General features: G+C 39.6%; 6 protein-coding genes and 1 non-coding gene across 9 annotated transcripts; 2 read left to right on the top strand and 5 right to left on the bottom strand.

Moving 5' to 3' along the window:
* Positions 1 to 4,441: 4,441 nt before the first annotated feature.
* LOC142163878 (uncharacterized) lies at positions 4,442 to 8,379 on the bottom strand. The gene is made up of 2 exons (XM_075221029.1): positions 8,085 to 8,379; positions 4,442 to 4,467 (listed from the first exon to the last, which is right to left on the bottom strand). Exons 1-2 carry the CDS (start codon positions 8,377 to 8,379, stop codon positions 4,442 to 4,444), a joined length of 321 nt encoding a protein of 106 aa, XP_075077130.1.
* Positions 8,380 to 64,708: 56,329 nt separating this feature from the next.
* LOC142163877 (uncharacterized) lies at positions 64,709 to 66,063 on the bottom strand. Its single transcript, XM_075221028.1, has 4 exons — positions 65,971 to 66,063; positions 65,473 to 65,553; positions 64,992 to 65,379; positions 64,709 to 64,908 (listed from the first exon to the last, which is right to left on the bottom strand). The coding sequence occupies exons 1-4, from the start codon at positions 66,061 to 66,063 to the stop codon at positions 64,709 to 64,711; spliced, it is 762 nt and encodes a 253-aa protein (XP_075077129.1).
* An 81,296-nt stretch (positions 66,064 to 147,359) lies between these two features.
* LOC107795310 (GEM-like protein 1) lies at positions 147,360 to 159,320 on the bottom strand. Its single transcript, XM_016617920.2, has 4 exons — positions 158,799 to 159,320; positions 154,204 to 154,305; positions 153,636 to 153,907; positions 147,360 to 147,875 (listed from the first exon to the last, which is right to left on the bottom strand). The coding sequence occupies exons 1-4, from the start codon at positions 159,142 to 159,144 to the stop codon at positions 147,696 to 147,698; spliced, it is 900 nt and encodes a 299-aa protein (XP_016473406.1). The 5' UTR covers positions 159,145 to 159,320; the 3' UTR covers positions 147,360 to 147,695.
* A 514,092-nt stretch (positions 159,321 to 673,412) lies between these two features.
* Positions 673,413 to 673,519, bottom strand: LOC142164416 (small nucleolar RNA R71). The gene has a single exon (XR_012695187.1). It is a non-coding gene; the product is annotated as a small nucleolar RNA R71 (small nucleolar RNA).
* Positions 673,520 to 957,367: 283,848 nt separating this feature from the next.
* LOC142163876 (uncharacterized) lies at positions 957,368 to 961,212 on the top strand. Its single transcript, XM_075221027.1, has 3 exons — positions 957,368 to 957,755; positions 957,840 to 957,973; positions 960,898 to 961,212. Exons 1-3 carry the CDS (start codon positions 957,368 to 957,370, stop codon positions 961,210 to 961,212), a joined length of 837 nt encoding a protein of 278 aa, XP_075077128.1.
* An 89,325-nt stretch (positions 961,213 to 1,050,537) lies between these two features.
* LOC142163875 (uncharacterized) lies at positions 1,050,538 to 1,050,864 on the bottom strand. Its single transcript, XM_075221026.1, has one exon. It carries the CDS (start codon positions 1,050,862 to 1,050,864, stop codon positions 1,050,538 to 1,050,540), a length of 327 nt encoding a protein of 108 aa, XP_075077127.1.
* Positions 1,050,865 to 1,096,709: 45,845 nt separating this feature from the next.
* Positions 1,096,710 to 1,100,492, top strand: LOC107795850 (F-box protein At1g47056). 3 transcript variants are annotated; one of them, XM_075221656.1, is made up of 3 exons: positions 1,096,710 to 1,098,587; positions 1,099,428 to 1,099,476; positions 1,099,643 to 1,100,492. In XM_075221656.1, the coding sequence occupies exon 1, from the start codon at positions 1,096,920 to 1,096,922 to the stop codon at positions 1,098,534 to 1,098,536; it is 1,617 nt and encodes a 538-aa protein (XP_075077757.1). In that variant the 5' UTR covers positions 1,096,710 to 1,096,919; the 3' UTR covers positions 1,098,537 to 1,098,587; positions 1,099,428 to 1,099,476; positions 1,099,643 to 1,100,492. The 3 variants fall into 3 exon arrangements, with proteins under 3 accessions (XP_075077757.1, XP_075077758.1, XP_075077759.1); XM_075221657.1 differs by having other exon boundaries at positions 1,099,423 to 1,099,476; XM_075221658.1 differs by lacking the exon at positions 1,099,428 to 1,099,476 and having other exon boundaries at positions 1,099,643 to 1,100,228.
* The last annotated feature ends 52,941 nt before the right edge of the window (positions 1,100,493 to 1,153,433 follow it).

Raw genomic sequence — 1,153,433 nt, 5'->3', positions numbered from 1 at the left:
TAAACAGTCAATTAAAGCAAGAACAATAATAATATAGTAGAGGAAATTATATATAACGTGGTGGCTTTACTTAGCAAATAATTCACATTGGAAACCTTTTGTTGTCATTAAATACTAAACCCTTAAAGAGCTGAATGTGTCAATGAATTAAGAGCTAAGGAGGGAACCCCACTCAAGGTCGATGCTCCCTTTGGATCCCCCGACACTTCAAAATTCCCAAGGGACTCAAGGCCCAGGACAATGCTTGTGCCGGGGATGGAAGCCTAACCAAAAGTCGAACTCCACTCCCAAATACCCTTAGTTACTAACGACATGTTTTCCTTATGGGTTTAAGTGCCAATGAGGACCTTCCAATGCGAACTAAATACTAAAGTATTGCCTACCACAACATATATACTTTCTTCTTAGTAAAACATAATACCAGAGAATACATACTACTATGATACTAAATAGGGAAACTTATCAAGGAAAACTAAAGGGAGAGGGGCTAATTTTAGACTACACACAATTTCATAATCACACCATTACAGGAATGAATCACTAAGGTATAACATGTTCAAACATACATTGATAATATTACTTGGCAACTTAAAGACATCAAGGAAGAAGACTAGCAACATTCAGCCAACTGTTTATAGACAAGATGAACAAGATAGTAATCTCATATAGAGAGAAGCCACATTACAGAACCAAGTTGATTATGCAAATGAAGAAAGAAAATGGAAACAATGTATCAAACAAATTTAATTCAAACATGTCACGACCCAAAATCTACTATAGGTCGTGATAGCGCCTAACGCCGTCGTCAGGCAAGCCAATAGTGAATTACCGATTTAACTACTCATTTAGTATTTTGAAATCATAATTTTCCTCGATTGAACGATATAAAATAAAATTTACATAGTAAATGAAAATATTTGCACAATTACGAAAACAAACAACCCGTATAAACCCCCAAAACTCGGTGTCACAAGTGCATGAGCATTTTCTAAGGAATATAATAATAATACAGTATATGTCCCGAATGTAATACGACAGAATGAAATAAATAATACATTAGGGACTCGGTGCACTATGATGCAGGGCCTGGAATGTAGTTCACATAAAGTCTCCTCAACTGGTACGCTTACGCGCCAAGGTGATCATCAATGAACCTGTCAGATCCTGCACATTTAGTGCAGAAGTGCAGCATGAGTAAATTAACACGTACCCAGTAAGTATCTAGCTGAACCTCAGAGAAGTAGTGATGATGGATCGACATCGACACTTATTAGAAATCCAAATAATTAATATGATAATTCATAACAGTTATGAAGAGTACAATTGTAGTGAAGTAAATCTGAAATCTCATAATTTTTTCAATTTATTCCCTTTGAGGCATAAATTCTCTAAATCTTTTATTCTTCCTTAATGCCTCAGAACATGCCAAGTGTCAATACCAAATAAATCGAAAATACCATAATATGCCAGGCATCAGTGAAAAGATTAGCTTGTAAATATTCGGGCTACGAGACACGTATTTACAATACCGTAGCTGGGTACAAAATGAATATAGTCTTTACCGTTTCTCAAATAACTCACCCATAACCCAAAGTGTTAAGGCTGGGCCTAGTATACATATATGTATTTCTAAATCAAATTCAGTTATAACTTTTTTTAATTAAGCTACTAGAAAGAATTCAAATAATTCAATTATACATGATAAAGTCCTAAGTCTACCCAGACATAAACATGCTTTAGCTACACACGGACTCTCGTCACATCGTGCTTACGTAGCACCCACAACTAGTTGCACATAACAAATAATAACACCTAGGGGTGGTTTTCCCCTCACAAGGTTAAACAGAAGACTTACCTCGCTCTGAACTTCTAAAACCGGCTCCAAGGCCTCTCTAATGCCTCAAACCAAAGCCCGTCGATCCGAAACTATTCAAACAATGTGCAAACCAATCAAAAGATACTCTAATACCCGTAATTAATCAATTTAAACCATTCCCAACTCCTCTAGAAAAGTCTACAAAATCAACCCTCGGGCCTACATGCCCGGATTCTGAAAATTTATGAAGCTAATCATTACCAATAACACCAAGAGCTCAAATATATAATTTATTCCAAATTTCATGTCCAATTTTGTGGTAAAAATCCAAAAATACCAAATTTTAAGTTTTCTTCAAAATCCCACAATTTCCACCCATTTTCATGTTCAAATCCATATATAAACTATGTATTTAACTTACAATATGCGAGAATTACTTACCTTGCCATAGATGTTGAAAATCTCCCACTGAAGAGCTCCCCAAATCGCCCATGCCATGTGAGAAATGGAAGAAATGAACTAAAACCCGCAATAAAATAAGTCTGCCCAACAATTTCCTTCTTCGCGCTCGCGTAAAAGGCCTCGCGATCGCGAAGGCCAAATGCCACTGCCCCAAAAACTCCACTTCACGTTCGCATCACCTACGCCGCGTTCACGATGCCTCCAGGTCCTGACGCTTCGAATTCGCGGTCACTCAGCCGCGTTCGCGAAGGCTTAATGCTTCCAGGCCCCCCAACCCCTTCCTTCTTTGCGTTCGCGACCACCGTATCGCATTCGCGACCACCGTATCGTGTTTGCGTAAACTACCCCAGTCCTCTTCCGCGTTCGCGACCCCTATGTAGTGTACGCGTAGAACAAAAATCATCAACCCAAAATTCTTCATCGCGAACGCGTGAGACCCTTCGCATTCGCGAAGGACAACACCAGACACCCGTACCAGCAGTTGTAAAATAGGGAAAAATGGTCCGAAACCACCAACAAGTCCCAAAACATAACATGAACCTGATCAAGGCCTTAAATCACATCGAACAATGCTACAACCACGAATCGCACCACAATTCAAGCTTAGTGAACTTTTAAACTTCAAGCTTCAACATTTGACGCTGAAACCTATCAAATCAAGTCCGATTGACCTCAAATTTTGCACACAAGTCATAATTCACATAACGGACCTACTCCCACTTCTAGAATCAGAATCCAACCCCGATATCAAAAAGTCCACTCCCGATCAAACTTTTTCAAAAATCATCCAATTTCCAACTTTCGCCAATTGATGCCGAAACGACCTACAGACTTCCAAATCAACGTTCGGACACGCACCTAAGACCAAAATCACCATAAAAAACTATTCCTAGGATTAGAATCCCAAATAGACATCGATAACATCAAAATCCACTTCAACCCAAACTTAGGGAATTCTTAAACCTTCAAAATTCCAACCTTCCATAATAAGCGCCGAAATACTCCCGGGTGACGCGATACTCACCCGAACATACGCCCAAGTTTGAAATCATCATACAAACCTATTAAAACCTTCAAATCCCGATTCCGAGGTCGTTTACTCAAAAGTCAAACCTTAGTCGATTCTTCCAACTTAAAGCTTTCAAAATTAGAATCTTCCTCCCAATTCAACTCTGAACTTCCCGAAATTCGATTCCGACTAAAAGTACAAGTCATAATACCTGAAGTGAAGCTACTCAAGGCCTCATAACACCGAACGACATGATAGAGCTCAGAACGAACAGTCGGATCGTTATAAAACATGAGTCCAGTTTAGTATATAGGCATGAAGTAACCATGCTTCAATCCTTAAGACTATCAATTGGTTAGGGAAATATGTTTAAACCCTGTTTTATAGAGGCTAAGCTAATGATAAATGCATGTAGATTTTCACAGAAATTAAGCAGGGGTTCAAATAGATTAAAGACATAGGTGTATTGTACATATGTGTTAAGATCTCAAAGAGGTTATGGAACAAACATACTTGATTGTGCAAGAGTTATTAGTTGACCCTACACAAAAAAATTCATGACTCACACTTAAGAAGAGGAAAAACAGTTTGATCTTACAGAATAAATATGCTGTAATGATTTATTAGAAGAAAACATCTTGGTGCAGATAAGATAGTTCCTTATGCCCACAATAGTTGAACATGATCATAAGAAAAATTATAGTGATAACTTAGATATCATTCCCAGAGTTAACAGGTATCAAATGTAGAGGAGAAATCATCTAGACGTTCAGATCCTTTTAACTTAGTTAAGTGACATAGACATATGGTATATCAGTTAAGATGACCATATAATGAACCTAACTATAAACATATAGAATGCAGGGAAATGATATGCAGAGATGGACAATACCATTAATGAAAGGGAAACATGAGCATGATTGGTCTATCAATGATAATGATCAGACAGAATAAGGTCCATAGTGATAACTCAGAAGCAGTTTAACAAACACATGCATATAAAAAAAGTATTTTAACATTGTAAGTTCAAACTTAAGATTAAGGGACAAGACACAAGTCTTGAAAAAATTCTGGTTCCAATAACTACCAAGTAACACACTTAGCTTTTAAGACTCATAAAATTTCAAATGTGTGATAAAATAGAAATGGGTTCATTAAAAGTCAGTAAGAACTATGAAGCCTACATTGAACACAGACATGTAATGATTTAGGCATGGAGACTGTAAGAAAACTCAGAACAAAGGTCAACAATTATCTTTCAAATGATCGACTATCACTTAAGGAATCATAACAAAATATGTTAATCACAAAAAATCATTATACTAACAAACATAACTATCAAACATGTCCTACACATACAACATAACTATAATCTACAGAACTTAACATTGACATATCTAAACAATTTAGAGAAATGAACAAGGAAAAGGGAAATAAAGGTGTTGACCTTCTTAGGGGCAACAGACTGAACGAATTCCCTTTTGTTGCTCAAAGATCCTAGAAAACCTTCAAACTTGAACCAGCAAAGAACTCGGCAAAAGAGAAGAAAACAATAAGAGACCTAATTATCATAAAACCTAATTTCTCAGTGTTTTGGTTGCTCTAGTTTGTTGTGTTAGATTGTGTGTTGGTGTCTATTAGGTGAGAACATTGAAACCTCCTTTTATAGTGGCATTCAATGCCTCTAGAGTTTAAGATTTCTAACTAAAATAGTGGAGAGTCACGACGAGCTGATGATGTAAGTATAGTCGGGTAAGATCAGAAGACAGAGGGTGGAATCTAGTAATAATTTTACCTATGTACTGGAGTGGAGTGAATTGTTGAACATTGAGGTACAAGAGACCATCGGTGAGAACCCTAATACCCAGAGGTCATTGAATTTGACCTCTGGGTGTCGAATATTGATGATGAAGCCAACTAACACTCCCTGCTCGCTTTGATTTGAAATAACTAAGGAAGAAACACGCGAGTTTGAATTCTCACCTTTGAGGTCTAACTCTCTCGACTAGGGTTTTGAAATTGAACGGCAAAAATGGAAAGAACAACGGGACTAAGAGTGCATGAGAAAAAGGAATAGCTATGCATGCCATGGATTTGAATGATCAGTAACGATTAGAAATTTCATCTCTAAGGTTAGGGTTTCAAAATTTAGGCGGTTTGAATTTGTGATTGGAAATGGAATGTGAAGCGAGAATCGCGGATAAGGAAGACAGGATGGATGATTTCTTGATGGGTTCATGACCTTGCACAAATATGTGCAAGGATCAGGTGATTGACGAGTCTATATGATCGAGTGAGAAGAGAGAAGAAGAAGAAAATGGGAGATGAGGCAGCTGAGTAAGGTGAAAATGAATTAGTGTTTAAGGTGTGAGAACGGTTGGTCTCTGAGTTAAAATGGGGGGAATAGATCTGGGCCATTGGATCATGTGATCAACGGCCCTGATAAATCGAAGTGTTACATATTAAAAGATATCAAAATTTGAAAATATGGGGACCGTTGGATCTATGTGATCCAACAGTTGAAATAATTCTTATAGTGGGTTGAGATTTAAACGAATAATAGGGAATAATCTGTGACCGTTGATGGTTTGAATTAATGGTTCAGATCGCTTGTGTTTATTTTGTGTGTGGGATCAACGGGTGACGTGTCAGGTCATAATTGGATGAGAGGTAATGGCAAGGATTGTCAAGTTGGAAGGGGATGTAGTGTTTGGACTCGGTTGTTCTGATTTGGGCCTGGTATTTGGGCCAAAATTAATTTAAAGAATAGCCACTTCTTTTTTAATGGAGGAGTTGCAATTGTGGCCTTTCAGTTTTAACCCTTTTAAAATCAGTTTAAATACAACAACAACAACAACAACATATCCAGTATTATCTCACATCGTGGGGTTTGGGGAGGGTAGTGTGTACGCAAACCTTACCCCTACCTTGTAAGGATAGAGAGGTTGTTTCCAATAGACCCTCGGCTCAGGAAAGCATAAGCACCAAATTAATGAAAATATAGAAAAGAAGGGACAGTACCTAAAAGCCATATAAAAAAGAATAAAAACAACAAGACAATAAGGTGATCAACAATGAAAGAAAACAACGGTTAGTGATAACAACCTACTACCAACAGAAGTGAGACTGCGTGCCAATACTACTGTTATGGACACTCTAGACAACCTACTCTACTACCCTAATCCTTGACCTCCATACTTTCCTATCAAGGGTAATGTCCTCGGTCAGCTGAAGCTGCGTCATGCCTTGCCTAATCACCTCTCCCCACCTCTTCTTTGGCCTACATCTACCTCTCCGTAGGCCCTCCAACGTCAACCTCTCACACCTCCTCACCGGGGCGTCTGTGCTCCTCCTCCTCACATGACCAAACCACATAAGCCACGCTTCCCGCATCTTGTCCTCAATAGGGGCCATGCCCACCTTATCACAAATAAACCGGTGTGCCCGCACATTTATCTCAACATCTTCATCTCTACTACCTCCATCTTCTGGACATGAGCGATTTTGACTGGCCTACACTCGGCCCCATACAACATTGTTGGTCTAACCACCACTCTGTAGAACTTACCTTTAAGTTTCGATGGCACCTTTTTGTCATACAAAACACCGGAAGCGAGTCTCCATTTCATCCATCCCACCCCAATACGATGTGTGACATCTTCATCAATAACCCCATCTCCCTGAATAATAGACCCAAGGTAATTAAAACTCCCTCTCCTTGGGATGACCTGCGAGTCCAGCCTCACCTCCCCTTCCCCTCCTTGAGTCTCACCACTGAACTTACACTGCAAGTATTCTGTCTTGGTCCTGCTCAACTTAAAACCTTTAGATTCTAGGTTCTCCTTTCATACCTCTAATTTCACGTTCACACGGTCTCACATTTCGTCAATCAATACAATATAATCTACAAATAGTATGCACCACGGCACCTCCCCTTGGATGTGGCGCATCAGTATGTCCATCACCAGAGCAAACAAAAAAGGGCTGAGTGACGACCCCTGATGCAACCACATCAAAACCGAAAAATGGTCTGATTGCCCACCCATCGTCCTTACTCGGGTAGGCAACAGGTACACCTTTAGCCTCCAAATATATCCACAAAACCTCTCTCGGAACTTTATCATACATATTTTCTAGGTCGAGGAACACCATATACAAATCCTTCTTTCTTTCCCTATACTTCTCTATCAATCTCCTAACAAGGTGGGTGGCTTCTGTAGTCAAACGGCCAGGCATAAACCCAAACTTGTTCTTGGAAATAGTCACACTCTTCCTCACCCTTAGCTTTACCACTCTCTCTCAGACTTTTATAGTATGGCTAAGCAGCTTGATACCCCGATAGTTATTGCAATTTTGGATATCACACTTGTTCTTGTATATAGGAACCATCGTGCTCCACCTCCACTCTTCGCTCATCTTCTTCATCCTAAAAATGACATAAATAACCTAGTGAGGCACTCCAAGCTTGCATTGCCCGCACTCTTCCAAAACTCGGGATTTCATCATGCCCTGTCACTTTGCCTCTGCTCATCTTATGCATAGCTGCCTCAACTTCATCAACTCTAATCTGCCTACAATACCCAAAGTCACACCTACTCCCGGAGAGTTCCATATCACCTAGTACAATTGTCTTGTCCCCCTCCTCGTTCAAGAGACTATGGAAGTAGGTCTACCATCTCCAACGGATAAGCCCCTCATCCAACAAAACTCTACCTTCTTCGTCCTTTATGCACTTCACTTGGTCCAAGTCACGTGCCTTCCTTTCCTGTGCCTTGGATAACTGGAACAACCACTTACCCCCACCTCGGCCGTTGCGTTCCTCATACAAATGACTAAAAGTTGCAGTCTTGGCCTCCGTAACTGCTAGCTTTGCCTCTTTCTTAGCCAACTTATAATGTTCCCTATTCGCCATCTTCTCCTCCTCGTCTACACTTTCCACTAGCTTTCCATACACTACATTCTTGATTTTCACTTTTCCTTGCACCACTCCATTCCACCACCAGTCTCCCTTGTAACCACCAGAGTAACCCTTTGAGACCCCTAATACCTCTCTCGCGGCTTCCCTAATGCACTGCGCAGTCGTGGTCCACATAGCGATTACGTCCCTACTACTCTTCTAAGCCCTTATAGTCACCACCTTGACCCCAAATTCCTGCGCTATAGCTTCCATCAAGGCTCCTCACTTTATCCTATGTTGGCTATACATCGCCCTCTTCCTCCTCTTCCTCGTGATCTCAATGTCCATGACCAGGAGCCTATAAAGGGTCGAGAGGTTCTCACTCGGGATGACCTTGCAATCCGTGCAAAGACCTCTATCAGATTTACTGCAGAGTAAATAATCAATCTGAATCTCTGCCACCAAACTTCAAAAGGTGACCAAGTGCTCCCTCTTCTTTGGAAAACTCGAATTTGCTATCACCAAATCAAATGCTCTAGCAAAGTGTAGCAGAGACGTTCCTCCTCCATTTCTATCTCCAAATCCAAAGCCACCATGCACATCATCATACCCCACATACATCACTCTAATGTGGCCCTTGAAATTCCTTCCTATGAAAAGCTTCTCGGTATGCGGGATACCACGCACCATCTCATCCAAATCCTCCCAGAAATGCCTCTTGACTTCCTCATCCAAGCCTTCTTAGGGTGTGTACGCACTGATTATGTTCAAAGTAAAACCTCCAACAACTAGCTTTGTAGTCATCAACCTATCTTCATCCTCCTAACCTCCACCATTAGTTCACTGAGGTCTTTATCAACCAAGATACCTACCCCATTCCTACCCCCACCCTCCTAGAATACCAAAAATTGAAACTGCCCACATCCCGCGCCTTATCTCCTACCCACCTAGTAATCTTCCTTTTCTCGAGAATCTTCGCTAATTCTACAAATTTTCCAGTCAATGTTCTTATGTTCCAAGACCCCACTCTCAACCTAGTAGCTCCCTTAGCCCTCTTACCCTCCTTACCCCCCCTACCCCCTCTCCCTCGTGCTGACTCCCCCGAGAACAAAAGCTTAACCTACCATCGTTCACCAAAGCCACTATAATCTAGGAGTTACTACGCAAGCACTATCCCAAAAACAAGCAACAAAAATAAAATGAATTAATGTAATATAATCTACCACTAAAGGTCGCAAAATAGGTGAAGAAATAAAATAAAGAAACTAACGGGAACTATAATCTACAACTAAAGGTCAGAAAAGCAGGTGAAGAAATAAAACAAAGAAACTAAAGGAACTATAATCTACAACTATAGAATAGAAAAATAGGTGAAGAAATAAAACAAAGGAACTAAAGGAACTATACTCTACAAGGATAGAAAAACAGGTGAAGAAATACAATACAAGAGCTAAAGGAGGCTATAATCTACAACTAAAGATCACAAAGAAAATGTGCAAAACTAGAACTGAACTACTGGGGGGTATTTGAAATAAAGATTCAAAATAAAGAAGTAAGCAGGTAGATAGCAATATAAACAAGTTGACCGAGCTATCACTAATGCAATTAATTTGAGAATGCTAGGGCAAATACTAACTAAAGGTTCAAGAACAAAATAGGCAGGCAAGGAGATACAATTATGCTAAAATATCAAACTATTAAAATATCAAGACAAGAGAGGAACAATAGAACCTGGATTGCAGCCCTTGAAGTTAACAGAAATCTGGTCGTGGTGGATTGCGATGAGCTGGAGCAATACTCGATGTATTTCTCGTTCAAATAGGAAGAAGAAACTTCGAAGGTTTTTATGTTTTCTCTGAAATTTAGACCAACCAAGAAATCCGAAAATAGACCAAAATGAAAAGAAGAACCCTAAACTTTTTCTGCCTCTCTTCTCTGAAATCTGGAATTCGCCGCTGTATGAGGGATTTACCGGCAATAATTGACCTGAATCTTGAAAGAAAGGGAAGCTCAGACATTTTTGATGAGAAATAAATGAAAAAGTAATCGCTTCAACGCCGGAACAATTCTATGATGTCGGAGATTGAGAAATGATATGAAAACAGAGGTTTTGGGAGAAAGGAGAAGATGAATTGAAACTTCGAAGAACTGAGTTTAGAAATTCCGAACGAGAATTTATCGAATTCAGTTTTCAATCAATGCCAATATGTACCTTCAGCTTCAAAAAGCTTAAGAATCAAACCTATCGAATCAGTTTTCACTGATTCAATATCAGTTTTCACTGATTCAATTTGTTCAAACAATCCCCGAATCAAAAGACCTAATTTCTTCTTCGACTTAGATTCCAAAATTTTGAACCAAAACCCTATAAATTAAGCCCCAAATTCACTCAATCTTCTGATTCGAGTCCACAATCAAGTTGCCAATGAATTTAAGCACCACCCAATCGATTTTCTTGAACCCTAATTTCATATATAAAACCTAACTTCTCCGAGGTGCGAAATTGTCAGTTTTCTTGACAATGGAAATCCAAAAAATATTTATTAATGATGGGCTATAATGTCAGCAAATTGAATTCTGTCTTGATGAATTTGAACCGGAGAATGGATTTTTAAAATCAATTTAAATAAACATGGAAATTTAAATAATACGTGGTAAAAGTATAATTACTATATGTTACTAATTATTTTAAATATTTATAAATGACACATATTTCAAATTGTACCACTAATTTCAAAATATTAATAGAGTCGCCTAATTCTTTAGAAATTAAGGAATAATTTTGTCAAATTATAAATTCTATGTAATGTACATACAAAAGTTATTTTATAAAAGTAAATATATTTGCAATTCCACAATATTAGAACTATGTAATTAATTTTTAAACTAATACCTAAATAATTTATAAAAATAGATATTCATTACTAAGAAATACCTTTAAAGAATTTATTGTAAATTGTTAAGCGTGAATAAATTAATTTTAAAAGGGAGTGTCAAAATTGGCCGTCAACAACAGCTTCTGAGGGGGAGAAGCTCAGGATTGAGAGGTACAAAAAGTACCACCCTCCTACTTTCAGCGATTTGGCGTCAGAGGATGCCCAAGAGTTTCTTGAGGAGTGCCACTGTATCCTCTATACTATGGGTATTGTGGAGTCAAGTGGGGTTGCTTTCACTATGTTTCAGCTTAAGGGAGCGGCTTATCAGTGGTGGCGAGCATATAAATTGGGTATTCCTGTCGAGGCAACTTCACTCACTTGGGCTCAGTTCTCGTATATGTTCTTGAGGGATTTTGTTCCCCAGAGTCTCAGAGATACATGGCGCGCATAATTTGAGCAGTTACGCCAGGGTTCTATGACCGTATCGGAGTATGCGAACTGGTTCAATGATTTGTCAAGGCATGCACCAGCCTTGGTTGCTACTTTTAGAGAGCGAGTCCGTTGAGTTATTGAGGGGCTCAACCTTATCGGATTTAGCATGGCCAGAGAGCTAGAGATGGACATCACATACTAGCAGGCAGTGGATCACTAGGAGATTGGAGGGTATGTAGTCCCAGGAGAGAGAGGAGCGGGAGGCCAAGAGGCCTCGATATTCTTGCACATATAGTGGTGCCCGCGCCCAGTTGCATCTCGTCATGGTAGGGGCTATGTGAGTCACCCTGTTCATTTAACAATTTCAACTTCCAGTGGTATTCTAGACAATCATAATCTACGTGCTCCTTATTATACACCGCCATTGTCTAGTGCACCTCCTGTATGGGGTGGTTTCAGCGGTCAGTCCAGCCGATCAAGCCCGAGCCAGCCACAATAGCCTCCTCCGAGAGCTTGTTTTGAGTGTGGTAACACTCGTCACATGGTGAAGGATAGCCCCAGACTCAGGAGGGGTGCACCTCTACAGACCACTCAGGCTCTGCATATTTCACTCGGTCCTCAGGCCATGGTTACCGCACCAGTTGCCACTCCATCTGCACAGCTAGCTGGAGGTGGGGTCGGGAAGGTAGAGGTCGCCCTATAGGGGAGGCCAGGCCAGATATTATGCCCTTCCTGTTAGGATGGAGGCAGTTGCATCTGACTCAGTCATCACAAGTATTGTTCTAGTCTGTCATAAAGATGCATCGGTCTTATTTGATCCAGGCTCCACTTATTCCTATGTGTCATCTTACTTTGCTCAATCTTTGGGTGTATCCCGTGATTCTTTGAATTCTCCTATCCGTGTGTCCATACCTGTAGGCGATTCTATTTTTGTTGACCGTGTGTATCGGTCGTGTTTAGTTGTTCTTGGTGGTTTTGAGACCAGAGCTGATCTACTGTTGCTCAGTATGGTAGATCTTTATATTATTTTGGGCATGGATTGGTTGTCACCCTATCATGCTATTCTCGATTGTCACGCCAAGACCGTGACACTGGCTATGCCAGGGTTACCACGGGTAGAGTGGAAAGGGTCTTTAGATTATGTTCCTAGCAGTGTTATCTCATTTCTAAAGGCTCAACGTATGGTTAAGAAGGAATGTAATGCTTATCTAAACTTCGTGATGAATGTTAGTGTTGATACTCCTATTGTGGAATCAGTTCCGGTAGTGAGGGATTATTCGGATGTATTTCCGGTGGATTTTCTGGGCATGTCGCCCGACAGGGATGTCGATTTTGGCATTGATTTGTTACCGAACACTCAGCCCATTTCTATTCCACCATATCGTATGGCCCCAGCAGAGTTGAAAGAATTAAAGGAGAAGTTGCAAGAATTGCTTGATAAGGGCTTCATTTGGCCTAGTGTGTCACCTTAGGGTGCTCTAGTTTTGTTTTTAAAGAAGAAGGATGGTTCTATGCGCATGTGTATTGATTATCGCTAGTTGAACAAGGTTACAATGAAGAAAAGATATCCATTGCCACATATTGATGACCTATTTGATCAGCTACAGGGTGCTAGAGTATTCTCAATTATTGACTTACCTTCAGGCTATCATCAGTTGAAGATTCGGGAGCTAGATATCCCGAAGACTGCCTTCAGGACTCGGTATGGCCATTACGAGTACTTTGTGATGTCATTTGGGATGACCAATGCCCAATCAACATTCATGCACTTGATGAACAATGTATTCCAGCCCTATCTTGACTCATTCATTATTGTGTTTATTAACGACATTCTGGTTTACTCCCAGAGCTGGGAGGATCATGAGCAGCATTTGAGGACTGTGATCTGGACCTTGAGAGAAAAGAAGTTATGTGTAAAATTTTCAAAGTGTGAATTCCGGCTTGATTTGGTAGCATTTTTGGGCCATGTAGTGTCAAGTTAAGGGATCAAGGTATATCCAAAGAAGATTGACGCAGTGTAGAGTTGGCTCCGACCGTCTTCAACTATGAAGATCCTGAGTTTTCTTGGTTTGATGGGGTATTACCATCGATTTGTAAAGGGTTTCTCATCTATTGCTGCACCCAGAAGGGTGCTCCATTCAGGTGGACCGAGGAGTATGAGGAGAGCTTTCAAAAGCTCAAGACTGCTTTGACTACAGCCCCAGTGTTGGTGTTGCCTACAGGTTCGGGGTCTTATATACTGTGTATTGTGATGTGTCGCGTATTGGTCTCAGCGCGCTATTGATGTAGGACGGTAGGGTGATGGCCTACGCGTCTAGACAACTGAAGGTGCATGAGAAGAACTATCCTATCCACGACCTTAAGTTAGCAGCTACTGTTCATTCCTTGAAGATTTGGCGGCACTATTTGTGCGGTGTCCCTTGTGAGATCTACACCGACAATCGGAGTCTACATCATCTGTTCAAACAGAAGGTTCTTAACTTGCGCCAATGGAGGTGGTTGGAGTTGCGTAAGGACTATGATACCACCATTTTGTATCATCCTGGGAAGGCCAATATGGTGGCCGATGCCTTAAGTCGCAAGATGGAGAGTTTGGGAAGTTTAGCATATCTATCGGTAGTAGAGATGCCATTAGCATTGGATTTTTCAGACATTGGCCAACCAGTTTGTTAGACTGGATGTTTCTGAGCCGGGTCGAGTTTTGGCTTGTGTGGTTTCTCGGTCTTCTCTTCATGATCGTATTAGAGAGCGTCAATATGACGACCCCCATCTGCTTATCCTCAAGGATACGGTTCAGCAAGACGATGCCAAAAAGGTCACTATTGGGGAGGACAATGTATTACGGATGCAGGGCAGGCTATGTGTTCAAAATGTAGATGGTTTGCATGAGTTAATTCTCTAAGAGGCTCACAGTTCGGGGTACTCCATTCATCTAGGTGCCGCAAAGATGTATCAGGACTTGCGGCAACATTATTAGTAGAGGAGAATGAAGAAGGACATAGTGGAGTATATAGCTCGATGCCTAAACTATCAGCAGGTGAAGTATGAGCATCAATGGCCAGGTGAATTGCTTCAGAGGTTAGAGATTTCAGAGTGGAAATAGGAGCCGATTACTATGGATTTTGTTGTTGGACTCCCACAGACTCGGAGGAAGTTCGATGCAGTATGGGTAATTATGGATAGATTGAGCATGTCAGCTCATTTCATTCAAGTGGTGACTACTTATTCTGTAGAGCAGCTGGCTCGGGTCTATATTCGCGAGATTGTCAGGCTTCATAGCGTGCTGGTATCCATCATCTCTAACCGAGGTAGCAGTTTACATCACAATTCTGGAGGTTCGTGCAACATGAGTTAGGCACGCATGTGGAGTTGAGTACAACAATTTACCCTCAGACGGACGGACAATCCGAGCGCACTATTCAGTTATTGGAGGATATGCTTCATGCATGTGTGATGGAGTTTGGGGGTTCTTAGGATCAATTCTTGCCGGAGTTTGCCTACAACAATAGCTACCAGTCAAGCATTCAAATGGATCTGTATGAAGCTTTGTATGGTAGACGGTGTCGATCTATGGTGCGGTGGTTTGAGCCGGGTGAGGCTGGACTATTTGGTACAGACTTAGTTCAGGATGCTTTGTAGAAGGTTAAATTGATTCAAGATCGACTTTGCGACATTGCATTCATGGTTGGGGAGCGGGTTTTGCTCTAGGTTTCACCCATGAAGGGTTTTATGAGGTTCGGGAAGAAGGCAAGGCTGAGCAATAGGTATATCAGACCTTTTGACATTCTTGAGAGGATTGGAGAGGTGGCGTACAAGCTTGCACTACCACCTAGTCTAGCTACAGTTCATCATATATTCCATGTATCTATGCTCCAGAAGTATCACATCGATCCGTCTCATGTGTTAGACTTCAACTCAGTCCAGTTGGATAAGGATCTGTCTTATGTTGAGGAGCCAGTGGCCATTTTGGACATGCAGGTTCAAAAGTTGAGGTCGAAGAACATTGCTTCAGTAAAGGTTCAGTGGAGGGGTCAGCCAGCAAGGAGGCAACTTGGGAGACCGAGCATGATATGCGAAGTCGTTATCCTCATCTCTTCACCACTTTAGATATGTCTTTGTACTCGTTCAAGGACGAACATTTGTTTTAAGAGGGGAGGATGTAACGACCTGGCCAGTCGCTTTGAGTATTTTAGCCCTGATCCCCTAATTTATGCTTCCTCTATGTTATATTGTGATTTTGTGACTTTCCATGGTGTTTGGTTTTGATTTCGGGTGAGGTTCGAGGTGAAATGGGACACATAGTCCCTAAGTTGGAGGTTTAGGTTGTAAAAGTTGACTGTAGTTTGACTTGTGTGAAGATGACCGCCGAATGGATTTTTGACGGTTCCAATAGCTCTGTATGGTGATTTTGGTCTTAGGAGCGTGTCCGGATATTTATTTGGAGGTATGTATGTCGTTTCGACTCGAATTGGCGAAAGTTAGAAAATGAGAGATTTTGGAAAGTTTGACTGGGAGTTGACCTTATTGATATTAGGGTCAGATCCCAATTCCGTAAGTTGGAATAGGTCCGTAATGTCATTTATGACTTGTGTGTAAATTTGGAGTCAATCGGGTTTGTTTTGGTATGAATCGGCATTGGTTTCGGAATTTGGAAGTTCATAGTTCATAGGCTTGAATTTGGGTTGCGATTCATAGAATTTTTGTTCTTTGATGTGATTTTACGCTTCGAGCATGTTTGTATGATATTTTAAGACTTGTTGGTATTCTTGGTTGAGGTCCTGGGGTCCTCGAGTGATATTCGAACAATGTTCGATGCACGTCGGATCATTGAGGAATGGCTGAAGTGCTGGTTCTTCTCAGTTCTGGTTTCCTCTTATGCGATCGCGAAAGAGGGGCCACGATCGCGAAGCTCTAAGACTGACGGGCATGGATTGGTTCTATGAGATCGCGAGATGGCTCATGCGATCACAATCTTGGAAGTTCAGTGCATCACGAACACGTGAGTGGTATTGCATTCACAATGAAGGAAGGGGAGGCTTGGGAAGGTGGATGCATTGCTCTGTGTGGTCGCGAATGGGTGCACGTGATCACGTAGCTTTGGAAAGTTTCTCACCGCATTCACGACCATACTTCCGTGTTCGCGTATAATGTTTTGACCTAATGGAATTTTTGTTCTTCGCGATCGCAAAGGGAAGTCCGCGATCGCAATGTGTAAATCACTGGGTAGCAAAACTTAAGTTTGAATTCTAGGGTTTATTTCATATTTCACATTTTGGACTTAGAGTGCTCAGTTTGAGGCGAAATTTTGAAGGATTTTCTGAGAGATCATTGGGGGTAAGAATTCTTAACTCAATTTTTGTTAAATTACTCGAATATATCATTATTTTTATTATGTAATTAGGGATTGGAGTTGGAAGGGGAAAAGCAGTAGAACTTCTCAGACTAAATTTTTGAGTTTTGAAAGGCGAAATGAGGTCGGATTTGAATTATTCTTGTATGGTTGGACTCGATATCAAATGGGTGTTAGGATTTTATAATTTTGGTCAGGTTTTTAGATGCGGGCCCGCGTTTGACTTTGGATTGACTTTTTAATTCTTCACAAAAATCATAATTTTTATTGTTTGAATTAATTTCCTATAATTATATCTATTGAATGAAATTATTTTGGCTAGATTCGAACCGTTCAGAGTTGGAAAATCGAGGAAAAGACCTTCTATTGGATTGATTTAGCGTGGTTTGAGGTAAGTGGCTTGCCTAACTTTGTGTGGGAGAAATTTCCCTTAGGATTGGTGTTGCTTTTGATAATTGTGATGTGTAAGAACCGTGTACACAAGGTGACGAGTGTGTACACGGGCTAAATGTGGAAATTATCGGTTTTCAGCTATGTAATTTCCTTTCATGCATTAATTGAGTTACCTTAGCGTGTTATAGTCATCATTTTAGTCTAATTTCACATGTCTACTTGTCTTATCTCTTACTTGCTAATTGCTCTACATGTTTAGTTGAAATTCTTGTTTCTCTTATCCCATATTCATTATTTAACTGTTGAATTCTTTACTAGAAATTGCTATTTCTTGGAATATCTTATTGTTGAAATTGATATTGAGTTGCAAAGGCCGTAATTCCTATTGAGGCAAAGTGTTAAGTCGTTAAATATCATTCTATTGAGTTATTCTTTTGGTTGTTAATTATTAAGACTTTGTGTACATTGTGGTTGAGCCATGGGCTCCTTATCGTGAAATTCTATTATTGTTTAGTTTCTCTGGAAATTTGTGACTTGAGGTGTGATTTGTGATAAGTTGTGATATTGATATGCATGCGGTGGTATAAGGTCTGGGTGTTGAAACGCATGCGGTGAGATAAGGTGGTCTTGGTACGCGTGGCAGGTGGGGGAACTACTAGAAGCCATGTGGTATGATAAGGTGGGCTAAAACGTGGGATTTTATTTCGCGAAAATTATTTTCAAAACTAAATGTATAGGCTCCTGCGGTGATATAAGGAAATATTATGATTTATGTTGTGATTTGAGACTACAAAGCGGTATATCGGTAGTGACTCTTGTTGACATTTCCCCATTCTTTTATACTTGTCTTTGATCGTTATTCCCTTAGAAAATTATTAATTATCTTTCTCCGTGTTGCACTATTTTCTTAGTTATGTGTAGCTAATCTTGTTATGCTATTCGTCGTTTCAATTTCATTACTGTCTTTATTACACCGTCTACATTTGCTCAGTCTTTTTTTATTTTCAGTAGGGCCCTGACCTGACCTTATCACTACTCTACTGAGGTTAGGCTTGACACTTACTGGGTACCGTTGTGGTGTACTCATACTACTCTTTTGCACATATTTTTGTGTAGATCCAGGTGCTTCCTACCAGTCCGGGCGTCAGCTAGTAGATTCCGTGCGTGGAGACTTCAAGGTACACCTGCCAGCGTCCGCAGGCCTCGGAGTCCCCCTCCACCTGGATTATTTTATTTCCTTGTCCTTATTTAAAGACTATTGTATAGAGATATTCTGTATCACTTCATAGTCTTGTGGCTTATATTTCGCCGGGTTTTGGGAATTGTACATCTGTTGAGTGGCAGACATTATTTTATATAATTGTTGCATTTTTGAGACTTTTAATTTTTATTTCAGTCATTCTGCATGTTTGTTAGGCTTACCTAGTCTTAAAGATTAGGTGCCATCATGGCATCCTACAGAGGGAAATTTGGGGTCGTGACATGTTGATAGTTCATGAATTCAAAATCTGCATCGCCATCATCTCTTCCTTTTGACTAGTCGACAATATCAAACAACTTTTCAAACTTTTTATCAAAATATTCTATAAAACATTACTAACAATGATTATTCTGAATAAAAGAATAGCATAAGCAGGAAAAAAGACTTCTCTGTAAATAAGCCTACATTGAGTTTTTTCACAACCTCGTCCACAATAACAGATCGCTCATCCCGTCGAAACTCTTGAACAACTTTTTTCGCGATCATGCGCCTTTCTTCTGTTGTATGGTTTTTAACATCCATCATTACCCTCTAGTATAGAAATATAAACGTGACAACAATTTCAGAAAATAGAAACACATAACAAAACTTCAGCTCTAAGAATGCTGAAGTTCAGCAGATATAGAACAAAAATTTCAGCTAAAACATTGTCACGGCCCAAAATCCAACTAGATGTGATGGCACCTAAACCAACCTATTAGGTAAGCCAGTTATCAACTATCCAATGAAAATGAAATTTAACAAGACAATTAAGTAAAAGAAAATATCTAAATCTTAAACATTCCCCAAGGACCGGTAGTACAAATCACGAGCTTCTAAGATTAGAATTTACAAAGCTAGTATGAAATGAATACATCATCTGTTCGAAATGTACATAAACAGATCTTTATAAATCTAAGGCTACCATGAACAAGAGGCAGCTATAACCAGAACGGAGGTACATCTTCAAATCCAGTCCCCGTCGGTCTCCGTAATATCAGCATCCAACATCTGCAGGCAAGGTGCAGAAGTTAAGTATGGGTACAACCGACCCCATGTAATCAATAAGTAATAAACCTAACCTTAGGTTGAAAGTAGTGACGAGCTGGAACAAAGGTCGGGTCCAACACCAATAGCCAACGATAGTTCATAACAACGTAAAGCATGGAATAAAAGAAGTAACTCAGAGATAGAATGCTCAGCTTAATCATGATTTCTAAAAAAAATAGTTCTTCCTTTCAAGTATATCAATGAAAACCCAAGTCGTTTACCGAAGTTGCAAAAATATGAGAAAGTTTGAAAACAGTAATTTTTCTAAATCCTTTCAACAATAAATAAGATGTTTTATTTTCTTTCCAGATAGCCAGTGTAAAATGCATCGCTATGTCCATATGCCAATAAGTGTGAGAAGTCATGAATAACGTGATACCGTACATCATGAGGAAGATACATCTCTATGCTTGTATGTCATTTGTGCATGTCAATGCAATGTATCTCAGAGATGAACTCGTGTACTCACACTCTCAAAGTACTCAATCTCACTCTCATACTTTCCACTCATCATGCTCAATCACTCAGTACTGTATATGGCCAATCCGACCCAGGGAAGATCCATCCCGGAATATATACATCAACTGACCATCAGTCACTCAGTACTGAGTAGGGCCAATCCAGCCCGTGGGAAGATCCATCCCTATATATAAATGCTTTGGACAAGATCCATGTCCAGGGAAGATCCATCGCTCAATATATATCAACCGCGCTCACTGGGAGTGTGTGTAGACTCTGGAGGGGTTCCTTCAGCCAAAGCGCTAAAACTCTACACGGACAACTCACGTGACGCACGAACAACTCACATGCAGCACGAAAAACTCACGTGCTATAGTATCAGTGTCTCAAAATAAGGCCCTTAGCCTAACTCAGTCATCAACCTCTCCAGTCTCTCGGGCTCATAATGATATCAACTAGCCAAAAATGATGATATGATGTATCAATAAATAACAACAGAGACTGAGATATGATATGCAATGAATGAGTATGACATTGCAATGTAAGCAAATAACTCAACAGCTGTAATGACCTCAGTGGGTCCCAACAGAATAAGCATGTAGCCTAGACATGGTTTCTAAGATGAATCACAACTTGATAACTTTAGTACGTAGAGCTTTCATGATTTCAAATAAGTTCAAGTAACTACACTGTACCACAGAAGTAACGGAGTCACAGTTCACACGGTGCACGCCCATACGCCCGTCACCTAGCATGTGTGTCACCTAAACACCAAACACATAACACGTATAGTCATGGTTCATACCCTTAGCTCCAAGATTAGAAGGGTTACTTACCTCGAACAAGACGAATCCAATGTCGAGCAAGCTAAAGAATGCCCCAGAAATTCCATTATGCGCGTATCAACTTCTGAACGGCTTGAATCTAGTCACAATTAATTTGATTCGGTCAACACAAATTTTAGGTATTAATTCCATATCAAAATATTAATTCTTCAAACAAAAATCCAAAATTTCACTCAAAATCGCCAGTGGGGCCCACGACTCAGAACCTAATAAAAGTTACAAAATATGAACTCCCCTTTAACCACGAGTCCAACCATACCAAATTTACCAAATTCTGACAACAACTCGACCTTAAAATCCCTAAATCTCATTTTCAAATCCCTAGGCCCAAATCCTCTAATTTCACCTCAAAAACACGTAATCTAGTCGAAATACTCAATGATAATCCAATATTATTGACTAATAATGAACAACAAATGACTTACCACAAGTTTTCCCGTGAAATCCCCCTTAAAAATTTCCCCAAACCGTGTGTTTGAACTCCAAAATGACAAAAATGTCGAACCCTTATGTTTTCTTAGCATGTTCAGTGTTCTTGCTTCTGTGGGACATTTAACCGCATTTGCGGTTCTGCTTTTGAGGAGAATCTTTTCCAAGGCTCCACTCCCTCCCGCTTCTGCGATTGTGCTTCCGCTTCTGTGGACTCGCTTTTGCGAGAAGCAGCCCGCTTCTGCGGTCACCAGCGCACCTGGGACTTCCCGTCCGCATCTGTGATCATGCTGGTGCGGAATTCTCCCTCACACCTGCGGCCACTTCCCACTCTCGCTTTTTCGCTTTTGCGCTCCGAGGCTCGCTTCAGCGAGCTCGCACCTGCAGTCCCTCATGCGCAGGTGTGAAGACACCAGCAACAAAAACATTCCAGCATTTGCTTAAGTCCGAAATTGATCTATTAATCATCCGAATCTCACCCGAGGCCACCGGGACCTCAACCAAATATACCAACAATTCTTAAAACGTTATACGAAGTAAATCGAGGCCTCAAATCACATTAAACAACGCAACCATGAATCATACCCCAATTTAAGCTTAATGAAATTTGAACTTTTCAACTTCTACATTCGATGCCGAAACCTATCAAATATTGTCCGATTGACCTCAAATGTTGCACACAAATCATATACGACATAATGGACCTATTTAAATTTCCAGAATTGGATTCCGACCCCAATATAAGAAACCAACTCCTCGGTCAAACTTCCAAACTTACATTTCCATTTTAGCCAATTCAAGCCTAATTTAACTATGGACTTCCAAATAAATTTTCGGACATGCTCCTAAGACCAAAATCACAATACGGAGCTATTGGAATCATCAAAACTCTATTCCGGTGTCGTTTACACATAAGTCAACATCCGGTCAATCTTTTCAACTTAAGTTTTCATCTTGGAGACTAAGTGTCTCAATTAATTTCAAAACCTCACCGGACCCGAACCAATTACCCTGGCAAGTCATACAACAACTGTAAAGCATAAATTGAGCAGTAAATGGGGGAACGAGGCTGTAATACTCAAAATGACCGGTCGGGTCGTTACATTCTCCCCCAAGTGCGAGCGTGCGAAGATTTGTTTCCATGCCATCAAATCACTATTCCATCTTACCATGCACCTACCCGGGGGTGACACACGCCACCCTATACCATATAGTCCTGACAATACAACATAATTGAAGATCATTACTTTAACTTTAGTCCGTAAAACTTAGAACCCAAATTTCCAACATCCAGAATTCTTTTCAAGACACGAATCTCACATCTACACACTGTATGAGTCTGAACAAGCTGTATCAAGCCATTACCATAACCCCAGATATATTCACATAACATACTACACATCTCGCATGCTCGCAACACCATTCTCGATCACAGTAACAACTCCAACTAACTCGGTACTAGTATTGAACCCCATATCAAGCAAAACCTCATTCTAAAACCTTCATACACTACTGATAATAAAAGAAACCCGCGAAATCTCATAACCTCTCATCAGATCAACAAGTCATGGAGCTCTTTCACCACAACCAGAACCATAATCACTTTCTAAGCTGACTTTCAATGTCATCCTCCCAAATATTCTGTAATCAAACCTGATAGTACCCATTCTAGGTCCAATGACCATATATTATTAAACACAACTATCCCACAGACACGCCACACCAATATAACTCAAGCCACAACTGCGCAATCCGGGTACCCCAAAATGGAAAATTTCTCAAAGAAGAGAATCGTATTGCAAGTTCAACAAGCACCACCATAACTGCAATGTTATAAGCTCATCATATATAGTAGAACCAAGACACGCAAATCTAACAACGATAACCAGCTCTTCAAGAGCTCACTTTAACATCAACCGCATGGCATGGTCACTGGCCTCCAGTCCCAGCATATCATACAGGAGCAATTAAACAAGTACACATGTATATGATAATGAAATAAGATTCTCATGCTCCTGGACTGGTATAAATAATACGACATAGTGTAGGCATGTGCAAAGTCTGCTATCATAACTCAAATCGGCAAGTTAACGCAGAAATAGTAACTACCATGTTTTCTCAGGGAATTAGCCTCTTTATAACCTCAAGTATAGCCCAGATAGTTCTCCACAAAGGTACGAATACGAGAAACGTTATAACGTTATGCTTAACAGTCAACTCTAGGCATATCACAACTTAAGCATTCTTCCGAGAATGAATACTTGCCCCGATGCCCACACATGGGCTCACACCTTATCTATATGCACACTCATAGCGCGTAGCTATCACAAATAATTAACGCAACTAGTGCCTCCACCGAGTTTAAATAAAATACTCACCTCAAAGAGGTCGCAACCTTGAAACAATATGCTTCTGAGAACTCCCAGTTTCCAAATTCATAGGACACATGAATCATCATAACTGATCCCAATTCTAGCATTCGAATGACTAACACATCTTTCATGCACGATCATCCCACGAGGAATACTTCCATAATTCTTCCATGCCACATAGTAATAATTTGAATATCAGCAGTCTATCAATCATGTGAGTACTGCAATACCTATGAACATCCGTAAGTCAAAACACAATGCCCCTACTGAAATGCGCACCCTTCTCCGAAATTATCGAGCAATTATAACATTCGTCTAAATACCTAAAACTGACCATTCTGTCCAAACTTCGTGACCTTGCCTTCAAGACTGAACTGCCATCTTGTACATGTAAATCTTAACACTGCACAACACACCACCTCTATCATGTCAACATGTGAAAAGCACGAGAATCTCATTATCAACTCTGAGTTACCAACAAATTACATACCCAGTTAGTTAGAAACCTTTCTCTTACTTCCTTCCAGGAGGAAATCACAATACACAACATGTCCCACCCCCCACACCGGTAGAAAAATATATGGTTCGAGCCATGATAGAAACCATCAAGAACTCTTCATAACCCATTTGTACATAACCGAGCTATTAGAGCTGAATCTCCCTATCTCTACCAAGCCACGCAGGTCACCCAAACATCTGTAGAGCCTCACCACATCATAATTACCCAAAAGAACTGAGCATACCATTACCATACTAGTCTAGCCTACTACCCAGTTATCCTATTTTCTCCGAGTTTCTTCTTATTTACCCTCAAATTGATACTTTTCCTTGTCAGAATACTACGAACCTTACCCAAAGCTCACTACAAGACATCCTAACATAAAACTCGCATCGCCCTAAGGCCCATAAGTTATTATTTTCTTAAGCACCCCCATAAGTACCACAACTAAAACGCCCACTTTGAAAATACCTTATGTGAATTTAAAATTGTTCTTTTACCTTTCTTATACTAAAATGTAGAAACCATTGTCATACAAAATTACCGTAAGTCCAGACACCATCCAATGTAAATAACTGATTCTATCGATATATGAATCCGAAAAATTTTCAATTTCCACTTATACATTTTTGAATCCATTAGCACTTTCTCGAGAGTCACCCACTTTGCTCATATCTAAATTGCACCGCCCAAACGGGCTAAAAGACACGTGCCTCATTAGCATATAAACACTCAACGAGGTAACCCTGCCTTAACACCACCGATCAAATTCATACTCCATGCACACTACATCATTCACAAATAACAACTCACTCATCCCATGAGTTTCATATACTCCAATATAACCCGTATTTAGGAATTTCAGTACTCGAATCATCTTCGATCTCAACCTCTGAAATTCATAACTAATCCACAAGTATGCCTCAGACCAAAACTAAAATTTAATATATAACCATGAAATTAAGCCGTCCGTAGCAGGCTCCCCCACTTGGCTCAAAGCCATAGAACAAAATGTTTCATAACCCACAATACCCATACTCTATTACTGCCATAATACCGCAGTCAGTTTAACAAAAATTCTTCTCAATCTCATAGAACGTCAACCATAAAAATACCTCAATCATCCACTAAGCTCGCATTCATTCTCTTGACACTCAAGTCAATTTTCTCCACCAGCATCAAATTCAAATCCCAACACATACGCCTCGCTGGCAGAAAAGAAACTCTCTACTCATATTATAAGGAACACACCTACGTAGATTACTCCTCAGGGGGATAACCCACCTGCTTAGCCTAAAATTGGTATCTTGTTTTACCTTTTCGCCGTCATAATTACTATGCAGTCACTTAATCTTTCTGAGTCCAAACATGAGAATTTAATTTGTTCTAAAATTTAACAACGTGAAAGATCCTTCAAAACATTCATACTCAGGACTGTACGTCACATCAAAACGAAAATCAAGCACCCAATGGACCCTTCTTTACATTTCAAGGAAATACTTCTCATCATATTAAAATCGACTTAACATATCCCGCGATCACATCATACTCATCACAAAGACATTCCACGGCTCATCGAGCCACAAATTCCACTCGTAGGGACATTACCGAACTTATAAGTCCAAAAGCACATGCTCACATAACCGAAATCCCCATGCTTAAGCCACAGGAAAAACCTAGCCTCAAGTCCTCCAGACTGGCCCATCATCAGGACACAGAAATCATATCTTGCACCTCGTCCATGGAATATCAAGCCGTCGATGAACAACTGATACTGAGCGTTCACATGCGCATACGAATGCGTGGAAGGAATTTATAGAGTTACGTTTAAAGCTGAATCAATGTCGCACGATAAGGAAATAAATATGGAAAGTATATCCTAAATGTCTTGTAGGCTCTCGAAGATAGGTGTGGACGTCATCATACCGATCCGCAAAACTCTACTAGACACTTGCTCATGACTTGTAGAACCTATGAATCTAGAGCTCTGATACCACCTTATTACGACCCAAAATCCAACTAGTGCTGCATTTTAAGTATATTAGTGAAAACCCAAGTCGTTTACCGAAGTTGCCAAAAATATGAGTAAGTTTGAAAACATTAATTTTTCCAAAAATCCTTTCAACAATAATTAAGATGTTTCATTTTCTTTCCACATAGCCAGTGTAAACTGCATCACTATGTCCATATGCCAATAAATGTGAGAAGTCATGAATAACGTGATACGTACATCATGAGGAAGATATATCTCTATGCTTGTATGTCATGTGTGCATGTCAATGCAATGTATCTCAGAGATGAACTCGTGTACTCACACTCTCAGAGTACTCAATCTCACTGTCTCACACTTTCAACTCATCATGCTCAATCACTCAGTACTCTATATGGCCAATCCAACCCAGAGAAGATACATCCCAGAATATATACATCAACTGACCATCAGTCACTTAATACTGAGTAGGGCCAATCCAGCCTGTGGGGAAGATCCATCCCCAGGTATAAATGCTTCAAACAAGATCCATATCCAGGGAAGATCCATCCCTCAATATAAATCAACCGCGCTCACTAGGGGTGTGTGCAGACTCCAGAGGGGCTCCTTTAGCCCAAGCTCTAAAAACCTGCATGGACAACTCACGTGCCGCATAGATAACTCACGTGCTATAGTATCAGTATCTCAAAATCAGGCCCTCGGCCTCACTCAGTCATCAACCTCAACGGTCTCTCAGGCTCACAATGACATGAACTAGCCCAAAATGATGATATGATGTATTAATAAATAACAACAGAGACTGAGATATGGTATGCAATAAATGAATATGACTGAGTATGATATTGCAATGTAAGCAAATAAGTCAACAACAACATTGACCTCAATGGGTCCCAACGGAATAAGTATGTAGCCTAGACATGGTTTCTAACATGAATCACAACTCGATAACTTCAGTACGTAGAGATTTTATGATTTCAGATAAGTTCAGGTAACTACACAGTACCACAGAAGTAACGGAGTCACAGTTCACACGGTGCACGCCCATACGAAGGTCACCTAGCATGTGCATCACCTCAACACCAAACATATAACACGTATAGTCAGGGTTCATACCCTCAGCTGCAATATTAGAAGAGTTACTTACCTCGAACAAGACGAATCCAATGTCGAGCAAGCTAAACAATGCCCCAGAAATTCCATTCTGCGCGTATCAACTTCTAAACGGCTCGAATCTAGTAACAATTAATTTTATTCAGTCCACACAAATTATAGGAATTAATTCCATATCAAAATACTAATTCTTCCCACAAAAATCCGAAATTACACTCAAAATCTCCAGTGGGGACCATGAATCGAAACCCGAAAATAATTACAAAATATACAACCACGAGTCCAACCATACCAAATTTATCAAATTCTGACAACATCTCGACCTTAAAATCCCCAAATCTCATTTTCAAATCCCTAGACCCAAATCCTCTAATTTCACCTCAAAAAAACATAATCTAGTCAAAATAGTCAATGATAATCCAACATTATTGACTAACAATGATCACAAGTGACTTACCTCAAGTTTTCCCGTGAAATCCCTCTGAAAAATCGCCCCAAACCATGTGTTTGAACTCCAAAATGACAAAAATGTCGGACCCTTCTATTTTTGTAGTCTGTCTAGTGTTCTCGCTTCTGTGGGATATTTAACCGCATTTGCGGTTCTGCTTTTGCGGAGAATCTACCGCTTCTTCGATTTTCCAAGGCTCCACTTCCTCCCGCTTCTGCGATTGTGCTTCCGCTTTTGCGAGAAGTAGTCCGCTTTTGCGGTCACCAGCGCACCTGCGACTTCTCGTCCGCATCTGCGATCACGCAGGTGAGGAATTCTCCGTCACACCTACGGCCACTGCCCACTCTCCATTTTTCGCTTCTGTGCTCCGAGGCTCGCTTCTGCCAGCTCGCACCTGCGGTCCCTCATGCGCAGGTGCGAAGACACCAGCAGTAGAAAACTTCCAGCATTTCTTTAGGTCCAAATTTGATCCGTTAATCATCCTAAACTTATCCGAGACCCCCTGGACCTCAACCAAATATACCAACAGGTCCTAAAATGTTATACGAACTTAGTCGAGGCCTCAAATCACATCATACAACGCTAAAATCATGAATCATACCCCAATTCAAGCTTAATGAATTTTGAACTTTTTAACTTCTACTTACGATGCCGAAACCTATCAAATCATATCCGATTAACCTCAAATTTTGCACACAAGTCATATACGACATAACAGACCTATTAAAATTTTCAGAATCGGATTCCGACCCCGATATAAAAAAGTCAACTCCCTGGTCAAACTTCCAAACTTACATTTCCATTTTAGCCAATTCAAGTCTAATTTAACTACGAACTTCCAAATAATTTTCCGGACATGCTCCTAAGTCCAAAATAACCATACGGAGCTATTGGAATCATCCAAACTCTATTCCGGGGTCATTTACACGTAAGTCAACATCCGGTCAATATTTTCAACTTAAGTTTTCATCTTGGAGACTAAGTCTCTCAATTCATTTCAAAACCTCACCGGACCCGAACCAATTACCCCAGCAAGTCATACAACAAATTTAAAGAATAAATTGAGCAGTAAATGTGGGAACGGGGCTGTAATACTCAAAATGATCGGCCGAGGCGTTACAAACATGTTGTTATTTTACAAATACAGAACGCAACTTCAACTCCAAGAATGATGAAATTCATATTTTACTTTTACAAAACTTATACGACATTTTGTGTTAACTGCATACAAAACATACTTTACTTTTACAAAATACAAATCAAAACTTCAGCTCCTAGAATGCTGAAGTTCATCAAAAATAGAACAAAATCTGCAGACAAAACATGTTGCAGTTTTACAAACATAGAACAAGAACTTCATCTCAAAAAATAATGCTGAAGTTCAGAAAAATACAGAACAAAAATATCACATAAAATATCATATAATTAAGCAAAAAATAGTATGAAAAATTTCAGATTAAACACAAAAAAAAACAATTTACACGACATATTGTGTTAACTAATTCATCATCAAACGATGTTATAGAATGTTTAGAACGACTCTGGGTATAGGGTGATTCTCCAATTGCATGAGTTCGATTGGTTTCTTTTGATCAACTACAACTACGTGGTGATTCACCAGATGAAGGGAGAGGATTCAGTACCTTTGAACGACTGCGACTGCATGGTAATTGTCCAATTAAAGGCACTGAATTCAATTCCTCTTCGGTAGGAATTATCTCCAATACCCTAAATGTCTGATATTTCTGTTTAATACAAAAAAGTATATTAGAAAAAATAAAATAAAACTGATACGTCAACATATTAGCAAAACTACAGAAAAAAGGAAAAATAAAGAACATTAACTTAACCATGATTACTGAAGTAATCCGCATGAAGTTCTTTAAATTTAGGCTCTCCCAAAGATGGATAACATAACATCCTGGGAACCCGAGGGACATCAAGATAGTCGTCATCTTTTAAATACTTATCCTGAATATCTGGGAAGCGCTCATAGAACCAAACACATAATGGATATGGAAATCCGCCTACAGTATACTCAGTTGCACTGGTTTTTTCCTTGTTGTCCAAAGAATATTTCATTGATGTAATAAGCTTCTCATGAGACGCATTACCCCAAGGATAATTTAGACAAGCCTCATCGTCATCAACAATAAGTGCATACTCCTCCAACACTGTTTGATTCATGCTTTCTTCCGAACAAAATAGACTCCACAATAAGAATTTCCATACGCTTCACAACATCTTCATCACTCTCACATATGTGTTTAAAATTTACATCATCCTTTTTAATTTGATTCTGTATCATATTCTCTCAAATGTCCTTCAAAGTCACACCCTTAGACTTTCCAAAATAGCGCTTCAGAATCTTACTTTTTCATTTAACTAGTTTTTAAACATTATGTGTTGTTATCCTCAAACCGCACATAATGTGAATGTCTTCAAGGTTGAATGACACATCACGGCCAAAAATCTTGAAACTAATGGAATCTTGATCATTGGTGAATACGCGAGAAAGAATCAAACAATGAACCAACTTCATGCTGCAATGGAAATTCTCCATAGCCATGATATACTCAAATGTACCATTATTCAGCTTCTCCTATTGTGCAGGAGTCAATAAAGATGCAATTAAACCCTTCAAATCGTGGTTCCCTTTCCAAGAATCAAAATATATATATACTTTCAAAATAGCATTTTTTGAATCATTATTTAGTTTACAAATATATACAAGCATTTTCTATAATTTTCCATAAATTTTAAAGCTTTTAGATTAGTTTTCTTGCATTTAAATTATATAAATATTTAGTAATCATTCCTTTAAATTATTCTTGTGATGATCTAACCATCTAAAATTATTATTTACATCCATAATACATGTTTCAAATATTTTTACTTTATTTTTATATAATTTTATTCGTATTCTTAAGTTATTTGCACAATCTTGCAATGATAGCTTATATTTTGCATTTTTATTGCATTTGTCATTTTATTCAGGGTCAAAATGATATTTTTATATTTTTTATAATCTCCTACCATTTTTTAAGTATTAATTTGCATAAATAGTATTCTTTATATGTTTATTTAACTATTTTATAAAATTATTTTCTTTTTAATCTCTTATTTAAAAGTTGGCCCAATGTTTGAGTTATTTTTCGGACCAGACAGACCCAAATCCCTGGCCCAATCCTCAAGCCCAACCCCAAGCAACCCTGCCCAGTCCAAAATCTGACCCAGCTCATTTTTAATCTCAACCGTTGATCAAAAGCGATCAATGGCCCACAACACCTCTCTCTTTCCTTATACCCCCAAAACCTAACCTTAACCCCATTTCCTAAAGATAGCCGCCTCTATTCCCTCTGTCACTCATCTCCTCTTCAATAAACCCTAGCTGCCTCCCCTTAATCCCTCTCCTAATCCCACTGATAATGGGATTTGACTACTATTCTCTTGCCATATTTGAAACCTTTTGGTACTGGTTGTCCGTTTATGGTATTACCTAGGTGCTTGCCTAAACATGGCAAGCAATACTTTCTGAAATCGAATCAATGTGGTTCGAATCTTTGATTTTGAGCATTATTTTATCGACATACGTTCAATACCATATTATGTGAGTCCGGTTTCATTTAGATCTCTGTTGATTTACACTTTCCCTAAAAAACTAGGGTTTACCCGATTTCTCTCCTAAATTGATTTTGAACTAATTTCGCATGATTTCTTTCCTTATTTGTTGTTCGATTTACTCTGTTTCCTTGTGTGTTCGTCCAATTTGTACTGCTATATAAACCCCTCCCCATTCCCCTTTGAGACAGATTTTTGAATCGACATATTATACACTAAAATTGGGGGCTTTTGCTATTCTCTATATTCTGTCTTGGACGGCTGAAAGCCAAGGCCACTAAGACCTTGTTACTCAACCTCCTTTTGGTGCGAGCATTGCCCGGAGTTCTTTCAAAGCTCTTGGGAACTTTGACGCATTGAGATTCTGGATTCTTGTGGAATTTTTATTCTTTACTATTATTCGTTTAACTGGTGAGTTACTGTCTTTTGCAATTTCAATCCTTATACATCTGAAATTCGCATATGTTTTCTCTTTTGAGGTTCATAGCTTAATGTGTTGTCTGGGTTATTCTTGTTTGCTATACTTCAGTTTTAGGTCTCTTTAACCCTTTAACTTCATAATGTTGCTAGTCAAAATGTGCCTAAGCCTGATTCAAGTAATTTAGATTCTTCTAAGTCAATATGTTTTGAACCACTACTGTGTGTGACCTTTGCCCTAGTTAGCATCTTTTTAGTGTTTAGTTCTACTAAAAATGCCAATTCTGTTATTCGAACATGCTTCATCTGCATAATTTGTACTCCCTTTAGTTTAACTAGTCGATTGTGTTCAAAAACTGAGTGTTTGCATTTGCTATATGGCACGAGTTTCTCTTTCTATTTCTATTCTGAATTTGTGTAATGGTATCTTGCCTATGTAGCATGTTTTAATCCTGTATCAAGATCTTTTTTGTATCAACCATGACCCGTTCTCTGTTGATATGCCCTTTAGCATGTTTTTGGATCCATTGATTCACCAGTAATTGTCGTAACCTGCTTCCCAATCATGTTTAAATTAACACGACGATTTTGTAACACTAGGACCTATACTTAGCATAATTTGGACCTTTTAGGTTTTCACTTATTTGGTATTATGAATCTGTGTATGATAATTTTTGCCAATCTTGCAAACTTTTTCTTTCCTTAACTCTGCTAATATGTGACTGCCTATGTGCTAAGTGTTGAACTTGTTTCTAAATCTTTACTAAGTTTGTTCTTATCCTGTTACATGTTCGATTATCTACTTTATATGCTTAACTTGACTATGTACGCGTCCCTTAATTCTTGTCTCTCAACCTAGGTTCACTCTCCTTCACTTGTCACCTGTGCTCTCTTAACTTCTTATTCTTAGCTGGCTGAAAGCCAAGTCTAACAAGGCTTTTACTGCTGACCTCCTTAGTTTGAGCACTACTCGGGGTCTTTTTGAGGCCCTTGTGAACTCACACATACTAGGATTTGGGTCCCTAATCATTTCTTCTAATACTGGAACCTAAATTATCCCAGTTCCTTCTTTTTATTGTCTCATGAACATGTAAGCTGGTTGGTTTAAGTGATTCAATGGTTGGCAATATGACTGTGTGATTTGGCTTCGAGCTCTTCTATGGATTCTTGGTTGTGTTGATGAACATGGGTCTTTGTTGAAAGTCTAGGTATGCTGTTGAAGGTCCAGACAGTGCTGGGTATTTCATTCGGGCCTGCTGTAGGCCTATTGTCATTATTTGTATAACATTTTCTATCTTACTCATTATTGGGCCTGTAATAACTTTTGTATAAATGATTGGGGTATTAGTAAAAATGGGAAAGGGATAGATTCTTAATATTTGTGTAAAAAGTGGGTAGACAACATGCTTACAGGACTCATTGATTCACTTGCTATATGTGTCATTCAATTTATATGTGCATTGTCGAAACCATGTCATTAGGATAAACATACACACACACACACTGTCTGTTGGCAAACATAAATTCAAATGCTGTATTTATTCTTACTGCTACGTGTTACTAGAAAACCTGCCTATAGGAACAAATGTCAATGAACTTTCTTTCAATTCATTTCAGCATATTCATTAGAAATCATGCCTATAAGATTTTGATCACCTCATTTGCTATTATCTCGTACTGTTCACTAGAAACCATGCCTATAGGATTTTAATCATCTTATTCATATATAGGGTTGAGTGTAATGATAAAATCAGCTCCAAGTGCTAAATATTAAAGATCTTGTCTATAGGACAATACTATTTCATCTTAATAAGAGTCAATGTTGCACCTCTCAATATGGTTTATTATGCACTTCTAGGATCTTCCCAATGGTCCTTTCATTATTCCTTACTGCACGAGTCACCTAGACACAACAGGCTTAATAACCGAAAAACTGCAATTTCATTAATCAGCATGCAAATCGTATAATCCTGTCTGTGAGCAACGCTTGGCCTCTGAAACTGTTTGCAAGCCCTGATGCCTTGTCACATAGAAATCAATTCTATAGGGATTTAAGTTTCTTAATTCTAAATTACTTAACATGAAGTTTGTCTTACGTGCATTTGTTGCTGAAGTGTGGAGGCAAACTTGAACCTTAACTGCCTATACGTGAAGTCCAATGTGTTTTTGTATGTCGCCTAGTTTTGACATTTCTGAGAAACATAAGTAAGGTCTAGAACCACCCAAATAGAGGTCTAATACCTCCTGGACCATAGGTATGGGACGGGTAGTGCACGCATAGCGCACGACTTAGAATTGAATTAGAGCGCTTTAGGTAAACAACTCTAACATAGTAATCAGGTAGCAGGAGATGATAGTCTGTGCCCGCTGAATAGTATGAGTAACTCCCTACCCCCAAGGGAGTTGAAAAATATTATTTATGTTGCACGGGGTGATCCTTTAGGCTAAAAAACTAAGGACCCCCCCCCCCCCCCTTCCTTTCTGTGTTTGCTATTAGAATTGGAATAGTTGTATCTCTATATTCGTATTAAGATTTTTGTAATAAAATTCTTTGACCTTTATATTTTCTTTGCTTATTTGATCACTTAGCCTAATCCACATAATTTTAAGTACGACCGGGACCCACAGTTGTGGACCTCAAAGAGTGCCTAACACCTTCTCTTTGAGATACTTTGAGCCCTTACCCGATCTTTGGTGACACTGACTAGTCAAATAGAGTTATCTGCAAAATAAGTGCCCTAGCGTACCTTAAAATCGTTAGGTGGCGACTCTTCTTTTAACACTCTATGTCCTACTCAAAAAAAAAAGAGTTTTCACACGTCGAGGCCCGCTTTCGCGAGAAAATGGGCGCGACAAAACTAATCTCCAAACTCATAATATGTCTACCCTAGTTTTATAGGTAGAGCAACAGGGACTGAAGGAGCTTTACGTATTTTAGGTGCTTTAGGAACTTTAGGTGCTTTGGATTTCCTAGACGCCATCTGTTCAAAAAATATTACAGGTGGAAAAAATAACTTCAGAACATTATTAAAATAATCATTAAGAACATTAGCACAATTTGGCTCAAGTTATATTTTAAACCTCTAACTTCAGAGAAATATAGAACAAATCTTCAGCTCTAAGAATGTTGTTGTTCAGCAAATTCAGAACAAAACTTTAGCTATAAGAATACTGAAGTTCAAGAATTACAGATCAAAAATTTCAACCAAAACATGTTGTAGTTTTACAAATATAGAACACAACTTCAACTCCAATAATGCTGAAGTTCATAAAAAATAAAACAAAAACTGCAGACAAAACATATTTTACTTTTACAAAACACAAAACAAAACTTCAGCTCATAGAATTAAGTTATCCTTGAAGTATTATAAACTTAAGACTTTAATAGCATCATCTATTTGAGTCTCAAAAATTGTAAAAATTTCAGCGTCTCCAACAATCACTGAAGAACATATAGAATTTTCATCAAAAACACAAACACAGTTTCAAAAAACTTAAAAACACTAATCGTAAAAGTAAAACCTACAAAGCTAATGCACTGATCAAAGTAAAACCTATGAAATTATTGTAGCACAAATAAAAAAAGGAAAACGATTCAACCAAGATTACTATCAACAAAAAACCCAAAAATTAAATCATAAAACTAATCCTAAATTAAAACCCCAAACACTATTAATGCAATGTACAAAAGCAACCATTAAAATCGTACCTGTGATTATACTTAATATTGTTGGGGAAGAAATAGTTGCAAAATTAAGTAGAATGCAATGCCGAAAACCATTTGATTTTAGAGAAGAACAAATCAAAATCGCGAAGAAGGAGAGAGACACATAGACAAGAGACAATAGGCCGTATATTTGGAGAGAAAGTAGTCTTTTATTAAAGAAGGACAAAAATCATCTTTTTAAAATGCTTTTAACAAAAAAGAGGGTACAGATTTAAACAGAAAAACAAAACGGGTACAAGTTAAAAAGGGAAGACCATATAGAGCGCCCTATGCAATTTTTATTATATTCTATTAGATCTTGATTATAACTTTTTAGCTAAAAGACATAAATATTTAACAATAAAATAAAAGAAAGTGGAGATGAAGCAGCTTAAAAGGCCTGTTAAGAATTGCAAACTTGAATATATCTGGTAGGTCAAGGTATGAGAGTACAAGATCAATATAATCTTATTGTATATCATTAAGCTTGTGCTTTAATGACAAATAACTCAACCCATTAGATGGGTTAATGGAAGATGCATTAGCACCCATTTGGGAAAAAAAGGATACAAGAAATGTTCATCTTCGTAGTTCGTACTCTTGTAAGGTGCCTCTTCGATTTTTCATCCAAACTCTTCAAATTTATATGATCTTCTCTCACAAATCAATCACTGCTCTTCTCTGTGGGACCTATTTCTAATAAATAAATAAAAAAGTAAAAATAAAGAAATAATATAATTGGAGGAAATGGGTAGCAATTATGGGCATCAGCACAATTGCAAAACCAATTTACAAAATTGGTTTTATAGATGGTTTTTGCGAGTTAACAAAACTAGTTCTGGACAAAGGCAACTTACAGATCAAATTGCAACTGAATAAAATAATCTGATTGGTTTAATGTTTGGTGAGAACTTCTTTAAATAGGAGCTTTGTTCGCTCAGTTCAAGTACACCAAAGTCGAGAGAAGGAATAGACGGTGAGAGTAATTCACACACTATTTTCTGTAGTCTATGAAAAAATAGAGTGGAAGTAATATTGTAGTGAGATATTTAAAATAAAGAGTGTTATTTTTTTGAGTCGTAGTAGTCTTTTGACACTACAAAGTTGTAATATTATAGTGGTATTATATTGCTCCTCTCGGGTATTGTATTTTACCCCGTTAAAAGATTTGGTGTCATTATTACTCTCTTCTGTTATAATTATTACTGTGGAGATTATTCCTGGGCAGGATAATATTTTCCCATCAACGTGGTATCAAAGTCATGTCGAATACTTGTTTGTTGTCTTTTCAGCATCTCCGTCTCATAAAAGATAATTATGAGAAACGGTGTCTACGTATAAAAGCCATTCTTGGCTCTTAGGATGTGTGGGAAATCGTAGACAGAGGATATTTAAAACCCGATAATGAGGAATCTCTGCCTCAAAATAAAAAATATGCTTTGGCAAAGACAAGGAAGAAGGATCAACTAGCCCTCACGCTCATCCACCAATGCCTGGATGATACCATGTTTGAGAAGGTGGCCGACGCTACTACCTCAAAGGAAGCTTGGGAGATTTTACAAAATTCTCTCTAAGGAATTGGTAAAATGAGAAAGGTAAAATTTCAAACTCTAAGGGCCGATTTTGAACTTTTAAAAATGAAAGAATCCGAATGCATTTCAGATTATTGTTCAAAAGTGAAGGTTGTTGTAAATCAATTGAGAAGATACATGGAGGACATAGAAGATGTCCGTGTGGTAGAGAAGTTCTTTCGCACATTAACTCCAAAATTTAATTTTGTGGTGTGTGATATTGAGGAGTCTAAAGATTTAGACTCTATGACGGTGGAATAATTGGAGGGTTCTTTACAGGCCCATGAAGAAAGGATCAAGAGGAGACAAGAAGTGCCACTGGAGCAGCTTCTTAAAACTAAGGCATCCTTTAAGGATTATGGAGGTGAAAAAAGCTATCGAGGGAATGGACGAGGATGAGGTTGTGACAGTTTTGGAAGAGGAAGAAGTAATGGTAACAACTTCAACAATGAAGTTAAAATCCACCAAATATTCAGAGGTCGTGGTCGTGGACAAAGAGGTGGAAGAGGACATGGCTACTATAAAGAAAATAATGGACAAAGGTCTGACAAATCAAATATTGAGTGTTATAATTGTCATACATTTCGCCATTACTCTTGGAAATGTCGTTGCAATGTTGAAGAGAAAGCTAACCTTATTGACGATAAGAAAGAAGAAGATGAGTCAACATTGTTGTTGCCCCTCAAGGAAGAAGATATGGATGATTGTAGCTCGTGGTATTTGGACAATGGATCAAGCAATCATATGTGTGGATGCAAAGAAACGTTTGTGGAGATCAATAAAATGGTGAGAGGTAATGTGTCCTTTGGAGATATCCCAAAGATGCAAATCGAAGGGATAGGTACGATTCTGATCTCATGTAAAAATGGCGGCCACAAGTTAATTCAAGATGTTTATTTTGTGCCAAAATCAAAAAGTAATATTTTGAGTCTGGGCCAACTTCTTGAAAAGGGATATGACATCCACATGAAAAATATGCATCTTTGTCTTAGGGATTCAAGTGGAATTCTAATTTCTAAAATGCATATGGCAAAGAATAGATTATTTTCTCCGTATCTTAAGACAATAAATGCAAAGTGTCTGAAGTCCAATGTGCAAGATGAATAATTGTATTGGCACATGCGATTTGGGCACTTGAATTTTGAAGCACTGAAATCAATGGGAGAAAGAACATGGTGCATGGGATACCATTAATCAACCATTCCAACCAACTGTGTGACACTTGTCTTCTTGGAAAACATACAAGGAAAATTTTCCGAAGGAGTCCATATCAAGAGCAACCAAGTCACTCCAACTTGTTCACACTGATGTATATGGGATAATCAATCCACCTTCCTTTGGTAAATGTAAATACTTTCTGCTCTTTATTGATGACTTTAGTAGAAAGACTTTGGTTTATTTCTTAAATAAAAATTTTAGGCTCGAGAGGGAGCAACTTAAAATGTAAATACTTTCTGCATTTGCTGCTTTTAAAAATTTCAAAGCACTTCAGAGGGGGAGTAACTTAGGCTCTAGAGGTACAAGAAGAACCACCCTCCTACTTTCAGCTGTTTGGCTTCAGAGGATGCACAGGGTTTTCTTGAGAAGTGCCACCGTATCCTCCGTACTATGGATATTGTGGAGTCGAGTGGGGTTGCTTTCACTACTTTTCAGCTTAAGGAGTGGCTTATTAGTGGTGGCGAGCGTATGAGTTGGGTAGCCCAGTCGAGGAAACTTCACTCACCTAGGCTATGTTCTCAGAGATGTTCATGAGGGAGTTTGTTCCCCAGATCCTTCGTGATGCATGGCGCGCAGAGTTTGAGTAGTTGTGCCAAGGTACTATGACCGTATCAGAGTATGCTATCAGGTTCAACGAGTTGTCCCGACATGCACTAGTTGTAGTCTCCACAGTCAGAGAGCGAGTCCGTTGATTTATCGAGGGGCTCAACCACAATATTAAATTAAGCATGGCTCGGGAGTTGGAGATTGACATCCCATACCAGTAGGTAGTGGAGATCGCTAGAAGATTGGAGGGTATCTGGGACCGGAAGAGAGAGGAAAGGGAGGCCAAGAGGCCTTGATATTCTGGCACATATAGTAGTGCTCGTTCCCCAGTTGCAACCCGTCATGGTAGAGGCCATGTGAGCCGTCCTGTTCATTCAGCACTTCCAGGGGTATTTTGGCTACTTCCAGGCCTCAGGATGCCCATTATGCACCACCACTGTCTAGTGCACCTCCTGCGCAGGGTGCTTTCAACGGTCTATCCCGCCTACTAGGCCCGAGCCAATTCCAGCAGCCACGTCCTCTGAGAGATTATTTTGAGTGAGGTGACACTCGTCATATGGTGAGGGACTACCCAAACTCTGGAGGGGTGCACCTTCACAGACTACTCAAGCACCACGTATTCCACAGGTCCCTCAGGCTTCTCAGGCCTCGGTTATCACACCAGTTGCCACTCCACCTACACAGCCAGCTAGAGGTGGAGGACGGGCAAGTAGAGGTCGCTCTAGAGGGGGAGGCCAGGCTAGATGTTATGCTCTTCCTACTAGGACGGAGGCGGTTGCATCTGACTTAGTTATCACAGGTATTGTTCAGGTTTGTCATTGAGATGCATCAGTCTTATTAGATCCAGGCTCCACTTATTCCTATGTATCATCTTACTTTGATTCATATTTGGGTATATCCCGTGATTTCTTGAGTTATCCTATCTATGTTTCCACGCTAGTGAGAGATTCCATTGTTGTTGACCGTGTGTATCGGTCTTGTTTTTTGTTGTTCTTGGTGGTTTTGAGACGAGAGCCGATCTATTATTGCTCAATATGGTAGATTTTGATATTATTTAGGGAATGGACTAGTTGTCGTCCTATCATGTTATTCTTGATTGTCATGCCAAGACGATGACATTTGCTATGCCAGGTTTGCCACGGTTGGAGTAGAGGGTACCTTAGATTATGTTCCTAGCAGGGTGGTGTCTTTCCTTAAGGCACAACAGATGGTTGGGAAGGGGTGTGAGGCATATCAAGCCTTCGTGAGAGATGTTAGTGGTGATACTCCTACCGTTGAGTCAGTTCATGTAGTAAGAGGTTATCGAGATGTATTTTTGGTGGATCTTCTAGGCATGCCGCCCGACAGGGATATCGATTTTGGTATTGATTTATTACCGGGCACTCAGCCTATTTCTATTCCACCATATCGTATGGCCCCAGCAGAGTTGAAGGAGTTAAAGGAGCAGTTGCAAGAGTTGCTTGAGAATGGCTTCATTCGGCCTAGTATGTCACCTTGGAGTGCCCCAGTCTTGTTTGTAAAGAAGAAGGATGGATCTATGCGCATGGGTATTGATTATCGACAATTGAACATGATTATAGTGAAGAATAGGTATCCATTGCAATGCATTGATGATCTATTTGATCAGCTAGAGGGTGCCAGAGTGTTCTCAAAGATTAATTTGCGGTCAGGTTATCATCAGTTGAAGATTCAAGAGTCGAATATTCCGAACACTGCCTTTAAGACTCGGTGTGCTCATTACGAGTTCCTTGAGATGTCATTTGGGCTGACCAACACCCCAACAACATCCATGCTCTTAACGAATAGTGTATTCCAGCCCTATCTTGACTCATTCGCTATTGTGTTTATTGACGTCATCTTGGTATACTCTCGAATTCGGGAGGATCATGAGAAACATCTGAGGACCATTCTTCAGACCTTGTGAGAAAAGAAGTTGTATGCTAAATTTTCAAAGTGTGAGTTCAGGCTTGATTCGGTGACATTTTGGGGCTATGTAGTATCGAGCGAGGGGATCAAGGTAGATCCTAAGAAGATTGAAGCAGTGCAGAGTTGGCCCTGGCCGTCTTCAGCTACTGAGATCCAAAGTTTTCTTGGTTTGACAAGGTATTACTGTCGATTCGTAGAGGGTTTCTCATCTATTGCTGCACCTATGACCAGATTAACCCAGAAGGGTGCTTCGTTCAAGTGGACCGAGGTGTGTGAGGAGAGCTTTCAAAAACTTAAGACTGATTTGACTAAAGCCCTAGTATTGGTGTTACCTACGGGTTCGAGATCTTACACTATGTACTGTGATGCGTAAAACATTGGCCTCGACGCGGTGTTGATGCAAAACGATAAGGTGATTGCCTACGCATCTAGACAACTGAATGTGCATGAGAAGAATTATCATGTCCACAGCCTTGATTTAGCAGCTATTTTTCATGCTTTGAAGATTTTGTGGCACTATTTGTATGGTGTCCCTTGTGAGGTCTATACCGAGCATCGAAGTCAACAACATCTGTTCAAATAGAAGGATCTTAACTTGAGTCAACGAAGATGGTTAGAGTTTCTTAAGGACTATGATATCACCATTCCATATCATCCCGGGAAGGCCAATGTGGTGGCCGATGCCTTGAGTCGAAAGGCAGAGAGTTTGGGCAGTTTAGCATATCTATCGGCAACAGAAATGCCATTAGCATTGGATGCTCATGCTTTGGCCAACCAGTTTGTTAGATTAGATATTTCAGAGCCGAGTTGAGTTTTTGCTTGTGTGGTTTCTCGGTCTTCTCTATATGATCGTATCATAGAGCGTCAGTATGACGACCTAGATCTACTTGTTCTCAAGGACACGGTTCAGCACGGTGATGCCAAGGAGGTCACTATTCACGATGACAGTGTGTTACAGAAGCAGGTTAGGCTATGTTTGCCCAATGTAAATGGTTTGCATGAGTTGATTCTTCAGGAGGCCCACTGTTCACAGTATTCCATTAATCTGGGTGCCGCCAAGATATATTAGGACTTGAGGAGGCCCTATTGGTGGAAGCGAATGAAGAAAGACATAGTGGAGTATGTAGCTCGGTGCCTAAATTGTCAGCAGGTGAAGTATGAGCACCAGCGGCAAGGTGAGTTGCTTAAGAGGCTAGAGATTCTAGAGTGGAAGTGGGAGCGGGTTACTATGGATTTCATTGTTGGACTCCCACCGACTCAGAAGAAGTTCGATGCAGTATGGGTGATTGTGGATAGGTTGACCAAGTCGGCTTATTTCATTCCAGTGGGACTAATTATTCTTCAGAGCAGCTGGCTCAGGTTTATATTCACGAGATTGTCAGACTTCATGGCGCGCCGGTATCCATCATCTGTGACCAGGGTACACAGTTTACATCGTAGTTTTGGAGGGCCGTACAATGTGAGTTAGGAACGCGAGTTGAATTGAGTATAACATTTCACCCTCACACGGACGGACAGTCCAAGCGCACTATTCAGATATTGGAGGATATTCGTCGTGCATGTGTGATGGAGTTTAGGCGTTCTTGGGATTAGTTTTTACCACTTGCGGAGTTTGCATACAACAACAGTTACTAGTTGAGCATTCAGATGGCTCCATATGAGGCCTTGTATAGGAGGCGGTGTCGATCTCTTGTGGTTTGGTTGGAGCCAGGTGAGGCTAGGCTTTTGGGTACAGACTTGGTTCAGGATTCTTTGGAAAAGGTTAAATTGATTCAAGATCGGCTTCGCGCAGCCCAATATAGACAGAAGAGTTATGCGGATTTGAAGGTTCGCGACATTGCATTCATGGTTGGGGAGCGGGTCTTGCTTCGGGTTTCGCCCATGAAAGGTGTTATGAGGTTCGGGAAGAAGGGCAAGTTGAGCCCTAGGTATATCGGACCTTTTGAGATTCTTGACAAGATTGGAGAGGTGGCCTACAGGCTTGCACTACCACCCAATCTAGCTGTAGTTCATCTAGTATTTCATATTTTTATTCTCCGGAATTATCACGACGATCTGTCCCATGTGGTAGATTTTAGCTCAGCCCAGTTGGACAAGGATTTGTCTTATGTTGAGGAGCCGGTGGCCATTTTGGACAGGCAGGTCTGAAAGTTGAGGTCGAAGAACAATGCTTCAGTGAAGGTTCAGTGGCAGGGTCAACCAGTCGAGGAGGTGACTTGGGAGACCGAGCATGATATGCCTAGCCATTATCCGCATCTTTTCACCACTTCAGATATGTCTCCATACTCATTTGAGGATGGACGTTTATTTTGAGAGGAGGAGCATGTAACGACCCAGCCGATCGTTTTGAATATTTTAGGCCGATACCTTATTTATTGCCTCCTCTATGTTATATTGTGGTTGCGGGACTCGCCGGGGTGTTTGGTTTTGGTTTCGGGGGAGTTTTAGAGTGAAATGGGACATATAGTCCCTAAGTCGAAGCTTTAAGTTGAAAGGGTTAACCGTAGTTTGACTATTGTGTAGACGACTCCGGAATGGAGGTTTGATAGTTCAAATAGCTCTGTATGGTGATTTTAGACTTAGGAGCATGTCCGGAGGTTGATTTAGAGGTCCGAAGGTCATTTCGGTATGAATTGGCGAAAGAAAGTTGAAGGCTTAGAAGATTTAGAAAGTTTGACCGGGAGTTGACATTATTGATATCGCAGCCAGTTTCCGATTCCGGAAGTTGGAATAGGTCTGTGATGTCATTTATGACTTGTGTGCAAAATTTGGGGTCAATCAAAGTTGTTTTGGTATGAATCGGCTTTGGTTTCGGAATTCCGAAGGTCATATTTTCATAGGCTTGAATTGGTGTTGCGATTCATAGAATCAATGTTGTTTTATGTGATTTCTATTCTCGAGTAGCTCCGTTATATGTTTTGGAACTTGTTGATATATTCGGACGGGGTCTCGGGGGCCCCGAGTGTGATTTAGATTTAATCCGGATCAATTTTGGACTTAGCCTCATTGCAGAAGTCCGAAGCCTGCTAGTGTCATTGCACCTACGGAGAGATTGAACGCAGGTGCAGAATCGCGGGTACGAAAGGTGAAGCACAGAAGCGAAAAGGACAGCTCAGGGCTGGGCTCGCAGGTGCGGACACCAAGGCACAGGTGTGCCTCCGTAGGCGCGGGCATTTATTCTGCAGAAGCGGAATTTGGGAAGGGCGTTTGGGCAGGAACCGCAGAAGCAGGCTCGCAGGTGAGAGCCATGGTCCGCAGAAGCAGAAATCCCTGGAGTTAAGTGGGAACCGCACCTGCGATGGTTTTTCCACAGGTGCAACATCGTAGATGCGGCCCCTTGCTCGCAAAAGTGAGATCACTGGACATAAAAAGGCCTAAGTCGGGGGTTTGATTTCATAATCTATTTTTGGACTTAGAGAGCTTTGTTTGAGGCTATTGTTCGGGAGATTTTCAAGAAAAACATTGGGGGTAAGAAATCCTAACTCGATTTTGGTTAAATTACACGAATCTATTATTGTTTTTATCATTTAATTAGTGTTTTGAGTTGGAAATTTAGCGAAATATTTGTGAAACTTCTTAGGCTAAAATTTGGGGATTTGAAAGGCTATTTGAGGTCGGATTTGAGTAATTCTTGTATGGTTGGACTCGTTATCGAATACGTGTTCAAACTTTATAATTTTGGTCGCATTCCGAGACGCGAGCCCGGGTTGACTTTTTGAGTTAACTTATTATTTCTTTGCAAAGATCGTAATTTTGTTGTTCGAAATAGTTTTTTTATAGTTTATATTTATAGTATGAAGTTGTTTTGTCTAGATTCGAGCCGTTCGGAGTTGGATAATCGAGGGAAAGGCTTACTAGTGGATTGAGTAGCATGTTTTGAGGTAAGTGTCTTGCTTAAGTTTGTGTGGAGGAATTACCCCTTAGGATTGGTGTTGTTTTGTGATAGTTGTGATGTGTGAAAGCCGTGTACGCAAGGTGACGAGTGTGTACATGGGCTAAATATAGAAATTTAACGGTTTTAGCTATGTAGATTCCCTTCATGTCTTAATTGAGTTATCTTATCATTTTACATTTTTCATCATTAGCCTATTTTCACATGTTCTACTTGTCTTATCTCTTACTTATTAATTGCTCTACATGTTTAGTTGAGGTTCTTCTTTCCTTTATTCCATATTCATTATTTAACCATTGTATTCTTTACTTGAAGTTGTTATTCTTGGAATATCTTTTTGTTGAAACTGGTATTAAGTTATAAAGGTTGTGATTCATATTGAGGCAAAGTGTTACGTTGTGAAATGCTATTCTGTCGAGTTATTCACTTCCGGTTGTTATTGTTGAGACTCTTGTGGACATTGTGGTTGAGGTATGTGCTCTTTATTGTGAAAACTCTATTATTATTGATTTCTTTGGCAAGTTGTGATATCGGTCACTTGAGGTGAGATTTGTGATACATTGTGATATTGATACGCATGCGGTGGTATAAGGTTTTGGGGTTGAAACGCATGCGGTAAGATAAAGTGGGCTTGATACGCATTGCTAGTAGGGGAACTACAAGAAGTCATGCGGTGTGATAAGGTGGGATAAAACGTGGTATGCTATTTCGGGAAAATGATTTTTAAAACTAAATGCAAGGCTCCCGCAGTGATATAAGGAAAGATTGTGAATTATTCTTGTTATTTGAGATTACGAGGCAGTACCTCGGTAGCGACTCTTGTTGTATTTCTCTATTGCTGCACTTGACTTTGGTTGCGTTGTTTCCTTAGCATATCATTCCTTGTTTTTCTCCGTGTTGTATTATTTTCTTTAGTTCCATGTAGCTAACCTTGATATGCTATTTGTGGTTTCAATTTCATTACTACCATTACTACATTGACTTACACTTACAGTTTTTCTTATTTATTCCAGTAGGGCCTTGACCTGACCTCGTCACTACTCTACCGAGGTTAGTTTTGGCACTTACTGGGTATCGTTGTGGTGTACTCATGCTACGCTTCAGCATATCTTTTTGTACATATCCAGGTACCTTATATCAGCCCAGGTATTAGCGGGAGCTCAGCTGCGGAGACTTCAAGGTATACCTGCTGGCGTCTGCAGGCCTCAGAGTACCCCTCTGCCTAGATTATCTTATTTCATTATCCTTTATTAGACACTGATGTATAGAGATATTCAGTTTCACTTCATAAAGCCTGTGACTTTTATTTTGCCGGTTTTTAGGCAATTATATATATGCTGAGTTGAGGAGATTTTCTTATATTAGTTTTTGAGTTTTGAGACTTTAATTATTATTTCAGTTATTCTGCATGAATGTTAGGCTTACCTAGTCTTAGAGACTAGGTGCCATCACGACATCTTACGGAGGGAAATTGGGGTCGTGACATGTGTATACCTGGGTAGACCTATTTAATACTCTATTTATAGGGCTTTTGTTATTTTATCACATTTTGAGTTAGAGAGCTCGATTTTGGGCGGTTTTGAAAGGGATTTTCATGATTTTGATTGGGGTAAGTATTTTTTACTTGAATTTATTATTATTTCGTGATTTCAACCTCGATTTTTGTGTTTGATTGATAATTTTAATGGGAGAAATTAGGAATTTTAGTAAAAGCTTTTCTAAAACATAAAATGATGATTTGAAAGTCGATTTGAGGTCGGAATTGGATGATTTTGGTATGGTTGGACTTGCATCGAAATGGGTGTTGGAAATTTGTGAGTTTTGTCGGGTTTCGGGATGCATGCCTCGGGTTGACGTTTTGGGTTAACTTTTTCATTCTTGTTAAAGATTGAAACCTTATTATTCTGAATCGTTTCCTATGACTTTTATTTACGATATTAAGTTATTTTGGCCAATTTCGAGCCGTTCAGAGGTTGATTCACGTTGGAATGGATTATTAGTGGATTAATTTAGCTTATTTGAGGAAAGTATCTTGTCTAACTTTGTATGAGGGAAATTACATCTTAGGATTTGGCTTAATTGCTTATTTATGATATGTGTAAACGACATATACACGAGGTGACTAGTGTGTACACCATCGTATGTACAGTTTATGGCCGGATATGACCCGAGGTTGTTCTTATCGCTTTAATTTGATTAAGAGGTCTTTTCTTTACATGTTTTCACTTTGGTTGCTTATTTAAGTTTATGTTACATCATGTTTTAGGATTTTTAATTCCTTAATTTGCCAAATTGGGCGTTTGTGAGATTTGTTGCTAATTTGAGTTAGCTTTCATGCTAATATGTTGAACACGTGTCCGCATTTTATTTAATGAATTGTCACTATGCAATGTGTAGGCAGATTACAAATTTATGTATTGGTGGAAATTCTTGGTATATTTTGTTGTTCTGATTATGACACTTGTGGACTTTTTGAGCCAGTTGTTGGGGTCTTTGCTCGAGATTTCTGTTGTGCTATTATTATTGTTGATATTGTACATGCGGCGTGACAAGGCGGGCTATATATATATATATATATATATATATATATATATATATATATACATCTGGCTTACGCATGTGACGAGACAATATGGGATAATTATTAAAATGCGTGTGGCGAGACAAGACGAGCATTTACTTTACACATCGCATACGGTGAGATAAGGGTGGCTATGTGGGGATTATAAGTGTAATCTTGTTTGTGCTTATGATTTCCTTGTGTGTGTCATGCATTTTACGTGATTTGTTGTGTTGTTTCCAATGTGCTACTATGTGTCTCTGTTATTACATGATGACTTAGTTGCCAAGCTAGATTTACCTACGTGGAGTTGTCATCTCATATTCTACCGAGTTATTGGTAACATAATTGATTTAAATAAAAAGGAAGTTGTTATCGTGCATTACTATATTTGATTTCTTGATAATTTCCTCTTTAACAATTTATTGTAACTGACCCAGATACGATATATGTGGTAGCAAGAGGTCTTTGCCATGCAGTTGGGGTATTTGTTGAGGCACGAGGTCTTGCCGTCCGAGTGTGACTTATACTATGGCACGAGGTCTTTGCTGTATGAGTGTGACTTATTCTATGGTACAAGGTCTTTGTAATGCGAGTGTGACTTATGTTTTGGCACGAGGTTTTTACAGTGCGAAGGTGATTCATAATGTGGGCACGAGGTTCCTTGTGTATATGATTCGTGGTTTGTGGCTTGTGATTCGTGATTATGAGGTATGGTATCTCAGAGTGATTCTTGTTCTAGACCTTCTGTCAGTACGTCTTGTTGATTAGAACTGTCATTGTTCCCCTTAATTTCTTTCACTTATATTTTATCTCTGGTTTAATTATTTTGTTGTTTTATTACATGATTACACTTTGTTGACATTTATTTATTTGTTTTCCGTAGTTAGCTTCATATTGATATTCTACATAGGTTATTTGATTAGTAAGTGTCTTGACTTGAACCTCATCACTAGCCCACCGAGGTTAGTCTTGATACTTACTAGGTACCAATTGTGGTGTACTCATACTACACTTCTACAGATTTTTGTGTAGATCCAAGTGTTGGAGGCAGTGTGCTCAGGCAATATTAGCTTCTTTGATCGCGCAGATTCAAGATAAAGCTTCTCGATCGCCGCAGTCCCTTTGAGTCCTTTCCTTTTAATTGTACTACCAGCTCTATATTTGAATAGTATTGTATATTTTGTTTTCAGATAAATTCTATGTATTCAATTAGAGCTCGTAACATTGTACTACCTAGTTCTGAGATATGTAGTGATTATCGTCATGTTGTCTTGTATCACAGTTATTTCCTCATTTATGTTTAACTTTGTTCAGTACATCATGTCCTTAATGCTTTAAAAATTGATAAGTAAACGAATTACCCCATTCTAGAGACTAGGTGTTATCACGATTCTCAAGGTGAGATTTTGGATCGTGACAAGCTGGATTCAGAGATCTAGGTTCATAGGTTCTACGAGTCACGAGCAAGTTTAGCAGAGTCTTGTGGATCGGTACAGAGACGTCTGTACTTATCTTTGAGATGCTACGGAACTATTAGGAGATTTCACTTCTTTCAATGCTTATCGTGCGGATTCGTAGATTTTTGAGTTTGAGCTTTTGTATTTCTATTCTCTCGCAGAAGGTGAGAACACACACAACCGAATCAGCTGAGTAGACGCCCGCACCCCCTGATAGAGCCGGGAAAGGCCGATGCTGATGCCGAGGCCAAGGTAGAGGTAGATGAGGGGCACGTGCTATAGCTAGAGCACCTGCTAGGGCAGCAGCTGAAGAGCCACCAGTAGCTCTGGTTGGGGAACAGGCACTGGAGGGATCTATTACTACCCCTAAACTTCAGGAGACTTTAGCGCACTTCCTAAGCATGTTTGGTACATTAGCTCAAGCGGGTATGATCCTAGTTGCACCAGCTACTTCACATGCTGGGGAAGGAGCTTAGAATCCTACCACCCATACTCTAGAGCTGCGGGCTCATGTTTATCAGGTTTCAGGTGTTATGCCGGTACAACTAGTGGTTGAGATTTAGCCTAGCGTTAGGCCAACGACGTCAGAGGCAGAGCAAAAGAGGTTAGAGAGGTTCAAGAAGTATGATCCTCTTACTTTCAGTGGCGCAACTTCTAAGGATGCACAAGGTTTTCTGGATCAGCATCACCATTTTCTGCGCACTATAGGCATAGTTGAGGTGAGCAGGGTTGGCCTTCCTACTTTTCATCTGACGAGGTTGGCGTATAGATGGTGGCAGGCTTATGAGAAGAGTAGGCCAGTTAGTGCAGCGCCACTTACTTGGGCTCAGTTTTGTGATCTATTTTTGATAGAGTTCATCCCACACACCCTCAAGGATGCTTGACGAACAAATTTGAGCAGTTGCGCCAGGAGACTATGACCATATCTGAGTACGCTATGAGGTTCAGTGAGTTATCCCGTCACGCACCTACTTTGGTTTCTACAGTTAGAGAGTGTCTGCAAATTTATTGAGGGGCTCAGCTATGGTCTCATATTTGGGATGGTACAGGAGTTGGAGACTGATACTTCATTTTAGCAGGATGTAGAGATTGCAAGAGGTTGGAGCATTTCCGCGATTTGGAGAGGGAGGATAGGGAGGCTAAGAAGCCTCGTGAACCTGGAGGATCTACTAGTCCCTATTTCGGCGGCAGGGCATGTCGTGGTAGAGGTTTTGTTGGTCAGTCAGTTCAGTCTACACTTCAGGTTTCACATGGTGCTCCAGTTATCCATAGTCCTAGAGCACTCATTCTGGATAGCTCCCATAGCCTTGTCAACAGATAGGTTGTTTTGAGTGTGGGGATATCAGTCACATAGTGAGAGATTGTCCCAGACTCCGGACGGGTGTGCCCCTGCATGGTACTCGAGCTATGGGTTCCGCTCTAGTTGCTACTCCACCGGTACAACCAATTAGGGGTGGAGGACAGGCGGGTAGAGGACATCTTAGAGGGGAGGCCATGCCCATTTTTATGCTTTTCATGGTAGGACTGAGGCCACTGTACCAGATGATGTCATTACAGGTATGGTTCCGGGTTTGTCAAAGAAATGCATCAGTTTTATTTGATCCGGGACCTATTTATTGGTATGATTAATTCTATCTTGCTTCATATATGGATATTCTTCGTGATTCTTGTACTCTATTTATGTGTCTGCACCCGTTGGTGGATTCTGCTATGGTAGATCATGTCTATCATTTTGATTTGTTCACTATTGAGGGTTATGAAACTACGATGGACATTCTATTACTTGATACGGTGGGTTTTGATGTGATTTCTAGATGGTTTGGCCATGACTTGCGACTGTGGTTCTCTATAGGCATGGGGAGTCCATTATGTGTTGTGATTTTATTCCATGGGATTGAGTTAATGAAAGGTTTTCGGTTGATGGGATGTTGCTCCTACTTGTGATTCTGAGTTGAGGATGGTATCCTCCTGTTTCCATGTGGATAAGTATGATTGGACTGGGGTACGTGCCGTGGTGGAATTATGTTAGGATGAGATTCGTTGTGGTTGTTTCACGTGTTTTGCTTCTTCCTTGTGGGATGGATTCATAGTATGGTACTGATGGAGAGTGGTAATCATTGGACTGGTTGGATAGTTCTCTCACGTGTTTCTCTTTTCATCTTCAGTAATATTTGAGTTGCGCTTGTTGTGTTCGGATGGCGATGCGTGTGTCTTAGTGGTGTTTGGTGTGGTTTGTTGGTCGGGTAGATCATTATGAGTTTTCACATGTATCTTACATCATTATTAGTGTTGTGAAGGTTTGGAACAAGGTTCTATCTGATATGAGGCAACTTATCGGCACCGGGTTTGGTAATGGGCAACTATCAATGTCAGAAGTACTGCTATGTGCATAAGAGCGATAAGTTACGTCGTGTGGTTATACCTTGTGGGCATACTTATTATTTGTTGCAGCTGGTTGATGTTGATACAGTGTGTATATGTGAGAACGAGGTCTTTGGGGGAGTCTTAGATGTTTAAATTTGGTTCTAAGGCTTATTAGTTAAGATTGAAAGAAACAATCTTTAGTAAAGATGGTGTTGACAGGCTTATGTGCACTGGGGTGATGTGGGATCACCCATGTGTATGTGTATGGTAAGTTTATACAGTGATTTGATAACTTAGGAATGACTCTTGGTATGTTCGAGGATGAATATTCGATAAAGAGGGAGAGAATGTAACGAACCGACCGATCGTTTTAAGATTTAGCAGTCTGTTCGGTGGTTTGAGGTCTTGAGTAGCTTTGTATGATGTATTATGACTTGCGTGTATGATCGGTTTCGGTTTTTGGGTGATTCAGGACTGATTTGGAAGAATAATTCTCATTTTAGAAGCTTTAAGTTGGAAGAGTTGACCAAGTTTGACTTTTGCTTATTTGATCTTGGATCAAAGTTTTGATGGTTCCGTTAGGTCTGAATGGTGATTATTGACTTAGGCGTATGTCCGGATTTGGATTTGGAGTTTCTAGGTTATTTTGGATTGAATTGGAGAAAATTAGAAAGTTGAAGGATTAGAAGATTGATAGGTTTGACAGAAGTTGACTTTGATGATATCGGGTTCAGATTGTGGTTACAGGAGTTGGTATAGGTCCGATGTGTCATTTGGAACCTACATTCAAAATTTGAGGTTATTCCGAGTTGATTTGGCATGGTTAGGCATGAGTTTTCGAAGTGGAAAGTTCATTAGGCTTGAATTGAAGTGCGGTTCGTAGTTTTGATGTTGTTTGGTGTGATTTGAGCACTTGATTAGGTTCGAGCTATGTTTTGTGTTTGGGCTACGGTCAATTCCTCAAGTGTTGAACTACTAATATTTGTGTCTAGTTTCCTTCTTCGCGATCGCGAAAAGGTAGTCACAATTGCGTATGGTATTTTTGGTGGCAGGCATTTTATTCTTCGTGGTCGCAAAGAGACGACCACGTTCACAAAGCTTGGGAGGCTATGGCCTTTGTGATCACGAGATGGGTACCGCGATCGCGTAGAAGGATAGGCGGGAAGGGGCATCGAGCTTTTGGCCTTCACGTTCACTGGAGTCAGGATGTGTTCTCGTAGAGACTATGTAGATAGGCATCGCATACGCAAAGAAGGCTTTGGCAGCTGGATGAGTTTGTTCTTCTCAACCGCGAAGGTAATTCCGCTATCGCAATATGTATACCTGGGAAGACCTATTTAATACTCTATTTCGAGGACTTTTGTTATTTTATCACATTTTGAGTTAGAGAGCTCTGTTTTGGGCAATTTTGGAGAGGATTTTTACGATTTGGGTTGGGGTAAGTATTTTTGACTCGGATTTATTATTATTTCATGATTCCAACCTCGATTTTAGTGTTTGATTAATAAATTGAATTGGAAAAATTGGAGATTTTAGTAAAAACTTTTCTAAAATATAAAATGAGGATTTGAAGATAGATTTGAGGTCGGAATTGGATGATTTTGGTAAGGTTGGACTCGTATTGGAATGGGTGTTCGGAATTTATGAGTTTTTCCGGGTTCTGAGCTACGGTCCCGGGGTCGACTTTTTGATTCTTGTTCAATATCGAAGCTTTATTATTTGGAATCGTTTCCTATGGCTTTTATTTATGATATTAAGTTATTTTGGTCAGATTTGAGCCGTCCGAAGGTTGATTTACATGGGAAGGGCTTATTAGTAGATTGATTTAGCTTATTTTAGGTAAGTGTCTTGCCTAACTTTGTGTGGGAATAATTACCCCTTAGGATTTGGCTTAATTAATTTTTTTGGTATATGTAAACGACATGTACATGAGGTGACGTGTGTGTACACAGTCGTATGTATGGTTTATGGCCAGATTTAACCCGAGGTTGTTCTTATTGCTTTGTTTTGATTAAGAGGTGGCTGCTTTAAATGTTTTCACTTTGGTTGTTTACTTGAGTTTATGTAACATGCTAGAGATCATGTTTTAGGATTTTCAATTATTTAATTGGCCAAGTTGGGCATTTGTGAGATTTGTTGCTAATTTGAGTTAGCTTTCATGCTTATATGTTGAACACCCGTTCGTATTTTCTTTATGTGCACTGTGTTGGCAGATTGTAAATTTATGTCTTGGTGAAAATTATTAGTATGTTGTGTTGTTAAGATTATGGCAGTTGTAGACTTGTTGAGCGGATTATTGGGTGGTTGCAGGAGATTTCTGTCATGCTATTGTTATTGTTGATATTGCCCATGCGGCGAGACAAGCGGGTTTGCTCATGTGGAGAGACAAGGTAAGATGATTATTAAAGCGTGTGTGACAAGACAAGGCGGGTATTTACTTTACTGTTACGCACGCGGTGCGATAAGGGTGACTATGTGATGGCCTGGGGGCGTGTTGTTGATGAAAAAAGTGTGATCTTGCATGTGCTTATGATTTACTTTTGTGTCTCATGTATTCTACGTGATTTGTTATGTTATTTCCAATGTGCTACGCTGATTTACATGATCATTTGGTTGCCAAGCTGAATTTACCTACATGGAGTTGTCATCTCATATTCTATCGAGTTGTTGGTAACATAACAAATTTAAATAAAAAAAAGTTGTTATCATACATTACTTTATTTGATTTCTTGATAATTTCCTCTTGAACATTTTATTGGTAATTGACACGGATACTATATATTCGGTGGAACGAGGACTTTGTTATGCTTTGGTGGTATTGGTTGAGGAACGAGGTCTTGCAGTGCGAGTGCGACTTATATTGTGGTACGAGGTCTTTGTCATGCGAGTTTGACTTATAGTGTGGCACAATGTCTTTGCCGTGCGAAGGTGATTGATAATGTGGGCACGGGGTGACATATGTATATGATTCGTGATTTGTGACTTGTGATTCGTACTTATGAGGTGTGGTACGGGGTGATTCTTGTTGTAGAACTTTTGTCGGTACGTCTTATTGATTAGAACTGTCATTGTTCCCCTTAATTGATTTCAGGTGTATTTTATCTGTGCTTTAATTATGTTACTGTTTTATCACATGATTACTCTTTGCTGCGATTTATTTATTTGTTTTACGATGTTAGCTTTATATTGATATTCCGCACAGGTTATTTGATTAGTAAGTGTCTTAGCTTAAACCTTGTCACTACCCCACCGAAGTTAGTCTGGATACTTACTGGGTACTATACTATATTTATGCACATTTATTTACAGATCCAGGTATTGGAGGTAGTGGGACTAGGAAGTGTTAGCTTCTTTGATCGCGAGGATTCAAAGTAGAGTTGCTCGATCGCCGCAGTCCCATTGGAGTCCTTTCCCTTTAATTATATTGTCAACTCTCTATTCAAACAATATTGTATATTTTATTTTGGGATAAATTCTATGTATTCAATTAGAGTTCATGACTCTGTACTACCTAGTTCTGGGATGTGTAGTGATTATCACCGTGTTGGTTTGTATCACCTTTATTTCTGCATTTATGTTTAACTCTATTCAGTACATCATGTCCTTAATGCTTTAAAAAATGATAAGTAAACGACTTACCTAATTTTAGAGATTAGGTGTCATCATGATCCTCAAGGTGGTATTTTGGATTGTGACATTATGTCAGCTTTCCTGCTTTTAAGGGATTTAACTAAAGAGTAAAACAAGATTTTAAGAAAATCTATAATCTGGCCAAATAGGTAATACGAAGATTGTTAGGCTAACATTTAATATATTGGCATCCGACCTGTCATAGGACATAAAATTCTCGAATTCACTATTTTACGACTTGGTCTTTTGTCGATGGGGATTTTGAATAAACTAAAAAATTGGGAAATAATTCTTTCTTCTTTCCAAGAGGAGTAGGATCTTTGCTAATCATACCTTTATCCTCCAATCTTCGTAGATCATTATCTCTATAATACCTATACTAAAAGCTCAGTGTGTAATTTACATAACATGTATTTTTCAACCTTTTTACAACATAACGAAATGAAATCTCAAAAAATAGTGACACTAATTTATCAGATAACAAAATTTACTTACACTTATATTTACTAACTAGATGAGTCTTTCCCGTTCAAGCACAGTCACAATAATTTCTGTTTAACCTTGTATCCACGGAAGACGTGATTGAAATCTAAATAACAATAATTATTTTAGAATTACAATAATATCACACATACATAATGTCACGACCCAATTCCTACCCGAGGCCGTGATAGCGCTCAATGATATCGTTAGGCAAACCAACAATAAATTATCACAACGATCGATAGCTCATAACCCTTTATAAAAGCATAATTGTTCCATTATCGTATTAAAATACTAACATCATCTTCAAGGTTTGAAAATGATAAAAAAGAGTCATAACAGTAAAACAACCATGAACAAAGGTCTAAAATCCCGAAAACCCAGTGTAACAAGTGTATGAGTATCTACTAGAATATACAATACTACTACAATAATTGTCTAGAAGGAACAGTAGACAAGGAAGCAAACTCTGTGTGTTGCGGACCGGCATAGGACGTAGCTCATCACTAAGTCTCTTCAGCAAATGAGCCTACGCGCCTTTGTGACCCCCAGATGGACCTGCCACTGTACCTACACAATTATTGCATAAGTGTAGTATGAGTACGTAAATCTACGGGGTACCCAGTAAATATCTAGTCTAACCTCAAAGAAGTAGTGGCGAGGGGTCGATATCGATACTTACTAGTAGTCCAATAATTAATATACATAAGAAAGTAGACATGTATGAGGCATGACAAGTAGCAACAAAGCATAAAAATATGTACAACATGTTTTGAATAAAAGAACCAAGTACAAGTCCGTCAAGGTGCTCATATACACGCTGACTACCTATCGAAATATTTCACATAATTCTGCCTAGGCGAACAACCCAATTCCATAGAAATAGCGCTGAGGCTATCAGCTCGATCTCATAAGAATATCATTGAGGAATTTCATAAGTGTACTGCTGAGAAAAATGGCCCCATCCCATAAAAGTATTGAAACTTTTGAACATATAAATACCACATGAGTAAATTCATAAGTGAAAGTATAACCCCATCGCCAAACAAGTAATATACCAAGTCTTTTAGAATATCAAGGCTCGGTAAACTACGCAAGTATAGTCTCAGGCTAATTCATGGATTAAACCATTTAAAAAGACGAGATTAACTCAAGTAGTACAACTAAGCATGGTATAAGTCTTAGTCTACCCGGGCGTATAAAAATCTAGCATACGCACGTACTCTTGTCACCTCGCATATACGTAGCTCCTAAATCAAGCAACATATAGAAAATAGAATTCCTATAAGAATAAGTTCCCTCTTACAAGATCACACAAGAGACTTACTCTAGCTCTAAAATTTAATAACCGGCTCCAACACCACTCTAACACCTCAAACCAATGCTGAACAATCTAAAACTAGACAAAGAGTGCACAAACTAGTCTAAACATACTCAAGAACTCATAATTTATCAATAAGAAGCAATTACCAACCCCACACGAAAAGTTAGTAATAATTAACCTCAGGCCCACGCATTTCAAAAATTCTCGAAAATAAATATTATCCATAGCACCACGAACTCAAAAATATAATTTGTTCCCAATTTCATATCCAATTTCGTAGTCAAATCTCCTTTTAGCAAGCTTTAATTTCCAACAAAAATTCCAAAATAACGAACCATTTCTATGTTAAATTTCATATATAATCTATGTATTTAGCCCACAACAAGTTGGAACAACTTTCCATAGGTTATATGATGAAATTGGCTCTTTTAGAAGCACCCAAATCGCCCGAGCAAAGAGAGAATGAGAAAAAATGAGCTAAGTCCCAAAATTCCAACTTACAATCTGCCCATGTAACGACCAGATAGGTTATTTTGAGTTCTAAATTTCCGTTTTATGTGTTTAAGACTTTGAATAGCCTAATTTAATGATTTGTGACTTGCGTGCGTATTCCATTTTGATTTCCAGGAAGTTTAAAGCTGATTTGTTTAAAGAAAACGTGATTTTGAAATTAAAAAGTTGTTAGAGTTGACCACGGTCGACAATCTTGGTAAAATATATTGGATCAGTATTTTGACGATTTCGGTAGGTTAGTATGATAATTTTTGACTTGTACTCATATTTGATTGGGTTCCCGGGTCACTCAAGGCCTTTTCAACGTAAAAAGTTAAAAATTTAAACTTAAAAAAAGTTTGAAATTTTTGAGTTTTGATGTTTTATTCTTGACTGTAGATGCTATTTTGATGATTTGAGCTTACGAAGGAGTTCTTATGAAGTTTATATACTTGTGTCAATGTTTGAAATGGGGACTGAGGGGATTAGGTTAGTTTCAAATTAGTTTCAGAGTGATTTTATAGAGTTGGGCATTACTGGGGCTGCATACATCACAATTGCAATGGCATGTTCGCAAATACGAGTCTCGCATTTGCGAGTGCTAGCTCGCATTTGCAATAATAGGGGAGGATTGGGCAGCTTTGAATCTGCGAATCTTAGCTCGCTTTTGCAATGGTACCTTCTTTGCATTTGCGAGGTCCTTGTCGCATTTGTGACATTACCAATTGCGATATATAAGTTGCAATTGCGAAATAAGTGGATTAGGGGTTGCTTCACATTTGTGACTAGCTGTTCGCTTTTGCGGATATTGCAATTGTGGACAACAGCTCGCAATTGCAATATCTGCAACTAATTAAAAATAGGGGATTTCGTGATTTGCTTATTTTATTTTCTTTTTGAAACCCAGACTTCTTGCGAGGCTATTTTTGAAGAGAAGTTTCTTCCCAACTTCAAGGGTTAATAACTTTAACTTATTTCTGATTAATTTCTATCACTTTCCATTGATTTTTATCCATAAATCTAAGATTTCATAGAGTAAAAATAGGGGTTTTGGGTATAAATTAAGGATTTTAAATATAAGAGATTTAGACCTCGATTTGAGGCCGGATCTTGACATAAAACTCATATTTGGACTCGGGGATGAATGGGTAAATGGGAATTGGTTTAATTTTTTATTTCGACCATATGGGTAAATGAATAGTTTTAAAGTTTTTTTGTTTGACTTATTTGAGTATTAATTGGCTAGATTCATATGGTTTTGAGGTTTGTGGTAAAGTAAAGGTGATTTTGGAAGGGTGAATTATTTCGAAAAGAGGTAAGTATCTTGGTTAATCTTGATTTATAAAAATTAGGATGTAATTTGATTTATTTGCTATGTGCTATATGTATTGGTAGTGGCGTATATGTAAGGTAATGAGTGTATATATGTTTGATATGAGTCAAACATGAGGGTAGAACTATCCTTGTCTATGTCAAGTTCCTTTTATGTATTATGTCTTACTTGCTTTAAATAGTCATGAAATTTTTGATATTATTCATATCGATAGCTCTATTGGGATTGTTGAGATATTGGGCGATGGAAATTCTTAAAATGTTGGTTTGGATGTTGGTGCAAAAGTGATGGTTATCTCTCCTCTGGTATGTTATATTTAATCACTCTTTTTGATTTTGTTGTTGCTCCTAACCTTGTTTGGTAATAATTTTTATGTATTCTTGGTGAGCATAAGACATATTGCATGATGGGTGCTTCCGTGCTATGAGGTTGAGAGATATTGTATGACAAGTTCTTCCGTGATGTGAAGTTGAGAGATATTGCACGATAGGTGCTTCCGTGCTTTGAGGTTGAGAGATATTGTATGATAGGGTGGTTCCGTGAGTGAGGAAGACTGAATATACACGATGAGTATTTTTGTGCTATTTGATATGTTGTCCTTTTGTTACTTGCTTTTACTATGCGGATTGAGGATTTAGCTATGATGTTTCATGGTTGCCTTGTCAATCTCTTGGACTAGAGCTGTTGTGAAAGGCTTGTTTGGTGTTGTTGTGGAAGTAAAAATGGTTGTTTACATTCGTCGTTTCTTTCATTATTCCTCATTCTATTTCTCCATGCTATTACACGTTTTATCTCTCTTGTTACCTATTTGTCATCTTACTTGCTACTTTCTCTTGTCATTATATTTGTTATATCTCTCGTTATTTTTCTCGTTATTTAACTGCAAAGGCTTATATATAGGCATCTTATCTTAGCCTCATCACTACCTCGTCCAGGTTAGACTTGACACTTATGGAGTATATTGGGCTAGTTGTACTCATACTACACTAGTGTACTCATTGTGAAGATTTTGGTATCGAACCTAGTGGTACTCAGAGGATGAACTAGCTTGTGTAGAGACTTGAGATAGTGTTGCACTCTCGTCTGCATGCCTTGATTCACCCATCTTTTAGACTTTCTACTGTTCATTCGTATCAAACAATGTATTTATTATTTTAGATATTGTATTTAGTAATTCTGTCGAAGCTTATGTACCAAGTGACACCAATTTTGGGAAGTTTTAGACATGTGTTGGTTTTAGTCTTGTTATACATTACTGGGCTTTATCTTTTATTATTATATCATGTTGTTTTATGCTCATTATTGTTACGTTATTTCTATTCAGTGCTGGCTTGTCTAGCAAGCAGTGTTAGGTGCCATCACGACCCATTGGTTGGAAATTTGGATCACGATAAGTTGGTAACAGATCCCTAGATTGCATAGGTCCCACGAGTGATGAGCAAGCTTGGTAGAGTATTGATGATCGGTACGAGATGTTTGTACTTATCTTCAAGAGGCTATAAGGCTTTAGGAAATTTCCCTTTCTTTCTTTCTCTATCGTGCGATTTTGTTCTATCCTAAAGTTTGAATCTTTCTTCTCTTATTCTCTCAGAGATAGTGAGGACATGTGCTTTAGCCGCAACCGATTAGGACCCGAAGCCCCAGGTCATAGCCTCTACTAGGGTAGAGGCTGAGGTGGGGACAAGGGTAGGGGCAGGGGCAGGGTAGAGATAGGGGCAGGGGAAGAGCTAGAGCCTAGCCCAAGGCACGCACAACAACACCTATATCCACTCACGCCCATGCTAGGGTAGCGTCAATTGAGCTTCAGATGGATCCAAAGGATGAGATTCTGGTTCAGGTTGAGCCAGTAGGACCTGCACAGATTCTAAAGGGGTTTATTACTACTCTAGTGCTTCAGACGCCTAGGTTCATATGGTGGGCCATATATAGAGTATGGCTCAGGTTGGTGTGTTTCTTATGGAACCCACCACTTCTCAGGTCGGGAGAGGAGTTCAGACTCCCGCCACTCGTACCCATGAGCATATGGCTCAGGGATATCAGACCCTAGGAGTGTTACCAGTTGGGGTAGTTCAGCCAATTATTGCCGTACAACCTGATGTTAGGCTCGCGATGTCAGCTATTGAGCTGAAGAGGATGGATAAGTTCCATAAGTTGTCTCCTCCTCACTTTAGTGACGCGCCTTCAGTGGATGCTTAGGACTTCTTGGATAGATGTCATGAGATTCTGTGTAACATGGAACTAGTTGAGTCTAATGAGGTTGATTTCAGCGTCTTTCATATACATGGTTCAAGCAAGAGGTGGTGGCAGACTTATGAGATAGATAGACCAGCAGGGTAACCTCTTCTTACTTGGACTTGGTTTTCATAGCTTTTCTTGGAGAATTTTAGACCCTTCACTCAAAGAGATGATCTGAATAGTCATTTTGAGAGCCTTCAATAGGGTGGTATAACAGTCACCTAGTATGAGATGAGATTTGTTAATTTTCTCGCCATGTAGCTATCCTGATCCCTACGAAGAGGGAGAAGGTGCGGAGGTTCATAGAGGGTCTTATTTAAGGTATCATACTTCAAATGTCTAAAGAGGCCAAGACTGAGACTTCTTTCACTTGAGTGAAATAGATTCCTAGGAGGACTGAGCACATTTGAGGCCAGGGGAGAGAGGCGATATCTGATAAGAGGACTTATCATTTTGGTGGTTTTAGTGGTGCCTCGTCTAGAGACAAGGGTCACATTAGTACATGTCATGCTATCCAACCAGTTCAGTAAGCACTTCAGGCTTCTCATGGTACTCCATGCAGTTATAGTACCTATGGTTCCCGCCCAGGGCAGTCATCAGTCAATGTGCCTCTATCCCCTATCGACGAACCTCCGGTATAGAGTTTCTATGGTGGTCACTCTAGTCGTCAAGGATAGACTCGGATTTAGCAGCTATATCTAAATGTAGGTTGTTATGAGTATGGTGATACGGGGCACATCAAGAGGTTTTTTCCTAGGTTGCACAGTAGTATGTCATAGCAGGGTACTCGTACCATGATTTTGACAGCGATTGCTACGCCACCCTCTCAGCTAGCTAGAGATGGGGGTCAACCACCAGAGGTGGGGGTCAACCACCAGAGGTGGGGGCCAACTAACTAGAGGTAGAGGTCACCCAGGTAGAGGTCGTCCTAGAGGTGGATGACATTCCTTTGGGCCTAAGGAGGAGTTGTTTGATGGAGTTATTATGTGTTAATCTACCCTTGCATGCGTTATTTGACACTGTCAACACTTATTCTACCTCGTGCTTGTTATTTTACTTATATATACTTTAGTTGAAGTTATTACCTTCCTTATTGTCTTATTACTTCTTATATTTTTGAATTAATTTTATTTGAATTTATTATTTCGTGGAATATCTTCTTGTTGAGTTATTGGTGTTGAAGTGTAAAAGTCATTATCACATTGAGGTGAAGTTGTTAATTGTTGAGATATCTTTATTGTTGAGAAATTCACAATTCATTTTGTTATCATTGAGATTCTTGTACACATTGTGGTTGAGCCATGGGATTTGTTTTGTAGAAACATTGGTATTGTTGATTCTTTGGCAAGTTGTGGCATATGGGTACTTATTGTGCGAGTTGTGATTGTGTTGTGATATTGATACGGATACGGTGGTATAAGGCTAGGGGTTGATACGTATGCGATAAGATAAGGTAGGCTTGATACTCGTGTTGCTAGTATGGGAACTACTTGAAGCCACGCGGTGAGCTAAGGTAGGCTAAAATGCAGGTAGTTATTTAGGGAAAATGATTATTAAACTAAATTTATTTGGGGCCGATTGTGATTGAACTTGGGAAATGTGAATACGAGGAGTTATCTCAGTTGTGATTCCTTTTTTTAAGCAAATATGCCACTAGGCAGGCTGCCTAGTGATATATATATATATATATATATATATATATATATATATATATATATATATACATATAATAATCTCACGTACAAATTTCTTTTCTTATAAGGTGTCCAAACAAAGTAAAAAATGCATAGTACTCTCTAGCTAATACTATGAGTGAGAAAACTAATAGAATTGAACTAACTATTACAAAGTAGTAGGATGTATGCTTCCATATCCTTGTAGTGTAAGTGCATCCAAGTGCCAAGGGCAAATACCAAATAGCACATCTAATGCTCTCACCAGGCGCCAGGGTATGCATTCCATAGGACAAGATTCCAATGGACAAGGCAAGTGTAGATTCCAAACAATCACACCACTGTAAAGAAGCTATCCAGATCTGATAAGCACATGTGTTGCTCCATTTTGATCTCTTCAGTATTGATCTCCATTTCCAAACATAGTGATCCTCAGTAGTATTAGATGGTAGATTAGCTGGACAGTTCCAAGGATGTTCCTGTATAGTTTTGGACCATAGCTGACTGCTTAGAACATAATGTCATGTATTACCTTCTCATCTCCAGGTTGAGTGTGAGAATACACTAATACCACTGGATAATGATCAGACAATACACCACATGGTGATAAATAAAGCAGCAGCTGTCCATATGAATTATCAAAGACACTATCCAGTTCAAGAACACACTGTCTCTCCTCTTTAGCGGTATGAATCCAACCTATATGAGACACAACATGAAAATACTTGTACCAAACCTTAGAAATAGGAAGAATATCACCTTGTAAGCTTTTGGGGTAACCTATGTAATGCCTGCTTGCCTTACTAATTCTGTATACTGTTAAACCACCCTCAGGCTGAGCATGATGACATGCTAATACCACTGGGAAGTCTTCTACAACCACACAGAAGAGAACACCAAAGAAGTATGAGGCAAGCTCAGGCAGTGAATTAAAATTTATGCTCATCAATAAGGTGCTTTTCTTTTTACCCTAACCCTAAGATTAGGTATTTGAGCTTAGTCCAGATTGATTAATCTCCTCCCTACACTTGTCAATTTAGATAATGAGTGAAATGAGATTGTACCTGCAAAAGAGAAAATAAGGTTAGCTAAATAATCTACCACTGCATTTTCTTCCCTGAGCACATATTGAAAGAACACATTGAATTGGTCTGTCATCCCCTTTATCTTGTTTACTTTTGTACCAATGCACCAGGGAGGATCCCAGTCCCCTTCAATGATCCTCTTCATTGCCAAAGAGTTTGTCTCAATAATGAGAAGACGAAGTTGTTGCTCCATATAGTAAGCCAATCCTTCAACAATAACTTTTTCTTCAGCCACAATATTGGTTGTATCCCCTACCTCCTTTGCTTTAGCATACACCAAATTTCCATTACAATTACGCACATAAAAGCTATAGGAACTAGGTCCATAATTACCTTTAAAGGCCCCATCTGTGTTGCACTTAAACCAACCCTCATATGGAAACTGCCAGGCTACTCTCTTGGTCACCACATACGGTTTATAATCTTCAAAGTACTTAATCATATCTGGCCACAATAAAGGGATATTTGGCATATAAGAATTTCCCACTTTTGCTAGGTAGTGTAGGGTCTTATTTATCTCATGGATCACCCTGTTGAATGATACTAACCCGTCATGCTTCATTGTGTTTCTCCTCTTCCAAAGCTCCCATGTGATCACTGCTGGAACTACCTAAATCAGTGCCTTATGCTTGGGACAACATTGAGTATTCCAGCATGCTCTTATGACTTGATGTACCTACATCATGCTGAAAATTATACCTGTTGCCTGAAGAAATATTTTTCATAACTTAGCTGCAATATCACTTGTGAGGAATAGATATTGAAAAGAATCTTCTTTTGGTGGCAAGTAACACCAATACTTAGATACTACCATATATCCATTTCTCCTCCATAGATCATCTGTAGGAATCTTGCCTTTCCATAATCTCCATAGGAAGAATGAGATTTTGAAAGGCAGACCTTTGGTCCACAACATCTTGAATTCTAAATTTGTAGGAGCCCTATGCCTTAGAATTTGCCATGCACTACCCACTGTAAACCTGCCAGAAGCTGTTGGCATCTACCTAGGAGTATCCCAGTAATCATCACTGCCATTAAAATGCACCTCTTGCCTTATATGATCTGCAATATCACCTGGGAAAGATTGCTCCAATAACTGATCATTCCAACTGTCTTGATCTCTCAACTTAGCCACCTCCTGTAGTTCTTCATTGATGAAAAATTCTGGGGGCATAACATGATACAATGCACCTAATCCAGTCCAATTTGTATGCCATACATTGGTAGAACCCCTATTCATCTCCCATAATATCTCATGTTCCACCTCTTCCCTTGCCACCAACATCTTTCTCCACACATGGGAACCTTGTCTAAATTAAACAACTGTAGGTAGTTCCTTCTTATAGTACTTGTTCCACATAAAGTTTGACCATGTGGATTTTGATGTTATGAACTTCTACCATAACTTAGCAAATAGAGCCTTTGATACATCAAACAGTGATCTAAAATCTAGACCACCCTCCTTTTTTGGTAAGCATAAGTTAAGCCATTTTGTCTAGTGTTTACTCCTTCCTTCCTCTTTGTTACTCCAGAAAAACCTAGCAAATGTCTTGTGCAAATATTCCAGCACATTATTAGGAGGATCCAGTACTGATAATATGTGTGTAGGCATGCTTTGAAGTACACTAGTAATAAGTGTTGCCTTGCCCCATAAGATAATAGCTTTCCTTTCCAAGAGTGCGGTTTTTCTTTCACCTTCTTAATGACATCATTATAATAATCCTTCATTCTTCTTGTGTAGAAAATAGGGCAGCCTAGGTAAGTAAATGGAAACTCACCCTTTTGAAATCCAGTGATTGCACCTACTGAATAGAAAAGAGATCCTGCCACATTGGCATACATATAGTATGAACTTTTGGTCTTGTTGATCAATTGCCCAGAAGTCTGCTCATACAGTGTTAGCACCTCCATCACTTTTCTTAGTAAATAAAGATTAGTAGAGACATAGATGATTGTATCATCAGCATAAGCCAAATGGTTCAAAGGATCTGTCCATTTTGGCATTCTATAACCTTTGAACCTTTCGTCTCCAAAGAGCTTGTTCAAGGATCTTGATAATACCTCAGCAGATAGAACGGACAATGCTGGAGATAAGGGATCACCTTGTTTTACTTCTCTTGTAGATCTAAAGAAGCCTAAAGCTTGGCCATTTACTAATACTGAGTACTAGTTATTAGAGAGCAGATTCCATATCATGTTTATGAAGTTCTCAGCAAATCCCATCTTACTCAGCACATGTAGTAGATACTTCCAGGAAACCCTATCATAGGCCTTTGCCATATCCAACTTGATAACCATATTAGCAGGTTTCCCCCTTAACCTTATATTCATAACAATCTCCTGTGTAAGTAAGATATTCTCAAAGATACTTCTCCCTTTAACAAATCCAGATTGATTGGAAGATATCAGTGATAGTAGTATCTTCTCCAATCTATCATGAATCACCCTTGAGAATACCTAGTTTATGAAGGTGCTTAGGCTTATAGGCCTCAAATCTGAAAATGTATGAACCATTGGTTTCTTAGGCAGCAACACAAGATTAGTGTGAGTTATTGATTTTGGTAGAGAAGCTCCACTATAGAACACCTGTAGCATATTGAAAATGTCCTCCCCTATTATATCCCAGCATTCTTGATAGAAAATACCTGTGAAACCATCTGGTCCACCTGCACTATCACCACTCAATGAGAAGACAGCTCCCTTCGCCTCTTATTTGCATAGCAGTCTGCATAACTCCAGGTTTTGCTCTACTATAACCATAGCAGATACATTGTTCAGAAGATCAAGATTAGTAGGATCCCCTTCTTGAGTGAACTGTTTTAGAAAGAATTCAACAACTTCTTTGGCCATCAGCTCATGAGTTTCAATCCACACTCCATCTCCTTTTTGAATCCTTTTAAGTTACAGTTTCTGCCTCTTACCATTGACATGGTTATGAAAGAATCTTGTGTTCTTGTCTCCTTCTGAAAACCAATTCATCCCTGCCTTTTGTTTCCGGTATTGTTCTTCAATGCTAAGATCCCCAATAAAATCAGCCACCCAATTTTGCGTAACAACCTCCTTAAATGTGTCATGCTCTGCCCTGAAGTTGGGAAATCTGAAAGGCTTCACAAACTACATAGCATTATCTCCACAGCTCATCAGTAAAGGTGCATGATCTGATCCTGTTCTTATAAGGTGTTCTACCTCAATATCAGGAAAACTATTCTGGAAAGGTAAACTGACAAAAATCCAGTCCAGTCTCTTAAAAATCTATTCAGCATTAGGTCTCCCATTCCACCATGAAAACGGACTTCCTTTGTAGCCAAGATCAAATAACCCACATGAATTCACACAACATGCAAAGTCCTCATATTCTGGGGGGGATACCGGAAAACCACCTATCTTTTCTTCTTTGCTCATCAACACATTAAAGTCTCCTCCAACCACCCAAGGTAAATCCATGTCACTAGCAAGAGAGTACAAGTTGTCCCATTATTCCAGCCTTTCAAGTGAAGCACATTTGGCATAGACAAAAGTCATCATTGTATGCTTACCAATGTTTTGATGATATACCTTGATAGTCACTTCCTGTTCAGTATCAATCAACAATTCCCATTCCACAACACTATCAAAGAACAACCAAATTTTGCCATTAATGTTTGAATAAGCAGCATTCATTCCTATCCTTCTCTTGTATCTATGAATATGCCCAGCTTTTTGAAATGGTTCCATGAGAGCAACAATGAAAGAACCATACTCTCTATGCATATTAATCACCCTCTAAAAGGCCTGTTGAGTTCTCACAGGCCTTATATTCTAGATCAAAATTTTAATCATCATTTAGTGGTTGAGGCTGCCCTCTTAGGCAGAATTCTTTTAGGTTGTGGTGGCTCTTTATTATGCGGTTGTTTCTTACCACTCTTCTCATTAAATCTGGGTGATAAGTTAGCCTCCCTAGCCACATCTTTGAAATTACCTGAAGTTGATTCATTATCACCTTATTCTTCAAGCTGCCTTTGTTCCACCATTACATTCTAAATGTCAACTGGAATCACATTGTGTATGATTATATCATGTAGTATCTGGTTAGGAGATTGAAATGGTACATTTATTTGAATCTGCATTCGTTCCCTAGTACCTGAACCACATGCTATTGGCATTGCTTCAATAGCTCCAGAGTTCTTTAGCACTATCGCCTGTTCAATTCCATGTAGTCCATTCACTGTAATATTCATTAGTGCCTCAGAATTCTTCTCCATGACTCCCATATTCTCCTGCATCACCTTAAACTGAAGCTCATAAACAGAACCCAAGTTAGGGTTCACTGTAGTAGAAAGTGCAGAAATTACTATTCCATTAGGATCAACTAGCTTCCCATCAACTGTTTTATGATCTGACCTCACTGTATCATTTAAGACCTTAGTAGGAACATCCTCCACCTGATCATCACTTGAAACTTCCACCGGATCACCCTCAACAGTAGCCAAAACCTCAATAGTTCCCCTAGGGTTTACTATTGCATTGGTCTGTATCTTAGCTAGATCTTCTTCAGTTGAATTTCCACTTGAATCACGTTCCTTAGGTGCTCCTGAATCTCCTCCAGCTGGCAAATAACTTTGCTGCTTGTTTGGTTGTTGAGAATCATCAACCCTAGTTTCCAGTAAACTAGGGTTCACTGTAGCACTAGGGTTCTTTCCACTTGCTGCTTGTTCTTGTCTATTGCCTCTGCTTTCCTCCATTCCTAATGATGTTTTTATACCTTTTTGATCATCCATAATCTCTACCTCATCACTCCATAATGGTTTCTCTTTAATTGACTTCTTGAACCTCCCCATTCTTGTCCGATTTCTCAAATGTTTGAGATGGAATTTCTTGGCAGGAATGGTTCAAAGTAACATTGAGCTGTCTAATTTCTTCTTTTCTAGTCCCAAAACGTCTATGCACCCACTCTAATGTATACTCTCTCATATTAGCCTCCTCAATCCCAGAATCAGTAGGATTATGAGCCTTGTCCTTTGCCGCAATTTGAATCCCATTCCCCATAGGTTTGGCAATCCCAGTAAGCAAAGGATTCACATTCTTCTCCATATTTGACTTGTTTTTGTCATTGTCTAGTACTTTTTCAACTACTTCTCACACGACTTTGCTATTCAATTTCTCCTTGCTCCACCCTTGAAACTATTTTATTCTTTTGCACTGGACTTTGAGAATTCTCCAATTGATTTAACTTGTTTTTTTCAGTTGCAATTTCAATTTCCTTGCCATCAGTGATCCTCAAAATAGCCTAGTCTGATTCTTCAACTTCCAGTACATCAAAAGAGTTCTTGGTTGCTACTGCATCTTCCTTTGCCTTCCCTTTCAATTTTCCATCCTCCTTTTCATTGGAATCTTCAATAATATGCCCATTTTTATCTCTTTGATATCTATTCTTTCTCCTTTGCATCCACTCTTGTTTTGCCGGATTAGGAATAGGTTTTCCCAATACTCTGTCACTAGCCAACACTTTGGAAGTGTTAGCCGCAGTACCTACTATTTCTTTTCTAATGTTAACATCTTCAACATCCTCATCAAATCTCCTATGTAATTCTGGGTGAATTACCCAAAATCCCACCTCATTATGACCTTGTTTCTTGCAAATTTTCCAATATTTAGGCATGTAGTCATATTTTATTTTAATCCACTTAAACTCTTCTGGACCAGATTCATCCTTTTCTTTGACTATTTTAATACATTGTGGAAATTTAGATATCAAGTTAACTGTAACGACCCGGACGATCGTTTCGAGAGTTGTAGCCCCGTTTCCTCATTTACTACTCTATTTATGCTTTATAGCTATTATATGACTTATCGGGTTAGTTGGTTCAGGTCCGAAGTGAATTCAGTGTGAAATTAGACACTTAGTCTCTTAAATGGAAAGCTTAAGTTGAAAAAGTGGACCGGATGTTGATCTATGTGTAAACGACCCCGAATTCAAATTCGGATGATTCTAGTAGCTCTGTATGGTTATTTTGGACTTAGGAGCGTGTCCGAAAAATTATTTGGAGCTCTGTAGTGGGATTAGGCTTGAAATGGCGAAAGTCAAATTTTGGGAAGTTTGACCGGGGGGTTGACTTTTTGATATTGGAGTCGGATTCCGATTTTGGAAGTTGTAGTATGTTCGTAGGGTCATTTGTGACTTGTGTGCAAAATTTGAGGTCAATCGGACGTGATTTGATAGGTTTCGGCGTCGTTTATAGAATTTGGAAATTTTGAAATTGCTTAGGCTTGAATCCTTGTGTAATTTGTGTTTTCGATGTTGTTGGAGGTGATTTGAAGATTCAACTAAGTTCGTATGGTGTTATAATACTTATTGGTATGTTTGGTTGAGGCCCCGGGGGGCCTCGGGTTGATTTCGGGTGGTTAACTGTCACGCCCCGAACCTAGGAGCGAGACAAGCACCCCGTGCCTCACCTAACCTGGCGTACCAAATTGCGACTAAGGGACTCTGAACACATAATGTCATACTTTGGCCATGGGGCCACCTTGCAAGACAATTTGCGAAGCAAAATATAAAACTGAATGGAAACTAGCACTAACTAAATATCAATATAAAGCTAGGCCGACAAGGCCGTCATAGCTACTACAGCTGACAAACCACCAATTTATACAAACCCAACATACTGCACTAACCAACAGGATATGCCTACAAGCCTCTACTGATAGATGTACTGTGATCGGAACAGGGCCCCGACCTACCCATAACATATATACAGATATACATAAGATGTACACAAAACTCTAGTCCTGGCAACTCCGAAAGACGTGGAGCTTACCGATCAGGCGGAACTCGAAAAACACCTACTGAGGAGGTCTACCCGTCTGTCTGTCTGAACCTGCACGCATGAAATGCAGCGCCCCCAAAAAAGGGACGTCAGTACGAAATAATGTACCGAGTATGTAAGGCAATAAAATAACTGAAATCTGAAACTGAACTGATAATATGTTAACTGAAATTAACTGGGAGTCAAAGATGATCTGGAGATATACTTACCTGCTGATACTGACTCAACTCCTTCAATATAGTAAGTAAAATAATTGTACGGCCTTATAAGGCTCGGTATATATATAACTGCTCTGCCATAGTAGGCTCGCTCATAGGCGCTCGGCCATACTAGGCTATGTATCTCGGCCATGCTGGGCTCGCTCATAGGCGCTCGGCCACAGTAGGCTCGGTATATAACTTTCCATCTGATCAGAGGTTGCCCAATAGGGGCCTGCCCATCGATTATAGCTCGATGGTAATGAAAATACTGTAATACTGTATATATAGGCTTGGTGCTCTCTTGACTGGAAGAAGACAATACTAAAATTGAATATAGAGTCTCGATAAGGAATAATATTGTAACTTATGAGACTAGAATAGTGTGAATAAATTCATGAATATGAACTTCTCTTTTTGTCTCATTACTAACACATGTAGCTACGAGATCATGCCAAAATGAAGGAAGGCTTAGCCTTAACATACCTTATCACAATCTTTTCAATCACCAAGTTGAACTCACCTCTTCGCACCTTAATCTACAAGAATGATAATAATACTATCGTTAAGTTACGAAAGGTACAACTATCGCACAACGAACGACAAACCTATTTTGTATTAAAACGGGCAGCATCTCCCCTATAATATGCCCTTCCTCCAACTTCAAGATAACACCAACAATACAAGGACAGAACAATAACAACATATATACATCATTTTCCAGCCCTATATACACCATCAAATACTACAAAACAGCCCAACACACCCCAATCTCTTCGTACACAAAACGACCACCGTAGTAGTGTCAAACGACCCGAAAATGTTATGACGAACGACCAGCCAACCACCCTACATTTATATGGTGTTTATAAACCCCCTTCCTCCTCCAAAACTCCACAAAATAGTAATAAAACACGCAGCCCAACAGCAACACAAAACAGTCCACAAAACAGTCCGCTACAAGTGAATAACTCGAACTCACGGCTTCCGATCACCATCCCGTGAGTTCTTACAAGTATAGAACGACTTACCATGAATTTACAGCAGAAAAAATGGATGAAAGAGAGCAGTAAACTCACCTTATTTGTTGGATAACTCAGCTCCTATCTTGGTTCTTCAAACTCTAAGTTTTACCTCCAATTGGAACTTGAAAGGGAGAGAAAATCAATTAGGGTTTGTGGGAAATTTTTGGGAGGATTCTTTGCAGAGCTTATGTCTGGTTATTATGCTCTATTTTAAGTCTAATATATGAAGAAAATAGGCCCTTAAAAGGCCTCTTTGGACGACCCGAAATGGCCCAGTTTTGGGCTTTCATTTAAGCAAGTAGGTGACACACCTACTTGTCACCTAGCAGCTTGCGCAGTATCACAAAAATGCCCATATCTCATTACTCCGATGTCATATTGACAAACGGTTTAATGCATTGGAAACTAGACTCATAGATATTTAATTTGATGGGTGGAACACCCCATAACTCTAAGTATATTGGGAGAAAATTGCAGTTACATTTGACCCAAAGTTTCAGTAAAACTTATGAATGTAACTTGTGATGACTTTCATCGACTTTTGTTCCACAACTCTCTTGACTTCAAAACATAATACACGGATGTCATACGACTAATATAAATCATAACATAATCTTCTTATCATGTTAAGCACCCTAGTCTCACCCCAAAGGTATATGTTATAACATTCCCAACTTGTCGACTTTCGACGAAATATTATTTTCTTCAATTGCTTTAGCTTCTGAACTATCCAACCCTCTTTGTACTTGTTGTTCATGATCTTCAATATTTGTAACCTCAGAGGTAACATGATTAGCTTACTTTATATACTTTTAAATATTATCTCATTTTTTTGTCCTACATTAGTTTGCTTACGACGCATTTTTACATACGAAAATATAGGGTGTAACATCACTCCCCCTTGGGAACATTCGTCCTCGAATGTTTACTCTTGGAGACTTTGGAAACTTTTTCCAGAGTATCCTTCGTACACTAGGTTAAAACCAACCTGCACGTAGCCAGAAACATACTATGCATGCCACACATGGCCAATCTTTATAAATAGCAGCAATTTGCCTCACCGACCGTAAATCATAAATATTGAAAGTGAAAAATAAAAGCTTACCTGATGACCTGCTAGCCTACATAGAGCTATGTTGTAGCGTCCCATCTCGAACCATATCTTCATTTTGAAATAGGTGGGGGTATTTAGACTTCATTTCTTCCTCCGATTCCCACGTCATCTCTTCTACATTCTTGCTCCTCCATAAAACCTTTACGGAAGCTACCTCCTTATTTCGTAGATTGCGGATTTGTCGGTCTAGGATGGCAACTGGAATTTCCTCGTATGACAAGTCCTCTGTAATCTGTACATCATCCGTGGGCACCACTCGGGTAGGATCGCCAATGCACTTCCGTAGCATAGATACGTGAAAAACCGGATGGACAGACTCCAATTCTGAGGGCAACTCTAACTCATAAGCTAGTTGGCCCACTCTCCGAATGATCCTATAAGGCCCAATATACCGTGGGCTAAGCTTTCCTTTCTTGCCAAACCTCATCACGCCCTTCATAGGTGATACCTTTAAGAATACCCAGTCATTAATCCTGAACTCTAAGTCTCGTCGCCGCACGTCAAAATATGACTTCTGACGACTCTGAGCTGTCAACAGTCGCTCCCGGATAACCTTTACTTTCTCTATGGCCTGCTGAACCAGGTCTGGCCCATGTAACCCAGATTCTCCAACATCAAACCACCCTATAGGAGATCTGCACTTACGCCCATACAAAGCCTCGTACGGAGCCATCTGGATACTGGAGTGGTAACTGTTATTATATGCAAACTCGATAAGAGGTAGATGTTCATCCCAACTTCTTTTAAAATCCAACACACATACTCGTAACATATCCTCGAGCGTCTGAATTGTGCGCTCGGCTTGTCCATCAGTCTGTGGATGAAAAGCTGTGCTGAGATTCACCTGAGTCCCTAGACCTCTCTGAAATGACCTCCAAAAATGTGCTGTAAACTGAGCCCCACGGTCAGATATAATAGAAACTGGTACTCCGTGTAGCCGCACTATCTCCTTAATATATAACTTTGCATAATCTTCTGCTGTATATGTAGATCTGACCGGTAGGAAGTGAGCTGATTTCGTGAGCCTATCGACTATCACCCATATGGAATCGAACTTACGATTAGAACGAGGTAAACCCATGATAAAGTCCATGTTTATCGCCTCCCATTTCCATGTCGGGATCTCTATAGTCTGCATTAGCCCTCCGGGCTTCTGGTGTTCTACCTTCACTTGCTGGCAACTAGTACATTGGGCGACAAACTCAGCAATGTTCTTCTTCATATCATTCCACCAGTACATATCCTTAATGTCATGATACATCTTCGTCGATCCAGGGTGGATGGAATACCATGAATAATGTGCCTCTGACATAATCCTGTCTCGTAGCCCTGCTACATCTGGAACACACAAACGACCCTTGTATCTGAGAACCCCATCTCCCTTGAGCTCTAACAATGGCTTCTTCTGCTGCGGAACTCGCTCTCTCAACTCGACCAACTCTGGGTCCTCGTACTGCCTTTCCTTGACTTCAGCTATGAGGGATGATTTTGCAGTGTTTTGGATTACAACTCCACCATCCTCAGAATCTACTAACCGAACCCCCAACGAAGCCAATTGATGAATATCTCTAGCTAATTGTCTTCTCGGGCTCTACATGTGCTAAGCTACCCATAGATCGGCGACTTAAGGCATCTGCTACAACATTAGCTTTCCCTGGATGGTAGAGAATGTTAACATCGTAATCTTTCAATAACTCAAGCCATCGCCTCTGTCGCAAATTCAACTCTTTCTGCTTGAAAATATATTGTAGGCTTTTATGATCAGTAAATATATCAACATGAACACCATATAAATAATGCCGCCATATCTTAAGTGCATGGACAACCGCAGCTAACTCGAGGTCGTGGGTCGGATAATTCCTCTCGTGCTTCCTCAACTGCCTTGAAGCATATGCAATTACCTTCCCATGTTGCATCAGGACACAACCTAACCCGACACCTGATGCATCACAATACACGGCATAACCCTCTAGACCCTCTGGAAGTGTTAGAACTGGAGCTGAGGTCAACTTGTTCTTAAGCTCTTGGAAACTCTGCTCACAAGCCTCTGTCCATTGAAACTTAGTTTCTTTCTGTGTCAACTTCGTCAATGGTGCCGAAAGGGAAGAAAAACCCTCTACGAACCTCCGATAGTATCCTGCTAAGCCTAGAAAGCTACGAACCTCTGTCGGAGTGGTAGGTCTAGGCCAAGATTTCACGGCCTCAATCTTCTGAGTGTCCACCTTTATCCCTTCATCTGATACAATATGCCCCAAGAATGCTACAGACTTCAACCAGAACTCACATTTAGAAAACTTAGCATACAACTTACGATCACGGAGGGTTTGGAGTACCGCTCGCAGGTGGTCCGCATGCTCATCCTCTGAACGGGAATAAACCAGAATATCATCAATAAATACTATCACGAACAGATCTAAAAATGGCCGGAATAGGCTATTCATCAAGTCCATAAATACAGCGGGTGCATTAGTCAACCCGAAGGACATGACAAGGAACTCGAAGTGGCCATATCGGGTCCTAAAGGCTGTCTTCGGAATATCTTTTTCCCGAACTCTGACCTGGTGGTACCCCGACCTCAAATCAATCTTGGAAAAGCATCTAGCTCCCTGCAACTGATCAAACAAGTCATCGATCCTTGGAAGTGGATACTTATTCTTAATAGTTACCTTGTTCAACTGCCTATAATCGATACACATCCTCAGCGAGCCGTCTTTCTTCCGCACAAATAGTACCGGTGCACCCCAAGGTGAGGTACTGGGCCTAATGTAACCTTTCTCCAGCAAATCTTTTAACTGCTCCTTCAACTCCTTCAATTCGGCAGGTGCCATTCTATACGGAGGGACGGATATTGGTTGAGTTCCTGGAAGCAAATCGATGCTAAAATCAATCTCTCGCTCTGGAGGAATACCTGGAAGCTCATCTGGAAACACATCTGCATACTCTTTGACTATGGGAATAGACTGAAGTGTAGGTATCTCAGCATCTGCATCTCTAACTCGCACAATATGATAAATGCACCCTTTTGCAATCATTTTCCTCGCCTTCAGATAGGAAATAAACCTACCTCTGGGTGTTGGTGTATTACCTACCCATTCAAGGACTGGCTCACCCGGAAAATGAAATTTGGCTACCTTTGCTCGGCAATCAACTGTGGCATAGCAAGCTGCCAACCAGTCCATGCCCATGATAGCATCAAAGTCCATCATCTCTAGCTCAACTAGGTCAGCTGAGGTCTGACGACTACAAATTGTCACCGTACAACCTCGGTAAACCCGTCTAGCAATAATCGATTCTCCGACCGGTGTAGATACCGCAAAAGGATCACTTAGTATTTCAGGCACTATACCAAACTTCCTCGCGACAAATGGGGTAATATACGATAAAGTAGATCCTGGGTCTATCAAAGCATAAGCATCGTGAGAGAAAATGGTTAATATACCTGTCACAACGTCTGGTGAAGACTCCTGGTCCTGTCGACCCGCTAAAGCATAGATACGGTTCTGATTACCACTTGAACTGGAACCTCTACCTCTGCCTCGACCTCTACCAGCCGAAGACTGAGACTCACGCCTTGAAGGATGCACGGACATAGACGATCCTATTGCTGAACTCGCTGGTTGTGTCATTCCCCCAGAATCTCTATTTGGGCAATCTCGCATCATATGCCCCGGACGCCCACATGTATAACAAGCATCAGAACCTGCTCGGCATTGACCCAAGTGTCCTCTACCACAGATGTCACACCGCGGAGGAAATGACCATGTCTGCGCAGAACCTCGTTGTCGCTGCAAACCCGACGCCCGTGAGCTCTCACCTGGTCCTGACTGAGTATAGCGGTCATACCCGTAACCCTGTAACTGAGGTGGCGGAGGCCTAGGTGGCCGTCCGAAGTACTGGGTCCTATAACTACCCTGAGATTGCTCCTGAGACCTGGGAAATCTCATCCTCTTACGTTGCCCTTGCTCAGCCCTCTCTGTACCCTGCTGCCGACGCCTACCCCTTTCTATATTCTGGGCGAATGCCTGAATCCGAGAGATATCCAGACTATCCTGCAATGCAGCGGTGGCACATGCCTCGGTTAACTCTGGGGCTAACCCTGCTATAAACCTGTGAATCCTATCCCGCATAGTAGAAACTATGGATGGTGCATATCTGGCCAATGAGTCAAAACGGAGACTATACTCTCGAACACTCATATTACCCTGCTTGAGGGCTAGAAACTGATCGACTCGAGCCTGTCGGATCTCCCGCGGTAAGTACTGGTCAAGGAAAGCATCTGAAAAATTCTCCCAAATAGCTGGAGGTGTATCACGTCCCCTGGACCTCTCCCATCCCTCATACCAAAGGACGGCTATATCTCGGAGTCGAAAAGCTGCTAGCTCAACTGCCTCTTTCTCCGTGGCATGCATAACACGAAAGATCCTGTGAAGCTGATCTATGAAATCCTGCAGGTCCTCCCTCTGATCTGTCCCCGTGAACTCTGGGGGACTCAAAGCAATAAACTCTCGGACCCTTGAACTCCCAGACCCCTCAGAAGTTCCTGCACTAGCTGATGCCCTAGCATGTTGCTGGGTAGCTATCAACTGTGTTAACAAATGCACCGCACTCCTTAAGTCCTGATCTGATGGAAGTGGAGGGGGAACTGGATGTGCGATTTCCCTAGGAATCTCCGTAGTTGGTGGAGGAGCCGGTAATGGCTGAGTAGGGGTCTCAACTTGAGCCTCAGACTGGGCACCATCTACTGGGGGTACCCTGCTGGTCCCCTCACCTACTACTGTATCTCTCCTCTGGCTAGCCGTAGTCTTCCTAGTCACCGTCATCTGTGCATGCAAACACCAACACATAAGTTTAATTCAAATTTCCTATAACTCAGTTCTATAGCACGATTTAGATTTCAAAGAAGTGTAACCAACTCCTAAATGCCCTGTAGTTCCTTGCTTATATAATGTGGTGCACAACACATCTATAAACAAGACCCTACTAGACACAGCTTGTAGACTCCCTAGGACAGAACTGCTCTGATACGTGGTTAACTGTCACGCCCCGAACCTAGGAGCGAGACAAGCACCCCGTGCCTCACCTAACCTGGCGTACCAAATTGCGACTAAGGGACTCTGAACACATAATGTCATACTTTGGCCATGGGGCCACCTTGCAAGACAATTTGCGAAGCAAAATATAAAACTGAATGGAAACTAGCACTAACTAAATATCAATATAAAGCTAGGCCGACAAGGCCGTCATAGCTACTACAGCTGACAAACCACCAATTTATACAAACCCAACATACTGCACTAACCAACAGGATATGCCTACAAGCCTCTACTGATAGATGTACTGTGATCGGAACAGGGCCCCAACCTACCCATAACATATATACAGATATACATAAGATGTACACAAAACTCTAGTCCTGGCAACTCCGAAAGACGTGGAGCTTACCGATCAGGCGGAACTCGAAAAACACCTACTGAGGAGGTCTACCCGTCTGTCTGTCTGAACCTGCACGCATGAAATGCAGCGCCCCCAAAAAAGGGACGTCAGTACGAAATAATGTACCGAGTATGTAAGGCAATAAAATAACTGAAATCTGAAACTGAACTGATAATATGTTAACTGAAATTAACTGGGAGTCAAAGATGATCTGGAGATATACTTACCTGCTGATACTGACTCAACTCCTTCAATATAGTAAGTAAAATAATTGTACGGCCTTATAAGGCTCGGTATATATATAACTGCTCTGCCATAGTAGGCTCGCTCATAGGCGCTCGGCCATACTAGGCTATGTATCTCGGCCATGCTGGGCTCGCTCATAGGCGCTCGGCCACAGTAGGCTCGGTATATAACTTTCCATCTGATCAGAGGTTGCCCAATAGGGGCCTGCCCATCGATTATAGCTCGATGGTAATGAAAATACTGTAATACTGTATATATAGGCTTGGTGCTCTCTTGACTGGAAGAAGACAATACTAAAATTGAATATAGAGTCTCGATAAGGAATAATATTGTAACTTATGAGACTAGAATAGTGTGAATAAATTCATGAATATGAACTTCTCTTTTTGTCTCATTACTAACACATGTAGCTACGAGATCATGCCAAAATGAAGGAAGGCTTAGCCTTAACATACCTTATCACAATCTTTTCAATCACCAAGTTGAACTCACCTCTTCGCACCTTAATCTACAAGAATGATAATAATACTATCGTTAAGTTACGAAAGGTACAACTATCGCACAACGAACGACAAACCTATTTTGTATTAAAACGGGCAGCATCTCCCCTATAATATGCCCTTCCTCCAACTTCAAGATAACACCAACAATACAAGGACAGAACAATAACAACATATATACATCATTTTCCAGCCCTATATACACCATCAAATACTACAAAACAGCCCAACACACCCCAATCTCTTCGTACACAAAACGACCACCGTAGTAGTGTCAAACGACCCGAAAATGTTATGACGAACGACCAGCCAACCACCCTACATTTATATGGTGTTTATAAACCCCCTTCCTCCTCCAAAACTCCACAAAATAGTAATAAAACACGCAGCCCAACAGCAACACAAAACAGTCCACAAAACAGTCCGCTACAAGTGAATAACTCGAACTCACGGCTTCCGATCACCATCCCGTGAGTTCTTACAAGTATAGAACGACTTACCATGAATTTACAGCAGAAAAAATGGATGAAAGAGAGCAGTAAACTCACCTTATTTGTTGGATAACTCAGCTCCTATCTTGGTTCTTCAAACTCTAAGTTTTACCTCCAATTGGAACTTGAAAGGGAGAGAAAATCAATTAGGGTTTGTGGGAAATTTTTGGGAGGATTCTTTGCAGAGCTTATGTCTGGTTATTATGCTCTATTTTAAGTCTAATATATGAAGAAAATAGGCCCTTAAAAGGCCTCTTTGGACGACCCGAAATGGCCCAGTTTTGGGCTTTCATTTAAGCAAGTAGGTGACACACCTACTTGTCACCTAGCAGCTTGCGCAGTATCACAAAAATGCCCATATCTCATTACTCCGATGTCATATTGACAAACGGTTTAATGCATTGAAAACTAGACTCATAGATCTTTAATTTGATGGGTGGAACACCCCATAACTCTAAGTATATTGGGAGAAAATTGCAGTTACATTTGACCCAAAGTTTCAGTAAAACTTATGAATGTAACTTGTGATGACTTTCATCGACTTTTGTTCCACAACTCTCTTAACTTCAAAACATAATTCACGGATGTCATACGACTAATATAAATCATAACATAATCTCCTTATCATGTTAAGCACCCTAGTCTCACCCCAAAGGTATATGTTATAACATTCCCAACTTGTCGACTTTCGACGAAACATTATTTTCTTCAATTGCTTTAGCTTCTGAACTATCCAACCCTCTTTGTACTTGTTGTTCATGATCTTCAATATTTGTAACCTCAGAGGTAACATGATTAGCTTACTTTATATACTTTTAAATATTATCTCATTTTTTTGTCCTACATTAGTTTGCTTACGACGCATTTTTACATACGAAAATATAGGGTGTAACATTAACAGACTTGGAATATGATTTTAGAGGTTGCTGAAGTCTGAGAGCTGCTGGTGTGACCGCACATGTGGAGAGGGGACAACAGATGTGATACCACAGGTGCAGCTGGTTGAGCGCAGGTGAGGAAAGGGTGGAAACCAGCAGGGGTCATAGCTGCGATGGTTTCTCCGCACCTGCGATAGCGTAGATGCGGACCATGAGTCGTAAGAGCGGAGGCAGTTGGAGTTAGTATTTTTCACACCAGCAGGTACGCAGGAGCGAGCCCAGGCTCCGCAGGTGCCGAAATGCATGGGCAGGACATATATCAGCAGGGTCCGAGATTTTTGGCTTCATTTCATCATTTGTAACTCAGATTTTAGAGATTTTGAGAGGGTTGTTCAAGTGGAATTCTTGAGGTAAGTTTCTTTTATTCATTTTTCTTCAATAATTATGTTTCTCCACGGATTTCCCACCTAGATGTTGTGTTTTTGAGGTGTAAATGGGGGATTTGAGTCTAGGGATTTGGAGAGTTGGTTTTGAGGATTGGAACGGCCAATTGGTGTCGGATTTTGATGAATTTGGTATGGTTAGACTTGTGAGTGAATGAGCTTTCGGATTTTGTGACTTTTGTCGGATTTCGAGACGTGGGCCTGGGGGCCGGGTTTGGGCCGATTTCGGATTTTGACTATAATTTCATATTTTTCTTGTGGAATTAATTTCGTTAGCCTATATTGATTGTATTGAACTGCTTGTGGCTAGATTCGGGACGTTTGGAGATGGATTTAAGAGGCAAGGGCATTTTGGAATAGAATTTAGCCCGAATTGAGGTAAGTAACACTTTCAAACTTGGTTCTGAGGGTTCGAAATACTGAATTATGTGTTATGTGATTGGTATTGAGGTGACGCACATGCCAAGTGACGGGCGTGCAGGCGTGCACCGTGAGAATTATGACCTGGTTGACTCCATGGCACCGTATAGTGGTTTAATCTTGTTGATATCTGTGTTTCCATCATGTGATAAAGTAATTGAACTGTAACTCATGCTAGATATGATGTCTATGCTTTATGCCGGTACTGTTGGGAACCATATTGGTCGTTTCTTGTTGTTGTTTTACTAATTTCGTTGATATTTCATACTCAATCATATTTATTCATTTCATATCTCATCGCAGTGTCTGTTGTTATTTATTGATGCATCATATTATTATTTTCGGGCTAGTATCATGACATTGTGAGCTCGTGAGAGAGAGACTGGAGAGATTGATGACTGAGTGAGGCCGAGTGCCTGATTATGAGTGACATTTATGGGATCGGGGTGCACGCCGCAGTGGTGATACTGATTTATGATAGCGCTTGGGTTGAAGAAGCCCCTTCAGAGTCTGCACACACACCCAGTGATCGCAGTTAATATTATATAGAGATGGATCTTCTCAATAGGGCTGGATTTGCCTTCCTCGGTACTGGGTGACTTACATTTAGTGATATATATGTTCTGGGATGGATCTTTCCTAGGCCGTATGGGACATATACAGTACCGAGTGGTTGAGTATTTGAGAGTGTGAACCTGGAGATGGATCTTCTCCACAGGGCTGGATTGGCCTTCCTCGGTACGAGGTGAATTATAGTCAGTGATATATATGTTCTGGGATGGATCTTCCCTGGGCCGTATGGGCCATACACAGTAGCGAGTAGTCGAGCATTTGAGAGTGTGATCATATGAGGCTGACAGCATGGTGCATCACATACAACATGTGCATTGGCATGTAGAGATAGTAGAGTCATATTCTTTACACAGTTCGGATCTGCTGTACCTTACTATTTTGAGTTGCCCATTTAATTCGAAAGCATGCCTACGTCTCTGCACTGTTATTTTCTATATTGAATTGTGCCGGTTGAGTTCTTCACTACTTTCAGCCTATAGTTTGGGTATGTTACTTACTGAGTTGGTTGTACTCACGCTACACCCTGCACCTCATGTGCAGATCCAGGTTCTTCTGGTTACGGCGGCTGCTGATTGAGGAGATAGGATCTCGGAGACTATCGAGGTAGTTGCATGGCGTTCGGAGGCCTTGACTCTCCTTCATTATCTTTATTTGTACTTCCATTTGTATTCTTTACACATTGTAATAGACTGTATTCTGACATAGATGCTCATGTACTCGGTGACACCCCGGTTTTGGGATAGATTGTATTGTGTTGCGGGTTTATTTTGGGTTTTGAAATGGTTTTTTCTTAAATATTAAATTGTTTCTGCCTATATTTTAAAGCTTTTACTGTGTTGAGATAGTTGAGTAGAGGCTTGCCTAGTACCACGATAGGCGCCATGATGATGATTAGTTTTTTGGGCATTACAAGTTGGTATTAGAGCCTAGGTTACATAGGTCTCACGAGTCATGAGCAGGTTTAGTATAGTCTTGCGGATCAGTATGGAGACATCTATACTTATCTTCAAGAGGTTTCTGAAACCTTAGAAAAATTTCAATTTCTTGTACCCTATCATGGGAATTTGTTGATCCCGAAAACTGAATTTCTGTTGTTCTATTCTTTCATAGATGGTAAGGACACGTACTACTGGCATGATAGACAACCACCAGTACTATCAGCTAGGTCTACGAGAGGTCGAGGTCACGGTAGAGGCCACGGTAGGGGCAGAGGTACAGCTAGGGCAGCACTTGCAGTCCCACCAATTGCTCCAGCTCAGGCACCAGTTATGCCCATTGTGATTCCAGGCCTTCAGGAGACTTTGGCCTAGATCTTGACAGTTTGCACTAGCCTTGCTCAGGTGGTTTCGGCTCAGGCTGCACCTGCCACTTCTCAGGCCGGGGGAGGTACTCATACCCCTATTGTCCGTACTCCGGATCAGGTAGTACAGGGACTTCAGATACCGGAGGCATTACCAGCCCAGCCGGCTATAGCTGCTCAGCCCGCGATAGTCCCCGTTATGGCAGACGATGAGCAGAGGAGGCTTGAGATATTTTGGAGGCTTCGACCTCCATCATTTAGTGGTGCTGAGTCAGAGGATGCTCAGGTTTTTCTAGAGAGGTTTAAGCAGATGCTTCGAACGGCGGGTATTCTAGAGACCAGTGGGGTCTCGTTCACTACTTTTTAGTTTTTTAGGGCTGCGTTCAGATGGTGGGAGGCTTATCAGAGGCGCAGGCCGGTCGGTGCAGCACCACTTACATGGCCGGAGTTCTCCGTTCTCTTCTTTGAGAAGTTCGTGTTGCAATCTCGCAGAGAGGAGCTGCATAGGCAATTTGAGCAGCTTCGTCAATATGGAACATCTGTGACGTAGTACGATATATGGTTTTCTGAGTTGGCTCCTCATGCCGTTTGGCTAGTTCCCACTGATAGGGAGAGGATTCGGAGGTTCATCGATGGCCTCAGATATCAATTATGGTTGCTTATGACTAGGGAGAGGGTATCTGGTGCTACTTTTGATGAGGTTTTCGACATTGCTTGGCATATAGAGATGGTCCGCAGTTAGAAAAGGGGTGAGAGGGAAGCCAAAAGGCCTCGTGGATCGGGTGCTTTCAGTGGTGTTTCTTAAGGGGGCAAGTTTTATCGCGGAAGTGGTCGACCTTATAGTCACGCTCAGACGGGTCGTCCAGTTCACCGTGGTGCATCATCCAGCCATGGTTCATATAGTTATCATCAAGGCCAGTCATCTCTCAGTGCCCTACCTGCTCAGAGTTCATCCCATGCACCTTCAGTTCAGGGCTCATCGGCATCGGGTTCATCTAGCGGGTATTCTGGTGCTCGAGGCTCTCTCTAGTCCGCACCGCCATTCGTAGGGAGGGGTTGTTTCGAGTGTGGAGATATAGGACACATCAAGAGGTATTATCCCCGCCTTACGGGAGGTCTAACCCAGCAATGGAGTCAGCCTGCGACTTCAGCAAAGGAGTCAGCTTTACGGGTGGAGCTCAGTCAGTTAGGGGTTGCCTAGAGGGGGAGGCCGATCAGGTGGCGGTCAGGCTCGATTCTATGTTATTCCTGCCAGGCTAGATGTTGTTGCTTCGGATGTAGTAATTAGAGGTATTGTCTCAGTTTGCCACAGAGAGGCCTCTGTACTATTTGACCTTGGTTCTACTTATTCATATGTATCATCGTATTTCGCTCATTATTTGATATGCCCCGTGAGTCCTTAGTTTCATCTGTTCATGTCTCTACACCGGTGGGTGATACTATTATTATGGACCTTGTATATCGGTCGTGTGTAGTGACCATTGGGAGTCGAGATACTAGAGTTAATCTCTTATTTCTTAACATGATTAATTTTGACGTGATCTTGGGTATGGATTGGTTGTCTCTATTTCATGCTTTTCTAGATTGTCACACTAAGACTGTGATGTTGGTGATGCCGGGGTTACCAAGGATTGAGTGGAGAGGTTCTCCAGACTATGTTTCCAGTAGAGTGATTTCATATTTGAAGGCCCAGCGGATTGTTGGGAAGGGTTGTTTATCTTATTTGGCTTTTGTAAGAAATGTCAATACAGATACACCTACTATTGATTCAGTACCGGTAGTGAGAGACTTTTCGGATGTATTTCCTACAGACCTGCCAGGTATGCCGCCCGACAGGGATATTGACTTCGGTATTGACTTGGTACCGGGCACTCAGTCCATTTCTATTCCACCATATCGCATGGAACCAGCTGAGTTGAAGGAATTGAAGGAGATGCTTTAGGAACTCCTTGATAAGGGTTTTATTAGGCCTAGTGTGTCACATTGGGGTGCGCCGGTGTTGTTTGTGAAGAAGAAGGATGGTACCATGAGAATGTGCATTGATTATAGGTAGTTGAACAAAGTTACAATCAAGAACAAGTATCCTTTGTCACGTATTGATGATCTGTTTGACCAGCTTCAGGGAGCGAGGGTATTCACTAGGATTGATTTAAGGTCTGGGTATCACCAGTTGAAGATTCGGGACTCGGATATTCTAAAGACAGCATTCAGGACCCGTTATAGTCATTATGAGCTTCCTTGTGATGTCTTTTGGGCTGACCATTTCCCCATAGCATTCATGCATTTGATGAACAGTGTGTTCCAGCCTTACCTCGACTTATTTGTTATTGTATTCATTGATGACATCCTGGTGTACTCCCGTAGCCAGGAGGATCATGCCCAGCATTTGAGGATTGTGTTGCAACAGCTGAGGGAAGAGAAACTCTATGCCAAGTTCTCCAAGTGTGAATTTTGGCTCAGTTTAGTGGCATTCTTGGGACACATGGTGTCCAGTGAGGGTATTTGGGTGGATCAGAAGAAGATAGAGGCGGTTCAGAGTTGGCCCAGACTGTCCTCGACTATGGTGATTTGAAGCTTTCTCGGCTTGGCCGGTTATTATCGTCGCTTTGTGGAGGATTTCTCATTTATTGCATCACCCTTGACCAAACTGACCAAAAGGGTGCTCCTTTCAGGTGGTCGGATGAGTTTGAGGAGAGCTTTCAGAAGCTCAAGACTGCCTTGACCACAACTCCAGTTCTAGTTTTGCTGTCAACATCAGGCTCTTATATAATGTATTGTGATGCTTCTCAGATCGACATTGGCTGTGTGTTAATGCAGGAGGGTAGAGTGATTGCTTATGCCTTGCGCTAGTTGAAGCCTCATGAGAAGAACTGCCTTGTTCATGATTTGGAGTTGGCTTCCTTTGTTCATGCGTTGAAGATTTGGAGGCACTATCTCTATGGTGTGTCTTGTGAGGTATTTACTGATCATCGTAGTCTCCAGCACTTATTCAAACAAAAGGATCTAAATTTGAGACAGTGAAGATGTTTGGAGCTGCTAAACGACTATGATATCACCATTTTGTATCATCCGGGGAAGGCTAATATGGTCGTTGATGCCTTGAGTAGAAAGGCAGTGAGTATGGGTAGTCTTGCATTCATTCTCGTTGGGGAGAGACCTCTTGCAATTGATGTTCAGGCATTGGCCAGCCAGTTCGTGAGATTGGATATTTTGGAGCCCCGCCGAGTTCTAGCTTATGTGGTTTCTCGGTCTTCCTTATACGATCGCATTAGAGAGAGCCAGTATGATGATCCCCATTTCCTTGTCCTTAAGGACACGGTTCAGCATGGTGATGCCAGAGATGTGACTATTGGGGATTATGGGGTATTGAGGATGCAGGGTCGGATTTGTGTGCCCAATGTGGATGGGCTACGTGAGTTGATTCTTGAGGAGGACCACAGTTCGCGGTATTCCATTCATCCGGGTGCCACGAAGATGTATCAGGACTTGAGAAAGCACTATTGGTGGAGGAGAATGAAGAAGGATGTAGTGGGATTTGTAGCTCGGTGCCTTAACTATTAGCATGTGAAATATGAGCATCAGAGACCGGGTGCATTGCTTCAGAGGTTAGAGATTCCAGAGTGGAAATGGGACCGAATCACCATGGATTTTGTAGTTGGACACCCACATACTTTGAGGAAGTTCGATGGTAGCTGGGGGATTGTGGATCGGTTGACCAAGTCCGCGCACATCATTCTAGTTGGTACTACCTATTCTTTGGAGCAGTTGGCTGAGATTTACATCCGAGAGATTGTTCGCCTTCACGGTGTACCAGTTTCCATCATTTTAGATAGAGGCACGCAGTTTACATCATAGTTTTGGAGAGCCGTGCAGCCAGAGTTGGGCACCCAGGTTGAGTTGAGCATAACATTTCATCCTCAGATGGACGGACAGTCCGATCGCACTATTCAGATATTGGAGGACATGTTACGCGCTTGTGTCATTGATTTTGGGGGTTCTTGGGATCAGTTTCTTCCACTCGCGGAGTTTGTTTACAACAACAGTCATCAGTTGAGCATCCAGATGGCCCCATATGAGGCTTTGTATGGGAGGCGGTGTAGATCTCCGGTGGGTTGGTTTGAGCTCGGTGAGGCTAGATGTTTGGGTATAAACTTGGTTCAGGATGCATTGGATAAGGTTAAATTGATTCAAGAGTGGCTTCGCATGGCGCAGTCCAGATAGAAGAGCTATGCCGATAGGAAAGTTAGTGATGTGTCTTACATGGTTGGGGAGAAGGTTCTGCTGAAGGTTTCACCCATGAAGGGTGTTATGAGGTTCGAGAAGAAGGGAAAGTTGAGCCCTCGGTTCATTGGGCCTTTTGAGGTACTTCTGACTATTGGGGAGGTGGCTTACAAGCTTGCCTTTCCACCTAGCTTGTCGAGTGTGCATCCAATATTTCATGTTTATATGCTCCGAAAGTATATCAGCGATCCGTCTCTTGTTTGGTGATTTGACTTATGATGTAGAGCCGGTGGCCATTTTGGATCGACAGGTTCGGAAGCTAAGGTCAAAGGTTATAGCTTCAGTGAAGGTATAGTGGAGAGGTCAGCCCGTGGAGGAGGCTACTTGAGAGACCGAGCGGGAGATGTGGAGCAGTTATCCACACCTATTTGATACTCCAGGTATATTTCTAAACCCGTTCGCGGACGAACATTTGTTTAAGAGAGGGAGGATGTAACGACTCGGATGGTCATTTTGAGAGTTGTAGCATCGTTCCCCCATTTACTGCTCCATTTATGCTTTATAACTGTTATATGACTTATTGTGTTAGTTGGTTCGGGTCCGGAGTGAATTCAGTGTAAAATGAGACACTTAGTCTCTTAAATGGAAAGCTTAAGTTGGAAAATTCGACCGGACTTAGGAGCGTGTCCGAAAAATTATTTGGAGGTCCGTAGTGGGACTAGGTTTGAAATGGCGAAAGTCAAATTTTTGTATCGGGGTGGGATTCTGATTCTGGAAGTTGCAGTAGGTTCGTGGGGTCATTTGTGACTTGTGTGCAAATTTTGAGGTCAATCGGACGTGATTTGATAGGTTTCGGCGTCGTTTGTAGAATTTGGAAATTTCAAAGTTTCTTAGGCTTGAATCCGTGTGTAATTCATGTTTTCGATGTTGTTGAAGGTGATTTGAAGATTCGACTAAGTTCGTATGGTGTTATAAGATTTGTTGGTATATTTGGTTGAAGCCCCGGGGGGCCTCGGGTTGATTTTGGTGGTTAACGGACTTGGAATATTATTTGAGAAGTTGCTGAAGTTTGAGAGCTGCTGGTGTGACCGCACCTGCGGAGAGGGGACCGCAAATGCGATGCCGCAGGTGCGGCAGGTTGAGCGCAGGTGCAGAAAGGGTGGAGACGAGCAGGAGTCATAGGTGCGATGGTTTCTCCGCACCTGCGATAGCTCAGATGCGGACCATGAGTCGCAGGAGCGGAGGCAGCCGGAGTTAGTCATTTTCGTAGGTGCGCCCAGATTTTTCGCACCAGCGGGCTCGCAGGTGCGAGCCCAGGCTCCGCAGGTGCGGAAATACCTGGGAGAACCTATATCAGTGGGGTCCGAGATTTTTGGCTTCATTTCATCATTTTTTAACTCGGATTTTAGAGATTTTGAGAGGGCTTTTCAAGTGGAATTCTTGAGGTAAGTTCCTTGTGTTCATTTTTCTTCAATAATTATGTTTCTCCACTAATTTTCCACTTAGATGGTGTGTTTTTGAGGTGTAAATTGGGGATTTGAGGCTAGGAATTTGGAGAGTTGATTTTGAGGATTTGAACGACCAATTGGTGTCGAATTTTGATGAATTTGGTATAGTTAGACTCGTTAGTGGATGAGCTTTCGGATTTTGTGACTTTTGTCAGATTTCGAGACGTGGGCCCGGGGGCCGGGTTTGGGCTGATTTCAGATTTTGGCTATAATTTCATATTTTTCTTGTGGAATTAATTCCTTTAGCCTATATTGATTGTATTGAACTGCTTGTGGCTATATTCTGGACGTTTGGAGACGGATTTGAGAGGCAATGGCATTTTGGAGTAGAATTTAGCCCAGATTGAGGTAAGTAACACTTTCAAACTTGGTTCAAGGGTTTGAAACCCTGAATTATGTGTTATGTGATTGGTATTGAGGTGATGCACATGCCAAGTGATGGGTGTGCAGGCGTGCACCGTGAGAATTGTGTCCTGGTTGACTCCATGGAACCGTATAGTGGTTTTATCTTGTTGATATCCGTGTTTTTATCGTGTGATAAAGTAATTGAACTGTCACTCATGCTAGATATCATATCTAGGCTTTATGCCGGTAATGTTGGGACTGATAGTGGTCGTTTCTTGTTGTTGTCTTACTGATTTCATTGATATTTCATACTCAGTCATATTCATTTATTTCATATCTCATCACAGTGTTTGTTGTTATTTATTGATGCATCATATTATTGTTTTCGGGCTAGTATTATGGCATTGCGATCTCGTGAGAGAGAGACTGGAGAGATTGATGACTGAGTGAGGCCGAGTGCCTAATTATGAGTGACATTTATGGGATCGGGCTGCACGCCGCAGTGGTTATACTGATTTATGATAGCGCTTGGGCTGAAGGACCCCCTCCGGAGTTTGCACCCCCCCCCCCAGTGAGCGCGGTTGATATTATATAGAGATGGATCTTCTCCATAAGGCTGGATTAGCCTTCCTCGGTACTGGGTGACTTATAGTTAGTGATATATATGTTTTGGGATGGATCTTCCCTAGGCCATATGGGCCATATATAGTACCGAGTGGTTGAGTATTTAAGAGTGTGAACCTGGAGATGGATCTTCTCCACATGGCTGGATTGGCCTTCCTCGATACAGGGTGAATTATAGTCAGTGATATATATGTTTTGGGATGGATCTTCCCTGGGCCGTATGGGCCATACACAGTACCGAGTAGTCGAGCATTTGAGAGTGTGAGCACATGAGGCTGACAGCATGGTGCATCACATACAACATGTGCATTGGCATGTAGAGATAGTAGAGTCATATTCTTTACACTTTTCGGATATGCTGTACCTTACTATTTTGAGTTGCCCATTTCATTTGAAAGCATGCCTACGTCTCTGCACTGTTATTTTCTGTATTGAACTGTGCCGGTTGAGTTCGTCACTACTTTCAACCTATAGTTTGGGTATGTTACTTACTGAGTTGGTTGTACTCACGCTACACCCTGCACCTCATGTGCAGATCCAGGTTCTTCTGGTTACGGCGGCTGCTGATTGAGGAGATAGGATCTCGGAGACTATCGAGGTAGCTGCATGGCGTTCGGAGGCCTTGACTCTCCTTCATTATTTTTATCTGTACTTCCGTTTTTACTCTTACACATTGTAATAGACTGTATTCTGACATAGATGCTCATGTACTCGGTGACACCCCGATTTTGGGATAGATTGTATTGTGTTGCGGGTTTATTTTTGGTTTTAAAAAGGTTTTTTCTTAGATATTAAATTGTTTCTGCCTTTATTTTTAAGCTTTTACTATGTTGAGATAGTTGAGTAGTGGCTTGCCTAGTGCCACGATAGACGCCATCACGATGATTGATTTTTGGGTCGTGACATTAACCACCACCTTCACTTTTGCACAACTAGGTCTAGTGCCATTTTGTGTAGCAAGATCAACTTGTAATGGATTACCAATAGCACTTGCCAATGAAAATATACATTCCTTACCAAAAAGGTTAGGTGGCAACGCCGGAAAGCTAATCCAAGCTACTGCAATGGGAGTCTCCTCGTCAGGTTTCCACCATGAGTTCCACTTCGTGCATCTCATCTGCCACATCTCAACTTGAATTTTTAAATAAAAAATAGGCTTTGATAGAAGATGAACATAATCCTCCATTAAAGACAACCTTAACAATACATGATTGTCTTCTATTAAACCAATCGAACAAGCTCCTTTAATCTCACATTGAATGAGAATAAATTTGCATAATTCACTGATAACAGGCTTCCCATATGAAAATTTCCCAAGAACTGCCAATTGAAGACCTTATTGAACGATGGATTGTATGACCTCTTGCTTCTTCGACTTAATCACTGGCTCACCATGAAGAAACTCAACTGGTTTTATGGGTAGTTTAGCTAGGATTTGCATGGGCGCATTAATTGTCTTGGGTTGTAACAATTGTGCATAGTTATTGATTGGATTAGGGTTGTTAGATGTTGTTTGAGGCTGTGGGCATGGGAGGGACAACTGACCAACCTCAAAAGGAGATTGGACAGTGGCCGGAGATGCCATGAAAAGCCTGCTCGAGCTTCAACAATGTGTCATCATAAATCTCCTAAAGCCAGAGCTCTAGGGTTTTTTCGCATGCGCATTTTTGTCTTCGAGTGGCTCCTAGGTTGTGATTCTTGTTGTGTGTTTCATATTGAAAAGATTTATTGGCTGAATAATTTTTGTTGCTTTTATTCTTCCTTGTCTTACCAGTTTTGTCTGTATTTGACTATTTGTGGTTTTCATTATTGGCTTCCTTCTTGTTGTCTTTTTCTTACAATTATGTCATTAGCTTACGGTACTAAACTACTTTGTTACCATTCGTTTCTCCACTTTCCATTACTTTCCGTTGTCATATTTTGTTTCGTTTATCTTGTCCTAGTAGGTGTCTTGATCTGGCATCGTCACTACTCTACCGAGGTTAAGCTTGATACTTATTGGGTACCATTGTGGTGTACTCATATTATGCTTCTGCATATTTTTGTGCAGTTCCAAGTACATATGTCCCGTGCTAGTGCCAGTGATTGATTGACTAGCTGCTTTTGGAGACTTCAAGGTATTCCTGCTCGGCGTCCGCATGCCTCTAAGTAACCTTCTATTTTTAGACATTCTACTATTTATTTCTCATTCCAAAATAGTATTGTATTACGAGACTATTAGTACATTCTTGTAGAGCTTATGACTCTGTTCCACCAAGTTTTGGGGAGTTGTTGTCAGCTGTATCGTTGAGCTCTATAATGATGGTTTTATTATTATTATTTCTGCTATTTCTCTAAACATGTTAGGCTTACCTAGCCTTAGAGACTAGGTGTCATCACGACACCCTAAGGTGGGAAAGTGGGGTCGTGACAGTGTTCCTTTTAATTTAATTTGTTGAGATATTGTGAGTGGTTAAGGTTTGGTGAAATTTCACCTTAATTTGAAATTGTTGCCATTTTGACTTTGTTGCTAGTTTACTAGTTTACTTGCTTTCTTGCTTGAGAAAGAATATCTTGAGAGACTTTGATATATTAGTTGTCATTGAGGGTGTAATTTTGTAATTGAGTTATGAATATGTTAAAATCATATGGGTGTCATGTGAAGTATTTTTGAAAGACAAATTAACTCGCCCACATATATGGATTGCTTGAGCATCATTGCATTCTTGTTAGGATTTCGTCCCTCTTCTGATAGTGACTTTGCCATTTATATTGGCATGCCTTTTGTTTGGATCTTGACCCTTCTTGAATTTGGATTCACATTCCATGTTAATCATGGACCTTGTTCATTTTGAGTATGGATGGGAAAGCCACTTTCAATATAGCTCTTAATTCTCTAGATAATTGGTGATGACCCTACTTGATCTAGGACTTTGGTCATTCTTGTTACTTGATTATGCTTCGATGTAATTGCATGAGGTATGTGTTGGACGAAATTAACTAAATGATTGACTTGATGAAATAACTTTGTGAAGCATTCTTGACCTTGGGATATGAATATTAGATCTTGGACTACTTCTTGGTTTGATATTTATTTTCTTCAAATATTATATCCTCATTATGAACTTGATAATGATTTAACGAATACTTATGTATGAATTCTTTCTTGTATTCTTGTTGATACATAACTACTTGTTAACAAGAAGAAATAACTAGATTTATATTTTTTTTTAGTTTCATATGATCAATTTGTGTTAAAGTTGGAACTTGGAGAATTTCATAGATCAAAGCTAAAGTTTATATGCCAATAAGCGTTATGCTTAGTGATAGTTTATTTCTATAGTAGGTGATGCTACGGATGAGGTATGAGGATGGCATTTGAAGTAGACTCTTTGGATCATAGATGAATATCACATTTGCATGAGCATATGTCACGACCCCAACTTCCCCTCCGTAGGATGTCGTGATGCAACGTAGTCTCTAAGACTAGGTAAGCCTAACACTTACTGAATTAATGGCAACATTTAACCAACAGCTATGAAACATGAAACAGAAATTTCTATACAAAGCCAATAATCCCAACATGATATACAACATCCAAAAACCGGTAGTACAAGTCATAAAATCTACTGAATTCTCAAGGAAATTTCTAAGTACAACTGTTCCGGAATAGAAATAAACTGTACAAAATAAACTTTAGAAGGTGACTCCAAGGCCTACGGACGCGATGACAGGTATACCTTGAATCTCCACAGCAATGCCCGATTAACTAGCTAACGATCACCAAACTTCGAAGTACTTGGATCTACACAAACAATGTGCAGGAAGCATAGTATGAGTGCACGACGATGACACCCAGTAAGTATCAAGACTAACTTTGGTGGAGTAGTGACGAGGGACAGTCAAGACACCTACTAGACTTAATAACATGTACAAGTATGAATGTGAAACTAACAGGGAACAATATCAATATAAAGCTAAACATTGTAAAATAACAAAACAATACTTGCAATAGAAAACTAGAAGCAACAATGAGCAACAAGGCACAACATGTAATAACGCCGTACAGTAAGTTGAACACAGTTTAAGTTCGGTGAAACCAAGTAAAGGAAAACAAGTAACAACTCAATAAGAACAACTGCTTTCACACAACATTTATTCAAGAATTTTCCCGAGGTACCACACCTTATAATCACAAATCACGGGTCCTAATTCATGAACCCTAATCACATGGCATCTTGTGCACACATTACAAATCACAACCGCACTGACAACTCACGTCTGCACGGATAACTCACGTTCCCATACCATAAAGACCTTTTATTTGCATGGACAACTCACGTGTTAAGGGAGTGACAATACCTCATATCCGCAGAGACAATTCACGTGCCAGTAATTACAATAACTCATAACTGCACGAACAACTCACGTGTTACTAGTACAACTCTCACACAGAAGGAAGGTAAACGAGAATACATGTGAATGATCAATAAACATCAGAATTCATCTTTTTAACCGATATAAGTGATTAATTATGTGTATGCTTGTGCAAGTGTTCTATCACAACTTGAGTCAACAAGTAAGAGCAGAGACAATGAATGGCACATAGGAAACAACACAACAAAACGTAAAATGCATAACTCACACAATGCAGATACACCACTACACAAATATTATCAATAACAATGAGTTCAGGCCATCAAAAGTCATCACAAATCATCCCCACCTATCCCACCTTATCTCGCCACGTGCGCAACAATAAAGTAAATATCCACCTTGTCTTACAGCGCGTGCATAATAATATTTCCATCTTGTCTCGCCTTATGTGCAAACCTACATATATATGTTGCCCTACTTGTCACGTCGCATGTGCAATTATCAATAACAATAGCACGGACAACTCACGTGCGAACACCCCGACAATTCTCTCAACAATATTACGTGTGCCAAAAATATAACAACACTATATAATGACTTGCACCACATGTGCCCATATGCCACAACGTTTACTCAAAACAATTCTAATACCAAAACAATACATAGCTCTCGGCTCAACAACACTAAGTGCAACAATAACACGATAGTACGGGAAGTAAATCAACACAAGATTTTTAAAACACAAAGAAACGGAAGAACGAGCTCACAATGAAAGACATAACAAGTGATAATGGGTACAACAAGAATAAAACAACAATGAGATAGATAGTATGTTACAACGATATCAACTATGAGTAACTCAACAATACGAGAGATAACATGTAACAATGATTCCAAATAAGAATGACCCAACGATCAGAGAGATAGCATGTAACAACGATTTCAAATAAGGATAAGTCAACGATGGAAGAGATAATAATAACTTCAATTAAGGATAATCAACTACGGAAGAGATACATGGCACTAAAAGAGGTAACGACTTCAATTAAGGCTTATAATAGTATATTTGGCAATAAAGGTAGAACATGAACCAATCAACTTCAAATAAGACATGTAAGGGTAACTCTAGCAATAAGGGATATAACAAGATGAGACAACTTCATTTTTAATGTACATGCGAACCTAATAGTCTAAGTTGGTCAAATTTCCACATATAAGCTGTGTACACACTCGCCACCTCGTGTAAATGTCATTCACGTAGTTCAAATAGTGCAAACAAATCAATTTCTATGGGGTAGCTCCCCCACACAATGTTAGGCAAGATACTTACCTCAAAAGCCTTCAATCAATTCTCAAAAATAGCTTTTCTTTTACAATTCACCTCCACTCAGCACAAATCTAACCAAAATAAACTTAATAACATCAAATAATGCAAGATAAATCAATCCCAATAATTAAAGCTATGATATTTACACAATTTCTCAAAAGTCAATAAAAGCCAACCTGGGACGCGCCCGGTCAGAACGCGGGTCCAATGGTAGATTCCGACTACCCATGACCCCACGAGTTCATATATGTGATTATTTTCAAAATCTGAGTCCAAATCGACTCTCAAAACTCAAATTCTTATTTTTTAAAAACTTGACAAAGTTTCACAAATTTTCATTTTGAATCACATGATATTGATGTCAATATCTAAGATATATTGATGGAATATGATTAGAAATAGATTAGAATCACTTATTTAAAGTTTGTACATGAAAATTCCTCTTCAAAATCGCTTCCTGCCGAGTCTAGGGTTCCAAAATATGAAAATGAGACCAAAATTTTGTTCTAGTCACAGGTGTAGCAATTGTGAAACCCGCAAATGCGAAGAAACCATCACAAAAGCGAAGCCCTCCCATTCTCGCTATCATCGCAAATGCAATGAATAGTTTGCAATTGCGAACATAGGACCATCACAAATGCGACCAAAAAGATCGCAAATGCGAACCAGCTCCCCCCAGGCGCCCGTCGCAAATGCGATCACTGGGTTCGCAAATGCAAACCCAATAGACTTGTCCTAACATCGCAATTGCGATCCAAAACTCACAAATGCGAGACCTGGGGCACCTGTGCAAAAACCAACAGACTTAGACTCTATCAACACTCCGCTATGCATCTGAAACTCACCCGAGTCCTAGGGGCTCCAAACCAAACAACAATAAAAGTCTAAAAACATAACACAAACTCGCTCGCGTGATCAAATCCTCAAAATAACATCCAAAATCACGAATCGGACCTCAAAACACGAGAATTCAATATGAAATTCAAGATCTTCTAAAAAATAACCGCACGTCCAATTCCTATCAAATCAAGTCAGAATAATGCCAAACTTTGCGGACAAGTTCCAAATGACAAAACAGACTTATTCCAAGTCCCGAAACATAAATTCAAACATGATAGCTACGAAGTAAACTTTCGGCAAAACAACACAAATCAACCTACGGACCTCCGAAATTGATTCAGGGCATACGCTTAAGTCCAAAATCACTATACGAACCTATAGGGGCCATCAAAACACCACCACGAGGTCGTTTTTACAAAAGTCAAACATCGGTCAACATTTTCAACTTAAGCTTCTAAAGTGAGAAAGACTCATCTGAATTCATTATGAATCATCCGAGAATCAAATCCGAGAATGCACGCATGTCATAATACATAATAGGAAGCTACTTAATACCTCGAACTACTTAATAGAACCTTAAAGCTCAAAATAACCGATCGAATCGTTATATTCTCTCCCTCTTAAACAAGCGTTCGTCCTCGAACGTAAAAAGAGTCTATCCCAAGCCAACAAATCACTATATAAACTCACCATGCACATACTAATGGGTGATCCCACGTCACCCCAAACCACGTAAACCGATAACATCATCTCAACCGAAGATTATTCCTTTTAGTCATGCCGATAAGTCTTAGGATCGAAATCCCACATCTACCAAGGGCCCTATGATCACACAAACACACTACAAAATCCTCAACTAGCTACAACAGCTCATGCATACACCTATAAAGTATAACCACAAAACATAACACATCATCCATATATCCATAGCAACAACTCTGACCGCAATAGCCGCCCATTACCAAACTCGATACCGACAAACAGACTCATATCGACTAGAAACTTATTCCAAACCTTCATAATCCCGAAAATAATGCAAGAAACATGTGAAACTCATAACTACTCATCCGATCAATAGGCCACCTCAAGCGCCACCTGGGCACATACATCGCAATCCAAACCCAACAAGCACAACTCAAATATGACTGAATATGGAAAGAGGAACACATAGGAGAACCGTCAAACACACCAAACAGGGATATCTCCCCACAGATACCGTACTATGGATCCAATCATCAAGGAAGAAGCAAGATACACGCAACTACCACAATCAAATCTTATATTAATATGACCTCTCAGCGGCACATAGCCCGGCACCAACACACCTATTCAAAAAGAACACCAGGTTCCCATCCTCCACTCGGAAATCACAACTAAGGTTAACATCAGAGCAACTAAACCATCCTACTAACTCAAACTCATAGAACTAGAACCACAACACGTAACAACTTCCCTTACCTGTAGAGCACCCAAATCAGAAGTCGGGCCAAACCATCCGGAGATCACATCAAATCCTACCATATTTAACTAATAGAAAGTCCACCCAAGTCTCATGATATACAATAGCAACCAAACTAGAATGATAGACACGGTCTATCATAATAAAATTTTCAACTGGCGTGAACACATAAACGTAGTACAAAAATCACAAAACACAACCATATTTGAAGAAAGGTAGGATTAATCTTACCAATAAATGGGACCGGATCGAAGTAACATAATTGCATCTCTTTACTCAACTGAAACCATAACTACAACGACATCATCTGGTGCATCGGCCTCTGCCCAACAAGGAAAAGTGTAACAATGGGCCCGGCCTCCCCCTCTAGGGCGACCTATACCCGCCTGATCTCTACCCCTAGCTGGCGGTGTAGGTATAACAGCAATTAGAGCAGAACTCATGGCCTGAATACCCTATTGTGACACATCTGTCCGGAGTCTGGGATAATCTCTCACCATGTGGTTGGTATCTCCACACTCAAAGCAAAACCTTTAATCTACGAGTGATCTCTACCACCTGCTAAAACAGAATGTTTGTCTCCAACTCTCGAGCCATGGTGAATCGAATACCATAACTAAGCCCCTCAATGAACCTGCAGACTTGCTCTCTAACTGTAGAAACAAAAGCACGTGCATGTCTGGACAAATCACTGAATCTAACAGCATACTATTACACTGACATAGTACCCTGGTGCAGCTATTCGAACTCCGCGCGCCATGCATTACAAAGGGTCTGGGGGAACAAACTCTCTAAAGAACATCTCTGAAAATTGAGTCCATAAAAATGAAGCTGCATCGGTTGGGCTACTTTCCTTGTAAACTCGCCACCGCTGATATGCTTCTCCTAACAGCTGGAATATAGTAAAATCAACCCCACTCGTCTCCACAATACCCATGGTGCGGAGAATACAATGGCACTCCTCTAGAAAACTATGTGCATCCTCTGAAGCCAAACAGCTAAAAGTAGGAGGGTGATACTTTTTGAACCTCGCAAGTCTAAGCTGCTCCTCCTCGGATATTGCTGCCCTAAGTGCAGGCTAAACCGAAATAACAGGTTGTGCCGGCATGACACCTGGAATCTAACCAACGTGGACTCGCTGCTCTGGAGTATGGGCAGCGGGAGTCTGAGCTCCTCCCCTGGTCTGCAAAGTAGCTAGTGCTACCATAATCAATCACACCTGAGTCAATGTACCAAACATGCTCAGGAACTAGGCCAAAGTCTCCTGAATTTCCGGGGTAGCAACAGGCACCTCCAGTGCCTGTCCCCCAATCGGAGCTACTGATGTGTAAGGCCCCGTAAAAGTTTTCCAAAAAACCCGGATTCTGTGATGTCAAAGTAGACATAGAGGTTAATAATAGTAGAAATTCTTGGACAGAAGTGCGCATTGCTGCATCCCATTCTACGGCCGCAGAACCACTCTGCGGACTGTAGACTGGTCGCAGAGTGGGGCAGGTTTCTGGGCATTTTTTATGTCAATTTTGCGGCCATTATGCGACCGCATAACCATTTCGTGGGCCGCATTCTTGTCCAATATCCCGCCTTGGTATTTTTCGGAGGGAGGTTCTGCGGTGCACTATGCGACTGCAGAACCATTCTGCGGTGCATTATGCGACCACAGAACATGTCTGTGGGCCACAGTCACTGTAGACCAAATCGGTTCCTTTCCAGTTCTGTCCCCCATTTTCGCGGTCATTTCGCAGACCGCATAACCTCTATGCGATCGCATATGCGACCACATAACCTGTTTCGGAGCTTCAATTTTGGGGTTTTTAAACCCGACCCTATTCCATTAAAACACATCCCATGGACCATTTTGATCATATTTTCTGATATTTTTAGAATGACAGAGGGGGTCCTAGAGGGAGAAGTGATCTTCATCAAATTGTTCTTCCATTCTCACTTAAAACCTTGAAGATTATGAAGAGTGGCACCTAGGTCTTCTTCCTAAGAGGTAAGATTCTATCACCCAAACTCTTAATTTCAAAATGTATCTAGAATGGGCTATTAGTAAGGTAATTCATGGGGATGGGAGTTCTTACCTTGCATGCATGTGTTCCTATGGTATGTGGGGAGGTTGTGAGTTAAAGATAGAAAAGAATGGGGTGTGGGTTGGTGGAGTCTTTCACAAAAAGGACCTTAAAACATTTATGCACACATGGTGTTTGATAGAATGCTCAAGTGAGCTAGAATTATGATCGTTTTCCTAATTTTGGGTTCAAATTTGCTATATTGATAGAATTGATTGAAGTTGCTAATATTCCGGAACATCTTAGAGTTTTAAGAGGCTCAATTGAGGTATGTTGGCTAAACCCCCTTCTTCTTAGAATCGAACCCCACGGTGTTCATGTAATTTGAGTAAGCCCTTGATCATTATAGAATTGGCGATTTCTAATGTGTTTGTGTTGAGGGATGTAAGTTCAATATTTATTCTAAATGTTTCATCATGTTATCTTGTTATTTGAGGATGCGTTCCAAATGTGTAATATGTGCTAGCAATGTTAAGACTTCATATCTAGATCGAAATAAAGGTTGTTGTGCCAAATTGTATGAAAAGCCTCTATGTGCCTAAGACTCCCAAATTGCTCATATGTGAATTTAACGTCTTGAATGGGAAGCCTTATTGTTGTTGAAAATAATAATGTTAGAATGTGGAAAAGAACTTGAATTATGAAATACGTCCCAACGCCAAGAATAACTTTATAATTGGGGCCACTCGTGCCATTGTATTGAAAGTATGGGAAAGAAATATGAATTGAGATGACAGATTAAATATGGGTGATGTCTCAAATGAGATGGCCTAGACGATCGGGCTGAGATCGGACTCTGTGTAAGAACACGGTGGTATTATAGATAAAATCGTGAAAATGGTTGATGTCTCAAATAACATGGCCTAGCCGATCGGGCCGTGATCGGACGCCATGCCGCACACATGGTGGTACTGTACTAGAAATTATAATGAAATTGTGGTAATGTCTCAAATGAGATGGCCTAGCCGATCGGGCCGAGATCGGACTCCGTGTAAGAATACAGAGGTATTGTGAATTGTGGAATATCGGTACTAAAAGTCACCTAACCTAATAATATGAAAATTGTCTTGAAAACGTATACGATCCTTAACTTGTTGTTTTACTATAATTTGAAGCCCTTATTGAATTCTTGATTGTTCCTCTTGTATTATTATTCATTCTACTGAGTTGGTGTTTAGCTTTACATACTAGTGCTATTCGACGGTACTAACGTCCCTTTTTCCGGGGGCGCTGCATCTTTAAATGGATGCAGGTGATTACATAGCAGATAGTATTGATCACAGATAGTGTTGCATCCTCTTCTCAGCGAACTCGGTGAGCCCCATTTCATCCGAGGTCATGTATTGTACCTTTTGTTTATATTATGGTCACTTTTTGAGGTATAGCCGGGGCCTTGTTGCCGGCACCATCTTTACGCTCTTTTGTATCTTTAGACGCTCCGTAGACACTATATGGGTTGTATATGGGTGTTGGGAATGTTAAACAATTATATGTTGTGTTTGCTCACATGTTCCACTCAGACTATAAGAATGTGTATTTTGAGACTTAAAGGCGCAATGTCTAATGAAATGATTTAGGATTTTATGGATGAGCTTCCTACTGTATAAGTAATGAAATTATGTCTTGTCTTGATCATGGGTGAATTAGGTAGAAAGTATCTAACAGTGTTACTCGGCCGGGTTCACTCGGTTGAGCACTGGTCGCGCTTCCCAAGGTTGAGGCATGACATGGTGGCTCCTCAGCTGCTACTCTGGTAGGTGCTCTAGCTTTAGCACGTGCTCCTCCTCGGCCTCTGCCTCTGCCCGAGCACCTAGCAACACCGGCTCTTGTGGAAGCGTCATCAGTAACTGCAACTCGTGTTCTCACCATCTGTGAGGGAATAGAATGACAAAGACTAAAACTCTAAAATCAATAAACTCGGATGATAGGAATGAAAGAAGTGAAGTTTTGTAATAGTTTCGTAGCCTCTCGAAGATAAGTGTAGACGTCTCTATATCGATCCGCAAGAATCTATTAAACTCGCTTATTACTCGTAGCACCTATGAACCTAGAGCTCTGATACCAACTTGTCACGAACCCAATTTTTCCTTCGTAGGATGTCGTGATGGCACGTAGTCTCTTAGACTATGTAAGCCTAACACTTACTGAATTAATGGCAACATTTAACCAACAACTATTAAACATGAAACAAAAATTTCCATACAAAGCTAACAATCCCAGCATGATATACAACATCCCAAAACCGGTAGTATAAGTCATAAGCTATACTGAGTTCTATAGGAAATTTCTAAGTACAACTATTCCGAAATAGAAATAAATTGTACAAAATAAACTTTAGAAGGTGACTCCGAGGCCTGCAAACGCGATGGAAGGTATACCTTGAGTCTCCACAGCTATGCCCGATCAATTAGCTAACGATCACCAAAATTCGACGTACCTTGATCGGAACAAAAATGTGCAGGAAGTGTAGCATGAGTACACCACGACGGTACCCAGTAAGTATCAAGACTAAACTCGGTAGACTAGTGACGAGGGACAGTCAAGACACCCACTAGACTTAATAACCTGTACAAGTATGAATGTGAAACTAACAGGAAACAATATCAATATAAATCTAAACATGGTAAAATAACAAAACAATACTTGCAATAGAAAACTAGAAGCAATAATGAGTAACAAGGCACGACATTTAATAATGCCGTAGAGTAAGATGAACACAGTTTTAAGTCCGGTGAAACCAAGTAAAGGAAAATAAGTAACAACACAATAAGAACAACCGCTTTCTCACAAGATTTATTCAAGAATTTCCCCAAGATACCATACCTCATAATCACAAATCACGGGTCCTAATTCACAAACCCTAATCACTTGGCATCTTGTGTGCCCATTACAAATCACAACCGCACGGTCAACATACGTCTGCACGGACAACTCATCTACCCATACTATAAATACCTTTTATTTGCTCGAACAACTCACATTCTAAGGGAGTGACAATACCTCATATTTGCACGGACAATTCATGTGCCAGTAATTACAATAACTCATAACCGCACGGACAACTCACGTGCTACTAGTACAACTCTCACATAGAAGGAAGGTAAACGAGAATACATGTGAATGATCAATAAACATCAAGATTCATTTTCTTAAACCGATATGAGTGATTAATTATGTGTATGCTTGTGCAAGTGTTCTATCAGAACTCGAGTCAACAAGTAAGAGTAGAGACAGTGAATGTCACATAGAAAAAACCATAACAAAATGTAAAATGCATAATTCGCACAAGGTAGGTACAGCACTATACAAATATCATCAATAACAATGCCTCCAGGCCATCACTAGTCATCATAAATCATCCCCGACCAATCCCACTTTGTCTCGCCACGTGCGAAATAATAAAGTAAATGCCTGCCTTGTCTCGCCGCAAACGCATAATAATATTTCCATCTTGTCTCACCAAATGTGCAAACCCACATATATATGTAGCCCGCCTTGTCACGCCGCATGTGCAATTATCAATAACAATAGTACAGACAACTCACGTACGAACACCCCGACAATCCTCTCAACAATATCACGTGTTCCAAAAACATAACAGCACAATATAATGACTTGCACCGCATGTGCCCATATGCCACAACATTTCCCTAAAACAATTCCAATACCACAACCACACATAGCCCTCGATTCAATATCACTGAGTACAACAATAACAACAATAATAACACGAGATACCACACCTCATAATCACAAATCACAGGTCCCAATACATGAACTCTAATCATTTGGCATCTTGTACCCACATTACAAATCACAACCGCATGGACAACTCACATTTGCATGGACAACTCACGTTCCAATACCATAAATACCTCTTATCTGCACGGACAACTCACATGCTAAGGGAGTGACAATACCTCATAACCACACGGACAACTCACGTGCCTATAATTATAATAACTCATAACCGCACGGACAACTCATATGCCACTAGTACACCTCTCACACAGAAGGAAGGTAAACGAGAATACATGTGAATGATCAACAAACATTAGGATTCATCTTCTTATACCGATATGAGTGATTAATTACGTGTATGCGTATGCAAGTGATCTATCACAACTCGAGTCAACAAGTAAGAGTAGAGACAATGAATGGTACATAGGAAACAACACAACAAAAAGTAAAATGCATAACTCACGCAAGGTAGGCATATCACGACACTCATCAATAACAATGCCCCCCAGGCCATCACAAGTCATCACAAACTATCCCCGACATAGCCCACATTGTCTCGCCACATGCGCAACAATAAAGTAAATACCCGCCTTGTCTCGCCACACGCACATAATAATATTCCCGCCTTATCTCGCCACATGTGCAAACCTACATATATATAGCCCGCCTTATTACGCCACATGTGTAATTATCAATAACAATAGCATGGACAACTCACGTGCGAACACCCTGATAATCCTCTCAACAATCTAATTAGTTGCACCATATATGCTCATATGCCACGATATTTCCTCAATACAATTCCAATACCACAACCACACATATACCTCAGCTTAACAACACTGAGTACAACAATAACACGAGAGTACAGCAAGTAAATCAACAAGAGAATTATAAAACACAAAGAAAAGCCAGAACAAGCTCAATATGAAAGACATAACAAGTGATAATGGTATCAGCAAGAATAACTCAACAATTAGAGAGATAGTGTGTAACAACGATATCAACTAGGAGTAACTCAACAATAAGAGAGATAACATATAACAATGATTCCAAATAAGAATGACCCAATGATAAGAGAGATAACATGTGACAACGATTTCAAATAAGAATAAGTTAACAATGGAAGAGATAACAATAACTTCAATTAAGGATAATCAACTACGGAAGAGATACATGGCACTAAAAGAGGTAACTACTTCAATTAAAGCATAAAATAGTATATTTGGCAATAAAGGTAGAACATGAACAAATCGACTTCAAATAAGACATGTAAGGGTAACTCTAGCAATGAGGGATATAACATAATGAGACAACTTCATTTTTAATGTACATGAGAACCTAGGAGTTTAAGTCGGTCAAATTTCCACATATAAATCGTGTACACAATCGTCACCTCGTGTACACGTCTTTCACGTTGTTCAAATAGTGTAAACAAACCAATTCCTACGGGGTAGCTCCCCCACACAATGTTAGGTAAGATACTTACCTCAAAAGCCCTCAATCAATTCTCAAAAATAGATTTTCCTTTACAATTCACCTCCGCTCAGCACAAATCTAACCAAAATAAACTTAATAACATCAAATAATGCAAGAGAAATCAATCCCAATAATTAAAATTACGATCTTTACACAATTTCTCAAAAGTCAAGAAAAGTAAACCCGGGACATGCCCGGTCAGAACCCGGGTCCAATGGTAGATTTTGACTACCCATGACCCTACGAGTTCATATATATGATTAGTTTCACAATCCGAGTCCAAATCGACTCCCAAAACTCAAATTCTTATTTTTCAATAATTAGACAAAGTATCACAAATTTGTACATTGAATCACATGATTTTGATGTCAAAATGTAAGATATATTAATTGAATATGATTAGAAATAGATTGGAATCACTTACCCAAAGTTTGTAGATGAAACTCCCTCTTCAAAATCGCCTCCTACCGAGTCTAGGGTTCCAAAATGTGAAAATGAGACCAAAATTCCTGTCCTTCAGCTTTTTGTCCAGACGCAGGTGTCGCAATTGCGACCACTTGCGAACCCCGAAAATGCGAAGAAACCATCGCAAAAGCGAAGCCCTCCCATTCCTGTTGTCATCGCAAATGCAATGAATATTTCGCAATTACGAACATAGAACCTTCGCAAATGCGACCAGGAAGATCGCAAATGCGAACACTGGGTTCGCAAATTCAAGCCAAGGAAACTTAGCCTAACATCGCAATTGCGATCCAAAACTCGCAAATGCAAGACCTGAGGCACCTGTGCAAAAACCAACAGACTTAAACTGTATCAACACTCCGCTATGCGTCCGAAACTCATCCGAGCTACCGGGTATCCAAACCAAACATCAATACAAGTCTAAAAACATAACACAAACTCGATCGCGTGATCAAATCATCAAAATAACATCCGAAATAACGAATCGGACATCAAAACACAAGAATTCAACATGAAACTCAAGATCTTCTAAAAAACACAATCGCACGTTCGATTCCTATCAAATCAACTCGGAATGATGCCAAACTTTGTAGACAAGTTCCAAATGACAAAACGGACTTATTCCAAGGACTGAAATAGAAATCCAAACATGATAGCTATGAAGTCAATCTATGGTCAAAATTATCAAAATTCTAAATCTTTAAATTGCCAACTTTCAGTAAAACCACACAAATCAACCTACGGACCTCTAAAATCAATTTCGGACATACGCCCAAGTCCAAAATCATGAGACGAACCTATCGGAGCCATCAAAATACCGCCACGGGGTCGTTTTTATAAAAGTGAAACCTCAGTCAATATTTTTAACTTAAGCATCTAAAGTGAGAATCACTCATCCGAATTCATTTCAAGCATGCACGCAAGTCAGAATACACTATAGGAAGCTACTCAAGACCTCGAACTACTGAACGGAACCTTAAAGTTCAAAACGACCGGTCGGGTCGTTATAACGTATGTATTATTTTTATACTTTCGAGGACTTGTACATGACCTGTATGGCACACTTAGATATGTACTTTTGAATGTATGTTGGGTCTTGATGCTACTATTTTGTAACTTAATTTTGGTGAATGATTTGAATATTTTGGGGGTGTCGCCCATGTCCATGTCTTGTAAGATATTAAATTTAGTAATTGAATTGAACTTGGAAAATTTTTTGAAGACTTGACTAGCTTGTATTTGATTGAGAGTTTGACTTTATGCTTAGTTTCAGTCTTTAATGGTGTATGAAAAATGTATTCTTTTACTAAGTATTTTGTAAATTCTAAATTATTGATTTAATTTAAATAGGTGTTGCCATTTTCTTTTTTATAGTTGTATCTTGCACTTTTAAGGAGATTTTTATGAGATTTCTTTTCTACATTCAGATGTCGTATGTTGAATTATATTCATGTGCGTATTTTTTTGCTAATAAATTATATAATAACAATTTGCTAAACTAGTTTCATACGTCTTGTTAGAATATTTGAACTATTTTCCCAAATCTCATGGAATTATTGAAAATAGTTTTTCTTTTCTTTTCTTCTTGTTAGTTTATTTTATTAAAAGGTTGCTTAACTTTATAAGTATTACATTAGTATTTATAAGTGGCATCCTCCTAGGGGGTTGCTACAAGTTTTGGTAGTATTTGTTTATTATTTACCTTATTGAAAATGATTTTGGTAATATTATAAATCATACTTGTTAATATAATTTGTTGTATCCTTTGTGCATATGCATCGTGTATATGTCCCTAATGTAGTGTGATCTAGTATTTTAGAGGATTTTAATTTGACTTCCTCTTCTAATATAGCTATTGAATCCGTTGATGAAAGTTAGGCCCATTATAATGCTCCACCTTACCTCCAGGAAGGAGATGTGGAACCTTTGCCTAACCTAAATCATTCTCGTGTTAGTGGATCTAAAGTGGGAAATAATCCAAGAGCAATGGGTCATAGTACTACTATTATGACTCCTCCATTTCAGCAGATGGCTGAGTTCTTTCGTCACTTGGCTGGAACAATGTCTGACTCTAATTAAATGAATTTTGGAAAGATAAGGAATATGGGTGAAGTTGAATTTGAAAAAAGTCACTAACGATCCCATGGTTGTTGAATAATGGCCCGAGCGCATGGGAAAGGGACTTTGAACAACTGGAGTGTACTAATGCTACTAAATTTAAGTATGCTATCTATATTTTACAAAAAGATGCCTATGATTGGTGGGTAAATGTGCCAAACGCAAAAGCAAAACCTCTAGTGCTTACTTGGAATGACTTTGCGAAAGCATTCTATGCAAAATATGTCCCCCTAATCTTTTGTGATGCTAAGAAAAAAAAGTTTATGAATTTAAGGCAAGGGACTATGTCTATTGCAGAGTTTCAACAAAAAATATTTCAGGCTTTCTCGTTATGCTGGAGGTATTATTATGATGAAAGAGATAAGTGCAGAAGATTTGAAGAAGGTTTAAATGGTTCCATCAAAAAATCTGTGGCAATCTTGCAACTTGAGAATTTTTCCAAGTTGGTTTTATCAACTCTTTCTTGGGAAGGAATAGACAAGGAAGAAGCTAGTAGAAGAGAAAACAAGTTTAGGAAGGGTAATTCAGGTTATGGATATCCATCCAAGAAAGGAAAGTTTGACTATTCCAAGACTGGAAGTGTACAGAAGCCATCATATCATAAGCAGAATGAGCCAAATTTCTCTACTGCTTAGTACTTCTAGTTATCGCCAAGGCAAGACTTATATACCTACTTGTGCACAGTGCGGGAAGAATCACTATAGTATTTGTAGAAGAGCATCTAATGCTTGTTTTAATTGTGGAAGCCTTCATTATAAAGTGAAGTATTATCCTAACCCTAATCCTCTTTCTTTTACACAGAGGAAGGGCTCAATTCAAAAGCATGTTACTACTCATTCTCAAACTAATAGAGGTACAAGACTTAGACACATGCAAGCAGCGGGTTCGAGTGGAGCAAATTAGGCTAGTGGGTCAAAATCTATTGCACGAGTCTATGATATAAGAAAAAGGGATGAACAAGATGGCCCAGACGTGGTTGTCGGTAAATTTTACTTATTTGGCATATATGTTGTTACATTATTTGATCCTGCATCTACATACTCTTATGTTTGCTCATCATTTGCATTTCCTGATATTGTGAAATTTGTGAGGCTTGACTTTGATGTGCTTGTCACGAGTCCATTAGGTCATCAGGCTATTGTTAACATGATTTATCGAGATTGTCCATTCATGATTCAAAATCTAGTCTTCCCTGCAAACTTGCTTGAAATCCCCTTCCAAGACTATGATCTTATTGTTGGTATGGATTGGCTTTGTAGAAACCATGCATTGGTTGATTGTAGGTTGAAGCAAGTGACTTTTAAAACTCTTGTGTATTCACACATAGTGATTAAATGACAACGATTACTGACATCTAATATTATTTCTTCGATCTTGGCAAGGAAGATGATTTGCTGAGGTTGTGATGCCTATCATGCTCATATAGTCGATACACAATTGGAGAGTCCAAGTCTTAAGACATAGCAACTGTGTGTGACTTTCCTGATATATTTCCTGATGATCTTCCTAGGTTGCCTCCAGAAAGGGAGATCGATTTTCCTATAGATCTTGTTCCTGGAACTACTCCTATTTCTATCTCTCCTTATATAATAATGCACCAACTGAAATTAAATAGTTGAAGGCTCAGTTGCAAGAACTTATTGACAAAGGTTTTATCCATCCCAGTGTTTGTGAAAAATAAAGATGGTACTCTTAGGCTTTGCATTGATTACCGACAATTGAACAAGGTAACAAACAAGAATAGATACCCACTGCCCAGAATCGATGATTTGTTTGACCAACTGAAGGGTGCCAGCTTGTTCTTAAAAATTGACTTGAGGTCTAGGTATTATCAATTGTGAGGGGGGGCAAGAAGTTCCCAAACTGGCTTTTGGGACCAGTTTATAGCCATTATGAATTTTTGGTAATGCCATTTGGTTTGACAAATGCTCCTGCTGCATTTATGGATCTAATTAGTATTTAAGCCTTACCTTGATCAATTTGTGGTGGTCATTATTGATGACATTTTAGTCTATTCCAAGAATAGTGAAGATCATGATAAGCATCTCCGGACTGTCATGCAAATTTTGAAGGAGAGGCAACTATATTCCAAGTGTTTTAAATGTTAATTTTGGCTGAGTGGAGTATCGTTTTTGGGGCATATTGTGTCAGTGGAAGGTGTGAAGGTTGATCCTAGTAATATTCAAGCTATTGCTGAGATCAGAAGTTTCTTGGATTTAGCAGGATACTATATAAGGTTCGTGAAGGGCTTCTCTATTATAGACTCTCTTTTGACCAAAGTTTTGGAGAAATACTTCATATTTGTGTGGGATGACAAGTGTCAAGAGCGCTTTGAAAAGCTCAAATCTTTGTTGATACAAGCTCCAATACTTTCGTTGCCAGATGAAGGAAACGAATATGTGATATATAGTGATGCCTCTTACCATGACTTGGTGTGTATTTGGATGCTTCAAGGGAAAGTTATTTCTTATGCCTCTCAAAAATTGAAATCGCATGAGTTGATTTATCCCACTCAGGATCTTGAACTTGTTGTCATTGTTTTTGCCTTTAAAATTTGAAGGCATTACTTGTACGGGGAGAAGTGTCATATGTTTAATGATCACAAGAGTTTGAGGTACTTGAGTACACAAACAGAGTTAAACTTGAGACAACGTAGATGGCTTGAACTCATCAACGATTATGATTGCACGATAGATTATCATCCTGATAAAGCCAAGGTGGTTGCAGATGCATTGAGTCGCAATTCCCTTGCAAGTTTAACTCTAAGTTCTTTGCCTTTGCTTCTTGAATTTAGAGCCATGAATGCTTGTATTTCATTTTATTCTAATGGTTCTATTATTGGTAGTTTGCAAGTAAAACTATTCTTACTTGAGCCGGTTCTAGAAGCACAGAAGTTAGATGAGAAGCTTGTGAAATGGGTTGAAGAAGTCCAATATGGAAGAAAATCAGATTTTACATTAAAGGAAGATGGTACCCTATTTTATAAAAATAGGTTGTGTTTTTCTAATGATGAATAATTGAGGAAGGAGATCTTGATTGAAGCACATAGTTCACCTTATGCAATGCATCCTTGAGGTACTAAAATGTATCAAACAATCAAAGAGTACTACTGGTGGAGTGGTATGAAGAAAGACATTGCATAATTCATTTCTAAATGCTTGGTTTGTCAACAAATAAAAGTTGAACATCAAGTCCCAGCTGGTGTACTACAACCCTTGTCAATACCTAAGGGGAAATGAGAAATGATAACGATGGACTTTATTTCTGGACTTTCATGCACTCAAAGGAATCATGATGCAATTTGGGTAATTATAGATAGACTAACAAAGAGTTCTCATTTCTTGGCAATCAAAATGGATTACTCAGTGGAATGTTTGGCAGAACTATACATTAATGAGATTGTGAGGCTGTATGGAATCTCTGTTTCTATTGTGTTTGACAGAGATCCAAGGTTTACATCTAGATTTTGGTATCTTGCAAGAATCTTTGGGTACCAAGTTAAATTTTAGTGTTGCTTTCCATCCACAAACAGATGGCCAGCCCGAGAGAGCAATACAAGCCTTGGAAGATATGCTTCGAGCGTGTATTAGTAAATTTTAGTGTAGTTGGGACAAACATATGACCTTGATAGAATTTTCTTATAATAATAGCTACCAGACAAGTATAGTCATGACTCCTTATCAAGCTTTATATGGGAGAAAATATAGAATTCTACTTTGTTGGAGTCAAGTTCGTGAAAGAAAATTGTTCGGTCCTGCGATTGTACAACAAACTGAAGATAACGTAAAAATATTCAAGGATCATTTGGAAATTGCTTCAAACAAACAAAAGTCCTATGCTGATCTCCATGTAATTATATTATAATATTGGGCCAGAAGGGAAAACTCAGTCCTCGATTCATTGGACCTTATGAAAAACTTGAGAGATGTAACGACTCGGCCGGTTGTTTTGAGTGTAGTATCCATGTTCCCCCATTTACTACTCATTCCATGCTTAATTGTTATTATGTGACATGCCGGGGTAGTTAGTTCGGGTCCGGAGAGATGGAAACTAGTCTCAAGGATGAATTGAGACACTTAGTCTCAAGGATGGAAACTAAAGTTAAAATGGTTGACCGGATGTTGACTTGTATGTAAATGGCTTCGGAATAGAGTTTTGATGGTTTCGTTAGCTCCGTTGAGTGATTTTGGACTTAGGAGCGTGTCTGGATAGTGATTTGGAGGTCCGTAGTTGAATTAAGGTTGAAATAGCGAAAGTTGAAAATTTAATTGTTTGACCGAGAGGGGACTTTGTGGTTACCGGACTCGGATTGGGGTTTCGGGAATTGGACTAGGTCCGTGGTGTCAATTGTGACTTGTGTGGAAACTTTGAGGTCAATCGGACGTGATTTATAGGTTTCGGCATCGAATGTAGAAGTTAGAAGTTTGAAAGTTCATTATGCTTGAATCGATGCGTGATTCATGGTTTTAGCGTTGTTTGATGTGATTTGAAGGTCATCTAAGTGCGTATAGTTTTTTAGGACTTGTTGGTATAATTGGTTGAGGTTCTGAGGGCCTCGGGTTGGTTTCGGATGGTTAACGGATCGAGTTTGAAACTCAAAGAATTGCTTAAGTGCACCAGTTCTTGTGCAATTGCACCTGAGTAATTTTGATCGCAGGTGAGAGCTCGTAGAAGTGAGAATAGAAGTGCAAAAGTGACTTGGGTAGTGAAGTGCAGTAGTCGCAGGTGCGAGGGAATTTTTGTACTTGCGTGGTCGCAGAAGCGAAGTTGGCCAGTGCGGAAATGTGCGCAGGTGCGATGGAAATTCCGCACCTGCGAGAGCGCAGATGTGGAGGAAGGATGCAGAAGTAAGGGAGCCCTTTGAGGCATGTCTGCAGAAGCGGAGGAATTTCCGCAAAAGCGGAACCGCATGTGCGGTTAAGTTTTCCACATGAACGAAACGGCTCGGTAGTGTATTAAAAATCAAGGGTTCCGAGATTTTCATTATTTTGAACATTTCAAGCTCGGTATTAGGCCAATTTTGAAAGGTATTTTAAAGAGATTCTCGAGGTAAGTCACTTGTGGTAAAATTTATTCAATAATTATGTTTCCCCATTGAATTTTCCACCTATATTGTATGGTTTTAAGGTGTAATTTTGAGAGTTTGAGGCCAGGAATTTGGAGAGTTTAAATTAGGGATTTGGGTGTCGATTTCGTGTTGGATTTTGGTAAATTTGGTATGGTTGGATTCGTCGTTGAATGGGCTTACGGATTTTGTGACTTTTATTAGATTTTGAGACGTGGCCCAGGGGGCCACATTTTGAGTTGACTTTTTGACTTTGATTAAGAACTTAGTATTTTCTAATGGAATTAATCTTAAAACTTGGTTCTGAGGTATGAAACCCCGAATTTCGTGTTATGTCATTGGTGTTGAGGTGACGCATGTGCTAGGTGAGATGCATGTAGGTGTGCACCATAAGAATTGTGACTTGGTCGATTCTATGCAACTAAATAGTTGATTAATGTAACGACCCGGCCGGTCGTTTCGAGAGTTATAACCCTGTTTTCCCCGATTCTACTTCTTTTGTGCTTTACCATTGTATTATGTCTTACCGAGTTGGTTGGTTCGGGTCCGGAGTCGTTTTGGAGTGAATTGAGATACTTAGTCTCTTAATTGGAAGCTTAAGTTAAAAAAGTCGACCGAATGTCGACTTATGGGAAAACGACCTCAGATTTGAATTTGTATGGTTCTGTTAGCTCCGTTAGGTAATTTTGGACTTAGGAGCGCGCCCGAAATGTGATTTGGAGGTCCGTAGTAGAATTAGGCTTGAATTGGCGAAAGTTGAAATTTTGGCGATTTTGGCCGGCAGTGAAAATTTTGATATCAGGATCGGATTGGATTTTCGAAGTTGGAATAGGTTTGTAGTGTAATTTTTGACTTGTGTGTAAAATTTGAGATCAATCGGACGTGGTTTGGTAGGTTTCGACGTCGTTTGTGGAATTTGAATGTTTAGAAGTTCTTTAGGCTTGAATCCGAGTGTAATTGGTATTTTGATGTTGTCTTGAGTGATTCTGTAATGACCTGGCCGGTCGTTTTTAGAATGTAAGTCCCGTCCGTCAGCATAAGGCTCTGAGCATCTCCGTATTATGTGTATTGACTTGCGTGCGTGGTTGGTTTTAGTTATCGGATGATTCTAAGTGATTTAGGACACTTAGTCCCTAAAACGGAAGCCTAAGTCTTAGTATTTTGATCGTAGTTTGAACTATATGAAGACGACTCTGGAATGGAGTTCCGTCGGCTCTGTTGTATGATTTTGTGTTACGCACCGAGCCTGGGGGCGAGACCGGCACTCGGTGCCTTACCTGTCCTTGCGTACCACTTACGACTGAGAGGCTCTGAACATGTAATGTCATACTCTGGCCATGGGCCACATTACAAGATAATGTACAAAGCAAAATATAAAACCGAATAGAGGCTAATGCTGACTAAATATGAACATAAAGCTGGCCCGCCAAGGCCGTCATAACTACTATAACTGAGAAGCTAACAAAATATACATATAGGGCCTACAAGCCCAATATACTGCACTAACTGACAGGATATGTCTACAAGCCTCTACTGATGGATGTACTATGATCGGAACAGGGCCCCGAACTATCCATAACCTATCTACATATATACACAAGATGTACACAAAACTTCTAAACCCGATAACTCCAAAGGACGGGGAGCTTACCGATAAAGATGAACTCGGGCAACACCTACTGAGGAGGTCAACCCGTCTGTTTGTCTGAACCTGCACGCATGAAATGCAGCGCCCCCAAAAAAGGGACGTCAGTACGCAATAATGTACCGAGTATGTAAGGCAATATACTGAAAGTTGAAACTGAACTGAAAATATAATAACTGAACGCAACTAGGAGTCAAAGAAAATCTGAAGATATGCTCACCTGCTGATACTGACTTAACTCTCTCAATATAGTAAGTAAAATAGTTGTCCGACCTTATAAGGCTCGGTATATATATATATCTGCTCTACTATAGTAATAAGGCTCGGTATAAATATAACTGCTCTGCCATAGTAGGCTCGCTCATAGGCGCTCGGCCATACTAGGCCATGTATCTCGGCCATGCTGGGCTCGCTCATAGGCGCTCGGCCACAGTAGGCACGGTATATAACTTTCCATCTGATCAGAGGTTGCCCAATAGGGGCCTGTCCATCGATTATAGCTCGATGGTAATGAAAATACTATAATACTGTATATATAAATTCTCTGCTCTCTTGACTGGAAGAAGATAATACTACACACATTCGTACATAATCTTTGCATACTTCTCCATTTTTCTAAGAGGCATAAAGGCATTTTACGAAGATAAAACAAGTATTAATATATAGCACTTCCTTTGTCAATAATTCATGTTTTAAATTGCAAAAACTATCCAGAACCATATCCTACATTTAAAAATTACTAAGCTTCCATTTGTGATGGTTCATAAATGCTAATTATATACTTAAATACCTGCAACCTATAAAAGGAAATCTCCTTCATTTTCTTAATCTTGATAACTAGAGCATAAGATATTTACAACACACAATTATATTTTCACAAAACTATTGGAAGGATGAAAAGACTTGAAAAGATAAATCCTTAACTGCTAAGAGTAGAACTACTTATGGAATAGCATTACATTTACGTATCGTTACTTGGATCATGCCAAAATGAAGGAAGGCTTAGCCTTAACATACCTGGAGTAGGGAAAAATCCGTATGATATTCTTGGAAAAGGTTGCACCGTACTCCTTTTGAACCGCAAAATTTACGTTGTTAAGCTGCTAATAATTCTCGTTGGATTTTTGGTTGAAGAAAGTCTCGTTGTTAATGTAGTGTTGTAGGAATATTCGTACGAATTATGTTTCTAACGTACAAAAGCTCCATCTAATTGTAGTGTTGTTAGAATGAAGATACTAGACATGAAAAGTCTTGAAAATGAATCATGTTTTGTGGCAGTGTAGTTAGAAATGAACATATTGGACAAGAAATGTCTTGTAATAAATTTTGTTGGGTTGCCACCTAATGAAGATTTTCTAAGAGTCATAGTCTTAGAATGTGGGTAACTGCCACGTTTGTGGGGGTAGTTAGTCTTATCTCTTAATTTATTAATTTGTATCCACTTATTAGGTAATTAGGTAATGTCCTGTTACCTGGTAATTAACCAATTACCCGCATAATTAAGAATTATCTCAAATTACTTAAAATTCTATTCATTTTTAATATACTTTTTACATCATACTATCACAGTCGTATGGTACCTTGTATGGTACTAGTCCATAAATATCGGGTATTATAGCTCGGACCATATTTTATCCAAATCGACAACTTTCAACGAAATTTCTTTAATTCGTGTACCCTTTTATCCTTCATGGCACTTACTTATCGCTTGTTATAAATAGCATAAATATGCTAACCTCAAGATAATCGCATCCCCGAGTCTATGTCAATTAATTGAGGACGAAACTTTAACGTACGAGAAATGCGAGATGTAATATCCTTCCCCCCTTAGAAACATTCGTCCTCGAATGTTTACTCTTAGATACCTTGGAAAATACTTTTTTGCCAGAGTCTCCTCCGTACACTAAACTAAAACCACCCTGCGCGCAGCCAGAAAATATACTATACATGCCACACTTGGCCTCACTTAGCTGTCTATTATGAATTCAGAACATCAAAAACAAGAGCTTACCTGAGGACCTACTAGCATGAATAGGGTTGTGCTGAGGTATCCCATCTCGAGCCATATCCCGGTTTGAAATAGGTGGTGATATTTAGACCTCATTTCTTCCTCCACTTCCCAAGTCATCTCTTTCACATTCTTGCTTCTCTATAAGACCTTCACGGAGGCTACCTCCTTATTCCGTAGCTTGCAGATTTGTTGGTATAGGATGGAAACCGTAATTTTCTCGTATGACAAGCCCTCTGTAATCTGTACATCATCCGTGGGCACCACTCGGGTAGGATCGCCAATGCACTTTCGTAACATAGATACGTGAAAAACCGGATGGACAAACTCTTATTCTGAGGGCAATTCTAACTCATAAGCTACTTGGCCCACTCTCCGAATGATCCTATAAGGCCCAATATACCGTGGGCTAAGCTTGCCTTTCTTGCCAAACCTCATCACGCCCTTCATAGGTGACACCTTTAAGAATACCCAGTCATTAATCCTGAACTCTAAGTCTCGTCGCCGCACGTTAGAATATGACTTCTGACGACTCTGAGCTGTCAATAGTCTCTCCCGGATAAGCTTTACTTTTTCTATGGCCTGCTAAACCACGTCTGGCCCATGTAACCCAGATTCTCCAACATCAAACCACCCTATAGGAGACCTACACATGCGCCCATACAAAGCCTCGTACGGAGCCATCTGGATACTGGAGTGGTAACTGTTATTATATGCAAACTCGATAAGAGGTAGATGTTCGGCCTAGCTTTTTTTAAAATCCAGCACACATGCTCGTAACATATCCTCGAGCGTCTGAATTGTGCGCTCGGCTTGTCCATCAGTTTGTGGATGAAAAGTTGTGCTGAGATTCACCTGAGTCCCTAGACCTTTCTGAAATGATCTCCAAAAATGTGCTGTAAATTGGGCCCCACAGTCAGATATAATAGATATTGGAACACCGTGTAGTTGTACTATCTCCTTAATATATAATTTTGCATAATCTTCTACTGTATATATAGATCTGACCGGTAGGAAATGAGCTAATTTCGTGATCCTATCGACTATCACCCATATGGAATCGAACTTACCATGAGAACGAGGTAAACCCGTGATAAAGTCCACGTTTATCGCCTCCCATTTCCATGTCGGGATCTCTATAGTCTGCATTAGCCCTCCGGGCTTCTGGTGCTCTATCTTTACTTGCTGGCAACTAGGACACTGAGCGACATACTCAGCAATGTTCTTCTTCATATCGTTCCACCAATACACATCCTTAATGTCATGATGCATCTTCATCGACCCAGGGTGAATGGAGTACCACGAATAATGTGCCTCTGACATAATCCTGTCTCGTAGCCCTGCTACATCTGAAACACACAAATGACCCCTGTATCTGAGAACCCCATCTCCCTTGAGTTCTAACAACGGCTTCTTCTGCTGCGGAACTCACCCTCTCAACTCGACCAACTCTGGGTCCTCATATTGCCTTTCCTTTACTTTAGCTATGAGAGATGATTTTGCAGTATTTTGGAGTACAACTCCACCATTGCCAGAGTCTACTAACCGAGCCCCCAAACAAGCCAATTGATGAATTTCTCTAGTTAATTGTCTTTTTTCGGCCTCTACATGTGCCAAGCTACCCATAGATCGGCGACTTAAGGCATCTGCTACAACATTAGCTTTCCCTGGATTGTAGAGAATGTTAACATTGTAATCTTTCAATAACTCAAGCCATCGCCTCTATCTGGATGGTAGAGAATGTTAACATCGTAATTTTTCAATAAATCAAGCCATTGCCTCTGTCACAAATTCAACTCTTCTTGCTTGGAGATATATTGCAGGCTTTTATGATATGTGAATACATCAACATGAATACCATATAAATAATGCCGTCATACCTTAAGTGCATAGACAACCGCAGCTAACTCGAGGTCGTGGGTCGGATAATTCCACTCGTGCTTCCTTAATTGCCTTGAAGCATATGCAATTACTTTCCCATATTGTATCAGCACACATCCTAACCCGATACCTGAGGAATCACAATACATGGCATAACCATCTGGACCCTCTGGAAGTGCTAGAACTGGCGCTGAAGTCAATCTGTTCTTAAGCTCCTGGAAACTCTGCTCTCTTTTGAGTTAACTTACATGGGTATTCTATTTTTTTACAATTCATAAGATTCCCCCTTTCGAAGGCCCAAACTTTACCCTTCATCTATCACGATTACGCCCTTATTCCACTACCAGGGCAACATTCCATCTATTCTAAGTGCTACTAGTCTTAGACTCTTTTGAGTTTATTCAGTCTATACTGAGCCTTCTATAACTTAAAGAAACCATCAACTCTCTCCCAAATACATCCATTCTCGTCACCTTTTCACTCATCTTTTCTTATCCTTCCTCATGTCTTCCTAAAACCTTGTCGCTCTACCATACTTTAGCTTGTGACCTACACATATCTATTTATACTTATTCGCAACCTTTCTTCAACTTGCTTGCACCATAGATTTTCTTATGTTATTCTGGAACATCAAGCGATACATCACATACCACTCGAGCACTTTTGTCAAAGGTTCTAAAAGAGAAGAAAATTCCTTTACATGTTTTCTGTAATAACCTGCCAAACGGAGAAAGCTACGAACCTTCGTCGGTGTCATGGGTCTAGGTCAAGTCTTTATTGCCTCAGTCTTTTGTGTATTAACCGAATACCTTCACCTGAAATAATATACCCAAGGAAAGCGACAAAATTCAACAATAATTCACCTTTAGAGAATTTTGCATACAACTTCACTTTTTTGTAAAACTTTGAGCACAGTATGCAAATGATATGTGTTCTCAGTCTCTTAACGAGATTACACCAATATATCATCAAATAATGCAATCACGAATAAATCTAGAAAGGGTCTGAACACTTGGTTCATCAAGTCCATGAATACTACTGGGGCACTAGTTAAACCGAATGACATAACACGAAACTCGAAGTGCCCATATCTGGTCCTGAATGCTATCTTTGGGATATCTTCCTCCTTAACCCTTACCTGAGGGTACCCAGACCTCATGTCTACCTTCTAGAAATACTTGGCACCTTGCAACTGGCCAAATAAATCATCAATCCTCAGGAGGGGGGTACTTATTCTTAATTGTCACCTTATTCAACTGTCTATAATCAATACGCACCCGCAAAGAACCATCTTTCTTCCTCACAAATAACACAGGTGCTCCCCATAGTGATGTACTAGGTCTGATAAAGCCTTTTTCAAGCAAGTCCTTTAGTTATTCCTTCAACGCTTTTAGCTCTGCTGGTTCCATTCTATAGGGGGAAATAGATATTGGTTGAGTAGCTGGTAGTAGGTCAATAGCAAACTTAATTTCTCGCTCTGGCAGAAGACCTGGAAGCTTATTGGAAAAAAAAACATCGGGAAACTCATTAACTATAGGGATAGATTGAACGGTTGGTGACTCAACTTCCACAATCTTTACCCGAACTAAGTGATAACCATAACCTTTTCTGATCATCCTCCTTGCCTTAAGATAGGAAATAAATCTACCTCTCGGTGATGCCGTATTACCTTTTTACTCCAAAAACAGGCCGTCCTGGAAATTAGAATCGAACCACCTTTGATCTTCAATTAACGTTAGCATAACAAGAAGCCAACCAATCCATACCCATTATAACATCAAATTCTACCCAACCAAGCGCCACGTACCTTATCCTTATTTGTTATCAAACTTATCACGGGCCATTACGAACACATCTTTATATATATATACGTAACAATATTAGGACTTAACTCGCAGAACTCCTTCAAGAAAAAAGTTTATATGGATACATAAGGGCCGACAAGGCCGTAGATATGTCATACCAAAAACTATATATAGGATACTATCTGCAAAACCTCTAAGAAAACATAACCATGATATATATAAGTCGGGACAGGGCCCTCTACGTCCTCTTAAAACAACCTAACATATTCAGAACCCTGACTTGGTAATACGCCAAGAGTAGGTGGAGCACACCAACCAAAAGCTGACATCTGGAGGAAGTCTACAGTAGAGGGTCGTTGCCTCGTCCTATGTGATAACCTCGATCAGACACACATCAAAGCAGAATCTCCATATCCTTATCTGTTACCTTCCCCCTCTTGGCCCGACTACTATCCTCTTCCTCTGCATATCCCATAACATACACAGACGAACCTTGATTGACGGACTCCCAAGACTGTGGAATATCTAGAACCTCAGAAGATCTGGTGTCCGCAATTACCCTGACATAGTTTTGAGCCTGAGGGGAACCCGATTGTGCCAATTTGTGCACCACTCCCCTCATACCCTGATCAACGGGCTGTGATTATGAAACTAAGGGCCTTGGTGAGGTCAGAACTCCTCTCACCCCATCTGCTGCCGGAGTGATTGAAACAGCTTGAACGGATGACTCATATGGATCCTCGGATTGATCCTCTTCAATAGAACCCATGATCTTCGATGGGTCTGACTCCATAGTGTAACTTATATCTCCTTCTAATACTTCCGTAACCTTCTGACCTGTGCTAGCAGCTCGCGCCTGTCGTCTAGTAGTAATAGGCATCACTAAAACATAAATAAGGTAAAGATTAGGAGTGGGTACTTATGACTCAGTTCTATCGCATAATCTGGATTAGAAAGAAAAGTAACCATCCTAAATATCCGGTAGTCTCTTGTTTATAAGTGTGGTACACAACACACCCATAAATAAGAATCTACGAGATACGGCTTGTAGACTCCCTAGGAGAGAACTGCTCTGATACCACTTTTGTCACGCCCCGAGCCTGGGGGCGAGACCGGCACCCGGTGCCTTACCTATCCTTGCATACCACTTACAACTGATAGGCTCTGAACATGTAATGTCATACTCTGGCCATGGGCCATATTACAAAATAATGTACGAAGCAAAATATAAAACTAAATAGAGGCTAATGCTGACTAAATGTCAACATAAAGCTGGCCCGGCAATGCCGTCATAATTACTATAACTGACAAGCTAACAAAATATACATACAGGGCCTACAAGCCCAATATACTGCACTAAGTGACATGATATGTCTACAAGCCTCTACTGATGGATGTACTATGATCGGAACAGGGCTCCGACCTACCCATAACCTATATACATATATACACAAGATGTACACAAAACCTCTAAACCCGACAACTCCGAAGGACGGGGAGCTTACCGATAACGCTGAACTCGGGCAACACCTACTGAGGAGGTCTACCTGTCTGTCTGTCTGTCTGAACCTGCACGCATGAAATGCAGTGCCCCCAAAAAGGGACGTCAGTATGAAATAATGTACCGAGTATGTAAGGAAATATACTAAAAGCTAAAACCGAACTGATAATATAATAACTGAACGCAACTGGGAGTCAAAGAAAATCTGAAGATATGCTCACCTGCTGATACTGACTTAACTCTCACAATATAGTAAGTAAAATAGATGTCCGACCTTATAAGGATCGGCATATATATATATATATATATATATATATATATATCTGCTCTGCCGTAGTAGGCTCGCTCATAGGCGCTCGGTCATACTAGGCCTTGTATCTCGATCAACTGGGCTCGTTCATAGGCACTCGACCACAGTAGGCTCGGTATATAACTTACCATCTGATCAAAGGTTTCCCAATAGGGGCCTGCCCATCGATTATAGCTCGATAGTAATGAAAATACTATAATACTGTATATATATAGATTCTCTGCTCTCTTGACTGGAAAAAGATAATACTACACACATTCGTACATAATCTTTGCATACTTCTCCATTTTTCTAAGAGGCATAAAGGCATTTTACGAAGATAAAACAAGTATTAATATATAGCACTTCCTTTGTTAATAATTCATGTTTTAAATTGCCAACATTGTCCAGAATCATATCCTACATTTAAAAATTACTTAGCTTCCATTTGTGATGGTTCATAAATGCTAATTATATACTTAAATACCTGCAACCTATGAAAGGAAATCTCCATCATTTTATTAATTACCTCTTCTTGATAACTGGAGCATAAGATATTTACAACAGACAATTATATTTCCATAAAATTATTGGAAGGATGGAAAAACTTGAAAAGATAAATACTTAACTGCTAAGAGTAGAACCACTTATGGAATAGCATTACGTTTATGTATCGTTACTTGGATCATGCCAAAATGAAGGAAGGCTTAGCCTTAGCATACCTGGAGTAGGGAAAAAATCATATGATATTCTTGGAAAAGGTTGCACCGTACTCTTTTAGAACCGCAAAATTTACGTTGTTAAGCTGCCAATAATTCTCGTTGGATTTTTGGTTGAAGAAAGTCTCGTTGTTAATGTAGTGTTGTAGGAATTATGTTTCTAACGTGCAAAAGCTCTATCTGATTGTAGTTTTGTTAGAATGAAGATACTAGACATGAAAAGTCTTGAAAATGAATCATGTTTTGTGGCAGTGTAGTTAGAAATGAACATATTGGACAAGAAATGTCTTGTAATGAATTTTGTTGGGTTGCCACCTAATGAAGATTTTCTAAGAGTCATAGTCTTAAAATGTGGCTAGCTGCCACGTTTTTTTTAGGGGGGATTAGTCTTATCTCTAGGGGGGTTAGTCTTATCTCTTAATTTATTAATTTTTATTCACTTATTAGGTAATTAGGTAATGTCCTGTTACCCGGTAATTAACCAATTACCCACATAATTATGAATTGTCTCAAATTACTTAAAATTCTATTCATTTTTAATATACTTTATACATCATACTATCACGGTCATATGGTACCTTGTATGATACTAGTCCATAAATATCGGGTATTATAGCTCGGACTGTATTTTATCCCAAATCGACAACCTTCAATGAAATTCATTTTCTTTAATTCGTGTACCCTTTTATCCTTCATGGCACTTACTTATCGCTTGTTATAAATAGCATAAATATGCTAACCTCAAGATAATCGCATCCCCGAGTCTATGTCAATTAAATGAAGACAAAAATTTAACGAACGAGAAATGCGAGATGTAACATTTTGTACTTAGGAGCATGTTCGGACTGTGAATCTGAGGTCTGTAGCTGATTTAGGCTTGAATTGGCGAAAGTCGAATTTTTGGAGATTTGGACCGGAAGTGGATTTTTTGATATTGGGGACGGAATGTGATTCCGAGAGTTGGAACAACTCTGTTATGTTATTTGGGACTTGTCTGCAAAATTTGACGTTATTCCGGGTTGATTTGATAGGTTTCAGCGCGAGTTTAGAAGTTGGAAGATTTGAAAGTTCTTAAGTTCGATTCGTGGTGCGATTTGTATTTTTAGCCTTATTTGATGTGATTTGAGACCCCGAGCTATTCCGTGCTAGGTTATGGAACTTATTTGTGTATTTAGGCAGGGTCCCGAGGGCCTTGGGTGTGTTTCGGATAGGCTACAGGTCATTTCCTCCGATTTTGAACTGCTGTTATATGTCATCTGGTTTTCTTCATCGCGTTCGCGTCCTTTCCTTCGTATTCACATAGTGTTATTTTGGAGGGTGAAATATTTTCTCTTCGCGTTCGCAGTCACCCTCTTGCGTTCACGGTCACCCTCTCGCGTTTGCAAAGAGCAGTCGTTGGGCCATCATATTTTTACTCTCTGCGTTCACGAACATGTTGTCGCGTTCGCGAAGCACAACTGGGCAGTTTCCATTTTCCTTCTTCACGAACGCGATTGCTCTTCCGTGTTCACAATGCATAAACACCTGGGGAGAATATAAGTTCTCTATTCCGAGGGTTAGGTCATTTTTATCATATCTTGACTTGTGGAGCTCGGTTTTGAACGATTCTTTATGAGGTTTCCAAACAAATCGATTGGGTAAATGTTCTTCACCTAGAATTTTATATATTCCACGATTTTATCTTTTTTTTTATTATTTAATTTGTGTTTTGTGCTGAGAAAAATGGTGGTTTTTGAAGAAAATTTCAAAAATAAAAAACCATGATTTGAGGGACGAAATGGTATCGGAATTTGATAATATTTATATGGTTGGACTCATATTAGAATGGGTGTTCGGATTTTGTGAAATTTTTTGGTTCCAAGGTGCGGGCCCGGGGGTCGACTTTTGGACCGATTTTTTAGATTTTGATAAAAATTGAAGCTTTATGATCCAGAATAGTTTTTTATGAGTTTTATTGTGCTTTGAAGTTATTTTGATTAGATTTGAGCTGTCCGAAGGTCATTTCACCCGAGAAGTTTATTTTTGAGTATCGGTTTATCTTCTTTGAGGTAAGTATCTTGCCTAACCTTGTGTGGGGGATTTTTTCCTTAGGATTTGAGTCTTCTATGTTGATTGTAGTCCATATACGTGAGGTGACGAGTGCGTGCTCGGACTTATTTGTGAAAAGTTGGCCCTTTTAGGATTCTTAGATCCTTATATTCAGCGAGTATGAAGTTGTTCTTGATATGATTAAGTTCCTATTTACTAGTTTCACCTCTACATGCTTTAATTAGAATTAATTGCTTTCAGGAATCACTCTTATTGCCTATTTGACTCATATTTGACTTAACTGAAGATTTTACCTCCTCTATTGTCATGCTATCTTTTCATAACTGCTTATCTTTATTTGGAATTATTATTATCTCATCCTATGATTTGTTCAGTCTTAATTGAGGTTATGATTATCTTTCCGCTGCTTATCCTTAATTGAATTGTCTAATATCCTTTGAAATTCCTCAACCTTAAAAGAAGTTTTAGATATCCTATATCTTAGTCGACTTATTTTATTTGAAATTATTTGACTCATGTTAGATTTTCCGTTGTTGAAATATATATTGTGGGATCGTTGCTACATATTAATTTTCCCTTGTTGAATTGTTCTCTTTACGCCTAGCATTCTTTACTGTGGTTATTCATTGTGAATTGGTTCTACCGTTTCTTTGTGATTTAAAGCTCTTGAGTTGATTTACTTGTCGTACTTTGTATTATTGTCATTGTTGTTGTTGTTCTTGTTGTGGTAAAGCACGCGGTTTTTGCCGTGCGGTTGTTATTATTGTGATGCACGAGGTTTCTGCCGTGCGGTTGTTGTATGGGGTTGCACGAGGTTTTTGCTGTGCTATTGTTACTATTGATATTTGCACATTTAGAGGTCGTTTCGCAAGGCAAGGGCTTGTTAAAGTAGAGATTTTCACAACTTGAGGTATGTAACACTTCTAAACTTGGTTCTGAGGTATGAAACCCCAAATTTCATGTTATGTGATTGGTGTTGAGGTGACGCATGTGCTTGGTGAGATGCATGTAGGTGTGCACCATAAGAATTGTGACTTGGTCGATTCTATGCAACTAAATAGTTGATTAATGTAATGACCCGGCCGGTCATTTCGAGAGTTATAGCCATGTTTCCCCCGATTCTGCTTCTTTTGTGCTTTACAATTGTATTATGTCTTACCGAGCTGGTTGGTTCAGGTCCGGAGTGATTTTGGAGTGAATTGAGACACTTAGTCTCTTAATTGGAAGCTTAAGTTAGAAAAGTCGAGCGGATGTCGACTTATGGGAAAACGACCTCAGATTTAAATTTTTATGGTTCTGTTAGCTCCGTTAGGTGATTATGGACTTATGAGCACGCCCGGAATGTGATTTGGAGGACCGTAGTAGAATTAGGCTTGAATTGGCGAAACTTGGAATTTTGGCGATTTTGGCCGGCAGTGGAAATTTTGATATCAGGGTCGGATTGGATTTCCGGAAGTTGGAATAGGTTTGTGGTGTCATTTTTGACTTGTGTGTAAAATTTTAGATCAATCGGGCGTGGTTTGGTAGATTTCGGCGTCGTTTGTAGAATTTTAATGTTTAGAAGTTCTTTAGGCTTGAATCCGAGTGTAATTGGTATTTTGATGTTGTCTTTAGTGATTCTGTAATAACCCGGCCGGTTGTTTTTAGAATATAAGTCTCGTCCGTCGGCATAAGGCTCTGAGCATCTCCGTATTATGTGTATTGACTTGCGTGCGTTGTTGGTTTCAGTTACCGAATGATTCGGAGTGATATAGGACACTTAGTCCCTAAAACGGAAGCCTAAGTCTTAGTATTTTGACCGTAGTTGGAACTATGTGAAGACGACTCCAGAATGGAGTTCCGTCGGCTCCGTTGGGTGATTTTGTGTCACGCCCCGAGCCTGGGGGCGAGACCGGCACCCGGTGCCTTACCTATCCTTGCGTACCACTTACGACTGAGAGGCTCTGAACTTGTAATTTCATACTCTGGCCATGGGCCACATTACAAGATAATGTACGAGGAGGTCAACCCGTCTGTCCGTCTGAACCTACACGCATGAAATGCAGCGCCCCCAAAAAAGGGACGTCACTACGAAATAATGCACCGAGTATGTAAGGCAATATACTGAAAGCTGAAACTGAATTGATAATAGAATAACTGAATGCAACTGGGAGTCAAAACAAATCTGAAGATATGCTCACCTGCTGATACTGACTTAACTCTCAATATAGTAAGTAAAATAGTTGTCCGACCTTATAAGGTGTGTATATATATATATATATATATATATATATATATATATATATATATATATATATATATATATATATATATATATAACTGCTCTGCCGTAGTAGGCTCGCTCATAGGCGCTCGGCCATACTAGGCTCTGTATCTCGGCCAACTGGGCTCGCTCATAGGCGCTCGGCCACAGTAGGCTCGGTATATAACTTACCATCTGATCAGAGGTTGCCCAATAGGGGCCTGCCCGTCAATTATAGCTCGATGGTAATGAAAATACTATAATACTGTATGTATATAGATTCTCTGCTATCTTGACTGGAAGAAGATAATACTACACACATTCGTACATAATCTTTGCATACTTCTCCATTTTCCTAAGAGGCATAAAGGCATTTTACGAAGATAAAACAAGTATTAATATATAGCACTTCCTTTGTTAATAATTCATGTTTTAAATTGCCAACATTGTCCAGAACCATATCCTACATTTAAAAATTACTTAGCTTCCATTTGTGATGGTTCATAAATGATAATTATATACTTAAATACCTGCAACCTATGAAAGGAAATCTCCTTCATTTTATTAATTACCTCTTCTTGATAACTGGAGCATAAGATATTTACAACAGACAATTATATTTCCACAAAACTATTGGAAGGATGGAAAGACTTGAAAAGATAAATCCTTAACTGCTAAGAGTAGAATCACTTATGGAATAGCATTACGTTTACGTATCGTTACTTGGATCATGCTAAAATGAAGGAAGGCTTAGCCTTAACATACCTGGAGTAGAGAAAAATCCGTATGATATTCTTGGAAAAGGTTGCACCGTACTCCTTTAGAACCGCAAAATTTACGTTGTTAAGCTGCTAATAATTCTCGTTGGATTTTTGGTTGAAGAAAGTCTCGTTGTTAATGTAGTGTTGTAGGAATTATGTTTCTAACGCGCAAAAGCTCTACCAAATTGTAGTGTTGTTAGAATGAAGATACTAGACATGAAAAGTCTTGAACATGAATCATGTTTTGTGGCAGTGTAGTTAGAAATGAACATATTGGACAAGAAATGTCTTGTAATGAATTTTGTTGGGTTGCCACCTAATGACGATTTTCTAAGAGTCATAGTCTTAGAATTTGGCTAACTGCCACGTTTGGGAGGGGTTTAGTCTTATCTCTTAATTTATTAATTTTTATCCACTTATTAGGTAATTAGGTAATATCTTGTTACATGGTAATTAACCAATTACCCGCATAATTAAGAATTGTCTCAAATTATTTTAAATTCTATTCATTTTTAATATACTTTATACATCATACTATCACGATCATATGGTATCTTGTATGGTAAGTTGAGCATAGCCTTTCACCCTCAGACGGACAGGCAGTCTGAGCGCACTATCCAGATATTGGAGGACATGTTACGCGCTTGTGTCATTGATTTTGGGGGTTCATGGAACCAGTTTTTGTCGCTCGCTGAGTTTGCATATAACAACAGTTATCAGTCGAGCATTCAGATGGCACCATATGAGGCTCTGTATGGTAGGCGGTGTAGGTCTCCCGTGGGTTGGTTCGAGCCGGGCGAGGCTAGATTATTAGGTACATGCTTGGTCCATGATGCATTAGACAAGGTGAAATTGATTCAGGAGCGGCTTCACACGGTGCAGTCTAAGCAGAAGAGTTATGCTGACAGGAAAGTCTGTGATGTGTCTTTCATGGTCGGGGAGAAGGTTCTACTGAAGGTATCACCCATGAAGGGTGTTATGAGGTTTGGGAAGAGGGGCAAGTTGAGCCCTCGATTCATTGGGCCTTTTAAGGTACTTCAAAGGATCGGGGAGGTGGCTTACAAACTTGCCTTGCCACCTAGCTTGTCGAGTGTGCATCCAGTATTTCATGTTTCTATGCTCCAGAAGTATATCGGCGATCCGTCCCATGTTTTGGATTTCAGTACGGTTCAGTTGGATGGTGAAATGTCTTATGATGTGGAGCCGGTGGCCATTTTGGAGCGGCAGGTTCAGAAGTTGAGGTCAAAGGATATAGCTTTAGTGAAGGTGCAGTGGAGAGGTCAGCTTATGGAGGAGGCCACTTAGGTGATCGAGCGGGAGATGCGGAGCAGATATCCACACCTATTTGAGACTCCAGGTATGTTTCTAGACCCGTTCGAGGATGAACGTTTGTTTAAGAGGGGGAGGATATAACGACCCGGCCGATCGTTTCGAGAGTTATAGCCTTGTCTCCCCCATTTCTGCTTCTTTTGTTCTTTACAATTGTATTATATCTTACCGGGTTGGTTGGTTCGAGTTCGGAATGGTTTTGGAGTAAATTGAGATACTTAGTCTCTTAATCGGAAGCTTAAGTTGGAAAAGGTCGACCGTATGTCAACTTATGGGAAAATGACCTCGGATTTGAATTTTTATGGTTTCGTTGGCTCTGTTAGGTAATTTTGGACTTAGGAGCGCGTCCGGAATTTGATTTGGAGGTCCGTAGTAGAATTAGGCTTGAATTGGCGAAAGTTAAAATTTTGGCGATTTTGAACGGTAGTGAAAATTTTGATATTGGGGTTGGATTAAATTTCCGGAAGTTGGAATAGGTTTGTGGTGTCATTTTTGACTTGTGTGTAAAATTTGAGGTCAATCGGACGTGGTTTGGTAGGTTTCGGCGTCGTTGTGGAATTCGGAAGTTTAGAAGTTCTTTAGGCTTGAATCCGGGTGTAATTTAGTGTTTTGATGTGGTTTTGGGGGATTCAAAGGTTCGACTAAGTTCGTATCAGGTTATAGGACTTGTTAGTATAATTAATTGAGGTCCCGGAAGCCTCGGGGTGATTTCAGGTGGTTAACGGCTTGATGGGAGTTGAGAAATTGCAGCTGAAGTTGCTACTACTGGTGTAACTGCACCTGCGGAGTGGGAACCGCAGGTGCAAGCCTGCAGAATCAAGGAGGAGCCGCATATGTGGCTAAGGAGGATCTGGGTAGAAGACGCATGTGCAATGGAATTCCCGCACCTGTGATGGTCGCAGAAGCGGATTTAGGGGCGCAGGTGCGAGTTTGGACCGCAGGTGCAATGTAGTTCCCGCACCCGCGAAAAGCGTAGATGCGGTCACTTGATCGCAGGAGCGGAGGCAGTGTTTAGTGATTTTTCCGCAGAAGCGGGGCTTTTTCCACAAATGCGGCTCCATAGATACGGAAATGGAGCTGCAGGTGCGAGAAGTCTGGGCAGAACCTATAAATAGAACACTTCGAGATTTTTCACCATTTTCATCATTTTTGAGATCGGATTTTGGGGATTGTTAGAGAGATTTCAGAGTAATCACTGAGGTAAGTTCCTTGTGCCTATTTATCTTCAATAATGGTATTTCCCCACTGATTTTACACCTAGTTGGTGAGTGTTTGAGGTGAGTTTTGGGAAGTTAGGGCTTGGGAATTAGAGAGTGAATTTTGAGGATTTTGGAGGGACAATTGAGGTCAAATTTTGATAAATTTGGTATGGTTAGACTCGTAAGTGAATGGGTTTTCGGGTTTTGTGACTTTCGTCGGGTTTCAAGACTTGGTCCCGGGGGGGCGGGTTGAGCCGATTTCGGATTTTAGACTATATTTTAGTAGTTTTCTTGTGGAATTGATCCTTTTAGGCAATATTGATTATCTCGTACTGTTTGTGGCTAGCTTCGGGGTATTTGGAGGCCGATTCAAGAGGCAAAGGCATTTCGAAGTAGGATTTTTGTGCGGTTGAGGTAAGTAACAGTCTTAAGTCTGGTTTTGAGGGTATGAAACCCCGAGAATTGGTATGATGTGAATATTTGGAGGTGACGCACATGCTAGGTGAAGGGCATGTGAGCGTGCACCGTTAGGGGTTGTGACTTGGTCCGTCCCATGAGACTGTAAAGTCAAATAGCCATTGTTATTACTTGTGTTTCCTTGTCTTTGAGCAATTGACTGCCTTTCATGTTAGAAGTCATGCTTAGGCCATATGATATCATTGTTGGGACCCGCAACGATCGTATACTTTTTGAATTGACTGCTAATTGCTGTCTTGTACTCAGTCACAGTCTTACTTGTGGGTTATATCTCTGTTCCCTCTCATTTCTTGTTGATACTTGTTGTATTCTCTGTTTGGGATAATTATTATGATATTCTGTGAGCCCGAGGGGCTAGAGAGGTTAGTGACTGAGATAGGGCCTGAGTGTCAAGCTGCGAGCTGTGAGGTATATGGATTGGGTTGCACGCCGCAACAATATTGGATCTGGTTGCATGCCGCAATAATATTGGATCGAGTTGCACGCTGCAACAAGCCTTTGGGATATATATATATATTATTGGATCGGATTCCACACCGCAAAAATATTGGATCGGGTTGCACGCCGTAGCAATATAGAGCTTGTGTTGAAGGAGCCCCTCCGGGGTCTGTACAACCTTAGTGAGCGCAGGTACCTATTGAGAGTGTGTATTGAGGGCTGAGAGCCGAGAGTATGAGCTGTTGAGATGAGTTGAGCGATTGCTGCCTTGAGGCTGTACTTGCTGTTATTTATTGTTGCACTTAGTTATTATTTGTTATTGTTGTGAAATTTCTGGAAGATTTATATTTGTTTTACTTGAGCTCGAACTGATTTGACTTATACCACCGGATTTGAAAGCATGTTCACTCTTTATTGAAAACTTTTGAAATGATCTGTATTTTTATAGCTCGTCACTACTTCTCAGTTCCTTATTTAATTCTGTTACTTGCTGAGGTTGTTGTACTCATGCTACACCTTGCACTTCATGTACAGATCCAGGTGTGTACGGTTCTGGCGGTCGCTGAGTTCGTGCGCGAGCTGATTATCAGAGAATTGCGAGGTAGCTGCCGGAGTCCGCATTCCTTGTTTCTCCTTTCTTATTAACTTTTTTCTCTTGTATTGGAATTTGGCACAAACTGTAGTAGACTCTGTTTCTAGATTGGTTGTTAGATGCTCATGACTTAGTGACACCCCGATGTCGGGCTATCATTCTGCACTTGTGTTTTGGGTTTTTACCCCGTTATTATGTAAACCTTCATTTAGTTTAATTGCTTTAGCTCACTTCTGTTATATATTGAAAACATATTGATAATGTCGGCTTGCCTAGTTCCACGATAGGTGCCATCATGACCGGTTAGGTATTTGGGTCGTGACACCAGTTCACGGCGGATTTCCATTGCTTTTCTCATTTCCTCGAAGAACCAAATATATGCATCACTGTTTTCTGAATCTACTACACCAAAAGATAGAGGAAAGATTTGATTGTTTGCATCCTTTGATACAGCAACAAATAGAACACCACGATATTTTGATTTTAAAAACATTGCATCTACTGCAATCACAGGTCTACAGTAACGCCAACCAGCTATTGATGTCGCAAGAGCAAAGAACATGTAAGCAAACCTGTTGTCATGACCCAATTTCCCCTATAGGCTGTGATGGCACCCAACGTCGCCGCTAGGCAAGCCAATAGTGAACTAGTCATGTATTTATTCTTTTTTAATAATTTCAAAGTGGTTGATTCTTATTTATTGAATAGTCGAGGAGTGAAAAATTATAGTAAAGTAAAGCATAAGCTAATGAAAGAGTAAATACGGTGAAATAAATACTCAAAACCATAAATTGTCTACTAGAATATTCCCAAAACCAGGTGTCACAAGTGTACGAACAACTAGTAGAATATACAAATACCTAAGCTACTGTCTGAAATAAGATAGACAGAAAGTAAATACAAAAGAGAGACTGCGGGTGCTACAAAATGGCCTAAGAGAGCAACTCACCACTATGACTCGGGGTAACGGGGGTGCGCGCCTGAATGAACGCCAGATGCACCTGCCTCAGATCCTGCACAATTAGTGGGGATGAGTTCCCTCTTACAAGGTAAGGCAAGAAACTTACCTCGTTCTCAAGCTTACTTCCGATCCACAAATCTGCTCTAAAGCCTCAATTTGGTGCCAATCAATCCTAAACTAGCCAAATGTTATATAAATTAATCAATATACACTCACAAGTTCATAATTTATTTGTTGGAGTAATTACCCAATCTAAATTGGAAGATTCTTAAACTTTACCCCAAGGCCCACGTGCCCGGATTCCATAAATGTTTGAAGATAAATGTTACCCATAACCTCACTAACTTAAATATATAATTTCTACCCTATTTCATAATCACTTTCGTGGTAAAATCCCATTTTTATCAAAACCTAGATTTTTCAACTAATCCCATAATTTTCACAATTTTACATGTTACAATCTACCCACAATCTATGTATTAAACTTACATTGGGTAGGAATTACTTACCTTCAATAGCTAGGTAAAAGCCCCTCTTCGAAGAGCTCTAAAATCGTCCAATAAGTGAAAGAAATAAACCAAAATAGCCTAATCCCGACATTAAATGAACCTCACTGCCTTAAGTGGTTTTCGCACCTGCGATCACACTGTCACACCTGCGGCTCCACTTCTGCAGAAACATCATCGCAGTTGCGGACCATGTCCAGGTGTGTCATTCTCGCTTCTGCAGGCAGAGCATCGCTTCTGCGAGCCTGCTTCTACGGTGAATGTGTCGTACCTGCGAACCCAGGCTGGCTGGCACCCTTCCGCTTCTGCAATCAACTTCCTCGCACCTGCGTGTTCGCAGGTGCGGTTCCTACACCGCTTATGCGACCACTGGCCAGTCCATGCCAGGCTGCTTCTACGATCGTTGGCTTGCTTCTGCGAGCTCGCACCTGTGGCAGATTCTTCGCATGTGCGATTGCACCAGAACCCCTGCTGCTTCAGCCCTCCTTCCAAGTTCAACCATGTTCTGAATATCACCCGAGGACCCCGGGGCCTCGTCCAAACATACCAACAAGTTCGAAATCATAAGACGGACTCGTTCGATCGCTCAAAACACGTAAAACAGCATCAAAACTAAGTATTGCACCCCAAACCAAATCAAATCAACTTATGAACTTCAAGTTCTTCCAACTTACTCTGAGCACGCCGAATCATACTTAAACTACCCGGAACGACACCAAATTTTGCGTACAAGTCATAAATCACCATACGAAACTATTCCCAGGCTCGGAATTCCAAACGGACCTCGATAATACCAAAACCTACTTCAAACCAAATTTAAAGAACTTGAAAACCTTCAATGCGCCAACTTTCAACTTTATGCACCGAAATGCCCCCGGGTCATCCGAAACCCGATCCGAATATATTCCCTAGTCCAAATTCATTATACAAACCTATTGGAACCTTCAAATACCAATTCCGGGGTCGTTTACTCAAAATATTGACTCAAGTCAAACTTATCCATTTTAAGCCATTATTAAGGAACTAAGTGTTCTGATTTCAACCCGAACCCTTCCAAACCCAAACTTACCATCCCCGCAAGTCATAAAATAGTAAAAGCACATACGGGGAGTTTTAGGAGAACGGGGATCTAGAAAGAAAAATGACCGGTTGGGTCGTTACATTCTCCACCTCTTAACAAACATTCGTCCTCGAACTGGTCTAGAATCATACCTGGAGTGCCGAATAGGTGTGAGTATTTGCTCCGCATGTCCTCCTAGGTCTCTCAAGTTTCCTCCTCGACTGGTTGACCCCTCCACTGAAACTTTACCGCAGAAATATTCTTGGACCTCAACTGGCGAACCTGTTTGTCAACAATGGCAACTGGCTCCTCCACATAACCTAGGCTCTCATCTAGCAGAACCGTGTTGTAGTCTAACACATGCGACCTATCGGCATGATACTTCCGGATCATCAACATGTGGAAAATCGGATGAACTCCTGATAGACTGGGAGGCAAAGCAAGCTTATAAGCAATCTCCCCAACTCTCCTCAATACCTCAAATGGACCTATGAACCTTGGGCTCAACTTGCCCTTCTTCCCGAACCTTATGATCCCCTTCATCGGTGAGGGAGAACCTTCTCGCCCACCATAAATGATAAATCACGCACCTTATGATCCGCATAACTCTTCTGTCTGGACTGTGCTATGCGAAGTTGCTCCTGAATCAACTTTACATTTTTCAAGGCATCTCTCACCAAATCAGTACCATATAGCTTAGCCTCATCGAGCTTAAACCATCTGATGGGTGAACGACATCGTCAACCATACAAAGCCTCAAATGGAGCCATCTTGATGATGGACTGATAATTGTTGTTGTAAGAAAAATCGGCCAAGGTCAAGAATCTATCCCACTGACCTCCGAAGTCAATGACTCATGCACTGAGCATATCCTCTAGAATCTGAATTGTTCGCTCCGACTATCCGTTTGTCTGTGGATGAAAGGTTGTGCTGAGCTCTACCCGGGTACCCAACTCGCCCTGAACTGCTCTCCAGAAGTGCGAAGTGAACTGAGGGCCCCTATCTGAAATGATGGAAACAGGCACACCGTGCAATCGAACAATCTCCTGAATGTAAATCTGGGCCAATCTCTCTGAAGAATACGTAGTCACAATCAGAATGAAGTGTTCCAACTTGGTCAACCTATCGACAATGACCCAACTGCATCAAACTTCCTCAAGGTACGCGGCAACCCAACTATGAAGTCCATAGTAATGCACTCCCATTTCCACTCAAGTATAAGCATCTGCTGAAGTAGGCCACCTGGCCTCTGGTGCTCATACTTGCCCTGATGACAATTTAGACATCTCGCCACATACTCAACTATGTCCTTCTTTATCCACTGCCACCAATAATGTTGCCTTAGGTCGCGATACATCTTCATAGCCCTTGGATGAATAGAATACCGAGAACCGTGTGCCTCCTCTAGAATCTTCTCACTCAAGCCATCAACATTAGGAACACATATGCGACCCTATATCCGCAGAACACCATCCTCACCAATAACAACCTCCTTGGCACTACCCTGTATTACTGTCTCTATAATAATCAACAAGTGCGGATTGTCGAACTGACGAGCCTTGATCTGCTCGAATAATGAAGACTGAGCGATGACGTATGCAATAACTCGGGTGGGCTCTGAAATATCCAACCTCATAAGTCTGTTAGCCAAGGACTGAATGTCCCAAGCCAACGGCCTCTCCTCTGCCGAAATGAATGCCAAACTACCAATACTCTCAGCTTTTCTGACCAAGGCATCCGCAACTACATTCGCCTTGCCCGGATGATAAAGGATGGTAATATCATAATCCTTTAGTAACTCAAGCCACCTGCACTTCCTCAAGTTGAGGTCCCTCTGCTTGAACAAATGATGTAAGCTATGATGATCGGTGTAAACCTCACAGGACACCCCATAAAGATAATGGCTCCAGATCTTGAGAGCATGAACTATCGCGGCCAACTCCAAATCGTGTACGGGGTAATTTTTCTTGTGGGGCTTCAGCTGACGTGAAGCATATGAAATAACTTGCCCCTCCTGCATTAATACACAACCTAGGCCAACACACGAAGTGTTGTAATACACAGTATACATCCCTGAATCGGAAGGCAACACTAACACCGGTGTTGAAGTCAATGTTGTCTTGAGCTTCTGAAAGCTCACCTCGCAATCATCGGACCATCGGAACGGAGCACCCTTCTGGGCTAAATCTAGTCAAAGGTGTAGCAATAGATGAAAAGCCCTCCACAAATCGGTGATAATAACCTGCTAACCCCAAGAAGCTCCTAATCTCGGTCGATGTGGTAGGACGAGGCCAACTCTGAACTGCCTCGATCTTCCTCGGATCTACCTTAATATCCTCGCCTGATACAACATGCCCCAAGAATGCCATAGAATCTAACCAGAACTCTCCCTTGGAGAACTTAGCATATAGCTTCTGTTCCCGTAAGGTCTGAAGCACCACTCTCAAGTGTTGCTCGTGCTCCTCCATGCTACGCGAGTAGATCAATATGTCATCAATGAAGACAATGACAAATGAGTCAATATATGGCCGGAACACCCGGTTCATCAAATCCATAAATGTCACCGGGGCGTTAGTCAAGCCGAAGGACATCACTATAAACTCATAGTGGCCATATCTAGTCCGGAAAGTCGTCCTCGGTACATCCGAATCACGAATCATCAACTGATGAAACCCTGATCTCAAGTCAATCTTAGAGAATACCCAACTGGTAAAACAAGTCATCAATACGTGGCAATGGGTATTTGTTCTTAATGGTAACTTTGTTCAACTGGCAGTAGTCAATGCACATCCGCATAGTCCCATATTTCTTCTTCACGAACAACAACGGTGCACCCTAAGGCGGCACACTCCGTGTGACAAACCTCTTTGCTAGCAACTCCTCAAGTTGTTCTTTCAACTTCTTCAACCCTTTTGGAGCCATGCGGTACGGTGGAATAGAGATAGGCTGGGTACCTGGAGCCAAATCAATACAGAAATCGATATCACAATCTGGTGGCATGCCTGGTAGGTCATAAGGAAACACACCAGAGAACTCCCGAACCACGGGCATTGAATCAATCACTGGAGTCTCTGCAACCGTATTCCGAACATAAGCTAGATAAGTCAAATAACCCTTCGCGGCCATGCGTCGAGCCTTCAGGAAAGAGATAACCCAACTAGATGCACTGACAGATGAACCCTTCCACTCCAATCTAGGCAACTCTGGCATCGCCAAGGTAACAGTCTTGTCATGGCAATTAAGGATGGCATGATATGGAGACAACCAGTCCATGCCCAGGATGATCTCAAAGTCAGTCATATTGAGCAATAGAAGATCCGCTCTAGTCTCATAACCATAGAAAGTCACGATACATGACCGATAGATCTAATCCACAACAGCAGAATCGGCCACTGGCATGGACACATAAATAGGAGTACACAAGGAGTCCCGAGGAACACCCAGAAAATGAGTAAATAGAGATGAAACATATGAATACGTAGAACCTGGATCAAATAATACCGAAGCATCCCTACCGCAGATAGAAATAATACTTGTGATCACGGCATCTAAGGCTACTACATCTAGTCTGGATGGAAAAGCACAGAACTTAGCTGAAGCACTACCTGACTGGCCTCCACCTCTAGGATGGACCCTACCAACCTGCCTTCTACCTCTGGGTGGCCGGACGACTAGTGCGGTAATCATAGGCTGATAACCCTGCTGTACTGCCTTGCCCCAAAGTCTGGGGCAAAACTTCTTCATGTGGCCAAGATCCCCGCACTCGAAACAACCCCTCTGAATGGTGGACTGCTGACCTAATGTCTTATCCTGAAGGCCTAAATACCCATTGGAGGAACCCTGAATAACTAGTGGACGGTATGAGCTCTCTAGAATGGCGCTGAAATAGGGCCACACTGGAGCACCCCGAGAAGGCGGCAGTGCTGGATATATGGGCCTGCTAGACTGACCCCTCACAAACTGACTTTTCCCCTAGACGTGGAACCACTGAACCCTCCAAAATATCAAAACTTCTTATCCCGCGGTATCTTCTCTCGGCCCCGCTGACAAACACCTTTGATCCTCCAAGCGATCTCCACAACTAGCTCGTAAGAAGTCCCCATCTCAACCTCTCAAGCCTTAGTGGCTTGGATACCAGAGTGCAAACGTACAACAAACCTCTGCACTCTCTCTGCATCAGTGGGAAGTATCATAAGTGCATGGCGAGACAACTCAGAGAACCTTGCCTCATAGCCGGTCACCGACATCTGACCCTGTTGGAGCTGCTCGAACTGAAACCGCAACTCTTCCCTCTAAGAGGGTGGAATGTATCCATCCAAAAAGAGACGTGTGAAGTGGTCCCAAGTCAAGGGAGGGGAACCTTATGGTCTGCCGAGAAGATAGGACTGCCACCATCTACGGGCCCTACCCTCCAACTGAAAGGTGGTAAAGTCCACCCCGAGGGACTCTAATATCATCATGTTGTGCAGTCTATCCCTGCAATGATCAATAAATTCCCGGGGGTCCTCATGTCGCTCACCTCCATAATCAGGAGGATATAGCCTGGTCCATCTATCCAATAGCTTCTGCGGCTCGCCGGTCGTAGCTGGTCTGGGCTCTGGTATAGCTGTTGCAACTAGCTGAGCTTCGCCCATGGGTAGTGCGCCTGGGTTCTGATATACGGTAGCTGCATGCCCTGGAGCCTGAGCGGTAGGGGTCTGTGCTCCCCCTCCTGCCTGAGATGTGGCTGGGTCTACTGGAAATAAACCAGCTCGTATCATAGAATCCATGAACCACAGCATACGGCCCATGACCTCCTGGAATCCTGGTGTAGACATGAAATCCACTGGGGCCGACTCCGCTGCGGGCGCCTCGTCTTGCTCCTTAATAATAGTATCCTCCATTGGATCCACTGGTGGCACAACTAGAGCAACTCTAGGACGCCCTCGTCCTCTACCACGAGCTGGAGCCCTCTCCGGTCTCTGCCTCGGCCTCTAGAAACAAAGGGAGTAGCTCTTCCACGGTCAGGTATATCTGCTGCGTGCTTACTCACCATCTGTAAGAGAATAAGAGAAAGATACTTAGCACAACCTCAACCGCACGATGGGAGATGAAGAAAGAGAAGTTTCCTAACACCCTATAGCCTCTCGAAGATAAGTACGGACGTCTCCGCACCGATCTGCAAGACTCTATTAGGCCTGATCATAACATGTGAGACCTACGTGAACCTAATGCTTTAATACCATGTTGTCACGACCCAATTTCCCCTATAGGCCATGATGGCGCCCAACGTCGCCGCTAGGCAAGCCAACGGTGAACTAGTCATGCATTTATTCCTTTTTAATAATTTCAGAGTGGTTGATTCTTATTTATTAAATAGGTAAGGAGTGGAAAAATATAGTAAAGTAAAGTGTAATCTAATGAAAGAGTAAATACGGTGAAATAAATACTCAAAACCATAAAGTGTCTACTAGCATATTCCCAAAACCCGGTGTCACAAGTGTGCGAGCAACTAGTAGAATATACAAACACCTATACTATTGTATGAAATAAGATAGAATAAAAGTAAATACAAAAGAGAGACTACGGGTGCTGCAGAACGGCCTAAGAGAGCAGCTCACCACTATGCCTCGGGGTAACTAGGGTGCGCGCATGTATGAACGCTAGATGCACCTGCCTCAGATTCTGCACAATTAGTGCAAAGGTGTAGCGTGAGTACATAAACAACATGTACCCAGTAAGTATCCAGTCTAACCTCAAAGAAATAGTGACGAGAAGTCGGCATCGACACTTACTATGGGCCAACGAATTTAAAATACAGAAACTCCAAATAGGAATGGTATACATGAATAATAATAATAATAATAACACAATAGCAAGTAGTAAATAAATGATTCTTCAACTGATAATCAACTTAAAGGTCTCCAATTGACACCTACTAACTTCTACAATTTCGGCCATTAAATAAATTATAACCTCTCAAGCTATAAAATAATATCAAGTGTAATCGAACCCCGAGTATCATCACGCACGATTATGCCGAGGTCGTACGGCCCGATCCAAAATAATATGTGCACTGCTGAGGGTCAAATGGCATGAACCATAGATGCATCTATTATATTGCCGAGGTGAATGACACGCTCCCATGAGAGTAGAGAAGTTTATCTCGCTTGCGGAAGTACTTGAGATGCGAGAGGACATGGATTTCTTAGAGTTATTATGTATTCCTCAATTCTTCAAAAAAAAAAATAAGAAATCTAAATCGAAAATTTGCAACTTTAAAATCCCTAGTCTCAACTCTATCCAAGACAATTAATATGCATAACAAACACAATAGTATAATTAAAGGCATGATGTGGATCTAAGTCTACCGGACACCTCATGGAATGTAGTTACGCATGGACTCTCGTCACCTAGTACGCACGTAGCTCCCCACATACGTAATACACAATAAGATACACCTAAGGGGATGAGTTCCCTCTTACAATATTAGGCAAAAGACTTACCTCATTCTCAAGCTCACTTCCAATCCACAGATCCGCTCTAAAGCCTCAACTTGGTGCCAATCAATCCTAAACTAGCCAAATGTTATATAAATTAATCAATATACACTCACAAGTTCATACTTTAGCTATTAGAGTAACTACCCAATCTAAATTGATAGAATCTTAAAATTCACCCCCGGGCCCACGTGCCCGGATTCTGGAAATATTTGAAGATAAATGTTACACATAACCTCACTAACTCAAATATATAATTTCTACCCAATTCCATAATCATTTCCGTGGTTAAATCCCATTTTTATCAAAACCTCAGTTTTTCAACTAATCCCATAATTTTCATAATTTTACATGTTACAATCTACCCACAATCTATGTATTAAACTTACATTAGGTAGGAATTACTTACCTTCAATAGCTAGGTGAAAACCCCTCTTTAAAGAGCTCTAAAATCATCCAAGACGTGTAATAAATGAACCAAAATAGCCTAAGTCCCGACATTAAATGAACCTCACTGTCTTCGGTGGTTTTCTCACCTGCGATCACACTGTCACACCTGCGGCTCCGCTTCTGCGAAAAAATCATCGCAGGTGCGGACCATGTCCATGTCTGCCATTCTCTCTTCTACAGGCAGAGCGTCACTTCTGCGAGCCCGCTTCTGCGGCGAATGTGCCGCACCTGCGAACCCAGGTTGGTTGGCACCCTTCTGCTTCTGCGATCAACTTCCTCGTACCTGCGTGTTTGCAAGTGCGGTTCCTGCTCCATTTCTGCGACCACTGGCCAATCCATGACAGGCCACTTCTGCGGTTATTAGCTCGCTTCTGCGAGCTCATGCCTACGGCAGATTCTTCGCAGGTGCGATTACACCAGATCCCATGCTGCTCCAGCCCTCCTTCCAAGTTCAACCATGTTCCGCACATCATCCGAATAGCACCCGAGGCCCCCGGGGCCTCGTCCAAACATACCAATAAGTTTGAAATTATAAGACGGACTTTCTCGACCCCTATGAATATGTAAAACAACATCAAAACTAAGAATTGCACCCCAAACCAAATCAAATCAACCTGTGAACTTCAAGTTCTTTCAACTTACTCTGAACACGCAGAATCATACTTAAACTACCTGGAACGACACTAAATTTTGCGTATAAGTCATAAATCATCATACGGAACTATTCCTAGGCTCAGAATCCCAAACGGACCTCGATAACACCAAAACCTACTTCAAAACAAATTTAAAGAACTTGAAAACCTTCAATGCAACAACTTTTAACTTTATGCGTCGAAACGCTCCCGGGTCATCTGAAACCCGATCCGAACATATGCCCAAGTCCAAACTCATCATACGAACCTATTGAAACCTTTGAATCCTAATTCCGGGATCGTTTACTCAAAATATTGACTTAAATCAAACTTATCCATTTTAAGCCATTATTAAGGAACTAAGTGTTCTGATTTCAGCCCGAACCCTTCCAAACCCGAACTAACCATCCCCGAAAGTAATAAAATAGTAAAAGCGCATATAGAGAGTCTTATTTAGGGGAACGGGGATCTAGAAAAAAAATGATCGGTCGGGTCGTTACACCTGTACAGGTGAAACACAAAAAAATAAATCATAAGGTGTGAAGTTTTCAAATAGGAACAGTTGAAACTTCATACTGATGGTTATTATTTTTTTGCTTGCCGATTCTGCTGATCTCTTTTTATGCTAGTGTACGTCCCTGGATTTCCATGCACCATCATATGTAGGTATGAAGGAAGAATCTGGTAGTTCTCTTCTGATGTTTCTCTTATACAAGCAATAGCTTTTTGAATAGCGCGTCATGCTTTGTGATATCCAACGTCAATTCCAATTTTTTTTCATTTCACTTCCTGCAAAGGCTGGTGTAACCTCAATCGTTTTATCCCGAACATGTTCTAAAATTTGCTCACTTATAAAATTTGATGTAGTATGCTTCTGATCTGATTTTCTTGCATCAATTGAGCATTCATGGTTGTTATGAAATTTTATCACCCTGAAAAAATGTGGAATCTTTTATTCTGGTAGCATGTACATTCGAACCACATTTCTCCACGATGCATTCCATCTCGTATCTCTTTGAACATGATCTAACAGCAGTGAATTCAACTTTTTGGTTTATCTCCAAGCTGTAGAAAAATTTAGTCATGCTCTTCTTGTTCTCAAAAATTGATCCTACTTTTATTTCCTCAGGCAATGCATCGTGCCTAAGTATTTTACATGGTGGAGATTCTTTTAGCTTTCTTCTCACTCTTTTTTCTTGATTTCTTAGAAGCAGTAGAAGTTTCAGCAATTTCTTCAATTGTATCTGATGTTATCGGTATAATTTCTATATTTTATTGATCTTGGTTGTTGCTTATCATTGCAGGAGATAATAAAATATCTTTGTTGGATTGTGTGTTGGTTGTCTATTTGCATTATTAGATGTCATTCTTCTTGTTAGGCCTTACCAAACTGGTCTGAATTTATTGTAGCAGCGGGTAATTCTTGCAGCGTTCCATATTTTGAATCAGCTGTAATGTTAGAAGGTTGTCGCTCGTTATCTTTTTTCATTATTGGTTGTTCTACTTCATGTTGATAATCAGCAAGTTGTTCTCAATCTATTGTATGTGCAAGGGATGGTTTGAATGTTGCAGATTCTAGAGCAGCTATACTGTCAGAAAGTAGTTGTATTTTTTCGTCGATAAAATGGCAATTCTTAAAGGCTGAATCAGTTGTTAGCAAATGTATACAGGTTCTGAGTTATTCATCTGAAGTTACAAGTATCCCTTTGATTGTATTTAGTTTGATATCAAACCATATTTTTAATGCATATTTGGTTGAATCAAAATATGTGACTTCACTAATTTTCTTCAAGAAAATATTGAATGATACTTGTTTATTAACCAGATCAACTTTTGTATCATGATCCAAGTAGTTGTAATCAAAAGTCCGTCTCCCCTTGAAAGTAATAACAAAGCAAATCGAACTCATCCTGCAGTATGGAAACTTTAGCATGTTTAGTGTGAAGTGTTAGAAAATGAACAAAAATACTTTAGCATGTATAAGTATGAAGTTTAGCAAAAATTCATTAGAAAATTACATACTGCAGGACAAAAACTTAAGCATGTTTAGTCTGAAATTTTAGCAAATGAACTAAAACACTTCACCTTGTTTAGACTGAAATTTCAGATAAAACTCACGACAAAACTGTAGATTGCAGGACAAAATTTCAGCATGTTTTGGTATGAAATTTTAGCAAATGAACTAAATAACTTCAGCATGCATTAGCAAAAACTCATTAGAAAATTACATATTGCAAGACAAAAACTTAAGCATGTTTAGTCTGAAGTTTTAGCAAATGAACTAAAAAACATAAGCATGTTTAGTCTGAATATTTAGCAAATGAACTAAAAAACTTAAGCATGTTTAGTCTGAAGTTTTAGCAAATGAACTAAATAAATTCAGCATGCATTAGTAAAAATATTAGAAAATTACATACTGCAGGACAAAAACTTAAGCATATTTAGTCTGAAGTTTTAGCAAATGAACTAAAAAACTTCAGCATGTTTAGACTGAAGTTTCTGATAAAACTCATGACAAAACTGTAGACTGCAGGACAAAACTTCGGCATATTTTGGTATGAAGTTTTAGCAAATGAACTAAATAACTTTAGCATGCATTAGCATGAAGTTTTAGCTTCAATGTGAAATAAGTTCATGCTATATTAGCATGAAGTTTTAGCTTCAACGTGAAACAACTTCATGCTATATTAGCATGAAATTTTAGCTTCAACGTGAAACAATTTCATGCTACATTAGCATAAAATTTTAGCTTTAACGTGAAACAGCTTCATGCTACATTAGCATGAAGTTTTAGCTTGTATTTGATTAAAATTTCAGACTTCAACATGAAACAACTTTATTCTATATCCTTCACGCATTAAATTTGAAGTTTTGAAAAGTTTTTGAAGATCTATAAGTGAAAACTTCATGCTATATCCGTCAAATAACTTCATGGAAGTGTGATTTATAAATGACCATAAGTGAAAATATCTATAGGCGTTAATTGAATTTAAATTTTATTTTTTAAGTTCAAAACTTAAAAAACATGACGAATTACCAAAATAATTGCAGAAATATATATGATGAAGTTCAATCAGTTTGACAAACTAATGCGAATTGTGAAGATGAATTCCAATACTTACAATGTATTTTGTAATTTTGAATTCTGAAGATGAATCTGGTTCAAGTTTCTGATTTTTTGATAAAGTTGCTGAGAGGAGAGGAGATCGAAGGGCTGAAGGAGATCTTTTGAGGAGGGACGGAGTGATGGAGGAGATTTTTTTCACGAATGAGATTGCAGATCACGCGATTAATGCGTGATACAGGTTTTATATCTTTTGTCAGAATATAATTGTCATATTATTACGGATTTTTTGTCAATTGGCTACCAAATCAATAATTTTTAAAAATAGGGTACAGGTTAAAAGGTGGCAAAAATATATGGTACGACTGCAAATCCCCTAAAATATACAGTATTTTACGACTAGTTCCTTTCTTTTAGATTCACAATAGTTTCTTTTTTTAACTATGACGGGCTTTTAAAGGGGCTTTTGCATCTATACCCGATTTTTGGGTCACAATTGAACCTATACTCACTTTGCAAAAATATTTTCAAGCCTACCCACTTTACCGTCAATTACAGACTTATCGGGTTTGAAGTTAAAAAATAATTAGTCTGAAGTGAAAAAATTTTACTTCAGATGCACTTAAGGCCAAATAGGATCTAATACAAATGTAATATTTTTAGCTTTAATTGTGGTTTTGTTGTATGCTAGATTCCAGTTAAATAAGCCCTTGTTTACAATCACTTTGCAGCAAAAAAATTAAGGCATATATTATTGCATTTATGAAAAAAAAAAAAGCATCTTATATTGCATAAATAAGATTACACAAACTAACATTCCGTGAACAAGAAACCAATTGGCCAATAACTACATTCTCTAATTCTAGATTACACAAGTATGATCGAAGAGATTCAACTTTTTTATTACAAAATATTGGGTGTAATAAGAAGATTTAAATGGATGTTATTTCGATAATATTGGCAAAAAATAAAAAAAAGACTAAAACAAGAAAAAGAAAAACTAATTTTGGAGGAACAAGAGAGGTGAAAATTTTTCAGAGAAAATCTGTATGGAGAACTGAAGAGGAAAGGTGAAATAATAAGGAAGAAAGGTGAAAAAATAAAAAATAAAAAAAAGGTTAAAAATAAATAAGAAGAAAAGTGAAAAAATAAGGCAAATGAGGAGAAAATAAATAAGAGTAAATTGTAAGAAGTATAAGATTAATGAGCCATTACACATTGTCAGGTGAGCTATTTTAATGGTTTTTTTCAGCCTTCACACGTTCTTTGGCGAATTATTAAATATATTATATCAGGTAAGCAACAAGTGATTTTAATATAAAGAGGAAAATAATTCACAGGAATTTTAGAGACACCACATTATTTAAGTAGGTTAGGAGTAGGGTGTAGTTTGGTGGTGGAGTAGGCGGAGTAATTTTTGTGTAAAAGTAAAACTATTGCGTCCGTAGGGTGCCAAGAGAGCTTTTCCAGAATTTGTTGGCTAATTTGACTTTTGGCATAATTTGGATGTAAATTGTTACTTTCGACTGTACGTTTGAGTAAAGTTTTAACAATGCAAAAGGACAAAAGAGAGATCATCTTCTATGCAAATTCTTAGTTCAGATTTACAGGATTTGCAAATTTGTGTTACAAATTCATCTTTCAAGTTAGTAATACCTCCTTGTATAAAATAAAATTTCTAAGAATTGAACTGATGCTGAATGGACTAAAACAGCGACTGAAAACAACTATTCAGTCGAGGTAAATCTTACAGAAATATACCAAAAAAAGATACCATTTACCAACAACTAGCAATTCTAATCATGCTATTAAAAATAGCCAAAAAATACAAATGATATACAACATTCAAAAAATATAGGTAAAAAAAGATTATTTTTTTCAATGGATATTGTTGCGATTCATTGAAAACACATAAATGAGACAATATACAAAGTTTGAGAAAGTTTGAAGGTGATTTAGACTAATATGGAGTCAAAATTCATTATCAATGATACAATATTAAAAAACAATTAGGCGAAAAAAGAATGTCTCAATGGGTATGGTGGAATTCGTTGAAAATATATAGATATGAGGCAATATACAAGATTTGAGCAAGATTGGAGGTGATTTGGACTGGTTTGGTATCAAAATTCGTAGTTAAAATCGAGTTTAAAAATTTTCTACGACACATGTATCTAGCATGTATCACGCGTGTATCTCACACGCATGTATACATGGATATACATGTTATATATATATATATATATATATATATATATATATATAGTGTGTGTGTGTGTGTGTGTGTGTGTGTGTGTGTGTGTGATGCACAAATGATGCACATATCATCTTTTTCCATATTCATCAACTACTTCGAATTTTCAATTCAAACTACATCAAAACTCCACCAAATCATCCCAAAACTGATATTCAAACTCCTTAAGATGTACCAAATTTATTCAACAACACTCACTCAAAAGAAAACAAACATTTTGATTGGTAATATTTTATGAATTGACCAATTTTTGTCCAAAAATACTATTAGGACTACAAAGCTCCCTGTATCACTTAAGGGTCCAAAAATACTTCTTTTCACTAACTACCGTCTAACGTGAAAAAAGACTGACAGTTACTCACCTAATAAAACCAAAAAGGAAATAGGATAAGAAATTTAAAAAAAAAAAAAAAAAAAAAAAGAATTTCGAACAGTGGAAGTACTCCAAATTGAATTGTGGAGGGACAAAATTGCTTTAAATTAAACTGTAGAGGGACAATGATCCAACTGTGGAGAAAAAATAATTAAGATAGAAAAAAAAAATCACATGGCATGCCGTATGGCATCAATGTGGAAAAATTGTAATAGCTTCATTCTATGTTGGAAGGCCGTTAGTGGAGGGTATTTTTGTACCCTTAGATAACGACAAGGGTTCTTTTGTCCCGATAATATAATCTAGGGTAAAATTGAACTTTTAAATAGAATAATGGGCAAATTTGACCCTTTCCCCGCAGTAATATATGTTGCACTTTCAGCAAGTACGAGTACATCAAACAAACAAATCAATTCAACAAAGAATAACTTTATTCAGTCTCCTATGGAGTACATTTAAAAACAATACATATATGTTTACCAAATCCACTAATGTCTTTTCTGAATGATAAAAAACATCATAATTGGCAATCGAACCAACCAAAGTAATACTAAAAGATAATAAAAAATTCAGGAAACAGATGTACACAAGATACCAAACCGCTGATAAATTAGCATGTATGCAACAATCAATCACCCAGATGTGCATATTTTACAGAATTTTATCTACAACAAAAGCAAGCACCAGTGTCACGGACCTCATCTGAAATGACCAAGAAAATGACACGCTAGCTACGAATGATGACCCAGCAATGCACCTTGCAAATTCTTGACAGCACTGTCATAGTTAACAAAACCCATAAACCAAAACTCGTGATTGTCAACTGAGATAATCTGGATGTACTTTTCAGCTGGATTGATCTTACTAGTTGACGGAGTAATGGCTTTGAGTTGATCTACTGGGAGAACCACCTACAATAGAAAAAACTCTCGCTTAATTATCAAGCAGTTAACCAAATAGCAGGAATCTGTACAATCAGAAACGCAAGCAAACATAAAGTACGAAAGAGCCTTATAACAGAGAAGTAACAGGTCCGCATACCAATAGGTACAGTAAAGTTTAAGCAAAGCTAACAAAAGGTCTCGGCTTGACATCATAGAATCATGTGGCAGATAACGCATGTGCATGACCCCAGGATCTCTATTTGATGATCAGGAATTTGCAAAAGCAAAGAAATGAGAATCGGCATTGTGCAGCAACAAAGAAAACTATGAAGATTTTTTGCATTTAGATATGCATATGTCAAAAGCAGCATCGGAAAATTGAGCCCAAATAGGCACAGTTAACAAAAGATCCTAGTGTTATTTGGCAAAATGCTGAGCTCCGTTTAATATTAAACAGATTACAGACACGTCCATCCACATTAAGAATAAATGAAGTAACATTCTGAACGAGAGAATAGAAAATTATCTCCAACAACTATTGCACATTATTACTCCATTTATTAAAAATCTGTCAAAGATTTCCTGTTATGATATGTAACCTTGTTTAAGTATCTCTTGAAATTCTATAAATCCTGATGACGAGAAAAGATTTCAAGATCATAATAAATTTTGATCCAAAGGATTGCTTACTAAGATAGATTATGCACTTACACTTACTCTCTTCAATAGCAGACAAGACAAATTGTAAATGCAGTGAGATGTTCAGTTCCCTAAGGATATCAAGACAATCAAGAAGTGACCGGGAAGGACAGGAAACTGCGTGGGATGGAAAAAAAGGAATGACTTTACAACGAATCAGGAACCTATATTTCCATTCCCATTACTCAATCCTAATTCCAACGCAAGCAAAAAAAGATTACCACTTGGTCAAAATATCATTTAACAGTCGATTATGCTATCTCTATTCCCATTTTCACACAATGGCTACACCAAAGTTAATATGAATTCCATTTGCTATATCTAATCCTCTTCCTTCGCTGTCGTCCTCTGGCGGAAAAAAAAATTACCAAAACAAGGGTCGGACCACCCCCATCCTCATGATATTTCCACCATGCCTCCAGGGGTTAGCTCAAATATAAAAGGTTGAGGGTCAGGGACTTGTGTCTTGGGTCAAAGGTTTGGCCCCGGGCCAAGTGAACCAACTTTGGTATTTAATTGGAGAAGGGTAGAGGAGCGAGCCTATAATCCCTGAGTTTCAAAGATTGCATTGGCCCAAATGGTCGGCTCCCGATGGATTTCTCGGTCACCCCAAAAACAAACACCATCATTATTAACTGCTCAATATCACGCCACACCATGGGCCTCTACATTTGCATCACAACCATACTCCTCTTCCACACAACTTCTAACCAACTAAAAACGTTTTGCCCCAAGAGCATGTCTCGACATTTAACAACTAACAAAATAGAAACCATGGTGCACTTGAGATATGAGCATAAATATTAATCATTCACTTTAAATAAAGGTAGTTAATATATTAAAACAAAACTTGAAAAGAAAAATAGAAAAGGGATAACTATAAACTAAAAAATGAATGAATAATCTTTTCGAAAAAAAATATAAACAGAATTAAAAATATATATTAAAAGAAAAAGAAGACAACAGGATTAATTTTTTTTTTAAAAAAACTAAAGTGAAGACAAGACACTAATATGTTATACATCAAACTCGGCCCAAATAGATACAGGTAGGCATTACTTCAGACCTTGAGGAGAGACCAGAACAATTACTCTTAAACTTTTAGAATTTTAAAGTATATAGTAGATGAAGACCACCCACCACCAAGAAAACCACAATGTTCTCTCTCTTTTCCATCAATACCACAGACTCACGCCCTCTAACCAGCACTACCTCTCATAACTCAACTACCATAATTCTATTAGCCCAAGCCCACATAGATGAAAGGGCTAAAATTTCCATCTCTGGACTTGCAAGACAGAGGAATTGTCAACAAGCTTATAGACCCAAGGTGTACTTATATCTCACATTCAGTTCCCCAACCCACCCCCAAATTTTTAGTGCATTACAGACATGCAAAAAAGTTCAACAGATCTGTTGATTTTTTTACAAGAGTCCGCTGGTTCAAGATTAAGAGGTGGCCATAGTATGTATCTACTAATCTTAGGGTCAATTGGTATTCTGTTATCATATTTTTGGTGCTATGCACTATCAATAATACCCAATAGTTCAATCCCTTTGATTTTAGGAGTTATGGCCATTGCCAAAGTGCATCATTACAATGCTTCACTCACAAAAGTCAAAAACTAAGGCATGTGTTACATGAGTATTAATGCGACATTTTAGACATGTGAAGTCCTATCGGGATGATGGGCGGAAATAGTTGTTTTGGAATCAAGACGGAGAGTGGGTGCATAAGATTCTATATAATCGACTAACTTTATGGAAGGTCTGTCTTCCAACCTGATTTCATCAAAATCTGTTAGGAATTTGAGAAAACTTAAAACATGAAAGTTGTAGCCTTTTGAAATACCTTTCCAATGATACATTATGGAGCCAGAACGGATCTATGTGCAAAAAGTTATGTGCGTTTTACCGGACAATTTGCAGTCTGCGCGATCAGCTCTCACGTGCATGGCAGCGCACTCGAGGCAGTGTCACTGCCCTTGCTGCACAGTCAGGTGTGCGGTTGGGCCTTCAGCTGCGTGAACGCGCACCTGGAAAGTCGTTTTAAAAGCTCTACCTCGTTCCCTACACCCCAAACACGTAAATTTGCTCTAGAATGGGAAGCTCTTAAGAACCCAACTTCCTCCAAGGTGTCCCTCCATTGTCCAAGGTAAGTTTTAACGATGATTCTAAGTTAATTTCAATTCTCCAACACCTTTTTAACATAGGTAAACCTTTCAAATCATTAGATATTCGATTGAGACATTATTGTTGAGAAAAGAAACCCTAGAGCTAGAATTCAGGAGGATTGAACTTCAAAAAGGTAATGTTTCTGCTCCCTAATTATTTATAGTTGTGAATTGATGAGTTCTTGGGAGAATGGTAAATGGGTTTGATAAAGAGAATCATATGAACTATGCTAGAGTTTCGGGTGGTTGTTAAGATTGTTGTAATCATTTGGGTGATGAGAAATGGTGTTAGTTACATCTATTTGGAATTGGCCCTTCCCTTTATCTTCCCTAAGCCGAGGGTCTACCGGAAACAGCCTCCCTGCATTTTAAAGGTAGGGGTAAGGTCTGCGTACACACTACCCTCCCCATACCCCACTTGTGGGAATACACTGGGTTTGTTGTTGTTGTTGTAGAATCACCTAGAATTAGTAGAATGAGAATTGAGTGAAGAAAACACCATTAATAAGGGCTATGAGACTTTACGCCCATAAGGTACTTGATAAAATGCCTAAATGACTAAAACATGAGCATTAGTGCTAATATTGCCATAGATTAATCATTGAAAGAGGCGATGAACATTGTGATACGCTTAAAAAGGCCAGAGTTAAGGTATGTGAGGCTAACTCTTTATGTTTGGGAATGTTAATGATTCTCCCTACACTACGTTTCTTTTACAACGTTACTAATTGCCTCAGAAATATAGTTAAGCTTAGTTCCTTGAATAGTCGCAGAACTTCCATTCTCTAGCTTCATAATTAGTTTATGACTTTCATTCCGAGCGTTGTGAGCTCAGTGCGTAATCAACATAGACTTTGTGTTTGATGCCCATGAGTGTCATGTCATAAACAATTGAAGCCTCAATTATGACAAATCAGTTTATTATGAATACATGTCTCAGTCTAGTCCTATTTAGCTTTCCAGTATCATGTCAGTATCATGTAACTCAGTATGATTCAGTATTTCAGCATCATGTATTGCAGTATGATTCTCCGTTCCTAATTTTAAGTTGAACACCTGTATTTGGGCCCAAGGCCGCAGTTTATGCTTTATGCATCTTTGGGCCTGAGGCCGCAGTTTATGCTTTATACATTTTTGGGCCTGAGGCCGCAGTTATGTATACGTATACTTGGGCCCGAGGCCGCAACTTGTGCACATATATATTGGGCCTGAGGCTGCAGCTTACTTACTCAGATAAACATGTGGTTTCTTATTCAGAACAGGGAGTATTCATATCTTTACTCCTTTATTCAGTTCAGTTTCAGTATTTTTCGTTCTTTCTTTAAGTTGCCATGCACTATCAATAACAGATTTATAGCTACTAGATCGACTTTATTTCTTCTTAGTGTTCTTTTATTCAATAGAAGCAGATATATTTCAAAAAAAAAAGGAATAAAAAGACGAGATGAGAAAAGGAAAGGAAAGGAAAATCAGATTTTACCAGTTGATATATATAATAACCACAGCCTAAAAACATTGAACATCCAAAATATCATTTCAATGATAAATGTAAGACATGCTCCAACAATCAGTAGATCCAGCGGCTGATTGGCTCGAAACTGAAGAACCCGCCTCACAGAATTTTCAAAACCGAAACCGCTTTGATTTTTCAAACAAATGTTTGAACCCACCCCGTAGCGCACCGCCCCGCATTAATCTCCCCCCCCCCAAACCCCGCCGCACCCCACATGAGCTTAAACTCGCACCGCCCCATTGCCATTCCTAGTCCTATTGCACATCTACGTATCATATTGCACATAAAATTGCCTATATCTACCAAACCGAGTGAAAAACCAATATGATGAGCTCAGAGTCTCATCCAAGCTTGATGATGGGAGCAAGAATTTAATTCATCTATGCGAGATCCATCTAAAGTAAGTCTCTGATCCTATCCACCAATAGCATTTCTCATGTCACATAGGGCCTTGCTCCTTTTTCTCCATTTTTCTTCTATAGCAAATCTTTTTAATTTAATTTAAAACTCAAAACCTAACAATCAACAATGGATGGAAACACCAAACAAAAAGGCATAGCTGACGCCATCCAGTGTTATCAAAGACGAAAAGCGCAAAAAAGCTCTAAGGTCTGTTGGGGCTTTAAGCGCAAATAAACCATGGGCTTTAACGAAAATAGGCGCAACCGGAGAAAAGTAAAAATTATATATATGTAGTCCAAGACCAATAACTATAAGAATAAATAACACATATACAGGCAGAAAAATTGAAAAAGAATTACGATAAAATGAAATATCAATTATTTAGTGTCGCCTTTTCAAGATTACACTCATTGGCAAGAAAAAGTATGCCTTAGAGCCTTGATGCGACATTGAAGCGCCCCCAAAGCAAGGCGAAGCGCTCAACATGTTTTGAGTCTTGCTTCAAGGCTTAAGCGCGCCTTTGACAACACTAACGCCATCTATCTTATTGGGCTGAGGGAGATTTCAATAGAAAGAGCAGATCATGAAATGCCTCGTCTTACACACCAACAAACATGCTACAAATGTACAAAAGCTTGCACGAGGCACAGAAAAAATAAACAAAAATACACAGCCCTATGGCAACATCGAACCAAATAAAGTTTGGAAGGATAAACTCTTTATCTATAGCGGATTATGGTTCATTTAAAACAACTATTTACTTTCTCCCATTAATCAACCAAGAGATGAAGAGAATATAGACATCTAACAACATTGAATATCGAATTCATGTGCACAGGGACCAATTACATCGAAACTAGATTATTATCTATCCCCTAGCTAAAGACCTGGGAAATTTCAGAGACTAGATCACATCCGTCCTATTTTATTTGTTTCCTACCATGATCTTTTTCACCAACTCGTGTGCCCTGAAGTAATTGGAAAGAAAGAAAGGTGTACCTTGTAGTAGCTATATTCTGTCCGATCACCTACTTTGTAGGAAAGAGGATTATCACTACAAAATGCTAGTTTAGCAGTGGATAGATACAGAACTCCCATGACAGGACCAGCAGAAGTAGATAAGTAGCATGCATATGACTTGAAAAGCTTTTCCTCGGGGACAGTCTCAAATGTTTGTTGGAACACTTTCTCATAACCGCCCTCGGCCAAGACCTTTGTACCTTGAGCAATTCTTCCCATAGCGGCATCAGCCAAACTGGGGCTTGTTTTCACTGATTCAGATGAAGCAATGAGAACATCATCAGAAAATTGTACAATTAAGAGTGGAATATGATGAATCTTTCGACAAGTATAAAATACAGAAATAAAAGAACAGCAGTATGTTGGCAGAGAATCACACTCATTTAAACACATGACATGGCTATAAAGGGATACTTTGGTAACACCAGAGCCTCCTTAGTGCTGTTTTTTCTTGTCATTCTATAATATATTTTGTTTACTGATCAGAAAAGGGAAAAAAACACATAACATGGCAACAGAAAGATAAACATAAAACAATGTGACATACAGTGTTGCCACACATTTCCGGCAAGATCCTCAGCCTTCTTAGTCGCCTCTGCAGCCTTCTTTCCCCACTTTCCAAGAACATCCTTCACTGAATCCATTTTATCTGCAAAGTCAAAATTAAGAGGCTCATAATCCAAGCATAAAGAATACCTCAAAGCAAGCAGAGAGTAATAAATATGCATAAAAACAACACCCCAGGCTATTAATTGGCATTAGTTTAGAGGCGGATGTACATAAATGCACCAACTGTGGGCACAACTAGTGGTGACAAATGGGCGGGTTGGGTTAAACTTGGGCGATTAAAAACGGGTCAAGCAAAAATCGGTAATCACCCAACCCGCCCATATTTCATACAGGTAAAAATGGGTCGGGTGATTAATGGGCTGGGTTAAAAACGGGGTGACCCATTTTATATCTATGTCTGAAACCATCCTTTTGGCTCTGCTCTCTCTGCTCTATTTTTGCTTCAACGTCTCTCTTCTGTGTTCGTTGTTCACAGTTTCTTAGATGATAATCAAACTGTATCACTTCTCGTTATCCGTAAGAAAGGTTCCGGCTAAAGTAGAAAGCATGTAATTAAGGCCCTTTCACTTGCTTGAACTTTTCGGAAAGCACTACGTAAAATGGCAAGACAATTAGTTCTTTTAAACAACTTATTTATTGCTGAGAATTTCGTGATTCTTAGCTAAGAATGACAACTATTTTTTTCCAGTATTTTTATGGGTAAATGGTTTAATTACTCTAATTTTGGATTTCACTTACGGAAATTCTTAGTTTTTTTCCGAGGGATGTAGAAAATACCTAGTTTAATTGTGTTGAAAGTCAGGAAAGTTAATTTTTCTATTATTATTTTCATCAAAAAAGAAATTTGAATCATCAATCATCAATTTTATCCATATGTTGAAAGTCAGGAAAGTTAATTTTTTTTCTATTACTATATTTCAACAAAAAAAGAAATTTCAATCAAGAATCATCAATTTTATCTATATTTGGACGAAGGAATATCAAATGATAAAGAAGACTACTATTCTTGAAATTATTATTTGTTTGCATGTCAGTGTTTAATAACAAGTGGATAATACTTATCACAATTTGGATTCCAGCAGAAGTTTACTTAAATCTTTCCACCTGCATCTTTTTAAGCTCATTATATTTCCCTTTGAAGTGCAAAAAGCCGGAAACCATAACAAATTTAAAACCGCATGGAACCCGTATTCAACCCACTTTTGACTCATTTTATTGCAGGTTGAAGATGGGTTAACACATATTTACCCATATTTAAAATGGGCGGGTTGAAAACGGGTTTAGTACAAGCGGGTTGGGCGGGTCAACCAAAGATGTGATCAATATATAGGTCACGGGTTCGAGCCGTGGAAGCAGCCATTAATGCTTGCATTAGGGTAGGCTATCTACATCACACCGACCCTTTCCCAGACCTGTGTGAACGCGGGATGCCTTGTGCACCGGGCTGATATATATATATATGGGCAAACAATGCCTCAACTATGAAAATAGAGCAAATTTGCCCTTATTTTGAGTTTGGTTCCAAACATACCCTTATCATTAGTAAATTGGTTCATAGTACATCTCAACTATGGAAACAGAACAAATTTGCCCTTTGTTTGAATTCGGTCTCAATTATGCCTTTACCATGAGTGGACTAGCTTATATTTGCCCCTAAAAACTAACGGAATTCATTTTTCTTCGATCAACCCTTTTATTTTAGGTAAAAGAGTTAACTTTTATTTCTAGAACAACGAGAAGAAGAACAAAAAAGGAGAATAAAAGAAAAAGAAAAAGAACACAGTAGATGTTTTTCAAAAAAATACATCAAAAGCAGAGATTCACAAAACATTCCGTTTTGCTCAAAGGATAAACAATAAGTCTTCTCTCTTTTAGTTTCTGTCTTTGTGAAGATCAATACTCTCGTGTCCACTCAATTGCAATTATATGCATAAATTTGGCTCAAAAGAAATAAAAATAGTATTTTATGGATTTAGTTCTTTCTGCATGATAGCAATCGCAATTTCTTCAGCAAAATCAAAACTTGTTGTTAAGTGTACATAATAACTCCCTGCAATTTCTCCAATTACTTTTAATTTTTTTCACTGATTTAAGAATTTCAATTCATATTTGCGTACTTGGAGATTATTTATTTTCCCATGAAAAATAATTGATCTTCTAGAATTGTCGTTCTACTTAATCATTGTTAAAATTGAGAGTAAAAAAATAGGGAAAAGACATGAACATGTGGAGCAATTAGATATTTTCGTCTCTTTTAACCATTTTAAGTTTGTAATTTTTCGAGTTTAAAATTTTTTTCAAGAAATTTTTGAGGTTAAAATTATTGTCTCTCAAGGTGACACTCCATCTTAATAATAAAATATGTTTTAGATGGGTAAAAATAAGAATTTGGAAGTTTGTTAGATTTTTGGGGCAAGATGAGCCAGTTTACTCATGATAAGGGCATATTTGGTACTAAAGTCAAACGGAGTGTAAACTTGTTCTATTTCTCATAGTTGATGGGCAAATCTGAAAAACTATGACTAGGGTTGGGCGTTCGGTACTTAGATGCGGTACTTAAGAACTATGGTTCGATATTTCGGTATTCGGTATATCAATTATGCATACCAAATACTGTACCAAAACAGTTCGGTACGGTTCGGTATTTCTTGTTTGGTTCGGTATGGTTTCGGTACTAACCAAACTAATATGAGATGATAGTGCGGAACCGGTCGACTTCATGTCGCTTAACTCTTGGAAGCATGATAAAATTGTTACAATCAAATTTCTAGATTAGTCCTGCAATACATCGCCAGAATATGTTTACAGTGATTCCAGTAAGGAAGAGTCATCAATCATATGTTTATATTTTTTACTTTAAAATGGAAGCAGACCATAGGAAAATCACTTCCTTCTTTTAAATGTGGAAAGAATATCTATTGCATTCGAGAAGGTTAGCATCTAAGGCAATTGTTTCAAGAACATATGAATGTTGCACTACAAAATCTGAAAAAAGCTCACTAAAGAAATTGTTGCTCCAACGATACAAAAAAAGGCAACGGAATAAAGACCTATTGAGGTTGAAGTCTATAACACATGTAATAATGCATAAAAACGATTTCAACAATTAACAAATAGAACCACCATCACCACCTCAGCTAGAGTAGCCTAATACACCAATTGTTGCAATTTTTTAGAGAAATCTAGGGTTAGAAAATAGAAATAAGGGAAAGGGGAAAAGCAGAAGCTACTGCCGTAACTCTAAGTCTCTAAACCTCTAAGCCTAAGGGACTAATTAAGGGAATTAGGGAACTAGGGGGCTTGGGGTGTTGGACTTAGGCTTATTGGGCTGGAAAATAGAAATAGACGTGGGCTTAGACTTAAATATTTCAGTATTTCGGTATACCAACAACAACCCAGTAGAATCTCACTAATGGGGTCTGGGGAGGGTATACCGAAATATCAAAAACTCAATACCGAGTACCGTATCGAAATACAGAAATACAAAAAAATTTGTACCGAAGAATATTGAAATACCGAATAAACCGATACCGAAATACCAAATTAATTTGGTCCGGTTCGGAATTCAATTTTTCGGATTTAATACCCACCCTACTAATAACAAGGGTATGTTTGAGACCAAATTCAAAATAAGGACAAATTTGCTCTATTTCTCATAGTTAAGGTGCATTCTTTTCACACACATACCGAGGACATAACCCTAAATAGGAAGGTGTGGAGATTGAGAATTAAGGACTTGCTTGTTCCAGTAGTTTTAATGCATTCCTCAATGTTAGTCTTCTATTTTCTTATTATTAGATTTTTGTTATTACTTATTTTTTCTTTCACTTCGGTTTTCAATTTGGTTTGCTGGTGTTGTTGCTTGCTGTTACACCTTCCTCTCTATCTTTCCTGATCCGAGAGTCTTCCGGAAACAGCCTCTCTACCTTCTTAAGGTAGGGATAAGGTCTGCGTACACTCTCTACCCTCACCAGACACCACTACTGAGATTACACTAGATTTTTTGTTGTTGTTGTTGCTCAGAACTTTATATGTAGAACTCTCAATGCACACACACAAAGACACACATATGTATATGTGCGAACGTGTGCGCATATATTATCTGTATGTACACACATATAAACTGAGTTTACACCCATTTATTTTACAAAGACAAACAGACGCAGTAGTACTCTTGAGTCAGTTTACTTAAAATCCTCAATCAACCAATGCATACTCCATAAATTGCTTTCACAAGATGTTGCCTTTTTCCCCTTAAACCTAGCTCTCATTTAACATCAATAATCCGATCCTTTACTACACTTGTAAAGTACTATCCCCTTTGTTGTCATGGGTTTCATGAATTTGTCCAATTAAAAAATGCCTCACAAGGCAAAGAGATTCTCTATTTACTATTAATAGCCCCTCATTTTGGAACACTATTGGCCTCCGTCTCAATTGGGACACATGTTTTTAGTTCACACAACAAAACCATCCAAAAAAAAAAAAGCAATAACAATGTAACTAATATTGACTTAGTAAGAGGAAAATAGAAAAAACAATAATTGGAACGGGTAAAAAGAAGGCACATACTCTTGACAGAAGAACCAAGGGGTTGAGCAGGCTCGGGAGTAACATAGGGATTAGACTCAGCAGGCATAGTAGTCGCAACGCTGCTTGAGATAGGCGCAGGTCCTTCCGATGCAGAAGGTGACCTTGGTTGTTGTTGAGGCTGTGGTTGTGGTTGTGGTTGTGGTTGTGGCGGCTGCTGAGATGGAGGATTCGATCCAACAGGAAGCGAAGTCCACGTCTCAGATACAGGAGCGACGTCGTTCGGATCAAGCTTTGGGTACGGAGCGTACTCGGAAGAATGGGGATGATCTGACGGAAGATTAGGATAAGGGTTAGGGTTTGGGCTGGGGTTGGGGTTAGGGTTCATGGTGAAAACTTCAAATGGAGGAAGTATTGGATCGAACTTGGTGCGTGAAGATTGAAGCTGAGATGGAGAAGGCTCTATTGAATTTTTGAGAATTTTGGGGGAATCGTGATGACGATTGGCGTGTACGCGGAGGATGACAATTTGTTCAAATCGTCGACCGCTCGGAGAATATTTTGTACTTAATATCTTAATATTTGATTTGGCTTAATCTTATAATATATTTTTTTCCCTAAAATTGCTAAGTGGCCTTTTATTCCGTTATTTGCTTTAATATGATGTCTTTGTCGATTTTTTATTTTATGTATCGATAATATAATATATAATATAGATATCTCTTTTTATACAACATAGATAATATAGATTTCTTACTTCATCTAAAATATAATTTTTTATTTATTATTTTGTATAAATGTATCAATATTTTAATTATTTTTTTTCTACATTATATGGAATAAGCAATTAGACTTTTCTTCTATTTTATTTTCAATATAAAGTTTTGATTTGTACATTTTTTACTTCGTCCAAAATATATGTTCTTTTATTATTTTGCATAAAATGTATCAACATTTTTTGAATTTTTTTCCTACATTATATGGAATAAGCAATTAAACTTTTCTTCTATTTTATTTTCGACATAAAGTTTTGATTTTGGAGTTTTTAAATTATTTTAAAATAAAAAATGCTAATTTAAAATTTCTTTTTTTCAAATAATGTTTTTTTCATTTTTAAAAATAAAAAATATAAAAATTTAAATAAAGTAATATGCTAATAAAAGTTTTTACTAACAATGCAATAATACTAGATATTGGATATTATAATAAAGAAAAATACATAACAAAAAGTTGTTCGATGCCTATATAAGTCCCTTTAATTTAATAGAGATTTTAATCATTAAAATTCAGATAATATTATTAAGAACAACAGAATAAAATTCAAAATAAAAAATATTTCAAGAGTAATAAAATATGTATATTCTATTATATTACATAAAGAAAATAGTAGAGAAAAATATTAAATAAAGTAATATGCTAATAAAAGTTTCTATTAATAATATAATAATAGTAAACATTGGATAATATAATATAGAAAAATACATAACAAAAAAGTTATTCGATGACTATATGACTCCCTTTAATTTAATAGAGATTATATTCATTAAAATTCAGAAAATATTATTGAGAACAACATAATAAAATTTAAAATAAAATAATATTTCAAGAGTAATAAAATATATATCTTCTATTGTATTACAAAAAGAAAGTGAGGAGAAAAAAATATTAAATAAAATAATATGCTAATAAAAATTTATATTAACAATGTAATAATACTAAACATTGCATAATATAACAAAGAACATTACATAACAAAAAAGTTATCCGATGATTATATAACTCCATTTAATTTAATAGAGATTTTATTATTGGGTATATCGTATTGACAAATAAGATGACAATTGAAATTTATTAAAGCAATACGATCCAATATGTTCAAACAAACCCGATCATAATTTAATTTAATGAATATTTTTAAATATTGATCGCGCATCGCGCGGATACGACTACTAGTTGTATCTGACCTAACTAATTTTATCCTAAAATTGCCAAGTGGCTTTTTATTGTGTTGCCTCTTGGCATAGTATGATGTCTTTGCCTCTCCTATTATATATATATATAGATAGATAGAAGATAGATTATATGGAATAAGTAATTAGACGTTTCTTCTATTTTTTTTTTAATATAAATTTTTTTTTTTATTTTTTACTATGTTGCTTGTAATTATTTCAAATTCAAATTAGAATTTTCTTCTATATTTAAATTCAAACTCAGAAAGAGTAACTAATTATTAATAATAAATAATGCATATTATTTTTTTTATAAATTTAAATTCAAAAAGAGACTAATTATTACCTAACTTAACTAATTTTGTCCTACAATTGACAAGTAACTTTTTATTATGTTGCCACTTGGCATACTATGGTGTCTTTGCCTCGCCTATTATATAAAGATAGATAGATTATATGGAATAAGACATTAGACTTTTCTTCTATTTTTTATTTTCAATATAAATTTTTTATTTTTATACTTTTTACTATGTTGCTTGTAATTATTTCAAATTAAAATTAGACCTTTCTACTATAATAGATTCAAATTCAAAGGGAGTAACTAATTATTAATTATAAACAATGCATAATTTAATTTTATTATGTTGAATTTTTGTAATTTTTTACTATGTTGCTTGTAATTATTTCAAATCAAATTAGACTTTTATTCTATATTAAATTCAAATTCAAAAAGAGTAATTAACTATTAATAATAAATAATGCATAATTTAATTTTTTAAATTTAAATTTAAAAAGAAACTAATTATTGTATCTAACCTAACTAATTTTGTCCTAAAATTGCCAAGTGGCTTTTTATTGTGTTGCCTCTTGGCATAGTATGGTGTCTTTGCCTCTCCTATTATATATAGATAGATATTTTATATTTTTTACTATGTTGCTTGTAATTATTTCAAATTAAAATTAGACCTTTCTACTATAATAGATTCAAATTCAAAAGGAGTAACTAATTATTAATTATAAACAATGCATAATTTAATTTTATCGTGTTGAATTTTTGTAATTTTTTACTATGTTGCTTGTAATTATTTCAAAATCAAATTAGACTTTTATTCTATATTAAATTCAAATTCAAAAAGAGTAGTTAACTATTAATAATAAATAATGCATAATTTAATTTTTTTAAATTTAAATTCAAAAGGAAACTAATTATTGTATCTAACCTAACTAATTTTGTCCTAAAATTGCCAAGTGGCTTTTTATTGTGTTGCCTCTTGGCATAGTATGGTGTCTTTGCCTCTCCTATTATATATAGATAGATATATAGAAGATAGATTATATGGAATAAGTAATTAGACGTTTCTTCTATTTTATTTTCAGTATAAAATTTTGATTTTTATATTTTTTACTATGTTGCTTGTAATTATTTCAAATTCAAATTAGAATTTTCTTCTATATTTAAATTCAAACTCAAAAAGAGTAACTAATTATTAATAATAAATAATGCATATTATTTTTTTATAAATTTAAATTCAAAAAGAGACTAATTATTACCTAACTTAACTAACTTTGTCCTGCAATTGACAAGTAACTTTTTATTATGTTGCCACTTGGCATACTATGGTGTATTTGCCTCGCCTATTATATAAAGATACATAGATTATATGGAATAAGACATTAGACTTTTCTTCTATTTTTTATTTTCAATATAAATTTTTTATTTTTATACTTTTTACTATGTTTCTTGTAATTATTTCAAATTAAAATTAGACCTTTCTACTATAATAGATTTAAATTCAAAAGGAGTAACTAATTATTAATTATAAACAATGCATAATTTAATTTTATTATGTTGAATTTTTGTAATTTTTTACTATGTTACTTGTAATTATTTCAAAATCAAATTAGACTTTTATTCTATATTAAATTCAAATTCAAAAAGAGTAATTAACTATTAATAATAAATAATGCATAATTTAATTTTTAAAATTTAAATTCAAAAAGAAACTAATTATTGTATCTAACCTAACTAATTTTGTCCTAAAATTGCCAAGTGGCCTTTTATTGTGTTGCCTCTTGGCATAGTATGGTGTCTTTGCCTCTCCTATTATATATAGATTTTAATTTTTATACTTTTTACTATGTTGCTTGTAATTATTTCAAATTAAAATTAGACCTTTCTACTACAATAGATTTAAATTCAAAAGAAGTAACTAATTATTAATTATAAACAATGCATAATTTAATTTTATTATGTTGAATTTTTGTAATTTTTTACTATGTTGCTTGTAATTATTTCAAAATCAAATTAGACTTTTATTCTATATTAAATTCAAATTCAAAAAGAGTAGTTAACTATTAATAATAAATAATGCATAATTTAATTTTTTTAAATTTAAATTCAAAAGGAAACTAATTATTGTATCTAACCTAACTAATTTTGTCCTAAAATTGCCAAGTGGCTTTTTATTGTGTTGCCTTCTTGGCATAGTATGGTATCTTTGCCTCTCCTATTATGTATAGATAGATATATAGAAGATAGATTATATGGAATAAGTAATTAGACGTTTCTTCTATTTTATTTTCAATATAAAATTTTGATTTTTATATTTTTTACTATGTTGCTTGTAATTATTTCAAATTCAAATTAGAATTTTCTTCTATATTTAAATTCAAACTCAAAAAGAGTAACTAATTATTAATAATAAATAATGCATATTATTTTTTTATAAATTTAAATTCAAAAAGAGACTAATTATTACCTAACTTAACTAACTTTGTCCTGCAATTGATAAGTAACTTTTTATTATGTTGCCACTTGGCATACTATGGTATATTTGCCTCGCCTATTATATAAAGATAGATAGATTATATGGAATAAGACATTAGACTTTTCTTCTATTTTTTATTTTCAATATAAATTTTTTATTTTTATATTTTTTACTATGTTGCTTGTAATTATTTCAAATTAAAATTAGACCTTTCTACTATAATAGATTCAAATTCAAAAGGAGTAACTAATTATTAATTATAAATAATGCATAATTTAATTTTATTATGTTGAATTTTTGTAATTTTTTACTATGTTGCTTGTAATTATTTCAAAATCAAATTAGACTTTTATTCTATATTAAATTCAAATTCAAAAGAGTAATTAACTATTAATAATAAATAATGGATAATTTAATTTTTTAAATTTAAATTCAAAAAGAAACTAATTATTGTATCTAAAGTAAATAATTTTGTCCTAAAATTGCCAAGTGGCCTTTTATTTTGTTGCCTCTTGGCATAGTATGTTGTCTTTGCCTCTCCTATTATATATAGATAGATATATAGAAGATAGATTATATGGAATAAGTAATTAGACATTTCTTCTATTTTATTTTCAATATAAAATTTTGATTTTTATATTTTTTACTATGTTGCTTGTAATTATTTCAAATTCAAATTAGAATTTTCTTCTATATTTAAATTCAAACTCAGAAAGAGTAACTAATTATTAATAATAAATAATGCATATTATTTTTTTTATAAATTTAAATTCAAAAAAAGACTAATTATTACCTAACTTAACTAACTTTGTCCTAAAATTGACAAGTAACTTTTTATTATGTTGCCACTTGGCATACTATGGTGTCTTTGCCTCGCCTATTATATAAAGATAGATAGATTATATGGAATAAGACATTAGACTTTTCTTCTATTTTTTATTTTCAATATAAATTTTTGATTTTTATATTTTTTTCTATGTTGCTTGCAATTATTTCAAATTGAAATTAGACCTTTCTTGTCACGACCCGAAATTTTTACCGTCGGGACTGTGATGGCACCTAACATTCCACTTGCTAGTCAAACCGACGTTAGAGAATTTGTAAGCCAATCCTTATTCAATTCAGTAAATAACAGCAAATAAGCTAAAATGAAATACAGCGAGTGCGGAATAACATAAAAACTTCATTAATTACTACCACCCGGATCTGGAGTCACAATTCACGAACTTCTAGGATTTTGTCACGGCCCAGAATTCCCACCGTCGAGACCGTGATGGCGCCTAACATTTCACTTGCTAGGCAAGCCAACGTTAGAGAATCATCAAACCAATCCTTAGTCCATTCAGTAAATAACAACAATTAACTAAGATGAAATATAGTGAGTGCGGAATAATATACAAACTGCATTAATTACTACCACCCGGATCTGGAGTCACAATTTACGAGCATTCTAGAATTTACTACAAATGATAGTCTGAGAGAAATACAACTGTTTGAATGAAAGAAACAGTAAAACAGAAAAGATAGACGGGGACTTCAAGGTATGTGAACGCCGACAGATCTACCTTGAGTCTTCGGATAGCGGGTCCAACAGCAAAAATCTCGATCAACCCGAGCCGGTACCAAAATCTGCATAGAAAGTGCAGAGTGCAGTATCAGCACAACCGACCCCATGTACTGGTAAGTGTCGAGCCTAACCTCGACGAAGTAGTGACGAGGCTAAGGCAAGGCACCTACAAATTAACTTGTACAATTTAACAGTGTATATACAAATAATAGTAATGAAGAGCTAGACAGAAAATATCGGGAGGGGAGAAAAAGGCTGGGGAAAATACGAGATAAAGAACTACAGCACAATGATAGCTGGAACAACCAATATACTGTGAATCAACAGGAACGACGAATACAGTAAAGGAAAAATGCACGGCATCACCCTTCGTGCTTTTACTCTCAATCTCACCATAAAATCAATAGAAACGACACATCATCACCCTTCGTGCATTAACTCTCATATCATGGCACGGCATCACCCTTCGTGCATTAACACTCACAATATGGCACAGCATCACCCTTCGTGCATTTACACTCACAATATGGCACGACATCACTCTTCGTGCATTAACACTCTCCCTTACCATAATACAATGAATAAATAATAACAGAGAGATAGAATAACAAGTACAAGCCTTACTTCAATATTTGGTTCCACAATATCAATTTTAACTTCGAAATAAACACCCAATTATCATCAGAAGATCCGTAAACATGATAAGAACAATTAATTTAACAACATTAGTCTAAACACGTAGCAATTAGGCATGGGAAAGAGACAATATAAGAAAAATGGGAGAAACAGGGAAACAGGTAAATTGGCGGCGCATAAGTACTCGTCACCTCACATATACGCCGCTCACATGAATTTCATATAGCAAATAGTCTGAGGTTCCTAATTCTCTCAAGTCGGGGTTAACCACGACACTTACCTCGCTCCGAAGGCCACTTAATACTCAATCACAACTTTTTCTCTAGAATTCACCTCCAAACCACTCGTATCTATTCAAAAACGACTCAATAATATCAAATATTGCTAAACGAATCAATTACATTGCATAAATTTAGGTTTCCCAAATTTTTCTCAAAAAAGACAAAAATCGACCCCGGGCCCGCTTGGTCAAAACTCGAGGTTCGGACCAAAAGCCATTTACCCATTCACCCTGAGCCCGGATATATAATTGATTTTGGAATCCTACCTCAATTTGAGGTCTAAATTTTCAAATTTTTCCCTAGTTTCTATCCTAAACCCTCAATTCTACCATAAAAGCTCTAGATTTTAGGTTGATAATTCATGAAATGTAATCGGTAATTGAAAGAAAATGGTTTAGAATCAATTACCAACACTTTGGGGAAGAAAATATCTCTTAAAAATCGCCTCTATCCCGTTTGGTTCTTGAAAATGTGAAATAATGGCTAAATCCCGTTTTTGATTCCGTTTTAAGTGTTGGGCGACAGTGTTCATCGTGATCGCGTGAACACTATCGCATTCGCGAAGAGCAGTCTCCTAAGGACTTACGCAATCGTGGGAGGCTTTACGCGTTCGCGAAGGTTTAACCCGCCTTACCTTTGCGTTCACGAGATAGGGCTCACGTTCGCATAGAGTTTCCCAGGTCCCCTGCCCAACCTAGCTAAAGCTATGCGTTCGCATTTGATGGGTCGCATTCGACGGGTCACGTCCGCGTAGAGCAAATCCCCCCAATGCTCCGCGTTCGCGACCATGGTCTCGCGTTCGCGTAGAGTAAAATCCTCCCCAGCCGAGGTTCCCCTTCGCGATTGCGAGAGTGACTACGCGATCGCGAAGCACAACATATCAGATACCAGATACAAAATAGACACACCAGATTTTCTAAGTCTAAAACATCCCGTAGCCTATCCGAAACTCACCCGAGCCCTCGGGCTCCAAACCAAACATGCACACAAGTCTAAAAATATCATACGGACTTGCTCGCGTGATCAAATCGCCAAAATAATACCTAGAACTACGAATTTAGCTCTATCTTCACAACCGGATATCTGAATTACGTCAAACCAACTTCGTTTCTCACCAAATTTCATAGATAAGTCATAAATATTATATTGGACCTATACCGGGCTCCGGAACCAAAATACGGATCCGGTATCAACAAGGCCAAACATCAACCAATTCTTAAAATAATTAAATTTTCAGACTTTTAAATTTTATCAAAAATTCATAACTCGAGCTAGGGACCTCCGAATTCGATTCAGGGCATACGCCCAGGTCCCATAATTCGATACGGACCCATCGGGACCGTCAAAACACGGATCCGAACCCATTTACCAAAAATGTTGATCGAAGTCAACTCAACTGAAGTTTTAAGGCAAAACTTCTTATTTTTATCAATATTTAACATATAGGCCTTCCGGGCTAATACTCGGACTGTGCACGCAAATCGAGGAGGATAAAAAAATGAGATTTTAAAGGCTTAAGAGCATAGTATTGAGTTCAAAAATATAAGATGACCTTTTGGGTCATCACATTCTCCACCTCTAAAACAACCGTTCGTCCTCGAACGGACATAAAAAAGTACCTGAGCTGGTGAAAAGGTGGGGATATCTACTCCGCATATCGGACTCGGACTCCTAAGTAGCTGCCTTAACATGCTGACCTCTCCACTGCACTCGAACTGAAGGGTAACTCTTTGATCTCAACTGGCGAACTTGCCGGGCTAGAATAGTCACTGGCTCCTCCTCGTAAGTTAAATCCTTGTCCAACTGGACAGAGCTGAAGTCTAACATATGGGACGGATCGCCGTGATACTTTCGAAGCATGGATACATGGAACATCGGATGAACTGATGATAACTCTGGTGGCAATGCAAGCCTGTAAGCCACCTCTCTCACTCTCTCCAGAATCTCAAAAGGTCCGATATACCTAGGGCTCAACTTGCCCTTCTTTCCGAACCTCATTACACCCTTCATGGGTGATACCCGAAGCAACACTCTCTCCCCGACCATGAATGCAACATCACGAACTCTGCGATCGGCATAACTCTTCTGCCCGGACTGAGCTGTGCGAAGTCGATCTTGAATAACCTTGACCTTATCCAAGGCATCCTGTACTAAGTTTGTGCCCAACAACCGAGCCTCCCCCGACTCGAACCACCCAAATGGCGACCGACACCGCCTACCATATAATGCCTCATAGGGAGCCATCTGAATGCTCGACTGGTAGTTGTTGTTGTAGGCGAACTCTGCAAGGGACAAGAACTGATCCCACAATTCTCCGAAGTCTATAACACAAGCGCGGAGCATATCCTCCAAGATCTGAATAGTACGCTCGGACTGCCCATCCGTCTGAGGATGAAATGTTATGCTCAACTCAACCCGCGTGACCAACTCACGTCGTACTGCCCTCCAGAAGTGCGAGGTGAACTGCGTACCTCGATCAGAAATGATAGACATAGGCACACCGTGAAGATGGACGATCTCGCGGATGTAAATTTCTACCAACCGCTCCGAGGAATAGGTAACTGCCACAGGAATGAAGTGCGCTGACTTGGTCAGCCTGTCCACAATGACCCAAACGGTATCGAACTTCCTCTGAGTTCGTGGGAGTCCAACAACAAAATCCATAGTGATACGCTCCCATTTCCTCTCAGGGATCTCTAACCTCTGAAGTAAACCACCAGGTCTCTGATGCTCACACTTTACATGCTAGCAATTTAGACACCGAGCTACATATGCAACTATGTCTTTCTTCATTCGCCTCCACCAATAATGCTGCCGCAAGTCCTGATACATCTTGGCGGCGTCTAGATGAACAGAATACCAGGAACTATGGGCATCCTCAAGGATCAACTCACGAAGCCCATCAACATTAGGCACACAAATACGACCATATATCCTCAAAACCCCATCATCTCCAACAGTAACCTGCTTGGCACCACCGTGTCGCACTGTGTCTCTAAGGACAAGTAAATGAGGATCGTCATCCTGCCAATCTATAATGCGCTCAAACAAAGAAGATCGAGCAACTGTACAAGCTAGGACACGACTGGGCTCAGAAACATCCAACCTCACAAACTGGTTGGCCAAGGCTTGAACGTCCAATGCAAGCGGCCTCTCACCAACTGGAATATATGCAAGGCTACACATACTAGCTGACTTTCTACTCAAAGCATCGGCCACCATATTGGTCTTCCCGGGATGATACAATATGGTGATATCATAGTCTTTCAATAGCTCCAACCACCTCCTCTGCATCAAATTGAGCTCCTTCTGCTTGAACAAATATTGCAAGCTCCGATGATCCGTGAATACCTCACAGGGCACGCCGTAAAGATAGTGCCTCCAAATCTTCAGCACGTGAACAATGGCTGCCAACTCTAGATCATGAACAGGGTAATTTTTCTCGTGAACCTTCAGCTACCGTGAAGCATATGCAATAACCTTGCCACCCTACATCAATACCGCACCCAGACCAATACGATATGCATTACAATATATTGTATAAGATCCTAAACCTGAGGGTAACACCAATACCAGTGCCGTAGTCAAAGCTGTCTTGAGCTTCTGGAAGCTCGCCTCACACTCGTCTGACCACCTGAATGGGGCACCCTTTCTGGGTCAACCTGGTCAACGGGGCTGCTATGGATGAAAATCCCTCCACAAACCGACGGTAATAACTGCCAATCCCAAGAAACTACGGATCTTTGTAGCTGATGTGGATCTAGGCTAGTTTTGAACTGCCTCAATCTTCTTAGGATCCACCTGAATACCCTCTGCTGATATAACGTGACCCAAGAAAGCAACTAAACTCAACCAAAACTCGCATTTTGAGAATTTAGCATATAACTGGCTATCTCTCAGAGTTTGAAGAACAATCCGAAGGTGCTGCTCATACTCCTCTCGGCTGTGGGAGTAGATCAAGATATCATTAATAAACACAATCACAAGGGAATCCAAGTAGGGCTTGAACACCCGGTTCATCAAATCCATGAATGTTGCTGGGGCATTGGTCAGCCCAAATGACATCACTAGAAACTCATAATGCCCATACCGAGTCCGAAAAGCTGTCTTAGGAACATCGGATGCCCTAATCCTCAACTGATGGTAGCCAGATCTCAAATTAATCTTTGAAAACACCTTGGCACCCTGAAGCTGATCAAATAAATCATCAATCCTCGGCAATGGATACTTGTTCTTGATGGTGACTTTGTTTAACTGCCGATAATCTATACACATCCTCATCGATCCATCTTTCTTCTTCACAAACAACACAGTGCACCCCAGGACGAGACACTAGGTCTAATGAAGCCCTTATCAAGCAAATCTTGCAACTGTTCCTTCAATTATTTCAACTCTGGCGGGGCCATGCTGTATGGCGGAATGGAAATAGGCTGAGTGCTCGGGGCCAAATCAATACAGAAATCAATATCCCTGTCGGGTGGCATCCCCAGCAGGTCTGCAGGAAACACCACTGGAAACTCACGAACAACTGGCACTGAATCTATGGAAGGAACCTCCGCACTAGAATAGCGGACATAAGCTAAATAAGCTAGACACCCCTTCTCGACCATATGCTGAGCCTTCACATAAGAGATAAACCTGCTGGAAGAATGGCCAAGATTCCCTCTCCACTCTAATCGAGGCAACCCCTGCAAGGCTAAGGTCACCGTCTTGGCGTGACAATCTAATATAGCATGATAAGGTGATAGCCAATCCATACCCAGTATGACATCAAAATCAACCATGTCAAGAAGTAGAAGATATACACGAGTGTATTTAAGGAACTAGCAATGGTGACCACACACGAATGATAAACACGATCTACAAAAATAGCATCCCCCACTGGCGTGGACACATACACAGGAGCACTCAAAGAATCACGGGGCACAACCAAATATGAAGCAAAATAGTATGACACATATGAGTAAGTAGATCCCGGATCAAATAGAACTGAAGCATCTCTACCGCAAACTGAAACAGTACCTATGATAACAACGTCAGATGACTCAGCCTCAGACCTGGCTGGAAAAGCATAACACCGGGGCTGGGCCCCACCACTTTGAACTACGTCCCTAGGACGGCCTCTAACTGGCTAGTCTCCACCTCTAATGGCCTGACCTCCACCACTAACAGTCTGGCCTCTACCTCTAGTTGCCTGACCCCTGCCTCTGGCTGGCTGAGCAGGTGGTGCAGCAACTGGTGCCGGAACCATGGCACGAGAACTCTGATGCTGTGAGTTGCCCGTTACCCGAGGGCAAAATCCAGCAATGTGCCTCGGATCACCACAAGTATAACATAACCTCGGCTGCTGTAACTGCTAACCCTGAAACTGACCATGTCGACCAGAGTAACCACCCTGATAACTCTAGAGTGGAGGTGCACTAATAGGAGCTGGTGGTGCACTATAGGCTAGCTGGTCGGAATAATGCATCTGAGGGCCACGACCACCTGAGGCACCGTGGGATTCCTGGAGTGCTGAATTAAACGGCCTGGGAGGATGGCCTCTACCAAAAGTACCCCTGCCTCTAGATGAGGCACCGCTGAACTCACCGAAATGACGAGGTCTCTTGTTAGACTGATGTTTGGCATATTTCGATATGTGTTGATGTTACTTTGCCCATGCTTTAACCACTTTTTGATGTTATTTAATCTTTAAAACACCCAACATGGTGTAATTATTGGTTTGATGACTAATTAAGTTATGTGTGACGATTTAAGGTGTTCGGAGTGCAAAATATGAAGAAAAGGTGGTTTAGCTAGAGGAAGAAGGGTTGGATGCGTCGCATCCAACCTAGGAAAACATCATCATGCATGCAACCTTAGCAGTGAAGTTGGGCCATCGCGTCCACCATCGCATGCAAGCTGAGAAATAGAGGACAAGGTGGATGCGTCGCATCCACCTTCGCAGGCAAAAATTGAAATGGAGGACAAGGTGGATGCGTCGCATCCACCTTAGCATCAATCCCTGAAGCCGAATTGGACTAGGAATAGGAGAGCTTTGGCCCACGACTTTTGTACGCAATATATAAGCTAAAAACGCCTCTTTTAGGTTATCGAACATATTTGGGAAGGGGGAAAAAGCCACGACAAAGCTGTGGAGGCCGGAATTCATCAAGTTTCATCTTTCTCCCACCAAACTTAGTAATTTTTATGTTTCTTTGTATGATTTGTTGTTTGGCTACCATGTCTATGTGGAGCTAAACTTCACGTTCTAGGGTTGTGGTTCTTTCATGACTATTGTTATTCGGATATTGATTTTGACTTCTTGATTTATCATATTAGTTTATTTATTCAATCTTGCACTTAATTATTTAATTGCTTGATCACCAATTGAATATTATCTACGAATCTAGAATTGAACTCGAAAGTGGGAATTCTATATTGCATATAGGATTGAGTAGGGCAAGTTCTTGAACTCGGGCATCGGGGAACGGATTCGTGGTTAGGATAGACATATACCTAATTACCTTGCTTGGTTGATTTACAGGAATTATAAATGCGTTCTTGTTGATTCTAACTCCATAGACATATAGGCGTTAGGTTAGCTTGAATAGGCGAGTAAGAACTCGACAGATTCTTATGAGCAATATTAACCCTGTCAACCAATAAGCTAGATAAATTAGTCGGTCAATTCAATTGAAGAATACAATAGGATTGTTAGATAGACCATAACCCTAGATCGTTTTCATTACATTGATATCATTAAAATCTGCTCTTTCTCTGTTCAAAGTTTATTATTTATATTTTTCTTATTTAATTAGTTGGAATAAAATATTTTTAGATTTAATTCTTGTTTAGATAATTAAGATAGGCTAATTTAGTTAATAGCTAATCATAAGTCCTCGTGGGTTCGACATCCGACTTTGAGTCACTTTATTACTTGACGACCGCGTATACTTGCGTGAGTGTGTTTGGTCGCAACAAGTTTTTGGCGCCGTTGCCGGGGACTTAGAAATTAGCTACGTGACTAAGTTAAGCTTTTATTAGATATTTGTTTTCAAGTTTTAATTTTCAGTTTGCCTGGTTTGTGTCAACGCAGGGTTTACTCTCGAATGCAGAGGAGTAGAAGTGCAAACAACCTCATTCCTCTTGATCCAGAAATCGAACGAACATTACATAGAGTGAGAAGGGAACACGAAGCTAGAACGAGAATAGAAAGAGATTTGGACATCGCAATCCAACCACAGCCAATAGATATGGCAGGCAATGAAGAGCGTCCGGTAATCGAAGCCGCAAGGCCCAATCTTGCGAATATGACTCAGGCTATTGTGAAGCCTGATATCACTGGGCATTTTGAACTCAAACAGTACATGGTACAGCTGATTCAGTCCACAGGACAATATGTGGGTCTATCTCATGAGGACCCGCAGAGGCATATTCAGAACTTCTTGGAAATCACGGACACTTACAATTATCCGAACGTCTCCAAGGACTATGTCAGGCTGACACTATTCCCTTTTTCACTGTTGGGGGAAGCTAAAGAATGGTTGCAAAAGGAGCCCGCGAACTCTATCCACACTTGGGATGATCTAGCAAGGAAATTCCTGATCAAGTTTTTCCCAACTAAGAAGACAAAGTCGTTGAGGAGCCAAATTCTTGGGTTCCAACAACGGGATGGCGAGACACTTCGTCAAGCTTGGGAAAGATACAAGAAACTACTCAGAGACTGCCCGCATCATTGTCAAACTGATGAGGTATTGGGTCACACTTTTGTTGATGGGTTAGATGAAGCATCAAAGATGAATCTTGACTCAGCTTGTGGGGGTAGTTGCATGGCAAGACCGTATAGTGAAATACAACTCCTGCTAAATAATTTCACTGCTAATGACCATAATTGGCAAGGAGAGGGGGATTCACGAAGGGTAATTAAACAGAAGGCCGCCGGTTTGATTGAGCTTGATGACTTTTCCGCCATGAGAGCCGATATAGCAAAATTGGCAAATCAGATGAATAGAATGACAACACAACAAATGCAACATGTACAGCAGATGTCTATTTGTTGCGAACTATGCGGAGACAGTCATATGATTGACATGTGCCCCACGAATCCTGAATCTATATACTATGTGGGACAACAAAACAGAGGTCCTATGAATCAACATGCGCAATATGGGAACACTTACAACCCAAACTGGAGGAATCATCCTAACTTCTCATGGGGCGGGAGTCAACAGAATCAGTATAGGCCTCAAGGGAATTTTACTCAACCTCAGAAGCCACCCCAACAAATGGAAGAAAGTACGAATGACTTGCTGAAAAAGTTGTTACTAGACAATCAACAGCTCAGGACCGATTTCAGAAATCTTGAGAGGCAAATGGGGCAGTTAGCAGCAAACCAAAATACTAGACCTACAGGCTCACTCCCCAGTGATACAGAGAAGAACCCTCAAATTAATGCAGTTACACTTAGAAACGGGAGGGAACTAGAGGAAGCGCCAAGGAAGATAAAAGAAAAACCTATACCTGGGGGGAGTTGACACCTAAGGCAACACAAGAGTCAAAGGAAGATGATGCAAGTTCAGAGCGAATGGAGGTTACAAGGCCACCACCACCTTTCCCCCAAAGATTGCAGAAAAGGAATGACGATCGCATGTTCAACAAATTTCTCTCCATGTTGAGTCAGGTTCAATTAAATATTCCATTAGTGGATGTACTTCGTGAAATTCCAAAGTACGCTAATTACATAAAAGACATAGTGGCTCATAAGAGGAAATTGACTGAGTTCGAGACGGTTGCACTTACTGAGGAGTGCACATCAAGGGTCCAAAACAAGCTTCCCCAAAAGCTTAAGGACCCTGGCAGCTTCACTATTCCAGTACAAATCGGTAATATTAACGTGGGACGTGCTCTGTGTGATTTGGGTGCAAGCATAAATCTGATGTCGTTATCCTTGTTTAAGCAATTAGGTCTGGGAGCTCCGAGACCAACCACCGTGATGTTGCAATTAGCTGATAGGTCCATAGCCTACCCCGAAGGAGTGATTGAAGATGTGCTGCTGCAAATTGGAAAATTCATCTTCCCAGCTGACTTCATTATTCTAGACTTCGAGGCTGATGAACAAGTTCCAATCATATTGGGACGACCTCTCTTGGCTACTGGCGATGCAATAATTAAAGTGAGAGAAGGGAAAATGATTATGAGAGTGGACAACGAGGAGGCAGTCTTCAATGTCTACAAAGCAATCCAACTCCCCCGCCACTATGAGGAGCTCTCTATGATATCTGTGGTGGAGGTGGATGAGAAACTTCTTAACACGAGTGTATATCTAGGCGACTGTTTAGAAAAAGCAATCATGCTGTTTGATAGCTTGGAGATGGATGATGAGGTTGAGGAGATGAAGGGAATCCTAGATACATCATGTGGTTACATGCAAGGAATAATCCCGTTTGAGCCCCTGAATAGGCCAAGTGGCCCCCCACCAAAGCCGTCAATTGAAAAAGCTCCAAATTTGGAACTTAAACCCCTACCCCCTCACCTTCAATATGCTTATTTGGGAAGTTCTGACACCTTACCTGTTATTATTTCTGCTCACTTGTCTAAATTACAGGAAGAAAAGCTATTAAGGGTGCTACGTGAGCACAAGCGAGCAATTGGGTGGACAATGTCTGACATTAAAGGCATTAGTCCAGCTTTCTGCATGCACAAAATCCTCATGGAGGACGGACACAAGCCAAGTGTAGAACACCAACGCCGACTAAATCCAATCATGAAAGAAGTGGTAAGGAAAGAAGTGATTAAGTGGCTTGATGCAGGTATTGTATTTCCAATCTCTGATAGTAAATGGGTAAGCCCCGTTCAATGTGTGCCGAAGAAAGGGGGGATAACCGTAGTAGTTAATGAAAATAATGACTTAATTCCTACAAGAACTGTAACTGGATGGAGAATTTGCATAGATTACAGAAAACTAAACAATGCCACCCGGAAAGACCACTTTCCCCTGCCTTTTATTGACCAAATGCTTGATAGATTAGCTGGCCAGGAATACTACTGTTTCCTGGACGGTTATTCGGGGTATAATCAGATTGCTATAGCCCCAGAAGACCAAGAGAAAACTACATTTACATGTCCTTATGGCACGTATGCGTTCAAGAGAATGCCCTTCGGTCTTTGTAATGCACCTGCGACTTTTCAAAGGTGTATGATGACTATTTTCACTGACATGGTTGAAAGATATGTAGAAGTATTCATGGACGATTTTTCTGTGTTTGGATGTTCTTTTGATAGTTGTTTGATGAACCTTGATAAAGTGCTAGCTAGGTGTGAAGAGACGAACTTGGTGCTAAACTGGGAAAAGTGCCATTTCATGGTACGTGAAGGTATAGTTTTGGGGCACAAGGTTTCAAAAGATGGTCTACAGGTGGATAAAGCAAAGGTGGAGACGATCGAAAAATTGCCCCCGCCGACATCCATCAAAGGCATTCGCAGTTTCTTGGGTCATGCAGGTTTTTATCGTCGTTTCATTAAAGATTTTTCGAAAATTTCTTCCCCTTTGTGCAGGCTTCTAGAGAAAGACGTTACCTTCAAGTTTGATAATGCATGTCTGAAAGCATTTGAGGAGCTGAAGGGAAGATTGGTGACTGCACCAATTATCATTGGCCCCGATTGGGCACAACCATTTGAGTTGATGTGCGATGCAAGTGACATAGCAATTGGAGCGGTGTTGGGGCAAAGGAGGGATAAAATCTTTCACTCCATTTATTATGCAAGCAAAACTATGAATCCAGCTCAGATGAATTATACAGTGACTGAAAAGGAGTTGCTTGCAGTGGTGTGGGCGTTTGACAAGTTCAGATCCTATCTAGTGGGAACCAAAGTCATCGTCTACACAGATCATTCAGCTATCAGATACCTATTTGAAAAGAAAGACGCCAAGCCGAGGCTGATTCGTTGGGTCCTCCTCTTGCAAGAATTTGACTTAGAGATCCGAGATCGAAAAGGGACAGAAAATCAAGTGGCCGATCATTTGTCCAGATTAGAGAGCCGGAACCATGTAGCTGAAGGAGGGTCAATTAAAGAAACATTTCCGGATGAGCAAATATTGGCAATCACCTCAGGTGAAGCCCCATGGTATGCAGATTATGTGAATTTTATCGCAAGTGGGGTAACGCCACTAGAATGGACAGCTGACAATAGAAGAAGATTCCTACATGATGTAAGGTTCTACGTGTGGGATGAGCCATTCCTATATAGGCAGTGTGCAGATCAGTTGGTGAGAAGGTGTGTTCCTGAGGAAGAGATGAAGGCTATACTACATGACTGCCATGCGTCACCATATGGAGGTCATCACGGCGGGGATAGAACCGCCCAAAAAGTGCTACAATCAGGTTTTTATTGGCCAAAATTGTTTAAGGATGCACATGCCTTCGTTAAAAATTGTGATAGATGCCAAAGAACTGGAACTATCACGAGGAAGCACAAGATGCCCTTGCAAAATATACTGGCGGTAGAACTTTTTGATGTTTGGGGGATTGATTTTATGGGACCATTCCCATATTCTAACGGACACAGATACATCTTGGTGGCGGTCGACTATGTTTCTAAGTGGGTAGAGGCCATAGCTCTTCCTACTAACGACGCAAAAGTTGTGGTAGGCTTTGTAAAGAAGCACATCTTCACACGTTTTGGGACCCCAAGAGTGTTGATAAGCGACGGGGGAACTCACTTTTGTAACAAACTGCTGAATAATATTCTTGCAAAATACGGAGTCAAGCACAAAGTTTCCACTGCCTATCATCCCCAAACGAGTGGTCAAGTAGAAGTTTCCAACAGAGAGGTCAAGCAGATTTTGGAAAAGACAGTAAGTATGAATAGAAAGGACTGGGCCGGGAAGCTGGATGACGCATTATGGGCATATCGCACTGCGTACAAGACCCCAATAGGCACTTCTCCGTACAGGTTGGTTTATGGGAAGGCCTGCCATCTGCCCGTCGAGCTTGAACACAAAGCTTATTGGGCGATTAAAAAGCTAAATATGGAGATGGACTTGGCCGGTGAAAAGAGATTGCTACAACTCGACGAGCTTGATGAGTTTCGATTGCATGCGTATGAAAATGCCAAATTGTATAAAGAGAAGACCAAAAGATGGCATGATAAGCATATCCAACATCGTGAGTTTGAACCAGGTCAACAAATTCTACTGTTTAATTCAAGGCTAAAGCTTTTTCCAGGAAAGCTTAAATCTCGATGGTCGGGTCCGTTTGAAGTGGTTAGTGTGAAACCTCATGGTGCGATAGAATTGTGTGATAAGGGGTCCAATACGACATTCTTGGTAAATGGCCAAAGAGTAAAACACTATTGGGGTGGTGACATTGCACGTCACAAGACCACAATGGATTTAGTGGAGGCATGAAGAACATGTTGCGTCGTGCCGCGACGTTAAATCAGGCGCTTCTTGGGAGGCCACCCAAGTTAGTTAGTTTTTTTATTTTTATTTTAATTTTTTTTTCTCCCTTCTTTTCGTAGGACATAGATTTTATTCAAGAAAACGAGGCGGATGCGTCGCGTCCCCCTCAGCAAAAAAATTGACGGGCCAATTGCTCAAGGCAGTGAAGTCTGCCTATCGCGCCCGTATCGCGTCCGAAAATTTTTGAAGGAAGACAAGGGGATGCGTCGCGTCAAAGCTCGCACGCACAGGTAAGTAATATATATTTTAACACATCTTAAGATAACCTATTCGAACAAAAACGTTTCTTGCGACGCATCCACTCGTCTCGTTTTGGCGACGCCTACGAACGCAGAACAGAATTCTCTCATCGAAATTGTATCGCAATAAGATCAAACGCGACAGGTACGCATCATCCTCTTCGTTCTTCCGTTGGCTTCTCTCCAAATTCGTCTCTCCTCCCTCCTTCAATGGTAGCAACAAGTAGGTTTTGCAATTTCAAGATTTTTAGGGCTGTCGTTCTTGGTAGTTGTAATGGTTGAGAGATGATAAACTATAATTCCCTTCATCTCGTCCAACTTTGGGAGGGTAGTTGCACTGCTCAACTGATAGAATGAACTAGGCACACTTGTTGCATACCACATGTTCGACGAATTATCCCTGAGAAAAATTTAGGCGTCGGTGAAGTCTGAGTAACCGAGCAACATTGGTGTATGCTTGAGAATAAGTGTGGGGTCGAGTGAGGGGCTATGTGAAATTGAGTTTTTGAAGAAAGTTATCACATACTTGCTGAAAGTCATGAGCTACAATTCCATGAAGAGTGAATGGCATGACTTTACGAATAAATTGAAGTCTGCAAGCTGTCGCAATTGCTTTCAAGCTGAACTTCGCTGTTTCATCTGCTAATTGTTGAATTCTTTGCATTGCAGGTACTTAGATTCGTAAAATGACAGCAGCGAGTAAACCATCCAAGCAACAAGACAAAGATGGTAACAAACAACCGCCCAAAAAGCCTACCGGAAGGGCAGCGGGCGGTCCAAATCCACAGAAAAAGAGGAAGCGGATGGAGAAGGAAATGGAACTGCTGCCTAGGCAGTTAAGTGATGATTCAGAGCAAGAGGAGGAGGAAACATTGGTCCGGAGGACAGTGAAGAAGGGTATTACACCAAGCAAAGGAATAGAGATACGAGAGCCTGTGACATACCAAAGAAAAGCTTCGAGAATGAGTGCTCCAACTGATAAAGGGAAGGAGAAGATTACTACAGAATCTGAATCCGATTCCGATTCGGACAATGACCACCTACAGATCAACATGAGTGATGAAGACGAAGGTGAACCCATAGACCGAGTTGATTGGGAGAAATACTTTGTTAATGAGAAGGCATTCCGAGCCTATAAGAAGATATTGGTTTCAAAGAAGTACATTCCGGAAAAGTCGATAAACATCGGACCACTTAAGACAAAGTACTCAGAGTTTCTCAAGTCAATTCGAGAGGTGCAAAAATGGGGACCCATTCTGAAAGGTCATGGCAAAGCCAACCTCACCATTGTTAGAGAGCTCTACGCCAATTGGCATCACGCACGGGGAAACATTGTGCGAGTAAGAGGGGTAGATATTAATGTGTCAGCTGAAGCTCTGAATAACTTCTTAAGGGTGCCACACACACTCACTGACAGGTTTGACGCCATATGTAAAACACCAGATTATGCACACATTAAGTCTGTCCTATGCCCTACCAGGAAGGATGCAGAATGGAAGCATGGGAGTATGGAGTACCACTCTATAGCAAAGGAATTCATGAGTGCGTTGGCACGTGTGGCTCTAAATTTCATTTGTAACCGACTGCTGCCATGCCAACATAAAACTGATGTCCCTCGTTACCGCGCACTCGTATTATATGCTTTATTAGAGGGGATACCACTCAACTTCGGAGTCATCATGCATGATCAAATGCAGCGAACCAGGATGAATTACAAGTGGAGGCTGTTCTTTGCTAATACCCTAACGGCTTTTTTAACAGAGAGGGGAGTACTATGGGACAAGGAGAATGACGACATTGAGGCTAAAGCTCCAGGACCATATGATGTCACTCATGTTCTAGAGCCGAACAAGGGAAGGTCTTCTAAGCTCACCGTCCAACAATTATTTGAGCATATGCAAGCAGATATGCAAGAGAACAGGGCTGAGCTGATAGCGACTCGTGTCGAGTTGAGTGCCACCAGGGATGAGTTGAGACAGACTCGTGCGGATCTAAGCCGAGTTCAGACCGAGCAGGCCACGATGATGAAGGAGATATCATTACTCCTCAGAGCTCTGGTTCAATGTGCAGGTACAGACATCTCCCAGCTGATTGCATCATCCACTGCCGGACCATCCACTCCTGTTCCTCCCATAGTCACCGAGGCTCCACTCAACAGGCCTATTGAGGTCGCTGTAACACCTGATACAGAATCAGCACCAGTTGTTGATGATAGGAATGCTATGGATGCAGATGCTCCTCCACCTTGACTTAAGGGAGTCCTTCTCACCCTACTTTACCTTGTTTGTGTGCGTTGGGGACAACGCACAGTCCTAAGTGTGGGGTGGGGGTGATTTATGTTTGATGTATGGATGAATGTACTAATATATTCACTGGATTAATGGCATAAAATAGCAGTAAATTCATCTATATGGAGTAACTATCAGTTTATCTATTAGTTTATTTATTCAAAAAAAAAAAAAAAAGATATATATATATATATATATATATATATATATAGTATCTTTGTAGATAGTAATAATCCCCTGTGGTTTTTCTTTGTGCCTCGGTTCTTTTCCATGGGATGTAGTTTGAACCGGGTAATTTTGTTTTCTTTTTAGAGTAGAGTAGGAATGTAGGGAATAAAAGGAGGAAGAATGATGAACCTAGGTGACCTTGACTTGGTTGATACTGGCATATTTAAGCTTTTACATATGTAATATCTTCCCTTCTCACTCTGAAACTATTGATGATGCCTTGTTAAAACGGATAGCATGTTTTGTTGCAGCCTATTTCTCATTTTCTTGACTTGTGTTCACTTTGCGTTTAATGCTTAATATCTCGTTGCTCCGTGAATACTTGCATTGTTTGAGAGTCGGAATGTAACCGTCCTTAATGAGTCATGTGCCATGTGTGGTGAGGTTTTTGTGTAGTCCATGTAGTGTACTTGTGTCTAGAACTTGCCCGGTATGTGAATTGAAGCGAAATTTTAGGTGATGCTCGGTTTGAAAAATGATTTTAGGCTTTCTTTGATCTTTTTGAGCTTATTGCTTATCACAAATAAAATCTATCCCTAGTTAAACCTTTTGAGCCTGTAGACCTTTTATTTGGTACCCACATTACAAGCCTATACCCTTTTTATTCTTAATTGACATTGTTTTGATCCTTTTACCTCTTAAAGCACTTTAAGTGTTAGATGAGCGCTAAAAGAAGTAAGAAGGGACTAAGTGTGGGGTTACTTTTGAGTGGAACCAATGAAAGAAAGAAGGGTGCACTTATTTTGTAAAATAATACGCCACTAGCGAAAAAAAAAAAAAAGAAAGAAAAATATAGAGGAATAAATTATTGTCTTATTCTTGCTAGTGGGTATGAATTAAAGTAGTGCTTAAAGAAAGAGGAAATATTGTTGGGGTGATATTATTTGTGAAATTGAAGTGGTGTTGAAGAATTTGCGCTTAAGTTATTTGATGATGTGTTAAAGTGCTTAGGAGGGTGAATCACTATTCCTTAAATATATCCTACCCGTCCCTTAGCCCACATTACAACCATGAAAAAGTCCTAATTGATTTTAGATCGAGCGAGCTTACATTAGTAGAGATTTACATTAAGGGCAAGCCTATGGTACCAACTGCATGCATGCGACTTCTTTTGTGAGAGTGAGCGATTTTCTTTGTGAGCATGAGATTCGAATGTGTGGATTGATTTTACTCTCTTTGCTTTTGTTGTGAGGGCATATGGTTTCACGAGGGATAGGTAACGTTATTAGACTTCTCTATGATGTTGGTTGTTCAAGCCATGAGTGCATTGTGACATTGAGTCGGTTTTTGAGGTTAGGATTGTTGTGAGCATGTTGTCTTTGTTCGAATATGTTTAAAGAAGGGCATAAGAAAAGGGAAGTGTGTTGATGCATAGTCTAGAGCCTAATTGTAGCAAATAACCACGGTCATAGGTGCAGTGTGCTTTGAACGATAAGAGTTTAATTTTGTTTCGTCTACTATAGGATGGTTTATTCGAGGACGAACAAAGGTTTAAGTGTGGGGTAGTGATGTTTGGCATATTTCGATATGTGTTGATGTTACTTTGCCCATGCTTTAACCACTTTTTGATGTTATTTAATCTTTAAAACACCCAACATGGTGTAATTATTGGTTTGATGACTAATTAAGTTATGTGTGACGATTTAAGGTGTTCGGAGTGCAAAATATGAAGAAAAGGTGGTTTAGCTAGAGGAAGAAGGGTTGGATGCGTCGCATCCAACCTAGGAAAACATCATCATGCATGCAACCTTAGCAGTGAAGTTGGGCCATCGCGTCCACCATCGCATGCAAGCTGAGAAATAGAGGACAAGGTGGATGCGTCGCATCCACCTTCGCAGGCAAAAATTGAAATGGAGGACAAGGTGGATGCGTCGCATCCACCTTAGCATCAATCCCTGAAGCCGAATTGGACTAGGAATAGGAGAGCTTTGGCCCACGACTTTTGTACGCAATATATAAGCTAAAAATGCCTCTTTTAGGTTATCGAACATATTGGGAAGGGGGAAAAAGCCACGACAAAGCTGTGGAGGCCGGAATTCATCAAGTTTCATCTTTCTCCCACCAAACTTAGTAATTTTTATGTTTCTTTGTATGATTTGTTGTTTGGCTACCATGTCTATGTGGAGCTAAACTTCACGTTCTAGGGTTGTGGTTCTTTCATGACTATTGTTATTCGGATATTGATTTTGACTTCTTGATTTATCATATTAGTTTATTTATTCAATCTTGCACTTAATTATTTAATTGCTTGATCACCAATTGAATATTATCTACGAATCTAGAATTGAACTCGAAAGTGGGAATTCTATATTGCATATAGGATTGAGTAGGGCAAGTTCTTGAACTCGGGCATCGGGGAACGGATTCGTGGTTAGGATAGACATATACCTAATTACCTTGCTTGGTTGATTTACAGGAATTATAAATGCGTTCTTGTTGATTCTAACTCCATAGACATATAGGCGTTAGGTTAGCTTGAATAGGCGAGTAAGAACTCGACAGATTCTTATGAGCAATATTAACCCTGTCAACCAATAAGCTAGATAAATTAGTCGGTCAATTCAATTGAAGAATACAATAGGATTGTTAGATAGACCATAACCCTAGATCGTTTTCATTACATTGATATCATTAAAATCTGCTCTTTCTCTGTTCAAAGTTTATTATTTATATTTTTCTTATTTAATTAGTTGGAATAAAATATTTTTAGATTTAATTCTTGTTTAGATAATTAAGATAGGCTAATTTAGTTAATAGCTAATCATAAGTCCTCGTGGGTTCGACATCCGACTTTGAGTCACTTTATTACTTGACGACCGCGTATACTTGCGTGAGTGTGTTTGGTCGCAACAAGTTTTTGGCGCCGTTGCCAGAACCATCTTGACTCGTCTAGCGACATTAGCTGCCGCCTGAAAAGAAATCTCACTCCCAGTCTCCTTAGCCATCTGCAATCTGATAAGCTGAGCAAGTCCATCAATAAACCTCATCACCCTCTCTCTCTCGGTGGGAAGCAGAAGAATAGCATGACGGGCCAAATCCACAAACGGGTCTCATACTGAGTAACAGTCATACTGCCTTGCTGGAGACGCTCAAACTGACGGCGACGCTCCTCTCTCAATGTGATAGGCAAAAATTTCTCTAGGAAGAGCTGAGAGAACTGGTCCTAAGTAAGAGCAGGCGACCCGACTGGCCTGGTCAACAAATAATCTATTCACCATTTTTTGGCGGAACCAGTCATTTGGAATGCAGCAAAATCGACCCCATTGGTCTCCACTATACCCATGTTCCGTAGAACCTTGTGACAACTGTCAAGATACTCTTGGGGATCCTCTGAAGTAGCACTACTGAAGTGAACTAGGAAGAGCTTGGTAAGCCTGTCCAATCTCCACAAGGCCTCAGAGGACATAGCTAACCCATCACCGGTCTGTGGCGCAACTGTTACATCCCGTACTTTAATACAATGATGAGTCGTAGTAATCCATATGAGCTTGAAGGGATTAAGGCCATTCATGAGGTTATAGAGGATTTGTGACTATGTTATTGTAAGACTCCGTAAGTTTAACAACCTTGATACCGTTAGATACATTGTGATATGGTATTTATTTTGAGTGGAACATTTTTTGAAAAATATAATTTTATATAGTTATTAATATTACTACTTCCGAATATGCTTTAAATTATACACATAATATGAGAAAATTTATGAGATTTTCTTTATTGTAAAGATAGAAATTATTTTCCTACAAGAAAAGAAGGTTATCTTTTTACCGTTTTGAGAATTAAGCGCACAAAAATTTGTACTCTTTTTATGAGATTAGAAAAATTAGAAGTTAATAAAATATATGTGTATTTTTACATGGATGTTTTAATGAAGTATTAGTGTATGTATGATTGATTAATGGTGGAGATAATTATGATTAAGTGGATAAGGATCTTTGTTGGGGCTGCCACTTGGCATTAAGCTAAGCCAAAGTGGCACCAATATGAATGATGAGTCATAAGACACAACATGCCTTGTTTACACGTAAAATGTTCCTTGGAATTTGGTTTCTTTAGTGGTAATATAACTTGGAAAATTAGACTAGCCACATTATGGCATAACTTGGAGATTTAGTGGTAATGTAACTTGGTTTGGATGATGAGTTATGGCATGCTTGCCACTTTAGAATTAGACCAGCAAGTTGGATGCCAAGTTAGCTAATGGATGGAATTCTCATTCTTAAAGCTTCAGCAAAGCTAATGTTGCAATAGCAACGAAATTTATTCAAAAATTTCATACGAAGTCTACCTAATGTTATCGCAACGTGAGATTTTGATTCTAAGGGAGTACGGTATAATCTTTCTCAAGAATATCATACGGATTTCTCCATACTTTGATCCGTCGTTACATATTGTCGCAATTGATATGTGTTAGATGGATTGTCAAGAGAATCGGCTCAGGTATGTTAAGGCTAATCCTTCCTTATTTTGGCATGATCTTTTGACGGCCCATATGTATTCATGTTTTAAGAACGATGGTTCATTGATACAACGCTTGCCCACTTATAGTTATACATTATGAGTTGTGTTCATGTTGGCCCATGATAGTTACAAAATAAAAATAAGTTAAATAGTGGTTCGCTCGGGCCAGTACGGCACTGGGTGCCAACCACGCCTCCGTAAGTTTGGGGCGTGACAGCAACAACCGGCTGAACTACTCCGACTGGATGAGCTGCTGGAGCCTGGTACTGGGGAGCTATCTTCTCCGGAGCGGGAGTAGTGGGAGTCTGGACCCCTCCTCCAGCCTGAGAGACAGTTGGTTCCATGGGAAATGCGCCAGTCTGGGCCACACTCTCCATAAGGGCCACCAAACGGACTAAAGCGTCCTGAAGTACTGGGGTGGCAATGAACCCCTCCGGAACCTGAGCTGGTCCGGAAGGAACAGTCTGGGCTGGAACCTCCTCGTCAAGATATATCTGAGGCTCTACTGCTGGGGTTGCTGCTCGGGCTCTGGGCTGAGCCCTGCCCCTGCCTCGGCCTCTGGCACGATCTCGGCCTCTGTCCCTCATAGGAGCTGCCACTGGGGGCTCTGTCTACTGCTCAGCTGAGGAGGCAGTACGTGTTCTTGCCATCTGCGAGAGAATAAGAGTAGAAGAGTCCAATCAGTATTGAGGAAACAAAATCGCACGACAGAGAATAATATAAGTGAAATTTGTTCCTAAACATCATAGCCTCTTGAAGATAAGCACAAACATCTCTGTACCGATCCTCCAGATTCTACTAAGCTTGTTCGTGAATCATGAGACCTAGGCAACCTAGTGCTCTGATACCAACTTGTCACGACCCAAAATTCCCACCGTCGGGACTGTGATGGCGCCTAACATTTCACTTGCTAGGCAGGCCAATGTTAGAGAATCATTAAACTAATCCTTATTCCATTCAGTAAATAATAGTCTGAGAGAAATACAACTTTACTACAAGTAATAGTCTAAGAGAAATACAACTGTTTGAATGAAAGAAACAATAAAACAAAAAAGATAGACGGGGACTTCAAGGTCTGTGAATGCCGACATATCTACCTTGAGTCTCCAAATAGCAGGTCCAACAGCAAAAATCTCGATCAACCCGAGCCGGTACAAAAATCTGCACAGAAAGTGCAGAGTGCAGTACTAGTACAACCGACCCCATGTACTGGTAAGTGTCGAACCTAACCTCGACGAAGTAGTGACGAGGCTAAGGCAAGGCACCTACAAATCAACCTGTACAATTTAACAGTGTATATACAACAAACAACAACAACAGCAACAACAACAACAACCCAGTATAATCCCACTAGTGGGGTCTGGGGAGGGTAGTGTGTATGCAGACCTTACCCCTACCATGAGGTAGAGAGGCTGTTTACAATAGACCCTCGGCATCCTTCCCTCCAAGAACTTCCCACCTTGCTCTTGGGGTGAATCGAACTCACAACCTCTTGGTTGGAAGTGGAGGGTTCTTACCATCAGAGCAACCCTTGTACATACAGTGTTTATACAAATAACAATAATGAAGAGCTAGGCAGGAAATATCAGGAGGGGAGAACATGCCGGGGGAAATACGAGATAAAGAACTACAATAGAATGATAGCTGGAACAACCAATATACTGTGAATCAACAGGAACGGCGAATGCAGTAAAGGAAAAATGCACGGCATCACCCTTCATGCTTTTACTCTCAATCTCACCATAAAATCAATAGAAACGATACGGCATCACCTTTCGTGCATTAACTCTCATATCATGGCACGGCATCACCCTTCGTGCATTAACACTCACAATATGACACGACATCACCCTTCGTGCTTTTACACTCATAATATGGCACGGCATCACCCTTCGTGCATTATCACTCTCCCTTACCATAATGCAATGAATAAATAACAATAGGGAGATAGAATAATAAGTACAAGTCTTACTTCAACATTTGGTTCCACTATATTAATTTCAACTTCAAAATAAATACTCAATTATCACCAGAAGATCCGTAAACATGATAAGAACGATTAATTTAACAACATTAATCTAAACACGTAGCAATTAGGCATGGGAAAGAGACAATATAAGAAAAACAGGAGAAACAGGGAAAACAGGTAAATTAGCGGTGCATAAGTACTCGTCACCTCACATATACGCCGCTCACATGAATTTCACATAGCAAATAGTCTGAGGTTCCTAATTCCCTCAAGTAGCGGTTAACCATGACACTTACCTCGCTCCGAAGGCCACTTAATACTCAATCACAACTTTTCCTCTAGAATCCACCTCCAAACCACTCATATCTATTCAAAAACGACTCAATAATATCAAATATTGCTAAAGGAATCAATTACATTGCATAAATTTAGATTTCCCAAATTTTCCTCCAAAAAGTCAAAAATCGACCCCGGGCCCGCTTGGTCAAAACTCGAGGTTCGGACCAAAAGCCATTTACCCATTCACCCTCGAGCCCGAATATATAATTGGTTTTGGAATCCGGCCTCAATTTGAGGTCTAAATCCCCAAATTTTGAAATCCTTAGTTTTTACCATAAACCGTCAATTCTACCATAAAAACTCTAGATTTTAGGTTGATAATTCATGAAATGTAATGGGTAATTAAAGAAAATAGTTTAGAATATTTTACCAACACTTTGGGGAAGAAATTATCTCTTGAAAATCGCCTCTAGCCCGTTTGGTTCTTGAAAATGTGAAATAATGACTAAGTCCCGTTTTTGATTCTGTTTTAAGTGCTGGGCGAGAGTGTTCATCGCGATTGCGTGAACACTGTCGCGTTCGCGAAGAGTAGCCTCTTAAGGACTTACGCGATCACGGGAGGCTTTACGCGTTCGCAAAGGTTTAGCCCGCCTTACCTTTGCGTTCGCAAGACAGGGCTCGCGTTCGCATAGAGTTTCCCAGGTCCCCTGCCCAGCCTAGCTAAAGCTATGCGTTCGCGTTAGATGGGTCGCGTTTGCGTAGAGCAACTCCCCCCCAATGCTCTGCATTCGCGACCATGGTCTCGCGTTCGCGTAGAGTAAAATCCTCCCCAGCCCAGGTTCCCCTTCACGATCGCGAGAGTGACTACGCGATCGCAAAGCACAACATATCAGATACCAGATACAACATAGACACACCAGATTTTCTAAGTCTAAAACATCCCGTAGCCTATCCGAAACTCACCCGAGCCCTCGAGGCTCCAAACCAAACATGCACACAAGTCTAAAAATATCATACAGACTTGCTCGCCAGATCAAATCGCCAAAATAACACCTAGAACTATGAATTTAGCACCAAATCAAATAAAATTCTCAAGAAAGCTTTAAAATTTCTATCTTCACAACCGGATGTCCGAATCACGTCAAACCAACTCCGTTTCTCACCAAATTTCACAGATAAGTCATAAATATTATATTGGACATATACCGGGCTCCGAAACTAAAATACGGACCCGATATCAACAAGGCCAAACATCAACCAATTCTTAAAACAATTAAATTTTTAGACTTTTAATTTTCATCAAAAATTCATAACTCGAGCTAGGGACCTCCGAATTCGATTCCAGGCATACGCCCAGGTCCCATAATTTGATACGGACCCACCTGGACTGTCAAAATACGGATCCGGACCCGTTTACCAAAAATGTTGATCGAAGTCAACTCAACTGAAGTTTTAAGGCAAAAATTCTTATTTTTATCAGTTTTTAACATATAAGCCTTCCGGGCCAATACTCGGACTGCGCACGCAAATTGATAAGGGTAAAAAAAAAGAGATTTTTAAGGTTTAAGAGCGCAGTATCGAGTTCAAAATTATAAGATGACCTTTTGGGTCATCATAGATTTACTACAAGTAAAAGTCTGAAAGAAATGCAAATGTTTGAATGAAAGAAACAATAAAGAAAAAAAAATAGAAAAGATAGACGGGGACTTCAAGGTCTGCGAACGCCAACAGATCTACCTTGAGTCTCCGATGAACCAATCCGAGTTGCTATGCCTCTCGATCAGCTTGGACTAATACCAAAATCTGCACAGGAAGTGTAGAGTGCAGTATTAGTACAACCGACAACATGTACTGGTAAGTGTCGAGCCTAACCTCGACGAAGTAGTGACGAGGCTATGACAAGACACCTTCATAACAAACCTGTGCAATTTAACAGTATATGTACAAATAATAGCTAAACATGTACTATTGGGAGGGGGAACATGCTGAGGGGAATACGAGATATGGAACTACAACAGAATGGTAACTTGAACAGGCAATATACTATGAACTAATAAGAACAAGTAAACACAGTAAAGGAAAAATGCACGGCATCACCCTTCGTGCTTTTACCCTCAACCTGACCATAAAATCAATAGAAACGGCACGACATCACCCTTCGCGCATCAACTCTCATAACATGGCACGCCATCACCCTTCGTGTGTTAACACTCACAATATGGCACGAAATCACCCTTCGTGCATTAACACTCACAATATAGCACGACATCACCCTTCGTGCATTAACGCTCACAATATGGCACGACATCACCCTTCGTGCATTAACACTCACAATATAGCACGATATCCCCCTTCGTGCATTAACACTCTCCCTTACCATAATGCAATGAACAAATAATAACAGGGAGATAGAATAACAAGTACAAGCCCTACCTCAACATTTGGTTCCACAATATCAACCTCAACTTCGGAATTAATACTTAATTATCACCAGAAGATCCGTAAACATGATAAGAACGATCAATTTAATAATACTAGTCTAAACATGGATAATATGAACAAAGAAAGCTATAATTGCAAGAAACCAAGCCCTGCCCGCATGCTTTAACGCAACTACAATGCATAAGTACTCGTCACCTTACCTATACGTTGTTCCCCAACATTTAAACATGTAGCAAATAGACAAAACAAGTCCTATTCCCTCAAGTCAAGGTTAACCATGACACTTACCTCGCTCCGAAGACCAAACTCAAAGCTCGACCAAGACTTTTCCTTTCAAACAAGCCTTCGAACCAATAGAATCTAGCAATTTACCAACCAAACGATTCAAATTAAGCATTAGGAACAACCCACGATTGTAAAGAATTCAATTTAGGCCATTATTGAAAAAGTCAACAAAAGTCAACACCCGGGCTTGCTTGGTCCAAACCCGAAATTCGGATCAAAACCCGATTACCCATTCACCCCGAGCCCGGTTATGTGATTTATTTTGGTATCCGACCTCAATTTGAGGTCTAAATCCCCAATTTACCTAATCCCTAATTTCTACCCGAAAACCCCCAATTCCGCCATAAAAACTCTAGATTTTATGTTAAAAGCTTGTGAAATGTAATGAAATATTGAAAGGAAGTAGGTTAGAATCACTTACCAATGATTTGGGGAAGAAAGGGTCTTGGAAAAATCGCCTCTAGGGTTCTAGGTTTTGAAAATTTGATGAATGAGAGAAAAATCCCGTCTAACTTAAGTTTTACACAACTGCAGATGTCGCAAATGCGACCAGGGGTTCGCAATTGCGAACCCCGCAAATGCGAGAAATGCTTCGCAAATGCGAAGCTCCCCCATCTCTGCTGCTGCCTTCGCAAATGTGAACTGGATGTTCGCAAATGCGGACTCCGAGGATCGCAATTGCGACCCAAAACTTCTCAAATGCGAAGGTCCACCCCCCAGCCCACTGCTCGCAAATGCGAAGTCTGCAGATCTGATACACCAACTATGATTTTCTAAGTTCAAACCACTCCATAGCCTATCCGAAACTCACCCGAACCCTTGGAGCTCTAAACCAACTATGCGCACAAGTCTAAAAACATTATATGAACTTGCTCGCGCGATCAAATTATCAAAATAACACCTAGAACTATGAATCAGACACCAAAATCAAATAACATTTTCAAGAAACTTTAGAATTGCTATATTAACAATCGGACGTCCGTATCACGTCAAACCAACTCCGTTTCTCACCAAATTTGATAGATAAGTCATAAATATAGTATTGGACCTATATTGGGTTCCAGAACCAAAATACGGACCCGATATCCAAAAAGTCAAACATCGGTCAAACATTTCAAAATCATTAAGCCTTTAACTTTCAAATTTCAACAAAGTCCGATAACTCGGGCTAAGGACTTCCGAATTCGATTCCGGGCATACGCCAAAGTCCCAAATTACGATACGGACCCACCGGAACCGTCAAAATATAAATCCGGGTCCGTTTGCTCAAAACGTTGACCGAAGTCAACTCAAATGAATTTCGAAGGCAAACATTCTTATTTTTATCAGTTTTTAACATATAAGCCTTCCGGAAAAATACCCAGACTGTGCACGTAAATCTAGGAAGGCAAAAAAGGGTTTTGAGACCTCGAAACACAAAATTAGGTTCTGAAACCTAAGATGACCTATCGGGTCATCACATTTCTACTATAATAGATTCAAATTCAAAAGGAGTAATTAATTATAAATAATGCATAATTTAATTTTATTAAAATTTAAATTAAAAAAGAAACTAACTATTACATAACCTAACTAACTTTGTCCTAAAATTGCGAAGTGACTTTTTATTATATTGCCACTTGGCTTACTATGGTGTCTTTGCCTCTCCTATTATATATAGATAGATTGCCTCTACTATTATATATAGATTTTCAATATAAAGTTTGAATTTTTGTAATTTTTTACTATGTTGCTTGTAATTATTTCAAATTCTAATTAGACTTTTATTCTATATTAAATTCAAATTCAAAAAGAGTAATTAACTATTAATAATAAATAATGCATAATTTAATTTTATAAATTTAATTAAAAAAAGAGACTAATTATTACCTAACTTAACTAACTTTATCCTAAAATTGACAAGTAACTTTTTATTATGTTGCCACTTGGCATACTATGGTGTCTTTACCTCGCATATTATATAAAGATAGATAGATTATATGGAATAAGACATTAGACTTTTCTTCTAGTTTTTATTTTCAATATAAACTTTTGATTTTTATATTTTTTCCTTGATTGCTTGTAATTATTTCAAATTAAAATTAGACCTTTCTTCTATAATAGATTCAAATTCAAAAGGAGTAACTAATTATTAATTATAAATAATGCATAATTTAATTTTATTAAAATTTAAATTCAAAAAGAAACGAACTATTACCTAACCTAACTAACTTTGTTCGAAAATTGCGAAGTGTGCTTTTTATTATGTTGCCACTTGGCTTACTATGGTGTCTTTTCCTCTCCTATTATATATAGACAGATTTTTATTTTCAATATAAACTTTTGATTTTTATATTTTTTACTTTGTTGCTTGTTATTATTTCAAATTAAAATTAGACCTTTCTACTATAATAGATTCAAATTCAAAAGGAGTAACTGATTATTAATTATAAATAATGCATAATTTATTTTTATTAAAATTTAAATTCAAAAAGAAACTAACTATTACCTAACCTAACTAACTTTGTCCTAAAATTGCGAAATGACTTTTGATTATGTTGCCACTTGGCTTACTATGGTGTCATTGCCTCTCCTATTATATATAGATAGATTTTTATTTTCAATATAAACTTTTGATTTTTATATTTTTTTACTATGTTGCTTGTAATTATTTCAAATTAAAATTATACCTTTATTCTATAATAGATTCAAATTCAAAAGGAGTAACTAATTATTAATTATAAATAATGCATAATTTAATTTTATTAAAATTTAAATTCAAAAAGAAAACTAACTATTACCTTACCTAACTAACTTTGTCCTAAAATTGCGAAGTGACTTTTTATTATGTTGCCACTTGGCTTACTATGGTGTATTTTTCTCTCCTATTATATATAGATAGATTATATGGAATAAGCAATTAGACTTTTCTTCTATTTTATTTTTAATATAAAGTTTTACTTTTTATATATTTTTTACTATGTTGCTTGTAATTATTTCAAATTCAAATTAAACTTTTCATCTATATTAAATTTAAATTCAAAAAGAGTAACTAACTATTAATAATAAATAATGCATAATTTAATTTTATTAAAATTTAATTTCAAAAACAAACTAATTATTACCTAACTACTAGAAATTACGCCAGTCCCGGCCCAATTCCCACTATAGGCCATGATGGCGCCCAACGTCGCCGCTAGGCAAGCCAATGGTGAACTATCCATTTAATTGTTCATTTTAATAGTTTTAAATTCATTGATTTTATTTAATAACGAAACAAATAGTAGGTGATCGTAGTAATGTAAAGAATAAACTAAACATCAGAGTAAAGTAGTGAATTAAATAATCAAAAAATATGAACATCTACTAGAATTTTCCAAAATACGGTGTTACAAGTGCACAAGCATCTAGTAGAATATATAAAACTCCATACAACTACTGTCTGAAACAAGATAGACAGAAATAATAAATATAGTAAGAGGAGGCTCCGGGTGCTGCAGAATGGAGGATAGAAAGCAACTCACCACTAGACCTCCGGGTAATGCGGATGCACGTCTGGACGAACACCAGATGTACCTGCCTCAGAAACTACACAATTTGTGCAGAAGTGTAGCGTGAGTATGTAAATAACATGTACCCACTAAGTATCTAGTCTAACCTCGAAAAAGTACTGACGAGGGGTCGACATCGACACTTACTAGTGGTCAATATACATAATGTGCAAGAATTATAAATATGCATGAAATACAACAGCAATAATGGAATACGAGGCAATGATTAAATGATTCTTTAACAAAATAACAAATTAAAAGTCCCCAAATATCACATACTAATCTCAACAAGTAAGGGCCAACACGTACTTATAATTTCTCAAGTCATGAAGGATATATCGAGTATAATCGATCTACTAGCGACAGGACGCACGAGTTATGCCGAGGTTGTACGATGCGATCTATAACAATTGTGTACATACACTACCGGGTCGTACGACCCGATCCATGGATGCATCACATTATATATAAATATTGCCGAGGCGTTCGACCTGATTCACAAGAATAGAAAAACTCTTCGGACTACGAATTTTGTGTTTACAACCTAAGGTAAGCCCATAAAGGAATATGAATTTTCCATCAATAATCAATCATTCCGCTAAATCTCTAAGTAATGAAGTTTGGTCTAACATAATCTTTAATCATATTTTACTTATTAATACAAATAATTAAAATAACAAGTTGAGTTCAGGTCCCTTTCTTCTACGCGAATGCTAGAGGGCCTTCGCGAACGTGTAGGCCTCGAGCCTCAAATCTCCGTGAACGTGACTGCCTTATTGCAAATGCGAAGAACAAATCACTCCACTGCCCAAATCCTTCATCGCAAACGCGTGAGGACCTTCACGTTCGTGAAGAAGGAAACTAGAAGCAGCAATGCAACCGTTTTGGACTTAGCTCAAGGCAGTCCGAATAACACCTGGGCCACCCAGGACCCCATCCAACTGCACCAACAAGTCCATATACATAATATGGACCTGCTCAAACCCTTGGAATGTATAAAACAACATCGAAACCAAGAATCACACCCCAAAACCAAATTGAATCAACTTATGAACTTCATACTTTTCAACTAGCTCCGAACGCGTTGAATCATACTTTGACAACTAAGAATGGCACCAAATTTTGTCTACAAGTCATAAATTACCATACGGACCTATTCCCAGGCTGGAAATCCCAAACGGGCCTCGATAACACCAAAGTCTACTCCAAATCAAATTTAAAGAACTAAAAAACCTTCAATGTGCCAACTTTCAATATTAAGCGCTGAAACGCTCCCGCATCACCCGAAACCCGATCCGAATACATGCCCAAGTCCAAATTCATCATACAAATCTATTGGAACCATCAAATCCCAGTTTTGAAGTCGTTAACCAAAATTGTTGACTCAAGTCAAACTTGGCCATCTTAGGCCACTATTAAGAAATTAAGTGTACCGATTTCAACCCGAACCCTTCCAAACCTAAACTAACCATCCCCGCAAGTCATAAAATATTAAAAGCACATACAGGGAGTCTTAATTAGGAGAATAGGGATCTAGAAAGCAAAAAAAAAACCGGCCGGATCATTACAACGCCTATGGCAACCCTTCCAAAACCGTGGCAATAGATACACTAACCGTCCCTGTAGAGCTAATGGGATGGATTAGGACGCGTTCTAGGATTCAGCATTACAATAGGTCAATTAGAACGGTTTTTTGTAACGGTTTCAAAATCGTCTCCATATAGGGATATTGTAACAATTATGGAACTACTACCATTGTTCCATCTATGGGAACAATTTTCTGTTCTTATGGGACGGTTATAAACCGTTGTGGTACAAATATACTAGCAATTTTTTAAGTCTATTGCAATGGTTTTTATGATATATTGCAATGATTTTTGTGATATATTGGTACAATTATCAGTATCTTATTGCAACATATGTTGCAACATATTGGACCCTTTGATTCTTAGCTTAAAAGCCTAAGTTGTTTATATTGACCAATGGTTGAATTTTGTAAAAACAACCCCGAAATAGTATTTTGATGGCTCCGATAGCTTTCGTATCGTGATTTTAGACTTGTCCGCATGCCCGAAAACGAATTCGGAAGTCCGTAGGTTGATTTGTGTTGTTTTTCCAAAATTTGGCAATTTGAAGTTGAAAAGTTTAACCATAGGTTGACTTTTAGCTATTGCATTCGGAATTTGATTTTGGGACTTAGAATAGGCCCGTTATGATATTTAGAACTTGTCTGCAAAATTTGGTATCATTTGGAGTTGAATTTATAGGATTCAGACTCTTAGTTGCATTTCTAGAAGTTCTTGAAATTTTCTTTGAAATTCATGTGTTTTGGTGTCCAATTCATAGTTCTAGATGTTATTTTTGTGGTTTGATCACCCGAGTGAGTTCTTATGATGTTTGTAGACTTGTGTGGATTTTTGGTTTGGAGCCCCGAGAGCTCGGATGAGTTTCAGACACGATTCAGAATGGTTTGAACTGAAAATGGAATTGCTGGTGTGCTGATGCTCAGTTATCGCAATTGCGAGCATTAGGATCACAACTGTGAAGGTGACAGGGGGTGGTCAGATGTCATAAATATGACTTCCCCTTCGCATTTGCGAAGTCAGCAGGCGTGAGGGCTAGTTCGTAATTGCGATCACTTGGTCGCATTTGCGATATTGGCCAGCTTCGCAATTGCTAAGCCTTTGTCGCAATGGCAACTTTTGTTGAGGATGTAATGCGACCCTGATTCGCAATTGCGAGGGTTCATAAATGCAAATCCTGTGTCACAAATACGAACCTTGTGTCGCAAATACGACATCTGCAGCTGGTCATAAGGGCTGGGAAGTCAGGATTTCACCTCATTTCTCATATTTTAGAACCCTAGACTCGGTAGGAGGCGATTTAGAAAAGGAATTTTCATCTACAAACATTGGTAAGTAATTCTAATCAATTTCCAACTATATTTCATCAATATATCTTAGATTTAATATCAAAATCATGTGAATCAAAGTGAAACTTTGTCAAGTTTTTGAAAAATATGAATTTGAGTTTTGAGAGTCGATTTGGACTTGAATTTTGAAACTAATCACATATATGAACTGGTGGGGTTATGGTAGTCGGAATCTACCCTTGGACCCGAGATTTGACCGGACAGGCCCCAGATTGACTTTTGTTGACTTCTTGGGAAAAGTGTAAAGATCATAGCTTTATCTATTGTAATTATTTTCTCTTCCATTGTTTGATGATATTAATGCAATTTTGGTTAGATTTAAGCCGCGTGGAGGCGAATTTTAGGGGAAAGCAATTTTCGAGGGTTGAGTTGGCCTAGTTAAGATAAGTATCTTTCCTAACTTTGTGCGAGGGAACTACCCCTTTGGAATTGTTTTGGTTGTGCTAATTGTGTTATGTGAAAGCCGTGTACGCAAGGTGACGAGTGGGTACACGTGCTATATTTGGTATTTGACTAGTTTAGGCTATGTAGACTCTTATCATGCTTTAATTTGAATTGTCTTAACATGTTATATCTTTTATTGTAAATCCACCATTTCATGTGCTAATATACCCTTACATGCTTTATTGGACATTGTTAACACATTGTTTTACCTCTTACTTGCTAATTTGCTCTTTTATGCTTTAGTTGAAGTTATTGCCTTCCTGTGTTTTACTACATCTTTAAATTGTTGAAATACTTGTAATTGAAGTTGTTATTTCGTGAATTATCTTTTTGTTGAGTTATTGGTGTTGAAGTTGAGAAAGTCGTCATCCCTTTGAGGCGAAATTGTTAATTGTTGAGATATCTTTCTTGTTGAGCTATTCACTCTTATTGTGTTATTGTTGAGCTATTCACTCTTGTTTTTGTTATTGTTGAGATTCTTTTACACATTGCGGTTGAGCCTTGGGCTATTTATTATGGAAACATTGATATTGTTGATTCTTTTGGCAAGTTGTGGCATATGGGCACTTGTGATGCGAGTTGTGATTATGTTGTGATATTGATACGCATGCGGTGGTATAAGGCTTGGGGTTGATATGCATGCGGTGAGATAAGGTGGGCTTACGTGTGTTGCTAGTAGGGGAACTACTTGAAGCAACGCGATGTGATAATGTGGGCTAAAACGCGGGTAGCTATTTCGGGAAAAATGATTTTTAAAACTAAATGTAAGGCTCCCACATTGATATAAGGAAAGATTGTGATTAAAATTTTGAAAAGGGAATACGAGGCGGTACCTCGATTGTGATTCTTGTTGTATACGAGGCGGTACCTCATTTGTGATTTTTGTTGTTTATCTCATGTTGTAGAGAGTTAATGGCGGAACACTTCTTTTTACTTTTATTCTTCCTTGTCTTAGCAGTTTTGTCCACATTTGACTATTGTGGTTCTCTTTAATTGCTTTTGTTATGTTATCTCTATGCTTACAATTCGGTCATTAGTATATGTTATTAACTTGTTTCATATCATTCATTCCTCCGCCTTCTATTAATTCTCGTTATTATGTTTTCATTCTGTCTATTATGTCCTAGGTGTCTTGGCCTGGCCTCGTCACTACTCTACCGAGGTTAGGCTTGATACTTACTGGGTACAGCTGTGGTGCACTCATACTACACTTCTGCACATCTTTTTGTGCAGATCCAGGAACGTCTGCTCGTGCTGGACGTTAATGATTGACTGTTAGCTGCTTTTCGGAGACTTCAAGGTATACCTGCTCGGCGTCCGCATACCTCTGAGTCACCTTCCCTTATCTTTCATTTCTATTGTATTTCTCATTCAGACAATGTTGTAGTAAACATTCTAGATTATTCTGTAGAGCTTATGACTCAGTTCCACTGGTCTTGGGAGAATTATTGTTAAGATCTTATTTTGGGAGTTTATATGAGTTTATCAGCCTTGTTTTAGTATTCCTGTTGATTATTTCTGTTAAGTTATTATTAAATGTTAGGCTTACCTAGTCTTAGAGATTAGGTGCCATCAAGGCATCCTAAGGTAGGCAATTGGGGTCGTGACAGAAGCAGAGAAAGAAGAAAAAAAACAACAATGGCCAACAAAAACTGGAGGAAACATCTCGAGAAAGAAAGAAGGAGAAGAAGAAGAAGAAGAAGAAGAATAAGAACTTTAAGAAGAAGAAGAAGAAGAAGAAGAAGAAGAAGAAAGAAATATACATACCAGAGTTTTTTAGAGTTCCAATATTTAAGGAGTTCCTTAAACTGAGAAGCTGGAACATCTTCAGGGATATGGAGCATTCGAGTTTCATCATTGACATAAGCGTCAAAGTGATCTTTTTTCAATCTATTCTTGTGCTTTCTCCTGGCAACTTGGACTGTTTCCAAAGTCCATTTTTTTCCATCTTCAGGAATATCATATTTATCCTACAATTGGTGTTAAATCTGTTAATGCATAAATATGAAAGATTTTCAACCAAAAATTAAAAATTAAAAACTTCAAACCTTGGTATATTCCCATATATCCTCTTTCGTGTCAATCTTCCTCCAATCCAAAATATCAAGAGGACATATAGTCGCATTCCTTGCCAATGTGCTGAGGAAGCTTCCAAGCTCTAGCACAACTGCTTCACTAGGACCAACATGTTGATTGCAGTTGTTAAGTAAAATCAGTTTACGCTCCTGCCGTCCATGTACATTTTTCATCTTTGTTCTACCTCTTTTTCTTGTTTGAACAGAAGGTCCTACAGCTATATGAACCAAAGAAAATCACCAAATTACTATTGTTGATACATTATTTATAACTGAAATAGGATGTAAACTTTTTTAGATAAAATATATAGTTCTTACCTTGTTCATCACATTGTTCATTTGCGATAGGGGTTGTAGAATCCAATTAAACTTGTTCCTCTACTACTTGTTGTTGATACCCAATTTTGCTCTCATATTTTATAAAGTACTTCATATACTTCTAAAATATCATTTTGAACTATTACCCAATTTATAGGGGTCATATAAGTAATTTCTACAAATTTTCAAAGCTTTTAAATTGATTTCTTGCATTTTTAATTATTCAATATTTACTAATTATTTCTCAAATTATTTTGAGTAATTTAAATTGATTATTTATACCCACAAGAATATTTTATAATATTTTACTTCATTTTTATATAATTATATTTGCATTTTTATACTATTTACACAGTTTTGCAATAATAGACTATACTTTACAATTAATTGGATTTATTATTTTATTTAGGGCCAAACTAACCTTTTTATATTTTTACAATCTTCAACTATTATTTTAAAATATTTATTTGCTTAAATAAGATTTATTTATACTTATTTAGCTATTTTATTAAATATTTTCCTTAATTTCTTTTATTTAAAATCTGGCCCAAATTAGGCCAATTTCCGTACTAGCTTAATGGCCCAAACATCCCAAAACCCTTGGACCAATCCCCCAGCCCAAACCAAAAGACACCTCTATTTCTTACCCGGTCGGGACCCGACTGACCTGCCCCATCTCCCCCTTTAAAATCACAGTCGTTGATCTCTCAAGATCAATGGCTCACAATACTCACTCCTATTTCCTTATATCTCTATAACCCAAACCCCAACCCCATTTTTACTTGCTTAGTCGCCCTTATACACCCTCGCCCCTTCTCCTCCCTTGAGAAACCCTAGCCGCATCCTCCCCAATCTTCTCCGAATCCGATCAAATCAAGGATTCTTTCCATGATTTACTTGCCTTTTATGTGTTACCTCATTGTTACTTACACGACTATGGTGTTACTAAGTACTTTCCCAGTTTTGACAAGTACCAATCCTCTGAATCAAGAGAAATCATCCTAACTCTTCAAGATCCAGATGATTTTCCATCTATATACACTCACAACAAGGCTATATGGGTCCGATTCACTAAGATCTTCGGCCAATATTTGATATCTATCAAACTACGGTTTGTCTGGTTTTCTCCTAAACCAATTCAAAATCGTTTTTTCATGTGACTCTTTCCTTATTTCTGTGATTCGATTGATGTTTTCCTTTTCTGATTTTGGTTAATTCAACACTATATAAAATCCTCCCCCGATTCCTCTAAAACGGACCTTAATCACTATTACTCCCTCCCTCTCTCACTCCATATTATTCTGAGACTTTAGCTCTTGGCCGGCTGCAAGCCAAGGCAACCGGAATTTGATTAGCTGACCTTCTCAGTGCGAGCACTTCTCGGGGTTCATATGAAATCCTTGGGAACTCTGATGCACTGAGTTTTGGGTTCTGCTGCTCTATTTGATATTAACGCTTAAAGTATTGTTGGAGTTATTTTTCCTGTTTACTCATTTGTTAATTTGCAACTGGTAAGTATCTTTGGCTCTATCAATTTCATTCCTCCTTGTTGTGTTCATGTTTTGTGCACCTATGTCAATTAAGCTTTGTGAATCAATATGCTACTGTGTTACCCCTGTTGTCTTGTGACTCTGAACTTTTCCAACTTCTGACTTTGACGTATGCCTACCGTACGTGTTCATCATAAATGATTCTCGCTACTTTAAGCATGCCCAACCTAGTGTGTTATTGTGTGTTTGAATGTTTATACCTGCTACTAGTCCTGAGTTTATCTCCCTACTTTGTTCTACATCCTTGTGATAAATCAATTCATGTGTTATAATGTGCCTAATACTCTGCCAGAACTAATTTATAACTATGTTGTTACCCAAATGTGTTATGTTGCAAGTTGTGAGCTTTAATGTGTGTTCCATGCCTAGTTCAATCCTGTGTTGTTTAGTACTACCTATAGCTTATAAGGTAAAAATGCAATATCTAGCCTTTTCACTTATGTGTGGTCTGATAATCCAGTTTTGATATGTCCCTGCCTATTATGAATTCTGGCTCTCCTAAATCTGTTTAGTCTACTATGTTATGCTGATGCCTGTGGTTAATCCTGAGTCTGCCCCTCTGCCCTGCTTTGGATTGATATGACACCCAAACTCATGCTTAGGAAGTATTCTAATCCCTGCAAAGGCATTCATGCCTAACCTGCAACCCTACTCGGGTTCTGCTATTCATTATGACTTGTCCTCATGAAATTTATGATTCTATTGTGTGTGTGTGTGTGTGTTGACTTGATCAGTTTTGTATTCTTCAACACTAGTTAAAACCTATAGAATAGACCTTATAACCCGCCTTTCTCCTAGAGGTGGCCAGCTAGTACTAGATTTAATGCTTGCTTCCTGAAATTGACATGTCCCTAATGTTCAGCATGCTAAAGTTTTTCCCCTGCTAGGTATTTGCTTGATCAAGAACCTGTATTGTTATAGCTTCCATGTTAAACTTACCATGTTAAGACTGTGCTCTACTGATTCTCCTAACTTTCATGATCAAAACTCTTGTCTAAAATGCTTTAGGCCCGTTCTGGATGATATCTCATTTTGAACCTTTACTTGAAGTAGTCCGCTATCCCATGATAACCATTCCTGTTACTTCCACTTAGTTTCCTGAGAGTATAAGCATGTGTGTGCCTTGTGAATGCTTCATGTGATCTTATCTATACACCCGGGTGAGAATTCCTGTTACTTTCAACTTTAAGAGTTGAAGTGTATGTAGAGTTCATGTTTGCTTAATTAAATCCCTGGGTCGTCTGTTTTGTTTGTTAGTTTGGCATCTAATTAGGTAAGTAAGGTATTCATTTGGGTGTGGATTTGTTGGACCTAGATATGGAATTCATGGCATGCTCTGATTCTTTGGGTGAGACTGAGGTTTGAGTCTGCTGTTTGTGCGAAAAATGAGGCTGCTGAAGGCCCAGAAGTGTGACTGGATGTTTCTGTGGGCCTGTAATTATTTATTGTGTCTGTATCTATTTCAGCTTGTAATTCAAGCATATTATTTTGAGCATGTGTTATTTCATTTGGGCATGTAATAATTTGTAATAAACTACAGTTGGGGATTAGTGAAAGCTGGGGGGGCTCGGATACTCTATCTTCGCATGAATAGGTAGAAAGCATGTTTATAGGGCTCTAATTGTTTATTTGCTTTTCCATGTCCCACCTTTGGGAATTATCTGCACAACGTGTTGATTAACTAGTCTATTTACTTAGAAAGAATGACCTAGGGTTAATATTAATCCTTAACTTGCAAACGTTAGAAAGTATGCTTATAGTGTCTAAAATTGGACTTGTTTAGATATCATGCCCATATGAATTCAATGTAATGACTGGAAGTGCATGCTTTGTCGTATTTCTTCCAATCATGTGACACATCCAGATACTATGTCTATAGGATCTCAAGTTAATTAATTAAAACTGCTATTGTTGCTGCTCTATTCTTATTACACAGTTCGCCTAGAAATCATGCCTATAGGGACAAGAAGTGAGTAATTCTGCGCTTTCAATGGACTCACTGCCCAGACGCAAGTCGAGATTATGCCTATAGGGTGCTGTCACTCGCCTAGAAATCATGCCTATATGATCTTTAATAAAATCATATTTTAGATTAACCGCTTCATCAAGATAATCTGCCTATAAATACTGCCTATATAACTTTACGTCAATTCTCAAATCGTTCAATCACATAGAAATCATGCCTATAGGTCTTGAACAATTCAATACATCCTTGACTCCAGGCCTGCCCACCTACTGTTGCTTACCTAATAATATAGATGTCGCTTAAAACTGTCCGCCTACTTGCCTGCGTGCATCTGTGTCTATATGCGGAGGCCAATTTGAGCCTTTAAGTGTTGATTATGTGTAGTCTTGATTGTTTTGACTGTGCACCTAGTTTTATCATTTTGAGCAGCCTAAGAAAGTCTAGAATCACCAATGAAGTGGGTCCAAAGCCTCCTGGACCATAGGCATGGGAAGGCTAAAGCACTCATAGGACACGTTTTAGAATTGAATTAGAACGCCATTGGTAAACAACTTCAAGATAATATGAGCAACCCTTACACTTAAGGGAGTTGAAAAGTATTCTTTATATTGAACGGGGTGATATTTTAGGCTAAAAACCTTAGGACCCCCCTCCCCATAGTTACTATTTTTAAACCTATCTATGCAAACTTAGATCAAACTAGGGCATATCTTGTAATCTTCAAAGGTTGTAACCCATTTCTCTCTCTTTAATACTTGTTTCATCTTATAATGTGATGTTTTGGACTCCTTGTTACAATTTACAATAATCCCCACATAGCGTAAAATTCGGTCGGGATCCACAGTTGTGGACCTCGAAGAGTACCTAAACCCTTCTCTTTGAGGTAATTTGAGTCCTTACCCGATCTTTGGTGATGCTGACTAGTTAAATCAGAGTTATTTGCAAATAGGTGCCCTAATGCACCTTAAAATTATTAGGTGGCGACTCTTCTCTTTTAAAACCCGTTTAAAAGAGTTGTCACATGTTGAAACCCACTTTCGCAAGAAAATGGGGCGCGACAGCATAAAGACTCTACTTGGGATATACTTAGGCTCTTACCATAAAGATTTTTTGCTTGTGTGCATTGTTGGGTTGTTTGACTTCTTTTATGAACATCCTTCTTCCTACTGTTACACCCCTTATTTTCGTACATGGAAGTACGTCATAAGTAAATTGATATAAGCTCGGAAATGAGATGTTACATTTCGCATTTTCGTACGTTAAGGTTTCGTCGTAAAGTTAATCGACGCAAGCTCGGGAATGAGATTATTTTGAGATTACAAGTATTATACTATTTCAAACAAGGGATAAGTAAATTCGTGAAGGTGAGAGGGTAAGCAAATCGAAGAAAATGAGTTTCGTCGAAATTTGTCATTTTGGGATAAAATATGGCCCGAGCTAAAATACATGGTATTTATGGACTACTACCATACAAGGTACTACATGGCCATGATAGTAAGATGTAAAAAGTATATTAAAAATAAGTAGAATTTCGAGTAATTTGAGATAATTCTTAATTATGCGGGTAATTGATTAATTACCGGGTAACAGGACATTACCTAATTACCTAATAAGTGGATAAAGATTGAAATTTCCCACCCCCACCCCACGTGGCAGCAAGATTAGCTTCAAATTGTGACTCTTAAAGTCACATATCAAGGTGGCAAAAGTTGGGAAGATTTGTGGCCAAGTCATCTAACTGGTGGGACCTACTAACTAACCCTTTTAAAGGATTCATTTGAAATTGCTAAGCTTCATTATTTTGGATACAAAAAATGACGGATGAGACTAAAAAAAAAGGTTTTATCTTTATGCATTATATGGGTTATATGGAAGATAAGCCAAAGATTTCTTTGAAGGAACTAGGAATTCCCTATGTAGCTTGAAATACTTCAGTTTACAATGTCAACTTTCTATTACAGTGTAAAAAGCCTACATGCCATAAATATATTGTTGGATTCTGCGGCTCATGTCTCAATTGCTTAAGGGGTCCGGGTATGTTAAGGCTGTCCCTTCATTCTTTTGGCATGGTCCAAATGATACAAATGAAACGAGCAAAATACGCAACTTACATAAATGACTCTATTCATAGAAATACTAGGGGTGTCTATATTCTTGATTCCCCATGTGAATTATTATTATATCTTCTGTTCATGGGTCACAGAAAAATACTTATTGATAAAGTTTATCTGACAAGCATATTATTTTTATGACATTCCGAGAAATCTTATTAACGTATTTCTTATGCATTTATACATGTACATTGACCCATGACCAGATGGCATTATATACACGTATATATGTATATTATATGTATATGGGATATGGAAAAAGGTTATGGTGTTATATATGCACCACCACCTAATCAACTGGTATACGTTGATTATTTTTCCCACAGTGGCCGAGATGATATGATGGGATGCCCTCAGAGGCCTGCTGATGTTATGAAACATGTACCTATGCACGACATGATATTCATACTCATATGCATGACACTATAATTATTTCATGATTTACAGAGTTATCCAGACTTATACGTTGAGTCATTTACTCTATATTTCTTCCATGTCTATTATGTACTTATTTATGTGCCTTACATACTTGGTATATTATTCGTACTGACATCCCGCAGGTCCTGATAGATAGGTCGAGAGTCCTCCAAGTAGGCTATCAGCTCAGCGGAAGGTGTTGGTGCGCTCCATTGCTCCGGAGTTGCTTATGTGGTCAGTATGATTAGGACATGTACTGATTGGTATGACAGGGCCCTGTCCCGACCTTTATGACATTTATGTACTCTTAGAGGCTTGTAGACATATGTCATGTACGTGAAAGATTGTACGGCCTTGTTGGCCTATGTTTTGAGTTTATAAATGATCATGTTGGCCTATTAGGCCAGTATGTCACATGTATATGATGATGTAATAAGAAAGATACGTTACATTGGTACTCGGTTGAGTAAGGTACCGGGTGCCCGTCACGGCCCATTGGTTTGGGTCGTAACAAAAGTGGTATCAGAGCAGTTCTGTCCTAGGGAGTCTACAAACTGTGTCTAGTAGAGTCTTGTTTATGGGTGTGTTGTGCACCACACTTATAAGCAGGAGGCTACAGGGCATTTAGAACTGTCACTCTTTCTTCTTACTCTAGATCGTGTGGTAGAGCTCAGTTGTAAGAACTCAATTTCCTAAACTCTATCCTATTTGTAATACAACGATGCCTACATTCAGAAAGACGGCTGGTAAGAGATATAGCTGTAGAAGAGTTGAGTTAGAGGGACTCGATTTTTGCATCATGCTTATGATGGATAAACATGAGGTATTCAGCAGATCATGTCTGTACTAAGACGTGTAAGCCTCTTGATAAGGAGCCTTAAGGCAAGAATATTTATCCACCTTTATGGTGAAAGACAATGAGAGATCCAGAAGATAAATACAAGTTTCAAGGAGTAAAAGAAGCAAGATGAAGAAGGGTACGAGGTACCCAGTTAATAAAGATTATCATTATTCAGGAAGGGAGATATAAGCATTTTGAGTTACCTTCAACAGTGGCAGATGTATGTACAATCGGCCACACCGATCTCAGTTATGTCCTATGGGAGCTAACAGACATAGTTTAAGAGAAGGACAAGTTATCAGGATACGGCTGGGGATAGAGTAACCCAAAATAGTGGATGGATTGGTAAAGTTAGTTGACATTTCCGAAGGATAGTGCAAATGTGGTAATGGATCTCCTTGTGAGACACCTCGATGGTGCACCCTAAAATAGTACAGTTAGATATGAGTACTACAAAGATAAGCAATGGAAGCCTGGAAGGGATAAATATTACCTTAGTATGGCTCCCATCTCTGAAAGAAAGAGAATGTTAGGCAATTCGAGGAGCCAATGGATGGAGCAAGAGGGGCTAAAAGCAAAATAATGTTTTGTTCGAGTTTTTAGAATAAAGTGATAGACATAAATGTTAGTAGGAAAATAAGAAGAGAGTTAATAGAGCAGTATAAGTAAAATGTGGTACATGGATGACAATGGTAGATCAAAAAAATGATAGTATTACAGAGTCTATAGTCAAGTGAAGGGAAAAAATGAGAGGTGACAGGTCTTGGGACAACAAAAGAGTATAGGCCATAAAGTCATATCCTCACTTCAAAAAATACGTTCCTGACTCCGACGCAACTACCGAAAGGAAAAGTTAGACCCTAGAATAATAGAAATCAGTATGGGCTGGTGAACAAGATAAACTAAACATGAATCAGGGACTGAGTGACTTGATAATAGTCAGCATCATACGGATTTCAGATTTGCGTTGCGGCGATAATAAAATGGACAACAAAAGACGATTCATGAGAAATTCAGAGAATGGTCATTCAAGAAGACGCTTCCCTAAAAGCAAGCAATATGAACAAAGTTAAGCTTAAGGGATTGTATGTGCCAGTTGCACTAAGTGTCACCATTGCGAGTAAGGGAATTTGTTATCCTTAGTACTGAAGGATTACAGCAAGGCGTGAAAGGGTCATCGATGATGTGAAAGGATGCCAAAGATGGAGAGGTAAAACATCTATAGGTAGGTCATTGTAGCTCCAACTCTTAGTACTCCTCTAAAGGTGGGAATATGAAGTGATAATGGTATTAAGTCAGAGTTAAGCGGTTCTAGTAATTATGAAATGGTAAAAGGAGAATGTGATAAAAATGAGAAAGGGATGAGATTGCAGTTATTCAAAGCCTACAGATATGCTACGATTGCAGAACATTATGCAAACACGATGTCAAGGAAAAGAAGTAAGGGTTCCTGCCCGGGATATTATTGATAAATAAGGAGCCAGTGCGAAAGGTAAGTTAAGACAAAGGAAATAAACCATGAAAGATTACGCGGAACATTGATATGAGAATGGGCCAACGAGTAGTTGGTAGTTGATTCAGGAAAAGCCTAGTTATGGCTAAACAGGAGGTTATAGATGAGTCAGCAGATCGTGCAAGATAAACATGGTAAAACCCAATATAGTGAATTCAGCCTCGCATTAATGTCATTGTAATACTTGAGAAATATTCAGATATGAGTTGGGGTAGTTAAAGGTATCGTATGAATGTTATGGAAATAAAAGAGAGTGCCACTGGGAAGACAGTCAAAATATCAGTTCAGAAGCAACCCTACAAGCACAAGGGCATGGAGGTAAGAACTATGGATATTTATAGGCGAGTAAGAACATCGAAAACTTCTTCGGGTATACAATATAACAAGCTCGCAACTTTACAAGAATCAGAGGGTCCTCCCTAAGTACTATAATGAAAAACTAGCTAAGGAAATAAAGAAGAAGGCTTCAACCAAAGCACAATGACCTAAAGAGGAAATGGTTGTGTAACAACAGTCTCACTACAAAATTATATGCACTCCAAAAGAAAGTGGCACCTACTATGGCTAATGAGCGAGGAGTAAAACCAAAAGTAATATTCGAGACCACATGAGTTGCACAATAACTTCGGCATGCGTGAGAACTTAGATAAGCTAAGTATGCACGCAACAAGGGGGCAAACGTAAGCAATTGCTTATGTTTGAAGAAAGCTGAAATAAAACGAAATAAATTATTCGATTAATGATCAGCCGTAGAAGACTTCGGTATAAGTTAAAAGAAGGAATTAGGTCTAGGTCATAGACAAAGGATTGAATCATTAGAAGATTGTATCATGGTTTTCCATAGCGACCATAAAAGGCTAAAGTAATAACTAAATGCATGAGCCACATATCGAAAAATAGCTTAAGCCTACATAAAGGCTAATCAGAAGGAAGAGGAAACTAAAGAGTTACATCAACTAAGTAAATCAGGAGTTGGATTATTGAACCCAGAAAATTATGGACATAGTGATTGAGAACATTGCAGGATCATTCCTAATATCAGAGGTACAAGAGAGACAATATAGTAGCCATATTTTATAATGGATCTACGATAAAGCCAATTAGAAGTGTACCAGCCTCATAAGAAGTCAGTATGAAGCTCTCACCGAATCATGTAAAGAGGTGCAAGTATTATAATATAAGTTCAAGTTGTGGATGTGAATTATACCTATGTGGAAGAGAGGTCATGAAAGAGATAGAAGATGTGATGTGAGATTTTAAGGTAAGTAAGGTAAAGGTGAACAACGTACGAGATACTCAGGTGCAGAAGATCGTGAATAATCTATACTTCAGATAGAGGGCTAGAGGCACTGGGATTCAGTATCCAAGAATGATAGCGGCGTCGTAAGTGGCATATTTTCCAGCCTATGGTTTCTAGGTATCAAGAAGTCTGAATAAGAGAGTAAAGAAGAGTTAAAGATGATGTGATGTCTCGCTTGATATTCCAAAATCACATAAGGAAATCTGTGTGCAAGCGAGTTGAAGGAAGGTTGCGAGTAGTATAAATGAATATGTAGGTCGCAAGCTAAAGTATGGTAAAGCGACAAGGTTTTAGGAAGACAGGAGTAAGGATAAGAAAGGGCGAGTGAGAAGATGATGAGAATGGATAAAGTCCTTAGGATTAATCCCATGAAAACAAGAGAGTTGATGGTTTCTCTAATTTATACAAAGCTCAGTATAGCCTGAATCAACTCAAACGAGTCTAAGACTAATGGCATTTAGAAGAGATAGAATGCTGCCCTAATAGTACAATGAGGGTGTAATTGTGATAAAATAAAGGATGACGTTTGGGACTTCGATTAAATAATGATTTGAACAGGATTTCATGAATTGTACGGGATTAAAATACCCACATAAGTGAATTGCTTTGGGATGCTATAAGATACGATTATTGAAGTACAGTATCAGCTAAGTGGATCAGGAAAATCACTTCAAATATTCCTCGATGCAACGTAAGCCCTAGTGGCAAGGTATTACGTAAGAAGTTTCATGTTATCAGTGGTATATTGTACATCAACATTAAGGTGAATCAATAGTGGATGGACAAAATTCATAAAGTATGAGGTGAGATTAGGCCGTCATTCTTAAGATGAACAAGTAATGAGGAAGCATTAAAGGACTTAGATTTATCCATATGGGATGAGTAACGAAACTAACCTGGAGTTCAGTAGCAGACCTCAGTAAAGATAAATCAAAGTAAAAGTTATGGTATAGTATGACCTACCTAGATGCAGTAAAGTCATACGAATGGATAAGCGGATCTATGAAATAAGGTATAACAATATTCGTAAGTTCGACAAAGTACCGAGCGAAGAACTTCAGTATACCTACAGATGCCCAGAGGGACGTTTTATCAAGCTCTGTATATGTTTGCAAAGTGAAGCCTAGAGATTGACTAAAAGCTGGAGGAAAGAGGAGAGAAGAGTCGCATAGGCGCACATACAAGGAAAAAGTAATACAGGCTGCATGACAGACGGTAGCAAGAGTTACGAGATTGGAAGAATTCCGACCACATACCATGGTGCGAGAAAGAGGCCTAAAGGGGGGAATGCCCTTGCCTTTGGGTTTATTCAAAGAACAGTTGCCTAAATGGCAAAAAGAGTATTAAAGTATTCGCAAGAGATATGGGTTATGAGAATAATAAGTGCATCAGTCAACATTCGAGGACAAATGTTCCAAAGGGGGGAATGATGTTACACCCCATGTTTTCGTACATGGAAGTACGCCATAAGTAAATTGATATAAGCTTGGAAATGAGATGTTACATTTCGCATTTTCGTACGTTAAGGTTTCATCATAAAGTTAATCGACGCAAGCTCGGGAATGAGATTATTTTGAGGTTATAAGTATTATGCTATTTCAAACAAGGGATAAGTAAATTCGTGAAGGTGAGAGGTTAAGCAAATCGAAAAAATGAGTTTCGTCGAAATTTGTCATTTTGTGATAAAATACGGCCCGAGTTAAAATACCCGGTATTTATGGACTAGTACCATACAAGGTACCACATGGCCATGATAGTAAGATGTATAAAGTATATTAAAAATAAGTAGAATTTTGAGTAATTTGAGATAATTCTTAATTATGTGGGTAATTGGTTAATTACCGGGTAACGGGACATTACCTAATTACCTAATAAGTGGATAAAGATTGAAATTTCCCACCCCCACCCCACGTGGAAGCAAGATTAGCTTCAAATTGTGACTCTTAAAGTCACATATCAAGGTGGCAAAACTTGGGAAGATTTGTGGCCAAGTCATCTAACTAGTGGGACCTACTAACTAACCCTTTTTAAGGATTCACTTCATTTTTTTGGATACAAAAAATGACGGATGAGACTAAAAAAAAAGGTTTTATCTTTATGCATTATATGGGTTATATGGAAGATAAGCCAAAGATTCTTTGAAGGAACTAGGAATTCCCTATGTAGCTTGAAATACTTCAGTTTACAATGTCAGCTTTCTATTACAGCGTAAAAAGCCTACATGCCATAAATATATTGTTGGATTCTGCGGCTCAGGTCTCAATTGCTTAAGGGGTCTGGGTATATTAAGGCTATCCCTTCTTTCTTTTGGCATGGTCCAAATGATAAAAATGACATAGAATAAGGAGCATGAATCAACCATACTTGAAACTTACGGGAATATCATGGAATTCAAGTCTAAAAGAGTAGTTTAGCCAACATACCTCGCTTTGAGCTTTTCTTAAATTACTACAACATTTTGGAAATTCTAGCAATCCCAATCTATTTTGAGACATAACAAAATTGAACCATAATTAGGAAGATATTCATGGTCTTAGCTCATTTGAGCATTTTATCAAACACTAGGTGTGCAACTTTTTACAAGGTTCTTCTACAAGATTTCCTTTATTCCACAACCCAATCTTTACTTATTTGAGCTCAACAATCTTCTCACAAACCTTATTAGTATAAGCATGTATAAATAATACTCTTACACCCAAGAATCATACTCCCAATCACCCATCGTTTACCCCAAACTCAAAATTGAAGACTAGGGGTTTGAATCTTAGCTCTTAGATGAAGATTTTGTGATTGGCTTCCTTGATTCTTGAAGATTGGTGCAAGATTGGATGATTAGAATGTTAGGTTTTCTCCTTCTCTCTCTAAAATAACCTTACTTCTCTCTAAAACCCTCAGAAAAACACCCCAAAATAAGCCCCAAAGGCTATTTATCAAAATAGGGTCGGATTATGAAAATAGAAAAATTAACCCTAAAAAATCAGGTCTGCGGTCGCATAATGGACCGCACAATTGGTATGTGGGTCGCACAATGCACCACAAAACTGATGCGTAGAAATGTGCTTCACTGGACAGGTCTGCGACCAGTTTTGTGGTCACATAACCACTTCTGCGATCGCATAATTTTTCTGCGGTTGTAGAATTGGCCGCAGAATCGCATTCTGCTAGCCTTTAGTAATTTGGTCATAACCTCTTGTAGGAGTGTCCAAATGACGAACGGTTTCAAGTGTTAGAAACTAAACTCGAAGATCTTTAATTTTATAGGTAGATCATTATATAAATCCTTATATATATATATGCTCGTCCAAAGTTGGGTCTTGTGCATACTCATTTGGAACTTTAGTCCATCATGTAATTTCCAACTTGACTTGGACTTAGGGCTCTCCTTAGACTCAACATCACTTATAATATGCCTCGTACATTTATTATCATATCCAATCGATATCCATCATATTAATAGTCCTCGTCTGCACACAAAATATTATAATTAGCGCACATCAACTTTCTTAATAGCGCTTAAGTACTTCAAAATTTTTTGGGGTGTTACAAACATAATGAATAATCTGTATTTCCCTTCAGGTATCTGAATATTCTCTTCACAGCTTTCCAATGATCTGTTCTAAGATTGGATTGATACCTGCTAACCAGACCTATGACATAACAAATGTCTGGGCGAGTACACATCATAACTTACATCAAGCTCCCAACATCACTTGAATATGGAACTCGAGACATGGCTTCCTTTTTATTTTCAGTATTGGGACACATTTCAAGGCTTGATGTTTCAGCTGTCACTATAGGAGTATCCATGTATTTGCAACTATTCATGCCACAGCGATCCAAAAGCTTCTTTTTATAAGTTTCTTGAGATAGACTCAATAACTTTTTGGAACAGTCTCTTTGGATCATAACTCCAAGGATATAGTCTGCCTGACCTATATCTTTCATGTCAAATGAATTTGAAAGCCATGACTTATAGTGTTCAAATACTCTAAATTGTTTCCGGCCAATAAAATATCATCCATGTTAAGAGAAAGAATTACAAAAATCCTATTAGACTTCTTCACATAAATGCAATGGTCTTTATTGATCATGGTGAAATCATACGAGATCACCTCCTTGTGAAATCTCAAATACCATTGCCTTTAAGATTGTTGTAGTCCATAAATAGATCTTTTCAATTTACAGACCTTCTTTTCTTGGCATTTAACGATGAAGCCTACAGGTTGTTCCATGTAGATTTCTTTGTTTAGTTCGCCATTGAAAAAAGTTGTCTTCATGTCCATTTGTTGTAATTCCAAATCCAAACGTGTAACAATAGCCAAAAGTAAGCGAATTGAGGTAGATTTCACAACTGGTGAAAATATTTCCTCATAATCTATTCCAGCTTCTTCAGTAAAGCCTTTTGCCACCAATCGTACCTTGTATATTTCTATTGACCCATCCGCTTTGTGTTTAACTTTGAGAACCCATTTGTTCCTGATGGCTCTATGCCCAGGCGGAAGGTCAACTAATCTTCAATCTCATAAGTATGTTTTGGTATATTTTTCCTAGTGCTCTTTCGCAGTTTAAAGTCGGATTCGTCAGAAGGATTTTGGGATTTAGAACTCCCACTCCCACTCGGATCAAGAACAAGATCTTGATTGATTTGATTATCAATTGTGTCAGAAGACACTTGCTGACTATCTGGGTTCAACATTTCATAAAGAGGCTCTCCATTTTTTACCTCGCCTTCTTTGGAAAATTATTTTCCAGAAATGTGACATCTCGTGATTCAATCTCAGTAACACTTCTATCCCCTAATTCACCAATGAACACATGCCCTTTGGAGTGTTCTGAATATCTTATAAAGATACATTTCTTACATTTTGGACCTAATTTACCAAGCTTGCTAAAAGAATCTTTTACATATGCAACACAACCCTAACGTCGTAAATCTTTTAAGTTTGGTTTATGACCAGTCCAAAGCTCATAAGGAGTGGAAGAAACTAATTTAGAAAGAACTTTGTTCAATATGTAGGCTGCAGTCAACAACGCATCTCCCTAAAAGGATATAGGCAAATTTGCATGTGCTATCATGGACCTTATCATGTCCAGTAGTGTTATATTCCTCCTTTCTGCTACACCATTTTGTTGAGGTGTGTAAGGAATAGTTAACTGTCTGGTGATGCCCTTTTCATTATACAATTCTTCAAATTCTTTTGAAAAATATTCACGCCCTCTATCGGTTCTTAAGGTCTTAATCCTTTTGTCTAATTGATTTTCAACTTCATTCAAATATTTCTTAAAGCATTCAAGTGCATCAGATTTATGAGAAATCAAATAGACATAACCAAAGCGCGTGAAATCGTCAATGAACGTAATGAAATATAAAGCACCAGACCTAACCCTTACATTCATTGGAGCACAGATATTTGAATGGATTAATTTCAATGCAAAATCAGCTCTCTTAGCCTTTCCAAATGGTTTACATGTAATCTTTCCGGCAAGACAATTTTCACAAGTTGGCATTTCAATTTTAGAGAAAGAACCCACATGTCTTTCCTTAGCCAATCTATTCAGTCGATCCTGCCCTATGTGACCTAATCTTGCATGCCATGTAATAACATCAACATCAAAGTTACTAGAATAACATGCCATAACACAACGGTCAACATAATAGTTATACATAGAAGTATTACAATCTAACACAATAAAATCATCATAACGATGCTCAAAATCATAAACAACATTGTCTAGAGTAATTCTAAGACCATTGCGACTAAAGTTCAAATTGAAATTAAAATCTAGAAGAACAGACACAAACAATAAGTTTCATCGAATCTCTAGAACATATAGGACGTCATGCAACATCAAAGATTGGCCATCATGCGTGTCCATTCTTCAAGTTCCTATCCATTTGACTTCAAGCTTTGCATTATTTCCTACATATACATGCCTTGATCCACGTGGAACTCGACAAAACTCTATAAATGCTTCTCTATCACGGCTCACATGGTCGGTGGCCCTTGAGTCTACAATCCACACAGTATAAGATTCAGTTAGTAAAACAGTGCTAGAAACATATACAACACTTAGAGATGCATTTTGAAATGCTACCTTTTTCGGCTGAGTGCACTCACGAGCAAAATGCCATGGAACTTGACAATTGTAGCACTTCATCTTGCTCTTGTCTTTCTTCTTGTATAACCCTTTTCCTTTTTATGAATTTGGCTTGTTTTTTTTCTTAGAGGATCCTTCTTCGGTGTCCTTACCTTTTCCGTCATTTTTCCAGTTTCTCTTGCGCTTGAAGCATGATCTCTTTGTACCACTTGATTCTGCTACAAAGGCATTAGGTATAACTTTAGCAGTACCAAGCCGCTCGTCTTCAAGCTCCACATTGTCACGCCCCAAAACCGTGGAGCGCGACCGACACTCAACCGAGTAAACCCGACCGAGCAAGCCTGTTAGATTTCTTCTACCCAAACTCATTCATGAATAAAGAGAATATATGTTTTCCTTAATTAAACAATAAAGTGGTTGTGTCTGCCATTACCAATTTCTTACCATAAGTTTCACCATTTTTAAAGTCTCAAATGGACAAGTAATACAACCACAACATAGCATAGTTTGTATTTCCCAATACGAATACACAACCCACACTATGTCTAAGGAGCCTCTATAGATAAAGAAGAGTACAATGATAATGCCGACAATAAGGCCCCGACTATACCTCAACCATAATATATAAAGAACAAAAGATACATGACCCAGGGATGAAGTGGGGCTCAAAAAGTCAGCTGGAAAGAAGGTGTACTGCTATCACTAATCAATGTCTCCTACTGTGGAACCACCTGCATCCATTTAAAGATGCAGTGCCCCCAGCAAAAGGGACGTTAGTACCGTCGAATAGTACTAGTATGAAAACTAAACACCAATTTAAGAATTTAGAAATACAAGATAATTATGTTGAACTAGTGCGGCAATAGAATAATATAGATAATCGTCTCAACCGTAGAAAGCTTATTAAAAGCTATCAACAACATTTATAGGATTTAAGATGAGATCCTCTATAACCATCTTCACATAAAGTGGCCCCGCCGCCTCACCCGATGTATGCAGGTAGAGGTGTACGTACAATACCACAACTCAAATCAAGCGGCCCTGCTGCCTCACCTCAATGTATGCAGGTGGATGTATAACCACAGTACCAAGAGCCTACACAAAGCGGCTATGCCGTCTCACCCCAGTGTATGCAGGTGGAAATGCATCAACGATACCAATACCAACACAAATCAGCTATGCCGCCTCACCCCAATGTATGCAGGTGGTAATGCCACAACAATACCAAAACCATACACAAAGCGGTCGTACCGCCTTACCCCAATGTAAGCGGGTGAAGGTGCAGTCCCACAATATCATAATCCCCACACAAAGCGGTCATGCTGCCTCACCCCAATATATATATGCGGGTGGAGGTGTATCACAATCACAATATCTATACCATAATCCCCACACATAGTGGTTATGCCGCCTCACCCCAATGTATGCGGGTGGAGGTGTATCACAATCACAATCTCTACACAACTTGGCATAATGAATTTCACATAAATCACGATTAGAAATTATAACATGTGGATACATAATCCATAGTTTGGGACACATCCTCAATTTATAATGCAATATGATAAGAGCATTTGAAACACGAATTGAACATATATCTTCACCACAAAACTTATCGGAATACTCCATTTATAATCAACATCTCAGAACTTACAAGGATATTGGGAATTCCAATTCTTAAAGAAGTGTTTAGCCAACATACCTCAATTGAGCTTCCTTACACTCTAAATATTCCGGAATTCTTAGCAACTTCAATCTCTAGGATGAAGACCTAGTGAGTTTTCCCTTCTTAATCTTTCAAAACTTGGGAAAGAATTGAAGGACAAATATTGGAGCACACCTTCTCACTCTAGGGCACCCTCTGTCACTCTAAATGTCAGATAATAGCTCAAAAATGACCCAAAGAATGTATTTAACAAAATAGGGTCGGGTTTTAAAAACCCAAAAATGGAGCTCCGGAACAAGGTATGCGATCGCATAACCGATATGCGGACCGCATATCGATCGCATAGTTGGTTACAAAATAGCCAAAAGAACTATCTGTGTAAGCGGTCACTATGCGTTCCGCATAACTGTTATGCGGTCGCATAATGCACCACATAACAGTTATGCGGTCGTATAGTCGACCGTATAATTGCTTCCAATTGGCCCAATTAACTGCCTCACTCTGCGGCCATTATGCTGTCCGCAGAGTGATTCTGCGGTCGCATAATGGACCGCAGAAATGCACTTTTCCACCAAAATATTTTCTTTACTTTCCGGTGCATTGTTCAACCCAAAAAGTCCGAGTCGCGACTCACAAGCTTGCCGTGAAGAATTTCTACAATCCTCAAACACGTAAGCCTAGTCCGACACCATGAAATATCATTTTCTTTGCAAAATTTAATGGGCTTACCACTTAAGTACTTCGATATTTTTCGAGGTGTTACATTCTCCCCCGCTTAGGATCATTCGTCCTCAAATGAGGGTAAAAATCCGTCATTAGCATCTTATGCAACTTAGTTTGTTTTATACCACAAACTAGCAGCCCCAAAGTTGACTAACTCCCTAAATTTCCAAATATTTCGCCAGAGTTTCTCTTGTAATTAGGCCTATCAACCTGTCAGAGAGCCCCAGAAACACATCCTAACAGCATATACATAATCCAACAACGTAACATAATACAAAACAACACCAACTGTGGCCTTACAAGCAATTATATTACCAGAACGGAACACCCTTAACACCAAATGTACAAGTCATACATATTTCATAGGAATATCCCTTAGCATTTTCATAAGGCACAACTCATAATTACATGGTTATTCAAATAAATAAGGATACTTTTTCTTTATTTCTTCTTCGGCCTCTCAAGTAGCCTCTTCAATCTGTTGGTTTCACCATAGCATTTTCACGGATGCAATTTCTTTGTTTCTCAACTTTCGGACTTGCCGATTAATAATAGAAACTGGAATATCTTCATAAGTCAATTCTTCATTTACCTCAACAGTTTCAACCGGAACAATGACTGTCGAGTCTCCAACTACTTTATTTAACATAGACACATGAAACACCGGGTGTACTAATGACATCTCAGGTGGTAGCCCAAGCTTGTATGCTACCTCACCGATTCTCTGAATGATTTTGTACGGTCTGACATACTTCGGACTCAATTTCCCTTTATTACCAAATTGCATTACACCCTTCATGGGGGAAACTTTCAAAAATACCCAATTAGCTTCTTTGAATTCCTAATCTCTACGACGAACATCCGAATAGGATTTCTGACGACTCTGAGCAGTCTTCAACCGCTCCTTAATGATTTTAACTTTTTCCATAGCCTGATGCACGAGGTCCGGCCCTATCAACTCTGCTTCCCCAATTTCGAACCACCCAATGGGAGATCTACATCTCCTACCATATAAAGCCTCGAACGGTGCCATTTTAATGCTAAGATGATAGCTATTGTTATATGCAAATTCCAATAATCATCCCATCTACCTTTGAAGTCTATAACACAAGCGCGTAACATATCCTCAAGCGTCTAAATAGTCAGCTCTGCCTGCCCATCAGTCTGCGGGTGAAAGGCTGCACTAAGATTCACCTGAGTACCCAAACCTTGCTGAAATTTCTTCCATAAATTAGTAGTGAATTGTGCCCCCCGATCAGAAATGATGGAAACTAGGTTGCCATGCAACCTGACTATTTCTTTGATATACAACTGAGCATACTGCTCCACTGTGTCGGTAGACTTAACTGGCAAAAAGTGTGCTGATTTCGTGAGTCGATCCACAATTACCCAAATTGAGTCAAACTTGCGCGGAGTGCGCGGTAATCCTACCACAAAGTCCATATTAATCATTTCCCATTTCCACATTGGAATTTCTATTTTCTGTGCCAACCCACCGGGCCTTTGGTGTTCGGCCTTCACTTGCTGACAATTTGGACATCTTGCCACAAAATCCGCCACATTCCTCTTCATATCATTCCACCAATAAACTTCCTTAAGATCATGATACATTTTCATGGAACCTGGGTGCACGAAATACCTAGAAGTGTGAGCTTTAGTCATAATTCTTTCTCGGAGACCATCCACATTTTGAAACACAGAGTCGCCCTTGGTACCTTAGTGTACCATCATCCATGCCAAGAGAAAAGGCCATAGTCTTATGTTTATGAATCCCCTCTTTCAACTGTACCAACAATGGATTGTTGTATTGCTTCTCTTTGACTTCCACAACAAGTGATGATTCAGCCTTATTTTGCACAATTACCCCTGCTTCACTAGAGTCCGCAAGACGAACTCCCAAACTAGTCAATGGGTGAACTTCCTTGGCTAATGGCCTCTGATATGCCTCCAAGTGAGCGAAACTACCCATAGATTTCTGGCTAAGAGCATCAGCCACAACATTGGCCTTTCCCGGATGATATAGAATATCAATGTCATAGTCCTTGAGTAACTCAAGCCATCTTCTCTGCCTCAGATTCAATTCCTTCTGCTTGAAAATATATTGAAGGCTCTTATGGTCCGTGAATATATCAACATGGACCCCATATAAATAATGATGCCAAATTTTTAATGCAAATACCACTGCCGCAAGTTCTAAATCATGTGTTGGATAGTTCTTCTCATGATTCTTTAGTTGCCTAGAGGAATAAGCTATCACCTTCCCATGTTGCATTAATACACACCCAAGCCCGATTCTTGAAGCATCACAATATACCATAAATCCATCTATACCCTCTGGTAGAGTCAACACCGGCACCGTAGTCAATCTTCCTTTCAATTCTTGGAAACTCTTTTCATAAGCATCTGACCATTGGAACTTAATTGCCTTCTACGTCAATTTAGTCAATGGAGAGGCAAGAGTAGAAAACCCCTCCACAAACTTTCTGTAATATCCAACTAAGCCTAAGAAACTACGAATCTCTGTTGGAGTTATAGGCCTCGGCCAATTCTTCACAGCCAAAATTCTCTAAGGATCAACCTTAATCCCCTCACTAGAGACAATATGACCCAAGAATGTGACCGACTTGGGCCAAAATTCACATTTTGAAAATTTTGCATACAACTGGTGTTGATACAGAGTCTGCAACACTGCGCTGAGGTGACCGGCATGGTCCTCTCGATTTCATGAATATACAAGAATATCGTCAATAAACACTATCACAAAAGAATCGAGGAATGGCTTGAAAATGTGATTCATAAGATCCATGAAGGCTGCTGTGGCATTTGTTAGCCCAAAAGACATTACCAGAAATTCAAAATGTCCATACCGGGTTCTAAAAACTGTTTTCGGAATATCCCGCTCCCTGATCTTCAATTGGTGATACCCAGATCTTAAATCAATCTTGGAGAAGTACCTGGCACCTTGTAATTGATCAAACAAATCATCTATCCTTGGCAGTGGGTACTTATTCTTGATTGTGACCTTATTAAGTTGCCGATAGTCAATACACATTCTCAGTGACCCATCTTTCTTTATTACAAAGAGGACCGGTGCTCCCCAAGGCGACACACTTGGCTGGATAAAATCCTTTTCTAACAAATCTCTCAATTGTTCCTTTAGCTCCTTCAATTCTGCCGGTGCCATTCTGTAGGGTGGAATGGATATAGGATGTGTGTCTGGCATCACATCAATCCCAAAATCAATCTCCCTGTCTGGTGCGATCCCAGGGAGTTCATCCGGAAATACTCTCGAAAATTCATTCACAACAGGCACGGACTCAAGTGTAGGTGCCTCAGCATCGGTGTCATTAACCCTAACCAAATGGTAAATACATCCCTTGTTGATCATCTTTGTGGCCTTAAGGTAGGAAATAAACCTACCCTTTGGCACCACATCAACACCCTTCCACTCAATAACTGCCTCATTTGGAAATTCGAACCTAACAGTTCTGGTTCGGCAAAACATGAATAAAGCCAATCCATCCCCATTATCACATCAAAATCGACCATTCTCAATTCAATAAAATCGACCACGGTGTCTCGATCACGCAATGTGACAACACAATCCCTATAAACCCGTGCGGCCAAAATAGACTCACCAACCGGAGTAGATATAGAGAATGGCTCATGAAGCTGTTCTGGTTGTATCCCAAATTTTATAGCAATATAAGGAGTGATATATGACAAAGTGGAACCGAGATCAATAAGAGCATATACATCATGAGATTGGACAGTCAATATACCTGTGACAACATCTGGAGAAGCCTCTGATTCCCGACATCTCCGTATAGCATAAAATCTGTTGGGTCCTCCCAAATTTTGTGCACCACCTCTAGCTGCACCATGCCCTGCGGGTGCTGGGGTGCCTCGAGCTGGAGGTGTTGTGGATATAGTAGCTGCAGAATTAGCTGGTTGTGCCGTGCCTCTGCCCATATTTTGGCGGGATGAGCGGCAATCTCTCTGAATATGACTCCGCAAAACACACCCATAGCATACTGGTAGGTCCATGAAATAGGACCCAAAGTGCATCCTCCCACACTTAGGGCATGGAAGCCTCCGCTGCTGAAACCTTCTGTCGGGCCGACCCTGCTGGTGGGTTCCCTGCCTGACCCTGACTGGGTCCAGATAACTGTGCACCCATCAAAGACTAGGCGAATGATTGGGATGGTCTTGATGATGCTCCCCTGAATGCTGACCTACTACCACCACCACCGGAAGAACCACCAAAGTTGCCCGCGGACCGGGCCTTGCTGCTACCATGCTTTCAAACTCAGCGGCACGAGCTGCCTTAATTTCGGAACGCAAAAAATGATCCATAAAGGCATCTGTGAACTCACCCCACCTTGACGGAGGGCTTCCCTCCTCACGGGATTTCTCCCACAACTCAAACCAAGAATAGGCCACCCCTTTCAGGCAGTAAGAGGACAACTCTACTCCCTCCGTCTCTGTAGCATGCATAACCCGAAGAGTTTTGTGCATCTCATCAACAAAGTCCTGGGGGTCCTCCTCGGGATCAGTACCCGTAAACACTGGAGGATCTAACTGAAGAAACTTGTTCACCTTGGAACTAGCGGATTCTCCTGGATGAATGGAAGGAGTAGGCCCAACACTCGACCTCTGGGCCTGAGAAGCCACTATCTATGTCAACATTTGTATGGCTCCCCTAATATCAATATCAGACACACAGGAATCGGAAGCTGGAGCTGGAGGTGGAACTTGAATATCAGTTGGAGGAACCGTTGCACCTTCTGTAGGTGTAGGGACAGGTGCGGTCTGATCAGTTGTAGTAGAGTCAGGCAGTGTAGTAACTGGAGAAATATTCTCACTCCTCGGGTGCTCACCCGCATCATCAATTATACGATCAACTGTCACTCCTGGGGTGACATTGGCTCTTTGGCCAGTTCTTGCCTTCTTCTTAGTTGCCATGTACTGAAAATTAGAGCAATGCGGGAGTTAAAGGAGGAACAGTCTTACAACCAGCTTTATCGCACGATCGAGAACATGAAAGAAGGGTATTATTCCTAAATGCCCATGTAGCATCCTAATTATAGATGTGGTCAACAACACACCGATAATAATGACTCTACTAGACACGACTCCGAGACATCCTAGGACACATTAAAACCTTAGGCTCTGATACCAAGTTTGTCACGCCCAAAATCATGGAGCGCGACCGGCGCTCAACCGAGTGAACCCGACCGAGCAAGCATGTTAGATTTCTTCTACCCAAACTCATTCATGAATAAAGAGAATATATGTTTTCCTTAATTAAACAATAAAGTAGTTGTGTCTTCAATTACCAATTTCTTACCATAAGTTTCACCATTTTTAAAGTCTCAAATGGACAAGTAATACAACCACAACATAGCATAGTTTGTATTTCCCAATACCAATACACAACCCACACTATGTCTAAGGAGCCTCGATAGATAAAGAAGAGTACAATGATAATGCCAGCAATAAGGCCCCGACTATACCTCAACCATAATATATAAAGAACAAAAGATACATAACCCAAGGATGAAGTGGGGCTCAAAAAGTCAGCTGGGAAGAAGGTGTACTGCTATCACTAATCAATATCTCCTACTGTGGAACCACCTGTATCCATTTAAAGATGCAGTTCCCCCAGCAAAAAGGACGTTAGTATCGTCGAATAGTACTAGTATGAAAACTAAACACCAATTTAAGAATTTAGAAATACAAGATAATTATGTTGAACCAGTGCGGCAATAGAATAATATAGATAATCGTCTCAACCATAGAAAGCTTATTGAAAGCTATCAACAGCATTTATAGGATTTAAGATTAGATCCTCTATAACCATCTTCACACAAAGCGGCCCTGCCGCCTCACCCGAAGTGTGCAGGTGGAGGTGTACGTACAATACCACAACTCAAATCAAGCGGCCCTGCCGCCTCATCTCAATGTATGCGGGTGGATGTATAACCACAGTACCAAGAGCCTACACAAAGTGGCTATGCCGCCTCAACCCAGTGTATGCGGGTGGAAATGCATCAACGATACCAATACCAACACAAAGTGGCTATGCCGCCTCACCCCAATGTATGCGGGTGGTGGTGCCACAACAATACCAAAACCATACACAAAGCGGTCGTACCGCCTCACCCCAATGTAAGCGGGTGGAGGTGCAGTCCCACAATATCATAATCCCTACACAAAGCGGTCATGCCGCCTCACCCCAATATATATATGCGGGTGGAGGTGTATCACAATCACAATCTATATACCATAATCCCCACACAAAGCGGTCATGCCGCCTCACCCCAATGTATGCGGGTGGAGGTGTATCACAATCACAATCTCTACACCACTTGGCATAATAAATTTCACATAAATCACGACTAGAAATTATAACATGTGGATACATAATCCATAGTTTGGGACACATCCTCAATTTATAATGCAATATGATAAGAGCATTTGAAACATGAATTGAACATATATCTTCACCACAAAACTTATCGGAATACTCTATTTATAATCAACATCTCGGAACATACAAGGATATTGGAAATTCCAATTCTTAAAGAAGAGTTTAGCCAACATACCTCAATTGAGCTTCCTTACACTCTAAATGTTCCGGAATTCTTAGCAACTTCAATCTCTAGGATGAAGACCTAGTGAGTTTTCCCTTCTTAATCGTCCAAAACTTGGGCAAGAATTGAAGGACAAATATTGGAGAACACCTTCTCACTCTAGGGCACCCTCTCTCACTCTAAATGTCAGATAATAGCTCAAAAAAGACCCAAAGAGTGTATTTAACAAAATAGGGTCGGGTTTTAAAAATCCAAAAATGGAGAGCCGGAATAAGGTATGCGATCGCATAACCGATATGCGGACCGCATATCGATCGCATAGTTGGTTTCAAAATAGCCAAAAGAACTGTCTGTGTGTGCGGTCACTATGTGGTCCACAAAACCGTTATGCGGTCGCATAATGCACCGCATAACAGTTATGCGGTCGCATAGTCGACCGCATAATTGCTTCCAATTGGCCCAATTAACTGCCTCACTCTGCGGTATTATGCGGTCCGCAGAGTGATTCTGCGGTCGCATAATGGACCGCAGAAATGCAATATTCTGCCAAAAAGTTTTCTTTACTTTCCGCTACATTGTTCAACCCAAAATGGCCAGTACAAACCACCTTTTGGTTCAAATCCAATACCAAATGACTCGAATCTAGTGAAATACAACTCAATAATGTCAAAGAAAGTTATATGAATCAATTCTAAACAATATAGCTTCCAATTAACTCTCAACTTTCCAAAATACACCCTCTTAAGTTGTATATAAAAATTTCAAATTTCACTTTAAAATTCCAAACATTAGGTGTAGAAATCCATGGGAAAATAATATATAAAATCAAATTCAAGTGAAAAATCTTTAACTCTCAAATTTTCGAAATACACCCTTTTAAGTTTTGCGTATTTTAGCTCTGTTCCCCAACTTGATGTTCCCTATATGTGTATTTGATGTTAGGTGATTTGTGAGGATGGGTGAGATTGATTTCGGGAAGGTATTGGAGTATATTGAGACACTTAGTCTCATTTTGGAAGCTTAATGTAAGAATTGATCTATGTTTGTCTTTTAAGTTAATGACCTCGGATTCATATTTTGATGGTTCAAATAGGTTCGTATGGTGATTTTATACTTAAGCATATATTCAGATTAGGATTTGGCGGTTCCTAGGTTTACTTGGCTCTAATTATCGAAAGTTTGAAATTGGAAGGTTTGGAAAGTTCATAAGTTTGACCAGGAGTTGACTTTGAGGCTGTCGGGCTCAGATTATTGTTCCGAGAATTGGTATATGTCCATTTTATTATTTGGAACTACAGTGCAAAGTTTGGGTTCATTCTAAGATTACAATGGATGGGTTCTGTTGGTCACACTCCTAGTAAAGTGATTTCCCTTTTGAAGGCTCAACGGATAGTTGAGAAAGGGTGTTCGGTATATCTTCCATTTCTGAGAGATGTTAGTGCTGATACTCTTACTGTCGAGTCGGTTCAAGTAGTGAGCGAGTTTCCAGATGTGTTTCCTATAAACCTACCAAGCATGCCATCTCACATGGACATTGATTTTGGTATTAATTTAGTGCTGGGTACTCAGCTCATCTCTATTCCATCGTATCGCATGGCACTGGCGAAGTTGAAGAAATTGAAAGAACAATTGCAGGAGCTGTTAGATAAGGGATTCATCATACCTAGTATGTCACCTTGGGGTGCACCAGTGCTATTTGTGAAGAAGAAAGATGGTTCCATGAGGATGTGCATCGACTACAGGCAGTTAAAGCAGGTTACAATCAAGAACAAGTAACCACTACCGCACATTAATGATTTATTTGATCAGCTTCAGGGTGCTAGGATGTTCTCCAAGATTTACTTGAGATCATGTTATCATCAGTTGAAGATCAAGGTTTCATACATTCCTAAAAAGGCTTTCAGGACTCGTTATAGGAATTATGAGTTTTGGGTGATGTCTTTCTTTTACTAACGCCACAACAACTTTCACTAATTTTATGAATATTGTGTTTCAGCCTTATTTGGATTCCTTCATTATTGTGTTCATTGATAATATATTGGTGTATTCCCGCAGTAGGGAGGAGCACAAGCAGCATTTAAGGGTAGGGCTTTAGATTTTGAGGGAGACGAAGTTATATACCAAGTTCTCTAAGTGTGAGGTTTGGTTGGATTCAGTGGCATTCATGGGCCACGTGGTGTCTAGTGATGGGATCAAGCTCAAAGTGGGCATGGACCTTCTACCGCTACAGGGATCAGGGATTGTTTAGGTTTGGCTGGGTACTACCGTTGGTTTGTGGTGGAATTTTCACCTATAGCAGCTCCATTAAATAAATTGACCCAGAAATGTGCCTTATTCAAAAGGTCGGACGAGTGCGAAGAGAGCTTTCAGAAGCTCAAGACTGCTTTGACTACGGTGCCAGTTTTTGTACTACCTTTATTATTGGGGTTGTACACGGTCTATTGTGATGCATTGCGGGTTGGTCTTGGGTGTGTGCTGATGCAGGCCGGTAGGGTGATTGCCTATGCATCGTGCCAGTTGAAGCCCCATGAGAAGAACTAGCTGGTGCATGATTTAGAGTTGGTAGTGATTGTGCATGTGCTCAAGAGGTGGAGGCATTATCTTTACGGCATGTCTTGTGAGGTGTATATGGATCATCGAAGTCTCCAACATCTGTTTAAACAGAAAGTTTTGAATTTGAGGTAGCGGAGATGGTTAGAGTTGTTGGAGGGTTTTTATATCACCATTATATATCATCCGAGGAAGACTACTATGGTAGTACATGCTTTGAGCAGAAAGGCAGAGAGATTGGGAGATTAGAATTCATTCCAGCTGCGGAGAGGCCTTTAGCCATGGATGTTAAGGCATTGGACAATAGATTGGTGCGATTGGATATTTCGAAGCCAAGCAGAGTCCTTGCTTATTTTGTATCTCCACAGTCCTTGTTTGAGCGCAATAAGGTGCGTCAGTATGATGATTCCAACTTGCTTGTCCTTAAGGACAAGGTGCAACACGGTGATGCTAAGGAGATGACTATTGATGATGATGCGGTATTGAGGCTTTAGGGTTGGATCTGTGTTCCTTATGCTGATGGCTCGAGGGAATTGATTCTGGAGGAGACTAACAATTCCCAGTATTCTATTCATCCAAGTGCTATGAAGATGAATCATATTGTGAAATAGCATTATTTGGGGAGAAGGATGAAGAAGTACATTATTGGGCATGTTGCACGATGTTTGAACAGTCAGCAAGTTAATTACGAGCATTAGAGACAGAGATGTTTGCTTCAGAAGATTGATATACAGTCATCACTTCCTACACTTCAGAGCAGTTTGCTATGATCTACATCTGGGAGATTGTTCGCTTGGATGGTGTACTTATTTATGTCTTCTCGGATCGCGACACTCAATTTATATCGCACTTCTGGAAGGCTGTTCAGCGTAAGTTGGGAACTCATATTAAGTTGAGAACTCATGTTGGAGTTGAGTACAAAAGTTTATCCTCATATGGACGAGTAGTCTGAGCAGACCATTTAGATCTAGGAGGATATGTTGAGGGCCTATGTTGTATATTTCAGAGGCTAGTGAGATCAGTTTCTACTGTTATCAAAGTTTGCATACGACAACGGCTACCAGTCTAGTGTTGAGGTGGCTTTGTATGGGGCGATGTCATTATCAAGTCGGTTTGCTTGAGCACGGTGAGACCAAGCTATTGGGAATAGATTTGGTTAAAGATGCTTTGGAGAAAGTGAAACTGATTCAAGGGAGGCTTCATACAGCCTAGTTGGGGCAGAAGTGCTATGCTAATAGGAAGGTTCGTGATGTGGCATTCATGGTGGATGAGAAGGTTCTACTTAGAGTTTTGCAAATGAAGGGCGTGATCGGGTTTCAGAAGAAGGGCAAGTTGATTCCTTGATATATTGGTCCATTTGAGGTCTTGGAGAGAGTTGGTGAGATGGATTATAGGCTTGCTTTGCCTCCCAACTTGTCGGGAGTTTATCTGGTGTTCTATGTTTTCATGTTTCAAAAGTACTGTGAGGATCTGTCGTATGTGTTGGATTTTAGCTCGGTGCAGTCGAAAAAGGATTTGACTTATGATGAGGAGCCGGTGGGCATTTTGGATAGGCAGGTTCGGAAGTAGAGGTCGAAGGATATTGCATCGATAAAGGTTCAGTGAAGGGGTCAACCATTCGAGAATACGCCTTGGGATATTGAGCATGATATGTGGAGCAGATATCCTCACCATTTTGGCACTTCAGATACGACTCTAAACTTGTTCGAGGATGAATGTTTGTTTAAGATGCGGAGAATATAATGACTGGACTGGTTGTTTTGAATATTTTAGCCCTGTTCCCCTACTTGATGTTCCCCATATATGTATTGGATGTTGGGTTATTTGCGGGGATGGTTGGGATTTATATCGGGAAGGTGTTGGAGTATTTTTAGACACTTAGTCTCATTTTGGAAGCTTAAGTTATAATAGTTGACCAATATTTGACTTTGAATAAATGACCTCGGATTCGTATTTTGATGGTTCCAATAAGTCCGTATGGTCATTTTGGACTTAGTCATATTTTCGTATTAAAATTTGGATGTTCCTAGGTTGATCTGGCTCTAATTGTCAAAAGTTAGAAATTTAAAGGTTTGTGAAGTCAATAAGTATGACCCGGAGTTGACTTTGAGGCTATTGGGATCGAGTTGTTGTTCTAAGAATTTGGATAGGTCCTTTTTGTCATTTGGAACTTGTGTACAATGTTTGGGTTCATTCCGGATTAGTTAGACTCGAATAAGACACTTGGTTTGAAGTTTAAAGTTCATGAACTTAGGAGATTGATCTTTATTGACTATTCTTGGTTTTCAAGGTAATTACGGTGTTTTGAGACTTTGAATAGGTTTGGGTGAAGTATTTGGACTTATTGGTATGATTGGACTGGCTTTAGGAGGCTCGGGTGTGTTTCAGACCATTTTGAATCAGACACTGGTTCTACTATTTCGCACGTGTGGGGTTTGGTGCATAGGTGTGAGTCCGCAGAAGTGGACAGATGACAGCAAAAGAAGAGTTTGCCTGGGAGATGGGGGCCCTCAGGTGCGAAGGTTTTGGCGCATAAGTGATATCGCACCTACGATGTCTCTTGCGCACGGGAAATACTGCAGAAGCGTGAATTGGTTCGTAGAAGCGGATGGTTGGGGATTTTAGTGACTGTAACCCGGTTGGTTATTTTGAATATTGCAGCCCCCCTCCCCCCATTTATTGCTTATTCTATCCTCATTTATTTTTATGTGACTTGCTGGGATGGTTGGTTTGGTTCCGGGGATGTTTCAGAATGAATTGGGACACTTAGTCCCAATGTTTGAAGCCTAAGGTGAAAGAGTTGACCGGATGTTTACTTATGTGTAAATGACTCCCGAGAGTTTTGATGGTTCTGATAGTTCAGTATGGTGATTTTGGACTTAGGAGTGTATCCGGATATTAATTTGGATGTCTGTAGGTGATTTTGGCTAGAATTAGCGAAAGTTGGAAAAGTTGAGGTTTAGAGAGTTGAGAAGTTTGACCGAGAGTTGACTTTGTGGTTACCGGTCTCGGATTTTGATTTCGGAAGTTGGAATAGGTACGTTGTGTTATTTATGACTTATGTGCAAAATTTGAGGTCAATCGGTGTTGGTTTTATAGGTTTCGACATCGATTGTAAAAGTTGGAAATTTATTTGTTTCAATAGGCTTGAATTGGGTTGCAATTCGTGTTTTTGATGTTATATGATGTGATTTGAAGCCTGGACTACGTTCGTATGATGTCTAAGGATGTGTTGGTATGTTTGGATGGGGTCTCGGGGGCCTCGGGTGTGATTCAGACCATGTTCGGTTCATTTTTGGACTTTGAGGAACTGCTAATTTCTGTATCTAGTTTCCTCTTTCGCGATTGAGGCGATTCTTGGAGGAATGTTCAAGGGATTGATTCAGGTAAGCGATTCTAACTTGGATTTGGTTAATATACATGAATCTATCGTTGTTTTTACCATTTAATTAGTGTGTTGGGTTGGAAAAATTTTAGAAACTTCATAAACTATAATTTGAGGATTTGAAGGTCGAGTTGAGATGGGAATTGAGTAATTTTGCTATGGTTGGACTCGTTATTGATGGGTGATCAGATTTTGTTAATTTTGTCGGATTCCGAGACGTCGGCCCGAGGTTGACTTTTGTTAAAGAACCTAGCTTTATCATGTGTAATTGTTTCTTACAGCTTGTGTTGAATGTATTAAGTTGTTTGTGGGTAGATTCGAATCGTTCAGATGCCGATTTGTGAGGCAAGGGCTTGTTGGAGTAGGGATTTGCGCGTTTTGAGGTAAGTAACACTTCTAAACTTGGTTCTGATGGTATGAATTCTTGAAATACGTGTTATGTGGTTGGTGTTGAGGTGATGCACATGCTAGGTGACGGGCTTGTTGGGGCGCACCGTGGTAATTGTGACCCGATTGATTCCGTGGTACTTTGTAGTTATTAAACCTTGTTGCTATTAATCTGATCACTATGTGTTAGAGTAATTGAGCTGCAATCCATGTTAGGGATCATGTTTAGGTCATATGCTTCTTCTGTTGGGACCCACTTGGGTCATTTCTGTTATTGATTTATTGTGAGCCTGAGAGACTTGAAAGATTGGTGACTTAGTTGGGGTTTGAGAGTTGTGTTGTGAGTGAGGTTGTGGATCGGGCTGCACGCCGCAGCAGGCCTTCTTGGCTTAGTGATTGGGTGTGATGAGTGTGAGTTGAGACAGTCAGATTGACTACTCTGAGAGTGTGAGTACGTGAGGTTATCATTGTGATGTATTGCATGTGACATGGACATTTGACATGTTGATATAAAGATGTAACATTCCTCATATCGTCACACTTGGCATATTTTATCCGTGTTGAACTTAAACTTTTAAACTTGAAAGCATGTCTACATTTCTGTACTGTGTACCAACTGATTATGAGATTTCTCTGAGTTATTACTATCATTTTTCTTGTCATATCTGTACTGTTATAATCTGGATTTGGACTGTACCTATTTGAGCTCGTCATTGCTTTTAGCCCAAGGCTAGTCGTATTACTTATTGAGTACATTCGGTCGGTTGTACTCATACTACACTCTGCATTTCGTGTGCAGATCCATGTACTTCTGGGCATGGTGCTTGCTAGATTTGGAGTACTTCCAGCTTGAAGACTTTTGAGGTAGTTGCCTTGGCGTCCGCAGACCTAGACTCTCCTTTTTTCCTTTTATTTAGCATTGTTCAATCTTTCCAGACAATTGTATTAGAAGTTTTGACTATGTTGATATTTAGTAGCTCATGTACTCAGTGACACCCAAATTTTGGGGAATTTTGTATTTGAGTCGCAATATTTCTTATCGATTATTTATGTGAATTATTAATGTGAAACCTATTTCATCTTATCTTCAATTTAAAAATGCGTAGTTATTTGTGGTTGTCGGCGTGCCTAGTTCTGTGATAGGCGCCATCATGACATGTTTAGTTTTGAGTCGTGACAAGTTGGTAGCAGAGCCTAGGTTACATAGGTCTCATGAGTCATAAGCATATTTAGTAGAGTCTAGTAGATCGGTACAGAGACGTCTGTACTTATCTTCGAGAGGCTACCGAACCCTTAGGAAAACTTCACTTTCTTGTATTCTTGTCGTGCGGATTTGTTGATAACAAAAACTAAACTTCTGCTATTCTATTCTCTCTCAGGTGGTGAGGACACGTTCTACCGGATCGGGCGGACGGCCACCAGTTCTACCAGCTAGGGCCGCGAGAGGTCGAGGCTGTAGTAGAGGTCGAATTGCAGCTCGTACAGCAGCTAGGGTAGCACCTGTAGATCCACCAAATGCTCCAGCTCAGGAGCAGGCACCAGATGTGGTTGAGATGGTGGGATCAGCTCAGGCACCAGCTGTGCCCATTGTGATTCCAAGCCTTCAGGAGGCTTTGGTCCAGATATTGACTGTATGCTCTAGCGTTGCTCCGACAATTTCAGTTCCAGCCACGCCAGCCATTTCTCTGGCTGGGGGAGGTGCCCAGACTCCCTCCGCCTGTACTTCTGAGCAGGTAGTTCAGGGACTTCAGACACTGGGGGTACTACCAGCCCAGCTGATTGCAGTTGCTCAGGCCGTGGGTCCACCGATTAGTGATGAGGAGCATAAGAGGCTAGAGCGGTTTGGGTGGCTCAGGCCTCTATCATTCACTGGGGCTGAGTCAGATGATGCTCAGGATATCATATATCGATGCCATCGGATTCTTTGCACGGCGGGTATTCTGGAGACTAGTAGAGTCTCATTTACTACATTTTAGCTATCGGGGGTAGCCTTCAGATGGTGGGAGGCTTATCGGTTGAGCAGGCCAATCGACGCTGCACCGCTGATGTGGCATGAGTTCTCCGTTATCTTCTTGGAGAAGTTTGTTCCACAGACCCGCTAGGAGGAGTTGCATAGACAATTTGAGAATCTACGCAAGGAGGGTATGTCCGTGACCCAGTATGAGATGAGATTTTTAGAGTTGGCTCGTCATGCGATCTGGTTGGTTCCCACATAGTGGGAGAGGATTAGGAGGTTCATTGATGCCCTCAACTATGGACTGCACTTTGTCATGACATGGGATATTTCATCAGGTGCTAGGTTCGATGAGGTAGTTGATATTGTTAGGCGGCTAGAGCAGGTCGTAGTCAGGAGTGTGAAGAGAGGGAGGCCAAGAGGCCTCGTGGTTCGAGTGGTTTCAGTGGTGTTTCTTCTGGAGGACAGTCCTACCACAACATGGGTCATCCTTATAAACCCGCTCAGATGACTCATCCGGTTCATCATGGTGCATCAACTAGCCATAGTTCATACAGTGCTCATCCGTGTCAGTCATCTCTCAATGCCCTCCCAGCATAGAGTTCATCTCGTGCTCCATCAGTTCAGGGTTTATCTGTAGCAGGTTCTTCTAGTAGCTATTCTATTTCTCGGGTCTGATTCAGTCTCCACCACCATTGACGGATCAGAGTTGCTACGAGTGTTGGGAGTTTGGACTTGTGAGGAGGTATTGTTCCCATTTCCTGGGAGGTCCAAATCAGCAGAGTGGTCCGGTTATGACTTCCGCACCAGTTACTTCATCACCCGCTCAGCCAGCTCGGGGTGGGGCTCAAGCAGCTAGAGGTCGCCCTAGAGGGGAAGGTTGATCAGGTGGGGGTCAGGCTTGATGCTATGCTTTCCCTGCCAGCCCAGAGGTTGTTGCTTCAGACGCAGTGATCACAGGTGTTGTCTCAGTATGCCACAGGGATGCTTCTATATTATTTGACCCTAGTTCCACTTATTCGTATGTATTATCATATTTTTCTCATTATCTGGATATGCCCCGTGAGTCCTTAGTTTTGCTTGTTCATGTATCTATGCCCATGGGCGATTCTATTATTGTGGACCGTGTGTATCGGTCGTGTGTGGTGACTATTGGGGGATTGGAGACTAGAGTTGATCTCTTGTTGCTTAGTATAGTTGATTTCGACGTGATTTTGGGCATGGATTAGATGTACCCATGTCATGCCATTCTGGATTGTCATGCTAAGACTGTGACGTTGGTGATGCCAGGGTTACCTAGGATCAAGTAGAGGGTTTCTCCGGACTATGTTCCCAGCAGGGTGATTTCAAATCTGAAGGCCCAACGGATGGTTGGGAAGGGATGCTTGTCATATTTGGATTTTGTGAGAGATATTGGTGTTGATACTCCTACTATTGATTCTGCTCCGGTAGTGCGAGATGTTTTGAATGTATTTCCTGCAGACCTGCCGGGCATGCTACCCGACAGGGACATTGGTTTTGGTATTGATTTGGTGCCGGGCACTCAGCCCATTTTTATTCCTCCGTACTCTATGGCACCTGTAGAGTTGAGGGAATTGAAAAAACAACTTCAGGAGCTTCTTGATAAGGGGTTCATTAGGCCTAGTGTGTCGCCTTGGGGTGCACGAGTTATGTTTGTGAAGAAGAAGGATGATACTATGCGGATGTGCATTGACTATAGACAGTTGAAAAAAGTTACAATTAAGAACAAGTATCCTTTGTCGTGCATTGATGACTTATTTGACCAGCTTTAGGGAGCTACAGTGTTCTCTAAGATTGATTTGAGGTCTGGGTATCATCAGTTGAAGATTCGGGACTCGGATATTCTGAAGACGGCATTCAAGACCCACTGTGGTCACTATGAGTTCTTTGTGATGTCTTTTGGGCTGACCAGCACCCCAACAACATTCATGCATCTGATGAACATTGTATTCCAACCATATCTTGATTCGTTCGGCATAGTATTTATTGATGATATCCTAGTGTACTCACGTAGCCAGGAGGAGCATGCACAATATCTGAGGATTGTACTACAGAGGTTAAGGGAGAAGAAGCTTTATGCCAAGTTCTCCAAATGTGAATTTCGACTCAGTTCGGTGGCATTCTTAGGGCATGTGGTGTCCAGTGAGGGGATCAAGGTGGATCCAAAGAAGATAGAGGCGGTTTAGAGTTGGCCCATACCATCTTCAGCTACTGAGATTCGGCGTTTTCTCGACTTGGCCGGATATTATTGTCGCTTCGTGGAGGGTTTCTTGTCCATTGCAATGCCTTTGACCAGGTTGACCCAGAAGGGTGCTCCATTCCGGTGGTCGGATGAGTATGAGGAGAGATTTTAGAAGCTCAAGACTGCCTTGACCACAACTCTAGTTCTAGTTTTTCCTTCAGCATCGGGTTCTTATACAGTGTATTGCGATGCTTCTCAGATTGGTATATAGTGTGTCTTGATGCAGGAGGGTAGAGTGATTGCTTATGCTTCACGCCAGTTGAAGACTCATGAGAAGAACTACCCCATTCATGATTTAGAGTTGGCAGCCATTGTCCATGCATTGAAGATTTAGAGGCATTATCTCTATGACGTGTCATGTGAGGTATTTATGGATCATCGGAGTCTTCAGCACTTGTTCAAGCAAAAGGATCTAAATTTGAGGAAGCAGAGATGTTTGGAGCTGCTAAAGGACTATAATATTACCATTTTGTATCATCCCGGAAAGGCCAATGTGGTGGCCGATGCCTTGAGTAGAAAGGCAGTGAGTATGGGTAGCCTTGCATTTATTCCTGTTGGTGAGAGGCTGCTTGCATCAGATTTTTAGGCCTTGGCCAATCAATTCGTGAAGTTAGATGTTTCGAAGCCCAGTCGGGTTCTAGCTTGCATGGTTTCTCGGTCTTCTTTATATGATCGGACCAGAGAGCGTCAGTATGATGACCCCCATTTGCTTGTCCTTAAGGACACAATTCAGCATGGCGATGCCAAGGAGGTTTCTATTGGAGATGATGGGGTGTTGCAGATGCATGGTCGGATTTGTGTGCCCAATGTAGATAGATTGCGTGAGTTGATTCTTGAGAAGGCCCATAGTTTGCGGTATTCCATTTATCCGGGTGCCGCGAAGATGTATCAGGACTTGAGGAAGCAATATTGGTGGAGGAAAATAAATAAAGACATAGTGGAGTTTGTTTCTTGGTGCTTAAATTGTCAGTAGCTGAAGTACGAGCATCAGAGGCCGGGTGGTTTGCTTCAGAAGCTTGAGATTCCTGAGTGGAAATAGGAGTGTATCACCATCGACTTCATAGTTGGGCTCCCATGGACTTTGAAGAAGTTTGATGCTATTTGGGTGATTGTGGACAGGTTTACTAGGTTCGTGCATTTCATTCCAGTTGGGACTACCTATTCTTCGGAGTGGTTGGCTAAAATCTCTATCCGCGAGATTGTTCGCTTTCATGGTGTGTCTGTGCCCATTATTTCATATCGGGGCACACAGTTCACATTGCAGTTTTGGAGAGCAGTGCAGCGAGAGTTAGGCACACGAGTTGAGTTGAGTACAACATTCCACTCTCAGACGGACGGATAGTCCGAGCGCATTATTCATATCTTGGAGGATATGCTGCGTGCTTGCATCATGTATTTGGGGGGTTCTTGGGATCAGTTTCTGTCGCTTGCAGCTACCAATCAAGTATTAAGGTGGCTTCGTATGAGGCCTTATATAGGAGGCGGTGTCGGTCTCAGTTGGGTTGGTTTGAGCGAGGTGAGGCTAGGCTATTGGGTACTAACTTGGTTCAGGATGCTTTGGAAAAGGTTAAGTTGATTTAGGATTGGCTTCGCACGACATAGTCTAGACAGAAGTGTTACGCCGATCGGAAGGTTCGTGATGTTGCTTATAGGGTGGGAGAGAAGGTATTGCTCACTTCACCCATGAAGGGTGTTATGAGGTTCGGGAAGAAGGGTTTGGAGAGATGGCTTACAAGCTTGCATTGCCTCCTAGTCTATCGAGTGTTCATCCAGTGTTTCATGTTTCTATGCTCCGGAAGTATTTCAGCAATCCGTCTCCTGTTTTGGACTTCAACACGGTTCATTTAGATGTGGATTTAACTTATGATGTGGAGCCGGTGGCCATTTTGGATCGGCAGGTTCGGAAGTTGATGTCAAAGAATATAGCTTCAGTAAAGTTCAATGGAGAGGTCAGACAACCGAGGAGGCTACTTGGGAGACCGAGCGGGAGATGCAGAGCAGATATCCACGCCTATTTGATACCCAAGTATAATTATAGACCCATTCGAGGACGAACCTTTGTTTAAGAGGGGGAGAATGTAACGACCGGACCGGTCTTTTTGAGTATTGTAGACCCGTTCCCCCCATTTTATTGTTTATTCTATGCTCATTTGTTGTTATGTGACTTGCCGAGGTGGTTGGTTTGGTTCCGGGGATGTTTCTGAATGAATTGGGACACTTAGTCCCAATGTTGGAAGCCTAAGTTGAAAGAATTGACCAGATATTAACTTGTGTGTAAATGACTCTGAAATGGAGTTTTGATTATTCTGATAGCTCCGTATAGTGATTTTGGACTTAGGAGTGGGTCCGAATATTAATTTGGAGGTCGGTAGGTGATTTTGGCTCGAATTGGCGAAAGTTGAAAAAGTTGAAGTTTGGAGAGTTGAGAAGTTTGATCGAGAGTTGACTTTGTGGTTACCGGGTTTGGATTTTGGTTCCAGAAGTTGGAATAGGTCCGTTGTATCACTTATGACTTGTGTGCAAAATTTTAGGTCAATCGGAGTTGGTTTGATAGGTTTAGGCATCGGTTGTAGAAGTTTGAAATTCATTAGTTTCAATAAGCTTGAATTGGGGTGCGATTCGTGTTTTTGATGTTATGTGAAGTGATTTGAAGTCTCGACTAAGTTCGTATGATGTATTAGGATATGTTTGTATGTTTGGATGGGGTCCCGGGGGCCTCGGGTGTGATTCGGACCATGTTCGGTTCATTTTTTGACTTTGAGGAACTGCTGATTTCTGCATCTGATGTCCTCTTTTGCGATCGCGGAGAAGGGGACGCGATCGCGGAGCATCAGGTTTGGTGAGTATCGCGTTCACGACAGGGACTGCACAATCGCGTAAGTCATTTTGAGGGAAGCATCTTTTTGTTGTTCGCGATCGCGAGGGACTTTTCGCGATCGCGAAGAGGAGCATCTAGGCAGATTATGAAATTTCAAAAACGAGGGTTAGATTATTATTTCACATTTGGACTTTGGGAGCTCGGATTGAGGCGATTCTTTGAGGGATTTTCAAGGGATTGATTCGGGGTAAAAGATTCTAACTCGAATTTGATTAATATACATGAATCTATCATTGTTTTTACTATTTAATTAGTGTTTTGGGTTGGAAATATTGGATAAAATTGTAGAAACTTCATAAACTATAATTTGAGGATTTGAAGGTCGAGTTTAGATCGGAATTGAGTAATTTTGATATGATTGGACTCTTTGTTGAATAGTTGATCGGATTTTGTTAATTTTGTCAGATTCTGAGATGTGGGCCTGGGGTTGACTTTTTGACTTTTGTTAAAAAACCTAGCTTTATCATATGGAATTGATTCCTATAGCTTGTGTTGGTTGTATTAAGTTTTTTGTGGCTAGATTCGAGTTGTTCGGAGGCCGATTCACGAGGCAAGGTCTTGTTGGAGTAGGGATTTACGATGTTTGAGGTAAGTAACACTTCTACACTTGGTTCTGAGAGTATGAACCCCGGAAAATACGTGTTATATGGTTGGTGTTGAGGTGATGCACATGCTAGATGACGGACGTGTGTAAATGTCATATTTGTACTTTTGTTATTTGGATTTGGACTGTACCTATTTGAGCTCGTCACTGCTTTCAGCCCAAGGCTAATTGTAAGGCCCCGTAAAATTTCGCCAAGGAATTTAAGGGTTCATGGTGCCGAGGTAGGATTGTAGAAATTCTTCATGGCGAGCTTGCTCGCTGTGGTTCAGACTTTTTAAGTTGAAGAATGCACTGAGGAGTTGATGGAAATTTTTGGCAGAAGAAGGCAATTATGCGAACTGTTTCGCGACCGCATAACTGGTTTGTGGGCCGCATATCAATCGCATAGTTGAGCAGATAGTTGTTGAATTTTGAAAGTTGTTTTGCGCCCATTCTACGGTCTCATAATTCATTCTATCGGCCGCATAAGTGGTCTGCGGAATGCAAAACGGTCGCAGACCTGACCAGTCTAACTCATATTGTTTAGGACCATTTTGCGGACCGCAGACGTGATCTGCGGTGCAGTTTGTGACCGCAGACGTGATCTGCGGTGCATTCTACGACTGCAGAGTTAAGATCGGAGGGTCCATTTTCTAATTTTTATAACCCGACCCCATTTTGTTAAATAGCCTTTGGGGTTTATTTTTGGGCGATTATCTCATGATTTTAGATAGAGGTAAGAGCATTTTAGAGAGAGAATGAGGAAACCTAACATTCTAATCATCTAATCTTGCTCAAGCCTTGAAATTCAACAAGAAACCTCACAAGTTCATCTAAGAGGTAAGGTTCCATACCCTAGTTTTTAATTTCGAATTAGGGTAGAAAATGGTTGATTAGGAGTATGATTCTTGGGTGTAAGAGTATTATTTATACATGTATGTACCAATAAGGTTTGTGGGAAGATTGTTGAGCTCAAATAAGTAATGATTGGGTTGTGGAATGAAGGAAATCTTGTAGAAGAACCTTGTAGTCAAAGTTTTATACCTAATGTTTGATAAAATGCTCAAATGAGCTGAAACCATGAATATCTTCCTAATTTGTGTTCAATTTTGTTATGTCTCAAAATAGATTGGGATTGCTAGGATTTTCGGAATGTTGTAGTAATTTAAGAAAAGCTCAAAGCGAGGTATGTTGGCTAAACTACTCTCTTAGAATTGAATTCCATGATGTTCCCGTAAGTTTCAAGTATGGTTGGCTCAAGTTCCTTATTCCCATGTTCGGAGTTGTCCCCAATAAATTCAATTGTCCCAAGTAAGCAAAGTGTCAAGAATTATGTATTCAAAATGTGTTCCGAATATTCCTATCACATTATGTCATCCTTCGGGAATGAGTTCAAGAATGATATGTGTATTAAAATTTTATGGCTTTGAGTCGTGTTTCAAATGAGAGTCCATTATGCTTAACTTGGAAAGAATACTACGTGCATCTAAAAGTCCTATTGCTCATATGTGTACCTAAAGTCTTGATTTGAAATGCCCTATTGTTGATAATCTATAAAGATGCTGGAAAGTGAAAGAAGTGGATTGAAGATGTAATGTGTGGCCACCATGCCGATAATGAAAGTTATACCTATGGCTAATAGTGCCAATGAAATGAAATGATGTGAGAAAGGTTATGAAATTTTCCTTGGTTCAACTGTTCCAAATGGACCTCGAAAATAGATTTGCCTAAAAGCTTATGTCCTCAAGTTGTGCCCCAATGTGGCTATTTTAACTAATGCTATACTTTGTAAGTATTTCCAACGTGTTTTAAGCCTTTACATATTTGTGAGTTGAAATTGTGCACTGCCCTTTTGGAAAAAGTATTTCAAAAAAATAAATAGTGTATTGCTCGTTTATGATTTTAACGTGTGTATCTATTGCTGGTGAGACTTCCCCTTTCTTTTTGAAGAAACCTATTGTGTTTAAAGTTTCCATTACTAATGAACTTGAAGTTATGATTTCTTGAATATTCGATTTGTTGATATTTATGATAATGATACATGAAAGGAAAGAAATTAAAGTGTGAAATATGAAATACGGCCATTGTGCCATGAATGAAGATTCATATGTATGGCCAAGAGAGCCAATGAAATAATGATGTTGTAAGTGGTTAAAAGTACCAATGCGGTCATAAATGTGTGAAAGGTTATGAGGTAAACGCAATTATATTTTTGTTTCCCTTGTATAAAAATTAAAAATATTTTTAGGAGTATCGTTAGTCACCGAGGAAGGGTAGGTAACAACCTAACCCCGAAACTGCACGTGCCAGTGTAGGAGTGATTGAGGGGTAAATACCCGTATTGATATGATGAAATTATTCCCCTTATTTGGGATGAGATTGATGTGATAAAATTATTCCCATTAATTGAGATGAGATGATTAATAGAAAAGGATGATGTCGATCCACACGACATTGTGGTGAGATGGCCTAGCCGATCAGGTCGTGATCGGACGCCATGCCGCACACATGGTGGTGATTGTGTTGGAAGTTGTAATTGAAATTGTGATTGTGGTTGATGTCTCGGATGAGACGGCCTAGCTGATCGGGGCATGATCGGACTCCGTGCTAAAAGTACGGTGGTATTGGTATTGTGAACGGTGGTATTGTGAACAGTGGTATATTGGTACTAAAGATCTCCCAACTAAAAATAATATTATCTTCGTATTTTGGAAATTATTATGTTTTAACTTGGCATTTGGATATTATTGATTGTTGATTGTTGTTTCCATGGTTTTCCTTTTCTTACATTGGCATTCTATTTTGAAAGAGGATAGTTAACTTTACATACTAGTACTATTCCATATGTACAAACATCCCTTTTTGCCGGGGGCGCTGCATCTTCAATTGATGCAGGTGGTTCATCAGCGGGCAGCTTTGGTTCTCGTTAGCAGTTACTCCCTTTTCAGCAGGTTTTGGTGAGCCCTACTCTATTTCGCGCCTGATGTCATTTGATGTTGTATATTGTGTTTTGAGGTATAGCCGGAGCCTTGTTGCTGGCACTTTCATACTACTCTTCTGTTGTAGTTAGAGGCTCCGTAGACAGGTTGTGTTGGTTGTATTAGGTTTTTTGTGGATAGATTCGAGTCGTTCGGAGGCCGATTCACGTGGCAAGGGCTTGTTGGAGTAGGGATTTACGATGTTTGAGGTAAGTAACACTTCTAAACTTGGTTCTGAGGGTATGAACCCCAGAAAATATGTGTTATGTGGTTGGTGTTGAGGTGATGCACATGCTAGATGACGGACGTGTGGGCGTGCACCGTGGTAATTTTGACCTGGTCAATTATGTGGTACTGTGTAGTTATCAAACCTTGTTGCTATTCATGTGATCACTATGTGTTAGAGTAATTGAGCTGCAATCCATGTTAGAGATCATGTTTGGGCTATATGCTTCTTATGTTGGGACCCACTGGGTCATTTCTGTTGTTGATTTATTTGCTAAATGGTAATCATATACTCAGCCACATCCATCATTGCATATCATATCTCAGTCTCTATTCCTATTTATTGTTGCATAATGTATCATTGTTTGGGCTGATTGGTATGAGATTTGTGAGCCCGAGAGTGGAGAGATTGATGACTTAGTTGGGGTCTGAGAGCCGTGTTGTCAGTGAGGTTGCACGCCGCAACAGGCCTTCTTGGCTTTATATATATATATTATTATTATAGATCGGGCTGCATGCCACAACAAACCTTATAGGCTTCATATATTATTACTATAGGATCGGGCTGCACGGCGTAGTAGGCCATATTGGCTTTATGTTAGCGCTTGGGCAGGATCCGCCCCTCCGGAGTCTGACATACCAACGGTGAGTGTATGTATCGTACTGTGCTGAGTGATTGAGTGTGAGTTGAGACATTCAGATTGAGTACTCTGAGAGTGTGTGTACGTGAGGTTATCATTGTAATACATTACATGTGACATGCACATTTGACCTGTAGATATAAAGATGTAACATTCCTAATATCTGTCACACATGGCATATTTTATCCGTGTTGAACTTAAACTATTAAACTTGAAAGCATGTCTACATTTCTTTACTCTGTACCAACGGATTATTATATTTCTCTTAGTTATTACTGTCATTTTTCATGTCATATTTGTACTTTTGTTATTTGGATTTGGACTGTACCTATTTGAGCTCGTCACTGCTTTCAGCCCAAGGCTAATTATAAGGCCCCATAAAATTTCGCCAAGGAATTTAAGGGTTCATGGTGCCGAGGTAGGATTACGTGTTTGAGGATTGTAGAAATTCTTCATGGCGAGCTTGCTCGCTGTGGTTCGGACTTTTTAAGTTGAAGAATGCACTGAGGAGTTGATGAAAATTTTTGGCAGAAGAAGGCAATTATGCGAACTATTTTGCGACTGCATAACTGGTTTGGGGGCCGCATATCAATCACATAGTTGAGCAGATAGTTGTTGAATTTTGAAAGTTGTTTTGCGCCCATTCTACGGTCTCATAATTCATTCTATCGGCCACATAAGTGGTCTGCAGAATGCAAAACGGTCGCAGACCTAACCAGTCTAACCCAGAATGTTTAGAACCATTTTGCGGTCCAGTTTGCAGATTTACATATATGGCCAAGAGAGCCAATGAAATAATGATGTTGTAAGTGGTTGAAAGTACCAATGCGGCCATAAATGGTGTGAAAGGTTATGAGGTAAACGCAATTATATTTCTGTTTCCCTTGTATAAAAATTTAAAATATTTTTGGGAGTATCATTAGTCACCGAGGAAGGGTAGGTAACAACCTAACCCCGAAACTACACGTGCCGGTGTAGGAGTGATTGTGGGGTAAATACCCGTATTGATATTATGAAATTATTCCCCTTATTTGGGATGAGATTGATGTGATAAAATTATTCCCATTAATTGAGATGAGATGATTGATAGAAAAGGATGATGTCGATCCACACGGCATTGTGGTGAGATGGCCTAGCCGATTGGGTCGTGATCGGACGCCATGCTGCACACATGGTGGTGATTGTGCTGGAAGTTGTAATTTAAATTGTGATTGTGGTTGATGTCTCGGATGAGATGGCCTAGGCGATCGGGACGTGATCGGACTCCGTGCTAAAGGTACAGTGGTATTGGTATTGTGAACGGTGGTATATTGGTACTAAAGATCTCCCAACTAAAAATAATATTATCTTCGTATTTTGGAAATTATTATGTTTTAACTTGGCATTTGGATATTATTGATTGTTGATTATTGTTTCCATGGTTTTCCCTTTCTTACATTGTCATTCTATTTTGAAAGAGGATAGTTAACTTTACATTCTAGTACTATTTCATATGTGCTAACATCCCTTTTTGCCGAGGGCACTGCATCTTCAATGGATGCAGATTGTTCATCAGCAGGCAGCTTTGGTCCTCGTTAGCAGTTACTCCCTTTTCAACAGTTACTCCCTTTTTGCTGGAGCCTTGTTGCTGGTACTTCCATACTACTCTTCTATTGTAGTTAGAGGCTCCGTAGACAGGTTGTGGGTGGTGTTTGATATTGGGAACTGAACTAGATGAGTTGGAATTTTGGCAAACATGTTTTTCATTATATCTATAAACTTGTAATAATTTGGAAATTATTAAATGAAGTTGCTAATGGGAACGAAATGGGAGTTGTTACTGAAATCTTTTCAGTGTTTGATTAATGGAGTACATCTTCTCTTTATTCATGTATGAGTTTGGGTAGAAGAAAATCTAACATGCTTGCTCGGCCGGGTTCACTCGGTTGAGCGCCGTTCGTGCTCCCCGAGTTCGGGGCGTGACACTAATCCTGTTACTTATTGAGTACATTGGGTCGGTTGTACTCACACTACATTCTGCACTTCGTGTGCAGATCCATGTACTTCTTGGCATGGTGGTTGCTATATTTTGAGTACATCCGCTTTGGAGTTTTTTGAGGTAGCTTCCTTGGCATCCGCAGACCTCGACTCTCCTTCTTTTCCTTTTATTTAGCACAGTTCTATCTTTCCATACAGTTGTATTAGAAGTTTTGACTATGTGATATTTAGTAGCTCATGTACTCAGTGACACCCGGATTTTTAGGAATTTTGTATTTGAGTCGCAGTATTTCTTATCGACTATTTGTGAGGGTTATTACTATTAAACCTATTTCATATTGTTTTCAATTTAAAAATGCGTAGTTATTTATGGTTGTCGGCTTGACTAGTTCTGTGATAGGCGCCATCACGACATGTTGAGTTTTGGGTCGTGACAATGACTTTGTAAATGCAACGATTTATCTGTAGAAGCAAAGTCGCAGAAGCGACATATTTGTCTGCAGAAGCAGAAGTCGCTGGACAGTGATATAATTTGAGGGTTTTGCTAATTTTTCATTATTTGGAGCTCGTCTAGAGGCAATATTTGGAAAGATTATCACCAGAATTTGGAGGATATGTAATCTTTACTTGATTTTTATGTTAGATCTTGATTCCCCATTGTTTTGTGCACTTGGAACATGGACTTGAAGGAGAAAATTTGGGATTTTTGTACTAGATTTTGGAGAGTTATTATTTGGGTTTTAACCTTTATGTGAGTTTGGTCTGGTTTCGCGATGCGGGCCAGGTTAACCTTTTGGTTGACTTTGTGTATTTGCATAAATATCGAATCTTTATTGTTTGGGGTTATTTCATATGGGTTTATTTAACGTTATTGAGTCATTTTTTGCAAGATTCATGTCGTTCCGAGGTAGATTCACATGTGAAGGCGTTTTTGGAGTATTGACTTGGATTGTTTAAGGTAAGTATCTTGGATAAACTTGGTTGAAGCACTAGTTGCTTGAGTTATTGATATTGGATACGTGCTAAATGTGGCGTGCATGTGAGGGGTCGAACCCGTGCACACACCTTGTTTTATTCATGTTTAGGGTAGCTCTAGGCTATATTATGCATTGTTTTGAATATTTGTGATTCTTAAAATCATGATTTACATGTTGTACGATTACATGACTTCATGAATCATGTCAGAGATCATATGTTGGTTAATCTCCTATTCAAACATAATAATTGCTATTATGTGGCGTATCTGCCTACTTTGAGCCATAATCGTACACTTCGCACATGCATAAACCTTAGCATGCTATTTTATCAGTCTAGGAGTATTTGATTTAATTTACATTAACTTTTTATATGTATTCTTGTATATTCTTTCTGTGTTCTTGATTGGTTTGATAGCACGTGAGTTGTCCGTGCGAGCTGAGTTGATTATGGCACGTGAATTATTCGTGTGGTTATTATAGCGCGTGACGTGTCCTTGCAGCATGTGGATAAGGATCTGTCCCCTAGGGACATCCTCTCTTGTTTCTCCTTGATTACGTACATGCAATTTTTAAAAACTGATCAGTGTTGGGTTTTGTATATCTTCTCTATATGCAAATTCCTTGGGTGTATGCATGATTTTATTGCATATCTCCTCTATATGCTGGCTCCATATTTGTATATATGCCTTTTTATGCATATCTTCTCTATATACCGCTTCTCTTGATGAAATAATACACAATACACATCTTCTCTATGCCTCTCTCTCTATGTAATATGTCTTGCCTTTTTATGCGTATCTCCACTATAATCTGAATTGCTATCATGTCTAATGTCGTACATATCTTCTCTATGTGCATCATGAGCTTAACCTGTAGCTATGTATACATTCTAGTATTGTTACTATGTATTCGTGATATCACGCCCCGAACCTGGGCATGGACGTAACACAGTACCTGGTGCTTAACTACATATGACCGAGCGAACCAACTGGCTGACTGAATCAACATGTGATATCATAATATACTGATTTTGGAAGGTAAACTAACACATAATGATATACTGAAATTCTGAAAGATATAAATCAAGTGGGGAAACACTAATATAAGTCTGAAGCATATTTGTAGCCAACATACTGACTGTAAGGTAATGATAATGTCCCGAAAGAAATGAGGCTCACCCAATAGCTAGTACGAGAATCCTATCCCTCTGAATCGTCAAACTTTAAATCATTACCTGCATCATGAGATGTAGGCCCCAGTCGAAAGGGACGTCAGTACATTTGAATTGTACTGGTATGTAAAACAAGTGAAAGAAAGAACTGTAAATGCTGAAACTGAAACTAAACTGATAACTTATAACTAAGAACGGATAATTGATAACTGATAACTGGTAATTGAACTGATAACTGATAACTAATAACTAATTGATAACTGATATCTGAACTGAACAAAGGAAGTAAGGATATGAATACTCCCTTTTCTGAATGATGAACCACATGTTTATCAAAATAAATAAACTACGGCCTCAGGCCTATTATATATGTGCACAAGCTACGAACTCGGGCCCAAGTATACGTATACATAACTACGGCCTCAGGCCCAAATATAGGTGTTCTACATTTAGAGATTTAAAATTAGGAACTAAGAATCATATTGTAACACATGATACTGAAATACTGAACCATATTGAGTTATATGATACTAGAATGTTTAATAGAACTAGACAAAGACATGTATTCATGAACTGATTATGAAAACTGAAACTTCAACTGTTTATGATATGCTGAGTAGTCTAGACTGAGACTTTGGGCATCAAACACAAGTCTATATTGATTAAGCACTGAGCTCAAAATGTTCAGAATGAAAGTCACGAATGAATTACGAAGCTTGAGAATAGAAGTTCTGCAACTATTCAAGGAACTAAGCTTAACTATATTTCTGAGGCAATTAGTAACGTTGTAAATGAAACATAGTATAGGGTGAATTATTAACATTCCCAAACATAAATAGCTCTGGCCCTTTTTAAGAGTATCACGATGTTTGTCGCCTTTTTCAACGATAATCTATGGCAATATATATATATATATATATATATCAAAAGGAACCAATATTAGCACTGCGGCTCATGTTTTGGTTACTTAGGCATTATATCAAATACCTTATGGGTGTAAAGCCTTATATTCATCATTAATGGTGTTTCTACACCCTACAACCCATTCTCTTACTCCTAGATAAATTCTAAAATCTCAAATTGTTATAATCAATATCATTCTTCATTACCCATAAGATAAAAAACACCCTTAATCAATAATCAACAATCAACAACCCAAGCCTATAAGCATTCATGCTTTTCTATCAAATCCATCAACTCATAACTCATGAAGTTAAATTCTATAATCATTAATCCAATGCTATAATCAATTACAGGGTGAGGATATTACCTTTTTGACGTTCTATCCTCTTGAATTCGAGTTCTATAATTTCTTTTCTCAACAATGATATCTCAATCAAATACCTAATAATTTGAAGGGTTTACCCATGTTAGTATGGTGTTTGATAATTGAAATTAACATAGAATCATCATTAGAACTTACCTTGGATGATGGAGGGACCTTGGAGGAAGTTAGGTTTTTTAAGAGTTTTCCTTTCTAGAGTAAATTTTCATGTTTTGGGTTGTAGGGGATGAGGTAGGGCTTTTAAAATGACCCCCCAGGTGCACTTCCATGCAGCTGAAGGCCCAACCACATACTTGAACGTGCAGCAAGGGCAGTGGCACTGCCAATAGTGCGCTGCCGCACACGGGATAGCTGGGCACGCATACTGCGCATTGCTCAGTAAACCGCACAGAACTATTTGCACAGATATCCGTTCGGGATGCGAAATATATTATTGGAAAGGTATTATAATGGGCTATAGTTTTCATGTTTTAAGTTTTCTCAAATTCCTAACCTATTTTCATGAAACCAGTCTGGAAGAAAGACCTTCCATAAACTTAGTCGATTTTATCAAATCTTATGCACCTCACTCTCCGTCTTGATTTCAAAACAACTATTTTCACTCATACACATCCTGATAGGACTTCACATGTCTAATCTATCAATTTAATACTCATTTAATACATCCACACCTAATCTGGATATACAGAGTATTACATTATCTCCCCCTTGGGATCATTCATTCTCGAATGATTGTCCTAACCGTAACTACGACTAACTCTGGACTTTAAACGGGTCTGATGGAAATATGTGAACACTGAACTATCATGAACACATACATACTAAACTGAATGAATACATTATTACTGAACTGAACTGCTGAGACACTGAACTGAATGACTACTGAACTGACTAAATACTGAGCTGACTGAATACTGAATGACATTGAGATTATAATATAAGGTCTAAAAGAAATGGTTAATTACCTTCTACATTTTCTGTTTGCTCTTCAAAGAGATGGGGATATCTGGACTTCATGTCCTCTTCGGCTTCCCACGTCGCCTATTAAACCTTTTGGTTCCTCCAAAGCACTTTCACTGAAGCAATTTCCTTAATTCGGAGCTTGCAGATTTGACGATCAAGAATAGCCACTAGAATTTCTTCGTAAGTCAGGCTATCTTTAACCCCCTATAATCATTGTAGGAACCACAAGAGATGGGTCTCCTATGAAATTCTTCAGCATATACACATGAAATACTGGGTGTACAATAGTTAATTCTTGTAGCAATTCTAACTCAAAAGCCACCTACCCAATCTTTCGTAGGATTCTATATGGCCCAATATAGAAGGGACTATGCTTCCCCTTCATCCAAAATCTCATAATGCCTTTCATAGGTGGAACTTTCAGAAAAACCCAATCTACATAGCCTGATAGACGAAATTGGGTCCTAATAACTTCGCTTCGCCAACTTCGAAGCAACCAATTGGTGATCTACACCTTCACCCGTCTAGAGTTTCGTACGGTGCCATCTTGATATTAGAGTGGTAGCTGTTATTATAAGCAAACTCAGTGAGGGGTAGATGATCATCCCAATTATCTTTAAAATCAATAACATACGCCCTGAACATATCCTCAAGAGTCTGAATGGTGCGCTCTGCCTGGCCATTTTTCTAAGGATGAAAAGCTAGGTTGAGGTTCACCCTTGTGCCCAATCCTTTCTAAAAGGATTTCCAAAATTTCGGTATGAATTGATCACTACGATCTGAGATGATTGACAAAGGAGTCCCATGTAATCGGACAATTTCCTGGATATACAACTTGGCATAATCCTCTATTGAATTTGTAGTCTTCACTGAAAAAAAGTGAGCTGACTTGCTAAGTCAGTCTACAATCACCCAAATCGAATCATGCTTCTGAAACGAGCGAGGTAAACCTATTATGAATTCCATGTTTATCATCTCCCATTTCCAAACAAGATTTCTATACTCTGAGCCAACCCACCAGGCCTCTAGTGTTTGGCTTTCACCCGATGATAATTTGGACACTTAGCCACAAAATTTGCTACGTTCTTTTTCATGTCATTCCACCAATAAATCTTCTTAAGATCATGATACATCTTTGTGGAACCTATGTAAATAGAATACCTGAAATGTGGGCTTCTAACATAATCCGCTCTCTGAGCCCATGTGATGACTCAAAGGGTCATCTTGTGAATTAAGACTCTATTCTGAGCCCGTTAGCCTTAAAAACCTTATTTTTATTCACCTCGATTTACGTGCACAGTGCGGGCGTAAATCCGAAAACCCTTTATGTGGAAATTTATGAAGTAATAATTTTTTGGATTTAAAATTAATTTTTAGTTGAATTTGGTCAATGTTTTGAGTAAATGGACACAAATCCATGTTCTGACTGTCCTGGAATGTCTGGAGTAAAATATGGGACTTGGGCGTATGCGCGAAATCGAATTCCGAGGTCTCTAGCTCGAGAAATGAATTTTTGATGAAAATTGTAAGACTGAAATTCTATGGAGTTCAAGAAATTGATTAATGTTTGATCTGGTTGATATCGGGCCCGTATTTTGGTTCCGGAGCCCGGTACAGGTTTAATATAATATATAAGTCATGTCTGTGAAATTTGGTAAAAATCGGAGTTGATTTGACGTGATTCGGACATCCGGTTGAGAAGATAGTAGTTTTGAAATATTCTTGAGGAATTCATTAGTTTTGGTGCTAAATCCATAGTTTTAGGTGTTATTTTTGTGATTTGAGCACACGAGCAAGTTCGTATGATATTTTAGACTTGTGTGCATGTTTAGTTTGGAGCCCCGAGGGCTTGGGTGAGTTTTGTGTAGGCTACGGAGTGATTTTGGAACTTAGAAATTTGCTGGTGTAACTGGTGTCTGTAGCTAGCCTCTGATCTCGCAATTGCGAGATCAGGCTTCGCAAATGCGAACCAAGCAGGTATGGCTATTGCGAGGTTTTTATCGCAATTGCGAAGAAAGTCTAGGCCAGCAATTTTCGCAATTGCGAGTTTATCTTCGCAATTGCGAAGGGGGTCTAGGGAAGGGCATGTTCGCAAATGCGAACTTCTACCCGCAATTGCGATGTGGCCATTGTCACAAATGCAACATACTCTTCGCATTTGCGAATGCAGCGGAAATGTGAAGGTTCTCGCATTTGCGATGACTCCTTCGCATTGCGAGCTTCGCAATTGCGAAGCTCAGGTCGCAAATGCGACATCCGCAGCTGATAACTTTAGACTTAGACGGGAATGTTCATTCATTATTCAATTTTTCAAAACCTAAACCTCAAGAGGCGATTTTCCAAAGACCAAATCTTCCCCAAATCATAGGTAAGTGAATCCTAACTCTTTTCTTTCAATCTTGTACATCTTATAACAGGATTTCAACCTAGAATCTATAATTTTTATGGTGAAATTAGGATTTTTGGGTAGAACTTAGGAATTTTGAAATTTGGGGATTTAAAGCTCGAATTGAGGTCGGATTCCAAAACAAATTGTATATTCGGGCTCGGGGGAGAATGGGTAAACGGATTTTGGTCCGAACCTCGAGTTTGGACCAAGCGGGCCCAAGGTCGGTCTTTGAATTTTGTTGGGAAAACTTAGGAAAACTATAATTATGCATTAAAGTTGATTCCTTTAATTATAATTGATGATATTAAACTAATTATGATTAGATACGAGTGGGTTGGAGGTGAATTCTAAAGGGAAAGTGGTACTTTAGCAGTGAGTGGCTTGCGAAATTGAGGTAAGTGTTGTGTCTAACTTTGGCTTGAGGGAATAGGTATTGTTTGAGTATGTGCTACATGTTTTGTTGTTGAATACGATGTATAGCTGAGGTGACGGGCATCTATGCATTGTGGTCGAGTCATAGCATGCGAGTGAAATTCCTTTCTTGCAATTTGTAGTCTTAAATCTTATTATCCATACTTATTGTTGTTGTTGAAATGTTGGGAGACTTGTATCCGGTTCTACCAAGGTTGATAAAATTGTGAATATTGATTCGAGGTTGAGATGTTAAATTGTAAAAGTAATCATGGATGAAATATTGATTTCTTTGTGAAACTTCTCTCTATCTGCTGTTATTGATTCTGTGAATTGTGAGGAAGAGTGTAAAGCACGAAGGGTGATGCCATGCATGATTTATTTATATGGTGAGGAAGAGTGTAAAGCACGAAGGGTGATGCCGTCCATGAATTATTTATATTGTGAGGAAGAGAGTAAAAGCACGAAGGTTGATGCCGTGCAGTTTTCCTTGCTGTTTTAATTGCTCAATTCGTTTAAGAATTTCCTGTTTAATTCTGTTTTTTTTCAATTATTCTCACTCTTCATGTTGTATTCCCCCACTGTATGTTCCCCTCCCATTATTTCTGTGTTATTTATTTATTTACTGTTGTTGCCACTAGCATGATTATACTGTTCAGGTTATATGTGGGTGTCTTGTCCTAGCCTCATCACTACTTCGCCGATGTTAGGCTCGATACTTACCAGTACATGGGGTTGGTTGTACTGATACTACACTCTGCACTTTCTGTGCAGATTTTGATACCGGTTCGGTTTGATTGAGATTTTGCTATTGGTCCGCTATTTTGGAGATTCAAGGTAGATCTGTCGGCGTTCACAGACCTTGAAGTCCCCGTCTATCTTTTCTGTTCTACTGTTTCTTTCATTCAGACAGTTGTATTTCTTTCAGACTATTACTTGTAGTAAATTCTAGAATGTTCGTGAATTGTTACTCCAGATTTGGGTGGTAGTAATTAATACAGTTTTATGATATTCCGCACTTATTATATTTTATCTTAGTTAATTATTGTTAATTACTGAATGGAAATAAGGAATTGGTTAATGATTCTCTAATGTTGACTTGCCTAGCAAGTGAAATATTAGGTGCCATCACGGTCCCGTCGGTGGAAAATTTCGGGTCGTGACAGACCATCTACGTTTGTGATGTATAGTCTACCTCTATACCTCAAAGTACCATCATCTCCCCTATGTTCAAAATCCATAGTCTTGTGTTTGTGAATCCGTCCCTTCAGCTACAATAAGTAGGGATCACTGAACTGTTTTTCCTTCTCTTCAGCAACGAAGGAGGATTCAGCCTTGTTCTGAAAAACAACACCAACATCTTTGTAGTCCAGAAGTCAAACTCCTAGACTTGCTAAGCGGTGGACTTCCTTCGTCATAGTTCGCTTGTCAGCCTCAACATGAGCTAAGCTTCCCATAGAACGCCGACTAAGAGCATCGACTACAATATTTGCTTTCCACGGATAATAGAGGATATCAACATCATAATCCTTGAGCAATTCGAGCCACCTTCTCTGACGAAGATTTGATTCTCTTTGCTTGATGACGTATTGGAGACTCTTGTGATCTTTGAAATTATCAACATGCACCCCACACAAATAATGGTGCCAGATCTTTAGCGCAAATACCATAGCAACTAACTCAAGATCATGAGTTGGATAATTTTTCTCACGAGCCTTGAGCTTTCTGGATGCGTAGGCTATGACTTTACCATGCTGCATTAACACATACCCAAGACCAACCCCTGAAGTATCACAATAGACAATGAACCCTTCGGTTCCTTCTGATAGCATCAACAACTTCATTTTAATTCGATAAGATGACAGCCTAGCCCGCTAGTGATATTGTCCGCTTTGGATCTAGGCCCTCACGGCTTTAAAACATATCACTAGGGTCTATTGCTTGTTAACTTATATACCCAGCATCCCTCTTGTATTTTGCCGATGTGGGACTTTGTCTAATGTTTGGGGTGTTACATACACCTCCTCTTATGGATTCAGCGTCCTCATTGAGGTTTGGATATGTAACACCCCAAACTTTAGACACTTTAGACAGAGTCCCACATCAACAAAACACAAGAGGTATGCTGGGTATATAAATTAACAAGCCTTAGACCCTAGTGATGCATTTTAAAACTATGAGGGCCTAGGCCCAGAGCGGACAATATCACTAGCGGGCTGGGGTGTTATAGATAGTATCAGAGCCACTCTTGTATCAACCTTGCCGATAGTGGGTCAGAGTTCAACTGAGTTTAGGCAAATCTCGGTTAGGCGGGGCAAACCTCAGTGTTGAGTCTAGGCAAATCCCATACGGTGGGGCAAACCTCAGCGAGGATGCTGAGTCCATAAGAGGGGGTGTATGTAACACCCCAAATATTAGACAGAGTCCCACATCGATAAAACACACAATGGATACCGGGTATATAAGTTAAGAAGCCTTAGACCCTAGTGACACATTTTAAACCCATGAGGGCCTAGGCCCAGAGCGGACAATATCGCTAGCGGGCTGGATTGTTACATGACTTGTACAGATTTTATCATGTGAGTATCATTGATGATTATTGTGACTACCTCTCTGAGGTTAGTCATGATACTTACAAAGTACATGGGGTCGGTTGTACTCATACTACACCCTGCACTGAATTGTGCAGATCCAGGTATGGGACCTAGCTGAGAGTCGTATTTGATTATTGTTGAGTTTCTGAGAGACAAGATAGATCTGCATCCTATTTGCACATCATGGCGTCTCTTTCCATTTCAATTGCTGTTATTGTTTTTCAGACAATACTTTTATATTATCAGACTTGTACTCATATTATAGAGCTCATGACTCTGTAATACCAGTTATGGGGGATTTATTGTATCATTATAATATTTATTTATGATATTAGGGTTTTAGACTTGTATTACTTCGTATTTTGTTATCTTGATTCGTTATTGTTATGCTTGGCTTGCCTAGAAAGTGGATTAGGCACCATCACGACTAGGTGATGGTTTTGGGTCGTGACACTTATCCAAAATAATCTAATGGCTTGAAACACCACAAATAAAATCAAAACCAAGAATCGAATATCGAAATCCTTCTCTTAAATTTAAAACCTTCAAACTTCACTAAAAGCATCCGATTCACACTTATACATTTCAGAGTACAACAATAATTCGCACACAAATTTCAATCAACTAAATGAACCAATACAAAGTCTCAAAACTACAATAAGAGAAGATAATACCAAAGTTAATTGCGGATCGAACTTAAGAACACTCCAATTCTTCAACTTGTTAACTTTTGGCAAATAGAGTCAAAATCTTCTAGGAACCTCCGAATCTAAATCCGAACATACGCCCAAGTCCAAAATCACCCTAAGAATATATTGAAACCATTAAATCCCAATTACAAGGTCATTTACTCAAAAGCCAACCTTGGTTAACTCTTCCAATTTAAGGCATCGAAATTGAGAACCACCCTTCCAAATCAACTCCGAACATCTCAAAAATCTAAACCGACCATACACACAAGTTATAGTGCATAAAATGAAGCTAATTCGACTCTAAAATAACTGAATGGAATGCTAAATCTCAAAATAACTGGTCGGATCGTTATACTCCTTGGAAGAAGGTTGAGTGTCCAAAAATGCATATATGATGAAGGAGTTCACGGACATCAAAGAAAATAGGACAACTGATAACCGAAAGTTTGGTTCATCGTGTACTATATGGTAACATAACCTAGTATTAAAGTAATCATTACAAATTGTTCAAATTATTAGAATAAGTGAATGTAACGACAACATACTCAAAGAAACGGCAGCTCGGGCTCCTCACTGTAGAAGCTAACATTTCTTCATTTCAGATATACAATCTGTAATCGTCAACACCCTTAGATATACTACCTGCTCTATTATTCTTTCATTTTAGGCATCATTGCAAGGGTAATGTAATGAACCTTCAATTTATCAAGCTTCAAGAGGCCATCAAATGACATCTCTTTTTCTTTCTTCTCTACACTATATTAATTTTATTTTGCATTTTATTTTGTGTACAACAACAACCTAGTAGGATCCCCCAAGTGGGGTCTGGAGAGGATAGTGTACGCGGAGCTTACTCCTGTCCTAGGGAGGTAGAGAGGCTATTTCTGATAGACCCTCAGCTTAGGAAAGAAAAAATAAAGCATTAGCAACAAGAAATAACAATAGCAAGATACTGAGAAACCCTAAGCTAATGATAGTGAGAGAATAACTGAAAGGAAACAATAACAATAAGCAGTAACAACAGCATGATACAAAAAATCCAAAGCGAAAGATTGTAGGAAAACAGTAGGGAACAAAAGCAATCTAAAAACAAGAAAACTAACTGTCTAACCTTAATACCACCAGTATGAAAATGAAAAAAATGCTCGACTACCTACTAACCTTCTACCCTAATTCTCGACCTCCACACCTTCTTATCAAGGGCCATGTCCTCGGTAAACTATAGTCGTGCCATGTCCTGCCTGATCACCTCTCTCCAATACTTCTTTGGCATCCTTATACCTCTTCCCATACCCAGTAAGAGCAACCGCTCACACATCCTCACCGGGGCATCTATGCTTCTTCTTTCCACATGCCTGGTCAATCTTATCCTCGGTTCCTGCATCTTATCTTCCACGGGAGCCATTCCCACCTTCACCCGAATATCATCATTTCTAATGTTATCCAACCTAGTGTGCCCACACATCCTTCTCAATATCTCATCTCTGCTACTCTCATATTCTGAATATGAGAGTTTTTGACTGGCCAACACTCTGCCCCATACAACATAGTCAGTTTAACCACCACTCTATAGAACTTACCTTTAAGTCTCGGTGGCACATTCTTATCACACAAGACACCGGATGCTAGCCTCCATTTCATCTGCCCTGCTCCGATATGATGCGTGACATCCTCGTCAATCTCTTCATTCTCTTGGATAAAAGACCCTAGATACTTGAAACTTCCTCTCTTGAGAATGACTTGTGAATCAAGCCTCACGTCAATGTTCATTTCCTCGATCTCATTATTGAACATGCTGTCCAAGTATTATGTCTTAGTCCTACTAAACGAAAAACCTTTATACTCTAGAGTCTGTCTCCAAACTTCCAGCCTCTAATTGACCCCGCCTCACATCTCATCAATTAGTACTATATAGTCTGCGAATAACATACACCATTGTACCTCCCCTAGAATATGAAGCATCAGTGCGTCCATCATCAATGCAAACAAGAACGGGCTGAGCACAGATCCTTGCTGTAACCCCATCACAACTAAAAAATGGTCTGAGTCTCCTCGTGTCGTCCTCACCCGAGTTTTAGCTCCATCTTACATGTCCCTAATCACTATAATAGACGCTTCAGAAAAACCTTTAGTCTCCAAACATCTCCATAGAACCTCCCTAGGGACTTTGTCGTATGCTTTCTTTAGGTCAATGAACACCATTAGCAAATCATTCTTCCTCTCCCTATATTGTTCCACCAATCTCCTAACAAGATAAATGGCTTCTATAGTCGAATGACCCGGATGCGAATTGGTTCTCGAAAATATATACCATCCTCCTGCCTCTCAATTCAATCACTAACCACCACTTTGGTTAATTTTTGTTTTGAAACGGTTGCTTTTAGCAGCCCTAAAATATAAATTTAATTGCTTTATCTTAAAATTGATTTTTTGGTTAAATAGTTTGGTTCCCATCGCGGAACTTGAGAAATTCGGCTATCATCTAGATTTATTGACAGTCTTTTCTCTTTGTATTTGTTCCGACTTTAAACTGACCATATCGTCAAAGATATGCTGAATAATGCAAATGATAATAACCAAGTAGCAGATGATTCTGCTAACCAAAATTAGAATGGAGATACTCAATTGACAAGAGCTGATGGAGTGCCTTCACCAAGAAATTCTCCTCCATATCGTTCCAGGGGAACTTCACCTCAACGGGTTCCGGGAGGAACTTCTAGAACTGCACAATTGACAAAATTTACAAATACGTAGAGAACATAGAGACAACAAATTAGCGAGGCCTTAATTATCTTAACAGTGGCCGTGAGTGCCAGGGCTCCAGCATCGCCTAGGATCGACCTTACGAACACACCCAGAAATGGCGACACCGGGGGACTACCAACTGACCCAGGAATGGGAGACTCAGGTATGCCTAATAATTTAGATTTGCAAAATCTAGTTATGACTTTGTAGAAAAAGATTAAAGAATAGTGGGAATGCATAGAGAAAATTCCTAAAATCCTACCTGCAGTAACAGAAATTGATATTGACAAAAAATTACAACCACCTTGGAAAGCAAATGCTGCTCTGCTGCCGATTCTAAAGAAATTTACAATGCCAAACATTCCAATGTACGATGGGACCACAGACCCCCGATATCACATGATGGCCCAAACAACTATAATCAAAAGGAATAATTTGACAAAATCGGAGATTGAATCAGTACTCATGAAGAAATTCGGAGAGACACTTACAAAGGGAGTATTGACCTTGTATTCTATGTTACCCAGAAATTCAATGAACTCTTTTGCAGAAATTGCAGAAGCTTTAATTAAAGCGAACACCGGGACATAAAAGGTCAAAAACTGAAAGGTGTACCTCTTTAAAATTCAGCAAGAAGACTCCGAGATACTTCGTGAGTTCATCGACTAATTCTAGAGGGAAAGAATACTGCTACTACATGTTCCTGATAATTGTGAAGCAATAGAGTTTGCCAAAATCCTCAACAAGCAGAGTTATGTAGCCACAAGGAGATTGAAGGAGAGTTTAGGGGAATTCTTGCCGACCACCTGGAACGACTTATAAAACCAGTATAGCACCAAATTCTGAATAGAGGAATATGTTGGCCTAAGTGAAGGTTAGTTTTGAAGATTGACAAAGGAAGCTCAGGCATGAACCAGGTCCATCCCTTGTGTGCATAGACACAGGCAGATTTGAGCATGTGGGATGTACGTGAAGGAGATAAACTTAACTTGGTCTAATTAATATTTCCTGATCGAAAATGGGTTGCATAATTGATAAGGAGAAGGACTCCTCAATCAAAGAGAATACTATCCAAGATAAGGGAGGAGTTAGAGGTTGAGATCAACTAGAACTCTTCCACCAAGGAAAAGTAGCATTAGAACTCTAGTTATTTTCTACTCTACTAACTCTATAAATCGCAGGATGTTCTCATTCTATAGGTAATGCACAAAAGCAGAAGTTAAACGTGAATTGAAAGCAAATTAGCAAGGCATTTTGCAAGCAGTTCGTGTGTGATTCAAGTGTGCGAACCTGAAGCTACATGAAGCAGATAGAAGAACTAGTTCCAAGTGTCTGTCTTTTATTATAGTTCAATTGTAGTAGGTGCTTTCATATTGTACCTTTCAGCTTTATCTAGAGGCAAGTGTAATAGGTACTCAGAGTATTCAAGTTAGAGTTAACTTGAAGTTCAACAGTTAGAGTTTGTGTGCCACAACGGGATTAGAGTTAATCCTAGGTTTACAAAAAGTGTTTTGTAAATGCAGTTTTTGGCTCAGTGATTTAGTGAAGAGCATTGGGAAAATCCTACTGGGAAGTAGGTAGTGGTTTTTTCACCTTTTGAGCCAGGTGTTTTTCACGTAAAAATCCCTGTGTTCTTTAATTTCTGCATTTATTATTCCGTAACAGTAGTACAAGGAACACATAGAAGAACTAGGTCCTTCTATAATCTGTGCACGCGAAAAATTGGACACCATACAAATCACCCCTTCTTGTATGGTATTGAAGTTAAAACATCAGAATATATGGTAAGTCGTTATACCCATGATAACAGACTCCGAGGTCGATACATTGAATGTTAGGATAGCTCTTCATGGTGATTATGCTTTGCATAAGTGTAAGGAGTCGGTACAAACCTTATTTTGGACCCGCACAATGTGATAAAGAAAGAAGACGAGACCTAAATCTGGATAACCAAGGACTCAGGTAGAATAATAGCGTCGAATCCTCATGTACGAGACAAGAACCAGATATACTGAAAATTGGAGACTATAACATAAATATCTCCTGATTGGTGATTGTATTAGGAGAAACTAGAGACAAGGTAAGATGACCACGAGAAATAAGGTCAGATTCTAGCAAAAGAATCCAAGAGTTCTGTTGTGAGTTCAACAATTACTACAGTCATAATAAAACCATGGATTGTTGATTGCTACAAGTAGAGGTAGGCCGTCTCTTAATGGAAGAACATCTTATGGAATTGTTTATTAAAAAAATAAACTTACATGAAAATCAAAATAAAGATGGGCCTCTAAGAGCCCCTTCTCCAAAACAAATAGTCAATGTGATATCCGAAGCGAAGAAGTTAAGAGGGTGAAATTCATAGCAGCGAAACAAATTGTCAAAATATCAATTCAACACGAGAAATTCACCCGAGAGACATTAGCAGGAGAAAGCATCACCTTCGATGGTAAAGATGCAGACGATTTGACATATGCCCCACAATGATGCGTTGTTAATTATTTTACGTGTTTTAGACACTGATGTAATATGAGTTTTGATTGATCAATGTATATCCATAAACATCATCTAATTACGAGTTGTCGAAGATATGCAACTGATAGACCGGATCATTCAAAAATCTCGATCATGGTCTGGGTTCGATAATTCAAGTTTAATAACCCAAGGTGAGATTATCCTAATAAACTTTGTAGAAGGAGTAGTCACAGACACTCCATTTGAAGTGGTGGCTGCAGATATATCCTACAATATCATCCTGGGAAGATCATGGATTTATGATATGGGTGCAATACCGTCCACCCTACACCAAGTCAAAAAATTTCCATTCAAATGGGGAATCAGGCAGATCAAGGACATCAAAGGACGGCCAGAGAAATAATCTTTGAAGCTATTTCCAAAGGGTTCACCAAAGACGGGAATGACAAATAGCAATTACAGTATCCAGGATCTCGGGATACCCAGACCTCTTCAAATGGTACAAGTTTTAATATAGTTGAAAAACTAGAGGATGACATCTAGGATTATCAAATTCTAGACTCAATCATTGAACTTGAACAGACGCTACCAAATCAATTGCTGAAGAATTTGAGATAGTTATACTATACACCGACTTGCCAGAGACAAAATCTACAGTGGTTCAGGACCCGAACCTGAACTTAAAAGTAACTTAATTGCATTTTTAAAGGCTAATATGGACTACTTTGCTTGATACCATGCTGGCATGACATGCATCCCACCGGAAGTGGGTGACACTCAAGCTCAATGTCAATCCCACATACACCTCAGACAAATAAAAGAAAAGGATGCAAGGGCTATTAGGGAACCGAGTCATAGAAAAGGAGGTTTACAAACTCCTAAAAATTAGATCAATCTTGGAGGTAAAATACCCCAAATGGTTTGATAATACTATCATAGTCCCGAAAATAATGGAAAGTGGTGGGTATGCACTTTGCAAGTGGTGGGTAATCCACTGCTAAGGAAATCTGGGACACTTTGCAAGTGGCCCATGAAGGAACACCTCAAGTGAAGAGGTCCAGAGGAACACTACTATATTCTCAATATGAGAATTTCACCATGAAGGAAGGGGAAACCATCTAAGAGATGTATACAAGGTTCACCACACTGAAAAATGAACTTAAGTCTCTTGGAAGGATTATTTCTGAAGAAGACAGAGTTGAGAAGATTTTGACAAGGGTTCTGCCAGCTACTTGGGAGAGCAAAATCACTGCCATTCAGGAATCAAAGAATATTGCCACTCTTAGGGTGGATGAGTTAATTGAAAATCTCACCGCTTATGAACTTAGAAGGAAAACCATGAAGATGGATGTACCCAAGAAGGAAAGGAGCCTGGCACTCAGAATCACTGAAGGTTCTGATCTAGAGGAAGATGAAATGGCTATGATCACATAGGACTTCAAGAAGTACCTAATGAGAGGAAAGGGTTCTTCAAGAAATAGAGGCTACAACAAACCAAGGGTTACTAAAAAACAAACCAATGAGGGCTACTACAAGTGTGGAAAAACTGATCACCACATCAAAAACTGCCCTCAATGGGAAATTGAATGGAAGAAGGAAAGAGCTGAACAAAGAAACAGAAAGAAGGAACAGGTTCATCCCAAGAAGAACAAAGGATCAACAAAGGATACAGTTGCTGCTTGGGGAGAAAGTTCAGATGAGGACTCAGATGATGAAGATGGAGATGAACAAGCACTTATGGCAATTGGAGAATCCGCTGAGGAATCTGAAGTAAGTATAATCTATCTAAAAGATAAGATTAAGTTTTTGTCTAAAGAAAGGCTATCTGAGTTACTTCTAGATTTCATTTATGAATCTGAGGATATAAACAATGAAAAGGAACAACTATCTAAGGAATGTGTGATTTTAAAAGCAAAGTGTAAGAACCTGGAACTTAGAGTTAGTAAAACTATAAGTGAAAATAGTGCTCTAAAGAACCAAGTTTAAGCATTTGAATCAAATGTCCTAGAACTTAGATTTGAAAACCTAAAAATGAAATTAGGAACAAGTAAGAAGACAGTTGATTGCACACAACTCACTCTAGAAGAAAATGTAGGTAAACTAAAAGATGAGTTGTATAAGAAGGATGAGCAGGTAAGAATTCTGTCAGAGGATCTAGGCAAGGTCAAGCATGAACTAAATAGAACATGTAAATAGAACAGGTCCTCCGATGCACTGTCATGGCTACAGGAACATCATAGTAGCAATAGAAGAGGAATTGGCTTTGGGAATCTGCCACCTAAATGAGATCCCAAAATCAAGTATCTCACACTTCCTGAGAACAAAATTTGCACACACTGTGGTAAGACTGGTCACTATAAAAGTGAATGCAGTGCAAAAGAAAAGGCTAGTCAAAAGAATAAAAAGTTTGCTCAAGGGAAAAATAGGCTGACGGGTTAGGCTAAAAAGATTTTGATTCATCTTTTTGCCTATAGAAAGGGACCCAAACTAGTTTGGGTTCCTAAGACTAACCCCTGATTTCCTTTTGCAGGTCCAAATGAAGGGGAGCAGCCATATATGATACATGGATAGTGGTTGCTCAAAGCACATGACAGGAAGCAAGAACCAGTTCCTTTCACTTGAGGACCTCAAAGGAGGTAATGTCTCCTTTGGAAATGGGAAGAAAGGTGAGATCATTGGGGTTAGTAAGGTAGGTAAGACTGACTCTCACTCGATTGAGAATGTGTATTTGATAGACGACCTAAAATACCGTCTAATTAGTGTATCATAACTGTTTGATAGAGGTAACTTGGTAGCATTTACCTCTACTAAATGCTTTGTGATTAATCTTACTACTGACAAGATTGTTTTGTAGGGAAAAAGAGTGAATAATATATATATTGTAGATCTGTCCACACTGTCAGAAAATGAACTCACTTGCTTAAGTGTGTAGGACAATGATCCCCTCCTTTGGCACAAGAGACTTGGACATGCAAGTCTAAGTCAACTCAACAAGTTAGTCTCCAAGGACTTAGTGATAGGACTGCCTAACATCAAGTTCATGGAAGACAAAGTTTGTGAGGCTTGTGCAAGGGGGAAGCAGGTAAGATCCTCCTTTAAATGCAAGAAAGTGTTAAGTACCACCAGAACGATGGAACTGGTCCATATGGGTCTCTGTGGTCCAATGAGAACATTAAGCAGAGGTGGTAAAAGATACGTGATAGTGCTTGTTGATGATTACTCTAGGTTTACTTGGACATTGTTTTTAACATCTAAAGATGAAGCATTTGACATGTTCACTTCTTTTGTTAGAAAAACTCGGAAACAACTAGGTAATCAACTTGCATCAATAAGGTCTGATCATGGCACTGAATTTCAAAATCCTAAATTTACTGAATTTTTTGATGAGCATGGCATAGATCATAATTTTTCTGCTCCTAGGACTCCACAACAAAATGGAGTAGTTGAAAGAAAGAATACGACACTTGAAGATATGGCTAGTACTATGCTTATTTCTAGTAAACTGCCCCATAGCTTTTGGGCAGAAGCTGTAAATACTGCATGCTACATCATAAATAGATGCATGACTAGACCTCTTGTTGAGAAGACTCCCTATAAGTTACTTAAAGGGAAAAAACCAAATATATCCTATCTTAGGGCATTCGGATGCAAGTGCTTTGTGCACAATAATGGTAAAGACTCCCTAGGCAAGTTTGATCCCAGAAGTGATGAGGGAGTATTCTTGGGATATTATACACATAGCAAAGCTTATAAAGTCTATAATAAAAGAACTATGTGTGTTGAAGAAAGTGTTAATGTGGTTTTTGATGAAACTAACATTCTTTCTGAGAGACGGGAACATGATGATGAAGCAATTGGACTGGTAAGAAACATAAATGAAATCATAACCCAGACTGAAGCTGCACTGGAAGAAGGAACATGTGATGATCCCCAAACCTCAATGGAACCTGTCCATGAACTTGTTCCACAGCAACAAAACACTGAAGGAACATGAAGGGGAAACCAGTTGGTTGTGAAACCTTACAAGTATCAAAATTCTCATCCCATTGAGAACATAATTACTGATCCAACCTCTGGAATCAAAACTAGATCTTCATTAAAGAATCTTTATGCTTTTGATGCTTTCTTATCTCTTATTGAACCTAAAAATGTTGCTGAGGCTTTGCAGAATGCAGACTGGGTAAATGCAATGCAAGATGAACTCAACCAATTTGAAAGGAGTCAAGTTTGGTATCTGTTACCAAGACCCTTGGACAGATCAGTAATTGGCACAAAATGGTTCTTCAGAAACAAACTTGATGAAGATGGAACAGTTACAAGGAACAAGGCAAGATTGGTGGTTCAAGGATATAGCCAAGAGAAGGGCATAGACTACGATGAAACCTTTGCTCCAGTTGCAAGGTTGGAAGCAATAAGACTCCTTATAGCCTTTGCTGCTTACATGGAATTCACCCTCCACTAGATGGATGTCAAGAGTGCCTTCCTCAATGGCTATCTAAAGGAAGAAGTGTTTGTCAAGCAACCTCCGGTGTTTAAAAGCAAGGAGAATCCTGATCATGTGTACAAACTTGACAAAGCACTTTATGGGCTCAAGCAGGCGCCAAGAGCATGGTATGAAAGATTATCAAAGTTTTTTCTTGAGCATGACTACAAGAGAGGTAAAATTGATAATACTTTGTTCTTGAAAGAAAAAGGTAAATATCTCTCTTGGTAGTTCAGATATATGTTGATGATATAATCTTTGGAACAACTACTAATAAGTTAAGTAAAGCATTTGCTAAACTAATGGGGAGTGAATTTGAAATGAGCATAATGGGTGAGCTTAATTTCTTTTTAAGCTTAAAAATTAAACAAAATTCAAATGGAACTGTGATCCATCAGCAGAAGTATGTAAAAGAGTTGCTTAAAAGTTTTAAAATGGAAGACTCCAAAGAAATTGACACTCCTATTGCAACAGCTACAAAGTTGGATATAGATGAACCTGGTTCATCTGTTGATCAGAAGTTGTATAGGGGAATGATTGGCTCATTGTTGTATCTCACTGCTAGTAGACCTGACATTGTTTTCAGTGTAGGCCTTTGTGTAAGATTTCAGGCAAATCCGAAGGAGTCTCACTTGACGCCTGTCAAGAGAATTTTGAGATATCTAAAAGGCACCACTGATCTTTGTCTTTGGTATCCAAAAGGTAGTAATTTCAATCTTGTGGGATATGCTAATGCTGATTATGTAGGTTTTCTTATGGATTGAAAGAGCACCTCAGTTATGACACACTTTCTTGGCTCATGTCTTATGTCTTGGGCCACCAAAAAGCAAAATTCAGTGGCCTTATCTACAACTGAAGCTGAGTATGTTGTTGCTGCCTCATATTGTGCTCAATTGTTATGGATCAAACAATAATTAAAGGATTTTAGAATTGATGTTGGCTGTATCCCCATTTTTTGTGATAACACTAGTGAAATTAGTATGACCAAGAACCCGGTTCATCACAAAAAACTAAGCACATAGATGTTAGGCATCACTTTTTGAGGGATAACTATGAAAAGAAGTTAATCACTGTGGAATTTGGTGCTACTGACAAGCAAATAGCCGACATCTTCACAAAAGCCTTAAGTAGAGATCACTTTGAAATGGAACAGGTTAGAATTAGGGATGATTAAGATTACCTAACAGGACCAGTTCACAAATCACAACGAAAAAAAAATTTGTTAGAAAATCTGGAAACTGTGTAAATAACTAGATTAATTTTTGATCAGTCTCATACTGCAAATAGTATACTCTTGTGCCATGTGTTAAAATGACTCATTAATCTCTAATGATATTTTCTCTATTTTGGAAAATTTAGACATGCACAAGAGGATTTTCAGTGAAGAACCTGGTTCATCAATCAATGTTGGTTCATCTAGATAACATAATATGTTTTCTACACTCTACACAATTTGAAATAATAATATTTGGATCATGAGAAGAGTTCTACCTAAGTCCAAATATCTCTTAAACTTATCCAATTAAATTGAACCAGTTCCGTTTAAGAGAATCCTAACCAAATTAAAACACCTAGATTCTAGGGAAGACTTCAGCGTCTATTCAAAACTGATATTTCAGTTTGATTAGGCTTCTAATTACCCCCTTGGTTATGATGAGCCTACCACTACCCATTAATTACCCCTTTCTTTAAATTGATCATCATCTTCTCCGCCTTCTCTTCATAATTCTCAAACCGTCAAAAAAATTCTTTCCATCTTCTTTCATTCTCCAAATTTCAATCTACCTCTCTTCCTTCTTCCAGAACCAAGAACAAAATGACTAACCCTTCTGATAACCCTGGTACACCCCCACCATGCTCCTCATCTTCAACCACTCCTCAGCCTAAGAAAAGAAGAATAAAAATGCTTGCTCGCAAGATTGTGGCTGGAAGTGCGTTATCAAAGAAATTAAACGCACAACTAAAAGCTAGCCAAGACCAAGAACCCCATAACTTTGACGACTCTTTCAAGTCTGCGACTTCGGGGGAAGAAACTGGGTCTTCTGATACTTAGCAGGTAACCTCTAGCCCAAATACTACTACTGCGGTCATTTCTGAGTTGGCTGAAAATCTAGAGAATAGGTTTATTTTGGTCGGATCTATGGTGGATGTAGAAATTTCTAAGTCCAGAAGGAGAGGCGGTAAAAATAAAGAGGAAAAAGAAAAGGAGAGTGATGGTGCTCGTAGTGAAGAGAGGGGAATGGGTAAAAGAGTGGTTGATTTTTCACCCACTCTTGATACATGTAGAATGGCTATTTTTGGAGCAGATAATATGGAGGAAAGTGTCAAGATAACAGGGGAAAGTGTGTCTGGTGAAGCTACTGAAGGGCTGGTTAAACTTGGGTAAAATGTAGATGAACCTGGTTCATCAGCAGAATAAACCCTCGTAGAATTATTGAAGAAAGTAGGCGACAACTACAACCCCAAGAAGAAGAGAACTTCCAAGGCTAAGACCCTTGGCACTGCTAGGGCTAACAAGAAAAGGAAGGCTGCCCCTTCTGACATTGTTGAAAGTCATCCCTCACGAGGAAGAGCCACAAGAAGTCAGCTAAAGGAAAATGAGGCAGCGTTGCAAAGAGCCTTAGAAGAAAACAAATAGAAAATGGTGGACAAAGGGAAGAAGAAGGTAGGTGAGACTGGTAAAGCTGTTGATGTTGATAAGATGGACCTGGTCCATCAAGATGAAGATGTGATTGCAGAAGTGGAGGTTCAGACTCCCAAGCCAAAGAAAGCCAAGACTTCCACTAAGAAGTCTACTTCTATGTCAAAGTCTGCGGAACCATCCACTCTGGCAAACGGGACCAGGTCTGCGGTAAAAACCAAATAAGTAAAAATTGCTGAAGAAGTGGAATAGAGAGGAGAAGAGGAATACGAATCAAATAGTGAAAAGGACAAGATGGCCAAGTTTGGCAAAAGAACAATTCTGAAGGGTAGACTCCTCAGGGATTTGGAGGAGGAAGGGATGGTGCTGCTGTTGGATAAATCAGAAGTGCAAGGCTGGAAGGACATGGTCCTTCAGATGGATGACAGGTTGGCAAGGGGTGAAATTATTGAATTCATGTCAAATGCTGAAGTGAAGGATGGAAGGGTTACCAACCTGGTGAAAGGTGTGCAAATTTCTTTCGATAAAAAGGAGCTGGGTGAAATTCTAGGTGTACTTGCTGAGGGGTACAATGATTATACAAAGTTGAAATGGCCAAGTCTAGAAAACCATCCCACTGCTCTTGCCAACACCAGAAAATTCAGTGATAATGAGGAGGAACGTGAGCCCAAGGCTGTGTACAAGAGTGAAATGAAGCCACCCCAAAAGGTGCTATTTTAATTCATCAACAAGTGTGTTCTGCCTAGGCAGGAAAGGAGGCACATTGCCAACTTCATGGACTTTGTTTTGATGGAATGTTTGGATAGTGGGAGGCAAATTAACTGGCCCGGATTAATAATTCAACTTCTTGATAGGGTTATCAATGGCTCCAAGGCTCATGCCATTCCCTATGGCTTCATTCTCACAGTTGTGCTTGCACATTATAAGGTGCCCCTAAAGAATTGGGAGTTGGCTACAAGCAAAGATCACTTCGGGACTAACACTCTAATTGCTTGTGATTATGAGGTCCATGCCACTCCAAATGAACCCGGTTCATCCAAAAAGACACCAGTTAATAGCAAGGTCAGAGCCTTGGTGCAGGAGAGTGGGGCAAAGGAGGTTGAGATAGCAAGGCTGAAGAGACGGTTGGCTGAGGTAGAGTCTGAGAGAGATGCTCTTAGAACTGAACTAGCAAGGGAAAAGGAGAAGAATAATGGAATTCTTCAAGACATGCTGAAACTTCTCCAAGCCAAAAACCAAGCCCCCACTTCTTCCAAGCCTTAAATGTCTAGCCCAGTGTCGACATTTCAATGACCCAGTTTGGGATGTTTCTTGGTTGCTCATGTTTTCAGTATTTTTATTTCTTTTTGTGTTTTGTGGAAGAATCATATCAACTGTCAATGATATTTGTTGGTTTTTGCTCTAGTTGCCTGTTTATATTTTTTTGATATTTTAAATTCTTAGCTTGATTATTGATAATTAATCCATGAATGCATTTGAAGTAGCCCAGTGGCCATGATTAAGTTTACAAATTTGGGAATCACACCATTTTTATGCAACTTTTCGATGATTCCAAAGGGGGAAAAAGGTTGTGCTTTACACTTTGAACAGTGATATTTATAACCTAATGAACCTGGTCCTTGATGATAAGTGTTAAAAAGGAAAAAAATTTCTAACATTGTATTGATATTGAGCTAAGTTGAAATAGGGCCTAAGATTATGAAAAGCACAGAGTTTGTCAGCATCAAAAAGGGAGAATTTGTTGGCCTAAGTGAAGGTTAGTTTTGAAGATTGTCAAAGGAAGCTCAGGCATGAACCAGGTCCATCCCTTGTGTGCATAGACACGGGCAGATTTGAGCATGCGGGATGTACTTGAAGGAGATAAACTTAACTTGGTCTAATTAATATCTCCTGACCGAAAAGGGTTGCATAATTGATAAGGAGAAGGACTGCTCAATCAAAGAGAACACTATCCAAGATAAGGGAGGAGTTAGAGGTTGAGATCAACTAGAACTCTTCCACCAAGGAAGAGTAGCATTAGAATTCTAGTTATTTTCTATTCTACTAATTCTATAAATCGCAGGATGTTCTCATTCTACAGGTAATGCATAAAAGCAGAAGTTAAACGTGAATTGAAAGCAAATTAGCAAGGTATTTTGCAAGCAGTTCGTGTGTGATTCAAGTGTGCGAACCTGAAGCTACATGAAGTAGATAGAAGAACCAGTTCCAAGTGTCTGTCTTTTATTATAGTTCAATTGTAGTAGGTGCTTTCATATTGTACCTTTCAGCTTTATCTAGAGGCAAGTGTAATAGGTACTCAGAGTATTCAAGTTAGAGTTAACTTAAAGTTGTCGCAACAGTTAGAGTTTGTATGCCACAACAGGATTAGAGTTAATCCTAGGTTTACAAAAAATATTTTGTAAATACAGTTTTTGGCTCAGTGATTTAGTGAAGAGCATTGGGAAAATCCTACTGGGAAGTAGGTCGTGGTTTTTTCACCTTTTGAGCCAGGTATTTTTCCATGTAAAAATCCCTGTGTTCTTTAATTTCTGTATTTATTATTTCGCAACAGTAGTACAAGGAACACATAGAAGAACCAGGTCCTTCTATAATCTGTGCACGTGAAAAATTGGACATCACACAAATCACCCCCTCTTGTATGGTATTGAAGTTAAAACATCAGAATATATGGTAAGTCAATATACCCATGATAACAGACTCGGAGGTGGATACATTGAATGTTAGGATAGCTCTTCATGGTGATTATGCTTTGCATAAGTGTAAGGAGTCTGTACGAACCTTATTTTGGACCCGCACAATGTGATAAAGAAAGAAGACGAGACCTAAATCTGGATAACCAAGGACTCAAGCAGAATAATAGCGTCGAATCCTCATGTACGAGACAAGAACGAGATATACTGAAAATTGGAGACTATAACGTAAATTTCTCCTGATTGGTGATTGTATTAGGAGAAACTAGAGACAAGGTAAGATGACCACGAGAAATCAGGTCAGATTCTAGCAAAAGAAGCCAAGAGTTCTGTTGTGAGTTCAACAATTACTACGGTCATAATAACACCATGGATTGTTGATTGCTACAAGCAGAGGTAGGCCGTCTCTTAATGGAAGAACATCTTATGGAGTTTGTTTATTAAAAAAAATAATCTTACATGAAAAACAAAATAAAGATGGGCTTCTAAGATCCCCTTCTCCAAAACAAATAGTCAATGTGATATCCGAAGCAAAGAAGTTAAGAGGGTGAAATTCATAGCAGCGAAACAAATTGTCAAAATATCAATTCAACACGAGAAACTCACCCGAGAGACATTAGCAGGAGAAAGCATCACCTTCGATGGTAAAGAGGCAGACAATTTGACATATGCCCCACAATGATGCGTTGTTAATTATTTTACGTGTTTTAGACACCGATGTAATATGAGTTTTGATTGATCAATGTATATCCATAAACATCATCTAATTACGAGTTGTCGAAGATATGCAACTGATAGACCAGATCATTCAAAAATCTCGATCATGGGCTGGGTTCGATAATTCAAGTTTAATAACCCAAGGTGAGATTATCCTAATAAGCTTTGTAGAAGGAGTAGTCACAGACACTCCATTTGAAGTGGTGGCTGCAGATATATCCTACAATATCATCCTAGGAAGATCATGGATTTATGATATGGGTGTAATACTGTCCACCCTACACCAAGTCAAAAAATTTCCATTCAAATGGTGAATCAGGCAGATCAAGGACATCAAAGGGCGGCCAGAGAAATAATCTTTGAAGCTATTTCCAAAGGGTTCACCAAAGACGGGAATGACAAATAGCAATTACAATATCCAGGATCTCGGGATACCCAGACCTCTTCAAATGGTACAAGTTTTAATATAGTTGAACAACTAGAGGATGACATCTAGGATTATCAAATTCTAGACTCAATCATTGAACTTGAACAAACGCTACCAAATCAATTGCTGAAGAATTTGAGATAGTTATACTATACACCGACTTGCAAGAGACAAAATCTACAGTGGTTCAGGACCCGAACCTGAACTTAAAAGTAACTTAATTGCATTTTTAAAGGCTAATATGGACTACTTTGCTTGATACCATGCTGGCATGACATGCATCCCACCGGAAGTGGGTGACACTCAAGCTCAATGTCAATCCCACATACACCCCAGACAAATAAAAGAAAAGGATGCAAGGGCTATTAGGGAACCGAGTCATAGAAAAGGAGGTTTACAAACTCCTAAAAATTTGATCAATCTTGGAGGTAAAATACCCCAAATGGTTTGATAATACTATCATAGTCCCAAAAATAATGGAAAGTGGTGGGTATGCACTTTGCAAGTGGTGGGTAATCCACTGCTAAGGAAATCTGGGACACTTTGCAAGTGGCCCATGAAGGAACACCTCAAGTGAAGAGGTCCAGAGGAACACTACTATATTCTCAATATGAGAATTTCACCATGAAGGAAGGGAAACCATCTAAGAGATGTATACAAGGTTCACCACACTGAAAAATGAACTTAAGTCTCTTGGAAGGATTATTTCTGAAGAAGACAGAGTTGAGAAGATTTTGACAAGGGTTCTGCCAGCTACTTGGGAGAGCAAAATCACTGCCATTCAGGAATCAAAGAATATTTCCACTCTTAGGGTGGATGAGTTAATTGGAAATCTCACCGCTTATGAACTTAGAAGGAAAACCATGAAGATGGATGTACCCAAGAAGGAAAGGAGCCTGGCACTCAAAATCACTGAAGGTTCTGATCTAGAGGAAGATGAAATGGCTATGATCACATAGGACTTCAAGAAGTACCTAATGAGAGGAAAGAGTTCTTTAAGAAATAGAGGCTACAACAAACCAAGGGTTACTAAAAAACATACCAATGAGGGCTGCTACAAGTGTGGAAAAACTGATCACCACATCAAAAACTGCCCTCAATGGGAAATTGAATGGAAGAAGGAAAGAGCTGAACAAAGAAACAGAAAGAAGGAACAGGTTCATCCCAAGAAGAACAAAGGATCAACAAAGGATACAATTGCTGCTTGGGGAGAAAGTTCAGATGAGGACTCAGATGATGAAGATGGAGATGAACAAGCACTTATGGCAATTGGAGAATCCGATGAGGAATCTGAAGTAAGTATAATCTATCTAAAAGATAAGATTAAGTTTTTGTCTAAAGAAAGGCTATCTGAGTTACTTCTAGATTTCATTGATGAATCTGAGGATATAAACAATGAAAAGGAACAACTATCTAAGGAATGTGTGATTTTAAAAACAAAGTGTAAGAACCTGGAACTTAGAGTTAGTAAAACTATAAGTGAAAATAGTGCTCTAAAGAACCAAGTTTAAGCATTTGAATCAAATGTCCTAGAACTTAGATTTGAAAACCTAAAAATGAAATTAGGAACAAGTAAGAAGACAGTTGATTGCACACAACTCACTCTAGAAGAAAATGTAGGTAAACTAAAAGATGAGTTGTATAAGAAGGATGAGCATGTAAGAATTCTGTCAGAGGATCTAGGCAAGGTCAAGCATGAACTAGACAGAACTTGTAAATGGAACAGGTCCTCCGATGCACTGTCATGGCTACAGGAACATCATAGTAGCAATAGAAGAGGAATTGGCTTTGGGAATCTGCCACCTAAATGAGATCCCAAAATCAAGTATCTCACACTTCCTGAGAATAAAATTTGCACACACTGTGGTAAGACTGGTCACTATAAAAGTGAATGCAGTGCAAAAGAAAAGGCTAGTCAAAAGAATAAAATGTTTGCTCAAGGGAAAAATAGGCTGACGGGTTGGGCTAAAAAGATTTTGATTCATCTTTTTGCCTATAGAAAGGGACCCAAACTAGTTTGGGTTCCTAAGACTAACCCTTGATTTCCTTTTGCAGGTCCACGTGAAGGGGAGCAGCCATATATGGTGCATGGATAGTGGTTGCTCAAAGCACATGACAGGAAGCAAGAACCAGTTCCTTTCACTTGAGGACCTCAAAGGAGGTAATGCCTCCTTTGGAAATGGGAAGAAAGGTGAGATCATTGGGGTTAGTAAGGTAGGTAAGACTGAATCTCACTCGATTGAGAATGTGTATTTGATAGACGACCTAAAATACCGTCTAATTAGTGTATCATAACTGTTTGATAGAGGTAACTTGGTAGCATTTACCTCTACTAAATGCTTTGTGATTAATCTTACTACTGACAAGATTGTTTTGTAGGGAAAAAGAGTGAATAATATATATATTGTAGATCTGTCCACACTGTCAGAAAATGAACTCACTTGCTTAAGTGTGTAGGACAATGATCCCCTCCTTTGGCACAAGAGACTTGGACATGCAAGTCTAAGTCAACTCAACAAGTTAGTCTCCAAGGACTTGGTGATAGGACTGCCTAACATCAAGTTCAAGGAAGACAAAGTTTGTGAGGCTTGTGCAAGGGGGAAGCAGGTAAGATCCTCCTTTAAATGCAAGAAAGTGGTAAGTACCACCAGAACGATGGAACTAGTCCATATGGATCTCTGTGGTCCAATGAGAACATTAAGCAGAGGTGGTAAAAGATACATGATAGTGCTTGTTGATGATTACTCTAGGTTTACTTAGACATTGTTTTTAACATCTAAAGATGAAGCATTTTACATGTTCACTTCTTTTGTTAGAAAAACTCGAAAACAACTAGGTAATCAACTTGCATCAATAAGGTCTGATCATGGCACTGAATTTCAAAATCCTAAATTTACTGAATTTTGTGATGAGCATGGCATAGATCATAATTTTTCTGCTCCTAGGACTCCACAACAAAATGGAGTAGTTGAAAGAAAGAATACGACACTTGAAGATATGGCTAGTACTATGCTTATTTCTAGTAAACTGCCCCATAGCTTCTGGGCAGAAGCTGTAAATACTGCATGCTACATCATAAATAGATGCATGACTAGACCTCTTGTTGAGAAGACTCCCTATAAGTTACTTAAAGGGAAAAAATCAAATATATCCTATCTTAGGGCATTCGGATGCAAGTGCTTTGTGCACAATAATGGTAAAGACTCCCTAGGCAAGTTTGATCCCAGAAGTGATGAGGGAGTATTCTTGGGATATTATTCACATAGCAAAGCTTATAAAGTCTATAACAAAAGAACTATGTGTGTTGAAGAAAGTGTTAATGTGGTTTTTGATGAAACTAACATTCTTTCTGAGAGACGGGAACATGATGATGAAGCAATTGGACTGGTAAGAAACATAAATGAAACCACAACCTAGACTGAAGCTGCACTGGAAGAAGGAACATGTGATGATCCCCAAACCTCAATGGAACCTGTCCATGAACTTGTTCCACAGCAACAAAACACTGAAGGAACATGAAGGGGAAACCAGTTGGTTGTGAAACCTTACAAGTATCAAAATTCTCATCCCATTGAGAATATAATTACTGATCCAACCTCTGGAATCAAAACCAGATCTTCATTAAAGAATCTTTATGCTTTTGATGCTTTCTTATCTCTTATTGAACCTAAAAATGTTGTTGAGGCTTTGCAAAATATAAACTGGGTAAATGCAATGCAAGATGAACTCAACAAATTTGAAAGGAGTCAAGTTTGGCATCTGTTACCAAGACCCTTGGACAGATCAGTAATTGGCACAAAATGGTTCTTCAGAAACAAACTTGATGAAGATGGAACAGTTACAAGGAACAAGGCAAGATTGGTGGTTCAAGGATATAGCCAAGAGAAGGGCATAGACTACGATGAAACCTTTGCTCCAGTTGCAAGGTTGGAAGCAATAAGACTCCTTATAGCCTTTGCTGCTTACATGGAATTCACCCTCCACTAGATGGATGTCAAGAGTGCCTTCCTCAATGGCTATCTAAAGGAAGAAGTGTTTGTCAAGCAACCTCCGGTGTTTGAAAGCAAGGAGAATCCTGATCATGTGTACAAACTTGACAAAGCACTTTATGGGCTCAAGCAGGCGCCAAGAGCATGGTATGAAAGATTATCAAAGTTTTTTCTTGAGCATGACTACAAGAGAGGTAAAATTGATAATACTTTGTTCTTGAAAGAAAAAGGTAAATATCTCTTGGTAGTTCAGATATATGTTGATGATATAATCTTTGGAACAACTACTAATAAGTTAAGTAAAGCATTTGCTAAACTAATGGGGAGTGAATTTGAAATGAGCATGATGGGTGAGCTTAATTTCTTTTTAAGCTTAAAAATTAAACAAAATTCAAATGGAATTGTGATCCATCAGCAGAAGTATGTAAAAGAGTTGCTTAAAAGTTTTAAAATGGAAGACTCCAAAGAAATTGACACTCCTATTGCAACAACTACAAAGTTGGATATAGATGAACCTGGTTCATCTGTTGATCAGAAGTTGTATAGGGGAATGATTGGCTCATTGTTGTATCTCACTAATAGTAGACCTGACATTGTTTTCAGTGTAGGCCTTTGTGTAAGATTTCAGGCAAATCCGAAGGAGTCTCACTTGACGCCTGTCAAGAGAATTTTGAGATATCTAAAAGGCACCACTGATCTTTGTCTTTGGTATCCAAAAGGTAGTAATTTCAATCTTGTGGGATATGCTAATGCTAATTATGTAGGTTTTCTTATGGATAGAAAGAGCACCTCAGTTATGACACACTTTCTTGGCTCATGTCTTATGTCTTGGGCCACCAAAAAGCAAAATTCAGTGGCCTTATCTATAGCTGAAGCTGAGTATGTTGTTGCTGCCTCATATTGTGCTCAATTGTTATGGATCAAACAATAATTAAAGGATTTTAGAATTGATGTTGGCTGTATCCCCATTTTTTGTGATAACACTAGTGAAATTAGTATGACCAAGAACCCGGTTCATCACAAGAGAACTAAGCACATAGATGTTAGGCATCACTTTTTGAGGGATAACTATGAAAAGAAGTTAATCACTGTGGAATTTGGTGCTACTGACAAGCAAATAGCCGACATCTTCACAAAAGCCTTAAGTAGAGATCACTTTGAAATGAACAGGTTAGAATTAGGGATGATTAAGATTACCTAACAGGACCAGTTCACAAATCACAACGAAAAAAAAATTTGTTAGAAAATCTGGAAACTGTGTAAATAACTAGATTAATTTTTGATCAGTCTCATACTGCAAATAGTATACTCTTGTGCCATGTGTTAAAATGACTCATTAATCTCTAATGATATTTTCTCTATTTTGGAAAATTTAGACATGCACAAGAGGATTTTCAGTGAAGAACCTGGTTCATCAATCAATGTTGGTTCATCTAGATAACACAATATATTTTCTACACTCTACACAATTTGAAATAATAATATTTGGATCATGAGAAGAGTTCTACCTAAGTCCAAATTTCTCTTAAACTTATCCAATTAAATTGAACCAGTTCCGTTTAAGAGAATCCTAACCAAATTAAAACACCTAGATTCTAGGGAAGACTTCAGCGTCTATTCAAAACTGGTATTTCAGTTTGATTAGGCTTCTAATTACCCCCTTGGTTATGATGAGCCTACCACTACCCATTAATTACCCCTTTCTTTAAATTGATCATCATCTTCTCCGCCTTCTCTTCATAATTCTCAAACCGTCAAAAAAATTCTTTCTATCTTCTTTCATTCTCCAAATTTCAATCTACCTCTCTTCCTTCTTCCAGAACCAAGAACAAAATGACTAACCCTTCTGATAACCCTGGTATACCCCCACCATGCTCCTCATCTTCAACCACTCCTCAGCCTAAGAAAAGAAGAATAAAAATGCTTGCTCGCAAGATTGCGGCTGGAAGTGCGTTATCAAAGAAATTAAACGCACAACTAAAAGCTAGCCAAGACCAAGAACCCCAGAACTTTGATGACTCTTTCAAGTCTGCGACTTCGGGGGAAGAAACTGGGTCTTCTGATACTTAGCAGGTAACCTCTAGCCCAAATACTACTACTGCAGTCATTTCTGAGTTGGCTGAAAATCTAGAGAATAGGTTTATTTTGGTTGGATCTATGGTGGATGTAGAAACTTCTAAGTCCAGAAGGAGAGGCGGTAAAAATAAAGAGGAAAAAGAAAAGGAGAGTGATGGTGCTCGTAGTGAAGAGAGGGGAATGGGTAAAAGAGTGGTTGATTTTTCACCCACTCTTGATACATCTAGAATGGCTATTTTTGGAGCAGATAATATGGAGGAAAGTGTCAAGATAACAGGGGAAAGTGTGTCTGGTGAAGCTGCTGAAGGGCTGGTTAAACTTGGGTAAAATGTAGATGAACCTGGTTCATCAGCAGAATAAACCCTCGTAGAATTATTGAAGAAAGTAGGCGACAGCTACAACCCCAAGAAGAAGAGAACTTCCAAGGCTAAGACCCCTGGCACTGCTAGGGCTAACAAGAAAAGGAAGGCTGCCCCTTCTGACATTGTTGAAAGTCATCCCTCACGAGGAAGAGCCACAAGAAGTCAGCTAAAGGAAAATGAGGCAGCGTTGCAAAGAGCCTTAGAAGAAAACAAATAGAAAATGGTGGACAAAGGGAAGAAGAAGGTAGGTGAGCCTGGTAAAGCTGTTGATGTTGATAAGATGGACCTGGTCCATCAAGATGAAGATGTGATTGCAGAAGTGGAGGTTCAGACTGCCAAGCCAAAGAAAGCCAAGACTTCCACTAAGAAGTCTACTTCTATGTCAAAGTCTGCGGAACCATCCACTCTAGCAAACAGGACCAGGTCTGCGGTAAAAACCAAACAAGTAAAAATTGCTGAAGAAGTGGAATGGAGTGGAGAAGAGGAATACGAATCAAACAGTGAAAAGGACAAGATGGCCAAGTTTGGCAAAAGAACAATTCTGAAGGGTAGACTCCTCAGGGATTTGGAGGAGGAAGGGATGGTGCTGCTGTTGGATAAATCAGAAGTGCAAGGCTGGAAGGACATGGTCCTTCAGATGGATGACAGGTTGGCAAGGGGTGAAATTATTGAATTCATGTCAAATGCTGAAGTGAAGGATGGAAGGGTTACCAACCTGGTGAAAGGTGTGCAAATTTCTTTCGATAAAAAGGAGCTGGGTGAAATTCTAGGTGTACTTGCTGAGGGGTACAATGATTATACAAAGTTGAAATGGCCAAGTCTAGAAAACCATCCCACTGCTCTTGCCAACACCAGAAAATTCAGTGATAATGAGGAGGAACGTGAGCCCAAGGCTGTGTACAAGAGTGAAATGAAGCCACCCCAAAAGGTGCTATTTTAATTCATCAACAAGTGTGTTCTGCCTAGGCAGGAAAGGAGGCACATTGCCAACTTCATGGACTTGGTTTTGATGGAATGTTTGGATAGTGGGAGGCAAATTAACTGGCCCGGATTAATAATTCAACTTCTTGATAGGGTTATCAATGGCTCCAAGGCTCATGCCATTCCCTATGGCTTCATTCTCACAGTTGTGCTTGCACATTATAAGGTGCCCCTAAAGAATTGGGAGTTGGCTACAAGCAAAGATCACTTCGGGACTAACACTCTGATTGCTTGTGATTATGAGGTCCATGCCACTCCAAATGAACCCGGTTCATCCAAAAAGACACCAGTTAATAGCAAGGTCAGAGCCTTGATGCAGGAGAGTGGGGCAAAGGAGGCTGAGATAGCAAGGCTGAAGAGACGGTTGGCTGAGGTAGAGTTTGAGAGAGATGCTCTTAGAACTGAACTAGCAAGGGAAAAGGAGAAGAATAATGGAATTCTTCAAGATATGCTGAAACTTCTCCAAGCCAAAAACCAAGCCCCCACTTCTTCCAAGCCTTAAATGTCTAGCCCAGTGTCGACATTTCAGTGACCCAGTTTGGGATGTTTCTTGGTTGCTCATGTTTTCAGTATTTTTATTTCTTTTTGTGTTTTGTGGAAGAATCATATCAACTGTCAATGATATTTGCTGGTTTTTGCTCTAGTTGCTTGTTTATATTTATCTGATATTTTAAATTCTTAGCTTGATTATTGAAAATTAATCCATGAATTCATTTGAAGTAGCCCAGTGGCCATGATTAAATTTACAAATTTGGGAATCACACCATTTTTATGCAACTTTTTGATGATTCCAAAGGGGGAAAAAGGTTGTGCTTTACACTTTGAACAGTGATGTTTATAACCTAATGAACCTGGTCCTTGATGATAAGTGTTAAAAAGGAAAAAAATTTCTAACATTGTGTTGATATTGAGCTAAGTTGAAACAGGGCCTAAGATTATGAAAAGCACAGAGTTTGTCAGCATCAAAAAGGGAGAATTTGTTGGCCTAAGTGAAGGTTAGTTTTGAAGATTGTCAAAGGAAGCTCAGGCATGAACCAGGTCCATCCCTTGTGTGCATAGACACGGGCAGATTTGAGCATGCGGGATGTACTTGAAGGAGATAAACTTAACTTGGTCTAATTAATATCTCCTGACCGAAAAGGGTTGCATAATTGATAAGGAGAAGGACTGCTCAATCAAAGAGAACACTATCCAAGATAAGGGAGGAGTTAGAGGTTGAGATCAACTAGAACTCTTCCACCAAGGAAGAGTAGCATTAGAATTCTAGTTATTTTCTATTCTACTAATTCTATAAATCGCAGGATGTTCTCATTCTACAGGTAATGCATAAAAGCAGAAGTTAAACGTGAATTGAAAGCAAATTAGCAAGGTATTTTGCAAGCAGTTCGTGTGTGATTCAAGTGTGCGAACCTGAAGCTACATGAAGTAGATAGAAGAACCAGTTCCAAGTGTCTGTCTTTTATTATAGTTCAATTGTAGTAGGTGCTTTCATATTGTACCTTTCAGCTTTATCTAGAGGCAAGTGTAATAGGTACTCAGAGTATTCAAGTTAGAGTTAACTTAAAGTTGTCGCAACAGTTAGAGTTTGTATGCCACAACAGGATTAGAGTTAATCCTAGGTTTACAAAAAATATTTTGTAAATACAGTTTTTGGCTCAGTGATTTAGTGAAGAGCATTGGGAAAATCCTACTGGGAAGTAGGTCGTGGTTTTTTCACCTTTTGAGCCAGGTATTTTTCACGTAAAAATCCCTGTGTTCTTTAATTTCTGTATTTATTATTTCGCAACAGTAGTACAAGGAACACATAGAAGAACCAGGTCCTTCTATAATCTGTGCACGTGAAAAATTGGACACCACACAAATCACCCCCTCTTGTATGGTATTGAAGTTAAAACATCAGAATATATGGTAAGTCAATATACCCATGATAACAGACTCGGAGGTGGATACATTGAATGTTAGGATAACTCTTCATGGTGATTATGCTTTGCATAAGTGTAAGGAGTCTGTACGAACCTTATTTTGGACCCGCACAATGTGATAAAGAAAGAAGACGAGACCTAAATCTGGATAACCAAGGACTCAAGCAGAATAATAGCGTCGAATCCTCATGTACGAGACAAGAACGAGATATACTAAAAATTGGAGACTATAACGTAAATGTCTCCTAATTGGTGATTGTATTAGGAGAAACTAGAGACAAGGTAAGATGACCACGAGAAATCAGGTCAGATTCTAGCAAAAGAAGCCAAGAGTTCAGTTGTGAGTTCAGCAATTACTACGGTCATAATAAAACCATGGATTGTTGATTGCTAAAAGCAGAGGTAGGCCGTCTCTTAATGGAAGAACATCTTATGGAGTTTATTTATTAAAAAAATAATCTTACATGAAAATCAAAATAAAGATGGGCTTCTAAGATCCCCTTCTCCAAAACAAATAGTCAATGTGATATCCGAAGCGAAGAAGTTAAGAGGGTGAAATTCATAGCAGCGAAACAAATTGTCAAAATATCAATTCAACACGAGAAACTCACCCGAGAGACATTAGCAGGAGAAAGCATCACCTTCGATGGTAAAGAGGCAGACGATTTGACATATGCCCCACAATGATGCGTTGTTAATTATTTTACGTGTTTTCGACACCGATGTAATATGGGTTTTGATTGATCAATGTATATCCATAAACATCATCTAATTACGAGTTGTCGAAGATATGCAACTGATAGACCGGATCATTCAAAAATCTCGATCAAGGTCTGGGTTCGATAATTCAAGTTTAACAACCCAAGGTGAGATTATCCTAATAAACTTTGCAGAAGGAGTAGTCACAGACACTCCATTTGAAGTGGTGGCTGCAGATATATCCTACAATATCATCCTAGGAAGATCATGGATTTATGATATGGGTGCAATACCGTCCACCCTACACCAAGTCAAAAAATTTCCATTCAAATGGGGAATCAGGCAGATCAAGGACATCAAAGGACGGCCAGAGAAATAATCTTTGAAGCTATTTCCAAAGGGTTCACCAAAGACGGGAATGACAAATAGCAATTACAGTAGCCAGGATCTCGGGATACCCAAACCTCTTCAAATGGTACAAGTTTTAATATAGTTGAACAACTAGAGGATGACATCTAGGATTATCAAATTCTAGACTCAATCATTGAACTTGAACAAACGCTACCAAATCAATTGCTGAAGAATTTGAGATAGTTATACTATACACCGACTTGCCAGAGACAAAATCTACAGTGGTTCAGGACCCGAACCTGAACTTAAAAGTAACTTAATTGCATTTTTAAAGGCTAATATGGACTACTTTGCTTGATACCATGCTGGCATGACAGGCATCCCACCGGAAATGGGTGACACTTAAGCTCAATGTCAATCCCACATACACCCCAGACAAATAAAAGAAAAGGATGCAAGGGCTATTAGGGAACCGAGTCATAGAAAAGAAGGTTTACAAACTCCTAAAAATTAGATCAATCTTGGAGGTAAAATACCCCAAATGGTTTGATAATACTATCATAATCCCCAAATAAATGGAAAGTGGTGGGTATGTGTTGACTTTACCAACCTAAGTAAAGCATGTCCCATAGATTCTTTCCCTTTGCCAAATATTGATCAGCTAATAGATGCCAATGCTGGGCATGAACTCTAGAGCTTTCTAGATGCCCACTTCTAGTAAAATAAAATTAAGATAGAGTAGGAATATCAATAAAAGACTTCTTTCATTGCAGATAGGGAAACTTACTACTACAATGTAATGCTATTCGGCCTAAAGAATGCGGAGCTACATATTGGCGCCTGGTAACCCGAATGTTTAAAGATACTTCGGAAAGTCTATGGAGGTTTACATCGACGACATGCTGGTAAAAGTACTACAAGCAGCCGACCATTTAGCCCACTTACAAGAGACGTTCGCAACCCTCTAAAAACATAATATGAAACTGAACTCGAAAAACTGCGGTTTAAGCATTGGATCGGATAAGTTTTTGTGCTTTCTTATTTTCAACAGAGGAATTAAAGTAAATTCGGTGTAGATCAAAGCAATCAAAGTGATCCTGGATATCCTGACAAGCCAAAAAGATGTGCAAATATTTACCCGGCGGATAGTCACTTTGGGGAGGTTCATGTCAAGATCCTCTGAAAGAAGCTATAAATTCCTTTTGGTACTAAAGAAATGAAAAGATTTTGAATGGACACCAGAATATAACCAAGTTCTCAAAGACTTGAAGAGCTACTTGACAAATCTACCACTGCTCTTAAAGCCCCGCGAAGGAGAAATACTGTTGGTATATTTTGTAGTCTCTGAAATCTTAGTAAGTTCAGTCTAGTTCGAGAAAAAAAAGTATACAATCTTATGTCTATTATGTTAGTAAAATACTTTATACACATGAACTAGGTGCTCACATCTAGAAAAGATAGCTCTAGCGCTAATTATAGCTGCCAGAAAACTCAGACCTTATTTTCAGTGCTACCCGATTTTCATGGTCACAATCTTTCCATAATGGAATATACTCCAAGAACCCGAACTATCAGGAAGACTTGCCACGTGGGAAGTTGAACTCAACGAATATGACATTACTTTTCATCCCCGCATTTTCATGGTCACAATCTTTATGGCTTATTTCAGTACGGGAATACTTCTCGATGCCAAAAGGAATGTGATCCTTGCCTCAGGAACAATGCTCAAAACATAGACCTCATACACCGGATTGTTTGTCTAATGTTAAAGGGTCTAGATTAATAATATTAGTTATCAATCCTTTTGGGAAAACAATTATTCATTCTATTAAACGTCATTCCATCGCTAACAATGAAGATGAGCATAAAGTTGTGGTTGCAGAGCTCGAATTAGCTAAAAAGATAGGAGAAGAAAGTATTGAGCTCAAAAATGACTCCTAGCTTGTAATCAATAAAATACAAGGCACATATGCATCTCGAGAAAATAGATGCAACTTTACTTGGAAAATTTCAAATCACTCTTTGAACAATTCCAAGAGTGGAAAGTGATCTATATACCACGAGACAAGAACGCTGAGGCAGACAAATTTGTGAATCTTGGATAAGCTGCAAATATCACTTATTCCAGGAAAAAATCTATCATCTATCTGCTTTTATCATCCCTTAATCAAAATAAAGACGATGTAAATTCAACCAATTTAACTAGGGATTGGCGTCACAAATTTATCAATTATTTTCAGAACGAAGAGTTACCCGAAAATAAGAACACATCTTGGCATTTTTGAATACGAGCAGCCCGTTATTTCCTTGTCACACCCCGAATTTGGGCCTAGACGTAGCACGACACCCGGTTTCTCACTATATGTGACCGAAAGAACCAACTGGTTGACTGAATCAACATGTAATATCTTAACATATTGAATGCGGAAGATAAACTAACACATGCTGATATACTGAAAATCTGAATAATATAAATCAAGTGCGGAAACACTAATATAAGTCTGAAACATATATGTAGCAATATTGCTTAAGATGAAAAGCCTGTGACTCTGTCTAACTACCCGGACTTTATCATAGATAGTAGCTACGTACGAACTCTCGTCACCTCGTGTGTACGTATCCCCTACAGTTAGCAACAATTATTTATTTATTTCCCCCTTACAAGATTAGACAAGAGACTTACCTCAACTTGTTCCAATTTAATCCACTAGTAGGCTTTTTCCTCGATTATCCAACTCTATATGGCTCGAATCTATCCAAAATAATTTGATACATTCACTAACAATTATATGAATCAATTTCATAAGAAAATATTACATTTTTTAATAAAAATCTGAAATTAACTCAAAAATCATCCGTGGGGCCCATGTCTCACAATCTGGTGAAAGTTACGAAATATGAACACACACTCGACCACGAGTCTACCCATACCAAAATTAATAAATTCCGATAACAATTCGACCCTCAAATCCTCAAATCTATCCAAGAGGGTTTTCAAACTTTTCCAACTTAATTCACCAATTAAATAATAAAAACAGTAATGGATTCGGGTAATTTAACCAATATTGAGTTAAGAACACTTACCCCGTTGTTTTCTCTGAAAATTTCCCAAACATCGCCTCAATCCGAGCTCCAAATTGGTAAAAATGAAAAATGGGACGAAGTCCCATTTTCAGAACTTAAACTTTTCGCCTAGTGATTTCTTCTACGCGGTCGCAAACTTCCTCACGCGATCGCGAAGCACAATTTTAACATTGCCAAAATTAACTCTACGCGATCGCGGAAAGTCCCACGCGATCACGAAGCATTGACTCCGCAAACCTACACGATCGCAAACCTAAGCGCATGGCCCAGCTCCTCCCTCCGTTCTTCTTCGCGAACGCGGCCTTAGCCATGCGACCGCTCGCCCCAACCTACACGATCGCGGACTTGCCCACGCGATCGCATAGAATATATTTCCAGCTGCCCAATTAAGCCTACAATCACAACCCAATTCACGCGATCGCGTAGAACAAAGTCATCTCTTCCCAAATTACCCTATGCACTCGCAGACGAACTTACACGATCGCGTATAAGGAAATCAGAAGAAAAATACTAGCAACTATCAGCAATCTCCCAAAGGCCAAAAATGATCTGTTAGCCGTCCGAAACTCACTCGAGCCCCTTGGGACCTCAACCAAATATACCAACAAGTCCTAAAATATCATAGGAACTTAGTCTAAACCTCAAATCACATCAAACAATGCTAAAACCACGTATCATACTCCAATTCAAGCTTAATGAAACTTAAAATTTCCAACTTCTACATTCTGTGTTGAAACCTATCAAATCAAGTCTGATTGACCTCACATTTTGCACACAAGTCATAAATGACATAACGGAGCTATAAAAATTTTTGAAACTGGATTCCGACCCCGATATCAAAAAGTCAACTCCCCGGTCAAACTTCCAAGCTTAAATTCTTATTTTAGCCAGTTCAAGCCTAATTTAACTATGGACTTCCAAGTAAAATTTCGAAAACGCTCCTAAGTCCAAAATCACCATACAGAGCTATTGGAACCGTCAAATCCCGAGTCCGGGGTTGTTTTCTCAAAATGTTGACCGAAGTCAAACTTAGCATTTTAGGGACAACTTAAGGAACCAAGTGTTCTGATTTCAACCCGAACACTTCCAAATACCGAACCAACCATCCCCGCAAGTCATAAATTAATAAAAGCACATACGGCGAGTTTTATTTAGGCGAACGGGGTTCTAAAAGTCAAAGTAACCGGTTGGGTCATTACATTCTCCACCTCTTAAACAAACGTTCGTCCTCGAACGGGTTTAGAATTGTACCTGGAGTGCTGAATAAGTGTCGATATCTGCTCTGCATGTTTTCCTCGGTCTCCCAAGTCGCTTCCTTGACTGCAGAAATCCTCTTGGACCTCAACTGGCAAACATGTTTATCAACAATGGCAACTGGTTCTTCTTCAAAGCCCAAACTATTATCTAGTTGAACTGTGTTGAAGTCTAACACATGTGATAGGTCGGTATGATAATTCCGGAGCATAGATACATGAAAAACTGGATGAACTCCTGATAAACTGGGAGGCAAAGCAAGCTCGTAAGCAACATCCCCAACTCGTCTCAATACCTCAAATGGGCCTATAAACCTTAGGCTCAACTTCCCCTTTTTCCCGAATCTCATGATACCCTTCATCGGCGAAACTTTAAAGAGAACTTTTTCACATATCATAAAAGATAAGTCATGCGCTTTCTGATCCGCGTAACTCTTCTATCTGGACTGTGCTGTACGAAGTCGCTCCTGAATAAACTTTACCTTTTCCAAGGCATCCTTCACCAAATTAGTACCATATAACTTCGACTCACCAGGCTCAAACCATCTGATGGGCGAACGACATCGCTGACCATAAAGCCTCAAATGGAGTTATCTCGATGCTGGATTGGTAACTGTTATTATAAGCAAACTCGGCCAAGGGAAAGAAATGATCCCACTGACATACAAAGTCAATCACACATGCCCTGAGCATATCCTCCAAAATCTGAATTGTCCTCTCTGACTGCCCGTCAGTCTGCGGATGAAAGGTTGTGCTGAGCTCTATACGGGTCCCCAATTCATTCTTTACTGCTCTCCAGAAATGTGAAGTAAACAGAGGGCCTCTATCTGATAGGATAGAAATTGGCACATCATGCAACCGAACTATCTCCTGAATATAAATCTGGGCCAACCTCTCTGAAGTATACGTAGTCACAAACAGAATGAAATGTGCCGACTTGGTCAACCTGTCAACAATCACCCAAACTGTATCAAATTTCCGTAAGGTCCGTGGCAACCCATCTACAAAATCCATAGTAATGCATTCCCATTTCCACTCTTGTATAGTCATCGACTGAAGTAGGCCACCTGGCCTCTGGTGCTCATATTTAACTTGCTGGCAATTTAGACACCTAGCTACATGCTCAACGATGTCATTTTTCATTCTTCTCCACCAATAATGCTGCCTCTAGTCACGATACATCTTCATAGCACCTGGATGAATAGAATACCGAGAACTGTGTGCCTCCTCTATGATCTTTTTCCTCAGTCCATCCACATTAGGAACACATAGATGATCCTGGAGACGTAGAACACCATCCGCGCCAATAGGAACTTTTTTGGCACCACCCCATAGTACCGTTTCTCGAAGTAAGTGTGGATCATCATACTGGCGAGTCTTGATCTGCTCAAATAGTAAAGACTGAGCTTCGACACATGCAAGAACTCGACTGGGCTATGAAATGTCCAACCTCACAAGTCGGTTAGCCAAGGATTGAACATCCAAAGCTAATGGTCTCTCCTCTGCTGAAATGAATGCTAAACTACCCACACTTTCCTCCTTTCTACTCAAGGCATCTGCAACTATATTTGCTTTGCCCGAATGATACAGGATAGTAACATCATAATCTTTTAGTAACTCAAGCCATCTGCGTTGCCTCAAATTTAGATCCCTCTGCTTGAACAAATGCTGCAAACTACGATGATCCGTGTAAATCTCACAAGACACCCCATAAAGATAATGTCTCCAAATCTTAAGAGCATGAACAATCGCAGCTAACTCCAAATCATGCACTGGATAATTCTTCTCATGGGGCTTCGGCTGATGTGAAGCATACGCAATAACTCGCCCTTCCTGCATCAAAACACAACCCAAGCCAATGTGTGAAGCGTCACAATACACTGTGTACATCCCCCAACCGAAAAGCAATACTAATACTGGTGTTGTGGTCAATGCTGTCTCGAGCTTCTGAAAGCTCACCTCACAATCATCGGACCATCGGAACGGAGCACCCTTCTAGGTTAATTTGGTCAAAGGTGCTGTAATAGATGAAACACCTTCCACGAACCGACGATAATAACCTACTAAACCTAGAAAACTTCTGATCTTAGTCGCCAAAGTGGGGCGATGCCAATTCTCAACTGCCTCAATCGTTTTGGGATCAACTTTAATACCCTCGCCCGATACAATATACCCCAAAAATGCTACAGAATTTAGCCAAAACTCACATTTGGAGAACTTAGCATATAACTTTTGTTCCCGCAAGGTCTGAAGCACCACCCTCATATGTTGCTCGTGATATTCTTTAATGTGCGAGTAGATCAAAATAATATCAATGAAAACAATGAAAAATGAATCAATATATGGTCTGAATACCCTGTTCATCAAATCAATAAAATGTTGTCGGGGCGTTAGTTAAACCGAAGGACATCACCAGAAACTCATGATGACCATATCTAGTCCGGAAAGAAGTCTTCGAAACATCCGAATCCCGAATCTTCAACTGATGGTACCCCGATCTCAAGTCGATCTTAGAGAACACCCTAGCACCCTGCAACTGGTCAAATAGATCATCAATACGCGGCAACGGGTACTTGTTCTTAATAGTGACTTTGTTCAATTGACGATAATCAATACACATTTGGCTAGTAACTCCTCAAGCATACGCGATTGCAACCCAATTCACGCGATCACGCAGAACAAAGTCATCTCCGCCCAAATTACTCTACGCGATCGCAGACGAACTTACGCGATCGCGTATAAGGAAATCAGAAGAAAAATACCAGCAGCTATCAGCAATCTCCCAAAGGCCAAAAATGATCTGTTAGCCGTCCGAAACTTACCCGAGCCCTACGGGACCTCAACCAAATATACCAACAAGTCCTAAAATATCATACAAACTTAGTCGAAACCTCAAATCACATCAAATAATGCTAAAACCATGAATCATACTCCAATTCAAGCTTAATGAAACTTAAAATTTCCAACTTCTACATTCGGTGTCAAAACATATCAAATCAAGTTCGATTGACCTCAAATTTTGCACACAAGTCATAAATGATATAACAGAGCTATGAAAATTTTCGGAACTGGATTTTGACCCCGATATCAAAAAGTCAACTCCCCGGTCAAACTTCCAAACTTAAATTCTTATTTTAGTCATTGCAAGCCTAATTTAACTACGAACTTCCAAATAAAATTCTGAATACGCTCCTAATTCCAAAATTACCATATGGAGCTACTGGAACCGTCAAATCATGATTTCGGGGTCGTTTTCTCAAAATATTGACCGAAGTCAAACTTAGCATTTTAAGGCCAACTTAAGAAACTAAGTGTTCTGATTTCAGCCCGAACACTTCCAAATCTCGAAACAACCATCCCCGCAAGTCATAAATTAATAAAAGCACATACAGGAAGTTTTATTTATGGGAACGAAGTTCTAAAAGTCAAAATGACCGGTTGGGTTATTACACTAGAATACTGAATAGGAGTAGACTAAGACATGTATTTTTGAACTGATTATGAACACTGAAACTTCAATTGTTTATGACATGCTGAGTAGTCTAGATTTAGACTCATGGGCATCAAACCCGAGTCTATATTGATTACACACTGGGCTCACAATGTTCAGAATGAAAGTCATGAATGAGTTATGAAGCTAGAGAATAGATGTTCTACATCTATTTAAGGAACTAGGCTTAACTATATTTCCGAGGTAATTAGTAACGTCGTAAAAGAAATGTAGTGTAGGGAGAATCACTAACATTTCCAAACATAGAGAGTTAGCCTCACATACCTTGACGCTGGGCCTTTTAAGTGTATCACAATGTTCGTCGCCTCTTTCAACGGTAATCTGTGTCAATATATATCAAGGGGAACCAATATTAGCACTAATATTCATGTTTCAGTCACTTAGGCATTTTATCAAACACCTTATGGGCGTAAAGTCTCGTAGCCCTTAGTAATTGGTGTATTATTCACCAAGTTCTCATTCTACTACTTCTAGGTGATTCTACAATCCCAAATAGATGTAACTAATACCATTTCTCATCACCCAAATGTTTACAACAATCATAAGTCAACAATCCAAAACCCTAGCATAGTTCATATGGTTCTCTTTATCAAACTCATTTACTTTTCTCCCAAAACTCATCAATTCATAGTTATAAATGATTAGGGAGTAGAAGCATTACCTTTTTGAAGGTCAATCCTCATTAATTCGAGTTCTAGGGTTTCTTTTCTCAACAATGGTATCTCGATCGAATATCTAATGATTTAAAGGATTTTCCCATGTTAACTTAGAATCATCGTTAGAACTTACATTGGATGATGGAGGGACCTTGGGGAAGTTGGGTTCTTAAGATCTCCCCTTTCTAGAGTAAGTTTTTGTGTTTGGGGTGTGGGGGACGAGGTAGGGCTTTTAAATAAGTGAACACGTCCCAAAATTGAGGAGAAAATAAAAGTAGCTCGGATAAACAACGTCGACACGGGGCATCGTCAGGGGCGCCAAAATAACTGTGCAAGGCACCATCAGAGGCGCCAAAACTACAGTACCTTAAACTGTTAGGGATGTTGAGGTTAATGCTCTAGACAATGCCTTGCATTGTCTATGGCCGTGAATTTTCATGGCCATGTACTGTCTAAGGCTGTAAGATGGACCTCCCATAAATTTAGTTGATCCAATCGAATTTTATGTACCTCACTCTCGGTCTTGATTCTAAAATAACTGTTTCCACCCATACTCATCCCGATGGGACTTCACATGTCTAAAAGGTCACTTTAATACTCAATTAACAAAACCACAACTAATCTGAATTTATGGAGTGTTACATTCCTCATTGAAGATGAACTATATCGAAGAATATTTAATGTCCCCATAGCCAAATACTTAGGCTCAAGTAAAACATACTACGTGATGAGAGAAATTTATGAAGGAATCTGTGAAAATTATTCAAGGGATAGAGGCCTAGTTCAGAAATTCATCAGAGCTTAGATACCACCAGCCTCGAATGCAAGATGATGCGGCAGCTTTTGTTCAAAAAAGTGACAAGTGCCAATGGTAAGCTTATTTCCTACACTAGCCGGCAAACCCCTACATTTAGTGTTAGCCCCTTGGCCATTCATAAAATGAGGGATAGACATAGTCGAACCAATTCCTTAGGCCGCAGGACATGTAATGCGTTTGCTGGTTTTAATTGACTATTTTACTAAGTGGGTGGAGACATGTGCATTTGTAAGTATCCGAGAGAAATAAGTACTAGATTTCCTTCGGAAAAATATAATCTACCGATTCGGAGTGTGAAGGAAAATAGTTGCTGAAATAGACCATAGCTCGTTCCGGAAAAGAATTACCAAATTTCTCGAACAATGGAAAATCAAAAGGATTACATCGTCTCTTTACTAGCGCGAATGTCCAGACAGAATCTTTGAACAAAATAATAATCAAAATCTTGAAGAAACGACTAAAAACAAGTAAGGGATGATGGCCGGAAGAACTATCCGGGGTCCTATGGGCCTAATGTATGACAACAAAGACCAGCACGAGAGGGACCCCCTGCTCCCTAGTTTACGGATCGGAAGCATTGATTTCCATAGAAGTAGGAGAGCCCTGCTTAAGGTTCGAATGTGCAACCGAGGACTCCAATAATGACGCATTAACAACCAACTAAGACTTGGTAAAAGGACAAAGATAAATGGCATTAAACAAGATGGTTGCAAAAAGCAACGAATTGAGAAGTACTACACTTGGAAAGCAAACGTTCGATGCTTCAAAACTGAGGACTTCTTGCTTAGAAACGTTTTCCCATTGACACAAGAACTTGATACAAAAAAACTCTAGACTAATTGAGAAGGCTCGTACCGATTCAATGGGATAGCCGAAAAAAGATCTTACCAATTCGAAACCATGGGATGAAAATCTATTCAATCTAGGTGCAACATCGCTCACCTAAAGTGCTACTACTCTAACGTCATCACAATGATTTGGCACCCCTCTAGTGAATTTGTATATTCATTAATTCATTTAAACTAACCTTTTTAGATGATAGGAATTTAGCCAACCTCACCGTAATGATGACAACATCAACCCTCGGAAACAATTTAATACCTTCATAGTTCCTACCAAGGACAACAAATATCTGACCTAAAAGGCTGAGGCACCATCTTTGTTTAAACTTCCTTTTCAATAAATGGATTAAAGGGATATCAAGATGTCAAGACATGGAGGATAGTTGTCGGATCAAGGCATTAAACACAAGACAAATGTCCATGTTTCTATACTTAAAATTTGAACATTGGGGGAACTATTCATACAATATGCATGGATAAAGAAGATCGAGAACTATGAGATTTCCATGTCCGAGTCGAGAACTTCATATTCGATAAAGAACTCCATGATAGAGTCAAAATCCCACATCAATCAGAAAAATATTCATAACAGATCAATATAGGCGAACAATATAACCTTGGCACACATAAGTGCAACCGAGAGAAAGTCTATTCCAAACTCATATTGTACTCCATCCAATGGAGACCATTTAAATTGAATATGTAAGCCTTTCTTAATGGCCCATTTTATGATACTGATCTATTATCCCATCTCACTAGTCAAGTCTTATAGAACTACTTACTATTGTACTCAGATCGATCATTCTGAACGTATTAATAAAATACAGATTTCACTCTTACAATCGGAGCATGAATTCTATTCTTCCTACTCAAAAATATTTTAGTATAGGTTCAATACCCCCAACAAATTAAATGTCTATTCAGACCAAACCCACTAAGACATGTAATTATCTGGGATCAATGTTCCCTTAGACTCAAAGTTCTATTGGGAATAATGTCCTCTAGCCTCAATATCCCAATGGGATCAACACTCCCTTAGACTCAACATCCTATCAGGAGCAATACACCCTTAGATTCAATGTCCTATTGAGAACAATACTCCCTTAGACTCAATGTCCTATTGAGATCTATACCACATTAGGCTAAACTTTCTATTGGGATTAATACTCCCTTAGTCTTAAAGACATATCAAACAAACGTTTTTCAAGACTAAATAGTCATATCAACTAGATCTTATTTCAAGCCAAATTGAAGGAGAGACATCCTCTTCATGGCATTCAAACCATAAACGGGCCCTTACGCTTATACTTCTATCAATATCAAAAGTCAGACACTCAATGACTATGACCTTAAGGTATCATTTCAAATAAATCGAGCACTCAAAGAGTGCAACCTAAAATCCTCACTTTGAACACGATGCACCACAAAAAGAATTCAATATCTATAAGACTCAAACAAATAATACTCGGATAATTACCGAATATTCAAAATAAAGTACTTCAAAATTTGAAAAATTATCAAAATATGGAAGCAAAGATGCAAACCGTTATAAATATAAGGCGAAAAAACCTAAGGAAATCATACCTAACATAAATAAATAAAATCTTTGACATAAGAAGCTAATAACTACACAAATTATTGACCATTACCATGAGGTGGAGACTTCGATTCGACCACCTGAGAGATGAACAAAAGAGAAATAGTTGAAGGATTCATCGCTTGTTGGGCTTTTTTAGCTTCTTGTTTAACACTCTCAATTTCTTTCTCTATGTTAGGAATTAGAACCTAGACAACCTCTAATGTCCTCAATTTAGTCTCTAGAAATATAACATTCTAAGCAAGCGCTGATTAGAACCACAAACGATCTTTCTCCTCCCGTAACCTTTTCTCCTCAGCTTTGTATAATTCAAAAACCACTCTCCAAGATCCGAGAGCTTCCTAAAGAACTCTCTCCCTTTCACTGGCTCACTTAAGTTCGTGTATGAGCCCAACATGCTCTTAATCTAACTAGTTAATATGAACCCCCTTCTTCGCAAGCAATGTCTCAAGATGCCGCATTCTCTTAACATATTAGGGATTTTGCCTCTTCATCTCCGTCTTAACTTCCTTTAACTGCTCCATGGCTATCTTAGCCTGAAATTCAAATGCTACCTTCTCTGCATGGACCTTCCCAAATTCAAATTCCCCGTTCTTGAGGCTCTTTCAGCTTCGACACCACCTCTTTATAAGACATATACCTCTCCATAATTTGCGCCGAACCCAAATTTTCTCATGTAAGAAAAAATAAAGTTCAACATAAGGAGAAGGTTTCAGCAGAGGCTAAAAAAAATATACTCGAAGGGTGAAATGTAGCACATCGTTAATAAGATCTACACTAGATCGATCCTTCATCTATCTTCCTTCTAAATGGCTCACCAGATCTTTCAACCAAATAAGTTCTCCCCCGAGGTCCTAGAATATTAACTCTTTCAAGATTTGGACTATGATTCAACGCTTATCAATGTCGGTTGAAGGACCAGAATCCTGGACAGGTGAGAACTCTGATAGAGATACAAAATATAAACGAGAATCACCAGAATCAAACAATCAATCCAAATTGGACCTTATATCACCCACCCTGGGTCTCAAGACGAGGACTGAATCACCCACAGGTTCCTTAGGCTCTTCAGCCTGGGAATCGCCTTCATTAATATCCAAGATAATAGGTTTGCTTCTTTGAAGTCTAGCGGTCCAGGAATTCACTCAAGGATTGCTTTGAATATTCTCGGATTCTTTCTTAAAGCTAGATCTAGTCCTCTTCCTAAAGGAATTAACAAAATCACTTATCAGAACTGAATCAGATGAGCATTGTTTCTTCCACTTCAACATGGACAATTCGTGGATCCTGTCATGAAATGTCCCCAGACTCCAATGAATCCATTAGAACCCCAGGGATAGTCTTCCTCATAGCGATACCTATATCTAGTGAAGAAACATAAGATCATGAAATGTAATCATGAAAAATAATGAGATTGGAAACGAACCATGATTTTTGCCCCTCTATCCGAAAATCTCATAAATGTGTCGCCAAGATCTCTCAGGTATAGGAGGTGAGGATAGAACCTTTCAATTCATTCCTCGATATCGAGAACTTCAGCGAGAGGCACCCAGAATAGCCGAAATCTAGAGATTTCAAGATGGAAAGTCATAAAATGAACAGTTAACATAAACCTTAGTAAAGGGCAATGTTTCTACGCTTATCGTTCCACCTTTCCTGGAATGGTTGATTCCTAGACTGAATCAATAACTAGGATGGTATGATAAAGAATTTGTCATACCACCCTTTGTCACAGTCATCTTTAGTATACACCAAAGCTCGTCTTCCTCGATTAGAAGCTAAGAGAAGACCAAACCAGAAAAGCTTCGGAGAATAGAGGTGAAAAAGATGTTGAAGGGATAAGTCAACCTTGGCCAAATTCAGCTAGAACCAAAGACAAGACGCCAATCTCCAAATGTCGGGCCAACCTGGTGTAGGCAAACACTAAAATGGCAACAAACCATGATGACTAAGTCGATTGGAGGATTGAAGCCTAAGGTGAACGGGTAAGTGTATACGATGGAGAAACCAGCCTGATAACTGGTATTATGTTCTCATTCCAAGTCTATGCGAACATCGACATGATCACCAAGAGGCATTCCTACCGAAAAAAAGGAATATGCTCCAGTCGGATAAGAGAAGAAAACTTATCCACATGGGAATTCCTGTTTCCTAATTGCCAAAGAGTCTTATCCCACAAATTGTCGTCCGCACCAAAATCCAGCTGCCGAGGGAGGATATTTTGAATAGTTGGTTAACCTTCATACTTGATCGGAAAAAGGGACTAAAGGCTGTTGGGGGTTTCAACCACTACTGGTTAAGGTTTTTGGAATCCATGACCTGGGGAGAATTATATGACCAAACGAAAAGCTCAAAGGCATTTGCAAAGGTTGTAAGAAAATGAGTCGAAGAAGGGAAAAGGGAAATACTGCCATATATAGGCAGGTGACGGACCCCTCGAGCTCATCAATACGAAATCATCGATCTAGAATGACTCAATTAGGGATGCAATTGTCATTGTCTCAAAACCACTGACTATAACAATGCAAATTAGGGACTGCCACGTTATTCGAACCATAAAGGAAGGCGGCATGAATCACTTCAATCATAGTTTATGTCGCTTCTATTTCTGAATACGAGGATTAGATGATATCTCCCTTCCCGCCAATTATAGAAATTAATAAATGATCCTCCTCCTGCCAAAGAACATCAACTTCCCAAAAATTTCTCAGAAAATATCCGGCAAGTGAGGGGACAATCTCTATTGGTAAAAAAACAGACACAACATGTGCACCGTTTAAAAAAAGGACATATGGTAGGAACTATTCAACCAACTTGCGAAGTAGTTAGAATATAAACTGTAAGGTCATGAAATCGAAGATAGGCAGAAGACGCCTCTGAAGAAGGTTGTGTGTCCGGAAATTAATATACGATATAGTAGTTCACGGACAACAAATAAAATAGGTCAATAGATGATGGAAAGTCCGTGATTCATCATTTACTTGGTGATTACAAAATCCAGCATTAAAGCAACCGTTACAAATTGTTCAAATGACAAGAATAAATGAATGTAACAGCAGCTCAGGCTCCTCACTATAAAAGATAACTTTTCTTCATTTCAGACAGACAATCTGTAATCATCAACACCCTTGCTTCTACTTGAAGCTCCATTATTCTTTCATTTTAGGCAGCTTCACAAGGCCATTGTACTCAAGCTCGAAGCTTTCAAGGCCCAAGCGGCTATGAAATAACATCTCTTTCTCTTTCAACTCTATAATTTATTATTTTATTTCGTATTTCATTTCGTCTATCTAGCTAAATTTTGGTTTGAATCGGTTTCTTTTAGCCACTAAATATAAATTTAATTGCTGTATCCTAAAGTTGAATTTTGGGTTAAACAATATATAATCAAACAAACTCGTTATTTCTCTATTTGAACGATATTATTTTTCGGGTATCCAATTGAACCACATTATTAATTCCTAACTAGCTCCGCCATTGTGTTATGGTTGAGTTTATGTTTTGAGTAATTATTCGGGAAAAAATGATAAGATCTTCTCACAAGATAAGCTTTTTTTTAAGCAAAAAACTGTAATGTTAATATTTCCTAAATGGATAAAGTATCTCCAGGTGATAGAAGCCAATGAAAATGTTTGATATCAGTGTCCATCAAGGAACTGCATGTCCATGTATAGATCCTCGTGCTGGTTGAGTTACTGAGTAATATATGCATGCGCTATTACCTTGTAAGTGCTCCATGAACTTAGCATAAATATATACTTTCAAAATTATTTAATTATATACAATTTCAATATTAATTATATTTCGATCCCAAGCTAGTTGTCCTTTGTTGTTGTATATATAGTTGAAGCCGAGAGAAGTATCAAATACTACATCAGCCCTTCTTTCCTCACAAGCATGAGTGTTGCAGAATAAGTGTGAGTGTTGCAGAAAATTGGCGGGCAAGAAGCCAGTCAATAGTTTCTTTACTTGAAAACATATTTGGCCCCTTGGCTAGAGGGAGAGTTTGTTGGGCCATGCCCTGTTATCCAGCCAACGGTCCAATAGCCTAATTCTATTCTCTTTTGTTTTTCATTCCTGTTTGAAATTAGATTCAATTTTTATTCTCATTTGTAATTGGTCTTGGCTTTAAGAAAAAATACTACTCATTATCTATAAATAGAGTAACTTTGAAGAATGTTCTATGCTCATTATTATTAGTCTTTAAAATACTTAAAACATAAGAGCGATTTTTGAGAGATCTTCCATCAAGAGAGAAGAGAGAAGAAAAGGGATTCGTTTTGCTGCATATTTTATTTCGACCATCCAGCTTCAAATTATGTTTTCCGATTCTTCACCGTTGATCAGGCTGAAATAGTTGTTGAGTGTTCATAATATCTTAGTCTTTGATTTCAATGGTGGAGATCGGATTTGAAGGCCTGTAGCATTTCGAGCCTTAAATAGCAACTCCGTTTTTGTGATTTCTCCTCTTTCTTCAATTAATTTGTAGTTACTCTTTTTGTTATTTTTACTCCATGTTTGGCAATTATTGTGTAGCCAATTTTGAAAACTTTTGTAACACTCTTATTGTTATAGTGGAGCCTTTTGAATCTTTGTGATCTCGTAGTTTTTACCTTCAATTTGAAAGATTTTTCACATTAAAATTTGATATTTTTTATCTTCTCTATTTTCGGGTTTGCTTCTATTTCAACATAACAGTTGAAGCAGAGAAAAGTGGATGATATCAAATACTGCATCAACCCTTGTCCCCTAATTGTGTTGACATTTTTTTTAGTCGAGTCACGATTTAATTGCCACATTTGAATATAGTACATTTGAAGAAGGGGGATATAACCAAACCTTCTTTACAAGATGTAATAAAGACGAGTCAGGTTAGTGATATAGGGTCAACTAACATATTTTCAAAATAACAACAAAAAAACCCACTAAAAGTTGCCAATAAAGCTGATACTTCAAGGTGGCTCATAAGTAAGCAGACTTGATCTTCTCCTCTTGACTCGAAATGAATGAAGTTGCCATCTATCAGCATTTAATAAACCTCTAATTTGCCCTGGAAGAGTGTCAAATTTAGTGTATATGCACACTTCTTCAGTTGAGTGACTTATAATTGCTAGCTTATTTGCTTCTCTGAAGCAATGTCTGGTAATAATACAATAATTCTCCACCATAATCCTTAGCTCCCTAATGCAATCCGCTATTCTCCACAGTATTGACCAATTACCAGAAATGCAGTTGTGTAGAATTAAGGAGTCAATTTCTCCAATGATCAACCTATTTCCTCTTTGAATGCACCATTTAAGCCCAAATAGAAGGGCACAAGACTCAGCCCAGTTGCTGGTGCCAAGTCCTAAAGGCAGTATGTAAGCCATAAGCATCCTTCCCCTACTATCTCTAACAACACCCCCAGCACCACATATACCATCTATACACGAGCCATCATTATTGAGTTTTAAAAAGAGAATTAGGTGTTTGATCCATTTTACAAGGATAACAGAGACCTCATTGAGAGAGTGATTGCATCGATTGCAGACCTCTATCCAGTTGTCACCAATACTGATTCTTCCAAATTTAGCCTTCACCTTGTTGATAATGTTAAAGGTGATTAAAGAGATGGATCTAGCTACAGATGACCTTTCAGGTTCATACTCTGAGCTACATCTTGATCCCCATAATTCCCATAAGATAATGGGCGGCAAGCTTTTAAGCACATATGCAACAACTGTGTTTCTAGTCCTCTGAATTCAGCAATTAAATAACAGTGTCCTTAGATTTACATTTCTGTATGTAATACCCAATGAACGAGCAAAACATTTCCAAATAATTTGAGCATACTGGCCTTGACAGAATAGATGCTCTATTGTTTCTATACTAGAGATCATACCGGGGCCAATATAACAAGAACATCTTGTATCTATATTGATACCAAACATTGTAATCTTATCATCGGTAGGAAGTCGATCATGTACTGCCCTCCACATTATGAAATCCATCTTGAAGGGTATGTCTTTGTTCCATATTTTGGAGTCAAACTGGTTTATCTGTCTCTTCTGTCTGAGTAAGTCCAGCGTCGGGTATCCTCGGCTTCTTCATTGAAAGATAAGCGTTGTTGTGTTAGTTGTATCTTTACTGAATCTGGTACTTGGACCTGGAGGCAAGACCAGTCTCATTGACCTTCTTTAAAAACCTCATTGAGAATAATATTATCTTGGACTAAACCATCCTCAATCCTATTATATAAAGGGTCATGGCTGGACCAATTGTCAAACCAAAAACTAAGGTTTTCTTTGCCAATTTTCTATAGGATATAGGCTCCACCCTTTCCCTTATATCACACATAGCCTTCTAGCCATGAGATTGTCCGGTTAAGTTATGTATAATGAGAAAATGAGTGGTATTGCAGTATTTAGCTCTCATGAACCAAGACCACAATGAATTGGAGGTTCTAAAATTCCACCACTACTTAGTAGTGAAGGCTTTGCATGTGTCATATCTAATTTTTTGAAGTTGGATCCACCTTCATCATACGGAAAGCATAACTTGTGCCAAGAAATCCAGTAGTGTTTACCCCCTTCTTTCTGCCTAGGCCAGAAGAACCTAGCTATAAATTTCTCAATCATAGCAATGGTGCCTTTGGACGGGTGAACAGATGCTAGAGTGTGAATACTAAGGGCTAGAAGAACATGTCTTATAAGAACTGCTCTGCCCCCCCGATGAGAGAAACTTCAAATACCATCCTCTGATTCTGTTGATAACTTTACAAACCATTTCAGAAAAGAAAGAAAGTTTCATCCTTCCTGAGTAGAGTGGATAGCCTAAATATTTCATGGGCAGCTTGTCATATCTCATTCCCAGTATTCTTCTAACACTTCTGGTAGTGCTTTTGGGTTGTACCAGGAGCCATAGTAAAATAACTCTTGCTTTTATTGATCAACTGACTTAAAACTTTCTCATACATGGTTAAAGTGTTCAGGGTCTACTGTAGGGAGGTCTTCACACTACTGAAAAAAATTATAGTATCATCTACAAAAGCAAGGTGATTGATTTGAGGCCCCTGATTAATCATAGAGAAACCTTTGTACCTTCTGTTGGAATGTAGCTCATTGTGCATTTGAGATAATAATTCAGCACTCAAGATAAAGAGTGGGGGGGAGTGGGGGTCACCCTACCTAAGTCCTCTTCCGGATTTAAAAAAAGCATGCCTGCTACCATTCACTAAAATAAAGTACGAGTTTTTGGAGATATATCTATGAATGAGCTCAATCCAATCTTCTGCAAAACCCAGTTGTCTAAGCATAAAACAAAGAAAAGGCCATGAAACTCGGTCGTAGGCCTTTGTCATATCTAATTTGATAACCACATTGGCACCTTTTCTTGGTTTGCCAATGTTATTGATGATTTTTTATGATAAAATAATATTTTCAGTAATGGCTCTACCTTTAACAAAACCACTCTGATTTTGAGTGATTATCTTAGGAAAAATCTTGCACAGTCTGGAGTTAAGGACTTTAGCAATAATTTTGCTAGAAACATTACATGAACTGATGGGCCTAATGTCTTAAAAATGTTGAGGTGATTCAACTTTCGGCAACATGATTAGACAAGTCTGGCAGAAGAATCTTGATAGGTTAGCTCCTTGAAAAAAGGCAATTACAATACTTTGAATATATTCAGAAATATTATGCCAAGCAGTTTGATAGAATCGTCCAGTCAGACCATCTGGCCCTTGGAGCACTGTCAGGATCGATGGAGAAAACACTATCTTTAATCTCCTGCAGTGTAGGGATAGAGGTGATAGTTGCATTATCCTCCGTTGTTATAACTTTTTTAACCACGTTCAGGATCCTGCTGTCTTCCAATATATTATCTGCACTGAAAAGTTGTTCAAAATACTTAACAGTTGCTTCTGTTGCATCCTTCGTACGTTCCACCCAATTGTCATCGAGGTATTTGATCTTCTATATTTTCAACCTCTTTCATCTATTCTTAATATCTCCATGAAAGAACGTTGTGTTGGCATCTCCCTTATTTAGCCATTTGACCCTTGCCTTTTGTCGCAAAACATTGTCTTGCAACTTTAGAAAATTTCTGAATTCAGCTCTGGCTTTGGATAAGTTAGTTATATTCTCTTGATTGTTGTGGGTTAATGTAGCTTCTTCTAGGCTTCTTATAAGAATTTCCAGCTTCTTAGGCTCTTAATAGACTTCACCAAATGCTTCTCTAGACCACAAGCTAAGGGATTTGCATGTGTTCTTAATCTTTTGGTGTAGGGTTAACAAAGGATTGCCTGAGACATCAAGTGCCCAAGCTTGTTGGACTACTTCCAAGAAATTATCATGGTCAGCCCAAATGTTCAAGAACCTGAAGTATCTGATGTATTCTGTGTTATTAGGAGCACAAGTAATAAGTAAAGGGGCATGATCTGAGCATGATCTAGATAAGTGGTTTACACTGATCCCTCCAAACTGGTCAAACTTTTTCTCAGTTGTTCATCATACTTTGCATAAACAACAGATAGGTAGAGGGGGACAGGGCTCTAGGATTGGGTTATGTGAACTAGAACATGTTGTTCTTTATCCTGAATGATGTCCAGGACACAATCAGCAGACCAAAAAATCCAAATTTTATTTGTGCAGTTGTGAAAATAGGATTGATATCCTAGTTTCCTTTTGAATTTGTCAATCTTTCTTGCCCCTACCATAGGTTCCTATGGGAACATATAAGTAATTTTATATTCTTGTTTGATCAGACTGAGTCTTTCAGCAGCTCCTTGGGATCCTATGCTCCTTATATTCCATGAAATTATGAAAATCATGAAAAATATCGGGGGTAAGGTTAAGTTGTCCCATTTTGTTGTTGCTTGTCTCTTATATGACGAGAGGAACAAATTTGGCACTTGCCGAATCAAAACTTCCTCTTGGAGACAAGTTGTTGAAGTATGTAACATTTTGTTGATCATGGGTAGGGGTGGCGGCCACTACTTCCAAAGATATGGCATCCCTTGACCTTCTTATAACTTCATCATCAAACTTGGGTGAGTCAAAGTCTTTTGATGAACCTTTCATAACAATGTCAATCTCACAATCTTTATAGGCAGTGTCTTTATATATTGTATTATCTCCCTATCCATCTATGTTTACATTGCTCACACTGATGTCTGGATCTGAATTCAGCTTCTATGCACGTTCATGTTCCTTTTCTTTTGACTTTCTTCCTGCACGCCTTTCAGATAGCGTATGATCCTATGCCCCTTATATTCCATAAAATTATGAAAATCATGAAAAATATCGGGGGTAAAGTTATGTTGTCCCATTTTGTTGTTGCTTGTCTCTTCTATGACGAGAGGAACAAATTTGGCACTTGCTGAATCAAAACTTCCTCTTGGAGACAAGTTGTTGAAGCATGTAACATTTTGTTGATCATGGGTAGGGGTGGCGGCCACTACTTCCAAAGATATGGCATCCCTTGACCTTCTTATAACTTCATTATCAAACTTGGGTGAGTCAAAATCTTTTGATGAACCTTTCATAACAATGTCAATCTCACAATCTTTATAGGCAGTGTCTTTATATATTGTATTTTCTCCCTGTCCATCTATGTTTACATTGCTCACACTGATGTCTGGATCTGAATTCAGCTTCTATGCACGTTCATGTTCCTTTTCTTTTGACTTTCTTCCTGCACACCTTTCAGATAGCGTATGGTCCAGCTCTTGAGGTTAATTTCTCACCATAAGAGAGGTGGAAGAGTGCTGTAGTTGTTCTGACCCATTTGTTTTTCATTCTCCAAGGAAACATCAAGTGGAATGAAAGCTCTTGAGGTTAATTTCTTCTTCTTCCTGGGTAGCAGTTGGTTTTTACTTCCTTGTATCTGAATAGGGGTAGGGTCCAACTCAGAAATTTCTTCTTTTGCATCTGCGGACCACATGTCTTTGTCTTGTTTTATTTTTCCAATAGTCCTCGCAAGATCTTGGAAATTAGACTTCTTCTTCTTTTTGGACTTCTTTTCCTTGTCGAACCTGGTGTGCTTATGTTCTGTTTTTGAGAAGTTATAATTTTGTTGGGCATTGGCAGGGGCTAAAAGATCCATATTTTCAACCTGACCAGTTTCATTATGAGTTACCACCACAACTCTTTGGCCATTCTTAGTCTTTAACTTCTATGCGTTTCCTTTCTCAGATATAGAATTGTTTATTTTGTTGACCCTTTGATAATCAATCTTGCCATTGCCAACACTAGTAATGGTGTCATTTATTCCTTTCCTTTTTTTCCTTGTTGTCACTATCTGCCATCCATCATTAACTATTTCACCTCCCCTCGGCAATTGATTTGTCATTTCATGTATAGTATGATTTACCCTATTGATTGTCACTTGTTGGTTAGGAACAATGGTAGCAGTACCATTTACCTTAATAACTCCCTGAGGTTTACTCTGAACTTTGAAATTATTACTGATTGAGGTTCTTGTCTTCTGAGGAATAGTGTTTTGGACATGCTCTGTTCTCCCATGATCCTTCCTTAGTTCAGGGTGCAACACTCTACAAGAACTATAGTAAATTTTACGATTGGAGCAGAATGCAAGGATAGTTTCATACTCCATTCTCTGCATGAACATTTCCATATCACCCTCTGTATTACTAATCTCCACTATTACTTAAGTGAGATGAGGTTTTAGGAGATCAATCTCCACCCGAACTTTGGCAGTTGTAGGTCTTATTTTACATATAGTAGCCTTATCCATGGTGATAGGTATACTTATAGGATCGATAATTTGACAGATGCCATCCCATTCATATTAATGCCATCGAAGATGTAATCCAAACAGGGGCATTAGAGTTCTCTGCTTCAGGTTTGAACTTTGTCGTCCATTTGATAATTTTCATCACATTGTCTGAACCCATTGTCACGAAATTCCTGGAGCTGGCATTTAAATGATCCTCCATATTCCCAAAATCTATAAAAACATTGTGCATGTCATAAGCCCCAATTTTGATCTTCTCCTTTATCGGGATAATTTTTGCAAATTCACTGCGAATAATATCAATAGAGGGTCTGATCCACGTGAACCTACCTATAATCGTCCACTTGCATGTCTGAGCTAAGACATCATCTTATTCCTTAGTGAAAATGACAATGGGTTTGCCATTAATTACTTCATACGGTCTCAGAAGAAGCTTTATGCGATTCCTTTTAGTGATTGAATGTCGATTCCCTAAAGCACCCGAGTAATAGGCTTGTGGGTAATCTCCATTAGGACCTTTTTTCAATCCGAGCTGCATTAGCGGGTTGAGAAATAAGAGATGGAAAATCTTGTGGTAATTGCTGCTGAGGAATATTAAATTGAGAGTATAGAGGGTTGGGGGTTTGATATTCGGCTTAATGTATGCATATTTTGATATATATTGCCTTGCATTGTGCTCAAGTCTCATAGATTTAGGATGTATAATATAATGATTTATGCTAATTTGCGATATTTCTATGTGTAGGAATCATTCTGATACGAGTTGGGATGAAAGTGCGCGAATTGGAGCGAAAAGGGGAAGAAAAGGCAAAAGTGCCTAGTTGAGCGCCACAGGCAGCGCGGGGCGCTACCTTTGGCACACAAAACAGAATGTGAATAAGCCTAGCGCCCCACACTGTCCTGGGTGCTGGTGATGCGGATCTGTCCTATTTTGATCGGGACTTAGTTATTTCGACCCCAAAATGCCCCCAACTCATATAAAAGCCAACCTAAACCTATTTTGGGGGAGATGATGCTTCTTTGAGAGAGGAACAAAGTACGAAACACTCGGGAGCATGGATTTGATCAATTCTTCCATTATTCTTCTAGTGTTAATTGATTTTATGGTTGAAAATATTATTTTTGATGATTGTATGAACCTGAGTGGCTAAGAACCTTATTATTCTGGGGTCATGGGTGCTACATGAATGTTGACATTTGAAGTTTAAATTGACGAGTTTGATTTCATCATATTGAGTTATTTATTTAATTTTGTTCTTAATTATTTTACTGAGTAGCTAACAGTGAAATACTATCTATGAATCTAGAATTGAACTCGAAAGTGGTAATTCTAGATTGCACATAGGATTGAGTAGAGCAAGTTCTTGAACCCGGGCATCGGGGAACGGTTCATAATTAGGATAGAAATATACCTAATTGCCTTGCTTGGTTGAAATATAGGAAGTGTAAATGCATTCTTGTTAGTATTAATTCCATAGACATATAGGTATTAAGTTAGCTTGAATAGGCGAGTAAGAACTAGACAGATTGTTATGAGTAATATCAATCCTGTCAATCATCAATCCAGATAAATTAATTAGTCATTTTAAGCCAAGAACGCGACAAGATTGTTAGCTAGCCTATGACCCTGGAATATCCTCTCCTACTGATTTTTATCCGACAAGTGTTGTGGTTGATCTCTAGTTATTTCATTGATTGATAGTTTCTTAGGTAGTAAATTAGTTACTTACATATTTTGTGAGAAATCTCTTGCATCGATAAGTTGTGTGAGTTTGAATCAGTCAAAAGTTAATCATAAGTCTATGTGGGAATGATACTCTACTCACTACTCTATTACTTGATGACCACGTATATTTGCGTGAGTGTGTTTGGTCGCAACAAGTTTTTGGCGCCGTTGCCGGGGACTTAGAAATTAGCTACTTGTCTAAGTTAAGCTTTTATTAGTTATTTGTTCAAGTTTTAATTTTCAGTTTACCTTGTTTGTGTTAACGTAGGCTCTTCTGTTAAATGCGGAGGAGTAGAAGCGCAAACAACCTCCTTCCTCTTAATCCTAAAATTGAACGAACACTTCACAAGGTGAGGAGGGAAGTGGAAGCTAGAACTAGAATAGAAAGAGAGTTGGACATTGTAGTTCAACCACAACCACTAGAGATGGCAGGTAATGAAGAGCGTTTGGTGATAGAAGCTGCAAGGCCCAATCTTGCTAATATGACTCAGAATATTGTGAAGCCTGATATCACGGGCCACTTTGAACTCAAGTCGTACATGGTACAACTGATTCAGTCCACAGGGCAATATATGGGTCTATCTCATGAAGACCCACAGCGGCACATTTAGAACTTCTTGGAAATTATGGACACTTACAATTATCCGAATATTTCCAAGGACTACTTCAGGCTGACACTGTTTCCCTTTTCAATGCTGGGGAAAGCTAAAGAATAGTTGTAAAATGAGCCCGCGAACTCGATCCACACTTGGGATGATCTACCAAGAAAGTTCTTAATCAAGTTTTTTCCCACTAAAAAGACAAAGACGTTGAGGAGACAGATTCTTGGGTTCCAACAACGGCATGTCGAGACTCTTCGTCAAGCTTGGGAAAGATACAAGAAGCTACTTAGAGACTGCCCACATCACCGTCAGACTGATGAGGTGTTGTGGCACAATTTTGTTGATGGGATAGACGAGACATCAAAGATGAATCTTGACTCAGCTTGTGGGGGTAGTTGCATTGCGAGGCCGTATAGTGAAATCCAACTCCAGCAAAACAACTTCACTGCTAATGATCATAATTGGCAAGGAGATGGGGACTCAGGAAGAGCACTTAAACAGAAAGCAGCTGGTGTAATTGAGCTTGATGACTTCTCAGCCATGAGAGCAGATATAGCAAATTGGCAAATCAGATGAATAGAATGACAATGCACCAAACATAATAGATGCAACATGTACAATAGATGTCTACTTGCTATGAATTATATGGTGACAATCACACGAGTGGCATGTGCCCCACGAATCCTTAATTTATCTACTATGTGGGGCAACAAAGTAGAGGTCCGATAAATCAGCATGCACAATATGGGAACACTTATAATCCAAATTGAAAAAATCAACCTAACTTCTACTGGGGTGGAAATCGGACGACTCAGAATCATTATAGGCCCCAAGGAAATTTTAATCAATCTCAGAAGCCACCCCAGCAAGTAGAAGAGAGTACGAATGGCTTGTTGAAGAAGTTGTTGCTTGATAATCAACAACTCAGGACCAATTTAAGAAATCTTGAGAGACTAATGGGGAAGTAAGCGTGAAATCAAAATACTAGGCCTGCAGGCGCTCTTCCTAGTGATACAGAGAAGAACTCTCAAGTTAATGCAGTTACACTCACAAACAGGAGGGAATTAGAAGAAGTGCCAAAGAAGAGAAAGGATAAGCCTATACTTGAGGTGGAGTTGATTCCTAAAGCAACACATGAGTTAAAGAAAGATGATGCAATTCAGAGGCAATGAATGCTGCAAGGCCGCCACCACCTTTCCTCCATAGATTGCAGAAGAAAAATGATGACCGCATGTTCAACAAATTTATCTCTATGTTGAGCCAGGTTTAATTGAATTTTCCATTGGTAGATGTACTTCACGAATTCCAAAGTATGCTAAGTACATCAACGATATAATGGCTCACAAGAGGAGATTGACTGAATTCAAGACAGTTGCACTTACTGAGAGTGCACCTCGAGGGTCCAAAACAAGCTTCATCAAAAGCTTAAGGATCCTGGCAGCTTCACCATCCCTGTGCAGATTGGTAATATCGATATGGATCATTCTTTTTATAATTTGGGGGCAAGCATAAATCTGATGCCCTTGTCCGTTTTCAAGCAATTGGGTCTGGGAGCTCCAAGACCAACTACTGTGATGTTGCAACTAGCGGATAGATCCATAGCCTACCCTGAAGGAGTGATTGAAGATTTATTGCTGCAAATTGGGAAATTCATCTTCCTAGTGGACTTCATTATCCTAGATTATGAGGCTGATGAACAAGTTCCAATCATATTGGGACGACCTCTCTTGGCTACAAATGATGAAATTATTTAAGTAAGAGAGAGAAAATGATTATGAGGGTGGACAACGAGGAAGCAGTTTTTAATGTCTACAAGGTGATCCAACTCTCCCGTCATTATGAGGAGCTCACTATGATATCTGTTATGGAGATGGATGAGCAACTTACCGACACAAGTGTATATCTAGATGATTCTCTAGAAAAAGAACTCATGTTGTTCGATATCTTGGAGATTGATGACGAGGTTGAGGATATGATGCATATACTAGATGCATCATGTGCTTACATGCAGAGATAAAACCCCTTTGAGCCCCTAAATAGGCCAAGTGGGCCTCCTCCAAAGTCGTCGATTGAAGAAAAACAAAATTAGGACTTAAACCCTTCCCCCTTCAACTTTAATATGCTTATTTTGGTGGTTTTGACACTCTACCTGTTATTGTTTCTTCTGACTTGTCTAAATTGAAGGAAGAAAAGTTGTTAAGAGTGTTGCATGAGCACAAGCGAGCAATTGGGTGGAAGATATCTGACATTAGAGGCATTAGTCCAGCCTTCTACATACATAAAATCCTCATGGAGGAAGGGCACAAGCCAAGTGTAGAGCAACAACGGTGCCTAAATCCAATCATGAAAGAGGTGGTGAGAAAAGAAGTGATTAAGTGGCTTGATGCAAGTATTATATTTCCATTCTCTGATAGCAAATGGGTAAGCCCCATCCAATGTGTGCCTGGGGGGGGGGGATGACTGTAGTGGTTAATGAAATTAATAACCTGATTCCCTCAAGAACTGTGACTAGGTGGAGAATTTGCATAGAATATAGAAAATTAAACAATGCAACCCGAAAGGACCACTTTCCCCTCCCTATTATTGATCAAATTCTTGATAGATTAGCTGGACAGGAATACTACTGTTTCCTAGATGGCTATCCGGGGTATAATCAGATATCTATAGCCCTAGAGGACCAAGAGAAGACTACATTTATGTGTCCCTATGGCACGTATGCATTTAGGAGAATGCCCTTTGTAATGCACCTGCGACTTTTCAAAGGTGTATGATGGCTATTTTTACTGACATGGTTGAAAGATTTGTTGAAGTGTTCATGGATGACTTTTCGGTATTTGGGGTGTTCTTTTGATAATAATAGGAAATGACGTAGGCATTTCTTGCTTGACCATAGAGGTGTGAAGAGACAAACTTGGTGCTAGAATAGGAAATGACGTAGGCGTTTCTTGCTTGACCATAGAGGTACTTGTCACTCACAATTAAAAATTTTCCGTTGTTAGCCCTTTAGGCCTATAGACCTTTTCTTTGGCACCCACACTACAAGCTGTATCCCTGTTTTGTTCTTAATTTGAGCTTGTTGAACCTTTACCTCCTAAGGCACTTAGTCTCTAAAAGAAGTAAGGTGAGAAATTGGGGAGTGGCTTTCGAGTGGAACCATGGAATGGACCTTTAAGGTGCACTAAAGTTGTGAAACAAAAAGGTCACTATCCGATGAACCTTAATGTATGGAGTGTGAGAAAAGAAAAAAAAATAGAAAGAAAAAAGAGAAAAAGAAAAAAAAATTGCAAGGAAGAAAAAAACAATAATAGTTTAAATAATGTAGAAAAACAAACACCTCATTATCCTTCTAATTTGTACTAGTAGAAATATAGAGGTGCTTAATTGAAAAGAGGGATATGTGTTACACCCCATATTTTCGTACGTGAAAGAACGCCATAAATAAATTGATAAAAGCTCGAAAATGAGATATTACATCCAATATTTTTGTACGTTAAAGTTTCATCGTAAGTTAATCGACGTAAGCTCGGGAATGAGATTATTTTGGGATTATAAGTATGATGCTATTTCAAATAAGGGATAAGTAAATTCGTGAAGGTGAGAGGGTAAGCAAATCGAAGAAAATGAGTTTCGTCGAAGTTTGATAATTTGGGATAAAATACGGTCCGAGCTATAATACCTGGTATATATGGTCTAGTACCATACAAGGTACCATATAACCGTGATAGTAAGGTGTATAAAGTGTGTTAAAAGTAAGTAGTATTTTAAGCAATTTGAGATAATTATTAAATATGTGGGGTAGTTGGTTAATTATTGGTTAGTGGGAGATTAATAAATTAACAATTAATTAGAATTGGATAAGCTTGATGGATCATACCACCAGCGTGGCAGCCCATGAAGTGGTTAACAAAGCCACTAAGTGACTCATATAAGGTGTAGCAAGGTGTCACATTATTAGAGTACATAATCTGAACGTGAATTGCACAAATATATTCACTTTAGAAATGCAAGCTAATGTTTGCTTACCCCCCCCCCCCCTTAAGATTAGAAGAGACAGCATCATGTTTCAGAGAAATTGCATACGTGATTTACAATGGTCGGAGCTGTAACGTGAGATTTTGCGATTCTAACGAAGTACGGTGCAATCTTTCTCAAGAATATCATATGGATTTTCCCCTACTTTGATCCATTGTTACATGTTGTCACTTTTGACGTTTGTTGGAAGGATTGTCAAGAAAATCAGCTCAAGTATGTTAAGGCTAAGCCCATCCTTCATTTTGGCATGATCTCGTAATTACATGTGTTTGATAACGAGGCATAAAGAGAAGTTCATACTTCCGAATTTATATACATTATCCTAGTCTCATAAATTACAGTATTCTCCTCATCGGGACTTCATATTTAATTCAGTACTGTCTTATTCCAGTCAAGAGAGCAGAGAGCCTATATATACAGTATTATAGTATTTTCATTACAATCGAACTATAATCAATGGGCAGGCCCCTATTGGGCAACCGCTGATTAGATGGTAAGTTATATACCGAGCCTACTGTGGCTGAGTGCCTATGAGCGAGCCCAGAATGGTTGAGATACAGAGCCTAGTATGGCCGAGCGCCTATGGGCGAGCCTACTACAGTAGAGCAGTTATATATACTGAGCCCTATAAGGCCGGAAAGCTATTTTACTTACTATATTGAGAGAGGTGAGTCGGTATCAGCAGATAAGCATATCTTCAAATTATCTTTGACTCCCAGTTACTTTCAGTTATTATATTATCAGTTCAGTTTCAACTTTCAATAAATTGCCTTACATACTCGATACATTATTTCGCACTGACGTCCCTTTTGCTAGGGACGTTGCATTACATGCGTGCAGGTTCAGACAAATAGACGAGTAGACCTCCTCAGTAGGTGTTGCCCGAGTTCAGCTTGATCGGTAAGCTCCACATCCTTCGGAGCTGCCGGTTCTAGAGTTTTATGTACATCTTGTGCATATATGCATATATGTTATGGGTAGGTCTGGGCCCTGTTCCGATTACAGTATATCCATCAGTAGAGGGTTGTAGACATATCCTTTCAGTTAGTGCAGTATGTTAGGCTTCTAGGCCTTGTATGTATATTTTGTTGGTTTGCCAGCTGTAGTAGTTATGACGTTTTTGTCGGTCCAGCTTTATGTTGATGTTTAGTTAGCGTTAATTTCGATTCAGTTTTATATTTTTCTTCGTAACTGTCTTGCAATGTGGCCCCATGTCCAAAGTATGACATTATATGTTCAGAGTCCCCTAGTCGCAAGTTGGTACGCAAGGATAGGTGAGGCACCGGGTGCCGGTCTCGCCCTCCATGTTGGTATCAAAGCAGTTCTGTCCTAGGGAGTCTACAAGCCGTGTCTCGTAGAGTCTTATTTATGGGTGTGTTGTGCACCACACTTATAAGAAGGAGACTACAGGGCATTTAGGACTGTCACTCTTTCTTCTTATTCTAGATCGTGTGGTAGAGCTTAGTTGTAAGAACTCAATTTCCTAAACTCTATCTTATTCATAATACGACGATGCCTACATCTAGAAAGACGGTTGGTAAGGGATTGAATGTCGCTGTGGAAGAGTTGAGTAAGAGGAACTCGAGTTTGCATCATTCCTATGATTGATAAATGTAAGGTCTTCCGTAGATCATGTGTGTACTAAGACGTGTAAGCCTCTTGATAAGGAGACTTAAGGCAAGAATATTTATCCACCCCTATGGTGAAAGGCAATGAAAGATTCAGAAGATAGATACAAATTTCAACAGGTAAAAGAAGCAAGATGAAGAAGGGTACGAGGTACCCAGTTAGTGAAGATTATCATTATTTACCATTCCGGAAGAGAGATATAAGTATTATGAGTTACCTTCAACGGTAATAGAGGTATGTACAATTGGCCACACCGATCTAAGTTATGCCCTATGGGAGCTAACAAATATGGTTTAAGAGAAGGATGGAATATCAGGATCCGGTTGGGGTTAGAGTAACCCAAAATGATGGATGGATTGTTTGCGTTAGTTGACATTTTCGAAGGATATTGCAGACATGCTAATAGATCTCCTTGTGAGACACCCAGATGGTGCACTCTAAAATAGTACAGCTAGATATGAGTACTACAAAGATAGGTACTGGAATCCTGGAAGGGATAAATATTACCTTAGTATGTCTCCCGTCCCTAGTAGAGAAAGAATGTTAGGCAACCCGAAGAGCCAGTGGATGGAGCAAGGGGAGCCAAAAGTAAAAGAATATCTTGTTCAAGTTTTCAGAAAAAAGTGATAGACATAAATGTAGTAGGAAATAAGAAGAGAGTTAATGAAGCATTATGAGTAAGATGTGATACATGGATGACAATGGTAGAAAGAAAATGAAATGACAGTATTACATAGTCTATAGTCAAGGGAAGGAAAATATGAGAGGTGCCAGGCGTGGAGACAACAAAAGAGTATAGGCCATAAAGTCATAGTTTCATTTCGAGAAATAAGTTCGTGACTCCAACGCGACTACCAGAAGGAAAGGTTAGACCCCAAAATAATAGAAATCAGTATGGGCTGGTGAACAAGATAAACTAAACATGAATTAGGGACTGAGTGAGGTGATAATGGTTGATATCATGGGAATTTCAGATTTCATTCTGGCGATAATAGAATGGACAACAGAAGAAGAATCATGAGAAATTCAGAGAATGGTCTTTCAGGAAGACGCTTCCTTAAAGCAAGCAATGTGAGCAAAGTTAAGCTTAAGGGACTGTATATGCCAGTCATACTAAGTGTCACCCTTGCGAGTCAGGAAATTTGTTATCCTCGGTACAGAAGGATTACCGCAAGGCGAGTAAGGGTCATCGATGATGTGAAAAGACGCCAAAGATGAAGAGGCAAAATATCTATACATAGATCATCGTAGCATTAAATCTTAGTACTCCCCTGGGGGGGGGGGGAATATGGAGTAATGTGGAATTAAGTCGGAAGTGAGTGGTTCTAGTAACTATGGAACGGTAAAGGAAGAATGCGATAAAACAATGAGAAAGGAATGAGATTTCACTTATCCAAATCCTACAGATATGATACGACTCCAGAACATAATGCAAGTACAACGTCGAGGAGAGGAAGTAAGGGTTTCCCCCAGGATGTTATTGATAAATAAGTGTAAATGAACACTTGAGACATAAGGAGCTAGTGCAAGAGGTAAGTTAAGACAAAGAAAACAACCCAAGAGGGATTACGCAGAATATAGATATGAAAATGGGACAACGAGTAGTTAGTAGTTGATTCAGGAAGAGCCTAGCTATGGCTAGACAAGAGGATACAGATAAACTAACAGATCGTGCAAGATAAACATAGTAAACCCAATATAGTAAATTCAGCCTCGCAGTTATGACATCGTGATCCTTGAGAAATATTCAGATAGGAGTTGGGTGGTTAAAAAGGTGTAATATGAGTGTTACATAAATAAAAGAGAGTGCCACTGGGAAACATTCAAAATTTAAGTTCAGAAGCAACCCTACGAGCACAAAGGCATGGAGGTAAGTAAGTAAGGATAATTACAAGTAAGAAAGAACATAAAAAATTCTATCGGGTAAACAAGGTAGTAAGCTCGCAGCTTTGTAAGAATCAAGGGTTCCTCCCTAAGTACTACAATGAAAGACTAGCTGTGGAAATAAGAAAGAAGGCTTCAACCTAAGCATAGTAACTTAAAGAAGAAATGGTCATGTAAAAACAGTCTCACTACAACTTTGTATGCACTCCATGAGAAAGTGGCACCTGTCATGGCTAATCAACGGGAAGTAAAGTCAAAAGTAATATTCGAGATCATATGAGTTGCACGAAAATTCTGGCATGCGTGGAAACTAAGATAAGCTAGGTATGCATGCAACAAGGGGGGCAGAAAGACCAGGAAAAGTAATTGCTTACGTTTGAAGAAAGCTAAGAAGGAATGATGGTCAATAGTTAGTTATGTTATGAACGCACTTAAAAGTTTGGAGTATTATCCATGCAGCATATATGTTGACATTCATACAGCCGTAGAAGACTCCGGTATAAGTTAAAAGAAAGAATTGAGCCCATGGCATAGACAAAGGATTAAATTGTTAGAAGATTGTATCATGGATATTCCATAGCGCCCATGAAAGGCTAAAGTAATAACTAATACCAGAAGCCGCAGATCAGAAGATAGCTCAAGCCTACATGAAGGCCGATCAGAAGGAAAAGGAAACTAAAGAGTTACATCATCCAAAAGAAATCAGGAGTCTGATTATTGGACTTAGAAAATTATAGAAATCGTGATTAAGAACATAACAGAATCACTTTTAATATCAGAGGTACAAGAGATATAGTACAACAGCCATATTCTATAATGGCTCTATGATAAAGCCAGTTAGAAGAGTACCAGCCTCATAAGAATTCATTATGAAGCTCCCACCGGATTGTGTATGCGCCAGAGGTGCGAGTATTATAATAAGAGCTTCAAGTTGTGGATATGAAATATACCTATGTGGAAGGGAGGTCATGAAAAAAGATAGAAGATGTGATGCAAGAGTTTAAGGTAAGTAAGGTAAAGGTAAACAACGTTCGAGATACTCAAATGCAGAAGGTTGTGCATAGTCCATACTTTAGATAGAAGGCCAGAAGCGTTGAGATTCGGTATCCAGGAATGATAGTGGCGTCGACAGTGGCATATTTTCCAGCCTATGGTTTCTAGGTATCAAGATGCCTAGTAAAGAAAGTAAAAAAGAGTTAGAGACGATGCGATCCCTCGTTTGATGTTCCATAATAACATAAGTAAATCTATAGGGCAAGAAAGTTGAAGGAAGGTTGCGAGTAGTATAAATGGATATGTGTAAATCGCAAGCTAAAGTATGGCAGAGCGATAAGGTTTTAGGAAGACAGGAGTAAGGATAAGAAAGGTCGAGTGAGAAGGTAACGAGAATAGATAAGTCATCAAGATTAAGCCCATGGAAACAAGAGAGATGATGGTTTCTCTAAGTTTTAAAAAGCTCAATATAGCTTGAATGAACTCAAAGGAGTCTAAGACTAGTAGCATTAGAAGAGAAGGAATGCTGCCCTGGTAGTAGAATAAGGGTGTGATTGTGATTAGATAAAGGATGACGTTTGGGCCTTCGATTGAGTAATGATTTGAAGAAGAAAAAAGGGGATTTCATGAATTGTACAGAACTAAAATACCCACATAAGGAGAATCACATTAGGATGCTATGAAATACGATTATGGAAGTATAGTATCATATCGCCCCCAGGTGGATCAGGAAAATCACTTCAAATGTTCAATGATGCAACATGAGCCCTAGTGATTATGTAAGAGGTTTCAAATTATCAGTGGTGGATTGTAGATCAATATTGAGGTGAATCAACAAGGTATGGATAAAAGTTACAAAGTATAAGACGAGATTAGGCCATCAGTCTTAAGGATAAGCAACGAGAGTAACCTGGAGTTGGTAGCAGACTTCAATAACGATAAATCGAAGTAAGAGTTATGGTATAGTATGACCTATCTAGATGCAGTAAAGTCATACGAATGGATAAACGGATCTATGAAATAAGGTATAGCAATATTCGTAAGTTCGATAAAGTACCGAGCGAAGAACTTCAGTACACCTATAGATGACCATAGGGACATTGTCAAGTGCTGTATATGTTCCCAAAGTGAGGCTTAGAGATTAGCTAAAAGCTGAAGGGAAGAGTCGCATAAGCGCACATGCAAGGAAAAAAGAAAAAAAAAAGTTGTACAAGCTGCATGATAGAAGGTAGCAACAATTACGCGATTAGAAGGATTCCGACCACAAGTCGTGGTGTGAGAAAGAGGCCTAAAGGGGGGAATGCCCTGGCCTTTGGAATTATTCACAGAACAATTGCCTAGATGGCAAGGAGAGTACTAGAGTATTCAGAAGACATAGGTTATGAAAATGATAAGTGGATGAGTCAACATTCGAAGACGAATGTTTCAAAGGGGAGAATGATGTTATACCCCATAGTTTCGTACGTGAAAATACACCATAAATAAATTGATGAAAGCTCGAAAATGAGATGTTACATCCCGCATTTTTTTATGTTAAAGTTTCGTCGTAAGTTAATCGACGTAAGCTCGGGAATGAAATTATTTTGGGATTATAAGTATGATGCTATTTCAAATAAGGGATAAGTAAATTCGTGTAGGTGAGAGGGTAAGCAAATCGAAGAAAATGAGTTTCGTCGAAGTTTGACAATTTGGGATAAAATACGGTCCGAGCTACAATACCCAGTATTTTTGGACTAATACCATACAAGGTACCATATGACCATGATAGTAAGGTGTATAAAGTGTGTTAAAAGTAAGTAGTATTTTAAGTAATTTTAGATAATTCTTAAATATGTGGGGTAATTGATTAATTATTGGTTAGTGAGAGATTAATAAATTAATAATTAATTAGAATTGGATAAGCTTGATGGATCTTACCACCAACGTGGCAGCCCATGAAGTGGTTAAAAAAGCCACTAATTGACTCATATAAGGTGTAGCAAGGTGTCACATTATTAGAGTACATAACAAGGTTAACATTTTCTTTAGCCTTCTGAACGTGAATTGCACAAATATATTCACTTTAGCAATGCAAGCTAATGTTTGTTCACACCCCCCCCCCCCTTAAGATTAGAAGAGACAGTATCACATTTCAGAGAAATTGCATATGTGATTTACAATGGTCGGAGTGGTAACGTGAGATTTTGCGATTCTAAGGAAGTACGGTACAATCTTTCTCAATAATATCATATGAATTTTTCCCTACTTTTATCCGCCGTTACATGTTGTCGCTATTGACGTATGTTAGAAGGATTGTCAAGAAAATCGGCTCAGGTATGTTATGGCTAAGCCCTTCCTTCATTTTGGCATGATCTCGTAATTACATGTGTTTGATAACGAGGCATAAAGAGAAGTTCATACTCCCGAATTTATATATATATTATCCTAGTCTCATAAATTAAAGTATTCTCCTTATCGGGACTTCATATTTAATTGAGTATTGTCTTCTTCCAGTACATTATCCTAGTCTCATAAGTTGCACTATTCTCCCGTATTGGACCTCATAATCGGTGGGAAGGCCCCTATTGGACAACCTATGATCAGATGGTAAGTTATGTACCGAGCTACTGTGACCGAGCACCTATGAGCGAGTCCAAAATGACCGAGATACAGATCCTAGTATGGTCGAGCGCCTATGAGCGAGCCTACTACAGCAGAGCAGTTATATATACCGAGCCCTATAAGGTCGGACAACTATTTTACTTACTATATTGAGAGAGGTGAGTCAGTATCAGCAGGTAAGCATATCTTCAAATTATCTTTGACTCCCAGTTACTTTCAGTTATTATATTATCAATTCAGTTTCAGCTTTCAGTTATTTTATTGCCTTACATACTCGGTACATTATTTCGTACTGACGTCCCTTTTCTGGGGGCGCTGCATTTCATGCGTGCAGGTTCAGACAGACAGACGAGTAGACCTCCTCAGTAGGTGTTTCCCGAGTTCAGCCTGATCGGTAAGCTCCACGTCTTTCGGAGTTGCCGGGTCTTGAGTTTTATATACATCTTGTATATATATATATGTATATATTTTATGGGTAGGTCGGTGCCCTGTTGCAATTACAGTACATCCATCAATAGAGGCTTGTAGACATATCCTGTTAGTTAGTGCAGTATGTTAGGCTTGTAGGCCTTGCATGTATATTTTGTTGGTTGGCCAGCTGTAGTAGTTATGACGGTCTTGTCGGCCTAGGTTTATATTGATGTCTAGTCAGCGTTAGTTTCCGTTCAGTTTTATATTTTTCTTCGCAACTGTCTTGCAATGTGGTCCCACGGCCAAAGTATGACATTATATGTTCATAGTCCCTTAGTCGCAAGTTGGTACGCAAGGATAGGTGAGGCACCGGGTGCTGGTCTCGCCCCCCATGTTCGGGGCGTGACACTATGTTAGATATGGTGTATGACAAGTGAATTGGTTGAGAAGAAGATGTACTCGATTTGTGATTGTAGTGTATTAAAGTGCTTAGGAGGGTTAGTCACTATTCCTAAATGTATCCTACACATTCCTTAGTCTATATTACAACCTTAAAGTCCTAATTGAACCTAGATTTATCTAGCTTAGATTAATAGAGATGTACACTACAGGCAAGCTTGTGGTAAGACCATGGGACGCACACGAATTATTTGTAAGAGTGAGCGAAGTTTGTTCAATTGTGTGATGCCTTTAATTTATGTTCAATGACATATTTGAATGTGTGGGCTACTTCTATATTCACTCTTTTGCTTGTGGTGAGGGCAGTTGGTCTCATGATGAATTGGTGATGTTGTACACTTCTTTTGTTGGGTGAGTGTGTGAGTTAAGGATGCTTAGTGGTAACGAGTCGTCTCTTGAGGTAGGGTGGTTGTGGAGAAGTTGTTTGGGTTGGTTGAATAGCATTGTGTATACTTGGGTTAGTTTAAAAACGGGAAGAATGTGAAGTTCGTGTGTTCTTGCTTGATTGACGGTATCGACCATAGTCAAAAGGTAGAGTGTGCGATTGAGTTCAATGTGAATTGCTCTTTCATAGTGAGAGATACATTTTGGGGTGTTAATATAGTTCCAATGCTCGAGGACGAGCAAGACTCTAAGTGTGGGGTGTTGATATTCGGCTTAATGTATGCATATTTTGATGTATATTACCTCGTATTGTGCTCATATCTCGTAGTTTTCGGATGTATAATATACTAATTTGTGATATTTCTATGTATAGGAATTATTCGTATGCGTCAGGACGAAAGTGCGCGAATTGGAGCGAAAATGGGAAGAAAAGGCAAAAGTGCCCAGTTGAGCGCCACAGGCAGCATGGGGCGCTACCCGTGGCGCACAAAACAGAATGTGAAGAAGCCCAGCGCCAGGGCTAGCGCCCCACGCTGTCCTGGGCACTGGTGACACGGATATGTCCTATTTCGACCGTGACTCGGTTATTTCGATCCCAAGACGCCCCCAACTCATATAAAAGCCAACCTAAACCTATTTTGGAGGAGAGGACGCTACTTTGAGAGAGGAACAAAAATACGAAACACTCGGGAGCACGGATTTGATGAATTCTTCCATTCTTCTTCTAGTGATCATTGATTTTATGGTTGAAAAGATTATTTTTAATGATTGTATAAACATGAATGGCCAACAACCCTATTATTCTGGGGGTCATGCGTGCTACATGAATGTTGACGTTTGAATATACGAGTTTGATTTTATCATATTGGGTTATTTATTTAATTATATTCTTAATTATTTTGCTGAGTAGCTAACAGTGAAATACTATCTACGAATCTAGAATTGAACTCGAAAGTGAGAATTCTAGATTGCACATAGGATTGAGTAGAGCAAGTGCACTTAATTTGTAATTACTCTTTTTGTTATTCTTACTCCCTATTTGGCACTTGTTGCGTAACAAATTTGGAGAACTTTTGTAACCCTCTAATTATTATAGTCGAGCCTTTTGAATCTTTGTGATCCCGTTGTTTTTATCTTCGATTTGAAGGATTTTCCATGTTAAAATTTGATGTTTTTTATCTTTCTATTTTGGGGTTTGTCTCTATTTCAACATAACAGTTGAAGCGGAGAAAAGTGGATGGTATCCAATACTGCATCAGCCCTTGTCCCCTAATTGTATCGACATAAGAAAGGAGATAACAAGGGATTCTTTTTGGAGAATTTTATGTTTTTGTGGGGTGGGGTGGGGGAGGAGGGGAGGGGGTGCTGTTAGGGGATATGGATGTGAAGGGTCTGTTGAGCGCATAAATGAGAATTACTACTGGATATGATATACTCGGTTGTGGAAGTGCAATTCCAAAGATGCCCACTCTTGCTGAAAGGGATGATTTTGGTTGATATGGCCACTACGAGGAAAATAATAAGAGTAATTAACTTGATATAATTAATTAAATTACACTAACAGTGCAGAACATCTTTACTTTCGCACGGTAAATAATTTAGCTCCGTTTTAAACTCAATATTGTTTGAGAAAATTAACTGGAAATGCGTGAGCAAACTGGATATCATATCTCTATGCAATAACAGTTCCGATTAGTTTGAAATTAAGATTGGGCTATATCCATTGACATGGCAAAATCTAGTGGTGATTAAGGCTCTAAAAGATGGCCAAAGAACTTTATCTTTTTTGGGATGATGTTAAGTTCATGCTGCGTTAGGCCGCATCACACAACACCTTATTCTCTTCATCTTTTTTCTCTTTTTAATTTCCTTTTAGTAAAAGAAGGAATAGGGATTAGCTTTAGCAAAGTCAATCAGTAATGATACTTCTGGAATATAATGCTCCTACCATTTTAAATTTTTATTCCATAAAGGAGTTGGCAATTCTCCCTTAGTGAGTCATGATTAATATACACATTTACACGGACATAATTTAATTGTTTTTTTTTGGGCATTGAGTACGTTATACATCATGAAATCAAACTTAAGAGGGCATTTAGAAAAATAAAGATGAAATGTTTTAGTTGTTGAGGTCGTATGTTGTTGTTTTGGAGCTTGAATAACTTGATCATTGGCCATGATAGTGTTAGGAACATTTCATATATATATATATATATATATATATATATATATATATATATATACTAGTTTCTCAATACGTGCGTTGCACGTGTGTATCGAGTCACGTAGTACAGGATTGTGTAAAATTATATTAATATTACTAAAACAAAGCTTGAAATAAATAATTTTACTTGAAAGTATAAAACACAAGTTTTTGTGAATAGTCAATGTGGTATGCTGAAGTCAAAATAATTAGATATCATCAAGATGATTATTGTTCTCGGCACATGCATTTGATTTGTATGTTGAGTTACGTAGTGCACACTTTTGTAAAATAATAGTATTAATATTACTTAAACATAGATTTGAGTAAATAATTATTCTTGAAAAAATAAAGTACAACTTTTTGTAAATGATTAATGTGAATTGTTATATGATAATTTGTTTATGATAATTTGTTTATAATTTGTTTATCGAGGTTACGATGATTCAATACCATCTGAACCTACAATTAATGATGAGGAGTGTTGAAATATATCGACGTGATTATTAAAAAGTGTTGCTTGAATCTTTTCCTTATTAAGAATTTAACAACAGTCAATATTATTAATAAATGCAATTTTAATAAGAATATAACAAAAAAAATTGCATTACCTATTTGTCAATTAATGTTATAGGTCTTACAACCCTCTTGTCTTGAAAAATAAAAATCTTTCTAAACCTCTTCAAATTACTACTAATACTTTTATCACACAATTAGATAAATATTTTTGTAGTTCGTTAATAGAATATTTTGTAACCGGACATAAAATAATAGATTAAAGAACGTCTACGTAAATATAAGCTTTCAATTCAATCTTGAAAGCCCAAATATACTTAGTGATAGTTACCATATACTACTCTCTTATGTTTCCTAATTACCACATAGTATCATTTGACACAACTTCTTGATTCTGTATAATACACATAGACGAATTGAGCATGCATACTTCTCAATTACCTATGGCATGCATACTTCTCAATTACCTATCTTCTTAAAAGCAGCAATAGTTTTTGCTCTAAGTCACGCAATGTAACACTATTAATTACTCAAATTTATTCAATTTCACGATCATTGAAGTGTATTTTAATTTATATTACTTTCATGCAACACATTTCATCCCCATAATACCATGTGATATTTCTTCCTTCGCAAAACTTAGTGGTGCATTTAATTAAGATACAATATCTTGTATATGTTTTTATACATATAATTTCATTTTTTTGTAAACATTAATTACGTAGGAGACTTGCTTAGATTATAAAATGTCTGTCAATGAGCTCTATCTCATTTTTTATTAACTTCATTACATAAGAATATAAATTTACAAGGTACCAATAAATATTCAAACTCCAATTCAAAAAAATATTTTTTTTCTAAAAATAAACCTAGTTGCACCGGTTCTATCTTCTATAAAATAACATTTTTATTCATCTGTCAATTCCATGTATCATCTTCCTTCCTCAATGCGGTTCTTACAGTACAAAGAAGTGCAATAGTTATTTGTTTTTTAAGTATTCAATTGAATTTTTTTGTTGTTTGATGTAAATGATACAACACTCTATCCAAAAGATTATTATTTAATCGTCCACAAACACCTTTATAGATTTTCTACAATTATTTCTCTCCATTCTCAAGGAATATTTTGACACGACTGTTTATTTGTTGTAGTTTATTCCTTTGAAATAATTTAATTAGTAAAATATGTTCTACAGTCTATGATAAGTTGTATGCAACTTACTGCTTTTTACAAAATTAAGAAGCCAAAAGTTTGTAAATTTATTTGATATATCTATCATTATAAATGAAAAAGAGGTTACCTAAAGTACAACATACAACAATTATTGCAAAAATACATACTTAGTAATGAGCGCGATAAATAGCCCCAAAGTTTTATGAAGCCGTAAGATATTAGTTTCATGCAATAAGTGGTAAATACCTCCTATTGCAAGATGTAATTATACAACTTCATCGTCATAAAAGAATAGGGAAACATGCATAATATAAACTATCAAGTGATTAATATGAAAAAAGTAGGTTGTCATGATCAACTAACCCAAACATCTGGAAAAAGTATTGAACAAAGAGTTAAGCTGAAGTTTGTTGGAGCAACTTACACAAATGTATAGAAAATGAATTAAGCAAAGAATATTTGATATGCTCGTTATCTCTGATCTCTATACCTCATATTCATTATATTATCATGGGTATGCTTATCACTGAAATAGGAACTCACCAAAGAAACTCCAAGAAAGCATTAATTTCTCTCTTATTGAACTAACATCCTTGATCACTAATCCCAAATAAAGAAGGTTGCATGATATATACCTTCTTCATTAACTCTTGACGTTGAATTGAAATGACTTACTACGAAAAGATGCAAGCAATAAGAATAACTTTAATTTAGTAACTAATCTAATACACCCTTTCAAATAAAAATAACACCCCTTCGAATTAAAACTTATACCCCTTCAAATAAATTTAGTTTTAATTATTTATTTTTAATAAGTAGATATTTAGGTTATTTATAAGGGCAGTATGGTAATTTAATTTTAAACTTTTGAGGTTCCCACTTTTATAAAATATATATATATATATATATATATGATAGTGTAAGGAACATTTCATATATATCTACCTTTTATATCTTAAAATTTTTGAGAGTAATGCAAAGAAAACTCGGAATGTTATTAAATTTTAAACTGATGGTTTTCCAATGTTTCATGGAATTGTTTGGCGCTTATTATTGCAATCTGTAAATCAAAGTCTTAGCTTAGAAAATATATCTTCGTCTCGTTAACAAAGCAACAGAAGAGACATAAATGAAAGTTGAGCTCACGATTACATATTGTTGAGCTGAGTTTATATTGGTTTGATGACTAACAAACCGTTGGGAAAAAACTAGGTCCCTTGAAGTCCATAGATCAGAAGCTGAAAGTTGTTTCCTGGTAAAAGTTGGTTTGAGCTGAAAAAATCAATTTCTACTGAAAGTCGGTTTCTTTGAAGAAATTATTTTGTGCACTTCAAGTGTTGTACCAACTGAAGTAGTTCGTCTCCAAAAAGGATTTTAATTAGGGAAATACTTGCGTGAAAAGGAAAAGCATACGAAGGAGTCTTTTAAGAAAATAAATAGAATCCTTTTAAGATTTATATTTCTTATGAGGTAACTGTATTATTTTAAGGTTTGGAACTAAAATTAGAGAAGGATTTGGCAAACCTTACACATACATAAAGTATCATGTTGCTACTATTTAAGATTAACGCTTCCAATGCTATTTTGCATAATCACGCCAATTACCCTTGGCCTATAGCAATTCACAGTAAGAAGGTGTTTACAAGGATTCAAGGTGGTCAACTGAAGAATCTATTCGAGAAGATGAAGCTGTCACGATCCAACTCCCACCTGAGCCGCGACGGTGCCTAGCATTACTTGCCGGGCAAGCCAACAGTCACATAATAAATAAGCATTTGAATGAACTTGGCTTAATAAACTTAACAACGAAAATAACATAATTATCTAATAAAAGCAATAACAACACTGCTACAACCATCCTCAAAATGTGTTGTCAACGAGTACATGAGCACTATTGAGTATCAAAATACAAACCAAAGCCTTAGTACAACTGTCTGGACAATAGTACCATAATAAGAAAAAATAAAGAAAAGAGAGTCAAGGTCTGCGGACGTCATAGCAACTACCTCGAAGTCTCCAAATACTGGTACCAACACGGATCTAGTAATCACCACGTCCAGATGTACTTGGATTTGCATACGACATGTAGAGTATAGTATGAGTACAACCTACCCCATGTACCCAATAAGTAACAGAATTAACCTTGGGCTGAAAGCAGTGAACGAGCTCAGAAGAAGACAGTCAGAAACAATTATTAATGACAACACAAATATAATGACGACAGTAACAATAAGTAACTCAAAGTAATTATCGTAATCAACTCGTTCACATCACCGGAATTTAGACATGCTTTCAAGTGTAACAATTTAAGCCAAACACAGATAAGAACATTTTATTTATCACCTAGCATGAGGAATGATACATCTCTATGCCTACATGTCAAGTATGCATGTCAAATGAATGATTTCACGGTGGAATACCGAGGTGCTCTCACTCTCAACATACCCAAGTTGTCTGTCTCAAATGCCCACATTATCACACACATAATCACTCAGCATTGTACGGGTTTTCTAGCATCAATGCCCCTCAACAAAGCACGTGTATGTATAACGCTGTGCCTGTGCTCACTACTTGTATGTTAGACTCCAGAGGGGTGAATTCTGCTCAAGCGCTAATCAAAAGCCAATATGGCCTGCTGCAGCGTGCAGCCCGATCCAAATAATAACAAATATATAAACCAATATGGCATGTTGCTGCTTGCAGCCTGATCTAAATAACAATCTCTCCACACGGCTCTAAGGCCCACCTCAGTTATTAACCTCTCAGGTCTCAAGGCTCACAATCTCATATCACCCAGTCTAACAGCACCACATACGGAAAAATAATGAAAACATGCAATGAAACAATGAATGATGAGCAAAGACTGAGATATGATATGCAAATGAAGAATCTTGACTTAGTGTATAATTAAAGTTAAGTCAGATAATGCAAAACAACAGAAATATCCTTATCAAGTCTCAAACAAATAACCACATAACCTAAATATGATTTCTAACATGAATCATTGCTCAGCTTATCTAACAAGCAGGAAACATACAGATAAGATAAGACATGATAGCAACATAGTCCAAAAGTAAATTCGGATCATGATTATCCTGGTGCACGCCCACACACCCGTTACCTAGCATGTGCGTCACCCCAACACATCACCAATAACATGGTTTTCAGGGATAATCACCCTCAATTCCAAGATTAGAAATGTTACTTACCTCAAAACGAGCAAGTTAATACTCCAAAAAGACCTTCCCACGCGAATCGACCTCCGAATGACTCCAATCTAGTCACAAAAAACTTAATATCATCAACTAATATCGTAGGAAATAACTTCAAACAATAAAGGTTTGATCTTTATCAAAATAAAAAAGTCAACCCAAAAAGTCAATCATGGGCCCCGCGCCTTAGAACCCGATCAAACCTACAAAATCAAAATATCCATTCAATTACGAGTTCAACCATACCAATTTCATCCAATTTCGACCTCAATTCGACCTTCAAATCCACAATTGTCACTTAGGAAGTTTTTACTAAAATCTCCCATTTCTTCACTTTGATTCACCAATTAAATGCTAAAAATAAAGATGGAGTCATGCAATAATAATAAATCCGAGTCAAAAATACTTACCCCGATCCAAATCATGAAAATTCCATCCAAAATCGTCCAAAACCGAGCTCTCTAACTCACAATGTGATATAATAACTCTAACCCTCGAAATGGAGTTTTAAACAATCTACCCAGGCATTAACCTTTGCGATTGCAGACATCTCCTTGCGATCGCGATGAACAAACATCCAACTCCTCCAAAAGACTCTACATGGAGGCGAGGCAAGGGTCGCGAATGCGAAGCAAAACTCACCCTTACACTACGTGAACGAGAACTTCGCGATCGCGAAGACTTACAGCCATCCACCCCCAGCCGACCTCCCTACTACGCGAATGCGTTGGCCAACACGCGATCGCGAAATCCACAGCACCCTAAAGTATCGCGAACGCGATCATCACTTCTCGAATGCGGAGAAAAATCTACCAGCCTTCAACAATACTCTACGCGATCGCGATTCATTCTTCTTGATCGCAAAGAAGGAAACAAGAATTGAGAACCAGCAGTTCCAAAACATGGAGAAAAGGCCCAAGACCCATCCGAAACACACTCGGGGATTCCGGGACCCCGTCCAATACACACCAACCAATCCCAAAACACAACACGAACATACTCGAGGCCTCAAAAAGCGCATAACAATATCAAAATCAAGAATCGCACCCCAATCCAAGCCTAATGAACTAGTGAACTTCCAAATTCTAAAACTAATGCCGAACCATAACAAATCAACTCCGAATGACCTCAAAATTTTCACACTAATCCTAATTGACACAACGGACCCATTCCAACTCCCAGAACCAAAATCCAAACTCGATATCAACAAAATCAACTCTCCGCCAAACCTCTCAACCTTCAATTTTTCAACTTTTGCCAAAAAGCCTAAAACCAACCTGCAGACCTCCAAATAAATATTCGGACATTCTCCTAAGTCAAAAATCACCATACAAAGCTATTGGAACAATCAAAATTCCATTATAGCATCGTTTATACAGAAGTCAAACTTCGGTCAACTCTTTCAACTTAAGCCTTCAACCTTGGAACTAAATGTCCCATTTCACTCCGAAACTTCCCCGAAACCAATCCAACCCTCTCGAAAAGTCACATAGTCACGAATGAACATAAAAGAGGAAATAAATATTGGAATGGGGCTACAGTACACAATACGACCGGCCAAGTCATTACATTCTCCCCTCTTAAACAAATGTTCATCCTCGAACGGGTCTAGAATCATACCTTGAGTCTCAAATAGGTTTGGATATTTGCTCTAAATCTCTGGCTCGGTCTCCCATGTAGCCTCATTGACTGGCTGACCTCTGCATTGCACCTTCACTGACACTATATTCTTTGACCTCAACTTCCGAACCTGCCGGTCCAAAATAGCCACTGGCTCCACATCATAAGTGAAATACCCATCTTGTTGCACCGTGCTGAAGTCCAGAACATGCGACAAATCACCATAATACTTTCGGAGAATAGAAACATGAAATACCGGGTGAACACCTGATAGACTAGGTGGCAATGCAAGATTGTAGGCCACCTCCCCAAATCTTTCAAGCACCTCAAAGGGACCAATATACCGAGGTCTCAACTTGCCCTTCTCTCCGAACCCCATCACACCCTTCATGGATGAAACTCTTAGCAAAACATCCATACCCACCATATATTCAACATATGAACCTTCTTATCAGCATAACTCTTCTATTTGGACTGTGCCGTGCGGAGCTGCTACTGGATCAACTTCACCTTCTCCAAGGCATCACGGAATAAATCAATGCCCAGCAACCTAGCCTCCCCAGGCTCAAACCAGCCAACTGGAGAACGACATCTCCTTCCATATAAGGCCTCATAATGAGCCATCTTGATACTCGACTGAAAGTTTTGGTATGGGTGAACTTTGCTAATAGAAGAAACTGATCCCATGAACCTCCAAAATCCATAATACAAGCACGTAACATATCCTCCAAGATCTGAATAGTGCACTCAGACTTCTCATCCGTTTGAGGATGGAATATTGTACTAAAGTCAACCCGTATGCCCAACTCTTGTTCCACTTCTCTCGAAAACTGGAATGTGAACTGCGTGCCTTGATCATAAATGATAGATATGGGCACCCCATGCAAGCGGATAATCTCCCGGATATAAATCTGAGCCAACCGCTCTGATGAATAGGAAGTCACCACCAGAATGAAGTGTGTGGACTTAGTCAATCAGTCGATAATAACCCAGACTGTGTCATATTTCTTCAAGGTCCGTGGGAAGCCTACTACAAAATCCATAGTGATGTGATTCCACTTCCACTCCAGTATCTCCAATCTTTGAGTCAACCCTCCAGATTTCTGTTGTTCATACTTCATCTGTTGACAATTTAAACACTGAGAGACATAAGATCCATGAGCCTACTCAATGATAAAATCTCTCAACCCATCAACATTTGGAACACAAACCCGGCCTTGAAGCTGCATAACACCATCATCACCAATCACAACCTCCCTAGCACCACCCCGCTGAACCATGTCCCTCAACACCATCAAGTGAGGATCATCAAATTGGTGAGCCTTGATGCGCTCCAACAACGATGTCTGAGCCACAATGCATGCAAGAACTCGACTAGGCTCTGAAATATCTAATCTCACAAACTAGTTGGCCAAAGCCTGAACATCCATGGCTAGTGACCTCTCTGTTACCAGTAAATATACCCAACTTCCCATGCTCTCAGCGTTCCTAATCAACGCATCAACCACTACATTGGCCTTCTGCTGATGATATAATATAGTGATACCCTACTCTTTCAGCAATTCTAACCATTTCTGTTTCCACAAATTTACGTATTTCTGCTTGAACAGGTGCTGGAGACTCCGATGGTCAGTAAAGACCTCACTTGGAATGCTGTACAGATAATGCCTCCAAATCTTCAATATATGAACAATGGCTGCAAAACTCTAGATCGTGCACATGGTAATTCTTCTCATGAACCTTCAATTGCCAGGACGCGCAGGCAATCACCCTACCGTCTTGCATCAACACCACACCAAGCCCAATAAGCGACGCATCACAATACACGGTGTAACATCCCGAACCAACAGGCAGCACAAACACTGAGGTTGTAGTCAATGCAGTCTTGAACTTCTGAAAGCTCTACTCACACTCCTCAGACCATCTGAAAGGAGCACCCTTCTGGGTCAAACTAGTCAAAGGTGTAACAATGGGTGAGAAACCCTCCACAAAACGATGATAATAACCTGCCAAACCCAAGAAGCTTTAAATCTCTGCTAAAGACGGTCTAGGCCAACTCTTAGTTGCCTCAATCTTCTTTGGATCTACCTTGATCCCCTCACTAGACACCACGTGGCCCAAGAATGCAACCGAATCAAGCCAAAGCTCACACTTGGAGAATTTAGCATATAACTTCTTCCCCCTCAAAGTCTGTAGTATGATCCTCAAATACTGCTCATGATCGTCCCAGCTGCGTGAGTACAACAATATATCATCAATAAATACTATGACGAAAGAATCAAGATATGACTAGAACACACTGTTCATCGAGTGCATAAAGGCGTCTATGGTATTGGTCAACCCAAAACACATCACCAGAAACTCGTAGTAACCATAGGGGGTCCTGAAAACAGTCTTCAGAATATCTGAATCCCGAATCTTCAACTGATGATACCCAGATCTCAAATCAATCTTCGAGAACACTATAGTACTATACAGCTGATCAAACAAGTCATCAATGCACGACAGTGGGTACTTGTTCTTAATAGTAACCTTGTTCAGCTGCCGGTAGTCAATACACATCCTCATAGTACCATCCTTCTTCTTAACAAATAGAACATGTACACCCCAAGGCGACACACTAGGCTTGATGGGTCCCTTATTAAGTAATTCCTGTAATTGTTCCCTCAACTCCTTCAACTCGATAGGTTCCATGCGATACGATGAAATATAGATGGACTGAGTGCCCGGTAATAAGTCAGTACCAAAATCAATATGTTCCTATTGGGTGGCATGCCCAGTAAGTCTACAGGAAACACATCTGGGAAGTCCCTCACTATCAAAATTGACTCAACGGTAGGAGCATCGAACTAACATCCCTCACGAAGGCCAAATATGCCAAACATCACTTCTCAATTATCCGTTGAGCCTTCAAATGTGAAATCACTCTACTAGGAACATAATCCAGGGAGCCTTTCCACTCTAACCTCGGCACCCCCGGCATCACCAACATCATGGTCTTAGTGTGACAATCAAGGATAATGTGATATGACGACAACCAGTACATATCTAAAATCACATCAAAATCAACCATGCTAAGCTATAAAAGATCAACTCTCATCTCATAACCCTCAATAGTCACCACACACGACCGGTACACATGGTCCACAATAATAGAATCACACACTGGTGTTTATAGATGAACAAGCGTAACTAAAGAATCATGGGACATATCCAAATAACGAGCAAAGTATGATGACGCATATGAATAAGTGGAACCAGGGCCAAATAATACCGAAGCATCCCATTGGCACTTTGAAACGATACATGTGATCACAACATCGGAAGCAACTACCTCTGACCCGGCGGAAAAAGCATAGCATCGAGTCTGACCGCTACCTGATTGACCTCCCCCTCAAGGGCGACCTCAAACTGCTTGAGTCCCACCCCGAGTTGGCTGAGCGGTTGGTGTAGTAACTGCTGTGGAAGCCATCACCTGACCTCTCTACTGCATGGGAACTCCAATAAAATGGGGGCAAAACCTCCTCACATGCCCTAACTACCCACACTCGTAGCAACCTCGATCTAGGAATGACCCCGGTGACTGAACTGGACCTCGAGAACTAGAATAGCCACTAGAAGAACCCGATACTAATGAACCCTGAACTGATGGAGCACGGTACGAACTTTGAGCTAGGAGTGCACTGAATAATGCTAGGAGTGCACTGAATAATGACTGAACCAGACGAGTATTATATGAACCATGGCTAACTGATACACCACGATGAACCTGATGAGTCATCTGAGTGGGCCTATAAGTACGACCTCTACTGTGATGTGACTGACCTCTAGATGAGGTACCATTGAAACCACATGAACCACGGGGCCTTTTGTCCTCCTGCTCTTCGTGCTCAAGCCTGCGAACCTACTCTAAACGCCTAGAGATCTCGACCACGTGGTCAAACCTAACATATGTCTCGGCCTCTCCAGCCAAACATAAGCGTAAGCCATAGTTGAGGCCATCGATGAACCTCCTGATCCTCTCTCTCTCAGTAGGACCCAACCATACTGCATGACGAGCCAAATCTGCGAATCTCATCTCATACCGAGTCACAGTCATGCCTTCTGGTGTAGCTGTTCAAATTGCCTATGCAACTCCTCTCTGCGAGTCTGTGGTACAACCTTCTATAAGAAGAGAATTGAGAACTCATGCCACGTATGTGGTGTTGCGTCGGCTGTGTGTCTCAACTCATAAGTCTGCCACCTTCTGTAGGCTGCCATTGTTAGCTAAAATGTAGTAAATGCAACCCCACTAGTGTCGAAAAGACCTGCTGTGCGAAGCATCCACTAACACCTATCTAGAAAATTCTAAGCATCCTCTTACTCTACTTCACTGACCAATGAAGGCTTAAGCCTCCCAAACATCTCCAATCTTTTCTACTCCTCATCACTCATAGGTGGACCAACCTCGGCCCGAGTAGCAGCAACTAGCTGAACTGGTAGTACACCCGGTGTCTGATGGCCCAGAGCTAGCTTCTCTGGAGTACGGGTGCCAGGATTCTGGGAACCTCCCCCAGCCTATGAAGTGGCTGGTGCAGCTGGAATCAGAATCGCAAGAGCCAGGCTCGTGCACACAATCAAAATATGGGCCAAGGCCTCCTGAAGGCAACTGATAACAATGGCTCAACAACATCTGGTACCTACTCCTCAACTGGAGCAATTGCTGGCTCCACAGGTGTTGCTCAGGTTGTAGTGCGAGCCGCACCTTGGCCTCTACCGCGGCACCTACCTCTCGCGGCCTTGACTGGTGGTACTGGTGGACGGCCATGTGATCCTGTCGCACGTGTTCTCACCATATGTGAGAGAATAGAAGTGTCAAGTTTCAAACTTCGAAAATAACAAATTTGCAAGACAAGAATGCAAGAAAGTGAAGTTTTATAATAGTTCAGTAGCCTCTCGAAAATAAATACAAGTATCTTTGTACCGATGCTCAAGACTCTACTAAACCTACTCATGATTTGTGTGACCTAAGGAACCTTGTGCTCTGATACTAACTTGTCATGACCCAACTCCCATCGGAGCCGTAATAGCGCCTAACACTACTTGCCAGGCAAGCCAACAGTCATATAATAACTAAGTATTAGAATGAACATGGCTTAAGAAACTTAACAACGGAAATATCATAATTATCTAATAAAAGTAATAGCAATACTGCTACAACCATCCAAAAAATCTGGTGTCAGCAAGTACATGAGCACTGTTGTCTGGACAATAGTACAATAATAAGGGAAAATAAAGGAAACAGAGTTAAGGTCTACGAATGTCATAGCTGCTACACGAAGTGCAGAGTGTACCTGGATCTGCACACGAAGTGCAGAGTGTATTATGAGTACAACCGACCCCATGTACCCAATAAGTAACAGAACTAACCTTGGGCTGAAAGTAGTGAATGAGCTCAGAAGTAGACAGTCAAAAACAATTATTAATGACAACACAAATATAATGACGACAGTAAAAATAAGTAACTCAAAGTAATTATCATAATCAACTCGTTCACATTGCCAAAATTTAGATATGCTTTCAAGTGTAACAATTTAAGCCTAACACAAAAAAGAACATTTCATTTATCAGCTAGAATGAGGAATGCTACATCTCTATGCCTACATGTCAAGTATCCATGTAAAATGAATGATTATACGGTGAAATACCCAGGTGCTCTCACTCTTAACATACCCAAGATGTCTGTCTCGAATGCCCACTTCATCACACGCACACAATCAATCAGCATTGTACGGGTGCCTGGCATCAATGCCCCTCACCAAAGCACGTATATGTATAACACTGTGCTTGCGCTCACTGCTGGTATGTTAGACTGCGGAGGAGCGGATCCTTCCAATAGCTAATCTAAAGCTAATATGGCCTGGTGCGGCGTGCAACCCGGTCCAAAATAATAACAAATAAATAGGCCAATATGGCCTGTTGTGGCGTGCAGCCCAATCAGAATAACACGCTCTCAACAGGTCTTTAAGTCTCACCTCAGTCATCAACCTCTTAGGTCTGAAAGGCTCACAATCTCATACCACCCAGCCCAATATCACCACATATGGAAAAACAATGATAACATGCGATGTAAAAATTAATGATGATTAGATAATGAGATAACCCAAAACAACAGAAATAGCCTCATCAAGTCTCAATCAAATAACCACATCCCCTAAATATGATTTCTAACATGAATCATAGCATAGTTAATCTAACAAGTAGGAAAAACACGGATAAAATAAGACAGGATAGCAACATGGTCCAAAAGTCAATACGGATCATGATTACTCCGGTGCACGGCCACACGCCCGTCACCTAGTAGGTGCGTCACCCTAACACATCACGAATAATATTATTCTCAGGGATAATTACCCTTAATTCCAAGTTTAGAAATGTTACTTAACTAAAAACGCACAAGTCAGTACTCCAAAAATCCCTTCCCACACGAATCGGCCTCCGAACGACTCGAATCTAGTCACAAACAACTTAATATCATCAAATAACACCGTAGGAAATAACTTCAAATAATAAAGCTTCAATATTTATCAAAATCAAAAAGTCAACACCGGGCTCGTACCCCGGAACCTAGTCAAACTCACAAATTCTGAATACCCATTCAATTACGAGTTCAACCATACCAATTTCATTCCGACCTTCAAATCCTTAATTTTCAATGTAGAAAGTTTTTACTAAAATTTCCCCTTTCTTCATTTTAATTCACTAATTAAATGCTAAAAACAAAGATGGAATCATAAATAATAACAAATCCGAGTCAAAAATACTTACCTCGATCAAAACCGTGAAAATCACCTCCAAAATCATCCAAAATCGAGCTCTCAAACTCAAAATGTGATATAACAACTCTAACCCTCGAAGTGGAGTTTTAAAGGCATTACCCTTCACGATTGCGGACATCTCCTCGCGATCGTGAAGAAACAACATCCAGCTCCTCCAAAAGACTCTACGCGAATGCGAGGCAAGGGTCGCGAACGCGAAGAACAACTCACCCTAACACTACGCGAGCGCGGGCACAGCTTCGCGGTCACGAAGACTTACAGCTATCCGCCCCCAGCCGATCTCCCTACAACGTAAACACGTAGGCCAACATGTGATCGCGAAAGCCAAAGCACCCCAAAGCATCACAAACGCGATCACCACTTTGTGAACATGGATAACAATCCGCCAGCCTTCATCAATACACTACGCGATCAGGATTACTTCTTCATGATTGCGGAGAAGGAAACCAGAACTTCCAAATTCTAAAACTAATGTCGAACCATATTAAATCAACTCCGAATGACCTCAAACTTTGCTCAATAGTCCCAAATGACACAATGGACCAATTCCAACTCCCGGAACCAAAATTTCAAACCTGATATCAACAAAGTCAACTCTCGGTCAAACCTCTCAACCTTCCAAACCCTCTATTTTCCAACTTTCGCCAAAAATCCTCAAACAAACCTACAGACCTTTAAATCAATATCCGAACATATGCCTAAGTCCAAAATTACCATACGAAACTATTGGAACCATCAAAACTCCATTCCAAAGTCGTCTACACAAAAGACAAATCCTCGATCAACTCTTTCAACTTAAGCCTTCAACCTTGGAACTAAGTGTCTCATTTCACTTCAAAACTTCTCCGAAACCAATCCAACCATCCAAGCAAGTCAAATAGCCACAAATGAACATACAAAAGCCCAAAAATAGGGAAGTTGGGCTAAAATACACAATACGATTGGCCGGGTCGTTACAGAAGCTGCTTAAGTTATTTAGTTGTTTAGGCTGAGTCATTGTTATTTCAATATAACCTATTTTTTCTTTTGAGAAGTGTAATTGTAGATTGTAAAGTTGTGAAGAGTTTGTTTAGCTTTGTAGACAAGAGTTTATAGTCTTGAAAGGGGTAGTTACAATTGGGTTGATTGTAGGGGTTAAGGAACTAGAGTTAATTAATCCCTTTGGTTATTGAGTTGCAACGTAAAACCGTTCTTTGAAGTTAATAAAGGCTTGAGGCAAATCTTACGAGCTAGATTGCAGTTTTTACTCCGTTGAGCAATGAGATTTTTCACGTAAAATTGCTTGCGTACTTTAAATTTTGCACTTCACTTTTAATTTTGTGTCAGAATAGTTAAGTCAAAATATTAGGTTTTTTGACACGCAAAAATTAAGTAAGACATAATTTACCGCCATGTGTGCAGGTGCAATCTAAAATAACACATTCCCATTTACTGCAACCTAATATAAATCAGTGAGTGATCTAACGTTCAAATTTCCCGACCCTTGCCAAATGGGCTCTCTGTTTCTCCCGTATAGTGCACACATACGTATGTATATAGATATGCATATAGCGCGTGTTAATAGCATGCGAATACGAGTTTGCTATGTCAATAGCAAGTGATTATTTAGTAATTCTAGCTTACTAGTACTGGCCTGTGTTGGTAGTAAACAAATTAGAACTTGTTATAAGAAAAATCAAATTATGGTGGATGTATACTCTTCCTCCATGATCTTCTCAAATGCTTAATGACATATTTCTATGCTTAATGACATATTCAATGATATATTTTTCTTCACTTTTCATGCCTATATAAAGGCCTTGTAATAGATAAGAAAATACACACAATTGAAGAAGAAAATTTCTTCTTTCTCTCTATCTCCATTTCTTGTTCATGTTTTACTAAATTGCTTTTATTTCATAACAATATTTCTTATTCATGTTTTACTAAATTACTTTTATTTTATAACACGTTATCAGCACGAATTGCTCATTTATTGATCTTCTACGTCAAGACTATGTAAATTATAAGCAGACAATGAGATCAAGTATAATGAAAAATGTCTTGGATGATAATACAAAGATAAGTTTTACATCCATCTAAACTCATTCATACTTTCATATCTTTGCACTAACTTTATGTGCAGTGTTTAGTTAAAATAATTTTTTTTAATTGTATCTAGTGAAATAAAGAGCCGGAAAGGTATGTCTTTATTTGCTACATCTCTTATAGGACAAAATTAATATTCCAACGTATATATATGTTCTGACCGTTTATATACTATGTTAGATAATTATTAAGGTAATTTAGTAATAATATTTTTACCATCACATGATGTATTTCATTGAAAGCAAAATTATCAAATATGTAGGCGATTTTACGGTACCTTGCAAATTTGGCATTCGAATATACAATCAATATAAACTCATTATAGTTATAATTTATAATAGTCACGGTTATGCATTAAGCCTTAAATATTTTTGCTGGAAACATAAGGCTCATTCCTCCGTATTGAATTTTTTTTTGGTGAAGTTCTTATAGTCTTTGAAATATAAGTGGTTATAGGTTATCTGCACATTTCCCCTAATTAATTTATTAAAATATAAAAGTGATTGTATCATTTTAAAAAAAAGCATATATCCTAACTAACATTTTTGTTGCAGAGGAACTGTTTCAAGATTGAAATAGTTATATAAGTCTTCTTGAAAGTTAATTTACTTATGCCTATAATTATGAAGTAATAATATTTTAAAGGATCGAGTGCAAGTCCTAGTGAATTTTGGCATATTATGCCAAAGATTGAGGGTAAGACGATGTGTTCAAGTCCCAACGCACTATGTTGATGAAAAGACGTTGGATTCAAGTTCCAACGCATTATGGCCTAGCATGCCTTTATATGGGTAAGGCATTGGGTTTGAGTCCTAATGCATCATATTGATAATAATAATAATAACTAAAGAAAAGTAATGTATTTTTCATGAAAAAGCATGAAACTTGTCCCACTTGATTTGCTCCATTCTTGAAGTGAATGTGATAGCAGTGCATGATAAGTCTAAATAAAGACAAGTGGTTGACCAATGAATGTGAGCGAGCGAAAGGTCAAAATAATAATAGTTATCACTATGGTAATTATAAAAAGGGAGAAATTCTTTGAAGAGAATGTGACTTGTGATAAACATTGAGATTGCATACTCATTCCTGAAAGTGAATATGAAAATATATATGTGATAAAGATTATGCATAATAATATACTTGTGCATGGTTGGATAAATACTACAACTCACCTCTAAGGGAGGTTTGAGACAAAGAAAGATAATGAATATTACTGTGTAGTTATATGAATATATCATTGGTCGCATACATGTGATACGCCAAAAATATTTTGTCAAGCCTTATGAAAGTTATTAAAAGCAAAATTAAAGTAAGAAATTATTTTGCTTATGATGATTTTGAACATGACAATTATTATGATATGATTCTCTTTGTGAAGGAGACATTCATTATATGGATGGTGTGACAAAAGATCTTGTAGTACAAAAGCAGTTAAGAGTTCTAAGAGAACTAATTTATTACTATCCGGATGAAGGAAATTGTTCATGATATTAATATTGTAGTAAGTCTCAAAAGAAATATTCTGATTTACAAATATATTAGCCAAAGTGGTTGGCATATTGAGACTATAAATAAAAAGAAGATTGAATATCTTTATATTACTATAATCATACCGGGTAAATATGAAAGGTTACCTGACTTTTCTTCTATTTGTACTACACAAGTATAAGCATGATGATGCAATCACAAGCCACAAGTAAACTAGAGGTTTACTTAAATAAATATTAGTTGGCATGACCGGTTGACCATCTCGGTTCAATTATGATGCGAAAAAATTAATTGAGAATTACATTGGCATATATTGAAGAAATATAAGATTCTTCAAGAATTCTCTTGTACTGCTTATTCTCATGATATACCAGTTAAAGTTGGGATTGAATCCCTTGATTTCTGGAATAAATAAAAGGTGATAAATATATGGGCCCAGTCACCTTCCATGTGGACCGTTTACTATTATATGATTTTAATAGATGCATCTATTCTATGGTCACATGTGCATTTGTTATCAACTTGCAGTTTGACTTTTGCAAGATTGATTGCTCAAATTATTAGAGCACAGTTCCAGAATATAAATTATGATGATTTATCTTGATAATACTGGTTTTAATCCAAGTTGGTTTAGCAGAAATTGTATGCCTCCAATTATATCTAAACCATTGGTTATGAGAACAAAACTGCCAAAATAAAATTTGGTATGTGATGTATTATTTAATATACAACAATACTTGTATGCATCTAGCCAAGTTATGATAAGTTCTCCCTATCACAATCGGTTCGGGGTCAAGAACCAAATAACTTTCATCTAGAAATATGAATTTGCTATATGATTTAATTATTCTACCACAATGCACAAAGATGGATCCCCAAATAAGGCTAGGGATATGTGTTGGTGATCCCAACAATAGGGGGAGAAAATGGGCAGCTAAAAAAGTAATGCATGTAATGAATTATTATGAGTACATCTAGATCCTCATACAAGAAAATGTAAACTTGAAGTTCAAGTGATAATTCATTTGCAAAATATTACCAAGCATATTTGTTGACCCAAAGCTAAATGTCATATTCAACTGCTAATGCTCCAAATAAAATAAAGTTTATAATAAATAGAGTCTATGACATGCATGAAGTATAATAGACTAATCGGTTCCAAAGATAAAACTCTTCGAAGAAGGAGAGGAGCAAATGTTCAAGATGGTCATAATAAGGAGGCAAGTGCTCTAGAAGAGCACCACGACATAACACTTCATAAGACCTCATGGTAGAGGCTCAGGTACCTGAAAATAATAAGATAAAGAGATCTCAATAAGTTATGTCTTTATTGGGTAATAGTAGAACCGATAAAAAAAAATGATCGTCGACGATATTGTTAATATAATGTAGAGCTCAATATTATTAATATTGACGAGGATCTTGAGCTCAAATCTATCATGAAATTTGGACAGATAAATGATTGGCCAAATAAAAAATATGCAATGAAATTTGATTTCACCTGAAAAATATAAAGTTGGACGGATAGTCCTAACAACTGAAAGTATAAAGCCAGTGGAGGTATAAATGTGTTCTTGTGCAAAAAAAAAAAAGGTCAAGTCGATAGACATAAAGACGACTTGTGTTACAAGAAGATTTGTAAATATCCTGGCATTGATTATATAGAGACATGTTCTCCTGTGGTGGATGTCGCCATTTCAAGTTTTAATCTGGCAATACAAGAAAAATGTGATATGCGTATAATGGAAATCATTGAAGGATTTAAATTGTTCTGAAGCATATTAAGGTTTTCAATAAATTTATTAAATAAAGCATCAAAAATCCTTATACGGATTGAAACAATCAGGGCGCATGTGGTATAATCGCGTGAGTGAGTACCTGTTGAAAGAAGGGTACAAGAATGATTCAATTTGACCTTGTGTCTTTATAAAAAGATCTGAATCTAAATTTATTATAATCACCGTGTATGTTGATGATTTAAATATCATTGGAACTCCTAGAGAGCTTCCTAAAGCAGTAGAGGTTCCTAAAGAAGTAAACTATTTAAAGAAAAAATTTGAAATGAAAGATCTTGGAAAGACAAAATTTTGTGTTGGTCTACAAATTGAGTATATAAAAAATAGAATTTTTGTCCATCAATCAGCATACGTTAAAATGATTTTAAAGCGATTCTATATGGATAAAGCACATCCATTCCGACCTCATGAAAATAATGAAGAGCTTTTTGGTCCCGAAGTACCATATCTTAGTGTAATTGGTGCACTAATATATCTTTCTAACATTAGAAGGTCTGACATAACTTTTTCAGTTAATGTCTTAACAAGATATAGCTCTGCTCCTACAAGGAGACATTGAAATGGAATCAAACACATATTGCGGTATCTAAAAGGGACTACCGATATGGCATTATTTTATGGCAATGATTGCAGTCCCGATCTTGTTGGTTATGCCAATGCTGGGTATTTATATGATCCACACAAGGCTCGATCTCAAACAGGCTATTTGTTTACATATGGAGGCACTGCTATATCTTGGCGATCGACTAATCAATCAATCGTGGCTACTTCATCTAATCATGTTGAGATAATTGCTATTCATGAAGCAAGTCGAGAATGTGTATGGTTGAGGTCTATAATACACCTTATTCGAGACAAATATGGTTTGAAGTGTGACAAACTACCCACAATTTTGTATGAAGACAATGCAGCATGCATAGCCCAATTGAAGGGAGGATTTATAAAGGGGATAGGACAAAGCAAATTTCACCAAAATTATTTTTCACACATGATCTTCAAAAGAATGGTGATATCAATGTGCAACAGATCTGTTCAAGTGATAATATGGCTGATCTGTTCACCAAATCTCTACCGACGTCAACCTTCAAGAAACTAGTGTGCAAGATTGGGATGCGAAGGCTCAAGGATGTGAATTGATGCTCTCATCAGGGGGAGTTAATACGCGTTGTACTCTTTTTTTCTTACAAGGATTTGTCCCACTGGGTTTTTCTTGCAAGGTTTTTAACGAGGCAACCAAAAGGTGTATTTCTAAACATGTGTACTCTTTTTCCTTCACTAGAATTTTTTTCCCATAGGGTTTTTTCCTAATAAGGTTTTAACAAGGCACATTATCTATGGACATCCAAGGAGGAGTGTTATAAGAAAAATCAAATTATGGTGGATGTCTACTCTTCCTCCATGATCTTCTCAAATGCTTAATGATATATTCAATGACATATTTCTATGCTTAATGACATATTCAATGACATATTTTTCTTCACTTTTTATGCCTATATAAAGGCCTTGTAATAGATAAGAAAATACATACAATTGAAGAAGAAAATATCTTTCTTCTCTCTATCTCCATTTTTTGTTCATGTTTTACTAAATTGCTTTTATTTCATAACAACATTTCTTATTCATATTTTACTAAATTACTTTTATTTTATAACAGAACTATTATTTTGTATTAACTTAGTTTTGACATGAAATAAAACGACAGAGAGGAGAAATAAATGCGTGTAACTGACTATCAAATCAAGATCTCGGCAACACCGCATAACTTTTGTTTGGTGTAATGGAAGAGAAAAGAAATGGATGCATGTAAATAATTACACAATTTTAAACTATTGTATTATTTTCGAGAACCAAGATGTGAATGAGTACACACAAATCCACACAACACTCTTATTTACCCGCAAAAAAAGTATAATTGAATTTGTGAATCGTGATTTATAGACATGTGGATTAAATTGACCTGATTTAGTAAAGCAACAAAATACAAAGGAAAGAAAATAAGTATAATTAAAAAAAGAACAAGCCCGGACTTCAGATTGATCCCATAGGGACTGCGAATAATTGAAAAATCTCGACAATACCTGTATAAAGCTTAAAAGAATGAGAGAAAGAATATTATCTTTAGTAATTCCAGTATTTCGTGCCCCTCCAATGAGTACAAATATTGCTATTTATATTTAAATTTGAGGAGACAAGATCCTCAAATAATACTCTTCTTAAAGACAAATAAAAACCTCTTGATGACTGCATAACGTTTGAAAATAAATTGTAAGATTTTCTGTAAAGGCTGCTCTTTTAATTATGCTCTCTTCAACCGATAACTTATTTCAAATTTTCTTCCCTGACCTTTATGCCTTCAAAATTTTTATAATACCGGTACTAGCTATCTCTTGACTCACCTTCACTCTGTCATCACTGCCACGTATCTGCTTGAGAAACGTACTCCTATAAATTATAACTTTTACCTAATATAGATAGTCCCCCTATATTCCGATGAATCAACTTGACGTGACCAGAAAGTAGATAAGACCTTCTCTTTTTTTGGAGGGAAAGTTCTTGAACGATTTCTGACACTTGAAAGGACACATGTCTTTTTGTATTTAATGAGCCAAACACATGTTGTCCCATGATTCGATGAACAATTTCACCAATTTCTTAGGTAATGATGGCTTTACACTGAATCACCTATAAACTTCCCTCCGTTCCACCAATTTCCTCTCACTTTTTTAACACCTCTTCATCGAGTCTTCTGAGAACTTCTCTCCAATTCCCTTTTCTCAGCAAAACCTTCAAATACGAATATCAAATTTCACTTCCTTAATTATCATACTTTATGTTATTTTATTCTCCTTCAACTCATCTTCTGCCTCCAAACAACACAACCTTACTATGACTTCATCTCTATCTTCATCCACCGGCACCACGACTTGCATCTGTGGCAAACAATCCAAAAAAATAAGTCCAAGAATTCTGACGCTGAATCTCTCGCAACAAACACTATAATATCTTCTAATGGTCTTTCAGAAAGGACCTGCAGGTCAAAAATACCTTCTCTGACCTTGAGGAAGGCAGAAACATAAAAGTTGGTGAATATCCTTCGTCTATTAGCCCGGCCAGTATTCCTGTTGCAAAGGAGGATTGTGACTGGAAGAACATTGAGGTTTTAGCCACCCCCACCCCCCGTGATGTGGAGAGGGTAACTTTCAATAACCTACGGTATGTTTTCGTTTATACATACCCCTTTTACTTTAAGACTTGGCAAGGAAATTGACCCAATGATTTTAGAATTTTGCCGGAACTACAAAGTCTATCTGGCTTAAATGGGACCGGTAATATGGCGTACGGTAGTTTGCCTTGAGCTCAAACTCTTTTTATTAGTTCCACTGAGAAAGTCTTTTCTTATTTCGGTATTTGTGTTCCCGGACACACGAAAACCTCACTCTTGCACATTTGATCCACCTCTATGCTCCCAGATCTTTTGAGGAGGCCTGATCAAACTCAACAAATATGGTCACAATGCCATCAATGCTGGTGTATATGATGACAGTGACACATAGCAGGATGGAGAGGTTTATTGTTGTTGCTTCCAGAGATATTTTACCAGTATCAACATCACCAATTCTTGAATCATGAAACTATACTCGTAGTTTACTCAAATACTACTTTCCTTTTCACTTTGAAAGTGCCTTAACTCTTTCTTAAACTTTTCCTTCTTCTATTTTTTCCACTCTCTGGGTTCTCCCAGTAGTAGAAAACCTAACCCAATTGGTTTAAAAGAATTTGGATACTTCCATGCCGGAACTCTGCTTGTGGAAGAAAATTCAATAAAAAAAATTAGAAGGGCAAGAATCATGGTGAGAAATGCTTCATTTTTCCTTTTCGACATACACTTTCATACGATAACTGCTTGCTAACCATTTCACGCTACTACTTCAGGCCTTCCAAAAGGATTATCTATTTCCTCGGTTGTTAAGGTTTCACTAGTTCCAAAGGTATCCCAACAACGTCTTCAAGAAGTTCATAATCGGAATAGAGCTCGTGATGCATCTCTTGCTTCCGGTAAAGGTGCATCATCAATTACTGCCCAGCCCCAAGGGAAGAAACTGCATCACTTGCTTCCGGTAAAGGTGCATCATCGATTACTGCCCAGCCCCAAGGGAAGAAACCAATATGAGGGCATTCCTCTAAGAATCAGGCTACAATGAGTCCCCCGACAACAAAGGAGAATCCATAGGGACTAGACACTGTGGTCCTTGATGAAGAAGAAAACAAAGGCGACACCAAAATATTTTCTATTCAAATAAGATGAAGAAAAACGCCAACAGTTTAATTGGAGGACGTGGAGGGACTCTTTTGAGAGTATGAATTGGCTGAAATGGTTGATTCCCGTTCTTGAACTTTGGTTGTCCCTGTTGGTCAGAAGGGTTCTGCTTTAGATGCTTTCCCAACTTCTGATCCACCACCTACTTCTGTCTCGCCACCATTCTCCGTCGAACAAGAGCAATGTGTATGCTCCCCCTGATCAACAAAATCAAGGGACCATAGAAAATGCCTTTCCTTGAAACAAGGTAAATAAGTGTTACCTTTACAGTTTCAGATGAATTCTACTTACTCTCCAAACCAGTTGGGGTATACAATTACTTGAAACAGTTGGCTACGAATAAGGACTAAAGAAAAATGAATACTCTCTCTGCCGAGTGATTAATCAACAATAGTATGTATCCTTTTGCTCAGGTGCCATTCAGTTTCCTTTTTTCTTATTTTCACTTATTTTTCACCAACGTTGATATTTTTAAATTAACCTTACAGTGTAACCTTCTTGCCTCCAAGGGCTTGCAAATGATGATAATTATCAAGGAGCCGCTTCAAACTGAGCGGGATTAACTTGCTGAACGCCTTCCAGTCCTAGATGCCATGCTCAAATGGGCGAACTCAATGTCTAACTGGAGCAAATGGAGCAATAAAAAATAGATCATAGTTAAGAAGCCGCTCATCTACATGTCGAGCTTGATGAGCTGAAGATTAAGTGGGCAGAGTTGCAAGATACTGTTAATTCGGCGGCAGAGTGTGAATCTGCTTCCATGGAAAGAACCAAAAAATTGAAAGCTAGCTTATGTTCCAAGACCGAGGAAGCTACTGCGACCAAAGAGAAGAGATCCAAAATGGATGAAAAGCTCTGAAAGATCAGGGAATAAACCATGAATATTCCAAGACTAACACTGACTTGTCCAGGGCCTACAATATTTTAAAGGTTGACAATGAGTGGTTGCAGTCGAAGATCCAAAAAATCCAAGAAAGATTCGGAGCTCAAGAAGATTCTTTCTTGCTTGAGAAAACTCATGCAATTTACGGAATGAGAAGGAAGACTCTGGAAGATGCCAAAAATGGCATTTAAAATACAAATGGCTACATTTATGAAGCACTTTCTTTGAAGACAAGCTCTATTGAGAACATTACTGACCGGCCCACTGCTTCAAGATCTTCGTACACTTGCTCCGAGCCCTTGAAATTTGAAGAAGAAGACGAAGACGAAGGAAAAGAAGTTGAGCCCGAAAATGAACAACCTTCAAGCCCCAAAGATGCAGAAAAAACTTGTTAACCTTTAGCCTTTGCTAATCAAGCACATTGAAAGATTTTACAGAGTTATTTTATTTAACTACTCTTGTTAATATAATTTTTGCAACTATTCTGGCCTTAGTTTTGGTCCCGGAATATTGAAATGGGAAATATCCATCTTACATAACTTAGCAAAAGATATCTTATTGATCTATAATTTTCTACAGATAAAGTCTAGGAATTTTCACATTCGTTTAACTTTTAATATTGGGTATTTATGCTTTCGATAATTAACCTTTAACTAAAAAGATTTCATAAGAGAGAGCCCTTATGTTTATAGTGCTCTTGAAGAGGATGTCTCTTGTTCATTCCGGCACTTACATTTAAGTTTAAGCAACATTCAAATAAAGGATCACGCCATGTCTATGGGACAAGAAATAAGATATAAACAAAAGGACTTTCATTTGTTCATTCTATTTTTAAAAGTACATTTAAATAAGCAAAACATTTTGTACACTTTCAAAATAAATGAACTACCAATACCTGTGGCCAAGTTGCACTTCTTATTTCTACGGGGCTGGACATACACTCCCCGATCTTGACTTGAGGTGGATCATAACAATCAATCTTTTATGTTCAAAATATGCTCCCCGGTTTTTGCAGTCCTTGATATTGCTGCGTTACCAAAATACTTTACTTGCCTTTTGAAAGCTAGCATTGACACTTTTAGTGTTTTGGTAGGAGTAGTCCCCCCCTAATATTCGAGTGCAAAGTATGAGTATTCAAACACTATATTTCTTGTTTATTTTAGTAATTCATATTCGTAGTACATTTTACGTTGCTGCCTCAAAAAGAATCTTTCTAGAAACACCTACTTAGGACAACAACTGGACGACACAAAAAAGAGTGCAGCGCGTGCTTTTAGTCTAATCTGTGACCTTCAACAATAGTACTTTTTGAGATGCGTCACGTTCCAATTGCTTGGTAATTTAACTTCATCTTGATTTTCTAGTTGATATGAACATTTACCTATTATAGAGAAATCTGATAAGGTCCTTCCTAATTTGGTCTCAGCTTTCTAGCGTTGACTTTTCGCGTCTTATGAGTTACTTTTCGTAAGACCAAGTCTCTGACTTTAAAATAACAAAGATTTGCCCTATGATTATTATACCTTTTCATTCTTTGCTTCTGTGCTACCATCCTAACATCAGCCAAGTTCTGGTTTTCCTCAAGTAAATCCAGCTTAATCAATATTGCTTCATCATTTTCCTCGTCTGCCCTAGAGAACCTCATAATTGGTTCACTTATCTCCACTAAAATCAAAGCATCTACACCATATACTAGGGTAAAAGGTGTTTCTTCGGTTCTTTCCGTGGTTCGATATGCCTAAATACTCTCGGTAACTCCTCAAGTCACCTACCTTTTGTATCCTATAATTTCTTTTTGAGGTTTTGAATTATCACCTTGTTCATTCAATGTGCTTGAACCGTTGGAACTTGGATGATTCGGAGACGACGTGATCCTTTTAATCTTCAACCCCTCTAAGATATTTGTGGCTTTGGAGCCTATGAACTGTGGCCCATTATCACAAGCACTCTCTTCAGGCACTCCAAATTGACAATTAATTTGATCCCAAATGAAATCTATCACCTCTTATTCTCAAATCTTCTTGAAAGCACCTGCCTCAACCCATTTAGTAAAATAATTAGTTAAAATCAAAAGAATTTTACCTGTCAGGACCCTTGAGGCAAAGGACCAACAATATACATCCTTCATTTCATAAACGTCCACGACAATACAATTGAATGCAAAAGTTCAGCCAACTGATCTACTAACTGAGCATAACATTGACATTTATCACATTGTTACACAAATGTTTTAGCATCTTGGTCCATTCGGGGCCAATAGTAACCGGCTCTCATTCACTTGAGCACCAATGAAGCTGCTCTGGAGTGATTTCCACAAACTTCTTCATGATCTTCTCTCATTACTTACTTCTGCTTGTCCTAAGCATCAAGCCAATGGACCCTGAAAACATATTCGGTATAGTTTCCCATCAGCACGACAATACCTGGCAGCTTTTGTTTTGTGTGCCCGAGAGGTTTTGGAATTCTCGGGCAGTTTGCTATGTCTTAGATTTTCAATAAATTTATTTATCCAATCCCAAACTAAATTTGTTGAATTAATTTTGCATAACCATCCATATTTAAGACTAAATTCAACAATTGTATAACTGCATAGAAATCAACGCTTGTCATCTCGGTTGAAGAACCCACGTTAGCTAAATATAACGACATAGCCACTCATTTTCTATATTGTAGCTCCATTCCCTTATTTATTTCCTCTTCTATGTTCATTTATGATTATGTAACTTGCCGGGGTAGTTGGATTGATTTCGGGGAAGTTTCGAGGTGAATTGGGACACTTAGTCTCAAAGTTGGAATCTTAAGTTGAAAGAGTTGACCGGATTTTGACTTTTGCATAGACGACTACATAATGGAGTTTTGATGGCTTCAATATCTTTTTATAGTAATTTTGGACTTAGGCGTATGTCCGGATATTGATTCGGAGATCCGTAGGTTGATTTGGTACTTTTTGGCGAATGCTGGAAAGTTGAAGGTTTGGAAGGTTGATAGGTTTGACCTAGTATTGACTTTATTAATATCGGGCTCGTATTGTGATTCTAGGAGTTGGTATAGCTTAGTTGTGTCATTTGGGACTTGCATGCAAAATTTGAGGTCATCCGGAGTTGACTAGGTTTGTTTGGCACAACTTTTTGATTTTGGAAATCTTCATTAGTTCATTAAGCTTGAATTGGGGTGTGATTCATAGTTTTGATATTGTTTGGCGTGATTTAAGGACTCGAGTAGGTTCGTATTATGTTTTGAGATTGGTTGGTGTGATCGGACGAGGTCTGAGGGGCCACGACTATGTCTCGGATGGGTTTCAGACCATTTCTCTATGTTTTAGATTACTGTCAGTTGGTGTCTGGTTACCTTCTTCGCGATCGGGTAGAGGAAGTCACGATTGCGTAACTCTATTTTGTGGCAATACAAATTTGTGCATCGTGTTCGTGAATATAGTAACTCGTTCGCGGAGCTTGAGTGAGGTTGTTCATCGCTAACGCGGGCGGGGAGCCGAGTTCGTGTAGAAGGTAAGTAAGGATGAGGGGTGGCATGCATTTTTTCATCCTGGTTGCGAGGGATGGACCGCGATCTAGTAGCTTTGAGCGGATGGTCATCGCGTTTGCAAATGGAGTGTCGCATTCGCGTAAGAGGTTCTGGCAGCTGGGAAATTTTGTTCTTCGCGATCACAAATCTATTTCCGCGATCGCGATGTATAATACCTGGGTAGACTATATAATACTTTATTTCGAGGGTTTGGTTCATTTTAATATATTTTGAGTTGGAGATCTTGGTTTTGGGCGATGTTTTAGGGGATTTTAATGATTTGGATCGAGATAAGCGCTTTCGACTCGGATATGTCCATTATCCATGATTCCATATTTATTTTTATCATTAAATTAGTGATTTAAAATTGAGAAATTGAGGGTTTATTGTTGAAACATTCCTAAGTATAAAATGAGGATTTGAATGTCGAGTTGAGGTCGAAATTGGATGATTTTTGTATAGTTGGACTCGTATTGGAATGGGAGTTCGAAATTTGGGAGTTTGGAGGGGTTACTAGGTGCGGGATCGGGGTTGACTTTTTGAATTGAATAAAAGATTTAATCTTTATTATCCAGAATTGCTTCCTATAACTTTTATTTATGATATTAAGTTATTTTGGCTAGATTCGAGCCGTCAGAAGTAAGATTTTCCAGGGGTGGGCTTATTAGTGGATTGATTTAGCCTGTTTGAGGTAAGTAACCCGCTTAACTTTGTGTGGAGGAAACTACCCCTTAGGATTTGGGTTGTTTGTACTAATTGAATTATGTGAAAGACGTGTACATGAGGTGACGAGTTTGCGGGTTTATATGTGGTATTTGATTGGTTTAGACTCTTAGGTTTCTTATAAGTTTTTAATTGAAGATATTATTATTTGTTCTATCTTTCGTTGTCAAGTTTATTCTCTCATGCTTTATTTGATGTGGTATGTTCTAGTTTCCATTGTTAAGGTGTCCTTATGTGCATTTATTAGTAGTTGTTTTTACATGCTACTCTTTCCATTGTTGAGTTATTCTCATGCATTTAGCCATAGTTTCTATTTCACGCTATCTCTTTTATTGTTAAGCTTATGTTATACATTAGAATTGGAAGATGTCGTTTCATGAAAATACTTTCATTGTTGAGTATTAAAGTTGTAGTTGTTGAAATCTATTAACACAGTTGTGGTTGAAATTCTTGGTTAGTGGAATATCTTTCCTTGTTGAGTTATTTCCCATTCATTTGCTATTATTGAGGTTATTGTACACATTGTGATTGAGCTATGGGCTATGTGTTGGGTAACATTGGTATTGTTGATTTGGCAAATGTTGTGGCATATGGGCACGTGTGGTGTGAGTTGATTATTGTGATGTGATATCGATACACATGCGGTGGTATAAGGTGGGCATTGAAATGCCTGCGGTGATATGAGAGCGGCTGAAACACATTTAGCTATTTCAGAAAAATTAATTTAAAAAATAAATGCAAGGCTCACGCGGTGATATAAAGAAGATTGTGATTATGACTTGTGAAATTCAAAAAATGAGGTGTGGTGCCCCAGTTGTGATTCTTGTTGTACATTCTATGCTGAAATCGCATGTCGATGGAACAATTGTTGTCATTCCTTCAATTGTTTTACTTATATTTGACTGTATTTTATTACTTGTTGTCCTTAGCATATGCTCATTCTTGTTGTTCTTTATTGCTTTAATATTCGTTGTTAGCCTTACATCATTGTGCTATTTTTTTGTCATTTATTTCTTTGCTTTCCTGTTATTAGATTGTATTATATTCAGTTCAGGTTTCTTTTGTCTAGTAGGTGTATTGGGTAGCATTGTGGTGTACTCATGCTATGCTTCCGCACAGGTAAGTCAGCTCGTGTCAGACGCTAGTGATTGACCAAATATTTCAGAGAGTTCAAGGTATACATGCTTGACGCTCGCAGGCCTCGGGATCACCTTCTGTTGTTTCCTTTACTAGTGTTTACTTTCTTATCAAACTGTGTTGTATTGGAGATTCCTAGTATACTTCAGTACAGCTTATGACTCAATACCACCAGTTTTGGGGATGCTAGGGTTGCCGCAGTTGGAGTGGAGGGGTACATTGGATTATATTCCTAGAAGGGTTGTATCCTTTCTGAAGGCGTTGTTGATGGTTCAGAAGGGGTGTGAGGAATATCTAGCCTTTGTGAGGGATGCCAGTGTTGATACTCCTACCGTTGAGTCCGTTCTAGTAGTGAGTGATTTCCCAGATGTGTTCCCAGCAGACCTACCAAGCATTCCGCCCGATAGGGATATCAATTTTGGTATTTACCTGGTGCCAGGGACTCAACCCATTTCTATTCTACCATATCATATGGCCCATGTGGAGTTGAAGAAGTTAAAGGAAAAACTTCAGGAGTTGCTTGATAAGGGTTTCATCTGGCCGACTGTCTTGCCTTGGGGTGCTCCAGTTATGTTTGTGAAGAAGAAAAACGGCTCTATGAGGATGTGTATTGATTACACGCAGCTGAACAAAGTCATAATGAAGAACAAGTACCCACTACCATATATTGATGATCTGTTCGACCAGCTTCAAGGTGCTCGGGTATTCTCGAAGATTGATTTGAGGTCGGGGTACCATCAGTTGAAGACTCAGGATTCAGATATTTTGAAGACTGCTTTCATGACTCGATATGGTCACTATGAGTTTTTAGTGATGTCATTTAGGCTGACCAACGTCCCAGCAACATTTATGAACCTGATAAACAATGTGTTTTAGCCATATCTTGATTCTATCGTCATCATATTCATTTACGACATTTTGGTGTATTCTCGCAGCTGGCAAGATCATGAGCGACACTTGAGGATTGTGCTCCAGACCTTGAGGGAGAAGAAGTTATATGAAAAATTCTCCAAGTGACTTCTAGCTTGATTCGATGGCATGTTTTGGGTCATATAGTGTTTAGTGAGGGGATTAAGGTGGATCCGAAGAAGGTAGAGGCAGTTCAGAGTTGGCCCATACCCTCTTCAGCTACTTAGATCCGGAGTTTTCTAGGCTTGGCTGGTTATTTTTGCCGATTTTAATGGAGGGTTTTCATCCATCGTAGCTCCTTTGACCAGATTGACTCAGAAGTGTGTCCTATTCAGGTGGTCCGACGAGTGTGAGGAGAGCTTTCAGAAGCTCAAGACTACCTTGACCACAACTCCAGTTATGGTTTTTCCTTCAACACCATGTTCTTACACAATTTATTGTGATGCTTCGCGAATTGGCATCAGATGTGTATTGATATAGGAGGGTAGAGTGATGCTTATGATTCACGTCAGTTGAAGCCCCATGAAAAGAACTACCCCGTTCATGATTTAGAGTTGGCTGCCATTGTTCACACATTGAAGATTTAGAGGCACTTTCTCTACGGCGTGTCTTGTGAGGTATTCACAGATCATCAGAGTCTATAACACTTGTTTAAGCAAAAAGATCTAAACTTAAGGCAGTGGAGGTGTTGGCCGATACCTTGAGTAGAAAGTCTGAGAGTATGGGTAGCCCTGCATATATTCCAGTTGGAGAGAGACCGTTAGTATTGGATGTTCAGGCATTGGTCAATCGGTTTGTGAGGCTGGATGTTTTGGACCCTAGCCGTGTTCTGGCTTGCGTGGTTTGAATGTCTTCTTTGTATGAGTGCATTAGAGCACATCATTATGATGACCTTCGCTTGCATGTCCTTAAGTACACGGTGCAATACGGTAATGCCAAGCCGACTTCTATTGGAGATGATGGGGTGTTGCGAATGCATGGTCAGATTTGTGTGCCTAATGTGGATGGGTTACGTGAGTTAAATTTTGAGGAGTCCTACAGTTTGCGGTATTCCATTCATCCGGGTGCCACTACGATGTATCAGGATTTGAGGCAGCACTATTGGTGCAGAAAAATGAAGAGAGAGATATAGTGGAGTATGTGGCTCGATATTTAAACTGTCAATAGGTGAAGTACGAGCATCAGAGGTCGGGTGGTTTGCTTCAGAGACTTGAGATTCCAAAGTAGAAGTGGCTTGAAGAAATTTGATGGAGTGTGGGTTATTGTGGACAAACTGACCAAGTCTGCACCCTTCATTTCGGTTGTGACTACCTACTCTTCAGTGCAACTAGCTCAGATATATATCCGTGAGATTGTTCGTCTACGTGGTGTGCCGGTGACCATTATCTCTAATCGAGGCATGCAGTTCACATCGCATTTTTGGAGAGCTTTGTAGGACATTTCACCCCTAAATGGACACGTAGTCCGAGCGCACCATTTATATATTGGAGGATATGCTACGTGCATGTGTTATGGATTTCGGCGGTTCATGTGATCTGTTCATACTGCTTGAAGAGTTTTCCTACAACAACAACTAACAATCAAGTATTCAGATGGCTCCTTATGAGGCCTTATATGGGAGGCGGTGGCGTTCTCCAGTTGGTTGGTTTTAGCCGGGAGAGGCTAGGTTGTTGGGCACTTATTTGGTTCGAGATGCCTTAGAGAAATTCAAGTTGATTCACGATCGGCTTCGTACAACACAATCTAGGCAGAAGAGTTATGCTGATCGGAGGGCTCGTGATGTAGATTTATGGTGGGAGAGAGGGTTTTGCTTAGAGTTTCGCCTATGAAGGGCGTGATATAATTTAGGAAGAAGGGCAAGTTGAACCCTAGGTTTATTTGTCCTTTTGAGATCCTTGAGAGAGTTAGTGAGGTGGCCTACAAAATTGCATCTCCACCCAGCTTATTGGCAGTTCGCCCGGTGTTCCATGTTTCCATGCTTCAAAAGTATCATGGTGATCCGTCTTATGTATTATATTTCAGCGCAGTCCAGTTGGACAAGGATTTGACTTATGTTGAGGAGTTGGTGGCTATATTGGACAGGCAGGTCCGGAAGTTGAGGTCAAAAAACATTGCTTCATTGAAGGTTTAATGGAGAGGTCAACTAGTTGAGGAGGTGACTTGGGAGACCGATTATGACACGCAGAGTTAATATCCTCACCTTTTTAGCACTTCAGGTATGTCTCTATTCTCGTTTGAGGACGAACGTTTGTTTTTAGAGGGGGAAAATATAACGACCCGGTCGGTCGTTTTGTATATTGTATCACCATTCCCATAGTTATTGCCTCTTCTATGTTCATTTGTTGTTATGAGAATTTCCGGGGTTGTTGGATTGATTTCGGGGAAGTTTCAGGGTGAATTGGGACACTTAGTCTCAAAGTTGGATGATTAAGGTGAAAGAGTTCACAAGAATTTGCCTTTTGTGAAGACGACTTCGGAATGTAGTTTTGATGGTTCTGATAGCTTCGTATGGTAATTTTGGACTTAGGCGTATGTCTGAATGATGATTCGGAGGTCCGTAGGTTGATTTGGTTCTTTTTTGTGAAAGTTAGAAAGTTGAAGGTTTGGAAGGTTGATAGGTTGACCGAGGGTTGAATATATTGATATCATGCTCGGATTGTGATTCCGGGAGTTGGTATAGGTCCGTTGTGTCATTTTGGACTTGCTTCCAAAGTTTGAGGTGTTCGCGAGTTTTATAGGCTTGTTCGGCGCAAGTTTTGAATTTGGAAATGTTCGTTAGTTCATCAGGCTTGAATTGAGGGTGCGATTTGTAGTTTTGATGTTGTTTGGTGTGATATAAGGCCTCGAGTAGGTTCATGTTTTATTTTGAAATTGGTTGGTTGATTGGACGGGGTCCCGGGGGCCTCGGGTGTGTTTCAGATGGGTTTCAGACCATTTCTCTAAGTTTTTAATTGTTGTCACATGATGTATGGTTTCCTTCTTCGCTATCGCGCAGAGGAAGTCGCGAACACGTAGCTCTATTTTGTGGTAGGAGGGATGTGTGCATCGTGTTTGCGAATATAGGAATGCATTCACAGAGCTTGAGGGCGGTTGTTCATCGCGAACATGAGCGGGGATTCGCGTTCGCGTAGAAGGTAAGTAAGGCTAAGGGGTGGCACACGTTTGTTCATCGTGGTCGCGAGGGCTGGACCGCGGTTGCGTAGCTTTGAGCGAATGATCATCGCGTTTGCGACTGGAGTGTCGTGTTAGCGTAAGAGGTTCTGGCAGCTGGGCAATTTTGTTCTTTGCGATCGCGAATCTATTTCCACGATCGCGATGTATAACACTTGGGCAGAATATATAGTACTCTACTTAGAGTATTTGGTTCATTTCAATATATTTTGAGTTGTAGAGCTCGGTTTTGGGCGATTTTGGAGAGACTTTTCACGATTTGGATCGAGGTAAGTGTGTTTGACTTAGATTTGACCATTATCCATGATTCCATCTGTGTTTTTATCATTACATTAGTGATTTGAATCGGAGAAATTGGGGGTTTTTATAAAAACTTTCTTAAGTATAAAATGAGGATTTGATAGTCGATTTGAGGTCAGAATAGGATGATTTTGGTATGGTTGTACTCGTACAGGAATGGTTATTCGGAATTTGTGAGTTTGGCTGGGTTTCGATGTGCGAGCTCGGGGTTGACTTTTTTATTTCATTAATGATTGAATCTTTATTATCCAAAATTGCTTCCTATGTCTTTTATTTATGATATTAAGTTATTTTGGATAGATTCGTGCCGTCCGAATTTGGATTTGCGCTGGGAGGGCTTGTTAGCACATCGATTAATCTTGTTTGAGTTAAGTGTCTTGCCTAACTTTGTTTGAGGGAAACTACCATTTAGGATTTGGGTTGTTTGTACTATTTGAATTATGTGGAAGATATGTACATAAGGTGACGAGTGTGTATATGGGCTTATATATGGTATTTGTCTGGATTTGACTCTTAAGATACTTATAAGTACTTAATTAGGGATATTATTATCTGTTCTATCATTCGTTGTCAAATTTATTCTCACATGCTTTAATTGATATTTTTCTTACATGTTCTAGTTTCCCCTGTCAAGATTTCCTTATGTGCATTTATTAGTAGTTGTTGTTGCATGCTATTCTCCATTGTTGAGTTATTCTCATGCATTTAGTCATAGTTGCTATTTCATACTATCTCTTTTATTGTTAAGCTTATGTTATGTATTATAATTGGAAGATGTCGTTTCATGGAAATACTTTCACTATTGAGTATTGAATTTGTAGTTGTTGAAAGCTATTGACACGACTGTGGTTGAAATTGTTGGTTATTGGAATACCTTTTCTTGTTGAGTTATTTCCTGTTCATTTGCTATTATTTAAATTACTGTATACATTGTGGTTGAGTCGTGGGCTATGTGTTATAGTAACATTGTTATTGTTGATTTGGCAAATGTTGTGGCATATGGGCACGCGTGGCGAGAGTTGATTATTATTTTGTGATGTTGATACGCATATGGTGGTATAACGGTGGGAATTGAAACACATGCGTGAGATAAGGTGGAATTTAAATGTGTGTTGCTAGTAAGGGAATTACTTTAAGCCACACGGCGAGACAAGGGGGCTAAAACGCGTGTAGCTATTTCAGAAAAAATATTTTTAATATAAATGAAAGGTTCACGTGGTGATGTAAGGAAGATTGTGATTATGAAGGAAGATTGTGATTATGACTTGTGAAATATTAAAAATGAGGTGTTGTGCCTCGGTTGTGATTCTTATTGTACATTCTATGTTGAAATAGCTTGTAGATGGATCGGTTATTGTCATTCCTTCATTGGTTTTACTTGTATTTGGCTGTATTTTATTACTTGTTGTCCTTGTCATATGCTCATTCTTGTTTTCCTTTATGGCTTTGATATCCGTTGTTAGCCTTACATCATTGTGATGTTTTTCTGTCATTTATTTCTTTGCTTTCCCGTTATGAGATTATATTATATTCAGTTCAGGTTTCTTTTGTCCAGTAGGTATCTTGACCTTGCCTCGTCACTATTCTACCGAGGTTAGGCTTAGATACTTACTTGATACCATTGTGGTGTACTCATGCTATGCTTCTACACATTATTGTGTAGATCCCAACACTTCTGCTCGCGTCAGACGCTAGTGATTGACAAGATATTTCGTAGACTTCAAGGTATACTTGCTTGACGCTCGTAGGCCTCGGAGTCACCTTCTATTGTTGCCTTTACTAGTGTTTACTTTCTTATCAAACAGTATTGTATTATAGATTCTTAGTATACTTTAGTAGAGCTTATGACTTAGTTCCACCCGTTTTGGAGATATTGTGATTGTTGTATAGTTTGGGTTTTACTATGAAATTTATGAGTTTGAATTTAACATCTTAGCTGTTAATTCTACTAAATTCTAAATGTATGTTAGACTTACCTAGTTTTAGAGACTAGGTGCTATCACGATATCCTAAGGTGGGAATTTGGGGTCGTGTCACTAACGCATTGGCCTCCATGTTTTTTCATATTGGAATATGGATTACAGACCACTCCCTGAACCGGGAAAGTAAAACTTGGAGTTTTTTTAAATACTGTTGCACACACTCTTATTTAGTATCAAAAATCCCATATATCTGATTAACCATAAGTTGAGAATCTCACTCCACTTCAATAACCTCGGAGCCGAGTCCTTGGGCTAATTTGAGTCCTGCACCCATAGCCTCATACTCGGTTTCATTGTTAGTTAAAGGAATAGATCGCATGGACCGCCTTAGTATTTCTTTGGAAGGAGTAATTAATACTATCCCAATGCTAGAATCATTCATGTTGGATGCGCCATCCGTAAACAAGGTCCAAACTTCGAACACACTCCCTGACACCAAAACTACTTTTTCGCTGCTAAAGACATCATCCCCGGACTAAAGTCAGCCACAAAATCGGCCAAAACTTATGATTTCATTACAGTCTGAGGTTTATATTGAATATCAAATTCACTAATTTCAACCGCCCATTTAGCATATCAATCCGATAAATTAGGTTTATGAAGGACGCTCCTCAAGGGAAAAGTCATCACAACGGCTATAGAGTGACATTGAAAGTACGACTTAAGCTTTTGAGAGGAAACTACGATAGCTAAAGCCAACTTTTCCAGGTGCGGGTGTTGAGTTTATGCACCTGATAATATTTTACTAACATAATAAATAGGAAATTGTGTACCTTCATCTTCTCGGACCAGAACTTCACTTACAGTTACTTCTGACACAGCCAAACATACTAACAATTGCTCTCCATCATTCAGTTTGGACAACAAAAGTGGGCCAGATAAGTATTTCTTCAAATCCTTGAACGTTTGCTGACATTCTAGTGTCCATAAGAAGTCATTCTACTTTTTTAACAATGAAAAGAACCACTGAAACTTTTTTTGAGGATCTAGATATAAATCTACCGAGGACTGCCAATCTTCCTGTTAACCTTTTCACTTTTTTTTACGCTATTCAATTGAACAGGAATGTCTTCTATGGCTTTGATCTTGTCTAGATTTACCTCAACTCCTCGTTTTCAAACCAAGAAACCGAGAAATTTTCCGAACCCAACTCCAAAAGCACATTTCTATATATTAAGCTTCATGTTGTACTTCCTTAAAATGTCAATGTTTCTTGTAGGTGAGCCAAGTGATACCCTGCACTAAGATAATTAACCAACATATCATCAATATAAACTTTTATAGTTTTATCAATTTGACACTCGGACATCTTATTCATGAGCCTCTGGTAGGTGGCTCCAAATAGTTTTAGCCCAGAAGGCTTCACATAGTAGCAATAAATACCAAAATTAGTAATTAATGATATTTTAACTTGATCCTCCGGGTGTATCGTTATTTGATTATACCCAGAATACGCATCAATAAAACTCATCAACCCATGCCCATCCATGGCATCAATCATATGATCAATGTTTGGCAATAAGAAAGAATCTTTAGGGTAGTCCTTATTCAAGTCATTAAAAGAAATACACATCGTAAATTTGTTTCTCTTTTTTGGTACTACCACTACATTAGCTAGCCAATCAGAATATTTAACTTCATGTATTGAACCTATATTAAGTCACCTACTTACCTCATCCTTAACAAACCTGTTTTTGACCTCGGCTATTGATAGCTTTTTCCGCTTTACCAGAGGGAAATTGGGGTCCAAGCATAGCTTATGAAAGGCAACTTCAAGTGGGATATCTGTTATATCTAAACGTGACCATGCAAAATAATTAGCGTTAGCCTTAAGAAATTTGATATTTTTATGTCTTAGTTCAGGGATTAACCCCATTCCTAGGTAAACCTTACTTTCCGGGAACTCAACAAGCAAAATGACTTGTTTAAATTCTTCTGCGGTTAATTTTGTTGCATCTGTATCTTTTGGTACTTGGAATGATCGGAGTACCTGGTAAATATCCTGTGTCTCCTCTTCACTAATGTCTTACCTTGGTATTACCTCTGGGATTGGAACGGAAGTCATCACCAATACCTGTAATTACTATTTATTTACTGCATCTGCCTTACTGCTAGATAAAGTAACTGCAATCATTTCCCTGGAAGCGGGTTGATCACCTCTAATCTGCTTAATTCCATTCAGTGTTGGGAACTTTAGAGATTGTTGATAAGTTGATAGAACAACTTTCATATCATGGATCCATGGCCTTCAAAGAATAACGTTATATCCCATATCACCATCCACAACTTCAAATAATGTAGATTTGCAAGAGGTTGTGTGGTGTGTAATTTTTCATTTCTTTTGCAAGGTAGTTGACTAATTTTCTTTCTAGTTGACTACATTCTTGATGTGAGAGATATAAACAAAATACAGAAAAGTAAATAGTAGAAAGTAAGTGACACCGGATGTTTATATTGGTTCGGATTCAAAGTGAATCCTACGTCTAGTCCCCTTGGGTTGCAAGGGTGTTCTCTTTTAAGTGTTTGAAATTTCTTGATACAGGTATGTTGTTATTGTTATACACCAACAACTTCCTCATGATAATAGTTCTTTCCTTGCTTCTGGATATAATTCCTCACCAGTGATTTTTCTCTCTTCCTTCTCTCCCTTATTACACAGTAAATCTAGAATAGACTACAATACTTGTTTGGAGTAGAACAAAAAGATTGATCTTGGTTCGATCAAAGTATACCCATCCTTTGCATCTTTTGTTGTATATATATGATTTGTAAGCCAATTTCTAGGTGTGAAAGATCCATAGATTGTGGGAAACCCAAGGAAATTGATCCTCAGAATTGATCAAGATTGATTTCTTCCAAGAATAAGATAGAACTTCCTTTACTAGTCTGTTGCTTCCGAGATTCTCTTTATTTCATAAGCCGTTGTGATTGAATATTCTCCGTGATGTATATGATTGAATATTCTCCATAAATATTCCATACAAATTGATTTACGAGCCTTCCATAAATAACTGGATCCAAATATTTGTTTTCCATGAAGTTCGCAATCACAGCATAATTAATTCCTTGATTCTTGCTTCTAGATCTTCACTGGAATCTTGAATTTTATAATAAATTCCTTGATTCTTGCTTCTAGATCTTCACTGCAATCTTGACTTGCATAGTTGATTCCTTAATTCTTGCTTCTATATCTTCACTGGTACTCTTTCATTTTCTTTGACTTCCTTCTTTGGAATTATTTTCCTATAGAGAGAAGTAAGTTATTTTCAATCATTAAAACATATATCTAAAATAATTTCCTTTTTTTATGATGACAAAATAATTTATTTCATTTTACTTCCTTGTTTATCATGTCTTCAGTTGGCTCACCCTCAACTTAATGTCAGGTATTATGAGTCGGCTCCGCCTCATTCTGTTGCCCATTAGTCGACTCTTGTTCAGTCAATCGACTGACCCTTTAGCAGTTGATTCTTTATTTTCTACAAGTTAGTGGTATACCCTATTATCCTCATTTGGCATCAATCAAAAAGAGATCTAAGCAATTTTAACTACTAGCAGATAAGATTAGTAGATAGTAAGTTTAATTACAGTCATCCAGATAGTATCCAAAAGCATGCAAGCAAAATAAAATATCCAAAACATCAAAAGAAATTGTCTAAGCAGCCAACACAAATCATCAACGAAGTAAATAGGCAAAGGTGTTGCAGATAGCTTCTTTGAGATGATCAAAACTTGCTTTCATTGTGATTGAGATTCCATAAACACGATCATGAACCTCATCGAAAGCTTTTACTACCTTTTATGCGGTTTTATGAACCATGACTCTCAGTTTGGACACGTTAGAGCCTGTTTCCTTGGCAACTTCGTAGATATCTCCAACTGAGGACTGAGTGGTCAGGAGAAGATCTTTGATAGTAGTCCGCTTGTCATCATGTGCAACTATCTTTGCAAGTAATTCTTGATTGTTGACAGCAGCTTGAGAAGTATCATCATTAACCTTGGAGTTAGAGGTAATCACTTTGGCTTCAATTTCGTGCATCTTTACAGAAGTACCATCCACAGCAACATAACCCATGCTAACAAACGCTCTATTGTTATAACACTTAGAGACAGACACATAGGGTAGTTTGAGAGAGGGATATTGAAGGCTTCGAGGAGGTGAGTGATAACCATTCCGTAAGGGAGACTCAATGGATCTTCTACACATTCAATCATAAAGTTGATTACCCAGGAGGATAACTTCACTTTATTCTTGGTGAGAAGGCAATAGACCAAAAAGGTGTCTCTCTAAAATAAAGGAGTGTAAGATCCTGTTATAGGAAGAATAACGGTGGCAACGATGTGGGCAAGAATACATATTTTAAAATTGATGTCACTAGGTTCTAATTGATTTGGTAAAAGATCAAATAAGGAATCAACAAGACATTTTTTGGCTTGTTCAAGCGACACTTCAAAATCTACAGTCCAAGAATTCTTAAACAAAGCAAAGTAACTGCAACTTTTACACTTAAACAGAGAATCAAAGGTAGAACAGTATAGAATGATACGCTGACTCAGCATGAGTGATTCTATTTTGTTAGATCTTTGGGAATGAAGAGTACCATATAATGAACATACGAACAAGATCTTTATAGTGGGGGGTGTTTCCCTTTGCACCAGGTGTTTTTGTGAGTGGAGGAAGAAGGGTTTCCGAAGCTGTAGACATTTGGGAGTTAGGGAGTAGATTACAGAGTGAGGGATCAAGGAAGAGGAGCACTTATAGAGATGAAGAGAGGCATAAAAAGGCGGGACTGAACCGACGTGACTGATGGGTGCAGAGAAGATCTTTGATGGTAGTCCGCTTGTCATCAAGTGCAACTATCTTTGCAAGCAATTCTGGATTGTTGACAGTAGCCTTAGAAGTATCAACCTTTACCTTGGAGTTAGAGGTAATCACTTTGGCTTCAATTTCCTGCATCTTTACCCAAGTACTATCCACGACAATATAACCCATGCTAACAAATGCTATATTGTTATAACACTTAGAGACAGACACATAGGGGTAGTTTGAGAGAGGGGTATTGAAGGCTTCGAGGAGGTGAGTGATAACCATTCCATAAGGGAGACTCAATGGATCTTCAGCACATTCAATCATAAAGTTGATTACCCAGGAGGACAACTTCACTTTGTTCTTGGTGAGAAGGCAGTAGACCAAAAAAGTGTCTCTCTAAGATAAAGAAGTGTAGGATCCTGTTATGGGAAGAATGATGGTGGCAACAATGTGGGTAAGAATACCTGTTTTAAAAATGATGTCACTAGGTTCTAATTAATTTGGCAAAAGATCAAATAAGGAATCAACAAGACATTTTTTGGCTTGTTCAAACGACACTTCAAAATCTTCAGGCCAGGAACTCTTAAACAAAGCAGAGTAACCGCAATGTTTACACTTAAACAAAGAATCAAAGGTAGAACAGTATAGAATGATACGCTGACTCAGCATGAGTGATTCAATTTTGTTAGATCTTTTGGAATGAAGATTAGCAGAGAAAGAACATACGAACAAGATCTTCATAGTGGGGGGTGTTTGCCTTTGCACCTAGTGCTTTTGCGAGTGGAGGAAGAAGGGTTTCCGAAGCTTTAGACATTTGGGAGTTAGGGAGTAGATTACAGAGTGAGGGCTCAAGGAAGAAGAGGACTTATAGAGATGAAGAGAGGTGTGAAAAGGCGGGACTGAACCGACGTGACTGATGGGTGCAGAGAAAGGGAATAGACACGACTGATTGATTCAGTTTCCTTCTTGATTTACCAAAAAGGTCGTAAGAAGGGCTAAAAATGTAGGCGCCTAATTAATTTGAAAAAGGAATAATGACAAGTAAATCCCTAAGATTTTGAAATCTGTCCTCTAGAAGGGTCTTAGTAAAAATATCAGCTAATTCATTTTCAGTACTAACAAATGATAATTCAATGTCACCCTTAAGAACATGGTCTCTAATAAAATTATTCATGATATCTATATTTTTTTCCTAGAATGATGCACTAGATTTTTTGATAGACAGATAGCACTAGAATTATCATAGAAACTTTTAACGGGCTTAAAGGATAGATCATAGTCACTTAGTTTGTGAGTCATCCAAAGTAGTTGAGCACAACGTTGTCCATGGCAATGTATTTAGCCTCAGTTGTAGTTAATGTAACTGATCCCTCTTTCATACTATTCCAAGAGATGAGAGTTTTTCCAAGTAATTGACAAGTTCTATTTGTCCTTTTCCTATCATCTTTATCTCCTGCAAGATCTGCATCAAAAAAACCTTCAAGCTTAAAATTGTTAAGACGTGGATACCATAAACAATGTGATGTAGTTCCAATGAGACATCTAATAAGTCATTTCACTACTGTTAAGTGAGACTCCTTGGAAGCTGCTTGGAACCTAGCACTTCCGCACACACTAAACATTATGTCAGGATGACTGGAAGTTAAGTAAAGTAGGGAACTAATCATTTCACGATATTTTGATTCATGCACTAGTTTTTCTTCCTTATCTTTGTCAAGAGATGTAGCTGGGCTCATGGGAGTTCCAAGTGCCTTCGCATTGCTCATTCCAAATTTTTGTATCAGCTCCTTCATGTACTTTATCTGACATATAAAGATACCTTCATCTGATTGATGAATTATCAATCCATGAAAGAAAGAAATTCTTCCATCATGCTCATTTTGAACTCACTTTGCATGAGATGTGAGAATTCATTGCATAGAACAAGATTAGCACTTCCAAATATAATATCATCAATATAAATTTGAATAATGGGATTACCCGAAGATGGCCTTTTGATAAAAAGGGTAGTATCAATCTTATCTCTTGAGAAGCCATGACTAACCAAAAATGAGCTTAGTCTTTCATACCAAGCTCGAGGTGATTGTTTCATCCCATCGAGAGCATTAGTCAACTTAAACATATGGTAAGGAAATTGTGAGTTTTCAAATCCAGGGAATTTTTTAACATAGACCTCCTAATCAATAAAAACATTAAAAATGCCTTTTAACATCCATTTCCTTTAGACTGAGTCTTCTTTGGCTCTATTTTAGATACGAGTGCAATGTTAGCCTTTTCCTTTAGATCTACTATTATTTTCATTCCATCGGTTGGATTTTTTGTGATAAACTTTTGAGGATATTCATGTTCTCTTATCCATTCTTTTGGTACTGCTTCAGTATGTTGAGTAGTCGAGTCAGTCAGAGATTTAGCATGCTCGCTGATATTTTCATTAGTCGACTGTGGGATTTCATTTCCACTGTCAGCAGATTCTTTTGGGTTGATCTGTTCACTAATCGTGGGTTGATTTTGACTGATCTCTTCATCACCTTCCAGAACTCATTTCTCCACCATAGAGTTATTATCATCAAAGATAACATGAAATGATTCCTCAACACATAGAGTACGCTTATTATAAATTCTAAAAGATCTACTATTATTAAAGTAACCGAGAAATATACCTTCATCACTTCTTGGATCAAACTTACCAAGATTATCCTTACCATTATTGTGGAGAAAACATTTGCTTCCAAAGGGATAAAAGTATCTATTGTTAGGTCTCTTACCTTTACATAGTTCATATGGAGTCATCTTCAGTGTAGGTCGAATTAAGCACCTGTTAAGAATATGGCATGCGGTGATGACTGCTTCTACCCAGAAGTAGTTTGGTAGGGAGTGCTCCAGCATCATGGGTCTAGCCATATTCTGCAGGGTTCTATTTTTACGTTCAACCACTCCATTCTGAGGTGGTGACCATGGTGCTGAGAAAATATGAGTGTATACTTGGTCATTGCTGAATTACTCAAATGATATGCTTTCAAATTTTCCTCCATGATCACTATGAATAATTGAGATGAGGTACCCCTTTTCTCTTTATATCTTTTTGCAGAAGATCACGAAGTTCTCTAGAGCTTCATCATTGTGAGGAAGAAATACTACCCATGTAAAACATGAGTAGTCATCAACAATAACAAAAGCATACCTCTTTCCTCCTATGCTGGCAGTTCTAGCAGGTCCAATCAAATCCATATGCAATAGCTGAAGAGGTTTGATTGTGGAAACAATATCTTTGGGTTTGAATGAATTTCTAGTTTGCTTACCAAGCCGATATGCATCACATACATGATTTCTAGAGTAGTTGAGCTTAGGAAGACCAATGAATTATTCATGCTTGGACAGTTTTTCAATCAAATGCATGCTGGCATGACCAAGCTTTTTATGCCAAAGCCAAGGATCATCAGTGATGGATGCTAGACAGATATGACTTTCCAGATTATCAATGCAATCTAAAATGTAGACATTTCCATCCCCTTTTCCTAGAAGGATGATTTTACCTGATTCGTTTTCAATAGCACACCCAGTTTTCCTGTATTTCACTTCATATCCAGAATCGCATAGTTGACTAATGCTTAGAAGATTGTAGTTTAGCCCATCTACAAGAAAAAATTCAGCGATATCACAGGGATTGTTAAAAGGAACAATTTTAGTACGACAATGTTGCCTTTTCAGTCATTACTAAACATAACGTTTCCTCCATTGATTTCAGTAAATTCTTTGAAGAGATTTTTGTCACCCGTTATGTGACTGGAACACGCATTGTCGAGATACCATTTTCCTTTTCAACTTTTCTTGTGGTGTTCCTGCAATGAAAGATTATTACCTTCTTTTAGGTACCCAAGGTTACTTAGGTCCTTGTTGTTTTGTTCTACTAGGATCAGGGCTATTTTTTTATTTCCAAATCCATCTTGAAATATTAGATTTACGAAATCTACAAAATGAATATTTATGTCCAGCCTTGTTACAGTAATGAAACACATGGGTTGATCCAATTTTTGATATACCACTGGTATTATTAATTGTGGACTCAGTTTTAATAGGTCATTTTCCAGTTGACTTGTAAGTCGCTTGGTTAGACTTGATAGAATTGTGACTGGTGAATTTGCGCATGCCATTAAGTTGTATTTGCAATTCATGAACCTTCTCTTTAAGAACGTCTCTTTCGATTTCATCGACTTCAAGTTTGAGTTCCCGGTCCTTCTTTTACCTGTTGAGTCTCTTTAATTTATTTAGCATTTTGTGAGACTCTTTTAGGGTAATATCAAGAATATCTTGCAATTCGTTACATCTATCATAGTTATAGGGTCTTACCTCACTTTTTCACCTCTTACCATGAAGTAATTTTTAGTATCTTCTTTATAGTCATCGTCTGATACATCTTCATCAGTCCAACAACCAGAATATTTGTTCATATCATTTTCCAAAATAGTCATGAAACACAAGTTTGCTATTTTTTCATGTTCTGAGTTATCTTCATCACTCCAGCTTCCGAATGATTTATTTTTATTGAACCCTCTAGAGACTTTTCTTTTTAGATCAGGGCATTCGGCTTGAACATGGCCATACCTTCCACATTCAAAACAATTTCCATCATTTTTGTCTTGTTGATTATATTATCTGGTTCATCTAGATGACATCCTTCTGTTTTTGTGTGTTTATTTAACTTCTCATCAATCCATTCATATTTCTTGAAACCATGGCAATTTTATTTTCTAGAGCTTCTGTGTCGTCATCAATATCGTTCTCAGCGCCTTCAGTTGTAGTTTTGAAGGTAACTGTTTTCTTCTTACCTTCCTGACGCATTTTCGGAGATGTGTTTTCTCAGATGCTATGAGATCTCCTCGTAGTTCATCATATGATAGATTGTCTAAATCTCGATATTCATGTGCAACTACTTTTGTCTGCCATGTGGTATGTCAACTTCTTAGGATTTTTTGAACATGTTCACCAGTTGAGTAAGGTTTACCAAAGGTTTTCAGTTCGCCAATGATTTTGCTGAATCGTGCAAACATTACCTCAATGGATTCACCTTCTTTCATCTAAAAGATTTCATAGTCATGAACCAACAAATTTATCCGTGTTTCTTTCACTTTGCTAGTTCCTTCATAGGTGACTTCAAGTTTGTCCCACATTTCCTTGGCGGTATCACAACTTGAAATGTTCTCATATTCTTCTCCACTTATAGCGTTATAGAGCATGTTTCGTGCCTTAGCATTAACTTGAACTATAACCATTTGCTCTTCAGAGAAGTCGTCTATATCTTCAGGATCATCGGGTGGTTGTCCTACTGCTTGAAGTGGATATTTTCCCTTATTGTTAACACGCGATGCTTTTACAACATAGGACTTTGCATAAATTTCCATGCACACCTTCCAATGAGAGAATTGTTGTCCATTGAAATATGGTAGCCTTACTTGTGAGGTCCCTTCTTGAAGGAGTGCACCAGCAGTTACTTGAGTAGACATGATCTTTTCTAACATGCAGTTAAGCATATATGTGAGACCTGCTCCGATACCAATTGAAAGTGCGGGGGGGGGGGGGGGGAGAGGGGGAAGAATTACAATTTTTCTTTTCTTTTGTAGGGTAGCTGACTAATTTTCTTTCTAGTCGACTAGATTCTTGATGCGAGATATATAAAAAAATACATAAAGGTGAATAACATAAAGTAAATGACATCGGATGTTTATACTGGTTCTCTTTCAAGTATTTGAAATTTTTTGATGCAAGTATGTTGTTGTTGTTATACACCAAAAGCTTCATCACGATAGTAGTTCTTTTCTTACTTCTCGATACAATGTCTCACCAGTGATTTTTCTCTCTTTCTTCTTTTACTAGTTACACAATAAATCTAGAATAGACTACAATACTTGTTTGGAGTAGAATAAAAAGATTGATAGTGGTTCGATCAAAATATATCCATCCTTAGCATCTCTTGTTGTATATATATATGATTTGAATAACAATGTTCTAGGTGTGACAGATCCATAGATGGTGGGCAACTCAAGGGAGTTGATCTTCAGAATCAATCAAGATTGATTTCTTCCAAGAATGAGATAGACCTTCCTTTACTGGTCTGTTGCTTCCGAGATTTTCTTTCCTCCGTAAGCCGTTGTGATTGAATATTATCCGTGATGTATGTGACAGAATATTCTCCATAAATCTTCCATACATATTGGTTTACGAGCCTTCCATAAATAACTGGATCCAAATATTTGTTTTCCATAAAGTTTGCAATCACAGCATAATTAATTCCTTGATTCTTGCTTCTAGATCTTCACTGGAATCTTGACTTTTATAATAAATTCCTTGATTCTTGCTTCTAGATCTTCACTGCAATCTTGACTTGCATAGTTGATTCCATAATTCTTGCTTCTATATCTTCACTGGTACTCTTTCATTTTATTTGACTTCCTTCTTTGGAATTGTTTTCCTATAGAGAGAAGTAAGTTATTTTCAATCATTAAAACATATATCTAAAAAAATTTCCTTTTTTTATGATGACAAAATAATTTATTTCATTTTACTTCCTTGTTTATCATGTCTTCAGTTGGCTCACCCTCAACTTAATGTCAGGTATTATGAGTCGGCTCCCCCTCATTCTGTTGCCCATTAGTCGACTCTTGTTCAGTCAATCGACTGACCCTTTAGCAGTTGATTCTTTATTTTCTACAAGTTAGTGGTATACCCTATTATCCTCATTTGGCATCAATCAAAAAGAGATCTAAGCAATTTTAACTACTAGCAGATAAGATTAGTAGATAGTATGTTTAATTACAGTCATCCAGATAGTATCCAAAAGCATGCAAGCAAAATAAAATATCCAAAACATCAAAAGAAATTGTCTAAGCAGCCAACACAAATCATCAACGAAGTAAATAGGCAAAGGTGTTACAGATAGCTTCTTTGAGATGATCAAAACTTGCTTTCATTGTGATTGAGATTCCATAAACACGATCATGAACCTCATCGAAAGCTTTTACTACCTTTTCTGCGGTTTTATGAACCATGACTCTCAGTTTGGACACGTTTGAGCCTGTTTCCTTGGCAACTTCGTAGATATCTCCAACTGAGGACTGAGTGGTCAGGAGAAGATCTTTGATAGTAGTCCGCTTGTCATCATGTGCAACTATATTTGCAAGTAATTCTGGATTATTGACAGCAGCTTGAGAAGTATCAACATTAACCTTGGAGTTAGAGGTAATCACTTTGGCTTCAATTTCGTGCATCTTTACAGAAGTACCATCCACAGCAACATAACCCATGCTAACAAACGCTCTATTTTTATAACACTTAGAAACAGACACATAGGGTAGTTTGAGAGAGGGATATTGAAGGCTTCGAGGAGGTAAGTGATAACCATTCCGTAAGGGAGACTCAATGGATCTTCTACACATTCAATCATAAAGTTGATTACCCAGGAGGATAACTTCACTTTATTCTTGGTGAGAAGGCTGTAGACCAAAAAGGTGTCTCTCTAAAATAAAGGAGTGTAAGATCCTGTTATAGGAAGAATGACGGTGGCAACAATATGGGCAAGAATACATATTTTAAAGTTGATGTCACTAGGTTCTAATTGATTTGGTAAAAGATCAAATAAGGAATCAACAAGACATTTTTTGGCTTGTTCAAGCGACACTTCAAAATCTTCAGGCCAAGAATTCTTAAACAAAGCAAAGTAACCGCAACTTTTACACTTAAACAGAGAATCAAAGGTAGAACAGTATAGAATGATACGCTGACTCAGCATGAGTGATTCTATTTTGTTAGATCTTTGGGAATGAAGCGTACCATATAATGAACATACGAACAAGATCTTTATAGTGGGGGGTGTTTCCCTTTGCACCAGGTGTTTTTGCGAGTGGAGGAAGAAGGGTTTCCGAAGCTGTAGACATTTGGGAGTTAGGGAGTAGATTACAGAGTGAGGGCTCAAGGAAGAGGAGCACTTATAGAGATGAAGAGAGGCGTAAAAAGGCGGGACTGAACCGACGTGACTGATGGGTGCAGAGACGATCTTTGATGGTAGTCCGCTTGTCATCAAGTGCAACTATCTTTGCAAGCAATTCTGGATTGTTGACAGTAGCCTTAGAAGTATCAACCTTTACCTTGGAGTTAGAGGTAATCACTTTGGCTTCAATTTCCTGCATCTTTTCCCAAGTACTATCCACGACAATATAACCCATGCTAACAAACGCTATATTGTTATAACACTTAGAGACAGACACATAGGGATAGTTTGAGAGAGGGGTATTGAAGGCTTCGAGGAGGTGAGTGATAACCATTCCGTAAGGGAGACTCAATGGATCTTCAGCACATTAAATCATAAAGTTGATTACCCAGGAGGACAACTTCACTTTGTTCTTGGTGAGAAGGCAGTAGACCAAAAAAGTGTCTCTCTAAGATAAAGAAGTGTAGGATCCTGTTATGGGAAGAATGATGGTGGCAACAATGTGGGTAAGAATACCTGTTTTAAAAATGATGTCACTAGGTTCTAATTAATTTGGCAAAAGATCAAATAAGGAATCAACAAGACATTTTTTGGCTTGTTCAAACGACACTTCAAAATCTTCAGGCCAGGAACTCTTAAACAAAGCAGAGTAACCACAACGTTTACACTTAAACAAAGAATCAAAGGTAGAACAGTATAGAATGATACGCTGACTCAGCATGAGTGATTCAATTTTGTTAGATCTTTTGGAAAGAAGATTAGCAGAGAAAGAACATACGAACAAGATCTTCATAGTGGGGGGTGTTTGCCTTTGCACCTAGTGCTTTTGCGAGTGGAGGAAGAAGGGTTTTCGAAGCTTTAGACATTTGGGAGTTAGGGAGTAGATTACAGAGTGAGGGCTCAAGGAAGAAGAGGACTTATAGAGATGAAGAGAGGTATGAAAAGGCGGGACTGAACCGACGTGACTGATGGGTGCAGAGAAAGGGAATAGACACGACTGATTGATTCAGTTTCCTTCTTGATTTACCAAAAAGGTCGTAAGAAGGGCTAAAAATGTAGGCGCCTAATTAATTTGAAAAAGGAATAATGACAAGTAAATCCCTAAGATTTTGAAATCTGTCCTCTAGAAGGGTCTTAGTAAAAATATCAGCTAATTCATTTTCAGTACTAACAAATGATAATTCAATGTCACCCTTAAGAACATGGTCTCTAATAAAATTATTCATGATATCTATATTTTTTTCCCTAGAATGATGCACTAGATTTTTTGATAGACAGATAGCACTAGAATTATCATAGAAACGTTTAACGGGCTTAAAGGATAGATCATAGTCACTTAGTTTGTGAGTCATCCAAAGTAGTTGAGCACAACATTGTCCGACGGAAATGTATTCAACCTCAGTTGTAGATAATGCAACTGATCCTTGTTTCATACTATTCCAAGAGATGAGAGTTTTTCCAAGTAATTGACAAGTTCTATTTGTCCTTTTCCTATCATCTTTATCTCCTGCAAGATCTGCATCGAAAAAACCTTCAAGCTTAAAATTGTTAAGACGTGGATACCATAAACAATGTGATGTAGTTCCAATGAGACATCTAATAAGTCATTTCACTACTGTTAAGTGAGACTCCTTGGAAGCTGCTTGGAACCTAGCACTTCCGCACACACTAAACATTATGTCAGGATGACTGGAAGTTAAGTAAAGTAGGGAACTAATCATTTCACGATATTTTGATTCATGCACTGGTTTTTCTTCCTTATCTTTGTCAAGAGATATAGCTGAACTCATGGGAGTTCCAAGTGCCTTCGCATTGCTCATTCCAAATTTTTGTATCAGCTCCTTCATGTACTTTATCTGATATATAAAGATACCTTCATCTGATTGATGAATTATCAATCCATGAAAGAAAGAAATTCTCCCATCATGCTCATTTTGAACTCACTTTGCATGAGATATGAGAATTCATTGCATAGAACAGGATTAGCACTTCCAAATATAATATCATCAACATAAATTTAAATAATGAGATTACCCGAAGATGGCCTTTTGATAAAAAGGGTAGTATCAATCTTATCTCTTGAGAAGCCATGACTAACCAAAAATGAGCTTAGTCTTTCATACCAAGCTCGAGGTGATTGCTTCATCCCATATAGAGCCTTAGTCAACTTAAACATATGGTAAGGAAATTATGAGTTTTCAAATCCAGGATATTTTTTAACATAGACCTCCTAATCAATAAAAACATTTAAAATGCCTTTTAACATCCATTTCCTTTAGACTGAGTCTTCTTTGGCTCTATTTTAGATACGAGTGCAATGTTAGCCTTTTCCTTTAGATCTACTATTATTTTCATTCCATCGGTTGGATTTTTTGTGATAAACTTTAGAGGATATTCATGTTCTCTTATCCATTCTTTTGGTACTGCTTCAGTATGTTGAGTAGTCGACTCAGTCAAAGATTTAGCATGCTCGCTGATATTTTCATTAGTCGACTGTGGGATTTCATTTCCACTGTCAGCAGATTCTTTTGGGTTGATCTGTTCACTAATCGTGGGTTGATTTTGACTGATCTCTTCATCACCTTCCAGAACTCATTTCTCCACCATAGAGTTATTATCATCAAAGATAACATGAAATGATTCCTCAACACATAGAGTACGCTTATTATAAATTCTAAAAGATCTACTATTATTAAAGTAACCGAGAAATATACCTTCATCACTTCTTGGATCAAACTTACCAAGATTATCCTTACCATTATTGTGGAGAAAACATTTGCTTCCAAAGGGATAAAAGTATCCAATGTTAGGTCTCTTACTTTTACATAGTTCATATGGAGTCATCTTCAGTGTAGGTCGAATTAAGCACCTGTTAAGAATATGGCATGCGGTGATGACTGCTTCTACCCAGAAGTAGTTTGGTAGGGAGTGCTCCAGCATCATGGGTCTAGCCATATTCTGCAGGGTTCTATTTTTACGTTCAACCACTCCATTCTGAGGTGGTGACCATGGTGCTGAGAAAATATGAGTGTATACTTGGTCATTGCTGAATTACTCAAATGATATGCTTTCAAATTTTCCTCCATGATCACTATGAATAATTGAGATGAGGTACCCCTTTTCTCTTTATATCTTTTTGCAGAAGATCACGAAGTTCTCTAGAGCTTCATCATTGTGAGAAAGAAATACTACCCATGTAAAACATGAGTAGTCATCAACAATAACAAAAGCATACCTCTTTCCTCCTATGCTGGCAGTTCTAGCAGGTCCAATCAAATCCATATGCAATAGCTGAAGAGGTTTGATTGTGGAAACAATATCCTTGGGTTTGAATGAATTTCTAGTTTGCTTACCAAGCTGATATGAATCACATACATGATTTCTAGAGTAGTTGAGCTTAGGAAGACCAATGAATTATTCATGCTTGGATAGTTTTTCAATCAAATGCATGCTGGCATGACCAAGCTTTTTATGCCAAAGCCAAGGATCATCAGTGATGGATGCTAGACAGATATGACTTTCCAGATTATCAATGCAATCTAAAATGTAGACATTTCCATCCCCTTTTCCTAGAAGGATGATTTTACCTGATTCGTTTTCAATAGCACACCCAGTTTTCCTGTATTTCACTTCATATCCAGAATCGCATAGTTGACTAATGCTTAGAAGATTGTAGTTTAGCCCATCTACAAGATAAAATTCAGCGATATCACAGGGATTGTTAAAAGGAACAATTTCAGTACGACAATGTTGCCTTTTCAGTCATTACTAAACATAACATTTCCACCATTGATTTCAGTAAATTCTTTGAAGAGATTTTTGTCACCCGTTATGTGACTGGAACACGCAATGAAAGATTATTACCTTTTCAACTTTTCTTGTGGTGTTCCTGCAATGAAAGATTATTTCCTTTTCAACTTTTCTTGTGGTGTTCCTGCAATGAAAGATTATTACCTTCTTTTAGGTACCCAAGGTTACTTAGGTCCTTGTTGTTTTGTTCTACTAGGATCAGGGCTATTTTTTTATTTCCAAATCCATCCTGAAATATTAGATTTACGAAATCTACAAAATGAATATTTATGTCCAGCCTTGTTACAGTAATGAAACACATGGGTTGATCCAATTTTTGATATACCACTGGTATTATTAATTGTGGACTCAGTTTTAATAGGTCATTTTCCAGTTGACTTGTAAGTCGCTTGGTTAGACTTGATAGAATTGTGACTGGTGAATTTGCGCATGCCATTAAGTTGTATTTGCAATTCATGAACCTTCTCTTTAAGAACGTCTCTTTCGATTTCATCGACTTCAAGTTTGAGTTCCCGGTCCTTCTTTTACCTGTTGAGTCTCTTTAATTTATTTAGCATTTTGTGAGACTCTTTTAGGGTAATATCAAGAATATCTTGCAATTCGTTACATCTATCATAGTTATAGGGTCTTACCTCACTTTTTCACCTCTTACCATGAAGTAATTTTTAGTATCTTCTTTATTGTCATCGTCTGATACATCTTCATCAGTCCAACAACCAGAATATTTGTTCATATCATTTTCCAAAATAGTCATGAAACACAAGTTTGCTATTTTTTCATGTTCTGAGTTATCTTCATCACTCCAGCTTCCGAATGATTTATTTTTATTGAACCCTCTAGAGACTTTTCTTTTTAGATCAGGGCATTCGGCTTGAACATGGCCATACCTTCCACATTCAAAATAATTTCCATCATTTTTGTCTTGTTGATTATATTATCTGGTTCATCTAGATGACATCCTTCTGTTTTTGTGTGTTTATTTAACTTCTCATCAATCCATTCATATTTCTTGAAACCATGGCAATTTTATTTTCTAGAGCTTCTGTGTCGTCATCAATATCGTTCTCAGCGCCTTCAGTTGTAGTTTTGAAGGTAACTGTTTTCTTCTTACCTTCCTGACGCATTTTCGGAGATGTGTTTTCTCAGATGCTATGAGATCTCCTCGTAGTTCATCATATGATAGATTGTCTAAATCTCGATATTCATGTGCAACTACTTTTGTCTGCCATGTGGTATGTCAACTTCTTAGGATTTTTTGAACATGTTCACCAGTTGAGTAAGGTTTACCAAAGGCTTTCAGTTCGCCAATGATTTTGCTGAATCGTGCAAACATTACCTGAATGGATTCACCTTCTTTCATCTAAAAGAGTTCATAGTCATGAACCAACAAATTTATCCGTGTTTCTTTCACTTTGCTAGTTCCTTCATAGGTGACTTCCAGTTTGTCCCATATTTCCTTGGCGGTATCACAACTTGAAATGTTCTCATATTCTTCTCCACCTATAGCGTTATAGAGCAAGTTTCGTGCCTTAGCATTAACTTGAACTACAACCATTTGCTCTTCGGAGAAGTCGTCTATATCTTCAGGATCATCGGGTGGTTGTCCTACTGCTTGAAGTGGATATTTTCCCTTATTGTTAACACGCGATGCTTTTACAACATAGGACTTTGCATAAATTTCCATGCACACCTTCCAATGAGAGAATTGTTGTCCATTGAAATATGGTAGCCTTACTTGTGAGGTCCCTTCTTGAAGGAGTGCACCAGCAGTTACTTGAGTAGACATGATATTTTCTAACATGCAGTTAAGCATATATGTGAGACCTGCTCCGATACCAATTGAAAGTGCAAGAGGGGGGGGGAGGGGGAAGAATTACAATTTTTCTTTTCTTTTGCAGGGTAGCTGACTAATTTTCTTTCTAGTCGACTAGATTCTTGATGCGAGATATATAAAAAAAATACATGAAGGTGAATAACATAAAGTAAATGACATCGGATGTTTATACTGGTTCTCTTTCAAGTATTTAAAATTTTTTGATACAAGTATGTTGTTGTTGTTATACACCAAAAGCTTCATCACGATAGTAGTTCTTTTCTTACTTCTCGATACTATGTCTCACCAGTGATTTTTCTCTCTTTCTTCTTTTACTAGTTACACAATAAATCTAGAATAGACTACAATACTTGTTTGGAGTAGAATAAAAAGATTGATAGTGGTTCGATCAAAATATATCCATCCTTAGCATCTCTTGTTGTATATATATATGATTTGAATAACAATGTTCTAGGTGTGACAGATCCATAGATGGTGGGCAACTCAAGGGAGTTGATCTTCAGAATCAATCAAGATTGATTTCTTCCAAGAATGAGATAGACCTTCCTTTACTGGTCTGTTGCTTCCGAGATTTTCTTTCCTCCGTAAGCCGTTGTGATTGAATATTATCCGTGATGTATGTGACAGAATATTCTCCATAAATCTTCCATACATATTGGTTTATGAGCATTTCGTAGATATCTGGATCCAAATATTTGTTTTCCATGAAGTTCGTAATCATAGCATAATTGAGTCCTTAATTCTTGCTTCTAGATCTTCACAGGAATCTTGACTTGCATGATTGATTCCCTGATTCTAGCTTCTAGATCTTCACTGGGATCTTGAATTGCATAATTTTTTCCTTAATTAATACTTCTAGATCTTCACTGGTACTCTTTCATTTCTTCTAACTTCCTTTTTTGTAATTGTTTTCCTGCAAATAGAAGTAAGTTATTTTCCATCATTAAAACATATATCTAACAGATTTCATCACTCTTTAGCGTATGTTTGTAATAGGATCTCTCCTCGGGTTATCACACTTGTTAAGTTGAACCCAGCCAAAAGCTTTGTTGCCGGAGCTATGTTACCGATCAACTTTGCTTGTTCTATGAATCTCAACGGAATCATATTGGCTGAATTACCATGATCAACCAACACACGCTTAATTTTAAAATCTAAAATATTTAAAGATATTACCAGAACATCATTGTGTGGTAAAATAAGGCTATCCACATCTTAATTGTTGAAAGTAATTTCTCCATCCTCTTGTACTTCCTGAATCCTCTTTCCATGAGGACCGATATCTTTATCTTCCTTGCTGTTGAAAATGTTACCCCATTCACCTCAACTCCTTAAAACCCATATTTATTTTTAGACGAGGAGACCCTGCTCATTTAGCTGGTTCCATTGGTTCATGAACTATTTATTCTTAGCCCGGTCACTTAATAAATCCCTAAGATAACAATTTCTAAACAACATTGCTACCTCTTCACGAAGATGCCTATAGTCTGCACTCTTATAACTAACCGTACCATGAAATTCACACCATAAATTAGGATCTCTCTGACGTGGGTCCGATTGAATTGGTTTTGGGAACCTTGCTAGCTTTATGTTTTTCATGAATGAAACCAACTCTACCAAGATAATACTGAATATATAATTTGATAACCGGGGATAGCTTAAATCCCGAGACCCCGATGTCTCTATATCTTGCAAAATTCTACTGCTTCGCCGTCCTCTTGTCAAGTCTGTGTCCTTCCAACAATTGCTACTCCTAACCTTTTGTTTGACACATACGGTTGAAAACGGCCCATGTATGGCCTCTAGTTTGCAACAAGGTCACCCTTGAACCTTTCTTGTCCGATCATGATTTCGACCTTTGAAAGACACTGAAGAACCCACTGATCATCTTCAATCCTGATTTTTGATTTGTAGCTGTTATGGGCATCAACCCATGTGGTTGCTCGAAATTCCAACAAACTCTACTTCAAATTTCTTAAGGCATTAGAAAATAAGGGATTGAGACCCTTGGTAAATGCTTCTGTTGCACATTCATCTGGTACTACCAGTAATAATATTCTCTTATTTTGGAAACCTAATCATGAACTCTCGCAGCAACTCTAATACTCCTTGAGCGATTTTGAAAATATTTGCCTTCCTAGATTGAGCAGTCCTCGCTCCAGCGCGAGCTTTAATAATAGAATTTGCAAGAATTTCAAAAAAATCAATTGAGTGTTCCGGAAAAAGTGAATACCATGTTAAATCCCCTTTCGCTAGGGTTTCACCAAATTTCTATAGCTAGACTGATTCAATCTCATGTGGAGCCAAATAGTTTTCCTTCACGTATGTGGTGTAAGCTGTAATGTGTTCCTGTGGATCTAATATTCCATTATATTTTGGAATATCCGGCGTCTTGAATCCCTTTGAGATCAACTCTAATGGCATACTAGGTTTGAATGACAATTGAATATACTTCTTCGAGTTGGGGCCCTTTAGGATCGGAGGTGCTCCCGGGATTAGATCTATGCGAGAGTGAAATTCACCAGCATTTTGATCCATTCAAGCATTTATTTACCTCATATACCTCATGAGGTCGGCCTTGAAAGGATCGTCTAGGTTGTTTTAATTTCAAGATCCACTACCTGCTCTGACTGCTTGATTGTTGTATGATCTAAACTCCCATCTAGTAACGATGTTATGGTTCTTGGTGCTTTTTGATTTATAGGCACACCAGGAGGGGCTCAGACTCCACCATTCAAATTTTTTGATGCTACCGATAATTGTTGTTGAAGCTCAGTCATTATCCAGTCCTATAGTGAGAGATGATTCATAATTATTTTGTTGTTGTGCTCTCAAAATATTTACGGTATCGGCCATGGGCTCGTCATCAGGAGTTGGACTCCTTGCACGTCGAGTATTTCTTTCCACCCAGCTTGGATTCGATTCATTCCCATCAATATGGGTTTCACTCGTTGAATCATCTTGTTGAGCCCCTTCGTATAAATTTTCCACAGGTTTGTTGTTGTTGCCAATTCCAATTTTGAGTAAGTTTTTGACATTATTGTATGCCATAACTATAGTATGCTTAAAACAGAAAAAACTTTAAAGCACGTTAGTATAAGATGAACAGATCAAAATAACACCGCAGTTGTCTATGCTCCATTGTGGGTACCAAACTATTTATCTGAAAAAAGAATACAGTTAAATTTGTGAATCGTAGTTTATAGACACGTGGATTAGATTGACCTGATTTAGTAAAGCACCAAGATACAAAGGTAATAAAATAAGTATAATTAAAGAAAAACAATATTGGACATCAGATTGATCCCACCGGGACTACGAATAATTGAAGAATCTCGACAATACTTGTATAAAACTTAATAGAATGAGAGAAATAAAATTAGCCTTTGTAATTTCAGTATTTTGTACCCCTCCAATGAGTACAAATGTTGTTATTTATAGTTAAATTTGGGGAGACAAGGTCCTTAAATCAGACTCTTCTTAAAGACAAATAAAAACATCTCTTGATGACTACATAATGTATTAAAATAAATGCTAAGACTTTCTGTAATGACTTCTCTTTTAATGCTGCTCTCTCCTACCGGTACATTACTTCAAATTCCCTTCCCTCACCTTTATTTCTTTTGAATTTACATAATACCGGTCACATGTATGTTTCCAGTACCAGCTATCTGCTAACTCATCTTCGCCCTGCCATCACTGCCACGTTACCGCTTGAGAAACATACATTTGTAAATTGTAACTTTTACTTAATACAACTCATTTGAACAGTAAGATTATACATAAATTCCATTTAACTTTCACTCAGAATAAATTATAATGCTTTAGTCTGGCACATGTTAGGTGCAAACAAAGTTGCCAATGCCACAATAAAAATAGAACACCATAGTGAAAAAGAGTTTTCTGTACAAACCTGTGTAGTTCTTTCCTTTAAAAAGTGTCCAAAATAATGTCATAAGAACGATGTCCTTCCTATAAGAAAACAAGAACAACGGCTAATGTCGCGATCCAAAACTCACATGTCGTGATGGTGTCTATCGTAATACTAGGCAAGCCGAAAATTACCATAAATCACGCATCTTTAAATTTAAAAACATAACAAAATATGTTTAAGAATAAAATCTCATAAATACCGATAAGAACATACCGCGACTCAATACAATAATTTCTCAAAAATTCAGGTGTCACTGAATACATGAGCATCTATACAATAACATGGTCTGAAATACTGTCTAGGTCGGTAGAATAATGTAAGTAATACTAAAAGATAAAAGAAGAGAGTCAAGGACAACATACGCCAAAGCAGCTACCTCGAGAATATCCAAACTGATAAAGCTCCAAAATTAGTAACCACCGTACCTGGAAGTACCTGGATCTGCACACGAAGTGGATGGTGTAGTATGAGTATACCCAACTCAATGTACTCAATAAGTAACAAGACTAACTTTGGGCTTAAAGCAGTGGAGAGCTAAACAGGTACAGTCCAAATACATAAATAACACTACAGAAATGTAGACAGGCTTTCAAGTTCAAAATTTGAAGCTCAAAATAGATAAAATATGCCAAGTGTGACTAAAATTAGGAATGATACATCTCTATCTCTACATGTCAATTATACATGCCAATTGTAATACAAAGCAGTGATAGAATCAAATCATATACATACTCTTGGAGTATCAGTGCACCCAATCCTCCCATTCACTCAATCCTCACAGTCACTCAATCCTCACAGTCACTCAGTCCTCACCGTCACTCATTCTTCACAGTCACTCAGTCCTCACAATCACTCAACCTTCCCAATCGTTCGACACTCGCACTCCCACTCCCACTCACTAGGTACCTGCGCTCACTGCTGGTAAGTTAGACTCCGGAGGGGTAGATCTTGCTCATGCGTTATAATAGGCCAATCATGGTATGAATTAATAAAGCCTGTTGCGGCGTGCAACCTGATCCCATAAATATCCTCAAAATCAGGCCCTCGGCCTTACTCAGTCATCAATATCTCCAGTCTCTCCGGCTCACAAGTATCATGATAATCAACCCAAACAATGATTATATGATGTACAACCAAATGGCAACAGAGACTAAGATATGATACACAAATTATAGGTGTGACTGTGTACGTAATTTTAAATTAACCGAGTAATTCAACAGCAACACGACCTCTGTGGGTCCCAACAATACCAGCATATAGCCTAAGCATGATTTCTAACATGAGCCATAGCTTAGTTTCTCTAACACATGGAAAATACATAGATAATGACAAGATTATTGACTACACAATTCCACAGAATCAATTGAGTCACAATTTCTATGGTGCACGCCCACACGCCCGTGACCTAGCATGTTCTTCACCTCCACACCATCACACAACACCTAATTCAAGGATTTATATCCTCAGAACCAACTTTAGAAGTGTTACTTACGTCAAACCGTGCAAATCTCTACGCCAATAAGCCTTTGCCCCGCGAATCAGCCTCTGATCGCCTCGAATCTAGATACAAACAACTCGATACAATCAACACAAGGTATAGGAATCAATTTTATATGAAAATGCTAAGTTCTCAATCAAAAGTCAAAAAGTCAACTCAAAAAGTCAAACCCGGGCACATCTCTTGAAATCCAATAAAAGTAACAAAATCTAAATACCTATTCAACCGCGAGTCCAACCATACTAAAATTATACGAATCTGACACCAAATCGCCACTCAAATCCACTTATTACTCTCCAATCCCTAGCTCAAAGCTCCCAAACTTCCACCTTAAAAACACATAAACTAGGTGAGAAATTAAATAGGAAATCAATATTATTGAATAAAAATGATTAAAAGTGGCTTACCTCAAGAAATGACGTGAAACCCCCCTCAAACATCGCCTCCAACCGAGCTTGCAAAGTCCAAAAATGATAAACAATCTCGGAACCCTTCAATTTTAAACACTGCCCAGGCCTTTCGCTTCTGTGGCCCAAAATCCGCATCCGTGGAATCGCTTTTGCGATGAAAATTCTGCTTCTACAGAATTCACTTAAGTTCCCACGCTCTGCATCTGTGCCCCCATGTTCGCTTATGTGGAAGCGCTACTGTGAACTCTTTTCCGTTTCTGCGGAACAACTGGGCATCTCAGCTTCTCCCCCACAATCTGCTTCTGCGACCTAATTTCCGCAGGTGCGACTCTGCTTCTGCATATCACCTCTTCGCACCTGCGACCACTGCCCAGCTCTTTCTAGACCGCAACTGTGACCACTTCTTCGCTACTACGGTCACGCACCTATGGCCAAACCTCTGCAGGTGCAATGGCACTAGACATTAGCTAAAACAAAATCCTCCTAAGTCCAAATTCCAATCCGAATCATTCCCGAGGCTCCCGGGGCCCCGTCCAAACATACCAACAGGTCCTAAAACATGATACAAACTTAGTCAAGGCTTCAAATCACATCAAACAACATAAAAACATGAAAAGCACCCTAATTCAAGCCTAACTAAAAGTAATGAATTCCAACTTAGACGATCGATGCCAAAACCTATCAAATCAGTTTTGATTAATCTCAAATTTTGCACATAAGTCATAATTGACCCAACAGACCTATTCCAACTTCCGAAACCAAAATATGAGCCCAATATCTACAAAGTCAACTATCGGTCAAACTTATTAACTCTCCAAACTTCTAATTTTTCAACTTTCGCCATTTCAAGCAAAAATTACCTACGTACTTCCAAGCCAATATCCGGAAACACTCATCAGTCCAGAATCACCATATAGAGCTATAAGAACCATCAAAACTTCATTCCGGAGTTATTTATACATAAGTCAACATCCGGTCAACCTTTTCAACTTAAGCTTCCAACCTTGAGACTAAGTGTCTTAACTCATTCCGAAACATCCACGGACCCAAACCAACTACCTCAGTAAGCCACATAACAATAATTAAGCATAGAATAAGTAGTAAATGGGGGAACGTGTCTATAATACCCAAAACGATCGGCCAGGTCGTTACAAATACCTCCATTTAAGCCATGGTCGGAGTAAATAAATTTTTGCAAGTTTAGTCTCAAATAGGTGTGGATAGCTGCTCCGCATCTCCCGCTCGGTCTCCCAAGTAGCCTCCTCGACTGGCTGACCTCTCCGCTGCAACTTCACTGAAGCTTTGTTCTTTGACCTCAAATTTCGAACCTGCCGATCCAAAATGGCCACCGTCTCCACGTTATAAGTCAAATCACCATCCAACTAAACCGTGCTGAAATCCAAAACATGAGACAGATCCCCGACGTACTTCCCGAGCATGGAAACATGAAACACTAGATGAACACTCGATAGACTAGGCAGTAATACAAGCCTGTAAGCCACCTCTCCAATCCTCTCAAGCACCTCAAAAGGCCAAATATACTGAGGGCTTAACTTGCCCTTCTTCCCGAACCTCATAATACCCTTTATGGGTGAAACTTTTAGTAGTAACTTCTCCCCTACTATGTAAGCAACATCATGAACCTTCCTATATGCGTAGCTCTTTTGTCTGGACTGCGCCTTGCGAAGCCGATCCTGAATTAACTTAACCTTGTCCAAAGCATCCTGAACCAAGTCAGTACCCAATAGCCTAGCCTCACCAGGCTCGAGCCAACCAATCGGAGACCAACACCGTCTCCCATACTAAACCTCATACGGAGCCATTTGAATGCTCGATTGGTAGATGTTTATGTAGGCAAACTCTGCAAGCGGCAGAAACAGATCCCAAGAACCCCCAAAATCTATGACACAAGCACGAAAACATATCCTCCAATATCTAAATAGTGCGCTTGGACTGTCCGTCCATTTGAGAGTGAAATGTTGTACTCAACTCAACCCATTTGCCTAACTCTCACTGCACTGCTCTACAATACTGCGATGTAAACTATGTGCCCCGATCTGAAATGATGGACACTGGCACACCGTGAAGGCAAACAATCTCGCGGATGTAGATCTCGGCAAACTGCTTCAAAGAATAAGTACTCCCAACAGGAATGAAATGCGTGGATTTGGTGAACCGATCCACAATAACCCAAATAGCATCAAACTTCCTCGAAGTCCGTGGGAGCCCAACTACGAAGAGCATGTTGATACACTCCTATTTCCACTCCGGAATCTCAAACCTCTGAAGTAATCCGTCCGGTATCTGATGCTCATACTTCAACTGCGGATAATTTAGGCACTAAGCTATAAACCCCACTATATCTTTATTCATCCTCCTCCACCAATAGTGCCACCTCAAGTCCTGATACATCTTTGTGGCACCTGGATGAATGGAATACCACGAATTGTGGGCCTCCTCAAGAATCAACTCATGTAGCCCATCTATATTAGGTCCACAGATCCGACCCTACATCCTCAACACCCCATCATCCCTAATAGTAACTTCATTGGCATCACCGTACTGAACAAGAATAAGGGGTCATCATGCTGATGCGCTCTGATGCGATCATATAGGGAAGACCGAGAAACCACACAAGCTAGAACCCGACTGGGCTCCGAAACATCTAATCTCACGAATTGATTGGCCAGGGCATGAACATCTGATGCAAGCGGTCTCTCACCAACAAGAATAAGGCTACCCATACTCACCGCCTTTCTACTCAAGGTATCGGCCACCATATTGTCCTTCACGGGATGATACAAAATTGTAATATCATAGTCCTTTAGCAGCTCCAACCATCTCTACTGCATCAAATTTAGATCCTTTTGTTAGAACAAGTGATGGAGACTCTGATGATCCGTAAATACCTCACAAGACACCCCGTAGAAATAATGCCTCCAAATATTCAATGCATAAATGATGGCTGCTAACTCCAAATCATGAACATAGTAGTTCATCTCATGAGGCTTCAGTTGCTGCGAGTCATAAGCAATCACTCTACCCTCCTGCATCAGGACACACCAAATACCATTCCGAGAAGCATCACAATACACTATATAAGAGCCTGACGTTGAAGGCAAAACTAGAACTGGAGTTGTGGTCAATGCAGTATTGAGCTTTTCAAAGCTCTCCTCACACTCATTCGACCACCAGAATGGAGCACCCTTCTAGGTCAATCTAATCAAAGGCGCAACAATGAACGACAAACCCTCCACGAAGCGACGATAATATCCGGCCAAGCCGAGAAAACTCTGAATCTCAGAAGCTAAAGACGGTGTGGGCCAACTCTGAATCGGCTCTCTCATTTTTTGATCCATATTAATCCCCTCACTGGACACCACATGACCCAAGAACGCTACCGAACTGAGCCAAAACTCACACTTGGAGAACTTGGCATAAAACATTCTATCCCATAACCTCTGTAGTACAATCCTAAAATATTGGGCATGCTCCTCCTGGCTATGTGAGTACACCAAGATATCATCAATGAATACTATCACAAACGAATCAAGGTAGGGCTGGAATACAACACCAGTTATATGAAAAGTTTTCAAAGTGTGAATTTTGGCTTGAATCGGTTATATTCTTGGGTCATGTAGTTTCTAGTGAAGGAATTAAGGTTGATCCTCAGAAAATTTCAGCTGTGAAGAATTGGCCGAGGCCTACAACTCCAACAAAAATTCGCAGTTTCTTAGGCTTAGTTGGATATTACAGAAAGTTTGTTGAGGGGTTTTATACTCTTGCCTCTCCATTGACTAAATTGACGCAGAAGGCAATTAAATTCCAATGGTCAGATGCTTGTGAAAAGAGTTTCCAGGAATTGAAAGCAAGATTGACTACGGCGCAGGTTTTGACTCTACCAGAGGGTATAGATGGATTTGTAGTATATTGTGATGCTTCAAGAATCGAGCTTGGGTGTGTATTAATGCAACATGGGAAGGTGATAGCTTATACTTCTATGCAACTAAAGAATCATGAAAAGAACTATCCAACACATGATTTAGAACTTGCGGCAGTGGTATTTGCATTAAAATTTCGGCATCATTATTGATAAGGGGTCCATGTTGATATATTCACGGACCATAAGAGCCTTCAATATATTTTCAAGTAGAAGGAATTGAATCTGAGGCAGAGAAGATGGCTTGAGTTACTCAAGGACTACGACATTGATATTCTATATCATCCGGGAAAGGCCAATGTTGTGGATGATGCTCTTAGCCGGAAATCTATGGGTAGTTTGGCTCACTTAGAGGCATATCAGAGGCCATTAGCCAAGGAAGTTCACCGATTCGCTAGTTTGGGAGTTCGTCTTGTGGACTCTAGTGAAAGAGGGGTAATAGTGCAAAATAGGGCTGAATCATCACTTCTTGTGGAAGTCAAAGAGAAGCAATACAAGATCCATTGTTGGTGCAGTTGAAAGAGGGGATTCATAAACATAAGACCACGGCCTTTTCTATTGGCTTGGATGATGGTACACTAAGGTACCAAGGGCGACTCTGTGCTCCAAATGTGGATGGTCTCCGGGAAAGAATTATGACTGAAGCTCACACTTCTAGGTTTTCCGTGCACCTAGGTTCTACGAAAATGTATCATGATCTTAAGGAAGTCTATTGGTGGAATGATATGAAGAGGAATGTGGCGGATTTTGTGGCAAGATGTTCAAATTGTCAGCAAGTGAAGGCTGAACACCAAAGGCCCGTTGGGTTTGCACAGAACGTAGAAATTCCAATGTGGAAATGGGAAATGATTAATATGGACTTTGTGGTAGGATTACCACGCACTCCGTGCAAGTTTGACTCAATTTGGGTGATTGTGGATCGACTCACAAAATCATCACACTTTTTGCCGGTTAAGTCCACCGACACAGTAGAGCAGTATGCTTAGTTGTATATCAAAGAAATAGTCAGGTTGCATGCCACCCCAGTTTTCATCATTTCTCTTCGGGGGCACAATTCACTGCTAATTGTTGGAAGAAATTTCAGCAAGGTTTGGGTACTCAAGTAAATCTTAGTACATCCTTTCACCCGTAAACTGATGGGCAGGCAGAGTGGACTATTCAGACGCTTGAGGATATGTTGCATGCTTGTGTTCTAGACTTCAAAGTAGATAGGATGATCATCTACCACTCATAGAATTTGCATACAACAATAGCTATCATGCTAGCATTCAAATGGCACCGTTCGAGGCTTTATATGATAGGAGATGTAGATCTCCCATTGGGTGGTTCGAAATTAGATGCATAAACGTTGTTGTGGCGTTGATCAGCCCGAAAGACATCACAAGGAGCTCGTACTGACCATAGGGGTTCCTGAATGTCGTCTTCAGAATATCTGAGTCCCGAATCTTCAAATGGTGATACCTAGACCACAAATCAATCTTAGAGAACACCCTCGCTCCTTGAAGCTGGTAAAGTAGATCATCAATGCGCGGCAAAGGATATTTGTTCTTGATTGTAACTTTGTTCAACTGCCTATAGTCGATGCACATCCGCATAATACCATCCTTCTTCTTCACAAACTGAACCGGTGCACCTCAAGGGTACACACTAGGCCTAATAAACCCCTTATCAATAAGATCTTGAAGTTGCTTTTTTAATTCCTTCAACATTGCTGGTGCCATATGATACGGAGGAATAGAAATTGGTTGTGCCTGGCACCAAGTCAATACCAAAATAAATATCCCTGTCGGGTTGCATGCCAGGCAGGTCTACAGGAAACACATCCGCAAAGTCTCACACTACCGAGACATAATCAATAGTAGGAGTATCAGTACCAACATCTCTCACAAAAGCGAAATATGTCAAACACCCCTTCCGAACCATCCGTTGGGCCTTCAGATATGAAATCACCCTGCTGGGTACATAATCTAGAGATCCTCTCCATTCGATCCTTGGAAACCCCAGCATCGCCAACGTCATGGTCTTAGCGTGACAATCCAAAATAGCATGACACAGAGACAACCAGTCCATACCCAAAATCACGTCGAAATCAACCATACTAAGTAATAAGAGATTAACTCTAGTCTCCAATCCTCCAATGGTCACCACACATGATCGATAGACATGGTCCACAACAATAGTATCCCCCACCGGCGTAGATACATGAACATGTGAAAATAAGGGCTCACAGGACATATCTAAATAACGAGTAAAATAGGATGATACATAGGAATAAGTAGAACTAGGGTGAAATAATGTGGAAGCATCTCTGTGGCACACTAAAACAATATATGTGATAAATGTATCTAAAGCAACAACCTCTGGCATGGCAGGAATAGCATAAAATTAAGCCTAACCACCACATGATCGGTCTCCCCCTCTAGGGCAACCTCTAGATGCCTGAGCCTCACCTCGAGTTGGCTGGGCGGGTGGTAAAGTAACTGGTGCTGAAGTCATAGCCTGAACCCTCTGCTGAACTAGACCTCCCAAGCGACGGGGTCACTGTCTCCACACATGCTCAAAGTACTCGCACTCGAAGCAACTCCTTGTTTGTGGTGGGGACTGAATTAGGCCCCGAGTACGAGAATAACTGGTAGAAGGACCTGGCACAGATGAAACCTGAACCGATGGAGCACGAGATAAACTTTGAGCTAGGAGAGTGCTGAGAGATGACTGACCCAGATGAGCACTGTATGAACCATGGAAAGCTAAGGCACCACGATGAACCGATCCATCTGAGCGAGCCTATAAGGATGACCCCTACTGTGGTAGGATTGTCCCCCAGAAGGAACACCGTTAAAACCACCCGAACCACGAGGCCTCTTGGCCTCCCTCTCCAAACGCTCCTGACTACAGACTAACTCTAGCCGCCGAGCAATATCAACCACCTCGTCGAACCTAGCACCTGATGCATTATCCCGAGTCATAACAAAATGTCACTAATAGCTGAGGCCATAAATGAACCTCCTAATCATCTCCCTCTTTGTGGGAACCAACTAGATCGCATGACGAGCTAACTCTTAAAATCTCATCTCATGCTGGGTCACAGACATACCCTTATGGCGTAGCTATTCGAACTACATACGCAACTCCTCTCTGCGGGTCGGTGGCACAAACTTCTACAAGAAGAGAACGGAGAACATGTGCTATGTAAGTGGTGCAACATCGGCTGGCCTGCTCTGCTCATACGGCTCCCACCATCTAAACGCTGCTCCATACAGCTGAAAAGTAGTAAATGAGACCCAACTAGTCTCCAGAATACCCGTCATGCGAAGAATCTGCTGACACCTATCCAAGAAGTCCTGAGCATCCTCTGACTCAGCCCCACTGAATGTTGGAGGCTTGAGCCTCCCAAACCTCTCTAGTCTCTTCTGATCCTCTTTATTCATAATGGGACACACCTGGGCCTGAGCAACTGAAACCGGCTAGGATGGTAATACCTCCGATGTCTGAAGTCCATCCATTACCTGCTATGGAGTACGGGCGGCAGGAGTCTGAGCACCTCCCTCGACCTGAGAAGCGGCTGGCGCAGTCGGAACTGAAACCGTCTGAGCAAGGCTAGTGCAAACAGTCAATATATGGGCTAGAGCCTCCGAAAGGCTTGGAATCACTATGGGCACAACCGGTGCCTGGGCTGGTCCTACCGGCTCAACCACATCTAGAATTTATTCCTGAGCTGGAGAAATTGGTGGGTTTGCAGGTGCTGCTCTAGCTGTTATACGAGCTGCACCTCGGCCTTTATCGCGGCCTCAGCCTCTCGTGACCCTAGCTGGTGGTACTGGTGGCCGTCCGCCCGGTGCGGTAGCACGGGTCCTGGAATCAACAAACTCGCACGAAAAAAATATAAGAAAGTGAAGTTTTCCTAATGGTTTGGCAGCCTCTCGAAGAGAAGCACAGACATCTCCGTACCGATCCGCAAGACTCTACTAAACCTGCTCATTAATCAAGAGGCCTATGTAACATAGGCTCGGATGCCAACTTATCGCGACACATATTTCACATGTCGTTATGGTGCATATCGCAATACTAGGTGAGCCGACAATTACCGTAAATCACACATCTTTAAATTTAAAAACATAACAAAATAAGTTTAAGAGTAAAATGTCATAAATACTAATAAGAAAACACCGCGAAACAATACAATAATATCTCAAAAATCCGGATGTCACTGAGTACATGAGCATCTATACAATAACATGGTCTGAAACACTGTCTAGGAAGGTAGAATAGTATAAGTAATACTAAACGATAAAAGAGGAGAGTCAAGCACATCAGATGCCAAAGCAGCTACCTTGAGAATCTTCGAACTGAAAAAGCTCCAAAATCAGCAACAACTGTACCCTAAAGTACCTGGATCTACACACAAAGTGCGGAGTGTAGTATGTGTTCTACCGACCCAATTTACTCAATAAGTAACAAGACTAACCTTCGGCTAAAAGAAGTGATGAGCTCAACAGGTACAATCCAAATACAGAAATAACAGTAAAGAAATATAAGCATGCTTTCAAGTTCAACAATTTAAGCTCAAAACAAATAAAATATGCCAAGTGTGACTGAAATGAGGAATAATACATCTCTATCTCTACATGTCAATTATACATGCCAATAGAAATACAACTCAGTGATAGAATCAAATCATATGCATACTCTTGGAGTATCAGTGCACTCAGTCCTCCCATTCACTCAATCCTCACAGTCACTCACTCTTAGAATCACTCAGTCCTCACAGTCACTCAATCATCCTAATCGCTCCATACTCGCGCTCGAAACTCGCACCTGGCACATGCACTCGCACTCAGTAGGTACCTGCACTCACTACTGGTAAGTCAGACTCCGGAGGGGCGGAACCTGCCCAAGCGCTAAGATAAGCCAATTATGGCATGAATCAATAAAGCCTGTTACAACGTGCAGCCCGATCCCATAAATATCCTCACAATCAAGCCCTCGGCCTCACTCAGTCATCAATCTCTCCAGTCTCTCAAGCTCACAAGTATCATGATAATCAGTCCAAACAATGATGATATGATGTATCAATAAATGGCAACAAAGACTGAGATATGATATGCAAATGATAGGTGTGACTGAGTACGTACTTGCAAATTAAGCAAGTAATTCAACAGCAACACGACCTATGTGGGTCCCAACAATACCATCATATAGCCTAAGCATGATTTCTAACATGAGTCATAGCTCAGTTTTTCTAACACATGGAGAATACATGGATAATGACAAGATTATTGACTACACAACTCCATGGAATCGATTAAGTCACAATTTCTATGGTGCACACCCACACGCCTGTCACCTACCATGCGCGTCACCTCTACACCCCATAACATAAACGTAATTCAGGGATTTATATCCTCATAACCAAGTTTAGAAGTGTTACTTACGTCAAACCGTGCAAATCTCTACTCGTACAAGCCCTTACCTCGCAAATCGGATTCTGAACGCCTCGAATCTAGCCACAAATAACTCGATACCATCAACACAAGTTATAGGAATCAATTCCATATGAAAATGCTAAGTTCTCAATCAAAAGTCAAAAAGTCAACCCGGGCCCACGTCTTGAAATCCAACAAAAGTTACAAAATCCGAACACCCATTCAACCACGAGTCCAACCATACCAAAATTACTCAAATTTGAGTCAAATCCCCAATTCTTACTGTCCGATCCCTAGCTCAAAGCTCCCAAGATTCCACCTTAAAAACACATAAACTTGGTGAGAAATGCAATAGGTAATCAATATTATTGAATAAAAATGATTAAAATTGGCTTACCTCAAGAAATCATGTGAAACCTATCTCAAATATCGCCTCCAACCGAGCTTGCAAAGTCCAAAAATGATAAAAATCTCGGAACCCTTCAATTTTAAACACTGCCCAGTCCTTTCGCTTTTGTGGCCCAAAATCCTGCGGAATTGCTTTTGTGATGAAAACTCCGCTTCTGCGGAATTCACTTAAGTTCCCAAGCTCCACATCTGCGCCCCCAGGTTCGTTTCTACAGAAGCGCCTCTAGGACCTCCTTTCTGCTTCTGCGGAACACCTGGGCATCCCAGCTTCTCCTCCACAATCCGCTTTTGTGACCTCCTTTCCGCAGGTGCGACTCCGCATCTGCGTATCACATCTTCACACCTGCGACCACTACCCAACTCTTCCCAGACCTCACCTGTGACCATTTTTTCGCTTCTGCGGTCACGCACCTTCGACCAAACCTCCGAGGGTGCGATTCCCATCCGAATCATTCCCGAGGACCCCGGGACCCCGTCCAAACATACCAACAGGTCCTAAAATACGATATGAACTTAGTCGAGGCCTCAAATCACATCAAATAACATAAAATAAAACACGAATCACACCCTAATTCAAGCCTAATGAAAACTAATGAATTCCAACTTCTACGATCGATGCCAAAACCTATCAAATCAACTCCGATTAACCTCAAATTTTGCACACAAGTTATAATTGACACAACGGACCTATTCCAACTTTCGGAACAAAAATTCGATCCCGGTAACCACAAAGTCAACTCTCGGTCAAACTTCTCAACTATCCAAACTTCTAATTTTTCAACTTTTGCCATTTCAAGCCAAAATTACCTACGGGCCTCCAAGGCAATATCCTGACATACTCCTCAGTCCAGAATCATCATACGGAGCTATCAGAACCATCAAAACTCTATTCCGGAGTCGTTTACACATAATTCAATATCCGGTCAACTCTTTCAACTTAAGCTTCCAACATTGGGATTAAGTGTCCCAATTCATTCCGAAACAATCCCGGAACCAAACCATCTATCCCGACAAGTCACATAACAACAATTGAGCATAGAATAAATAGTAGTTGGGGGAACGGGGTTACTACACTCAAAACGATCGGCCGGATCGTTACAGCTGATGGATATTTTTCAGCTTGCTTCTTGATGTTGCAAGGGTGTATGTCCATAAAACAGAGAAAAATAAAGTAAAGATGTGTGTCCATAAAACATAAAAATTTTACAAAAACTAAATGAAGCTAAGACGAAATTGTTACCGTATTGTCACAAATGCTCACATACATATACAAGAGCAATTCACAGAAGAAGCATATATGCTAAAACAAATCTAGCAGCAGTTAGTTACTCCATAGTCAAAGTTGAAGTTACCATAATTGAGGATGTTATGAAATTTGACACCAAAGATTCAAAATAGAACATGAATGAGCAGAGTCAAATAATTTCTTCAAATTTAGTTGTTCTGCTTTGTAATTACTCACCATAAAGTTATTATTCCCACTGTAGCTTAAAATTATCTTATATCTCTCTGTTTTTCGTCCCTCATCTGGTGAATCCTATTGATCGAAGAAGCTGAAAGCTATTAATGGGAGTTAAATCAGAACGATTTTCTGACGGGAAAGAAGTAATGTACTCAAGTTAATAAAGTGAAAGATAAACATCTGTGCTTGTAATTCTCAGGTTATTATAGCTAGACTCATAATAGTTGTCAGCAACTTTTAGCTCTTTATGATATGTTGGATAAGGTAACTGATTTTAATTTCCCCTTCACAGATGACTTTTATGCTTACTAGTGCATTGGACATACAAAGATTATGAGAATGTAGTATTTGGTAATACCCTGAGTGAAAGTTCTGCTTTATTATGGAGTGAAAGAGTATTAGCCTACATTCTTTTCTGAAAATAACATATGTTATCACTGAACTCACATTGAGCTTTCTATATAGTCAAAACCGAGTTTTTTCCTTCGTATGATTAATCGAGATTGGAACACGATGGTCCAAGGTTCATCATTGTAATATCGAGCCATGGTGCAAAGTATATGTTGTCGAGCTCGAGACCCAGAGATCGATCAAGATCTAGGTCGGCAAAGATCGAGCTCGAAGACCTAGAGACAGATCAAGATCGAGATCTGCCAGGATTGAGATCGAGCTAAGAAACAAAAAAGCCGTTATAGCCGCAATTAGGGGGAGAATTTCGGCGGATATCACGACACATATCAAGAAGAGATCGATTAATTAGCCTATCATGAGAGTCCTTACTGTATTTAGAATTGTATCAAGAATAGGACTCCCCTACTATATAAAGGGGGCCTGATCATTTGTAAAGGGGGTCAGGCAGTAAAAAAAAACAATATACTATTCTTTTCTTTAAGTTCTCAATACTTTGTTACTCTGCTAATATTTCATTTGCTATTTCATTTGCTATTTCATTTGGTTCGAGGGCCAAAGCTGCACATCTCATTTGGTTTGCTTTTAAAATCACGTGTCTTTAAAACCATATATAAATTCAATTGTTATCCGTTTTTAGGGTAAACAAGCTTATTAAACTCTTAGCAAGTAAAGAAAAAAATAAAGGAAGAAATTTGTTCATGCTTGTTTAAACTAAAAAATAGAAAAAATGAGTACGTAAACATTAATCTTAAGAAATTTGTCATGCTTTTTAAAACCGTAATCCGAGAAAAAGAAAATCACAAGTATAGAATTAGTACTCTTTCTGTATCAACTCAAATAATATGTTAGGAAAAATAATAATATGATAAAAATGTAAATTTAAAAGAATTATTTATATATATATATATATATATATATATATATATATATATATATATATATATATATATAACTAATTTAAATGACCACAGCCTTTGAAGGGGAGAATAAAAAGGAGACTAACCAAAAAGATAAAGCAGAATTATTTACCAGCAAAAAAGTTACAGTTGAATTTGTAAACATGGTTTATAGACACGTGAATTAGGTTGATGCGATTAATAAGATAACTAAGGATAAAGGAAATAAAACAAAGATAATTAAAGAAAAAACTAGCCTGAATTTCAGATTGACCCAATGGACCATCTCATGAAAAACAAGCCTACTTTTTTCTCTATGACTTCGGTTACATCTCATGAAATTGCGTCTTCTAAGCCAGAACCAGGTTAGTCTAAATGGAAGTAGACCAAGTAGTTTCATAAGAAGAAATGTGAAAGTAGGGGCTGCAAAGCGCCCGGACGTAGAATTCAGTAAAAATGGAGTTCTTGGTACTAGTCAAGCAGAAATAATATGAATAGCAAGCAAATACTATATTTATAGATTGGAAAGAAGGCACTCTCGAAAGAGAGGCCCGAATAAAATAATGAGAGAAAGAACATTAGCCCTTGTAATTCAAGTATTTTGTGTCCTTACAATGAGTTTGAATGTTGTTATTTATAGTTAAATCTAAAGGAGACAAGATCCCAAAATCACGCCCTAATAAAGATAAATTAAAATCCCTCTTAATGACTGCATAATGTTGGGAGTAAATACTATGATATTTGGTAATGGTTGCTCCATTAAATGCTTCTCTTTCCAAATGCTATTTACTTCAGATATTGCAATGATTTTCCCGTTATTGAGATTATTTAGTCCCATTATTTTGATTATTGTTATTGTTTAATTATTAGCTTGCCTAACAAGTGGTGTTAGGCATCGTCACGGCTCCGATGGGAGTTTGGATAGTGACACGCAACCTAGATTCTACCAGGATTGTAATCACTTTGGGCACTTAACTGGTGAGTGCAAGATGAATAAGCAGTAGTGAAACAGACAAAAAGAAGAGCAACAAAAGAAAGATGGGAGTGGAAATCTAATATTATTATGACAGTAGTAGAAGAAGAACCTGGTAAAGGTACAAAAGATATAGCCAAAATTGTTCCTGAAAATGAGAAACAGAAGGCTGAGGAGGTTCAAATACAAGTAAATGAAAGAGTAAAACAGGTTGTGGGGTATCATGGAGGGAAAAAGAGAAAGAAACAACTCATTGATCGTGAGATGTCTCTAGTGCACCCTATGTTTCATGTATCCGTATTGAAGAAGGTGGTTGGAGACCCAACCCTCATTGTTCTGGTGGAGGCTATTGAGGTTAATGAAAAATTGACTTTGAGGAGATTTCGGTTGCCATTTTTGATAGGCAAGTACGAAATTTGAGGAATAAAAAGATTGCCTCCATAAAAGTGCTATGGCAAAATCAATAAGTTGAATAGGCCACCTGGGAGGCCGAGGAAGAGATGAAGAAGAAATACTCTCACTTGTTTGTGTAGCCATATTGTTGTTCTTTAAAAGAATGTTAGGAGTTTACTTTCTATGAGTTATGTTCAATCCTGTACACTTTATGCTTAAAGGCCCTTTTTGGTAATATAATGCTATGACATTATGGTTGATGTTGTTTTCCTTCTATGATACATTGTTGTGCTATGCATATGTTATTAGGACTAGTTTCTAGAGCTCTCTGATAGGTGGATAGGCCTAATTATAGAGGAAACTCTGCCGAAATTTCTGAAAATTTAGGGAATTAGCCAAATTTGAAAACCTTGGGGTGTGAGGGAAGAGCTAAGTCATGTTGGGTATTCGGGTAACCTCTTTTCCTCATTCGAGGAGGAATGATCCTAAGCGGGAGAGGATGTAAGATCCCGTGAATTTCACCAAGAATTTGAGGTCTCATGGTGCCGAGGTAAGCTCATGTGGTTGGGAGCCCACAATATGGACTTTTGAGGTGGTGCAATGCATTGTGGAGTTAGTGGAGGAAAATTTTCGGAACATGGCAGATTAGTTCAGCGTGCCGCATAATCGCATGGAGTTGAACATGAGAAGCTCAATTTTGGAGGTCATTTTGCTGTCCTTTATGCAGCCGCATAGATTTTTCGCGGACCGCACTTCTATCTCATATTCGACATAATAACTTCTGGGGGAAGAATTTGTGGTTCATTATTCGACCACATAATTGCTCTACGGACCGCAAATCGGCCGCAGACTTAAAAAAAACCAGCCTTGTTTTGGAGGTCAATTTTGCGGTCCCTTTCGCTGACCACAGACCTGTTCTGTGGTGCACTCTGCGATTGCATATTTGTGTTCGGAGGGTCCGTTTTGTGTATTTTATAACCCGGCCCCATTTTGATTAGAATTCAATAGGGTCATTTTGAAGGAAAATATCTGGCATGTTAGAGAGATGTGACAACTAGTTAGAGATAGAATGAAGCTCCATCACTCCAATAAATCCACTCCTTGATCAAGATTTAGGAATTTAAGGGAAGAACTCAAATGGTCTCCTTCAAAGAGGTAAGGTTCTACTCCCTAGCTCTCAATTTCGAAATTGGGTTGAATATGAATAATGAGAAGTATGATTCTTGAGGGTGAGAGTTGGTCTTTATACATGCTTGTACCAATAAAGGTGGTGTGGCGGTTATTGAACTAATGTTGGTGAACTATTGGGGTGGGGGATTGGTTGTGGGCTGAAGGAATTCCACCATAGAAACCTTATAGTCAAATTTGCACACTTAGGGTGTGTTTGGTATAACGGAAAATGTTTTTCGTGAAAAATATTTTTCAAGAAAATATTTTCTTGGAAAATAAGTAGTAATTTTATTCATTTTCTGGTGTTTGGTACGCACATTAAGAAAAATAACTTCTCAAGAGTATTCATAAATAATTTAGATACAATAAACATGAAGTCATAAACTTTCGAAACCAGCAACCTTTCGAACCCACAAATTTCATAAACTTCCGAACCGCTAAACTTTGGAAAGCGCAAAATTTTGAATTCGTAAACTTTATAATTTCTAAACTCGTAAACTTCCAAACATATAAACCTCCGAACTCATAACTTTGGAACTTGTAAAATTTCGAACATGTAAACCGAAAGATGAAAAAACTAAAACTGAAAATATAAAAAAAAAAATATGTTTTTTCCCGGGGGGAGGGGGGAGTGCACAAAAACGAAAAACCAGAAATTTAAAATTACACAAAAATAAGTAAAAAAATAAATAAACTTTTTTTGTGCGGGGTGGGGGCAGTGGGGTGGGGGGAGGGGGGTGGTGCAGAAAAAAAAACAGAAATTTGAAAATTACAAAAAAAAAAGCTTTTTTTTTGTGCGGGGTGGGGGTGGGTGGTGCAGAAAAACGAATAAACAGAAATTTGAAATTGCAAAAAAAAAAATTAAGGTAAAAAAAATATTTTTTTGCGGGGGTAGGGGGTGGGTGTGTAAGCTGGGTGGTGACAAAAAAAAACTAAAATTTGAAAAAAAAAGCCTTTTTGGAGAGAGGGGTGGGGTTAGGTGGGTGGTATGAGGGTAGAAGGTTGAGAATAAGTTTTGGAAAATATTTTCCCTTCTCTTCATAAGGAAAATATTTTTCTCCAATTGGAGGAAAATGAGTTCATAAGGAAAATATTTTCTAAAATATTTAAGCCAACCAAACATGGTAAAATTGGAAAATATTTTTCGAAAAATATTTTTCTTCATACCAAACACACCCTTAATGTTTGATGAAATGCCTAAGTAAGCTGAATACTATGAGCACCTTCCTAATAAGGGTCCAATTAAATCATCTTTCTATAGATTGAGGTTTTCAAGGGTAGTGGAACATTGTAGTAACTCTAACGAAAGCACAATCGAGGTATGTTGGCTAAACCCTTACCATAGAATCGAATTTCCATTAGTTCCTTATGAATTCCAAGTGCGGTTTGATGATGCTCCCATCCTTATCGTGCTAAATCATCATTAATATCTTGATTTATCAAAGGTCTAATTACTCAAATCATGTCTCAATTGTACTACATGTCTATCATGCTCTTCCTTGGAAAATAGCTGAAGTATGATCGATTTATCAAATGGGTATGAACTCAATCCATAGTTTCGATAAAATTACTATGCTCTTATTTGTAAATATTTCCAATGTGTTCTAAGCCCTTATGTATTCATGAACTGAAACTATGATTTTACGGATGATTTATGCTTTAAATGATTTATAGTCCATATCAAATGAAAGAACGAAAGTATGAATTATGAAATGCGGCCATCGTGCCAAGAATGATGATTTACATTTTGTGCTCAAGAGTGCCAATGAAGTGAAAGAAAGTATGAAAGGAAATGAAATGAATGTGATTCTTTTATATGATAAGTGTTTTTGGGAGTATCGTTAGGTTACCGAGGAAGGATGGGTTACAAATGCCAAAACCTGAAACTACACATGTCGATGTAGGGATTGATTGAGGGATGAGTTCCCCTTATATTGTATTTGAGATTATTATGCTCGATTGGTATGAGTTGATAGCTAGAAAGGACCATGTCGAACCATACGGCATTGTGGTGAGACGGCTTAGCCGATCGGGCGAGATCCGAGATCATGTCGAACACATGGTGGTGTTGTGTTTCATTGTCAACCCTCATACTTTGGGGTGAGATAGCTTAGTTGATCGGGCAGAGATCAGACTCCATGCCATATGCATGATGGTATATCGGTACTAAAGATCTCCCAACTTGAAATATTGGTATTTACTTGAGGAGTTACCTTGCCCTTAACTTCGGATTTTTAATATTATTTGAGTTTCTAATTGATTTCATATTCCTCTTCTTTTATGTTGTTACTCTGTTCCATGGGATGGTATTTAGCTTTACATACTAGTACTATTCCATATGTACTAACGTCCCTTTTGCCGGGGACGCTGCATCTTTAATTGATGCAGGTTGTTCCACAGCAGGCGGTATCAATCATTGATAGCGGTACACCTTCTTCTCAGCTAACTTGGTGAGCCCCACTTTCTATCGGGGTCTTATGTCTTTTGCTCCTTGTGCATTGTATTTTGAGGTATTACCGGGGCCTTGTCACTAGCACTTTCACACTACTCTTCTGTTCCATTTTGAGGCTCTGCAGACATAGTGTGGGTTGTATATTGATTTGGGAATAACAAACTAGAAATGCTATAGCTGTCAAATGTATTTCCACTTTTATGTTATGGACGTGTAACGTTTTGAAAATTGTAAATGAAGTTTGTACAAGTAATGGAATTAGTGTTGTACATGCTATCCCCTCGTTTCTCTAAATCTTTACATTTATCTTTACATTATTCACTGGTAAGGTTGGTTAGTAGGAATTAAGTAGGCTTGCTTGATCGGGACATCTCGGTATCAGAGCATAAGTTTTTATAAGTGTCCTAGGATGTCTAGGAGCCGTGTCTATTAGAGTCCTTATTATCGGTGTATTGTCGACCACATCTACAATTAGGATGCTACTTGGGTATTTAGGAATGTCACCCTTCTTTGATATTCTAGATCGTGCGATAGAGCTGATTGTAAGACTGATCTCCATTTTAACCCTTGCATTGTTCTAATTTTCAGTATATGGCGCCGCGCCTAAGAAGAAGGCAAGGAATGGCCAAAGGGCCAATGCCACCCCAGGAATGGCAGATAATGAGATACCTGATGTTACAGGTGAGAACCCGAGGGGTGAAGGCATTCCCCAAACCATAAAACCTCTTGATTCTACTACTCCTGCTGTGAATGCACCAATTCCATCTCTTGCTAAAAATGCAATGATTCCTCCTCCAGTCTCAACTCCGGATCCTAGTGTTTCTAATGGGGATCTTAGGGGAGCCACACATATGTTTACTCAGATAGTGGCTTCCCAGGCCCAGAGATGGAATGTCACGTCTACTTCCTCTAGCCAGCAAGTAGATTTAGCTAGTTCCAGGGTGAATCAATTTCTTCAGTAGGATCCTCCAGTATTCACGGGTACTAAGCTCGAGGCGGACCCTCGGGACTTTATTGATGAGATGCACAAGACTTTTCGCGTTATGCATGCTACAAAAATAGAAGCGGTGGAATTGGCATCCTATCATCTTAAGGAGGTGGAGTATTCATGGTTTGAGCTATGGACGGAGTCCTGTTAGGTAGGTAGCCCTACAGCAAAGTGGATGGAGTTTGTAGATGCCTTCATTGATTACCTATTGCCTGCTGAGGCTAGGGCAGCCTGTGCCACCGAGTTTGGGAACTTATGACAAGGTAGTATGAGTGTGTGGGATTACCATATGAGGTTCGCACATCTGTCCATGTATGTTGTTAACATGTTGCCCACTATGGAAGCTAGTCTGCGCTGGTTCGTGCAATGCCTTATCTCTTTGGTTATCAACGAGGCCGCTATAACTACCTTGACTTCTGACATGGACTATGGGAAGATGGTGGTATTTTCTCAAGCCATAGAGACCCAGATGAAGGCCAGGAAGGAGCGAGATGGTAACAAGAAGCCCCGGCTTACGGGCAACTTGGGTGGTTCTTCCAGTGGGGGTAGTGGTGGAAGGATAGTATTTAGGGGAGGGTCACCTGGACCGATCTAGTCATTTGCTAAGTCTTCAGTCGATGCACGACCATCAATTCTAGCTCAGCAGTAGTGGAATCACTTCAGGCCTAGTGAGGGCAACATGTGATCTTATCAGCAGGGTCAGTCGGGTGGGAGGTTCCAACCGCAGTAGAGGCCCACATGCCTTATGTGTGCAAAGATGCACTCAGGAGTCTGCTATATGGACCATCCTATATGCTATGAGTTTGGTCTTAGGTGTCATATTCAGAGGAATTGCCCTTCGTCCTATCAGAGCGATGGTAGGGGTATGGCGCAGCTAGACAGTTCAGCAGCCACCACTTCTACAACACCTCCTCTAGCCCGAGGTACTCCAGCACCCTCAGGGCGTGGTGCAGCTAGGGGTGGTGCACAGAGTTTGGGAGGACCCAACAGGTTCTATGCTATAAGGGGTCGCCAGAGTTCAGAGGCTTCTCCAGATGTTGTCACAACTATATTGACTGTCCAATCTCATGACGTATATGCTCTTATAGATCCTGATTCCACTTTGTCATATGTCACTCCTTATGTTGCTATGGAATTTGGGATAAAATCGGAATAGGTTCATGAGCCGTTCTCTGTATCTACTCCAGTTGGTGAGTCTATCGTGGTCATGCGGGTTTATAGGGATTGTGTTGTCACTGTGAAATGGTCGAGACACCATGGCCGATCTCATTGAATTGGGGTTGATTTTGATGTTATAATAGGGATAAACTGGCTTTATTCGTATTTCGCCAAGCTTGATAGACGAACTAGAATCGTCAGGTTTGAGTTTCCAGACGAACCAGCCATTGAGTGGAAGGGGGATGATGATATGCCAAATATTAGGTTTATTTCTTACCTTTAGGCCGCGAAGATGATCAGCAAGGGGTGCATCTACCATTTGGTCCGAGTCACGGAAAATGAGGCTGAGGCACTGACACTTGAGTTTGTGCCAGTTATGGAGGAATTTCCAGAGGTCTTTCCTGATGAACATCCTGGAATCCCACCAGATAGGGAGATTGATTTTGGGATCGATGTGTTGCCAGGCATGCAGCTTATATCAATTCCACCATACAGAATGGCCCCGGTAGAATTAAAGGAACTGAAGGAGCAGTTGAAAGATATGTTAGAAAAGTGTTTCATCCGACCGAGTGTGTCTCCTTGAGGCTCACCGGTTCTTTTTGTAAGGAAGAAAGTTGGGTCATTTAGAATGTGTATTGACCATCGGTAGCTCAATAAGGTCACAATCAAAAATAATTTTTCGTTTCCAAGGAAAGATGACTAGTTTGATCAGTCGCAAGGTGCTAGGTGCTTCTCCAAGATTGATCTAAGATCGAAGTATCACCAATTGAAGATCAGGGAGCAGAATATTCCAAAAGAAGCTTTTAGGACTCAGTGTGGGCACTTCGAGTTTCTGGTAATGTCTTTTGGGCTAAAGAATGCCCCGATAACTTTCATGGATCTTATGAATTAGGTCTTCAAGCCTTTCATCAACTCTTTCATAGTGTTCATTGACGATATCCTTGTGTATTCACAAAGTCCAGAGGACCACGCTGATCATCTTATGACGGTTCTACAGATTATATATCAGCACAAATTGTATGCAAAGTTCTCGAAATGTGAGTTTTGGCTAGAGTCAGACGCTTTCTTGGGTCATGTTGTCTCTAGTGAGGGAATCCAGGTCGATTGTCAGAAGATTACAACTATGAAGAATTGTCCTAGACCTACAACTCCGACTAAGATTCACAGTGTTTTGGGCCTAGTTGGGTACTATAGAAGATTTTTAGCGGGGTTCTATTCTCTTGCCTATCCATTGACCAAATTGATGCAAAAGGCAGCTACATTTCAGTGGTTAGATGCTTGTGAAAAGAGCTATCAAGATTTGAAGTCAATGCTGACTTCGACACCGGTGTTAACCCTACCGGAGGTTACAGATGGGTTTGTGGTATACTGTGATGCTTCAAGGGTTGGACTTGGGGGTGTGCTAATGCAACATGGCAAGCTGATCGCTTATGCTTCTAGGCAACTCAAGAACCATGAGAAGAATTATCCAATTTGTGACTTAGTGTAACACCCTGAAAAATTTCGAAGTACTTAAGTGTAAAGCAAGGTAAAATTTGCAAAGAAAATAATGTTTCATGGTGCCGGACTAGGCTTACATGTTATAGGATTGTAGAAATTCTTCGCAGCGAGCTTGCGAGCCGCGGCTCGGACTTTTTGGGTTGAAAAATGCACCGGAAAGTAAAGGAAAATTTTTGGCGGAAAAGTGCATTTCTGAGGTCTATTATGCGACCGCAGAACCACTCTGCGGACCGCATAATGGCCGCAAAGTGAGGCAATTAATTGGGTCGGTTAGAAGCAACTATGCGGTCGACTATGTGACCGCATAACTGTTATGCAGTGCACTATGCGACCGCATAGTGACCGCATACACAGACAGTTCTTTTGGCTATTTTGTAATCAATTATGCGACCGATATGCGGTCCGCATATCGGTTATGCGATCGCTTACCTTGTTCCAGAGCTCCATTTTTGGGTTTTTAAAACCCAACCCTATTTCGTTAAATACACCCTTCGGGCCATTTTTGAGACATAATCTGATATTTTAGAGTGAGAGAGAGTGCCCTAGAGTGAGAAGGTGTTCTTCAATAACTTTTCTTCAATTCTTGCTCAAGTTTTGGAAGATTAAGAAGGGAAGCTCACTAGGTCTTCATCCTAGAGGTAAGATTCTACACCCTAAACCCTAATTTCGAAATCTTCTAAAAATGGGTAACTAGCAAGATAATTTTTGGGCATGAGAGTTGTTTATTTTACATGCATGTGTTACCAAAGGGTGTAGGAAGATTATGGAGCTAAAAATGGTAAAGATTGGGTTGTGGGACGATGGAATCCTTCATAAAAAGGACATTGAAACCTTATGCACACCTAGTGTTTGATAAAATGCTCAAGTGAGCTAGAACCATGATCATCTTCCAAGTTTTGATTAAATTTGGTATATTTCTACAATATATTGAAGTTTCTAGGAATTCCGGAACGTTTTAGAGTTTAAGAAAGCTCAAGTGAGGTATCTTGGCTAAACTCTTCTCTTAGAATTGAATCCCACGATATTAATGTAAATAATGTAAGTCCCGAGTGATTCATTATGAAACTGGCTATTCCGAGTAAGATTGGGTTAAAAGATATATGTTCAAAAAGCATCCCAAATGCTTTATTCATGTTATGTTACCAATTGAGGATGTGTTAAAATATGGGTTGTGCATTAATAATGTTTAGACTTTAAGTCAAATTCAAATGAAGGCTATTATGCCAAATTTTTTGAAATATCTCTATGTGCCGTAGACTCTAAATTGCTCACATGTGTACTACACACCTTGATTTGAATTGTATTTGTTGTTGACGATGATAATGATATTTGAAATTGATAAGGTGAGCATGAAATACTGAATATGGCCAACGTGCCAAGAATGATCTTATAATTATGGCCATTAGTGCCAATGAAATAAAAAGATGTGAAAGTAATACAAAATACGATGATTGATATAAAAAGGTTGATGTCTCAAATAAGACAGCCTAACCGGTCGGGTCGTGATCGGACACCATGCCGCACACATGGTGGTGATTGTGCTGGAAATTATAATTGAAATGGCAATTGTGGTTGATGTACCTAATGGATATCTTTGCCGATCGGGTTGTGATCGGACTCCATGTTAAAGACGGTGGTATTGATATTGAGAGAAATTGTGGTTGATGTCTCTAATGAGATGGCCTAGCTGATCGGGTCATGATCAGACTCCGTGCTAAGCGTACGGTGGTACTGGTTTTGTAAATAATGGTATTGTGGACAATGGTATATCGATACTAAAAATCTCCCAATGTGAGACATGGGAATTAATTTGAACAGTATTTATCCTAAATTAAGGTTTGATGTTATCTAAGGCTTTCATTGATATTATGATAATCTTGTTTGTATTATTTGTCATTCTATTTTGAGACTTTTTAGTTATACATACTAGTGCTATTCGACGGTACAAACGTCCCTTTTGCCGAGGGCGCTGCATCTTTAAATGGATGCAGGTGGTTTCCCAACAGGAGATATTGATCAGCGATAGCAGTACACCTTCTTTCCAGCTGACTTGGTTAACCCCACTTCATTTTGCGGTCATGTATCTTTTGTACTTTGTGTATTCGGTTTTAGGTATAGTCGGGGCCTTGTTGGCGGCATTATCATTGTACTCTTCTTTATCTACAGAGGCTCCGTAGACATAGTGTGGGTTGTGTATTGGTGCTGGGGAAAGACAAAATATGTTATGTTGTTGTTGTATAACTTGTCCATTTGAGACTTTAAAAATAATGAAACTATTGGAAATGAATTGGTTTTGTAGATGTGAACACATTTTCGTCTGATTAATGATAATATGTATTATCTCTATTCGTGGGTGAGTTGGGTAGAATGAAATCTAACAGGCTTGCTCGGTCGGGTTCACTCGGTTGAGCGCCGGTCGCGCTCCTCGATTTTTGGGCGTGATATGTATGTGCATTAATAATGTTTAGACTTTAAGTCAAGTTCAAATGAAGGCTATTTTGCTAAATTTTGTGAAATATCTCTATGTGCCTTAGACTCTAAATTGCTCACATGTGTACTACACACCTTGATTTGAATTGTATTTGTTGTTGACGATGGTAATGATATTTGAAATTGATAAGGTGAGCATGAAATATTGAATATGGCCAACGTGCCAAGAATGCTCTTATAATTATGGCCATTAGTGCCAATGAAATAAAAAGATGTGAAAGTAATACGAAATGCGATGATTGATATAAAAAGGTTGATGTCTCAAATAAGACATCCTAACCGGTCGTGATCGGACACCATGCCGCACACATGGTGGTGATTGTGCTGGAAATTGTAATTGAAATGGTAATTGTGCTTGATGTACCTAATGGATAGCCTAGCCGATCGGGTCGTGATCGGACTCCGTGTTAAAGACGGTGGTATTGATATTGAGAGAAATTATGGTTGATGTCTCTAATGTGATGGCCTAGCTGATCGGGTCTTGATCGGACTCCGTTCTAAGAGTACAGTAGTATTGGTTTTGTGAATAATGTTATTGTGGACAATGGTATATCGATACTAAAAATCTCCCAATGTGAGATATGGGAATTAATTTGAACACTGTCTTGATCCTAAATTGAGGTTTGATGTTAATTAAGGCTTTCATTGATATTATGATAATCTTGTTTGTATTATTTGTCATTCTATTAAGAGACTGTTTAGTTATACATACTAGTGATATTTGACGGTACTAACGTCCCTTTTGCCGGGGGCACTGCATCTTTAAATGGATGCAGGTGGTTCCACAGTAGGAGATATTGATCAGTGATAGTAGTACACCTTCTTCCCAACTGACTTGGTGAGCCCCACTTCATTCCGGGGTCATGTATCTTTTTTACTTTGTGTATTCGGTTTGAGTATAGCCGGGGCCTTGTTGCCGGCACTATCATTGTACTATTCTTTATCTATAGAGGCTCCATAGACATAGTGTGGGTTGTGTATTGGTGCTAGGAAAAGACAAACTATGTTATGTTGTGGTTTATTACTTGTCCATTTGAGACTTTAAAAATGATGAAACTATTGGAAATGAATTGGTATTGTAGACGTGAACACATTTCTGTCTAATTAATGATAATATGTATTATCTATATTCGTGGATGAGTTGGGTAGAATGAAATCTAACAGGCTTGCTCAGTCGGGTTCACTCGGTTGAGCGCCGGTCGCGCTCCTCAGTTTTGGAGCGTGACAAACTTGGTATCAGAGCCTAAGGTTTTAAAGTGTCCTAGGATGTCTCGTAGCCATGTCTAGTTGAGTCCTTATTATCGGTGTGTTGTCGACCACATCTATAATTAGGATGCTATATGGACATTTAGAAATAATACCCTTCTTTCATGTTCTTGATCGTGCGATAAAGCTGGTTGTAAGATTGCTCCTCCTTTAACTCCTGCGTTGCTCTAATTTTCAGTACATGGCACCTAAGAAGAAGGCAAGAATTGGCCAAAGAGTCAATGTCATTCCAGGAGTGACAGTTGATCCTATAATTGATGATGCGGGTGAGCACCCGAGGAGTGAGAATATTCCTCCAGTTACTACACTGCCTCACTCTACTACAGCTGATCAGACCGCACCTATCCCAACAACTACTGAGGGTGCAATGGTCCCTCCAACTGATATACTAGTTCCACCTCCAGTTCTAGCTTCTGATTCTGGTGTTTATGATATTGATCTTAGAGGAGCCATACAGACGTTGGTTCAAATAGTGGCTTCCGAGACCCAGAGGTCAAATGTTGCACCCACTTCTTCCAGTCAGCTAGGGGATTCTACTGGTTCCAGGGTGAATAGGTTTTCCCAATTGGATCCTCCAGTGTTCACGGGTACTAACCCAGAGGAAGATCCCCAGGATTTCATTGATGAGATGCACAAGACTCTCAGAGTTATGCATGCTACTGAAACAGAGGCAGTGGAATTGGCCTCTTACCGCCTGAAAGAGGTGGCATATTCTTGGTTTGAACTATGAGAGGCGTCCCGTGAATAAGGGAGCTCTCCGGCGAGGTAGGGTGAGTTTGCCGATGCCTTCATTGATCATTTCTTGCCTGTAGAGACTAAGGCAGCCCGTGCTGCTGAGTTTGAGAACCTGAGGCAAGGTAGCCTGAGTGTGTGGGATTACCATATGATATTCACGTGCCTGTCTAAATATGCTATTTACATGTTCCCACTATGGAGGCTAGAGTTTGCCGATTTGTACAGGGCCTTAGTCCTTTGGTAATTAATGAGGCCGCTACAGTAGCCTTGAATTCTGATATGAACTACGAAAAGATGGTGGCATTCGCTCAAGACACAGAGACCCGTAAATTAAGGAACAGAATTGAGCGAAAGGGTAGTAATATGGCCCGGTCTACGGGCAACTTTGGTGGTTCTTCTGGTGGCGGCAGGTCATCCTTCAGAGGAGGGTCGTCAGGGCCATCACAGTCCTTTACTCAGTCTTCGGCGAGTGCACCGCCATCAGGGCCCAGTCAGCAGCAGCAGTGGAGCCGTTTCAGGCCCAGTTAGGGCAACGGGGGATCCAATCAGCAAGGTCGTCATGGTGGTAGATTCCAGCAGCAGAGGAAGCCCCCATGCCCTAGGTGTGGAAAGATGCACCTAGGAATATGCTACATGGACTTACCCATATGCTACAGATGCAGATTGAGGGGTCACATTCAGAGGGATTGTCGTTCGTCCTGCCAAGGTGCGGGCAGGGGCATGGCACATCCAGCCAGTTCTGCAGCTACTACATCCGCAGCACCTCCTCCAGCTCGAGGCACTCGAGCACCCGCAGGGCGTGGTGCAGCTAGGGGTGGAGCACAGTGTTTGGGAGGATCTGGCTGTTTCTATGCTATGAGGGGTCGCCAGAATTTAGAGGCTTCTCCAGATGTTGTCACAGGTATATTAACCGTCCAATCTCATGATGTATATGCTCTTATTGATCCCGGTTCAACTTTGTCATGTGTCACACCTTATGTTGCTATGGAATTTGGGATAGAACCAGAACAACTTTATGAGTCGTTCTCTGTAGTTACTCCGGTTGGTGAGTCTATTTTTGCCGCGCGGGTTTATAGGGATTGTGTTGTCACGTTGCGTGGTCGGGACACCGTGGCCCATCTTATTGAATTAAGAATGGTCGATTTTGATGTGATAATGGGGATGGATTGGCTTTATTCATGTTTTGCCAAGCTTGATTGCCGAACCAGAATTATTAGGTTCGAATTTCCAAATGAGCCAGTTATTGAGTGGAAGGGTGATGATGTAGTGCCGAAGGGTAGGTTTATTTCTTACCTTAAGGCCACAAAGATGATCAACAAGGGATGCATTTACTATTTGGTCCGGGTTACGGACACCAATGCCGAGGCACCTACACTTGAGTCTGTGCCTGTTGTGAATGAATTTCCGAGAGTTTTCCCGAATGATTCCCTGGGATCCCACCAGGCAAGGAGATTGATTTTGGGATTGATATGATGCCAGACACACATCCTATATCTATTCCACCCTACAGAATGGCACCTGCAGAATTGAAGGAGCTAAAGGAACAATTAAGAGATTTGTTAGAAAAGGGTTTCATCCGGCTGAGTGTGTCGCCTTGGGGCACATCGGTCCTTTTTGTAAGAAAGAAAGATGGATCACTGAGAATGTGTATTGACTATCGGCAGCTTAATAAGGTAACAATAAAAAATAAGTACCCACTGTCAAGGATAGATGATTTGTTTGACTAATTGCAAGGTGCTAGGTACTTCTCCAAAATTGATTTACGATCCGGGTATCACCAATTGAAGATTAGGGAGCAGGATATTCCGAAAACAGCTTTTAGGACCCGTTATGGGCATTTTGAATTTTTGGTGATGTCTTTTGGGCTAACAAATGCCCCAACAGCCTTCATAGATCTTATGAATCGAGGTTTTAAGCCATTCCTTGACTCTTTTGTGATAGTATTCATTGACGATATTCTGAATGACCATGTATTTATAAAATTGTGATCTACGGAAATTATAAAACTTACTTTTTGTGAATTTTGTATCATGTGAACAATTGGCATTAAGGGTGTTCCTTTCTGGATATATATTGCTTAGGAGACCACATTTGGTGTTGTTTTGTATTATGTTACATCGCTGGAGTACGTATATGTTGTTAGGATGTATTTCTGGGGCTCTCTGACAGGTGGATAAGCCTAGTTACAAGGGAAACCCTGGCGAAATGTTTGGAAATTTTGGGAGTTAGTCAAATTTGGGGCTGCTCGAAAGTTGTATGAAACAAACTGAGTTGCATACTAATGACACTTTTTTACCCTCATTCGAGGACGAATGATCCTAAGCGGGGGAGAATTTAACACCCCGGAAATTTTCGAAGTACTAAAGTGTAAAGCCTGGTAAAATTTGCAAAGAAAATAATGTTTCATGGTGCCGGACTAGGCTTACATGTTTGAGGATTGTAGAAATTCTTCGCAGCGAGCTTGCGAGCCGCGGCTCAGATATTTTGGGTTGAACAATGCACCGGAAAGTAAAAGAAAATTTTTGGCGGAAAAGTGCATTTCTGCGGCCCATTATGTGATCGCAGAACCACTCTACGGACCGCATAATGGCCACAAAGTGAGGCAGTTAATTGGGTCGGTTGGAAGCAACGTCGACCGCATACACAAACAGTTCTTTTGGCTATTTTGTAACCAATTATTCGACCGATATGCAGTCCGCATATCGGTTATGCGATCACATGCCTTGTTCCGGAGCTCCATTTTTGGATTTTTAAACCCGACCCTATTTCGTTAAATACATCCTTTGGGCCAATTTTGAGACATAATCTGATATTTTAGAGTGAGAGAGAGTGCTCTAGAGTGAGAAGGTGTTCTTCAATAATTTTGCTTCAATTCTTGCTCACATTTTGGAAGATTAAAGCTCACTAGGTCTTGATCCTAGAGGTAAGGTTCTACACCCTAAACCCTAATTTCGAAATCTTCTGAAAAAGGGTAACTAGCAAGATAATTTTTGGGCATGAGAGTTGTTCATTTTACATGCATGTGTTATCAAAGGGTGTAGAAAGATTGTTGAGCTAAAAATGGTGAAGATTGGGTTGTGCAATGATAGAATCCTTCATAAAAAGGACATTGAAACCTTATGCACACCTAGTGTTTGATAAAATGCTCAAGTGAGCTAGAACCATGATCATCTTCCAAATTTTGATTCAATTTGTTATATTTCAACAATACATTGAAGTTGCTAAGAATTCCGGAATGTTTTAGAGTTTAAGAAAGCTCAAGTGAGGTATGCTGGCTAAACTCTTCTCTTAGAATTGAATCCCACGATATTAATGTAAATTATGCAAGTCCCGAGTGATTCATTATGAAACTGGCTATTCCGAGTAAGATTGGGTTGAAAGATATATGTTCAACAAGCATCCCAAATGCTTTATTCAAGTTATGTTACCAATTGAGGATGTGTTATAATATGGGTTGTGCATTAATAATGTTTAGACTTTAAGTCAAGTTCAAATGAAGGCTATTATGCCAAATTTTTTGAAATATCTCTATGTGTGTTAGACTCTAAATTGCTCACATGTGTACTACACACCTTGATTTGAATTGTATTTGTTGTTGACGATGATAATGATATTTGAAATTGATAAGGTGAGCATGAAATACTGAATATGGCCAACGTGCCAAGAATGATCTTATAGTTATGTCCATTAGTGCCAATGAAATGAAAAGATGTGAAAGTAATACAAAATGCGATGATTGATATAAAAAGGTTGATGTCTCAAATAAGACAGCCTAACCGGTCGGGTCGTGATCGGACACCATGCCGCACACATGGTGGTGATTGTGCTGGAAATTATAATTGAAATGGTACTTGTGGTTGATGTACCTAATGGATATCCTAGCCGATTGGGTCGTGATCGGACTCCATATTAAAGACGGTGGTATTGATATTGAGAAAAATTGTGGTTGATGTCTCTAATGAGATGGCCTAGCTGATCGAGTTATGATCAGACTCCGTGCTAAGCGTACGGTGGTACTGGTTTTGTGAATAATGGTATTGTGGATAATGGTATTGTGGACAATGGTATATCGATACTAAACATCTCCCAATGTGAGATATGGGAATTAATTTGAACACTGACTTGATCCTAAATTGAGGTTTGATGTTAATTAAGGCTTTCATTAATATTATGATAATCTTGTTTGAATTATTTGTCATTCTATTGAGAGTCTGTTTAGTTTTACATACTAGTGCTATTCGACGGTACTAACGTCTCTTTTGCCGGGGCGCCGCATCTTTAAATGGATGCAGGCAGTTCCACAGCAGGAGATATTGATCAGTGATAGCTGTACACCTTCTTCCAAACTGACTTGGTGAGCCCCACTTTATTTCGGGGTCATGTATCTTTTGTACTTTGGGTATTCGGTTTGAGGTATAGCCGGGGCCTTGTTGCCGACATTATAATTGTACTCTTCTTTATCTATAGAGGCCCCGTAGACATAATGTGGGTTGTGTATTGGTACTGGAGAAAGATAAACTATGTTATGTTGTGGTTGTATTACTTGTCCATTTGAGACTTTAAAAATGATGAAACTATTGGAAATGAATAGGTATTGTAGACGTGAACACATTTTCGTCTAATTAATGATAATACGTATTAACTCTATTCATGGATGAGTTGGGTAGAATGAAATCTAAAAGTTTTGCTCAGTCGGGTTCACTCGGTTGAGCGCCGGTCGCGCTCCTCGGTTTTGGGGCGTGAAACTTAGAGCTTGCGGCGGTGGTGTTTGTTTTGAATATTTGGCGTAATTATTTGTATGGGGTCCATGTGGACATATTCACGGACTATAAAAGTCTTCAATATATCTTCAAGTAGAAGGAGTTGAATCTAAGGCAAAGGAGATGGCTTGAGTTACTCAAGGACTACGACATCGATATTCTGTATCATCCAAGAAGGCTAATATTGCGGCAAATGCTCTTAGCTGGAAATACATGGGTAGTTTGGCTCACTTGGGGGCATAAAAAATGTCGTTATATAAGGAAGTTCACCAGTTGACTAGTTTTGGAGTTCGGCTTACGGACTCTAGCAAAGGCGGGGTGATTGTGCAAAATAGGGTTGAATCATCACTTGTAGTGGAAGTCAAGGAGAAACAATATGATGTCCGTTTTTGGTATAACTGAAGGAGGGAATTCATAAACACAGAACCATGGCTTTTTATCTTAGCTTCTTATCTTAGCATGAATGATGTCATGCTAAGGTACCAAGGACGATTGCGTTTTCCAAATGTAGACAGCCTCGGGGAGAGAATCATGACCAAAGCTCCTAGTTCCAGGTATTCCGTACACCCAGGGTTTACGAAGATGTATCATAACCTCGAGGAGGTCTACAGGTGGAATGACATAAAAAAGGGATGTAGTAGACTTTGTGGCAAGATGTCAAAACTGTCAGCAAGTGAAGGCCGAGCACCAGAGGCCCGGTGGGTTTGCACAGAATATAGAAATTCCAATGTGAAAGTGGGAGATGATTAATATGGACTTCGTAATAGGTTTATCTCACACACCTCGTAAGTTTGACTCTATTTGGGTGATTGTGGATCAACTAACGAAATTCGGACACTTCTTACCTATTAAGACTATAGATACAGTAGAACACTATGCTCAGTTGTACATCATGGAGATCGTTAGGTTGCATGGCACTCCATTTTCTAGCATCTAAGATCGAGGGGCAGAGTTCGCTACTAACTTTTGGCAGAACTTTCATCAAGGTTTGGGTACATAGGTAAACTTGAGGATATGTTTCGTTCTTGAATTCAAGGGTAGCTAGGATGATCATTTGTGATTCATAGAATTTACCTTTAATAACAGTTATCATGCTAGCATTAAGATGGAATCGTTAAAAGCTTTATATGGTAGGAGATATAGATTTCCCGTGGGTTGGTTTGAAATTGGGGAAGCATAGTTAATTGGGCCAGATCTCATGCATCAGACTATGGAGAAGGCCAAGATCATAAAGGAACGATTGAAGACTGCCCAGAGTCACCAGAAGTCCTACTTAGATGTGCGTCACAGAGATTTAAAGTTCAAATATAAAGATTGCTTGTTCTTGAAGGTTTCTCCCATGAAGGGTATAATGCTATTTGGGAAGAAAGGGAAACTGAGTCCCAGGTACATTTAACCATACATAATCATTTAGAGGATTGGTCAGGTTACTTACAAGCTCGAGCTACCTCAAGAGATGTCTTTAGTGCACACGATGTTTCATGTATCTATGTTGAAAAAGGTTGTTAGAGACCCGATGCTCATTGTTCTGGTAGAGGCTATGAGGTCAATGAATAATTTACTTATAAGGAGACTCTAGTTTCTATTATTGATAGGTAAGTCCGAAAGTTGAGGAATAAAGAGATTGCCTCCATGAAAGTGCTATGGCGAAACCAACAAGTTGAAGAGGCCACCTGGGAGGCCGAGGAAGAGATGAAGAATAAGTACCCTCACTTTTTTGTGTAGCCATATTGTTGTGCATTAAAGAATGTTAGGATTTTACGTTCTATGAGTTATGTTCAATCTTGTACAGTTTATGCTTAAAGGTCCTTTTTGGTAATATAATGCATATGACGTTATGGTTGATGTTGTTTTCCTACTATGATACCCAGTTATGCTATGGATAAGTTGTTAGGACTCGTTTCCAGGGCTCTATGACTGGTGGATAGGCCCAATTACAGGGGAAACTCTACTGAAATTTCTAGAAATTTAGGGAGTTGCAAAATTTGGAACCCTTGGGGTGTGAGGGAAGAGATAAGTCATGTTGGGTATTCGGGAAACCTTTATTCCTCATTCGAGGACGAATGATCCTAAGCGGGGGTGGATGTAAGGTCTAGAGAAAGTTTTTCAAGAATCTTAGGTCTTATGGTGCCGAGGTAGGCTTGTGTGGTCGGGAGGCCACGGTATAGACTTTTTGGATTATGCAATGCATTATGAAGTTGGTGGGGGGAAATTTGCAGTATATGGCATTTCTACAGTCCTTTATGCGACCGCAAATCAGTTTCACGGGCCGTAGAATCGCCGCGGAGTTGAATAGGAGAAGCTCAATTTTGTAGGCATTTTGCTGACCATTAGGCAACCGCATAACCTTTTTCCTGGCCGCACTTCCATCGCAAATTCATTATGACAATTTTTGAAGGGAGGATTATCTGTCCATTATGCGATCGCATAATCGCTTTGCGGACCGCAGATCGGCTGCAGACTTTGTAAAGCCCCGTTAAAATTTTCTAATGATTTAAGATTTTAAAGTGTGCTAGCGGTATTTGGGAATAATGTATTCGAGTATTAAAGGAGAACTATGGGATAGTACCATGTCATTTTGAAATGAAAATATATGTTTAAGGTGTGTTGGAATATATTAAGGAGTTTTGTGAATGGGAAGAATTTGTGTGTAACAAGTTGGATACATTAAATGGAAAGGATGTTATTATGTAAATATGGTTTCATACTTATATGATGGTTTGGAAGTCAATTCGGGTCTATATCATAGCAAGGTATCAATTGAGGGTGAGTGGAAAAGCATGGAATGGAAAAGAAAATAATTGAGGGTCTGTGCAGCGCGCGGATTGTGGCATGCTAGCCCTCTCATCAACTTTGAAAAACCAGTGAAGTATAGGAATTTGGCTCTAGAACTGGCACGCTACCACCACTTGAAGCCTTTTTATGTACTCACCTTCGGGGTTCATTTCCTCCATTTCACTTGGACGGAATTTGAAGCTCTTCTGCACTCTCTCAAGACCACTAACTCTATCACGACCCAAATCAGAGGCCCACGACTGGCACCCGGTGCCTACTCAACCGAGCGTCACGTAGCTTATCCTTTTTTTTTTATAAGACTCGTCACGGGCCATGATAGGCCACATCTATATATGTAATTAACAATATTAGAACTTAACTCACATAACTAATTCAAAAAGATTTTATATAGATACATAGGGGCCGGCAAGGCCGTTGACATATCATACTTAAGGCTATACACATGACACTGTCTGCAAAGCCTGTAAGAAAACATGACCATAACATATAAGTCGGGACAGGGTCCCTGACATCCTAATAAAAAAAGTAACATATATAGAACGTGACTTGGCAATACTCCAGGAAGATGTGGAGCTCACCAATCAAAAGCTGATATCTAGAGGCAACCTTCAGTGGATGGTCCTCACCTCGCCTATCTACCCCTACATGGCATGAAACAAAGCGCCCCAGAAAAAGAGGCGTCAGTACGAAAAATGTACCGAGTATGTAAGACAACAATAAAACGTAATAATAATAAGATACTATCTCGGGGAGAGATAAGAGTCAACTTATAACTTCTGACTTGCCGCTGAGGGCCGTAACATATAGAGTAAAACCCATCTCGTATATATAAAAAAACTACAATATAATAGTTCTAGTTACCTCATTTTCATGACGTTAACTGCCCAACTGATCAGTGGTAACTGCCCGACCGGCCGTAGCTTGGTGGTAAATGCATAACTGCCCAACCGGTGATAAATAATAATACATAACTGCCCAACTAGTGGTAACTGCTCGACCGACCATAGCTCGGTGGTAGATGTATAACTTCCCAACCGGCAGTAGCTCGGTGATAAATGTGTAACTGCCCTACCTAAATTACAAGTATCCTTGCTTTGCACCGAAAACATTTATCGTGTAGAATTTACTGTTTGTACATTTCTTATTGCTGCATAATAGCTAAAGTACGCAGATAATGCATACCTTCCATATATTCTCACTTATTACTATCCAATATCATTAATATAAATGCTCTTTCATTCTGTTTGTTCGCAAAATCTAACAAAAATCATAAAGTTCGAGAAGTAGGATATGCAAAAAAAGAGTCATTCATGAGTTGCGTGGAATTGAAACAATTCCAAAACCCCAACTATCAACAACAAGAACCATAAAGGTTTTTGAGCATAACCTTTCAGAATCATCACAAATAAGACATCTTTAACTGTTAAGAGTAGAAACACTTATGAAATAGCATTACGTTTACGTATCGTTACTTGGATCATGCCAAAATGAAGGAAGGGCTTAGCTTTAACATACCTGGAGTAGGGAAAAATCTGTATGATATTCTTGGAAAAGGTTGCACCGTACTCCTTTGGAACCGCAAAATTTTACGTTGCTAAGGTGCTAATAATTCTCGCCAGAATTAATTTGGTCGCAAGAAATTTTGTTGGAAGCCTGTTGAATTGAGTTTTAGCAACTGTTTTTCTTTGAAATGCTTTGAAATTAGGAAGAAATATATATGATTTCTCACTTTATCATTCTCTGTCCAAATGAAAACCAAACTCGTATAAAAATGAAACCAAACTTGTATGACTTCTACTTTAATGGCTTATTACTTTAGATAGCCACCTAAGCTATTATGACTAAGAGTCATATGTCTTAGTTGTGGCTTGCTGCCATGTGGGGGTGGGGTTTTTAACTTTATCTTATAACCAATTAGTTAATTAGTAATATCCCGCTACCCGATAATTAACCAATTACCCACATAATTAAGAATTATCTCAAATTACTTAAAATTCTACTTGTCTTAATACACTTTATACATCGTATTATCACGTTCATAGGGTACCTTGTATGGTACTAGTCCATAACTATCGGGTATTATAGCTCAGACTGTATTTTATCCCAAAATAACAAACTTCGGCTATACTCAATTTATTCTATTCGTTACCCCTCTGACCTTTATAACACTTACTTATCACTTGTTACAAATAGCATAAATACTTATGATCTCAAAATAATCTCATTCCCGAGTCTACGTCGATTAATTTATGACGAACCTTTAACATACGAAATGCGGGATATAACAAACTCCTCTCCTCTTCAAGGTAAGCAATCCCCATTATCTTGGTGTGAAATCCTATCATTTCCACACTAGAACTAACTCAATCTACCATGAAATCTTTAGAGTTTCAACAAATTTCTTCAAGAACGCAAAAGGAGGGTTTGGCAAGATTTCTTCCAAAAGGTAATCCTACGCCCTTAGACTTACATGCATGGATATATTATGGGAATATGAGTATGAATTAAGTATTTGAACTCATGGGATGGTTGTTGGAAGCCATAATTTCCCAATTTAAATTCATAACCATTGTAAAAATTGAAAGGTGATTATTTGATGGAATTTTGTTGGTTGGATGTGGATGGATGGTCATGCATTGATGTTGGAAGTTATAAAATGTTTAAGAAGGATGGTGGGATAAATTGTTGGTAAATGGTGGTAGTTGGATGAACTAATTATATGGCTATGAGATGTAGAGATTTATGCCTACTAGATGTTTGATAAAGTGTCTAAATGGCCTAAACTATGGAATTTGTTACTAATGATGGTCCCATTGGATGTTGATATTGTACATTGAAGTTTCTTAGTGTAGTGGATCGTTGTAGTATCATTAAGGGGCAGATTTTACGTATGTTGGCTAAACTTCCCCTTTTGAATTTAATCCCACGATGTTCTTGTCAGTCCCCAGTTGTTCATTATAAATTAAATATTCAAAATAAGCTTTGTGCCGAAAGGTTCAATATGTGTTCCGAATGCTCTTATCATGTTATATTATCCTTCGGGAATGTGTTCACGAATGATATGTGTATTAAAATGTTATGGCTTTGAGCCATGTTTCAAATGAAAGTTATGATGCCAAATTGTGTGAGAAAAACTCGATGTGCTTAAGTCTCTTAATTGCTCATATGTGTACCTAAAGTCTAGATTAGAAATGCCTTGTTGCTGATAACCTATAAAGATGGTAGAAAGTGAAAGAAGTGGGTTGGTGATGTAAAGTGTGGCCACCGTGCCAATAATAAAAGTTATACTTGTGGATTATGGTGCCAATGAAATTAAATGATGTGAGAAAGGTTATGAAATGAGCGTTGATTCAACTGTTCCAACAAAACTTCGAAAATAGATTTGCCAAAAAGATTATGTACTCAAGTCATGCCCAAATGTCGTTGTTTTAACTATTGCTATGCTTTTTAAGTGTTTCCAAGGTGTTTTGAGTTTTTACATTTTCCTGAGTTGAAGTTGTGTATTGCCCTTTTTTGGGAAAAAGTATTTCAAGAATAAATGGTATGTCACTCGTTTATGATTTTAACTTTTGCTTCGATTGCTAATCTTCTTGCTCCATTTTTTTGGAAAGGAATCTATTGTGTTTAAAGCCTTCATTACAAATGAACTTAAAGTTGTGATTTCTATAGGTTGATGTTTATGAGGATGATCCTCGAAAGAAAAAAAATGAAAGTGTGGAATGTGAAATACGGCCATCATGCCATTAATGAAGAATCATATCTATGGCCAAGAGAGCTAGTGAAATAATGATATTGTAAGTGGTTAAAAGTACGAATGAAGTGATATATGGTGTGAAAGGTTATGAGATGAACGTAGTTGTATTTTTGTGTCACGACCTGAAATTCCCACCTATGGGACCGTGATGGAGCCTAACATTTCACTTGCTAGGCAAGCCAACGTTAGAGGATTCTTTAAACCATCTTTAGTCAATTCAATAACATAATCAGTTAAACTAAATAGAAGCTAAAACTCAAATTCGGAATAACATAAAGCCCATAATATCTGATACAATTCGGATCTGGAGTCACAACTCACGAGTTTCTAAGATTTTCTACAAACAAAGTCTGAAAGAAATACAATTGTTCTAAATGAAAATAAACAGTAAAATAGGGGAGATAGAAAGGGACTCCAAGGTCTGCGAACGCCAACAGATCTACCTTGAGTCTCCAATAAGCAAGCCCAAGCAGCTAAGCCTCACGATCAGCTAGGACTAGTACCAAAATCTGCAAAACAAGTGCAGAGTGTAGTATTAGTACAACCGACCCCATGTACTCGTAAGTGTTGAGCCCAACCTTAACAAAGTAGTGACGAGGCTATGACAAGACACCCACATAATAAACCTATGCAAAGAATGGTATATAGCAGAAATACAGGGAAAATGATAACTAGAACAGTCAATATGCCTTTAACCGGTGAAAACAATTAAACACAATAAAGAAAATTGCACGACATCACCCTTTGTGCTTTTACTCTCAACCTCACAATAAAACAATGATACTGCACGGCATCACCCTTCGTGCTTTTAGTCTCACTCTCAATATAAATCAATAAATACGGCACGACATCACCCTTCGTGCATTAACTCTCATAACATGGCATGGCATCACCCTTCGTGCTTTAACACTCACAATATGGCACGCCATCACCCTTCGTGCATTAGCACTCACAATATGGCACAACATCACCCTTTGTGCATTAACACTCACAATATGGCACGGCATCACCCTTCGTGCATTAACACTCTCCCTTACCACATAACAATGAACAAGTAATAGCAGGGAGATAGAATCAACAAGAACAAGCCTTACTTAAACAATGGTTCCACAATACCAATCTCAACTTTGGAATCAATACTCAATTATCACAAAAGCCTGTAAACACGATAAGAACGATCGATTCAGTAAGTAACTAGTCTAAGCATGGATAATAAGTACAAAGTACGCAATAAACTTGTTATAACCCAAATTCGCATACCATAGATTACGCCGTAAGTTAGTCAACATAAATCCAAGAAGATATTATCTTTGAGATGATAAGACATTAATCCTATTGGTCTTAAACGATACAAGGGTGTATAAGAGTGGTTAACAAGTATTAGAAGTTAAACGAATCAAGGATATTGTAACCCGTATTTTCGGGTAACACTAGAGGTTATTAACTGTCCCAAGAGGTCTTGTTTTAATGTATTTGAATCTTATAATATCCGCATCATAAGTCTTGAAGTCAAGCGAGTTATGAAACAATAGTCGATAAAAGTTGTCGCAACTTAGGTTTATAATTTTACTTAAACTTTAGGTCAAATGTTACTGCATTTTTCTCCCAATGTGCTTGGAATTATGGGGTGATCTACCTATAAAATTTAATATCTATGAGTCTAGTTTCCAACGCATTAAACCGTTCATCGATACGATCTCGGAATAGAGAGATATTCGCGTTTTCGCGAGAGTGCGCCAAGCTGCTCTCTATGGGGCCCACAAAGGCGGTTTAAGACATATGGACATATATAAGATACCTCAACCCCGTTTTAAGTCATTATTTTTCAGTATATTCAGACCTTATAACCCTAAAATCAGTCTCTCAAGGTTCTCTCATGATCCAAGAACCAAACAAAGGGCAAACAACACAAATCAAATGTCAGGAATCCCGTGGCGCTAGTAAGTTTCTTGTTCTTCTTGTTGTTGCTGATTTTTGTGTTGTTACAGCTCGTGTGGGAGGTTGTTTTAAGTGTTTTATGTTCTGTAAATACACCTTCAAGTTTTTAATATCAACCCTAGGTGATTTCAAGTCTTCTAAAGTAATTCTAGTGCCGAAAAACCCGAATTAATTGCTAGTTTCGCTTCCTTGTTCTTGTGGCAGAATTGAAGGGATATTTCGTGGAAAATTAAGGTCAAATTGGAGTTGTTATTTCTGTTTAAAGGTAAGGAACCTCTTACTCTATATATATTTAAGATTATCCAAGTTGCAGCTAAGTCGTTGAAGCTAGAACTTGTGAAATATATATCGAAAGGCTTGGTAGTAATGTTGTTGGTTGGTGGACTGTTTTGGAGGCTCAATATGATTATTAATGATGTTGTTTGGGCTGTTTGGTGATTTTATTGACTTGTGGAAAGTCATATAAATAGGGAAGGTGCTGTCCGTTTTATCGTAAAATAGGTTGCGGTCGATACATAATAGTTACGACGCTTAAACGGTAATGATAGTGTCATTCGTCTTATTGTAGACTAAGGAGTCGTGACATTTGCATAGCTTGAGGTTGGGCAGTATATACAAGGTATGTGAGGCTATCCCCTTCATTCTTTTGCATGACTCCGATTGTACATAATTTAATGAACGAGCTCCCAAAGATACTCTTCTCTTAGAAGCTAGCAGTACTTACATTGCTGCCCTTCTTATGAAACGATTGATATTGATGTTACTTCTCTTATTCTTATATTATCAATGTTGTTGGTAGTTCCTGATTCTTATAAGATTCTTGATGAAGAGTTAATCCTAATAACGTGTACGAAGGATACCGACCTTACGTCACTCCGAAAGGTTCAAAATGTGATTCCAATGAGTCCAGCATGCATCATATATATGTATCTATTTTACTCTACCGAGCCGCGCTATAGTTGGCCAGGTATGGCACCTATTGTGCAACCACTAATCAGTTGGGTTTTACCGAGCTCCACGTGGCCGGGTACGATTCTACCGAGCCCTATGATGGCCGGGTATGTTTTACCGAGCCTATTACGGCCGGGTACGATATGATGATGGTGATGCCCACAAAGGCGTATGTTTTAAAAGTTTATGTATATATATGTATGTATCATGTATTTCATGTAAGTAGCCCTCAGAGGTACCCAGATGTCACAGGTTGTATATTCTCTATCCCTGTTTACATTACTGTTCTCACTTATGCTTTCCTGCCTTACATACTCAGTACTTTATTCGTACTGACGTCCTTTTTATTTGTGGACGCTGCATGTCGTGCTGCAGGTCCTGATAGACGGGTAGACGCAGCTCCCCCATCACAGGTCCTGACGTCCTTTATGTTCTTTTAGAGGCTCATAGACAGGTGTCGACTCATGTATGGTTTGGAATGCCTTGTTGGCTGATTTTTGTTGTATAGTCTTTCATGGCAGCATGGTAGCTCATACCTTATATATAGTTTCTTGACAGTCTTGTCATCCCATATTATGTATGTTCATGACATTATCTTTTATTGTTGGATGTTCATGATCCATGTCTGCCATTTATATTGATCTTGTCGGCCCTTAAAGATAATAAGAAAGATTAGATAAAATGTACGTTGGTGCTCGGCAAGTATGGCCCGGGTGCTAGTCATGACCCTCCAGTTGGGTCGTGACAAACTTGGTATCAGAGCAAGTCTGTCCTAGGGGTTGTCTATGAGCCGTGTCTAGTAGAGTTTTGATTATGGATGTGTAGCACGCCACATTTATAATCAGGAGGCTACGTGACATCTAGGGTTGTTACCTTCTTCCTGAATCTAGATCGTGCGTATAGTTGAGTAGTAAGTGTTCATATCTAATATTCACCTTGTTTTCTTTCAGCGATGCCTTCGACTAGGAAGCAAGCGATTAGTAAACGGCTTGATACAGCTGTGGGAAAGGGTAACATTCAGGTGCCTCCAGCTAGAGCAGGCCAAAGTGAGGCTCAGAGTGAGATGCCATCTCATACCTCTCCGTCTCCTCTAGAGGATCTTAGGAGGCACCCAGTACATCCAGTTCCTCCGTCTGGCACTACAGACCACGATATGCGCAGTGCGGTGCAATTGTTGACTAGCTTGGTAGCTGCTCAGGCTCAGAAGCAGAATACCAGTGTTGCTGATAAATCGGTTAGTGCGAGAGTTCGTGATTTTATTAATCTAGACCCTCCAGTGTTTACCGGATTAGACCCCAAGGAGGACCCACAAACATTTATTGATCAGGTTCATCGTACAGTGCAGGTTATGCATGCTAGTGATACGGAGGCAGTAGAGTTGGCTTCTTATTGGTTACGAGATTTAGCGATTTTCTGGTATGATAGTTGGGAGAGATCTAGGGGTCCGAACGCTCCTCCAGCCGTGTGGAAGGAATTTTCTGAGGCCTTTCTTCGTCACTACTTGCCAGTTGAGATACGACGAGCTAGAGCTGATAAGTTCTTGAACCTTCGACAGGGTAATATGAGTGTACGAGAGTATAGTATACAGTTTGATTCTTTAGCAAGGTATGCTCCCCATATGGTGTCAGAGATGAGTGATAGGGTGCATCTGTTCGTGAACGGGTTGGGACCACATTTGATAAATGAGTGCACAACAGCCTCCTTGGTAGAGGGCATGGATATTTCCCGTATTTAGGCTTATGCCCAGACCCTAGAGGATCGTAAGCGCCAGCAAAGGGCAGATAGGGAGCAGGATAGGGGCCAGCATAAGAGGGCAATATTTGCAGGGTATTCTAATGAGTTTAGAGGCAGTATCGGGCCCCAATCTTCGAGGAGTTCGGCGCCACCTGTAGCTAGTGCTCCTCCACAGTTTCAGAGGCCTCGGTATGATCGATTTACCTATTCTGGTTCAGGTCAGAGTTCGAGGGCATCAGGCTCACAATTTCATAGAGATACTAGTCAGACGAGACCCCCAACACCTCGTTGTGATCAGTGCGGCAAGGCCCACTTTGGACTGTGCCATCGAGGTTCCGATGCGTGCTATTCTTGCGGACAGCCTGTCCATATGATGCGGGATTGTCCTAACAGAGGAGGTGGTGGTATGGCTCAGCCGACTGGATCTGTGTCTGGTTCTTCCTCATCAGTTCGACCTCCAGCACAAGGTTTTCAACAGTCGACAGGTCGTGGTAGAGGTAGAGGTTCAGTGCCGAGTTCGAGTGGTGCTCAAAATCGAACCTATGCTCTAGTAGGTCGACAAGATCTCGAGTCGTCTCCGGATGTTGTTACAGGTATATTGTCTGTGTTTTCTTATGATGTATATGCGCTAATTGATCCAGGATCTACCTTATCATATGTTACACCCTTTGTGGCTAATAAGTTTGGCATTGAACCTGAATTGATAAGTAAACCACTTGTGGTATCCACTCCGATAGGAGATTCTGTGATTGCTAGAAGGGTATATAAAGGTTGCACTGTGATGATTTGTAGTCGTCAAACCTCGGCAAATTTATTTGAGTTAGAAATGGTTGATTTCGATGTGATAATGGGAATGGACTGGTTGGCCTCATGCTATGCAAATGTTGACTGTCGTACGAAGATGGTTAGGTTTCAGTTTCCAGGTGAACCCGCCATTGAATGGAAGGGGAACATTGCTACGCCGAAAGGTAGGTTTATTTCCTATCTTAAGGCAAGGAAGATGATCTCAAAAGGTTACATTTATCATCTTGTTCGTGTTAGGGATGCAGAGGCGAAGCCGCCTACTCTACAATCAATCCCCGTGGTCAATGAATTTCCAGATGTTTTCCCAGATGAACTCCCAGGCGTTCCTCCTGAAAGGGAGATTGAGTTTAGCATTGATGCGTTGCCTGACACTCAACCGATCTCTATCCCTCCATACAGGATGGCCCCGATAGAGTTGCGAGAGTTGAAGGCGCAGTTGAAGGACTTGCTGGATAAGGGTTTCATTAGGCCTAGCACTTCACCTTGGGGTGCGCCAGTCTTGTTCGTGCGGAAGAAAGATGGGTCATTAAGGATGTGTATCGATTATCGACAGTTGAATAAGTTTACAATAAAGAACAAGTATCCACTTCCAAGAATTGATGACCTGTTTGACCAACTCCAGGGTGCCAAGTATTTCTCCAAGATTGACTTGCGTTCAGGGTATCATCAGGTAAGGGTTAAGGAGAAGGATATTCCAAAGACGGCCCTCCGGACAAGATATGGGCACTTTGAGTTCTTAGTGATGTCGTTCGGGCTAACAAATGCCCCAGCAGCTTTTATGGATCTCATGAATAGTGTATTCAGGCCCTATCTTGATGTGTTCATGATCGTATTCATTGATGACATTCTAGTGTATTATCGTTCGGAGGCGGAACATGCGGGCCACTTGCGGATAGTATTACAGACCCTTCAGGATCATAAGTTATATGCTAAGCTCTCTAAATGTGAATTCTGGCTGAACTCAATAGCATTCCTAGGCCATGTGATATCTGATGAGGGTACTAGTGTCGACACTCAGAAGATCGATGCAGTGAAGAATTGGCCGAGACCGACAACACCATCAGAAGTCCGTAGCTTCCTGGGGCTAGCAGGATACTATAGGCGGTTTGTAGAAGGGTTTTCCTCTATATCAGTACCATTGACTAAGTTAACACAGAAAGCTACCAAGTTCCAGTGGTCTGATGCTTGTGAACAAAGTTTTCAGGAGCTAAAGAATCGATTGACATCTGCGCCAGTGCTCACTCTCCCAGAAGGAACAGAAGGTTATGTGGTATATTGTGATGCCTCAGGTATAGGTTTGGGGTGCGTATTGATGCAACGTGGGAAGGTGATTGCTTATGCATCAAGACAATTGAAGAAGCATGAAAAGAATTACCCGACTCATGATTTGGAATTGGCTGCAGTAATATATGCTTTGAAAATATGGAGGCACTACTTATACGGCGTCCATGTTGACATCTACACAGATCACAAGAGTTTACAATACATCTTCAAGCAGAAGGAGTTGAATTTGAGGCAGCGTAGGTGGCTTGAATTACTGAAAGACTATGACGTCGAGATATTGTACCATCCCAGTAAATCCAATGTTGTGGTAGACGCTCTCAGCCGTAAGTCAATGGGAAGCTTAATACATATTGAGGCAGGTAGACAAGGGTTGACCAAAGAGCTTCACCAGCTGGCCAATATGAGACTCAGATTGTTGGACTCTGATGACGGAGGTGTTACTGTACAGAATACAGCAGAATCATCTTTGGTAGCCGAGGTAAAAGCACGGCAATATGAAGATCCTACCTTAGTAAGATTGAGAGAGGGAATTCAGCAGTGTAAGATTACAGCTTTCAAGATCAGAGGAGATGGGACACTGAGATACCAGGGCCGATTATGTGTGCCTAGTGTGGCAGGGTTGCGAGAGAAAATTATGATTGAGATTCATCAGTCCCGATATTCTATCCATCCTGGCTCGACAAAGATGTATCATGACGTTAAGGAGCAGTATTGGTGGGATAACATGAAGAAGTCTATTGCAGAATTTGTAGCCCAGTGTCCTAATTGTCAACAAGTAAAGATCGAGCATCAGAAACCCAGTGGATTGATTCAGAATATAGAGATTCCGACCTGGAAATGGGAGGTGATTAATATGGACTTCATTATTGGATTACCTTGCTCTTATCATAAGTTTGACTCCATCTGGGTGATAGTTGATCGACTTACAAAATCTGCCCATTTTCTACCAGTTAAGACAACTTACACGGCTGAAGATTATGCGAAGTTATATATCAAGGAGATTGTTAGGCTTCATGGTGTGCCAGTATCTATTATATCAGACCGAGGAGCTCAATTTACGGCTAACTTTTGGAGGTCTTTTCAGAAGGGTTTAGGTACACAAGTAAATCTCAGCACTGCATTCCATCCGCAGACTGACGGACAGGCTGAACGTACCATCCAGACGCTTGAAGATATGCTACGAGCATGTGTTCTAGATTTCAAGGGGAATTGGGATGACCATCTGGCACTTATAGAATTTGCCTACAATAATAGCTACCATTCCAGTATTAAAATGGCCCCGTATGAGGCACTGTACGGGAGGAGATGTAGATCACCAGTTGGATGGTTCGAAGTCGGTGAGACAGAATTATATGGGCCAGATTTGATTCACCAAGCCATTGAGAAGGTGAAAGTGATACAAGAGCGACTGAGGATGACACAAAGCAGGCAAAAGTCTTATACCGATGTCCGGCGTCGTGATCTGGAATTTGAGGTTGGTGATTGGGTTTTCCTGAAGATCTCGCCGATGAAGGGTGTTATGCGTTTTGGGAAGAAGGGTAAGTTGAGTCCGCGGTATATTGGGCCGTACAAAATTCTTTGACGAATTGGACAGGTTGCTTACGAGTTAGAATTGCCATTTGAATTGGAATTTGTCCACCCGATATTCCATGTATCTATGTTAAGGAAATGTATTGGAGACCCCTCTCGGGTCGTCCCTATCAAAGATGTACAAGTTACAAAGGATCTATCATATGATGAAGTGCCAGTGGCTATATAAGATCGACAAGTCCGCAAGCTGAGAACAAAGGATGTAGCTTCCGTGAAAGTATTATGGAGGAACAAGAATATAGAAGAAATGACATGGGAAGCAGAAGAGGAGATGAAGTCTAAATACCCTTACCTATTCCAGAGTAAAGATAACGAGGATGCCGGGGGAAAGAAGGACGCATTATAAGGTGAAACGGCTCTATGAGGTAAGCAATAGCTTGTGAATACTCTTTTTTAATACAAAATGGTGATATGCAGATAATGTACATATCCATAATGCTTTGTATAGTCTTGTAAGGCCATAGGTTGGGTTTAACTGCTTGCAAGTTTGGCTAGTGTCCATTTTATGGGGGAAACTCAGCCGGAAATCTCCGTCGGAATCCACGATGAGTTAGACACCCCATAAACCCTTACATTCGAGGACGAATGTTCCTAAGGGGGAGAGGGTGTTACAACCCAAATTCGCATACCATAGATCACGCCGTAAGTTAGTCGACGTAAATCCAAGAAGAGATTATCTTTGAGATGATAAGAAGTTAATCCTATTGGTCTTAAACGATACAAGGGTGTATAAGAGTGGTTAACAAATATTAGAAGTTAAATGAATCAAGGATGTTGTAACTCGTATTTTCGGGTAACACTAGAGGTGATTAACTGTCCCAAGAGGTCTTGTTTTAATGTATTTGAATCATATAATATCCGCATCATAAGTCTTGAAGTCAAGCGAGTTATAAAACAAAAGTCGATAAAAGTTTTCGCAACTTAGGTTTATAATTTTACTTAAACTTTAGGTCAAATGTTACTGCATTTTTCTCCCAATGTGCTTGGAATTATGGGGGATCTACCTATAAAATTAAAGATCTATGAGTCTAGTTTCCAACGCATTAAACCGTTTGTTGATACGATCTCGGAATAGAGAGATATTCGTGTTTTCGCGAGAGTGCGCCAAGCTGCTCTCCATGGGGCTCACAAAGGCGGTTTAAGACATATGGACATATATAAGATACCTCAACCCCGTTTTAAGTCATTATTTTTCAGTATATTCAGACCTTATAACCCTAAAATCAGTCTCTCGAGGTTCTCTCATGATCCAAGAGCCAAACAAAGGGCAAACAACACAAATCAAATGTCAGGAATCCCGTGGCGCTAGTAAGTTTCTTGTTCTTCTTGTTGTTGCTGATTTTTGTGTTGTTCCAGCTCGTGTGGGAGGTTGTTTTAAGTGTTTTATGTTCTGTAAATACACCTTCAAGTTTTTAATATCAACCCTAGGTGATTTCAAGTCTTCTAAAGTAATTCTAGTGCCGAAAAACCCGAATTAATTGCTAGTTTCGCTTCCTTGTTCTTGTGGCAGAATTGAAGGGATATTTCGTGGAAAATTAAGGTCAAATTGGAGTTGTTATTTCTGTTTAAAGGTAAGGAACCTCTTACTCTATATATATTTAAGATTATCCAAGTTGCAGCTAAGTCGTTGAAGCTAGAACTTGTGAAATATATATCGAAAGGCTTGGTAGTAATGTTGTTGGTTGGTGGACTGTTTTGGAGGCTCAATATGATTATTAATGATGTTGTTTGGGCTGTTTGGTGATTTTATTGACTTGTGGAAAGTCATATAAATAGGGAAGGTGCTGTCCGTTTTATCGTAAAATAGGTTGCGGTCGATACATAATAGTTACGACGCTTAAACGGTAATGATAGTGTCATTCGTCTTATTGTAGACTAAGGAGTCGTGACATTTGCATAGCTTGAGGTTGGGCAGTATATACAAGGTATGTGAGACTATCCCCTTCATTCTTTTGCATGACTCCGATTGTACATAATTTAATGAACGAGCTCCCAAAGATACTCTACTTTTAGAAGCTAGCAGTACTTACATTGCTGCCCTTCTTATGAAACGATTGATATTGATGTTACTTCTCTTATTCTTATATTATCAATGTTGTTGGTAGTTCCTGATTCTTATAAGATTCTTGATGAATAGTTAATCCTAATAACGTGTACGAAGGATACCGACCTTACATCACTCCGAAAGGTTCAAAATGTGATTCCAATGAGTCCAGCATGCATCATATATATGTATCTATTTTACTCTACCGAGCCGTGCTATAGTCGGCCGGGTATGGCACCTATTGTGCAACCACTGATCAGTTGGGTTTTACCGAGCTCCACGTGGCCGGGTACGATTCTACCGAGCCCTATGATGGCCGGGTATGTTTTACCGAGCCTATTACGGCCGGGTACGATATGATGATGGTGATGCCTCACAAAGGCGTATGTTTTAAAAGTTTATGTATATATATATGTATGTATCATGTATTTCATGTCAGTAGCCCTCAGAGGTACCCAGATGTCACAGGTTGTATATTCTCTATCCCTGTTTACATTACTGTTCTCACTTATGCTTTCCTGCCTTACATACTCAGTACTTTATTGGTACTGACGTCCTTTTTATTTGTGGACGCTGCATGTCATGCTGCAGGTCCTGATAGACGGGTAGACGCAGCTCCCCCATCACAGTAGGCTATCCAGTTCAGCGGTTATTGGCGAGATCCCTTCTCCGGACTTGTCGTGGTCTTGGTATGCATTTTTGTTATAGACATTATGGGTATGTCGGGGCCCTGTTCCGGCAATGTTGTAGTATTTATGTTCTTTTAGAGGCTCATAGACAGGTGTCGACTCATGTATGGTTTGGAATACCTTGTCGGCTGATTTTTGTTGTATAGTCTTTCATGGCAGCATGGTAGCTCGTACCTTATATATAGTTTCTTGACAGTCTTGTCATCCCATGCTATGTATGTTCATGACATTATCTTTCATTGTTGGATGTTCATGATCCATGTCTACCATTTATATTGATCTTGTCGGCCCTTAAAGATAATAAGAAAGATTAGATAAAATGTATGCTGGTGCTCGGCAAGTATGGCCCGGGTGCTAGTCATGACCCTCCAGTTGGGTCGTGACAAAACTACACGGAACAAGTCCCCACCCGCATGCTTTAACCCGACAACAATGCATAAGTACTCGTCACCTCACATATACATTGTACCCAATATCTAAACATGTAGAAAATAGACAACAAGTCCTAATCCATCAAGTCAAAGTTAACCACGACACTTACCTCGCTCCAAAAGTCCACTCAAAGCTCAATCACAGCTTTGCCTTTCAAACAGGTCTCCGAACCAAAAGAATCTAGAAAATTCCCAACCAAATTATTCAAATTAAGCGTTAGGAACTACCCACGATTGCAAATGATTCAATTTAGGTCATTATTGAAAAAGTCAACAAAAATCAACTCCCGGGCTCGCTCAGTCCAAACACGGAACTCGAACCAAAACCCGATTACCCATTCACCCCCGAGCCCGGATATCTAATTTATTTTGGAATCCGACCTCAATTTGAGGTCTAAATCCCCATCTTATAAAAATCCCTAATTCTACCCAAAACCCCCAATTTACACCATGAAAACACAAGAGTTTTGGTTGAATCTTAGGAAATGTAGTGAAAGATTGAAAGAAACTAGTTTAGAATCACTTACTAATGATTTGGGGAAGAAAGGTTCTTTGAAAAATCGCCTCTAGGGTTTCTTGTTTGAAAATTTGAGAGAATGAACCAAAATCCCGTCTTAGTCCCATTTTGATCAGCTGCAGATGTCGCATTTGCGACCTAGGGTTCGCAAATGCTAACCCCGCAAATGCGAAGAACTTCACATCTCTGCTTTCATCGCATTTGCGATGAATTGATTGCAGATGCTAACTCTAACCTTTCGTAAATGCGACCACCTAATCGCAAATGCGATCTAGTACCCCCTGACCCACTTCGCAAATGCGAACATAAGGTGGCCCATCTATTCTTTGCAAATGCAATGAGCTGCTCACAAATGCAAACCTATCAGAGGTCGCAAATGCAATGCCTAATCTCGCAAATGTGAGATCAGAGGCCTGCACCAGAACTGAAACACCAACTGAGTTTTTTCTAAGTCCAAATCAGTCCGTAGCCTATCTGAAACTAAGCCGAGCCCTCGAGGCTCTAAACCAACTATGCACACAAGTCTAAAAACATCATACGAACTTTCTCGCGCGATCAAAACACCAAAATAACACCTAGAACTACGAATTGAACACCAAATCAAATGAAATTTTCAAGAAACTTTAGTATTGCTATATTAACAACCTAACGTTCGAATCACGTCAAACCAACTCCGTTTCACACCAAAATTTGATAGATAAGTCATAAATATAGTATTGGACATATACCGGGATCCGAAACCAAAATACAGACCCAATATCGATAAAGTCAAACATTGGTCAAACATTCAAAGTCATTAAGCCTTTAACTTTCAAATTTCAACAAAGTGCGATAACTCGAGGTAGGGACTTCTGAATTCGATTCCGGGCATACGCCCAAGTCCCAAATCACGATACGGACCCACTTGGACCGTCAAGACACGAATCCGGATCCGTTTTCTCGAAACATTGACCGAAGTCAACTCAAATGGATTATAAGGCAAAATTTTCATTTTTTCTTAGTTTTTAACATTAAAACTTTCCGAAAAAATAGCACGTTTGTGCACGTAAATCGAGGAAGGCTAAAATGAGGTATTTAAGGTTTCAAAGCACAAAATTAGGTTCTAAAACATAAGGTGACCTATTGGGTAATCACATTCTCCATCTCTAAAATAACCGTTCGTCCTCGAACGGACATAGAAAAGTACCTGGGCTGGTCAAAAGGTAGGGATATCTACTCCGCATGTCCGACTCGGACTCCCATGTAGCTACCTCGATGGGCTGACCTCTCCACTACACTCGGACTGAAGGATAACTCTTCGACCTCAACTGACGAACTTGCCGGGCTAGAATAGCCACCGGATCCTCCTCATAAATCAAATCCTTGTCCAACTGAACAGAGCTGAAATCTAACATATGAGACAGATCGCTGTGATACTTCCAGAGCATGGATACATGGAACACCGGATGAACTGCTGATAAACCCGGTGGCAACGCAAGCCTGTAAGCCACCTCTCCCACTCTCTCAAGAATTTCAAAAGGCCCGATATACCTAGGGCACAACTTGGGTGATACCCAAAGCAACACTCTTCTGCCTGGACTAAGCTGTGCGAACTCGATCCTGAATAATCTTGACCTTATCCAAGGCATCCTGTAATAAATATGTACCCAACAACTGAGCCTCCCCCGGCTAGAACAATCCAACCGGCGATCAGTACCGCTTACCGTATATTGCCTCATAGGGAGCCATCTGAATGCTTGACTTGTAGCTGTTGTTGTAGGCAAACTCTGCAAGTGGCAAGAACTGATCCCAAGAACCCCTGAAGTCTATAACACAAGCGCGGAGCATATCCTCCAACATTTGAATAATGCGCTCGGACTGTTCGTCCGTCTGAGGATGAAATGCTATGCTCAGCTCTACCTGCGTGCCTGACTCACACTGTATTGCCCTCCGAAAGTGCGAGGTGAACTGTGTACCTCGATCAGAAATGAGAGACACGGGCACACCGTGAAGACGGACGATCTCGTAGATGTAAATCACTACCAACCACTCTGAAGTATAGGTAACTGCCACAGGAATGAAGTGTGCTAACTTGGACAACCTGTCCACAATGACCCAAATTGCATCGAACTTCCTCTGAGTCTGTGGGATTCCAACATCGAAATCCATAGTGATACGCTCCCACTTCCTCTCAAGAATCTCTAACTTCTGAAGCAAACCACCAGGTCTTTGACGCTCACACTTTACCTGCTGACAATTTAGACACCGAGCTACATATGCAACTATGTCCTTTTTCATTCTCCTCCGCCAATAATGCTGCCACAAGTCCTGATACATCTTGGCAGCACCCGGATGAATAGAATAGTTGAAACTGTGAGCCTCCTCAAGAATCAACTCACGAAGTCCATCCACATTAGGAACACAAACACGACCTTGCATACTCAAAACTATCATTTCCAACAGTAACCTGCTTGGCACCATCGTGCCGCACTTTATCCCTAAGGACAAGCAAATGAGGGTCATCTTACCTCCACTTCCTGATGCGCTCAAACAATGAAGACCGTGCGACTATACAAGCTAGGACACGGCTGGGCTCCAAAATATCCAGCCTCACAAACTGATTGGCCAAAGCCTGAACATCTGATGCAAGCGGTCTCTTACCGACTTGATTGTATGCAAGGCTACCCATACTTGATGCCTTTCTACTCAAAGCGTCGACAAACACATTGGCCTTCCTAGGATGATACAAGATGGCGATATCATAGTCTTTTAATATCTCCAACCACCTCATCTATCACAAATTGAGATCCTTTTTCTTGAACAACTACTGTAGGCTCCGATGATCCGTGAAAACCTCACACGACACGGTAAAGATAATGCCTCCAAATTTTCAGTGCATGAACAATGGCTGCCAACTCTAAGTCATGGACAGAGTAATTCTTCTTATGAACCTTCAACTACCGTGACGCATATGCAATCACCCTGCCATCCTGCATCAATACTGCACCGAGCCCAACACGGGATGCATCACAATATACCGTATAATATCTTAAACCTATGGGCAACACCAACACTCGCACCGTAGTCAAAGCAGTCTTGAGCTTCTGAAATCTCGCCTCACACTCATTTGACCATCTGAATGGGGCACCCTTCTAGGTCAACCTGGCCAATAGGGTTGCTATAGATGAGAACCTCTCTACAAACTGACGGTAATAACCCGCTTATCCCAAGAAACTCCAGATCTCCATGGCTGAAGTGGGTCTAGGCCAGTTCTGAACAGCCTCAATCTTCTTAGGGTCCACCTGAATGCCCTCTTCTGATACAAGGTGCCCCAAGAAGCGACCGAATCCAACCAAAACTCGCACTTTGAAAACATACCATATAACTAGCTGTCCCTCAGAGTCTGAAGTACAATCTGAAGATGCTGCTCGTGCTCCCCTCGACTGCGGGAGTATATCAAGATATCATCAATAAACACAATAAAAAAAGAGTCCAAGTAAATCTTGAACACTCGGTTCATCAAATCCATAAATGCTGTTGGGACATTTGTCAACCCAAAGGACATCACTAGAAACTCATAATGCCTGTACCGAGTCCGAAAAGCTGTCTTAGGGACATTGGATGCCCTAATCCTCAACTGATGGTAGCCAGACATCAAATCAATATGCGAGAATACTTTGGCAACCTGAAGCTCATCAAATAAGTCATCAATCCTCTGTAATGGATACTTGTTCTTAATGGTGACTTTGTTCAACTGTCGATAATCTATGCACATTCTCATCGATCCATCCTTCTTCTTCACAAAAAACATGGGCGCATCCCAGGGTGAGACACTAGGTCTAATGAAGCCCTTATCAAGCTAGTCCTGCAACTGCTCTTTCAATTCTTTCAACTTTGGCGGGGCCATACGGTATGGCGGAATAGAAATGGGCTGAGTGCCCGGAATCAAGTCAATACAGAAGTTGAAATCCCTGTTGGTGGCATCCCCAACAGGTCTGCTGGAAACATTTATGGAAACTCACGGACAACTGGTACTGTATCCGTGGAAGGAACCTCCGCACTAGAATCAAGGACATAAGATACATAAGCTAGATACCCCTTCTCGACCATATGTTGAGCCTTCATATAAGAGATAATCTTGCTGGTAGAATGGCCAAGAGTCCCTCTCCACTCTAATCGAGGCAACCCCGGCAAGGCTAAGGTCACTGTCTTGGCGAGATAATCAAATATAGTGTGATAAGGTGACAGCCAATCCATACCCTAGATAACATCAAAATCTACCATATCGAGAAGTAGAAGGTCTACACTAGTCTCAAGACTCCCAATGGTAACCACACACGAACAATAAACGCGGTCTACAAGAATATCATCTCCCACAGGATTGAAGCATCTCTACTGCAAACTGAAACAGTACATGTGATAATAGCGTCAGATGACTCAGCCTTAGGCTTGTCTGGAAAAGCATAGCATCGGGGCTGGGGCCCACCACTCTGAACTACATCTCTAGGATGGCCCCTAGCTGACTGGTCTCCACCTCTATCGGCTTGACCTCCACCTCTAACGGCCTGACCACCACCTCTGGCTGCCTGGCCCCTACCTCTAGCTGGCTGAGCGGGCGGTGAAGCACCTGATGCCGGGACCGTGGAACGAGAACCCTGATGATGTGAACTACTCAATGCATGAGGAAAAAATCTAGTAATGTGCCTCGGATCACCACAAGTATAACATGACCTCGTCTGCTGTGACTGCTGACCCTAAAACAGACCTTGTCAACCTGAGTAACCACCCTAAATACTCTGGAGCAAAAGTGCACTAATAGGAGCTGGCGGCGCACTGTAGGCTAGCTGGTCGGAATAAGGCATATAAGGGCCACATCCACCTAAAGCACCGTGGGATGTCTGGAGTGCTGAATGAAACAGCCTGGGAGGATGGCCTCTACTAAAAGTACCCTTGCCTCCAGTTGAGGCGCCGCTAAACCCACCAGAATGACGAGGCCTCTTTTCAGACCCCTGACTTCCACCCTGTGTAAGAACCATCTCAACTCGCTAGGCAACATTGGAAGTCATCTGAAAAGAAATCTCTCTCCCGGTCTCCTTAGCCATCTGCAACTTGATAGGCTGAGCCAGTCCCTCAAGAAACCTCCTCACCCTCTCTCTCTCGGTAGGAAGCAGAAGAATAGCATGACGGCCCAAATCCACAAAATGGGTCTCATACTAAGTGACAGTCATACTGCCCTGCTGGTGACGCTCGAACTTCCGACGATACTCCTCTCTCAATATGACAGGAAGGAACTTCTCAAGAAATATCTGAGAGAACTGGTCCCAAGTAAGAGCAGGCGACCCCACTGGTCTGGTCAATACAAAATCCTTCCACCATCTTTTACGGAACCCGTCATTCGAAATACAGCAAAATCGACCCCATTGGTCTCAACTATACCCATGTTTCGCAGAACCTCATGGCAGCGGTCAAGATAATCCTGTGGGTCCTCAGAAGGTGCACCAACGAAGTGAACTGGAAAGAGCTTGATGAACTTGTCCAATCTCAATAAGCCCTCAGAAGAAATAGCTGGCCCATCACTGGCCTATACCACAATAACCGACTGATCTACTCTGACTGGTTAAGTTGTTAGAGTCTGATACTGGGGAGACAGGAGTATCTGCTCCTCTTCCAGCCTGAGAGATGGCTTTTGCCATGGGAAATTTACCAGTCTAGGCCACACTCTCCATAAGGCCCACCAAACAGACCAAAGCATTCTGAAGCATTGGGGTGGCGATGAACCCCTCTGGAACCTGAGTTGGTCTAACAGTAACAGTATGGGCTGGAACCTCCTCGTCAAACTCTACCTGAGGCTCCACTGCTTGTGCTGCTACTCGAGCTCTGGGCTGAGCTCTGCCCCTGCCTCAGCCTCTGGCATGGCCGCGACCTCGACCTCTGCCCCTCGTAAGAGCTGCTGCTCAGCTTAAGATGCAGTACGTGTACTCTCCATCTATGAGAGAACAAGAGTACAAGAGTTCAATTAGCAATAAGAGAACAAAATCGCACGATAGAGAATAATAGAAGTGGAATTTATACCTAAACTTCATAGCCTCTGGAAGATAAGTACAGACGTCTCCGTACCGATCCTCCAGACTCTACTAATCTTGCTCGTGAATTGTGAGACCTAGGCAATCTAGTGCTCTGATACTAACTTGTCATGACCTGAAATTCCCACCTGCGGGACCGTGATGGCGGCTATCATTTCACTTGCTAGGCAAGCCAACGTTAGAGGATTCATTAAACAAATTTTAGTCAATTTCAATAACAAAATAATTAAACTAAATAGAAGCTAAAACTAAAATGCAGAATAACATAATGCCCATAATATCTGATACAATTCGGATTTGGAGTCACAACTCAAGAGCTTCTAAGATTTTCTACAAACAGAGTCTGAAAGAAATAAAACTATTTTGAATGAAAAGAAACAGTAAAATAGGGAAGATAGAAGGGGACTCCAAGGTCTGCGGACACTAGCAGATCTACCTTGAGTCTCCAATAAGCAAGCCCAAGCTGCTAAACCTCATGATCAGCTAGGACTGGTACCAAAATCTACACAAGAAGTGCAGAGTGTAGTATGAGTACAACCGACCCCATGTAATCGTAAGTGTCGAGCCTAACCTCGACGAAGTAGTGACGAGGCTATGACAAGACACCCACATAATAAACTTGTGCGGATAACAGTATATGTAGAAGATAACAACAAATAACAGCTAAACATGTACTATTTGGAGGGGGACATGCTAAAGGGAATGCAAGATACGAAAAATATAGAGGAAATGATAACCAGAACAGTCAATATGCCTTTAACCAGTGAAAACAATTAAACAAAATAAAGAAAATTGCATGGCATCACCCTTCGTGCTTTTACTCTCAACCTCACAATGAAACAATGATACTGCAGATATCACCCTTCGTGCTTTTACTCTCAGTCTCAATATAAATCAATAGATATGGCACGACATCACCCTTCGTGCATTAACTCTCATAACCTAGCACGGCATCACCATTCGTGCTTTAACACACACAATATGGCACAACATCATCCTTCGTGCATTAGCACTCACAATATGGCACAACATCACCCTTCACACATTAACACTCACAATATGGCACGGCATCACCCTTCATGCATTAACACTCTCCCTTACCACATAACAATGAACAGTAATAACAGGGAGAAAGAATCAACAAGAACAAGCCTTACTTCAACAATGGTTCCACAATACCAATCTCAACTTTGGAATCAATACTCAATTACCACAAAATCCCATAAACACGATAAGAACAATCAATTTAGTAAGTAACTTGTCTAAGCATGGATAATAAGATCAAAGTAAGAAATAAACTACAAGGAACAAGTCCCCACTTGCATGTTTTAACCCGACAACAACGCATAAGTATTCGTCACCATACATATACATTGTACCCAACATCTAAACATGTAGCAAATAGACAACAAGTCCTAATCCCTCAAGTCAAGGTTAACCACGACACTTACCACGTTCCAAAAGTCCACTCAAAGCTCAATCACATCTTTGCCTTTCAAACAAGCCTCCGAACCAATAGAATATAGCAAATTACAAACCAAATGATTCAAATTAAGCCTTAGGAACTGCCCATGATTGCAAAGTAATCAATTTAGGTCATTATTGAAAAAGTCAACAAAAGTCAACTCCCGGGCTCGCTCGGTCCAAACCTAAAATTTGGACCAGAACCCGATTACCCATTCACCCCCGAGCCTGGTTATGTAATTTGTTCTGGAATCCGACCTCAATTTGAGGTCTAAATCACCTTTTTACAAAAATACATAATTCTACGCAAAACCCCCCAATTTCCACCATGAAAACATAAGATTTTTGGTTGAAATCTTAGGAAATGTAGTGAAATATTGAAAGAACTTAGTTTAGAATCACTTACCAATGATTTGGGGAAGAAAGGTTCTTCGAAAAATCGCCTTTAGGGTTTCTTGTTTGAAAATTTGAGATAATGAACCAAAATCCTGTCTAAGTCCCATTTTGATTAGCTGCAGATGTCGCATTTGCGACCCGGGGTTCGCAAATGCGAACCCCGCAAATACGAAGAATCAATCGCAAATGCGAAGACCTTCGCATCTCTGCTTTCATCGCATTTGCGATGAATTGTTCGCAAATGCGAACTCTGACCTTCCGCAAATGCGACCACCTAATCGCAATTGCGATCATGTACCCCCTGACCCACTTTGCAAATGCGAACATAAGGTGGCCCAGCTACTCTTCACAAATGCGATGAGTTGCTCGCAAATACGAACCTATCCGAGGTCGCAAATGCGAGATCAGAGGCCTGAACCACAACTGAAACACCAACTAAGTTTTTTCTAAGTCCAAACCACTCTGTAGCCTATCTGAAACTCACCCGAGCCCTCGAGGCTCTAAACCAACTATTCACATAAGTCTAAAAACATCCTATGAACTTGGTCGCATGATCAAATCGCAAAAATAAAACCTAGAACTATGCATTTAACACCAAATCAAATGAAATTTGCAAGAAACTTTAGAATTGCTATTTTCAAACCAACTCCGTTTTACACCAAATTTGACAAATTAGTCATAAATATAGTATTGGACCTATACCGGGTTCCAGAACCAAAATACGGATCCTATATTGATAAAGTCAAACATTGGTCAAATTTTCAAAGTCATTAAGCCTTTAACTTTCAAATTACAATAAAGTACAATAACTCGTGCTAGGGACTTCCGAATTCGATTCCGGACAGATGTCCAAGTCTCAAATCACGATACGGACCCACCGAGACCGTCAAAACACGAATCCAGATATGTTTGCTCAAAATATTGACCGAAGTCAAATCAAATGGATTGTAAGCTAACAATTTAATATTTTCTCAGTTTTTAATATAAAAGCTTTCTGGAAAAACACTCGGTCTGTGCACGCAAATCGAGGAAGGCTAAAATAAGGTATTTAAGGAGTCAAAGCGCATAATTAGGTTCTAAAATATAAGATGACCTATCGGGTCATCACATTTTGTTTCCAAAGTTTTATAAGCTCCTACGTTCTCATGAGTAAAGGCTATGGTGGTCCTAAATGTTTTAAATGCTCTTATGTTCTATGTTCACCCATGGCAAGAAAAAGGAAGTGATAGTATGAACATGAAATGTAGCCGCTTGCAAAAATGAGAATTATGAGGCATTGTATGTTCCAATAGGTTTCAATCATAGTATGTATGCTTCAAAAATAATAAATGAAAATAACTTCGATGTTAAATCCCCAAGAATCAAAAACTTTGCTAATGACCTTAAGATGACAAGCTAGTGAATAACGAGATGAAAGGCAGATGTCCTATGCTAAATAATGATGAACCTTAAGAAACGAAATTGGGTACATGTGCCATTGAAATCGACTTATTGATTCACCATGAATGTGCTAATGTAAAGAGATGTGTTTCTCCATGATGAGCTTGAACATGAAGTATTCCAGTGATCCGGGAACTTACGACCTTGAATGTAATGTTAATCATGTCGCTTTGAGTTTATATATGGTCATGTGCATAATGAGGTGTTATGTGAATCCTATGGACGGTCTATGAAATGTATAGGTGTATTGTATATGTAATCTTATAGATGGTCTATGTAAGACATAGGTGTATTGTATATGTAATCCTATGGACGGTCTATGAAATACATATGTGTATTGTATATGTAATTTTATGGATGGTCTATGAAACGCATAGGTGTATTGTATATGTAATCCTATGGACGGTCTATGAAATGCATAGGTCTATTGTATATGTAATACAATGGGCGGTCTATAAAACACATAGGTGTATTCTTTATGTACTCCTGTCACGCCCCGAACCTAGGAGCGAGACAAGCACCCGGTGCCTCACCTAACCTGGCGTACCAAATTGCGACTAAGGGACTCTGAACATATAATGTCATACTTTGGCCATGGGGCCACCTTGCAAGACAATTTGTGAAGCAAAATATAAAACTGAATGGAAACTAGTGCTAACTAAACATCAATATAAAGCTAGGCCGACAAGGCCGTCATAGCTACTACAGCTGACAAACCATCAAATATACATACCAGGCCTACAAACCCAACATACTACACTAACCAACAGGATATGTCTACAAGCCTCTACTGATAGATATATTGTGATCGGAACAGGGCCCCGACCTACCCATATTATATATATAAATACATACATAAGATGCACACAAAAACCTAGACCCGATAACTCCGAAGGATATGGAGCTTACCGATCAGGCTAAACTCTGGAAACACCTACTGAGGAGGTCTACTCGTCTGTCTATCTGAACCTGCATGCATGAAATGCAGCGTCCCCAGAAAAGGGACATCAGTACGCAATAATGTACCGAGTATGTAAGGCAATAACATAACTGAAAATCGAAACTGAACTGATAATATAATAACTGGAAGTAACTGGGAGTCAAAGATGACCTGGAGATATACTTACCTGTTGATACTGACTCAACTCCTTCAATATAGTAAGTAAAATAATTGTACGGCCTTATAAGGCTCGGTATATATAACTGCTCTGCCGTAGTAGGCTCGCTCATAGGCGCTCGGCCATACTAGGCTATGTATCTCGACCATGCTGGGCTCGCTCATAGGCGCTCGGCCACAGTAGGCTCGGTATATAACTTTTCATCTGATCAGAGGTTGCCCAATAGGGGCCTGCCCATCGATTATAGCTCGATGGTAATGAAAATACTGTAATACTGTATATATAGGCTTGCTGCTCTCTTGACTAGAAGAAGACAATACTAAATTGAATATAGAATCTCGATAAGGAATAATATTGTAACTTATGAGACTAGAATAGTGTGAATAAATTCATGAATATGAACTTTTCTTTTTGTCTCATTACTAACACATGTAGCTACGAGATCATGCCAAAATGAAGGAAGGCTTAGCCTTAACATACCTTATCACAATCTTTCCAATCACCAAGTTGAACTCACCTCTTCGCACCTTAATCTACAAGAATGATAATAATACTATCGTTAAGTTACGAAAGTTACAACTATCGCACAACGAACGACAAACTTATTTTGTATTAAAACGGGCAGCATCTCCACTATAATCCTTACTTCCTCCAAATTCAAGATAACACCAACAATACAAGAACAGAACAATGACAACATATATACATCATTTCCAGCCCTATATACACCATCAAATACTACAAAACAGCCCAACACACCCCAATCTCTTCATACACAAAACGACCACCGTAGTAGTGTCAGACGACCCGAAAATGTTATGACGAACGACCAGCCAACCACCCTACATTTATATGGTGTTTCTATACCCCCTTCCTTCTCCAAAACGCCACAAAACAATAGTAAAACACGCAGCCCAACAGCAACACAAAACAGTCCATAAAACAGTCCGCTACAAGTGAATAACTCGAACTCACGGCTTCCGATCACCGTCCCGTGAGTTCTCACAAGTATAGAACGACTTACCATGAATTTATAGAAGAAAAACTGGATGAAAGAGAGCAGTAAACTCACCTTATTTGTTGGATAACTCAGCTCCTATCTTGGTTCTTCAAACTCTAGGTTTTACCTCCAATTAGAACTTGAAAGGGAGAGAAAATCAATTAGGGTTTGTGGGAAATTTTTGGGAGGATTCTTTGCAGAGCTTATGTCTAGTTATTATGCTCTATTTTAAGTCTAATATATGAAGAAAATAGGCCTTTAAAAGGCCTCTTTTGACGACCCGAAATGGCCCATTTTTGGGCTTTCATTTAAGCAAGTAGGTGACACACCTACTTGTCACCTAGCAGCTTGCGCAGTATCGCAAAAATGCCCATATCTCACTACTCCGATGTCGTATTGACAAACGGTTTAATGCATTGGAAAATAGACTCATAGATCTTTAATTTTATGGGTGGAACGCCCCATAACTCTAAGTATATTGGGAGAAAATTGCAGTTACATTTGACCCAAAGTTTCAGTAAAACTTATGAGTGTAACTTGTGATGACTTTCACCGACTTTTGTTCCACGACTCGCTTGACATTAAAACATAACACACGGATGTCATACAACTAATATAAATCATAACATAATCTCCTTATCATGTTAATCACCCTAGTCTCACCCCAAAGGTACATGTTATAACATTCCCAACTTGTCGACTTTCGACGAAACATTGTTTTATTCAATTGCTTTAGCTTCTAAACTATCCAACCCTCTTTGTACTTGTTGTTCATGATCTTCAATATTTGTAACCTCATAGGTAACATGATTAACTTACTTTATATACTTTTAAATATTATCTCATTTTTGGTCCTACATTAGTTTGCTTACGACGCATTTTTACGTACAAAAATATAGGGTGTAACATCACTCCCCCCTTGGGAACATTCGTCCTCGAATGTTTACTCTTAGAGACTTTGGAAAATATTTCCAGAGTATCCTTCATACACTAGGTTAAAACCAATCTACACGCAGCCAGAAAACATACTATGCATGCCACACATGGCCAATCTTTATAAATAGCAGCAATTTGCCTCACCGACCGTAAATCATAAATATTGAAATTGAAAAATATAAGCTTACCTGATGACCTGCTAGCCTGAATAGAGCTATGTTGTAGCATCCCATCTCGAGCCATATCTTCAGTTTGAAATAGGTGGGGTATTTAGACTTCATTTCTCCCTCCGATTCCCACGTCATCTCTTCTACATTCTTGCTCCTCCATAAAACCTTCACGGAAGCTACCTCCTTATTTCGTAGCTTGCGGATTTTTCGGTCTAGGATGGCAACTGGAATTTCCTCGTATGACAAGTCCTCTGTAATCTGTACATCATCCGTGGGCACCACTCGGGTAGGATCGCCAATGCACTTCCGTAGCATAGATACGTGAAAAACCGGATGGACAGACTCCAATTCTGAGGACAACTCTAACTCATAAGCTACTTGGCCCACTCTCCGAATGATCCTATAAGGCCCAATATACCGTGGGATAAGCTTGCCTTTCTTGCCAAACCTCATCACGCCCTTCATAGGTGATACCTTTAAGAATACCCAGTCGTTAATCCTGAACTTTAAGTCTCGTCGCCGCACGTCAGAATATGACTTCTGACGACTCTGAGCTGTCAACAGTCGCTCCCGGATAAGCTTTACTTTCTCTATGGTCTGTTGAACCAGGTCTGGCCCATATAACCCAGATTCCCCAACATCAAACCACCCTATAGGAGATCTGCACTTACGCCCATACAAAGCCTCGTACGGAGCCATCTGAATACTGGAGTGGTAACTGTTATTATATGCAAACTCGACAAGAGGTAGATGTTCATCCCAACTTCTTTTAAAATCTAACACACATACTCGTAACATATCCTCGAGCGTCTGAATTGTGCGCTCGGCTTGTCCATCAGTCTGTGGATGAAAAGCTGTGCTGAGATTCACCTGAGTCCCTAGACCTCTCTGAAATGACCTCCAAAAATGTGCTGTAAACTGAACCCCACGGTCAGATATAATAGAAACTGGTACTCCGTGTAGCCGCACTATCTCCTTAATATATAACTTTGCATAATCTTCTGCTGTATATGTAGATCTGACCGGTAGGAAGTGAGCTGATTTCGTGAGCCTATCGACTATCACCCATATGGAATCGAACTTACGATTAGAACGAGGTAAACCCGTGATAAAGTCCATGTTTATCGCCTCCCATTTCCATGTCGGGATCTCTATAGTCTGCATTAGCCCTCCAGGCTTCTGGTGCTCTACCTTCACTTGCTGGCAACTAGTACATTAGGCAACAAACTCAGCAATGTTCTTCTTTATATCGTTCCACCAGTACACATCCTTAATGTCATGATACATCTTCGTCGATCCAGGATGGATGGAATACCATGAATAATGTGCCTCTGACATAATCCTGTCTCGTAGCCCTGCTACATCTAGAACACACGAACGACCCCTGTATCTGAGAACCCCATCTCCCTTGAGCTCTAACAATGGCTTCTTCTGTTGCGGAACTCGCTCTCTCAACTCGACCAACTCTGGGTCCTCGTACTGCCTTTCCTTGACTTCCTCTATGAGGGATGATTTTGTAGTGTTTTGGAGTACAACTCCACCATCCTCAGAATCTACTAACCGAACCCCCAACGAAGACAATTGATGAATCTCTCTAGCTAATTGTCTTTTCTCGGGCTCTACATGTGCTAAGCTACCCATAGATCGGCGAATTAATGCATCTGCTACAACATTAGCTTTCCCTGGATGGTAGAGAATGTTAACATCGTAATCTTTCAATAACTCAAGCCATCGCCTCTGTTGCAAATTCAACTCTTTCTGCTTGAAGATATATTGTAGGCTTTTATGATCAGTAAATACATCAACATGAACACCGTATAAATAATGCCGCCATATCTTAAGTGCATGGACAACCGCAGCTAACTCGAGGTCGTGGGTCGGATAATTCCTCTCGTGCTTCCTCAACTGCCTTGAAGCATACACAATTACCTTCCCATGTTGCATCAGGACACATCCTAACCCGACACCTGATGCATCACAATACACGGCATAACCCTCTAGACCCTCTGGAAGTGTTAGAACTTGAGCTGAGGTCAACCTGTTCTTAAGCTCTTGGAAACACCGCTCACAAGCCTCTGTCCATTGAAACTTAGTTTCTTTCTGTGTCAACTTCGTCAATGGTGCCGAAAGGGAAGAAAAACCCTCTACGAACCTCCGATAGTATCCTGCTAAGCCTAGAAAGCTACGAACCTCTGTCGGAGTGGTAGGTCTAGGCCAAGATTTCACGGCCTCAATCTTCTGAGTGTCCACCTTTATCCCTTCATCTGATACAATATGCCCCAAGAATGCTACAGACTTCAACCAGAACTCACATTTAGAAAACATAGCATACAACTTACGATCACGGAGGGTTTGGAGTACCGCTCGCAGGTGGTCCAAATGCTCATCCTCTGAACGGGAATAAACCAGAATATCATCAATAAATACTATCACGAACAGATCTAAAAATGGCTGGAATAGGCTATTCATTAAGTCCATAAATACAGCGGGTGCATTAGTCAACCCGAAGGACATGACAAGGAACTCAAAGTGGCCATATCGGGTCCTGAAGGCTGTCTTTGGAATATCTTTTTCCCGAACTCTGACATGGTGGTACCCCAACCTCAAATCTATCTTTGAAAAGCATCTAGTCCCTGCAACTGATCAAACAAGTCATCGATCCTTGGAAGTGGATACTTATTCTTAATAGTTACCTTGTTCAGCTGCCTATAATCGATACACATCCTCAGCGAGCCATCTTTCTTCCGCACAAATAGTACCGGTGCACCCAAGGTGAGGTACTGGGCCTGATGTAACCTTTCTCCAGCAAATCTTTTAACTGCTCCTTCAACTCCTTCAATTCGGCAGGTGCTATTCTATACGGAGGGATGGATATTGGTTGAGTTCCTGGAAGCAAATCGATGCTAAAATCAATCTCTCGCTCTGGAGGAATACCTGGAAGCTCATCTGGAAACACATCTGCATACTCTTTGACTACGGGAATAGACTGAAGTGTAGGTATCTCAGCATCTGCATCTCTAACTCGCACAATATGATAAATGCACCCTTTTGCGATCATTTTCCTCGCCTTCAGATAGGAAATAAACCTACCTCTGGGTGTTGCTGTATTACCTACCCATTCAAGGACTGGCTCACCCGAAAAATGAAATCTGACTGCCTTTGCTCGGCAATCAACTATGGCATAGCAAGCTGCCAACCAGTCCATGCCCATGATAGCATCAAAATCCATCATCTCTAGCTCAACTAGGTCAGCTGAGGTCTGACGACTACAAATTGTCACTGTACAACCTCGGTAAACCCGTCTAGCAATAATCGATTCTCCGACCGGTGTAGATACCGCAAAAGGATCACTTAGTATTTCAGGTACTATACCAAACTTCCTCGCGACAAATGGGGTAATATACGATAAAGTAGATCCTGGGTCTATCAAAGCATAAGCATCGTGAGAGTAAATGGTTAATATACCTATCACAACGTCTGGTGAAGACTCCTGGTCCTGTCGACCCGCTAAAGCATAGATACGGTTCTGATTACCACGTGAACTGGAACCTCTACCTCTGCCTCGACCTCTACCAGCCGAAGACTGAGACTCGCACCCTGAAGGATGCACGGACATAGATGATCCTGTTGCTGAACTCGCTGGTTGTGCCATTCCCCCATAATCTCTATTTGGGCAATCTCGCATCATATGCCCCGGACGCCCACATGTATAACAAGCATCAGAACCTGCTCGGCATTGGCCCAAGTGTCCTCTACCACAGATGTCACACCATGGAGGAAATGACCATGTCTGCGCAGATCCTCGCTGTCGCTGCAAACCCGATGCCCGTGAGCTCTCACCTGGTCCTGACTGAGTATAGCGGTTATACCTGTAACCCTGTAACCGAGGTGGAGGAGGCCTAGGTGGCCGTCCGAAGTACTGGGTCCTATAACTACCCTGAGATTGCTCCTGAGACCTGGAAAATCTCATCCTCTTATGTTGCCCTTGCTCAGCCCTCTCTGTACCCTGCTGCCGACGCCTATCCCTTTCTATATTCTGGGCGAATGCCTGAATCCGGAGATATCCATACTATCCTGCAATGCAGCGGTGGCACATGCCTCGGTTAACTCTGGGGCTAACCCTGCTATAAACCTATGAATCCTGTCCCGCATAGTAGCAACTATGGATGGTGCATATCTGGCCAATGAGTCAAAACGGAGACTATACTCTCGAACACTCATATTACCCTGCTTGAGGGCTAGAAACTGATCGACTCGAGCCTGTCGGATCTCCCGTGGTAAGTACTGGTCAAGGAAGGCATCTGAAAAATTCTCCCAAATAGCTGGAGGTGCATCACGTCCCCTGGACCTCTCCCATCCCTCGTACCAAAGGATGGCTATATCTCGGAGTCGAAAAGCTGCTAGCTCAACTGCCTCTTTCTCCGTGGCATGCATAACACGAAAGATCCTGTGAAGCTGATCTATGAAATCCTGCGGGTCCTCCCTCTGATCTGTCCCCGTGAACTCTGGGGGACTCAAAGCAATAAACTCTCGGACCCTTGAACTCCCAAACCCCTCAGACGTTCCTGCACTAGCTGATGCCCTAGCCTGTTGCTGGGTAGCTACCAACTGTGTCAACAAATGCACCGCACTCCTCAAGTCCTGATCTGATGGAAGTAGAGGGGGAACTGGATGTGCGGTTTCCCTAGGAATCTCCGTAGTTGGTGGAGGAGCCGGTAATGGCTGAGTAGGGGTCTCGCCTTGAGCCTCAGACTGGGCCCCATCTACTGGGGGTACCCTGCTGGTCCCCTCACCTACTACTGTATCTCTCCTCTGGCTAGCCGTAGTCTTCCTAGTCACCGTCATCTGTGCATGCAAACACCAACACATAAGTTTAATTCAAATTTCCTATAACTCAGTTCTATAGCACGATTTAGATTTCAAAGAAGGGTAACCAACTCCTAAATGCCCTGTAGTTCCCTGCTTATATAATGTGGTGCACAACACATCTATAAACAAGACCCTACTAGACACGGCTTGTAGACTTCCTAGGACAGAACTGCTCTGATACCAAGTTTGTCACGCCCCGAACCTAGGAGCGAGACAAGCACCCGGTGCCTCACCTAACCTGGCGTACCAAATTGCGACTAAGGGACTCTGAACATATAATGTCATACTTTGGCCATGGGGCCACCTTGCAAGACAATTTGCGAAGCAAAATATAAAACTGAATGGAAACTAGTGCTAACTAAACATCAATATAAAGCTAGGCTGACAAGGCCGTCATAGCTACTACAGCTGACAAACCATCAAATATACATACCAGGCCTACAAACCCAACATACTGCACTAACCAACAGGATATGTCTACAAGCCTCTACTGATAGATATATAATGATCGGAACAGGGCCCCGACTTACCCATATTATATATATAAATACATACATAAGATGCACACAAAAACCTAGACCCGATAACACCGAAGGATGTGGAGCTTACCGATCAGGCTAAACTCTTGAAACACCTATTGAGGAGGTCTACTGGTCTGTCTATCTGAACCTGCATACATGAAATATAGCATCCCCGGAAAAGGGACGTCAGTACGAAATAATGTACCGAGTATGTAAGGCAATAACATAACTGAAAATCGAAACTGAACTGATAATATAATAACTGGAAGTAACTGGGAGTCAAAGATGACCTGGAGATATACTTACCTGTTGATACTGACTCAACTCCTTCAATATAGTAAGTAAAATAATTGTACGGCCTTATAAGGCTCGGTATATATAACTGCTCTGCCGTAGTAGGCTCGCTCATAGGCGCTCGGCCATACTAGGCTATGTATCTCGACCATGCTGGGCTCGCTCATAGGCGCTCGGCCACAGTAGGCTCGGTATATAACTTTCCATCTGATCAGAGGTTGCCCAATAGGGGCCTGCCCATCGATTATAGCTCGATGGTAATGAAAATACTGTAATACTGTATATATAGGCTTGCTGCTCTCTTGACTGGAAGAAGACAATACTAAATTGAATATAGAATCTTGATAAGGAATAATATTGTAACTTATGAGACTAGAATAGTGTGAATAAATTCATGAATATGAACTTTTCTTTTTGTCTCATTACTAACACATGTAGCTGCGAGATCATGCCAAAATGAAGGAAGGCTTAGCCTTAACATACCTTATCACAATCTTTCCAATCACCAAGTTGAACTCACCTCTTCGCACCTTAATCTACAAGAATGATAATAATACTATCGTTAAGTTACGAAAGTTACAACTATCGCACAACGAACGACAAACTTATTTTGTATTAAAACGGGCAGCATCTCCACTATAATCCTTACTTCCTCCAAATTCAAGATAACACCAACAATACAAGAACAGAACAATGACAACATATATACATCATTTCCAGCCCTATATACACCATCAAATACTATAAAACAACCCAACACACCCCAATCTCTTCATACACAAAACGACCACCGTAGTAGTGTCAAACGACCCGAAAATGTTATGACGAACGACCAGCCAACCACCCTACATTTATATGGTGTTTCTACACCCCCTTCCTTCTCCAAAACTCCACAAAATAGTAGTAAAACACGCAGCCCAACAGCAACACAAAACAGTCCACAAAACAGTCTGCTACAAGTGAATAACTCGAACTCACGGCTTCCGATCACCGTCCCGTGAGTTCTCACAAGTATAGAACGACTTACCATGAATTTATAGAAGAAAAACTGGATGAAAGAGAGCAGTAAACTCACCTTATTTGTTGGATAACTCAGCTCCTATCTTGGTTCTTCAAACTCTAGGTTTTACCTCCAATTAGAACTTGAAAGGGAGAGAAAATCAATTAGGGTTTGTGGGAAATTTTTGGGAGGATTCTTTGCAGAGCTTATGTCTGGTTATTATACTCTATTTTAAGTCTAATATATGAAAAAAATAGGCCTTTAAAAGGCCTCTTTGGACGACCCGAAATGGCCCATTTTTGGGCTTTCATTTAAGCAAGTAGGTGACACACCTACTTGTCACCTAGCAGCTTGCGCAGTATCGCAAAAATGCCCATATCTCACTACTCCGATGTCGTATTGACAAACGGTTTAATGAATTGGAAAATAGACTCATAGATATTTAATTTGATGGGTGGAACACCCCATAACTCTAAGTATATTGGGAGAAAAGTGCAGTTACATTTGACCCAAAGTTTCAGTAAAACTTATGAGTGTAACTTGTGATGACTTTCATCGACTTTTGTTCCACAACTCGCTTGACATTAAAACATAATACACGGATGTCATACGACTAATATAAATCATAACATAATCTCCTTATCATGTTAATCACCCTAGTCTCACCCCAAAGGTACATGTTATAACATTCCCAACTTGTCGACTTTCGACGAAATATTATTTTATTCAATTGCTTTAGCTTCTAAACTGTCCAACCCTCTTTGTACTTGTTGTTCATGATCTTCAATATTTGTAACCTCATAGGTAACATGATTAACTTACTTTATATACTTTTAAATATTATCTCATTTTTGGTCCTACATTAGTTTGCTTACGACGCATTTTTACGTACAAAAATATAGGGTGTAACAACTCCTTTGGACGGTCTATGAAATGCATCGATTTATTTTATATGTAATCCTATGGAAGGTCTATGAAACGCATATGTGTATTGTATATGTAATCCTATGGACAGTCTATGAAACACATAGGTGTATTGTATAGGTAATCCTATGGACGGTCTATGAAACGCATAGGCATATTGTATATGTAATCCTATAGACGGTCTATGAAAAGCATCGATGTATTGTGTATATAATCATATGGACGGTCTATGGAACGCATGGTGTACAGTATGATTAAACACTCTAGACGGTCTATGAATTGCATATGTGTATGGTATGAATGATCACATGCATAGTAAGAGAGGGTTGTGGATGGTTTGGTGAGACGCATAGCCAATATGAACAATAGATGCCACTTTCTTTGCCCTTATTTGTACATGCTATTACATTTACATTATATTTTGTATCCCACACATAGTTCATATGGCACACTTGATCCCAGAAGAAGTATAGAATGAACTATGTATAATAAGACTTGAAATGTGACTCTATGAGTCATTTGTAGTTTCTTGATGTGCTTTGTTTGCCTCTTATTTGAGTTACCGTATTTCCATATGTTGTTTTGTTTGCCTTACATACGAGTACTATTCCACATGTACTCACATCCTTTTTGCCGGGGGCACTGCATCTTTTAATGGATGCAGGTATACTTCTATAAGATGATATGGATCTTTGATAGGGATATTCTTCACTACTCAGCTTATAATGAGCTCACTACAGTTCTAGTGGGTGTTTGGGTCTAGTTCGTTTTATGCGTTTAGGTATCTATTGTCATAGAAGCTCCATGTCCAATGTGGGTCATGTAATTAATGTTTTGAGTTTTCTCATGTATTTATGTTCACAGTATTTATAGCTATTTATAATGTTGTCTACCCATCATGAGAAAGAATTTTAGGCCATTAAGCCAAATGTATTCAATTTAAAAGTCAAGATCTAATTATGTTATGGTAAATCATGCATGAGTAAATATGAGAGATTAATGTAAAGTAGGCTTGCTCGACTGGGTTTACTCGATTGAGCTCCAGCTGCGCTCCCCGAGGTTGGGGCATGACAAACTTGGTATCAGAGCACAATTTAAGAGTCCTAAGGTGTCATGGCACTGTGTCAGTAGAGTCCCTCTTATCGATGTGTTGCCGGCCACACTAATATATTAGGGAGGCAACAACGACATTTAGGAAATATTTCTCTTCTTCTATCCTGGATCATGCGTTAAGGTTTGGAGTTAGTATAGGAGTTCAGTTGTCAATATCAAGAAATATTTGCACGTCGTGCTACGAAATGAGAAAGGCATAAGGATTAAAGGAATGACGCACATAACATGGCATAATGTGTGAGGTGCCCAATTGTACTCGTAGTGGAGGAAGGAAAAGTCAAGGGTACGACCAAGGTAAGCAAGGTCATAGAGTTGGCTTCAAGAGTCATGGTTGTTGTTGTTTTCATATATATGGTGCAAGGTGGTCTTATCTATATGTTGATAGGATTGATTTCTGAGATTCTCTGACAGGTGGATAGACCTAGTTACAGGGGATACTCTGTCAAAATTTCTTGAAATTTTGAGAGTTAGCCAAATTTTGGAGCTTTTGGTGTGTGGATAAAGATTTAAATCACATTGGGTGTCTATGGCGAACTCTAACCCTCATTCGAGGGCGAATGATCCTAAGCGGGGGAGAATGTAAGACCCCTTAAAATTTCCTATTGATTTAAGATTTTAAAGTGCGCTAGCGGTATTTGGGAATAATGTATTGGAGTATGAAAGGAGACCTATGGGATAGAACCATGTCATTTTGAAATGAAAATATATGTTTAAGGTTTGTTGGAATATATTAAGGAGTTTTGTAAATGGGAATAATTTACGTGTAACAAGTTGGATACATTAAATGGATAGGATGTTATTATGTATACATGGTTTCATACTTATATGAAGGTTTGGAAGTCAATTCAGGTTTATATCATAGCAAAGTATCAATTGAAGGTGAGTGGAAATGCATGAAATGGAAAAGAAAATAACTGAGAGCATGCTAGGGTCCGTGCAATGCGCGGATTATGGCACGCTAGCCTTCTCAGCAACTTTGAAAAACCAATGAAGTATAGGAATTTGGCACTGGACCTGGCATGCTACCCCCACCTGAAACCTTTTTAAGTACTCACCTTGGGGATTTATTTCCCCGATTTCACTTGGACGGATTTTGGAGCTCTTCTCCACCCCCTCAGGACCACCAAATCCTCTCTTCTTCAAGGTAAGCAATCCTCATTATCTTGTTGTGAAAGCCTATCATTTCCACACTAGAACTAAATCAATCCACCATGAAATTCTTAGATTTTCAAGAAATTGCTTCAAGAACTCAAAATTAGGGCTTTACAAGATTTCTTCCAAAAGGTAATCCTTTACCCTTAGACTTACATGCATGGATTTATTATGGGAATATGAGTATGAATTAAGTATTTTATTTCATGGGATGGTGATTGGAAGCCATAATTTTCCAATTTAAAACCTAACCATTTGTAACGACCCGACCGGTCATTTTGAGAATTTAAGTCTCGGTCAGTGGCATAAGGCCTTGAACAGCTTTGAATTATGTGTATTGACTTGCGTGCATGATTGAATTCAGTTACCGGATGATTCTGAGTGATTTGGGACACTTAGTCCCTAAAACAGAAGCTTACGTCTTAGGATTTTGACCGTAGTTGGAACTGTGTGAAGACGACTCCGGAATGGTGTTCCGATGGTTCCATTAGCTCCGTTGGGTGATTTTGGACTTAGGAGCATGTCCGTACAGTGAATTAGAAGTCTGTAGCTGATTTAGGCTTGAAATGGCGAAAGTTGAATTTTTGGAGATTATGACCGGATGTGGACTTTTTGATATCGGGGTCGGAATGCGATTCTGGAAGTTGGAGCAACTCCGTTATATTATTTGGGACTTTCCTGCAAAATTTGACGTCATTCCGGGTTGATTTGATAGGTTTCGGCATGAGTTTTAGAAGTTGGAAGATTTGAAAGTTCATAAGTTTGATTCTTGGTGCGATTCGTAGTTTTGACGTTGTTTGACATGATTTGAGACCCCAAGCGAGTCCGTGTTAGGTTATGGAACTTGTTGGTATACTTGGGCGCGGTCCCGAGGGGCCCGGGTGTGTTTCAGACGAGTTTTAGATGATTTTTATAGTTTTGAACAGGTCTAGTTCTGGTGTTTTCGCACCTGCGATATTTTGGAGCGCAGGTGCGGCTCCGCTTCTGCATGAGTCTGGTCTCTTCGCGATCGTTAAGATCTGGGAGCTAGCCCACTTTTGCAGATGCTGGCACGCAGGTGCGAAGGCCACTTCTGCGGTCGAGTAATCACATCTATAAAGGAGTCCGCTTCTATGCTCCAGTCATCGCTTCTGCAGCGCCGCTGGTGCAGCTATGTTGTCCGCAGATGCGGACTCGGGCCTGGTAAGTTACGTTTGCAGATGCGAACGTCTTCCTGCAAATGCGATAGCGCAGATGCGCTTAGTGGTCTGCAGCTGCGGATGTCCTAGGCAGAGAGTTTATATTCGAGGGTTTTGCCATTTTCTCCATAATTTGAGTTTTAGACCTCGGTTTTGGGAGCTTCTTTGTGGGGTTTTCACGTAAATTGATTGGATATGCGTTCTTCACCTAGAATTTATTATATTCCATGATTGTATCTTTATTTTTATCATTTAATTTGTGTTTTGAGTTGAGGACAATGGGGATTTTTGAAGAAAACTTTGAAAATGAAAAAATCATGATTTGAGAGACGAAATGGTATCGTAATTTGATAAATTTAATATGGTTGAACTTGTATTGGAATGGGTGTTCGGGTTTTGTGAAATTCATCGAATTCTGAGGTGTGGGCCCCTGAGTCGACTTTTGGGTCGATTTTTAAATTTTGATAAAGATTGAAGCTTTATGATCCCGAATAGTTTCTTATGAGTTTTATTTGTGCTTTGAAGTTATTTTCATTAGATTTGAGCAGTCCGGAGGCCATTTCACCAAGAAGTTCTGGAATCTCTGAGTTGACCTATTTGTCGTACCCTTGTATTATTGTGATTGTTGCTGTTGTACTTGTTGTTGTGATGCATGAGGTGTCTGCCATGCGGTTTTTGTTATTGTGAAGCACGAGGTTTCTGCCATGCAGTTGTTGTTATTGTGATGAATGAGGTTTCTACCGTACGAGTGTTATTGGGTTGCATGAGGTTTCTGTCGTGCTATTATTACAATTGATATTACACATGCGGCATGACAAGGCGGGCTATGTATATGTAGGTTGCGCATGCGGCAAGACAAGGTGGGCTGTGTTAGGGATTGATCTGTGATGACTTGTGATGGACTGGGGGCATTCTTGTTGTTGATGTTTGTGTAGTGGTACACTTACCTATGTGAGTTTTATCTTGTGGAAAGTGGTAAGAAAACATTCTACGTGATGTCCATTTCCATTCCTATACTTATTAGCTGGCATGAACCACGTTAGGACACTTGCACAAGCATACACATAGTTGAGCACTCTTATCGGTTAAGGGGTTTTCTTGATATTGCTGAGTATAGATGCACACCCTTGTTACTTGTCTTCTATGTGAGAATGGTTCTTTTTGGAACATGAGTCGTTAGTGCGATTATGAAGTATAATGAGGGCACAGGATGCCCAGTGTTAGGGTTTAGGTATTGGGAACTGTGAGTTGTGAATAGTATGAGGTTCGGTACCTCGTGGAGTTTATTGACTAAAACCTGGTGTAAAAATGGTTGTTTTCATCTAGCTGCTTCCTGCCCTTCTTTTAATTGTGTTCATCGGATTTAGGCTGTGTTTCCATTCGTTCTTCTACGTCATTACTATGGTGTTCCGCTGATAGTTGTTGTTTTCCTTTCTTACTGAAATTACCGTATTATTTGCCATTTCGTGTAGTCTTTATGTAGAACTATACTCTGTTTTTCTTATACTTATACTTTGTTCAGGTTATTTAGTCCAGTAGGTGTCTTGACAGTTCCTCATCACTATTCTACTGAGGTTAGTCTTGATACTTACTGGGTACCGCCGTGGTGTACTCATACTACACTTCTGCACATTTTTGTGCAGATCCAGGTATTTCGAAGTCAGTTGATCATTAGCTAGCTATGCGGACTGTTGCTGTGGAGACTCAAGGTAAACTTGCTGCTGCATTTGCAGGATTCGGAGTCACCTTCTAATTTTATTAACAATGTTTACTTTATTTCATACAGTTGTAGTTAGTAAATTGTAGCAAACTCTATAGAGCTTATGATTTGTACTACCGGTTTTGGGAATTCTAAATTTTATAGAGATTTCTATTTCAAAAATTATTTGATGTTATTTTATTATTTTTGTTATTCAGTAAATATTAGGCTTTCCTAGTCCCTAAGATTATGTGCCATCACGATACCCAATGGAGGAAAAATTGGGTCGTGACAAGTTGGTATCAGAGCTCTAGTTTCATAGGTGCTACGAGTCATAAGCGAGTTTAGTAGAGTCTTGAGAATTGCTATAGAGATGTCTGTACTTATCTTCGAGAGGCTACAGAACTATTAGGACAGTTTCACTTCCTTCATTCCTATCATGCAAGTTCATTGGTCTCTAAGTTTGAACTTTTATCATTCCATTCCCTCACGGATGGTGAGGACATGAGTTGCAATTGCTGATGATGTTACCCCCGGAGCAGATGTCGGTAGAGGCAGAGGCAAAGGATGATGAGGATCACGTGTCATAACTAGGGCACCTACCAGAGCAGTAGTTGAGGAGCCGCCAGTAGTTCCAATTGGGGGGCAGGTACCGGAGGTTCCTGTTGTTACCCCCGGACTTCAGGAGACCTTAACACAGTTCGTGAGCATGTTTGGTATATTGGCTACAGCAGGGTTGATTCCGGTTGCACCAGCTATTTCACAGACTGAGGGAGGAGCTCAGTCTCCCGCCGCCCACACTCCAGAGCAGCAAGTTCATGTTGGTCAGGTTCCAGGTGTCAAGGTGACACAACCTATGGTCCCCGCTTAGCCCGTGGTTAGGGCAGCAACATCTGAGGAAGAACAGCTTAGACTTGAGAGGTATAAGAAGTACCACCCTCCTACCTTTAGTGGATTGGCGACAAATGATGCCCAGGGTTTCCTGGAGAAGTGTCACCACATTCTCCATACTGTGGGTATTGTGGAGATGAGCGGGGTTGATTTTACTATGTTCCAGCTCAGGGGAGCGACTTATCAGTGGTGGCGGGCATATGAGTTGGGTAGACCAGCCGAGTCAGCTTCACTTACATGGGTTCCGTTTTCAGAGATGTTCCTGAGAGAATTTGTACCTCAGTCCCTTCGAGATGCATGGCGCACAGAGTTTGGGGGCACTATGTCAGTGTCAGAGCATGCCGTTAGATTCAGTGATTTGGCTATACATGCACCTGCTTTGGTCGCTACAGTTAGAGAGTGTGTCCGTAGATTCATTGAAGGGCTCAAGCATGATATTCGGTTCAGCATGGCTAGGGAGTTGGAGTCGGATGTTTCATTTTAGCAGGTGGTAGGGATCGCTAGCCGAGTGGAGGGCATGTGGGATCAGGAGAGAGAGGACAGGCGGGGCCGTGAGAGAGAGGACAGGCGAGGACAGGCGAGGTTAGGAGAGAGAGGACAGGGAGGCGAGGAGGCCTCGTAGACCGAAGAGATCTACTGGTCCTTATATTGGAGGCAACGCATGACATAGTAGAGGTTTTGTGGGTCAGCCAGTTTAGTTTGCACTTCAGGCTTTGCACAGTGTTTCAGGTGCTCATGGGTCTCAAAGTGCCCGTACCGCACAGTTTCCACAGCCACATCAGCAGAGAGGTTTCTTCGAGTGTGGAGATACCAACCACAGGGTGAGAGATTATCCTAGACTCCGGACAGGTATGTCACAGCGGAGTATTTAGGCAAATAGAGGGCGCCCAAGAGGGGAAGGCCCGACTCGTTAATGCGTTTCATATAGTAGGCTTGAGGCTGTTGCGCCATATGATGCCATACAGGTATGATTTTGATTTGTTACAGACGGGTACCATTCATATTTTATTAAAGTTTTGCTTATCCGAGTGAGTCCCTTATTTGTTGCTCCACTTATGGGTGAGTTCATGACTTAGTATTTTGTATATGTGTTTGCCCCTGTTGAGCGATTCTATGGGTGATAGTCGTGTCAATCATTGTTTTAACTCATTATTGAAAGATGCGAGACTAGAAGTGAATTCATGTTGTCTATTATGGCAGGTTTGATGTGATTCCTGAGTAATTTGGTTACGATTTGTGATTTGATACTCTACCGGGGTGAGAGTTCAGTAAGTGTTGTGATTTTATTGGTAGAATTGAGTTAGTGAAAGATTTTAATTGGTATGATGTGTATTCGGCTTGTGATTCAGAGTTGAGGGTTAGACCCTCGCGATTCCATGTGATTTGATTTGTTTGAGTCGGGCTGCGTGCCACGGTGGAAGTTATATCTGCATGAGATCCTTGTGATTTGTTCATATACTTTAATTTTTCCCTTTAAATTGATTTGTAGGATGGTACTCATAGAGAGTTGTGCTTGTCGGGCTTGTTTGATGTTTCTCTTATGTGTTTCTCTTTACATATTCAGTCATTTTCTTTTTGTGCTTCTTGAGTTTTAGCTTGCGGGGTGTATGCCCGGTGGTGTTAGTTGTGACTTGTTGATTCGTGTGTATAGTTAAGAGGTCTTCATGTTTATTGCATCATTATCAGTGTTGTGGAGATTTGAAATAGGGTTTTAATGGAGATGAGGCTAATTGTCGGTGCTGATTTTGATTACGGGCAGCTATTGTGATCAGAAATGTTAGTATGGGCCTATGTGTGGCGTGTCATGTTATATGGTCATACCTTGTGGGTGTAGGCATGAGTTGCTGCAGCTGGTTAAGACTGATACCAGGTATGGATTTAGAATCGGGTCCTTTGGAGATGAACGGAAGGTGAGAATTTTAACTCTAAGGCTTATCGGTGTTGGTAGAAAGGATAAATTATAGTTGAGATGGTGTTGTCAGGCTTATGTGGATTAGGGTGACATGGGGTCACCCGCAGGTGTATGTTGGATATGTGCTTTCAGTGATTTGAAGATTTGAGGCGATTCTTGGCACGTTCGAGGACAAACATTTGTTTAAGAAGGGAAAAATGTAATGACCCGGCTGGTCATTTTGAGAATTTAAGTCCCATTCAGCGGCATAAGGCCCTGAGCAGCTTCGTATTATGTGCATTGACTTGCGTGCGTGGTTGAATTCAGTTACCGGATGACTCGGAGTGATTTGGGACACTTAATCCCTAAAACGGAAGCTTAAGTTTTAGGATTTTGACCATAGTTGGAACTGTGTGAAGACGACTCCTGAATGGAGTTTCGGCGCTTTCGTTAGCTCTGTTGGGTGATTTGGACTTGGGAGCGTGTCCAGACGGTGAATTTGAGGTCTGTAGCTGATTTAGGCTTGAAATAGCGAAAGTCCAATTTTCAGAGATTTTGACCGGAAGTGAACTTTTTGATATCGGGGTTGGAATGTGATTTCGAGAGTTGAAACAGCTTCGTTATGTTATGTGGGACTTGCCTGCAAAATTTGACATCATTCCGAGTTGATTTGATAGGTTTCGGCACAAGTTTTAGAAGTTGGAAGATTTGAAAGTTCATAAGTTTGATTCTTGGTGCGATTCGTAGTTTCGACATTGTTTGATGTGAGTTGAGACCCCGAGCGAGTCCATGTTAGGTTATGGAACTTGTTGGTATGCTTGGACGGGGTCCCGGGAGCCCCGTGTGTGTTTCGGACGAGTTTCAGATGACTTTTATAGTTTTGAACAAGTCTGGTTCTGGTGTTTTCGCACCTGCGACATTTTTGAGCGTAGGTGCGGCTCTGCTTCTCCGTGAGCCTGGTCGCTTCTGTGATCGTTGAGGTCTGGGAGCTAGCCCACTTTTGCGGATGCTGGCACGCAGGTGCTATGGCCACTTCTGCGGTCGAGTTATTACATCTGCGAAGGAGTCCGCTTCTGCGATCCTACTGCGGCTATTTTGTCGACAGATGCGGACCTGGGCCTGGTAAGTTAAGTTCACAGATGCAAACGTCTGCCTACAAATGCGATAGCACAGATGCGCTTAGTGGTCCACAGATGCGGATGTCCTGGGCAGAGAGTTTATATTCGAGGGTTTTGCCATTTACTCCAAAATTTTAGTTTTAGACCTTGGTTTTGGGAGCTTCTTTGTGGGGTTTTCAAGCAAATCGATTCGGTAAGCGTTCTTCACCTAGAATTTATTATATTCCATGATTTTATCTTTATTTTTATCATTTAATTTGTGTTTTGAGTTGAGGAAAATGGGGATTTTTTAAGAAAACTTTCAAAATCAAAAAATCATGATTTGATGGACGAAATGGTATCGGAATTTGATAAATTTAGTATGGTTGAACTTGTATCGGAATGGGTGTTCGGGTTTTTTAAAATTTGTCAGGTTTTGTGGTGCGGGCCCGGGAGTCGACTTTTGGGTCGATTTTTAAATTTTGATAAAGATTGAAGATTTATGATCTGGAATAGTTTCTTATAAGTTTTATTTGTGCTTTGAAGTTATTTTGATTGGATTTGTGCCGTCGGGGAGGCCATTTCACCGAGAAGTTCATTTTAGAGTATCGGTTTATCTTCTTTGAGGTAAGTATCTTGCCTAACCTTGTGTGTGGGAACTACCCCTTAGGATTTGAGTCTTCTATTCAAATTGTAGTCCGTGTACGCGAGGTGACGAGTACATTCTCGGACTTATTTGTAGAAAATTGGCCTTTTAGTTTTCTTAGGTCCTTGTATTCATTGAATATGTAGTTGTTCTCGTTTGATCACGTTTCTTAATTTCTAGTCCACCTCTACCTGCTTTCATTAGAATTAATTGCTTCATGATCCACTCTTGTTGCTTATTTGATCTATCCGTGCCTTAACTGAAATTGTTATCTCTTCTATTGCCATGTTTTCCTTTCCTAACTACTTATCTTCAATTGGAATTATGACTATCTCTTCTGTAATTGCTTAGGCTTAATTGAGGTTATGGTTATCTTTCCGTTGTTTCATCTTAGTTGAATTTGTTGTATCTCTTTCCTAATTGCCCAACCTTAAAAGAAGTTAGATATCCTATATTTTGGTTGACTTGTCCTTATTTGGAATTATTCGACTTGTGTTAGCTCCCTCGTTGTCGAACTGTATATTGTGGATCGTTGTTACATAGTATTTCCTTTCTTGTTGAGATGTTCGTATTATGACTAGCATTCCCGATTGTGGCTACTCCTTGTGAATTAGTTCCTCCGTTTCTTTAAGTTCTGGAATCTCTCGTTTGACTTATTTGTCTTACCCTTGTATTATTGTTATTGTTGATGTTGTACTTGTTGTTGTGATGCACAAGGTTTCTATCGTGCGGTGTTGTTATTGCGATGAATGAGGTTTATGCCATGCGGTTGTTGTTATTGTGATGCACGAGGTTTCTGCCGTGCAAGTGTTATTGGGTTGCACGAGGTTTCTGCCGTGCTATTATTACTATTGATATTGCATATGCGGTGTGACAAGGCGGGCTATATATATGTGGGTTGCACATGTGCCGAGATAAGATGAGAACATTATTATGCACGTGTGGCGAGAAAAGGCAGACATTTACTTTATTATTGCACACGTGGCGAGACAAGGTGGGTTGTGTCAGGGATTGATCTGTGATGACTTGCGATGGCCCGGGGGCATTCTTGTTGTTGATGTTTGTGTAGTGGTACACTTACCTGTGTGAGTTTTATCTTGTGGAAAGTTATGAGAAAACATTCTACGTGCTTTCCATTTTCGTTCCTATACTTATTAGCTGGCATGAACCATGTTTGGACACTTGCACAAGCATACACGTAGTTGAGCACTCTTATCGTTTAAGAGGTTTTATTGATATTGCTGAGTATAGATGCACACCCTTGTTACTTTCCTTCTATGTGAGAATGGCTCTTTTTGGCACGTGAGTCATCAGTGCAGTTATGAAGTGTAATGAGGGCACATGATGCCCAGTATTAGGGTTCAGGTATTGGGACCCGTGAGTTGTGAATAGTATGAGGTTCGGTACCTCGTGGAGTTTATTGACTAAAACCTAGTGTGAAAATGGTTGTTTTCATCTAGCTGCTTCCTGCCCTTCTTTTAATTGTGTTCATCGGATTTAGGTTGTGTTCCCATTCGTTCTTCTATGTCATTACTATGGTGTTCCGCTGATAGTTGTTGTTTTCCTTTCTTACTGAAATTACCGTATTATTTGCCATTTCGCGTAGTCTTTATGTAGAACTATACTCTGTTGTTCCTATACTTATACTTTGTTCAGGTTATTTAGTCCAGTAGGTGTCTTGACTGTTCCTCGTCACTACTCCACTGAGGTTAGTCTTGATACTTATTGGGTACCGCCGTGATGAACTCATACTACACTTCTGCACATTTTTGTGTAGATCCAAGTATTTCAAGGTCATTTGATCATTAGCTAGGTGTGCAGACTGTTGCTGTGGAGACTCAAGGTAAACCTGCTGCTGCATTTGCAGGCTTCCGAGTCACCTTCTGATTTGTATTCACACTATTTACTTTATTTCAAACAGTTGTATTTAGTAAATTATAGCAAACTTTGTAGAGCTTATGACTTGTACTACCGGTTTTGGGAATTGAAAATTTTATAGAGATTTCTATTTCAAAAATTGTTAGTTGTTATTTAATTATTGTTGTTATTCAGTAAATGTTAGGCTTACCTAGTACCTAAGACTAGGTGCCATCACGATACCCAACAGAGGAAAAATTGGGTCGTGACACCATTGTAGAAATTGAAAGGTGGTTATTTGGTGGAATTTTGTTGGTTGGGTATGGATGGATGGTCATGCATGTGATGTTGGAAGTTATAAAATGTTTAAGAATGACTGTGGGTTAAATTATTTGTAAATAGCGGTAGTTGGATCAACTAATTCTATGGCTATGAGATGTAAAGATTTTTGCCTACAAGATGTTTGCTAAAGTGTCTAAATGGCCTAAACTATTTAATTTGTTACTAATGATGGTCCCATTGGATGTTGATATTGTAGATTGAAGTTTCTTAGTGTAGTGGATCGTTGTAGTATCATTAAGGGAAGAATTTCAGGTATGTTGGCTAAACTTCCCCCTTAGAATTGAATCCCATGATGTTCTTGTAAGTCCCGAGTTGTTCATTATAAATTAACTATTCCGAATAAGCTTTGTGCCGAAAGGTTCAATATGTGTTTCGAATGCTCTTATCATGTTATGTTATCCTTCGGGAATGTGTTCAAGAATGATTTGTGTATTAAAATGTTATGGCTTTGAGTCGTGTTTCAAATGAAAGCTATGATGCCAAATTGTGTGAGAAAAACTCGATGTGATTAAGTCTCTTAATTGCTCATATGTGTACCTAAAGTCTTGATTATAAATGCCTTGTTGTTGATAACCTATAAAGATGATGGAAAGTGAAAGAAGTGGGTTGCAGTTGTCAAGTGTGGCCACCGTGCCAATAATGATAGTTATACTTGTGGTCAATGGTGTTAATGAAATAAAATGATGTGAGAAAGGTTATGAAATGAGCCTTGATTCAACAATTCCAAAATGACTACGAAAATAGATTTTTCTAAAAGCTTATGTACACAAGTCATTCCTAAATGTGGGTGTTTTATGTAATGATATGCTTTGTAAGTGTTTCCAAGGTGTTTTGAGCTTTTCCATATTCATGAGTTGGAGTTGTGTATTGCCCCTTTTTAGGAAAAAGTATTTCAAGAATAAATGGTATGTCACCCATTTATGATTTTAACTTGTGCTTCAATTGCTAATCATCTTGCTCCAATTTTTTGGAAAGGAATCTATTGTGTTTAAAGACTTCATTACTAATGAACTTAAAGTTGTGATTTTCGAAATATTCTATATGTTGATGTTTATGAGGATGATCCTTGAAAGTAAAGAAATAAAAGTGTGGAATATGAGATATGGCCATCGTACCATGAATGAAGAATCATATGTATGGGCAAGAGAGCCAGTGAAATAATAATGTTGTGAGTGGTTGAAAGTACGAATGAAGTGATATATGGTGTGAAAGGTTATGAGATGAACGTAGTTGTATTTTGGTTTCCAATGTTTTATAAGCTTCTACGTTCTCATGAGTAAAGACTATGGTGTTCCTAAATGTTTTAAATGCTCTCATGTTCTATGGTCACCCATGGCAAGAAAAAGGAAGTGATAGTATGAACATGAAATGTGGCCGCTTGCCAAAATGAGAATTATGAAGCATTGTATGTTCCAATAGGTTTCAATCATAGTATGCATGCTTCAAAAATAATAAATGCAAATGACTTCGATGTTAGGTCCCCAAGAATCATGAACGTAGCTGATGACCTTAAGACGGCAAGCGAGTGAATAACGAGATGAAAGGGAGATGTCCTATGCTAAATGATGATGAACGTTAAGAAAAGAAATTGGGCCCATGTGCCAATGAAATCAAATTATTGATTCACCATGCATGTGCTAATGTAATGAGATGTGTTTCTCCATGATGAGCATGAACATGAAGTATTACAGTGATCCGGGAACTTACAATCTTGAATGTAATGTTAATCATGTTGCTTTGAGTTTATATATGGTCATGTGCATAATGAGGTGTTATGCGAATCCTATGGACGGTCTATGAAACGTGTAGGTGTATTGTATATGTAATCGTATGGATTGTCTATGAAACGCATAGGTGTATTGTATATGTAATCCTATGGACGGTCTATGAAATGCATAGGTGAATTGTATATGTAATCGTATGGACGGTCTATGAAACACATAGGTGTATTGTATATGTAATCCTATGGACGGTCTATGAAACGCATAGGTGTATTGTGTATGGAATCCTATGGACGGTCTATGAAAACGCATCAGTGTATTGTATATGTGACCCTATGGATGGTCTATGAAATGCATAGGTGTACAGTATGAATAAACACTATAGACGGTCTATCAATTGCATATGTGTACGGTATGAATGAACACGTGTGTAGTAAGAGAGGGTTGTGGACGGTCTGGTGAGACGCGTAGCCAATATGAACAATAGATGCCACTTTCGTTGCCCTTATTTGTACATGTTGTTATATTTGCATTATATTTTGTATCCCACCCATCGTTCATTTGGCACATATGATCCCAAAAGAAGATTAGAATGAACTAAGTATAATAAGACTTGACATGTTACTCCATGGGTCGTTTGTTGTTTTTTTATGTGCTTTGTTTGCCTCTTGTTTGAGTTATCATATTTCCATAAGTTGTTTTGTTTCCTTACATGTGAGTACTATTCCACATGTACTCACGTCCCTTTTGCCGGGGGCGCTGAATCTTTAAATGCATGCAGGTATACTTCTACAGGATGATATGGATCTTTGATAGGGATCTTCTTCACTACTCATCGTATGGTGAGCCCGCTACAGTTCTAGTGGGTGTTTGGGTCTAGTTCTTTTTATGCATTTAGGTATCTATTGTCACAGAAGTTCCATGTACACTATGGGTCATGTAATTAAATTTTTGAGTTTTGTCATGTATTTATGTTCACAGTATTTACAGTTATTTATATAGTTGTGTACCGATCATGAGAAAGAATTTTAGGCCATTGAGCCAAATGTATTCAATTTAAAAGTCAAGATCTAATTATTTTATGGTCAATAATGCATGATTAAGTATGAGAGGTGGATGTAAAGTAGGCTTGCTCGACTTGGTTTACACGGTCGAGCACCAGCCGCGCTCCCCGACGTCAAGGCGTGACAGGCTTGAACAGGCGAGTCTACTTTTGGAGGTCGATTATACGGTCCCTTTCGCAAACCGAAGACCTGTTCTGCGGTGCACTCTGCGATTGCAGAGTTGGGTTCTTAGGGTCCATTTTGTGTATTTTATAACCCGACCCCATTTTGATTAAAACTCATCGGGGTCGTTTTGTTGCAAAAATCTGGCATATTAGAGAGAGAAGGAAGCTCCATCACTCCAACACTCCACTCCTTGATCAAGCTTTATGAATTCAAGGGAATAACTCAAAAGGTCTCCTTCAAAGAGGTAAGATTCTACTCCCTAGCTCTCAATTTAGGAACTGGGGTGAATATGGTTAATGCGTAGTATAATTCTTGAGGGTGGGAATTGGTCTATGTGCATGCATGTTCCAATAAAGGTGGTGCGGTGGTTGTTGAACTAATGTTGTTGAACTATCGGTGGGGGGATTGGTTGTGGGATGAAGGAATTCCACCATAGAAAACCTTGTAGTCAAATTTGCACATTTAATATTTGAGGAAATGTCTAAGTGAGCTGAATACTATGAGCACCTTCCTAATAATGGTCCAATTAGATCATGTTTCTATAGATTGAAATTGCCAAGGGTAGTGGAATATTGTAGTAACTCTGAAGAAAGCTCAATCGAGGTATGTTGGCAAAACTTTTACCATAAAATCGAATTTCCATGAGTTCCTTATTAATTTCAAGTGTTGTTTGAAAAAGATACCATACTTATCGTGCTAAATCATCACAAATGTCTTGACTTGTAGAATGTCTAATTACTCAAATCATGTCTCAATTGCACTACATGTCTATCATGTTCTTCCTTGGGAAATAGTCTAAGTATGATCGATTTATAAAATGGGTATGAACTCAATCCATATGATATTACTAAGCTCTTATTTGTAAATGTTTCCAATGTGTTCTAAGCCCTTATGTATTCATGAACTGAAACTATGAATTTTCGGATGATTTATAAGTGCCTTTAAATGATTTGTAGTCCATGTCAAATGAATGAATGAAAGTATGAATTATGAAATGTGGCCATCGTGCCAGGAATGATGATTTACATTTGTGGCCAAGAGTGCCAATTAAGTGAAAGCATGTTTGAAACGAAATGAAATGAATATGATTATTTTATATCATAAATGTTTCTGGGAGTATCGTTAGGTCACCGAGGAAGGCTGGGTTAAAAATGCCAAAGCCTGAAACTACACATGCCGGTGTAGGGATTGATTGAAGGACAAGTTCCCGTTATATTGTATTTGAGATTATTCCCCTCGATTGGTATACGTTGATAGCTAGCAAGGACCATGTCAAACCACACGACATTATGGTGAGACGTCTTAGCCGATTAGGCAGTGATCGGACGACATGTCGTGCACATGGTGGTGTTGTATTTCTTTGTCAACCCTCATACTTTGGGGTGAGATGGCTTAGCCGATGGGGAGGAGATCGGACTCCATGCCATATGCATTGTGGTATATCAGTACGGAAGATCTCACAATTTGAAATATTGATATTTACTTGAAGAGTTACCTTGCCCTTAACCTAGCATTTGTAATATTATTTGAGTTTCTCATTGATTTCATGTTCCTCTCCTTTTATGTTGTTACTCTCTTCCATGAGAGGACATTTAGCTTTACATCCTAGTACTATTCCATATTTACTAACGTCCTTTTTGTCGGGGATGCTGCATCTTTAATGGTTGTAGGTGGTTCTACGGTAGGCGGCATCGATCGTTTATAGAGGTATACCCTCTTCTCAACTGACTTGGTGTGCCCCACTTTCTATTGGAGTCCTGTGTCTTTTTCTCCTTGTGCATCGTATTTTGAGGTTTAGCCGGGGCCTTGTCACCAACACTTTCACACTACTCTTTTATTCCATTTCGAGGCTCCGCAGACATAGCGTGGGTTATATGTTGATTTGGGAAAAACAAACTAGAAATGTTGTAGCTGTCAAACATATTTCCACTTTTTTGAAGTTATGAATATGTAATATTTTGAAAATTTTAAATTATGTTTCTACAAGTAATGGAATTGGTGTTGTACATTCAATTCCCCCGCTTGTCTAACTCTTGACATTTATCTTTACATTTTTCATGTGTAAGTTGGGTAGTAGGCATTAAGTAGGCTTTCTGGACTAGGACATCTCAGTTGAGCACCAGTCGCGCTCACCAAGATAGGGGCATGACAATTGAGTCTTGTTGGGTCGAAAAACAAACCCAAATGAGCCTTGCCCCAATCTTTAAATCATCCACCGCTTAAGTGGGTCTAATAGGGGCTACCTGTAGAGTCTTGCAAAAATGTGAATATATCTCTACTCCGATATCGTATTAATAAATGGTTTAATGCGTTAGAAACTAGAATTGTAGATATTCCACTTCATGCATAGAACACCCCTTAAATAATTGTATATTGGGAGAAAAGATCAGTGATATTGGACCTAAATCTTAGTAGCATTATGAACGTAACTTGCGATACCTTTTGCTGACCTTTTCTTAACAACCTGTTTGATTTCAAAACATAAGACACGACTAAAATAACTCATAACATAAACTTCTTATAATGTTAAGTTGCCTAGTCTCACCCCAAAAATATGTGTTATAATGTTCCCAACTTTGTCGATTTTCGATGTAACGTATTTTCTTCAATTCGTTTAGCATCCAAGCCTTCCAGCCCTCTTGGTACTTGTTGTTCATGATCTTAAATATTTGTCACCTCCAAGGTAACATGATTAACTTACCTCATATATTTTCAAAGATGATCTCATTTCTAAGCTTACATCATTAGACTTAGACTTTCGACGTACTTTTACGTACGAAAACATGTGGTGTAATAACTTTATTTCAATTATTTCGGAGCCTAGTCCCTGGGCTAACTCAAGCCATTCAACCAAAGCCTCATACTCAACTTCATTGTTAGTCAAATGTATAGTTATAATGGCCTATCTCTAGATCTCTCCCAAAGTAGTGATTAAAACTATCCCAAGACCAGACCCTTTTACGTTAGAGGCTTCGTCCGTAAACAAGGTCCATACACTGGAGACAGTTCCCGATACCAGAACTGCTTCTTTAGCAGCTAAAGGCACCATTCCTGAAATAAAGTCAGCTACAAAGTCGGCCAAAACTTGTGACTTAATTACTGTCCGAGTTTATATTCTATATATCAAATTCACAAATTTATACTGCCCATATAGCCAACGGACCTGACAATTCAGGCTTATGAAGGATGTTCCTCAAACGAAAAGTCATCACAACAGCTATTGGGTGGCACTAAAAATAAGGTCTTATCTTTCAAGAGTAAACTACGAGAGCTAGAGACAACTTTTCCATGTGCGGATAATGCGTCTCTGCTCCCAATAAAATTTTATTAACATAGTAAACAGAAAATTGCGTACCTTCCTCCTCCCGAACGAAGACTGCACTCACTGCAACTTCCGAAACCGCTAATTAAATTAGTAATTGTTCACCTTCCTTTGGCATAGACATTAAATAAGGGCTTGACAAGTACCTTTTTAAGTTTTTCAATGCTTGCTGACATTCCGGAGTCCACACGAAATCATTCTTCTTTTTCAATAGTGAAAAGAAATGATGGCATTTCTCCGAAGACCTTGATATAAATCTACTAAGGGTACCGGCCAACCTTTGAACTTCCTTTACACTTGTCAATTGATCAGGGATATCCTCGATGGCCTTTATCTTGTCGGAATTTACTTCGAGTACTCTATGGGAAACCAAAACATCAAAACATTTTTCGGACCAAACTCCAAAAGCACTTTTTTCGGTTTAAGCTTCATGTTGTATTTCCTCAAAATGTCGAATGTCTCTTGTAGACGAGTCAAATGATTTCCTGCATTAAGAGACTTAAGTAACATATCATCAATATAAATCTCCATAGTTTTACCAATTTGTTGGTCGAACATTTTATTAACGAGGCTTTGATAAGTGGCTCAGACATTCTTAAGCCTGAAATGCATCACATTATAGCAATAAGTGCCAAAATTTGTGATGAAAAAGGTTATTTTAATCCTCTGGGTGCATCCTAATTTGATTATACCTGAGATAGGCATCAAGAAAACTCATTAATTCATGTCGGGCTGTATCATCAGTCATTTGGTCAATGTTTGGCAATTGGAGAAAGACTTTAGGGCATTCCTTATTAAAATCTTTAGGAACAATTACTTTTTTAGCTAGCCAGTCAGGATAATTTACCTCGCGAATTGAACCTATATTTAATAACTGGGTTACCTCCTCTTTATCAAACATGCTCCTGACCTCGGCTATTGGCCATTTCTTTTGCTTCACTGGCGGAAAATTGGAGTCCAAACTTAACTTATAAACAACCACATCTAGCGGGATCCCCGTCATATTAGAATGAGACCATGCAAAACAATCAATTAGCTTTTAAAACCTCAATAATTTAAGCTAGAGTTTAGGAGTTAATCCCGTTCCCAGGTAAGCCATTATCATCGAGAACTCTGTGAAATAAGCAATTTGCTCCAATTCCTTTGTGGTCAACTTTGTAGCATCCGCAGCCTCCGGTACCTAGAAAGATCTCGGCACCTGATAGAAATCATATGACTCCTCTTCCCCAACACCTTTAACCAGAATAGAAGAGGACATCGATTCCTGAAGTGTCCATTTACTCGTTCCTTTCACCTTGCTGCTAGATAAGGTTGCTGCATTCATTTTCCTTGCTGCTAGTTGATCACCTTTGATTTGCTTGATCAGTTACGATGTTGGCAACTTCAAAAACTGATGATAGCTTGATGGTACAGCCTTCATTTAATAAATCCAAGGCCTGCCAAGGATCACGTTCTACCTTATATCGTCATCCACTACATTGAACAAAGTTGTATTCATTACTCCTTAGGAATGAGTGGGCAATAAGATCTCTCCTCGGGTCGTTACAGTCATTGTGGTGACCCCGCTAGAAGCTTTATTGCAAGAACTATGTTTCCAGTTAACTTTGATTGTTCCAAAACTCTCAACTGAATGATATTGGCAACCTGGATAAACCAACACACGTTTATTTTTAAAATCAAATACATTATGTGAAATTACCACAACATCGTTGTGTGGTAAAAGAAGGCCATTATCATCTTCTTTTGTGAAGGTGATTTCATCATCTTCTTATGCTTCTCGGATTCTCTTTCCACGGGTTATTGATATCTTTATTTTCTTTGCTGCTGAAAATGTCACTCCATTTACTTCAACACCACCAAAGATCATGTTTATCATTAGACAAGGTGACCCTGCACCTGGTTTAGCTGGTTCCGCAGCATCTCGATTCGTCCCATAATTACCTTTGGCTAGATCACTTAGAAATTTCCTTAGGTGACTATTCTTAAATAACGCCGCAACCTCTTCCCAAAGGTGTGGGCAATTCCCAGTCCTGTAGCGATGTGCTCCATGAAATTCAGACCATAGATAAGGATTTATTTGACTAGTATCCGATCGAATTGGTCTCAGAAATCATGATACTCAGAGAAAATGAAGAAATTAAAGAAGAAACTAAGATAAAACTCATTATAGATGATTAGGGAAAGAAAATCTAATGTTAAAATGATAAACTATTACAAAGTTGCCCAAAACAGTCGAAACCAGTTATACCAAGCTAATATTGATGTTTAATTGAATAACCAGGGGTATGTTGAATCCAGGGACCCTGATGGTTCCTTCTCATGTGGAGATCTGCTATTCTTACCATGATCCGTCCTTCTATAGGAAGTAAACATGTCTGATGACTGAAATCCTTTACTTACATGCCCATCAACTCTTTCGTAAGACTGAAAACTACTCCTGGAAGAACTCCGGTTCGTATCGAAATCACTTTTGAATATTTCCTGATTCCAATCGCAATTGCAACCCTTGGATGACACCGGAGAGCTTAATCATCTTCAATTATGATTTTTGATTCATATTGATTGTGAACGTCTGCCCATGTGATTGCCTGAAATTCCAACAAGTTTTCCTTTAATTTTTTGGAGGCATCAGAGCTTAATGGATTGAGACCTTTGGTGAATGCATCAGCTTCCCATTCATCTGGTACTGCCAGCAACAACATCCTTTTCTTTTAAATCAGATTATGAACTCGCGTAATAACTCAAACTCTCCTCGAGTGATTCTGAATATGTTCTACGTTCCTTGCTTGGATTTTTCTTGCCTCAACATAAACTTTAATGAAAGAATCTGCAAGCATTTCAAAAGAGTCAATAGAATGCTCAGGTAAAAGAGAATACCATATTAAAGAACCCTTCGTTAGGTTTTCGCCAAATTTCTTCACTTAGATAGATTCGATCTCCTGCAGGGCCAAGTAATTTCCCTTCTCTATCATAGTATAATTTGTGATATTCTCTTGTGGATCTGAAGTCCTATCATACTTCAGAATATCGGGCATCTTGAATATTTTCAGAATCCATTCTGGGATGCACTTAGTTTGAATGGCAACTTTGTGTACTTCATTGAATCTGATCCCTTCAACACCGATGGTGCTCCCAGGATCTGATCCATCCGAGCATGAAATTTTTTAGCATTTTGGTCCATCTGTTCATTCATTTCCTTCACGAACCTCCTGAGCTCAGTTTGAAAGGGTCATTAGCGTTGTTGTCATTCCCGGATTTGCTACCTGCATCACCTGCTTCATTTTCATTAAAACCAAACTCCTCCCTTGGAGAGATGTTACCGCTTGTTTGAACTGTTTGATTTACAGGGATGCTGGGAAGAACTCGAACTCCTCCATTGAAGTTATTGGAAGCAACCGAAAGTGCCTGCTTCATCTCTGTCATTACCCGGTCTTGTCTTGAGAGATAATTCATAATTTCCTTCTGTTGAGATCTCAAAACTTTGAGCATTTCAACAACACGTTCATCGTCCATATTGTCAGGAGTTACACGTCCCATATTCCAAGGATTTCGCTCTTCGCGAACCAGAGTTGTTTCATCTACTTAGTGGCAAGTTTCACTAGTTGAATCATCACGCCCGGATACATCCTCACATTTGTTGTTTGTTCCAACATTGTATGATTTGTTCATATCATTAACTATCATATCTGATTTTTTTTTTTGCTAAAGAAAAGTGTCAAACTACATTAGTAACAGATGATAGATCAAAGTAATAACACAATTGTCTAGGCCTCACGGTGGGCGTCAAATATTTTACCCGTAAAACGGTACAGTTAAATTTGTAACATGATTTATAGACATGTGAATTAATTTGATGTAAAAGTATAAAATAATCAAGAATAGAAATAAGTGAATGAAAACAAATTAGAAGAAAATACAAGCCTGACTATAGGATGAACTTTCTCGAAAGCAATAACAAGAGCAGTATGAAGAACAAAATAAGGAATGTTGTATTATGGAATAAGAGCTAGTTTTTGCCTTCTTTTATACAGAATGTTTTGTATTTAGAATAAATATGAATTCTCCTGTTTATAGCTCACTTTACGGAGACAATATACCCAAATCAAGCCTTTCTTTAATACGAATAAAATCCCTCTTGATGGCTGAATAATGGCTGAGTATTAATGAAAAGATTCTTTGTACCGGCTACTCATTGAATAAAGTATTCCCCAACTGATAGCTTCCCTTTAAACCTTCGTCCTTGATTTCACTATCTTCGTAACATACCTAGTACTGGTTAAATATTCGTAATCAGTGCCAACTATTTGTTGAATCATATCTTACTTGTATTTGCTTCAACGTGTCAATTCGTCAAACATAAACTTGTCGTTTATAAATTTCACCCCATTCATCAAATCGTAAATATTTATGTTATTTATGACATTGATATAGCCTCCAATATCAGGTCGTAACTTTGTATATTTTAATGATAGATTGATCTTAGATGTCTATTTTCTTCATATCGTTATATATTCCTACTAGTTGATGGGCTAAAATAATTTTTTTCTTTGTTTGAAGGATGAATCATGCAGCAGCTCTAAAGCTTCTTAATTTTTAGTTTTTTTGGTTTGTATCTAAATCATTTTTGGAGTTCATCTTAACTTACAAGACCATATTTTTCTAAACTATTTGCACTTGATGGTTCTATTACATGATAATAGGAATTATTACTAATTAGATGGAAAATAAGTTTATTTTTTCATATTAACTGTGTTTTCATGTCTTGTTTAAGAGGTTACAAAGGATAACTCTATGATGCAGCATAAAGTGAAAACTTACAGTTTTCTCTCTTTGATATTTGGGATTGGGTTTTGCCGTTAAATTTCTTTTGTAGGAAAATACTATTTTAACTATCTATTTTTCACTTAGTAGAGTTATCCTAAAGCTACAGTTAAAGTGTTGCTGACATGAAATTACATAAGTTTGTATCCGCTAGCATTATGGCAGACTTTGGTTCATTTTCTCATCAAACAAGTTAAAAACTCATTATAAATTATGATACTGCTACTAACATTATCTAATTTGCAAGATTCTTTGCCGCTATTAGGACAAAATTCATCTTGTCTAGCTACTGCATTTTTACATTTGATCATTATCTAAAGTAAGAATCACAAGTTAATCTGCACATGGAAGTTTAGATAAGTGAACATGATTTTTAGGCAAAATGATGTTAATTCACATTTTTGCTTCTCCTTCGCTTCGCTTGTACCTCTTTTTGTGTTTGACTTAGTTATATTATAGTATTGAAATAAATCTCATTAATTCTTAGTAAGACAAATATTGATGTAACCAGTACATACTATATATAAGTTTCTTTCTTAGTTTTAATTTTATTTTGAATGTGCAGGAATGATGGTGATGCAGGACACAAGTCAGATTGATCTATTAAAGTTAATGGTGAAGACTTTTTGAATAATTGTGATATTTATTATTGTTGATGTTATATGTGTGTGTGTGTGTGTTTAATGTTTTAGAGTTCATTGCTAGTGAACTTCTTGAAACAGTACTTTATTAGTATGGACAATACACAAATTATGTCTCTTTGTTAAAGTTTATTTCAAGTACATGCATTTGAATTATTTTTATTGTGTTACTTATGATCTAATTTAATGCTTGAGATCATAACATATGTGCTTCAAATAAATGTGAATACAAAATTGAATGTAAACAAATATAATTTCTTAACCACAAAATTGTAGCTAATATAAATGTTTTAAAAATTATTTTATAGCGTAGACAAAATTGCCACGCTTAGAAAATGTGTCTAGAGGGACTCGAAATTTGGTGCTATACTTGATAATATTGGTTTAGAAGCCACACTTTAAAAGTGCGATCTTTAAGGTAACAAATATCATGCTTCAAAAGTGTAGCTTTATATTATAGAAGTGTGGCTATATGAGGTAATGCAAAGTGTGGCCTTTGTTCCATATCGGCCACACTTTCGAAGTGTGACTACTAAGACAACACGTACAAAGCATGGCTATAGGTCAAAGGTTATGGTACTATAGGCCACCACCACAAAAATGTTGATCAAATGCTACACTTCTAGGCATCTTAAGCGACACTTTTTGGGGGTGGCTAGAGGCCTACAATATTGTAGTGAGTTCAACATATAGTGAAAATATGCATTTAATTCTAGATAATCCGTCAATGTTGCATATAGAGGAGATTTGCATGAATCAACAAGTCAAGTTACACAAATTAACATATAGAGAAGATATGTACTGTGAATCATTTCATCAACTAAAGAAGCATATAGAGAATATATACATAAAAGGCATGCATACATTCCGGAGGTAGAATATAGAGAATATATGCGGTAAAATAATGTATAGATTCAAAGAATTTTCATATAGAGAAGATACACAAAGTTCCAACACTTATCGATTTTCCACAATCCGCGTGTACGACATCAATAGAGAAATATGAGAGGACGACCCTAGGAGGGTAGATCCTTGCCCACACACTGCACGGATAGCTCGCGTGTCATTATCATTACAACCACACAGACAAGTCATGTGCTATAATAACTCAACCGGAACGGACCGCTCACGTGTTGTCAAACTAGTCCATCTCATAGAAAGCATATATAGGAATACATGTATACAAACAATTGATATCAAATAATATACTCATGGACTGAGAAAGTCTCACGACTCAAAATCCAACTAGTCGTGATGCCACCTAACCCAACCCATTAGGAAAGCCAAATAATAGTCAACATAACTCTAAGGAAAATAATATGAAATAAATAAGTGAAATAACTGAATATTTTTAAAATAATACAAGGATTGGCAATACAAGTCATGAGCCACTATGATTTGAATTTGGAAAACTGGTAAATGAAATAAGTACAACATATCTTTGAAGACTATATAAACAAAATTGACGTTCTAATCTACCATGAAAAATGGTAACTCGAATCTGGAACGCAGCAACGACTTCAATGCCTGCCTTCGTTATTCACAACAGCTCAGCTCCAGGAATTTGTACACAAGGTGAAGAAGCGTAGTATGAGTACACCGCATTCGGTACCCAGCAAGTATCAAGACTAACCTCGATGAAGTAGTGACGAGGTTCAACTCATGTGATACTCACTAGTCAAATAACTTGTGCAGTATATCAAATATTGACAACAAAAAGTATAGCAGAAAACTAATAATTAAAATTTCATCATAACAAGTAAAAACAATTCAATGCTAGTATAGGCTCAGCTTTAGCAACGAGTTAACAATTAGAAATGCTCACACATGGCACCTCGTGCCCACATTATTAGTCGCACTTGCAAGATAAATACCTCGTACCAATATCAATTACTCTCGCATGGAAGAAACTTCGTAATCACATGAAAAAGACATCGTGGCAATATCAATCACACTCGCATGAAAATAAGCTCGTGCTCATACGACAAAGACCTCGTGCCAGTATAATCACACATGTACGGAAGAAACCTCGTTCTCACACGGCAAAGACCTCGTGCAAATATCAATCTCACTCGTAGGGCAATGACCTCGTGCTTGCATGACAAAGACCTCCTGCCAATATCAATATCACTCGCACGGAAAAAACCTCATGCCAATACCCAAACAATACGCTCAACATGTCCATATGTGTCACAAAATCACCGAAAATAATGTAAAAGTTTTTATCACGGATATGAGCTCATGCATGGATCAACAAGTACACAAGAACATGTAAAATAGTAAAGTGCAGATGGATATTTAACAAATAAGGTATTACTACAGCTAAAAACAAGTGTAGTGATCTTGTTCACATAGCCACGAAGAGATTAAGCATTGTTTATTTATAATACAAGTTCAAATTAAGGCATATTAATAGGCTAAGGTCTATTCCAGTCACAAACCATACATAGCACCCGTGTATACGCTTGTCACCTCGTGTACACGTCGCATTACACATAATACAAATAAGCAATTACGACCAAATCCTAAAGGGTATTCCCCCACTCAAGGATAGGCACTATACTTACCTCAAACAAGCCATAACAATATTCTAGAAGCGCCATCCTGCAAGAATAGACCTACGAATGACTCAAAACTAGCCAAAAGCAACTCAAAAATATCACATAATGCCATAGCAATCAAACCCAAATGATAAAGGTCGAATCTTTAATCCAACACTCAAAGTCAACCATTTCCTACACCTTGGAACCCGACAAAATCCACAAATTCTAACAACCCATTCGAATACAAGTCCAACCATACTAGTTTCATCTAAATTCGACTCTGAATCGATGTTCAAAATTCAATTATTCACTTTAGAAAAGTTTTGAAAAAAATTCAGAATTTCTCTTATAAATTATTCACCAAAATTCCAAAATCAAATATGGAATCATGAATAATAATCAAATCCGAGTTAAGAATACTTACCCCAATCCAAGTGGAAAAAATTATTACACCCCATATTTTCGTACGTAAAAGTACGTTGTAAGTCAATTGATATAAACTAAGTTAATCATGTTGCCTTGGATGTTAAAGATTTTTAATATCATGAACAACAAGTACCAAGAGGGTTGGACAGTTTAGAAGCAAAATAATTTGAAGAAATTAAGTTTCGTCAAAAGTCGACAAGTTGGGAATATAATAACCCATACTTTTGGGGTGAGACTAGGGTGCTTAATATGATAATAATTCTATTTTATGAGTTATTTAAGTCATATGATAGTATTTTATTAAGTTTTGAAGTCAAGCGATTTGTGAAACAATAGTCGATCTTATTCGTCACAAGTTGAGTTCATATGTTTTACTGAAATTTTGGTCTAATGTCACTAAGCGTTTCTCCAAATATACTTGGAGTTATGAGGTTATCCACTCATAAAATTGAATACCTATAAGTCCAGTTCCCAACACATTAAACCTTTCATCACTACAACATTAGAGTAGAGAGGCATTTGCGTGTTCACGAGACTGCGCGGGCAGCCCCTATGGGACCCACTTAGGCGGTGGATGATTCTCCAACCTTTGAAGATCAGGAAAGGTACATTTGGGTTCATTGTTTGACCCAACCAGATCCTATACTAACCAAAAACATTGTCAAAGCAGTGACCATGATTCTAGAGTGAAAACCAATGATAAAAATATGAATCTAATGCTAGAAATCTTGTGGTGCTTGCTAGATCGTAGTTCTTCATCTTGTGGCTCTTTTGGATAATTCTTCCAGGTGAATTAACTTCGGATTTGGACTGATTCTTGTATTATAGGATTAGATTATAGCTCTCACATATTTCTGGAGCAAAACCAAAGGGAAACTACATAAAACAAGTGTCGGAAATCTTGCATAACTAGTGAAACCAAGTCCTTCCTTGTTATTGATGATTTAATGGTTTCTTCGCTGTGAAGTAAGCTCAAGTTTAAGTTTGGTCGTATGTCATAAGGTATTTTTTATCCTCTTTTACTTAGTGTTGGACGAATTTAATCCCTCAGTAGCTCGTATGCTTGGACGAATTTAATCCCTCAGTAGCTCGTATGCTTGGACGAATTTAATCCCTCAGCAACTCATATGACAAGGAAACTTGCGATATAATGGTTGAAAGTTGTTGTTGATGTGCTAGAACATATTGGACTGTTTTGGAAGTTTTTTTGTTCTAGGTTTGGGCTGGTTCTTGATGTAGTAGCCTTGATATATTGTTGTCAATGTTTTTCTTGCTATTGTTTATGTTGGTTTGAATTGGAAGGAAGTGAAAGATATAGGTACTGCCTAATTTTTTTTAAGTATTGGTTTAACCTTAGCCCCATTGTTAATATTGTAGATTGAAGGACTACGGGAAGAGTATGTTGAGTCATTAAGTAAACGACAAAGGTATGTTAAGGCTAAACCTTTTTTTCAGTTTGGCATGATCCCGTAACTACATGCTTTTGATAATGAGACATAAAGAGAAGTTTGTGTTCCTGAATTTATGTACATTATCCTACTCTCATAAGTTATAATATTCTCTCTTATTGGAACTTTATATTTAGATAAGTATTGTCTTCTTTTAGTCAGTAGAGCAGAAGGTCATATATATATATAGTATTACAGTATTTTCACCATCACAGAGTTATAATCGATAGGCAGGCCTCTATTCGAGAACCTATTATGAGATGGTAAGTTATATACCGAGCCTACTATGGACGAGTGCCTATGAGCGAGCCTGGAATGGCCAAAATACTGAGCCTAGTATGGTCGAGCACCTATGAGCGAGCCTACTACGGCTGGGCAGTTATACCTACCAAGCCTTATAGGGACGAACAACAATTTTACTTACTATATTGAGAGAGTTGAGTCAGTATCAGTAGGTAAGCATAACTTCATATCTTCTTTGATTTCCAGTTATTTTCAGTTATTATATTTTCAGTTTAATTTCAGTTTTCAGTTATTCCATCACCTTAAATACTTAGTACATTAGTTCCTTCTGACATCCTTTTTGCGAGGGACGTTGCATTTCATGCCTACTATTCCTGATAGACAGTTGTATAGACCTTCCTAGTAGACAAAGCCAAACATCAGGTTGATTGGTAATCTCCACACCCCCGGATTTACCAAGTCTAGACTTTGGAGTCCATTTTGTATATACAAGTTTGATGAGTAGGTCAAGGCTCTGTCCCGACTATGATACAATTCTGTTATCTCTAGAGGCTCGTAGACGAGTCATGTATATCTTATATATTAGTATTATGGCCTTGCCAGCCTTGTGTGCATGTTCACTTTGGTATTTCTTGTGTGTAGATGTTCTTGGCAGCCTCGTCGGCCTGCACAGTTATGTATAAGAGATTTTGGTTATGTCTTCCCCTCATATAAGATAGATGTTATTTTCAGTTGATTTAGAATATGGGCCCGTCAGCCTTGATTGGTATTGGTTGCTCGCATTTAGGCCTCGTCGGCCTAAGCTGAGGCTACCCCTCCAGAGTTGACAGTTATAGAGTGGTACGCTCGGGCCGAGTATGGCACCGAGTGTCGGCCACGTCTCCCTAGCTTTGGAGCATGACAAACTTAGTATCTGAGAAGTTTTGTTCCAGGGAGTCTACAAGCCAAATCTATAGTCTTGTAAATAGATGTGTTGTGCACCACATTATAAAAATAGGAAGTTGCAAGGCGTTTAGGAGTTTGTTACCCTTCTTTCAAATCCAAATCGTACTATAGAGTTGAGTAATAAGAGTCTGAGTTAGGACTTATATTTGCTAATAATACAAAGATGCTTGCAATTAGAAAGCAAAATGCTAGCCAGAGAGCCAATACAACAGCATGTAAAGGCACTAGTAGAGACAAAGTTGTTAACGATGTTGCCCAATTTGAAACCCTATCAGATCTTGCATACCATATGTGAAAATTTCATACTTTAGACCCTAAGGTGGAAATATCTAACACACCCTGTGAATTATAGGCCATGGGAGTATCATATGGAAAAACTAACAGGTAAAAGAAGCAAGGTGAAGAAGGGTACGAGGTAACCAGTTAGTGAAGATTACTAATACTTACAATTCAGGTGGAGAAATATAAGCATTCTGAGTTTACTTTCAATACTAATATAGGTATATAAAATTGGCCACACCGATCTCAGTTATGTCATATGGTAGCTAACAGATATTGTTTAAGAGAAGTATGGGATATCAAGATCCAGCGGGGGTTACAGTAACCCAAAATGGTGGATAGATTGTTAGCATTAGCTGACATTTCTAAAGCATATTGAAAATGTGATAATAGTTCTCCTTGTGAGACATCTAGGTGTTGCACTCTAAAATAGTAAAGTCAGATTTGAATACTTAAATGTTCAGAAAATTTAGAAGATAGGCACTGGAACCCTAGAAGGGATAAATATTTACCTTGGTATGACTACCTTCCCTAGTAAGGAGAGAATGTTAGGCGACCTGAAGATCCAGTGAGATGGAGCAAGGGGAGCTAAAAGTGAAAGAATGTTTTGTTGATCTTTGCAAAATAAGATTATAGACAAAGATATTTGCATGATAATAAGAATAGAGTAAATGAAGCATTATGAGTAAGATCTGAAAAATGGATGATAACGGTATATCAAAATATGACAGGATGATAGAGTCTATAGTCAAGTGAAGGAAAAGACAAGAGGAGATAGGCCTTGAGACAATAAAAGAGTATAAGCCATAAAGTCATATCTTCATTTCAAGAAAAGAGTTGGTGACTCCAACGTGATTACCCAAAGGGCAAGTTAGACCTCCTGGAGTAATAGAAATTAGTATGGGCTAGTAAACAAGATAAAACTAAACATGAATTAGGGATCAGAAGATTCGATAATAGTCGAGATCGTGAGAATTTTAGAGATTGCATTCCGGCAATAATAGAATGTACAACAGAAGAATAACCTTTAAAGTTTATTCAGGAAGACGTTTCCTTTTAGCAAGCATTGTGAGCAAACTTAAGCTTAAGGGTCTAAGTGTGCAAGTCATACTAGGTGTCACCGAACATGCGTAAGAAATTCAGTAATCCCTGGTACAGAAGGGTTACCATAAGGAGAGTAAGGGTCATTGAAGATGTAAAAAGACACCAAAGATGAAGAGGTAAAACATCTATAGGTCAAACATCAGAGCATTAAATGTTACTACTCCCCTAAAAAGGGAAAAGTTGTAATATGGTATTAAGTCATAGCTAAGTGGTTCGGGTAACTATGGAATGGTAAATGAAGAATGCGGTAAAAAGGCGAAAGGGATAAGATGTAGTTATTCAAATTCTACATCTATGTTGCGACTCTAGAATATTATACAAGCACGATGCCAAGGGGAGGCAGTACGGGTTCTCTGCTAGGATGTTATTGATAAATAAGTGTGAAAAGACACTTGATACATAAGGAGCCAGTGCGAGAGGCAAGTTAAGATAAATGAAATAAACCAATAGAGATTACGCGGAATATAGATATGAGAATGGACCAACGGACAATTAGTAGTTTATTCAGGAAGAGCCTAGTTATGGCTAGACAAGAGGTCATCGATAAATCAGCAGATCGTGCAAGATAAACGTAATGAACCCCAGCATAGGGAATTCATTCTCGCAGATACGGGATCCTAGTCCTTGAGAAATATTCAGATAAGAGTTGGGGTAGTTAAATGTACCGTATAAGTATTACAAAAATAAAAGAGAGTACCACCGGGAGACAATAAAAATTTAAGTATAGAAGTAACCCTATGAGCACAAGGGTACAGAGGTAAGTAACTAAGGATTATTATGGGCAAGTAATAATATCAAAAATTCTATCGGGTATAAAATGTAATGAGCTTGCAGCATTACATGAGTCAGAGGGTCTCCCCTAAGTGCCACAACGAAAGATTAGCTGAGGAAATAAGGTATAAGGCTTATACCTAAGCATAGTAACATGAAGAAAAATGAACCTGCAACAACAGTCTCACTACAATATTGTATGCACTCCATAAGAAAGTAGCACCTATCATGACTAATTAACGAAAAGTAAAATCAAAAGTAATAGTCGAGATCATATGAGTTGCACGAAATTTCAATATGCGTAGGTCTTAAGATAAGACAAGTATTTATGCAACAAGTGGCAGAATGATCAGGAAAAGTAATTGCGTATGTTTAAAGAAAACTGAGAAGGCACGAAAGGAATCATTTGATCTATGGCACGGAGCTAGTTACGTAATGACCGCACTTAAGATTTCAGAGTATTATCCATGCAACATCTATGTTGACATTATTTTGGTTATATGATACTCTGATATAAGTTAAAAGAATGAATTGCGTCCACATCAAAAACAAAGGTTTGAATTGTTAGAAGATTATAACATGGATGTTCCATAGCGTGCATGAAAGGTTAATGTAATAACTCATACACTGAGCTGCAGATTGATGACAGCTTAAGCCTAGTAAAAGGCTAAGAGAGAAGAAGAAGCTCAAGATTTACATCAACAAAGTAAATCAGGAGTCCAATTATTAGACTCATATGATTAGATAAATGGTGAATCATAACATTGCAAAAGTACAAGAGACATAGTACATTTGTCAGATTCTATAACAGTTATACGATAAAGCCAGTTAGAAGCGTACCTGCCTTAGAGATAACAAAAGATGGAGTAGAAATGACAGGCTAAATATGTGCCCCCACTGTAGCGGGATTCCGAGACATTACCAAGGCAAGGGAACATCATTTTTTCATTCGAGCAAAGAACACATACGATAGCAGTGTCGGGATCTAAAATATAGCATAAATAAGAAGAGATGATCTAAGACGAGTGACACGATGACATGATCCGAGATGAGTGACACGATAAAATATCTCCTATTAAATAATAGATAGTTAAATAATTTGAAAAAAATAAATAATACAAGATAAAATAAGAAAAGAAAAGAAAGTAACAATAAAATAAAGAAGGAAGGCAACTAAGTGAGCATTAGCCCATCTGCTTCAAGTGACGAAGCTAGAAAAGCGTTTGAAAACAAAAAATCCCTTTAGCCAACAACATATCAAAGAGGAAAAAAAAATGTTTCGGGTGTTTCTTATCGGCACATATTCTAGAGCTTCAATAATAAACTCCAGGTAATTACATGTAATTCTTCTTCTTTTGAGATAATATTATTTTATATTCATGCTTCTTTATGGGACTGAGTGGATAAGATGTTAGGATTGGATTAAGAGTTTAAAAGATATAGTTAAGAGAATTGGGAAAAGGAGAAACGACACCCTTAAACTTCTGTAGAATCAATAGATGACTAAAAGCTCTAAAGAAAAAGGTTTGATTGGAGAAACAAAAGAAGCTTAAAGCTTCACCAATGTGAAAGAAAAAATTGACGAAATATAAAGCATTGATTACCAAAGCTTTGTTCAACAAGGTCCGGTGAAGTTTGTAGTTGCTCTCCTGAAAATACTCAATGGCTTGGAACAAAAAAGTCAATTTCCCCTTCTTTGAAATTTACTTGAGATATTTTCTATAGTGTATGCTTTTATTGAGTACAAAAAAAAATTAAACACCAATTAAGAAGGAATATCATGGACAATAATATTATCTGATTTTTGTAGTATTCACATGACTAAGGAGATCAAACAGTACAATGAATAGACTATATGAATGACCTTTGTTTAGAAGATTATGGACTCGCTTAAGTTAACTTTAGTATGGGTAGACAAAAAATATTGACGAATCGAGAATTAAACATGTGAGCCCGAGGGGCAGGTATTCAAATTTATTTATGAATTAGCCCGAACAATGAAAATAACACGAGATCAATATGATATGATCATAGATTGATTGAAGGAAGTCGTACGGATTGCTCGAGGTGACGAGTTTCTTATTTTGGCATGAGTACTGTGAGTGTTAACCTTACCGCAATTTTAATTTGCATGGTTTATACATATTTTTGAAAATAAAATATGTAAACGAATGTTTGAAATTGCATGTGAGAGAAGTCATTTACTTAATATGGTACTGAACAGTTTACTTGACATGTTTACAGTTATTTAAAATGTTCTCACTGTTACTAGTCATGTTTTACAGTTACTTGAGATATGATTACCGTTACCGGAATGGGATTACATGATTTAATAAGAATTGAAATACCTTGTACTATTTGAAAATGGTTCCACATGAATATTTATTGCATAAAAAGAAAAGTATAAATGGGAGGAGACTTTGAAGGATCCCGGAGCTAACAGCGGGTTCGTTAGACCTGCTGCACCTTGTATTTACAGATTACCGATTATAGTTATAGCCCTTGCTAGTGTGAAGGTAGAACTAGCATACAGATACAATTTTCCCTTAAGTAGGGACCTATAGTTATATTTGATTCTTTTTACGAAGGGGTCCACACAGTGATACGGATTATATGATCCTTTCTTGGATACCTCCCAAACATAAAGATTTGCTATGACACAGTGTTTACCGGGTTTATTACTGATTTAATAAATTGATTTCTGTTACAGGAAACATATGAATAGACTAATTTTATTTACCGTTTTGAGAGTACATTTTATTATTATGATAGTTTTTGATTATTATTATTATTATACACGCATGTTTTCTGACATGTCCCCAATTAAAAAATGACTGTGGTTAGGTGTTATTACTCACTGAGCTAGCAACTAACTCCCTGCTATTTTTTTTATAGAGACAACAGTTGAAGTGAGCAAGATTTCGTTAAATAGAGTACACGAGTTGCTAGTTCATAGCGAGCCCCACACTTGTTCGCGTGGGCGAAAAGTTTTTGTATTGTCATTGTCTTTTCTCTTGAACTCTTAGAGTTGTTCCATAGTTATTTCTTTTAGTTTCATGAGTATTCATTCGTTATATTGGACAAGTTACAAGTATTGCACTTTCTCTAAGTATTTTTGAGATGGGTTTAGTATTATTATATTGGTAAGATTGGTAATGTTCGTAATGTTGGTGAAAATTCGTTTTGGTTAGTTGATAAAGATTGTGACTGATTTTGGTGAATATTGATTAGTTGTTATTTATTTACGAGACAGAAAACATTTGGATAGTCCTAACGCATGAAAAACTCTGTCCGATTTTCTATAAAATACAGATGAGGCTTACATGGTGGCACTTTCTCCCAAGCACCGGGTATGATCCTAAAGTATATCGTGACAAAGTTGGCATCAAAGCCCTAGGTTATTCCTATAACTAATGGAGCACGCGTTATTAGTAGAATCGCAATTATGGTTATGTAGCTGGCCATTTACATAATCGTGATTCTGCCAGGGCGTGATAGGATGTGTCTTTTCTTTCGTTCTTGTTCCTCCGGATGCGTGTGACGATTATGGTTTCCTGGATATATCACCTTTCATTTTGTTCTTGTTTGGCTAGGACCAATGTAACGACCAGACTTGTCGTTTTAAGAATTTAAGCCCTGTCTGGCGGCATAAGGCCATGAGCAACTTCTTATTATGTGCATTGACTTGCGTGCGTGGTTGAATTCAGTTACCGGATGATTTGGAGTGATTTGGGACACTTAGTCCCCAAAACGGAAGCTTAAGTCTTAGGATTTTTACCGTAGTCGGAACTGTGTGAAGACGACTCCGGAATAGAATTTTGATGATGTCAATAGCTCCCTATGGTGATTTTGGACTTAGGATTTTGTTCGAAAATTTATTTAGAGGTCCGTAGTGGAATTAGGCTTAAAATGCCGAAAGTTGAATTTTTGGTAAGTTTGACTAGGGGGTTGACTTTGTGATATCGAGGTCGGAATTCGATTCTGGAAATTGGAATAGCTTTGTTATGTCATTTATGACTTATTTGCAAAATTTGAAGTCATTCCGAATTGATTTGATGTATTTCGGCACAAGATATAGAATTTGAAAGTTCAAAGTTCATTAGGCTTGAATTGAGGTGTGATTCGTTGTTTTAGCGTTGTTTGATGTGATTCCAGGCTTCGACTAATTTCGTATGATATTTTAGGACTTGTTGGTATATTTGGTTGAGCTCCTGAGGGGCTCGACTGAGTTTCGGGATGGTTTCGGACCATTTCTATGCCATTTTTAATTGTTGGTTTCTGCCTACAGAGCTGTGCATCGCGATCGCGAACTTTCGGTCGCGTTCGCGAAGAGCAAACAGCAATTTGGGCCCTTGTGAATCACAATCGCGGAAGCTCTTTCGCGATCGCGTAGAACAAATCTCTGTTGCACTAACCCGACTTTGAAAGCATATATCTCGCAATCTATAAGGAATTTGGAGATGATCCTAAAATGAAAGTTGTAGACCTTGATGTCTAGTATTCATAAAAGGAAACCATTTGTCATTTGGAGTTGTGTACAAAATGTTATGGTAAATATACTACAAGCTGTCTGGGAAGAGTTTGGAAATCTCTATTGCACAGGGCTGACTTTGGAAGCTTATATCTAGAAAACTATAAGGAACTGGGAGATAAGCAACAAATGAAAGTTATAGCCCTTGGTATATAGTTTTCATACAATTAAACCATTTCCAATTTGGAGCTTTGTACAAAACGTTATGACCATTATACTAGAGGCTGTCTGGAAGAGTTGGGGGAGTTTGTTCTTCGCGATCGCCATTGGTTTTCCGCGATCGCGAAGAGCAATTTTTGGAGCTGAAATTTTTTGTGCTTTGCGGTCGCGAAGAGTAAATACCTGGGCAATAGCTATATTTCGAGGTTTCAGCTATTTTTGACTTATTTGGAGCTATGGAGCTCTGATAAAATTGGTATGGTTGAACTCGTATCGGAATGGGTGTTCGGATTTGGTGAAAATTACCTCGGGTTTCGAGGGGCGGGTCCCGCGTTGACTTTTGTTGACTTTTTGGAATAAATTTTTAAGTCGACGTATTATTATCCGGAATTGTTTCCGATGAATTTTAATGAAGTTACACAATTAATTTGTATAGATTTGAGCTATCCGGAGGCCAATTCAAGCAAGAAGGCTATTTTGAAATATCGGCCTAACTTCAAAAAGATAAGTGTCTTGCTTAACCTCGAGTGGGGGAATTACCCCTTAGGCATTGAGTCTTATGTGCCATTTGTGAAATGTGAAAAACCATGTGTGCGAGGTGACGGGTACGTACTCGGGCTTATACGTGCAAAAAGTTCATTGAATTAAAGTCTTACGCATTATTGTGTAGTAAATTGGAAAATTGTGGACAATTATTAAATCATCTGTTTGCCATGTCTAAATCCTTATTGTTGAATTTATTTTTATATGATAATTTGATGTGATTGTTACTTGAAATATTTATGAAATTTCGTGAGTATTGTTGGTTTAATATTTCTTGGAAATTAAATTCCAATATGAATTTTCTTAAGCAAATAATTACTTTAAGCGAGCTTAAGAATAAGTGTTAATATAATTATCTAAATTTGCATTAATGAATGCTTTGCTTTAGGCTGAGTAATTTCTACCTCTATTGATTGTTTTTGGGTGTTATATATATTGTGTGGAGCCTTGGGCTATTTATTGTGAAATTAATTGATTTTGTCATATATTTGGAATTTGGTTGTGGCCATTGGCCAAATTGTGATATTAATTGATTTTATTATATTGCCGTGTTAATTTTTCGTGTAAATTATTGTGTTGTGTGAGTTATTGTTTTGGGGAGATAAGGGCGGCATTTCACCGTTGATATTATGTGGGTATAAGGGTGGCATTTCACTGTTGTTGTGTTTGTTGGAATATTGTCTGGGCGGAGCGATAAGGGTGGCTATTGATATTGTTTGGGCAGAGCGATAAGGGTGGCTATAGGAGTGATAAGGGTGACAATAGGAGCGATAAGGGTGGCTATTGTCAGGGACGATATGTGATGATGTTGAGTTGTGGTGTTGATAATTTTTATGTGATGTTGTGATTTTTCTTGTGTTTATTTTTATGCCTTGTGCAATTGGTCTTGTTGATAGTAAATTGATAACAATCTGTTTTATGTTGAAATTGAGAGCCTATGGCTATTGCCAGGTGGATTATAAAATAAAATGTGAGCACGAGGTGCCGTGAGTAAATAATGAGGATATTTGGCACGTGAATTGTCCGTACAGTTGTGATATGAAATGTGGGTACGAGGCATTGTGATGAAATGATAATGATAATTGGCACGTGAATTGTCCGTGCAGCTGTGATATGAAATGAGGACACGAGATGCCGGGGAGATATGATGATTTAATTATGGGCACGAGGTGCCGTGAAAATATGAAAATGGGCTGAGACCCGTGTTTAAGGAAAATATGAAAATTGGCTGCGACCCATATTTTTATGATTATGAAATGAGGTGTCACATGATGATTTTTTAATTGAAAGAATTATATTCAAAATATTTATTTGGAAGGATTTTTACTTAGAAAGTATTATATGAAAGAATTGTATTTGAAAGATATTTATTTGAGGAAATTATATTTGAAAAGATTTATTGAAAGAATTATATTTGAAAAATAATTATTTGAGAAAATTATATTTAAAAGAGAGTTATCTGGAATAATTATATGTGAAAGACATTTATTCGAAGGACTTGATTTAATTGGGTGTAATTGTGTTTATTAATTGTTGAGTGATATTAATGGTACTTGTTGTCTGTTGTGTATATAACTGGTTGTTTTATCCTGCCCTTATTATTATTGGTTTCCTATTATTTTGTATATTATATTGTACAGGTTATTAGACTATTGAGTGTCTTGAATGTACCTCGTCTCTACTCCATTGAGGTTAGTCTTGATACTTACTGGGTACCGACCGTGGTGTACTCATACTACACTTCTGCACATTTTTGTGCAGAGTCAGGTATTGGAGATATCGGACTTGAGCAGAGTTAAAGTGGGATCGTAAGGATTCAACGTGGAGTTGCTTGGTCGTCGTAGTCCCTTGGAGTCTTTTCATTTCATTGTACTGTTAATTTGTAATCAAACAGTATTGTATATTTGGTCCTTGTGATCATTTCGTGTATTCAGTTAGAGTTCGTGACTCAGTACTACCAATCTTAGGAGGTTGTATATCGTAATTATTTCCGCTGTTAGTTTTGATTACTTAAAAAAAATGGCTTCAAAATGTAATTGAAATTGGCTTACCTAGTCTTAGAGACTAGGTGCCATCACGACGCCTGTGGTGGGATTTTGGCTCGTGACAACCAATCACCCAATAACAGAATTTAGCTAGAGGTTCAAAGACACGAGTGTTGTCACTAGGCACGCAAATGTCTCCTAGAAAAGGAATGAAATAGAAGTTGTAGAAATGCCAATAAAAATTATTTTTGTACCATAATGACAGGATTTCATATAGCTAAAATGTGTAATAGAATCCTTTCGTGGAATTAGCACTAGTCCACCACTATTACTGTAACGACCTGACCGGTCGTTTTGAGTTTTATCATTCCATTCGGTTGTTTGAGACTTTGAATAGCTTCACATTATGTATTATGACTTACGTGTATGGTTGGTTTTGATTTTCTAGCAGTTCAGAATTGATTTGGAAGAATGATTCTCGTTTTAGGAGCTTTAAGTTGGAAGAGTTAACCAAGGTTTGACTTTTGGGTAAATGGACTCAGAATAGGGTTTAGATTGTTCTGATAGGTTCGTATAATAATTTTGGACTTGTACGTATGTTCGGATTTGGTTTCGGAGGTTCCTAGAAGAATTCGACACTATTTGTCGAAAGCTGACAATTTGAAGAACTTAAGAGGTCATAAGTTTGACCAAGAATTGATTTTGATATTATTGGACTCCAATTGGTGTTCTGACAATTTGAATAGGTCTATATGGTTGAATTGAACTTGTGTGAAAAGTTTGATAGTAATCCGAAATGTTTCAGTGTGATTCAGACACTCTTTTGAAAGAATGAAGATTTAACAACTTAAGAGAAATTTTATTCGGGTTGAGCCTCGATTCTTTGTTGTGATCTTCCCGTGGGTGTTTTGAAACTTTGGATAAGTTTGTATGATGTATTTGTACTTGTTGGTATGATTGGATGGGGTCCTGAGGGTTTCAGGTGTATTTTCGAATATTTGTTGAGAAACTATTTAAGGATTTGAAGTTTGACCATGGTCAATATCGGATCAAGATGACCACTTTTCAGTATTTAATGTGCACGAATAGGTTTGTAGCGTATCTTATTATTGAAATGCATATATAGTTTATGTTCGGGAGGTTCCTTATGAGTTTTGGGTGTTGAAACGAAGATATTCTTATTGCTGGGTTTTTGTTTTTTTTTGGGTGTAAATGATTACCAAAATGCCATTGAAATTTTCAGATTTCTTTTAAAACTTCAAAACATCATATCTCCCTCATTTATGGCAAAATTGGGTGATTCAAGAGGCTATCTTGGGTGTAATATTTCCAGGATCGTTTTGGGCTTATAAAATGTAAATTTCAGGATCATTTAGGACCTGAGTTGAGCCGAGACAACTGTTGCTTTTTTTTTTCTTGTTACTATATTTAGCTACTTTTTCTCACAAGGTTTTGGAGATCGGTTTTGGGTGATTTTGGAGATGATTTTTACTACTTGGATTGGGGTAAGTATTTTTGACTCGGATTTATTAGTATTTCCTGATTTCAACCTCAATTATAGTGTTTGATAAATAATTTGAATTGGAGAAATTGAGAATTTTAGTAAAAACTTTCTAAAACACAAATTTATGGTTTGAAGGTCGATCTGAGTTCAGCATGGAATGATTTTGGTATGTTGAGGGCTATTGACATGTTGTGGTTTTGCCGTAGGCTATGTGTTGTGGTAACATTGGTGCTGCTGACCTTTTGGCAAGTTGTGGTATATGACAAATTGTAGTGCGAGTTGTGAATGTGTTGTGATATTGATACACATGCATGGTATAAGGCTAGGGGTTGATACGCATGCAGTGAGATAAGGTGGGCTCCATACGCGTGTTTCTAGTAGGGGAACTACTTGTGGCCACCCGGTGAGATAAGGTGGCTAAACCGCGTTAAGCTATTTTGGGAAAAATAATTTTCAAAACTAAATATAAGGCTCACGTGGTGATATAAGAATATATTGTGATAATGACTTGTGAAATGTGGTTTTAAGGAGGTACCTCGGTTGTGATTCTTGTTGTACACCATATGCTGGGACAACATGTTAATTTCAACGGTTATTGTTCTTTCTTCAATCATTCATCCGTATTTTGATTGTTTTTGGTTATTCGTTATTATATTGGTGTTGGAACGATTGTGGCTTCTTGTGTGAGTCATGCATGCTACGTGATTAGTTTTATTGTTTTAACATGCCAATCAGTACCTCCGTTATAACTTGGTAAATTGATTGTCAATGTGAATTTAATTGCGTTGAATCGTTATATCATATTCTGTTGAGTTGTTGGTAACATAACGATTTAAATAATATAATTATTGATATGCTTTATTCTATGTGTCTCTTAAGATAGAACTCGTTATCTCACTCGGTGCCTTATTATTTTAAATGGCTATCGCCCTTTTACAATAATTCGGTTCTCAAATTCAACAACATGTTGATTGGTCACCTTACTTAAAATTGTTATCATGTTTTTCTTAACAAATTCTATATTTAATTCGTTAATCTAACTGATGTTTCGCTTTGTTTAAATATGACATTTTACTCAATTTTAATAATTTGTAAACTAAACCCATATGATACTCTATTTTGTATAAATTGTATTTTATTTTACTTTAATTAATTTTAAAATAAACTCATTATTTCATTTGACGCCTTACTTTATTCAAGATTTTTATTATGCTTTATGGTGTTTAAATATAACTCTCGATCATTTTAATTGATATTTTTTATGGTTGCAATGTACATGGTAGTACGTGGGCCTTGCCGTGTAAAGGTAATTGTTATTGCGGGCACGAGATGCCGTACGTGTAATATTTTGAAATTGTGGTCCATGATTTGTGATTTACGAGGTGTGGTATCTCGGGATAATTCTTGTTTTAGGCTCATGCGCTGGGTAGAATTTGATTATTTGAGCTGTCATTGGTTCCTCCTTATTTGAGTTCATTCATATCTCATCGATGATCTGATTATGTAGCTTCTTTGTTACCCATTTAATCCTTGCTGCCATTTGCGTTTCTATTATTTCGTTGTTGGTTGTAAATCAATAATCTTTCCGCCGTTAGCCTTACATTAATGTTATTTCCATTGTTAGCTTCATGCATATCTTGTACAGGTTTTTATGTCTAGTAGATGTCTTGACATAGCCTCTCACTACTCTATAGAGGTTAGGTTTGATACTTACTGGGTACCGTTGTGGTGTACTCATGCTACACTTCTGCACATTTTTGTGCAGATCCAGGTATTTCTGACCGTGATGTTGAGAGTTGTTTCTATGCGGCGGAGACTTCAAGGTATACCTTCTTAATGCTCGTAGGCCTCGGATTCACTATCTTACTTCCTTATGGTACCGTTAAATTGTGAATCGAAATAGTATAGTATTTAGAAATTCTAGTGTATTTCATCAGAGCTTGTGCTAGGTGAATTGGGTCATTCCGAGAGTCACCAGGATTTTGGGTATTGTAGATGCATCAAGGTTGAGGAGGTCGCAGGAGCTATACAAAATATGAGTATGGGCAGAGCAACCGGGCCAGGTGAAATTCCGGTAGAATTTTGGAGGAGTGTGGATAGAGAAGGCTTGGAATAGTTGACTGGGCTATTTAATGTGATTTTTAAGATGAAGAGGATACCAGACGAGTAGAGGTGGAGTATGGTGGTACCGTTGTACAAGAACAAAGGTGATATCTAGAGTTATAACAACTATAAGGGTATCAAATTGCTAAGTCATAACATGAAAGTTTGGGAGAGGGTGGTGGAAGTAAGGGTGAGGAGGACAATGTCTATATCCGATAACCCATTTGGGTTCATGACAGGTTGGTCGACAACGGAAGATCCAACTTATTAGGAGGTTGGTGGTACAGTACAGGGATAGGAAGAATTGCACATGGTGTTTATTAACCTTGAGAAAGCGTATGGCAAGGTGCCTAGGGAGGTTCATTGGAGATGCTTGGAGGCAAAAGATGTGTCGGTCGCTTACATTAAGGCGATTAAGGAAATATATGATAGAGCTAAGACTGGGGTTAGGACAGTAGGAGGATCTGGCGCTTAGCCTGTTTGTATTTTCCTTGGTGATGGACGCACATATTCAAGGGGAGATGCCATGGTATATGTTATTCGCTAATGATATAGTTCTGATTGACAAGAGGCGAGGTGGCCTTAACAAGAGGCTAGATGTTTGGAGATAGACACTTGAGTCTAAGGGTTTCAAGCTAAGTAGGACTAAGACAGAATACCTGGAGTGCAAGTTCAGCACCGAGTCGAGGGAAGCGGGCAAGGACGTGAGGCTTGAATCACATGTTATCTCAAGAGAGGTAGTTTCAAGTACCTAGGGTCGGTTATACAGGGGGATGTGGAGATGGACAAGGATGTCGCACACCGTATAGGTGTGGGGTGGATGAAATGGAAGTTAGCATCTGGAGTCTTGTGTGACAAGAAAGTGCCACTATTACTCAAAGGTATGTTTTATAGAGAGATAGTTAGACCAGCCATGTTGTACGGAGCAGAGTGTTGGCCAGTTAAGAACTCACATATCCAGAAGATGAAACTAACATAAATTAGGATGTTGAGGTGGATATGCAAGAACACTATGATGGATAATATTAGGAATGACGTTATTCAGGAGAATGTGGGCGTAGCTCATATGGATGATAAGATGCGAAAAGCGAGGCTCAGATGGTTCGGGCACGTGTAGAGGAAAAGCCCAGATGCCTTGGTAAGGAGGTGTGAGCGGTTGGCTTTGGTGGGTACGAGAAAAGGTAGAGGGCAGCCTAAGAAATATTGGGGAGAGGTGATCAGGCAAGACATGGCATGACTTCTAATTTCCAAGGACATGTCCCTTGATAGGAACGTGTGGAGGTCAAGCATTAGAGTTGTATGTTAGGAGGTAGTTCAGCAATTTCTACTTCGTATCAGGTTTGAAGCTAGCCTGATAGGGTTTCGTCTTAGATTGCTAGTGGTTAATGTTTTATTCACAGTATTCTTCCATTTTCCATAGCATATGGCCTTATTTACTTCTTATTGGTATTGGTTTTCATCTAATTTCTGGTTCTTTTGTCGTTGTTATTATTTCTGTATTTTCTGTTAATGGTACTGATGTATGTGTCTCTTTTCATCTTCTTGAGCCGAGGGTCTTTCAGAAATAGCCTCTCTACTCCCTCGGAGTAGGGGTAAGTTCTACATACTCACTATCCTCCCCAAACACCACTTGGGAATTTTACTGGGTTATTGTTGTTGTTGTTGACTCTGTACTACCTATTTTGAGAAATGTATAACTATTGGCCGTTGAAGTTATGTATCGCATTTACTAGTTTATGATTTAATAACTAAGTAGTTCAATTCAGTTATTAACTTAGCATGTGTTAGGCTTACCTAGTATAACAGACTAGGTGCCATCACGATATCCTAAGGTGGGAATTTGGGGTCGTGATAAGTTGGTATCAGAGCTCTAGGTTCATAGGTGCTATGAGTTATAAGCAGATTTAGTAGAGTCTTGCGGATCGGTACAGATATGCCTGTACTTATCTTCGAGAGGCTATAGAACTATTAGGAAATTCCACCCCATTCATTCCTTATCATGCGTCATTGATTCAGCTTGAAGCATACATCTTATATTCCTTTACATCCACTCGTATATGATGATGCGCACTCTGTATCAGCTATGCTCCGACAGTTCAGAATGCTGCGGATGGGCTACATGGGGTCCATGGATGCCTGATCATTATCTCGAGGTGTTGTCCAGACTAAGGACATGGATGAGTTAGTAGATCTTCAGTTGTTCAGGTGTGGGATGCAACGATTTCTTGTATTTGATTTGTGATGTACGAGCTTATGAATGTCGCTATTGTGGATCATCGGGTGTTGTGTCCTATGGCTTCGCGCCAAGTGGGGGAGTTTACTATCAACGATCATATTGTATTGGCAAGTGTTACATCAACTTTGGGTCTGAGGTATATATGTGGTATATTTGTATTACTGCTAAATCTATATTTTAGTATCAGAGAGGTTAGAGAAGCATCTTCAGATTCACAGAAGGTCTCTTCAGAGTGGGTATCTCGATTGTAGCATTGGTGGGTGCTTCATGGAATATATAGCGGTTTATGGGCCTTTGGATGATTTGGTTCGTGCTAGGATCTCCCGCACTGAGCTTTGATTAGAATCATTGTGTACAGACGAGGAAAAGTGTTAACTTCACGACAAGTCGAGGAAGATTCGAGGAAGTGGGTGAGCTTGGTGGTGTTGGGTCAGCATGGTAATAAAGGTAATTCGTTCTTTTGGTATGGTAATGCTTTACCAGCATTTTTGTGGCAGTACTTTTGGGTTTGACGGCTTGCGTGACTTGGTTGAGTTGGGGAAATTCTGTTCTGATGGCTTGGCGGTGGCGGATGGGTCTCGAAGAGTTATTGATAGTGTCGACCACGGCTTGAACTAGATGTTTGCTACCGGCATAAGGAACATGTTGTGTTTTATGATTTTCGCTATGATGGGGTCACAAGTTTTGGACAGCATGGATGATTTCAGATGATTAGAAGAATGCTAGAAACATTTGGTACCATCTGAGAAGGGTGCACACTCCAAAAGGCAAACTGTGCTTCAACTTGCGGATGATTGACCAGTATTACAATAATCGCTTGATTGATCGACCGTTGATGTACAAATTTGGATATATGGCACAAAGGAGTTATGAAAGTATTTATCATGGGTTGTTCGTGTATGTTGAAGGTTTAAGTTATTTGAGTAGTGCAGTTATGATCGGATATGGAAATTTTGGGATTCTAAGGATCACAAGACTAAGATGTTTCTCAGAGGCAGCTTATTCCATGGTTTCATATGACAATAGGTATGCTAAGAGGTTGGCGACTAATGATATTTCCTATATATATGCTATTGTGGGGGTTTTCGGAGGCTATCCACCTATTTTGGAAGGATCATAATTGATTTGGAGGCCACTGGTAGGCCTATTGAGAGTGTATATTCTACATCGGGTCAGACTTGTTTACTCCGCACAGTTATTGTAGCAGGTGATGTCATCGGTTAAGGTTGACCTTATTCGTGTTCTGATGTGTTCTATGTGTTACTCTTCTATGCCACGATAGATTGTGACACTGTTGACTATTTACATACGATGCAGTTATGTTTGGGTTTTGTAGCAAAATTGGAGCGAGATCGCTCTTGGGTTGTTTGATGGTTGATTATCCCTTGTTTATGGTCTTCCTTATTTCTGGTATATAGTGATATCCGCACCTCCATAGTTATGGTCACACGCTTTATATGTTTGTTGGTGTTATGTTTATGGTTGTTGATTGTCAGTATCATGGCTCGACGTATTCCGTGTGGACCGGTGTCAGATTAGGTCATGCATCACAACGGCGTTATGTTAGGAAATGATCATTTGTGCTTATTTCTTGTGTTATGTATCCCCCTATGTGGTGGATTTACAGCATTGTGCTTTGTGGTGGTATCGGATGAGCTCGCAAGATGGTTCCTTCACTTGCATTCTCTTTCCATCATTGGGTATATCTGAGTTATTTTTCATTAGTGCATAGATTCCATGGTATGTGGCTCTAAGTAGGATTTATATGACAGATCGGTCGAATAGCTTGTACTGGATGAGGTGAGGTTATTGGGCCTGAAATGAGTGTCATCGGATTTTATTAAGGTATGTTTGGAAAAATTATGTCACTAGTCGGATTAGATTTTGGCTATGGTGCTTATCGGGCAAGAGAGCTCTACGACTTGTTAATTTGATGGGTGGTTATAAAACTAAGTATGTTTATTTCATCATTGGCATTGTACGAAGGTTCAGAACAAGGTTTTAGTTGGTATGGGGTTTGTTACCAGTATCGGGTTTGTTATCGAGCAACTATTGCGGTCTAAAGTTATTACTATGAGTATTTGATTTATATGGTACGTCATGTGATTATGCCTTGAGATATGGTTATGGATTGATACAGCTTATTCCGAGTTATACGGTGCATAGATGCAAGAATGTGGTCATATAATGAGTTTTGGATGTTGGGGATTTGGGTTTTAAGGTTTATGGACTAAGGTAAGAATCCTCAGTTAGGTGGTGTTGTTGGGATTTTATGGATTGGAGTGACATGGGATCACCCATGGTTAGATGTATGGTGAGGTTATATGGCAATTTGATAGTTTTGGAACGACTATTGGCACATTCGAGGATGAGCATATGTTTAAGTGGGGGAGAATGTAATGACCCGGCCGGTCGTTTTGAGCTTTAGCATTCCGTTCGGTGGTCTAAAACTTTGAGTAGCTTCACATTATGTATTATGACTTGCGTGTATGGTTTGATTCGAATTTCGAGCGGTTCGGGATTGATTTGGAAGAGTGATTCTCGTTTCACAAGCTTTAAGTTGGAAGAGTTGACCAAGGTTTGACTTTTAGGTAAACGGACTCGGAATCGGATTTTGATTGTTCCCATAGGTTCATATGATGATTTTGGACTTGTACGTATGTTCAGATTTGGTTTTGGAGGTTCCTAGAAGAATTCAACACTATATATCGAAAGTTTGCAATTTGAAAAACTTAAGAATTCATAAGTTTGACTAAGCGTTGACCTTGAGGTTATTGGAGTCCAATTGGCATTCCGAGACTTTGGATAGGTCTATATAGTTGAATTGAACTTGTGTGCAATGATTTATAGTAATCTGAAGTGTTTAAGTGTAATTTAGACACTCTTTTGAAAGATTGAAGATTTAACAACTTAAGAGAAATTCTATTCGGTTTGAGCCTCGATTCTTTGTTGTGATATTCCCGTGAATGTTTTGAGACTTTGAAAAAGTTTGTATGATGTGTTTGTACTGGATAGGGTCCCGAGGGTCTCAGGTGTATTTTGGAACATTGGTTGAGAAACTAGATAAGGATTTGAAGTTTGACCATGGTCAATATTGGATCAAGATGACCTCTTTTCGGTATTTTGAGTCCGTGAACAGGTTCGTGATGTATTCTATGATTAAAATGCATATATGTTTTGTGTCCGGGAGGTTCAGAATGTCTTTTGGGTGCTAAAACGATAATTTTCTTATTGCTGATTTTTTCCTCGTGTAATTAATTACGAAAATGCCATTGAAATTTTCATATTTCTTTTAAAACTTCAAAACATCATATCTTCCTCATTCTAAAGCCAAATTGGGTGATTCAAGAGGCTATTCAGGGTTTAATTTCACAAGGATCCTGTTTAAATTATAAAATTTAAGTTTCGGGGATAATCTAGTACCTGAATCGAGCTGGGGCAGCAGTTGCATTTGTTTTTTGTTACGGAATTTAGTTACTTTTTCTCACAAGGTGTTGGAGTACGAAATTTAGTTACTTTTTCTCACATGGTGTTGGAGCTCGGTTTTGGGCGATTTTGGAGAAGATTTTTACTACTTGGATTAGGGTGTGTAATTTTAATTCGGATTTATTACTATTTCAAGATTCCAACCTCGATTTTAGTGTTTGATTAATAATTTGAATTGGAGAAATTGGAAATTTTAGTAAAAACTTTCTAAAACATAAATTGATGGTTTCAAGCTGATTTGAGGTTGAAATTTGAATGACTTTGGTATGGCTGGAATCATATCGGAATAGGTGTTCGAAATTTATGAGTTTTGTTCGGTTTCGAAGTGCGGGCCTGTGATTGACTTTTTGGGTTGATGTCACGCCCCGACCTAGGGGAGCGCGACCGACGCTCAACCAAAATATCCGGGTCAAGCAAGCCTAATAGATGCTTCCTACCCGACCTTACCCATGAATAAAGTGAAGATGTATTCCATCAATTGGACAATGTGAAGATTACACGAACAATATCAATTTCATTACCATTAAAACTTCATTCAAGATTTCCCAAAATATTTCATTACACATTAATAGTTTAGAGGTGGAAACATGTGATACAAATTATAACATTTCTAGTTTGACTTTCCCAACACCAATATACAACCCACACTATGTCTACAGAGCCTCTAATGGATATAAAAGAGTACTATGATGGTGTCGGCAACAAGGCCCCGGCTATACCTCAAATATTTATACATAAGGAACAAGAGATACAAGACCCCGAAATGAAGTGGGGCTCACCAAGTCAGTTGGGAAGAGGGTGTACCGCTATAACAGATCGATGTCGTCTGCTATGGAACCGCCTGTATCCATTAAAGATGCAGCGCCCTTGAAAAAGGGACGTTAGTACACATGGAATAGTACTAGTATGTAAGACTAAACACCCTCTCAATAGAACGAGTAACAGTACAATGTAAAAGAACATGGAATCAATGAGAGCCTCAAACAATATAACAATGACAATTTAAGAGAAAGATAAATTTCAAGTAAATAACAATGTTTTAGGTTGGGAGATCTTTAGTACCGATACACCACCGTATTTTTAGCACGGAGTTCGATCTTGGCTCGATTGGCTAAGTCGTCTCACCCAAAGACATTCAATCACAACACCACCATGTGCGAGGCAAGGCGTCTGATCTCAGCCCGATCGGCTAAGTTGTCTCACCACCACGCCATGTGGGTCGACATCACATTTCGCTAGAAATGATCTCATTCAAATTAAGGGGAATAATCTCATCACATCAATATCATCCCAATTAGGGGAACAACCTTATCACATCAATACGGGGATTTACCCCTCAATCACTCCTACAACGGCACGTGTAGTTTCGGGGTTAGGTTAACTGAGCCTACCCTTTCTCGATGACTAAACTATACTCCGAAAACATTTAATATAAAAAGTAATTAAAGCTCATTTCATAATATTTCACACATCTTTTCATTTCGTTGGCATTAGTGGCCACAAGTGTAATTTAATTCATGGTACGTCGGCCGTATTTCATATTCCATACTCCCTCCTTTCACTTTCAAACATCATTATGGATTATCAACAATAAGGGCATTTATAAGCACGACTTTAAGTTCATATATGGACAACAAGAGTCTTAAGCACATTGAGTTTTATTTAACTATTTGGCATAATAATTTGCAATTCAAACATGACTGAAATCATAATATTTTGACACATTAGTCACATTTGAATACATGCCCGAAGGAGAACATAATATGATAGGGGCATTTGGCACACATTTTTAGTATATATCTTTTAATACAAACTTATTCGGAATAGTCAAATTTATAAGGAAGAACTCCGAACATGAGAAATAAGAGCTTGGCCCTTCATACTTGAAACTTACGAGAACGCCAAGGGATTCGATCCTAGGAGAGAAGTTTAGCCAAGATACCTCGCTTTGATCTTTCCTTAAATTTCTACAATGTTACGGAAATCCTAGCAACTTCAATATAGTTAGAGACATAACAAAATTGAATCATAATTAGGAAGATATTCGTGGGTTCAGCTCATTTAAGCATTTCATCAAACACTAGGTGGGCATATTAGACTATAGGGTCCTATGGTGATATTCCTTCACGGCACAAGCAATCCCCATTTCAATATGTCACGACTCAAAATCCAATTAGTCGTGATGGCACCTAACCCATCCCGTTAGGTAAGCCAATTACTAACTATCTGATTCCAATGAAATTAATAAGGCAATTAATTAAAAGAAAATATCTAAAACAAATACTTTTCCCCAAGAACGGGTAGTACAAATCATGAGCTTCTAAGAATAGAGTATACAAAGCGAAAATGAAATAAATACATAGTCTGTTTGAATAATACATAAACAGAGCTTTTATAAATCTAAGGTTACCCTGAACAAGAGGCAGCTACAACAGGAACGCAGGTACATATTCGAGTCCCGCAACTATCGAGCACAGCAACAACAGCAACCAACATCTGCACGCAATGTGCAGAAGTGTAGTATCAGTACAACCGACCCCATGTACTGAGTAAGTAACAAACCTAGTCGTAGGTTGAAAGTAGTGACGAGCTTCCACCAAGGTTGGGTCCATAACCAACATTCCATAATAACATAAAGCAAATAATACCAGAAGTAACTCAGAGATAAAATGCTCAGCCAAATCATGATTTCAAAAATAATAGTTCTTCCTTTCAAATACATTAGTGAAAACCCAAATCGTTTGCCGAAGTTTCAAAAAATATGAATAGTTTGAAAACAATAAATTTCTCCCAAAATCTTTTCAATAATAAATAAGATGTTTTATTTTCCTTCCGGATAACCCGTGTAAAACAAATGCATCACTCTGTTCATCTGTCAAAATGTGTGAGAAACCATGAATGATGTGATGTTGTACAACATGAGGAAAATACATCTCTATGCCTGTATGTCATGTGGGCATGCCAATGCGATGCAACTCAGTGATAAAATCATGAACAGCCCCTCGAGCAGAACATCACTCATATACAGCCCCTCAAGCAAAACCTCACAGTTACTCGTGCCACTCGGGTATACCTCATAACCACTCTTGCCACTCGGGCATACCTCACAATCACTCTTGCCACTCAGGCATACCTCACAATCACTCATGCCTCCCATTCACTCAGCACTCGGCACTCATTAGGTACCTGCACCCACTGGGGGTGTGTACAGACTCCGGAGGGGCTCCTTCAGCCCAAGCACTATATCAAGACAAATCATGGCATAATCACTCAGGTCCTCGGCCTATATCAAACATGCTGCGGCGTGCATCCCGATCCCATAAATATGCATCATGCTGCTGCGTGTAGCCCGATCCCACAAATATGCAACAAGCTAAGGCGTGCAGCCAGATCCCATAAATATCCTTACAAATCAGGCCCTCGGCCTCACTAAGTCATCAATCTCTCCAGTCTCTCGGGCTCACAATGTCATGAAAATAGCCCAAAATGATGATATGATGTATCAATGAATAACAACAGAGACTGAGATATGATATGTAATGAAATGAATATGACTGAGTATGAATTTTCAATTTAAAACAAATAATTCACAACAATATGACCTCCGTGGGGCCCCAAATACTGGCACATAGCCTCAACATAATTTTTAATATGCTTTTCAGCTCAATTTCTTTAACACATAAAAATGCATGGAAAATGTCAAGATTATTTAACTATAAAATTCCACAGACACAATTATGTCACAATTTCTATAATGCATGCCCACACGCCCGTCACCTAGCATTTGCGTTACCTCCCAACAATTCACAAAATACATATATTCAGGGTTCATACCCTCAACTCCAAGATTAGAAGAGTTACTTACCTCGTACAAGCAAAATCCAATGTCGAGCAAGCTGAGCAATGCTCCAGAAATTCCATTATGCGCGTATCAACTCCCGAACGGCTCAAATCTACCACAATTAATTTGATTCAGTCCACACAATTTATAGGAATTAATTCCATATCAAAATGCAAATATTTTCCACAAAAATCGAAAGTACGTCCCAAAAATCACCTATGGGCCCCACTTCTCAAAATCTGATGAAACTCATAAAATACGACAACCCATCCAATTACAAGTTCAACCATACTAATTTCACTCAAATCCGACTCCAAATCGGTATTCAAACTTGAAAAATTCATTTTTGTGACATTACAGAAATTTCCTTCTATTTCTCTTGAAGATTCAATAATCTTATACCAAAAATGAAGATTAATTCATGGAATATAATTACAAGGGAGTTAAGAACACTTATCCCAAGTTGTGTGAAAAATTTTCTCTCCAAAATCGCCCAACCCGAGCTCCAAAATTCGAAAAATGGGTGAAAATGTCGAACCCTCGAATTTAAGGTTCCGCCCCAGCGATTTCTGCATCTGCGGACAAGATTTGCGCACCTACGCATCCGCTTGTGCGAGCAAAATGTCGCATTTGCGGACTCCACTCGCCTGTCCAGTTTCCGCTTCTACGCGCATCCGTCTGCCTCTGCGCTCACACAGGTGCGGAATTTTCCCTCGCACCTGCGACAAATGCCTCACATCCCTCTGCCCGCATCTGCACTCCTTCGCGCACAGGTGCGATTTCGCACATGCGAAGCACCTTCCACACCTACGCATATCGCTTCAGCGCACCAATGCTCGCACTTGCGAGCTCGCACCTGCGACTACTTTTCCGCAGGTGCGATTACACCAGAAGGCTTCAGTTCCTGCAGTCTTCCAAATTCAAAAATCAATCCGTTAACCATCCAAAACTCACCCGAGGCCCTCGGGTCCCCGTCTGAACATACCAACAAGTTCCATAACATAACACGGACCTACTTGAGGCATTAAATAATACCTAACAACCTCAAAAATTCGAACTACACATGGATTCTAGCCTAATAAATTTCCAAATTTCCAAATTCTACAAACGACGCCGAAACCTATCAAATCACCTCCGATTGACCTAAAATTTTGCACACAAGTCACATTTCACATTACAAACCTATTCAAATTTTTGGAATCGGATTCGGACCAGGATATCAAAAAGTCAAACCCCCGGTCAAACTTTCCAAAAATTCAACTTTCAGCAATTCAAGCCAAATTCCGCTACGGACCTCCAAATAATTTTCCGGACACACTCCTAAGTCCAAAATAACCATACGGAGCTATAGGAATCATCAAAATTCAAATCCGAGGTCGTTTACACATAAGTCCACATCCGGTCACTATTTTAACTTAAGCTTTAAACCTTGCAACTAAGTGTTCCAATTCCGTCCAAAATCTCACTGGACCCGAACCAATTATCCCGGCAATTTACATAACAACTGTAAAGTACAATTTGATAAGTAAATGGGGAAACAGGTTTGTAATACTCAAAACGACTGACCGGGTCATTACATAATAGGTCACCCATATATACTCCACAACCTCCCTACCACCTTCATTGTCAGATGCATGCATCATTAACCAACTCTTACCCTCAAAGCCATTTTCCCCCACTACCTATTCCCAAACCAAATTTCGAAATTGAAGGCTAGGGCTAGCATCTTGCCTTTTTAGTAGACAGTTTTGCAAGCTTTCTAGTGAATTATCGAAGGCTTGAGAAAGGAATTGAAGTGGAAGGTGTTGGAGCTCCTCATTCTCTCTCTAGTTCCTCCCCTCTCTTTTAAAATATCAGAATTCCCCTTCAAAAATGGTCCCTTAAGGCTATTTATCAAAATAGGGTCGGGTAAAATTTTCCTAAACATAGTCCTACGAAACCGGGTCTGCGATCGCAGACCGGACCGTAAAACGAGTAGGCGACCCCCAAAAGGACCACAAAAATTGTCCCAGAACTGGGCTTGGCCTGGTCAAGTCTGCGGCCGTTATGCGGCTCGCAAAGCAGTTATGTCGTCGTATAACGCGCCGTGAAGTCTCCCTTCGGAATTCTTCTTGCTGGATATGTGACGGATTTTGCGGCCAGCGACATGATTATGCGGCCGCATAATTGACTGCAAAATTCTCTTCAAAATTTGGCTTGTGCCCTATTGCTTTCTGCGGCGGATCTGCGGTCTGCAAAGTCATTCTGCGGCCGAATAGTGTCCGTACCGCGACGAGCTTGCTCAAACACATAAGCCTACTTCAGCACCATGAATCCCCTAGTTCTTGGTGAAATTTTATGGTGCCTTATATCATCCCCCCGCTTAGGATGATTCGTCCTCGAATGAGGGTCAAAATTCACCATCGGCGTCCAAAGCAACTCAGCTCTTAAATTACATACCAGTAGTTCATAAAGACTAACACCCCTAATTTCTAGAAATTTCGGCAAAGTTTTCCCTATAACTAGTCCTATCCACTTATCAAAGAATCCCATAAACCAGTCCGAACAGCATAACCACAAAACAATAATGTACCACATCATGAAAACAACATCGACCATGACGTCATAGACCTTATATTACCAAAAGGAACATCCTTAGCACAAACTGTACAAGTGAAACATAATTCATAGAAGGTAGAGTCTTAACATTTTAATAGAACACAACTTCGTAAATACATAGTTATTCGAACAATTGAGGATACTTCTTCTTCATCTCTTCCCCAGCCTCCCAGGCGGATTCTTTAACCTGTTGGTTTCGCCATGACACTTTCACAGAGGCAATCTCTTTATTTCTCAGCTTTCTGACTTGCCTATCAAGAATGGCAACTGGAATTTCTTCATAAGTAAATTCTTCACTAACCTCAATAGTCTCAACTAAAATAATGTGTGTCGGCTCTCCAACTACCTTCTTCAACATAGATACATGAAACCCTAGGTGCACCAATGACATCTCTGGTGGTACCTCAAGCACGTAAGTCACCTGACCAACGCTCTAAATAATTTTATAGGGTCCGGCATACCTCAGACTCAATTTCTCTTTCTTACCAAACTACATTATACCCTTTAAAGGGGAAACCTTCAAAAGTACCAATCATACTCTTGGAACTCCAAATCCCTGTGACGCATATTCGAGTAGGACTTCTGATGACTCTAAGCAGTTTTATGTTCCTTAATGACCTTAACCTTCTCCATAGACAGATGCACAAGGTCTGGCCCTATCGACTTTGCTTCCCCAATCTCGAACCACCGAATGGGAGATCTGCATCTCCTACCAAATAGAGCCTCGAATGGTGCCATTTCAATGCTAGCATGGTAACTGTTGTTGTAGGCAAATTCTTTGAATGGAAAATAATCACCGCAGCTACCTTTGAAGTCAAGAACACAAGCGCGCAACATATTCTTAAGTGTCTAAATTGTCCGATGTGCCTGCCCGTCTGTCTGTGGACTAAAGGTTGTACTAAGACTCGCTGAGTACCCAAACCTTACTAAGATGTGCCCCCCTAATCCGAGATAATGGTGCTTCTTGGTATTTGCCAATGACAATTAGATTCACATACACTGATAGAAGAAGGAACCACTCAACTTACTATGTTGTAATAGCCAGTTCATTAGATTTTAGCTTTTCTATCTTTTTAATAGCTAGTAGCTTCATGCAACTTCTATTTTGGTGTGGACATCTTGTAAGCCTTGGACCCATTTTGGGATTTTATTTATATATTATCCACTAGGCAAATGATGCCGAGTGGTATAGTTGATAAAACAAATCCGAGATAATAGAAGCTGGAGTGCCATGTAACCTGACTATTTCCTTGATATACAACTGAGAATACTGCTCTGCGGTGTCAGTAGCCTTAACAGGTAAGAAGTGTGCTGATTTTGTGAGTCGATCCACAGTCACCAAAATCGAGTAACTTACGAGGCGTGCGGGGTAGTCCTACCACAAAGTCCATATTGATCATCTCCCACTTCCATATTGGAATCTCTATATTTTATGCCAACCCACCGGGCCTTTGGTGTTCGGCTTTCACTTGTTGACAATTAGGACATCTTGCCTAAAATCCACTACATTCCTCTTCATATCAATCCACCAGTAGACTTCCTTAAGATCATGGTATTCCGGATGCACGGAATACCTAGAAGTGTGAGCCTCGATTATGATTCTTTCTGAGAGACCATCTACATTTAGAACACACAATCGCCCTTGGTACCTTAGCGTACCATCATCCACGCTAAGAGAAAAAACCATAGTCTTATGTTTATGAATTCCCTCCTTCAACTGTACCAACAACAGATTGTTGTATTGCTTCTCCTTGACTTCCACAACAAGCGATGATTCAGCCCTATTTTGCACAATCACCCTTCCTTCACTAGAGCTCGCAAGACGAACTACCAAACTAGCCAACCGATGAACCTCCTTGACCAACGACCTTTGATATGCCTCCAAATGAGTCAAATTACACATGGATTTCCGACTAAGAGCATCCCCCACAACATTAGCCTTCATCGGATGATATAGAATATTGATGTCGTAGTCTTTGAGTAACTCAAGCCATCTTCTTTGCCTTATATTCAATTCTTTCTGTTTGAAAATATATTGAAGGCTCTTATGGTCCATGAATATATCCATATGGACCCCATATAAATAATGACGCCAAATCTTCAACCCAAACACCACCGCCGCGAGTTATAAGTCATGTGTTGGATAGTTCTTCTCATGATTTTTGAGTTGTCTAGAAGCATAAGAGATCACCTTACCATGTTGCATCAATACACACCCAAGTCGCAATATACCACAAACCTATACGTGCCCTCCGGTAAGGTCAACACATGTGACGTAGTCAATCTTTATTTCAACTCTTGGAAATCCTTTTCACAAGCATCCGACCACTGGAACTTAACTGCCTTCTGCGTCAATTTGGTTAGGGGAGAGGCAAGAGTGGAGAACCCCTCCACAAATTTCCTGTAATACCCAGCTAACCCCAAGAAACTGTGAATCTCTATTGAAGTTGTAGGTCTAGGCCAATTCTTCACAGCTGCGATCTTCTGCGGATCAACCTTAATCCCTTCACTGGAGATAACATGGACCAAAAATGTGACAGATTAAAGCCAAAATTAACAATTCAAAAACTTCGCATACAACTTTCTCTGATATAGAGTCTGCAGAACTGCCCTGAGATGATCGACATGGTCCTCTCGACTTCGTGATTATACAAGAATGTCATCAATGAACACTATCACAAAGGAGTCAAGAAAAGTCTTGAAGACTTGATTCATAAGATCCATGAAAGCTGTCGGGGCATTTGTTAGCCCAAAAGACATCACCAGAAATTCGAAGTGCCCACATCAAGTTCGAAAAGTTATTTTCGGGATATCATGTTCCCTGATCTTCAACTGGTGATACCCCAACCTTAAGTCAATCTTGGAGAAATACTTAGCATCCTGCAACTGGTCAATCAAGTCATCTATCCCTGGCAGTGGGTACTTATTCTTGATCGTGACCTTGTTGAGCTGCCGATAGTCAATACACATCCTTAGTTACCCATCCTTCTTGCTTACAAATAGTACCAGTGCAGCCCAAGGCGACACACTCGGCTTGATAAAACCCTTCTCTAGCAAAACCTACAACTCGTATTTTAGTTCATTCAATTCTACTGGTGCTATCCCATAGGGTGGAATTGATATAGGATGCGTGCCTGGCATCACATCGATCGCAAAATCAATCTCCCTGTCTGGTGGTGTTACACCCTATATTTTCGTACATAAATATATGTCGTAAGAAAACTAATGTAGGACCAAAAATGAGATAATATTTAAAAGTATATAAAGTAAGTTAATCATGTTACCTCTGAGGTTACAAATATTGAAGATCATGAACAACAAGTACAAAGAGGGTTGGACAGTTCAGAAGCTAAAGCAATTAAATAAAACAATGTTTCATCGAAAGTTGACAAGTTGGAAATGTTATAACATGTACCTTTGGGGTGATACTAGGGTGATTAACATGATAAGGAGATTATGTTATGATTTATATTAGTCGTATGACATCCGTGTGTTATGTTTTGAAGTCAAGCGAGTTGTGGAACAAAAGTCGATGAAAGTCATCACAAGTTGCATTCATAAGTTTTACTGAAACTTTGCGTCAAATGTAACTGCGATTTTCTCCCAATACACTTAGAGTTATAAGGTGTTCCACCCATCAAATTAAAGATCTATGAGTCTATTTTCCAACGCATTAAACCGTTTTTCAATACGACATCGGAGTAGTGAGATATGGGCATTTTTGTGGACTGTTTGTGGGCTGTTTTGTGTTGCTGTTGGGCTGCGTGTTTTACTACTGTTTTGCGGAGTTTTGGAGAAGGAAGGGGGTGTAGAAACACCATATAAATGTAGGGTGGTTGGCTGGTCGTTCGTCATAACATTTCCGGGTCGTTTGACACTACTACGGTGGTCGTTTTGTGTATGAAGAGATTGGGGTGTGTTGGGCTGTTTTGTAGTATTTGATGGCGTATATAGGGCTGGAAAATGATGTATATATGTTGTTATTGTTCTGTTCTTGTATTGTTGGTGTTATCTTGAATTTGGAGGAAGTAAGGATTATAGGGGAGATGCTGCCCGTTTTAGTACAAAATAAGTTTGTCGTTCGTTGTGCGATAGTTGTACCTTTCGTAACTTAACGATAGTATTATAATCATTCTTGGAGATTAAGGTGAAAAGAGGTGAGTTCAACTTGGTGATTGGAAAGATTGTGATAAGGTATGTTAAGGCTAAGCCTTCTTTCATTTTGGCATGATCTCGTAGCTACATGTGTTTGTAATGAGACAAAAAGAGAAGTTCATATTCATGAATTTATTCACACTATTCTAGTCTCATAAGTTACAATATTATTCCTTATCGAGACTCTATATTCAATTTAGTATTGTCTTCTTCCAGTCAAGAGAGCAGCAAGCCTATATATACAGTATTACAGTATTTTCATTACCATCGAGCTATAATCGATGGGCAGGCCCCTATTGGGCAACCTCTGATCAGATGGAAAGTTATATACCGAGCCTACTGTGGCCGGGCGCCTATGAGCGAGCCCAGCATGGTCGAGATACATAGCCTAGTATGGCCGAGCACCTATGAGCGAGCCTACTACGGCAGAGCAGTTATATATACCGAGCCTTATAAGGCCGTACAATTATTTTACTTACTATATTGAAGGAGTTGAGTCAGTATCAACAGGTAAGTATATCTCCAGATCATCTTTGACTCCCAATTATTTTCAGTTATTATATTATCAGTTCAGTTTCAACTTTCAGTTATGTTATCGCCTTATATACTCGGTACATTATTTTGTACTGACGTCCCTTTTTCGGGGACGCTGTATTTCATGCATGCAGGTTCAGATAGACAGACGAGTAGACCTCCTTGGTAGGTGTTTCCAGAGTTTAGCCTGATCGGTAAGCTCCACATCCTTCGGAGTTATCGGGTCTAGGTTTTTGTATGCATCTTATGTATGTATTTATATATATAATATGGGTAGGTCGTGGCCCTGTTCCGACCATAATATATCTATCAGTAGAGGCTTGTAGACATATCATGTTGGTTAGTGCAGTATGTTGGGTTTGTAGGCCTGGTATGTATAATTTGGTGGTTTGTCAGCTGTAGTAGCTATGACGGCCTTTTCAGCCTAGCTTTATATTGATGTTTAGTTAGCGCTAGTTTCCATTCAGTTTTATATTTTGCTTCGCAAATTGTCTTGCAAGGTGGCCCCATTGCCAAAGTATGACATTATGTGTTCAGAGTCCCTTAGTCGCAATTTGGTATGCCAGGTTAGGTGAGGCACCGGGTGCTTGTCTCGCACCTAGGTTCGGGGCGTGACAAACTTGGTATCAGAGCAGTTCTGTCCTAGGGAGTCTACATGCCGTGTCTACTAGAGTCTTATTTATAGATGTGTTGTGCACTACATTATATAAGCAGGGCACTACAGGGCATTTAGGAGTTGGTTACCCTTCTTTGAAATCTAAATCGTGCTACAGAACTGAGTTATAGGAAATTTGAATTAAGCTTATGTGTTGGTGTTTGCATGCACAGATGACGGTGACTAGGAAGACTACAGCTAGCCAAAGGAGAGATACAGCAGTAGGTGAGGGGACCAGCAGGGTACCCCCAGTAGATGGGGCCTAGTCTGAGGCTCAAGGCGAGACCCCTACTTAGCCATTACCGGCTCCTCCACCAACTGCGGAGATTCCTAGGGAAACCGCACATCTAGTTCCCCCTCCACTTCCATCAGATCAGGACTTGAGAAGTGCGGTGCATTTGTTGACACAGTTGGTAGCTACCCAGCAACAGGCTAGGGCATCAGCTAGTGCAGGAACTTCTGAGGGGTCTGGGAGTTCAAGGGTCCGAGAGTTTATTGCTTTGAGTCCCCCAGAGTTCACGGGGACAGATCAGAGGGAGGACCCGCAGGATTTCATAGATTAACTTCACAGGATCTTTCGTGTTATGCATGCCACGGAGAAAGAGGCAGTTGAGCTAGCAGCTTTTCGACTCCGAGATATAGCCATCCTTTGGTATGAGGGATGGGAGAGGTCCAGGGGACGTGATGCACCTCCAGCTATTTGGGAGAATTTTTCAGATGCCTTCCTTGACCAGTACTTACCACGGGAGATCCGACAGGCTCGAGTCGATCAGTTTCTAGACCTCAAGCAGGGTAATATGAGTGTTCGAGAGTATAGTCTCCGTTTTGACTCATTGGCCAGATATGCACCATCCATAGTTGCTACTATGCGGGATAGGATTCACAGGTTTATAGCAGGGTTAGCCCCAGAGTTAACCGAGGCATGTGCCACCGCTGCATTGCAGGATAGTATGGATATCTCCCAGATTTAGGCATTCGCCCAGAATATAGAAAGGGGTAGGCGTCGGCAGCAGGGTACATAGAGGGCTAAGCAAGGGCAACATAAAAGGATGAGATTTCCCAGGTCTCAGGAGCAATCTCAGGGTAGTTATAGGACCCAGTACTTCAGACGGCCACCTAGGCCTCCGCCACCTCAGTTACAAGGTTACAGGTATGACCGCTATACTCAGTCAGGACCAGGTGAGAGCTCACGGGCGTCGGGTTTGCAGCGACAGTGAGGTTCTGCGCAGACATGGTCATTTCCTCCACGGTGTGACATCTGTGGTAGAGGACACTTGGGCCAATGCCGAGCAGGTTCTGATGCCTGTTATACATGTGGGCGTCCGGGGCATATGATGCGAGATTGCCCAAATAGAGATTCTGGGGGAATGGCACAACCAGCGAGTTCAGCAACAGGATCATCTATGTCCGTGCATCCTTCAGGGCGCGCATCTCAGTCTTTAGCTGGTTGAGGTCGAGGAAGAGGTAGAGGTTCCAGTTCAGGTGGTAATCAGAACCGTATCTATGCTTTAGCGGGTCGACAGGACCAGGAGTCTTCACCAGACGTTGTGACAGGTATATTAACCATTTGCTCTCATGATGCTTATGCTTTGATAGACCCAGGATCTACTTTATCGTATATTACCCCATTTGTCGCGAGGAAGTTTGGTATAGTGCCTGAAATACTAAGTGATCCTTTTGCGGTATCTACACCAGTCGAAGAATCGATTATTTCTAGACGGGTTTACCGAGGTTGTACGGTGATAATTTGTAGTCGTCAGACCTCAGCTGACCTAGTTGAGCTAGAGATGATGGATTTTGATGCTATCATGGGCATGGACTAGTTGGCAGCTTGCTATGCCACAGTTGATTGCCGAGCACAGGCAGCCAGATTTCATTTTCCGGGTGAGCCAGTCCTTGAATGGGTAGGTAATACACCAACACCCAGAGGTAGGTTTATTTCCTATCTGAAGGCGAGGAAAATTATCGCAAAAGGGTGCATTTATCATATTGTGCGAGTTAGAGATGCAGATGCTGAGATACCTACACTTCAGTCTATTCCCGTAGTCAAAGAGTATGCAGATGTGTTTCCAGATGAGCTTCCAGGTATTCCTCCAGAGCAAGAGATTGATTTTAGCATCGATTTGCTTCCAGGAACTCAACCAATATCCGTCCCTCCATATAGAATGGCACCTGGCGAATTGAAGGAGTTGAAGGAGCAGTTAAAAGATTTGCTGGAGAGGTTACATCAGGCCCAGTACCTCACCTTGGGGCGCACCAGTACTCTTTGTGCGGAAGAAAGACGGCTCGCTGAGGATGTGTATCAATTATAGGCAGCTGAACAAGGTAACTATTAAGAATAAGTATCCACTTCCAAGGATCGATGACTTGTTTGATCAGTTGCAGGGGGCTAGGTCTTTTCAAAGATAGATTTGAGGTCGGGTTACCACCAGGTCAGAGTTCGGGAAAAAGATATTCCGAAGACAGCCTTCAGGACCCGATATGGCCACTTCGAGTTCCTTGTCATGTCCTTCGGGTTGACTAATGCACCCGCTGTATTTATGGACTTGATGAATAGCCTATTCCGGCCATTTTTAGATCTGTTCGTGATAGTATTTATTGATGATATTCTGGTTTATTCCCGTTCAGAGGATGAGCATGTGGACCACCTGCGAGCGGTACTCCAAACCCTCCGTGATCGTAAGTTGTATGCTAAGTTTTCTAAATGTGAGTTTTGGTTGAAGTCTGTAGCATTCTTGGGGCATATTGTATCAGATGAAGGGATAAAGGTGGACACTCAGAAGATTGAGGCCGTGAAATCTTGGCCTAGACCTACCACTCCGATAGAGGTTCGTAGCTTTCTAGGCTTAGCAGGATACTATCGGAGGTTCGTAGAGGGTTTTTCTTCCCTTTCGGCACCATTGACGAAGTTGACACAGAAAGAAACTAAGTTTCAATGGACAGAGGCTTTCGAGCGGAGTTTCCAAGAGCTTAAGAACAGGTTGACCTCAGCTCCAGTTCTAACACTTCTAGAGGGTCTAGAGGGTTATGCCGTGTATTGTGATGCATCAGGTGTCGGGTTAGGATGTGTCCTGATGCAACATGGGAAGGTAATTGCGTATGCTTCAAGGCAGTTGAGGAAGCACGAGAGGAATTATCCGACCCACGACCTCGAGTTAGCTGCGGTTGTCCATGCACTTAAGATATGGCGGCATTATTTATATGGTGTTCATGTTGATGTATTTACTGATCATAAAAGCCTACAATATATCTTCAAGCAGAAAGAGTTGAATTTGTGACAGAGGCGATGGCTTGAGTTATTGAAAGATTACGATGTTAACATTCTCTACCATCCAGGGAAAGCTAATGTTGTAGCAGACGCCTTAAGTCGCCGATCTATGGGTAGCTTAGCACATGTAGAGCCGAAGAAAAGATAATTAGCTAGAGAGATTCATCAATTGGCTTCGTTGGGGGTTCGGTTAGTAGATTCTGAGGATGGTGGAGTTGTACTCCAAAACACTGCAAAATCATCCCTCATAGCTGAAGTCAAGGAAAGGCAATACGAGGACCCAGAGTTGGTCGAGTTGAGAGAGCGAGTTCCGCAACAGAAGAAGCCATTGTTAGAGCTCAAGGGAGATGGGGTTCTCAGATATAGGGGTCGTTTGTGTGTTCCAGATGTAGCAGGGCTACGAGACAAGATTATGTCAGAGGCACATTATTCATGGTATTCCATCCATCCTGGATCGACGAAGATGTATCATGACATTAAGGATATGTACTGGTGGAACGATATGAAGAAGAACATTGCTGAGATTGTCGCCCAATGTACTAGTTGCCAGCAAGTGAAGATAGAGCACCAGAAGCCCGGAGGGCTAATGCAGACTATAGAGATCCCGGCATAGAAATGGGAGGCGATAAACATGGACTTTATCATGGGTTTACCTCGTTCTAATCGTAAGTTCGATTCCATATGGGTGATAGTCGATAGGCTCACGAAATCAGCTCACTTCCTACCGGTCAGATCTACATATACAGCAGAAGATTATGCAAAGTTATATATTAAGGAAATAGTGCGGCTACACGGAGTACCGGTTTCTATTATATCTGACCGTGGGGCTCAGTTTACAGCATATTTTTGGAGGTCATTTCAGAGAGGTCTAGGGACTCAGGTGAATCTCAGCACAGCTTTTCATCCACAGACTAATGGACAAGCCGAGCGCACAATTCAGACGCTCGAGGATATGTTACGAGTATGTGTGTTGGATTTTAAAAGAAGTTGGGATGAACATCTACCTCTTGTCGAGTTTGCATATAATAACAGTTATCACTCCAGTATTCAGATGGCTCCGTACGAGGCTTTGTATGGGCGTAAGTGCAGATCTCCTATAGGGTGGTTTGATGTTGGGAATCTGGGTTATATGGGCCAGACCTGGTTCAACAGGCCATAGAGAAAGTAAAGCTTATCATGGAGCGACTATTGACAGCTCAGAGTTGTCAGAAGTCATATTCTGACATGCGGCGACGAGACTTAGAGTTCAGGATTAATGACTGGGTATTCTTAAAGGTATCACCTATGAAGGGCGTGATGAGGTTTGGCAAGAAAGGCAAGCATAGCCCACGGTATATTGGGCCTTATAGGATCATTCGGAGAGTGGGCCAAGTAGCTTATGAGTTAGAGTTGCCCTCATAATTGGAGTCTGTCCATTCGGTTTTTCACGTATCTATGCTACGGAAGTGCATTGGCGATCCTACCCGAGTGGTGCACACGGATGATGTACAGATTACAGAGGACTTGTCATACGAGGAAATTCCAGTTGCCATCCTAGACCGACAAATCCGCAAGCTACGAAATAAGGAGGTAGCTTCCGTGAAGGTTTTACGGAGGAGCAAGAATGTAGAAGAGATGACGTGGGAATCGGAGGAAGAAATGAAGTCTAAATACCCCCACCTATTTCAAACTGAAGATATGGATCGAGATGGGACTCTACAACATAGCTCTATGTAGGCTAGCAGGTCATCAGGTAAGCTTTTATTTTTCACTTTCAATATTTATGATTTACGGTCGGTGAGGCAAATTGCTGCTATTTATAAAGATTGGCCATGTGTGGCATGCATAGTATGTTTTCTGGCTACGTGCAGGTTGGTTTTAACCTAGTGTACGAAGGATACTTTGGCAAAATTTTCCAAAGTCTCTAAGAGTAAACATTCGAGGACGAATGTTCCCAAAGGGGGAGTGATGTTACACCCTATATTTTCGTACGTAAAAATGCGTCGTAAGCAAACTAATGTAGGACCAAAAATGAGATAATATTTAAAAGTATATAAAGTAAGTTAATCATGTTACCTCTGAGGTTACAAATATTGAAGATCATGAACAACAAGTACAAAGAGGGTTGGACAGTTCAGAAGCTGAAGCAATTAAATAAAACAATGTTCGTCGAAAGTCGACAAGTTGGAAATGTTATATCATGTACCTTTGGGGTGAGACTAGGGTAATTAACATGATAAGGAGATTATGTTATGATTTATATTAGTCGTATGACATCCGTGTGTTATGTTTTGAAGTCAAGCGAGTTGTGGAACAAAAGTTGATGAAAGTCATCACAAGTTTCATTCATAAGTTTTACTGAAACTTTAGGTCAAATGTAACTGCGATTTTCTCCCAATATACTTAGAGTTATAGGGTGTTCCACCCATCAAATTAAAGATCTATGAGTCTATTTTCTAACTCATTAAACCGTTTGTAAATACGACATTGGAGTAGAAAGATATGGGCATTTGTGCGATACTGCACAAGCTGCTAGGTGACAAGTAGGTGTGTCACCTACTTGCTTAAATGAAAGCCCAAAAATGGGCCATTTCGGGTCGTCCAAAGAGGCCTTTTAAAGGCCTATTTTCTTCATATATTAGACTTAAAATAGAGCATAATAACCAGACATAAGTTCTGCAAAGAATCCTCCTAAAAATTTCCCACAAACCCTAATTGATTTTCTCTCCCTTTCAAGTTCTAATTGGAGGTAAAACCTAGAGTTTGAAGAACCAAGATAGGAGCTGAGTTATCCAACAAATAAGGTGAGTTTACTGATCTCTTTCATCCATTTTTTCTACTGTAAATTCATGGTAAGTCGTTCTATACTTGTAAGAACTCAGGGGACGGTGATCGGAAGCCGTGAGTTCGAGTTATTCACTTGTAGCGGACTGTTTTGTGGACTGTTTTGTGTTGCTGTTGGGCTGCGTGTTTTACTATTGTTTTGTGGAGTTTTGGACGAGGAAGGGGGTGTAGAAACACCATATAAATGTAGGGTGGTTGGCTGGTCGTTCGTCATAACATTTCCGGGTCGTTTGACACTACTACGGTGGTCGTTTTGTGTATGAAGAGATTGGGGTGTGTTGGGCTGTTTTGTAGTATTTGATGGCGTATATAGGGCTGGAAAATGATGTATATATGTTGTTATTGTTCTGTTCTTGTATTGTTGGTGTTATCTTGAATTTGGAGGAAGTAAGGATTATAGGGGAGATGCTGCCCGTTTTAGTACAAAATAAGTTTGTCGTTCGTTGTGCGATAGTTGTACCTTTCGTAACTTAACGATAGTATTATAATCATTCTTGGAGATTAAGGTGAAAAGAGGTGAGTTCAACTTGGTGATTGGAAAGATTGTGATAAGGTATGTTAAGGCTAAGCCTTCTTTCATTTTGGCATGATCTCGTAGCTACATGTGTTTGTAATGAGACAAAAAGAGAAGTTCATATTCATGAATTTATTCACACTATTCTAGTCTCATAAGTTACAATATTATTCCTTATCGAGACTCTATATTCAATTTAGTATTGTCTTCTTCCAGTCAAGAGAGCAGCAAGCCTATATATACAGTATTACAGTATTTTCATTACCATCGAGCTATAATCGATGGGCAGGCCCCTATTGGGCAACCTCTGATCAGATGGAAAGTTATATACCGAGCCTACTGTGGCCGAGCGCCTATGAGCGAGCCCAGCATGGTCGAGATACATAGCCTAGTATGGCCGAGCGCCTATGAGCGAGCCTACTATGGCAGAGCAGTTATATATACCGAGCCTTATAAGGCCGTACAATTATTTTACTTACTATATTGAAGGAGTTGAGTCAGTATCAACAGGTAAGTATATCTCCAGATCATCTTTGACTCCCAATTATTTTCAGTTATTATATTATCAGTTCAGTTTCAACTTTCAGTTATGTTATCGCCTTATATACTCGGTACATTATTTTGTACTAACGTCCCTTTTCCGGGGACGCTGCATTTCATGCATGCAGGTTCAGATAGACAGACGAGTAGACCTCCTCGGTAGGTGTTTCCAGAGTTTAGCCTGATCGGTAAGCTCCACATCCTTCGGAGTTATCGGGTCTAGGTTTTTGTATGCATCTTATGTATGTATTTATATATATAATATGGGTAGGTCGGGGCCCTGTTCCGATCACAATATATCTATCAGTAGAGGCTTGTAGACATATCATGTTGGTTAGTGCAGTATGTTGGGTTTGTAGGCCTGGTATGTATAATTTGGTGGTTTGTCAGCTGTAGTAGCTATGACGGCCTTTTCAGCCTAGCTTTATATTGATGTTTAGTTAGCGCTAGTTTCCATTCAGTTTTATATTTTGCTTCGCAAATTGTCTTGCAAGGTGGCCCCATGGCCAAAGTATGACATTATGTGTTCAGAGTCCCTTAGTCGCAATTTGGTACGCTAGGTTAGGTGAGGCACCGGGTGCTTGTCTCACTCCTAGGTTCGGGGCGTGATAGGTGGGATTCCAGGGAGCTCATCTGGAAAGACCTTTGCAAATTCATTCATGACTGGCACAAAATCAAGTGTAGGCGCCTCAACATCAGTGTTCGTAACCCATACCAAATGGTAAATACACCCCTTGTTGATCATCTTTGAGGCCTTAAGGTAATAAATAAACCTACTTTTCGGCACTACGTCATCCCCCTTGCACTCAATAGCTAGATCATTTGGAAATTCAACCCTAACGGTTCTTGTTCAGCAATCAAGCTTTGATAAATGTGAATAAAGCCAGTCCATCCCTATTATTACATCAAAATCAACCATCCCCAATTTAATGAGATCGGCCATGGTGTTTGATTATGCACCGTGACAATACAATCCCTATAAACTCGTGTAGCCATAATAGACTCACCGACTAGAGTAGATACAGAGAATGGCTCATGAAGTTGTTTCGGTTCTCTCCCGAATTCCATAGAAACATAGGGAGTGACATATGACAAGTCAAACCGGGATCAATAAGAGCATACACATCATGAGATTGGTTAGTCAATATACCTATGATAATGTCTGGAGAAGCCTCTGAACTCTGGCGACCCCTCATAGCATAAGTGACATATGACAAGTGGTACCGGGATCAATAAGAGCATACACATCATGAGATTGGTTAGTCAATATTCCTGTGACAATGTCTGGAGAAGCCTCTGAACTCTGGCGGCCCCTCATAGCATAGAAACGGTTGTGTCCTCTCGAACTCTGTGCACTACCCCTAGCTGCACCACGTCTTGCGGGTGCTGGGGTGCCTCGAGCTGGAGGAGGGGCTGCGGATGTAGTAGCTGTAGAACTGGCTGGCTGTGCTGTACCCCTACCCATATTATGGCGGGACGAATGACAATCCCTCTAAATATGACCTTTAATACTGCACTTATAGCATATAGGTAGGTCCTTGTAGCAGACCCTTGAATGCATCTTACCACACCTAGGGCATGGGGGGCTCTGCTGCTGCTGGAATCTCCCTCCAAACTAACCCTGCTGGTAGGATACCCTGTTACCCTAACCGGGCCTAAAATGGCTCCACTACTGTAGACCGGGCCCCGATGGCTGTGCACTGACCGAAGACTGAACAAAGGACTGGGATGGCCCTGATGACCCTCCGCTAAATGTTGACCTGCAACCACCAACACTAGAAGAACCACCAAAGTTGCCCGCGGACCGGACCGGGCCATAGTTCATATCAGAATTCAAGGCAGCTATAGTGGCCTTAATAGTAACCAAGGGGCTATGACACTACACAAACCGGCACACTCTAGCCTCCATATTGGGCAACATGTAAATAGGAAATTTGGAAAGGCGATCAAATATCATATGGTACTGCCACACACTCATACTACCATGTCTCAGGCTCTTAAACGCAGCGGCACATGATGACTTATTATCGGCAGGCAAGAAATGATCAATGAAGGCGTCGTCAAACTCACTCCACCTTGTCGTTGGGTTCCCCTCCTCGCATGACTCCTCCCACAACTCAAACAAAGAATATGCCACCTTTTTCAGGCAGTAGGAGGCTAATTTCACTACCTCCGTCTCAGTAGCACGCATAACTCGGAGAGTCTTGTGCATCTCACCAATAAAGTCCTGGGGGTCCTCCTAGGATTAGTACTCGAGAACACTAGAGGATCTAACTGAAGAAACATGTTCACCCTTAAACTAGTAGAATCCCTTTGCTTGCTGGAGGAAGTAGGTGCCACATTCGATCTCTGGGCCTGGGAAGTCACTATCTGAGCCAACATCTGTACAGCTCCCCTAAGGTCCCCATTAGAAACACTGAGATAGAAACTGAGGCTGGAAGTCGGACTAGAGTATCAGTCGGGGATGGAATAGCTGCACCCTCAGTAGGAGTAGGGATTGGTGCAGCCTGAGTGGGAGTAGTAGAATCAGGTGGTGTAGTAGTTAGGGGAATATCCTAACCCCTCGGGTGCTCACCCACATCATTAATTATAGAATCAACTGCTACTCCTGGGTGGCATTGGCTCGCTCGCCTGTTCTTGCTTTCTTCCTGAGCACCATGTACTTAAAAGTAGAGCATTGCACGAGTTAAAGGAGGAATAGTCTGATAATCAACTCTATCGCATGATCTTGAACATTAAAGAAGGGCATTATTCCTAAATGCCCAAATAGCCTCCTAATTATAGATGTAGTCGATAACAGACCGATAAGAAAGACTCCCTAGACACGGCTCCGAGACATTCTAGGACGCTTTAAAACCTTCGGCTATGATACCACCCTTGTCACGCCCCGACCTCGCGGAGCGCGACTGGCACTCAACCAAGATACCCCGGTCAAGCAAGCCTACTAGATACTTCTTACCCGACTCTACCTATGAATAAAGTGAAGATGTATTCCATCAATTGGACAATGAGAAGATTACATGAACAATATCAATTCCATTACCATTAGAACTTCATTCAAGGTTTCCCAAAATATTTCATTACACATTCATAGTTTAGAGGTGGAAACATGTGATACAAATTACAACATTTCTAGTTTGACTTTCCCAAGAGCAATATACAACCCACACTATGTCTACGGAGCCTCTAACGAATACAAAAGAGTAATATGATGTTTTCGGCAACAAGGCCCCGGCTATACCTCAAAACCTTATACATAAGGAATAAAAGATACAAGACCCCGAAATGAAGTGGGGCTCACCAAATCTGTTGGGAAGAGAGTGTACTGCTATCATTGATCAATGCTGCATGTTGTGGAACCACCTTCATCGATTAAAGATGCAGCGCCCCTGGCAAAAGGGACGTTAGTACACATGGGATAGTACAAGTATGTAATACTAAACACCCTCTCAATAGTACAAGTAATAGTACAATGAGAAAGAACATGGAATCAATGAGAGCCTCAAACAATATAACAATGTCAAGGTAAGAGAAAGATAAATTTCAAGTAAATAACAATGTTTTAGGTTGGGAGATCTTTAATACCGATACACCACCATGTTTTTAGCACGGAGTTCGATCTCGGCTTGATCGGCTAAGCTGTCTCACCCAGAGACATCTAATCACAACACCACCATGTGCGAGGCAAGGTGTCCGATCTCAGCTCGATCGGCTAAGCCATCTCACCACCATGCCGTGTGGGTCGACATCACATTCTGCTAGCAATGATCTCATCTAAATTAAGGGGAATAATCTCACCACATCAATATCATCCCAATTAAGGGGAATAACCTCATCACATCAATACGGGGATTTACCAATATATCACTCATACAACGGCATGTGTAGTTTCGGGGTTAGGTTAATTCAGCATACCCTTCCTCGATGAATAAACTATACTCCCAAAACATTTCTTATAAAAAGTAATTAAAGCTTATTTAATAATATTTCACACATCTTTTCATTTCGTTGGCACTAGTGGCCACAAGTGTAATTTCGTTCTTGGCACGTCGGCCGTATTTCATATTTCATATTCCCTCCTTTCACTTTCAAACATCATTATGGATTATCAATAATAAGGGCATTTATAATCACGCATTTTAGTTCATATATGGACAACAAGAATCTTAAGCACATTGAGTTTTCTTTCATAGTTTAGCATAATAAATTGCAATTGAAACATGATTGAAATCATAAATTTCGACACATTGGTCACATTTGAATACATTCTCGAAGGAGAACATAATATGATAGGAGCATTTGGCACACATTTTTAGTATATATCTTTCAACACAAACTATTCAGAATAGTCAAATTTATAAGGAATAACTCGGAACATGAGAAATAAGAGGTTGGCCCTCGTACTTGAAACTTACATGAACACCGAGGGATTCGCTCTCTGGAGAGAAGTTTAGCCAACATACCTAGCTCTGAGCTTTCCTTAAATTACTACAATGTTCCGAAAATCCTAGCAACTTCAATTTATTTAGAGACATAAAAACATTGAACCTTAATTAGGAAGATATTCGTGGGTTCAGCTCATTTAAATATTTCATAAAACACTAGGTTGGCATATTCGACTATAGGGTCCTATGGTGTTATTCCTACACCACACAAGCAATCCCCACTTCAATAGGTCACCCATATATACTCTACAACCTCCCTACAACCTTCATTGGTACATGCATGCATCATTAACCAACTCTTACCCTCAAAACCATTTTCCTCACTACCTATTCCCAAACTAAATTTCGAAATTGAAGGCTAGCGCTAGAACCTTACCTATTTAGTAGACAATTTTGCAAGCTTTCTAGTCAATTATCCAAGGCTTGAGCAAAAACTGGAAGTGGAAGGTGTTGGAGCTCTTCCTTCTCTCTAGAGTTCCTCTGCTCTCTCTTAAAATATCAGAATTCCCCTTCAAAAATGGTCCCTTAAATCTATTCATAAAAATAGAGTCGGGTAAAATTTTCCCAAACTTAGGCCAATTAAGCCGGGTCTGCGATCGCAGACCAAAACACAAAACGGGTATGCGGCCTGCAAATGGTGGTGTTGTGATTAGATGGTCCCAGAACAGGTCTTGGCCTGGTCAAGTTTGCGACCATTATGTGTCCCGCAGAAAAGTTTTGCAGTCGCATAACGCGCCGCGAAGTCTCCCTTCGGAATTCTTCTTGCTGGATATGCGAGGGATTGTGCGGCTGCATAATCAACCGCAATATTCTCATCAAAATTTGGCTTGGGCCCTCTTGCATTCTGCGGCGGGTCTGCGGTCCGCAAAGTGATTCTGCGGCCGCATAGTGGACCACAGAAATGCCTTGTTCTGCAAAAATTTTCTTCCAACTCCCCGATGCACTGTACAACGCAAAAAGTCCATATCGTGGCGTGCAAGGTTGCCGTGAAGAATTTCTACAAACCTCTAACATATAATCCTACCTCGGTACCACGAAACCCCGGGTACTGGGTGAAATTTTATGAAGCCTTACAGTTGACATTTTGATTTTCATTGAATAGAAGCTTTATTATTCGAAATTAATTCCTATAGCTTTTATTTATGATATTAAGTTATTTTGGCTAGATTCGATCCGTTCGGAGATTATTTTACACAGGAAGGGCTTCTTAGACTTTTGATTTAGCTTCTTTGAGATAAGTATCTTGCCTAACATTGTATGGGGGAATACCCCTTAGGATTGGATTTGATTGTACTAATTAAATTATATGGAAGTCGTGTTCATGAGGTGACGAGTGTGTGCACGGTCTTATATGTAAAAATTGACCGGTTTAGAGTCTTAGGTTACTTATAAGCATTTAATTGAAGTGTTATTAATTGTTCTACCTTTCGTTGTCAAGTTTATTCTTACATGTTTTACATGAAGTAGTTATTACATGTTCTAATTTCCATTGTCGATGTTACTCTTATATGCATTTATTAGTAGTTGTTGTTATATGCTATTCTTTCCATTGTTGAGTTATTCTCATGCATTTAGTCGTAGTTGCTATTTCATGCTACGTCTCATATTGTTGAGCTTATGTTATGCATTTGAATTTGAAGTTTCCATTTCATGGAAATACCTTCATTGTTGAATTATGGAACTTGTACTTGTTGAGAACTATTGACACATTTGTGGTTGAAATTGTTGGTTATTGGAATACCTTTCCTTGTTGAGTTATTCCTCATTCATTTTGTTGTTATTGAAATTCTTGTACATGTTGTGGTTGAGCCGTGGGCTATGTGTTGTGGTAACATTGGTGTTGTTGCCGTTTTTGGTAGGTTGTGGCGTATGGGCACTTATGGTGCGAGTTGTGATATTGATATGTATACGGTGGTATAAGGCTAGGGGTTGATACCCATGTGGTGAGATAAGGTGGGCTTGATAGGTGTGTTGCTAATAGGGAACTACTTGAAGCCATGTGGTGAGATAAAGTGGGCTAAAACGCATGTATCTATTTCGGAAAAAAAATGATTTTCAAAACTAAATGTAAGGCTCACGCGGCGATATACGGAAATATTGTGATTATGACTTGTTAAATGTGGTTTTGAAGAGGTACCTCAGTTGTGATTCTTGTTGTATATCTTTTGTTGGGACAACATGTTGATTTGAATGGTTATTGTTCTTCCTTCAATCATTCATCCTTATTTTGCTTGTGTTTGGTTATTCGTTGTTGTCTTGGTATTGGAATGATTTTGGCTTCTTGTGTGAGTCATGTATTCTATGTGATTTTTTAAATTGCTTTAACATGCCAATCTGTGCCTCTGTTATAACTTGGTAAATTGATTGTCAATGTGAATTTAATTGCGTTGAGTCATTAAATCATATTCTGTTGAGTTGTTGGTAACATAACGATTTAAATAATAAAATTATTGACATCCTTTATTCTATGTGTCTATTAAGATAGAACTCTCTATCTCACTCGGTGCCTTATTATTTTAAATGGTTATCGCCCTTTTACTATAATTCAGTTCTAAAATTATACTCAACAACCTGTAGATTGTTCACCTTACTTAAAATTGTTATCACGTTTTTCTTTTAACAAATTCTATATTTAATTCGTTAATCTAACTAATGTTTTTCTTTGTTTGAATATGACATTATACTCAATTTTATAGAGTTCTAAAATAAACCCATATGATACTCTATTTTGTTTAAATTGTATTTTACTTTACTTTAATTCATTTTTAAAATAAACTCATTATTTCATTTGGCGCCTTACTTTATTCAAGATTGTTATTGTGCTTTATCGTGCTTAAATATAACTCTGGATCATTTTAATTGATATTTGTTATGGTTGCAATGTACATGGTAGCACGTGGGCCTTGTCGTGTACAGGGAATTGTTATTGTGGGCACGAGGTTCCATACGTGTAAGATTTGGATATTGTGGTCCATGATTTGAGATTTATGAGGTGTGGTTCCTTAGGGTAATTCATGTTTTAGGCCCATGCATTGTTAACGATTTGATTATTTGAGTTGTCATTGGTTCCTCTTTATTTGAGTTGCTCATATCTCATCAGTGTTCTGATGATATTACTTCTCTATTACCCATTTACTACTTGCTACCATTTGCATTTCTATTATTTCGTTGTTGGTTGTAAATCAATAATCTTTCTGCCGTTAGCCTTACATTGATGTTTTTTCCATTGTTAGCTTCATGCATATCTTGTACAGGTTTCTATGCCTAGTAGGTATCTTCATCTGGCCTCGTCACTAGTCTACCGAGATTAGGCTTGATACTTAGTGGGTACTGTTGTGGCGTACTCATGCTATGCTTCTGCACATTTTTGTGCAGATCTAGGTATTTTTTATTGTGATGTTTAGAGTTGCGTCTGCGCGGAAGTGATTTAAGATATACTTGCTTGACACTTGTAGGCCTCGGAGTCACTATCTTACTTCCTTATGGTACCGTATAACTATTGGCCATTGTAGTTATGTATGTCATTTATTGGTATTATGATTTAATAATTAAATAGTTTAATTATGTTATTAACTCATCATGTGTTAGGCTTACCAAATCATAGAGACTAGATGCCATCACGATATCCTAAAGTGGGAATTTAGGCTTGTGATAAATTGGTGTCAAGGCTCTAGGTTCATAGGTGCTATGAGTCATGCGCAGATTTAGTAGTGTCTTACGGATCGGTACAGAGACGTCTGTACTTATCTTCGAGAGGCTACGAAAATATTAGGAAATTCCACTCCTTTCATTCCTTCTCGTGCGACATTGATTCAGCTTGAAACATAGATCTTATATTCCTTTACATCCACTCAGTATCAGCTATGCTCTGACGGGTTGGAATACTGCAGATGGGGTACGAGGAGGCCATGGATTCTCGATCATTGTCTCAAGTATTTATACATACTGAGGACGCAGACGTGTTGGTTGATCTTCAGTTGTTCATGTGTGGGATGCAACGAGTTCTTATATATGATTTGTGTTGTACGAGCTTATGAAGGTTCGTATTGTGGATCATCGGATATTGTGTCCTATGGCTTCATGCCAAGTGGGGGAGTTTACTATCGTCGATCTGATTGCATGGGCAAGTGTTATATCAGCTTTGGGTCTGAGGTATATATGCGGTATATATGTATTACTGCTAAATCTACATTTCAGTATCAGAGAGGTTAGATGAGCATCTTTAGATTCATAGAAGGTCTCTTCAGAGTGGGTTCGTGCTAGGATCTCCCGCACCGAGCTTTGGTTAGAATCATTGTGTACCAACGAGGAGAAGTGTTAACTTGAAGACAAGTTGGCGAAGATTCGAGGAAGTGGGTGAGCATGGTGGTGTTGGGTCGGTATGCTAATAAAGGAAATTGGTTCTTTTGGTATGGTAATGACTTGCCGGCATTTTTGTGGCAGTAATCTTAGGTTTGACGGCTTGCGTGACTTTGTTAAATTGGGGAAGTTCAGTTCTGATAGCTTTGCGGTGGCAGACAGGTCTCGAAGAGTTCTTGATAGTGTCGACCACGGCTTGAACTAGATGTTTGCTACTGACATAAGGAACATGTTGCATGTTACGACTTTTGCATGGATGGGGTCACAAGTTTTAGACAGCATGGATGATTTCAGATGTTTAGAAGAATGCTGGCATCATTTGGTACCATCTGAAAAGGGTGCGCACTCCAAAAGGCATACTATGCTTCAACTTGTGGATGCCTTACCAGTATTACGATAATCTCCTGATTGATCGACCGTTTGATGTTCAGATATTTCTATATGGCACGAAGGAATTATAGAAGTAGTTATCATGGGATTATCGTGTATGAGTAAGGTGTCAGTCATTTGATTAGTTCAGTTGGGATCAGATATGGAGATTTTGGCATTCTAAGGATCAGAAGACTAAGATGTTTGTCAAAGGCAGCTTATTCCATGGTTGCTGACGGTAAAGGTATGCTAAGAGGTTGGCGATTGATTTTATGTGTTATAGATATGCTATTACGGGCTTTTCGGATGTTATTCACCTATTTTGGAAGGATCAGAATTGATTTGGAGGCCGCTGGTAGGCCTAATGAGAATGTATATTCCACACCGGGTAAGACTTGTTTAGTCAGCGGAGTTATTATAGCATGCTGTATCATCGGTTAGAGTTGACCTTTTCGTGTTCTGATGTGTTATATGTGTTACTCTTCTACACCATGATGGGTTGTGTGTCTGTCGACAATTTACATGGGATGCGATTATGTTTGGGCTTGGTAGCGAAATTCGAGCGAGACTACTCTTGGGGTGTTGAATGGTTTATTTTCCCTTGGTTATGGTCTTCCTATTTCTGGTATATAGTGATATCTGTACCTCCATGGTTACAGTCACTCGCTTCGTATGTTTGTTGTTGATATGCTTATTTTTGTTGATTGTGAGTATCATGGCTCGATGTTTTTCAGGTGGACCGGTGTCGGATTGGGTCATGCATCGCAACGGCGTTTTGTAAGGATATGATCCTTTGTGCTTATTTCGTTTCTTATGTTTCCCCTTATGTGGTGGATTGATAGAATTGTGCTTCGTGGTGGTATCTAATGAGCTGGCAGGATGGTTCTTTCATATCCATTCTCTTTTCATCATTGGATATATCTGAGTTATTGTTTGTTGGGGTCCAAATTGCATGGTATGTGGCTCTAAGTAAGATTTCTGTGATAGGTTGGTCGAGTAGCTTGTACTTGATGAAGTGAGGTTATTTGGCCTGCCATCAGATTTGATTAAGGTATGTTTTGAAGAATAGTGTCACTAGTCAGCTTAGATTTTGGGTATGGTGCTTATCGGGGAAGAGAGCTCCACGACTTGTTGATCTGGTGGGTGTTTATGAGTTTCTATATGTTTCTTTCATCATTGGCATTGTACGAAGTTTCAGAACAAGGTTTTAGTTGATATGAGGTTTGTTACCAATGTCGGGTTGGTTATCGAGAAGCTATTGTGGTCGAAAGTTATTGCTATGAGTATTTGAGTTATGTGGTATATCATGTAATTATGTCTTGAGATATGGTTATGGATTGATATAGCTTGTTCAGAGTTATACGGTGCATAGATGCAAGAATAGGGTCATATAATGAGTTCCGCATGTTGGGGATTTGGGTTTTAAGGTTTATGGACTAAGGTTGAAGTAAGGATCCTCTGTTAGGTGGTGTTGTCGGGCTTATCTGTATTGTGGTGATGTGGGATCTCCCATGGTTATGTGTATAGTGAGGTTATATGTCGATTTGATGGTTTTGGAACGACTATTGGCACGTTCGAGGACGAACGTATGTTTAAGTGGGGGAGAATATAACGACCCGGCCGATCGTTTTGAGCTTTAGGCTTCCATTCGGTGGTTTGAAACTTTGAGTAGCTTCATATTATGTATTATGAATTGCTTGTACGGTTGGTTTCGGTTTTCGACTGGTTCGGGATTGATTTGGAAGAATGATTCTCGTCTTAGAAACTTTAAGTTGGAAGAGTTGACCAAGGTTTGACTTTTGGGTAAACGGTCTCGGAATAAGGTTTTGATTGTCCCGATAGATTCGTATGATGATTTTGGACTTGTACGTATTTTCGGATTTGGTTTCAGAGGATCCTAGAAGAATTCGACACTATTTGTCGAAAGTTGACAATTTGAAGAACTTAAGAGTTCATAAGTTTTATCAAGAGTTGACTTTGATATTTTGGACTCCAATTGGTGTTCCGATACTTTGGATAGATCTATATAGTTGAATTGAACTTGTGTGCAATGTTTGAAAGTAATCCGAAGTGTTTAAGTGTGATTCAGACACTCTTTTAAAAGAATAAAGATTTAACAACTTAAGAGAAATTCTATTCGGTTTGAGCTTCGATTCTTTCTTTTGATATCCCCGTGTGTGTTTTGAGGCTTTGGATAAGTTTGTATGATGTATTTGTACTTTTTTGTATGATTGGATGGGGTCCCGAGGGTCTCGAGTGTATTTTGGAATATTGGTTGAGAAATTAGTTAAGGATTTGAAGTTTGACTATGGTCAATATCGAATGAATATGACCTCTTTTGGTATTTTAAGTGTGCGATCAGGTTCGTAGTGTGATTTATGATTGAAGTACATATATGGTTTGTGTCCGAGAGGTTCCGAATAAGTTTTGGGGGTGCTAAAACGAAGTTTTCTTATTGCTGGTTTTTTTCTGGTATAAATAATTACGCAACTGCCATTGAAGTTTTCAGATTTCTTTTAAAACTTCAAAACATCTTATCTCCCTAATTTGAAGGCCAAATTGGGTGATTCAAGAGGCTATCATGGGTGTAATCTCGCAAGGATCATTTTGGGCTTATCAAATGTAAGTTTTGAGATCATCTAGGACATGAATCAAGCTTGGAAAATTGCTTCTTTATTTTTCTTGTTTAAGAATTTAGTTACTTTTTCTCACAAGGCTTTGGAGCTCGGTCTTGGGCGATTTTGGAGGAGATTTTTACTACTTGGATTGGGGTAAGTATTTTTGACTTGGATTTATTCTTATTTCATAATTCCAACCTCGATTTTAATGTTTGGTTAATAATTTGAATTGGAGAAATTGAAAATTTTAGTAAACAGTTTCTAAAACATTAATTTAAGGTTAGAAGGCTGATCTGAGGTCGGAATTGAATGATTTTGGTATGATTGGACTCGTATCGGAATAGGCATTCGGAATTCGTGTATTTTTTCGGATTCTGAGGTGCGGACCGGAGGTTGACTTTTTGGGTTGACCTTTTGAGTTTCATTAAAGAACAAAGCTTTATTATCCAAAATTATTTTATATGACTTTTATTTATAATATTAAATTATTTTTTTCTAGATTCGAACCGTCCGAAGGTTGTTTCACAGGGGAAGGGATTCTTAGAGTATTGATTTAGATTCTTTGAAGTGTAACGACCCGATCGGTCGTTTTGTCTAATTGCACCCTGTTACCCCTCCGTTTATTGCTTCACACACGTGTGTTCATGAATTTATGATTTGCAGGGTTGGTTAATTTCGTTATGGGAAGCTCCGGGGTTGATTTGGACCCTTAATTCTTGACTTAGTAGTTTAAATTAGAAAATGTTGAGCAAACTTTAACTTTTGTGAAAACGACCCCGAAAATGTGTTTTTATGATTTCGGACATGGGCATATGTCAAGAACTGATTTTGGAAGTTCGTAGGTTGATTTATGTTGATTTTCCAAAATTTGGCAATTTGAAGTTGAAAAGTTTGTCCATAGGTTGAATTTTAGCTATCGAGATCGGAATTTGATTTTGGGACCTAGAATAGGTTTGTTATGGTACTTAGGAACTTGTATGCAAGATTTGGTGTCGTTTGGAGCTATTTTGATTAGGATTCAGATGTTTAATTGTAATTCGAGAAGTTCTTGATAATTTCCTTGAAATTCATGCATTTTAGAGTTCGATTTGTAGTTTTAGATGTTATTTTTGTGTTTTGATCGCGCAAGCGAGTTCATATGATGTTTTTAGACTTGTGTGGATATTTGGTTTGGAGGCCCGAGGGCTCGGATGAGTTTCAGACATGTTTCAGAAGGTTTTTGGATTGAAAATGAAAGTCTGGTGTCTAGGGCCCTCTGGTGTCGCAATTGCGAACACTAGGGTCGCATTTGTGACCATAGAAGCGAACTTCAGGTATCGCAAATGTGATGCATTGTTCGCATTTGTGAAGAATTTTTGGGTCGGGCTAGGTTCGCATTTGCGATGGTTTTTGTCGCAATTGCGAGGGCAGCAGGGTTCGCAATTGCGATCTAATACTCGAATTTGCGAAAAGCTTCCCAAGCCTTTAGTGCCACAATTGCGATATTTTAGTCGCATTTTTTAGGATTCGCATTTGCTAACCTAGATCACAATAGCAACAATTGCAGCTGAATACAAGGGCTGAAAGTCAGGATTTTATCTCTCATTCCTCGTTTTTGAATCCTTGACTCGGTAGGAGGCGATTTGGAGAGGGGATTTTCACTTTCAAAATTTGAGTACGTGATTCTAATCTATTTCTATTTTTTAACATCAAAATCATGTGAGTCAAAGTGAAAATTTGTGAAACTTTGTCCAGTTTTTGAAAAATAAGAAATTGAGTTTTGAGAGTCGATTTGGAATCGGATTTTGAAACTAATGACATATATGAACTCGTGGGGTCATGGGTAGACAAAATCTACTATTGGACCCAGGTTTTGACCGGGTGAGCCCCGGGTTGACTTTTTGGGAAAAGTATTAAAATCATAACTTTATCTATTGCAATTTAAGTTCCTAGCATTGTTTGATGATATTAGGTCAATTTTGGTTAGATCTGAGCCGAGTGGAGGCGAATTTTAAGGGGAAAGCTATTTCCGAGTGTTGAATTGGCTTAGTCTAGGTAAGTGTCTTGCCTAACTTTGTATGGGGGAACTACCCCTTAGGATTTGTATTGTTTGACTCAACTGTGCTAAGTGAAATCCTTGTGCGTAAGGTGACGAGTGGGTACACGTGTTGTACGTGGCATTTTACTGGTATAGGCTACTTAGACTATTTCCATGCTTTAATTGAGTGACATGTCATGTTCTAATTCTCTTAGTCAATCTATTCTTACTTGTGTTATTTTATCCTTACCTTAAATGACTTTGTTAATGCTTGTTCTACCTTTTAATTGATAATTTGCTCTCATGCTTTAGTTGAATTGTTGTCTCTTTTATTGTTACATGCTATCTTGTCATTGTTGATTATCATTATTTGAAGTCATTGTACATGTTATCTCTTTTATTATCTATTATCATTAATTGAAGTTATTGTTCATGTTACCTCTTTCGTTGTTGATTACTATTAATTGAAGTTATTGTTCATGTTATATCTTTCATTGTTCAATTCCATTATTTGAATTCATTGCTATATCATGGTTAAACCTTCTCTCTCATTGTTGAATTATTGGTGTTGAGGTAGTGAAAGCTGTTATCATGTTAAGACGAAATTGTTATTGTTGAAACATATTCCTTTTGAGCATTTTACATTCATTGTTGTTGTTGATATTCTTGTACCCGTTGTGGTGGAGCCGTGGGCCATTGTTGTTATTGTGAAAACATTGATATTGTTGATTGTTGGCAAATTGTGATACATGGACATATGTGGTGCGAGTTGTTATTGTAATGTGATATTGATGCGCATGATGCAGTATAAAGCTTGGGGTTGATGTGCATGCGGCGGTATAAGGTGGGACTTATGTGCGTGTCTCTTGTATGGGAACTACGTGAAGCCACACAATGTCATAAAGTGGGCTAAAGTGCGTGTAGCTATTTCGGCAAAACTGTTTTCAAAACCTATTTCAAATGTAAGGCTCACGCGGTATAAGGAAAGATTGTGATTGAAATTGAGAAATGTGAATACGAGGCGGTACCTCGGTTGTGATTCTTGATTATATGAGGCGGTACCTCGGTTGTGGTTTTATTATACACGAGGCGGTACCTCGTTGTGATTCTTGCGGTTTATTCATGTTTCAAAGCGTTTTGGAGGGAATACTTATTGTTGTTTCCTTCTTTATCATTCTAGCAGTTGTTGTCTGTACATGATCATTGTAGCCCTTTTAGTTGCTTATTTTGTGCTATTTCCATTTCTGATTTCCGGTACTAGTTCATTGTAAGGCCCCGTAAAATTTTAGCTAAGACCCGGGGTTTCGTGTTGCCGAAGTAGGCTTATATGTTGACGATTGTGGGGAGTTGAAGAAAATGATTGGGTATTCTTGAAAGATTCCCCTATGAAGGGTGTAATGCGGTTTGCTAAGAAAGAAAAATTGAGTTCGAGGTATGTCGGACCGTATAGGATCAGTTAGAGGATTGGCTAGGTAGCTTACAGGCTAGAACTACCTCCAAAGATGTCCTTAGTGCACCCGGTGTTTCATGTATCCATGTTGAAGAAGGTGGTCGGAGTTCTGTCACTTACTGTTCCGGTTGAGACTATTGAGGTTAACGGAGAATTGACATATGAAGAAATTCCAGTTTACATTCTTGATAGGCAAATTCGAAAGTTGAGGAACAAAGAAATTGCCTTCGTGAAAGTGTTATGGCGAAACCAACAGGTCAAAGAATCCACCTGGGAGGCCGAGGAAGAGATGAAGAAGAAGTATCCTAATTTATTTGAATAGTTATGTAATTGTGTCCATGATGTGGAGATCTAACTTTCTATAAATTATGTTTTCCCTGTACGGCTTATGTTGAGGTTGCTCCTCCTTGGTAATGTAATGATTAATGGCAGTCTGACCAGTGTTGTTTCCCTATTTTTAACATCATTGTTTTGTGGTTATGTTGTTAGGACTGATTTTGGGATTCTCTTGCAGGTGGATAGGCCCAATCACATGGGATACCCTGGCAAACGTTTTGGAAATTTGGGAAGTTAGTCGAAATTTGGGAACTGTTGGTGTGTGTCATAGTAGCTGAGCCACATTGGTTTCTAATGGCGGATTTTAGCCCTCATTGGTGCTGAGGGTATGAATCCCTGAACATATGTGTTATGTGTTTGGTGTTGGGGTGACACAAATGCTAGGTGACGGGCATGTGGGCATGCGCCGTGTGAATTATGACTCGGTTGATTCTATGACACTGTGTAATTACCTAATCTTATTAGGACAGAGGTTTATTATTCACTCTAGTGTATTTATCTCTGAACGTCGAAGATATACCATGATGTCAAAGGATTACATTGGTAGTACAACATGATGAAACCCATTGTAGGGTTCGTGACTTAATATTCCAGTTGCTAATCGGAAAAAATAGAATATCAGGAACCCAATGGATTGACACGGAATAATGTAACCCAATATGGAAATGACAAGTTATTGGAATAAGGTTCGTTACAAATATAGCAAGTTCGATTCCACATGGACAACTGTGGTTAGTTTGACAAAAATCAGTTTAGTTTTACTGGACAAATAAATAAAGATTATGTAAAACGGAATGGTTCAAAAAGGAGGATAGGGTACATAAAGTGTCTGCCTCGGTTACAGTTAATAGAGTTGCTTAATTACGTATAACTTCTAAAAGTCCTCTTAAGAAACTTAGGTACATAAGATAGTCCTAGAAAGTGAAGCGTACAATTCAAATTCTCAAAGCATTATTACAAGCTAAGATGACAAATTTTACGGAAAGACGGGATAATCAATTACCGACTATTGAGTAGCGCACAACAATAACTATAGTAGTATCTATACATGTGGGAGGATCATAAGGATACATTTTAAACTACAAGGAGTAGCTCCTTATAAAGCATGATGTGCAAGAAAATGTGGATTACCCATAAGATAGTTTGTAAGATAGAATTTTCGACCGGATTTAATGTATCATGTCATAGAAATATTAGCCTTATTAAAGAGTGTTTGTGCTTAGAACCGTCATATATTGAACCCAAACATGCGATGATGAGACTTAAGGAAATCTCGAGTTAATAATGAGGTCTTGTTGAAAATTTTGCTCACGAAGGGCATAATAACATATTGGGACAAGTTAATCAAGACATATATAAAGCCACGTCCAAACTACCCAGAGAAGGGACTTAATTGAATTTTCCCCTAGAATAAGGATTCGTTCATCCGGTTACCATGTTCCGATATTGAAGAAATGCATTAAATGATATAAAAATAACAAAGGATAGATCTTATGAGAATATTCTAGTAGCTATAAATGAATCAGGAATCTATGCCGCAGAAGCACATGAGGTTCAGATTACAGAGAACATGTCTTATGAAGAGATTCTAGTTTCTATTTTAGATCAGCACGCCCATAAGTTGTGGACCACGAAAGTAACTTTCGTAAAGATATGGTGGAGGAAGAAGAACATAGAAGGAAAAACATAGGAAACTGAAGAATAAATGAATTCTATGTACCCTCAGGTGTTTCTGATAGAAACTTCTTAACGGATGTAGCTCAATCATGTGTTTTCCTATCCCATGTTATGTGATTTTGATTAGCACTCATTCTATGATTAAATGATATTCTGAATTAAAGCGTTACAGTCAATTCAGGAGTAGAATTATTTGTACACAAGGTATGGGATAGTCCTGTTCGTCGAGGAGACTCTATAAAAATTTCATGAAATCCGTAAGGGCTAGTTTCTCCTCTAAGACTCTTTTACATTCGAGGACGAATGTAAAAGGGGGGAATGATATTACACCCCGTACTTTTATGTTAGAATTCGTCTTAAGTGGATCAATATGAGCCGGAGAGTTGAAGGAACTTTAAAAAGATAATGATGGGTTAAAATAAGCTTTAAGGAAGTATCATGATTGTCGGAAGGTTAATAAGGTAATCGAATCGAAGAAAATAAGTGTAGTCAAAAGTCGGCACGTTGGGAATGTTATAACCTGTAGCTGTATGGTGAAGCCAAGCGAGTTATGAAACAAAAGTCGACAAAAGTTATCGCAAGTTATGTTCATAATTTTACTAAAAATTTGGTCTAATGTTACCGAGTCTAGTGTTCAGTGCATTAAACCGTTAGTCAATACAAAGTCAGAGTAGAGAGATATTTGTAATTTTGCGAGACTGTACAAGCAGCTCCCTATGGGACCCACTTAGGCGGTTGAGATATCTTGATATATATGTGACCACTACAGACCATTTTCACTCATTATGTTTCACTCTATTCAGAACCTAAATACCTAAAAACCTTCTCTTAAAATTCTCTCATGATACAAGAACTAAACAAAGGATAAACAACACAAATCAAGTGTCGGGAATCCCGTGGCGCTAGTGATTTTCTTGTTCTTCTTGTGGTTGCTGATTTTTTTGTGGTTCCAGCTCGTGTGGGGTTTGTTTAAAGTGTTTAAAGTTCTTTAAAATACTCTCCCAAGGTTTTCATATCAACCCTGGGTGATTTCATGTCTTCCAAATTGATTCTAGTGCCGAGAAACCCGAAGTGCTTGCTTGTTTCGCTTCCTTGTTCGTGTGGCTATTTTGGATGGATACTTCGTGGTGAAGTAATCTCAAATTGGAGTTGTTCTAGCTGTTTAAAATTAATTAACCTCTTACTCTACATGTATTTAAGCTTATCCAAGTTGCGGCTAAGTCGTTGAATCTAGAACTTGTGATATATCTATCGAAAAGCTTGTTCGTAATGTTATTGATTGGTAGACTGTTTGGGAGGCTTAATATGATATTATTGATGCTTACTGGGCTGTATTGTGATTTTTTTAACGAGTGGGAAGTCATATAAATAGGGGAGGTTCTTCCCATTTTATCGTAAAATAGGTTGCAGTCGATATATAATAGTTACGACGCTTAAACGATAACAATAGTATCATTTCTCATATTGTAGACCAAGGAGTCGTGACATTCGCATAGCTTGAGGTTGGGTAGTATATACAAGGTATGTGAGGCTACCCCTTTACTTATTTTGCATGACTCCTATTGTACATAATGTAATGAATGAACATCCAAATATACTCCACTCTTAGAAGCTAGCAGTACTTACATTGTTTCCCTTCTTATGGAATGATTGATGTTGATGTTGCTTCTCTTATTCTTATGTTATCAATGTTATTGGCATTTCATTATTATTATAAGATTCATGATGATGAGTTAGCTCTAATAACGTGTGTGGAGATTACCAACCTTACGTCACTCCGAAAAGTTCAGAATATGATTCCCATGAGCCCCACATGCATTTTATATATATACCTATTTTACTCTATCGAGTCGCGCTATTGTAAGCCGGGTACGACACCAATCGTGCAACCACTGCTCAATTGGGTTTTACCGAGATCCACATGGCTGAGTACGATTCTACCGAGCCTTATGATGGTCGGGTACGTTTTTACCAACCCTATTACGGTCTGGTATGATATGATGATGATGATGCCCATAGAGGCGTAGTTTTTAATATTGTATGTATATATTCATTTATCACGCATTTCATGTCAGTAGCCCTCAGAGGTTACTGGTTGTATCTTCTCTATCTCTCTTTACATTACTATTCTTATTTATGCTTTCATGCTTTATATACTCAGTACGTTATTCGTACTGACATTTCTTTTCTTTGTGGATGCTGCATGTCGTGTTGCAGGTCTGGATAGACAGGTTGACGGTCCTCCCAGTAGGCTACTAGTTCAGCATGAAGTGTTGTTGCACTCCACTTGTCTTGGAGTTACCTTTCGAGTCAGTATACTTTTGTACATATATTTATGGTTATGGTGGGGCCATATCCCGACCTTATGTTATTTATGTACTCCTTAGAGATAGATGTCTTGTATATGGATACTTGAATGGCTTTGTCGGCCTATGTTTTGAGTGCACAAATGATCATGCCAACCTTATAGGCCCGTATATCTCATGTATAAGTTTGCATATCATATTGGGTCGTCTTATGTTAAGTATTTCCTTATGTTTTATTCTAGTTATCGCATGACGGCCCATCTGGCCCATTTATCCATGATAATATGATAAGAAAGATACATTATGTTTGTACTTGGTTGAGTAAGGTGCCGAGTGCCCATCGCGGCCGCATCCTTCGCCTCTGTACCACTGAAAGATGGAGGCTCGAGTCTCCCAAACCTCTCCAATCTTTGCTGCTCATCATCAAACATAACAGGAACTAGAGGGGCCTGAGCAGCTACAACCGGCTGGGCTGGTAGTACTCCCGCTATCTGGAGTCCATGTACTACCTAATCTAGAGTACGGGCAACAAGGGTATGAGTACCTCGCCCGACCTGAGAAGTGGCAGGTGTGGCCTGAGCCGAAACCGCCTGAGCAAGGCCCGTGCAAACTGTCAGAATCTCAGCTAGGGCCTCCTGAAAGCATGGAATTACAATGGGCACAGGTGGTGCCTGAGCTGGTCCCACAGGCTCATCCACAACTGGAACCTGCTCCTGAACTGGGGAAACTAGTGTATCTGCAGGTGCCGCACTAGCTGTTGTGTGAGCTGTACCTCTGCCCCTATCGCAGCCTCTACCATAACCTCGGCCTCTCACGGCCTTGAGTGGTGGTACTGGTGGTTGTCCACCCTGCAGTAGTATGTGTCCTCACCATCTGTGAGAGAATAGAACAACAGAAGTTTAGTTACCATAATCAATAGATTCGCATGACAAGAATTCAAGAATGTGAAGTTTCCTAAGGGTTTGGCAGCCTCTCGAAGATAAGTACAGACGTCTCCATATAGATCCGCAAGACCCTACTAAACCTGCTCATGACTCGTGAGACCTATGCAACCTAGTCTCTGATACCAACTTGTCACAATCCAAAAACCAACAGTCGTGATGGCACCTATCGTGGTACTAGGCAAGCCACTACTCAACTATCTTAACAGAGTAAAAGCTTTAAAAATTTTGATGGAAGAAATTAATATTTAAGAAAACCTTTTAGGAATAGAAATAAACCCGCTACACAATACAATCTATCCCAAAATAGGGGAGTCATTGAGTACATGATAATCTATACCAGGAACAGGCTAATACAAAGTCTAAGGAATAAGAACTGAAATGCGATAAAGATAATGAAGGAGAGCCAAGGCCTGCGAATGCTATCCAGCTACCTCGTTAGTCTCCGGGATCTGCAGCTTAAATATCAACACCCGCTATGACCGGGAACACCTGGATCTGCACACTAAGTACAGGGTGTAGCGTGAGTACAACCAACTCAGTAAGTAACAATAATAAATAAGGAAATATAAACAGCAGCTGCACCGATGACTCCAAGGTTCAGGCAAGCATTTGGGCCTGAGTTCATTAAGAACTCGGCAGACACAACTCAGACATATGAGTAAAAAAAAGGTTATTAGATATATGGACCAATACAACATTTAAACACAAGTAAGATCAATATAGGCCAAGAAAAAACTGTTATAATCATTAGTAGTAATTTTAGAATGAAAATTATGGTGAAGTCACACAGAGTAATACAATTTACAGTGAAACCTTTGTTTCCATTTAACATTAAACCTAAAGAGATTAGCAAATGTCAATAATTAAAGGCTTAAGGTAAAATTTTATTCATGGCCAAGATACCCTTTGGATCCCTGGCACTTCAAAGTTCACAAGGGTCTCAAGGACCCCGAGCAGTGCTTACATCAGGGAGAGTATCTCAACCAAGAACTAAATTCTACTCTAAATACCCTCAACTACTCACACTTACGCTTCACTACATGTTTAAATGCTAAAGAGGCACTCAATGTAAATTCCATTACAACAGTAATGACAACACACAAGGAGATGTACATTTCTTGTAGATAACTGTTCAGAACACTACAGATAACACCAAAATATCATAGTTCACACACAAGCATGTAATACACTATCATGTACTTTAATAGGATTGAGAGTACTCAACAAAACCAGTTACAGGTGCAGACAAGTAATGAGTAAACCAACATGCCAATACAAGAACTCAGAACAGATAAGTCATGTAGTCCAAAGGAGTAGAGGATATATCATGTGTATTAACCTCACTAATCCTATTGGCAGGTTCATACTTGTGAAGATTTTCAACCGCAGTCATGTATTTAGTCATGTATACACTTAATGAAAGTATACAAATAGATCAGCACTCCACTTCATACTAAGTATAGGGGTTAACAATCCATTTCAAAGTTCTTAAAAGACAGGGATAAGCAAATACATTTGTCTACACTTAACCTGTGATATGACATCTAAAGAGATCTTTCATTCCATGTAGGCAGATTAGAAGTTAAATACACAGTCTTACACTCAATAAAGCAGACAAACATCAAGTAGTTTCTCCTAAGTTTATAATAGGGCTCGGGTGCCATTCGGGCGATGCGCGAGTTGAGTTCAAACCTAAACAAGGATGCTGGTGCACCAAATTTGGTGTGCCCGCACCTGCGAGCCTTTGGTCACAGGTGCGAGCTCGCAGGTGCGAGCTCATAGGTGTGAGCGATAGCCCCGCATGTGCGACCCAGGCCTGGACTTCATTTATCCGTAGATGCAGATTTTTCTCCGCATGAGCGGAACCCTGTCCGCAGGTGCAGCCCCAGTTGGCCCAGTCCTTTTTTGTAGAAGTGCACATCCTGTCCGCACATACGGATGCGCAGGTGCGACCAAAGCACCTTAGGTGCGAAGGTCGCTGGGAAGTGAGTTCATTTAATTCGGACCCCGGCCATTTTTCTTCTCATTTTCAAAAGGATAGGAGGCCTAGGGCAATTTCTCAAAGACATTTTCTTCCCCAAATCATAGGTAAGTGTTCCCTAACTCATTTCTTTCAATCTTTTACTTCATTTTACTAGAATACAACCTAAAATCTAGAGTCATTTTTGAATACATACGAGTGGTTTAGAGATGAATTCCAAAGGAAAAGCTGTGATTGAGAATTAAGTGGCCTTCAGAGCGAGGTAAGTATTGTGTCTAACTTTGGCTTGAGGGAATAGATATTATGTGTTCATTTGCTACGTGATTAGTTGTTAAATATGATGTATAGGTGAGGTGACGAGCATCTTTGCGTCGTTGTCGAGTCATAGCATGTGAGTGAAATTCTATTCTTGTCTATTTTGTAGCCTTAAATTCTACTATCCATGCTAAGCGGGTTATTTGTAATATTGGGTGACTCATATTTGGTTTCACTGAGATTTGGTAACTTTCGAATATTGATTCGAGGTTGAGATTACATTATGCTATTGAATATGGGAAAAATACTGGTTTCCTTGTGATACTCTTATCTATACGTTGTTATTGATTATGTGATTTGTGAGGAGGAGTGTAATGCACGAAGGGTGATACCGTGCATGCATTATTTATATTGTGAGGAAAAGTGTAAAGCACAAAGGGTGATACCGTATATATTATAAGAGGTTTAAAAGCACGAAGGGTGATGCCGTGCCGTTTTATTTATTTATTTGGGTGAGGTTGAGAGTAAAAGCACGAAGGGTGATGTCGTGTCGTTCTATTTATTTATTTGTTTGGTGAGATTTAGAGTAAAAGCATGAAGGGTGATGCTGTGCAGTTTTCCTTTGCTGTTTTAATTGCTCAATTTGTTTACGGATTTTCTGTTTAATTCTATCTTTTCATTATTCTCACTCTTTATGTTGTATTCCCCCACTGTATGTCCCCTTCCTATTATTTCTGCGTTATTGCTTTACTTACTGTTGTTGCCACTAGCATGTTTATACAGGTTATATGTGGGAGTCTTGTCCTAGCCTCGTTACTACTTCGCCGAGGTTAGGCTCGACACTTACCAGTACATGGGGTCGGTTGTACTGATGCTGCACTTTGCACTTTTTGTGCAGATTTTGATATCAGCGCAGGTTGATCGAGATTTGCTACTGGTCCGCTGTCCGGAGACTCAAGGTAAATCTGTCGGCGTTCACAGACCTTGGAGTCCCCGTCTATCTTTTATGTCCTGTTGTTTTCTTTCATTCAAACAGTTGTATTTCTTTCAGACTATTACTTGTAGTAAATTCTAGAATGCTCGTGAATTGTGACTCAAGATCCGGGTAATAGTAATTAATACAGTTTTTATGATATTCTGCACTTATTATATTTCATCTTAGTTAATTATTATTATTTACTGAATGTAAATGAGGAATTGGTTTAGCAAATTTCTAACGTGGGCTTGACTAGCAAGTGAAATATTAGACGCCATCACGGTCCTGTCGGTGAAAAATTTCGAGTCATGACAATAATATTGTGGTGCTATGATATCTCGAGATGGGGATTATACATGCGATACAAAAAAATATATATCTGGAAGATTTCTAAAATTATTATATATTTAAAATTCTGACCGATTTCGGTCCGTATTTGAAAAATAAATAAATAAAATTAATTAATACCGACCGATTTCGGTCGGTATTTGAAAAATAAGAAATAAAAAATTTAATTAATACCGACTGATTTCGGTCGGTATATGTAGTTTGGTTGTCAGTCAACGCATTGAAATAACCGACTATTTTCGGTCAGAAAATTTTGACCGATTTTGGTCGCAACACCTTAGCGACCATTATTTTTCTGACTAATTATAAGCGGTCAGAAATCGGTCGCTTTTTCTCAAATTCCGACCGATTTCGGTCGATTTTCCTCGACGAAATTAGCCAATTTTTTAGTAGTGTTAATATAGATACAAGTTATTCATAATTAGAGTTGCATATCACGTACAAGTATGAAACGGAATAAAGGAAAAAGTTAAAACACAATATCTCATTAACTGTACTAAACTCATTTTATTCCAATCATGCCTAATTAGTCAAGTTATACCAAACCTAACAAATTAATCCGATTGTAAAAGTATGTCTAAAGGTTTACGTGTTAGTATGACTATATTACTTTAATTATTAACTACACATGCTATCTTAAATATCATCACTCTAAAATAACAAGTAAGCAAATTGTTGCGGAAGATCGTGGGTTAACTAGCACACAATCATGCACAAATTAAATATAGACGAAAAATCAACACAAGAATTTAATTAGGTTCGGCTAAGCCTAATCCTCGGGGCACAAGAAGAGAGTGTTTTTCATTCTGAATGAGAATAAAAGCACAATATAATTTATAAAATCCCAAACTACAACCCCTATATTTAGATCCTAAATAGTCTCAAACCTATAAGAGAAAGGTTTCCCAATTTGACAAGGACAATAGATTTTCCTTTCCCAAATCGATTAGGACAATTGGTTTTTCTAAACCTATAGGGATTATGGGTTTCCTAAAAATACAAGGAAATAATTCAAGTCACAAAATAACACAAATTAAAAAGGTAAATACTACACACTATCTATTACTTCACTATTATTGGTAGTTGTGATGCACATCCAAGAATGGGTAGTACGAAAGCGAGGGGTTTGACGGGGATATCAAGTCAAACCAAACATCCTCTTTTGGAAGTGGCTTCATGTGATCGCACCTCGAAAGACAAAGAAAGTAAAATTGTTAGTGAACTAATATATAGTACAATACATTAAGTATTACATATTTTGAAATGATTTTATTTAAAAATTATTTTAGAAAATTGTTGTCACGACTCAAAATTCAACTAGTCGCGATGGCACCGAACCCCAACCCGCTAGGTAATACAATAAACAACTATCCAATTTAATGAGATTTATTAAAAGAAGAGAAGAAAATACAACTGCTTTTATACAAAGAATTTACAAAGGACTGGTAGTACAAATCATGAGTTTCTAAGATTTAGATTTTTACAAGACTGGATTAAAATAGTCACAACACCTGTTTGAAATATAAATGAAGAGAATTCAAATCTAATGCTACCAAGGACAAGGGATAATCATAACTGGAACGCATGTACATCTTCAGATCCAGCTCCCACCATACGCAGCAACATCAGCGTCTAACATCTACATGAAAGGTGCAGATGTGTAGTATGAGTACAACCAACCCCATGTACTCAATAAGTAACAAACCTAACCTTAAATGAAAGTAGTGTCGAGCTGGGACAAGGGTCAGAGTCCAACTCCAATAACCAGCCACAGTTCATAACAATATAATGAAAATTGTACAAGAAAAAAAACCAGGGATAAGGTGCTCAACTCGTTCACAGTTACGGAAAATAGGCATGTTTTTTAAGTATAACAGTAAATCTCAAATGTCCCACCGATAATACCAAAAACATATGAGTAAGTTTGAAAACTGTGATTTTCCCAAAAACCTTTCAACAATAAATAAGATGTTTCATTTTTAGATAGCATGAAGAAAGTACATCTCTATGCCTACATGTTATTATGCAGGTGAAATCATGAATGTCACAAAAACCGGGTAGCATGAGGAAATGCATCTCTATGCATGTATCTCAAGTATGCATGTAAAATGCAATGCATCTCGGTGATGAACTCATGTACAAACAGTCTCAACATACTCAATCTCATTGTCTCGTATTGCCACTCACCATGATTAATACTCAACACACTCAATCACTCAGTACTGAATAGGGCTGATCTAGCCCAAACATAAATAAATCCAAGGCAGATCCAACCCAATGCAAATGAATCCAGGGCAGATCCAACCCAAAAATCCATAGCAACTGTGCCCACTATGGAAGGGCAGACACCGGAGGGTCCGATCCAACCCAGGCGCTATAATAAGCCAAATCCTATATGAATCAATAAAGCCTGATGTGTCGTGCAGCCCGATCCCATAAATATCACTCACAATAGTCCCTCGGCCTCACTCAATTATCAATCTCTCCAGCCTCTCGGTCTAACAAGAATCATGATAATCAGCCCAAACATTGATGATATGATGTATGAATATCGGACAACAAAGACTGAGATATGATATGCAAATAATACTTATTCTGCATAGTATCTCGTTAGATAACCACTATGTTTATATCCTTTCTTTCTAATACAAAGTGCATATACACCTAACAAAACCACCTCTTCTTTAAACATTAAAGAGAAAAATAAATAAAAAGGGTCCAGCCCTCCTCAGTATCACTTGGTAAGAGGCCGTTCATTGGAACAGAAAATTTCAGAAGAATTAGGTTCGAATAAATTTTCTTGGATCCTCTTCCTTTCGACCTACAAACATGGGAATCGTTGAAATAGCTCTTTGATTGAAAGAGGCTGATTCCTATAATACATTACTCCGGTCGAATCCAATGGAATTTCAAAATGAAGATATTTTAATTTTGTTCAAAACGTGTTGCAGAACGATCTAGAAAGCATTTCATATTGATACAGTTTGCTTCCTTAACTAAATTAGTAGGACCCCTAGAGTCCACTTCTTCCCCACACTACGAGTGAAAGGGAAACGTAAAGACTACCATTAAAATAGCCAAAGTAGAGGTTTAGAGCCTGTTTGGCCAAGCTTCTCGGAGGCCAAAAGTACTTTTTTTTGGTCAAAAAAGTACTTTTTGAAAGATGGTGTTTGGAAAAAATAAAAAAGTACTTTTGGTCAACAGTAGGGCGGTTTTTCTGCTTTTGGGAAGAAGTAAAAAATTCTAGCTTCTTCCAAGATGCAGAATGTAACGACCCGACCGGTCATTTTGAGAGTTATAGCCCCGTTTCCCCCATTTCTGCTTCCTTTTGTGCTTTTCATCTATATTATGATATACCGGGTTAGTTGGTTCAGGTCCGGAGTGGTTTCGGAGTGGATTGAGATACTTAGTCTCTAAAGTAGAAGCTTAAGTTGAAAAAGTCAACACGATGTTGACTTATGTGTAAACAATCTCGGATTTAAATTCTGATGGTTCCATTAGCTTCGTTAGGTGATTTTGGATTTAGGAGTGCATCCGTAATGTAATTTGGAGGTCTGTAATGGAATTAGGCTTGAATTGACAAAAGTTAGAATTTGGCGATTTCGGTCGGTAGTGGAAAATATGATATCAGGATCGGAATGGATTTACGGAAGTTGGAGTAGGTTTGTGGTGTCATTTGTGACGTGTGTGTAAAATTAGAGCTCATTCGGACGTGATTTGGTTGGTTTCGGCATCTGTTGCCGAATTTGGAAGTTTAGAAGTTCTTAGGCTTGAATTCGAGGGTAATTTGGTGTTTTGATATTGTTTTAAGTGTTTCGAAGGTTCGACTAAGTTCGTATGTTGATATATGACTTGTTGGTATTTTTTGTTGAGGTCCCGAGGGGCTCGAGGTGATTCCAGGTGGTTAACGGATTGTTTGAAATTGGAAATATGCAGCTGAAGCTGCTGCTACGGGTATTTCCGCACATGCGGAGGGGGAGCCGCAGGTGCGAGGTCACAGGCATGCGTGAGAGTTCACAGGTGCGGACGGTGTTGAGGTAGGCTAGGTCCACAGGTGCATAGGTGAGGTCGCATCTGCGAGTCCGCAGATACGGATTGGTGCCCACAGAAGCGGAAGTGAGGAGGTTAGGCAGTGGCCGCAGGTGCGAGGTCTTTTCCGCACCAGCGTGGTCGAAGATGCAGATATGGAGCGCAGATGCGAAGGTTTTTGTGCAGATGCGGCACCGCAGGTGCGCATATTTGGAGTGATGTTTGAAGGGGTTTCAAGGGTATTCACTGAGGTAAGTTGCTTGAGCTTTATTATCATTAGCTATGGTATTTTCCCATTAATTTCTCACCTAATTAGTAGGATATTTGTAGTGAAATAGGGGGTTAGGGCTTAGGATTTTGGAGAGAGTAATTTGGGGATTTGAGGGACCAAATGAGGTCAGATTTTGATGAATTAAGTATGCGTAGACTCGGGAGTGAATGGGCTTTCGGGTTTTGTGACTTTTGTCTGATTTCGAGACGTGGGCCCGGGGGCCGGGTTTGAGTGAATATCAGGACTTGGCCTATAAATTGTTATTTTCCTTGTGGGATTTATTCCTTTAGCTCATATTGATCATATTTTATTGCTCGTTGCTAGATACGGGTAATTTAGAGGCCGGTTCGAGAGGAAATAGCATTCTAGAGTAGGAGTTTTACGTTGTTGAGGAAAGTAACAGTTTTAAATCTTGTTTTGAGGGTATGAAACCCGGAGTTTGGTATGATGTGATTATTTGGAGGTGGCACCCATGCCATGTGACGGGCGTGTGGGTGTACGCTGTGAGGGATTGAGACTTGGTCCATCTCGGGAGACTATGAAGTCTAATAGCCTTTAATTGTGTTTATATGCATTCCTCTCTACTAGAACTTGATTGTTTTCATTCCTCTCTACTATATAACTGCTCATGGTAGTTATACTCAGTCATAGTGATTCATGTACATGCTTACCTCAGTCTCTGTTATTTGTTTTCACTGATGATATACTGTAACACTTTGATTTAGGTTGTTTTACCTTTCTTTATTGAGAGTTGTGAGACTAGAGAGGTTCATGACTGAGTAAGGCCGAGGGCCTGGTTGTGAGGTATTGTTATATGGCACGTGAGTTGTCCGTGCGGATCCTTATGTTTATACTATGGCACGTGAGTTGTCCATGCAACATGTGAGTTGTCCGTGCGGATCCATATATGATATTATAGCACATGAGTTGTCCGTGCGGATTAGCGCTTGGGCTGTAGGAGCCCCTCATGAGTCTGAACACCCCCAGTGAGCGCAGGTACCTATTGAAAGTGTGTATTGAGGGCTGAGAGCCGAGAGTGTAAGCTGTTGAGATGGGTTGAGTGATTGCTGCCTTGAGGGGCTGTACTTGCTTTTATTTGTTGTAGCACATAGTTGTTATTTGTTGTTGTGAAATTTCTGGAAGATTCATATCTGTTTTACATGAGCGCAAACTGATTTGACTTGTACCACAGGATTTGAAAGCATGTTCACTCCTTACTGAAAACGTTTAAAATGAACTGTATTGTATAGCTCGTCACTGCTTCTCAGTTCCTAATTTATTTCTGTTACTTGCTGAGTTGGTTGTTCTCATGCTACACCCTACACTTCATGTGTAGATTCAGGTGTGTTTGATCATGGAGGTCGTTGAGTTCAGGCGCGATCGAGTACCGGAGACTATGAGGTAGCTGCCGGCGTCTGCAGGACCTTGTCTCTCCTTCTGTATTTCTTTCTGTCTTGTATGATAGTTAGGAATTGGTTGTATTAGTTTGGTTATCTATATGCTCATGACTTAGTGACACCCCGATGTCGGGCTATTTTTCCGTATTTATGTTTTATTTTCATAAATACCTCTTATTTATGAAAAACTCCGGTTATTTTAAATGTCTTAATTCACTTTTGTTAAATTTTGAAAGTGTTTTGGAAAGGTCGGCTTGCCTAGTACCACGATAGGCACCATCATGATGGGTTAGGTTTTGGGTCGTGACAAGTTGGTATCAGAGCTCTAGGTTACATAGGTCTCACGAGTCATGAGCAGGTTTAGTAGAATCTTGCGGATCGATACGGAGACGTCTGTACTTATCTTCGAGAGGCTGTAGAACCTTTAGGAAAAATCTACATTCTTCAATTCTTGTCGTGTGAATCTATTGATTCTGGTAACTAAACACCTGTTGTTTCATTCTCTCACAGATGGTGAGGAATCATGCTACCGGTCAGGAGGGCCAGCCACCAATACCACCAGCCAGGGCCCAGAGAGGCCGAGGCCACGGTAGAGGCTGTGGTAAGGGCAGAGGTGCAGCCCGCACAACAGCTAGGGCAGTACCTGCAGATCCACCAATTGTCCCAAATCAGGACCAGGTTGAAGTTATTGATGCACCAGCTCAGGCACCACCTGTGCCTATTGTGATTCCAAGCCTCCAGCAGGCCCTAGCTCAGATATTGACAGTGTGTATCGGCCTTGCTCGGGCGGTTTCTATTTCAATGGCCACAGCTACTTCTCAGGATGGGGGAGGCACTTAGACTCTCGCCGCTCGCACACCCGAGTAGGTTGTTCAGGGACTCCAGACACCAGAAGCACCTCTAGCCCAGTCAGTTGCAGCTACTTTGGATTATGTGGTTCTTGCTATGCCTGAGGATGATCAGCATAGGTTAGAGAGGTTTGGGAGACTCCAGCCTCCACCTTTCAGTGGAATAGAGAGAGAGGATGCCCAGGACTTCTTGGACAGGTGCCAGAGGATACTCTGTACCGCTGGTATTCTTGAGACTTGTGGGGTCTCATTCACTGCTTTTCAGTTTTCCGGGGCTGCACTCAGATGGTGGGAGAGGCGTAGGCCTGTTGGTGCAACACCCCTTACTTGACAACAGTTCTCCGTGGTCTTTTTGGAGAAGTTCAGGCCTCAGTCCCGTAAGGAGGAGTTGCTAGACAGTTTGAGTAACTTTGCCAGGGTGATATGTCTATGACGCAGTATGAGATGTGATTCTCAGAGTTGGTTCCCACAGACCGAGAGAGGATCATGAGGTTTATAGATGGTCTCACTTTTCAGCTACAGTTGCTTATGACCAGAGATACGGTGTCTGGTGCTACCTTTGATGTGGTTATCAATATTGCTTGACAGATTAAGATGGTTCGCGATCAGGGGATGGTTGAGAGGGAGGCCAAGAGGCCTCATGGTCAGGGTGGATTTAGCGGTGCTCCTTTTGGGGGTCAGTTCCAGCACGGTAGAGGCCGTCATTTCAGACAGGCTCAATCAACTCGGCCATTTCACCGTGGTGCATCATCTGACCATGGTTATCACAGTCATCAGCAGGGCCAGTCATTATTCAGTGCACTACCAGTGCAGAGTTCTCATCATGCCCCACCCGCTCAGGTATCCCCGGGTAGTTCTTTTGGGCATCAGGAGCAGCAGTTTCATCAGAAGAGGGGTTGTTTTGAGTGCAGATATTTTGGTCACATTATGAGAGATTGCCCTAGGTTATTGGGTGGGACTCCATAGTGGAGTACTCGGCCGGTGGAACCTGCACCGGTTCCTTAACCACCCGCCCAACCAGCCATGGGTGGAGCTCAGCCAGCTAGGGGCGGAGCCCAGTCAGCTAGGGGTCACCCGAGAGGGGAGGCAGATCAGGGGGTTGTCAGGCCAATTTTTATGCCCTCCCTACCAGACCAGATGCTATTGCTTCAGATGCTGTGATTACAGGTATTGTCTTAGTTTGTCATAGATATGCCTCTGTATTATTTGACCCTGGTTCCACGTATTCATATGTTTCCTCGTATTTCGCCCATTTTTTTGGATATGCCCCGTGATTCTTTAGTTTCATCTATTCATGTATCTACTCCTGTGAGCGATACTATTGTTGTGGACTGTGTATATCGGTCATGTGTGGTGACTATTGGGAGTCTGGAGACCCGAGTGGACCTTTTGCTGCTCAGTATGGTTGATTTTGATGTGATATTCGGTATGAATTGGTTATCTCCATGTCATGTCTTTCTAGATTATCACGCTAAGACCGCGACGTTGGCGATGCCGGGATTTTCGAGGATTGAGTGGAGCGATTCTATAGACTATGTTCCTAGTAGAGTGATTTTATACTTGAAGGCTCAGCGGATGGTTGAGAAGGGTTGTCTATCCTATTTGGCTTTTGTGAGAGATGTTAGTGTAGAGACTCCTTCCATTGAATTTGTTCTGGTGGTGCGTGATTTCCCGGATGTGTTTCCTACAGACCTGCCAGGCATGCCGCCTGGCAGGGATATTGATTTCTGTATTGATTTGGTTTAGCACAATCAGCACATTTCTATTCCACTGTATCGTATGGCACCGGCATAGTTGAAGGAACAACTTCAGGAAATCCTTGATAAAGGGTCTATTCGGCCTAGTGTATTACCTTGGGGTGTACCGATTCTATTTGTAAAGAAGAAGGATGGTTCCATAAGGATGTGCATTGATTACAAGCAGTTGAACAAGGTCACAGTCAAGAACAAGTATCCTTTGCCTCGTATTGATGCTTTATTTGACCAGCTTCAGGGAGCGAGGGTGTTCTCTAAGATTGATTTAAGGTCCGGGTATCACCAGCTGAAGATTCGGGATTCAGATATTCTTAAGATAGCTTTCAGGACCCGATATGTCCATTATGAGTTCTTGGTGATGTCCTTTGGGCTGACAAATGCCCTATCAGCGTTCATGCTTTTGATGAATAGTGTATTCCAGCCCTATTTGGACTCATTAGTTATTGTATTCATTGATGACATCCTGATGTACTCTCGTAGCCAAGAGGAGCATGCTCAGCATTTGAGGGTTGTATTGAAGAGATTGAGGGAAGAGAAGCTTTATGCAAAGTTCTCCAAGTGTGAGTTTTGGCTTGGTTCAGTAGCATTCTTGGGGCACGTGGTGTCTAGTGAGGGTATTTAGGTGGATCCAAAGAAGATAGAGGCGGTGCAGAGATGGCCTAGACAGTCCTCAGCCACGAATATTGGAGTTTTCTTGGTTTGGCGGGTTATTACCATCGCTTTGTGGAGGGATTTTCATCTATTGCATCGCCCTTGACCAAATTGACTCAAAAGGGTGCTCCATTCAGGTGGTCGGATGAGTGTGAGGAGAGCTTTCAGGAGCTCAAGACTGCTTTAACCATAGCTCCAGTGTTAGTTCTGCCATCAGCTTTAAGTTCTTACACCGTGTATTATGATTCCTCGAGGATAGGCATTGGACGTGTTCTAATGCAAGAGGGTAGAGTGATTACCTATGCCTCGTGCCAGTTGAGATCTTGAGTTAGCAGCCATTGTTCACGCCTTGAAGATTTGGCGTCATTATTTGTATGGGGTTCATTGTGAGATCTATACTGATCACCAGAGTTTGCAGTATCTATTGAAGCAGAAGGATCTTAACTTGCATCAACGGAGATGGTTGGAGCTTCTTAAGGACTACGATATTACTATTTTGTAACATCCGGGGAAGGCCAATGTGGTGGCTAATGCTTTGAGTCACCGGGCGGAGAGTTTAGGGATTTTAGCAAAGCTTTTGGTAGTATAGAGACCTTTGGCATTGGATGTTCAGGCCTTAGCGGGCCAGCTTGTCAGATTGGATATTTCGGAGCCGAGTCGGGTATTGTATTGTGTGGTCTTCAGATCATCTCTTTATGACCGTATCAGGGAGCGTCAGTATGATGACCCCCACCTGCTCGTTCTTCAGGACAGGGTTCAGCGAGGTGATGCTAGAGATGGGAATTTTGGCGGTGATGGTGTGTTGAGGATGCAGGGCCGAATATGTGTGCCTAATATGGATGGGCTCAGGAAGTTGATTCTTGAGGAGGCACAAAGCTCGTGGTATTCCATCCATCCGGGTGCCGCGAAGATGTACCAAGATTTGAGACAGCACTATTGGTGGAGGCGGATGAAGAAGGATATAGTTCGATTTGTGGGTCGGTGTCTGAACTGTCAGCAGGTTAAGTATGAACATCAGAGACAGGGTGGCTTGCTTCAGAGGTTAGAGATCCCAGAGTGGAAGTGGGAGCGAATCACCATGAACTTCGTAGTTGGGCTTCCACGGACTTCGTGGAAGTTCGATGATATTTGGGTGATTGTGGATTGGCTGACCAAGTCTGCTCACTTCATTCTAGTTGTTACTACTTACACTTCAGATAGGTTGGCCGAGATTTATATCCGAGAGGTTCTTCACCCACATGGTGTTCCAGTTTCCATCATTTCAGATAGAGGTACTCAGTTTACATCGTAGTTTTGGAGGGCCATGTAGCGAGAGTTGGGCACTCAAGTTGAGTTTAGCATAGCTTTTCACCCTCAGAAGGACGGGCATTCCGAGTGCACTATTCATATATTGGAGGACATGTTGTGCGCTTGTGTTATTGACTTTGGGGGTTCATGGGATCAGTTTCTGCCTCTCACGGACTTTGCATAGAACAACAGTTACCAGTCGAGTATTCAGATGGCTCCGTACGAGGATTTATATGGGAGGAGGTGTAGATCTCCGATAGGATGGTTTGAGCCGGGTGAGGCTAGGCTCTTAGGTACAAACTTGGTCCATGATGCATTAGATAAGGTGAAATTGATTCAGGAGTGGCTTAGAATGATGCAGTCTAGGCAGAAGAGCTATGCGGATAGGAAGGTCCGTGATATGTCTTTTATGGATGGGGAGAAGGTTTTGCTGAAGGTATCACCCATGAAGGGACTTATGAGGTTTGGGAAGAGGGGAAAGTTGAGCCCCGGGTTCATTGGGCCTTGTGAGGTGCTTCAAAGGATAGGGGATGTGGCTTATAAGCTTGCCTTGCCACCCAGCTTGTCGAGTGTGCATCCAGTGTTTCATGTTTCCATGCTCCAAAAGTACGTTGGCAATCCGTCCCATGTTTTAGACTTCAGCACGGTTCAGTTGGAAGGTGATATGACTTATGATGTGGAGCCAATGGCCATTTTAGATCGGCAGGCGCGGAAGTTGAGGTTAAATGACATAGCTTCGGTGAAGGTGCAGTGGAGAGGTCAGCCTGTGAAAGAGGCCACCTGGGAGACCGAGCGGGAGATGTGTATAGATATCCATGCCTATTCGAGACTCCATGTATGTTTCTAGACCCGTTCGAGGACAAACGGTTGTTTAAGAGGGGGAGGATGTAACGACCCGACCGGTCGTTTAGAGAGTTATAGCCTCATTTCCCCCATTTCTGCTTCCTTTTGTGTTTTTCAGCTATATTATGATATACCGGGTTAGTTGGTTCGGTCCGGAGTGGTTTCGGAGTGGATTGAGACACGTAGTTGCTAAAGTAGAAGCTTAAGTTGGAAAAGTCAACTGGATGTTGACTTATATGTAAATGATCTCGGATTTGAATTCTGATGGTTCCACTAGCTTCATTAGGTGATTTTGGCTTTAGGAGCGCATCCAGAATGTGATTTGGAGTTCCGTAGTGGAATAAGGCTTGAATTGGCGAAAGTTGAAAATTTAGCGATTATGGTCGGTTGTGGAAAATTTGATATCGGGGTCGGAATGGATTTCCGGAAGTTGGTGTAGGTTCGTGGTGTCATTTGTGATGTGTGTGTAAAATTTGAGGTCATTTGGACATGGTTTGATTGGTTTCGGAATCGGTTGCCGAATTTGGAAGTTTAGAAGTTCTTAGGCTTGAATCCGATGGTAATTCGGTGTTTTGTTGTTGTTTTGAGTTTTTCGAAGATTTGACTAAGTTCGTATGTTAATATATGACTTGTTGGTATGGTTGGTTGAGGTCCCAAGGGGCTCGGGGTGATTCCGGGTGGTTAATGGAATGTTTGAAATTGGAAAAATGCAACTGAATCTGCTGCTACTAGTATTTCCGCACCTGCGGAGGGGGAGTCATAGGTGCGAGGTTGCAGGTACGCGTGAGAGTTTGCAGGTGCGGACGGTGTTGAGGTAGGTTGCATCCTCTGGTGCGTAGGTGAGGTTGCATCTGCGAGTCCGCAAATGCAGATTGGTGCCCGCAGCAGCGGAAGTGAAGAGGTCAGGCAGCGGCCACAGGTGCGAGGTCTTTTCCGCACCTGCGTGGTCGTAGATGCGGATATGGAGCGCAGGTGCGAAGTTAGAGTTTTAATTGATTTTCCGCAGGTGCGAAGGTTCTTGCGCAAATGTGGCACCGCAGGTGCGCATATTTAGCCGTAGGTGCGAAAGACCTGGGCAGAAACTATAAATTGAACACTTCATGAATTTTGGTTCATTTCCACCATATTCAAGTCGGTTTTTGGAGCTTTTGGAGTGATTTTTAAAGGGGATTCAAGGGTATTAACTGAGGTAAATTGCTTGAGCTCTATTATTATTAGCTATGGTGTTTTCCCGTTAATTGTTCACCTAATTAGTAGAAATTTTGGAATGAAATAAGTGGTTAGGGCTTGGGATTTTGGAGAGAGTAATTTGGGGATTTGAGGGACCAAATGAGGTCAGATTTTGATGAATTTAGTATGTGTAGACTCGGGAGTGAGTGGTCTTTTGGGTTTTGCGACTTTTGTCGGATTTTGAGACATGGGCTCGGGGGCCGGGTTAGAGTGAATTTCGAGATTTGGCCTATAAATTGGTATTTTCCTTGTGGGATTCATTCCTTTAGCTCATATTGATTGTATTTTATTGCTCGTTGCTAGATTCGTGTCATTTAGAGGACGGTTCGAGAGGAATGAGCATTCCGGAGTATGAGTTTTATGCTATTGAGGTAAGTAACAGTTTTAAATCTGGTTTTGAGGGTATGAAACCTAGAGTTTGGTATGATGTGACTGTTTGGAGGTAGCACCCATGCCAGGTTACAGGCGTGTGGGTGTACGCCGTGAGGTATTGACACTTGGTCCATCCCGGGAGACTGTGAAGTCTAATAGCCTTTAATTGTGTTTATATGCATTTCTCTCTACTAGAACTTGACTGTTTTCATGTTAGAAATCATGCTTAGGCTATATTCCTGCTCATGGTAGTTATACTCAGTCATAGTGATTCCTGTACATGTTTACCTCAGTCTCTGTTATTTGTTTTCACTGATGATATACTGTAACACTTTGATTTAGGTTGTTTTACCTTTCTTTATTGAGAGTTGTGAGACTAGAGAGGTTCATGACTGAGTAAGGCCAAGGGCCTGGTTGTGAGGTATTGTTATATGGCACGTGAGTTGTCCGTGCAGATCCTTATGTTTAAACTATGGCACGTGAGTTGTCCTTGCAACACGTGAGTTGTCCGTGTGGATCCAGATATGATATTATAGCACGTGGGTTGTTCGTGCAGCACGTGAGTTTCCCGTGAAGATTAGCGCTTGGGCTGTATGAGCCCCTCATGAGTCTGAACAACCCCAGTGAGCGCAGGTACCTATTGAGAGTGTGTATTGAGGGCTGAGAGTCGAGAGTATGAGCTGTTGAGATGGGTTGAGTGACTGTTGCCTTGAGAGGATGTACTTGCTTTTATTTGTTGTCACACTTAGTTGTTATCTGTTTTTGCTGTGAAATTTCTGGAAGATTCATATCTGATTTACATGAGCATGAACTGATTTGACTTATACCATAGGATTTGAAAACATGTCCACTCTTTACTGAAAACTTTTAAAATGAATTGTACTGTATACTTCGTCACTGCTTCTCAGTTCCTTATTTATTTCTGTTACTTGCTGAGTTGGTTGAACTCATGCTACACCCTGCATTTCATGTACAGATCCAGGTGTGTTTGATCACGGAGGTCGTTGAGTTCGGGCGTGATCGAGTACATGAGACTACGAGGTAGATGTTGGCGTCCGCAGGACATTGTCTCTCCTTCTGTATTTCTTTCTGTCTTGTATTGATACTTAGACAGTGGTTGTATTAGTTTGGTTATCTAGATGCTCATGACTTAGTGACACCCCGATATCGGACTATTTTTTCGCACTTATATTTTATTTGGGTTTTACCCCGTATTTATGAAAAACTCCAGTTATTTTAAATGTTTTAATTCACTTTTGTTAAATTTTTAAAGTGTTTTGGAAAGGTCAGCTTGCCTAGTACCACGATAGGCGCCATCACGACGGGTTAGGTTTTGGGTCGTGATAAGTTAGTATCAGAGCTCTAGGTTACATAGGTCTCACGAGTCCTGAGTAGGTTTAGTAGAGTCTTGCGGATCGGTACAGAGACATCTGTACTTATCTTCGAGAGGCTCCAGAACCTATAGGAAATTTCCACATTCTTGAATTCTTGTCGTGCGAATCTGTTGATTCTTGTAATTTTATTTTTTTATTTATCTAATTTAATAGATCTCCTAGAATTCTCCCAATATTCAATGTACAATTGAAAGAACATTTGGAGTCTGGAAAAATAGGTTTTCTATTTTACGCTCAATGCCATCTTTCAAGTTTGATACTCTCATTGGCTAAACACAAATTATTTTTTTTCAAAAATACTTTTGAAAAAAGTAGTTTTAGAAAAGAATACTTTTCAAAATAAGCAGTTATTAGCAGGTTGGCCAAACGGGCTCTTACTATATCCATATGAATTATGTCCCCTGTCTCTATAAATATAAGGAAATTGTTCTATTATTCCTCATTAATAATAGTGGAATCAATGGCGCAATGTCAAAAAGAACGAAGACTATTAATAAACCACTCCAATAAATTCGCTCATTTTATAATAAATTCCTATATGATTTGTAATCGGGAAAGATTAAACACAAGCAAAATCTAAAGTAACATCTCAAGGGAATTTTACTAATGGAACATGTCGGAATAATAGGTCCTATTCATTTTTTATTGACCCTCAATGGATGCTTAAGCACTCAGAGATTTTCGTGAGTTCCTCGTATATAATAAAGTATATTCCGCCCCCTTCCACAACTATTTAGATTTCCTATCAGGCTCTCCAATCTAATTCAAGGTCGAGTCATTAGACAATGCATTAATAATAGAAAGTTTTGATTTGTAGTAGAAGGCAATCGCGAAGTCTTGATAGCCCCTATAGCATTCGAATATTTCCTTGAAGCCTAAATATGCAATGCAAGGATATTTATAATTTTTTAGAAAACCCCCCAGACCAGATGTTTAGAATCAAATAAGTATCAACAGTCTGCTTTCTCTGCTTCTGCTGGGGAATCATTCAGCGGGTTATATCAACAGAACAGAAGAAAAGAAGAGATGTCGAGTTTTTTGTTGATCAGGCGGCACCCGGATTTGAACTGGGGAAAAAGGATTTGCAGTCCTCTGCCATACCACTCAGTCATGTCGCCAAAATGCTACAAATATAAAATAGATGAAAGCTTTCCCGGATTACTAAACAGCTTTTTTATTGTACTTGCACCTCAAGTTCTGTTTTCCTTAATTTTTCCTAAAGGTCAAAGAAATCCTAGTCCTTCTACACTTTTGATTGGATTTGATTCGTCCTTTCAATTTCGATTGATTCTATCTCTAAATTCATAATGTTCAAAGCTTTATCTTATCTTTCTATTGAAAAATAAAATGTGAATTTTCAGTCGCAAAATCCAAAATTCATATTTCTGAAAATCGGAACCAATAACTATTGACTTAGAATGCATGAATGATTCTTGGATTTGAATCTCCAAATTTTGTTTTCCTAATGACATAAGAAAATACAACTTGATATATAACTAATCAGTATGAATTTTTTCAATCAAAAAATCCTTCTCAATTTTAATTATAACAACAATTATGAGTATATGCAAACCCCCCCAAGAGAAATTGTTAGACGGATATATATTATTTTATATTATTTATATATGTTCCTGATAGACAATTATCAGATATCTGAAAAGTATCATACTTCAATTTGAATTTTGAATTGAATAGAAAATTAAAATTGTGTTTTCATAGAGCACAACCCGTGTTGCCCCGAATAGAATAGAGAACGATAATAAAAGAGATGAAAGACGGATATTATAGATATCTCCACACGTGGTTAAGCCATACAAGCCTTCTTTTCTTATACACTTCACAATCATATTCTACTCAAAAATCCGTAAATAAAATCTGTCTCTTCTCTGTAAATCGTTTTTTGAACAACAAAATCCACAACATAAAAGGGGGTTAAATGCTAAAAAACAGATTCTAATTCTATATATTCTTTCTGATTTTTATGCCTTTATCTTAACGAAAAGATCAAATGTAGAATCCATTAATGTTTCTGGTATTCAAGCAGGTTGGAATATGTAGTATCATAATAATGATAGAAATGGAATCATTTTTGTTTTTATATTCTATACAAAATCCTATAACTTAATTAATAAGTCTAAGTAGCAGAAGTCTGTTTCTAGGGATGTTATATCAATTTCTTTCCATTTGTATCTCTAGAAAATTTCAATAAATTCCAATTGAATTTATGAAGGAAATTCTCTTTCTTCCTCCGTTCATACGTATTTCATACATTCCAGATATGGAGTTGGGTAAAATTTTACGTGATTCGATAAACAAAATAGAAATATCATCATTGCTAGATCATTTATCTAATCTATATAATTAGATGAAGAATGAACCAATAGTGGTATTTTTTGATAAATGGAAAATTAAAAATGCTCGGGGATGGAAATGAGGGAATATCTACAATATCTGGATTTAATCAGATACAATTTGAAGGATTTTGTAGGTTCATTGATCAAGGTTTGACGGAAGAACTTTATAAGTTTCCAAAAATTGAAGATACAGATCAAGAAATTGAATTTCAATTATTTGTGGAAACATATCAATTGGTCGAACCCTTGATAAAGGAAAGAGATGTTGTGTATGAATTACTCACATATTCTTTTGAATTATATGTATCCGCATCATTAATTTGAAAAAATAATAGGGGTATGCAAGAACAAATATTTTTTATCGGAAACATTCCTCTAATGAATTGCCTGGGAACTTCTATAGTCAATGGAATATATGAAATTGTGATCACTCAAATATTGCAAAGTCACGGTATTTATTACCGATCAGAATTGGACCATAACGGAATTTCGGTCTATACCGGCAACATAATATCAGATTGGGGAGGAAGATCAGAATTAGAAATTGATAGAAAAGCAAGGATATGGGCTCGTGTAAGTAGGAAACAAAAAATATCTATTCTAGTTCTATCATCATCTATGTGTTTGAATCTAAGAGAAATTCTAGAGAATGTTTGCTATCTTGAAATTGTTTTTGTCTTTTCTGAGTGATAAGGAGAGAAAACAAATTGGGTCAAAAGAAAATGTCATTTTGGCGTTTTATCAATAATTTGCTTATGTAGGTGGCGATCCGGTATTTTCTGAATCCTTATGTAAGGAATTAGAAAAGAAATTCTTTCAACAAAGATGTAAATTAGGAAGGATTGTCGACAAAATATGAACCAAAGACTGAACCTTGATATACCCCAGAACAATACATTTTTAATACCACGAGATATATTGGCAGCCGCCGATCATTTGATTGGGTTGAAATTTTGAATGGGTGCACTTGACGATATGAATCATTTGAAAACTAAATGTATTCGTTCTGTAGCAGATCTTTTACGAGATCAATTCGGATTGGCTCTGTTTCGTTTAGAAAATGTGGTTCGGGGTACTATATGTGGAGCTATTCGGCATAAATTGATACCGAGTATCAATTTCCAATTAAGCAATTAATTCAATATGTAACACGACCTCCGTGGGCCCAACAGTACCAACATGTGGCCTAAGTATGATTCTAACATGGATCATGGCTCAATTACTCTAGCACGTAGAGATTTCATGGTAACACATAAGATTAGGTAATTACACAGTACCATAGAACAACCGAGTCATGATTCACATAGTGCACGCCCACACGCTCGTCACCTAACATGTGCGTCACCTCAATACCAAACGCATAACATGTATATTCGGGGTTCATACCCTCAACACCAAGTTTAGAAGTGTTACTTACCTCGAACAAGTCAAATCCAAGACCGAGCAAGCCAAATGATGCTCCAAAATGCCATCGCGCGCGTACCGACCTATGAACGGCCCAAAACTAGCCAAAAGCAACTCAAACACATCAAATAATGCTAAGGGAAACAACTTTAAATGATAAAGGTAAAATCTTTAATCAAAAGCCCAAAGTCACCCAAAAAGTCAAACCTGGGCCAGCACCTCGGAACCCGATGGAACTCACAAAATTCGGCAACCCATTCGATTAAGAGTCCAACCATACTAGTTTCACTCAAATCCGACTCCGAATCGACATTCAAATTTCAAATATTCACTCTATGAAATATTAGGCAAAAACTACCAATTTCTCTTTTGAAATCCTCAATCAAAAGCCAAAAATGAAAATAGATTCATGAAATAAAATCAAAACCAAGTAGAGAACACTTACCACAATCCATGTGGTGAAACATAGCTACGAAAATTGCCTCAATCCGAGCTTCGAAAGCCTGCTCAGCTCAGCTCTACACTGCGAACCCATGCGCACCTGCGCAAACACGATGCTCAGTCTTCCGCAACCTATACGAACGCAGACCATCATTCGCAAATGTGAAGAATAAGAAATACTCTGCTCCAATTTTCTCTTATGCAATCGCATCTCTAAGCCCGCGATCGCGAAGAACATTTAGTGCATATAACACATATTCTTGGTTATATGTGTGCATATAACCAAGAATCACAACCCCTCGTAGCATAGAAGGGTAACTCATAGAACATATCAAAACACGAATAAGCTCAACTCTAACCGAATGGCACATCCCTCAACAACAGCGGTACGGAGTCAACCAATCTGACCCGGTGTAGAATACACATCCTCATTGGGCCTACAATTGGACCCCGAATCAACTCTTGTCACCCACAATAAATACATAACCCTCCGAAATTCCACAATGACCTAACCATGACACATACTATCATCTGGCAAGCTTTGGCCACATCTTTACACTCCACAACCACGAAACAACCTACTTCTGAGAACTCCTAGTCTCCAAAGCCATAGAACACATGAATCACCATATCTGATCCCAAGTCCACCGCCCCATTGTCTAACACATCTCTCATACACGATCATCCCACGAGGAATACTTCTATAATTCTTTCGTGCCACATAGCAAAATCTGAAAATCGGCAGTCCATCAACTGGGCTAGGACCGCAATACCAATGAAGCATCGGTAAGTCAACACTCAGTGCACCTTCTGAAATATACACTCTCCTCAGGCAATACCAAGTAGTAATATCATTCATCTAGTCATCTGAAACCTTCCATGATGTATAAGAATTCATGACCTTCCCTTCAAAACTAAACTGTGACATTGCACATGCAAATCTTAATCCCACACAACATACCGCATCTATCATGCCATCATATGAAAAGTAAGAGAATCTCGTAATCAACTCTGAGTCACCAGTAGAATACATACCCGATTAGTCAGAAATATTACCTTTTGATCCCATCTCGGAGAAAATCATAACACGCAACATGCTTCTCATGCCGGTAGGAAGTATCCATCTCAAACCATAGTAAAAACCATCAAAAACTCTTTGAAACCCATTTTCCCATTACCAATCCATCATAATTGAATCTCTCTAGCTCAACCAAGCCACGCAGGTCGCCAAATCCAAGAGTATTGCCTCAAAACACCTGCAGAGACTCACCATATCATAAGTACCAAAAGAACCGATCATATCCATTATCGTGCTGATCCAACCTAATCCCAACCTGTCTTATTTCTCTGAGTTCCTTCCGAATTACCCTCAAGTTGACACTTCTCCTTGCCAGAACATCATGATCCTTACCCAAAGCTCACCGCAAGAGATCCTAGCACAAAACCACACCACCCTATGGCCCATGAGCAGATGTACTCCTTCTTAAGCACTCCAAAAGTACTACAACCGAGACACCCACTCTGAAAAGACCTTATGTGAACCTAAAGCCGTTAACTTCACCTTCTTGACGTTGAAATATATAATCCATAATGATATAGAAACACTACGAGTCCCGATACCATCCGTTGCAAATCACAGATCTTAGCCGTGTACAAATCCGAAAAATTCTCAATTGCCACATGTAAATCTTGAATCAATTAGAACTCTTTCGAGCGTCATCTACTCTGCTCAAGTCTCAATTTCACCGCCCAAATGGGTCGAACGACATGTGTCCCATTAGCATGACAACAGACAAAGATGCAACCCCGCCTTAACGCTACCGAGCAAATTTCTACACCATGTGCACTATATCCTTTAAGAATAACAACTCAATCATTCCATGATTCCCATATACCCATAAAGTGTAATACACCATGCATCCAGAAATTTCCTTGCTTAAGTCATCCTCAGAACTAGCTTCTGCAAGTCATAACCGATCCACAAGTATGCTTCATACTGAAACCAATACAACACATAACCGTGCAATCAACTCGTCGATAGCAGACTCTCCCACTTGGCTTAAAGCCATAGATCAAAACACTCAATAACTCATGATTCCCATACTCTATTAGTGCTATAATACCACCGTGAGGTTCAATTAAATCCTTCATAAACTCATGTAGAACAAACCATCTAATACCCCAAATCCTACAAATCTTGCATTCATCCTCATGACGATCAGATCAACTATTACAACCGATCCAAACTCAAATCACACAAATATAACCCACTGGTAGACAAAGAAGCCTCCACATGACATCATAAGGATCACACATCCATAGATTACCTCACATGTTATAATCTACCTGCTTAGCCTCAAACTGATGTCTCTCTATACCCTTTCACAGCCACAACTAATACGCCATCACTTAATCTTCCTAAGTCTGAACTCACCAACAAGGTATGAGAACCTAATTCATCCCACGGTTAAACAACATTCAAGATCCTCTTATACACTCATAACTCGAGACTAACGTCATATCAAGACAGAAATCAAGCACCCAATAGTCAAGAAAACTCTTCTCATCACATTCAATCTATCTGAATGCATCCTACAGTCACATCATTCTCATAATATAGCCATACAACCACTCATCAAGCCACAATTCCACTAATAAGGACACTACCGGACATATAAGTCCAAATGGACGTGCGCACACAACGGAAAACCCCGTGCTCAAGCTACAATCAAAACCAACATCTGCACGCAAGGGGCAGAAGTGTAGTATGAGTACAACCGACCCCATGTACTCAATAAGTAACAAACCTAACCTTAGGTTGAAAGTAGTAACGAGCTAGGACAAGGGTTAGAGTCCAACTCCAATAAGCAGCCACAGTTCATAACAATATAATGAAAATGGTACAAGAAAATAACCCAGGGATAAGATGCTCAACCCGTTCACAGTTACGAAAAATAGGCATGCTTTTCAAGTATAACAGTAAATCCCAAATCTTCCATCGATAACAACAAAACCATATGAGTAAGTTTGAAAACTGTGATTTTTCCCAAAACCTTTCAACAATAAATAAGATATTTTATTTTCAGATAGCATGAGGAAAGTACATCTCTATGCCTACATGTAATTATGCAGGTGAAATCATGAATTTCACCAAAATTGGGTAGCATGTGGAAATGCATCTCTATGCCTGTATCTCAAGTACGTATGTCAAATGCAATGCATCTCGGTGAAGAACTCATGTACACACACTCTCATGGTACTCAATCTTACTATCTCGTATTCTCACTCACCATGATCAATACTCAACACACTCAGTCACTCATTACTGAATAGGGTAGATCTAGCCCAAACATAAATAAATCCAAGGCAGATCCAGCCCAATGCAAATGAATCCAGGGAAGATCAAGCACAAAAATCCATAGCAACTGCGCCCACTGTGGAAGTGCAGACACTAGAGGGTATGATCTAGCCCAAGCGCTATAATAAGCCAAATCCTGCATGAATCAATAAAGCCTGATGTGACGTGCAACCCGATCCCATAAATATCACTCACAACAGGCCCTCGGCCTCACTCAGTCATCAATCTCTCCAGTCTCTTTGTTACACCCTATATTTTCGTACGTAAAAATGCGTCGTAAGCAAACTTATGTAGGACCAAAAATGAGATAATATTTAAAAGTATATAAAGTAAGTTAATCATGTTACCTCTGAGGTTACAAATATTGAAGATCATGAACAACAAGTACAAAGAGGGTTGGACAGTTCAGAAGCTAAAGCAATTGAAGAAAATAATGTTTCGTCGAAAGTCGACAAGTTGGGAATGTTATAACATATACCTTTGGGGTGAGACTAGGGTGCTTAACATGATAAGGAGATTATGTTATGATTTATATTAGTCGTATGACATCCGTGTGTTATGTTTTAATGTCAAGCGAGTTGTGGAACAAAAGTCGATGAAAGTCATCACAAGTTACAATCATAAGTTTTACTGAAATTTTGGGTCAAATGTAACTGCGATTTTCTCCCAATATACTTAGAGTTATGGGGTGTTCCACCCATCAAATTAAATATCTATGAGTCTATTTTCCAACGCATTAAACTGTTTGTCAATATGACATTGGAGTAGAAAGATATGGGCATTTGTGCTATACTGCGCAAGCTGCTAGGTGACAAGTAGGTGTGTCACCTACTTGCTTAAATGAAAGCCCAAAAATGGGCCATTTCGGGTCGTCCAAAGAGGCCTTTTAAGGGCCTATTTTCTTCATATATTAGACTTAAAATATAGCATAATAATCAGACATAAGCTCTGCAAAGAATCCTCCCAAAAATTTTCCACAAACCCTAATTGATTTTCTCTCCCTTTCAAGTTCTAATTGGAGGTAAAACCTAGAGTTTGAAGAACCAAGATAAGAGCTGAGTTATCCAACAAATAAGGTGAGTTTACTGCTCTCTTTCATCCAATTTTTCTTCTGTAAATTCATGGTAAGTCGTTCTATACTTGTAAGAACTCACGGGACGGTGATCGGAAGCCGTGAGTTCGAGTTATTCACTTGTAGCGGACTGTTTTGTGGACTGTTTTGTGTTGCTGTTGGGCTGCGTGTTTTACTACTATTTTGTGGAGTTTTGGAGGAGGAAGGGGTTTTATAAACACCATATAAATGTAGGGTGGTTGGCTGGTCGTTCATCATAACATTTTCAGGTCGTTTGACACTACTACGGTGGTCGTTTTGTGTACGAAGAGATTGGGGTGTGTTGGGCTGTTTTGTAGTATTTGATGGTGTATATAGGGCTGGAAAATGATGTATATATGTTGTTATTGTTCTGTTCTTGTATTGTTTGTGTTATCTTGAATTTGGAGGAAGTAAGGATTATAGGGGAGATGCTGCCCGTTTTAATACAAAATAAGTTTGTCGTTCGTTGTGCGATAGTTGTACCTTTCGTAACTTAACGATAGTATTATTATCGTTCTTGTAGATTAAGGTGCAAAGAGGTGAGTTCAACTTGGTGATTGGAAAGATTGTGATAAGGTATGTTAAGGCTAAGCCTTCCTTTATTTTGGCATGATCTCGTAGCTACATGTGTTAGTAATGAGACAAAAAGCGAAGTCCATATTCATGAATTTATTCACACTATTCTAGTCTCATAAGTTACAATATTATTCCTTATCGAGACTCTATATTCAATTTTAGTATTGTCTTCTTCCATTCAAGAGAGCAGCAAGCCTATATATACAGTATTACAGTATTTTCATTACCATCGAGCTATAATCGATGGGCAGGCCCCTATTGGGCAACCTCTGATCAGATGGAAAGTTATATACCGAGCCTACTGTGGCCGAGCGCCTATGAGCGAGCCCAGCATGGCCGAGATACATAGCCTAGTATGGCCGAGCGCCTATGAGCGAGCCTACTATGGCAGAGCAGTTATATATATACCGAGCCTTATAAGGCCGTACAATTATTTTACTTACTATATTGAAGGAGTTGAGTCAGTATCAGTAGGTAAGTATATCTCCAGATCATCATTGACTCCCAGTTACTTCCAGTTATTATATTATTAGTTCAGTTTCGATTTTCAGTTATGTTATTGCCTTACATACTCGGTACATTATTTCGTACTGACGTCCCTTTTTCGGGGACGCTGCATTTCATGCATGCAGGTTCAGATAGACGGACGAGTAGATCTCCTCAGTAGGTGTTTTCCGAGTTCAGCCTGATCGGTAAGCTCCATGTCTTTCGGAGTTACCAGGTCTAGAGTGTTGTGTACATCTTATGTATATCTGTATATATGTTATGGGTAGGTCGGGGCCCTGTTCCGATCATAGTACATCTATCAGTAGAGGCTTGTAGACATATCCTGTTGGTTAGTGTAGTATGTTGGGTTTGTAGGCCTGGTATGTATAATTTGGTGGTTTGTCAGCTGTAGTAGCTATGACGGCCTTTTCAGCCTAGCTTTATATTGATGTTTAGTTAGCGCTAGTTTCCATTCAGTTTTATATTTTGCTTCGCAAATTGTCTTGCAAGGTGGCCCCATGGCCAAAGTATGACATTATGTGTTCAGAGTCCCTTAGTCGCAATTTGGTACGCCAGGTTAGGTGAGGCACCGGGTGCTTGTCTCGCTCCTAGGTTCGGGGCGTGACAAACTTGGTATCAGAGCAGTTCTGTCCTAGGAAGTCTACAAGCCGTGTCTAGTAGGGTCTTGTTTATAGATGTGTTGTGCACCACATTATATAAGCAGGGAACTACAGGGCATTTAGGAGTTGGTTACCCTTCTTTGAAATCTAAATCGTGCTATAGAACTGAGTTATAGGAAATTTGAATTAAACTTATGTGTTGGTGTTTGCATGCACAGATGACGGTGACTAGGAAGACTACGGCTAGCCAGAGGAGAGATACAGCAGTAGGTGAGGGGACCAGCAGGGTACCCCCAGTAGATGGGTCCCAGTATGAGGCTCAAGGTGAGACCCCTACTCAGCCATTACCGGCTCCTCCACCAACTACGGAGATTCCTAGGGAAATCGCACATCCAGTTCCCCCTCCACTTCCATCAGATCGGGACTTAAGGAGTGCGGTGCATTTGTTGACACCGTTGGTAGCTACCCAGCAACAGGCTAGGGCATCAGCTAGTGCAGGAACTTCTGAGGGGTCTGGGAGTTCAAGGGTCCGAGAGTTTATTGCTTTGAGTCCCCCAGAGTTCACGGGGACAGATCAGAGGGAGGACCCACAGGATTTCATAGATCAGCTTCACAGGATCTTTCGTGTTATGCATGCCACGGAGAAAGAGGCAGTTGAGCTAGCAGCTTTTCGACTCCGAGATATAGCCATCCTTTGGTATGAGGGATGGGAGAGGTCCAGGGGACGTGATGCACCTCTAGCTATTTGGGAGAATTTTTCAGATGCCTTCCTTGACCAGTACTTACCACGGGAGATCCGACAGGCTCGAGTCGATCAGTTTCTAGCCCTTAAGCAGGGTAATATGAGTGTTCGAGAGTATAGTCTCCGTTTTGACTCATTGGCCAGATATGCACCATCCATAGTTGCTATTATGCGGGACAGGATTCATAGGTTTATAGCAGGGTTAGCCCCAGAGTTAACCGAGGCATGTGCCACCGCTGCATTGCAGGATAGTATGGATATCTCCCGGATTCAGGCATTCGCCCAGAATATAGAAAGGGGTAGGCGTCGGCAGCAGGGTACAGAGAGGGCTGAGCAAGGGCAACGTAAGAGGATGAGATTTCCCAGGTCTCAGGAGCAATCTCAGGGTAGTTATAGGACCCAGTACTTCGGACGGCCACCTAGGCCTCCGCCACCTCGGTTACAGGGTTACAGGTATGACCGCTATACTCAGTCAGGACCAGGTGAGAGCTCACGGGCATCGGGTTTGCAGCGACAGCGAGGATCTGCGCAGACATGGTCATTTCCTCCACGGTGTGACATCTGTGGTAGAGGACACTTGGGCCAATGCCGAGCAGGTTCTGATGCTTGTTATACATGTGGGCGTCCAGGGCATATGATGCGAGATTGCCCAAATAGAGATTCGGGGGGAATGGCACAACCAGCGAGTTCAGCAACAGGATCATCTATGTCCGTGCATCCTTCAGGGCGCGAGTCTCAGTCTTCGGCTGGTAGAGGTCGGGGCAGAGGTAGAGGTTCCAGTTCAAGTGGTAATCAGAATCGTATCTATGCTTTAGCGGGTCGACAGGACCAGGAGTCTTCACCAGACGTTGTGACAGGTATATTAACCATTTGCTCTCACGATGCTTATGCTTTGATAGACCCAGTATCTACTTTATCGTATATTACCCCATTTGTCGCGAGAAAGTTTGGTATAGTGCCTTAAATACTAAGTGATCCTTTTGCGGTATCTACACCGGTCGGAAAATCGATTATTGCTAGACGGGTTTACCGAGGTTGTACGGTGACAATTTGTAGTCGTCAGACCTCAGCTGACCTAGTTGAGCTAGAGATGATGGATTTTGATGCTATCATGGGCATAGACTGGTTGGCAGCTTGCTATGCCACAGTTGATTGCCGAGCAAAGGCAGCCAGATTTCATTTTCCGGGTGAGCCAGTCCTTGAATGGGTAGGTAATACACCAACACCCAGAGGTAGGTTTATTTCCTATCTGAAGGCGAGGAAAATGATCGCAAAAGGGTGCATTTATCATATTGTGCGAGTTAGAGATGCAGATGCTGAGATACCTACACTTCAGTCTATTCCCGTAGTCAAAGAGTATGCAGATGTGTTTCTAGATGAGCTTCCAGGTATTCCTCCAGAGCGAGAGATTGATTTTAGCATCGATTTGCTTCCAGGAACTCAACCAATATCCGTCCCTCCGTATAGAATGGCACCTGGCAAATTGAAGGAGTTGAAGGAGCAGTTAAAAGATTTGCTGGAGAAAGGTTACATCAGGCCCAGTACCTCACCTTGGGGTGCACCAGTACTATTTGTGCGGAAGAAAGATGGCTCGCTGAGGATGTGTATCGATTATAGGCAGCTGAACAAGGTAACTATTAAGAATAAGTATCCACTTTCAAGGATCGATGACTTGTTTGATCAGTTGCAGGGGGCTAGATGCTTTTCAAAGATAGATTTGAGGTTGGGGTACCACCAGGTCAGAGTTCGGGAAAAAGATATTCCGAAGACAGCCTTCAGGACCCGATATGGCCACTTCGAGTTCCTTGTCATGTCCTTCGGGTTGACTAATGCACCCGCTGTATTTATGGACTTGATGAATAGCCTATTCCGGCCATTTTTAGATTTGTTCGTGATAGTATTTATTGATGATATTCTGGTTTATTCCCGTTCAGAGGATGAGCATGTGGACCACCTACGAGCGGTACTCCAAACCCTCCGTGATCGTAAGTTGTATGCTAAGTTTTCTAAATGTGAGTTCTGGTTGAAGTCTGTAGCATTCTTGGGGCATATTGTATCAGATGAAGGGATAAAGGTGGACACTCAGAAGATTGAGGCCGTGAAATATTGGCCTAGACCTACCACTCCGACAGAGGTTCGTAGCTTTCTAGGCTTAGCAGGATACTATCGGAGGTTCGTAGAGGGTTTTTCTTCCCTTTCGGCACCATTGACGAAGTTGACACAGAAAGAAACTAAGTTTCAATGGACAGAGGCTTGTGAGCGGAGTTTCCAAGAGCTTAAGAACAGGTTGACCTCAGCTCCAGTTCTAACACTTCCAGAGGGTTATGCCGTGTATTGTGATGCATCAGGTGTCGGGTTAGGATGTGTCCTGATGCAACATGGGAAGGTAATTGCGTATGCTTCAAGGCAGTTGAGGAAGCACGAGAGGAATTATCCGACCCACGACCTCGAGTTAGCTGCGGTTGTCCATGCACTTAAGATATGGCGGCATTATTTATATGGTGTTCATGTTGATGTATTTACTGATCATAAAAGCCTACAATATATCTTCAAGCAGAAAGAGTTGAATTTGCGACAGAGGCGATGGCTTGAGTTATTGAAAGATTACGATGTTAACATTCTCTACCATCCAGGGAAAGCTAATGTTGTAGCAGATGCATTAAGTCGCCGATCTATGGGTAGCTTAGCACATGTAGATCCCGAGAAAAGACAATTAGCTAGAGAGATTCATCAATTGTCTTTGTTGGGGGTTTGGTTAGTAGATTCTGAGGATGGTGGAGTTGTACTCCAAAACACTACAAAATCATCCCTCATAGCGGAAGTTAAGGAAAGGCAGTACGAGGACCCAGAGTTGGACGAGCTGAGAGAGCGAGTTCGGCAGCAGAAGAAACCACTGTTAGAACTAAAGGGAGATGGGGTTCTCAGATATAGGGGTCGTTTGTGTGTTCCAGATGTAGCAGGGCTACGAGACAGGATTATGTCAGAGGCACATTATTCATGGTATTCCATCCATCCTGGGTCGACGAAGATGTATCATGACATTAAGGATGTGTACTGGTGGAATGATATGAAGAAGAACATTGCTGAGTTTGTCGCCCAATGTACTAGTTGCCAGCAAGTGAAGATAGAGCACCAGAAGCGTGGAGGGCTAATGCAGACTATAGAGATCCCGACATGGAAATGGGAGGCGATAAACATGGACTTTATCACGGGTTTACCTCGTTCTAATCGTAAGTTCGATTCCATATGGGTGATAGTCGATAGGCTCATGAAATCAGCTCACTTCCTACCGGTCAGATCTACATATACAGCAGAAGATTATGCAAAGTTATATATTAAGGAGATAGTGCGGCTACACGGAGTACCAGTTTCTATTATATCGGACCGTGGGGCTCAGTTTACAGCACATTTTTGGAGGTCATTTCAGAGAGGTCTAGGGACTCAGGTGAATCTCAGCACAGCTTTTCATCCACAGACTGATGGACAAGCCGAGCGCACAATTCAGACGCTCGAGGATATGTTACGAGTATGTGTGTTGGATTTTAAAAGAAGTTGGAATGAACATCTACCTCTTGTCGAGTTTGCATATAATAACAGTTACCACTCCAGTATTCAGATGGCTCCGTACGAGGCTTTGTATGGGCGTAAGTGCAGATCTCCTATAGGGTGGTTTGATGTTGGGGAATCTGGGTTATATGGGCCAGACCTGGTTCAACAGGCCATAGAGAAAGTAAAGCTTATCCGGGAGCGACTGTTGACAGCTCAGAGTCGTCAGAAGTCATATTCTGACGTGCGGCGACGAGACTTAGAGTTCAGGATTAATGACTGGGTATTCTTAAAGGTATCACCTATGAAGGGCGTGATGAGGTTTGGCAAGAAAGGCAAGCTTAGCCCACGGTATATTGGGCCTTATAGGATCATTCGGAGAGTGGGCCAAGTAGCTTATGAGTTAGAGTTGCCCTCAGAATTGGAGTCTGTCCATCTGGTTTTTCACGTATCTATGCTACGGAAGTGCATTGGCGATCCTACCCGAGTGGTGCCCACGGATGATGTACAGATTATAGAGGACTTGGCATACGAGGAAATTCCAGTTGCCATCCTAGACCGACAAATCCGCAATCTACAAAATAAGGAGGTAGCTTCCGTAAAGGTTTTATGGAGGAGCAAGAATGTAGAAGAGATGACGTGGGAATCGGAGGAAGAAATGAAGTCTAAATACCCCCACCTATTTCAAACTGAAGATATGGTTCGAGATGGGACGCTACAACATAGCTCTATGTAGGCTAGCAGGTCATCAGGTAAGCTTTTATTTTTCACTTTCAATATTTATGATTTACGGTCGGTGAGGCAAATTGCTGCTATTTATAAAGATTGGCCATATGTGGCATGCATAGTATGTTTCTGGCTAGGTGCAGGTTGGTTTTAACCTAGTGTACGAAGGATACTTTGGCAAAATTTTCCAAAGTCTCTAAGAGTAAACATTCGAGGACGAATGTTCCCAAGGGGGAGTGATGTTACACCCTATATTTTCGTACGTAAAAATGCGTCGTAAGCAAACTTATGTAGGACCAAAAATGAGATAATATTTAAAAGTATATAAAGTAAGTTAATCATGTTACCTCTGAGGTTACAGATATTGAAGATCATGAACAACAAGTACAAAGAGGGTTGGACAGTTCAGAAGCTAAAGCAATTGAAGAAAATAATGTTTCGTTGAAAGTCGACAAGTTGGGAATGTTATAACATATACCTTTTGGGTGAGACTAGGGTGCTTAACATGATAAGGAGATTATGTTATGATTTATATTAGTCGTATGACATCCGTGTGTTATGTTTTAATGTCAAGCGAGTTGTGGAACAAAATTCGATGAAAGTCATCACAAGTTACACTCATAAGTTTTACTGAAATTTTGGGTCAAATGTAACTGCGATTTTCTCCCAATATACTTAGAGTTATGGGGTGTTCCATCCATCAAATTAAAGATCTATGAGTTTATTTTCCAACGCATTAAACTGTTTGTCAATATGACATTGGAGTAGAAAGATATGGGCATTTGTGCGATACTGCGCAAGTTGCTAGGTGACAAGTAGGTGTGTCACCTACTTGCTTAAATGAAAGCCCAAAAATGGGCCATTTCGGGTCGTCCAAAGAGGCCTTTTAAGGGCCTATTTTCTTCATATATTAGACTTAAAATATAGCATAATAACCAGACATAAGCTCTGCAAAGAATCCTCCCAAAAAGTTCCCACAAACCCTAATTGATTTTCTCTCCCTTTCAAGTTCTAATTGGAGGTAAAACCTAGAGTTTGAAGAACCAAGATAAGAGATGAGTTATCCAACAAATAAGGTGAGTTTACTGCTCTCTTTCATCCAATTTTTCTTCTGTAAATTCATGGTAAGTCATTCTATACTTGTAAGAACTCACTGGACGGTGATCGGAAGCCGTGAGTTCGAGTTATTCACTTGTAGCGGACTGTTTTGTGGACTGTTTTGTGTTGCTGTTGGGCTGCGTGTTTTACTACTATTTTGTGGAGTTTTGGAGGAGGAAGGGGGTTTATAAACACCATATAAATGTAGGGTGGTTGGCTGGTCGTTCATCATAACATTTTCGGGTCGTTTGACACTACTACGGTGGTCGTTTTGTGTACGAAGAGATTGGGGTGTGTTGGGCTGTTTTGTAGTATTTGATGGTGTATATAGGGCTGGAAAATGATGTATATATGTTGTTATTGTTCTGTTCTTGTATTGTTGGTGTTATCTTGAATTTGGAGGAAGTAAGGATTATAGGGGAGATGCTGCCCGTTTTAATACAAAATAAGTTTGTCGTTCGTTGTGCGATAGTTGTACCTTTCGTAACTTAACGATAGTATTATTATCGTTCTTGTAGATTAAGGTGCAAAGAGGTGAGTTCAACTTGGTGATTGAAAAGATTGTGATAAGGTATGTTAAGGCTAAGCCTTCCTTCATTTTGGCATGATCTCGTAGCTACATGTGTTAGTAATGAGACAAAAGAGAAGTTCATATTCATGAATTTATTCACACTATTCTAGTCTCATAAGTTACAATATTATTCCTTATCGAGACTCTATATTCAATTTTAGTATTGTCTTCTTCCAGTCAAGAGAGCAGCAAGCCTATATATACAGTATTACAGTATTTTCATTACCATCGAGCTATAATCGATGGGCAGGCCCCTATTGGGCAACCTCTGATCAGATAGAAAGTTATATACCGAGCCTACTGTGGCCGAGCGCCTATGAGCGAGCCCAACATGGCCGAGATACATAGCCTAGTATGGCCGAGCGCCTATGAGCGAGCCTACTATGGCAGAGCAGTTATATATATACCGAGCCTTATAAGGCCGTACAATTATTTTACTTACTATATTGAAGGAGTTGAGTCAGTATCAGCAGGTAAGTATATCTTCAGATCATCTTTGACTCCCAGTTACTTCCAGTTATTATATTATCAGTTCAGTTTCGATTTTCAGTTATGTTATTGCCTTACATACTCGGTACATTATTTCGTACTGACGTCCCTTTTCCGGGGACGCTGCATTTCATGCATGCAGGTTCAGATAGACGGACGAGTAGATCTCCTCAGTAGGTGTTTCCCGAGTTCAGCCTGATCGGTAAGCTCCGTGTCTTTCGGAGTTACCAGGTCTAGAGTGTTGTGTACATCTTATGTATATCTGTATATATGTTATGGGTAGGTCGGGGCCCTGTTCCGATCATAGTACATCTATCAGTAGAGGCTTGTAGACATATCCTGTTGGTTAGTGCAGTATGTTGGGTTTGTAGGCCTGGTATGTATAATTTGGTGGTTTGTCAGCTGTAGTAGCTATGACGGCCTTTTCAGCCTAGCTTTATATTGATGTTTAGTTAGCGCTAGTTTCCATTCAGTTTTATATTTTGCTTCGCAAATTGTCTTGCAAGGTGGCCCCATGGCCAAAGTATGACATTATGTGTTCAGAGTCCCTTAGTCGCAATTTGGTACGCCAGGTTAGGTGAGGCACCGAGTGCTTGTCTCGCTCCTAGGTTCGGGGCGTGACATTCTATATGTACTAATGTCCTTTTTGTCGGGGGAGCTGCATCTTGATATGATGTATGAATATCGAACAACAGAGACTGAGATATGATATGCAATTAATAGCTGTGACCGAGTATAAATTTCAAATTAAGCAATTAATTCAACATGTAACACGACCTCTGTGGGTCCCAACAGTACCAGCATGTGGCTTAATCATGATTTCAAACATGGATCACAACTCAATTACCCTAGCACGTAGAGATTTCATGGTTACAGATAATATTAGGTAATTACACAGTACCACAAAACAACCGAGTCATGATTCACATGGTGCATGCCCACACTCCCATCACCTAGTGCGTCATCTCAACACCAAAAACATAACACGTATATTCAGGGTTCATAATCTCAGCACCAAGTTTAGAAGCATTACCGACCTCGAACAAGCCAAATCCAATACTGAGCAAGCCAAACAATGCTCCAAAACGCTATCGCACGTGTACCGACCTCTAAACGGCCCAAAACTAGCCAAAAGAAACTCAAACACATCAAATAATGCAAAGGGAAACAACTCCAAATAATAAAGGTCGAATCTTTAATCAAAAGACCAAAGTCACCTAAAAAGTCAAACCCGGGCCTGCACTTTGCAACCCGATCAAATTAATAAAATCCGACAATCCATTCAATTACGAGTCCAACCATACTAGTTTCACTCAAATCTGACTTCGAATCGATGTTTAAAACTCAAAAATTCACTCTATGAAACTTTAGGCAAAAAACCCCTATTTCTCTTTTGAAATCCTCAATTAAAAGCCAAAAACGAAGATAGATTCATGAAATAAAATCAAAATCAAGTAGAGAACACTTGCCCCGATCCATGTGGCAAAAATTCTCTTCGAAACAATCGCCTCAATTTGAGCTTCATAGCTCCAAATATGCTAAAAATGGTCGAAACCTCCGAAATAGAGTACTTTATAATCACTGGACGAATCAATGAATCGCGACCGTGGAATTACCATCACGATCGCGAAGAAGAAAATTTCACTGCCCAGAATCAACCTGTAGATCGCGGAACAAACTTCACGATCATGAACCACAAAGTTCGCCAGAATCACCCTTGAAAAGTCATTACGTGAACGCGGCCTCACGCTCGAGAACGCGATGAAGAAGCCACAGAGACCTGCCCAGCTCAGCTCTACACTGCGAACGCATGCGCACCAGTATGAACGCGATGCTCAGTCTGACGCAACCTATGCGAAAGCAGGCTATCATTCGCGAACGTGAAGAAGAATAAATACTCTACTCCAACTTTCCCTTGCACAATCGCACCTCTAAGCCCACGATCGTGTGCACCAGACATCACCAGAAACCAGCAATGCGATATGAAGAAGAAATGGTCTAAAATCGATCCGAAACACGCCCGAGTCCCTCGAGACCACATCCGAACATTCCAACAAGTCTCGTAACAAAGCACGGACCTACTCGAGGCCTCAAATCATACATAACAACATCGAAATGATGAATTGCACCTGAATTCGAACTTAAATGAACTTTGAACTTTCAACTTCCAAAACTCGCGCCGAAACATATCAAATCAACCCAGAATGAACTCAAATTTTGCACACAAGTACCAAATAACAAATAGATGCTATTCCAATTCCTGGAACCATAACCCGAATCTGATATCCTCAAAGTCAACTCTCGGTCAAACTTATGAACTTTGCAAACCTTCAAATTTCCTACTTTCGCCAATTTGTGCCGAAACCTTCTAGAAATATCCAAATGCAAATCCGAGCATACGCCCGAGTCCAAAATAACCATCCGGACCTAACAGAACCATCAAAACTCCGTTGCGGGGTCAAATTCACAAAAGTCAAACTTGATCAACTCTTCCAACTTAAAGCTTCAATCATGAAATCTATTCTTCCAAATCAATTCCGAATAACCTGAAAATATAAACCGATGATTAACACATGTAATAATTCATTATACGTAGCTACTCATGCCCTCAAACTACCGAGCGAAGTGCAAATGCTCAAACCGACCGGTCGAGTCGTTACAATTGTTGTTTGGAAATGATTTGAAAATGTTTTTAGAAAATTGTATTTGTTTTTTTAAAAAATTGTTTAAAATGCAACAAAAACAACAACAACAAAAACAACCCAGTATAATCCCACATGGGGTCTAGGGAGGGTAGTATGTATGCAGATCTTACTCCTATCATAGGGTAAAGAGGTTATTTCCGATAGACCCTCGGCACAAGAAGATGCAAAGCGACAATAGAGTAATAACAACAACATAACCAGGAAGATAGTACCAATGAGCTAAGAATCAGAAAACATACCTTGAAAAGCAATATCAATAATCAGTGCAGTGACAAGGTCCTAGAAAATAGTATGAGCACAACATGTACTACTAGCATACTAAAACACGACACTCACCGACTAGACTTACACACAGAACGGAGTAGAAAAAGGCTCATTACCTACTAACCTACAACCCTAATGATCTCCCTCCATACCTTCCTATCAAGGGCCATGTCCTCGGTGAGCTAGAGTCGGGACATGTCCAGCCTGATCGCCTCTCCCCAATACATCTTTAGCTGCCCTCTACCTCTCCTCATACCCGTCAAAGCCAACCACTCGCACCTCCTAACCGGGGCATCTAGGCTTCTCCTCTGCACGTGCCCGAACCATCTAAGCCTCACTTCCCGCATTTTGTCTTCCATGGAAGCCACGCCCACCCTTGCCCGAATATATTCATTCTTAATATTCTCCAACCTCATATGCCCGCACATCCATCTCACCACCCTCATTTATGCTACTTTCATCTTCTGGGTATGCAATCTTGACTGGCCAATATTCTGCCCCATACAACATGGTCGGTCTAACCACCGCTCTATAGAAACCCTTTTAAGTTTCGGGGGCACCTTCTTGTCACACAAAATATTAGATGCTAACCTCCATTTCATCCAACCTGCCCTTATACGGTGCGTAACATCCTCGTCGATCTCCCCGTTCCCCTGGATAATCTACCCAAGGTACTTAAAAGTTTCTTTCTTAGGAATGACGTTGAATCAAGCCTCATGTCGCTGTCCCTCCCCCTCCCCCTCCCCCCCATGACTTCGCTGAACTTGCACTCTAAGTACTCAGTCTTAGTCCTGCTCAACTTGAAACCTTTAGAATCAAGGCTCTGTCTCCAAACCTCCAGCTTCTCGTCAACACTTCCTCGCATCTCATCAATCAGAACTATATCATCCGCAAATAACATACACCATGGCACCTCCCCTTGAATATAGTGCATCAGAGCATCCATCGCCAGTGCAAATAAGAAAGGAAAGAGCGAAGATCCTTCGTATAGCCCCATAACCACCAAAAATTGCTCCGGGTCTCCTCCTACTGTCCTAACCCGAGTCTTGGATCGGTCATACATGTCCTTAATCACACAAATGTATGCTACCGGGACACCTTTTACCTCCAAACACCTCTAAAGAACCTCCCTCGGGACCTTGTTGTACGCTTTCTTTGGTCAATAAACACTATGTGCAAATCCTTCCTCTTATCCCTGTACTATTCCACCAAACTCCGGATAAGATTAATAGCTTCTGTAGTTGAACGACCCGGCATGAATCCGAATTGGTTCACATATATAGACACTGACCTCCTCACCCTCGCCTCCACCACCCTCTCCCACAGTTTCATAGTATAACTAAGCAACTTGATACCCCTATAGTTGTTACAATTTTGTATATCACCATTGTTCTTGTACAATGGAATCATCGCACTCCATCTCTATTCCTCTGGCATCTTCTTCGTCTTAAAAATTAACATTGAACAGCCTGGTCAGCCACTCCAGGCCCTCTCTACCGACATACCTCCAAAATTCAACCGGGATCTCGTTCAGCCCAGTCGCTCTGCCCCTGTTCATCTTACGCATAGCGCCCATGGCTTCCTCCACCTTAATACACCTACAGTACCTAAAATCATGACTTCTCTCGTAGTGCTCCAAATTACCCAATACGATGTCTCGGTCCCCCTCTTCATTCAGAAGTTTATGAAAGTAAGTCTGCCATCTTTTTTTAATCATAGCCTCATCCATTAAAACTGTGCTTTCCTCGTCTTTGATGCATCTCACTTGATCCAGATCACAAGCCTTGTCTAAGGATAAAGCACAGGAGTTGGAGGGGAAGCTGAGGGTTATGGGGGCTTGGAGGAGGAGTGGGGAAGCGAGTGCTATGTGGTCGAGGACGGCGAATTGTATTATGGAGGATGCGTGGGAGATGTTAGGGGTCTCAAAGGGTTACTTTGGCAGGCACATAAGAGATTGGTGGTGGAATGAAGAGGTTCAAGGAAAAGTGGAAGTAAAGAAAGTAACATACTTTAAAATGGTTTGAAAATGTTTTGGGAAAATAATTTTTGGAAAATAGTTTGAAAATATTATAGGAGGCTCGGATATATTTAATTTTTGTCTAGACATGAGAATGTGAACAGTCTTGGTTGCGGCTATGGTAGCTAATTGTGTAACCATCCAAAGGTTATTGGTTTATTACGTTCTCGTATTTTCCTTTTTCGATGGTTAGCGTCATCACCTCATAAAATTATTTTGTTTCGTTTTTCAAGTTACATAGACAATTCAAGGGTCGGCGATCTCAAAATCTTTGTTTCAGCTCTTAGCCGAGAATTTTCTCTTTAACTTATTCTAATCTTCATGTGAAATTGAGAGCTTCTTCGGCAAAAACGGCAAGTGATCCAACAAGTTTCAGATAGTTGAACCTCTCACTTCCTTCTTCTTCTTGTTAAGATGTATTATCATTCAAAGAAAATAAAATATAATGAGTTGAGGTTGACAGGAGAAAGAAATTGGTGCTAGAGTTCTGCCGTCTTAAATGGAGGTCGTCGAAACTCGGCATTTGTGGTCAGATCCAATCAGATCTGGTGGCGGATCTTCTTTTATTTGGTTCTATTAATCTTTAAAGGAGTAAATTAAAAATTAGATAATAAAATGAGAGGAAAGATATGTAGCCCGAGTTTATTTTCCACCAGATCTGGAGTTTTGCCGACAGGATCCGGTGGATGTTCTTGTCGGTTGATCTTTCGAGCAGCGAGAAGAAGGAAGACAGAGAGGGAGGGGAAAGCTAAGGAGATGCTGATGGTGTACAGTTGTTGGTGGTTGGCCATTTGACAAAGATCGCCGGATATAGGGAGGTTGGGCGGCGACTGTCTCCCTCTCAAATACGGGCGTAGATAAATGAGAGAATGAGAGTTTGAGAGAATGGGGGCAATAGCGGCTGCCTTTGAGAAAGAGAAATGAGAGTGTAAAAATGAGGGGGTGAGCGGTTGTTCTCTCATATAGTTAGGGTTTCTAAAAATGCCAAAAATTGAATGGGTTCATGTGTGTATGTGTAGTAGTTGATATTTATGAATGTGTTTTTTATAATATGTGGCCTATATGTAAGAAAAAATAAAAATGTAAAATACAAAGAAAATATGTGGTCAAAAGCAAAAGATTTCATGTAACATCACTTGTCAAGTCACGTCATATGTCATATCATATCACTTGTGTTGTCACGTCGGATGTTGACGGGTCATTAAATTTTACGGACTTGACCCGTATTTTAAAATACATTTTACTAGATTCCACCAAATTAAATAGACTATGTTGTAAGAGTTGAATATGTTTATTTAATAAAAAAATCTCGTAGTATTTATTTAAATGTCAACTATTATAATAATATTGTAGTAATTATTTTTCTACTATTTAAAAGGGAAATAAATTGATAGAATATCCTAATATTTGAAAATTAGGACAATTATCAATAAAATATTTAAAATTTAGAAAAATGCACAAAAATGGTAGTATTTAATTAATTGAAATAAAATGATAAAAATTTCTATATTTTCTAAAAATATGAATGATTAGCAATAAATTGCATTAAAGGTAAAAACGCGCAAAAATGTTATAGTTTACCATTTAATAACTAGGAAGCCTACAAAATTTAATTATTAAATACAAAGGATCAAAATTGAGTGTCAACAGCTTTCCCACTTTGACTGCAGATGATGTAAGAGTCTTCGGGCAAAGATTGACGACATACTCAATTTTGTGCTGACATTACAAAATGGAATCATAAGAGGTTTTGAAGATTGTGACCGAACTCTGGTATTTGAGTTGCCTACATATCTCAGGTTCTATGAGAATCAGGTCGCGTGTAGTTCCGGAATGCAATTGAGTGCTACTTGTAAATTGTAGCCTCATGCAGTGGAAGACAAATGTTCGAGGATGAAGAGGTTCGTGTGATCTCGATATTGCTTTAAAAGATTGCCCCAGTATTGGACTATGGTAATACTGTGATGTGGACGTTGGATGATAGGTGGACTTACTTGGATGGATTTTGGTATGGATGCAGCCAGGCTTTGTGTTAAGTTTTCCTAAATATCTCGAATGTAACGAGAATCAGGCCAATTGTAGTTCTAGAAGCGATGAGATGGCTTGATTTTTTATTTTTGAAAATTTCCCCAGCATCAAATTGTGATAACACCGAGTTTTTTATTTTGACTTCGGGGGGGAAGGGGGGGTAGATTACCTATACTCATGTCAATGAGACGTCAAAACGATACTTGGGGACATGTCGCCGATTGATGTTGGAAAGCTCGACATCCGTCCTCAAAATCCGCCCCAGTTTATTTGCTAGAAGGTAATTTCACGTTGTGTCACATCTTTTATAAGGAGATTTAATGAAGTGTGAACTATGCTTTTGTTTGACTTGAGAAGATGGATTGTAGCGATGACTGTGTATGATGCCAGAATGACGTATTTTTTTTTAAAATGAAACAGGGTCCTAGGTTGGAACTCTAATTCGAAAGAGATTCGATGTTTGATTACAGTAGATGACTGAATCCGATATGGATTGCCTACGTATTCCTACCAAAGGAAATTAATTTTTAGCATAGTTCCGAATATATAGAAATAATTTTTGATTTTCTATTACAAGAGTGGGGACCAAACCCTATGTGGGTTGCCTATGTATCCCGCCGTGGGAAGTCAGGTCGAGTGTAGTTCTATTACAACGAAATCTAACTCTACCGTCAACAAAACTTGACTCTTTTTTTTCTGTATCTTTTTGCTGTTTTGTAGCTATTTGTAGAGAATATTATGGAGATCAATTGCGATTTTATTGATCAATAATTTTCTTAATTCGGTTGGTACCAACAATTAGTTTTGTGCAGAAGAATTTCCTGCATACTTTCCAGCAAACCAAGATTAGTTTATGGGAGATTCTTATAGCTTCGAGCGGTACCTTATGTATACCTAAGTTCGACAAGATTTGTTCATCTTGCTTCAATCAAAGTTTTCGGATTCTGCCTGTCCTCATGTTTCAAGTACCCTCACCAAAAGAAAGTCCTAATTTTCACATATATCTGAAATATTTTTATTTCAGGACATTTTTGAGAGGTACACTTGTTGATACCCAATTTTACTCTCATATTTTCTCAAACAATATATATATTTTTCAAAATATCACTTTGTGTCATTACTTAGTTTACAAGCATTTTCTATAATTTTTCATAATTTTTAAAGCTCAAAAATTAATTTCATTCTACATTTATATTATATAAATATCTAATAATTATCCTTTAAAATTATTTTGGGATGACTTATGTACCTAAAATTATTATTTGCATCCATAATACATATTTAAAATATTTTTACTTTATTTTGTGATTACAATGGTATTTTAAGCTATTTGCACAATCTTGCAGGCATAGCCTATATTTTGCATTTGTCATTTTGGTCAGGGTCAGAATAATATTTTACATTTTTGTAATCTCTTACTATTATTTTAAAGTATTAATTTGCATAAATAGAATTTTTATATATTTATTTAATTATTTTTTTATTAAATTATTTCCCTTTTAATATCCTATTTAAAAATTAGCCCAATTCTAGGCTAATTTTCGGACCAATCTTGGCCCAAATCCTAAGCCCACACCTCTCCCCTCTCAGCAACCCAAACCAGCCCAACCCTTTAATAAACCCGGTCGCGACCCATTTTAAACGACCCGCCCCACTCCCCTTTCGATCTTGCCCGTTGATCTCAAATGATCAACGACCCATAATAATCCCCTACCTCTCCTTATAACCCCTCAACCCTAACTTCATTTTACCCGTCTGCTGCCCCCAAATCCTCTCAAAGCTTCTCTTCTCCTCACAAACCCTAATTGTCGCCTCCGCAATCTTCTCTAAATCCGAGTAAATCATGGATTCCCTTTGTGATTTATTAGCCTTTTACATGTTATCTCGTTGTTACTTGCAAGATTATGGTGTTACTTGGTACTTGCCTAAATATGGCAAGTACTACCTCTCTGATTCTGTCCGAATGAGTACTATTTCTTGAATCTAGACTATATTTCGTCTACACACGTCTGATTCTACACTGTATGAGTCCGATTTCATTTGGATTTCTGCTGATTTACACTTTTCCTAAAAAAACTAGGGTTTACCGGATTTCTCTCTTAAATCGATTTCAAATTAATTTGCATGTTGTCTTCCCTTATTTGTTGCTTAATTTACTCCGTTTCCTTATATGCTTGCTCGATTTTTGACTGCTATATAAACCCCTCCCCATCCCCCTTTGAGGCAGACTGAAATCGCTATACTTTCACTAAAAATTGGAGTTATTACTCTATTATTCTCTTATTCTCTTGTTCTATAATCTGATTCTTGGCCGGCTGAAAGTCAAGGCTACCGGATTTTGATTTTTCAACTTTTCTTGGTGCAAGCACTGCCCGGGGTTCATTCGAAGCCTTTGGGAACTCTGACGCACTAAGATTATGGGTTCTCACTCTTTGATTGATATTCAAAGTATTGTGGAGTTGGTTTTTTCTTGTTGTCTGTTTTTGTCAACTGATAACTGGTAAGTCTTTGTGGCTTTTACAATTTTGTTCTTCTGTGTTCACGATTTGCATTCTCTTACCTCTGAAATTCGTGACCTAATGTGTTCAGGGCTATTTCTGTGTGCAGCTTTGTTAGTTTTGCACTTGTCTTGAACCTCTTTAGCATTTGATTTTCAATAAAGCTACCAGTTATGAGATAGGTTATTTGAATATGTTTCACCTAAATAATTTAGACCCTCTTAAGCTTAATGTATTGATACCTGAATGTCTATATTTGCTGTTTGACATGAGTTTGTTTTTCCTACTCTGTTCTGCATTCCTGTAATGACTAACTCGCATCTGTAGTATGTTCACCGTTAACTATGATCCGCTCCCATGCTAGTTTTGACACTTCATCATGTCTTTGTTTACTGAATCTCATATCCTTTAGTGATTATTTGAACCTTTAGAGTAGCTATCTCAACTTGTGTTTTCTTACCATGTTTGATACTATTTAGCTTCATGATGTAAGTTAACATGCCTGACTTTTGATATTGTGATGGATACATAACATGATTCGCCCCCCCCCCCCAGGTTCTAATACTTCAAGTTAATGCTCTACTTCAGATTCGTTTAGTAATATGCACCTTTGTATGTCAATCTTGTAATGTCAGAAACTTTGATGCCCTTGCTTTCCCAAAAAAATAAAATGTTTTCTGCCCAATATGCTAAGTGTTTGAATTTGTGATAACAACCTTCTATTTGAGTTTTGTGATTCTCTTTGCTTGTATGTCACCCTTGTCTTGTCTGCGTTCTAAAAAATATATATGCACCTCTTCAAATTCTTCCCTCTTAATCACTATTCCCTCACTCTCATTTGTTACCTACACTATTCTGAATATATCACTCTTGGCCGGCTGAAAGCCAAGGCCACTAAGACTTCTCTATTGACCACCCTAGTGTGAGCACTGCTCGGGGTCCATTTGAGACCCTTGTGAACTCTGACACACTAGGATTTCGGGTCTTCTAGCCACTCTCCTTACTATTTGAGATCTGAGCTATCTCTGACACTCAGCTCTTTCTTCCTACTGTCCACTGAATATATGTAAACTGATTGGTTTGAGTGATTCAATGTCCGGGTAATATTGGTAAATCTAGGGTTGTTTGGTTTGGCTTGAGTTCTCCTATGGTTTCTTGGTTATGCTGATGAATATAGTTCCCTATTAGGAATCTGGGTATGCTATGTGAGAGTTGTTGAAGGCCCAGGCAATGCTGGGTATTTCCTTTTGGATGCGTTGTGGCATACTGTCATTTTTTATAGAATATTTTGTACTTATGTTTATCATTGGGTCTGTAATAACTCTATAATTAACAATTGGGGTGATAGTGAAACTGGGGAACAGGTATACTCTGATATTTGCATGCAAGGGTAGAAAACATGCCCATAGGATTCCTGTGATTTACTTGTTATCCGACTTGTTGTATATGCCATTTTACTTCCACTGGTAGAAATCATGCCTCTAGGAAACTCACATACTCACATAACTTGTCTGCCATCAGAGCACTGATATAAACCCTCTATTTATTCTACTGCTATGTGCTACTAGACAACAGATAGAAAATAAACGCTAGTGAACTTTCTTTCGGTTTGTATGATTATAGCATACTCATTAGATAGCCTGCCTCTAGGATCTCCCAAGCTTATGTTCTATTTTCACCTAGAAGTCATGCCTATAGGACCTTGACTGATCAATCAGCTATTGTTACTGTTATTGCTCCGCCCAGATAACCTGCTCATAAGAGGTGAAATGTTATAAAATCAAGGTTCGATTGTCAATTGTTAGAGATCCTGCCTATAAGATATTTTCATTCGCTTAATATTATTTATCCCCTTGTCAAGGCTGGGTTCCCAAAACTATTTTCGTTTGCTTAACTATGCCACTATTAGATATCATGTAGGACAATGTCACCTTTCTAAAACTGGTATCTAAAACCAGTGTTAACAGCAAATGGTTTACTGCTTCCTCGTCTAAGCCACTAGAAACAGCAGTGTCATATATGCACGTTTGAATCCAAGATCATATAGAAATCATGTCTATAGGGATTTAAGTTCTTAATTCTGAACTGCTTAACATACAACTTTCTCGCGTGCATTTGTTGCTTATATGAGGAGACCGACTTGAACCATTTATTGTCTTTATGTGCAGTCCTACATGTTTTGAATGTCGCTTAGATTTATCATTTTTTGAGCAACCTAAGTAAAGTCTAGAACCATCCAAATAGAGGTCCAAAACCTTCTGGACCGTAGACAGGGGACGGGTAGTGCACACATAAGGCACAATTTAGAATCAACTAGTGTGCTTTAGGTAATAACTTAAAGATTGTAATTGGGTAGCAGGAAATGATAGTCTGTGCCCGCTGAATAATAAGAGTAACATCCCATATTGAGGGAGTTACGAAGTATTATTTATGTTGCACGGGGTGATCCTTTAGGCTAAAAAACTTAGGACCCCCTCCTTTATCTTTGAATCAAGTGTTTGTATTTACTCAAAGACTTTGATAATCAAACTTCCCAAACTCCTTGTTTTCTCTGTCTTTGTTTGTCTGACTAATTCATATAATTCAAGTTCGGCCGGGACCCACAGTTGTGGACCTCGAAGAGTGCCTAACACCTTCTCTTTGATGTAATTTCGATCCCTTACCCGATCTCTGGTGATGCAAAGTAGTCAAACCCAAGGCATATGCAAATAGGTGCCCTAACATACCTTAAACCGCTAGGTGGCGACTCTCCTTTTTTAATACCTCCTTTAAATGAGTTGTCACACGTCGAGGCCTGCTTTTTAATAAATAAAAATTGGGGCACGACAACACTCACACTTTAAAAGATATTCAATGCATGCGATTGAGATACCATATGCTTGGCCTTTATGTGAGTATTCAATAATGTGATAACACATAAGATAGGGTCATGTAGGGCTTTGTTATCTGCATGTAATGTAGGCTTGGGTACGAGTAGGATTTTCATTTGGGATAAAAAATGACTAAACCCTCCACGAGCACTGCAATGCATCTGTGCTTCCGGCCTTCAAACCATGCTTCAGTGCTTGATCTTGTTTGGCTCGATGTCCCTTTCTTTTGCTTGACTTCTTTTGAACTTGTCGTATTGTTGGAGGTTCTTCTTCCTTTTCCAGTGATTGTTGTTTCTTTTGTTTTCTTTTGAAGTTTCTCCTGCTTTGGAGGAGTTTTTCTTTCTTTTTGTTGGAGTTCCTTCTCTTTGAATTTGTAGAGTCCTCTCCCTTTGTGGGACATTTTCCTCGAATTTGCGGAAGTTCCTCCTTTTGTTGAGATCCTCCTTATGAATTTGTGGAGTTCTCTTTTTTCTCTTCAAGTCAAGTCTCTAGTTGTCTTGGACTTTGCATCTTTCTCCTTTTCATGCTTGTCGCCTTCAGTTTGGTCTTTGCCCGAAGTTACACATTTTCAATGCGCGCAAGGAGGCTAGGCCAAGAGAGGGGTAGTGCTCTTTAGTACAAAGAAGGGTATGGGCTAAGATGTAGTTGTCCAAGAAAAGGCTTAAGGATCAAAGGGGGAAATGCTAGAGATTGATGTCATTTGGTAGGCATGAAAGGCTCAAGATCCTTTCCTAAACCAAGCGTTACTCAGGATTTCGCCTCAACAAGTATTCGGGCCAAGTTCTAGACCTACAATGCAATGCAATAAATTTTAATCTAGGCTCACCACACAATGCACATGAAATGATGAGGTTGGCTTTGTTCTTACCCTAAATATAAACACGAGATTTCCAAGCATCAGTAAGGAATAAATGAGAGGTACCATATAAATCTATGGTTGTCACGACCCAAATTCTCTCTCTGTGAATCGTCGTGATGGCACCTAGTCTCAACGACTAGGTAAGCCTAACACTTGCAGAAATGAAGTGAAAAATATGACAATTAACAAGTAACAGTAACAGATATTTTAATAAGCAATTGAGATGTCGTTCGGCATATACAATAATCAACTCTCGAAATATACATGACACTCCCAAGACGCGGAACACCATAAGTCACAAGCTTCTACGGAGTTCTAACTGTTCTATACATCAGTGTCTATAGAAATATGAGAAGAATCAACATAGGGGGATAGAGAGGGACTTCGAGGATCTGCGTGCGCGGGCAGATGTACCTTGAAGTTCTCTGAAAAAACAACAGCGACTCCAACTAAGGACAAGGCTGGTAAAAGGAACCTGGATCTGCACACGAAAAACATGTGCAGGAAAGGGCGTGAGTACACCACAGCGGTACCCAGTAAGTGCCAAGCCTAACCTCGGGCCGAGTAGTGACGAGGTGAGGTCAAGGCCCTACTGGTATACAGTAAATAAGCAGGAGAGTATAACAATGTAATAAGTGGCTGAAATTTAAACAAAAAGAACATAGCAAAGTAGCAATACAGAACATAGGGATAAACAGCAGGGGATCTCCCGAGATACCGTCTCGTAGTCCTAAAATAAAAGTGCAAGGAGATCTCCCGAGGTACCGCCTCGTAGTCTCAAAAGTTAAAATGCAGGGAGAGCTCCCGAGGAATCGCCTCGTAGTCTCAAAAGTAAATGTGCATGGAGATCTCCCGGGAAACCGCCTCGTAGTCTCAAAATTAAATATGCAGGGGGGGATCTCCCGGGATACCGTCCCGTAGTCCCAAAGTAAATACGCAACTCAAATAAATGAATATAACAGTTACAACAAGAAACCTATAATTTAGACTAAGTACAAGTCAAGAAGGAAGCTGGATTTACTAAACATGCTGCAAAGAGTTTAAATAGGCAATTAGGACACGTAGACATGCTATTCTAGGCTAACAGGATAACTACACATGCTAGTATACTCGGATAAGATGAAAACATGCTATTACTTGGTAAAGTAAATCAAGCTTTTCCACAAATAGCCTATGAACGCACTCGTCACCTCGCGTACACGGCGCTCACATATCATAAGAACACCAAATCCTATGGGGATTTCCCCCCCCACAAGGTTAGGCAAGCCACTTACCTCGAATCACGCTCAATCAATCGGTAATAATGCCTTTTCCACGAATATCCGGCTCCGAATGGCCCAAATCTAGCCAAAATCAATTACATACCATAAATACATCTATAAGAAATTAATCTAATTAATGAAATCAAAGCTAAAGAAGAAATTGGAAAATCACCCTAAAACGCCTCCCCGGGACCACGTCTCAGAATCGGGTAAAAGTCATAAAATATGAACACCCATTCGCTCACGAGTTCACTCGTACCAAAATTACTCAAATCCGATACAAAACTCTCGATCAAAATCCCAAAATTCGACCTAAGAACTTTTCTCAAATTTTCCCCAATTTTCCACCCCAAATCACTAATAAAATGATGAAATTAAAGACAAAATCATGGGAATTAACCAAAACCATGTAAGAATCACTTACCCCAAACACCCACGTGAAAATCCCTCCAACAATTGCCTAATTCCGAGCTCTCAAATCCAAATGGTGAAAAATGACATAAACCCTCGTTCGTGTATAACAAAAATTCCACTGACCAAATTTTCTCCTTCGCAAACGTGAGGGACCTATCGCGAATGTATACCTTTGACTTCTTGGTCCTTTGCGAACGCGATACCCACTACGCGAACGCGTGGACCAAATGACTGGGGTCCCCAGCGGCCTCACTTCCTCTACGCGAACGCGTTCCACTCTTCGCGTTCGCGATGCTTCCACTGACCACACCTTCGCGAACGCGGGCTCCTTTGCGCGAATGCAAAGAACAAACTTAAGCTGGCCTCCCAGATTCCCTACGCGATCGCGAGACCTCTCTCGCGAACGCGATGAAGAAATGTCTGCAACAAAAACACCAGAAATCTGCTATCTTTTATTAAGTTCAAAAGGTCCGTTAACCATCCGAAATCAACCCAAGGCCCCCGAGACCTTAACCAAACATACCAACAAGACCTAAAATACCATACGAACTTAGTCGAGCCCTCAAACCACGTCCAAACAACGCTAAAATCACGAATCATCCTCCGATTCAAACTTAACGAACTTGAAACTTTCAAATTTGACAACCAATACTGAAACCTAGCAAACTGCGTCCGATTGACCCCAAATTTTTTACATAAGTCATAATCAACCTAACGGACCTACTCCAACTTCCGGAATCGGACCCCGATATCGAAAATTTCACTACCGGTCAAAATCTCAAAACTTTAACTTTCACCATTTCAAGCCTGAATGTGCTACAGACCTCCAAAAAATAATCCGGACATGCCCCCAAGTCCAAAATCTCCTAACTGAGCTAACGAAACTGACAGAACTCCATTCTGGAGTCATCTTCACATAGTTCCGACTACGGTCTAAATCCTAAGGCTTAAGCTTCCGTTTAGGGACTGAGTGTCCCAAAACATTCCAAAAAACCAAAACGAAACCTCCCGGCAAGTCACAATAGCAGAAATAGATATGGGAAAAGCAGTTAATAGGGGATCGGGGCTATAACTCTCAAAACGACCGGCCGGGTCGTTACAATAATTTACCCGAAGTTGATCCTCTATATCATACCACTTATACATTTGTTCTTTCCTATGCACACTCCTAAGTCCTAACTATGATGATACCAACCAAGTCAATATTTTCATGATAATGTTTTTTCTTTTTTTATTTTATTTATTTTTGATAGATGTGACCAAACCCGTGAATGAGTTCTTTTTTTTTCTTGAATTGTTTTTGGATTTTGACTTATTTTTTTAATTCTTGAAAAATGAGACCGAACCCGAAGGTTACCTATATATCTCGTTGAAATGACAATCAGGTGAAGCATAGTTCATGAAGATTAGAAACAGAAAGAAAAATATTTTTAGATTTTCATTTCATTTTTTTGGATTTTCTAATTTTGATCATTTTTTTTATTTTTGATAAAAAGCATTGAATGTAAAACAGGCTTTGTGGTTACAGTTCCAAAGTGATATCAGAACAATGAAAGCTAGACGGTATTTACGGTTACCGTTCCGAAGCGATATCGGAGAAATGATAGTTAGACGGGCTTTGGTACCGTTCCGAAGCAACACCGAAGCGTTAAAAGTTAGACGGGCTTTGGTACAGTTCCGAAGCGGTATTAGAGCATTAAAATCACCATGCGATGGGAGTGACAAGAAAGTAAATCTCCGCACGATGGGAGTGACAGGAAAAAAAATTCGAATCTCCACGCAATGGGAGTATTCAATGGGTTGTAGTACTGTTCCGATGTGATCGGAGCATTTGATCATAAATGTAAATCTCCACGCGATGGGAGTATTCAATGGGCTATAGGACCATTATGACGCGATATCGGAGCATTGACAGAAATGTAAATCTCCACGTGATGGGAGTGACATGAAAGAAAATTCGAATCTCCACGCGATGGGAGTATTTGACGGGTTGTAGTATCATTCCGATGCGATATCGGAGCATTGAAAGAAATGTAAATTTCCACGTGATGGGAGTTATAGGAAAGTAAATCTTTGCATGATGGGAGTAACAGAAAAGTAAATCTTCGCACGATGGGAGTGATAGTAATTGAAATCTCCACGCGATGGGAGTTACAAAAATTTAAAACCTCCATACGATGGGAATGACTTAAATGAAAATCTCCACATGATGGGAGTATTTTTTATTTTTTTGAAAAAATAAGATCGAACCCGAAGGTTGCCTACGTATCTCATTGTAATTAGAATCAAGTCAAGCGTAGTTCAGGAAGATTAGAGATAGAAGGGAAGATGTTTTGAATTTTTGAATTTCCTCAAGGAGATAGGACTATATTTTGGTATTTTGATGTTGATGTGTCACGACACCAATTTCCCACCTTATGATGTAGTGATGACACCTAGTCTCTATGACTAGGTAAGCCTCCATTCATTGATAGCTTAACAGAATTAACAACTAAGATAATAACATAATTCGATAAACTCATAATAACTCCAAAACAGAACATCTGTAATAACATTCCCTAAACCGATTGAACTGAGTCATAAGCTGTACAGAAATACATTGTAAATCCCTAGTACAACACTGTCTAAATAAAGAGTAAACATCAGCAAGAGTAAGGACAAAAGGTGACTCCGAGACCTGAAAGCGTTAAGCATGTATACCTTGAAGTCTCTCCAAAATATATGGTCAAGTCACCGATGCCTAGCCTGAGCTGAAATACCTGGATTTGCACAAAAATGTGCAGAAGTGTAGTATGAGTACACCACAATGGTACGCAGTAAGTATCAAGCCTAACCTCGGTAGAGTAGTGACGAGGCCAGGTCAAGACACCTACTAAGATAAGAGAAACTAACCAAGATATAGTATAGGCAAATAATGGAAGACGGGGGAAATAAATGACTATAAAGTAGTTCAGTAAGGTAAGCTAACAACGGAATTTAAAACAATAAAGGCATCAAGGAGGGAACACATGATAAGAACATCAAGAAAATAATTTGAACAAATACAAGGCAAATAAAGAGATAACAAAATTGTTCAACAGACAAGCCTTAACATTGAATGTACAACAAGAATTACAACTGAGGTACCTCCTCATATCCACATTTTACAATTCAAAATCACAATCTTTCCTTATACTTCCGCGTGAGCTTTACATTAAGATATTTTTGAAAATATTTTTCCCGAAATAGCTACACGCACTTTAGCCCCCTTATGTCGCTGCGTGGCTTTAAGTAATTCCCTTACTAGCAACAGGCACATAAATTCCCACCTTATGCCACCACATGCACATTAACCCCTATTCTTATATCACCGCATCCGCATCCGCATCCGCATCCGCATCAATATCGCAACACAATAACAACACATACCACAAGTGCCCATATACCACAACTTGCAAAAATCAACAATACTGAAGTTACCATAACATATAGCCCATGTCTCAACCATAATACGAACAAGAATCTCAATAATAACAAAATAAGTGAGAATTACTCAATAAGGAAAGATATCTCACTAATCAACAACTTCAAACAAAAATAATGTCACAACCCAAAATCCACTAGTCGTGATGGCACCTAACCCAACCCGTTAGGTCAGCCAATAAACAGTTAACACAATTCTAATTAAAAATAAGGTGACCAAAAAATGATAAATATGGATTCCATACAATATCCCAAGGGCTGGTAGTACAAGTCATGAGCTACTAAGACTAGATTGTTGCAAAAAAACTTATATGAAATAATACAACTTCTGTTTAAAATGTAAATAAACAGGATTCGACTCTAAAACCACCCATGAGCAAAAGATAGCCACACCCAGAAGGCACGCACGTCTCCAGAGTCAGCTAAAATCATCTACCGCAGCTCCGCTCCAAGATCTGCACGCAAGGTGCAAAATTATAGTATGAGTACTACCGGCCCCATGTACTCAGTAAGTATCTTTACTAACCTCGGCGAAGTAGTGACGAGGATTTTTAGTAAATAGATACTCACTGATATAACCAGTGCAGTAAACTAGCAATAGAATAATACTACAACATAATAGAAAAGTGTACACGAAATGAGTATGCGAATCAGTAAATGATTACTAGAAGAAATCACAATTGAATATTTCCCAATATCTCGAACAATCCTTTCCTTAGAGAGATAACCAATAAACAGCGATAGTAAATCCATAACTTTCATAGTGTGAGAAATGTACTCAAGATATCAAGTTAATGGCACGACAACACCCTTCGTGCATTTATCTCATCCTCACAGAATATACGTATAACAGTACCAACCAGGTGAAAGAAATGCCAATAACAGTAATGACAAAGTGAAAAATACACACGTAGCAATAACGAACAACGCAATACATATGGACAACGGTAACTGACTAGGTAGAAGGCATAGAAATAATGATAGCAATTAGGAAAGAAGAATATAAATTTCACTAACTAGCATGGTAGAAGGCCTAGGTGTAGATATAACAAATAAGAGGAAAAGTGTCACGACCTAAAACCTAACCCGTCGTGATGGCGCCTATCGTGATACTAGGTAAGACGACATTTCCAAAACACTTTTAACATTTAACAAAAATAAATTAAGACATTTAAAATGATCGGAGATTTTCATAAAAATGGGGTAAAACCCAAAGCATAAGTGCTCAAAAATAGCACGACATCGGAGTGCCAGTGAGTACATGAGCATCTATACCAGGAGAAGTCTAATACAACATATAAGGAATAAGAACTGAAGTGAGAATAAGATAATAAAGGAGAGACAAGGCCTGCGAATGCCATGCAGCTACCTCGATAGTCTCCGGAATCAGCTGCTCAAATATCAACACCCGCTACAACCGGGAAAAACTGGATCTGCACAGGAAGTACAGGGTGTAGCGTGAGTACAACCAACTCAGTAAGTAACAAAAATAAATAAGGAACTGAGAAGGTAGTGACGAACTATACAATTATAGTTCATTTTCAATAATTCCAGCAAAGAATAGACATGCTTTCACATCCGACAGTTTAAGTCCAATCAGTTATATACAGTTAAAGTTCCGGTAATCCAGATATAGAATCTTTCAGGAATTTCACAACAATGACAGATAGCAACTAAGTGCATCAACAAATAAAAAAGCAAGTACAGCCTCTCAGGGCAACAGTCACTCAACTCGTCACAACAACTCAATCACTCGGCTCTCAGCCCTCAGTACTCACACTCAATAGGTACATGCGCTTACTGGGGGTGTGCAGACTCCGGAGGAGCTCCTTTCAGCCCAAGCGCTATATCTGCACGGACAACTCACGTGCTGCATGGACAACTCACACGATATAGTATCAATATGTGGATCCGCATGGGCAACTCACGTGTTGCACGGATAACTCACGTGCCGTAGTATCAATACCTCACAGACAGGCCCTCGGCCTCACTCAGTCATCAACCTCTCTAGTCTCTCGGGCTCTCGGAAATCACAAAGATCGGCCCAAACAAAGATAACATAGTGTATCAACAAGAATCGATAAGAGGTTGAAATATGATACGCAAGTAAAACCATGACTGAGTACAAGACAGCAATTAGCAAGTAATTCAACAAGTACACGATCTCTGCGGGTCCCAAAAGTTCCATCACATAGCCTAAGCATGATTTCTAACATGATTTTGCAGTCAAATTTCTATAACACAGGGAGAGCATATGCAACAAGTTATTCAACTTTAAAATTTCACGGAATGGACCAAGTCACAATTCCTACGGTGCATGCCCACACGCCCGTCACCTAGCATGTGCGTCACCTAAACAATACTCACATAATTCAATAATCCGTAGTTTTATTCCCTCGGGACCAGATTTAAAACTGTTACTTACCTCAAACCGCACAAAATCCTACTCCGCAATGCCTTTACCTCTCGAATCAATCTCCAAATTCCCCGAATCTAGCAACAAGCAGTACGATATAATTAATATAGGCTAAAAGAATCAATTCCACAAGTAAAAACACAAAATTGTAAGCCAAATTCCGAAATAGGCTCAACCCGCCCCCCCGGCCCACGTCTCGAAATCAGACAAAAGTCACAAAATACGTACACCCATCCACCACGAGTCCAACCATACAAGAATTAGTCGAATCCAACCTCAAATCACCTTCCAAAACTCAAAATTTTAGCCTATGAAGTTTCTACCATTTTCTCCAAATTTACAACCCAAATCCCTAATTAGATGATGAAAATAGCAATAGATTCATGAAATATAGTCCAATCGTAGTTAGAATAACTTACCCCAACAATCTTCTCGAAGAAACCTAGAAAGGTCGCCTCACACCGAGCTCTCAATGTCACAAAATTGAAATGGGACTCAAACCCTCGAAATCCCATTTTCTGCCCAGGTTTTCTGCATCTGCGGACATACTGTCGCACCTGCGGAATTTCCCTCGCAGGTGCGTAAATGACTTAAGTGACTGGGTTCGCATCTGTGAGCAAGAGGTCACACCTGCGTGTGCGCACTTGCGGACAAGGGTCAGCTTCTGCGATCTTTCCCTCCAGCTCACTCTCCGCATATGCGGAGCTTCAAGCGCATTTGCGGGCTCGTAGATGCGAAAATTCCCTTGCACCTGCGACCCCTAACCATCTCCTAAATTCCCGCTTCTGTACTTGGCCAAACGCACGTGCATACCCGCACCTGCGGCCACCCACCGCATCGATTATACCAGAAGCTTCAAAGCTTCAGCAATTTGAACACCAAGACCTCAACCAAATATGGCAACAAGTCCTAAAACACCATACAAACTTAGTCGAGCCCTCAAAGCACGTCAAATTACAACAAAAACACGAATCACCCTCCAATCCCAACTTAATGAACTTAAACCTCCAAATTCTACAAACGATGCCGGACCATACCAAACCACGTCCGATTAACCTCAAATTGTGCACACAATTCACCTTCAGTGTTATGAACCTACTCCAGCTTCCAGAATCGGAATCCGACCCCGATATCAAAAAGTCAACACCCCGGTCAAACTTCCCACAAATTCAACTTTTGCCATTTCAATCCTAAATTAGCTACAGACCTCAAATTCACAGTCTGGACATGCCCCTAAGTCCAAAATCACCCAACGGAGATAACGGAACCGATGGAACTCCATTCCGGAGTCATCTATACACAATTCTGACTATGGTCAAAATCCTAAGATTTAAGCTTCCGTTTTAGGGACTAAGTGTCCCAAAACACTCCGAAACCAAACACAAAACATCCTGTCATGTCACAAAAGCAGAAACAGACACAGAAAAAGCAGAAAATACAGGATCGGGGCTAATACACTCAAAACGACTGGCCAGGTCATTACAGAAAGCATGATCTTTATGAGCTAACAAATAGAAGGCATGAATAACTAACATGATAGAAAGCTTATACGAAAGTGGAACAAATGAGAAACGACATGGATGTAGATATAACAACAAGAATGAAAACATGATATGTGCAAGTTAAACAGATAGAAGGCATAGGCAACACAACAACAATTGAGATAGAGGACAAAGACATAACAACAATGACAAGTCACATAGAATACATATGTACAATAGTAACAGCTCAAGGTAAATGCATGAACGTATACACAAGAAAAAGATATCACAACATAATGCATGACCCTCATCCTCATCTGCACGAAAACACTCTTCGTGCCATGAACGCATGATAATATAAATGGAATGGCACGACATCACCTTTTGTACTTTTACTCTCATCCTCACATGATAATGTAAATGAGAACATGGTAATATAAATGAAACGTCACGACATCACCCTTCATGCTTTTACTCTCATCCCCACATGATAATGTAAATGAGATCATGATAATGTAAATGAAATGGCACGGCATCACCCTTCATGCTTTTACTTTAATCCTCACGTGATAATGTAAATAAAATGGAACGACATCACCCTTAGTGTTTTACACTCTTCCTCACATGATAATGTATATACAATGGCACGCCCGGTTATTAATAAAGTGTAGTATGAGTACAACCAACCACATGTACTCAGTAAGTATCTTGACTAACCTCGGCGAAGTAGTGAGTAGACTTTTTAGTTAAAATATACTCACTGATATAACCTGTGCAGTAAACTAGCAATAGAATAATACTACAACATAACATAAAAGAGTACAAGATTTAATATTTTCCAATATCTAGACCAATCCTTTCCTTAGAGAGATAACCAATAAACAACGATAGTAAATCTATAACTTTCATAGTTTGAGAAATGTACTCAAGATATCAAGTCAATGGCACGGCAACACCCTTTGTGCATTTATCTCATCTTCACAAAATATACGTATAACAGTACCAACTGGGTGAAAGAAATGCCAATAACAGTAATGACAAAGTGAAAAATACAAAGGTAGGAAAAACTAACAATGTAGTACATATGGACTAATAACAGTAATGACAAAGGGAAAGCATAATGTGAAATATCGCACGACAAGAATTCGCACGACAAGAATTCAAGAATGTAAAATTTCCTAAGGGTTCGACAGCCTCTCGAAATAAGTACAGACATCTCCGTACCGATCCGCAAGACTCTTCTAAACCTGCTCATGACTCGTGAGACCTATGTAACCTAGGCTCTGATACCAACTTGTCACGACCCAAAACCTAACCCGTCGTGATGGCGCCTATCATGATACTAGGCAAGCCGACATGTCCAAAACACTTTCGACATTTAACAGATATGAATTAAGACATTTAAAATCATCGGAGTTTTTTATAAAACGGGGTAAAACCCAAAGCATAGATACGGAAAAATAGCCCGACATCGGGGTGCCACTAAGTACACGAGTATCTATACCAGGAGAAGTCTAATACAACATCTAAGGAATAAGAACTGAAATGAGAATAAGATAATGAAGGAGAGACAAGGCCTGCGAATGCCAAGAAGCTACCTCGATAGTCTCCGAAATCAGCTGCTCAAATATCAACACCCGCTATGACCGGTAACACCTGGATCTACATACGAAGTATAGGGTGTAGCGTTAGTACAACCAACTCAGTAAGTAACAGAAATAAATAATGAACTGAGAAGGTAGTGACGAGCTATACAATTACAGTTCATTTTTAATAATTCCAGCAAAGAATAGACATGCTTTCACATCCGGCAGTTTAAGTCCAATCAGTTATATACAGTTAAAGTTTCGGTAATCCAGATATAGAATCTTTCGGGAATTTCACAACAATGACAGATAGCAACTAAGTGCATCAATAAATAAAAAATCAAGTACAGCCTCTCAGGGCAACAGTCACTCAACTCGTCACAACAGCTCAATCACTCGGCTCTCAGCCCTCAATACTCACACTCAATAGGAACCTGCGCTCACTGGGGGTGTGCAGACTTCGGAAGGGCTCCTTTCAGCCTAAGCGTTGTATCTGCACGGACAACTCACGTGCTATAGTATCAATATGTGGATCTGCAAGAACAATTCACGTGCTGCACGGACAACTCACGTGCCATAGTATCAATACCTCACAGACACGCCCTCGGCCTCACTCATTCATCAACCTCCATAGTCTCTCGGGCTCCCGAAAATCACAAAGATCGGCCCAAACAAAGATAACATTGTGTATCATTAAGAATCAAGAAGAGGCTGAAATATGAAACGCAAGCAAAACCATGACTGAGTACAAGACAATAATTAGCAAGTAATTCAACAAGTACGCGACCTCTGCGGGTCCCAACAGTACCATCACATTGCCTAAGCATGATTTCTAACATGATTTTGCAGTCAAATTTCTATAACACAGGGAGAGCATATGCAACAAGTTATTCAACTTTACAATTTCACGGAATGGACCAAGTCCCAAATCTTATGGTGCACGCCCACACGCCCGTCACCTAGCATGTGTGTCACCTCCAAAATACTCACATAATCCAGTAATCGGGGGTTTCATTCCCTTAGGACCAGATTTAAAACTGTTACTTACCTCAAACCGCGCAAAATCCTACTCCGTAATGCCTTTGCCCCTCGAATCAATCTCCAAACGCCCTGAATCTAGCCACAAGCAGTACGATATAATTAATATAGGCTAAAAGAATCAATTCCACAAGAAAAAATACAAATTTGTAAGCCAAAATCCGAAATAGGCTCAACCCGGCCCCCCCGGGCCCACTCCTCGAAATCCGACAAAAGTCACAAAATACAAACACCCATCCGCTAACGAGTCCAACAGTACAAAAAGTACTCGAATCCAACTTCAAATCACCTTGCAAAACTCGAAATTTTAGCCTATGAAGTTTCTACTATTTTTTCCCCAAATTTACAACTCAAATCCCTAATTAGATGATGAAAATAGCAATAGATTCATGAAATATAGTCCAATCCGAATTAGAATCACTAACTCCAACTATCTTCTCGAAGAAACCTCGGAAGATTGCCTCACACCGAGCTCTCAAAGCCCCAAAAATGAAATTTGACTCAAACCCACGAAATCCCATTTTCTGCCCAGTGTTTCCGCATCTGCGGACATACGGTCGCACCTGTGGAATTTCCCTCGCAGAGGCATAAATGAATTAAGGGACTGGGTTCGCATCTGCGAGCAAGAGGTCACATCTGCGTGTCCGCACCTGTGGACAAGGGTCCGCTTCTGCAATCTTTCCCTCCAGCTCACTCTATGTATATGTGGAGCTTCAAGCCCATCTGCGGGCTTGCAGATGCGGAAATTCGCTCGCACCTGCGACCCCTAACCATCTCCTAAATTCCCGCTTCTGCGCTTGGCCAAACGCACGTGCGTGCCCTCACGTGTGGCCACCCACCGCATGTGCGATTATACCAGAAGCTTCAAAGTTTCAGCAATTTGCCTAAGTCAAAATTCAAAGCGTTAAGCATCCAAAACACACCCGAGGCCCCCGAGACCTCAACCAAATATACTAACAAGTCCTAAAACACCATACGAACTTAGTCGAGCCCTCAAAACACATCAAACAACAACAAAAACACCAATCACCCTCTATCCAAACTTAATGAACTTGAACCTTCAAAATCTACAAACGATGCTGAACCATACCAAACCACGTCCGATTCACCTCAAATTGTGCTCACAAGTCACCTTTAATATTACGGACCTACTCCAACTTTAGGAATCGGAATCCGACCCCGATATCAAAAAGTCAACCCCCCGGTCAAACTTTCCAAAAATTTAACTTTCGCCATTGCAAGCCTAAATTAGCTACAGACCTCAAATTCACAGTCCGGATACGCTCCCAAGTCCAAAATCACCCAATGGAGCTAACGGAATCGACATACTTCCATTCCGGAGTCGTCTTCACACAATTCCGCCTACGGTCAAAATTCTAAGACTAAAGCTTCTATTTTAGGGACTAAGTGTCCCAAACACTCCGAAACCAAACACAAAACTTCCCGTCATGTCACATAAGTAGAAACAAACACAGGGAAAGCAGAAAATAGGGGATCAGGGCTAATACACTCAAAACGACTGGCCGGTCATTACAGAAAGCATGATCTTTATTAGCTAACAAATAGAAGGCATGAATAACTTGAATGATAGAAAGCTTATATGAAAGTGGAAAAAATGAGAAACGACATGGATGTAGATATAACAATAACAATGAAAACATGATATGTGCAAGTTAAACAGATAGAAGGCATGGGCAACACAACAACAATTGAGATAGAGGACAAAGACAGAACAACAACGACCAGTCACATAGAATACATATGTACAATAGTAACAGCTCAAGGTAAATGCATGAACGTATACACAAGAAAAAGATATCACAACATAATGCATGTCCCTCATCCTCGTCGGCACGGCAACACCCTTCGTTCCATGAACACGATAATATAAATGAAACGGCACAACATCACCTTTCGTGCTTTTACTCTCATCCTCACATGATAATGTAAATGAGAACATGGTAATATAAATGAAACATCATGGCATCACCCTTCGTGCTTTTACTCTCATCCCCACATGATAATGTAAATGAGTTCATGATAATGTAAATGAAATGGCGCGGCATCACCCTTCGTGCTTTTACTCTCATCCCCACATGATAATGTAAATGAAATGGCACGGCATCACCCTTCGTGCTTTTACTTTAATCCTCACATGATAATGTAAATAAAATGGCACGACATCACCCTTTGTGCTTTACACTCATCCTCACATGATAATGTATATGCAATGGCAGGACCGATTATTAATAAAGTGTAGTATGAGTACAACCAACCCCATGTACTCAGTAAGTATCTTGACTAACCTCGGCGTAGTAGTGACTAGGATTTTTAGTTAAAAGATACTCACTAATATAACCTGTGCAGTAAACTAGCAATAGAATAATACTACAACATAACAGAAAAGTGTACAAAATTTTATATTTCCCAATATCTCGACCAATCCATTCCTTAGAGAGATACCAAATAAACAACGATAGTAAATCCATAACTTTCATAGTTTGAGAAATGTACTCAAGATATCAAGTCAATGGCACGGCAACACCCTTCGTGCATTTATCTCATCTTCACAAAATATACATATAACAGTACCAACCGGGTGAAAGAAATGCCAATAACAGTAATGACAAAGTGAAAAATACACAGGTAGCGAAAACGAACAATGCAGTACATATGGACAACGGTAACAGACTAGGTAGAAGGCATATAAATAATGACAGCAATTAGGAAAGAACAATATAAATTTCACTAACTAGCATGGTAAAAGGCCTAGGTGTAGATATAACAAACAAGAGGGAAAGCATGATCCTTATGAGCTAACAAATAGAAGGCATGAATAACTAACATGATAGAAAGCTTATACGAAAGTGCAACAAATAAGAAACGGCATGGATGTTGATAACACAATAAGAATGAAAACATGATATGTGCAAGTTAAACAGATAGAAGGCATGGGAAACACAACAACAATTGAGATAGAGGACAAGACAGAACAACAACGATAAGTCACATAGAAGACATAGGCACAACAGTAACAACTTAAGGTAAAGGCATGAACGTATGCACAAGAAAAAGATATCACAACATAATGCATGTCCCTCATCCCCGCCTACACGAAAACACCCTTCGTTCCATGAATGCATGATAATATAAAAACATGATAATATAAATGGAATTGCACGGCATCACCCTTCGTGCTTTTTCTCTCATCCTCACATGATAATATAAATGAGAACACGATAATATAAATAAAACGGCACGACATCACCCTTCGTGATTTTACTCTCATCCTCACATGATAATGTAAATGAGATCATGATAATATAAATGAAATAGGGGATCGGGGCTAATACACTCAAAATGACTAGCCGGGTCATTACAGAAAGCATGATCTTTATGAGCTAACAAATAGAAGGCATGAATAACTAACATGATAGAAAGCTTATACGAAAGTGGAACAAATGAGAAACGACATGGATGTAGATATAACAACAAGAATGAAAACATGATATGTGCAAGTTAAACAGATAGAAGGCATGGGCAACACAACAACAATTGAGATAGACGACAAGACAAAACAACAACGATAAGTCACATAGAATACATAGGCACCACAGTAACAACTTAAGGTAAAGGCATGAACGTATACACAAGAAAAAGATATCACAACATAATGCATGTCCCTCATCCTCGCCTACACGAAAACACCCTTCGGTCCATGAACGCATGATAATATAAAAACATGATAATATAAATGGAATTGCACGGCATCACCCTTCGTGCTTTTACTCTCATCCTCACATGATTATAAATGAGAACACGATAATATAAATAAAACGGCACGACATCACCCTTCGTGATTTTACTCTCATCCTCACATGATAATGTAAATGAGATCATGATAATATAAATGAAATAGGGGATCGGGGCTAATACACTCAAAACGACTGGCCGGGTCGTTACAGAAAGCATGATCTTTATGTGCTGACAAATAGAAGGCATGAATAACTAACATGATACAAAGCTTATACGAAAGTGGAACAAATGAGAAACGACATGGATGTAGATATAACAACAATAATGAAAACATGATATGTGCAAGTTAAACAGATAGAAGGCATGGGCAACACAACAACAATTGAGATAGAGGACAAGACAAAACAACAACGATAAGTCACATAGAATACATAGGCACAACAGTAACAACTTAAGGTAAAGGCATGAACGTATACACAAGAAAAAGATATCACAACATAATGCATGTCCCTCATCCTCGCCTACACGAAAACACCCTTCATTCCATGACCGCATGATAATATAAAAACATGATAATATAAATGGAATTGCACGGCATCACCCTTCGTGCTTTTATTCTCATCCTCACATGATAATATAAATGAAATGGCACGACATTATCCTTTAAACGGCACGACATCACCCTTCGTGATTTTACTCTCATCCTCATATGATAATATAAATGAGATCATGATAATATAAATGAAATGGCACGGCATCACCCTCCATGCTTTTACTTTCATCCTCACATGATAATGTAAATAAAATCGCACGGCATCACCCTTCGTGCTTTACACTCTTCCTCACATTATAATGTATATGCAATGGTACGGCATCACCCTTCATGCTTTACACTCTTCCTCACCAAGCATATGTATATCAATTACAAGCAAGATAGGAAGCATGAATAACATCAAGTAGAGTGTTTAAGTGAATATTCCAAATGAATATCAATCACAGCTTTCAATCCAATAACAATTCAATAAACCTCAGGCACTTTTTTATTCAAGTATTTTGACAAGTCTCAAAAACTATCTTTTACTCAAGTATAGAATCCAATATCTAAAGAATAATGGTTGTAGCGATGTATTAATGATTAAACATAGTGATGACCGAATTTAACACATCAATGGTTTGACAAAAAATCCGTCAAATTTTAATCAAGTTATAATAAGCTAAATCTCGGTTTCTAACATTTAATTTCATATTCTTAGTAATCTAGAAGTCCAAGACATGAAACAAATAATTCACATAATTCTACAAGGCACAATAAATCATATAATTTACCATCGAGCATGATTAACCCTGGCACATGCATACACACTCGTCACCTCATATATGCATCACCCCCGCATGTAGCAAACAATGGTAATTAGTAGGAAAAATTCCCCCAACAAAGTTAGGCAAGACACTTACGTCAAACAAGCCTAATCTATACACTAGAATCACCATCCCGTTCAAATCATCCTCCAAACGGCTCGAAACTAGCCAAAAGCAACTCAAAATCATCAAATAATGCCACATGATGAAAACCCAATCGATAAAGGTTGAATCTTTACACATTTTGTCACGACCCGAAATTTAGACTGACATAATGGCACCTAACATGGTACTAGGCAAGCCGACAACTCAATAAATTCCAACACTTTTAGATAAAAGATCAACTAAACTAGGATTGAATAATATAAGCTTTCATAAACTGGAATAAAGGTCAACTCAACTCAAAAATATCCAAAACCAGGGTGTCACTGAGTGCATCAGCATCTATATAACACAAGTCTGAAAATACTGTCTATGAAAAACTGAAACTAAATACATAAAGCTGAAAGATAGGGAGGGAGAGTCAAGGTCTGCAAACATCGGACAGCTACCTCGAAATCTCCGAATGATCAAGCTGCTCAGATAATCAGCACCCACCATGTCCGGAAACACCCGGATCTTCACACGAAGTGCAGGGTGTAGCATGAGTACAACCAACTCTATAAATAACAAGACTAACTATTGGACTGAAAGTAGTGACGATCTTCACTGGTGCAGTTCAATTATAGAAATACAGAACAAGAAAGTAGGCATGCTCTTAAGTTTGATAGTTAAAGCCAAAACAGTTAAATCATTTCAACTTCAATTGAAACAGGATATAGTACATCTCATTAACTACATGACAGTTATATATGCCAGCTGAAGTACACAGAAATGAAATCAGATGCATACTGTCAAAGTAACAGTCACTCAGTCCTCCCATCCACTCCAACCTCACAGTCACTCCTTCCTCACAATCACTCAATCCTCCCAGTCGCTCTGCACTCGCACTCGCACTCAGTAGGTACCTGCGCTCACTGTGGATGTGAAGACTCCGGAGGGGCATTTCTAGCCCAAGCGCTATAAAAAGGCAATCATGGCATAAATCAAAATAACATGTTGCGGCGTGCAGCCCGCTCCCATAAATATCCTCACAATCAGGCCCTCGGTCTCACTCAGTCATCAATATCTCCAGTCTCTTGGGCTCTCAAGATTCATGATAATCATCCGAACCAATGAAGATATAGTGTATCAATAAAGGACAACAGAGACTGGGATATAATATGCAGTAAAAGCTATGATTGAGTACAAAAAGACAGTCTAGCAAATAACTCAACATATAACACGACCTCTGCGGGTCCCTACAGTACCAACACATAGCCTAAGCATGGTTTCTAACATGACCGACAGCTCAATTTCTTTAACACATGATGAAAATGCGAGTAACAACAAGATAAATCAACAATATAGCTCCATGAAATCAACCAAGTCAAAACTCTTACAGTGCATGCCCACACGCCCGTCACCTAGCATGTGTGTCACCTCAACACCAATCACATTACACGCAATTCGGGGTTTCGTACCCTCAGAACCCAGTTTAGAAGTGTTACTTACCTCAAATAGTGCTAATCTCTACTCCAACACGCCCTTGCCTCGCGAAACGGCCCTCGAATGCCTTGAATCTAGCCACAAACAGTTTGATACAATCAACACGAGCAAAAGGAATCAATTCCACAAGAAAATACTAAGTTTTTAATCAAAAGGCAAAAAGTCAACTCAAAAGTTGACCCTCGGGCCCAGGTCTCGGAATCCGATAAGAGTCACAAAATCTGGAAGCCCATTCGACCACGAGTCCAACCATACCAAGTTTACCAAAATCAAACACCAAATCGACACCCAAATCCCCAATTTAACTCTCCAAATCCCTAGCCTCAAACTCCAAGAATTACATCTCAAAACCACACAATATAGGTGGGAAATTCAATTAGGAAACATAATTATTGAATAAATTTAACCATAAGTGACTTACCTCAAAAATCCCTTCGAAATCCCTCTCAAAAATCGCCTAATCCCGAGAATGGAATGTTCAAAATAAATTATATCACGGAACCCTCGATTTTAATACTTTGCCCAGGCTTTCCGCACATACGACAACATAACCGCATATGCGGTGTCGCAAAAGCAATAATCCTTCTGCTTCTGCGCTGAACCACTGGAACCTAGCCTTCACACCTGCGCAAATTACTCTGCTTCTGCGTAAACACAGGTGCGTCCATCTTCCCGCTCTTGCGATGACCCCTCGCTTCTGCGCTCAATCTCCCCGAATCTACAACCGCGCAGGTGCGGACAATCCTTCGCACCTACGACCACAACCTTCCTCACTCCTGACTGCACCTACGAGCTCGCACCTGCGACCAAAGCTCCGCAGGAGCGATTGCACCAGAATAGTCCAGCTACAACACCCCTTTTAACTCCAAACTTGATCCGACTATCTTCCGAACCCCACCCGAGGCCCCCGGGACCTCAACCAAAAAGTCCTAAAACGTGATAAGAACTTAGTCGAGCCTTCAGATCACCTCAAACAACACTAAACCCACGAATGGCGCATCGATTCAAGCTTAATGAAATTTTTAACTTCTAACTTCTAAATCTGATGCCGAAACTTATAAAATCACGTCCAATTGACCCCAAATTTTACACATAAGTCACAAATGACACAACGGACCTATTCCCACTCCCGTAGCCCAATCCAAGCCCGGTAACCACAAAGTCCACTTTCGGTCAACTTCCAAATTTCTAACTTTCTCCATTTCAAGCCTAATTCAACTATGGACCTCCAAATCACAATCCGGACACGCTACTAAGTCTAAAATCACCCAACGAAGAACCATCGAAACTCCATTCCGGAGCCATTTACACAAAAGTCAACATCCGGTCAACCTTTTCAACTTAAGCTTCCAACCTTGAGACTAAGTGTCTCAATTCATTTCGAAACCTCTCCCGACCCGAACCAACTACCCCGGCAAATAACATAACAACAATTAAGCAAGGAATGAGCAAAAAATGGGGGAATGGGGCTACAACTCTCAAAACGATCGGTCGGGTCGTTACACATTTACTGAAAGTCAAACCCGGACCCGCACCTTGGAACACGACAAAACTCACAAAATCTGACAACCCATTCAATTACGAGTCCAACCATACTAATTTCAGTGAAATCTGACTCCAAATCGATGTTCAAGACCAAAAAAAATTCACTTTAGGAAAGTTTAGACAAAACCCTCCAATTTCTCTTTCAAAAGCATAATCTAGATGCGAAAATCGAAGAGAGATTCATGAAATATAATCAAAACCAAATAGAGAACACTTACCCCAATCCTTGTGGTGAAAATCGCCTCCAAAATTGCCAAATCCGAGTCTAGGGTTCTAAATATAAAAGAATGAGCTAAAATCCCAAAATTCAAACTCTTAACCCAGCTACAGATGTCGCATTTGAGAGAAAAAGGTCGCAATTGCGGACTGTTCGCAATTACAACCTCATGTTCACAATTGCAAAGTTCGCAATTGCGACCAAATATTCATAATTGCGACCAAGGTTCGCGATTGCGACCAAACGTTCGCAAATTCGGTAGTTTGCAATTGCAACAAAAAGTTTGCAATTGTGAAGTACCAGCACCAGCAAACCCAAACTTTACCGAAATGAACTGAAATCACCCTGAAACTTATTCGGAACCTCCTAGACGTAAATCATATAAGTCTTTCAATCGTAAAACATGCTATGAACCTGCTCGCGCCCTCAAAGCGCCGAAAAGAGGTCATCTTGACCCGATATTTACCATGGTCAAACTCCAAATTTCTTAACTTAACTAGTCTCTCAACCAATGATCTAAAATACACCCGAGCCCCTCGGGACCCCAACAAATCATACCAACAAGTCCTAAAATATAACACGGACCTACTCGAGGTGTCAAATTCTCTATAGCAACATTAAAACCATGAATCACACCTAAAATCGAACTTTCAACTTCCAAAACTCGTGCTGAACCATATCAAATGAACTCGAAATGACCTCAAATTTTGTACACAAGTTTCAAATGAAATAACGAACCTATTTCAACTCTCGGAACTACAATCCGAACCGGGTTACATCAACTTCAACTCCTCGTCAAACTCATGAACATTTCAAACCATCAAATTTACAACTTTCACCAAATAGTGTCAAAATCTTTTAGAAACATCCAAATGAAATTACGAGCATACCCCCAAATCCAATATCACAATTCGGGCCTAGTTGAACCATCAAAACTCCGATCAGAGGCCAAATACACAAAAGTCAAACTTAGTTAACTCTTCCAACTTAAAGCTTATAACATGAGATTCATTCCTCCATATCTATTCTGATGCACATGAAAAAAACACTGACAATTCACACAAGTCATAATATTTTATATGAAGTTATTTAAGACTTCAAAGAGCTGAATGGAATGCAAATGCTCAAAATGACCGGTCAGGTCATTACAAATAACCTGACAATAAATGAGGTAACATAACAAAGGCAATTAAGGCATATAAGAGCATGTTTGACAATAAAGGATAGAACACGTGATAACAACATCAAGTAAAGCATGTAAGAGCAATTTAACAATGGAATATCTAACATGATATTTCAATTTGTAATTAAATGCATGAAAGATTCTAAGAGTCTAAACCAGTCCAAATACCACATATAAGCCCGTGTACACACTCCTCATCTCGTGTACACGTCTTTCACATAATCAAAATAACACAAATCAACCAAAGCCCTAAGGGGTAGTTCCCTCACACAAAGTTAGGCAAGACACTTACCTCAAACAAGCTAAATCAACCCACTTGTAAGCCTTTTTCGCGAAAATCCAACTCCAGAAGGCTCGAATCAAGCCAAAAATAACTTACATGAAATATTAGTTAAAATATTATAAATCAATAAATTAAAAAATAACAAATAACTCTTACCTATTCCCCTCAGAAGACTATGATGATCCTACCATAATGATCATAATGCACTACCTCTGAATCATCATGCTCAGCATGTGTATCAGAGGCATGCGTAGACAGTGTAGAGGGGGGCTTAGAGCTACGGTCTCGCAGGCGAAGTCCTAAAATGGAATGAATAGATGATGAAGATGGATGTGATCTATGTGACTGTGACATAGACGGCTGCAATCCATGTGGCTGTGATACAGAAGGTTGCGACCCGTGTGGCTGTGATATGGATGGTTGCGATCCACGGGGTTGTGATACAGATAGCTGTGACACATGGGGATGCGATGCAGATGGTTGCGATCCAAGTGTATGTGAGGCAACTGGATTATATGACAGACGTATAGTCCTATGGCCCTGTGATAGAAGACCCAGTGTCTGGATGAAAGTATAAGCCCGCTTCTGCTATGGTAGCTTAGTAAGCCATGTGGTGGAGGAAAAGACATATGCATCGAATGCTTCATCTAGGAAACGACTGAAAATGAGGGAGTAGTATTATCTACAGAATCCTCCTCCTTTCCTTCCTAGCCTTTTGTTGACCCCGAGAACTAGTAGGGTCATTGTTACCTTGACCCTTGCTTGCCATCAACATTAATATAATACATATTTAGAATGACAAATGTAACAACCCGACAGGTCATTTTGAGCATTTACCCTTTGCTCGGTTGTTTGAGGGCATGAGTAGCTCCGTACGATATATTTTGACTTATGTCAATCATCGGTTTGGTTTTCACGTTATTCGAGACTGATTTGGAAGAATGATTCTCAACTAAGGAGCTTTAAATTTGAAAGAGTTGACCAAGTTTGACTTTTGGTGAATTTGAACCCGGATCGGAGTTTTGATGGTTCTGGTATGTCCGTTGGTTGATTTCAGACTTAGGAGCACGTCCGGATTGTGATTTGGAGGTCCGTAGTAGAATTTGGCTTGAAATGGTAAAAGTTGAAATTCTGGAAGGTTTGACTAGGAGTGGACTTTTTGATATCGTGGTCGGATTCTGATTCCGGAAATTGGAGCAGGTCCGTAATGTCGAACATCACTTGTGTGCAAAATTTGAGGTCAATCAGAAGTGATTTGATAGGTTTCGACATCGGTTGTAAAAGTTTGAAGTTTCAAAGTTCATAGATTTTGATTTGAGGTGCGATTCATCGTTTTGATGTTGTTATGTGTAATTTGTGGCCTCGAGTTGGTCCGTTTTATGTTATGGGATTTTTTAGTACATTTGTACGGGGTCCCGAGGGGCTCAGGTGAGTTTCGAACGTAGTTCGGATCATTTCAAATAGTGTTTGCATTGCTGGTTTTTCTACCGTTACCTGTTTCTTCTGACGTTCTTCGCGATCGCGAAGGCTTGGCCGCGATCGCGAAAGGTGTTTTGTCAGTGGAGCTATTTGTTCTTCGCGTTCGCGCTTCAGAGGTCGTGTTCGCACTGGATTGAAGATTGTAGTCTTCGTGTCCGCGTCCATGACTGTGCATTCGCGCAGTGTTGAGCGGGGGTTGGTCAGTCTATATGGATTCTTCATCGCATTCGCAGGGAGTTGTCCGTGATCGCGGAAGTCTTGTAGTATGTTTCATCATGTTCGCGAGGGTTTTGCCACGAACGCGTAATGTAAAGTGAGGCAGTGTGGGTTTCTGCTTCACGAACGCGAGGCTTCTACCGCGTTCGCGTAAAAGGATGCCTGGGCAGAAGTATAAAGTAGTCTATTTCGAGGGTTTCAGCCATTTTTACATTTTGGGATCTATGGAGCTCGGATTGAGGCGATTCGTGAAGCAATTTTCACCATATGAATTGGGGTAAGTATTCTCTACTCGGTTTTGGTTATATTCCATGAATATATTTTCTATTTTAGCTTTTGGTTGATGAATTTTAAAGAGGAAATTGGGGGTTTTGGCCTAAAGTTTCATAATACGAATTTTTGAGTTTTGAACCTCGAATTGGGGTTGGATTTGAGAAAAGGTAGTATGGTTGGACTCGTAATTGAATGGGTTATTGTATTTTGTAAATTTTGTCGGGTTCTGAGGTGCGGTCTCGGGTTGGGCTTTTTGGCCGATTTCAGGCTTTTGATTCAAGATTTGATATTTTTCAATCGGAATTGGTTCCTTTAGCATTGTTTGATGTACTTGAGTTGTTTTTGGTTAGTTTCGAGCCGTTCAGAGGTCGGAACGTACGGGATGGCATCTTTGGAGCATCGCTTGGCTTGCTTGGCATTGGATCTTCCCTGGCTTACTCGAGGTAAGTAACTCTTCTAATCTTAGTGTTAAGGGTATGAAACCCCGTAATACGTGTTATGTGATTGGCATTGAGGTGACGCACATGCTAGGTGACGGGCGTGTGGACGTGCACCATGTGAATTGAGACTTTTTTGTTTCTATGGCATTGTATAGCTGTCCTACTTTGTTGATATATGTGTTTTCATCATGTGATAAAGTAGTTAAGCTGTCAATTATGCTAAATATAATGTTTAGGATTTATGCTGATATTGTTAGGACCTATAGTGGTCGTTTCTAACAGTCTTCTCACTGATTTCATTGCTATAATGTACTTAGTCATATTCATGCATTCATATCATATATCATTCTTAGTTGTTGTTTATTGATACATCATATCAGTGTTGTCGGGCTAGTTTCATGGCATTGTGAGCCCGTGAGTGAGACTGGCGAGATTGATGACTGACTGAGGCTGAGGGCCGGACGGAGAGTGACATTTTGGGATCGGGATGCACGCCGCAACATATTATATTGATTATATTTTATATTTGTATCGGGTTGCACACCACAACAATATTGGATTGGGTTGCACGCCGCAACATTATTGGATCAGGCTGCACGCCGTAGCAATATAGCGTTTGGGCTGAAGGAGCCCCTCTGGAGTCTGCACACACCCCAAGTGAGCGCAGTTGATATTATTGAGGAATGGATCTTCCATGGACATGGATCTTGTCTGAAGCATTATATACCTGGAGATGGATCTTCTCCACGTGCTGGATTGGCCGTACTCGGTACTGAGTGACTGATGATCAGTTGATGTGTATATTCCGGGATGGATCTTCCCTGGGTCGGATTGGCCATATACAGTACCGAGTGATTGAGCACAATGAGTGGAATGTGTGAGAAAGTGATATTGAGTACTCTGAGAGTGTGAGTACATGAGTTCATCACTGAGATACATTGCATCGACATGCACACATGACATACAGGCATCAAGATGTATTTTCCTCATGCTGTACGGTATTATATCATTCATGATTTCTCACACATATTCACAAATGGGCATAGTGATGCATTTGTTTTACACTGGTTATCTGGAAAGAAAATGAAACATCTTATTTACTATTATTGAAAGGATTTTTGGGAAAATTATTATTTTCAAACTTATTCATATTTTTGGCAACTTCGGTAAAAGATTTGGGTTTTCACTGATGTACTTGAAAGGCAGAACTATTTTTCGAAAATCATGATTTTGCTGAGCATCTTATCTCTGAGTTACTTCTTGTATTATTTTCTTTACGTTGTTATGAACTGTTGTTGGTAATTGGTGGTGGACCCAACCTTGGTACAAGCTCGTCACTACTTTCAACCTAAGGTTAGGTTTGTTACTTATTGAGTACATGTGGTCGATTGTACTCATACTACACTTTTGCACCTTGCGTGCAGATGTTGGCTGGCTATGTTACTGTGATCGATGGGAGTTGGATTGAAGATGTACCTGCGTCCTGGCTGTAGCTGCCTCTTGTTTGTGGTAGCTTTAGATCTGTAAAACCATGTTTATGTACTATTCAAGCAGACTATGTATTTATTTAATTTTCGCTTTGTAAACTCTATTCTTAGAAGCTCATGATTTGTACTACCAGTTCTTTGGGAATGCATTAGATTAAGATATTTCTTTACTTAATTGCTTTATTAACTGTTATTGGAACTGGTTAGTGATTAATTGGCTTACCTAGCGGGTTGGGTTAGGTTCCATCATGACTAGTCAGATTTTGGGTCGTGACAAGGTGGTATCAGAGCTCTAGGTTCATAGGTTCTACAAGTCATGAGCAAGTGTCTAGTAGAGTCTTGCGGATCGTTATGATGAAGTCCATACCTATCTTCGAGAGGCTACAGGACATTTAGGATATACTTCCCATCTTTCTTTCCTTATTGTGCGGCATTGATTCAGCTTGAAGCGTAACCCTTTGAATTCCTTCCACACATTCATATGCGCACATGAGTGCTCGGTATCAGTTGTGCATCGCCGGATTGTGATTCTATGAACGAGGTTCGAGATGTGTATTCGGTGTTTTGGTGATGGGCCAGTCTGGAGGAGTTGAGACCACGGTTAGACCACAGCTTGAGCTCGGTAGCTTCAGTGGTAACTTGTACATTTAGACTCAAATGTCCGGTAATGTCCCTACGAGAGGAATTTGTGGCTCGATGAGCAGTGAAATGGCTTCGTGATGAGTATGATGTAACTGTGAGATGTTTTCAGATTGTTCAAATGTAACGAGAAGAGTTTACTTGAGATGTAGCAAGGACTATGGGGTGTCTGATTTCTGTCTTGATTTGGCGTATGGTCTCGAGTTATGGGAGTGTTGAGGGATCTCTCATGTTGTTTAGTTGTGGAGTAAAGTAGATTCTCATGTCTTGTTGATGAGTTCAGAATCGAGAAGATTAAGTGATTTCTTAGTAGTTGTGGTTGTGAAAGGGTATAAAGAGATGCTAGTTTAAGGCTGAGCAGGTGGGTCATAACCTGCGAGGTAATCTACGGATGTGTGATTTTTATAATGTTATGTGGAGGTGTTCTATCATATTAGTTGGGTACATTTGTGCGATTTGAGTTTGGATCGGTTGTAACAGTTGACCTGACTATCACGAGGATGAATGCGAGATTTGCAGACGATTTGAGGTATTATATGGTTTGTGTTGCATGAGCTTACAAAGGATTTAGTTGAATTTCGGTGCGGGATTTTGGCAGCAATAGAGCATGTGTATCGTGATGTTATCGACTGTTTGGTTCTATGGCTTTGAGCCCAGTGGGTGAGTCTGCTATCGACTAGTGGATTGCACGGTTATGTGTTGTATTGGTTTTTGTTTGGGGTATACTGGTGAATCAGTTATGACTTGCAGAGGTCGAGATCGAGGATGACTCGGGTAAAGGAATTTCTGGATACATATTGTATTACACTCTATGGGTATATGGGAATCACAAAATAATTGAGTGATTATTCGCGAAGGATGTAGTGTACATGGAATAGGAATTTTCTCGGTTGCTTAGGAGTGTGGGTTACTCCCTTGAGGGGTTGGTGTGCTAATGGGGAACAAGTCGTTCGGTCCGTTTGGTCGGTTTCATTGAGATTTGAGTAAATTGGATGAATCTCGAGAATGGTTCTAATGGATTCAAGATTTATATGTAGCGATTTGGAATTTTCAAGATTTGTATATGGCTAGAAACTTAGAATTACATGGGATGGTGTCGAGACTTGTGGCATTTTATACCATTGTGGATTATACATTTTAGCATCAAGAAGGTGAAGGAAACAATTTTAGGTTCACATAAGGTCTCCTTAGAGTGGGTGTCGCGGTTGTGGTGCTCTGGGGTACTTAAGAAGGAAGTTAGCGACTTATGGGCCTTAAGGCATTGGGGTTTTATACTAGGGTCTCTCGTGTGGTGAATCTTGGTTAAGCATCGTGGTGTTCCGATAAGGAGAAGTATCAATTTGAAGGCAATTTGGAAGGGACTTGGAGAAATAGGACAGTGCGGTAGTAGGTTGGATCCGCACAGTAATGGATATAATCAGTTCTTTGGGTACTTATGATGTGGCTAGTCTCAACAGGTGTTTCGTGGCAATGCTCTTGGGTTTTGGTGACCTGCGTGGCTGGGTTGAGTTATAGAGATTCGGTTTAGATATCTTGGTTATGTGCAAATGGGTTTTGAAGTGTTCTTAATGGTTTTTACCACAGTTCGAGGAGTATATTCCCTACCGGCATGAGGGATATGTTGCGTATTGAAATTTTCTCCCGGGTGAGATCAAATGGAAGCTTTATGACTGATCGTGTATTTATTCTTCTTGGGCCTCAGAGTTGATTATGAGATTCTTTTACTCTTCACAGGATGGAATGGTAGACATGGTGTTGTTGGGATTGAGATTTACATGTGCAAGGTCACAGGTCAATTTGGGAGGGAAGGGCATAAATTCATAGGCAGCATGGACGGATTCAGATGACTAGGTAACTGATATTACTAATCGATATGGCTTAATGAGAGTATACATTTCACAAAGGGCAGTGTGTTTTGATTTATGGATACTTCATTGGTATTGCGGCACTCTCCTAGTTGATCGACTGCTAATATTCAAATTTTGCTATGTGGCATGGAAGAATTTTAGAAGTATTTCTCGTGGGATGATCGTGTATGAGAGATGGGTTAGACATTATGGTGGTGGAAATGGAATCAGACATGGTGATTCGCGTGTTTTAGGGATTTGGAGGCTGGGAGTTCTCAGGAGCAGATTGTTTCATGGTTGTGGACTGTGAGGTTGTGGCCGAAGCTAGCCAGTTGATAGTATGTGTTATGATTCAGTCATTGTGAGCTTTCGGAGGGGTTACTTATCTATTGATGGGTGACCAGAGTTGATTTGGGATCCATTGGTAGGCCGATTAGGATGTGTATTCTACACTGAGCAGGATTGGTTGTCTCCATACTACTACTGTTGAGGGATGTGCCATTCGGTTGTTATTATGTTTATTCGTGTTCTGGAATTTTCTGTGAATTACTCTTCTATGCTACGAGGAGTTGTTATTCGTTGGTTTCAGGCACACATGGTGCGATTCTGTTGTGGTCATATGGCAGAATTTGAGCGAGATGAGTAGTTGGGTATGGCATGATTGATTGCGTATTGGTTATATCCTTTCGAGTTTTGGGTGGCATTGTGTCATTTTATTTTCTGTGGTTATGGTAATACACTTTGAGTACTTGATGTCGGATTGCGTGTGTTTATTGATTTTGAGCATAGTGGCTGAGGTATTTCATATGGACCAGTATTTGGATATGGTCGCTCATTGCAACAGAGTTATGTGGAAATATGATCCTTTGTGTTAGAATTGTGTGTTATGGTTCTAGGGTGTGTGATGGGTTTAAGCATTTCGTTGTGGTGGTACTTGTGGAGCTTGCGGGATGGTTCTCTCGTTTGAGTCATTTGTTTTTCCATGATTGAGTACATTTGGAATGTTGCTATTTGGTGCACATATTGCACGGATTGTGGCTATAGATTGTATTGATGTGTCATGTCACTAGAGTGGTCATGTTGGATGAGATAAGGTCATTGGATCTGGAATGGATACTATCGGATTTGGTTACAACATGTTTGGAAGGACAATATCGAAAGTGAGCTTAGAATTGGCTATAGTTCTTGTCGAATGAGAGAGAGCTCTATGACTGGTTGATCTGATGAATGGTTATGAGTTCTGCATGTTTCTTTCATCATCAGCAGTGTACGAAGGTTTTAGAGCGAGGTTTTGTTTGATATGATGTCTATTACCGGTATTGGGTTATTTTGAGCAGCTACTGTGATTTGAAATTTTTGCTATGAGTATTTGAGTTATGTGGTACATCATGTGATTACATCTTGGGTTATAGATATGGCTTGATACAGCTTGTTCAGACTTATACAGTGTGTTGATGCGATCTTCTGATCTTATAGAAATTGTGGATGTTGGAAATTGGATTCTAAGGTTTTTGGGCTAGGTTGAATTAAGAACTACAGTTATGTTGTGTTATCAGGCCTATATGGGATAGAGTAACATGAGATCACCCCCGGGTATGTGCATGGTAAGGTTACACGACGATTCGATGGCTTTTGGAACAACTCTTAACACATTCGATGACGAACGTATGTTTAAGTGGGGGAGGATGTAACGACTCGACCGACAGTTTTGAGCATTTACACTTCGCTCAGTTTTTTGAGGGCATGGGTAGCTCCGTATGATGTATTTTGACTTATGTGAATCGTGGGTTTGGTTTTCAGGTTATTCGGGATTGATTTGGAAAAATGATTCTCAACTAGGGAGCTTTAAATTTGAAAGAGTTGACCAAGTTTGACTTTTGGTGTATTTGAACCCGGATCGGAGTTTTGATGGTTCCGGTAGGTCCGTTGAGTGATTTTGGACTTAGGAGCGCTTTCGGATTGTGATTTGAAGGTCCGTAGTAGAATTTGGCTTGAAATGGCAAAAGTTGGAATTCTGGAAGGTTTGACCGAGATGGACTTTTTGATATTAGGGTCCGTAATGTCGAACGTGACTTGTGTGCAAAATTTGAGGTCAATCGGACGTGATTTGATAGGTTTCGGCATCGGTTGTGTAAGTTTCAAGTTTCAAAGTTCATAGATTTTGATTTGAGGTGCGATTTGTCGTTTTGTTGTTGTTATGTGTAATTTGAGGCCTCGAGTAGGTTTGTTTTATGTTATGGGATTTGTTTGTACATTTGGACGGGGTCCCGAGGGGCTCGGCTGAGTTTCGAACGTAGTTCGGATCATTTCAAATGGTTTTTGCATTGCTAGTTTTTCTGCTGTTACCTGTTGCTTCTGACGTTCTTCGTGATCACGAAGGCTTTGCCGCGATCGCGAAAGGTGTTTAGTCAGTGGACCTATTTGTTCTTCGCGTTTGCGCTGCTGAGGTCGCGTTCGCACTGGATTAAAGATTGTAGTCTTCGCGTCCGCATCCATGGCTACGGGTTCGCGTAGTGTTGAGCAGGGGTTGGTCAGTCTATATGGATTCTTCATCGCATTCGAAGGGAGTTATCCGTGATCGCGGAAGTTTGGTAGTGAGTTTCATCTCGTTCGCAAGGGTTTTGCCGCGAAAGCGTAGTGCAAAGTGAGACAGTGTGGGTTTGTGCTTGGCGAACGCGAGTCTTCTACCGCGTTCGCGTAAGAGGATGCCTGGGTAGAAGTATAAAGTACTCTATTTCGAGGGTTTCGGCCATTTTTACTTTTTGGGAGCTATGGAGCTCAGATTGAGGCGATTCTTAAAGCAATTTTCACCATATGAATTGGGGTAAGTGTTCCTTACTCGGTTTTGGTTATATTCCATGAATCTATCTTCGATTTTAGCTTTAGGTTGATGAATTTTAAAGAGGAAATTGGGGGTTTTGGCCTAAAGTTTCATAATATGAATTTTTGAGTTTTGAACATCGAATTGGGGTCGGATTTGAGTGAAACTAGTAAGGTTGGACTCGTAATTGAATGGGTTGTTGAATTTTGTAAATTTTGTTGGGTTCTGTGGTGCGGGCTTGGGTTGGGCTTTTGGTCGATTTTGGGCTTTTGATTCAAGATTTGATCTTTTTCGATCAGGATTGGTTCCTTTAACATTGTTTGATGTACTTGAGTTGTTTTTGGTTAGTTTCGAGCCGTTCGGAGGTCGAAACGCACGGGATGGCATATTTGGAGCATCGCTTGCATGCTCGACATTGGCTTTTGGCTTGTTCGAGGTAAGTAACTCTTCTAATCTTAGTGCTGAGGGTATGAAACCTCGTAATACGTGTTATGCGATTGGCATTGAGGTGACGCACATGCTAGGTGACGGGCGTGTGGGCGTGCACCATGTGAATTTGGACTCTGTTGTTTCTATGGCACTGTATAGTGGTCCTACTTTATTAATATTCGTGTTTTCACCATGTGATAAAGTAGTTAATCTGTCAAACATGCTAAATATCATGTTTAAGCTTTATGCTGATATTGTTAGGACCCATAGTGGTCGTTTCTTGCTGTCATCTCACTGATTTCATTGATATATTGTACTCAGTCATATTCATGAATTCATATCATATCTCAATCTCAATTTTTGTTTATTGATACGTCATATCATTGTTGCCGGGCTAGTTTCATGGCATTGTGAGCCCGTGAATGAGACTGTAGAGATTGATGACTGAGTGAGGCCGAGGGCCTGAGTGAGAGTGATATTTTGGGATCGGGCTGCACACCGCAACATATTATATTGATTATATTTTATATTTGGATTGATTTGCATGCCGCAAAAATATTGTATCGGGTTGCACGCCGCAACAATATTGGATCGGGCTGCACGCCGTAGCATTATAGCGCTTGGGCTAAAGGAGCCCCTCCGGAGTCTGCACATACCCCCAGTGAGCGCGGTTAATATTATTGAGGGATGGATCTTCCCTGGACATAGATCTTGTGCGAAGCATTATATACCTAGAGATGAATCTTCTCCACGGGCTGGATTGGCCCTACTCGGTACCGAGTGGCTGATGATAAATTGATGTGTATATTCCGGGATGGATTTTTCCTGGGCCGGATTGGCTATATATAGTACCGAGTGATTCAGCATGATGAGTGGAATGTGTGAGAAAGTAAGATTGAGTACTCTGAGAGTGTGAGTACACGAGTTCATCTCTGAGATGCATTGCATCGACATGCACGCATGACATACATGCATCGAGATGTATTTTCCTCATGTTGTACGGTATTACATCATTCATGCTTTCTCACATATGTTGACAGATAGGCATAGTGATGCATTTGTTTTACACTGGTTATATGGAAAGAAAATGAAACATCTCATTTATTATTATTGAAAGGATTTTTGGGAAAATTACTGTTTTCAAACTTATTCATATTTTTGGCAACTTTGGTAAAAGATTTGGGTTTTCACTGATGTACTTGAAAGGCAGAACTATTTTTCCGAAATCATGATTTTGCTGAGCATCTTATCTCTAAGTTACTTTTTTTATTATTTCCTTTACGTTGTTATGAACTGTTGTTGGTAATTGGTGGTGGACCCGACCTTGATACAAGCTCGTCACTACTTTCAACCTAAGGTTAGGTTTGTTACTTATTGAGTACATGGGGTCGGCTGTACTCATACTACACTTCTGCACCTTGCGTGCAGATGTTGGCTGCTGATGTTGCTATGTTCGATGGGATCTGGATTGAAGATGTACCTGCGTCCCGCTTTGTACTATGTATTTATTTCATTTTCGCTTTGTAAACTCTATTCTTAGAAGCTCATGATTTGTACTACCAGTTCTTGGAGAATACATTAGATTCAAATATTTATTTACTTAATTGCTTTATTAACTATTATTTGAATTGGTTAGTGGTTATTTGGCTTACCTAGCGGGTTTGGTTAGGTGCCATCACGACTAGTCGGATTTTGGGTCAACAAAATACGAAACTAGTTGTAAAATGAGAGTGCTTTTAAAAAACCAACTTGTTAATCCTCATTTACGTATTGTTCCTCGTCCGAGAATTCTTCGTCCTCACTTGTTTCAATTTCATCAGCTGATTTTTTGTCCTTATTTTCTATTGTTGTTACTTCATTTTGTATCAATTTCTTCTAATATGCATTAAGGATGCTCCAAATCATTTTCTAACTGATCATCCACTATTTGGTGAACACTTGAGATATCGTTATGATATACAATATCTAACACATTCTCAACATCTACCCTACCCACAAGCTTAGTTTTGGTTACCACACACCAATCAGACTTTCTCCTCCGCAATGGATAAGGAGCATAATACAGTTGTCTAACGTTATGTGAAATTATGAAAGGATCATAGCAATCATACTCCCTCGTATGATTAACCTCAATTATATTGTATTGCTGGTGAACTTTTGTACCTCTTATTGGATTTGGGTCAAACCACTTGCATTTAAAGAGTATCAATTTTTTATATGCCCAACCTTTATATTCTAGTTATAATATTTCTTTGACCACACCATAATAATCAATATCTCCAACTTGGTTGCCATCACCACTTTTAACCCACACCCGTTGTTATTGATATTTTTATTCTTAGAGCAATCCTCTGTATGAAACTTGTAACCATTCACTACGTACTTAGATATTGTTGTGACCTGAAGCCCAGGTCCCTAAGATATATCTTTCAAATTGACCCACACAGTGACTGTGACACATCAAAAATATTCAGTAGTTGCATCAATGTAATCACTGTAAATTTACATTTTAATTACTAATAAATCAACACTTACTTAAGAAATGGTTAAACTTTAGGACAATTTAGCAACACATGCATTGTAGCTGACTTGTACTCCATATCACTCAAACTTCTCTTTCTAACATCCTTAGAACGTCGGCTTGGTTTACTAAAGATGGACATTGGTGGATATAATGGATCATTTACACATTCGACAGTGCGCCTATTTGGCCTATTCCTAGAATATGGTATGTTACTCTCGAAATAATAATAATGAAAATGTGTAGTTTCCATTGCAAATAGGCTTCACATAAAGATCCCTCAATCCTATTCCTCTGCTTAACAAATTGTTTGCATTTGCCAATTGTCCTACATAATATCATCTTAGACAAGAACATTCAAATAAAATAGAATATTGCATCAAACTTATAATATTACCTCTCAAAGAGATACATTTATCTGCATTGAACATGCCCTCCAAGTCATGCCTCGTGTACAAGGTGGATTGGAAGGTGTTCCATCACATTAAAGAAACCACATGGACATATTTTTTCCATATTACTAGAAGTTACATGAATGTTCTGATCCATCCGAAGTAGGTTTTCTCCCTCAATGTGGTAGAACACAAGTCTTTGAAGAACAAACTAATCTATGTGATGGGTTTTCCAGATTCTATCACGCAAACTGCAAAATGTAATAGGCACTAAGGTCTCCGTGAAAACATGGCAGTCATGACTTTTCAAATGGCTCAACTTTTCTACATCCATATCTACACGTTTTCCCAGATTCGACGTATAACCCTGAGGCATCTTCAAGTTCATAACCCAATCACAAATCTGTCATCTCTCTTCCAAAGTGAATGAGTAACTTGCTTTGTGTGTGAACACCTTACCATTGTTCGCAGTCTGCAAACATAATTCAGGTTGCCTGCAATATTCTTGTATGTCCATTCTAGCCTTCAGGTTATCGTTTGTCTTACCTTTAACATCCAGCACTGTGTTGACCAAATTGTCAAAATAATTTTTCTCAATATGCATGACATCAAGATTGTGTCGGATAAGATTATCTTTCCAATAAGGCGACTCCCAAAATATACTCTATTTCGTCCAATTCTGAGTAACACCATATCCGGGGAATCTAGAAGGTGGAGCCTCAGTAACTATAGTGAAGTTCTGCACCCCCTTCCAAATTTTCTCACCTGAAAGTATCGGAGGTGGCGAATCATGTTCCACTTTATTCTTTTTGAATGGATTTTTCATCCTTCTAAACTCATGATCAGCATGCAAGGACTGACATTGACAAACAAACCATGATTACTTTTGGCCATGTTTTAAGGTGAACGCTTTACCATTTTCCATGCAGTATGGACAAGCTAACTTCCTAGCAGTCATCCACCCAGACAACATTCCATACGTAGGAAAATCGTTAATAGTCCACATTAAATTGGTATGCAAGTAGAAATTCTGCTTAGTTGATATGTCATGTGTTTCAACACCATCATACCACAACTGTTTTAGCTCATCAATCAAAGGTTGCAAATATACATCAATCAAACGTTTTGGATTAGGTGGACCAGGGATAATACAATTTAAGAATATATTTGGACTAGTCATACACAACTCTGGTGGTAGATTATAAGGTGTAAGAAAGACATGCCAACATGAATATGGTGTCACAGATATAGAAAAAGGCGTGAAGCCATCCGCACACAAACCTAACTGAATGTTCCTTGGTTCACTAGCATAATCTGGATATGTCCTATCAAAATGCTTCCAAGCTTCTCCATCTGAAGGATGACACATAACACCAGGTGGTATTCTATTTTCAAAGTGCCATCTTATATGAGGAGCGGAACTCATCGACGCATATAACCTCTTTAACCTAGGTATAAGAGGAAAATAATGCACCGCCTTCGTAACAACCATATTCCCGCTAAGAAGCCTCTTGAAACGAGGCTTTTCACAGAATTTACAACTTTCTAAGTTTGCATCTTATTTATAATATGACATGCAACCATCTCCACAACAATCAATTCTCATCAACGAAAGTCCTAACTTAAAAACGAATCTCTTTGCCTTGTAGAAATCTCCAGTTAAGTTGATATCTAGGTCAACTAGTTCACTCATAAGGTCAATGAAAGAGTCCATAGCCATTTGAAAAATATTCCAATCAGATTTGATACTTAGTAATCTAACCGCAACAGACTACTCAGAGTGCGGACATCCTTCACGTAGTTGACGACTAGCTTCCTCTAACTATTCATAAAAATATTTTGCATCATCGTTAGGAGTCTGTTCAACATTTTCATCGGGCTCAACCCCGACCCAAAAGAATTGGCAACCATATCATGAATTCTAGAATCTTGATTTCTATTACCTACCGACCTACTACTTTCACCAGCAACCATATTATGAAATATTCCGCAACTACCATCGATCTCTCCATGGTTAGTCCACAGAAAGTAATTCTCTATAAACCCCTACTATAATGATGCATCTTAACTTCCTCCGATTTTTTAAACTTCATACAATTGCACTTAACACAAGGACACCTAAATACTCCTTCAATTTGGTATGATGAAAGTGACATTGCATGTCTAATAAAGTCATCAACCCCTTCGAGAAAAACCTCCTTCAATCCCCGCCGATTAGGATAATTCATATTGTACATCCAAGTATGATTTTCCATCTATACAAAGAAAACAAAAATAAATCTAGATATTTCCAAAAGTAATAGAACTACATAATTTATTCTACAATAATATTTGAATTAATTAATTTTAATTAATTAAGATAATTAATTTTTACTAATTAAACTAAAATGAAATTATAATAAATATAATTAATTATGATTAATACAAATTAAACATAAGCTATAAGTTCAATTCATATCCTAAAAGTTCAACATTTACCCTTACAATTCAATTCATATCCCAAAATTTCAACCCATACCCTAAACAATTCAATTAACACCCTAAATAATTCAATAACCTCCCAAAACATAAGCCCTTAACAATTCAACACTTACCCCTAAAAGTTTAATTCATATCCTAAGAGATCAATGCATACCCTAACCAATTCAATTCATACTTTAAAAAATTAAATTAACCTTACAAAACATAAGCCCTTAACAATTTAATTCATACCCTAAAAGTTCAATACATATCCTAAATATTCAATGCATACCCTAAACAATTCAATTAACCTCACAAAACATAAACCCTGAACAATTCAATTCTAACTCTAAAAGTTGAATTCATACCCTAAATATTCAATGCATACCCTAAACAATTCAATTCGTATCCTAAACAATTCAATTAACCTCACAAAACATAAACTATTAACAATTCAATTCATGCCCTAAAAGTTTAACTCATAGCCTAAAAATTCAATTCATACCCGAAAAGTTCAATTCACAAGAACTAAACCCTAAAAACTCAATTCAACTCAAAGTTAAACATTCAATTCCTAACTAAATTATTCAATTCAATACAAACTTAAACATACAATTTACACCCTAGGTAATTCAAAGTTAACAAGACCTAAACCCTAAAATTTCAATTCAATTGAAAGTTGAACAATCAATTTAAACATTAATTAACTAATTCAAACACTAAAAGTTAACAAAACATAAAATCTATACAAACAATGTAATACAAATCGAAACCTGGAATTTTTAAGGACCCGTTTGACCATAGATTTTGCCAAAATAAACTTGGGGTTTATTTGGCAAACACATGTTTGGCCATAGATTTTGCCTACATTTTGGCCAAATCCCAAGTCCCAAATCCCAAATCCCAAAACCAGCTCAATAGCTGGTTTTGGGCCAAAATATCACTATTATAGTTTTTAAAAATTGCCCCAAACTTTTGTATTTTATAAAAGAGCCCACCATTTATTATTTTGTAACGATGTTGCTTCGTCTTCTCGGTCATCTGATAGTGTATCATGTAGTTCATTATAAAACTGATAATTTTGTATCAAATTTATTTATGTTCAGGACTATGGTTTGAGATAATGTAATGAATGTTATTTATAATGGTATTGTTGGATTTTTGTGATAGTTTTTAGAACTTGTGGGTTTAAGTCATGTTTCATGTTTTTCCAAACCAAACTTCACCCAAAACAGATGTCCAAACACATTATCATCTTTAAACCAAACTTCACCAAAATCAGATTTTTCAGAATAAATTTGGGAATCTATGGCCAAACGCTAGCTAAGAGGTAGAGGAGGAGGGGCAGTGGCGGTAGTTGCAGCGCTAGCGACGGCAACGGAGGCAGCGGGGGTTGCAATGGAGGAGTGGGGAAGGGGCTGTGTGTGAGGGAGAAGAGAAGGAGTGGGGAAGGGGCTATGTGTGTGAGGGAGAAGAGATGGAAAAACTTAAAAAAAATGAGAAGAGAAGAAGAAACGACGGGGGAAACCTGATTTTAGATCTGGAATTTAAAGGTACCGATCGGTAAGTCGGTCGGTACACTTAAGTGACCGTTGACTAGGGTTTGACCACAATTAGATGACAGGTTTTGGTCGGTTATGTCACGACTCCAATCTCCCTTCGTAAGATGTCGTGATGGCAGCTATTCTCTAAAAGTAGGTAAGCCTAACATACATGAACAAATAACGAAAATAATAATAGAACTTCAAATTTAAAACAAACAGCTATCAAAAAAGAACTCCACAAAACAACTAACAATAACTCCCAAAATCTGGTGAGACTGAGTCATAAGCTCTACATAAGTGTACTAAACATCCCTAATACATCACTATCTAAATAAAGAGTATGCAATAGAAAACAAGGACAGAGGGTTACTCCGAGGCCTGTGAACGCCGGCATGTATACATTGAAGTGTCCGATATGGGAGCCCTACTCACTGGTGCCTAACCTGATATTAGGTAACAGGATATGCACAAAAGGATGTGCAGAATCGTAGATGAGTACACCACAATGGTACCCAATAAGTATCAAGCCTAACTCGATAGAGTAGTGAGGAGGCCAGGTCAAGACACCTACTAGGATAATATAGTCTAAGAATGTAAACGAGGAAAATGAGGCAATAAGAAATACAACAAGGTAGACTACAATTGAATTTAAAGCAATAATTGCAACAAGGAAGCAACACATAATAAGAACATCAAGGAAGCAATGCGGACAAATACAAGTGAGGTAAAGGAGAGATAACAACAAGAATCACAACTAAGGTATCGCCTCGTAATCTCATTTCACAATCACAATTACAATCTTTCCTTATATCACCGCAGGAGCCATATATTTAGTTTTAAAAATAATTTTCCCGAAATAGCTACTCATATTTTAGCCCACCTTATCACACCGTATGGCTACAAGTAGTTCCCCTACTAGCAACACGCGTATAAAGCCCACCTTATCTCACCGCATGCGTATCAACCCCTAGCCTTATACCACCGCATGCATATCAATATCACAACATATCACAACTCGCACCTCAAGTTCCCAAATTCCGTAACTTGCTAAAAGAATCAATAATATCAATGTTTCCATAACAAACAGCCCATGGCTCAACCACGATCTGTACAAGAGTCTCAATAATAGCAAACTAAAACTGAATAGATCAACCAAGATGGTATTTCAACAATTAACAACTTTGCCTCAATGTGATCACGACTTTTAAAACTTCAACACCAATAACTCAACAAGAAGCTATTCCGTGAAAAACAACAACTTCAAGTAACCAATTCAACAATTAAAGAAGTAACGAGCAATAAGGAAAACAATAACTTCAACTAAAGCATATAAGAGCAATTAACAAGTGAAAAGTGGAAAACATGTTAACATTATCAAATAAGTCATGTGAGGGTAGATTAATACATGTAAGGGTATATTAACAATGAAACTATAACATGCTGTGACAATTCAATTAAAGTCATGAAAAGAGTCCAAATAGCCTAAACCGATCAAATACCTATATAGCCTGTGTACCCATTCATCACCTTGCGTACACGGCTCTCATAGTACAATCAACCCAAATCCTAAGGGGTAATTCATCGAGACAAAGTTAGGCAAGGTGCTTACTTCAAACAAGCTAACACAATCCACTAGTAAGTCTTTTTCATGATTATCCAACTCTGGACGGCTCGAATATATCCAAAATAACTTTATACCATAAATACAAACCATAGGAAACTATTCCGGAAGTTGCAATATTTAAAGTGTAACGACCCGACCGGCCATTTTGCTTTCTAGAACCCTGTTTCCCTAAGTAAGACTTCTCGTACATGCTTTTACTATTTAATGACTTATGGGGACAGTTAGTTCGGGATTTGGAAGGGTTCGGGTTGAAATCGGAACACTTGGTTCCTTAAGGTTGGCTTAAAAGGCCAAGTTTGACTTCGGTCAATATTTTAAGTAAACGACCTCGGAATCATGATTTGACGGTTCCAATAGGTTTGTGTGATGATTTTGGACTTGGGCGTGTGTTCGAGTCGGGTTTTTGATGACCCGGGAGCGTTTTGGCGCCTAATAGTGAAAGTTGGTTCTTTGAAGGCTTTAAAAGTTCTTTAAATTTGCTTTGGAGCGGGTTTTGGTGATATCGAGGTCCAAACGGAATTATGAGACCGAGTATAGTTCTGTAATGTTATTTAAAACTTGTACGCAAAATATGGTGTCATTCCGAGTAGTTTAAGTACGCTTCGGCGCATTGGAAGTAAATTGAAGAACTTGAAGTTCTTAAGTTTGATTCAATTGGTTTTGAGGTGCGATTCTTAGTTTTAATGTTGATTTGGACGTTCCGAGAGTTCGAGCGAGTCCATTTTATGATTCCAAACTTGGTGGTTCATTCGGGAGGGGCCCCGAGTGTCAATCGGATGAGGCTCAGACCAAGATGTGAATTTGGAGAAACAGCTAAAGCTTCAGGGCTGTCATAATCACACCTACGCTTGGCCAGCCGCGGGTGCGGGCTCGTAGGTGCGAGCCACGAAGCACAGAAGTGAGAGATCAAGGGCAGCCTAGGAACCGCATATGCAGAAGATTGGGCTCATCTGTGCCATCGCAGGTGCGAGAGCTTTGGTCGCATGTGCGATTAGGCCCGCAGAAGCGGCCCCTTCTGTCCGCAGATGTGGAGACTGGCCAGTAGGCCCACAGAAGCGGCCCCTTCTGTCCCCAGATGCGGAGACTGGCCAGGTGAGGGAAAGTCGCTTGGCAGTGAGGGTTCATTTAATACGGATTTAACCCATTTTTATCACATTTTATCTCACTCTTGGGTGATTTGAGTGCTTTGAAGGAGGGGATTTCGACCTAGCTTTGTGAGGTAAGTAATTTCAACTTAATGTGAGTTTAATACATAGATTATGGGTAGAATTAATTTGAAAATTTGTAGAAATCATGGGTTAGATGAAAAAAACTTAGGTTTTGATTAAAATGGGATTTTATCATGAAAATGATTATGGAACTTAGTGAAAATAATATATTTATGTTCCTAAGGTTATGGGTAACAACTTTCTTAGAAAATTTCTGAAATCCCGGCACGTGGGCCCGGGGGTGAATTTTAGGAATCTTGCATTGAGGGTTGGGTAATTGTTTTAATAGTGGGGGTATGAACTTTTGAGCGTAAATTGATTAATTTATATAATGTTTGACTAGTTACGAGTCGTTTGGCACAAAATTTGGAGGTTTGAGCACTTTCTTCAATCGGGAAGTGGGCTTTGAGACGAGGTAAGTCTCCTTTCTAACCTTGTAAGAGGGAAATTTTCCCATAGGCGAATTAACTAATATATGTGACTATTTGTGGGGGGCTACGTATGTACGAAGTGACGAGAGTCCATGCGTAGCTACTACTTATGCTAAAGTCCGGGTAGTCTAGGACCCCCATCATGCTATACTTGAAATAATTGCGCCTTTACTTGTCAACTAAATTGCTTAAGTCATAATTTCCAAAAATTGTAAGAGGATCCCAAATGGGTAAGTTTCACTTAATTGAGGGTATGGATAGAAGACTTGACTGCTATTGAAAAACTTGTGTTTCTTTAAGTTATTTCTATTAGTGGAGCGGGCCGAGCGCCTCAGCAGATTAAATAGATGCATCTATGGTTCACGTCGTTCGACCCTCGGTAGTGCACAATTTAAATATCGTTATGTTGGTTCGGGCTGTACGTCCTCGGCATTATTTGCGCATGAATATTATTTTGGGATTTTATACTCATAACTGATATTTCTCCAATGTTTAAATGGAAGATACATTTGAGATTAATAATTGTGAAAAAAGGTATTTGCCGTCACTTACTTTTGAGTTTTAGTATATTTATTGTAAGCTATGCTCGGTTATGATTTAAATTTATTATCATTCCTTATTAAGTGTCATGTCGACCCCTCGTCACTACGTTTTCGAGGTTAGGCATGATACTTACTGGGTAAATGTTGTTTTATGTACTCACGCTACACTTCTGTACTTGATTGTGCAGGATCCGAGGCAGGTACATCTGATTACCAGACCGGTGCGCATATTTGATCCCTACTCCAACACTACACGGTGAGCTGCCTTTCCGAGCCGTTCTGCAGCAGTCGAAGTCTTTTCTTTGTTTATTTGTATTGTCTATCCCATTTCAGACAGTTGATTGAAATTCTTTTGTATATTCTACTAGTAGCCCATATACTTGTGACACCAGGTCTTGACACTCACTAGTAGACTTATGATTTTGGGTTGTATTTCTACATTTATGATTTCAAATAGCTGTTTTCATTTTGTTTACTTTAAATTCTGTTATTTGTTAAATTCTCTAAATTTTAAAGAAAATTAGTTGTTTGACTTGTTAAAAAATGGAAATCACTGACTGTTCACTGTCGGCTTGCCTAGCAACAGTGCTGGGCACCATCACGGCCTAAACCAGAATTGGGTCGTGACATAAAGAATATAAAAAAATCAACTCAAAAGGTCAACCCCAGGCACGTGTCTCGGAACCTGGCCAACTTACAAAATCTGAATACCCATTTAATAACGAGTCCAACCATACTAAAATTATTCAATTCTAACGTCAAATTGACCTTCAAATCCTCAAAATATAGCTTAGGAAGTTTTCACAAATTTTCCCAATTTTTCCAACTCAAAACACTAATTAAATGGTAAAAACAATGATAGATTCATGTATAATAATCAAATCCGAGTTAAAATCACATACTCCGATCAACTCCTTGAAAATATCTCTCAAATGAGCCCGAATTCAATCTGAATCACACCTGTGCCCCCGGGACCCCGTCTGAACATACCATCAGGTTCCAAAACACACAGCGAACACGCTCGAAGCCTCAAATCAAATCAAACAACACCAAAACCACGAATTGCACTTCAATTCAAGCCTAATGAACTTCCAACTTCTAAAACTAATGCCGAAACATACCAAACCAACTCCAAATGACCTCAAATTTTTCACACAAGTGACAAATGACACAACGGACCTATTCCAACTTTGGGAATCAAAATTCTGACCCGATATCAATAAAGTCGACTCTCGGTCAAACTTCTCAATCTTCAAAACCTTCAACTTTCCAACTTTAACCAATTCAAGCAAAAATGACCTACGAACCTTCAAATCAATATCCGGACATACGCCTAAGTCCACAATCACCATACGAATCTATCAGAACCATCGAAACTCCATTCTGAAGTCGTTTACATAAAAGTCAAACTACAGTCAACTCTTTCAACTTAAGCCTCCAACTTTGGGAATAAGTGTCCTATTTAACTATGAACCTCACCCGAAACCAAACCAACCACCCCAACAAGTCACATAACCACAACATAACATAGAAGAGGCAATAAATAGGGAAACAGGGCTAAAATTGTCATGCCCCAACCTCGGGGAGCGAGACCGGCGCTCAACCGAGTGAACTCGGTCGAGCAAGCCTATTAAACCTTTCCTACCCGACTCATTCATAATCCAAAAAGGGCACGCATCACCGTTTGTAAAACAGGGGAGAGATCAGTTGTATAAATATATAAACATTGCTAGTTCATTTTTCCTTATATACATTATGCCATAGTGGAGTTTCCAAAATACAGCTCGATCCAGCAACCACCCTAACATACATACATGACCCACATAAACGCCTACGGAGCCTCTAGTGATACAACAGACAATCATGACTATGCCGGCAATAACGCCCCGGCTATACCTTAAAATATGAAAACTAATACAAAAGAAGGACTACATGACCCCTGAAAGAAATGGGGCTCACCAAGACTGCTGTGAGGAGAGAAGTAGAGCACCACTATCTGTGATTGGCACTATCTACGATTGAACTACCTACATCCATTCAGAGATGTAGCGCCCCCGGTAAAAGGGACGTTAGTATTGTCGAATAGTACTAGTATGTAAAGAGGCAAACACCAATCTTAGTAGAATGAATAGTGAAACAAAGAGAAGGCAGTCATAATAATCAAAAAGTACTTCACCTAAATACAAAGAAACACCAAGTAAGGATCACATATTTTCCAATTCAATCTTTCCATCTTTTTAGGTTAATAATCTTTAGTGCCAAAACCACAACTCACAATTCCACCGTGTTTTTACACGGAGTCCGGTCTTGCCCCGACCAGCTAAGCCATCTCAAGTGAGACATATCCATATCCACAATGTAAAACAATAATTCCAATAAGATTCTACCATGTGTACAGCATGGCGTCCGATCTCGTCCCGATCGGCTAAGCCATCTCACTTGAGACATAACCTTTTTCAATTGCTCACTCAATTCACATCTCTTTCCCATCTTTCGTTACATCGCTCAAACAGCCTCATTTATTAAGAAGTTCTTGGCACTTGGGCACATTTTACAATTTAAGTCTTTCCCTTTTTATTCGTTCAAATAAAATCATCATTCATGTCGATAAATACCATCACATAAGGCATTGCACACATAAAGGAAGGAACTTTGAAAATCATAATTATGTTCTCAAATAGCATGATGACATGGTAAACATCTAAAACAATTAGGGAACATGAATCTTTCAACCCAACACACTAAGGCAAACAATTCTAGTATGATCAAGTCGGAACTTACACCAATTATTCGGACACCAGGAGTTCAATTCTAGGAAAAAGAGAGTTAGCCATACATACCTCAATTGCGCTTCTTTAGACTCTACAATTATCCGGAACACTTAGCAACCTCAATCTTTTTGGATGAAGAATTTGGTGCTCTACTTGAATATTTCAAGCTTTTGGTGATGGTTGAGGATTAATTGATGAAAATTAGGCCTTTCCTCTAGAACCCTCTCTCTCTCTCACTAGAAATATCAGAAATGAGCTTCAAAGTAGACTAAAGGGGTGTTTTAACGGAATGGGGGTTGGGTTTTAAATTAAGAAAATGGGTGCCCCGACACAGGTCTGCGGTCGCATATGCGACCGCATAATGGTTATGCGGTCCACAAAGTGACCGCAGAAATGGCCCTCAGGGGCCTGAACTTTCGGCCCAGGTATGCGACCAGTATGTGGTCCGCATACTTGTTCTACGGTCTTATAATGTACCGCAGAACTCCCTCTACAAAAACCAAGAAGGATTATGCGACCGATATGCGGTACGTATAGTGGTTATGCGGTCACATAAGTGACCACAAAGCTGACCTCAAATTGGCCAACGTACTGCTTCACTTTGTGGCCATTATGCGGTCCGCAGAGTGATTATGCGGCCGCATATTTGGCCGTAGAAATGCATTCTTATGCGAAACATTTTCCTCTAAGTCCGTAGGGTATTGTTCAATCCAAAAAGTCCGAACCGCGGCGAGCAAGCTCGCCGTGAAGAATTTCTACTATAATAATGCAGGAATCTATCTTGGCACCACGAAACCCCAATTTTTTGGTTTAAATTTTTACGGGCCCTTACATCCTCCCCCACTTAAGATCATTCATCCTCAAATGAGGATCAAGGTTCACTTAACATAGTTTCAGTTATGCCACATACCATCAGACCCAAATTTGCCTAACTTCCTAACTTTCTAAAAGTTTTGCCAGAGTTTCCTTTGTATTTAGGCCTATCCACCTGTCAGAGAGCCCCCGAAACACACCTTAGCAACATATATAGAATTAAATGACACATCAGAATACTAAATGACACCAACCGAAGCCTCATGGGGGACATATAACTAGAAAGTAGTGCCTATATATATTAGCCAAACAAGTGATACAAAATTTAAGGGGAACAACTTTATAGAGCTATTACATGGTTATTCAAACAAATGAGGGTACTTATTTTTCATTTCATTCTCGGCTTCCCAAGTAGCGTCTTCGACTTGCTAGTTTCGCCATAATACCTTTACAGATGCAATTTCTTTATTTCTCAACTTTCAGACATGCCTATCAAGAATAACAACTGGAATCTCTTCATATGATAGTTCTTCACTAATCTCGATGGTCTCAACCGGCACGATAGCAGACGGATCTCCAACTACCTTCTTCAATATGGACACATGGAATACCGGGTGCACTAGTGACATCTCAGGTGGTAGCTCAAGTTTGTACGCCCCCTGACCTATCCTTTGAATGATTCTATACGGCCCGACATACCTCAAACTTAATTTTCCTTTCTTTCCAAACCGCATGATCCCCTTCATGGGAGATACCTTCAAGAACACCCAATCATCTTCCTCGAACTCTAAGTCTCTACGATGAACATCCGAGTAGGATTTTTGACGACTTTGAGCAGTTTTCAATAGCTCTTTTATGATCTTAACCTTTTCCATAGCCTGATGCACAAGGTCTTGTCCTATTAGTTCAGCTTCTCCAACCTCGAACCACCCCATCGGCAATCTATATCTTCTACCATACAAGGCCTCAAATGGCGCCATCTGAATACTGGCATGGAAGCTGTTGTTATAAGCAAATTCTATGAACGGCCAATGATCATCCCAGCTACCCTTCAAGTCAAGTACACAAGCACGCAACATGTACTCAAGCATCTGAATAGTCCGCTCTACTTTCCTGTCAGTCCGAGGATGAAATGTCGTGCTAATATTTACCTGCGTACCCAAACCTTGCTGAAATTTCTTCCAGAAATTAGCTGCGAATCAGGCCCCTCGATCGAAAATGATGGAAACTAGAGTGCCATGAAGCCTGACTATTTCCTTGATATACAATTGAGCATACTATTCCGCGGTGTCGATGGATTTAACAGGCAGGAAGTGAGCTAATTTCGTAAGTCGATCCACGATAACCCAAATTTAGTTAAACTTTTGCGGAGAGCGCGGTAACCCTACCACAAAGTCTATATTGATCATTTCCCATTTCCAAATTGGAATTTCTATGCTCTGTGCTAACCCACCAGGCCTTTGATGCTTGGCCTTTACCTGTTGACAGTTTGAACATTTTGCCAGAAAGTCCGCCATACCTCTCTTCATGTTATTCCATCAGTAAACTTCCTTGAGGTCATGATACATTTTTGTAGATCCTGGGTGCACGGAATATCTAGAAGTATGAGCTCCTGCCATGATCCTTTTTCGAAGACCATCTACGTTTGGAACACATAGTCGTCCTTGGTACCGTAATGTACCGTCAACCATGCCAAGAGAAAAAGCTGTAGTCTTATGTATATGAATCCCTTTTTTCAGCTGCATCAATACTGGATCATTGTATTGCTTCTCCTTGACCTTCATCACAAACGATGATTCCACCCTATTCCGCACAATCACTCCCCCTTCGTTAGAGTCTGAAAGATGAACTCCTAAACTAGCCAACTGGTGAACCTCCCGGGCCAAGGGCCTTTGAAACGCCTCCAAGTGAGCCAAACTACCCATAGATTTCCGACTAAGTGCATCCGCCTTCCACGGATGATACAAAATGTCGATGTCATAATCTTTGAGCAACTCAAGCCACCTTCTCAGCCTTAAGTTCAATTACTTCTACTTAAAAATGTATTGAAGACTCTTGTGGTCCGTGAATACATCTACATGGACTCCATACAAATAATGACGCTAGATTCTTAATGCAAAAATCGTCGCCGCAAGCTCTAAGTCATGAGTTGGATAGTTCTTTTCATGATTCTTAAGTTGCCTTGAAGCATATGCTATTACCCTACCATGTTGTATTAATACACACCCAAGACCGATCCTTGAAGCATCACAATACACCACAAACCCTTTGGTACCCTCTGGCAGGGTTGATACCGGCGTCGAAGTCAATCTAGATTTCAATTCCTGGAAGCTCCTTTCGCAAGCATCGGACCACTGGAACTTAACCGCCTTCTGCGTCAATTTATTCAATGGAGAGGCAAGAGTGGAGAATCCCTCCACAAACCTCCTATAATACCCGACCAAACCCAAGAAACTGCGAATCTCTGTTGGAGTAGTAGGTCTAGGCCAATCCTTCACCAATGCAATCTTTTGAGGATCAACCTTAATTCTTTCTCCGGAGACGTCATGACCCAGGAATGTAACAGATTCCAGCCAAAATTCACATTTCGAGAACTTTGCATACAATTGGTGTTGATGAAGAGTCTGCAAAACTGTCCTAAGGTGGTCGGCGTGATGCTCTCGACTTTGTGAATATACAAGGATGTCGTCAATGAATACTATCACAAAGGAGTCAAGAAACGGTTTGAAGACCCGATTCATAAGATCCATGAAAGCTGTCGGGGCATTTGTTAGCCCGAAAGACATTACCAAAAATTCAAAGTGCCCATATCGGGTTCTGAAAGCTGTTTTTGGAATATCCTATTCCCTTACATTCAATTGATGGTACCCGGATCGCAAATCAATTTTGGAGAAGAACTTAGCACCTTGTAATTGATCAAACAAATCATCTATTCTAGGCAATGGGCATTTGTTTTTCATTGTCACTTTGTTGAGTTTCCGGTAATCAATACACATCCGCAGCGATCTATCTTTCTTTCTGACAAAGAGAACCGGTGCGCCCCAAGGTGACACACTCGGTCGGATGAAACCTTTCTCTAGCAAATCCCTTAGTTGTTCCTTTAGCTCTTTTAATTCTGCCGGTGCCATTCTATAAGGTGAAATGGAGATAGGTTGCGTGCCCGGCATCCCATCAATCCCAAAATCAATCTCCCTGTCTGGAGGAATTCCAGGGAGCTCATCCAGAAATACATCGGGGAATTCATTCACAATTGGTACAGATTCAAGGGTAGGCACCTCAGCAGTGGTGTCCGTAACTCAGACCAAATGATAGATACACCCCTTCCTGATCATCTTTGTGGCCTTAAGGTAAGAAATAAACCTACCTTTTGGCATGACATTATTCCCCTCCCACTTAACAGCTGGCTCGTTAGGAAACTCAAGCCTCATGATTCTGGCTCGGCAATCGAGTTTGGCAAAACATGAATAAAGCCAATCCATTTCCATTATTACATCAAAATCAATCATCCCTAGTTCAATAAGATCGGCCATGGTATCCCGACCACGCACCGTGACAACACAATCCCTATAAACCCGTGCGGCCATAATAGACTCGCCAACCGGAGTAGATACAGAGAATGGGTCATGAAGCTGTTCCGGTTCTATCCCAAAGCTCGTAGCAACATAAGGATTAACATAGGACAAAGAAGATTCAGGATCAATAAGGGCATACACATCATGAGATTGAACAGTAAATATACCTGTGACGACATTTGGGGAAGCCTCTGCACTCTGTCGACCACTCATAGCATAGAACGAGCTGGGTCCTCCCGAACTGTGTGTGCCACCCCTAGTTGTACCACGCCCTGCAGATGCTGGAGAGCCTCGAGCTGGAGGGGGTGCTAAAGATGTAGCAGCTGTAGGACTGGATGACTGAGTTGTGCCCCTGCCTGCACCTTGACGGGATGCACGACACTCCCTCTGAATATGGCCTCTCATTCTACATCCATAACATACTGGCATGTCCAGGTAGCAGACTCTCGAATGTATCCTCCCACACTTAGGGCATTGGACCCTCTGCTGCTGCTTGAATCTCCCTCCTGATCGGCCCTGATGGTGGGACCACCTGCTGCCCTGATCGGACCTAAAGTGACTCCCCTACTATTGACCGTGCCCTGATAGCGGGGCGCTAGCCGAAACTGAGCATAAGACTGGGACTACCCTGATGATCCTCCCCGAAAAGCTGATCTACCACCTCCGAATGAATCCCAAAGGTTGCCCGCTGATCGGGCCCTACTACTACTTTCCCATTCCATCCTGAACTTTAACTTTCGAGCCTCCGTAGCTTGGGCAAATGCCACCATCTTTCCATAGTTCATGTCAGAATTTAGAGCAGCTGTGGCAGCCTCATTAATAACTAAAGAGCTAAGGCCCTGCACAAATCGACGCACCCTAGCCAACATAGTCGGTATCATATGAACAACATACTTTGACAGGCGCACGAACTCCATGTGATACTCCCACACACTCTTACTACCCTGTTTAAGGGTCTCAAACTCCACAGCACGGGCTGCCTTAGTCTCGGCAGGCAAGAAATGGTCTATGAAGGCATCCGCGAACTCACTCCATCCCGCCGGAGGGCTCCCCTCCTCACGGGAATCTTCCCACATCTCAAACCAGGAATATGCCACCCCTTTCAGATGATAGGAGAAAAACTCTACTCCCTCTAGAACATATAACTCGAAGCACGCATAACTCGGAGAGTCTTATGCATATCATCAATGAAATCCTGAGGGTCTGCCCCGGGATCAGTACCTGTGAACACTGGAGGGTCTAACTGAAGGAACCTGTTTACCCTCGAACAAGAAGAATCTCCTTGCAAGCTAAATGGGGTGGGTGCAACATTTGACCTCTGAGCCTAGGAAGCTACTAACTGAGTCAGCATCTGAATAGCTCCTCTAAGATCTCCATCAGAAATACTGGGACCGGGAGCTGGGGCTGGAGGTGGAACATGTATATCAGTAGGAGGGATTGTGGCATCCTCCGCGGGTGTAGGAACATGGGTAGTATGTTCTGGAGTAGACGAATCAGGCAGTGTGATAGTAGGGGTATTATCCTCACCCGCATTATCAAGTAAGGGATCAACAACCACTCCTGGGGTGGTATTGGCTTCTTGGCCAACTCTCGCTCTCTTCTTAGGTACCATTTACTGAAAGTTAGAACAACGCACGAGTTAGGGGAAAACAACCTCACATTTCGCTCTATCGCACGATATACAACAACAATGAAGGGTATCGTTCTTAAATGCCCAAGTACCCCCTAATTATAGATGTGGTCGACAACACACCGATAAGAAGGGCTCTACTAGACACGGCTCTGAGACATCCTAGGACACTTTAAAACCTTAGGCTCTGATACCAAGTTTGTCATGCCCCAACCTAAGGGAGCACGACCGGCGCTCAACTGAGTGAACTCGGTCGAGCAAGCCTATTAAACCTTTCCTACCCGACTCATTCATAATCCGAAAAGGGAACGGATGACCATTTGTAAAACAGGGGAGAGATCAGTTATATAAATATATAAACATTGCTAGTTCATTTTTCCTTATATACATTATGCCATAGTTGAGTTTCCAAAATACAACTCGATCCAGCGACCACCCTAACATACATACATGTCCCACATAAACGTCTACGGAGCCTCTAGAGATATAAAGGACAATCATGACTATGCTGGCAACAAGGCCCCGGCTATACCTTAAAATATGAAAACTTATACAAACGAAGGACTACATGACCCCTGGGAGAAATGGGGTTCACCAAGACTGCTGTGAGGAGAGAAAGAGAGCACCACTATCTGCGATCGGTACTATCTACGATGGAACCACCTACATCCATTCAAAGATGTAGCGCCCCCGGCAAAAGGGACGTTAGTACTGTCGAATAGTACTAGTATGTAAGGCAAACCCCAATCTTAGTAGAATGAACAGTGAAACAAAGAGAAGGCAGTCATAATAATCAATAAGTACTTCACATAAATAAAAAGAAACACCAAGTAAGGATCACATAGTTTCCAATTCAATCTTTCCATCTTTTTAGGTTAATAATCTTTAGTGCCAAAGCCACAACTCACAATGCCACCGTGTTTTTACATGTAGTCCGGTCTCGCCTGACCGGCTAAGCCATCTCAAGTGAGACATATCCATATCCACAATGTAAATCAATAATTCCAACACAAATGCCACCATGTGAACAGCATGGCGCCTGATCTCGGCCCGATCGGCTAAGCCATCTCACTTGAGACATAACCTCTTTCAATTACTCACTCAATTCACATCTCTTTCCCATCTTTAGTTACATGGCACAAACAGCCTCATTTATTAAGTAGTTCTTGGCACTTGGGTACATTTTACAATTCAAGTCTTTCCCTTTTTATTCGTTCAAATAAAGTCATCATTCATGTCGATAAGTACCATCACATAAGGCATTGCGCACATAAGGGAAGGATCTTGGAAAATCATGGTCACGTTCTCAAATAGCATGATGACATGGTAAGCATCTAAAACAATTAGGGAACATGAATCTTTCAACCCAACACACTAAGGCAAATAATTCTAGTATGATCAAGTCGGAACTTACACCAATTATTCGGACACCAGGAGTTCGATTCTAGGAAGAAGAGAGTTAGCCATACATTTCTCAATTGCGCTTCTTTAGACTCTACAATTATCCGGAACCCTTAGCAACCTCAATCTTTTTGGATGAAGAATTTGGTGCTCTACTTGAATATTTCCAAGCTTTGAGTGATGGTTGAAGATTATTTGATGAAAATTAGGCCCTCCCTCTAGAACCCTCTCTCTCTCACACTAGAAATATCAAAAATGATCTTCAAAATATACTAAAGGTGTGTTTTAATGGAATGGAGGACGGATTTTAAATTAAGAAAATGGGTGCCCCGACACAGGTCTGCGGTCGCATAATAGTTATGTGGTCCGCAAAGTGACCGCAGAAATGGCCTTCAGGGGCCTGAACTTTCGGTCCAGGTATGCGACCAGTATTCGGTCCGCATACTTGTTCTGCGGTCGCATAATGCACCGCAAAACGCCCTCCGCAAAAACCCAAGAGGGATTATACAACCGATATGCGGTCCGCATAGTGGTTATGCGGTCGCATAATCGACCAGAAAGCTAACCTCAAATTGGCCAACGTACTGCTTCACTCTGCAGCCATTATGCGGTCCGCAGAGTGATTATGCGGCCACATATTGGGCTGCAGGAACGCATTCTTCTGCAAAACATTTTCCTCTAAGTCCATAGGGTACTATTCAATCCAAAAAGTCCGAAGCTCGCCGCGAAGAATTTCTACTATAATAATGCAGGAATCTATCTTGGCACCATGAAACCCCGAGTTTTTGGTTTAAATTTTTACGGGCCCTTACAAAAATAATCTAAATGTCCGGCCGAGTCATTACATACTCCCCCTTTTAAAACAAACGTTCATCCTCGTACAAGTATAGATACATATTTAAAGTGGTGAAAAGATTAGGATAACGGCTACGCATATCATGCTCGATCTCCCAAGTCGCCTCCTCGACTTGTTGACCCCTCTACTGAACCTTCACTGAAGCATTGTTCTTTGACCTCAACTTTAGGATCTGCATGTCCAAGATGACCACCGGCTCCTCAACATAAGACACATCCTTGTCCAATTGGACTGAGCTAAAATCTAAAACATGGGACGGCTCACCGTGATACTTCCGGAGCATGGAAACATGGAACACTAGATAAACTACAGCTAGACTAGGTGGCAATGCAAGCGTGTAGTCCACCTCTCCCACTCTCTCAAGGATCTTAAAAGGGCCGATATACCTAGGGCTTAACTTGCCCTTTTTCCCAAACCTCATCACGCCCCTCATGGGTGAAACCCGGAGCAAAACTCGCTCTCCAACCATAAATGCAACATCGCAAACCTTCCGATCTATATAAATCGTCTGTCTATATTGGGTTGTACGAAGCCGATCCTGGATCAACTTGACCTTCTCCAAGGCATCTCGAACAAAAACCGTGCCCAATAACTTAGCCTCTCCGGCTCAAACCAACCAACTGGAGAACGACGTCGTCTCCCATATAGGGCCTCATAAGGAGCCATCTGAACACTCGATTGGCAGTTGTTGTTGTAGGCAAACTCTGCAAGCGGAAAGAAATGATCCCAAGAACCCCCAAAATCCATAACACAGGCACGAAGCATATCCTCCAATATATGAATAGTGTGCTCGGACTGCCCATCTGTCTAGGGGTGAAAGGTTGTCCTCACCACAACCCCGTGTGCCTAGCTCACGATGTACGACCCTCCAGAAATATGATATGAATTGTGTTCCCCGATTAGAAATGATGGACATCGGCACATCGTGAAGACGAACGATCTCGCAGACATAGATCTCAGCTAGTCGCTCTAAAGAATAGGTAGTTGCCACCGGAATAAAATGCACTGACTTGGTCAACCTATCCACAATCAGCCATACAATGTCAAATTTCTTCTGAGTCCATGAAAGCCCAACAACGAAGTCCATGGTAACACGCTCCCATTTCCACTCGTGAATCTCAAGTTTCTAAACAACCCACCTGGCCTCTGATGCACATACTTCACTTGATGACAATTTAGGCACCGAGATACATACTCCAATATGTCTTTCTTCATTCTCCTCCACCAATAGTGTTGCCTCAAGTGCTGATACATCTTAGCGGCACCCGGATGAATAGAGTACCGCAAACTGTGGGCCTCCTGAAGGATCAATTCAAACCCATCGACATTGGTCACACGCAATTGGCCCTACATCCGCAACACATCGTCATCTCCGATAGAAACCTCTTTGGCATCGCCATGCAGCACCATGTCCTTAAGGACAAGCAAATGGGTGTCGTCATACTGACACTCTCTAATGCAACCCTATAAAGAAGACCGAGAAACCATGCAAGCAATAACCTGACAGGGCTCCGAAACATCCAATCCAACAAACTAGTTGGCCAAGGCCTAGACATCCCATGCTAATGACGTCTCTGCTGCATGTAGATATGCTAAACTGCCCAAGCTCTCCACCTTTCGACTCAAGGCAACTGCCACCACATTGGCCTTCCTAAAATGATATAAAATAGACATATCATAGTCTTTAAAAAACTCTAACCATCTTCATTGCCGAAAGTTAAGATCTTTTTGTTAGAACAAATGTTGTACACTTTGGTGGTCGGTATAGACCTCACAAGGGACACCTTACAAATAGTGATGCCATGTCTTCTAGGCATGAACAATAGCTGCCAATTCCAAGTCGTGGAGAGGATAATTCTTCTCATAGATCTTCAACTGCCGAGACGCGTAGGCAATCAACCTACCATTTTGCATCAACACTATGACAAGGCCAACACGTGATGCATCATTATACACTGTGTAAGACCCCAAAACCGTAGACAATACTAACATTAGGGCTATAGTCAAAGCTGTCTTAAGCTTTTGAAAGCTCTCCTCACACTCCTCGGACCATCTGAAAGGAGCACCCTTCAGGGTCAATCTGGTCATATGTACAGCAATGGATGAAAAACCCTCTACGAAACAACGATAATATCTGGCCAACCCAAGGAAACTCCGAATCTCAGTAGCCGAAGACGGTCTGGGCTAACTTTGCACTACGTCAACCTTCTTCTAATCTCCTTGATCCCCTCACTCAACACCACATGAGCCGAAAATGCCACTGAATCATGCTAGAATTCACACTTATAGAATTTTGCATACGATGTTTTTTCTCTCAAGGTCTGGAGCACAATCCTCAAATGGTGGTCATGATCCTCCTGGCTACAGGAGTACATCAAGATGTCGTCAATAAATACAATGACAAATGAATCAAGATATGGCTAAAATACACTATTTATCAGGTGCATGAATGTTGCAGGGCATTGGTCAGCCCAAATGACATCACAAGGAACTCATAGTGACCATACCGAGTCCTAAAGAAGTCTTTGAAATATCCAAATCACGATTCTTCAGCTGATGATACCCTGGCTGCAAATCAATCTTTGAGAACACTCTGGCACCCTATAGCTGATAAAATAGGTCATCAATACGTGGCAATGGATACATGTTCTTCACTATAACCTTGTTCAACTACCGATAATCAATACACATGCGCATAGAACCATCCTGTTTCTTCAAACAGAATCGAAGCACCTCAAGGTGACACACTAGGCCGAATTAAACCCTTATCCAGCAACTCTAGCAAATGCTCCTTTAACTCCTTAAACTCCGTTGGGTCCATACGATTTGGTGGAATAGAAATGGCCGAGTGCCCGGCAACAAGTCAATACCAAAATTGATATCTCTATCGAGCGGCATGCCCGAAAAGTCTGCCAAAAATACATCTAGATAGTCTCTCACTACCGAAATTAACTCAACGATAAGAGTATCAACACTGACATCTCTTAGAAATGCTAGATATGAATAATACCCCTTCTCAACCATCTGATGTTCCTTAAGGAAGGACACAACCCTACTAGGAACATAATCAAAAATACCCCTCCACTCCAAATGCGGTAAACCTAGCATAGCCAATGTCATGGTCTTGGTGTGACAATCAAGAATAGCATGATAGGGTGACAACCAGTCTATGCATAAGATAACATCAAAGTCTACCATACTAAGCAAAACTAGATCAACTCTGGTCTCAAACCCACCAATAACAACTAAACACGACCGATATACACGGTCTACAACCATAGACACTCCCACATACGTGGACATATATACATGATAACTCAAAGAATCACGAGATATACCCAAATACGGAGAAAATTAAGATGATATATATGAGTAAGTGGAACGTGGATCAAATAAGACATGTCACACCCCGAACCTGGGGGGGGGCGAGACCGGCACCCGGTGCCTCACCTATCCTTACGTACCAACTTGCGACTAAGGGAATCTGAACATATTATGTCATACTTTGGCCATGGGACACATTGCAAGATAATTTGCGAAGCAAAATATAAAACTGAATGGATTCCAAAGCTGACTAAACATCAATATAAAGCTGGGCCGGCAAGGTCGTCATAACTACTAAAGTTGACAAACCAATAAAATATATATACAAGGCCTACAAGCCCAACATACTGCACAAACTTACAGGATATGTCTACTAGCCTCTACTGATTGATGTACCGTGATCGGAACAGGGCCTCGACCTACCCAATCGCACTATCTCCTTAATATATAACTTTGCATAATTTTCTGTTGTATATGTAGATCTGACCGGTAGGAAATGAGCTGATTTCGTGAGCCTATTGACTATCACCCATATGGAATCAAACTAATGATGAGAACGAGGTAAACTTATGACAAAGTTCATGTTTATCGCCTCCCACTTCCATGTCGGGATCTCTATAGTCTGCATTAGCCCTCCGGACTTCTGGTGCTCTACCTTCACCTACTGGCAACTAGGATACTGAGCGACTAACTCAGCAATATTCTTCTTCATATCGTTCCACCAGTACACATCCTTAATGTCATGGTACATCTTCGTCGACCCAGGATGAATGGAGTACCACGAATAATGTGCCCCAAGAATGCTACAGACTTCAACCAGAACTAACATTTTGAAAACTTAGCATATAATTTACTATCATGGAGGGTTTGGAGTACCGCTCGCAGGTGGTCCGCATGCTCATCCTCTTAATGTGAATAAACCAGAATATCATCAATAAATACTATCACGAACAGATCTAAAAATGGCCGAAATAGACTATTCATCAAGTCCATGAATACGGCAGGTGCATTCGTCAACCCGGAGGACATGACAAGGAACTCTGAGTTACCATATCGAGTCTTAAGTGCTGTCTTGGGAATATCTTTCTCCCAAACTCTAACCTGATGGTAACCCGAACACAAATCTATCTTTGAAAAGCATCTAGCTCCCTGCAACTGATCATATAAGTCATCTATCCTTTAAAGTGGATACTTATTCTTAATAGTTACCTTGTTCAGCTGCCTATAATCAATGCACATCCTCAGCGAGCCGTCTTTCGTCCGTACAAACAGTACCGGTGCACCCCAAGGTGAGGTACTGGGACTGATGAAACCTTTCTCCAGCAAATCTTTTAACTGCTCCTTCAACTCCTTCAATTCGGTAGGTGCCATTCTATACGCAGGGATGGATAGTGGTTGAGTTCCCGGAAGCAAATCGATGCCAAAATCAATCTCTCGCTAAGGAGGAATACCTAGAAATTCATCTAGAAATACATATACGTACTCTTTGACTACTAGAATAGATTGAAGTGCAGGTATCTGAGCATCTGCATCTCTAACTCGCACAATATGATGAATGCACCCTTTTGCGATCATTTTCCACGCCTTCATGAGAGCAAATGGTCAACATACATGTCACAACGTCTGGTGAAGACTCCTGGTTCTGTCGACCCGCTAAAGTATAACTACGATTCTGGTTACCACCGGAACTGAAACGTCTACCTTTGCCTCGGCCTCTACCAGCCGAAGACTAAGACTCACACCCTGAATGATGCACAGACATAGATGATCCTGTTGCTAAATTCGTTGGTTATGATATATCGCTAGAATCTCTATTTGGGTAATCTCGCATCATATGCCTCGGATGTCAATATGTATAACAAGCATCGGAACTGGCTCTGCATTGGCCCAAGTGTCCTTCACCACAGATATCACACCGCGGCTGAAATGACCATGTCTTCCCTGAACCTCGTTGTCGCTACAAACCCAATGCCCGTGAGCTCTCACCTCATCCTAACTGAGTATAGCAGTCAAACCTGTAACCCTGTAACTAAGGAGGAGGAGGCCTAGGTGGCCGTTCGAAGTAATGGGTCCTATAACTACACTGAGACTGCTCTTGAGACCTGGAAAATCTCATCATCTTACGATGTCCTGACTCAGTCCTCTATGTACCCTGCTGCCGACGCCTACCCCTTTCTATATTTTGGGCCAATGCCTGAATCCAGGAGATATCCATACTATCCTACAATGCTACGGTGGCACATGCCTCGGTCAACTTTGAGGCCAACCCTGCTATAAACCTGTGAATCTTGTCCCGCATAGTAGCAACTATGGATGGTGCATATCTGGCCAATGAGTCAAAACAGAGACTATACTCTCGAACACTCATATTCCTCTTCTTGAGGGCTAGAAACTGATCGACTCGAGCATGTCCGATCTTCTATGGTAAGTACTGGTTAAGAAAGGCATCCAAAAATTTCTCCCAAATAGCTGGAGGTGTATCACGTCCCCTGGACCTTTCCCATCCCTCGTACCAAAGGATGGCTATATCTCGGAGTCGAAAAGCTACTGGCTCAAATGCCTCTTTCTCTGTGGCATGCATAACCCTAAAGATCCTGTGAAGCTGGTCTATGAAATCCTGCGAGTCCTCCCTCTGATCTGTCCCCGTGAACTCTAGGGGACTCAAAGCATTAAAATCTCGGACCCTTGAACTCCCAGACCCCTCAGAAGATCCTACACTAGAGGATGCCCGAGCTTGTTGCTGGGTAGCTACCAATTGTGTCAACAAATGCACCGCACTCCTCAAGTCATGATCTGATGGAAGCGGAGGGGGAACTGGATGTGTGGTCTCTCTAGGAATCTCCTCAGGTGGTGGAGGAACCGGTAATGGTTGAGTAGGGGTCTCTCCCTGGGTCTCAGATTGAGCCCATCTACTGGGGGTACCCTGCTAGCCCCTCACCTACTGCTTTATCTCTCCTCTGGCTAGCCGTAGTCTTCCAAGTCACCGTCATCTGTTCATACAGATGCCAACACGTAAGTTTAACTCAAATTTCCTATAACTCAGTTCTACAGCACGATTTATATTTGAAAGAAGGGTAACCATCTCCTGAATGCCCTGTAGTCCCCTGCTTATATAATGTGGTGAACAACACATCTATAAACAAGACCCTACTAGACACGGCTTGTAGGCTCTCTAGGACATAACTATAAGGACCCGTAAACATTTAAAAAAAAACTCAGGGTTTCATGGTGGCAAGATAGATTCCTGCGTTATTATAGTAGAAATTCTTTGAGTTGAACAGTACCCTACGAACTGAGAGGAAAATGTTTCGTAGAAGAATGCATTTCTGAGGCCCATTATGCAGCCGCATAATCACTCTGTGGACCGCATAATGGCAGCAGAGTGAAGCAGTAAGTTTGGCCAACTTGAGGTTAGTTTTGCGGTCGATTATGCGACCGCATAATAGATATGCGGACCGCATATCGGTCGCATAATTCCCTTGAATTTTTGCGAAGGGAAGTTCTTCGGTGCATTATACGACCGCAGAACAAATATGTGGACCGCATACTGGTCGCATACCTGAGCCGAAAGTTTAGGCCCCTGAGGGCCATTTCTGTTGTCACTTTACGGACCGCATAACCATTATGCGGTCACATATGCGACCGCAGACCTGTGTCGGGGCACCATTTTTCTTAATTTAAAACCCGACCCCCATTCCGTTAAAATACCCATTTAATCTATTTTGAAGCTCATTTCTGATATTTCTAGTGAGAGAGAGAGAGAGAGGGTTCTAGAGGGAGGGCCTAATTCCCATCAATTAATCTTCAACCATCACTCAAAGCTTGGAAATATTCAAGTAGAGTACCAAATTCTTCATCCAAAAAGGTAAGAATTCATCACCCCAGCTCTTAATTCGAAATATAGCTATAACGGGGTATTAATAAGATGGTCCATGGGTGTAAGGGTTGTTTACCTTGCATTCATGTGATAAAGAGTGTGGGAAAAATAAAAAGTGAACTACAACCATGAACGTTTTCCTAATTTTGGGTTCAATTTGTATATTGCAAAAATATATTGAGGTTGTTAAGGGTTCCGGAATATTGTAGAATCTAAAGAAGTGCAATTGAGGTATGTATGGCTAACTCTCTTCTTCTTAGAATCGAACTCCTGGTGTCCGAATAATTGGTGTAAGTTCCGACTTGATAATACCAGATTTGTTTGCCTTAGTGTGTTGGGTTGAAAGATTCATGTTCCCTAATTGTTTTAGATGCTTAATATGTCATCATGCTACTTGAGAATGTTATTATGATTTTTTTCCAAATTCCTTTCCTTATATATGCAATACCTTATGTGATGGTACTTATCAATATGAATGATGATGTTATTTGAACGGATAAAAAGGGAAAAGACTTGAATTGTAAAATTTTCCCAAGTGCCAAGAACTACTTAATAAATGAGGTTGTTTGTTCCATGTAATGAAAGATGGGAAAGAAATGTGAATTGAGAGAACAATTGAAAGAGGTTATGTCTCAAGTGAGATGGCTTAGCCGATCGGGCCGAGATCGGACGCCATGTCGTACACATGGTGGCATTTGTGTTGGAATTATTGATTTACATTGTGGATATGGATATGTCTCACTTGAGATGGCTTAGCCGGTCGGGCTGAGATCGGACTCCGTGTAAAAATACGGTGGCATTGTGAGTTGTGGCTTTGGCACTAAAGATTATTAACCTAAAAGATGGAATGGGAAACTATGTGATCCTTACTTGGTGTTTCTTTGTATTTCTGTGAAGTACTTATTGATTATTATGACTGCCTTCTCTTTGTTTCACTGTTCATTCTACTAAGATTGGTGTTTGCCTTACATACTAGTACTATTCAAAAGTACTAACGTCCCTTTTGTCGGGGGCACTACATCTTTGAATGGATGTAGGTGGTTCCATCGCAGATAGTGCCGATCGCAGATAGTGGTGCTCTCTTCCTCTGCTCACAGCAGTCTTGGTGAGCCCTATTTCTCCCAGGGGTCATGTAGTCCTTCTTTTGTATAAGTTGTCATATTTTGAGATATAGCCGGGGCCTTGTTGCCGGCATTGTCATGTTGCTGTTTTGTATCCTTAGAGGCTCCGTAGACGTTTATGTGGGTCATGTATGTGTGTTGGGGTGGTCGTCGGATCAATTTGTATTTTGGAAATTCAACTATGGCATAATGTACCTATTAAGGAAAAATGAACTAGCAATGTTTATATATTTATATAACTGATCTCTCCCCTGTTTTACAAATGGTGATGCGATCCCTTTTTGGATTATGAATGAGTCGGGTAGGAAAGGTGTAATAGGCTTGCTCGACCTGGTTCACTCGGTTGAGCGCCGGTCGCGCTCCCCGAGGTTGGGGCATGACAATAACTGCTCTGATACCACTTTTGTCACGCCCCAAACCTGGGGGGCGAGATCGGCACCCAGTGCCTCACCTATCCTTGCGTACCAACTTGCGACTAAAGGAATCTGAACATATAATGTCATACTTTGGCCATGGGCCACATTGCAAGACAATTTGTGAAGCAAAATATTAACTGAATGGATACCAAAGCTGACTAAACATCAATATAAAGTTGGGCCGGCAACGCCGTCATAACTACTAAAGCTCACAAACCAACAAAATATATATACAAGGCCTACAAGCCCAACATACTGCACTAACTTACATGATATGTCTACAAACCTCTACTGATGGATGTACAATGATCGGAACAGGGCCCCGACCTACCCATAATATATATACATACATGCACTAGATGTACACAAAATTCTATACCTGACAACTCCGAAGGACGCGGAGCTTACCGATAAAGCTGAACTCAGGCAACACCTACTGAGGAGGTCTACCCGTCTGTCTGTCTGAACCTGCATGCATGAAATGCAGCGTCCCCAGAAAAAAGTGACGTCAGTACAAAATAATGTACCGAGTATGTAAGGCAATAAAATATCTGAAAGCTAAAACTGAACTGATATTATAATAACTGAAAGTAATTGGGAGTCAAAGATGATCTGGAGATATACATACCAGCTGATACTGACTCAACTCTCTCAATATAGTAAGTAAAATAAATGTCCGGCCTTATAAGGATCGAAACGTGTAACTGCTCTGCCGTAGTAGGCTCGCTCATAGGCGCTAGGCCATACTAGGCTCTATATCTCGGCCATTCTGGGCTCGCTCATAGGCGCTAGGCCATAGTAGGCTCGGTATATAACTTACCATCTGATCAGAGGTTGCCCAATAGGGGCCTGTCCATCGATTATAGCTCGATGGTGGTGAAACTACTGTAATACTAGGTATATATATAGATCCTCTGCTCTCTTGGCTGGAAGAAGACAATACTCAATTGAATATAAAGTCCAGATAAGGGAGAATATTATAACTTATGAGACTAGGATAATGTATATAAATTCGGGAGTATGAACTTCTCTTTATGCCTCGTATTCAAACTCATGTAGTTACGAGATCATGCCAAAAAAAAAAAGAAAGGGCTTAGCCTTCACATAATTGGAGTAGGGAAAAATCCGTATGATATTCTTGGGGAAAGGTTGCAATGTACTCCCTTAGAATCGCAAAATCTCACGTTGCTTAAGATGCTATGAAATCAAGTGCTCCATCGTGGCTTATTTTGGTGTTGTAGTAGGAAAATGTTATGTCTTCTTAATACATTCTAACGTGTGTTGTAATAGCAAGAACAATATAATTAATCACTTGAACATCTAAAGGCCAAATGAAGCAAAAATGCAAATCTTCCAAGTATGTCTTTACCGAAACAACAGGTTGCACTGCTATAACCTCTACGACCTGATCAACATGAACCCGCTGCTCTGGGGTACGGGCCGCAGGAGTCTGAGATCCCCCCCCCCCTCCCCCCAAGCCTAAGATGTGGCTGGTGCAAGTGGAATCAACCCTGCCTGAGCTAGAGTACCAAACATGCTCAAGAACTATGCAAGGGTCTCCTGAAGTGCAGGGTTGGCAACATGCACCTCAGGTGTCTGCCCCCTAACTGGAGCTACTGGTGGCTCGTCTGTCGCACCTCGGGCAAGTGCTCTAGTTGCACCATGTGCCCCTCCTTAGAATTTGCCCTGGCCTCTCGTGGCTCTAGTAGGGGGCGTAGGTGTCTGATCGTCGGATCTAGCGGTACGTGTCCTCACCATCTATGAGATAATAGAAAGACAAAGATTCATAATTTTGAAACGAATAAATTAGCACAATAAGGAATCAATGAAGTGAAGTTTCCTAATAGTTTCATAGCCTCTCGAAGAAAAGTATAAACGTCTCTGTACCGATCCGCGAGACTCTACTAAATCTGCTTATGACTCGTAACACCTGTGAACCTAGAGATCTGATACAAACTTGTCATGACCCCAATCTCCCACCATAGGATGTCGTGATGGCACCTAGTCTCTAAGACTATGTAAGCCTAACATACATGAAGAAATAACGAAAATAATAATAGCACTTCAAATTTAAACCAACCAGCTATCATAAAAGAACTCCACAATACAGCTCACAATAACTCCCAAAATCTGGTGACACTAAGTTATAAGCTCTGCACGAGCATACTGAAAAATCCCTAATACATCACTATCTAAATAAAGAGTATGTAATAGAAAAACAAGGACAGAGGGTGACTCCGAGGCCTGTGAATACTGGCAGGTATACCTTGAAGTCTCCGATCTGAAAGCTCAACTCACTGGTGCCTAGCCTGATATGAGGTACATGGATCTGCACAAAAAGATGTGCAGAAGCGTAGTATGAGTACACCATAATGGTACCCAGTAAGTATCAAGTCTAACCTTAGTAAAGTAGTGACGAGGCCATGTCAAGACACCTACTAGGATAAGAAAAAGAAGTTGAACAAGTATAATACAGTCTAAGAATGTAAACGAGGAAAATGAGGCAATAAGAAATACAACAAGGTAGACTACAACTAAATTTAAAGCAATAATTACAACAAGGAAGGAGCACATAATAAGAACATCAAGGAAACAATGCGGACAAATACGAGGTAAATGAGAGATAACAACAAGAATCACAACTGAGGTACCGCCTCGTAATCTCATTTCACAATCACAATCACAATCTTTCCTTATATCATCGTGGGAGCCTTACATTTAGTTTTGAAAATCATTTTTCCTGAAATAGCTACCCGCGTTTTATCCCATCTTATCACACCGCGTAGATTCAAGTAGTTCCCCTACTAGCAATACGCGTATCAAGCCCACCTTATCTCACATCATGCATATCAACCCCTAGCCTTTTACTACTACATGCGTATCAATATCACAACATATCACTACTTGCACCTCAAGTGACCAAATACCATAACTTGCCAAAAGAGTCAACAATATACATGTTTCCACAACAAACAGCCCATGGCTCGACCACAATGTGTACAAGAGTCTCAATAATAGCAAACTGAAATTGATTATCTCAACAAGAATGGTATTTTAACAATTAACAACTTTGCCTTAATGTGATCACGGTTTTTACAACTTCAACACCAATAACTCAACAAGAAGCTATTCCATGATAAACAATAACTTCAAGTAACCAATTCAACAATTAAAGAATTAACGGACAATAAGGAAAACAATAACTTCAACTAAAGAATATCAGAGCAATTAACAAGTAAAGAGTTGAAGAAGTGTTAACATTGTCAAATAAGGCATGTTAGGGTAGATTAATACATGTAAGGGTAGACTAACAATGATATTATAACATGGTATGACAATTCAATTAAAGTCATGAAAAGAGTCCAAATAGCCTAAACCGGTCAAATACCAAATATAGCCCGTGTACCCACTCGTCACCTTGCATACACGGCTTTCACATATCACAAATAGAAAAATCAACCCAAATACTAATGGGTAATTTCCCCATACAAAGTTAGGCAAGTTTTCAAAATATAGCTTAGGAAGTTTTCACAAATTTACCATTTGTTTCAATTCAAAACACTAATTAAATGGTAAAAATAATGATGGATTCATGTATAATAGTCAAATCCGAGTTAAACTCACTTACCCTGATCAACTCCATGAAAATCTCTCTAAATATTGCCCAAAACTGAGGTCTCTAACTCAAAAGATGAAAAATGGTAACAAACCATCGATCTGCCCCATTTCAGCCCAGTGATTCAGCTTCTGCAGACCAACAGCTACTTCCGCTTCTACAGACACAAACATGTATCTACAACCTGTTCCTCCGCACCTACGGGCTCGCAGATGCAGAAATCTCCTCTCATCTGCGGTCACAGCGAAGCCCCTAGAATCTCGCTTTTGCAATCCCTCCAACCGCACCTGTGTTTTCGCTCCTGCGGCCAAGCCCGCCACCGGTGTGATGACACCAGAACTTCAGTAGTTCTTCAGCAATCAACTTAAGTCCAAATAAGCCCGATTTCAATCTGAATCACACCCAAGGCCCCCGATCGTTTCGAGAGTTATAGACTTGTTTCCCCTATTTCTGCTATTGTTGTGCTTTATAGCTGTATTATGTCTAACCGGGTTGGTTGGTTCGGGTCCGGAGTGGTTTTGGAGTAAATTGAGACACTTAGTCTCTTAATTAGAAGCTTAAGTTGGAAAAGTCGACCGGATGTTGACTTATGGGAAAACAACCTCGGATTTGAATTTTTATGGCTCTGTTAGCTCCGTTAGGTGATTTTAAACTTAGGAGTGCGTCCGGAATATGATTTGGAGGTCCATAGTAGAATTAGGCTTGAATTGGCAAAAGTTGGAATTTTGGCGATTTTGGCCGGCAGTGAAAATTTTGATATCGGTATCGGATTGGATTTCTGGAAGTTGGAATAGGTTTATGGTGTCATTTTTGACTTGTGTGTAAAATTTGAGGTCAATCAGACGTGGTTTGGTAGGTTTCGGCGTCGTTTGTGGAAATTTGAAAGTTTAGAAGTTCTTTAGGCTTGAATCTGGGTGTAATTGGTGTTTTGATGTTGGCTTGAGTGATTCAAAGGTTCGACTAAGTTCGCATGGGGTTATATGACTTGTTGGCATGATCGGTTGAGGTCGCGGAGGCCTCGGAGTGATTTCGGGTGGTTAACGGCTTGATGGGAGTTGAGGAGTTGCAGCTGAAGCTGCTGCTACTAGTGTAACTGCACCTGCGGAGTTGGAACCACAGGTGCGAGCCCGCAGAATCAAAGGAAGAGCCGCAGATGCGGCTAAGGAGGACCTAGGCAGAGGACGCAGGTGCGATGGCATTCCCACACCTTCGATGGTCGTAGAAGCGGATTTAGGGGCGCAGGTGCGAGTTTGGACCGCAGGTGCGATGTAGTTCCCGCACCCGCTAAGAGCAGAGATGCGGTCACTTGATTGCAGGAGCAGAGGCAGTGTTTAGGTATTTTTCCGTAGAAGCGGGTCTTTGCCCGCAGATACAGAAATGGAGCCGCATGTACGAGAAGTCTAGGCAAAACCTATAAATAGAACACTTCGAGATTTTTCACCACTTTGGGGATTTTGAGAGAGATTTCAGAGTAATCACTGAGTTAAGTTCCTTGTGCCTATTTATCTTCAATAATGGTGTTTCCCCACTAATTTTACACCTAGTTGGTGAGTGTCTAAGGTGAGCTTTGGTAGATAAAGCTTAGGAATTGGAGAGTGAATTTTGGGGTTTTGGAGGGGCAATTGAGGTCGGATTTTGATAAATTTGGTATGGTTAGACTCGTGAGTGAATGGTCGATATTGAGGTCGGATTTCCTTGAATTGACTGCTAATTGCTGTCTTGTACTCAATCACAGTCTTACTTGTGTGTTATATCTCTGTTCCCTCTCATTTCTTGTTGATATTTGTTGTATTCTCTGTTTGGGCTAAGTATTATGATATTCTGTGAGCCCAAGGGGCTGGAGAGGTTACTGACTGAGATAGGACCTGAGTGCCGAGCTGCGAGCTCTGAGGTATATGGATCGGGTTGCATGCCGCAACAAGCCTTCGGGCTATATATATACATATATTGGATCGGGTTGCACACCGCAACAAGCCTTCGGGCTATATATATATACATTATTGGATCGGGTTGCACGTCGCAACAATATTGGATCGGGTTGCATGCCGCAACAATATTGGATCGGGCTACACACCGCAGCAACATAGCGCTTGGGCTGAAGGAGCCCCTCCGGAGTCTGTACACCCCGAGTGAGCGCATGTACCTATTGAGAGTGTGTATTGAGGGTTGAGAGCCGAGAGTATGAGCTGTTGAGATGAGTTGAGTGACTACTTCCTTGAGAGGTTGTACTTGCTTTTATTTATTGTTGCACTTAGTTGCTATCTGATGTTGTTGTGAAATTTCTGGAAGATTTATATCTGTTTTACTTGAGGTCGAACTGATTTGACTTATACCACCGGATTTGAAAGCATGTTCACTCTTTACTGAAAACTTTTGAAATGATCTGTATTATTATAGTTCGTCACTGCTTCTCAGTACCTTATTTAATTCTGTTACTTGCTAAGTTGGTTGTACTCATGCTACATCCTGCACTTCATGTGCAGATCCCGGTGTGTACGGTTCTGGCGGTCGCTGAGTTCGTGCGCAAGCTGATTATCAGAGACTTATAAGGTAGCTGCCGGCGTCTACAATCCTTGTTTATCATTTCTTATTATCTTTTCTCTCTTGTATTGGAATTTGGCACAGACTGTATTAGACTCTGTTTCTATATTGGTTAATAGATGCTCATGACTTAGTGACACCCCGATGTCGGGCTATCATTCCGCACTTGTGTTTTGGGTTTTTACCCCGTTATTATGTAAACCTTCAGTAAGTATAATTGCTTTAGCTCACTTCTGTTATATATTGAAAGCATATTGAGAATGTCGGCTTGCCTAGTTCCACGATAGGCGCCATCATGACTGGTTAGGTATTTGGGTCGTGACATCAACTCTTGGTCAAACTTCTCAATCTTCCAAACCTTAAACTTTCCAGTTTTCGCCAATTCAAGACCAAACGACCTACGGACCTCCAAATCACCGGACATATGACTAAGTCCAAAATCACCATACAAAGCTATCGTAACCATCAAAACTCCATTCCGAAGTCATATATAAAAAAGTCAAAATTCGATCAACTGTTTCAATTAAAGGCTCCAACTTTGGGACTAAGTGTCTCATTTCACTCTGAACCTCACCCCGAAGATAATCCAACCATCTCTGCAAGTCACGTAACCACAATATAACATCGAGGAGGCAATAAATAGGGGAAAGGGGCTAAAATACTCAAAATGACCAATCGGGTTATTACAGGTTACCTTAACAAAAATTATTTCTCCATAATTAATTCAATTTGATCATTATATATATTTGTTTAGTATGATTGATTAATTATATATTGGTCGAATTAGACGGTTTGTCTTATATGTTCGATCGTATTATAATTAATTATAAATTACATAAATTAATAAATATCGATCAAGATGTTTTACTTTTTGTATTCATCTTTCTAAGTTATAATTAAGTATATGAGTCATTTTGTCACGACTCAAACCGCTGGGCCATGACGAGTACCCGAGTCCTACATGTCAAACAACCCTAAGCATACGTCTAAGTTATAAACATGAAATAAGGGTAGGTCATGCATAACATCTATCAATAAACTACTGAATCATGTGAATAACATGCGTGAGGAAACATGCTTAAAAGTCATATATAGATATACATGCGAAATACGGTAGGGCGAGCTGATAAGGACAACTATATATCAAAATAGAAGCCGACAAGGCCACATACCATCCAGCTATACATGACTGTCTACACACCTCTAATAGAGTGTACAGCTGTATAAAGGACAGGACTAGGCCCTGCATACCCATATATGTATATAAAAATATCGTACCAAAACCCAATAGCAAATCCGGATCAAATGGAGCACACCAACTCTCGCTGAGCAAGGATCCTAAGAAAGGGGACCGTCAGCCTGTCTACCTACACCTGTGGGCATGAAACGCAGGCACCCAGGCAATAGAGGCATTAGTACGAATAATGTATCGAGTATGTAAGGCATAAAAATCAGTATATAAACGACATGAAAGAAACATGAAGTCTGAATAGCTGTGTGAATCATGAAACATTTATAATGTCATGCATATGTGTATAAATGTCATACCATTCATAGGTATATGCCTACATAAAATCATCCAGCCTCTGAGGGCATCCCATCATATCATCTCCGCCTCATTGGGCAAAATCATTAACGTATACCAACTGATCAGGTGGTGGTGCGTATATAACGCCGTAACCATTCTCCATACCCCATATACATGTAATATATGTGTATATAACACCATCTGGTCATGGGTCAATGTACATGTATAAATGAATGCAATGCGTAAGAAGTAAGTCAATAAGATCTCACATGATGTCATAAGATTAATATGCCTTCGGTTAATATAATGAAATAAACTTTAACTTACGTATTTTCTGACACCCATGAACGGACGATAAAATAATAGGACATATGAGGAATCAAGAACATAGGAAACCCTAGTACTTCTAAGAATGGAGTCATTTGTGAAAGTTGCATGTTTGTTCATTTAGTTGTATCATATCGATCATGCCAAAAGGAAAGAAGGGATAGCCTTTACATACCTTATCGAAATATGTTCAATAGCAATGCTAAACTTAGCTCATTGCACCTTAATCTACATCAACGACAGTGAAGTTGTTGTCAAGCTACGAATGACTCTCTCATTTATATAACAAAAGTAACTTAATTTGTAACAAAACGGGCAGCATTTCCCCTGCTTTTACTGCTTCCTCAAGCCTACTATAGGGGAGGCAACAACACAATACAATCATCAACTCAAAAACAACCTAACTACAATTCGAGACCTTTAATACAACAAAAAGCCTAAATATACCATAACACACCCAATCAACAAGTTATCAATTAGCCTGAAATTTCATCAACGAGCAACCAGCCCACTATCCTACCACATGTGGCGTTTCTCCATGCCCTTTATCCTTCCAAACTCCATAAATTAGCAGCACAAGAGGCCATCACGAGTTGACTACAAAACAGTCCACTACAAGTGGAATAAATCGAACTTATGGCTTTCGATCACCGTCCTGTGAATTCTAACTATTAGGAAACAAATTTATCAACCTTCCTTGAGTTTTAAAAATCATAAATACAGCAAGTAGGTGTTTTCTTAACCATGAAGTACCTTCCAAAACTCAAACCACAAGGAAAAAGAGAGGTGGTATAGTGATACTTACGTCGTAAGGATCGTTCTAATGTTATCGCTTCTTGATTTCGTACCCGAGATGTAAATCCTTTTTGAAACTCTTTTAGAAAGCTTAAGGATACGTTTATAGGTCTTCTTTGTTCGTGGTTTCTGGAAAATGAAGAAAAAGAAGACTTAAGACACACACACACACACACATATATATATATATATATATATATATATATATATATATATATATATATATATATATATATATATATATATGTCAAAGAGGTGCTAGCTTGGAACCTAGCACTGGCCGTTCTCCAAATGCTTATATCCTTTTATCCAGACGTTGTATGATTGAATGGTTAATAGTGATGGAAACTAAATTCCAAGACCTTAAGTTTGGTATATAATATGTCCCAAAAATACTTCATATAACACACGAATTGTATTGCTCAAAAAGCTTCGTTACAAGGAAAATCCTTAGTCGGTTTTTCCGCAACTTAAATTCAATCTTTTCCAAACATTATATTCTATATTAAAACATCATATATAGTCATATGATGACTTCACACACATTTAAATCATGATTAAAAAGTCTCATATTCATTATATTTCACTTTGGGATGCACAGGATGTAACAATCTTCCCCCTTTAGAAACATTCGTCCTCGAATGTTAAACTCCCAAAGATCTATAGAAATTTTGACAGAGTCTCCACTATAACGGTACTACTACCAACCTGTCACGCCTCAAAACCAACCATTCAAGGCCACACAGGGCCACAATCATTAATAACATCAATGTCCTCACACGAGCAATGACAGTAACTAACATAAGAATCCAGTATCATATACGCACCAAAAGGCTCTAATGTCTTAGTCTGATCCTCCTCCGGAAGTTGAAACAAGTGAGGATACTTATACTTCATGTCTTCTCCAGCTTCCCAAGTCATCTCCTCCATATTCTTGTTTCTCCAAAGTACTTTAACCGAAGCTATGTCCTTAGTTTTCAATCTTCGAACTTGTCTATCTAGTATAGCAATGGGAGCTTCCTCATATGATAGCTGCTCTGTGACCTGATCATCGTCAACTGGAATGACTCTAGAAGGATCTCCGATACACTTATGAAGCATAGACACATGAAAGACTGGATGTACAAATCTAACTCATATGCTACCTGGCCTACTCTATGTATGATCTTATAGGTCCAATATACCGAGGGCTAAGCTTTCCTTTCTTACTGAATCTCATAACGCCTTTCATCGGTGGTACCTTTAGGAATACCATGTCGTCTACGTGAAACTCCAAGTCTCATCGTTGATTATATGCATAGGACTTCTAATGACTCTGAGCTACTAATAGCCTTTCCTATATAAGCTTAATCTTATCAATTGCTTTTTGTACCAACTCTGGTCCTACTAACTTAGTTTCCCCAACATCTAACCATCCGATAGGTGACCTACACTTCCGTCCGTAAAGAGCTTCGTATGGATCCATTTGAATGCTGGAATGATAGCTATTATTATATGCGAACTCAATAACAGAAGATGATCATCTAAGCTACCCTGAAGTCTATCACACAAGCCCGTAACATATCCTTAAGTGACTAAATAGTACGCTGAACCTGACCGTCTATCTATGGCTGAAATGTTTTACTAAGACTTACCTGAGTCCCCAATCCTTTTTGGAATGACCTCCATAAATTAGCTATAAACTGAGCACCTCTATCTGAGATAATAGATATAGGGACACCATAAAGTCGTACTATCTCCTTAATTTAAAGCCTTCATAATCCTTTGCTTAATACATAGTCCTGCCAGGAAGAAAATGGGCCGATTTTGTAAGTTTATCAACAATAACCAATATAGAATCGAACTTACGCTGGGTACAAGGTAAGCCTATGATGGAATCCATATTAATTACTTCTTATTTCCAAGTCTCAATCTCTATAGACTACAATAATCCATCGGGTTTCTGATGCTCAATCTTAACCTGCTGACAATTAGGGAACTGAGCAACAAACTCTGGTATATCGTTCTTCATTTCGTCCCACTAGTATATTTCCCTGATATCATGATACATCTTTGTCACTCCTGGATGAACAGAATAACGAGAATAGTGAGTTTCTCCCACAACCTGCCGGCGTGGCCCTGCCACATTAGGAACACATAATCGACCTCGATATTTGAGGGCTCCATCTCCTGTAATCTCAAATGGTGTATTCTATTTTTGAGGGGTTGTATCTCTATAATGAGCTAACACATGATCCTCATACTGGCATTCCTTCACTTCAATTACTAAAGATTATGTTATCATGCCCTGAATAGTAACTCCAGTATCACTTGAATCCAGTAATAGAACTCCAAGACTAGCTAGCTGATGAATCTCATGGGCTATCTCACACTTCTCTTGCTGTAAATATGACAGGCTACCCATAGATCTACGGCAATGGGCATCGGCTGCTACATTCGCCTTCCCTGGATGGCATAAAATATCAATATCATAGTCTTTCAGTAGCTCCAACTATCACCTCTGACGTAAATTCAATTCCTTTTGCTTGAAGATATACTGAAGGCTCTTATGATCCGTATAGATATCAACATGAATGCCATACAAATAGTGCCTCCACATCTTTAGTGCATGAACCACCGCGGATAACTCTAAATCGTGGGTCGGGTAATTCTTCTCGTGCTTTCTTAGTTGTCTAGAAGCATAAGCGACAACCTTACCATGCTTCATCAATACACAACCCAATCTAACGCCCGAAGCGTCACAATAGATAGCATAACCATCGGTTTCTTTTAGGAGTGTCAGAACCAGTTCTGAAGTCAATATGTCCTTTAAAGCCTGGAAACTCCGCTCACAAGCATCATTCCACTAAAACATAGTTTCCATCTGAGTCAATTTTGTCAATGGTGCTGAAAGAGAAAAAAAGCCCTCTACAAATCTCTAGTAATAACTTGCCAAACCCAGGAAGCTACGAATCTCCGTCGGTGTCGTGGGTTTAGGCCAAGTATTCACTGCCTCAATCTTCTGTGTATCAACACAGATACCCTCACCTGAAATAATATGCCCAAGGAAACCTACAGAATTCGACCGGAATTCATATTTAGAGAATTTTCTGTACAACTTCCTTTTTTGTATAACTCTAAGCACAGTACGTATATGATCTGGATACTCAGTCTCTGAACGGGAATAAACAAAAATATCATCTATAAATACAATCACAAAACTGATCTATAAATTGTCTGAACTCACGGTTCATCAAGTCCATGAATATTGTTGGGACATTGGTCAAATTGAACGACATAACACGAAACTCAAAGTGCCCGTATCTAGTCGTGAATACTGTCTTCGGAATATCTTTCTCTTTAACCCTTGCCTAATGGTACCCAGACCGCATGTCTATCTTCGAAAACCACCTGGCACCCTGTAACTGATCAAATAAATCATCAATCCTCTAGAGCAGGTACTTATTCTTGATCGTTGCCTTATTTAACTGCCTATAATCAATACACATCTATAAGAACCATCTTTCTTTCTCACAAATAACACATGTACTGCCCACGATGATGTACTGGGTCTGATAAAGCCTTTTTCAAGCAAATCCCTCAGTTATCATTCTATAAAGAGGAATAGATATTGGCTGCGTATCTGGTAATATATCAATAGCAAATCAATTTCCCACTTTGGAGGAAGGCTTGGAAGCTTATCAGGAAAACATCGGGAAACTCATTAACCACTAGGATAAACTAAAGGGTCAATGACTGTGCTTTCATATCTTGTACCTGAACTAAGTGATAAATATAGCCCTTTCTGATCATCTTCCTTACCTTGAGATAGGAAATGAACCTTCCTCTCAGTGATGCAGTATTACCTTTCCACTCTAGAACCAGCTCCCCTGGAAACTAGAACTGAACCATCTTTGATCGACAATCAACGTTAGCATAATAAGAAGCCAACCAATCCATATCCATTATAACATCAAAATCTACCATATCTAACTCAATCAGGTTTGCTACTATAGAATGACTATGAACTACTATTGTACAATCTCTATATACCCGTCTAGCTATCACTGGATTCCCAACAAGTGTAGACACCTCAAAAGGTTTAATCAACTCAGGTTCTGTCCCAAACTTACTAGCAATCAACTGAGTGACATACGATAAGGTGGAACCTCAATCAATCAATGCATATACCTCATATAAGGAGACTAATAATATACATATAACAATATCAGGTGACGACTCCTGATCCTGTCGACCCGCTAATGCATAAATGCGGTTATGAGGATCGCTCAAGCGAGATGCTTCACCTCTGCCTCTACTACGACCGACTGGTGCCTGTGAACCTTGACCATGGAAGCGTACTGATGATGAAAAACTACCTACAGATCTCGCTGGCTAAACTATACCTACACCACCTCTCGTCGAACAATCTCTCATAACGTGGCCTGGATAACCACAAGTATAACAAACATCCAACCCCACAAGGCACTACCCGGCATATTTGTTACCTCAGTGAGCACATCGTGGCAAGGGCAGACTCATCTGAAATTACTCACCCCTATACTAAGAACTAGAGGCCCTAGAACTCTAACTGGGCCTGAATATGTGGAACGATCAAATCTCCTACCGGCAAACTGAGGGGATGCACTAGTTGATGGCAGGGTTGGATACCTCGGGTACTGCCTCTGACCACCTCGAAACTCACCAGAAGGACCTGAAGATCTCACTCTCTTACTTTGGCCCCAATCATGCTCACGATTGGCCCTCTACTTCTGCTTACGCTCCTCTACACCCTGAGCGTAAGCCTGAATATGAGAAATATCCATGCCAGGCTGAAGTGAGACCGACATACAGCCATTAAGCAGTTACGGCTCCAACCCTACCATGAACCGGTGAACCCGATCTTCCATCTTAGCTACAATAGTGAGAGAATGCCTAGCCAAAGAATAAAAATGAAGGATGTACTCCTGAAAACTCATATTACCCTGCCGAAGTGTCACGAACCTATCAACTCTGGCCCGTCTAAGCTCTGGTGGCAAATAATGATGAAGAAAAGCCTCTGTAAACTCCTGCCATACTGCTGGAGGGGCATCCTCACCTCTGGACAACTCCCAAGACTCGTACCAATTTATTGCATCATCTCGAAGTCTATAGGAAGCTATATCAACTGACTCAGTCACAATGGCCTTCATTACCCTCAAAGTCCTATGTATCCTATCAATAAATACCTGAGGGTCCTCGTTTGGATATGCTCCAGTGAATACCGGAGGGTCCAAATTGAAGAAATCACGAACCCTCACGCTGATGGACCTATCTATATGACCAATACCTACCTCCTGGCTCCAAGCCTATGCAGCCATTAATCGAGTCAATAGCTGAATAGCATCTCTCATCTCCTGACCCGGTGCATTTGGCTGAGGAGGTGAGGGTACTGGGCGGGCATTAGAACTGGTGCCCCTCGGATCTCCTCTGGAGAAGGCAGGGTATGTGATGTCTAAGGTGGAGTCTCACTCTGAAACTCTCCCCGAGCCCTGGTAACTCGTGGCGCTCGACTCATAGTCTCATCAGCCATGAACTTGCCCTTTGGGGAGACTGTAGCTAGGCATCGCTGAAAACATAAAATATTGTTAGGAAAATGAATCCTTATATCGCACGATCTAAGATAAAAACGGAGGATAACAGCCTATATGTCTTGCGGCCTCCTGTATAAAAGTTTGGTGCACAAAACACTCATAAAGAAGACTCTACTAGAAATGGTCTGTAGACGACCCTAGGACGGAACTGCTCTGATACCACTTTTATCACGACCCAAACCGATGGGCCATGACGAGTGCCCGAGTCCTACCTCTCGAACACCCCTAAACATATGTATAAGATATAAACATGATATAGGGGTAGGTCATGCATTACATCTATCATTAAACTACTGAATCATGTGAATAACATACGTGAGGAAATATGCCCAAAAGATATATATACGGAATATGGTAGGGCGAGTCGACAAGGCTGCTATGGACAACTATGTATCAAAATTGAAGCCGACAAGGCCACATACTATCTAGTTATACATGATTGTCTACAGACCTCTAATAGATTGTACAACTATATAGAGGAAGGGACTGAGCCCCGTAATACCCATATATGTATACAAAAATATCGTACCAAAACCTAATAGCAGCTCCGGGTCAAATGGAGCATACCAACTCTCGTTGAGCAAGAATCGTAAGAAGGGGGACTGTTAGCCTGTCTACTTGCACCTGCGGGCATGAAATGCAGGGCCCCAAGCAATAGGGGCATCAGTACGAATAATGTACCGAGTATGTAAGGCATAAAAATATGTATATAAAAGATATGAAAGAAACATGGAGTAAAGGATTCAACCTGCAAGTCTAAATAGCTCTATGAATCATGAAACATTTATAATGTCATGCATATGCATATAAATGTCATATCATGCATAGGTATATACGAACATAATATCATCAAGCCTCTGAGGGCATACCATCATATCGTATCGGCCTCAATGGGCTAAATCATCAACGTATACGAACTTATCAGGTGGTGGTGCGTATATAACATTGTAACCTTTCCCCATAACCCATATACATATAATATACATGTATATAACATCATCTGGTCATGGGTCAATGTACATATACAAATGAATGCAATGTGTAATAAGTAAGTCAATAAGATCTCTTGGGATGTCATAAGATTAATATGCCTTTGGATAATATCACGAAATAAACTTTATCAGCTTACATATTTTCTGATACCCATGAACAGACGATATAATAATAGGACATATGAGGAATCGAGAACATAGGCAACCCTAGTACTTAAAAGAATGGAGTCATTTATGAAAGTTGCATGTTTGCTCATTTCATTGTATCATATGGATCATGCCAAAAAGAAAGAAGGGATAGCCTTAACATGCCTTTTAGAAATCTTTCCAATAACAATGCTAAACTCAGCTCACTGCACCTTAATCTACAACAACGACAGTGAAGTCGTTGTCAAGCTACGAGTGACTCTCTCATTTATATAACGAAAGTAACTTAATTTGTAACAAAACGGGCAGCATTTCCCCTGATTTTACTGCCTCCTCAAGCCTACTATAGGCGAGACAACAACACAATAAAATCAGCAACTCAAAAATAACCTAACTACAATTCGGGACCTTTAATACAACAAAAAGCCCAAATATACCATAACACACCCAATCAACAAGTTATCAATTAGCCTGAAATTGCAAAGATGAGCGACCAGCCTACTATCCTACCACATGTGGCATTTCTCCACGCCCTTTATCCTTCCAAACTCCATAAATCATCAGCACAAGAGGCCAACATGACTGGACTAAAAAACAGTCCACTACAAGTGGAATAAATCAAACTCACGACTCACCGTCGTGCGAGTTCTAACTATTAGGAAACGAATTTATCAACCTTCCTTGAGATTTAAAAAGCTTAAATATAGCAAGTAGGTATTTTATTAACCATTAATTACCTTCCATACTCAAACTACAAATAAAAAGAGAGGTGGTATAATGATACTTAGGTCATAGGGATCGTTCTAATGTTATCTCTTCTTGATTTCGTACCCAAGATGTTAATATTTTTTGAAATTCTTGTAGAAAGCTTAAGAATAATTTTATAGGTCTTCTTTGTTCGTGGTTTCTGGAAAATGAAGAAAAAGAAGACTTCTCTCTATATATATATATATATATATATATATATATATATATATATATATATATATATATATATATATATATATATATATCCACTTTTGAACTTTTGAAAAGTCAAAAAGGTGCTACTTGGCACCCTAGCATTGGCCCTTTTTCCAATGCTTATATCTTTTTATCTGGATATCGTATGAATGAACGGTTAAAAGCTTTGTACATTCCAAGACCTTCAATTTGGTATATAATATGTCCCAAAAATACCTCATATAACACACGAAATGTATTGCTCAAAAAGCTTCAGTGACACACCTACTTGTCAGATTTTTCCGTAAATTAAATCCGATTTTCCCAAACTTTATATTTTATATCCAAACATCATATATATTCATATTATGACTTTAAACTCGTTTAAATCATGATTAACAAGTCTCATATTCATTATACTTCACCTTGGGACGCACATGGTGTAACAAATTCCAAGTATATTGGGAGAAAATCGCAGCTACATTTGACCTAATTTTCAGCACATTTATGAATGCAACTTGTGATGACCTTTGCCAACTTTTGTTCCACAACTCGCTTGACTTCAAAATATTATTGTCAGCTTCTATGAATAACTAATACTTCTTCTTATATATGACGCACGTGCATGCCTTACTACGCATCAAAACATGATCATTATGAATTGGTAAACCAATATTATTCTATTTTAAATATGTTTAGTTGGTTATTATATTAACTTTTTTACTTATATATTATTGTCATAATGCTAATAGCTTCTTTCATTTATTTAATTTGTGATACATATATACATGTCAAAGAAGTTTAATGTTGTTCTATAGTTCGTTTGTTCATAACTAATAATGCATGACATAGATTAATCGATATAGGTCAAGACGTTATTTTTTTTAATATTCGTCGATGCATCTAAGTTAATTTTAATTTCTAAGTTATAAGTCGATGAATCAATTTAATAATTATTCAAATAGATATATTTGATGATAATCAATTATATATACTAATAATGTTATTGCTTCTTCACAAGCCTATACCCCAAAAAAACCGACCTTATAGCCCTAGCGCTTCGCGTGATAAAGCGGGCTATATTATATATATATATATATATATATATATATATATACATACACACACACACACACACTTTCGTTGTACTACTTTAACTATATATAGCTTATTATAGTATATGTTAGTGCATTCATTATTTGTATTACAAAATAAAGTGGTACATTGATTATATTTATATAGTAAATTTTTATGTGATTTAAAAGTTTGACCACGTTTGACCTATGAATCGACCAAAATTGGTCGGTTAGTTTCCAAAAATTATAGTTATCGGCCAAAGTTGGTCGGTAAAATGTTCTCCGGTAATAACCGACCAACTTTGGTTGGTAACTTGAACTATAAATTGTATAAAACATTTTATATAATAATATAATTATTAAAATTAAAAAATATGGGTCCAGCTAACTGACCGATGTTGGTCGGTAATCAAAAAGGTCTTTGACTAAGGAAGTCTGACCATTGCGGTCAAATATTTGACCAATTTACCGACCGATTTCGGTCAGTAATGTTTTCCCGGGTAATTGTGCCAATTATTACCGACCATCTTTCGTCGGTATATCATTTAAAAAAATGTAAAATATTTTTTTTGCTAGTTTTCATCCGTGCTGGATGGTTTTTTGATCGCTTTTTTGGACCAACCAACATCGGTCGGTAGGCGCCGGATAGAATTTATCGGATTTCTAGTAGTGCACCTAGCACTGTTATTTTGGCACCTCTAATGATTCCCCAGCGCTGGCGATGTCTATCCGAGCCACTTTGATTTCCTCCTTAATTTTGGACGTGTATATTGTAGCCCTACCATTTATATACCTGCTGAGAAGTTGGCATTTATATTGTAGCCCTACCATTTGTGCGTCAGGTTCCGCCTGCTGAGAAGCTGTTCATAGGAGGGGATTTCAATGGGCATATTGGGTTGACCGCAGGTGGTTATGGCGAGGTGCATGGAGGATTCGATTTTGGGGAGAGGAACGGAGGAGGTACATCGTTGTTGGACTTCGCTAAGGCTTTTGGGTTGATGATTGCAATCTCTGGCTTTCGGAAGAGGGAAGGGCATTTGGTTACTTTTCAAAATGCGGTGGCGAAGACCCAGATTGACTATCTCCTCCTCAAGAGGTGTGACAGAGGGTTGTGCAAGGATTGTAAGGTGATTCCGGGTGAGATACTCGCGACGCAGCATAGGCTCTTGGTGATGGACGTTGGTATTATGTTGAAGAGGAGGAAAATGTCTACTCGAGAAAGACCGAGAATCAGGTGGGGAGCCTTAACTAAGGATAAAGCCCAAGCATTAGAGGGGTAGTTGTCGGCTCTGGGAGCTTGGAGGAGCAGTGGTGACGCGAGCACTATGTGGTCAGCGACAGCAGACTGCATTAGGAAGGCTGCGAGAGAGGTGTTAGGGGTCTCGACGGGCATGTCTGGTGGGCACAAAGGAGACTGGTGGTGGAAGCAAAGAAGGCGGCGTACTTGAAGTTAGTGGGGAGCATAAGTGAGGAGGAGAGGTGAGTGTGCATGGAGAGGTATAAGGCAGCTAGGAAGGAGGCTAAGCTGGCAGTCACAGAGGCTAAGATTGCGGGTTATGGTCGTATGTACGAGGAATTGGGGAAAAAGGGTGGGGAGAAGAAGTTATTCCGGCTGGCTAAGTTGAGAGAGAGGAAGGCTCGGGATTTGGACCAAGTGATATGCATCAAGGACGAAGATGGTAGAGTATTGATGGAAGATGCCCAGATTAAGAGGAAATGGTAGACTTACTTTCATAAACTTCTGAATGAAGAAGGGGATCGGGATATTGTGCTAGGCGAATTGGAGCATTCCGAGAGTCATCGTGACTTTGGGTACTACAGGCGTATCGAGGTTGAGGAGGTCGTGGGATCTATGCGTAAGATGAGTAGGGGCAGAGCGACCGATCCAGACGAGATTCCGATGGAATTTTGGAAGTGTGTGGGGAGAGCAGGTTTGGAGTGACTGACTAGGTTGTTTAATATTATTTTAAAGGGGAAGAGGATGCCGGATGAGTGGAGGTGGAGTATGGTGGTTCCATTGTATAAGAACAAAGGTGATATCCAGAGTTGTAACAATTATAGGGGTATCAAATTACTGAGTCATACCATGAAAGTGTGGGAGAGGGTGGTTGAAGCGAGGGTGAGGATGACAGTGTCTATATCCGACAACCAGTTCGGGTTCATGCCGGGTCGTTCAACTACAGAAGCTATACACCTTGTTAGAAGGTTGGTGGAACTATACAGAGAGAGGAAGAAGGATCTGCACATGGTGTTTATTGACCTAGAGAAAGCATATGACAAGGTTCCTAGAGAAATTCTCTGGAGATGCTTGGCGGCAAAAGGTGTGTCAGTTCCCTACATTATGGCGATTAAGGACATGTATGATGGGGCTAAGACTCGGGTTAGGACAGTAGGAGGTGACTCTGAGCATTTTCCGGTTGTAATGGGGTTACACCAAGGTTTTGCGCTCAGTCCGTTCTTATTCGCCCTGGTGATGGACGCGTTAACAAACCATATTCAAGGGGATGTGCCATGGTGCATGCTATTCGCCGATGACATAGTTATGATTGATGAGTCACGAGTCGGTGTTAACGAGAGGCTGGAGGTTTGGAGGTAGGCACTTGAGTCTAAGGGTTTCAAGCTGAGCAGGACGAAGACGGAATACCTGGAGTGTAAGTTCAGCGCTGAGCCAGGGGAAGTGGGCGTGGATGTGAGGCTTGATTTGCAGGTCATCTCGAGTAGAGGCAGCTTCAAGTACCTTGGTTCGGTTATCCAGGAGGGAGGGGAGATCGACGAGGATGTCACACACCGTATTGGGGTAGGATGGATGAAGTGGAGGTTAGCATCTGGAGTCTTGTGTGACAAGAGAGTGCCACCGATAATCAAAGGTAAGTTTTATAAAGCGGTGGTTAGACCGGCCATCATGTATGGGGTTAAGTGTTGGCCCGTTAAGAACTCACATATCCAGAAGAAGAAAGTAGCAGAAATGAGGATGTTGCGGTAGATGTGCGGGCACACTAGGATAGATAAGATTAGGAATGATGATATTCGGTAGAAGGTGCATATGGCTCCCATTGATAACAAGATGCGGGAAGCGAGGCTTAGATGGTTTGGACATGTTCAGAGGAGAAGCCCAGATGCTCCGGTATGGAGGTGTGAGCAGCTGGTTGCGGAGGGCACGAGAAGAGGTAGAGGGCGACCTAAGAAGTATTGGGGAGAGGTGATCAGGCAGGATATGGCGAGGCTCCATATTTCTGAGGACATGACACTTGATAGAAAGATGTGGAGGTCGAGTATTAGGGTTGTAGGTTAGGAGGTAGTTGAGTCATGCCTTACTTCGTACCATTGTGGGACTAGCCATTCAGGGTTTTTGTCTAAGATAGCTAGTGGCAATATTGTGGCTTACTATTTCACTTTTTAGTGCATGTCCTATTTACTAGCTATCGCTTTTGCTTTGCATCTTTCCTCTAGATTTCACGGTGTTCCTATTTTTTTATGATTGTTATGGCGATACTAATATTTACTATTATTATCTCCCTTTGCTTTGCATCTTTCTTCTGGATTTCATGGTGTTCCTATTTATCCTATGAGTATTGTTGTGATACTAATATTGTCTCCCTTTTTGTCCTTTTGTCCTTTTGTTTTTTTAGCCGAGGGTCTTTCGGAAATAGCCTCTCTACTCCTTTGGGGTAGGGGTAAGGTATGCGTACACACTACCCTCTCCAGACCCCATTAATGGGATTTTACTGGGTTGTTGTTGTTGTTGTTAAAGTTAGTTTTTAAAGGGTTAGACATTATTGGAGAGGAAAAAGGCTATGGGAACACTTGGAAGCAACAAACCACAAGAGTTCTCTCCATTCTTCCTTAATCTATAGTTTAATTATTTTCAATATTAATCGAAGGAAAATCAATTCAAAAACAGAATCATGGTTCGATTACAGCCAATCCGACGGAGATCAGTGGAGGAAGTCCAGTGATAGTTCACCATCCATGTTTGAATTCAACTAATAAAGACAATGGTAATGGGGAAGTGACCATGCCTGTTGGGGTAAAGGATCTCAACTTTACTGTTGATACCAATAAGGATCAATTGAACAAAAGTACTGAGAATGAAACTCAAAGGAAGGAAGAAGCAATCCATGTACAGGGAGCGGGTAAATCATGGGCTGAGCTACTTGATGGAAGTAAACTTACAGTTAGGGGAATGAATCTGAGCTACGTGGAATCGATGATCATTGATGGGGAGCGTGTCGCGCAATTGCAGAAAAATGAAATCGAACAAGAGACTCTAAAGTGGGAGAAGGCATCCATTCTCTATGTGGTAGGTGATTCTCCAACTATAGGTGCTTTGGAGAGGTTTATTGCTGCAACATGGAATTTCACTTCTAAGCCAAAAATTTACTATCATAATGAAGGCTATTATGTGGTGATATTCAATAGTTTTGAGGATCGTGATGTTGTTATATTTTCTGGCACATACACCATAAATAGCAGACTTATCATTGTACGAGCCTGGAGTCCAAAGTTTAACTTCAGTGAAGAAGTGTTAAGGACTATTCCCCTTTGGATTAGATTGCCAAATTTACCTTTGAATTGTTGGGGTACTATTACATTGAGTCATATATGAAGCGTGTTGGGATGCCCTATCTATGCAGACGAGTGTACTTCTGGTATCGACAAAATATCCTATGCCAGGATATTAGTGGAAATGGATGTCACTCTCGAACTTCCAGTTAGCATAAAGTACAGGACCCAGAGGGCAAGTTCTTTGAACAAGTAGTAGAATATGATTGGAAACCAATCTATTGTCCAGAGTGTTTGCAGATAGGACATACATATCTGATTGGGCCTGAGGAAAACATAAGACTAATGGAGACAAAGGGAAGCAAACTAAGCCTAAAATGATTAAAGCAATCTGGCAGAAAACTCAAAAGCAGGACAGTGTGTCAATGGAGAAAATTCAACCCAAGGAGCAGGTGAAGGAAAAGTATGGGAAACAAAGTGTTGTTGTTGATTCCACTGCAGCAATCACTAATACTAATAATAATATAGAGAATATAGCTAAAGAGAATGATTAGCAAAAGGTTAGAGGGAATGCAATAGCAAGGACTTCAGTGCCTTGCAAGATGGATGTTGTTGGGGTGACAAATGTTTTTAGTCCTTTGGTGGGAGAAGCTAATAAGGAAATGCATAATCCTGTTGGGGCTATAGATATAGCACAAAGTAGTAGAGGAGGAATTGGGAGTTCTCAACTTAAAATTTTATCAAGATGAAGCTAGTAACTTTGAACGTAAGAGGGCTCAACAAGATCTATAAGCAAAAAAAGTTGAATGAGTTCCTAAAAGAAAATAAGGTAGGCATAGTGACTATTGTTGAACACAAAGTTAAGCATCAAGTAGCTGTTAAGATTGTTACTAAGGTGGCTATAAGATAGAATTAGAGTTTTAACTATCAACATACAGGAAAAGAAAGGATTTGGGTGTTATGGAATCCAACATATTTTGATTTTATGTAATAGCCCGGCCAGTAATTTTGAGTGTTGTAGCACCTTTCCCCCATTCACTGCTTATTCTATGCTCAATTCTTGTTATGTGACTTGTCGGGGTGGTTGGATTGGTTCCGGGGATGTTTCAGAATGAATTTGGACACTTAGTCCCAAGGTTGGAAGCCTTTGTTAAAAGAGTTGACTGGATGTTGACTTATGTGTAAAAGGCTTCATAATGGAGTTTTGAAGGTTCTGATAGCTCCGTAGGGTGATTTTGGACTTAGGAGTGTGCCCGGATAGTGATTTGGAGGTCCGTAGGTGATGTTGGCTTGAAATGGCGAAAGTTGGAAAATTAGAAGTTTGGAGAGTTGAGAAGTTTAACCGAGAGTTGACTTTGTGGTTACCGGACTCGGATTTTTGTTAAGAAAGTTGGAATAGGTTTGTTGTGTCATTTATGACTTGTGTGCAAAATTTGGGGTCAATCGGAATTGATTTGATAGGTTTCGACATCGATTGTAGAAGTTGGAATTCACTAGTTTTCATTAGGCTTGAATTGGGGTGTGATTCATGTTTTTGATGTTGTTTGATGTGAATTGCGGCCTCGACTAAGTTCGTATCGTGTTTTAGGACTTGTTGGTATGTTTGGACAGGGTCCCTGGGGCCTCGGGAATGATTCGGATGGGAATCAGATTGAAATTTGGACTTGGGAGAAATTTCTGGGTTGCTGATGTCTGGTGCCATCGCACCTGTAGAGTTTTGGTCGTAGGTGCATGACAGCAGAAGCAAAGACATGGTCGCAGGTGCGGTTTGGGAAAAGTTGGGCAGTGCTCATAGGTGCAAGGGTTTGTCCGCACCTACGAGGTCGCAGTTGCGGAGAGGAGTCGTAGGCGCGAGGTCGTGTTTTAGTTGCTTATTGCACTCTAATTTACTGAACTTCAATTGAGTTTGAGCTTTAATCGCTATTGTTTTGTATTAATTTTGTGTTTTATGCCTTGTAAGAGTGATTCCGAGCTATGTAAATGTTATGGAATGAATTTGAGTCATTTGGAGCTTTGAAGCCTGAGTAAATGCCCAAAGGATTAAGACGGGATCGCGTTTGGGGGTTGAGGACCACACCTAGATATCAAACAAATCAAGAAAAAATCGTACTCTGATAAATCCCCACTGGGCGGCACGTGGGGCACCGCATCTGTGCTAATTTCCTGCTGCATGTCAAAACTAGCTCTCTGGATTTCCCCACTAACGCCTTGCATGGCGCGTCACCCCATGCAGCGCGCCTGTGCAAATTTTACATAGTAATTGTCCTATTTCGCGTAGGAAAAGGTGTTTTCGTCTGAGCCCGACCCTACTTGGTGTATATATATATATGGAAAAACGTTATTTTCTGGACCTAAGAAGGCTACGAAGGAGTTGGAGAAGAAAAAGCACAAGGAATTCATCATTCAATCCTCACTCAAGGCACGAGTTTGGATTGTTTTATGTTTTTCTTTACTTTAAACATATTTGTGATGAATTGATCTTTATCTATGGAGTAGTTCTCATTAAGGTTTGATAGATTTGGTGTATTGATATTTGTTTGTGGATTATAACTCTAGTTTTATGTATTGAATCGTTTTGGATGATTTAATTGTTGCATCTATATTCACTAGTTCATGTAATCAAGAGAGGCATAACTTGTGATATCATTGAATTCTATTTTGTTGGTTGAATTCATTAATTCTTCTTAGTTGTCGAACGAGGCTAGTTGAATTATTGATTAAACTTAGTTAGGAGGATAATCGAGAGAGGTTCTCCCACTGATAACCTTCTTTGCTTGCTTCTTGTTCGTTTGTCATTAGTCAATAACCGTAGATTCTTAGTTAATTATAGTTTTAATTACATAACTCTCAACTGTTGATCATCATGGATAGCAACCAAGCTATAAACTACGAAAATACTGTTTAACTCCAATCCTTGTAGATGCGATATTGTATTATACTATATTCGACTAGCGAGCATATTTAAGTGTGTATTTTGCGCTTGTCAAATTTTGGCGTCGTTGCCGCGGATTGGCAATCAATAGTTTTTGAAATAGTTTGTAGTGCTAATTCAGGAACTTTTCTTTTCATTTTATTTTATTTTATATTTCCCTTTTACAGTTGGTTTTCTTTGACTGTGCACATGCTTCAAGTAAGAGTGGTGCATGACTCGATCTTCTGGGAAAGAATTGCTACCATATGAACCATAGATAGAAAAACAACTGCGACAGTTGAGGAAGGAAACAAATCTCCCTGAGAATATAGAAAAGGTTGGGCAGTCCTCAACCGAAGAAACTATGGCTAGAGATGATGATAATGTGGATTTGGCTGAAAGAGAGGCAGCCCAACAACGAGAAAAAGTTGCACGGGATGCTAAAGAAGCAGCAATTAGAGATGCACATATTATCTATGAAGAAGAGAGGGCTCGAAGAATTGCTCACAATCAGCCCTTAGCTGCAACCCAGTTTGGAAACATAGCTCCCGGTGCTGGGAGACCACTTGATGATTATGCTAGACCGGTCTACAACCAAGGATTATCAAGTATTAGACCACCTCCAGTTGCAGCTAATAAATTTGCGTTGAAGCAAGGGTTTCTCCAAACTCTTCAAAACTGTTGTGTCTTCAGAGGGAAGATGAACGAAGATCAAAACAACCATCTTATGGACTTCGAGGAGATTATGAACATCTTTCAATACAGTGGTGTGTTACAAGATGCAGTTTACTTAAGGGCATTCCCCTTCACACTCAAAGATGATGCAAAGCAGTGGCTTCGAAGCTTGCCCCAGGGATCAATTAGAACATGGGAGGAGATGACCAGAAATTTTCTTGATAAATATTTCTCCTCGGCTAAAACGGGCAAGTTTAGAAGAGAAATACATAACTTCTGCCAGAAAGATACTGAAATTGTGTTTGAAGCATGGGAGAGGTTTAAGGAGATTGCAAGAAAGTGTCAACATAGTGGAATTGAACTCTGGATGCAACTCTAGGATTTTTGGGATGGATTGACACCGGCCTTACGTAGAACATTGAGCAATGCAGCTGGAGGCCCGTTGATGAAGCGAACTCCAGAGGAGATAGTTACAATTCTTGATGAGTTGTCTGAAGATGCAAATCAGTGGCCCTCTAAGAGTGTTGAAAGAAGAAGATCGACAGGTGTTCACCAGGTTGATGCTAATACATCTGTACAGGTACAGCTTGATGCTATGGCTAAAGAAATACAGAAGTTGACTTTAGCTACAATACAGAGTGAACCTCATGCAGCCTGTGAATGCAATGGGTCAAAAGCACCCCAATTTTTCATAGAGTTCACAGGGGGGTACTGCAAATGTATGACAACAAAACAACCCCAGATTCCAGGGACAAGGAGCTCCAGGATTCCAAAATCAGCAGATGCAGCAGTTTCAACCTCAACAATCCAATCAGCCTGGGCTAGAAGATCTGATGAAGTCCTTCATTGTCAAGACGGATGAGAGGGTAGATTCTCATGGCGCAGCTATCAAAGTACTTGGAACAGGTTTGCAAAACATAGAGAAGCAAGTGGGACAAATTAACACTATATTGTCTGAGAGAATCCCAGGTACTCCGCCTGCTGATACTAAAAGAAATCCCAAAAAAACGGTGAATGTTGTGACCTTGAGAAGCGGGCAAGTGTTGAAAGATCCCACTCCAACCCAAAAAGTGGTGGTACCTGAAAAACAAAGTTGGGAGCAGCTAAATAATGATGTTGATAAGAAGAAGAAAGGCAAGAAGGGAGATGACAAAAAGAAGAAGGAGTAAACTTCAAGAAGGGAGGAATCTAATAATGAGAGCGAGCATATGCCTGCTTTACCTTTTCCCCAAAAGTTGTATAGAGAAAAGATGGGCAAGCAATTTGAGAGATTTCTGGATATGCTGAAACAGGTTAATGTAAATTTGCCATTCACAGAAGTGCTCTCATAAATGCTAGCTTATGCCAAATTCTTGAAAGAGATCCTTACAAAGAAGAGGAAGATAGAAGAGACCTCAGTAGTCAAGCTCACAGAGCATTGCAGTACAATCTTGCAAAATAAACTCCTACAAAAGTGTGGAGATCCAGGGAGCTTTACTATACCTAGATCTTTAGGCACTATTAATTTTGACAAGTCTTTATGTGATTCTAGTGCCTCAATTAATCTAATGCCTTCGTCTATTTATAGGAAAATAGAGAATGAGATTGGAGAAATAAGGTCAGCACCAATATCTTTGTAGCTGGCAGACTAAATGACTCTGATACCTGAGGGGATAGTGGAAGATGTCTTAATTCGGCTGGATAAGTTCGTATTTCCTGTAGATTTTATAGTGGTCAAGATGGAGGAGAACAAGGAGATCCCCCTTATCATAGGAAGACCATTCTTAGAAATGGGTAGAGAAATCTTAGATATACACGATAGAAGACTCATGCTTAGAGTGGGTGAGGAGACAGTGACTTTTGAGATGGATGTAGAAATAAGGGTGAAAAAGGAGAAGCCAGCTGCAAGTGTTGAGTGGAAAGTAAAGAGTTCAAGAGAGAGGGCTCCAGTGATTGAGAAAGATAAGTGTGGGGTTTACCCCAGAAAGGCTGAGAAGAAGTTGTCTGCATAGATGTGCGCACTAGTTCGAGCGAGAAGAATGGAGCCTGACTTTGATTCAGACCCCGACTAGATATTCAGGGAAGTTTTCTCTAACTTATACTTTTTAATTGTGTGTCATGGGGACATGCCACAACTCAAAGTGTGGGGTGGGGTACAATTGTATGTTGTATGTATGTATATTAGTTTCTTTTGTTAGTTGTAGTAGTTAGAGATAGAAAACAATTGAAAAACAAATTGAAAGAAAAACATAAAAATTTTAAAAATTTTGATTTTTCCCGACCATGGATATCATTTGACAGGTTTCTTGAGGGATTAAGTCGAAGGAAAAAGACAAAAAGATTTTCTTCTGTTAGGTCGTGTAACAATTCCCCCTTAGTTTTTCTATGTGCCACGGTTCTTTTCCAAGGGTTTTGTTTGAACCATGTATAATTAGTTTTTATTTTTGTTAGTAGTAGGAAACCTTGTGCTCTGATTTGAATTGAAAGCAATATCTCTTGACTGGGTTGTTCCTTGAGAATAGTGAGTGATTTTGTTGTGACGCTTAGGCTCAGGTTTTGACTCTTGTATAAGTACCTTAAATTGTATGATCTTAACTTTGTGTAACTGCTTTTACTAGAGTGTCTTGATAATCCAATCTTTAGTGAGTTATGTGCCATGTGTGTGTGAGATTTGTGTCATTCTGTGCATTGCATTTGATGTCTAGAACTTTCCCCGTGTGTTTGCAAAGTGAAATAGTAGTTTTATTCAGTCTTGGAAATGATATAGGCATTTCTTTGTTGAGCCAGTTATATGCTTCTACCCACCTAATTGTTATGTATCTTAGTTAAACCCTTTTGAGCATGTATCTTGTTTCTTTGGCAACTACATTTCAAGCCCTACCCATTTGGTTGAATTGACCGTCTATTTAAACCGTTTACCAATCATGAGCACTTGAAATTGTTATGAACTTTGTAAAAGTTGAAGTGTAGGGGGGTTGGTTTGGCTTTTGAGTAGAACTAATGAAATAAGGAGAAAGGTGCACTGTTTTGAAAAAGTAAGAGCCACTTGAATTGAAAAAGAAAGAAAAATTAGTTGTATTGTTGTGAAAAATATTCATTGATAAGTGATAACTCTTGATGTAATTGTGCTTAAAGAAGTAGGGAGTTAATGTATATTGATGTGAAGGTGGAGTTATGGTTTGACATAAGTGTGGGGTTTTGAAAGGTAAAGTGTATGTATTGAAAGTGCTTAGGGAGGTGTAGTCACTCTTATGTCATAATGTATCCTACTCATCTCGTAGCTTACATTACAACCAATTAAAGTCCTACTTGATCCTTGACTGAATGAACTCAAATAGTAGAGTAGTACACTACGGCAAGCCTATGGTGCATCTTTTGTGGCATATGAATGTTGTTTCTCAGAGTGAGTGAATTCTTTCTATCTTGAGTTCCTAATTGTTCTTATATTTTATTGTGTGTGGAACTACTCTCTATTGTTGTGTGAGGGCACTTGATTCATGAAGGAAAGGTAATATCGTTGACCTCTATGTTAGAGTAAGTGAGCGAGTTATGAATAATGCATGGTACTTTTGAGTCAAATCTTGAGGCGAAGATGTTACAGTATTGTAGTTAATCTATTTTAAATATTTTGGTGTAATGAGTTAGGAAAGTTGTTTTAAAAAATCTTGTCTATATAGAGTGTAGTTTGATTGGTCGAGGACGAGCAATGGTTTAAGTGTGGGGTGTTGATGGTAGGCTATAATATCGTGTTTTAGTTGCTTATTGCACTCTAATTTAATGCACTTCAATTGAGTTTGAGCTTTAATCGCTAGTGTTTTGCACTAATTTTGTGTTTTATGCCTAGTAGGAGTGATTCCAAGCTATGTAGATGTTATGGAATGAATTCGAGTGATTTGGAGCTTTGAAATTTGAGTAAAAGCCCAAGGGTTAAGTCGGGATTGCGTTCGGGTGTCAAGAACCACACCTGGATATAAAAAAAATCAAGAAACATACATACTCTGAGAAATCCCCACTGCCGTGGCGCGTGGGGCGCCACATCTGTGCAAATTTCCTGCTGCCTGTCAGAACTAGCTCTCTGGATTTCTTCACTAACGCGTCGCGTGGCATGTCGCCCCATGCGGTGCGCCTGTGCAAATTTACAGAGTAATTGTCCTATTTCGCGTAGGAAAAGGTGTTTTAGTTTTGGCCCGACCCTACTTGGTATATATATATATGGAAAAACATTATTTTCTGAACTTTTGACACATATAAGACCTAAGAAGGCTAAGGAGGAGTTGGAGAAACAAAGGCACAAGGAATTCATCATTCAATCCTCACTCAAGACACGAGTTTGGATCGTTTTATGCTTTTTTAGTTTAAACATATTTGTGATGAATTGCTCCATATCTATGGAGTAGTTCTCATTAGGGTTTGATGGATTTGGTGTATTGATAATTGTTTGTGGATTATAACTCTAGTTTTATGTATTGAATGGTTTTGGATGATTTAATTGTTGCATCTATATTCACTAGTTCATGTAATCGAGAGAGGCATAGCTTGTGATATCTTTGCATTGTATTTTGTTGGTTCAATTCATTAATTCTTTTTAGTAATCGAAAGAGACTAGTTTAATTATTGATTAAACTTAGTTAGGAGGATAACCGAGAGAGGTTCTCCTAAAGACCAATCCATTACGAATTCTTGCATATCATCACCGAGCTTAATTTAGTTCAACTTGTGAGGTTGAGACTTAATCGAGAGAGGAGTTTCTACTAAATGTTTGAACTAATAATTGAGTGAATTCGAGAGACTCACTTGAACATTAGAAGTGAATTAACTAGAGTTAAATCCCAGACAATTATCTTGCACCTATCCTATCAAAACTCTATTTTCTCCCACTGATAACCTTCTTTGCTTGCTTCTTGTTCATTTGTCATTAGTCAATAACCGTAGATTCTTAGTTAATTGTAGTTTTAATAACATAATTCTTAATTGTTGATCATCTTAGACAGCAACCAAGCTATAAACTATGAAAATAATGTTTAACTCCAATCCCTGTGGATACGATATTGTATTATACTATATTCGACTAGCGAGCATATTTAAGTGTGTGTTTTGCACTCGTCATCTCGAAAGGGAGCCTGGGGCGCAGGCGTGGAAGGATATCCGCAGATGAGGATGCACATGAGCGATCGCCGATGCAAAAGTGAGCTGGAGGGTGTGGATCACATAAGCGATGGAGAATTCGCAAAAGCGGGACGGCAGATGCGGTTAAGTGGAGCGCAGGTGCAAAAAACCCAAGGCAGATTATATTCGAAGGGTTTTCGGGATTTTTGTCATTTTGGACTTTAGAAGCTTGGTTGGAGGCGATATTTGAGAGGGGTTTCACATGATTTCTTGAGGTAAGCCACTTTGGATCATTTTTATTCAATAATATTGATTAGCCATTGATATTTCCACCTAGTTTGTGTGTTTTTAAGGTGGAATTTTGGGTGTTTTGGGCTAGGAATTGGAGACTAGGATTTGGGTGATGATTTGGTGTCGGAATTTGGTAAATTTGGTATGGTTGGACTCGTGGTTTAATGGGTGTTTGGATTTTGTAACTTTTGTCGGATTCTGAGACGTGAGCCCATGGTTGACCTTTTGAGTTGACCTTTTGACTTTTGATTAAGAACTTAGCTTTTTCATATGGAATTGATTCCTATAGCTTGTGTTGACTGTATCGGGTTGTTTGTGGCTAGGTTCGAGGCATTCGGAGGCTGATTCAAAAGGAAAGGGCTTATTGGAGTACAGATTTGCACGGTTTGAGGTAAGTAACACTTCTAAACTTGGTTCTGAGTGTATAAATCCCTGAATTTCGTGTTATGTGATCAGTGTTGAGGTGACGCACATGCTAGGTGACGCGCGTGTGAGTGTACACCGTAGTAATTATGACTTAGTTGATTTCATGGGATTTTGTAGTCATTTTATCTGAATATTATTACTGTACTCTATGTGTTAGAGCACTTGAGCTGTGATTTGTGTTAGAAATTATGTTTAGGCTATGTGCTGGTACTATTAGGACCCACAACGGTCGTTCTTTTGTTGTTGAGTTATTTGCTTAATTTGCAGTTATGTACTCAGTCGCATTCATCATTTGCATATCATATCTGAGTCTCTGTTATCATTTATTGTCACATCATAAATCATTGATTTGGGCTACTTGGCATGAGTGTGGTGAGCCCGAGAGACTGGAGAGATTGATGATTGAGTGAGGCCGAGGGCCTGTTTGTGAGTGATATTTATGGGATCGGGTTGCACACCGCAACACGTATTGTTGATTCATGATGGGATCAGGCTGCGTGTTGCAGCAAGTTTTATTAGTGCTTGGGCATGATCCACCCCTCTGAAGTCTGATATACCAACAGTGGGCGCAGTTTCTATTGATTCATGATGGGATCGGGCTGCACACCGCAGCGGGTACCATACAGTGTTGAGTGACTGAATGTGATGAGTGAGAATTGAGACAGATAGTTGAGTACTCTGAGAGTGTGAGTACGTGAGGCTTTCATTGTGTTGCATCACATACGATATGCATATTGGCATATAGATATAGAGATGTCATATTCCTCATATCATTCAGACTTTGCATATTTTATCCGTATTGAGCTTAATTGTTAACCTAAAAGCATATCTACATTTCCTGTACTATGTACTAACAGATTGTGAGTTTGCTACGAGATATTATTGTCCTATTTCCTGTCATTTCTATACTGTTAAATCATGTATTTTTACTGTATTGGTTGAGCTCGTCACTGCTTTCAGCCCAAAGGCTAGACTTGTTACTTATTGAGTTTGTTGTACTCATGCTACACTCTTCACGTCATCTACAGATTTGTACTTTCGGACATGGTGGTTGCTAACTTCTAGAGCTTCATCAGTTTGGAGATTATCGTGGTAGCTGCCTTGGCGTCCGCAGACCTTGACTCTCTTCCACTATCTTTTAGTTTTTTTTATAATGTTCTACCTTCATAGACCATGTTTTAATTATCGGACCTTGTTATTGTATATATGCTCATGTACTCAGTGACCCCCGAATTTTTGGGAAATTTTGTATTGACTTGCGGTGTTTTCCTATCAGTATTTATGAGATTTTCTCTTGAACTCATCCTATTATGTTTTCCAAAGTTAAAAATGCGTGGTTTTATTGTGAAAGTCGGCTTGCCTAGTATTGTGATAGGCGCCATCACGACATGTGAGATTTGGGTCGTGACATTTTACTATATTAAGAACTCATGAACAATTTATGCATGGGCTCATGAAGGTGTATTCCTTGCAAATGGAGTTATATTTCACTACTGTGTATGTATTGCACACCATTCAAAGTAAGAAAGTATTATGGGAAGAGTTACATTGTACAACTCAAACAATGAGAGATCCTTGGTTACTCATGGGAGATTTTTAATATTGTCTTATCTGTGGAGGATATAGTAAATAGTACACCACTTCAGGAAGCTGAAATAAGAGATTTTAAGAACTTCTTACAAGTTACAGGCATGATGGAAATGAAAGTTGTAGGGAGGACATTTACCTGGACAAACAACCATGTGCACAGCAGGATTGATAGGGCATTGGTTAACCCTGCTTGGGTATAAAAATGGACTCATTTGGAAGCTTTAGGTCTAGATATGTTGTTCTCTGATCATTCTCCTCTAAGTGTTACACTGGAGGATAGGACAGAACAGGTTGCCATGTCATTTAAGTTGTATAATTACTTGGCCGATCATCCAGAATTCATGGCAATAGTGGAGACAACATGGTCCAGACCTGACAACTCAATTCCAATGGTTAAGGTATGGAAGAAATTGCAAAAGTTGAAAGTTGAATTGAAAAAATTAAACAAAAAGGAATTTTCTGGACTATCAGATAAAGTTAAGAAGACAAAAGAAAAATTACAAGTTCTGCAGAGCCAAATGAGACAAATACCTAATCATCAAATTATGTTTGAAGAGGAAAAAGTTTTAAAGCTGGAACTGGAAAAATGGGGTCTAATTGATGAGAATGTGGCTAGACAAAAGGCTACAGTCCAGTGGTTAAAATTAGGATATTCTAACACTTCTTATTTTCATGCTTGTCTAAAGAACATGATTGCACAAAATCAAATCAGGAATCTAGTCACAGCTGATAGAGACATATTGCAGAATAAGAACTCAATTGAAGCTGAAATTATAGAGTTCTATGAATAACTCTTGGGATCATCTGCAAGGAAACTTCCTTGTGTCAGACATAAAGTCATGCATATGGGTAATGTACTAAGTAGACAACAACAACTGAAGCTAATTGAACCATGTACAAGAAGTGAGATAGAATCAGCATTGAATGGGATTGATGACCATAAGGCACCAAGGATTGATGGTTATAATACTTTATTCTTTAAAAAGGCTTGGAATGTAATAGGAGATGATATTACTAAAGCTGTGATGTGGTTCTTTCAGAGAACTTATATGTTTCATCCTGTGAACTGTACTTCTGTGACATTAATACCGAAGGTACAACATCCAATTTCAATTAAAGAATACAAACCAATATCATGTTGTACTGTCTTATATAAAATCATCTAAAAGATTATTACTAGTAGGATGATGTTACATCCCGCATTTTCGTATGTTAAAGTTTCGTCGTAAGTTAATCGACGTAAAATTCAGGAATGAGGTTATTTTAAAATTATAAGCATTATGCTATTTCAAATACGTAATGAGTAAATTCGTGAAGGAGAAAAGGTAAGCAAATCGAAGAAAAGGAATTTCGTCAAAGTTTGACATTTTGGGATAAAATACGGCCCGAGCTAAAATACCCAGTATTTATGGACTAGTGCCATACAAGGTACCACATGGACATGATAGTAAGGTGTATAAAGTGTATTAAAATTAAGTAGTGTTTTATGTAATTTGAGATAATTCTTAATTATGTGGATATTTGGTTAATTGTGGATTTTTGGGGAAAGATTAGCAATTAATTAAGAAATTGGTGGATAAATCTTTTGGATAAGTCCTTGAACTTTAACGTGGCAGCAAGTGAGGAAGGGCTCAAAGCCCAAAATGTGACTCTTAAGTCCATAATACAAGGTGGCACATTAAGAAAGTTTTATGGCCAAGTCATCGTTCAAGTAGGGCCCACAACCACATTAATAAAAGGCCTCCCTAATTGAATTCATAAAAGGGAGATACTATGTTTGCAAAGTGACGGATGAGAGCCACAAAAAAAGTCATACGAGACTTCACAATATTCATAGCAACGTAACAAGCTTCAACAAAGCAAATGTTGCAATAGCAACGAAATCGATTCAAAGATTTCATACGAAGTCTACCTAATGTTATTGCAATGTGTGATTTTGATTCTAAGGGAGTACGATACAATCTTTCTCAAGAATATCATACGGATTTCTCCCTACTTCGATCCGTCGTTACGTGTTTCATCGCAAAAGATGGTTTTAAAGGGATTGTCAAGAGAATCGGTTCAGGTATGTTAAGGCTATCCCTTCTTTCCTTTTGGCATGAACCAAATGATACAAATGAAACGAGAAAAATACGTAACTTTCATAAATGACTCTATTCATAGAAATATTAGGGATGTCTATATTCTTGATTCCCCATGTGTCTTATTATTTTATAATTTGTTCATGGGTCTCAGAAAATACGTAAGTTGATAAAGTTTATTTCATGGTAGTAATCAAAGACATAATGGTCCTATGACATTCCGAAAGATTTTATTGACGTACTTCTCATGCACTACATGCGTTATATACGTGTATATACGCGTATATATGCATATATATGTGTGATGACCCAAAAGGTCATCTTATATTTTTGAAATTAAATCTATGCTCTTAAGCCTTTAAAATCTCTTTTTTTACCCTCCTTGATTTGCGTACGCAGTCCGAGCAGGTTTCCGGAAAGCTTTTATGTTGAAAATTGAAGAAAATAAGAATTTATGCCTTAAAAGTTAATTTTTGTTGACTTCGGTCAACATTTTTAGTAAACGGGGTCAGATCCGTATTTTGACGGTCCCGGTGGGTCCGTATCGAATTATGGGACCTGGGCATATACCCGGAATCGAATTCAAAGGTCCCTAGCTCAAGTTATGAATTTTTTATCAAAATTAAAAGTCTAAAAAATTAATTATTTTTAAGAATTGATTGATATTTGGCATTGTTAGTGCCGAGTCCATATTCTGGTTTCGGAGCCCGGTACAGGTTCATTATGATATTTAAGACTTGTCTGTGAAATTTGGTGAGAAACGGAGTTGATTTGACGTGATTCGGACGTCCAGTTGAGAAAATACAAATTTTAAAGTGTTCTTGAGAATTCCATTTGATTTGGTGCTAAATTTAGAGTTCTAGGTGTTATTTTGGCGATTTGATCGCGCGAGCAGGTCCGTATTATGTTTTTAGACTTGTGTACATGTTTGGTTTGGAGCCCTGAGGGCTCGGGTGAGTTTCGGATAGGCCACGGGATGTATTGGACTAGAAAATCTGAGATTTTTGCTACAGCAACTGTTCTGGTATGCCCTTCTTCACGTTCGCGTAAGTAGTGTTGCGAACGCGAAAGGTAAAATGGGGACAGGGGAATTTTCTTCTTCGCGAAGGTGATGGACAGGTCGCGAACGTGAAGCGTTGGGGGTGGTACCCTTCGCGAACGCGATCTGTCTCATGCGAACGCGATAGTCTAAGGGACCTGGGGGAGGGGAGTCATGTTCTTCTACGTGAACGCATCCACTGGGTGGCAAACGCGAAGGTTGGGGGGAGCTGCCTTACGCGAACGTGTAGATAGACTCGCGGACGCGAAGGCCTTAGGCCGATGTGCATCGCGATCGCGACAGGCCACTCGCGAATGCGATGAAGGCATGTCCAGTGACTTAAAACAGACTTCAAACACGGGTTTAAGCCATTTCTTCAACATTTTTCAAGAACCAAATGGGCAGAGGAGATTTTCAAGAGCCATTTTCTTCTCCAGAGTGTTGATAAGTGATTCTAAACCATTTTCTTTCAATTACCCATTACATTTCTTGAATTTTCAACCTAAAATCTAGAGTTTTCATGGTAGAATTAGGGGTTAGGGTAGAAACTAGGGATTTCGGGAATTTGAGGATTTAGACCCCAATTTGTGGTCGAATTCCAAAACTAATTACATATTCGTACTCGGGGTGAATGGGTAAAAGGATTTTTTGACTTTTTGGAGGAAAATTTGGAAAATTTAATTTATGAACCATATTTGATTCCTTTAGCATTATTTGATATTATTGAGTCATTTTTGAATAGATACGAGTGATTTGGAGGTGAATTCCAAAGGAAAAGCTGTGATTGAGAATTAAGTGGCTTTCGGAACAAGATAAGTGTTGTATCTAACTTTGGCTTGAGGGAATAGGTATTGTGTGAGTATTTTCTATGTGTTTTGTTGTTGAATACGATGTATAATTGAGGTGACGAGCATCTATGTGTTGTAGTCGAGTCATAGCATGCGAGTGAAATTCCATTCTTGCAAATTTGTAGTCTTAAATCTTGTTATCCATGCTTATTGTTGTTGTTGAAATGTTGGGAGACTTGTATCCGGTTCCACCAAGGTTGATAAAATTGTGAATATTGATTCGAGGTTGAGAAGTTAAATTGTGAAAGTAATTATTGATGAAATATTGATTTCTTTGTGAAACTTCTCTCTATCTGTTGTTATTAATTCTGTGAATGGTGAGGAAGAGTGTAAAGCACGATGGGTGATGCCGTGCATGATTTATTTATATTGTGAGGAAGAATGTAAAGCACAAAGGGTGATGCCGTGCATGATTTATTTATATTGTGAGAAAGAGTGTAAAGCACGAAGGGTGATGCCGTGCGTGATTTATTTATATGGTGAGGAAGAGTGTAAAGCGTGATGGGTGATGTCGTGCGTGATTTATTCATATGGTGAGGAAGAGAGTAAAAGCACGAAGGGTGATGTCGTGCAGTCTTATTTATTATTTGTGAGGTTTATTTATTATTTGTGAGGTTGAGAGTAAAAGCACGAAGGGTGATGCCGTGCAGTTTTCCTTGTTGTTTAAATTGCTCAATTCGTTTAAGGATTTTCGATTTAATTCTGTCTTTTCATTATTCTCACTCTTTATGTTGTATTCCCCCATTGTATGTTCCCTTCCCATTATTTACATGTTGCTTCTTTATTTATTGTTGATGCCACTAGCAAGATTATATTGTTCAAGTTATATGTGGGTGTCTTGCCCTAGCCTCGTCACTACTTCGCCGAGGTTAGGCTCGACACTTACCAGTACATGGGGTCGGTTGTACTGATGCTGCACTCTACACTTTCTGTATAGATTTTGATACCGGCTTAGGTTGATCGAGATTTGCTAATGGTCCACTGTCCGGAGACTCAAGGTAGATCTGTCGGCGTTCACAGACCTTGAAGTCCCAATCTATCTTTTATGTCCTACTATTTTCTTTTATTTAGACAGTTATTTTTCTTTCAGACTATTACTTGTAGTAAATTCTAGAATGCTCGCGAATTATGACTCCAGATCCAGGTGGTAGTAATTAATACAGTTTTAGGATATTTTGCACCTATTATATTTCATCTTAGCTAATTATTGTTATTTACTGAATGGAAATAAGGAATTGGTTTAACGATTTTTTTTCTAACGTTGGCTTGCCTTGCAAGTGAAATGTTAGGCGCCATCACGGTCCCGTCGGTGCGAAATTTCGGGTCGTGACAGTTGGTATCAGAGCACTAAGTTGCCTAGGTCTCACGATTCACGAGCAAGCTTAGTAGAGTCTGGAGGATCGGTACGGAGACGTCTGTGCTTATCTTCTAGAGGCTATGAAGTTTAGGAACAAGTTTCACTTCTATTCTTCTCTTCTTGCGATTTTTCTTTCTCAATACTGATTGAACTCTTCTACTCTTATTCTCTCGTAGATGGCGAGAACACGTACCGCTTCCTCAGCTGAGTAGCAGCCAAAGCCTCTAGTGGCAGCTCCTACGTGGGGCAGAGGTCGAGGTCGAGGCCGAACCAGAGGCCGAGGATGGGGCAGGGCTCAACCTAGAGCCCGAGCAGTAGCCCCAACAGTGGAGCCTCAGATAGAGCTTGACGAGGAGGTTCCATCCCAGACTGTTCCTACCGGACCAGCTCAGGTTCCGGAGGGGTTCATTGCTACCCTAGTACTTCAGGATGCTTTGGTCCGTTTGGTGGGCCTTATGTAGTGTGTGGCCCAGACTGGCGCATTTCCCATGGCACCAGCAGTCTCTCAGACTGAAGGAGGAGCCCAGACACACACCACTCCCGCTCCAGAGTAGATAGCTCCCCAGTATCAGGCTCCAGCAGCTCAGCCAGTCGGATTAGTTCAGTCAGTTATTGCGGCACAGGTCGGAGATGGGCCAGCTATGTCTTCTGAGGCTTTATGGAGATTGGACAGGTTTATCAAGCTTTTTACTATTCACTTTAGTGGCACTCCTTCAGAGGATCCCCAGGAGTATCTTGACTGCTGTCACGAGGTTTTACGGAACATGGGTATAGTGGAGACCAATGGGGTCGAATTTGCTGCATTTGAGATGACTGGTTCCGCCAAGAAATGGTGGAGATATTAATTGTTGCCCAGACCAGCTGGGTCGCCTGCTCTTACTTGGGGCCAGTTCTCTCAGCTCTTCATATAGAATTTTCTGCCTATCACATTGAGAAAGGAGCGTCACCGTCAGTTTGAGCATCTCCAGCAGGGCAGTATGACTAGTACTTAGTATGAGACCCGTTTTGTGGATTTGGCCTATCATGCTATTCTTCTTCTTCCCACCGAGAGAGAGAGAGTGAGGAGGTTTATTGATGCACTTGCTCAGCCTATCAGATTGCAGATGGCTAAGGAGACTGGGAGTGAGATTTCTTTTCAGGCGGCTGCTAATGTCGCCAGACGAGTCAAACTGGTTCTTACTCAGAGAGGTCAGGGGTCTGATAAGAGACCTCATCATTCCAGTGAGTTCAAGGGTGCCTCACCTAGAGGCAGGAGTACTTTTGATAGAGGCCATCCTCCCAGGCCGTTTCATTCAACGCTCCAGGCATCCCACGGTGCCTCAGGTGGTCGTGGCACTATGATGCATTATTCCGACCAGCTAGCCTACAGTGCACCACCAGCTCCTATTAGTGCACCTCCACTCCAGAGTTATCAGGATGGTTATTCAGGTTGACATGGTCAGTTTTAGGGTCAGTAGTCACAGTAGCCGAAGTTATGTTATACTTGTGGTGATCCGAGGCACATTGCTAGATTTTGCCTTTGGGCAACGGGCAGCTCACAGCATCAAAGTTCTCGTGCCATGGTTCCGGCACCAATTGTTTCACCACCTGCTCTGCCAACCAGAGGCAGGGGTCAGGCAGCCAGAGGTAGAGGCCAGACTGTTAGAGGTGAAGGTCAGGCCGCTAGAGGTGGAGACCATCCAGCTAGAGGCCGTCCCAGGGACGTAGTTCAAGGTGGTGGGGCACAACCCCGATGTTATGCTTTCCTAGCCAGGCCTGAGGCTGAGTCATCTGATGCTGTTATCACAGGTACTATTTCAGTTTGCAGTAGAGATGCTTCAGTTCTATTTGATCTGGGATCTACTTACTCCTATGTGTCATCCTATTTTGCTTCCTATTTAGTTGTGCCCTGTGATTTTTTGAGTGCTCCTGTGTATGTGTCCACACCAGTGGGAGATGCTATTGTCATAGATCGTGCTAATCATTCGTGTGTGGTCACCATTGGGAGTCTTGAGACTCGTGTAGATCTCCTACTTCTCGACATGGTTGATTTTGATGTCATACTGGATATGGATTGGTTGTCACCTTATCATGCTATATTATATTGTCACGCCAAGACAGTGACTTTAGCCTTGCAGGGGTTGCCTCGATTAGAGTGGAGAGGAAATCTTGGCCATTCTGCCAGTAGGGTTATCTCTTATGTGAAGGCTTGGCATATGGTCGAGAAGGGGTGTCTAGCTTATTTTGCTTATGTCCGCGATTCTAGTGCGAAGGTTCCTTCCATATATTCGGTGCCGGTTGTTCGTAAGTTTCCAGAGGTTTGGCTCCGGGCACTCCGCCTATTTCCATTCTGCCATATCGCATGGCCCCGCCAGAGTTGAAAGAATTGAAGGAGCAGTTGCAAGATTTGCTTGATAAGGGCTTCATTAGTCCTAGTGTCTCGCCCTGGGGTGCACCTGTGTTGTTTGTGAAGAATAAAGATGGATTGATGAGGATATGTATAGATTATCGGTAGTTGAACAAAGTCACCATCAAGAACAAGTATCCATTGCCGAGGATTGATAATTTATTTGATCAGCTTCAGGGTGCCAAGGTGTTTTCAAAGATTTATTTGAGATCTGGCTACCATCAGTTGAGGATTAGGGCATCCGATGTGCCTAAGACAACTTTTTGGACTCAATATGGGCATTAAAGTTTCTAGTGATGTCATTTGGGCTGACAAATGCCCCAGCAGCATTCATGGATTTGATGAATCGGGTGTTCAAACCATACTTGGATTCCTTTGTGGTTGTGTTTATTGATGATATCTTGATCTACTCCCACAGTCAAGAGGAGCATGAGCAGCACCTTCGGATCATTCTTCAGACTCTGAAAGACAACCATTTATATGCTAAGTTCTCAAAATGCGAGTTTTGGTTGAGTTCAGTTGCATTCTTGGGTCACGTTGTATCAGAAGAGGGTATTCTGGTGGATCCTAAGAAGATTGAGGCAGTCCAGAGCTGTCCTAGACCCACAACAGCTACAGAGATCCATAGTTTCCTGGGTTTCGCGGGCTATTACCGTCGATTTGTGGAGGGGTTTTCATCCACAGCAGCCCCGTTGAGCAGATTGACCCAGAAGGGTGCCCCGTTCAGGTGGTCGGATAAGTGTGAAGCAAGCTTTCAGAAGCTCAAGATTGCTTTGACTACGGCACTGGTATTGGTGTTACCCATAGGTTCAGGATCTTATACAGTATATTGTGATACATCTTGTATTTGTCTGGGTGCGGTATTTATGCAGGGTGGCAAGGTTATTGCATATGCTTCACGACAGCTGAAGGTTCACGAGAAGAATTACCCTGTTCATGATCTAGAGCTGGCAGCCATTGTTCACGCACTGAAGGTTTGGAGGCACTATCTTTACGGCGTGCCATGTGAGGTATTCACTGATCATCGAAGCTTGCAGTATTTGTTCAAGCAGAAGGAACTCAATTTGAGGCAGAGGAGGTGGCTGGAGCTATTGAAAGACTATGATATCACCATATTGTATCATCCCGGGAAGGCCAACGTGGTGGCCGACGCTTTGAGTAGGAAGTCAGTAAGTATGGGTAGCCTCGCATATATTCCAGTTGGTGAGAGACCGCTTGCATTGGATGTTCAGGCCTTGGACAACCAGTTTGTGAGGTTAGATATTTTTGAGCCTAGCCGTGTTCTAGCTTGTACAGTTGCTCGGTCTTCCTTGTTTGAGCGCATCAGAGATTGGCAGGATGACGATCCTCATTTACTTGTCCTTAGAGACACAGTGCGGCACGGGTGTGCCAAGTACGTTACTGTTGGAGATGACGGAGTTTTGAGTCGTATTTGTGTGCCTAATATGGATGGACTTCGTGAGTTGATCCTTGAGGAGTCCCATAGTTCCCGGTATTCTATTCATACGGGCACCGCCAAGATGTATCAGGACTTGAGGAAGCATTATTGGTAGAGGCGAATGAAGAAAGACATAGTTGCCTATGTAGCTCAGTGCCTAAATTGCCAGCAGGTAAAGTGTGAGCATTAGAGACCTGGTGTTTTACTTCAAAGGTGAGATATTCCTTAGTGGAAGTGGGAGCGTATCACTATGGATTTTGTTGTTGGATTCCCACGGCCTCAGAGGAAGTTCGATGCAGTTTGGCTTATTGTGGACAGGCTGACTAAGTCAGCGCACTTCATTCTTGTGGCAGTTACCTATTCCTCAGAGAGGTTAGCAGAGATTTATATTCGGGAGATCGTCCGTATTCACGGTGTGCCTGTTTCTATCATTTCTGATCGAGGTACGCAGTTTACCTCGCACTTTTGGAGGGCAGTACAGCATGAGTTGGGTACGCGGGTTGAGTTGAGCACAGCATTCCATCCTCAGACGAACGGGCAGTCCAAACGTACTATTTAGATCTTGGAGGATATGCTCCACGCTTGTGTTATAGACTTTGGAGGATCGTGGGATCAGTTGTTTCCCCTTGCAGAGTTCGCGTACAACAACAGCTACCAATCAAGCATTCAGATGGCTCCCTATGAGGCATTATATGGTACGCGGTGTCAGTCGCCAGTTGGATGGTTCGAGCCGAGAGAGGCTCTATTATTGGGCACAGACTAGTACAGGATGCCTTGGATAAAGTCAAGATTATTCAGAATCGACTTCACACAGCTCAGTCCAGGCAGAAGAGTTATGCCGACCGTAGAGTTCGTGATGTTGCATTCATGGTCGGAGAGAGAGTGTTACTTCGGGTATCACCCATGAAGGGTGTAATGAGGTTCGAAAAGAAGGGCAAGTTGAGCCCTAGGTATATCGGACCTTTTGAGATTCTGGAGAGAGTAGGAGAGGTGGCTTACAGGCTTGCGTTGCCACCTAGTTTAGCAGTTGTTCATCCGATATTCCATGTGTCCATGCTTCAAAAGTATCACGGCTATCCGTCCCATGTGTTAGATTTCAGCACTGTCCAGTTGGACAAGGATTTGACTTACGAGGAGGAGGCGGTGGCAATTCAAGCCCGGCAAGTTTGCCAGTTGAGATCAAAAAGTTACCCTTCAGTTCAAGTGCAGTGGAGAGGTCAGCCTATTGAGGCAGCTACTTGGGAGTCCGAGTCCGATATGCGGAGTAGATATCCCCACCTTTTCACCAGCCCAGGTACTTTTCTATGTCCGTTCGAGGACGAACGGTTGATTTAGAGGTGGAGAATGTGATGACCCAAAAGGTCATCTTATGTTTTAGAACTCGAATCTGCACTTTTAAGCCTTAAAAATCTCATTTTTACCCTCCTCAATTTGCGTGCGCAGTCCTGGCACGTTTCTGGAAAGCTTTTATGTTGAAAATTGATGAAAATAAGAATTTATGTCTTAAAAGTTGATTTTTGTTGACTTTGGTCAACATTTTTGGTAAACGGACCCGGATCCGTGTTTTGATGATTTTGGTGGGTTCGTATCGAATTATGGGACCTGGGCGTATACCCGGAATCGAATTCGGGGGTCCCTAGCTCAAGTTATGAATTTTTGATGAAAATTAAAAGTTTGAAAAATTAATAATTTTTACGAATTGATTGATGTTTGGCATTGTTAGTGTCGGGTCTGTATTCTGGTTCCGGAGCCCGGTACAGGTTCATTATGATATTTAAGACTTGTTTGTGATATTTGGTGCGAAACGGAGTTGATTTGATGTGATTCGGATGTCCAGTTGAGAAAATACAAATTTTAAAGTGTTCTTGAGAATTTCATTTGATTTTGTGCTAAATTTAGAGTTCTAGGTGTTATTTTGGCGATTTGATCGTGCGAGCAGGTCCGTATGATGTTTTTAGACTTGTGTGCATGTTTGGTTTGGAGTCCCGAGGGCTCGGGTGAGTTTTGGATAGGCCACGGGATGTTTTGGACTTAGAAAATATGAGATTTTTGCTGCAGCACCTGTTCTGGTGTGCCCTTCTTCACGTTCGCGTAGGTAGTGTCGCAAACGCGAAAGGAAAAATGGGGGCAGGGGAATTTTCTTCTTTGCGAATGCGATGGACTAATCGCGAACGCGAAGCGCTGGGGGTGGTACCCTTCGCGAACGCGATCTGTCTCACGCAAAAACAATAGTCTAAGGGACCTGGGGGAGGGGAGTCATGTTCTTCTACGCGAACGCGTCCACTGGGTCGCGAACGCGAAGGCTTGGGGGGAGTTGCCTTACGCGAACGCGTAGATAGACTCGCGGATGCGAAGGCCTTAGGCCGCTATGCATCGCGATCGCGACAGGCCTCTCGCGAACGCGATGAAGGCCTATCCTGTAACTTAAAACATACTCAAAACACGGGTTTAAGCCATTTCTTCAACATCTTTTAAGAACCGAACGGGTAGAGGCAATTTTCAAGAGCCACTTTCTTCCCATTACCCATTACACTTCTTGAATTTTCAACCTAAAATCTAGAGTTTTCATGGTAGAATTAGGGGTTAGGGTAGAAACTAGGGATTTCAGGAATTTGAGGATTTAGACCCCAATTTGAGGTCGGATTTCAAAACTAATTACATATTCGGGCTCGGGGGTGAATGGCTAAAAGGATTTTGGTTCGAACCTCGGGTTTTGACCAAGCGGGCCCGGGGTCGAATTTTTGACTTTTTGAAGGAAAATTTGGGAAATTTAATTTATGAAACATAATTGGTTCCTTTAGCAATATTTGATATTATTGAGTCATTTTTGAATAGATACGAGTGGTTTGAAGGTGAATTCCAAAGGAAAAGCTGTGACTGAGAATTAAGTGGCCTTCGGAGCAAGGTAAGTGTTGTGTCTAACTTTGGCTTGAGGGAATAGGTATTGTGTGAGTATTTGCTACGTGTTTTGTTGTTGAATATGATGTATAGTTGAGGTGACGAGCATCTATGCGTTGTAGTCGAGTCATAAGATGCGAGTGAAATTCCATTCTTGCAAATTTGTAATCTTAAATCTTGTTATCCATGCTTATTGTTGTTGTTGAAATGTTAGGAGACTTGTATCCGGTTCCACCAAGTTTTATAAAATTGTGAATATTGATTTGAGGTTGAGATGTTAAATTGTGAAAGTAATCATTGATGAAATATTGTTTTCTTTATGAATTTTCTCTTTATCCGTTGTTATTAATTCTATGAATGGTGAGGAAGAGTGTAAAGCACAAAGGGTGATGCCGTGCATGATTTATTTATATTGTGAGGAAGAGTGTAAAGCACGAAGGGTGATGCCGTGCATGATTTATTTATATTGTTAGAAAGAGTGTAAAGTACGAAGGGTGATGTCGTGCATGATTTATTTATATGGTGAGGAAGAGTGAAAAGCGCGAAGGGTGATGACGTGCATGATTTATTCATATGGTGAGGAAGAGAGCAAAAGCACGAAGGGTGATGATGCCGTGCAGTCTTATTTATTATTTGGTGAGATTGAGAGTAAAAGCATGAAGGGTGATGCCGTGCAGTTTTCCTTGCTGTTTAAATTGCACAAGTCGTTTAAGGATTTTCGGTTTAATTCAGTCTTTTCATTATTCTCACTCTTTATGTTGTATTCCCCCGCTGTATGTTCCCTTCCCATTATTTCCATGTTGTTTCTTTATTTACTGTTGATGCCACTAGCAGGATTATATTGTTCAGGTTTTATGTGGGTGTCTTGTCATAGCCTCGTCACTACTTCACCGAGGTTAGGTTCGACAGTTACCAGTACATGGGGTCGGTTGTACTAATGCAGCACTCTGCACTTTCTGTGGAGATTTTGATACCGGCTCAGGTTGATCGAGATTTGCTAGTGGTACGCTGTCCGGAGACTCAAGGTAGATCTGTCGGCGTTCACAGACCTTGAAGTCCCCGTCTATCTTTTATTTCCTACTATTTTCTTTCATTCAGATAGTTGTATTTCTTTCAGACTATTACTTGTAGTAAATTCTAGAATGCTCGCGAATTGTGACTCCAGATCCGGGTGGTAGTAATTAATACAGTTTTATGATATTCTGCACTTATTATATTTCATCTTAGCTAATTATTGTTATTTACTGAATGGAAATAAGGAATTGGTTTAATAATTTTTTTTCTAACGTTGGCTTGCCTAGCAAGTGAAATGTTAGGCGCCATCACGGTCCCGTCGGTGGGAAAAGGTTACGGCGTTATATACGCACCACTACCTGATCAGTTGGTATACGTTGATGATTTTCCCTCAGTGGCCGAGATGATATGATGGGATGCCCTCATAGGCTTGATGATGTTATGAACGCATATACCTATGCATGGTATGGCATTTATATGCATATGCGTGACAGTATAATATTAAATGATTCACAGAGCTATTCAGACTTACATGTCGAGTCTTTCACTCCATGTTTCTCTCATGTCTATTATTTACTGATTTTCATTCCTTACATACTCGGTACATTATTTATACTGACGTCCCTTTTGCCTGGAGACGCTGCGTTTCATGCCAGCAAGTCTCGATAGACAGGTCGAGAGTCCTCTAAGTAGGTGATCAGCTCAGCGGAAGATATTGGTGCACTCCATTTGCTCCGGAGTTGCTTGTTTGGTCAGTATGATTTAGATATGTATTGTTTGGTATGGCGAGGCTCTGTCCCGACCTTTATGACAATTATGTATTCTTAGAGGCTTGTAGACAGATGTCATATATATGAAAGATTGTATGGCCTTGTCGGCCTATGTTCAGTGTACGAGTGATCGTTTTGGTCTTATAGGCCAGTATGTCATATGTATAAGTTTATTCCCTTATGATTTACTCCAGTTCATTTACCTATGATGGAATGATACGAAAGATACGTTATGTTGGTATTCGGTTGAGTAAGGTACCGGGTGCCCATCGTGGCCCATCGGTTTGGGTCGTGACAAAAGTGGTATCAGAGCAGTTCTGTCCTAGGGAGTCTACAATCCGTGTCTAGTAGAGTCTTGTTTATGGGTGCGTAGTGTACCACACTTATAAGCAGGAGGCTATAGGGCATTTAGGACTATCACTCTTTCTTCTTACTCTAGATCGTGTGGTAAAGCTCAGTTGTAAGAACTCAATTTCCCAAACTTTATCTTATTCAGAATATGACGATGCCTACATCTAGAAAGATGGTTGGTGAGAGATTGATACGGCTATGGAAAAGTTGAGTCAGAGGAACTCAATTTTTTCGTCATGCTTATGATGGATAAATATGAGGTATTCAGCAAATCATGTGTGTACTAAGATGTGTAAACTTCTTGATAAGGATCCCTAAGTCAAGAATGTCTATCCACCTTTACGGTAAAAAGGAATAAGAGAATCGAAAGATAGATATAAGTTTCAGCAAGTAAAAGAAGCAAGATGAAAAATGGTACGAGCTACCCAGCTAATGAAAATTTTCGCAGAGAAATATAAACCTTTTGAGTAGTATAAGAGAAGGCAAGATATCAGGATCTAGCTAGTGTTAGGGTAACCTAAAATAGTGGATGGATTGTTAGCGTTAGCTGACATTTCCGAAGGATATCACAAAGGTGCTAATATATCTCCTTGTGAGACACCCAGATGGTGCACTCTAGAATATTATAATTAGATGTGAATACTAGCATGATCAAAAAAATTCAGAATATAGGCACTAAAAGCCTGGAAGGGATAAATATTACCTTAGCTTGACTCGCGTCCCTAGTAGAGTGAGAACATTAAGCAACCCGAAGAGCCACTAGATGGAGCAAAAGGGAGCTAAAAGCAAAAGAATGTCTTGTTCGAGTTTTCAGAATAAAGTGATAGACATAAATGTTAGCGGGAAATAAGAAGAGAGTTAATGAAGCATTATGAGTAAGATGTAATACATGAATAACAACGGTATATTAAAAAGATGACAGTGTTGCAGAGTCTATAGTCAATTGAAGGAAAAGAGGAGAGGTGACAGGCCTTGAGATGACAAAAGAGTATAGGCCATAAAGTCATATCCTCATTTCAAGAAATAAGTTCGCGACTCCAACGCGACTACTGGAAGGAAAAGTTAGACCCCAGAACAATAGAAATCAGTATGGACTGGTGAACAAGATAAACTAAACATGAATTAGGGACTGAGTGATTTGATAATAGTCAGTATCATGAGAATTTCAGATTGCATTCCAGCAATAATAGAATGGATAGCAGAAGAATAACCTCTAAAGGTCATTGAGGAAGATGCTTCCCTAGAGCAAACAATGTGAGAAAAGTTAAGCTTAAGGGACTATGTGTGCAGTTACACTAAGTGTCACCCTGGTGGTTAAAGAAATTTGTTATCCTTAGTACAGAAGGATTACCGCAAGGCGAGTAAGGGTCATCGATGATATGAAAAGACGCCAAATATGAAGAGGGAAAATATCTATAGGTAGATCGTCGTAGCACTAAATCTTAGTACTCCCCTAAAGGGGGGAATATGGAGTGATGTGGCATTAAGTCAGAATTAAGTGGTTCTAGTAACTATGGAATAGTAATGGAAAAATGCGATAAAAATGAGAAAAGAATGAGATTGCACTTATCCAAATCCTACAGATATGCTACAATTCCAGAACATTATGTAAGCACGACGTCAAGGAAAGGAAGTAAGGGTTCCTACCCGAGATGTTATTGATAAATAAGGAGCTAGTACGAGACGTAAGTTAAGACAAAGAAAATAACCCAAGAAAGATTACGCGGAATATTGATATGAGAATGGGCCAACGATTAGTTAGTAATTGATTCAGGTAGAGCCTAGTTATGGCTAGACAAGAGGATACAGACAAATCAGTAGATAGTGCGAGAAAACATAGTGAACCCCAACATAGTGAATTCAGTCTCGCAGTGATATTGTAATCTTTGAGAAATATTCAAATAGCAGTGGGGTAGTTAAAGGTACCATATGAGTGTTACAGAAATAAAAGAGAGTGCCACTGGGAAGACAGTCAAAATATTAGTTCAGAAGCAATCCTACAAGCACAAGGGCGTGGAGGTAAGTAACTAAGGATAATTATAGGTGAGTACGAACATCAAAAATTATGTCGGGTAAATGATTTAACAAACTTGTAACTTTACAAGAGCTAGCAAGTCTCCCTAAGTACTACAATGAAAGTCTAGTTGAGGATATAAGGAAGAAGGCTTCAACTTAAGCATAGAGACCTGAAAGAGGAAATGGTCTTGTAGCAACAGTCTCACAACAACATTGTATGCACTCCATAAGAAAGTGGCACCTAGCATGGCTAATGAATGGGAAAAAAAATCAAAAGGTGATATACAAGATCATATGGGTTGCATGGAATTCCAATATGTATGGGCATTAAGATAAGCCAAGTATTCATGCAACAAGTGGCCGAACAACCAGGAAAAGTGATTGCTTGCATTTAAAGAAAGTTGAGAAGGAATGAAAGGAATTATTCGATCAATGATCCAGAGATAATTACATTATGAATGCACCTAAGATTTCAGAGTATTATCCATGCAGCATATATGTTGACAATCATATAGCCGTAGAAGATTCAGGTATAAGTTAAAACAAAGAATTGAGCCTAGGTCATAGACAAAGGATTAAATTGTTAGGAGATAGTATCGTGAATATTCCATAGCGCCCATGATAGGCTAAAAGTAATAACTAACACCAGGAGCCGTAAATCGGAATATAGCTTAAGCCTACATAAAGGCTGATTAGAAGGAAGAGGAAACTAAAGAGTTACATCAACCAAGTAAATCAGGAGTCTGATTATTGGACCCGGAAAATTATTGACCTCGTGATTGAGAACATTGCAGGATCACTCTTAAATATTAGAGGTACAAGAGAGATAGTGTAGTAGCCATATTCTATAACGGATCTTCGATAAAGCCAGTTAGAAGAGTACCAGCCTCATAAGAAGTTAGTATGAAGCTCGGGATTGTGTATGCACCAAAGGTGCAAGTGTTATAATAAGAGCTTCAAGTTGTGGATGTGAATTATACCTATGTGGAAGGGAGATCATGAAAGAGATAGAAGATATAATGCGAGATTTTAAGGCAAAGGTAAACAAATATGAGATACTCAAATGCAGAAGGTTGTGAACAGTTCATACTTCGGATAAAAGGCTATAAGCGTGGGGATTCAATATCCGGGAATGATAGCGGCGTGTCAGTGGCATATCTTCCAGCCTATGGTTTCTAGGTACTGAGAGGTCTAGTCAAGAGAGCAAAGAAGAGTTGGAGACTATATGATGTCTCGCTTGATGTTCCAGAATAACACGAGGAAATCTATGGTGCAAGCAAGTTGAAGGAAGGTTGCGAGTAGTATAAATAGATATGTGTAGGTCGCAAGCTAAAGTATAGTAAAGCGACAAGGTTTTAGGAAGGCAGGAGTAAGGATAAGAAAGGGCGAGTGAGAAGGTGACGAGAATGGATAAGTCCTCAAGATTAAGCCCATGAAAACAAGGGAGCTAATGGTTTCTCTAAGTTATATAAATTTTAGTATAGCCTAAATGAACTCAAAGGAATATGAGACTAATAGCATTTGGAAGAGATGGAATGCTGCCCTATAGAATGAGGGTGTAATTATGATAGATGAAGAATGACGTTTGGGCCTTCAATTGAGTAATGATTTGAAAACAAAGAAGGGGAATTTAATGAATTGTACGGGATTAAAATACCCACGTAAGGTGAATCATATTGGGATGCTATAAAATACGGTTATGGGAGTATAGTATCAGCCCTAGGTGGATCAGTCTAATTACTCCAGATGTCCCCAATGAGACATGAGCCCTAGCGGCAGTGTCACATAAAAGGTCAAATTATCAATGGTAGATTATAGAACAATGTTTAGGTGAATCAACAATGGCTGGATAAGAGTTACAAAGTATGAGATAAGAGTAGGCCATCATTCTTAAGATGAACAGTAATGATGAAGCATTAAAGGACTTAGACTTATACATATATGATAAGCAGTGAAAGAGTAACCTGGAGTTTGGTAGCAGACCTCAGCAACGATAAATCGAAGTAAGAATTATGGTATAGTATGACCTACCTAGATGCAGTAAAGTCATACGAATGGATAACCGGCTCTATGAAATAAGATATAACAATATTCGTAAGTTCAATAAAGTATCGAGCGAAGAACTTCATTGTACTTATAGATGCCCAGAGGACATCTTATTAAGCTCTGTATATGTTCACAAAATGAGGCCTAGGGATTGGCTAAAATCTGGAGGAAAAAGAAAAGAAGAGTCGCATAGGCGCACTTACAAAGTTAGAGTCGTACAGGCTACATGATAAAAGATAGCAACAGTTACAAGATTGGAATGATTCCAACCACGAGTCGTGGTGTGAGAAAGAGGCCAAAAGGGGGGAATGCCCTGGCGTTTGGGATTCATTCACAGAACAGTTGCCTAGATGGCAAGAGGAGTACTAAAGTATTCGCAAGAGCTATAGGTTATGAAAATGATAAGTGCATTAGTCAACATTCGAGAATAAATGTTCCAAAGGGGGGAATGATGTTACATCCCGCATTTTCGTATGTTAAAGTTTCGTCGTAAGTTAACCGACGTAAAATTCGGGAATGAGGTTATTTTGAAGTTATAAGCATTATGCTATTTCACACACGTGATGAGTAAATTCGTGAAGGAGAAAAGGTAAGCAAGTCGAAGAAAAGGAATTTCGTTAAAATTTGACATTTTGGGATAAAATACGGCCCGAGCTAAAATACCCAGTATTTATGGACTAGTGCCATACAAGGTACCACATGGACATGATAGTAAGGTGTATAAAGTGTATTAAAATTAAGTAGTGTTTTATGTAATTTGAGATAATTCTTAATTATGTGGATATTTGGTTAATTGTGAATTTTTGGGGAAAGATTAGCAATTAATTAAGAAATTAGTGGATAAATCTTTTGGATAAGTCCTTGAACTTTAACGTGGCAGCAAGTGAGGAAGGGCTCAAAGCCCAAAATGTGACTCTTAAGTCCATAATACAAGGTGGCATATTAAGAAAGTTTTATGGCCAGGTCATCTTTCAAGTAGGGCCCACAACCACATTAATAAAAGGCCTCCCTAATTGAATTCATAAAAGGGAGATACTATGTTTGCAAAGTGACGGATGAGAGCCACAAAAAAAGCCATACGAGACTTCACAATATTCATAGCAACGTAACAAGCTTCAACAAAGCTAATGTTGCAATAGCAACGAAATTAATTCAAAGATTTCATACGAAGTCTACCTAATGTTATCGCAACGTGTGATTTTGATTCTAAGGGAGTACGGTACAATCTTTCTCAAGAATATCATATGGATTTCTCCCTACTTCGATCCGTCGTTACGTGTTTCATAGCAAAAGACGATGTTAAAGGGATTGTCAAGAGAATCGATTCAGGTATCTAAAGGCTATCCCTTCTTTCCTTTTGGCGTGATCCAAATGATACAAATGAAACGAGCAAAATACGCAACTTTCATAAATGATTCTATTCATAGAAATACTAGGGGTGTCTATATTCTTGATTCCCCATGTGTGTTATTATTCTATCATTTGTTCATGGGTCTCAGAAAATACATAAGTTGATAAAGTTTATTTCATGATAGTAATCAAAGACATAATGCTCTTATGACATTCCAAAAGATTTTATTGATGTAATTCTCATGCATTGCATTCATTTATACATGTACATTGACCCATGACCAGATAGCGTTATATACGCGTATATATGTATATATATATATATATATATATATATATATATATATATATGTAAATATATGTATATGGGATATGGGAAAAGGTTACGGCGTTATATACGCACCACCACCTAATCAGCTGGTATACGTTGATGATTTGCCCACAGTGGCCGAGATGATATGATGGGATGCCCTTAGAGGCTTGATGATGTTATGAATGCATATACCTATGCATGGTATGACATTTATACGCATATGCATGTCATTATAATATTAAATGATTCACGGAGCTATTCAAACTTACATGTCGAGTCTTTTACTCCATGTCTCTCTCATGTATATTATTTACTGATTTTCATTCCTTACATACTTGGTACATTATTTGTACTAACATCCCTTTTGCCTGGGGACGCTGCGTTTCATGCCCGCAGGTCTCGATAGACAGGTCGAGAGTCCTCCAAGTAGGCTATCAGCTCAGCGGAAGATATTGGTTGCACTCCATTTGCTCCGGAGTTGCTTGTTTGGTCAGTATGATTTAGATGTGTATTGTTTGGTATGGCGGGGCTCTGTCCCGACCTTTATGACAATTATGTATTCTTAGAGGCTTGTAGACAGATGTCATATATATGAAAGATTGCATGGCCTTGTCGGCTTATGTTCAGTGTACGAGTGATCGTTTTGGTCTTATAGGTCAGTATGTCATATGTATAAGTTTATTCCCTCATGCTTTACTCCGATTCATTTACCTATGATGGAATGATACGAAAGATACGTTATGTTGGTACTCGGTTGAGTAAGGTACCGGGTGCCCATCGCGGCCCATCGGCTTGGGTCGTGATAGATGAGTAAGGTCATTGATATCCTTATAGATGGGAGTCAAGTTGCGTTTATTCCTGGAAGGATTATATCAGATAACATAATACTTAGTCATGAACTTGTTAAGGGATACAATAGAAAGGGAATATCACCAAGATGCATGCTAAAGGTGGATCCTCAAAAAGCATGACTCTGTAGAATGGGTCTACTTGGAGCAGATTCTAACCAGTTTACAGTTTCCTGAAACGTTTGTAAAATGGATTATGTGTTGTATTAAATCAGTATCCTACTCTATAGTGATGAATGGTGTGCTTGCCCTCCCTGCTAAGAAAGGACTAAGGCAAGGCGACCCAATGTCACCTTATCTATTTGTATTGGCAATGGAGCACTTAAGTCGACTACTGAAAACACTACAGCATGAGCATGGATTCATGTATCATCCTAAGTGGGCCAAAATGAAGATTGTGCAGCTGAGTTTTGCAAATGACTTACTTTTGTTTAGCAGAGGAGATGTTCAGTTAGTGCAGCTATTGTTTGATTACTTTACACTGTTCTCACAAGCTTCTGGATTAAATGCAAATCTCCTTAAGAACTCAATCTACTTTGGAGGTGTGAGTAACAATGTGCAGAAGCAAATACTGGATCTATTAGGGATCAATAAAGGAGAACTACCAATTAGGTATCTTGGGGTACCACTAAGATCTAAAAGATTATCTGTCATACAATGTCAATCATTGATAGATAAAATGATTGGCAGGATAACTTCTTGGACTTCAAGATTACTTTCCTATGCTGGTAGAGTGCAATTAATTAAGTCTATCCTTTTCTCAATTCATATATACTGGTCTCAGTTGTTTCTATTACCAAAGAAGATTATTGTGTTGATTGAGAGGATTTGCAGAACCTTTCTATGGACATGGAACGTGGAGGCTTCCAAAAAGGAATTACTAGCCAGGGATAAACTATGTCTACCAAAGACTGCAGGAGAACAAATTCTTTTGAACATTCACCTATGGAATAAAGTGGCTATGTGTAAGCTATTGTGGAAATTGAGTAAGAAGAAAGATATCTTATGGGTGAAGTGGATTCATATATACTATGGGAGAGAAGACTCGGTGTGGAATAAATTTCCCAAGCAAGCTTGTTGGATGATACAAAAGGTTTTTAAATCTAGGCAATATATTGAGGAGGCTAGTATGACCAAAGAAGATTTGATGCATCTAAGCTGATTTTCAGTCTAAGCTGATTTTCAGTCAAACAGATGTATCAAAAGATGCTCGGAGAGTACATAAAGGTTAGTTGCAGAAAATTAATATGAAACAACCCAGGATCTCCTAAATGGTTGTTCACAGTGACTATGGTGGCTCATGGAAGGTTATATATAAAAGATCGGCTAGCTCACTGGGGAATGGTGGTGGATCAGACATGTCCTTTGTGTCAGGCAGCATTAGTAAGTATTGAACATATGTTCTTCGGATGTGTTGTATCTACTTTTATTTGAGGGTAAGCTATTGGAATGTCAAGGTATATCAAGGAATGTTATGGAGTGGATTGAGGAAATGCAGTGGCTTAAAAGTAATCACAGAGGGAAGAGTGCAGCAGCCGCTATATACAGAATAACTTTGGCAGCAATTGTGTATTACTTCTGGCAAGAAAGGAATTTGGTGGTGTTTCAGAGCAAAAAAAGACAACCTACAGGAATTATCAAGATGATCATCCAGGAGGTCTTTGTGAGAACTAGTATGTGCAGGAAGCTAAATAGCAGAATAAATAATATGAACTTTTATCCTGTCTTATAAGGATTTTAGGCTATTAGACATGGTGAACAGAGTAGAGTCGGAGTGCAAACATGGGGTAGTCCAGTTTGTTGTTTGTATTTTCTTGAGTTGTATTCTCTTAGTTGGTAATACAATTTCTTATTTACCAAAACAAATATTATTATGATTATGAGTAGCTAAACGTTTTCATCTAGGATTAGATGGAACCTATTGGAGGATGATTTTCCATTGTGTTTAATATAACTTTTTCATTGACTTTCTCTACTTATTCAAATACGTTATTATTGTTGTTGGTTGAAGGGGCTTCAATTGACTGTGCCTATTTAGTGTGTATTGCTTGAAAAAGGGTACACATTTAGGTATATTTTGAACATCACTCCTAATATATATGAAGAATCAATACGGAGGGTCTAAAAGTGGAATTAGGAATAACAAGGCCTTGATGCGATCATATTGAGCGGTGAACTAGTGCCAACTAGCGTAGTTTGGAAGAATACGTTTAGTAAATTATAATAGTTGCTCGAAAGAGGATTACGACACTCAAAGTACTCGCGATCAATAGAGAATACTAGGTGAATTTATAGGAGACATAGCGGGGAGGATTCCGACGATTGGGGAAATCATAACCCTAGACCTTTCCAATCTTGTCTACAACATTTGCTCTGTTAGTAATAAAATTACATCATTTAATTACTTTTCTCTTAGTAAGTAAACACTCAACTCATTGTTCAATATTTCTGAAAGTTGATTACTTGAATCCTTGTGAAACTAGTGGTTGTGATTAGTAGGTTAATTCTCAATGGGATTCGACTCTGAACTTGTAAACCGGATTATATTTGCAACGACCGCTAGATCTTTTAGGATGGATAGTTGGGCATGATAAGTTTGGCGTCATTGCCGGGGAATTAATGGTGTTATTAATTACAGCAAGAAGAATTGCTCGGATTCTTAGTTTTCTTGACTTTAATATCATTATATTGAAATTCTACCGTTTATAGTCTTGTGTATTTCAGGTGCATGCCTAGAAACTCCTCGAGAACTGATGAATTATTTGAAGCATTACCGGACCCTGAGAAAACTTTCAATGCATTAATTTGTGCAAACAAGAAAGACAAATGACAATAGCACTCAAGAGAACAAATTGAACTAGACATGGGTGATGTTTTAGACAATTAAAACAACCGAAATAATGGGAATGATCCGAACAATGAGGGTGTGGAACTTCTTGTTCTAGAAGAAGCCATGTATGATTGGGCACAACCCACCACTGAAAATCTGGCAACCATAATTGCAGTCCCTCGGGTACAAGAGGAATTATTTCAAATCACTAATAACATGCTATATTTGTTGCAAAACAAGGGACTGTTCTCCGGGTCGTACATGAAGATCCAAAGTAGCACCTGAAAAACTTTTTGTCAATTTGTGTCACTCAAAGGCAACCAAATGTAACACCGAAAGCAATCAGACTATTATCTTTTTCATTTTCAGTGATTGGAGAGGCTCGGACTTGGCTTAATTTGCTGCCCATAAACTCTATCACCACTTGGGAGGAATTATTCAAGCAGTTTTTGAATAAGTTCTACCCACCCAATAAGACTACAAAGCAAGTTGATAAAATATTGAACTTCAGGCAGAAACCAGCTAAAACATTACAAGAAATGTGGGAGAGGTTCAAAGGGATGCCGGTTAAGTGTCCACACCATGGCAGTCCAGATCAGATGTAAGAACAAAGGTTTTACATGGAATTGGTAGGTAGATTGAAGGCCAATGTTGATGTTTCAGTAGGTAGAGCATTTTTTAGCAAATCATTCAAAGAGTGTAAGGTCTTACTTGATAAAATGGCTCAAAACTCAGGATGGATGACAAGAAACACTATCACCTCTGTAGTTCATTCAGTAGCTCTGAACTCAAACAACTCCATAGCCGAGAATATGGCCGCTATGATGACTCAAATGGGTATCCTCACCAAGAATATTGATGAATCTGGCCATATGTAGGCAGACATAGTTGATACGACTAATGGAGGATTATGCACACCATGCATTAACCAACCATATGTGTGATCGTGGAGCGGTAAAAGCGATATCCAGAACTACCAAGAAAATCTAAACTGTGTGAGAAACTTTGGGGGCCAGAGATAATATGGTCAGAATTGGAGACAGCAAAATTAGTAGTATAGGCCAGCACAACAGCAGTACAACTATACGCCTATAGGGTCAAGCTGTGCCTTATCAAAGACAACAGGGATACAATCAGCAAAATCAGCAACTAGATTATCAACAACCTCAACAACAACAGATAGCGAGACAAGATGACGAGTTGTTTGAAATTAAAAAAATGTTACAATAACTCACTGAGACCAGCGGGAAGATGGAATAAAGGATCCACCAGATGCAATAAAAGGTAGTATCACATGACTCGGCTATCTAGGGCATTGAAGTTCAATTAGGGCAGATATCCATGGCTCTTAATAATCATCCTTAAGGGACATTACTTGCAGACACACATATTAATCTGAAAGAGCAGGACCTGAAGCAGCTGATGGCTGTGAGTCTGAGAAATGATAGAGATCTAGATTTGGAGCAAGAAATTGCTCGAGAAAGCCAACCAACTGAAATACTTGTTCTAGTACCATTTGTGGTAGATGAATCAACTGATTTAACTGAGGAAAAAATACAACACGTGCAATATGAACGAAGCAAGGAAAACGAGGTTGCAAAGGAAACTAAGCAAGTTCAAGAGAAAGTATCTGAAATAGTACTTGAGCAGGAACCGATCCAAGTAACATAAGAGAAGTGACCTCTAGCACCCTTCCCGTAGTAGGTTGGCTAAATATTAGATGGATGAGCAGTACAAAATATCCATGGAGTAATTGAAGCAGATTCAGGTGAACATTCCTCTTATATATGCCTTGCGAGAGATGACAGGTTATGCAAAAATGATAAAGGCCTTAATGTCCCGCAAGTTAGACATTCAAGACCTGGCCACTTTGATATTGAATCGGACTTGTAGTAATGTGGTGGCAAAACCTGTAGCTGAGAAGCTATCCGACCCTAGAAGTTTCATAATTCCATGCACCATAGGAAGCTATGTATTTGCAAAAGCACTGGGGGCAAGCATAAACTTGATGCCCTTGTCTATCTATAAAAAGTTAAGAATTGGACGAGAAAGGCCCATATCTATGTTGCTACAGCTAGCTGACCGAGCGGTAAAGAGGCCATCAGGTATACTTGACGATGTACTTGTGCAGGTTGGAAGATTTGTGTTCCCTGTAGATTTTGCAATTTTGGACTGCCAGGTTAATGAAGAGATTCCCATAATTTTGGGAAGTCCATTCTTGGCAACAGGGAGAGCTCTAATTGATTGTGAGACTGGGAAGCTAAATATAAGACTGAATAATCAAAAAAATAACATTTAATGTACAAATGTCCATGCAGGAACCTAGTGAATTTGCAAATTTCTCTCTTATTGAAGCAGTAGATGTGATTATGGAGGAGGAAGATGAGGCACTTAATGCAAAAGACCCTCTAGCAGCCTGCCTCATGATCTTAGAACAGGTAGATGGTAAGGACTTGGCGAAATGGGTTTTGGATCTTGAAGGCCAAGCGTACTGGAAAAGAGAGCTCGAATTCGAGCCTTTACACTTAGAAGAAAGAAAGACCCTTCCAATCAAACCATCGATCCAAGAGCCACCAAAGTTGGAGCTGAAACTGCTACCATCTCACCTTAGGTATGCTTTCTTAGGACCTAACTCAACATTACCTGTTATTATCTCATATGGTTTGTAAGATATGAAGGTAAAACAACTTTTGCAGGTTCTGAAGGAGTCCAAAACTGCAATTGGTTGGAACATTGCAGACCTATAGGGTATCAGCCCAACCTTTTGTATGCATAAGATTCTACTAGAAGATGGGCACAAACCTTCTAGAGAAAATTAAAGAAGGTTGAGCCCTAATATGAAAGAAGTGGTGAAGAAAAAGGTGATCAAGTAGTTAGATGCGGAAATCATTTTCCCCATCTTTGACAGTAAGTGGGTTAGCCCAGTCTAGTATATGCCAAAGAAAGGTGGAATGACTGTGGTGCAAAATGAGAACAATGAGTTGATCTCAACAAGAACAGTCACGGGATGGCGAATCCGTATGGACTACATAAGATTGAACAAGGCCACCCGAAAAGACCATTTTCCTCTATCATTCATTGATCAGATGTTAGATAGATTGGTAGAGACGTCCCACTTTTGCTTCTTATATGGATACTTGGGGTATAACTAGATCTCTATTGCCCTGAAGGATAGAGAGAGAATCCCGTTCACCTGTCCATATGGCATTTATGCTTTTCGGAAAATGTCGTTAGGCCTATGCAATGCACCCGCCACATTTTAGAGGTACGTGATGGCCATCTTCACAAATGTGATAGAGGATATAATGGAGGTTTTCATGGAAGATTTCTCAGTGGTAGGGAACTCTTTCGATGACTATCATATGAATCTGAGAAGAGTGCTAAAGCGATGTATGGAGACTAATCTGGTGCTAAACTGGGAAAAGTACCATTTCATGGTACATGATGGTATAGTCTTGGGACACCTAGTGTCAAGTAAGGGCATTGAAGTGGACTGTGCTAAAGTTGATATGATAGAGAAGTTACCACCGCCCACTTCCATCAAAGTAATAAGAAGTTTTCTTGGTCACGTCGGCTTCTACAGGCGATTTATAAAAGATTTTTCCAAAATTTCTAATTGTTTGTGTAAATTTCTTGAAAAACATCACCCCTTTGTGTTTTCTGATGATTGCAGGGTAGCTTTTAAGGACATGAAAAAGAAGGTGGTGTCTGCACTCATCATAGGTGCGACGCAAGCGACTATATTGTTGGAGCGGTGCTTGTGCAGTGAAAAGAGAAGGTCATGCACCCAATTTACTATGCAAGTAGAACCACGATTGGTGCTCGACTAAACTATGACATGACTGAGAAGGAGATGCTAGTGGTAGTGTTCGTATTTGACAAATTCAAGTCATATCTAATTGTCTCAAATGTAATTGTTTATACTAACCATGCTGATCTCAAGTACCTAATTAAGAAGAAGGATTCAAAGTCGCGCCTGATTTTATAGGTGTTACTGCTGCAAGAATGTGACTTGGAAATTCGTGACCGAAAGTGAATGGAGAACCAAGTAGCTGTTGACTTATCCAGGCTTGAAGGATTTGAAAAGTAGGTTGAGGTAGAAGATATCATGGAGATTTTCCCAAATGAACAACTATTAGCCACGAGCCTTGAGGTAGCACCATGGTATGCAGAAATTGCAAACTACCTAGCGAACAGTATTGTTCCCTATGACTTGTCTGCTGTGTAAAAGAAAAAGTTCTTTCGTGATTGTCGCATGTATTTCTGGGAAGAACCATATCTATTCAGGATTTGTATTGATAACATGATCCGAAGGTGTATCCCCAAGATATACCATGCTTCCGTTTTGCAAGCATGTCATGCTTCACCTATGGAAGCCATTTTGGAGGTGTAAGGACAGCTGCTAAAGTGTTGGAGTCGGGCTTTTATTGGTCAATATTATTTAAAGATAAACACTTTTATGTGAAAGACTGTGAGGATACCAACGGACTGGGAATATTTCTCGTCGACATAAGGTGACCATGAACCCAATTCAAGAGGTTGTAGTATTCGATGTGTGGGGAATCGAATTTATGGGACCATTTGTCAGATCATATAGCAATAAGTACATACTGGTAGTTGTGGACTATGTCTCAAAATGGGTGGAAGTTGTGGAACTCCCGACAAATGATGCAAAGGGAGTCATTAGTTTTCTGAGTAAAAATATCTTCACCTGATTTGGCACTCCAAGGGCTATCATCAATGATGACGGCACCCACTTTTGCAACTGAGCCTTTGCAAGTTGTTAGAGAAATATGGAAGTCTCCATAAGATTGCCACTCCGTATCACCCACAAATAAGTGGTCAAGTGGAGGTGTCAAACAGAGAAATCAAGAGTGTTTTGACTAAGACTGTAAATGCTACTCAGACTAACTGGGCGAGAAAATTAGATGATGCACTGTGGGCCTACCTCACTGCATTCAAAACTCCGATTAGTATTCCACTGTACAAATTGGTATCTAGAAAGGCGTGTCACCTACTTGTGGAGTTAGAGCACAAAGCATTCTAGGCATTAAGGCAATTAAATCTTGACATTGAGGCTGCTGGTATAAGTAGAGTCACAGAGTTGCATGAACTTGATGAGTTCTGTTATCATGCTTTTGAGAGCACCAGGTTGTACAAAGGAAGGATGAACATAATCCATGATAAGAAAATTGTGGAGCAAAATTGTAAGCCTGGAGATGTGGTATTATTGTACAATTCAAAACTAAAATTGTTTTCAGGTAAGTTGAAGTCAAGATAGTCAGAACCATTTTGTATGCTAAAGGTATATCCTATAGTAGCAGTTGCAATTGAGTCAGAAGATAGAGTTCGAAAGTTCACAGTCAATGGGCAAAGGGTGAAACACTACTGTAACGACCCAACCGGTTGTTTTGACTATTAGAACCCTGTTCCTCTAAATAAGACTCCCCATATGTGCTTTTACTAATTTATGACTTGCGGTGATGGTTGGTTCCGGATTTGAAAGTGTTCGGGTTGAAATCGGAGCACCTAGTTCCTTAGTTGGCTTTAAAAAGGGCAAGTTTGACTTCGGTAAACATTTTTAGAAAATGACTCCATAGTCATGATTTGACGGTTCCAATAGGTTTGTATGATTATTTCGGACTTGGGCGTATGTTCGAATCGGGTTTTGGACAAACCGAGAGCGTTTCGGCGCTTAATAGTGAAATCAACTATTTGAAGGTTTAATGTTTTTTAAATTTGGTTTGGAGTAGGTTTTGGAGTAATTGAGGTCCGTTTGGAATTCCGATCCTAGGAATTGCTCCGTATGGTGATTTAAGACTTGCACGCAAAATTTAGTATCATTCCGAGTAGTATAAGTATACTTTGGCGCGTTCGGAGTAAGTTTGAAGAATTTGAAATTTCTAAGTTGAATCAATTTGGTTTGGGGTATGATTCTAAGTTTTGATGATGTTTTACATGTTTCGAGGGTTTGAGCAAGTCCATATTATGATTTCAAACTTGTTGGCATGTTCGGGCGGGGGCTCGAGGGCCTCCGGTGTTAACCGGACGAGGCTCGGACCAAGGTTGGATTTTTGAAGAGCAGTTGTTGCATGAGGGCATCTGCTGTAACCGCACCTGCGCATAGCCAGCCGCAGGTGCAAGCTCGCAGAAGTGAGTCCTAAGCCAGAGAAGCGAAGAAAGAGAGGCTGGTACACGCCGCAGAAGCAGAATTTTGGGCGCACCTACAAGCGCACAGGTGCGGAGCTTGGCGAGAAGAAGCAGAAATGGGCGCAGATGCGAAGGCCCAAGTCGCAGAAGTGGACTCGCGGAAGCGGTCCTGAGGCCGCAAATGCGAAGCTTGGCCAGGCGAGAAAAACTCGCACCTGCGAGGCTTTTTCCACAGGTGCGGAGACGCAGGTGCGGTTAGCTCTCCGCAGGTGCAAAAATTCTGTCGGGGCAAAACCTTAAAAGGGGACGAGGCTAAGCCATTTTTGCCCATATTTCCTCCATTCTTGGGCAATTTTGGAGCTTTTTGAGCGGGGATTTCAACTAGCAACTTGAAGGTAAGTTAATTCTACATACTTTGAGTTAAATACATAGATTATGGGTAGATTATATCCTGTAAATCTTGGAAATCAAGGGTTTAGGGGTAAAACCTAGATTTGTACAAAAATGAGATTTTAACCACGAAAATGGTTATGGTCTAATTTATTTAATAGTCTAATTTCGAATTATTGAGCATGTATTAATTATTTTATATAACTTTTGGATAGTTTCATATTTTCGGCACTGAATTGAGATTTTACACGACATTGTGATCCTGAAGTGGGTTTTGAGACAAGGTAAGTCTCTTGCCTAACCTTGTAAGAGGGAATTTATCCCATAGGTGATTCACATAAATAATTGTTGTTAATTGTGGGGGCTAAGTATGCACGAGGTGACAAGAATCCGTGCGTAGCTACTAATTATGCTATGTCCGGGTAGTTGAGGACTCAAATCATGAATTACTTCTGATAATTGCATCTTTTATTTGATTAAATTACTGGAATTATATTGTAAATTGTTAGAGGAAATAGTAAAAGATCGAAACTTCATATACTCAAAATTTTTGTAAATTATTAAATAGTTAATAGAGATTGAACATCCTACGCATTAATATTATAACAACTTCTCATTCCGGAGGTTCATAAGAAAATGGCCTCCTTTCTTGTGGAGCGAGCTGAACGCCTCGGTAGTATAGATGCATCTATGGATCATGCCGCACGTCCCTTGGCAGTGCATACGACACTCTTGATCGGGGCATACGACCACGGCGGAAATTGTGCCTAATAATAATAATTACACGATATCTTGATATTTTATTGCAGCTTGTGAAGTTAATTGATAAATTGGAAATTATTGGAATTGAATGAGTTAATTATTTTTGCTGGTTAAAGAAAAATTATTGTTATTCCTATAGATCATGTTGATTTAAATATTTCTATTTTTAATATTATTGACCCTTAGTGAGTGTTAAAATCGACTTCTAGTCACTACTTCTTCGAGATTAGGCTTAATACTTACTGGGTACACGTTGTTTACGTACTCATGCTACACCTGCTGCACATTTTTATTGGGCGCAGAGGTGTGGTTAAAAATGCGGGGACTTAGGTGAGCTGCATTCTATAATACGATCCGCATCCAATAAAGTCTCCTTCAGAGTTATTTATATTTTTCCTGTCTAATTTGTATTCCGGGCAGATGCTTTATTTTATTTTACTCCCTAGTTAATGCTCATGCACTTGTGACACCGGGTTTTGGGAGTGGTTATGGGTAGTTTAGTAATTTAGTTGCTAAAATTGTTATCACTTACTCTATGAGTTCTATCTTTACTATTTAATTGAAGAAAATTTCAATTTAAGAATACTAAAATGAGTGATTAAATTAATTAGTCAAGGTTGGCTTGTCTGACAGCGGTGTTAGTCGCTATCACGACCTTTAATGGATTTTGGGTCGTGACAACATGGTATTAGAGCACTAAGTTCACTTAGGTCTCACGAGTCATGAGCGAGTCTAGTAGAGTCTTGCGGATCGGTTCGGATACGTCTGTACTTATATTCGAGAGGCTATAGGGCTGCTAGGAGCACTTCCCTTCTTGATTCCTCATCATACAATTTGATTCCTTTTAGGCGTATGCCTTCGTTTCCCTCATATTCAATCTTATGCAACGTGAAGCTCTTGTTATAAATTGGGAATCTAGGAAGTTTGATGGTACTACAGATGTGGTGCAGGATGTTTCTCCCTACGTATTTGATTGGGCTATTGCCGTCGCCTTGCGGAAGGCCGCTCTGTCGTTTCAGCTCAGTATCAGTATTACCTAAGGTTTGAGATTTGGGATTGATTGTTATGACGATTCGTGTGTTGCTATCGCACAGTGTTCGTGTAAGGGTAGGATGCTTGTCTATGCGTCGAGGTAGTGAATGACTTCAAAGGAGGTTTTACTCATTGCATGATTCAGAGATTCAGTATTTTATTTTCGGCGGAGGACAGGCAATCAGACTACAAATGATCAGGTTTGGGTCGATGGGGTAACGAGACTTGGTATTTTTGAGCATGGTGGAATATTCATCTGTGATGTGGTAATGTCATCCTTGATGGAATGTGTTAAGTTCGCCGGTGTTATGGTCTTCTTTAATTCGCCTTTGGGAGTAGGGTATTGTGAAATGATGTCGGGGAAGCGGCTGTCAGAGATCGCGGTGTGTAGTGGTTCAGGATCGAAGCGGTGTTCCTAGTATGATGGCTTGAGAAAGATGATCTTCGGAAAGGTTTAAAGTTGGTAGCGATCTATTGGTTTAAGTGCTACAGAGATAGATTTTGATTTAAGGCAATGACTGGGCAGCGAAGGATGAGGAAGGATATGTGGGAGGTGTCTTGCGGTGGTTAAATTTCTAGAAGGCCAAGTGTGAGAAACAGAAGTCAAGTAGTTGCTTAAAGGAGAGGGTTTGACCAAAGTAGGAGAGTGGCAAGGTAGCATATCGGTTATTTGGTAAGATAACTACACATCCTGAGGAAAGTTGGAGTGATTTGGGATTCATGGTGGACAGTGACTAGGTCTACGGACTTAATTTGGAATGTTGGCTATTATACTTGGGAAAGATTTGGATGCAGCAGAAATGAGTTTACTTGATATGAAGAGGAATGCAACATGGCTTCGGGTTGGGATGTATTGTCGCAATTTTTGTAATGTCAATGGGGAGTGAACGGACTTGTACAGCTGGTGAATGAGCACGGGCTCAGGATGGTTTAAGGACTTCATAGAAATGGTACTCAGTGCAGTGTCGTTGGAAGGTGTTGGCATGGATTTTCCATAGGTAAGCTATCTCCTGTGAGCAGATTAGCGGTTACATGGTGTTGACGAAGCTTCTACGAAGAAATTTATTGGCTATCCGGTAAGAGGTCGAATATGTAACTGTGGCTAGTGATTCAGAGTGCTCATGAAATGTTTAACAGGAAGGTTGCAAGAGAGTTGCTTGGTTGGTTGTGAAAGATCATGTCAATGGGGAATAAGGAGTCTAGGTGGGTTCCAGAGTTATGCAATGGTAGCTCCAAGCTAAGTGGGAGAGCCCCACCGCCTACGATTGGATTGCATGCTTATCTACTTGTGAAGTTTCTGGTTATTGGCATATTGGTGGGTTATTACGACTAAGGAAAGAGAACATCAGTGGTAATTTGAGCAAAGGAGTTGAGGAATGTGTGATGTAATTAGCCTTATCGATTCATGTTCAGACTTTGGGAAGACTCAGAGTTTATGCTTCATGTAGATGTAATGTACAAGGAAAGTGAGTTAGCCGGATGCTTCTTTGAGAAGGTGTCCATGTGCTAGCAGGGCCTTGGGGTTTGATTATAGTCGAGACCAAGTCAGAGTGGATGACTCTCAACAATGGTCTTAGTGGATTCAAAAAAAAAATTAAGTGCGGTGCATAAGGATTTCGAGTTCGTAGTATCGTTAGGTATCAAGATTTTGCAGCAGATTATGAAAGGGGCTTGGAGTATTATATGTTATCTTCGGGTTACGGTGTAGCATTTGAGGAATGGAAGAAAATAACTTCGGATTCATAGAGGGATGTTCAGAATAGGTATACAAGTTGAAGATACGAATATGCGCATAAGGAGGGTATGAGATGGTTCGTGGGTTTTGGAGACAACATGGTCTCCTGAAATGAGGTCACTCAGGATGAGTGCGGATTTGGGTTCATAATGTTTTGAATGGAACTATTACTATTCCTAAGGCAAGTCCAGAGTAAATTAGAAGAAGTTGGATCGGTTAGCAACGGTTGAATTGGCATGATGGTGGCAATGATCAATTCCTTCGGTATGTTAAGTTATACATGTGGTTAGTGGCAGTACGTGCAAGGCTTGACGGCCGCCGCAATTGATTTTATTTGGAGGCATTCGAGTACTATGGCATGTTATGTGTAGATGGATCCCGGAAGAGTTATGGTGTTTTAGACCACTACTTGAGGATTGTATTCTCTGCGGTTATGGAATTTCAGTCGCGTGTTGAAATGGTTCTCCTGAAATGAGTTAAGTAAATGGTTGTTATGTGATGGAGTGTTTAGTCTATTAGTGGATCAGGAGTCATGATGGAATTCTTGTACTCTCACGTATGGTATGTTAGGTGCAGTGAGCGGCATGGGAACTGAAAGTTGAGGATCAAGGTTATAGTTTGGTGTCGACAAGAATGTCACGAACTCGAATGAGTAGGAAAGAATTTAGATGTTTAGGGTAAACTGGTATTTTCTTCAGCGTCACCTGAGATCGGTGTCATGTGTAAGAGGCTTTGTGTACTGATTTGCGGACTTTCGATTCGCTTTACAACATTGTATGACTGGTGGTCTGGATGTGCAGACTTTGCTACCTGGTGCGAAAGGTCATGGGAGCGTACCCCACGGGGAGATTGTATAAGTGTGACATGTAGTCACTTGATTGATTCAATATTTAAAACCAAGTATGGAGATTGTGGTACTATCGCTAATGTGAGAATTTATGCCTGAAGGGCGCCCGGTTTATTTGGTTTTGGAATGTGGAAGTTTGTTTCGGATTTGACAGTTGTTCTTGTGTGTCATGGGAAATAGGGTTATTATGGATCCTTGAAAGGTTATTAGCCAAGTGCGGTACGATCAGAATCGGCTTGAGGTCCGTGGATGGATCTAAATATGAATGTGGACTCTATATCAGGCTAGATGTGTTCATTTCAGCATAACGTTGTTTTCAGAGGGATCGTCGGGCCTTGGATGTTATTTCTATTGTCGGCCTTTCCATGTAGTCTCTATTGTGCCATGTGGGTTATGAGGCGGTTTGATTATTCGCACTCGTATTGAGATCCCGTATAGTTTGCAGTGTTATATGAGCAGGATGGCTCTTGAGATAGAGGTCATTTATTGCACCTTAGTCGTGCTTGCGTTTTGTAGCGTATGGCGCTATCTGATGGTATTGTGCACTTGGCGTGCTGGTGGTTGACATTCGAGCTGGTAGACCGATGGGGGTGATTGAGGATGTATTGGTTCGAGCTGACATGTTCATTATCCCAGCGGATTTTGTTATTCTTGATAGTGAAGTTGATTATGAGGTGTCGATTATTCTTGGTAGACCTTTACTTGCTACGGGGAATTCTCTAGTTGACGTTGAAGCCGGAGAACATACCTTCCGGGTTGGTGATGAAAAGGTGGTGTTTCACATGTGCAAATCTATGAGGCAACCGAATAGCAATGAAGTGCGTCCATTCATGGACTTGGTCACTGATGTGATTATTGATGATACAAGTGCGACGATTAATGTGGGTGACATGTTGGAGGCCGCTTTGCTCAATTTTGATGATGATGAGATGGATGGCTTCATGGAATGTGTTAATTCTTTGCAAGGGATGGGTTCATGCAATTATGAACCTCAGAAGCTTTCCTTGGATCTTGAGAATAGGAAAACTCCTCCTACAAAGCCTTCAATTGAAGAGCCTCCTACGAATTCCTTGGCCTTGCTCTACTTTACCGGTTATTCTTTCCTCTTGTTTGACTAGCGTGTAGGTTAATTCTACATTGGTGGTGCTCCACAAGAAGAAGAAAGCTATTGGGTGGACTTTGGCGGATATTTGGGGAATAAACCCCCCATTTTTCATGCACCAGATTAACTTGGAGGAAGATGCAAAACCATCCATTGAACATCAAAGAAGACTCAATGAAGCCATGCAAGACGTGGTCAAAAAGGAGATCATTAAGTGGTTAGATGCCGGGGTGGTCTACCCCATTTATGACAGTTCGTGGACTTCTCCTGTGCAATGTGTTCCGAAGAAGGGGGGCATAACTGTGGTCACCAATGATAAGAACTAGTTGTTCCAACAAGAACGGTGACCGGGTGGAGAGTGTGTATGGACTATTGGAAGCTAAACAAAGTCACAAGGAAAGACCATTTCCCACTACCCTTTTCTTGACCAAATGCTTGATAGGTTGGCCGGCCGGGCATTCTATTGCTTCCTAGATGGATATTCGGGCTACAATCAAATCCTTATTACCCCGGAAGATCAAGATAAAACAACTTTCTCTTGTCCCTATGGCGCTTTCGCTTTCAAGCGGATGCCATTTGGCTTATGCAATGCACCGGCAATTTTTCAACGGTGTATGATGGCGATCTTTACTGATATGGTAAAGGACTACCTTGAAGTCTTCACGGACGACTTTTCGGTAGTCAGTGATTCCTTTGATAATTGCTTGGCAAACTTGGATAAAGTGTTGGCAAGATGTGAAGAAACAAACTTGGTGCTCAATTTGGATAAATGTCATTTCATGGTCGAGGAAGGCATTGTCCTTGGCCAAAAGATCTCAAAGAATGGCATTGAAGTCGACAAGGCAAAGATTGAGGTGATTTCTAAACTTCCACCTCCAACTTCGGTGAAAGGTGTTTAAATCTTAATTTTACATTTTTGGATGATTTTATAAAAATATGATTTTTCTTCCAAAAATTAACGGATTCATGATGTAAATGAGTATGTAATTATGAAATATAATCAATATAGGATAAGGAACACTTACCGCAATGTTTTCCCATGAAAATCTCCCAAAAAGCTTCTTACCCGAGCTCAAAATCGAAAATGATGGAAAATGGGATGAAATCCCTTTTCTAGAACATAAGTTCTGTTACCCAGATTTTTACTCATCGTGATCGTGGGAATTCATTCACGATCGCATAGAACAAAAAGTTTTATTTATACTAAGCTGAAAATATCTGACAAAAATGCCCCTGTGAACGTTGTGCGGCCGCGTAATTCGGGTATTTCATAGGTATAAGCATTTTGGCTTGATGGGTACTTCCCTATTTATTGTCATGTGTGGATCGGGTGGCACGCCGCCATGGGTATGTTGTTTGGATCGGGTTGCATGCCGCAACGGTATCATGTGTGGATTGGGGTGCACGCCGTAACAGTATGATGTTGAGTACATTTCCCCATATCTAATTCTTGCGTGTCTCATTTCTCATGTTCAGAGGAAGGTTCATAACACCTTTTTGGTTGTTTAAATTGCTACGTGGGTTGAGTAGTTCTTTCTAGAGTTCGTTTTTCCTTATGCATCACATTCGAGTTTGTTGCTTGTTGGCACATGGCGGCATTATATGAGACTTTTGGTAGTGATTGTGGTGGCTTATTACTGGAATGACTTGTACTAGATGAGGCGAGATTTTTGGACCTGGGATCAGTGCCAACGGATTTATATGAGGCCTATTAAAGAGCAAATATCGTTATTTGGTTCATAATGAGGTAATGGTTCCTGTCAGGAGGAAGGACTAAATGATTTGTTGACTATACAGTTGGTTATGAATTTCTACACATTTCTTCCGTCATGGCAATGTTGCAAGAGTTGGAACAGGACATATATGTGTCATGAGGTGAGTTATGAGAATCAGATTCGTGGCATTTCGGCTATTGTTGTCAGATGATGTTATTGTGGTCATGCGAATAATGCGGTGCATGGTGTGAATTCAGTGAGAGTATACAATCATGTAGTGGTACATCTTGTAGTGATTGAAACGGTGTTCGTATGTTGGAAGCATGCCTAGTAGAGAATTTCGGATGTTGGAATTTGGCTCTAAGGCTTATTTGCCTAAACAAAGGGGAGGATCTTCAGATTTGCAAGGGCTAATATGCTCAGCTGAGTTGTGATAGCATGAGTAGGTGCACGAGGAGCTAAACAATGATTTCAGCAAACTCCGGAGCAGCTCTTAGCACGTTCGAGGACGAACATATATTTAAGTGGGAGAGAATATAACGACCCAATCGGTCGTTTTGACTGTTAGAACCCCGTTCCTCTAAATAAGACTCCCCATATGTGATTTTACTAATTTATGACTTGCAGGGATGGTTGGTTCGGGATTTGAAAGTGTTCGAGTTGAAATCGGAGCACTTGGTTCCTTAGTTGGCTTTAAAAAGGGAAAGTTTGACTTCGGTCAACATTTTTAGAAAATGACACCGGACTCGGGATTTGACGGTTCCAATAGGTTCGTATGATGATTTTGGACTTGGGCGTATGTTCGAATCGGGTTTTGGACAACCCGGGAGCATTTCGGCGCTTAATAGTGAAAATTAACTATTTGAAGGTTTAATGTTCTTTAAATTTGGTTTGGAGTAGGTTTTGGAGTAATTGAGGTCCGTTTGAAATTTTGATCCTGGGAATAGCTCCGTATGGTGATTTAAGACTTGCAAACAAAATTTGGTGTCATTCCGAGTAGTATAAGTATATTTCGCCGCGTTCGGAGTAAGTTTGAAGAATTTGAAATTTCTAAGTTGAATCAATTTAGTTTGGGGTATGATTCTTAGTTTTGATGATATTTTACACGTTTCAGGGTTCGAGCAAGTCCATATAATGATTTCAAACTTGCTGGCATGTTCGGGTGGCGCCCCAAGGGCCTCGGGTGTTAACCGGATGAGGCTCGGACCAAGGTTGGATTTTTGAAGAGCAGCTGTTGCACCAGGCTTCTTCTCCAACCGCACCTGTGCATAGGCAGCCGCATGTGCGAGCTCGTAGAAGCGAGTCCTAAGCTGCAGAAGCGAAGAAAGGGGAGGCTGGCACACGCCACAGAAGCGGAATTTTGGGCGCACCTACGAGCGCGCAGGTGCGAAGATTGGCGCGCAGAAGCGGAAGTGGGCGCAGATGCGAAGGCCCAAGTCGTAGAAGCAGACTCGCAAAAATGGTCCTGAGGCTGCAGATGCGGAACTTGGCCAGGCGAGGGAAACTCGCACCTGCGAGGCTTTTTTCACAGGTGCGGAGATGCAGGTGCAGTTAGCCCTCCGTAGGTGCGAAAATTCAGTCTAGGCAGAACCTTAAAAAGGGACGAGGCTCAGCCATTTTTGCTGATATTTCCTACATTCTTTGGCTATTTTGGAGCTTTTTGAGATGGGATTTCAACTAGCAACTTGAAGGTAAGTTAATTCTATACACTTTGAGTTAAATACGTAGATTATGGGTAGATTATAATCTGTAAATCTTGGAAATCAAGGGTTTAGGGGGAAAACCTAGATTTGTACAAAAATGAGATTTTAACCACGAAAATGGTTATGGAATTGGATGGAAATTGTATATTTGAGTTCTTGAGATTATGGGTAATGATTTCCTCCGAAAATTTCCTGAATCCGGGCACGTGGGTCTGGGGTGAATTTTAGAAATTTACCATTTTTGGATAAGGTAATTTATTTAATAGTCTAATTTCGAATTATTGAGCATGTATTAATTATTTTATATAACTTTTGGATAGTATCGGATTTTCGGCACAGAATTGAGATTTTACAGGACATTATGATCGGGAAGTGGGCTTTGAGACAAGGTAAGTCACTTACCTAGACTTGTAAGAGGGAATTTACCCCATAGGTGATTCACATTAATAATTGTTGCTAATTGTGGGGGCTACGTATGCACGAGGTGACGAGAATCCGTGCGTAGCTACTAATTATGCTATGTCCGGGTAGTTTAGGACTCAAATTATGAATTACTTGTGATAATTGCATCATTTATTTGATTAAATTACTGGAATTATATTGTAAATTGATAGAGGAAATAGTAAAAGATCGAAACTTCATATACTTAAATTTGTCTAAATAATTGAATTGTTAATAGAGATTGAACATCCTACGCGTTAAGATTATAACAACTTCTTATTCCGGAGGATCATAAGAAAATGTCCTCCTTTCTTGTGGAGCAGGCCGAATGCCTCGGCAGTATAGATGCATCTATGGATCGTGCCGCACGTCCCTCTGCAGTGTACCCGACACTCTGGATCGGGTCGTACGACCACGGCAGAAATCGTGCCTAATAACAATAATTACACGATATCTTGATATTTTATTGCAGCTTGTGAAGTTAATTGATAAATTAGAAATTATTGAAATTAAATGAGTTAATTATTTCTGTTGGTTAAAGAAAAATTATTGTTATTCCTATAAATCATGTTGATTTAAGCATTTCTATTTTTAATATTATTGACCGTTAGTGAGTATTAAAGTCGACCTCTCGTCACTACTTCTTCGAGATTAGGCTTGATACGTACTGGGTACACGTTGTTTACGTACTCATGCTACACTTGCTGCACATTTTTGTGCAGGTACAGATATGTCTAGCGGCCTTGTCGGCGCAGAGGTGTGGTTAAAAATGCAGGGACTTAGGTGAGTTGCATTCTATAATACGATCCGTAGCCAACAGAGTCTCCTTCAGAGTTATTTATATTTTTCCTGTCTAATTTGTATTCCGGACAGATGCTGTATTTTATTTTACTCCCTAGTTAATGCTCATGCACTTGTGACACCTAGTTTTGGGAGTGGTTATGGGTCGTTTAGTAATTTAGTTGCTAAAATATTTATCACTACCCTATGAGTTTTATCTTTACTATTTAATTGAAGAAAATTTTGATTTAAGAATACTAAAATGTGTTTAAATTAATTGCTCAAGGTTGGCTTGCCTGACAGTGGTGTTAGGCGCCATCTCGACCTTTAATGGATTTTGGGTCGTGACAAGTACCTTGGCATGGGCAACAAGGAAAATGTTGTGTCGTTGATTTATTTGAAGGAACCCAAAGTGTTGAGTGAACCTTGATCATGATTGACAGCATCATTCTGCAGCGTTAAATCAGGCATTTCCTGGGAGGCAACCCATGATTGTGATGTATTTGTCATGCCATAACGTTAACTAACGTGGTTATTGGGAGGCAATCCAATCCGTAGAGTAGATATAGTTTAGTTTTTGTTTTTGTTTTTTATATGGAGGCGGACTAACAAGTTAGCTTTCTGTGAATTTCATGTATTTTGCTAGGTACTACTGCCTTACATCATCTGTCACGCCAAACATGGTGCCTTGGCTGCCGCGACGTAGCCTATACGGAGCCGGAGTTGGCGCGCTTACCAGTGCCTCGCCGCATCCAACTGCTGCGTCTCACACATGTGTGCGCCGTCTGCTGCGTGATGGCCTAGGTAAGTCCCCAAAAATATTTTAATTAACACCCACCTCCAAATAATATAAACCCTCCTGCACCCCTACAAACATTATACCCGAGACCTCGCCCCCAAAACAAAAAGACCCTGCTGCCCATTACAAAACCAACAACACATCCCCCTAACTTCTCAAACTCACCCTCTAATTCCCAACTCCTCTCTTCCCCAACACGCACACTCCCCCTCCCAATCACTCACATAACAAACATAATCTATTTGGATTGTTGATCAAGTCATCAACGGTCTAGAATTAATCCCAATTTCTCTTTAATCTAAAAACCACCCAGTGCATTTATCTCAACCATTGGATCAAACTGATCCAACGACCCCTGATTTATTCCCACTAAATATTTTCCTATCCTTTTCTCTCCAAATATTTGGAGTCGTTGATCTAAATAATCCAACTGCTCCCATGCAATCTCTTATTTTAACTAGAAGACTACCCCAAACCCTAATCATTCTATCAGAGATCGGCCGCCCTTGTTTCCCATATCTCTCTCTTTTCTCACATCCTCTCAGACCCTGTCACCTTTGAAACCTAGCAAAAAATCATGCAAAGTCACTCAAAATCAACTGAAAGCTTAATCATTCCTTGCTTCCAAACGTGAATACCGCCGAGTATTCCTTATTCACCATTCAATTTTTAATCCCAAACCCCGAAACACTAATCCCAAATGTGAAAGGGTAAGAATGTCATCATTTCATTCCTCTGCTCGCTTAAATCGGCACATGCAATTTATAGATCTATGAGATCTGATCTCACCATGACGATTCTTAGTCTATAGGTCAAAAATGGTGACCTTGGGACATTGGCTTTAACTGGCGGTCCATTTGGCTTCAGCAGCTAACCCGTTCATCATTTCCAACAGGTAAATCCACACTCTGATTTTCTCCTATGTTTTTCCTCATCTTTTCCCCTCTTACTCTCATCAGTATTCATTGTCACCTTCCACTAATTCTTTCAAATTCAAATGGAACTCTAAGTCTTAATTGCAACTATAAATAGAGGGCTTTAATGCCCTTACCAAACACACGAACTACCATAAAGTATTCTAGTAAGTACTCTACTCCCCCTTTCTGCTTAAATACTCAGAAAACCTCTCTAATTTTCTTTCTTTCTTTTCGGTTCTGCTCGAGTTCACTATTGTGAATTGATCGTGAACTTTGGCTCCTAAATGGATAAGAAAGATTACCTGGTTTGCTGCTCCGAAGAAGGTCAGTAGACCACTGTCATGTCCCCAAATTCCCATGGAGGCTCAGAGGGAGGATAAGGGGAAAGCTTATAGTGTATGCAAAAAGGGTGAATATCAGGTTAGTGGGGCGAGTCAGTTTAGCAGACCTCATCCCCATTGTGTGAAGTGTGGGAGATGTCATTCGAGAGTATGTCATTATGGTACCAATGTATGCTATGAGTGTGGTATGAGGGGGTCACATTCAGAGAGATTGTCATTCATCTCGCCAAAGCATGGGCAGGGGTGCGGCACAGCCAGCCAGTTCTGTAGCTACTATATCCACAGCGCCTCCCCCAGCTCGAGACACTATAGCACCCACAGGGCGTGGAGCAGCTAGGGGTGGTATCAAGAGCTTGGGAGGGCCAAGCAGGTTTTATGCTATGAGGAGGCGTCAAAATTTGGAGGCTTCTCCAGATGTGGTTACAGGTATATTGACTGTCCAATCTCATGATGTGTATGCTCTTATTGATCCCGGTTTCACTTTGTCATATGTCACTCCTTATGTTGCTATGGAATTTGTGATGGAACCGGAACAGCTTTATGAGTCGTTCTCCGTATCTACTCTTTGAACGAGACGTATCATTCGTGAAGCCTCTTTATCACAATTATCTTACTTACAACCTCTTGAGTAATTGAGTTCTATAATGATTTCTTTGAATTGAGTCACAAACCTAGGTTAATACTTCCCATTTGCTTCCCTAAATTCTCAACAAGGGACTATACCTGGTGAATTTCTTACAGAACCTTTGATTCGAATGGATAACATCTGCTCACTTGTGCTTATGCATGCACCATCATAAAGTTTACCTATGTGGTATCAAATCTAATATAAAGTAGCCTAGTGTTGAGATCCTTCTTGAGCCACTCTATGGTTTGAACAGTCACTTTACTCCTTTATGGACATTATCATGAAACCTTTTCACTATCTAGTAACATAAGAGCATATCTCAGCACCTATCATATGTGTACATGTCAATTGAGAAGCGTCACTTGTCCGCGTAAAGTTCCTCTGAAACTTGGGATTCTCACAAATTTGTCATAGAAATATCTATTGTTTGCCCATCTCAGTATAACTTTCATGTCCACCTGGATCATGCCTCAGTTAGTAAATCACTTTGTTCCTAGTATTGTAGTTGCCCATGAAGTGGCCTGGTATTGCAGCTTGAGAGTTACTATGGCAGAAATATGTCTATCTCAAAGCAAAGTATTCATTCTCTCTAACCAATACATGATTGTATCCCAATATTAAGATGTCCTAGCTATGTGGTTTCACTCGTAAAAGGTTGAAATTAGATGCTTTTAGATTTTGGCACATATCATGAGCATATTGATTTGAAAGACCAGTTTTTCTGTACCTCTAGTCCTCTCATATAGGATCAACTATCGGGAAGGGTTAAGCTGTCAGAATGATAATAATCTCACAAGTGCTCAACTTCTTTTTCAACCTCATGGGCTTGTGGCATAGATTCCTTGTGTCAGTTAATGTTAAGAGCGTAACGCAATTTCATGTATTTTGAAACCATATCACATTCAGGGTGCCAGAGTATTCTCATTTCGAGTTAAACTGATTTTCCCTACACTCCAGGAGATGACTGGCGTCACGTACTTGGCTATTTCTCCTTGAGGCTTACTATTGCCAAACAAGGCATATATGGAATGAAACAATTGTTACTGTCCCTTTCATAACTCATAGTCTTCCAAGTATAACCGATGCTAATGTCTTTAGCCTCCCGATCATGCCTCCCATATGTCACACGTCTAAAAGGACTCGTTTCTTTTGCATCTCGAGATCATGAACATGGTTCCCACGTTATCAATTTGTACTAGTTAACTCTATGTCCCATTTGTCTAATCGATGATGTCATCACAATGATTAACCATGTCAGCGCTATTGGTAGTAACCCTCATGTCTCTTAGTATATAACCTCCTGAAATACCCCTACTCAGCACATTGATGGATTCTTAAATAATTCTAGCCCAATCTCAAACCTCGTTGTTCCTATTTATAGTAAACCTATGGGGGTTGAGGGTTCAAACATGTCAAAGAAGAAGCATCATCCCATGGTCAAACATATTGGGTAGGAACTCTATGGTCATATTCATTCTAGCACATCATAGAATAACGGTTAAAGGCCGCCAAGGGTTTAGTTTGGGCGTCCGACATAGAGATTTGGAGTTAAAGGAAGTAAGCAAGATTTTCTCCATGAAGACATTATGTGAATTGTTAATAAAGGTAAAGTAGGTGTAGTGCACATTGTGCCTTGTGGAATCTTGAAAGAAATAGGCCAAACTACGAGTCTGATGTTTCCCCATCATTGTCTTCTATGCACCCGGTGCTTCATGTGTCTACGTCAAAGAGGGTAGTTGGAAGACCTTTTATCTATCGTCAGGTGGAAGCTATTTAAGGTAAGGTTAATGGATAATTGGCTTGTGAGAGGTACCTAATTGTCATCCTTGTTAGATTAGTCCGGAAGTTGGGATTGCCTCTGTCAAAGTGTTATGGCTAAGTCAGTGAGTCGAGGAGGTCGTCTCAAAGTCCGAGTGTGTTGTAGAAAGAAAATATTCTCACTTGTTTGTAGAGCCAAATGGATGTAGTTCAAATGGTACTTTCTATGTGTTATGATTTAAATGGGTGCAGTTCATGTCAAGGTACCACTTCTGATAACGTAATTCCTATAATGTTGAGATTAGTGATGTTGATATATATTATGATGCTTTGTCGAGTTGTGCATGTGTTGTTAGGGTGGTTTTAGTGATTCTCTGGAGGTGGATAGGCCCAATTACAGGGGAAACTCTGCCGAACTTTCTGGAAATTTGGAGAGTTAGCCAAATTTTGGAGCTTTTGGTGTGTGGATAAAGATTTAAGTCACATTCGGTGTCTATGGCAGACTCTAACCCTCATTCGAGGATGAATGATCCTAAGCGGGGGAGAATGTAAGGCCCTGATAAAATTTCTTAATGATTTAAGATTTTAAAGTGAACCAACGGTATTTAAGGATAACGTATTCGAGTATTAAAGGAAACCTATGGGATAGAACCACATCATTTTTGAAATGAAAATATATGTTTAAGGTGTGTTGGAACATACTAAGGAGTTTTGTGAATGGCAAGAATTTGTGTGGAACAAGTTGGATACATTAAGTGGAAAGGATGTCTCAATTAGCACAGGACACGACTCAAACGAATGCCACTCCCAAAATATAAAGACTTAGGTGGTGATATACCTATCTAATTAAAGCTTTGAGTCTAGTTTCCAACGCACCAAATCATTTGTCATTTGGATATTTCTGCAGAAAGTTATGGCTACTTTACCAGACAGGTGCCATATGCGCACCCAGATGCGCGGTCGTGCATATAAGTGGGGTTTCTGCCTCGTGTGCATGGCCAGATGCGCGGTCACTTGCCCAGGTGCACGGCCGCGCATGTAGGAGCCCTATAAATACCCCCAAGAGCGGGCAGTGAGAGTGGCTAAGTCATTTCTTTGAGCTAGGGCTTGCTCTATCAAGGGGAATCCGTCCTATACTTCCCTCCCATGAACAAAGGTAATGTTTTTGGAGTATTTGAGTTGATTATTACGCCTAAACACTTATATTAACAAGGATTAATCTTCAAGATCCATAGATTTCCATTCAAACCCCCAAATTGGTCAAGAACACTATGAGTGGGATTTTTTAGAGTCTCACCACAAGAGGTATGTCTACCATCTTTAACTACTCTATGGTGATTATTTATGTATGAAATATATATTAGGACATATGGAACGGTGATTGGAAGCCATAAGTACCTAACCTAGGTTGTGTTGGTGTTGTAGAGATTATAAAATAGTTTAATTAATGAGATTGATGGTTGGGTGTGAATTGTTGGGCATGCATGTGCTAATGGAAGTTGTGGATGGCGTAGAGACGATGGTAACGTGAATCATTGGTATGGAAGATGGTTGTTAGGTGAAGAAATTCCATTGAAGGAGGTTGTAGAAAGATATGCATATTAGATGTTTGATAAAAAGTCTAAATGACTTAAAGTATAGAAATCTTACTAATATTGGTACAAATGTGTTGCATTGTTGTAGATTGAAGTTGTTTAGTGTGGTGGACCATCGTAGTACTATTAAGGGGCGAATTTCAGGTATGTTAGCTAACCTTCTCTCTTGGAATTGAATTCATTGATGTTCCCGTGAGTTTCAAGTATGGTTGACCCAAGTTCCTAATTCCCGTGTTCCGAGTTATTCTTTATTTGATTATTCCGAATAATCTTGTGTTGAGAGATATATATATACTAAAACTGTGCACCAAATTCTCATATTGTCTTGTGTTCTCCATCGGGAATGTATCCTTATGATCCCAATATGTCAAGATAGTATGATTTCAAATCATGTTTAAATTGCAAGTTGTTATGCCCATTTGTGAAAGAAAACTCAATGCGCCTAAGACCCCTATTTTTCATATTTATGCTTAAGGCCTTAATCCCAAATGCTCTTATTAATGATGATCCATAAAATACGCTTGAAAGGGAAAGTACTGAGAGTGAGATATAAAACATGGCCATGGTTGTTGTAGCTAGTGCATTTGATCTGAAGTCATGTTTAAATTGTAAATCACCATGCCCTCCTTTATAAATATTTCCAATGTGATTTGAGTTCTTACGTACTCAAGAGTTGAAATTGTGTTTTGCCCTTTTGTGAAGAAGTATTTAGAAAGGTACGGTGTATTACTCGCTTATGATTTTTTACTTGTGTTGTGATTACAAGTCATTGTGCTCCATACTTTGAAAAGGGATCTAATGTGTTTAAAGCCTTCATGACTAATGAACTTAAAGTTGTGATTTACGGAATATTCTATATGTTGATGTTTGATGGTAATCCTTGAAAGTAAAGAAAAGAAAGAGTGGAATATGAAATACGGTCGTCGTGCCATGAATAAAGAATCTTGTGAATGGCCAAAAGAGCCAAGGAAATATTGTTGTTGTGAGTGGTTGAAAATACTAATGAAGGTTTATACAAAGTAAAAGATGATGAGGTGAATACATTTGCATTTATATTACCTTTGTGTGCAAAAACAAAATTATTTTTGGGAGTAACATTAGCAAACCTAGGAAGGGTGGGTCATAAGGCCCACACCCGAAACTACATGTGCCGGTGTAGGGGTGGACTGCGATGGATTGTGATTATTCTCCTTATTTGGGATGAGATTGATATTAGCCACAAATTGGAAAGTCAACCCACACGGCATATGTGGGAAGGCGGCCTAGCCGATCGGGTGGAGATCGGACGCCATGTTGCGCACATGGTGGTACTACTCTTGGTAACACCTTTTTTTTGCATCACATGTCAAACCACATTGCTCGTGGGGAGATGGCCTAGCCGATCAGGCGTGATCGGACTCTGTGCTAAAAACACGGTGGTATATCGGTGCTAATGATCTTCCAACCAAAAATATATATTATTTTTGTATTTTGCAAATTGTTATGTTTTAACTTGGCCTTTGGATATCATTGATTTTTACTTGTTGTTGCCATGGTGTTTCCCCTTCTGATATTGGTGTTCTATTTCAAAAGAGGACATTTAGCTTTACATACTAGTACTATTCCACGTGTACTAACGTCCCTTTTGCCAGGGGCACTGCATCTTTAATGGATGCAGGTGGTTCATCAGCGGGCAGCTTTGGCCCTCGTTAGCAGTCACTCTCTATTCAGCAGGTTTTGGTAAGCCCTACTCTACTCTGGGCCCAATGTGACTTGATGTTGTACTTTGTGTTTTGAGGGATAGCCGGGGCCTTGTCGCCGGCACTTCCATATTACTCTTTTGTTGTACTTAGTGCTCCGTAGACATAGCGTGGGTGGTGTTTGATGTTGGGAATTGAACTAGAAGTGTTGGTATTTTGACAAACATATTTTTCATCATATCTATAAACTTGTAATATTTTGGAAATCGTAAATGAATCTCTTTTGAGTAATGGAAAAAGAATATTGAACACTTGACTCTTCTCTTGTGTATCACTTGTACTGATTCTTATATTGTTAATGGGGAAGGTTGGGTAGAAGGCATCAAGTAGGCTTGCTCGGCCGGGTTATCTCGGTTGAGCACCAGTCGTGCTCCCCGAGGTTGGGGAATGACAGTGTATCAAGCCCACCTTATCTCATCGCATGTGTATCAAACCCTATCCTTATACCACTGCATGTTTATCAATATCACAACACAAAAACAACTCGCACTACAAGTGTCCATATGCCACAACTTTCAAATATCAACAATACTAACATTTCTACAACAAATAGCCCATGGCTCAACCACAATGTATACAACGATCTAAATAACAACAAGATGAATGAGGGATACTCAACAAGGAAAGATACCTCAATAATTAACAACTTCACCTCAATATGATAACGTATTTTAAAACTTCAACACCAATAACTCAACAAGAAGATATTCCATGAAATAACAACTTCAAGTAAGAGTAATTCAAAGATTAAAGAGGTAACAAATTAATAAGGGAGATAGAAACTTCGACTAAAGCATATAAGAGCAACTACAACAATAAAGGATAGAACAAGTTCTAATAATTTCAATTAGAGCATGTAAGAGTAAATTTAACAATGAGTTGATGTAACATGTTATAAAGAGTTCAATTAAGTACATGGGAGAAGTCTAAGAGTCTAAACCGGTCAAATACCACATATAGCCCGTGTACACACTCGTCACCTTGTGTACACGTCATCGACATAATGCAATTAACACAAACAACCCAAATCCTAAGGGGTAGTTCCCCCATACAAAGCTAGGCAAGATACTTAACTCAAGTAGGCCAACCCAACCCTCATAATACCTTTTCCCCCAAAATTCACCTCTACACGACTCAAATCTAACCAAAAATGACATAGCAACATCAAACAATGCAAGAGAAACCAATTATAATAGATAAAGCTATGATATTTACACATTTTCCAAAAATTCAACATAGGTCAGCCCCGAGCCCGCCCGGTCAAAACCTCGGTCCAAGGGTAGATTTCGTCTACCCATAAACCCACGAGTCCATATATATGATTTATTTTCAAATTCGAGTCCAAATCGACTCTCAAAACCCAAATCTTCATTTTTCAAAACTTTGACAAAAATTCCCAAATTTCCTCTTTGATTCTCTTAAATTTGATGTCAAATCTAAGATATAATCATGAAATATGGTTGAAAATTGATTAGAATCACTTACCCAATGTTTGTAGATAGAAATCCCCTCTCCAAATCGCCTCCTACCGAGTCTAAGGTTCTAAAATCAGAGAAAATGAGATAAAATCCCGACTCCCAGCCTTTTTGTTCAATTGCAGGTGTCGCATTTGAGACATTGGGTTCGCATTTGCGAACCCTCGCAGTTGCAAACCCTGACAGGCTCTTCAGAATTCGCAATTGCGACAAAGTCTTCGCAATTGCAAAGCTGACATCCTTCACAAAAGCGACCAAGTGGTGGCAAATGCAACCCCAACCAAAACCAGCTGACTTCGTAAATGTGAAGGGGGAAGTCACATTTGCGACATCTGACCACCCCTACCCACTTCGTAGCTGGTGCTTGCAAATGCGACATCAGAGCACCAACACACTAGCAATTCCAGTTTCCGTCCAAATCATTCAGAATTACATTCGAAACTCATTCGAGCCTTAAGTTTCAAAACCAAACATCCACACAAGTCTAAAAATATCATACGAACTCGCTCCCGCGATCAAAACACAAAAATAACATCTAGAACTATAAATCGAACAACAAAACGCATGAATTTCAAGGAAAGGTTCAAGAACATCTAGAATTGCAACCAAACGTCTGAATCATATCATATCAACTCCAAATGACACCAAATTTTGCAGACAAGTTCTAAATAGTATAACGGACCTATTCTATATCCCAAAATAAAATTCTGAACTAGATAACCAAAAGTCAACCTACGATCAGACTTGGGAAATCTTCTAAACCTCAAATTCCCAACTTTCGGCAAAACAACATAAATCAACCTATGGGCCTTCGAATTCAATTTCGGGCATACGCTCAAGTTCAAAATCACGATATGAACGTATCAGAGCCACCAAAACACCATTCCAGGGTTGTTTTCACAAAAGTCAAACGTTGGTCAACATTTCTAACTTAGGCTTCTGTCATAACCCAAACAAGCCCCTGTCGTGATGGTGTCTATCGTGGAACTAAGCAAGCCGACTCATTTTCAAAACAAACCGATATTTTTATTTCAAAGATAATTTCAGTGCTATTTAACATAAAAACCTTGGCAAAGGAGTTCAAATCAAAACAAAAGTGTGGAAGGAAAAGCCCGACATCGGGGTGTCACTAGTCATGAGCATCTTCTACAATCTGTCTAACAATATCAAGGCTAACTCAGCCTGAAAAAAAGCTAAATATAACTAGAGGAAGATAAGAGGGAGAAGTGCAGGGCTGCAATCGCCAGGCAGCTACCTTGCTATCCCCGAGAAAATCTGCAATCAGAATAATCAACAACCGCTACCGTATCCAGCTACACCTGGATCTGCACACAAGGTGCAGGGAGTAACGTCAGTATGCCAACTCAGTAAGTAACAACAATAAATAAAGACTGAGCAGTAGTGACGAGCAACAAAGCATATAACGTTCATATCAGAAAATCTTAGTAAAATACCATATGCTTTTAAAATCAGGATTTGAATCAAAATATCTCGTTTAAACCCAGTTCCATTAAGAATCATTTAAAGATATTTTTCAATAGTTTTCAAATAGAGGAAAAATGCAAAGGTGAACAAAATGATGAAATCATAAACAGCCCCTCGGGCAAAACATCACTCATATGCAGCCCCTCGAGCAAACCTCACAGTCACTCGTGCCACTCGAGCATACCTCACAATCACTCTTGCCACTCGGGCATACCTTACAATCACTCATGCTTCCTAGTCACTCAGCACTCGGCACTCAGTAGGTACCTGCGCTCACTGGGGGTGTGTACAGACTCCGGAGGGGCTCCTTCAGCCCAAGCGCTATAATCTGCATGGACAACTCACGTGCTATAATAATAAAGTATGTTGCAGGCGGGCAGCCCCGATCCACACTCATCCTCACAATCAGGCCCTCGGCCGATATCAAACATTCTGCGGCGTGTAGCCCGATCCCATAAATATGCAACATGCTGCGGCGTGCAGCCCGATCCCATAAATATCCTCACAAATCAGGCCCTCAGCCTCACTCAGTAATAAACCTCTCAAGCCACTCGGGCATTTCAGTAAAACAGGGCATTCGGCCCAAAACATTTATATGTATCAAAATAAAGTCATAAAACTGAGTTATGGGGTAAACAAGTATAAACATGACTGAGTATAGATTTTTCAATCGAAAACAGTGAGAGGATAGTAAGAAAAGGCCCCTAAGGGTCCAAACAACACTGGCACAAGGCCCAAACATGGCATTCAGCCCAATTTACAGAAACTCTTTCTAAAACATATAAGTATCATATAGTTTCAACAAAGTATGCAACTTTACAGTTGCTACGGGACGGACCAAGTCACAATCCCCAACAGTGCACGCCCACACACCCGTCACCTAGCATGTGCGTCACTAAAAATAGTAGAATGATACAAAATCCAGGGTTTCATACCCTCAGGACTAGATTTACAATCAGTACTTACCACAAACCCCGAAATTCTCATTCTGCAATGTCCTTTCCTCATGAATTGGTCTCCAAACGCCTCGAATCTGATCATAAATAATTCGTTTCAATCAATACATGCTAATGGGATGAATTCCACAAGAAAAGCTACAAAATTAGACCAAAACCCGAAATTGGCTCAAACCCGACCCTCGGACCCACGTCTTGAAATCCGACAAAATTTACAAAACTAGAAAGCTCATTCACTCATGAATCTAACCATACCAAATTCATCAAAATCCGACATCGTTTGATCCTTCAAATCCTTAAATTAAACTCTTAAAAATTCCAAGCCCTAACCCCCTACTTTCACTCCAAAATCCTACTAATTAATGATGAACAAGGCCATAGATTCACGAAATTTATACCATTATGGGTTAGAATCACTTACCCCAACATTGCTCCTTGAAAAACTTTGAAAACGCGCCTCTCTCCCGAGTTTCTCAAATTCAAAAATGGAAAATGAAGACAAAACACACGAGCTGGGGCTTTTCTGCCCAGCACAGTCACACCTGCGGCCATATGTCCGCTCCTGCGGAACCGTACCTGCGAGAACCACTTAAGCCCTCAATTCCGCATCTGCGACCCCAGGTTTCGCACCTGCGGGCGCGCACCTGTGTAACATTTCTACTTCTACGGAACCGGCCCAACTCTTCCTTTCTGTATCTGCGCTCAAGGCATCGCACCTGCAGGTGCACTGATGTGGCCAATTCTTCGCACCTACGATCCCAGCCTTGGCCTTCCATTTCCCATCTACGGCTTACCCAAATGCACCAGCGGCCTCGCACCTGCGACTCTTTCTTCCGCAGGTGCAAAAATAGCAGTAGCAGCAGCTTCAACTGCATTTTCCAACTTCGACAAATCCGTTAACCACCCGGAATCACCCCGAGGACCTCGGGACCTCAACCAAAAATACCAACAAGTCATATATCAACATATAAACTTAGTTGAACCTTCGAATCACTCAAAACAACATCAAATCATCAAATTACCCTCGGATTCAAGCCTAAGAACTTCTAAATTTTCAAATTCGGCAATCGATGCCGAAACCAACCAAACCATGTCCGAATGACCATAAATTTTGCACACACATCACAAATGACACTACGAACCTACTCCAACTTCCGAAATTCCTTTTCGACCCCAATATTAAATTTTCCACTGCCGACCGAAATCGCCAAATTTCAAATTTCACCAATTCAAACCTAATTCTACCACGGACCTCCAAATCACATTCCGGACGCGCTCCTAAGTCCAAAATCACCGAACGGAGCTAACGAAACCATCAGAATTCATATCTGAGATTGTTTACACATAGGTCAACTTCCGGTTAACGTTTCCAACTTAAGGTCCTAAATAAGAGACTAAGTGTCTCATTCCACTCCGAAACCACTTCGGGCCCGAACCAACTAACCCGGTACATCATAATATAGCTTAAGAGCATAAAGGAAACAGAAATGGGGGAAACGGGGCTATAACTCCCGAAACGACTGGCCAGGTCGTTACAGCTTCTTAGTAAAGAACCAAAGGGTCCAAATCAACCTAAAACCTTCCCGAAACGAAACTAACCAATTCCGTAAGTCATAAAACCACAAATACACATATGTGAAGCATCAAAAAGGGAAACGTGGTGCAAATACACAAAACGACCGGTCGGGTCATTACATTCTCCCCCTCTTAATTATTCACCCTCGAACATTCATAGAGACATACCTGAAGTGACGAAAAGGTGAGGATAACGACTCTGCATGTCGTGCTCTGTCTCCCAGGTCACCTCCTCGACCAGATGATCCCTCCATTGAACCTTCACTGAAGCAGTACTCTTTGACCTCAATTTTCGGACCTACTTGTCCAAGATAGCCACCGGCTCCTCAACATAAGTCAAATCCTTGTCCAATTGGACTGAGCTGAAATCAAATACATGGGACGGATCACCATAATACTTTTGGAGCATGGAAACATGGAACACCGGGTGGACCACCGATAGGCTGGGTGGTAATGCAAGCTTGTAGGGCACCTCACCAACTCTCTGAAGAATCTCGAAAGGATTGATATACCTAGGGCTCAACTTGCCCTTCTTCCCGAACCTCATCACACCCTTCATGGGTGAAACCCGTAGCAGAACCCTCTCTCCCACCATAAATGCTACATCAAGAGCCTTCCGATCAGTGTAACTCTTCTGTCTAGACTTTATTGTACGAAGCCGATCCTAAATCAACTTGACTTTCTCCAAGGCATCCCAAACCAAATAGGTGCCCAACAACTTAGCCTCACCCGGCTAAAACCAACTAACTGGAGAACGATACTGCCTCCCATATAGGGCCTCATAAGGATAAATAACAGAAGAATTTGGAGAGAGTATGATTTTGGTTCCATGCACCAACCAAAACGCCAATGGCAGAAGAGCACAAAAGTGGAAAACGTTTGGTGTCCAGGTTGGCGCCAGGTGCCAAGCGAGACGCCCAAGGACGAATTTCATTCCAATTCAGCTAAGACTTGGTAATTTTGAACCTACACGCCCCCAACATGTATAAAGGGGGTTCTAAACCTATTTCTTAGGGGGGATACATTAGTGGAGAGACAAAAGGCTACGAGAACACTTGGAAGCAACGAATCAGAAGAGTTTCTCTTCCATTCTTCCTTACTCTGTAATTTAATGCTTTCAATTATTATCATGATTGTTAGTATGGTTATGAGTAGCTAAACTTTATCATATAGGGTTTGATGGAACCTCTTGGAGGATGACTTTTAACTACATTTAATATAATTTATCCTTTGGATTTCTCTACTTGTTCAACTACGTGTTTATTGTTGTTGATTGAATGGCCATCAATTGAATGTGCCTATTTAGTGTGTATTTCTTGAGAGAGGGTACATATTTAGGTAGTTGTTGAACAACATCACTCCTAACGCATTTGAGAGATCAATATGGAGGGTTTAAAGGAAGGCTTAGAGATAACAAAACCTTGGTGCGATCGTAGTGAGCGGTAAATTAGTGTCAGCTAGCGTAGTTTGAGAGAATATGTCTAGTAAATTGTGGTAGTTGCTCGAGAGAGAGCTACAACACCCAAAGTACTCACGATCGGTAGAGAATACTTAGGATAAATTATAGAAGACGTAGAGGGAAGGATTCCGACAATTGGGGAAATCATAACTCTAGACCTCCTTAATCTTGTCTCCAACCCTTAGTATCTCTAGTTGTTTATTTACTTTTTTTAATTTGTTAGTTAATTAGTTAGACATAAGAATAATGATAGCTACGGCTTAGAAATTATTCAAAGATGTTTTCTAAGTGATAGTAAACAGTTGTAGCTAAACCTTAGTTCTCTGTAGAATTTGACTCCGGACTCTTAGACCGGATATTATATTTATAGCGGCCGCTTAGTCCTTTTTATAAGGCATAGTTGGGCGTGATCAAATTTTGGCACCATTGTCGGGGAAGGATTCCGACAATTGGGGAAATCATAACTCTAGACTTCCTTAATCTTGTCTCCAACCCTTAGTATCTCTAGTTGTTTATTTACTTTTTTTAATCTTTTAGTTAATTAGTTAGACATAAGAATATTGATATCTACAGCTGAGAAACTGTTCAAATTTGTTTTCTAAGTGATAGTAAACAGTTGTAGCTAAACCTTAGTTCTCTCTGGGATTCGACTCCAGAATCTTAGACCAGATATTATATTTGCAGCGACCGCTTAGTCCTTTTTATAAGGCATAGTTGGGCGTGATCACTAACGCTCTCAGATGCACTCATATAAGGAAAACCAAGAAACCATGCAAGCAAGAACCCTACTGGATCCGTAACATCCAATCTCACAAATTGGTTAGCCAAGGCCTAAACATCCATGGCTAGCGGCCTTTCTGCTGCCAGTAGATATGCCAGACTTCCCATACTCTCCGCCTTTCTACTCAAGGCATTGGTCACCACATTGGCCTTCTCGGGGTGATACAGAATAGTGATATTGTATTCTTTAAGAAACTTTAGCCATCTCCACTATTGCAAATTAAGATCTTTCTACTCGAACAAATGTTACAGACTCCGGTGGTCGGTATAGACCTCACGTGGAACACCGTACAAATAGTGCCTCCAAATCTTCAATGCATGAACAATAGCTGCCAATTCCAAGTCGTGGACCAGATAGTTCTTCTCATGAACCTTCATCTGCCGAGACGCATATGCAATCAACCTACCATCTTGCATCAACACCGCGCCAGGCCTAATACGCGATGCGTTACAATACACAGTGTGAGACCCCGAAGATACAGTCAATGCTTGTGCTACAGGCTTCTAGCAAGGCTATACAGTCCGGTTCCATCGGCAACAGAGAGAAGAAGAAAGACGAAGTGACGGCAATTGTCCCCTATTATCAACCAAGTCCTCCTCGTTGAGCCAATCCCTACCCCGCAAACACTCACCCTCCAAACCAGCCCACTTATACCCTAGTTTACAATGCCCAACCATATTACAATACCCAATTACACTACAATTCACTCCGATCCAACATACATCCAAATCAACCACGGCCATATGCTTATGTTCAAACCACTACCCACCAAAATAGACCTGTCTGTGCTCCCAGACCACGTCCAAACTTCAAGCATGAAACCCCAGAAACTTCACCCCAATTGTTGAGCCTTTAGCCTAATTGTTCAAGAGGTTTAGAAGAGACGGATTATTATTCCTGGTTGAAGGAAGAATCTGGGACTAACCTAACAAGTATTTTGATGCAAGCAAGTGTTGCACCTATCAGTCAGATGTTGTTGGACATGACACCGAAGATTATTATGGTTTGAAGCACGAGATCGAAATGCTAATTAAAAGTAGAGCTATCCAATGCACCCCAGCCCTACCAAATATAAACCATAATCCACTACCAAACCACAGAAACCATGGAAAAACATGATTACCTCGGAGGATTATGATTTAAAGGGGACTATTGCCACTAATGGGAATGCTGAATCAGCAAAAACAATCCCTCGGGTAGCCCCGTTAATCATTGTACAACTAAAGCCGCCAATAATAGTTCAAACATATCAACCACGGCCCATCGTAGCCATCATAGGGGATTGGAGTCAAGAGTACAAAGCAGTTCCATGGACTTATTAGTCAAAAGGAAAAGGAAAAATGACAGAAATTGCGGCTGCTCATGGGATGACTCGATCCGGTAGATGCTATGCTCCTGAAGAATTGAACTGAGGAATTTCGAATAGAGAGCAAAACCAAAGAAGGAACATAACCGACGTAGAGGAAGCATAGTTTTGGAGAAAGATGTCGGTTAAGGAATACTCCATAGAAGAACAGTTGAGAAAGACCCCTCCCCACATATTGATCATTGATTTGTTGATGAGTCCTGATCGTCACAGAGACGCTCTGGTGAAGGTGTTGAGTGGAGTAATCGTGTCGGTAAATACCACTAGTGAGGCACTTGCAGCAACCATTGGGATGATGGTAGAGGCAAATAAAATTTCGTTTCGGAGGGATGAACTTCCTGTGGAGGGAGTAGATCACAATAGAGCTCTACACATCACTATCAAATATGGAGACAAGGTCATATCTCGAGTGTTGATTAACGAGGGATCCAGAGTAAATACTTGCCTATTCTCCACTCTGCGAGAATTAGGCATCCAGTAAGAGCTGTAAAAGAGAGCCACGGGAGGGTAAGAGCTTTTGACGGGTCGTAGAAAGATGTCATCGGAGAAATCTACCTAGCTTTGCAAATTGGACCCATTGAGTTCCCGGTATTGTTCCAGGTGATGGATACCTCATCTTGTTAGGCCATGGATATGCATGGCAAGGGCAATTCCATCTACTCTCCATCAGTGTATGAAATTTTAATGGGTTTGCCAATAAGAAATTATACATCAGGAATGGAGTCGGTCAGCTTATTTAGAACATGTGCTTCCTGTTATAGAGGGACTAGATGGAGTCGTTTTTCATGCGGTTTATATCATGCAAGAAATGGAAATGGGGGAGAATGAACGGGACCTTGGCATGCAATCGCTATATCGGTCAGGAATGACAATTCAAGAAATGATGAAGTATGGGTACAGTCCAGGATCTGGGCTGGGAGCCCGAAACTGCCGGCTTGGGATACAAACCTACAATTAGAGGAGTCCACAACAGTAACACTGGAGAGAAAGTCTTTATGCCAGAGTATGTTTGTCACGCCTCGAACTCGAGGAGTGCGACCGACGCTCAACCGAGTGAGCCCAGTCGAGCAAGCCTACATTACATCAACCTCTCATCATAACTCATGCATGATTTATCAAAACATAATTAGATAATGACTTTCATATTGAATACATTTGGCTCAATGGCCCATAAAAAAAATTTCTTTTCTTTTTCTCTCGTGATGTGTACATAGATTTATAAATATCTGTGAATATAAATACATGACGAAACTCAAAACTTAAGTATATGACTCATATTATACATGGAGCTTCTATGACAATAGATACCTAAGTACATAAAACTTACTAGACTCGAATGCCCACTGGAATTGTAGCAGGCTCACCACAATCTGCTGCGCAAAAGGTCCCTACCAAAGATCCATATCATCCTGTAGAAGTATACCTACATCCATTAAAAGATGCAGCGCCCCCAGCAAAAGGGACGTGAGTACATGTGGAATAGAACTCGCATGTAAGGCAAACAGAACAACATATGAAATCATGGTAATTCAAATCAGAGTCATATGAAGTACATCAAAATCTATGAAATATCCCATAGATTCACATTTTAGGTCTCGTTATACTTATATCATTTTAAAATTCGTTTAGGATTAACTGAGCCATATGAACTATGCGTGGAATACATAATATAAAGTGATTGAAATAACATGTTCAAACAAGGCCAATGAAAATGGCACGTAATGTCTACGTTAACAATGCATCTCACTAGACCGTCCATATCCCTCCCTTATCTGACACTTATACATTTCATAGATTGCCCTTAGTGTTCACATGTCATATTAAACACTTATGTCTTTCATAGACCGTTCACATGATTCCATAGACAATACACCTATGTGTTTCATAGACCATTCATAGGATCCCATAGACAATACACATATGCGTTTCATAGACCGTTCATAGGATCCCATAGACAATACACCTATGCGTTTCATAGACCGTTCACAGTGTTTACTTACACAATACACCTGTGCGTTTCATAGACTGTTCACAGTGTTCATTCATAATATATTATACATCTATGCATTTCATAGCCCATCCATAGGATTCACATATTATACACCTATGTGTTTCATAGCCCGTCCATAGGGTTCATACACATCATGTATTCCACGCATAGTTCATATGGCTCAATTAATCCTAAACGAATTTTAAAATGATATAAGTATAACGAAACTTGAAATGTGAATCTATGGGATATTTCATAGTTCTTGATGTACTCCATATGACTCTGATTTGAATTACCATGATTTCATATGTTGTTCTGTTTGCCTTACATGCGAGTACTATTCGGTTTATTCATATTCTGTCATTTTTCATGCAGTTTATATCATGCAAGCAATGGAAATGGGGGAGAATGAACGGGACCCTGGCATGCAATCGTTATATCGGTCAGGAATGACAATTCAAGAAATGATGAAGTATGGGTACAGTCCAGGATCCGGGCTGGGAGCCCGAAACTGCCGGCTTGGGATACAAACCTACAATTAGAGGAGTCCATGACAGTAACACTGGAGAGAAAGTCTTTATGCCAGAGTATGTTTGTCATGCCTCGAACTCGAGGAGTGCGACCGACGCTCAACCGAGTGAGCCCAGTCGAGCAAGCCTACGTTACATCAACCTCTCATCATAACTCATGCATGATTTATCAAAACATAGTTAGATAATGACTTTCATATTGAATACATTTGGCTCAATGGCCCATAAAAAAAATTTCTTTTCTTTTTCTCTCGTGATGTGTACATAGCTTTATAAATATGTGTGAACATAAATACATGACGAAACTCAAAACTTAAGTATATGACCCACATTATACATGGAGCTTCTATGACAATAAATACCTAAGTACATAAAACTTACTAAACTTGAATGCCCACTGGAATTGTAGCAGGCTCACCACAATCTGCTGCGCAAAAGGTCCCTACCAAAGATCCATATCATCCTATAGAAGTATACCTACATCCATTAAAAGATGCAGCTCCCCCGGCAAAAGGGACGTGAGTACATGTGGAATAGTACTCGCATGTAAGGCAAACAGAACAACATATGAAATCATGGTAATTCAAATCAGAGTCATATGAAGTACATCAAGATCTATGAAATATCCCATAGATTCACATTTCAGGTCTCGTTATACTTATATCATTTTAAAATTCGTTTAGGATTAACTGAGCCATATGAACTATGCGTGGAATACATAATATAAAGTAATTGAAATAACATGTTCAAACAAGGTCAATGAAAATGGCACGTAATGTCTGCGTTAACAATGCGTCTCACTAGACCGTCCATATCCCTCCCTTATCTTACACTTATATATTTCATAGATTGTCCTTAGTGTTCACATGTCATATTAAACACTTATGTCTTTCATAGACCGTTCACATGATTCCATAGACAATACACCTATGCGTTTCATAGACCGTTCATAGGATCCCATAGACAATACACCTATGCGTTTCATAGACCGTTCATAGGATCCCATAGACAATACACCTATGCATTTCATAGACCGTTCACAGTGTTTACTTACACAATACACCTGTGCGTTTCATAGACTGTTCACAGTGTTCATTCATAATATATTATACATCTATGCATTTCATAGCTCATCCATAGGATTCACATATTATACATCTATGTGTTTCATAGCCCGTCCATAGGGTTCATACACATCATGTATTCCACGCATAGTTCATATGGCTCAATTAATCCTAAACGAATTTTAAAATGATATAAGTATAACGAAACTTGAAATGTGAATCTATGGGATATTTCATAGTTCTTGATGTACTCCATATGACTCTGATTTGAATTACCATGATTTCATATGTTGTTCTGTTTGCCTTACATGCGAGTACTATTCGGTTTATTCATATTCTGTCATTTTTCATGCGGTTTATATCATGCAAGCAATGGAAATGGGGGAGAATGAACGGGACCCTAGCATGCAATCGCTATATCGGTCAGGAATGACAATTCAAGAAATGATGAAGTATGGGTACAGTCCATGATCCGGGCTGGGAGCTCGAAACTGCCGACTTGGGATACAAACCTACAATTAGAGGAGTCCACAACAGTAGCACTGGAGAGAAAGTCTTTGTGCCAGAGTATGTTAATCAAGCCTCGAACTCGAGGAGTGCGACCGACGCTCAACCGAGTGAGCCCAGTCGAGCAAGCCTACGTTACATCAACCTCTCATCATAACTCATGCATGATTTATCAAAACATAGTTAGATAATGACTTTCATATTGAATACATTTGGCTCAATGGCCCATAAAAAAAATTTCTTTTCTTTTTCTCTCGTGATGTGTACATAGCTTTATAAATATGTGTGAACATAAATACATGACGAAACTCAAAACTTAAGTATATGACCCACATTATACATGGAGCTTCTATGACAATAGATACCTAAGTACATAAAACTTACTAAACTCGAATGCCCATTGGAATTGTAGCAGGCTCACCACAATCTGCTGCGCAAAAGGTCCCTACCAAAGATCTATATCATCCTATAGAAGTATACCTACATCTATTAAAAGATGCAGCTCCCCCGGCAAAAGGGACGTGAGTACATGTGGAATAGTACTCGCATGTAAGGCAAACAGAACAACATATGAAATCATGGTAATTCAAATCAGAGTCATATGAAGTACATCAAGAACTATGAAATATCCCATAGATTCACATTTCAGGTCTCGTTATACTTATATCATTTTAAAATTCGTTTAGGATTAACTGAGCCATATGAACTATGCGTGGAATACATAATATAAAGTAATTGAAATAACATGTTCAAACAAGGTCAATGAAAATGGCACGTAATGTCTGCGTTAACAATGCGTCTCACTAGACCGTCCATATCCCTCCCTTATCTTACACTTATACATTTCATAGATTGTCCTTAGTGTTCACATGTCATATTAAACACTTATGTCTTTCATAGACCGTTCATATGATTCCATAGACAATACACCTATGCATTTCATAGACCGTTCATAGGATCCCATAGACAATACACCTATGCGTTTCATAGACCGTTCATAGGATCCCATAGACAATACACCTATTCGTTTCATAGACCGTTCATAGGATTCACATATACCAAATAATACACATGTGCGTTTCATAGACCGTTCACAGTGTTTACTTACACAATACACATGTGCGTTTCATAGACCGTTCACAGTGTTCATTCATAATATATTATACATCTATGCATTTCATAGCCCATCCATAGGATTCACATATTATACACCTATGTGTTTCATAGCCCGTCCATAGGGTTCATACACATCATGTATTCCACGCATAGTTCATATGGCTCAATTAATCCTAAACGAATTTTAAAATGATATAAGTATAACGAAACTTGAAATGTGAATCTATGGGATATTTCATAGTTCTTGATGTACTCCATATGACTCTGATTTGAATTACCATGATTTCATATGTTGTTCTGTTTGCCTTACATGCGAGTACTATTCCACATGTACTCACGTCCCTTTTGTCGGGGGCGCTGCATCTTTTAATGGATGTAGGTATACTTCTACAGGATGATATGGATCTTTGGTAGGGACCTTTTGCTCAGCAGATTGTGGTGAGCCTGCTACAATTCCAGTAGGCATTCGAGTCTAGTAGGTTTTATGTACTTAGGTATCTATTGTCATAGAAGCTCCATGTACAATGTGGGTCATATACTTAAGTTTTGATTTTCGTCATGTATTTATGTTCACAGATATTTATAAAGCTATGTACACATCATTATGCACATAACCATATATAAACTCAAAGCGATATGATTAACATTACATTAAGGTCGTGAGTTCCCGGATCATTCGAACACTTCATGTTCATGCTCATCATGGAGAAACATAGCTCATTACATTAGCACATGCATGGTGAATCAATAAGTCATTTCAATGGCACATGAGCCCAATTTCTTTTCTTAAGGTTCATCATCATTTTAGCATAGGACATCTTCCTTTCATCTCGTTATTCACTCACTTGACATCTTGAGGTCATTAGCTAAGTTCATGATTCTTGAGGACTTAACATCGAAGTCATTTACATACATTATTTCGGAAGCATACAACTATAGTTGAAACCACTGGGACATACAAAACCTCATAATTCTCATTTAGGCAAACAACCACATTTCATGTTCATACTATCACTCCATTAGCACTTTCAATTACTTATAACATCATTATTTCATTGGCTCCTTTTTTGCCATACATATTATTCTTTATTCATGGCACGGTGGCCGTATCTCATATTCCATACTTTCATTTCATTAATTTCAAGGCTCATCATCATAAACATCAACATAGAGAATATTCTTAAAGTACCTTTCCCCAAAAGGGCAATACACAATTTCAACTCATAAATTTGTAAAGGCTTAAAACACATTGGAATACTTACGAAGCGTAGCATTAGTTAGAACAACCACATTTGGACATGACTTGAGTACATAAGCTTTTGGATAATTCTATTTTCGGAGTCAATTTGCAATTATTGAATCATGGCTCATTTCATAATATTTCACACATCATTTCATTTCATTGGCTCTATTGGCCACAATCATAACTTTCATTATTGGCACGGTGTCTACACTTTATATCCCCAACTCACTACTTTCACTTTCAAGCATCTTTATAGATTATCGACAACAAAGAATCTCTAATCACCACTTTTAATACACCTATAAGCAATTAAGAGTCTTAGGCACATTGAGACTTCTTACTCAATTTGGCATAATAACCTTCACTTGAAACACTACTTGGAGTCATAACATTTTTATATCCAACTCATACTTTGAACAAATTTCCGAAGGATAATATCATATGATAAGAGCAACCGGAATACATTTTGAACATATACCTTTCAACACAAAGCTTATTCAAAACAGTTAACTCGGGACTTACAAGAACATCATGGGATCCAATTCTAGGAATGAAGTTTAGCCAACATACCTCGCTTTGAGCTTTCCTTAAATTACTACAACGTTTCGGAAATTCTAGCAATCCCAATCTATTTTGAGACATAACAAAATTGAACACAAATTAGGAAGATATTCATGGTCTCAGCTCATTTGAGCATTTTATCAAATACTAGGTGTGCAAATTTAATTACAAGGTTCTTCTACAAGATTTCCTTCACTCCTCAACCCAATATTTACCCATTTGAGCTCAACAATCTTCCCACAAACCTTATTGGTACAAGCATGTATAAATAATACTCTCATACCCAAGAATCATACTCCTAATCAACCATCTTCTAAGAAAATTCGAAATTGAAGACTAGGGGTTTGAATCTTACCTCTTGAGTGAAGATCATGTGAGATTTCCTTGTTGGATTTCAAGGCTTGAACAAGATGTTGATGAACAAAACACTTCATCTACTTTATCTCTCTAGAATACTCTCACTTCTCTCTAAAAACATTCAGATAATTTCCCCAAAATAAGCCTCAAAGCCTATTTATTAAAATGGGGTTGGGTTATGAAAATAGAAAAATTAACCCTCCGAAATTAGGTCTGCGGTCACATAATGGACCACAGAATGGGTCTGCGGGTCGCACAATGCACCGCAAAATCGATGCCCAGAAATGGGCTACGCTGGCCAGGTCTGCGACCAGTTTTGTGATCGCATAACCACTTTGCGATCGCAGAATTGGCCGCAGAATCACCTTCTGCCAGCCTTTGGTACTTTGGTCATAACTTTTTGTAGGCATGTCCAAATGATAAACTGTTTGAATAATTATCAACTAGACACATAGACCTTTCTTTTTATAGGTAATACACCATATAACTCTTCATATCATGAGAGTTATGCGCGTTTGAAGTTAGGTCTTGTGCGAACTAACTTGAAACTTTATCCCATCATAAAATTTTCAACTTGACTTAGCCTTGGGTCTCTTCTTAGACCATAAACCATTCTTAATGCACCTCATACATATATTATCATGATCAATTGATATCATTCATATAATAGTTCTTGTATGCACACAAAATAATATAATTAGTACACATCAACTTTCTTAATAGCGCTTAAGTACTTCAAAGTTTTTCGGAGTGTTACAATGTTCTAAGCCTGAGTACCACAAGAAGAAGAGATCATCGACGAGATCAGAAGGTTGTTTGTGGAAATGATCAATGAATGATGTGCAAAAGTTGATATCAAGACACCGATCATTAGGGATGCCGAACCAGGAGGGACTTTATAGAACTGGACAACCAGTCCATCTCTGGTTCACCGACAGTCTTGGTAGTGTGGAATTATAGTAACTTTTGAAAACTGCATGGTCACTTGAGGCTTGAATTATGCCTATGTTTCTTTTTGTTAAATCGCCTCTTTGAACGCTAAGGTGTTCCTTTCAATGAAATAAAAATATTTTTTTTCCAAAAATCATAGCAAACTTGTCTTTATTCTTATTTATACTCGAGTTTTCATTTTAGTGATCAAACTAATAAAAAATCGCGTTCCACGATTATGACATGTAACGAACCCTCGAGCAAACTGATCGGGACTACGAAGAATATGACGAGAGTATGATGCCCCAGAACCTACCGCAGGAGATTGAGTAGTTAGAAAGCCAAAAGGAGCCCAATTTCAAAGAAACAGAGGTGATCAATCTGGGAAATGAAGAAGACATAAAAGAGACTTAAATTAGCATTCATTTGGAGGCATAACAGAAGGAGGAGTTGATACAGCTCCTCCAATAATACATTGATGTATTCGCTTGGTCGTATGATGATATGCCTAGACTAAGTATTGACAGCGTCTCGCACTGATTGCCCACCGATCCCGCCAAGCCACCAGTCAAGCAGAAACTCAGGAAGTTCAAGCTTGATTTGAGTTTGAGAATCAAAGAAGAAGTTACCAAGCAAATAGAGGCGAATGTGGTAAGGGTCACAAACTACCCTACCTGGTTGGCCAACATAGTGCCAGTTTCTAAGAAGGACAGAAAAATTAGGATATATGTGGATTACCGAGATCTCAACAAAGCAAGTCCCAAGGATGACTTTCCTCTGCCTAATATCCATATCCTTATTAACAACTGCGCAAAGCATAATTTACAATCATTCGTGGATTGTTTCACTGGATTTCACTAGATTTTGATGCATGAAGAAGATGCAAAAAAGACAACATTTACCACGCCGTGGGGAGTTTACTACTATAGGGTCATTCCATTTGGCCTCAGGAATGCCAGTGCCACCTATATGAGGGCCATTACAACCCTTTTTCATGATATTATCCATAAGGAGATTGAAGTATATGTGGATAACGTCATCATCAAATTACGGAAGAGTGTGGATCATTTAAGTGACTTAAGGAAGTTATTTGATCAATTGTGAAGGTACAATTTAAAGCTAAATCAGTTGAAGTGTGCATTTGGAGTTCCCGCGGGAAAATTATTAGGTTTCATCATTAGCAGGACAGGGATAGAGTTGGATCCCTCGAAGATCAAAGCTATTCAGGACTTGCCTCCTCCCAAGAGCAAGAAGGACGTAAGGAGCTTCCTCGGGAGATTGAATTACATCAGCCAATTCATAGCACAGTCGACGGTAATTTGTGAACCAATTTTAAGCTATAAAGAAAGATACCACCACAAAATGGACAGAAGAATGTCAAAAGGCTTTCGATAGAATCAAGGAGTACTTGTCTAGTCCGCCAATGCTAGTTCCTCCTGAACCTAGGAAGTCATTGCTACTATATTTGTCCATCTTGGATAATGCATTTGGATGCGTGTTGGGGCAACATGACAAGACCAGAAAGAAGGAACATGTTATTTACTACTTGAGCAAGAAATTCACGTCGTACAAAGCTAGATACACCTTGTTGGAATGGATATGGTTGGCACTGCTGAATATTAGCTATGTGCAGAAATGTCACAAGTGCCAGATTCGCGAGGATTTCATCAGGGTTCCACCGAATGAGTTAAATGTAATGGGTTCTCCTTGGTCGTTCGCTGCTTGGGGCAGGGATGTAATTGGACCCATAAAGTTGGCCGCATCAAATGGACATCGTTTCATTATGGTAGCCATCAATTACCTTACTAAATGGGTCAAAGCTTCCACATACAAGGCTGTTACAAAGAAGGTGTTGGCAGATTTCATCCGTAGCAACATAGTCTGCTATTTGGGATTCCAAATCATATCTGACAATGCAGCCAATCTCAACAGCGATCACATGAGGAAAATTTGCGAGAAGTTCAAAATCGTCCATCGTAATTCTACAACATACAGGCCATAGATGAATGGAGCAATTGAAGCAACCAACAAAAACATCAAGAGGATCTTGAGAAAGATAGTGGACAATCACAGGAAATGGAATGAGAAATTATCATTTGCCCTACTTGGTTACCGCACAACGATGAGGACATCTACCGGGACAATTCCATACATGCTGCTATATGGTACTGAAGTCATAATACCAGTATAAGCTGAGATACCATCTTTAAGAATCATCCAGGAAGCCAAGTTGGACGACGCAGAATGGGTACGTGTCAGGCAAGAACAACTCATGCTCATGGATGAAAAAAGGATGGATGTTGTTTTCCATAGTCAGTTGTATCAAAATAGGATGGTCAACGCATTTAGCAGGAAAGTGAAACCTCGGCAGTTCACACCAGGGCAATTGGTATTGAAGAAGATATTTCCCCATCAAGAAGAAGCAAAGGGGAAGTTCGCACAAAATTGAAAAAGTCCTTATGTGGTCCATTGGGTATTGGCAGGAGGAGCATTAATCTTAGCAGAAATGGATGGCAAAGTGAGCACAAAGCCTATCAATTCAGACGCAATCAAGAGATACTACATTTGAAAACAATAGAGTTAGGTTTTTGTGTAATAGAACTATACTCGACATGACTTCCCACAGTGGGATACGTAGGCAACCCACGTAGGGTCTGGTCCCCCTCTTGTAATAGAAAAATCCAAATATCATTTTAAAGTATTCGGAACTACGCCATGACATGATTTCCTTTTGTAGGAATACATAGGCAATCCTTGTCGGATTCAGTCATATATTGTAATCAAACTATGTTTTGACCTGATTCTGTTTGGATACGTAGGCAGTCTGAGTCAGACTTAGTCATATCATGTCAAATTCTATTTCCATTCATTGTAATCGAACTATGTTTTGACCTGATTCTATTTGGATACCTAGGCTACCTGAGTTAGGCTCGGTCATTTCAATGTTTTCACTTACTCACACCCTCAAACTATGCACATACATGATTCCTTTGGATACATAGGCAAGCTGAAAAGGTTCGGTCATCACCCTAGGAAAGCCTTTGTAATGCATTGCCTAGATTAGGAAATGATAGCATTAGCAAGGAAGTCACGTCGTTAGGGGAATATCCAGAAAAGCATCATCAGCAAAGCAGAGGCATCCAGAAATAATACTCGCATCGAGGGAAGCGTCAAACATGTCATAATTCATAACGATGACGTTTACCATAAACATAAATGACTTTTCAAAAATAATTTTTTTCTAAAAAAAAAACTATTTTCCCACCTGCCAAACCTCATGGAATGATTCACTAGAGTAGAGGCGAGGCCAAGTTTACGATCAACACGAATCAACATCCTTCCCCTACTCAGAATTTTTCTTTGAGCGCGGGATCGACATGAATCAAAGGGCGCCAAATAACAGCAAAATCGATGCCAGACCTGCTACAACCTCATGATCTCTCAATCCTTCTTTAATGATTCAATTCATTTCAGTCTCATATAGCTAAAACTAATTTTGAATTCTTTGTAAACCTCTAACGTAACCAGATCACGCCATCAGCTCTGCCAACTGGAGCACCTTTTACATATTACACTATCTGCTCTACCAATTGAAGTGCCTTGTACAGATTGCACCGATCGCTCTGTCAATCAGAGCTCATTATATAGTCGTAAAGTCCGGCCCGGACGCATCATCGAATTGTATAGCTACCATGCCGCTCAGCCAAAGTTGAGATTTATGATAGATCGTTGCAAACCTTGTCGCCAACTTCGCTAGTCGAAGGATGGACCATTCAATTTAATCACACGTTTCGCCGATCGACAGCCACAAATTAGTTCTGCAGTCAAGAGTATCTCTTGGGCATGCTCATTCATTTTCTTATTTTATCTTGAATGTTTTGATGCTTATTTGTGCAGCTTAGATGCGTTTTTACATTCTTGCTTGGTTCAAATTCAAATACCCCCATCACGCGGAGGTTCAAGTTCAAAGTCGAATATTCCCATCACGAGGAAATTCAAATTCAAAGTCAAATACTCACATCCCATGGAGGTTCAAATTCAAAGTCTAATACTCCCATCGCACAGAGATTCAAATTCAAAGTCGAATATTCCGATCGCGAGGAAATTCAAATTCAAAGTCAAATTCAAAGTCGAATACTCCCATCGCGTGGAGATTCAAATTCAAAGTCAAAGTCAAACGCTCTGACAACTTTGGAACGGTACACATCCCGGCTAACCTTCGAAGTAAAAGTTCAAACATCCCGTCCCCGGCATCCCCAAATAATGCTCCACAGTTCGGAGGCTTCAAAGTTCAAACATCCCATCCCTGATATCCCAAATAATGCTCTACAGCTCGGAGGCTTCATATTCAAACATCCCTTCGCCCAGAGATCCCAAATAAAGGCTAGCCAGCCAGCCAAAACTCACAAAATTCAAAAATCCATTCCGATACGAGTCCAACCATATCAAAACTATCCCATTTTTATATCAAATCGGCCTTCAAATCCTCATTTAATAATTTAGGAAATTTTTACAAAAATTCTCAATTTTCTCCAACTCAAATCACTAATTTAATGATAAAACAAAGATGGAATCATGAAGAATCCAAATCATGAAAACCCCCTCCAAAATTGCCCAAAACCGAGCTCTACAACTCAAAATGTGATAAAAATGGACAAACCCTCGAAACATAAACAATCTGCCAGAAATTCCACTTTTACGGTCCAAAGGTCGTTTCTACGATGGTCGCTTCTGCGGAAATACCAAACCTCAGTCAAATGCCACTTTTGCGACCATGAATACGCTTATGCGCTCACTGTTCTTCTTATGTGGATGCGCAGATGCGCCCAAGCTTCCACTTCTGAGGTCTTCCTCATCCAGCCTTGCTTTCACTCATGCGCCCCTTCTCATTCACACATGTGGTCACCGCACATGCGCCCAGTGATCTGTAGGCGCAACCACACTAGATTCCTGCCCAAACCAGCTTCACCCAACATGATGCAAATGATCTGAAACCCGTCTGAAACACACCCGAGGTCCCAAGGGACCCCGTCGGAACATACAAACAAGCTCCATAACATAACACGGACCTGCTCGAGGCCTCAAATCACATATAACTACATCAAAACTATGAATCGCATTCCAAATCGAACTTAATGAACTTATGAACTTTCAACTTCTACAACTCGCGCCGAATAATACCAAATCAACTCGTAATGACGTTAAATTTTGCATGCAAGTTCCAAATGATACATCGGAGTTATTCCAACTCCCGAAATCGCAATCCAAACCCGATATCAACAAAGTCAACTCCCGGTCAAACCTCTCAACCTTCCAAACCTTCAACTTTCCAACTTTCGCCAAAATACATCAAATCAACCTACGGACCTCCAAATCCAAATTCGGACATATGCCTAAGTCCAAAATTACCATACGAAGCTGTTGGAATCATCAAAACACCATTCCAGAGTCGTCTACACAAAAGTCAAACTCCGGTCAACTCTTTCCACTTAAGCTTCTAAAATAAGAATCATTCTTCCAAATCAATCCCGAATTATCTGAAAACCGAACCCGGCCACACACGCAAGTCATGATACATAATAAGAAGCTGCTCAAGACCTTAAGCCACCGAACAGAATGCTGATTCTCAAAATGACCGGTCGGGTCCTTGCATTTTCAAAGGTAGGATTGTTATGAGCATGTTATTCATATGTTGGATATTTTGACATTAGACATAAGTAAGAAAAGTATGTTTTGACCGCATATGCTAGAGCTTAATTATTGCTATAAACCATGGTCATGGGTGTAGTGTGTTGTCAAAGTGTGGCTTGTTGGGTACTTGAAGAGGATATGTTTAGTTGGTTGACTCCAGGGCGAGCAACATTTAAGTGTGGGGTATTGATGTCAAATTATAATTCCATATATTTTTACATAATTCACCTTACTTCTTTGTTGTTTGGATGCTAATTTATGTGATATTTTAGCTTAATTGAGTTTATTTTACGTGTAGGAGCACTTGGATATAAAGTGGAGAAAAGTTGTACGAAATGGTACCTCGAAGCTACAAAATAGAGCACAAAAAGATGACATTGCAAGGCCATGAAAAGTCACAGCCTTATTGCAAGGCCATGGAAACTCACAGCCTTAGACAATGCAAGGCTTTGTCCTGAGCATTAACTTTGGCGCCCCTAATGATGCAAGGCCGCATAGTTTTGGCGCCTCTGATGGCACCTAGCACTGTTATATTAGCGCCTCTGATGATGCCCTTGCGTTGACGATGTCTATCCGAGCCACTTTGATTTTATCCTTAATTTTGGATGTGTATTCTATAGCCCTACCATATAAATACTTCTTAAAGTTAGTTTTAGAGGGTTAGACATTATTGAAAGGCAAAAGGCTACGGGAATACTTGGAAGCAACGAATCACAAGAGTTTTCTCTTTGTTCTTCCTTAACCTGTAGTTTAATGCTTTCGAATATTATTATGATTGTTAATATGATTATGAGTAGCTAAACTCTTTCATCTAGGGTTTGATGGAACCTATTGGAGGATGATTTTGCATTGCGTTTAATATAAATTTGCCATTGACTTTTCTCTACTTGTTCAGCTATGTTATTATTGTTGTAGATTGAACGACTCTCAATTGACTGTGCATATTAGTGTGTATTGCTTAGAAAAGGGTACACATTTAGGTAGTTGTTAAACAACATCAATCCTAACGTATATGAGGAATCAATACAAAGGGTTTAAAGATGGGATTAGGAGTAACGAGACCTTGGTGCCATCGTAGTGAGTGATGAACTAATGCCAGCTAGCGTAGTTCGGAAGAATATGTCTAGTAAATTGTAATAATTATTCGGAAGAGGATTACGGCATCTGAAGTACTCACGATCGGTAGAGAACACTTAGGTGAATTTATAGGAGACGTAGCAGGGAGGATTCCGACGATTGGGAAAATCATAACTCTAGACCTCCTTAATAACCTTACAATGTTTGCTTTGTTAGTAATAAAATTACATCATTTTAATTACTTTGCTCTTAGTTAGTAAACACTCAGCTCATTGTTTCAATTCTTATTTCTAAAAGTTGATTACTCGAATCCTTGCGAAACTAGTGATTGTGATTAGTAGGTTAATTTCTTGTGGGATTCGACTGCAGACTTGTAAACTGAATAATATATGCAACGATCACTAGACCTTTTAGAAAGTATAGTTGGCCATGATCAATACCTTCCTGGTACCAACTCTAAGGTCAATGTATTGCTCATATATCAGTCAACTTTTGACATTCTTTTTTAGTAATACATACAATTTGGTTTATACATATAGCCAACTCTAAGGTCTTTTTATAAGCGCTTAAAAAGTTTCTAAGCGGTACCAAGATGAATTACCATTAAGAATTGAGCTTTTTATCTATATGTACTACATTAGAAACTTATTTACCTTCACTGTTTAGGTTTTAACTTAATTACAAGTTGATATATAATTTTTTAACTATATAAAATCATCGGGCCTTTCTTTATTTTGAGGGATACATATGTACATAGATCTTTATTTTAATGCCTATATTGCTGGAATATAAAAGCAGTTTACGAATAGTTTCTTCAATATCCTTGCAGAAGCAAATGTTGATTAGTTTCTTCATGTGCAGAATCACATGTGCTTTGTCATACGGAAGAAAGCGGATGCTTACGGAGATACTCCTTCATGTGCGGAATGTGTAAAATCAAATTTGGTAGGATTGAAATTTTGTACTGTGTCATAGGGAGGCCGCAACTAAATTATATGTTAGGTAATAAAAGTATTTCTTCTTAATTCTGCACATGAAGGAGTATTCGTAAACTGCAGTTTAAAATATTTCTTGTTGCAAAAATAATGAAACAAAAACAAAATCAATCAATAAATTTTGAAGGTATTTGGCTATTCACTATTGACAGCCATTAAAAAGTTTTGAAGCTTTGAATTCAAATTTGTGTTTACAAAAAATATTATTTGTTTGGATTGAGTATTATTGCAAACGATTGAGAATATTCTTTGGATTTTATATCTCAATTTTGATGGTATTTGGTGAATATTTGAGATAGTTTTGGTTAGAATTTCAAATTGAAACTCGAAAAAGAAGACATAGGCAAATTGTATATACTTTGTATGTCGAGTGTCGAAACGGCATACAAAATATATACAACTAATAAAATTGTATATATTGTATGTAAATTACAGTTTTTAACATGATTTCTATACAAAAAAATTATATTTAAGTTGTAGATAAATTGTATCCAAGTCATAGATAATTTGTAGTTTTTGTCGGATTTTTGTACAAAATATTGTATTCAAGTTATAGATAGATTTTTTCGCATTTATTTATATTTTATAAAAAACTTTAATTACTTTCTGTAAATACGAAAACTTAGACAAAATCGATAAATAAGTTTAAAATTAAAAAGCCCTTTAAGAATTTGGTAAAAATTGCATGGGGCGCCCTATTTGGTTGCCCCTTTTTAACTTATACCTGTTTTACTTTTTCGTTTGCATCCGTACCCTTTTTTTTTGTTAAAAGTATTTTAAAAAAAACGATTTTACCCTTCTTTAATAAAAGACTATCGACAAACTGCAAGACAAAAACTTAAGCATGTTTAGGCTGAAATTTTAGCAAATAAACTAAAAAACTTCAGTTTGTTTAGACTAAAGTTTCGGATAAAACTCAGGACAAAACTGTAGACTGCGTTACAAAACTTCAACATGTTTTGGTATGAAGTTTTAGCAAATGAACTAAATAACTTCAGCATGCATTGGCAAAAACTCTTTAGAAAATTACATACTGCAAGACAAAAAGTTAAGCATGTTTAGTCTGAAGTTTTAGCAAATGAACTAAAAAACTTCAGCTTGATTAGTTTGAATTTTTAGCAAATGAACTAAATAACTTCAACATGTTTTGTCTGAAATTTTAGCAAATGAACTAAATAATTTCAGGATACATTAGCAAAAACTCATTAGAAAATTACATACTACAAGACAAAAACTTAAGCATATTTAGTCTGAAGTTTTAGCAAATGAACTAAAAATTTAAGCATGTTTAGTCTGAAATTTTAGCAAATGAACAAAAAAACTTAAGCATGTTTAGTCTGAAATTTTCGCAAATAAACTAAATAACTTAAGCATGTTTAGTCTAAAGTTTTAGCAAATGAACTAAATAACTTAAGCATGTTTAGTCTGAAGTTTTAGCAAATGAACTAAATAACTTCAGCATGCATTAGCAAAAACTCATTAGAAAATTACATATTGCAAGACAAAAACTTAAGTATGTTTAGTCTGAAGTTTTAGCAAATGAATTAAAAAGGTTAAGCATGTTTAGTCTGAAATTTTTGCAAATGAACTAAATAATTTCAGTATGTTTAAACTGAAGTTTTAGCAAATGAACTAAATAACTTTAGCATGTTTAGACTGAAGTTTCGGATAAAACTCGTGACAAAATTATAGACTGCAGGATAAATAACTTCAGCATGCATTAGCATAAAGTTTTAGCTTCAATGTAAAACAACTTCATGCTATATTAGCATGAAGTTTTAGCAGCCAATAAATGATAATAAATCCATATACATGAAGAATAATTTTAGAATCTGAATCATTTATATGTTGACACAAAAGCATGTGTTGTGAGTAGCTGCTCATTCAGATACCCATTGACATTCTGCCATGTAATCAAGTATGTCCCAAAAAATTCTTCTAACATATGAGATCCCAAAAAAAAAAAGAAAAACCAACTCATAAGTAATACTATATAAATAAGTAAAATTTGACAAAGTAGAAAAAAAAAAGAGTAAAACAATGGCTGAAGCGAATGCCTGTATATTTTGATAGTCCTGTAACTTTATCTGAATTTAATGAGCGTGTTACGTTATGCTGATGAATAAGGCAAATTTGTCAGGGGTGTAATTGTCATATTATTACGAATTTTTTGTCAGCTGGCTACCAAATCAATAAATTTTAAAAATAGGGTACATATTAAAAGGTGACACAAATACAAAGTACTACTGCAAATTCGAAGAATTTGTCAAAAAATAATTAAACCATGTTAACAACAATACTACATAATTGTTGGGCCCGGGCTATCCTCACCCGTACTGGAAATAAAGCAAATAAAAAAGGAATGGTATTAACAAACTCTAAGGGGAATTAATTTACTTTTAAAAAAGATGAATGTCGGTGGAGGAACCGGCGCCGGCGACGGTGTATCCTCACCTTCGACCACCGTGTCGCAGTGGTTCTTCACCGTATCTCAGCTGTACCAGCACCTTCTGGATAAGTCAACGCAGCATGTCCGCCACCGTTGGATCGCCTTCTCGGTGATAGCTTTGATCTATGCCGTACGCGTGTACTTCGTTCAAGGATTCTACATCATCACGTACGGACTAGGAATCTACATCCTTCAGCTGCTGATCGCCTTCCTTTCCCCTCAAGTGGATCCGGAACTCGCCGATGGTCCTGGTCCTTCCCTCCCCACCCGCGGTTCCGATGAGTTTCGCCCTTTCGTTCGTCGCCTCCCTGAGTTTAAATTCTGGTGCGTAATTCCTGAATACTATTTGTTTTGGTCCGTTTGGATCTGTTTCGTAATTTGATCGAATCAGTTTCTGCATTTTTCAATTCGTTTCCTAGAAATTTAATTGGATGAATAGAGCGGAATTTCATATGATCGAGTATTACTGATTTAGGATTGACTCTTCCTTTATTGATTTATGGATCACAGAAATTGAGTTCTGACGGTTCTGTTCTTTTCACACTGGCACGGTGAACATTGGTTTCTATATCCTTCTTTAGTTAATTTGACTATTTTCGTAAAAATAAATGTGTTGAATTGCGAATAAAACTAAGAAATAACTTTCAAATGCACTAAAGCTTGGTCTTTTAATATGTTCTAGAAGCATTCGCTTGGTGAATTTGTACTTTAACTCTTGCAAAGAAGCATTTTGGATGTATACTTCGTTTGTGTGAAATATTTTGGCAAAATTGTCTGGACAAATGCTTTTTGGGAAGTTTACAAAGTTGATTATACTTGGCTCAGTCTTAGACGCTGTGTGCCTGTGTCTCAAGTATTCAATTTATTTCATGTAGATCAATGTAGTGTCTTAGTAAAAGTAATGTTGTTGCTCCTACATTATTTTGCCATCATAGCTAAGATATGCTCAGCCAGGACTTTTCCCTGGTCTATTATAAGTGTGTGAATATTCAGACCTGCGTAGTTGTTATTGATTGACTATTATAATCATTTTGTTGTCCTTACTGATCATTGCAATTGTCGTGCAATTCAAGATATCATCTTTAGATTATTTTGGTTTTTTTTAAATCTTTTGCGTGACAGCCTATGAATGTGGCAATAAAGTAGGAGAGCTTAAAATGGGGAAAGCTAATGGTCTTAACTTGAGCCTTGGACAAAAACGTTTACTGCCACCAGGTCAAACCAGAGAGATGCAGGGGGGCATCACCTACCCTATGTCTAAAGGAGAGCCCCTTATAAAGTGAAAATGCCATCTTATCAGTGCCCTCGCTGATGAGCGCCCCTTCTAGATGTGGTTATGTAGTTTTTGCCCTTGAAAACAATGACTTTTTTTGTTTTTACTTCTAATGTGCAACGAAATTGTGTAAAAATTAACCATTAATACACTTTAAATTTTCCTATGTATGGGATGATTTTAAAGGGAGTAACATGGTCAGTGAGGATTCATATAGCGACTCTAACTTGTTTGGAAGTTAGTCATAATTGTTGATGTTGTTGTTGAAAAAGCAAAAGGTTGGCTTAATTGCTTGTTCTATTTATCGAAAAAAGAAAAGAAGTTCAATGGAGTTGGTTGAGAACTTGAGGTCTCATGACAAAAAACCTGGTGATTTCTTCCCATCTATTCAAGTCTTGGTGGATATAGTTACCTGGTACTTGATGCTAGTGATTTTTTCCCATCCGTTCAAGTCTTGGTGGATATAGTTATCTGGTACCCGATGCTGGTGGTAGGTAGTAGGTATCCCCTAGAATTAGTCGAGGTGCGCAAACTTGCCCGGACACCATGATTATCAAAAGAAAAAAAAAAAGTTCAAAACTTTCTCCGTTTTCCCTTCCTACAAAGAAATAAATCTCCTCTTTTACTACCTTAATTTGCTATAGTTATCTAGAGGTATGAACAATGAAGATAATATTTGGTGCTAGGGATTTTAATTCTTAATTTTTTAGGAAGAAATGTTGTCTAAGCAATTTGTAGGATACACGTGTTTTAAGTTTGACTGTTGATATTAAAGTACTGCCTCTAATTCAATTTATGTGATATTCTTTTCTTTATAGTCTATCCGAAAAAAAATGACACCTTTCTATGTATAGAAATAATTTAACTCTTAATTGCTCATTCTACCCTGAATAGGATGATTATAGCCACAAAATATTGTGACATGTTTTAATTCACAAGTTTCGAAAGTCTTTCTTTATTTCTTAGATTCTATGACAGTCAAACGCCCTTACGTAACATGGGACAGAGGAGTAAGTTATAGGCAATCTTGTAAAATCTACTCAAATTAGTTACCATTTCTTATTGTTGTTAATACCAGTTAAACATTGATAATTCACTATGGAAAGTATTGGCTTACATAAAGAATATACTTTAGTAAAGGCACGACACTACATAACTTTTGAAACTGATTGCTAAATTTTAATTGCTAGAATACAACTTTCTTCACTTGCCATGCGTTTTTTGACTACAACTAGAACTCAAGGTTTGAGATTACGGGAAGTGCTTTCATGCAAGAACCTTTTGTGATCAGTAAAACAATTGTTTTAAAATAAGTGGGCATCAAGTTGATGTTAAAGTGTGGGGTTACAACAAATACGAAAAATAGAGAAAGAAAGCATTGAGAAAAACTAAACTTGTGCAATTTTAAAGGCACTACATTAAGGGGAAAAAAGCTTATGTACTGCGAGCGAGATACTTCCTCACTTCCCCCCTTGCGCAAGAAACAAAGATATCCAATGCATTTAAATTTTCATCGGTAAAGGGTCAGAATTATCCTTGTACTATCGAATATTGTTTTTGTTAGTTTACAGCATGTATATAGTGTAGTATTGTCCCGCATTGGTAGAGGAGTGGTATGTCCTTGTATAATATAGCTATAAATAAGGACCTCCTGTATTGTATTGTTCATCTAATATCAATAACATATTTTCTCCCGTGCCTTCTCACATGGTATCAGAGCAATTGTGAGAGACTTATCGCTGTGCATAAATTCCAGCGATTCCGGGAAAGAGAAATCAGTACTTTTTTAAGGCTGTTTTCTATCTGCTTCATTTCTGTCAGTGTTGTGCAAAATCCAACACTACCACAAGAGTCGTCACTGTCCGGCGACCAAACTCCAGTGAAAAACTCCGGCAACAGCCGCCTCATGCGCCTGCACGCGCCACCAGAAGCTCACGCGCCGGCGCGTACGACCACTTCCGGCCATTTTTTGAAAATCTTCCTTCAGAACAGTTGGGTCGCCTTGTAATTCCGATCCTACCCCTACTGTTTTCATTTCATTCTGACAACTTTGAGTTTTTTCCGGCAGCTACAGTACTATTCCAACAGCTACAGTATATTCCGGCAGCTACAGTATTTCAGTATTCTGTTTCTGTGTTTCCGTACACTGTTTCAGTGGATTACAGTTGATTCTTTCTCTTATTTGGTAATAATTTGCAACAATGTCTTTGGGATTTGATGTTTTTGGGTCTAGAAACATGAGTTCTGGAAGCTCTAGTGCTATTATTACCTCGGAACCTTTAATGGGAGGTTCAAACTACTTAGCTTGGGCTTCATCTGTCGAGTTATGGTGTAGAGGTCAAGGTGTTCAAGATCATCTAATCAAACAGTCTAGCGATGGAGATGAAAAGGCAATAGCACTTTGGGCAAAAATCGATGCTCAGTTATGTAGCATCTTGTGGCGATCTATTGATTCCAAGTTGATGCCCTTGTTTCGTCCATTCCAGACATATTATTTGGTTTGGGCAAAGGCACACACCTTATACACTAATGACATATCTCGCTTCTATGATGTGATATCACGGATGACAAACTTAAAGAAGCAAGAATTGGATATGTCTACTTACCCGGGTCGAGTACAGGCAGTCATGGAGGAATTTGAGAAGTTGATGCCAGTTTCTGCTAGTGTGGAAAAACAACAAGAGCAGCGACAGAAGATGTTTCTCGTTCTTACCCTTGCTGGACTTCCTAATGATCTTGATTCAGTACGCGACCAGATTTTGGCTAGTCCGTCTGTCCCGACAGTTGATGAATTATTCTCTCGATTACTCCGCCTTGCTGCAGCACCAAGTCCACCAGTGATCTCATCACAGATACTTGATTCCTCTGTTCTTGCATCCCAGACAATGGATGTTCGGGCATCTCAAACTATGGAGCATAGACGAGGAGGAGGTCGTTTTGGAAGATCTAGACCCAAGTGTTCTTATTGTCACAAACTTGGACCTCGTGAAATGTGCTATTCCTTACATGGTCGTCCACCCAAAAATGCTTACATTGCTCAGACCGAGACTCCAGGTAACCAAGGATTTTCTTTATCTAAAGAAGAATATAATGAGCTCCTTCAGTATCGAGCAAGTAAGCAGACATCTCCACAAGTAGCCTCAGTTGCTCAGACTGATACTTCTGTTACTGGTAATTCTTTTGCTTGTGTTTCCCAGTCTAGCACTCTTGGCCCATGGGTCATGGACTCAGGCGCTTCTGATCACTGGTAATATATCACTTTTGTCAAATATTGAATATTCACAGTCTCTTCTCACTGTTACTTTAGCCAATGGATGTCAAACTAAGGCAAAAGGAGTTGGACAAGCTAATCCCTTGTCTTCTATCACCCTAGATTCCGTTCTTTATGTCCTTGGCTGTCCTTTTAGTCTTGCATCTGTTAGTCGTTTGACTCGTGCCCTCCATTGTGGTATATATTTTATTGACAATTCTTTTATTATGCAGGACCGCAGTACGGGACAGATAATTGGTACAGGACGTGAATCAGAAGGCCTTTACTACCTTAACTCACTCACTCTTTCCACAACATGTCTAGTTACAGATCCTCCAGATCTGATCCACAGACGTTTAGGACATCCAAGTTTATCCAAACTTCAGAAGATGGTGCCTAGTTTATCTAGTTTGTCTACATTAGATTGTGAGTCGTATCAACTTGGGAAACATACCCGAGCCTCCTTTTCGCGTAGTGTTGAGAGTCATGCAGAGTCTGTCTTCTCCTTAGTTCATTCTGATATATGGGGTCCTAGTAGAGTCGGTTCATCCTTGGGATTTCGTTATTTTGTCAGTTTCATTGATGATTATTCAAGATGTACTTGGCTTTTCTTAATGAAAGATCGTTCTGAGTTATTTTCTATATTCCAGAGTTTCTGTGCTGAAATCAAAAACCAATTTGGTGTTTCTATTCGCATTTTTTGCAGTGATAATGCCTTAGAATATTTATCTTCTCAATTTCAGCAGTTTATGATTTCTCAAGGAATTATTCATCAGACATCTTGTCCTTATACCCCTCAGCAAAATAGGGTTGCTAAGAGAAAGAATAGGCACCTTATTGAGACTGCTCGCACACTTCTAATTGAATCTCGTATTCCGTTGCGTTTTTGGGGCGATGCAGTTCTCACAGCTTGTTATTTGATTAATCGGATGCCTTCATCTCCCATCAAGAATCAGATTCCGCATTCAATATTGTTTCCCCAGTCACCCTTATACTCTCTTCCACCTCGTATTTTTGGGAGCACGTGTTTTGTTCATAACTTAGCTCCTGGGAAAGATAAGTTAGCTTCTCGTGCTCTCAAGTGTGTCTTCCTTGGTTATTCTCGTGTTCAGAAGGGATATCGTTGTTATTCTCCAGATCTTCGTAGGTACCTTATGTCAGCTGACGTCACATTTTTTGAGTCTAAACCTTTCTTTACCTTTGCTGACCTCCATGATATATCTGAGGTCTTACCTATACCGACCTTTGAGGAGTTTACTATAGCTCCTCCTCTACCTTCGACCACAGAGGTTTCATCTATACCAACCGTTGAGGAGTCTAGTGTTGTTCCTCCTAGTTCCCCAGCCACAAGAACACCACTCTTGACTTATCATCGTCGTTTGCGTCCTCCATTAGGCCCAACTGGTTCTCGTCCTGCACCTGACCCTGCTCCTGCTGTGGACCCTGCTCCTAGTACACCGATTGCACTTCGGAAAGGTATACGGACCACACTTAACCCTAATCCTCATTATGTCGGTTTGAGCTATCATCGTCTGTCATCTCCCCATTATGCTTTTATATCTTCTTTGTCCTCGGTTTCCATCCCTAAGTCTACAGGTGAAGCGTTGTCTCATCCAGGATGGCGATAGGTTATGAGTGACGAGATGTCTGCTTTACATACAAGTGGTACTTGGGAGCTTGTTCCTCTTCCCTCAGGTAAATCTACTGTTGGTTGTCGTTGGGTTTATGCAATCAAAGTTGGTCCCGATGGACAGATTGATCGACTTAAGGCCCGTCTTGTTGCCAAAGGATATACTCAGATATTTGGGCTCGATTACAGTGATACCTTCTCTCCCGTGGCTAAAGTGGCTTCAGTCCGCCTTTTTCTATCCATGGCTGCGGTTCGTCATTGGCCACTCTATCAGCTGGACATTAAATATGCCTTTCTTCACGGTGATCTTGAGGATGAGGTTTATATGGAGCAACCACCTGGTTTTGTTGCTCAGGGGAGTCTCGTGGCCTTGTATGTCGCTTGCGTCGGTCACTTTATGGTCTAAAGCAGTCTCCTCGAGCCTGGTTTGGTAAGTTCAGCACGGTTATCCAGGAGTTTGGCATGACTCATAGTGAAGCTGATCACTCTGTGTTTTATCGGCACTCTGCTTCAAGTCTCTGTATTTATCTGATAGTCTATGTTGATGATATTGTTATTACTGCCAATGATCAGGATGGTATTACCAATCTGAAGCAGCATCTCTTCCACCACTTCCAAACTAAGGATCTAGGCAGATTGAAGTACTTTCTAGGTATTGAGGTTGCCCAGTCTAGCTCAGGTATTGTTATTTCTCAAAGAAAATATGCTTTAGATATTCTTGAAGAGACGGAGATGATAGGTTGCAGACTTGTTGACACTCCGATGGATCCGAATTTTAAACTTATACCAGGACAGGGGGAGCCGCTTAGCGATCCTGCAAGCTATAGGCGGCTGGTTGGAAAATTAAATTATCTCACAGTGACTAGACCCGACATTTCTTATCCTGTGAGTGTTGTAAGTCAGTTTATGAATTCTCCCTGTGATAGTCATTGGGATGCAGTTGTCCGCATTATTCGAAATATAAAATCGGCTCCAGGCAAAGGGTTACTCTTTGAGGATCGAGGTCATGAGCAGATCATTGGATATTCAGATGCTGATTGGGCATGATCACCTTCTGATAGACGTTCTACGTCTGGATATTGTGTTTTAGTAGGAGAAAATTTGGTGTCCTGGAAGAGCAAGAAATAGAATGTAGTTGCTCGGTCTAGTGCAGAAACAGAATATCGAGCAATGGCTATGGCAACATGTAAGCTAGTCTGGACCAAACAATTGCTCAAGGAGTTAAAATTTGGTGAAATCAGTCGGATGGAACTTGTGTGCGATAATCAAGCTGCCCTTCATATTGCATCAAATCCGGTGTTCCATGAGAGAACTAAATACATTGAGATTGATTGTCACTTCGTCAGAGAAAAGATACTTTCAGGAGAGATTGCTACAAAGTTTGTGAGGTCGAATGATCAACTTGCAGATATTTTCACCAAGTCTCTCACTGATCCTCGTATTGGTTATATATGTAACAAGCTCGGTACATATGATTTGTATGCACCGGCTTGAGGGGGAGTGTTAGTTTACAGCATGTATATAGTGTAGTATTGTCCCACATTGGTAGATGAGTGGTATGTCCTTGTATAATATAGCTATAAATAAGGACCTCCTGTATTGTATTGTTCATCTAATATCAATAACATATTTTCTCCCGTGCCTTCTCACAGTTTAAAATTGCCTTCCGTTATACTATTTGGTCAATCATGCCCCTGCCGTTATACTATTGTTCGAATCTACCCCTAATTTAGACGGCTGGCCACGTGTCACTCTCAAATTCAATTGACCCATTCCCAATTTAAAATACCCTATTCATCTCTTATCCGCCCAGTCACCCGACCCTAAACCCCCCAACTAACATAACTCCACCAAATACGAGCAGGTTTCCGATGTTCCAAGCAATCATTGAAAGAAATTTTTGGCGCTGTTCCTAGCAATTATTATTTGAACAAATGAATGAAAATGAGATTAAGTTGAGAGGACAATTGAACAAGTACATCACGTGATTGTGCTTCATTATTAGCTGAAGTCTGAAGCAAACTTTTGCACAGTGGCCGAAAGGATTTCTATTAACACGAGCAGATTTCTAAATGTCACCGGAATTTTTTTTTTATTAACATGAGCAGATATCTAAAGGTCACCGGAAATCCAAAAATAACGAGCAGATTCAAGGATTTTCAGTGGAATCTGGCGAGGATCCATTTTCCGGCTAAGTTCAAAAAGTTCCGGAACCTCCTAAATTTTTAGATCTAACAAATTACAAAGAAGAAAGAGAAAATGACTAGAAAAAAATGGAGGAGAGGGGTGAGGCACTGGTATTTTGGCCATTTTTGGGTCAAGATCTATAATGGATCTTGCCGGTTTCATGGTGATTGAAAAAATAAAGAGGGAAAACAGTGAGAGAGAGCAGAGGTAGATGGTGGTGCTGGCCTTCTGATTTTTCTGGCGAGTTTCACCGGTTCCGTTTGCTGGTTTGGTGGAACGGGGTTGCTGTTTGGATGACGAAACAAGAAAAAAAAGAAGAAGAAGAAGAAGAAGAAGAAGAAGAGGGAGACAAATAAGGGGGCCGGTACAGTGGAGGTTAGTGCTGCCTGGAGGAATTTTCAGGTGAGCTGCCATTTCCGGCGGTTTTGGTGTGATGTGAGGGAAGAGAAGAGAAGAGGGAAAGAGAGTGGGGCGGGGTTATGTCTGGTGGGTTATTTTGGAGGTGGAGGACTGGAGGGGTTTAGGGTCGGGTAATGGGGCAGATAAGAGATGAATCGGGTATTTTAAATTAGGGATGGGTCAATTGAATTTGCGAGTGACACGTGGCCAACGGATAGTATAAAGGAGGGCAATTTTAAACAATATTCGATAGTACAGGGACAATTTTGACCCTTTACCGAATTTTCATTCTATGAAATTCCTGAACTTCGTTCAAATGCTAATATAGGCATGATTGAAGTATAAAAATGAAATATTAATTTGGTTTCCCCTTAATGACATGCTCTTATAGGCATAAAAATATCATTGCATGTTTAAGAGCACTAGTTCTAGGAGTACTTTTGTTATGTTATAGTCTTTTTTTTACACTGTGTTCAGTTCAGTTAAATACCGCCTTATAAAATAAAACAGATGGGGTATAAACATAAGGTTAGTAACAAACATTGAGGATATTCACAAAGCCAACACTTATCCCAAAATTTCACATGCCAGCTCACTCAATCTAAACTGCGCATATCTTTTGAATTCCTTATGGATTTCAAATCTGCTCCTTGATTACAACACAACTTTTACGGTTAGTTGAAGATCTTCAAAGTTGTTTCCAAGGGGATGGCTGAGTTGAGTGGTTGAGGCACCCATTTGTTCCTATTTTGGTACGAAGATTTACCTGACACATGTGCTTGTGGAATGTAATAGGCTGTTCGGTGGGTTGCAAGGTACGCCACAAGTTAGCTCGGACAATATCATCATCAAGTTTAAGAAAAAAAACTATTCAAGGCCAAAGATAAGCCAAAGTCGGGAAAAAGTCCCAACTAGTTATTACTCATTATCTAATTAATGATTTATGCGTTTTAACTTACTTTATTCCGTTGTGCCAAAGTAGCTTCCAGAAACCTTGGGGACCAGGGCCTTATAAAAGAAACCTTGCAGACTAAGTTTTAAGTTCCAATCAAGACAACACTAGGTGATTTCTTCTTATTTGCCTAAGCTTTGGTGGCTAGAGTTACCCGGTACCTGTGCTGGTGGGAGATAACAGGTACCTGGTGGAATAGTTGAGGTGTGCATAAGTTGCCTATGAGACCAATGTTATTATAAAGAATTAGCTTCTATGTTATATAGGATAAAAAATGCATCGTCAGAAAGTTGAAGGATTGGAGAAAGGAAAACAGAAAAAGAATTGGAAAGAGTAATCTAGATCATTTAGTAAGTAAAAGAGGAGGGATGTAGAAGTGGGAGAACTCCCAACTCTTTAATATCTTCCAAAGTTCAACGGTGAGCAGGAAGTTGATGTTTCTGCTGTCATCAATGATGGTCATAAACTTGATGAGAATTACAAGTACTTCTCGTAGGGAAAGACCGGCAAGATAAACTAACTCTTCTTGCCTTCTTTTTTTTGTTTGACTAATCATAGCATTTTTATTCTGGCATTTCATTGCTATTTTTAGGCCAGTAAGGATCTGCAGTGGTTTTTTTAAGCAAATATACCACTAGGCATGCTGCCTAGTGACATATATATATATATATAAAAACAATCCCAAATAGGGTCCATGCCTTACAGCTTAATCAACTACTACCACATGAAATAAACTACTATAAGCTAGAAATATGTCAATAACAACTAAGCTAGCTATTACATTAGCAGCAGATGAGTACTTCAAGAGGACAATGGTGTATGTAACTTCACAAGCCAAGCGCGAACACCCCACAATAGCACCTATAATTCTCCCACCAGGCGCCAGGGTTTGCATTCCAAAGGACAAGGCAAATGTGAAACTCCACCAACTACACCAATCCGTAGAAGCCATCCAATAAACTCTGAATGTATGTGTGCAACATGTAGCCTTCATTCTTGATGTCGTCAAGTAAAAACCTCACCCTTCTCAAGAGATATGCAACTGTCTCGACCATCAATTCCAGCTTGTTACTCCTGTATCCATACAGTGCCATTCCCTCCCCATAATGAGCAAGATAACCTGCTAATACCACTGGAAAAAAGCATAACACCATACAGTTTTCAATTGCACCACAAGCCAGCATAATCAGCAGTCCAGGACTTCCCGAAATTGGCCTTGACATGTGACCAAAAATAACAACAACGAATGTCCAGTGATCATCAGTGTCTCTTGACTGATTCCAGAAGTGAACCAGTAGAGGTAGTAGTATGCGACTTTGTAGACTTACATATGAAGTAGTGAACCTCCTGCCTGCTGTGATTGTTTCATACATTATAGAGCCACCACCAGAATGAGCATGTAGCCATGCTAATACCACTGGCAAGCAACTCGACAACATACAAAAACTAGTGAATACAAAGAAAATAGCAAAGGCAGGGAGTGTGGAAGTATAGGGTACCATCAGTCTGGAGCTTTTCTTTTTGCTAACCTAACCCTAAGAGTAGGTATTTGAGCCTTTGTCAATGTTGAGTAGTCTCCTCCCTGCACTTGGCAGTTCAGAGAAAGAGTTAAATTGAATTGTACCTGCAAAAGAAAACACAAGGTTAGTTAATAAATCTGCGACAGTGTTGCCTTCCCTTACTGCTGAAATAACACATTGAACTGCTCCTTCAACTCCTGTATCCTCCTAACTTCAGCTATAATACACCATGGTGGGTCCCATTCTTCTTCAATAATTTTCTTCAAACCCAATGAATCAGTTTCCAATATGAGAGGGTGTAGCTCATGAGCCACACAATATGCTAAGCCTTCTTTAATTGCCTTAGCCTCAGCAACAATATTTGTTGTGTCCTCCAGTTGCTTTGCTCGTGCATATACCAAATCACCTTCACTATCCCTCACACAGAAGTCTATAGAACTAGGTCTTGGATTACCTCTTGAAGCTCCATCAGTATTGCACTTATACCATCCACTATGAGGCAGCTTCCAAGTCACCAACACCTGGCTTGTATCCCTCAAAGAACTTAATCATGTCTGGCCAAAGACAAGGAATTCCAGGTAGCCAATTGTATCTAGTTTTTGCTAAGAAATATAGCGTCTTGTTGATCTCATGAATCACTCTATTGACTGATACTGATCCACCATTCCTATTTGTGTTTCTCATCTTACACAGCTCCCAAGTCCTCATTGATATGAAAATCAGGTGGCACTACATGATATAAAGCTCCTAATCCAGTCCAGTTTTCATGCCAAACATTTGTAGTACCACTCTTCATCTCCCACTAAATCTATGCTCCACATCTTGCCTAGCATTCAACATTTGCCTCCAAACATGAGAACCTTGCCTAAATTGTACCACCGTTGGTATCTCCTTCTTGCAATATTTGTTCCACATAAAATTTGACCACAATGACTTTGTAGTCCTAAATCTCCACCACAACTTTGCAAACAGTGCCCTAGATACATCAAACAAGGATCTGAAGCCTAACCCTCCTTCCTCCTTTAGGAGACAAAGCTTCTGCCATGAGGACCAATGTCTACTCCTCCCTTCTTCCTTTTTGCTCCAAAAGAACCTTGCAAATAACTTATGCAAGTGTTCCAATATGTTTTTGGGAGGATCCAGAAGTGAGAGTAAGTGCACTGACATGCTTTGAAGCACACTACTGATCAGTGTAGCCTTACCTCCATAAGATAACAACTTTTCTTTCCATGAGTGCAGTTTGGCCTTTACCTTCTTTATAAGATCATCATAGTAGTCTTTCCTTCTCATAGTATAGAATATTTGACACCCTAAGTAGATGAAAGGGAATGAACCCTTAGTAAGGCCAGTGATATCACCAACTGTTTGAACCAAAGAAGTTGCCACATTACAGTGCATATAATAGGAACTATTTGCCTTGTTGATGAGCTGGCCTGAGATCTTCTCATATCCACACAACATTGCCATGATCTTCTTCAATGAATCTGGATGAGTTGAGGCAAAGATAATTGTATCATAAGCCTATGCAAGATGGTTCAATGGATCAATCCACTTTGGCATTCCAAAACCCCTAAACGAATTGTCATCAAACAATTTGTTCAATGATCTAGACAACACTTCTGCTGACAGTATGAATAATGCAAGAGATAATGGATCTCCTTGCTTCACCCCTCTAGTAGAGTGAAAGAAGCCATTCACCAAGATTGAGTAAAAGTTATTTGACAACAAATTCCATATCATGATGATAAAATGTTCAGCAAATCCCATCTTCCTTAACACACGAAGCAGGTACTTCCAAGACACCTTATCATATGCTTTAGCCATGTCCAATTTAATAACTACATTGGCAGGCTTGCTCCTTAACCTGATGTCAGTAACAATCTCCCGAGTGAGAAGTATGTTTTCAAAAATACTTCTTCCTTTCACAAAGCCAGACTGGTTGGAGGATATCAAAGAAGGCAAGAACTTCTCAAGTCTATCACGTAGGACTCTAGACATCACCTTGTTGATGAAATTGCTCAAGCCTATGGGCCTCAAATCTGAGAAAGTCTGAACCATTGGCTTTTTTGGAAGTAACACAAGATTAGTATGTGTAATGGATTTAGGCAGTGGTGCTCCCCCAAAGAAGTGCAATACCATGTTATGAATATCAATACCAATGATGTCCCAACATACTTGATAGAAAGTACCAGTGAATCCATCAGGAACACTAGCACTCTCCCCACTAAGTTCAAACACAACAGCCTTGACTTCTTCAAGAATAGGATACCTACACATTTCCAGATTCTGCTCCATAGTCACCATAGCAGGCACATTGTCTAGTAGAGTGAAGTCAGTAGGATCAACTTATTTGGTGAATTGCCTCTGGTAAAATTCCACAGCAGCAACAACCAGTGTTATAAATAGCGCTCGCTACAGCGCTAAAAGCGTGTAGCGATGCGAGGCGAGCGTGTGTCGCTACAGAGGGCCTGTTGCGTTGCGATTCAAAATAGCGGTCGCCTCTGCTTGTGTAGCGAGAGGCGACAGTGTGGCGAGAAGCGAGCGTAGCGTCGCTATTTTAAAAAAAGAAAAGAAAAAGGCACTTAAGTCGCAATTAGGGCTTGGGTGAAATCACTTCTTACGAGCAGCGACCCTTCTTCTCCGGTTCTTCTTCAGCGACAAAATTAGGGCTTGAGTTCACATCTTCTTCTTCTTCTTCTTCCATCGTCAGCCATCAACGACCCCTTTTTCACCAGGTATGTTTCTTTCTTTTCTTTTCTTCTTCTTCTCCTTTCTTCTTCTACTTTCTTCTTCTTCTGGTCGACCACCATTGCTGGTCTTCTTTTTTCTTTTTCTTCTTCTTTCTTCAGTGATCGTTGTTTTTCTTATTCTTTCGGCTCTGTTTTTCTTCTCTTTCAGCCCAGCTCTGTTTTTCTTTCTTCCATCATCTCTTTCAGCTCTGTTTTTCTTCTTCTTCTTCTTTCTTTGCTCTGTTTTTCTTCTTCTTTCTTTCTTTGCTCAGTTTTTGGGTTTTTTGCTCTGTTTCTTCCATCATCTCTTTCAGCTCTTATTTTTCAATTTGTTGCTCTGTTTTTCAAAATCGAGCAAAGGCAGTAGCTGTATTTTTTTTTGTTGCTCTGCTTTTCAAAATCGAGCAGAGGCAGTCAGGTAGTAGCTTCATTTTTTTTTGTTGCTCTGTTTTTCAAAATCGAGTAGAGGCAGTAGCTTTATTAATTTGTTGCTCTGTTTTTTTCAATTATAGATTTATAGTCTTATTGAGTAGAATTAATTGCATATTGACTTGATAATTTTTTTCCCATAAAACAACGCGATAGTAATAAACGAAATGATATAGCTTGGAATTATGCTATACAAGGCTTATCAAGATCCGCAATTAATTTTTGAATGATATTTATTAATATATTATTGTTATTGAGTTTTTAGTTATATGTATATAATATTTTATGTTTTTGTATAAATTGTCGCTTCACAGCAAAAAGGCGAGCGCTTCGCTGCGTGCCTCTCGCCTCAGTGAAGCGGGCCCTCGTCGCTATTTGTCGCCGCATGCTATCCAAAACACTGGCAACAACCATATCATCTTAGCTTTCCACCTAGACTCCATCCCCTTTTTGTATTCTTGGCTTCCATAATAGGATTGTGGAAGAATTTTGTATTCCTATCTCCAAAGCAAACCATGTCATCCCAGCCTTCTGCTTCCGGTATTGCTCTTCTATGCTTAAGTATCTCTTCAATTCAGCTTGTGCTTTTTGAAGCACTATTCTATTCTTAATTGTAGGTTCTTCTTCAAAAAGCATCTCCTTCACATTCACAAAGTCTTTCCTAATAGCAAGTTGTTTGAACATGTCTCCATATGTCTCCTTGCTCCATTTAGATAGAGCAATCTTCACCCTCTTTAGCTTTTGCTTGACCATGAGATATGGATCTCCAATAAAGTCACCAATCCAGTTCTTCCTAACCACCTCCTTAAATGTTTCATGTTTGGTCCAGAAGTTCAGGAACTTAAAAGGCTTGATGAAGTTAGTAACTTGTTCACCACAGCTCATGAATAAAGGGGCATGATCTGATCCAGTCCTATTAAGATGTTCAACATCAATGGTAGGGAATAGATTCTGGAATGGTAAGTTCACAAAAACTCTATCCAGTCTCTTAAAGATACAATCAACATTCGGTCTACAATTCCACCAAGTGAATGGACTTCCTTTGTAGCCTAAATCAAACAGCCCACAAGAGTTCACACAAAAAGCAAAGTCTTCATATTCAAGAGGGTGAACTGGCCGTCCCCCAATCTTCTCATCTTCATGTAGCACAACATTGAAATCACCACCAACCACCCAAGGCACCTCCATATTACTTGCAAGATAATACAGATTATCCCACAATTCCAGCCTCTCAAGTGAAGAACATTTAGCATATACAAAAGTAAACATGATGTATTGGCCAATATCCTGATGATACAGTTTGATAGTCACCTGCTGTTCAGTATCCATCACTAATTCCCACACTACAAGAACATCAAAGAAAAGCCAGATCTTCCCATTAATGTTAGACATTGCAGCCTCTATATTAAGTCTTCTTCTATATCTTTGAATATGTCTTGAGTTTTGAAAAGGTTTTATCAAAGCAACCACAAAGAATCCATGTTCCCTATAAATATTGATTACTCTTTGAAAGGCCTGTTGAGTTTTAACCGACCTTATGTTCCATATCAAGGTCTTGATCATCATTTGGTAACTGAGACTGCTCTCTTGGGCATAATTCTTGTAGGTTGAGGTAATTCTTTAACTTGACCTTGCTTCTTGCCCTTCTTACCACTTCTGCCAGCAATTCTTGGAGATAAGTCTGCATCTCTAGCAATTGCCTTGAAATTGCCTGCAGTAGATTCATCTCCCTCTTCCTCAATCCCACCTTGTTCTACCTCTACATTCCGAAGATCCACAGGTGCTACATTATGAGTGATAATGTCATGTAGTATTTGGTTAGGTGACTTCAATGGGACATTGATTTGAAGCTGCATAGGCTGCCCAGTTCCTAAGGCACAGGCCACTGGCAATGCCTCAATTGCACCTGAAGCCTTAGGAACAATGGCCTGCTCATGTGACACCTTAGTCGCCTCCTTTAACCCTTGGTTATGTTTTTCCATTGCTCCTAAAGCCTCCTGCATCACCTTGAATTACAATTCATAAACTGAACCCAGATTAGGGTTTACTGTAGCAGTAGACACTGGAATTACTGTTCCATTAGATTCCTTAGGCTTGCCATCAGTTGTTTTGGTGTTTGACCTCACTGTATCATCCAAAGACCATTGTAGGAGCCTTGTTAACATGTCCTACACCATTACCATCCATCGCATGAGCTGCAGCCGTAGAGAAACCCATGGCAGTGTTGCTAGGGTTTACTGTTCCATTGCCTTTCTCCTTCCCTGTAGCTTCTTCACCTGCACCCTCATTGATTCTAGTTTCTACTCCAATTGATTTTGCTGTGTTCTGCATTATGGTTTGATCAAGAGCTTCAACCCTAGTTTCCTGCATCCTAAGGTTTACTGTAGCTTGTGAATTTACTGTGCCAGGCTGCTTTGCATGATCATTGATGTGAGCATTCTTATCAACAACATTGTTTAATTCCATCTCCTCAACTTCTTCACCCCATGATGTGCATCTATTGCTTGTTGCATCAGTTGTTCCAATTCCCTTTGAGCTACCATCGTTTGTTGTTCCTGTGGTATCAACTGCCCTTAAAGAGCCTCCCATCGTTTGTGAAGGAGCTTCTTGACAAGAATGGTTAGTTATCACATTAAGTACCTCTTTAGGAGTTCCAAACCTTCTTGAACCCAATCCACAGTTCTTTCCTTTTGCGGGTCCACTCCAATTCTAGTAGCATTAGGATTAGGGTTAGGGTTGATTTCTTTAGCCGCTACAGTAAAACTCCCATTTCCTTTAGGATTTGGACTGGAATGTGGTACATTCTCCTGTTGCTTTTTCTCCTTCTTGTTGTGGGATTCATTTACCAGTTGTTGCTTCTCCTTTTCTTTAACAGTGTCATCTCCTTTGCCGAAGATTGGTTGCTCAATCTCTTCAACCTCAAGGGCATCAAACTTGTTCTTTGTAGTAACTGTTTCAACATTGTTCTTCCCATTAGCATTGTCAGCTCCTTGTTATTTTGCAGCTTCAATTATATGGCCCCTATTATCCCTTTGATACTTATTCTTTCTTCTTTGCATCCACTCCTGCTTGGCATGATTTGAAATTGGTTTCCCCACTGCTTTTCCCCTTGTTAGGACCTTGGTTGATGCAACTACAGTACCAACTATCTCCTCCCCTATACTTTGATCTTCAACAGCTTCTTCATACTTCTTATGCAACTCAAGATGAATCACCCAACAATCAACTTCATTGCGACCTTGTTTCTTACAAGTTTTACAATATTTTGGAAGATAATGATACTTGATTTTAATCCATTTAGATTCCTCCGGCCCAGTTTAATCCTCTTCTTCAACTATTTTAATTTTTTGAGGGACTTTAGCAAGCAAATTCACCTCCACTTTCACCTTTGCACAATTAGGTCTAGTATCATTTTGTGTTGCTAAAACATGTAAAGGATTACCTATTGCTCTTGCTATTGAAAACACAAATTCCTTACCAAAGAAGTTAGATGACAACTCTGGTAAGCTAATCCAAGCAATTGCAATAGGAGTCTCCTCTTCAAGTTTCCACCAAGGGTTCCACTTCGTACATCTCATCTGCCACATCTCTCCTTGGGCTTTTAGGTATAAATCAGGCTTTGAAAGTAGATGAACATAATCTTCCATCAATGATAGTCTGATCAACACATGATTATCTTCAATAAGGCCAATTGAGCGTGCTTCTTTAAGTTCACACTGAATAGGAATCACCTTACATAAATCACTGGCTTCCCATACGAAATTTTCCCAAGACTACCAGTTGCAAGCCTTGTTTCACGATTGATTACTTCACTTCTGACTTCTTCCATTTAATTATAGGCTCCCCATGAAGATATTCTACTGGTTTTATGGGCACGAGGGGTAGGGTTTGCATAGGGGAATTTAATGAACTTGGTTGTAGTAATTTTGCGTTGTTTGTGGGTGGATTAGGGGTTGTAGAGGTTGTATGTTGCTGTGGGGATGGTAGGGACGACTGACCAGCCTCAAGAGGAGGCTGGCCAGTGGCCGGAGCAGCCATTAAAAGCTTCGCGAGGGCTTCGAGATTAGTGGTCTCCTAGTCGTCTCTTAATCACCAGAGCTTGATCTGCGGTGGTTTTGGGGCACAATGTTGCATGTTTAATCTCCAAGTTGAAATGCTTATCCTGCCAATTAGACTAGCAAGAAGTTCCCCATCATCTCTCTCTTTCTTTTTAGGTTTATATTGATATATATTTGACAAATTTGAGTGATGAAGCATTTCACAATTAGGAGACTTTATATATTGGGATAACCACATTTCCAAAAAAATCAACCTATTTTTTTTTAACGAGCAAGAAGTGATTATAACCCTACGAGTCCAAATATGTGATTAGTTTTCAAAACGGAGTCCAAATCTACTCTCAAATCCTCAATTTATATTTTTAAAAAAATAGTTAAACCCCCCAAAAAATTCCTTGATTTTGGTGTAAAAAATGCATGAGAAATCAAGATATAATATCAAAATCAAGTGAAAATCACTTACGCAACAGCTTTGTGTGAAAATCTTCTTCAAAAATCGCCCCTCACTAAGTCTATGGCTCAAAGTATTATAAAATGGGTCTAAGTCCCGAAATGGCATAAGTTATAAAAGTTGCGGATGTCGCATTTGCGACCAGGGGTTCACGAATGCGACTCTCGCAATTACGAAGAAGGGCTCGCATCACGGACCAAGTCTGTGCCCAATAGCCTAGCCTCGCCAAGCTCAAATCAACCAACCGGAGAAGGACATCGCTTCCCATACAATGCCTCATACGGAGCCATCTAGATACTTGACCGGTAGCTGTTGTTGTAGGCAAACTTCGCAAGGGGTAGTAACTGGTCCCACTGACCTCCAAAATCAATAGTGCATGCTCTCAACATATCCTCCAAGATATGAATGGTCCGCTAGGGCTGTCCGTCAGTCTGAGGGTGAAATGCGGTACTCCACTCAACCTACGTGCCCAACTCACGCTGAACCGCTCTCCAAAAATGCAAAGTAAACTGAGTGCCGCAATTCGAGATGATAGAAACAGGTACACCTTGCAAGTGAACAGTCTCCCGGATGTAGATCTTAGCCAACTGCTCCAATGTGTGGGAAGTCATGATTGGAATGAAATGTGTAGACTTGGTCAGTCTGTCCACAATGATCCAAACTGCGTCAAATCTCCTTAATGTCCGTGGCAAGCCTACCACGAAGTCCATAGTGATACGCTTTCACTGCCACTCCGGTATCTCAATCTTTTGAACCAAACCACCAGGTCTCTAATGCTCATACTTGACCTACTGACAATTCAAACATCGAGCGACATACCCAACGATGTCTTTCTTCATCCTCCGCCACTAGTAATGGTGCTTCTAATCGCGGTACATCTTCGTAGCACCCGAATGAATGGAATACCGCGAACTATGAGCCTACTCAAGAATCAACGCTCTCAACCCATCCACATTAGGAATACAAATCCGGCTCTGAAGCCGCAATACACCATCATCACCAATAGTTACCTCCTTAGCACCACCTCGCATCACTGTGTCCTTAAGGACAAGCAAGTGGGGATCATCATAATGGCGAGCCTTAATGCATTCAAACATGGATGACTGAGATACAACACAAGCAAGGACTCTGCTAGGCTCCACAATGTCTAATCTCACGGACCTATTGGCCAAAGCCTGAACATCCATATTCAAAGGCCTCTCCCCAGCTGGAATAAATGCTAAACTCCCCATGCTCTCCGCCTTTCTACTCAAGTCGTCTGCTACCACATTGGCCTTCCCCAGATGATAAAGAATGGTGATATCATAATCCTTCAATAACTCCAACCACCTCCGCTACCTCAAATTCAAATCTTTCTGTTTAAATAGATGCTGGAGACTCCGATGATCCGTATACACCTCACAAGCCATGCCATATAAATAATGCCTCCAAATCTTGAGTGCATGTACAATAGCAACTAACTCCAAATCATGCACCGGATATTTATCCTCATGGGGGCTTCAACTGACGTGAAGCATAGGCAATCACCCTACCATCCTGCATCAACACACACCTAATGCCAACCCGTGAAGTATCACAGTAGACTGTATATATGAATCCGATCTCGAAGGCAAAATCAAAACTGGGGTTGTAGTCAAGGCAGTCTTGAGCTTCTGAAAGCTCTCCGTACACTCGTCCGACCACCTGAATGGGGCACCCTTTTAAGTCAACTTAGTCAATGGGGTTGCGATAGATGAAAACCACTCCACAAAGCCGCGATAATACGCAGCCAACCCTAGGAAACTCCAGATCTTTGCAGCGGTAGAAGGTCTGAGCCAACTCTGAACTGCCTCAATCTTCTTTGGATCCATTTTATTCCCCTCGTTGGACACCACATGACCCAATAATGCTATCGAGTCCAACCAGATCTCACACTTAGAGAACTTGGCGTATAACTTCTTCTGGAGCATGATCCTCAAATGCTGCTCGTGCTCCTCCCTACTACGGGAATACACCAAAATATCATCAATGAACACAATGACAAACGAATCTAAATAAGGCTGGAACACACTGTTTATCAAGTGCATGAAAGTTGTAGGTGCATTAGTCAAGCCAAAATACGTCATCATAAACTCATAATGCCCCTAACGAGTCTGGAAAACAGTCTTAGGGATGTCCGAAGCGCTTATCTTCAACTATTGATACCCCGACCTCAAATCGATCTTCGAGAACATCATGACACCCTGAAGTTGATCAAACAAATCATCAATGCGTGACAGTAGGTACTTGTTCTTGATGGTCACCTTGTTCAACTGCCGATAGTCAACGCACAATCTTATAGAACCGCCCTTCTTCTTAGCAAACAACACTGTCGCACCCCATGATGAAACACTAGGCCTGATGAAACCTTTATCTTATATTTCTTGTAACCGTTCCTTCAATTCTGCTGGAGCCATGCGATACAGAAATAGGCAGAGTGCCCGATGCCAAATCAATGGCAAAATCAATATCCCTATCGGGTGGCATGCCCGGTAAGTCTGCAAGGAACACATTTGGAAACTCCCTCACCACGGGGATTGAGTCAACCGTGGGAATATCAGCACTAACATCTCCCACAAAGGCTAAGTACGCTAAACACCCCTTCTCAACCATCCGTTGACCCTTCAAAAAGGAAATCACTCTACTAGGAATTTGCCCCAAAGAACCTCTCTGTTCCAAACCTTGGCAACCCCAGCATAGCCAACGTCACGGTCTTAGCGTGACAATCAAGAATAACATGGTACATAGATAACCAATCCATACCCAAAATCACATCAAAATCAAACATATTAAGCAACAAAAGGTCAACTCTTGTCTCGTAGTCACCAATAGTGTCCAAACAAGAACGATAGACACGATCCACCACAATAGAATCTCTAACGGGTGTACATACATAAACACGAGTATCTAGAGAATCATGAGACATATCCAAATATGAAGCAGAGTAGGATGACACATTAGAATAAGTAGAACCCGAATCAAATAAAACTGAAGCATCTCTATGACAGACCAGAACAATACTTATGATGACTGCAACTGGGGAAAGCATAACAACGGGCCTGGCCTCCCCTTCTAGGACACCTCTACTCGTCTGTCCTCCACCTCTAGCTGGCTGTGTTGGTTGGCGGGAATTGTAGCCTGAGTACCCTGCTGAGGTCCACCCATCCAAAGTATGGGACAATCTCTCACAATGTGCCAGTATCACCACACTCGAAACAACCTCTCTACTGGTACTGAGTCTATCCCGGACTATTGGAATAATCGCTGTAGGAACCCCGCACAGAAGGTGCACTGAAAGATGGCTCTCCGGTACGAGTGTTCTGAGATCCACATCTAGCGGGAGCACTACGTGAAACCTGAAGTGCGGATTGAACTGGTCGACTGAAATGACCTCTGCTGTGGCATACCTTGCCCCCATAGTAGGATCCACCAAAACCTCCGAAACCACGAGGCTTCTTAGTCTCCTTATCTTCCCTCTCATGTCCGCGGACACGCTCTAACCTCCTAGCAATCTCCACAACCTGATGAAATGCAGTTTCAGTCTCTGTCTCCCGTGCCATCCCAAATCTGGGGCTGTAGGTGAGTCCCTCAATAAACTTACAGACTATCTCTCTATCAGTGGAAACAAAGAGAGTTGTATGGTGGGATAACTCTGTAAACCTCAAAGCATACTCGGTCACAGTCATACCCCCGGCACAAATGCTCAAACTCACTGTGCAACACATCCCTGCGGGTCTGTGGAATAAACTCCCTCAAGAGAAGACCCGAAAGCTGGGACTAGGTAAGTGGTGCTGCGCTAGCTGGCCTACTCGCCTCATAAGTCTGCCACCACCTGTATGCCGGCCCCATCAACTGAAAAACAGTAAAGTCAATTCCGTTCGACTTCACCAAACTTAGAGTACGCAGAATGCGGTGGCACTTATCCAAGAAACCTTATGCATCCTCAGAAGCCCCTCCACTGAACCGGGGAGGATGAAGTTTCTGAAACTTCTCCAACCTCTTCTGCCCCTCAGCAGACGCAGCTGGCCCTACCTCGGGCTGAATTGCAACTAGTGGCTGTACTGGCATAACACCCGATGTCTGAGAAGCATGAGCCGGTTGCTCCGGTGTACGGGCGATAGCTGGTGCGACCGAGATCAACCCTGCCTGGGCCAAACTCCCAAACATGCTCATGAAGTGTGCCAAGGTCTCCTTGAGCTCCGTTGTAGCAATAGGTCCCTCAGGGTTCCTGATCTCAACTAGAGCTACCGGAGGCTGCCTAGTTGCTGCTCTAGCAGGTGCTCTAGTTGCGGCACGTGCCCCTCCTCGGTCTTTACCTCGGCCCCGGCCCCTCGCGACTCTAACGCTGGGTGTTGGTGCCTACCCAGCTGATCCGACGGAGCGTGTCCTCACTATATGTTAGAGAATAGAAGAGTAAAGATTCAAACTTGGGAATAACAAATCGGCACGATAAAGAATGAACGGTGATGTTTCCTAACAGTCAGGCAGCCTCTCGAAAATAAACACAGACGTCTCCGTACCGATCCGCAAGGCTCTACTAAACTCACTTATGACCCTAGAACCTATGAACCTAGGAATCTGATACCAACTTGTCACGACCCAAATTCAGCCATAGGGGTCGTGATGACACCTAATCTCCGCGACTAGGTAACCCACCACTTATACAACATTAAATCAACAAGACATAGAGATATTAAGACATAATCTAATATAGAAGCGGTGCTTATGCTTTCTTGAGCTGAGGGTCTATTGGAAGCAACCTCTTTATCCTCACGAGGTAGGGATAAGGTCTGCGTACGCTCTACCCTTCCAGACCTCACGGTGTGGGATAATACTGGGTATGTTGTTGTAATCTAATATAGAAGCGGAAATGGAATTAACACAAGCCAAAATGGCAATACACAATACAACTTCCCTGAATTAAGTAGTACAGAGTCATGAGCTTTAACTGAATACATAAGGATGTCTCAAATACAATACTATTCGGATATGAAATCTAACAGTATCAATGTAAGGAGGGGATTGCAAGGGACTGCGACAATCATGCAGCTCTATCTTGAATCCTGGTGACCAGTGTAGCACTCACTCTCTAAGTCCGCTGCCTCCAACACCTGGATCTGCACAAAAATATGCAGAAGTGTAGTATGAGTACACCACATCCAGTACCCAATAAGTATCTAAGACTAACCTCGGTGAAGTAGTGATGAGGTTCAAGTCATATGATACTCACTAGTCAAGAAAACCTGTGCAATATATTAATAACTGACAGTAAATATGTAACAGAAAACAATATCATCAATCTCGTTAGAACATGTGATAACAACTCAACATAGGAGAATCCATCTTTGACATCAAATCATCAAATAGAAGTGGAGGCACTTAATAGCATGTCAAATTCAACTTGGAACTCATAAAAATACATGACTGAGTTTAAAGAAAATATGTATATGAGCAAAATATCATCCCCGCTTCGTCACAAGAACATCATCAAGAGAATCACTACCTAATCATATCACATAACGTCATCAATAATGTCACCCTTATTTTGCCGCATGTGTAATAACAATAAATGCCACCCTTATTTCACCATATGCGCACATCATCACCTTTATTTCGCCACATGGGCAACCTGAGCAAACGCTACCCTTATTTCTCCCCATGTGCATCACAATAATCACAATCGCACGACAAAGACCTTGTGCCAACACCCAATCAATCCGTTCAATATGTCCACATGTGCCATAATTATCACAAATCAATATGCCAAATTTTCATCAAATATATAAGCTCTGAATTTATCAATAAGGTGCACAAGAACATGCCAATAATAAAAATGCGGATGGGTGTTCAACATATAAAGCATGACTACAGCTAAGTCAATTGCAGCGATCATGTTCATGTATTCACAAAGTGATTAGGCATGTTTCATATAAAGCACATCATTAAATTAAGCATATTAATAGCCTAAGGTCCTAATCCTGTCATAAGCCACACATAGCACCCGTGTATATGCTTGTCACCTCGCGTACACGTCGCTTCTCACATAGCACGTATAAGCAAAGAAGACCAAATCCTTAGGGGTTATTCCCTCACACAAGGTTAGGCAAGATACTTACCTCAAACAAGCCAAATTAATACTCCAAAAATACCTTTCCTTTAAAAATCACCCTCGTACGGCTCAAAGTCTAGGGCTTAAAGTATGATGAAATGGGTCCAAGTCCAGAAATGACATATGTTATAACAGCTGCGGATATTGCATTTGCGACCGAAGGGTTCGCAAATGCGACCCTCGCAATTGCGAAGAAGGGCTCGGAAAAGCGAACTTGGCCCCTAAGCAGCAGACATCACAATTACGACCAGGAACCTCGTAATTGCGGCTAACCGTCGCAAATGCGAAGCACCCTTCGCAATTGCGATACCAGCTTCGCTAATGCGAAGCTAGCAACCTGAGCCATACATCGCAAATGCGATCAATTATCCGCAAATGCGAGGCCTGCAACACCAACAATCTGAAGCTTTTCCAAAAATCAGCCCGAAAACAATCCGAACCTCACCCGAGCCCCTTGGAGGCCCCACACCAAACATTCACACAAACACATAAACCTCATATGAACTCGCTCGCAAGTTCGGAACATCAAAATAACATACAAAACCACGAATCGAATACCAAAATGTATCATGCAAGCTTTGAAACTCAAGAACTTCAATATCATAACCGAGCGTCCGATTCCTACCAAATCAATTCATAATGAGACCAACCTTTGCACACAAGTTCTAAATGTTAAAACAGACCTATTACAAGTCCCGGAACAACAGTCCGACCCCGATGGCCACAAAGTCAACCCATGGTCATATTTGTGAAATTTCTAAACCTTCAAATTGCCAACTTTCTGTAAAAAGAGTCAAATCATCCGAGGAACCTCCGAATTCAATTCCGGGCATACGCCTAAGTCCAAAATCACCATACGAACCTATTGGAATCATCAAAACACGAATCCGAGTTCGTTAACACAAAAGTCAAACCTTGATCAACTCTTATAACTAAAACTTCCAACCACGGAGCTAAGTATTCCAATTCACCCCAAAACCTTCACAAAGCAAAACCAACCATCCCTGCAAGTTACAAAACAATAATTAAGCACAAGAGAAACATCAAATGGGGAAACTGGGCTCATATACACAAAACGACCGGCCAGGTCGTTGCAAGGAAGTTTTATATTTGGCCTATTTAAACCATGACCATGAACAAGTAACATAATTATACTCTTGAAAGATAGAAGTTGTGTTGTTTCAATCTATTTGGCTGTGAATATCTTTTGAATTTTTCTGTGACTTCATTTTGAACCAACAACAGAACTTTTAAGGATATCAATGCTATATGGGATACAGTTAAAGCCAAGGTCTCATAGTAAGAACACATATATTCGACAAAGCAGTGATGTCAATGGCGCGCTTAAGCCCTGAAGCGAGGCTCCTGTGGGCGCTTCAGTGTCACATCAAGGCTTTAAGGCATACTTTTCCTTGCCAATGAGTGTAATCCTGAAAAGGCGACAGTAAACAATTGATATTTCACTTTATCGTAATTGTTTTCAATTTCTTTGTCCATATATTTGTTATTCATGCTTATAATTATTGGTCTTGGATTATATATACATATTTTTACTTTTTCTCCAGTTGCGCCTTTTTTCATTAAAACTCACGCTTTAATTGCGCGTTGCACTTAAAGCCCCAACAGACCTTAGAGCTTTTTTGCGCTTTTCACCTTTGATAACACTGCGATAAAGTTAAACTTTTCATTCTCTACCTTTTGTATACTAATACTTGTATACGGGGAGCTTTTCGTACATTAATAAATTATAACTTTATCATAAAAGTTGGGAAGGGGTTTAAACTTCCCTAAGGATTCTCGATCATGTCTTTTTTCATTTAGTTCTCGATGTTATAGTGCTACAGGTTTGTGTGTATGTTAAAAGAATCAATATCTGCTGTCGTATGGCTTTTTGACGGTCTTGGCAACTCTGGAGAACTCATCATTTGCCATCACCTTCACTTGGAATGTACTTGAAAGGGGAGCAAATAATTTGTATTAAAGCTGGATATTGGTTTTACATTGATTTTTATTGCTATAGACAGAAGTAGTGCCTGCCATATATGTCAAATATAAATAGGCTGCTTCCATGAGGTTCTTTGTATTTTTATGATTGTCCTATTATTCTTGTAATGCACAAGAGAGATCTTTGGGTATTAGCTTTTATATCACTGATATTTCTTCTAATGTAATCTTTTAAATAGTATTACTGTGTTGTTGTTTTAAATAGTATTACTGTGTTCCACTTCATCCATGCGCCTAACTTTTATATTAGTGGGTTTCCCATCCAAATTCTGTTGTTCCATGTAGTCCTAGGAATGATGACACACTAGTTCTTGCCTGGAAACTGATTTTTTTCTTTGCTTCTATGACAGGTATTCGCTAACAAAAGCCTTCTGCATCGCTTTTGTGCTGACATTCTTCAGTGCATTTGATGTACCTGTATTTTGGCCAATTTTGTTGTTCTATTGGGTTGTACTATTCATTTCGACAATGAAGAGGCAGATAATGCACATGATCAAATATAGATATGTCCCCTTCACATTTGGCAAACAGGTATCTATGAAAGTTATTTGTGGTTTAATTTTTTTTGTAACCTTTCTAGATGGCCAAGCCTGAATTTGTCAGTCCGTACGTTGCACCTTAGTATTTTGAAGACAACTGAGACTTGCTTCCTTTCTACAGCGTTACAGCGGGAAGAAAGAAACAGTCATCGATGAAGCAGATGTTTAAGGTTCAAAGTAGATCAAGGCATTTTATGATAAGAACATGGATCTGTTTTGGGTAACTGATTTGGCTAGACAGAACTATCTTCTCCATAAAAAGGTTTCTAGATTGGAACGAGCCACGCCACCGACATATAATCATCAATCAACTGTTAGATTTTAAAACTCTAGCTTTTCTCTTAGTAGCAATATGTACTTATTTTTGTCTTGATGGGTAAGTAGCTCCTGAATGTTTATATTCATTTTTGAGCTGCTCCAACCTTGCGTGGACAACTGTTATTCAAGTTCTGGTAGATGCCGAGTCTGCAGTGTACTCGGGATAAATGTTTAGTGAAATATTGGGGATATCTTATTGTTCGCTTTTACTGCTTCCTGTCACCCCCCAACGTAGGTGAGGTGGACAGGCACCCTAGTACCTCATTTACATAATGACTCATTCTGTACGGTCATTGAGTTACTTAAACTCGAGCTCCTACATGTAGAAAATGTAAAAATTATATAATATATATATATATATATATATATATATATATATATATATATATATATATATATATATATATCACCTTTTATTCATTCCAGAAATCAAGGAATTCAATCCCAACCTACATAACTGACCACAGGTGTCCATGCGTCTACAAAAGCTTCTAAGAATATCTGATTGACATAACATCATCGGGATAGGGCTCCGACCTACCTGTAAGTATATATATACATAGGACGGTTTGATAACCTCTAGACTCGGTTGTACTCCTGATGAAATGGAGCTTTGCCAATCCTCAATTGGATATTAACTCTGTCAATGATAAGAGCCTGTCAAACTGGATACCTGAACCTGTAGGCATGAATGCAGTGCCCCAATGATGGGGCATTAGTACAAAGAAATGTATCAAGTATGTAAGGCAGATAACATATGAATAACTGAATTGAAACTGAGCTGATAATATAATAACTGAAAGCAACTGGGAGTCAAAGATGATCTGAAGATATGTTTACCTGCTGATACTGACTCAACTCTTTCAATATAGTAAGTAAAGTAGCGGTTTGGCTCTATAAGGCTTGGTACGGGTAAATGCTTGGTCGCAGTAGGCTCGCTCATAGGCGTTCGGCCATACTAGGCTCGGTATCTAAATCACTACTTTGCCATTCTGGACTCACTCATAGGCGCTCGGCCATACTAGGATCGGTCATACTAGGCTCGGTATCTAAATCACTATTTGCCGATTTTGGGCTTGCACATAAGTGCTCGACCACAGTAGGCTCGGTATATAATTTACCATGTGATCAGAGGATGCCCAATAGGGACCTGCCCACCGATTATAGCTCGGTGATGGTGAAAATACCGTAATACTGTATATATATAAACTCTCTGCTCTCTTGACTGAAAAAAATAATACTTAATTGAATATAAAATCTCGATAAGGGAGGATACTATAACCTTAGTGCTATTTGCACATCACGCCTCATTACAATTTTAAAATTAAGAGAATTACCTTTTTAGATCACTTATCTGTAAAAGACAGGTTTCTTACGTGTAAAAGTAAATCTCCCATTTGGAAAAAAAGAGATAGGGTCATAAAACTAAAAACAAGTTTGTAAAGGACCACAACCAATTGACCCCTATAACTTATGAGACTAGGTTAATGTACATAAATTCAGGAATACAAACTTCTCTTTATGTCTTGCTATCAAATGCGTTTAGTTACGAGATCATGCCAAAATGAAGGAAATGTTTAGCCTTAATATACCTTATATCTGAATACTTACATTACAAAGATCAAACATCTCTAAGGCTACACTGAAACATAAAAGTGGCACTTACGTGTTTCATAAGAGACCGTCCGTAAGGCTCACTCATAAACATGAATAACTAGTGGCTCGTACGCGTAACACAGTAGACTGTCCGTACGGCTCACAATATCGAGGTCTGGCTACGCGTATGATGTACTTTCAAGGTTTTGCACCTCTCAAGCACAAAGAAGAGAGAAAAACAAAAGTACCCCGCTAAAGTTTTTCACAAAACTAGCGAAAGCGTTCTTCAAACTCATGTTAGAAGAATGTAAGATGAAAAGAAACCTTACCCACACATTCTTCAATCCTGCAAGATTTCAAGAAGCGTTGAATAACGGAAGAACAATGAAATAAAAAGTAAATCACGTTTTTGAAGCAAGAGCTTAGACAAACTAATCACCAATGTTTATTTTCAGCATATTGAGCCCTTTAAATAGGCCTTACAATGAGTAAAATTGATAAGGCTAAGGAAAATTAATCCTAATTAAACTAGAATAAGAATAAGGCTAAGAAAACCTACCTAACTAAAATAGGAAAAAGAATTCTATAGGAATGGACTGCCAACTACCAATCCTAGTTTGACTAGAACTATAAATATAATCCTACTAAAACAAGAATTAAGAAATCCTAAACTTTAAGGAAAAGAAATCCTAATCTTGAATGGACTTGGACTTCTTCAATTTCTTGAAATTCTTGGGCCTCAATTGGACTAAGGCTAATTAGTGTAAGCATTTTAAATTCGTGGCCCAATTCTCCAAACCCATTGACACCTTCATAAGCCCAATAAGCCTCCATTATTGTAGAAAATATAAACTCCACTTGTGCTTGTCTAGCATCAAGATTTGAGCTTATATGTTCATCATTCTCCCCTAGTTGAAAAGGACTCTCCCTCGAGTCATTGGAATAGTAGGGATCAAGCTTTGCTACATTGAAGATAGGTGATATTTCAAAGTCATTGGGAAGCTCCAAGCAATAAGCATTATCACCAATCTTTTGCAGTACCTTAAAAGATCCATCAGCTCGCTTCTGTAATTTTGAAAACTTGTGGTTTGGAAATCTCTCCTTACTCAAATGAACCCAAACTAGGTCGCTTTCCTTGAACACCACATGTTTTCTACGTGTATCCGTTTTTTCTTTATATTTAGCATTTTGCTTCTCGATATGTGCATGAACTTTCTCATTTAGTTTTTTTGAGTTGCTTCACTCAATCAGCAACATCTCCACTAAAGGAATGAGTAACTAGAAGAGGGGAAAAATCAAGTGGTCCAATAGGATTCTTACCATAAACGACTTCGGATGGACTCTTTTCTGTATTGCGGTTGGTTGACTTATTGAAGGCAAACTCAGCAGTAGGAAGTAACGATTCCCACTCTTTGAGATTCTTCTTTATTAACCCACGAAGCAAAGCACCTAAACTTCGGTTGATAACTTCGGTTTGCCCATCACTTTGGGGATGATGAAAAGTGCTAGGTGTTAGCTTAGTAGCATGTTTAGCCCATAAAGTCCTCCAAAAATGACCTAGGAACCTGGAATCCCTATCTGAAACAATAGGTCTGGGAATTCCATGCAATTTTACAATATGATCAAAGAAGAGATCAGCAATATTTGTTGCATCTGAAGTCTTATTGCAAGGAATAAAGTGAGCCATCTTTGAAAATCGATGAACAACCACGAAGATGGAATCCTTACTTCTTTGAGTCCTTGGAAGGCCCAACACAGTACATGCTAATGTCTTCCCAAGGTTGAGTAGGAATTGGCAGAGGAGTGTAAAGACCCGAATTGCTTTTGTGCATTTTTGCTTTTATACAAGTTTCATATCTTTCAACCAACTTATTGACATTCTGAACCATCTTAGGCCAATGGAAGTTTTCTTGAACTAAGCGTAGAGTCTTTGTTTGCCCAAAGTGGCTAGCGAACCTCCCTCATGAGACTCACGGATTATAAATTCACGCAAACTTCCTTGTGTAATATAAAGTTGTTTACCATAATAAAGATAACTATCCTTAAGCAAAAAGATACACTGAGGACCCTCCCATCATTGACCCCAAATAGCTCCAAAGTCCGGATCTGTTGCGTATAATTTCTTTATGTGCTCAAAACCCGCAATAGTATTTTGCATGGCAGAAATAAAACAAGGCGTGCGACTTAATGCATCAGCTACTTGATTGACATTTCCATCCTTGTATTTAATAATAAAGTGAAAGGCTTGCAAAAGTTCTACCTACTTGGCATGCCTAATTTTGAGTTTATGTTGGCTATTCACATACTTCAAGGCCTCACGATCAGAATAAAGTACAAATTCTCGAGGTAAAAGATAGTGACTCCAATGAGAAAGAGCACTAACAATGGCATATAACTCCTTGTTATAAGTAGAATACTTGAACTTTGCATCATTCAGCTTCTCACTAAAATAAGCAATAGGTCTACCTTCTTGACCAAGAACAACTCTAATCCCAATTTCGGAAGCATCACATTCAACTTCAAAGATTACATCAAAGTTGGGAAAAGCAAGCACAAGTGCTTGCGTCATCTGCCTTAATTAATTCAAAACTCTTTTGGGCAATATCCGTCCATTTAAATGAGTTTTCCTTCAAATACTCGGTAATATGAGCAACAAGAGAGCTAAAATTCTTTATAAAACGCCGATATAAAGAAACCATACCATGAAAACTGTGAATCTCTGTTAAGCTTTTTGGTATAGGCCAGCTAGCAATAACTTCAATCTTTCCTGAGTCGGCATGAATTACCTCACTAGAGACAATATTAACCGAGAATAGAGACTTGCTCGGAAAAGAACTTGCACTTCTTCAAATTGGCATAAAGGGTTTGCTCTCTTAAAAATTCAAAAATCTCTCTCAAGTGCTTCAAATGTTGTTGATCATCCTTGCTATTAATAAGTATATCATCAAAATAAACAACGACAAATTTTCCCATGTATGGATGAAAAATTTGTGTCATGAGTCTCATACATGTGCTAGGAGCGTTAGAGAGCCAAATAGCATGACAAGCCATTCGTACAATCCCTTGCCAATATTGAATGTAGTCTTCCATTCATCACTCTCCTTCATTTGAATTTTGTGATAGCCACTCTTCAAATCTATTTTAGAAAATATCTTGGTCCCATGTAATTGATTAAAAAGATCATCAAGCCTAGGAATAGGAAACATGTACTTGAAGGTGATCTTGTTAATAACACGACTATCAACACACATGCACCAAGATCCATCTTTCTTAGGAACAAGCAAGGCAGGTACATCATAAGGACTTAAACTTTCCCTTATTAGTCCACGATCTAGCAGTTCCTCAACCTGTCGTTGAAGTTCCTCTTGCTGTGTTTGATTCAATCGATGTGCTACTTTATTAGGAAGTGGTGCACTTGGAATAAAATCAATTTGATGTTAAATTGACCTCATTAGTGGTAAGGAAGAAGGTGTAGTATCAGACACAATATCATGAAACTCATCTAATATTGCTTGAAGTCGTGGGTCAATGACTTCTAATGACTCTTTCTTCGTGATAGATTCCACTTCCTTAGGTACCACAACAAGCACTTCCTCTCTCTCCTTCAAGTATATTTTTACAATAGCTCTTGTGATGTATGTCTCCTTCACTTTAGGATTTGACTTCTTTAAATCTTCAGGGTTCATTGGGAGCCGTTTGATCTTCTTTCCATATTTAAAGAAAGAGTAAGTGTTCTTGAAGCCATCATGAATTGTCTTTCTGTCATATTCACATGGTCTCCCAAGCAGTAAGTGGCAAGCAACCATAGGCATTACATCACACCAAACCTTATCTTGATAATTTTTTCCAATAGAGAAAGGAATAAGGCATCATTTATTAACATGTACATTCCTTCCTTCATCCAGCCACCTCATGTGGTATGGCTTCTGCAATGGATCTACCCCAAATTCCAATTTGGTAACCATTTCTTCAGAAACTACATTGGTACAACTTCTCGTATCAATGATGAGTGTACAAACTTTTCCCTTAGATGTACAACGTGTATGGAAAATATTGTGTCACAACCATGATTCTTCCTTGCTAAAATCTGAATGAAGAACTCGTTGGATCATAAGGTATTCTCTATCATCTCAATATTCAACTACTTATTCCAAGTTGTCATCATGTTGCTCTTCACGATAATCTTCTTCATCAGTTGCTCCTTCAAGGATAGTGAATGCCTTTTTGTTACTACAATCAGCTTGTATATGTCCAAGTCCTCAACATTTATGGCATCTCTTTTGAAAAATAGCTTCTGAATTCACGGGCTTCCCTTCAACTTTCTAGACACTTGATTTTGTTGTATATGATTGTGGCTTTGTAGAGCTGTAACTAGCACTCCTATGGTTGAAAGTGTTCGGCTTTTTGATGGTAGTTGATGAAAACGTGGATTTGGCTTTCCTATGTTGTGTCTCTATGACCTTGGCTAGTTTGACAACATCTACAAAGGTCCAATGGGGATGCAATCGTATCATATTCGCAATAGGCTTATTTAATCCAATCAAATATCGAGGAATTAGGCGGGTTGGTTTTTCTTTAATGTCACTCTTGAGCCTAAGATATTCAAATTCTCTTGTGTACTCATCCACAGATAAAGTTCCTTGTCTAAAAGAATGAAACTTCAAGTAAGAATCTTCTTCATATGTCTCTTGCAAGAACTGTTTGTGCAATTCTCGTTTCATTCTCTCGCAAGTGCGAATTCGTATTTTCCTATAAGCTCTCACTTCTGCACCTTGCGTGCATATCCTTGTGTTGATGCTGTTGTGTATGGCAAGGGCTGGTATTGAAGATGTACCTGCGTTCCAGTTATGGCTATCACTTGTCCTTGGTAGCTTTAGATTCGAATTCTGTTCATATACATTTGAAACATATGTTGTATTTATTTTATTTCAGTTTTGTAAATCTAAGTCTTAGTAGCTCATGACTTGTACTACCAGTCCTTGGGGAGTTGTATAAAAATTTAATTATTTCATTTTTGACTCTTATCATTATCACTATATCATGTTTTATTGTTATTTGGCTTATCTAGCGGGTTGGGTTAGGTGCCATCATGACGGGTTAGATTTTGGGTCGTGATATTAATACTCATTCACTTATGTTTACCACATCATTTTTAGCCCAAAACATCATAAGAATAAGGAATCCTGGGGGGGGGGGGTGGGGGGGGGGTTTCCTTGGAGCCTACATGTTCGCGACAAGGGGGCTCACGTTCTCAATAGTCCAGCCTGGAAGCCTTCACATTCACGAGGGTTCCTTTCGTGTTCGCGAAGGAGAAATGGCCGGAGGCGAGGCTGTGATTCGCGATCACGAGGCTTTATCCACGATCACGAAGGGTAACACCTCGGCAGAATACATTTTTGTTTCGGGATTTAGGCTCATTTCTTTCGATTTTCACTTTGGATTGGACAATTTTGGAGGTCTTTTATAGGGGATGTTCTCAAACATCACAAGGTAAGTGATATCTATCAATTATGAGTGAAATACATGGATTATGGGTAGATTTTATCATATACATTTGTGAAAATTTGGAAATTTATGGAAGAACCTAGGCTTTAGTAAAGATGGTATTTGACCACGAAAATGATTATGGAATTGGGTATAAGTTATATATTTGAGTTTGTAAGGTCATGGGTAACATTGATATTCGAATTTTTGAAATCCGGGCACGTGGGCCCGGGGTTGACCTTTATGGACTTTCTGAGTTGGGCTGGAAAATTAGTATAATAGTTAAATTATAAATTTTGAGCATATATTGATTGATTTATGTGTCATTTGATTATTTTGGGTTGCTCAGCGTTGTTTTAAGGCGACTAGTGAGGTTTGAGAGTCGAGTAGAGGGCTTGAAAGCGAGGTAAGTCTCTTGCCTAATCTTCTAAGAGAAAAATTATCTAATTGTTGTGTTCTACTTGTTATGGGGGCTATGTACGTACAAGGTGACGAGAGTTCATGCATAGCTAAAATCATGTTTATGTCCGGGTAGATTTATAACTTTACCATGCCTTATTTGTACTACTTGAACTAAACTTGTTAGTTTAATTACTTAAATTTATAATTGAGATTTGATTAGGATTTATGTTGGACCAAGCCTATTTACCTTGGGTTTTGGCAGGATACTTGATTGTCGGTAAAAATCATGCTCTCTTTATGTTCCTATCCTTGTGTTGTATTTATATGACCAGTAGTTCGGAAAGTTCCTCTATTCCTGTGGATCGGGCCGTACGCTTTGACAGTGCTATGAAATAGCGTTATGGATCGGGCCGTACAACCTTGGAAGTATATTTGAGATGCATAAAGGGATATGGCCGTACGACCTTGGCAATGTACACTATTATTATGGATCGGGCCGTACGACCTCACCAAAATTCGTGTGTAATATCGCTAGGATTCAGAATATACATGAGATTTCATTCTTGACACGAGACTTGACATTTACTTGATGTTCCTTATCTTTTTGAGATAGCACATGGTATTTGATGTTTTCATATTTTTATTATGTAGAAGACTCATGTTAGTTACAGTTACTTATTTGATTGCTACTTAGTGTGTTTCATGCCTGTCTACTGAGGCATGTACTTCAAGCGGTCATTTGGGCGCGCATATATACTATCCGGTGACTTAGTGGTGAGCTGCTCTGCATACTCAGATCTGCATCACATAGAGTCTCCTTCTTGTTATATTTATCATTTTTGTCTATTTTGTTCAGACAATAGCTATAGTGGTTTGTATATTCTATTAGATTGCTCGTACACTCGTGACACCGGGTTTTGGGAGTTTCTACTAGATGATTATGGCTCTATCTAATAAAATCATCATTTCATTTTATGTTTCATTCATACTTTATGACTTATTAAGAATGTAAGTATGTCTCATGGCTTCTACATTTAATTTCATTTACTTAATAAAATCCATGATTTCAAAGGTCTAAGAACAAATAATCAAGTTGATGGTTCACCGTTGGTTTGCCTAACAGCGGTGTTGGGCACCATCACGGCCTATGATAGGAATTGGGTCGTGACAGCTTGGTATCAGAGCACTAGGTTCAAATAGGTCTCATGAGTCATGAGCAGACCTAGTATAGTCATGCAGATCAGTGCGAGAACGTCCATACTTATCTTTGAGAGGCTATAGGGTATTAGGAAACTTCTCTTTCTTTATCTTTTGTTGTGTAGTTTATGTTGTTCTAAGTATATTTATCTTATTCTCTCATAGATGGTGAGATCATGCACGATGGTATTACCTGGCAGTAGAAGGGCTGCTCCTCCAGTTGTCAGAGGTAGAGGTATAGGTCGATGGAGGGCCATAACTCCTGCTAGAGGAAGATGGTGTCCTAGAGTTGCTCCTATAGAACCATTAATGGATCCGGTGGCGTATCCTATTATTTAGGAGCAGGATGAGGCACTTATAGATGAGCCAGTCCCAATAAATTTTATGACCGCACCGGGATTTCAGGAGGTCATGGGCCGTACGGTGTGGTTCATGGATTCCATGACTCAGACTGGACTATTTCCAGTAGATCTTGCTACATCCCAGGCGGGAAGGGGAACACATACTCCCAACCACTCATGCGCTCGGGCACACTGATATTGTGTATCAGACCCCAGGTGCACTGCCTGCGGGTGAGGTTCAGCCGGTTGCAGTGGTTAGAGCAGAGACTAGACTGTCCGTGACCGTGAAGGAGCAGAAGCTATTGGGCATATGGACTAGGATTCATCCTCCTGTCTTTCGGGGTGAGCGGTTAGAGGACCCACATAATTTCATTGATCGTTGTACGGAGAGGTTGCATAATATGGGGGTAGTGGAGTCCAATGGGGTGGACTTCAACACATTTTAGCTAATGGGGAAGGCTCGCAGATAGTGGCAATCTTATCTCCATAACAGGCCAGCAGGTTCACCTCCCATGATTTAGGATCAGTTAACACACCTTTTCTAGGAGAGATATATTCTACCCTCACAGTGGGAAGGTTACGGGGTCAGTTTGAGCGGCTCCAGCAGGGTTATATGTCCATGACCGACTATGAGGAAAGATTCTCTGAGTTGCCTCGTCATGTAGCTATCATACTCTCCACATATGCAAAGAGAATGCGGAGGTTTATTGCGGGCTTGCACTATGGGAATTAGGTTTCTATGGCCTAAGAGGCAGAGATGGGTACTCCTTACAATCAGGTTGTGGATATAGCTTGGAGGATAGGGTGTATCCGCATCCAGGGCAGAGAGTTAACATCAATGGATAAGCGGCCTCGACATTGTGGTGGATTCAGCAATGCCCCGTCTGGGGGCATAGACCAGTTCATGAGGGGCTAGCTTATCAGGTCCATGTATTCAACACCACCATCTGTTTGGGGTGCTCCAGAGCGTACTTACTTCACCGCCATTCTAGAGAGCACCTACCGTCCACCAACTATTCAAGGTTCCTCTAGTGGGTATTCAGGTCATCAGGGTCAGACCTAGAGTCAGTAGTTTTCAGCACCGAGAGGCTTCTTCGAGTGCAGGGAGCTTGGTCATGTGAGGAGGGTTTGCCCGAGGCTACGGGAAAAGGTAGTACAACAGGGCCATCAACCCATGATTTCCACACCTACTATCGCATCGCACGTCCGGCCAGCCTGAGGTGGAGCGCAGGTGGGTAGGTTTCACCCCTAGAGGTGGAGGCCAGTCAAGTGGTGCTCCAGCTAGATTCCGTGCCTTCCCAGCTAGACCAAATGTAGTAGCCTACGATGCCATGATCATAAGTATTATTTTTGTCTGCCGTAGGGATGCTTCCATACTATTTGATCCAGGGTCTACCTATTCCTATGTCTCTTCTATATTTGCTCCTTATCTGGATGTATATCGTGAGTCCTTGGCATTTCCTATATATATATATATATATATATATATATATATATATATATATATATATATATATGTCTCAACGCCAGTGGGTGATTCTATTATTGTGGATCGGGTTTATTGGTCATGTGTAGTCACTTTCCGTGGTTATGAGACCAGCGCATGTCTTCTATTACTCGATATGACTAACTTTGAGGTTATCCTAGGCATGGATTGGTTGTCTCTGTACCATGCCTTTCTTGATTGCCATGCCAAGACTATTACCTTGGCAATGCTAGAGTTGCCTAGGTTGGAGTGAGGGGTTCATCCAAGAAGTCATTTATTACTAGTTCATCTATTTCTTAAAGGATCGACATATGGTCGAGAAGGGTTGTTTGGCCTATCTAGCCTTTGTTTGAGATAGTGTTGTGGAGACTCTCACGATAGATTCAGTGCATGTGGTGCATGAGTTCTCCAATGTATTTTCTGCCGATCTACCAGGCATGCCACCAGATCATCATGATATCAATTTCGGCATTGATTTGGCACCAGGCACCCAGCCTATCTCTATTACTCCTTATTGTATGGCTCCAGTGGAGTTGAGATATTTGAAAGAGCAACTTCAGGAGTTTCTCAAGAAGGGATTCATCAGGCCGAGTGTGTCTCCTTGGGGTGCACCAGTATTATTTTTGAAGAAGAAGGATGGGAATATGTGGATGTGCATTAATTGCCGCCAGCTAAACAAAGTCACCATCTAGAATAAGTATCCATTGCCGTGCATCGATGATTTGTTTGATCACATTCAGGGTTCTAGAGCGTTCTCGAAGATCGACTTGAGATCTAGGCATCATGAGCTGAGGATTCGTGCTCTGGATAATCCGAAGACGGCCTTCCGGAATAGATATGGGCACCTTGAGTTTCTAGTAATGTCCTTTGGCCTGACTAACGCCCTAGCAGCGTTTATAGATTTGATGAACCGGGTGTTCATGCCATACCTTGACTCATTTTTCATTGTCTTCTTTGATGACTTATTGATCTACTCGCGTACCATGGAGGAGCATGAGCAACATTTGAGGATAGTGCTTCAGACTCTGAGGGAGCAAAAGCTTTATGCTAAGTTCTCCAAGTGCGATTTCTGGTTATATTCTGTGGATTTCTTGGGTCATGATATATCAGGTGAGGGTATTAAGGTGGATCCCAGGAAGATCGAGGCAGTTCAGAGTTGGCCTCGTCCTACCACGTCGACCAAGATCAAAGGTTTCTTGGGGTTAGCAGATTATTATCATCGGTTTGTGGAGGGCTTCTCATCTATTGAAGCTCCTTTGACTAGATTGACCTAGACGCGTGCTTAGTTCAGATGGTCCGATGATCGCAAGGCGATCTTTCAGAAACTCAAGACTGCATTGACTACAACACTAGTGTTGGTTTTGCCCTTCGGTTCAAGAGTGTGTATTGTTTATTGTGATGCTTCACGCATCGGTTTGGGTTGTGTATTGATATAGGAGGGGCGAGTTATTGCATATGCTTCACGCCAGTTGAATCCCCATGAGAAGAATTACCCTGTGCATGATTTGGAGTTGACTGCGATATTTCATTCTCTTAAGATCTAGAGGAATTATCTTTATGGAGTGTCGTGCAAGGTTTATACCGATCACTGCAGTTTTCAGCATCTGTTTAAGTAGAGGGATCTTAATATGAGGCAGCGCAAGTGGCTTGAGTTACTAAAGGATTATGATATTACCATCCTTTGTCATCTGGGTAAGGTGAATGTGGGCACGGATGCTTTGAGCAGAAAGGCCGAGGTATGGGTAGTTTAGCGTTCATTTGAGCAGAGGAGAGGCCATTGTCTTTGCACATTCTGTCTTTAGCTAACTGACTTGTGAGATTGGATATTCCATAGCCTAGTCGAGTTCTTGCATGTGTCATGGCTTAGTCTTCTTTATTTGAGCGGATCAAGACTTGTTAGTACGATGATACGCACTTGCTGGTTCTTAGAGAGACGGTGATATGAGGTGATGCCAAGGAGGTTACAATCCGAGACGATGGTGTTCTTCCCCAGGGTCGCTTATGTAATCCTAATGTTGATGGCCTAAGGGAGACGATTGTAGAGGAGGCACACAGTTCGCGTTATTCCATTCACCCAGGAGGCAACATTAGTGGTGGCAGTGGATAAAGAAGGACATAGTTTAATATGTGGAGAGATGTTTAAATTGCTAGCATGTTAAGTACGAGCTAGTATGTGGAGAGATGTTTAAATTGCTAGCATGTTAAGTACGAGCACAATAGGCTAGGTGGCTTACTTTAACAGATGGTTATACCAGAGTGGAAGTGGGAGCGCATCACTATTGTCACGCCCCAATCCTAGAGAGGCGGGACCGGCACCCGATCCCTCGCTTGACCGAGAGTACCAATCTGAAACTGAGGGACTTTGAACATACAATGTGATACTTTGGCCGCAGGGCCACATTGCAGGATAATTTGTGAAACAAAATTTAAAAATGAATGGAGACTAGCTCTAACTGAACATCAGTATAAACCTGGGCCGGTAAGGCCGTCATACCTACTATAGCTGACAAACCCAAAAAAATATACATACAAGGCCTACGAGGCCAACATACTACACTGATTGACATGATATGTCTACAAGCCTCTACTGATAGTTGTGTTGTGGTCGGAACTGGGCCCCGACCTACCCATGTAATATATATATACACATAATATGTACTCAAAACCCTATACCCGACAAGTACGAATGACGTGGAGCTTATCGATTGAGCTGAACTAGGACAACACCTATTGAGGAGGTCTACCCTTTTGTCTATCTGAACCCGCATGCATGAAATGTAGCGTCCCTAGAAAAGGGACGTTAGTACGAAATAATGTACAGAGCATGTAAGGAAATAGAATAATTGAAAACTGAAACTGAACTGATAATATAATAACTGAAAGTAACTAGGAGTCAAAGAAGATCTGAAGATATACTTACCTACTGATACTAACTCAACTCTCTCAATATTAAGTAAAATAGCTGTCTGACCTTATAAGGCTCAGTACGTGTAACTTCTCGACTGTAGTAGGCTTGCGCATAGGAGGTCGACCATACTAGGCTCGGTAACTCGGCCATTCTGTACTCTCCAATAGGCGCTCCGCCACAATAGGCTCGATATATAACTTACCATCTAATCAGAGGTTGCCCAATAGGGCCTGCCCACCGATTATAGCTCGATGGTGGTAAAAATACTGTAATACTATATATATATATATATATATATATATATATATATATATATATATATATATATATATATATATATATATATATATAACGAGAAAGTACAAACTTCTCTTTATGTCTCGTTATCAAATGCATGTAGTTACGGGATCATGCCAAAATGAAGGAAAGGTTTAGATTTAACATACCTTATCACAATTTGTCCAATAAACCACGTTGAAATCGTCTCGTCGCACCTTAATCTAAAACAACGATAATAATAGTATCATCAAGTTGCGAATGGTACAACTATCTCACAACGAACGGCAAGCTTATTTTATATAAAAACAGGCAGCACCTCCTCTATAATATTTACTTGCTCCCAATTCGCGACAACACCAACAACACAAGAGCACAAAAATAAAAACATATAATACAACATTTTCCAACCTTATATCCATCACGAAATACCACAAAACAGCCCAACACACCCCAATCACTCCATACACAAAACGACAACCATAGTAGTGTCAAATAACCCGAAAATGTTACGACGAATGACCAGCGCACCATCCTGCCATTATGTGGTGTTTCTCCATACCCTTTATCCTTCCAAACTCCATGAAACAATAGCAAAATAGACAACCCAATAACAACACGAAATAGCCCAAAAAACAGTCCATTACAAGTTAAATAACCCGAACTCATAGCTTCTGATCACCGTCCAGTGAGTTCTTACAGTTATAGAATGAATTTCTCTGCCTTTCCAGTAGAAAAAAAAAGGATGAAAGAGGTCACACACTTACCTTATTTGGTGAAGATCTCAGCTCCTAACTTGGTTCTTCAACTCTTAGGTTTTCCTCCAACTACAACTTGAAAAGAAGAGAAAATCATTTAGGGTTTTGTGTTGAATTTTTGGGAGAGGTTTACAGGGTTTTATCTTTGATTTCTTTCTTTACAATGAGTGAAAAATATGAAGGAAATCAGCCCTTAAAAGGGCTCTTTGGCTGACACCAACTAGCCCCTTTTTGTGGACATATTTGGTCTTTTTATTTAAGCAAGTAGGTGACACACCTACTTGTCACCTATTCAGTCGGCGCAGTCTCGCAAAATCGCAAATAGCTCTCTACTCCGATGTTGTATTGACAAACGGTTTAATGTGTTGGAAATTAGACTCGTAGATATTCAATTTTGTGGATGAATCTCCCCGTAACTCTAAGTATATTGGGACAAAATTGCAGTGACATTAGACCTGAATTTCAGTAAAACTTATGAACGTAACTTGTGACGACCTTCATCGAATTTTGTTCCACCCCTCGCTTGACTTCAAAACTTAAAATACGACCATCATACGACTAAAATAACTCATAAAATAAAATTATTTTCATTTTTAAGTACCCAAGTATCCCCTCAAAGGTACGGGTTATAACATTCCCAACTTGTCAAATTTCGACGAAATTTATTTTCTTCAATTCGTTTAGCTTCTAAACCTTCCAACCCTCCTGGTACTTGTTGTTAATGTACTTAAATATTTGTAATCTCAAAGGTAACGTGATTAACTTACTTTATATACTTTCAAAGATGGTCTTATTTTTTTAATCTTACATCAGTTTCCTTACGACGTACTTTTACATACGAAAATATGGGGTGTAACATCATTCCCCCCTTTGGAAAATTTGTCCTCGAATGTTGATTGATGCGCTTATCATTACCCAACCTTCAAAATACTTCCTTAACACATGTTTTAACTCATCATTATCTTGTTAAAGGTCCTTAAACTCTCAGACTTGTATTGATCTACTTAAGATACATTCTAACATGAAAGTACCGGGTGTAACATCCTTCCCTCTTAGGGATATTCATCCTCGAATGTTTAGTCTTAGAGACTTGAAAACATTTTGCCAGAGTCTACTCTGTACACTAGACTAAAACCAACCTACACGTAGCCAGAAAATATACTATACATGCCACACATGGCCAATGCCTATAAGTAGTAACACTGGTGTCACGCCCCAACCTTGGGGAGCGCGACCAATGCTCGGCCGAGACATCCCAGTAAAGCAAGCCTACTTAGTGCCTACCATTCAACCATACCCATTAATAATTGAGTATAAGTATAAAAAGTTAAACCAATAAAGAGAATAGTATGTACAACACCAGTTTTTTTTAATTTTATAAGGGCTTCATTTTTCGATTACCAAAATATTACATGTTCATATTTTGGAAGTGGAACGTCCAACAAATACAACAACATCATTGGTTTGTGATCCCAAGTCAAAATACAACCCACAATATGTCTATGGAGTCTCTATGTAAACAAGAGTACACTATGAAAGTGATGGCGACAAGGATCCGGCTATATCTCAAAACACAATGTGCAAAATCAAATGACATAAGGCCTTGAAGTAGAATAGGGCTCACCGAATTAGCTGAGAACAGATACACCTATTAAGAACTCGAGCCTCCTATTGCAGAGCCACATGCATCCATTAAAGATGCATCTTCCATGGAAAAAGAGACGTTAGTACATATGAAATAGTAGTATGTAAAGATAAATACCCTCTCATGGAATAGAATTCCAACATAAGAAGGAGAGAATCACGAAAGCAGCAAGAAAAACCAATAATATCCAAATGCCAAGTTAAAACATAAATAATTTTCAAATAAGAATTAACATATTTGATTGGGAGATCCTTAGTACCGACACACTACCATGCCAATAGAATGGAGTCCGATCTCTACCCAATCAGCTAAGTCGTCTCACCCTAGAGTATGAGGATTGACATAGAAACACAACACCACCATGTGCACGACATGGCGTCTGATCTCTGCCCAATCGGCTAAGCTGTATCACCACAATGTCGTGTGGATCGACATGGTCCTTGATATATATATGAACTCATCCCAATCAAGGGGAATAATCTCATTATAACAACAACACGGGAACCTGTCCCTCAATCAGCCCCTACACCGGCACGGGTAGTTTCATGCTTGGGCATTTATAACCCAGCCTTCCTCGATGACCTAACGATACTCCCAAAACATTTTCTATATAAAATAAATATACTCATATCATAACCTTTCATAAGATTTTTCATTTCACTTGCACTTTTAGCCACACATCACAAACCTTCATTCTTGGCACGATGGCCGCATTTCACGTTCCATACCTTCATTCCTTTGCATTGCCATGGTTAATCATAAAGAATTTAAAGTCATTTAAACACTGAGAAATTCATAGCTTTAAATCACAAGTACGTAAGAACCCAAAACACATTGGAAATAATTACAAATAGAGTTCATAGTGATTTCAATGGAATCATGGATTTAGGTCATAAGCGGTTGATAAATCAATCGTACTTGAAATATTTTAAACGAGAGAACATGGAATAATGAGAGCAGTTAAAATATGACTTGGGTAGATAAACATTTGGTAAACCAATCATTTGTGGCATTCGATACGATAGGAATAGGAATCCGATTTTACGGAAGGAGTTTAGCCAACCTACCTCAAATTCATCCCTTAATGATACAACAATGATCCACTACACTAGGCAACATCAATCTACAATAAAAACATCCAATGGGACCAATGTTAGTAGCAATTCCCACAATTTAGTTCATTTAAGAATTTTATCAAACACCCAGTACGCTTAAATGTCTACATGTCTTAACCATAGAACTAGTTCATCCAACTATAACTATTTAACAACAATTTATCCCACCATCATTCTTAAGCAATTTATAACTTCAAATATCACATGCGTGTCTAACCATCCACACCCAACCAACAAAATTCTATCAAATAATAACCCTTCAATCTCTAGAATGGCTATGAATTTAAATTGGGAACTTTTGGCTTCCAATCACAATCCCATAAGTTCCGTTACTTAATTTTTATGCATATACTCATAATAGACCCATGCATGTAAGTCTAAGGGTGTAGGATTACCTTTTGGAAGAAATTTTGCAAAACCCTCCTTTGAGTTCTTGAAGAAGTTTTCTTGAACATTTAATGATTTCATGTTGTATTGAGTTAGTTCTAGTGTGTAAATGATAGGATTCACACTAAGACAATGGGGATTTCTTACCTTGAAGATGGGAGGAGTTGGGGGTCTTGAGAGGGGAGGAAAGCTCCAAAATTTGTCCAAGTGAAATGGGAAAAATGAACCCCCGAAATGACTTAAAAGAAACCTCAAGCTGGGGCACACCCAGTCTGGCAAAGTGAGCTTCACTTCGCTTTCTACTGCATGCAAGGGAAGACAGGATCCTCACCCGGTCTGGCAAAGCGAGCCTTGCTTCGCTGTCCACAAAAATAATTGGGTGGTTTGACTTTAGTAATTTGACCATAACTTTTAGTAGGAATGTCCAACTTATGAACAACTTGATGCATTTCAATCTAGACTCGAAGGGTTACGCTTTAGGGGCAAAATTCATGGAAAGTATCTTTATATTTTAAGAGTTATACCCTTTCAAATTCAGGTGTAGTGCAAATTTTGACATCTTTTCCATATGTATTTTCATTTCAAAATAATGTGGTTCTATCCCATAGGTCACCTTTAGTACTCAAAAACATTATTTCTACTTATCGTTGGTGCATTATAAGGTCTTAACTATTTAGAAAATTCTACCAAACCTTACATCCTCCCCCACTTAGGATCATTCATCCTAGAATGAGGGTCAAAGTTCGCTATAGACACTCAATGTGACTCAACTCTTTATTCACACCAAAAGTTCCAAATTTGACTAACTCCCCAAATATCCAAATATTTCGGTAGAGTCACCCCTGTATTTGGGCCTATCCACCTATCAGAGAGCTGTAGAAACCAATCCTAATAACATATTCATAAGCCAATGATGTAACACAACATGAAAACAACACCAACCATAACCTCATAGGCACTATATTATCTAAAGGGGCTTTTAGCATAACTGTACAAGTGGAACATAATTCATAGAAAGTAAACTTCTAACATTCATTTAGAACAAAACTACTTAGTTACAAAACAAATGAGGGTATATCCTTTTCAGCTCTTCCTCGGCTTTCCAGGTGGCCTTCTCAGTTTGCTGGTTTTGCCATAGTACCTTCACGGAGGGAATCTCTTTATTCTATAATTTTCGGGCTTGCCTATCAAGGATGGAAATCAGAATCTGCTCATAGGTCAATTATTCATTAACTTCAATAGTCTCTACTAGAACAATGAGTGACGGGTCTCCAACTACCTTCTTCAATATGGACACATGAAACACCTGGTGTATTAAGGACATCTTTGGAGGTAACTCCAGCTTATAGGCCACTTGGCCAACCCTCTGCAAGATTCTGTTCGGCCCGATATACCTTGGACACAATTTCCCTTTCTTCCAAAATCGCATTATACCCTTCATGGGGGGAATCTTCAATAATACCCAGTCATCCTCTTTGAACTTCTAATCTCTGCGACGCACATCTGAATAGGACTCTTTGCGACTCTAAGAAGTTTTCAACCATTCATTAATGATCTTAACCTTCTTCATAGCCTGATGCACAAGGTCTAGCCCTATCAATTCTGCATCCCCAACTTCGAACCAACAAATGGGAGATCTACATCTCCTAACATATAAAGTTGTACTAAGATTTACCTGTGGGAGATCTACATCCCCATCCAATGACAGATATACATCCTAACCGAACGGCGCCTTCCGTCTGTGGATGAAAAGTTGTACTAAGATTTACCTATGTACCCAAACCTTGCTGGAATTTCTGCCAAAGGTTAACAGTGAATTATGCTCCTCGATCCGAGATGATAGAAAGAGGAGTGCCATGCAACCTAACGATCTCTTTGATGTACAACTGAGCATAGTGTTCTGATGTGTCGGTAGTTTTAGAAGGCAAGAAGTTTTCTGATTTCGTGAATCGATCCACAGTCACCCAAATTGAGTCGAACTTGTGAGACGTGCGAGGTAGACCTACCACAAAGTCCATATTGATAATCTACCACTTTCACATTGGAATTTCTACATTTGCGCCAACCCATCGGGCCTTTGGTGCTCAGCCTTCACTTGCTGACAGTTTGGATATCTTGCCATAAAGTTCGCTGCATCCCTCTTCATGTCATTCCACCAGCAGACCTCCTTGAGGTCATGATACATCTTTGTAGATCTTGGATGTAGGTATACCTGGAACTATGAGCATTGATCATGATTCTCTCCCGGAGACCATCAACATTCGAAACACACAATTGCCCTTGGTACCTTAGCGTGCTATCATTCGTGCCAATAGAAAAAGTCATGTTTTTTTGTTTATGAATTCCATCCTTCAACTGCACCAATAACGAATCATCATATTGTTTCTCTTTGTCTACTACAAGTGATAGTTCAGCCCTATTTTTCATAATCACCACACCTTCACTAGAGTTCGCAAGCCAAACTCCCAAACTAGCCAACCTGTGAACCTCCTTGGCTAACGGCCTTTGGTATGCTTCCAAGTGGGCCAAACTACCCATAGATTTCCGGTTAAGAGCATCCTCCACAACATTAGCCTTCCCCGGATGATATAGAATATCGATGTCATAGTCCTTGAGTAATTCAAGCCATCTTCTCCACTCAGATTCAATTCCTTGTGCTTGAAAATATATTGAAGGATCTTATTATCAGTGAATATGTCAGCATGGACCCCATACAAATAATGAAGCCAAATCTTCAATGCAAATACAACCATCGCAAGCTCTAAGTCATGTGTTGGATAATTCTTCTCATGATTCTTGAGTTGCCTAGAAGCATAAGCGATCACTTTACCATGTTGTATCAATACACACCCAAGCCCGATCCTTGAAGCATCACAATATATCACAAACCCATCCGTACCCTCCGGGAAGATCAACACTGGTGCCGTAGTCAATCTTGACTTCAACTCTTGGAAGCTCTTTTCACAAGCATCTGACCTTTGGAACTTTAATGCCTTTTGCGTCAATTTAGTCAACGGAGAGGAAAAAGTAGAGAACCCCTCTACAAACCTCATGTAATACCCAGCTAAGTTCAATAAATCTAGAATCTCCACTGGAGTTGTAGGTCTATGCCCATTCTTCGCAGCTGCAATCTTCTGAGGATCAACCTTGATTCCCTCACTAGAGACGAGATGACCCAAAAAGTGACAGATTCAAGCCTAAATTCACACTTTGAAAACTTTGCATACAACTTGTGCTGATTCAGAATTTGCAAAACTGCTCCAAGATGATCTCCATGGTCCTCCCGACTTCCCAAATACATAAGGATGTCGTCAATGAACACTATCACAAAAAGTAAAGGAATGGCTTGAAGACTCGATTCATAAGATCCATGAAAGTTGTTGGGGCATTTGTTAGCCCGAAATAAATTACCAAAAATTCAAAGTGTCCATACCGGGTCCTGAATGTTGTTTACGGAATATCCCACTCCCTAATCTTCAGTTGATGATACCCCGATCTTAGGTCAATCTTGGATAAGTACTTAGCATCTTGTAACTGATCAAACAAGTCATCTATCCTTGGCAGTGGGTACTTATTCTTGATTGTGACCTTGTTGTGCTACCGATAGTCAATCCACATCCTCAATGACCCATCCTTCTTCCTTACAAAGAGAACCGGTGTGCCCCAAGGAAACACACTCGGCCAGATGAAACCCTTTTCTAGAAAATATTTCAATTCCTCCTTCAGTCCTTCAATTCTGCCGTGCCATTCTGTATGGTAGAATTGATATTGGCTGCATGCCTGGCAGCACATCGATCCCAAAGTCAATCTCCCTTTCTGATGGGATCCCAGGTAGCTCATCAGGAAAGACCTCTGGGAATTCATTCACAATTGGCACAAACTCAAGTGTAGGTACCTCAACATCGAAGTCCGTGACTCAGAACAAATGGTACATACACCCCTTGTTGATCATCTTCGCGGCCTTGAGGTAAGAAATAAACCTACCCTTCGGCACCATATCATCCCCCTTCCACTCAATGACTGGCTCGTTCGAAAATTCAAACCTAACGGTTCTGGTTCAACAATCAAGCTTTGCAAAATATGGGTGAACCCAGTCCATCCCCATTGTCATATCAAAATCTACAATCACCAATTCAATAAGATCGGCGTGGTTTTTCAACCATGAACTGTGATAATACAGTCCCTATAAACCCGAGTGGCCACAATATACTCACCAACTGGGGTAGATACGGAGAACGACTTAGGAAGCTATTCTGGTTTATCTCGAATTTCATAGAAACATAAGGAATGACATATGACAAAGTGGAACCAAGATCTATAAGAGCATATACATCATGAGATTGGAAAGTCAATATACCCGTGACAACATCTGGAGAAGTCTCTGAACTTTGGCGACCCCTCAAAGCATAGAACCTGCTGGGTCCTCCCAAACTCTGTGCACCACCCCTAGCTGTGCCATGCCTTGCGGGTGTCGAAGCACCTCTAGCTAGAGGAGGTGCTGTAAAAGTGGTGGCTGCTGAACTGGCTTGGCTGCACTATACCCCTACCAGTGCTCTGATGTGACGAATGGCAATTTCTCTGAATATGACCTCTAAGACCGCATCCGTAGCATACATGATTGTCCATATAGCACACTCTTGAGTGCATCTTTCCACACATATGGCATGTGGGCCTCTGTTGCGGCTGGAATCTCCTACTGGACTGACCCTGCTGATAAGATCCATTTTTACCCTGACTAGGCCTGAAGCGAGTCCACTGCTGTTGAGTTAGCCATGATGGCATGGGACTGGCTGAAGACTGAGCAAAAGATTGTGTCGGTGCAGATGACCCTCCCCTGAACATCACCTTCCCACCACCACCACTACTGAAAGAACCACCAAAGTTACTCGTGGATCGAGCCTTCTTATTACCATCTCGCTCCATCCCGGCCTTCAATTTTCGAGTCTCTAAGGCTTGATCAAATGCCTCCATATTCACGTAGTCCATGTCGGAATTCAAGGCGACAGTAAAGGCCTCATTGATAACCCAGGGCTAAGGCCTTTCACAAACCGGGGCGCAAATTTCATATGGTAATCCCACATGCTTATATTACCTTGCTTCAAGTTCTCAAACTCTACGGCACGGGCTACACTACTCTCAGCATGCAAGAAATGGTTAATGAAAGCATCCGCAAACTCCCCCACTTTGTCGGAGGGCTACCCTCTTCACGGGACTCCTCCCACAACTCAAACCATGAATAGGCCACCTCCTTAAGTCGATAAGAGGCTAACTCCACTGCTTCTATTTCTGTGGCACACATTACGCGGAGAGTCTTATGCATATCATCAATAAAGTCCTGGGGGTCATCCTCGGGATTAGTACCCTTGAAAATCGGAGGATCCAACTGAAGAAATCGTTTCACCCTGAAACTAGCTGGATCCCCTTACTGGCTAGAGGAGGTAGATGTTCCATTCAATCTCTGAGCTTGGGAAGCCACTATCTGAGTCAACATCTGATGGCACCCCTAATAGGTCCCCATCAGAAACACTAAGACCGGGAGTTGGGGCTGGAGGTGGGACCGGAATATCAGCTGGAGGAGGAATCGTTGCATTTTCAGCAGGAGTAGTAGAATCAGGAAGGGTTGTAGTTAAGGGCATATCTTCACCCCTTGGGTGCTCACCTGTAACATCAAGTATCTCATTAACTGCCACACCTGGGGTATCATTGGCCCTTTCCACTCATTGCCTTCTTCTTAGGTGCCATACACTGAACATTAGAACAATGCACGAGTTAAATAGGTCGAACAGTCTTACAGTCAACTATATCGCATGATCTAGAATATCAAAGATGTGTGACATTCCTAAATGCCCAAATAGCCTCCTAATTATAGATGTGGTCGGCAACACACCGATAAGAAGGACTCTACTATACACGGTTCCAAGACATCCGCGGACACTATAAAACCTTAGGCTCTGATTCCAAGATTTTCACGCCCCGACCTTGGGGAGCACGACCGGTGCTCGACCGAGACATCTCAGTCAAGCAAGCCTACTTAGCGCCTACCATTCAACCATACCCATGGATAATTGAGGATAAGTATAAAGAGTTAAACCAATCAAGAGAATAGTATGTACAACACCAAATTTGTTTTATAAGATCTTCATTTTATGATTACCAAAATATTACATGTTCATAGTTTAGAAGTGGAACATTCAACAAATACAACAACATCATTGGTTTGTGATCCCAAGTCAAAATACAACCCACAATACGTTTACGGAGCCTCTAAGTAAACAAGAGTACACTATGAAGGTGCTGGTGACAAGGCAACAGCTATACCCCAAAAAATAATGTGCAAAATCAAATGACATAAATTCTTGAAGTAGAATAGGGCTCACCGAATTAGCTGAGAAGAGATACACCTATTAAGATTTCGAGCCACCTACATACATTAAAGATGCAGCGTCCATGGCAAAAGAGACGTTAATACATATGGAATAGTACTAGTATGTAAAGCTAAATACCCTCTCATGGAATAGAATTCCAACATAAGAAGGAGAGAATCACGAAAGCAACAAGAAAAATCAATAATATCCAAATGCCAAGTTAAAACATAAATAATTTTCAAATAAGAATTAACATATTTGGTTGGGAGATCCTTAATACTGAAACCCCACCATGCCAAGGGAATGGAGTCCGATATCTGCCCGATCGGCTAAGCCATCTCACCCCAAAGTATGATGATTGACATAGAAACACAACACCACCATGTGCGCGACATGCGTCCGATCTCTGCCCGATCGGCTAAGCTGTCTCACCACAATGCCGTGTGGATCGACATTGTCCTTGCTAGCTATCAACTCATCCCAATCAAGGGTAATAATCTCAATATTACAACAATACAAGAACCTATCCCTTAATCATCCCTTACATCGACACGTGTACTTTCAAGTTTGGGCATTTATGACCCAACCTTCCTCGGCGACCTAACGATACTCCCAAAACATTTTTTGTATAAAATAGATATACTCATATCATAACCTTTCATAATATCTTTCATTTCATTGGCATTTTTGGCCACACATCACAACCTTCATTCTTGGAACGATGGTCGCATTTCATGTTCCATACCTTCATTCCCTTGTATTGGCATGGATAATAATAAAGCATTTAAAATCATTTAAAACATAGATAAATTCATAGCCTTAACTCACAAGAACATAAGAACCCAAAACATATTGGAAATAATTACAAAAGGAGATCATAGTGATTTCAGTGGAATCATAGATTGAGCTCATAAGCGGTTGATAAATCAATCGTACTTGAAATATTTTAAAAGAGAGAACATGGAATGATGAGAGCTGTTAAAACATGACTTGGTTAGATAAATATTTGGTACATCAATCATTTGTGGTATTTGATACAATAAGAATAGGAACTCGGACAAACCATACTTGGAATTTAACAGTGAGATCATGGAATTCGATTCTACAGAAGGAGTATAGCCAACGTATCTCAGATTCATCCCTTAATGATACTACAATGATCCACTACACTAGGCAACTTCAATCTACAATAACAACATCCAATGGGACCAATGTTAGTAGCAATTCCCACAATTTAGGCCATTTAGACATTTTATCAAACACCTAGTAGGCATAAATCTCTACATGTCTTAACCATAGAACTAGTTCATCCAACTACCACCATTTACCAACAATATATCCCACCATCATTCTTAAGCAGTTTATAACTTCCAACATCACATGCGTGCCCAACCATCCACACCCAAGCAAAAAGATTCCATCAAATAATCACCCTTCAATCTCTACAATGGCTATGAATTTAAATTTGGAACTTACGGCTTCCAATCACAATCCCATAAGTTCCATTACTTAATTTTTATGCATATACTCATAATAGACCCATGCATGTAAGTCTAAGGGTGTAGGATTACCTTTTGGAAGAAATCTTGCAAAACCCTCCTTTGCGTTCTTGAAGAAGTTTTCTTGAAAATCTAATGATTTCATGTTGGATTGAGTTAGTTCTAGTGTGGAAATGATAGGATTCAAACCAAGACAATGGGGATTACTTACCTTGAATATGGGAGGATTTGGGAGTCTTAAGAGAGTGGTAGAAATCTCCAAAATTCATCCAAGTGAAATGGGGAAAATAAGCCCCCGAAATGACTTGAAAGAAACCGCAAGCCGGGGCGCGCCCAGTCTGGCAAAGCGAGCCTTGCTTCACTGTCCACCAAAATAACTAGGTGGTTTGACTTTAGTAATTTGATTATTACCTTTGGTAGGCATGTCCAAATAACAACGACTTGATGCGTTTGATACTAGACTTGAAGGGATACACATTAGAGGCAAAATTCATTGAAAATATCTTTATAATATAAGAGTTATACCCGTTCAAACTCAGGTGTAGTGCAAATTTTGACATCTTTTCCACTTAATATATCCAACTCATTCCAAGAAACTTCTTCCCACTTACAAACCTCCTTAATATCTTCCGAAACACTTTCCATATGTATTTTCATGTCAAAATAATGTGGTTCTATCCCATAGGTCTCCTTTAGTACTCAAAAACATTATTCCCAATTATCGTTGGTGCACTATAAGATCTTAAATTATTAGAAAATTCTACAGGGACTTATAACTTGGCCTCACACGCCCGTCAATCATAAGTATTGCAAGTTACAAAATAAGAGGTCACCTCATGACCTACTGGTCTGAGTCGGGCTATGCTGTAATATCCCATATCGAGCTATATCTTTAGTTTGAAATATGTATGGGTATTTAGACTTTGTTTCTTCCTCCGCTTCCCACATTATCTCTTCCACGTTCTTGATTCTCTGTAAAATGTTCACGGAGGCTACCTCCTTATTTCGTAGCTTGCTAATTTGTTGGTCTAGGATGGAAACTGGAACTTCCTCGTAAGATAAGTACTTCGTGATCTGTACATCATCAGTGGGCACTAGTCGGGTAGAATCCCCAATGCACTTCTGTAGCATAGATACGTGGAAAATCGGATGAGCAAACTCCAATTCTGAGGAAAAATCTAACTCATAATCTACTCAGCCCACTCTTCGAATAAATCTATAATGCCCAATATACCATGGGCTAAGCTTGCCTTTCTTTCCAAACCTCATCACACCCTTCATAGGAGACACCTTTAAGAATACCCAGTCATCAACCCCAAACTCTAAGTCTCGTTGCTGCACGTCAGAATATGACTTCTGACGACTCTGAGCTGTCAATAGTTGCTCCTGGATAAGCTTTACCTTCTCTATGGCCTTCTAAACCAAGTCTGGCCCATGTAACCCAGATTCTCCAACATCAAACCACCCTATAGGATATATGCACTTACGCCCATACAAAGCCTCATATGGAGCCATCTGGATACTGGAGTGGTAACTGTTATTATATGCAAACTTGATAAGCGTTAGATGATCATCCCAACTTCTTTTAAAATCCAACACACACGCTCGTAACATATCCTCGACCGTCTGAATTGTGCGCTCGACTTGTCCATCAGTCTATGGATGAAAGTTGTCTTGAGATTCACCTGAGTCACTAGACCTCTCTGAAATGCCCTCCAAGAATACGCGGTAAACTTGGCCCCTCGGTTAGATATAATAGATATCGGTACTCCGCATAGCCACACTATCTCCTTAATATATAACTTCACATAATCTTCAGTTGTATACGTAGATTTGGCCGGTAGGAAATGGGTTGATTTCGTGAGCCTATCAACTATCACCCATATAATCAAACTTACAATGAGAACGAGGCAAACTCGTGACAATGTCCATGTTTATCGCCTCCCATTTCCATATCGGGATCTCTATAGTCTGCATTAGCCCACCTGGCTTCTAATGCTTTATGTTTACCATCTAGCAATTAGGACACTGGGTGACAAAATCATCAATGTTCTTCTTCATATCGTTCCACCAATACACATCCTTAATGTTATGATACATCTTCGTCGACCCAGGATCAATGGAGTGCCACGAATAATTTGCCTCTGACATAATCCTATCTCGTAGCCCTGCTACATCTGGGACACACAGACGACCCCGGTATCTGAGAACCCCATCTTCCTTGAGCTCTAACAACAACTTCTTCTGCTGTGGAACTCTCTCTCTCAACTCGACCAACTCTGGGTCCTCGTACTACCTTTCCTTTACTTCAACTATGAGAGATGATTTTGCAGTGTTCTGGAGTACAACTCCACCATCGTCAGAATCTATTAACCGAACCCCCAAACAAGCTAATTGATGAAGCTCTCTAGCTAATTTTCTTTTCTCGGCCTCTACATGTGCTAAGCTACCCATAGATCGGCGACTTAAGGCCTAAACTACAACATTATCTTTCACTGGATGGTAGAGAATGTTAACGTCATAATCTTTCAATAAGTCTAACCATCGCCTCAATCGGAAATTCAACTCCTTTTGCTTCTAGATATATTGCAGGTTTTAATGATTTGTAAATGTGTCCACATGAACACCATATAAATAGTGTCGCCATATCTTAAGTGCATAGATAACCGTAGCTAACTCGAGGTCGTGGGTAGGATAATTCCTCTTTTTCTTCCTCAACTTCCTGGAAGCATACGCAATTACCTTCCCATGTTTCATCCGGACACATCCTAACCCGACACCTGAGGCATCGCAATACACGACATAACCCTCTGGACCCTCTAGAAGTGTTAGAACTGGCACTGAGGTCAACCTGTTCTTAAGCTCTTGGAAACTCCGCTCGCAAGCCTCTGTCGACTGAAACTTAGTTTCTTTCTGAGTCAGCTTCGTCAATGGTGCCGAAATGAAAGAAAAACCCTTTACAAACCTCCGGTAGCAGCCCACTAAGCCTAGAAAGCTACGGACCTCTGTCGGAGTAGTTGATCTAGGTCAGGATTTCACGGCCTCAATCTTCTGAGTGTTTACCTTTATACCTTTATCAAATACAATATACTCCAAGAATGCTACAGACTTCAACTAGAACTCACATTTAGAAAACATATCATACAACTTATGATCCCGAATGGTTTGGAGTACAGCTAGCAGGTGGTTTGCATGCTCCTCCTCTAAACGTGAATAAACCAGAATATCATCAATAAATACTATCACGAAAAGATCGAAAATGGATGAAATACGCTATTCATCAAGTCCATAAATACGACGGGTGCATTTGTCAACCCGAAGGACATGACAAGGAACTTGAAGTAGCCATATCGGGACCTGAAGGTAGTTTTCAAAATATCTTTCTCCCGAACTCCGACCTGATGGTACCCTGACCTCAAATCTATCTTTGAAAAGCACCTAGCCCCTTGCAACTGATCAAACAAGTTATTACTCCTTGGAAGTGGATACTTATTCTTAATACTAACCTTGTTCAGCTACCTACAAACAATACACATCCTCAAAGATCCGTCTTTCTTCTACACAAATAGTACCGGTGCACCCCATGTGAGGTACTGGGTCTGATGAAACCTTTCTCCAGCAAATCTTTTAGCTGCTCCTTCAATTCCTTCAATTCAACATGAGCCATTCTATGCGGAGGTATGGATATTGGTTGAGTTTTCAAAAGCAAATTGATGCTAAAATCAATCTCTCGCTCTGACAGAAAACCTAGAAGCTCATCTAGAAACACATCTGCATACTCTCTGACTAATGAAATCGACTAAAGTGTTGGTATCTCAGCATCTGCATCTCTAACTCGCACAATATGATAAATGCACCCTTTTGTGATCATTTTCCTCATATTCAAAAAGGAAATAAACCTACCTTTAGGTGTCGCTGCATTACCGACCCATTCAAGGACTGGCTTACCCGAAAAATGAAATCTGGCAGCCTTTGCTCGGCAATCAACTGTGGCATAGCAAGCTTCCAACCAGTCCACGCCCATGATAACATCGAAATCCAGCATTACTAGCTCAATTAGGTCGGTTGAGGTCTGATGATTACAAACTGTCACCGTACAACCTCGGTAAACCCGTCTAGCAATAATCGGTTCTTCGACCGGTGTAGATATCACAAAAGGATCACTTAGTATTTCAGGAACTATACCAAACTTCCCCACGACAAAACATGGTAATATACGATAAAGGTAATATCCTAGATCTATGAAGGCATAGGCATCGTGAGAGCAAATGGTCAATATACATGTCACAAAGTCTGGTGAATTATCCTGGTCATGTCGACCCGCTAAAGAATAGATCTGGTTCTGATTACCACTTGAATTGGAACCTCTACCTCTGCCTCGACCTCTACCAACCAAAGACTGAAACTCGCACCCTGAAGGATGAACGAACATAGATGATCTTGCTACTGAATTTGTTGGTTGTGCCAAACCCCCAGAATATCTACTTGGGCAATCTAGCATCATATTCCCCGGACGCCCACATATAACAAGCGTCGGAACCTACTCAGCATTGGCCTATGTTTCCTCTACCACATATGTCACACTGCGGTGGAAATGACCATGTTTTCCCTGAACCTCACTGTCGCTGCAACCCTGACGCCCGTGAGCTCTCACCTGGTCCTGACTTAGCATATCGGTCAAAATCTGTAACCCTGTGAGTGAGGTGGTGGAGGCCTAAGTGGCCATCCAAAATACTGGGGCCTATTACTACCCTGAGACTGATATCATCCTATTACGCAGCCCTTGCTTACTCCTCTTGTACCCTGCTACAGACGCCTGACTTTTCTATCTAGGCGAATGCCTGAATTCAGGAGATATCCATACTATCCCATAATGCAGCTGCAGCACATGACTCGGTCAACTCTCGGGCCAACCCTGCTATAAACCTGTGGATCTTGTCCCACATAGTAGCAACTATGGATGGAGCACATCTGGCCAATGAGTCAAAACAGAGACTATACTCTCGAATGCTCATATTGCACTGCTTAAGGGCTAGAAACTTATAGACTCGAGCCTGTCGGATCTGCCGCGATAAGTACTGGTCAAGGAAGGCATTTGAAAGATTCTCCCAAATAGCTGGAGGGGCATCACGTCCCCTGGACCTCTCCCATCCCTCGTACTAAAGGACGGTTATACCTCGGAGTCAAAAAGCTGCCACCTCAACTGCCTCTTTCTCCGTGGCATGCATAACCCAAAATTTGAGAAGGACGTGCACAATAGGCTAGGTAGCTTACTTCAGCAGATGGTTATACCAGAGTGGAAGTTGGAGCGTATCACTATTGTCACGCCCCAAACCTGGGGAGGTGAGACCGGCACCCGATGCCTCACTTGACATAGCGTACCAACCAGAGACTGAGGGACTCTAAACATAAAATGTGATACTTTAGCCGCAGGGCCACATTGTAGGAAAATTTATGAAACAAAATATAAAACTGAATGGCGACTAGCTCCAACTGAACATCAGTATAAAGCTTAGCCGGCAAGGCCATCATAACTACTACAACTGACAAACCAAAAAATAAAATATACATACAAGGCCTACGAGGCCAACATACTGCACTAATTAACAGGATATGTCTACAAGACTCTACTAATGGATGTACTGTGATCGGAACATGGCCCTGACCTACCCATGCAATATATATATATATATATATATATATATATATATACACACACACATACACACACATAATATGTACTCAAAACCCTAGACCTGGCAACTACGAATGACGTGGAGCTTATCGATCGAGCTGAACTCGGACAACACCTACTGAGGAGGTCTACCCGCATGTCTATTTGAGCCTGCAGGCATGAAATGTAGTGTCCCATAAAAGGGATGCCAGTACGAAATAATGTACCGAGTATGTAAGGCAATAGAATAATTAAAAGCTGACACTGAACTGAAAATATAATAACTGAAAGTAACTGTGAGTCAAAGATGATCTGAAGATATACTTATCTATTGATACTGACTAAAGTCTATCAATATAGTAAGTAAAATAGCTGTCCGGCCTTATAAGGCTCGGTACGTGTAATTGCTCTGCCGTAGTAGGCTCGCTCATAGGCGCTCGGCCATACTAGGCTCTGTATCTCGGCCAACTGGGCTCACTCATAGGCGCTCGGCCACAGTAGGCTCGATATATAACTTACCATCTGATAAGAGGTTGCCCAATAAGGGCCTGCCCATCGATTATAGCTCGATGGTAATGAAAATACTGTAATACTGCATATATATGCTCTCTATATATAGATATATAGACCCTCTGCTCTTTTGACTGAAAGAAGAGTAGACTTAACTGAATATAAAGTCCCAAAAAGGGAGATACTTTAACTTATGAGAGTAGGATAATGTAGATGAATTCAGGAGTATGAACTTCTCGTTATGTCTTGTTATCAAACACATGTAGTCCAATCCGACTCCGTATCGATGTTTAAAACGTAAAAATTCACTTTAGAAAAGTTTTGACAAAACCGCAATTTCTCTTGTTAAATCCAATGTTTTGATGTTAAATCTAGTGATGGATTCATGTAAATCTCATAGATATATGTTAGAATCACTTACCCCAAGCTTGTAGATGAAGGTCTAAGTTGAAACCCTTCAAACGCGAACTCCCAAGTCTCTAAAGTGGTGAAGAATGAAATAAAAGTCCAAATATCCTGTCTATATAGTACAAGATCTGATCTCCTATAGTGCTGACCGCACATTTTTTTGTGTGGTCCACGCTTCAAAGTTTTGTGGCCGCAATCCATATTGTGCGGCCGCACTTCAGCAGCAACACTACAATCTTCAGTAAACTGACCATAACTTTCTGACATAAATTTTCAAATGATGAACGGTTTAATTTTCTCGAAACTAGACTCAAATAACAACAAAATACATTTTTGAACCATCTCCAAATTCCTTATAGATTGGAAGACATAAGATCCCGAAATCGGACCAACAAACCTGCAGATTTCCTGTTGCGGCCCTCAGTGTGGTCCGCACTTTGACCAATGCCTCCGTACTCTCGTGTTTGTGGCCGCACTTGAGGCTTTGCCTCAGCACTCCAAAAGTTCCCTCAGCACTCCAAAAAGTGCCCTCCGCACTTCTACATCTCCAGGACATCATCAAAGTGCCGAAATACCAAAACTTATTAAAAACTCACCCGAACCTCTTAGGACCCCGTCCAAACATACTAATAAGTCCCATAACATAACATAAACCTACTTGAGGTCTCAAATCGCACATAAAAATATTAAAATCATGAATCACACCTCAAATCGAACTTAATGACCGTTTGAGCTTTTAACTTCCAAAATTCGTGCCGAACCATATCAAATCAACTCGGAATGAACTCAAATTTTGCACACAAGTTCCAAATGACATAACGAAGCTATTCCATTTTCCGGAACCACAATCTGAACCCAATATCATCAAAGTCGACTCCCCGTCAAACTTATGAACATTCCAAACCTTCAAATTTTCAACTTTCGCCAATTAGTGCCGAAACCTTCTAGAAACATCCAAATGCAAATCCGGGCATACGACCAAGTTTAAAATCACCATTAAGACCTAACGGAACCATCAAAACTCCGATCCATGTCAAATACACAAAAGTCAAACTTGGTCAACTCTTTTAACTTAAAGCTTCTAAGATGAGAATCATTCTTCCAAATAAATTCCGAATCACCCAAAATCAAAAATCGACAATACACACAAGTCATAATACCTCATACGAAGCTACTCATGCCCTCAAACCATCGAATGAAGTGCAAATTCTCAAAACGATCTGTCGGATCATTACAATGCCGCCGTTAGTCAAGTCCACACGTAAACCTCCAATTTAAAGATTCCTTTTTAACTTTTTAAAAATAGAAGTTTCCTTAAGTACACCGAATAAAGTGAAATGTCATGCAACCAAACATACTTCTTTCTCGAAAATATCAAGAGTGAATAATACATAAACCACGGTGATAATAATATAAGTACAACAATGCATAAATGCTAGAAGCCCCCAAAACCCGGTGCCACAAGTACATGAGTAATCTAGGGAATATACAAAACTACTACGACTATTGTCCGAAGTAAAATAGACAGAAACAGTAAACAAGGTAGAGGGAGACTCCGGTGCTGCAGATCGAAACAAGGCAAGTAGTTCACCACTAAGTCTCCCTAAAAGTGCGGCTACGAGCCCGTGAGACCACTGGTAGTATCTGTTTCAGTACCTGCACATTCAGTGCAGAAGTGTAGCATGAGTTTGTAAAATAACGCGTACCCAGTAAGTATCTAGTCTAACCTCGAAGAAGTAGTGATGAGGGGTCGACTTGAAACTTACTAGTGGTCAAACAATAATAGAAGGCATAAAGTAGACATGGAGGATATACAATAAGTAACGATGAAATAGATAAAACATCAATAGTAAATTTCCAACAAGAATCTATATCAACTCACTAAAATGTCATAACCGGCCACGAATGCGCTAATTCAACTATTACCAAAACCAAATCCTGTTACAACCCATATTCGCGTACATTAAATCACGCCGTATGTTAGTCATTGTAAGTCCGAGAAGAGACTATCATTGAGATGATAAGAAGTTAATCATATTGGTCTTAAATGATACAAGGGTGTATAAGAGTGGTTAACAAGTATGAGAAGTTAGAAGTAAAACGAATCAAGGATGTTGTAACCCATATTTTCGAGTAAAACTAGAGGTGCTTAATATGATAAGGAGGTCGTGTTTTAAGGTATTTTAATCATATAACATTCGTATCATAAGTCTTGAAGTCAAGCGAGTTATGAAACAAAAGTCAACAAAAGTTGTCTAACTTACGTTCATAATTTTACTTAAAAGTTAGGTCTAATGTTACTAAGATTTTCTCTCAATGTACTTGAAATTATGGGGTGATCCACCTACAAAATTGAATATCTATGAGTCTAGTTTCCAACACATTAAATTGTTTGTCGATACAAAATCGGAGTAGAGAGATATTTGCGTTTCCGCGAGACTGCACAAATAGCTCTCTATGGGACCCACATAGGCGGTTGAGATATATTGATATATATGAGATGCCTAAAGCCCATTTTAACTCATTAGTTTTCACTCTATTCAGACTTCAGACACCTAAAAGCTTTCTCTCAAGGTTCTCTCATGATCCAAGACCCAAACAAAGGGCAAACAATACAAATCAAGTGTCGGGAATCCCGTGGCGCTAGTGAGTTTCTTGTTCTTCTTGTTGTTGCTGATTTTTGTGTGGTTCAAGATCGCGTGGGAGGTTGTTTTAAGTGGTTTAAGTTCTGTAAAATACTCTCTCAATTTCTTAATATCAAACCTAGGTGATTTCAAGTCTTCCAAAGTGATTCTAGTGCCGAAAAACATGAATTAATTGCTAGTTTCGCTTCCTTGTTCGTGTGGTGGCATTGGAAGGATATTTCGTGGTGAAGTAAGGTAAAATTGGAATTCTTATGTCTTTTTGAATGTAACGGTCTTCTTACTCTATATGTATTTAAGCTTATCTAAGTTGTGGCTAAGTCATTGAAGCTAGAACTTGTGAGATATCGATCGAAAGGCTTGTTAGTAATGTTGCTGATTGGTGGACTGTTTTGGGAGGCTTAATATGATTATTATTGATGTTGTTTAGGATGTTGGGTGATTTTTTTAACTTGTGGGAAGTCCTATAAATAGGGGAGCTGCTGTCCGTTTCATCTTAAGATAGGTTGCGGTTGATATATAATAGTTACGACGCTTAAACGATAATGATAGTATCATTTCTCTTATTGTAGACTAAGGAGCCGTGAGATTTGCATAGCTTAAGGTTGTACACTATATACAAGGTATGTGAGGCTATCCCTTTCCCTTCTTTTGCACGACTTTGATAGTACATAGTGTAATGAACGAGCTTCCAAAGATACTCCACTCTTAGAAGATAGCAGTATTTACATTGTTTCCCTTCTTATGGAACGATTGATGTTGATGTTGCTTCTCTTATTCTTATATTATCAATGTTGTTGGTATTTCCTGATTCTTGTAAGATTTACGAAGAAGAGTTAGTCCAAATAACGTGTACGGGGGTTACCGACCTTACATTATTCCGAAAAGTTCAGAATGTGATTCCCATGCGTCCATCATGCATTATATATATGTACCTATTTTACTCTACCGAGCCGCGCTATAGTCGGTTGGGTACGATACCTATTGTGCAACCACTGATCAATTGGGTTTTACCGAGCTCCACGTGGCCAGGTACAATTCTATCGAGCCTCATAATGGCGGGGTACATTTTTACCGAGCCTACTACGACCAGGTATGATATGATGATGCCCTCAGAGGCACTAAGATGTTAAATGTTGTATATTCTCTATCCCTGTTTACATCACTATCCTTATTTATGCTTTCCTGCCTTACATACTTAGTACTTTATTAGCGAGATACCTTCTCCGGACTTGCCGTGGTCTTGGTATGAATTTTTGTTATAGACATTATGGGTATGTCGGGGCCCTGTTCTGGCAATGTTGCAACACTTATGTTCCTTTAGAGGCTCATATACAAGTGTCGTCTCATGTATAGTTTGGACAGCCTTGTCGATTGATTTTTGTTGTATAGTCTCTCATGGTAGCTTGTCGGCTCCTACCTTATATATAGCTTCATGATAGCCTTGTCAGCCCATGTTATATATGTTCATTCCATTATCTGTCATTGTTGGTTGTTTATGGTTCATGTCTACCATTTATGTTGATCTTGTCGGCATTTATAGATAATAAGAAAGGTTAGATAAAATGTATATTGATGCTCAGCAGGTATGGCTCGGATGCCAGTCATGGACCTACTGTTTGGATCATGAAAAATCAAATCTCAAGTATTAAGCACGAGCCTGTCAAGGCTAACGACCCGATCCCGTAGGAATAGTGATACTCAGTACTATCAAGGCGAATGACCCGATCCCATAAGAGAAATTTACAACACTACCAAGGCGAATGGCCCGATCCCATAAGAGTAGAGAAATTACCTCGCTCGTGGAGATGCGGGGACGGATTTGTGTGCCCAACGTGGATGGGTTGTGTGAGTTGATTCTTGAGGAGGCCCACAGTTCGCGGTATTCTATTCATCCGGGTGCCGCTAAGATGTATCAAGATTTGAGGCAGCATTATTGGTGAAGAAGAATGAACAAAGATATAGTAGAGTTTGTGGATCGATGTTTGAACTACAACAAGTGAAGTACGAGCATCAGAGGCCGCGCGGTTTGCTTATGAGACTTGAGATTCCAGAGTTGAGGTAGGAGTGTATCACCATGGATTTCGTTTTTAGGCTCCCACGAACCTTGAATAAATTCGACGCAATGTGGGTTATTATGGATAGACTGACTAAGTCTGCACACTTCATTCCAGTTGTGCCTACCTACTCTTCAGAGCAGCTGGCTCAGATATATACCCGTGAGATTGTTCGTCTTCATGGAGTGCCGGTGTCCAAAATCTCTGATCGAGGGAGGCAATTCACATCGCATTTTTGGAGATCTGTGCAGTACAAGTTAGGCACACGGGTTGAGTTGAGTACAACATTCCATCCCCAGATGGACGGGTAGTCCGAGCGAACCATTCAGATCTTGGAGGATATGCAATGTGCCTGTGTTATTGATTTTGGGGGTTCATGGAATCAGTTCTTACCGCTAGAGCTTTCGTACAACAACAACTACCAATCGAGTATTCAGATGGCTCCTTATGAGGTCTTATATGGGAGGATGAATCGTTCTCTAGTTGGTTGGTTTGATCTGGCAGAGGTTAGGTTGTTGGGCACTGATTTGATTAGGGATGCCTTGGGAAAAGTCAAGTTGATTTAGGATCAGCTTCGTATGACACAATCTAGGAAGATCAGAATGTTTGTGATGTAGCATTTATGGTGGGAGCGAGGGTTTCGCTCAGAGTTTCACCCATGAAGGGTGTGATGAGGTTTGGAAAGAAGGGCAAGTTGAGCCCTAGGTATATTGGTCCTTTTGAGATCCTTGGGAGAGTTGGTGAGGTGGCCTACATACATGCATTGCCACTCAGCCTATTGGTAGTCCACCCGGTGTTCCATGTTTCCATGCTCCGGATGTATTTTGCTGATCTGCCTCATGTATTAGATTTCACTTCAGTCCAATTGGCCAAGGATTTGACTTATGTCGAGGAGCCAGGGCCTATATTGGATAGGAAGGTCCGGAAGTTGAGGTCAAAGAACATTGCTTCACTGAAGGTTCAATAGAGAGGTTAACCGGTCATGGAGGCAACTTGGGAGACCAAGAATGACATGCAGAGTCAATATCCTCAACTTTTACGCACTCGGATATGTCTCTATATACTTGTTCGAGGATGAACGTTTGTTTAAGAGGGGTAGAATGTAATGACCTGGCCGGTTGTTTTGTGTATTATAGACCCGTCCCCCCTGTTTATTACTTCTCCTATGTTCATTTGTTATTATGCGACTCGCTGGGGTGTTTGGGATTGGTTTCGGGAAGGTTTCGGAGTGAATTGGGACACTTAGTCTCAAGGTTGGAGGCTTAAGTTGCAAGAGTTGACCAGAGTTTGACTTTTGTGTAGACGACTCCGAAATGGAGTTTTGATGGTTCCAGTACCTTTGTATAGTGATTTTTGACTTAGACGTATATCCGGATGTTGATTTGGAGGTCTGTAGGTTGATTTGGTGCTTTTTGGCAAAAATCAGAAAGTTGTGTCATGCCCCAAACCTAGGAGGCGTGGCCGGCACCCGGTTCCATACTCGGCAGGAGCGTACCACTCTGTAACTGTGAACTCTGGAGCGGTAACCCTCAACTTAGGCAGACGAGGCCTACCTGCAAACTGACAATACAATCAAGGCCGATGAGGCCATATTCTGAATCATCTGAAACTAACGTCTCTCTCATTTGAGGGGTAAACATACCCAAAAGCTCATACATATAACTGTGCAGGCCGACGAGGCCACCATGAATTTTTCCAACCAGCAATACCAAACTGAACGTATACACAGGGTTAGAAAGGCCACAATACTGATATACAAAATACCCAGGACTCGTCTCCAAGCCTCTAAATATAACTAAATTATATCATGGTCGGGACAGGGCCTCGACGTTCCCATCAAACCTCTATATATAAAATGGACTCCAAGGTCTAGACCTGGTAACTCCGAGGAAGTGGAGCTTACCAACCAAGCTGATGTTTGACTCTGTCTACTGAGAAGGTCTATCTAGCTGTCTATCGGGACCTGCAGGCATGAAATGCTGCGTCCCCAGCAAAAGGGACGTAATAACGAAATAATGTATCAAGTATGTAAGGCAACATAATAATTGAACTGATAATATAATAACTGAAAGTAACTAGAAGTCAAAGATAATTTGAAAATATGCTTACTTGCTGATACTGACTCAACCCTCTCAATATAGTATGTAAAATAGTTGCCGGCCCTATAAGGCTCGGACTGCTCTGCTGTAGTAGGCTCGCTCATAGGTGCTCGGCCATACTAGACTCTGTATCTCGGCCATTCTGGGCTCGCTCATAGGCGCTCGGCCACAGTAGGCTCGAAATATAACTTACCATCTCATTGGAGGTTGCCCGATAGGGGCCTTCCCACTTATTACAGTCCAGTACAAGTTGAATAACTCGAACTCACGGCATCCGATCACCGTCCCATGAGCTCTTACAATTATTGAACAAATTTATCTACTTTTACAGCAGAAAAAATGGATGAAAGAGGGAAGTATACTTATCTTATTTGTTGAATATCTCAACTCCTAGCTTGGTTCTTCAACCCTTAGGTTTTCCTCCAACTAGAACTTGAAAAGAAGAGAAAATCATTTCGGGTTTTGTGTTGAACTTTTGGGAGAAGTTTACAGGGGCTTATCTCTAATGTTTTTGATCTATAATGAGTGTAACATCTGAAGGAAATCAGCCCTTAAAATGTCTCTTTGGCCGACCAAAACTAGCCCCTCTTTGGACATGTTTCGTCGTTTCATTTAAGCAAGTAGGAGACACACCTTCTTATCACTTACGCAGTCTGCGCAGTTTCACAAAAATGCAAATATCTCTTTACTCCAAAGTCATATCGATACACGGTTTAATGCGTGAGCAACTAAACTCGTAGATATTTAATTTTGGTAGGTTTATCATCCCCTAATTCCAAGTATATTAGGAGAAAAGCGTAGCTACATTTGACCTATGTTTCATCACATTTATGAATGTAACTTGTGATGACCTTTGCCAACTTTTGTTCCACAACTTGCTTGACTTCAAACACAACATGCGACTAAAATAACTTATATCATAACCTCCTTATAATTTTAATAATCTTAGTCACAACCCAAAAGTACATGTTATAACATCTTGTCGACTTTCGACGAAACTTATTTTCTTCAATTCGTTTAGTTCCTAAGCCTTCCAACCATCTTGGTACTTGTTATTCATGATCTTAAATATCTGTAACCCCATGGTAACATGACTAACTTACTTTAGGTATTTTGAAAGATGATTTCATTCCTAATCTTACATCAATTAACTTGCGACGTACTCTTGCGTACGAAAATATGGAGTGTAACAAGTTGAAGGTTTGGAAGGTTGAGTGATTTGACCGAGAGTTGACTTTGTTGATATCAGGTTTTGATTTTTGTTCGGGGAGTTGGAATAGGCCTGTTGCATCATTTGGGATTAGTGTGCAAAATTTGAGGTCATTCGGAGTTGATTTGATATGATTCGACATTTGTTTTATAAGTTTGAAGTTCTTTAGTTTCATTAGGCTTGAATTGGGGTACGACTCATGAATTTGATGTTGTTCGATGTGATTCGGACTGTTTTAGGACTGGTTGGTTTATTTGGATGGGGGCCCCTTGGGCCTCGGGTGTGATTCGGATGTTTGGCGAATCATTTTGGGATTTTGAAGAAATGTTGCAGATTTGCAGGTTCTGGTGCAATCGCACCTGCTAGAATTTGGTCGCAGGTGTGAGACCGCAAAAGCGGCTTGGTGATCATAGGAGCAATATTGGCTGATTCTAGGAAGGAGCGCAGGTGCGAGGATTTATCCGCATATGTGAGATCGCAGTTACGGGCAGATGAGCGCAGAAGCGAAGTTAAGCGGAGGCATGGGTTTCCGCAAATGCGTACATGAGGGCACAGGTGCGCAGCTGCAGGAGTGAAAATGAGATCGCAAAAGCGGAAGTTTGCTGGGAGATTAGGGACCGTAGATGCGGAAGGAGCCCGCAGAAACGGAATTACAGGTGCGATGGGAGTTCCACAAAAGCGAAAGGGTGACTTTTGGAGGAAGTTGCAAATGCAGACACTTTTACGCAAAAGCAAACCGCAGGTGCGGTTAAGTGAGTCGCAGGTGTGCAATCGCTGGGTAGAACTTATAAACGAGGGTTTGGTCATTTTGTTCCTGTTTTGGATTTTGGAGCTCGGCTAAGGGCAATTTTAGTAGACGTTTTGCTACAATTGAAGAGGTAAGTAAAGTTTAATCACTTTTGATATTATATATTAATTACCCATTGATTATTACACCTAGGCTATGTGAATTTAAAGAGAAATTTTGGGATTTTAGGCTATGATATTTGAGAGTGAGATTTGGTGATTTAAGGGTCGATTTGCGGATGAAATTTGATGAAATTAGTATGGTTGGACTAGTTATTGAATGGGTGTTGGGGATTTGTGAATTTTGTCGGGTTCTGGGGTACGGGCCCTGGGTTGACTTTGCATATTTGATTCAAGATGTTAACTTTATCATTTGGAGTTGTTTCCTATTGCTATTATTGATGGTATTAAGTTAATTTGGCTAGATTCGAGCCATCCAGAGATTGGTACGCGCGGGAAGGGCTTATTAGTGGATTGAGTTTTCTTGATTGAGGTAAGTATCTTGTCTAACTTTATGTGGAAAAAACTACCCCTTAGAACTTGGGTTGTTTGTACTATTCGAATTATGTGAAAGACGTATATTTGAGGTGACGAGTGTGTACACGAGTTTATATGTGGTATTACTCTTAGGTTACTTATAAGTATTTAATTGAAGTTATTATTATTTGTTCTATGTTTCTTTGGTAAGTTTATTCTCACATGCTCTAATTGGAATTGTCATTACATACTCTAGTTTCCATCGTCAAGTTACTCTTATATGCATTTACTTGTAGTAGTTGTTACATGCCATTCTTTCCATTGTTGAGTTATTCTCATGCATTTAGACTTAGCCACTATATCAATCTATCTCTTTCATTGTTAAGCTTATATCATGTCCTTGAATTGGAAGTTGCCTTTTCGTGGGAATATCTTCAATGTTGAGTTATGGAAGTCGTAGTTGTGAAAGCTATTAAAACATTGAGGTTGAAGTTGTTAATTGTTGAGATATCTTTCCTTATTGAGTTGTTTCTCACTCCTTTTGTTACTATTGAGATTTTGTACACATTGTGGTTTAGCCTTGGGCTATATGTTGTGGTAACATCGGTATTATTGATTTTGAAAATGTTGTGACATTTTGGCATGTATGGTGTGAGTTAATTATTGTGTTGCGATATTGATGTGCATACTATGGTATAAGGATACAAGTTGATGTGCATGCGGCAAGATAAGGTGGGATTTATACATGTGTTTCTAGTAAAGGAATTACTTGAAGCCATGCGGTGAGATAAGGGGGCTAAAGCGAGTGTAGCTATTTTGGGAAAAATATTTTTGAAAAAATGCAAGGCTCACGCGGTGACGTAAGGAAGATTGTAATTATGACTTATGAAATGTGAACATGAGGTGTAGTACCTCGGTATGATTCTTGTTGTACATTGCATATTGGAAAGGCTTGATGATTTGAACTATTGTTTGTTCTTATTTTCCTTATTTCTTCCCTTTAGAATTTTTTATTGTAATTGGTTACTTGTTGTCTTTATTACATGCGCTCTCTCATTATCATTTGTTGCTTTACTTCTGTTGCTAGCCCTGTATTGATAAATTGCTTTATTGTCCTTTAATTGCCTTTATCTTCTGTTATTAGATTATATAATATATTGTTCAGGTTTTCTTTTCTCTAGTAGGTATCTTGACCTAGCCTCGTCACTACTCTACCGAGGTTAGACTTGATACTTACTGGGTACCATTGTGGTTTACTCATGCTACACTTCTGCATATTTTTGTGCGGATCCAGGTATATCCGCTTGAGCCGGATGCTAGTGATTTGTTTAGTTACTTCGGAGATTTCAAGGTATACCTGCTTGACGCTCACAAGCCTCAGATTCACCTTCTTCTTTTGCTTTACTACTGTTTATCTTTATTTTAAACAAAGTTGTATTAGACATTTTTAGTGCATTCTCTGTAGAGCTTATGACTCAGTTCCATCGATTTTGGGGATTTTGTATTTGCTATTCAGTATCTATGTTATCATGAGATTTGTCAGTTTAATTTAATAACCTTTGTCGTTATTTCTATTTAAATCTCTTGAATGATAGGCTTACCTAGTCTTAGAGACTAGGTGCCATTACGACATTCTAAGGAGGGAGTTTGGGGTCGTAACAGGTTTCATCACTGTTGGACCACTATTGATTTTCTGATAAACATTACACTAAAGGCGAATGAAAATTACCCCCGTGTTATTGAGGTCACGACCCTCCGATTTGATTCTTCCGAACCGAGCCCAAAATAAATGAGGCGATAATGATAAAATCATCGGAAAAGGAAAAAGACGTGAAACGTGACGAGCCGACACTTTGGATGGTGACACAGTTGGACACCGTAGAAGCAACCAAAGTGGTTTCCGTTCTCATGTCTAGACGGAAATCAAAATCATAATCTAAGCCTCAAAATACTTTTAAAAAAAAAACCACTTTCGAAAAACATTTTCAAACCATTTGCATAAAAAACTTTCCAAAAACATTTCCAAACCATTTTCGAAAACAATTTTCTAAAAACATCAAATAAAATTTATTTCAAGACATGTCATATTTAATTTATTTCTACTTTATGATGTTTCATTAACAATTATATTTCTCTTAATTGCGAGGTACTATCATATGGATTCGCTTTTGAAAGATGACACTCGAAGGAAAATCAAATATGTATCCCCGTTAAATCCCCCACTTTGTACTTTCCATTCTCGGATGTACTCAAAACGCAAAGTATAGTAAAGTCATAGATAGATATTATAAATACTTGCTTGCTTTTTATATTATTTATTTTCTAAACACTTAGGGTGAATCATATATAGTTAACAATCGGGTTAAATTGCAATGTTGTACATTAGGTAATTCATGAAGTTTGTGCATATATATTTAGGTTAAATTGCAATGTTTTACGTTAGGTAATTAAATTAGCCGTGGACATAGATAATAGTATGTCATCATCTTTTCCTAAAGTAAATAATTTATACTAGTATACTTGTTGAAACAACTTATTTGTAAATTATATTTTGTTAACCCACAATTGACTAAACATAACTACTGAACATATTTAGCATAGCATAATCTTGTGAGATATTAGATTCCTTTTCTGTTTAATTCTTAAGTTAAAAGATTTGGCACATTATTTTACAACATAGCTTTAATTGTAAGTTGTCTTTACATTTTATTAAAATAATCTAATTTTCCAAAATATATAGTTATGTAATATATAATTCTCAATCCCAATCAATCCATTTTTATATATTCATTCTTTGGATACCTTCTTTTTCTATATTCTCATTTGTTAAATCAATCCTTGAAAGTTAGTAGTTAATCAATATGTACCAAGGTTATTGATTCAATATATTTTTTTCCCATTTTTGGTCAATTATTTTATACAAGTTTTTCTTATCTATTTATTTAGAACAATTGACCTTGAACATAGATTAAATTTGTTCAAACTTATTCTTTTATTCAAAACATATTTAATTACTTTTACCACTTATTCTTTGCATTTTATCATGACATCCAAATATAATTCTCATATACATTTCATAGTGTCGTATAGGTGTTGTAGTGTACCTCAAATACTAGGCGGCGACTCCAAACCCTAATTAACCTTGTAGAGTACCATAAATTATATTTTATTTTAACTCGTGTAAAATAGTGTCACGATCCATAAATCTATCTAGTCGTGATGACACCTAACCCAAACTGCTAGGTAAGCCACCTAGCAGTCAACACAATTCAAAAAAGAATATTAAGAAATCAATAATAAATTAACTGAAATTTTTATGCAATAACCTAAGGACTGGTAGTACAAGTCATGAGCCTCTAAGACTTAGATTTGCAAAGGTGGTATGAAAGTAAATACAACATCTATTTGGAATGTACATAAACACAATCCAAATCTAAAACTACCAAGTACAGGTGGTAGCTAAATCCAGAATGTAGGTACATCTTCAGTGCCAGCTCTCATCATCCATAGCGTCTCAGCTCCAAGAACTGCACCCAAGGTGCAGAAGTGAAGTATGAGTACAACCGTCCCCATTTACTCAATAAGTAACAAACCTAACCTAGGGTTGAAAGTAGTGACGAGCTCGGAAGAAGGTCAAATTCCAACACTAGTGATCAATAACAACAAAGGATATAATGATTAAGGTACAGTAAGAAACTCACGAGAAATATCATGTCCAGCTCGTTCACAAATATGGGTAATTAGACATGCTTTACAAGTATAACAGTTAATCCCAAATCTTACACTGAAATTACTGAAATATGAGTTTATCAGAGAACTGTATTATTTTCCCCCAAACGTTCAACAATAGATAAGACATTTCATTTACAGATAACATGAGGAAAATACATAGTATGAGAAATACATCTATATGCATATATGTCAAGTCAATAACACCATGTTGCTATCTAGCATGAGAAAAATATATTTTTATGCCTACATGTCAAGTCAATAATATCACAGTGAAATCATCAAGTACTCTCACTCTCAACACACTCAAGACGCGTGGCTCAAATGCCCCTCACCATCACACACACAATCACTCAACACTGTACGGGTGAACCCATCTCACAGAGGAGAACCAAAACACTCGAAATAAGCCCAAGGATGATATCCCAACATAACACCGCTGCGATGCGTGACCGACCCCAAACACCAGTCCATATGGAATACCTATTTCCCAAATCGCATACTCACCCAACACATGAATAAAAACAAGAACGAGCACGCGAAGCGCATGACCATAACCATGAAGAAACTAATAACAAAATATACCAAAGACGAAAAGACCATAACCAAGGCGCGATCAACCATTCAACACCCCCAAGAGCCATCTCGCTCGAATTTTGCCACAAAGCTAAAACAAACCGCAACATGTGCGTAAATAGTCAACAGTCTCACAACCCAACGTAGAATAAAAGAGTAATACATGGAACACATCAGACACGAATAAGATCGACTCTAACCGAAAGACACACCCCTCAATAATAGCCATGAAGATTAAACAAATCTGACCCGATGTGAAATACACATTCTCATTAGGCCTACCCGTGGCCCCCAAATCAATCTGATCCTCCCGAAATAGGTAGATAACCTCTGAAAAGTGACAATAACATATCCATAACACATACACTTGGCCGTCAACCTCTTAACATACCTTCACGATTCGCAACCAAGGAATAATCTACCTTTGAGAGCCCTTATAGTCTTTAAATCCCTAGAATACAAGAATCTTTACGTCTGATCCCAACCCCGCCACTCAAATGACTAACACATCCCTCACACATAATCATCTCATGATAAATACTTAAATAATTCTTCAGTTCCACCTAGAAAAATCTGAACATCAGCAGTCAATCAACCATGCGATCACCGTAATACCAGTCAAGCATCCGTAAGTCGATACACAGTGCACCTTCTGAAATGCACACCCTTATCGGGTGATACCAGATAGTGTTGACATTCTTCTAAACATCTAAAACCGTTTGTGCCGTTTATAACTCATGACCTTTCCTTTAGAACTGAACCACAAACTTGTACACGAAAATATCAATCCCACGCGTCGTACCGCATCCATCATGCGATCATATGAAAATACGAGAACCTTATTATAAACTCTGAATCCCAAGCAGGATACATATTCCATCAGACAAAAACTTTCCATTTGACCCCATACAAGAGAAAATGACAACACATAACATACTCCTCGCTCCTGCCAAAAACAGAAGTCTCAAGTCGTAGTCGAAATCATTGAAAACTCTTCGAAACCCATTTAAACATAACCAAGCTTTCAGAACTGAATCCTTGCAACTCAACCAAGTCACGTAGGCTGCCAAACCCAATATTATTGCCACAAAACACTAGTAAAGTCTTATTACACCAAAAGAACAAATTACCTTTATTACTATGCTGACCCAAACCACCACCAAGCTGACCCATTTCTTCGAGTTCGACTCGCCTTCAAGTTAACACTTCTCCTTACTAATACACTACGGTAATTAATCAAAGCTCACCCCAAAATATCCTAGCATGAAACCACATCGTTCTAAGGCCTGCAAGCCACCGTATTCCCTCTTAAGCACCCAACAGTACCACAACCGCGATACCCACTCTGAAGAGACCTTCTATGAATCTGAAGCTGTTTTTCTAACTTCTCTAATACTGAATTGTAGGATCACTAATGATACAAAAATGCTACAAATCCTGACATCATCCAATGCGAATCTCAGATCTTGGCCATTTACAAAATCGAGAAATCCTCAAACACCACATATAAATATTGAGCTCATTAGAATCTTCTTGAGAGTCATCCACTATGCTCTAATTTCCAATGCATCACCAATACGAGCAGATCAATATGTGCTCTATTAGCACACAAACACCTAAGAAGTAATCCCATCCTTTAAGCAGTCGAGTGAATCCCTACAACAAGCACACTACATCCATCACAAATAACAAACCAGAATCACTCTAAGATTTTCATATATCCATAAAGTGTAATACATCATGCATCCATAAATTTCCTTACTCGAGCCATCCCCGAAATCATCCTCTTCAAGTCATAACCAATCCACAAGTATGCCTCAGACCAAAACTAACATAACGCATGATCGTGCAATATGAGTGTCGATTGCAGACTCCCCCACATGGATTAAAGTCATAGAACACAACATTTGACAATCCCACAATACCCTTACTCCATAACTCCATAATCGTGTATTGTAATTCAACTAAATCCTCCAAAAATTTATGCAACACTAATAAATTACCTCAAATTTTCTGCAAAGCGCATATTCATCCTTGTGACAATCGTGTAACCTTCCTCAAGAGATCTGAACTCAAATTGCAAGACATATAACCCACTGGTAGAAATAAAAATCTCCACAAAACATCATAAAGATCACACATCCGTAGACTACCCCGCAGGAGATAACCCACCGGCTTAGCCTCAAACTGGCATCTCACTACGCCCTATCATGGTCACAACCACAATGCAATCACTTAGTCCTACCATGTATAAACTCATCAACAAGACATGAGAATCTACTTCGTTCCACAAATATACATAAGAGATATCCCTCAACACACTCATAACTCAAAACCGTACAATACATCAAGACAGAAATCAAGCATCCGCAGTCCTTTCGAATCCATATCAAAATTCTTCTCATCATATCCAAACCATCTAAGCACATAACGCAGTCATATAATACTCATCATATAGCTATCCAACCACTAAGTGAGCCATCAGCCCCACCCCTAGGGACACAATCATACATATATGTCCCAAAACACATACTCATACAACAAAAACCACTGAGCCCAAGCTGTGGTCTGAACCAGGCTTCAAGTCCTCCAGACTTGCCTCTCTCCACAACACAGAGAACACATCTACTACCTCATCCATGACATCGCAAGTTGTCGATGCATAGAGGATACCGAGTGCTCAACATAACATACGAGTGGATGGAATGAAATCAAAAAAGATATGCTTCAAGCCAAATCAATGCCGCACGATTAAGGAAAAAAGATGGGAAGTTTTCCTATGTGCCCTGTAGCCTCTCAAAGATAAGAATGGACGTCATCATACTGATCCGCAAGACACTACTAGACATTTGCTCATGATTCGTAGAACCTATGAACCTAGGACTCTGATACAAACTTGTCACGACCCATATATCCATCAAGTCGTGATGGCACCTTACCCAACCCACTAGTTAAGCCCACTAACAGTCAACACAATTCAAAAGAGAATATTAAGAAACCAATAACAAATTAACTAAACTTTTATGCAATAATCTAAGGATTGGTAGAACAAGTTATAACCTCTAAGACTTAGATTTACAAAGACGGTATGAAATAAATACAACATCTGTTTGAAATCTATATAAACAGAATCAAAATCTAAAACTACCATGGACAAGTGGTAGATAAATCTGGAACGCATGTACATCTTAAGTGCTAGCTCCAAGATCTGCCCACAAGGTGCAAAAGTGAAGTATGAGTACAACCGACCCCATTTACTCAATAAGTAACAAACTTAACCTTGGGTTGAAAGCAATGACGAGCTCAAAAGAAGGTCAAAGTCCAACACTAGTGATCAATAACAACGAAGAATATAATGATGACGGTACAGTAAATTACTTACAAGAACTATCATGTTTAGCTCGTTCACAAATACGGAAAATTAGACATGCTTTACAAGTATAACAATTAAGCCCAAATTTTACACAGAAGTCACTGAAATATGAGTTTATCAGAGAACTGCAATTTTTTCCCAAACTTTCAACAATAGATAAGACATTTCATTTACCAGATATCATGAGGAAAATGCATCTCTATGCTAACATGTCAAGTAAACATGTCTAGTCAATAACACCATGTTACCATCTAGCATGAGAAAAATATATCTCTATGCCGACATGTCAAATATACATGTCAAGTCAATAATATAACATTGAAATCATCAAGTACTCTCACTCTTAGCACACTCAAGGTGCCTGGCTCAAATGCCCCTCACTATCACACACACAATCACTCAGCATTGTACGGGTGCCTGGCATAAATGCCCCTCACCAAAGCACATATATCTCTGTGCCTGCGCTCACTGTATTATCAGACTCCGGAGGGGCGGATCCTTGCCGAAGCGCTAATCAAAAGACAATATGGCATGTTGCGGTATGCAGCTCGATCCAAATAATAATCAATAGCCAATAAGGCATGTTGCGGCGTGCAGCCCAATACAAATATCCATCAATAGCCCATATGGCCTATTGCAACGTGCAACCTGATCCAAATATCACTCACAACACGGCTCTATGGCCCACATCAGTCATCAACCGCTTAAATCTCCATTTGCTAACATCTCACAAAAACATAATCCAATTATCAACACGGAATATCACAATGTGTGACAAATTCAACTCAAACTCATGTCACGTACAAGGACAATAATAACATATGAGACAGCATATCAAAAGTGCACGGAGACAGAGATATAACGTGCGGATGCAACTATTATGACTGAATAGTATAACTACGGCTATGGCAAATAGATCAACATGGCACAAATGGCCCTATCATGTCGCAAATAATAAAACAGATAGCCCATGCATGATTTCTAGCATAAATAATAACTCACGTAGTAATAGAAGTGGAGAAAACATGATACCAAGAAGTATGATAGCAAAACAAGGCATATAATAGCCTACAAACTGCCCATATCATGAATACCTCAGTGCACGCACCCACGCCCATCACCTAGCATGTGCGTCACCCCAAATCCATCTAAATATCATAGTTCTCGGGGATAAATACCCAAAAATCTATATTTAGATATGTTGTTTCTTACCTCGAACAAGATAAATCAATACCAAGCAAACCAAACAATACTATAGAAATGCCATCACGCGCGAATCAATCTCTAAACAGCTCGAACAAGCCAAAGACAACTCCAAATCATCAAATAACGCCATAGGAAACAAACACAAATGTTAAAGGTCAAATCTTTAATCAAACACTCAAAGTCAACCAAAACATCAACCTCGAGCCCACATCCCGAAACCCGATAACACTCATAAATTTCGACAACCCATACAAATATGAGCCCATCTATACTAACTACACTTGAATACGAATCCGAATCGATGTTCAAATCTCAAATATTTACATTTAAGAATATTTAGACAAAAACCTCCAATTTCTCTTCTAGATTCATAATCAAAATGCCAAAATCGAAGATGGAATTATGTAAAAAAATCAAATTTGAGTTAAAAGTGCTTACCCCATTCCATGTGGTCAAAATCCACTCAAACATTGCCCAAAATCGAGCTCCAAATCTCCAAATGTAATGAAATAATCAAGCCCTCGATATATAATATAAGTTGCCAGGAATCCACATTTGCAGTCACAAAGTTGCATCTGCGACAACTGCTTCTGCGGTCCAGTTCTCGCATTTGTGAACCAGCTAAATCTGAGCACTTCTCGCATCTACAGATCCAACTCCCGCAGCAACAATCTGAACCCGATAACATCGAAGTCAACTCTCGGTCAAACCTATGAACAACCCAAACTTTCAAATTGCCAACTTTCACCAAATAGCGCCAAAACCTTCTAGAATCATCCAAATGTAAATCCGGGCATACGCCCAAGTCCAAAATCACCATCCGGACCTAATAGAACCATTATAACTCTGATTCGAGGTCAAATACACAAAAGTCAAAGTTGTTCAACTATACTAACTTAAAGCTTCCAAATTGAGAATCATTCTTCCAAATCAATCCCGAACCACTCGAAAACCAAAAACTAATGATACACGCAAGTTATAATACACCATATGAAGCTACTCATGACCTCATACAGCTGAACTGAATGCAAATGCTCAAAACGACTAGTCGGGCTTTTACAAATAGGGTGCAACACTAACTTGGTTACTTTTGTTATTTCTTTGATTATTCCCCTTCCCAAGAGGTTATTTTGTTCATTCTGAAAAAATAAATGTATCACACAAGTACTAGAGGTCCTCCACCTCCTCCTCCTCCTCCTAGAAACATCAACAAAGGCAAAGGCAAAATGGACAACATAAGTGTTAATGGAAACAATAATTCTCATTTGGTAGAAAATTTGGAAACGTCTGATGGGAGAAGTATGATGGGACAGAACGAGCTGGTTCCGTGCTTGAAACAGAAAATATTGGAGTTACAAGGTGTGCTAGAGCAAGTCCACAACCTTGCCAATTTATCCCTCACCCTCAATGTCCCAGACATACACCACCAAAACCCACCTACTCCTCAAAACCCACCACAACCTCAAAACCCACCACCACAAGCTCCACAAAATCCTCTACCTCCAACCACTCAACAGTACCAAAACCCCCTAACTCCAGTCGCACGAAATATGAATCCCATGCCAGTACAAGTCCCATAATAACATCGTGTCAAAATAATCCAATATCCACAAAGCACCATTTACCCCTCTCCTCAAAGCTCATCACAACTCGACTCCCATGAACACGATCCACCACAAGCATCTATCAATGACCACCTATACCCCATGTCCCTGGAACCTATCAGGAAAATCCCATATGCATGCAAATCCTACCATATACACCCCAAAAAACCCAATATAAACCCGAACCCATTAAGAACATGGCTAAAGAATTGAAGAAGTTATCTGGAAGGGTCCAGAGTGTTAAAGAAGGGAAGTACATTAAAGGTCTAAGCTATGAAGATTTATACTTTCAACCTGATGTTGAACTGCCCGAGGGTTACAAACCTCCGAAATTCAAAATGTTAAATGGTACTGGTGATCCCAAAGCACATTTGAGAACTTATTGCGACAATCTTGTGGGCGTGGGAAAAAATGAGCAAATTTGCATGAAGTTGTTTTTGTGAAGTCTTATTGGAGATGCCCCGGCATGGTATATTGGTCAAAACCTGAAGAAGTGGCATAATTGGGTGAGCATGACATCAAATTTCATGGACATGTTTAGATTCAACATAGAAAATGCTTCGGAGATGTTTTTCATTCAGAACCTCAAGAAGAAACCTACGGAAATATTCCGTGAGTATGTTACCCGGTGGAGGTGTGAGGAAGCTAAGGTGAGGCCTCCTCTAGAAGAAGAACAGATGAACAAGTTCTTCGTACGGTCTCAAGATCATCAATACTATGAGATGCTGATGGTCATAGAAAACCAAAAATTTTCTGACATTACCAAATTGGGAGAAATGATTGAAGAATGTATAAAGAGTGGCATGGTAAGTGATTTAGAGTCTTTGCAAGCCACTAAAAAAGCTTTGCAGTCTGGAAGAATCTCAAAGAAGAAGAAGGAGGTTGGTGCTATGATGGTAGCCCAGGGACCAAAATCTCCACTCACTTATTAAGAACCCCCACTAGTAATTCATCCCTCATATCCAAAATAGATCTATCCTCCTACCAGCTACCAAATCTATAATACCCAGCCAACATACTATCACTCACCCCCACTTGCCCGACAGAACTATCCCTTACCCTGAGGCAACTTTGACCGAAGACCACCCAAGCAATATACCCCTCTCGTTGAACCCATAGCCCAACTATACGAGAGACTGAAAGCAACTTGTTACATCATCCATGTCCCTACAATAGTGTCCGAAATCTCAGCCCAATGGATCAACCCCAGCTAAAGATGTGCCTATCATTCAGGCATGAAGGGTCACACCATTGCAAAATGTCGCACACTAAAGGATAAGGTTCAAATGCTGATCGACACTAAAATGATCGAATAGAAAGATCCCACACCCAACATCCACAAGAACCCTCTTCCCAACCATAGGGGTGATGGGGTAAACATGATTGAGACCGATGAGGAATGGGACCAAGAAGGGTCCATTGGTTTTATTCGCGATGTTGATGTTGTAATAGAAACCCCTGTAGCACCTCCGCCAGTTGTGGTGCTAGCTAAGGCACCATTTGAGGTTGAAGTGGGCATACTTAGATCACCGTTCAATATTAAGGTAGCTTCGCCACTTGCTTATCATCCTAAGGCTATGCCATAGGACTACATGGCCGAAGCTAGAAGGAAAGGAAAAGCTAAAGCAGAAGAAGCTGGCGCTGCCCAAGGAATGACTAGAATTGGTAGGGTATACATGCCAGAGAATCTGACCCAATGAGGGTCGAGTAAGGAAACTGCACAAAAGAAACCTATTGTGGAAACGGGTAGTGACGATTTGTGGAGAAAGGTACAAGCTAAGGTGTATTCTGTTATTGTCACGACCCCAATTTTCTTCCGTAGGATGTCGTGCAGAATATGTACAACTCCTAAAACCCGGTGAAATTTAAAAGCTAAGACTAGGTAAGCCTAACAAACATGCAGAATAACTGGGATAATAATTTAAAAGCTTAAAACATCAACAATTATATAAAATAAAACCTGCAACTAAATATGCACAACTCCCAAAACCCGGTGAAATTTAAGTCACAATCTCTAGATACAGTACTGAAAACTCCTATACATCAATGTCTATGAAGATGTAAGGAAATAAGAAAAGAACAGGATAGAAGAGGACTCCAAGGACTGCGGACGCGAGCAGGTGTACCTTGAAGTCTCCAAGCAAGCAGCCTAAAACATATGCAGAAGCATAGTATGAGTACCTGGATCTGCACAAAAACATGTGGAGAAGCGTAGTATGAGTACACCACAACGGTACCTAGCAAGTGCCAAGCTTAACCTCAGTAGAGTAGTGACGAGGTCAGATCAAGGCCCTACTGGAGATAATAAGAAACAAGACATGATATAATAAAAATGACAAGGAAATGAAACAATAAAGGATTTACGGAAAGTAACAACACGAAATCAAGGAAGCTAATGCAACACGAAAGGAAAACAAGGATTTTACATGGTAAGGAAAAAACTAACAAACAATACATCAATTAGAGAAGATCAACATGGGTACTCTCGAGGTACCGCCTCGTACTCCCAAATCATAAAAGTAACTCACAGTCTTTCTACATATTACCGCGGGAGCCTTTACATTTTTCTTTAAAAATTATTTTCCCGAAATAGCATCCCGCATTTCAGCCCACCTTATCTCACTGCATGGCTTCTAGTAGTTCCCCTACTAGCCACGTGTATCAAGCCCACCTTATCTCACCACATGTGTTTCAACACCCAGACCATATACCACCGCACGACAAAAACCTCGTGCACACAACCAATCAACCACCTCAACAATAACACAATGCCAAGACATAACAACTAATAAATTGATATTTCACAACTTAAACCTTGCCTCAATAGAAACTACGGCCTTTGCAACTCAACACCAAACTTAACAACAAAATATTTCAAGGATAACAAATTTCAAGTAGAGAATCCCATAGTTAAATAAAGAATACGGAATTAAGAAAGCAAGTAATTCAACTAAACATGTAGTACAAGTTGCAAATAAGAGATTAAACAGGTAGATATGCGAAATTTGGCTAAACATGAAGACTATAACATGCTAAAGTAACACAATTAAGGAAGAAATACCCCATCCTAAGGGGAATTTCCCCAACACAAGGTTAGACAAGTCACTTACCTCAAACCAGGCTAAATCAATCAATTAGAAGGCATTTCCCTCGATTTTCCAACATCAAACGGCTTGAATCTAGCCAAACATATTTCCTACTATAAATATAACTATAGGAAACTAATTTAAATGAATAAAGTATGATCTTAGAAAAGAATTGAAAAATCGCCGCAAAAGGTCAACCCGGACCCGCATCTCGGAACCCGACAAAAATTATAAAAATCAAACACCCATTCGATATTGAGTCCGACCATACAAGAATTACACAAATCTGATACTAAAATCCTGGTCAACTCCCTAATATTCGGCCTAAGAAGTTTCCTCCATTTTCCCCCAATTTTAAACTCGAAAAACACTAATTAAAAGATGTTATTAATAGTAGATTCATGGGAATTAATTAAAAACGAGTCAAGAATCCTTACCCCAACAATTCCTCTGATAATCCCTCAAATGTTTGCCTCAAACCAAGCTCTCAAAGCCCCAAAATGAATTATGAAATCAAAACCTTGAATTCCCCTTTCTGCCCAGCGACTTTTGCTTCTGCGGCCAACGTGTCGCTTCTGCGACGCTGCACCGACGGAAAACGCATCGCAGGTGCGGTCCCAACTTAAGTCCAAGGCTTCTGCTTTTGCGGATAAGGGCTCACATCTGCGAGACCACTTCTGCAGAGAAAGGACCGCATCTACGGTCAAGCCCAAGGTTGTCTCCCCATGTCCCGCTTCTGCGAATGTAGCCTCCGCATCCGCGAGTCCGCTTCTGTGAATGTAGCCTCCGCATCTGCGAGTCCGCTTCTGCAGACAATTGATCGCACCTGCGATCCCAGCTGGCCTAGACAAAATCCCCTTCTACAATCAGTGGCTCGCATTTACGAGCCACCACCTGTGGCCAATCCCTCTGCAGGTGCGAAGACACCGGAAACAACCCAGCTTTGGCAGATTTACACAAGTCTAAAATGATTCGATATCGATCTGAATCACACCCGGAACCCGACACCCCGTCTGAGTGTACCAACTAGTTCCAAAACACCTAACGGACCTACTCGAGTCTAAAAACCACATCAAACAACATGAATTCAACGAATCGCAACCCAAATTCAAGCTTAAGCAACTATGAACTTCCAAATTACGGAACTGACGCCGATACATACCAAAACAACTCCAATTGACACAAAATTTTGCACACAAGTCATAACTGACATTACGGACCTATTCCAACTTCCGAAATCGGAATCTGACCCCAACATCAAAAAGTCCACTCCCTATCAAACTTCCCAAAATTTTGCCAATTTCCAACTTTCGCCAATTAATGCCAAAACAACCTACGGACCTCCAAATCAACATCCGAACACGCCCCTAAGACTACGATCAACTCATACGACTTAACTTCCAGTTTATGGACTATGTGTCCCATTTCACTCCGAAACCAAAACCAAACACCTCAACAAGTCATGTAACTATAATATAACACAGAGGAGGCAATAAATAGGGGATCAGGGCTTATACACTCAAAACGACCGGCCGGGTCACTACATCCTCCCCCCCCCTTAAAGCAAACGTTCGTCCTTGAACGAGTATGGAGACATACTTGAAGTGGTGAAAAGATGAGGATAACGGCTACGCATATCATGCTCGATTTCCCAAGTCTCCTCCTCGATTGGCTTACCCCTCCACTAAACCTTCACTGAAGCAATGTTCTTCGACCTCAACTTTCGAACCTGACTGTCCAAAATGGCCACCGACTCCTTAACATAAAACAGATCCTTGTCTAACTGGACTGAGCTGAAGTCTAACACATGAGATGGATCGCCGTGATACTTCCGGAGCATAGAAACATGGAACACTGGATGAACTGCAGCTAGACTAGGTGGTAGCGCAAGTCTATAGGCCACCTCTCCAAGCCTATCAAGAATCTCAAAAGGTATGATATACCTAAGGCTCAGCTTTCCCTTCTTCCCAAACCTCATAACACCCTTTATGGGCGAAACCCGGAGCAAGAACTGCTCCCTAACTATGAATGCAACGTCGTGAACCTTTCGATCCGCATAGCTCTTCTCTCTGGATTGGGCTGTATGAAGTCAATCCTGAATCAATCTAAACATATCCAAAGCACTCACCCGGCTCAAACCAACCCACCGGAGATCGGCACCGCCTACCATACAAAGCCTCATACGGGGCCATCTGAATGCTCGACTGATAACTATTGTTGTAGGCAAACTCCGCAAGCGGCAAGAACTGATCCCAAGAACCCCCAAAATCCATCACACATGCACGGAGAATATCTTCCAATATCTGAATAGTGTGCTCGGACTGCCCATCCGTCTGAGGGTGAAATTGTGTGCTCAACTCAACCCTAGTACCAAACTCATGATCTACGGCTCTTTAGAACCACAATGTAAATTGCGTACCCTGGTCAAAGATGATAGAAACCGGTATGCCATGAAGCCTCACAATATCGTGAATATAAACCTGAGCCATCTGCTCTGAAAAGTAAGTAGTCACCACTAGAATGAAATGAGCTGACTTGGTCAATCTATCCACAATCACCCAAACTGCATCGAACTTCCTCTAGGTGTGTGGGAGTCCAACAAAAAAATCCATAGTTATCCGCTCCCATTTCCACTCTAGGATCTTTAACCTCTAAAGCAATCAACCTAGCCACTGATGCTCAAACTTCACCTACTGATAATTTAGGCACCGAGCTACATAATCCACTATGTCCTTCTTCATTCTCCTCCACCAATAATATTGCCTCAGGTCCTGATACATTTTCACGGCACCTGGATGAATGGAGTACCGCGAACTTTGAGCCTCTTGGAGAATCAACTCACACAAACTGTCTATATTGGGCATACATAACCTTCCCTGCATTTGTAATACACCGTCTTCTCCAATAGTGACCTCCTTGGCATCACCATGCTGAACCGTGTCCTTAAGGACAAGCAGATGGGGGTCATCATACTGACGCCCTCTGATACGATCATAAAGAAAAGACCAAGAAACCACACAAGCCAAAACTCGGCTCGTCTCAGAAACATCCAATCTAACAAACTGGTTGCCCAAGGCCTTAACCTCCAAGGCTAATGGCCTCTCTACTACCGGTAGATATGCTAAGCTGCCCAAACTCTCCGCCTTGCGACTCAAGGCATCGGTCACCACATTGGCCTTCCCGGGATGATATAGAATAGTGATATCATAGTCCTTAAGCAACTCTAACCACCTCCGCTACCGCAAGTTAAGATCCTTCTGTTTGAACAGATGATGTAGACTTCGGTGATCGATGTAGACCTCACAAGGGACACCGTACACATATTGCTGCTATATCTTCAAGGCATGAACAATAGCTGCTAACTCGAGGTCGTGGACATGATAGTCATTCTCATGCACCTTCAGCTGTCTAGACGCATAGGAAATCACCCTACCGTCCTGCATCAACACCGTGCCGAGACTAATACGCGATGTATCACAGTATACAATATAAGACACCAAACCCGAAGGCAACGCCAACACTATGTCTATAGTCAAAGCTGTCTTGAGCTTTTGAAAGCTTTCCTCACACTCCTCAGTCCACCTGAACGGAGTACCCTTCTGGGTCAATCTGGTCATAGGTGCTGCAACCTCTACAAATTGATGGTAATACCCTACCAAACCAAGAAAACTCCGAATCTCCGTAGCTGAAGATGTCTGGGCCAATGCTGCACTGCTTCAATCATCTTTGAATCCACTTTTATCCCCTCACTCGACACTACATGACCCAAAAAAGCCACAAAATCTAGCCATAATTCACACTTTGAAAATTTTGCATATAACTTCTTTTCTCTCAAGGTTTGAAGCACAGTCCTTAGGTGCTGCTCATGATCCTCCCAGCTCCGGGAGTACACCAGAATGTCATCAATAAACACAATGACGAATGAGTCAATATAGGACTGGAATACACTATTCATCAATTGCATGAATGTTGCTGGGGAATTGGTCAGCCGAAATGACATCACAAGGAACTCATAATGACCATACCAAGTCCTGAAGGCAGTCTTCAGGATATCTGGCTCCCGAATCATCAACTGATGACATCCTGAGCATAATCCAATCTTGGAGAAAACTCTGGCACCCTATAGCTGATCAAATAGGTCATCAATGCGTGGCAATGGATACCTTTTCTTCACTGTAACCTTGTTCAACTGGCAATAATCAATACACACACGTATAGAACCATCCTTCTTCTTTACAAACAAGACTGGAGCACCCCAAGGCGACACACTAGGTCAAATGAAGCCCTTATCAAGAAACTCCTACAACTGCTCCTTTAACTCCTTCAACTCTGGTGGGGTCATACGATATGGGGGAATAAAGATGGGCTGAGTTCCCGATAATAAATCAATACCAAAGTCGATATCCCTGTCGGGCGGCATGCTCAGAAGATACGTCGTAAATACATATGGATAATCCCTCAGTACAGGAACTGACTCGACGGTAGGAGTATCAACACTAACATCTCTCACATATGCTAGATACGTATCACACCCCTTCTCAACCATCCGCTGAGACTTTAGAAATGAGATAACCGTGCTAGGAATATAATCTAAAGTTCCTCTCCACTCTAACCGTGGCAAATCGGGCATAGTCAATGTCACGGTCTTGGCGTGACAATCAAGGATAGCATGATAAGGTGATAACCAGTCCATGCCCAAAATAACATCGAAATCTACCATACTGAGCAACAATAGATCGGCTCTGGTCTCAAAACTACTAAGAACAACTAAACACGACCGATACACACGGTCAACAATAAGGGAATCTCCCGTAGGTGTGGACATATAGATGAGAGAACTCAAAGAATCACGGGATACACTCAAATATGGAGCAAAGTAAGATAACACTTAGGAATAAGTGGAGCCTGGATCAAATAAGACTGATGCATCTCTATGAAAGACCGAAACAATACCTATGATTACTAATTCAGATGTAATTGCCTCCGTCGTAGCAGGAAGAGCATAATATCTAGCATGGCCTCCCCCTCTAGGGCGACCTCTATCTACCCGACCTCCACCTCTAGCTGGCTGTACAGGTGGAGTGGCAGCTGGTGCGGTAACCATGAACTGAGAAGCCTTAGGACCGGGTGGAATACGCGGAGCCTAAGTAGTCTGTAGAGGTGCACCTCTCCTGAGTCTGGGGAAATCCCTCACCATATGACGAGTGTCGCCACACTCAAAACAAGCTCTCGGAGGACGTGGCTACTGTGGCTGGCTCGGGCTTGATCGACTAGACTGACCACTAAAAGCACCCCATACAGGAAGTGCACTAGACAATGGCGGTGCATAATAGGGAGCCTGGGGCTAGGAGTGGCCGGAATACCACTGGAAGTGCTGAATGAATAGGGCGGCTCACATAGCCCCTACCATGACGAGCTACAACTGGGGCACGAGTACCACTATATGTGCCAGAATCCCGATACCTCTTGGCCTCCCGCTCATCTCTCTCCCGAGTAAACATAGCCTCCAATCTCCTAGCAATCCCCACTACCTACTGGTATGCGATGTCCATCTCCAACTATCAGGCCATGCTAAATCTGATACTAGGGTTGAGCCCCTTGATAAATTGATGGACTCGCTCTTTGGCAGTAGCAACCAAGGCTGGTGCATGCCTACCCAAATCACTACATCAGACCACATACTTCGACACGGTCATAGATTCCTAGAGCAACTGCTCAAACTCTGCGCACCATGTATCTTTGAGACTCTGGGGGACATACTCCCTCAAAAATATATCTGAAAACTGAGTCCAAGTGAGTGAAGCTGCCTCAGCCAGACTAGCCAACTCATTTGCTCGCCACCACTAATTAGTTGCTCCCTTAAGCTGGAATGTAGTAAATGCAACCCCACTAGACTCCGCAATACCCATAGTATGGAGGATACATTGGCACTCCTCAAGAAAACCCTGGGCATCCTCTGACGCCAAGCCACTGAAAGTAGGAGGGTGATACTTCTTGTACCTCTCGAACCTAAGTTGCTCCCCCTCAGAAACTGCTGCCCTAACCTTGGGCTGAACTGGGCTACCGGCCGCAGTGGTATGACCTCTAGGACCTAGTCAAACTAGACTCGCTGCTTTGGGGTACGGGCGGAGGGAGTCTGTGCTCCTCCCCCGGCCCGAGATGTGGCAGGAGCAAGTCGTATCATTCCTGCCTGAGCCAAAGTGCCGAACATGGTCAGAAACTGGGCTAGAGTCTCCTGGAGGGCTGGTGCAGTAACAGGCATCTCAGGTGCCTGCCCTCCAACTAGAGCTACTGGTGGCTCCTCTGTAGCAGCTTGTGCGGGTGCTCTGGCTTCACCACGTGGGCATCCTCGGCCTCTACCCCGGCCCTGGCCCCAGCCTCTCGTGGCACTAGCGGGGGGCGCGGGTGTCTGGTCATCTGATCCAGCTGTACATGTCCTCACCATCTGTGAGAGAATAGAAAGACAGAGATTTAGAATTCGAAGTAAAAAATTTCGGACGATAAGCAATGAAAGAAGTGAAGCTTTTCCTAGTAGTTACATAGCCTCCCGAAAATAAGTACAGACATCTCCGTACCGATCCGCGACTCTACTAAACCTGCTTGTGACTCATAACACCTATAAACTTAGAGCTCTGATACCAACTTGTGACAACCCCAATTTACTTTCGTAGGATGTCGTGACGGCACCTAGTCTCTAAGATTAGGTAAGCCTAGCAAACATGCGGAATAACTGGAATAATAATTTAAAAGCACAAATCATCAAGAACTATATAAAATAAAACCTACAACTCAACATGTACGACTCCGAAAACCAGGTGAAATATAAGTCACATGCTCTATATACAGTATTGAAACTCCTATACGTCACTGTCTATGAAGATGTAATGAAAGAAGAATAGAACATGATAGAAGGGGACTCCGAGGCCTGTGGACACGAGCAGGTGTACCTTTAATTCTCCAAGAAAGCAACCTAACGCGCTAATACCAAGCCTGATAGGATGTACCTGGATCTGCACAAAAATATGTGAATAAGCATAGTATGAGTACACCACAACAGTACCCAGCAAGTGCCAAGCCTAACCTCGGTAGAGTAGTGACGAGGTCAGGTCAGGGCCTTATTGGAGATAATAAGAAACAAGATAGATGATATAATGATATAATAAAAATGAAAGGGAAATGAAACAATAAAGGATTTACGGAAAATAACAACACGAAATTAAGGAAGCTAATACAACCCCGACAAAAAATGTGCCTATCATTCAGGTATGTAGGGTCATACCATTGAAGAATATCGCACACTAAAGGATAAGATTCAAACGCTGATCGACACTAAAGTGGTCTAGTTGAAAGATAACACACCCAATATCTTCAAGAACCCGCTACCCAACCATAGGGGTGATGGGGTAAACATGATTGAGATCGATGAGGAATGGGACCAAGAAGGGTCCATTGAATTTATTAGTGATGTGGATGCTGTAATGGAAACCTTTGTAGCACCTCCGCTAGTTGTGGTGCAAGCTATGTACCCATTTAAGCTTGAAGTGGCCATATCTCCACTTGCTTAGCATCCTAAGGATGTGCCATAGAACTATGTGGCCGAAGCTAGAAGGAAAGGAAAATATAAAGCAGAAGATATTGGCATTGCCCAAGGAATGACTAGAACTGGTAGGGTATACATTCTTGAGAATCTGACCAAATGAGGGTCGAGTAAGGAAACTGCACCAAAGAAACCTATTGTGGAAATCGGGTAATGACGATTTGTGGAGAAAGGCACAAGCTAAGGTGTATTATGTTGTTGTCATGATCCCAATTTTCCTCCGTAGGATGTCGTCACAGCACCTATATTCTAAGACTAGGTAAGCCTAACAAATATGCGGAATAACTGGGATAATAATTTAAAACTCAAAATATCAAAAACTATATAAAATAAAACTTGCAACTCAACATGTACAACTCCCAAAACCAGGTGGAATATAAGTCACAAGCTCTAGATACAGTACTGAACACTCCTATACATCACTGTCTATGAAGATGTAAAGAAATAAGAAAAAAACAGGATAGAAGGGGACTCCGAGGCCTGCGAACGCGAGCATATGTACCTTGAATTCTCCAACCAAGAAACCCAACGCGCTAATACTGAGGCTGATAGGATGTACCTGGATCTGCACCAAAATATGTGCAAAAGCGTAGTATGAGTACACCATAACGGTACCCAGCAAGTGCCAAGCCTAACCTCGGTAGAGTAGTGATGAGGTCAGGCCAGGGCCCTACTGGAGATAATAAGAAACAAGACAGATGATATAATGATATAATAAAAATGACATGGAAATGAAACAATAAAGGATTTACGGAAAGTAACAACACAAAATCAAGGAAGCTAATACAACATGACAAAATATATGCCTATCATTCGGGCATGAAGGGTCACACCATTGAAGAATGTCACACACTAAAAGATAAGATTCAAACATTGATCGATACTAAAGTGATCCAATTGATAGATCCCACACCGAAAGTCCACAAGAACCCGCTTCCCAACCATAGGGGTGATGGGGTCAACATGATTGAGACTGATGAGTAATAGGACCAAGAAAGGTCCATTGGTTTTATTCGTCATGTGGATGCTATAATGGAATCCCCTGTATCAACTCCGCTAGTTGTGGTTCAAGCTAAGGCACCATTTGAGGTTGAAGCGGTCATACTTAGACCACCATTTACTATTATGGTAGCTTCACCACCTGCTTATCATCCTAAGACTGTGCTATAGAACTATGTGGACGAAGCTTGAAGGAAAGGAAAAGCTAAAGCAGAAGATGCTGGCACTGCCCAAGGATTGACTAGACCTGGTAGGGTATACATGCCAGAGAATCTGACCTAATGAGGGTCGAGTAAGGAAACTGCACCAAAGAAACCTGTTGTGGAAATGGGTAATGATGATTAGTAGAGAAAGGTACAAGCTAAGGTGTATTCAGCTGTTGTTACGACCCCAATTTCCCTACGTAGGATGTCGTGACGACACCTAGTCTCTAAGACTAGGTAAGCCTAAAAAACATGCGAAATAACTGGGATAATAATTTTAAATCTCAAAATATCAAGAACTATATAAAATAAAACCTGTAACTCAATATGTACAACTCCCAAAACCAGGTGAAATATAAGTCACAAGCTCTAGATACAGTACTGAACACTCCTATACATCACTGTCTACGAAGATGTAAATAAATAAGAAAAGAACATGATAAAAGGGGACTCCGAGGTATGCGGACGCGAGCAGGTGTACCTTGAAGTCTCTAAACAAGCAACCCAATGTGCTAATACCGAGGCTGATAGGATGTACCTGGATCTACACAAAAACATATACAGAAGCGTAGTATGAGTACACCACAACGGTACCCAGCAAGTGTCAAGCCTAACCTCGGTAGAGTAGTGACGAGGTTAGGTCAGGGCCCTACTGGAGATAATAAGAAACAAGACGGATGATATAATGATATAATAAAAATGACAGGGAAATGAAACAATAAAGGATTTACGGAAAGTAATAATACAAAGTCAAGGAAGCTAATACAACAAGAAAGGTAAACAAGGATTTTACATGTTAAGGAAACAACAACCAAACAATATAGCAATTAGAGAAGATCAACAGGGTCACTCCCGAGGTACCGCCTCGTAGTCCCAAATCATAAAAGTAACTCCCGGTCTTTCCTTATATTACCGCGAGAGTCCTTATATTTTGTTTTGAAAATTATTTTCCCGAAATAGCATCCCGTGTTTTAGCCCACCTTATCACATTGCATGGCTTCTAGTAGTTCCCCTACTAGCCACACATATCAAGCCCACCTTCTCTCACCGCATGCATTTCAACACCCAGACCATATACCACCACATGAGTATCAATAATCACAATGACATGGCAGAAACCTCGTGTAAATAGTAACAACAACACAGCAAAAACCTCATGCACACAACTAAACAATCACCTCAACAATAACATAATGACAATACATAACAACTAAATAAAACGATATTTCACAACTTACACCTTGACTCAATAGAAACTATGGCCTTTTCAACTCAACAACAAACTCAACAGCAAGGTATTTCAAGGATAGTAAATTTCATGTAGAGAATCCCACAGTTAAATAAGGAATACAAAATTCAGAAAGCAAGTAATTCAACTAAACATGTAGTACAAGCTGCAAATAATAGATAAAACAGGTAGACATGTGAAATTAGGCTAAACATGATGACTATAACATGCTAAACTTACTAAATCAAGGCAGAAAAAGGAAACTACATAGCTACTGAAATTTCAACATTTAGCACGTGTATACATTCGTCACCTTGCGTACATAACCTCCACATATCACAATTATCACTACAATACCAAATCCTAAGGGGAATATCCCCCACACAAGGTTAGACAAGTCACTTACCTCAAATTATGCTAAATCAATCAATTAGAAGGGCTCTCCCTCGATTTTCCAAAATAATTTCATACTATAAATATAACTATAGGAAACTAATTTAAATGAATAAATTATGATCTTAGTAAAGAATTGAAAAATCGTCCCAAAAAGTTAACCTTGGCCCGCGTCTCGGAACCTGACAAAAATTACAAAAACCAAACACCCATTCGATATCGAGTCATATCAAACAAGAATTACGCAAATCCGATACTAATATCCTGCTCAAATCCCTAAAGTTCGGCCTAAGATGTTTCCTCCATTTCCTCCAATTATAAACTTGAAAACACTAATTAAAAGATGTAATTAACAGTAGATTCATGGGAATTAATCAAAAACGAGTCAAGAATCCTTACCCCAATAATTCCTCTGATAATCCCTCAAAGGTTTGCCTCAAACCGAGCTATCAAAGTCCCAAAATGAATTATGAAATCAAACCCTCAAATTCCCCTTTTCTGCCTAGCGACTGTCGTTTCTGCGGCCAATAGTTCGCTTCTGCGATGCCGTACCTGCAGAAAAACCATCGTAGGTGCGGTCCCAACTTAAGTCCAGGGCTTCTGCTTCTGCAGATAAGGGCTCATATCTGCGAGACCGCTTCTGCGGAGAAAGGACTGCATCTGTGGTCAAGCCCAAGGCTGTCTCCCCAAGTTCTGCTTCTGCGATGGTAGCCTCCGCATCCGCGAGTCTGCTTCTGCAGATAATTGATCGCACCTGCGATCCCAGCCATCCTAGACAAAATCTGCTTCTGCGACCAGTGGCTTGCATTTGCGAGCCCGTACCTGCGGCCAATCCCTCCGCAGGTGCGAAGACACCAGAAACAACCCAACTTCAGTAGATTTACACAAGTCTAAAATTATTCGATATCGATCCGAATCACACCCGGGGCCCCCGGGACCCTCTATGAGTATACCAACTCATTCCAAAACACCCGACGGACCTACTCGAGGCCAAAAATCACATCAAACAACATGAATTCAAAGAGTCACAACCTAAATTCAAGCTTAAGCAACTACAAACTTCCAAATTTCGGAACCGACGCCGATACATATCAAAACAACTCCAATTGAGACCAAATTTTGCACAAAAGTCATAATTGACTTTATAGACCTATTCTGACTTTCGGAAACGGAATCCGATCCCGACATCAAAAAGTCCACTCCCGGTCAAACATCCCAAAATTCCACCAATTTCTAACTTTTGCCAATTAACGCCAAAATGACCTACGGACCTCCAAATCAACATCCGAACACGCTCCGAAGACTCAAATCACAATACGGAGCTATTGGAACCATCAAAACTCTATTCCAGAGTCGTCTTCACACAAGTCATACTACGGTCAACTCCTATGACTTAAACTTCTAGTTTAGGAATTATGTGTCCAATTTCACTCCGAAACCAAAACCAAACACCTCAATGAGTCATGTAACTACAATATAAAACAGAGGAGGTAATAAATAGGGGATCAAAGCTAATACACTCAAAACAACCGGCCGGGTCGTCACGATTGTTGAGCTCCTAAACAAAACCCCTGCCAAGATATCTATTTTATCGTTGCTGCAGAATTTAGACGCACACTAGAATGCCTTAATGAAGGTATTGAGTGATGCTTATGTTCTTGTCGGTATCACCGATAGAGAAAAGTAAAACAAGGTAGGACAAATACTATATATACATAAAATCACTTTCATGAAGACGAGTTACCACCCGAATGGTTGAGTCACAACCGGGCATTCCATATTACTATACAGTACGAAGACAAGTTCATCGCTAGGGTTCTGATTGATGGAGGCTTGAGTTTGAATATATGTCCTTTGACTACCTTGAGAAGACTGGGCATATTATATTTGAAATAAGACAAGGAAGCATGAAAGTGAGAGCGGTCACAATGGGCGACAATCGTGGAAATTGATTTGAGTCTAAAAATAGGGCCAATTATGTTTGATGTTGAATTTCAGGTACTAGATATCTCTACCACCTATAACCCGCCGCTGGGACAAACTTGGATAAATATAGCCGTGGAGGTTGCCTCCACTCTCCATCAGCTTGTCAAATATTAATGGGATCACCGGGAATGGTTGTTCAGTGAGATTGAAACAATCCTATATATACCAACCAAACCATCCTAGCAATTGAAGGCAAAAAGAAGTTAAGGAGAGAGACATTCCATAGCATTGAAAGGGTTAACATAATCAAAAAGGGACGATGGTGGAGTGACAAGATACTGAGCATGTTTTTATATCCGGGATACAAACTAGGCCGAGGTCTTAGTCCCCAACTTTAGGGAATAATAGAACTAATAGGACTATGGTCTTAGAGCACCAGTTTCAGTCTTGGGTACCACTATATTGAAAAGAAGTATCAAGCCTATACCACACTTTTATAAGGCATTCTACAAGGCTGACATCACTTGGGGTTCCGAAGAGGATGGGATCTTAGCTGGTATAAGAAGCTTGTTCATGACTGAAGAAGATAAGGAATTCAATGTAATACTAGGTGAGGATTACAATTCTTGGTATAAGAAGCTTGATCTACACCTTCGAAGATCAAATGAAAATATTGGTTGAGGCGCACTTTGCCCACCAACTTGAGAGTACAGAAAGAGCTCAAGAAAAGTCCAACATCGAGGAAGAAAGTGATCTTTATTTTGAGGAATCAATAATTGAACATCCGCCAACCGACTCCATGCTTGTTGGTGATGTCAAAGAAAAATATGGAATTAGAGTCAACTGATGTAGTGGAAAAGATGATTGAAAATGACTCTAGTTCGGGGGAAAAAGAGGATGTCAAAATCTCGAAAAAGTTGCAAGGTGGGAGGCAATTATCTCATTCCACACATTTTTCAACTTTGAACTTGTATGGTACTATGGGAATTGAACCGTGTGAATCCATGTGGGAGTGTAAAGAAAACAATCAAGAGCCATACATCTTGCAATTTAAGTATTCAAGAACGCAAAATGACATGCCTCAAAAGAAAGCCAATAAATGCAAAATGAAGAAATTAAAGTTTGGCTTGATCATCCACTTGCCACCCCCCATTGCTCATGGTCAAAAGATTGATTCCAAGTTAGGTGTCTAATTCATAGCGTCCAAGTGACGAGAAAACTGGTAAAGTTGATTCACATCGTGCCACGACGATAAATGTAGCGCTTGATGGGATGAAACCCATCATTGTCAAAAAGTTTAAGTCGTTTTTGAAATTTTCTTTTTTAGAATAGTTTGAAATATTATTTTAGACTAATCTGTAATGTTTTAGATTTTTTGGAGTTGAATTGACAAGGTTGAGGTGTTGGAATGAGCCAAACCAGTGGCTGTCCATAACTGTCATTGAGAAAACTGGTGCAACCGCATCTGCGGAAATATCCACACAGATGCGGCCTTGCAGAAGCGTAAGTTTGGGCCGCAGATCCTTCCCTAACAATGGCAAAGACCTCAAAATATGTTCCTCTTAAGGATGCTCCTTCTTCTTCGCGGCCGACCATTGAGGTCGAAGAGACCGCCCCTGCGGTGTCTGTTGATGAACTTGCGGAGGAGCCCCCCTTGAAATTGTTCATTCCCGAGGGTTGCTCGGTGGCTAACGACTTCAAGGTTGAGAAGCCTTTCTTCGTACAGGGTCGGTGTGAGGAGGTCTTGAGATACATCTGCTCAATTACCGAAAAGGTCCTCCCCACGGTCAGAAAGGACTACAACTAGGCCGATAAAGACATAGTGGTCACCGACCCCGAAGAGGCCATTACCACCCATGTCGAGGGATATCTGAGTGTTTATACTTATCCTTTTACATTGGGACCAGTGGACCCGGTCATTATAGATATATGCAAGGGATACGAGGTATGCCTCGGTCAAATTCACTACTTCGGTTTTATTGTGAACAAAATCGACTCATGCCAGTTTACTGTGGATCACCTACTCTGTTTGTACAATACCCGAATATTCCAAGGGGTACTGATAAAGCTTATGCGTCGGGCCAGTAAAGCCCAGTTCTCAAGTATCGATGAGGACTAGGATCGAGGTTGGCAAGGCCATTTTATCCGGGTTAGTACTTCGGACTTGATTCCGGCTGAATGCAGGCCATTCCCCGAGAAGTGGAATGTGTCACATAAATAAAACTTTCCTTTGAATGGTGATTTTATGTTCACTTTTCTTTTCCTCATTGGTATTGCGGCTGTCGCTCGAGTCCCAAATATTGTCCCTCGACTTAAGGAGTGGGTCGAAGGTATCGTTTCACAAATGACCTACTCCGAGCGCTCGTGGCGTAAACTTTCGAAGGGTCGTTGGGAGGCCCATTCCTATGGTAAGATTCCTTTCCTGAGTAGGTTGTGTTAGGCTTCTTCTTTTAACATCAAGTCCTTGTTTCCTTTACTTTCTTTTGCAGGTTTGCCTAAGGACGTCGAGCATAGGACTCCAGTCGAAGGCGAGGACTTCCCTGTTGAGTCTCCTACTCCGAGGTAGGCCGGAGAGAGGAAAAGAAGGAGGGCTCCTAGTTCCTCAAGCTCAGAGAAAATGCAATCAAGGAGAAGGCTGGTGCGCAAGCCGAGGGAAAACACCAGCTTCCGAGCACCAGCTTCGGACTTGTTCTATCAGTTTAGGGACAAGTCTGAGGGGGAGGAGCCTTTTGTGTCCCGTGATCCGTCGTCCCTCGGAGAGCAGGGGGCCATTGAACCTGAGACCCGCAAGGCCAATCTTCCTCAAGCTAGGGAGGTCGATGAGGAGGCCGGGACCGAGGCTTCCCAGGATATGGGTAATTCACTGAAAGAGGCACTTAGTGTGATAGATATCATCGAGTCACCCTCGTTATCGAGTCTATGTACAATGAGGCCCAAACGGTGAAAGAACGACCCAACGAAGGGGCCCACGGGACGGGCGATCCCCTCTATTACTTTTTGACGGTGTGGACCCTGCCGCCCTGGAGGGTGCCACCGGGTTAGGTGATTTAGATGTACCGAGGAAAATTCCATCCTCGGAGGCAGGTGGGCCTAACTCAAGCTAGAGACTGGTCAACCGGTTCCCTGCCCCGAATGCGGATCCTGGTCGGAAGCGAAAAATTATCATCACCGTCCCGGAGGATGCCTGGGTTCTTTCTACCCCTGTTGGGGTAGCTAGTTACCTCCGGTGCCTGGTAACTGAAGAAGACTAGGAAAAAAATGAACGAGGTGGATACCCCATGTCTGTTCAACGAAGCACAACAGGCGCTGAACCGGGTAAGGTGTTACCAAATGTTTCTATTTTTCAGTTTAAGTTCCTTGAGGATCCTAATATTTCTTCTCATGTTTGCAGGCCCCAGTGCTTCACCATGAAACCTTCCTTCGATATCGAGATGAGCTGAGCCAACTCAAGGCCAAAGTCAAAGTGCTTGCTAAGAAGAGGGGCACGTACCAACTTCTCAGTGAGTAATGTGAAGGAGAGGCTAAGAGCCTTCGAGCTGAGTTGGATGCTGCTCGGAAAGAACACGCCGACCTGGTGGAATAGGTAAAAATATTTGAAGTTAATGATGATGATCTAGACACGGTGACTAATGGTCAGAACCCACAGGTCTAACCGAAGATTGACTGGATCGACCAACTCCGGGCCAAGATAGATGTAATCAAGGTCGAGGCCGAAGAGTAGAAAGGCAAGATGGACTGCTTGGCCTCAAAAAAGTAGACTGCCCGGGTGCAATTGGCCTCGGCGGAGGCTCAACTTCGAGCGATGAGGGAGAAGGCTGAGGCACGATCCCAAAGAATTGAGGAGCTCCAGTCTCAATTGCGCTCGGCTGATGAGATGGTGGCCCAGTACAAAGGCGATGCTGAGGCAGCCTGGGACCGCCTGAAAAACCTTGTTGAATATGTGAAGTGGAAGTCCCGAAAGGAGGCCCTCGAGAAAGTTCATGCTCGGGGTTTTGATTTATCGGATGAGACCAAAAGTACTAAGGGACTCGAGTCCGAGGCGAGGAGGTTGGCATACCTCGAGGAAAAAGAAAACTCCAAGGGTTCCGACGGATCTGGGGGCGGAGAACACCCCGATGGTCTTGGTGACGAGGCGGGCTCCGACGAGGACCGGGCTGCTTAGATGCCTTGTAGATGTTTTTGTTATTTTCTAATTTTTTGTCAAGGCCATTTGGACTTTGTAAGAATATTTTAATATATGTATACAAGGCTTTTTTTCCTTCATCAAATTTCAAGCTTTTTTCTTTTTCCTTTACGATTGCAAAGATTCTGAATGCCTTAGCACGTAATAATGATGTCTTGTTCGGTGGTTCAAACAAGGCTCGTTCTCGATATTTCTTGCTCAAGATACGTGGGGCCTCAGTATGACCGGGAGTTTTCCCCAAAGTATTTACTTAGAATTGTTTTTAAATCATAATTTTGCCGAAGGTAGCCTTTGAAACGGTTTAGCTATTTCGAAGGCCTTATGTTTTGGTTACGGGTCTCGGACGTCTCCGAGCCATTTTAGGATGGTTGTAGCCTTTATAGTTCGGGAATTGCCTAATAATCTTTGTGCCCCCGGGCTTCGATATCCCGGGTCGCCCGAGCCTGCCTCAAACGATAGTCCCCGCGTGAGGGTGATCCCTTGGATCCGAACGGAGATGGCCCTTGGGCTCGATATCTTTAGGGGACCGATTTGTATAATTTTTAAGGAAGAAAATATTTATCCGCAAGATAGAAACTTTCTTTCACTTCTGTACGTAGTATACAAGGCTACAAATGTGTACGAGCTTCGTGTCAGGGCTTGGGTGGTCTAAGTGGGAAAAATTCATCTGACCGTTTGGCCCTTACAATAAATCCTATCCACCGAGCGTAGGTTATTTGAACGTAAGATTTGTTTCCTTGCCATAATCATTATTCGAGGGTGATGGCCCCCAGTATCTGAGGCCGAACTTTAGAGAAGCCTCAGATACTATTGACGTGATCTTTGCCACTGGTTAATAGCTGGTCTCCAATTCTAGGTTAGCACGATCCATTGTTGCCTAGTTAAAAACCTTGCCGGAAAACCCATTTGTGACAAAACGGATTCAAGGGAAAAAGAGTATAACGCGTGCTTTCAGGCCTTAAAGTTGTATCATTCCTTGACGGTTACCTGCAAGTGTTAGTCCTGCCTTATCAGTAGTACCGTTTCAAGTGAGTTACGTATAGTTGTTCGGTAGTCTCTCACTATTCATTGCTCCGAGTTTGTATGATCCTTTTCCCATGATCTCGATAATTTGATTCGTATCTTCCCAGTTCGACCTCAGCTTCCCTTGTTTTGGGTTCCAGGTGCTTAGTGTGACCTTCCTTAACACCAAGTCCCCAACATTGAAGTGTCGAAGGTTGGCTCTTCAATTGTAATACCTTTCGATCCGTTGTTTTTGGGTGGCCAACCAGACAAGGGCGGTCTCGTGCCTTTCATCTAACATGTCTAGGTTTGTATTCATGGCCTCGTCATTTGACTATTCGGTCGCATATCGGAACCTGAGACTTGGTTCTCCTACTTTGACTGGTATTTGAAATTTGGCGCCGTAAACTAATGAGAACGGGGTGGCCCCAGTACTGGACTTCGATGTTCTACGGTATGCCCATAGGACTTTGAGCAAGATTTCTTTCCATTTTCCTTTTGCATAGGTCAATCTCTTTTTGAGGTTTTGGAGTATGGTTTTGTTCGTGGACTTTGCTTGCCCATTCCCACTAGGATGATAGGGTGTTGATAGGATCCTTTGATCTTACAGTCTTTGAAAAACATTCTTACTTTGTTGACGATGAACTACTTCCCATTGTCGCACACGATCTCGGCCGGCATTCCAAACCGGCATATTATTGAGCCTTATCGGGTGCCCATGGAAGGAGGCCAAAGATGTACATCCCCCATTTCATGAATGACCAGGGTGACAAGTTCGAATGCAGTAGTTCCCCAGGCTGATGAATCATCGAATCATGCCTTTGACATCCGTCGCATTTTCGTACGAACTCCTTTGCGTCCTTTTCCATGTCGATCTAGTAGTAGTCGGCTCTGATTATTTTCTGAACTTATGATTAGGCGCCCGAATGATTTCTACGGGTGACTTCATGGACTTCCCTCAAAACATACTCGGTGTCTTCTAGTCCTAGACATATTGTGAGTGGGCCATCGAACGTTCTCCGGAACAGGGTACCATCTTCAGACAAGCTGAACCGGGCCGCCTTCGTACGTAGAGCCCTCAATTCCTTAGGATCCGAGGGCAGTTTTTCGGTCTTCAATTACTCTATATAATTGTTTCTCCAGTCCCAAGTTAGGATTGTTGAGTTTATCTCAACGTGACCTTCTTCCACTACCGATCTCATGAGTTGTACGAGTACCCCCGAGTTTAACTCATCATCATCGACCGATGATTCCAAGTTAGCGAGAGCATCGACCTCATATTTTTGCTCCCAAGGTACATGTTGTAGAGTCCACTCCTTAAACCGATGTAACGTTATCTGCAGTTTATCCAGGTACCTTTTCATTCATTCCTCTCCGACATCAAACGTCCCATTAACTTGGTTCACCACAAAGAGGGAGTCGCACTTAGCTTCGATCACCACTACCCCTAATCTTTTGGCCAGTTCGAGACCTGCAATCATGGCCTCATACTCGGCCTCGTTGTTATTCAATTTTATAGTCCTAATAGATTGTCTAACTACACTACCAGTTGTTAGTTTGAATACTGTGCCAAGTCCGAACCCCTTTGCGTTTGAGGTACCATCCGCAAAGAGGGTCCAGATTCCTGAAGAAGTCCCCAAGTTCAACAATAACACTCTTTCGACCTCGGGTATTAAGGCCAGCATAAAGTCGGCCACGAAGTCTGCAAATATTTGAGACTTAATGGAGGTCTGGGGTCGATACTCAATATCGTATCCACTGATCTCCACGGCCCATTTGGCCCATCGTCCCGAGAGCTCGGGTTTATGCATTATATTTCTCAATGGGTAAGTAGTTACAACACATATGAGGTGGCATTGAATGTACGATTTCAGCTTTCTAGAGGCACTTAGCAAAGCGAGCACCAATATTTCTATGTGAGGATACCTTGTTTCGGCCTCGCCTAGAGTCCTGCTAACATATTAGATTACAAATTGCGTACCTTCCTCTTCCCAGACCGGGACTCCACTTACCGCTATTTCAGATATTGCCAAGTATAGGTACAAATGTTCGTCTATCTTCGGAGTATGAAGAAGAGGTGGACTCGAGAGATACCGCTTGAGTTCATCCAAGGCTTGTTGGCACTCCGGGGTCTATGAGAAGTTATTCTTTTTCTTCAACAGTGAAAAGAACTGGTGGCTCTTGCCGGAGGAACACGAGATGAATCACCCCAAGGTAGTTATGCGTCTGGTTAACCTTTGAATGTCCTTGACATTGTTCACAACAGTTATATCGTCAATGGCCTTGATCTTATCGAGATTAATCTCGATCCCCCGATTGGACACTACGAATCAGAGGAATTTCCTGGACCCGACACCGAATGCACATTTCGCCTAGTTCAGCTTCATATTGTACTTCTTTAATATGTTGAACGTCTCCTGCAAATGTTTTAAATGGTCCTCTGCTCGCAGGGACATAACTAACATGTCGTCAATGTAAACCTCTATTGATTTTCTTATTTGTTCTTTGAACGTCCGATTTATTAGGCGTTGGTAAGTGGCACCTGCATTTTTTAGTCCGAATGGAATTACGTTATAGCAGTAGGTACCGTACTTAGTGATGAAGGACATTCTTTCCTGATCGCCCGGGTCCATCCGAATTTGGTTGTACCCGAAATAGGCATCGAGAAAACTAAGGATCCCGTGGCCGGTCGACGCATTGATCATGCGATCGATGTTGGGCTAAGGGAAAAAGTCCTTGGGGCATGCCTTATTCAAATCTTTATAGTCTACACACATTCTTAATTTATTCCCTTTTTAGGGACTACCACTAGGTTTGCTAACCAATAATGGTATTTAACCTCCCGAATCGACCCTATTTTAAGGAGTTTAGTTACCTCGTCTTTGATGAATGCATGCTTGACTTCGGACTGAGGTCTCCTTTTCTGTTTGACTGGATGAAACATCTGGTCCAGGCTCAGCTTGTGAGTGGTTATTTTCGGGGTGATCCATGTCATATCAAGCTGGGGCCAAGCGAAACAATCTACATTAGCTATAAGGAATTTAACGAGTTTTTTCCTGAGCTCGGGACTTAACCCGGTGCCCAGGTATACATTTTGATCGGGCAAATGCTCGATCAATGTGACCTATTCCAGTTCTTCGATTGTCAATTTGGTGGCGTCGGAGTCATCGGGGGCTATAAAGGACCTGGGAAACCCATAGTCATCATCTTCATCGGTCCCCTGCTTCTCCGGTTGGGTCGGGGCCAGTGGTGGTAATTGCTATTTGGCTTCTTCCTTTGCAACTGAACCCAAACCTTTTGTCGTTGTAAGTGCGGATATCGGGATAACCTCTTCGACCGTGAACATTTCCTTTGCGGCTGGTTATTCTCCGTAGATTGTCGTAATCCCTCCTAGCGTTGGGAATTTCAACACTTGGTTTAGAGCCGAGGGTACTGACCTCATGTTGTGGATCCATGGCCTCCCGAACAAAGCATTGTACCTCATATCTCCTTCGATTACATAGAACTTGGCATCCTAAATGTTGCCGCCGTCATTTACCGGCACTGTTATTTCTTCTTTAGTGGTCTCACATTCCATGTTGAATCCATTTAGAACTCGTACTGCAGACACAATTTGATCTTGTAGACCGAGCTGTTCTACGACCTTAAATCCGATGATGTTGGCCGAGCTACCTAGATCAATTAACACATGCTTAACTTAAGATTTATTTATGAGTACATATATTACCAGTGTATCATTGTGGGGCTACATGTTCCCTTCAGCATCCTCATCGTTGAAAGACAAGGTTCCCTCCGGCACGTAATCCCAAGTCCGTTTTTCCCTTGTGATGGATAATTTAGTGCGCTTTAGCATCGGCCCTTGGGGAAAATCGACCCCACCAATGATAATGTTAACAACGTGCTGAGGTTCCTCCTGCTCGATCTGTTTATTAGAGTCTCTATTCCTAAAATGATTCTTGGCTCGATCGCTCAGGAACTCTCGGAGATGTCTGTAGTTGAATAGTCAGGCTATTTCCTCTCTTAATGTCGGCAATCCTCTGTTCTGTGGCCGTGAGTACCATGATATTTGCACATTAGGTTAGGATATCTTGGGACTGGATCGGACTGTAGAGGTCGAGGCCATTTTGTGTCTTTGATGCGTCCGATGGTAGATATGATGGCAGCGGTGTCGATGTTAAAGTTGTACATCGAAAGGCTTGGCGCTTCCTTAGGCCCGATGGGCCTGTCGCAACTGTTTTTTAATCCCCGGTTGTTTTGACCTCGATCACTCCTCCTTTCATTGCTCATTGGGTTATTTTTACTGGACCTCTCCATGACCGATTCATTTCTGCGGGTGACATCCCAGGATGGCTCGGGCTTAATTCTGCTCGGCGCGCGGCTTTGGTTCTGCAACTGGGCTAGCGCTGCATGTTGAGCCTGTAACATTTCAAAGATCACTCGCAAATTGATCCCATCACCTTCATCGTTATGTGTATTTTGGGTAATCGATCAAGCTCCCCCGCGAACGTTGTTCTCCAGATCGGTAGGCAAATTGGCATTGATGGCCACATGCAAGCTGGCGTCAATTGGGTTCGCAGCCGGAACCCTGCTGGGATTGATAGGGGGCACTTCGTTACCGAGTGCTACATTGTTGTTCTCGCCGTGGTGACCAGACTCAGTATCCACGTTCTGAGGGGCTGACTGAGAGTTTGACATTTTGAACAAGTGTAAAATAGGGTGTGTTATAGAAGTTTGTATCGAATACCCACTATTATCCTTAGCCCCACGGTGGGCGCCAAACTATTTACCCTTAAAATCGGATAACAATTAAATTTGTAAGTGATTTTAAGGATACACGGATTAATTTGATACAAAGCGATAAATTAAGTCAATATTGAATAAGCAAAAATAAAATGAATTCAAACCACATGAGTAAGATAGTTTTAGCCTTAGTGAAATATTTACCCTCGGTCCGAGCTCACTAGTACCAGCACTGATGAACAAGAGAAAGAGCTAATAATAGAGAAAATAATAATATATTACTTTGGAATACGCATTACAATGCATGTCGTGAAGTATCAGGCCCTCTTTCTATAGTAGGGGATTCCTATTATAGGTATAAGTCTATAAAATGTAAAAAATCATCGGATTAACTGATTGTCGGTTCCTCATTGATACGTGTCGAGATCCCCGCCGTGATATCCATCTGGTCATGAATATTACGACCTTCTGCTAGTTATGCTTGATTGCCCGACAATGTTCTTCGAAGTCGTTCGAGGTTAGGATCAATCCGAAACCATGACCCCGATATTCTCGAGGGCAGGCATCATGCCCCCTAATTCTGACTCGATGAGACTTTTGCCTAGATTTCGGTCCCTTGTCATCATGTCACGAGCCTGGCTTATTTTGTCGGAGGTCGGGGTGCACCTTGAGCTCCATTTTACCGGTATACAAACCAAGCCTCAAGAAGTGACTCAAAAGCACTAGTCTACTACATATGCCCAATTTACTCAATTTAGAATATATCAATGTCACCAATCCATCATAATCCATGTGCCCTCACAAGAAAGAAAGTCCCAAAATCACCATATCTACAATAACAACACAAGGGACAAATGCACAAAGACACTCACTCTAAACAAAGAATTTCTAGGTTTTACCAAATATCATGCCATAGGATTGCCCTTATTTTAATTCGTCACCTATTTAAGAACATTCGGTTGGAGATCCCATAAGGACTTTTTAAGCTTGTAATGTAGGCTTAGGGAAGGGTAGGATAAGCATTTTGGATACAAGTGACTACAACCTCCTTGAATACTACTCACATTTATCTTTCTTTTTGCACTTTGTTTCTTTTTAAACCACACAGCCCTTATTGACATCTAGTTACCAACATAGAACCACCTTAAAGTACCTCTCTTTTCTTCTGACGACTCCATTTTTTTCATATATATATACATATATTTTCTTTTACCTTTCTATTGGAGCTTGAGTATTTTCATTTAACACAACTTTTGAGGTATTTGCTTCTACACACAATGTACATCTTCACCATTTCCCAATTAACACCAACACCCCCAACTTAGGCTTTTAGTTTTGTTCTTAAAATTCAAGGAGGGACGGGTTCAAAAGAGGTAATTATTTCACAAAAGGGTAAAGGTTTGTAATGAGGTTGTTATACCCTATATTTTCGTACATAAAAATGCATCGTAAGCAAACTAATGTAGGACCAAAAATGAGATAATATTTAAAAGTATATAAATTAATTTAATCATGTTACCTCTGAGGTTACAAATATTGAAGATCATGAACAACAAGTACAAAGAGGGTTGGACGGTTCAGAAGATAAAGCAATTGAAGAAAATAATGTTTCGTCGAAAGTCGACAAGTTGGGAATGTTATAACATATACCTTTGGGGTAAGACTAGGGTGCTTAACATGATAAGGAGATTATGTTATGATTTATATTAGTCGTATGACATCCGTGTGTTATGTTTTGAAGTCAAGAGAGTTATGGAACAAAAGTCGATGAAAGTCATCACAAGTTACATTCATAAGTTTTACTGAAACTTTGGGTCAAATGTAACTGCGATTTTCTCCCAATATACTTAGATTTATGGGGTGTTCCACCCATCAAATTAAAGATCTATGAGTCTATTTTCTAACGCATTAAACCGTTTGTCAATACGACATTGGAGTAGAATGATATGGGCATTTGTGCATTACTGCGCAAGCTGCTAGGTGACAAGTAGGTGTGTCACCTACTTGCTTAAATGAGAGCCCAAAAAAATGGGCCATTTCGGGTCGTCCAAAGAGGCCTTTTAAGGGCCTATTTTCTTCATATATTAGACTTAAAATAGAGCATAATAACCAGACATAAGCTCTGCAAAGAATCCTCCCAAAAATTTCCCACAAACCCTAATTGATTTTCTCTCCCTTTCAAGTTCTAATTGGAGGTAAAACCTAGAGTTTGAAGAACCAAGATAGGAGCTGAGTTATCCAACAAATAAGGTGAGTTTACTGCTCTCTTTCATCCAGTTTTTCTTCTGAAAATTCATGGTAAGTCGTTCTATACTTGTAAGAACTCACGGGACGGTGATCGGAAGCCGTGAGTTCGAGTTATTCACTTGTAGCGGACTGTTTTGTGGACTGTTTTGTGTTGCTGTTGGGCTGCGTGTTTTACTACTGTTTTGTGGAGTTTTGGAGGAGGAAGGGGGTTTATAAACACCATATAAATTTAGGGTGATTGGCTGGTCATTCCTCATAACATTTCCGGGTCGTTTGACACTACTACGGTGGTCGTTTTGTGTATGAAGAGATTGGGGTGTGTTGGGCTGTTTTGTAGTATTTGATGGTGTATATATGGTGTATATAGGGCTGGAAAATGATGTATATATGTTGTTATTGTTCTGTTCTTGTATTGTTGGTGTTATCTTGAATTTGGAGGAAGTAAGGATTATAGGGGAGATGCTGCCCGTTTTAATACAAAATAAGTTTGTCGTTCGTTGTGTGATAGTTGTACCTTTCGTAACTTAACGATAGTATTATTATCATTCTTGTAGATTAAGGTGCGAAGAGGTGAGTTCAACTTGGTTATTACAAAGATTGTGATAAGGTATGTTAAGGCTAAGCCTTCCTTCATTTTGGCATGATCTCGTAGCTACATGTGTTAGTAATGAGACAAAAAGAGAAGTTCATATTCATGAATTTATTCACACTATTCTAGTCTCATAAGTTACAATATTATTCCTTATCGAGATTCTATATTCAATATAGTATTGTCTTCTTCCAGTCAAGAGAGCAGCAAGCCTATATATACAGTATTACAATATTTTCATTACCATCGAGCTATAATCGATGGGCAGGCCCCTATTGGGCAACCTCTGATCAGATGGAAAGTTATATACCGAGCCTACTGTGGCCGAGCACCTATGAGCGAGCCCAGCATGGTCGAGATACATAGCCTAGTATGGCCGAGCGCCTATGAGCGAGCCTACTACGGCAGAGCAGTTATATATACCGAGCCTTATAAGGCCGGATAATTATTTTACTTACTATATTGAAGGAGTTGAGTCAGTATCAACAGGTAAGTATATCTCCAGATCATCTTTGACTCCCAATTACTTTCAGTTATTATATTATCAGTTCAGTTTCAACTTTCAGTTATGTTATCGCCTTATATACTCGGTACATTATTTTGTACTGACATCCCTTTTCTGGGGACGCTGCATTTCATGCATGCAGGTTCAGATAGACAGACGGGTATACCTCCTCAGCAGGTGTTTCCAGAGTTCAGCCTGATAGGTAAGCTCCACGTCTTTCGGAGTTGCCAGGTCTAGAGTTTTTGTGTACATCTTATCTATATCTGTATATATGTTATGGGTAGGTCGGGGCCCTGTTCCGATCATAGTACATCTATCAGTAGAGGCTTGTAAACATATCCTGTTGGTTAGTGCAGTATGTTGGGTTTGTAGGCCTGGTATGTATAATTTGGTGGTTTGTCAGCTGTAGTAGCTATGACGGCCTTTTCAGCCTAGCTTTATATTGATGTTTAGTTAGCGCTAGTTTCCATTCAATTTTATATTTTGCTTCGCAAATTGTCTTGCAAGGTGGCCCCAGGGCCAAAGTATGACATTATGTGTTCAGAGTCCCTTAGTCTCAATTTGGTACACTAGGTTAGTTGAGGCACCGGGTGCCAGTCTCGCTTCCAGGTCGGGGCGTGACAAACTTGGTATCAGAGCAGTTCTATCCTAGGGAGTCTACAAGCCGTGTCTAGTAGAGTCTTGTTTATAGATGTGTAAGCAGGGCACTACAGGGCATTTAGGGTATTTAGGGGTTGGTTACCCTTCTTTGAAATCTAAATCGTGCTACAGAACTGAGTTATAGGAAATTTGAATTAAACTTATGTGTTAGTGTTTGCATGCACAGATGACGGTGACTAGGAAGACTACGGCTAGCCAGAGGAGAGATACAGCAGTAGGTGAGGGAACCGGCAGGGTACCCCCAGTAGATGGGGCCCAGTCTGAGGCTCAAGGTGAGACCCCTACTCAGCCATTACCGGCTCCCCCACCAACTATGGAGATTCCTAGGGAAACCGCACATCCAGTTCCCCCTCCACTTCCATCAGATCAGGACTTAAGGAGTGCGGTGCATTTGTTGACACAGTTGGTAGCTACCCAGCAACAGGCTAGGGCATCAGCTAGTGCAGGAAATTCTGAGGGGTCTGGGAGTTCAAGGTTCTGAGAGTTTATTGCTTTGAGTCCCCCAGAGTTCACGGGGACAGATCAGAGGGAGGACCCGCGGGATTTCATAGATCAGCTTCACAGGATCTTTCGTGTTATGCATGCCACGAAGAAAGAGGCAGTTGAGCTGGCAGCTTTTTGACTCCGAGATATAGCCATCCTTTGGTATGAGGGATGGGAGAGGTCCAGGGGACGTGATGCACCTCCAGCTATTTGGGAGAATTTTTCAGATGCCTTCCTTGACCAGTACTTACCACGGGAGATCCGACAGGCTCGAGTCGATCAGTTTCTAGCCCTTAACCAGGGTAATATGAGTGTTCGAGAGTATAGTCTCCGTTTTGACTCATTGGCCAGATATGCACCATCCATAGTTGCTACTATGCGGGACAGGATTCACAGGTTTATAGCAGGGTTAGCCCCAGAGTTAACCGAGGCATATGCCACCACTGCATTGCAGGATAGTATGGATATCTCCCGGATTCAGGCATTCGCCCAGAATATAGAAAGGGGTAGGCGTCGGCAGCAGGGTACAGAGAGGGCTGAGCAAGGGCAACGTAAGAGGATGAGATTTCCCAGGTCTCAGGAGAAATATCAGGGTAGTTATAGGACCCAGTACTTCGGACGGCCACCTAGGCCTCCGCCACCTCAGTTACAGGGTTACAGGTATGACCGCTATACTCAGTCAGGACCAGGTGAGAGCTCATGGGCGTCGGGTTTGCAGTGACAGCGAGGATCTACGCAGACATAGTTATTTCCTCCACGGTGTGACATCTGTGGTAGAGGACACTTGGGCCAATGCCGAGCAGGTTCTGATGCTTGTTATACATGTGGGCGTCCAGGGCATATGATGCGGGATTGCCCAAATAGAGATTCGGGGGGAATGGCACAACCAGCGAGTTCAGCAACAGGATCATCTATGTCCGTGCATCCTTCAGGGCGCGAGTCTCAGTCTTCGGCTGGTAGAGGTCGGGGCAGAGGTAGAGGTTCCAGTTCAAGTGGTAATCAGAATCGTATCTATGCTTTAGCGGGTCGACAGGACCAGGAGTCTTCACCAGACGTTGTGACAGGTATATTAACCATTTGCTCTCACGATGCTTATGCTTTGATAGACCCAGGATCTACTTTATCGTATATTACCCCATTTGTCGCGAGGAAGTTTGGTATAGTGCCTGAAATACTAAGTGATCCTTTTGCGGTATCTACACCGATCGGAGAATCGATTATTGCTAGACGGGTTTACCGAGGTTGTACGGTGACAATTTGTAGTCGTCAGACCTCAGCTGACCTAGTTGAGCTAGAGATGATGGATTTTGATGCTATCATGGGCATGGACTGGTTGGCAGCTTGCTATGCCACAGTTGATTACCAAGCAAAGGCAGCCAGATTTCATTTTTCGGGTGAGCCAGTCCTTGAATGGGTAGGTAATACACCAACGCCCAGAGGTAGGTTTATTTCCTATCTGAAGGTGAGGAAAATGATCGCAAAAGGGTGCATTTATCATATTGTGCGAGTTAGAGATGCAGATGCTGAGATACCTACACTTCAGTCTATTCCCGTAGTCAAAGAGTATGCAGATGTGTTTCCAGATGAGCTTCCAGGTATTCCTCCAGAGCGAGAGATTGATTTTAGCATCGATTTGCTTCCAGGAACTCAACCAATATCCGTCCCTCCGTATAGAATGGCACCTGGAAAATTGAAGGAGTTGAAGGAGCAGTTAAAAGATTTGTTGGAAAAAGGTTACATCAAGCCCAGTACCTCACCTTGGGGTGCACCAATACTATTTGTGCGGAAGAAAGACGGCTCGCTGAGGATGTGTATCGATTATAGGCAGCTGAACAAGGTAACTATTAAGAATAAGTATCCACTTCCAAGGATCGATGACTTGTTTGATCAGTTGCAGGGGGCTAGATGCTTTTCAAAGATAGATTTGAGGTCGGGGTACCACCAAGTCAGAGTTCGGGAAAAAGATATTCCGAAGACAGCCTTCAGGACCCGATATGGCCACTTCGAGTTCTTTGTCATGTCCTTCGGGTTGACTAATGCACCCGCTGTATTTATGGACTTGATGAATAGCCTATTCCGACCATTTTTAGATCTGTTCGTGATAGTATTTATTGATGATATTTTGGTTTATTCCCGTTCAGAGGATGAGCATGCGGACCACCTGCGAGCGGTACTCCAAACCCTCCGTGATCGTAAGTTGTATGCTAAGTTTTCTAAATGTGAGTTCTGGTTGAAGTCTGTAGCATTCTTGGGGCATATTGTATCAGATGAAGGGATAAAGGTGGACACTCAGAAGATTGAGGCCGTGAAATCTTGGCCTAGACCTACCACTCCGACAGAGGTTCGTAGCTTTCTAGGCTTAGCAGGATACTATCGGAGGTTCGTAGAGGGTTTTTTCTTCCCTTTCGGCACCATTGACGAAGTTGACACAGAAAGAAACTAAGTTTCAATGGACAGAGGCTTGTGAGCGGAGTTTCCAAGAGCTTAAGAACAAGTTGACCTCAGCTCCAGTTCTAACACTTCCAGAGGGTCTAGAGGGTTATGCCGTATATTGTGATGCATCAGGTGTCAGGTTAGGATGTGTCCTGATGCAACATGGGAAGGTAATTGCATATGCTTCAAGGCAGTTGAGGAAGTACGAGAGGAATTATCCGACCCACGACCTCGAGTTAGCTGCGGTTGTCCATGCACTTAAGATATGGCGGCATTATTTATATGGTGTTCATGTTGATGTATTTACTGATCATAAAAGCCTACAATATATCTTCAAGTAGAAAGAGTTGAATTTGCGACAGAGGCGATGGCTTGAGTTATTTAAAGATTACGATGTTAACATTCTCTACCATCCAGGGAAAGCTAATGTTGTAGTAGATGCCTTAAGTCGCCGATCTATGGGTAGCTTAGCACATGTAGAGCCCAAGAAAAGACAATTAGCTAGAGAGATTCATCAATTGTCTTCGTTGGGGGTTCGGTTAGTAGATTCTGAAGATGGTGGAGTTGTACTCCAAAACACTACAAAATCATCCCTCATAGCGGAAGTCAAGGAAAGGCAGTACGAGGACCCAGAGTTGGTCGAGCTGAGAGAGCGAGTTCCGCAGCAGAAGAAGCCACTGTTAGAGCTAAAGGGAGATGGGGTTCTCAGATATAGGGGTCGTTTGTGTGTTCCAGATGTAGCAGGGCTACGAGACAGGATTATGTCAGAGGCACATTATTCATGGTATTCCATCCATCCTGGGTCGACGAAGATGTATCATAACATTAAGGATGTGTACTGGTGGAATGATATGAAGAAGAACATTGCTGAGTTTGTCGCCCAATGTACTAGTTGCCAGCAAGTGAAGATAGAGCACCAGAAGCCTGGAGGGCTAATGCAGACTATAGAGATCCCGACATGGAAATGGGAGGCGATAAACATGGACTTTATCACGGGTTTACCTCGTTCTAATTGTAAGTTCGATTCCATATGGGTGATAGTCGATAGGCTCACGAAATCAGCTCACTTCCTACCGGTCAGATCTACATATATAGCAGAAGATTATGCAAAGTTATATATTAAGGAGATAGTGCGGCTACACGGAGTACCAGTTTCTATTATATCTGACCGTGGGGCTCAGTTTACAGCATATTTTTGGAGGTCATTTCAGAGAGGTCTAGGGACTCAGGTGAATCTCTGCACAGCTTTTCATCCACAGACTGATGGACAAGCCGAGCGCACAATTCAGATGCTCGAGGATATGTTACGAGTATGTGTGTTGGATTTTAAAAGAAGTTGGGATGAACATCTACCTCTTGTCGAGTTTGCATATAATAACAGTTACCACTCCAGTATTCAGATGGCTCCGTACGAGGCTTTGTTTGGGCGTAAGTGCAGATCTCCTATAGAGTGGTTTGATGTTGGGGAATCTGGGTTATATGGGCCAGACCTGGTTCAACAGGCCATAGAGAAAGTAAAGCTTATCCGGGAGCGACTGTTGACAGCTCAGAGTCGTCAGAAGTCATATTCTGACGTGCGGCGATGAGACTTAGAGTTCAGGATTAATGACTGGGTATTCTTAAAGGTATCACCTATGAAGGGCGTGATGAGGTTTGGCAAGAAACTCAAGCTTAGCCCACGGTATATTGGGCCTTATAGGATCATTCGGAGAGTGGGCCAAGTAGCTTATGAGTTAGAGTTGCCCTCAGAATTGGAGTCTGTCCATCCGGTTTTTCACGTATCTATGCTACGGAAGTGCATTGGCGATCCTACCCGAGTGGTGCCCACGGATGATGTACAGATTACAGAGGACTTGTCATACGAGAAAATTCCAGTTGCCATCCTAGACCGACAAATCCGCAATCTATGAAATAAGGAGGTAGCTTCCGTAAAGGTTTTATGGAGGAGCAAGAATGTAGAAGAGATGACGTGCGAATCGGAGGAAGAAATGAAGTCTAAATACCCCCACCTATTTCAAACTGAAGATATGGCCCGAGATGGGATGCTACAACACAGCTCTATTCAGGCTAGCAGGTCAGCAGGTAAGCTTTTATTTTTCACTTTTAGTATTTATGATTTACGGTTGGTGAGGCAAAGTGTTGCTATTTATAAACATTGGCCATGTGTGGCATGTATAGTATGTTTTCTGGCTACGTACAGGTTGGTTTTAACCTAGTGTACGAAGGATACTCTGGCAAAAGTTTCCAAAGTCTCTAAGAGTAAACATTCGAGGACGAATGTTTCCAAGGGGGGAATGATGTTACACCCTATATTTTCGTACATAAAAATGCATCGTAAGCAAACTAATGTAGGACCAAAAATGAGATAATATTTAAAAGTATATAAATTAATTTAATCATGTTACCTCTGAGGTTACAAATATTGAAGATCATGAACAACAAGTACAAAGAGGGTTGGACGGTTCAGAAGATAAAGCAATTGAAGAAAATAATGTTTCGTCGAAAGTCGACAAGTTGGGAATGTTATAACATATACCTTTGGGGTGAGACTAGGGCGCTTAACATGATAAGGAGATTATGTTATGATTTATATTAGTCGTATGACATCCGTGTGTTATGTTTTGAAGTCAAGAGAGTTGTGGAACAAAAGTCGATGAAAGTCATCACAAGTTACATTCATAAGTTTTGCTGAAACTTTGGGTCAAATGTAACTGCGATTGTCTCCCAATATACTTAGAGTTATGGGGTGTTCCACCCATCAAATTAAAGATCTATGAGTCTATTTTCTAACGCATTAAACCGTTTGTCAATACGACATTGGAGTAGAAAGATATGGGCATTTGTGCGATACTGCGCAAGCTGCTAGGTGACAAGTAGGTGTGTCACCTACTTGCTTAAATGAGAGCCCAAAAAAAGGGGCCATTTCGGGTCGTCCAAAGAGGCCTTTTAAGGGCCTATTTTCTTCATATATTAGACTTAAAATAGAGCATAATAACCAGACATAAGCTCTGCAAAGAATCCTCCCAAAAATTTCCCACAAACCCTAATTGATTTTCTCTCCCTTTCAAGTTCTAATTGGAGGTAAAACCTAGAGTTTGAAGAACCAAGATAGGAGCTGAGTTATCCAACAAATAAGGTGCGTTTACTGCTCTCTTTCATCCAGTTTTTCTTCTGAAAATTCATGGTAAGTCGTTCTATACTTGTAAGAACTCACGGGACGGTGATCGGAAGCTGTGAGTTCGAGTTATTCACTTGTAGCGGACTGTTTTGTGGACTGTTTTGTGTTGCTGTTGGGCTGCGTGTTTTACTACTGTTTTGTGGAGTTTTGGAGGAGGAAGGGGGTTTATAAACACCATATAAATGTAGGGTGATTGGCTGGTCATTCCTCATAATATTTCCGGGTCGTTTGACACTACTACGGTGGTCGTTTTGTGTATGAAGAGATTGGGGTGTGTTGGGCTGTTTTGTAGTATTTGATGGTGTATATAGGGCTGGAAAATGATGTATATATGTTGTTATTGTTCTGTTCTTGTATTGTTGGTGTTATCTTGAATTTGGAGGAAGTAAGGATTATAGGGGAGATGCTGCCCGTTTTAATACAAAATAAGTTTGTCGTTCGTTGTGTGATAGTTGTACCTTTCGTAACTTAACGATAGTATTATTATCATTCTTGTATATTAAGGTGCGAAGAGGTGAGTTCAACTTGGTTATTACAAAGATTGTGATAAGGTATGTTAAGGCTAAGCCTTCCTTCATTTTGGCATGATCTCGTAGCTACATGTGTTAGTAATGAGACAATAAGAGAAGTTCATATTCATGAATTTATTCACACTATTCTAGTCTCATAAGTTACAATATTATTCCTTATCGAGATTCAATATTCAATATAGTATTGTCTTCTTCCAGTCAAGAGAGCAGCAAGCCTATACATACAGTATTACAATATTTTCATTACCATCGAGCTATAATCGATGGGCAGGCCCCTATTGGGCAACCTCTGATCAGATGGAAAGTTATATACCGAGCCTACTGTGGCCGAGCGCCTATGAGCGAGCCCAGCATGGTCGAGATACATAGCCTAGTATGGCCGAGCGCCTATGAGCGAGCCTACTACGGCAGAGCAGTTATATATACCGAGCCTTATAAGGCCGGATAATTATTTTACTTACTATATTGAAGGAGTTGAGTCAGTATCAACAGGTAAGTATATCTCCAGATCATCTTTGACTCCCAATTACTTTCAGTTATTATATTATCAGTTCAGTTTCAACTTTCAGTTATGTTATCGCCTTATATACTCGGTACATTATTTTGTACTGACATCCCTTTTCTGGGGACGCTGCATTTCATGCATGCAGGTTCAGATAGACAGACGGGTATACCTCCTCAGTAGGTGTTTCCAGAGTTCAGCCTGATCGGTAAGCTCCACGTCTTTCGGAGTTGCCAGGTCTAGAGTTTTTGTGTACATCTTATGTATATCTGTATATATGTTATGGGTAGGTCGGGGCCCTGTTCCGATCATAGTACATCTATTAGTAGAGGCTTGTAGACATATCCTGTTGGTTAGTGCAGTATGTTGGGTTTGTAGGCCTGGTATGTATAATTTGGTGGTTTGTCAGCTGTAGTACCTATGACGGCCTTTTCAGCCTAGCTTTATATTGATGTTTAGTTAGCGCTAGTTCCCATTCAATTTTATATTTTGCTTCGCAAATTGTCTTGCAAGGTGGCCCCAGGGCCAAAGTATGACATTATGTGTTCAGAGTCCCTTAGTCTCAATTTGGTACACTAGGTTAGTTGAGGCACCGGGTGCCAGTCTCACTTCCAGGTCGGGGTGTGACAGAGGTAGCCAAAGAAAAGGTTAAAGGCTCAAATTGGGTTAACTCGTGATAATATTTATGCAATGGTAGGCTCTAAAGGCTAAAGAGGATTTTTCAAAGATCACAAAGAATGCCTAAGGTCACCCCTCCAACCAAACATAATTAACATTAGTAATAAAAGACTAACCGGAAAATTTCTAGATGATAAAAGTAAACACAAGAGTTATTTTTAACAAAAACTAACACACATGGCACATGAACTAATCAAGACGGATCAATTTCACTTCTTAAAAAGAATAATTAGAGCAACATTATGCCAACTAGTGGGCAAAGAGTCACAAAATGAGCCAAAAGGTTATCACAAAAATTATTCTTCCCGTGCAACTTACTTTTTCAATTTACAAAAGAAATTCGGAGGGATATTCTTAATTCACACTTCACATACAAGAGACTAATTTTGTTAGTACCAAACAATCAAAAAGTATCCACACAATAAAACAAGACTATTTCCCTTAAGAAAGTCATCACATCATCCATCATAGGAAAACGTCACCTGGTTCAACACAAAAATGTTCCTCGGAAAAGAACCGTAGCACAAAGAAAACCCAAGGAAATTTATTGAAAAGTATACTACTACTCAAGAGATAAAAATAATATAAACTAAAAACTACTAAAGAAAATAAAATAAACACTAAAAGAATAAAAATAAAATAACTAAAAACTACTAAAGGAAATAAAATAACAAAAGCAACTAATACTAAAGGAATAAAAATAAAATAAACTAAAAACTACTAAAGAAAACAAATAAAGAAAGAAAAATAAAATAGAATAATAAAAGCGACTAATCCGCAAATATATCACCACTCACAAACTACGTCCGACAAAGATACATGATAAATCATAGTAAATCAAGCCCGGCAAGGGCACAAAATATCAATACAAAAGCACAAGCCCGGCAAGGGTACAAGTTAAGCATCAATGTAGAAATAAAGTATCTTCCCTAAAGCTACCCCGACTAGAAATACTGCAGTGTCCTCACTGCACAATATCAAGATAAAATAAGAGTAGTTTGAGGATCTCCTTGAGGTATGCATCAGACTAGAAGACTGCGGGAAAATGCTAATCACTGTCGTGTAGAGCTCTCGGCCTCATCATCATCGGTATCATCAGTATCATCATCAGCAGCATTCGACAAGAATGAATACTCTGCACTATCGACTTTGTCCTCTACTGGTATCTTCCTGTTTGGCTACCTCCATTTGAAAATGGCCTTGATGCCTCTCCACATCTTTATCATGAACTTGCCCTTCTTCTTATTTCTCTCTTTCTCTTTTTTGAAGTCTACCTAAAGATATACATATGCCTTGGCCATATTGCCATAGGCTGCCTCAAGCCTGCTAATAGAAGTTGCCAACTTCTCATGCGACACTGCTTGTTTTTTTTGGTTCTCCAGGTAGGTCTTCATTACTTCCATGGTAAAATACTCGGGCGTAGGCTAAAAGTGTGAGGGCCTACTAGGGAGCTGTGACACTAAGTCACGAATGGAGGCAAGCTGGGAATTTAGAATCCCAAATGGTCCCTCGGCCTAAGTAGCTTATGAGGAGGACCCCTCACCTACAGCAATATCCATTTTCCTCTTCTTGCTCTTTAGCACATTGCCTTCTCCTGTCACTCTAAATGGGTGAAAGGGTTTCTCTGCCAGTATCCAATGATCTACATCCAACTCCGTAATGAATGATGGAAATATTAATGTCGAGCCACCTTGAATCACATGCTCCTTCAGCTCCCGAACTATGTAGTGGCCACATTCACTAGAGTGCCATCAAGGATGTAAGAAATTATTAGGGTCCTGGTATATGTGACATCAGACACGTTCCCACAAGGAGACACTCTGCTTGCAATGATATATAACCACATTTTTGCTTCAGCTGTGATATCACCATATTTGATGCCTTTTTTTCGTTTTAGCCCAAGTCACTCTTTGACCTGTAGGGCAAAGCTTTGAGACTAGCGAATCACCATTGTCTCATCTATCTCTTTCTTGCATTAGCTTGAGCGGATTATTTGGAAGACCATAAACATCATTTATCTCTTCAACTCCAAATTTCACAATCTTTCCCCTTATTGTAAGTTCATGGTTTTGGAAATGTGGACGCTTTAAGTTAACATAAAATTCGCGTATCCATTCCTCATTGGCCTTGCATGGAGTGGGGATGAAGCATGTCCAAGCTCTTGAAACTAGCAGGCCATGGAAATCCGAAAGAAGCTCGGTCGCTTTGTCGTCGGCAATTCCTTTCTCAAGTTTGAGCTTCCTCGTGAGGAGATTATCATAATACTAGCTTTGACAATCGGACGACATGAATATGTTGGTATGATAGTTCAAATCCTCAGCTACTTCTTACATTTCATGATCAAGCACCGCATTTTCGTTCATGTTCGGGTCCATTTTAAGCTCAAAGTACCTTAAAAAAATCAAAAACAAGTTAGCCGGGCATTATAATCATGTTGAGAAATTTAAAGCAATGCAATTAGGCCAAAGAATCAAGCCAAAGTTGCATCGCTACTATTTTTTCACAAACTACCCAGTCACCGCACCTGCGATAAAAACATCGCAAGTGCGGTTCTGCTTCTACAGAATTTTCTTCACTTTTGCAAACTTTCACAGTTGACCAGACATCGCACATGCGGAAAAGGCATCGTAGGTTCAAGGACGCATCTGCGGCATTGTTTTCGCTTCTGCGATGTTCATTAGGGGTTTTAAAAACATAACAACTGTCGATTTCTTTCACTTCTAAACATGATTTTAGCACACAATTTATACTCAAGACTTCTAAATTAGTGCACTTGATGATTAGGAGACATAATTACACAAGATTTCAAGTTCAATGGAAAGATTAGTTCTCTTGGACAATTCGTCGAACACATGAAAAGCAAAGAGAAGTTATGCTTCTTTAAACAAATTAGGTACTCAGATTTCCCCACATGTTTTTCAACAACAACAGCACACACTAGCACATTCTTAACCAATTTCCTCACCCCTAATATTAACACTAATCAGAAGGAAATGGAGTTGTGGGAATTCTGCAATGGAGAAGAGATGAAGACAAAGAAAATAAAAGTAGAAGAGAGAACTGAAAATGATAACTGTTTGTCTTGTGTGAGGGCAGTAGAAATGGAGCAGTTGAGATGAATGTGAGAGATGATAGGAGTTAGATTTTGGGGGAGAAGGGTTTTGAATTTTAACTACTGAAGAACATATTGACTCCTTAAAATTACACGAGGATCGCATATGCGCGCTTTTAACCGCTTTTGCATACATGATGTTGCGCATAAACTGCCGCTTCTGAGTTAAAGAAAAAAATTGGAAAAGATGAAGAAAAATTGGAAGTTGAAGGGTCAGGCTTGTTGGCTTGGGTAGGAGATGAGTAAACATTTTGCAAAGTACTGAAGAACGTTGGGTAACAGAGGTAAAAATGCTAGATAATATTGAAATCCTGAAAGAACGAAGGTAGAAGACTTGGTGTAAAGTAAAAAATGGACAATGAAGGGGGGTATTTATAGTAGTTCAGCGATGTTTCACGTCCAGGGACAGCCAACCGGCGGCCGGCATGCATTTAATTCCATTATGACGTGACTGACAAGATGTTTCAGGTTTTTTGTCGTTTCTACCGCGATATGTCGAAGTAGGAATCAGAAGCTCATGTCGTTCTTATCACTTACTCTTCGAGAAATGAGGGGACTATCTCTATACGGGTAAAGCCGAGCTCATGGTGCATCCCCGCCTCCGAAAAAATAAGCCAGGCTCGAGACATGATGACAAGGGACCAAAATCTAGGTGAAAGTCTCGTCGAGTCAGAATCCGGGGGCATGACGTCTGCCCTCGAGAATATCGGGGTCATGGTTCCGGATCGATCCTAACCTCGAATGACTTTAAAGAACATTGTCGGGCAATCAATCACGGGCAATCAATCTTGGCACGTATCAATGAGGAACCGGCAATCAGTTAATCAAAGAATCTTTTAACCTTTATAGAGTTATACCTATAATAGGACTCCCCTACTATATAAAGGGGGCCTCATACATCATGACAAGCACTGTAACGCGCATTCCAAAGCAATATATTATTATTTTCTCTATTATTAGCTATTTCATTTGTTCATCAGTGCTGGCCATAGTGAGCTCGGACCGAGAGTGAATATTTCACTAAGGCTGGAACTATCTTACTCGTGTGGTTTTAATGCATTTTATATTTTCTTGTACAATATTGACTTTATTTATCTCTTTGTATTAAATTAATCAGCGTATCCTTAAAATAACTTAAAAATTAAATTGTTATCAGATTTTGAGAGTAAACAAGGTTGTTGTCACTTGATAAATTTGAAACTCCATTGCATTTTTTGAGATTGAGTTTTAAATGAGGGAGTTATTTGGTAGAGTCAAATGCTTGAGCCTAATTAGTACCAACCGAAGCCGTAAGTGTTATGCTTAATTGGAAAATGTTATTACAGAATGATAGCGATACTACTTGTGCTTTAAATGGTATAAACCTCATTGAATATTTAGTTTTGATTTGCTTGAGGACAAGCAAAAGCTTTAAGTTGGGAGTGTTGATGAGTGGTGATTTTACCATTTATTTTAGTCCCTTTTCTTTCGATTTTGTAACCTTTAATTATAATATGAGCATGTTTATGGTGTGTATTGCTAGATTTTCAGGTAAATGAAGCCATGAAGAGAGTTGAATTCAATTGAAATGGAATTGAGCAAAGAATAGTAAAACAAAATGCAAATTCCTTCATTGATTTCGCATCTGTGGAACACTGTGCGCATATGCGAGCTCGCATCTACGAATAGGAGGCCGCATCAGCGAAACTGGGCAAACCTCCGCTGGGATCGCATGTGCGATTGGGCATCCGCGTCTGAAGAGGCGCTTCTGCGTAAAGAATCCGCACCTATGTGTGCGTGTCTGCGCTTCGTGGTTCACTTATGTGGAATAGTATTTTCCACCAATGGTCGCTTCTGTGAGTAGGTATCCGTATCTGCGGAACTGCACCTACGAGGATTCTTCCGCAGGTGCGATCAACGAGCTTCAGCTATGGACAGTCTTGGCATTTCACATTTTCTCCATTCCAAACCCACAAATACACGACCTAGATTGTTGGAAACATATCTTTGGCTTATTTTTTAGTCTCTTTTACTAGAGAACAAAAGTTTTGGAGCTAGGGTTCTTGCACACACACTTGGGTCTTGATGATTTGAAGCTTTTGGTTGAGAATTTCTTAGTTATTTATGTTCATTTCTTCATTTCCTTGCTTTGTATTGAATATCTAAGTATGTAGTAATTTTTCGAACACTTGAATCTTGTTTATGAGAATATTCATATTTAAAGTGTGGATTAAATATCTTGTTGTGCTTATGTATTGAATGATTTTTATTTAGTATGAAGTGAATTATTGTTTATTTAATTATTCTTGTTCTTTAATGTTTTCAAAGGAATTAGCTAACCCTAGGACTCGCCCATTCACTTCTAATTAATTTTGGAAAAAATTATTTGGGGTTGGGAAAGATTAATTAACAAGATATTGAGGCGTTAACCCTCACTTTATAGATTCTACCCAGGGATAGGATTGAACTACTTGTAGCCATATTCGAGTGTGCTTAATCTCTTTATTGTTCTAGGGATAATTCAATTAAGAAGTCTTGTTAGTCTTCGGAAGAAGCAAATATAGAATCATTTTACTTGCCTTTTAGGTTAGTTTATACTTTCAAAATTAGTTAGAAATATTTTGTTAAAACCTTTCTAAGTGTTTGGCTTAGCATAATAAGTGATAATTCACTTACACGCTTAATCGCCTACATATTGTTCTCTGTGGGATTCGACCCCGACTCATAGTTGGGTAAATTATATTGCATGCGACCGTGTCCATTTACTTTTTAGTAGTGAAATTTGACATCATCACTCCTCATCACTCATAGGTGGGCCGACCTGGGCCCGAGCAACTGCAACTGGCTGGGCTAGTAGTACCCCCGGTGTCTAGAGTCCTTGGGCTACTTGCTCTGGATTACGGGCGGTGGGAGTCTCAACACCTCCCCTGGCCTGAGAAGTGGCTAGTACATCTTCAACTGAGACTGTTGAGCCAGGCTCGTGCACATAGTCAAAATTTGGGCGAAGGCCTGGGATCACAATGGGCACAACTACTGCCTGAGCTGGTCCCACCGGTTCAACAACATCCGGTATCTGCTCCTCAGTTGGAGCAACTGGTGGCTCTACATGTGCTTCTCTAGCTGCAGTACGAGCTGCACCTCTACCCCTAACGCGGCTTTAGATGGTGGTACTAGTGGCTGTCCGTCTGATCCAGTCTCATGTGTCCTCACCTTCTATGAGAGAATAAAAGAATAGAAGTTCAGTTTTCAGAATCAACAAATCCGCACGATAAGAGTACAAGAAAGTGAAGTTTCCTAATGATTCAGTAGCCTCTCAAAGATAAGTACCAACGTCTCTGTATCGATCCGCAAGATTCTACTAAACCCGCTCATGACTCGTGAGACCTAAGTAACCTAGTGCTCTAATACCAACTTGTCACAACCCAAAATCCCAACTTATCATGATGGCACCTAACACATTTACTAGGCAAGCCAAAAATCACATAAAAACATGATTTAATAAGCTCAACGGCAGAAGCTCTCATAAATATCTGATAAAAAAGACTGTAAGTCTACTACAACCATACCAAAACCTAGTGTCAACGAGTACATGAACACTACAACATCTCAACGTAAAACAAACTCTAGTACAACTGTCTGGATAGTAGAACAGTACTGAAGAAAATAAAAGGATGGAGAATCAAGGTCTTCGAGCGTCATAGCTGCTACCTCAAAGTCTCCGAGTAGGTACTAGCACCACACTAGCAATCACCACGTCCAGATGTACCTGGATCTGCACACGAAGTGTAGAGTGTAGTATGAGTACAACCGACCAATGTACTCAATAAGTAACAAAACTAACATTGGGGTGGAAGTAGCGACGAGCTTAGAAGACTGTAGCTTAGAAGAATACAGTCAGAACCAAATTAATGACAACACATAAATAACCATGAAAATGACACTAATAAATTCGAGAAACTTACACATACAGCTCGTTCACAGTACAAATATTTAGGCACGCTTTCAAGTTCACAATTTAAGGCCAACACTGATAAGAACATGTCAAGTATAGCTAGCATGAGGAATGGTACATCAGTATGTCGACATGTCAAATATGCATGTCAAAAGTAAGGTATCACGATGATATTTCTAGGTTATCGCACTCTCAAAGTACTCAATCTGCCTATCTCAAATTCCCACTCATCATACACACAATCACTCAGCACTGTATGGGTGCCCGGCATCAATGCCCCTCACCAAAGCACGTGAATATAAATCACTATGCCTGCACTCACTACTGGTATGTCAGACTCCGGAGGGCGAATCCTGCCCAAGTCTCACCTCTGCTCTCAGGCCCAACTCCATCATCAATCTCTCAAGTCTCAAGGGCTCACAATCTCATACGACTTAGCCCAAACAATAAGAATATGTAATATAACACTAAATGATAATGGAGACTAAGATATGATATGCAAATGAAGTACAATGACTGAGCACATAATTGCAGTTAAAGACGATAACTCAAAACATCATAAATAATCTCACCAGGCCTAAACAGTATAAGCACATAGCCTAAACATGTTTTCTATCATGAATTACGGTTCATTTACTTTAACAAGTAAGGATTTCACGGATAGAACAAGACTTGATAACAATACAGTCCAAAACAAATAACCGAATCATGATTATCGTAGTGCACGCACACATGCCCATCACCTAGCATATGTGTCACCCCAACACAAACCATATGACACATTTTCCAGAGATTTATACCCTCAGTTCCAAGTTTAGAAGTGTTATTAACCTCAAAGTGCACAACTCAATGCTCCAACAAACCCTTGCTTCACGAATCAGCCTTTGAACGACTCGAATCTAATCACAAACAACTTAATATAATCAATACAAGTTATAGGAATCGATTCTATCCGATAAAGCTAAGATATTTAACCAAATTCAAAAAGTCAACCAAAAACGTCAACCCCGGGACCGCGCCTCGAAACCCGAAAAAATTCACAAATTTCCAAAACCCATTTAATAACGAGTCCAACCATACCAAAATCATCCAATTCCAACAATAAATCGACCCTCAAATCCCCAAATCTTAGTCTCCAATACCTAGTCCAAAATCCCCCAAATTTCACCTTAAACAAACATAATTTAGGTGGGAAAATCAATGGGTATTCGATATTAATGGAGAAAAGTGCTCAAAAGTTGATTACCTCTTGAATTAAAGTGAAATCCCTCTCAAAATATGCCCCTAGTCGAGCTCCACAAGTCCAAAGAATGAGAGAAAACTTGAAGCCTCCGTTTAAATCCTTCTGTCCAGGCAACTCGCATCTGCGGACTTAGAAGTTGGACCTGCGGTTCCGCTTTTGCGGAAAATACTCCGCTTCTGTGAAGTCTACTAGAAACCCGACATGTCGTTTCTACGGCCCAATCGCTCTTCTTTAGGTCTGCTCCTGCGGTCCATCTTGCGTTTCTGCACGTCCGCACCTGCAGAATACATCTGCATCTGCGGTCCTCAAACCCTCCAGTCCAAATCCGCTTCTGCGTAAAGTCTTATGCACCTAGGGTACGCAAATGCGCATAATACCTTGCACGTGCGGCCACTGCCCAGCCTAGCCAGCCTCTGCACATGCAGTCCTCCTTTTGCTTCTGCGAACTCGCACCTACGGCCCTATTCTTGCAGGTGCGATCACACCAAACATCAAAAAACTTCAGCCAAGTTCCAAGTCCAAAACCAATCTGAATCTCATCTGAGGCCCCCGGTACCCCTTCCAAACATACCAACACATCCTAAAACATGCTCTGAACTTAGTCGAAGCCTCAAATCCATTCAAACAATATCAAATACATGAATTGCACCCCATTTCAAGCCTAACGAAACTAATGGATTTCCATCTTCTAAAACCAATGATGAAACCTATCAAACCAACTCCGATTGAAGTCATAAATGACACAACATACCTACTCCAACTTCTGAAACACAATTCGAGCCCGGTATCATCAAAGTCAACTCTCGGTTAAACTTCTTAACCTTTCAAACCTTCAACTTTCCAACTTTCACCAATTCAAGCCAAAATGACCTACGGACCTCCAAATCAATATCCGGATGTATTTCTATGTCCAAAATAATCATACAAAGCGATCTAAACCATCAAAACTCCATTCCAAAGTCGTTTACACATAAGCAAACGTCCAGTTAACTATTTCAACTTAAGCTTCCAACCTTGGGGCTAAGTGTCCCAATTCATTCCAAAACATATTCGGGACCAAACCAACCACCCCGACAAGTCACATATCTACAAATGAACATAGAATAAGCAATAAATGGGGGAACGATTCTACAATACTCAAAACGACCAGTCGGGTCATTACAACAAATCTCATGGAACCCTCCAACACCACATCTATACCTCAGACCAAACTAACATAACACATGAAAATGCAATTTGATCGTTGATAGTAGACTCCCCAACTTGGCACAAAGCCATAGGACACAACATCCGATAGTCCGTAATACCAACCTTCATAGGCTCGTACAACACCAAATCATAAGATACCTCAAATCTATGCCCATTTTCGTGACAATCAAGCACACTTCCTCAGGTGCCTTGAATGATGTACCTTCCATCGAATAGGGGTCCCATACCTTACCACGATCACAACAACCAGGCAATCAATCAAATCCTCCCAAGCTCGTACTCACCGATCAGGTACAAGAATCCACTGCATCCCACACGTGAACAACTAAAAGATCTACCAACATGTCTGCATCCTCAGTCTGGACAACAAATTGAGACAATGATCGAGCATTTGTAGCCCCTTCGTAGCCCATCCGTAGCATCATAAACTGTCGGTGCCTAGCTGATACCGAGCGTGCAATATTATATACGAATGGATGTAAAAGGGTTGTAAGATACATGCTTCAAGTTAAATCAATGTTGCACGGTAAGGAATGAAAGATGTGAAATTTTCCTGATAGTTCCATAACATCTCGAAGATAAGTACAGACATCTCCATACCGATCCACAAGGCTCTACTAAACATGCTTATGACTTGTAGAACCTAGGAACCTAGAGCTCTGATACCAACTTGTCACGAATCCAAAATCCCCCCTTAGGAATCATTACGGCACCTAGTTTCTAAGACTAGGTAAGCCTAATACATGAAGAGATCTACCAGAACTAACCAATCCAACTACATAAAATTAAATTGATAAATGAAATAACGTAACTAAAACTGATAAATAGTTATAAAATCCCCAGAACTGGTAGTACATAGTTATAAGCTCTACTAAAATACACTAGAATCTCTAAGTATAATACTACTTTGAAATGAAGATAAACAGTAGTAAAGATAATATAAGGAGGTGACTCTGAGGCCTGCGAGCGTCAAGCATGTATACCCTGAAGTCTCCAGCCGCGCAGACACAACTCTCAAAACAACACGATCCAAAGTACCTGGATCTGCACAAAAATGTATAAAAACATAGCGTGAGTACACCACAGCGGTATCCAGTAAGTATCAAGACTATCCTTGGTGGAGTAGTGACGAGGTAAGTCAAGACACCCAGTAAATAACCTTTTTAAGCATGTAAAACTAAAGCTAACAGCGGAAAGAAACATCAATATGAGGATAACAAAGGAAGGTATATTAATATAAGACTTACAACGGAACAATGGAACAATAAATGTCAATGAGAAGAAAATAGGTGATAACACGGCAAAGCAATCAGGACACAGTTAAAATATGAATGAAATCAATTAGGAGGAGAATATGGAAATTCAAGTAATCTAGTCGTTCCAATACATGATTTGAAACAAGATTCAACCCGAGGAACCGTACTTCGTAATCACAAATCATAGGCCACAATCATGAATCTAACAGCCATGGCACCTCGTGCCCACATTATTAATCACTTTCGTACGCCAAAGTCCACGAGCTACCACATACATTATATTCGTGTTAATTGCCAAATAAAATATTCGAGCGATTTATTTAAATAAAATAAGGCATAATAACTATTTCGAATAAAGTAGAGCGTCAATGAAATGGTGAGTTTATTTTAGGATTCAAATACAATAAAATAAAGTACAATTTATTTGTGAAAAAGTGTTTAGTTTGGAAATCATATAAGGTAGAGCAAAATAACATTTTTAACTAATGTAAAACATCGTATAAGTTAACGAATTAATGTAAAATAATTTAAAGTGAAGTGTGATAACAAGTTTAAACAAAGTAGGTTTAATTTGAGAATCATCTATAGTAAAACACCAAGTGAGATGACGAGTTTTATATTGGGAGTCAGCTAAAGTAAAGCATGTTAACAATTTCTTTATTTATAAGTTGTTATGTTACCAACAACTCAACAGAATATGAGATACTGACTCCACGCAAGCAAATTCAACTTGACAATCAATTCACCAACTAAAAATGGAGTCACATATTGACATATTAAAGCAACACAATAAATCAGTAGAAGGCATGATTCACACAAGAAGTCACAATCGTACCAACACAAGAATAACAAATAATAACCAAATACAATCAAAATGCAAGTAATATGATTTAAGGAAGAACAATAACCGTTCAAATCAACAAGATGTTCCAACATAGAATGTACAATAAGAATAACACTGAGGTACCACACCCCATGTTCACAATTCACAATTCACACTCACAATCTTCCTTAATCACAGTGTGAGCGCTGCATTTATTTAAAAATTATTTTCCCTAAATAGATACACGCGTTTTAGCCCCTTTATCTTACCGCATGGCTTCAATAATTCCCTTACTAGCAACACGCGTATAGATCCCACCTTATATTACCGCAAGTGTTTCAATACCCACCCTTATACCACCGCATGCGTATCAATACCACAACACAATAATCATCAACTCGCACTACACATGCTTATATGCCACAACATTGACAAAATCAACAATACCAATGTCACCACAACACATAGCCGATGACTCAACCACAATAAGTACAAGATCTTAACAACAACAAAGTGAACGGGAAATAGCTCAACAAGGAAAGGTAATCCAATAACCAACAGTTTTAACCACACACGTGTTAATAGCTCTCAACAACTACAACTTCAATAACTCAACAATGAAGGTATTTCCATAAAATGGAAACTTCAAATTCTAGTATATAACATAAGCTAACAATGAAAGAGATAGCATGAAATAGCAACGACAACTAAATGCATGAGAATAACTCGGCAATGGAAAGTATATCATGTAACAACAATAACTAATAAATGCGTCTAAGAGTAACCTCAACAATGGAAACTAGAACATGTAATGACAACTTCAATTAAAGCATGTAAGGATAAACTTGTCACCGTAAGATAGAGCATGTAATAATAGCTTCAACTAAATGCTTATAAATAGCCTAAGAGTCTAAACCGGTCAAATACAACATATAACTTCGCGTACACACTCGTCATCTCATGTACACGCCTTCCACATATCAAATAGTACAATCAAACCCAATCCTAAGGGGTACTTTCCCCCACTCAAAGTTAGGCAACATACTTACCTCACATAGGCCAAATCAACACAGTAAAATAGTTTTTTCCTTAAAATTCGCCTTCACGCGGCTCAAATCTAACCAAAATAATTTAATATCATCAAACGATGCAAGAGAAATAATTCAATTAATAAAGTTAAGATCTTTACACAATTCTCCAAAAGTCAACAAAAGTCAACCTTGAGCTCGCCCGGTCAAAACTCGAGTCCAAGGATAGATCTTGACTATCCATAACTCCACGAGTCCATATATGTGTTTTGTCTTCAATCCGAGTCCAATTTGACTCTCAAATATCAAATTTTTATTTTTCAAAACATAGAGAAAAATCCCAAAACTCTCTTAGAAATTCATGAATTTGATGTTATGTCTCATACATAATCATGTGATATAATTAAAAATTGATCAAAAATATTTACCCAGTAGTTGTATGTAAAAATCTCTCCTCAAAATCGCCTCCTAACGAGTCTAGGGTTCAAAATATGAATGAATGAGCTAAAAATCCCAAACTTTTAGCTTTTAACCCAGCTGCAAATGTCGCATTTGCGATCAGAAGTTCACAATTGCGACCATATGTTCACAAATGCGGAGTTCGTAATTACAACAAAAAGTTCGCAATTGCGAAGCACCAACATCAGCAATCCCAAACTTCACCGAAATTATTCGAAACCACCCCGAAACTTATCCGGAACCTCCCGAACACAAACCATATATGCATTTTAATCATAAAACATGTTGCGGACCTGCTCGCTTACTCAAAACACCGAAAAGATATCGTCTTGACCAGATGTTGACCATTTTAAAACTCCAATTCATTAACTTAACTAGTCTCTCAACTAATGGTCCTAAATATACCCGAGCCCCTCGGGGTCCCATCCAATCATACCAATGTTGATACCATATTTTACCCTCATATTTTATAAAGTATTCCATATACTTTCAATATATCATTTTGCGCTATTATTTATAGTAGTCATATAAGTATTTCATAAATTTTAAAGCTTTAAAATTGATTCTGTTGAATTTTAGTTGTTCAAATATTTGTTAATTACCCCTTCAAATTATTTTCGGGTGATTTAATTATCCAAATTTATTATTTGTACCCACATACATTTTATAATATTTTATCCCATTTTTTACATAATTACATTTGCATATTTTTCATTTATCTACATTAGTTACAATAATAGCCTATATTATACAAATATTTACGTTCTTATATTATTTATGCCAAAATAGTATTTTACATTTTTATAATGTTGAGTTATTATTTTCAAGTGTTTTACTATATAAATAATATTTTTACAATTTATTAGATATTTTAACAATTTAATTTTAATTAAATTTGGGTAGTTTAAAAGCTGGCCCAGAATAGGCCAATTTCCAGACCAATTTAATGTCTCAAATGCCCTAAAATCCCAGGCCCTATCCCTTTAGCCCAAACCAAATTACCCCCTCAGTTCAACCCGGTCGCGACCCGCTAAGACAAACCCGCCCCGTTCATTTTTAATCTTGGCCATTGATCTCTCAAGATCAACGACCCATAATTACCCTACCCCTTTAATTACCCAAACCCCACGAAACCTTACCCATTCTCTCTGAGATGCTGCCCCCAAATGCCCCTTACTCTCCTCTTGTTCTCTCCTGTGAAACCCTAGCTGCCGTCTCCCTTATCTTCTCTAATTCTGACCCTAATATTGAATCTCCTCGTGATTTCCCTTCCATATATGCTCTATCGTCCCATTACTTACATGGTTATGGTATCACCCAGTACTTGCCTATTTTTGGCAAGTGCCAGGTCTTGAATCAAGAACAACCCTCCTCAATCTACAAGATTTAGACGATGTTTTATCGATATACATGCATGGCAAGGTTATATGGGGCCGATTTACCAAGATTCTTTGGTCAATCTTTGATTCCGGGCAAAACTAGGGTTCGCCTGATTTTTCTCCTAATTTGATTCTTAATTGATTTAGCATGCTCTTCTTTCCTTATTTATGTTTGATCGACTATTTTTACTTTTTGGTTCGTTTAATTTTGCTACTCTAAACCCCTTCCCTAAATCCCCTAAGACATACCTTAACTATTGCTATTACTTTATCACTCTCACTCATTCTAATATTCTAAACTTGAGACCTTGACCGGCTGAAAGCCAAGGCCACCGGAATTCGATTATTGCTCTTTTATCAATGCGAGCAGTGCCCGGGGTTCACTTGAAACCCTTGGTTGTCCTGCTGTTCTTTCACTACTACTACTAACTGAACTACTATTGGCACTTAATTTTCTTATTTACCTGCTCGTTAATTAGCAAACTGGTGAGTACCTTGACTTTTGCAATTCTATTTTCTTTTTTTTTTTGCTTGTGTTCAGTGCTCTGTATGTCCATGTTGTTTGAACTTTTATGAACCAATATTATTTCAATATTTTGTTGTCATCATTTGCAATCCTATTTACCTTGAAGCTAATCTGCAGTTCTGTATTTTCTGGTATCCGAACTTGCCTAAATTTGAAATATCAATATATGCTCATTATGTGTGTTCATCTTGAATAACTTCTGACTATTTTAAGCATGCTTAGTCGATTACATTTATGTGTATCTGAGTTCTTATGTTGTTTGTTATGAGTCTACCTCCATGTCTACTTTTGATTCTTGTAAGAGACTAATTCATGCCCAGAACCATCGTATGTACTTCTTTCTATTACAATCCTTCATGTATAATCTGCTATTTTCCTAGAGTTAATCCATGATTATGCTAACACTGTTTGAACTTTGGGTAAACATGACTTAGGTCTTTCTCTGCTATTTGTGAATCCAATACTGTATTTATTGTAAATCATGATGCTTTCTACAGAATTCTACCTGCTTGTGTTAGGTCTACTTAGGTTTGATGCCTGAGTACATTATTGGGTGCATATAATTTAGCTTGGCATGTATGATCAACATATAGAATCCCCACCTTCTCTAGAACTAGGTGAATACTTGCTGATTGCTTTGTCACACCCATTAAACTGCGTTTATCACACTAGTTTGTTGTGGACCTTCATGTTAGGGATCTCTGTTTCGCTATAGGGTTAGTTTCAATCATGCTTTATCGTAGATCTTCCTATTAAGTTTTCTATGCATAAGCTTCTATTGAATCATGATTAGTTCTGAGCCATGCCTGTCTTGAATTCCTATTTGTTGAAATCTCTTTGAAAAGCTTTTTTTTTTTGCAAAAGTTGTTATATTCTTGTTTAATATGCCTCTGCCATCTCATGGAGTATCATGTCGTTTAAAAGCCCAGTTTCTTTATTGTGTATAACACTAAGCATCTAATGTGTACATGTGTTGCATCTGAAATTGTTTGAGCAATTTGTTTGTGTGGGCTGTTTGTACCCCTGCTTATTGTTGGCAAGATAATTTCCTTAATGTTTGGGCCTAGTTTATTGGGCCTTGTGTGTTGTTGGATCTAATCATTGGTCAGACGTGCTTTAGTCATCCTTGTGAGCCTAGGGTGTTGGGCCTACTGGATTTGCGAAGAGTAAGGCTGGCGAAGGCCCAAAAGGCATTGCTGGGTTATTTTGTAATTGTGTTGAACCTCTAATTATTGTATTTGGGCATGTGATTGCCCTATTAAGTCCATAACTATTTTATTTTTCTATTTAGGCCTGTAATAATCTGTAACAATGAATAATGGGGAAGTAGTGAAAGTGGGGTGTGGGGATACTTTAATTTTTATATGAAGGGGTCGAAAACATACCTATATGATCTAGGTGCTTCACTTGCTCAACATGCTCTATTTCTATACACTGTTAGAAAGCATTCCTATAGGATTTAAGTGCTACACTTGCTCAACATGCTCTATTTCTATATGATGTTAGATATCATGCCTATAGGATCTAGACGTCATTGGCTGTTTGCTCAACATGCTCTACTGTTATGTGTTGTTAAGTAGCATGCCTATAAGATCTCGTTAAGTAGTCAGGAATTATTATTTCCTCCAGTACCGTGACTCATCTAGATACCATGTTTAAAGGACTGATTAATCAAACTGTCATTGTTTCTATTCTTATCATACAGACTGCCTAGAAAACATGCCTATAGGATAAACAAAACGAGTACTTTTTCTTAATTATTGCCCAAATATCAAATGTTTAGAGAATATGCCTCTAGGGTATTACTACTTTCCTAGAAAGCTTGCCTATAGGATAAAAGATGAATAAGCCTGCGCCTTCAATGGTCTCACTGCCCAGGCACAAATCGCCTAGAGATTATGCCTATAGATCTTTAATTAGGATTATAATTAGCAGTTTCTTGAAGATAATTTGACTAAAAGTACTGTCTATGGGATTTTATTAAGCCATTCAGCCACGTAGAAACCATTTAATGTATTTTGACTCCGAATCGACCTAGAGTCGCTTACTGCATAATCTGGAATCTTGTTAGCATGAACTCATTACTGTTTGCGTACATTTGTGCCTATGTGTGGAAGCCAACGCGAGCCTTTAACGGTTATCTATGTGCAGTCCAACTTGTTTATATTGTGCGCATAGTTTTATCATTTTTGAGCATCCTAAGTCTTGAACCACCCAAGTAGTAGGTCCAAAGCCTACTGAACCTTAGGCATGGAATGGTAATGCACGCATAGGACGCGTTTTAGAATTGAACTTGAACGCTTTAGGTAAACAACTTTAAGGTAGTAAATTGGTATGAGGAGATGATAGTCTGTGCCTGCTGAATAATATGAGCAACCCATATCTTTGAGGGAGTTGCGAAATATTATTTATGTTGCACGGGGTGATCCTTTAGGCTGAAAAACATAGGACCCCCCATATGTGTTTACAACTTGCATCCTTGTTTATTTGGACACAGAACAAATTAGGTTGTACCTTGTAAGGATTGTACCAATCACTTATTAATGTATAATCTAATCCCTTCATATGTGTAATTCCCATTTACGCTTATTTTACATTGTAGTTGGACTCCCTAGTTTCCTTTAATTTGTGATCACATTAGACAATTATAATCCAATAATCCCACATAGCATAAATTTTGGCCGGGAACCATGGTTGTGGATCTCGAAGAGTGCCTAACCCCTTCTCTTCGAGGTAATTTGAGCCCTTACCCAAGCTTTGGTGACACGGACCAGTTGAAACAAAGTTATTTGCAAATATATGCCCTAACGCACCTTAAAATTTTTAGGTGGCGACTCTTCTCTTTTAATATCCATTTAAAATAGTTGTCATGCGTCGAAACTCGCTTTCGCGAGAAAACAAAGCACGACCGCATGGTGACTCTGCTGGGGATTTCTTAGGCTCTTACCATAATGAAATTTTTGCTTATGTGGATTAATGGATTATTTAACTTCATGTACATCCCCTTCCCTATTTCCCTTATTTTCTTAAAATTTCTATATCATGTATCTCCTGTCCCTATCTCCCTTATTTTCTTCATTTAATTACATCCTCGAACTGTTTCGTAGGCTATGCTAACTTCTCTCCTTTGTCTTTCCTTTTTTCTCTTCTTTCTTCTGTTTATCTTTGTCAAATTACTTACGATTCTTACATGCTTCCACCATGCAAAATATCTGGCAATGTGTTATTATTTTTGCACGAATCATGCTTTCAACATCATACTCCACTCGTGCCTATTATCAACATAGTGGCGCTTGATGAGTGTCTGCGTTTTCCTTAAAATAGCCTTTTAAAATGGAAAGGCTTATTAGCAGTAGACTAGTAGATTAATGTTGCAGTTGACGGTCCCGTTCCTTTCGCTCTCAAGTCGTCCACTTGAGTGTATCGGTTTATACCATTCTAAAAACCCACTCTGATTTGAAACGTACATGCATCATGCTAAACCTAGTATGGATTGAAACGTCATTGACGCATTAATCTGCTCAGAGAAACCTGGTCCAAAGTCCAAAGGGATTTCCACTATCCCAAAGGACACCATCATATTATGTGCATTTCTTGGAGAAAACGTGCCAGCATGTTGACTGTTATTGCATAAATAAACAAATCTGGAGGGGGAAAGGGCTAACTTTTATTTGTCTGCAGAAAATGAAGTACGAAATCTCCAGGTTTGGTATGGTCCGAGAATATCCCAAATCTGCTAATGGACTGGTGGAATGACCTTGAACCACATGATAAAAACCATGTAAGGAGAGTGTTAGGTAACTTGCTGCCTTTGCTGAATATTCGACCCAACAGAGAACTAATTGAAGCAGCCACCATGTTTTGGGATGAAAAAGCGAGTTGTCTTCTGATTTGGCAATATAGAAATGACTCCTCTTCTAGAAGAGATAGGGGCTTTGCCAAGTTGTCATGGGATAGTCCGGGTATGTTGGTGCCAGACAATTGCACTCCATGTGACTTTAAAGAATGAGGAGTTAGTTTGCTTGAAGAAATCCTACATCCCCCTCGAGTTTCGATATGAGCGGTATAGGCACAACAAGTCATATCGCTTGCATCACTAGGAACTAGCTATTACCTCTTTGGTATGGGTCCGGGTTTATGTCTTCATAGTCTGCTTCTTGGGTTTGCCGATATTTCCGATGCAAGGAGGGAGAATTCACATTCGCTTGGCCATGGTCACCAGGATCGTGATGGATGATATCGTGGGCAAGAAATTCACCATCATCCCTATGATACTTAGATGAGATGTACCGAGCCTTGGATCGGTGCAAGCATGAGTTTGGACATTTCAAGGGTTGCAATCTCCTACTACATGTTTGGTTGCCAGAACATTTTCAGAGGGGAAATTACTGCCCGGAGCTCCTGCGTAGACCACCGAATGACTACAAAGCAGTCATCATCCAAAGAAGATGACATTCTCTCTAGATATGTTTGCAAAGTCTGGGAATGCTGTAGGATAGGTACGTTTCTTCAGTAATCTGACAGACGAGCAAGTGCATTGGATGTTCGAGTGGCTTCCTAGTAGAGAGTTCATCATCAGGTCCAAAGGAACCACTCACTTGGTACTGTTGGTTTGCGAGGCATCTACCTTTATGCTTTTATAAGGGTAATGAGGTAATCTATGAGGAAGCAAGTCATACGTCGAGTTTCCAACATGGTTTCATATAAAGCGGACTTCAAAGGAGATGTTATCTCATTCACATTCGAGGCCCAGCACATGTGGAACCAACAGATCATCGTGGATGGGGAGACTATTGAACCAGACAGGTATCACGCCGGTATTATGTATTACTATATCTCGTGGCTGGAGGATGACATAACGGGGGACGTCAAACCAGTGATCAATCTGAAAGGCATAATCATAGATAAGGTGACTGAGGCTCAGGTAAAGTACTAGAGGCTACGCAAAAGAGTGTTTGAATCTGAAGCTAAGCATCTGGAACAACATAAGTTGGATATGGAGGCGATGAAAGAATTGAATGAGATTGAAACAAGTCGACAGAGAGGTTGGAGCACCTAGACCAAGGGTTGATGAAGCTGGAGGGGATGATGAGAAAGAGGCTTTGGGATTGTCAAGGGATGGGCTACAATAAAGGAGGGAATCTGGCGATGGCTTAATTGTTGCTCGATATGCGTGATCTAGGATATGTGATTGATAGAGTCAAAAGATCAAATCATGAAGAAGACCCTTCTAGGACCAAGTGGATTAGGAGACAATGTTCTTTATTGCTTTCTAATTAGATTTCATTAGATTTTGATGTAATAAGGCTCCATGCCATTAGTGACTTCATATTATTATTTCGATTTAGTAAAGATTGATTTGATTTATTTTCGCATTAATGGAATAAGGCAATGTTGGCATGAATTTTATCCAAGTCTATGTGTCGCTTAGGCCTACCTCAGGTACAATGAGGTCCCCAAATTAGAACGCGAATTATTGCCTAACCTTACGTGTTACTTGCTTAAATATTGCAAAAACTTTTTCATTTCGTCTTACTGACTTGGTTACCTTTTGTTTTTCTTTCTATTTATTATTCTCATTCCCAAAGGTAGAGTCGTGCATTCTGGCATCGTTAGCATATCACACCAGATCCAGAGGTCCTCCACCTCATCGTCCACCTAGTAACCTCAAAAGCAAAAGCAAAGGCAAATGGAAGATGGGCGATTTAAGTGGTAATCGAAAGGACAATGCTACCATAGCAGAGAATGTCGAAACTTCAGATGGAAGGAGTACGCAGGACAAAATGAGTTGGTCCTACGATTGGAGTAAAAAATCTTGGAGCTACAAGGTGAGTTTGAGCAGGTCCAAAATCTCACAAATCTCTCCCTTTCTCTAAATGTACCCGGCATCAACCATCATAACACCACAACCCCGAATCACACACTACCCTAAAACACACAAACCCTAAATCCACCACCCATAGATCCACAAAATCCTCCAACAATGCAACAATATCACAAGCTCTCACCCCCTCAAAACCTTAACACTCCACCAGCAAAAACCCCTCAACAACACCACCATCACCCGACCTAGTATCCGCAAACCACTACTTATCATACCCCTCAAAACGTGCCACAACATACTCTTGATCTACCTCAAACCTCAATCAATGATCACCCATATACTCAAGTACCAGGAACGCACCAAGGCAACCCGATATACGTGGAAACATTACACCATACCCCAGAGCAAACCCTATACATACCATAACCACCGAGAAGGACCTCTTCATATGAAACATGGCAGAAAAGCTAAAGTAGTTGATAGGAAGAGTTCAGAGTATTCAGGGCTGAAAAAGTGTTGTAGGTTTGAATTATGAAGGCTTGTGTATCCAGCAAGACGTGGAACTGCCGAAGGGTTACAAACCTCCTAAGTTTGAGATGTTCGATTGCACCAGTGATCCCAAGGTGCATTTAAGAACCTGTTATGACAAGCTTATAGGAGTGGGCAAGAATGAACAAATCCGCATGAAGTTGTTCATGCGAAGTCTCACCGGGGATGCCTTATCCTAGTACATTAGTCAGAATCAGAGGAAGTTGGCGAACTGGGTAAGCATGGCATCCAATTTCATGGACAGATTCAGGTTCAACACAGAAAATGTGCCAGATGTTTTCTATATTTATAACCTCAAGAAGAAGCAAACAGAAACCTTTGTGAGTATGCTACTCGTTGGAGATCAGAGGCCGCCAAGGTGAGGACACCACTAGAATAGGAACAAATGAACAAGTTCTTTGTTAGAGCTCAAGATCCACGATATTATGAAAGATTGATGGTTATAGAGAATCACAAGTTCTCCGATATCATCAAGATGGGAGAAAGAATTGAAGAGGGAATCAAGAGTGGTGTGGTGACTAATTTTGAGGCATTGCAAGCCACCAACAAAGCCTTACTGTTACACCCTATATTTTCGTACGTAAAAATGCATCGTAAGCAAACTAATGTAGGACCAAAAATGAGATAATATTTAAAAGTATATAAAGTAATTCAATCATGTTACCTCTGAGGTTACAAATATTAAAGATCATGAACAACAAGTACAAAGAGGGTTGGACGGTTCAGAAGCTAAAGCAATTGAAGAAAATAATGTTTCGTCGAAAGTAGACAAGTTGGGAATGTTATAACATGTACCTTTGGGGTGAGACTAGGGTGCTTAACATGATAAGGAGATTATGTTATGATTTATATTAGTCGTATGACATCCGTGTGTTATGTTTTGAAGTCAAGCGAGTTGTGGAACAAAAGTCGATGAAAGTCATCACAAGTTACATTCATAAGTTTTACTGAAACTTTGGGTCAAATGTAACTGCGATTTTCTCCCAATATACTTAGCGTTATGGGGTGTTCCACCCATCAAATTAAAGATCTATGAGTCTATTTTCCAACGCAATAAACCGTTTGTCAATACAACATTGGAGTAGAAAGATATGGGCATTTGTGCAATACTGCGCAAGCTGCTAGGTGACAAGTAGGTGTGTCACCTACTTGCTTAAATGAGAGCCCAAAAAATGGGCCATTTAGGGTCGTCCAAAGAGGCCTTTTAAAGGCCTATTTTCTTCATATATTAGACTTAAAATAGATCATAATAACCAGACATAAGCTCTGCAAAAATATCCTCCCAAAAATTTCCCACAAACCCTAATTGATTTTCTCTCCCTTTCAAGTTCTAATTGGAGGGAAAACCTAGAGTTTGAAGAACCAAGATAGGAGCTGAGTTATCCAACAAATAAGGTGAGTTTACTGCTCTCTTTCATCAAATTTTTCTTCTGTAAATTCATGGTAAGTCATTCTACACTTGTAAGAACTCACGGGACGGTGATCGGAAGCCGTGAGTTCGAGTTGCTGTTGGGCTGCGTGTTTTACTACTGTTTTGTGGAGTTTTGGAGGAGGAAGGGGGTTTATAAACACCATATAAATGTAGGGTGGTTGGCTGGTCGTTCGTCATAACATTTTCGGGTCGTTTGACACTACTACGGTGGTCGTTTTGTGTATGAAGAGATTGGGGTGTGTTGGGCTGTTTTGTAGTATTTGATGGTGTATATAGGGCTGGAAAATGATGTATATATGTTGTTATTGTTCTGTTCTTGTATTTTTTGTGTTATCTTGAATTTGGAGGAAGTAAGGATTATAGGGGAGATGCTGCCCGTTTTAATACAAAATAAGTTTGTCGTTCGTTGTGCGATAGTTGTACCTTTCGTAACTTAACGATAGTATTATTATCATTCTTGTAGATTAAGGTGTGAAGAGGTGAGTTCAACTTGGTGATTGGAAAGATTGTGATAAGGTATGTTAAGGCTAAGCCCTTCCTTCATTTTGGCCTGATCTCGTAGCTACATGTGTTAATAATGAGACATAAAGAGAAGTTCGTATTCATGAATTTATTCACATTATTCTAGTCTCATAAGTTACAATATTATTCCTTATCGGGACTTCATATTCAGTTTAGTTTTGTCTTTATTCAGTCAAGAGAGCAGAGGGTCTATATATATATACAGTATTACACTATTTTCACCACCATCGAGCTATAATCGGTGGGCAGGCCCCTATTGGGCAACCTCTGATCAGATGGTAAGTTATATATACCGAGCCTACTGTGGCCGAACGCCTATGAGCGAGCCCAGGATGGCGGAGATACCGAGCCCAGTATGGCCGAGCGCCTATGAGCGAGCCTACTACGGCCGAGCATTTACACGTACCGAGCCTTATAGGGCCGGACATTTATTTTACTTACTATATTGAAGGAGTTTAGTCACTATCAGCAGGTAAGTATATCTTCAGATCATCTTTGACTCCCACTTACTTCCAGTTATTATATTATCAGTTCAGTTTTGATTTTCAGTTATGTTATTGCCTTACATACTCGGTACATTATTTCGTACTAACGTCCTTTTTTCGGGGACGCTGCATTTCATGCATTCAGGTTCAGATAGACAGACGAGTAGACCTCCTCAGTAGGTGTTTCCAGAGTTTAGCCTGATCGGTAAGCTCCACATCCTTTGGAGTTATCGGGTCTAGGTTTTTATGTGCATCTTATCTTATGTATATCTGTATATATGTTATGGGTAGGTCGGGGCCCTGCTCCGATCACAATATATCTATCAGTAGAGGCTTGTAGACATATCCTGTTGGTTAGTGCAGTATGTTGGGTTTGTATAAATTGGTGGTTTGTCAGCTGTAGTAGCTATGACGGCCTTGTCGGCCTAGCTTTATATTGATGTTTAGTTAGCGCTAGTTTCCATTCATTTTTATATTTTGCTTCGCAAATTGTCTTGCAAGGTGGCCCCATGGCCAAAGTATGAAATTATATGTTCAGAGTCCCTTAGTCGCAATTTGGTACGCCAGGTTAGGTGAGGCACCGGGTGCTTGTCTCGCTCCTAGGTTCGGGGCGTGACACTTACAGTCTGAAGAGTATTTCAAAGAAGAAGGAAGTGAGTGCCGTGATTGTATCCCAAGGCCTTAAGTCTCCCCTTACCTACCAGACACCCCCACAAATATTTCAACCCTCCATTACCCAGCCTCCACCTACCATACCTATAATACCCAGCCTGCATATTAACATTCACCTCCTCCTGCCCGTCAAAACATCCAAAAGCCATGACCTAACTTCGACCGCGGAACCCCAAAAAATACACCCCTATCGTCGAACCCATAGCCTAATTATATGAGAGACTGAAGGCTGCTGGTTATGTCACCCCCATTCCTGTTGCAGCCACTAAAAATCTCTCTCCGTGGGTCAACCCTATCAAGACTAGTGCCTACCACTCAAGCATGAATGGACATACTATTGAGAAATGCTGCATGTTGAAGGAGAAAATCCATACACCGATTGACACCAAAGTTATACAGGTGAATGAGTCCACGCCGAACATCTGTAATAACCCTCTTCCTGATCACAGGGATGAGGGAGTGAATGTGATAGAAACGAATGAAGAATGGGACCAGGAATGATCCATCGGGCTTATCCGAGAAGGGGACGCTCCCAAAACATCTCTTGTCACCCTCTCGCCAATTGTGGTGCAAACCAAGGCACAATTCGGGTTTGAGGTAGCTACGCCCTTCACTATGATGATAGCTCCTATGCCATCCTACAAGTCTGATAGTGTTCAATAGGATTATGTGGCGGAGACAAGGAGAAAAGGAAAAGCCAAGATGAAAGACACGGGTGCTGCACAAGGAATGACCAGAACCAACAGGGTTTACACACCAGAAAATCATGGAGGACTGAGTAAGGGGACCATACCAAAACTACCTGTTGTGGACATAGTTACCGATGATCTTTGGAGGAAGGTACATACAAGGGAATACTCCTTTGTTGATCACCTAAACAAGACTCTTGCCCAAATATCTATCTTGTCGCTATTGCAAAACTCAGATATGCAGAATAATGCCTTGATGAAGGTGTTAAGTGGAGCTTATATACCTACATGTATCAATAGTGGAGAAATGGTGAACATAGTGGGGCAGGTAATGAAGAGTCATAATATCACTTTCCATGAAGATGAGCTGCCGCTGGGATGATTAACGAGGGTTCAAGTCTGAACATATACTTGTTGACTACTTTGAAAAGATTGGGTATAGGTTTGCATGAGATACGGCTGGGAAGTAAGAACGTGAAAACATTTAATGGGTCTCACAGATCCACTATTGGGTAGATCAACATGGATCTGAAGATGGGCCAAACCTGGTTCTATGTTTAATTCTAGGTGCTTGATATATCCGCTACCTATAACCTATTACTGGGACGACCATGACTACACACGGCTGGAGTAGTTTCTTCTACTCCGCACCAGGCCGTGAAGTTCGAGTGGAACCATCAAGAGGTGATTATCCACAAAGATGGAAGTAACTTTATCTACAAAACTCAAACTGTGCCAACTATTAAGAATAGAAAGAAGTTATGAGGAGAGACATTCCACTGCATTGACCAGATAAATGCAGTCGAGATGGGGCAATGGTGGAGCAATAAGGTTCAAAGCATGCTATTGTGGCTCGGGTATGAACCGGACAAGGGTCTCTGTCCTAAGCTTCAAGGGATCATAGAACCAATACGACCACAATATCATGGCACATCCTTTGGTCTGAGATATGAATACATCGTGCACGAATATAATGATTGGATACCACTGTGGTGTGACCTCTACTATCCATAACACATACCACCGCTGAACCAGACATTACGCCAGACTGATATGATTTGGGGATGCGAGGAAGATGAGGTTTTGGCCAGCATGAGGAATCTATTTCTGGAAGGGGAAAATATGGAATGCAGTGCAATCTTGAAGGAGAAAGAGGAAGACCTTACCATTCATACGGTGGGAGATGGATCTATTCTCAGGAACTGGACCGCTGCACCATCCAGGCTCGCCGAGCACCTGAGTAGCCTTGGTAGAACTATCATGATTCATTTTAAAATTGTTTTTGGCATTTATGACGTTTTCAGTGTTTTGTTTTGAAATAATTACTCGAGACATCAAGTCGTACTTGTTTGACAGTTTTAAGTTTTAATTAATGCATCACTGCTTTTCATTTATTTATATTATTATCTTTCTACATTCTTTTTCAACATAATTATTACATATCCTGATGAACCTCTGACTGTGACATGTATTGAGACAATGCAGCATAAGGAAAGTGATTTGGAAGATGAAATAATACCCGAGGAAATTGTCAAAGAAGTAGAGAATTTTGAGAACAAACCAAAGTCCAATCTGGAGGAAATTGAAGCAGTTAACTTAGGAGATTCTGAAATAGTCAAAGAAACTTGCATTAGTATTCATATGTTACCATTAAAGAAGGAAGACTACATCAAGTTTCTAAGGGAATATGAGGATATTCTCGCATGGACTTATGACGACAAGACAAGGTTAAGCACATCCATAGTGGATCACAAGCTACCTACCAACCCTATGTGTCCGCCGCTTAAGCAGAAGCTCAAGAAATTCAAGCCAAATATGAGTTTAAAGATAAAAGAGGAGGTTACCAAGAAAATCAAAGACAAGGTACTTCGAGTGGTCGAGTACCCAACTTGGCTAGCCAATAATGTGTTGGTTCCAAGGAAGGACAGGAAAGTCAAGGCATGCATTGACTATCGAGATCTGAACAGAGCAAGATCTAAGGAGCGGCTGAAATACATCTTTCAAAAACTCATGCCTACGGGTAAGCTAGAAAAGTGGTAGATACTACTAAGTGAGCTCGATATCATCACGTGGTCCAGAAAGCAGTTAAGGGGCAAGCATTATCCGATCACCAGGCAGAGAACCCCGTAGATGGAGAATGCGAATCTTTGAAGACGTATTTGCTCGACGAGGAAGTGTCGTTCATAGGAGAAGACATTGCTGAAGCATATGACGGTTGGAGGCTAATTTCTTATGGAGCAAACTTTAGAGGAGTGGGCATTGAAGCTATCTTAATATCAGAAACCGGTCAACATTATTCGATATCTGCCAAGATCATGTTCCCGCACACCAACAATAAGGCGGGATACGAGGCTTGCATTTTGGGACTCAAATTGGCCATCAACATGAATATTCAGGAATTGCTTGTAATCAAAGATTCATATATACTAATACACAAGTATTTGGAGAATGGGCTACCAAGAACACTAAGATACTGCCATACCTACACCGTGTGCAAGATTTGATCAAGAGATTCACAAAGATAGAGTTCAACCATATTCCGAGAATCCAAAACGAGTTCGCAGATGCGCTGGCTACCTTGTTTTCCATGATACAAAATCCAGAGAAGAATTTATTGATCCCATCCAAATAGAAATCTATAATCAGCCAGCTTATTGTGCTCACATTGAAGAAGAGTTCGATGGAAATCCATGGTTTCACAATATCAAGGTGTATTTGCAGAAAGGAGAATAACCAAAAAATGCTACGCATACCTAGAAGGGTTAAGATGTGGCTAAAGTCTCTCAGATGGTAGCATATATTATGCTCGAGGTCTCTCAAGCCTCCTCTTGTACCAATGTCTCCATTTTAGGATTTAAGGAATAAGAAGTGCACACTTCGTAGATTGTCTAACCATTTTGTTCAGAGCGGAGGGATTCTGTATAGAAGGACTCTTGATTTGGGACTGGTATGATGCATCGATTCCAAGGAGGCATCAAAATTTCTCGAAGAGATACATGTTAGAACCTACAGACCTCACATGAATAGGTTAGTTCTAGCCAAGAAGATATTAAGGACAGGGTATTTTTGGATGACTATGGAGACAGACTGCATCAAATATGTACATATGTTCCACCAATGACATGTACATGCTCATATGATTTGGGTGTTACACCCCACATTTTCGTACGTAAAAGTGCGTCGTAAGCTAACTGATGTAAGACCAAAAATGAGATAATCTTTGAATGTATATAAAGTAAGTTAATCACGTTACCTCGGAGGTTACAAATATTGAAGATCATGAACAACAATAGGACTATGTTATGAGTTATTTTAGTCGTATGATAGTCATGTGTTAAGTTTTAAAGACAAGCAAGTTATGGAACAAAAGTCGACGAAATTCATCACAAGTTACATTCATAAGTTTTACTGAAATTTAGGTCAAATGTCACTGAGATTTTATACAAATATACTTAGAGTTATGGGGTGATCCACCGATCAAATGGAATATCTATGAGTTTATTTTCTAACGCCTTAAACCGTTTATCAATACGACATCAGAATATAGAGATATATATATTTTTGCGAGACTGCGCAGACTACTAGGTGACACGTAGGTGTGTCACCTACTTGCTTAAATGAGAGGACTACATATGTCCAAAAATAGGCTATTTCGGGTCGGCCAAAGAGCTCTTTTAAGGGCTTATCACATGAAAATATTACAATCATTATATAGCAAAACAACCAGAGATAAGCCCCTACAAAATTTCTCCCAAAAATTCAACACAAACCTTGATTGATTTTCTCTTCTTTTCAAGTTCTAGTTGGAGGAAAACCTAGGGTTTGAAGAACCAAGATAGGAGCTGAGATATTCAACAACAAGGTAAGTATACTGCTCTCTTTCATCCATCTTTTCTGCTGGAAATGTATGGAAAGTCGTTCTATAATTGTAAGAATTCACAGGACGGTGATCGGAAGTCGTGTGTTCTAGTTATTCCACTTGTATTTGACTGTTTTGTGGGCTGTTTCATGTTGCTGTCAGATTGTGTGTTTTTCTACTATTTTATGGAGTGTTGGAGGGGAAAGGGCATTGAAAAATACCACATAAATGCAGGGTGGTTTTCTGGTCATTCGTAGTAACATTTTCGGATTGTTCGACACTACTATGGTGGTCGTTTTGCATATGAAGAGATTGGGGTGTGTAGGGCTGTATTGTGGTATTTTGTTACGGAAATAAAGTTGGAAAATAATGTATATATGCTGTTATTGTTGTGTTCTTGTGTTGTTGGTATTTTCTCGAATTGGGAGGACGTAAAGATTATAGGGGAGATGCTGACCGTTTAATATAAACTAAGCTTGTCGTTCGTTGTGCGATAGTTGTACCTTTCGTAACTTAATGATAGTATTATTATCGTTGTTGTAGATTAAGGTGCGAAGAGGCGAGTTCAACATGGTTTTTGGAAAGATTGTGATAAGGTATGTTAAGGATAAACCGTTCCTTTATTTTGGCATGATCACCTACCGATATGTGTTTGATAACGAGACATAAAGAGATGTTCATATTCCTGAATTTAGGTACATTATCCTAGTCACATAAGTTATCATATTCTCCCTTATCGGGACTTTATATTAAATTAAGTATTGTCTTCTCCCAGTCAAGAGAGAAGAGGGTCTAGATATATATATATATATATATATATATATATATATATATATATATATATGTATGTATATATATACAGTATTTTCACCACCATCGAGCTATATTTGGTGGGCAGGCCCTTATTGGGCAACCTCTGATCAGATGGTAAGTTATATACGGAGCATACTGTGGCCGAGCGCCTATGAGCGAGCCTAGACTGGCCGAGATATATAGCCTAGTATGGTCGAGCGCCTATGATCGAGCCTACTACGGCAGAGTAGTTATACGTACCGAGCCTTATAGAGCCAGGCAATTATTTTACTAACTATATTGAAAGAGTTGAGTCAGTATCAACAGGTAAGCATATCTTCAGATTATCTTTGACTCCCAGTTACTTTCAGTTATTATGTTATCAGTTCAGTCGCAGCTTTCAGTTATTTTATTATCTTACATACTCGGTACATTATTTCGTATTGACATACCTTTTGTTGGGGACGCTGCATTTCATGCATCCAGGTCCTGATAAACAGTTTAATAGACCTTCTCTGCAGACAGAGTCAAACATCAGCTTGGTTGGTAAGCTCCACTCCCTCAGAGTTACCAGGTCTAGACCTTGGAGTCAATTTTTATACAGGTTTGATGGGAGCCCCTGTCCCGACCATGATACAATCATCTTTATAGGCTTGTAGATGAGTCCTGTATATTTTGTATATCAATAGATGTTCATGGCGGCTTCGTCGACCTACAAAATTATGTATATACGCTTTTGGGTGTGTTCACCACTTAAATGAGAGAGATATTATTTTCAGATGATTCATAATATGGCCTCTTCGGCCTAAGTTGAGGGTTATCCCTCCAGAGTTCACAATTACAGAGTGGTACACTCGAGTCGAGTATGGCACCAAGTGCGGGCCATGCCTTTTCAGTTTGGGGCGTGACAATGGATCCGACCAAATGAACTCAATGCAACGAGTTCTCCCTAGCCTTTCTCCGCCTGGGGCATGAATGTTGTCAGACCAATTGAACTTGCTGCTTGCAACGGACCCAGATTCATCTTGGTAGCCATAGATTACTTCACAAAAATGGTCGAAGCTGCTTCTTATAATGCTGTGACCAAGAAGGTCGTAGCAGACTTCGTCCGGGATCGTATTGTCTGCCGATTCGGAATACCTCTGTCAATCATTACCGATAATGGTGCCAATCGTAACAGTGATCTGATGAAAGCCTTGTGCGAGACATTCAAAATCAAGCACCGGAATTCTACAGCATATTGGCTGTCACAACCCAATTTCTCCTATGGGCCGTGATCGCGCCAAACGTTACCGCTAGGCAAGCCAACAGGGAATTAAACATGCGATTTCCCTTTTTAATAAATTTCTAAGTAGTTTAAATTCAATTTGTTATTAAAATACAGAGACAGAAATAGTACTGAAGCATCCCTACCGCAGACAAAAATAATACTTGTGATCACGACATCTGAAACCACTGCATCTGGTCTTGCCAGAAAAGCATAGAACCTAGCTGGAGCACCACCTAACTGGCCTCCACCCGACTGTCCTCCACCTCTAAGACGACCCCTTTACACCTGACCTCAGCCTCTGGGTGGCCAGACGAGTGGTGTTGCAGCTGGTGCTGTAATCATAGGCTACTGACCCTGCTACACTGCCTTGCCCCGAAGCCTGGGGCAAAACCTCCTCGCATGACTAAGATCCCCGCACTCGAAACAACCTCTCGGTATAGCGGACTGCTGGCCTGACGTATGACTCCGATGGCCTGAATACCCACTGAAGGAACCCTGAATAGCAGTTGGGCGGTAGGAACTTTCTGGCATGTCGCTGAAATAAAGTCGCACCGGAGCACCCCGAGGATGCAACAGTGCTGGATATGTGGGCCTGCTAGTCTGACCGCTCACAAACTGACCTCTGCCTCCAGCCGGGTCACCTCTCCAGAATATCGAAATCGCTTATCTCTCGTTGCCTGATTGTTGCTACACTGACGTACACCCCCAATCCTCCGAGCTATCTCCACAACTAGCTTGTAAGAAGTCCCCATCTCAACCTCTCGGGCCATAGTAGCCTGAATACCAATATGCAAACCTGCAACAAAACCTCCGCACTCTCTCTGCATTGGTAGGAAGTGTAATAAGTGCATGGCAAGACAACTCGGAGAATCTCACCTCATAGTCGATCATTGACATCTGGCCCTGCTGGAGCTGCTCGAACTGAAACCGCAACTCTTCCCTCTGAGAGGGCGGAATATACCTATCCAGAAAAATACGGGTGAACCAGTCCCAAGTCATGGGAGGAGAATCTGCTGGTCTGCCGAGGAGATATGACTCCCACCACCTACGGGCCCTGCCCTCCAGCTGGAAGGTGGTAAAGTCCACCCCATGGGACTCTAATATCCTCATGTTGTGCAGGCGGCCCCTGAACCGATCAATAAAGTCCTGAGGGTCCTCATATTGCTCCCCTCCGAAGATAGGAGGATGAAGCCTGGTTCATCTGTCAAATAACTTCTGCAGCTCGCCGGCTGCAGCTGGTCTAGGCTCAGGCATAGCTGCTTCAACTAGCTGAGCTCCGCCTACGGGTAATTCGCTCGGGGTCTGATATTTGGTAGCCGCATGCCCTGGAGCCTAAGTTGTAGGGGTCTGTGCTCCCCCTCCCGCCTGAGATGTGGCTGGGTCCGCTAGAAATAAACCAACCTGAGTCATAGTACCCATGAACCGTAGCATACGGCCCATGATCTCCTAGAATCTCGGTGCAGACATGAAATCCACCGGGCTTGGCTCTGCCGTAGGCACTTCTCCCTGCTCCTCAATAATAGGATCCTCTACTGGATCCACTTGTAGTGTAACTGGAGCAACTCTAGGATGCCCTCGTCCTCTACCATGAGCTGGAGCCCTCCCTCGGCCTCAGCCTCAACCTCTAACAACAGGGGGAGCAGCTCCTCCATGGTCTAGAACATCTGTTGCGCGCGTTCTCACCATTTGTGAGAGAATAAGAGAAAGATACTTAGTACCACATTAACTACACGATAGGATATGAAGAAATAGTAGTTTCATAACACCCTATAGCCTCTCAAAGATAAGTACGGGCGTCTCCACGAACTGCAAGACTCTATTAGGCCTACTCATAACTTGTGAGACCGACGTGAACCTAGTTTTCTGATACCATGTTGTCACGACTCAATTTCTCCTATGGGCCGTGATGGCGCCTAACATTACCGCTAGGCAAGCCAACAGTGAATGAAACATGAGATTTCCCTTTTTAATAAATTTCTAAGTAGTTTAAATTCCATTTGTTAAGAAAATATGGAGTAGAAAATTTAATAAGAAAAACGAAAACTAATAAGGAAACAAATGCAGTGAAATGATTACTCCAAACCCGTAAAGTTTACTAGTTAGTGTACCATGACCCGGTGTCACAACTGTCTGAGCAACTAGTAGAATATACAAAACTCTAACTACTGTCTGAAATAAAGTAAACAGAATATAAATACAAAAGAGAGACTATATGGGCTACAGAACGGCTCAGGAAGCAGCTCACCACTAGGCCTCAGGAAATAGGGGATGCACGCCGGTATGACTTCCAGATGCACCTACCTCAGATCCTGCACGATTAGTGCAGAAGTGTAGCCTGAGTATATAAACAACATGTACCCAGTAAATATCTAGTCGAACCTCGAAGAAGTAGTGATGAGGGGTCGACATCGACACTTACTATGGGCTAACAATATAAATACAGAAATTCTAAGTAAGCATGGGTTATGTAAATAATAATAATAACTCAATAACAAGCAGGAATGAATAATTCTTTCACAATTAGTAATTCCCAAGTCAATTCCTGTCATTAATAATCATAACATCACAATCCATAAAATAACATCAATTATAATTAGGCTCCGAGTATTAAGCACGATTTATGCCGGGGTCATACGACCCGATCCAGAATAATGTGTACACTTCTGAGAGTCGTGCGGCACGAACCATAGATGCATCTATTCTACTGTCGAGGCGTTCGGCCCATTCCACAAGAAGAGAGGATACTTTATGAACATCCTATTTAAAAGTTATTACAAGGCTAAGACACAATGAAGCACAATTTCTATTAATGGTCAAGTAACCCGCCAAAATTCAAGTAAGTGAAATTCGGTCTTTTTCAATTTCTTTATCAAGTTCAAATATAATTTAGGCACTTTAATTAATAAGTAGGGTGCAAACATTACAAGTATTTCATTATTTGCGTCCTAAACTACCCGGACATAAGAATAATTAGTAGCTACATACGGATTTTTGTCACCTTGTGCGTACTTAGTGCCCACAATTAGAAGCAAATATTAATTTAAATTACCTATGGGGTAAATTCCCTCTTACAAGGTTAGGCAAAAGACTTACCTCGTCTCAAAGCTCACTTTCCGGTCACAATTTCTTTCTAGAGCCTCAACTCGGTGCCGAACAATCCGAAACTAGTCAAATGTTATATAATTTAATCGATACATGTTCAAAAGTTGATAATTTAACTATTAGAGTAATTACCCAACCCCAATTGGAAGATTCCAAAAATTCACCCTTGGGCCCACGTGCCCGAATTTCGGAAATTTTTGAATATAAATGTTATCCATAGCCTCACGAACTCAAATATTTAATTTTTACCCCATTCAATAATCATTTTCGTGGTTAAATCTCATTTTTATCAAAACCTAGGTTTTTCTACTAAACCCATAATTTTCACAATTTTACATGTTTAAATCTACCCATAATCTATATATTAAACTCACATTGAGTAGGAATTACTTACCTTCAGTATCTAGGTGGAAACCACTCTCCAAGAAGCTCCAAAATCGGCCAAGGAATGAAAAATGACCTAAGTCCCGCTTTAAAACATTCTGCCAAGGTCAATGGCTTCATCGCGATCGCGGTCAAGCCCTCGCGAGCGCGAAGGCAAAACTGAAGAACCCAGAAAAATTCCTCTTCATGATCGTGATGCACTGGGCCGCCTCCTCTTCGCGAACGCATTCCCTCAGTCGCGAACGCGTAAGGCAACTGGGTTGCCCAGGCCCAGGCCCTTGACTCTACGCTAACGCGATAGGTCTCCCACGAACGCGAACACCACTGGCCCCAAGCCTCCGCGACTGAGGCCTTGACTTCGCGAACGCGAAGCACAAAACCCATCCCAGTCCAATTCCTTCATCGCGAACGCGAGGGTCCTTCCGCGTTCGCGAAGAAGGAAACCATAACTGAAAAATCTGGTGTTTTCAACTTAGCTCCGGGTGGTCCGAAACACACCCGAGCAACTCGGGACCCCGTCCATATTACAACTCGAACTCTCGAAATGCGTAAAACAACAATGAAACTAAGAATCACACCCCAAAACCAAATTGAATCAAATTATGAACTTCAAGTTTCCAATTCGCTACGAACGTGTCGAATCATACTTACACTACTCGAAATGATCCCAAATTTTGTGTGCAAGTCTTAAATCATCATGCGGAACTATTTCTAGTCTCGAAATCCCAAACGGACCTCGATAAAACCAAATCTCACTTCAAACCAAATTTAAAGAACTCTAAAACCTTCAATGTGCCAACTTTCACTATTAAGCGCCGAAACACTACCGGGTCATCCAAAACCCAATCCAAACATACACCAAACTCCAAAATCATTATACAAACCTATTGGGATTGTCAAACCCTAGTTCCGCGGTCGTTTACTATAAATGTTGACCCAAGTCAAACTTAACCCTTTTAAAGCAAATTTTAAGGGACTAAGTTTTCCGATTTCAACCCGAACTTTTCCCAACCCGAACCAACCATCCCCCAAGTCATAAAATAGTTAAAGCACATATGAGGAGTTTTATTTAGGGGAATGGGGATCTAGAAAGAAAAACGACCGATCGGGTCGTTACATAGGCCACAAATGAATGGAGTCGTGGAAGCCACCAACAAGAATATCAAGAAGATATTAAGGAAGATGGTGGACAACTACATACAATGACATGAAAAGCTACTATTTTCCTTGCTCGGGTACCACATCATGGTCCACACATCAATTTCGGCAACTCCCTATTTAGTGATCTACGATACTGAATCTTTCATACCCATCGTGGTGGAGATTCCCTCCCTAAGGATCATACCGGAGGCCAAGCTCAGTGATACGGAATGGATACAGAGCCGGTATGAGAAATTGGCTCTCATTAATGGTAAAAGGATGAACGTGGTGTGTCACAGTCAACTCTACTAGAATAGAATGGCGAGGGCTTTCAACAAGAAGGTTAGACCAAGGCAATTCATACCGGGGCAATTGGTGTTGAAGCGGACCTTTCTGCATCAGGATGAAGAAAAAGGAAAGTTCTCACCAGACTGGCAAGGTCCTTACATGGTTCATCAAGTACTGACAGGAGGAGCACTCATACTTGCAGAGATGGATGGAGAAATATGGCCAAAACGTATCAACTCGGACGCCGTCAAGAGATATTATGTTTGAGATCGTATTTGCACTTTCTTTTGATGTAACATGAATTACGCTTGACCTGATTCTCGTTTAAGAGGGGATACATAGGCAGCACTGTGGGTCGGTCACATTATAATAAAATCTTCAATCCCATCTACGGCCAGGAACCGGGGCAAGATTTCGAGCATTCGTTAATCTCATTACGTCATGGGTCGCCAAGAAACGTATCGCCGGAAGCATACATTTAAACTGGGGTAGAATTTTGAGGGGTCCTCAAAATTCTGAGCTAAGAAGGTCGCAATGTCTCAAAGCATGTCACGGTCTAAGATTCGACAAAACTATTTACTTTTGTACATTTCTTTTAAAACAATTGCATTACTTACAAATGATTTACGATAAATGCATATTTTTGAATAACTATATATCTGTAATATCCAGATGTTACCCCAGGTGACTCGAATAAGGCATCAAGACACGAGCGGAGACGAAATGAGGATTCGACAGCACGAAAGACCTCCCCCTCAAAACTCACATTTTTTCTTTGGATACTGGCATACTGGACATAGCATCGATGAGCACGTCTACAAATATATACAACAAGACCACTATCTTCACACCGATAGAAGTCGCCAAGCACGAACTCGTCAAGATAAGAACAACTTTATTTCCTTATATTTAATCGTCGTTTTTCTTTGCATAAGGCTAAGCACTGCCACCATTACTGCATAAGGCTAAACGATGCCTTTCTCCGCATAGGGCTAAGCACTGCCCTCATTACATTGCATGAGACTAAGCATTGTCTCCATTACATTGTAGGAGACTAAGAATTGTCCTTGTTACATTACATGAGACTAAGAATTGTCTCCATTACATTACATGAGACTAAGCATTGTCTCCATCGCATTGCATAGGGCTAAGCACTGCCCACATTACATTGCATGAGACTAAGCATTGTCTCTATCACATTGCAAAGAGCTAAGCACTGCCCTTGTTACTTGCATAGGGCTAAGCATTGCCCCTATCTCATAAAAGGCTAAACGTTGCATTTATCTACATAGGGCTAAGCACTGCCCTCATCTCATATAAGGCTAAACGTTGACTTTCTCTGTATAGGGTTAAACACTGTCCTCATCTCATATAAGGCTAAATGCTACCTTTCTCTGCATAGGGCTAAGCACTGCCCTCATATCATATAAGGCTAAACATTGCCTTTCTCTACATAGGGCTAAGCATTGCCCTTACATATGACTAAGCATCACTTGTTCCCTCTCTCTAGCAATCAATATCAACGCATCCGTGCATTTCATGGGCTGAAACATCGCCACATTGTCCAAAGGAGTCATAGTCTGAAGGCATCATCCTCATAGCCAGAAGACATCATGCCATGACCTGAGAATCTCTCGAAACTGCATATCATTATCCAAAGGCGTCATATTCCAGAGGCACCATCCTCATGGCACGAGGATACCATTTCATGGCCTGCATATACGCTTCATGGACCAAGACGTCATGGTCTAAAGACATCATCATCATCCTCAGAAAGACAAATTTCATTGTCCAAAGGGAATTTGCATCATGTTTAAATTTTTGCGGTAACTACATATATTGGCGTGCATCGTGTTTTAATTTTTGCAGGTAACTCGGGAGGTAACCATTCTACAAATACGAGCAATCCTCGCTCTGGTTTCCGTTCACAACGTTCACATACTTTGACTACCTCTAATGTACCGACAACCAGCAATGATTGTTTCTATCCTATAACCGCTCAAACGCTTGTCTTTTATATCCCTAACGTTCAAATTCACATTCATAGCTCCACCTGAAATTATCTGTTATTTATGGTGCTATCCTATCCAGAAAGATCCTTCTACGAAACATATGACCATTCTTATAATAAGTCAACTGGCTCCGTTCACTGTTGGATCCAAAACTACACACAACCTGATTCCCGTAACATCATGGATATGTAGGCAACTCATGAAGCAGGGTTCGGCCCCCATTTTATCAAAATACCTCACCCTCATTCATTCAGACAAAACTGATCATCATTTTCTTTACCCGACAACTCTTTCATCCTTCGCGGGGTAAAGAGCAGCAACTATTGATACCCAATTTTGCCTCATATTTTATAAAGTATTCTATATACTTTTAAAATATCATTTTGCGCTATTATACAATTAATAGTAGTCATATAAGTATTTTATAATTTTTAAAGCTTTAAAATTGATTTTGTTGCATTTAAATTTTTCAAATATTTATTAGTTATCCCTTCAAATTATTGTCAGGTGATTTAATCATCCAAATTTATTATTTGTACCCACATACATTTTATATTATATTATTCCATTTTTTACATAATTACATTAGCATTTTTTTATTTATCTACATTAGTTACAATAATCGCCTATATTCTACAAATAATTGCGCTTATTATATTATTTATGCCAAAATAGAATTTTATATTTTTATAATCTTGAGTTATTATTTTCAAGCATTTTACTGCATAACTAATATTTTTACTATTTATTAGACGTTTTAATAATTTTATTTTAATTAATTTTATGTGTTTTAAAAGCTGGCCCAAAATAGGCCAATTTCCGAACCAATTTAATGGCCCACCCTAAAATCCCTGGCCCAATCCCTTTAGCCAAAACCAAATGACCCCTTCAGTTCAACCTGGTCGCGACCTGCTGAGACAGCCCCGACCCATTCATTTTTAATTTTAGCCATTGATTTATCAAGATCAACGGTCCACAATTACCTTACCCCTTTAATTACCCAAACCCCCCAAAACACGACCCATTCTCTATGAGACGCCATCCCCAAACGCCTCTTACACTCCTCTTCTACACTCCTACAAAACCCTAGCTGCCGCCTCCCTTATCTTCTCCAATTCCAACCCTAATATGGAATCTCCCCATGATTTCCCTTCAATATATGCTCTCTCTCTTCCCATTAATTACTTAGTTATGGTATCACATAGTACTTGCCTATTTTTGGCAAGTATCAGGTCTTGAATCAAGAACAACCGTGCTCAATCTTCATGATCTAGACGATGTTTCATCTATATACATTCTTGGCAAGGTTATATGGGTCCGATTTACCAAGATTCTTCGGCCAATCTTTGATTCCGGGCAAAACTAGGGTTCGCCTGATTTTTCTCCTAATTTGATTCTAAATCGATTTTTAATGCTCTTCTTTCCCTATTTATGTTTGATTGACTGTGTTTTCTTGTTTGTTCATTTCATTTTGCCACTTTAAAACCCCATTCCCCAACTCCCCTAAGACAGACCTTAACTACTGTTATTACTCTCTCACTCTCACTCATTCTACTATTCTAAACTTGAGACATTGGACGGTTGAAAGCCAAGGCCACTCGAATTCGATTGTTGCGCTTTTCTCAGTGCGATCACTGCCCGAGGTTCACTTGAAACCTTTGGGAACTTTGACGCACTGGATTTTGGGAATCCTGTTGTTTTTTCTCTACTACTGCTAACTGAACTACTATTGGTACTTAATTTTCTCCTTTACCTGCTCATTAATGTGCAAACTGGTGAGTACCTTGACTCTTGCAATTTTATATTCTTTTTTTTCTTGTGTTCAGTGCTCTGTATGTCCATGTTGTTTGAATTTGTATGAACCAAAATGATTTCAATATTGTGTTGTATTCGTTTGCAATCCTATTTACCTTGAAGCTATTCTGCAGTTCTGTATTTTCTGGTATCCAAACTTGTCTAAATTCGAAACATCAATATATGCTCATTATGTGTGTTCAACTTGAAAAACATCTGACTATCTTAAGCCTTCTTAGTCGATTATGTTTATGTGTATCTATGTTCCTATGTTGTTGTTTGATATGAGTCTACCTCCATGTCTACTTTGGATTCTTGTAAGAGACTAATTCATGCCTAGAACCTTCATATGTACTTTGGGTCCACGATCATTTTCCTAGAACTCTAATGCACAATCTGCTATTTTCCTAGATTTAATCCACGATCATGTTAACTCTGTTTGAACTTTGGGCAAACATGACTTAGGTCTTTCTTTGCTATTTGTCAATCTAATACTGTATCGGTTGCATATCATGATGCTTTCTATAGAATTCTGCCTGTTATTGTTAAGTCTGCTTAAGTTTGATGCATGAGTACAATCTTGGGTGCATATAATTAAGCATGGCATGTATGATCAACCTATGGAATCTCCAACTTCTCCAGAACTAGGTGAAAACTTGTTGATTGCTTTGCCATACCCATTAAACTAAGTTTATCAGACTAGTTTGTTGTGGACCTTCATGTTAGGGATCTCTGTTTGGCTATAGGGTTAGTTACAATCATGCCTTACCTTAGATCTTCCTGTTAAGTCTTCTATGTGTAAGCTTCTATTAAATCATGATTAGTTCTAAGCCATGCCTGTCTTAAGTTTTTGTTTGTTTAAAATCTCTTTGAAAAGCTTTTTTTTCAAACGTAGTTATGTTCTTGTTTTATACGCCTCTGTCATCTCTTGGAGTATCATGTCGTTTAAAAGCCTAGTTTCTCTGTTGTCTATAACACTAATCATCCAACGTGTACATGTTTGCATCTGAAATTATTTGAGCAATTTGTTTGTGTGGGCTGTTTGTACCCCTGCTGATTGTTAGCAAGATAATTGTCTTCGTGTTAGGGCCTTGTGTGTTGTTGGATCTGAGCATTGGTCAGACGTGCTTTAATCATCCTTGTGAGCCTAGGGTGTTGTGCCTACTGGATATGCGAAGAGTAAGGCTAGCGAAGGCCCAATAGGCATTGTTGTGTTATTTTTTAATTGTGTCGAACCTGTAATTGTTGTATTTGGGCCTATGATTACCCTATTAAGTCTGTAACTGCTTTATTTTTCTTTGTGGGCCTGTAATAATCCATAATAACGAACAATGGGAAAATAGTGAAAGTGGGGGGCTGGGATACTTTATTTTTTCTTATGAAAGGGTCGAAAACATGCCTATAGGATCTAAGTGCTTCACTTGCTCAACATGCTCTATTTCTATATACTGTTAGAAAGCATGCCTATAGGATCTAAGTTCTTCACTTGCTCAGCATGCTCTACTGCTATTTTTTGTTACATAGCATGCCTATAAGATCTTGTTGAGCAGTCAAGAATTACTATTTTCTCCAGTCCCGTGACTCATCTATATACTATGTCTATAGGACCTTAAACTGATTAATCAAATTTTCGTTGTTGCTATTCTTATCATACTGCCCGCATAGAAAATATGCCTATAGGGATAAATAAAATGATTACGTTTTCTTAATTATCGCCCAAATATCAACTGTTTAGAGAATATGCCTATAGGATATTACTACTTACCTAGAAAGCATGGCTACATGATCAAAGATGAATAATTCTGCACCTTCAATAGTCTCACTGTCCAGGCGCAAATCGCCTAGAGATTATGCCTATACATCTTTAGTAAGGATTATACCAACAGCTTCATCAAGATAATTTGCTTATAAGTACTGTCTATGGGATTTTATTAAGCCATTCAGCCACATACAAACCATGCCTATAGGTCTTGAATAACATTAATGCATTTCGACTCTGAATCTGCCTACAGCCGCATATTGCATAATTTGGAACCTTGTTGGCATGAACTCATGACTATTTGCGTGCATTTTTGCCATACATTCTTGGCATGAACTCTAGATCAAATACGCAAAAAATTACAGTTGGTCAATTCTTGTAAATTTAAGCTTCTTAAATGAGAATCATTCTTCCAAATGAAATCCGAATCGCTCGAAAAAAAAACCCGACCAAACACGCAAGTCATAATACATCATATGAAGCTACTCAAGACCCTAAACCATCAAACGAAAAGCAAATGCTCAAAATGACTGGTTGGGTTGTTACATAAACCGATGTGCTTGCTTTCGAACCAGCTTTGTAAAATCTAAGAGGATTGGCTTAAAAGCAAGTCAAACTAGATAAATGCACTTTTTAGCTGGTTTGAGTGTTTGAAAAATTTAATAAACAACTTTTAAGCCAACTGCTTTTAAGCCCAAACAAGCTAAAAGCAACAAGTTGGGGAATCCCTACTTATTTTTTTTTATAGCTTAAAAGTTGGTTGGGTTTGACCATTTAATTAACTCTTTTATCCCTAATAATCTTTTATATTCCCAAATATCCTTTCAAAGCCAAAAGCCCAACGTTCTTTTCCTTCTTCTCCCTCCACTGTTCCCAACTTTGTCAATCATTCGCAATGCCATTTCCCTGGCATATCCCATTTTCATATCTATTGCCTTTCCATATTTTTAAATTTTTGTGCCCTAATTTCATATATGTGATTCCTTCTAACATAAACAATCATACCCCAAGTCATACCCTAATCCATGAAGCCAATCATACATACCAAAGTGTCATGAAGCACTAGTGTAGCTATAAACCCCTCTAGAACTCCTGATGGCCCTACCAACTTGTCTTGAACTGGAATCTGCTCACCATTTGGAGCTATCCGGGGCTCGGCCGACACCGTTCTAGCACGAGCATGAGTAGTTGTATGTGCTTGTTGCATGTGCTATAGGTTGGGCTCTAGGTCTTCCCTGACCTGGAATCTACCCTTGGTAGTGACTAAAACCTAAGGCATGGTGCCTGCTCAACTGCGGCTGAAGCATATGTCTTCATCATGTGTGAGAGAACAAGAGAGTAAAGATTCAAACTTTAGGATAGAACAAAGTCTAACGATAGATAAAGAATGAAATTGAAGTTTCCTAACTGTTCCCTAGCCTCCCCAAGATATGTATAGACATCTCTGCACTGATCCAAAAGATTCTACTAGACAATCTCGTGACTTGTGAGTCCTATGCAAAATCCACTACCCAAAATCCTAACAAAACTGTCAAGCAAGCACTTAACAGTCAAAGAACAAAGAAAACTAAATATTTAACAACATAATATAAAAAATAAGAGTATAAGCTCCGAAATTACATAACAAGTTTAAAACCAATACAAGTGTCTAAGCAAATCCCCAATACTGGTGTCACTAAATATACGAGCCCTACAAAATGCTAAATACAAAGTCAGAATCACATACCATATTGTCTGAAACAAATGAATAGTAATCGAGAATACAAGAAGGTGACTTTAAGGCCTATGAACGGACATGTAGGACTACCCTAAATCTCCTAAGTATCGAAGATAGGAACCTCTAGGAACTCTATTGGTACTAATGTCTGAATCCGCACAACAGGTGCAGATGTATAGTATGAGTAAAATCGACCCAATATATTCAGTAAATATCGAGCCTAACCTCGACGAGGTAGTGACAAGACACTTTCTTTATAAACCTATTGAACGACCTGATCAGTTGTTTGAACATTAGTATTTTGTTTGGTGGTTTGAGATCGAATGGAATGCTAATACTCAAAACAACTGATCAGATTGTTACAATAGGTTGGTCACACGAGTGCACATTTAGTATCTTCACATGATGTATTATGACCTATGTGTATAGTTGTTTTTGATTTTTTGGAAATTCAGGATTGATTTGATAGAGTAATTTTCAATATGGAAGCTTTAAGGCGGAAGAGTTGACCAAGGTTTAACTTTTATATAAATTACCTCAAATTTCTATTTTTATGGTTCCAATAGGTTTGTATGGTGATTTTGGAGGTCGACATATGTCCGAATTTGGGTTTGGAGGTTCCTAGGATGATTTGGCTTTTTTGCCGAAAGTTGGCAATTTATAAAATTGAAGAGTTCGTAGGTTTGACCGGAAGTTGATTTTGGTGTTATTGGGATCCTATTATGGTTATGCGACTTCATATAGGTTTGTTTTGTTAATTCGAACATGTGTGCAATGTTTGGTTATGATCCAAAATGTCTATGTGTGATTCTAATGTGTTAGGCAAAGTTTGAAGCTTTGAAAGTTGAGAGAATTTTTTTGATATTCAATTCTTGGTTTTGATGTTAGTTATGATGTTTCAAGCCTTTAGATAAGTTTGTATAATGTATTTGGACTTGTTGGTATGTTTGGACGGGGGACTTGGGGGCCTCGGGTGTGATTCGGGGTAATTTTAGAGCATTTTTGATGGTTTTTGTATTGTTGATTCTAGTTCTTCACATTTGCAATGTGGGGATCGCAAATGCGACCATCACATTTGTGAGGGGTTAGTCGCTTTCCCGACCTGGTTGATCTGGGAGGATCTTGCATTTGTGAGGATATGAGTCGTAATTGCCACTATGGGCTTCTAAGTAGTTAAATCGCTTTTGCAAGGTTTGGGTATCGCTTTTGTAACTGGCAAGCTGGAAGACATCACATTTGCGTAGTGTTTGGTCGCAATTGAGACATTTGCTGGGTCATTAGAAGTTCACATTTGCGAGCTTCAGGTTGCTTTTGCGAGTTTTTCATTAGCGAGCCTCTTGATGCAAATGCAACATCTGCAGCTGGATTTTAAGTTCTGCATTTCGGGACATAGACCCATTTTCTCATATTTTGAACCCTAGACTTGGATAGAGACAATTTTTTAAAAAATATTTTTCACTCAAGACAAACGGGTGAGTGATTTCTACTTGATTTTGATATTATATCTTATGTCCCCATGGATTATTACAACTAGATTATGGAATTTGAAACATAAGTATTAGGGGTTTTTGACTATGTTTTGGAAAATAAAAATTGGGGATTTGAGAGTAGATTTGGACTTAGTTTTGGAATCTAGTCATATATTGTAATGACCCGACCGATCATTTTGAGCTTTAGCATTCCATTTTGTGGTTCAAGGTCTTGAGTAGCTTCATATCATGTATTATGACTTGCGTATATGGTCGGTTTTGGTTATCGAGCGACTCAGGATTGATTAGAATGATTTTCATTTTATAAACTTTTAGTTGAAAGAGTTGACCAATTTTGCATTTTGCGTATTTGATCTTGAATTAGAGTTTTGATGGTTCTGTTAAGTTCAAATGGTGATTTTGGGCTTAGGCATATGCCAGGAATTGAATTTGGAGGTCCCTAAGTTGATTTGGCTTGTTTTGCCTAAAGTTGTCAATTTGAAGGCTTAGAAATTCCTTAAGTTTGACCATGGTTTGACTTTATATCTATCGGGTTTGGATTTTGGATGATTAGGAAAAGGTCTATTTTATTATTTTGAGATTTTCTACAAAGTTTGGCGTCATTCGAGTTGATTTGATAGGAATCAGGCCCGTGATTGTGTTTTTAAAAGTTCTTGAGTTTTATTGTAAATTTCATGCGTTTTGAGGTCTGATTCTCGATTTCGGATGTTATTTTGGTGTTTCGATTATGCTAGCGAATTTGTATGATATTTTTTGACTTGTGTGGATGTTTGGTATAGAGCCCCAGTAGCTCGAGCGATTTTCAGATGCGTTTCAGAGAGTTCATATTTTGCTGGTGTTCCATTTTCGTATTTGCGAAGGGTTGGTCGTATTTACGAGAACCGCATTTGTGAGATATTTCTTGCTTTTGCGAAGAGGGTTTGGGACTAGGGAGTTCGCATTTTCGAACTATCCGATCGCATTTGCGATGGCACCTGGGCAGGGGAGACTTGAGCCATCTCAATAGGGATTGCCCCAGACTTCTATATAGGGTCCCACAACAGAGCTTGAAGCATATGGTTTCAGCACTAGTAGCTACACCGCCCGCACAGCCAACTAGGGGTGGGTCTAAGTCAGTTCGAGGTTGCCCTAGATGGGAAGGTCAGTAAGACAGTGGACAGGCCTGTTGCTATGCATTTCTTGCCAAGCCATAGGCAGGTTCTTCCGACACCGTGATCACATGTATTGTTTCAATGTGCCAGAATGATGCTTAAATGTTATTTGACCTTGGTTCCATTTACTATTCTGTGTCATCCTATTTTGCTCGTTATTTCGATATTTCTCATGATTCTTTAGATATGTTTGTTCATGTATCTACGCTAGTGGGTGAATCAGTCATTGTAGATCATGTATATCAGTCATGTGTAGTCACCGTTGGGGGTTATGAGACTATAGTCGATCTATTATTACTTAGTATGGTTGATTTAAGGTGATTTTGGGTATGGATAGGCTATCTCCATACCATACTATTCTTGATTGTTACGCTAAGACTGTGACGTTGGTGATGCCAGGGTTGCCAAGGATTGAGAGTAGAGAGGCGCTTGATCACACTCCTAGTAGAGTGATTTCATATTTGAAAGCTCCACAGATGGTTGAGAAGGGGTGTTTGGCATATTTGGCACTCGTAAGAGATGTTTGTACTGATGCTTCTACTATTGAGTCAGTCCCAGTAGTGAGGAAGTTCCCAAATGTGTTTCCTGCAGACCTATCGGGCATGCCACCCGACAGGGATATTGATTTTGGTATTGATTTGGTATCGGGCACTTAGCCCATTCCTATTCCACCATATCGCATGGAACCAGTGAAGTTGAAGGAGTTGAAGGAACATTTACAGGAGTTGCTTAATAATGGTTTCATCAGGCCTAGTGCGTTTCCTTGGGGTGCATCGGTACTATCTATGAAGAAGAAAGATGGTTCTATGAGGATATGCATTGACTACAGGCTCTTGAAGAAGGTTACTATCAAGAACAAGTGCCTACTGTTGCATTAATGATTTGTTTGATCAGCTTTAGGTTGCTAGGGTTTTTCTCGAAGATTGATTTGAGATCGAGGTTCCATGACTTGACGATCTGGCATCAAATATTCTGAAGACGGCTTTCAGAATCCGCTATGGTCACTATTAGTTTCTGGTGATGTCTTTGGGCTGACCACTACCGCAACAACTTTTATGCACTTGATGAACAGTGTATTTTAGCCCAATCTTGATTCGTTCATAATAGTATTCATTGATGATATATTGGTGTATTCTCGCAGCCAAGAGGATCATGAGCAACATTTTAGGATCGTGATCCATACTTCGAGGGAGAAGAAGCTATATGCTAAATTCTCATACAACAAGTTTTTGTTGGACTCGATGGCATTCTTGGGTGACGTGGTGTCCACTGAGGGGATTAAGGTTGATCCAAAGAAGATTGAGCCAGTTCAGGGTTGTCAAGACTGTCTACTTCTCCTGTGATCCACGGTTTCCTAGGGTTGGCTGGGTATTATCACCATTTTGTATAGGGGCTTTCATCTATAGCAGCCCTATTGACTAGATTGACGCAGAAGGGTGCCCCATTGAGATGGTCTAATGAGTGTGATGAGAGCTTCCATACTTGTCGAGCACCAACATACATTTTATCTAACCTTCCTTATTATCAATAAGGGCCGAAGAGATCAACATAAATAATAGACATGAATCATGAACAACCAACAATGAAAGAAAATGGCATGAACATACATAACATGGACCGATAGGGCTGTCATGAAGCTACATATAAGGTACGAGCTGACAAGCTGCAATGAGAGACTCTACAAAAAATTAGCCGACAAGGCAATCCAAACTATACATGAGTCGATACTTGTCTATGAGCCTCTAAAGGAACATAAGTGCTGCAATATAGCCGGAACATGTCCCAGACATACCCATAATGTCTATAACAAAAATGCATACCAAGTCCATGGCAAGTCTGGAGAAGGGATATCGCCAATAAACGCTGAACTGGGCAGCCTACTGTGGTGGGGGAGCTGCGTCTATTGACATTGATAAGAACAGTAATGCAAGTAGGGATAGAGAATATACAACCTCTAACATCCGAGTGCCTCTGAGGGCCACTGACATAAAATGCATGATAATATATATATATATATATACACGTATACTTTTAAATACATACGCCTCTATGGGCATCATCATCATCATATCGTACCCAACCGTAATAGGCTCGGTAAAAATATACCCGGCCATCATAAGGATTGGTGGAATCGTACCCGGCCACGTGGAGCTCGGTAAACCCCAACTGATCAGTGGTTGCACAATAGGTACATATATATATATATAATGCATGTTGGACTCATTGGAATCACATTTTGAACCTTTTGGAGTGACGTAAGGTTGGTAACCTACGTACATGTTATTAGGACTAACTCTTCATCATGGATCTTATATGAATCAGGAAGTACCCATAACATAGATAGCATAAGAATATGAGAAGCAACATCAACATGAATCGTTCCATAAGAAGGGAAACAATGTAAGTACTGCTAGCTTCTAAGAGTGGAGTATCTATGGAAGCTCGTCCATTACATTATGTAAAATCGGTGTCATACAAAAGAAGGAAAGGAATAGCCTCACATATCTTGTATATACTGCCCAAGCTCAAGCTATGCAAATGTCACGACTCCTTAGTCTCTAAATTGATAGAACAACTCCAATTGGACCTTAATTCACCACGAAATATCTTTCTATGTAGCGCCACTGGATTCCCGACATTTGATTGATGTTTTTTGCCCTTTGTTTGGGTTTTGGATCATGAGAGAACCTTGAGAGAGTGTTTTTAGGTGTCTAGGGTCTGAATATAGTGAAAACGAATGAGTTAAAACGGGATTAAGGTGTCTCATATATATCAATATCTCTCAACCGCCTATGTGGGGCCCATATAGAGCTGCTTGTGCAGTCTCGCGAAAATATAAATATTTTTCTACTCATACGTCGTATCGAAAAATGGTTTAATGCGTTGGAAACTAGACCCATTTATCTTCAATTTAATGGGTATATTTTCCATGTAATTACAAGTTAATTGGGAGAAAAGCTTAGTAACTTTTGACCTAAAGCTTAAGTAAAATTACGAAGGTAAGTTGCGACAACTTTTATTGACTTTTGTTTCATAACTTGTTTGACTTCAAGATTTATGATACATATATTATATGATTTAAATACCTTAAAACACGACCTCCTGAAAATATTAAGCACCTCTTGTTTTACGCAAAAATACGGGTTACAACATCCTTGATTCGTTTAACTTCTAGTACTTATTGACCACTCTTATAAACCCTTGTATCATTTAAGACTAATAAGATTAACTTCTTATCATCTCAAAGATAATATCTACTTGGATTTATGTTGACTAACTTAAGACGTGATATAACGTACCTAAATATGGGTTGTAACACTCTCCCCCCATGGGAACATTCTTCCTCGAATGTAAGGGTTATGGGGAGTCTAACTCATCGTGGATTCCGACGGAAATTTCCGGTCGCGTTTCCCCTATAAAATGGATAGTAGACCAACTTGCAAGCAGTTAAACCCAACCTATGGCCTCACAAGATAGTAAAAAGCATCATGGATATGTAGATTATCTGCAAATCACCATTTTGTATTAAGGAAGAGTATTATCAAGCTATTGCTTACCTCATAGAGCCGTTTTATCATCCATTGCGTCCTGCGTTCCCCCGGCATCCTCGTTATCTTCAATCTAGAATAGGTAAGGGTATTTAGATATCATCTCCTCTTCTGCTTCCCATGCCATTTCGTCTGTATTCTTGTTCCTCCACAATACTTTGACGGAAGCTACATCCTTTGTTCATAACTTGCGGTCTTGTCGATCTAATATAGCCACTTGCACTTCATCATATGATAGATCCTCCAGAACTTGTACATCTTTGATAGGGACGACCGGAGAAGAGTCTCCAATAAATTTCCTCAACATAGATACAAGGAATATCGGGTGAACAAATTCTAATTGGGATGGAAATTCCTACTCATAAGAAACCTGTCCAATTCGTCGAAGAATTTTGTACGACCCGATAAACCGCGAACTCAGCTTACCTTTCTTCCCAAAATGCATAACACCCTTCATTGATGACATCCTCAGGAAAACCCAATCACCAACCCCAAACTCCAGATCACGACGTCGGACATCGGAATAAGACTTTTGCCTACTTTGCACTGTCTTCTGGCGCTCTTGTATTTTCTCAATAACTTGGTGAATCAAATCTAGCCCATATAATTCTATTTCACTGACTTCGAACCATCCAACTGGTGATCTTAATCTCCTCCCGTACAGTGCCTCGTATGGGGCCATTTTAATACTGGAATGATATCTATTGTTGTAGGCGAATTTTATGAGTGGCAGATGATCATCCCAATTCCCCTTAAAATCTAGAAAACATGCTTGTGGCATGTCTTCGAGTGTCCGAATAGTACATTCAGCCTTCTCGTCAGTCTGCGGATGGAATGCAGTGCTGAGATTCACTTGTGTGCCTAAACCCTTCTGAAAAGACCTCCAAAAGTTAGCTGTAAATTGAGCTCCTCGATATGATATAATAGATAGCAGCACACCATGAAGCCTAACAATCTCCTTGATATACAACTTCGCATAATCTTCAGCCCTATAAGTTGGCTTAACTGGCAGAAAATGGGCAGATATTGTAAGTCAATCAACTATCACCCAGATGGAGTCAAACTTATGATAAGAGCGAGGTAATCCAATAATGAAGTCCATTTTGATCACCTTCCATTTCCAGGTGGGAATATCTATATTCTAAATCAATCCACCAGGTTTCTGATGCTCAATCTTTACTTATTGACAATTAGGACACTCGACTACAAATTTTGCAATTGACTTCTTCATGTTATCCCACCAATACTACTCCTTAACGTCATGATACATCTTTGTCGAGCCGGGATGGATGGAATATCGGGGCTGATGAATCTCAATCATAATCTTCTCTCGCAACTCTGCCACATTAGGCAAGCATAACCAGCCCTGTTATCTCAGTGCCCCATCTCCTCCGATCTCAAACGCTGTAATCTTATGCTGTTAAATGCCCTCTCTCAATCATACTAAGGTAGGATCTTCATATTGTCGTGCTTTTACCTCAGCTGCCAAAGATGGTTCTATTGTATTCTGTACAGTAATACCTCCGCAATCAGAGTCTAACAATCTGGTTCTAATATTGGCCAGCTGATGAAGCTCTTTAGTCAATCCTTGTCTACATACCTCAATGTGTACCAAGCTTCCCATTGACTTACGATTGAGAGCGTCTGCCACAACATTGGCTTTACTAAGATGGTACAATATCTCGACATCGTAGTCTTTCAGTAATTCAAGCCACATGCGTTGCCTCAAAATTCAACCGCTTTTGCTTGTAGATGTATTGTAAACTCTTGTGATATGTGTAGATGTCAACATGGATGCCATATAAGTAGTGGTGCCATATCTTCAAAGAATATATTATTGCAGCCAAATCCAAATCATGAGTCAGGTAATTCTTTTCATATTTTTTCAATTGTCTCGATGCATAAGAAATCACCTTCCCATGGTGCATCAATACGCATCCCAAACCTATACCTGACGGCTCACAATATACAATATAACCTTCTGTTCCTTCTGGGAGAGTGAGCACTGGCGCGGATGTCAATCGATTCTTTAGCTCCTGAAAACTACGTTCACAAGTGTCAGACCACTGGAACTTTGTAGCTTCCTGTGTTTACTTAGTCAATGGTTTTGATATCAAGTAAAACCCTTCTACAAACCGCCAATAATATCATACTAGCCCTAGGAAGCTGCGGACTTCTGACGGTGTTGTAAGTCTCGGCCAATTCTTCACTACATCGATCTTCTAAGTGTCAACACTAACACCCTCCTCAGATATCACATGATCAACGAAAGCTACTGAGTTCAGCTAGAATTCACATTTGGAGAGCTTAGCATATAACTTACGATCCTCAAGGGTCTATAATACTATCCGCAAGTGGCCCGCATATTCCTCCTCCGAATGAGAATACACCAGAATGTCATCAATGAATACGATCATGAACACGTCAAGATAGGGTCAGAATACACTATTCATGAGATCCATAAAAGCTGTTGGGGCATTTGTTAGCCCTAACGACATCACCAAGAACTCAAAGTGCCCATATATTGTTCGGAAGGCCGTCTGCGGAATATCCTTACTATTAACCCTCACCTAATGATACCCTAAACGTAAGTCAATCTTGGAGAAATACTTGGCACCCTGGAGTTGGTCAAACAGGTCTCCAATCATTGGAAGTGGATACTTGTTCTTTATAGTAACTTTATTCAACTATCGATAATCGATACACATCCTTAAAGACCCATCTTTCTTTTGCATGAACAAGACTGGCGCACCCAAGGTGAAGTGCTAGGCCTAATAAAGCCATTTATCCATCAAGTCCTTCAACTGCGTCTTCAGCTCTCGTAACTCTGCCGGGGCCATCCTGTATGGAGGGATAGAGATCGGTTGAGTGTCAAGCAACACATCAATGATAAACTCAATCTCCCTTTTAGGAGGAAGGCTTGTGAGTTAATCTGGGAAAACATCTGGAAATTCATTGACCACGGGGATTGATTGTAGAGTAGGTGGCTTCACCTCTGCATCCCTAACACGAACGAGATGATAAATGTAACCTTTTGAGATCATCTTCCATGCCTCATGATAGGAAATAAGCCTACCTTTTGGTGTAGCAATGTTCCTCTTCCATTCAATGATGGGTTCACCAGGAAACTGAAACCTAACCATCTTCGTACGACAATAAGTGTTTGCATAGCACGAGGCCAACCAGTCTATTCCCATTATTACATCGAAATCAACTATTTCTAACTCAAATAAATTCGGTGACATTTGACGACTACAAATCATCACTGTGCAACCTCTCTATATACCCTTCTAGAAATCATTGAATCTCCTATCGGAGTGGATACCGCAAGTGGTTTATTTATCAATTCAGTTTCAACGCCAAACGTATTAGCTACAAAGGGTGTAACATAAGATAATGTAGATCCCGGATCAATTATCACACATACATCATAAGAAAACACAAACAATATACCTGTAATAACATCCTGAGACGACTTGAGATCCTGTCGACCTACTAGAGCATAGGTTTGATTTTGATTACCGTTCGAACTTGAAACTGCACCTCTACCTCTACCACGACCCGCCGACTGTTGAAAACCCTATGCTGGAGGTCGAATTGATGATGAAGAACCAGATATATATCAAGTCGGCTGAGCCATACCACCACCTCTTCTATTAGGACAATCCTGCATCATATGGCCAGCCTGTCTGCAAGAATAGCATGCATTGGAACCTCGATGGCACAGTCCAATGTGGGCCTTGCCGCACTAATCACAACGGGGTGTTGTGGGTCTCGTCTGACTAGTATCCCTATGATATTGCGAGCCTAATGCCCGCAAACTCTGACCTGGACCAGAATAGGTAAATCGATCATACAAAGGCCTCTGAAACTGTGGAGGAGCACTAGCTACAGGTGGCGCCGAACTCTTCAAAGACTAGGTCCTGATACTACCTCAGAAGTCACCAGAAAACCCTACGAATCTTGCCCTCTTATGGTGGCCCCTATCCTGCTCCCTATCTGCCCTTTCTTGGCAATTACGATCCTCTAGTGTCTGGGTATAAGCCTGAATATGGGAAATATCCATGCCCTCCCCCAAGGAGGCTGTTGTGTACTCATTTATCAGATGTCGTCCCATCCTATTCACGAACAAGTGCACCCTATCGCTCATCTCGTCCACAATATGGGGGAGCATAGCTTGCTTAAAAATCAAACTGCATACTATACTCTCGCACACTCATATTACCTTGTCGAAGGTTCAAGAACATATCAGCTCTAGCTCTTCGTATCTCAACTGGCAAGTAGTGACGAAGAAAGGCCTCAGAAAGTTCCTTCCACACTGCTGGAGTAGCGTTTGGACCCCCGGATCGCTCCCAACTATCATACAGAAAACAGCTAAATCCTATAACCGATAAGAAGCCAAATCTACTGCCTCAGTATCATAAGCGTGCATAACCCACAGTGTACGATGAACCTGATCAATAAAAGTCTGCGGGTCCTCCTTGGGGTCTTAGCAGGTAAACATTGGAGGGTCAAGATTAATAAAATCACGAATTCTCGCACTAACTGGTTTATCAACAACACCGATATTTGACCTCTGAGCCAGAGAAGCTACTAATCTAGTCAACAACTGCACCACACTATGCATATCGTGGTTTGTAGTTCCAGACGAAGAAACTGGAGATGATAGGTCCCTCCTAATATCCTCTGGAGGAGACGGAGTAGATGAGGTATGAGACGACATCTCACTATGAGCCTTACTTTGGCCTGCTCTAGTTGGAGCCACCTGACTTGTACCTTTTCCCGCAGCTGTATCAAGCCGTCTACTAATCGCTTGCTTCCTAGTCGAAGGCATCGCTAAAAGAAAATAAGGTGAATATTAGAGATGAACACCAACGACTCAATTTTACGCACGATCTAGATTTAGGAAGAAGGTAACAACCCTATATGTCATGTAGCCTCCTGATTATAAATGTGGCACGCTACAAATCCATAATCAAGACTCTACTAGATACGGCTCATAGACAACCCCTAGGACAGACTTGCTCTGATACCAAGTTTGTCACGACCAAAACTGGAGGACCATGACTAGCACCCGGGCCATACCTGCGAGAACCAACGTACATTTTATCTAACCTTTCTTATTATCTATTAGAGCTGAAGAGATCAACGTAAATGGTAGACATGAATCATGAACAACCAACAATGACAGATAATGGCATGAACATACATAACATGTGCTGACAAGGCTGTCATGAAGCTATATATATGGTACGTGCTGTCAAGCTTCCATGAGAGACTTTACAAATAACCAGCCGACTAGGCAATCCAAACTACACATGAGTCGACACTTGTCTATGAGCCTTTAAAGGAACATAAGTTCTGCAATATTGCCGTAATAGGGCCCCGACATACCTATAATGTCTATAACAAAAATGTATACCAAGACCATGGCAAATCCGGAGAAGGGATCTGGCCAATAACCACTGAACTGGGCAGCCTACTATGATGGGGGAGCTGCGTCTACCTGTCTATCAGGAGTTGGCATGACATGCAGTGTCCACAAATAAAAAGGACGTCAGTACGAATAAAGTACAGAGTATGTAAGGCAGGAAAGCATAAGTAAGAACAATAATGTAAACAGTGATAGGGAATATACAACATGTGACATCTGAGTGCCTCTAAGGGCGAATATATATATATATATATATATATATATATATATATATATATATATATATATATATATATATATATATATATGTGTGTGTGTGTGTGTGTGTGTGTGTGTGTGTGTGTGTGTGTGTGTGTGTGTAAAAACATACGCCTCTATGGGCATCATCATCATCATATCGTACCCGACCGTAATAGGCTCGATAAAAATGTACCCGGCCATCATAAGTCTCGATAGAATCGTACCCAGCCACGTGGAGCTCTGTAAAACCCAACTGATCAGTGGTTTCACAATAGATGCCGCACCCGGTCGACTATAGCATGGCTCAGTAGAGTAAAATAGGTACATATATATATAATGCATGTTGGACTCATAGGAATCACATTCTGAACCTTTCGGAGTGACGTAAGGTCGGTAACCTCCATACACGTTATTAGGACTAACTCTTCATCATGGATCTTATATAAATCAGGAAGTACCAACAACATTGATAACATACAAATAAGAGAAGCAACATCAACACCAATTGTTCCGTAAGAAGGGAAACAATGTAAGTACTGCTAGCTTCTGAGAGTGGAGTATCTTTAGAAGCGCGTCCATTATATTATGTACAGTCGGAGTCACGCAAATGAAGGAAATGGATAGCCTCACATACCTTGTATATACTTCCCAACCTCAAGCTTTGCAAATGACACGATTCATTAGTCTTTAAACTGATAGAAGAACTCTAATTTGACCTTAATTCACCACGAAATATCCTTTCAATGTAGCACCACTGGATTCCCGACACTTAATTTGTGTTGATTGCCCTTTATTTCGGCTTGGATCATGAGAGAACCTTGAGAGAGTGTTTTTAGATGTCTAGGCTCCGAATATAGTGAAAAGAATGAGTTAAAACGGGGTTAAGGCGTCTCATATATATCAATATATCTTAACCATCTATGTGTGCCCCATAGAGAGCTGCTTGCGCAGTCTCGCAAAAATATGAATATCTCTCTACTTTGATGTCAAATCAACAAACGGTTTAATGCGTTGGAAACTAGACTCATAGATATTCAATTTGGTAGGTAGATCACCCTTTAATTTCAAGTATATTTGGAGAAAAGCTTTGTAACATTTGACCTAAAGTTTAAGTAAACTTATGAAGGTAAGTTGCGAAAACTTTTGTCGACTTTTGTTTCATAACTCGTTTGACTTCAAGACTTATGATACGGATATCATATTATTCAAATACCTTAAAATATGACCTCTTGAGAATATTAAGCACCTCTAGTTTTACCCGATTACAACATCCTTGATTCGTTTAATTTCTAATACTTATTAACCACTCCTATACACCATAAGATTAACTTCTTATCATCTCAAAGATAATATCTTCTCAGATTTACGTCGACTAACTTACGGCATGATCTAACGTACGCGAATATGGTTTGTAACAATGAGGTTCAGGAAAAAGGTCATATTGAGACCTAGGTATATTTGTCTTTTTTCGGGTGCTTGAGAGAATGAGAGAGGTGGCCTACAGACTTGCCTTGCCACCTAGCCTATTGGGAGTTCACCAAGTATTTCATATTTCTATGGTCCAGAGGTATTATGGGGATCTGTCACATGTTTTGGACTTCAGCAAGGTGCAGTTGGTTGAGGATTTGACTTATGATGTGGGGTTGATGACCATTTAGGACCGGCAGGTTCGAAAGTTGAGTTCAAAGAATATAGCATCGGTGAAAGTTCATTGGGGGGGGGGGAGGGGCAGTCGGTCGAAGAGGCTACATGGGAGACCGAGCAAGAGATGTGGAGCATATATCCTCACTCTTTTGAGACTCCAAGTATGATTCTAGACGCGTCCGAGGACAAATGTTTGTTAAAGATGGGGAGAATATATTGATCCGTTTGTCATTTTTAGTATTTTTGCCTCGTTTCCCCGATTTTGATGCTTTACATATGGGTATTTGTGGTTACGTTACCTGCCAGGGTGGTTGGTTTGGTTTTAGGGAGGTTTTGGATTAAATTGGGACACTTAGTCCCAAGGTTGAATGCGTAAGTTGCAAGAGTTGACCAAATCTTGACTTTTGTGTAGACGTCCCAGAAATTATATTTTGATGGTTCCAATAGCTTCGTGTGGTGATTTTGGACTTTGGCGTATGTACGGATATTGATTTGAAGGTTCCTAGGTTATTTTGGTCTGAATTGGCGAAAGTTTGAAAGTTCATAGGTTTGATAGGGAATTGACTTTGTTGGTATTGCGTTCGGATTGTGATTTTGGGAGTTGGAGTATGTCTGTTATGTCACTTGGGAGTTTCATGCAAAATTTGAGGTCATTCCGAGATGTTTAGGCTTGTTCGATGTATGTTATGACTTTTGATTAGTACCTTAGGCTTGAATTTAGGTATGATCCATCGTTTGGATATTGTTAGGTGTGATTTGAGGCCTCGAGTAGTCCGTGTTATGTTTTGGGATATGTTGGTGTGATTGGACGGGGTTCCAGGGGCCTCATGTGTGTTTCAGATAGGCTTTGGACCATTTCACCATGTTTTGGACTGATGATTGCCGAGGTCTGGTTTTCTTCTTCACTATCCCGAGAAGAAGTCGTGTTCATGGAAGGTTGAAGTGGGCTGGGCAGTAGCCCTTCAACATGTTTGCGGTGGGAATCCACGCTCACGAAGCAACTTGCACCAGGGAGGGGTTTGGCCTAGGCATTCGCGAGGTTCGAGCCGTGTTCGTAGGGTGAGGTAGCTTCTTCATCGCGTTCGTGATGGTGTGGATATGAACGCGAAGCTGTTCTCGAGCGTTTTGGTTGTTTTCATCACATTTTTAGATATACAGCTAGGATTTGAATGATTATAGAGGGGATTTTTGTGATTTAGATTGGGGTAAGTATTTTTGACTCGTATTTGTTCATTATTCATGATTCCAAACTTGTATTTAGCATTTGATTGATGAATATAAGTGAAGAAATTGGGGGTTTTAGTAAAAACATTTCTAAAGTAAAATTTGACGGTCGATTTGATGTCGGATTTCAATGAAACACATATATTTGGACTCGTATCAGAATGGGAGTTCGGAATTTTTGAATTTAGTTGGTTTTCAGTGTGTGGGCTCGGGGTTGAATTTTTGGGTTGAATTTGCATAATTGATTCAAAATTGTAAGGCCTCGTAAAACATTTCTAATGAATTAAGACTTTATTATGCACCAACGATAATTGGGAATAATGTTTTTGAGTTCTAAAGGAGACCTATTGGATAGAACCTTATTATTTTGATATGAAAATACGTATGGAAAGTGTTTTGGAACATATTAAGGAGGTCTGTAAGTGGGAAGAAGTTGTTTGGAATGAGTTGGAAATATTAAGTGGAAAAGGTGTCTTAATTTGCAGAACACCTACATTTGAACGGGTATAAATATCATAATATAAAGATAGTTTCCATGAAATTTGCCTCTAGAATGTAGCCCTTCGAGTCTAGATTCAAACGCATCAAGTCATTCGTCTTTTGGACCTTCCTACTAAATGTTATGATCAAATTACTAAAGTTAGACCACCCAGTTGTTTTGGCGGACAGTGAAGCAAGGCTTGCTTCGATAGACCGGGCGCAGATCCTGTCTTCCTTTGCATGCAGTGGACAGCAAAGTGAGGCTCACTTCACCAGACTGGGCGCGCCCCAGCTTAAGGTTCTTTTAAGTCATTTCGGGGGATCATTTTCCCCGTTTCACTTGGATGGATTTTGGAGATTTCCTCCACTCACTCAAGACCCCCAACTGCTCCCGTCTTCAAGGTAAGCAATCCCCATTATCTTGGTATGAATCCTATCATTTCCACACTAGTCTAACTCAATCAACCATGGAATCCTTAGTTTTTCAAGAAATTTCTTCAAGAACTCAAAGGATGATTTTGCAAGATTTCTTCCAAAAGGTAATCCTACACCCTTAGACTTACATGCATGGATTTATTATGAGAATATGAGTATGAATTGAGTATTGGAACTTATGGCATAGGGATTGGATGCCATAAGTTCCCAATTTAAATGCATAGTCATTGTAGAGATTTAAAGGTGATTATTTGATGGAATTTTGTTGGTTGGGTGTGGATGGCTGGTCATGCATGTGATGTTGGAAGTAATAAATTATTTAGGAATTATGGTGGGATAAATTGTTGGTAAATGGTGATAGTTGGATGAACTAATTCTCTGGTTAAGAGATGTAGAGATTTATGCCTACTAAGTGTTTGATAAAGTGCCTAAATGACCTAAACTACGGAATTTGTTACTAATATTGGTCCATTGGATAATGATATTGTAGATTAAAGTTGCTTAGTGTAGTGGATCATTGTAGTATCATTAAGGGGTGAATTTGAGGTATGTTGGCTAAACTCTCTGTCTAGAATCGGAATCCATGAGTTCCTCATAAGTTCCAAATGTGGTTTGTTCAAACTCCTATTCCTATTATTCTAAATTGTTTCAGATAATTGATTTTCCTAAATGCTTATGTGGTCGAGTCATGTTCCAATTTCTCCTATCATATTATGCTCCCCTTAGTGGGAAAATATTCAAATATGGTTGTTGTAACTAATGCATATGATTTGAATCCATGTTTCAATGGTAAATCACCATGCTCTTATTTGTAAGTGCTTTTCAATATGTTTTGATTTCTTACATGGTCATGAGTTTAAAATATAGATATCATGCTCTCGCCATGATATTAACCTCATAAGTGCTCAACTCTTATTCAGCCTCACAGGCTTGGGGCCCAAATTCCTCATGTCAATATCTTTTAGGAGTGTAACACAACTTCGTACATTTCTTGGATTTATAACATTCACGGTGCAAGGGTCTTCTCATTGTAAGTTCAATTGACTCTCCTTATACTCAAAGGTACATCTTACGACATATATTTTGATGTTCTTTTTTTTTTCTCCTTAGACTTATCATTGCCAAACAAGTCACATATGGGCATAAAGAACTCATCATTATCCGTTTCATAACTTCTTGTCTCCCGTGAGAGACCTACACTATCATCATTACCCTCCAAGTCACGCCTTTCAAATATCACATGCCTATTTAACAATTTTATTTTACTTCTTAGGATCATATACATGGTTCCCACACTATCCATATGTACTAGTTAAGGCTAGGTCTCATTTATCATGCCAATGTCTCTTTTGAGGTGGGTAATCACTTCTAACTCTTTTCTCATATAAAGTATGCTCAGGGTACTATATACTTATCTTATATGTCCATACCGTTCAATAAACATGATATATGTACCATTTCCTGGATATTTAGGCCATTATACATTTGTCATGCCATATGTCAATATTACTTGGAATAGACAGAAGAAGGTTCAGACTTACCCTAAACCTCAACGCAGGAGTTAGAATACAATCTTATAGTCAAGCTCTATCACACGAACTAGAGTGTTGAAAAAGGGTAACATTCCTAAATGCCAAATTAGCCTCCTAATTATAGATGTGGTCTACTTCACACCGATAATAAGGACTCTACTAGTCACGACTTCGAGACATCCTAGGACTCTTTAAAACCTTAGTCTCTGATAGCAATTTTGTCACGCCCCGACCTTGGGGAGCGGGACCGGCGTCCAAATGAGTTACCCTAGTTAAGCAAGCCTACTTAGTGCCTATCATTCAACCTTGCCCACGAACAATTTGAGGATAAATACCCGGTGTTAAATCAATGAGAGAATAAACTATACAACACCAACATTTATTACTCAAGGAAGCTTCATTAACAGTTACAAAAATATTACAAATTAATAGTTAGAAGAGGAAACATCCGACAATTTTAGCAACATTTCTAAGTGGAAAATGAAATGACAAAAGCCCCTGAAGTAGAATAGGGCTCACCGAATCAGCTGAGAAGAGATACACCTATCAAGAACTTGAGTAGCCTACTGTGGGGCTACCAGCATCCATTAAAGATGCCGCGTCCACGATAAAAAGGACGTTAGTACATATAGAATAGTACTAGTATGTAAATCTAAATACCCTATCATGGAATATATTACCAACATAAGAAGGAGAGAAATATGAAAGCAGCAAGAAAAACCAATAATATCCAAATACCAAGTTAAAATGTAAACAATTTTGAAATAAACATTAATATTTTTGGTTGGGAGATCATTAGCCACCGATCATCACACCATGCACGAGGCATAGATTCTGATCATCGCTCGACTAGCTAAGCCATCTCACCCCAATGTGCGCAGGTGGACATGTAAACACAACACCACCACCATGCTTACAGCACGGAGTTCGATCACGGTTCGATCGGCTAAGTCATCTCACCACGTATGAATATGGATCGACATGGAAATACGAATCAAATATACTGATAAGAAGGAGGAACCACTATGTGCTTAGCACGGTGTACGATCTCCGCTCGATCGGCTAAGCCATCTTCCCACAATGCTGTGTGGCTCGAAATGGGGGCAAGGACTAATTCTAGCAATACATTCATCCCAATTAAGGGAAACAATCTCAACACAACATAACAGGGATTTGCCCCTCAATCAACTCCTATAACGGTACGTTTATTTTTAGGTGTGGAGCTTTACAACCCACGAAATCATAAGCGAATTAAACAGCCCTAATAGTCGATCATATACAAGAGGACGAGAAATATGTCCCTCAAGTTCATAAGTTCATGACCTGTGTCGAAATCTGGAACATTCACCTCAAGTGGGGAAGGAAGGGGAATAGCGAGGCTTCTTAAGTTCAATAAAACAAGAGTGGAAGCGTGTATCTATGATGTTTGGATATTTGTTTGAAGACATGTGTAGTCTAGAAAAGTTGTAAGGGTTAATATGATGCTCTGAAAAGATATGCAAATGATAGACCTCTAGTACACCCAAGAATGTGGATGGTTAAGAAAGGTAAATTCTCCATACATGACAATGTACATGACATGGTCAACGATCCTAGGAACTAAGGGAGAGAAACAAAGGGTTAAGTGTAAGGTTTGCAAGAGGGTTTTATACTTGTTTGAGAGTCAAAGACAATGGAACCCAAGGAAGTACTATTGATCAAATGTGAAAGGCTTGTGAGTAATCAGAATGAGTTAATCATGAATTTTCGATTTAGTCAAAGTTCCAAGACTCTAAGAAAGACAGAATGAGTGGGAGAAATAATATTGATGCTATAATAACCAAGAGTGCATTTGGACTCGATGAAGAGACTCTTAAGAATCTTACAAGCAAGGGAGTGTTAAGTGATACATGGAAGAACACATTTTCGCATGGGTATCACAACAAGTGTCGAGAGGCTGGCATGATGACTTCATAACTAATGGAAATGACCATATAACACATGGAAGAGCGCATAACTATTCACTAACTACGAATATATTGAGGTGGTCATAGTTATCATAGAATAGTTCGTACGAACATTGTGGACTCACCTAGAGCACAAGTGTTAATAGAGGGTATAAAGAGCCAACCGTAATGTCACGCCCCAAACTCGGGGAGGCGTGGACGGCACCTAGTTCCATACTCGGCCTGAGCGTACCACTTTGTAATTGTGAACTCTGGAGGGGTAACCCTCGACTTAGGCCGACGAAGCCTAGCTGAAAACTGACAATACCAATCAAGGTTGATGAGGACATATTTTGAATCATCTGAAAATGATGTCTCTCTAATTTGAGGGGTAAACATAGCCCAAAACTCATTTACATAGCGGTGCAGGCCGATGAGGCCGTCATGAATGTCCGCAACCAGCAATACCAAACTAAACATATACACAGGGCTAGCAAAGTCACAATAGTGATATACAAAATGCTCAGGACTCGTCAACAAGCCTCTAGAGATAACTAAACTGTTTCAAGGTCAGGACCTACCCATCAAACCTGTTTATATAAAATGGACTCCAAGTTCTAGACCTGGTAACTCCGAGGAAGTAGAGCTTACCAACCAAGCTGATGTTTGACTCTGTCTACTAGGAATGTCTATCCAGCTGTCTATCCGGACCTTCAGGCATGAAATGCAGTGTCCCCAGCAAAAGGGATGTCAGTACGAAATAATGTACCGAGTATGTAAGGCAACAGAATAACTGAAAGCTGAAACTGAAATGATAATATAATAACTGAAAGTAACTGGGAGTCAAAGATAATCTGAAGATATGGTTACCTGATGATACCGACTCAATTCTCTCAATATAGTAAGTAATATAGCTATCCAAACCTATAAAGCTTGGTACGTGTATCTGCTCTGCCGTAGTAGTGTCGCTCATAGGCGCTCGACCATACTAGGCTATGTCTCTTGGCCATTCTGGGCTCCCTCATAGGTGCTCAGCCACAATAGGCTTAGTATACAAGTTACCATCTAATCAAAGGTTGCCCAATAGTGGCCTGCCTACCAAATATCACTCGATTGTGGTAAAAGTACTGTAACACTGCTCAATAGGGGCCTGCCCCCAATTATAGCTCGATGGTGGTGAAAATACTGTAATACTGTATACATATTTAGACCCTCTACTCTCTTGACTGGAAGAAGACAATACTTAACTGAATATAAAGTCCCGATAAAGGAGAATACAATAACTTATGAGACTATGATAATGTACATAAATTCAGGAATACAAACTTCTCTTTATGTCTCGTTATCAAGCACATGTATTTAAGGGATCATACCAAAATGAAGGAAAGTTTAGCTTTACATACTTTGTCACAATCTGTCCAATAATCATGTTGAACTCGTCTCATCGTACCTTAATCTACAACAATGAGAATAATACTATCATTAAGTTATGGAAGGTATGACTATCGCACAACGAACGACAAGCTTATTTTGTAATAAAATGGGCGACATCTCCCCTACAATCTTTATTTCCTCCCAATTCGTCATAACACCAACAACAACAAGAACACAATAATAAAAACATGTATATATCATTTTCCAAACTTATATCCATCATAAAATACCACAAAATAGCACACACACCACACTCACTTCATACACAAAATGACAACCAAAGTAGTGTCAAACAACCCACAAATGTAACGATGAACAGCCAGCCAACCTACCTGCCATTATGTGGTGTTTCTCCACACCATTTATCCTCCCAAACTCCATAAAAACAGTAGAAAAAGATACAACTAAACAGAAACACGAAATGGACCACAAAACAGTCCACTACAAGTTGAACAACTCGAACTCACGTCAACCGATCACCGTCCCATGAGTTCTTACAATTACAAAACGAATTTATCTACCTATCCAGCAGAAAAAAGGTATGAAAGAGGGAAGTATACTTACCTTATTTGGTGAAGATCTCAGCTCCTAACTTGGTTCTTCAACTCTTAGGTTTCCTCCAACTAGAACTTGAAAAGAAGAGAAAATCATTTAGGGTTTTGTGTTGATTTTTTGGGACATATTTTCTGGCGTGTATCGCTGATTTTTTGCTCGATTATGAGTAGAATATATGAAGGAAATAATCCCTTAAAAGGTATCTTTGGCCTCCCCCAACTAGCCCATTTTTGGACATATTTGGTCGTTTCATTTAAGCAAGTAGGTGACACACCTACTTGTCTCCTATGCAGTCTGCTCAGTCACGCAAAAATGCAAATATCTCTCTACTCCAATATAGTATCGACGAAAGGTATAATGCGTTAGAAACTAGACTCATAGATCTTTAGTTTGGTATGTGGCTCATCTCGTAATCCCAATTATATTGGGAGAATAGCTCAGCCACACTTGTCTTAAGTTTCAGCAAATTTATGAATGTAACTTATGATAACCTTTGCCAACTTTTGTTCCACAACTCGCTTGACTTGAAAACAAAACACACGACTATGATACGACTAAAATAATACATCACATGACCTCCTTATCATGTTAATCACCCTAGTCTTACCCCAAAAGTACATGTTATAATATTCTCAACTTGTCGACATTCGGCGAAACTTATTTTCTTCAATTCGTTTAGCTTATAAGCATTCAAACCCTCTTGGTACTTGTTACTCATGATCTTAAATATTTTTAACCTCCAAGGTAACATGATTAACTTAATATATGTACTTTCAAAGATTATCTCATTTCTGAGCATATATCAATTGACTTGCGACATACTCTTACGTACAAAAATATGGGGTGTAACCATATTCCCGCCTGTGGGACATTCGTCCTCGAATTTTGACTGATGCGCAGTCTTATAACACATAGCTCGTACGAATACCTTAATACTGACCTTGCCAGTTAGGCAATTGTTTTGCGAATAAAGCCAAAGGCTAGGGCATTCCCCCCTTTAGGCCTCTTTCTCACATCATGACCTGTGGTCGGAATTCTTCCAATATCGTAACTGTTGCTACCTTAAGTCATGCAGCCTATATGACTCTGTCCTTCTATGCGCGCGTATGCAACTCTTCTCTCCTATTAACTCTAGCTTTTAGCGAATCTGTATGCCTAACTTTGTGAATATATACAGAACTATGGCAAGCTGTCTCTCTGGGCATCTATAAGTGTACTAAAGTTCTTCGCTCGGCACTTTGTTGAACATACAACTATGGGGAGTGTGATTCTTAGGAATGGGAGTTGTTCTTGTGCATGCATGTACCTATATGGATGGTGGGGAGGTCATCTAACTAATATGTGTAAGCTATTGGTGTTGGATTGGTTGTAGGGTGAAGGAGACCTTGTATAAGAACCTTGTAGTTAAATTGCACACATAGTGTTTGATGAAATGCTTAAATGAGCTGAACCCGTGAACTTCTTCCTAATTATGGCTTGATTTTGTCGTCTCTCTAATAGATTGAAGTCGCTAGGATTTTTGGAAACTTGTAGTAATTTAAGGAAAGCTCAAAGCGAGGTATGTTGGCTAAACTTCTCTAGTAGAAGCGAATTCCATGTTGTTCCCGTAAGTTGCAACTATGATTGGCTCAAGTTCCACTTTCTCATATTCCGAGTCCTTCCTAGAAAATTTGATTATTTTAAATAAGTGTTGTGTTGAAAGATGTATATACCCAAAATGTGTGAAGGAAACTCAATGTGCTTAAGACTTATAATGCTTATATACATATTTGAAGTCTTGAGTTCAAATGCTCTTATTATTGATAACCTATGATGATGCTTGAAAGTGAAGGAAGTGGATATGAAATACAAAATGTGGCCATCATGCCAAGTTTGAAAATTTCACTTGTGCCCAATACAGAATGTGATTCCGGGCACGCAGCCTATATCTATTCCACCCTACAGAATGGCACCGGCATAATTGAATGAGCTAAAGGAACATCTAAAGTATTTTTTAGAGAAGGCTTTTATTCAGCCGAGTGTGTCACCTTGGGGGGCACCGGTTCTCTTTGTAAGGAAGAAATATGGGTCACCGAGGATGTGTATCGACTATCGCCAGCTCAAAAAGGTCACAATCAAGAATAAGTACCCACTACCAAGGATAGATGACTTGTTTGATCAATTGCAGGGTGCTAAGTATTTCTCCAAGATTGACTTAAGGTCGGGGTATCACCAATTGAAGATCAGGGAGCAGGATATTCCAAAAACATCTTTCAGGACTCGTTATGGGCACTTTGAATTTTTGGTGATGTCTTTTTACTCCTTTGTGATAGTGTTCATTGATGACATTCTTGTGTATTCATGAAGTCGAGAGGACCATTCTGATCATCTCAGGGCAGATCTGCAGACTCTATTTTAGCACAAGTTATATGCAAAGTTTTCTAAGTGTGGATTTTGGCTTGAATCTATCATATTCTTTGGTCATGTCGTCTCCAAAGAAGGAATTAAGGTTGATCCTCAGAAGATCGCAACTGTGAAGAATTGGCCTAGACCCACAACTCCAATAGAGATTCATTGTTTCTTGGGCTTAGCTGGGTATTTCAGGAAATATTTGGAGGGGTTCTCTACTCTTTCCTCTTCATTGACTAAATTGTTGTAGAAGGCAGTTAAGTTCCAATGGTTGGAGGCTTGTGAAAGGAGTTTCCAAGAGTTGAAATCAAGATTGACTACGACACGGGTGTTGTCCTTACCAGAGGGTACAAATGGGTTTTTGGTGTATTGTGATGCTTCAAGGATCAGACTTGGATGTGTATTTATGCAGCATGGCAAGGTGATCGCTTATGCTTGGAGGAAACTCAAGAATCATGAGAAGAACTATCCAACACATGATTTAGAACTCGCGGTGCTGGTGTTTGCACTTAAGATTTGGCGTCGTTATTTGTATGGGGTTCATGTGGATATATTCACAGACCATAAGATCCTTTGATATATTTTCAAACAGAAAGGAATTGAATCTAAGGTAGATAAGATGGCTTGAGTTACTCAAAGACTATGACATCGATAGTCTATATCATCCAGGGAACTCTAACGTTGTGGCAGATGCTCTTCGCCGGAAATCTACGAGTAGTTTGGCTCACGTAGAGGCATATCAAAGGTCGTTGGCCAAGGAAGTTCATCAGTTGGCTAGTTTGGGAGTTTGTCTTGTGGAATCTAGTGAAGGAGGGGTAATTGTGCAAGATAGGGCTGAATCATCACTTGTTGTGGAAGTCAAGGAGAAGCAATACGATGATTCGTTATTTGTACAGTTGAAGGAGGGATTGATATACATAAGACCATGGCCTTTTCTCTTGGTATGGATGATAGTACACAAAGGTACCAAGGGAGATTATGTGTTCCTAATTTAGATGGTCTCCAGGACAGAATCATGACCGAGGCTCACAATTCCAGGTATTCCGTGCAACTAGGCTCTACAAAAATGTACCATAATCTTAAGGAAGTCTACTGGTGGAATGATATAAAGAGGAATGTAGCGGAGGTCATGGAAAGATGTCCAAATTGTCAACAAGCAAAGGCCGAACATCAAAGGCCCGGTGGGTTGCAACAGAACATAGAAATTCCAATGTGGAAGTGGGAGATGATCAATATGAACTTTGTGGTAGGACTACCTCGCACTCCTCGCAAGTTCGACTTGATTTGGGCGACTGTGGATCGACTCATAAAATTATAACACTTCTTACCTGTTAAGTCTACTGACCCAGCAGAACAATATGCTCAGTTGTATGTCAAGGAAATAGTCAGGTTGCATGGCACTCCGGTTTCTATTATCTCAGATCGAGGGGCATAGTTCACTGCTAAAATTTGGAAGAAATTTCAGCAGGGGTTGGGCACTCAGGTGAATCTTAGTACAGCTTTCCATCCACATATCGACGGGTAGGAAAAGCGGACTATTCAGATGTTTGAGGATATTTTTCGTGCTTGTCTTCTTGAATTCAAGGGTAGCTGGGATGATTATTTGCTACTCATAGAATTTGCCTGCAACAACAGTTATCATGCTAGCATTCATATGGAACCGTTCGAGGCTATGTATGGTAGGAGATATAGATCTCCCATTGGGTTGTTCGAAATTGGGGAAGCAGAGTTGATAGGACAAGACCTCGTGCATCAGGCGATGGAGAAGGTTAAGATTAATTAAGGAACGGTTGAAAACTTCTCAGAGTCGTCAGAAGTCCTATTCGGACATGCCTTGTAGGGATTTGGAGTTCAAAGAGGAGGATTGAGTATTCTTGAAGGTTTCCCCCATGAGGGTGATAATGCGGCTTAGGAAGAAAGGGAAATTGAGCCCCAAGTATATCAAGCCGTATTGAATCATTTAGAGGGTTGGTCAGGTGGCTTACAGGCTTGAGCTACCTCCAGAGATGTCTTTAGTGCACCCGGTGTTTCATGTATCCATGTTGAAGAAGGTGGTTGGAGACCCGACACCCATTGTTCCGGTTGAGACTGTTGAGGTTAATGAAGAATTGACTTATGAAGGGCTTCCAGTCGCCCTTCTTGATAGGCAAGTCAAAAAGTTGAGAAATAAAGAGATTGCCTTCGTGAAAGTGTTATGGCGAATTCAACAGGTTGAAGAGGCCACCTAGGAGACCGAGGAATAGATGAAGAAGAAGTACCCTCATTTGTTTGAATAGCTACATAGTTGTGTTCTATGAAAATGCTAAGAGCTTACTTTCTATGAATTATGTTACACTTGTACAATTTATGTTAAGGATGCTCCTTTGTGGTAATATAATTTCTATGAGATCACTATTGGTGTTGTTTTCATGCTACATTACGTCGTCATGTTATGTATATGTTGTTAGGATTGATTTCTTGCATTCTCTAACAGGTGGATAGGCCCAGTTATAGGAGAAACTCTACCGAAATTTCTGAAAATTTTGGGAGTTAGTTAAATTATGATTTGTCGATCTGTGAAGTACGAGTTGAGTCACATTAGATGCTGATGGTGGATTTTGACCCTCATTTGGGGACAAATGATCCTAAGTCGGGGAGGATAAAAGGCCCCATAAAATTTTACTTAGAACCCGGGGTTTCGTGGTGCCGAGGTAGGCTAATGTGTTTGACGATTATTGAAATTCTACGAGGCGGACGTTTGGGTTGTACTATGCGTTGGGGGTTGAAAGAATAATTTTTATAGAACATGGCATTTTTGCGGTCAACAGCAGATCGGCCGCAGAATTTAACATAACCTAAGCCAAATTTTGAAGAACAATTTGCGGTCAATTATGGGTCCGCATAATCATTTCCCGGGCCAAACATCCGTCGCAGAATCAACATGAAGATTTTCGGAGGGACATTTTACGGCGCGTTATGCAACCGCATAACTGTTCTACGGGCTACAAAACGGTAGCAGACTTGACTAGGCCTTCCCAATTTTAGGACCATTTTTGTAGTCCCCTTTTGCGGACCACATATTCGCTTTGCGGTCCAGACTGCAATCGCAGACCCCGTTTCCTAGGCTTAAGTTTGGGAAAATGTTACCCGACCCCATTTTTATACAACGACCTTGGGGGTAGCAGGTTCTAATTGATAATTTAGAGAGAGGGGAGTGCTATATAGAGAGAGAGGAGGAATCCCTAAGCATTTTGTTCATCAATCCTTGCTCAAGGAAAACTTGCATAAGTTATCTAAAGATGTCTACTAAAGATGCCTTGCTCAAGGAGAATTCACAAGGAAAATTTGCAAAATTGTTTACTAAAGATGTAAGGTTCTAGCCCTAGCTTTCCATTTCGAATATGGGATAGAAGATGAGCAATGTAGAGTGTGATATTTGGGAATGGGAGTTGTTCTTGTGCATGCATGTACCAATAAGGATGGTAGGGAGGTCATCTAACTAATATGGGTAAGCTCTTGGTGTTGGATTGGTTGTAGTGTGAAGGAGACCATGTAGAAGAACCTTGTAGTTAAATTGCACACATAGTGTTTGCTAAGATACTTAAATGAGTTGAACCCATGAACTTCTTCTTAATTATGGTTCAATTTTGTCGTCTCTCTAATAGATTGAAGTCGCTAGGATTTTCGAAAACATTGTAGTAATTTAAGGAAAGCTCGAAGCGAGGTATATTGGCTAAACTTCTCACGTAGAATCGAATTCCATGATGTTCCCGTAAGTTGCAATTATGATTGGCTCAAGTTCCTCTTTCTCATATTTCGAGTCCTTCCTAGCAAATTTTATTATTTTAAATAAGTTTTGTGTTGAAAGATTTATATACTCAAAATGTGTGAAGGAAACTCAATGTGCTTAAAGACTTATAATGCTCATATACATATTTAAAGTCTTGATTTCAAATGCTCTTATTGTTGATAACCTATTATGATGCTTGAAAGTTAAGGAAGTGGATATGAAATATAAAATGTGGCCATCGTGCCAAGTATGAGAATTTCACTTGTGGCAAATAGTGCCAATAAAATGAAGAGGACGTGTGTTAGACTATGAATTGAACTGTAAATCTTTTGTATAATAAATGTTTTGGGAGTATTGTTTAGTCACAGAGGAAGGGTAGGTTGAAGCGACCTAACCCCGAAACTACACGTGCCGGTGTAGGAGTGGTTGAGGGATAAAATCCCCGTATTGATATGATGAGATTGTTCCCCTTACATGGGATGAGATTGATGTGTTGCGATAATTCCTCTTAATTGGGATGCGTTGATTGCTAGAAAGGTGATGTCGACCTACACGACATTGCGGTGAGACAGCTTAGCCGATACGACTGAGATCGGACACCATGTCGTGCACATGGTGGTGTTATGATTGGATGTCTTTGGGTGAGACGGCTTAGCCGGTCGGGCCGTGATCGGACTCCGTGCTAAAAACACAGTGGTATATCGGTACTAAAGATCCCCCAACCTAAAATATTGAAATTTTCTTGAAAACACATCTTGCTCCTAAATTGATGCTTTTTGTTTGAGGCTTTCATTGATCCTATGTTGCTTCTCCTTGTATTGTTACTCGATTATTTGAGAGGGTGTTTGGTATTACATGCTAGTACTATTCCAAATTGACTAACATCCCTTTTGTCGGGGGCGCTGCATCTTTTAATGGATGCAGGTGTTTCCACAACAGGCGGCATCGATCAGCGATAGCGATACACCCTATTCCCAGCTGACTTGGTGAGCACCACTTCATTTCATGGTCTTGTATCTTTTGTTACTTATGTATAATATTTTTAGGTATAGCCGGGGACTTGTTTCCGGCACTATCATAGTACTCTTTTGTATCCGTTAGAGGCTCCATAGACACAATGTGGGTTGTATATTGGTGTTAGAAAAGTCAAACTAGAAATATTGTATTTGTATCACAGGTTCCACTTCAAACTATGAATGTGTAAGGTATTTTGGGAATTATAAATGAAGTAACTAATGTAATTGAAATGGAATACTCCTTCAATTTATTCATGGGTAAGTTCGAGTATAAGGCATTAAATAGGCTTACTTACCGATGTCGGGGTGTGACAATCGAGTAATTCTTTTCATGCCTTCTCAGTTGTCTTCAAATGTAAGCAATTACATTTCCTGGTCATTCTACCACATGTTTCATGAATACTTGGATTATCTTACCACCCACACATGTTGGCATTTCATGTAACTCATATGATATGAAATAGTACTTTTGATTTTACTTCATGTTCATCAGTCACGATAGGTGCCACTTTCTTATAGAGTGCATACAATGTTGTAGTGAGACTGTTGTTACAAAATCATTTCTTCTTTAGGTCATTATGCTTAGGTTGAAGCCTGCTTCCTTATTTCCTCAGCTAGTCTTTCGTTGTAGCACTTAGGGTAGACCCTCTGACACTTGTAAAGCTGCGAGCTTATATTTTTGATGGAATTTTTGATGTTCTTACTCGCATATATTTATCCTTTAGTTACTTACCTCTGTGCCATTGTACTCGTAGGGTTACTTCGGAACTAACATTTTGATTGTCTTCCCAGTGGAGCTATTTTTTATTTTCGTAACACATATACGGTACATTTAACTACCCCAACTCCTATCTTAATGTTTCTCAAGGATTACGATGTCATCATATCTGCAAGACTGAATTCCCTATGTTGGGTGTCACTATGTTAATCTTGCACGATCTATTGATTTATCTGTATCCCCTTGTCCAACCATAACTAGACTTTTCCTGCGTCAACTACTAACTACTCGTTGGTCTATTCTCAAATTTGTATTTCACATAATCTCTCTTGGGTTATTTCCTTTGTCTTAACTTACCTCTTGCACTGGCTCCTTATGTATCAAGGTTCATTCACACTTATTTATCAATAATGTCCTGGGGCGGGTACCCTTACTGCCTCTCCCCAGCGTCGTGCTTGCATAATGTTCTGGAGTCGTAACATATTTGTAGGATTTGAATAAGTGCAATATCATCCCTTTCGCATTTTTATCGCATTCTTCCTTTACCATTCCATAGTTACATGAACCACTTAACTCCGACTTAATACCAGATCACACCATCTTGCCCCCTATAGGGGAGTACTAACATTTAATGCTTTGAGGTTTTACATGCAGATGTTTAACCTCTTCATCTTTGGCGTCTTTCCATATTTTCAATGACCCTTATTTGGCTTGCAGTAACCCTTCTGTACCAGGGATAACTGAATTTCATACTCACGAGAGTGACACCTAGTGTAACTGGCACACTTAGTCCCTTGAGCTTAACTTTGCTCACAACGCGTGCTAAAGAAAGGCGTCTTCCTGAATGACCTTTAAAGGTTATTCTTCTATCGTCCATTCTATTATTGCCGGAATGTGATCTCTAAAATTCCCATGATGTCGACTGTTAGGAAATCCTCTGTCCCTAATTTATGTTCAGTATATCTTGTTCAATAGCCCATACTGATTTCTGTTACTTCGGGGGTCTAATTTAGATTTCTGGTAATCATGTTTGAGTCACCAACTCATTTCTCAAAATGAGGGTATGACTTTATGGCTTATACAGTTTTATTGTCTCAAGGACTGTCACCTCTTGTCATTTCCATCACTTGACTATATACTCTGTCATCCTGTCATATTTTGATTTACCGTTATCACCCATTTATCATATCTTTCTCATAATGCTTCATTTACTCTATTCTTATTCTCCAACTAATATTTCTGTCTATTACTTTATTCTTAAAACTTCAACAAAACATTCTTTAACTTTTAGCTCCCCTTGCTCAACCTCACTGGCCCTTCGGGTCGCCTAACACTCTTTTTTTACTAAGGGCGGGAGTCATACTAAGGTAAATATTTATCCCTTCTAGGATTCCACTTCCTATCTTCTGAAATTTCTGAACATTCTAGTATTCATATATGTCTGTACTATTCTAGAGTGCACAAATTGGGTGTCTCATAAGGAGAAATTTTACCACGTTTGCAATATCTTACGGAAATGTCAACTAACACTATTAATCCATCTACCATTTTGGGTTACTCTAACCCCAGCTGGATTTCGGTATCTTATCCTCCTCTTAAACTATATCTGTTAGCTCCCATATGGCATAACTGAGATAGGTGTGGCCAATTGTACACACCTCTATTACTGTTCAAGGTAACTCAAAATGCTTATATTTCTTTGTTGAATTGTAAATACTGATAATATTTACTAACTAGGTACCTCGTACCCTCATTCTCCTTGCTTCTGTTACCTGTCAAAACTTATACTTTTACCTTCTGATACTCTCATGTCCTGCTATTCACGTGGTTTGTTAGATATTCCCGTCTTAGGGCTTAAGTAGGAAAATTGCACATCTGGTATGCACGATCTGATGGGGCCTCAAACTGGGCCACGTTGTCAAGAACTCTCTCTACTAGTGCCTTGGCAAACATAATTCCTGGCTCAAACTCATATGAACCCGCTCTATAACATGATTTGGATTTAAAAGAGGGCTAACAAACTCCTAAATGCCTTGTAGCTTCCTGTTTATATAATGTTTTGCACAACACATCTATAAACAAGGCTCTACTACACACAACTTGTAGACTCTCTATGATCTCTGATACCATATTTGTCATGCCTCAAACATAGGGAGGCGTGGCCGGTACCCGGTGCCATACACGACCTGAGCGTACCACTCTGTAACTGTGAACTCTGGACATGTAACTCTTGACTTAGGCCGACGAGGCCTACCTGCAAACTGACAATACCAATTAAGGTCGATGATGCCATATTCTAAATCATCTGAAAATGACGTCTCTCTCATTTGAGGGCTAAACATACCCAAAATCTCATATATATAGCTGTGCTGGCTGATGAGGCCGCCATTTATGTCTGCAACCAGCAATACCAGACTGAACATATACACAGGGGTGGCAAGGCCACAATAGTGATATGCAAAATACACCTGACTCGTCTAAAAGCCTCAAGAGATAACTTAACCGTAAAATGGTCGGGACAGGGCCTCGGCCTACCGATCAAACTTGTAAATATAAAATGGATAGAAAGGTCTAGATCTAGTAATTTAGAGGAAGTTGATCTTACCAACCAAGTGGATGTTTGACTCTGTCTACTAGGAAGGTCTATCCAACTGTCTATCCGGACCTTCAGGCATGAAATGTAGCGTCCCCAGCAAAAGGGACGTCAGTATGAAATAATGTACTGTTTATCCGGACCTTCAGGCACGAAATGTAGCATCCCCAACAAATGGGACGTCAGTATGAAATAATGTACCGAGTATGTAAGGAAATAGAATGACTGAAAGCTAAAGCTGAACTGATAACATAATAACTGAAAGTAAATGGGAGTCAAAGATAATTTGAAGATATGCTTACATGTTGATACCGACTCAACACTCTCAATATAGTAAGTAATATAAAAGTCCAGCCCTATAAGGCGAGGTACGTGTAACTGCTCTGCCATAGTAGGGTCGCTCATAGGCTCGACCATACTAGGCTCTGTATCTCAGCCATTCTAGGCTCTCTCATAGGCGCTCGGCCATAGTAGGCTTGGCACATAACTTACCATCTGATCAAAGGTATCCCAGTAGGGGCCTGCCCACCGATTATAGCTCGATCGTGGGGAAAATACTATATATATATATATATATATATATATATATATATATATATATATATATATATATATATATATATATATATATATATATATATATATATATATATATATATATATATATATATATATATATATATATATATATATATATATATATATATATATATATATATATATATATATATATATATATATATATATATATATATATATATATATATATATATATATATATATATATATATATATATATATATATATATATATATACTATATATATATATATATATATATATATATATATATATATATATATGTATATAGACCCCCTGCTCTCTTGACTGGAAGAGGACAATACTTAACTGAATATAAAGTCCCAATAAGGGAGAATACGATAACTTATAAGACTAAGATAATGTACATAAATTCAGGAATACAAACTTCTCTTTATGTTTCGTTATCAAACACATGTATTTACGGGATCATGCAAAAATAAAGTAAAGGATTGGCTTTACATACCTTATCACAACCTGTCCAGTAACCACGTTGAACCCGTCTCGTCGCACCTTAATATTCAACAATAATAATAATACTATCATTAAGTTAAGAAAGGTACGACTATCGCACAACGAATGATATGATTATTTTGTAATAAAATGGGCAGCATCTCCCTTATAACCTTTATTTCCTCCCAATTCGACGTAACACCGTTGCGGCCAAATGCACACACAAGTATGCGTGGTCGTCAAGTAAAAAAGTGATAAGATTGTGTGTCAAATCCATGAGGGCTTATTATCAACTATTAACTAGATTAGACTATCCTAATTATCTAAACAATGATTAAACCCAAAAGCACTGATGTTGGAGTAATTAAACTAAAAATAAAATAAATAATGAACTCTGAACAAAGAAATAGCAGATTTTAAAGTTATCAATACAATGAAAACGATCTAGGGTTAAGGGCTATCTTACATTCTTATTGTATTCTTCAATTGAATTGACTAACAAGATTCATCTAATTCATTGGTTGACATGGTTAATATTGCTCATAACAATCTGTCGAGTTCTTACTCGCCTATTCAAGCTAACCTAACGCCTATATTTTTATAGAATTAAGACTAAAAAGAACTCCTTTATAATTCTTGTACATCAACCAAGCAAGGCAATTAGGTATATGTCTATCATAACTGTGAATCCGTTCCCCGATGCACGGGTTCAAGAAGTTGCTCTACTTAATCCTATGTGCAATATAGAATTCCCACTTTCGAGTTCAATTCTAGATTCGTAGATAGTATTCAATTGGTGATAAAGCAATTAAATAATTAAGCGCAAGATTGAATAAATAAACCAGTATAATAAATCAAGAAAGAAAAATCAAAATCCGAATAACAATAGTCATGAAAGAACCACAACCCTAGAATGTGAAGTTTAGCTCCACATAGACATGGTAGCCAAACAACAAATCATACAAAGAAACATAAAATTACTAATTTCGGCCTCCGCGGTGGCTCTGTGCTTGTGTTTTCTCCTAGAAACGCCCCCCCCCCTCCAAAATAGGTTTCTGATCCCTTTTTTACTAGTTGGGGGTGTGTAGGGCCGAAATAACCAAGTCCCGAGCGGAATAGGACAAGTCTCCATCACCAGCACCTAGGGCAGCATGGGGCGCTGGAAATTCTGCACTTCTGGAAACTGGGCCACAGGTAGCGCCCCACGCGACCTGCAGTGCTACTTTATGCCAATTCTCCAATTTGTTCCCTTTTGCTTTAAATCGTGCGCCTTTATCCCACATTGCCTCCGAATGATTCCTACACATAAAAATACCATGAATTAGCACAAATTATTACATTACACATCCGAAATCTCTGAAACATGAGTAAAATTCAAGGCAATATGCATATAATTATACATAGTTTAAGCCGAATATCAACACCCCACACTTAAATGTTGCTCGTCCTCGAGTCAACCAACAAATTACTCTATCTTTGAGCACTGTACACCAATGACCATGGTTGATAGCAACAATTAAACTCTAGAATATGCAATCACATACACTTCCCTTTGCTTATGACATTTTTCAAAAATATTCAAACAAAAACAACATGCTCACAACAATCCTAGCCTCACAAACTGACTCAATATCCCAAGCACTCATGTCTTGAACACCCAACATCCTAGAGAAGTCTAATAATGTTACCTATCCCACATGAAACCATGTGCCCTCACAACAAAAGCAAAGAGAGTAAGTTGAATCCACACATCCGAATCTCATGACAAAATATAGTTTAAGGAATCACTTGTATATAAAAGAAATCTTTCAATCTCACAATTAAGTCACATGCATGAAATTGGTACCATAGGTTTGCCCTTATTGTAAATGTCAACTAATGTAAATTAGGACTTTTTCATGGTTGTAATGTGGGCTAAGGGATGGGTATGATATATTTAGGAATAGTGATTCACCCTCCTATGCACTTTAACACATCATATAATTAAATTTAAACGCATATTCTTCAATCCAACTTCAACTTCACACAAAATATCATCCACAACAATATTCTCTTTTTCTTTAAGCACTATCGTCATTTACACTCAACTAGAAAAAGCAAGATATTTATTCATCTACATTGTTTTTCTATTTTGCACTTTATACTAGTTGTGTATTCTTCTACAAAACAAATGCACCTTTCTTCCTTTCATTGGTTCCACTCAAAAAGCCACCCCACACTCGGTCCATTCTTACTTTTTTTAGAGCTCATTTTACTGTTAAAGTGCTTTAAGAGGTAAAAGGATAAAAACAATGCCAATTATGAACAAAAAAGGTATAGGGTTGTAATGTGGGTGCCAAATAAAGGTCTATTGGCTCAAAAGGGTTAACTAGGGATAAATTTTATTCATGGTAAGCAATAAGCTCAAAAAGATCAAAGAAAGCCTAAAATAAATTTTCAAACCGAGCATCACCTAAAATTTCGCTTCAACTCACATACCGGCCAAGTTGTAGATACAAGTACAATACATGGACTACACAAAAATCTCACGACACATGGCACATTACTCACTAAGGATGATCTCATTCTGGCTCTCAAATTAATGCAAGTATTCATGAAGCCACGAGATATTAAGCACAAAGCACAAAGAGAACACAAGTCAAGTAAATGAAACATAAGCGTCACAAGACATGCAATCGAAATAAACTAGGCAACATGAATGACTTCTACACATGCCAAAGCCTAAATATGCTACTATCAAACAAGTCAAAGGTGCCTAGGTTCATCTTTCTTCCATTTATTCCCTAAAGTCTAACCTACTCTAAAAATAAAAAACCTACTACCCGAATCAAGCTACATCCCAAGGAAAAGAACCGAGGTACAAAGAAAAATCACGGGGGATTATTACTACCAAAAGAAAAATAAAAGACATATTTTTTTGTGTTATTGTTTAGACATTATTCTCTCAAGAAACTGTCTAGGAGATCCATCGTCAGGAAAAGTCCGAAATTTTCAATTTTTTCTTATTTTCCATATTTAAAAAAAATTAAGTTACTAAAACTACTACTAAAATACTACACTACTACAAAAACAAAAATAGGAAGTTAAACTCAAAATAAGAAGTTACCGTTTTTTTACTACTAACATACTACTACTAATTATCTAGAGGAATTTTTCCACCATACACTTAAACGAGTGAAGGCACCCCAATGCAGTGTCCCCAATCCATAAATAAAGCAAAAGAAAATAACCGGGGTGGACAAGAAACTCCCTGGAAGGCCAAAGGCTGAAGCAATAGCGCCTCATAGAGTACTCAGACTTCTCCCAGACATTATCCTTTGTGCGGGTACCCCACACTTAGTTCCAACCATCTGGCCCACTTTTGAACACTTCCTATGGCTTTGCTCCCTATGCTCAAAATCTTACAAAATAAAATAACACTACAAAAATAATACAATAAAAAAAATAACAAAACTTAAAGAAAGAAGTAAAGTTGGGTTTCCTCCCAACAAGCGCCTAATTTAACGTCGCGACACGACGTGAACCACTTTTTTACTCCACCTCGAACTTATTAATTGAGCCCATAATTTGGCTTCAAGCTTTCTGTTATGCTCCCGGGGTGGTGAGAATTTTAGTTGGGCCAAGCAACCAATATCGCATTCTACACTTGTTGGCCTTCGGATGATGTATGTAATTTTGTCTCTCTGGCACAACAAATTCAAGAATGTAAGCACCTCATTCCTCATCAATTGGCTCCTCCAAAGACTCAGATGACTCCATTTCCATGTCATCATCCAAACACAATGTTGAAAAATATATGGAATGAGGACCAATACGCCCTAACTCTAGAATTGTATTACTCTTTACATCCTAATATTTACATGCACAAGAGTCTTCAAATATAACATTATCTGCTTCCCCACATGGCTCTAGTATACTTTTCTCAACAGGGGCATTATCTACAAAAATATGCTCGAATGATTGGCTCTCCACTTTTAGCTCCTCAATTTGGCGTATAATCTCCTTTTCAGCTTTACACAACTCATTACTATTTTGTTGGGCGTTAGACAAATCAACCTTTGCATTCAATTAAGCCTCTACGTCGTGAATAATAGTGCCAAATTTATCGATCTCTTGTCCCAGTTCAGCTCTTCCCTCTATAAAGTATCTCATCTCGTTTGTAGTTTTCTCACGTTGAACCTCATACATTTCTAATCTTTCAGCTTGTTCCACCAGCCAAGTTTGGCTCAAAATCTCCTGTTTTTCAAACTTTTCCTCTTGCTGGTACTCATTCTCTTTATTTAATTCTTCTAGATTAGCCTTCATTCTTGTGATTTCTGCCCTCATTCTTTTCATATCTTTTTTGAGTTCATCTTGTTGCTCTGCTACTTTCCTCAAAATATCCCTAATATATGCATCATGTTCCATATCCTGCACTTCATTGCCCCTCAAACTCAAAAATACAGTTAGAAAGATCATAATAAGGGCCAAGAGAAGGATGAAAAGAATTGGGACAACCATCCCAATGGCCATCGTGACAGCCAAACATATTACAAATATTTCACTCAAAGGATTGAGATTATGCATAGAACTCGCTCCCGAGAACATTTTGAAAAGTTTTCCACTAGTGAGGTCCTCCACAAAATGGATTAGGATCATCAAAATAAGAATAACCATCATTCGAATAATTTTCATTCCAAAATGCCATGTTAAAATAAATAAAATTGAGCAGTAACAGGCGATAAGATCACAAAAATGACGAGTTCTCTGTTGTCCGGTGGTGGAAAGACACCGGACCAGAACCAAAAGAAGCACCTCCAAAAGGCAAACAATCCCCAATAAACAACTCCACCGAATTCCTCCCCAGCTGCTACAATCCCTCCAAAATGTGACACGGTTACTATAGCATCTAGGTGACTTGGTTCCACTAACAATTACCAGAACAATTCTGGGTCAAGTCTTGCAATTAAAAACAATTAAGATTATACTCAAGCTCAAGAGATACAAATTAACCAACAATAAATTCATTTCCCCACCAAAAATAGTAATTCTGATATTCTACAACTATCCACCGAGCTCTAGACGGTCGGAGATGGTTTTCCAATCGTTCAAATTGCTAGAAACCAATTCCAATCAATTCATGTCGATGAGAAGATATCCAAAAGTACTCCTGTTTCTAACTTCTCAGAGACAAGCATCACAACTTTAAAGAAAACAATTTCAGCAGATTTGACTGCCACAACTGTTCGATGAAATGCTACAACCAATTCCACTGGGCCAATTGCTGGACAATCAAATGATCAACCATCCTAACGTACTAAGGAACTCGGTCGTCAAGTTACAAGGCAAGAATTAGTTCAAAAAAATGATGATCATGTTTTGCACTGTCCACATTCAACACAGTTATTCGACCTCGTTGCTGCAGATGCTGAAATTGCACAACAACACATTGTAACAGCTCCGGTAAATGAGGAAAATGCACTCCCGTCAAACACTACTTAACCTCAACATAAAAACACCCCAGATAGCAGCCTTGCTGCTCCTACTCAACAGATGAGTATCCATACAAATCAAGACTCTCAACTGGCTCAAATAAAATCACAACCCACTTCTACACCACCTGCATACATATACCCAAATATCTCGACCAATTTTGACAAACCAAAGCGCCAACTGACACTCAAACCAACTGCAAATCCTAGCCAAAATATCCAGAATTAGATCATCATAACATATGCTACAACCAACCCTCAAGCACTTAACTCTGCATATTATCCTAGAGATACCAATGTCCCACCAAAAAAAACTATCTAATTACCCTAATCCACCAGCTCCTACTATCACAATCCCTACCAACCAAGCTAAGAGCCAGGCAGGCTATAGAGATAGCCCCAATAGAGTTTACACCTCCCAAAATAACTACCAAATAGATCCAACCAGCTGTTATCTTCACCAGGGAAGGCTACATGGTCACCCTTGCCAACAAATGCTAATACACTATTGTGGGCAAATTTCTCAATACAATGCCGAAAATGGAACATATAAGGAGAAGCTTCATAGCTTAAAGTAAACTCATAGGAGGAGTTAAAATAGTCCATTTCAATACTAGGACAGTGTACATTGACCTAGACAGTTAGTACGGTCACACCACTGCCTGGACAAAACAACATTCATGTACATTCAGGGTCAAAGAATGGACATGCAAGCTTGGACTCCCAACTTCAATCCTAATGAGGATAATCCTATTGTACCTATTTTGATAGTTATCCTCGAACTTCCATGGCATTTCTACTATAGAGAGATACTGTCAGTTTTGTTATCATCTATTTGTAAGGTGTTACACCTTGAACTAGCCTCCGTGCAAAAAATAATGGGGAGTGTGGAGAAAGTAAAGATGCATGTTGATTTAACTCAAGATAGGCCCCACCATGTTTGGCTTGGTTTTGATGATGAACAAGATGTGAATAGGGATGGGCAATAGTTAGAAGTTGTGTATGAAGATCTTCCTACCTAATGCGTATACTGCAAGCACCTAGGACATGAAGAATACTACTGTATTATCAAGAAAAAAGATGAGGAATAAAAAAGGAAATCGGTAGAAGCAACATCAAACAAGAAGGAGAACCAAATTACAAACATGATAGCAAATGCGGATGGAATAAAACATCAACAGAACCAGTTCTCACAAGAACAACACAAGGACCAGAATTCCAAGCAAAATATGGGGGTGCAAGACCAATGTGAGAAACAATTAAGGGGATTAAATCACAAGTCACCAGCACAACAAACAACTAGGGATAACAATTCAAGGATCAATGACATACTCAAAAGAAGAAGAATTTCAGGGGTGTTTACTAAAGAAGCAGGAAACAGAAGCTCAAGCATTGTACTGAACACGAAGATGATAGACAACTCACTGAGACAGACCAGACCTCAGATATAAATCCTAATCCACAAACTGCTCCTCCAAATGTTGTGGATACTATGCAACTTTCCATTCCCAAACCAACTACACCTGATGCTGAAGTAATTGGAGAAAAGGGGGATGGTCAAGACATAACTAAATTTTCCCTTACTACGAATCCAAAGGGTATGGGTTGTCCTACAGCATTTCATGAGTGTGGTGATGCACATAGTCATCTTAGGATAGACCAGGTATCCAAAGTTGATTCCACTCAAAAATGCATGTAGACAGAACCAACTGCGGAATTTGAAACATGTGTGGCAACTGTCTCTAATAGCAAACAAAAGGACAAGACTACACCTCAACAACAGATGCAACAAGAACTGAAATCAAATCAGAATCAGCATATCCAACAGAACAGGAATACTACATATCCAACTGGTGATACTATATTTAAGGGTGCAACAACAAATGCGAGGACAATGGACTAAGTTAAATAGAGATTTGGAACTCACAAGGAAACTATTAATGTTACCCTGAATCATTCTTGCCAGGAGATACCTTCTCAAACATTTTTGGAATCACCAATCAATTTGCGCAACAGCTACTAGTGCTGACAAACAAATATGCAGTAACGAAGTATAGGATTCGGAGTTCAATTCTGACATAAACACAAGTGTAAGAGTTATAGTTCAAAGGTGCAACATAAATACACACCCAACACAAAAAATAAACAACTCATCTACAATCAATAGTAGAACACATGGGGAGATTCTACTCAGTGTTGAAGGTCCTCTTGTAGGATTGTCAGCTAAGGAGCAGGTTGGTAATGTTGATGCAGAGGTGTATCATGATAAAGTATATTCAGACCATCAAACTGTTAGTGTCAAGATTATTCAATCCAACGGAACATTACATCAGCAAAACAAGGCAACATGCCAGCCTTGTTTGGAATCCATATATGAGCTACAATTCAAGAGGTTACAACAATCTTTGGAGGCTGGAAATCAGAATGCAATGGTGATGAAGGAGACAAGTGTAAATGACTTTCGCTATGTTCTGATACCTCATCAAGAAAGTGCAATTGAGTCTAGTCATATGCCCTGTGCTTCCGATACTGGACATCCACTTCAAATTCAGCTCAACATTCCCTTGAAGACACCTATCCAAGTATTACATTATATTGTATCCCATAATGTTGCACCAGTTGATATTCAACTGGCAATGGGTGACCAGGAACAATTTGAGGAAGAAGGTGATAATGAGTCCACAACTGGAAACTTCAAGGCAATAGCAAGGGAAGCTGATTTATCTCCTAGGGCTGGGGATAAAAGTGATAAAAAGGGAAGAAAACAAGGCCAACACAAAGAGATGCATAAACCAAAAAGAATTCTGCCTAGAAGGACAGCCTCACAATCTAAATGATGATCAAGACTCTAACATGGAACATAAGGTCAGGAGATAATAACAGGCCTTTCAGAGATTTATCAATATGCAAAGAGAACTCGGTTTCTTAATTGTTGCATTGATGGAACCTTTTCATAATTGTAGACACATTCATAATTACAGGAAGAGACTAGGTATGGAAGCTGTTATGTCAAACATTAATGGTACAATTTGGTTGTTCTTTGATGCGGCTGTTGAATGGGAATTATTGATGGACACTGAGCAACAGGTAACTATTAGTTTATATCATCAAGACATAGACCAGCATATCATCATGACTTTTGTGTATGCTAAATGTTCATCAATTGAACGACTAGAACTATGGGACTATTTGTACTACTTAGCTACTGATATGAATTTTTCTTGGATGGTTGGAGGTGATTTCAATTTTGTTTTACATGAGGATGAAAAGATAGGAGGTTTGCCGGTGTATCCATCTGAATATGAAGATTTTGCCTTCTGTGTGAATTCATGTGGTTTGTTTGATCTTGGATACAAGGGAAGTCCATTTACTTGGTGGAATGGTAGACCAAATAAATAATGCATTTTTAAGAGGCTGGATAGGATCTTTATCAATCTTGCTTTCCAGACTCTCTTCCCAAATATAGAAGTTGACCACCTCATAAGGACTGGCTCTAATCATGCACCTTTGTTAATGAGTTATGGGAAGGAGGCTATGCAGTTTGTTAAACCATTTAAGTTCCTCAAACTTTGGACTAAGCATGACACTTTCAAACAAGTGGTAAAGCAGAACTGGGTGGCAGATTTTATTGGTGATCCTTTCTTGATGTTCAAACATAAGTTGAAGAGAGTGAAGACATGTCATGCCCCTAAACCGAGGAGCTCGACCGGCGCTCAACTGAGTTAACCCGACTGAGCAAGCCTGTTAGATTTTATTCTATCCAAATTCATCCGTGAATAAAGAGGAGATGTACTCTGTTAATCAAATACTAAAGAGATTTCATTAACCGCTTCCATTTCATTCCCATTAACATCATCATTCAATATATCCAAAATAGTACGAGTTTATAGATTTAATGAAAAATGTGTTGCCAAATGCCAACAGTTCTAATCCAATTCCCAACATCAAATACCACCCACAACTTGTCTACGGAGCCTCTAAGTACAACTAAAGAGTAATATAGAAATGCTGGCAACAAGGCCCCGGCTATACCTCAACCACAAAGTACATGAGAAACAAAAGATACATGACCCCGAAATGAAGTGGGGCTCACCAAATCAGCTGAAAGGAGTGTACTGCTATCACTGATCAATGCCTCCTATTGTAGAACCACCTGCATCCATTAAAGATGTAGCGCCCCCGGCAAAGGGGACGTTAGTACTGTCGAATAACACTAATATGTATAGCTAGAAATCCTTTTTCAAAATAGAATGCCCATATGATATATACATGGAACACATAATATAATGTAATTGTAAAAACCTGTACAAACAAGGACAACAAAAAGGGGCACCTATTGTCTGCATTAATAATATGTCTCATTAGACCGTCCTTAGTGTTCACATATCATATTATACACTTATGCGTTTCATAGACCGTCCATAGTGTTTATTTAAACCGTACATCTATACCTCTTATACAAAAATGCACCTATGCGTTTCATAGACCATCCACAGGATTTCATATCACAATAGATTTCATAACACAATGTACATATGGGTTCATAGACTGTCCACAGGATTTCATATCACAATGTACCTATGTGTTCATAGACAGTCCGCAGGATTTCATAACACAATGTACCTATGCGTTTCATACATCGTCCACAGGATTTCATAACACAATGTACCTATGCGTTTCATAGACCGTCCATAGGATTTCATAACACAGTGTACCTATGAGTTTCATAGACCGTCCACAGGATTTCATAACACAATGTACCTATGCGTTTCATAGACCGTCCATAGGATTTCATAACACAATGTACCTCTGCGTTTCATAGACCGTCCACAGGATTTCATAACACAATGTACCTATGCGTTTCATAGACCGTCCACAGGATTTCATAACACGATGTACTTATGCATTTCATAGATCGTCCATAGAATATTATAACACAATGTACCTATGCATTTCATAGACCATTCATAGGGTTTCATAACACAATATACCTATGCGTTTCATAGACCGTCCATAAGATTTCATAACATATTGGAAACAAAAGTACAAATACGTACATCTCATAACCTTTCACACCACATATCACCTAATCCGTACTTTCAACCTCTTACAACATTATTATTTCATTGGCTCTCTTGGCCATACATATGATTCTTTATTCATGGCGTAATGGACGTATTTCATATTCCACACTTTCATTTCTTCCCTTTCATAGATCATCATCATAATTATCAACAAGTAGAATATTTCGAAAATCACAACTTTAAATTCATTAGTAATGAAGGCTTGAAACACAATTGATTTCTTTCCAATAGATGGAGTAAAATGATTGGCAATCGAAGTACAAGTTGAAATCATACACAATTTCTACTCACGAATATGTAAGAATGCAAAACACATTGAAAATTACTTCCAAAGCATAGCATTAGTTAAAACAACCACATATGGGCATCACTTGAGTTCATAAACATTTAGCCAATTATATTGTCGAAGTCAATTTTGGAATAGTTGAGTCAAAGCTCATTTCATAATCTTCCTAAAATTATTTCATTGGCACTATTAGTCATAAGTATAACTTTTATTATTGGCATGTTGGCCACACTTTATATTCCCAATTTACTGATTTCACTTCCAACCATCTTTATAGGTTATCAACAACAAGACATTCCCAATCAAGACTTTAAATACACATATGAGTAATTAAGAGTCTTAAGAATATTGAGATTTCCTCACACAATTTGGCATACTAGCGTTCTTTTGAAATACGATTCAATCCACGACATTTTAATACGCAACCCATACTTTGAAACTCACGGAAACATTATGGAATTCAATTCCAAGAGAGAAAGTTTAGCCAACATACCTCAATTGAGCTTTTCTTAAATTACTACAATGTTGCGAAAATTCTAGAAATCCCAATCTATTTGAGACATAACAAAATAGAACCATAATTAGGAAGATATTCATGGTCTCAGCTCATTTGAGTATTTTATCAAACACTAAGTGTGGATTAAGGTTTCAAGGTCTTTTTATGGAGGATTCCATCATCCCACAACCCAATCTTTATCATGCTTAGTTCAACAATCTTCCTACACCCCTTGATATCACATGCATGTAAAATAATCAACTCTCATGCCCAAAAATTATCTTTCTAATTACCCATTTTCAGATGATTTCAAAATTAGGGTTTATTGTGTAGAATTTTACCTCTAGGATGATGACCGAGTGATCTTGCCTTCTTATTCTTCTAAAACTTGAGCAAGAATTGAAGAACAATATTAGAGAACACCTTCTCATTATAGGGCACCCTCTCTCACTTTAAAATGCCAGATAATAGCTCAAAAATGACCCAAAGAATTTCTATAATCCTCAAACAAGTAAGCCTAGTCCGGCACCATGAAATATTATTTTCTTTGTAAATTTTACCGGGCTTTATACTTAAGTTCTTCAAAAAATTTCCGGAGTGTTACAAGACATCCCTATCACAATAGAGTAAACTAACTTTTGGAGACATATTCAAGCAGTTGGCTATTAGGGAGGATATTGTCAGAGTTAAGGAGATGCTATTTGAAGAGGAACCAACAATTCAAAATAGAATTGTCCTTCAACAAGAACAAGCAGAACTAAAAAAGTACCTAAGCATTGAAGAGCAGTACTGGAAACAAAAGGCAGGAATAAGAAGGTTTGCTGAAGATGATAAAAACACAAGATGCTTTCACAATCATTTCAATGGCAAAAGGCAAAATCTTAAGCTCAAAAGGATCCAGAATGCATATGGTACTTGGCTTGAAAGTCAGGATCTTTTGGCTAATGCTGCAGTGGATTTTTTTCACAAATAATTCACACAAGAAGGGAAAACTACAGGATTTGACTTGTTACATAATGTACCTAGTATGGTCAGTATTGAACATAACTTGGAATTGTGCAAGTTTCCTACCATAGAGGAAGTCAAGAATGTAGTATTTGCACTAACTGGTGATAGTACAAGTGGGCCTGATGCCTTCACTGGATTGTTCTACCTGTTCTGCTGGGACATTGTAGGAGAAAACATATTCATGCTTCTACATGAGTTCTATAGAGGGGCACCATTGCCAAAATCCATAACACATACTAACCTTGTTCTACTGCCTAAGAAACCACAAGTGCAAATATTCTCAGACTCAAGACCTATAAGTCTAAGTAATTTCATCAACAAGGTTATCTCTAGGGTGCTACATGACAGAATGGAGCAGATACTTCCATTATTGATTTATCCCAACCAATATGGCTTTGTTAAAGGAAGGAGTATATTTGAAAATATATTGCTCACTCAAGAAATTGTTACTGACATAAGGTTGAGAGGTAAACCAGCCAATGTGGTAATCAAGCTTGATATGGCCAATGTTGGGGTTTGTTGCGCATTTTATCAGCATGATAGGTTACTTAATGGTCAACAGTTGGTAATAAATTCTAATCAATAGGCAAGCTTCAGGGTTTTTCAAGTCCACTAGAGGAGTGAAACAAGGAGATCCACTTTCAAGTGAACTTAATGGTCCATCTTTATTTGATATTTCAAGAGCATTGTTTGCAAAATTGTGGTGGTGGTTTAGGACATCAAAGTCATTGTGGTCCAACTTCATGTGGAATAAATATTGCAAGAAATAGATGCCTACTGTGGTACAATTTAAACAAGGATCCCATGTGTAGAGGAAAATGCTAGAAGTAAGAGAAGAGGTCGAGCGGGATATTCTATGGCAAATGAATAGTGGTTCAACATATATTCGGCATGCAAATTGGACTACAATTGGAGCTCTATATCATATTATCCCCCCCATAATTCACTATCAATGAAGACTTAGATGAGGTGGCAGAATTGAGGATAGAGAGTGATTGGGATGATCCACTTCTAAATCAAACATTCCTAGATGACATAGCACACCACATAAGGCAAGAAGTTTACTTCGATCATACTGATGACTACTGGGATATACCTAAATGGATGCCCACAGCCTCAGGTAAATTTACAGTTGGTAGTGCATGGAAAGTCTTGATGCATAGAAAATCAACAAATCCAGATTACAAATCACTATGGACTAAAGGTTTGCCTACCAAAATATCTTTTTTCCTATGGAGATTACGGAGAGGAAAGGTCCCAACAGATGATTTATGGAGAAGAAATGGGTACCAAACAGTTTCAATATGTTGGTGTTGATTTTCCCCTAAAGAGGAAACTATGCAACTTATTTTTGTAACAAGTCATACTGCATCAGGAGTATGGAAGGTATTCATGAAGGCAGCTGGGATAGTGGTCAACTTGATACAGATTCATCAGGTAATTAGGGCATGATGGAGTGCTGAGTGTTGTGCTAAACTAAGACCACTATTTCATGCTGCCCCAGCCATTATTTATTGGGAAATTTGGAAGAGGAGGAATAATCTAAAGAATGGGAGAAGTGCAGTATCTTTTAATAAGGTGGTGCATGAGGTTAATAAAACACTTCACTGTCTACCTAAAGTAAGGTTTCCTTGGCTTCCAAAAATACCTCTACTATGGCCTGATATGGTTACATTCTTTGACGCGTATATGCCTTGTATTATCACTAAAAGTGTAACTTGGAAGCTGCCTCATGAAAGATGGTTCAAGTGCAACATAGATGGTATTTCAAGAGGGAATCCTGGACCCAGCTCCTATGGTTTTTACATGAGGAATGATGCTGGAGATGTGGTTTTTGCAAAGGCAGAAGAGATAGGGCTCTCAACAAATGTAGTTGTAGAGGTAAAGTCAATAAAAGAAGGGCTCTCATATTGTTTTCAAATGCAGTTGCATCCTCTCATCATTGGGACTGATTTGATGGTAATGAAGAAGATTATTGAAGGTGAATCGGAGGTACCTTGGAGCATTGCCAAGGAAGTAAATATGATCAAGGAGATGAAGGAGCAATTCAATGTGATTTTTCAGCATGTCCTAAGGGAGGGCAACTCTGTAGCAGATTTTCTAGCTAATCTTGTGTTTTCTTTGTTAGGTACAATAGAATTTCAATTATTCCATGAATTCCCAAATGTCGGTAAGACACTAATCAACCCAGACAAGGCGCAAATCCGAAACTTAAGACCTAAGGTTGCAAGAAATATAGCACCTGATTGATGATTGGCATTATGTGCTTGCTGCCAACCTGCTATAACCTCAGAATATGGTTGTTTATGTTGCAAGCATACTCTATACAATCAAGGTATCCTCCAATGCTACTGATATGGGAAAATTCTCAATCTGGAAGTATTTGGAAACTGTATCACATCAATAATGAAAGTAGTCATGTATTCAATAAATTCAAACACCAAAAGATTGTGATAATCTTCAAGAATACATGCAACTGGAATCTTGTCTGCAATATCAGTTGCGACCAGTATGCATTACACATACATGTGTTATCAAAGGGCTGTTCAAGGAACTACATCAATGGACTTCTATGAATTCAAAATATCACTGTTTAGGACAAGAAATTTACTGTGTGGAGATGTACTATTTAACAGTGGTATTAGCATTTTATAATGCTCATTCTGGGGATGGTATAGACCCATATGGAAGGTATTGTCCTGCAAGTTAAAGGTTATGAAAAATCATATTGCTGCATCTGTTAGGCCGACCGTCAAAGACCATGCACAACCAGGAATATTGATCGTAGTGGTGTCTACTACCTCAAGAATAATGCAAGAACTAAAGTTCAACCAAAATAATATCAGTATGTCCTATTTTGTGTGGTGTAGCTGTTGTGCATTCATACATTCCTTCTTTTTGGGATTGCAAAAAATGGTGCCTGATGAGAGCTTTGTAGGTGCTACTCATTATTTTGCAATGGTTGTCTGAATTCAAAAGCATCATTATCAAGGGGACGAGCTAGATAACATTTTATGTAATAGTTTGTTTACAATCTGTTATTGCTAATTATGTAATATTTAGCTTTTGCAAATTCCTTTCTTATTCTTATGTTATTTGGACAATTTGTAATTTTTGACCCAACTTGGGCTTTATTATATATAATAGCTACTATGTGCATAACCTAGTTGTATAATTGCTTGAAAAAATTAAATAAAAAAAAAATACTAACTAAACTAAAACAAAAAAAAAATGAATAGATAAAAATTAAATGTCTAATCTAGAACAATAGCTAATTCTAAGTCCCCGGCAACGGCACCAAAACTTTGTTGTAGCCAAACGCACACACAAGTATACGCGGTCGTCAACTAATAAAGTGATAAGATAGAATGTTGAACCCACGAGGACTTATTATCAACTATTAACTAGATTATACCATCCTAATTATCTAAATAAGGATTAAACCCAAAAGTAGTGATGCTAAAATAATTAAACTAAAAATAAAATAAGTAATGAACTTTGAACAAAGGAAGAGCAAATTATTATGTTATCAATGTAATGAAAACGATCTAGGGTTATGGGCTATCTAACATTCCTATTGTATTCTTTAATTTAATTGACTAACTGATTCATCTAGTTCATTGGTTGACAAGGTTAATATTGCTCATAAGAATCTGTCGAGTTCTTACTCTCCTATTCAAGTTAACCTAACGCCTATATGTCTATGGAAATAAGACTAACAAGAACGCATTTATAATTCTTGTACATCAACCAAGCAAGGAAATTAGGTATATGTCTATCCTAACTGTGAATCTGTTCCCCGATGCACAGGTTCAAGAACTTGATCAACTCAATCCTATGTGCAATCTAGAATTCCCATATTCGAGTTCAATTCTAGATTCGTAGATAGTATACAATTGGCGATCAAGCAATTAAATAATTAAGTGCAAGATTTTAAATAAATAAATAAATATGATAAATCAAGAAAGCAATATCAATATCTGAATAACAATATTCATAAAAGAACCACAACCCTAGAACATGCAGTTTAGTTCCACATAGACTTAGTAGCCAAACAACAAATCATACAAAGAAATATAAAAATTACTAAGCCTGGCGGAAGAAAGACAGAATTTGATGAATTTTGGCCTCCACTGCGGCTTTGTGCTTGTGTTTTCTCTTTAAAATGGCCTCCCCCTCCAAAATAGGTTTAGGACCCGTTTTGTACGAGTTGGGGGTATGTATGGCCAAAATAACCATGTCCCGAGCGAAATAGGACAAGTCCCCATCACCAGCACCAAGGGTAGCGTGGTGCACTATCCCTGGTGCTGGAAATTCTGCACTTCTAGAAACTGGGCCATAGGGAGCGCCCCACGCTACCTGAGGCGCTACTTTGTGCCAATTTTCCAATTTGTTTCCTTTTTTCTTCAAATCGTGCACCTTTATCCCACATTGCTTTCGAATGATTTTTACACATAAAAATACCATGGATTAGTGCAAATTATTACATTACACATTCGAAATCTCCGAAACCTGAGTAAAATGCAAGGCAATATGCATATAAATATTCATACTTTAAGCTGAATATCAAACACCAACAACAACAAGAACAAAATAATAATAACATATATACATTATTTTCCAACCTTATATCCAGCACAAAACACCACAAAACAGACCACACACCGCAATTACTTCATACACAAAACGTTAACCATAGTAGTGTCAAATAACCCAAAAATATAAAGACGAACGACCAGCCAACCACCCTGCCATGTGGTGTTTCTCAACACCATTTATCCTCCCAAACTCGATATAAATAGTAGCAAAAGATACAACCCAACAATAACACAAAACAGCCCACAAAAAAGTCTACAACAAGTTGAACAACTCGAACTCACGACTTCTGATCACCGTCCCATGAGTTATTACAATTATCGGACGAATTTATCTACCTTTCCAGCAGAAATAAGGGATAAAAGAGGGAATTATACTTACCTTATTTGGTGAAGATCTCAGCTCCTAACTTGGTTCTTCAACTCTTAGGTGTTCCTTAAACTAGAACTTGAAAAGAAGAGACAATCATTTTGGGTTTTATGTTGAATTTTTGGGACAAGTTTGCTGGGGTATATCTCTGATTTTTTGCTCTATTCTGATTGGAATATATGAAGGAAATCATCCCTCAAAAGGGCTCTTTGGAAGACCACAGCTAGCCCCTTTATGGACATATTTGGTCCTTTCATTTAAGAAAGTAAGTGACACACCTACTTGTCACCTATGCAGTCTGTGCAGTCTCACGAAAATATAAATATCTCTCTACTCTGATATCGTAATGACGAACAGCTTAATGTGTTAGAAAGAAGATTCATAGATCGTCAATTTTTTATGTGGATCATCCCGTAATTCCAAGTACATTAGGATACAAGCTCTGCTTTATTTGGCCTAATTTTCAGCATATTTATGAATGTAACTTGTGATGACCTTTGCCAACTTTTGTTCCACAACTCGCTTGACTTCAAAACATAACACACGACTATGATACAAATAAAATAACTCATAACATAACCTACTTATCATGTTAATCATCATAGTCTCACCCCAAAAGTACATGTTATAACATTCCTAACTTGTCCACATTCGGCAAAACGTATTTTCTTCAATTCATTTAGCTTCTAAACATTCTAACCCTCTTGGTACTTGTTACTCATGATCTTATATATTTTTTACCTCCCAAGTAATATGATTAACTTACTTTATGTACTTTCAAATATGGTCTCATTTCTTATCTTGCATCAATTGACTTACGACATACTCTTACGTACGAAATTATGAGGTGTAACACGTAATGCAACCGACTTGGGTGACACTGAATATCAATTTAATTATATAGACGGAGTTCATGTCTACATATTACAATGAAAGGTGAGACTACTGGTGGTGAACTAGTGGTGTGGTAAACTCAATTAACCATGCATAGTTATACTACGAGTTCATGGGAGATAGACAAGTGTGTGAGATAATAAGGCTATGAACTATCCATTAAGGGCAAAAAGGGATTGGATGAATTTCCCAGTCACAAAGAAAAGATAGTACCTGCATATTGGCTAGACCAAAAGGGCGATCAAATAGGGAAAACAACAAAATCTACTCAAAGGACAAAGGGTAATGTTCGAAACGTGTTGAGAGATGATCAACACTTCTGAAAAACCAGGCATGTTTAACATGATAGCTCTCGAGCTGCAATACCAAGAAACACCATTGTTAGCTACAATACTGGGAATGGGGTGAGTTACCTATCGAGGATGGAATCAGGTGGACTAAGTGTTACACTTAGAAGGAAAACAAGAAGTCATTATTGATGAATTCGGGAGGATCTTAAGTTTCAGAAAAGGCCTTATTCCGGACAGTGACTCGAATGAATTGAATATATAAAAAAGGTATTGAGATGTGCTTTCAAGGTGTTTAATAGTATAGAAGAATTGTGACAATGTTCACAAAGTAAGTAGAGTGATTTCTTAAATTCTATGAGGCACATAAGAAGGAAAGAGAGTGGCTAAGAAAGGTCCGAGCACAATGTTGCTTTACATTTCACTCGATGTCGTGCAGGTTAATGTTACGAGGGTGTGTGCATAAGTTAGCACATGTTATTCAATTGAAATAGAAGGTCCTATAAGATACTCATCAAGTAAAGTCCTTTGTTAAGAATTTGGGGAAGCAAGTTGCAACTATTAACAAAAGGTTGTAACTCTATCAAGGAAATTTTTGTAGAACTCAATTCTTAGAAGGTCACATGTAAGAGAAATGTGCTAATGATGCATCTGGTTCAACACTATATACTTGTAGTATTTTATGACTCATTTTCATGTTAAGATCATGTTTATGTTGTCTCTTCAATACAGGTTTCCATATATAACAAGAGAAGTAATATAGTGTTCATAATGATGTACTTTCGTATATCGAATCGTGATAGGGGCAAGGAGTGGCTACAATAACATATTTTGAGGGGAATAGGGCCAATGAAGGTCATGGTCGAGAATTTTATCGTATATTGGGTTATTGTCACACTGTGTGGTGCCTCGTATGGCAGGAGACGTAGATCTCCCATCGGATGGTCTGAAGTTGGTGTACAGAGTTGATAGGGCCAGACCTCGTTCACTAAGCTATGGAAAAAGGCAAGATAATCAAGGAATGGTTGAAGAAGGCTGGAGGTCGTCAAAAGTCATATTCGTATGTTCGACATAGAGATTTGGAGTTTGAGGAAAATGAATGGGTGTTTCTAAAGATTTTCCCCATGAAAACTTTATGTGATTTGTGAAGAAAGGGAAATTGAGTCTAAGATATGAAGAGTAGATAACCTCACTTATTTGTAGGACAAGGTAATAGTATGTAAAGACTATTGGAAGCTCTCTTCTTTCGGGTATTATGTTTTATGCGCATGTATGTGCGCCTCCATGGTTTGGAGCAGTTATGTGAGTTAAACAAACATTGAAATGGTAAGAAATGGTAAGTTATGAATGATTAAGATGATGGTTTAGGGTTAATGAGAATGAACCTGTACTTAGCTAAGACTTGTGGGGTCTTCAGGAAATCGATTAATGTTTGTTAAGCTAAAGGAGATGAATAGGTGGCAAAGAAACTTAAGTACTCTCTCTAAGGATGGAAATATCCAAGATATAACATTCGAGGACGGACATGTGAGGAAGAATGTAAGGCCACATAATATTTTTAATGATTTAAGACTTTATATTGCACCAACGATAATTGGAAATAATATTTTTGAGTTCTAAAGCAGACCTATGGGATAGAACCACATTATTTTGACATGAAAATACGTATGGAAACTGTTTTGGAACATATTAAGGAGGTTTGTAAGTGGGAAGAAGTTCTTCGGAATGAGTTGGAAATATTAAGTGAAAAGGTGTCTTAATTAGCATAACACCTGCCTTTGAATGGGTATAAATCTCATAATATAAAGATGGTTTCCATCAATGTTTCCCCTAGAGTGTAGCCCTTCGAGTCTAGTTTCAAACGCATCAAGTCGTTCGTCATTTGGGCATTTCTACTAAATGTTATGATCAAATTACTAAAGTCAGACCACCTAATTAATTTAGTGGACAGAGAAGCAAGGCTCACTTCGCCATACCGGGCACGGATCCTGTCTTCCCTTGCATGCGGTGGACAATGAAGTGAGGTTCACTTTGCCAGACTGGGCTCACCCCAGCTTAAGGTTCTTTTAAGTCATGTCGGGGGCTCATTTTTCCTATTTCACTTGGACGATTTTTGGAGCTTTCTTCCACTCTCTCAAGACCCCCAACTCTTCCCATTATTAAGGTAAGCAATCACCATTATCTTGGTGTGAATCTTATCATTTACACACTAGAAGTAACTCAATCTACCATAAAATCCTTAGATTTTTAAGAAATTTCATCATGAACTCAAAGGAGGATTTTGCAAGGATTTCTTCCAAAAGGTAATCCTACACCCTTAGACTGGTATGCATGGATTTATTATGGGAATATGAGTATGAATTAAGTATTTTAACTTATGGGATAGCGATTGGAAGATATAAATTCCCAATTTAAATGCATAACCATTGTAGAGATTTAAAGGTGATTATTTGATTGAATTTTATTGGTTGGGTGTGGATGGTTGGTCATGCATGTGATGTTGGAAGTAATAAATTGATTAAGAATGATGGTGGGATGAATTATTGGTAAATGGTGGTAGTTGGATGAACTAATTATATGGTTAAGAGATGTAGATATTTATGCCTACTAGATATTTGATAAAGTGCCTAAATGGCCTAAACTATGGAATTTGTTACTAATGTTGGTCCCATTGGACATTGATATTGTAGATAAAAATTACTTAGTGTAGTGGATCAAGGTAGTATCATTAAGGGGCGAATTTGAGGTATGTTGGCTAAACTCCCTTTCTAAAATCGGAATCCATGAGTTCCTCGTATTTTCCAAATATGGTTTGTTCAAACTCTTATTCCTACTATTCTGAATTGTTTTTGATGATTGATTTTTCTATATGCTTATGTACTCAAGTCATGTTCCAAATTTCCCTATCATATTTTGCTCCCCTTAGAGGAAAAATGTTCAATTATGGTTGTTGTAACTAATGCATATGATTTGAATCCATGTTTCAATTGTAAATCACCATGCTCTCCTTTGTAATTGTTTATGAATGTGTTTTGATTTCTTACATGATCATGAATTTAAAATATATATATTATGCTCCCTTGGGAAATGTAAGCGAATAATAAATGGTGTATTAATCGCTAATGATTTTAATATGTGTTTAGATTGCCAATCATTACGCTCCACTCTTTGAAAGAAAATCAAAGTGTTTAAGGCGCTCATTACTAATGAACTTAAAGCTATGATTTTAAGAATGTTTTATCTATTGATGTTTATGATAATGATCCTTGGTAATAAAGAAATGAAAGTGTGAACTGTGAAATGCGGCCACCGTCCCATGAATGGAGAACACTAGGTATGGCCAAGAGAGCCAATGAAATAAATATGTTGTGAATGGTTAAACGTGCTAATGAAGAAATGGATGGTAAGAAAGTCTATGAGATGAATACATTTATATTTCTATTTCCTTTATATACAAATTTTTTTGGAGTATCATTAGCGAGCCGAGGAAGGGTGGGTTCTAAAGGCCCACACCCGAAACTACACGTACTAGTGTAGAAGTTGATTGAGGGGTAAATCCCCGTTATATTATGTTGCGATTACTCCCCTTAATTGGGATGAATTTATTGCTAGCATCCGTCTTTGTTCCCATCTCGACCCACACGGCATTGTGGGGAGACGACTTAGAAGATTAGGGGAGATCGGACACCGTGCCGTGCACATGGTGGTTCCTCCTTCTTGTCATTATATTTGATTCATATCTCCATGTCGATCCATATTCATTCGTGGTGAGACGTCTTAGCCGGCCGAGCAATGATTGGACTTTGTTGCACAAGCATGGTGGTGGTGTTGTGTTTACATGTCCACCCGCACACATTAGGGTGAGACAGCTCAGTCGACCGAGCGGTGATCAGACTCCATGCCTCGTGCCTGATGTGATGATCAGTGGATAATGATCTCCCAACCAAAAATGTTAATGCTTATTTGAAAATTGTTTACGTTTTAACTTGGCATTTGGATATTATTGGTTTTTCTTGGTGCTTCCATGATTCTCTCTATCATATGTTGGTAATCTATTCCATGCGAGGGTATTTAGGTTTACATACTAGTACTATTCCATATGTACTAACGTCCCTTTTGCCGTGGACGTTTCATCTTTAATTGATACAGATAACTCCTGAACAGGTGGCTCAGGTTCTTAATAGGTGTACCTCTTCTTAGCTGATTCATTGAGCCCTATTCTACTTTGGGGCCTAATGTCATATTATTTTGCACATTGTGTTTTGGGATATAGCTGGGGCCTTGTCACCGGCATCTCCATTCTACTCTCATGTCATTTAGAGGCTCCTTAGACATACTCTGAGTGGTGTTTTTGAGTGGGGGAAACTAATTAGAAATGTTGCTAAAATTGTAGGATGTTTCCTCTTCTAACTATTAGTTTGTAATATTTTTGTATCCGCTAATGAAGTTTCCTTGAGTAATAAATGTTGGTGTTGTATATTTTTATTCTCTCATTGGTTTAACTCTAGGTATTTATTCTCAAATTGTTCATGAGAAAGGTTGAAATATGGGCACTAAGTAGACTTGCTTGACTGGGGTAACTCAGTGGGGCGCTGGTCCCGCTCCCCAAGTTCAAGGCGTGACAAAGATCTTAGCTCTATTATTTGGAATGGTTTCCTATGGCTTTTATTGATGATATTAATTTGTTTTGGCTAGATTCGAACAGATCAGAGGTTGATTCACGTGGGAAGGGCTTCTTAGAGTACTAATTTAGCTTGCATGAGGTAAGTATCTTACCTAACCTGGGTTAAGGCACTAGTTGCCTAAGTTATTTGCGATAGCTATGTGCTATAGGTGGCACACATGTATGTGGTTGAGCCCATGTACATGCACGAGGTATTATTCATGCTCGGGTAGTGCTTAGGCTATTATATGCCTTGAATTGGTTGCTAAGCTTAAACGTTGTGATGTTTCTTGTATTTGTACTCATATTATGAGCTATTTGAACAATGTTTGAGGTTACATAGAGGTTGATCTCTTGATTGAACCTGATAACTGCTACTTTCATGATACAATTGCTTGATTTGAGCTATGATAGCACAATTCACACATGTATACAACTTAGCATGTCACTTATACCAGTTCATACATATGAAATTTGATACTCATTGATCATGTAAATGTATTCTTGTATATCTGCTTTCTGTGTGATATGGATTGGACTAGTAGCATGTGACAACGCGGTGCAGATTGTGATTATGAGCGCGTGCCGTGCGGATAATTATTATGAGCACGTGACCACCTCATCAGATTGTGATTATTAGCATATGACTATGTCGTCCGGTTGATATTTATGGCACATGACTATGTCGTGTAGAGTGTGGATATGGATCCATCCCCCTAGTGTCACCCTCTCACATTTCATTCTAGATGGTGTACATCCGATATGAGGAAAGCTGACCAGTTGTTTCGTTCAGTTGTTGAGACTCTGAGGAAAGACTGGCCAGTGTTTGATTTAGTTATTGCATTTTCATCTTTACTTGGAACTTCTTTGGTTGTTTACCGGATTTGTTTGCATATCTTCTTTATATGTTGCATTGTTGACTGAGCAGAGTACCTTGAGTTATTGTGTGCACCAAGGTGGTTTTATCTGTGATTCATGACTTGATCGTATTATTGTTCTATTCTTGTTTGAAATATGAACGGTATAGGTGAATAGCGAGTATCATTTCTAATTCTTGCTTCTATTACCTCGACGAGGTTAGTTATGATACTTGCTGAATAAATGGGACCGGTTGTACTCATACTACACTTTACACTTAATTGTGCAGATCCAGGTATTGGACCGAGCCACTAGTAGTTGAGGCTTGTTGCTGAGTTATCTTTGGAGAGACGAGGAAGAGCTGCATCTCGACCATAGTCTTGGCATCTTTTTTCATTTTTGTACTATTGTGTTTCATTCAAACATTATTGTTATTTGGTATTTTAGACTTGTATTTCTGTTTTAGAGCTCATGACTCTGTATTTACCACTTCTGGAGGGGGCGGGTTATTGTATTTCGACGTAGTTGTTTATATCATTGTCATTAGACTTGTACTATTTCTGCTATTTTTTCATTTTTGTTATGTTGGCTTGTCTAGCTATTGATTTAGGCACCATCTTGAGGATATGTTGAGGGCCTGTATCATAGATTTCGGAGGCCGATGGGATCAATTTCTTCCATTAGCGGAGTTTTTAACAATTCTCAGTTGAGCAACTAGATGGCTTTGTATGAGGCCTTATACGAGAGGCGGTGTCATTCTCCGGTTGATTAGTTTGAGCTGGGTGAGGCTAAACTATCGGGCACAGATTTGGTTCGTGATGATTTGGAGAAATTGATTCAAAATCGGCTACGTACCGTGTAGTCCTGGTAGATGAGTTATGCTGGTAGGAAGGCTCGTGATGTGGCATTCATGGTGGGTGAGAATCTTCTTATTAGAGTTTCTCTTACGAAGGGTGTAATGAGATTTGGGATGAAGGGCAAGTTTATCCCTCGGCATATTGGTCCTTTCGAGGTATTTGAGAGAGTTGTTGATTTGGATTACAGACTTGTTGGGATTTCATTCAGTGTTTTATGTTTCCATTCTACGAACGCATTATGAGGATCCGTCACATGTGTTAGATTTCAACTTGGTGCAGTTGGACAAGGATTTGACTTATGATGAGGATTCAGTGGCCATTTTGGATAGGCAGGTTCGAAGGCGGAGGTCGATGAATATTACATTAGTGAAGGTTCAATGGAGAGACCAACCAGTCGAGGAGGAAACTTGGGAGACGAAGCATTATATGTGGAGCAGATATTCTCACCTTTTTTATATCCCAGGTACGATTCTAAACTCATTCGAGGATGAACATTTGTGTAAGAAGGGGAGAATGTAATGACCCGACCAGTCATTTTATGTATTTGAGCCCCGTTTCCCACTTTGATGCATCCTGTATGCTTGTTTTATTACTTGGCGGATGGTTTGTTAGGTTTCAGAAAGGTTTCAGAGTGAATTAGAACACATAGTTTCATGGTTGGAAGCTTAATTATAAAAGTTTATCAAAGTTTGACTTTTATGTAAATGACCTCGGATTTGTGTTTTGATGGCTTCAATAGGTTCGTATGGTGATTTTGGACTTAACCGCATGTCCGAATTTGGATTTGGATCTGGAGGTTCCTAGGTTGTTTTGTCTCTAATTCAATAAATTTGAAAATTTAAAGGTTTGGAAAGTTCGTAGGTTTGACCAAGGGTCGACTTTCATGTTATCGTGGTCAGATTGTTGTTTCGAGACTGGAAATATGTTCATTATGTCATTTGGGACTTGTGCGAAAAGTTTGGGTTCATTCCGGATTTATCAGACTTGAATCAGACACTTGGTTTGAAGTTTGAAATTTATGAATTAAAGAGATTCATCTTGATCAATGATTTGTGGTGTTGATGTTAATTTTGTCAGACCCCAGCCTTGGGAGTTGCGACTGGCACACGACGCCTGGAGGCTCAGAAGAACCAACGTCCATGATTACATATTTTAAGTATGAAACCTGGGCCAACGGGGCCTCCAAGTACTAATACCACAATTAAAATGTGTACAATTGACTTGTAAAAGAAACATTGACATTTTGTACACTTTACAACTGTTACTAATATGGTTATGACCAATCCTTACATACATCTGAATACTAGCTTGTAAGCCTCTAAGAGTGCCGAGAAAATATACATATATGTACAACTTGGTCGGTACAGGGCCCCACCGTACCCAAAATAACTGAAACATACACTTCAGTACCTATTGACTTCTGAACAGCTACTCCGAAGAAGTGGAGAGCAATGACCAACAGCTGGAACAAACACCCTATTGGGGAGGGACATCACCGGGTCTATCTATACCTATGGGCATGAACACATCGCCCAAAGAATTGGGCGTCAGTACAGAAAATCTACTGAGTATGTAAGAATAAGAAGGCATGTAAATCAAATATATAACATAAGAGATATGAATACATGATTTCAACCTGAATAACGAAGACAAGCCACCGAGGGCACAAACTATTAAAATCATAAAACTTAAAAGTATGCAAGTTTATAAAAGGATAGCCGCCCATGGAGACTTATGCACTAAATATAATATAATATTTCTCAGCCACGCTTTGAGGCATATCATTTCATGTCGTACCCGGCCTCGTGGAGGACTCGATAAAGATTACTTCTTTCATCACATCGTACCCGACCTCAGGAGGTCTCGGTTGTTCCCAGCCTCAAGAGATATCGGTTGTACCCAGCCACACAAGGGCTCGATAGTGTTTCATAGAACTTCATTCCGTACCCGACCTTATAGAGAGCTCGGTCGTACCCAGCCACATAAGGGCTTGGTAGTGTTTCACATTGTATCTCATTATACCCAACTAATCAGTGGTTGCACAATAGATGTCGTACCCGGCCAACTATAAAGCGGGTAAAGCAATATATATATATATATATATATATATATATATATATATATATATATATAGTGGACGGCGTGCCACACGATCCCATAATATCATATATAAGTGGACGGCGTACCATACGATCCCATAATATCATATAAGATATATTAAATTGGAGGAATGCCACCGGTAAGAACAATATACCCGAACAGAAACGACATTGTTGAGAAGATCCTAGAACAACCAAATCTCATAACACAGAAGTCCTTGAAGGAGAGAGAGTCGCTCATACCATGTCATGCCAAGAAAGAAATTTATCCTACATACCTTGTTGAAGAACTAGCTACACTTTTATGATGGTTAACACTGACTCCAATAAATCTCCAGAATCAACCCACAAGATAATAGATATTATATTGACGATTCTAAACTCTTTCTCGCTAGATCCTACTAGATTCACCTTCGACCTTGCCTTAGGCTGTTTGGGAATTCTAATGGGGTGTTGAGAGCATTCTGAGAGAACTAATGTTGGTGATATCTTCTAGAATGAGTGAGAAAGAGCTGCATTGCATTTTATATCATACCAGGTCTAGGAAATCCTACCGCTGCTACATGCAAAAAGGGTCGCCCTGCCTCAGTTGCAACTCCCGGTGAGACAGCTGGTGTTAGACTAATGAAACGTGTAATCTCCGTTTTGACCCCTTTGTCCGCATACGTGTCACCGGCCAATTGTCCACGTGAGAAGCCCCACTTGTCAATCTTTAACTTTATGTGTGGGGAAAGTGTGTGGTGTAACATCAACCACCCTCAGAATATTCATCCCCAAATGTTTAATCGTAGTCACTCATTGCAAATTTCTTTATTCATATTGGGTTGTGCCAACCATGGTAGTCTCATTGTTGCCTCATGTAGTGTGGAATAAATGGGGGTAACTAGATTTCATGTCCTTTTCAGCTTCCCGGGTCATTTCTTCTTTGTTATCATTCCTCCAGTACTTTAATTGAAGATACACATTTGGTATGTATCTTACGGACATGATGATCTAGGATAGACACCGGAACTTCTTCGTAGGATAGGTCCTCTGTGACTTGAATATATTTAATAGGGGTAATACAAAATGGATCACTCAAGCACTTTTGGAGCAAAAATATGTTGAATACCAGATGCACTGCATCCAATTCTGGGAGCAGCTCAAGCTTATAAGATACTTGACCAACCTTTGGAATAATTTTATATGACCCAATTTACCGGGGACTGAGTTTTCCCTTTTTACTGAACATTATCACGTCTTTCATAGGCAATACCATTATGAATACCCAGTCTCCCACAACAAACTCAAATCTCATCGTCGGTTATCTAAGTATGATTTTTTCCATCTTTGAGCAGTCAACAAATGACATCAAATCATTTTAATCTTTTCTATAGCCTGCTGCACCAATTCAGGACCTAATAACTTTGCTTCATCAACTTTGAACCAGCCGATAGGAGATCTTCACTTCCGACCGTATAGTGCCTCATACAGTGTCATTGGAGTACTAGCATGGTAGTTATTATTGTACGAAAATTCATTAAGTGGTAGTTGATCCTCCCAACTTCCTTTAAAGTCTAGAATATAGGCTCGTAACATGTCCTAAAGTGTCTGGATGGTGCGTTCGGCCTGATTGTCTATTTGTGGATGAAGCGTTATGCTGAGGTTTACCCACGTACCCAATCCTTTTTGGAATGATTTTCAAAAGTTAGCCAAAAACTGGTAACCCCTTTCCGATATGATGGAAACCGGAACCCAATAGAGTCTAACTATCTCTTTAATGTAATGCTTAGCATAATCTTCTGCTGAGAAGGTAGTCTTAATCGGTAGAAAATGAGCTGACTTAGTGAGTTGATCCCCAATAACCTATATGGAGTCAAACCTTTTGTGTGAAGGTGGTAATCTAGTAACAAAATCCATGTTGATCATCTCCCATTTCCAGGTTGGAATTTCCATATTCTGGAGCAGTCCTCCAGGTTTTTGGTGTTCAACATTATCTTGTTGGCAATTTGAATAATGAGCGACGTATTCAGCCATGTTCCTCTTCATGCCATTCCACCAATACAACTGTCAAAGATCATGATACATCTTGGTTGACCCTAGGTGAACAGAATATCGGGATCGATGAATCTCCGCCATAATCGCTCTCGCAGTCCCGCAATATCGGGTAGACATAACCGGTACTGGTATCTAAAGACTCTGTCTTCAGTTAAATCGAACACTTGTTTCTTTTTAAAGGGAATGCTTTCTCTTTTTTGTACCAAGGTGGGATCGTCAAATTGTTATGCCTTTACTTCCACCACTAGCAAGAATTCGGCAGCATTTCAAACTGCTGCTCCTTCTCTACCGTTGACTAGAAATCGTATACTTAAATTATCCAACCGGTATAAGTCCTTAGTCATATCCCATTTATCACTTTCCATATGTCATAAACTACCCATTGATTTTTGACTTAGCACATCAGCCACAATGTTTGCCTTCCTGAGGTGGTACAAAATATCAATATCGTAATCCTTTAGTAATTCAAGCCATCTTCGCTGCCTCAGATATAATTCATTTTTGCTTGAATATGTACTGCAAGCTCTTGTGATCAATTAATATGTCGACATGAACTCCATACATATAGTGACGCCATATTTTCAGGGTAGATATAACTGCTGCCAGCTCCAATTCATGAGTTGTGTAATTTTGTCTCGAGTTTTTTTAGTTGTCTCGAAGCATAAGCAAGAACTCTCTTGTATTGCATTAAAACTCATCCGAATCCCACATTAGAGGCGTCACAATATATAATGTACCCCTCAGGTCCTTCCGGAAGAGTTAGAACTGGCGCTGATGTTACCATGTTCTTTAACTCTTGGAAGCTCTTCCCACAAATATTGATCCACCGGAATTTTGCTTCCTTATGCGTCCACTTCGTTAAAAGAGCAACTATAAATGAGAAATTTTCCACAAACTTTTGGCAGTAGCCAACTAAGCCCAGGAATCTGAGTAACTCGGTACGGGGTTATGGGCCTTGGCCCATTCTCAACTTCTTTGATCTTTTGACTGTCGACTTTGATACCCTCACCCAATACTATATGCTCAAGAAAAGCCACCGAGTCCAGCCAACACTCGCACTTGGGAAACATGGCATACAACTTGTGATCTTGGATCATATGTTAAACTACTCGCAAATGCTTTGCGTGCTCCGCTTCTGATCGAGAATATGCCAAGATATCATCTATGAACATGATCACAAAAATATCCAAAAATGGATTGAACACTCCATTCATCAGATCCATGAAGGCCACTGGTGTGTTGGTTAGGCCAAAGGACATAAGGTGAAACTCGTAATGGCCATATCTGGTCCGAAAGGCTGTCTTCGGAACATATTCTTCCTTGATCCTTAACTGATGATACCCAGAACTGGGATTGATATTTGCAAAATACTTAGAGCCTTGAATTAATCAAACAAATCATCAATTCTCGGGAGCAGATTCTTGGTTTTAATGGTTACCTTATCCAACTGTCGGTAATCAATAAACATCCTCAATGAACAATATTTCTTTCTAACAAATAGTACTGGGGCTCCCCATGGGGAAGTGCTGGGTTAGATAATTCCCTTATTAAGAAGATCCTTCAACTGATATTTTAGTTCCTTCAACTTGCTAGGAGAAATCCTATATGGAGGAATAGATATTGGTTGCATGTCTGGTGGCACATCAATGGCAAACTCAATATCTATCTTGGGTGGAATAATTGGGAGCTCGTCAGGGAACACATCGGGGAATTCACTAAAAACCGGAACCGATTGAAGGGTTGGAGGCTTCTCTTCTGCATCTTGCACCTGCACAAAATGAAAGAAACATCATTTTGTGATCATCTTCTGAGCCTTAAAGTAAGACATAAATTTCCTTTTTGGTGCTGCAACATCACCCTTTTATTTGACTACAGGCTCTCCTGGAAAGTTAAAGCGAACAACTTTCTTCCAACAATCCATCGAAGGATAACAAGAGGCCAGCTAACCCATGCCCATAATAACATCAAATTCTATCATTTCTAATTCATTTAAATTAGTCAAGGTATGGTGATCATAAAGCATCACATCGCAACCTTGATACACCTGCCTAACTGCGACGAACTCGCCCATGGGTATGGACACTTCAAACTGTTGTCGTAACAACTCAGGTTCTTTATCGCATTTACTAGAAATAAATGGAATAATAAACGACAAGGTAGAACCTGGATCTATCAAAGCATACCAATTAATGGAAAATGCGGATAGTATACATGTGACCACAACTGGTGATGACTCTAGCTTTTGTTGGAATGACAACACATTAATGTGGTTTTGTTGTCCACCCAAGCTAGTCACTCCACTCCTACGGCTACCTCTCCCCATTGGTGGTTGCATAACTTGCTCACGAGGATGCGTTTATAATGAAGAATCTATTGCAGATCCCGTTGCAACATCATGCCACCCACATTTCTCACTGGGCAAAAGCGCATGATATGACTGGATTGTCCACAAGAGTAACACAAATCTAAACACTGGAGGCACCGAGGGCCTCATCTTACTAGGGTCTCCACTGTATTGTGAGCTTTATCCTTGAGGATTCTAGCCCTGACTGGGATGAGTGGTCCAATCACGAAGCTGACCCTGGGACTGGGATGTTGCATTAGCCACTGGATATGTCGTGTGTTCGGAAAATGGAGGTCTGAACTCACCTCAAAACTTATCCATATCACATGTAGAACGGGCCCTTTTATGTTTGCCCAGATCATACTGTCGAGCAGCTCGTTATTTCCTATTACGATCCTCCAAGCTTTATGCATAATCTTGGATATGAGCAATATCCATAATTAGATTCAAAGAAGTTGTGGTGCATTCATTTTTTTCAGATCTGGTCCCCGACTACCCACAAATCGATGTAATCGTTCACTCATCTCATCCACAACCGAAGGAGCATACCTACCTAAGGAGCTAAATTACATGTTATACTCCCAGACACTCTTATTACCTTGCTCCAACCGTAAGAATCTATCTTATTGTACTCGGTGGATCTCAAAGGGCAAATATTGCTGCAACAATTCCTCATAAAGTTCTCTCTATATTGCCGCTGGGGCAAAAGATCCCCTGGACTATTCCTAAGTCTCATACCAAGTCACAACTGTATCTCGCAATCTGTAAGAGGTAAGTTCTACGAACTTAGAATCCTTGTCATGCATAACTTGTAAAGTCTGATGCATTTGATCTAGAAAATTCTGGGATCTTCGTTTGGATCTGTCCCTATAAATAACGAGGGGTCCAAATTTAAGAAATCCCGAACCCTCGTACTTACTGCCCTATCTGAAATGGCAGGGGCCTAATGTTGGGCTTAGGAGGCCATTAACTGAGTCAACAATTGTACCGCACTCCTCATATACAAATCCTTCTCAGAAGCAACCGGGGGAGGAATAAGAGGTACATTAGCTTTTCTATGTTATTCCGAGGGTAGTGGTGATGTCCCCAAAACCTGACTATCAACCTCATCCCGAGGCTCACGTTGGCCCATAGGGGCAGGTGGCACATGGCTGGTACCTTCTCCTGCTTCTTCATTCAATCCATGAACAATTGTGTGACGTCTCGTGGCAGGCATCACTATAATCATAAACAAGATAAGGATTAGAAGTGAATACTTATGACTCAGCTTTATAGCATGATCTAGATCAGAAAGAAAAGTATCCACTCTAAATATCCTATAGCCTCCTTTTTATAAGTATGGTGCACGACATACCCATAAACAAGACTCTACTAAATACAGTTTGTAGACACCCTAAGACTGACATGCTCTGATACCAAGTTTGTCACATCCCAACTTTGGGAGGTGCGGCCAGCACATGATGCTCGGAGGCCCGTACGAACTGAGGTCCATGCTTACATCATTTTAATAATACAACCTGGTCCAACGAGTCCTCCAAGTACAAATACCATAGTTAAAATATGTGCAACTGACTTGCAAATAAACTTTGACATTTTGTACATAATCACAATTTTACACAACAAGGTCATAACCAATCCTTTTACATACAACCAAACTCTAGTATGCAAGCCTCTAAGAGTGTTAAAACATAGTACATGACTTGGTCGGGATAGGGCCCCACCATACCCAAAATAATTGGAATATACACTTCGGTACCTATTGACTTCTGAACAACTACTCCGAAAAGTGGAGTGCAACGACCAACAATAAGGACAAACACTTACTGTAGAGGGACGTCTCCGGGTCTATCTGCACCTGTGGGCATGAACACAACACCCAAAGAAAGGGGTGTTAGTACGGAAAATGTACTGGGCATGTAAGACTAAGAAGGCATTTAAATCAAACATATAACATAAGAGATATGAATAAATGATTTCAACCTGAATACCGAAGATAAGTCACCAAGGGCGCAAACTGTAGAAACCATAAAACATAAAAGTATGAAAGTTTATAAAAGGTTAAGCACCCATGGAGACATATGAACTAAATATAATAAAATATTGCTTAGCCACTCTTTGGGGAATATGATTTCATATTGTAGCCGGCCTCGTGAAGGACTCAGTAAAGTTTATTTCTTTCATCCCACCGTAACCGGCCTCAGGATATTTCGGTTGTTCCCGACCTCAAAGAGAGCTCGGTCGTACCCGACTACACAATGGCTCGGTAGTATTCCACATTGTAGCTCATCATACCCAACTGATCAGTGGTTGCACAATTTGTGCCATACCCAGCCGTCTATAGAGCGGCTTAGTAAAGTAAAATAGATACATGTATATATATATATATATGTGTGTGTGTGTGTGTGTGTGTGTGTGTGTGTGTGTGTGTGCAATGTAGAGTCAATTTCAATAGATGCTAAGATTAAACTTAGAAGGAATAATTTGTTTCCGAACTCAGGGAACTATTTGGAAGATATATCTGATTGGAGGAATGCTATCGGTAAGAACAATATACAAGAGTAGAAACGATATTATTGAGAAGATCTTAGAACAACCCAGTCTTATAACACATAATTCCTTGAAGGAAAGAGAGACGCTCATATTAATTCATGCCAGGAAAGAAAGTTATCCTACACACGTTGTTGAAGAACTAGCTACACTTCAATGATGGTTAACTCTGCCTCCAACGTATCTCCAGAATCAATAGAACAAGATAGTAGATATTACAGTGACGATTTCAAACTTCTTCACGCCAAATCCCACTAGATTCACCTTCGACCTCACCTTAGACTGTTTGGAAATTATAAAGGGGAGTTGAGAGCATTTTGGGAGAACTAGTATTTGCGATATCTTATAGAATGAGTGAGAAAGATCTACACTGCCTTTTTTATTATGCCATGTCTAGGAAATTCCGCCGCTACTACATATAAAATGGGTCACTTAGCCTGGTTGCAGCTCTCGGTGAGACAGATGGCGTTAGCCTAATGAAATATGTAATCCCATTTTGACCCCTCTGTCCCCAAAGGTGTCACCGACCAATATTTCGCACCAGAAACCGCACTTATCAATCATTAACTTTATGCATGGGGAAAATGTGGGGTGTAACAAATTTTACTATTTAGATCCTTTGGATAGGTTTGGAGAATGTATTGCAACTTGTTGGTGTGATTGGACGGGGTCCCGAAGGCATCGAGGCTGTTTTTGATGAGTTTCAAAACATTTTGATGGTTTATGGAAATTCTGGTCTAGTGTTTTCACACCGACGAGGTTTGGTCCACATGTGCGAGTCCACAGAAGCAGACTTGATGTCACAAAATCGCAGTTGGCTGGGGAGATGGAAGTCCGCAACTGCAGAGCAGTTAGCATAGAACTAATTGCACATGTGCGAAGGGTTGACGATAGGAATGGATTCACTAAAGCGGAAGGTTGTCCGCAGAAATGAAAGGTTGGGGATTTAAGTGGGTTGCACATCTGCGAGTGATTTTTCACAGATGCGGTGTCGCAGAAGCGACATATTTGCCGTAGAAGATATGATCACTGCACATAATATATTTTGATCGAGGGTTTGGCTTATTTTATCAAATTTTGAGATTGAGAGCTCGGGTTGGGCGAAATTTACTCACTTGGATTGGGTAAGTGTTCTTAACATGGATATTATTATATTTCGTGAATCTATCTTTGATTTTGGCTTTTGGTTGATGAAATCTAAAGGAGAAAATTGGGGGTTTTGTATGAAGTTTTGGATAGAGAATATTTGTGATTTGAACCTCGATTCGATGTCGGATTTAGATGAAACTTTAATATTTTAACTCGTGTTGGAATGGGTTATCGATTTGTGTGACTTTTGCCGAGTTCTGAGAAGCGGGCCCAGGTTGATGTTTTGTTTGACTATATGATTTTAATTAAAGATCAAGCCTTTATGCTCTGCTATTGTTTCCTTTAGAATTATTTGACACCGTGGTGTGTTATTTGACCAGATTAGAACTATTTGGAGGTCGATTCACGTGGGAACGACTTTTTGAAGTTTTGATTCACGCGCTTTGAGGTAAGTAGCTTGTCTAAACTTGGCTTGAGAGTAGTTTCCTCACTAGATATGATATTTGATATATGTTGGGGTGACGCACATGCTAGGTTACATGTGTATATGCGTACACCAGGGTTATTCATGATCCTGATAGACCTTAGGCTATTATGTGATTTGTTTTGGTATTCATGCACATTATCTCCGTGTTTTCTCTACCGGTATTACTACTTGAGCTATTATTCATGTTAGAAATTATGTCTAGGCTATGTACTTTTCTATTTGAGACATGATAGGGCTATTCTTGCTATATTGAGTTGTTTGCTTGGATTGTAGTCATATTCTCAGTCATGATATTACATCTATGTATTATATCTCTGTCTCTATGCATTCTTTACATGTTATCTCACATGTTTTTGATGGCCTTATATACGTGACATGGTTTGAGCTGAGCATTGTCTGATGTGAATATTTGAGACTTGAGCGGTCGATGACTGAACATGGGTCATAGAGCCGATTTGGTATTGATTATGAGGTGACGCGTATGCCATGCCGCATATTTTTATGAGTGGTATTGATTGTGAGGTGACGCGTGCACCAGGCCCCATATTGGGCTATGTGATATTGATTGTTGACTTAGATTTGATTAGCACTTGGGCAAGGACACGCCCCTCTGGATTCAGGTAATAACCTGTGGGTGCCGGCACATGGGCCATATATATGCTTAGGGAGGGACTTTTGTTAAGCACTTGCATAGTATTGAGTGTTTTTGTATGTGTTCTAGTTGAAGGGTATTTATATCAGGCACCATATGTGTGCTGACATTGGACATACTTGATGATTTAACTGCGATATTGTCGATTCTAGAATGTTTATTTGCCATGCATGTACGGGGTTGTATTTCTTCCCTCATACTTATTAGTACCTGATGTCTCTATTTGATGTGTTGAATCTGGAAACACAGTTAAACTAATAAAATCATAATTAGGTGATTTTGTAGAAAAATCTACGCCTTAACTATTATTCTTGAAAAGCATGCTTATTTCTTTTCTTATTGTGAAAAAGTCAAATTTAATATTATTTGAGCTACTTTTCCTGTTGCCATGATTATTTAGTTATTGTTGTTTTTGGCTATTGGAATTTGAATATTGAACCTTGAATGCTTGTCGCTGCTTTCAGCCCGAGGTTAGGCTTGTTACTTATTGAATATGTGGGGTCGGTTGTACTCATACTATACTCTGCACTTATGTGCATATCTAGGTACTGCAAAGAGGGTTGATTGGTAGGGAGTAGCACTGATATGCTCCTTTAGATATTTTGAGGTACTGATGACGTCCAAATCCACTCCTCAAAGAGCAAGTGGACACGGTTGCATGCAATACAATAAACCCAACTCGGGGTCGAATCCCACACGGAATAATATATAGGTGATTAGGCAAGTAAGAGAATTATCTCTTATTATGCTAAGTCAAATACTAAAAAAGGTTATGAGAAAATATTATAACTAATGCGAAAATGTAAACTAACCTACAAAGCGAGTAAAATGATCAATGGCTACAAGCATGGATACAAGGGGAATTACACTCAAGAACGATCCAATGTATTTAACGATTTTACAAATATGAGCAAGTTTACTTTAATTAGTCATGGATATTAATTCTATATTAGATTCTTCCAAACACTAACAAGACATTCTAATTGCATTATTCCTAAAAAAATTAAGAGCATGAAATACACTCCAAAGTGGCTATAAATGGTTCAATCATATCCGTAGGTAGAATCTATAAAGCAAGGGTTAACACCTCAAGTTTTTGTTAATTAATCTTTTTGTTTTACCCTAAAAATCGAGTAACAATTAAACTTGTAATGTGGTTTTAAGGATACGCGATTTTGCTCAATACTGGTTGATTAACTTAGAGATAAATGATGCGAATTGACAAGAATGTAAAACAAACCAATGCTTGGACAATGCCCTCAAGCTGATGAACCCTCGAGAATAATGAAGTAAGAGCAATTTAAATAATGGTAAATTGATGAACCGAAGCAAGAGATATTATATTGCCTTGATATTTGTGAATGTAAGATGCGTACAAATGATGGGGACTCCCCTTTATATACTAGAAGATTCCTAATTATGGTACAATTCTAATTATAGAAATAAATCCCATGATTCGTACCAATAACTGCTCTTGATTTGAACTGTTCTGGGATTTCCGCCGTGATCTTCGACCGGTTATGGATATCTCGCCATTCTGTTATTATGCTCCCCTCGAAGTCGGTCATACTTGGTCTCGATTGTTGCAGGCCTTGGTCTCAATGTACATTTCGATCTCTAGGCTCGATGTCTCATCTTTGAGCTCGGGACTGATTTATTACGAGGCTACCCCCGATGTAACTCCCTTGTCTCGATAAAACAAAAAAATAGGGTAGACCCGATTTTGACCGTATACAGATAGTCCCCTCGTTTCTTGGAGTGTAATGAGAAGAAACGAACTGAGACTTCGATTTAGTACCTCGACCAATTATTACGTCACACTCGTGATGTAAGCGATGGAGGCGACCGAAGCGTCGCGTGTAAAGAGTTCTCAAGATCATTAATTAGTGCTAGCTGACGGTCGGCCACCAGTGTTTTCAACCATCATAGCAGATATTATAAATACACCATCTTTATAACTTTCCGAAACTTTACTTTCAAAATTTCCCCTAATCTTCAAAAACTCTTTTACTCCCTTCAAGCTCATCAATTCTGCCAGTTCTTCAAACCCTATTTGCTAATCTTTTCTTAAAACAACAAGTTTCATCTTCTTCTTTCTTTTTCCTCATATAACAATGGCAAAAACATCAAAAGTCATTCCTCATAAGGAAAAAGCTTCCTCATCGCGGCCGGCCGGTGATAAAACACCGGTGGAGCCACGCAACGAAGAGTGTGTTCCCGGGTCATGCGACCTCACTTCCGATTTTAAAGTTGAAAAGCCTTCTTCAGTTCCTAGACGATGTGAGCCCATGTCGAGATATATATGCTCGATAACTGAAGTTGATCTCGAGCAGGTGAAAAATAATTTCCATTTGGAAAACAAAGAGGTGGTGGTTCCTACCACCGATAAGGATATCACTTACCCTTTCATGCTGGGTCACGTCGACCCTGTTATAATTGACTTCTGCCGCCAATACCATATAGCCCTAGGCCAAATCCACCCCTCTTTTTGGCGCATCATTATTTTGCTCTGATTCGTCGCGAGCAAGGTCTATTGGATTCCTTTCACCCACGATCATCTCATTAGACTATACAGCCCTCGTCTCTATCGAGGCAGATTAGTAAGGCTTCAGCGCCGAGCCACAAAGGTGTTGTTCTCGAGCATAGACAAGGACAAAGATCGAGGATGGATGGGTCTGTTTGTCCGATTCTATACTTCTGACATAATGCGAGCCGAGAAGATGCTATTCCTCGAGGAATGGAACATGAAGCGTAAGTACAAACCCACCAACAACTTCTGTTGATCGTTTTGCTTCCTTTATCTTTTCTCATCTAAATCCTTCCTTATGGTGCATCGGTCTCTTGGGTGCCCGGCGCGATCCCGAACCTTGTAGGCTATGTTCGAAAATTGACCTCGACTTCCTCGTACGCTGAGCGCTTGTGGCGCGATTTGGCCGAGGGCCGATGGAAGGCCAATGTGAGGGACCTCCAAGCCAAATTGGCAAACGATCATAAAGAGCAGACCGATCTCATCGAGCAGGTAATGTAAGTTTTCAGGGAGCTTGACATATTAATTTGATATTGGCGATTAAAACTTAGATCCTGCAGGTTCAACAGAAGGACGAAAAGATTAAGTAGCTTCGCGAGGACGCTAAGGTTAAAGAGATAGAGACTTTGGGGTGGAAGTAGAGCATGGACTGCCTTGCCTCGGAGAGATATACGGATTGAGCCCAACTATCTTTGGTTGGGCGTCAACTCCAAAGCATGAAGGAGGAGAACTTGGCCCGAGTCGAGAAAATTGAAGAACTCGAGGCTCGGTTGGCCGCTGAGCATGCAAAGGCCACATCCTAGGCGGAGGCAGTCGTGGCCGTCTACCGAGCCGACGCTAAAGCCGCTAATGCTAGAGCAAAGGAAATTTCCGATGCTGCTCAGGTTCGATTATCCTATGTTTCCAGGCATGCTAAGTGCCATTCTCGGAGAGAGACTCTCGAAGAGATTCATGCTAGTGGCTTTGACCTCATGGTCGATGTCGAGAATGCGAAAGTACTGGAGGATGAAGCCAAAGCTTTACTCTCTGATGATGATGACTCCGGGAGCGCGAGTGGATCCGAGAGTGGAGGAGATGAAAGGTTTACCCTCAAGTGCCTAAGCTCCCGAGGAGGATTAGGCACTTAGACTTTTTTCTCCCTTTTGTTTTTGGATTTTTGTGTAAGACCCTGGGTGGTCCTTGTAAATACTTTTGCATATATGAAAAATCCTTTTTCTTTCCGATTTGTCTCTGATTTCTATTTCGTAAAAACTCTGTTTTGCTTTCACCTTGTGATAATTGTTGAAATCGAATTGCTATAGTCTCTATAATCGAGTGAGCACTTGATTGAACTTGGAATAGAAAAACCCTTAGATTTTTTTTGTTAAGCGAGGGCAAGTCCTCGAGCTCAACAATGTAATAGCCTTTAGGCTATTGAATCGGGCCGATATGGCCTCGAAAGAGTGGCTTTTCCCCCTTTTTGGCTTAAAAGTTTTAATAAAAATTTGTTATGCCTTAGCATAAATTTGTTCAATTTGGTACCTCTTACGGTTTTTGAGGTATGATGTTATCGAAACCCTATGTAAATTTGCTGAGGGTAGCCCTTTTTTAACAGGTTTTAGGAGAATGTTTGAAGGCCTGTTTCATTACGGAATTCAGACGTCTCTGAACAGTGTTAGTTTGGCCGTAGTCTTCAGCTCGATATTTGCCTATTGGGCTTGTTTATCAATTATACTTCATGCTTGTTCGAAGTATCAGTCCCCGAGTGGGATTGCCGTGGCCTATAAAATTGAGGATCACCTTTTTAAGGTCTTTATGATTTTGAAGTTTATTTTCGGAAGGCAATCCCCGACTATGAGGTTAATTGCTCGAGATTTAGTTGTGATTGCCTTTTGAGCCGGTTTCCATAATATATCGTAAGTACAAAATTATAAAGTAGAAATCTTACTAAGGCATGGAACATCTGGTGAGGAAAAAGTACTTCTTTTAATAGATCATTCATGCGTACATGTTTTACCATTAGGGCTCGGGCAATATACGTGGGCACGGTTCGTTTTAATGTTTGGCCTTTTACAGAATTTTTCTATCGAGACCATGCTGGCACGAAGAGTCTTCCTTTAAGACATAACATCCGAGGGTGATGCCCCCCAGTTTTTGAGGTTGATTGTAAATAAGCCTCGGATACTGTTGAATTGTCCCCAAATAGCACATATAATTGGTGCCTCGTTAAAAACCTCGCCGGAAAAACCCATTTGAGACAAAAGCCGATCTAAGGGAAAAAGAGTGCAACGTGTGCTTTAAAATCTGAGGTCTCGATGTCTTTGACCGAACACCTGCAATAAGTTAGTATTGAATATAAACGAAAAAGGGAGAGAGTTATACCTTAGCAATAATATCGTTTGAGGAGTGAGATATTCCAATTATTTGGCAGTTGTTCGCCGTTCATCTTGCCAAGATTGTAAGATCCCTTTCCGAGGACACCTCCCAATTTGGTCAGAGTTTCCCCTCTGTTGGATCTCGAGTGTTGAGGATGACTTTTCTCATAACTAAGTCCCCTATTTTGAAGTGTCGAAGATTGGCTCTTCGATTATAGTATCTTTCGATTTGTTGTTTCTGGCTCAGCCATTCGAACGAGGGTGGCTTCCCATTTTTTGTCTAGCAATTCGAGGCTTGTGTTCATAGCCTCGTGATTTGATTCTTCCGTTGTGTATCGAAACCTGACGCTTGGTTCCCCAACTTTGATTGGGATTAGAGCTTTAACGCGATATACTAAGAAGAACGGTGTTGCCCCGGTACTAGATTTTGTCGTTGTCCGATATGCCCATAGGACTTCGGGTAGAATTTCTCTCAATCTCCCCTTAGCATTATTCAGCCTTTTCTTTAGGTTTTGAATGATGATCTTGTTCGTCGACTAGGCCTGTCCGTTCCCATTAGGATGATACGGCATCGATAATATCCTTTTTATTTTGTGATCTTCGAGGAACTTCGTTATTTTGTTGCCGATAAATTATTTTCCATTGTCGCACACTATCTCGGCGGGTATCCCGAATCTGCATACGATGTGATCCCAAATGAAGTCTATAACTTCTTTCTCTCTGACTTTCTCGAAAGCCTGTGCTTCAACCCATTTAGAGAAATAGTCAGTCATAAATAAAATGAACTTAGCTTTACCTGGGGCTGATGGAAGAAGGCCGACGATGACCATTTCCCATTTCATGAATGGCCATGGGGCTGATGAATCATCGGTGCATGTCTTTCGCATTTGTCACATTTTCGAACGAACTCTTTGAATCTTTTTCCACACCGTCCCAATAATACCCTACTCTGATGACTTTGTGAACCAGTGATTCGGCGCTGGAATGGTTCCCGCAAGTGCCCTCATGAATTTCTCGTAGGATGTAATCGGTGTCTCCCGGACCTAAGCATATTGCCAATGGCCCATAGAACATCCTTCTGTATAATGTTCCATCTTCGGCTAATGTGAATCGTGCAACTTTCGTTCGAAGAGTTCTCCACTCCTTAGGGTCTGACAGAAATTTCTCATTTTTCAGGTAATCGATAAATTTGTTCCTCCAATCCCAAGTCAGGCTCGTGGAGTTTATTTCGGCGTGGCCTTCTTTGACTACTGACTTTGAAAACCGTACGACAGTCCCCTAGCTAATTTCATCATCTTCAACTAACGACCCCAAATTTGCAAGGGCATCGGCCTCAGCGTTCTGCTCTGGAGGTACATGGTGTAGGGTCCACCCTTTGAACTGGTGTAAGGTTACCTGTAATTTGTCTAAGTACCTTTGCATTCGATCTTCTCAAACTTTGAAGGTTTTGTTAACCTGGTTAACCACGAGTTGGGAATCACACTTGGCCTCGATGACTTCCGCTCCCAAACCTTTATCTAGCTCGAGACCTGCAATCATGGCCTCATACTCGGCCTCATTGTTAGTCAACTTAGGGGTTTTGATAGATTGTCTGATCATACTGCATGTGGCTGGCTTCAAAATGATGCCTAACTCGGACCCCTTCATATTCCAAGCTCCATCTGTGAAAAAGGTCCACACCCTTGAGGATGTACCCGATTTTAGCAATAATTCCCTTTCGACTTTAGGTATGAGGGCTGGCATAGAGCCGGCCACGCAATCTTCCAAGATTTTAGACTTGATGGCCGTTCGGGGTTGATACTCGATATCGTACCCACTGATTTTGACGGTCTCATTTGGCCAGTCGGCCCTAGAGCTCGGGCTTATGCAAAATGTTGAAAAGAGGATAAGTGGTTACAACCCAAATTGGGTGGCATTGGAAATATGGTTTTAATTTCCTAAAGGCGCTTATTAAAGTAAGCTCTAGTTTTTCTAAGTGTGGGTACCGGGTCCCTGCTTCACCTTAAGTTCGGCTAACATAGTAAATAGGAAATTGTGTTCCTTGCTCTTCCCGAACTAGGACACCACTAACCGCGACCTCCGAGACAGCAAAGTATAAATAGAGTTGCTCGTCCGCTTTTGGGGTGTGAAGCAAAGGCGGGCTCAATTCTTCAAATGCATGTTAGCATTCTAGGGTCCAAGTGAAATTGTTCTTCATTTTGAGCAGTGGGAAGAACCCGTGGCTTCTATCCGAAGACCTCGAGATGAAACGACCTAAAGCGGCTATCCATCCTGTTAATCTTTGTACGTACTTAAAGCTGTCCACGACTGTGATATCTTCGATTGCCTTGATTTTATCGGGGTTGATATCGATTCCCCGATTTGACACCATAAAGCCGAGCAACTTGCCCGAAACAACCCTGAATGCGCATTTCTCGGGGTTGAGCTTCATGTTGTATTTTCTCAATATGTCGAAGGTTTCCTGCAAATGTGTCAAATGGTCCTCTGCGTGCAGGGACTTAACTAGCATGTCATCAATATAAACCTCTACTGATTTTCCTATTTGTTCTTCGAACATTCAGTTTACTAGGCGTTGATAAGTAGCACCAGCATTTTTTATCCCAAACGGCATTACATTATATCAATAAGTTCCATACTTAGTGATAAATAAAGTCTTTTCCTGATCCTCCACGTTCATTCGGATTTGGTTGTACCCGAAGTAGGCATCGAGAAAGCTGAGGGTCTCGTGGCCGGCCGTGGAATCGATCAGGCGATCGATGTTCGGCAAAAGAAAGGAATCCTTTGGGCATGCTTTGTTTAAGTCTTTTTAGTCTACACACATTCTAAGTTCATTCCCCTTTTTGGGGACTACAACTACGTTTGCTAACCAATCGGGATATTTTACTTCACGGATGGATCTTATTTTAAGAAGTTTGGTTACCTCGTCCTTGATGAACGCGTGCTTTATCTCGGATTGTAGCCTTCTCTTCTGCTTTACCGGTCTGAACTTTGGGTGCAAACTCAATCGATGAGTGGTTATCTCGGGTGGAATCCCTGTCATGTCAAGGTGGGACCAAGCAAAACAATCCATATTTTTAATAAGGAATTTAATGAGTTTTTCCCTAAGATCGGGAGTTAACCCCTTGCCCAGGTATACCATTCGATCGGGCAGATGCTCGATCAGTATGACTTGTTCCAGCTCTTCGACCGTTGACCTCATGGCATCAGAATCATCGGGGGTTACGAAGGTTCGAGGGATTATGCAATAATCATCCTCGATAACTTCCTGTCATTACAAACTGGTAGAAGCCGGCGACTGTGGTTGCTATTTGACCTTCTGCTTCTCTTTTGATTCAGGTCCCTTTGATGTTGAAATTGACGATATTGGTATCACCTCATCGATTGCGAATATTTCCTTCGCAGCGTGTTGTTCCCCATGTATTGTTTTCACCCCGTCCGGTGTCGGAAACTTTATCATTTGATGAAGAGTTGAAGAGACTGGCCTCATGTTGTGAATCCAAGGCCTTCCGAGTAGGACGTTGTACCTCATGTCGCCATCGATTACATGAAACTTGGTTTCTTGAATAGTTTCAGCCACGTTTACCGGTAGAATGATCTCTCATTTATCATTTCGCTGGCCATGTTGAAGCCGTTCAGGACCCGAGCTGCGGGCACCATTTGGTCTCGTTGGCCAAGCTGCTCTACGACCCTTGATCAGATGATATTCACCGAGCTACCTGGATCCACTAAAATACGTTTAACTTGAACTTTATTCATAAAGATAGAAATTACCAGAGCGTCGTTGTGGGGTTGAGAAATTCCTTCTGCTTCCTCATCGTTGAATGATACGGTGCCTTCTGGCACATAATCTCGAGTCCGATTTTCCCTAGTAATTGATACCTTAGTGCGTTTGAACATGGGCCTTTGTGGGATATTGACCCGGCCAACGATCATGTGGATTACATGTTGTGGCTCTTCCTGTTCAATTTTCCTATTGGCGTCCCTTTCTCTGAAAATGATTCTTGGTTCGATCACTTAAGAGCTATCGAAGGTGGCCCTAGTTGAATAGACGGGCTACCTCCTCTCTTAGTTGCATGCAATCCTCGATTTTGTGGCCATGTGTGCCATGATACTTACGCATCAGATTGGGGTCTTTTTGGGAAGGATCGGTCTGTATGGGCCTCGACCACCTGGAATCTTTGATTCTTTCGATTGCCGATACAATACCTGATGTGTCGACATGAAAATTATACTTTGACAATCGTGGTGCCGTTGTATGATCGGCATGCTTATAAAAACCTTTTTCGCTCATAAGTCCCCGAGAACTCTGTCCTCGATCGCTTCTTCGATCATTTCAGGTGGAGTTGCGTCCCGGGCCGTCATTCCTATGATCTGCGATGTATGGCTGATATCGGTCTTATTCAACCGAGGCTCCCTATTGATGTCCCTCTGATTTCTGACTGCGGACCTGTTTGGATATACCGAGCCGAAGGAAGCTCCTAACTGGTCATCTTCGACCCTTATCTTTATTGATACCAATTATGTACATCGGCCCAAGTCGCCACTAGATATTCGATCAAATTTTGCTTCAATTGGCGTGACGCTATCGAACTCTGATCATTCAAACCCTAAGTGACAGCTTCAATAGCCCGATTATCTGTGACTGGTGGCAACTCCATGCGTTCCATTTAAAATCAGGACACGAACTCCCTTAGCATTTCATTATCCTTCTGTTTTACTTTGAAAAGGTCTGATTTCCTCGTCGCAACTTTTATGGCCCCGGCGTGTGCCTTTACAAAAGAATCTACCAACATGGAAAATGAGTCGATGGAATTTGGTGGCAGGTTGTGATACCAGATCATTTCTCCCATTGACAGAGTTTCTCTGAACTTCTTCAATAGAACAGATTCGATCTTGTCATCTTCCAAATCGTTACCTTTGATAGCGCATGTATAGGAGGTGATATGCTCGTTGGGATCGGTAGTCCCATTGTACTTAGGTATGTCCAGCAAATGAAACATTTTAAGAATGGGCTTCAGTGCCGCACTTGGAGGGAATAGCTTCTATACGAACTTCCTCGAATCTAGACCTTTTAGGATCGGGAGTGCCCTCGGTATTTGATCAACCCGTGAATTGTACGTTTCTACCTTCGTGTCGTTGGCTTCAATTTTCTTTCCCGATTTGATCCGTTTGGTGAGCTCCTCGAGCATATTCATGATGGCGGGATTTGTTCCCGATTTGTTAGCATTCAATGTTTCCTATATCGGTTCGACCCTATGAACAACTTCTTGCGATGTATCGAGTTCAATTCCACTTGGTGCTCGATTTTGATTCTGGAGTTGCGCTATCGTAGCTTGCTGGGTTTGCAACATTTCAAATATCATTCGAAGTCTAATCTCGCCTTCTTCATCACTTTGTGCATTTTGATCGGCTGCCCGAGTGTCTCTGCGAACACTATTTTCAGGGTCGGCGCCTCAATCCCCACGAACGGTGACACGAGAATTGACATCAATCGGATCCACGGCCTGTGGTGCATCAGGATTGATTGGAGGCACTCCGTTTCCCGGGGCGACCACGCGATCCTTTTCACCATGAATACCAAGGCCGGTGTCAGTGTGAGTGGGTACTGCTTGACAGTTTGACATGTTGATTCCTGAAGTTAAAAGCACTTAAGCAATCACTATTATCCTTAGCCCCACGGTGGGTGCCAAACTGTTTTACCCTAAAATCGAGTAACAATTAAACTTGTAATGCGGTTTTAAGGATACGCGATTTTTCTCAATACTGGTTGATTATCTTAGAGATAAATGATGCGAATTGACAAGAATGTAAAACAAACCAATGCTTGGACAATGCCCTCAAGCTGATGAACCCTCGAGAATAATGAAGTAAGAGCAATTTAAAGATAGGTAAATTGATGAACCGAAGCAAGAGATATTATATTGCCTTGATATTCGTGAATGTAAAATGCTTACAAATGTTGGGGACTCCCCTTTATATACTAGAGGATTCGTAATTATGGTACAATTTTAATTATGGAAATAAATCCCATGATTGGTACCAATAACTGCTCTTGATTTGATCTGTTCAGGGATTTCCGCCGTGATCTTCGACCGGTTACGGATATCTCGCTATTCTATTATTATGCTCCCCTCGAAGTCAGTCATACTTGGTCTCGATTTTTGCTGGCCTTGGTCTCAACGTACACTTCGATCTCTAGGCTCGATGTCTCATCCTCGAGCTCGGGTCTGATTTATTACGAGGCTACCCCCGATGCAACTCCCTTGTCTCGATCAAATAGCAAAATCGGGTAGGCCCGATTTTGACCGTATACACTTTTCTAACACCGAGTTTGGATTTTCAAAGTCTAAACCGAAGTAAATGGGCGACTCCTAGGGTTAGCTAATCCCTTTGAAATATTATAGAACAATAATAATTAAAAAAACATTCAACTCACTTCATAATTAATAAAAATCATTTATTACAAAAGCAAAATAAGAGATTTAATCAAAACTTTAATAATGAATATTTTCATAAAGACGTTTCAAATATTGGAATAAATACTAAACACATAGGTATTCAATACAAAGCAATTAATTGAAGAAATGTTTAAAAAGGGTAAGAAAATCTCATCCAAAGTCTTCAAATCTTCAACTCTCAAGTGTGGGTGCAAGAACCCTAGCTCCAAACATGTATTTTTAGTCAAAAAGGCCAAAGATATTTCTAGAGATTCGCCAAAGAACTGCTAGGTCATGTATTTAAGGGTTTGGGATCAAGAAAATGTGAAACGTCAAATTTGCCTAGGTCAAAAACCCGTGGTTCGCATTTATGAAGAAGGGTTTGCATTTGCGAACCTAGACTCTACTATTGATAATCACAATTGCAATACAGTCATTCATTTTTGCAAAATCTGACCTCTTCACTGACCCATCACAATTTTGGTATACAGGTTCGGATTTACGAAAGTTGACTGCCTGGTTGACTTCGCATTGCGACCCGAACTTTACACTTGCGAATTCTTCTTTCCTAAGCGGGCTACGCAATTAAGGTCAGGGAGTTCGCATTTACGAACACTAACTGGTATTGTTGATTGCGCAATTATGAAGCCTAATTCGTATTTGCGATCTAGGGCCTTTCTCCAGATTTATTCATTTGAGTTCCTTTTTGACTTGTTTTTATTTGGTTTTTTTCCCGATCACTTCTAAATCACATAAGTGGGTAGAATACCAACTAATCCAGTAGCTGTTTTACCTTCTCATACCTTGAAGTCCCTTTTCTCTTAGTGTATACTATTACTGTTTTTTCTTTCAGGCAGTCCGTATTTTGGGATCAATCTTTGTATTTAAACTCTGTACAACTCATGTACTCATTGATACCGAATCATGAGATGGTTCTAGTTGTATTATTGCTATTGACTTAATTTATTTATGATTATTCCGCTGATGAGACAATTTATTTCTATTATTTAAGTTTGTTCCTGCTTATTGAATGTTGGATTTCCTAGCAAGCATTGTTAGGCGTCGTCACTGCTTTGGTGGGATTTGGGATTGTGAAATTTTTGTTATGCACATGTAGTAAAACAAAAAGGTGGTATTATTGGATATGCACGTGTGGCACAATAAGGTGAACTTTGTGATTATGCGCATATGGCGGAATAAAGGTGGCATGCCTGATTACGCACAAGTGGCGGAATAAGGATGGAATTTACTAATTATTTTGATGAATAAGGGTGGCATATTTGATTATGTACATGAATTCTTTATGCTTGTCTGGCATTTCACATGTTTTATATGTATTATCCATGCATATCATTTACATATTCTAGTTGATGCATTCTTCATATGAATTGGACTTGTTAGTGGATTGGTGGACACACGAAGGGTTCTTCCATGCTTCCTGACATTCTGATATCGGCACGAAGGGTGTTTTCGTGCATGTGAGGTTCTGAGTTCATGGTACGAAGAGTGTTTCCGTGTAGGCGAGGAGGAGAGACATACATTATATAGTGTTCACATATACATTTTTGCCTTTTTCCTAAGTTGTTAGTGTTAGCTATATGCCTTCTACCTTGTTTGGTGTTGTTATACACGCGAATAGTGAGGTAGAGTGGAAATGCACAAAGGATTTTGCTGTACCATTTTATTTGACATACATGCATACATTTGGTTAGGTTGAGATAAATGCACGAGGGGTGTTGTCGTGTCATTTGATTTGATAACTTGCACATACTCCTTTTTAGTATATTAGTTTCCAGTTATGGTTTATATTGGTTCACAGATATTATTTCCTTCCTAAGAAATTTGTTTTGTCGAAAAGGTCTGGTTGTTATATTTGTGAAATAGGCTCATTATTTCTTTTACCGATCCTTTCATTATCACTTGCCTTTTTCCTCCTGATTATTTCTCTTGCTTATCAACTGCACAAGTTATATTAAGTGAGTATCTTTTTGACCTAAAAACATCGTCACTACTACACTGAGGTTAGTCAAGATACTTACTAGGTACATGGGGTCATTTGTACTCATACTACACTTCTGCACCTTGTGTGCAGATTCTGGAGCTGAGTAGCTGTGGAAGACGGAGCCTTGCATTAATGTCATGACCATATTCCCACCATAGGTTGTGATGGCGCCCAACGTCGCCGTTAGGCAAGCAGATGGTAAACTACCAACATAATCATCCGTTCATAATACTTTTAAAATCAAGAATTTTATTAATAAAGTGGAATCAAGTTAAGAAAGCATGGTAAAATACTTTCATTCTTACTACGTCACGATGTATGAACAAACCATAAAGCATAATGATATAAATAATAGGTACAGCCCTAAACATCTACTAAAAACCCACAAAACCTGGCGTCACAAGTGAATGGGCATCTAGTAGAATATACAAAATAACTATAACTAGTGTGTAGAATAAAAATAGACAGAATAAAATAACATAGGGGGAGAAGACTCCGGGTGCTGCGGGTCGAAGCATGGAAAACAGCTCACCACTAAGTCTCCAAATAATACGGCTACGCGCCCGAGTGACCACCTGATGTATCTATCTTCGTACCTGCTACAATTAGTGCATAGTATGAGTACTTAAATCGACACGTACCCGGTAAGTATCTAGTCTAACTTCGAAGAAATAGTGACGAGAGGGCGACATCGACACTTAATAGTTGTCAAATAACAAGATATGTAAATTAGACTAGTATGAAACACAACAAGTAGCAAGGAAGTAGATACATATAAATAATATGAGTCTCAAGTAAGAATAATTACGAAATCATCAAATACCATAATCTTTCTCGAAGGAAACAAGGACAATCAGTATCAAATACAATGCCAAATCTCAATTCAAGAAAACTCATATGTGCGTTGACATGATATCAAATATTACGCATGAGTCTGCCGGGGCGAATAACCTGATCCCATAAGATTATTATTACACAATACGCCGAGGTGAACGGCCCGATCCCATAATGATATTTCATAACAATGACGAGGTGAACAACCTGATCCCATAATGATATTTCATAACACTGCTGAGGTGAATAGCCCGATCCCATATGAATAGAGAAACTTTCCCACCTGCGAAGATACATGCGAGTCGAGAAAATATGGAACTACCGATCACGTAAACACAACAAGAGGATGGGAATGCAAGAGAAAACATAAATGTTACCTACCATCAACTATTCCTTAAAAATTCATAAAATTCTATTCTCAATCTCAGTTATGAATTCTAGTAAACAAACAAGCAAGTTTAATTCAAGTAGTAGAGTTAAAGCACGGTGTAGGTCTAAATCTACTCGGACATAAACATAAATCTAGATTACGCACGGACACTCGTCACCTCATACATGCGTAGAACCTATAACACATAGCATACAACAAATAAGTTACCTACGGGGATAATTCCCTCTTACAAGATTAGGCAAGAGATTTACCTTGCTTTGAAGCCCACTTCTCAGCTCTCACACCTCACTAACTAGTCAAAAGGACATATAAACCAATCAATATACGCTCAAAAACTCATAATTCAACTATTAGAGTCATTTCCCAACCCTACTCGGAAAGTCAACAAAAGTCAACCCCGAGCCCACGTGCTTGGATTCCAAAAATTTTCAAAGATAAATTTTATCCATGGCATCACAAACCCAATTATATAATTTATACTCAATCCCATAACTAATTTCATAGTCAAATCTCATTTTTACCAAATTCTAGGATTTTCAACAAAATCCAAGAATTATACTAATTTCCATGTTAAAATCCACACCTAAATCATGTATTTAGCTCACAATAGGTAGAAATCACTTACCCAAATACTCTTGATGAAAATGGTTCTTCGAAGAGCTCCCAAATCACTCACGCCAAGAGAGAATAGTGTGAAATAGGCCATAGTACAGTATTAAAAATCACATTCTGCCCAGGCGTCCATTATCGCGATTGAGAAAGAACCATCGCGATCGCGAAGGCCAAGATGCCCTTACCTAGAAATCCTTCATCGCATTTGCGATGAACACATTGCATTCGTGATGAACACTTCCCTCAACCCTCCTCGAATGCGGTTTTCACTCCCCAAAACCGAGGAGCACGACCGGCGCTCAACCGAGTGAACCCGATTGAGCAAGCCTGTTGGATTTCCTTCTACCTAAACTCATCCACGAATGAAGATAATACTTATTTTCATTAGTTATATAAAAACGTGATCATGTCTACAATACCAATTCATTACCAATAGTTTTCATCATTTATAAAGTCTCAAATGGAACAAGTAATACAACCACAACACAATATAGTTTGTCTTTCCCAGCACCAATACACAACCCACACTATGTCTACGGAGCCCCTATAGATAAAGAAGAGTACAATGATAATGCCAACAACAAGGCCCTAACTATACCTCAAACATATTACACAAAGTACAAAAGATTCATGACCCCGGGATAAAGTGGGGCTCACCAAGTCAGCTGGGAAGAAGGTGTACTGCTATCACTGATCAATATCTCTTGCTGTGGAACCACCTGCAACCATTTAAAGATGCAGCGCCCCCGGCAAAAAAGACATTAGTACTGTCAAATAGCACTAGTATGTATAACTAAACACCCTCTCAATATAATGACAAATAATACAAACAAGATTATCATAATGTTAATGGAAGCCTTAAATAAATAGCAAAACACAAAAGTACGAAAGATACATGACCCCAGGATGAAGTCAGCTAGGAAGAAGGTCCACTGCTATCACTGATCACTGACCATTACTCACCATACCAATACCACCGTACTCTCAGCACGGAGTCCGATCACGACCCGATCGGCTAGGCTATCTCATTAGAGACATCAACCAGAATTACTCTCAATATCAATACCATCTTATTTAATATGGAGTCCGATCACGACCCGATCGGCTAGGATATCCATTAGGGACATCGACTACAATCATAATTTCAATTACAATTTCCAGCACAATCACCACTATGTGTGTGGCATGGTGTCCGGCCGCGACCCGACCGGCTAGGCTGTCTTATTCAAGACATCAACCTTTTTATATTAGTCATCGCATTTCATATTACATTCACATCTTTTCATTTCATTGGCACTAATGGCAATAATTATAAGATCATTCTTGGCACGTTGGCCATATTTAGTATTTCATGCTCACCTTTTTAATTTAAAATATCATCATCATCATCAACCACAAATACAATTCAAATCAAGGTGTGTAGTACACATGTGAGCATTTTAGAGTCTACGGCACATAGAGATATTTCACAAAATTTGGCATAATAGCCTTCGTTTGAACTTGACATGAAGTCGAAACATTATTAATGCACAACCCATATTTTAACACATCCTCAATTGGTAACATAACATGAATAAAGCATTTGGGATACTTATTGAATATATATCTTTCAACCCAATCTTACTCGGAATAGTCAATTTTATAATGAACCACTTGGGACTTACATAATTTACATGAATATCGTGGGATTCAATTCTAAGAGAAGCGTTTAGCCAACATACCTCAATCAAGCTTCCTTAAGCTCTAAAATGCTCTGGAATTCTTAGCAACTTCAATCTATTGTAGAAATATAACAAATTGAACCAGAATTAGGAAGATGCTCACGGTTCTAGCTCAGTTGAGCATTTTATCAAACACTAGGTGTGCATTAAGGTTTCAAGGTCCTTTATGGAGGATTCCATCATCCCACAACCCAATCTTTACCATTTTTAGCTCAACAATGTTCCTACACCCTTTTATAACACATGCATGTAAAATAAACAACTCTCATGCCCAAATATTATCTTGCTAATTACCCATTTCTAGACAAAATTTGACATTGAGGGTTAGGGTGTAGAATCTTACCTCTAGGATGAAGACCTAGTGAGTTTCCCTATCTTAATCTTCAAAAACATGGGCAAGAATTGAAGAACAATTATTGAAGAACACCTTCTCACTCAGGGCACTCTCTCTCATTCTAAAATGTCAGATTATAGCTCAAAAATGGCCCAAAGCGTGTATTTAACGAAGTAGGGTCGGGTTTTAAAAACACAAAAATGGAGCTCCGGAACAAGGTTTGCGATCGCATAATCGATATGCGTATCGCATATCGGTCGCATAATTGTTGTCAAGAGCTGGCAAAAATCTGTCTGTGTCTGCAGTCACTATGCGGCCCGCAGTCGTGTTCTGTGGTCGCATAATGAACTGTAGAACAGTTATGCGGTCGCATAGTGGACCGCATAATTGCATCCAAACTGACCCTCTCCTGCCTCACTTCTGCGGCCGTTATGCGGCCCGCAGAGTGATTCCGAGGTCGCATAATGGACCGCAAAAATGCATTTTTCTGCCAAATATTTTCCTTTACTTTCCAGTGCAATGTTCAACCTAAAAAGAAGAATTTTTACAGTCCTCAAACACGTAAGCCTAGTCTGGCACCATGAAACATTATTTTTCGTTTGCCAAAATTTTACGGGGTCTTACATTCTCCCCCACTTAGGATCATTCATCCTTGAATGAGGGTCAAAATCTGTTATTAGCATCTTTTGCAACTCAGTTTTCATACCACACACCAACAGCCCCAAATTTGACTAACTCCCTAAATTTTCAAAAATTGTGCTAGAGTTTCCCTTGTAACTAGGCCTATCCACCTGTTAGAGAGCCCCAGAAACATATCCTAATAGCATATACATAATCCAACGACGTAACATAATACAAAACAACATCAATTGTGGCCTCACAAGCAATGTATTACCAGAAAGTAACACCCTTAACGCCAATTGTACAATTGATACAAAATTCATAGAAAGTAAGTCTTATAATTTTCCTAGATCACAACTTTATAAATACATAGTCATTCAAACAAATAAGGATACCTTTTCTTCATTTCTTCCTTGGCCTCCCAAATAGCCTCTTCGACCTGTTGGTTTCGCCATAACACTTTTACAGAGGCAATTTCTTTATTTCTCAATTTTTGGACTTGCCGATCAATAATAGAAATCAGAATCGCTTCGAAAGTCAATTCTTCATTAACCTCAATAGTCTCAACCGGAGCAATGAGTGTTGGATCTCCAACTACTTTCTTCAACATAAACACATGAAACACCTGGTGTACTAATGATATCTCAGGTGGTAGCTCAACCTTGTACGCCACCTCTCTGATCCTCTGAATGATTTTGTACGGTCCGACATACCTCGGACTCAATTTCCCTTTCTTACCAAATCGCATTACACCTTTTATGGGTGAAACTTTCAAAAATACCCAATCAACTTCTTTGAACTCCAAATCTCTCCGACGAACATCCAAATAGGGCTTCTGACGACTCTGAGCATTCTTCAACCGCTCCTTAATAATTTTAACTTTTTCCATAGCCTCATGTACAAGGTCTGGCTCTATCAACTCTGCTTCCCCAATTTCGAACCACCCAATGCGAGATCTACATCTCCTACCATATAAAGCCTTAAACGGTGCCATCTGAATGCTAGCATGATAGCTATTGTTGAATCCAAATTCTATGAGTGGTAAATGATCATCCCAACTAACTTTAAACCCTAGAACACAAGCACGCAACATATCCTCAAGCGTCTGAATAGTCCGCTCTGCCTGCTCGTCAGTCTGCGGGTGAAAGGCTGTACTAAGATTCACCTGAGTACCCAAACCCTGCTGAAATTTCTTCCAAAAGTTAGCATTGAATTATGCTCCCTTGATAAGAAATGATAGAATCTGGGGTGCCATGCAACCTGACTCTTTCTTATATATACAACTGAGCATATTATTCCATTGTATCGGTAGCCTTAACCGGCAAGAAGTGTACTGATTTCGTGAGTCGATCCACAATCACCCAAATCGAGTCAAACTTATGAGGAGTATGAGGTAATCCTACCACAAAGTCCATATTAATAATTTCCCACTTCACATTGAAATTTCTATGTTTTGTGCCAACCCACCGGGCTGTTGATATTCGGCCTTCACTTGCTGACAATTTGGACACTCTGCCACAAACTCCGCTACATTCCTCTTCATATCGTTCCACCAATAGACTTACATAAGATCATGATACATTTTCGTAGAACCTGGGTGCACAAAATACCTTGAAGTATGAGCTTCGGTCATAATTCTTTCCCGGAGACCATCCACATTTGGAACACATAGTCGCCCTTGGTACCTTAGTGTACCATCATCCATGCCAAGAAAAAGGGCCATGGTCTTATGTTTATGAATCTCCTATTTCAATTGCACCAACAATGGATCGTTGTATTGCTTCTCTTTGACTTCCACAACAAGCGATGATTCAGCCTTATTTTGCACAATTACCCCCTTCACTAGAGTCCGCAAGACGAACTCCCAAACAAGCCAATCGATGATGGCCTTTGATATGCCTCCAAGTGAGCCAAACTACCCATGGCTTTCTGGCTAAGAGCATATGCCATAACATTGGCCTTTCCCGGATGATATAAAATATCAATGTCGTAGTCCTTGAGTAACTCATGCCATCTTCTCTGCCTCATATTCAATTCCTTCTGCTTGAAAATATATTGAAGGCTCTAATAGTCCGTGAATATATCCACATTGACCCCATATAAATAGTGACGCCAAATTTTCAATGCAAATACCACTGCCACAAGTTCTAAATCATGTGTTGGATAGTTCTTTTCATGATTCTTTAGTTGCCTAGAAGCATAATCTATCACCTTCCCATGTTGTATTAATACATACCCATGCCCGATTCTTGAAGCATCACAATATGCCACAAATCCATCTATACCCTCTGGTAGAGTCAACACCGGTGCCGTAGTCCTCAAACACATAAGCCTAGTCTGGCACCATGAAACATTATTTTTCTTTTGCCAAAATTTTACGGGGCTTTACAGTGGTCCCCCCTATCGCGTTCGCAAAGGCCTACGCTTGCCAGCGCATCCTTCATCTTCCTTCTTCGCACCACGATGGAACCTCTGCATTCGTGAAGAGGAGCCAAGTCCTACATCATGCTCCGGGGCCTTCTTCACGTACGCGAGGATCAAAACAACTCCCCCTCTTAAATCCTTCATCGCAATCGCAGAACATACATCACGATTGCGAAGCACACTAGCCCCAGCAAAACTCTGCCAACTTCAACATTGCTTCGGGTGGTCTGAAACTCACCCAAGCCACATGGGACCCTATCCAGTTATAACAACAAGTGCTTAAATACAATCTAGACTGACTCGAGACCTCAGAACACATAAAATAACATTGCCACAGATAATCCTACCCCAAACCAAATTAATTAACTTTCAAAGTTCTTCCTACTAACTCTAAACGTGACGACTTATTATTAGACAACTCAGAACGACACCAAATTTCACACACAAGCAGAATATGACAATACCAACCTATCTTGAGGCTCAAAATACTAAACAAAATCCGATAACACCAAAGTACACCCTATGTTAAACTTAGAAACTCTAAAACCTTCAAAATGTCAACTTCCAACAATAAGCGATGAAACGCTAACCGTCCACCCGAAACTCGATCTGAACATATGCCCAAGCCCAAAATAACCATACAACCCTAGTGGAACCTTCAAATCTTAATTATGAGGTCGTTTACTGAAAGTGTTGACTTAAGTCAAACTTCACCACCTAAGGCCAATATTATGGAACTAAGTGTTCCGAATTCAATCCGAACCCTTATAAAACCAAACCAACCGCCCCCGCAAGTCAAGAAATAGGAAAAGCACATACAATAAGTCTTAAATAGGGGAACGAGGTTCTAGAATAAAAAACAACCGGTCGGGTCATTACAATTAAAGACGTACCGGCACTTCCAATTCTAATACCTCTTGTTTACGGTAGTTTAGGACTTCACTTTTGTTCATGTAAAATTTAAACAGATGTTGTATTTATTCTTTTTATCATCTATCTAAATCTAAATCACTGTGTCTTATGATTTACTACCAGTCCTAGGGATAGTTGTATTGAATATTTTTAGTCTTTATTATTAATATTGATAATTTCTAATTATAGTTGTACCTTATATAGTTTGGCTTACATAAAAGGTTGGATTAGGTTACATCACGACTTGGTTGTATTTTGGGTCGGGACACCTGTACATTTATTAAGCAAGAGATATGTCAAGATAAATAATAAGAATAAATACGAGAAATAGTAAAATAATCAACTTAAAAAATAATGACCAACAACCAAACCTTTGTCAACAACTCAACCAAAGAGGATGAAACGATATCCGTTAAATAATATAGTCAAATCCACAAAGGAAGAAAACATCATATGTTAAACAAAAGGATTCAAATCACACATGTTGTGGTGAACAACCCAATCCAACAATGTTACGCCCCACACTTTTTCCCCACCTATGAAATTGAATATTAATGGAGTTTTGACACAGCCGGTAACATCATAAGGACAAGAGGCAGTTTCCTTTGGCCAAATTGCACCAGCTATCCTACCAGGTGCGGTCCTTTATTTATAGTTCTTGCATTAATCGGTCTGAAATTAGGTGTAGAGTGGCCAGTGTGGGGCGACCCATTTAATATTTAGGGTGGAGGAATTTCCTAGACTTGATATAAAAGGTAGAGCAGTTCTCTTCTCTTTTGTTCTAGGAGATATCACCCAATTTAACTCACCAAAAAATGCTCTCAAACCCCCACTATATTTCTCAATGTTTTAAGGCAGAATCAGAGGCGAACCTTGCGGGATATAGCGTGAAGAAACTTGAAATCGTCACTGTAATATCAATTATTTTGTTATAATCAATTTATGAAGATTCATTTGAGGCAAAATTAATCACCATAGGAGCATAAGAATTCAGAAAGTGTAATTAGTTTTTCAAAAACGTATGTAATGCAACTTTCTTTCTTTGGTAAGCGTCTCTCTCGAAAGGATTCATGTGTTGAAAGACTGGTTTATTCTAAGCCTTCTCAATAATGCTGCTTCTATTCTAGTACATTCTACCGGTAACATTTAATTCAAGTATGAGATGTTCCCAGTTAGTATCTTGAGGTCAGAAAATATGATTCACTCTGAGTTACTCTTAGTATATCTTGGAAATTATCTTGAATGTCACTTGTATATATGTATCTATTGTTACTTACCGAGGTCGGGTATGACCAAGCTCTTTATAAAGCCGGGTACAGAATGATGTGCTATGAAATACTATCAATCCCTTGTATAACCGGGTACGATTGAGATTTCTTGTGTTCGGGTACAACCAAGACCTTCTGAGCCCTAGTACAAAAGGTGGAAGAATAAAACTTTACCTGAGTCCTTTACGAGGCCTGGTACAATATGAAATGATATGCACCAAAGAGTGGTTGAGTAGTATTATACTATATTATATTTAACGCATAGTCTCTAGAAGTGGCTTAACCTTTTATAAAGGTTTCACACTTTTAAGTATTTTGGTTTCCACAGTTACGCCCTCGATGGCTTGTCTTCGGTATTTAGGATGAACTAATGCATTCATATCTCATATGTTATGTCTTTAATTTAAATATCTTCTTAGTCTTACATAGTCAGTACATTTTCTGTAGTGACACCCCTTTCTTTGGGTGCTATTTTTATGCCCGCAATTATAGATAGGCCCAGTGACGCTCCTCCACAGTAAGGTGTTCGTTCAGAAATTAGTTCTTGCACTCCACTTCTCCGGAGTAGTTGTTCAAAAGTTGATAGGTACCAAAATGTATGTCCAAGTCAGTTTGGGTGTGGTGGGGCCCTATCCCGACATTTTGGGTGTGTTGGGGCATTCTAGAGGCTTGCAGACCAGTGTTTGGAAGTATGTAAAAGTAAACGTTGTAATGATCCTGTTGGCAACGGTTGTTTGTTTATGTATATATATGTATATCCAATGTTACAATTTCTCCCACTGTCAGTCATGATCATTTGAATGTTTATTTGGAGGCCTTGTTGGCCCAAATTTTATGGTGTAAGGTCTAAGTATGGACCTCGATTCGCATGGGCCTTTAGGCACCGTGTACCGGTCGTACCTCCCAAAGTTGGGGTGTGACAAACTTGGTATCAGAGCAAGTCAGTCCTAGGGAGTCTGCAAGCCGTATCTAGTAGAGTCATGTTTATGGGTATGACGTGTACCATACATATAAACAAGGGTCTGCAGATACCTAGGGTAAATACCTTTTATTTTTGATCTAGATCATGAAGTATAACTGAGTCATAAGTATTCTTTTCTAATCATTATCATTATTATGATTATAGCGATGCCTACTATGAGACGTCAGGTAGGTGTTCAAAGGATGGATAAGGAAGCAAGGGAGGGTACCAGCCGAGTACTAGCTACACATATGGATCAATGTGAGCCTCGTGATGAGGCTAGTACTCAGGTTTTAGGGACAGCACCACTGCCCCTGGAAGGGCATAAAGGAACTAACATACTTCCTATTCCTTCCACGGTTCCTTCTAAATAGGATTTAGACATGAGAAGTGCAGTACAATTATTTACGTGGTTGGTCCCCTCCTAGGCCTAATGACAGGCCCCTACCACTTTAAATAGGACGATCAGTGCGAGAGTTCGGGACATTATTAATTTGGACCCCCAGGTGTTCATCGGAACATATCCAAAGGAAGATCCCTAGAATTTTATAGATTAGATGTAGTGGACTTTAAGAGTTATGCATGCCACTGATATTGAGTTTTTAGAGCTTGCCTCTAATAGGTTGCAGGATATAGTTGCGACTTAGTATGAGACTTGGAATAGTCTAGGGGATCTCTTGCCCCAGCAGCAGGATAGAGGGAATTTTCTGAGGTATTTATGCAGTAGTATCTTCCTGTTGAGCTCTGCCGAGCAAGACAAGATAGATTCTTATGGTTGGAGCAAGGTAATATGAGTGTCCGGGAGTATAGCATGCAATTTAACTCATTGACTAGGTATGCTCCTTCGGTTATGACTAAGATGAGTGACCGAGTACATCGATTTATGAGCGGGTTGGTACCACATATGATAAATGAATGTACCATAACTTCTTTGAATCTAATTATGGATATTTCTCATATTCAAGCTTATGCATGGAACCTGGAGGATCGCAAGAGGCTACAATGAGCTGCTCAAGAACATAACCAAGACCAAACTTAGAGAGCCCGATCCATAGGTGACATGGGAGAGTTTCAAGGAGGGATTAGGCCTCCATTTTCTCGGCATTCACCTTATTCGGTGACTAATGTACCATCACGTCCTGGGGCCAGCGTCGAAAACGGATTGCTTATTTCGGCCAGGGCAAGAGATACCAAGGATAGAGCTCAAAAAATAGTGGGGATCATAGTAGGGTGAGACACCGGATGCCGCACTGTGGCCGATATAGTAGAAATCGTTTTGGGCAGTGCCACCAGGGTTCAAATTTGTCCTATTCTTATAGGTATCCCGGTCACATCATGCGCTTTTTCCTATTGAGAAATGTGGGTGTTATGATGTCGCCAACGGTATCTGCAGCAGCTTCTTCATCATCAGCGCATCCTCATGAGCCACGTATGAAATCACCGGTGGGGAGAGGTAGAGGTAGAGGTGGAGTGACTAGCTCAGGTGGACAACATAACCGCATTTATGAGTAGTCAAGTGAAAGAATCAAGAGTCATCATAGGATGTGGTCACATGTATACTATTTGTGTTTTCCATTAATGTGTATGGTTTGATAGATCCAGGTTCCACTTTATCATACATCTCCCCATTTGTTGCTAGTAAATTTGGTAAAAACCCTGAATTGTTACGAAAACCATTTGAAGTGTCCACACCCCTAGGCGAGTCCGTGATATTTAGGCAAGTATATCGAGGTTACAATGTGATGATTTATGATCACCATACCTTGGCTGATTTAAATGAATTAGAAATGGTAGAATTTCATGTTATTATGAGCATGGATTTGCTGGCCTCATGTTATGCTACGGTGGATTGTTTGAAGAAAGTTGTTCGCTTTAACTTTCCGTGAGAGGACATTATTGAGTAGAAGGGTGATGTTGTAATGCCAAAAGGAAAGTTTAATTCTTACTTTAAGGCTCGTAAGATTATCACGAATGGATGTTTCTATCATTTTGTTTAAGTGCATGATGTGGAGCGAGGCCTCCAACCCTTCGATCAGTTCCGGTTATTAAAGAGTTTCCTGATGAGATCCTGGGTTTCCCTCCCAAGAGAGATATCGAGTTTGCCATCGATGTGCCACCCGATACACAATCGATATCTATCCCTCCGTAATAGATGGCTCTTGCCGAGTTGAATGAATTTAAAGCTCAATTGAAAGATTTTTTAGATAAGGGCTTCATTTGACCCAGTACATCCTCGTGGTGTGCCCCACTGTTATTTGCTCAATAGAAAGATGGTTCATTGAAGATGCGCATCGACTACCTAGCTGAATAAGGTGATCATTAAGAACAAGTATCTGCTTCCGAGGATTGATGATTCATTTGACATGTTGCAAGGCGCTAAGTGTTTTTCAAAGATCGATCTTAGATATGGGTATCATCAGATAAGAATCAAGGGAGAAGATGTTCCAAAGATAGCCTTTCGGACCAGATATGGCCATTACGAGTTTCTTGTTATGTCCTTTAGGCCTAACCAATGCACCAACGACATTTATGGATATTACTAATCGGGTGTTCAAGCCATTTTTGGATATCTTTATAATCGTGTTCATAGATGATATTTTGGTGTACTCACGGTCAAAAAAAGAGCATCAAGAGCAGCTGCGAATGGTTTTACACATTCTCTGGGAACATAATTTGTACGCCAAATTTTCCAAATGCATGTTCTTATTCAATTAAGTGACTTTTCTTGGGCATATAGTATCGAACGAGGGTATTAACGTAGATATACAAAAGATCAAAGCAAGTCAAGAATTCGCATAGGCCCACGACCCCTACGGAAGTGCGCAGCTTCTTGGGCCTAGCCGGTTACTACCTAAGATTTGTGGAAAATTGCTCATCCATAGTTGCTCCATTGACGAAGTTGACACACACGGCAGCTAAATTTTGATGGACTGGTATTTATGAAAAGAGCTTCCAAGAATTAAAGGACAGGCTAACCTCGGCACCAGTTCTCACTCTTCCTAAAGGACCCGAAGGCTATATTATATAATGTGATGCCTCTAGAGTAGGATTGGGTAGTGTTCTGATGCAACATGGTAGGGTTATTGGATACGCTTCAAGGCATCTGAGAAAACATGAGCAAAATTATCTGACCCATGATATGGAACAAGCAGTTGTTATTTTTTCCATGAAGATATGGCGTCATTATTTGAATGGAGTTCATGTTGATGTATTCACGGATCACAAGACCTTGCAATACATATTCATGCAAACAAAGTTGAACTTGAGGCAGTGGAGGTGGCTTGAATTATTAAAGGATTACGATGTTGATATTTTATACCACCTCGGGAGGGCAAACGTTGTGGCTGATGTATTAAGTCGTAAATCCATGGGTAGTCTACAACATGCGGGGAAACATAATTTAGAAATGATTAAGGACTTGCACCGGTTGGCCAATATGAGTGTATGATTATTTGACTATGATTATTTGATGCCTATAATAAAGGAGCCATAGTATAGAATACTGTCGAATCCTTGTTAGTGGATGAAGTAAAAGCACGACAATTTGACGATCCAGCATTGGTGAAAATAAGAGAAAGCATTCCCTTTCAACAGAAGCCAGTGTTCAAATTATTCGAGGACAAAGTCCTTAGATATAAGGGCCGGTTGTGGGTGCCCGTTGTCGGGGGACTTCGAAAGCCTATCATGGCAGAAATTCATCGGCCTGGGTGTTCTATGCATCAGGGGTCAACCAAGATGAATCACGATCTTCGTTAGCTCTACTTGTGGAATGACACGAAGAGGAGAATTGATGAATACGCTGATCAATGTCCAAATTTCCAACAACTTAAGGTTGAACACAAGATACCAGGAGGACTGCTCCAGGATATAGAAATTCAACCCTGAAAATGGGAGATGATCAACATGCATTTTATTATCGGCTTACCATATTCACGCTGAATGTTTGATTCCATACGGGTTATCGTGGATCGACTCAACAAGTCAGCTAACTTCCTACCAGTTAAAACTACCTTCTCGCCTAAAGAATAGGATATTATACATTAATAAAATAGTTTGACTTCATGGGGTTCCGATATCTATCATACTGGATAGAGGTTCCCAACTTATGGCTAATTTCTGGAAATCATTCCAACAATAATTGGGTAAGAGGATCAACCTTAGCATAGCTTTTCACCCAAAAATAGACGGCCAAGCTGAGCACGCTACTTTGACGCTCGAGGATATGTTACGAGCTTGCATTTTGGATTTCAAAAGAACTTGGGAGGACCATCTACCACTCATCAAATTTTCTTACAACAACATCTACCATTCTAGAATTCGGATGGCACCGTATGAAGCCCTATATGGACGAAAGTGCATATCTCCAATCTGCTGGATTGAAATTGGTAAAATAAACTTATTGTGTCCCGATTTTGTGCAACAAGATGGAGAAATGGTGAAGACAATTTGAATCAAATATTGACCGCCCAAAGTAGGAAAAAATCTTACTTGGATAATCGACGACGAGATTTGAAGTTTGTTGTGGGAGATATGGTATTCTTGAAAGTGTCACCTATGAAAGGTGTGATGAGATTTGGTGAGAAAGGAAAACTCCGCCCCGGATATATCGGACCATATCAGATTATTTGGAGATTTGGTCAGTGGCTTATAAGCTTGAATTGCCCACAGAAAATGGAGCAGTGCATCTGGTATTCCATATGACCATGCTTCGCAACTGCATGGGTGATCCCTCCCATATTACCCCTATTGAAGATATCCAAGTCATAAAGGACCTATCTTACAAAGAAATTCTGGTGGCTATCCTAGACTGTCAAGTTTATAAGCTGCGAACAAAAGAGATAGCTTCAGTTAAAGTACTTTGGAGGAACAATAATATAGAATAACTGACCTGGGAAGCCGAATAGGATATAAAATCCAGGTACCCCCATTTGTTCCATACTACAAGAGGTAACAAAGAGAACACTATAACGAGCACAACCTAAGACGACTAGAGAAGTTTACAAGGAGTGACTACAATTCAACATTCGGGGATGAATGTTACGAAGGGGGGATAATCTTACGCCCCACACATTTCCCCCACGTATGAAGTTGGATATTAATGGAGTTTTAACACAACCAATCAGTTGACGGCACGTCATAGGGACAAGATGCAGTTTCACTTGGCCAAATTATGCCAGCTATACCACCTAGCGCAGTGGCTGGTGCGGGGCAACCGGTTTCGTATTTGGGGCAACAAAATTTCCTAGACTTGGTAAGTCTGAGATGTTCCCAGTTAATATCATGAGGTCAGAAAATATGATTCACTCTGAGTTACTCTTAGTATTTCTTGGAAATGAACTTGTATATATGTATTTATTTTTACTTAACAAGCCGCACTAGAGAAGGTCGGGTATAGCACCTAATGTAAAACCACTGAGCTATTGGGTATGATAAGTTGCAATGGGGAAGTACTACCGAGCCCTTGTATGGACGGGTACGACTAAGCTCTCTATGAGGCCGGGCACAACCGAGACCTTCTGGGGAAGGGTACGATGTGATGGCAGAATAAAACCTTACCGATTCCTCCACGCAACCCGGTACAATATTAAAATATATGCCAGATAGAGTGGCTAAGTAATATTATATTATATTTATTGCATGGTCTCTAAAAATGGCATAACCTTTAAAAAATCTTGCACACTTTTAAGTTTTATGGTTTCCACAGTTACGCCCTGGTGGCTTGCCTTCGTTATTCAGGTTAAAATCATGCATTCATATCTCTTATGCTATTTCTTGGATTTACATGCCTTCTTAGTCTTACATACTCATTACATTTGCCGTACTGACGTCCCTTTCTTTGGGTGTTGTGTTCATGCCCACGGGTACATATAAACCCGGTTATGTTCCTCCACAGTATGGTGTTCGTTCAGCTATTGGTTGTTGCACTCTAATTCTCCAGAGTAGCTGTTCAGAAGTCAATAGGTACCAAAGTGTATGTCCCATTCATTTTGGCATGGTGGGGCCCTATCCCGACCAAGTTAGGTGTTATGGTACTCTAGAGGCTTGCAGACCAGTGTTTGGAAGTATGTTATAGAAAATGTTGTAATAACCATGTTGGCAACGGTTGTGTATGTATGTATATATATGTATATCCAATGTTACGATTCTCCCACAGTCATTCATGATCATTTGAATGTATATTTGGAAGCCTTGTTGGCCAATGTTTTATTATGTAAGGTCTAAGTATGGACCTTGGTCGCCCGGGCCTTTGGGCACTGTGTGCCTGTCGCACCTCCTAAGGTTGGGGTGTGACAAATAAAATAGTTTTGTGGCGAACAACCCAATCCAATGGCTATATTGTTGCAGCGAGCAACGCCGACCTTTTATAACAATATTTCAGCAAGAAACCCGATCCAGCATACTAATTCATATGCAAAAACACATAAAGCAACAAACATCACAAAGTGCATACTATAATATCAAAGAAAACGAATAAGAATAATTCATTAAGGAAAAGATAAGTGTGACCAAGGTGTGATAGGCAATTCAATATCTCAACAAGGCCACTAACACATGAATAATCAAGTAGTCTCACCATCCAATATAGCATAAGAGAAAAATTTATGAAATAAGCAAAGACATCAAAAAACTAATTCTACCCGCATGCTTTGAACCATGACAAACGCATATACACCCGTCACTATGCATATATGTCGGATCCAACACATTTAGCACATATAAAGTAAAATATTTACAACCTAATTCCCTCAAGTGAAACGTAAATCACGCTACTTACCTCCTTCTAGAACACGTTCAACAATCCAATACCATTTTTCCTTTAAACAAGCCTCCAAACAACTCGAATCTAGTCAAACAATACATAAATAAGTCAAATCAAGCTTTAGAAATCCTTCTAATACCAAATATGTCTAATCTTTACCCTATTTAGAAAAGCCAACAAAAAGTCAAGTGGGCCCATATGATCGAAATCTAAACTCGAGACCAAGTTCTTATTATCCATTCTTTCCAGGGCCCACATGGTTGAAATCTAAAATCGAGACCAAATCCCGATTACCCATTCTTCCTCGGGTTCAAGTATGTGATTAGTTTCAAGATTTGACCTCTAATTGAGGACAAAATCTCTGAAATTAACTATCTTATAAAGCTTTCACACTTTTAAGTTTTATGGTTTCCACAGTTACACCATCCATGGCTTGTCTTCAGTATTTAGGATGAAGTCATGCATTCATATCTCATATGTTATGACCTTAATTTACATTCCTTCTTAGTCTTACATACTTAGTACATTTTCCATACTGACATTTCTTTCTTTGGGTTGTGTTCATGCCCACAGGTACAGATAGGCCTGGTGACGCTCCCCAACAGTACGGTGTTCGTTTAGCAGTTAGTGTTTGCACTCCACTTCTCCGAATTAGTTGTTCAGAAATTGATTGTTTCCGAAGTGTATGTCCTAGTCATTTTGTGTATGGTGGGGCCCTATCCCGACCAAGGTGTGCGTTATGGTACTCTAGAGGCTTGTAGACTAGTTTGGAAATATGTAAAAGTAAATGTTGTAATGACCCTATTGGCAACGGTTGTGTGTGTATGTGTATATATGTATATCCAATGTTAATATTTCGCCTACTGTCAGTCATGATCATTTTAATGTTTATTCGGGGACCTTGTTGGCCAAAATTTTATGCTTTAAGGATTAAGTATGGAACTCGGTTCGCATGGGCCTTTGGGTATCGTGTGCCGGTCGCACCTCCCAAGGTTGGGGTGTGACAAACTTGGTATCAAAGCAGGTCAGTTCTAGGGAGTTTGCAAGTTGTATCCAGTAGAATCATGTTTATGGGTATGTCCTGCACCATACATATAAACAGGGGGCTGCATAATATATAGGGTGAATACCTTTTATTTCGTATCTATATCATGCGGTAGAACTGAGTCGTAAGTATTCACTTCTAATCCTTATCATTATTATAGCGATGCCTACTATGAGACGTCAGACAGGTGTTCAAAGGATGGATAAGGAAACAAGAGAGGGTACTAGTCGAGTACTACTGCACATATGAATCAACGTGAGCCTCATGATGAGGTAGGTACTCAGGTTTTGGGAACATCACCATTGCCCCCGAAAGGGAATAGAGGAACTAACATACCTCCTATTCTTCCCCCGGTTCCTTCTAAGTAGGATTTAGATATGCGAAGTGTAGTGCATTTGTTGACGCGGGTTGTGGCTTCCCATGCCCAATGACAGGCCCCTACTACTTCAAATTGGATGGTCAGTGCGAGAGTTCGGGTCATTATTAATTTGGACCCCCCAGTGTTCATCGGAACAAATCCAAATGAAGATCCCAGAATTTTCTAGATCAGATGCAGCGGACTTTACGAGTTATGCATGCCACTGATACTGAGTTTGCAGAGCCTGCCTCTAACAGGTTATAGGATATAGCTGTGACTTGATATGAGACTTGGAATATTCTAGTGGATATCTTTCCCCAGCAGCAAGATGAAGGGAATTTTCTAAGGTATTTCTGCAATAGTATCTGCCCGTTGAGCTCTACCGAGCAAGAAAAGATAGATTCTTATGGTTGGAGCAAGGTAATATGAGTGTCCGGGAGTATAGCATACAATTTAAAGCCTTTGCCGGGTATGCTACTTTGGTTCCGGCTGAGATGAGTGACCAAGTACATCGATTTGTGAGCAGTTTGGGACCACATCTGATAAATAAATGTATCATATCTTCTTTGAATCCAATTATGGATAATGCTCATATTCAAGCTTATGCGCAGAACCTGGAGGATCGCAAGGGGCTACAGCGAGCTACTCGAGAACATGACCAATACCAAACAAACAGAGCTCGGTCCGCGGGTGACATGGGAGAATTTCAAGGTGGGTTTAGGCCTATGTTTTCTCGGTATTCACCTTATTCGATGACTAAAGTACCATGACGTCCTAGGGCCAGCATCGAAAACAGATAGCTTATTTCAGTCAGGGCAAGAGATAAGAGCTCACAGGATAGTGGGGATCGTAGTAGGGTGAGACCCCTGATGCCGCAATATGGACAATATGGTAGAAATTATTTTGGGCAGTGCCGCCAGTGTTCAGATTTGTCCTATTCTTGTAGGCAGCCCGGTCACATCATGCGCTTTTTCCCAGTAAGAAATGTGGGTGTTATGATGCCGCCAACGGGATCTGCAGCATCTTCTTCATCATCAGCGCATCCTCATGAGCAAGTTATGAAACTGCCGGTGGAGAGAGGTAGAGTTAGAGGTGGAGTGACTAGCTCGGGCGGACAATAGTTCCGCATTTATGCGTTGTCAGGCGACATAACCTAGAGTCATCATAGGATGTGGTCACATATATACTATCCGTGTTTTCCCTTGATGTGTATGCTTTGATAGATCCAGGTTCCACTTTCTCTTATATATCCCATTTGTTGCTAGTAAATTTGGTAAATAACCTGAATTGTTACGACAACCATTTGAAGTGTCCACACCCCTAGGCGAGTCCGTGATAGTTCGGCAAGTATATCGAGGTTGTCATGTGATGATTTATGATCACCATACCTTATCTAATTTAAATGAAATAGAAATGGTAGAATTTCATGTTATTATGAGCATGGATTTGCTGGCCTCATGTTATGCTACGGTGGATTATTGGAAGAAAGTTGTTAATGAGTTTCATGATGAGATCCCGGGTATAGCCATTATGAGTTTCTAGTTATGTAATTTTGGTCTCACCAATGCACCAACGACTTTTATGGATCTGATGAATCATGTGTTCAAGCCACTTTTAGATATCTTTATAATTGTGTTCATAGAGATATTTTTGTGTACTCACGGTCAGAAGCAGAGCATGCAGAGCATTTGCGAATGGTTTTACACATGCTCCGGGAACATAAGTTGTACGCCAAATTTTCCAAATGCATGTTCTAATTATATGCCAAGCATTTATGCAACAAGTGGCAGAACAACCAGGAAAAGAAATTGCTTACATTTAAATCCAGTATAACACAAGGAAATCTATGGTGCAAGCAAGTTGAAGGAAGGTTGCGAGTAATATAAATAGATATGTGTAGGTTGCAAGCTAAAGTACGGTAGAGCGACAAGATTTTAGCTATATAGGAGTAAGGATAATAAAAGGTGAATTAGAAAGTTACAAGAATAAGTAAGGCCTTGGAATTAATCCCATAAAAACAAGAGAGCTGATGGTTTCCGTAAGTGGGGGAGAATGTAAGGCCCCGTAAAGAATTTTGCAAAAAAAGAAAATAATGTTTCATGGCGCCGAATTGGTTTTACGTGTTGAGGATTATAGAAATTGTAATTATGCGGTCCATTCTCCGCCGAATTGGTTTTACGTTTTACGGGAAAGTAAAAGAAAATGTTTGGCGAAAAATTGTAATTCTGTGGTCCATTATGTGACCGCAGTATCACTCTGCGGGCCGCATAATGGTCGCAGATGTGAGAAGGAGAAGGGCCAGTCTGGGGGCAATTATGCGGTCAACAGTGCGACCGCATAACTATTATGCGATGCATTATGCGATCGCATAACAGTTATGCGGACCGCATAGTGACCGCATACATAGACAGATTTTTCGGTCGTTTGGTTTGTAATTATGCGACTATTATGCGGTCCACATATCCGTTATGCGGTCGCATATGCGACCGCAGAACCATTCCGGAGCTCCATTTTTGGGTTTTTAAAACCCAACCCTATTTCGTTAAATACACTCTTTGGGTCATGTTTGAGCTATTATCCGACATTTTAGAGTAAGAGAGGGTGCCATAGAGTGAGAAGGTATTCTCCAATAATTGTTCTTCAATTCTTGCCCAAGTTGTATATGATTAAGAAGGGAAACTCACTAGGTCTTCATCCTAGAGGTAAGATTCTACACCCTAACCCTCAATTTCGAATTTTGTGTAGAAATGGATAATAAGCAAGATAATTTTTGGGCAAGAGGGTTGGTTATTTTACATGCATGTGTTATCAAAGGGTGTAGAAAGATTGTTGAAGTAAAACAAAATGGTAAAGGTTGGGTTGTAGGATGATGGAATCCTCCATAAAAGGACCTTGAACCTTAATCCACACTTAGTGTTTGATAAAAGGCTCAAATGAGCTAGAATCATGAGCATCTTCCTAATTTTGATTTAAATTGTTATATTTCTAAAATAGAATGAAGTTGCTAAGAATTCCGAAACATTTAGAGTGTAAAGAAGCTCAAGTGAGGTATGTTGGCTAAACTCTTCTCTTAGAATTGAATCCCACGATATTCATGTAATTTATGTAGACCCTAGGGGTTTGTGTCGAAAGATATACGTTCTGAGTAAGTTTGTGTTGAAGGATAAATGTTCAATAAGTGTCCTAATTACTATATTCATGTTATGTTGCCGATTGATGATGTGTTCAAGTTTGGGTTGTGCATTAATAATGTGCCGACTTCAAGTCGAGTTCGAACGAAGGCTATTATGATATATTTTGTGAAATATCTTTATGTGCCTTAGACTTTTAATTGCTCACATGTGTACTACACACCTTGAGTTGAATTGTTGTTGTTCATTGATGATGATGCTGATGTTTGAAAGTGAAAAGGTGAGCATGAAATACTAAATACGGCTAGCATGCCAAGAATGATTTTACATTATGGCCATTAGTGCCAATGAAATGAAAAGATGGGAAAGGAGTATGAAATGTGATGATTGATATAAAATAGTTGATGTCTCGATTAAGACAACCTAGCCTATCGGGTCGTGATCAGACACTGTGCCGCACACATAGTGGTGATTGTGCTGGAAATTGTAATTGAAATGGTAATTTTGGTTGATGTCCCTAATGGATAGACTAGCCGATCGGGTCGTGATCGGACTCCGTATTAAAGACGGTCGTATTGATATTAAGAGTAATTGTGGTTGATGTCTCTAATGAGATAGCTTAGACGATCGGGTCGTAATCGGACTCCGTGCTGAGAGTACGGTGGTATTGGTATGGTGAATAATGGTATTGTGAACAATGGTATATCGATACTAAAAATCTCCTAATGTGAGATAAGGGTGGCAAATGGGCCGGTCCAGGCCCGGGACCGGCCCGGGAACGCGGTCCAAACGGGCCAAACGGGCTAAAAGGGCCAGGACCATTTGGCCCGGTTTTATTGGAATTGGGCCGGTCTCGTGGGCCGTCCTATGATTTGGGCCCGTCAGGCCCGGGACCGTTTAGCCCGCCAGAGCCCGGGATCGGCCCGGTCCCTTAACAGGCCAAACGGTCCCAATGGCTATTTTTTAAAAAAAATAATATAGCCATTGGGCTGTCAAAAATAGCCGTTGGCTATTTATAAAATAGCCATTTACCCCCCCCCCCCAACTTTTTTTTAATACCAAACTTTTTATAATTACATTTTTTCCCTATTTTCAACTATAAATACCCCATCATTCTTTCATTGTTTCTTACATATATATATATATATATATATATATATATATATATATATATATATATATATATATATATATATATATATATATATATATATATATATATATATATATATATATATATATATATATATATATATATATATATATATATATATATATATATATATATATATATATATATATATATATATATATATATATATATATATATATATATATATATATATATATATATATATATATATATATATATATATATATATATATATATATATATATATATATATATATATATATATATATATATATATATATATATATATATATATATATATATATAACTTATCGAATATAGCTTATATATATATATATATATACTATATATACATCTTATATCGATATACTATATATACATCTTATATACTATATATATTCGATATTAAATATTGAATATTAAAATTTAGGTCACAATTCTATAATAAAATTTACAAAGCATTGTCTTAGATATTTTTTTTAACATCCTTTTGTCTCTAATATCTATTTAATTTTTTTTTTTTTAAAAACAAATATGTTGGGACCTAGCCCACTTAGCCCGTTTAGCCCGCGGGCCGGGACCGTTTAGCCCGGGACCAAACGGTCCCTACAAAAAGCCTGTTTAGGCCCGGGCCCGTTTGGCCCGTTTAATTTGGGACCGGGACCGGGACTGTTTGGACCGGCCCACTTGGCCCGTTTAGGCCCGGAACCGGCCCACTTGCCAGCCCTAATGTGAGATATGGAAATTAATTTGAAAAGTGTCTTGATCCTAAATTTAGGTTTGATGTTGATTTAAGCTTCCATTGATATTATGATAACTTTGTTTGTATTATTTGTCATTCTATTAAGAGGGTGTTTAGTTATACATACTAGTGCTACTCGATAGTACTAACGTCGCTTTTGCCGGGGGTGCTGCATCTTTAAATGGATGTAGGTGGTTCCACAACAGGAGATATTTATCAGTGATAGCAATGCACCTTCTTCCCAGCTGACTTGGTGAGCCCCGCTTCATCCCGGGTTCATGTACCTTTTGTATTTTTGTATATTCCATTTGAGGTATAGCCGGGGCCTTGTTGCCTGCATTATCATGGTACTCTTCTTTATCCATAGAGGCTCCGTAGACATAGTATGGATTGTGTACTGGTGCTGGAAAAGACAAACTATGCTATGTTGTGGTTGTATTACTTGTCCATTTGAAACTTTAAAAATGATGAAACTTATGGTAAAAAATTGGTAATTGCAGACATGACCACTTTATTGTTTAATTAAGGAAAAAATATATTCTCTTATTTCATGAATGATTTTGGGTAGAAGGAATCTAACAGGCTTGCTCCGTCGGGTTTACTCGGTTGAGCGCCGGTCGCGCTCCTCGGTTTTGGGGCGTGTCAAACTTGGTATCAGAGCCTAAGGTTTTAAAGTGTCCTAGGATGTCTCGGAGCCGTGTCTAGTAGAGTCCTTATTATCGGTGTGTTGTCGACCACATCTATAATTAGGATGCTACATGGGCATTTAGGAATAATAACCTTCTTTCATATTCTTGATCGTGCGATAAAGTTGGTTGTAATATTGTTCCTCCTTTAACTCCTACGTTGCTCTAATTTTCAGTACATGGCACCTAAGAAGAAGGCAAGAACTGGCCAAGGAGCCAATGCCACCCCAGGAGTGACAGTTTATCCTATAATTGATGATGCGGGTGAGCAACCGAGGAGTGAGAATATTCCTCTAGTTACTACACTGCTTGACTCTACTATAACTGATCAGACCGCACCTGTCCTTACACCTACCGAGGATGCAACAGTCTCTCCAACTGATAGCTTCCGATTTTGGTGTTTCTGATGTTGATCTTAGAGGAGCCATATAGATGTTGGCTCAGATAGTGGCTTCCCAAGCCCAGAGGTCAAATATGGCACCCACTTCTTCCAGTCAGCCAGGGGATTCTACTAGTTCCAGGGTGAACAAGTTTCTCCAGTTGGATCCTCTAGTGTCACGGGTACTAACCTAGAGAAAAATCCACAGGATTTCATTGATGATATGCACAAGACTCTCAGAGTTATGCATGCTACAAAGATAGAGGCAGTTAAATTGGCCTCCTACCGCCTGAAAGAGGTGGCATATTCTTGGTTTGAACTATGGGAGGTCCCGTGAAGAAGGGAGCTCTCCCGCGAGGTGAGGTGAGTTTACGGATGCCTTCATTGATCATTTCTTGCCTGCCGAGACTAAGGCAGTCCGTGCTACAAAATTTGAGAACTTGAGGCAAGGTAGCCTGAGTGTGTGAGATTACCATATGAGATTCACGTACCTGTCTAAATATGCTATTTACATGCTGCCCACTATGGAGACTAGAGTTCGCCGATATGTACAGGGCTTTAGTCCCTTGGTAATTAATTAGGCCGCTACAACCGCCATGAATTCTGATATGAACTATGGGAAGATGGTGGCATTCGTTCAAGCCACAGAGACCCGCAAATTAAGGAACAGCAGGGAGCGAGAGGGTAGTAATAAGGCCCGGTCTACGGGCAACTTTGGTGGTCCTTCTAGTGGCAGCAGGTCAACCTTCAAGGTCTAGACCTCGTAACTCCAAAGAAGTGGAACTTACCAACCGATCTGATGTTTGACTCTGTCTACTGGGAAGGTCCATCCAACTGTCTATTAGGACCTACAGGCATGAAATGTAGCATCCCCAGTAAAAGGGACGCCAGTACGAAATAATGTACCGAGTATGTAAGGCAGCAGAATAATGGAAAGCTGAAACTGAACTGATAATATAATAACTGAAAGTAACTAGGAGCCAAAGATGATCTGAAGATATGCTTACCTGCTGATACTAACTCAACTCTCTCAATTTAGTAAGTAAAATAGATTTCTGGCCCTATAATGCTCGGTACGTATAACTACTCTACCGTAGTAGGCTCGCTCATAGGCGGTCAGCTATACTAGGCTCTGTATCTTGGCCATTCCGGGCTTGCTCATAGGCGCTCGACCATACTAGGCTCTGTATCTCGGCCATTCTGGGCTCGCTCATAGGCGCTCGGGAACTCTCTTTTATTTCCGTAATACTTATTCAGTACCTTTAACTACCCCAACTCCTATCTGAATATTTTTCAAGGATTATGATATCATATCTGTGAGACTGAATTTCTTGTGTTGGGTTTCACTAAGTTAATCTTGCATGATCTGCTAACTTTTCTTAGACCTTTTGTCTAGCCATAACTAGGCTCTTCCTAAATCAACTACTACCTACTCGTCAGTCCATGCTCATATTTATATTCTGCATAACCTCTCTTGGGTTATGTCTTTTATCTTAACTTACCTTTCGCACCGGCTCCTAATGTATCAAGTGTCAATTCACACATATTTATCAATAACATCCTGGCCGGGAGCCCTTAATGCCTCTCCCCGGCATCGTGCTTGCATAATATTCTTGTAAGGCCCCGTAAAAGTTGCTAATGATTTAAGATTTTAAAGTGCGCCAACGGTATTTGGGAATAATGTATTTGAGTATTAAAGGAGACCTATGGGATAGAGCCACATCATTTCGAATTGATAATGTATGTGTAAGGTGTGTTGCAACATACTAAGTAGTTTTGTAAATGGAAAGAACTTGTGTGGAACAAGTTGGATACATTAAGTGGAATGGATGTTCCAATTCGCACAACATCCTACTTCAAAGGCATGCTGATACCAAACTATAAATACTTAGCAGGTGATCTACATATTATATTAAAGCCCTTTGAGTCTAGTATGCAACGCATTAAACCGTTCGTCATTTGGATATGTATACATAGAGTTATGGCCATTTTACTGGGGTTGTGTCATATGCGCGGCCACGCATATTTGGGAGTTTCTACCTTATGTGCGAGGCCAGATGCGCAGCCACTTGCCCAGGTGCGCGACCATGCACGTAGGAGCCCATTAAATAACCCCAAGGCCGCGTAGAGAGAGGGCTAAGTCATTTCTTTGATCTAGGGCTTGTATAGTAAGGGGAATCCGCCCAATACCTCCCTCTCATGAACCATGGTAATGTTTTTGGAGTAATTGTGAGTTGATTACTACTCCTAAACACTTGTATTAACAAGGAATAATCTTGAAGATCCATATATTTCAATTTAAATCCCCAAATTGGTCAAGAACACTACAAGTTGGGATTCTCAAGAGTTTCACTATAAGAGGTATGTCTACCATCTCTAACTAATCTATAGTGATTATTTATGTATGAAATATGTGTTAGGACTTATGGGATGGTGATTGGAAGCCACAAATGCCTAACCTAGGTTGTGTTGGTATTGTAGAGATTGTAAAATGAATTAATTGATAAGATTTGTGGGTTGGGAGTGAATTGTTGGGCATGCATGTGCTAATGGAAGTTGTGGATGGACTAGAGGCGATTGTGAGGTGAATCACTAGTGTGGAAGGTGGTTGTTAGGTGAAGAAATTCCATATATCACACTAGATGTTTGATAAAAAGTCTAAATGACTTAAAGTATAGAAATCTTGCTAATATTGATGAAATTTTGTTGCATTGTTGTAAATTGAAGTTGTTTAGTGTGGTGGAACATCGTAGTATTATTAAGGGGCGAATTCCAGGTATGTTAGCTAAACTTCTTTCCTAGAATTGAGTTCCATGATGTTCTTGTAAGTCCCGGGTTATTTTTTATAAATCAACTATTCCGAATAAGCTTTGTGTTGAAAGGTATATGTTCAAAATGTGTTCCGGATGCTCTTATCATATGATGTTATCCTTCGGGAATGTGTTCAAAGCATGAGTTGGGTATAAAAATGTTATGACTCCAAGTAGTGTTTCAAGTGAAGGCTATTATTCCAAATTGTGTAAGAAGTCTCAATGTGCATAAGACTCTTAATTGCTCATAGGTGTACTAAAAGTCATGATTAGGGATTCCTTGTTGTCGATAATCTATATAGATGCTTGAAAGTGAAAGTAGTGAGTTGAGGATATAAAGTGTGAAGTAGTGATTTGGGGATATAAAGTGTGAACACCATTCCAAGAATGAAAGTTATACTTGTGGCCAATAGCGCCAACGAAATGAAATGATGTGTGAAATATTAGGAAATGAGCCTTGATTCAATTATTCCAAATTGACTCCGAAAATAGAATTATCCAAAAGCTTATGTACTCAAGTCATGTCCAAATGTGGTTGTTCTAACTAATGCTATGCTTGGTAGGTATTTTCAATATGTTTTGATTTATTACATATTCATGAGTTGAAATTGTGTATTGCCCTTTTGGGGAAATGTATTTCAAGAGTATTTTATATGATGATGTTTATGATGATAATCCTTGAAAGTAAAGAAATTAAAGTGCGGAATATGATATACGGCCGCAGTGCCATAAATGAAGAATAATATGTATGGCTAAGGGAACCAATGAAATAATGATGTTGTAAGTAGTTGAAAGTAATTGTGAAGTGATATATGGTCTGAAAGATTATGAGATGAACGTATTTGTACTTATGTTCCCAATGTGTTATAAGCTCCTACGCCTTCATGAGGAGAGGCTATAGTGTTCCTAAATATTTTCACATATACTCACGTCCTTTTTGCTGGGGGCACTGCATCTTTTAATGGATGCAAGTATGCTTCTAAAGGATGATATGGATCTTTGATAGGGATCTTCTTCACTACTCAGCTTATGGTGAGCCTGCTACAGTTCTAGTGGGTGTTTGGGTCTAGTTCATTTTATGTATTTGGGTATCTATTATCATAGAAGCTCCATGTACACTGTGGGTTATGTACTTAAGTTTTGAGTTTCGTCATGTATTTATGTTCACAGGTATTTATGAAGCTATGTACCCATCACGAGAGAAAAAAATATTTATGGGCCATTGAGGCAAATGTATTCAATATGAAAGTCATGATCTAATTATATTTTGATAAATCATGCATGAGTTATGATGAAAGGTTGATGTAACATAGGCTTGCTCGACTGGGTTCACTCGGTTGAGCACCGGCCACGCTCCCCAAGTTCGGGGCGTGATAGTTCTGGAGTCGTATCATATCTGTAGAATCTGTATAAATGCAATCTCATTCCCTTTGCCTTTTTACCACATTCTTCCCTTACTATTCCATAGTTACCTGAACCACTTAACGTTGACTTAATACCATATCACCCCATCTTCTCCCCTTTAGGGGAGTACTAACATTTAGTGCTATGAAGATTTACCTATAAATATTTTACCTCTTTATCTTCGGCGTCTTTTCACGTCTTCACTGACTCTTACTCGCCTTGCGGTAACCCTTCTCTACCAATTATAACTGAATTTCTTATGTGCGAGGGTGACACCTAGTGTAACTTGCACACTTAGTTCCTTAATCTTAACTCTGCTCACAGTGCTTGCTTTAGGGAAGCGTCTTCCTGAATGACCTTTAAAGGTTATTCTTCCGTTGTCCATTCTTTCATTTCCAAAACGCGATCTATGAAATTCTCACGATGCTAACTATTATTAAATCCTTCGGTCCCTAAATCATGTTCGATTTTTTTTACTATCCCATACTAATTTCTATTACTCTGGGGGTCTAACTTAGCCTTCTAGTAGTCATGTTGGAGTCATCAACTCATTTCTCGAAATAAGGATATGACTTTATGGCATATACTCTTTTATAGTCTCAAGGCCTGTCCCCTCTTATCTTTTCCTCTACTTGACTATAGACTCTATCATCCTGTCATATTATGATTTACCGTTTTCCCCCCTTTTATCACATCTTACTCGTAATGTTTTATTTACTCTCTTTTTATTCTCCTGCTAATATCTCTGTCTATTACTTTTTTCTGAAAACTTCAACAAAACATTCTTTCACTTTTATCTCCCCTTGCTCCATCTCACTAGCTCTTCGGGTCGCCTAATATTCTCTTTTTTACTAGGGACGGGAGTCATACTAAGGTAAATATTTATCCCCTTCTATGATTCAACTACATGTCTTATGATATTTCTGAATGTTCCTATATTCATACCTGACTGTACTATTCTAGAGTGCACTATCTGGTATGCACAATCTAATAGGACCTCCAACAGGGCCAAGTCGTTAAGAACTCTCTCTCTACTAATGCCCTTACCTGCTGTTGTATTAGCTCTCTGGCTAGCTGTAATTTTTCAAATTGAAAGCAAATCTATATCATTAGCAAACATAAGTCATGGCTCGAACTCTTATGAATCATCTCTATAACATGATTTGGATTTGAATGAATGGAAACAGACTCTTAAATACCTTGTAGCTTCCTATTTATATAATGTGGTGCACAACACATCTATAAACAAGGCTCTAATAGACACGCCTTGTAGACTCCCTAGGATAGAACTGCTCTTATACCAAGTTTGTCATGCCCCAAACCTGAAGAGGCGTGGCCGGCACCCGATGTAATACTCGGCCCGAGCGTACCACTCTGTAAGTGTGAACTATAGAGGGGCAACCCTCAACTTAGGACGATGAGGCCATATTTTGAATCATCTCAAAATAATGTCTCTCTCATCTGAGGGTTAAACATACCTAAAAGCTCATATATATAATTGAGCAGGCTGACGAGGCCACCATGAATGTCTACAATCAGCAATACAAAACTGAACATGCACACAAGGCTAGCAATGTCACAATACTAACATACAAAATATACAAGACTCGTCTACAAGCCTCTAGAGATAACAAAACTCTATAATGGTCGGGACAGGGCCTCGACCTACACATCAAACTTGTATATATTCAATGGACTCCAAGGTCTGGACCTGGTAACTCCAAGTAAGTGGAGCTTACCAACCGATCTGATGTTTGACTTTGTCTACTGAGAAGGTCTATCCAGCTGTCTGTCAGGACCTGCAGGCATAAAATGCAGCATCCCTAACAAAAGGGACGTCAGTACGAAACAATGTAATGAGTATGTAATGAAACAGAATAATGGAAAGCTAAAACTGAACCGATAATATAATAACAGAAAGTAACTAGGAGTCAAAGACGATCTGAATATATGCTTACCTGCTGATACTGACTCAACTTTCTCAATATAGTAAGTAAAATAAATGTTCGGCCCTATAAGGCTCGGTACGTATAATTGCTCTACCGTAGTAGGCTCGCTCATAGGCGATTGGCCATACTAGGCTCTGTATCTCGGCCATTCTAGGCTCGCTCATAGGCGCTCGACCATACTAGGCTCTGTATCTCGGCCATTTTGGGCTCGCTCATAGGTGCTCAGCCACAGTAGGCTCAGTATATAACTTACCATTTGAGAGGCTGCCTAATAGGGGCCTGCCCACTAATTATATATTGATGGTGGTGAAAATACTATAATACGGCCCAATAGGGGCCTACCCACCGATTATAGCTCGATGGTGGTGAAAATATTATAATATTGTATATATATAGAGCCACTACTCTCTTGATTGGAAGAAGACAATACTTAACTAAATATAAAGTCCCAATAAAGGAGAATACTTTAACTTATGAGACTAGGATAATGTACATAAGTTCAGGATAATGTACATAACAAGACACCATATAACTACAACAAGTCACAACTACTTCACGACTAGCAGTAAGCTCCGATTGGAATCCGTATAACCCATATCACCCCTTATAGACTTCTTATATTAACTTAACAGTATCATTAACATGATAACAAAGTCATTTATCAATGATTCATACCTTATACAATATATTAATAATAAAGGAAACAATTCACAACTCCAACTATCCTCAATTAGCAACTTTATTCGCTAGTTCATGTTTAGTCCATCCATTTAATTTAATCAACATCAAGATAACCTTAAGGACATGAAAGAACACAATACACATACCTCTTAAAGTAGCTTCAAGTCAAAATCCAAGTTATATTTAGCTTACAACAGCCCTCAATGGCAATACAACACCATAGAAGTGACTTAGGCTAATCTTCACCTCCATTCTAAAGTTTCATATGTTTCTTACACCAATTCACTTGATAAACATATAGACATGCATAAAAACAGAAACCATATCATAATCAAGTTATTTTCCACAATTTTCAGTCCAAAAGAACATATATATATATATATATATATATATATATATATATATATATATATATCTTTTAAACAACCCAACAAAAGATAACAACATCTCTTACCCTTTAAAGTGCTATCTTGTAATCGTTTACTCCAACACCACAACCAACATATAATTAACCTTAAACGCCATCAAAAAGATGTTAAAAATACCTTAGGAATAGATAAAATTCGAATCCTAAGCTTAACTTAGCTCACCATCATCCTTATTCACATCACAACACCATAGAGGGGTTATTCTTCACCTTTGGCTAAATTTGATGTTGGATTATGGTGTATTGTTTTTTGAAATTTGTTTGGAGCCTTGGGGAAATTGTTTGGGAGGGTTTGGAGAGTATGATGATGGAAGGAGGTCGAAAAATGAGCAAAGCGCATCCCAGGAATGAGATAAAACAAGTGAAGGTCGGCCACCTACAAAGTGGGTCCCATAGGGGCTTCCTGCGCAGTCTCGCAAAACCGTGAATATCTCTCTACTCCAATGTCGTATTGACAAATGGTTTAATGCGTTAGAAACTAGACTCATAGATATTCAATTTTATAGTTGGATAATCCAGTAATTCCAAGTATAATGGGAGAAAAGCTCAGAAATATTTGACCTAATATTCAGCATATTTATGAATGTAACTTATGATTACCTTTGCCAACTTTTGTTCCACAACTCGCTTGACTTCAAAACATAAAATACGACTATCGAACGACTAACGTAACTCATAACATAACATCCTTATCATGTTAAGCACCCCAGTCTCACCCCAAAATTACATGTTATAACATTCCCAACTTGTCAACTTTCGAAGAAACTTATTTTCTTCAATTAGTTTATCTTATAAGCCTTCTAACCCTCTTGGTACTTGTTATTCATGATCTTAAAAATTTGTAACCTCCATAGTAACATGATTAACTTACTTTATGTACTTTAAAAGATGATCTCATTTCTGAGCTTACATAAATTAACTTACGACGTACTCTCACATACGAAAATATGGGCTATAACAATAATATTTGCTTGCATAACAAGTGGACGTTAGGCGCCATCATGACTCCGGGGTTGGGATTCCCGGTCGTGACAGGGTTGCACACCGCAACGGCTATATATATATATATATATATATATATATATATATATATATGAATTGGGTTGTACGCCGTAGCGGAGAACTTCTATTATAGTAATATTTTAGTTGTTGGTTTCCATTACCGTATTATGTTGTGAGACTGAGAAATGATTGTATTCTGGGGCCCTCTATTATATATTTCTTGTTTTGGTTACATGTTAATTAGTTGTTTCTCTATTCTGTTATTGTTTTTCTACTTATAATCGCACAGGTTTATATTGAGTGTCTTGTCGTATCCTTCATCACTACTTCGCTGAGGTTAGGCTCGGCACTTACAGAGTACATCGGTTCGGTTGTGCTCACACTACACTTCTGTACTTCTTGTACAGATCACGGTGTTGGTCCCAGCAGCTCATAGCGGAGTTTCCTTGGACCTGTCTTTTTAGGAGACTTGAGGTAGAGGTGCACAATGTCCGCAGACCCTGAAGTATCCTTCTTATCAATATTACTGTTCATTTCATATCAGACAGTTATATTTTATTTTAGACTCAATTTGTAGTATTCTATTATCTCATGTACTTGTGACATCAATTTCTAGGATTAAACTAGACAACGGTGTTTATGGATTCTATTGTATATTTCAAGTATTTCAGTCTTATTTTCTTAATAATTTGCTTTTAAAATTATGAAATTCATTAATTGTTTAGCTAATGTTCGCTTGCCTAGCAAGAAGATGTTAGGCGTCATCACGATCTTCTGGTTGAGAATTTGGGTCGTGATAAGTTGGTACTGGACCACTAGGTTCCCTAGGTCTCACGAGTAATGAGCAAGCTTAGTAGAGTCTTGAGAATCGGTACAGGACGTATTCACTTATCTTCTAGAGGCTATATGGTTTTAGAAAATTTCACTTTCTTTCTTTATCTATCATGCAAATTTTTTTTATCGCTGAGTTTGAATCTTTCTTCTCATAGTTTCTCGTAGATGGTGAGGACACGTACGACATCCTCAATTGATCAGGAACCGGAGCCCCAAGTTGCATCCACTACCAGGGGTAGGGGTCGGGGACGAGGTAGAGGCAGAGCTCAGCCTAGAGCATGCACAATGACACCTATGCTGGAACCTCAGATAGAGCAGGATGATGAGATCCCTGTTCCGACCCAGCTAGTCAGACCATCTCAGGTCCCAGAAAGGTTCATTGCTACCCATATGCTTCAAGATGCCCTAGTCTACATGTTTCGCTTGATGGAGAGTATGGCAAAGGCTGATGTATTTTCTGTGGCCTCAGCCGACTCTCAGGACCGGGGAGGAGCCCAAACTCCCGCTGTTGATGACCAAATTTGACCCTCTCCTTTTAAATTAATTTATTTACACTTATTAATCAGTAATAAACGTAGTAAAGTATTTTAAATCAATAATACTTATTTTTCTCAATATATAAATGATATAATACATATAATAATAATTAACAATATTAAGATCGATAAAAATTTAGTCTCAAATATTTATAAACTATACTACTTTTACTACCTTAATTAATTAAAATAATTTTCATATTTTAATAAACAAGTATTACAGTTAATTTAATAATATAGTCTCAAATATATAATTATATTACCTTTATTAGTTATGACGGCCTTGCTGGCCCAGCTTTATATTGATGTTTAGTCAGCATTGGTTTCCATTCAGTTGTATATTTTGCTTCGCAAATTGTCTTGCAATGTGGCCCATGGCCAAAGTATGACATTATATGTTCAGAGCCCCTTAGTCGCAAGTTGGTATGCAAGGATAGATGAGGCACCGGGTGCCGATATCGCCCCTCTAGGCTCGGGGCGTGACAAAAGTGGTATCAGAGCAGTTCTGTCCTAGGAAGTCTACAAGCCGTGTCTAGTAGGGTCTTGTTTATAGATATGTGGTACACCACATTATATAAGCAGGGGACTACAGGGCATTTAGGAGTTGGTTACCCTTCTTTCAAATCTAAGTCGTGCTATAGAACTGAGTTATAGGAAATTTGAGTTAAACTTACCTGTTGGGGTTTGCATGCACAGATGACGATGACTAGGAAGACTACGGCTAGTCAGAAGAGAGATACAGCAGTGGGTGAGGGGACCAGCAGGGTACCCCCAGTAGATGGGGCCCAATCGGAGGCCCGGGGAGAGACCCCTACCCAGCCATTACCGGCTCGTCTACCACCTGAGGAGATTCCTAGGGAGGTCGCACATCCAGTTCCTCTTGCGCTTCCATCGGATCAGGACATGAGGAGTGCGGTGCAATTGTTGACACAGTTGGTAGCTACCCAACAACAGGCTAGGGCATCCTCTAGTGCAAGATCTTCTGAGGGGTCTCGGAGTTCAAGGGTCCGAGAGTTTATTGCTTTAAGTCCCCCAGAGTTCACGGGGACAGATCAGAGGGAGGACCCGCAGGAAATCATAGATCAGCTTCACAACATCTTTCGGGTTATGCAAGCCACGGAGAAAGACGCGGTTGAGCTAGCAGCTTTTCGACTCCGAGATATAGCCATCCTTTGGTACAAGAGATGGGAGAGGTCCAGGGGACGTGATGCACCTCCAGCTATTTGGGAGAATTTTTCAGATGCCTTCCTTGACCAGTACTTACCATGGGAGATCCGACAGGCTCGAATTGATCAGTTTCTAGCCCTCAAGCAGGGCAATATGAGTGTTCGAGAGTATAGTCTAAGTTTTGACTCATTGGCCAGATATGCACCATCCATAGTTGCTACTATGCGGGACAGGATTCATAGGTTTGTAGTAGGATTGGCCCCAGAGTTGACTGAGGCATGTACCACCGCTGCATTGCAGGATAGTATGGATATCTCCCGGATTCAGGCATTCACCCAGAATATAGAACAGCAGCAAGGAACAGAGAGGACTGAGTCAGGGCAGCGTAAGAGGATATGATTTTCCAAGTTTCAGGAGCAGTTATAGGCCCCAATACATGAAACGGCCACCTAGGCCTCCGCCACCTCAGTTACAGGGTTACAAGTTTGTGAGAGCTCATGGGCGTTGGATTTGCAGCAACAGTGAGGTTCAGGGCAGACATGGTCATTTTTGTCGTGGTGTGACTCTGTGGTAGAGGACACTTAGGCCAATGCCGAGCCGGTTCTGATGCTTGTTATACATGTGGACGTCCAGGGCATATGATGCGAGATTGCCCAAATAGAGATTCTGGGGGTATGGCATAACCAGCGAATTCAGCAACAGGATCATCTATGTCTATGCATCCTTCAAGGCGCGAGTCTCAGGACCCGTTTAGACATAAATTTTGCCAAAATAAATTTGGGTTTTATTTGGCAAACACATGTTTGGCCATAGATTTTGCCTACATTTTGGCAAAATCCCAAATCTCAAATCCCAAATCCCAAAACCAGTTCAATAGCTGGTTTTGGGCCAAAATATCATTATTACATTTTTAAAAAAAATTGCCCCAAACTTTTATATTTTATAAAAGAGCCCACCATTTATTATTTTGAAACAATGATGCTTCGTTTTCTCGGTCACCTGATAGTGTATCATGTAGTTCATTGTAAAAATGATGATTTTGTATCAAATTTATTTATGTTTAGGACTATGGTTTGCGATAATATAATGAATGTTATTGATAATGGGAAATATGGGAAATATGTTTTGAAAACTGATGTCCAAACACATTTTCATCTTCAAACCAAACTTCACCCAAATAAATTTTTCATAACAAATTTGGAAATCTATAGCCAAACGCTAGCTCAGTCTTTGACTGGTAGAGGTCGAGGCAGAGGTAGAGGTTCCAGTTCAGGTGGTAACCAGAATAGTAGCTATTCTTTAGCGAGTCAAAAGGACCAAGAGTCTTCACCAGACGTTGTGACAGGTATGTTGACCATTTGCTCTCACGATGCTTATTCCTTGATAGACCCAGCATCTACTTTATCGTGTATTACCCCATTTGTCGTGGGGAAGTTTGGTATAGTGCCTGGAATACTAAGTGATCCTTTTGCGGTATCTACACCGGTTGGAGAATCGACTATTGCTAGACTGGTTTAACGAGATTGTACGGTGTCAGTTTGTGGTCGTCAGACCTCAGCCGACCTAGTTGAGCTAGAGATGTTGGATTTTGATGCTATCATGGGCATGGACTGGTTGGCAGCTTGCTATGCCACAGTTGATTGTCGAGCAAAGACAGCTAGAATTCATTTTCTGGGTGAGCCAGTCCTTGAATGGGTAGGTAATACAGCGACACCCAGAGGTAGGTTTATTTCCTATCTGAAGGCGATGAAAATGTTCGCCAAAGGGTGCATTTATCATATTGTGCGAGTTAGAGATGCAGATGCTGAGATACCTACACTTCAGTCTATTCCAGTAGTCAAAGAGTATGCAGATATATTTCTAGATGAACTTCCAGGTATTCCTCCATAGGGAGATATTGGTTTTGGCTTCGATTTGCTTCCAGGAACTCAACCAATATCCATCCCTCCATATAGAATGGCACCTGCCGAATTGAAGGAGTTGAAGGAGCAGTTAAAAGATTTGCTGGAGAAAGGTTTCATCAAGCCCAGTACCTCACCTTGGGGTGCACCGGTACTGTTTATATGGAAGAAAGACGGCTCGCTGAGGATGTGTATCTATTATAGGCAGCTGAACAAGGTAACTATTAAGAATAAGTATCCCCTTCCAAGGATAGATGACTTGTTTGATCAGTTGCAGGGAGCTAGATGCTTTTCAATGATTGATTTGAGGTCGGGGTACCACCAAGTCAGAGTTCGGGAGAAAGATATTCCCAAGACAGCCTTCAGGACCTGATATGGCCACTTCGAGTTCCTTGTCATGTCCTTCGGGTTGACGAATACACTAGCCGTATTCATGGATTTGATGAATAGCCTATTCCGAGCATTTTTAGATCTATTCGTGATAGTATTTATTGATGATATTATGGTTTATTCACGCTCAGAGGATGAGCATGTGGACCACCTGTGAGCGGTACTCCAAATCCCCCGTGATAGTAAATTATATGCTAAGTTCTCTAAATGTGAGTTTTGGTTAAAGTCTGTAGCATATTTGGGGCACATTGTATGCGATGGAGATATAAAGGTATACACTCAGAAGATTGAGGATGTGAAATCCTGGCCTAGACCTACCACTCCGACAGAGGTTCGTAGCTTTCTAGGCTTAGCGGGATACTATCGGAGGTTCGTAGAGCGTTTTTCTTCCCTTTTGGCACCATTGACGAAGTTGACGCAGAAAGCAACTAAGTTTCAGTGGACAGAGGATTGCAAGAAGAGTTTCCAAGAACTTAAGAACAGGTTGACCTCAGGGCCAGTTTTAACACTTCCAGAGGGTCAAGATGGTTATGCCATGTATTGTGATGCCTCAGGTGTCGAGTTAGGATGTGTCATGATGTAACAGGGGAAGGTAATTGCATATGCTTCAAGGCAGTTAAGGAAGCACGAGCGGCATTATCCAACCCATGACCTCGAGTTAGCTGTGGTTGTCCATGCACTTAATATATAGAGGCATTATTTATATGGTGTCCATGTTGATGTATTCATAGATCATAAAATACTGCAATATATCTTCAAGCAAAAAGAGTTGAATTTGCGACAGAGGCGATGGCTTGAGTAATTGAAAGATTACGATGTTAACATTCTCTACCATCCCAGGAAAGCTAATGTTATAGCAGATGCCTTAAGTCGCCGATGTATGGGTATCTTAGCACATGTAGAGGCCGGTAAAAGACAATTAACTAGAGAGATTCATTAATTGGCTTGTTTGGGGGTTCCATTAGTAGATTCTGGCGATGGTGGAGTTGTACTCCAAAATACTGCAAAATCATCTGTCATAGCTGAAGTAAAGGAGAGAAAGTACGAGGACCCAGAGTTGGTCAAGTTGAGAGAGCGAGTTTTGCAGCAGAAGAAGCCGTTATTAGAGCTCAAGGGAGATGGGGTTCTCAGATATAGGGGTCGTCTATGTGTTCCAGATGTAGCAGAGCTACGAGACAGGATTATATCAGAGGCACATTATTCGTGGTACTCCATTCATCCTGGGTCGACGAATATGTATCATGAAATTAAGGATATGTACTGGTGGAACGATATGAAGAAGAACATTGTTGAGTATGTTGCTCAGTGTCCTAGTTGCCAGCAGGTGAAGGTAGAGCACTAGAAGCCTGAAGGGCTAATGCAGACTATAGAGATCCCGACGTGGAAATGGGAGGCGATAAACATGGACATTGTCACAGGTTTACCTCGTTCTCATTGTAAGTTCGATTCCATATGGGTGATAATCGATAGGCTCACGAAATCAGCTCATTTCCTACCGGTCAGATCTACATATACAGTAGAAGACTATGCAAAGTTATATATTAAGGAGATAGTGCGGCTATACAGAGTACCATCATCTATTATATCTGACCGTGGGGCCCAGTTTACAACATATTTTTGGAGGTCATTTCAGAAAGGTCTAGGGAGTCAGGTGAATCTCAGCACAACTTTTCATCCACAGACTGACGGACAAGCCGAGCACACAATTCAGACGCTCGAGGATATGTTACGAGCATGTGTGTTAGATTTTAAAAGAAGTTGGGATGAACATTTACCTCTTATCGAGTTTGCATATAATAACAGTTACCACTCCAGTATCCAGATCTCCTATAGGGTGGTTTGATATTGGAGAATCTGGGTTACATGGGCTAAACCTGGTTTAGCAAGTTGTAGAGAAAGTAAAGCGTATCCGGGAGCGACTGTTGACATCCCAAAGTCGTCAGAAGTCATATTCTGACGTGCGGCGACGAGACTTAGAGTTCGGGGTTAATGACTGGGTATTCTTAAAGGTGTCACCTATGAAGGACATGATGAGGTTTGGCAAGAAAGGCAAGCTTAGCCCACGGTATATTGGGCCTTATAGGATCATTCGGAGAGTAGGCCAAGTAGCTTATGAGTTAGAATTGCCCTCGGAATTGGAGTATGTCCATCCATTTTTTCACGTATCTACGTTACGAAAGTGCATTGGCAATCCTACCCGAGTGGTGCCCACGGATGATGTACAGATTACAGAGGACTTGTCATATGAGGAAATTCCGGTTGCCATCCAAGACCGACAAATCCGCAAACTATGGAATAAGGAGATAGCCTCCATGAAGGTCTTAAGCAAGAATATGGAATAGATGACGTGGGAAGCGGAGGAAGAAATGAAGTCTAAATACCCCCACCTATTTCAAACTGAAGATATGGCTCGAGGTGGGATACCTCAGCACAGCTCTATTCAGGCCAGTAGGTCATCAGGTAAGCTCTTATTTTTTACTTTAAGAATTTATAATGGATAGCTATGTGAGACCAAGTGTTGCTATTTGTAGACATTGGCCATATTTGGCATGTATAGTATATTTTCTGGCTGCGTACAGGTTGGTTTTAATCTAGTGAACGGAGGAGACTCTGGCCAAATTTTCCCAAAGGCTCTAAGAATAAACATTCGAGGATGAATGTTTCTAAGGGGGGAAGGATGTTACGTCTCGCGTTTTCATACATTAAAGTTTTGTCGTAAGTTAATCGACGTAAGTTCAGGAATGAGGTTACTTTGGGATTATAAGCATTATGATATTTAAAACACGTGATGAATAAATTCGTGAAGGAGAGAATGTAAGCAAATAGAAAAAATGAGTTTCGTCGAAGTTTGGCAATTTGGGATAAAATACAGTCCAAGCTATAATACCCTGTATTTATGGACTAGTACCATACAAGGTACCATATGACCATGATAGTATGATGTATAAAGTGTATTAAAAATGAGTAGTATTTTAAGTTAATTGAGATAATTCTTAATTATATGGGTAATTGGTTAATTATAGTTTAATGAGAGATTAACCATGTAATTAAGGATTTGTGGATAATTGTAGGTGGGGACAAAGCCCCCCTCATGTGGCAGCAAGTGGAGGAAGATTGGATAAGTGACTCTTGACTTTAGACCATTGAATTAAGAGGACACATGGATAATATCCTAATCCACTCCTTGCAAATACGAAGAAAGAGAAATCATAATAGTCATTCCTACACTTATCTTGAATTAATACCAAACTTCATTTGGTAAGGAAGTTATACATAATGCAAAGCCAAGAACAATACTCATCCCTACACTTATCTTGCAATAATACCAAACTTCATTTGGTAAGGGAGTTACACAGAATGCAAAGCCAAGAATGACAATCATCCCTACACTTATCTTGAATTAATATCAAACTCCATTTGGTAAGGGAGTTACACAGAAAGGCAAAGCCAAGAACGAGGGTAAGGGGATTCGGAAATTTATACGAGACTCCATACTATAATAGCAACGAGATTTTTTGATTCTAAGGGAGTACGGTGTAATCCTTCTCAAGAATATCATACAGATGTTTTCCCTACTCCAGGTATATTAAGGCTAAGCCCTTCCTTCATGTTGGCAGGATCTCGTAATTACATGTGTCTGATAAAAAGGTATAAAGAGAAGTTCATAATCCTGAATTTATATACATTATCTTAGTCTCATAAATTACAGTATTTTTATTAACATCGAGCTTTAATAGATGGGCAGGCCCCTATTGGGAAACCTCTGATCAGATAGTAAGTTATATACCGAGCCTACTGTGGCCGAGCGCCTATAAGCGAGCCCAAAATGGCTGAGATACAGAACCTAGTATGGTCGAGCGCCTATGAGTGAGCCTACTATGGCGGAGCAGTTACACGTTACGAGCCATATAGGGACGGACACTTATTTTACTTAATATATTGAGAGAGTTAAGTCAGTATCAGAAGGCAAGTATTTCTCCAGATCATCTTTGACTCCCAGTTACTTTCAGTTATTATATTATCAGTTCAGTTTCAGCTTTCAGTTATTTTATTGCCTTGCACACTCAGTACATTATTTTGTATTAACGTCCCTTTTTCTGGGGACAGTTGCATTTCATGTGTGCAGATTCAGATAGACAGGCAGGTCGACCTCCTCTGTAGGTATTGCCCGAGTTTAGCTTTATCAGTAATCTCCACGTCCTTCGGAGTTACTGGGTCTAGATATTTTGTATATATATGTATATAGGTTTTGGGTAGATCGGGGCTCTGTTCCAATCACGGTACATCCATCAGTAGAGGCTTGTAGACATAACCTGTCAGTTAGTGCAGTATGTTGGGCTTGTAGGCCTTGTATGTATATTTTGTTGGTTTGGTAGTTGTATTAGTTATGACAGCCTTGCCGGCCCAGCTTTATATTGATGTTTAGTCAGCGTTGGTTTCCATTCAGTTGTATATTTTGCTTTGCAAATTGTCTTGCAATGTGGCCCATGGCCAAAGTATGACATTATATGTTCAGAGCTCCTTAGTCGTAAGTTGGTACGCAAGGATAGATGAGGCACCGGGTGCTGGTCTCGCCCCCCAGGCTCGAGGCGTGACAATTTGTTATCATGTCTATCACTAAACCTGCCTACTTGATGTGTTCTGCATGCCAAGATTAGCCATAAAATGAAAGCTTTTATTTGATATCTCATGACGTCTTGACATCACTGTCTTGGGATGATCCCCACTTATAAATCCGAGCAATATTTGGTTCTCGTAATTGGAAAACTCATAAATGTTCTCTATACGTTATGATATTTAGGATCAACATCAAGGCCTTTGTCACCATCAAAACTTTAATAATCCACCTATAGTGACATGTTCTTACATGTTGTGTTCTATCGAAGAATATTACAAGGTCCATATTGTGTAAAGACTTTAACTGCTTATGTTTTGACACTAGTGATAGTTGCAATTTATGAGTGTCTTAACCTCTAAAAGGTTTCTGATGAACCTTTGATACTTGTCTCTTTCATGTTGGCTATGTGAAACTGCTAAGTTGACACTTTATATGTGTCGAGACCTTTGAGGAAGAGTAGGAGTTTATGACCAAAGGTATTTAGGTGTGAGCTTGGTTTGTGGTTGAGGTACCCCTCCCTGACACAAGCACTGCTCGGGGTCCATGAGACCCTCGTGAACTTTGAAGTGTCAGGGGTCCATAGGGGTACTTCATCCATAAATGTGGTGACCCTAAGCCTATGTTCACTAACTTCAATTAATCCTCATAGGGTTAGCATGAATAAATTGACTTTACTGCATCCCTTAACTATTTGTTACTATTAATTGCTATGATTTTGTCTTGTTTTACCCTATATAGATATACACTAATTATTATCTTTCCCTTTTTTATGCATGTTCGATTAGGCCTACTGAGTTCATTTGGAACTCAGGTCCAAGTTCCAAAACTGGGCTGCTTTCCCTGCTTGTTGGATTCTGCCACTGCTATAGTCAATCTGGGCCTGGTTTGCTTGCCAGCCCAAATCTTAAGAGTCCAGCTTTCCTTCCTCATATTTTTAAATGATAGTTGTTATTCTTTGTTGTTTTATGTATATATCTTGGAATATTAACCTTATTATTGGATATTCTTTGATATTTTGATTGTTTAAGAAAATTAGGCATATTAGGACTTATAGGTAAAAAGGGTAAATTAGATTACTAGGTTCATCTGCTTCAATAACCTTAACATTTTGAACATTAATAGTTTGAGACTAACCATTTAACAAACAAACAACATCTATTTATACTTACAGCTAATGAATTTCAGTGATTTTAAGGTTTTTGGCATATTTAAAAAAATAAAAATAAATCCTCCTTGAAAAATCTTCAAATGGATCATGAGTAATATAAGAGTTGTTTCAAGATAAAAGCAATCATATATAGTCGAACCTACAAGGAATAACATAAATAAGTTTAAAAACATAAGGCATTTCACTAGGGTAGTTTTTCATAAAACAAACAGGGTATATTCCTTTTCAATCAAAAGAATATTTTTGGAGTAATCTTTTATTCTAAGAGTTATAAAGATCCATAAATAAGCATCACTTTTCTAAAGAAGATACACAACATTTTCTTAAAATTAGCTTTCAAGCAAAACTTAAAACAACTTTATAAAATCTCACTTAACAATTTCAAAAAGTTAATCAACCAGAATATTGACATTTCATTCCACGAACCTAGCCTAAGTTTAAGGAGCTACCTCAGGTAGATTTTAATAGATGCCTAAAATCTCACCGGTTAGTAGACCATTAGGATAACTACAACCCTTAACCAAATCTCACCGGTTAGCAGACTATTAGGATAATAATTTTCACTGACTTATAGGTACCATATTATACCTTAAATATTAGGTGGCAACTCTTTTATTCATCTTAAGAAGAACCACTAGTTGTATTTTGTTATAACCTGTACAAAATAGAGTGATTTGTTTAGTTTCTAAGGCTTCAAACCGTTCATCATTTGGACACTCCTACAAGAAGTTATGACCAAATTACCAAAGGCTGTATCTGTGATCAATTTCGCGACCGCAAAACGGTTCTGCGGACCGCATACGCATCGCAAAGTGGAGCAGAGATGGGCAGATTTTTTAAAAAAATATTATGTTGTCACATAATTGATTATGCTATAGCATAATTGATTATGCTGCAATTCTGCTGCCCACAAAACGATTATGCTATAGCATAACTGCACCACATAATTGACTACGGGGGTCATTTTTGGAAATTTTTTTATCCGATCCAATTTTGATATAAGGCCTTAGGGGGTCATTTTAGAAGGTAAAATGTGATTTTGTAGAGAGAGGAGAGAGAAAGAGAAGACCTAGCTGTTTTGTTCATCAATTCTTGCTCAAGGCTTGAAGATTTTACAAGATCTTAATCTAATAGGTAAGATTCTACTCCCTAGCCCTAAATTTCGGATTTTGATTAAAAGTAGGTCATGAGAAGTATGATTCTTGGGTGTGAGAGTATTATGTGTATATATATGTACCAATAAATTTTGATGGGAGATTGTTGAGCTTAAATAAGTAAAGATTGAGTTGTGGAATGAAGAAAATCTTGTAGAAAAACCTTGTAGTTAAATTTGCACACCTAATGTTTGATAAAATGCTCAAATGAGCTGAGATCATGAATATCTTCCTAATATTGGTTCAATTCTGTTATGTCTCAAAATAGATTGGGATTGCTAGAATATTTGGAACATTGTAGTATATTAAGGAAATCTCAAAGCGAGGTATGTTGGCTAAACTTCTTTCATAGAATTGAATTCCATGATGTTCTTGTAAGTCCCAAGTTATTCTTTATAAATCAATTATTCCAAATAAGCTTTGTGTTGAAAGGTATGTATTCAAAATGTATTTCGGATGCTCTTATCATATGATGTTATCCTTCGGGAATGTGTTCAAAGCATGAGTTGGGTATAAAAATATTATGACTCCAAGTAGTGTTTCAAGTGAAGGCTATTATGCCAAATTGTGTAAAAAGTCTCAATGTACATAAGACTCTTATTTGATCATAGGTGTACTAAAAGTCGTGATTTGAGATTCTTTGTTGTCGATAATCTATAAAGATACTTGAAAGTGAAAGTAGTGAGTTGGAGATATAAAGTGTAGACACCGTGCCAATAATGAAAGTTATGATTGTGGCCAATAAAGCCAATGAAATGAAATGATGTGTGAAATATGATGATGAGTATTGAAAGTAATGAAATGAAAGTATGGAATATAAGATACGGCCACCGTGCCATGAATGAAGAATAACATGTATGGCAAAAAGGGAGCTAATAAAATAATGATGTTGTAAGTAATTAAAAGTATTAATGAAGTGATAGTATGAACATGAAATGTGGTTGTTCGCCTAAATAAGAATGATGAGGTGTTGTATGTCCCAATTGTTTCAACTATAGTTGTATGCTTCTGAAATAATGTATGTAAATGACTTTGATGTTAAGTCCTCAAGAATCATGAACATAGCTAATGACCTCAAGATGTCAAGTGAGTGAATAATGAGATGGAAGGGAGATGTCCTATGCTAAATGATGATGAACCTTAAGAAAAGAAATTAGGCTTATGTGCCATTGAAATTGACTTATTGATTCACCATGCATGTGCTAATGTAATGTGCTATGTTTCTCCATGATGGGCATGAACATGAAGTGTTCCAATGATCCGGGAACTTACGACCTTAATGAAATGTTAATCATGTCTCTTTGAGTTTATACATGGTTATATGCATAATGATGTGTTATGAACCCTATGGACGGTCTATAAAACGCATAGGTATATCATGTTATGAAATCCTATGGAAGGTCTATGAAACACATAGGTATATTTTGTTATGAAATCCTGTGGACGGTCTATGAAACGCATAGGTGTATTGTGTTAGGAAATCATGTGGACGGCCTATGAAACGCATAGGTATATTGTGTTATGAAATCCTGTGGACGGTCTATGAAATGCATAGGTATATTTTGTTATGAAATCCTGTGGACGGTCTATGAAACGCATAGGTATATTGTGTTATGAAATCTTGTGGACGGCCTATGAAACTCATAGGTATATTGTGTTATGAAATTATGTGGACGGTATATGAAACGCATAGGTATATTGTGTTATGAAATCCTATGAACGGTCTATGAAACGCACAGGTGTATTGTGTAAGTAAACACTGTGAACGGTCTATGAAATGCACAAGTGTATTGTGTAAGTAAAAGCTATGAATGGTCTATGAAACGCACAGTGTATTGTGTAAGTAAACATTGTGAACGGTCTATGAAATGCACAGGTGTATCGTATGGTATATGTGAATCCTATGAACGGTCTATGAAACACATAAGTGTATAATATGATATGTGAATACTAGGGACGGTCAAGTAAGACGCATTGTCAACGCAGACATTATGAGCCATTTTCATTGGCCTTGTTTGTACATGTTGTTTCAATTACTTAATATTATGTGTTCCACATATAGATCATATGGCTCGGTTGACCCTAAAAGAAGTTTAGAATAATACAAGTATAATAAGGCTTGATATTTCAACCTACACGATGTTTTGTAGTCTTTTAATGTACTTTAATGAAAGAAATATGAAATGCTATGATTGATATAAAAACAAAGGGTTTGATGTCTCGAATAAGACAGCCTAGCCGATCAGGTCGTGATCGGACTCCGTGATGATAGGACGGTGGTATTGGTATTGTGAATAATGGTATTGTGAACAATGGTATATTGGTGCTAAGAATCACTAATCTGAAATTATGGGAATTTACGTGACACTTGATGTTTTGGTATTGATCGAGACTTTCATTGATTTTGTGATTATTCCTCCTTGTAATATTAATTGTTCTATTGAGAGGGTGTTTAATTATACATACTAGTACTATTCGACGCTACTAACGTCCCTTTTGCCCGGGGCACTGCATCTTTTAATGGATGCATGTATACTTCTACAGGATGATATGGATCTTTGGTAGGGATCTTCTGTGCATCCGATTATGGTGAGCCCGCTACAATTCCCGTGGGCATTCGAGTCTAGTTGGTATTATGTACTTAGGTATCTATTATCATAGAAGCTCCATGTGCACTGTGGGTCATGTACTTAAGTTTTGAGTTTCGTCATGTATTTATGTTCACAGATATTTATGAAGTTATGTACCCATCACAAGAAAAAAAGAAAAGAAAAAAAATATTTATGGGCCATTGAGCCAAATGTATTAAATATGAAAGTCATGATCTAATTATGTTTTGATAAATCATGCATGAGTTATGATGAGAGGTTGATGTACCTTAGGCTTGCTCGACTGGGTTCACTCGGTTGAGTGCCGGTCGCGCTCCTCGAGTTCGGGGTGTGACAGAAAAGCCCTCAAAAAATCGCTTCCGACCAAGCTCCACACTTATAAAAAATTAAAAAAATGACCAAACCCCCGATATAAGTATTCTGTCCAGAAAAATCACATATGAGGTCCACAGTGCCGCATCTACGATACCGCATCTGCAAAAAATCCATCGCAGATGCAGAACCCACTTACTCTCCAACAAGCCACTTCTGCGGACACCAAGCCATATCTGCAAGTTCCAAATGACATAATGGACCCACCTCAACTCTCGAAACCAAAATTTGAACCCGGTATCAACAAAGTCAACCCTCGGTCAAACCTATCAACCTTCAAAACCTTGAACTTTCCATCTTTCCCTAGTTCAAGCCAAAATGACCTAAGAACCTCCAAATCTAAATACGGGCATACGCCTAAGTCGAAAATCACAATACAAGGTTTTTGAAACCATCAAAACTCCATTTTAGGGTCGTCTATGTTACATCCCATATTTTCGTACGTAAAAGTATGTCTCAAGTCATTGATATATGCTTGGAAATAAGATCCTCTTTGAAAGTATATAAAATAAGTTAATCGTGTTACCTTGGAGGTTACAAATATTTAATATCATGAACTGCAAGTACCAAGAGGGTTAGAAGGTTTAGAATCTAAACGAATTGAGAAAAATATGTTTCGTCAAAAGTCGGCAAGTTGGGAATGTTATAACCCGTACTTTGGGGTGATACTAGGGTTATTAACATTATAGGAAGGTGATTTTATGAGGTATTTTATTCGTATGATATTCATATGTTGAGTTTTGAAGTCAAGCGAGTTGTGAAACAAAAGTCGACGAAAGGTCATCACAGGATATGTTCATAAATACGCTGAAAATTAGGTCAAATGTAGCTGAGCTTTTATATCAATTTAATAGGAATTACTAGGTGATGTATACATGACATTGAATATCTATGAGTCTGATTTTCAACAAATTAAACCATTTGTCAATACGACATCGGAGTAGAGAGATATTCACGTTTTCGCGAGACTGCGCAAGCAGCTTCTTTGGGATCCACAAAGTCAGTGGAAAAGTCCAGCTCCTATTTAAGTCAATTTTAACTTGTTTTAACTCATTTTTCTCGATCAAAACAGTTCCTAAACCCTCATAGATTCTCTCCAATCAGTCTCCATAATTCTGGAGTGAAAACAAAAGACAATAACATGAATTCAACGCTAGAAATCATGTGGTACTTGCTAGATCGTAGTTCTTCATCTTGTGGTTGTTTCGGAAGATTGTTCCAAGTAAAATGACTTCGGATTTGGACAGATTCTTGTTGTTTAAGGTAGGATTAAATATCTCACATGGTTCTAGAGCAAAACCAAAGGGAAAGAACACAAAACAAGTGTTGAAAACTTGCGGAACTAGTGCAACCAAGTCCTTCCTTACTATTGATGATTTGATGGTTTATTCAAGGTGAAGTAAGTTAATGAACAAAAGGCTATTGGAAAATTTGAGGTAAGTTTCATCTTCCATAACCTAATCTTATGTTTGTACAAGTGTTGGGTTGAATTTTGTTGGAGTATTCTCAAAGAAACTAGTAACTATGAAACTTGAAATTCAGCTATGTTGTGTTGGCTAGTTTTACGTGATTTAAGACACCAAATGGCATTTTAAAGGTATGGATAGCATGGTGGGGATGTGGATAAGTGAATATAAAGATTATTGTTCTAAAACATGTTGAATTCAAACTATAAACGACCCTACAAAGTTAGGCACATAAGTTGTTCGATAAAATGATTATATGAACTTCCCTATAGAATATGAAGTCGATATTGATACCAATCCTTTATATAATATAGATTACCATCCGTAAGAGGTGCGAGGACTTGTGTAACATTTGTATCTTCATAGATAAAGTATGTTAAGGCTAATCCTTCCTTCTTTTGGTATGATTCAAGTAACAAAACGTAAACGCAATGCTATTGTATAAATGATTATACTCTCAGTAGTTAAGGATGTCTACATTATTCATTTATGTAAAATATATTTCAAAGCATGTCAAGTATGCTCTTAAGTATCTATTGAGGCATATAATACAGATGTTAATGTTCATAACGTAATGTTATATGCATCTTTATTTACCACCGAGCTACGACCAGTCGAGTAGTTATGCATTTACTACCGAGCTACGGCTGGTTGGGCAGTTACACATTTACCACCAAGATACGGCCGGTTGGGAAGTTACCACCGGTTGGGAAGTTATGTATCGTTATTTACCACCATTTGGGAAAACACGTATTTACCACTGAGCTACGACCGGTCGGGCAATTACCACTGATCAGTTGGGCAGTCACGTTACGATATGGATAATAGTCCCAAAGAAAGGAAATAAATAAATAAGTATAATTAGTATGCATATCATGGCCCTCAATGATAGTCATAGAAAGATTGAGTTCAGCCGATTCGGCCTATGCATGTTCTAGTTTTCGCCGAACAATCATGAGTTATAGAGTGGTTCACTCGGGCCAGTACAGCAACGGGTTCTAGCCATGCTCCCCAGGTTGGGGCGTGACAAAGTGGTATCAAAGCAGGTTGTGTCCTAGGGAGTCTACAAAGTCGTGTCTAGTAGAGTCTCACTTATAGGTGTGTTGCACGCCACACTTATAATTGAGAGGCTAGAGGGCATTTAGGAAATGTGACCCTTCTATCATTTCCAGATCGTGCGATTAAAGATGAGTTATAAGAAGTCGATATGAAGCTTCTGCCAGATTGTGTATGCACCAAAGGTGCAAGTATTATAGTTGAGATTTAAGGTGAGGATGTAAATTCCACATATATGGAAGGGAAGTTGTGAAAGCGACAGGAGATACGATGTGAGATTTAAAGGTTAATAAGGTAAAGGTGAAGAAGGTACGAGATACTCATGTACAGAAGGTTGTGAATAGTCTAGACTTCAGATATAGTGCTAGAAGCATCATGATTCAATATCCAGAAATGATAGTGGTGTCGTCAATAGCATATCTTCCAGCCTATGGTTTTCAGGTACCGAGAGGTCTAGTTAAGAGAGTAAAGAAGAGTTAGAGACGACGTGATATTTTTCTTGAGGTTCCAGAATAACATAAGGAAATATATGGTGCTAACAAGTTAAAGGAAGCTTGCTAGTAATATAAATAGATATGTGCAAGTCACAAGCTAAGGTATGGTAGAGCGACAAGGTTTTAGGTAGACCAAAGTAAGGCTAAGAAAAGGTAAGTGAGGAGGTGACAAAAATATGTAAGGCCTCGGGACTAAGCCCATCAAAACAAGAGAGCTGATGGTTTCTGTAATTTATAAAAAGCTCTGTATCGCTTGAATGAACTCGCAGGAGTTAAAGACTAGGAGTATTTAGAAGAGATGGAATGTTTCCATGGTGGTAGAATAAGAGTGTAAGTGTGATAAATAATAAGAGGATGATGTTTAGGAATATAGCCTTCGATTGAAGTAATGATTCAATGAGAAAGGATTTTTTGAATTACATGGGATTAGAATACCCCGCATAAGATAAATCACGTTGAGATACTATGAAATACGGTTATTTAGGTATAGTATTGTCCCTACGTGAACCAGACAAATAACTTCAGATGTTCCCGATGAGATGTGAGCCCTAGTGACAATGTATTACATAAGAAGTTTCAAGTTATCAGTGGTAGATTATAGATCAACATTAAGGTGAATCAACAACAGATAGATAAAAGTTCTAACGTATCAGATGAGATTAGGTTGTCATTCATAACATGAACAGTAATGAGGAAGTATTAAAGGACTTAGATTTATACATATAGGATAAACAGCAAGAGAGTAACCTGGAGTTGGGTAGAATACCTCGATAATAATAAACCGAAGTAAGTGTTATGGTATAGTATGATCTACCTAGATGCAGTAAAGACATAAGGATAAATAACCAACATTGTGAAACAGAATATAGAAATCGCCGTAAGTTCGACAAAGTACCAAGAGAAGAACTTTAGTATACTGGTAGATTCCCATAGGAACAACTTGTCATAGTTCTATATATGTTCATAAAGTGAGGCCTAGAGATTGGCTAAAAGCTGGAGGAAATGGGAGAGAATAGTGGCATAGGTGTGCGTACAAGGACAGAGTCGTACAGACTACATGACAAAAGGTAGCAACAGTTACAAGATTGGAAGAATTCTGATCACAAGTCATGGTGTGAGAAAGAGGCCTAAAGGTGGGAATGCCCTGGCCTTTGGATTTATTGATAGAACAGTTGCCTAGATGGAAAAGACAGTATTAAAGTATTCATAAGAGGTGTAGGTTAAGAGACTGATAAGCGCATCAGCCAACATTCGAGGACGAATTTTCCAAAGGAGGGAATGGTATTACAACCCATGTTTTCATACGTAAAAGTACGTCGTAAGTCAATTAATGTAAGATCGAAAATGAGATCCTCTTTGAAAGTATATAAAGTAAGTTAATCGTGTTACCTTGGAGGTTATAAATATTTAAGATCATGAACTGCAAGTACCAAGAGGGTTGGAAGGTTTAGAAGCTATACGATAACAACAACAATAACAAACCCAGTGCAATCCCACACGTAGGGTCTGGGGAGGGTAATGTGTATGCAGACCTTACCTCTACCTTAAGAAGGAAGAGAGATTATTTTTGATAGAGCTTCGGCTCAAGAATAGTGAAAAGGACACAATAAAGAAACAATATCAATGTAAAGGAAATAAGATAGCAGAACAAATAGCACATCATGTAATAGCAAAGAAACTAAAAATACGAAGCTATAAGAGAAGTGAGAAAACTACCGGCAATAATGCCACATCGTCTAATCAACAAGGAAATTGGAACAGGAGAATACAAGACTAATACTAATACTACTAGTACGACTAGAAGAGACTCTCGACTACCTGTCAACCCACAACCCTAATCCTCGACCGCCAAACCTCTCTATCGAGGGTCATGTCCTTGGTAAGCTGAAGTAGTATCATGTCCTGCCTAATCACCTCTCCCCAATACTTCTTAGACCTCTCTCTACCTCTCCTCTGACCTTCTATGGTCAACCTCTCGCATCTCCTCACTAGGGAATCGGTATCTCTCCTCTTCACATGCCCGAACCATCTCAGCCTAGACTCCTGTAACTTGTCTTCCACAGGGGCCACATCCACCTTGTCCCTAATAACTTCATTCCTAATTCGGTCCTTCCTGGTAAGACCACACATCCATCTCATCAACGTCATCTCTGCTACTTTCATCTTGCGGATGTGAGTTTTCTTGCCCTTATGTCTCGGTGGCACATCTCTGCTACTTTCATCTTCTGGACTCCATACAACATAGTCGGCCTAACTACAACTTTGTAGATCTTGCCTTAACGTCTCAGTGGCACATTCCTATCACACAAAACACCAGACACAAGCCTCTATTTCATCCACCCCGCTCCAACACGATGTATAACATCCTCGTCAATCTCTCTGTTTCCCTGAATAACAGACCCAAGGTATTTGAAACTATCTCTCTTGGGGATGACTTATGAATCAAGCTTCACCTCCACTTCTATTTCCTGGTCCCCACATTGAACTTGCACTCAAAGTATTCAGTTTTAGTCATACTCAACTTGAAATCTTTAGACTCCAAGGTCTGCCTCCACAGCTCCAGCCGATCGTTAACCCTGTGGTGTGTCTCATCGATTAGCACTATATCATCTGCGAATAACATACACCGTGGCACCTCCCCCTGAATGTGGTGCATTAGCACGTCCATCGCCAGGGCAAAAAATAGGCTAAGAGCTGAACCCTGATGTAACCTCATCATCATAGGAAAATAGATCGAGTCTCCCCCCATTGTCCTCACCCGAGTCTTAGCTCCATCATACATATCCTTAATTACCCTAATGTACGCTACCGGAACACCACTAACCTTTAGACATCTCCATAGAACCTCTCTTGGGATTTTATCGTAAGCATTTTCTAAATCGATGAACACCATATGCAGGTCATTCTTCCTCTCCCGGTACTGCTCCATCAACCTCTTCACCAGATGAATGGCTTCTGTGGTCGAACGCCCCGGCATGAAACCGAATAGATGTTCCAAAATAGACACACTCCTCCTCACCCTCTTCTCTACCACCCTCCCCCACACTTTCATAGTGTGACTCGGTAGCTTGATACCCCCTGTAGTTATTAAACTTTTGGATATCACCCTTTTTCTTGTACAACGGGACCATCAAACTCTACCTCCATTCTTCGGGCATCTTCTTAGCCCTAAAAATGATATTAAACAGTCCAGTAAGCCACTCTAAGCCTACTCGTCCCACGGCCTTCAAAAATTCTACTGGGATCTCGTCTGACCCAGTCGCCCTGCCTCTACTCATCTTCCGCATTACCTCCTCAACCTCTTCACCCTTACCACGCCTACAAAACCTAAAATCATGTCGGTTCTCTGAGTTTTCCAACTCTCCAAGAATAATGTCTTTGTCCCCATCCTCGTTCAAGAGTTTGTGGAAGTATGCCTTAGAAGCTATACGAATGAAAAAAAATAAGTTTCGTCGAAAGTCGGCAAGTTGAGAATGTTATAACCCGTAATTTGCAGTGAGACAAGGGTACTTAACATGATAAGAATGTGATTTTAGGAGGTATTTTAGTCATATAATAGTCGTGTGTTGAGTTTTGAAGTCAGGCGAGTTGTGAAAAAAAGTCGATGAAAGGTCATCACAAGCTACATTCATAAATGCGGTGAAATTTAGGTCAAATGTAGCCGATCTTTTCTCTCAATATAATAGGAAATACGGGGTGATCCACACATAAAATTGAATATCTACAAGTCTAGTTTCCAATGCATTAAACCATTTGTCGATATGACATCAGAGTAGAGAGATATTCGTATTTTCACGAGACTGTACGAGCAGCTCCCTTGGGACCCACAAAGTCGGTGGAAAAGTCCAGCTCCTATTTAAGTCAATTTTAACTCGTTTTAACTCATTTTGCTGGACCAAAAGAGTTCCTAAACCCTCCTAGATGCTCTCCATCTCCATAATTCTAGAGTGAAAACCAAAGATAAAAATATGAATCCAACGTTAGAAATCCCGTGGTGCTTGCTAGATTATAGTTCTTCATCTTGTGGTTGTTCCAGAGGATTTTTCCAAGTGAAGTGACTTTGGATTTGGACTGATTCTTGTTGGTTAAGGTAAGATTATAGCTCTGACATGGTTCTAGAGCAAAACCAAAGGGAAAGGACACAAAACAAGTGTCAGAAATCTTGTGAAACTATTGCAACCAAGTCCTTCCTTGCTATTGATGATTAGAGGGTTTCTTCAAGGTGAAGTAAGTTAATGAACAGAAGGCTATTGGAATATTTGAGATAAGTTTCATCTTCCATAACCTAATCTTATATTTGTACAAGTGTTGGGTTGAATTCTGTTGGAGTATTCTCAAAGAAACTAGTAACTATGAAACTTGAAATTCAGCTATGTTGTGTTGGCTAGTTTTACGTGATTTAAGACACCAAATGGCATTTTAAAGGTATGGATAGCATGGTGGGGATGAGGAGAAGTGAAGATAAAGATTATTGTATCAAAACATGTTGAAGTCGAACTATAAACGACCCTACAAAGGTAGGCACATAAGTTGTTTGATAAAATGACTAAATGAACTTTCTTATAGAATATGAAGTCGATATTGATACCAATCCTTTATATGATATAGATTACCATCCGTAAGAGGTGCGAGTACTTTTGCAACATTTGTATCTTCGTGGATAAGGTCTATTAAGGCTAATCCTTCATTCTTTTGCATGATTCAAGTAACGAAATGAAAACGTAATGTTATTATATAAATGGTTCTACTCTTAGTCGTTAAGGGTGTCTACGTTATTCATTTCTGTAAAATGTAATTCAAAGCATGTCAAGTATGTTCCTAAGTCTCTATTGAGGCATATGATAGAGATTTTAATGTTCATAATATAATGTTATGTGCATCTTCATTTACCACCGAGCTACGGATGGTCGAGGAGTTATGCACTTACCACCGAGCTATGGCCGATTGGGCAGTTACACATTTACCGTCGAGCTACGGTCGGTCGATAAGTTACCACCGGTTAAGTAGTTATGTATCATTATTTACCACCGTTTGGGAAGATACGTATTTATGACCGAGCTAAGGCCGGTCAGACAGTTACCATTGATCTGTTGGGCAGTCATGTTACGATATGAATTATAGTCCCAAAGAGAGGCAGTAAATATACAAGTATAATTAGTATGCATATCATGGTCCTTAGTGGCACTTCAAAGGTTCAGGTCATTTCTTATACCTCTCTCATTGATGTTGACTTATTGTTATATTTTAGTTCTGCCTTACATACTCGGTACATTATTCATACTGACGTCCTTTTTGTTCTAGACGCTTCATTCATGCATGCAGGTGTAGGTAATCAGTTTACGAGCCCTCATAGTATATGAGGTTAGCATTCAGCGAAGAATCGATAGGACTCAACTTCATTCAGAGTGCAGCCAAGTCCGTAAGTAATCGTGCTAGAGTTTTGCTACAGACTTATGGGTTGGTTGGGGCCATGTTCTGACTATGTTTGGATATTAGATACTCTTAGAGGCTTTGTAGACATGGGTTCATTATATATACAGTATGTTTGAGGCCTTGACGGCCCGTGTGTATTCATATTTTGTGTAAGATAGTTCGCTAATACAATATTTTCTCACTTACAGTTATACATTATGAGTTGTGGCCATGTTGGCCCATGATAGTTACAGAAAGAATGAGTTCAGCCAAGTTGTCCTATGTATATTCTAGTTTTCGCCGAACGATCATGAGTTATAGAGTGGTTTGCTCGGGCCAGTACGACATTGGGTGCCATCCATACCTCCATAGGTTGGGGCATGACAACCTACATATAAATCAAACTTCAATCACTTCTTATAACTTAAGCTTCCAACCTTGGGACTAAGTATCCCAATTTACTCCAATACCTCATCAAAACTAAACCATTCACCCTGACAAGTCATGCAACCACAAATACATATATGTAAAGTATCAAATAAGGAAAATATGGCTAAAATATTCAAAATGATTGGTCAAGTCATTACAGCTTTCAAGCAAGAAGGTATTCATACTGCTGCATTTGTTGATCAAGGAAAAGGATAGGGAAGGGATATGACCAGAATACAATGCTAAAGTTCCAAGGAATATGGTCATATGTCTAGAAATTGTAGTAAGAAGTTCTACAATTATTTTAAGTAGCACGAGCATATTATCAAAGAGTGTCCCACACGTCCTCCAAACCGTAGGATCAATTCTTTTCAAGATGGGATAAAAGGTTCCACTAATGATAACTCAATTTCAACTGGAACTAACAACCAATTTGCCACTCCAACAGTTGGACAAGTTCTTATTCCTGAAATGGTACAACAAATGATCGTGTCAGCCCTTTTAGTTTTGGGGTTATAAGGTAACGAAATTACATCTAATTTTTGGCTTTCAATCATATGACAAACTCAACTTGTATGCTAAAAATTATTCGTGACTATCACGATCCATCACAAATTCAAATCGCGAATGGTAGTAATATACCCATTACCAAGGTTGGGGATATTACTCAAACTTTTACGAATATTTTTGTATCACCAAGCTCTCAACTAGATTATTTTAGTTGGCCAATTGGTAGATAATAATTGTGATGTAAATGTTTCTCATAATGGTTGCCTTGTGCAGGATCAGGTGTCGGGGATGATAATTGTGAAGGGGCCTAAAGATGGAAGATTGTTTCCTATATGTTTATCCATTCCTCGTGTTCTATCTTTTCTTGTACTTCTACCGCTAGTAAAATGGAGGTTTGGCATAAGCGTCTAGGACATTCAAATTCTATATTGTGGTCTCATTTATCAAATTCTGATTTATTGGGAAATAAAAATCAATTTTTAGCTGCTTCATTTGATTGTTCTACTTGTAAATTAGGCAAAAGTAAAACTCTTCATTTTCCTAACTTTGGTAGTCGTGCCAAAAAGTATTTTGATTTCATTCATAGTGATGTTTGGGGAATTTTACCAATTATTTTTCATGCTCATTTTTAAGTACTTTGTGAAATTCATAGATGATTATAGTTGGTTTACATAGGTGTATTTTCTCCATTCCAAATCTGAGGTATGTTTCATATGCAACACATTTTAGGTTTACATTGAGACTCAACTTTTTACATGCATCAAAATATTAAGATCTGATTTTGGTGGAGAATATATGTCTCATGAATTAAATAATTTTTTTCTTGAGAAAGGAATCATTTCACAACGCTCTTGCCCATATACACCACAATAAAATAGGGTTGTTGAGTGTAAAAATCATCATCTTTTAGATGTAACTCTTACTTAACTGATTGAGTCCTCTGTCCCATCTAAATACTGGATGGAAGCTTTGTCTACTATTGTCTATTCAATTAATAGACTGACATCTAAAGTGCTAAATCTTGAGTCTCCATACTATCGTCTTTATCATCATAATCCTAGCTATCATAATTTTCATACATTTGGTGTGTTTGTTTTGTGCATCTGCCTCCTTCTCAACACAATAAACTTTATTCTAATTCTACTAAATATAATTTTATGGGTTATAGTAGTTCACAAAAAGAGTTTATTTGCTATGATCCATGTTCCAACAAATTTCGTATTTCTAGAAATATTGTTCTCTTTGAGAATCAGTATTTCTTTCCTACTCATGTTGAGTCATCTTTTATTTCTCCTCTTCTTCCTACTTATGAGGATTTGTCATCTTATTCTTAGCAATTCAAACTCGGATTTATGTTTGAACGATGTCACCCAACTTTACCCTATCGCGAAATTGATCTGCCACCTAAGACTGCTCCATAACCAGAATCTGAGATTTCTTCAAGGCATGCTCCTCTTGAACCTACTCGATGATATACCATAGTACGAAGTACTTCTAATTGGTATGGTTTTTTCTCTACTTTATTCGCTATTTCTATTCCAATTTGCTACTCATATGCTTCCAAGCATGAATGTTGGCAGAAACTAATAGAGGAAGAACTTTTGGCTCTTAAAGAAAATAATGCATGGGACATTGTTTCATGTCCTTCAAATGTCCCTCCAATTAGATGTAAATGTATTTATATAATTAAACTTCATTCATATAGAACTTTAGATTGGTAAAAAGCACACTTAGCTGTTCTTGGTAATAAACGAGAGTATGGTGTGGATTATGAGACTTTTGCACCAATAGAAAAAATATCTACGATGCGAAATATTATTGTCATGGTTGCATCATCAAACTGGCCTCTTCATCAAATGGATGTAAAAATGCTTTTCTCCATGGTGATTTGAAAAAAAATATTTATATGAAACCTCCGTCTGGTTTATTTCTGGTTTATTTTCATCACATCAAATATTTGCAAGTTGAAGCGGTCTTTGTATGGATTAAAACAAGCTCCCAAAGCTTGGTTTGTAAAGTTTCGATCTACTTTGCTTCTCTTTTCTTATGAACAAAGTAAATATGGCTCATCTTTGTTTCTTCGAGAAAGATATAGAAGTTTTGTAGATGACATCATTATCACAAGAACTGGTTCTTTATTAATTACTAGCCTCCAACAACAACTTAAGAATTCTTTTCATATGAAAGAATGTGGTACTCTAACATATTTCTTGGGATTGGAAGTTTATTATAATTCTTTAGGTGTGTTCTTAAACTAGCAAAATATACTTAGTATTTGATTGCCTTGGCTGGTCTTCAAGAATCTCCCTCTATTGATACTCCATTGTAATGGAATGTAAAGTATCGTCATGATAAAGGAGATCTTCTTCCTGATCCAACTTTGTTTCGACAACTAGTTGGGAGCCAAAATTATCTTACTATAACTAGGCATAATATCTCTTTTGCACTTCAACTAGTCAGTCAATTTATGCAGACTCCCCGTCATCTACATTTGGCGGCGGTTCATCGCATTATTCGAAATCTCTCAGGAACATTAACCTGTGGATTATTCTTTCCTAGTGGTTCTCCTATTCAGCTTAATACATTTTGTGATTTTAGTTGGGCTTGATGTCCTAATACTCGCCGCTCCATCACAAGATGGCGCATGTTTCTAGAAGATTTTGTGATATCTTGGAAGAACAAGATCGGGTTTCAAAATCTTCAACGGAGTCTGAATATCGAGCAATGTCGACTACTTGCTCCGAGATTACTTGGATTTGTGGTTCACTTGCAGAAATTAGATTTCCTCAATCTAGTAGTACTCTTCTCCACGCTGACAATACAAGTGACATTCATATTGTAGCCAATTAAGTTTATTCATATTGTAGCCAATTAAGTTTATCATGAAAGGACTAAACCTATTAAAGTGGACCATTATTCTATCAAAGAAGTTGTAGATAGAAGAGTTATTACTCTTCGACATGTATCCAGTGATCTTTAAATAGCTGACGTGTTTATAAAATCAATGGCACGACAACATCATCGGTTTCTAGTAGGAAAATTGATGCTTTTCGATCCACCGACATCAATTTGAGGGGGGATGTTAGCATAATGAACATATTGTAGAATATTTGTATTAACATATTTCAGTATGGTGATTATGTAATAGATACTCTGAATATATAGGATATTATTAGGGGTATTCTACATTTAGTGTAGAATATTATGTAGCATTAGTTGTAGAATATTATGAAGAATATTTTGTAGGATATACATTTAGTATAGGATATTTTACTTCCTTTCATCTCTTATTTCTCTTGTGTATAAATACCAATGTGTTCTGATGCATTTGAATCAAGTAATTGAGATAGTCATTCTTCAGTTTCTCTCATGCTTTCTCTACTCTTGACACTGGCATCTTATTCGGGCTGGAACATCTACTGTATATTTTTTACTTGTTTCAGGATTTAGTCACTTTTTCTCACAAAGTTTTGGAGCTTGAAAAGAGGCATTTCAAGGAGATTTTCATCGTACTTTGTGGGTAATTAATTTCTACTTGGATTTGGTTATATATAGTGATTCCCCACATATTTCTACACCAAAAATATGAAATATTAAAGTAAAAGTTTTGGATATTGTCTACAAGATAACAAAGTATATTTTCAGGTGTTGAACTCGAATTTGGAAAGTAATTATATATTTCGACTCGGCAGGTTATGGGTCCTCAGAATTTGATATTGGTTTAGGATTTTGTGCATGCGGGCTCAGATTGACTTTTGTTGACTTTTGGAGTCCCCGGATTCACTGACTCAAGGGTTTTAGTTGGGATGGACAGAAGAGTTTGAACGGGCGAATGACTTTAGGGTTTCACAGGACCAGATTCCCCAACAAAATCCTGGGAACAATGAAAAAAAAAAGATATCTCGGTAAGAAAAACTATAGGGGGTTGTATTGGTGAGATCCAACGGTGAACAACTGCCCAAAAGTAAAACCGCCTGGAAGTCCGAGGACCTTTAGTACTATACTCTGAATTTTTTCAAAGATCGACGCTTTATGGATTGGGAGTGCTTCATATGGCATTGTTGACTTCCTTTGATGATGGTTAGCTTGGATTTGTGCAATTTGGAGGGCTAGCGCGAGGTTTTGACGTGATTCAAGGTTGAAAACTATCCTAGATGAGGTAAGTATCTTGCCTAGTCTTGGATTGAGGGTATTTTCCCATTGGCTATGATATTTGTATATGTTGGGGTGACGTATATACGAGGTGATGAACGTATATATGTGCACCGTGGTTATTCACAATCCGGGTAGATCTTAGGCTATTACGAGCCTTGTTTTGCAATCATGCTTCTTTGATATCGTGATTTCTCTTATATGACTATGTGAGCTATTATTAATGCTCAGAAATCATGTCTGGGCTATTTTCTTATATGTTTAGACATGATAGGGATATTATTGCTATGTTGAGCTATTTGCCTTAGCTGTAGTCATATTTTCCGGTCATGATCTTATATCCACATGTGATATCTCTGTTTTCGTGTACTTTTTATATGTTATCTCACATGAGTTGGTATCCTTGTGTGTGACACAGGCTTGAGCTAAGTTGTAGCACGTGAGTATATTCTGTGCGGTTTATTGATTATGAATCTGTGAGTTGTTGGTATATGGAAACGTGCACCATTCCCTATATTGGGCTGAGTGGTATTGATAGTAAGGCGACGTATGCACCAGACCCCATATTGGGCTAAGTGATACTGATCATTGACTTTGATCCAATCAGCACTTGGGCTAAGATCTGCCCCTCTGGAATTAGGTGATAACCAGAGTTACTTTGGGCTCCTGTGAGAGCAGTCACACGATATGTGTAGTGAGGGGCTTATGCCAGGAACCCGTCACTACCTAAAATCCCACCTTAAGGATCGTGATAGCACCTACTCTCTATGACTAGGTAAGCCTATCACACAACAACATTAGATAGAATACAACAACCTAATATTAAATAAAACTAAGAAAATGGCCCAAAATATAACCAGTATGGTAATACAATAATCACAATCCTAAAACTCGGTAATACGGAGTCATAAGCTCTACAAGGAGTACATAATGAGTCACAAAATACAGCACTATTTTAGATACAATAGACAGTAGTAAGGAAACAATAGAAGGTGATTCAGAGGCCTGCGAGCGGAATGGCATGTATACCTTGAAGTCTCCACAGAAACTCAGAATTAGCTCACTAACGACCAGCACGCTCTGTGGTGCCTGGATCTACACAAAAATATACAGAAGCATAGTAGGAGTACACCATAATAGGTACCCAGTAAGTATCAAGACTAACCTCGGTGGAATAGTGACGAGGTTCAAGACGAGACACTCACTAGACAAATAACCTGTGCAGAATGTCAATATAAAACTAACAACGGAAAGCATAACCAATTAAATAGAAGCAAAGAATAGGCATGTGATAACACGACAAATTACCAACACACGTAAAATACAAAGTGAAATCATTTAAGGAAAACAATTATATATTCAAATCATCAACCCGTTCTAACACAAGAATAACATCAAGAATCACCCTGATGTACCACATAGCATAATCACAAATCACCCTTATGACGCCGTGAGAGCTTCACAATGAAATATCTCCTCTTACATAGCCACACACGCATAATCCCCTATATATCACCGCATGTGCATCACAATGAAGTACTTCCCCTTACTTGCAATACGTGCATAATCCCCCTTATCTCGCCGCATGCACATTAATACACACCACCTTTATGTCACCTTATGCGCATCTCATTCACAGCACAACAATAAACTCGCACCACACGTGCACATATGCCACAACATAGCCCAAATAACAATATGAAAGCCACAACAATACATAGCCTACGGCTTAACAATAATATGTACAAAAATTACAACAATAACACAAGGATGCAGGGAGTGAATCAACAAATAAACGTGTTTCATATAACAAACAACTCCAAATCAGGGCATATTAAAAGCTTGAAGTCTAATCTGGTCAATAAATGCATATACTCCCACACTCATCACTTTATGTACACTTTATTTCAGATAGTACAAATAATGCAAATAGACCAAATCCTAAGGGGTAATTTCTCCCACACAAAGTTAGGCAAGATACTTACCTCAATTAAGCCAATTGAATACTCTAAAAATACTTTTCCTTTAAAATTCACCTCCCCTAGGCTCGAATCTAGCCAAAATTTACTTAACAATATCAAACAATGCAAGTGAAACAAATTTCGATTAATAAAGATAAAATTTTTCATAATTCCACAAAAGTCAACAAAAGTCAACCTCGAGCTCGCCTGGTCAAAATTCAAATTGAAGGGTAGATCTCGACTACCTATAACCCCACGGGTCCATATATGTGTTTGGTTTTCAAATCCGAGTCCAATTCGACTCTCAAATCTCAAATTTTTGTTTTTAAAACATAGTGAAAATTTTCCAAAATTTCTCTTCAAATCTCATGATTTAGATGTTAAAATTCATAAACAATCATGTTATATAGTCAAAATTGACTCAGAATCACTTACCCAATAGCTTTGTATGAAATTCTCCTCCTAAAATTGCCTCCCACCGAGTCTAGGGCTCCAAAATGTGCTAAAATGAGACAAGTCCCATAATCCCTATATTTGTTCAGCAGCAGAAGTCGCAAATTTGTTCAGCAGCAGAAGTCGCAAATGCGACCCTCGCAAATGTGACACAGGGATCACAAAAGAGAACCCTGTTAGCCCAAGGAGATGTCGCAATTGCAACTTGCGCTTTGCATTTGCAATGCCATCCCTAGTTGCAAAAGCGACCAACTGCCCAAGTCCAATACCATCTTTGCAAATACGACCAAGGCGTCGCATTTGCGAAACCAGACACCCCCTGACCACTTTGAAATTGCGAATTCGTGCTAGCAATTGTGATCAACACCAGCACACCAGCTGTTGTGAATCAAGTCCAAGCCAATCTGAAACACGTCTGAAACTCACTCGAGGCCCCGGAGCTTCACACCAAACATCCACACAAGTTTAAAAATATCATACAAACTCGCTCATAAGATCAAGTCACCAAAATATCTGGTACTACGAATCGGACACCAAAACACATTGAATACATAATGAAACTCAAGAATCGTTAAACTCATAACCAAACGTCTGATTCCTACCAAACCAACTCTTAATGACACCAAACTTTGCACACAAGCTCCAAATGACAAAATGGACCTATTTAGAGTCCCAAAACCAATATCTGAATCTTATATCCATAATGTCAAACCATGGCCTAACTTAGGATATTTCTAAACCTTCAAATTGATAACTTTCGGCAAAACGAGCCAAATCAACCTAGGAACCTACAAATCCAATTCCGAGCATACGCCTACGCCTATAATCACCATACGAACCTATTGGAACTATCAAAATACCGTTCCGGGGTCATTTTTACCAAAGTCAAACATCGGTCAATATTTCCAACTTAAGTTGCCAAACTAAGAAGCAATTGTTCTAAATCACTACAAAACCTCGCCAAAATGGAACCAACCACCCCCTCAAGTCATAAAACTACAAATATACATATGGGAAGCTTCAAAAGGGGAAACAGGGCTCAATTTCACAAAATGACCTGTCAGGTCGTTACATTCTCCCCCTCTTAAACAAATATTAATCCTCGAATAGTATAGAGACATACCTGAAGTGCCCAAAAGGTGAGGATATCAACTATGCATATCCTTCTCAGTCTCTGAAGTCGCCTCCTCGACTGGTTGACCTCTCCACTAAACCTTCACCGATGCAATATTCTTTGACCTCAACTTCAGAACCTGTTTGTCCAGAATAGCCACCGGCTCCTCATCATAGGTCAAGTCCTTGTCCAATTACACCGAGATGAAATTTAACACATGTGACGGATCACTATAGTACTTCCAGAGCATGTAAACATGGAATACCGAGTAAACTCTTGATAAGTTGGGTGGCAATGCAAGTTCGTAGGCCACCCCACCCACTCTCTTAAGAAACTCAAAAGGGCCAATATACCGAGGGCTCAACTTGGCCCTCTTCCCGAACCTCATCACACCCTTCATTGGTGAAACTCTGAGTGGAACCCTCTCACCCGCCATGATGCCACATCACGAGCCCACTGATCATCACAACTCTTCTTCTTGGACTATTGTACGAAGCCGATCCTGAATCAACTTCACCTTCTCCAAAGCATCATGGACCAAATCAGTGCCCAGCAACCTAGCCTCCCCGAGCTCAAACCAACCAACTAGAGAACGACATCGCCTTCCATGTAAAGCCTATATTGAAGCCATCTAGATGCTTAACTGATAGCTCTTCTTGTAGCCAAACTCTACTAGCGGTAGAAACTTATCCCATGAGCTCCCAAAATCAAAAACACAATCATGTAACATGTCCCCAAAAATCGAAATAGTGCGTTGGAGCTTCCCGTCTATTTGTGGATGAAAAGCCATACTCAACTCGATCTGTGTTCCCGACTTATGTTGCACTATTCTCCAAAAATGCAATGTAAATTAAGTGTTTTGGTCTGAGATAATAGACACTGGAACACCATAAAGGTGAATAATCTCACGAAGATAAATCCGAGCCAATTGCTCTGAAGAGTAGGTAGTCTCGACTGGAATGAAATGTGCAGCCTTGGTTAATTTTTTCACAATAACCCACACAGTGTCGAATCTCCTCAAGGTCCGTAGGAGTAAAACTACAAAATCCATAGTGATACACTCCAACTTCACTCTTGAATATCAAAAATCTCAAGTTAACCACCCAGTCTCGGATGCTCGTACTTTACCTGCTGACAATTCAAACACCGAGCCACATACTTCACATAATATTTCTTCATTCTTCTCCACCGGTAGTGTTGCTTCAAATCATAGTACATCTTTGCAGTGCCCGGATGATTGCAATACCGCAAACTGCAGGTCTTCTCAAGAATCAACTCCCGCAAACCATCCATATTGGGCACACAAATCCAGCCCTAAAGCCTCAACACCCCATCGTCATCAATAGTCACCTCCTTGGCATCACCAGGTTGCACTGTGTCTTTAAGGACAAGTAAGTGGGGATCATCATACTGACGCTCGCTGATGTGCTAAAAATAAGGAAGACCGTTAAACTACGCACATGTTGGCCAAAGCCTGAACATTCAAAGATAAAGGTCTCTCCTCAACTGGAATAAAAGCAAGACTCCCCATTCTCTCAGCCTTCTTGCTCAAAGCATCGGCCACCACATTGGCCTTCGTGGGATGATAAAAATGGTGATATCATAGTCTTTTAGTAGCTCTAACCGCCTCCATTGCCTCAAGTTTAGATCATTTATCTTGAATAAGTGCTGGAGACTCCTATGATCCGTGACCGCCTCACATGACACGCCATAGAGATATGGCCTCCAAATCTTGAGCACATGAACAATGGTTGCTAACTCCAAATGGTGCACTCGGTAGTTCTTCTCATGGGTCTTCAACTTACACAAAGCATAAGAAATTACTCTACCCTCCTACATTAACACGCACTCAATACCAATCTGTGTAGCATCACAATAGACTGTATAAGAACCCGATGTTGAAGGCAAAACCAGAACTAGAGTTATAGTCAAGGTAGTCTTAAGCTTCTGAAAGCTCTCCTCACACCCGTCATACTACCTGAATGGAGCACTTTTTTGCGTCAATCTAGTCAAAGGAGATGCGATGGATGAAAATCCCTCCACCAAAATGGCGATAATACCCCGCCAATCCTAGAAAACTCTAGATCTCAGTAGCGGTAGAAGGCCTGGGCCAACTCTAAACTGCCTATATCTTCTTCAGATCTACCTCAATCCCCTCACTAGACACCATGTGACCCAAGAATGCCACTAAATCAATCCAAAATTTGCACTTGGAGAATTTAGCATGTAGCTTCTTCTCCCTTGATGTTTGGAGCACGACCCTCAAGTGCTGCTCATGGTCCTCTCGACCGCGAGAATATACCAATATATCGTCAATGAACACGATGATGAAGGAATCAAGATATGGCTAGAACATATTTTTTATCATGTGCATAAAGGTTGCTGGGGCATTGGTCTGCCCAAAAGACATCACCAAAAATACATAGTGGCCATAGCGGGTTATGAAAGCCGTCTTCGGAATATTTGAAGCCCAGATCTTCAACTGATGGTACCCCATCTCAAAATAATCTTCGAGAAGACCCTAGCACCCCTGAAGCTGATCAAATAAATCATCAATATGCAGTAGTGGGTACATGTTCTTGACGTTAACCTTATTCAGCTGCTTGTTGCACATCCTCATCGAGCTGTCTTTCTTATTCATAAATAGAACTGGAGCACCCCAAGGTAAGACACTCGGTCTGATGAAACCTTTATCAAGCAACTCCTGAAGTTGTTCCTTTAATTCCTTCAACTCTACTGGTGCTATGCGATATGGTGGAATAGAGATGGACTGAGTGTCAGGCACCAGATCAATACCAAAATCACTATCCCTATTGGGCGGCATGGCTGGAAGGTTTATTGGAAACACATCTGGAGAATCTCTCACTATCAGAACTGACTCAACGGTATGAGTATCAGCGCTAACATCCCTCACAATGGCTAAGTAAGCCAAGCACCCCTTCTCAATCATTCGTTCTGCCTTCAGGAAAGGATGATCCAATGAACCTCTCCATTGCAACCTCGACAACCACGGCATAGCCAACATCACGGTTTTAGCATGATATTCAAGAATAGCGTGATATGGTGACAACCAATCCATGCCCAAAATCACATCAAAATCTACCATATTGAATAATAGAATGTCAACCCTAATCTCATAACCCCCGATAGTGACCAAACAAGTTAGACACGATCTACCACAATAGAATCCCTAATAGGCATAGACACATAAACAGGGATACTCAAAGAATCATGAGACATATCCAAATATAAAGAAAATAGGATGACACATACAAATAAGTGGAACCAGGATCAAATAAAACGGACGCATCTCTATGACAGATCGAACAATACATGTGATCATAGCATCTGATGCAATAGCCTCAATCCTACTCAGAAAAGCATAATAACGGGCTTGACCTCCCCATCTACGACGTCTTCTACCCGCATGTCCTCCACCCCTAGCTAGCTATGCAGGTGGAGTAGCAACTGGAGCAGAAACCATAGCTCGAAGCTTGGGACAATCTCTCACCATGTGCCTAGTATCACCACACTCAAAACAACCTCTCTGTGGGCATGGTTGTTGGTACTGAGTCTGACCCAGACGACTAGAATAAATGTTGTAGAAACCCGTGCAGGAGGTGCACTGCAACATAGCTGTACAAAATAAGTACTCTAAGGTCCCTAAATAAATGGATCACTGTGAGTAACCTGAAGTGCAGAGTGAATTGGTCAGCCAATATAATCTCTGCGGTGACGAGCTGAAACTGCCAAGCGGGAACCACTAAATCCTCCAAAATCTCTAGGCCTCTTGTCCTTCCTACACTCTCGCTCCTGGCCGTGGATACGCTCCAATCTCCTAGCGATCTTCACAACCTATTGGAATAGAGTATCTGTCTCAAACTCCTGTGCCACCCCAAATCTGAGACCATAATCGAGACCCTCAATAAATCTGCTCTCTCTCTCTCTCTCTCTCTCTCTCTCTCTCTCTCTCTCTCTCTCTCTCTCTCTCTCTCTAACAATGGAAACCAAAGCAGGTGCGTGATGAGATAACTCACTAAACCTTATAGAATACTCGGAAACAGTCATATACCCCTGGTGTAACTACTAGAACTCGGTGCGCAATGTATCCCTAAGGATCTGTGGAACGAACTCCCTCAAGAATAGACCATTGAACTAAACCCAAGTAAGTGGCGATGCGCCAATTGGCCTGCTCTCCTCATAAGCCTTCCACCATTTATATGTCATCCATGTCGACCCCGCTCAACTCTACTATGCCCCTAGTACGCAGAATATGGCAACACTGGTCTAGAAAACCATGTGCATCCTTAGAAGCTGCGCCACTGAAAGTAGGAGGATGATACTTCTTGAAACTCTCTAACCTCTTTTGGTCCTCCTCTGATGCCACTAGCCTAACCTTAGGCGAAACCGTAATCACGAGCTACACTACTATAACACCCAGAGCCTGATCAACATGAGCTCGCCGCTCTGGACTATGGGCGGCGATAGTCTGAGCTCCTCCCCCAGCCTGAGAAGTAGCTGGTGCAACTGGGATCAATCTTTCCTGAGCCAAGGTACCAAACATGCTCAAGAAGTGCGCTAAGGTCTCTTGAAGTCTAGGGGTAGCAATAGGTGCCTCTGGTGCCTGCTCCCTTGCCGGAGCTACTGGTGGCTCCTCAGTCGCGGCCCTAGAATGACCGCTCGCTGCAGCACGTGCTCTGCCTCTGCCTCTGTTATGGCCTTTGCCTTGTCCTCTAGCAACACCGACACCGAGTGAAGCATCATCAGTAACTGAAGCTTGTGTCCTCACCATCTATAATAGAATAGAAATACAAAGGCCCAAATTCCAAAATCAATAAATCCGCACGATAAGGAATGAATGAAGTGAAATTTCCTAATAGTTTTGTAGCCACTCGAAGATAAGTATAGACATCTCCGTATAGATTTGCAAGACTCTACTAAACTTCCTTATAAATCGTAGAACATATGAACCTAGAGCTCTGATACCAACTTGTCACGACCCAAAATCCCACATTTAGGATCATGACGGCACCTAGTCTCTTTGACTAGGTAATATCACTCAACAACATATGACGGAATACAAGAACTTAATATTAAATAAAACTGAGAAAATGGCCCAAAACATAGCCAATATGGTAATACAAAAATCACAATCCCAAAACTCTACAAGGAGTACATAATGAGTCTCAAAATACAGCATTGTTTGGGGTACAATAAACAGTAGTAAGGAAACAATGGAAGGTGACTCGAAGGCCTGCGAGCGGAATGACAGGTATACCTTGAAGTCTCCACAGCAACTCAAAATTTGTTCACTAACGACCAACACACTTTGGGGTACTTGTATCTATACAAAAATATGCAAAAGTATAGTATGAGTACATAATAATCAATACCCAATAAGTATCAAGACTAACTTTGGTGGAGTAGTGATGAGATTCAAGTCGAGACACTCACTAGACAATTAACTTGTGCAGAATATCAATATAAAACTAACAACGAAAAGCATAACAAATTAAATATCAACAAAGAATAGGCATGTGATTACACGGCAAATTAACCAAAATATGTAAAACACAAAGTGAAAACATTTAAGAAAAATAATGACATGTTCAAGACATCAACCCGTTCCAACACAAGAATAACATCAAGAATCATCACAATGTACCATATAACATAATCACAAATGACCCTTATGACACCGCGTGAGCTTCACAATGAAATATTTCCCTTTACATAGCTACATGCACATAAGCTCCCTTATCTCGTCATGTGTGCATCACAATGAAGTATTTCCCCTTAATTGCAACATGCGCATAAGCCCCTTTATCTTGCCGCATACACATCAATACACACCACCCTTATGTTGCCGCATGCGTACCTCATTCACAACATAACAATCAACCTGCACCACACGTGCACATATGCCACAAAATCGCCCAAAAAAACAAGACAAAAGACACAACAATACATATCCCACGGCTCAACGATAATGTCTACAAGAATTACAATAATAACACAAGGGTGCGGGGAGTGAATCAACAAATAAACGTGTTTCATATAACAAACAACTTCAAATCAAGTCATATTAATAGCTTAAGGTCTAATCCGATCAATTAACACATATACGCCCGTGTACACACTCATCACCTTATATACACGTCGTTTCACATAGTTTAAATAATGTAATTAGACCAAATCCTTATTGGTAATTTCCTCCACCCAAAGTTAGGCAAGACACTTACTTTAATTTGGATAATTCAATACTCTAAAAATGCTTTTCCTTCAAAATTCACCTTCGCTCGACTCAAATCTAGCCAAAAACAACTTAATAATATCAAACAATGCAAGAGAAACCAATTTCGATTAATAAAGTTAAGATCTTTACACAATTCCCCAAAAGTTAACAAGAGTCAATTCTGGGACCGTCCAGTCAAAACCTGAGTTGAAGGGTATATCTCGACTATCCAAAACCCTACGACTCCATATATGCTTTTGGTTTTCAAATCCGATTCCAATTCGACACTCAAATCTCAAATTTTTATTTTTCAAAACATAGTAAAAAATCCCCAAAATTTCTCTTCAAATCTCATAATTTTGATGTTAAACATAAACAATCATATTATATAATGAAACTTGAGTCAAAATCACTTACCCAATAGTTTTGTGTGAAAATCTCCTCCTATAATTGCATCCTACCGAGTCTAGGGCTCCAAAATGTGGTAAAATGAGACTAATTCCTAAAATCCCTCTATTTGTTCAGCTGTAGAAGTCGCAAATGCACCCAGGGGTTCACAAATGCTACCCCTCGCAAATGTGACACAGGGAAGCGAACCCTGACAACCCAAGGAGATGTCGCAATTGGGACCTGAGCTTCACATTTGCGATGCCAGCCCTATTCACATCTGAGTGCTACTGAGAGCGATAGACATGAAATGCATGATACATACATACATATGTATATATTCTTATTTATGCCTTCCTGCCTTACATACTCGGTTCTTTATTCGTAATAACGTCCCTTTTATTTGTGGATGCTGTATGTCGTACTGCAGGTCCTGATAGAACAGGTAGACACAGCTCCCCCACCACAGTAGGCTGCCGAGTTCAACGATTATTGGCGAGATTCCTTCTCCGGACTTGCCGTGGTCTTGGTATGCATTTTTGTTATAGATATTATGGGTATATCGGGGCCTTGTTCCAACAATATTGCAGCACTTATGTTCCTTTAGAGGCTCATAGACAGGTGTTGACTCATGTATAGTTTAGATTGCCTTGTCGGCTGATTTTTGTTGTATAGTCTCTCATGAAAGCTTGTCATCTCGTACCTTACATATAGCTTCTTGACAGCCTTGTCGACCCATGTTATGTATGTTCATGCCATTATCTGTCATTGTTGGTTGTTCATGATTCATGTCTACCATTTATGTTGATCTCGTCGGCCCTTATAGATAATAAGAAAGGTTAGTTAAAATATACGCTGGTTAAAATGTATGTTGGTGCTCAGCAGGTATGGCCCGGGTGCCAGTCATGGCCCTCCAGTTTGGGTCGTGACATTGTGGATGGCGATATGGGGTATAACGTGATTCTCAGTAGGCCAAGAATCCACGATATAAAAGTTGTTCCATCAACTTCTCACCAGTTGCTAAAGTTCTCTACACCGAATGGAATTAAGCATATTAGAGGTGATCAGTGCGCTGCAAGGGAAATGAATGCAGTTACTTTGTCTAGTAGTAAGGAGGATGAAGTCAATAAATAGTAATTATAGGCACGGGTGTTAACTTCCAGTTCAACCTTAGATATCAAAGGAAGACAGTAGTGAGGATGAGACACCTTATATTTACCAAGTAACCAGATCATTCCAGGCACAAGAAGATACGGATAAAACAAAGTCAACAACAGAAGAACTCGAACAAGTCACTTTGTTCATTGAGTTCCCGGAAATAAAGGTTTAATTGAGAACTGGGTTAAACCCTGAACTCAGACAGAAAAATTATTGAATTTTTTAAAGCTAACACTGATTGTTTTGTGTGGTATCACTTAGATTTGATAGGTATCCCACTTGAAATGGTAGTTCACAAGCTAAGCTTGGACCCCAACTTCCCTCTAGCAAAATAGAAAATACGGTCAATAGCCGAGGTCAAAAATAGGTTTGTAAAGGAGGAGGTAACCAGATTACTCAATGTAGGTTCAATACGTAAAATTGAATATCCTGATTGGTTAGCTAACGTAGTTGTAGTACCAAAAAAGAATAACAAGTTTAGAATGTGTATTGATTTTAAGGATTTGAATAAGGCCTGCCTTAAAGACTCTTTTCCATTTTCAAACATCGATCAAATGATTGATTCCGCGATTGGCTATGAGTTGATGAGTTTCCCTGATGCATATTTCAGGTATAATCAAATAAGGATGCACCTGGGGGATCAAGAGAAAATATCATTTGTTACTAATGTTAGTACTTATTGTTATAATGTGATACCTTTTGGGCTAAAATATGCCGAAGCCACTGATCAGAGGCTCTTGAATAAGATGTTTGAATGTCAAATTGGTAAAACTGTAGAAGTTTATATTGACGATATGTTGGTTAATAATCTTAGTGCAGGGAACCAATTGACTCATCTACAAGAAATATTTGACATCTTAAGGAAGTAAAATATGTGCTTTCGAAGTTGGATCCGTAAAATTTCTTGGTTTCTTGGTTTCGCAAAGAGGAATTGAAGTAAATCCGGACAAGTTCAAAGCCATAGAAGATATTCCTGATCAACTGAATAGCGTAAAAGAAGTGTAAAGGTTGACTAGAAGATTGGCAGACCTTAGTAGATTTATATCTAGGTCCCTAGAAAAGTATGATGGTTCTTTTCATTATTAAGAAAGAAGAATCACTTCTCATGGACACTGAATGCCAGCAAGCATTGAAAGATTTAAAAAAAATACCTGTCTAGCACACCTTTGAGGTCAAAACCGAAGGACGAAGAGCAATTGTTAGTATATCTTGCGGTGTCAGAAGTAGCAGTAAGTGAAGTTCTAGTCTGGAAAGATGAATATACGTAATTCCCTATTTATTATGTTAGTAAAATACTCTCAGAAGTGGAAACTCAATATCTGCACCTAGAAAAGTTGGTTCTAGCTCTCGTAGTTCACCGCTTGAAATCTTAGGCCTTACTTTCAATGTCACCCTATAGCAGTTGTGATGACTTTTCCACTGAGGAATATCCTTCATAAAGCTAAGTTATTGGGTTGATTGGATAAATGGACGGTTGAAATTAGTGAATTTGATATTAGGTATAAACCGTAGACTGTAATCAAATCGCACATTTTGGCCAACTTTGTGGCTAACTTTAGTTCGAGAATGATGCCTTCAGCTGCAAAAGAAGTAGTTTTGGTATCGGAGACTGTGTCTGGAGTCTGGAACTTGTTTATGGATGGTGCATCCAACGTAAAAGGGTTCGATCTTAGGATTGTATTAAGTTCCTTTGGGAGAAATTCTAAGGTTGTCCATACGAACTATTCCTTTAACTAACAATGAAACCCAGTATGAAGTTAGGGTTTACAGGACTTGAATTAGCCGAGGGACTAGGCCCTAAGGTTATTGAAGTAAAGTGTGATATCCAGCTAGTGGTTAATCAGATGTATGGGACTTGTGACAGTAAAATGGAGCATATGAAGCAATACTTAAACAAAGTCCAAGTTCTACTTTCCTGGTTCAGAGTGGTTGGTGATCTATGTTCCAAGAGAGGAAAATATGGAGACTGATGCATTAGCTAACTTGGGTTCTTCAACGGAGTTAAAAGGTATTGATTCTAGCTCAGTTATACAGTTGTTGCATTAGGTCCTAGATATGGATGGTTATTGCAAAGTTAATTCAACAAACCTCTTCTGGGATTGGAAAAAAGAATTTATTGAATATCTAAGGCATGGCAAATTTCCTAAGGATTCAAAAGCCTCCCGAGCACTAAGAACAAATGTTGTCCGGTATTGTCTTGTTGATGGACAATTATATCGGAGATCTTTTCAAGGTGCTCTGGCTCGATTCTTAGGACCAGTGGAAGCGGATTATGTAATGAGGGAAGTTCATGAAGAAGTTGTGACAATCATTCCGGAGCAGATTCATTAGTGCTCAAATTAATAAAAGCCGGTTACTATTGGCCTTGAATGGAGTAATATGCTAAGACGTTTGTGCAAAAGTATGATATATGCCGATGTTATGCTCAATTAGTACATCGGTCGGCTGAACTTTTGCAGTCAGTTGATTTGTCGTGGCCATTTATGAAATGGGGGATGGATATAGTTGGACCTTTGCCTCAGGGACCCGGACATGTAAACTTTCTTTTTATTATGACTGATTAGTTTACTAAATGGGTTGATGTAGGTGTTTTTTCAAAAAAGTTAGAGAATGAGAGGTGATAGATTTCATTAGGAATAATATTATTTGTCAATTTGGAGTGCCAAAAGAAATTCCCCGTGATAGCGGGTCACAATTCGTAGGCTCCAAAGTAACAAAATTCCTAGAGGGGTTGAAGATTAAAAGGATCACATCATCTCTGTATCATCCAAGTGATAATGGTCAAGCAGAATCAACAAACAAAGTTATAATTCAAACCTCAAAAGGAAATTAGAGAATGCAAAAGGCAGGTGGACTGAGGAGTTACTGGGTGTATTATGAGCGTACCGGACAACGGCAAAATCAAGCACCAGAGAAACATCTTTCTCTTTTGTATAAGGAGCTGAATCTTCGATTCCGGTGGAGATAGGTGAACCAACTATGAGGTTTTCTCGAACAAACGAGCAGGAAAAAGCTGAAGCTATGTTAAATGACTTGGATTTGCTTGATAAGCACCGAGATTTGGTTCATGAGAGGATGATGGCACAGAAGCAATGAATCGAAAGGTATTATAATAGTTGAGCAAATATTTGTAATCTTAAAGTCGGATACTTGGTTCTATAAAATGTGACTCATAATACCCGAGAGGTCAACGCCGAAAAATTGGGACCACATTGGGAAGGACCTTACCAGATTTTGGCTATAATCAGTAAAGGTTCATATCAATTGAAAAATCAACATGGAGTTAAATTACAAAGAAAATGGAATGTGACTTATCTCAAGAGGTACTATTGTTAAAGATCACTGATTATACTGAAACTACGCGTTGCACTCTTTTTTTCTTCGTCCGATTTTTGTCCCAAATGGATTTTTCTTGCAAGAATTTTAGTGAGGAAGCAACGTAAAATGTACTACGAATGTGAATTCATAATGGCAACAGAAAATTTAAGGTTTGAATCCTCATATTTTGCATTCGAACACTGGGGGGAAGCTACTCCTACCAAAATAGTAAAAGCGCCAATGATAGCTTCAAAAGGCAAGTGAAGTATCTGGTAACAAGATAATACAGGGGACTACTTAAACCGAGAAACATATTTTGAACTTAAAAGTTCAGTTATTATGAATCACCTCAAGTCACGATCAGGGACTGCATATCAAGCCCCGTAGAAATAAGAAGTACAAATTAGCCATATGTATTGGCAGTTCATTTATTTTGCAAATGTAAAAAAAATCTTGCTTGACTAAATGTACTTTTGAAAATTAAAGGAATAAATGAAAGTCCTTTTTTTTTTATATCTTATTTCTTGTCCAATAGATATGGTGTTTGCTTTATTTGAATGTTACTTAAACTTCAAATGTAAGTACCGGAATAAACAGGAGACGCCCTCTTCAAGAACACTGTAAACATAAGGGCCTCTCTTATGAAACCTTTTTCTAGTTAAAGGTTAAAATCAGAAGTGTAAATACTTGGTAATAAAGTTAACCAGAGGAGAAAATTCCCCGACTTCATCAAAAGGAAAGCATAGATCAAAAAGATATCTTTTGTGAAGGATTTTGAGAAGTTAAGGAAGAAAGGTATCTTTCATTAAAAAAAATCCGGGCCAAAAAGTGAGTCCGGAATAGTTACAAGAGTTGCTAAAAAATAACATTATAAAATATTTCAATCTGCTTTATTAGCAGAGGTTAAAGGTTGAGAAGCTTCTTCTACATCGTTTGGACTTAAAGGTTGCTCATCTTCGTGCTCAACGCCTTCACTTTTGTCTTCGCCTTCCTTTTCAAATTCTGAGGACTCAGAGCATGTGTTCGAAGAGCTTGAACCAGAAGACTGGGCAGGAATGTTCTCGAAGGAGGTTGTTTCTAAAGCAAGAGCTTCGACAATGCAGTCGTCTATATTTGTAATACCATTTTTGGCATCCTCCAGAGTTTCACTCCTCATACTGTAAACAACATGAATTTTCTCAAGCAAGAAAAAAAATCATCTTGAGCTCAGAATCTGGATTGGAGTTCTTGGATCTTTGACTACAGCTGCTTGTTGTCAACCTTTAAAATATTGTAAACCCTTGACATATCAGTATTGGTTTTGGCGTGTTAATGGTTCTATTCCATGACCTTTCGAAGCCTTTCCTCCTTTTTGGTCATCTTCTCTTCGGTCGCAGTAGCTTCCTTAGTCTTGGAGCGTAAGTTAGCTTTTAAGTTGGTGATTCTTTTCATGGAAGCAGACTCACGCTCAACAACCAAAGTAATAGAATCCTGCAACTCTGCCCATTTAAACTTTAGTTGAGCAAGCTCAGCATGTAATTGAGTGGCTTCTTGACTATAAGCAATTTTTTCTAGCTCTGTGTGCTCTACCAGGCTTCGAGTTCACCCATTTGAGAAAATTTGGCCTCTAGGATGAGAAGGCGCTCAACAAGTTGGTCTAGTTCATATTGAAGCGCTTCCTTGTCTAGTATCATCCATTGTAAATCTTCAGAGGCAAGAAGGTTAGCCTATAAGATTAATTTTAAAATTATCTGAAGATGGTGTACAATAAGTATTAAAAAGATGAGAGGAAGATGAATGGTACCTGAGCAGAAAGTTGCATGTTGTCGTTGATTAAACATTCAACAGAAAGGGCATCCATTTTTCCAATCCTTTTTCTGTAGCCAGAAGTTTCAAGTAATTACCTACCCCAACCGGTTTGCAGAGTAAGTGGAATTCATCCAAAACTGTAAATGTAACACTATATTTGTCATTAGGGTTTTGGATGGAAGTCGGGAAGGCATTTTCTATGTTGCCTTGATCGGGTGATCAAGGAAAACGTTCACCTTTCTCGATCGATGGTGAACAATGGTGGGAAAGGAGCCATTGTTGGAGAAGAAGTTGGGGTAGCACCTAGAATAGTACCCTTCTGGCCGGTGAGAACAACCGGATCCCAAAAAGGAGAGTCAGCCAAATCAGACTCTCGAAAGAGTCCCTCAACATCCTCCAATGGAGTTATTGGAGCTTTTCTTCTTATTTGGAGAGAAACCATTGTAGCATCATCCTTAGTTTCTTCTTCAACAAGGACCACAATGTTCGATCCTTCCAGAATCTCCTATGTAACTGGGGGCTTCTCTTTAGCCTCAATCTTAGAGAAATGCATTCTTTTTGGTTTCTATAACGACCCAACAGATCATTTTGAGCATTTTCATTCTGTTTGGTGGTTTGAAGTCTTTAGTAGCTTCATATGATGTGTTATAACTTGCGTGTGTGATCGGTTATGGTTTTCGAGTGGATCAGATTGATTTGGAAGAATGATTCTCATTTTAGAGGCTTTAAGTTAAAAGAATTGACAAAGTTTGACTTTTGTGTATTTCACCTAAGATTAGAGTTTTGAAGGTTTCATTATGTCTGAATGGTGATTTTGGAATTGGGCGTATGCCCAGAATTGTATTTGGATGTTTCTAGAAGGTTTTGGCTCTAATTGGCGAAGGTTGGCAATTTGAATATTTGGAAAGTTCATAGGTTTAATCAGGAGTTGACTTCAATGTTATCGGGTTTGGATTGTTATTCCGGGAGTTGAGATAGGTTCATTATGTTATTTGGCACTTGTGTGCAAAATTGGAGGTGATTCTGAGTTGGTTAGACATGTTCGACATAAATTTGGAATATGGAAATTTGAAATAGTTCATTAAACTTGATTTGAGGTGTGATTCATGGTTTTGATGTTATGTGGAATTTTTTATGCCTCGAGTAGGTATGTGTTATGTTTGTTGACTATTTCTATGTTCGGACGGGGTCCCGAGGGCCTCGCGTGTATTTCGAATTAGTTCTTGGATAATTTTTGTTGAGTTGGCATGGCTGACAGTTTTTGATTTCTAGAGCTTTCGCACATGCGAAGAATGGGTCGCAGGTTCATGAGTGCAGAAGTGGTCAGTGTGGTTGCATATGCAGTGCTGGGCTGGAAGGTATGGGTACGCAGGTGCAGACTATGAAGCAAGGTGCGTAGGAGCTTTCGCAAAAGAGGTTGGTCAGGAGGTTAAGTGGATTCCGCATCTGCGATGGATTTTCCACAGATGCGATATCGCAGATGCATCACCATAGACCGCATTTTTGGACTTTTTCTTATTTTCAGAGTTGTGGAGCTCAGTTGGAGGCAATATTTCGAAGGCTTTTCATCACAATTGAATGGGTAAGTAATCCTTACTTGATTTTGGTGTTAGATATTGATTACCCATAGATTATTACACCTAGTTTATATGAATTAAAGGTGGGATTTGGGGAGTTTTGTACTATGATGTTGGAGAGTGATATTTGATGATTTGAGGATCGATTTGAGATTGGATTTGGATAAAACATATAGATTTGGACTCGTTTTCGAATGAGTGTTGGGAATTTATGAGTTTTTTCGGGTTCCGAGGTGCAAGCCCGGGTTGACTCTTTGGGTTGACTTTGCATAATTGATTCAAGATCTTAGCTTTACCATTTGGAAGCATTTTATATGTCTTTGATTGATGATGTAAAGTTATTTTGGTAGGATTCGAGCCATTCGAAGATTGCTTCACGTAGGAAGGGCTTCTTAAAGTACTAATTTGGATTGTTTGAGGTAAGTATCTCACCTAAAGTTGGTTGAGGCACTAGTTGCCTGAGTTATTTGTGATAGCTACATGCTATGGGTGGCGCATATGTGTGGGGTTGAGCCATGTGCATGCACGATGGTATTTATTCATGTTGGGGTAGTGCTTAGACTATGATATGCCTTGAATAGATTGCTAAGCTTCATACTATGACGTTTCTTATACTTGTACCCCTGTGGTGAGCTATTTAAGCCATGTTTGAGGTTACATAATGGTTAACCTCCTGATTGAACTTGATAATTGCTAGTTTCGTGATGCAATTACCTAATTGAGTTGTGGTAGCACACTACGCAAATGCATACACCTTAACATGCCACTTATGCCAGTCCAGGAATATGAAGTTTGATGTCCATTGCTCATGTACATGTATTCTTTTATACCTGATTTTTGTGTGATATGGTTTGGACTAGTAGGCCGTGACCACACCGGGCAAATTGTGATATTGAGCATGTGACCACACTAGGCGTATTGTGATATTGAGCCTACGACCACGCAGGACGGATTGTGATATTGAGCTTGTGACCGCGCTAGGCGAATTGTGATAGTGATCCTATGACTATACCGGGCGGATAGTGATATTGAGCATGTTACCATGTCGGGCGGATTGTGATATTGAGCATGTGACCATGCCGAGCGGATTGTGATAATTAGGATGTGACCATGTCGTGCAGATCCAAGATAATGATATTGAGCATGTGACCACGCCGGGCGGATTATGATTATTTGGACTTGACTATGTCGTGCAGCGTGTGGATATGAATCCATCCCCCTAGGTTCACCCTCTCATATTCCTTCTTGATAGTGTACACGCGGATTGTGAGAAACCGACGGGTTTTTGGTTGATGTGGTATGAGGAAAGCTGATAAGTGGTTTCATACAATTATGATATTTGTGAGGAAAGACTGGCTCGTGTTTGATTTGGTTATTGCATTTCACTTTACTTACAATTTCCTTGGTTGTTTACCTAATATATTTGCATATCCTCTTTATATGCTGGATTGTTTACTGAGCATAGTACGTTTAGTTATTGTGTGCACCAAGGTAGTTTTTATCCGTGATTCATGACTTGATCATATTATTATTCTGTACTTGTTGGAGTTATCAACTATATAGGTGATTAACGAGCATCATTTATAATTCCTGGTTCTATTACCTCGTCGAGGTTAGTTATGATACTTTTCGAGTACACGGGGTCAGTTGTACTCATAAAATACTTGTGCACCTTGCGTGCAGATCTTGGAGCTGAGTTGCTGTGGATGGCGGAAGCTGTCATTAAAGATGTACCTTCTTTTCAAATATAGCTACCACTTGTCCTTGGTAGTTTTAGATTTGTAATCTGTTTATGTATATTCCAAATAGATGTTGTATTTATATTTCAATCGGCTTTGTAAATCTAAGTCTTAGTGACTCATGACTTGTACTACCAATCCTTGGGTAATTGTATGGGAGTTCAGTTATTTCACTTATTGATTTATTATTTATGTTCATTAGAATTGTGTAACTATTATTTTGCTACCTATCAGGTTGGGTTGGGTGCCCTCACGACTAGATAGATTTTGGGGTCGTGAAAGTTGGTATCAAAGCTCTAGGTTCATAGGTTCTACGAGTCATGAGCAAGTGTCTAGCAGAGTCTTGGTATGATGACGTCCATACTTATTTTTGAGAGGCTACGGGACATGTAGAAAAACAATTCCATGTTTCTTTCCTTATCGTGCGGCATTTATTCAGCTTGAAGTGTATATCTTTGATTTTCTTCTATCCACTCATATGTTATGTGAGCATTCGGTATCAGCGGTGCATCGGCAGCTTGTGAATTCATGGATGTGGTGTGATATATATTCTCGGCGTTGTGGAGATAGGCCAGTCTGGAGGACTTGAGGCCAGATTCTAACCGCAACTTGGGTTCGATGGTTTCGATTGTGTGAGTATGTGCTTTTGGACTTATATGTCTGGTAGTGTCCCTAGGAGTGGGACTGGTGGCTCAGTGAGTGGTTGGATAACTATATGATGAGTATTATGCGATTGTAAAATATGCTTAGATGGTTTGGATGTACAAGAAGAATCTTGCTCTAGATGCGAAAGGACTATGGATGCTTGATTAATGTCCTGATGTGTTGTAAAATCTTGAGTTATGAGTGTGCTAGGGATCATTCAGTTGTTCATTTATGGAGTGAAGTATATTATTGTGTCTTGTTGACAAGTTCAGACTCGGGAGGATTAAGTGATTGCATAGTGGTTGTGACCATCATAGGGTCATCGAGAGATGCCAGTTTGAGGCAAAGCAGGTGGGTTATCTCCTATATGATATGAGGTTGGGTGATCCTTATGATATTTTTGTGAAGATTTTGCTTCCTACCCGGAGGGGTGCTTATGTGTTGTAATTTGAGTTCAAATCACTTATGGAAGTTTGCACAATTGTCACGAGAATATTTATGCACTTAGCAGGTAATTTTGGGTATTTTATAATTGGTACTACATGAGCTTATGAAGGATTTAGTAGAGTTACAGTGCGAGATCATATCAATTATGGAGTAAGAGTAGTGTGGTTTATCGGATGTTATGTGCTATGGCTTCGAGTCAAGTGGGGGAGAGTCCGTTATTGGTGATCAGACTGCATGGTTATGTGTTATATTAGTTTTGGACCGAGGCAAACTTGTGGATCAGTTATGACATAGAGAGGTTGATTTTGAGGATGACTTGAGCAAGGGAATTGCTGGATGCATGATGTGCTATATGTTATGGGCATATGGAAACCTTGGAATGATTCGGGTTTGTTATTCGTAGTGGATATAGTGTGCAAAGAGAAAAGATCCACTCGGTCACCTCTTTAGATGTTGGTGTGCTAATGGAGTACAAGTCGTTCGGCCTATATTGGTAGTGCATTGGAGATTAGATTAGAGCGGATGACTCTCGAGGAGATCCTAATGAGTTCAAGCTTCATATGTGGTATTTGAGGATTACCCGGATTTGTATATGGCTAAGATCTGAGATTTGCATTGGATGGTGCTGAGACTTGCGGTATTTCTACATCATTAGTGGTTCTACATTTCAGTATCAGAGAGGTTAAGAAAACAACTTCAGATTCACAAAAGGTCTTTACAAAGTGGGTATCTCGGTTGCGGTACGATTAGATGCCTAAGAGGGAATATAGTGGCTTATGGCTCTTAAGAAGATGTGGTTTCATGCTAGGATCTCTTGTGGTGAGCTTTGGGTTAAGGATCATAGTGTACTAGCAAGGACAAGTGTTAACTTAATGTCAAATCGAGAGGGACTCAAAGAAATAGGACAGCTTGGTAGTGGGATTGATCAGTATCATAATAAAAGTGATCAGTTCTTTTGGTATGGTAAGACTCTATAGGTGTTTTGTGGCAATTCTCTCGGGTTGAGAAATCTGTGTAACTTGGTTGAGTTAGAGGGATCCAGTTTTGATGGCTTGGTTAGATGCAAATTGGTTTCGAAGAGTTCTCTATGGTTTCGACCACGACTTGGGATGGATGTTTTCGACAAGCATGAGGAGTACGTTGCGTGTTGTGATTTTCTCATAGATGGGGGTCAAGTGGAAGATTTTCGGCTGACGGAATGTGTGCCTTGTTTGTTATTTAGGATTGATAATGGGGTTCTCGTATTTTCATATGATGGTCTTATAGATGTAGTGCGACGTGTAAGATTGAGGCTAGCATGTTTGTGTCAGTCAATTGAGTGGTAGAGTTGGGGTCGAACATGGAGATTCTTATATTCTAGGGATTTGAAGACCTGGAGGGTTCTCAAAGGCAGATTATTCCTTGGTTATGGACGGTGAAGGTAGGTTGAAAGGTTGACAGTTGAATGAATGTGTTATGTATAGGTTAATATGGATTTTTCAAAGGTTATCTACCTAGTTCGGGAGGCTCGGAATTGATTTTGGGGCCACTGGTAGGCCCAATAGAATGGTATTCTACATTCGGTAAGATCTATTTAATCAGCACGACTATTGTTGAGGAGTGCGTCATCGATTAGAGTTGATCGTATTTGTGTTCTTATATATTCCATGTGTTAATCTCCTATTCTATGATGGGTTGTGAGACTAAAGACTATTTACCCATATGATGCGGTTCTGTTTGGGCCTTGTGGTAGAATTCTAGCGAGATGGCTCTTGGGGTGTTGAATGGTCGATTGCGCCTTGGTTATGGTCTTCCTTTTTGTGGTATATTATGCTTCTGTTTCTCCATGGTTATGGTCATTCTCTTCGCATGTTTTCTATTGGTACACAAATGTTTATTGATTGTGAGCATTACCGCTCGATGGGTATTTCATATGGTTATGTTAGATTAGGCTACGTAATGTAGAAGAGTTATGTTGGTGAGGGAGCATTTGTGTTTATTCATGTATCTTTTTTCCTCTCCGTGAGATGAGTTAATAGCATTATGCTTTGTGGTGGTATCTACTGAGCCTGTCGGACGGTTCTCTCATTTGGTTCTCCTTCCATCATTGGTCACATTTGAGTTGTTCCTTTTTTGGTGCACAAATTGTACAGTATGTGGCTTGAGGTTGTGTTAGTGTGGTGTATCAATCAAGCAGCTTGTACTGGATGAGATAAGGTTATTGGACCTGGAATGACTGCTATCGAATTTGATTAAAATATGTTTGGAAGAATAACATCATCAGTCAACTTAGAATTTGGCTATGGTTCTTGGTGGGAGAGAGACCTCCACAACTTGTTGATCTGATGAGTAGTTGTGAGTTTCTTAATGTTTCTTTCATCCTTGGAAGTGTACGGAGGTTCGAAACGAGGTTTTATATGATATGAGTCATGTCACTGGTACTGGGTTGCTATTGGGCAGCTATTGTGGTCTGAAGTTATTGCTACAAGCATATGAGTTATGTAGAATATCATGCGATTATATTTGGAATATGGCTATAGCTTGATACATTTTTTTGATACTTATATATTGTATGGATGCGAGAATCAGGTCTTATAATGGATTTCAAATGTTGGAGATTGGGTTCTAAGGTTTATGGACTAAGGTTGAAGTAAGGATCTTCAGTTGGTTGTGTTGTTGGGTTTATATGGATTGGGGTGATGTGGGATCGCTCATAGGTATGTGTATGTTGAGCTTATATAGTGGTTTGATGGCTTTGGAATGACTCTTGGCATGTTCGAGGACGGACGTATGTTTAAGTGGGGGAGAATGTAACAACCCAACCGATTATTTTGAGCATTTGCATTCCATTTGGTGGTTTGAAGTCTTGAGTAGCTTCATATGATGTGTTATGACATGCGTGTATGATTGGTTTTGGTTTTCGGGTTGTTCGAATTGATTTGGATGAATGATTCTCATTTTAGATGCTTTAAACTAGAAGAGTTGACCAAGTTTGATATTTGTGTATTTGATCTTGGATCGGAGTTTTGATGATTCTGTTAGGTCCGGATGGTGTTTTTGGACTTGGTCAATGCCCGAATTTGCATTTAGATATTTCTAGAATGTTTGGGCTCTAATTGGCGAAGGTTGGCAATTTGAAGATTTAGAAAGTTCATAAGTTTGACTGTGAGTTGAGTTATCGGGTTTGGATTGTTGTTTCAGGGGTTAGAATAGGTTCGTTATGTTATTTTTTTACTTGTGTGCAAAAATTAAGGTGATTCTGAGTTGTTTAGACGTGTTTGGCGTAAGTTTGGAATTTGAAATTTTGAAATAGTTCATTAAGCTTGATTTGAGGTGCATTTTGTGGTTTTGATGTTGTTATGTGGGATTTAACGCCTTGGGCAGATCCGTATTATATTTTGGGACTTATTGGTATATTCGGACGAGGTCCTGGGGGCCTCGGGTGTGTTTCGGATGAGTTTTTGAATCATTTTGGTTAAGTTGACATGATTGGAGATTTCTGATTTCTGGTGCTTTTGCACCTGCAAAGGAAGGGCCGCTGGTGCATGTGCGCAAAAGTGGATAGTGTGGCCGCATATGCGGTGCTGGGCTGGAAGGGTTAGGTCCATAGGTGCAGACTTTGGAGCGCAGGTGTGCAGGAGCTTCCGCAGAAGCAGAGCCGCAGATGCAACTTGGTGTCCGCAGAAGCGGCTGATCCGGAGGTTAAGTGGCATCCGCATCCGTGATAGATTTTCCGTAGATGCGGTATCGCAGATGCGACATTGTGGACTGCTGATGCGATTTAGCTGGGCAGAATATTAAATATCGAGGGTTTGGTCATTTTCTCATTTTTGGAGTTGTGGAGCATGGTTGGAGTCGTTTTTTGAAGGCTTTTTCATCACAATTGAAGGGGTAAGTAATCCTTACTTGAGTTTGGTGTTAGATATTGATTACCCATAGAATATTACACCTAATTTACATGAATTAAATATGGGATTTGGGGGGGTTTTGAATCATGATTTTTTAGAGTGAGATTTGATGATTTGAGGTCGATTTATGGTTGGAATTGGATGAAACACATATATTTGGACTCCTATAGGAATGAATGTTCGAAATTTATGAGTTTTGTCGGGTTGCAGGGTGCAGTCTTGGGCTTGACTTTTTGGTTTGACTTTGTATAACTGATTCAAGATCTTAGCTTTATCGTTTGGAATCATTTCATATGGCTTTTATTGATGATATTAAGTTATTTTGGCTGGATTCAACCTGTCCAGAGGTTATTTCACGTGCGAAGGGCTTCTTAGAGTCCTGATTTGGCTTGCTTGAGGTAAATATCATACCTAAACTTGGTTGAGGCACTAGTTGCCTGAGTTATTCTTAATAGCTACGCACTATGGGTGGCGCATATGTGTGGGGTTGAGCCCATGTGCATGCACCTGGGTATTTATTCATGCTCGTGTAGTGCTTAGGCTATGATATTCCTTGAATTGATTGCTAAGCTTCATGATGTGATGTTTCTTATACTTGTACCCATGTAGTGAGCTATTTGAGCCATGTTTGAGGTTATATAGAGGTTAATATCCTGATTGAACCGGATAATTACTACTTTCATGATGTAATTACCTAATTTGAGCTAATAGCACACTTTGCACCTGCATACACCTTAGCTTGACACTTATGCCAATCCAGGAATATGAAGTTTGATGTTTATTTATCATGTACATGTATTCTTGTGTATTTGCTTTCTATGTGATATGGTTTGGACCGGTAGCCCGTAACCACGCCGGGCGGATTGTGATATTGAACTTGTGACCACGCCGAGCAGATTTTGATATTGAGCTTGTGACCATACAGGGCGGATTGTGATATTGAGCATGTGACCACGCCATGCGGATTGTGATATTGAGCTTACGACCATGCTGGGTGGATTATGATATTGAGCATGTGACCATTCTTGGCGGATTGTGACGTGACCACGTCGTGCGGATCCGAGATATTGATATTGAGCATGTGACCACGTCGGGTGGATTATGATTATTTTGTACGTGACTACACCGTGCAACGTGTGTGTATGGATCCATCCCCCTAGGGTCACCCTTTCATGTGACTTCTTGATGGTGTACACGCGGATTGTGAGAAACCGACGGGTTTCTGGGTAATGTGGCATGAGGAAAGATGATCAATGGTTTGGTTCGGTTATGATATTTCTAAGGAATGACTGGCCAGTGTTTGATTTAGTTATTGCATTTCATCTTTACTTGCAATTTCCTTGGTTGTTTACCTTATTTATTTGCATATCCTCTTTGTATATTGGATTGTTTATTGAGCAGAGTACGTTGAGTTATTGTGTGCACCAAGGTAGTTTTTATCCGCGATTCATGAATTGATCATATTATTATTCTGTAATTGTTGGAGTTATGAACTATACAGGTGATTAACAAGCATCATTTATAACTCTTGCTTATATTACCTCGCCGAGGTTAGTTATGATACTTGTTTAGTACATGGGATCGGTTGTATTCATACTACACTTCTGCAACTTGCGTGCAGATCTTGGAGCTGAGTTGTTATGGATGGCGGAAGCTGGCATTGAAGATGTACCTGCTTTCTGGATATAGCTACCACTTGTCCTCGGTAGTTTTAGATTTGTAATCTATTTATGTATATTCCAAAAAGATGTTGTATTTATTTTCCTACCAGCTTTGTAAATCTAAGTCTTAGTGGCTCGTGACTTGTACTACCAATCCTTGGGTTATTGTATGGGAATTCAGTTATTTCACTTATTGATTTCCTACTTATGTTCATTAGAATTGTGTAACTATTGTTTGGCTTACCTAGGGGTTGAGTTAGGTGTTATCACGACTAGGTGGATTTTGGGGTCGTGACAGTTTCTTCCCCTTGGGTTGGGGACTAATTGATGATGCACCTTCCCCGGAAGCAAGAGCTGCATCACGAGCCCTTTCCCAATCAATAACCTCTTGAAGCAGTTGTTGGACCACCTTCAGGTCTAGGAAAACCTCGACAACGGGGAAAATAGATGACCCCTTTCGAAGGCCCGAAGTAGTAGCATGAAAAGTTAGCTATCTATTACTATGAAGGCATATGTCAAGAAGCAAAAGATCAAGCTTTTCTCACCGTGATTCTTGCCCTTCCAGTCTTTCTTTATTGAAATTTTCTTCCTCAAGCGGAGTTCCGACGTGGAAGTATCCAAAATATTTTGAACCCATTGGGTTAGAATCTCTACTACTGGGGGAACCCAGATGGAAGGAAGAAAAGTTTTATAAAGTATGAAAATGATTTCTAAATGAAAAAGAAAGAGATATTTGAGAAGACTTACGAGTATAGATCCAAGCTTCAGGATAGGGGATGATGATGCTGGTAAAATATCTCTGGGAGCGACAGCAACAAACCTCTCCATCTAACCACGATCATTGCCATCATCTACCCTAATGATGAAGGCGTTGTGACCACGTTTGCTGATTTTAATCACGCCTCTTCGAAAGATCTTGGGAGTTTCGAGATAGATCAGATATGCAATAGTGAGGTTTTCCCGTTTACTGATTTTGATCACGCCTCCGCGAAAGATCTTGGGAGCTTCGAGGCAGATCAGATGTGCGTTAGTGAGGTTTTCCTGTGTCCGAGAACACAGGTACCGGAGGAAACCTACTGTATGCCATATTGCCGGTCCCACTTGAGCCAAACAAATTTGTTCTTTCGGCAGATTCCAAAATAATAAGGTCTATTTTCTTGCCAAGTCTTAGAGTAAAAGGGTATGTATAAATGAAAACAACCCTGGTTCGCTGAAAGTTACCCTCTCCATTTCGAGGGGGACAAAACCTCAATATTTTTCCAGTCACAATTCTCCTTTACAATAGGAATACTAGCCAAGCGAATAGACAAAGGATATTCGCCAACTGCTATGTTTCTGTCATTGTGGGGGTCAGAGGAAGTATTTTGGACCTGGAGATCCATTTTAAAAGACCATTTAGAAGGTATGATTGTGTTTGTTGTGGGAGTTTCAGTGTCACAATTGTTGGGTTTATTTTTCTTGGATAGTCCGCCGCCGATAGAAAAAGGAGATAAAATCATAACAAGATTATGATGTTTGATGGTAGAAGATACATTACCGGAGAAAGAAATATCAGAAGACATGGTGATAAAAATAGTGAAATCGGCTATTCAAACTTGAAGATTTCAAATAAGAAAAGGGAATTACAGAAAGTTCAGAGAAATTTAATGAAGAGATGCGGAAAAGTGAAAGATAAAATTGGTGAGAAGGGAGGACGTTTATAGGCGGTTTAGTAAAAAAGCCATCATTACCTAGGTAACTAGCGAAACTATTCATCAAATCACCGGGTAACACATGTTTAGCTCATTAAATGCAAAGAGACATGCGTCCTTTCAAGTGTCAGAAATTGTTGAAGAACTTTCCCGCCAAGAAAGGAGAAGGTATTATCTATTTTTCGGTCATATCAAGTTGAGTGAGAGCTATTAACGCGTTTTGTGGTTGAAGTTGTTGATTATTGGAATATCTTTTCTTGTTGAGTTATTTCCCATTTATTTTGTTGTTGTTGAGATTCTTATACACATTGTGGTTAAGCCGTGGGCTATGTACTATAGTGACACTGGTATTGTTGGTTTTGGCAATGTTGTGGCATATGGGCACGTGTGGTGCGAGTTGATTATTGTGTTGTGACACTAATGCACATGCGGCGGTATAAGGGTGGTGTATTAACACGCATGCGGCAAGATAAGGTGGGATTTATGCGCGTGTTTCTAGTAAAGGAATTATTTGAAGCCACATGGCAAGATAAGGGGAATAAAGCGTATGAAGCTATTTCGGGAAAAGTGTTTTTAAAATAAATGCAAGACTCACGCGCCGATATAAAGAATATTGTGATTGTGACTTGTGAAATGTGAATATGAGGTGTGGTACCTCGTGTGATTCTTGTTGTACATTCCATGTTGGAAATGCTTGTTGATTTGAATGGTTATTTTTTTGTTTCCTTACCTCATTCCATTCGTATTTTGATTGTAATTGGTTACTTATTGTCTTTATCACATGTACACTCTTTGTTGTTATTTGTTGCTTTTTTTGTTAGCCTTGTATTGATAAATCGCTTTATTGTCATTTATTTTCTTTACTTACAAGTTGTTAGATTATATTAATATTCTGCACAGGTCTAGTAGATGTCTTGACCTAACCTTGTCACTACTCTACCAAGATTAGGCTTGATACTTACTAGGTATCGTTGTGGTGTACTCATGCTATACTTCTGCACATTTTTGTGCAGATGTAGGTACTTTTGCCCGTGTCAGACGCCAGTGAGTGGAATCAGTCATTTTAGAGATTTCAAGGTATACCTGCTTGACGCTCGCAGGCCTCGGAGTCACCTTCTGATATTGTCTTTACTACTGACACGACCCCAAAATCCCACCTTAGGAATCTTGATTGCACCTAGTCTCTAAGACTACCGTGCTGAGAAATAACAGAAATAACCAACTTAACTATTAAACATTTAAATTGATAAATGAAATAACGTAGCTAAAACCGAACAATATTCATACTACCCCAAAACCGGTAGTACATAGTCATAAACTCTACTGAGAGTAACTAAGAATATCAATTACATCACTATTTGGAATGAAAGTAACCAGAAGTAAAGTAAAACTCCAGAAGGTGACTCCAATGCCTGCGAGCGTAATGGCACGTATACCTTGAAGTCTCCATAGAGAATCTCAACAACAGCTAACTAACGACCGACACGCTCATAAGTACCTGGATCTCCATAAAATATGCAGAAGTGTAGTATGAGTACACCACAATGGTACCTAGTAAGTATTAAGACTAACCTCGGTGGAGTAGTGACGAGGTAAGCCAAGATACTCACTAGACATAAAACCTGTGCAAGATATTAAGCTAACAATAGAAAGAACATCAATGTAAAGCTAACAACGGAAAGATTATTAATAAAAAACTAACAATGGAATAATAGAAACAACAAATGGCATAAGAAGTAAACAGGTAATAAAGTAGATAAATAATGAGAACACAGTTAAAGTATGAATGAAATCAATTATGGAAACAAATGACAATTCATGTAATCAAGTCGTTCCAACACATGATTTACAACAAAACTTACCCCGAGGCACCACAACTCATAATCACAAATCATAAGCCGCAATCACGAATCTTATACACATGGCACCTCGTTCCCACATTATCAATCACCTCCGCACGGCAAATATCTCGTGCCACAACATGAGTCTCACCCTGCACGGCAAAGTCCACACGCCACCACGTACATCGAATCTGTGTCAATTGCCAATAAGATGTTCGAAGGGTTCATATAAATAAAGTAAGGCATGATGAAAATTTACATAAAGTAAGCGTCAAATGAGATAATGATTTTATTTTAGAAATCAAATAACGTAAAATAAAATACAATTTATACAAAGTAAAGCATCAAATGAGATGATGAGCTTAGTTTAAGAATCAAATAAGGTAAGGTAAAATAACAATTTAAATAAAGTAAAACATCGAATAAGATAACAAGTTCAATGTAAGAATCAATTAAAGTAAAGTATGATATCAATTTAAATATAGTAAAGCGCTGAGTGAGATACTGAATTTATCTTAAGATCAAATAAAGTAAAGCATGATAATTTCTTTATTTAAAACCGTTATATTACCAACAACTCAACAGAATATGAGACAATGACTCTACACAAGTAAATTCATCTTGACAACCAATTCACCAAGTAAAAACGGAGGCACAGATTAGCACATTAAAGCAACACAACAAATCACAAAAAATACATGACTCACACAAGAAGTCACAATCGTTCTAACACAAAAATAACAACAAGAGTCACCCCGAGGTACCACACCTCATAATCACAATATACAAGTCACAAATCACAAATCTTTCTTATATCGCAATAAGAAAATCTTCGTTTTAGCACCCAAAACTCATTCGGAACCTCCCGGATACAAACTATATATGCATTACAATTATAAAACACGCTACGAACCTGCTCGCGCACTAAAAACACCAAAAAAAAGGCCATCTTGACCCGATATTGACTATGGTCAAACTCCAAATCCTTAACTAGTTTCTCAACCAATGATCCAAAACACACCCGAGCCCCTCGGGACCCCATCTAATCATACTAACAAGTACAAAAATATTATCCAAACTTATCCAAAGTCTCAAAACACTCACTAGAACATCACAACAAAGAATCGATGCTCAAATCGACTAGAATTTCTCTTAAGTTGTTAAATCTTCATTCTTTCAAAAGAGTCTCTGAATCACACGTAAACACTTCGGATTACTTTCAAACTTTGCACACAAGTTTAATTCACTATATAGAACTATCCAAAGTCTCGGAATACCAATTAGAGTCCAATAACATCAAAGTCCACTCTTGTACAAACTTATGAACTCTTAAGTTCTTCAAATTGCCAACTTTCTACAAATAGTGTCGAATTCTTTTAGGAACGTCCGAAACCAAATCCGAGCATACGTACAAGTCCAAAATCATCATACGAACCTATCAGAACAATCAAAACCTGATTTTGAGTCTGTTTACTCCAAAGTCAAACCTTAGTCAACGCTTCTAATTTAAAGCTTCCAAATCAAGAGTCATTCTTCCAAATCAATCCCGAACCATTCAAAAATCAAAACCGACCATACAATCAAGTCATAATACATCATATGAAGCTACTCAAAGTCTCAGACCACCAAATGGAATGCTAAAGCTCAAAACGACCGGTCGGGTCGTTACAACTACTGTTTATCTTGATATCAAAATAGTATTGTATTTAGAGATTCCTTGTAACACCCTGAATTTTATAAATTAATTATGTGTATTTAGGTGATCTTGTTTTTATTGCTAATGTTTTATCACTTTTCTTAAATTTAATTTTTCTACTTTATTTGATAAAAAAATGGGGTATAAAAAAAAGACTTAGTATATCCTATTGGATCTCTTAAATCTATTTTGACCCATTTGATAAAAATAATATCTAGCTTCTACCCATTTGGGAGATAAACCCTTTATATTAGCAAAATCTCTTTCTCTCTCTCATAAGGCATTTTCTTTTCTTCTTCTTCTTCTTCTTCTTCTTTGTTCTAGCCCTTTTATTGGAGAACTCTCAATCCACACAAGTTCCATTCTCCCACTACTATCAAGATCACATTTGTTTACATAAAAAATTTATTCATTATCTTTTGAATATATGTTGGAATGTTATCTTCAAGAATCAAGATGGGTTAAGCTTATTTGAAACTCTAGGTTTGGATTTGTGCAGAAACTCTCTCAAACTTGTAGTAAGCTTCTTGTTCAATATATTTTGGTAAAATTTTTAAGTTTGTTGTTAGAGAATTTGAGATTTTGAAAGTAAGAGATTTAATCCTGTTTTTAAGCTGGGCAGCAGTTAATATTTTGAGCGTAACGGTTTCTCTAAAGCTCGGATTGTAGTGCTTCAAAGTTCTGTAGAAATATAAGACATAGATCAACAATTGTTATGAAGACCAAAATGGTCAGTTCTGTTGTCTACTATGTCAAAAGATGGATGAAATACAAGGTAAAGTTGCTGCCAGATTCTTAGTAAAATAGTTGTGACCCACTTAGTCCCCCTTTTTGATATTCATTATGATTTGGTTTAAACATCTTTGAATTTTAGACCTTAAGTGAGTGTTGATTACGTTTTTAAGGTACAAGTGACATTCATTCACGCTAAGGAGCACACCTTAGGAAAATCGCTCTTTTCTTGGCTTAGAAGATATTAAATACCTTGATGTCGTTTGAGCTTTAGAAACACTAAAGCTCCACGGTTTGCACATAAACTTGACCCATCTTGACTTTGGATTCACACTCAAACTTGACCCATCTTGACTTTGGATTCACACTCCATCTTAATCATGGACTTTATCCATTTTGAGTATTGATGGGAAAGCCACTTTTAATATGGCTCTTGATTCTCTTGATAATTGGGTGACGACCCTGCTTGATCTAGGACTCCGGTCCTTCTTGTTACTTGATTATGTTTTGATATAATTGCATGACCCTTGTGTTGGGCGAATCAACTAATCAGTGAACTTTCTTCGATTATAGTTGAAAATTTTCTTGACATTTGAGATTTTGAATAATGGTATATTGAACTATTTTATGATTTGATATTTAGCCCTGTTGAGATGATTGTACCTTCATTAAGTACCTGATGTTGATTTTAATAAGCTCATATCTAGAATTTATTCCTTGTATTCATTTCATAGTTTAGCTTTCTTTTATTATAAAATGTTAGTTAAGTTTATGTGACACTAAGTTTTATGCTTAGCGATAGTTTGTTATCGTAGGTGATGTGCCGGGAGATGCTTGAGGATATCATTTGAAGTAGACTCTTTGGAAGATTAGATGAAGATCACGCTTGCATAGGCATATGTAATTTTTTGTTTGTAGACTTTTGGAGACTTGTACATGATCTATATGATATACTTAGATATGCACTCTTGAATGATTATTGGGTCATGACACTATTATTTTGGTAACTTAATCTTGGTGAATGATTTGACTATTTTGTGGGTGTTTATACCCAAGTCTTATAATTTATTAAATTTGGTACATGAATTGAACTTGGGAGATTGTTTTTGAAGATTTAACTAGCTTTTATTTGATTGAGAGTTGAACTTTATGCTTAGTTTGATTCATGAATGGTGTATGAAAAAGATATTCTATTACTAGGTATTTGATAAATTTTAAAGTATTAATTTAACTTAAATAGGTGTTGCCGTTTGTTTTTTCTTTTTTTTTAATAGTTGTATCTTGAAATTTTAAAGAGATTTTTATGAGATTTTTCTAAGTTGAGATGTCGTATGTTGAAGTTTATTCGTGGGCAAATTTTTTTCTCTCTTTTTTCTAGTTTATTTTATTAAAAGAATGTTTAAATTTATAAATATTACATTAGTATTTATAAGTGGCATCCTCCTAAGGGGTTGCTACACTCCCATTGTACTTCATTAGAGCTTAGGACTTTGTACCATCAATTTTGGGGATTATATGTCTGTTGTTCCGTTTTGATTTTATTATGATATTTATCAGTTTAATTTAATATCTTAGTCGTTATTTTTGCTAAATTCTCAATGTGTGTTAGGCTTACCTAGTCTGTTCCACTAGGTCAGCGTGTTCTTTCTGAGCCGCGTCCAACTCGGCTCGAAGGTTCTTGACTTCTCTTTCATGTTGCTCGCTGAGAAGCTTATACATGTCCCTCTTCTCAGCAAACTCTTTTACCTCGGCCTCAAGTTGGCTCAGCTCATCCCGGTACTGGAGGAAGGTTTCATGGTGGAGCACTGAGGCCTGCAAATATGAGAAGAGGCATCAGAATCATCAAGAACTGAATTTGAAAAATAAAAGAGTTTGGTAACACCTTACCCGGTTCAGCACTTGTTGTGCTTCGTTGAACAAGCATGGCGCATCTACCTCGTTCATTTTTGCCTGATCTTCTTCGGTCACCAGGCACCGGAGGTAGCTATCTACCCCAACAGGGGCGGAAAGAACCCGTGCATCCTCCAGGATGGTGATAACGACTGATCTCTTCCAGCCAGGATCCGTGCTCGGAGTGGGGAACTGGTTGATCAACCCCGGGCTCGAGTTCGGCCCGCCAACCTCCGAGGATGGACTTTTCCTCGGCATCTCTAAGTCACCTAACCCGGTGAAATCTTCCAGGGCGGTTGAGTCTACACAATCAAAGAAGCATTGAAGGGGCTCCACGGACCCTCTCATTGGATTGCTCCTTCGTCGTTCAAGCTTCATCGAACATTGACTCTGTGAATGAAGGCGATCCCAAAATATCTATAACACCGGAAGGGGCAGAGTCGGCATCTCGAGAGGTCTTGGCCCTCACTTCGGCATCAACCTAGTGAACTTGAGGGGGATTAGCCTCTATCGTTTCCCCCTCGGCTGTCACCCGTTCCTCAGGGACGGACGACTCGTAGGCCATAAAGAGTTCGTCCTCCTCAGGCTCGTCCTTGAGCCTGAAGAGTGAGTCAGAGTCAGGCACTTAGGAGCTGGAGCTTTCCTTTGGCCTATGAACCTGCCTCCTCCTCGGTTTCTTTTTTTCGAGCTCGGGGAACTCGGGGTCCTCCTTTTTTTCTTATCTTATGTTATGGCTTTGGGCCCCAGAAGCAAAGGGATCAGCGGGCTGGTCCTCGTCCCCTACCAAGGGGCAAGCCTGCGAAAAGAAAAGAGTCAATGAGGGCATAAGTGCTGAAAAAGAACGTCTAGAACTACTTATTCGGAGAGAAAGATCTTACCGTGAGAACGGGCTTCCCAGCGGCCCTTCGAGAGCTCGCGCCATGAGCGTTCGGCATAATGTATCTGAGAACAAATGCCACCGATCCACTCCTTGAGCCGAGGGATGGAGTTTGGAACTCGAGCAAGGGCTGCACTGTAATAAACACCGATGAGAAAAGGGAAGATAAAACATAAAATCAACATTCGAAAGGAGATATACTTAGGTGATACGTTCCAATTCTCGGGGAACGGCCTCCACTCGGCGGGTATCAGGTTGGCGGTCTTCACTCGGATAAAGCGTTCTTGCCAACTCCGGTCCCGGTCCTCATCGATACTTGAAAATGGGGCTTTGTTGGCCCAACGTACAAGCTTTATTAGTCCCGCCCGGAAGACCCGGAGATGGTACAAGCGTAGTAGATGATCGATGGTGAACGTGTACGAGTTGATTTTTTTCACAAAAAATCAGAGGAGGATCACGATCCTCCACAACGATGGGTGGATTTGGCCGAGGTATACATCATACCTCCTGCAGAAGTCCAAGATGACCGGGTCCACCGGGTCAAATGTAAAAGGATAAGTATAAACACTCCCTCCACATGGGTAGTAATGTCGTCGCCGGGCCCAGAGATCGCTACATCCTTATCCGTCCAGCTGTAGTCCTTTCGAACCATAGGGAGAACGACCTCAGTGATGGAGAAGATTTACCGAGACACCGCCTCGCATCGGTCTTGAACAGAAGAAGGCTTTTCAACCTTGAAGTCATCATTGACCGAACATCCCCCGGGGACGAACATTTTCAAGGGGGCTCGGGTGCCGGTTCATCAGTGGCCGGCCTCAGAGCGGACTTCTCGAGGACGACCACATCAGGGGCGGTCTCCTCAACCTCAGTGGTCGGCCGCAAAGAAGAAGGAGCATCTTTTTGGGGAACAGATTTGGAGGTTTTGGCCATTGTTATCTGGAAAAACTTGAAAAAGATAGAGAAAGGTTAGAGGTTGAAAGCTCAGATGCGTTGGCTTGAGTAGAGCATGGGTAAACATTTCTTGCAACGTATTGAGGAATCTTGAGTAACGGAGGTAAAAATGCTAGAGTATAAAAAAGGGTAATGAAATCCTGAGGGTACGAGGGTAGAAGTTTGGACGTAAAGTAAAAAAATGAACGAAGAAGGGGATATTTATAGGGGTTCCGCGACGTTTCGCGTCCAGGGACAACCAACCGATGGATGACATGCATTTGAGGTCATTATGACATGACTGACGAGACGTTTCAGGCTTTTTATCATTTCTGTCACGGCGTATTGAAGAAGGAATTAGAGAGCTCATGTCGTTTCTCGTCAACTTACTCTTCGATAAACGAGGAGACTATCTGTATACGGGTAAAATCGAGCTCACGATACATCCCGGCTTCTGATATGATAAACCGAGCTATAGACATGATGACGAGGGACCGAAATCGAGACAAGGGGCCTCATCGAGTCAGAGCCCGGGGCCATGACACCCACCTTCGAGAATATCGGGGCCATAGTCCAGGATCGGTCTAAATCCCAAAAGACTTCGGAGAACGTGGTCGGGCAACCAAGCACGACCAACAGAAGGCCGTAATATCCGTGACCAGCCGGATATCACGGCGTGGATCTCGGTACGTATCTGTGAAGAACCGGTGATTAGTTAAACAAAAGATTTTTTTACCTTTTATAGAATTGTACCTAAAGTAGGATTCTCCTAATATATAAAGGAGGGTGTGATAATACATTGGACACATTGTAATACACATACCAAAGCAATATATTGTTATTTTCTCTGTTATCGAAAGCTCTTATTCTTGTTCATCAGTGATAGCCATTGTGAGTCCGGATTGAGGGTGAAAATTTTACTAAGGCTGGAATCATTCTCCTCACGTGGTTTGAATTTACTACATCTTTATCTGTCTAATCTATCGCAATTCATCGTTTGTATCGAATTAATTCGCGTATCTTTAAAATTACTTACAAATTTAATTGTTATTCAATTTTGAGGGTAAACCGAACGGCATTGTGCTTTTTTACATTTTGAATGATCGCAAAAAAAAAGAAGGGAAAGATAAAAAAAAAGAGAGGAGATTTAGAGCGATTCAATGCGGAAGGATACAGGTTCAGCCAATTGTAGGGACACACGTAATCCATGTGACACCTGCTTTTCCCCGTGGAAAAAAATTGACACTGATTCCCTGCTCCTTCAACTTCCCTTACTTATTATGGTCCTCCACGTGATTCACTTCTTCCCACATTTCTTAAAAAACACGCTACTAACTGGAACAAATAGCCCTTGACAAAACGAAGCAAATTTACACGTAGTCCACACGGAAAGTACACTAGGGTTGCTCTCATTCAATTGCTATCCTCCCTCTCCCTCTCCCCTGAAAGTAGATAACAGCAAATAACAACAATTTCGTATAACATAATTTAAAGCTAAACTACCATCCAAACAATACCTTCAAATTAATTTCATTTTCATATCCGCCGTTCCACCGCCGCCTCCGAGCAATCGCGAGTTCACCGGGTAAAGCGCCGACAAAAGAGACGGTAGAGTGGAACCACACGAGAAATACTTATTTTGCTCCCTGATTTTTCTCCTCCGACCGCTGTGGATGGGCCAATCAGCTTCCACCACTACTGCAGTTCAAAATCACATCCATCATTCAAGGTCAAAATCTAGATCTACCGGCGTTATCTCGCCGATGAAGGAAAGTGAGGATTCTGATGATGTTATCGACGTCTTCGAGGTTGGAGAGTTTGATTATTCATCTAATATTCCGGATGAGTGCGTGGCTTCTATCTTCCAGTCTCTTAGCTCCGGTGACCGTAAACGCTGCTCCCTCGTCTGCCACCGTTGGTTCAGAATCGAAGGTCAAAGCCGTCACCGTTTATCGCTTAACGCGCAATCGGACCTTGCTTCTGTGATTCCGTCCATTTTCTCTAGGTTTGATTCGGTTACGAAGCTCGCTTTGAAATGCGACCGTAGATCTACGAGTATTGGAGACGATGTATTGGTCCTCATCTCCCAGCGGTGCCGTAACCTCACACGTTTGAAGCTTCGAACATGCCGGGAGATTACTGACGCCGGAATTGAAGCTTTTGCGAAGAATTGCAAGGGTTTGAAAAAGCTTTCTTGTGGATCGTGTTCCTTCGGTGCCAAAGGCATGAATGCCGTGTTGGATAACTGCTCCTCCCTTGAAGAATTATCAGTGAAACGGCTCCGTGGCATTACAGATGGCGCAGCGGCAGAGCCAATCGGTCCTGGTGTTGCCGCAGCGTCTCTCAGAGTTTTATGCTTGAAGGAGCTCTATAATGGACAGTGCTTTGGACCGTTGATTATAGGATCGAAGAATTTGCAGACGTTGAAGCTCTTCCGATGCTCTGGAGATTGGGATAGGCTTCTGGAAGTGATAGCTGATCAGGTAAGTGAAGTGGTTGAAGTTCATCTTGAGAGGCTTCAGGTTAGTGACATTGGACTTGCTGCTCTCTCTAAATGTTCGAATCTCGAAATTTTGCACCTTGTTAAAACGCCAGAATGCACTAATTTCGGCTTAGTGGCTGTTGCTGAACATTGTACGCTTCTCCGGAAGCTCCATATTGATGGATGGAAGACTAACCGGATAAGTGATGAAGGGTTAATTTCTGTTGCTAAACATTGTCCCAATTTGCAAGAATTGGTTTTGATTGGTGTGAATCCAACACGTGCTAGTTTGGAGAAATTGGCTGCAAATTGTCTCAACTTAGAGAGATTAGCTCTATGTGGGAGTGAGACTGTTGGGGATCCTGAGCTTTGGTGCATAGCCGCAAAGTGTACTGCATTGAGAAAGCTATGTATAAAAAGTTGCCCTGTATCCGACCAAGGTATGGAAGCGCTGGCTAGCGGATGTCCAAATTTGGTAAAAGTGAAGGTTAAGAAGTGTAGATTGGTGACTTCTGAGGCCGCAGATTGGTTGAGGACCACTCGAGGTTCTCTTGCTGTGAACTTGGATGCAAATGAACCTGAAATTCCTGATGCAAGCGCCAGTGATTGTGTTGCGAATGAGGTTGTCCAGGAAAATAGGCAGATGGCTAGCCAAGTAGGCGGCAGTGCTAATATTGCATTAAGCAATACTGGAAGGTCAAATTCCTTTAAGGCAAGGTTAGGACTCATAACGGGACGGAATTTGATGGCTTGCACATTTAGAAGGTGGTCAAGCTTTGGTGGCAGTTTCAGTTCCAGAAATAATTAGAGAAGGCATTGACTGATTTTCAATTGGAGAAACCAGCATTGATGTGTTCATGTATGTATTCTGCTGTTGTAGTTATTTGAGTTTTTTTTAAACTTTATATATTCTTGATTTAGTGTGCTCGACAACGCATTAACAGATTAAGCCTTCATGATTGAAAGTCACCCTTGAGATTCTATCTTTTGTGCCCTTGAGATTCTATCTTTTGTGCTTATGTACAACATTATTGATGCTTCTTTTTTCTCAATGAGGTAGAGGCCGAGAAGTTGATAGTGAGATTTCTATTCAACTTATTGGTCGTATGATATATCTCTAGGATGAGTCCAATGATCTGTATTTATTATAAACTGTCTTGGGGGCTGGGTAATACCTGATACTATGCAATTTTTGCAACTAGATGTCCATAGCTAACTTGAATCAAACTCAAACCCACACTCTAAAGAGAAAAAAAGTAGAGGAAGAAGAAAGAAAGTTCTCAAAACTTTTTAAAACCCTGTATAAAGTATCATTTCCGAATCTTTCTTTATATTGCTTTCTACGTGCCCGTGTGACTTGTCATGGCAAGGCACAACACTGTGATAATAAGAGTACAGACCAATTCTTGTATTTTTTGTTACTAAAATTGTGTAAAAAGTACTATGTGATCCTGTTTCTGCTCTTAAATATGTTCCAGTTTCTTTACGCCTTGTAGTATTAGATATGCTTAGTCATATGTATCTTGAAAATGCACAAGCATGGAATGGATAAATGTCCCTCCATGCTTGGAAATAAAGTACAGTTAGATGCTACTATAATTTAAAGATGTTTTTTTGAGGCTGGGAATCAATCTCCATAATAACTAAATACAGTAATGTCTTTGTATACTTATATCTTCTTTTGGGTGATGAAGCACAGATCTCGGCTGCCGAGCTATGTGATTCTGCATAACCACAAGAATATAGTGGTAAGTTGAATTCAGAGTTTGGCAGAAAAGAATATATTGAGTTTGCCATGGAATTATGTTGACTTAATAAAATCTGTTAGAGATAATTTTGGGATATCATGTAATTGGTATATGGTAATCCATCTAGACCTCTATAGCTGTATGTATAATTGTATATCTTTCCCAGGGATGAAATCTTGTATGAGGATGGAGATAAAGATACGTGGTGTGTGTCATTATCCATAAAAAGTTCACTTGCCTTTCCAACGTTCTGAAAAACTGGTGAATCTATTAGTCACCACTGGAGGTGGGAATAAGCTCCAATCACATTGTTGCTGGAATCTTTTATTTACTCATTCAGCAAGGTGCAACTTAATGAATGGACTTGAACTTATTTATGTGATGAAGAACCAAGAGAACCATACATCACTATGGAGCAGTGTTTTAAAAGGAGTTTTCTGCGCGAGTCCCAGGGCGAGGTGCACCAAAAACGCCCTGAGGCGATGGTGTGCGGCGAAGTCTCAAGAGGCATACGCCCAGCAATTCGGGGCGTACGCCTGGGCGTTTGAGGCGTATTTTTTTAGTGAGGCGTAAGCCCTAGAGACTTTTTCAAATTAAACAAAATTTGTTGAATAGTCCTTCATATAATACCCAAATTCTCAAATGTCAGCTCGGTAATTGCTCAAAATTTTTAAAAAGGAACTGAAATGTATTAAATTTGAAAGTCAAGACCTTTTTTATTGATTGAAACCTTAATTCATGATTTTTCCCAATTCTTAATCACTAGTCTGCGCCTCTGGGTTTATGCCTCGCTGAGGCATATGTAATACGCCTCGCCTTACGCTCATGTCTTCTAAAACATTGTTGTTATGGAGTCTCAGTTACTTGATGATGCATTTATCTTGATTGGTGCTTATTGTAGTGATATTTCTGTTTGTGTATAAATGGATCTAGAAAAGACCATTAAAAACACAACTTCTAACAGTATAATTTTAGTCGTTTTAAAGTATAATCAATTTTATTTCTTCTTTTCTGTGTATTCAGCAGTTCTTTATGAAATTTGTAATTTTGTTAAGTTGGTGCTACTCAAGGTAATGAAATTGTAAGCCCACTGCTAATGTTTGTCACCATGTTCTTGCTTAGTAGCCCAATACACCACTGAATTAAATGTGGAGAAGGTGACTCTACTTCTCTGCTACGAGTTCATAGACTGATGTAGTCACAAGTTGAAGCTTTATGTGAGAAAATTGGCCTTAATTGTAAGCCAACATCTAATAAGGACTATACATAATGGAAGATGTAAAAAGTTGCCAGAGGAAAGCATTGAGAAATGCTTAAAGAAATTCAATTGATTAAAAATTAGTATTAGAACCCGCTCGCTATGCGCGAACGGTAAAAAGAATATTAGTCACGTCAAATTGTAATCTAGCCTTTTAAACACATTAGATCATACATATTGCTTTAACAAAGTAACTTGTGTCTCAGTGCAATTAACTTAATAACAAAATTGAAACTAAAGAAAATGAATCATATAGTTATCAAGTAACTATTTTATTACCTTATTTTTTACTATTATTGTAACAACCCAATCAGTCGTTTTGTGCATTGGAGCCTCGTTTTTCCTTTGAAAGTTTCCATTTGTGTACTTGTGGTGGTTATGTGACTTGCAAGGATGTTTGGTTTGGACCCGGGGAGGTTTTGGATTAATTTGGAATGCTTGATTTTTAGTTTGGAGGCTTAAGTTGGAAGTGTTGATTGAGGTTTGGCTTTGAGAAGATGAAGGAGCCTGAGGCACTAACTTGGAAGTTTTGCCATTATAATCTGGTAAATATGAAGGTCTAAAGAAAAATATGAATATTTGAATATGGTATGAAGGTATGAAGGTCTGGGTTGAAGGTTTAAAGAAGATGTATGGGGATTAAAGATGAAGATACGAAGGGTCAAAGAACAACGTATGAAGATCTGGAGAAGTTAAAAGCCGCTAGAGAGTTCGAGGATAAAGTCTAGAGTCGGAAAATGGAAGAAGTGAAAAAGGTTGAATATTTTATAGGAGAAAAGACAACCAATGCGCGACGTTTCGCATTCAAAGGCAGCTAGCCGGTTACTCACAGGGGTCCAAATTTAGAACGACGCGACTGATGGGACATTTCGATTTACCCATCATCTTAGTTGTAACGTATGAAGTAAGGAACCGAGGTTCATCTATCGTTTCCTATCATTTCGGCAAACCTACTCTCCAGAAAACTGAGGGGACTATCTGTATACAGGTAAAGTCGGGGATAAGCATACCTCAATTTCCCAGTGAAGAAAACGGAAGAAGGGCATGGTCACACGAGATCGAAATCGAGGCTGAGAGCCCTTCGTATCGAGACCCATGGAAGGTGAACGATGTGTTCCTCATCGGGCATAATAAAGCAAGTCTCTCCGGACACAGAACGAGTTCTAAAACCTCAAGAAACATGGTAAACGGTTACACACGACGGATAGAGGGACGTGATATTCGTACTTAATCGGATATCAAAGCATAGATCTTGCTCGATATCGGTTACAGATCAGTAATTAATGAAAAAGGAAGATTTTTACCTTTTTTAGACTTGGACTAGGGATGAAACTCTCCTACCATATAAAAGGGAAGTCTTTATTTTATAACACACATTGTAACACGCGAATCAAGGCAATAAAAATTCATTTTCTACGTTCTACCTACTAAAAAAGTTCTTATTTAACTATTTTGTTCTTCATCCACAACTAGGCTCGAACAAAGGGACCGATTGAGGGCAAAATTACTGCTCAACCTAGGTTCGGACTAGGCCATAACATCACTACTGGTTTGATCATTTATTTTTATCTTTAACTCGCTTATCTAATATTATTGATTATTTATGTTGAATTAATCCATGTATCCTTGAAACCGCGTACAAATTTAATTGTTATCCGGTTTAAGGGTAAACAAGATTAAGTAAAACTACAGAAATTTTGATGTAAAAGAAGAATCTATGTTAAATTTTATTAATTTTGGCTAAGATCATGTTTTAGAGCTCAAGTCCAAACGTATGGACTTATTTTCAAGAAGCGCAAAAAGTCCAAGAAGCTCAAGATTGATTTCAAAAAGCCAAAATTCTTTCCTTCTTAAAATAGAATTTATTTTATTCCTTTTAGAATAAGGATTTTCCTTTTAGTAGGATTTTAGTTTCTTTTCCTTGTAGAATAGGGATTTTACTTTCCTTGTGTATACGGTCAAAATAAATTTCGGCCTTCCTACGTTCGATCGAGTTCGAATGGTAATCAACCCGAGTGGGATTTTGGGATGAGTTCCGAAGATAGTACAAACAAGCGTCGAGTCCGAAGGCTGATCGAGGTGTCGGCTCGATACTTTTATCGAGCCCGTAACCAAATCGATCCGCAAGGCATTGCTTCGAGCTCAAAAATACACTACGCCTACCCCGGAGGTCGAACTCAAGCCAAAACCGAGGGATCAACCCAATAACGAGTCTGAGCCAGTGTCAAGCTCATAGACAAGAGCTGTTACAACCACACTAAGAAAGAGAATCATGGAGGGAATCAAGGAAGAGACAATTTATCATGGGTCCTTCACTGTATGCTTTATTTTATTATAAATGAAGTAGGATCCCTCTATTATAAAAGGAGGAGGGATCCTTGTAAGAGGGCAGGCAGAATACACTGTAACAAAAGATCACTTCTTATATTCATTGTTTGCCTCGCTATTCCCATTCTCATAGCCAGGAACACTCATATTTCTATTTCTCTATACGATTTGTGTCAAATTATATCGCATATCCTTAGAACCATACACAAATTTAACATTATCAGATTTTTTGGGTAAACAGTTTGGCGCCCACCGTGGGGCTAAGGATAACAGTGGTTGTTTGATATAAATCTGCAGTACACACCAATTTACAACTTCGAATCAGCAATGGCTTTACCTATCGACCACAAAGCTAGCCTTCAAGATGAAACCAACAACTTGGTACTCGGTGTCGGAAGGCCACTTAACGATGGCACTGAGGCTCGAATCGAAGTACCAAAAATTCGAGCCGAAGTACCGTTAGATGTCAATTCGCAAGGGGCTTTTGAGGCGAACCAATGTTCTGAATCGGAAAAAAGCATTCATGGCAGTACCCATAACGTGGGGGAAATCGGAGTCAGCTTGCGCATGATCTTCGAGATGTTACAAGCCCAACAAGTAGTGATAGCTTAGTTGCAGAGCCAAACTCATATACAAAGCATGCCGGATCCCAATCCGCTTTGAGAAATCACCCCCAGAACGGAGCCCGCCATAGTGAAATCCAACGAGCAAGAATCGGGGACCACTCCCGAAATTACTAAATTGCTTAAGGAACTCACGAAACGAGTCGAAACTAACGACAAGAGAGTGGAAATATCCATGCACCGGAACAGGACAACTGCTAAAAACCAAAGGGAGATCGACAGAGAACAAAGGTTGAACAGACACCGATATCAACCTTACATTGCAGATCGGATGGACAACGGTTCGACACACAACACCGCCCGGAACAATCGAAGGATTGATCGAGGGCAAAATTCTCGGGGAATTGTGAGCAAGAGCGGCTTTGATAAATATGCCGATCCTATAGAAGCACCTTGGTTATCGAAATATAACTTCAGCGTTGATGAATCCGCCATCGTGTCTGCTATCGGACGCATCAAAGACACTAGATGGCCTCGACCAATGCAGACCGATCCTGCCTAAAGGAATCCCAATCAAATGTGCAAATATCATGGCACCCATGGCCACAGAACGGAGGATTGTAGGCAACTAAGAGAGAAAGTAGCCCGGTTATTTAACAAAGGCCACCTTCGGGAATTTTTGAGCGATAAGGCAAGGAACCATTTTAAAAACAGGGATTTCGACAAGCAAAGGCCATCTGCTCGACAAGCAAAACGAGTAGGAAGAGCCACAGCACGTCATTCACATGATCATCAGCGGTGCTGATACCCCTCAGGGACCAGTGCTTAAACGCACTAAAACATCGATTGTGAAAGAAAAGTGATCTCGAACTCAAGATTACACACCCATAGGAACCTTTTCCTTCAATGATGAAGATGCAGAAGGGGTTGTACAACCTCATAACAATGCACTGGTAATATCCGTACTCATGAATAAAACTAAATTTAAGCGTGTGTTGATTGATCCAGGTACCTCGGCCAATATCATCAGATTGAAGGTCTTAGAGCAGCTCAGCCTGCGGGACCAGATCGTACCCGCAGCCCTGGTTCTGAACAGATTCAATATGGCATTTGAAACCACCAAAGGCGAGATAATTCTACCAATAAATATGGACGGAACCATCCAGGAAATTAAGTTTCACGTAATCAAAGGCGACATGAGGTACAACGCCCTTTTCAGAAGGCCATGGATCCACAACATTAGAGCTGTACCTTCAACACTACACCAGGTCCTCAAATTCCCAACATTGAGAGGAGTCAAAACAGTGTACGAAGAACAACCAGCCGCAAAAGAAATGTTCGCCGTCGAGGAAGCCAAACCAATATCCTTGCCTTCGTCAGTAAAGGGATCGGCCTCGGAAGGAGAACGAGACACCAAATAGCAATCACAGACATCGGCTTCGACCCAACCAGATAACCAAACGATCGAATAACATGATGATCAGAGGGTCCCTCGGTCCTTCGTGATTCCCGATGACTCCGATGCCACCAAATCAACAATTGAGAAATTAGAGCAAGTCACACTAATCGAGCATTGGCCCGAACAAAAGGTATACCTGGGATCGGAGCTGAGCCCCGAACTCAGGAAGAAACTTGTTCAATTTCTTATCGATAACATTGATCGATTTGCTTGGTCCCATTTAGATATAACAGGGATTCTACCGGACATAACGACACATCGGCTAAGCTTGGACCCTAAGTTTAGACTGGTAAAGTAAAAGAGAAGACCCCAGTCCGAGGTAAAACACGTGTTTGTAAAAGATGAGGTAACCAAGATTCTCAAGATAGGGTTCATTCGGGAGGTGAAATATCCCGAATGGTTAGCCAATATAGTTGTAGTGCCTAAAAAAGGAAGCAAACTTAGAATGTGCGTGGACTATAAGGATTTAAACAAAGCATGCCCCAAAGATTCTTTTCCACTACCCAACATTGATCGCATGATCGATGCCACGACCGGTCACGAGATCCTCACTTTTCTCGATGCCTATTCCGGGTATAATCAAATCCGGATGAACCCGGAGGACCAGGAAAAGACTTCGTTTGTCACCAAATATGGAACATATTGTTATAATGTGATGCCCTTTGGGCTAAAAAATGCGGAGGCTACCTACCAACGCCTAGTAAATAAAATGTTCAAAAAACAAATAGGTAAATCAATGGAAGTTTATATTAATGACATGCTAGTTAAGTCCCTGCGCGCAGAGGACCATCTGACTCATTTGCAGGAAACGTTCTAGATTTTGAGGAAATACAACATGAAGCTCAACCCCGAAAAATGTGCTTTCGGGGTCGGTTCGGGAAAGTTTATCGGCTTCATGGTGTTAAATCGGGGGATCGAGATTAACCCTGATAAAATCAAAGCCATCGAAGACATCACCATTGTGGACAGTGTAAAAGCTATACAAAGGCTAACGGGACGAATTGCGGCCCTAGGCCGATTCATTTCGAGATCATCAGATCGAAGTCACAAATTTTTCTCCCTACTAAAAAAGAAGAACGATTTCGCTTGGACCTCGGAATGCCAACAGGCATTGAAGGAACTGAAACAATATCTGTCGAGCCCACCACTACTTCACACTCCGAAAGCGGACAAAAAACTTTTCTTATACTTGGCAATATCAGAAATCGCAGTAAGCGGTGTCCTAGTTCGGGAAGAGTAAGGTACGCAATTTTCCATTTATTATATAAGTCGAACCTTAGGAGAAGCAGAAGCTAGATATCCACACTTAGAAAAATTGGCACTTGCACTGATAAGCGTCTCTAGAAAGTTACGACCATACTTTCAATGTCACCCCATATGCGTATTAACAACTTACCCACTTCGTAATATTTTGCAAAAGCCCGAACTATCGGGCCGATTGGCCAAATAGGCCATCGAACTCAGTGGGTATGATATCGAATATCCACCCCGAACGGCCATCAAGTCTTATATTTTAGCAGACTTCGTGGCCGATTTCACGCCAACCCTCATACCCGAAGTCGAAAAAGAATTTCGGCTGAAATCAGGTACGTCCTCGAGGGTATAGACCCTTTTTACAGACGGAGCCTCGAACGTGAAAGGTTCCGGTTTGGGCATAGTTTTAAAGCCACCCACAGGTAACACTATTAGGCAATCTATTAAAACTAACAGGTTGAATAACAACGAGGCCGAGTATGAGGCCATGATTGCAGGTCTCAAGCTAGCCAAAAACTTGGGAGCAGAAGTCATCAAAGCCAAATGTGACTCTCTGTTGGTGGTAAATCAAGTCAACAAAACCTTCGAAGTTAGAAAGGATAGAATGCAAAGGTATTTGGATAAACTACATGTCACTTTGCACCATTTCAAACAATGGACTTTACAGCACGTTCCACGAGAGCAAAACAGTGAGGCTGATGCACTTGCAAATTTGGGATCATCGGTCGAGGAAAGTGACTTGAGCTCGGAGACTGTCATTCAACTCTCGAGATCCGTGATTGAAGAAGGTCACATCGAGATAAATTCTACAAGCTTAACCTGGGATTGGAGAAACAAGTATATTGAATACTTAAAGGACGAAAAGCTCCCATCAGAACCTAAAGATTCATGAGCCCTACGGACTAAAGCTGCTCGATTAATGGTGGCTTCAGATGGAACGTTACACCGAAGGACATTCGATGGACCATTGGCAGTATGCTTGGGTCCAGGAGATACCAATTACATCTTATGCGAGGTGCACGAGGGTACTTGTGGAAATCACTCCGGTGTCGATCCATTAGTCCGAAAAATAATCAGGGCAGGGTATTATTGGATCGATATGGGCAAAGATGCGAAGGAATTTGTTCGAAAATGTGACAAATGTCAAAGGTTTGCACCAATAAACCATCAACCCAAAGAGAAACTTCACTCGGTCTTATCCCCATGGCCATTCATGAAATGGGGAATGGATATCGTCGTCCATCTGCCATCGACCCCAGGTAAAGCCAAATTCATCTTATTTATGACTGACTATTTCTCTAAATGGGTTGAAGCACAGGCGTTCGAGAAAGTAAGAGAGAAAGAAGTTATAGACTTTATCTGGGATCATATCATATGCCGATTCGGGATACCCGCCGAAATAGTATGAGAAATCCTACCCGAAGTCCTTTGGGCATATCGAACGACGTCGAAATCCAGTATGGGGGCGACCCTATTCTCCTTAGTATATGGGTCCGAAGCATTGATACCAGTCAAAGTCGGCGAACCCAGTACCAGATTTCGATACACGACAGAAAAATCAAATAACGAGGCTATGAACACTAGCCTCAAATTATTAGACGAAGGACAAGAAACTTCTCTCGTCCAATTGGCCACCCAAAAGCAGCGAATCGAAAGATATTATAATCGAAGAACCAAGCTCCGCTATTTCAAGCCCGGGGACTTAGTGCTGACGAAAATCACCATCAATACCTAAAATCCGAATGAAGCAAAACTAGGACCAAATTGGGAAGGACCATATCAGGTTCTCGAGAACGTCGGAAAGGGATCATACAGGCTCGGCATTATAAACGGCAAACAACTATCAAGCAATTAGAATGTGTCACATCTAAAATGATACTACTGCTAAGGTACGACCCTTTCATATTCGTTTACATTTCAAAACTGACCCCTGCAGAAGTCCGAGCAGGAGCTAAAATGGATCCTTTACCATAGATCTGAAAGCATGTGTTGCACTCTTTTTCCCTTAGACCGATTTTATCCCAAATGCGTTTTTCGGCAAGGTTTTTAACGAGTCAACCAAAGATCGTACTGCACTTACAAACAGTATCTGAGGCCTCCTTACAATCGACCTCGAATACTAGGAGGGCATTAGCCTTCAAACATATCAAGTTCTGATGCAAGAAAGTTATTTCGCAACAACGAGGTTCCAATAGCAAAAGTTGTAAGAGCCAAATGGTCAAAACGAACCATGCTCATGTAGTTAACCCGAACTCAGGCGCGAAACATGAACACATGTATAGTGACTTGCAAAGAAAGTTCTCCTCTTTACAGACATCTTATATCCAAGAAAAACTCCTCTATTTGGAGATTTATTACACAAACAGAGTTAAGATAAATTCGACCACTAAGCCCACGGGCTACTTTATTTCGAGTTCGAATCATTCACTCGACTACTAAGCCTACAGGCTACTTTCATTTCGAGTTTGAGCAAGCACTCACTCGACCATTACGCCTACGGGCTACATCACTTCGAGTTCAAATCACTAAATTCGACTACTAAGCCTATGGGCTACTTTCATTTCGAGTTCGAGCAAGCACTCACTCGACCATTACGCCTACGGGCTACATTACTTCGAGTTTGAATCATTCACTCGACTACTAAGCCTATAGGCTACTTTCATTTCGAGTTTGAGCAAGCACTCACTCGACCATTATGCCTGCGGGATACATCACTTCGAGTTTGAATCATTCACTCGACTACTAAGCCTATGGGCTACTTTCATTTCAAGTTCGAGCAAGCACTCACTCGACCATTACACCTACGGGCTACATCACTTCGAGTTCGAATCACTCGCTTGACCACTAAGCCTACGGGCTACTTTTATTTCGAGTTCGAGCAAGCACTCACTCGACCATTATGCCTACGGGCTACATTACTTCGAGTTCGAATCATTCACTCGACTACTAAGACTACATGCTACTTTTATTTCGAGTTCGAGCAAGCACTCACTCGACCATTACGCCTACGGGCTACATTACTTCGAGTTTGAATCATTCACTCGACTACTAAGCCTACATGCTACTTTCATTTCGAGTTCGAGCAAGCACTCACTCAACTATTATGCCTGCGGGATACATCACTTCGAGTTCGAATCATTCACTCGACTACTAAGCCTATGGGCTACTTTCATTTTAAGTTCGAGCAAGCACTCACTCGACCATTACGCCTACGGGCTATATCATTTCGAGTTCGAATCACTCGCTTGACCATTAAGCCTACGGGCTACTTTCATTTTGAGTTCGAGCAAGCACTCATTCGACCATTATGTCTACGGGCTACATTACTTCGAGTTCGAATCATTCACTCGACTACTAAGCCTACAGGCTACTTTCATTTCGAGTTTGAGCAAGCACTCACTCGACCATTATGCTTGTGGGATACATCACTTCGAGTTTGAATCATTCACTCGACTACTAAGCCTATGGGCTACTTTCATTTCAAGTTCGAGCAAGCACTCACTCGACCATTACACCTACGGGCTACATCACTTCGAGTTCGAATCATTCACTTGACTACTAAGCCTACGGGCTACTTCCATTTCGAGTACGAGCAAACACTCACTCGGCCATCATACTTGTGGGTTATTACTTCGAGTTCGAATCATTCACTCGACAACTAAGCCTACAGGCTATTTTCACTTCGAGTTCGAGCAAGCACTCACTCGACCATTACGCCTACGAGCTACATTACTTTGAGTTCGGATCATTGACTCGACCAATAAGCCTAAGGGATACATAACCTCAAATTCGAATAAGCACTCGCTCAATTATAGAGGCTACAAAATCCAGAATTTGATTAAGTTGTTTAAATCTTTATGAAAACATTCATAAGGCATGTATAAAGACTTCACAAAACAGAAGCAGGTCAGCAAAGTTGTTTATATACAAAATTATCTACATGATTGGTTACAAACAAAAAAGCTAAGGACTAAGCTTCCTTGTCATCCTCAGGAGCGGGTTCTACCCTATCAGGCTCCCCCTCCCCCCCATTTTTGGATCAGCTCTTGCTACCATCATCATCATCATCATCGCCATCAGAAGCCAAGGCTTCAGCTTCGAGCTCTTTAGCCTTTTTTATCTCTTCAGTAAGGTCAAAACCTCGAGCATGTATCTCCTTGAGGGTCTCCCTCCGAGACCGACACTTAGCAAGTTCGGCAATCTAATATGCTCGAGTGTCGGCAGTATCCGCCGCCTCTTGTGCCTCCACCTGAGCAGCCTCGGCATCAGCCCGATACACGGTAATGGACTTGTCCGCCATGACTTTCGATAACTCAACATTCGCCTTGGCCTCAGCAAGCTGTGTTTTAAGCTCCTCGATCCTCTTAGCCTGAGCCGAACCCTTTTGCTTGATGCTTCAAAGCTGAACATCGGCCGATAATAATTTGGCCAAGATGGTTTCTTTTTTCGCAGCCATGCGGTCGATAGTCTCCTTCCACCGATTACATTCAGCCTTGATTTGATTGACTTCTTCCCGAAGTAACCCGATCTTTTCAACCTTTTGTTACAGCTGAGATAACGAAGGGTTAACTTCCACAGTTGAGTCAAACCCATACTTTAACAGAACGAGGCTCACCTGTTTATCTAGCTCGGCCTCTTCTTCACGAGCCTTAGCCAAATCTGCTTGGAGGTCCTTTATAGCCTCGTCCTTTTGGCTGCAAAGAAGCTGTAGGGCATTTCTCTCACCTGATACTTTCTGAAGCTTGACCTTGCACTGGCTGAGGTCGACTCAAAACCTACTAATGGCCTGCATAGTAGGGAAAGAACACAAGTCAAGTTTGTAAAAGAATGAAGAAACCAAGTACAGTAAAATCATTACCCGAGAAATGAAACGTTGGGCCTCCTTTAGGAGAAGAGAAGCATCACCAATGTTGGAGGCGTCATCGACTCCAGTAAAGTAATCCCGAAAAGGGTCCCCTACACTAGAACATCTGCCCATATCGGGGGTCTTCAACTCTCGAGCCTCCTTTAACGCCTCCTCAGAAAAGGTTGGAAGAGAAGTCAAATGACCCACTGTCATGGTCCCAAGAGAATCGCTCAGGATGCTCTGATCGAGACTCGGGGTACCGGAATCAACCCCGACCGGTACAGCCGCCATCGGCTCAAAAGCTCTGGCGACCTCTATAGCTTTCGCAGATCGGACCACCAAAGCCGAAGCATCATCTTTTTCTTCTTCTTCTTATTTTTCTTCTCTCAGTCGTTTGATCGAGTCCGTCGAAAGAGCGATTGCCTTCCTCCTCACCCTTCGAGTTTTGGGCTTGCGGTCCTTTGGCCGAGAGACAGCTTTTTGCTTCTTATCTTTCCCTGATTTCAGAATCGGGGACTTGGTTCCTTCTTCACCACTCGAAGGCCTCAAAGCGGCATCCTTGGTTACACCTGCATGAAAGGAAATTGGTGACGAGTGGATCATAAAAAGTATTTCGAAGAAAACGAAAAGTAACCCTTACCATGATTCTTGACCTCCCATCTACCTTTTGCCAAATCACGCCAAGCGCGTTCGGCATAAGAGGAAGTTGAGGCTAACTTCCGAACCCAATCCTCGAGGTCGGGTACCGCTTGTGGCATCCAAGGGGCAGCTGTATATCGGAAAAAGACATCAAATAAAATCAGAAACAGATACGAAAAGCAACGTCTTATGAAAACCACTTACGATCGAAATTCCATTCCTCGGGGAACGGAATATTCTCTTCCGGAATTAGGTCACGGGTCCTCACTCGGATATAACGACCGATCTAACCCCGATCCTTGTCTTCGTATATGCTAGACATCAAAGCCTTCGATACCCGACGATGAAGCCTGATTAGTCTTTGAAAGATTTGAGGCTGATACAGTCGCATAAGGTGACTCAGGGAAAATTCCATACCCCCGGCCTTGTTGGAGAAAAAATGAAGTAAGGTTACTATACGCTATAGAGAGGGATGAATTTGACCAAGGGTGACCTGATATCTCTTGCAAAAATCAATGATCACCGGGTCGACGGGACCCAACGTGAAGGGGTAAGTATAAACACTTAAAAACCCCTCCACATGGGTGATGACGCTCTCTTCGGGGGAAGGAATTTGCAACACAACCTCGGAGCCCCAGTTGCAGTCTTTTATCACAGCCTCGAGATGACCCTCCATTATCAAGCACATGTACATCTACACATGCTCACATCGATCCAGAACAGATGAAGGATTCTCAACCTTAAAATAGATCTTCAGAGTACACGGGCAGGGAACATACTCATAGGTAGGCGGCTCCACCGGCGCCTGGTCGCCGGATGGCCGTGAAGAAGAAGCTTTCTCCTTTTGAGGTACAGTTTTTGAAGTTTTGGCCATTGATATAAGAGAAAGAAAGGCAAAAGAAGATGGAAAATTGATGCAGATGGCTCTGCAAGCGGCGAAATAGAGAGAAAGGGTAAGGAAATTTGGAAGAATGAAAGATGTAAAAGTGGTGAATGTTAGATGGAGGGGTTATTTATAGGCCTGCATCGTGACGTTTAATATCAGAGGTGGCCGACCACCGACTGGAACACATTAAATACCTTGAAAATACTAAATCGATGGGACATCTATCACATACGTCATGATCGAGCCCTGTGAAAACGTCATCTTATAACCAGATCGAACCGTCGAAGCTCATATCGATTCTCATCACATCCTTCTTGAGAAACGAGGGGACTATCTGTATACAGTCGAAATGCATTTCGGCCTTCCTACGTTCGATCGAGTTCGAATGGTAATCAACCTGAGTGGGATTTTGGGATGAGTTTCGAAGGCAGTACAAACGAGCCTCGAGTCTGAAGGCTAATCGAGGATTCAGCTCAATACTTTTATCGAGCCCGTGACCAAATCGATCCGCAAGGCATTGCTTCGAGGTTAGAAATGCACTACGCCCACCCCGGAGGTCGAACTCAAGCCAAAACTGAGGGCTCGACCCAATAACGAGCCGAGCCAATGTCGAGCTCACAGACAAGAGCTCTTACAACTGCACTAAGAAAGGGAATCTTGGCGGAAATCAAGCAAGAGACAATTTATCATGGGTCCTCAACTGTATGCTTTATTTTATTATACATGAAGTAGGATCTCTCTATTATAAAAGGAGGGGGAATCCTTGTAAGAGGGCAGGCAGAATACACTGTAACAAAAGATCACTTCTTATATTCATTCTTTGCCTCGCTATTCCCATTTTCATAGCCAGGAACACTCATATTTCTATTTCTCTATACAATTTGTGCCAAATTATATCGCATATCCTTAGAACCATACACAAATTTAACGTTGTCTGATTTTTCGGGTAAACACCTTGTCTTTAGTTATTTTATTTCCTTAAAAGAATAGGAATTGTAGTTATCAAATAAGAGACTCAAGGCCTATATAAAGGGTTCTCTTGCCTTGTAAAATGAAATTCACGTTTTTGGAGGTTTGCCCTATTTTTCAATAGAGTGTTTTTCTGTATTTGGTTTACTTTATCCTTGTTTTTGGTTCCAAGCAAGGTGGTGATAGTTTTATCTTCTTTTCAATTATGTGTGGTGTTTCTTTATCATGTTAGTTGATTCCAAGTGGTGACTTTAAGAACTTTTTAGTTCTTGATCATTCAAGAACTTGTTTCTTGATCTAAATTTGTTCTTTTGATATCATAGAATCATAACTTTTATTGAACTAGTGCAGCATCAATATTTACTTGTTTTGAACGAGTAAATAGTCTTTCTTATAGTTCAGATCGTCATCTTTCATCTCGTTTTTGAATCATTAGATTTCGAGTCCTAAAACTTGAGATACGATATTTCCTGAAATCGGGCCACAAATCACGTTTTTGTTTCAAGATCTTGATCCTGGTCGGTTGGTTCTTTATTAACTCGAAGAATCATATCAATTTGGTATCAGAGTTATAATCCATAGGTCCCAGGTTGATGAATTCATCATATCAATTTGGTATCAGAGCTATAATCTACAAGTCCCACGTTAACGAATTTATCATGGCCAAGATTCAACCAAGAGGAAGATTCTTGGTTTAAGAATATGAAGAAACGAGACAACATGAATCTCTTTTCCACACTAGATGTACCTCCCATGGAAAAGTTTGTTCGTTGATCATTGATCGTGGGAGTCACATAAATATCATTTCTAAAGAGATGGTTTCTAAACTCGGCTTGTCAACCAAACTTTACCCATATCCTTACAGCATTGAAGTTCAAGATGATGATGCTTTAGAGGTAACTCGCCAATACCTAGTATCGTTTTCTATTGGTAAGATCTATAAAGACCAGATTTGGTGTGACATGGTAAAGGCGGATGCTTGTCACTTACTCCCTCCGTTCCAATTTATGTGAACATGTTTGACTGGGCACGGAATTTAAGAAAAAATGAAGACTTTTAAAATTTGTGGTCCTAAACAAGTCAAAAAGGGGCCCAGAGTATTTGTGTGGTTATAAAAGCTTCTCATTAAGGGTAGAATTATAAGTTTAAGTAAAATTATTTCCAAATTTAGAAATGGGTCATTATTTCTGAAACGGACCAAAAAGAAAATAGGTTCACATAAATTGGAACGGAGGAAGTATTACTTAGAAGACCATGGGTGTATGATAGGTGTGCTAAACATGATAGATACCTTAATACATATTTTTTTATAAAAGATGGACGTAAGATTATTTTAGTACCATTGAATCCAGAAGAAATTGTTAAAAATAAGAAGCTCAATGATGATTCTTTTGTAACCAAGTTACAAATAATTGGTCCAATCAATAGAGAAAACTCTTTGAATGTTGGTATTACTATGGAAGAGCACAAGGAGGAGGAGCATTCACTAGATGCACAAGTTGAGGATTTACCTCCGAAGTTTGATGATGACCCGTTGGAGCATCCTATATGTGAGCTTCACTTTTCACCTAATAGAGATGCTCAACATAATATTAATTTGATTGTTGATTCTATCCTTCTAAACGAGGCAGCATATTGTAATAATCCAGAAGTCCATAAAATTTTGCAAACACAAGAGAAAAGGTTGCTTAAAAAGGAGTCCATAATGGAGGGTTTAAGTTCATATTTTTTTTCAGCTTTTTTATTGCCCCCAAAGGATGAATATATTCAAGAATAGGTAGGAACAGGAGATCTCAACATAAATTCCATCAATGGTTATAATCTAGTTAAATATGAGAACGTTGTTGCTGATGAGTTCTCAAGAAGATATACTTCAATCTCTAAGCTTGATCCAAAGGTAATTGAATTTGATTCTTCTAAGGGTTTTCGTGGTACTAAATTGACTTTTTTGGGCATATCCCATAAGTACCACATTGATATGGAGAAGTTCAAGATTCCTGAAGATCAAAAGAAAATAACTTATGATTATGGATTAGCGTTTAAAACCCAATTTAAGAGGATTCATTGCAGAAATATTGGTATGAAGTTACTATTGAGAAAGTGGAATTTAGTTCGGCCATATGCTAAGCTTTGTTACAATACAATGAAGCTCTTTGACAAGTTAGAAAAATGTAACTTAGATCCTGGTGAATATGAGTTCAACCAAATCATGGAAGTTGCCAATTTTATGCCATTTGTGGAGCCTTTAGACTCGAGGAAGAGTCTTTCTCAACCAGGAGAGAATAATGTAAAGGAAGAATCTATGTTAAATTTTATTAATTTTGGCCAAGATCATGTTTTAGAGCTCAAGTCCAAACATATGAGCTTATTTTCAAGAAGCGCAAGAAGTCCAAGAAGCTGAAAATTGATTTCAAGAAACCAAGATTCTTTCCTTCTTAAAATAGGATTTATTTTATTCCTTTTAGAATAAGAATTTTTCTTTTAATAGGATTTTAGTTTCTTTTCCTTGTAGAATAAGGATTTTACTTTCCTTGTCTTTAGTTATTTTATTTCCTTATTAGAATAGGAATTATTGTCATCAAAGAAGAGACTCAAAGCGTATATAAAGGGTTCTCTTGCCTTGTAGAATTAAATTCACGTTTTTGGAGGTTTGCCCTATTTTGCAATAGAGTGTTTTTCTCTATTTTGTCTTCTTTATCCTTATTTTTGGTTCCAAGCAAGAGGGTAATAGTCTTTATCTTGTTTTCAATTACGTGTGGTGTTTCTTTATCACGTTAGTTGATTCCAAGTTGTGACTTTAAAATTTTTTTAGTTCTTGATCATTCAAGAATACGTTTCTTGATCTAAAGTTGACCTTTTGATATCATAGAATCATAACTTTTATTGAACTGGTGTAGCATCAATATTTACTTGTTTTGAACGAGTAAATAGTCTTTCTTGTAGTTCAGATCGTCATCCTTCACCTCGTTTTTGAATCATCTGATTCCGAGTCCTAAAACTTGAGATACATTATTTCCTGAAATCGGCCCACAAATCACGTTTTCGTTTCAAGATCTTGATCCTGGTCGGTTGGTTCTTTGTTAACTCGAAGAATAACATCAAATTTGGTCTTAGGTTCTGAAAATGTGTTTGATGATACATCATGATTTGAAGGAATGAATGTTATAATACTTTACTTACTTATGACTTTCTCTGATGTTGCAAATTATTCTCCATCTTTTGTCTTGGTTCTGTCATTTTAGAGCTCATTTTTACACTTAAAGTATAATTTTAAGAAGTTGTAATTCAAGGATCTTATCACAAGTTAGTCAGATCCAAGTATTCACAACTAAATTTGGTCATATCCCCTTCAATAAGCACCTTTGAATTTTCTTTCTCAGTATGCCTACGTGTTTCAGCAATTAAATGTGCGGAGCCTTGAAGTTCAATTTGAATGTTGAGGCTTGTGAGGGTAGTCTTGTGGCTACGCAACCAAATCCAGAGGTGGCAACTCGTTTGCAAATTCATCCAGTTATGATAGTCAAATGGTCATTAAACTGATTTAGATAAGTCAAATAGGTTGTAATCGTAAAGTTACAAGTTGTTATTACTTGTAATTTGGTTGAAAGATAGAAAGGTTAGATATGCAAAATCCATTTGGGATTCTGCCAGGCCCACTCTTACTCGATCTTCTGCACATTTCAAATAATGGGCTTCAATGGCAGGCCCAATATTCTTGCTCTAAATTAGATCTTAGCTTAATCTTAAAGGCCTAATGGCCTAAACATTGAGCTATTTTCACATGTTTACTTATCTTTCTTATATAATAATGGAAATTTTATCTCCTATAACAAAGCTTTACACCTTATTTATTATAAATAAAAATCCTTTTAAATATTATTTTCTATAGCTACCTTTTAGTTTTTATAGCAAAATATGTATTTATGGTCACTTCCTACCATTAAGCCATTAAATACGCTGTCTAATATCTTTCTCTCTCCTTTTTTCAGTTAATTCTCTCCCAAAATCACTGCATAGTATCAAAGTTCTCTCTCCACGATCTCTCTCTCGCAACGCCATTTTCCTCCCCATTGGAGAAGCAGCGTGAAATAGTCATCTGATGATTGATTGAAAACGGAATTCTTCACCGCTTGGACACCGATTCCATTTCTGGAGGGGTTTTTCCAGAGGGAGATTGCTCTGACTTTCTCTCTCATGTATTTAATTTCTCTTTATCTCTTTCTCTCCTTCGATTTGTACCAGAATTCATTAAATTTTGTAGAATATCTATTAAAGCACTCAATTTCGAAGGGCCATCTTTCGATTTGCAAATCACTCAAGAGGAACCTGTATTTGCAGGTTCATCAGCAACCATTGAAACCGAAAGGAGAATAAAAATACGCAATGACCCTAATTGTAGATGTATTTATATGTATTTGAGTCTGCATACATTGATTTTTAGTTTCTACAGTGGATTTCTCTTCTTGTATTTAGATATATTTATATGTATTCGATAAGGCATATACTGATTTTTATTTTGTACAGTGATTTTTTACTGTTGTATTTAGATGTATTTATATGTATTTGAGTTCTTACAACAACATTTTTAAATACATTGTTAGTTTTATCATTTTGATGTTATTCATCAATTAGTTATGCATTCAATCTAACTGTACTCATATGTATTTTCAGCCTAATTGTATCCATCTGTATTTAAAACAAGAATACAGTGAAATACAGTGAAATACTCTCAATACAAATAGAAAATCAATGAATACAACCAATGAAATATACTCAATAAAACAGTAATACCATGTATTAGGAATAAATCAAATATTGTAAATACAAAAATAAACTTGAGTACATTGAACACAACTGTTTGACACAACAGAATACAAGCATTAGGTTTATTATGAAATATGCAGGCAGTAGGTTACTATTACAGGTTGTATCCGGCATAAATACATGATGTATTCATACACAGAAAATCGAATTTCAAAATACTTTATGTAGATACTTGTATCTGTATTAGAAAAAAAAACCTTGAACTGTATCAGAAAAAAAAGAGGGACTGAAACTCTGAAGAATGCTTTATTTTTTGGTGTTTAGCGTCTGATAAATCTTCTCCTTAATTTGATTGATAATGTTGTGTGTTATAATTGATTTAGGTGAGTTATATTAGGAGTGTATCCCGTTAAATTAACTGCTTTCCGTTATTAAACAACTGGAGAGACCTATTATTACGTTGTATTCATGAATACATGGTATGAATACATGTGAATACAGCGACTGACAGCTGGACTGCCCTGTTTTTTAGCCAATTTTTGGTACTGTATTCATGAATACAATAGCTCAAATATATCGAATACATTACCATAACAACTGAAAGATAGCTACGGAAAGTAATTATGTATATAGTAATTATAGAAAATTAATAGCCACTAAACAAAAGTCATTTCTGAAAATTCCTGTATAATAATCCACCAATAAACCAATCTTTACGCTAATTCAAGATGAAGAATAAAGGTGCTAGTATTATCTCAGTAGGCCGATTGACGACTTTAATGAATTAAATAATTTCAATTATTCTCTAAAGCGACGTCTAAGCAATACATTTAATAATCCAAATCACTTCATTGCTTGTCTTCACTTGATTTCCAATTTATTGTTATTTAAAATAAATTCACAAGTTAGAGCATTAGTAATTTATTAAGTTGTAAAAAGTCTTAAAGTGTATATGACTTATTGAGGATTCCAAATAGCTAAAGTTACACCACTTCTTCCACGATAGTTTCCTATCCATAATTCATAGCATTAAATAATCCAAAACTAGAAAGAAGACTTGGAAACATTGTATGCTTTTAGGCGCATCTCAACAAATCAAATATCATGGCTATGTATACATACGCGTAACTTAGTTAGGATTCAAAAATTAAAGAAAAAAGCATGTGTCAGCGGCTTAACTCAAATAACATACTAGAATATAATAAGTTGTCTGTAATTATATACACGTACACATGACATAATTTTTGACACGCAAATAAGACAATGACATATACGCGTGACTTGCTCAAGATATTCCTCCATAATTTAATAATCAAGAAATAACAAGCGGATAAAGGCAAAAGCATAAAAATCCATAAACACAAAAATATCCAAAATTAGTTTAAGCCATGTTTAAGTTAATTAAGTAACCGTGCTAGAACCACATGATTCAGAGAGTATCTCACACCTTCTTCCTGGTCAATAGAATTTCTTACCCGGTTTTCTGTGTTTGCCGACCATAAATAAGGAGTCAAAACTTTTCTTGATTAAGGATTTAATTAAAAGGTGAATGGAAATACTGAAAACACTCAATTTCAAGTGGCGACTCCGAAGACTATAAAATTAATCTCTATTTAAATAATGTCATTTTAAACGAAAAAGGTCCTCGAAAAAGGAAGTGGGACCGAGTGTACATGTGAGGATATTACCGGGCTAGCTTCAAACATCCTCAAAGGTTTAAAAAATATAGTCTTTAATAGCTCCGGACTAGATTTTTCACAAGATTCATAACAAATTCTGCAAAATTTATATTTATATAAACACGGTTTCTAACTCTTCAATATGATTTTTTTACTTATTTTTTATAACTAATATTCTTTAATTTTATGATCTTCATTTCTTAGATAATGTGGAGTTCGAGAATATAGCATTCATAAGTTCTTTGTTGTATAAACCATATTAAAAACAACTAACCCAACTAAAAGCTAAATTAAACATGCCTTATTTGTGTAATCCTATAATGTCTTTTTTATATTATTGCTTTTAAATTCTGTGTACTTCTTGTTCTTTCAGAGGCAAGCTAACAAATGATGAATTGAATAATTATTGTTTGCAAAATTTGAAAAAATATTTGAAAAGCTGCGAAAGAAGTAAACAGGATTTTTCAACAATACCAAGATGAGGAAGAAGTTGATAATAGCAATAGATTAATCCACGATGAGTTGCGTTATAATTGATGCTTTTTGTTAGAGGAACATCAACAATTATTAATGAATTTGACGGTTGAACAGAAGTCCGTTTATGATAAATTTGTGAGGGCAGCGAATGAAGCCAAAGGTGGATTGTTCTTTTTATATGGTTATGAAGGAACTGACAAGAGCTTTTTTCGGAGGACTCTATCTCTAGCATACGATCTAGAGGAGACATTATGTTAACTTTTGCATCAAGTGGTATTGCATCTCTTTTGTTACCAGATGGTAGAATAGCTCATTTGAGATTTGCAATTCCTCCCAATCCAATTGAAGATTCAACATGCAATATAAAGCAGGGTAGTCCTTTAGCAATTTTGATCATAATATAACAACCCGACCGATCAATTTTTGTACTTTAGCCTTATTCCCCTATTTGATACTTCCAATATGTGTATTTGTTGTTGTGTTACTTGTAAGGATGGTTGATGTAATTTCTATAATGACCCGACCGGTCGTTTGAGTATTTGCACTTTGTTCGGTAGTTTGAGGGCATGAGTAGCTCGGTATGATGTAGTATGACTTGTGTTAATCGTCGGTTTTGATTTTCAGATTATTCGGAATCGATTTGGATGAATGAATTTCATGATTGAAGCTTTAAGTTTGAAAAGTTGACCAAGTTTGACTTTTATAAATTTGACCCCGGAACGAATTTTTGATGGTTCCTTTAGGTCCGGATGGTGATTTTGGACTCGAGCATATGCCCCGATTTGTAATTAGATATTTCTTGAAGGATTCGGCACTAATTGGCAAAAGTTAGAAATTTGAAGGTTTGGAAAGTTCATAAGTTTGACCGGAAGTTGACTTTGAGGATATCGGATTCGGATTGTGGTTCCGAGAATTGAAATAGCTTCGCTATGTCATTTGGGACTTATATGCAAAATTTGAGTTCATTCCAAGTTGATTTGATATGTTTCGGCGCGAGTTTTGGAAGTTGAAAGTTCAAAAGTTCATTAAGTTTGATTTGAGGTGCGATTCATCGTTTCGATATTGTTATGCGTGATTTTAGGCCTCGAGTAAGTCCGTGTTATATCTTGAGACTTGTTGGTATATTTGGACGTGGTCCCGAGGGGCTCGGGTGAACTTCGGACGAGGTTCGGATTATTTTATCGCATATTGCAAATTGTTGAGGCTGCTGGTTCTGGTGTGACCGCACATGCGGAGTTATGGGCGCAGGTGCGGAGTCGCAAAAGCAGAAAAAGAGTCGCAGGAGCGGAAGTGGAACTGGGAGCAGGGCTCCGCAGATACGAGAAATGGGCCACACCTGCGGAAGCGCGGAAGCGGAGCCTTGGGTCGCAGGGGCGAGGTATGGCGCAGGTGCGATGGCAAAGCCGCACCTGCAGGCGTGCAAGTGCGAAGTAGTGTTCCGCAGAAGCGATGGCTGCTGAGTTTGGTTTGTTCGCAGAAGCAAAGTTTGGGTCGCACGTGCGAGTCCGCAGAAGCAGAAATTTGGTTCGCAAATGCGATAATTGCTGGGCAGAACCTATAAATCGAGGTTTTGGTTCTGTTATCATATTTTGAGATTTGGAGATAGGATTGAGGGGATTTTTGAAGCGATTTTCATTACATGGATTGGGTTAAGTTTGATTACATTTCATGAATCTATATTCATTTTTGGTAATTGGATTATGAATTTTAAAAAGAAATTAGGGGTTTTGGTCTAAAGTTTCATAAAGTGAATTTTTGAGTTTTGAACTTCGATTTAAAGTCAGATTTGACTGAAACTAATATGGTTGGACTCATAATTGAATGGGTTGTCGAATTTTGTAAGTTTCATCGGGTTCCGAGGTGTGGGGCCGGGTTTGACCTTTTGGTCGATTCTGGGCTTTTGAATTAAGGATTCGACCTTTATCATTTGAAATTGTTTTCTTAGGCATTATTTGACGTATTTGAGTTGGTTTTGGGCCGGGTCAACTACGCATCCACAGTGGGCACGATTGCTAGAAATCATTTATATTTGAGCTGGATCTGCCCTGGTTCATTTGCATATGGCTGGATCTGCCCTGATTTATTTTTTTTGGTTCATATGCATTGGGTTGGATCTGCCTTGGTTTATTTGCATCTTTGGGTTGGATCCGCCTTGGTTTATTTGCATTTGAGCTGTATCAGCCCTGTACAGTACTGAGTTAAACTCTGACCTTTGTCCCAGCTCGTCACTACTTTCAACCTAAGGTTAGGTCTTACTTATTGAGTACATGGGGTCGGTTGTACTCATACTACACTTCTGCACCTTGCGTGCAGATATTGGATGCTAATGTTGTTGCGTACGGCGGGAGTTGGATCGTAAAATGTATCTGCGTTCCAGTTATGGCTATCACTTGTCCTTGATAGCATTAGATTCGAATTCTGTTCAATTATTTTTCGACTGATGTTGTACTTATTTCAATTCAGTTTTGTAAAAATCTAAATCTTGAGTTCGGATTGGTTGAGAAAGTTGACCTGGCCGTCATGAGGATGAATGCGAGAATTGCAAATAATTTGAGATATTAGATGTTTTGTGATACACGAGCTTATGAAGGACTTAGTTAAATCTCACTGCGCTATTATGGCAGGAATAGAATATGGGCATTATGATTTGTCGAGTTTTTTGTTCTATGGCTTTGAGCCAAGTGGGGGAGTCTGCTATGGACGATTTGATTGTGAAGTTATGTGTGGTTCTGGTTGTTTGAGGCATGCTTGTGAATCAGATATGACTTGCAGAGATCGGTTTTGAGGATGACTCGAGTAAAGGAATTTCTAAATACGGGTTATATTGCACTTTATGAGTATATGAAAATCATGGAATGGTTGAGTTGTTATGTATGAAGGATGTAGTATGCATGGAGTATGAATTTGATCGGTTGTGTTAAGGCAAGGTTACTTCCTTGTATGTTGTTGTGCTAATGGGGCATAGGTCATTTGGCACGTTTGGGCGGCGTAATTGAGATTTGAGCAGAATGGATGACTCTCGAGAAAGGTCTAATGGATTCAAGATTTATATGTAGCAATTGTGACTTTTACAAATTTGTATATGGCTAGAATCTGATATTTACATTGGATGGTGTCGAGACTCGCGGTATTTCTATATCATTATGGATTCTACATTTCAGTATCAGGAAGGTGAAGGAAACAGTTTTGGATTCACAGAAGGTCTCTTCAGAGTAGGCGTCTCGGTTGTGGTACTTTTGGGGTGCTTAAGAGGGAATGCAGTGGCTTATGGGCCTTAGGACGGTGTGGTTTTATGCTAGAATCTTTTGTGGTGAGATGTGGGTAAGGATCATGGCTTTATGGTGAGGAGAAATGTCAACTTGAGGGTAATTCAGAAGAAATTCGGAGAAGTAGGACAGCTGGATAGTAGGGTAGATCAATACCAAGAATTCTCAGAAGCAGATTGTTTCGTGATTGTGGGCTGTGAAGATGTGGCTAAAGCTAGCCATATGATAATATATGTTATGGTTAGGTCATTATGGACCTTCGGAGGGTTATTTATATATTTGTGGATGACCAGAGTTGATTTGGGGCCCATTTGGTAGACCCAATGAAGATGTGTATTCTGCACCGGGTCGGATCAGTTGACTCCGTACTGCTATTGTTGAAGGATGTGACATTTGGTATAGTTGAACTTATTCGTATTCTGATATGATCTATGTGCTACTCCTCTATGCTACAAGATGTTGTAATTTGTTGGTTATAAGCACACATGGTGCGGTTCTATTTGGGCCATATAATGGAATTTGGAAGATATGGGTACTAGGATGTTGAATGATTGATTTGCGCATTGGTTATGTTCTCTCTGGACTGTGGTATATTGTGCTAGTTACTTCTCCGTGGTTATGGTCTTACACTTTGTGTATTTGATGTAGAATTGTGTGTAGTTGTTGATTTTGAGCATGTTGGCTTGAGGTATTTCATACATACCAATGTTTGGATGGGGTCATGCATTGCAGCGGAGTTATGTCGGGATATGTTCCTTTGTGTTAGATTCGTGTGTCTTGGTTCTACTATGTATGATGGGTTTATAGCATTGCGGTTGTGGTGGTACTTGTTGAGCTTACGGGGCAGTTCTCTCATTTGAGTCATTTTCTATGTTTGAGCCTACTTGAATTGTTGCGAATTGGTGCACGGATTGCACGGTTTATGGCTTAAGGTTGTATTGGTGTGGCATGTCAGTAGGGAGGCTGTATTTGATAAGATGAGGTCATTGAACCTAGAATGGGTGCTATCGGATTTGATTGCGGTATACTTGGAAGGATAATATAGTTGGCTTAGAAATTTGGCTATAGTTCTTGTTGAAGGAGAGGGAGCTACATGACTTGTTGATCTAATAAGTGGTTACGAGTTTCTGTGTGTTTCTTTCATCATCGGTAGTGTACGAAGGTTATAGAACGGAGTTTTGTTCGATATGAGGTTTATTACTGGTATTTGGTTGTCTTGACCAGCTACTGTGATCGGAAATTATGGCTATGAGTGTTGGAGTTATGTGGAATATCATCTAATTGTGTCTTGGGTCATGGTTATGGCTTGATGCAGCTTGTTCAGGCTTATACAGTGTGTAGATGCGAGATTCGGGTCTAATAGAAATTTCGGATGTTGAAAATTGGATTCTAAGGTTTATGGGCTAAGGTGAATTAAGGATCTTCAGTTAGGTTGTGCCTTCAGGCTTATATGGATTAGGGTGATATGGGATCACCCCCATGGTAAGGTTTCATAGCGATTTGATGGCTTTGGAACGACACTGGGCACGTTCGAGGACGAACGTATTCTTAACTAGGGGAGAATGTAACGACCCGACCGGTCGCTTTGAGCATTTGCACTTTGCTCGGTAGTTTGAGGGCATGAGTAGCTCCGTATGATATATTATGACTTGTGTGAATCATCGGTTTTGGTTTTGAGGTTATTCGGAATCGATTTGGAAGAATGCATTTCATGATTGAATCTTTAAGTTGGAAGAGTTGACCAAGTTTGACTTTTGTAAATTTGACCCCGAAACGGAGTTTTGATGGTTCTGTTAGGTCCGGATGGTGATTCGGACTCGGGCGTATACCCGGATTTATAATTGGATATTTCTAGAAGGATTCGGCACTAATTGGCGAAAGTTGGAAATTTGAAGGTTTGGAAAATTCATAAGTTTGACCAGAAGTTGAATTTGAGGATATGGGATTCGGATTGTGTATCCGGGAATTGGAATAGCTTCAATATGTTATTTGGGAATTATGTGCAAAATTTGATATGTTTCAGCGCGAGTTTTGGAAGTTGAAAGTTCAAAAGTTCATTAAGTTTTATTTGAGGTGTGATTCATCATTTCGATGTTATTATGCGTGATTTGAGGCCTCGAGTAAGTCCGTGTTATGTCATGAGACCTGTTGGTATATTTGGACGGGGTCCTGAGGGGCTCGGGTGAGCTTCGGACGAGGTTCGAATTATTTCATTGCATGTTGCAAATTGCTGAGGTTGCTGGTTTTGGTGTGGCTGCACCTGCGGAAGCGCGGAAGAAGTGCCTTGGGTCGCAGGGGCGAGGTATGGCTTAGGTACGAGGTAGAGCCGCACCTGCGGGCGCGCAGGTGCGAAGTGGTATTCCGCAGAAGCAATGGCTGGTGAGTTTGGTTTGTTCGCACAAGCAAAGTTTGGGCCGCATGTGCGAGTCCACAGAAGCGGAAATTTGGTTCGCAAATGCGATAACTGCTGGGCAGAACCTATAAATCGAGGTTTTGGTTCTTTTATCATATTTTGAGATTTGGGGCTCGGATTGAGACAATATTTGAAGAGATTTTCATCACATGGATTGGGGTAAGTGTTCTATACTCGGTTTTGGTTATATTTCATGAATCTATCTTCATTTTTGGTAATTGGATTATAAATTTTAAAAAGAAATTGGGGGTTTTGGTCTAAAGTTTCATAGAGTGAATTTTTTGAGTTTAGAATGTCTATACGGAGTCGGATTTGACTGAAACTAGTATGGTTGGACTCGTAATTGAATAGGTTGTCGGATTTTCTAAGTTTTATCGGGTTCCAAAGTGCGGGCCCAAGTTTGACTTTTTGGTCGATTTTGGGCCTTTGAATTAAGGATTCGACCTTTATCATTTGGAATTGTTTCCTTAGGCATTATTTGATGTATTTGGGTTGTTTTTGACTAGTTTCAAGTCGTTCGGAGGTCGATACGCGCGAGATGGCATTTTGGAGCATCGCTTAGCTTGCTTGGTATTGGATTTGGCTTGTTCGGGGTAAGTAACACTTCTAAACTTGGTGCTCAGGGTATGAAACCCCGATTGATGTTGATGTGACGTGCATGCTAGGTGACGGGCGTGTGGGCGTGCACCGTGTGAATTGTGATTTAGTCGATTCCATGGAATTGTGTATCTATCTTATCTAAACATTTTTACTGTACTCTATGTGTTAGAGCACATGAGCTGTAGTTTATGATCGGTTGTACTCATACTACACTTATGCACCTTGCTTGCAGATGTTGGATGTTAATGTTGCTACGTACGGCGGGAGCTGGATCGTAAAATGTACCTGTGTTCCAGTTATGGCTATCACTTGTTCTTGATAGCATTAGATTTGAATTTTGTTCAATTATATTTCAACTGATGCTGTACTTATTTCAATTTAGTTTTGTAAAAATCTAAATATTAGAAGCTTATGATTTGTACTACCAGTTCTTGGGAAGTTCTTGTATAAAAGCAGTAGTATTATTTTTTCTTCTCTTAATAAATCTCATTAAATTGGATAGTTGGTTATTGTCTTATCTAGTGGGTTGGGTTAGGTGCCATCACGACTAGTCGGATTTTGGGTCGTGACAGTTTCAAGGAGGTTTTGGAGTGAATTAGAACATTAGTTCCATAGTTGGAAGCATGAGTTGTAAGAGTTGACTAAAGTTTGACTTTAGTGTAAACAATCCAGAGTGCTATTTTGATAGTTCCAATATGTTCGTATGGTGATTTGGACTTGAAAGTACGTCCAGATTTTGATTTGGAGATCCTAAGTTAATTTGGCTTTATTTGACGAAAGTTGGAAAGTTAAAGGTTCATAAGTTTGACCGGGGGTTGACTTTGGTAATATCGGGTTTGAATTTTAGTTTCAGAAGTTAGAATATGTTGGTTTTGTCATTCGGAGTTTTTGTGCAAAATTTGAGGTTATTGAGAGTTGATTAGACGTGGTTCGGTATGAGTTTTGAAATGTTGGAAGTCGATTAGTTCTTTAGGCTTGAATCGAGATACAATTCGTAGTTTTGATGTTATTTTGTGCAATTTGAGGCATCGAGTAGATCCGTGTTGTATTCTGAAACTTATTGGTATACTCGGACGAGGTTCTGAGGGGCTTGGGTGGGTTTGGGACCACCCTAAAGGTGGTTGAGACTGGTTGGTTGATGGCAGGTCTGGTGCCATCGTACCTGCGAAGAAGAGGTATGTAGGTGTGAAGTTGCACCTGCGAGAAATGGGGAGCAAAAGCGAAGGAGAATGGCTGGGGGTAGAAGAGTATGTAGATGCGAAAGATTTGCGCAGAAACGAAGATTGGAGCATAGGTGTGGCTGGTTGGGGGGTTATGTGAGCTCTTTGAAGCGGAGCCGCAGAGGCGAGAATTTGGTCCGCAAAAGCGAAAATCGCTAGGCAGAATAATATTTTGAGGATTTGGTATATTTTCCATTATTTGGAGTTTTGAAACTTGGCTTAAGGCGATTTTTGGGGAGTTTTTCACCATACTTTGAAGGATAAGTAATCTCTACTTGATCTTGATGTTAGATCTTATTTCCCCATGTATTTTTACACATAGACTATGTAATTTAAAGGATAAATTTGGGGGTTTTGGCTATGGTTTTGGAGAGTGAAATTTAGAGATATAAGAGGCGATTTGAGGTCGGATTTACATAAAACTTATATAGTTGGACTCGTATTCGAATTGGTATTCGGGATTTGTGAGTTATGTCGGGTTCCGGGGTACGAGTCTGGGTTGAATTTTTGGTTGATTTTGTGTAATTCTATAAAGATCGAAGCTTTATTATTTGGGGTTATTTCCTATGGCCTTATTTAATGTTATTGAGTTATTTTTCGCTAGATTCAAGTTGTCCAGAGGTCGATTCACGTGAGAAGGAATTTCTAGAGTATTGATTTGGCTTGCTTGAAGTAAGTATCTTGCCTAAACTTGGTTGAGGCAATAGTTGCATGTGTTATTATTGTTGGTTATGTGCTATGAGTGGCGCACATGCGAGGGATTGAGCCCATGTGCGCGTATCGGGGTTTTATCCATGCTTGGGGTAGTGCTTAGGCTATGTTATACCTTGAATCGATTGCTAAGCTTCATGCTATCATGATTCTTATGTTTGTACCCCCTTTATGATCTTATTGAATCATGTTAGAGGTTACATGTATGTTAATCTCCTGTATTCAAACATGATAATTGCTATTTTTATAGCGTAATTAATTTGAGCTATGGTAGTACACTTTGCACACTCCTTAGCATGTCACTTATATCAGTCTATGAGTATGTAATTTGATATCCATTGTTTATATACATGTATCCTTGTATATGCTTTCTGGATGATATGTACTAGATTGATAGCACGTGAGTGGTCTGTACGGGTTTGAGATATGATAGCACGTGAGTGGTCTGTGCGGTTGTTATATATGGCACGTGACTTATCAGTGCAACGTGTGGAAAAGGATCCATCTCCCTACGGTTACACTCTCATATTTCTCTCTTAATGGTGTATACGCAGTATGAGAAAAACTTATCAGTGTTTGGTAGAACCTATGAACCTAGAACTCTGATACCAACTTGTCACTACCCAAAATCCCACCATAGGGGTCGTGATGGAACCTAGTTCTTAATACTAGGTAAGCCTACCACATCACAATACCAATCAGAATATAACAACTTTAGAATTTAATAAAAAGATGTGAAATATAATAAAATTGTCAAACGTGAATACAATAAGCAACTTCTCAAAATCCGATAATACTAAGTCTTAAGCTCTACAAGGAATACACAATAAGTCTCATATGTACATCACTATTTTGGAAGACATAAACAGTAGAAAAGAAGTAGACTGGTGACTCTGAGGCATGCGAGCAAGACAAAGGGTATATCGTGAAGTCTCCAACAACTCGGCACCACTCTCTAATGACCCGCGCGATTTGAGGTACCTGGATCTCCACAAAGAATGTGCAAAAGCATAATATGAGTACACCACAGTTGATACACAATAAGTATCAAGACTAACCTCGGTGGAGTAGTGACGAGGTTCAAGTCAAGACACTCACTAGTCAATTAACCTGTGCAAGAATATCAAAGACTAGAAACATGAAGAATAGCAGAAGGCAATAACTGTAAATCTCATTAGAACAAGTGATAATACTTTAATACAAGTAAGGGCTCAGTTTCAACAATAGGATCGCACACATATGGCGCCTCGTGCCCACATTATCAATCACCCTCGCACGGAAAAGACCTTGTGCCACAACATAAGTCACATCCCATACAGCAAAGACCTTGCGACACATAATAATCTGTTTCCGTATCAACTGTCAAATAACACATTCAAGAGAACATTTTAGGAAGCAACTATAGTAATGCATGTTAACAACTTCACGTAGGTAAATCCATCTTGGCAACCAAATCATTAAGTAATGATAGAGATAAATATTAGCACATTAGAAACAATGCAATAATTCATGTAAAAATGTATGACACATAGAGGAGTCATAAGCACAAACAAGAACACCCCTTTTTCATCACCACAAACATTAACATTAAAAACGCCCCCATGCTATCACATATCATCCCCACATTGCAACTTTTATCTCACTGTATGCGCAACAGTAAAGTAAATGTCAGCCTTATCTCGCCACACGCATATTGACAAATCATTCCACCTTGTCTCGCCATATCTGCAAACCTGATATAGTCCGTCTTGTCTCGTCACATGTGCAATATTAATATTAACAATAGCATGGCAGAAACCTCGTGCAAACACCCGAATAATCTGCTCAACAAGTCCACACGTGCCACAATCATAACAACATAGCATGCCAGCAATTGTCACCAAGACATAAATTCATAATATGCCAACGCAGCGCACAAGGACAATTCAATAAGGAAATGTGGATAAGTGTTCAACATATAAGCATGAAATCTAACTCAAATCAGTAACAATCTTACAAATGTCCAACTTGGCCAATTTAGGAAATACGATTCTAAAACATGATCTCTAGCATGGAACATAGACTCAAGTAATTATCCAAAGTGAAAAACACGTAGTACAGGGACCTCTCAATCAAAACAAGGCAATAAAAGCAACCTCGATTCAAATCCGGTCATAAGGAACACATACATCTGTGTACATACTCTTCACCTTGTGTATGCGTCGTCTACACATAACACAGATAAGCAATTAAGCCAAATCCTAAGGGGCATTCCCCCACACAAGGTTAGGTAAGATACTTACCCCAAAAGCCCTCAATCAATACTCCAAAAATGTCTTTCCTTTAAAATTCACCTCCGCTCAGCTCAAATCTAGCCAAAAACGAATTAATAATATCAAGAAATGCATGAGAAACCAATTTTGATTAATAAAGTTAAGATCTTTACACAATTTCTCAAAAGTCAACCCCTGGCTCGCTCGGTCAAAACTCGAGTCAAAGGGTAGATCTCGATTACCCATAACCCCACGAGTCCAAATATGTGTTTTTTTTTTCAAATCCGAGTCCAATCGACTCTCAAATATCAAATTTTCATATTTCAAAACATAGTCAAAAATCCCCAAAGTTTCTCTTCAAATCTCATGGATTAGATGTTAAAATTCATAAGAAATCAAAGTTAAAATATTGAAATTGAGTCAAAATCACATACCCAATAGCTAGATGTGAAAATTCCTTTCAAAAATCGTCTCCCACCAAGTCTAGGGTTCAAAATGTGATAAAATGAGACTAAGTCCCGAAATCTCATCCTTTAAACTAGTTGTAGATGTCGTATTTGCGACTAGAGGTTCACAAATGCGACATCCACAAATGCGACACATGGATCACAAAAGCGAACCCTGTCAGCCCCAGGAGATGTCACAAATGCGAATACAAGCCCCTTCTTGATCGCAATCGCAGTCTCCCCTTCCCGCAAATGCGATAAGAAGTTCGCAATAACGAACAATCCCAGCACTAGCCAACCTCGCAAATGCGATGCCCACCTTGCAAATGCGAGGTCCGCAAATGCGAGCAGTTTCTCGCATTTGCGAGACCTGCAACATTAGCCCAAAACCAGCAAATCTGAAACTCACTCAAATCACTCTGAAACACGTCTGAAACTCACCCGAGCCCCCGGGGCTCCACATCAAATATCCACACAAGTCTAGAAACTTCATACGATCGCGCTCCCGAGCTTAAAACATCAAAGTAACATCCAGAGCCATGAATCAAACACCAAAATGCATAGAAATCGCATTGAAACTCAAGAACTTCTAAAGTCACAACCAAGGTCTGATACCTACCAAATCAACTCGAAATGACACCAAAATTTGCACACAAGTTCCAAATGACAAAACAGACATATTCAAAGTCCCGAAACCAAAATTCAAACCTGATAGTCATAAAGTCAATCCATGGTCAAACTTAGGAAAGTTCTAAACCTTCAAATTGCTAACTTTCGGCAAAAAGAGCCAAATCAGCCCAAGAACTTCCGAATTCAAATTCCGGACATACGCCTAAGTTCAAAATCACCATACGAACCTATTGGAATCATCAAAACAATGTATCGGGGTCGTCTTCATAAATCTGATACCGCTTAGAAATTAGCTAGCTCGAGTTTGATCTCAAAGAGTACTGAGTTGGAGAAAGCTCAGAAGGAGGCCTCGACCCTAAAGCAGGAACACATCGACCTGGTTGAGAAGGTATAGATCTTTGAGGCCAAAAATGAGCAGCTAGTCGTGGTGACTAACAACACAACTTTGCAGGTCCAATAGAAGATATACCTGATAGACCAGGTGCGGGAATAAAGATGGACGAGGTCAGGCCACAACCGAAGTGTGGAAGTGTAGGATGGACCTGCTGGCTTCGGAGAAGGAAGCTGCAAAGCCAGAGCTGGCATCGATCGAAGACCAACTTTGGGTGGCGAAGGACAAAGCCGATAAGTGGTCTCAGCTGAATGATGATCTCCAAGCACAGTTGAGACGGGATGCTCTCGGACAAGAATATGCTGCACTGAGGTCCAAATTGGATGCTACCTCTACTGATGCCGAGAAAATGGTAGCCCAGTATAAGGCCGATGTGGAGGTAGTTGAGACCCGCTTAAAGACGAAGACTGAGTACATAAAGCGGCTATCCTAGAGAGAGACCCTCGAAGAGATCCATGCCCGAGGTTTTGGGCTATCAACAGAGATTGAAGAAGCTAGGAGGCTCGAGACTGAGGCAAATGAGCTATATGAGCCTGAGGGTCTTGAAGGCTTCCGGGGGTTCGGAGGGCTCCGACGGTTCTGGTGACGAGTCTGGCCCCAGTGAAGACAAGGCATAGATGCTTTAGTATTTTTCTAGATTTTCCTTATGTATATTATTTTTGTTTATTTTGAGGCGGTTCTATCAGGCCTTTGTAAATATATTTGGAGAATATAAAATTTTTTCCCTTTCGGGCAATACCGTGTCTTTACTTTTCCAACATCTACTTGCAATTTTTATTTGCATATTGTTTTTGATGCCTTAACATAAAATCAGATGTAGTTTTGGAGCATCCGTTTCTCGAAGGTTCAAACAGAGCCCAACTTCGATACAACTTTGGTTTACTTATGGCTTCGAACCCTTGATGACCGAAGGTTTTTAAGATGCTTAAGTATTTTTAGACGATGTTTTTACCGAGGGTAACTTTTTAGTAGGTTTCAAATTTTCGTAAGGGCCTTACTTTTTGGTTATGAACTTCGGATGTCTCTGAGCCGTTTTTAGGGTAGCCGTAGCCTTTTATATTTGGGCACCGCCTAATGGGTTTAGTGCCTTCAGGATTCGGTATCCCGGGTCATTCAAATTTTCATCGGGTGACAATCCCCGAGTAGGGGTAGCCCGTGGGATTTAGGATCCATGATTGAAGAATCAAAATGCATAGTAACAAAAGTGCAAGGGAAGTAGAAATTTCTTTCATTTCTTAGTATGCAAGGTACATGATTGGAGGTGCATAAAAACTTATGCCATGACTAGAGTGGACTATGTGGGCACGGTTCATACGACCGTTTGGCCTTTACAATGAATCCTAACCACCAAGCCTTTGCTTTTAGCACGTACAATTTTCTTTTTCCCTTGCTAAAGATCTTAATCGAGGGTAATGGCCTCCAGTGTTCGAGGTCGAACTCGTGAGGGCTCGGATACTGTTGACCTTAAGCAAATGATCATTGATTCTGGTTTGAAACAGGATTTCAAACCCACTTCGGGACAAAACTCAGTTTGAGGGAAAAAGAGTGCAACACGTGCTTTCAGACCTAATATCCACTCCCTCCTTGGACGATTACTTGCATATGTTAGTCCGATTTATAATATGGTTAAAAAGTAATTGACTTTGTACCTTAACAGTAGTACCACTTTAAGTTTGTCACATTCTAATTGTTCGGTAGTTGTGCGCCGTTTCCCACCTCGAGTTTATACGAGCCTTTGCTGGTTATTCCGACAACTCGATACGGTCCTTCCAGTTCGGGCCCAGTTTCCCTTCATTCGGGTTCCTGGTGTGTAATGTTACTTTCCTCAACACCAAGTCCCATACTTGAAAGTGTCGAAGGCTGGCTCTTCAATTGTAATACCTTTCTATTCACTGCTTCTGGGATGACAACCGAACCAGGGTGGCCTCCCGCCTTTCATCCAATAGTTCCACGCTCGTGATCATGGCCTCGCCGTTTGGCTCTTCGGTCGTATACTGAAACCTGAGGCTCGGTTCACCCACCTAGACTAGTATTAAGGCTTGGGCTCCGTAGACCAAGGAAATGGGGTGGCTCCGGTGCTTGATTTCGAAGTCGTACAGTATGCCCACATGACTTCGGGCAGGATCTCCTTCCATTTTCCTTTCGCACCGGTCAACCTCTTTTTTAGTTTTTAAAGTAAAGTCTTGTTTGTTGATTCTGCCTGCCTATTCCCACTAGGGTGATAAGGCATTGATAGTATCTCTTTGATCTTGTGATATTCAAAAAACTTACTAACTTGTTGCCGACAAATTATTTTCCGTTGCCACAAACATTCTCGGCCGGTATCCCAAATCGGCATATTATGTGGTCCCAGATGAAGTCCATGACTTCTTTCTCCTAGACCTTTTCAAGTGCTTGAGCCTCAACCCATTTGGAAAAATAATCGATCATGAATGTATGAATTGAGCTTTACTGGGTGCCCATGGCAGGGGACCAACGATGTACATTCCCCACTTCATAAATGGCTAGGTGGACAAGACCGAGTAGAACATTTCTCCCAATTGATAGATCATCGGGGCGAGTCTTTGGCAATCATCGCATTTCCATACGAAGTCCTTCGCTTCTTTCTCCATTTTGGTCCAGTAATAGACGACCCTAATTAGCTTTCGAACCAAAGATTCTGCCCCTGAATGGTTCCCGCAAGTGCTTTTGTGAACTACTCTCATGGCGTATTCGATCTCTCCCGGTCCTAAGCATCTGGCTAGCGGGCTGTCAAAGGTCCTCCTGAATAATGCCCCTTCGACCAAGCTAAATCTGGAAGCCTTGGTGCACAAGGCTCTCGATTCATTGGGATCCAAAGGCAATTTTCCTATCTTCAAGTAGTCTATGTATTTGTTCCTCCAATCCCAAGTTAAACTCATTGAGTTTACTTCGGCATGACCTTCTTCTATCACCGAGTTCATTAGCTGCACTACTACTCCTGAACTGAATTCATCGGAATCAACCGATGACCCCAAGTTAGCCAGTGTATCGGCCTCAATGTTTTGATCTCGGGGTACATCCTGCAAGGTCCATTCCCTGAATTGGTGTAGGGTTACCTATAATTAGTCCAAGTATCTTCGCATCCGTTCTTCTTTTACTTCCAACATTCCGTTAACTTGATTTACCACGAGGAGGGAGTCGCACTTAGCTTCGATCACCTCGACCCCAAGGCTCTTAGCCAATTCTAGACCTGCAATCATGGCCTCATACTCGGCCTCGCTGTTAGTCAATTTCATAGTTCTAATAGACTGCCTAATTACATTTCCTGTAGGTGGTTTTAATACGATACCGAGCCCAGACCCTTTCGCGTTTGAGGCACTGTCTGTGAAAAAGGGTGTGCAGATTCTTGAAATGGTCCCTGAGGTTAACAGTAGTTCCTTCTCGACTTCGGGTATTAAGGCCGGCGTAAAGTTGGCCACGAAGTCTGCCAAAATCTGAGATTTTATGGCGGTTCGGGGTCGATACTTGATATCGTACCCACTAATTTCCACGGCCCATTTGGACAACAGGCCCAAGAGCTCGGGTTTGTGCATGATGTTCCTTAGTGGATAAGAGGTCACGATACATATGGGGTGGCATTGAAAGTACAACTTTAGCTTCCTGGAGGCGCTTAGCAAAGCAAGCGCCAATTTTTCCATGTGAGGATACCTTGATTTTGCCTTGCCTAGAGTTCTACTGACATAGTTAATCGGAGATTGGGTATTTTCCATGTGAGGATACCTTGATTTTGCCTTGCCTAGAGTTCTATTGACATAGTTAATCGGAGATTGGGTACCTTCTTTCTCCCAAACTAAGACTCCACTTACCGCTAACTCGGAAACTGCCAAGTAGAGGTACAACTATTCATCTGCCTTTAGAGTGTGCATCAGGGGTGGACTCGACAGGTACCGTTTGAGTTCTTCCAAAGCTTGCTGGCATTCTGGGGTCTAGGAAAAGTTATTCTTCTTCTTTAACATTGAGAAGAATCAATGGATTTTATCCGACGACCTCGAGATTAACGGCCCAGGGCGGCTATGCGCCCGGTTCGTCTTTGAACAGCATTGAAGGTTACATGATGCTCTCGGCATCCCCACCACTGAACGAAATGGTTCCCTTCGGAAGATAATCTCTTGTACATTTTTCCCTTGTGATAGATAATTTAGTGCGCTTTATCATTGGTCCTTGGGGGACATCGACCCCTCAAATGATCATGTTGATGATATGAAGAGGCTCCTCTTGTTCGATCTGTTTGTTGGCGTTCCTGTTCATGACATGGTTTTTGGCTCGATCACTCAGAAACTCTCGGAGGTGCCCGTTGTTGAATAACCGGGAAAATTCTTCTCTTAGATGTCGTCAATCCTCGGTCCTATGACCATGAATGCCGTAATACATACATATTAAGTTAGGATCTCTTTGGGTAGGGTTGGAATGCAATGGTCGAGGCTACTTGGTCTCTTTGATGCGCCCGATAGCTGACACGATGCTGGCAGCATCCACGTTGAAGTTATACTCTGATAATCTCGTTGCTTCCCTACTCTCGAGCGGCCTGTCGAAACTAGTTTTTCTTATCAGACCTCGGCTACTGGGCCCTCCATCGCCTCTTTTTCGTTCCTTATGGGGTGACACCAAGACCCATTTCGCCTTCGGTCCGCGCTGTATGGTTGGTACCAATCCCGAACTGGCCTTGGCTCATGATCAACGACTCTCTTAGACCTATTGTCATCTATGATGGGATAAACAGACCCAGAAGGGGCTCCGAGTTGGTGGTCCTCAACCCCGATCTTCGACTGGTACCTGTTGTAGACGTCGGCCCAAGTCACCACCAAGTACTTTACCAAATTTTGTTTTAGCTGCTTAGAAGCCAAGGAGCTTTGGGGGTAAAGCCCTTGAGTGAATGCCCGAACGACCCAATCATCCGCAAACAGAGGCAGGTCCATCCGTTCCATTTGGAACCTTGACACGAACTCCCTGAGCATCTCGTTGTCTCTTTGTTTAACCTTGAAAAGGTCTGACTCTCTGGTCTCGACCTTGATGGCCCCGACATGGGCCTTCACGAAATCATTTGCAAGCATAGCAAATAAGTCAATGGAATTTGGGGGTAAGTTGTGATACCATATCATTGCCCCTTTGGAAAAAGTCTCCCCAAACTTCTTTAGTAACACCGACTCGATTTCATCATCTTCCAAGTCGTTCCCTTTGATTGCACATGTATAGGAGGTAACATGCTCGTTCAGATTCGTGGTTCTGTTATATTTGGGGATATCATGCATACGAAATCTCTTTGGGATCGGCTTCAGTGTCGCACTTGGAGGAAAAGGTTTCTGGATAAATTTCTTGGAATTTGGCCCTTTCAATATCGAGGGTGCTCCCGGGATTTGATCGACCCTGGAATTGTATGTTTCCACTTTCTTGTCATTGGCCTCAATTTTCTTTTCACCTGACTCTACCCGATTCATTAATGCTTCAAGCATTTTCATTATCTCAGGATTGACCCCGGGCTCGGCTTCACCCGGTCCCTCAGTGACCTGTTTGTTTCTTCGGGTGCTTTCATGGGATTGTTCAAGCTCAACCCTGATGGGGGCGTGGCTTTGATTCTGCAGCTGCGCTATCGCTGCCTTTTGATCCTGCAACATTTTGAAGATAAACCTTAGGTTTATCCCATCATCTTCTTCTCCTTCGAGCGCTTCTCGAGCTGTTGGTCGGGGTCCCCCGCGAACTCTATTTTCGGGATCAATTGGCAAATTGACGTTGATTGCCACCTATGAGTTAGCATCGACCAGATAGTCAACTGGGACAACGTTGGGATCAGCAGGAGGCACCTCGTTGCTAGGCAACAAAATATTATTTTTGCCATAATGGCCAGACTCAGCGTCAACGTTCAAGTGGGCAGACTGAGACTTCGACATTTTTAAGCTGACCTGAAATTAAGACTTTAAAGAATAAGCATAAAATAGGGCGTGATATAAAGATTTGTATCAAATTACCACTATTATTCTTAGCACCGCGGTGGGCACCAAATTATTTACCTTTAAATCAGATAATAATTAAATTTGTACGCGGTTTTATGGATACGTGGATTAATTCAATACAAATAATCAAGTGTATTAGATAAGCGAGTTAAAGACAAAATAAATGATCAAACCAGTTGTAATATTATGGCCTGATCCAAACCTAGGTTGAACAGTAATTTTACCCTCGATCGGACCCTTAGTTCGAGCCTGGTTGTGGATGAAGAACAAAACAGTTAAATAAGAACTTTTGCAGTAGCTAGAAAGCTAATATGAATTTGTATTGCCTTGTTTCGCTTGTTACAATGTGTGTTATAAAAGAAAGACTTCCCCTTTATATAGTAGGAGCGTTTCATCCATAGTATAAGTCTAAAAAAGGTAAAATCCTTTATTTTTCGTAATTACTGATCCGTAACCGACATCGAGCGAGATCTGCGCCGTGATATCTGGTTAGGTATGAATATGACGGCCCTCTATCCGTCGTGTGTAACTGTTTGCCATATTTCTTGAAGTTTTAGAACTCATTCTGGGTTCGGGGAGCATCGCTTTATTATGCCCGATGAGTAACACATTGTTCACCTTCCATGGGTCTCGATACGAAGGAATCCCAGCCTCGATTTCGATCTCGTACGTCCATGCCCTTCTTCAATTTTCTTCAACGGAAAATCAGGGTATACATTAACACCCCCGATTTTACTCGTATACAAATCTCATTCATAAACAAATCTGAGAATTACATTATGATCAAACGCAGTACCTTGAATTGCACAAAATGTGACAAATCGTACTGAAATAAAGTGAAAAGAAAATGATGGAGCTCAGCTACTTAGAAAAAACACTAATAGCCACCATCTCGACTTTAAAGTGTAAGATTATTAATTCGCAGCCATAGCAGAGATTAAGACACAAGCATAATCATAATCTAGAGTTAAAGTTTAAGAAAGTGTACCGTTGAACTCCATTGACACAATAACGACAATGATCAGCGATTAAGTATGATACCAACTTTCACGATCTACTAGCTATGCGCTCTCATAGTTCGGAGAACTTGACTGATGGGATATCTACTGTTACCACGTATTCAAGAGACAGAATAAGTTAGGATTTTCTAATAGTTAGAAAAACTGGGGGTTGGCCTCTATTTATAAAAAGTACCTACCCATCACAGGCCAATTGTTATTGGGCCTCACTTATCCACACACATAATATTTAATATTAAGACTTTTATTTATCCACCACTTGGGCCACGTCACTATCTTTGCAGGCTATAACCAATTAACGTAAGTCCAAATTCTAACATTCTCCCATTTGGATGCCAACTTTAATTGAGGATAAGAAAACAATTTTAAAACTTATGAGTCTTGAGAAAACATCTTAAAAAAGATTTTAGACTATATAGTGGTCACACTACTCACATAGCCAAGGATAGAATGACCTATATAATAATCCATCATGTATCAATGGAGAATACTAACAATGAATCGTAGCAGGCATTATACCATTTTAAGGTATGAGTTCTATATATGATCATATTTGCTAGAATTTTCATCAACATGGATCAAACATGTGTGCTAAGCATATTATCTTTCTAATCAAGGTGAACAAAGCCACACCTCTTAGAAAAAAATAATCCTCCAAGTGATATAATAACCATATCACCTCAGAAGTCTCCAAGTGACACTAAAATCATAGCACCTCATGAGGTTTTCCTTGTGCCTTACCCGAGATAATCAAGGCAACAAGAAGCAAAACTCAAAGATACCATGAGTTTATGCAATATCCAATTAGAAAAAAAAATAAAATAAATTATCATGTTAGTCAATAAGCATAACAAATATAAAATAACACAAGCTTGCATAGAAACAAAATTTATTAAAAGCAATATCTCAGTTAGCAATTACAAAGTAAATCCCACTGACTAAAGCACATCAAAAGACTTTAAAATATTCATGTTTTGAGCATGTTCATTAAACGCTACATGCCTAAGACCTTTAGTCAAAAGATTAGCCAACATAGATTTTGTGTTAATATACTCAATACATATATCACCTTCTTTTACCATATCTCTAACCTTAAGAAACTTAAGGCTAGCATGCTTAGATCCTCTCATTCTGTTGTTATTCTTAGAGAAGAACACAATTGCACTATTTTTACAGAAAATAGTCACCGACTTAGATATAAAATCCACAATTTATAATTTAGTAAGAAAATTCTTCATCCAAACAACATATGAAGCAGTCTCAAAACAAGCAATAAACTCAGCTTCCATTGTAGATGTAACAGTGATACTCTATTTCTTACTTTTCCAAGAAATATCACCTCTAGCTAATATAAAAATATATCCAGAAGTTGATTTCACAGTGTCTTGACAACATGCAAAATCAAAATCTGAATATGCCAGTAGGTCTAGATCATCAACCTTTTTGTACACAAGCATGAAGTCTTTGGTGCGTTGTAGATATCTCATCACTTTCTTTGCGGCCACCCAATGTGCCCACCCAGGATTAGAAGAAAATATTCCCAACATATTAACAACACATAATATATCAGGCCTTGTACAAACCTGTATATACATCAAGCAACCAACAACACTTGCATATGTCACATATTTCATGGTTCTTCTTTCAACTTCATTTTCGGACATTGATCTTTACTAAGTTTATCCCCTTTCATAACAGGTGCAACACCAGGTCTACAATCTTGCATATTGAAAGTTTTAAGAACATTCATAATACATGAACGTAGTGATAAACCCAACAAACTATGTGACATATCTCTTTTAATCTCTATCCCAAGAACAAAAGAAGCTTCACTAAGATCTTTCTTTTCAAAAGACCTTGATAAAAATTGTTTGGTCTCATTAATCAAGCCCAAATCGTTTGTAGTAAGTAAAATATCATCAACATATAGAACCATAACAATAAAATTTCCATTAACTATTTTGAGATAAACACATTCATCAAGCTTATTTTCCACAAATCTGAATTTTATAATGATTTGATCGAATTTCAAGCACCACTGCCTGGAAGCTTATTTAAGTCCATAAATAGATTTGTTAAGCTTGCACAATAGATGTTCTTTACCAAATTCTTTGAAACCTTCATGTTGAACTATATAAACTTCTTCAAGTAGACTCCCATTCAGAAAAGCAGGTTTAACATCCATCTAGTGCAACTCTAAATCAAAATGAGCCACAAGAGCCATTACAACTCTAAATGCATCCTTAGATGAAACAGGAGAAAATATTTCTTTAAAATCAATATATTCTTTCTGAGTGTAACACTTAGTAACCAACCTTGCTTTTTAATGGTCTATGTTTCCCTTGGAGTCTCTTTTGTGTCACGCTCCAAATCTGGGGAGGCGTGGCTGGCACCCGGTGCCATGCTGGCCCGAGCGAACCACTCTGTAACTTATTTGTTTTTTTTCTTCTGTAACTATCATGGGCCAACATGGCCACAACTCATAATGTATAACTATAAGCGGGCAAATACTGTATCAATGAACTATCATTCTTAAAACATGTATACACATGGGCCGTTAAGGCCTCTGACATACTATACAAAATGAACCTCTGTCTACAAAGCCTTTAAGATTATTTGACATCAAATTGGACAGGGTACCGGCCTACCCATAAGTCTGTAGCAAAACGCTGACACGATGACTCATAGACTCGGCTACACTCCGAATGAGGTGGAGTCTTACCGATCCTTCACTGAATGCTCTACCTCGTCTACTATGAGGGCTCGTCAAACTAATTATCTATACCTGCAGGCATGAAGGCAGTATCCCCAACACGCCCTTGAATTATTATTCACGAATGAATTGGGAAAGATGCCAGAGAGAAAAGGCTAGAACTTATGCTTTGACTTGATTGATAGCTCTTTTCTCTTATACCTATTCCAAGCTGATAGAATGCGCATAGTAGTCCAACTCCGTTCGCCATTCCCACCCGGGAATCACTTCACTCCAGCGCCTCGTCAGTCAAAAGGATGTCAGTATGAATAATGTACCGAATATGTAAGGCAGAACTGAAATATAACAATGAACATAGAATAAATTAACATACAACCGAAACAATGTCACAAAATAAGCCCCTTAAGTTTCATAACCCACAATGATTACCCGCAATTACTAACCCAATACAAGCAAGATCCAGATTGCCTTGTGGACTAAACATCAAATGAAACTCGTAAGATATGATAATTTACCTTCAAACACATTTTGGGTTTTTGTTTTTATCTTCTTTTGCTTTGGTAATAACACAAGAAAGTTGTAGGATGGCAGTAGTGTAAATTGAACCTAGATCATACTGAATGTCCTCCGTCTTGTGATTTCTTCATATCGACAAGTATTTAATTTAATTATATATAATGCTTCTCTTTGAGACTCTTATCCATATCATATGATGCATGACTGTCCAACTGATCAGTGGTAACTACCCGACTGTCCGTAACGCGGTGATAAATGCATGACTGGTCGACCGGCCGTAGCTCGGTGGTAAATGTATAACTGCTGAACCGCCCGTAGCTCGGTGGTAAATGATGATGCATATAATACCATTACGAATATTAACATCTTTATTGAATGCCTTAATAGAGAGTTAAGAACATACTTAGGCATTCTTTGAATATCGTTTTACAGGAATGAACAACGTAGACCTTCTTAGTTACTAAGAGTAGAACCATTTATGAAATAATATTACGTTTACGTATCGTTACTTGGATCATGCTAAAAGGAAAGAAGGGATAGCCTTAACATACCTGAGCCGATTCTCTTGATAATCCCTCTAACACACGTCTTTTGCGAAAAACACGTAACGGCAGATTGAAATAGGGAAAAATCCGTATGATTTTTTTGAAAAAGATTGTACCGTGCTCTCTTAGAATTTGTAATTAAGCTATGACCGATAGTCACAATCATCTATATAACATCTTAACAAGTATAGTAATCAAGTTGAGAATAAACTACTAACAAACCTTCACCTAATAAGAAGTATAAAAGGTCATGTAGCAGTCATATGACCCTTGCTAATCGTTACCAATCTCTAAATCTAGTTTTGTTTTGCTTTCCCACATGCAGGATAGAGTTAAAGCATATAAGATAACATCAGGACCTTTTCTGCCAACAAAATCCTCTCAATAAGCCACCTAACCTAATGAACTAAGAGTCACTACTACCTAAGGCATTTGCTGCCACTTGAGGTCCATTAAACTTATCCAAAGATTTTAATTAATTAGTTAATCTCCCACTAAAATTAATAATTATCCAATTATCCACATAATCAAGAATTATCTCGAAATGACAAACTTCGACGAAACTCAATTTTTTCGATTCGTTTACCCTCTGACCTTTATAACACTTACTTATCACTTGTTTGATATATCATAAATATTTATAACTTCGAAAATAGTCTTGTCCTTATCTTAAAGTACTATTATTAAAATATTACAATATTAATAAATCATGGTACCATATAAAATCAATGCATACACTATTACTTCATTAAAACATCCATGTAAAAATACATATATTTTCTCAAATTCTAATTTTCCTAATCTCATATAAAGAGTACAAATTTCCGTACGCTTCATTCTTAAAATGGTAAAAAGATAACCTTCTTTTCTTGTGAAAAAAATAATTTCTATCTTTACAATAATGAAAATCTCATAAACTTTCTCATATTATGTGTATAATTTAAAGCATATTCGAAGTAGTAATATTAATAACTATATAAAATTATATTTTTCAAACTTTTGTTTTAAAACATGTTCCACTTAAAATACCATATCAAATGTATATAACGGTATTAAGGTTGTTAAACTTACGGGGTCTTACAATAACATAGTCACAAATCCTCTATAATCTCATGAATGGTCTTAATCCCCTCAAGCTCATATGGATTACTATGACTCATCCTAATATTAAAGTACGGGATGTAACATTTTGGTTTACCACCTTTTTCATGTAGAATAGGTACAGGGACCATGACTTCTTTCTCTTTTAACACAATTTCCTTTCCACATTTATAATCACAATCACAAACATCATGCTCAAGGAATTTTGCTTTATTTGACTCAATGATTCTAGTGCCATGCTCAGGACAGAAAAACCTAAAACCTTTAGAGAGATCAGGATAGCCTATAAAGAAACAACTGGTAGTTTTAAGATCAGGTTTCTTTTCTGTGGGTGAATAAATACAAACTTCAGATGGACATCCCCAAATATGAAAATGGTTCAAGCTAGATTTTCGGGTTGTCCATAGTTCAAAGGGAGTTTTTAAGGCAAATTTTGTAGGAACTCTATTCAGGATATAGATAGCTGTTTTTAAGGCTTCAACCCAAAGAGACTCGGGCCGTCTAGCCTTGCCATCATACTTCTCACCATTTCTGTGAGAGTACAATTTCGTCTTTTAGCCACACCATTCTGCTCCAGAGTACCTGGCATGGTGTATTGTGCTATTATCCCACATTCTTATAAAAACAAAGTAAAAGGCACCATACATTGACCAGACTCATCATAATTTCAATAGTACCCACCACCACAGTCAGACCTCACTATCTTAATGGGCATCCCAAGCTGTTTTTCAGCTTCAGTCTTGTAAATTTTAAACTTATCAAATGCTTCAGACTTTTCATTTAAAAGGTATATATAAAAATATCTTTAAAAGTCATCAATAAAAGTAATGAAATACTTATGATTTGTCAAAGTAAGTATATAAGGTCCACTAATATCAGTATGAATAATTTATAAGAGTTCAGAGCTCCTAGTGGAACCCTTCCTTTACCAGTCATTCAATTTTCTTTAGAAATAGGACCAAGACACCTATGCAACAACAGGTAAGACGTTTTACTAATAGCAGAGCTTTTTGTGGAAATATTTTTAACATGCATTGCAAAAACATTCATTGAACACATTCAAGCAATATAGACCATTTCTTAAAAAGGCATCAACAACAACATATGAATCATAGAAAATTTTAATAATACCATTATTTTGTTGAAATGAATAACCAAATTTGTCCAAATGTGAATCTGAAACTAATTTTCGTCTCATAGGCGGTACAAACAAAATATTTTCTAACCGAATACTATAATTATTTTTCAAAGGTAAAATAGTAGTCCCTATAAACTCTACTTTTTCTTTGAGTTCATTGCCCACAATAACATTGGCTTCATCCTCTTTTGGCTTCCGTCTGCTTACTAGATCCTGTAAGTCATTGGTTACATGAACAATTGTACCACTATCCAACCATCAGGAATTTAAAGAAACATGAACAAGAGTAGTTTCAAAGGAGATAAAAGCCAAAAGATTACCTGATTTCTTTTTAAGAGGACATCCAGTTTTCTTATGACCTACTTGTTTGCAATCCCAGCATCTGATTTCTTTTTTAATCATAGTTTGAGGACCAAATAGATTATGCGGCTTATTAGCATGACCACTATAACCACCTGAAAGATGAGTCTGACCATGTTTCCTTTTATGAAATTCGGGTCTACCTTTTCTTTTATAAGAGGGATAATCGATTTTTTAGACGAGCTAACAAGGTTCACTACACCCTCAACTTTGTCCTTTCGTATCCTTCCTTCCTCTACCACACAAAACGTTATAAGCTTATCAATACTTCACTTATCCTTTTGTGCATTATAGGTTGTCTTAAGCTGGTTAAGCTGCCCAGAAAGGGACCTTAGGGAGTGATGAACTAGAACATCATCTGTAATGGTTACACCTAAATGATTCAGCTTAGTAGCAATGTTAACCAATTTCATAATGTGATCTCAGACTACCTACAAAGTCATACTTTATAGTAGACAGTGAATCAATTAGGCTACCTATCTCAGCTTTCTCAAATTTTAGGAATTTCTGTCTCATGGCACTCAAGAAATCCTTTTCATTTTCATTATCGTTAATTGCACCTTTTATGTGATAAGAAATGGATATCTTCATGATTATAAGTCTCAATTTGTTAGCCTTCATCCATTACTCAGACTTAGCATATTCATCAGCAGTGCTAGTAGTTGTGGGTTCAGCAGGTTTTTGTTCAGTCAATGCAAAGTCCAGGTCCATCAGACCTAACATTATATCAACATCTTTCTTCCACTTCTTGTAGTTGCTACTAGTTAGAGTTTTAATGGAATTCAACTGAGTAGTTATGTTGTTAACAGTTGTATCAGAAAATAACGTAAAAGTTAGAGAAAATCATGGACATGAACACATAAATCAAAAGAGTCAAGACATCTATTGCACCCCTCCTTTGGGTGGAAGATGCAATTGTCTCCCCTTTAAGGACCAAGGAGTCCAAGACATTTATTATATCCTCACCTTTAGGAAAGGAATACAAAACCTCTTCCCCATGTCATCCCAGAGTACAAAACATATATTGTGTCCTTCCTTTAGGTAAGAGACACAAAACCTTCTCTTACAATAAATTATCCTTATATTTTATATACATGAGAATCCAAGACATTAATTTCATCCTTTAGGAGAAAACACAATATCTCATCTCTTATATTAATTTAGTGTCACTAGTATCAAAAGGTAAACCTCAAACACTAGTATACACTTATTACGAACAATTTTGACATGACTGTAACGACCCGACCGGTTATTTTGAGAGTTTAGCCCCATTTTCTACATTTTTGCTTCTTTTATGCTTTACAACTATATTTTGTCCTACCAGATTGGTTGGTTCGGGTCTGGAGTGGTTTAGGAGTGAATTAAGAGACTTAGTCTCTTAATTGGAAGCTTAAGTTGGAAAAAGTCGACCAGATGTTGACTTATGGGAAAACGACCTCGGATTTGAATTTTGATGGTTGCGTTAGCTCCGTTAGGTGATTTTGGACTTAGGAGCACATCCGAAATGTGATTTGGAGGTCCATAGTGGAATTAGGCTTGAATTGGCGGAAGTTGGAATTTTGGCGATTTCGGCCGGCAGTGGAAATTTTGATATCGGAGTGGGATTGGATTTTCGAAAGTTGGAATAGGTTCGTGCTTTCATTTTTGACTTGTGTGTAAAGTTTGAGGTCAATCAGACGTGGTTGGGTAGGTTTCGGCGTCGTTTGTTGAATTTGATAGTTTAGAAGTTCTTTAGGCTTGAATCCGAGGGTTAATTAGTGTTTTGATGTTGTTTTGAGTGATTCGAAGGCTCGACTAAGTTCCTATGAAGTTTTAGGATTGGTTGGTATGTTTGGTTGAGGTCCCGGGGACCCCGAGTGAGTTTCGGATGCTTAACGGATCACTTTTGGACTTTGGAAGATAGAATATTTTCAGATGTTTTGTTGCAGACATTTTCTTCATCGCGTTTGCGAGAGAGTTCTCGCATTCACGTAAGACATCTGGGAAGGCCAGCTGAGTTACTCTTCGCATTCGTGATGTGGATCCTACGTTCGTGAAGATGTGGAACCCAGAGGCTACGCGTTCGCGACATGGTCCTCGTGTTCGCGACATGGTCCTCGCATTCGCGGAGAGGAACGAGCAGATGGAGGTTCAGGCATTTAAGCCTACACGTTCGCGAAGAGGGTTGTGCATTCACGTAGGGTTCGCTAGTGAAAGGTACGTGTTCGCGAGAGGTCACTCGCGTTCGCGAAAGAGGAATTTTGGTCAACATTATTTTTGTTGTTCAACGTGAACGCGAGGCTTTGACCGCATTCGCGAAGAAGGAATTAACTGGGCAGATATAAAGATTCAAAAACAAGGGTTTGGCCATTTTTATCAAAACTTGAGTTTGGCAGCTCGGCTTTGGACGCGATTTCGAGGAATTTTCAAAGACATCGATTGGGTAATGATTCTACACTTGATTTTGTTTATATCTCACTAATCTATCATTAATTTCATCATTAATTTTCGGATTTGGGTTAAAAATTGGGGAAAAATGGGAAGAAGTTCATCAACTAAGATTTTGGATTTTGATTGGGATTCTAATATCGGATTTGGATAAATTTGGTATGGTTGGACTCGTGAGTGGATGGGCTTTCGGGTTTTGTGACTTTTGTTGGATTTCGAGACGTGGGTCCGAGGCCGACTTTTGACCAATTTCGGATTTTGGCTTGTAATTTTGTATTTTTCTTGTGGAATTGATTCTTTTAGCCTATATTAATTATCTCGTACTGCTTGTGGCTAGATTCAGGGCATTTGGAGATTGATTCGAGGGGCAAAGGCATTGTAGAGTAGAATTTTGCACGGTTGAGGTAAGTTACAGTTTTAAATCTGGTTTTGAGGGTATGAAACCCCGAGGATTGGTATGATGTGAGTGTTTGGAGGTGACGCACATGCTAGGTGACGGGCGTGTGAGCGTGCACAATGAGGGATTGTGACTTGGTCCATCCCGTGAGACTATAAAGTTGAATAGCCATTGTTATTACTTGTTTTTCCTTGCCTTTGAGCAATTGACTGCCTTTTATGTTAGAAACCATGTTTAGGCCTTATGATATCACTGTTGGGACCCGCAGCAGTCGTATACTTGCTGAATTGACTGCTAATTGATGTCTCGTACTCAGTCACAGTCTTACTTATGTGTTATATCTCTGTTCCCTATCATTGCTTGTTGATACTCGTTGTATTCTCTGTTTGGGCCGATTGTTATGATATTCTGTGAGCCCGAGGGACTTGAGAGGTTAGTGACTGAGATAGGGCCCGAGTGCCGAGCTCTCAGCTATGTGAGGGTATATGGATTGGGTTGCATGCCGCAACGAGCCTTATGGCTACTTATGGACTGTGGATCGAGTTGCACGCCACAACGAGTCTTGTGGCTACTTATGGACTGTGGATCGGGTTGAACGCTACAACGAGCCTTATGGATACTTATATGATTGGGTCGGACTGCACGACGCAGCGATCTAGCACTTGGGCTGGAAGGAACCCCTCCGGAGTCTGTACACCCCCAGTGAGTGCAGGTACCTATTGAGTGTGAGTACTGAGGGCTGGGAGCTGAGTGATTGAGCTATTGTGACGAGTTGAGTGTCTGTTGCCCTGAGAGGTTGTACTTATTTTTCATTTGTTGATGCACTTAGTTGCTATCTGTCATTGTTATAAAATTTCTGAAAGATTCTATATCCGTATTACCTGCATTGTAACTGTATAAGTTGATTTGACTTGAACTGCCGGATTTGAAAGCATGTCTACTCTTTGCTAGAATTATTGAAATGAACTGTATGTGTATTGCTCATCACTGCCTTCTCAGTTCCTTATTTATTTCTGTTACTTGCTGAGTTGGTTGTACTCATGCTACACCCTGTACTTCATGTGCAGATCCAGGTGTGTTTGATCACGGAGGTCATTGAGTTTGTGCGCGATCGAGTATCGGAGACTACGAGGTAGCTGCCGGCGTCCGCATACCTTGTCTCTCCTTCTATGTTTTCTCTCTTTTCTGTATTGATACTTAGACACTATTCTATTAGAATGGATATCTAGATGCTCATGACTCAGTGACACCCCGATGTCATGCTATATTTCTGCACTTATGTTTTATTTGGGTTTTACCCCCATTTTTATGAAATACTCTGGTTATTTTAAATGTCTTAAATTCATTTCTGTTAAATTTTGAAAGTGTTTTGGGAAGGTCGGCTTTCCTAGTATCACGATAGGCACCATCACGACGGGTAAGGTTTTGGGTCGTGACAAGTTGGTATCAAAGCCTAGGTTATATAGGTCTCACGAGTCATGAGCGGGTTTAGTAGAGTCTTGCGGATCGGTACAGAGACGTCTGTACTTATCTTCGAGAGGCTGCAGAACCCTTAGGAAACTTCACATTCTTGAATTCTTGTCATGCGAATCTGTTGATTCTAGTAACTAAACATCTGTTGTTTTATTCTCTCATAGATGGTGAGGACTCGTACTACCGGGCAGGATGGACAGCCACCAGTACAACCAGCCAGAGCCGCGAGAGGCCGAGGTCATGGTAGAGGCCGCGGAAGGGGCAGAGGTGTTACACCCCATATTTTTGTACGTGAAAGTACGCCATAAATAAATTGATAAAAGCTCGAAAATGAGATGTTACATCCCACATTTTTGTACGTTAAAATTTCGTCGTAAGTTAATCGACGTAAGTTTGGGAATGAGATTATTTTGGGATTATAAGTATTACGTTATTTCAAACAAGTGATAAGTAAATTCATGAAGGTGAGAGGGTAAGCAAATCGAAAAAAGTGAGTTTCGTCGAAGTTTGTCAATTTGGGATAAAATACGGTCCGAGCTATAATATCCGATATTTATGGACTAGTGCCATACAAGGTACCACATGACCATGATAGTAAGGTGCATAAGGTGTGTTAAAAATAAGTAGTATTTTAAGTAATTTGAGATAATTCTTAATTATGTGAGTAATTGATTAATTATTGAATTAGTAAAAAATTACCAAGTTAATTAATGAAGTTGATAATTAATTAAGATGTGGTGGATAAGCCTAAAAGGCTCCTCAACGTGGCAGCAAGTTTAGCCTAATTAAGTGACTCTTTACTCAACAAATGAGGTGTCACATTTAGAGCAATTCTTGGCTAAGTCATCTTACAAAGGGGCCCCACACCTATAATAAGAAACATCCCAAATTTATTAAGTGGAATGGACGAAGGCTTCATCAAATGAAGAATGAAATCTTCAACAAAATCCATGAAAGACTTCTCAAATTCAAAAAAGATTCATATGAGATTATGATTAAATTCACAAAATGAAGGATTATGACTACAAAGTACGGATGATTCTTCAATACTAATTGCAATTCTAAGAGGGTTGCAACGAAGTTACACTGTGTAATCGCATCGAGATTTGCAATTCTAAGGGAGTACGGTACAATCTTTCTCAAGAATATCATACGAATTTTTTCCTGCTTCGATCCGCCGTTACGTATTTCGTCGGAAAAGACGGTGTTAAAGGGATTGTCAAGAGAATCGGTTCAGGTATGTTAAGGCTATCCCTTATTTTCTTTTGGCGTGATCCAAATTATACAAATAAAACGAGTAAAATATGCAACTTTCATAAATGACTCTATTCATAGAAATATTAGGAGTGTCTATATTCTTGATTCATCACGTGTCTTATTATTCTATCATCTGTTCATGGGTCTCAGAAAATACATAAGTTAATAAAGTTTATTTCATGATATTAATCAAAGGTATAATGGTCTTATGACACTCTGAAAGATTTTATTGACGTACTTCTCATGCATTGCATTCATTTATATTGACCCATGACCAGATGGCGTTATATACACGTATATATGTATATGGGATATGGAAAAAGGTTACGGTGTTATATACGCACCACCACCTGATCAACTGGTATACGTTGATGATTTTCCCACAGTGGCCGAAATGATATGATGGGATACCCTCAGAGGCTTGATGATGTTATGATTGCATATACCCATGCTTGGTATGACATTTATACCCATATGCATGGCATTATAAGTATTGAATGATTCACAGAGCTATTCAGACTTACATGTCGAGTCTTTTACTCCATGTTTCTCTCATGTCTATTATTTACTGATTTTTATTCCTTACATACTCGGTACATTATTAGTACTGACGTTCCTTTTGCCTGGGAATGTTGCGTTTCATGCGCGCAGGTCTCGATAGACAGGTCGAGAGTCCTCCAAGTAGGCTATCAGCTCAGCGAAAGGTATTGGTGTGCTCCATTTGCTCCAGAGTTTCTTGTTTGGTCAGTATGATTTAGACGTGTATTGTTTGGTATGGCGGAACTCTGTCCCGACCTTTATGACGATTATGTATTCTTAGAGGCTTGTAGATAGATGATATGTAAGTAAAAGATTGTATGGCCTTGTCGGTCTATGTTCAGTGTACGAGTGGTTATTTTGGTCTTATAGGCCCGTATGTCTTATGTATAAGTTGGTATTATATGTTGTATTCTACTTATCTCACGGCAACCTCTTTGGCTCAGTTATCTATGATATGAAAAATAGTATGATATGAAAAGATACGTTATGTTGGTACTCGGTTGAGTAAGGTACTGGGTGCCCATCGCGGCCCATCGGTATCAGAGCAGTTCTGTCTTAGGGAGTCTACAAGCCGTGTCTAGTAGAGTTTTGTTTATGGGTGTGTTGTGCACCACACTTATAAGCAGGAGGCTACATGGCATTTAGGACTGTCGCTCTTTTTTCTTACTCTAGATGGTGTGGTAGAGCTCAGTTGTAAGAACTCAATTTCCTAAACTCTATCTTATTCATAATACGACGATGCCTACATCGAAAAAGACGGTTTGTAAGGGATTGAATGTGGCTATGGAAGAGTTAAGTCAGAGGAACTCGATTTTGCATCATGCTTATGATGGATAAATATGAGGTATTCAGCAGATCATGTGTGTACTAAAACGTGTAAGCTTCTTGATAAGGATCCCTAAGGCAAGAACGTCTATCCACTCTTACGGTAAAAAAGGAATAAAAGAATCGGAAGGTAGACACAAGTTTCAGCAAGTAAAAGAAGCAAGGTGAAGAAGGGTACGAGGTACCCAGTTAATGAAGATTAATAGTATTTACAATTCAAGCAGAGAATATAAGCATTTTTGAGTTACCTTCAATTGTAACAGGGGTATGTACAATTAGTCACACCCATCTCAGTTATGCTCCATGGGAGCCAACAGATATAGTTTAAGAGAAGGATAGGATATTAGGATCCAACTGGGGTTAAAGTAACCCAAGATGTTGGATGGATTGTTAGCGTTAGCTGACATTCTGAAGGATATTGCGAATATGCTAATAGATCTCCTTGTGAGACATCCAGATGGTGCACACTAAAATAATACAGCTAGATATGGGTACTACAAAGATAGGCACTGGAAGCCTGGAAGGGATAAATATTATCTTAGTATGGCTCCCGTCCCTAGTAGAGAAAGAATGTTAGGCAACCCGAAGAGCCAGTAGATGGAGCAAGGGGAGCTAAAAGCAAAAGA

Source organism: Nicotiana tabacum, chromosome 9 (genome assembly GCF_000715075.1).
Source record: "Nicotiana tabacum cultivar K326 chromosome 9, ASM71507v2, whole genome shotgun sequence".
In the NCBI taxonomy this organism is placed as follows: Eukaryota; Viridiplantae; Streptophyta; class Magnoliopsida; order Solanales; family Solanaceae; genus Nicotiana; species Nicotiana tabacum.
This window is presented reverse-complemented; position numbering and strand designations above follow the sequence as displayed.

Bases quoted from the DNA above. Each gene is read 5' to 3' on its own strand.
- LOC142163878 (XM_075221029.1), bottom strand. From the start codon at position 8,379: ATGTGGACCACGACTGCGCAGTGCATTAGGGAAGCCGCGAGAGAGGTA. The intron at 4,468-8,084 runs GTAAGTGGTTGT...TGTTCAATGTAG, and splicing joins ACGCAACGGCCGAGGTGGGG to GCTTCATAGTTCTTACTGAC.
- LOC142163877 (XM_075221028.1), bottom strand. From the start codon at position 66,063: ATGGCCAAAGAAGTTGTTGAATTCTTTCTAAAACAGTTCACTCAAGAA. The intron at 65,380-65,472 runs GTTTCCTGGAAG...TCTAATAACTAG, and splicing joins TGGCAAAGGCCTATGATAGG to TACTCAGTATTAGTAAATGG. The intron at 64,909-64,991 runs GTGAGTTTCCAT...GTCATTAAGAAG, and splicing joins AATCACTGGATTTCAAAAGG to GTGAAAGAAAAACCGCACTC.
- LOC107795310 (XM_016617920.2), bottom strand. From the start codon at position 159,144: ATGAACCCTAACCCCAACCCCAGCCCAAACCCTAACCCTTATCCTAAT. The intron at 154,306-158,798 runs GTATGTGCCTTC...TTGACTTTGCAG, and splicing joins CCTTGGTTCTTCTGTCAAGA to ATAAAATGGATTCAGTGAAG. The intron at 153,908-154,203 runs GTATGTCACATT...CATCTGAATCAG, and splicing joins CGGAAATGTGTGGCAACACT to TGAAAACAAGCCCCAGTTTG.
- LOC142163876 (XM_075221027.1), top strand. From the start codon at position 957,368: ATGGAAGCTGTTATGTCAAACATTAATGGTACAATTTGGTTGTTCTTT. The intron at 957,756-957,839 runs GTAGACCAAATA...TCCCAAATATAG, and splicing joins TCCATTTACTTGGTGGAATG to AAGTTGACCACCTCATAAGG. The intron at 957,974-960,897 runs GTAAAGCAGAAC...ATATTCAAGCAG, and splicing joins ATGACACTTTCAAACAAGTG to TTGGCTATTAGGGAGGATAT.
- LOC142163875 (XM_075221026.1), bottom strand. From the start codon at position 1,050,864: ATGACGTTGATGAGATGGATGTGTGGTCTTACCAGGAAGGACCGAATT.
- LOC107795850 (XM_075221656.1), top strand. From the start codon at position 1,096,920: ATGGGCCAATCAGCTTCCACCACTACTGCAGTTCAAAATCACATCCAT.